Here is an 862039-nt window from a genome sequence, read left to right as displayed (position 1 = left end):
ACTGATACTGGATGGATGATTTAGCCACATGCGTGTCTACAGATTCGTGCAAGCGATTTATTTGATTGACAATTTGTGGAACGGGTGAAAATTGAATGTTGAAAAATTATGAAAAAAAAACTCTATCTAGAATAAGGGCAAAAGTCGCAAGAGTAGATTCTATTCATCGACTTCCCCTCTTTTAAATAAAAATAACAAACAGCGAATTTTTTTTGCGGTTTATCATCTCAGAATGGTAGAAAACAATGATAAATTGTATTCTGAAGTAATAAACCTTGAAGAAATCCTCTGCTTGTCACTTTTATTTAAAAAAAGGGGAAGTCGACGAAGAGAATCCTGTCTTGTGACATTCGCCCTTTTACCAGATAGGTCTTGAGATGTGCGTTGCATCCGTTTTGAGTACGGTGCCCTTGAAAACGCAAGTGAAATTTGTTGTGGATTCCGGAAGGCTTGTCATTAAATGATATTGCAATAACTCGTCTTATGACAAGTTTATAAAGACATTCTTTTATATAAAATTTAGCGTGACGTACTTTATGGATCTTCCCTAAGATTAATTGACGACAACTTTATTAATTTAGCATATTTTCAAAGTGGGAGCTTCACCTTCGTCTGACTTCTCTACTAGGGTCTACTCCGTTAGGCATAAGGGACGTTAGGCATAGCGGATGTTAGGCAAAAATGCCCCAAAGAACAACCCATGACATATCTTCTTCTTCTTCTTCTTCTTATTGGCATTACATCCCCACACTGGGACAGAGCCGCCTCACAGCTTAGTGTTCATTAAGCACTTCCACAGTTATTAACTACGAGGTTTCTAAGCCAGGTTACCATTTATGCATTCGTATATCATGAGGCTAGCACGATGATACTTTTATGCCCAGGGAAGTCGAGACAATTTCCAATCCGAAAATTGCCTAGACCGGCACCGGGAATCGAACCCAGCCACCCTCAGCATGGTCTTGCTTTGTAGCCGCGCGTCTTACCACACGGCTAAGGAGGGCCCCATATAGGAGACAGATTTATGCCGTCCATTATGCTAAACGTACTTATGCCTCGCGTCGCGAATCTCATCAATATGGTTTGTATGCATTTTTCCATGATTTTAATTGTTTGTAAGCTTTGGTCGATTTCGATTGTTTCTCCTTCTTCTATGGCTCTACATCCTAACTAGAACTTGGCCTGTTTTTCAATTTAGTATTTTTACTAGCATTTCCACAGTTATTAATAGAAAGCTTTTCTATGCCTGCCATTGCATGAGTATCTTGTGTGGCAAGTACAATGTATACACAGACTTCCCAGGGAGTCAAGCATGTTTCCCACACGAAAAATCTTGGAACGGACTGAGATACGAACTCGCCATCTCCGGATTGACAATCCTACGCCTTTGCATGAGCATGAGTATGAGCCTGATTAACCGACCACGATTGCTACTCCGTAATTACCAGGCCAGCTGTAACTACACAGAGAACAAACAGATGAAGTTTGGGACTAACATCATCTTCAATGTGCAAGAACTAATGACCCAAAAATAAGCAATACCAGCGCCGGTCGTATCCGAATGCAGGTGAATTGAGGAAATGGTAGGAAATTGTTGACGTGATTCTTGCTTTGATAGAAGCCGACGAGTCATCTGCACTTCCACGAGAAACCACTGAGATATGGGATATATGGGATAGGGAGTGTGGCAGGGTTCGTTTTGGTAAACTGTCTGCCATGTATAGCGTGTAGTTTGATTGATTTTAAACAAACACATTTAAACGAACACCAATTATTATATTTATCGACCGCACTACACAACTGAATGCGAACTAAATTTTCACTTTTTGATTAACTTACTCACCCGCACAAAGCAAAACTAAATTTCGACGACCGGCCGATCGCTCTGCTTACTGGAGAAAGACTGGACAAGAAACAAATTTCAAGTTTCTCTCTGGCAATCCTACGCCTTTGCATGCAAGGCTAACTGAAGACCATCGATTGTCTCTCCATTACTCGGAATTTAAGGCACACCCGCTGCTTGTACTTTTTTCCGAAACTTCACACTAGATCTAAGTGCCATTCTGTCGGAATCCCTTCGATTCTGTCGGAATCCTTCGATTCTGTCGGACTCCCCTTCGGGATTCTGTCGGAATCCCCTTCGGGATTCTGTCGGAATCCCCTTCGGGATTCTGTCGGAATCCTTCAGGATTCTGTCGGAATCCCTTCGGGATTCTGTCGGAATCCCCTTCGATTCTGTCGGAATCCTTCGGGATTCTGTCGGAATCCCTTCGAATTCTGTCGGAATCCCTTCGATTCTGTCGGAATCCCTTCAGGATTCTGTCGGAATCCCCTTCAGGATTCTGTCGGAATCCCTTCAGGATTCTGTCGGAATCCCTTCGATTCTGTCAGGAATCCCTTCGGGATTCTGTCGGAATCCCCTTCGATTCTGTCGGAATCCCCTTCGGGATTCTGTCGGAATCCCTTCGATTCTGTCGGAATCCTTCAGGATTCTGTCGAACTCCTTCAATTCTGTCGGAATCCCTTCGATTCTGTCGGAATCCCTTCAGGATTCTGTCAGGAATCCCTTCAGGATTCTGTCAGGAATCCTTCGGGATTCTGTCGGAATCCCTTCAGGATTCTGTCGGAATCCTTCGGGATTCTGTCGGAATCCCTTCGATTCTGTCAGGAATCCCTTCGATTCTGTCGGAATCCTTCGGGATTCTGTCGGAATCCTTCGATTCTGTCGGAATCCCCTTCGGGATTCTGTCGGAATCCTTCCATTCTGTCGGAATCCCCTTCGATTCTGTCAGGAATCCCTTCGATTCTGTCGGAATCCCTTCGATTCTGTCAGGAACTCCTTCGATTCTGTCGGAATCCCCTTCGATTCTGTCGGAATCCCCTTCGATTCTGTCGGAATCCCCTTCGGGATTCTGTCGGAATCCCCTTCGGGATTCTGTCGGAATCCCTTCGATTCTGTCGGAATCCCTTCGGGATTCTGTCGGAATCCTTCGATTCTGTCGGAATCCCTTCGATTCTGTCGGAATCCCTTCGGGATTCTGTCAGGAATCCCTTCGATTCTGTCGGAATCCCCTTCGATTCTGTCGGAATCCTTCGGGATTCTGTCGGAATCCCCTTCGAATTCTGTCGGAATCCCTTCGATTCTGTCGGAATCCTTCGGATTCTGTCGGAATCTCCTTCGATTCTGTCGGAATCTCCTCGGGATTCTGTCAGGAATCCCTTCGGGATTCTGTCGGAATCCCTTCGATTCTGTCGGAATCCCCTTCGATTCTGTCAGGAATCCTTCGATTCTGTCGGAATCCCCTTCGGGATTCTGTCAGGAATCCCTTCGATTCTGTCGGAATCCCTTCGATTCTGTCGGAATCCCTTCGGGATTCTGTCGGAATCCCTTCGATTCTGTCGGAATCCCCTTCGATTCTGTCGGAATCCTTCGATTCTGTCGGAATCCCTTCGGGATTCTGTCGGAATCCCTTCGATTCTGTCGGAATCCCTTCGGGATTCTGTCGGAATCCCCTTCGGGATTCTGTCGGAATCCCCTTCGGGATTCTGTCCGAATCCTTCGATTCTGTCGGAATCCTTCCTTCGGGATACTGTCGGAATCCCCTTCGGGATTCTGTCGGAATCCCCTTCGGGATTCTGTCGGAATCCCCTTCGGGATTCTGTCGGAATCCCCTTCGGGATTCTGTCGGAATCCCCTTCGGGATTCTGTCGGAATCCCCTTCGGGATTCTGTCGGAATCTCCTTCGGGATTCTGTCGGAATCCCTGTCGGGATTCTGTCCGATTTCCTGTCGGGATTCTGTCCGATTCCCTATCGGGATTCTGTCCGATTCCCTGTCGGGATTCTGTCCGATTCCCCGTCGGGATTCTGTACGAATCCCCGTCGGGATTCAATCCGAATCCCCGTCGGGATTCTGTCCGAATCCCCGTCGGGATTCAATCCGAATCCCCGTCGGGATTCAATCCGAATCCCCGTCGGGATTCAATCCGAATCCCTGTCGGGATGCTGTCGGAATCCCCCCTAACGGAATTCATTACGGGATCCTGACGGAATCCCCTATGGGATCCTGTAGGAATCTCCATCGGTATTCCGTCGGAATCCCCGTCGTAATTCTGTCGGAATTGTCGGGATTTTGTCCGAATCCCCGTCGGGAGCCTGTCCGAATCCCCGTCGAGATTCTGTTCGAATCCCCGTCGGGATTCTGTCGGAATCCCCGTCGGGATTCTGGCGGAATCCGCCCCCTGACGGAATTCATTACGGGATCCTGACGGAATCCCCTATAGGATCCTGTAGCAATCTCCTTCGGGATTCGGTCGGAATCCCTTTCGGGATTCTGTCGGAATCCCCTTCCTTTGATTGAAGAAGCTAGAAGATGTTGAATTTCAGATAGCAACAAATATCCTAGTCGGACTATAACCAGAAAAATTAACTCTTTTATTAGAGATAGTGTATGAAGGCTTTGTTTCAATTCCACGGAAAGCGAAGGATTTAGAAAATGAAATCCCACGAACATGACGATTTTAATAAAAGTCGAGCTTTCCTTTTATTTATAATCGTCAGCGTATATCGTAGAAAAGAAGAAGAAAATTAGTAGCATAAAAAATTCATAACATTAGTTTCGAGCCAAATCAGATGCTGCATAAAATTACTCACGCTTTTAATGTCGCTAAAAGTAGAAAGAAACGACTCTCCCCACACCATCAGGACTGTCTTCCATTACGGCCGCATAAGTGTTGAGCGCTTCTCGCTTCGCATCTTTGTCACCACCGTCTACACCTTAAGGAATTCAACCGGCAAAGAAGAAGGACCCTCCGCCAGTTGGCATGGTGAAAGCGTATCTCTTTTTGCTTCAGATAATATCGCGACGACGACGACGATGATAATCAAGTGCTGGAAGATTGACTCCGCACATTCTCCGAGAATGTGTGTTATGGCCTGTGTCCTCGTCACCACCGTTGCCATCGTCCTCGTCGTCGCCGTCGTCATTGCTGGAAGTGAAGCACTCCGGTTCCGGGTAAACGAGCGAGCGCTTTTCGTCAAAGAGCTTCCCAGAAGAGCATTTTTGACACTCCATTTTCATATTCATAGCTGGCTATCACTCGAATTTTTCCCGGCATCATCGGACCACCATCGGCCTGCAGCGAGCGAAATCAGAACTGGCTCACTCGAACGGAACGGTTGAAAGCGAAAGTGAGTAGGAAGGTGCTTCCGTGGAGCACCCTCTCGAGCCAAGTCAACGACAGCCACTGACTGACTCAATCAGTTGGGCGCCGCCGCCGGGGGACGGATGCGAAAGGGTCTCAATATTTATTAACTCACCGGAAAAAGCACCCGACAACAAAGGCCGGCTGACGATGTGGACGGAAATCCATGCCCATGTGAATTGGCCGAGTGAGGGATTGGACTTTATGTTGCGTGAAGTTTATCACATCCTCCTCTTTTTCTCGAACTCTTTATCTATGGGCCATCCCACCTATAGCAAACCGAGCTTCCCGATAAAGTGGGGTTCTTTATTGGCATACAAGAGGTCGTTGACAAGAGCACCACCAGAAGCAGGTACGGAACAACTTCCTACGTGACAAAGCAATCGATTATTGATCTTATCTCCTGACGACGACCGGCGCTGACGATGATGATGACACCTTTGAGGGGGACGTGACGTGACGATTATGACTTATTCACGTGCACCAAGGCCACAGCAGAACTTTCCACCGTACCTCGTGCCTGATGGTCACGATTCACTACACGGCTCTGATGTTTATGGTGGAAAGGAAGTGACGTGCTTGCTACAACGACCGCCTGGAGAGCTTTTAAGGGGAGCATGAAATTGGATGAATGGAGGAAATTTACGATGATGATGCTCCATGATGCCACTGCTGATAGCCGACATTTGCCTTGCGCTCCCATGTGAGATCATAAAATGGTTCGCTTGGATCGGTGATCCAACACAAGAAATGATGGCCTGATTGTTCAGGGGTTTGGAAAATATGAACACAGATATGGATAGTTATGCACCTATTACGGAATGATGCACAGTTGCATTATTGGATGCTAAAGAACTTTTTGATAGAAGTGCATGTGGAGATATTTAAAAAAAAAAAGTTTGATTACAGTTCGACTAAAAGAATGATTGATGTTTGAAAAAGCTGTTTAGGTGGGTGGGTAGATGATTCTTGGAGAAAAATGAGCATCGAGCATTCAAAACAATTCGAAATATAATAAGACACGACCTGAATCAAAGTTCCACCAAAATTATAATTAGATTGATAGTATTCGTTCTCAAAATCTGACAAGCAATATAATCCATTTGTCAATTCAATTGCAGTCCATTCCAAATCCAATACAAAAACTTTACAAATCCATTCCAAATCCGATTCCAATTCAATTCAAATCCAATCCAAATCCAAACCAAATTCAATCGAAATCTAATCCATATCAAAATAAACCCAAATCAAATCTGATTCCAATCCAAATCCAATCCAAATCCAATCCAAATCCAATCCAAATCCAATCCAAATCCAATCCAAATCCAATCCAAATCCAATCCAAATCCAATCCAAATCCAATCCAAATCCAATCCAAATCCAATCAAACCAATCCAAACCAATCCAAATCCAATCCAAACCAATCCAAACCAATCCAAACCAATCCAAACCAATCCAAACCAATCCAAACCAATCCAAATCCAATCCAAACCAATCCAAACACCTATCCAACCAATCCAAACCAATCCAAACCAATCCAAACCAATCCAAACCAATCAATCCAAACCAATCCAAACCAATCCAAACCAATCCAAATTAAACCGAATCCAATCCAAACCAATCCAAACCAATCCAAACCAATCCAAACCAATCCAAACCAATCCGAACCAATCCAAACCAATCCAAACCAATCCAAACCAATCCAAACCAATCCAAATCCAATCCAAACCAATCCAAATCCAATCGAATCCAATCCAAACCAATCCAAACCAATCCAAATCCAATCCAAACCAATCCAAACCAATCCAAACCAATCCAAACCAATCCAAATCAATCCAAATCAATCAAACCAATCCAAATCAATCCAAATCCAATCCAAATCCAATCCAAACCAATCAAACCAATCCAAATCAATCCAAATCAATCCAAATCAATCCAAATCCAATCCAACCAATCCAAATCAATCAAATCCAATCCAACCAATCCAAACCAATCCAAATCCATACCAAATCTAATCATAATCTATAATAGTTATTATGTTAATGAAAAGTAGGATGATCACATTTTGGCTTTTGCGGCCTGGTGAAATGTTAGACCAGAACTTTTGTTTTGTTACTCGATTAATGAAACGTTGATTTTTCAAACGGTGTAAGGCTGTCAATCTCTCGAGCATCTTTAGGATTTATTATAGCACAAAAAGTCTCGCGGTCAGATATGGCTATGAAACGAAAGCACCAAACAGCAATCTAACATGAACATTTTTACTGACTGAGTCGTATCTAGAATAGATAAATTTGAAAAATGATTGCAGCTGTGATTACAATTGATGAAACATTAGTTGCTTCAGCTTCACCACCATAGCCAGCTGTTATCTAAAACCCTAAACCGCTCACGTTATGCACCACCCGACATGAAGCGCTCTACATGATGCTTCTCGTTTGCCAGCCACACCATCAACGGAGTCGAACATGAGCACTTCTTGTTCAATCAGCAGCATTGTGGAATGCGCGGCTCAGGCCATTTGTGGGTGTCGGTCGACAACGATGATGATGATGATGATGGGGCAAGTGCGAGCTTTGTTGAAATGCGAATATTGACAGGACGGATTAAATGTGTATCAGCGCCACGTTCAGTTCAAACATGAAGCCCACCGCCGATATACACCTCTGCATATCCTGTTGTACACTTGAATGTTCATTTTGGTTGGAAAACATACGTTCCGAATTCGAGAACAGAATACATTTACACCGGGTTGTGAATGAAGTGGAATTTTTGGGACTTGTTAAATTTGCATTTGTTGATTAAACAGGATTTCCTCGAAATTCTGATCAGGATTTTTGGATATCCTGATTTAAATAAATCCTGGAAAGCATTTTAATTAATTTCTCGAACATATTTTTTTAATATCCTGACAAGGAGAGATTTTGTACAGGATTGCATAAAAATTGAAATGGCCTTTTGAAAAATCCTGAACAATATTTGCTTCCAAAAACTTCCAACGAATTCATGAGGAATTATAATTGATTTTAGAGTACACTTTCCGAATCACCGATATAGAGTTTCAGAACCCGTGTAACACCGTGTATTATCGGAATGTGAAGAGAGGAACGACACTCCGACAATGTGTATTTCTGATAGCCGAGGTAGTGCGAGGACTCTCATGGGGTGGGGATCGCGTGGTAATCCTCTTAGCGTCGCATTTTGATTTTGGTCTCGCTTTCGGTATCTCCGGCGCGTTAACTCAGTGTCATTTTTTTTTCTATGCTCGAAACCATTCCACGTGTATTTGTTATGCTCTGTTTGTTTGCAAGAATGTGTACCGCTGCTCGTGAGACCTTTGTCATAGGCTCCAAATCCTGGATCCGCTTATTCAGTCTAGGTTTATGTTTCCACACAGAGTGTGGCGCCACACAAATAAATCCGGCCGGGGAGGTTAATTAAATCCATCATTGTTGATGGCGCACGAGATTGAATGGCTGAAATTTAAAAGCCCAATTGAGAACTTTAACGACTGTGGTTGCGAAATTGGTAAAGTTTTGAATGTGCCGCGCCTAAATGGAGGGAAGGAAGAAAACCCAGCGATGAAATTTTTATTGCGTCGTCCACAGGTTATTCGTCGTCGGCACCTGTTTTCGTGCCATAACGGCGAAGGTGATGAAATAAGACGAATTTAATTATAGAACTTTCTCCTTTGTGACGTACAGAAAAAAATATTGATGTTTCCATTAAATTATGAATGAATTTGTCAACTTTGTGCTTGCTTCAAATGTAATTTATTTATTTGTAAATAAATGATGTTATCATTATCAAATCTCTAGAAACTCTAGGCCTGTCGGACCCTGTACCGACAGTCGAACTGCTACAAAAGTTAGTAAAAATTATATATGTAATACAAAACACGTATCGGGAACTAGCTCCACAAAACGTCAGCAAAAAAAGTGATGAAAACACACCTAATGAGGTTTCAGGGCTTATTTCGATCTAAGAGCGAGTTCGCCAAACCTGAAATCCTATGAATTTCACTGTCTGGAGTATGTTGGAGGCCGCATCTGCTCTAAACCAATATGCTTTTTGTGCAAGTCCTGAAGCGACATCTGGTGGCATCTGGTAAAATAATCCAAGAGCACAAACCCTGTTCAGGATTTCGATGAAATCCTGCTGAGGATTTTGATTAAATCCTGCGCTTGATTTTGATTGTATATCCGTTCAGTTTCTTGATAAAATCACTTTTATGATCTCGATGAATTTCTGTTCATCATTTCGATAAAATTCTGTTCCGTATATCGATGAAATCCAGTACAGTATTTGAATAAAATCCTGTTCCGCAAAATACTTCTAATATTTCGATACAATCCTGGTCGGCAGACCGATGAAATCCTGTTCCACATTTTGATGAAAATCTTTTCCACACTTTGATGCAATCCTGTTCAACATTTCAATGAAATTCTGTTTAGCTTCTTGACGATTTCCTGTTTAGCTTTTCGATGAATAATCTTCAGCATTCCGATGAAGTCCTGCTCAGCATTTCGATGTTATCCTGTTCCGCATTTTGATAAAATCCTGTTCCGCACTTTGAAGAAATCCTGTTCAGCATTTAAAAAAAACTGTTAAGCTTTTTGATGAATTCCAGTTCAGCTTTTCGATAAAATGCTCTTCAGCATTCCGATGAAGTCCTGTTCAGAGATTCGATGAGATTCTGTTCAGCATTTCGATAAAATCCTGTTCATTGCGATGAAATTTTGTTCAGCATTAACGATTGCACCATGACGTCATCGGACACCATATGAGGGCAATGTTTACATTTGTTTTACCCGTGTTTAAATGGGAGTGACTTCTCATGAGGGCAATGTTTACAATTTTTTCTATATGGGGATTTTGACTCGTGCAATGGTCAATTTCGACAAAATCTTCTTCTGCATTTCGATGGAATCTTGTTCCTATTTTCAATAAAACTCTGTTTCGCATTTGGATGAAATCCTGTTCCACACTGCGACGAAATCCTGTTCAGCATTTCGATGAAATCATGTTCCGCATTTCTTAAAAACTACTTTATCACATTTCGATACAATCCTGTTTGGCAGATCGATGAGATCCTGTTCCATATTTCGATGAAGTTCTGTTAAGCATGGCGATGAAATCCTGTTCAGCATTTCGACGAAATCTTCTTTCGCATTTCGATGGAATCCTGTTCCTCTTTTCAATAAAACTCTGTTTCCAAATTGGATGAAATCCTGTTCCGCATTTTGATAAAATCCTCTTCCACACTTCAACGAAATACAGTTCAGCATTTCGATGAAATCCTGTTCCGCGCTTTGACGAAATCCTTTCCAGAATTTTAATGAAATTCTGTTTAGCCTTTCGATGGATTAATATATATTAAAATACTCTTCAGCATTCCGGTGAAGTCCTGCCCAGCATTTCGACGAAATCCTGTTCAGCATTTCGACGAAATCCTGTTCAGCATTTCGATGAAATCCTGATCTGCATTTCGACGAAACCTTCTTCCGAATTTCGATGGAATAATGTTCCTGTTTTCAACAAAACTCTGTTTCACAATTGAATGAAATCCTGTTCCGTATTTTGATAAAATCCTGTTCCACACTTCGACGAAATGCAGTTCAGCATTTCGATGAAATCCTGTTACGCGTTTTGACGAAATCCTTTTCAGCATTTTAATGAAATTCTGTTTAGCTTTTCGATGAATTAATGTTCAGCTTTTCGATAAAATACTCTTCAGCATTCCGGTGAATCACTGACCAGCATTTCGATAAAATCCTGTTCAGCGTTTTGATGAAATCCTGATCTGCATTTCGACGAAACCTACTTCCGCATTTCGATGAAATCATGTTCCTCTTCTCAATGAAACTCTGTTTCGCAATTGGATGAAATCCTGTTCAGCATTTCAATAAAATCCTGTTCCACATTTCGATAAAGTCCTGTTTCACACATCGACGAAATGATGTTCAGCATTTCGATCAAATCCTGTTCCGCACTTTGACAAAATCCTGTTAAGCATTTAGATAAAATTCTGTTTAGCTTTTCGATGAATTCCTGTTCAGCTTTTCGATAAAATCCTGATCTGCGCATCGACGAAACCTTGTTTCTCATTTCGATGGAATCCTGTTCCTCGTTTAAATAAAACGCTGTTTCGCATTTCGTTGAAATCCTGTTCAGCATTTCTAAAAAAAATGCTTTTTTTTTCATTTCGATACAATCCTGGTTGGCAGATCGATGAAATCCTGTTCTACATTTCGATAAAATACTGTTCATCTTTTCGATGAAATCCTTTTCAGCAGTTCGATGAATTCCTGTTCAGGGTTTCGATAAAATCCTGTTCAGCAGTTCGATTATTTCCTGTTCACCATTTCGATGAAATCCTTTTCAGCATTTCTATGCAATCCTGTATAGCATTCGATAGAATCCTGTACAACATTTTGACGAAATCCTGCCGAGGATGTCAGTTAAATCATGCTCAGGGTTCTGATGCAGTCCTACTCAGAATTTTGATGAAGTCCTGCTGAAGATTTTGATAATAATCTGCTCAGGATTCTGATGAAGCCCTGCTTGATATTACGTTTATGACGTCGAGGAAATCGTGTTCAGCATTTCGATGAAATCCTTTTCAAGATTTCGATGAAATTCTGCTCAATATTCCAAAGACATCCGGCACAGGATTTTGATGAATTTTGATTAAATCCTGCTAAGGATTTTGAAGTCTCAACCCTCAATTTTGATTAAATCCTGCTAAGGATTTTGAAGACTCAACCCTTATTTTACGTCACTTAAAAATGACGAATTCGTTACGTAAAAATGACGAATTCTAGTTTAAAAGTTTTTCTCTTAATTTATTGACCTTAAGGCATTTTGAATACGATATATACTCAAAGGAATTCAAAGACCCAAATTGAATATGTTTTTATCATATGTTCTGGGTCTTCTAAGAATTTCCTGGAGTTTAGGCTTTCAGGTTTCCACACATAAACTAACATCTATCGGTTTTTGATATAGTATATGCTCCCAGCGTTTCATACATTCCTACTGATTCTTGAGTCAAATTGGACATATCTTAAACATGTGTTCAATTCCAGGCCATCCAAGGATTCCAATAACTGGAGCACGAGCCTTAAGGTCAATAAGCGTAACAAAAGATCTATTTGCTTCTTATTTATATTGTACATACTTCTAGTGATAATTAAAATCAAATACCCGGCTTTCTCAGTCTGAATAATAAGGATGATGGTTTTCTACTTGCCCGACGTTTTGACCGATAGGTTGTGGTCTTTTGGAATGGCCGTATAGGCTACAACCCATCGCATCGTCCAAAACGTCGAACAAGTAGAAAATCATCGTACTGATTCTTCAGACTGAGAAAGCCAACTGCCGAATATTACATCTTATTCACTTGAAAAACACCCTACCAAATAAAATCAAATATGATTTAGGGAGTGAGTACTAGTAATGGACCCCTTAACGATTAAAATTTACTTCATTCGCTTCGCTAGAGCGAGCCTCTTGACAAATTTTAGTTCTGCTGCACCTGATGACAAGCAACAGGTACTAGCATCGTGTTTTGTGCATAAAACTAGGCAAAACATTCATTTTTACCAATAAAAAAGGCATTTTAAAATTATGTAGCTAGCATGCCTATTATGGCCACCCCCGGGTCCATAATACGCAACGTCGAGTTTGTTTATATACGTATTATGGTCCCCCCATTTGATTTACATGTTCCATTCCCACATGTTCCTGTTGCCTATAATGGACCCCCCTTGTGTGCTAGTAATGGACCCTTTAGCATGTAAATATGCTAACCCCGTGCGTATAATGGACCCCCTGAACAAAATCCCAAATTAAACGCTGGAATCGACAATATTCTGGAAGCTTCCATCGGGTGAAGTTGCTTCATGTAACAGGACAGCAGTTCCATACATTTGTTATGGACAGGGAAACAGAAATTTAGTTATATTAACTAATTTGTAAATGTAAATATTTCCAGAATTGGTTAATATTCCAGCGTTTAATTTGGGATTTTGTTCAGGAGGTCCATTATACGCACGGGGTCCACTACCAGCACTCACTCCCTAATTTCTTGCTAAATGCTTATACAATTTATGGGTTCTTGGATCCATGGTTCTATGGATCACAAAAGCGTGGATCGTGTCAAAAGAGATAACAGCCCTTCGGGTACGCGTGAAGACCTCAAGGCCTTAACTCCAGGGAATTTTGAATGAACTGAAATGGAACAATTGTTGAACGTTTATCTAATTCAATTCTATGGATCACAATCAGCATGAACAATTGAAAAAGGCTGACAGCTCTGAAGCAGCTGAAATAGTATACTTCAGGGAATTTTTGGTTGAGCTGAGATGCAACAATTGTGGAAGGCATACCCATTTTTTTCTTTGGATCACCAGGGCCTTGGTAATGCGATTAAAGACCTTTGGTAATGCGTGTAGACATTAAATCATGTGTCTCTTGGGCTTATACCATGATATTTAAATAATTTGGATGTTTTTGAATGTTCACCTTAAAAAAATGTAATCAAATAACTTATAAAACGCGATTCTTTCTCTCCTTATTCAGAGACTGTACATTCCAACTGAAACATTCCCTTTTTTTAACTTCTAAGCATTCTATCAGCATTACCACAGTTAATCATTGAAACTGTGTCTATGCTTGCTATTGCATGAGTATGTACAGGCGAAAGAAAGAGACAGCATATCAGGCGATGCTGCTCTGTCTTATGCACGTTGTTTAGTAAAATTTGACTTCCACCCCTAGGTTTGCTAGCCTTTCAAAATCTTGGAGGGACTACATTCTCCGGAGTTTCTTCGGAGGTTCCTCAACGAGTTCGTTGGGAAGTTCATTAAAAAATTCCTCCTGCAGTTCCTCCAGAAGTTTCTCCAGGCGTTCCTCCAAAAGATCCTTCAAAAATTCCTCCGAAAGTTCTCCCAGAAATTCATCCGGAAGCTCCTCCCGAGATCCTCCGGAAGATCCTTTAGGATCCAGGAAGATTCTTCAGTGGTTCTTCTGGAAGCAACTCAAGAAGTTCCTCCATAAATTTCTCCAGCGGCTCCTCCGGAAGTTCCTCGAGGAGTTCCTTCAGAACATTCCCCAGGAGTTCATCCAGAAATTCTTCCGGATAATCCTGTAGGAGTCCCTCCGGAAGACGCTTTTAGAGTTCCTCCGGAAGATCTTTCAGAAGTTCCTTCGGAAGATATTTTAGGAGCTTCTCTGGAAGAACTTTGAGAAGTTCCTCTGGAATTTGCTCCAGAAATTCCTCCGAAAGTACCTCAAGCAGTTCTTCTAGAAGTTATTCCAGAAGTTCCTCCGGAAGTTTCTCCAGGAATTCCTCCGGAATTTTCTCCAGGAGTTCCTCCAGAATTTTCTCTAGGAGCTCTTCCGAAAGTTCCTACGGAAAATCCTTCAGAAGTTTCTCCGAAAGATCCTTCAGGAGTTCCGCTGGAAGATCTGTAAGAATTGCCTCTGGAAGTTCCTCCAGATGTTTCTCCTGAAGCTCCAGGAATTCTTCCGGAGGTTTCTCCAAAAATTCTTCCGGAAGGGAAGTTCCTCTGGGAATCTCTCCGGGAATTTCTCCGGAAGTTCTTACAGGAATTCATCCGAAAGTTTCTCCAGTAACTCCTCCGGAAGTTTCTCCAGGAATTCCTCCCGAAGTTCTTCCAGGAATTCCTCCAAGAATTCCCCCAGAAGTTCCTCCAAGAATTCCTACGGAAGCTTCTCAGTGAATTCCTCCGGAAGTTCCTTCAGGAATTCCTCCGGAGGTTCCTTCAGGAATTACTACGAAGGTTCCTTCAGGAATTACTACGGAGATTCCTTCAGGAATTCCTCCGAAAGTTCATTAGGGATTTCCTGAAAGGAACTCAGGAATTTCCTGAAAGGAACTCAGGAATTCCTCCGAAAATTTCTCCAGGAGTTCCTCCCGAAGTTCTTCCTGGAATTCCTCCGAAAGCTCCTGCATGAATTCCTCCAAAAGTTCCTTCAAAAATTCCTCCGGAAGCTAATCAGAGAATTCTTCCGGAAGTTCCTCCAGGAATTTCTCCGAAAGTTTCTTCAGGAATTCCTACGAGATTTCCATCAGAAATAAGTTGGGAAGTTCCTCCAGGAATTCTTATAAAAGTTCCAATAAATTTCTCCAGAAATTCCCAAGAAAGTTTCTTCAAGGAATTTCTAGATGAAACCCTTATAGAAATTTGAAGATGAATTCATGTGGGAATTTTCAATGAAATTTAGGATTTATTTTACATTTTCTTGAGGAAATTCAAAAAAAAAACTGAAGGAGCTGTTGAAGAAATTTCTGGAGAAATTCGTTAAAGAATTTCTTGTTTGAATCACTTTAGAGGTTTTTGGATGAACTCTTGAAATAATTTCGGGTGGATTTTCCTATGGGTTTTCAGAAGATATTCTTGAAGAAAATACTGACATAATTTCTGAAATTCTTAAAGTAATGCAAGACGTTAAAGTATTTGCAAATGAAATTAATGAGAAATAAAAAAAAATTAATGTTTCCTAATTATATTAATGGAAATTATTAATAAAATTAAAAACACTTTCTTCCCAAAATACCATAGACACCAAATAGACCTGTAAGACATCTGTCAAAAACAAATCAATATCTGCCAAAAGTAATCAGTTGTGTGAGCAGCGTTATTCGGAAATTATTCAACTATCACTTTTGAATTGAATTTAAGTGTAATTCGGTAAATGAGACACAGCCTTGAAGAAGATATGTAGGGGAACGGATCGGCACTCCATCCCATAGCTCCCATTTCCATCTCATCAAAAACAAAGCAATAAAAAGGAATTTGATTTGTTTTTTATTTTTGGGACTTTTTCAGTGCAGTGAGCATGTATGTTAGCTCAAAGGAGGAACGAGATTGGTCCTGTATTTCTTTGTTTTGCGATGAGATAGATATATCTCGCTTAACTTTTCAAAAGGACCTAAATAACATTTTTTTCATGAAAAGGAGGCTTCCGAGTCTCTTGAAAGGAGGCTTCCGAGCCTCTTGAAAGGAGGCTTCCGAGCCTCTTGAAAGGAGGCTTCCGAGCCTCTTGAAAGGAGGCTTCCGAGCCTCTTGAAAGGAGGCTTCCGAGCCTCTTGAAAGGAGGCTTCCTGAGCCTTCTTGAAAGGAGGCTTCCTGAGCCTCTTGAAAGGAGGCTCTGAGCCTCTCTTGAAAGGAGGCTTCTGAGCCTCTTGAAAGGAGGCTTCCAGCCTCTTGAAAGGAGGCTCTGAGGCCTCTTGAAAGGAGGCTTCTGAGCCTCTTGAAAGGAGGCTTGAGCCTCTTGAAAGGAGGCTTCTGAGCCTCTTGAAAGGAGGCTTCCGAGCCTCTTGAAAGGAGGCTCTGAGCCTCTTGAAAGGAGGCTTCCAGAGCCTCTTGAAAGGAGGCTTCTGAGCCTCTTGAAGGAGGCTTCCGAGCCTCTTGAGGGAAAGGAGGCTTGAGCCTCTTGAAAGGAGGCTTCTGAGCCTCTTGAAAGGAGGCTTCTGAGCCTCTTGAAAGGAGGCTTCTGAGCCTCTTGAAAGGAGGCTTCTGAGCGAGGCCCTGAGCTTGAAAGGAGGCTTCTGAGCCTCTTGAAAGGAGGCTTCTGAGCCTCTTGAAAGGAGGCTTCTGAGCCTCTTGAAAGGAGGCTTCCGAGCTCTTGAAAGGAGGCTTCCGAGCCTCTTGAAAGGAGGCCTGAGCCTCTTGAAAGGAGGCCTGGAGCCTCTTGAAAGGAGGCCTGAGCTTTAAAGAAGGCTTCCAGCCTCTTGAAAGGAGGCTTCCTGGAGCCTCTTGAAAGAATGCTTCCCAGCCTCTGGAAAGGAGGCTTCCAGGCCTCTTGAAGAAGGCTTCCTGAGCCTCTTGAAAGGAGGCTTCCGAGGCCTCTTTGAAAGGAGGCTTGAGCCTCTTGAAAGGAGGCTTCCGAGCCTCTTGAAAGGAGGCTTCCGAGCCTCTTGAAAGGAGGCTCTGAGCCTCTTGAAAGGAGGCTTCCTGAGCCTCTTGAAAGGAGGCTTCCGAGCCTCTTGAAAGGAGGCTTCCGGAGCTCTTGAAAGGAGGCTTCCAGAGCCTCTTGAAAGGAGGCTTCGAGCCTCTTGAAAGGAGGCTTCCGGGCCTCTTGAAAGGAGGCTTCTGAGCCTCTTGAAAGGAGGCTTGAGCCTCTTGAAAGGAGGCTTCTGAGCTCTTGAAAGGAGGCTCTGAGCCTCTTGAAAGGAGGCTTCCAGAGCCTCTTGAAAGGAGGCCTGAGCCTCTTGAAAGGAGGCTTCCAGGCCTCTTGAAAGGAGGCTTCTGAGCCTCTTGAAAGGAGGCTCTGAGCCTCTTGAAAGGAGGCTTCTGAGCCTCTTGAAAGGAGGCTGGGCCTCTTGAAAGGAGGCTGAGCCTCTTGAAAGGAGGCTTCCGGGCCTCTTGAAAGGAGGCTTGAGCCTCTTGAAGGAGGCTGGGCCTCTTGAAAGGAGGCTTCCGAGCCTCTTGAAAGGAGGCTCTGAGCCTCTTGAAAGGAGGCTTCCGAGCCTCTTGAAAGGAGGCCTGAGCCTCTTGAAAGGAGGCTCTGAGGCCTCTTGAAAGGAGGCTTCCGAGCCTCTTGAAAGGAGGCTTCCGAGCCTCTTGAAAGGAGGCTCTGAGCCTCTTGAAAGGAGGCTTCTGAGCCTCTTGAAAGGAGGCTTCTGAGCCTCTTGAAAGGAGGCTTCCAGGCCTCTTGAAAGGAGGCTTCTGAGCCTCTTGAAAGGAGGCTTGGAGCCTCTTGAGAGGCACCAGGCTTCTGAGGCTGGGCCTCTTGAAAGGAGGCCGGAGCCTCTTGAAAGGAGGCTTCCGTGAGCCTCTTGAAAGGAGGCTTCGGGCCTCTTGAAAGGAGGCCTGAGCCTCTTGAAAGGAGGCTCTGAGCCTCTTGAAAGGAGGCTTCTGAGCCTCTTGAAAGGGAGGCCTGAGCCTCTTGAAAGGAGGCTTCCTGAGCCTCTTGAAAGGAGGCTTCCAGCCTCTTGGAGGAGGCTTCCAGGCCTCTTGAAAGGAGGCCTGAGCCTCTTGAAGGAGGCTTCCTGGAGCCTCTTGGAAAGGGAGGCGTCCAGGCCTCTTGAGAGGAGGCTTCCAGGCCTCTTGAAAGGAGGCCTGAGCCTCTTGAAAGGAGGCTTCCAGGCCTCTTGAAAGGAGGCTTCTGAGCCTCTTGAAGGAGGCTTCTGAGCTCTTGAAAGGAGGCTTCCTGAGCCTCTTGAAAGGAGGCTTCCGAGCCTCTTGAAAGGAGGCTTCCAGCCTCTTGAAAGGAGGCTTCCTGAGGCCTCTTGAAAGGGAGGCTTCTGAGCCTTCTTGAAAGGAGGCTTCTGAGCCTCTTGAAAGGAGGCTTCTGAGCCTCTTGAAGGGCTTCCAGGCCTCTTGAAAGGAGGCTTCTGCACCTCTTGAAAGGAGGCTTCCGAGCCTCTTGAAAGGAGGCTTGAGCCTCTTGAAAGGAGGCTTCCGAGCCTCTTGAAAGGAGGCTTCCAGGCCTCTTGAAAGGAGGCTTCCAGGCCTCTGAAAGGAGGCTGAGCCTCTTGAAAGGAGGCTTCTGAGCCTCTTGAAAGGAGGCTTCTGAGCTCTTGAAAGGAGGCTTCTGAGCCTCTTGAAAGGAGGTTTGAGCCTCTTGAAAGGAGGCTCTGGAGCCTCTTGAAAGGAGGCTTCTGAGCCTCTTGAAAGGAGGCTTTGAGCCTTCTTGAAAGGAGGCTTCTGAGCCTCTTGAAAGGGAGGCTTGAGCTCTCTTTGAAAGGAGGCTTGAGGCCTCTTGAAAGGAGGCTTCTGAGCCTCTTGAAAGGAGGCTTCCAGGCCTCTTGAAAGGAGGCCTGAGCCTCTTGAAAGGAGGCTTCTGAGCTCTCTTGAAAGGAGGCTTGAGGCCTCTTGAAAGGAGGCTTCCAGGCCTCTTGAAAGGAGGCTCTGAGCTCTCTTGGAAAGGAGGCTTCCTGAGCTCTTTGAAAGGAGGCTCTGAGCCTCTTGAAAGGAGGCTTGAGCCTCTTGAAAGGAGGCCTGAGCCTCTTGAAAGGAGGCTCTGAGCTCTTGAAAGGGAGGCTTCCTGAGCCTCTTGAAAGGAGGCTTCTGAGCCTCTTGAAAGGAGGCTTGAGCTCTCTTGAAAGGGAGGCTTCTGAGCTCTTGAAAGGAGGCTTGAGCCTCTTGAAAGGAGGCTTCCTGAGCCTCTTGAAAGGAGGCTTCCTGAGCCTCTTGAAAGGAGGCTTCTGAGCCTCTTGAAAGGAGGCTTCCTGAGCCTTTTAAAGGAGGCTTCCTGAGCCTCTTGAAAGGAGGCTTCTGAGCCTCTTTAAAGGAGGCTTCCTGAGCCTCTTTTTTAAAGGAGGCTTCCTGAGCTCTTGAAAGGAGGCTCTGAGCCTCTTGAAAGGAGGCTTCCTGAGCCTCTTGAAAGGAGGCTTCCTGAGCCTCTTGAAAGGAGGCTCTGAGCTCTTGAAAGGAGGCTTGGAGCCTCTTGAAAGGAGGCTCTGAGCCTCTTGAAAGGAGGCTTCCGAGCCTCTTGAAAGGAGGCTTCTGAGCCTCTTGAAAGGAGGCTTCTGAGCCTCTTGAAAGGAGGCTTCCAGGGCCTCTTGAAAGGAGGCCTGAGCCTCGAGAGGAGGCCTGAGCCTCTGAAAGGAGGCTTGAGCTCTTGAAAGGAGGCCTGAGCCTCTTGAAAGGAGGCTTCTGAGCCTCTTGAAAGGAGGCCTTGAGCCTCTTGAAAGGAGGCTTCCTGAGCCTCTTGAAAGGAGGCTTCTGAGCCTCTTGAAAGGAGGCTTCCAGAGCCTCTTGAAAGGAGGCTTCCTGAGCCTTCTTGAAAGGAGGTTTGAGCCTCTTGAAAGGAGGCTTCTGAGCCTCTTGGAAAGGAGGCTTCTGAGCCTTGAAGGAGGCTGAGCCTCTTGAAAGGAGGCTTCTGAGCCTCTTGAAAGGAGGCTTGAGCCTCTTGGAAAGGAGGCTTCCTGAGCCTCTTGAAAGGAGGCTCTGAGCTCTTGAAAGGAGGCTTCCGAGCCTCTTGAAAGGAGGCTCTGAGCCTCTTGAAAGGAGGCCTGAGCCTCTTTGAAAGGAGGCTTCCTGAGCTTCTCTCTGAGCCTCTTGAAAGGAGGCTTCTGAGCTCTTGAAAGGAGGCTTCCTGAGCCTCTTGAAAGGAGGCTTCTGAGCCTCTTGAAAGGAGGCTTCTGAGCCTCTTGAGAAAGGAGGCTTCTGAGCCTCTAGAAAGGAGGCTTCCGAGCTCTCTTGAAAGGAGGCTCTGAGCCTCTTGAAAGGAGGCTTCCTGAGCCTCTGAAAGGAGGCTCTGAGCCTTCTTGAAAGGAGGCTTCCTGAGCCTCTTGAAAGGAGGCTTCCTGAGCCTCTTGAAAGGAGGCTCTGAGCCTCTTGAAAGGAGGCTCTGAGCCTCTTCTGAAAGGAGGCTTGAGCTCTTGAAAGGAGGCTTCTGAGCTCTTGAAAGGAGGCTTGAGCTCTCTTGAAAGGAGGCTTGAGCTCTTGAAAGGAGGTTTGAGCCTCTTGAAAGGAGGCTTCTGAGCCTCTTGAAAGGAGGGCTTGAGCCTCTTGAAAGGAGGCTTGAGCCTCTTGAAAGGAGGCTTCCTGAGCCTCTTGAAAGGAGGCTTCTGAGCCTCTTGAAAGGAGGCCTGAGCCTCTTGAAAGGAGGCTTCCTGAGCCTCTTGAAAGGAGGCTCTGAGCCTTCTGAAAGGAGGCTCTGAGCTCTTGAAAGGAGGCTTCCTGAGCCTCTTGAAAGGAGGCTTCTGAGCCTCTTGAAAGGAGGCTCTGAGCCTCTTGAAAGGAGGCTTCCTGAGCCTCTTGAAAGGAGGCTTCTGAGCCTCTTGAAAGGAGGCTTCTGAGCCTCTTGAAAGGAGGCTTCCTGAGCCTCTTGAAAGGAGGCTTCCAGCCTCTTGAAAGGAGGCTTCTGGAGCCTCTTGAAAGGAGGCTTGAGCTCTTGAAAGGAGGCTTCTTGAGTTTCTTGAAAGGAGGCTTCCGGAGCTCTCTGAAAGGAGGCTTCTGAGCTCTCTTGAAAGGAGGCCTTGAGCTCTTGAAAGGAGGCTTCCGAGCCTCTTGAAAGGAGGCTTCTGAGCCTCTTGAAAGGAGGCTTCTGAGCTCTTGAAAGGAGGCTTCTGAGCCTCTTGAAAGGGAGGCTTGAGCCTCTGAAAGGAGGCTTCCTGAGCCTCTTGAAAGGAGGCTTCTGAGCCTCTTGAAAGGAGGCTTCTGAGCTCTTGAAAGGAGGCCTGAGCCTCTTGAAAGGAGGCCTGAGCCTCTTGAAAGGAGGCTTCTGAGCCTCTGAAAGGAGGCTTCCGGAGCTCTTGAAAGGAGGCTCTGAGCCTCTTGAAAGGAGGCTTCCTGAGCTCCTTGAAAGGAGGCTTCCTGAGCCTCTTGAAAGGAGGCTCTGAGCCTCTTGAAAGGAGGCTCTGAGCCTCTTGAAAGGGAGGCCTGAGCTCTCTTGAAAGGAGGCTTCTGAGCCTCTTGAAAGGAGGCTCTGAGCCTCTTGAAAGGAGGCTTCTGGAGCTCTTGAAAGGAGGCTTCTGAGCTCTCTGAAAGGAGGCTTGAGCCTCTTGAAAGGAGGCTTCCGAGCCTCTTGAAAGGAGGCTTCTGAGCTCTTGAAAGGAGGCTTCTGAGCTCTCTTGAAAGGAGGCTTCTGAGCCTCTTGAAAGGAGGCTTCTGAGGCCTCTTGAAAGGAGGCTTGAGCTCTTGAAAGGAGGCTCTGAGCTCTTGAAAGGAGGCTTCTGAGCCTCTTGAAAGGAGGCTTCTGAGCCTCTTGGAAAGGAGGCTTCTGAGCTCTTGAAAGGAGGCTTGAGCCTCTTGGAAAGGAGGCTTCTGAGCTCTTGAAAGGAGGCTTCTGAGCCTCTTGAAAGGAGGCTCTGAGCTCTTGAAAGGAGGCTTCTGAGCCTCTTGAAAGGAGGCTTCTGAGCCTCTTGAAAGGAGGCTTCTGAGCCTCTTGAAAGGAGGCTTCTGAGCCTCTTGAAAGGAGGCTTGAGCTCTCTTGAAAGGGAGGCTTCCTGAGCCTTGAAAGGAGGCTCTGAGCTCTCTTGAAAGGAGGCTTCTGAGCCTCTTGAAAGGAGGCTTGAGCCTCTTGAAAGGAGGCCTGAGCCTCTTGAAAGGAGGCTTGAGCCTCTTGAAAGGAGGCTCTGAGCTCTCTTGAAAGGAGGCTTCTGAGCTCTTGAAAGGAGGCTCTGAGCCTTTGAAAGGAGGCTTCTGAGCCTCTTGAGAGGAGGCTCTGAGCTCTTGAAAGGAGGCTTCCTGAGCTCTTGAAAGGAGGCTTCTGAGCTCTTGAAAGGAGGCTTCCTGAGCCTCTTGAAAGGAGGCTCTGAGCTCTCTTGAAAGGAGGCTTCTGAGCCTCTTGAAAGGAGGCTCTGAGCCTTGAAAGGGAGGCTTCTGAGCCTCTTGAAAGGAGGCCTGAGCCTCTTGAAAGGAGGCTCTGAGCCTCTTGAAAGGAGGCTTGAGCCTTCTTGAAAGGAGGCTCTGAGCCTCTTGAAAGGAGGCTTCTGAGCTCTTGAAAGGAGGCTTCCCAGCCTCTTGAGAGGAGGCTTCCTGAGCCCTTGAAAGGAGGCTTTGAGCCTTCTTGAAAGGAGGCTTCTGAGCTCTTGAAAGGAGGCTTGAGCTCTTGAAAGGAGGCTCTGAGCCTCTTGAAAGGAGGCTTCCTGAGCCTCTTGAAAGGAGGCTCTGGAGCCTCTTGAAAGGGAGGCTCTGAGCTCTTGAAAGGAGGCTTCTGAGCTCTTTTGAAAGGAGGCTTCCTGAGCCTCTTGAAAGGAGGCTTCTGAGCCTCTTGAAAGGAGGCTTGAGCCTCTTGAAAGGAGGCCTGAGCTCTTGAAAGGAGGCTTCTGAGCCTCTTGAAAGGAGGCTTCCTGAGCTCTTGAAAGGAGGCTTCTGAGCTCTCTTGGAAAGGAGGCTTCTGAGCTCTCTTGAAAGGAGGCTTCCTGAGCCTCTTGAAAGGAGGCTTCCTGAGCCTCTTGAAAGGAGGCTTCCTGAGCCTCTTGGAAAGGAGGCTTCGAGCCTCTTGAAAGGAGGCTTCTGAGCCTTCTTGAAAGGAGGCTCTGAGCCTCTTGAAAGGAGGCTTCTGAGCCTCTCTTGAGAGGAGGCTTCCAGCCTCTTGAGAGGAAGCTTCCTGAGCCTCTTGAGAGGAAGCTTCTGATCCTTCTGAAAGGAGGCTCTGAGCCTCTTCAAAGGAGCCTTCCGAGCCTCTTGAAAGGAGGCTTCCTGAGCCTCTTGAAAGGAGGCTTCCGAGCCTCTTGAAAGGAGGCTTCCGAGCCTCTTGAAAGGAGGCTTCCGAGCCTCTTGAAAGGAGGCTTCCGAGCCTCTTGAAAGGAGGCTTCCGAGCCTCTTGAAAGGAGGCTTCCGAGCCTCTTGAAAGGAGGCTTCCAGGAATATTGAAAAGAGGCTTCCGAGCCCCTTGAAAGGAGGCCTCCGAGCCTTATAAAAGGAGTCTTCCGAGCCTCTTGAGAAGTGGCTCCCGATCGAGCAAAGTCTGACATCATAAAGAAGACAAATAGAAAACATATTTTGGTATCAACCCAACAAACATTGAAAGCTGATACAATGCTTATTCAACCAAAAACAGCCTTTTACAGGTTAAAAGCTAACTTGTTCAGCATGAATTGTTTGTTGATAGAAAAAAGTAGAAGGTTGTATCAAAGACACGACCGGCACATCAACGTAGAATTACGTATTAGAGTGCAGCGACTCAGAACAGTAATTATAGGTTTCTTGTCTTTAATCATTTTTTGAAATTGATTTGTAACATTTATCAATTCACGCCCCAGATGACTAATAGCCTAAATGTAGGTATTTACCTGTGTATAATAAGTTTTCAACAGTGCCTGACGAAATCCAATTTTTCAATAGTTTAGCGCCTTTATTCAATTGTTTTTAATAGTTGTGCAAAATCTTGAAAAGTTTGTCGATTGATATACTATATACTATGTGGGCAGGTTTTGGTCAGTTTCAGATAACCTCATCCCCCAGCGAGGACAACTACTCATATAAATTTTCCAAAATGTGTATTGATCGTGGACATTCATCATACCCCCTCCACCCTAAACTGTTCACTGGACAGCCCCTTATTTGTTTTAAATTGTTGGTCTCTGTGACTGATCACTTATCTTGATTTCAGTTTGCTCTTGATTTCTAAATTATTTAAACTGATTACTTATTGCATTATTGAGAACCAACAAAATTAGTTTTCAATTTGCTCTCATCGACAGCAGCAATAATTTACGATTTGATGCACAGTAAGATTTTTCTGCTGAAGATTTTGTTATTTCAACCGTGAAAAAGAACAAAACGATATCAAACTGAGGAATCAAAATCAGCGATTCTTTAAGGTGGTTATACAACAAAGCCACAAATCGGCCATCTTGGAAACCACGTGCTTTTTCTAGTGATTTTTCAAGAGCACGAATTGAGAGAACAACAACGCCCATGGGGATCACAACATCTGTAGATCGTTTGATTACTCATGCTAAGCAATCGACTTTAATTTCAGCATTGTACAAAAAATATTACGCTGGTTTTGAACTTTTGATAATAGGAGTAGAAAACCGTGTGGTGAATTTGAAATTCACCACATGGCTTGATTGTATAATCACCTTAACATCAAAACATCTACTTCATCTTCTTCTTCTTTTTATTGGCATTACATTCCCACACTGGGACAAAGCCGCCTCGCAGCTTAGTGTTCATTAAGCACTTCCACAGTTATTAACTGCGAGGTTTTTAAGCCAAGTTACCATTTTTGCATTCGTATATCATGAGGCTAACACGATGATTCTTTTATGCCCAGGGAAGTCGAGACAATTTACAACCCGAAAATTGCCCTAACCGACACCGGGAGAAATTTAAATTTTCGTTTTATTTTTCATCTGTCAAAAATTTTTCGGGAATTCCAAAATAAGAAAATTTTGAAAATCTCTTCGAGAATTTCTTTTTTTGCAAGAGATTTTTTGACCAAAATTCGGCTGCAGCTTTATCCTGTTTCCAGAAATAAAAGAACAATCAAATTAAAAAAACGAACAGTAGGTAATGTCTGTGACATAACCGCTAAGTGGACGTAGGACTTGACTTGACCATGCCCTTAAGATACATATTATGTCCAAATTTCTCACATCAACTATTTTGGATAAATAATCGGCGTTGCATACCATTCCTTGGCAAAATCTTCTCATCAAACCGACATAGAAGTCAAATCTACCTCGAACAAGAATCATCAAAAACAATTCAGGAAGTATCTGTCCGGTCACGGAATATTAGCCTCGACAATGGCAACCTTCCCACTGAAGGACTGCCTGAAATAAGCCACAAGTTGGCCCAGCAGGGGATGTAGGGCTCCTAATCCAAAAAGCGATAGCGACTGAAGGAGAACATTATTTTAACTCTTAGAGCCTTGAAAAGGCTGTTTGCTTCGGCTAAGTCCAAAAAGTAAGAAAACGATCTTTTCAAATAACCGCTAATTTCTAGTGGTGGTATAAAAAGACTGAATGCTCTGCGAGCGAATGCACTTTTCTTTTATACCTTATTTTGAATCTTCTCTGCTTCCCAATTGGTGGGCCAATCAGCCAGTGTCTTGTATCCCGCTTCTTTGTCAGCCAAAAGCGTCATCATCATCAACGCGTTCGAGAAGGGCTTCTTCTTTTTACGCTTGTTGCTCGCTGCTGGCGTCTATTTCCTAACGGGACTTTTCGCTTGATACAGGTTAATAAGCCGGGCAAGCGAGCTTAGAATTGCAGTTCAGGTGAGAAGTACGTGTTCTTTTCTGAGACAACATTGTTAGTAGTAGATGGAAGGAAACACCCGGACATGGGATTTCGGGTGATAAGATTTAGAATTGGTAACATAGGACGATCATTCAGTCACGTTCGCTTTGTGTGCGGTCAGTATCAAACAATGTTGATCAATGCCAAAAAAACCAACATTTGATGAAAAATCGATTGACAGTTTATTTAAATGTTTGAGCTGTTATCGGTGTTTTTTAAACTCAAATATCCAAATATTATGTGAGAGATTTGGACATCGTAAGTTTTTTTTAGGCATGGTCAAGCGAAGTCCTTCGTCCACTTCGCGGTTAAATCAGAAAAATTATCCACTGTTAGTTTTGACGCTATTTATGAAAATCACGCATAAAATTGTATCACTAGAATATTGGATTTGGCACCCAAGTACAATTTCTATCCCGAATGGTATTGAAAGCTTTGATATTGATCTCTATTATTGGCTCTCTGAAGAACCGTTTGTTTTTTGGACATACATGCTGCATCATGTGGCCTTTCTTCAGCCTGTCTCGGCTCAGCACCGATGCCGGCCGGTCTCGGCTCGACTCTGCTGCTGCTGCCGGTATCTGCTCAGCATTGCTGCTTTGTCGGGTCTGTAGGGTGGACTGCTGCTGTACTGGCTAGGTTCCGGCTGATGATGGTGGCTTCGATGGTGTCGAGCCGAAAAAGCGGTCGGTGCAGACTTCATTCCCTGCTAAAAGGTGTGATGATGCGATGATGCGGTTGCTTCGCTTGTTCCGGTCAGAATGAAAGGAAAAAATCGCGTTGCGCTTTTTTATGGCTTCTCGGCAGACCCAGCTACTGCTCATTCGCTGGTGTCTGCACCAATCATAACGTGGTAATGGAATGATGCAAGAATTATGCGGTACCCATATTTATAGGTTCCCTTGATCTCAATGTTTTTCATTGAAAACAGTTTCATGCCTATTGAAACAAGTTTCTCGGGTCTTATCAAGCATGGACATGAAATGCATACTTGAAATCTGTCGATTGAGGGGCTTACGGCAGAAATTCGTCCACTGAGACGAGCACTATTAACGTTTAAAATCTTTCAACTCAGCGTAACGCGGTCGATTTGAATATTTTGAAATGACACCCGGTATAGTAAAGAGAGACGTAAGTCCTACGTCAAAATATTTGGTAGGCGTACTAGCGAACACCATCCATCATAACCGGTACCATATAGTTTTTCATGAAAAGTTCCTAATTTTGAGAAAACCCGCGTTAGATGTCTTTCGCCATATCAATTTCTGGAGGTTAACTCATGTCGGCTATAGACGAATCCAAGTAAAAATAAGAAGAAGACACACGACGGTGTTAACTTTGACAGATCCTACAGCACAGCATAGGGAGATCATTTTAAAATGCTTATAATAAATTCTAGACAAAATGTAATTAAAATCTGATTGAAGTATGGAACGGAAAAAGTTCCGAACTGTATGATAGATACATTTTTGGAAAATATTCAAAAAATTGAGATAAGCTTCCAGATACGTAATTCAGAACTTTTTCCGTACCGTACATCAATCAGATTTTAATAACAATTTGTCTAGAATTTATTATAAGCATTTTAAAATGATCTCCCTATGCTGTGCTGTAGGATCTGTCAAAGTTAACACCGCCGTGTGTCTTCTTCTTATTTTTACTTGGATTCGTCTATTTGTGGATATATGATAGCGCCTGGCTGTGGAAGTGGCGGGTAGAAAATCAGCCACTGTCAATAATTCATCTTGTTCAGTGTTGTCATTGACAGTCTATCGTCACACCGCCGAGCCGCGCTTACTGTCCGGTAGGCTTCTCCTTTGTGCGGTGGCCTCGACAATGCCGGACCGAAAATGCCGATGATGCTGACGATTCTGCCTTGCTCTTGAGAAAGCTTAAGTTTGCGATTGCGTAGCTGAGACGATGGAGCAACACTTCAAAAGTTCTGGCGATGCTGTGGTTGCTTTGCCTGTTCTTGTCAGATCTCAGGGTCAGATTGAGAGGAAAAAATCGTGCTGCGCTTTTTTATGCCTTCCTGACCTAGCGAGAGCTCATTCGCTGACGTCTGCACCAATCAGAGCGTGGCAATGGAATGATGCAAGAATGATGCGGTACACATATTTATAGGTTCTCGTGAATTCAATATTTTGCTTTGAAAACAGTTTTGGGCCTATTGAAACAAGTTTTCGGATATTATCAAGCATGAATATGAAAGGCATACTTGAAAGCTGTTGATTGAGTGGTTAACTGCAGAAAACTGTTCAATAGGGCAAAAGCTGTTTACGTTTGAAATCTTTCAACACAGCGTAACGCGGTCGATTTAAAAAATTTGAAATGACACTCGGTATAGTAAAGAGAGACGTAAGTCCTACGTCAAAAAAAACTTACCGGTGTCCAAGTGACCAAAACACGAAATCTCTGTCTGCTCCTGATATTATGAACAATTTTTTTTTCACGCATATTTTCCTGATACAGTTATGAACACATCCACACGTATGTCAACAAAAGTGTATTTTCGTGTATAAACTGCACATACGAGTACCCGAGCTCCATCAAACCTAACACTTTAATAGAATCAACAAACGGTTTTTTTCTGGAAAGCTGAATGAACGAAGACTTGACAGCAAATTGAATCTTAATATTTTGCACGCATGGCTTGCTGCGATCTTAAATCAACTCAACAATTTACATAAACAAAAAACCACACATCAGCATTCGATGATTATGCTTCGGAATGAGAAAAACCCAGATTGATCCACCTAGTAGTGATTATGCCTTTCTCGTACATTATTCAATAATCCAACCCGGAGAATTAGTTGAAATGCTGAATTATTTGCGAGTGTATTTTCAAAAGTTCTAAGTAAAGTATTATTAGCGTGCGCGTTTTAATCGAGTTTTTTTATTATGCTTTAAAGCTTCCAAAGCGTTATGCATCTCACCTAAATTGAGTAGAAGAGCCTTGCATAGGTTGATTCTACGAGGCATTAATAGTATGTTATGACTAACACCTTTGATTTCCTCCAAAACAAGCAAAGCATAATTGTAAAAATTGATTTTGCTTAATTTCTGACGTCCTTTGCACCAGTTGTCGCACTAGTGGTCCCAATTTGGCCAATCCCATAAGAAAACAATGGGATTTGCCAAAATGGGAATTAAAATTAAGAATAGTTCCACAACTGGTGCAAGCGTTCCTATTATGGATTAATCAATTTTTAGGATTATAACAATTTTTTTTGTGGTTTTCACAGCTGTTCTAAGGAGCAGGAAGTTAAACCTTTCTCTTGATATATGAAGTCCACCCACATGCCTTTTACTTATTTATAAAAAAAAAGAATTGTTTTTATGTATGGCGACAATTAATACACCCACCCTATTTGAACATTTAAAATTTTTCAGAATGTGTAATCGTTATGAAATTCAATAGTGATCAACTACGCTTCATTCGATTGCAACTTGCTGCGGGAGAATCAATTAAGAATTACTATGTGGAAAATTGGGATTTTTTTTTATGGCACATGTGCACAGGCACACACACACAAACATAGACATTTGCTCAGTTCGTCAAGCTGAGTCGATTGTTATATAACTACATTGAGCCTTCTATAAAAAGTTCGATTTTGGAATGAAATGATAGCCTTTCAGTACAACTTTGTTGTACGAGAGAGGCAAAACAATGAATTGTCTTTAGGGAAGATCCAATAATTACATAAGGCAAAAATGGGCCATTTTCAACCCCCCTCCCCCCTATGTTACACTTTTTGTATGAAGAATCCGAAAAAAATTTATGGATTGTCACACTTCGGGCAACCCCACCTGCACCCTCTAAGCGTTTCGTAATTTATGGATGCTCTTTTATTACCTCCTTGGTGTGTACGATCTCGGCTGGTAGTCTCATGGAACCTCATCATAATGGAAGAGCAAACCCAAAATGCCAATAACTAACTATCTGCATTGGGAAACCTCCCACATAGGGCGCAATTGAATGAAACTTTCTACTCATAGATGTTCCATCAGGGCTATTGTGACAGGAAACATACAACCGAAGACCACAGTAAACGTAGTTAAACCTTGACTAAACTTTTGCACTCCACTCCAGGCAAACTGGGGACCAACTCCAGCACAAGTGCGCATATGTTTTCCGGGTCAGCAAAATTACAACCACTTTACGGATCTCTTCCTGGAATTGTTAATTAAGATAGCATATGGGTCGGACAGTGCAAACAACGGAATGGTCCATCGTGGTGGTGTGGCAAAACTTTGTCCTCAAGGATTTGTGAGAAGAATTACTTAGAAAGTTTTGCGAGACGGCAAAGAATCGTAGTGAAGTTTAAATAAATCTGACTCAATTGCGCTGATTCTTTGACTGAGCAAACTAAAATGCTTCCCTTGTTCGACGCAGAAAGGACCCTATGCCATATTCTGCGTTATTCTTCCGTTGTTGATTATGCAAGCTTTACGACAGCTCAACGCATGGTTTCGTGTAATGCAAAACTTCTACTCACCGTGACGCGAAAACCTCAGCTCACTTGTCAAATCGTTCATTATTCAAACTTAGTGCCTCTCCATCCCATCTCTTGTCCTATATGGAAGCAGCTCGAGTGCATCTGTTCCACCACTTAAAGTTGATGCCACGTAGCTTCTTCTATGACTGGCAATTCCAAGCGCGCGAGTTATGCCACAACCAATTCAAGGAAAGCATCCAAAAAGGGGGGTTGGTTCTACAATGGGCTGCCAGCGTAGGTAAGCTTCTCGACAGTCAGTGTAGTTGTTCACTGATTCGTTTCGCTGTGCTCCACCATCGTCACTTCCCTGTTCCGCCAAAGTGTAATAAAAATGCATCCAGCTTTCACACGTGGAGTGCACGTTTCGAAGAGTGCACACAATTTGCTTTCGACAGTTGGTTGTGTAGCGGGGATCGACAGGAGCTCTAAATCCACGCACAAAAGAGCTGTTGGTTCGCCTTTCCTGGTTGTTAGCTCGGGCTGCTGCTGCTGCCGGCATCGCTGATGATTTTTCCCACACATCCATTCACCGATTTTACGACAACATTCATGGCGGTAAAATGGAAATTATTTCATATTTCTAAGCGAGAGAACCATTACAGCCACATTGCACTTGCACCGGCCCGGCAATCATTCCATTCGGTTTGCAGCACATTCACTGCCGCGGTTGGTGCTTGAGCCTGCTGCCTCTAATGGAAAAGTATTCCACATTCGCCGGAGGGTGAGTTTAATGAAACTTTTTGAAAAGGTCGTTTTCCTCATTATAGGAAGATTGAATGCAAGAATCTGCCATGGTTACCCCACAGGGAGTTCGCATCCCGTTCGTTCCGGTCCCGAGAGAAAATCGAATCCTCCGAACGCGATGCTGTACTTCCAACTCAATTAGATTCGAATCCATCTTCATTGGATGGAAATGGCGAAAGAGCAGCATTCCGGACATGGCCACACAAGTCGAATCGAATCAATTTACCACCGACGTTTAATCCTGAAAATTGAGTCGTCCTTACCGAGTGCCTTCAAGTGCGGTGGGATATTGAAGCGATTCTTCCATCTTTTTTTTTCTCCTTTCGGCAAACCCACCACTAATCATCAATCATGGACTCGACTATTTTCCGAAGCGAAAGAAAGCATCGGTGTACGTGCCGGAATTCAGTCGACATTAATCATCAATCATGGCCCGATGAGCGGGCGAGCACAGGAGCAGAAATTAAAATTGAATTTCCCATTGGGCAATGGGATGAAGTGATTGGAAATAATCAGATTTCTTGTATTAGACATTTTTCCATTGAACAAGAAATGAAGTTCAAATTCACCTCACGTTCGTTATAATATCGTAGATAGGACTCTACTGAAATTTAAAAAAATATATCATTAGCATTAAGCAATTCGCACAAATTCGTAGGTGGTACAAGCCTGTTCTACTGTATGAAAGGGGGGAGGTCGATTGGCCGAAACCCATTCGGCCGGAAGCCATTTAGCCGAAAGAGTCATTTGGCCGAAAGGGTCATGTAGCCGAAAGGGACGTTTGGCCGAAAGGGACGTTTGTGAAACGTCTTACTTCTCACTCCATATTTCTCACTTCTTGCTGTCAAAAGCGAGTAGTGCAAAGTGGGCACGTGTAAATTTAAAATAACCTATAACCTTACGTTGCTTAACACGGAGGTCAATTTGTTACATCTACTTGAACGGAAATTTACAGGTTTCGTTCGAACTGTGTAGGTTCTACGGGTTGGCGGCCGACTGACGTATTCCCAGCTACCATTTAATAGCATGCATCAGGCAATCCTTCCTTCATCTCATCCATTCTCGGCCCTGTTAGTAGAATCCATCCATTTGAGACAACTCCATGCATCTCCACAGCTTCTGCTAACAACTCTTCGTTTGCGGTATTGGGTCATAGGGGCCAGAAACTTGGTCAAAAGAGCTACAAGAAACTGTATAACCTGCTGCAGAAATCGACCTTAAACGATACAGCAATATATGGCGGACTTGCCGCCTGCTAGAGTAACCGCAAGCAGACCATTTTCAACAGCAGGGATCGACTACTGGGGACCAATCCTGGTAAAGCAACAACCTCGACGAGCAGCACCAACAAAAGCTTACGTGGCCGTGTTTGTATGCTTCAGCACCTTCTTCTTCTTCTTCATTGGCATTACATCCCCCACTGGGACATTGCCGCCTCGCAGCTTAGTGTTCAATTAGCACTTCCACGGTTATTAACTGCGAGGTTTCTAAGCCAAGTTTACCATTTCTGCATTCGTATATCATGAGGCTAACACGATGATACTTTTATGCCCGAAAATTGTCTAGACCGGCACCGGGAATCGAACCCAGCCACCCTCAGCATGGTCTTGCTTTGTCCTCAGGAGGAGGGTCCTCAGCACCAGAGCCGTGCATTAAGAGCTCGTAGGAGATCTAAGCACTGTAAAATTTCTTCAAGCGTTGCGGCGGTTTGTGTCTCGCCGCGGCCTCTGTTCTGACATCTATAGTGACAACGGCAGGAACTTTCTTGTAGCATCGAACGAACTGCAACGACTAGCCAACAGCAAGGAACATCGTGACGCCGTTTACCAAGAGTGTCTCTCAAACGGCATCAAGTGGCATTTCAACCCACCGAAAGCATCACATTTCGGTGGGCTGTGGGAAGCGGCAATCGTGTCTGCCCAGAAACATTTTTTTCGAGTTCTGGGGCCACATACTCTCTATTACGATGACACCGAAACGCAAATTGAATGTTGCCTGAATTCTAAGCCAATCGTTTCTATCAGCGACGACCCAAACGATTATGAGGCGCTTACACCTGGGCACTTTCTAGTGGGATCCTCGTTAAAATCAGTACCGGACGTCGACCATTCAAGCACTCCAATCAACCGTCTACGTCAATGGCAGCAGGTGCAAAAACTGTTCCAACACCTGTGGCGCAGGTGGCATCTCGAATATCTATGTTGTCTCCAGCCGCGAACAAAATGGGTGAATCCTCCAACGAAAATCGAAGTGGGCCGATTGGTGATTATAAAAGATGAAGCCGCTGCTCCTATGACCTGGCAAACGGCACGTATTGATGAAACACACCCTGGGCCAGACGGAATTGTGCGGGTTGTGACTCTTCGAACACCGCATGGAAAATTCACCCGACCGGTGTCAAAATTGTGTTTGCTGCCTATAATAGCCTCATCGCAAAATGAAAACAAAGCAACCGAGCCATCCAACATGTAACAGCAATAACAAACACGGCATACAAAAAACAAGGCAGGCTCAGCACGCGTGTAAACATTCAGATTGAATGTAAACATGTGACGTAAGTACTATCTTCGCGCATGCTGAGCCGAGACGATGCTCTACGGTCTCAGCATGCTTACTTTTGTACTCCAACATGTGGCGATAAAATATGCGTCACTCTTGAAGTGTCATTTTCCTTACGAGCCTTTCTTGTTGTCTGTATACCGTGAATAACAACAATCGAACTCCATCTTCGTCAATCAGTATCTTCAACGTGCAAGACCTACAAAGATAAGAAAATTACAAGGCCCCCTTTCCAAGAGCACAAGGTGAGAACCTGTCCAATCAGTCTACGTTTGCAAAACCTGTTACCGGGTCTTTGTTTTCAATTTTTTCCATCAGCTCAACACTCGTTCCTCCGTACGCTGTCTTCGGGAAATCATCTCACGCGAGACCAAAACAAGATCGAGGGACAACCCAATAGTGAATCATCGCCGTCATCAATCAGAAGCTACACGGAAGAAAAAGGGCTTCTGAAGGGGCCAGGATGTTCGAAAAGAAGAAAGCAAATCATCTGTATCATCGTTCTGTGTGCTCTTCGTCAAATGTAATTTCCGTTCATTTCGGTGTTACCATTTCGCTTGCATCACGCTTCGGTGATCATCGTTCCGTTCTGGATTGTCTGGTACTGCCGAAGATAACGGTGTCACTGCCTAGTCCCCAAATCGACGTCACACGTTGGCATATTTCACGCCATCTCCCGATGGCCGATCCTCAGTTCAATATAAGCCTCATCATCGGTGCGAAACTGTTCTTCTCTTTGCTGGAACAAAAGCAAATTATGCTCGCTGCAGGATACCCGCTCCTACAAAAAAACCGATGTAGCCTAGCATCGTCTGTGGGAAGGTCGCGGATCCAACCAAGGATCCACCAGCAGGCCAGACTAGTCACGTTTGCACAGATGACCACCTCGACAAACAACTCGAACGTTTTTGGGAAATCGACAACTTCGACGTCGGGAAAGCCTACACTTCCGACGAGAAACACTGTGAAGATCACTTCCAACAAACCGTTGGACGAGACTCAGACGGGAGATACGTCGTTCGTCTTTCGCTGCGAGAGGAAATGCTGCCGATGCTAGGCGATTCCTACCAACTCGCACTCCGTCGTCTCCAGTCTATGGAGAAAAAGTTCGCTCTTGATGAATGTCTGCGTGTCGCATACCACGAGTTTTTGCAGGAGTACGAAAATCTGGGTCACATGGAGGAGGTGAATTCGCGCGCGTAGTGTAGTCCGCAGTTTTTCGTACCCCACCATGCCATCCACCGTCCTGAGAGTTCCACTACGAAGACACGAATCGTATTCGATGGATCCTGTCGTAGCTCCACCAGTTTGTCGTTGAACGAGATTCCTTTTGTCGGACCCACAGTACAGCCAGCTCTGTACTCTACCGTCATCAACATTCGCTTGCCTCGATACGCAGTTACTGCTGATGCTGAGAAGATGTTTCGACAGATCTGGGTGCATCCAGAAGACCGGAGGTATCAACAGATTCTGTTCCGAAAGGATTCATCAGAGTCGGTCCGCATTTATCAGCTTAAAACCGTTACATACGGATCAGCTAGCTCGCCGTTCCATGCAACACGCGTTGTGAACCAGTTGGCTGTTGACGAAGGAGAACGCTTTCCGTTAGCAGTCCCCGTGATAAGGAAATGAGCTTATGTGGACGATGTACTCACCGGCCATGACGACATGAATCTGCTTGCCGAGACGTGATGGTAGTTAATGGAAATACTGAAAACAGCAGGCCTCGTGCTCAGAAAATGGACAACAAACGACACATCCGTCCTCAGTTACGTACCTCGTCAATTGTGGGAAACCAAACCAGAACTCGAAATAGATCGCACACCAACAGTCAAGACCCTAGGACTACTTTGGTTGCCCCAATCAGACACATTTCAGTTCAAGATCCCAGATCTGCCGCAGCTGCAAGTCGCGACTAAACGCCTCGTCGTATCCGAAATGTCGCAATTATTTGACCCTCTTGGTATTCTCGGACCTGTAGTGGTTGAAGATAAAATGTTGGTCTTTGTCCTTTGGGCAGAGCACTGGTCGTGGGACGATTAGTTGTCCGAAGAACACGCTTCCTGGTGGACAACCTATCGCTCAGAGCTCAACCAGTTACAAGCACTCTTAGTACCGCGCAGAGCAGTCAAGAATCGACAATACAGTTTGCACTGCTTCTGCGGTGCATCGAAAGCAGCATATGGCAGCTGCATCTACGTCGTCTCAACTGACGAATTCGGGCAATGCCATAGTCATCTACTGACAGCCAAATCTCGTGTCGCTCCATTACGTGGGCAGTCAATTCCTCGACTTGAACTGTGCGCCGCTCTGCTCGGTAGCCAGTTGGCTGACAGTCTTCGGAGGGAAACCGATTTCGTCGAACCACCAACATTTTTGGGTGGACTCCAGTATTGTTTTGCACTGGCTGAAATCTCAGTCGAATGTATGGAAAGTCTTCGTACCGAACCGAATCGCAGAGATCCAGCGCCTAACCAATTCCTCCAAGTGGAGGCATGTCCCGTCGGAACCGAATCCAGCTGATCGTATTTCTCGATGAATGATGGCAAGTCAGATCTAGACGGACGATTTGTGGTGGCATAGGACCCCGTCGACAGTTGGCCCGAGTGTGTGGTTTCGACGCCGGATGCTCATCATTTGCACAGTACCATTGTCGACTCAACAATCTTTGATCGTTTTTCGGACCTAGCCAAGATGGCGCGGGTAGTAGCACGATCGATTCTTTAACAATGCCAAACTCCCTAGAAGTGATCGCATCGATGGTTCACTGAACCCTGAAGAAGGTGAACATGCACTCAAGATCCTCGTCCGACAAGCCCAACTGGATAATTTCCATATGGAAGTTCGTCATTATAGCCACATCCAAGGTGCACAAGCGGCTACAGTTTTGCCAATGTCGAAGTCACCACTTAAGGACCTGAAGTTGTTCATGGACAAGTTTGGATTGCACAGACTTTGCGGAAGACTTGCGAACATGAAGATCTGCTTCGACACTCGCTTTCCGATACTGCTCCCAGCTGATCACCGACTCAGTTGGCTCATCGCCCGATCGTGCCATATTCGAACACTTCACGGCGGTCCCACGCTCACACTCGCAACCATTCGTCATCGATTATGGTCAGTCCGGGGTCGACAACTAGCACGCAAAGTGGTACGTCAATGTGTTATGGAACTTCTGCTTGGAAAGCGAAATCCAATTTCGCTTCATCCCGGCTCGTTCGCCACACTTTGGCGGTATCTGGGAAGCCGGACTAAAATACTTCAAGCACCACTTTTAGCGCATCATGGGCAACCGCTCATTCTCCGTGGACCAGCTCCAAACCGTCGTTGCCCAGATCGAATCGGTGATCAATTCCCGTTCTCTTTCTCCGCTTACAGATTCTCCTGACGATTGTTCCGCTTTAACTCCTGGCCACTTCCCGGTTGGCGCACCCCTCGTTGCCATCCTGGAGCCCGACCTGATCGACATCAATCCGAATCGTTTGTCTCGTCTACAGGAGATGCAAAAATCGGTCAAATACCTCTGGCGTTGCTGGCAACCGGACTACGTCATTTAACTTCAGCAGCGAGCGAAGTGGAAACAGCCACAGTCTGATGTCCGCGCTGGTCAGCTAGTGCTTGTCAAGCAAGCGAACGTACCCCCGCTCCAATGACCATTGGGACGAATTGTAGACACTGTAGCAGGCAAGGATGGAGGAGTTCGGGTAGTCATTGTCAAGACTGCCTCCGCACAATACAAGCCAGCGGTCACTGAGATCGCTGTCCTGCCTACAGAATCAACCGAAGATGACAACAAGACCGACAGCGACAGCGTGGACAGCTAGATCATGACTGGCCGAGTTCCGACGATTGCAGAAAACGGTTGAAGTGGACGGCTTACGGTGTCAACGCACGCCATTGCTATTTATTCCGTCGGTCGGTCAATCCGAACAATCCCGTTCAAAGGTGAAAGAATATCCCCGTCGTCGTTGTCGCAGTTCAAGTGTTTTAATTCGCAAGTGATTTTGCACTTTTGCCCCTCGAAGAATTTCGCCGTGATCATATCACAGACAGTGAAATCGAAATCGTCGCGAGTGAATCACTACACGCACTGCAATCGTGAACACGACCCTTTCAGCCAAATGACCCTTTCGGCCAAACGACCATTTCGGCCAAACGAGTTGCGGCCAGATGAGTTTCGGCCTAATGGTTTGTTCGACCTAGTGGTTTGTTCAGCCTAGTGGCATTCGGCCAAATGGGTTTCGGCCAAACGACCCTTCCCCCAATAATGCGCTCTCCAATAGCCAAGATCCGTCCTGGCCACGTCTTTGCGCATATGCTGAGGAAGGGGAAGAATGGTTAGTTGGACACCTACTTAAGCAAGATGCAGAGAACTCTGCGACCTCTCATAGGTTCCACTGAAGGTTTTGGAATGGAAGGTTTTAACAGTAGGAATCGTTTTGGTAGAACGTGAAACACAGAAAGAACTAAGATAGAAATACAAAGTAGGAAAGGGACAAGCTTGAACAAGCATACATACGCTAGGCATAACGGACGTTATAGCCTATTCAGATTACACAATTTACGATAATAAATTTCATGATAAAGAATAACTTGATGCCCATCCTCATACATTCAATTGTCTTTCTCTGCTTTATGTATAATGATAAATTGCGTAATCTGAATCGGCTATAAGGCATACCTTTCCCTTGTTTGTGACATGGGTTTTTCTTGGGATCATATTTTGCCTAACTTCCATTATGCCAGATATACTTATGCTTAATATTCTTATGCCTAACCCATATTACAATATCTGCTTGGTGGGAAATGGGACTCTCAGCTGGAATTTGGATACACATGTCAGGAACTCCAGTATCATAGAACCCAGGTAGTGATCGTGTACTGACGCATAGTGAGAATGCTTTGAACTCGCATGGTGCTCGCTCTGCAACAATGGCATAATCAATGAGGACACAGATCGTCTTCACTGAAGGATAGGAAGCCGCTTTAGAAATTGCGACCGCCTCGCCGGCTGGTACACGCTCCATGACATCTCGGCCGTAAATAACGCGCTGCTGCTGCTACTGCGACGACCGCCATAGACGCCACCGAAACGAAAATTGTTCTTCCGTCAACGTCACCGAGCCGTTGATACCGGGACCACTTTTAGACGGTCCACGCTTCAGCGCAGCGGTCCGCTCGTCGTGAAATCTCGATCAAAAATGACGCGCGTGCGCAAGATATGGCTCTTTTTACATACAGGAAAAAATTAAGCGGCGGTCCAAAAGACGTACCTTACATCAATCTGATGTCCGTGTTCGGGATGCATGAACGGATTTAATTGGTTCCGGGCGTGAAAGAATTCTATTTTTAAATAGTTTTGCGTTGATGATCAAAAGTTTGAATACGACTAGCAAATTGTTGAAAAGTTTGTGAAGTGATTGATATATAAATATTTAAAAAAACATCGAAAGATAAAGACGCTATTAACGATCAAAATTATTTATCATTTTGCACCTTGTATTCGAGCCTTCCCTTTGACGTAGTTTTTGTAAAAAATCTATGTTTCAAACTATAAATGTAATTAATTTGATTTTCTAAATGTGCAAGAAGCTTGCAGAAACTAATGAATACGCAAGTCGTCCTCGCAGTCGTCCGCAAAATCGTCCTTTGAAAACCCATCTGCCTTATCCAATGTAAACCCTTCACCACTTCCATATCAGCCTGGCCATCACTGTCGTGGCTCATCCATCTGGCGTTAGCTGCGCAACCATCAATCATCCCACATAAGGCGAGTCCGTTTCTAATTACTCGAAGCGACAAGGCTCATCTTCGCAGAAGTAAAAATCAATCCTCGCATGAAGCGAGAAAAAATGAGTTCCCGGTGATGGATGTCAGCGTAATCATTTCCGTCGGAACAGTTGGCGTAGGGAGGAATTTCTTTTTTTGTCACGGTTCCTCTGATGAAGTGCCTTGTCGTGTGACTTATTTCCGCATCTGTATGCTGATTAATCGAGCGAAACTGATTCATCATATCCTGACCTATATTCGGGGTGAAATCCGGTATTGTTGATATAAAGGTTTCATTAAATGTTGATATTTTTTCATTGTTACGTGTTATGTTTTGCTGTCTGAGTTAAATATCAGTATCGAACTAAATGTTTGGTGCACCACAAACATCAAATTTTTTGCCTTTCTGTGAGTATGTTTGTTTGTATGTATGCAATTAATCATTACTACTTTTGATGAATTAATGAAAAACCTTCATCAGTTGGCTGTTTTTTCTTGGTTGTGACTTATTCTTTTAAACTCCTAAAGTGATTTTATAATTGGATTCAAACGTTATTCATTTTTGGCACAAATAAATATTAAATATTGTCAAAATAGGCTCTAAATTCATCGACAAATCATTCCATGTATGCATGAAAGGGTAAATGCTTAATCGCTTTTCTCGACACACCGCATATGTTCTTGCAGTCGTTCTCTCGCCATATGTTCTCGACAGAAACAGTTCTATGCTAAACGCTTACGGAATAAGGATTCGATACTAATCGGATCCGATAGTAGTGTGGTTTGTTATACATATCTTCTGTTCACACACGATTTCTTCGATTCATTCATTCAAGGGAATTGGTCCATGAGGAGAATCATCCTCTACCGAGAGTCGAAAAAAGAAGTGAAAACACATTCAAATGCGTGCCACACTATCTTTTGATATAAAATCCCCTCGTTGTAATATTCATGCTAAGGGATGGAACAGATATACCTGGGAATTGAAATTGCATGATCCTTGCAGTTGGACGAATGCAAGTTATCGTCGTGCTTATGACGAAGTAGTGTAGTGTAGAATTATCCTACACTTGTGTATATCTAGTAAATATTATGTAAAACCACCAAAAGATATTTTCTTGATTTAAAATGCTTCGCTTCCCACATAACCATCCACACTCACAAATAAAATGATCAAAGCCATTATTTATGACGACACCGGTGACGGGTTGCTCCAAACAGTGTTCCACAGCAGTAATTCATAATTCACCAAAGCATCCGAACGCCCACCAATTCCATCGAAACGACGTCATCGACTAACTGTTGAGGATCGTGATGACGATGGGAACACTAACCCCATAAGGCCCGAAGCTTCCGTTCTCCGTGAAAACATCAACTCATCAGCATGTAGGTATATCAGCAGCCGACGACAACCGGCGTTCCGTCCCGCCGGACCGATGCAATGTTTGGAAATGAGGAAATTTGAATAAAATAGATATTTCCTCCGAACGCTTGCCATAGGTCGTCATCGGAGCAGCAGCGCTGGCCGTCGTCGTCAACTAATGGCAGCCGCTAATACAACTTCGGAACGGGATAATACACGACGCCAGTTGGTGAGTACTCGTGTTGGTCGTTCACGGAACTGTTTCCGGAATTGGGTGAAACGTGTAGGTTACAAAATGAAGCCATTTTTATCCTTGAAGAAAAATGTCAAACTATTTAGTGATCAACTTATTCATAAAATGCCTCCAATCCTTTCTTATTAGTAAGAAAGATAAGCATTCGGCTTTCGGAAGCCTATCTTTCAATGCTTTGTAGAAAGTTGGACGGCTGGCCTGTTACTTGTGAATTAAGATGGCTCGTATGCATAAGCCTCCTTTGAAAAGTAATTTCTTGGTGTTTTTCGACAATTTTAATAAATCTAATAGAAATTGATGTGGAATTTGAAAGTTCATTCAAATTCAATAGAACTTTCTACGGGAATTGCATTCCTTTTAAAGTTGGACAACGTTTTACCCGAAGGTACTGGGTGTCAAGTCAGTATCTAAAATTAGGGACCGTCGCGAAATCATGTTAGATTTTGAACGTTAATATAGCATTTATGTATCTTTGGATGGATTTTTGAGATTTATATATCAATCGATTTTGAAACTCTCCAGCAATTTGTCAATTCCATTGACACTTTTGATTATTTACGTTATTTACTATTGAAAATAACAATTATGTCCAAACAATCCCGTTCATACATTCCCAACACGGACATCAGAATAATGTAAGTTACGGGCCTTGTGGCCCACCGTTTCTTTTTTTACAGGTATAAAAAGGCCCATGATTCTGTACGATGATTCACGGTGAGTGGTAACGGAGAGCGTACAGAACGATGGCGTTGGTAGTGGTCCTAGCATCGACGGCGGTTTCTGCATCTGACTATCTGCATCTGTGGCTATCGTCGACGTCAGCGGCACTTCAGTGATATTTTCTTGTATGGTTCTGGATTTGATTTTGTTGCAGGTCCAATAAATTGATTTTCTTCAGGTCACCATTTTATATAAGGGAAGGTTGTTGTGTGAAGAATTTTGTTGGCATCAGTGGCAGCCAAGTGAAGTTTTTTCTCAAGACTTTTATCTGGTTTTGTTACAGTTTGTGATTGGGAAAGCGGATTATTGAAAATCAATTAGTTTTCTTAAGGATCACAATTTTGTAGAATCACGAGCGCGTGTCAGAAGGAGAAGCTGCAAAAATGTATTCGCATGGATGGAAATAAGATTTGTGATTCGAGTGATGATGATCGACAATAATTCTTTTTACTAGAATACGTTCTTTTCAATCAATTCCATCCTCTCGACGAGGTTGTCCGGGGTTGTATCCATACCACTAACAAGCAGCATGGCATTGCGTTCTACCTCGAATCGCGGGCATGTGAACATCACATGCTCTGCCGACTCTACCTCACCTACACATTCAGGACACTCCGCAGAATCTGCGAAGCCAAACCTGTACAGGAATTTTTGAAAGCAACCATGTTCAGACAACACCTGTGTTAGGTGGACGTTGACTTGACCATGCTTCCTATCAACCCAGTTGGACACATCCGGAATTAGTCTGTGGGTCCAACGACCTTTGACTGCGGTGTTCCATGCTCTTTGACATTTGAACCGAGTCCCTTTCTTTGTAGCACTCCACATCTTCCTCTAGGAGTATATCAATCGGCATCATCCCAGCTATAACGCACACCGCCTCATATTATATGGTGCGATATGCGCTCGCGACACGTAGGCACATCAGCCGGTGTACTCTGATCAATTTCTTTACATTGTACTCGGCTTTTAGTGCTACGGCCCATGCCGGCACGCCATAACGGATGATAGACAATGCTACATTGCTACGCCAGCTATCAGCCTACGCACTTGATTTTATCGCCAATGAAGCCCGCTGACATGCATAATCGACGTGGCTCGTAAAATTGAGCTTATCGTCGATCATCACGCCCAGAGCCATTCCACCACTCTGCCAATCGCGTATGAAGCCTTCAGTTTGACTGCGTCGAGAGTGTCTCCTGTTACCTCTAGCATTACGTCATCCGCGAAGCCTTCAATCTACACACCGGCCGGGATACTTAAGCGTAATACTCCATCGTACATAATATTCCACAGAACCGGTCCGAGGATCGATCCCTGTGGAACACCCGCAGACACTAAGATCGACTTTTGACCACCATCCGTGTTGTATATCAGCACCCTGTTCTGAAACTAACTTTTCAGTATCCTGCACAGGTAATCCGGAACTCTCAATCGGTGCAGGGAGTCAGCAATTGCTGCCCAGCTAGCATTGTTAAACGCGTTTTTTATAACAAGTGTAATCAATGCGCAGTACCTAATACCTCTTCTGTTTAAACCTCTCGCTATCTTGGCCGTATCCGTTACCGATCGAATTGCTTCGATGGTAGAACGGCCCTTACGAAAACCATACTGGTTGCTGGATAAGCCACCAGCACACTCTGTATAAGCCGATAATCTATACAGGATGACGCTCTCTAGCAGCTTCCCAGCTGGGTCGAGTAGGCAAATTGGTCTGTATGCCGAAGGGTCCCCGGCTGTTTGCCAGGCTTCGGTAATAGCACCAATTTCTGCCGTTTCCATCGATCTGGGAAGTTTCCTTCGTCCATGCATCTCTGGAGGCAGCTCCTGAACATATCTGGATCAGCAAGAATGGCGTGTTTAAGGGCCAGGTTTGGAATACCATCCGGGCCTGGCGCCTTATTGAGCTTAAGTTTTCTTGCGGCTACGATAAGCTCCTCGTTAGTTACTAGCGGTACAACGTCAACTGACTCGTACGGTGTAGCGGGCCAGTCCGATGGATCATGTCTCGGAAACAATCCCTCTACTATTCCGGCTAACATCTCTGGGGATCTTTCAGGAGGTGTGCTGTTGGTCCTAGACATCACTATCCTGTATGCATCTCTTCATGGGGTGTAATTCGCCATCCTTCACAGCTGTTCAAAGCAGGCTCGCTTGCTACATTTAATCTCGTAGTTCAGAGCTCTGCTCGCTGTCTGGAATACCCCACGTCTATCGACTCGCTCAGCATTCGTTCTACCACGTCGCAACCTTCTTTTAGCTCTAAGACAGGTTCTACGAGGATATGCGATCGTGTTAGACCACTAGTACACTGGTTGTCGATTGCCTGGGGGCTGGGTTTTCCTTGGCATCGTTATATCACAGGCACGTGTTAGAACCTCTGTCAGTTCATTACCGCTCAGTCCTCAGTCCCAGCGCAGCGCCTCCTCCAACAGTTCTTGATTGAACTGTGAGATACGCCATCCGGGATCAGTTGCACCGCCCCTTCTTGTCGTACTTTTCCGGGTATACTCGACCATAAAACGTACCTCCTGATGGTCGCTAGAAGTATGACCCTCGTGGACCATCCATCCTGGTTCATCCGTCCATCCTGCGCTGCAGAAGGTGACTTCGATACATGAATCATCGCTCGGTCCTCTAAACGTTGGCACTTGACCTTCGTTCAGCAACTACGTTACCGCTAGTGACTCTAGCAGGATATGACCTCTAGCGTTAGTGAACCGGGAACCCCAGTCCACTGCCCACGCATTGAAGTCACCTGCTACAACTATTGGTTTAAGGCCAGTTAGTTTCGCCGCAAGAATATCAACTACCCTAGTGTACTGCTCTATACTCCATCTAGGAGGACAGTAGCAGCTACAAAAGTAAACTCCGTTTACCTTTGCTGTGACAAAACCTTCATCGTCGGGAGAAGATATTATCTTCTGGATGGGGTATCGCCCACAAGTCCAGACTCCCACCATACCGGACTTGTCCGCAATCCAACTGCCGTTCCCAGCAGGGATGTGGTATGGGTCGGACAGCAAGACAACATCAGCTTTACACTCGATATCCGACTGTTGTAGCAGCAGTTGAGCCGCCTCGCAGTGGTTCAAGTTTAGCTGTGTTACTTGCATGTCTGGACCCTTCAAGAGGCCAGACAGGCCTGAGCACCGGTGAAATGTCTGTTGGCTGCCCCGGAGGACAGATCAGACATCTTGGTGCAGCCTGGAAGGTGCGAGATTGGTGGTTTTCGACTCCGCACCTACGGCACAGCTTACTATGGTCAGGTCCCTTACAGACCGTGGCCAAGGCACCTGTACCAGGCCTGACTGGGTTGGCTTGTGCTCAACGAGCACACCGACTAGCCCACCTTCAGTTTTACCTTTTCCAGCACCTTCATGGCCTCGGCCATAGGTACTTGGAATGAGGCAACCTGCATTCCCGCAAAGCCTTTGTGTAACCAAATCGCGGATTCCTGAGTCTCGACATTGCCCTGCTCCTTCAGTGCGTCTACCAGGTCTCCGGCTTCGGTTATCTCATCCATGCCCTTGCACTGGATGTTCAAGACTAGGCACAGGGCTCTAACTTGAACCCCGTCACCCAGGACCTCCTCTGTCAACTTTTTATACTCGTAACTCTTCCGAGCAGCATCCCGCTTTAAGACGAGAATCATCTCGCCTTTGCGCGTTCTTCGGATGCAGTTGTCATCCCCTCCTAGACTACAGAGCTTCTCGTTGCCTCTCATAGTCTTTAAGACATCGGCATAGCTTTTTTTAAAAATTCTTTATTATCGTGTTTTTTATATTAATTTATAAGTTCATCACGTCATCGGCATAGCTTTTATCGTCAGCCTTAACAATAATCGCTTCGCCTCTGTCCTTTCGCTTGTCACTGCCATTGGAAGGCGCACCATTTTTCACACGGGCTCTACCCTTCTTAGCAGTGACCTGCTCTGCTCCTTTGGTCGCACTCCTTGCGACCTGTTGACGACTCCTTTTTGCCTTTCTTGGATTCACGACCTCCGTCCACGGCAGGTCTTCCTCCTTCGAGACCTTCACCGCTTGGCTAACCGCCAAATCCTTCTCTTCAGTAAGAAGGCGGATCTTGTGCTCCGCCTCCTAACTGGCTTCCAGGAAGGACTTCCATTCCGACTTCGCCTCCACGACTAGAGCGCAGAGGGTCAGTACGGCCTGTTTCAGGTCCTTACTGTAGTTTACTCGGTTGTCCAGGAAGGACATAATTACGTCCGAAACTTCCATGGTCTGGCCTCCATTATCCCCATGGTTGGTCATCACCGAGTTTATGACCTTGGTCAGAGTGGGGCGGTCCATCAACATCGACCGGCACCTGGCACCGGCACCACTGGCGAAAAGGTTCTCCTTCTCGCCATTTGCCTCACCTCCCTCCCTCGATTTTTTTTTTGCTTACTTGAAATCATCGCTGTTGGGTCCCCCTTGCAGCTGCTGTCGAATCCTGCTGGTGTAGTCGCCTTCGCGATCCCATGGTTATCTATACATACCTTGCGGCATGCAGGGAGGCCATGCGAGGGTTGACACTTTCGTGTTCAGAGCCGGATCAGCGCTAATCAGGAAAGAGCATCTGAGCCTACTCCCACTCAGCTACACGGGTAATCATGAATAAAAAATCATGAAATCATAAATCATGCCAGTTCATGAAATCATGATTATAATTCAAGATTTCAGGAACATTATTCATGGTACTGGGCAATCTTCAACAGTCGACAAAATGCATAACCGGTTATACTTCGAACACTCCCTTCCCAAGAAGTGAGAACGGCTGAAAGGTAGCACGCCGGACTCTCACTCGGTGTACTCGAGTTCAAAACCCCTGTTGAACTTTTTTTTAATTTTTCGATCTCAATAAGCAAATCGTAACGCATTGGTTGCGTTACGCGAAAATAAATCATGAAATCATGATTTATATTCATGGTGTATTTTCATAACATGAAAACACGTTGGATTCATGAAATCATGAATTATTTTCTCATTTCCGGGAACGGATTTTTACCCGTGCACTTTAGTTAACATTAAAATCATAACCCTAATGCACTATCATGCGTATTATGTTCAGGGCAGATAATAGTCATCGTCGCAGCAAATAAAGCTTACTGTGGCGACGAGTTGTATTGTCTTTATTGCTACCAAAGTGCAACCAAACTGTCATGACGACATCGAAGAACGAAGACTTTCATAGCATTATTCTTGAAGCCGCAGCTGCCATGCGAAGATTTTTTTTATTAATTCTTTGTAATGATGAATTTGAAGTACCGTTTTGGCTCAAATCCCGAACATGACTCATGTTCCGAACACTGGCGTTTTGGCATCCGTAAATTAAAAATTCCATGGGTTTTCAGTTCTGAGGATCAAGATTACAAATTATAAGACTCAATTCTTTAGCCCCGGAGCTACTCAGTGTCGGAGGGACACCGTACTAAACCCCAAGCCGCTGGTCTAGCCACGGCAGCTTTGCGGGGGTGGGCGCCGAAGGCCTCTTTTAGCTCCGGGTCTCAGGGCGGTCCGGCGAAAAGGAGCTTTCGGAGCGTTTGAATCCTATTAGATGGAAATTAATAATGATTACCTGTTTTATTACAACTTTAGGATGGTCGATGGGGTGGCCAGTGTGTTCATCTGCCGAATGCGGCCGCGAGGGTCGCGAGATGGAAGAAGCCGCCAATTGCGGCGGACGAATGCGGTTGATAGGTACCGTTCGGGGCGGGCGGCGATGGCGGCCGTCGAGAATAACGGTCGATGACTCTTGCCAACAGCGGCCAACAAATGCGGCTCGATGATGGACGACGAGGGTGGCTCAAGAGAGTGGTGAATGCTGGTGCCAGTGACTGGCGCAGGCGATCGGCGAGGCGGATGGATTGCCGCCAACGAGCGTTGAGCTTTCGATGATTGCGGCTAGATGGTGCGGCTCGGGAATGCCGCCGGTGAGGATAATCGGCAAAGGCCGATGGATTGCTGCTGCCGTGGGTTGCGACGATAGCCGTCAGCGTGTGCGGCTCGAGAATGCCGCTGGGAATGGTGATCGGCAAGGCCGATGGATTGCGGCCGCCGAGCGTTGCTTGGCCGGTGACTGATGGCTTGCTATTGGCCACCGAGTGTGGCTCACGGTAGTCGGGGATACAGGTGACCGGGACGGGCGCTGACGGTCGACAAGGCGAATGGATAGCCGCCAACGAGTGTTGCCTGGCCGATGATAGTGGCCAGATGATGCGGTTCAGGAATGCCGCCGGCGCGGCGATGGAATCGGCAAAGGCCGATAGACTGCTGCCGCCGTGGGTTGCTTTGGCCGTTGATAGCGGATAGTGATCGGCAAGGCCGATGGATTGCGGCCGCCGAGCGTTGCTTGGGGCTTATGAATCTGGCCTGCGGAGTTGGCTCGGAAATGCCGTGACGATGGCGGAACAATCTTGCTGCGGAGGCAGCCGTGAAGACCCGACGAAGCTGTCTCAACCGCGCCGTGATCCAGCGGAATCCCACGCGTTCAAGCACTACGGTTGTAAAAAAAACTCTGCACCACAAACGTTTCACTTGCCAGCCAATCCACAACTAACTCTCGTATCCACTCACAAGCTCTCTTCTCCTCGCTATTCTCCTCTTCGCTAAAAAACGCAGGTTCCTGGTTTCCGTCGCTCATCGTGGGTTTCAGCAATCGCACACATCGGTCGTGGGTGTCTTTGCAGAAATGCGTTTCGTGATGTCGACCACCCCATTCGAAACGACCGTTTAGCAAACTATCCCTAATATAATTATAGCTAGCCTAAATTTCTCACGCTCCATATTAACCAAATAATTATAAGTGTTACCTGTTGGTAACAAAATGAATTCTTAATCCTTTGGGGAGAATTACACGAATAAAACCAAAATGGCCATTTCAAAACGAGTGTTAGTGAGTGACTGTTGTCAGCCCTTGTGTTACAATACTATCCTTACGTTGTACAGGCCGGACTCGATTATCCGGAGGCTCGATTAATCGGAGGCTCGATTATCCGGGGCTCGATTATTCGGAGAAAATGGCTCGATTATCCGGAGTAATATTTTTACCCATCTTACAAAAATAGAAATATGTATTATCAGTGTGTATCCGTAACGTATCCAATATGTGCAAGACACCTATAGTAATGATAGTGCCTTTCTCGCTTCCTAAAGGACTGTTCACAGATTACGTAACGTTTTAGGAGGAGGGAGGAAGTCAGACCAAGTGTAACGGTCCGTACAAAAAAAAAATAAACAATTTATGAGTATCAATTCAAAGCACCGATATTTTTTCAAACATTCGTATGTACAATCTGAGTACAGCATTGACATTGTGACTCATGCTACCAAATGGTCCTCCGGAATATCCGGTTTAATTGGTTTGTATGAATCGTAAAGCACGGTCTGACCCCCTGCCTCTCATTCCAGCGTTTCGTAATTTGTGAACAGCCTCAATATTTATATGAAAAAGTGGTTATTTCGCCAACGGTGGTCCATGTATAGATTCAAACACTGGAACTGGTGTACGCATAATAACAACAAAAAATCCTTGTGTTTAGGAAACATCCATTAATTACGTGACGCTTAGAGGGAGAGGAGGGGTTCCCTGAAGTTGTTAAAATACGCGAAAATACCGGCGGATTAATTAAAAAACTTTTCGCGAGGTGATCGCGATCGTCGCGGAACATGCGATCACAACAAACAATTTGGATAACAGACTGAATGACGTCTTGTCAAATAAACGTCAGAATATTATCCCCACCCTGGACTTGCATGCAACATCACTAACAATATTGGATTGCACTACAAATGTTTATGAGTAATCAAAACAAACCAGAATTGTTAGAAGTGTTGCCAGAGTCACTGGAATATACTAGTTGAATAATGAATTATGTTTATATATCAATAATGTAGAATAACTTGTTAATGTAATATGACGATGGAAACTAATGAACAATATACTCTGAGAACCAACAGAAAATCGTGTTTGATATTCTAATAGGTTATGGGCCCAGTGGTTAACTGGTAGAAAGTCGAGTCAAGTGAACTTATTATTCTAAAGCGATTAGTTGAAGAAGATGCCTGGAAAGAAGGAAGATACTGCCCTCGGGGTTACCGATGGGGAACTAGCTGGTGGTCAACCAGTAGTAAACAACAAGACGGAACGCATTCCTCTTGAGCGAGGGCCGTCGTCCGTTGCGGCGCTCTATCGTGGAGACCGTTCGTGTGTATTCGACGGGAACGAAGCGAGTTTCCCTGCTTGGAAATGGCGGATTGAGCACCATCTCAATAAGATGCGTCTGGTGCATACGCTGTTGAGGACTCCCGTGGAAGAAGAATATGCCCACCCGGTGCCGGGAGTGAAACCCGAAGAAGAAGCAGCGAGGAAAGAAAAAATGAAGAAACGGATGGAAGAAGATATGGACGCTTTAGACGAAATAGTGCTGATGGTGAATAATCAGGTTTTAAATCAATTGATTGGCCTAAATTATGCGAAGCAAGTGATGGATGTGTTGGTCAGCACATACCAGAAAGTTGGAACTGGAGCAATGATCACGATGCGAGATCGTCTATTCAATCTCAAACATAAACGTTTTGATAGCCTTCAGCGTTTGTTTGATGAATACGATCTGATCATTCGAGAGCTGGAAAGAATGCGAGCTGGACTAACGCCAGCGGAGAAGATCCATGCTCTAATTATTGCGATGCCAAACCGATTTAAGCATGTGGAGGGTGCATTGACTGTGCTACCAAACGATGAGTTGTGTTGTAAACCGCTAGGTGAGATAAAACGCATGTATTTGGATGCAGAAATGATCGATGGTGAGACAATGGGTGGAAGGCGGCTCAGAGGGTTCGATGCCGTCGCACTGAAGTCGACCAACACGCCCGTGACCGTTTGCTTTGGCTGCGGATAAACTGGCCATTACAAAACAAATGCCCGTTGAAGAAGAAGAAAGGACAATGGAATGGTCAACAAGCATGTCAACATCCCCGATGGCAGGGAAAGAACCCGAGTCGCCATCATGCACTGATGACTCAAACCAGCGGCAACGGTGAAACATCACGGAAAGTGAGATTTGTGGTCGATTCAGGAGCCAGCGACCACATGGTGAATGACGAGCGAATGCTGGAAGATGTGGAAGAATTGGAGAAGCCAGTCGTCATTGCAACTGCTAAATCAGGAACAACTCTTCGGGGTACGAAGAGAGGTAAGGTACGAGTGAGCAGTGTTGTCGGAGAAAACAAAATAAAGAAACTCGAATTCTATAATGTGCTTTTTATTCCGGAGCTAGATGTGAATCTCCTTTCAGTTAGAAGGGTGAATTCTATGGGAAAGAAAGTTACTTTTATGTATGAGGATGTCGTAATCCATGATGGTGGGGAGGTTATCGCCCATGGGATAATGGAAAATGGTCTTTATTATTTGCAATTGGAGTTAGAGGGCAATGTAACCTCAGCATTAGTAGGAAAGGACCAGATATATGTCGAAACGTGGCATAAGCGATTGGGACATTTAGGCAAAAGTAATATGCTGAAATTAGTAAGAAATGGCATGGTTGAAGGTATCGACTGTGGTGAAGAAAGTGTTGGCAGTTTGCCAGATGTTTGCGAAAGTTGCCTTGCGGGGAAGCAAGTTAGCAACAAGTTTAATAGTTTGCAGTTGCCAAGGTCTACTAGACCATTGGAACTAGTTCATAGCGATGTTTGTGGATCTATGGAGGTAGCAACTCATGATGGTTATCGTTATTTGGTAACATTTATCGATGACTTTACGCACTTCGCCGTGGTTTATCTTCTGAAATCAAAGAATGAAGTCTTCGAAAAATTTAAGGAATATTACGAATTTAGTACAGCACATTTCGGTCAGAAACTGTCTAAATTTCGTACAGATAACGGTGGGGAATATCAGAATAGAGAGTTCCAGAATTACTGTAAAAGTAAAGGAATTCAGATGATATATACGGTACCGTATACTCCTCAGCAAAATGGAGTAAGCGAGCGTTTCAATAGAACATTGATGGAAAAAGTACGCGCAATGCTTCATGATAGTGGGTTACCTAAGAAAATGTGGGGAGAGGCTGTTCATGTAGCGACATACCTTACAAACAGGTCCCCTACGGTAGCATTACAAGAAAATAAGACGCCATATGAAAAATGGTTTGGAAAACTCCCAAACTTGAAAAATCTTAGAGTTTTTGGATGTACAGCATACAAACTCATTCCAAAAGAAAAGAGAACAAAATTAAATTCCAAATCTAAAAGATTGATATTCGTGGGCTACGCGAATAATGGCTATAGGCTATGGAATGGCGCTTTGAAGAAAATTGAAATTGCCAGGAATGTAGTATTTGATGAATCGAAAACACCATATATCGGTGAGTCTGCAGGTTCAAATGATTTGGTTTTCTCTCAAATAATTACAAGAGAAACTTGTGAAGAGAATACCGATGAGAAATATGGCAACGAGGAAACCAAAATTCCAGAAGAAATTGCATCAGAGGATCAGGAAGATTCTGAAGAAACGATTTCTGTGGAAAATGATGGCATATTCGAAGAATCGGAATCAGAAATCGTCGAAAACGATAATCATGAACAAGCAAATGATACATCGGAGTCAGATAATTACGAACAACCCACAGAGAAACAGCTAGAATTACGTCGAAGCACGAGAAACAGAAAACAGACTACGTTTCATAATTTCTCTGCAAAAATAGCGCCAGTTATTGATGGTTGCATTCCGCAATCAATCACTGAATTAAAACTACTGGAAGACTGGGAGCACTGGCGGAGGCAATCGACGATGAAATGAAATCACTAGACGATAATAAAACATGGGAAGTGGTCAACTACAAAAACAACATCAAGCCAATACAATCAAAATGGGTCTTCACAAGGAAAGAAGATGGGAGATACAAAGCAAGACTTGTAGCAAAGGGATGTTCACAACGCCCAGGGTTTGACTACAGTGAAACATTTGCACCAGTAGCAAAAATGGACAGCGTCCGATTATTATTGGCTCTTGCAAATGAATACAAAATGCTTGTTCACCAAATGGATGTAAAAACGGCATTTTGTACGGTGATCTAGATGAAGATATTTTTATGAAACTTCCAGCAGACGAAAATGGTAAAGCGAAGACTGTTCGTTTGCATAAAAGCTTGTATGGATTGAAACAAGCAAGCAGAAATTGGAATAAGAAGTTTGACGATGCAGTCAAAGAATTGGGATTTTCTCCCTTAAAAGTGATTGTTGTGTATATAGATCCAAAGCAAAAGGAATTATTTTGCTTTTGTATGTGGATGACATACTGATATTATCCAACGATCAGGAAAATTTGGATTGGATAAAAGAAGAACTTGGAAGGCTATTCCAAATAAAGGACCTTGATGAGGTCAAATATTTTCTCGGAATGGAAATTAAAAGAGATTTTGACAACCAAACGATAGAAATATCACAATCAAGATACGTTGAGAAGATTTTGAAACGTTTCGGTATGATTGATTGTAAACCTGTGGGGACACCGCTCGATTCAAATGTAAAATGGTCTAAAACAAATCAGCAAGAAACTGCTCATCCCTACAAGGAACTGCTTGGGTGTTTGCAATATTTAACACTAACGTCTCGACCTGACATTAGCGCGGCAGTCAATACGCTAAGTAAATATCAGAGTTGTGCGACTGATGCTCATTGGGTTGGTTTGAAACGTATACAATGATAAAATATGAGAAGAGACCTTACACACACATTGTCAAGGGATATGCGGATGCAGATTTCGCTAATGATCCTGATGATAGAAAATCGGTTTCAGGATATGCTTTCGAAATTTTTGGAAGCTTAGTTTCATGGTCAACGAAACGACAACAAACGGTCAGTTTGTCAACATCCGAAGCAGAACTTATTGCACTTTGCACAGCTGTAACTGAAGGAATATGGCTTGTGAAATTCCTCAAAGAATTGGATGTGGGTAGCATTCCATTCATTATTATGGAAGATAATGTTCCATGTATTAGTATCGCGGAGGAACCTCGATCACACCAACGAATGAAACATCTGGACATCAAATACATGTTTATACGGGATCACATCAAGGAAGGAAGATTACAACTAAAATTCATCCGTTCCGAGGATCAACCGGCTGATGCATTCACCAAGGGCCTCCCGAGAGACGCACATCGAAGATTATTGGGACGTCTCAACATCCAAATTGCGGGAAGTGTTAAAATACGCGAAAATACCGGCGGATTAATTAAAAACTTTTCGCGAGGTGATCGCGATCGTCGCGGAACATGCGATCACAACAAACAATTTGGATAACAGACTGAATGACGTCTTGTCAAATAAACGTCAGAATATTATCCCCACCCTGGACTTGCATGCAACATCACTAACAATATTGGATTGCACTACAAATGTTTATGAGTAATCAAAACAAACCAGAATTGGTAGAAGTGTTGCCAGAGTCACTGGAATATACTAGTTGAATAATGAATTATGTTTATATATCAATAATGTAGAATAACTTGTTAATGTAATATGACGATGGAAACTAATGAACAATATACTCTGAGAACCAACAGAAAATCGTGTTTGATATTCTAATAGAAGTGAGACAATCCTTGCAAATAGACCTCATACAAAAAGTGTGACATAGGAGGAGGGGGATTGAAAATGGCCATTTTTTGCGTTACGTAATTAATGGATCTTCCCTTAATTATGAAATGAATATTTTAATTTTCTAAAGAATCACCAAGGTGGCCAACGTAATCCATACACAATGTCATGCTCAGAATGTCGGTCAATAACCCGGCGAAAATGGTGCCTGATAAGGATTCGCAGGGGACAAGAAGGCGAGGTGCCCAGAGAGTAAAGTGGTTCGATTTGAGGTCCCTCCGTGGACTACAAAGTTGGCGACGTGCAAATACTAACCGAGCTGAATGTAGACGATTTTTTTTGTACTGCAGAGGCCTTAGTTTGAATAAATCAAATGAAATAAATTCCGTTGTTAGAATGTCAAATGGTACTATGCAAGGAAATTCATTATTTTTTGTTTTATTTCACGGATGTTCTGGAATTTTCGGAAGGCCACAGCATGTATAAGCCACAACATTAAGTGCATACTCATAATACAAACACAAATGCATAAGAAAAATGTTGGTGCTTTACGATAATTTTTTTTTGGATCCTCCAGATTTCCCGGAGGACCACACGGTGGTTAGAGATGTGCGCCGTCGCCGCCGACAGTTTATGGCAATCCCGTTGCAATTCCAGAGGATTTCTCGTGAAAAGGCTATTTTTTGAAAATTCCTTACATGTTTTCCTTTAAAAATCGAGCAAGCTTTTCGTAAAAACTTTTAAGATCTTTTAATGAAAATTCTGAAGAATATCCTTCGAAATCTCGAAAACACTACCGTTGAAATTCTAAGTAAATTTCCTTAAAAATTAGGAATATCTTATTGTAGAATTTAAAAGAAAGAAAAACAGGATCACCATCTTTGACCAGAGCTCGCACAGACTAAATACTTAACACTTAGCATTAGACAACGGATAGGACATTCACACAGCACCTAGTGAACAAGTGGTGCGTTTTCCGCTTCACGAAATGTTTTCTCCTTACTAGGGCGGGAATCAAACTTACACTCCATGGCTTGCAAATATGCTTAGACAACTGACGCCACTAACATTCCAAATTCCAGAAATTTCCCGGGTAAATTATAAAGAATTTCCTTTGGGAATCTCGAAGAATTACCTGCGTAAATTTCCAAGGATTTCCTGTTGAAAACCACAGAATTTCACGTTGAAATCAAATGTTTTGACGGGGAAGGGCCGTTTCTTGTTTGGCCGAATATAATCCGAAACTCGACTGGCATAAAATCAGTTGGCCGAAATAGTTGGTCAGTTGGGACCCTCCTTAGCCGTGCAGTAAGACGCGCGGCTACAAAGCAAGACCATGCTGAGGGTGGATGGGTTCGATTCCCGGTGCCGGTCTGGGTAATTTTCGAACAGGCCGAACAGGTCACTTTACTGAAAAGTTGTCTAATCGAATAGGTTATTAAGCCAAAAATGCCTAGATGGTCGTTTGGTAGAAAAGGGCCATTTGGCCGAAATGAACATATGTTGTTATTTGCCCGAGCTGCCGAAAAAAAAAATCGTTTGACCGAAAATGCTGCTTGGCCGGACGAGGTGGCATCAATAAGGTCGAAAACGGTTTGCGACGTATGGGTGAAAATCATACGGCCGAACTGATAATTTGGCCGAAAAAGACGTTTGCTCCGACAGCTCATTTGTTCGAAAATGGCGTTTTGTTCAGCCAAACGAGTCGACGTTTTTCGCCGTATAATCCGATCTGCCGCATAATATTTTCGGCCAAATTGCCCTTCCTGCTAAACTAAGGTTTCGGTCAAATGGAATTTTCGATGACAAGGTTTATTCGACCAAACGACCTGTTAGGGCGTACGGCTTTTTCGGCCAAATGACTAGTTTGGTCGTACCGCCAAACCTTTTTCCACATAATAACAGTATCGGACAAATGGAATTCGGCTAGATAGCTTTCGGCTTTACGTATTATTCGGCCATGTGGTATTCGGTCGAATGACTTTCAACCAAAAGACCCTTCGTCTTTTAAAAATTTTCCCGTAGAATTACTAAGAATTACTAACAGACAACATAAGGAATTTCACGTAGAGATCCAAAGAAATTCTGTAAAAATCCAATTGAAATTCCGTTAGAAACAGTTTTTGTGAAACTTTAAAAAAATCACAAGTAAATTCTGTTAAATTCGAAGCATGTGGCATAGGCAAACTCCTAAACAATTTCCCGTGAAAAATTCAAAGAAATTCCCGTGAAAACTTTAGAGCAATTCCTGTTGATAATTCGAAAAACTTGGAAGAATCTCCTGGGACAGCTCATTAGATTATTCCGGGGAAATTAAAAGCATTCTCCCGTTAATGTATTAAAATATCCTGAAAAAAAACATTTCGTTACGAACGTAATAAAAAAATCGCCAAGCCATCGCCGACCAAAATTATGACAAACGTTTCCGCCGACGATTTTCGGATCGGCGCTGACCTCTAACGGTAGTCAGAATCCATGAACGGACCAACGGGATATTTTATTAGATGTTATATAACCAAAATAAAGATTATTTGAGCAAAAGTTAAATTTTCAGCAACAACAAAAAATGGCTCGATTATCCGGAGGGTTCGATTATCCGGAGTGAATTTTTGCCTTTCTCGTACAACTAAGTTGTACCGAAAGGCTATCATTTCACTCCAAAATCGAACTTTTGATAGAAGTCCCGGAGACCCATAGTGTTATATACCATTCGACTCAGCTCGATGAGCTGAATAAATGTCTGTCTGTCCGTGTGTGCGTGTGTGTGTGTGTGTGTGTGCGTGTGTGTGTGCACAAAATGCCATAAAAAACATTAGCCAAATTTTCACATAGAAACTCTTAATCGATTTTCTTGCAACAAGTTGCATCCGACAGAGACTAAAACGCTGTTGATCACTATTGAATTTCATAATAATTGCAAATTGCAAAAAATAGATAATATTAAAATAGTGATGAGACATAGTCAATGCCTTGCATCTATGAATATTTTATCCGTGGCTTCCCATTAAGAGTTTCATCGTACTATAAAGATGCTCGTGTTGCACGCATTTAGGCGTAAGTATGCTCTTCGTTCAGTTTCATAGTACTAAATTGTCCGAAAGTCAAAATTCGAACATAGGAAATTCGAGAAACTTTTGACAGCGCCATCTGTCGTCTACTAGTGTAAATATTCTATCATAACATTAGACGGTGTAACTGTTTTGCCTTTCTTGTACATCATCGAGGTGTAAGCGTAAAGGCTACATTTATTACCTTTTTAAGCGAGAAAGGCGCCATCATCGCTAGGTGGATTAATCTGGGTTTTTTTTTCAACACTCCGGATAATCGAGTTCGGCCTGTACAACGTATACCTGGCGGTCATGTCTTGTACTTGGAGTAGGTACCAAAACAAAGCTTTGAATGTATTGGTACAAAATAAACTGTCATATACTGTAGTAGTATTGGTGTCGTATTTATAAAAAACAAAGAATATAAGTAGGGTGGTTCAAAAAAAGACCCAGTCCACCACGCTCACTCGATTCCGTCCCGTGCTCCGAGTGTCCCCCAAAAGCCGATTTGGTCAAAAACTGGTTGAGCACAAGCCGGTTCAAGATTGTATAAAACTCGTATGGGAAACTAAACCTCCCCTCCAAACGCTATCGGAAAAAGAACCCACAAAGCTGAAAGCAACACTCCAGAGGCTTCACTGTACGAAAACCGCACCGCAGGAAGATCCATTGATTAAATAAAACAAAAAAAGCATTTTATACCCCGCTCACCCCCATGTCACACTTTTTGTATGAAGTATCTGCCCCTGGTGCGATAGATCACAGACAAATTCTGTCTATTTTATTGAATTACACGTTTCACTGATACCTTCTGAGAAGCCTAATTATCATGCTAAAGATTCGCATCCTCGATTAAAATTGACTCCCAACTATTTTTTAAAACTAATTTTATTTGCTAATTATCTAACACATGCATTAATCTCTAAGACTAGGTGTTCCGTGTTTTCTTAACACTATCATCCTTATTTGCTATGTTACATTTTTAGTTATTTATTATTAATACATTTCAATTGCCTCTGGCAGTTAGGATTTTTCCTCTGGTTGAATTGAACCATGTAGGAATTACATTTTTTTCCACTTGAACTAAACTTAACCTAATTTATACTAAGAGTACAAGGAGCTATTGTCTCAATATTAGAAATTCTATGAAGTTCATTGGTACTATACCACGGAGGAAACTTCAGAACCATTTTTAAAATTTTATATTGAATCCTCTGGAGTGCCTTCTGTGCAATTCAACATCGCACATACGAATCACCCATCATGTTTACATTGCTTGCACTCGCGACTGACCTCGTGATGAAGGAAGAATTGACTGACCGCGAATGTGCCTCTTGCATGCGATGGCTGCTACGATCTGTCATGTGACTGAAGAACAGTATATTAGACTTGTTCATGTTTATAGGCCTGTCCAACGCCACACATCTCCCCTCTTCTCTAAAAAAAATAACGACTGGCATCTATGTTTAAAGAAAAAATAACTTTACCGACATATTAATAATGGTGGGAATACTCTCTCACAATGATAAAAAAAGGCATCTTAAACCAAACGATCACTTCAGGCGCATTATTGTACAGCGAGCGTCTAATTTCGTAATCGAAAAACACTATGGATAAACCATCATTATGGTTGCCCAACTAAATATGGAAAATCATTCTCAAGACATTCCCGTGCAGTGTTAACTCGCAATGGAAACACTATTTTTAATAACCCTTTTTTGCTTCTAGTAAAAATCATCAGTACTAATACTACCTTTACTTTCTTTGAGCACACGTCTATTTCAATATGTAACTATAAATGTCAAACAACCAGCAACAAAAACTACAAACCGATCCGGAAAAGTATCGATACACTGTTCTTAACTATAGGCGGATATCTTTTCTCAATGCAATCAATCTCCACGAGCACCTTACGAATCCACGATAAAATCTTAATTCTTGTGGATTCAATTTTCATAAATTCTAATTCTACCATTGTGGAGAAATTAAAATCTTGCCTGCGGACGTTTTACTACAAAGTTCTCACCATTTCGGTCTGTAGTAATACTATTCTTCTTGCGGGCGCCCCAACGCAGAGGAAGAATCTACTGAATGCGGGCGTCCCACCACGCTGAATTGTGATCATTCCGATCCACAATAACACCATTCTTCTTGCGGGCGCCCCACCAACGCAGAGGAAGAATCTACTGAATGCGGGCGTCCCACCACGCTGAATTGTGATCATTTCGATCCACAATAACACCATTCTTCTTGCGGGCGTCCCACCAACGCAGAGGAAGAATCTACTGAATGCGGGCGTCCCACCACGCTGAATTGTGATCATTTCGACCCACAATAACACCATTCTTCTTGCGGGCGTCCCATCAACGCAGAGGAAGAATCTACTGAATGCGGGCGTCCCACCACGCTGAATTGTGATCATTTCGACCCACAATAACACCATTCTTCTTGCGGGCGTCCCATCAACGCAGAGGAAAAATCTACTGAATGCGGGTGTCTTTTCACGCTTAACTAAAACAATAAAACTCTCTTTATTGAACTCCCCGCTGAACTAACATCCTTAAATTGTTCAACAGAAAGATCAACAAAATTCAAAAAATAATTTAACGAATTTTTGGCAACACAGGCCACCAACAAAATTCACCTAATCGAAATATTGCTTTCTAAGCACAATACATCTAATCCACGCGGCATTGCAGATATTTTATATCACAGTATCATTCGATTTCACTACACTCAGATACAAGGAGCATTGCGATTGCATATTTTCAAGAAGAAAATTCTGAAAACAACAACATTGAACATAACACATAGTTTTAAAAATGGAACTTGTAAATAGTCATTTATGGAACAACTCTTTCTCATAAGTAAATTTCAAATTTTCATTCGTCTTACTGAAAATCACTCCTATACTTTTTCAACGGTACTTTCAATTTTATCAATAATTTTATTGTGTGTGTATTGATAATCATACTTTAATTTAAAAAGCCTTACTAAAACCGGTTCATATCGCCTTGCTCCGAAGTTAATCATCTTTCACCCATCGCACACTTGGAATAATCCATCAACAAACAAATCCTACTCTACTCTTATACTACTCTATTTAACTAATCTGAAGAAAACCTTACGAAAGATACTCTGTTTTACATACCAATCAAAGAGTATGAACCATAAAATGCCAGCACATAAACGTCCCAAACATCCGATGTTTTCCAAATGTCCAAGAACAGCACCCAACGGCTGGGTCGGTGGATAAAATCAAAACATCAAAAATCATTGTCAGAAAATCTCCATAATAAGCTGTAAAAATGTATTCTTCGCATAGATGTGTGCATTCTGAACACAGTTGAGACAGTACACGAGAAAATAAACTCATACTATTGAGGTTTTTATCATTATCATTGTTTACAAAACATTTCTTTGTTTTCTGTTAGAAATGTCAGTCTTGCCTGTTTGCTGCTAGATTATTCATGTCATTACATTCTAGGCATAAAATGCTGAAGAAAATATTAACAAAAAGTAAAACGTTACAAACATCATTTTGTGTTCGGTTCTACCGGAATGTTCAAGCGGAATCATATCAAAACAAAACCTTAAATGTAAATAATCGGGCTGCCGCTATACGTCTCATAAAATATCTTATAGCTAACTACCAACAAAACTCAATAAGTGAACGGTATGAATTAATTTTACATTCGGCGCAATCACTTGTGCAATGCGGCAAATTCAAGAAATAGTTGTAACTAATTAAAAAACAACACAATGACAATTCCGTTAAAAAATCGCAATGTGTGCACTGAGAGGAGAGTTGCGGGTCTGTAGCAAAACATTTTGAAAATTAGAATCTCTCGAGTCCGCAGCTCCCAGCCCGAGAGCGGCATCCATACAAATATAACGGATCCATTACTCCTTACCTTTGCAAAAAAAAAAAAGCTTCGCCGCTCTAACCTCTTTTCGGCTTCCCGTGAAGTTCGTTCAAAACTGCTAAGTACACATCTTTACACAACATGATGGGTGATTCCACAAGCAACGCCAGCACACACTCCTGGCAGGATCGCCAAATGTGCAATTCAACATCGCACATACGAATCACCAATCATGTTTACATTGCTTGCACTCGCGACTGACCTCGTGATGAAGGAAGAATTGACTGACCGCGAATGTGCCTCTTGCATGCGATGGCTGCTACGATCTGTCATGTGACTGAAGAACAGTATATTAGACTTGTTCATGTTTATAGGCCTGTCCAACGCCACACACCTTCTTTCTGGTATTGCAGCAACTAGTCCATTTTGGCACAGCATACAACATGGTTGGTCTAAAAATTTGTTTGTAAATCAAAAGTTTGTTCTCAAGACAAAGTTTTGATTTTCTATTTATAAGTGGATAAAGACACTTAACATATTTGTTACATTTGGCTTGAATGTCATCAATGTGACTTTTAAAAGTTAATTTTTGATCTAGCAGAAGTCCTAAATATTTAGCTTCGCTAGACCAATTAATAGGAACCCCATTCATAGTGACAATATGTCCGCTAGAAGGTTTCAAATAAGAAGCTCTCGGCTTATGTGGGAAAATTATAAGCTGAGTTTTGGAAGCATTCGGGGAAATTTTTCATTTTCGCAAGTAAGTGGAGAAAATATCCAAACTTTTTTGCAATCTACTACGAAGGCTTTGCCCTTTGGCTGCAAGACCCGTGTCATCTGCAAACAAAGGTTTTTGACACCCTGGTGGTAAATCAGGTAAGTCAGAAGTAAAAATGTTATACAAAATGGGCCCCAGTATGCTGCCTTGGGGGACACCAGCCCTTACAGGTAATCTATCAGATTTAGAATTCTGACAGTTTACCTGCGGTGAGCGATCTGATAAATAATTTTGGATCGGTTAAATAATGTACAGAGGAAAATTAAAATTCATCAATTTTACAATCAAACCTTCATGCCAAACACTGTCAAATGCTTTCTCTATATCAAGAAGAGCAACTTCAGTAGAATATCCTTCAGATTTGCTGAGCCGAATTAAATTAGTAACTCTTAATAACTGATGGGTGGTTAAATGCCCATGGCGAAAACCAAATTGCTCATCAGCAAATATAGAATTGTCATTAATATAATCCATCATTCTATTTAAAATAATCTTTTCAAACAGTTTGCTTATTGTAGAAAGCAAATTGATTGGGCGATAACTAGAGACCTCAGCTGGATTTTGGTCCGGCTTCAAAATTGGAACATCTTTGGCGTTTTTCCATTTATCTGGGAAGTAAGCCAATTGAAAACATTTGTTAAATAAATTAACCAAAAAGGATAAAGAGCTCTCAGGAAGCTTTTTGATAAATATGTAGAAAATACCATTATCACCCGGAGCTTTCATATATTTAAATTTTCTAGTAATAGATCTCACTTCATCCAAATTAGTTCCCAAAGAAGGGTCAAAAACATTCTCTTGATTGAGAATGTCTCCGAAGCTCCGTGTAACCAACAGGATGCTAAAATCAGACGTGGTGAGTACCATCGTAGCTCAATTAGAGGCGTGCCTTAATTTGAAACCTTTGACACCACCAGTAACGATATGGAAGCCCTTATCCTACAACATTCCTTGATACAGAAGCCTCTATCCGTGACACCTGAACCCAGTCTTCTGGACTCTCTACACCTAACAAGCGATTGTTAGATTTTCTAACAATTCTGTATAAGAATCTACCAAAACCTGTATAAGAACTTGGCATATGCAAAATTGCTAGATTCTTATACAAATATTGTATAAGAATCTAACAATTCTGTAAGCTTTTCTTACATTTTTTGTATGACTTAGACGTGTAGCCGAGGCTTATGCAGGGCAAAACAGCAACGCCAATAAGTGAAGTGCGGAGGCAAGGACCTTCATCGTCCTCCGCAGCTTCGCGGGTACTGATGAAACAAAATTGCCAGCATCTGGCACGTAGCCAAACTCTCGTATTACATTTTCAGAACTAACTCTCTCATATGTATTTTTGAACAATGCCAACCAAGTAAGATGAGTATTTAGTATTGCCTGGCTCCTTCACACTTGCTTCATCAGCAACGGCGCTCGTCGGGTTGGGATCTGACGACCAACTAGCACAATCTCACACAACCCCACTTCATCGAGCGCCGTTGCTGATTAAGCAAGAGTGTAGGAGCCAGACAATACTAAATACTCATCCTACTTGATTGGCATTGTACAAAAATACATATGAGAGAGTTAGTTCTGAAAATGTATTGCGAGAGTTCGACTACGTGCTGATACCTTTTTTACCCTTCTTACGCCGACTACTCCTAGCCTTCGAGGAATCTTCTCCGATACCCAGAAGGGGAATCGGTTAAACCCTCATACTGCTGGTCGGCAATCAGCGAGGTGGGCTCAAAAGGCCTCGGTCCTCGAGTCCTCGAGTACCAGGGTCGTTTTTCGAGGATGTGTGGGGCGATAAAGGGGGGAGGGGGTTGTTCTGACCTTGTTAAGTATGGATTGAAGGTCATTCTTAAAACATATTAATTTACTCACTCGCAGTGTCTTACAGAAGCTCGCGTCGAACAAGAATGGTCGCAGTCGTCACTGCGGGGATGCGAGCTGCCGAGCGTTTAACGAGGGCGGCGGGTGGCTTCATGGACGTGTACGGAGCGGGCAAAACGGTGGCGGGACGGCGGGACGGTGCTCAGCGAACAGGTGATAAAGAAGATACAATTTACCGGGGATTTCCGGTATCGGGCGATCGAACAGCTTGGCGGCGGGGCTTTCAATGGTTTCCTCTTGATCGAGCAAACGTTCGGTGGCGTAGCAGCAGTCGAGAAATACAGGTTCCCGTCGACCATGCCGGAGCGGTGTGGTGGCTTGAAAGCAGGATGGCTTCGCTTTGCTGGTGACGGACTCACGACGGTCAAACCGCGAGAGGTTGTTGCTCAAAGTAGAGCGGCAGAGTGGAATCGACTACAAGTAGGCTTCGCTTCGATGGTGGTGGCTGAGCGGCGGCGACTTCGCGATAGAGAGAGCCACGAGAAGAGCACAATACCGACTAACATAGCTCACGACACCTCGGCGGGTCCAAGGGTCCCGGATCACGAAACCTCTCAAAAATACACATTTGGCCTTCTTTCGGGAATCACTCCCTACGGCTAGCCACTTAACCTAACTATTCCGATCAAGATTACTTTTAATACTTTCGATCCTTCTCGTTCGGCGGTTGAGATCCAAGTCCCCACACGTTTTCTCTGTTCCCATCCCCGAGGTTCGCTCCCTTTCATTCTGCCCCACGTCCACCCGGAAGGACCTTGGAAAGGCTTATCCGCTATTCTTTCCGCTGACGTTCTGTCACATCACACCACGGTTATCGCTACCATTAACTAATCTGGTTCTGTCATATCGCCCACCTTGGTAGCACCGTATCGAGTAATAGGGTTCTAAAACCTTCATCCACTCCAAAAACCACAACAAGGCGGTGAAAATCGCTAAATATTTGTATTGTTTTTCTCTCTACTAAATTATACAATTTTGTAACCATTTGTCGGTTACCGTGCCTGGTACTGGGAATTTGGTTGCATCAGTACCCGCTAAGCTGCGGAGGACGACGGAGGTCCTTCGTAGCTTAGTAGGAAAAGCACCTGTCTAGCGTACTGGTTTCGTGGGATCAAACCCCACCAAAGGGAGCGGTTACCCTCCAATACCTTTTCCGAACTAAATCTATCACATGTTATGCATTTGCATAATCGAGTTTCAGACATAGTAAGAAAAGATTACTCTTTTGTGCAGTTGCTCTAGATGGATGAGGTGAATAAGAGTGTTTTGTATTTATTGGACAATTTTATTCTACCATTGGACAATTAGATAAGATTTATTACTTTATTTCTGAGTGTTCTGCACCCTCTCACTAGGAATTTGACCTACATAGTAAAGAGGCGTCGAAGAGGGCACACACTATCGGTATCGAACATACATTGCAAGCCACGCAGCTGGAATTGAAATTTAGATTAGTTTCCAGCCGGCAGAGAGGGTAGCCCCAAGTTTTCGTAGAATGACTAATACAAGGTCTATCGCATCATTATCCCATATGGCGAACCGGCCATCATCCGGAAGGAAGCACCACCGACAGGTCAAATGGGAAATATATGTTAGTTATCGTGTGCCGCGCTGGCATGTCACAAGCGACGACGAATATGCTGCGTGACACGTGACAGGCAGTATCATGACGTGGAAATGAAAATGCAAATAATATGTTATCCGTCGATTGTTCTGAGAGGGGGTTTGAAGCTTTTGTAGCTTGTTTTATTCCCAATTTGAATATTTATCAGGGGTATCGATTAATCTATTATTGACGAAAACTTGGATACGGGCATTTCTAAAAATCATTCATAATAGTTCAATTACTATGCAATTAAGAAGATTTGTATGCAGCTGAATTTCCCGACATCTCCGCCGTATTGCAACCAAATATACAAACTTTTGGTGTCTGTAGGGTTGAAATACAAAAAAAAATCTAACCGTTTGATTAGAACGCCTTTGGGTAATGAAGAAAAGCGTCACTCATGAAGGCTCTGTTCACATTGAGATGTTGCACCTAATCATCGATGTATAGAAGGCCTATTAGTCAATCGTTTGATTGGCCCTACTGTAAATAAACTTCAAACTTGTACAAACCATCCTTACGTATAGCAGTCGATGAGCAAAAACCACCACTCCAAACACAAATTAAAAATCTAAACTTCAAGTTTCCTATGATGATTGAGTGCCATTCAATTTCCGTTGGTACAAACCAAACATGTGGTGAAGCCACCGAGCAAGGAAGTACTTGATTAGGACACTTGTGCAATTCAGAAGCATTTACCTTTATCGAAACTTTCATCGTTAAAAACGGATTCTGACTCTGCCCATATATCTAGGTAATTGTCGATTGTTATGGTTGTTAAGTGGCGACGTCTTGTCTGATGAGTTATATGATTTGGAAGGCATGTCAATGACAGAAACAATCGACACACAGTGAGAGCCAAACCTTGCTAAACTATCTACAAATGCTCAATCAATGAAGAAATGACTGTCTCTTTCCGAATAAGAAACAGAACAATCGTATCATGCCAAAAGAACATTGCCTAAAATGTCGACCAACACTGCTTCATGGCGCAGCTAGCATCGAACGCAAAAGCAAACTAACAAACTTTCAAGTGATTACCTTCTAATTGATGGAGTTGAATTCGCAAAACAATGTACCACGTTTTATTCGCTTTTAATAGACAAACAAATGAAGTGTTCTTGCAGACATGTTTCCATTTGTAAGTAGCGAATAATTCTATGCTTGTACTGAAACTCGTGTTTGCCCACAAGACAATCCTTTGACACAGTACGTTACCGAACATTAAACAAAAAGGTGTCCACGATGAAATTGATACACACTAAAAGCACAACAGCTATCGTTTCGCAAAGATTAAACTAGTGAACAATCAGTTAGGTATACATTGATTCTGTAAGTTTCATTGAATACGGTATATATTTTTGCAAAATGGGCTAAAAAAGACAACAAGCCTGTTTCATGCCAAGTTTCAAGCCAAGGAAAGGCGGTTTCCGAGACTTTTGAACGGAGGCTTCCGTGCCTCTTGGAAGGAGGCTTCCGAGCCTCTTGGAAGGAGGCTTCCGAGCCTCTTGGAAGGAGGCTTCCGAGCCTCTTGGAAGGAGGCTTCCGAGCCTCTTGGAAGGAGGCTTCCGAGCCTCTTGGAAGGAGGCTTCCGAGCCTCTTGAAAGAAGGCTTCTTAGCCTTTTAAAAGGAGGCTTCCTAGTCTTCTTGAAAGGAGGCTTCCTAGCCTCTTGAAAGGAGGCTTCCAGGCCTCTTGGAAGGAGGCTTGAGCTCTTGGAAGGAGGCTTGAGGCCTCTTGGAAGGAGGCTTCCGAGCCTCTTGGAAGGAGGCTTCCAGGCCTCTTGGAAGGAGGCTTCTGAGCCTCTTGGAGGAGGCTTCCGAGGCCTCTTGGAAGGAGGCTTCCAGGCCTCTTGGAGGAGGCTTCCGGGCCTCTTGGAAGGAGGCTTCCAGGCCTCTTGGAAGGAGGCTTCCAGGCCTCTTGGAAGGAGGCTTCTGAGCCTCTTGGAAGGAGGCTTCCGGGCCTCTTGGAAGGAGGCTTCCGAGCCTCTTGGAAGGAGGCTTCCGAGCCTCTTGGAAGGAGGCTTCCGAGCCTCTTGGAAGGAGGCTTCCGGGCCTCTTGGAAGGAGGCTTCCGGGCCTCTTGGAAGGAGGCTTCCGAGCCTCTTGGAAGGAGGCTTCCGAGCCTCTTGGAAGGAGGCCTCCGGGCCTCTTGGAAGGAGGCTTGAGGCCTCTTGGAGGAGGCCTCCGGGCCGCTTGGAAGGAGGCTTCCGGGCCTCTTGGAAGGAGGCTTCCGGGCCTCTTGGAAGGAGGCTTCCGAGCCTCTTGGAAGGAGGCTTGAGCCTCTTGGAAGGAGGCTTCCAGGCCTCTTGGAAGGAGGCTTCCAGGCCTCTTGGAAGGAGGCTTCCAGGCCTCTTGGAAGGAGGCTTCCGAGCCTCTTGGAAGGAGGCTTCCGAGCCTCTTGGAAGGGCTTCCAGGAGAGGCTTCGGGCCCCTCTTGGAGGAGGCTTCCGAGCCTCTTGGAAGGAGGCTTCCGGAGCTCTTGGAGGAGGCTTCCAGGCCTCTTGGAAGGAGGCTTCCCGAGCCTCTTGGAAGGAGGCTTCCCGAGCCTCTTGGAGGGAGGCTTACCGACGCTCTTGGAAGGAGGCTTCCAGGCCTCTTGGAAGGAGGCTTCCAGCCTCTTGAAGGAGGCCTGAGCCTCTTCGAAGCAGGCTTCCCGGGCCCCTTGGAAGGAGGCTTCCCGAGCCTCTTGGTAGGAGGCTTCCAGGCCTCTTGGAAGGAGGCTTCCGAGGCCTCTTGGAAGGAGGCTTCCGGGAGCCTCTTGGAAGGAGGCTTCCAGGCCTCTTGAAAGGAGGCTTCCGAGCCTCTTGAAAGGAGGCTTTCGGGCCTCTTGGAAGGAGGCTTCCAGGCCTCTTGGAAGGAGGCTTCCAGGCCTCTTGGAAGGAGGCTTCCAGGCCTCTTGGAAGGAGGCTTTCGAGCCTCTTGAAAGGAGGCTACCGAGGCCTCTTGGAAGGAGGCTTCCGAGGCCTCTTGGAGGAGGCTTCCGGGCCTCTTGGAAGGAGGCTTCCGGGCCTCTTGGAAGGAGGCTTTGAGCCTTCTTGGAAGGGAGGCTTCCAGGCCTCTTGGAAGGAGGCTTCCGAGCCTCTTGGAAGGAGGCTTCCAGGCCTCTTGGAAGGAGGCTTCCAGGCCTCTTGGAAGGAGGCTTCCAGGCCTCTTGGAAGGAGGCTTCCTGGCCTCTTGGAAGGGAGGCTTCCGGGCCTCTTGGAAGGAGGCTTCCGGGCCTCTTGGAAGGAGGCTTCCGAGCCTCTTGGAAGGGGCTTCCGGGCCTCCTCTTGGAAGGAGGCTTTGAGCCTCTTGGAAGGGGGGTTCCGAGACGCTTGGAAGGAGGCTTCCGGGACTCTTGGAAGGAGGCTTCCGGGCCTCTTGGAAGGAGGCTTCCGAGCCTCTTGGAAGGAGGCTTCCAGGCCTCTTGGAAGGAGGCTTCCAGGCCTCTTGGAAGGAGGCTTCCAGGCCTCTTGGAAGGAGGCTTCCGGGCCTCTTGGAAGGAGGCTTCCGAGCCTCTTGAAAGGAGGCTTCCGAGCCTCTTGAAAGGGGGCTTCCGCGCCTCTGGGAAGGGGGCTTCCGGGCCTCTTGGAGGGGGGCTTCCGAGCCTCTTGGAAGGAGGCTTCCGGGCCTCTTGGAAGGAGGCTTCCGAGCCTCTTGGAAGGGAGGCTTCCGGGCCTCTTGGAAGGAGGCTTCCAGGCCTCTTGGAGGAGGCTTCCGGGCCTCTTGGAAGGAGGCTTCCAGGCCTCTTGGAAGGAGGCTTCCGGGCCTCTTGGAAGGAGGCTTCCAGGCCTCTTGGAAGGAGGCTTCCAGGCCTCTTGGAGGAGGCTTCCGAGCCTCTTGGAAGGAGGCTTCCGAGCCTCTTGGAAGGAGGCTTCCAGGCCTCTTGGAAGGAGGCTTCCGGGCCTCTTGGAAGGAGGCTTCCAGGCCTCTTGGAAGGAGGCTTGAGCCTCTTGGAGGAGGCTTCCAGACCTCTTGGAAGGAGGCTTCCGAGCCTCTTGGAAGGAGGCTTACGGGCCTCTTGGAAGGAGGCTTCCGAGCCTCTTGGAAGGAGGCTTCCGAGCCTCTTGGAGGAGGCTTCTGAGGCCTCTTGGAAGGAGGCTTCCGAGCCTCTTGGAAGGAGGCTTCCAGGCCTCTTGGAAGGAGGGCTTGAGGCTGAGCCTCTTGGAAGGAGGCTTCCGAGGCCTCTTGGAAGGGGAGGCTTCCAGGCCTCTTGGAAGGAGGCTTGAGCCTCTTGGAAGGAGGCTTCCGAGCCTCTTGGAAGGAGGCTTCCGAGCCTCTTGGAAGGAGGCTTCCGAGCCTCTTGGAAGGAGGCTTCCGAGCCTCTTGGAAGGAGGCTTCGGAGCCTCTTGGAAGGGGGCGTCGGAGCCTGTGGGAGGGGGGCCTCCAAGCCTCTTGGAGGGAGGCTTCCGAGCCTCTTGGAAGGAGGCTTCCGAGCCTCTTGGAAGGAGGCTTCCAGGCCTCTTGGAAGGAGGCTTTGAGCCTCTTGGAAGGGAGGGCTTCCGGGCCTCTTGGAAGGAGGCTTCCGGGCCTCTTGGAGGAGGCTTCCGAGGCCTCTTGGAAGGAGGCTTCCGAGGCCCCCTCTTGGAAGGAGGCTTGAGCCTCTTGGAAGGAGGCTTCCGGGCCTCTTGGAAGGAGGCTTCCAGGCCTCTTGGAGGAGGCTTCCGGGCCTCTTGGAAGGAGGCTTCCGAGCCTCTTGGAAGGAGGCTTCCAGAGCCTCTTGGAAGGAGGCTTCCGAGGCCTCTTGGAAGGAGGCTTCCGGGCCTCTTGGAAGGAGGCTTCCAGGCCTCTTGGAAGGAGGCTTCCGAGCCTCTTGGAAGGAGGCTTCCAGGCCTCTTGGAAGGAGGCTTCCAGGCCTCTTGGAGGAGGCTTCTGAGCCTCTTGGAAGGAGGCTTCGAGGCCTCTTGGAAGGAGGCTTCCAGGCCTCTTGGAAGGAGGCTTCCGAGCCTCTTGGAAGGAGGCTACCAGGCCTCTTGGAAGGAGTCTTCCGGGCCTCTTGGAAGGAGGCTTCCAGGCCTCTTGGAAGGAGGCTTCCAGGCCTCTTGGAAGGAGGTTTCCGGGCCTCTTGGAAGGAGGCTTCCGGGCCTCTTGGAAGGATGCTTCCCGAGCCTCTTGGAAGGAGGCTTCCAGGCCTCTTGGAAGGAGGCTTCCCGAGCCTCTTGGAGGAGGCCTGAGCCTCTTGGAGGAGGCTTCCGAGCCTCTTGGAAGGAGGCTTCCGAGGCCTCTTGGAAGGAGGCTTCTGAGGCCTCTTGGAGGAGGCTTCCGAGCCTCTTGGAAGGAGGCTTCCAGGCCTCTTGGAAGGAGGCTTCCGAGCCTCTTGGAAGGAGGCTTCCGAGCCTCTTGGAAGGAGGCTTGAGCCTCTTGGAAGGAGGCTTCCGAGGCCTCTTGGAGGAGGCTTCCAGCCTCTTGGAGGAGGCTTCCAGCCTCTTGGAAGGAGGCTCTGAGCCTCTTGGAAGGAGGCTTCCGAGGCCTCTTGGAAGGAGGCTTCCGAGGCCTCTTGGAAGGAGGCTTCCGGGCCTCTTGGAAGGGAGGCTTCCGAGCCTCTTGGAAGGAGGCTTCCAGGCCTCTTGGAAGGAGGCTTCCGGGCCTCTTGGAAGGAGGCTTCCAGGCCTCTTGGAAGGAAGCTTCCGGGCCTCTTGGAAGGAGGCTTCCAGGCCGCTTGGAAGGAGGCTTCCAGGCCTCTTGGAAGGAGGCTTCCCGGCCTCTTGGAAGGAGGCGTCCAGGCCTCTTGGAAGGAGGCTTCCGAGGCCTCTTGGAGGAGGCTTCCAGGCCTCTTGGAAGGAGGCTTCCAGGCCTCTTGGAAGGAGGCTTCCAGGCCTCTTGGAAGGAGGCTTCCAGGCCTCTTGGAAGGAGGCTTCCAGGCCTCTTGGAAGAAGGCTTCCAGGCCTCTTGAAAGGAGGCTTCCGAGCCTCTTGAAAGGAGGCTTCCGAGCCTCTTGAAAGGAGGCTTCCAGGCCTCTTGAAAGGATGCTTCTGAGCCTCTTGGAAGGGCTTCCGAGCCTCTTGGAAGGAGGCTTCCAGAGCCTCTTGGAAGGAGGCTTCCGAGCCTCTTGGAGGAGGCTTCCTGAGCCTCTTGGAGGAGGCTTCCAGGCCTCTTGGAAGGAGGCTTCCGAGGCCTCTTGGAAGGAGGCTTCCAGGCCACCTCTTGGAAGGAGGCTTCCAGGCCTCTTGGAAGGAGGCTTCGAGCCTCTTGGAAGGAGGCTTCCGGGCCTCTTGGAAGGAGGCTTCCAGGCCGCTTGGAAGGAGGCTTCCCAGAGGCCTCTTGGAAGGAGGCTTCCAGGAGCCTCTTGGAAGGAGGCCTGAGCCTCTTGGAAGGAGGCTTCCGAGCCTCTTGGAAGGAGGCTTCCAGGCCTCTTGGAAGGAGGATTCCGGGCCTCTTGGAAGGAGGCTTCCGGGCCTCTTGGAAGGAGGCTTGAGGCCTCTTGGAAGGAGGCTTCCAGGCCTCTTGGAAGGAGGCTTCCGGGCCCTCTTGGAAGGGAGGCTTCCGAGCCTCTTGGAGGAGGCTTCCAGGCCCTCTTGGAAGGGGCTTCCAGGCCTCTTGGAAGGAGGCTTCCGAGCCTCTTGGAAGGAGGCTTCCGGGCCTCTTGGAGGAGGCTTCCGGGCCTCTTGGAAGGAGGCTTCCGAGGCCCTCTTGGAAGGAGGCTTCCAGGCCTCTTGGAAGGAGGCTTCCGAGCCTCTTGGAGGAGGCTTCCAGGCCTCTTGGAAGGAGGCTTCCGGGCCTCTTGGAAGGAGGCTTCCAGGCCTCTTGGAAGGAGGCTTCCAGGCCTCTTGGAAGGAGGGCTTCCAGGCCTCTTGGAGGAGGCTTCCGAGGCCTCTTGGAAGGAGGCCAGAGCCTCTTGGAGGAGGCTTCCGGGCCTCTTGGAGGAGGCTTCCAGAGCCTCTTGGAAGGAGGCTTCCGAGGCCTCTTGGAGGAGGCTGGGCCTCTTGGAAGGAGGCTTCCAGGCCTCTTGGAGGAGGCTTCCAGGCCTCTTGGAGGAGGCTTCCGGGCCTCTTGGAAGGAGGCTGGGAGCCCTCTTGGAGGAGGCTTCCGGGCCTCTTGGAGGCTTCCAGGCCTCTTGGAGGAGGCTTTGAGCCTCTTGGAAGGAGGCTTCCAGGCCTCTTGGAAGGAGGCTTCCGAGCCTCTTGGAGGAGGCTTCCGAGGCCTCTTGGAGGAGGCTTCCGAGGCCTCTTGGAAGGGAGGCTTCCGAGGCCTCTTGGAGGAGGCTTCGGGCCTCTTGGAAGGGCTTCCAGGCCTCTTGGAAGGAGGCTTCCGAGCCTCTTGGAAGGAGGCTTCCAGGCCTCTTGGAAGGAGGCTTCCGGGCCTCTTGGAAGGAGGCTTCCAGGCCTCTTGGAGGAGGCTTCCGAGGCCTCTTGGAAGGAGGCTTCCGGGCCTCTTGGAGGAGGCTTCCGAGGCCTCTTGGAAGGAGGCTTCCAGGCCTCTTGGAAGGAGGCTTCCGGGCCTCTTGGAAGGAGGCTTCCAGGCCTCTTGGAGGGCTTGGGCCTCTTGGAAGGAGGGCTTCCGAGGCCTCTTGGAGGAGGCTTCCGGGCCTCTTGGAGGAGGCTTCCGAGCCCTCTTGGAAGGAGGCTTCCGAGCCCTCTTGGAAGGAGGCTTCCGGGCCTCTTGGAAGGGAGGCTTCCAGGCCCTCTTGGAAGGAGGCTTCCAGGCCTCTTGGAAGGGGCTTCCGAGCCTCTTGGAAGGAGGCTTCCGAGGCCTCTTGGAAGGAGGCTTCCAGGCCTCTTGGAAGGAGGCTTCCAGGCCTCTTGGAAGGAGGCTTCCGGGCCTCTTGGAAGGAGGCTTCTGAGCCTCTTGGAAGGAGGCTTCCGGGCCTCTGGAGAGGAGGCTTCCGGGCCTCTTGGAAGGAGGGCTTCCAGGCCTCTTGGAGGAGGCTTCCGAGCCTCTTGGAAGGAGGCTTCCAGGCCTCTTGGAGGAGGCTTCCGAGGCCTCTTGGAGGAGGCTTCCGAGCCTCTTGGAAGGAGGCTTCCGGGCCTCTTGGAAGGAGGGCTTCCAGGCCTCTTGGAAGGAGGCTTCCGAGCCTCTTGGAAGGAGGCTTCCAGGCCTCTTGGAGGAGGCTTCCGGGCCTCTTGGAGGAGGCTTCCGAGCCTCTTGGAGGAGGCTTCCAGGCCTCTTGGAAGGAGGCTTCCGAGCCTCTTGGAAGGAGGCTTCCAGGCCTCTTGGAAGGAGGCTTCCGGGCCTCTTGGAAGGAGGCTTGGGCCTCTTGGAAGGAGGCTTCCGAGCCTCTTGGAAGGAGGCTTCCGAGGCCTCTTGGAAGGAGGCTTCCAGGCCTCTTGGAGGAGGCTTCCGGGCCTCTTGGAAGGAGGCTGAGCCTCTTGGAAGGAGGCTTCCGGGCCTCTTGGAAGGAGGCTTCCAGAGCCCTCTTGGAGGAGGCTTCCGGGCCTCTTGGAAGGAGGCTTCCGAGGCCTCTTGGAAGGAGGCTTCCAGGCCTCTTGGAAGGAGGCTTCCGAGCCTCTTGGAAGGAGGCTTGAGCCTCTTGGAAGGAGGCTTCCAGGCCTCTTGGAAGGAGGCTTCCGAGCCTCTTGGAAGGAGGCTTCCAGGCCTCTTGGAAGGAGGCTTCCGAGGCCTCTTGGAAGGGAGGCTTCCGGGCCTCTTGGAAGGAGGCTTCCAGGCCTCTTGGAAGGAGGCCTGAGGCCTCTTGGAAGGAGGCTTCCAGAGCCTCTTGGAGGAGGCTTCCGAGCCTCTTGGAAGGAGGCTTCCAGGCCTCTTGGAAGGAGGCTTCCGGGCCTCTTGGAAGGAGGCTTCCGAGCCTCTTGGAGGAGGCTTCCAGGCCTCTTGGAAGGAGGCTTCCGAGGCCTCTTGGAAGGAGGCTTCCAGGCCTCTTGGAGGAGGCTTCCAGGCCTCTTGGAGGAGGCTTCCGGGCCTCTTGGAAGGAGGCTGGGCCTCTTGGAGGAGGCTTCCTGGGCCTCTTGGAGGAGGCCTCTTGGAAGGAGGCTTCCGAGGCCTCTTGGAGGAGGCTTCCAGGCCTCTTGGAGGAGGCTTCCGAGCCTCTTGGAAGGAGGCTTCCAGGCCTCTTGGAGGAGGCTTCCAGGCCTCTTGGAAGGAGGCTTCCGAGCCTCTTGGAGGAGGCTTCCAGGCCTCTTGGAAGGAGGCTTCCAGGCCTCTTGGAAGGAGGCTTCCAGGCCTCTTGGAAGGAGGCTTCCAGGCCTCTTGGAGGAGGCTTCCGAGGCCTCTTGGAAGGAGGCTTCCAGGCCGCTGGGAAGGGGGCTCCCGGGCCTCTTGGAAGGAGGCTGCAGGCCTGTTGGAAGGAGGCTTCCGGGCCTCTTGGAAGGAGGCTTCCGAGCCTCTTGGAAGGAGGCTTCCAGGCCTCTTGGAAGGAGGCTTCCGGGCCTCTTGGAGGAGGCTTCCTGGGCCTCTTGGAGGAGGCTTCCAGGCCTCTTGGAGGAGGCTGAGGCCTCTTGGAGGAGGCTGCCTCTTGGAAGGAGGCTTCCTGGGCCTCTTGGAGGAGGCTTCCGAGCCTCTTGGAGGAGGCTTCCAGAGCCTCTTGGAAGGAGGCTTCCAGGCCTCTTGGAAGGAGGCTTCCAGAGCCTCTTGGAAGGAGGCTTGAGCCTCTTGGAAGGAGGCTTCTGAGCCTCTTGGAAGGAGGCTTCCAGGCCCTCTTGGAAGGAGGCTTCCGGGCCTCTTGGAAGGAGGCTTCCGAGGCCTCTTGGAAGGAGGCTTCCAGGCCTCTTGGAAGGAGGCTTCCGAGGCCTCTTGGAGGAGGCTTCCGAGCCTCTTGGAAGGAGGCTTCCAGGCCTCTTGGAGGAGGCTTGAGCCTCTTGGAAGGGAGGCTTCCAAGGCCTCTTGGAAGGAGGCTTCCAGGCCTCTTGGAAGGAGGCTTCCGAGCCTCTTGGAAGGAGGCTTCCGAGCCTCTTGGAAGGAGGCTTCCGGGCCTCTTGGAAGGAGGCTTCCGAGCCTCTTGGAAGGAGGCTTTCTAGCCTCTTGGAAGGAGGCTTCCGGGTCCCTTGAAAGGAGGGTTCCGAGGCCTCTTGGAGGAGGCCTGAGCCTCTTGGAAGGAGGCTTCCGGGCCTCTTGGAGGAGGCTTCCAGGCCTCTTGGAAGGAGGCTTCCAGGCCTCTTGGAGGAGGCTTCCGAGCCTCTTGGAAGGAGGCTTCCAGGCCTCTTGGAGGAGGCTTCCAGGCCTCTTGGAGGAGGCTTCCAGGCCTCTTGGAAGGAGGCTGAGGCCTCTTGGAAGGGGCTTCCAGGCCTCTTGGAAGGAGGCTTCCAGGCCTCTTGGAGGAGGCTTCCGAGCCTCTTGGAAGGAGGCTTCCAGGCCTCTTGGAGGAGGCTTCCGGGCCTCTTGGAAGGCTTCCAGGCCTCTTGGAAGGAGGCTTCCAGGCCTCTTGGAAGGAGGCTTCCGGGCCTCTTGGAAGGAGGCTTGAGGCCTCTTGGAAGGAGGGCTTCCAGGCCTCTTGGAAGGAGGCTTCCGAGCCTCTTGGAGGAGGCTTCCAGGCCTCTTGGAAGGAGGCTTCCCGGGCCTCTTGGAAGGAGGCTTCCAGGCCTCTTGGAAGGAGGCTTTGGGCCTCTTGGAAGGGAGGCTTCCAGGCCTCTTGGAGGAGGCTTCCAGGCCTCTTGAAAGGAGGCTTCCAGGCCTCTTGGAAGGAGGCTTCCGGGCCTCTTGGAAGGAGGCTTCCGGGCCTCTTGGAAGGAGGCTTCCAGGCCTCTTGGAAGGAGGCTTCCAGGCCTCTTGGAGGAGGCTTCCGAGCCTCTTGGAAGGAGGCTTCCAGGCCTCTTGGAAGGAGGCTTGGAAGGGCTGAGCCCTCTTGGAGGCTTCCGAGCCTCTTGGAAGGAGGCTTCCGAGCCTCTTGGAAGGAGGCTTCCGAGCCTCTTGGAAGGAGGCTTCCAGGCCTCTTGGAGGAGGCTTGAGCCTCTTGGAAGGAGGCTTCCGAGCCTCTTGGAAGGAGGCTTCCAGGCCTCTTGGAAGGAGGCTTCCGGGCCTCTTGGAAGGAGGCTTCCGAGGCCTCTTGGAAGGAGGCTTCCAGGCCTCTTGGAGGAGGCTTCCGGGCCTCTTGGAGGAGGCTTCCGGGCCTCTTGGAGGAGGCTTCCGAGCCTCTTGGAAGGAGGCTTCCGAGGCCTCTTGGAAGGAGGCTTCCGAGGCCTCTTGGAAGGAGGCTTCCGAGGCCTCTTGGAAGGAGGCTTCCGAGGCCTCTTGGAAGGAGGCTTCCGAGGCCTCTTGGAAGGAGGCTTCCGAGGCCTCTTGGAAGGAGGCTTCCGAGGCCTCTTGGAAGGAGGCTTCCGAGGCCTCTTGGAAGGAGGCTTCCGAGGCCTCTTGGAAGGAGACTTCCGAGGCCTCTTGGAAGGAGACTTCCGAGCCTCTTGGAAGGAGGCTCTGAGCCTCTTGAAGGAGGCTTCCAGGCCTCTTGGAAGGAGGCTTCCAGAGCCTCTTGGAAGGAGGCTTCCGAGCCTCTTGGAAGGAGGCTGGGCCTCTTGGAAGGAGGCTTCCAGGCCTCTTGGAAGGAGGCTTCCAGGCCTCTTGGAAGGAGGCTTCCAGGCCTCTTGGAAGGAGGGCTTCCGAGCCTCTTGGAAGGAGGCTTCCAGAGCCTCTTGGAAGGGAGGCTTCCGGGCCTCTTGGAGGAGGCTTCCAGGCCTCTTGGAAGGAGGCTTCCAGGCCTCTTGGAGGAGGCTTCCGAGGCCTCTTGGAGGAGGCCGGGCCTCTTGGAGGAGGCTTCCGGGCCTCTTGGAAGGGGCTTCAGGGCCTCTTGGAAGGAGGCTGAGCCTCTTGGAAGGAGGCTTCCGAGGCCTCTTGGAGGAGGCTTCCAGGCCTCTTGGAAGGAGGCTTCCAGGCCTCTTGGAGGAGGCTGGGCCTCTTGGAAGGAGGCTTCCAGGCCTCTTGGAAGGAGGCTTCCGAGCCTCTTGGAGGAGGCTTCCAGGCCTCTTGGAAGGAGGCTGAGCCTCTTGGAAGGAGGCTTCCAGGCCTCTTGGAGGAGGCTTCCAGCCTCTTGGAAGGAGGCTTCCAGGAGCCTCTTGGAAGGAGGCTTCTGAGCCTCTTGGAAGGAGGCCTGAGGCCTCTTGGAGGAGGCTTCCAGGCCTCTTGGAAGGAGGCTTCCGAGCCTCTTGGAAGGAGGCTTCCGAGCCTCTTGGAGGAGGCTTCCAGCCTCTTGGAAGGAGGCTTCGAGCCTCTTGGAAGGAGGCTTCCGAGGCCTCTTGGAGGGAGGCTTCCGAGCCTCTTGGAAGGAGGCTTCCAGAGCCTCTTGGAAGGAGGCTTCCAGGCCTCTTGGAGGAGGCTTCCAGGCCTCTTGGAGGAGGAGGCTCTTGGAAGGGCTTGAGGCCTCTTGGAGGAGGCTCTGAGCCTCTTGGAAGGAGGCTTCCAGGCCTCTTGGAAGGAGGCTTCCAGGAGCCTCTTGGAGGAGGCTTCCAGAGCCTCTTGGAGGAGGCCTGAGCCTCTTGGAGGAGGCTTCCGAGCCTGAGCCTCTTGGAGGAGGCTTCCGAGCCTCTTGGAAGGAGGCTGAGCCTCTTGGAAGGGAGGCTTCCGAGCCTCTTGGAAGGAGGCTTCCAGGCCTCTTGGAAGGAGGCTTCCAGAGCCTCTTGGAAGGAGGCTTCCGAGCCTCTTGGAAGGAGGCTTCCGAGCCTCTTGAAAGGAGGCTTCCGAGCCTCTTGGAAGGAGGCTTCCGAGCCTCTTGGAAGGAGGCTTCCGATCTTCTTGGAAGGAGGATCCTTAACCTCTTCCGAGACCAGCGAAGATATCCCCAGAGATACATGAACGCCACGTTGAGAACCGCTGATCTAGAGTAAAAATACTAGGTGTCTAAGAAAGGCAAGTGATGTTGGGTTCAGTATTCACTAAAGTCACTAAAACCATCTCATTTGCATATTGCTTTATATGAATTTCCTTATGTTTACAGGATACAGAACAAATACTGTAATACAAGATACCGCGAAACAATGATTCTCAAAAAAGAACAACTCTTAGACAGCAGAACAACAGCTTAGTGCTCATTCAGCACTTCCAAGCTATTAACTATGAGGTTTCTAAGTCAAGTTACCATTTTTGCATTTGTATATCATGAGGATAACATGATGATAATTTTATGCCCAGGGAAGTTGAGAAAATTCCCAACCGGAAAACTTCCTAGACCGGACCGGGAATCGAATCCAACCACAATTTCTTCATATTTCAAAAGTTCTGTCCTTGCATACTAAAGAAGTTGAACCAAAGAGGAGGCATTGTAGCTTCTGGAGTCATATCAGGGAGTTGCTTTTGTTGTTGGGTCAACATGAAAGGAATGAGCAAAGGCACTCCATAGAAAGATTATGCCAACAACATAAACTAATGACCGTCATTTTTTCATTTGTCCTTTGAATACAACCCGCCCCATCGATTCACATACTACATTTTGCTTAACCAAACATCGATGAATACGAACCTTGAAAGATAAGCAGAAGCCACAAAGTCTCTCCTGCGGACGAGAATATTTCTTAGCCCACGAAATCTTCCGCTTAGCTTAGTCATAAATATAGAACGAGCTTCCCCAGAATATACACTAAACTATTTGCACGGCTGACATTGTTCGTGGCCAAGATTTATCACCGCTGATTTGGATAGTCGTAAAAAAAACAACTGAGATTTGCTTGCCATGCGCTTTTACCCCAGTCGGTGTAGTCTGAAGAAAATATTATACATACTCTACATATTTACTGAGCCACAAAAAGTTCACGCAGAACGGTGCCCCGACACAGCTTTTCCCCCAAAACGGATAGAATCTTCTCGTACTTTTCGGGGCGTTATCTTTGGCATTTCTTCGCAGTGCACACCACCACCGCTAACTGGCACAAGCGAGCGACGACGCAAGGACGACGAGCTGACGTTCGCCGCATAAAATACGGCTGCAGGCTCAAGATTGATGGTCGTGCTATTTCGAAGCACTCATTCATATCTGGTTGGGATGTTTTTGTGGATTGTTTTGTACCGGTTGTGACGGAGTTTTGAGCTAGACATATTTGGATAATATTCCCAAACCAAAACCCCCCCGGCGGGGTGTGTTGTGCAAACAAATTCGAGAGCAGATTCTCGCTATCAAAACTATTACTTTTCATTACTTATATTGCTGGATTTAAATATTTTCGTTTTTCATTTCCATTCCATTAAACACAACCAATCTAAGTCAAGAAGTTTATTTGGTATTTTTTACGTGGTTTATGAGTTCCTCGCATCATGTCATAAGAATGATTTAATTTAAAACAAACTGAATTCTGAACAGCTTAAATTGACTTTATTCTGATCATTTTGATTCGAATACCAAACAAGCAATGTTTGGGAAAGAAACAGAATTGTAGGCGAATCTAAATTTTGGGATGGGTTGTGTTAACACAACGAAAACCTTTCTTGGATTGAATACATAAAACTGCTCAAAGTTGTGCGTCGAGAAAAGCCCATTAATTGAAGAGATTAAAGGAGCAATTTGTTAAGCAGAACATCATCGAAAACTTCATCAATTTATTAAATTAGAGAACATCGATTCCAAATAGGGGATCGCACCGACTAATAAATAACTTTGCTGACCCCATTTACAGGGGCCATAAATGCAGAACCCAAAGTCCGTTATCCACTTTGCATAAGCACCTTTTGGAATCGCTTCTTTAACACGAGTAAACTCGACGCTATTAGATTTCTCGCTTTCCCGCCCGGTATCAACGTATAAAACGATTGAGTTGCAACTGCATCCACTTGCCAGCCAGAGAGCACGTTGATGTCATCCAACTATAGTGCCATCATTGAGACAGAAACTTGCCGACAAAACTCTGCGTGGCAGCATTACTACAAACGGCACTCGGGGAAAGTTTCGACCATTTTGCAGCTAAGTACTTCGGAGCTGGTGCAAGTAGCGAAAAAATGTAGAGCAAGCTTGGCTTCGGATGAGGATGGGACGGTGCTCATACCAGGCGTTAATGGTCTTGTTTACTGGTGGATGATGATCATTTCCGGAGTAGCGAGCTCTGGTGCGCCATTTTTACAAAATGCACTTTGATAAAGTTGGAGCAGAAGTTTGGACTTATAAAGGAGAACACTCAATTCATTTTCTTTTATTCTGAGTGCGAGCAGTTGTCGAGAGAATGAATAAGTTGAATGTGTTTGGAAAGTAAAAGCATCATCCTTGATGATGATACACAGGAAGCACTTTTGACGAGGGACTAAGCTTTGATAAAGATACATAGAAAGCACTTTTTCTGGCTCAACGATGATCCGGAATCCGAATAGACAAAAATGGTTCGGCATCTTGACAGAAAAATAGATGTATTTGATGAGAAGGCGAACAGATCAGAGGACAGTATTAAAATTTTGCATTCAATTTTCATGAATAGGTAAGGTTTTATTTGTAACAACAAATAAGCGTTTCAAGAATCCAGCAAGGTAAAAATATTTGCGCGCAATCTTTTATTTTTTTATATCTGGTGTCTTTGGGGAAAAAAATCATATTTTTCGAAGATTTTTTTCCATGTAGTAAAATTAAATTTCAGAATAATTTGGTAAAGACTTATGCAATGTTTCACAAAGTTCTAGAATAATTAATTTTGAGCAACTTAATATCATATTTCTATCACTTATGATTCACAAGTTATGAGTTTTTTTTACATAAATATGTTAGGCCTGTCCCCAAAAATCCATTTTCAATCTATTGATTCTTTTCGAAAACTTGCACTTTTCTTCGTTGATAGTAAGAAAATTGAGGGAGCCTTTTTTGTTTGAAGCGTTTTATTTGATTTAAAAAAAATATACTTTCCATCGAAAAGCGGCTTTAACTTATTAAATAAACGAGATAGATCCATGGGTATCCAACAGAAAGGTGTGCCATAAAAAGTTCTAAAAGTGACCCAAACAAAGCATTCCTCAAAAATCAATTTTCTCAAGGAAAGAAACGTTAGATCGATCAAAGTTTAGCTGATGGAAAGCGCATGGTTTTTTGACATAACCAGGGTTGATCTGCAAATTGTAGAACGTCAAAATACTAAACGAGAACCGTTTAAAAAAAAAACTTGCGCGGGCGTCTTTTTGAGGTATTCGGTTCCAGAAGTTCATTCAAAGGCTCTTCCAGTCCTAAGCAATTTCATCGCCGCGACGGCGACAACTAATCCACGCGATCAAGACAACCAATCACCTTGTGACAAGCCTAAGAGCAAAATCAGCAATTATTCAAATTGGTCGAGGGTGTGATTTTGAATATGAATCTGAAACAGTCATTTTCGCAGCAGCTATTCTAGATTTACTTACTTACTTATGGATCCTGTACAGTGTACACCTTCGGTGGTGCTTGAAAGATCTCCATCCTGAGCGTTGTCCAGCTATCACTTTAACCTGCTGCCAGGATAGATTTCGGTCGGCTTCTTTTATTTTTTTTATTGAGGCTTCGCCGCCATGAGCTTCTGGGTCTGCCTCTGCTGCGATGTCGTGCTGGGTTCCAGTCTAATGCTTGTTTACTGATTTCGTTTCCGCCCCTACGTAGATTGTGGCCATCACAGCCCCACTTCCGATCCAGAATTTCTGTTGCTATCGGCCTCTAGTGACAACCACGATGGAGCTGGTTGTTTAAGATCCAGTTGTGAGGCCACCAGGCCCGAATTATATACCGCAGGCATCTGTTGATGAACACCTGCAACCGTTGAGTGTTCTCCACTAATACACACCATGTTTCGCTAGCGTATAACAGCACAGATTTCACGTTAAAGTTGGAAATTCGTATTTTGGTGCTCTCACTGATCTGTCTGTTTTTTCAGATATTTCTTAAAATGGATTTTTTTTAAATGTTAAGCTACAGTGAGGTAATAATTTCTATTGAAAAACCGACAATTTTAAACTACTAACATTTATTACGCTTTTTCTGACCGTCTAGTTTTAAAGTCTAGGAGTTCATTTAGAACCTTCACATTTATTTCTATACAAAAACTAACTCAACATTATTTTCTATTCATTATCCTAAGTTACATTTTGATAACGTTTCTCAAATCGTTAATTTGAATAATTCAGCCCCTAATCTCTGATATGTAGGGGAACTGTTCCGTTTTCCATCTCACTGAACATATATTCATCTCATCGCAAAACAAAGAAATATAGCACCAATGTCGTCGCTTCTTTTTGCTAACACGCGTGCTCACTGCTGAAAAAATCAAAAAAATAAGAAACCAACCAAATTCTTTTTCATTTCTTTGTTTTTGATGGGATGGAAATAGGAGCTATGGGATGAAGTGCCGAACCGTTCCCCTATATGAAACATATCACGTGTCATAAGTTTTCTCTTCATACTGGGTGCAGTAAATCAATGCTTTGTTTGCGCGCGCTTCTAACTAGAGATGTCGTAAATTAATCGATTACTTCGATTAATCGATTAATCGTTGTAATAATCGATTAATTTTGAATCGATCATTACCTAACGATTAATCGATTCAATAATCGAGAGAGATCGAGAGTAATCGATTTGTTAAAAATCTTTGCAACATGTTTCAAAAAATCCTAAATAATTCAAAGAAAAATCACATGGTAATTAATATGCGTTAAGCATTTAGGATGAGTGAAAAAATAAGAAAGTGTAAATCGTGTAAAAACAAAATCCAGTGTAATAAACGATCAGCACGTGCGCGGTACTGGACTGGAATGCTTATACAAGCTCGCTTGTGTTGTGTACCGCGAGCGTGGTATTTTCGTTTGTGCTGTACAAAATACAACAGCGCGCGTACTCGAGTGCGTACGCTCGAGGGAGTTTCTCTAGGCGCGTGTTTGACAATGATTTCATCAATTTAAAGTGAGCTGCTGAGCTGGGCTTCTTTAAAAAAGATCCATGGCTCATCAGCTCAATGTAAGGAAGCGAATCTTTGGAACAGCTCCTGAGCGGAGCGCCCATCTCTAATATCGATCTTGGTACCGCCGTCTGACCCCATTTGGCTACCAAGATATTGGAAGCTTTCAACATTCCAATTCATATTCCAGGCAAGTGCGTTTTAAATTCGCAACTTTCTCTACCTGACAAGATCATCACTTCTAGTCAACCTACTCCGTGTATTTTTTTCTGACGACAATGGATTATCACCGGGATGCGTGCCTGCTAGTCGTAAGGAAGCTCCATATCCCCTCAACACAGCCGAGCCCCTCCTGCCAGCGACCAACAGTCATACCGGTCCTGTGTTTGAGATCGGAGGAAGGGGCTTGCGCTCTCCTATTGCAGGCAAGTACTCATCTGTTTTGAATCATTCGCTTCCTCAACCTTCAACCGATACTGAAGCATGTCAATCGCCTCCAATATTGGAATCGTTACTGGGATGCGCGCCTGCTGGTCGTAAGGAGGCCCAAATTCCCCTCAACACAGTCGAGCCTTGCCAGCCAGCGTCCCGCAGTCACCCCGGTCCTGTGTTTAAGATCGGAGGATGGGGCTTCCGCTCTCCGAGCGCAGGCAAGTACTCATCCGTTTCGAATTATTCGCTTCCTCAACTTTCGACCAATCGCAGATTTTCAACGTCTACGCGGATGTTGCTCGTGCTTGGATGTATTACCAAAATGTCAGAGGATTGAGGACTAAATTAGACGACATTTTCCTTGCTTCGATCGACTGTAATTACGACGTTATTATTCTAACGGAGACTGGTTTAGACGACAGCATCAACTCGCTGCAGGTGTTTAGTACCTCTTTCAACGTCTATCGGTGTGATCGGAGCCCACTGAACAGTGATAAGCGTTCTTTTGGTGGTGTACTGATAGCTGCAGCAGAACTACACTGCAGTTCACGAATTGTTGCGTGTCATGGTAGTAGGCTTGAACAGGTGTGTATTGCTGCCAACATTGGAGGTACTCGTTTCCGGTTTTGCGCTATCTATGTTCCTCCGGACAAAAGCCGAAATGCTGACTTGATGGATGAGCACATTTCCACCGTTCGTGAGCTTTGCGAAAATGCGTCCGATGATGACATCGTGTTCGTGTGTGGTGATTACAATCAACCTCGACTTGCTTGGTGTATTGATGAGAACGGAATCCGTCCTGACAATTCATGACCCCAGCAGGAACCGCTTTGCTAGATCGAATGGATTTCTTGAACCTATTCCAAGCAAATGTTCAACTCAACAGTTTGGGCCGTACACTCGACTTGATTTTCGCTCCTATACACAGTCGTATTTTGGTACATGCTGCAGAAGATCCCTTGCTGCCAGTCGATCTCCACCATCCACCACTTAGCGTTCGCTGTGATGTTTCTGGCAACAGACAACTGGCTCTTCAAGAGGCAAATAGATTCGATCAAAAACTAAATTATCGCGAAATTGACTTTGACCTCCTCCTTGCTCACCTGTTTGGTCTGCAATGGAGTTTTATTTACGACAGTGAGGATGTGAATGATATGGCTGCTAAATTCAGCGATGCAATCTGTGATTGCTTAAGTGCAAATGTTCCTATGAAAATGAAACCGGCGGTCCCTCCCTGGAATACGCCTCAACTGAAAAAACTAAAGCGCAGTCGAAGACGTTGGCATCGTTACTTGAGAATTCATCATTCGACCTTTGCAAGATTGAATTTCAAACGCGCTAGTGACGATTATAGACGGTTGAATGCTGCACTGTATAAAAGTCATGTTCTAAGAGTGCAGAATAATTTACATCGTGAACCTAAATCTTTCTGGAGCTTCGTGAATAGTAAGAGGAAGAATACGTCTTTTTTTTTTTTTTTTTTTTTTTTTTTTTTAACGAAGGTAATGGAAATCTGCAAACAGACACCTGGGGAGGCGAACCCAGGTAGTGTGGGGATGGGATCACCACTCCCGACCCACTAAAACCAACTCCTTCCTCTCCAGTCATTCCCCCGGCCCGCAATTAAGCAATACTTCGGGGGATGACTATTGGGCATTGCGCCCCTCCATGACGTACACAAGTGCACGTATGCGCCTCAACTCTTCGACACTCCCCATGCAACACATTTGCACAAGACACACTGGCACCACATGTGCCCCAACACTCACCTACCTATGCCTTGAATGACTGCAAGGGTACAACAGGTACCTTGCAGGGGGTACCCCATGCCGCCATCTCACAGCATAGGCAGTCCTCACTCAGTGCGGTGTTCACCCCATCCTGCAACAGGGTGGCACCACTTGTCTACCAAGCCGGAGGCGACCCTAGGTTGGTGGCTCCTATGCCGCTCCTACCTCAGCTACGAGGCAGACCCTTTCATGTCTCCCTATTTCTGAGGTGCCGCAGAGGCATCAACCCCTGACACTCCTGCCAGTCATAGCGAGACTTTCGTGTCCCCTACTTCTGAGGTGCCGCAGAGGTATCTGCCCCCGACACTCCTGCCAGGCCTAGCGAGACTTCACTCATTCCGTCCCTGACAGCCGGATCACACTACTGCCTAAGCAGCCACTCTGACCATACGTACCATGCAGAGTCTAACTTGTGTGCTCGCTCATACATTCAGTCCCAATCGCTTGCACCACTTGTGCACCACTCTCTTTGACATTCAGTCACTCACTCAGTGGGGGTTGTAATACCCCCATCTCCCATTTTATCCACTCTGTGCACCTCCTGTGCATCGTTTGGGCGTGGAACACCCGGCACGTCAAGCGTGCCTAACACTCACCTACCCTGGCTTTGATACTGTCAATAGTACTCCAGAAGTTACTATGCCGGTAGCAGCCACCCTTTGACGTTTCTAAGCCCAGGTAGTCCTCAGCCAATGTGGTGTTCTCCCCATCCTTGGACGGGGTCACACCACTACCTTACATGTCTCCGATTTCTGAGGTGCCGCAGAAGCATCAACCCCCCGACACTCCTGCCAGACGCAGCGAGACTTTCGTGTCCCCTACTTCTGAGGTGCCGCAGAGGTATCTGCCCCCCGACACTCCTGCCAGGCCTCACCAGACTTCAGTCATTCTAACACTACCGACCATGCGTACCATGCGAGACTTACTTGTGTGCTCACCCATACACTCGGTCCCTCATTCTGTGGGGGTATTACGAGTAATACCCCCAACTCCCATTCGCTTGCACCACATGTGCACCACTTGGGGGTGTGTGGGTACCACCCACTGCCACCCGCTTGCCGCCGAAGCAGCCCTCACTCTGTGGAACCTCCACAGGCTCCGTTAACGACCTGGCTAATTGTTTCACCCCCCAGGCCATTCATCCCTTCGGCACGGGTCGCCTGACACCTTGGGATTCGGGGTTAGGGGCTTGTATGCTTTAAGCGGCACACGGTCGCTTGATAAGGTTTGCTTGCGGATATGTGGTTTTTGTGAGGGAATTAACAGCGCCCCCTGTTAACCCCACCACCTCCTAGGCAGAACCCCCTGACTCACAGACGGCTGGGGAGGGGTCGTCAAGCCCTTGGACATGGTCCCTGCTGCCCGCAGGAAGAATACGTCTGTCACTCCTAATGTGGTTTATGAGGATAGTGAGTCGACAAGTGAATCTGAAGCGTATCATCTATTCGCCAGACACTTCGCACCTGTTTTCCAGTCGGAATCATCTGACGGAGGCTGAGCTTGCTACAACAAACGTTCCATTGGACGCTGTGGATCTGAATACTTTTGAAATATCTCCTGCTATGGTCATCCAAGCCGCTAAAAAGCTGAAAAAATCCTTTTCTCCTGGGCCGGATGGTATTCCTGTTGCTATACTTCGTTGCTGCGCTACTGCTGTTGCAGAACCGCTTGCCTTTGTTTTTAACAAATCATTCGAAAGTGAGTTTTTTTTCCATGTGCTGGAAACATTCTTATGTATATGTTTCCGGTACACAAAAGTGGAGATCGTCGTGATGTCAAAAACTACCGTGGAATTACTAGTCTGTGTGCCGCTTCAAAGCTAATTGAAGTCATGGTTAGTGACTATGTTTTGCGCGCAACCAAGGCTTATATCTCTAACAAGCAACATGGATTCATGCCCGGCAGATCCGTTAGTACAAACTTGCTTGATTTCACGACTACTTGTATGACAGTAATGGAAGAAAAAGCGCAGGTGGACGTTATATATACGGATTTGAAAGCGGCTTTTGATAAAATTGACCTCAAGATACTCCTTCGGAAATTGTCGCGATTGGGCGCTTCGGATAGACTCGTTGCATGGTTTACATCATACCTGTCTGGCAGAATATTGCGAGTTAAGTACGGAGCTGGTATTTCTTCACCGTTCACCCGTTCTTCAGGTGTCCCTCAAGGAAGCAATCTGGGACCGTTACTGTTTGTCATATTTTTCAACGACGTAGCAATTTCTCTTGGATTTAGATGCAAGCAGATTTATGCCGATGATCAGAAAATATACATGGTAGTGCGCTGTATTGAAGATTGCTCTCATCTACAAACGCTGATTAATAGGTTTGCTCTCTGGTGTCAAGAAAATAAGCTTGTGATCAGCGTTCCAAAATGTGCTGTGATGACTTTCCATCGCTCTAAGGATCCGATAATATTTGATTACTACATCAATAACTGCTGCCTCAAGAGGGTGGACCACATAACAGATCTTGGCGTTGTATTGGATTCAAAGCTCAGTTTTCACGCCCATTATGCGTCGATCATTTCCAAAGCCAATCGTCAACTTGGCTTTGTGACTAAAATGGCAAAGGAATTCACTGATGCACATTGTCTAAAGGCACTGTATTGCTCCCTTGTAAGGCCAATTCACGAAAGCTTATCCATTGTATGGGCGCCAAACGACGTAACATAGAATCTGAGAATCGAGCGTATCCAAAAACGATTCATCAGGCTCGCATTGAGACATCTTCCGTGGCGGGACCCCGCGAATATTCCTGCCTATCCCGAACGATGCTAATTGCTTGGTCTTGATACCTTGGATCGGCGACGGAAAATTCAGCAGGCTACGTTTATTGTAAAGTTGCTGAACAAAATCAGTTGCTCCCACCTCCTTTCGTTGATTGGATTCCACGTACCTGGAAGACTGCTGAGACAGCGGACATTGCTGCACACTGGATTTCATCGCACTCTATTTGGTTATAACCAGCGCATATGTACCATGATTCGTTTGTTTTCATCGATTTAATCTGCATTCGATTTCGAAATTTCCACATCCCAGTTTGTGAATAGATTAAAAAGACAGAACCTAATTTAAGCTAATATTCATGTTATTCATTAAGACTGTTGAATGTCAGATGAATTATAAATAAACAAATAAACAAATAAACATTCTCCACTGGTTTCCCGGCTACTGTGAAACTGGAAGGAGTCACCGTGTTTACATCCAACGATTTGGTTTTGTTGACGTTGATGACTATACCTGCCGAAGAGGAGCGCTCGGCAAGGTCGTTGAGCTTACTCTGCATGTCAGAGCACCGTTGAGCGAGAAGTGCAACGTCATCAGCCAATTCGAAGTCGTGTAGGCGCTCCATGGTTATAGACGGTCGAAAGTTTTCTCGTAGTCAATGAATACCAAGTAAAGGGACTCTTGGAACTTGAAAAAGTTGTTCAAAGTGCTCGAACCAGCGTTTCAGCTGGTCAGTTGGGTCGGTCAATAACTGATCATTCTGCTTATCCCGTCGACGTGAGCGTTTTACTTCCTTCTGAAGAGCCGAGTATCGTTGATGGGCTAAGACTTTGGCTCCTCTGGTTTTTGATCGCTCTATCGCGGCTTTGGCTTCTCTTCGCTCCTCTATCTTCCTTCAGGTCTCATCGATGATCCATTGTTTTCTCTGGGTGCGCAGTTCGCCCAAATTGTTCTCGCTGGTGGCGATGAAGGAATTATTGATGGCGGTCCATTAGTCTTCCACGCTGCCACCTTCCGGAATATCTGCAGCACGCGTCTTCAGTTTTTCAACGAAGGACCGTTTCACCGTGGCATCTTCCAGTCGGCGTGTGTTGAACCGTCGTCCAATTCTCTCCTCCTGCCGACGAATCCGCTCAATGCGCAGGCGTATTTCACCGATGAGGCGGTGATGATCAGATGCGATATCGGCACTATGTTTATTCCGTACATCAAGAAGGCTCCGTTTCCATTTTCGGCTAATGCAGATGTGGTCGATTTGATTTTCTGTAAAGCCGTCACGGGAGACCCACGTGACCTTGTGAACCGGCCGATGAGGGAAGAGCGATCCCCCGATCACCATGCCATTATTACCACAAAACTTCGGAATTCTATCTACGATGGCATTGAGTTGACTGTAGAAGTTTTCTTTGTCTTGCAGATCAGCAGCATCGGTTGGCGCATAACATTGGATTATAGTAAGGTTTCGGACCCGTGTTCTAAATCTGGCTACGATTATCCTTTCACTTATAGGTTCCCACTTCATAAGCGCAGAGTGTGCCTGAGCGCTTAGTAGGAAGCCAACGCCGCGATGCCGGGGAGCGTGTTCACCTCGTAAACCAGAGTATAGCAGAACTTGTCCCGACGGCGTTCTGTGTTCTCCAAAGTTTGGCCAACGGACTTCACTCAGTCCCAGGATCTCAAGCTTCATGCGGCGTGCCTCATTGGCATGTTGTGCCAATTTACCCTGCTGGGCTAGGGTTAAAACGTTCCATGTTCCTATTCGTGTCCGTTGTTTCGCGCTAAGAGTCGTCGCCGTAAAATCAGTCCGTATTCTTTCATTATCGGATTCTCGAACAAATTGATGTTTCGGGAACAGTAGGTTGTTGGCCCAAGGTTCCCTATCCACCGGGATGGGGCTGCCATCTTAGGTATAGCTTCCGGGGAATAGCATTTCACACTCAGCCGCTGGATGCCAGAACAGACGCTGTTGGAGCCGCACCTCCTTGGTGGGCAGACGCTCGATCAGTCGGGTCAAATTTGTTTAAAGTCCTACCCAACACCAGGACTAAGCTAGTGCGCTTTGAGCGGCACACGGTCGCTTTGATAGGGCCTGCTTGGGGACACATGCAGCTTTTTGTAGAAGTTCAACAGAGCCCACTGTCAAACCCCACCACATCCTAGGCGGACCCCACAGGACGCACCTTCTCACTCTAGCTGATGTCAGAAGGACAACAGTGCCCAGGCTGCACTACCAGCTAAGTATGCAACCCTTAGCTGGCGGTCAATTGTCATCGAAAGACCCGTGGAAGCGTGAGTATTGGAACTTGTGAGGACCAGAGCTATGTTAGGCGCCCCTGGATAGAATGGAACTGATTATTATTATTATTTATTCAGACTAAGGCCGAAGTGGCCTGTGCGGTATATAAGAGTCTTCTCCATTCGGCTCGGTCCATGGCTATACGTCGCCAACCACGCAGTCTACGGAGGGTCCGCAAGTCATCTTCCACCTGATCGATCCACCTTGCCCGCTGCGCACCTCGCCTTCTTGTGCCCGTCGGATCGTTGTCGAGAACCATTTTCACCGGGTTACTGTCCGACATTCTGGCTACGTGCCCGGCCCATCGCAGTCGTCCGATTTTCGCGGTGTGAACGATGGATGGTTCTCCCAGCAGCTGATGCAACTCGTGGTTCATTCGCCTCCTCCACGTACCGTCCGCCATCTGCACCCCACCATAGATGGTACGCAGCACTTTCCTTTCGAAAACTCCAAGTGCGCGTTGGTCCTCCACGAGCATCGTCCAGGTCTCGTGTCCGTAGAGGACTACCGGTCTAATTAGCGTTTTGTAGATTGTCAGTTTGGTACGGCGGCGAACTCTATTCGATCGGAGCGTCTTGCGGAGTCCAAAGTACGTACGATTTCCAGCCATAACGCGTCTCCGAATTTCTCTGCTGGTGTCATTTTCGGCAGTCACCAGTGAGCCCAAGTACACAAATTCTTCTACCACCTCGATTTCATCACCACCGATGCAAACTCGCGGTGGGTGGCTCACATTGTCTTCTCTTGAACCTCTTCCTATCATGTACTTCGTCTTCGACGTGTTGATGACTAGTCCGATCCGCTTAGCTTCCCTCTTCAGTCTGATGTAGGCTTCCTCCATCTTCTCAAAGTTACGTGCCATAATATCTATGTCGTCGGCGAAACCAAATAGCTGGACGGACTTATTGAAAATTGTACCACTCGTGTTAATCCCTGCTCTTCGTATTACACCTTCCAAAGCGATGTTGAATAGCAAACCCGAAAGACCATCACCTTGCCGTAACCCTCTGCGGGTTTCGAAGGGACTCGAGAATGCCCCTGAAACTCGAACTACGCACATCACCCGATCCATCGTCGCTTTGATCAACCGTGTCAGTTTATCCGGAAAACCGTGTTCGTGCATTAGCTGCCATAGCTGGTCCCGATCGATTGTATCATATGCGGCTTTGAAGTCGATGAATAGATGATGTGTGGGCACGTTGAATTCGCGGCATTTCTGCAGTACTTGGCGAATGGCAAACACCTGGTCCGTGGTGGAGCGTTCGCCCATAAAACCCGCCTGGTACTGCCCCACGAACTCCCTTGCAGTTGGTGCTAGTCGACGGCATAAAATTTGGGAGAGTACCTTGTAGGCGGCGTTCAGCAATGTGATTGCGCGGTAGTTGCTACAATCCAGCTTATCGCCCTTTTTGTAGATGGGACACACGACACCTTCCATCCACTCCTGCGGCAAAACTTCCTCCTCCCAAATCTTGGTAATGACCCAGTGCAGCGCTCTAGCCAGTGCCTCACCACCGTGTTTAAATAGCTCTCCTGGTAGTTGGTCAACCCCAGGGGCTTTGTTGTTCTTGAGCCGGCCAATCTCCTCCTGGATTTCCTGGAGATCCGGAGCCGGTAGAATTATGTCCTGCGCGCGTTCTCCCAGGTCCATCACCATACCGCCATCTTCGTCTGCCACATCGCCATTCAGGTGTTCTTCGTAGTGCTGCCGCCACCTTTGGATCACCTCACGCTCGTTCGTAAGAAGGTTTCCGTTTATGTCCTTACACATATCGGGCTGTGGCACGTGGCCCTTACGTGAACGGTTTAACTTCTCATAGAACTTTCGTGTGTTATTAGCGCGGTACAGTTGCTCCGTTTCTTCACGGTCTCGATCTTCCTGCTGGCGCTTTTTCCTCCGGAAAATCGAGTTTTGTCTGTTCCGCGCCTGTTTATATCGTGCCTCGTTCGCCCTCGTGTGGTGTTGCAGCAATCTCGCCCATGCTGCATTCTTCTCTTCCACTAACTGCTCACATTCGCCGTCATACCAGTCGTTTCTCTGATCCGGGGGCACCGTGCCAAGTGCAGCGGTTGCGGTGCTACCAATGGCGGATCGAATATCTCTCCAGCCATCTTCAAGAGATGCTGCGCCTAGCTGCTCTTCCGTTGGAAGTGCCACTTCCAGCTGCTGCGCGTATTCTTGGGCTAGTCTACCGTCTTGTAGCCGCCCAATGTTAAGCCGCGGCGTCCGACTTCGACGCGTGTTGTACACCGTCGAGAGTTTTGAGCGCAGGCATACTGCAACGAGGTAGTGGTCGGATTCAATATTCGCACTGCGGTAAGTGCGGACGTTCGTGATGTCGGAGAAGAATTTACTGAATTTACTGAGAACTGAACTTACTATAAAATGAATTAAACTGGCAAACATTTTGTCGCAAATTCAACTTTATGAATCACCATTCCCATGATGGAATTAATTTACTCCTCGGGAAAATATTCTCTGGTCTATCAAATGAATTGATGCATGGGGAATGGTTCTAGAACTGAAAATAACTTCCTTGATGGATAAAATAATTCATAAACATAATAATTGTTCAATTAAGTGGATAGTAGGTAACTGTCTATTTTCTAAGAAAATAATACCCATACAATTTCAATCATTGCTGATAATACTCTTATGCCGATGACATACACACGAGTGTGCGTGTGTGAACCCGTCCAAGACAAAATAATTTTGAACAGAAAATTGAACGAAAAACATGGTACGTACTAAAGCTATGTCCCTTTAGAATCCGAATTTTTGGCCAGGAAGCTGTCCTAAATCCATTTTGACGTAGGTTCAACATTCGATGAGCAGGATTATCAACGGGGGTGTGCAGAATATTTATTCTCCTCTCGGCTTCCATCTGGAATAATTTTTGACTCGCTGCACGAAACACCATGAAATTTATACCACAGAAAGTGGGAGCCTAGGTAGACATACCGCTGTAAAATAATTCTTGCAGCGGTCACTTTCCGTGCCGCTGCAATACAATAAATGATTCGGGATTCTAACTGGACAGGCTTTATCGTGGTAAAATGTACGCACAATCGAGGGTACGTACTATCGAGGTATGCCTGTATTCATATTCGGCCCTGCACTGTCAATTTCCGAATAATTATTAGTCACCGAGTATTGAGGACGATAAAAATATTTAGGAACTATTTTGTCTCCCCCCTCGGATTTTTTTTGACAAAAAATAATATTTTGAGGGGGCAGCAAAATAAAATTCGAATAATTTTGAGGATTTTCAAAACATTCTTTAACAAATCCGAGATTTTTTTTTTGATTTTTTTCATTTTAATATTTAGTTTTTATTACCCCCCCTTGACCTTTCGGAGACCAGTAGGACAAAAAGTTAATTTAATATTTGTAACGGCCTCATTTAAATTTCACAAACTTCTGAATTTCCGTTGAACAAAACTTATTTTTGATAGTAATAATTCTTAGTGGTAATCAAATGTGTGAGTCTATGGAGAAGAAAACTGAGTAAGTTATTCTATATTTTGAATAATCATGCGAAGATTGCCAAAACTCGCGAGAAGTTGCTTCGTTCCGATGAATATATCATGCTTTGGTTCAGAATGCTGCTCTGTCTCTTGTCTTTCCATCCTTCTATGGATGGTCTCTATCCGTTTCAACCAAATGTTGAAAGCTGATATTATTGTTGAGTCCATCCATAACGAATCGGTTAATTGTCACTAAGCACCGGTGTTCTATCAAACAACTTCCTGTTTCCACAGAATAGATTATGAATCCAACCCGTAGTTTCGCCAATGGGGAAAACATGTGATGAATCCTATCTTTACTTTGTTGTTTGATCAACCATCCATATTATCCGGATACTAATAAGATGGTTATTGCTTGCCCAAAACCCACCGGCAAAAATAATATATGTATCAAATTCCACTTTGTCATTCAGGGAAAGGTATGGTTCCACGTATTGGAGCAGTCGACCTATCCATTCCTGCAGACACTGATTGAGTGGACATGGCTCGGTACGAAGAAATACCAAGATTGACAGCTCCGGGACATTGATTGCAGATATTGAATCTCCTCTTACCTGAGCCCCCCGCCTCTGAGCTGGCAGCCGGTCGGTCGGTTCCCGTAGAGAAAACGATTTATCATCCAGTCACAGGAAGAGCAATGCATGGTTCAGTCATCCATCGGTCGGCAGGACGCTGTTCCATTAACCACCTGCTGCTGTTGCTATGAAACCTGAATCTACTGCTGATGAAGCTGGATGCGGCCAAACGATCCTTTGTTCTTCCTCCGATGGGTTTTCCACCTACAACTGCGAAGGATTTTAGGGAAAACGAACTAAGCTCGGAGTGATTCCGCTGCATGTGGCTCGACATTTCAGCCCCGTCCATCACTTCACTATATTTCGACTTTCGGGGGCTGTCCCACCGTGCACCGTCTCGCGTCACGTTGTCGAGACACCATGCAACAGACAAGTACAAATATTATTTCTGTTCACCACAACCATCATCGTGTCGGAACGAGCGAGGAGTAGACTCCACGCAGCAGCCACTTGAGGCAGTTCATCATGGCTTGGTCGGTCGGTTGGATGGTTGGCGAAAAGCTTCACAAAGTATCTGGACGGATGAATGGAGGGGCATAACTACGGCGGCGGCATACGGAACGATGCTGCTGGCTGCTTGGCAGCATCGCCGCCGTCATCGGAGGCACAAAGTCATTAGTCACCAAGCGTACCGTCCAGGCGATGGAGCGGGAGGTCGGAAAAATGGTGAAACCAACCCATTGAAAATGGAAGAAAGTCCTATGTGGTGGGCTGCTTCACAACCTTCCACTACTAACCAACACATGGCTTTTAATGGGATGATGAAAGCGAATACGAGCCGGTTGGTACTCGACGCGACGCTTGACGGACGGCTTTGCGGCAGATGGATGGATGAACTGGTGGAGGCATCGACACTGATGGATGATGATTGTTCAACTGCTGTGGGAAGAAGCAAATGAGTGTACCCTTCTAGTTTTATGAAAAGCTTAACTACAATTTGTATTTGGAAAGGTGGCCAACTTTTTTGTGGGAAATTTGGGGGAAAATATTGTAAATTTATATGTAAATAATGACAAATAATGGATTTGAATTTTTTAATCTTTAAGTCATTGTCATTTTTGGCGTTTTGTGGGACAAATCCTGTGCAGAACAAATAAAATAAGATAAATTTATTATGTATCATTAAAATTGTTTCTGACTTTCTAACACTTCAGTGTAACGATGGTACAGTCTTCGGTATTAAGACATGTGATTTTGGTTGGTCGGTTGATGAATAGGGAGCATGAAAATCTTTGCAATTCCAATGTTATTGCTGATATGTTTCCACTTGATGCGTGGATGAAGGCCAGATAAGTAGTCCATAGACCAACATTTCCAAGTTGGCCGGAGAAGCTCTTGGTTTTCTTGATTCCGTGGAACGTCGGAGAGGTTGGATTACGAGAAGCAAGTTACGTCTTTTTCTTCTTCTTCAATGGCTCTACATTCCAACTGGAACTTGACTTGTTTTTCAAGTTAGTATTCTATTAGCATTTCCTCAGTTATTAATAGAAAGCTTTTCTATGCCTGCTATTGCATGAGTTTGTATCTTGTATGGCAATAACGATGGATGTAGGATGTAGAGAGAGTTTCCAACCCGAAAACCGGATTGGCAATCCTACGCCTTTGCTCGCAAGGCTACTGGAGACCCATTGGTTGAGACTGGCGTCGTAGGCTGCGAGATAGCAGGCTCGATGCGGGTCAACAGAGAGACGTATTAGACCTGATAGAAAACAGAGCTTCCGACGGTTCAACGAAAATGTTGTTCGAAGGATTTTACTGCTGCCTGCCATATCCACTCAAAGTTCGGACCGCAGGGCAATGTAAAACTTGAAGGTCCTTGGTCAGTACAGCTGTTGACTATTTCTCCCTGGTGTTGTTGCAAACGGAGCTGCTGTGCAAATTCATTCAGTTCTATTGCAGCTCCTGTAAAGTATTGAATGTTATCACACTCTATGATTTTTTTTCTCGTCGAGCGATGAACCGATGTAACGATGAACGCTGTAACTGTGAACGCCACTGTAAAGAGGTCGTAGATGAGTTCCACGTAAACTGCTTTTATAACAAGACACACAAAGATGGCTACGAAGCTCTTGGAGGCAGTGGCCCTTGTGTTTTTACGGTACTAAAGATCCGCAGAGGTCTACTCCGGTGTTGAGAAAGGGTAGCGTCGGAGTGACCATCTCTGGAGGTAGATGTCCCATTAGATGCTCGAGATTGTGAGAACAACAGCAAAAACAGCTGATGCAAGAGTGCACGTTGCTTCGTGCTAAGTCGCGAAGACAAAGTGATCAGAAATTCTCCTGCACTCCTGCACATAGACCGACGCAACCCGAACGAGATTCCAACACTATCCCGAAGTGGCCTCCAACGCAATCCTGAAGGGAATTCCGACGCATTCCCAAAGAGGATTCCGACGCATTCCCGAAGAAGATTCCGACGCTATACCGAAGCGGATTCTGACGCAATCCCAAAGGGGACTCCGACGCAATCTCGAAGGGGATTCCGACGTAATCCCGTAGGTGACTCTGACGATATTCCGACGGGGATTTTGACAGAATCCCAAAGAGTATTCCCACAGACAGAATACCGAAAGGGATTTCGACAGACAGAATACCGAACGGGAATCCGACATACAGAATCTCGACAAGGATTCCGACAGACAGAATCCCGAAGGGGATTCCGACAGACTGAACCCCGAAGGGGATTCCGACAGACTGAACCCCGAAGGGGATTCCGACAGACTGAACCCCGAAGGGGATTCCGACAGACTGAACCCCGAAGGGGATTCCGACAGACTGAACCCCGAAGGGGATTCCGACAGACTGAACCCCGAAGGGGATTCCGACAGACTGAACCCCGAAGGGGATTCCGACAGACTGAACCCCGAAGGGGATTCCGACAGACTGAACCCCGAAGGGATTCCGACAGACTGAACTGAAGGATTCCGACAGACTGAACCCCGAAGGGGATTCCGACAGACTGAACCCCGAAGGGGATTCCGACAGACTGAACCCCGAAGGGGATTCCGACAGACTGAACCCCGAAGGGGATTCCGACAGACTGAATCCCGAAGGGGATTCCGACAGACTGAACCCCGAAGGGGATTCCGACAGACTGAACCCCGAAGGGGATTCCGACAGACTGAACCCCGAAGGGGATTCCGACAGACTGAACCCCGAAGAGGATTCCGACAGACTGAACCCCGAAGGGGATTCCGACAGACTGGATCAGGAAGGGGATTCCGACAGACTGAACCCCGAAGGGGATTCCGACAGACTGAACCCCGAAGGGGATTCCGACAGACTGAACCCCGAAGGGGATTCCGACAGACTGAACCCCGAAGGGGATTCCGACAGACTGAACCCCGAAGGGGATTCCGACAGACTGAACCCCGAAGGGGATTCCGACAGAATCCCGAAGGGGATTCCGACAGAATCCCGAAGGAGATTCCGACAGAATCCCGAAGGGGATTCCGACAGAATCCCGAAGGGATTCCGACAGACTGAACCCGAAGGATTCCGACAGACTGAACCCCGAAGGATTCCGACAGACTGAACTCCCGAAGGGGATTCCGACAGACTGAACCTCGAAGGGATTCCGACAGACTGAACTCGAAGGGGATTCTGACAGAATCCTGAACCTCCGAAGGATTCCGACAGAATCCCGAAGGGGATTCCGACAGAACCCCGAAGGGATTCCGACAGAATCCCGAAGGATTCCGACAGAATCCTGAAGGATTCCGACAGAATCCCGAAGGATTCCGACAGAATCCCGAAGGGATTCCGACAGAATCGAAGGGATTCCGACAGAATCCCGAAGGATTCCGACAGAATCGAAGGGGATTCCGACAGAATCCCGAAGGGATTCCGACAGAATCCCGAAGGGATTCCGACAGAATCGAAGGGATTCCGACAGAATCCCGAAGGGACCTGACAGAATCGAAGGGATTCCGACAGAATCGAAGGGGATTCCGACAGAATCCCGAAGGGATTCCGACAGAATCCCGAAGGGATTCCGACAGAATCGAAGGATTCCGACAGAATCGAAGGGATTCCGACAGAATCCCGAAGGATTCCGACAGAATCGAAGGGGATCCGACAGAATCCCGAAGGATTCCGACAGAATCCGAAGGACGAAGGGATTCCGACAGAATCGAAGGGGATTCCGACAGAATCCCGAAGGGGATCTGACAGAATCCCGAAGGGATTCCGACAGAATCCCGAAGGGATTCCGACAGAATCCCGAAGGATTCCGACAGAATCCCGAAGGATTCCGACAGAATCCCGAAGGGATTCCTGACAGAATCCCGAAGGGATTCCGACAGAATCCCGAAGGGATTCCTGACAGAATCGAAGGATTCCGACAGAATCGAAGGATTCCTGACAGAATCGAAGGATTCCGACAGAATCCCGAAGGGGTTCCGACAGAATCCCGAAGGGGATTCCGACAGAATCCCGAAGGGGATTTCGACAGAATCCCGAAGGGGATTCCGACCGAATCCCGACCGAATCCCGAAGGGGATTCCGACAGAATCAAGAAGGGGATTCCGACAGAATCAAGAAGGGGATTCCGACAGAATCCCGAAGGGGATTCCGACAGAATCCCGAAGGGGATTTCGACAGAATCCCGAAGGGATTCCGACAGAATCGAAGGGATTCCGACCGACAGAATCGAAGGGACCTGACAGAATCCCGAAGGGATTCCGACAGAATCCCGAAGGATTCCGACAGAATCGAAAGGATCCTGACAGAATCCCGAAGGGGATTCCGACAGAATCGAAGGGGATTCCGACAGAATCCCGAAGGGATTCCGACAGAATCCTGAAGGATTCCGACAGAATCCCGAAGGGATTCCGACAGAATCGAAGGGATTCCGACAGAATCCCGAAGGGATTCCGACAGAATCCCGAAGGGATTCCTGACAGAATCCCGAAGGGATTCGACAGAATCCCGAAGGATTCCGACAGAATCGAAGGATTCCGACAGAATCCCGAAGGATTCTGACAGAATCCCGAAGGGGATTCCGACAGAATCCCGAAGGATTCGACAGAATCCCGAAGGGATTCCGACAGAATCCCGAAGGATTCCGACAGAATCCCGAAGGATTCCTGACAGAATCCCGAAGGATTCCTGACAGAATCCCGAAGGGGATTCCGACAGAATCCCGAAGGGATTCCGACAGAATCGAAGGATTCCGACAGAATCCCGAAGGATTCCGACAGAATCCCGAAGGGGATTCCGACAGAATCGAAGGGATTCCGACAGAATCCCGAAGGATTCCGACAGAATCCCGAAGGGATTCCTGACAGAATCCCGAAGGGATTCCGACAGAATCGAAGGATTCCGACAGAATCGAAGGGATTCCGACAGAATCGAGGGGATTCCGACCGAATCCCGAAGGGGATTCCGACCGAATCCCGAAGGGGATTCTGACCGAATCCCGAAGGGGATTCCGACCGAATCCCGAAGGGGATTCCGACAGAATCCCGAAGGGGATTCCGACAGAATCCCGAAGGGGATTCCGACAGAATCCCGAAGGGGATTCCGACAGAATCCCGAAGGGGATTCCGACAGAATCCCGAAGGGGATTCCGACAGAATCCCGAAGGGGATTCCGACAGAATCAAGAAGGGGATTCCGACAGAATCCCGAAGGGGATTCCGACAGAATCCCGAAGGATTCCTGACAGAATCGAAGGATTCGACAGAATCCCAACAGAATCCCGACAGAATCCCGACAGGGGATTCCGACAGAATCCCGAAGGGGATTCCGACAGAATCCCGAAGGGGATTCCGACAGAATCCCGAAGGGGATTCCGACAGAATCCCGAAGGGGATTCCGACAGAATCCCGAAGGGGATTCCGACAGAATCCCGAAGGGGATTCCGACAGAATCCCGAAGGGGATTCCGACAGAATCCCGAAGGGGATTCCGACAGAATCCCGAAGGGGATTCCGACAGAATCCCGAAGGGGATTCCGACAGAATCCCGAATGGGGATTCCGACAGAATCCCGAAGGGGATTCCGACAGAATCCCGAAGGGGATTCCGACAGAATCCCGAAGGGGATTCCGACAGAATCCCGAAGGGGATTCCGACAGAATCCCGACGGGTATTCCGACAGATTCCCGACGGGGATTCTGACAGAATCCCGAAGGGGATTCCGACAGAATCCCGGAGGGGATTCCGACAGAATCACGACGGGGATTCCGACAGAATCCCGACGGGGATTCCGCCGCACTTCCTGATGGAATAACGATACAGTTTAAGAAAACATTCCGAAAGAATCCCGGAGGAGAGTGACTCCGGCAACATCCAGGAGGGGATTCCGACAGAGGGCTATACCAGCCTTATTCCATCAGTTTCTTTGCCCTTCTCACAATACAACACGAAGTCAACCGCTTTCTTTTGATACTGTGGGGCAAGAGTCGACCATCAGAATGATGATCTACCGACCTTGACGGTCGGCGTTTTCCCGATTATCCATTTGCGTTGTGGAACTCGGCGCAAGCCAAACGTGCCCTTCAACCAGCAGATGCATTCGCGTGTGTTTTATGGATTGGAATATTTGAGTATACATAGTTATTTTTGTAATAAAATTGTAACATAATTTGAAAGCAAGTAGTGTAACTTTTTTATATAAATTTACATATTTTAACAACATCCTGCACCTGCAGATTTTGACAGGATCCCATAGGGGATTCCGACAGGATTCCATAGGGCAGCGGCTCTCAACCTGGGGTACATGTATCCCTGGGAGTACCTTCGCCAGGCCCAGGGGGTACCTCGGACAAAAATGCATAATGGCGGATATATTACAATTTAAATCAAAACTTGTTGATGAAACTCTGAAATATGCATAACTTTTTTTTAGAACTTTGTCTTGTACAAAACATGGTGATCAGTAAATCAGAGACTAATGAATTCTGCCCTTTACAACCAGCATAGTGGATGAAGCGCTGTGGGACAAAAGATCAAAAAGACAAAACAAAAGTACAAAAAATTAACTAATTTCAAAAATCTCCTATGTAATCTACTTGATTGTAACAAAATGTTCTTCTGAACTAAAATTTAGAATCTACACGTTCGAAAGCCTCCATTTGAGAGAAATGAAGATTTTTTTAAAAAAGCTAGGTTGCATTGTGGCAAGAGGATTGGAAGCATCTTTCTACACTTCTCAAAAGCATCCTTCTAAGCACCTCGGAGTACTCCTGTCAAGACTATTGGAAGTTTCCTTTCAAAAGGTTCGGAAACTTACATTCAAGAGGTTCAGAGGTCTCCTCACAAGTGGCCCGTAAGCTCCCTTCCAAGAAGCCCGAAGGCCCCTTTTAAGAAGCCCGGAAGAGGAGCAAGATGCTCGGAAGCCTCCTTATATAAGGTTCGGAAACCTTCTTTCAAGAGGCTGGTAAGCCTCCTTCCAAGATACTTAAAAGCCTCCTTTCAAGAGGCCCGGAAGTCTCCATTCAACAAGCCTTCTTTCAATAGGACCGGAAACATCCTTTCCAGAGACCCAGAAGCCTTCTTCAGAGAAGCTCGGATGTCTATTTTCAAGGGGCTTGGAGTTCATCTTTCTAGGAGCTTTGAAGCCTACGTTCAAGACGCTTGGAAGCCTCCTTTTAAGTGGCTTGAAAGGCGCCTTTCAAAAAGCTTGGAAGCCTCTCTTTAAGAGCTCTTAATAAAATTTCAGACAACTTTTCGGAGAGTCATATATTCCGTTAATTTTCAGTTCCATGTTTCATATATCTTATGAATAACACTTATTTTCATTGTTCATGTTATAGAAATTTAGTTTGTAACATAATAACATATACTGATATGATTTTAATATGACCTTCTTGTCGGGCTCGCATCATCTTTTCATTGACTATGGCAGATAGTGTGCAAATATAGATTAAAGGACAAATTGAAACAATTACTCAAAGCGATAATGGTTCCAATGGTGGGGTTGGGGTTTGATAATCGTAATGAGAAAAATGTAAAAATAACTTTCCCAAAAATGTTGTTACACAACAAACTGTAAACAACAACAAACAACATAAATGGGCGCAAGTGAACAAGAACAATGAACCCACACCTGCCACCACATGACTGTGATTAACATGATTCCTGCATTGAACGCGCGAGCCAGAAACCTATAGCAAACAGTTCGCCACAAGACCTCCACCCAAGCATTCGAACCAGCTCCAATCCTCCAATTCCTTCGAACGATGACGACAGCCGAAGGAACGCCAAATCAATTAAAGCTTGTTTATTGTACTTCCAAATTGGATTTTATTGTTATGCGGAGCCCGCGCGCGCGAGAGACGCGAGTCGTTGCTTTTTTCGTTTTGAAATGGTTCCCCCATTGACGGTTTGGATGGTTCGGAAATTTTGGTCGAAATGTGAAAAAAAACTAAACGAAACATGGTAGGGATTTTATTTGAGTTATCTTGCGTTTCGGTTCTATTCATGATTCGAGCTGAAGTGGGATTTAAACAGCAGCTTCACAGCTAACCGAGCAACCTTATGTGTTTTTACCAATGATTTTCAATAAATTATTATACATAGATTTTATGCAGGGCGATTTACGTCATTTTTATGTTCTAGGTGGAAGTTTTATAGAGTAATTATCACAAAAACACGACTATTTGGTGATATACAACATCAACATCCGTGCATCTATGAATCTCCAATAGTACCCGGAAGAATTTGACGAGCTTCATAAAGGTTAATGAGTGGAATCAAGTGTAATTACTGCTAATTCTGAAGGAAAGAAGTCATGAGGCTACAAAAGGTTGATTTTTATTGGAGCATTCCACATTAGGAACATTTCGTCGTTGAGTGGTTTGACTGAGTTGTTCGTTGGGCTATTTGAAAAGTAAAGAATAAGTGTTGAAAGAAAAAAAAACATTTGATTGAAACATAAATCAACTTATTTCGCATTCAAAGTGATTTTATTCATTATAGAATTAGCTGATCAGAATCATTGAAATTGTATGCAGTTAATATTCAAAATATGATAAATGGAATAAATTGAAAAAGATACCAAGGCCAAGTGGTGATAATTCCGTGTAAAAATAACACAACCAATCGTTCAGTTTAAGAATATTTGATTGATTGCCACATAGGGTTAAAGCAGGCATTTTCGTCTTTTCGTCATAGTCTCGAAAACCAAAAAATGAGACACTTTTTTGTCAAACTCATCCGTACCCTATCGTAAGCCCAGGAGAAACTCTTCAGCTATAGTGAAGTTCTAGCAAATGGAAGATGCATTCGTTGGTTTTAGCTACGACGATGGACGGAAATACCTGCCGTGTCCCTACCAGTTGTTGAACTCGTATTGTTCCACGATTTGAGGCAAAGAATCACTGTCAAATATTTAACGCTCGACTTTCAATATAAAGACTCAGCCCCGGAATACTGTACCTAATATTATATGTTTTTCTCTTCCCATACTTCTCGAACAAAGATATGGCTAAATTGAACCCCAAGGAACATTTTAATTGAAAACGTGACCCGCTGCAAGGAGACGGCTTCCTTCGAGACATAACAAGCTGACATAGACAAACATCCTCAGCTGGATAGCGCACGCCCTCTATATGGCGTGATTCGTTTCTTTCGCAGTGATTTCATGGTTCGCCGTTTACCAATGTCGAAACCTTGTCAGATAGAAATTGTGAATTTCCTCTTCGTCGTTTGCGGTTATTTTACTCCAATCAATGGTTCATCGGATTATTATAGGTCGAATTGACAATCGTTTCATTGGTGCTGACAGCGCGGGATTGGAACCTTTACTGCCTTTATACGCAGAACAGTCCTATATACATGAGAATGTCAACAAATATACAGTAGAGGACGGCAGTTCAGAGATCGACGTGTCTATCATTATACCACTGCGAAGATTTAACTTCGAACTACGTCCAGGTGTATGCTAATTTTGAGCATATATATATATATATGTTAGTTAGATCATACAAAGTAATTCTCAAGGATATCCTGATGGAACTTTCGAAGCCATTTCTGAAGAAACTTCCAAAGGAATTCCTGGATGATCTTTCGCCGGAATTCCTTGAAGAACTTTTGAAAAAATCCTGGAGAATCTTCCTTAGGAATACCGGGAGGAACTTCCGGGAAATTCCTGGAAGAAGTACAAAATGAATTACTGTAAAAACTTCCGAAGGAACTCCTAGGGGATCTATCTAAGGAGTTCCTGGGGGAATTTGCAGAGAAATTCATGGAGGAACTTCCGAAGGAAATCCTCCATTAACATCTAAAGTTCAGAAAATTATTTTGAGCTTTTTAGTGGAATGTCTTCACTTGTCATAAGACGAGTTTGTACAATCCCATTGAATTCCACCACTTAATTGTATCTTGACAGATACCTACATATACTTTATCACACTGTGAACAAATAATTTGATAAACCCCGGCCTTATTTAACATTTCTACTCTATCCTTTATGGAGCACAACAGTGTCTTCAGTTGATTACTTCTGCTGGAGAATACTAAACCGATGATGAATTTCCTCAGTCGATGGCGTAGCTGGTGGGTGATGTGTTGATCATAGGGGACCGGTACCCTCTTCAGCGGTTCATCGTATTGTTCTTTCCTTGTATCCGTTGATCTTCGCTGTTTCCATGATGTGTTGTAGTTCCTTCGGTTTTCCTTCTTCGCTCAGGGGGATCGTCTGCATCCTGTGGATCATGTGATGAAAAGCTGCCATTTTATGCTGATACGAATGATTTGATTAAGGGTAGTTCAGTGCGTGTTGGCTCTTGTTTCGGACGGCAGAACGATCGCGCGATTTGCCGAAATTTTGTGCTTTGTTTTGTTTTTCCCTTAGGACGGTTCGTAAGTAAATTGATGAATATATTTTATTACTTTTACAGCATATATTGTTATTGACAAACGCTCTATATTGTCGAATAGAGCTCCCTATTATTCACCTTTCCCACTAGCACAAATTTTCCTTCCCGAGACATCTACGAAGGTAGTATGGGTTCCCTGCATCTTCACTAGTAGATGTTGAACTAACATTCCTTCCCTTCCTTCCGTGATTGTAAGGACGTGGCCAGGTATACAACTGCTACTGTATAGGAAAAGGTACTAATCCCAAGTACCAATTTGCGACAATATACAGTAGATTGCTCAATTCAAGCTCTGTCTGTTGGGGGGGGGGCGGGTGTCGCGGGAGACTTCCCCTCATTTGAATGAAAGTGACAGGCAGGGAGTTTCTTTGCAGTTTATCACCTCAGAATGCAAGTTCGCATTGTTTTCTTTCGTTCTGAAGTCATAAACCACAGAGAGATCTGCTGCTTGTCACTTTTGTTTAAGGGAGGGGGGTCGACGGGGAGAGTCTTCTCTTGCGACATTCGCCCTTATTCCAGATGGAGCTTGAATTGAGCATTGTATAGCCACCCACGATTTGTACAATCACATATGCTATGCTATGCTATGCTATACGAATGATTTGAAGGGTATGCGATAACACACTTTTATCTAACGAAACGAAACGAAACGAAATATAAAATGTCCATGTTGATTCGAAACGGAACGAAACGAAATATAGATTTACTTTCGAGACTTCGAAACGATACGAAATCAAGGTCCATTTAATTCGAAATTTTACGGAACGAAACGAAATTTAATTTTTTTTTCCGCGGAATTTTTATTGAATTGGTTATATATTGATTTCATTTTTTCGAAGTTGAAAAAAGGTTTTGGGACCAATAGCGTTATAGTAACAGAAGAAGCAGGCTGTGATAAATCGCCGCGTTTCCGTTTATATATCACTAGCAGACCTATCGAACTTCGTCTTGCCCACAATGGATTAGTTAGCACAAACTTTTATTTTGTTTTCACAATATAAGTTTGAATGTTTGCTCTACGATACGTCAAAACTCCTAGAGCGGGAAGGAGTCTCGAACCATTATATAACCATTTCTTATCTTTAAAAAGCTCCTCATGCCGGATTTGGTTCCATTTGCTTGATTCGTTCTTGTTTAATTTCTATGTTTAATTTCTATGGGACCCTCCCTCCTTCTAAAGTGGGGAGGAGTCTCAACCTATCATAGAAACATTTCTTGTCATCAAAATCTCTCATATGCCACATTTGTTTCAATTTGTTTGATTAGTTCCTGACTTATGCAAATATTTGGGTTTCATTTGTATGGAAACCCCCTTTTCCAAATAGGGGAGGTCTTGAACCATCTTATGAGCCTTTCCTGGCCCGAGAAGCCTCTGTATACAAAATTTCAGGCCGATCGGCCGATCAATAGTTTCCGAATCTACCTATAAGAGTCAAACAGACAGAAATTATTTTGTATGTATATAGAAGAAGATACAACCACACCAGTATTTGTAACGCTTCAAAGAAATTCATCGTGGAGCGTGTGCTCCCGACTTTGATCTATTTTATATCAGTTCAGTTTTATATCAGTAAGGCTAGCCTGCATATACACTGCCATCAGTTGGAAAAATCATGGAAAATGATAGAATCGACTATTTTTATTACTTTTCTTGTCCATATTTGTGTACGAAGCACATCATGAATGTAGTTCAAAGATAAAAGCCTACTGTGCAGCGTTTTCGGAGAAGTTCAGTGAAAATCAATTCATAATTTGATTTCACATTCAAGCCATAGAACGGGGTCATACCAACCCCTCCGTTCAAAATATTAAGTAATGACTAAAAAATAATTGATAATAGCATACATTTACTCACTTGACAAATCCTCTGCAACTTTCTAAAATGCACAAAGATAACATTTTCTGATTGTATTTCAGAAATGTGATAGCAAAGTTTCCATGGCAGCATCAGCAGTTTGTCAGGTATAGAGAAATAATTTTGAGAAGTAATTAAAGAAATGTACCAAAAGGCAATTATTTTACTCCAAATTCATATACAATCTAAATTCTCCAAATTCTGATATACAATCAGTTCGCCGAACTGAGCTATTGTCTGTTTGCTCTTGTATATGTGTTTCTGCATATTCAACAATTATTGCAAAATTTTTCATCAACCGGTTTTCTGGCAACAAATTGCATTCGATAGGGACCAGATCTTTGTTGATCACTATTGAATTTGGATACGATCGGCCATCGCGTTCAAAAGTTATAGAGAAAATTGCGATTCGTATTGAAAATGTTGGTGTTATAGCTAAATATGAGAAAAGAATTTTTTTTTTTCTATATGGAAAAATTTAAATTTTATAGAGGAGTTGAGCAGCATATCGTACTAAGTAGCTCAATTTTTTTCAAACAACAATACTCAATCTACCTTCATATTGGGTGCTGTAAAAAGAGCCGCTTTTCTGCTCTCAAGCGAGTAGAGGGATACTTTGAAATCATTTCTCTTTCCATGCTGTATGAGGTCGCACAAATGTGCGAGACTCTACATGATTTTACGATGGTTTACATCTATTCCTGCTCCAATCAGCTGCTGAATCGCGTAAAAAATTCGAATGATTTTTAGTTGCATTCCTACTAATTTTCCACTTGAAATAGTGAAAATATTTGTTACAAATAATACACAACTCTAACCAAGTTAATTTTTTATTTTTTCCCCAAATAATAACAAAAAATCTCAATATAAGATCTAAAACGTTTGGCTCCGGTACAATAGAAAGCTTTGGCTTCAGTTTGACTACTAAATCGATTCTATTCGCACCACCCAGCCTTCATATATTGTACCGCATACGCGCGCGTGTAAAAAATCTATTCCTGCGCTTATTTTCAATCGCAACCAAAAATAAGAGCCAGTTAGTCGCCTAAGAAGTACATACCTTCAGAATAAAGCTACTTTGATATTTTTGAAAATCATAGGTAAAACACCCAGAAATCGCCTCACCCCAGTTTTCGCCCACCAATTTGGAAATATTCATTTCTCGACAACGAGTTAAAGTTCAACTTTTACTATAATTGATCGATAATTGTGTGGAAAAAATTAGAACTTTATTTGTTTCCAACAACTAGTTTTCGAGAAATGTAGATTTTTAAATTGGTGAGCGCAAACTGGGGTGAGGGCGATTTCTGGGTGTCTTTCCCTAATTTGGTAGGCACGTAGTTGATCTTGGCAGTGAATGCTTTGATAGCACGTGATATTTGTACTGCGGATAAATTTTGCTTATCTATCTATGAGACCCTTGGAAGATGATTACCATAATTGTAATTTTGTTGGTATACTACAGCGCTTTATGACATTTTTTCTATACTATAAGTTGACCCAGCAGGTGTTGCCCTGTATAGTATTCGAAAATGTGCGTTATGAACTACCCCTGTAAAAGATCCATACTAATCTTAAATTTAGTTGTTCATAATTTACTCAACCTCAATATTGATTTTTCCATGAAGAAATATTATATCATTTGACGCCTCAATGCCTCCTGAAGGATAAAATGTTATATTAGAAAATTAATAAATAGCGTTTAAAGCCAAACTGTAAAACTTAGAACCAAAGCTGAAGCGCCAGCTGACCAAACTCTTATTATGTAAAAAGATGATCAATAAATCTTAATGCATTCTACAACGCAACGAAGATAAAAAATTGTCTTTCGTGTTTCAAGCATCATGTATTTTGAGATGTGTGCCCTGAAAGCGTGGGGTAGATTTGAAGTTGAATTCTAGCGGGTTTCGCCTTAAAGTACGCTTTCAACTCAGTGCAAGAAACAGCTGCTATGGACAGTATGAGGTGAAGGCAAAACATACTTTTGTATATAAACAATAAAGAATGATCCATGAAAAAAGGAAAAAAGATTCATAAACAAAAATCTGATTGTTCCATAAAACACTGCCATAAATCCCTAGAATAGTGCGGAAACCTCCAATGTTTGAGTCCTGGTTTGAGTCCTAAACGGAGGTGGACAAATCGGCCTTTAAAAGGAAAGAAGCGCTAGAAAAAGACTTCGTATCTTATTACATTTACACTCTAAGCCTGACGTCTCAAATATTAAGCCCATATCCCAAAAATTGAGTTAAAGATACTTTTGGGATCTCCAGTAGCATTACGAGCAAAGGTGTAGGATTGTCAATCCGGGAATGGCGTGTTCAATTCTCGGTTCGGTCTAGGATGCTTTCGGGTTGGAAACATTTTCGACACATACTCATGCAATGGTGGGCATAGAAAAGCTTTCAATTGATAACTGAGGAAATGCTAATAGAATATTTTGTTGAAAATTAGGCCAGGTCCCATTTGGAATGTAGAGAAATCAAAGAAGAAGATACTTTTTGTTTTCTATCAAATATTTCAAACAAAACACTGAAGACATTTTATAGAAGAAAACTAAATATGTAATTGTCAACCCAGAATGGGATTATATAGTAGGCGTTAGTAGAAAAATTTGCATAACATAAAGTTTTGAAAACAGTTTTTTAGTTAATTCAGCGGCGCAGCCGAAAATTTTGATAATATAAAGTATGGTATAAGTTTAAATTTGTTTCGAAATTCCGCGAAATTCCGTAAAATTTCGTTAGAAGCTAGTTTTTTTCTAGCGAAATTTTTGGAATTTAACGAAACGAAACGAAATCAAGAAATCAGATTTCGCCATGCTTAAATACCGCGAAATTCCGCGGAATTTCGTTTCGAATCACCTAATACGAAATTTTTCGAAATACCGCATATGCTTAGATTTGATGTGTATGGGATGACTCTCATGGTGTTGGTGGGTTTCCTGTAGATTTCGAAGTCTAATGTTGCATTTGTTCCCTTGATAACCAGTAGATCCAAGAAAGGTAATTTACCTTCCTTTTCTTCCTCGTGGGTGAATTTGATGTCTTTATGCACGTTGTTTATCGCTTCCAAAATCCTGGGTAGATCTTTCCGGTTGATAATGCTGAAAATGTCGTGCACATATCTCCACCATTTCTCGGGTAGTACTCCTTGTTCCTCTAGGTTGTCCTCCAAATTCGCCATGAATAATTCGCACAAAAACAGTGATAGCGCATTTCCCATAGCTGCACCCTTCGTTTGTTTGTAGAAGCTTCTACGGAATGTAAATTAGTTCTCATTCATGCATAATCTTGCAAGCTTGAGATACATCTTTACTTTTCCTCGCCATGCTGTATCCGTCCGTTGTTCTAGTAGCCAATCCTCCAAAAGGTTCAGAGCATCCTTCACTGGAACGCTTGGGAACAATGCCGCTACGTCGAATGATACCATGATGTCCTCTTCTCCGATGTTTCCTGATTCCAATATCCTCTTGGTGAACTCCTGGGTGTTTACAACTGATCTGCTGGGGAACGGCTTCGGCATACTCTGGAACTCCTTGACTAACCACTTGGCCAAGTTTTGTGTAGGGGATCCCACTGATGAAACTATTTCTCGCATCTCTGTACCTGGCTTATGTATCTTTGGTAGTCCTTTGATCCATGGTAACACAGGGTTCGTCATTTTAACCCGGGCTTCTCCCATGATCGTCTTGCATTCCTTGAAATTACTGAAAGTACTGAATCCCTGGAGGAACATCCAAAAGAATTCCTGGATAAACTTCCGAAGGAAATCTTGAAGGAACTTGCGGAGGAACTCCTAAAGGATCTTCCGGATGAACATCCAGAGGAATTACTGGTAGAGTTTCCGAAGAAATTACTGCAAGATCTTTCAAAGGAATTCCGGGAAGATCTTCTGAGGGAACTTCCGATAGAATTCCTGGAGAAACTAGCGGAGGAATTCCTGGAGGAACTTCCGAAGGAATTTCTGCATTAACATTTAAATGAAGTCCAGGAAGAATTTGCGAAGGTAAACTTGGAGGAATTCCTGGAGGAACTTCCGAAGGAATTCTTGGAGGAACTTCCGGAGGGTTTCCTGGAGGAACTTCGGAAGGAAGTCCTGGAGGAACTTCCGAAGGACTTCCTGGAGTAACTTCCGAAGGAGTTCCTGGAGGAACCTTCTAAGGAATTCCTGGAGGAACCTTCTAAGAAATTCCTGGAGGAACTTTGAATGAATTCCTGGAGGAACTTTCGAAGGAATTCTTAGAGGAACTTCCGGAGGAATTCCTGGAGAAACTTCCGGAGGAATTCCTGGAGGAACTTCCGAAGGAATTCCTGGATAATCTTCCGAAGGAACTCCTGGAGGAACTTCCGAAGGAATTCCTGGAGGAACTTCCGAAGGAATTCTTGGAGGAACTTCCGAAGGAATTCCTGGAGGAACTTCCGAAGGAATTCCTGGAGGAACTTCCGAAGGAATTCCTGGAGGAACTTCCGAAGGAATTCCTGGAGGAACTTCCGAAGGAATTCCTGGAGAAACTTCCGAAGGAATTCCTGGAGGAACTTCCGAAGGAATTCTGGAGGAACTTCCGAAAGAATTCCTGGAGGAACTTCCGAAGGAATTCCTGGAGGAACTTCCGAAGGAATTCCTGGAGGAACTTCCGAAGGAATTCCTGGAGGAACTTCCGAAGGAATTCCTGGAGGAACTTCCGAAGGAATTCCTGGAGGAACTTCCGAAGGAATTCCTGGAGGAACTTCCGAAGGAATTCCTGGAGGAACTTCCGAAGGAATTCCTGGAGGAACTTCCGAAGGAATTCCTGGAGGAACTTCCGAAGGAATTCCTGGAGGAACTTCCGAAGGAATTCCTGGAGGAACTTCCGAAGGAATTCCTGGAGGAACTTCCGAAGGAATTCCTGGAGGAACTTCCGAAGGAATTCCTAGAGGAACTTCCGGAGGAATTCCTGGAGGAACTTCCGGAGGAATTCCTGGATGAACTTTCGGAGGAATTCCTGGAGGAACTTCCGGAGGAATTCCTGGAGGAACTTCCGGAGGAATTCCTGGAGGAATTTCCTGAGCGACTCCTGAAGGAATTTCCAGAGATTTTCTTTGAGGAACTACCGAGGGAATTCTTTTGCGGAACTTCGGGAGAAACCCTTCTGAGGAACTTCCGGAGGAATTCCTCGGAGGAACTTTCTCAGGAATTGTTCTGAGGAACTTTTAGAGGAATTTTTGTGAGGATCTCCCGAAGAAATTTTTGTGAGGATCCTGCGGAAAAAAAATTTTTGAGCAACACTCGAAGGGACTCCCGGAGGAATTTCTGGAAGAAATGCCGGAGGAATTCTTATAATGGTTTCCGGCCATTGGTATTAAAAGGGTTTCCAGTCGTGTTATCAAACCGGAAAATAGCCAACTTGAATTCGAAAATGGCGACAAATAGATTTCTGGCGTCCACTCGTCGATCCCATTCCGTCAATACCTATATTCTATAGGTTTCCAGTCGTTTTAACGAACTGGAATTCGGCCATCTTCAAATCCAAAATGGCGCCAAACATTGATTTTTGGCTTCTACTCATCGAGCTTATTCCGGCAATATCCATATTGCATGGGTTTCCGGTCGTTATAACAAACCGGGAGTCGGCCATCTTGTATTCTAAAATGGCGCCAAACATCGATTTCCGGCTTCTACTCATCGAATCCATTCCGGCAATACTCATATTGTATGCAGTTTTATACTCTGCAAAACAATCGTTCCCACATCCATAAAATTATTAAAAGTGTTTACCATTCTAAAAGGCTTAGAACATTTTCAGCTGGGTACCGCGTTAATTCGAAAATCCGTGTAAGAAAACCTCGCAAAAAAACGTGTAAAAAAAGACCTGGGTGTATAATATTTATTGAACCGTTTTTATTTTAATTGGCCGCGTCAAGCGACCGTTCCATACAATCACTGTGCCTCCGTTGAGATTTGATGGTACCGTCAACTGGGGGGAAGATGATCATTTGATTTGTCAGTCAAAAGTGCCAAATTTTTTTATGAAACGGTAGTCAACAATATTCTCCGTTAAAGTAATGTTACCGCTAGGTAGAAATCCGAGGTTTTCGATTATAATCATGAAAATGTATTTTGTGGAAGAAAGAGAGAGATAGTCATAAATGACGCTATTTTTGTTTCAAATATTGACTTCGAAAACTTCTTTACGTAGTAAATTCAACATTCAACTTCACCCCAAACCAGATTACTCAAAAAATGTGTGATTATTTAATTTATTTTAATAAATGCGAATGCATTTCAGAAAACTTAAGTTGTTGATTATTGCAACGTATAGCAGTACATGTTTTGAAAATATTTGTTTCGATTTAAAATGTAAACACACATTGTTATTGCATGTTTTGTCTTAAAAATGATCATCTTCCCCCCAGTTGACGGTACCAATCTACGATGGCGAATTGATACTTCCAGCAGCTTTGTGCCATAATATCCGAAAACCGATCCTAGCCGTCCTCAATCCGGCTCTAACTGAACTAAAACATTTTATTCCGAGCAAAATACTACTTAATTCTATTGTGGTACGAGCAACGTATATTTCCCGGCGGTCTGATTGTGTCGAAAAGGAATCAATACTCGCGCTTAGTTTCATAGGGGCGTAACTGTATTGATCGATTTCTCTTCATCGATTTTTTCTTCAGTTAATAACTCAACTGAATGCAAAGTCACAACCACGATTATTGCTTCTGGTGCAAGCTACAACTATCCTTTATCACCCGAGCCATAACACCTGAGGAAAACTGTTGAAATTCGCTACATTAATGAGAAGAAAATATCGATGAAGAGAAATCGATCAATGCAGTCACGCCCCTATGAAACTAAACGCGAGAATAGTATTGCTCATTGTGGAACATATGATCATCTTTCATATTCTTCCGATTGACCCTTGCGTGACCAACACTAATTGAAAGAAAAATTCAAAGTACATTAAACCGCATTATCCCAACATCCAATAAATAGGACGCAAACGTTTAGCGAAAGAACGTTTACACTCCTGGCGATAATGGGTTAACACATGCTTTCAAACAAAACACGCAAAACACACATTTTCCAAGATCGGTTTCCAATACCGAGCAATCCCACGCATTTGAAATCAATACAAATTGTAACGTAAACACGTCGAACCATACCATCCGACTTAAATCAGTTTGAATATCTGCTTGACCCATTAGTATTCAACAAGATTAACCCTAATTCGGGCCCCTCGGCAAACAATTCAATTAGCAACTTTTCCATCACATTCACCATCGACAAAACAAACCAGTACAGTGTGCGTTGAACCTTCCGGCGAGCTTGCCACCGTACCTCCTCCGTATGCATCAATTTTCCTGAACGAGTCGATTGAATATTAGAAAACACTCCATTCTAGGCAGTCTCTTCTCTATCCTTTTGAGAGTGCGAAGGATCGATGGGGCGATGGGTATTAGGGCACACTATGATTTGCATAATTTGAACTGGGAGAGCTTTCCGAACAGAACAGTCATCATCGGGAGTTCCGACCCTTTCATGGAGATGGATATGTGAGTCATGTGTGGCACGTTCGTATCCGAACCGAACTTCGTCAGCTGGTGTAGCCGATCAGCTGCTTCATCAAGGAAAGGGTCACCAGGATGGCGTTTGTACGCTGCATATCAATTCGAAGTCGGAAATAACGTAACGTAATTTTCCATTATGAAGATTTTTTTTATACAAATTCAAAAGATTTTCCATTGATGTTAAAAACATAGTTGGAAGAGTACCACGATGGCAGTCAATATGGCACCGGACATTCCACGGGTCAACCCCATACCTCCCGCACTCCTCTCCCACCAACATTCGAATGCATCGAACAGTACCGAACAAAAGTTTGATATTCAAATTACTAACTTGCTCACAGCATATTTATTTAGGGTAAAAGTTCCGATAGTCGTGGGTGTTCCTATAGTTGCGGTAGTGCTGTTTTCACACAATCTACGTATTTTACGCAGCAACCCGAGCAACACACATGTTGTAAATCAGTTTATGATACTCATGTATGACCAAATTTGGTCATATATGAGTTATTGCAACCAAATTGACGTGAATTGTGCTGCTAGGGAACCCATATAGTCTATCAATTTGTTGACCTGTCATTACACGAAATACAGGAAAAGAGGTTGAGAATTGCATCAAAATTGGTAAAGTATCACTAAAATACCATTTCCTTTTCTCTGTTGCGGTAGTGTTCCTATAGTTTCGAGTCCCATATGAAAACAATGGAATTCGCAACTATAGGAACACGAATTAAAAAATACCGCAACTATTGGAACACTGCACCAATAATTGGAGGTATCATTTTAGGTAACAATGATGGATGCTGCTGCAATCAGGACCCCTTTCGGATCAAATGTAATTAATAATCTTCCATGTGCACCCTTGAGGTAAGTGAAATGAAGTATAGGCTTGGTGCGAACCAACAAATAGTGGTGGAACGTGCTTAGTTCCTCCACTATTGGGTCTTTTACCCTACTTCCCGTGATAATGAACATGTTTCTTCAAAGAGTCCTATGCATTTCTTCTCGAATTATAGCATAAATCAGCATGTTCCGCATACTGCGAACGCGCCTTAATCAATAACGTGCCCCCATCGAGTAGGACTGCCACTGGGGGGAAATTATTTAGCTAGCGAAGATGAAAAATAATAAGGATGGAATGCAATGATGAGTATCGATTATTATTGTTTACAAATCAAGATGTTTCCGATTATTACATACTCTGTGTCGTTATCGGTAGAAATATTTTGGAAAAGTAACTTATAGAACTATTATATACACAGTAAAAAATAAAAAGTAATATCACATCAGATTTGATGCACACCATCGCCGTCGTAAATATAATGTGTTCTTCGTTGGCATTACATCCCCCACTGGGACATTGCCGCCTCGCAGCTTAGTGTTCATTAAGCACTTCCACAGTTATTAACTGCGAGGTTTCTAAGCCAAGTTACCATTTCTGCATTCGTATATCATGAGGCTAACACGATGATACTTTTATGCCCAGGGAAGTCGAGACAATTTCCAATCCGAAAATTGTCTAGACCGGCACCGGGAATCGAACCCAGCCACCCTCAGCATGGTCTTGCTTTGTAGCCGCGCATCTTACCGCACGGCTAAGGAGGGCCCCACCATATAATGTGTTATTACATCTGAATGACGTAACAAAAAGTTGACGTAATTGATGTTTCATTTTCAAATCAGAGCAATGTAATTCATTTTCGACGTAATATTTTTGATGTAACTGGGAGGAAAAACGACGTAAAAACCGGTCAGGGTGAATCCCGCTTTCAGCAGCGGGGTTAGGGGTATTCGGATTTTTTCTTTTATGCTCAAAAACACTTTTTCAGATGAAACAAATTCAAATTTTATATAATAATAACGCATTTTATTGTTACAAATACTTATACCTCAAATTTAAAATTTTGAATTTTGAGTTTCTAATTTTCAATTTTTATTTTTATTTTTTATTGAACATTTAAAATTTTAATGTTTAATTTTTATTTTCAATTTTCCAATTTTTTTATTTTTAATTTCTAATTTTTTAATTTTCTAATTTTTAATTTTTTTTTAGTTTTTAATTTTTAATTTTTAATTCTCAATCTTTAATTTTCAATCTTTAAATTTTTAATTTTTTAATTTTTTATTTTTAATAGGCTTTGGCAGGTTTTGTTCTATTATTGTTCTATTATGACTGATTATGCTCAAATTTGGCCTAAACATTCTTGCATAACAAAGAATATTGTGGCCAAATTTCATAAAATTTGGTCGACAAAAACCCCCTGACAATAATGGAACAAAACCTGCCAAAGCCGTCTTTCCTCCTATTTAATTTTTATTTTTTTTTTAAATTAAAAAATATGAAGGAATAATTTTTGGCTGTTACGCCCTTTTTAAATGTTGTTTTACCTAAGTATTTATGTATTCATTTATGAATTGGAATTCCTCCATCAATTCCTCCGGAAGATCCTCTAGCAATTCCTTCACAATTTAATCCAGCAATTCCCTCAGAAGTTCCTCCAGGAATTTTCAGGGAGCTTCTTCTGGAACTTTTCCGAAAGTCTCTCCAGGAATTCCTGCGGAAGCTGCTGCAAGAGTTCCTGCGCAAGTTCCTCCTGAAACTCCTGCGGAAGTTCCTTCAGAAATTCTTCAGGAAGTTCCACCAGGAATTCCTTCGGAAATTTTTCCAAGAATTCCTTCGAAAGTTCCTCCAGGAATTCCTTCGGAATTTCCTTCAGAAATTCTTTAGGAAGTTCAATTAGGAATTCCTTCGGAAGTTCCTCCAGGAATCAATCCCTTGGGAAGATCCTTTAGGAATTTCCCCAGAATTTTCTCCAAGAATTCCTCCGGAAATTCCTCCAAGAGTTCCTGTGGAAGTTACTCTGAGAATTCCGTCGGAAGTTCCTCCATAAATTCCTGCGGAAGTCCCTTCAGAAATTCCTGCAGAAGTTCCTCCAATAATTCCACCAGAAGTTCCTCCAAGAATTCCACCGGTAGTTCCTTAAGGAATTCCTCTGGTAGTTCCTCCAGAAATAAATCCAGTAGTTCCTCCGGTAGTTTCTCCAGGGATTTCTTCGGAAGTTCTTCCAGGAATTTCACTGAAGGCTCCTCCAGGGGTTCCTGCGAAAGTTCCTCCAGGAATTCCTCCGAAAGTTCCTCCCAAAGTTCCTCCAGGAATTCCTCCGGAAGTACCTCCAAGAGTTCCTGCGGAAGTTCCTCCAGCGATTCCTGCGAAAGTACCTCCAGGAGTTCCTCCAGGAGTTCCTCCAGGAGTTCCTCCAGGAGTTCCTCCGGTAGTTCCTCCAGGAATTTCTCCAGTAGCTCGTCCAGGAATTCCTACGGAAGTTCCTTCAGAAATTCCTGTGGAATCTCTCCGGAAAATGTAAGTTCCTTTAGGAATTCTTCCGGAAGTTCCTATAGGAATTCTTTCTCAAGATCCTCCAGAAATTCTTTCGGAAGTTCCTACAGTTCCTGGAGAAACTTCCGGAGGAATTCCAGGAGGAAATTCTGGAGGAATTCCTGGAGGAAATTCTGAAGGAACTACTGGAGGAATTCCTAGAGGAACTTCCGGAGGAATTCCTTGAGGATCTTCCGGAAGAATTGCTAGAGGAACTTCCGGAGGAATTCCTTGAGGAACTTCCGGAGGAATTCCTAGAGGAACTTCCGGAGGAATTCCTGGAGGAACTTCCGGAGGAATTCCTAGAGGAACTTCCGGGGGAATTCCTAGAGGAACTTCAAGAGGAATTCCTAGAGGAACTTCCGGAGGAATTCCTAGAGGAACTTCCGGAGGAATTCCTAGAGGAACTTCCGGAGGAATTCCTAGAGGAACTTCCGGAGGAATTCCTAGAGGAACTTCCGGAGGAATTCCTAGAGGAACTTCCGGAGGAATTCCTAGAGGAACTTCCGGAGGAATTCCTAGAGGAACTTCCGGAGGAATTCCTAGAGGAACTTCCGGAGGAATTCCTAGAGGAACTTCCGGAGGAATTCCTAGAGGAACTTCCGGAGGAATTCCTAGAGGAACTTCCGGAGGAATTCCTAGAGGAACTTCCGGAAGAATTCCTTGAGGAACTTCCGGAGGAATTCCTAAAGGAACTGCCGGAGGAATTCCTGGAGGAATTTCCGGAGGAATTCCTGGAGGAACTTCCGGAGGAATTCCTGGAGGAACTTCCGGAGAAATTCCTGGAGGAACTTCTGGAGGAATTCCTGGAGGAACTTCCGGAGGAATTCCTGGAGGAACTTCCGGAGGAATTCCTGGAGGAACTTCCGGAGGAATTCCTGGAGGAACTTCCGAAGGAATTCCTGGAGGAACTTCCGGAGGAATTCCTGGAGGAACTTCCGGAGGAATTCCTGGAGGAACTTCCGGAGGAATTCCTGGAGGAACTTCCGGAGGAATTCCTGGAGGAACTCTCGGAGGAATTCCTGGAGGAACTTCCGGAGGAATTCCTGGAGGAACTTCCGGAGGAATTCCTGGAGGAACTTCCGGAAGAATTTCTAAAGGAATTTTCTTAGAATTCCTGGAGGAACTTCCGGAGGAATTCCTGGAGGAACTTCCGGAGGAATTTCTGGAGGAACTTCCGGAGGAATTCCTGGAGGAACTTCCGGAGGAATTCCTGGAGGAACTTCCGGAGGAATTCCTGGAGGAACTTCCGGAGGAATTCCTGGAGGAACTTCCGGAGGAATTCCTGGAGGAACTTCCGGAGGAATTCCTGGAGGAACTTCCGGAGGAATTCCTGGAGGAACTTCCGGAGGAATTCCTGGAGGAACTTCCGGAGGAATTCCTGGAGGAACTTCCGGAGGAATTTCTGAAGGAACTTCCGGAGGAATTCCTGGAGGAACTTCCGGAGGAATTCCTGGAGGAACTTCCGGAGGAATTCCTGGAGGAACTTCCGGAGGAATTCCTGGAGGAACTTCCGGAGGAATTCCTGGAGGAACTTCCGGAGGAATTCCTGGAGGAACTTCCGGAGGAATTCCTGGAGGAACTTCCGGAGGAATTCCTGGAGGAACTTCCGGAGGAATTCCTGGAGGAACTTTCGGAGGAACTTCCGGAGGAACTTCCGGAGGAATTCCTGGAGGAACTTCCGGAGGAATTCCTGGAGGAACTTCCGGAGGAATTCCTGGAGGAACTTCCGGAGGAATTCCTGGAGGAACTTCCGGAGGAATTCCTGGAGGAACTTCCGGAGGAATTCCTGGAGGAACTTCCGGAGGAATTCCTGGAGGAACTTCCGGAGGAATTCCTGGAGGAACTTCCGGAGGAATTCCTGGAGGAACTTCCGGAGGAATTCCTGGAGGAACTTCCGGAGGAATTCCTAGAGGAACTCCCGGAGGAATTCCTAGAGGAACTTCCGGAGGAATTCCTGGAGGAACTTCCGGAGGAATTCCTAGAGGAACTTCCGGGGGAATTCCTAGAGGAACTTCAAGAGGAATTCCTAGAGGAACTTCCGGAGGAATTCCTAGAGGAACTTCCGGAGGAATTCCTAGAGGAACTTCCGGAGGAATTCCTAGAGGAACTTCCGGAGGAATTCCTAGAGGAACTTCCGGAGGAATTCCTAGAGGAACTTCCGGAGGAATTCCTTGAGGAACTTCCGGAGGAATTCCTAAAGGAACTGCCGGAGGAATTCCTGGAGGAACTTCCGGAGGAATTCCTAGAGGAACTTCCGGAGGAATTCCTAGAGGAACTTCCGGAGGAATTCCTAGAGGAACTTCCGGAGGAATTCCTAGAGGAACTTCCGGAGGAATTCCTAGAGGAACTTCCGGAGGAATTCCTAGAGGAACTTCCGGAGGAATTCCTAGAGGAACTTCCGGAGGAATTCCTAGAGGAACTTCCGGAGGAATTCCTAGAGGAACTTCCGGAGGAATTCCTAGAGGAACTTCCGGAGGAATTCCTAGAGGAACTTCCGGAGGAATTCCTAGAGGAACTTCCGGAGGAATTCCTAGAGGAACTTCCGGAGGAATTCCTAGAGGAACTTCCGGAGGAATTCCTTGAGGAACTTCCGGAGGAATTCCTAAAGGAACTGCCGGAGGAATTCCTGGAGGAACTTCCGGAGGAATTCCTAGAGGAACTTCCGGAGGAATTCCTAGAGGAACTTCCGGAGGAATTCCTAGAGGAACTTCCGGAGGAATTCCTAGAGGAACTTCCGGAGGAATTCCTAGAGGAACTTCCGGAGGAATTCCTAGAGGAACTTCCGGAGGAATTCCTAGAGGAACTTCCGGAGGAATTCCTAGAGGAACTTCCGGAGGAATTCCTAGAGGAACTTCCGGAGGAATTCCTAGAGGAACTTCCGGAGGAATTCCTAGAGGAACTTCCGGAGGAATTCCTAGAGGAACTTCCGGAGGAATTCCTAGAGGAACTTCCGGAGGAATTCCTAGAGGAACTTCCGGAGGAATTCCTAGAGGAACTTCCGGAGGAATTCCTAGAGGAACTTCCGGAGGAATTCCTAGAGGAACTTCCGGAGGAATTCCTAGAGGAACTTCCGGAGGAATTCCTAGAGGAACTTCCGGAAGAATTCCTTGAGGAACTTCCGGAGGAATTCCTAAAGGAACTGCCGGAGGAATTCCTGGAGGAACTTCCGGAGGAATTCCTGGAGGAACTTCCGGAGGAATTCCTGGAGGAACTTCCGGAGGAATTCCTGGAGGAACTTCCGGAGGAATTCCTGGAGGAACTTCCGGAGGAATTCCTGTAGGAACTTCCGTAGGAATTCCTGGAGGAACTTCCGGAGGAATTCCTGGAGGAACTTCCGGAGGAATTCCTGGAGGAACTTCCGGAGGAATTCCTGGAGGAACTTCCGGAGGAATTCCTGGAGGAACTTCCGGAGGAATTCCTGGAGGAACTTCCGGAGGAATTCCTGGAGGAACTTCCGGAGGAATTCCTGGAGGAACTTCCGGAGGAATTCCTGGAGGAACTTCCGGAGGAATTCCTGGAGGAACTTCCGGAGGAATTCCTGGAGGAACTTCCGGAGGAATTCCTGGAGGAACTTCCGGAGGAATTCCTGGAGGAACTTCCGGAGGAATTCCTGGAGGAACTTCCGGAGGAATTCCTGGAGGAACTTCCGGAGGAATTCCTGGAGGAACTGTCCGAGGAATTCCTGGAGGAACTTCCGGAGGAATTCCTGGAGGAACTTCCGGAGGAATTCCTGGAGGAACTTCCGGAGGAATTCCTGGAGGAACTTCCGGAGGAATTCCTGGAGGAACTTCCGGAGGAATTCCTGGAGGAACTTCCGGAGGAATTCCTGGAGGAACTTCCGGAGGAATTCCTGGAGGAACTTCCGGAGGAATTCCTGGAGGAACTTCCGGAGGAATTCCTGGAGGAACTTCCGGAGGAATTCCTGGAGGAACTTCCGGAGGAATTCCTGCAGGAACTTCCTGAGGAATTCCTGGAGGAACTTCCTGAGGAATTCCTGAAGGAACTTCCGGAGGAATTCCTGGAGGAACTTCCGGAGGAATTCCTGGAGGAACTTCCGGAGGAATTCCTGGAGGAACTTCCGGAGGAATTCCTGGAGGAACTTCCGGAGGAATTCCTGGAGGAACTTCCGGAGGAATTCCTGGAGGAACTTCCGGAGGAATTCCTGGAGGAACTTCCGGAGGAATTCCTGGAGGAACTTCCGGAGGAATTCCTGGAGGAACTTCCGGAGGAATTCCTGGAGGAACTTCCGGAGGAATTCCTGGAGGAACTTCCGGAGGAATTCCTGGAGGAACTTCCGGAGAAATTCCTGGAGGAACTTCCGGAGGAATTCCTGGAGCAACTTCCGGAGGAATTCGCTCTAAAATATGGGGCAACCGACGCTGGTCACATCAACTCCGCGGCAGAATCTGATTTCTTCTCAGCAACAGTATCTGCATCAGAGGTGCAGCGATCCAGTACCGTTGAACAGTGGCCATCTAGCGGCGAGACAGACGGTGAAGGATCTGCCCAAGTTTGGCGGCGACCCGGAAGATTGGCCACGATTCATTGCAGCGTACGAGCGGACTACCAACATGTGTGCTTTCCGGAACGACGAGTTACTCGATCGATTGGAGCGGTGTTTACACGATAAGGCGCTCAGCACCGTCAAGAGCCTTCTATTGCATCCCGATAACGTTCCGGTCATTATGCATCAACTAAAGACTCTCTTCGGCAATCCGGAGTCAATAGTAGAAACCATGATCCAAAGAATTCGCATGATGCCGCCACCGAAAGCAGAGAAAATGGAGACCATTATCGACTTTGGCGTTGCGGTACAGAAACTTTGTGCCACCATGCAAGTGTGCCAGCTGGATGAACGTCTGTACAACTTCGCCCTACTACAGGAGTTTGCGGACAGCCTACCGTCGGCACTGAAGTTGAAGTGGGCCTTTCATCGGAAGGAGATAAGGGCCGTTACGTTACTGGACTTCAACGACTGGCTTGGAGAGATGACGGATGCTTTGTGCCAAGTGATTCGACCTACTGTTTGGGCAAAAGCGCAACGATCCGAATTTAAATCAGAAAGGAAAGTCCGAAAAGATGAAGCTTTCATTCACGCACATTCAACGTACATGCCGGACAAGGCCGACCGCACATGTTGCCCTGCTTGTGGAAAGGAGTACATTTCTCTTGATAAATGCAGCAGATTCTACGATATGTCGCCGAATGCAAGATGGGCTTTGGTGAATGACAACAAGATTTGCCGAAAGTGTATGACCAAGCACTTCAGAACCTGTGAGCGGAAGGTTCCGTGCAATCAGAACGGGTGTAGTTTTCTGCATCACCGGCTGTTGCATAATGACAGCAAGCACAGCAACCCGTCGACAGGCCAATCGACACAGGTCGCCTCAATCAATGCCCATCGCTGCTTGCTTGGAAGAGTTTTGTTGAAGTACGTTAGGGTGACGGTGCACGCAGAGGCGTAGCGTCGACTCCCAGCGCCCTTGCCGAAACCGTCATTGGGCGCCCCTTACTTTCATGCATGTACAAAACAAATAGCATGATAAAAGCTAGGATATTTTCAAAATCAACCTTTTTTACGTGGTAGATTTAATAAATCTTCGTTTTATGAATTCCTTAAGCCTCTATAGTCTGCATATGTTTCAATAGGTGTAAGGATTATTAAAAAGGCCAGAACATTTCTAAAAATCCCTTTATATAATAATAAACCTACGTAAATAAAAAAAACATGATCTAGTAGTGAGTGGTAACTGACTAAAAAGCCAAACATCCTTGTTGTGAATTCACGCACTCACTAGAGGATCTATCTAGGCCAAATACTGGACTTGGTTGGGAATTTTTCGACTGGATAAGATGTAATACTCGGAAGTTGGCTTTCTAAGTCTGAAGAACCAGAATGATGATTATTTTTACTTGCCCGACATTTCGGCCGATGGGTTGTGGTCTTTTTCAAGGTCAAATATAGTCTATCGTCTAAAGTAAATAATTGTAAACCATATTCACTCAGTGGTGGAGAGGATGCTTTTTGTATTTTTTTTGGAAAAGTGATTTTATGATTGGTTTTGTTTGCTAACATCCAACAACTGCAACGTGGTGCAAGTTAAACAGACTTGTCCTGATTCTTGTCCAACTCCCGAGTAAAACTACTGGTCTTTGAATGAAATTCAACTTTGGAGAGAGTTGGTAGAAGGTAGGAATAGCGATTGGACCAAGTCGTATCAAAACAAACTCCGGACTCATTCGGATCAAGATTTACCAATTCGTAGAGTGGGTCTATCAGTAGTTGGTGGCATTGGTTGAAATGGTTAGGCCAATAAATTTCAACTTCGAAGAAGATCAGTTGCCATCATCGTTTGATGCAGATTCTCGTATTCGTGTTCCTTTCAATTATTCGCATCCTTTTTCATCAGGCGAATGATAAAAAAAATAGTGGAACCGACGTTCTGATACCTGTATCAGTTCTTGACGGGAAGGAGCCTTTCGGAAATTGATCAAACGGTTGATTACGGATGTAATTCCCGAGAATATCGTACGTTAAAAGCTAGAATCTTAAATACTTTGAGACTGTAAATTTGAGAATATAATATACCAAGGCTTTTTACACGGTTTGATTTTAGCTGATTGAGACCCTCAGCATCAATAAAACAATGAGTTAACCTCACCAAAAAATTCACAAAAATCGAAAAAAATTCAAGTGGTATCCAACCGCGTGAAGGTAACCTTGATAAGATTTGTCATCATTTCCCATAGTGCAATTCTGGATTTCGGCGCCCCACTAAGGCCTGACGCCCTTGGCTGGGGCCAACCTGGCCAACCACACGCTACGGCGCTGACCCTACTAATATTCTTTGTTTTTTATAAATACGACACCAATACTACTACAGTATGTGACAGTTTTTATTGTACCAATACTTTCAAAGCTTTGTTTTGGTACTCAACCCACCTTCACCTTAAAAAGAGAAAAAAAAATTGAAACACTGTGTTCTTCTCATGGGATGCACTACTGGAAGGTTAGTTTCTTATGGGAAAGCGAAAAAAAAACTTTCGAAAAATCGATAGAATTTTTCGTGGACATTCAGAATATTTTCTGTTCTTTCAGAAATTCGAAGGAATTTCTCATGAAAGATTCTTCTGGGAAAAATAAGAGAAAACTCTGATATAATAAAATAAAAATAAACAGAAGAGTTTTCGACGATATGGATGAAATTGCCATAGAAGATTTGTGCTACGCTGATTCAATCTTTCAAAAATGTTGCATTTTTGCAAACAACAACTACCGTCTCCGATTATTTTCGACCCCGCGTACACTTCTTCGTAGTAATCCATCTAGTTTTGTCAATTTTATCTTAAACTTAATCAAGAACTTGCGCCCATCTCGATGGCTGATATCAATCAGGACAGGGATTTAAAACGAAACATGAGTTCACATGCTTTTAATATCAGTTTGAATTTGAAATATTCTGATTACATGTGTACTATTAGATTACATGATAAATTACATTGAATTCATGGGAAGATAAATCCCTTTAGTTTTTTTTTTTCACTACTGTTGCTTTTTGTTACAACCATCTTCATAAATTAAAAATATCACATGACAAGCACAATGAAACGCCGTGTTCTGGAAGTCAATAAAAGATGCCACCATTGCCCAACGCTCTAGCGAAAATGCAGAACGAGCCCCATGAATTATAAATCAAGTCCTGCTTTTATGCGAAAAGCATTATCCATTCATCCAGTAGAAATTTATTCCATTACTCGGAGGTTGCTACTACTCCGAGCAAATGAATTTCGGCTCGCGCCGAAAGAAAAATGGGCCCCATGAGAAATTAATAAAACGGCATCCAGTGGCACTGGAGAAAAATGAGAAAGTCATAACTGAGATTTGTAATGGTTTTAGCACGTTTTGGGCATACCGAAATGAAAAAGAAGGAAGGGGACGACGTGCCATCAAAAGAGGATTCCGCGAAAGTGAAAGCTCAGTTGTTTGAAATATGTGATAGCAGCAGAGGAGCAATGAAACACGCTGCGATTTGACAATGTTAACTGGAATGAATTATACCTTGAGCAGCTGTTTTTAAGTGAAATGCGAGATTTTCTCAAATAATTTATAAATAATGTGTGGCGTAGTATGTACATCGCTTGGTAATAAACGTCTGTTCAAATCTTACATGTAAGTTCCTATCCTATTCCTAAAATCGTGAAGCTCTTCGAAGACAATCTTCAGAAACGCTATAGTCGTCTTTCTAAAAAATCGGAGTCATATTCAATGCTCAAAGATTTCTATTGCATATCCTACAAAGATCAAATAGTAATAATTTTGTCTGTGGAAACGATTCGTTTTTGTCAAAATCCCAAACAAATAATCATCTTTATCATTTCAATCATCACAAGTAGACCCCCGAATGCATAATTACGATGAATTCGAACCGTTTGGTCAGCTTGTTACAAAGACTAACGTTGCCGACTCGTTCGCCCCAGAACGGAAATAGGAAGTGTAATACTTTCGGGAAACCGTGCGCTCATACAAAGCTGCTGGTAGGCTGATGATTTCCCCACTGATCAATTTGTGCATTTTCCCGGCTTTTCGTTCGCAATTCACTCGATGACGTTCGTTGCGGTTGGCATTGTTCCGGTTGGTAATATTTCGGTTCTGCTGATGCCGCGGCCTGGTCTTCGGTCAGTCAGCGGCGACTGAAATATTGATTGGGCGTTGTAAAGGGGAAGTTCGGCTTTTTGACAGCGGTAAAACTTACATCCATAATTAAAATGTTCAACGGACTCATTACACAAGAGGGGTTTCCGGTGTGGCCCAACCAACGCCAGATGGAAAGGCTGTGAAGCAAACGATGGCGATTCTTTTGTGCATGAAGCTATGAGAACGAATGGATTGCAATCGATTTGGTATTGCTGTTCGGTTGAGGCTTTGGTCATCGAGAGATTTCGATGTTAATTATTTTGCAAACCGCTATGGAATGGAAAAAAGTAATATGTGGGATGCAACCAAGACACGACCGCAGATTTATTGTAAAATTTTGTACAAAAACCATAAGCAAGTACCTGTTCAATTTCCGGATACAGAACCTGAATTAAGTGAAGAAGCCTGTTGTGCAGCTGATGCTCCAGTTTGACCAATGAGTCTGCTAGAGGAATCCGGTTATTGGAAAGTTGGATGGCTTGGAAAATTTTGCATTCGGTGTGCATTTATCCGACGGACAGGCAAAGCAGTTCAAGCTATATTTGAAATAAGGGCGCATGTTGCAAGAGAGGATTCCGTTCACCGATTTCTCTTTTTTAAATAAGGGAAAGGGTCATTTGGTCCAAAGCCATTTGGCCGAATGCCACTAGGCCGAAAGTCATTCGGCTGAATAGGTCATTTGGCCGAAAGGGCAATTTGGACGAAAGAGTCGTTTGACCGAAATGGTCATACGGCCGAAAGGGTCTTCTGGCCGAAAGACTCATTTGGCCAAAAAAGACATTTGGCCGAATAGTCATATGAATAGTGAAAAATTAGGATTCAGAAGGAAGACGTCTCAATTCTCGTTCCTCATTTCTCACTTCTCACTGTAAAAAAGCTAGGAGCGCGAAGTGAGTAGTGAGACATCTTACTACTCACTAAGCGCTTCTCACTTTTTACAGTGAGAAGAGATAAATTAGGAATGAGAAGTGATACATCTCACCGGCCGAAAGGGTCGTTTTATCGAAATGGCCATGTGGCCGAAAGGGTCGTTTGACCGTAAGGGTCATTTGGCCGAAAGAGTCATTTGGCCGAAACGGTCATTTGGCCGAAAGGGTCATTAGGAGGGCCATTTGGCCGAATAAGACATTTGGCCGAATAGTCTTTTGAATAGTTAAAAATTAGAAGTCAGAAGGCAGACGTCTCAATTTTCGTTCCTCATTTCTTACTTCTCACTGTAAAAAAGCGAGAAGTGCGAAATGAAAAGTGAGACGTCTTTCTACTCACTAAGCGCTTCTCACTTTTTACAGCGAGAAGTGATAAATGAGGAGTGGGAAGTGAGACGTCTCATTTCTCACTCCTTATTTCTTACTTTTCAAATGAACTATTCGGCCAAATGTCCTATTCGGCCAAATGACCCTTTCGGCCTAATGACCCTTTCGACCAAACGACCCTTTCGGCCAAATGACCGTTTCGGCCAAATGACTCTTTCGGCTTAATGACCCTTTCGGCTAAAAAAAACCCTTCCGGCCAAATGACCCTTTCGGCCAAACAACCCTTTCGGCCAAATGACCCATTCGGCCAAACGACCCTTTCGGCCAAACGACCCTTTCGACCAATCGACTATTTAGACCAAATGACCATTTCGGAGAAATGACTTTCGGCCAGATGGATTTCGGCCTAACGGCTTGGTTGGCCTGGTGGCATTCGGCCGAATGAGTTTCGCCCAAAGGACTCTTCCCATTTAAATAAAAGCGACAAGCAGAGGATTTATTTACGGTTTATCACCTCGGAACGCTAGCTAGTTGGCAATGTCCCAGTGCAGTGGGTAATTTAATACCAATGAGAAGAAGATGAAGTACCGAACAGAAGTTTTTGCCTTTCTTGTTCGCTCCAAAACCAAACTTTTTATAGAAGCCTCCAACCCCCCTGAGATCCATAGTGTTGTGCGAAGAGAGATGTCTCTCTTCTTACTTCGATTTTCCCACTTTTCCCAAGGGATAAGTGAGTAGTGAGAAATGGTTAGTGAGCAGTAAGAAGCAAGTCGTCACTTTTGCAGTGAGAAGTGCAAAATGATGATTGATAAGTGAGACGTCAAATAACACATTCGGCCAATTGTATTGAATTTGTGAGGAAGCATTTGCATCTAACAAGTTACTATTCAGAAAAGCTATTTTAGTGCAAACAATTGTAAGGCCGTCTCTAGTGTCTCGTACTTGACTCGAGTCGTAAGTTTAGTAACTCTTGTGGAGGGCAAATGCTTCGGTTGGTGCTTTTCTCCGCCTTCTCCATTCCGCTTTTCTTTCAATTCCTAATTAGGCGATCTGAACGGAGCTTCAACAGGGTTTGCTTGTTGGTCTTGCCGCTCACGATCTCGATAACTCCCCGATCTGGTACATTTATATTTATAACAGTTTCATATCACCCAAGCAGCACAAGTCCGGCAAATCTGGTTGCTGCAGCTTGATTGTGACCAAATCTGTTTACATATGAGTTGCAGTAACCTATGTGGAATATTTGTGCTGCTAGGGCATAAGAACAGGACCGAATGAATGGGTCGATTGTTTCCGGATAACAATTGTGCTCACAGAAAAATTTCAAATGTTAAACATGTTTTGTTTTGTTTCTCCAAAGTGGGCTCATAGTCGTCCAGCAGCTTATTGTATAATACCCCACTGCGGTTCGATTTCTATATAACAAAAACATGTTTCAGGAAACAACGCTTGCTTGTCGCATTTCGACTGAAAACGCAGACTCCAATAATGGGATGGGAGCACATCCCAACAATGCGAAATAACAAACTTATACAGATAGATTGCCAATCAAAACCTAAATATTGGCCAAACTCCAAGGGACCGGAACTCAGACTATTCGCCGATACTCATCCGATGATCTTAATTTCCATCCGGAGCACCTCTTATTTTCTTGTTTTATCACGAAGAAAAGCACATCGCTATCGAGATTTTTTTTTCCCTCTTCATCTCGACCCCAAGTTATAAAACGATTGAGTAGCAACTGCTTCACGGCTCAGGCTCCCGTCCCCATCCTGTGAGCTGTACCCATCCAACTTCTGTATGTGGCAGAAGAACCTGTAAGCACTCTCAACGAAGTGCTACAACTGTGGAAGCAACGTGGCGCCTCGTCTGAACTGGGAAAAAGTTTGAGCCATTTTGCAGTGCATTTAATATTGGAACAAGGCGCTAGAAATGGGTCACAGACTACGCTACGACGACGACGAAGCGATGTTCTGGCTGCTCGATTTTCGCCAGTTGAGTAGAATACAGGACGATAATAGCTTGTTTACTGGTAGCAGATGAAGACGCTTTTCGCTGGCTGGGGAATGCAACTTTGCCCTCTTAACTGCACTCTGATGATGACGATACGAGGAAAAAGTTTGATTCTCACAAAAAACATCATCCCCGGCGATGGTATGGGGTTCCTTCTGTGTGGAAACTTTCCGAAGGCATTAATTTTCTCAGTAAATCGGAAGAACCATTACCGGAACGGAGCCAATGTTTTGGATGGAAAGAAAAAAAATGTATCCGCTCTGTGGCTCATTTACATGATTTGATCCTAATCGGAGCCGAGCCGAAGGGACGGATGAGGGTCACAGTTTGTCAACGCAGATGGTTCCGCCGGTTAAATTGATTGTATAATTTGACTGGCTTGTTTTCTCGCCGTGAAGGCCAAACCTTCATTCGTAGTCAAATCTCGAACTTAGGGTAGAGAAGAAAGGTCGTCAATGTTTGTCGATTTGGTATCAGATATCAATCCCATTGGACATTCCGGACCAAGGGTGTAATTCAATACAAAACTCAATGGTAATGTGAGCAGTGTAAAGTTAGGAGGTTGGGAATCAGTATGAAATGTTTGGTTCCCAACACCCGCACTAGGTATTAAAAAATACAATTCTTTATTTAAGGGGTTACATCAAAATCAAAATCAAATCAAAATCAAATCAAAATCAAATCAAAATCAAATCAAAATCAAATCAAAATCAAATCAAAATCAAATCAAAATCAAATCAAAATCAAATCAAAATCAAATCAAAATCAAAATCAAATCAAAATCAAATCAAAATCAAATCAAAATCAAATCAAAATCAAATCAAAATCAAATCAAAATCAAATCAAAATCAAATCAAAATCAAATCAAAATCAAATCAAAATCAAATCAAAATCAAATCAAAATCAAATCAAAATCAAATCAAAATCAAATCAAAATCAAAAAAAAAGCAAATCAAAATCAAATCAAAATCAAATCAAAATCAAATCAAAATCAAATCAAAATCAAATCAAAATCAAATCAAAATCAAATCAAAATCAAATCAAAATCAAATCAAAATCAAATCAAAATCAAATCAAAATCAAATCAAAATCAAATCAAAATCAAATCAAATCAAAATCAAATCAAAATCAAATCAAAATCAAATCAAAATCAAATCAAAATCAAATCAAAATCAAATCAAAATCAAATCAAAATCAAATCAAAATCAAATCAAAATCAAATCAAAATCAAATCAAAATCAAATCAAAATCAAATCAAAATCAAATCAAAATCAAATCAAAATCAAATCAAAATCAAATCAAAATCAAATCAAAATCAAATCAAAATCAAATCAAAATCAAATCAAAATCAAATCAAAATCAAATCAAAATCAAATCAAAATCAAATCAAAATCAAATCAAAATCAAATCAAAATCAAATCAAAATCAAATCAAAATCAAATCAAAATCAAATCAAAATCAAATCAAAATCAAATCAAAATCAAATCAAAATCAAATCAAAATCAAATCAAAATCAAATCAAAATCAAATCAAAATCAAATCAAAATCAAATCAAAATCAAATCAAAATCAAATCAAAATCAAATCAAAATCAAATCAAAATCAAATCAAAATCAAATCAAAATCAAATCAAAATCAAATCAAAATCAAATCAAAATCAAATCAAAATCAAATCAAAATCAAATCAAAATCAAATCAAAATCAAATCAAAATCAAATCAAAATCAAATCAAAATCAAATCAAAATCAAATCAAAATCAAATCAAAATCAAATCAAAATCAAATCAAAATCAAATCAAAATCAAATCAAAATCAAATCAAAATCAAATCAAAATCAAATCAAAATCAAATCAAAATCAAATCAAAATCAAATCAAAATCAAATCAAAATCAAATCAAAATCAAATCAAAATCAAATCAAAATCAAATCAAAATCAAATCAAAATCAAATCAAAATCAAATCAAAATCAAATCAAAATCAAATCAAAATCAAATCAAAATCAAATCAAAATCAAATCAAAATCAAATCAAAATCAAATCAAAATCAAATCAAAATCAAATCAAAATCAAATCAAAATCAAATCAAAATCAAATCAAAATCAAATCAAAATCAAATCAAAATCAAATCAAAATCAAATCAAAATCAAATCAAAATCAAATCAATAAAATCAAATCAAAATCAAATCAAAATCAAATCAAAATCAAATCAAAATCAAATCAAAATCAAATCAAAATCAAATCAAAATCAAATCAAAATCAAATCAAAAATCAAATCAAAATCAAATCAAAATCAAATCAAAATCAAATCAAAATCAAATCAAAATCAAATCAAAATCAAATCAAAATCAAATCAAAATCAAATCAAAATCAAATCAAAATCAAATCAAAATCAAATCAAAATCAAATCAAAATCAAATCAAAATCAAATCAAAATCAAATCAAAATCAAATCAAAATCAAATCAAAATCAAATCAAAATCAAATCAAAATCAAATCCAAATCCAATCCAAATCCAATCCAAATCCAATCCAAATCCAATCCAAATCCAATCCAAATCCAATCCAAATCCAATCCAAATCCAATCCAAATCCAATCCAAATCCAATCCAAATCCAATCCAAATCCAATCCAAAACCAATCCAAATCCAATCCAAACCAATCCAAACCAATCCAAACCAATCCAAACCAACCAAACCAATCCAAACCAATCCAAACCAATCCAAACCAATCCAAACCAATCCAAACCAACCAAACCAATCCAAACCAATCCAAATCCAACCAAACCAATCCAAACCAATCCAAACCAATCCAAATCCAATCAAACCAATCAAAACCAACCAAACCAATCCAAACCAATCCAACCAATCCAAACCAATCAAATCCAATCCAAACCAATCCAAACCAATCCAAACCAACCAAATCCAATCCAAACCAACCAAACCAACCAAACCAACCAAACCAATCCAAACCAATCCAAACCAATCCAAACCAATCCAAACCAATCCAAACCAAACCAAACCAATCCAAACCAATCCAAACCAATCCAAACCAATCCAAACCAATCCAACCAAACCAACCAAACCAATCCAAACCAATCCAACCAAACGCAATCCAAACCAATCCAAACCAATCCAAACCAATCCAAACCAATCCAAACCAATCCAAACCAAACCAACCAAACCAATTCAAACCAACCAAACCAATCAAACCAACCAAAAACCAAACCAATCCAAATCCAAACCAATCCAAACCAAACCAATACAACCAATTCAAATCCAATCCAAACCAATCAAACCAACCAAATTTAATCCAAACCAATCCAAACCAATCCAACCAAACCAATCCAAACCAACCAAACCAATCCAAACCAATCCAAACCAACCAAACCAATCCAAACCAATCCAAACCAATCCAAACCAATCCAAACCAATCCAAACCAACCAAACCAATCCAATCCAAACCAAATCAAACCAATCCAAACCAATCCAAACCAATCCAAACCAATCCAAACCAACCAAACCAATCCAAACCAATCCAAACCAATCCAAACCAATCCAAACCAATCCCAAACCAATCCAAACCAACCAACCAAACCAATCCAAACCAATCCAAACCAATCCAAACCAATCCAAACCAACCAAACCAATCCAAACCAATCCAAACCAATCCAAACCAATCCAAACCAATCCAAACCAATCCAAACCAACCAAACCAATCCAACCAACCAAACCAACCAAACCAATCCAAACCAATCCAAACCAATCCAAACCAATCCAAACCAAACCAAACCAATCCAACCAATCCAAACCAACCAAACCAACCAACCAAATCAAATCCAAACCAATCCAAACCAATCCAAACCAATCCAAACCAAACCAAACCAACCAATCCAAACCAATCCAAACCAACCAAACCAATCCAAACCAACCCAAACCAATCCAAACCAATCCCAAACCAATCCAAACCAATCCAAACCAATCCAAACCAATCCAAACCAATCCAAACCAACCAAACCAATCCAAACCAATCCAAACCAATCCAACCAATCCAAACCAACCAAACCAATCCAAACCAATCCAAACCAATCCAAACCAATCCAAACCAATCCAAACCAATCCAAACCAATCCAAACCAATCCAAACCAACCAAACCAATCCAAACCAATCCAAACCAATCCAAACCAACCAAACCAATCCAAACCAACCAAACCAATCCAAACCAACCAAACCAATCCAAACCAATCCAAACCAACCAAACCAATCCAAACCAATCCAAACCAATCCAAACCCAACCAAACCAATCCAAACCAATCCAAACCAACCAAACCAATCCAAACCAATCCAAACCAACCAAACCAATCCAAACCAATCCAAACCAACCAAACCAATCCAAACCAATCCAAACCAACCAAACCAATCCAAACCAATCCAAACCAATCCAAACCAATCCAAACCAATCCAAACCAATCCAAACCAAATTAACCAACCAAATCCAAATCCAATCCAAACCAATCCAAACCAACCAAACCAATCCAAACCAATCCAAACCAATCCAAACCAACCAAACCAATCCAAACCAATCCAAACCAATCCAAACCAATCCAAACCAACCAAACCAATCCAAACCAATCCAAACCAATCCAAACCAATCCCAAACCAACCAAACCAATCCAAACCAATCCAAACCAACCAAACCAATCCAAACCAATTAAAATTCACCCAAACCAATCCCAAATCCAACCAAACCAATCCAAACCAATCCAAACCAATCTGAACCAATCCCAACCAATCCAAACCAAACCAATCCAAACCAATCCAAACCAAATCCAAACCAATCCAAACCAATCCAAATCCAATCCAAACCAATCCAAACCAATCCAAACCAACCCAAACCAATCCAAACCAATCCAAACCAATCCAAACCAACCAAACCAATCCAAACCAATCCAAACCAATCCAAATCCAATCCAAACCAATCCAATCCAACCAACCAATCCAATCCAATCCAAATCCAATCCAAATCCAATCCAAACCAATCCAAATCCAATCCAATCCAAATCCAATCCAAATCCAATCCAAATCCAATCCAAATCCAATCCAAATCCAATCCAAATCCAATCCAAATCCAATCCAAATCCAATCCAAATCCAATCCAAATCCAATCCACATCCAGTTCAAATCAAATACGAATCTGTTCGTCATGAAATCTTTTTTATAATCCAATCTTCATCAAATTAAAACAAATTATTTCAAATCAAATGCAAATAAATTTGAGAATAAATTTAAACAAAATCTAATCCAAGAAAAATCCAAATCAAGCCCATTTGATAAAATAAAAATTTAATAAAATCCAGTTTCAGTTAAAATCAAGTTCAAGTCAGATTTGAAACAAATCTACATCGAATTCAAATCAAATTTGAATCACACCAGAATCAATTCCAAATTAAAACCAAATAATTTAAGAAATCAAATTCAGTCAATTGTCATCGACATTCAAAACAAATTAAAAAAATATCAAAAAAAAATCCATATCAATTCCGTACCAGTTTCAAAATCCATATCAATTCCGTTTCAAATTCAAATCAAATTCGAATTGAATCTCAATCGGATCAGATCCAAATCTGATTCAAAATAATTCAAAAACAAATCCAAGTCAAATTGTTTGAAAAATCAAATCTCAATCGAATTCCAATCAGATTCTTATCAAATGTAAGTTAGTTTTATTTCCATTCCAAATCGAATCGAAATCGAATCCATATGAAACATAAACTATGCTTTTATATCAAAGCCAAATAATAATCCAATAAAATCAAAACATATGCAAATCCTATCCAAATCAATTCCTCATCAGTTCATCAGATTCAAATCTAATTCGAATCAAATTCAAATCATTACCAAATCAGATTTCAGTCAATCTCAAAACCAATTTTAAACAAAGGCAATGAAATATTATATAAAATCCAAATTACACCTTCTTCCTATTCAAAACAAATACAAATCTATTTCTTTTCCAATCTAGTTCTTGCCAATTTCAAACGATTCCAATTGAAATCCAAATCATAATCTTATCAAATTGAAATTATAATAATATTCAATCAAATATAAATACAAATCGATCCCAAATCAACCTCAAATCAAAACCATATCAGATACAACCCAAATCCTATTCATATCCATAGATAAATCAGAAAAAACAATTCGGTATACAGTCCCATCCCGATTTTGGCAACACCCGTTTTTGTCTACCCCCGATTTTGGCAACACCCGTTTTTGGCAACATTTTCTTCCCGATTTTGGCAACAACCTCGAAAATTTTTTTTTCTTACTTTTTAGAGCTAAAACCTTTTTTTATTAATGTGTAATAGGATAAACAAAGCCATTACCGTTTAACCATTAAAGGTTTATATGCGTATTATGGGCTCTGTACGAATAGTGGGCACTTGCACTGCAATGATGAATCACCACTCGTATCACCGCTCATTGCTAACAATTTCTATTAAACTTTTCTGTTTTTTTAATTCTCGTTTTTCATGTTCCTATTCACCCTCCCCTTATATAACCAGCCCACCGTAGATTGTCGTATTTTTTGGCATTCTCACTGATTTTGTCGTCAACAAGCTGACTCACACCGTTGTACATAGTACACACCTATTAAGCGAAGCCCACTGTTTACATCCAATGCAACCGATACTGCATGAGTGATCCAGGAGCAAGCAAACCCCATTAGGTATAATTGCTAGTGATTAGTACATTCGATTTTCTAAATGCGCTTTAAAGCCATCAAGTCGTTTTGCTCATTATGCGCCTCTTTTCTGATATCAGCCGAGAAACTGTCATTTTATCATTTTATCCGTCTTTCTGCTGCATTCCCGTTCAGATAATAAGCAACAATTTATTTCAAAGAGTCTTATTGTTTAAAATTGATGCACATTTGTCTAGCGATTAATATCAGAACACTGTTGGCTTTTCCAGTTTCCTGATGTGTCAATTGCATAACGAGCTTTTTGATTCCAGCATGCTTGCCAACAGTTCAACAGTAATGGTAAGAGTTTGGTAACATGTAAGGCTCTCGAGCAGGCATTGAAAAAAATCAGATCATGAGAAAAAATCGGGTTAATCTAAGCCAACTTGATGTTCTGCCGCGGGGCAAGTTATGAGCTTCCTAAGAGCTTTGAAATTGGACGTTCGATGATTCACCGTTTAATGATCTTCAACGCTCACCAATGGAAGCCTATTGAGTGAAGCTTGGTAACACAACAATGAGCGTCGTTACGGTGCGTTATTAGAAGAAGCCATTCCAGCATTCTAAAAATGAAGACCTCTTAGAGTCTGGAACTCTAGCACACTGAATGGGAGGCGTTGATACTTCCTCTCGACTATCTTATCACCTTGAAAAAAGAGCGAATAAAGCAGAACGCATGATGTGGTTTGATCGTTTGGCTTTATTTGTACTAGAGCAAGCGGGGTACGAATGCAAAAATCGTAGCTTACATGGATACCTCACCACGGCTTGGCTTGTTAGACGGTGTTGCTCATTGTTTATCAAAGCAACGATCGCTCCTATTCGTGGTTTGGTATCCATCTGAGCGAGGCAGTTCACTCATTAGCTGTGGATGCTACGATTGCAATAGATCAATGCTCACAATGCTCACTAACACTTCTAATGCTTGCTCTCGAGTGTTCTGTTTGTGATGGCCAAGTATCAGAAGTGGAGTACCTCCTTTGAAGTTCCCATGAGATCGCTGGCGTAATTCTAGCTGCTTCGATAGGCGAGTGATGCGTCACATGTGGTTTTATTATGACTTATTCAGCCTAAGGCCGGAGTGGCCTTTGCGGTACAAAACAGTCGTCTCCGTCCATTGCTGTATGTTACCAGTCACTCAGTCTGCGGAGTGTCCGTAAATCTTCTTCAACCTGATCGATCCACGCTGCACACCTCGCCTTCTTGTGCCTGTTGGATCGTTGTATAGAACAATTTTTACTCCAAGTGCGGGTTGGTCCTCCACAAGCATTGTTCAGGACTCGTGTCCAAGGAGGACTACCGTCACCTATTCAATGAGGGAGTCTGTTTGGTATGGCGGCGAACTCTATTCGATCGGATTCTTTTTTGGAGTCCAAAGTACGTACGCTTTTCTGCCACGTTGCGTCTCCGAATTTGTCTGCTGATATCGTTATCGGAGGTCAAGTGAGCCCAAGTACACATAATAATGAAAATGAACTGTAGTCGAGTGTAGTTAACCCATACTCACACTATATTGGATACACTTGGCTTGACCAATTTGCAGAATGCAGATTTCCGTTACCATTTTCTAAAACAATGGAATGTCAGCGAAAGTTGTACAGAACTTTACTCTTAATCACACCATGCACAAGAAGTTTGCCTACAATAGAAACGTTTTTTTATCACCACAAATTTATGTAAGGACGTGGCCGACGCTATTTTTAATTTCAAATATTGTTTGTATATCAATTTGTTTGTAAATCAATTTGTATTATGAAATTGGCTAATTAGATACATTATCGTTTGATTACCATTCTTGAGTTTGTTTCAATTTTGTTCGAACTACAACCTCCGAATTATGAATAATATCGCAAAAATGTCAATTATAATGCACGTGCATCACTTAAACACACTCCACATACTTTGTAGTACATTTTCTACGTATTTAGCTTCAATCATGCAAACAAAAAAAATTGAAATTTTGTATGAATTTTTTTTCCCGTTTTTGGCAACATCCCCATTTTGGCAACTTTAAAATCCGGTCGTGTTGCCAAAATCGGGAAGGGACTGTATTTAAATGAATTTTGAAGGGATTTTTGAAAAATCTCTATGGATGTTTAAAATAATTGCACGTGTAATTTCTGTTAAAATTTTGTGGAAATAATCGCAAGAAATAAAAATCAATACGCGATTCATGCCACCGCCAACTAAAATTGCTTTCGGCATAAGGCCAAAAACGCTGCCGCCTTTGAGGATATTTAGGACTAGCATCGTAGTTCTATTCAGAACGTTCTTTATCATCGCTATTATTTGTTCAACCTGAATCAGTTGCGCGGCGGGAACAACAAAAGTTGTTGTTGTTGAAAATATCACCGCATCCGGTTCACAAGTCTGAATTACGACTCGACGGCAGAGTCGTGGAAGTAGTCCGCACGCTTTCACTTTAATTATGATTACGAACGATTTTTATTGCCGTCCTTGGTGCAGTCTGGCGTATACCAGCGGGAGGTGGAAGCGAGCAAACCCTGAAGTGGGATAGTTAAAATTTATGAACCATTATCACCAGTTTTGCTACTGTTGTGCAGCGAATGCGAACGAGCGCGTTGAAATGGCTTTATTTTGCGTAAAATAATTGGAATCAGTAGACTTATGAAAAACAGTCCTTCGACTGAACTAATTAACAAATTGGAAAATAAAATAATCTGAGGGTAAAAAAACTATAAATCACCAAATTCTGAAAACGTTGAGTACGAAAACATGTTAAACACGCATTCAGATGGATCAATAACCAATCGTCTTAATCCCATGTCCAGTTGGCCAGGTGTCAACAATTGACATCTAAAGTAGGGCTGTATGTCGGTCGCATCTTACGTCTGTCTATTTGCCCAAGTCCCTCCACTCAAATAGGGGGACAGATGTCCGATCCTTATACGTACGAACGGTACAATTATGCAAATGAAGTGTGACACAAACAATCAATCAATTAGTGAACCTATCAGTAGATTAAGTGGATCCTTGGATAGCTGTCTAATGAAAAGTGTTCAGCCTTTGTTGTTTGAATCATGCAAAGATGTTGAAATCTCTACATCTTTTCATGATGAGCTTGCAAATTGAATTGTTTTGGTAGTTTAACAGAAATAGAGAAAACCGTATTGGACATTGATTGACGATTGGAAGAAAGTATCCTAATATAAAAGGAAACAACCTTCAAGCAACGTCAATCGTGAGTGCCAAAAACATGTTAAGCATCGCGAAGCTAATCATCACAACGACAGGTAAAGCAAGAAAACAAACTAATGGAAACCCAGAAAACATATCGATGTTCAAACTAGTGAGTGACATTTAAGATTAGGAGAGTTCGGCTTGGTCCAGACACAAATGAATTATAAATGATTGTTTACTAGCAGATGAAATCAATGCCAAAACCAATCAATGACGCATAACTTCTAACAATAATTCTTGAGACCCTCGTGGAATTGGTTTGAGAAATTCATGATAATTGATTTGCGTCAAACCCAGCCTGTGAAAGATATTTTCTTCGGTATTAATGTTATTCCAAAGCTAGCATCTTAAAGAGATTCCAGAGCCATTAGACTTCGCCATTCTGAAGAATTCAATTTTGCGTCTGCATTTCCCTAGAACACTCACAAGACAAGTGAAATTTATTGTGACTTGAATCACTTTCCAGGAAGTATTTTATTCGCATTAGGAAACTCCTCTTTTTACCGTGCCATAAAATTTGACCAAATCCGAAAAACCCAAATATGCCATTCCAAATTTAACCGCAAACATTTTTCCCATTTTCATCTCAACAGGCGACCCGACTCAGCCTCGAATAAAACCCCAAAATGCATTTCATCCCTATGCCTATATGCGACAGAGGTCTCACGGGAAAGAATCGCCATTCGGGCCGGGGGGAAGAAGTTATGTGGAATTCCATTCCCAGTTTCAAGAAACCGGAAAATCCCAGCCGGAGACACTGCCGGGAAAAGAATGAGAGAAGTTCGACGAAATTTCGTACGAAGTCGGTAATCAGGAAATTTACAACCTAATCCAAAGAATCCATTCCGAATTCCGGAAATTTTCCCCCAAACGAATGCGCGCCTACCACTCACTCTCGAACAACATCCTGCCACACGTGTGCGCCCTTCAAAGTTCAGTCTGGAGCCAAACTGTGAAATTTACGATCATTGTGCATGAGTAATTTTTTGGCAAAATCTCAGCTTCGGCTCTGGCCCAGCTGCTGCTACTGACTGTTGACTGCCAACATGTGTTTTCGCTAGCGAGGAAAGGCCTTCATCCGTATCAGTTAAAGCGAATTAAGCATAAGGTTTTTCGCATTAGGTAATTGGATTTACGGTTTTGGTTGAATGTGGCGAGTTGAGCTTTTGTAAGAATTTGGATAAAATCGAGGTTCTTCACTCAAAAATGGTTGAAGGCAACGAACATTCAAGGTACACATATTTTTGGAGATGATGCGTTTGAGAAAATATTTCAGGAAGCGGTAAAAAATGCAACCAAATATAGTTTATTGGATTGAATATTCTACTGAGTCAAATTGTGCTACTGAGAGCGAGTGTTACAGGTGCTACCATTTAAATAGTCCATATAGTCAAGGTTCTGCCAAACCGCACCAAGCGACTTTTCGACCAACTTGTGATATTTAGTTCGTAAAAACGGAAATAATTTAATAATAAATTCTTTAGTGCATTTATTGTAAAATATCCTCAGCTATGGGGATGAGATATATCTGATACGAATTGTGATCAACGAAATCTCCAAACCGATCAAATGTGATCGAATAAATCTGTTAATAAAGCTTGGGCTGAAAAAATGATAACGTTGCTGATTGGTGCAATTTGGAATAGCCCCGGCCTTATAGAGCCACTCGTTTCGATCTACAGTCGCTATTCTAAATCGATTATGTTCTAACTATTTCACAGGCAAATCAATAATCGTCTTCAAAATACAAGAGTTACGATTTATTGCTTTTTTGAATGAAATATGCCCAAATGCTAGGCTAGCGTAACGAAGGGTAGTGAGTTCGATTTGCTCCCGATAATACTAGAGGCCGGAACATCCTTCACAAGGTTGATTTCGTTAACGTAACACAACACAGAGTGTATTGAGTATTGTAGATTAGTTTTTGCTGTAATTTTATTGTTTAATTAATTTTAGTTGCATAGAACAAGTTTCCTTTTGTTGTTACAAAAATCAGTTTGCATGTGTAGGTATGAGGACAATTTTATCGTACTCTGTGTCTTATGACCGTATTTTGCAGGATTAGTCTAAATTTTAGGCGAAGTTCTAACTATAGGGATCCTTTACTTACAATTTAAGCAAAGAAATTTACATATATTTATATATATAATATATATGTACCCGTTTCTTTTTTTACACGGGGGATGCGTTCCGTGTAAAAAAAGTTTCAGTTCAAAATTTGAAAATCCGTTTAAAAAAAGTTTTATGATTTCTCGACATATCATGCAAAATGGAGCAACTTTGCAAAAATTTTGTATGAGATTTTTTTTACACGTGTAAAAAAAATCCGTCTACAAACAGAATCGGGTGTATTACCATTTGAGTTTAATGTAGTTAGCATATTTTTCTCTTAGATAATAAAAAGTAGCTTGATATTTGAACGTTATGACCTGTCGTCATTTCAGCGAACCGTCATTCTGACAGGTCCGTCAAATCGCTGTTCCGACCATTAGGGTAGCGTGACCACAAGTGTTGCCAGTTTCAACATCATCCCCACCGTAATACTGGCCACCAGGCCCAGTCTCACTCTTTTTCTCTCATACCTCAATCTCTAGAACTATTAGCCACTGGCCTACGCGCAAGACGCCTCGCAGTTTGTACCATAGCTTGCCTAGTTCTCCCATCCGCTCATCGCTTTAACAATACAGCCTCGTATCCATTCATTTCGTTTGCCTTCACCAACTACGAGCACCAATTGCCCTTTAGTTAAAGATTTGCCTCACCACACCACTTTGGACTCTTTGTCAGCGTGGGGAGGCACTCCTTGATTCACCTTCTTCAAAACACATGCAGTTGATGTTGCACTGGATGCCATGATGACCGTTTACATTTCGTTGCATCTGTTGCCAAGCGTCACGAGAGTTTCGGCGGTGTTTCTTGAAGTGGTAGGTAGGGGCGGTAGAGTGGTTCTCAGGATTGATTCTTCTGACGATCTCATAGTTGCAGATTAAAGAAAAAAGCGTATGTTGGTGGTCGGACACCACAAAGCACAGTAACAAAACTCGGTTATTAACTGTTTCTTCAACACAGGTGCCTCATGCTTTAAACGTAATGATCGAAAACATATAAGTAGATGCTTTGGTTTTAGTCATCAGTGTCAAGCGAACAAATCACCATGCGCCTCCACTGGATCGATGAGCGAATGCTGACTCGCGACTGTCGATGTCGCCGGGGGAGTGCTGTCGCGTTAGTATAAAACCGTCAATGGAATCTTGCTTGCAGCGACATAGCGATGAAGTCGTGAGACAGCCGCATGGCGTAGCCTTGGGAGAACATTTTCGTTGAAAACATCAACAGAAGATTCGTCCATGCCGCAGATATTTAATTGCGTTTTGTGTTTTGTGTTTGCGTTTTGTGTTAACAATAATTTACTAAAGACCATCATTAACTTTCTGGGCAAAGCTAGTCAATTGTAGTACCGAGAACGGTTGTGATTATGAACATACGTTTATTCGTTCACTTTTTAAAAAGTCATGTTATTTGAAATGTTATGATTCCACTTGTGACCCAAGAAAGTAGTAGTAACAAGAAGTAGTTCGGTGTAAGCGCTTCGCTTTCTTCCGACGTTATTGGAAGACCATGAATGTAACCAAGGCATCGTCATCCAGCTTGCGATTGTTGTTGAACGATGTGTTCAAAGCTGTTTTAATAGAGCCAACAATCCGCTTCCACCCATGTGGAGAATTCCTGGTGGATTGAATATCCACCTGATAGAAGTCCCAGTGAACGTCACTTCCAACTGCTCCATTTGTTCATTCAGCAATCTTGCGGCGCCTAAGAAATTCGTACCATTGTCCGAATAAATCTCGGCCGATGCACCTCGACGGCCGATGAAGCTCTTGATACACGAATCCGTAGTGAGATTGTGCGCCATTTCGACGTGCAATGCCCATTTTATCAGTCACGTAAACACGGCTATCCAGCGTTTAGCGTTGCTTCTACACACTTTCACCGTTAACGGTCCAATAAAGTCCAGGCCAGTATACAGGGCCGGATTTAGTCAGAAGGGGGCCCCGGGGCTGACAGCTTGTGGGGGCCTCAAAATGTACAAAAAAGGTTGGTTTTGGTACATAAGATTTGTGGGGGCCCACTACTCACTTCTCCCACCCTAGTTCTTATTCGGCCTAAAGGCCATTCCGCCTAATAACCATTCGGTCTAATGACCCAGCATCAATAATTTTGTCCCATATTTAACATTTCTGGTATCGAACCATAAACTAGTTTTTGCCTTTCTCGTATACAAAGTAAAGGCTATATGTTCGCTCCAAAAACGAACTTTTTATAGGAGTCCGGGAGACCCATAGTGTTATATACCGATCGACTCAGCTCGACGAATTGAGGTGATGTCTGTGTGTGCGTGTGTGTTTTTTTGCTAATTATCTAATACATGTAATCATCTCTTAGACTAGGTGTTCCGTGTTTTCTTAACACAATCATCCTTATTTGCTATGTTATATTTTTAGTTATTATTAATACATTTCAATTGCCTCTGGCAATTGAACCATCTGGTTGAATTGAACCATGTAGGAATTACAATGTTTTCAACTTAAACTAAACTTAACCTATTTTATACTAAGGGAACAAGGAGTTAATCGTTGCAATAGAAGATTGCTACGATTTTTGTCTAAAATTAGAAATTATTCTGTTGGACATTTGTTGCAATGTCTCAGTGTTAGAAATTCTATGAAGTTCATTGGTACTATATCACGGAGGAAACTTCAGAATCATTTTCAAAATTTTATTTTGAATCCTTTGAAGTGCCTTCTTTCTGATATTGCAGCAACTAGTCCATGTTGGCGCAGTATACAACATGGCTGGTCTAAAAATTTGTTTGTAAATAACTGGTTATTGGAAAGTTGGACTGGTTTAAATTTTGTCTGTGCATTTATCCGAGGACAGGCAAAGCAGTTCAAGCTATATTTGAAATAAGGGCGTATGTTGCAAGAGAGGATTCCGTTCACGATTTCTTTTTAAATAAGGAAAAGTAATGGTCCAAGCCATTTGGCCGAATGCCACTAGCCGAAAGTCATTCGGCTGAATAGGTCATTTGGCCGAAAGGGCAATTTGGACGAAAGAGTCGTTTGACCGAATGGTCATACGGCCGAAAGGGTCTTCTGGCCGAAAGATCTTGGCCAAAAAGACATTTGCGAATAGTCATTGAAAGGAAAATTAGGATCAGAAGGAAGACGTCTCATTCTCGTTCCTCATTTTCACTTCTCACTGTAAAAGTAGAGCGCGAAGTGAGTAGTGAGACATCTTACTACAAGCGCTTTCACTTTTTACAGTGAGAAGAGATAAATAGGAATAGAAGTGAGACATCTCACCGCCGAAAGGGTCGTTTTATCGAAGGCATGTGGCCGAAAGGGTTGATTGTGGAGTCATTGCGAAAGAGTCATTTGCTGAAAGTCATTTGGCCGAAAGGATATTAGAGGAAGCATGAATGACATTTGGCCGAATAGTCATTTGAAGTTAAAAAGAGTCAGAAGGAGACCTCACTTCGTTCTCATTTCTTTACTTCTCACTGTAAAAGCGAGAGGCGCGAATTGAGAAGTGAGACGTCTTTCACTCACTAGCGCTTCTCACTTTTACAGAGAAGTGATAAATGAGGAGTGGAAGTGAGACGTCTCATTTCTCACTCCTTATGTCTTACTTTCAAATGAACTATTCGGCCAATGTCCTATTCGGCCAATGACCTTTCGGCCTAATGACCCTTTCACCAAACGACCCTTTCGGCAAATGACCTCGGCCAAATGACTTTCGGCTAATGACCTTCGGCTAAAAACCCTTCCGCCAAATGATCCTTTCGGCCAAAAACCCTTTCGGCCAAATTACCCATTCGGCCAAATGACCCTTTCGGCCAAACGACCTTTCGAAATCGACTATTTAGACCAAATGACCATTTCGAGAAATGACTTTCCAGATGGTTTCGGCCTAACGGCTTGGTTGGCCTGGTGAGCCCGGCCGAATGAGTTTCGCCAAAGACCTTCCCTTTAAAAAAAGAGCAGAGGATTTATTTAGGTTTATCACCCGGCTAAGCAGTTGGAAATGTCCCAGCATTGAATTTAATGGCAATGAAAAGAAGATGAAGTACGAACAGAAGTTTTTGCCTTCTTGTTCGCTCCAAAACCAAACTTTTATAGAAGCCCAACCCCTGAGATCATAGTGTTGTGCGAAGAGAGATGTCTCTTCTTACTTCGATTTTCCACTTTTCCAAGGGATAAGTGGAGTAGAGAATGTGTTAGGTGAGCAGTAAGAAGCAAGTCGTCACTTTTGCAGTGAGAAGTGCAAAATGATGATTGATAAGTGAGACGTCAAATAACACATTCGGCCAATTGTATTGAATTTGTGAGGAAGCATTTCATCAACAAGTTACTATTCAGAAAAGCTTATTTTAGTGCAAACAATTGTAAGGTGCCTCTTAGTGTCTCTACTTGACTGAGTCAAGTTTAGTAACTCTTGTGGAGGGCAAATGCTTCGGTTGGTGCTTTTCTCCGCCTTCTCCATTCGCTTTTCTTTCAATTCCTAATTAGGCGATCTGAACGGAGCTCAATAGGTTGCTTGTTGGTCCTTGCTCACGATCTCGATAACTCCCCGATCTGTACATTTATATTTATAACAGTTTCATATCACCCAAGCAGCAAGTCCGGCAAATCTGGTTGCTGCAGCTTGATTGTGACCAAATCTGTTTCATATGAGTTGCAGTAACCTATGGAATATTTGTGCTGCTAGGGCATAAGAACAGGACGTCGAATGGGTAATGTTTCTGAGAACAATTGCTACAGAAAATTTCAAATGTTAAACATGTTTTGTTTTGTTTCTCCAAAGTCTCATAGTCCCAGCAGCTTATTGTATAAACCCCACTGCGGTTCGATTTCTATATTAAAACATGTTTCAGGAAACAACGCTTGCTTGTTTCATTCGACTGAAAACGAAGACTCAATAATGGGATGGGAGCACATCCAACAATGCGAAATAACAAACTTATACAGATAGATTGCCAATCAAAACCTAAATACCAAACTCCAAGGACCGGAACTCAGACTATTCGCCGATACTCATCCGATGATCTTAATTTCCATCCGAGCACCTCTTATTTTCTTGTTTTATCACGAAGAAAAGCACATCGCTATCGAGATTTTTTTCCTCTCATTCTGACCCCAAGTTATAAAACGATTGAGTAGCAACTGTTTACGGCTCAGGCCCGTCCCCATCCTGTGAGCTGTACCATCCAACTTCTGTATGTGGCAGAAGAACCTGTAAGCACTCTCAACGAAGTGCTACAACTGTGGAAGCAAACGTGGCGCCTCGTCTGAACTGGGAAAAGTTTGAGCCATTTAGTGCATTTAATATTGGAACAAGGCGCTGTAGTGTGTACAGACTGCGCACGACGACGACGAAGCGATGTTCTGGCTGCGCGATTTTCGCCAGTTGAGTAGAAACAGGACGATAAGCTTGTTTACTGGTAGCAGATGAAGACGCTTTCGCTGGTGGGGAATGCAACTTTGCCCTTAACTGCACTCTGATGATGATGACAGAGGAAAAGTTTGATTCTCACAAAAACATCATCCCCGGCGATGGTTGGGGTTCCTTCTGTGGAAACTTTCCGAAGGCATTAATTTCTCAGTAAATCGGAAGAACCATTACCGGAACGGAGCCAATGTTTTGGATGGAAAGAAAAAATGTATCCGCTCGGCTCATTTATATGATTTGATCCTAATCGAGCCGAGCCGAAGGGACGGATGAGGGTCGAGTTTGTCAACGCAGATGGTTCCGGTTTAAATTGATTGTATAATTTGATTGGCTTGTTCGCCGTGAAGGCCAAACCTACATTCGTAGTCAAATCTCGAACTTAGGGTAGAGAAGAAAGGTCGTCATGTTTGTCGATTTGGTATCAGATATCAATCTACTTGATACCGGACCAAGGGTGTAATTCAATACAAAACTAAATGGTAACGTGAGCAGTGATGAAGTAAGGAGGTTGGGAATCAGTATGAAATGTTGGTTCCAACAACGCACTAGGATTAAAAAATACAATTCTTTATTTAAGGGTTACATCAAAACAAAATCAAACCAAATCAAATCAAAATCAAATCAAAATCAAATCAAAATCAAATCAAATCAAATCAAAATCAAATCAAAATCAAATCAAAATCAAATCAAATCCAAATCAAAATCAAATCAAATCAAATCCAAAATCAAATCAAAATCAAATCAAAATCAAATCAAAATCAAATCAATCAAATCAAATCAAAATCAAAACCAAAATCAAATCAAAATCAAATCAAAATCAAATCAAAATCAAATCAAAATCAAATCAAAATCAAACTCAAAAATCAAATCAAAATCAAAATCAAAATCAAAATCAAAATCAAAATCAAAATCAAATCAAAATCAAATCAAAATCAAATCAAAATCAAATCAAAATCAAATCAAAAATCAAATCAAAATCAAATCAAAATCAAATCAAAATCAAATCAAAATCAAATTCAAAATCAAATCAAATCAAATCAAAATCAAATCAAAATCAAATCAAAATCAAATCAAAATCAAATCAAAATCAAATCAAAATCAAATCAAATCAAATCAAACAAATCAAAATCAACAAATCAAATCAAAATCAAATCAAAATCAAATCAAAATCAAATCAAAATCAAATCAAAACCAAATCAAATCAAATCAAATCAAATCAAAATCAAACCAAAAATCAACCAAAATCAAATCAAAATCAAATCAAAATCAAATCAAAATCCAAATCAAAATCAAATCAAAATCAAATCAAAATCAAATCAAAATCAAATCAAAATCAAATCAAAATCAAATCAAAATCAAATCCAAAATCAAATCAAAATCAAATCAAAATCAAATCAAAATCAAATCAAAATCAAATCAAAATCCAATCCAAAATCAAATCAAAATCCAACTCAAAATCAACCAAAATCAAATCAAAATCAAATCAAAAATCAAAATCAAAATCAAATCAAAATCAAATCAAAATCAAATCAAAATCAAATCAAAATCAATCCAAAATCAAATCAAAATCAAATCAAATCAAATCAAAATCAAATCAAAATCAAATCAAAATCAAATCAAAATCAAATCAAAATCAAATCAAAATCAACCAAAATCAAATCAACAACAAAATCAAATCAAATCAAATCAAAATCAAATCAAAATCAAATCAAAATCAAATCAAAATCAAATCAAAATCAAATCAAAATCAAATCAAATCAAATCAAATCAAATCAAAATCAAATCAAATCAACCAAATCAAATCAAAACCAAATCAAAATCAAAACCAAAATCAAATCAAAATCAAATCAAATCAAATCAAAATCAAAATCCAAATCAAATCAAAATCAAAATCAAAATCAAATCAAAATCAAATCAAAATCAAAATCAAAATCAAATCAAACCAAACCAAAACAACCAAAATCAAATCAAAATCAAATCAAAATCAAATCAAAATCAAATCAAAATCAAATCAAAATCAAATCAAATCAAATCAAAACTCAAATCAAATCCAACCAAATCAAATCAAAATCAAATCAAAATCAAATCAAACAAAACAATAAAATCCAACCAAAATCAAATCAAAATCAAATCAAAATCAAATCAAAATCAAATCAAAATCAAATCAAACCAAATCAAATCAAATCCAAAATCAAATCAAACCAAATCAAAATCAAATCAAAATCAAATCAAAATCAAATCAAAATCAACCAAAATCAAACCAAATCCAACCAAAATCAAATCACAAATCAAATAACCAAAATCAAATCAAAATCAAACAAACCAAACCAAAACCAAACCAAAATCAACCGAAATCAACCAAAATCAACCAAAAATCAAACCAAATCAAACCAAACCAATCCAAACCAATCCAAACCAACCAAAAAATCCAACCAACCAAACCAATCCAAACCAATCCAAACCAACCAACCAACCAAACCAACCCAAACCAATCCAAACCAATCCAAACCAATCCAAACCAATCCAAACCAATCCAACCAACCACAACCAATCCAACCAACCAAACCAACCAAACCAATCCAACCAACCAAACCAACCAAACCAATCCAAACCAACCAACCAATCCAAACCAATCCAACCAACCAAATCCAACCAACCAACCAAACCAACCAAACCAACCAAACCAACCAAACCAACCAAACCAACCAAACCAATCCAAACCAATCCAAACCAATCCAAACCAACCAAACCAACCAAACCAATCCAAACCAACCAAACCAATCCAAACCAACCAAACCAACCAAACCAATCCAAACCAACCAAACCAACCAACCAATCCAACCAACCAAACCAACCAACCAACCAACCAACCAAACCAATCCAAACCAACCAAACCAACCAAACCAACCAACCAAACCAATCCAAACCAACCAAACCAACCAACCAACAACCAAACCAACCAAACCAACCAACCAATCCAACCAATCCAAACCAATCCAAACCAACCAAACCAACCAACAAATCCAACCAAACCAATCAAACCAATAAACCAATCCAAACCAACCAACCAACCAAACCAAACAAATCCAAACCACCAAACCAACCAAACCAATCCAAACCAACCAACCAACCAACCAAACCAATCCAAATCCAATCCAAATCCAAACCAAATCCAATCCAAACCAATCCCAACCAACCAAACCAAACCAAACCAACCAAACCAATCCAACCAAACCAAACCAATCCAAACCCAAACCAATCCAAACCAACCAAACCAACCAAACCAACCAAACCAACCAAACCCAACCCAAACCAATCCAAACCAACCAAACCAATCCAAACCAACCAAACCAACCAAACCAACCAAACCAACCAAACCCAATCCAAACCAATCCAAACCAACCAAACCAACCAAACCAACCAAACCAATCCAAACCAACCAAACCAATCCAAACCAACCAAACCAACCAAACCAATCCAACCAATCCAAACCAATCCAAACCAATCACCAAACCAATCCAACCAACCAAACCAACCAAACCAACCAACCAACCAATCAACCAACCAATCCAAATCAACCAAATCCAATCCAAACCAATCCAAATCCAATCCAAACCAATCCAAACCAAACCAATCCAAACCAATCCAAACCAACCAAACCAATCCAAACCAACCAAACCAATCCAAACCAATCCAAACCAACCAAACCAATCCAAACCAATCCCAAACCAATCCAAACCAATCCAAACCAATCCAAACCAATCCAAACCAACCCAAACCAACCAAACCAACCAAACCAACCAAACCAATCCAAACCAACCAAACCAATCCAAACCAACCAAACCAACCAAACCAACCAAACCAATCCAAACCAACCCAAACCAACCAAACCAACCAAACCAACCAAACCAACCAAACCAATCCAAACCAACCAAACCAACCAAACCAACCAACCAACCAAACCAATCCAAACCAACCAAACCAATCCAAACCAATCCAAACCAATCCAAACCAATCCAAACCAACCAACCAATCCAAACCAACCAAACCAATCCAACCAATCCAACCAATCCAAAACCAACCAAACCAACCAAACCAACCAAACCAACCAAACCAACCAAACCAATCCAAACCAATCCAAACCAATCCAAACCAATCCAAACCAACCCCAAACCAACAAACCAACCAACCAACCAAACCAATCCAAACCAAACTAAAACCAACCAAACCAACCAAACCAATCCAAACCAACCAAACCAACCAAACCAACCAAACCAACCAAACCAACCAAACCAACCAAACCAACCAAACCAATCCAACCAACCAAACCAACCAAACCAATCCAAACCAATCCAAACCAATCCAAACCAACCAAACCAACCAAACCAACAAACCAATCCAAACCAATCAAACCAACCAACCAAAAAATCACCCAAACCAATCCAACCACCAAACAACCAAACCAATCCAACCAATCTAACCAATCCCAACCAATCCAACCAATCCAACCAACCAACCAAACCAACCACAACCAACCAAACCAACCAAACCAACCAAACCAACCAAACCAATCCAAACCAATCCAAACCAACCAAATCCAACCAATCCAAACCAATCCAAACCAATCCAACCAACCAACCAAACCAACCAAACCAATCCAAACCAATCCAAACAACCAAATCCAATCCAAACCAATCCAACCAATCCAAACCAACCAATCCAAACCAATCCAAACCAAATCCAACCAACCAACCAACCAACCAACCAATCCAAATCCAATCCAAACCAATCCAACCAATCCAACCAATCCACATCCAGTTCAAATCAAACACGAATCTGTTCGTCGAAATCTTTTATAATCCAATCTTCATCAAATTAAACAAATTATTTCAAATCAAATGCAAATAAATTTGAGAATAAATTTAAACAAAATCTAATCCAAGAAAATCCAAATCAAGCCCATTTGATAAAAAAAATTTAATAAAATCCAGTTTCAGTTAAAATCAAGTTCAAGTCAGATCTGAATCAAATCTACATCGAATTCAAATCAAATTTGAATCACACCAAAATCAATTCCAAATTAAAGCCAAATCATTTAAGAAATCAAATTCAGTCAATTGTCATCGACATTCAAAACAAATTAAAAAATATCAAAAAAATCCATATCAATTCCGTACCAGTTTCAAAATCCAATCAATTCCGTTTCAAATTCAAATCAAATTCGAATTGAATCTCAATCGGATCAGATCCAAATCTGATTCAAAATAATTCAAAACAACCAAGTCAAATTGTTTGAAAAATCAAATCTCAATCGAATTCCAATCAGATTCTTATCAAATGTAAGTTAGTTTTATTTCCATTCCAAATCGAATCGAAATCGAATCATATGAAACATAAACCATGCTTTTATATCAAAGCCAAATAATAATCCAATAAAATCAAAACATATGCAAATCCTATCCAAATCAATTCTCATCAGTTCATCAGATTCAAATCTAATTCGAATCAAATTCAAATCATTACCAAATCAGATTTCAGTCAATCTCAAAACCAATTTAAACAAAGGCAATGAAAATTATATAAAATCCAAATTACACCTTCTTCCTATTCAAAACAAATACAAATCTATTTCTTTTCCAATCTAGTTCTTGCAATTTCAAACGATTCCAATTGAAATCCAAATCATAATCTTATCAAATTGAAATTATAATAATATTCAATCAAATATAAATACAAATCGATCCCAAATCAACTCAAATCAAAACCATATCAGATCAAACCAACCTATTCATATCCATAGATAAATCAGAAAAACAATTCGGTATACAGTCCCATCCTCGATTTTGGCAACACCCGTTTTCTACCCCGATTTTGGCAACACCCGTTTTGGCAACATTTTCTTCCCTGATTTTGGCAACAACCTCGAAAATTTTTTTCTTACTTTTTAGAGCTAAAACCTTTTTTATTAATGTGTAATAGGATAAAAAAGCCATTCTGTTTAACCATTAAAGGTTTATATGCGTATTATGGGCTCTAGAATAGTGGGCACTTGTACTGCAATGATGAATCACCACTGTATCACGCTCATTGCTAACAATTTCTATTAAACTTTTCTGTTTTTTAATTCTCGTTTTCATGTTCCTATTCACCTCCCCTTAAATAACCAGCCCACCGTAGATTGTCGTATTTTTGGCATTCTCACTGATTTTGTCGTCAACAAGTGACTTACACCGTTGTACATAGTACACACCTATTAAGCGAAGCCCACTGTTTACATCCAATGCAAACGATACTGCATGAGTGATCCAGGAGCAAGCAAACCCCATTAGGTATAATTGCTAGTGATTAGTACATTGATTTTCTAAATGCGCTTTAAGCCATCAAGTCGTTTTGCTCATTATGCCTCTTTTCTGATATCAGCCGAGAAACTGTCATTTTATCATTTTATCCGTCTTTTCGCTGCTTCTGTTCAGATAATAAGCAACAATTTATTTCAAAGAGTCTTATTGTTTAAAATTGATGCACATTTGTTCAGCGATTAATATCAGAACACTGTTGGCTTTTTCCAGTTTCCTGATGTGTCAATTGCATAACGAGCTTTTGATTCCAGCATACTTGCCAACAGTTCAACAGTAATGGTAGAGTTTGGTAACATGTAAGGCTTGAGCAGGATATGAAAAATCAGATCATGAGAAAAAAACGGGTTAATCTAAGTCAACATTGATGTTCTGCGCGCGTTATGAGCTCTCAAGAGCTTTGAAATTGGACGTTCGATGATTCACCGTTTAATGATCTTCAACGCTCACCAATGGAAGCCTATTGAGTGAAGCTTTGACACAACAATGAGCGTTACGGTGCGTTATTAGAAGAAGCCATTCCAGCATTCTAAAAATGAAGACCTCTTAGAGTCTGGAACTCTAGCACACTGAATGGGAGGCGTTGATACTTCCTCTCGACTATCTTATCACCTTGAAAAAGAGCGAATAAAGCAGAACGCATGATGTGGTTTGATCGTTTGGCTTTATTTGTACTAGAGCAAGCGGGGTACGAATGCAAAATCGTAGCTATGGATACCTCACCACGTGGTTGTTAGACGGTGTGTTTGTTGTTTATCAAAGCAACGATCGCTCCTATTCGTGGTTTGGTATCCATCTGAGCGAGTTCACTCATTAGCTGTGGATGCTACGATTGAAAGATCAATGCTCCAATGCTCACTAACACTTCTAATGCTTGCTTTGAGTGTTCTGTTTGTGATGGCAAGTATCAGAAGTGGAGTACCTTTGAAGTTCCATGAGATCGCTTGTAATTCTAGCTGCTTCGATAGGCGAGTGATGCGTCACATGTGGTTTATTATGACTTATCCAGCCTAAGCCGGAGTGGCTCTTTGCGTACAAAACAGTCTCTCCGTCCATTGCTGTATGTTACCAGTCACCTGTCTGCGGAGTGTCCGTAAATCTTCTTCAACCTGATCGATCCACGCTGCACACCTCGCCTCTTGTGCCTGTTGGATCGTTGTATAGAACAATTTTACTCCAAGTGCGGTTCCTCCACAAGCATTGTTCAGGACTCTCGATCCAGAGGACTACCGTCACCTATTCAATGAGGGAGTCTGTTTGGTATGGGCGAACTCTATTCGATCGGATTCTTTTGGAGTCCAAAGTACGTACGCTTTTCTGCCACGTTGCGTCTCCGAATTTGTTCTTGATATCGTTATCGGAGGTCAAGTGAGCCAAGTACATAATATAATAATGAAATGAAGTAGTCGAGTGTAGTTAACCCATACCACACTATATTGGATACACTTGGTTGGACCAATTTGGAGAATGCAGATTTCCGTTACCATTTTCTAAAACAATGGAATGTCAGCGAAAGTTGTACAGAATTTACTCTTAATCACACCATGCACAAGAAGTTTGCCTACAGAAACGTTTTTATCACCACAAATTTATGTAAGGACGTGGCCGAGCTATTTTTAATTTCAAATATTGTTTGTATATCAATTTGTTTGTAAATCAATTTGTATTAGAAATTGGCTAATTAGATACATTATCGTTTGATTACCATTCTGAGTTTGTTTCATTGTTCGAACTACAACCTCCGAATTATGAATAATATCGCAAAAATGTCAATTATAATGCACGTGCATCATAAACAACTCCACATACTTTGTAGTACATTTTCTACGTTTAGCTTCAATCATGCAAACAAAAAAATTGAAATTTTGTATGAATTTTTTTCCTGTTTTATAAATCCCCATTTTGGCAACTTTAAAATCCGGTCGTTGCCAAAATCGGAAGGGACTGTATTAAATGAATTTTGAAGGATTTTGAAAAATCTCTATGGATGTTTAAAATAATTGCACGTGTAATTTCAGTTACAATTTTGTGGAAAAAGTCGCAAGAAATAAAAATCAATACGCGATTCATGCCACCGCAACTAAAATTGCTTTGCATAAGGCCAAAAACGCTGCCGCCTTTGAGGATATTTAGGACTAGCATCGTAGTTCTATTCAGAACGTTCTTTATCATCGCTATTATTTGTTCAACCTGAATCAGTTGTTGGCGGAACAACAAAAGTGTTGTTGTTGAAAATATCACCGCATCCGGTTCACAAGTCTGAATTACGACTGACGGCAGAGTCGTGAAGTAGTCCACCGCTTATCTTTAATTATGATTACGAACGATTTTTATTGCCGTCCTTGGTGCAGTCTGGCGTATACCAGGGGAGGTGGAAGCGAGCAAACCCTGAAGTGGGATAGTTAAAATTTATGAACCATTATCACCAGTTTTGCCTATTGGCAGCGAATGCGAACGAACGCGTTGAAAGTCTTTATTTTGCGTAAAATAATTAATCAGTAGACTTATGAAGTCCTTCGACTGAACTAATTAACAAATTGGAAAATAAAAATCTGAGGGTAAAAATATAAATCACCAAATTCTGAAAACGTTGAGTACGAAAACAGTTAAACACGCATTCAGATGATCAATAACCAATCGTCTTAATCCCATGTCCAGGTCCAGGTGTCAACAATTGACATCTAAAGAGCGTATGTCGGTCGATCTTACGTCTGCAGCCAAGTCCTCCACTCAAATAGGGGACAGATGTCCGATCCTTATACGTACGAACGGTACAATTATGCAAATGAAGTGTGACACAAACAATCAATCAATTAGGAACCTATCAGTAGATTAAGTGGATCCTTGGATAGCTGTCTAATGAAAAGTGTTCAGCCTTGTTGTTTGAATCATGCAAATATGTTGAAATCTCTACATCTTTCATGATGAGCTTGCAAATTGAATTGTGGTAGTTTAACAGAAAGAGAAACGTGATATTGATATCGATTGGAAGAAAGTATCCATATATAAGGAAACAACCTTCAAGCAACGTCAATCGTGAGTGCCAAAAACATGTACATCATGGCTAATCATCACAACGACAGGTAAAGCAAGAAAACAAACCAATGGAAACCCAGAAAACATATCGATGTTCAAACTAGTAGTGACATTTAAGATTAGAGTTCGGCTTGGTCCAGACACAAATGAATTATAAATGATTGTTTACTAGCAGATGAAATCAATGCCAAAACCAATCAATGAGCATAACTCTAACAATAATTTGAGACCCTCGAATGGTTTGGAAATTCATGATAATTGATTTGCGTCAAACCCAGCCCGAAAGATATTTTCTGGTATTAATGTTATTCCAAAGCTAGCATCTTAAAGAGATTCCAGAGCCATTAGACTTCGCCTTCTGAAGAATTCAATTTTGGTCTGCATTTCCTAGAACACTCACAAGACAAGTGAAATTTATTGTGACTTGAATCACTTTCCAGGAAGTATTTTATTCGCATTAGAAACTCCTCTTTTACGTGCCATAAAATTGACCAAATCCGAAAAACCCAAATATGCCATTCCAAATTTAACGCAAACATTTTTCCCATTTTCATCTCAACAGGCGACCGTCTCAGCCTCGAATAAAACCCCAAAATGCATTTCATCCCTATGCCTATATGAGAGGTCTCACGGAAGCCATTCGGGCCGGGGGAAGAAGTTGGAATTCCATTCCCAGTTTCAAGAAACGGAAAATCCCAGCCGGAGAACCGAAAAGAGAGAAGTTCGACGAAATTTCGACGAAGTCGTAATCAGACAACCTAATCCAAAGAATCCATCTCGAATTCCGGTACTTCCAAACGAATGCGCGCCTACCACTCACTCTCGAACGACATCCTGCCACACGTGCGCCCTTCAAAGTTCAGTCTGGAGCCAAACTGTGAAATTTACGATCATTGTGCATGAGTAATTTTTGGCAAAATCTCAGCTTCGGCTCTGGCCCAGCTGCTGCTACTGACTGTTGACTGCCAACATGTGTTTTCGAGGAGGAAAGGCCTTCATCCGTATCAGTTAAAGCAATTAAGCAAGGTTTTCGCATTAGGTAATTGGATTTACGGTTTTTGAATGTGGCGAGTTGAGCTTTGTAAGAATTTGGATAAAATCGAGGTTCTTCACTCAAAATGAAGCACGCAATTAAATACATATATTTGGAGATGGATGTTTGAGAAAATCAGGAAGCGGTAAAAATGCACCAATATAGTTTATTGGATTGAATATTCTACCAGTCAAATTGTGCTACTGAGAGCGAGGTGTTGGTGCTACCATTTAAATAGTCCATATAGTCAAGGTTCAGCCAAACCGCACCAAGCGGCTTTTCGACCAACTTGTGATATTTAGTTCGTAAAACGGAAATAATAATAATAAATTCTTTAGTGCATTTATTGAAAATACTCAGCTATGGGGATGAGATATATCTGATAAGAATTGTGATCAACGAATTCCAAACCGATCAAATGTGATCGAATAAATCGTTAATAAAGCGGCTGAAAAATGAAAGTTGCTGATTGGCAAATTGAATAGCCCGCCTTATAGAGCCACTCGTTTCGATCTAAGTCGCTATTCTAAATCGATTATGTTCTAACTATTTCCAGGAAATCAATAATCGTCTTCAAAATACAAGAGTTATTATTGCTTTTTGAATGAAATACTCAAATGCTAGGCTACGTAACGAAGGGTAGTGAGTCTGATTTGTTCTGATAATACTATAGGGCGGAACATCCTTCACAAGGTTGATTTGTTAACGTAACACAACACAGAGTGATTGAGTATTGTAGATTAGTTTTGCTGTAATTTTATTGTTTAATTAATTTTAGTTGCATAGAACAAGTTTCCTTTTGTTGTTACAAAATCAGTTTGCATGTGTAGGTACAGACAATTTTATCGTACTCTGTGTCTTATGACCGTATTTTGCAGGATTAGTCAAATTTTAGAAGTTCTAACTATAGGATCCTTTACTACAATTTAAGCAAAGAAATTTAATATATTTATATATATATATATAATATAGAATTCGATTCTTTTTTTACACGGGGATGCGTTCCGAAAAAAGTTTCAGTTCAAAATTTGAAAATCCGTTAAAAAGTTTTATGATTTCTCGACATATCATGCAAAATGAACTTTGAAAATTTTATGAGATTTTTTACACGGCCGTAAAAAAATCCGTACAAACAGAATCGGTGTATTACCATTTGAGTTTAATGTAGTTAGTACAACAACTACCGTCTCCGATTATTTTCGACCCTGCGTACACCTCTTCGCATTCAATTGCGCGATTATTATGATGAAGTTGCCAGAAGTAGCAACCCATCTGCTTTTGTCAATTTTATCTCAAACTTAAATCAAGAACTTGCGCCCATCTCGATGGCTGATATTAATCTGGACAGAGATTTAAAAAGTGTACATGAGTTCACATGCTTTTAATATCAGTTTGAATTTGAAATATTCTGATTACATGTGTACTATTAGATTACATGATAAATTACATTGAATTCATGGGAAGATAAATCCCTTTTGATATTTTGATTTTCACTACTGTTGCTTTTTGTTACAACCATCTTCATAAATTAAAAATATCACATGACAAGCACAATGAAACGCCGTGTTCTGGAAGTCAATAAAAGATGCCACCATTGCCCAACGCTCTAGCGAAAATGCAGAACGAGCTCCATGAATTATAAATCAAGTCCTGCTTTTATGCGAAAAGCATTATCCATTCATCCAGTAGAAATTTATTCCATTACTCGGAGGTTGCTACTACTTCGAGCAAATGAATTTCGGCTCGCGCCGAAAGAAAAATGGGCCCCATGAGAAATTAATAAAACGGCATCCAGTGGCACTGGAGAAAAATGAGAAAGTCATAACTGAGATTTGTAATGGTTTTAGCACGTTTTGGGCATACCGAAATGAAAAAGAAGGAAGGGGACGACGTGCCATCAAAAGAGGATTCCGCGAAAGTGAAAGCTCAGTTGTTTGAAATATGTGATAGCAGCAGAGGAGCAATGAAACACGCTGCGATTTGACAATGTTAACTGGAATGAATTATACCTTGAGCAGCTGTTTTTAAGTGAAATGAGAGATTTTCTCAAATAATTTATAAATAATGTGTGACGCAGTATGTACATCGCTTGGTAATAAACGTCTGTTCAAATCTTACCTGTAAGTTCCTAACCTCTTCCTAAAATCGTGACGCTCTTCGAAGACAATCTTCAGAAACTCTATAGTCGTCTTTCTAAAAAATCGGAGTCATATTCAATGCTCAAAGATTTCTATTGCATATCCTACAAGGATCAAATAGTAATAATTTTGTCTGTGGAAACGATTCGTTTCTAAAAGTTTTCGTTTTTGTCAAAATCCCAAACAAATAATCATCTTTGTCATTTTAATCATCACAAGTAGACCCCCGAATGCATAATTACGATGAATTCGAACCGTTTGGTCAACTTGTTACAAAGACCAACGTTGCCGACTCGTTCGCCCAAGAACGGAAATAGGAAGTGTAATACTTTCGGGAAACTGCTGTGTTGAACTTAATCCTAGAATTAAAAAAACACATTAATAAAGTTTAAAAAAAAAAAAAAAAAAAAATTCGGGAAACCGTGCGCTCATACAAAGCTGCTGGTAGGCTGATGATTTCCCCACAGATCAATTTGTGCATTTTCCCGGCTTTCGGTTCGAAATTCACTCGATGACGTTCGTTGCGGTTGGCATTGTTCCGGTTGGTAATATTTCGGTTCTGCTGATGCCGCGGCCTGGTCTTCGGTCAGTCAGCGGCGACTGAAATATTGATTGGGCGTTGTAAAGGGGAAGTTCGGCTTTTTGACAGCGGTGAAAATTACATCCATAATTAAAATGTTCGACGGAGTCATTACACAAGAGGGGTTTCCGGTGTGGCCCAACCAACGCCAGATGGAAAGGCTGCAAACGATGGCGATTCTTTTGTGCATGAAGCTATGAGAACGAATGGATTGCAATCGATTTGGTATTGCTGTTCGGTTGAGGCTTTGGTCATCGAGAGATTTCGATGTTAATTATTTTACAAACCGCTATGGAATGGAAAAAAGTTATATGTGGGATGCAACCAAGACACGACCGCAGATTTATTGTAAAATTTTGTACAAAAACCATGAGCAAGTACCTGTTTAATTTCCGGGTACAGAACCTGAATTAAGTGAAGAAGCCTGTTGTGCAGCTGATGCTCCAGTTGGACCGAATGAGTCTGCTAGAGGAATCCGGTTGTGTGAGCATAAACTTCGCTGTGCTCCCTACCAACGTCGAACATTAGACTTGGCATGAAGTGTTGTACATGGTGGTATGCATGAAAACAGTGTTTCGAATCTGCAGCATTCCTGAGAGTCTGGAGCTAGTTCAGCACCTGGGTAGTCTTTTCTGAATTTCTTCGTTTCCTTTAGTAATAGGCAGAAGAAAAATCTGAAATTGGCAGAAAAGTTGGATGCCTTGGAAAATTTTGCATTCGGTGTACATTTATCCGACGGACAGGCAAAGCAGTTCAAGCTATATTTGAAATAAAGGCGCATGTTGCAAGAGAGTATTCCGTTCACCGATTTCTCTCTTTTAAATAAGGAAAAGGGTCATTTGGTCCAAAGCCACTAGGCCGAAAGTTGTTTGCCCGAAAGGGCCATTTGGCCGAAAGCGTCATTTGACTGAAAGAGTTATTTGGCCAAAAGGGTCGTTTGACCGATTGTACGACAATTCCCCGAAAACCAATTCCCCGAATGCAATTTCCCCGAATGTAATTTCCCCGAATGTAACAATTCCCCGAATGTAACAATTCCCCGAATGTAACATTTCCCCGAATGGAACAATTCCCCGAAAATAAAATACCTGCAAACACATCTTCGCAATCAACTGTATGCGTCCGAAAAAGCAGTATTTAAAGATACATTCAAGAGTGTCTTATTGGAGATTATCAGCTGAATAGTCTTTGGTAGTATTTTTAGCTCTTGACCCTCCAAGATGTGTTGTTGAATTATAAAGATATCAGAGTACAGTGTTCTCTAAGGTAGCTTTTTTTCCTAAAATAGTATCAAACTGCAATTCTGATTGAAAGCCTTTTGGTAAATATTTTTCCTATCTTCGGAATCATACTCCTGTTCTGCATATACCTTCTTCAAATATATAAGGCAATGGTGGATGTGAATCCTTGTAAACAAAAATAATGCGTTTGCCCGGAAAGAGGCAATGGTGAATGTGATTCCTTCTTTAAAAAGAATGCATCTGCTCGGAACAATGCAGTGGTAAATGTGTCCCTTCTTCAGTGGGTGTTTCACCAGATAATGAATGTTATTATTCGTTCTTTTATAACATGTAACTGTCCTGAATATGAGGGATAATGGGGGATGTGATGCATTCTTTAAAAGAAGGCAGTTTTACAAAGTAAGAAAATGGCAGATGTGTTACTTCAAAAATAGGTGTTAGCTCGAAATAATGCAAAGATGAATGAATTGAGAATGAGAATGTGGACTAATCTGATCTCTTATTTTGATGCAGGCGAATTTGGGCATAATAAGGAAAAAATATATATTGTTACATTTCACAATGTATTTAGTTTGACTAAATTTAAATCATTACTTGAGTACCCCTAGTTCATAGCACGAACAGTGTGGAGGTATTTTGAGCAAGGAAGTGCGACACCGAAATTGTGAGTAATTTTAATTTGTATTAAACTGTATATAATAATCAATATATGTAGCTTTTTAGCTAACGAAAGACAAATGAAATGCCTTTTCCTGCTGTAAGCATCGGGTTTTACGCGCTTGATAATGCCTCCCGCAACATATATGATCCCTTATTACGCAATATGTATTAAATGTATTATATTTCACCGAAAAACATTTTGCCGAATTCATTTTCTCAACATGGCATTAGGCGGTCTGTAACTTTCGCGTTGTGACTTTTGATGGATTGTACCTTTTTTAGAATAACCTTTGGAAGAATGCCGTTTTTCAGAATGTTATATTAAACAAATAAGCATTTTCTTAGATAAGTGTGGTGTAATATAACAGCAGTTTTGAAACATATAATTGCTTCATATCAATCATTCATTATACCTGGCAAACGTGGTACTTGCTTAGTAAACGAATTATCTTCCCTTTTTGCTATATTGCGGACAGAATTTCTGTCTCGAGAGACCTTAATTTAAAGAAGGCATTATCTTCTCCATTCTCATTACACCGGACAGACGCGATCATTTAAAGAAGGCGTTGTTTCATTCTTTCACTTTATTCCAGACAAACGAGTTCATTTAAAGAAGGGACTATCTATCCTCTTTGCCTTATACCGGGCAAAGAAGGAATTATCTCCTACCGTCATCTTATACCGGACAAACGCGTTCATTTCAAGAAGGCATTCCCACAGTTATGGAAAGCTTCCCGGTACCTGCCAGTTGCATGAATGTCTTGTGTAGCAAGTACAATGGATACACTGTGCACAAGGAGCCGAAAATGCTTCCCACCCTGAAGCATCTTAGGCCACACCTAGAATCGAACTCGCAACCTCCGGATCGGCAATCATACGACTTTGCTCGCATGACTTACTTAATACCCATCGCCTTGTGCCTCACTCAAAAAGAAGGGAGATGCATTCGGGGAAATGTTACATTCGAGGAATTGTTACGTTCGGGGAAATGTTACATTCGGGGAAATGTTACATTCGGGGAAATATTACATTCGGGGAATTGTTATTCGGGGAAATTGCAATCGGGGAAATTGCTTTCGGGGAATTGTTATTCGGGGAATTGTCGTACAATCCGTTTGACCAAAATGGTCATTTGGCCGAAAGGGTCATTTGGCCGAAAAAGACATTTGAATAGTGAAAAATTAGGAGTCAGAAGGAAGACGTCTCAATTCTCGTTCCTCATTTCTCACTTCTCACTGTAAAAAAGCGAGGAGCGCGAAATGAGTAGTGAGACGTCTTACTACTCGCTTAGCGCTTCTCACTTTTTACAGCGAGAAGTGATAAATGAGGAATAAGAAGTGAGACATCTCACCGGCCGAAAGGTTCATTTGGCCGAAAGGGACGTTTGGCCGAAAGGGTCGTTTGATCGAAATGGTCATGTGGCCGAAAGGGTCATTTGGCCGAAACGGTCATTTGGCCGAAAGGATCATTAGGCCGAAGGGTCATTTGGCCGAATAAGACATTTGGCCGAATAGTCATTTGAATAGTGAAAAACTAGGAGTCAGAAGGAAGACGTCTCAATTCTCGTTCCTCATTTATTACTTCTCACTGTAAAAAAGCGAGGAGCGCGAAGTGAGAAGTGAGACGTCTTTCTACTCACTTAGCGCTTCTCACTTTTTTCAACGAGAAGTGATAAATGAGGAGTGTGAAAAGTGAATAGTGCGACGTGGGTAGTGAGACATCTCCCAACTCATTTCGCGCTTCTCACTTTTTACAGAGAGAAGAGAAAAATGAAGAGTGAGAAGTGAGACGTCTCATTTCTCACTCCATATTTCTCACTTTTCAAATGAACTATTCGGCCAAATGTCCTATTCGGCCAAATGACCCTTTCGGCCTAATGACCCTTTCAACCAAACGACCGTTTCGGTCAAATGACTCTTTCGGCCAAATGACCCTTTCGGCTAAAAACCCTTTCGGCCAAATGACCCATTCAGCCAAACGACCCTTTCGGCCAAACGACCCTTTCAGCCAAATGACCCTTTCGGCCAAACGACCCTCTCGGCCAAATGACCCATTCGGCCAAATGACCCTTTCGGCCAAATGGCCCTTTCGACCAATCGACTATTTAGACCAAATGACCATTTCGGAGAAATGACTTTCGGCCAGATGGGTTTCGGTCTAACGGCTTGGTCGGCCTAGTGGCATTCGGCAAAATGGGTTTCGGCCGAAAGAGTTTCGGCCAAACGACCCTTCCCCTTTAAATAAAAGTGACAAGCAGAGGATTTATTTACGGTTTATCACCTCGGAACGCTAGCTAGTTGGCAATGTCCCAGTAGAGTGGCCCAAGCTTATATGGAAGAAGTGAAAAGTCTGGAATTTCAAACCTTGCACCCTTAAATGACAGTTTGGGGGTCCCAGAAGCTCCCCTGAAAATTTCAGCTTATTCGGTCCAGTGGTTGGCGTGCGCAAATGGCTTAAAGTTTGTATGAGAAAGGTGATCCAAATGTATGGGGAAACGCAACCGTTTCCGTTTTCTGCTTCTAGGTGGCGCTGTAGTCGACGGATTCCTGTTGTGGACAAAATGTAGAACCTTTTTTATATAAGGAAGCGACTGGTGAAGACCGGATGTAAATCCCTTTGTAATTGTCCAAGTTATAAGCATCCAAAGTCGAGGGTGTCGAGCGTGTCCCCCAGGGGTGTTTAAAATGAGAGCAACGTACCACCTTCCATTGCATCGGCGATGCTGGCGTATTCGGTGCCATGCGAAATTAAATGCATGATTATCACGCAATCTCGTGAATTTTTATCCGATTGGGAAATACTTTCCGTGCTCTGTACAGTAGTGTAGCTAGAGAGGGAGGGGGTGACTTACCACTGAAGCCAACGAATTGAAGTTTTTAAGGGGAGACAAAATTCATGAAATATTTGTAACGAGTTGTTTTCGGACATCGTGATGCCCGTTGCATCAATTTTAGAATGATATGATATAATCGTTACAGACAGAGGGACAGAAGAACAGAAAGACAGAGAGACCTGGGATATTATATAAGTTATATATTTTTCAAACGACAGTTTTAATGTTTATAGCATAATTTATTAACTGTATAAAACTACAAAGTTATCAACAAACAACACTTATACCTATATTAATTATTTATTTCAACTGCTAGGCCTTCCTTTATAACAGAGCGAGTGCAACCTGGAAAATTTTGCCTATGCTGTTGAACAACTTTGAGAAGATATTGAAGCTGTTCTTCATTTTTTGTCAGTTTTCCACAAAAATCTTGAACTAGTTTAACTCCTCTTTCAGCACAGTCATTCACTACCAAAAATGAATTAATTTTATTTCTACTTTCAACAAATTCTTCCAATTCATCCCATATACTAGGATCTTCTTTGAGAAAATTTGCAGATATTCCAGAAATTTCAAAAAAATCATCGTATTTTGAGAAACAAAATCCGAAAGCGTACAAGAAGTCAACTTATCGATCGTAGATACTTTCAATTTTATTTTTCTTACTTCATCACCCTTACAAGATTTTAAATTGTGTGCCATTTCTTTTCTCTCATCAGTAGATATTTCTGGGTCGAAAAAAGCCAGAGCGACTAGTTCTTCACTCAAGTACCATAGATGATTTGCAAATCTTGAAGCCGCAGCCATATACACATTTCTTGATTGATCAGAGAAAGCATCTCGTAAAGTTATAAATTTTTTTGCCAGGTTTAGATCATTTCGTGCTGCTGATGAGGGTAAAGGAGCTTTCAACCAAGACCAAATGTAAAATAAAAACACACATTACTGGAATTTTTCGCCTTGGTTTTTCAAAAATTCAATCAAATGTTGTGTTTCATCACCAAGGATCTCAATAATGTTTTCGTCTAACATATTTTCATCAAAGCATTGATCCATAGTAGGCCATGCCGATTTGAATTTTATAAAAATACTTGAAGAAGGGCCTTTTGAAGGAAATAGTTTTTCCCAAGCTGCTGTCATCAAAACTTCGGCAATATGATGCCTACACGCCAGCCATAAAAGATCTCTGCCAATCCGCTTCTAGATTAGGGTACGAGCGCCTTTTTTGATTCCTGTATTTGCTGCTGTTGTATCAAATCCCATTGCACAGATACGATGCTTAGTTCCCATGCATTCATCAATTTGCAAACTTCGTTCGCCTGTCTTTCACCAGTTCCAGAAGACAATTTTGGGACTCCAAGCAGCTGAACATTTGCTCCAGAAGATACCAAAACTGGCCATCTTTCTACTTTGTCAGTACCTGAAAAGAAAAAAAAATCAGATAGATTCTTTAAACAAATATTACCAAATGTAATCTAAAATTGTAGTTCAAATAACAAAAAAACCTATCGATTACTTCAAATGATGCTTAGTTAGAAGATATCCAAAAATCATAACACAGAAGAACACATTTCAATGCTATAAAAAATACTCAAATATATTACCTGTGAGATCTTGAAGCAGCTTTTCATCCCAATGTACATCAAGTGGTCCATTTAGATCAAAATTGCTTTGGATATTTTGAGCAATCTCTTCGCGATATTCTGCACGGGCCCTTGAGATTGTTTGTCTGCTAACGGTAAAATCGTCTGAAAAATAGATAAAGTTGATAAAGATTTTGTTTTAGTTACAATATACTATCAATATAATAAAATTAAACTCAAGGAGAAAGAACAATACAATAAAAGTACTGTTAAAGAGAACTTAACTAAAATTAGTTCAGCACTTGTTAAAACCGCAGAAATAACATACATTGCATTTCGGTCGCTTAGTCCAATACGCAGCTAGTATAGGAGTCATTATTTTTGATTTACTTCGCTCGGAAAACGCTCTACTAGTGGAGGGTTTCTCATCTGGAAGCAAGACATAAAAATATTGACATATAGTAGAAGTTACCATCTTATTTGATTATATTCTTACCTCCACCATCAATAGTAAAAACGCTGGTAGCTGATTGAGATTCCAAGGAAGGCTCTGGTTCCGTTGATGGTTCTTCTTCGATTTTTTTTAACTCTCGCAAAGGCAGATCCAGGCCTTCCAACTTCCCTTTGCAGAATAAGGAAATCAAATTTAATGCATTTCGTCGAGCAATGTTAAACAATCGATCCAAATTACCGTGCGGGACCGAAATTCGTACAGCACCGAAATCCGTCCACCTCATGAGATATCAATAAATTTAAGGGGGTTAATGGTAATCAATGTAGAAATAATTTTTCTTATGCTGCTCAGATACTTGGCAGTAAGCTTTTAGGGAATAGAAATGGTAAGAAGGATTTGAAATTAAAACAAGAAAAATTTAAAACAAATCTCCACCCACCAAACGTGAAGTTTTTGCCGCCATTTTGTTTTCGGGTAGAGCATATGTAGTCGGAGATCCGGAAAACAATCTATTTTCGGTTTAGAAACAGATTTTTATTAATCTTTACTTTTCTTGTGCTTCCTCACAACCACTGACAGCTAACTGACTTCTCTCATAGGGTGGGTCCATATTCAAATAATCATAGGGTGGTACAATTATAGCTTCTACGCTTACAGCTCGGCCATCCTGCACTAATTATCTGGAACAAACAGATAATTATATATCGTTAGTTTCATCCAAATATTCTACGTCCTCATATTGTATGTCCGAGCTGTTATCATCTAAATATTCAATATCTTCATATACAATGGGCGACTCATCACTACAAACTAATTCCTTATTTGGACAGTTCACTTTCTGGTAGAGTCGCATATTCAGAGGGTCAAAAACTCCTTCGAATCGTTTCCCAGATACTTGATACCCGTCAATATCTACCACGACATAACGATTTCGATCCAGCACTTTCTTGACAACGTACGGACCGCGGAACTTGGGCTTAAGCTTATTCCTTTCCCCAGAAACACCAACTCTACGCAACATCACTAAGTCTCCCTCGTCATACCGTGTATTTCTGGTGCAGTGGCGGTCGTAAGTACTCTTATTGTATTGCGACTGCTTCTTCATTTGTTGCACTGCGTTTTCCCTTATTGTTGCCAGGTTACGATCATCGGAACTGTTCAAATCCAATAAGTAATCTGTTAGATCGTGCATAAGGTACCTCCTTTGATCTACACCAAACAATAAGCAAGATGGAGTATATCCAGTAGCCCTATTGGTCGTGTTGTTTAATAAGAACTCAGCATCCGTGAGTACTGAATCCCAGGAATCCCCCGATTCTTCAACGAGCTTGCTAATCAACGGCATCATTGTTTTATTGTACCGTTCAACCTGTCCGTTGGCCTTAGGACATGCAGTGGCCACCTTTACATGTTTGAGTCCATGATCTTCGACAAACTTTTCGAATGCTGCCGAAGTGAATGCCGATCCCCTGTCGGATATTATCATTCTCGGTGTTGAATACGCATGAAAATAACTTTTCAACGACTTCATCACTTCCGTTGTCTTCGTGGTTTTTGTGGCATATAATTTGATAAACTTTGTAAATGCATCCACAACAGCCAAAATATACTCATTCTTCCCCTTACCTCTTTCGAGAGGTCCCAAATGATCCACATGTATCACTTCAAATGGCACTACCGGTTTCTCGACAGCAAAAAGATTACCATCATACTTTTTATTACGAGGATTATAAGCTATGCAGGTTATACAAACTTTAGTATGATCTTGTACATGTTCTCGCATTTTTGGAAACCAATAGCTTCGCTTAATCAGCCCGCATACTTTGTCAACTCCAAAATGTCCCATTTCATTATGAAATTTATTTATAACCGAAGGAATCATATCCGATGGAACATACAGCAACGATCTATTACCAACTACTTTGTACAATATCGCATCACGAACCTCGTAATCTTTCAATGTACCCAATTCAACTGCTTGCTTAATTTTAGTTATTTCAGGATCTTTCAACTGTGAAACATAAAGCGCATTCTCGAACAAGCTTGAAGAGCTCTGATCTTCCTCAACCATGCACACGTTTATCCTTGATAATGCATCTGCATTAGGGTGGCTCAAATTAGTATGGGAAAAACTTTTTTCAATTTTTTTGATGGGCCGCCCTCTTATTTGGTTCTATTTGATGCCCTGATGCTCTGGACAAAATTTCAGCCAAATCGGTCAATGTTTGGGCAGTGCTAAACTCGTTGGAAGTTTATATGGAAAAATGTATGCAGAAACATCCAAAAACAGTAAATTGCAGCTGGACTACACAACTTACGATGAAGAACTTTGATACTCATTCAGATCTTGGAGAATTTAATACAGAATGTTATGCAGAAAACCGCGAGAAGATTCGAGTTTGCCCGGCTAAGTTATTAGCATTTCTCTGCAGTGGGGTTTAAGCAAATTTCGTTTCTTTTACCTTTGAAAAGAAATAAATTTACCCCTACAACACTCCAGTGAAATGCTAATATCTTTGCGTAATAAACTCTAATCTTCTCGCGGTTTTCAGCATAACATTCTGTATTTTATTTTACAAGAACTGAATGAGTATCATGGTTCTAGATCTTAAATTGTGCCGTCCAACTGCAAATCACTGTTTTTGGATGTTTCTGCATACATTTTTCCATATAAACTTCCAACGAGTTTAGCACTGCCCAAACGTTGACCGATTTGGCTAAAATTTTGTCCAGAGCATCAGGGCATCAAATAGAACCGAATAAGAGGGCGGCCCATCAAAAAATTTTAAAAAATGTTTTTTGAGCCACCTTAATCTGCATGTTGCATCCGCAACCCCGGACGATGAACAATTTCGAAATCGAATTGCGTCAAGTATAACGCCCACCTAGCTATTTTGGCATTAACTTCTTTTCTCTGTAGTGTATGTTTCAGGGAGAAACAGTCCGTCACCACCTTGAATCGCAGTCCGAAGAGATATATTCGGAATCGTTGCAAACAGTATACAATAGCAAGGGTTTCTAGTTCGAAACTATGCAACTTGGCTTCTACTGGCGTAGTTTTTCGACTATGATACATCACTGGATGAAACATACCGTCATCAGTCTGGCGCTGAAGCAAAACCCCTCCGAACCCTGCTGATGAAGCATCGGTGTGTAATTCCGTCTCTGCGGTAGGAGAATAGATTCTCAGCACCGGTTTCGATATCAACGCTGTTTTCAATGCATCCACTGCGGTTACATGCTCCTTTGTCATAACAAACTCGTGACCTTCCTTTAGTAATTCATACAACGATGCAGTCAGCCGATTGAATCCGTTTATGAACTTTCTAAAGTAGTTTACAAGCCCGAGGAACCTCTGTAGACTTTTCCTGTTGGTCGGAATAGGAAAATCTCGCACAGACAGGATGTGGCGATCACTTGGCCGTATACTGTTAAGCTTGACATCATATCCCAAAAACTCTACACACGTTTTAAGGAACTGGCATTTTGCCAATTGTAATTCTAGACCATTATCAGCAAGCGTCTCCAGAACATCTTTCAATGTTTGAAAGTGTTCCTCAATAGTCTCCGATGCTATTAACATATCGTCGATGAAGACTATTATACGTTCGTCACGAATAAATGGTGCAAGAACTTTAGTTAAATACTTCACAAATATCGCCGGTGAATTCGAATACCCGAATGGCAATCGGTTGAATTCGTATTGTCCGCTATCTGTGACAAAAGATGTATACTTTTTACTTTCTTCAGCAAGTTCAACATGATAAAAACCGTTTTTCAAATCCAAAGACGTAAAAAAGCGTTTTCCCCGAAGTCGCATGATTTGGTCCTCGATTATCGGCATTGGGAAGTGAATCCGCTCGGCAATATTATTGAGAGGCTTGAAATTGATACACATTCGATAACTGTTGTCCTTTTTTCGAGTCAACACCACTCTGGAAGTGTACGGTGATTCACTTTCTCGGATGATTCCCTGCTGTAGTAGATCACTGATAATCTTATTTAACTCTATTTTCTCGTATACACTTAGACGCTGAGGCGTAGCTGTAAAAACTTTTTCCTCCTTGAGACGTATCTCGCCCTTATAAGAAATACCATGAGCACTCCCTTTTGTTCTATCAAAATAACTTTTCGTCAACAGTGATTTCAAAGCACCCTGGTGTCGGCGAGTTACCTCATCGTCCCCCACGTCCAAACCAACTGTAGGATCCAACAAACACGTATGGTCCATTTCCGCAAACATTGACCAATCCGAACACACGCTATTGTCAGTATCAGGAAAACGAACGAATCGTATACCGTTCTCGCTCAGAAAGTGTCTGCCCAAAATAACCTCCACCTGCATGGTATCATCTGATACGACTAGAAATCTTGCCCTATAGTTATCATTGCCTATGTATACCCAAGTGAATACTTCCCCCAATACTTCAACTTTCACACTATTAATACCTATTACGTCCTCCTGTACCTTTTTATAGACCATCTTGCCTCTCACATGTTTACATTTTATCAAATTTGCATAGCTACCTGTGTCAATCAAAGCAAAGGCACGGAAACGGTCTTGAGTTCTGTCGATGTCCACTTCTACCTGTGATGATGAATCAACAACGATGGCTTTGTCGTCGCTGCCGCTGAAGACAGCATTTGTAGTGCTCCATTTTGATGTGCTTGATCCGGGTTGAGTTGGAACCATAGCGAAACACCTTTCAGCTGTGTGTCCTACCTTCTGACATTTCGTACACCTTTCTCGACGAGGTGGCTTGGTGCAATTTATCGATTTATGCCCCTGCTCTCGACAGTTGAAGCACGTGATTTCACTTCCCGAAACAACTGACAATGGTCCGCCTGTAATCTTCGGTGGCCGTGGTGTAACGCTCGACGAGCAATTAGCAGCTGGCACCATGTCCAGATTTGAAGCCACCCATTTTATGTGCCGTATCAACTCCAGCGTGGATGTGTATTGTCTTGCTAGCAGATTCCCATAGACCTTGTCATCACGCAACCCTTTGATGATGTATTTCAAAGTGGCGGAAGTGCTGAAGTCTCCTTTCTGCGCAAGTGCATCAACTCTGTATACGAATGATTCGTACGATTCTCCTTTTCCTATCTTAGCAGCCTCTAGCTGACGATGAATATCGGCTTCATCGTACAATTCCGGAAATGCTTGGATCAACTGGTCCTTGAACTGCATCCACGAAAATATATTTTCCTCCTGTCGACGATACCAACTAGATGCTGCTCCCACCAAACGCGTAGTAGCATACAACAAGCACATTTGCTCAGTCCAGCCGTATAGGATGCGAAAGTGATCGATCCTCCGTAGCCATTTCAAAACACCGTCTCCTTCTGAAAACTCCGGAATGAGTTTTCCCAGATCATGTGGGTGGGGAGCAAAAGTAGGAGTCTGCTGCACGCAAATATGGCTTTGTTGATTTGATTCTTGAGCTTCTTTCTTCTTAAGCACCTTCTCTTCATTCTTCACGTCAAAAAACTCGTCTTCCCCGCTATCGTCGTTGGTTGTATCCTTCTTCTTCTTATCGGCCATACTTCTGGTAATCGGCATCGTCTTGGAAATCTGGAAAACCTTCTCCACAACGTCGGAAGTCTCGTCACCAGCCTTTCCAACACCACAAAAGCTGCCGTATGGATCCCACTTCTGATAAACTGTAGTCGGAGATCCGGAAAACAATCTATTTTCGGTTTAGAAACAGATTTTTATTAATCTTTACTTTTCTTGTGCTTCCTCACAACCACTGACAGCTAACTGACTTCTCTCATAGGGTGGGTCCATATTCAAATAATCATAGGGTGGTACAATTATAGCTTCTACGCTTACACATAATTGCACCAAAAGTAACTGTGTTTCAATTGCTAATTGTGAATCATTTCATAAGATAAGCGGAATACAAATCGAAGAGATTGCTTCTCAAGGTGCGTATCGAACTATTTACAGTGGTAGTATAGTCAATCAGACTGCTTCAGTTTAAATATTTAGTTAATACATAGCTGTACGGATTTTGATCCTTTGATTCGAAATCCGTACACGGTGGACGGATTTCGAGTCAGGAGTAGTTGATTTTATTCATTATTTAATCACGTTTCTCGTAGTTTTTAATGAGTAAATGTGAAACACTTCAAAAGTAGAAGCCTTCATGCTCCTGTGTCAATGATAAACGTTTTATTTACATTCGATTCCTATTTTCTAATGACTTTTGCACATACTAAGGTGCTTAAGTGTACGGATTTCGATGCCCCACGGCATTAATGAAACTAGACTCTTGCTCTTTCTGTTTATCTCCCGTGTGAGAAGAATTTTTGATAATTGTTCGGATTTTGTTAAATAATTTTAGGAGCTTAACAACAGCAATGTAGTGTTGCATTAGAGAAATTCTATATTTCTCCCAAAAAAATTGAAGATCAGTTACTACAGTTTTAGCAGCTGGTTTTATACTCAAGTGTTGATTTTTCATTATAAAACGCATCCGACCAAGCACATCACATCAAGCACATTTGAAGGCAACTTTACACCTTTAAAACTTTCAATTGGGAGAACAAGTTCCATACTTAATTCTTCCTTAGATTTTGAATCCATTTTATGTATTCCACTTGCACGATCAAATATCACTTCACAAAAACAAGAAGCACGATTTGAAGAGTGAAAAATTAGTTACGTTATATCGAGGTATACCTGTAGAAATAAAGAGCTTTTATTTGATTTGTTACAACAAATAGGCCTAATGATTTGGGAGTTACAATTTTATGAAAAATTTAAAACTCCTGAAATGATGATTTTTCTGAATACCCTATATTGAAATTGGTCACCATAAAGGGGAAATAATAAAATGGGTCCAATATTGTTCTATAAGGAACGATCCTACCAAATATAAGGTAATTTAGAGGGATCATATCAATAATGTTGAAACTGGATGGCTGTATATTTTTATTTGAGGCTAACAAAATAAATGGAAGAAGTACTTAATTTATTTCGTGTATTTACATTCACGCTTCGAAAATTGAACTCTAAACTATAGCATAAACCAAACTTGACCAAATTTTGAGTTCTGTCTTCTGTCAATTTTGTGTAAATTTTTTTAGCGTGTTAGCTCGAAGATAAAACGACGCCAGAAAACTGCGAGATTAAACATCGAACAATATCCCGGATGTGTTTTTCCACTAAAAAAAAGATATCACCCCCTTGCTCCCCCTTATTCACCTCCTCCCTCTCTAGCTACACTACTGTACAGAGTACGGAAAGTATTTACCAATCGGATAAAAATTCGCGACATTGTGTGATAATCATGCATTTAATTTCGCACGGCACCGAATACGCCTGCATCGCCGCCGCAATGGTCGGTGGTACGTTGCTCTCATTTTAAACACCCCTGGGGGACACGCTCGACACCCTCGACTTTGGATGCTTATAACTTGGCCAATTTCAAAGGGATTTACATCCGGTCTTCACCAGTCGCTTCCTTATATAAAAAAGGTTCTACATTTTGTCCACAACAGGAATCCGTCGACTACAGCGCCACCTAGAAGCAGAAAACGGAAACGGTTGCGTTTCCCCATACATTTGGATCACCTTTCTCATACAAACTTTAAGCCATTTGCGCACGCCAACCACTGGACCGAATGAGCTGAAATTTTCAGGGGAGCTTCTGGGACCCTCAAACTGCAAGGGTGCAAGGTTTGAAATTCAGGATTTCATGCATTTTGGGCCAGTCTAATGTCCCAGTGCAGTGGTTAATTTAATACCAATGAGAAGAAGATGAAGTACCGAACAGAAGTTTTTGCCTTTCTTGTTCGTTCCAAAACCAAACTTTTTATAGAAGCCCCCAACCCCCCTGAGATCCATAGTGTTGTGCGAAGAGAGATGTCTCTCTTCTTACTTCGATTTTCCCACTTTTCCCAAGGGATAAGTAAGTAGTGAGAAATGGTTAGTTAGCAGTCGTCTCACTTCTCGCTTTTCACTAATCATTTCTTATTTCTCACTGTGAAAAGTAAGTAAGAAGGAAATCGCTTCTCTTCTCATTCATCATTTCTAACTTTTTATTTCTCACTTTTGCAGTGAGAAGTGCAAAATGATGATTGATAAGTGAGACGTCAAATAACACATTCGGCCAATTGAATTGAATTTCCGAGGAAGCCTTTCCATCGAACAAGTTACTATTCAGAAAAATTATTTAAGCTCTTTTAGTGGAATCAATTGTAAGGCCGTCTCTAGTGTCTCGTACTTGACTCGACTCGTAAGTTTAGTAACTCTTGTGGAGGGCAAATGCTTCGGTTGGTGCTTTTCTCCGCCTTCTCCATTCCGCTTTTCTTTCAATCTCCTAATTAGGCGATCTGAACGGACTGCCGGAGCTTCAACAGGGTTTGCTTGTTGGTCTTGCCGCTCACGATCTCGATAACTCCCCGATCTTGTACATTTATATTTATAACAGTTTCATATCACCCAAGCAGCACAAGTCCGGCAAATCTGGTTGCAGCAGCTTGATTGTGACCAAATCTGTTTGCATATGAGTTGCAGTAACTTATGAGGAATATTTGTGCTGCTAGGGCATAAGAACAGGGCCGTGTGAATGGGTCGATTGTTTCCGGATAACAATTGTGCTCAAAGACAAATTTCAAACATGTTTTGTTTTGTTTCTCCAAAGTGGGCTCATAGTTGTCCAGCAGCTTATTGTATAAGACCCCACTGCGGTTCGATTTCATGTTTCAGGAAACAACGCTTGCTTTTCGCATTTCGACTGAAAATGCAGACTCCAAGAATGGGATGGGAGCACATCCCAATAATGCGAAATAACAAACTTATACAGATAGATTGCCAATCAAAACCTAAATATTGGCCAAACTCCAAGGGACCGGAACTCAGACTATTCGCCGATACTCATCCGATGATCTTAATTTCCATCCGGAGTCCATTATCTACTTTACATAAGCACCTCTTATTTTCTTGTTTTATCACGAAGAAAAGCACATCGCTATCGAGATTTTTTTTTCCCTCTTCATCTCGACCCCAAGTTATAAAACGATTGAGTAGCAACTGCTTCACGGCTCAGGCTCCCGTCCCCATCCTGTGAGCTGTACCCATCCAACTTCTGTATGTGGCAGAAGAACCTGTAAGCACTCTCAACGAAGTGCTACAACTGTGGAAGCAACGTGGCGCCTCGTCTGAACTGGGAAAAAGTTTGAGCCATTTTGCAGTGCATTTAATATTGGAACAAGGCGCTAGAAATGGGTCACAGACTGCGCTACGACGACGAAGCGATGTTCTGGCTGCTCGATTTTCGCCAGTTGAGTAGAATACAGGACGATAATAGCTTGTTTACTGGTAGCAGATGAAGACGCTTTCCGCTGGCTGGGGAATGCAACTTTGCCCTCTTAACTGCACTCTGATGATGACGATACGAGGAAAAAGTTTGATTCTCACAAAAAACATCATCCCCGGCGATGGTATGGGGTTCCTTCTGTGTGGAAACTTTCCGAAGGCATTAATTTTCTCAGTAAATCGGAAGAACCATTACCGGAACGGAGCCAATGTTTTGGATGGAAAGAAAAAAAATGTATCCGCTCTGTGGCTCATTTACATGATTTGATCCTAATCGGAGCCGAGCCGAAGGGACGGATGAGGGTCACAGTTTGTCAACGCAGATGGTTCCGCCGGTTAAATTGATTGTATAATTTGACTGGCTTGTTTTCTCGCCGTGAAGGCCAAATTCGTAGTCAAATCTCGAACTTAGGGTACAGAAGAAAGGTCGTCAATGTTTGTCGATTTGGTATCAGATATCAATCCCATTGGACATTCCGGACCAAGGGTATAATTCAATACAAAACTAAATGGTAACGTGAGCAGTGATGAAGTAAGGAGGTTGGGAATCAGTATGAAATGTTTGGTTCCCAACACCCGCACTAGGTATTAAAAAATACAATTCTTTATTTAAGGGGTTACATCAAAATCAAAATCAAATCAAAATCAAATCAAAATCCAATCCAAATCCAATCCAAATCCAATCCAAATCCAATCCAAATCCAATCCAAATCCAAATCCAATCCAAATCCAATCCAAATTCAATCCAAATCCAATCCAAACCCAATCCAATTCTAATCCAAATCCAATCCAAATCCAATCCAAATACAATCCAAATCCAATCCAAATCCAATCCAAATTCAATCCAAATCCAATCCAAATTCAATCCAAACCCAATCCAAAACCAATCCAAATCCAATCCAACTCAAATCCAACTCAAATCCAAATCCAATCCAAATCCAATCCAAATCCAATCCAAATCCAATCCAAATCCAATCCAAATCCAATCCAAATCCAATCCAAATCCAATCCAAATCCAATCCATTCCAAACCAATCCAAACCAAACCAATCCAAACCAATCCAAACCAATCCAAACCAATTTAAACCAATCCAAACCAATCCAAACCAATCCAAACCAATCCAAACCAATCCAAACCAATCCAAACCAATCCAAACCAATCCAAACCAATCCAAACCAATCCAAACCAATCCAAACCAATCCAAACCAATCCAAACCAATCCAAACCAATCCAAACCAATCCAAATCCAACCAAACCAATCCAAACCAATCCAAACCAACCAAACCAATCCAAACCAACAAAAACCAATCCAAACCAATCCAAACCAATCCAAACCAATCCAAACCAATCCAAACCAACCAAACCAATCCAAACCAATCCAAACCAATCCAAACCAATCCAAACCAATCCAAACCAATCCAAACCAATCCAAACCAATCCAAACCAATCCAAACCAATCCAAACCAAACCAATCCAAACCAATCCAAACCAAACCAATCCAAACCAATCCAAACCAACCAAACCAATCCAAACCAACTTAAACCAATCCAAACCAATCCAAACCAATCAAAACCAATCCAAACCAATCCAAACCAATCCAAACCAATCCAAACCAATTCAAACCAATCCAAACCAATCCAAACCAATCTAAACCAATCCAAACCAATCCAAACCAATCCAAACCAATCCAAACCAATCCAAACCAATCCAAACCAATCCAAACCAATCCAAACCAACCAAACCAATCCAAACCAATCCAAACCAATCCAAACCAACCAAACCAATCCAAACCAATCCAACCAATCCAAACCAATCCAAACACAACCAAACCAACCAAACCAATCCAAACCAAACCAATCCAAACCAATCCAAACCAATCCAAACCAATCCAAACCAATCCAAACCAATCCAAACCAATCCAAACCAATCCAAACCAATCCAAACCAATCCAAACCAATCCAAACCAATCCAAACCAATCCAAACCAATCCAAACCAATCCAAACCAATCCAAACCAATTTAAACCAAACCAAACCAATCCAAACCAATCCAAACCAATCCAAACCAATCCAAACCAATCCAAACCAATCCAAACCAACCAAACCAATCCAAACCAATCCAAACCAATCCAAACCAATCCAAACCAATCCAAACCAATCCAAACCAATCCAAACCAATCCAAACCAATCCAAACCAATCCAAATCTAATCCAAACCAATCCAAACCAAACCAATCCATATCCAATCCAAACCAATCCAAACCAATCCAAACCAATCCAAACCCAATCCAAATCTAATCCAAACCAATCCAAACCAATCCAAACCAATTTAAACCAACCAAACCAATCCAAACCAATCAAAACCAATCCAAACCAATCCAAACCAAACCAATCCAAACCAATCCAAACCAATCAAACCAATCAAAATCCAACCAAACCAATCCAAACCAATCCAAACCATTCCAAACCAATCCAAACCAATCCAAACCAACCAAACCAATCCAAACCAATCCAAACCAATCCAAACCAATCCAAACCAATCCAAACCAATCCAAACCAATCCAACCAATCCAAACCAATCCAAACCAATCCAAACCAATCCAAACCCAATCCAAACCAATCCAAACCAATCCAAACCCAATCCAAACCAATCCAAACCAATCCAAACCAATCCAAACCAATCCAAACCAATCCAAACCAATCCAAACCAATCCAAACCAACCAAACCAATCCAACCAATCCAAACCAATCCAAACCAATCCAAACCAATCCAACCAAACCAATCCAACCAATCTAAATCTAATCCAAACCAAACCAATCCAAACCAACCGAACCAATCCAAACCAATCCAAACCAATCCAAACCCAATCCAAATCGAATCCAAACCAATCCAAACCAATCCAAACCCAATCCAAACCCAATCCAAACCAATCCAAACCCAAACCAATCCAAATCCAATCCAAATCCAATCCAATCCAAATCCAATCCAAATCCAATCCAAATCCAATCCAAATCCAATCCAAATCCAATCCAAATCCAATCCAAATCCAATCCAAATCCAATCCAAATCTAATCGAAATCCAATCCAAATCCAATTAACATTCAATCAACTTTCATTCCACATCAAGTTCAAATCCACTCCAAATCCAATCCACATTCAATCCACATCCAGTTCAAATCAAATACGAATCTCTTCGTCATGAAATCTTTCCTTCCAATCTTCATCAATTTAAAACCAAACTATTTCAAATCAAATGAAATGCAAATTCAAAATAAATTTAAGAATAAATCTAATCCAAGAAAAATCCAAATCAAGCCCATTTGATAAAATAAAATTTTAATAAAATCCAGTTACAATTAATTAATTAAATCAAATTCAAGTCAGATTTGAATCAAATTTACATCGAATTTAAATCAAATTTGATTCACACCAGAATCAATTCCAAATTAAAGCCAAATAATTTAAGAAATCAAATTTAGCCAATTGTCATCGACAATCAAAACAAATTTAAAAAAATATCCAAATAAAATCCATATCAATTCCGTACCAGATTCAAAATCAATATCAATTCCATTTAAAATTCAAATCAAATTCGAATTGAATCTCAATCGGATCAAATCCAAATTTGATTCAAAATAATGCAAAAACAAATCCAAGTGAAATTGTTTGAAAAATCAAATCTCAATCAAATTCCAATCAGATTTTAATCGAATGCAAGTCAGTTTTATTTCCATTCCAAATCGAATCGAAATCGAATTCATGTAAAACATGAACTACTTTTATATCAAAGTCAAACAAAACTCAAAAAAAAAAATCAAAGCAAATGCAAATCAAATCCAAATCAATTCCTTATCAATCAGATCGAATCTAATTCAAATCAGATTTCAATAAATCTCAAAACCAATTTTAATCAAAGGCAATGAAATGTTATTTATATTGGGAACGACCAGGGTAGACAACAAAAAATCCCTCTGTTTTGGCTTTTCTGGTCATAGAATTTATAAAGCGGAGTGATTCTACTACATCCGATATCGGAGACGAGCCAGCCTAGGGCTGAAAGTCTCCTTAATAAAGACACAAAAAAAAAATACTACATCCGACGTTTCGACTCTTGGTTTGGGCCAAGCCATATATAAAATCCAAATTACACCTTCTTTCAATTCAAAACAAATCCAAATCTTTTTCTTTTCCAATCAAGTTCTTGCCAATTTCAAACGATTCCAATTGAAATGTAAATTATCCAATTGAAATCCAAATTATAAAATTATAACCATATCCAATCAAAATTAAATACAAATCGATCCCAAATCAATCTCAAATCAAAACCATATCAGATACAACCCAAATCCTAATCCTATCCATAGATAAATCATAAAGAATAAAAAAATCTATTCAGAAAAACAATTCGGTATATTTAAAAGAATTTTGAAGGGATTTTTGAAAAATCTCTATGGATGTTTAAAATAATTGCACGTGTAATTTATGTTAAAATTTTGTGGAAAAAATCGCAAGAAAGCAATACGCGATTCACGCCACCGCCAACTAAAATTGCTTTCGGCATAAGGCCAAAAACGCTACCGCCTATGAGGATATTTAGGACTAGCATCGTAGTTCTATTCAGAACGTTCTTTATCATCACTAAATATATAATCACTAAATAAATTTTCGGAAATTATAATAAAACTTAAGTGTTCAATTTGCGTACTTTCATTAAAATAAATAACGAATGGATGTATTGTAGCTTGTTGTACGTTCCAGTGATGGGACTGCACTTCATCTTGCAATACAAAGCTGTAATTTTCAGAAAATCACAAATGACTAAAAATTCACCATTTTGTAATGTATTTTTCGTATTTTTAAAAAGCTGGATTGTTCTGTTTTAATGAAATCGTGAGGATTAAACTTTCTAATTTCAAGCAAAATATGACACAAACTCATCTACAGGCTTTACAATAGTTTCTATGTCACACCTATACGTGGTCACCCATTGCTCAAATGATAACTGATCAATATATTTTCTTCAAACTCAGCGAATAAAGTATTTTCCAATGATGAAGAATCTGGACAATCCGAACAAGATCGTAGATAGCAATTTGATGTTGTATTTTCACACAAAAGACTACCAGTTAACATTTTAATATCCTTTGTTAAATTGATTCTTTTCAAACTATGTAAAATAAGATTAATATTCTCATGGGTTGTGCACACACACATTATGTGTTCCTGAATTGGAAAAAGCTTGTATTGCCTTGGCCGAAGGCTTGCAAATGAGGAAAAACCTATTTTAATATTATCGTGAATTTCCTTGAAGCGTGTGTACGCTTCTTTCAAAGTCGTCATCATTAATCGTTTTTGGATTGCTTGACGCTTTCCATCTTTTTTTTACTGATACATAATCTTTTTGACCAGGCATAGCTCGACTTACTTCATCATCTTCAAAATATTGAACTACTATTTCTTTTGTCTCATCTGTTAATGCAGTACTAGACCTAGTATTTTTGGTTGAAAGACAGTTATTCTTCAATTGTTTTGCCTCTTTTACTGTATTTCTATTGGTTTTGAACTCATCAATGGCATCCTGAATAGACCACGAACTTGGCAGCATCGACAAAATCAATAATTTTTCTTTCCTTGTCGTGGCTGCATTCGAGAACCTTTCCTTCATATTTATAATTACCTCATCGTAGTCTGTATTTTCCACATCATCAGGTCCTAATTTGAAGAGGTTTCTTCGTACAGCTTCGTTTATTTCACGGTATTTTTTCTCCGGGTAATAAACGTAGTCCATCTTACTCCATTTAATCGGAGTCACTTTTATCCCAGCTATGCCCTCGTTAAAGCGTTCGATGTTGACCTTTTGGATACACTCATCTTCCGATTGATTTGTTGAAACAGATTTCGCTGATGGTACGGTGGCAAGGCTATCAGCACTTAATACTTCTGGTAATTCCTCAGTTGTTGTCGATACATCTGGCAATTCCTCAGTTGCTGTCGTTTTCGAACTTCCTGCGCTCTGCTCAACCGATGATATACAGATTGCTCTTTTGTCAACGTTTAGACGGCAGGACGTGCAAATGCGTAAATTTGTATTCAATGTGGACATTGGAGCATAACCAGTCGCTTTCAGTTTATCTATGGTGCTTTCGGTGAGATTTCGTAACTCTTTTGAACACTTTTTTCCATCAAACGGCCTACAACAGTTGAGAAAGCGGCTACTCATGTTGTTCGTAATATTTCAATAAACAAAATCACTTTTAAGTTTTTACTGACTAGTTTGGTGTCATTTGCTTGACTGAAGAAAAAATTACTATAAGATCTTTAACAACCTTAGTAGTAGTAATTTTTTGCTTTTTCGTGAGCATTGTCATGGTATGTACCTATCATGCATTTGTTGTTGTTGAAGATACCCGTTTCCTCCCGATCATAAAGTCTATTCTCTAAGAGGTATATTTTTGCAGGTAAACTATAGACGTACACGTGTATATAAATCTTTGATTTTGCAGCTTTTGTCTTAAAAATAACATTTCTGATATGTTTCTATCAACGTTATTATCAACAGGTTTCAACACTATTAAAAGAATTTTTCGCCAGTCACGTGCAATGAAAATTATGACACTATCAATACTTTTGATCACAACACTGGATCGTGTCTAAGTTTCTTATAGATGCTATGAATAATTAAATCAAAATATCATGAAAACAACTTGTTTAAATCACGTCCCTTAACAATAAAATCTGCATCAAACTGCAATTCTCGAAATAACTTACACAGAAAAAAATTTGTTTTACTAAATGTGAAAATTGTGAAATGTTTGAAATGTCATAACTTTTTGTTTATTAGTTTACCATCACCAAATTTTTATGGTAGATAGCTAATATAATGGACCGTTTTCCCTAAAAAATTACGTTCGAAAAAGATAGGGTTTTGAGATATTTGAGTTTTGTGACAAAATGATATTTTTAAGGGCAAAAAAATTTTTTTTACTGTGCACATTTTCTTAAGAATCACCATTTAGTTGTCTAACTTTGCTGAAAAAATCATAACAATCGAACATTCCGTTTTTGCTGTGCAGCTTTTTAAATATTTTTGAACCATTTTCACATACACCCTTTTGAAAAGTTAGTCGTGACTCAATATGAAGATTTGATATCGAAAAATGACGATTTAGATGAAATTGAAAAACTGTGCAGAGTTTCAAATATTTTCGAAATGGTCGCTCAGGATCGACTGACATGCCCCCGTGGAATGCCTCTATTATTTGTTCAACCTGAATCAGTTGCGCGGCGGGAACAACAAAAGTTGTTGTTGTTGAAAATATCACCGCATCCGGTTCACAAGTCTGAATTACGATTCGAAGGCAGAGTCGTGGAAGTAGTCCGCACGCTTTCACTTTAATTATGATTACGAACGATTTTTATTGCCGTCCTTGGTGCAGCCTGGCGTATACCAGCGGGAGGTGGAAGCGAGCAAACCCTGAAGTGGGATAGTTAAAATTTATGAACCATTATCACCAGTTTTGCTACTGTTGTGCACCGAATGCGAACGAGCGCGTTGAAATGGCTTTATTTTGCGTAAAATAATTGGAATCAGTAGACTTATGAAAAACAGTCCCTGGGCTGAACTAATTAACAAATTGGAAAATAAAATAATCTGAGGGTAAAAAACTATAAATCACCAAATTTTTAAAACGTTGAGCACGAAAACATGTTAAGCACGCACTCAGATGGATCAATAACCAATCGTCTTAATCCCATGTCCAGTTGGCCAGGTGTCAACAATTGACATCTAAAGTAGGGCTGTATGTCGGTCGCATCTTACGTCTATCTATTTGCCCCAGTCCCTCCACTCAAATAGGGGGACAGATGTCCGATCCTTATACGTACGAACGGTACAATTATGCAAATGAAGTGTGACACAAACAATCAATCAATTAGTGAACCTATCAGTAGATTAAGTGGATCCTTGGATAGCTGTCTAATGAAAAGTGTTCAGCCTTTGTTGTTTGAATCATGCAAAGATGTTGAAATCTCTACATCTTTTCATGATGAGCTTGCAAATTGAATTGTTTTGGTAGTTTAACAGAAATAGAGAAAACCGTATTGGACATTGATTGACGATTGGGAGAAACTAATATAAAAGGAAACAACCTTCAAGCAACGTCAATCGTTAGTGCCAAAAACATGTTAAGTATCGCAAAGCTAATCATCACAACGACAGGTAAAGCAAGAAAACAAACTAAGGGAAAACCAGAAAACATATCGATGTTCAAACTAGTGAGTGACATTTAAGATTAGGAAGGAGAGTTCGGCTTGTTCCAGACTCAAATGAATTATAAATGATTGTTTACTAGCGGATGAAATCAATGACAAAACCAATCAATGACAAAAAACTTCGAACAAATATTCATGATAATTGATTTGCGTCGAACCCAGCCTGTGAAAGATATTTTCTTCGGTATTAATGTTATTCAAAAGCTAGCATCTTAAAGAGATTCCAGAGCCATTAGACTTCAGCCTTTCTGAAGAATTCAATTTTGCATCTGCATTTCCCTAGAACACTCACAAGACAAGTGAAATTTATTGTGACTTGAATCACTTTCCAGGAAGTATTTTATTCGCATTAGGAAACTCCTCTTTTTACCGTGCCATAAAATTCGACCAAATCCGAAAAACCCAAATATGCCATTCCAAATTTAACCGCAAACATTTTTCCCATTTTCATCTCAACAGGCGACCCGACTCAGCCTCGAATAAAACCTCAAAATGCATTTCATCCCTATGCCTATATGCGACAAAGGTCTCACGGGAAAGAATCGCCATTCGGGCCGGGGGAAGAAGTTATGTGGAATTCCATTCCCATTTTCAAGAAACCGGAAAATCCCAGCCGGAGACACTGCCGGGAAAAGAATGAAAGAAGTTCGACGAAATTTTGTACGTAATCAGGAAATTTACAACCTAATCCAAAGAATCCATTCCGAATTCCGGAAATTTTCCCCCAAACGAATGCGCGCCTACCACTCACTCTCGAGCAGCATCCTGCCACACGTGTGCGCCCTTCAAAGTTCAGTCTGGAGTCAAACTGTGAAATTTACGATCATTGTGCATGAGTAATTTTTTGGCAAAATCTCAGCTTCGGCTCTGGCCCAGCTGCTGCTACTGACTGTTGACTGCCAACATGTGTTTTCGCTAGCGAGGAAAGGCCTTCATCCGTATCAGTTAAAGCGAATTAAGCATAAGGTTTTTCGCATTAGGTAATTGGATTTACGGTTTTGGTTGAATGTGGCGAGTTGAGCTTTTGTAAGAATTTGGATAAACTCGAGGTTCTTTCACTTAAAAATGGTTGAAGGCAACGAACATTTAAGGTACATATTTTTGGAGATGACGCATTTAAGAAAATATTCCCGGAAGCGGTAAAAAATGCACACAAATATAGTTTATTGGATTTAATATTCTACCTGTCAAATTATTCTACTGAGAGCGAGTGTAACAGGTGCTATCATTTTAATAGTTCATATGGTCGGGGTTCTGCCAAACCGTACCAAGCGACAAAGTAGACTTGCAGCAAAACAACAACTGTGCACTTTGACGATGTGATCCACCGAATTCGTATCTTGGAGCCTTTAATGATAGACCAATCAGACCCAATCAGCAACGAAAACCGCCTAGTTGTCAAAAATATACCAGCAGGTTCGAATCCCATCGAAGGAATTTTTTTTTTAATTTTCCTTATTTTAAGGCTCAAGCGCCAATAGACATAACGGAGCCGATATTATTTGATTTTCTTTTATAAGCATAATTTGCGTCTTATTTTTTAATATTAGTTTTGGGGAGCCGAAAAACTCGCGGCTTAGTCGAGGTTAAGGAGTACAAAAGAAAAAAAAATGGGATGGGATGGGGCCTAGGTAGCGTTGCTGTGGTGTTCTGTAATAAAACAAACAAACGATTTTTCCGAGCGAAGCGGGTGGGGACAAGGTGGACATGGCCTTACAACAGAGAGGGGGGTCAAACAAAAACATTGATTCGTTTCAAGAACTTATACACAAGTGTGGTAAACAAAACTTAAAAGCCAGCCGAATCAAGAAAACTAAACAAGCTGCGACTCTTCGCGTCGAGATCCGTCACAAGAAGGACGATATACTCTTTCTCCCATTCTCTTCTTTGTTTTCGTCAGAGCTTTCGTTGAAACGAACAAGCAGTCACACTCGATCAAAGGGTTTGATCGACTGCACTCATAACAAAATGCAATCAGAAAACAAGAATATATCGCAAATGAAAGAATAATAATCATTTTGCGTCTTATTCAAAATAATTGTACTTTAATTATATTAATCTCAATTATGTCCACCACAACAAGGATCATGTAATCTACATTAAGCTTACCCAGCACATCTCTAAAGTCTTCCTTATCTGGTTTCCCTCGGGCCCGGAGGGATGCACATAAATCGGACCTGGTAGCATCGTAATTGGGGCAGCTCCAGACAACGTGGTTGATGTCTTGGTAACCTGCACCGCAGACGCATTGATTGCTGTCTGCATACCCCATTCTATTGGAATGCGTGTTAAAAGAGTAGCGATTGGACATTACCTTGACAAGATCTCGACTAATTGCCAATCCCTTGAACCAGGGTTTCTTCGATACCTGTGGGAGAATTGAATGTAACCATCTACCCAGATCTCCTTCATCCCATTTTCGTTGCCAACTGACCAAAGCTTGTTGACGAGCAATTGTGAAAAATTCGTTGAAGGCGATTTGGCGCTCATAAATATCGCCTTCCTTAGCGCCAACCTTGGCTAGTGAATCCGCTTTCTCGTTACCTAGAATTGGGCAATGCGAAGTGTGGTAATGCCATATACTTCCACACGAAAGCAATAAATTTAGCTTGGACAAGTTTAGAGTTGTAATGGAATCGCTTGCTGAAATATTGAATTCAAACTAGATTGTAAGTTAATTATATAAATATCGTTAGTTTAATAATTATCAACGGAAAACATATTCTAGCTTTGAAGCTGTGCAAAATGATCACTGCTTTCAACTGCAAATTATTTCGAGCCAGAGAAAACCGTCACAACAGGAGGCTTCCAAACCTCTTGAAAGGAGGCTTCCGAGCCTCTAGAAAGGAGGCTTCCGAGCCTCTTGAAAGGAGGCTTCCGAGCTTCTTGAAAGGAGGCTTCCGAGCCTCTTGAAATGAGGCTTCGAGCCGCTTGAAAGAAGGCTTCCAGGCCTCTTGAAGGAGGCTTCGAGCCTCTTGAAGGAGGCTTCAGGCCTCTTGAAAGGAGGCTTCTGAGCCTCTTGAAAGGAGGCTTCCGAGGCCTCTTGAAGGAGGCTTCTGAGCCTCTTGAAAGGAGGCTTCCAGGCCTCTTGAAAGGAGGCTTCCAGGCCTCTTGAAAGGAGGCTTCCGAGGCCTCTTGAAGGGCTTCCAGGCCTCTTGAAAGGAGGCTTCCAGGCCTCTTGAAAGGAAGGCCTGAGCCTCTTAAAGGAGGCTTCCGAGCCTCTTGAAAGGAGGCTTGAGCCTCTTGAAAGGAGGCTTGGGCCTCTTGAAAGGAGGCTTCCAGGCCTCTTGAAAGGAGGCTTCAGGCCTCTTGAAAGGAGGCTTCCAGGCCTCTTGAAAGGAGGCTTCCAGGCCTCTTGAAAGGAGGCTTGAGCCTCTTGAAAGGAGGCTGGGGCCTCTTGAAGGAGGCTTCAGGCCTCTTGAAAGGAGGCTTCCGGGCCTCTTGAAGGAGGCTTCCGGGCCTCTTGAAAGGAGGCTTCCAGGCCTCTTGAAAGGGAAGCTTGAGCCTCTTGAAAGAAGGCTTCTGAGCCTCTTGAAAGGAGGCTTCTGAGCCTCTTGAAAGGAGGCTTCCGAGCCTCTTGAAGGAGGCTTGAGCCTCTTGAAGGAGGCTTGAGCCTCTTGAAGGAGGCTTCCGAGCCTATTGAAAGGAGGCTTCCGAGCCTCTTGAAAGGAGGCTTTCGAGCCTCTTGACAAGAGGCTTCCGAGCTTTATGAGAGGAGTCTTTCGAGCCTCTTGAAAGGAGTCTTCCAGTCCTCTTGAAAGGAGGCTTCCGAGCCTCTTGAAAGGAGGCTTCCACGTATCTTGGAAGGAGTCTTCCGAGCCCCCTGAAAGGAGGCTTCCGAGCCTCTTGAAAGGAGGCTTCCAGGCCTCTTGAAAGGAGGCTTCCAGGCCTCTTGAAAGGAGGCTTCCGAGCCTCTTGAAAGGAGGCTTCCGAGCCTCTTGAAAGGAGGCTTCCAGAGCCTCTTGAAAGGAGGCTTGAGGCCTCTTGAAAGGAGGCTTCTGAGCCTCTTGAAAGGAGGCTCTGAGCCTCTTGAAAGGAGGCTTCTGAGCCTCTTGAAGGAGGCTTGAGCCTCTTGAAAGGAGGCTGAGCTCTTGAAAGGAGGCTTCCTGAGCCTCTTGAAAGGAGGCTTCCGGGCCTCTTGAAGGAGGCTGGGGCCTCTTGAAAGGAGGCTTCCAGGCCTCTTGAAAGGAGGCTTGAGTCTTGAAAGGAGGCTTGAGCCTCTTGAAAGGAGGCTTGAGCCTCTTGAAAGGAGGCTTCGAGCCTCTTGAAGGGCTTCCGAGCCTCTTGAAAGGAGGCTTCTGAGCCTCTTGAAGGAGGCTTGAGCCTCTTGAAAGGAGGCTCTGAGCCTCTTGAAGGAGGCTTCGAGCCTCTTGAAAGGAGGCTTCCGAGCCTCTTGAGGAGGCTTCTGAGCCTCTTGAAAGGAGGCTTCTGAGCCTCTTGAAAGGAGGCTTCCGAGCCTCTTGAAAGGAGGCTTCCGAGCCTCTTGAAAGGAGGCTTCCGAGCCTCTTGAAAGGAAGCTCACGAGCCTCTTGACAGGATGCTTCCAAGCCTTTTGAAAGGAGGCATCTGAGCCTCTCGAAAGAAAGTCTTCCGAGCCTCTTGAAACGAGGCTTCCGAGTGTCTTGGAATAAGGCTTCCGAGCCTCTTGAAATAAGGTTTCCGAGCCTCTTGAAAGGAGGCTTAAGAGGCCCCTGGCAAGGGGGCTTCGGGCCTCTTGAAAGGAGGCTTCCGAGCCTCTTGAAAGGAGGCTTCCGAGCCTCTTGAAAGGAGGCTTCCGAGCCTCTTGAAAGGAGGCTTCCGAACCTTGAAAGGAGACTCATATTTTTTTAAGCTATTAACTATTTCAAAAGTTGAAAACAAAATCAAAAAACTGCTGCACGTGTGAACCGGTTTGAAAAATTCATTCAATGTTCGTTCAAGGTGGGCAAATGTTAGGTCAATTTTGAAAAACAGCTCTGTTTTGATTTTTTGTTCTAAATTTTAAAAATACGTAGAGGTGTAAAAAATATGGGTTTTTTGGGAAGTTGAATAAAATAAATTGAAGATAAATCAAATAAAGAATCGATCGAGCTAATAAAAATTTTTGATGGAAAGGTCAATTTTTTAACAAAATTGTAATACATCCGCCATAACGCATTTTTGTTCGAGGTACCCCCGGGAGTCAGCGAAGGTACCCCCAGGGGTACATGTACCCCAGGTTGAGAACCGCTGATATAACAGGTTAGATCTTCGTCACATGCTGTAACAATTGAATTGACGGAGCTTTATCAAATTCTGGGATTTCCCCGCAAAAGGATCATCGAACTGGTAATCCAAAGATAGCGATATGGAAAAGCTACGATTTTCAAGAGTGAGCTCGGTATATAGGATGAGCTCGAGATCCAAGGAAAACATCAGGGAAAATGCACAAGAGAAAGAAATAATTTCACAAGCTTTGTGTATATTCTTTTGGGTTTTCGGTTACGACAAAGATAAAATATTCAATTTTTGAACTATTAAAAACACTTTAATTAAGAAACAAAATGATCAATTAGCAGGTTATGAATGATTTCAAAAAAGTGTACGCAAGATACAGCTCTTTGAAACTCGAGCATGGTTTTGAGGAAGCAATTGATGGCTTTGCTAGCAGCTGGAAAAAGCCGCAGCTTCCATTCACGTCAAAGTGCCATATCTTGAATTATCATGTTTCAGAGTTCTGTAGAGGTACCGGAATAGGTCTTGGCTTACATATCAAACATGCTTTTTCTAGTCCGTTGATTAGAACTTTGGCGAGATTTGGCAGCAAAGATCGGTTAATAAGTGCTGTGATCGAGTATAACAGCTTCTAACTACTATTATTCTACACGAACTCTGGTCTTACTTCTCTCCATAATGAACATAAACACTAAATTAAAATTAATTTTACCTTTCATTATATTAAACATGGAAAGCAACACTTATACTAAACTCGAGCAAGTTAGCCATACAAAAACATACTTAAGCCAGTTTGGTAAGATAAGTCAGTATAATATTTATGGTTCTAATAACGGCAATGCGTGCTTAGGGCCACCTTTGGCGTTGTGCAAGAGAATGGTGTGTTGCGGTAAAGGATGAAACAAGAGCTCGCCCAGCTCTACGGCGAACCCAGTACCCAGAAGGTAGCTAAAGCTGGAAAGGTACGATGGACAGGGCATATTTCAAGAATGCCGGACAGCAACCCTGCAAAGCTGGTGGTTACTTTCGACCCGGCAGGTACAAGAAGAATTGAAGGACATCTATCTAGGTGGATTAACCAGGGTTTTGGTGATATTTTTGGATTCTTTGGAAATTTCTTAACTAAAAACTACAAATCAAGATTTCTGGGGACGTGACGAGTGAAATTTTCAGGGAGTTCCAAGAATTCATCTTCTATATTCGGAAGGGATTCCTTAAGGAATTGGAAGAATTTATTTTATAAAATCATAAACGTTAAAAAAATTAAGAATTTTCCAATTTAATTGCGGCAGGAATTCCTTAAGCATTTTCCAAAGGAACTAATAAAGAAATTCATTCAAATATTTCTCCTAAACAAATTTCAAAAAAAAATTCCGAAACCAATTTTCGTAGGTATTCTTAAGGACAAGCCTCCCGGAATCCAATACTAAGTTCACTCATTTCATTTCACAACACACAACTGTCATTTTTATATAGTGAACTCTCCCTTACTTGATATAGAAGGGACCACCGAGTTAGACCCCCCTCCTCCTTTGAGCGTTACGTAATTTATGGATGCTCCCTTATTACTTCTCACTTCAAACTTCACATTTCTCCCTTCAAACTTCTCACTTCTCAATTCTCATTTCTCACCGCTAGCTTATCACTTTTCACTTCTAACTATAAGTATAGGGAGATATCGACTTACGGAGGGAGCGCAGTATGCTAGATTCAAGGGACTTTGAATTTCATCAAGTAAGGGAAAATGCGAGTTACAGAGCATCTTGTTAGAGAGAGTTCACTGTAATTTCAACTTTGCTGCGTCGCAACAAAATCAATAAAAATGACGGTTATGCGTTGTTTCCGTATCTAGTGGGATGCCCTTGAAAACGTGCGTGAAATTAGTTTTGGATTCCAGGAGGATTATTCTTAAAGGAATTCCTGAAGAATTTTCCAAAGGAATTTCAAAGAGAATTTCGGAAGAAATTGAGCATGAGCATGATTGACCGCCCACGGTTGCTACTCCGTTATTGCCAGATCAGCTGTAATTACACAGAGAACCAACAGATGAAGTTTGGAACTAACATCATCCTCAATGTGTAAAAACAGGTGACCCAAAATCAAGCAATACCAGCGCCGGCCGTGTCCGAATGCAGGTCAATTAGGGAATAGGTAGGAAAATGTTGACGTGATACTCGCTTTGATGGAAGCCGACGAGTCATCTGCACTTCCAGGAGAAATCACTGGGATGTTGGATATATGGGATAGGAAGTGTAGCAGGGTTCGTTTTGGTAAACGGTTTGCCGTGTGTAGCGTGTAGTTTGATGAAGTTTAAACTAAACCACAATGAAGCGCGCACTAATTTATCCAACTTATCGACCGCACTTAGCAGAACAAATTATTTCGATGATCGCGCGATCGCTCTGCGTACTAATAGAAATACGGTAGAACACGCACTAAATTTTGATTTGCTAATTAATTTGATTACCCGCACAAAGCAGAGCCAAATATCTCTATGATCGCGCGATCGTTCTGCATTCAGAGGAAACACAATCAAACGCGCACTAATTTTTCATTTGCTAATTAATTTATTTACCCACACAAAACAGAACAAAATATTTCGCGTGATCGTTTTATATTTATTAATTACAAGAAAAAAAAACATTATGGTGATCGTGGAATCGATTTGCGTGCAAAAAGTTCCTACTATTACAATGATTGTTGAAAAGAAAAGAAAAAAAACTAGCCTGCAATATTTTCAACATATAAACCACGGTATTAAAACGTATACACGTTTTTTATAGCGCGTGTAGGAATGAAAAATAGTAAATTTAAAAAAATATGTTTTAATGATGACGGTTGCTGAAATAAAAATGGAATTTGTTGTAATTTGATCAGGTAATTAACTATTTAAAACAACAGTAGCGTGCAACGAATTTGATGGCGGTGTGATGAACTTTGAGCGAAATGATGGATTTTGAGTGAGAGACGAAAGACTTCAATTGAGCGGAGAGCGAATAGTGTGGTCTGCTTCAGGCTTCAACAGCTTTGTTGGGATGTAAGATCAGTTATGTGACGAATAACGTTGACAGTGGATGTAAAAAAAAAACTTAATTTAAGTTAAAAAGAAAGTTCTTTGTGTAGTGTTTAATTATTAAAAGAAAACGCCGACAGCACAGAAAAGTAGTAAGACGCCAGTACACTCTATGTTCAGAATTATTAGCCTACCGTATATTTGACATTGCATGTTCTACTTCTCTCACTGAACAATTTGATATATAGGTTTAATAGTGAAAATTGTTTATAGAATCCTAATTAAGAAAGTCGAAGTTGCTTTAAATTGTTTCTATATAGGAATCAACTGATCTGATTCTTTGTCGTGTATCAGTTAATGTATGGATTTGTAAAATTCTAAGATCAGTAATTTTATGCGAACTGTGAAATAGTTGTTTAATAAACAATTTAAAAAATGCATTTGAGCACCCGTTAATTAGACAGTCCCTGATAACCTATAATCTATTTTATAACAGCAAAATCTATGTGTGTAAGATGAAGTGTGCATTATTTAATTTGTGCTACTGTATTGTAATACACCCGATTCTCCCTTTAAACGGATTATTTTCACACGGATTTTTTACATGGCTTTTTTTCACGGCTTTTTTTACACGGATTCTCGAAATAGCACGGATTTTTTTGAAACGGAACGCATCCCCCATATTAACGAAGACTTTTTTTACACGGATATTTTTTGCACGGCTTTTTACACGGTTTCTCGAAATAACACGGAATCGGGTGTATAGGAAATCAGGCTGACTGAGAAGGTATTAAATATTATTCTTAGAGTGTTCATCTTGCCCCAAACCCTACTAAAGTAACCCATTCGCGACTCATTCTTCCATTCTCAATATGATGGAATATGACCCAAATAATGTGAAAAAAAACTTACAGGTTATTCAAATCTGTTGGAAATGAGTGAACCCTCAAAATGTTGACCATTATATCTATTTCAAATCTTGAACAGAGACGGTCTACGCAGGACAAGAGCTTTGTAATAGACTTGTTATTTCTTAAATATAATATATGTGTTGATCTCAGAAGTGTCATTTAAGAGAAACGTCCGGTATTGGGACCAACCGGCTCTAGTACACCTCTGCAAAGTTTTTTTTATATGTTTTCACTAGCCCTCTTCACCGACGCACCGACTGTGCAATCAAATCTGTCGCAAAGGAACCGGCTCTTAATCCCGTGACGGGGAACGCATTTCGGACGATTTTTGTATCATTTCGTTAATCATATCATGGAACAAACTCACCGAATTGATTTCCGAAATCTGGACTGCTCGAACTTCAATACAGAACACCTTTTTCCATTAGCACGATAATACAAAACCTGTATAGTTCCAACTTCGCAATTTCAGTATACGTATTCAGTGTTACCACGCCTCATATTCACTTGAAGCATAGCACTTGTTAAAGGGTAATCATGTCTGATTAAACATTGAATTCTAGAAAAATGAAAATCGAAATTGGCGAATACCTCAAAGAGAATTTCGGAAGAAATTTCAAAAAAAAAGTATTTAGAATTCTCAAAGGGATCCTTAGAACGATTTCCCAAGGAACTAATAGAGGAATTTTTAAAGAACTTCCGGTATTTCTGAAAATAATTTAGACTTTCCAAGGAACTTCTCAAAAAATCCAAAGGATTTCTCCTAAACAAGGAATGTAATTGTCGCTGAAAAATGCAAAAAACAAGCGACAAAAGAGAATAGCGATAACTCTTTGTCCCCATCTGCAGAGGATAAAGACATTGTTGCGTTCCATTTTATTTGCAACAAACATCGAGAGGTAATTGTTGTGAACTTTTCAAACTGCGATAACTTGTATATTTCAGAAGTAAAACGCAAATCATGTCAACAGATGGGTAAGTTTATGTCTAATCTATGATAACTGATACTAATTTAACCAAAAACATCATCGGAAATCGACTACTTCTCGAAATGCGTGGCAGGCGATCATTGTCCTATTCTGTTGCAGTTTGGGGCAAACGCTTATTGCGAGTTGAGTTTGTCCCAACATTTACAAGAGAGGATAATGTTGTTGTCATTGGCAATGTTGTTATTTTACATTCCTTGCTCCTAAATCAATTCCCGAAAGTATCACTAAAATAATTTCCGTGGGTATTCCTGAAAGAATTTCCGAAGGATTATTTATAGGCATAGGCAAGCATGTTCCAAAATAATTTCTAAGAGAGTTTCCAAGGGCATTTCTAAAATAATTCGTGAAGGAATTTCTGAACAGAGTTTTCAAATTAAATCTTGAAAGAATATCCGACATTAATAAACTTCTGCAAGAATTTCTAAGGACATTCTTCCAAGAAAACCAATCGAAAATTATTTCGGAGATAAATCCAGAAATTCCGAAGAAAACTCCCTATAATATTTCTTCAAAAATTCAAAGAAGGAATTCATTTTTCATTTATTTAGTATACATCTAAACAGATAACACTGTATAGCGCGTAATTTGCGCTAGCAGTTCCGCTCACCGATTCGTTACCCAGCTCGAAAAACGGACGGCTTAAGCGCCACCTCAAAGAGGACCGTCCGTCGCTTTTAAGGTCACTCCTGACAGAATCCAAGATTAAAAGTGCTCGCCTTTTCGAGACACCACTCGATACGGAAGCAACGCACAACTGTCATTTTTATTATTTCACGCATGCTGCGACGCAGCAAAGCTAAATTAACAAAAATGACAGTTGTGCGGCGCCTCTGAATCGAGTGGTGTGCCCTCGAAAACGCGAGCACTTTTAATCTTGGATTCCGTCTGGAGTGACCTTAAGATGCCCGGCGAAACCCAACCTCAGGGCGGGTTTTATTATGTGTCTGAGCTATAAGGGGACCATCTGTCGTGAATAAGGGAAAGATTCTGCCTCAAGGAACCCGAAGAAAAAACTGATGCTAACCGTCGTTCTACCAAAAACCCACAAAAACACCAATCATGAGTTATCCTCACCGGACGGACTTCTTCTCTTCCCAAATCGTATGACCGTCTAGGACACGTGAGTGCTGAAGTTGATTTACCGGGCAGCCCAACCTGGAGTACAACACTGAACAAAAACTTCAATTAGAACGACGCGAAAAACATGAGAAATCCTTCGGACCACAATTATCGTTACATGGAAGCTTTACTTAACGGAAACGCATTTAATCAACGGAAACAAGACAGATATACATTTATCGCGGTTTCGATTACCCTAGGGTTTTATTCATATTCGTTCCTTCCTCACTCTCTACTCTTCACTTCATTCTTCCCTCTTTCACTTCCTAGCTTCCTACTTGTGTTTTCTATTTCTATTCCTTGTTCTAGCGATGGCTAGCCTAGGCTATCGTTTGTGATGATCGAGCTCGTGTGTGTGTGTGGAGATATGCATGCATGCTTGTTTTCTACTCACGGTACCGTAGTCTTTGCAGCTTCCCGGCCGGCAAGTGGTCCTATACCGACGAACGGTGGCCGGGCGATGATGATGAACTGCGCTTAAGGATATTTCCAGACGGATGGCTTCCGTGCTGGTGCTGCGAATCACGCCGACAACGGAGTATGGCGTTCGCATTCTACGCGGGGACGTCGATTTCGTGGACGGTTTCCACGGTTTGGGGTTGACAAAAAAAGCCTTTGCTCTGCCGGAGACTCGAACCTCCCTTCCGAGATCTCCCCCGATCCGGGACCCTTGACGATGAAGCGTGGGGTCGAGAGCGCGCTTGGCGAGAAAAGTTGCGGTGTGCCGAGCTGGCCTGGATATCGATAGAATCGATTTTTTTCTACACACAATTCGCACGCACAAAAAGTTGACCGCACGTCACCTTTGACCCTAATGTTGAACTTTGGGCAAATTAAACACACTAAGTCCATATAAGTACTAACTACTCGCACTCTCGCCTCTTCCACGGTTCAAGTCAAGGTGAACTAGTAGAAGTCCAAAACGTCCTCAGATTAAATGCGACTATCACGGTCTTCGTGGCCGGAAGTGCGTCAAATCCCCGAAGTGATTCAACGACCTTTTCGAACAATCAACTCTCATCAACCTTTCCTTCGTGTCACCTAAAGCTACATCTCTTTCACACTTATGCCGTCTGGATAATTTCCCTCATTAGCATCGCACATGCGTGCGAACCAGTTAAAAAAGAGAGAATGGTTCGGGATTGAACTTTGGACTTTTCGAGCTAGATCGGTTTTGGTGGTGGCTTGGGAACGATGGCTTGACTGTTATACTTTTCTAAGGCGACATTCTTGTATGCCAATTATGCGGATTTAAGTAGGGATGCATTTTATTCGGAATGGTGACATTTATTATCGCAATATATTTTAAGTGAACTATGGGAATTAAGTGTAATTAACATTGAACGAGTATTATAATAATGATAAACAAATTAAACACGAAGAATAAATTAACATTGAAGCATCCAAAATATGATAGTAATTTAATACATTTATAATAATAGCAAATAATATACATTTAAATCTAAAATAATATATACAAAAGTGACCATGTTACAACTGAATCAACAATTTGACGCCACAATACACGGTTCGAGGCCGCATCTCTCCATCCTCGAATGCGCCCCACGCTCACCAAGTCGTTTTGCACCTGGTCTGCCCACCTCGCTCGCTGCGCTCCACGCCGCCTCGTACCTGCCGGATCGGAAACGAACACCATCTTTGCAGGGCTGCTGTCCAGCATTCTTGCAACATGCCCTGCCCATCGTACCCTTCCGGCTTTAGACGAATTCCTCGACCACTTCGAAGGTATCCCCGTCTATCGTAACACTGCTTGCCAGGCGGGCCCTGTTGCGCTCGGTTCCGCCCACAAGCATGTACCTACTTTGTCTTCGATGTATTCACTACCAGTCCAACTTTTGTTGCTTCACGTTTCATGCGGGTGTACAGTTCTGCCACCTTTGCAAATGTTCGGCCGACAATGTCCATGTCATCCGCGAAACAAATAAATTGACTGGATCTGTTGAAAATCGTACCCCGGCTGTTACACCCGGCTCTCCGCATGACACCTTCTAGCGCAATGTTGAACAAAAGGCACGAAAGTCCGTCACCTTGTCTTAGTTCCCGGCGCGATTCGAACGAACTGTAGTGTTCGCCCGAAATCTTCACACAGTTTTGCACACCATCCACCGTTGCTTTGATCAGTCTGGTAAGCTTCCCAGGGAAGCTGTTCTCGTCCATAATTTTCCATAGCTCTACGCGGTCTATACTGTCGTATGCCGCCTTGAAATCAACGAACAGATGGTGCGTTGGGACCTGGTATTCACGGCATTTTTGAAGGATTTGGTGTACAGTAAAGATCTGGTCCGTTGTCGAGCGGCCGTCAACGGAGCCGGCTTGATAACTTCCTACGAACTCATTCACTAATAGTGACAGACGACGGAAGATGATCTGGAATATCACTTTGTAGGCGGCATTAAGGATGGTGATCGCTCGAAAGTTCTCACACTCCAACTTGTCGCCTTTGTTGTAGCTGGGGCATATTACCCCTTCCTTCCACTCCTCCGGTAGCTGTTCAGTTTCCCAGATTCTGACTATCAGTTTGTGCAGGCAAGTGGCCAGCTTTCCGGGCACATCTTGATGAGCTCAGCTCCGATGCCATCCTTAGCAGCTGCTTTATTGGTCTTTAGCTGTTGGATGGCATCCTTAACTACCCCTCAAGATGTGGGGCTGGTTGGCTTCCATCGTCCGCTGAACTGACGTAGTTATCTCCTCCGCTGCCTTGACTTTTACTGTATGTACTCTCAGCGCCATTCAAAAGTTCCTCGTAGTGCTGCTTCCACCTTTCGATCACCACACGATCGTCCGTCAAGATGCTCCCATCCTTATCTCTGCACATTTCGGCTCGCGGCACGAAGCCTTTGCGGAATGCGTTGAGCTTCTGATAGAACTTGCGTGTTTATTGAGAACGGCACAGCTGTTCCATCTCCTCGCACTCCGCTTCTTCCAGGCGGCGTTTCTTCTCCTGAAAAAGGCGGGTCTGCTGTTTCCGTTTCCGTCTGTAGCGTTCCACGTTCTGCCGGGTACCTTACTGCAGCGCGACCGCCCGCGCTGCATCCTTCTCCTCCAGAATCTGTCTGCATTCTTCGTCGAGCCAATCGTTCCGTCGACTTCGTCCCACATACCCGACGTTGTTCTCCGCTGCGTCGTTAATGGCTGCTTTAACTGTATTCCAGCAGTCCTCAAGAGGGGCCCCATCGAGCTCACCCTCTTCTGGCAACGCTGCCACGCGACATCAGGTTGCTTCAGTCGCTCTAGGTCGTACCGCGGCGGTCGTCGGTACCGAACATTGTTGATGACGGATAGTTTTGGGCGCAGTTTAACCATCACCAGATAGTGGTCAGAGTCGATGTTAGCGCCACGATATGTCCTGACGTCGATAATGTCGGAGAAGTGCCGTCCATCAATCAGAACGTGGTCGATTTGTGATTCTGTCTGCAGTGGCGATCTCCAGGTGTACCGATACGGGAGGCTGTGTTGGAAGTAGGTGCTGCGAATGGCCATATTCTTGGAGGCGGCGAAATCAATTAGTCGTAGGCCGTTTTCGTTCGTCAGCCGGTGAGCGCTGAACTTTCCAATAGTCGGTCTAAACTCCTCCTCTTGGCCAACCTGAGCGTTCAAATCTCCTATGATGATTTTGACGTCGTGGCTTGGGCAGCTGTCGTACTCACGTTCCAGCTGCGCGTAGAATGCGTCCTTATCATCATCAGTGCTTCCGGAGTGTGGGCTATGGACGTTGATTATGCTGAAGTTGAAGAACCGGCCTTTGATCCTCAACCTGCATTCTTTCATTGATCGGCCACCACCCGATCACGCGCATTTGCATATCGCCCATCACTATGAAAGCTGTTCCCAGCTCGTGTGTGTTGCCGCAGCTCTGGTAGATGGTATGGTTACCTCTAAACGTTCGCACTATTGATCCCTTCCAACAAACCTCCTGCAGCGCTACGATGCCGAATCCACGGTCCTTGAGCACATCGGCGAGTATGCGTGTGCTCCCGATGAAGTTGAGAGATTTGCAGTTCCACGAACCGAGTTTCCAATCGCTAGTCCCTTTTCGTCGCAGTGGTCTTCGCCGATGGTTCCGGTCCGTACTCTCTTGTTGATTGTTCGTTGCTTATGATTTTTTAAAGGCTGGCTTGCAGGGCCTGACACCAAACCCCCTAAATTTCCGGAGGACCATTCCTCCTTATTTCCGGTGGACCATGGTGCACAGTTTCATTTAGAGTCCCTCGCTGGCACTCGGACGATGATCAGCCGCCCCTAACATGGAGAACAGACGCTGTTGTGAGCCGATCCTGACATGGAGAACAGACGCTCAATAAGATTTGCACCTCCGGAGAGTAGCAAACCCCCCCTTCCCTGTCAGCATACGACCATAGTTCCCACCGGGGTTGGTTACCCGATCTTCCCTAAGGTTGCTCGTATCCCGGCCAGCACCGCGGGGAGGTAGGGATAGGAGTTGCTGGGTAAGAGGCTAAGGACCGCGAGATGGGGTCTATTTTATTCCTTCAGGTACGCGAAGTACCAATGGTACGCTTTACCCAGCATTTGCCGTGCTAGATTCAAGGGACTTTGAATTTCATCGAGTAAGGGAAAATGCGAGTTACAGAGGATCGAGTTAGAGAGAGCTCACTGTAATTTCAACTTTGCTGCGACGCAGCATGCGAAAAACAATAAAAATGACGGTTATGCGTTTTTTTTCGTATCTAGTGGGATGCCCTTGATAACGAGCGTGAAATTAGTTTTGGATTCCAGGAGGATTATTCTTAAAGGAATTCCTGAAGAATTTTCCAAAGGAATTTCAAAGAGAAGGCGACATTCTTGTATGCCAATTATGCGGATTTAAGAAGGGATGCATTTTATTCGGAATGGCAACATTTATTATCGCAATATATTTTAAGTGAACTATGGGAATTAACCTTCTGTCTGTGCTCAAAAAAACTTACGTTGTCTGTGCTCTGGGGTCGAATTGACCCCAAATTGAAATTGCTATAACTTTTTGATTGTTCGGCCGATTTTTGGGACTGTTTCGAAAGATAATTTAATCATCTTTCAGGTCGTTACCAAAAATTGACTATTGGTGGGCGGGTACATCGTGGGGAGGGGTTTTAGTGAACAAGAGTACAAACACAGTGATTTTTCATGATTATTTTACTTATATCTGAAAATCCTACCCATTTTGAGCGGCACCTTTTTTAAAAAGGTTTTGTAGGAAGGCGTGTGCTTTGGTATGAGGCATTGATTAGTTTAGAACTTGGCCGCCAGGTGGTGGTATATTTGAATTCATCATTTTAGACTACTCAAGATGTTCTGATATATAGAATTCTCCTCATTGTAAATATTCTTATCGCACAGCTTTAATTTTTTTTAAAATAGCGTCTTGAGCGAAGGTCGTCTGTAGTGGGAATGGACTGTCTTGTGGCAAAAATAAAAATTGAGAATTTTACAAATTGGCGGCAAATTGGCTGATCTTTGGTTACGCATGTAGACCCTTGGTTTTTCTTGAATGACCTAAAACATATTCTGTGAACGCATTCTATTATTTGCAGCATCGTTGGAGCAGGTTGAATACAAAGAAAACTTATGATGGACTCTACCACAACATTCATGTTTGCCAAAAATGCTACAAACCAAAATACAAAAGATATAACAGCTCACTAGCGCCGCATCTTGGAAGAAGTGCTTATTATATTGAACACCGCTTTGTAGTCCTGGACATCCTGAACACTTTCGCCGAATACAACTTGGGCGTAGGTACGAAGGATCTCAAGCTAAAGCAATGTTTCAAACATGCAAGAATATTGCAAGTACACTAGCGCCGCCTATTTGTCAATTTCTTAATTATTTGTTCCGTCACATGACAGTCCATTCCCACCAGACTATCTCTGTTTGAGACGTCATCTTTACAAATTTCACATTTGTGCGATAAGAATATTTACAATGAGGAAATTTCCATACATCGGAATTGCTTGAGTAGTCTAAAATAATGAATTTAAATATAGCACCACCTAGCGGCCAAGTTCTAAACTAATCAATGCCTCATGTCAAACCACACGCCTTCCTGCATATCCTTTTTGAAAAGGTGCAGTACAAAATGTGTAGGATTTTCAGATATAAGTAAAATAAGCATGAAAAATCATTCCTTTTCACGAAAACCCCTCCCCGCGATGTACCCGCCCACCTATAGACAAACTTTGGTAACGACCTGAAAGATGATTAAATTATCTTTCGAAACAGCCCCAAAAATCCAAAGTTGGCCTAACAATAAAAAAGTTATAGCAATTTCAATTTGGGGTCAATTTGACCCCAGAGCACAGACAACGTAAGTTTTTTGAAAAAAGTACACTGCAGCGCATATTTTCAAGACTTTTCAAGCAAATTTGCACTTAAGAGACAGATCTCGGCGAGTTTTACCAAACTTTCAAAAATTAGGAGAATCGGTTGAAAACTAAAAAAATGGCAGCCACTTGAAGTGGCCTGGGGTCATATTGACCCCAGAGCACAGACAAAAGGTTAAGTGTAATTAACATTGAACGAGTATTATAATAATGATAAACAAATTAAACACGAAGAATAAATTAACATTGAAGCATCCAAAATATGATAGTTATTTAATACATTTATAATAATAGCAAATAATATATATTTAAATCTAAAATAATATATACAAAAGTGACCATGTTACAACTGAATCTACAATTTGACGCCACAATACACGGTTCGAGGCCGCATCTCTCCATCCTGGAATGCGCCCCACGCTCGCCAAGTCGTTCTGCACCTGGTCTGCCCACCTCGCTAGCTGCGCTCCACGCCGTCTCGTACCTGCCGGATCGGAAGCGAACACCATCTTTGCAGGGTTGCTGCCCGGCATTCTTGCAACATGTCCTGCCCATCGTACCCTTCCGGCTTTAGTTACCTTCTGGATACTGGGTTCACCGTAGAGATGAACGAGCTCGTGGTTCATTCTTCGCCGCCACACACCGTCTTCTTGCACACCGCCAAAGATGGTCCTAAGCACCCGTCTCTCGAATACTCCGAGTGCTTGCAAGTCCCTATTTAGTTCTTTAAAAAATATCAGAAAAAAATCTCCCAACAAAATTTCCGGAAAAATATCTGCAGGAATTTCGGAAGGATTTCCTGGAAGAAGTTTCTTAGGCAAGGCATTTCCAGAGAATTTCCCTAAGGATTCCATGAACGAATGTCAAAATTAATTCCTGGCGAGATTGTCTAAATTATTCCTGAAGTGAATTCCGGAAGGAGTTCTAAAAAAAACTGAAGGATTTTCTGAAACATATTCCGAAGAAATTATAAAATCAATTTCCCATAACATTCCAAAAGGAATTTCCAAATATATCGCTTGAACAATTTCTGTAGGTATTCAGGAGAAATATCCGAAAGATTTTCCTTAGGTATTTTGGAAGAAATTTTCAAAGAAATTTCCCAAGGAATTTCTAAAAGAATTTCTAAAGAAATTCCTAAAAGAATTCGTAAGCAGTAAAGGATTATCGATTATCGATTCGAGAATTTTTTAAGCTTTTAGTAAGTCGAGTCAAGTACGAGACACTGAAGACGGCGTTACTGTTGAGGTCGACAAAAAGGGTGACATGCGGGGAGGCGGGGATTGAAAACGCCCAATTTTTGCGTTACGTAACAAATGGATCTTGGAAGGAAGAAGAAAGGAGGGAGAAGAGAGAGAAGGGAAGAAGAGAGAAGGAAGAAAGAAGAAGAAAGAAGGAATAAGGAAGAAAGATGGAGAAAGAAAAAAGAAAAAAGAGAGAAGAAGAGAGAGGGAAGAAGAAAGAAAGAAAAAAGAAAAGAAAGAGGGAATAGAGAGAAGCACGAAGTAAGAAGAAAGAAGAAATAAGGAAGAAAGAAAAAAGAAGAAAGAAGAAAAAAAGAAGAAAAAAGAAAGAAGGAAGAAAGAAAAAGAGAGAAGTAAGAAGGAAGTAGGAAGAAAGAAGAAGAAAGAAGGCATAAATAAAAAGAAGAGAGAGAAAGAGCAAAGAAGAAAAAACGATGAAGAAAGATAGGAGAAGAAAGAAGAAGCAATAAGAGAGAATAACGAAATGGTAAGGTGAAATAAGAACTCATGTTTTCACTTTTTGCTTCTTTCTGTTCATTCAGCCTAATGGTCATTCGGCCTAATGACCATTCGACCTAATGGTCTGACATTTTTTCAGCTATGTGCAATATCTTTTCGATGGCACTTGTTGGAGCTGTAATATGTTTTAGTTAGTATTATTAATTATTATACTAATAAAACCATTTTTTTTCTTAGTCCATTTTTTTGGTCTTGCCATTCCATCTGGTCCTTGAATATTCGTCGTTTTTGTTTTCGGCAACTTATTGTTTCATATGTCAAGCGAAATGATTTTAAACATTTGATTTTTAAAATGCCTCCAATTTGGTTCGTTTTATTTGGATTGACAGACAGTAATAAGAAAATTAATTGATGGAAGTAAGATTGCGGCGTTTATATTTTTCCGGAAAGCGAAGAAGTAAACTTATTTTACATATAAAACTAGAGTGATTCAAATGTTGACTTTTTCGCTCCCATATGCTTAAACGGTGGCATTTGCTATTAAAATAGTCTTCCCAAATTTTTAACTAATTTGGTTGTAATTTGACTGAGCGCATGCAGTTTTAAGTTTGTATGAAAATTGCTATGAAAACAGTAACTTTTGTGGAAAACCGTTTCGCAGCGTTGCCCACTAAACTTCAAAATACATGAATGCACTGCAAATATAGAAAATTTAGCCAAGAAACAGATCGTCTTTGTTGCGAAACTATTGTTATTACGGAAATATTGAATCGTGAAAAGTTATTACTGAAGTATTGAATCGTGAGAAATTCAATTAAACATGTAAAAGAATAACATCAATATCAATAATGAGTATGTACTTACAACAGTCAGATCGTTTCGCAATAATCACTGACTTTCAACTTAAAAAGCTAGAAAGCTAGAATGCTAGAAAAGTTCAAATATAAATTATATTCAAATAGTTTATGGGCCACCTCACGAAATGTTCTTTCACGTAAGTGGCGATTTCCATAGCAATTTCCGTACAACCTTCAGATGACGCGTGCACAGTCAAATTACATCAAAATTAGCTAAAACATTAAGAGGTCTATTAAAATGACATAACCATCATCATGACATAATAATCGTTTAAGCATAGGGAGCGGAAAAGTGGAATTTGAATCACTCTAATATAAAACTTTCTGAGGGTGGACAAAGCGATTTCATACAATAGCACTAATTTTATTTGTTTCGGTTGGACTGATATATGTGATACATGAACAATGTTCTGATCTAAAAAGCCATATCTTCTTGGACAACTCGTTGTCTACTAAAAACATCCAGCTGGTGAGAGTTAATATTTATAAACAGAATTTCAATTGCCAGTTAACATTGTGATGAATAAACGTCCATATTGTGGATCAGAATGGTCACACGTTTGCGTGGATGGGCGTCGGCATGTTCTGGCATTGAGTGCCCAAGTTTGCAGATGCAGATTCAGATTTATTAAGTGAGTATCGTTTTTGATTCCCTGTATCCATTGTTATTGTCACACAAGAACGAATTGAAACTATGGGAATGTTAATAAAAGTAGTGAAAAATGTAGAACAATAAATATTATTTATTTTATATATTGGGAATGAAGCAACGAAGAGATAATCCAAAAATAATCCACATTTGCTTCATGAGTAACTCCCACCAGCTAAATCGACAAAAGCCATTGTTTAATGTTTTCAAGGGAAATATATTTCCGGCTCTACGATTCACCGCACAGCAAATCATTCATTGCTCCCTTTGGTCGGTGTTTGATCCATTCCCAGCATCTGAATTCTGACGCATGTATCTATGTACAATGTACATACATACCATTGAACTCACCAGGGAGGGATAGAAAATGATACGACCAAATAGCTTCCGGAGGGACCCTCGGGATCAACCAACAGACAATCACACAGCCACACACGCACATACTCATTCATTACCCTTCTGTGTCGGTGCCTGCGCCATTTATAAAACCGATTGGATAGCGACAAAGTGATGTCGCTCATAATGTCATGCAGTTATCAAGTTTGCAGATCCCTCGGAGCTATTTGACCTTTCCCACCCTTTGGTGCACAGTGGCCACAGGTCTTGATAAAGTGCATTACAACCAATTATTTAAAACAAACATGTCCTTCGAGTAAAATCAGAAAATCAAACACGAAATGTCATAAAAATCGAGAAACTCGATTTTATAAAACATGTTTTCAAATTTTGGATATTGACATTTTTCACCAAAAAAAATCCAACTTCTATTCGGTGACGCACTACGGTGCATCGCTGTCGGATCGACCGACGGCGGTGCAGGTTTGTGGAAATTCCCGATTGAATAGTGAAGCACGCGCGAACAACCGACCACGCTTCTCCACCCAACACGACACACCCGGCAGGGCTGCTGCAGCCCGACTACAGCATCAACAGCGTGCCCTCGGAAGTAGCAGTCCCTCAATCAGAGCGCGGGCCAAGCCTTTCTGGAATCGATTCATCAATCAACTGTTGCGGTTATTTTGCGGATTGTTGGTAGAAAATTGTTCGCGTCATCCTGCCTGCCACATCACCCGCAGCAATTCCAACAGCGATTATCGAACAACACACGAAAGCGACTATTCATGCGGAAGAGAGTTCACAGCCAGCGGCAGTTGATTCTGCGGAACCGATCAGCCGTGATGTTTGCTTGCGCTTCTGATGCCTGATGGATGAAAAATTAATTATTTAATCAATTTCAAATCTCAGTTGCACATCATTGGTATCCAATGGCCTCCGGGGGCATTCAGCTTGGAGGAACGCATTCGATTGGTATGAAATTGACACGTTTTCGACGCCGGAGGGGATCGCATGTCGTATTTCGAAATCACACTTCGCAATCGAAAAGGATTTGTGTTGAAATTCGGGGTCGATCTTGGTGCGTCATCATAAATTGATGCCAATCGTGATTTTTCGCGGGTAGGTGAGCTTATGTAGAGCGAAAGAACATGGAAATTCAATTATCTTCAGCTTTCGATGATGGCCGAAATGAACGTTATCAAGATTAAGTGGAATAATTGACAAACGGTAGAAACACGACAGCCGATGACAACAAATTTATGATACTGTTATATTTCCTTAATACTGCCCGCTTTAGCTAATGGCTCTTAAAAACGCTATCTAGAGGTTTATGGCAGCTTTGAATATTAGAACTTTCTTATCAGCTTTTGGCATAAATTCTATTGTATACCGATTATTCAGTTATACGTTGCCACACTGGGGATTTTCAAAAGCAAAAGGCTCGAAATTCAATTGCTCCAGCTGACGCTGCAAAATTTCCAGAAAGTAGATGTTTCCTGAAGGGAAAACGTGTGATTAATCGATTGCGAGGGGTTTCGTGCTGGTCAGATCACTTTAAAGTGCCCATTTTGCCCAAATTCCCCTAAAAATCACAATATTTCTACTATGCCTTGAACTGACGCTGATATTTTTTCAATAATTATAAGTTTCCTGAAGGGAAAAAGTGTGCTGAATCACTTGCGAAGGGTTTCGTGCTAGTCAGATCATTTTGAAATGCCCATTTTGCCCCAATTCCCTTTGAAGCACAATATTTCTGCTACGCTTAAAACTGGCCCTGATGTTTCTTCAATATTTTTTTTCTGGAGGGAAAAAGTATGATAAATCGATTGTGAGGGGTTTCATGCTAGTTAAGCCACTTTCAAGTGCCCATTTCGCCCCAATTCCGATGAAATCACAATATTTCTCCTATGCCTCGAACTGACGCTGATATTTGTTCCATGATTATAAGTTTCCCTAAAAGAAGAAGTACTATAAATCGATCACGTGGGATCTCATGCTAGTCAGACCACTTTAAGGTGCCCATTTTGCCTCTATTGCCCTGAAATCAAAACATTTCTGCTGTGCTATGAGTCGAACTGACGCTGTTGTTTCTTCAATAAATATATGTTTCCTGAAGGAAAAAAAGCGCGAAGGGCTTCGTGCTGGTAAGATCACTTTGAAGTGCCCATTTTCCCCAATTACCCTGAAATCACAATATTTCTGCTACGCCTCGATCTGATGCTGATATTTGTTCTATAATTATAAGTTTCCCTAAAGAAAAAGTACTATAAATCGGTTGCGCGGGATTTCGTGCTGGTCAGTCCACTTTGTCATGCCCATTTTACCCCAATTCCCCTGAAATAACAATATTTCAGTTGTGCATCGAACTGACGCTGAATTATGGAACTCTGAGTCTTCTAAGACAAGACTGATAAATGCTTAAAATTAAGGAATGACAGAGAGGGGAAATGCATGTTTCATATCCTACCTTACCGTCAGTCGTAAAAATGCATCCTTCGGAAAAAGAGGTCATATTTCCTCTTTCCTTAAACCGAGAAAATGTGAATTTAAAATAAGAATCATATTCTTTCTTGCCCTCCGTCAGGTAAATGCATCCCTCAAAGAAGGGATCGTATATCCCCTTGCCTTAAACCGAGTGAATGACTGAATTCAAAGAAAAAACCCTGATTAATCCACCTAGCGGTGTTGGTGCCTTTCTCGTGCAAAAAAAAAAACTAAAAAATATGAGTGACTGTTTTTTAGCGTGTTTTGCGCATAGAAAATAGTATTTTGGCCATAACTTCTGATCCCATAGTCCAATTTGGCCAATTTTCAATAGCAAACAATGGGACAGGATTCTCAGTCGAATGGAACTTGTTGCGGCCAATGCTAAGTTCCAAAAAGTGTGTCTACAAAATTTTGTACACATACACACATACACACACATACATACATACACACAAACAGACATCACCTCAATTCGTCAAGCTGAGTCGATTGGTATATAACACTATGGGTCTCCGAGCCTTCTATCAAAAGTTTGGTTTTGGAGTGATCATATAGCCTTTACGTATACTTAGTATACGAGAAAGGCAAAACCCAGATTGATCCACCTGGCAGTGATTGCCTTTCTCGTGCATTATTAAACAACCCAATCAAACAATCAAATGCATTATCGGAAAATTCGTTGAACTGCTGAATTATTTGTGACATTAATTTTAAAATCACTAAGTAAAGTATTATTAGCGTGCGCGTTTTATGCGAGCTTTTTTATTATATCAGAAATCTGCAGAAACGTTCTGGTGTTCAATTGTTGTACATACCAAGCTGCCGTTATACGCATAACTGTCCCATGTATATAGGAAATCCAACCAAACATGTGAAAAATGTGCGTATGACGGCAGTAAAGTCGTGTACTAAATCGAGTAGAAGATTTAGGTTGAACCCATGCAAGGTTGATGGGTCTCTGTTCTCTGAGCTTTCTATAAAAAGTTCGATATTGGAGTGAAATGATAGCCTTTCGGTACAACTTTGTTGCACGAGAATGGCAAAAACCATATTCCCTCTTGCCTTCTGCTGGACAAATGCTTGACTTGCCTTAAACCAAGCGACTACACGAATCAAAAGAAGGAATCAAATATATCTTATATCTTTTTATTATTATCTTCCCTTGTCATAAACCATGAAAATACATCAATTGAAAGAAGGAATCAAATTGATTAACATTGATTCTAGTTTAAAAAAAATACTTTAGAAGCATTTGAAAAAAGGGATTCATATCTTCGTTTTCCATATGCCGGGAAAATGCATCCTTTGAAGAAAGAATCACAGAAGACATAGTGTGTTTGAACAATATGTTTCTACCTCCTGAAGAGTGTTCTTCATTGAATTTTATTATCTTTTCCGCAACATTTCGTAACATTTTTGTTGAGAAAATATCAGCGTCACTTCAAGGTAACGGGAAAAAATTGTGATTTTCAAGAGAATTGTGCAAAATGGACACTTCAAAGTGATCTGACCAGCACGAAACCTCTCGCAATCGATTAATCACACGTTTTCCCTTCAGGAAACATCTACTTTCTGGAAATTTTGCAGCGTCAGCTGGAGCAATTGAATTTCGAGCCTTTTGCTTTTGAAAATCCCCAGTGCGTTGGTTCGGTAAATATATTCTGAGTGTTTCGACTGGATATTAATCCGGTTTCGGAATTTTGAGCTCATTCAATAGCCGTTGAATAGTTGGTTAAAGCACCAAGTAGTTATCTCCAATACATTTTTCGAAACAAATCACATACTGTACATATTCAAACGGGCGTACCGTTTTTCCAACAGCCTTCTTCACTGCTATTGTGGCTGGAACCTCTTCGATCCCCCAAACTGTTTTTTTTTTACTTTGACAGCTCTGCGCAAACCGAAGGATGAACATGGCATGTTTTAAGGTTCATGGCATGCTTTGGTGGAAATCTGTGAACCTTGCTCACAAAAAGAAAAACAGGCAATGCAAAATACTCGCGAACATTTGTTTTGCCGTTTTGCCCAAGATGAATACAGTACTAGGTGCTCCAATCTGCCAAGTTTGTGGAAGAGGAGAAGGCTGGGCTGAAAAAATCATTTTCAATGCAAAATGAGAACAAACCCATACTTAAATCCAAGATGGCTGAATCGTGAATTTGGCAGATTGGAAGACCTAGTGATGTATTCAAAAACCTGAAAAAAACCTGGAAATTCAGCGAAAGTCAGGGAATTTTAATTGAGGCCAGGAATAAAATCACAAAACCCAATATTGAAAATCTTCAGTGATTTTTTTTGATTTGACCAATATACTAAACTAAGAGCTAGATTAACGGGCGCGAGTAATAGTCGTATTTGATAAACTGTCAAATGTCAAACGTCACCGGTACGGAATACAGCAACCAAATTGAGAGCCGATAATAGTGACCGATAAGGAAACGAGTGACGAAACTAAAATGACAGCGCTGCGTGGGTGATTAAAAAACCCGTGACCGATAATGATGCGCTAAGGACACTTAATGACGATGAAACTCTGAACCAATTTTAATCTATTGAAAAAGGACCAAAAAATTACGGAAACGTCGGAACAGAATTAATATAGCGTTTTAGTTGGTCAGCAGACTGCATAGCCGATAAACAATTCTCCGAGGCAGTTACAGTCGACAACCACCTGCGCTATCAAGCTATAAAGCTTATTTTTTGTGTGGCCGCTGCCAGTCTCTAGACTAAAAGTCTACTCCGGGCCCTTTCCATGTTCCCTAAAGTAAGAGTTTGTTTCTATTAATCTCTAAGCAATAACAAAGGTTCCATAGCCACGATACTCTAATGGTCACTGTTGAGACCTGATCCAAACAGTTTTTTTTTTAATAAAAATTCCCCTTTAATATTTTAGATTATTTAGATTGAGCGGTTTTATATCGGAGTCGTTTTGATTTTGCAGTTTCCTCATTAGTAGCGTTCAAGTCATGTTCCCATCTAACGAAAAAAGTTCTGAAAGTTTAAAGAAAACGCCGAATAGTATCCTTGGTGGGACCTATGACGCTCCTTACAGCATCGGCATCATCTCCAAACAAGATTCTTAAAACATTTCCATGAACTTCCATTTCATTATGGGCTTATAAAGTAATTGGTCGATCCTCACGTGCTCAGGTGGTCAAATTAATGGTCATGTAGAAAAAATGATAGTGGATAAAAGCATTATATCTCGGGTACTTATTCAAAAGGACGTAGAGTAGAATGGGGCAAGAGTGCGCATGGGGTAAGAGTACGTTTTCGATTTTTTGAAGTTATAAAAAAAGATAAACTAGCAGCACTGCATCAGTTTGACAGGTATTTTGGCCAACTTGATATTTTGGTAATTGTGAACGATTTGAATAAACAACAAGGGAGATATGGAGTTAGATAAAAAATTTTGTCATTTTGCTAAAAGTAATTGTGTTTCCGCAACTAGTACTTCATTACTATATTCACATTCAATCAGGTGAACATTATAACATTTCGATAACCTATTGTATAGAGTACTTTATGGTGTAGAACACCAATCCAGTTGGTTTTCCAAGAGATCAAAACCATTTCTTGAATAAATTTTGGGACTGTGGGGTAAAAGTACGCAGGAACGGGTGGGGCAAGAGTACGCATGTGAATCTTCAAGTTCTGATGTCAAACCCGTATCTCCGGCCAAAATAAGACTACTTCCATAGCGTAAAGATCCACAACTAAGAAAAGTTTCAAGTTTTAAGTTTTAGTTTTAGTTTTAAGGATAAGTTGAAGTAATTTGGTGCTCGAAGGACTTAGTGAACAAAGCACTGAAGCGAAATAATGAAATTGTGTTAGGACTTGTTGTACACCTAAACATAATTACATAAAGAAAACACAATTTCATCTAAATGATACATCCATAAATTACGCAACGCTTAGCTTGGAGGAGTTGGGAAATGTATGAGGATTTATATAATTTTCAGATGATTCATACAAAAAGTGTAAGAAATGGGGAGGGGTGATGAAATAGCCAAATTTTACGTTACGTGATTGGTGGACTTTCTTTAAGCAAAATTCTTTTGTTTACGCCACGCGAAACCTGATATATTTTACCTCTGTAGTGTTTTGTAAATGAAAAAAACAATGGTTTTTCGTATGAAAGTGCACATTTCTAGGACCCCCTCCCCCTTCAAGAGTTACGTGATCTTTTAACATTCCCTCATATATGTTCATTAAATATCAATTAAATATTATTAACTCTCATTTGTGTTAATATATTCTTAAAGCACATGATTGGATAACTGCGCTGCGTACTCTTACCCGGGTTAGGGACAAAAGGTCGAAAGACAAATGGTCGAAAGGACAAAAGGTCGAAAGACAAAACGTCGAAAGACAAAAGGTCGAAGGGACAAAAGGTCGAAAAGGACAAAATGTCGAAAGGGACAAAAGGTCGAAAGGACAAAACGTCGAATTGGACAAAAGGTCGAAAGGACAAAACGTCGAACGGGACAAAAGGTCGAAAGGAAAAAATATAAATGAGATCTAAAAGGCGAAAGGGACAAAAGGTCGAAATAGACAAGAAACTGAAACGGAGAGAATCAATCTCGAACCAGAGTTGACCTACATATTTGGCAAAAAATGTGGTCTTTTATTTTCACAATTTATAACAATTAATTAATTAATTAATCTATATACATAAAAATAAATTTCTGTCTGTCTGAACCTTATAAACTCGGAAACTATTGAACCGATCGGCGTGAAAATTTGTATTAGAAAGATTTTGGGGTCGGGGATGGTTCTTAAGATGGTTCGAGACCTCTCCCTGCTTTGGAAAGGGGGCTTCCATACAAATGAAACACCAATTCCTTCATTACTTGAGATCTAATCAGAGAATAAATCAATTTTATGTTCGACGGGTCTGCTAGTAAAAAATAAAAATAAAATTCATTCCGTGAGTACAACTAATAGATGGATATTTGAGTTCTAAATGTCACTTCGATTTGACGAAATGGCGAACACCGCACATCAAATACACCGGCGTGTATTACACGCAGGTTTATTTTAATGCACGCGTCTGCGTAGCTGAAGCGCGCACTATTGTCTATCCGGAACAAATTTATACCGCTTTTTATACCGAAGTTGGATTTTTCTCCAGATACAGGCATTTTTCCCAACTTCGGAAGTAGTGCGCTGAATTCGCCTAAAGATGCGCTAAACAACGCATCAATTAGTTTGACAGATAAAACTTCAGAAGAAAGTTCGGTTCGGAAGTCCCGACTTCCGAATTCTAAGTTGGTGCTACGCCGACAATATTTTGGCAGATCAAAGTAGCATTAAGAAAACCTAGAAAACCATCCATTATTTGCACACATTGAATGAATTTTATTTAATTGTGACAAATAGTGAAAAATAAGAGAGCAATTTATTATTGCCATCTGTATAGGACAACTCTGTCTCACGCAATACAGGTTTTATTCCTTTCCTAATTCAACAATCTTTTTTATCACTAACAGAACTATCTAGATATTCATAATTTTGTTTCATAGTCATAACTCCTTCTTTGAAAATTGCTCATTCTTCAACATTGATTAATGAGTTGAGTGTGTAATTTCTGCTAATACACAAAACTTGTTATCAACTTGTTCTTGGTCGACCTTTTGTCCTTTTCGACCTGTTTGTCCTTTTCGACCTTTTGTCCTTTTCGACCTTTTGTCCTTTTCGACCTTTTGTCCCTTTCGACCTTTTGTGCCTTTCGACCTTTTGTCCTTTCGACCTTTTGTCCTTTCGACCTTCTGTCCCTTTCGACGTTTTGTCCTTTCGACCTTTTGTCTTTTCGACCTTTTGTCTTTCGACCTTTTGTCCTTTCGACCTTTTGTCTTTCGACCTTTTGTCATAGATTCCTCTTACCCCACCGGTGGGGTAAAAATGAAAGCTCTTACCGGTGGGGTGAGATTGCGTTTCTCACTTGTCTTGCAATAAGGGTTCTACTAAAACGAATCTCAATAAGGCCGATACAAATATTATTTTATCATTATTTTATGTCAACAATCCCCCCCCCTTCAACTTTCCAAAAATATTAAGGGGGCGAAAAAAAATGTTTTTTGTTGGATTTTATTTATTTTTTGTTTTGAACATTGTACATAACTGTTTATATCTTGGTACGAAATATATCATTTATAGACCACAAATTCGTCACCAAGAGTATTTAAAATGAAAATACGAGCATTCTATATTTTATCAGGTCACGAATATTAAGGGGATTATTGCTTACAGATTTCATCTAAGCTCCCTTGCAATGTGTGGCCGATTCATTTCTATCCACGTTTTCAACATCAATTGTTATCGGTATTTGATGGATTTTATGTTGCTCGGCGAACGATATCCAGCTGCAAAGCCGTTCGGATTATAAATTTTAGACATCATCTGCGTTATCTTTGTCGTGTATTACATGTATCTCCATAAATTAGTACATTCGCATTTTGGTGTTTGGATCAATCCAGTTTGGTCTCCAAATATTTCGGAATCTCGCGAAGATATCCCCAGCCTTTCTAGCTGGTGCTTCCATGTCAACCCTCATTTCGCCATCAGATGATATTAGACTGTCAAGAAATTAAAATCCTGCGATCGTCCGGGTATAGCAAAGTTTTAGGTGCTGTTTCCGTTGACATTCAACCACCTGGTCCTGCAGATGTTGATAGTGATACCCGCCGCAAATCAGCATACGGTTAGCTCGTTAAACAAACTCCGCATAAAACAGCGTCGCAGTACTAATATAGCGTTTCGAGATCATTAGCCAAATCAGAGTCGTATATATGTTACACTACAATTAACTGCCAAAGCTCAAGGTATAGAACACGGTCAATCGCACCTACCATGATCTTATCGATTACGCTGAGAAGTAACAGCGTAGATAAAATGCATTGCATCACATCAGCGACTATCCGAATGGGGTCAAACAAAGCTTCGACTCTATCTGAAAATTCCTTGCTTCTCTGGGAGCCACCCAGATTTCCATGATTCTGACAACAGAAACCCCTTCCGTAGTCAATGAATAGCAAATAAAGGGACACTTACAACTTGTTAATCTCCAGAATGAAGCAGAACGGGACAAAATATTGCATAATAGTTGTTACAACATTCATACAGACAGCATAGGGTCAGTCCTGAACACCTCCACTGACAGCCGATCGACGATCGAATGAATCCGAGCAATGCGGTTTTGGATTTCGCCAATCAACGGACTCACGGTCAACGGACTCAAGAAGGCTCCGTCTCCATTTTTAGCTAATCCATTTCCAGACGAGCCAAATACTGTCCTGCCAACTAAAAGGCATAAGGGACGTTAGGCATAACGGACGTTAGGCATAGTTCTGCCTTCTTTATGTCGTGGGCTGTTCTTTGGGTCATTTTATGCCTAACGTTCTTTATGCCTTATGTCCGTTATGCCTAACGTGCATACCCCTAACGGGGTATATCAGCATACAGGAGAAGTGGGCGCGGGTAGATTCCCTGGCCAACGATGGGAGGAAGCCGCAACAACCGATGATAATCGCTTCCTCTACGATATTTCACGACGTCTGGAGCAAGGACAAATCCGTAGATGCCATAGAAATTGATCAGCTACTGATTGACCTCGGAAAAGCCTTCGATCGTCTGAATCACGAAAAACTGTGGGGCGTCGGTAGAAGCAAGGGAGATCTAGACCAAATCTAGAGTCTTGCATAATGGAATCGCTAGTATGAGGCAAGGATGATTGAATTATATCTTTGTTTCTGTTGCCCATCGTAATCGATGTAATAATGGACCGCTGAAGCAGCCCACCACCATAGAGCAATCGAACGGCTCCGACACAGACGATAATACTGCTTTACTAACGCAACAGCGCTTAAAATTAATTTAATTAAAAATTTAGTGTCTGCAGAGCTACCAATGTTCGCAGATATTCAGGCAATAGCAGTGACTGCTTTGGCAGGTTTGTCCTATTATTGTCAAAGGTTTTTTAAGACCTTCAATCCTTTTTTATTCAATTTCTGAACAGATTCATATTCCGAAGACTCGTTTGTATTTTGAGATATTTCTGAAATAGTTCATTTGAATATTTTATAATATTGGTGGGCTAACAGATCTTGATGAAAAAACAAATTTTAGGTCTTTAGTATGCGATCATTACAACTGTCTTACAACAAATACTCGCAAAACTTTTGCAATTTGATGCGTTTCAGGTGCTGTTCGGCATTTCAAGCAAAGTTTGACTGAAACAAATGTTATAGTCAGGATCATTAAAGTACGACAATCAAGCACTCGCCTGAAAGCTTTTTTATTTCTCATTTCAAATATTTCATTCATCTGCTTTAAATACATTCAAAGTCGAAAATGTGTTCAAGTGGACGTACATCAATAAAAATGGTTTATCCTTCAAAGGCTTTCAACAACTTTTTGATCATTTGAGGACAAAATAGCAAGCATCCCTGATGTCGAATGTATATTTTCGAAATCATATTTTTCGACAAAATTTAAACTACGATTTTGAATTAGTTTCGAGAGTTTTTTTTTTATTTCCCGGGATCCCGGGAATTCCCGGGAAATTATTATTTCATTTCCCGTTTCCCGGGAAAAATGGAAACCCTAATGTGAACAACTTCAACTCTACGATAGCCGGGCAAACAGTGGAGAAAGTTGAAAACCAAAGCCGGGCAACATCTGGTGGAGGACCAAGATCAACACATATCATGGAGATCCAATCGGTTCAGGCAATGCACCAAACCTCGAATACATCACTCTAACGTAAAATGTGGGAGACTTGGTGCGTATTAGCAGAGATTACATAGATTTGCAAGTATTCATCATCCGATGTCTACGTTTTACAGCTTGGGCCTTTTACAGCCTGGTGGCCTCACAACTAGATCCGGAATGCTGAGCCCCATCAGCTCAGTCAAATTACAACAAAATTAACTAAAAAGCACCTACTTCCAACACAGCCTTCCGTATCGGTACACCTGGAGATCACCACTGCAGACTGAATCACAAATCGACCACGTCCTGATTGATGGACGGCACTTCTCCGACATTATCGACGTCAGGACATATCGTGGCGCTAACATCGACTCTGACCACTATCTGGTGATGGTTAAACTGCGCCCAAAACTATCCGTCATCAACAATGTTCGGTACCGACGACCGCCGCGGTACGACCTAGAGCGACTGAAGCAACCTGATGTCGCCACTGCATACGCGCAGCATCTCGAGGCAGCGTTGCCGGAAGAGGGTGAGCTCGATGGGGCCCATCTTGAGGACTGCTGGAATACAGTCAAAGCAGCCATTAAAGACGCAGCGGAGAACAACGTCGGGTATATGGGTCGAAGTCGACGGAACGATTGGTTCGACGAAGAGTGCAGACAGATTCTGGAGGAGAAGGACGCAGCGCGGGCGGTCGCGCTGCAGCAAGGTACCCGGCAGAACGTGGCACGTTATAGACGGAAGCGGAGACAGCAGACCCGCCTTTTTCAGGAGAAGAAACGCCGCCTGGAAGAAGCGGAGTGCGAGGAGATGGAACAGCTGTGCCGTTCTCAAGGAACACGCAAGTTCTACCAGAAGCTCAACGCATCCCGCAAAGGCTTCGTGCCGCGAGCCGAAATGTGTAGAGATAAGGATGGGAGCATCTTGACGGACGAACGTGTGGTGATCGAAAGGTGGAAGCAGCACTACGAGGAACATTTGAATGGCGCTGAGAGTACAGGCAGTGAAAGTCAAGGCAGCGGAGGAGATGACTACGTCAGTTCAGCGAACGATGGAAGCCAACCAGCCCCCACGTTGAGGGAAGTTAAGGATGCCATCTAACAGCTAAAGACCAATAAAGCAGCTGGTAAGGATGGTATCGGAGCTGAGCTCATCAAGGTGGGCCCGGAAAAGCTGGCCACTTGCCTGCACAAACTGATAGTCAGAATCTGGGAAACCGAACAGCTACCGGGGGAGTGGAAGGAAGGGGTTATATGCCCCATCTACAAGAAAGGCGACAAGCTGGAGTGTGAGAACTTTCGAGCGATCACCATCCTTAATGCCGCCTACAAAGTGATATCCCAGATCATCTTCCGTCGTCTGTCACCATTAGTGAACGAGTTTGTGGGAAGTTATCAAGCCGGCTTCGTTGACGGCCGCTCAACAACGGACCAGAACTTTACTGTACGGCAAATCCATCAAAAATGCCGTGCATACCAAGTCCCAACGCATCATCTGTTCGTTGATTTCAAGGCGGCATACGACAGTATAGACCGCGTAGAGCTATGGAAAATTATGGACGAGAACAGCTTTCCTGGGAAGCTTACCTGACTGATCAAAGCAACGAGGAAAACGTGCAAAACTGTGTGAAGATTTCGGGCGAACACTCCAGGTCGTTCGAATCACGCCGGGGACTAAGACAAGGTGATGGACTTTCGTGGCTGATGTTCAACATTGCGCTAGAAGGTGTCATGCGGAGAGCTGGGTGTAACAGCCGAGGTACGATTTTCAACAGATCCAGTCAATTTATTTGTTTCGCGGATGACATGGACATTATCGGCCGAACATTTGCAAATGTGGCAGAACTGTACACCCGCCTGAAACGTGAAGCAACAAAAGTTGGACTGGTGGTGAATGCGTCAAAGACAAAGTACATGCTTGTGGGCGGAACAGAGCGCGACAGGGCCCGCCTGGGAAGCAGTGTTACGATAGACGGGGATACCTTCGAGGTGGTCGAGGAATTCGTCTACCTCGGATCTTTGCTAACGGCTGATAACAATGTCAGTCGTGAAATACGAAGGTGCATTATCTGTGGAAGTCGGGCCTACTACGGGCTCCAGAAGAAACTACGGTCAAAAAAGATTCGCCACCGCACCAAATGTGTCATGTACAAGACGCTTATAAGAACGGTTGTCCTCTACGGACATGAAACATGGACAATGCTCGAGGAGGACTTGCAAGCACTCGGAGTATTCAAGAGACGGGTGCTTAGGACCATCTTTGGCGGTGTGCAAGAAGACGGTGTGTGGCGGCGAACCCAGTATCCAGAAGGTAGCTAAAGCCGGAAGGGTACGATGGGCAGGGCATGTTGCAAGAATGCCGGACAGCAACCATGCAAAGATGGTGTTCGCTTCCGATCCGGCAGGTACGAGACGACGTGGAGCGCAGCGAGCGAGATGGGCAGACCAGGTGCTCGCCAAGTGTGGGGCGTATTCGAGGATGGAGAGATGCGGCCTCGAACCGTGTATTGTGGCGTCGAATTGTTGATTCAGTGTTATCCGTTTAGATGTAGACTAAATAAATGAAATGAATGAATGGTAAGAAGCACGAGAGCAAAATCAAAAGACGTCTGATGGGTACAGGCTGCGGCTTTCAACTGATTTGATTAATGTTTATATGAATAAAATCAGCACCAGCTGCAGTTTGCATAAAATGGAATGGGATTTGTTTTAGGTTTTTCAAGACAAGATTTCCGTAAAACGCTAGTAAAATTAAGTCATACTGAATTGAAATATCAACGATTTTATCGTTTACATCACAGAAATTTAAAATTATGATCTGGTACACATTCTGTTAGCACATTTTTGTGGCCTTCATAATATTTTACTGCGAGGTTTTCTGAATCGTTTTAGGACCACAATCTGGCTCGATGGGTTGCGTCCCCACTTTCCGCATCGCGTTTTATATTTACATGATGAATAGCGATAGAAATCTCACTTTTAAAATTTTTTGCCATTCTAATTTCCAAACAAACTATAAACGCGATGCGGGAAGCCAGGAAGCAACCAACTTTTCTTTTCTTCAGCATTTTCTGAAAAAAAAAATGTCTTATGTTTATTCTGTATTGTGATGTGTTTTTTCTGTGTACTTGTTATGATTAAAAGCGTTGTATCTTTTATGTATTATAATACCCATAAATATACAAATCTACGTAGTAAGCTACGAGATCTTCCTCATTTTAATCTCTTCCAGCTTGTTACCATTTACCAAATTGAAGCAGGCGAACAACTGGTTTCGTGGGATCAAACCACACCGAAGGGAGTGGTTACCCTCCAATACCTTTTCCGAGCTGAATCTATCACATGTTGTGCATATGCATAAATCGAGTTTCAGACATAGTAATTCACTTATATTGTTATATTACAAGAAACCGCAAGAAGCAAAAATCTTGGAAAGTACGTTTTCTATCACTAATAATCATATAAATATGTATAAAACACGATATGATGGAAATAATGGGATCTATCCCAATTAATTGCTGTTCAGACTTCTCTAACTTTTCGCGATATATTTTATGATGATGGAGAAAGGTATCATCACCGCTAGGTGGATTAATCTTGGTTTTTTACTTAAAAACTTCTTTAGTGTTTTGTAGTCGATTACAAAACACTGAAAAAGTTTACAAGTAGAAAACAAAATACGTATCTGAGTTGATATAAACAAAGTTGACTAGAGTTGATGTAAATGGAAGTTTTACGTAGTTCACGTCGGGCGGTCGTGTCTTGAACATAACAGTTAATAAATCTACCTTAGGTTCTACAAAAAAAAAATATTGGAACTTGCTCCTTCTTTATTGACGGTTCACTTAAGACTAGTTTACAATTCTGCTTATAGCTAAAAGGAAGGTTCCCTATGGGAACTTATGAGAGGGATCAATCGGATGTTTTGCTTATGCTGATAATGTTGAGTCTGCTTTTGGGTGGTCCGTTGCAGTTCTGAGTTTTGGCAATCTATATGGTTTCCGCGAAAGTGCTGATTATGACGTAAACAAAGAGATAGCTGTCGCATGGTGTGAACGAGGGATTTGGCTGATAAGGCGGTTGTGGCGTAAGCGGGTCGCGCCGTTGCTAACTCCTCCCTTCGTAAATGGCTTCGTCCTCGAAGTCTACATATGTATAGTGCGTAATGGTGTTGGGAAGTTGAAAAATAATTGAAGTTCTTTTTTCCTAGTTTCAGATAGTTCTTTTTCCTCTTCAACAGGTGGCTTGGTCTCTAGCGTTTCTGACGATATTGTAGGTTCAATATTTTCCATCATGGTGGCTTCTGCATGTTTGTCGAATATTACCTTCATGCTTGTCTGGCGTTTCATTTTAAAAAGATAATAGAGTAATGCTATTGTGCTTATGATTATAGTTACCGTTGAAAATCCAATTCCTCCAAATAGGTTGAGTTTCCAGGTGAGTGAATGATTTTGCAGTTTCAATGTTTCTAGTTGTTCTCGGTGTTCCAAGGTAAGTTGTTGTAGGTATTCTGCAGGGGATCATCTGTCGTGTGTATTTCTCCTACACGTAGACCTGTAGTTGGGTAATATGCTCTTCGTGGTATGGTAATGTCGTAATTGAAGTAAAGTTCGCCATTGATATGTAAATCACAACTAGCGAATTGAATTAAATATGATCCATTGAGTGGTTGACTAGAGTTGGTGCAGTTTGAAGTTATTTCTGCAAAAGCGTTGTTAATTAGGATTGTTCCATCATTTATCCTTTTATAAGTCCTGCGGAGTAAACTTTTTCGAAGGTACAATTTGAGTGTTGTCCTCGGATAAGTTTATGTATGCATTTGTTAGCATGATCAAGTTGCGAATTTTCACATAGGAAGTAATCGTTTGATTCTTCGCAAGGTCTTTCATCGCATAAACGTAGCTGAAATTTCTGAGTAGAAAATTTCTGTTGAGTGAGATGCGTTTTCCTGATCTGATCTATCTACATAGTTGTATTCATACATGGTAGTAGACAATTGTGGTACTTTCAACATGTATATGATATGTGTGTGGTTGAGCATAACCTGTGTCTTGGTTTGTGATAGTAATTCTTCAAATGATGATATATGCACGTCATGGCTTTCTAGGAAGGCGGCAATGGTTCTAAAATCCTGCATAGATAATAGTTTGCTACTAGGTATTCCGTGTTTCGCCATAAGTATCGCTTCTTCTAGAGTCTCTGTGATTGTAGTGAGTCAAAGTTCGAAAGCACTATCAGTTGGTTTATTCCTATGGAGTGGTTTTTAGCACGTTCGTACTCGATTCTTAAAACTTGGTTGGTGATGTCTGTAATCTCTTGTATACGTTTATCAATAGCTTCGTTGATGAATATCTGCTTATTGTTCTGGGTGACTAGCGCGTTGATTGATGAGTTGATTACTCGAAGGTCCTCGGCGTCGGGATTTCCTGCTATCCTTTTCCAAACAGTGCCGATTGCGTCCCATCTTTTCTGTCTTACAACAAATGGTTTCAGTTTAAGGAATGTTTCGTATAATTTTGTGTTTTTTATCTGGATTAACTCGTTCAGCGAACTATTTGAACGGTTGTTTTGAATATCAATGTTTATGTTTGAAATGGTGTTACCAATTTGAAGGTCTATTGGGTGGACAATTCTGATATATCCTGTTTTAATTTTTGCTTTTCCAATCGGAATTATTGCTAGCGGGTTATTTATTAGATCGTGTTTATGAATGGTAGCTTCAGTCCATGACAGAAAGATTGTCAATCTGAAATTGAAATGAGCAAAGGATTGTAACTTAATTTTTTTCTCAAATTAGCTTTGTGATTTTTTCTTCCGTGTTCTTCTATTACATGTGTTTTGTGATTTTCTCTTATTTTGATTTTCTTATAACGTGGGTCTCTTTTGTAAACACTATTATTTTTTTCAAATGCATAGCTTCCTGGTTCGGCAGCCCTTACTTTGCACCGTTCAATGTGCAAAAACGATCCATAAAAGAATGAAAAACGATCCGTAACTAACATCTGAATGTTCCATAAAATGATACCATAAATCCATAAAATAGTTCGGGAGATTCCATAAAAAATAATTTTATGATCCATAAATCTTTGAAAAATGATCCATAAAATCTATATTTTGATCCATAAAATTTCAAATTTGCGCAATTTTTATCCTGATGATGATCCATAATTTCAGTAATATGATCCATAATTTTGGTCATATGATCCATAATTTTGTTTATATGATCCATAATGCTTGGAAAGAAGGCCAATAAAACTATATTAATTGATCCACACATTTTATAAAATCTATGGATCATTTGCCAAAATTTATGGATCATATCACCAAAAATATGGATCATTTGAACAAAGCTATGGATCAAATGGCCAGAGTTATGGATCATATGACTAAAATTATGGATCATATTACTGAAATTATGGATCATTATCACGATGAAAAAAATGCGCAAATTTGAAGTTTTATGGTTCAAAATATAGTTTTGCCTTTCTCGTAAAGGCTATAGGATCACTTCAAAAAATAACTCTTGATAGAAGACCAGGAGACCCATAGTGTTATATACCGATAGACGCAGTCGACGTGTGTGTGTGTGTGTGTGTGTGTGTGTGTGTGTGTGTGTGTGTGTGTGTGTGTGTGTGTGTGTGTGTGTGTGTGTGTGTGTGTGTGTGTGTGTGTGTGTGTGTGTGTGTGTGTGTGTGTGTGTGTGTACAAAAATGTGAGACACACTTTTTGGTACTTAGCATTATTCGATTTGCTCGCAACAAGTTGCAGTCGACGCGGATTGCGATCAAGTTGTTTCCTATTGAAAATTGGCCCGATTGGTCATTGCGTTCCAAAGTTATTGAAAAAACATTGTTTTTCTGCCAAGGGTCCCCCCTTGGGAATTTTTTTTCAAAAACGAAGAAAAAATTTTTTTTCAAAAATTGCAGCAATGCATTTAAATGACTGCAAATGAATATGAATTCATGGAAAAAGTAAAATCTATCCCCCTTGGGATCTCCTGAACTATTTTATGGATTTATGGTAGCGTTTTATGGAACATTCAGAAGTTATTTATGGATCGATTTTCGTTTTTTTAAGGATCCGTCTTTATTGTTTATTTGCAAAAGTATGTTTTGCCTCCTGGTTCGTAATCGTAATACATGGGGTCTGTGATGTTAGTGTTTTTCTTTTCATACATTTTAAAAATTCTATCAAGATTTTCTTGTTTTTGTTGTGCGAAGTCTGCTAGTAATAAGTTATTTATATTAACGCCTGTGTAAATATTCTTGGGTGTATCTTTGGTTACATAGTGTATTGTGTTATTGTATTTGTGTACTGCTAGTAAAATTTTATCGTTCAATGACAAATTTGGGCTTGTATTTCGGGAATATCGTATAATTTCTCTAATTGTTGAATAGGCTCGTTCTATCTGTCCGTTAGTTTCAGAGTGATGGACAGGTGTTTTAAATATGTTAATTCCTAAGTTTTTGATCTGTTGCTCTACAACGTCGGATGTGAGGCTTTTTTCGTTGTCCATTACAATCATTGCTGGTATGTCCCAATCGTATAATAATTCTAACAGTGGTCCCTGAATATGTGCTATAGATCTTGATTTGATTGGTTTCAATTTTATGAATTTAGATAATTTATCGATTGATGATAGGAATAGTGTGGTCTGGTTAAAAAAAACGTTTATTATTTCTCCTGGGTATTGGGGTACAGGTGTTTTAACTGGTAGGATTTGTTGTGGATGTCTATCATATTTCTCAGTTTTACAGATTTCGCATGTTTTTATAAAATCTCTAGTTTGTCTATTCTTCTTCTTATTGGCATTACATCCCCACACTGGGACAGAGCCGCCTCGCAGCTTAGTGTTCATTAAGCACTTCCACAGTTATTAACTGCGAGGTTTCTAAGCCAAGTTACCATTTTTGCATTCGTATATCATGAGGCTAACACGATGATACTTTTATGCCCAGGGAAGTCGAGACAATTTCCAATCCGAAAATTACCTAGACCGTCACCGGGAATCGAACCCCCACCCCAGCATGGTCTTGCTTTGTAGCCGCGCGTCTTACCGCATGGCTAAGGAGGGCCCCAGAGTTTGTCTATTCATTCCTGGGAAATAACAATTTCGAACTAGTTGTGCAACGTTTTCAGTGGCGTTTCTATGTGCATAACTGTGAACTTCTTTGATTTTCTTAATAGACCTTTCCCGTCCGACCCAACACCTATGTTTTGTATTTTTCCTAAAACTTACTTGAGTTTAGATTACATTGCGCATGAAATAAGCTGTTTTTATGGAATGGTTATTTTCTTACAATTTTTCAAAAAGATCAACATCAGCTGTTTTATGAGGTGAAAATTCCTGCCAGACGATGGTGATCATTGGATTTAAGCATATTTTGGCAACACTATTCAGTGGTGAGAACACCGTTAAATTACTTTTTCTGGCAACACCGTATTTCTTGTTTATTTACAACTGAAATGTCAAAACTGCAAAGTAAAGAAATTATACGATAACGTAAACAGCGGTGATGAAAAATCATTGTCGGCTCCAATAATTATTATTATTGAAATTTTGTGTTTTTTGGGTTAAAAGTTTGCAAAAACCGAAAGCAATTGAAATTGGTTGGTGCGCGAAGACGTTTCACATTTATTGAAATAGATAAAAGTAATCAAAGCGCTCGGGAAGATTTATCTTGAAATTTGAAAAGTTTTGTCTCCTGTGATAAAAAAGAAGAGCTCGGAGGAAGAAAAAAAAATGCCAGCTAATGCTGGTTGTGTTGTGAAGCCACTGCCGCAGGGGAAGATTTTCCGGCAATCGTCGGCAATATCGAATTTCCTCCCCATAATCCGTGTCTGTGCCACAAAGAATTAGTGAAAAACGAAGGTTCTCCCATATTCCTTTTGACGAGCATACCTTTTCCTTTGGGTAAAGGCTCTTGATGCGATCGTAGTCCAAAGTAATCCGAGACAAGCGGAAATGTATTCATTTGTGGCGAGAAAATAATTCAATCTTGTTGCCAGCTAGCAGTTCCGGAGTAGCAGCAGCTTCCTGTACAAAATGTTCACCGCGATAAATATGCCTCGAGGATCCTCACACAAATAGTCATCACTATCAGACGCAACAAAAGCAGCAGACGCAACTAGTCTAACCACCACAAGCACAACTAGCGCAGACAGGAAATCCCGGAAATCCACCACCGTATCATCACAATGAAGCAGTGAATGTTAGTCGCGGCACAGGGGAGCTTCCGCTTCTCTACAGGTGTATCCGTTGCTGTCCTATGACTGGGAATATACTATTTTCTCCCGAGAATGTATGGAATATTGAAGTCATCCCACAGGCACATCATGGGAATGTTTTTGTTGGCAATCTTACCGGTAAAGTAAATGCTCTTGGTTTCATGACACACGGAATGCCCTCTTGTATGACAGCGGCAGGAACGTCATCAGCACCTTCCGAAGCCTGCATAGCCGGTGAGCTTCCTCTCGGACATGAGATGCAAATATATTGGAATATCGGGATCAATTATTTATCGAAAAGTGATGCGATGGTAACTATAGATTTCGGTATAAATTGCGTATTTATGATGACAAATTTAAAGCAGTTTACACGATTGACCAATTTCCAAATTTAAACTTATTTTTTAGGAAACGACGACGCACTCATGGGTATCCTATATGTACGACAATATAGGACAACAACCTCCAGATGGAATAATGCACCCAGGCATGTGGCAAAAGCCGACAACGATGGAATACAATCCGGATACTGTGGAATAATTTCTCTCTCAAAAAGATGACACGTATAATCATATTCGCAGCAAGGATCAACAACAATGCAGGCAGTTATTTATGTACTACATCCAAAATCGACCGTATTGGTGATACACATCGACCACCGTAGCCGAACTAGTTTTCTACAGCATGCATTGAAGTGATTGGGAGCTTGACCTAGACCTTTTTGATGGTCAGATCTTCGTGTATTGCATTGTTCCTGATGTCTAGCATCGTGTGTCGCTGTGTGGCTTATTGCCCAAGTTTATCACGAGGAAAAAAAGGCAAAATTTGGTCCTGATACGTGGTCGACTCCTCGCGGGAGCCAACAAAAATTAAGTAGTACCGGTGGGTGATATTGGATTTTAAACAAAATAAACATCGGATTAACAGTGATTTGAAGTAAATGAGGACTTACCATTTAAAAAATGTTCTATCGGGGGTCGTTTTTCCATAAGTTTTTATGAGGATCAGACTGGCGATTATTCAAGATTTGTATGAAATTTGAACTGACAAAAAAAAAAATGAAAATTGCTCCCCCAATAGAACATTCTCATTTACCCTTTACATGAAAGAGAGTATTCATATTTTCACATAGTGGATGTTTCAGATATATGAACTGATTCCTATAAAATTTTTTTTTTCTTTAGCTCCAATAATTACGCTTGGATCGAGGGGAACGATATTAGGCCATATATGAGATGAAAAAGATGATCTTCAGCAGATCGAAGAATATTCATTACGTCACCTGAAAAATTCCGGCACTTTCTTGCTTTGCAGCAGAGACATCGTCCTGATATAGACGTCGAGTTGAACATACCTCGCAAGGAGGCATCGTCAATCAACAACACGTCACGCCAGCACGAAAAACCGAATAGAAAGCTGCGTCCACAGCCAAAGCGCGCGCGATAGGAAACAACGGAAAATTTGTAACGTCGGCGTCGCTTCCTCACTGGATCTCAACACGTTCTCACCGTTTTGCAATTTAAATTTATCGCGTCTCGGGCCACTCGGTGGTTGTTTGGAACCGATCGGCCATCAAATCCTGGAAGTTTCTGGAAGCGGATGCCGAAGTGGTCGTTTGCCGATCCGTATGTTGCCAAAGAATTGGTGTTTGGAAATTGTGGTGTCATGTCACCATATTTGGTCGGCAAGAAAGGGCTACGTCGAAATTGCAGGTGTTGATCCGAATGCTACGCAGTGTTTACATTGCGAAACAAATTATTGCCAAAGGAGTGCGAATTCAGGGATCAAAAACCAATCGAAAGAAAGAAACGTTGATTAAATATTCCAGCTGTCGGTGAGTGTAGGATAGTTGTTATTCGAAGAGTGGCAGACGTGCTTCTGAGGACTGAGCCATCTCCCGCCACTCGTTCTACATGGGCAACGTAGGTAATGCCACCAAGACGAATCTGGTCCTTCAAATGATCTCCGGAGTGATGATGGCAGAGAGTCTGGCGTTGGCTAACCGAGCGGAAATTCAACAGAAGGACGTTCTCGAAGTTCTGGAGCTTGCTAGCAGATTTGGTTTTGTAGAAGGGGGACGCAATCATCAAGGGCGAAATCCCGATCCAGCTGCCATTGAAGCACATGCAGAATCGCTTGGCTGTGAGTATGCGGGTGCATGACTATTGGCGGTAAGACATTAAATTTGAAAAGTAAATATAAAAAATTCCGACAACATAAACAAAATCGAAATCATACGCTCTTTGCCCACACGTTGCGTCAGGTTTTTAATTCTGCATGCATGTGACATGACGCAGGTGTGCATAAGGAAAAAGTGGTAACGCAGCGTCACCTGTATTTTTTGAAAACCACGGGCTCGCAGCAAATAACGATGAACGCTCGGCAAAGATGTTACTTTTTTAAATGCACACCTGTGTTATAACGCTCCGTGGACGCAGAGAAAGGCGCTGATATTTTGATGTATGCAATGTTTTCTTTTGGATGTTCTACTAACTGCCTTGAAATAAATAAATTCAATCAAAAACGACACATTCTAACGACTGCAGATTCCCAGACAAAGATTGCTCAGAACACAACAATCCCAAGAATGCCCCCATCTCCAGAAATACATTCATTCTCCAGAAAACATGTGCTTGGCCATTACTTTTTACTATCCGGTTTACATCACTGCCGTAATCTCAAAAAGGGACGCATATGCCATTTTCCGAAAATGATGTTAACGAGTAGTACTTCCCGAGCTCTTCAAAGGCTGATTTACAGTTCGGAAGACATGTATTTTGAAAAGGGTGGGAGTTACGTTTTTCGTACTCAAATCCCGCCCTTTTTTAGAATGCATGGGGGAAAAACTCTCGTTACACTTTTCCAAACTGTAAACCAGTCTTTACAGCAAAATGGAAAACATGTGTGTTGTAATTTGGCGCATACGTCATTTTTTTAGATTACGGCAGATCAAGTACCGATCATGTTATGTACGGGGGTAACTTATTATCGAAAGGTTATTGCAATCATGCAGCAATGTAGAGACGCCGGGCTCATTAGGTATAGTAGTAGGGGTATTATATGTCATATATGTAGTAATCTATGTCGATTTTAATGATTTAAGGGTCAATTTCTTCATTTCCGCTCAACTCTTAAGCGGTGTTTACCCATACGCTTAAATATGGTTTAAGGCCTAAGCGGAGATGAAGAAATCGACCCTAAGCTATGTAAATTGATCATAATGGTTGAGCGATTCGAACTTTTTTAGGCAAGTTTCAACTAATAGGAATAACCATAATAAAAAAAAAACCGTAGTAATAATAATACTCACATTCCCTGTGTATTTGTCCTGTGCTTAAATGTAAACATAATTACAAAAAATCTCCATGTGTGTTACTGCATGGAACACAACTAATACTTCTGCTAAGCTATACAATCTTTCACCTGTGGCTCGGGTAAGGGCACTCTACTGGATCCAAGAAATTCCGGCTCCAATTTACCAAAGCAGTTGATGATCCAGGGGCAGTGGTGATCCATTCGGAGATCCAACGCTTCCAGATGCGACAGTAATGGGCCATCGTCGGTTCTTGTGTTTCACTTGCGCACGCTGTAGAAAAGACCAGGGGTCAAAAATTTAAAAAAATATTGAGAATTCAAGTAAAACACATAACATATTCGTACTCACGGTTTTAATTTCACACCGAGTGCCGATCGGAGAAGTAGATGCAAATTGGACGCAGTGAGCAGTTGGCCCATCGAGAGGAAGAGCAGGAGCCCGAATGTATTGACCCGGTGACTATTTTGCGTGGCTTGTGTACAATAATCCATCGAGTCGCCAGATAATTGGTACAAATTATAAATTCCTCACGTGTCATCCTTGTTTCCTTCATTTTCCTCTTAATTTGCAGGTACAGGACGCTTTGTAAATTAAATCTTAGAAGCTACAGAAGTTTTACGAGCTCAAGTCTGTTTTACGATTAAACTTGTTACACGTTTTTGAACGATCGATTCCGCGATAAAGGGTAGTATGCACTTCTAAAGTACTGTGCAAATAGATAGGACAAGTAGCGGTCAAGGAATGATTTTGCTGCTGACGTTCCTTGAACAGTACGGAGCTGGCAAGGAAAAGGAATAATTAGGCAATAGCAGGCGTATTGCAGTGAGGAAAACACATACGGTGCATTATTCCGCAAGTAAAGTGACGTTTTGTGAAGTTTTCTCTACATTGCTTTTATTTATTTTTTGTGAATAATTTTATATGCACTGTATTTTTTTCAGTTGTGGTGTACCGATACGAAAGGTCATGTTGGTAAGAAGATGCTGCCAAGGACCATGCTCGGAATCGGTGGATTTATTTGAGCCGTTATTGTTCGTCAATTGAAAGGCACCGAACTTTGAAACAAGTTGTTTTAAACCATTCCTCCTGGCCCATATGAGCGTTCCTATAAACCCCAAGAAGATTCTGATGGCGTAGTTCGAACAGCTGTGGTACTCGCGTTTGAGGTGCGTGTATAATGGGTAATCGTCATCAGTGCTTCCACAGTGCATCTGGACCTCAGTAAATCGCTGCTCATATGCGATGACACAGTACTGGTAATCGTTTGCAGCATTGATTCCTTTCCAGATACTTCCTGCCATGCTACAATGTCGATAGTTTTGCTAACAATCCCTCCCAGGCCTTCGAGCGATGTTCAGCCGCCCCTAACAAGACGTTTGATCGCACAGCACAGCACCTTCTTAGTGAACAGATGTCCGATCAGATTTTCAACTCCGGAAAGAAATTAATCCCCCTCCCCTGACAGCAAACGACGAAAGCTCATACCAGGGTTGGTTAGCCAATCGATCGGCATCTCAAGGATAGAGGAATAACAGTGCTTAGCATGAGGCTAAAGATCAATTAAAAATAAAGTGAGAATCGCAATGGAGTGCGGCAACGGAAGGATGCGGCAGCTGTCACTTTTGAATACACGGCAGCATACGGAACGTGCCGCAATGGTACCGGAACGGCAGATGCGAAATGTACTAAAATTGCATTATTAAAAAAATCAAAAAATGCGACAGCGTTATTGCGGAGAGAAACTGGGATTAATCTGGGATGCTGGAAATGAATTAAACTATTTATGGAAATTGAGATAAACTTTAAGAAACATTAAAGATTACATTAATTATAAAATCGTTGTTCTAATCGGCTTTGCCCAACAATTCAATCCAATTTCAAGAGAACATCCCTTATTCTTCCAAATTAAAAACCTAGTTAAAAATTGAAATTGAAATTCCTTGAGTTGCCACTGAGTTTCAAAAGCACATTTCCAAGAATTTGACAGGGAAATTCATCTGATTCCAAAAAACAAAAGACTCTAAGTTTCCAGATCCCTTGTACTTTCTAAGTAAAATACCACTGCATGGCCAAGAAAATTCCATGGAAAATTTTCTTCGAATTTACCATGAAAACTAACTTGACTTTTGCTGGATAATTATTCTGAATTTGCAAGAGAATTCCTCTGATCTTTAACGGAAAATTCCTTTGAATTTCAAAACGAAATACCAAGAGAATTCCTCTTAAATATCAAAGGAAAACTTCCTGAAACTCAAAAAACAACCTCTGAATGGATAAATGAAAATCCAAAATTCAAAAAATGAACTTCCAAAAAATAGGTAGTTCCACTAAGAATTCCTTCGGAAGTTCCTCCAGGAATTCCTTCACGAGTTTTTCTAAAGATCCTCCAGGAACTCCTTGGGGAATTTCTCCAGCAATTCCATCGGAACTTTCTCCAGGGATTCCTCTGAAAGTTCCTCCAGGAATTCTTTCGAAAAATCTCCTAGGAATTCCTATGGATTGATTGCTTCGGAAATTCCTCCAGAAATTTCTCAGGATGTTCCATTAGGGACCAGGAATTGGAACGGTTTATCCAGGAATTTCTTTGGAAGTTCCTCCAGACAGTTTTCCGGAAGTTCCCCCAGGAATTCCTTTGACAGATCCTCCAGAAATTCCTTCGAAAGATCCTCCAGAGATTCCTTCGGGAATTTCTCCGGAAGTTCTTCCTGGAATTCCTCGGGAAGTTATTCCAGGAATTCCTTCGGAAGTTCTTGCAGGAATTCTTCCAGAAGTTCTTCCAATAATTTCTTCGCAAGTTCAGGATTTTCTTCGGAAGTTCTTCCAAGGATTCCTTCGGAACTTCCTCCACAGATTCCTTCGGAAGATCCTCCAAGAAATCCTTCGAAAGTTCCTCCAGAAATTCCTTCGAAACATCCTCCGACAGCTCTTCGTTTGAAAGTTCCTACAGGACATCCTTTGAAAGTTCCTCCAGAAATTCCTACCGAAGTTCCTCCAGGAATTCTTTCGGAAGTTCCTCCATGAATTCCTTCACGAATTCCATCGGAAGTTCCTCCAGGAATTCCTTCCCGAAGTTCCTTCAGGAATTTCCCCGGAAGTTCCTCCAGCAATTCTTTCGGAAGTTCTTCCAGCAATTCCTTCGGAACTTCCACCAGGGATTCCTTCGAAAGTTCCTCCAGGAATTCCTTCGGAAGTTCTTCCAGCATTTCCTTCGGAACTTCCACCAGGGATTCCTTCGAAAGTTCCTCCAGGAATTCCTTCGAAAGATCCTCCAGGAATTCCTCCGGAAGCCTCTCCAGATTGCTTTGAAAGTTCCACTAGAAATTTCTCAGGAAGTTCCATCAGGAATTCGTCCAGAAGTTCATCCAGGAATTTCTTTGGAAGTTCCTCCAGACAGTTCTCCTGAAGCTCCTCCAGGAATTCCTCCGGAAGTTCCTCCAGGATTTTTTCCGGAAGTTCCTCCAAGTGTTCCTTCGGAAGTTCCTCCAGGAATTCTTTCGGAAGTTCCTCCAGGAATTCCTTCGGAAGTTCCTCCAGGAATTCCTTCGGAAGTTCCTCCAGGAATTCCTTCGGAAGTTCCTCCAGGAATTCTTTCGGAAGTTCCTCCAGGAATTCCTTCGGAAGTTCCTCCAGGAATTCCTTCGGAAGTTCCTCCAGGAATTCCTTCGGAAGTTCCTCCAGGAATTCCTTCGGAAGTTCCTCCAGGAATTCCTTCGGAAGTTCCTCCAGGTATTCCTTTGGAAGTTCCTCCAGGAATTCCTTCGGAAGATCCTCCAGGAATTCCTTCGGAAGTTCCTCCAGGAATTCCTTCGGAAGTTCCTCCAGGAATTCCTCCGGAAGTTCCTCCAGGAATTCCTCCGGAAGTTTCTCCGGGAATTCCTCAGGAAGTTCCTCCGGGAATTCCTCAGGAAGTTCCTCCGGGAATTCCTCAGGAAGTTCCTCCAAGAATTGCTCCGGATGAATTCCTTCGGAAGTTCCTCCAGGAATTCCTTCGGAAGTTCCTCCAGGAATTCCTTCGGAAGTTCCTCCAGCAACTCCTCCAGAAGTTCCTCCTGGAGCTCCTCCGGAAGTTCCTACAGGAATTCCTTCGGAAGTTCCTCCAGGAATTCCTTCGGAAGTTCCTCCAGGAATTCCTTCGGAAGTTCCTCCAGGAATTCCTTCGGAAGTTCCTCCAGGAATTCCTTCGGAAGTTCCTCCAGGAATTCCTTCGGAAGTTCCTCCAGGAATTCCTCCGGAAGTTCCTCCAGGAATTCCTCCGGAAGTTCCTCCAGGAATTCCTCCGGAAGTTCCTCCAGGAATTCCTCCGGAAGTTCCTCCAGGAATTCATCCGGAAGTTCCTCCAGGAATTCCTTCGGAAGTTCCTCCAGGAATTCCTTCGGAAGTTCCTCCAGGAATTCCTTCGGAAGTTCCTTCAGGAATTCCTTCGGAAGTTCCTCCAGGAATTCCTTCGGAAGTTCCTCCAGGAATTCCTTCGGAAGTTCCTCCAGGAATTCCTTCGGAAGTTCCTCCAGGAATTCCTTCGGAAGTTCCTCCAGGAATTCCTTCGGAAGTTCCTCCAGGAATTCCTTCGGAAGTTCCTCCAGGAATTCCTCCGGAAGTTCCTTCAGTTTCTAAAGTTTCTAAAGCAATTTCCCAAAGATTTTTTTAGGAATTCCTCCTGGAATTCTTCCAGGAATTCTTTCGTTAGTTCCTTAAAGAATTCCTCCATTAATTCCTCAAGGAATTCCTTCAAGATTTCTTCCATAAATTTCTCCGGAAGTTTCTCATGGAATTAATCCGGGGTTGGTCAAAAAATTTCTTATGGAATTTTTTGGGAATTCCTTCAGAAATCTCTCCAGAGATTCCTTCATGATGCTCTGAGAGAATTTTTCCGGTAATTTCTCCAGGAATTCCTTCACGAATACCTCAAGAAATAACGCCAGGAATTTCACAAAGATTTTTTTATGACATTTATCCGCGAATTCATCATGGAATTTTTCCAGGAATTCTAAAAGGAATTTCTTGAGAAATTTCCGGAGGAATTCCTTGAGGAACCAATGGAGGAATTCCTGGAGGGATTTTCGGAGGAATTCCTTGATGAATTCCTGGAGTAACTCACGGAGGAATTCCTGGAAGAATTCTTAGAGGAATTCTCGAAGGAATTCCTTGAGAAATTCCTGGAAGAATTCCTAGAGGAATTCTCGAGGGAATTCCTTGGGGAACTACCGGAGGAATTCCTTGGGGGACTTCCGGGGGAATTCCTTAAAGAACTTCCAGAGGAATTTCTTGGGGAACTTTCGGAGGAATTCCTTGGGGATCTTCCGGAGAAATTCCTTGGGGAACTTTTGGAGGAATTCCTTGGGGAACTTTCAGAGGAATTCCTTTGGGAACATCTGGAGGAATTCCTTCGGGAACTTCTGGAGGAATTCCTTTGGGGACTTTCGGAGGAATTCCTTGGGGAACTTCCGAAGTAATTCCTGGAGGAACTTCCGAAGGAATCCCTGGAGGAATTTCCGAAAGAATCCTTTGAGGAACTTCCGAAGGAATTCCTGGAGGAACTTGCGAAGGAATTACTGGAGAAAACTCCAAAGAAAATCCTTGGAGAACTTCTGGAGGAATTCCTTCGGGAACTCCTGGAGGAATTCCTTCGGGAACTCCTGGAGGAATTCCTTTGGGAACTTTCTGAGGAATTCCTCGGAGAACTTCCGAAGTAATTCCTGGAGGAACTTCCGAAGGAATTCCTGGAGGAACTACCGAAGAAACTCTTGGAGAAACTTCCCAAGGAATTCCTGGAGGAACTTCCGGAGGAATTCCTGGAGGAGCTTCCGAAGGAATTCCTGAAGGAGCTTCCGAAGGAATTCCTGGAGGAACTTCCGTATGAATCCCTGGATGAACTTCCGTATGAATCCCTGGATGAACTTCTGAGGGAAGTCTTGAGGGAACTTCGGTAGGAAATCCTGGAGGAACTTCGGAAGGAATTACTGAAAGAACTTCCGAAGGAATTCCTGGAGGAGCTTCCGAAGGAATTCGTGGAGGAACTTCCGAAGGAATTTTGATGGAACTTCCGGAGGAATTCCTGGATGAACTTCCACAGGAACTCCCGGAGGAATATGTGGAGGAACTTCCGGAGGAATTCCTGGAAGAACTACCGGAAAAATTCCTGGAGGAACTACCGGAGGAATTCCTGGAGGAATTTCTGGAGGAATTCCTGGAGGAACTTCTGGAGGAATTCCTGGAGGAACTTCCAAAGGAATTCCCGGAGGACCTTCCGAAGGAATTTCCGGAGGACCTTCCGAAGGAATTTCCGGAGGACCTTCCGAAGGAATTTCCGGAGGACCTTCCGAAGGAACTTCCGGAGGACCTTCCGAATGAATTTCAGGAAGAACTTCCGAAGAAATTTCTGAGGAACTTCCGAAGGAATTCCCGGAGGAACTTCCGAAGGAATTCCCGGAGGAACTTCCGAAGGAATTCCCGGAGGAGCTTCCGAAGGAATTCCCGGAGGAACTTCCGAAGGAATTCCCGGAGGAACTTCCGAAGGAATTCCCGGAGGAACTTCCGAAGGAATTCTCGGAGGAACTTCCGAAAGAATTCTCGGAGGAACTTCCGAAGGAATTCCCGGAGGAACTTCCGAAGGAATTTCCGGAGGAACTTCCGAAGGAATTCCCGGAGGAACTTCCGAAGGAATTCCCGGAGGAACTTCCGAAGGAATTCCCGGAGGAACTTCCGAAGGAATTCCCGGAGGAACTTCCGAAGGAATTCCCGGAGGAACTTCCGAAGGAATTCCCGGAGGAACTTCCGAAGGAATTCCTGAAGGAACTTCCGGAGGAATTCTTGCAGGAACTTCCGGAGGAATTCCCGGAGGAACTTCCGAAGGAATTCCCGGAGGAACTTCCGGAGGAATTCTTGGAGGAACTTCCGAAGGAATTCCCGGAGGAACTTCCGAAGGAATTCCCGGAGGAACTTCCGAAGGAATTCCGGGAGGAACTTCCGAAGGAATTCCCGGAGGAACTTCCGAAGGAATTCCCGGAGGAACTTCCGAAGGAATTCCCGGAGGAACTTCCGAAGGAATTCCCGGAGGAACTTCCGAAGGAATTCCCGGAGGAACTTCCGAAGGAATTCCCGGAGGAACTTCCGAAGGAATTCCCGGAGGAACTTCCGAAGGAATTCCTGGAGGAACTTCCGGAGGAATTCCTGGAGGAACTTCCGGAGGAATTCCCGGAGGAACTTCCGGAGGAATTCCCGGAGGAACTTCCGAAGGAATTCCCGGAGGAACTTCCGAAGGAATTCTCGGAGGAACTTCCGAAGGAATTCTCGGAGGAACTTCCGAAGGAATTCTCGGAGGAACTTCCGAAGGAATTCCCGGAGGAACTTCCGAAGGAATTCCCGGAGGAACTTCCGAAGGAATTCCCGGAGGAACTTCCGAAGGAATTCCCGGAGGAACTTCCGAAGGAATTCCCGGAGGAACTTCCGAAGGAATTCCCGGAGGAACTTCTAAAGGAATTCCGGGAATTCCCGGAGGAACTTCCGAAGGAATTTCCGGAGGAACTTCAGAAGGAATTCCCGGAGGAACTTCAGAAGAAATTCCCGGAGGAACTTCCCAAGGAATTCCCGGAGGAACTTCCCAAGGAATTCCCGCAGGAACTTCCGAAGGAATTCCCGGAGGAACTTCCGGAGGAATTCCCAGAAGAACTTTCGAAGGAATTCCCGGAGGAACTTCCGAAGGAATTCCTGAAGGAACTTCCGCAGTAATTTCTGGAGGAACTTCCGAAAGAATTCCTGGAGGAACTTCCGAAAGAATTCCTGGAGGAACTTCCGAACGAATCCCTGGAGGAACTTCCGAAGGAATTCCGGAGGAACTTCCGAAGGAATTCCCGGAGGAACTTCCGAAGGAATTCCCGGAGGAACTTCCGAAGGAATTCCGGAGGAACTTCCGAAGGAATTCGGAGGAACTTCCGAAGGAATTCCGGAGGAACTTCCGAAGGAATTCCGGAGGAACTTCCGAAGGAATTCCCGGAGGAACTTCCGAAGGAATTCGGAGGAACTTCCGAAGGAATTCGGAGGAACTTCCGAAGGAATTCCGGAGGAACTTCCGGAGGAATTCCTGGAGGAACTTCCGGAGGAATTCCTGGAGGAACTTCCGGAGGAATTCCTGGAGGAACTTCCGGAGGAATTCCTAGAGGAACTTCCGGAGGAACTCCTAGAGGAACTTCCGGAGGAATTCCTAGAGGAACTTCCGGAGGAATTCCTAGAGGAACTTCCGGAGGAATTCCTAGAGGAACTTCCGGAGGAATTCCTGGAGGAACTTCCGGAGGAATTCCTGGAGGAACTTCCGGAGGAATTCCTGGAGGAACTTCCGGAGGAATTCCTGGAGGAACTTCCGAGGAATTCCTGGAGGAACTTCCGGAGGAATTCCTGGAGGAACTTCCGGAGGAATTCCTGGAGGAACTTCCGGAGGAATTCCTGGAGGAACTTCCGGAGGAATTCCTGCAGGAACTTCCGGAGGAATTCCTGGAGGAACTTCCGGAGGAATTCCTGGAGGAACTTCCGGAGGAATTCCTGGAGGAACTTCCGGAGGAATTCCTGGAGGAACTTCCGGAGGAATTCCTGGAGGAACTTCCGGAGGAATTCCTGGAGGAACTTCCGGAGGAATTCCTGGAGGAACTTCCGGAGGAATTCCTGGAGGAACTCCCGGAGGAATTCCTGGAGGAACTTCCGAAGGAATTCCTGGAGGAACTTTCGGAGAAATTCTGGAGGAACTTTCGGAGAAATTCTGGAGGAACTTTCAGAGAAATTCCTGGAGGAACTTCCGGAGGAATTCCTGGAGGAACTTCCGGAGGAATTCCCGGAGGAACTTCCGGAGGAATTCCTGGAGGAACTTCCGAAGGAATTCCTGGAGGAACTTTCGGAGAAATTCTGGAGGAACTTTCGGAGAAATTCCTGGAGGAACTTCCGGAGGAGCCATTCCCTGACGAAAAGGAAAGGAAAACTAGTAGGAACTTTCTGAAGCATTCCCGGAGGAATTTCGTGAAAGAAATTTCGAGGGAATTCCTGATAGAGCTTCTGGTTGACTTCCTGGAGGAACATCTGGAGTGATTCCAAGAGGAATTTTCGAAGGGATTCGTAATAGAACTTTCCGAGAATACTTTTCGTACTACTGATAAAACTTCCAAAATAAGTCTTGGAGGAACTCTCAGAATAATTTCAGTGGGAATTTCCGCAGGAATTTCTGAAGAAACTTCGTTGGGAATTTTTGGTGGAAACCGGAGGACTTCTTGTAGGAATTTGCGGAAGGAATTCCTGGAAGAACTTTTTGGGATAGTCTTGATAGGACTTCTGAAGGAATTTCCAATAAAATTTCCAGAGATAAATTTCTTGAATACATTTTTAAAGGCGTTTTTTGAGAAATTTCGGATTTTTTAAATTATGAAATAGGTTTACGCCGTCGCGCCACTGGCGTCACGTCTCTGCCGCTAGCTTATAATTTTCTCTCAAGCGACCACCTGTAAAATTTCAATAGGCGTACTGGTGTATTCCTAGAGAGCCTACAGAGAATCTACCAGAGGAATCTCCAGCGATATTTCTGGTGAGATTTCTGGGAAAATTACTTGTAGAATCTCCGGAGGAACTGTTGGAGGAACTCCTTGGCAAATTTCAAGAGGATTTCCTGGAGGAACCTTTGAACGAATTCTTGATGGAATTGCCGTTTTTTGCCATGCTGGGAATTTCAAATAGTTTTGTGGTAGAATTTTTGATTGAATTTTTGAAACAATTCTCCGAGGAATTCTTGAAAGAGTTTAGAATTTGTCTAGGAAATTCAAAAAAAAAATGTGGGAGAATTTTCCCGGAGGAATTCCATATGACATCTTCGAAAGAATTTCGGGATAGAGCTTTGAGCAATTCTTAGAAGACACTTCGGAGAAACCTCATGGTAAATTTCCAAAGGAAATTGAATTCCTGGGATAAGATCTTACGGGAACTTTCAAAAGATTTCTTTCAGTTTCCTGGGATTATTCCGGAGGAATTAATGGATAAGATTCCGGGGCAATTTCTAGAAGATGGAAACATTTCTTGAGGATTTGCCAGAGGATTTTCCAGGTTTTTATCAAATTTATTCCTATCTATGATACCGCTCCGCCACCGCCGATATTGGATGGCGTGATGCCGCCGTCGACTGGAAATGATCTATCACACCATTGCTATATGATAATTAAGTCTACTCTAGATTCAATCTGTGTCTACAGCAAATCTTGTATAATTATACATTTGCTGGGTCTGCAGGAAGTTTGAATGAAGACAAATGAAAGTGATGATGAACCATTTAAGGTGAGTTACGGCGGCGTCCAAAAATGGCAGCCACAATGGCCGTGCTATCTCTCACCTCGCGTTTTGCTCGCACAAATGTGAATATTTAGGCGGTTAGCACATCTGGAAACCATTTTTTTGTGTATGCTGCAAGTGAGCAAAGGTGAAAAACAACTCTGTCGTTTACTTTTCAAGTTATGTGCCCTCAAAAGTGCTATGTAGATTTGAAATTGGGCTCCAACGCGATTCACCTTAATAATAAAGATTTAAAACTTTTGACTTGCATCCATTTCACTCGTCTACGGAAGTAGTGCCCGAAGTACTAATCCCCACAGCCTGGCCTGCAAGAAGGTCGATAATGAACGGACGTTGAATTGCGGTTTCTGAACTGTAGCTCTTGGCGCGAAATACCGAAATACCGTTGCGTCGTCCAGAATAGCGGATTCCGACCGGACATTCACTTGTCCAAACTGCTAGAAAACATCTGCATTAGAACCGGTGACTCAATCTAGAATTAAAGCAACTAGATTATTTTGAAAAAAAGTTCCAGCAATTTATAAGACCACTTACTAACCTTGATTGATGACATTTTGCCAAATTGATTGACGAATAGGCACCATATATTTCTCGCCTACTTTTACGATTGCTTTCAATCACCAAAATTACTTCGGTAATTTGATCAAATTTTCCTTGAGTATTTTCCTTGAGAACTGCATACTAAGCTTAAGCAAGATGTCAGTAAAGATAAAAGCAAACAAAAAAAGTTCCGCGATGCACGAAGTAAACAAAAAAAATGTTCAGGATGTTCAAAGGCAGTGCGGTATGCTACGTGTTGTCTCTTCCTCTCTTTTAATGAGTTTAGGCTACGCAAATGATTACGTCATTATGCTTGCCTGTGTGATAATAAGAGACAAAACATTCCTCGCTGTGCCTGAAAGGCTTTGAATGGCACAATAATCCAAAATTCACCACGAGCATTATGTCAAATTTAGGGGGAAATAAGGGTACAATGGGTTTCGTGGTAAAAAAAATAGCTGGGGCATGTGGAGTGAAATTTCAATAAAATAGTTTTTTGTTGTTTTTCAATAGTTCCACGTCGCAAAAAATATAGGTTTCTTGGGGAAAGTGCCACCAAAAAAATAGAAGAATGATTTAAGCTAATAATAATTTTTCACGGAAAGGTCTATTTGATCGTTCTCGTCATGTATGTCTTCAACTAATCTTTGGGAAAATCGTGCTCGTATCATTCGGGGATTAAAGGTTTATTTATAAATTTCTTGGATTAGTCCCATTTTTGGTTCACTGGTCATAATTCCGTTTATGGTATTTGGCAAAAGATATTCTACTAGTTTTTGTTTACGAAACTCTTTGTTAAAGCTAGGTTCTGAAAATATATGACTTTTGTATCTACCTTAATGTGGCACGGCAAATGCTGGGTAAAGCGTACCATTGGTACTTCGCGTACCTGAAGGAATAAAATAGACCCCATCTCGCGGTCCTTAGCCTCTTACCCAGCCGGGATACGAGCAACCTTAGGGAAGATCGGGTAACCAACCCCGGTGAGAACTATGGTCGTATGCTGACAGGGAAGGGGGTTTGCTCCTCTCCGGAGGTGCAAATCTTATTGAGCGTCTGTTCTCCATGTCAGGATCGGCTCACAACAGCGTCTGTTCTCCATGTTAGGGGCGGCTGATCATCGTCCGAGTGCCAGCGAGGGACTCTAAGTGAAACTGTGCACCATGGTCCACCGGAAATAAGGAGGAATGGCCCTCCGGAAATTTAGGGGGTTTGGTGTCAGGCCCTGCAAGCCAGCCTTTAAAAAATCATAAGCAACGAACAATCAACAAGAGAGTACGGACCGGAACCATCGGCGAAGACCACTCGATTGGAAACTCGGTTCGTGGAACTGCAAATCTCTCAACTTCATCGGGAGCACACGCATACTCGCCGATGTGCTCAAGGACCGTGGATTCGGCATCGTAGCGCTGCAGGAGGTTTGTTGGAAGGGATCAATGGTGCGAACGTTTAGAGGTAATCATACCATCTACCAGAGCTGCGGCAACACACACGAGCTGGGAACAGCTTTCATAGTGATGGGCGATATGCAAAGGCGCGTGATCGGGTGGTGGCCGATCAATGAAAGAATGTGCAGGTTGATGATCAAAGGCCGGTTCTTCAACTTCAGCATAATCAACGTCCATAGCCCACACTCCGGAAGCACTGATGATGATAAGGACGCATTCTACGCGCAGCTAGAACGTGAGTACGACAGCTGCCCAAGCCACGACGTCAAAATCATCATAGGAGATTTGAACGCTCAGGTTGGCCAAGAGGAGGAGTTTAGACCGACTATTGGAAAGTTCAGCGCTCACCGGCTGACGAACGAAAACGGCCTACGACTAATTGATTTCGCCGCCTCCAAGAATATGGCCATTCGAAGCACCTACTTCCAACAAAGCCTCCCGTATCGGTACACCTGGAGATCGCCACTGCAGACAGAATCACAAATCGACCACTTTCTGATTGATGGACGGCACTTCTCCGACATAATCGACGTCAGGACATATCGTGGCGCTAACATCGACTCTGACCACTATCTGGTGATGGTTAAACTGCGCCCAAAACTATCCGTCATCAACAATGTTCGGTACCGACGACCGCCGCGGTACGACCTAGAGCGACTGAAGCAACCTGAAGTCGCCACTACATACGCGCAGCATCTCGAGGCAGCGTTGCCGGAAGAGGGTGAGCTCGATGGGGCCCCTCTTGAGGACTGCTGGAATACAGTCAAAGCAGCCATTAACGACGCAGCGGAGAGCAACGTCGGGTATATGGGTCGAAGTCGACGGAACGATTGGTTCGACGAAGAGTGCAGACAGATTCTGGAGGAGAAGGACGCAGCGCAGGCGGTCGCGCTGCAGCAAGGTACCCGGCAGAACGTGGAACGTTATAGACGGAAGCGGAGACAGCAGACCCGCCTTTTTCAGGAGAAGAAACGCCGCCTGGAAGAAGCGGAGTGCGAGGAGATGGAACAGCTGTGCCGTTCTCAAGATACACGCAAGTTCTATCAGAAGCTCAACGCATCCCGCAAAGGCTTCGTGCCGCGAGCCGAAATGTGCCGGGATAAGGATGGGAGCATCTTGACGGACGAACGTGTGGTGATCGAAAGGTGGAAGCAGCACTACGAGGAACATCTGAATGGCGCTGAGAGTACAGGCAATGAAAGTCAAGGCAGCGGAGGAGATGACTACGTCAGTTCAGCGGACGATGGAAGCCAACCAGCCCCCACCTTGAGGGAAGTTAAGGATGCCATTCAACAGCTAAAGACCAATAAAGCAGCTGGTAAGGATGGTATCGGCTGAGCTCATCAAGATGGGCCCGGAAAAGCTGGCCACTTGCCTGCACAAACTGATAGTCAGAATCTGGGAAAACGAACAGCTACCGGAGGAGTGGAAGGAAGGGGTTATATGCCCCATCTACAAGAAAGGCGACAAACTGGAGTGTGAGAACTTTCGAGCGATCACCATCCTTAATGCCGCCTACAAAGTGATATCCCAGATCATCTTCCGTCGTCTGTCACCATTAGTGAACGAGTTCGTGGGAAGTTATCAAGCCGGCTTCGTTGACGGCCGCTCGACAACGGACCAGATCTTTACTGTACGGCAAATCCTTCAAAAATGCCGTGAATACCAGGTCCCAACGCACCATCTGTTCGTTGATTTCAAGGCGGCATACGACAGTATAGACCGCGTAGAGCTATGGAAAATTATGGACGAGAACATCTCACCAGACTGATCAAAGCAACGGTGGATGGTGTGCAAAACTGTGTGAAGATCTCGGCGAACACTCCAGTTCGTTCGAATCGCGCCGGGGACTAAGACAAGGTGATGGACTTTCGTTTGCGCTAGAAGGTGTCATGCGGAGATCCGGGTGTAACAGCCGGGGTACGATTTTCAACAGATCCAGTCAATTAATTTGCTTCGCGGATGACATGGACCTCGTCGGACGAACACTTGAACAGGTGCCAGAACTGTACCCCCGCCTCAACCGTGAAGCCACAAAAGTTGGACGGGTGGGGAATGCGGCAAATACAAAGTACATGCTTTTGGGTGTAACCGAGCGCGACAGGGTCCGCCTGGGAAGCAGTGTTACGATAGACGGGGATACCTTCGAAGTGGTCGAGGAATTCGTCTACCTCGGATCCTTGCTAACGGCTGACAACAACGTTAGTCGTGAAATACGAAGGCGCATCATCTGTGGAAGTCGGGCCTACTACGGGCTTCAGAAGAAACTGCGGTCGAAAAAGATTCGCCACCGCACCAAATGTGTCATGTACAAGACGTTAATAAGACCGGTAGTCCTCTACGGACATGAAACATGGACAATGCTCGAGGAGGACTTGCAAGCACTCGGAGTATTCGAGAGACGGGTGCTTAGGACCATCTTTGGCGGTGTGCAAGAAGACGGTGTGTGGCGGCGAAGAATGAACCATGAGCTCGCCCAACTCTACGGCGAACCCAGTATCCAGAAGGTAGCTAAAGCCGGAAGGGTACGATGGGCAGGACATGTTGCAAGAATGCCGGACAGCAACCCTGCAAAGATGGTGTTCGCTTCCGATCCGGCAGGTACGAGACGACGTGGAGCGCAGCGAGCGAGATGGGCAGACCAGGTGCTCGCCAAGTGTGGGGCGTATTCGAGGATGGAGAGATGCGGCCTCGAACCGTGTATTGTGGCGTCGAATTGTTGATTCAGTGTTATCCGTTTAGATGTAGACTAAATAAATGAATGAAATCTACCAAAATGTATTGAAAATTTATAATCTGACTGTGGTTCTGTTCGGAAAATTAATTGGTTCTTGATTCTTGAATGCGTTTACAGGTGTTTCGGTGGAAGGTATATAACAGTTGTCATTATTTTCGGCAGAATGAACGGTGGGGGTTAAGGAATTAATTTGCATTCGTGATAATGCATCGGCTACAACGTTTGATTTATCTTTTTCATAAAACATTTTATAGTGGTGTTCTTCGATATAGGCTTTCCAACGTTTACGTTTTTAGGTGAGATGGCAAAGGTTAAGGGCATGTGATCTGTGTAGATGGTAATTTTAGCTCCGTATATAAAATTTCTAAATGAATTCAAAGACCAAACTATTGCAAGTAACTCTTTTTCGTTAGTAGCATAGTTCTCTTCTGTCCTGGATAGTGATTTGGATATAAAGGGTATCGGTCTTTCTCCGTCTTGAGTTAGTTGAGATAAAACTGCTCCTAATGCTTTGTAAGAAGCATCGGTTGTCAAGATAAAAGGTTTTGTGAAGTCTGGGGATATTAGAGCATCATCCGAGGATAAAATGTTTCTAATTACGTTCAAAGCTTGGATTTGTTCGTCGTCAAAATTTATTTTGAAGTTTTTGGATTCGTGTTTGGATATACGGCGGTGGCCATCCTCCCCTCTTAGAAGGTTTGTCAAGGGTTTCGCTAGTTTTGCGTAATCTTTGACAAATCTTCTGTAATAACCTACGAGGAACATTCGTAGTTCCTTTAATGATTTAGGTTGTGGGTATCTTTGAATAGCTTCTATTTTCTTTGGGTTTTGGGTTTGTTTGGTTGGTATTTGCCATTGTTTATGGAAAATGCGGTTTTTTCTATGTCTTGCTCGGACATTGGAACTTGATGAAAACCTGATGCAAGATCCAAGGTTGAGAAGTATTTACTTTTGCCTAAGTTTGCTAGAACGGTTGATGTGTCTGGGATTGGATACTTATCACTGGTGGTTTTGCTATTTAGTTTCCGGTCGTCGATAACCATACGGTATTTCTTCTCGTTTGAAGCGTCCATTTTCTTCTGAACTATCCATATTGGGGAATTATATGGTGATTTGGACGGTCTGATGATTCCATCGTTGTGTAGTTTCGTGATTTGTCTTTCGACTTCATCCTTCAATGCCTGTGGGTAAGGGTAGGTTTTGGAATATATTGAGTTATTGTCGGTTGTCCTGATTTCGGCTTTTATCCTGTTTTGGTAAATGGCAGTTTTTCATCGGCTGGTTGGAATAGGTTCTAAAATTTCATTAAAACACTTTTCAATAGTTGTTTTTCATTGTTCTTCAAATGGTCGTCTCTAACTTGAATTTTATTTACCTGCTGCAATTGATACTGTAGTAGAGAAATAACATGTTGTTTATTAATTATAAGTTTTGCTTCAGAAGTGTCGATCATTGAATTGAGTTCTTTCAATGTATCGTGTCCAATAATTGCATCGAATGTCTTTAATTGATCCATATGGAAAAATTTAACATCAATGTCTGAATAGGGTTTGAAAAACTTTGCTTTGGAAAATTTGATTATTTTTATGTCTCCGCCGACGGATGAGACTGAAAAGGGATTTTTAACTGCGTGACAGATTTTTGTGTATTTAGGGTGGATGAAATTTTTGTTCGATCCGGTGTCAATTAGTACTTTTAAGGGTTTATTCTCATTACCATAGAATAGAAAATATGGTAATGTTGAGTCTAGCCTAAAAAATTCAGTTCTGCAAGATCTTCCTCGGTTGCGTATTCTTGCGGTTCGGTGTTCCGTAGATATCTCTCGAAAGATGACTCGTTGTCGTTCTCGTACGGGAGTTGTAAATATTCATCAAGTTGAATTTCTGGAGCATCGTCGAATTCTTGGGGCTGTTCCGGTTGTTGGGCTTCGGTTACAATGTTGAATTGTCTTGGTCTTTTCAAAGGAAGTCCGGTAGAGCGATTACCGTAATTGACCTGCCTTGATCTTATCGATGGGTCAACTTCCACGGGAACTGGTTTATCTAATGATTTGTGGAAGGGATTTCTAGGCGGGGGATTTCCGAATTGATTATTTGGGAATGGAGTATTCCGTGGGAATTGCATCGGTGGTATGTAATTTCGCTGTGGGAATTGCTGAACAAATGATGTAGGTTTCGGAAGGTAGTTAGGGATGAAATTTGGTCTAATTGGAATGCGCGAATTATGTATCGGTCTCGGAGGTAGTCTTTGTGGATGCGGTTGTGGTATTTGATTGCGTGGTCCTGGAGTAGAATCGAAAGTTTTAGAACAATTAGATTTTTTTTCGGAATTCCATATTTTGGAACGTTATACAATATAAGTAGGCGGTTGCAAATGAATCCGCATTTGCATTTTTCAAAAATTTTCCTACTTCACCATCTAGGCCTCACACGAATGCATCTATTGCCTTCCTATTGTAAAGAGAAAGAATGGATTTAGCGGCTTCTGGATGTGCGAATTGCTCATCCGTAGCAACACAATCCGAAATAAGTGAGAGAATTTTGTTGATTTCGTCATAGAACTCTTCTAGTGACCTTCCCTTTTGACTACTACTGGAAAGTTGATAGTCTAGTGCAGCGGTTCTCAACCTTTTTCTTAAGAGGTACCCCTTCGAGCTTTTACCTTCATTGAGGTACCCCCATTTTTTTTGCTGTAAATTAAACATAACTTATAAGATACATGAAAAACGAAACTGAAAACTAACTGAATATATAGCTCTCAAAAAGGATGTCTGAAATGTTCGAAGAGGGAGGAGGTTGGAGGTTTTGAAACCATTGAAAAGGGGGCTTCCGAGCCTTTTGAAATAAGGCTTCTGCGCATCTCGTCCGAGCTGGGTAGACTCGCTAAATTGGGTTTGCGAACCTCTTGAAAGGAGGCTTTCGCGCCTCCTAAAAGGAGACTTTCAAGCATCATGGAAGAAGACTACCGATCCTCTTGAATGAGGGTGCTCGAGCCTCTTGAAAAGAGGCTTCTGAACCGCTTGAAAGGAGGCTTCTGAGGTTTTGAAAGCAGCTTCCAAACCTCTCGAAAGGAGGTTTCAGATCCTCTTGAAATGAGGCTTCCTAGCCTAATAAAAAAGGCTTCCTAGCCTCTTGAGAGGAGAGTTCCTAGCCTTTCGAAAGGAGGCTTCTAAGCCTCTTGAAATGAGGCTTCCGAGCCTCTTGAAAGGAGGCTTCCGAGCCTCTTGAAAGGAGGCTTCCGAGCGTCTTGCAAGGAGGCTTCAGAGCCTCTTGAAAGGAGGCTTCCAAGCCTCTTGAAAGGAGGCTTCCGAGTCTCTTGAAAGGAGGCTTCCGAGCCTCTTGAAAGGAGGCTTCCGAGCCTCTTGAAAGGACGGTTCCGAGCCTCTTAAAAGGAGGCTTCCGAGATTTTAGATTCTAGAATTTAGATACTCTGCATTTTGTTCCATACTGTAGTGGTAAAATTGATTAGGTTTTGATTTACTGATCACGATGCATGTTATGTATAAAATAGGATGTTCAAGAAAAAAATTGCACAATTGTCAAAACTTAATCGATAAGTTTTAATTAGATCTGGAATACATCCGCCATTACGCATTTTTGTCCGAGGTACCCCCAGGGGCCAGCGAAGGTACCCCCAGGGGTACATGTACCCCAGGTTGAGAACCGCTGGTCTAGTGTATCTAGATCTCTCTTTTCTCCTTAACAGGTAACAAGAATCTTCTTTATAAGGTGCCAGTTTATGTTTACTTTAGATGCTACTAGTGCATCGTTTGCTTCACCACGAATTTTTCTCCTAATTGTTCTGCCGATCACATGAAACTTATTTCTTTTTTCGATCGAGCTATTCTGGTTTGGTGCATATAGTTTAACTAATCCTTCTGCGTCGCGAATCCAAATGTTTAACTCACTAGGATCTCCTGTAAAGATGGGTAGATCTTTCACTAAGTCTGGAATCTTTTCAAAAGAATCCGGATTAATGGAGGAACCATTCGCGTTTGTCAAATATAATGGGGGAACAGAGGTAGCAATTGTGGCTTGAGGCGCATTAGCAAGTTCTAGTGCTGAAATTCTGTCAAGTAGTGCTTGGAATTGGTTTGGCTTAATTTCTAAATTAAATCTTTCAAATTGGTTTATTAGATCTTCAATTTTTGTGTATTTTTTATTTAAAAACTTTCATTTTATCACTTCTTATATATCTACTTATATTCTGTAACTTTTTTATTTCTTTATTTTTTTTTTTTTTATTGATCACTTGTCACTTGTATTATTTTATTGGTACTTACAAATAAATCACGAACATCGCACGGGTATGCCGTTCGACTGCGGAATTTGGTATCTCAACACCTGGGCCTTTATCGGAAGGACGTTGAAGATTCGGGATCGCGTGTCCGTTGGTATGAAATCCTATTACCTCCTTTTACCCAACTCCGCCGGGTACGGTAGAGACTCGTTGGGTTGGGACCAGAAGCGTGTCGTTTTCCTTCTCGGTGCGGTAGCGTGATCCTTTCCAGCCAGGGCAAGCGGTTAGCCGTCCTGGTCTACTGGTGGCGCTGGTCCATACGGCTGCGTGATGCGATCCGGATAAGATTCAGAGTGAAGTCAGGCGTTGTGATATCCTCTATCAGATCACTTGGTTCCTGGTGATATGTTTTTTTTCGACTTAGTGTCCACGCAACTCTAACGTTGTGGATCAACTAAGTTGTCTCTAAATCACTAAAACTTCACTTTTTACTTGCATAACTCCTGGTCCCTATTCGGGCGCCAGTTAATAAATCTACCTTAGGTTCTACTAAAAAAAATATTTTATTGGAGCTTGTTCCTTCTTTATTGACGGTTCACTTAAGACTAGTTTACAATTCTGCTTATAACTAAAAGGAAGGTTCCTGATGGGAGCTTATGAGAGGGATCAATCGGATGTTTATGTTTATGCTGATAATGTTGAGTCTGCTTTTGGGTGGTCCGTTGCAGTTCTGAGTTTTGACAATCTATATGGTTTCCGAGAAAGTGCTGACTATGACGTAAACAAAGAGATAGCTGTCGCATGGTGTGAACGTGGGATTTGGCTGATAAGGCGGTTGTGGCGTAAGCGGGTCGCTCCGTTGCTAACTTAACCCTTCTGATTTGTATTCATTTTTATGTGTCATGTTTGGAACTTGAGTCGAAACGGCACTGAAAAATATTAATCATACAAAATACTCCATATGGGATGTCAATGGAAGTATCCTCTCCTTATTGAAATCATTGGTGATGATAATGATAAAAATTATTTCGAATTACGTATGTGAAGTAGTGATTGACGAATAAGAGTTTGCAAAACTTTTCGAATTGTCACGGGCGTTGATTTTCAATTGGAAAAACATCAAGGACCAAGGTTATGCAACAACAGCACCACGCGTGGCTATGTGTCATCAATTTCAAAACATCGTAAAATAAGCATAAATCGTGCGTAGACTCCATTTTCGACGAGATAAAGAAACAACCATTCATTCGCGACAGTAAAATTGCGTTTCTTTTATTATACACACCCACCTCCAACGGTTGTTCTTCTCCTGTGTAATGTAGCTTGAATTTCGTTTAGCGATGGTAGATATCAAGTCAAAACCGTGGTGTTTATAATAATGGCATTTCCATTTCCATTTTTTGTGTTTTTTTAGTTGCACGTGTAGTCTGTGTGTAACACTCCACCGTTTTCCTACACGCAAAAAAAAAGCGTTCCCGTATTCGTGAACCAGCAAAAATACACCGTGATTTAATTCATGGATTCGGGAACACCAGTCACGATTTCCAGAACGTCCCAGAAAACGTGATTGTATTCCCGAATCCGTGACTGTTGTTCACGAAAAAATACACCGTGAACTCGTTAGTTCACGAATTCATGAACGCTTTTTTTTTGCGTGTACCACACCGCTTATCATCGTTCAAGTAGTCATGAAAGATGACACGCAATTGAAAAACTAGATGCCTTATCTAGGTTCTAAATCAACGCAAAATGGGATTCGTTCATCATTTTCTCCGAACTTTGTATTTTTCGAAGACGTATTATTTTCTTTTTCTTTCCCCATCGTTGTTTTTATTTTCATTTTGATTGAGTTCCATCAAATAAGCACCAATGTAGACCTAAAATTGTTTTCGGTGTGATGACGTAAACGTCGCTCACGGTTTTTGGGCTAGTTAACACCTCTATATGGATTGCATCGTGAATTTTCACAATTTACGTTTTTGAAGTTTGTTATTTTTTCTAAATTTTTCATCTATCCAGAAAAACTTTTTTTTGTTTGACCCCGCAAGCATAAGATCAAGTTTTTGTGTGGTACTTTATAGTGCAAAGTGCATTAGAGTGGGGCGCAGTTTTATGGACAAACCCAAACTTCATCCATATCAAGGTTTTTCTGAAAAGCTGTGCAAAATATGCGCTCGATTGGTTGCGCCCTCACTATCCGCATCGCGTTTTAAATTTATATGGCGATAAAATTAGTATTGGCGAGGTCAATGTTGGTCTAACGTGTTTGATCGTGTGTATGCTACATAAGATGTGCCGGAGCGCCCAAACTTTAGTGATTTCTATTCCGACGATTATTAGATACTCACAGTTTTGACTAACATTGACCCCCCTTTCGTGAATTTTTTCTTGTTGATGTCATGTTGGATCGTGTGTAGAATATGTACTACTCGAATGATTCATACCAATCAATGATGGATATTTTTACTACTCTCGTCAAGTAAAAATCCCGTCATTATCGTACTCCAATCCAAGGAATTTTAACAGTTGAGTAACATTCGCAAAAAAAAATCCATCACAACGTTACATTTCCGGACCTAACTCAAACTGTTACACAACATCGCTTCTACTTGAACCGACCACAATCAACGGCCATTACCCAACCGGCTACGATCCGGCTTGTTGGTCCCTTGTCAGAGTCCATCTCAGCGGCCCCCGTCATCGGTTGAGTGCTGTTTTCAAGTCTCGTGACGGAGCACAAAAAAAACAAGACACAATACGTTTATGCCGTTGCATTGTGTGCCATGTAGTGAAGCTAATTGAAAAAGATTTTTCCTGTTCAGAGCCATGAATGGTGTGGACGAATGGAGCGAAAATGAGTTTCCTCGGGAAAGCCGGGTGTGCTTTGCCTTGAAATGATATTTAATGACGGATCGATTGGAATCAGTAGATACATATTCGACTTGGACTTCAAAAGCACGAGTACCCATTTGCATTTCATTTTCTGATTTACATTCTCACCTACCAAGATATATTTTGGTCATACACCCTAGCAGCACATATATTCCACATAGGTTACTGCAACTCATATGTGACCAGATTCGGTCGCAATCAAGTTGCTGCAACCAGATTTGCCTGACTTGTGCTGCTCGGGCATACATACATCCATACATACATATAATATACTTTTGGAATATGGTCAAAAGCTTGTGATGACGAGTTATACGGTTCTGTTGGAATGCAAATCATTTATATAAACTTTTCTCAAAGATGAAACTTTCCCTTTCCCGTTCAGCATGAGAAAACATTCGAGTCGTGAAATATCTCAAGTTTTCTGATAATAAAGTTCCTATCATTGTACTCGCCACGCCATAAACAAATTTACGCAGTGGTATAAGGCTTAAAAACTTCCTTTTAAGCAACATTGAGATGTGTAATTTAGCCAATGAGCTTATAAATTTCTAATAAGCTTAAAAAAAAGAAGACAACGGGCCGCGCTTCTGCTACCTGGCTAATAGCACCCAAAACACATAGAAAATTTTATCGTTCAGTATCCTTGCAAACGACCGTTACCCTTCTCGGAAAAAAAAATCCGAACCCGCCAAACCCAACTCGGAAACAACATTTACCATGATTCTCCTAACCTAAGCCCACAGCCACAATGCAAATAAACGAATGGGATCAGGTTCGCAGTTCCAAGCCGAATTGAAAGTTGATTCGGCCGTCGTCCTTTCGCCTGTCCAATCACAATAATCCGCTCTTCCCGGTAGAGGACTGGGCCAACAGAGAAGAAGCTCAATTTGTATGTTACCACTCTGTTAGTCTCTTCCGCAGTTCAGTGGTAAGATGAGGGAATGTAACGTAGACTATATTGAAAAGAGGTGGGTTCGTTGAATGCTGGACCGGTGCAAAATTTTCTCGGATTGCTCAGGGAACTATTTATCTTAATGGCATCTTCTTCTTTCTTTTTCTGGCATTACATCCCCCTTTGGGACAGTGGCGCCTCGCAGCATCGTGTTTATTCAGTACTCAGTACCTACTCGTGAGCTTTTGGCGCGACAAGAACTGTTTTCGTTTAATTTTATCTCGACATCATACGTTCGTTTCAATTTTAAATCGTCGGTTTTCTGTCCGTTAATTTCAAACTATTCGTCTAAATAGCTACTGTTTCGTGGTGTACTCGTGCAGTTTTATTTTAATCGGAGGACCAGTTTCTGGCCATCTGTTCCTGCCCATGCAGCCCGAAGACAAATTGGAGAAAGTGAACTGATTGATTCAGTGGCGTAGCCAGAAAATTGGTCGGGGGGGGGGGGGGTTCTGAACATTTTTTTTTTCGAAAAAAAAATTTCTTCGGAAAATTTTGTCTCTGGGGGGGGGGTTTATGCCCAAAACCACCCCCGTGGCTACGCCACTGGATTGATTATCACTAAAGTGAAGCCAAGCCAAGCTAGCGTCAGTGCTTGACCGCAACTTGACCAGGGTTGAACCCGGGTCCGGACTCCGGAGAGTCTGCTACTCCTCACCCTATAATCAGCTCCATCCGTGGAGCGGTTGCCTGGCAGAAAAAACAGTGCAAGAAGCGGGATGACAACTTGAGCGAAGTGAAATTTAAAGTGAAAACCGGGAACGGATGATCGAAAGGCAAAAGGAAGAATTCAAGAGCATCGGGTCCGGTTCCCCGTATCGTGACTCGGCTTCGCAGTGTTGTAAGACAGACACGGATAGTGAGCGGAATACTGGCACAAAGCAGAACGTAGGAGAAGAGTCGGATAGCCAGATCGGACCAAAAATTCAGCTGTTTCTCTCTTTGGAAGAACCACATGGTCTGAAACACCATCTGTCTCCATCAACCGTTGTCCTGAAGATATGTACTCCATTCAGCTTTTTCCTGTTAGATTATTTCAAGCAATCCACCGGTTTTTGAAGGCCGCAATATGTCGATGAGCTTCCGAATTAGCAACACAAGGAATTAAGGAGGAACCCCCCTGGGAACAGCAACGAAGATCAATCGCGCTGATGTGAGCCTATCAACCCTAACTCACGCACTATCGACGGCTCTTTTGCTGCACCCACTTTGCCCCGCTATATGGATCCGGAAAAAAGCCACGGAGAACTGCACTTACTACGGATGAGCGGTAAGAACGATGCACCGCTACCAAAAAGAAGGTTCGCCGAATTACCAGCAGAAGTGGAGAAGGGCGTGAAATCACGCCGGTTTCAATCCTATCATGTCGCGGAACATGTTTTCCGGAGTTCGTTGATTTTGCCTATATTCGCTGCAGGGCTAGGCCTTACTACCCGAGTCCAATGCAGTGCTTAAATTGCTGGACTTTTGGGCACACTAAGACCAGATGTCAACAAAAGTCCCCTACTTGCGGTAAATGTTCAGAAGATCACTCAATCCCAGAAGACCTTCCGTGCTCCCGCATCAATTACTGTAAAGTATGTGATACAAACGATCACAGCATCTCGAGCCGAGCTTGTCCTTCCTACAAACGTGATAACGACATTCAGCGGATTAAAGTAGACCAGGGCCTGTCGTATCCGGGGGCTAGGAGGGTCTACGATCTAATGGTCCAAGATCATACGCCAAAAACATTGAACGAATTGGCTCGTTGCCACGCTGCCATTGACGAATTCTATCGTAAACTCGATGAACTGGCACGAATCGCCAAAAGAAAGATAAAGAGATAGCGGAATTGAAAATTGCACTTGACACTCGCTCTAAACCAACACCAGATACAAAAAACCAACCATACAACGATACCCTCAAACTCATTGAGGAATAGTCGAAACAAATTGAATCGCTCACAACACAAGGGATTTTAACCAAGGGAATCAACGACATCGAACTCTCTAAGCAGAAGGAAAATACACGGTTAAAAGACTATTATTCTTCCATTTACTAACATCAATTAATTTTTATGTATCAAACAGATTCGTATTTCGTTTTCTACTTGAAAACTTCTACCGTGTTTTGTTATTTGTCGATAACAAAACAATGAAGAAGTTTTCAAGTAGAAAACGAAATACGTATCTGTTTGATACATAAAAATTAATTAATGGAAGTAAATGGAAGAATAATAGTCTTTTATCGTGTAACATTTCCCCTAAGACGCTCACAAAATTTATTTAATAATTTATTATTAGAAGGAAAATAGTTTAAAAGTTAAAAAAAAAATCAATTTTCTAACAGCTGTTTTCCACTGGCTTGTAAGTACTCATTATCCCAAAGCAATACCTACTGATCGAAAGCTTCCCGTCTCCGTGCCATTCCAAGGAACCAGCTGGTATCTGAAACCCGAAATGAAAACTGCCTAAAATTTCCAACCAATTGTTGGTATAAATAAAAATCCAACCATGCCTACCACTACAGATGCGTCAAATACCGCGCGACAAAATACAAATTGTTTGCTATACGTTAAGAAAACCTTTCAATCTGTTAAATATAAGCAATGCAATCAAACGATTGCCGACCCCTTAGGTTGGGCACGATAGAAAGAGTTCCTCTAACACTTTTCTCTTTAGTTTTAGATAGTTATGAACTTATTTATAAGATAAACATCACTTAAATAAAGATTCAAAAAAATAATCAGCACTTCCACATTTATAAACGGTGCGGTTTCTAAGCCATGTTAACATTTCTACAGGGTAGAGTGCCGTATGGATATATTTTTCTTCTTCTTCTTATTCTTCTCGTTATATACAGAGGCGTCGCGTCCGCATGTGCAACCTGTGCACTAGAGTGATTCAAATTTTGAATTTTTCGCCCCCAATGCTTGAACGATTGCATTTGCCTTTTTATTAATCCTCCTAAATTTTTAGCTAATTTGGATGTAAATTGAGTGAGGACGCGCAGTTTGAAGTTTGTATGAAAATCACTATGAAAATAGTAACTTTCATGGAAAACTGTTCCCCGACGCTTCCCTTCCAGCTCTAAAAACATATAAGTACATTGGCAACATAGGAAATATTACAAGGAAATAGGCCGTCTTTGTTGCGAAACGATTTGATACGCAAGAAAAGATATAAAGCAAATACTGAATCGTGGGAAATTCAATTTAACACGTAAAAGAATAACATCAATATCAATAATGAGCATTTTTGTTTTCTTCATAACTTTGCTTCCAAACGAAAAATCGCTTCGCAACAACAACTGCCTTTAAGAAAATTATTTTGAGCTTTTCAGTGGAATGTCTTCACTTGTCATAAGACGAGTTTGTACAATCCCATTGAATTCCACCACTTGATTGTATCTTGACAGATACGTATTTCGACCTCAACAGTAAGGCCGTCTTCAGTGTCTCGTACTTGACTCGACTTGAAGAAAATGATGACGAACCCTGTGTTACCAAGGATCAAAGGACTACCAAAGATACATAAGCCAGGTACAGAGATGCGAGAAATAGTTTCATCAGTGGGATCTCCTACACAAAACTTGGCCAAGTGGTTAGTCAAGGAGTTCCAGAGTATGCCGAAGCCGTTCCCCCGCAGATCAATTGTAAACACCCAGGAGTTCACGAAGAGGATATTGGAATCAGGAAATATCGGAGAAGAGGACATCATGGTATCATTCGACGTAGCGGCATTGTTCCCAAGCGTTCCAGTGAAGGATGCTCTGAACCTTTTGGAGGATTGGCCACTAGAACAACGGACGGATACAGCATGGCGAGGAAAAGTAAAGATGTATCTCAAGCTTGCAAGATTATGCATGAATGAGAACTAATTTACACTCCGTAGAAGCTTCTACAAACAAACGAAGGGTGCACCTATGGGAAATCCGCTATCACCGTTTTTGTGCGAATTATTCATGGCGAATTTGGAGGAGAACAGGAAGCCCACCAACACCATGAGAGTCATTCCATACACATCAAATCATTCGTATCAACATAAAATGGCAGCTTTTCATCACATGATCCACAGGATGCACACGATCCCCCTGAGCGAAGAAGGAAAAACGAAGGAGTTACAACACATCATGGAAACAGCGAAGATCAACGGATACAAGCAATCATCAACAAGAAGCAGAGGAACCTACGGAAAAACGAACTGACAACACTTACACCGATCGATGAACCGCTGAAGAGGGTATCGGTCCCCTATAATCAACACATCACCAGCTACGCCACCGACTGCGGAAATTCGGCATCGATTTAGTATTCTCCAGCAGAAGCAATCAACTGAAGACACTGTTGGGCTCCACGAAGAATAGAGTAGAAATGTTAAATAAGGCCGGGGTTTATCAAATTAATTGTTCACAGTTCGATAAAGTATATGTAGGTCAAACGAAAAGATCGTTAGATGTAAGGTTCAAAGAACATATTGCAGAAATAAGTAAGGCTAAGAGGGAAACTGATAAGGGATTAAATTATGAGTTTAGATCTAAGGTAGCTGAACATGTATATCAGGAAAATCATTCAATTACGACATCAAACATTAAAATTTTAAGAAATGTCTCTTCTCCGTGTAAACTTGATGTTGCTGAGAGCTTGGAAATCTACCGACAGGTACAAACGCGGTTGATGAATAAAGATCAAGGAAATGGTAGCTCCTGGCTCTTCAAGTTTATATCTAAGCATTAAGCGCAACAAGCGAGTAGAAGTAAACACCGTAGTAAATGTACCTAGATAAATTATTATACCTACGCATAGTATAAATAGCGATCATTTTTTTCAAGTCGAGTCAAGTACGAGATACTGAAGACGGCCTTACTGTTGAAGACAGAAATACGTATCTGTCAAGATACAATTAAGTGGTGGAATTCAATGGGATTGTACAAACTCGTCTTATAACAAGTAACAACTGCCTTTTAGCTTGAGAAGTATTCTGTGTAGGCAATGTGTTGATTATATTTAAATAGCCACCTAACGGAACGTCTTTCACATAAAGGTCAATTTCCATATAAACTTCAAATAACGTGTGCACTGTCAAATTACATCCAAAAATGCTAAAAATTTAGGGGGAATATCAAAATGGCTAATGCAATCGTTTAAGCATCGGGGGGCACACAAGTCAAAATTTTGAATCACTCTACTGTGCACTGCACTGGTAGCAATTTTGCCCCTAACATTAAAACTCTCGATAGATTTCTTGTCATTCGCATCTATATATATATATTTGGATTATGTACATTATCATAACTCACATCACCCAGTGCACCATGAATATGAAATTCACCACAGTAAAATATACATATTCACCCAGCAATGACACAAATTCACCACGCGTTTAAATGGGCCACTCGAATTCATGCGGTAACGCACGAACTGAGCAGCCTGTCAGAGCGACTTGTGTTGGGATGAATACTAAATTGAATGGTTGGTGCTGGAATGATTTTTTGGCAGTCTCTCAGTTGCACTCACGGCGGTGGCGATGAGATTGACCACAGAATATGCTGAATATGCTGATATGCTATCCATGTTTTTCACTGCATTGACTTTGACATATTTCAACCCTGATATGCACAAATTTGTTCGGCATGTGATATGACGCAGGCAACTGAAATGCTGCGATGGGGGCGCGTTATATTTTAGGGGAAGATGCCCCAAAACACCCCCCGAGGCAAAACGCCTTTTGGGTATTCCTTCAACCCGAAATTTTCCATATTTTGATGAAACATCTAACATTTCGGCGAAGCAAAACGCCCTAAGGCAACTAACCTACAATGTACCACGTGTCTCCACGCACTGTTCATACCATAATGCTGGTTCGCGGACGCGTGGTGCGTTGTTCCCTAATAACTGCCAGTTATGAGTTTTCCGGCGGCGATATATCACCACTTTTTTTAAATGTGAATATTATCAATATGATTAGGATTTTCTACAATTTTTAGATGGCATCAGATAGCTTTATTATTTAACTGTTGCATGAGGTAAAAATACCCATGAAAATCGTTACAGCTAAGGCATTGAAGTAGTCTTTGCTTAGCTAGAGCATATTGTCCCTCCTTCCCTTATTAAGGCTATCTCAAACATGGTAAATATAAGTGAATACCCCATTCCGTGCCGATAGTTCGAACGAGCCAGATGTGTGTGCTGTGTCTCATCGCGGATTGTGTTCGGTAGTGCGAGTTGTATTGTGTGGTGCGTATCCTACCTACGGATCCAAGGCGATCACTGTCGGCGAGGGGAAGTAGCTGCTTCTGACGACGCCAGTGAAGCAGGCTATTGTAACTGCTGCTACCTACAGCAGCAGCTGCAGATAAGTGGCAAAGATAGTTGTATTGTTCTCCCACAGAATGGGTCTGATTAGAATAGTTTGAATTAGTTTTTTTCTAATTAGTTAATAGTTATTAGTTCTTAGCTTGCAATAACTATACTTCCATCACCTTGCGAGGTGATAATGGAGGCGGAGACTGCGGAGGGCAGTGGGCCTCCCAAAGATTGTGGTCGCTCACGATTCTACCATGCATATCCTCCCGGGCCTTGGGTTGTTTACTTTCGGCAGAAAGTGAAAAGCCTAGATTTTCTCGGTATTAAGCGAGATTTGACGCGTCGTTTTCCGAAAACTGATTTCCATTAGGTAAATCGGAACAAACTATGCATAACCGCACCTACATACAATAAGGATGCAAACAAAATCGCTAAAGACAAGGCCTACAATGTTGAACATTTGGTTTGTGTCCCCTCGCGGGAGGTCGAAATCGAAGGTGTGATCAACGCAGCGAGCCTGACTTGCAAGGATGTACTTGCGGGAAAAGGCCGCTTATAGAATGCAATGGAGTCTACTGTGGATATTCTGGATTGCAAGGAGTTGCATTCAGCTGCCATGGTAGATAGTAAAAGAGTGTATTCTAAGTCAGGTTCGCTTCGGGTGACGTTCGCCGGTTAAATTTTCCTAAAATATGTAGATATTGAAAATATGTCATTTCCGGTGCGTCTTTTTGTGCCGAGGGTGTTCAATTGTAGCAACTGCAAACATTTGGGGCACACTGCCGAGCTTTGCGACAACAAGCCCCGTTGTGGCAAATGTTTTGAAAAGCATAGGGAGGAGTCCTGTCAACAACAAGCAACAAAGTGCGCTGGTGATATGGATGATTCTTCGGAGGTGCACGTGCCCGAAAAGAGGAAGCAACCGTCTTCCCCGGGATCGCGCCGTAAGAAATCAAAAGTCATCCATAAAAGCTTGCCAAAATGTGAAGGTAATGGGGGTTTATTTAAAATCCCGAAGCAATCTGTCTTCGCTGCTCCTTTAGATCTTAGTTGCAGCAAGACATTCCCGCCATTGCCAAAAACCGATGTTTCCAAGAAACATGCGGTTAGGAGAATCAATGAAATAAAAATTGCAATTCGCACCAATCATTGACCTCTTTATAACAACAGTAGAAAGTTATCTGAAGCAATTGACTGTTTCATGGCCCCTTCTTGCAGAAATTGTATCTTTCGATGGATAATGCGGCCATACAAGATACTATCACTGTGCTACAGTGGAACTGTCATAGTCTGAAAAATAAATTAGACGTGTTCAAGTTTTTGATTCGCAATTCCGCAAAATATTTGCACTCTGTGAAACATGGCTTTCTTCTGAAGATGAAATCAACTTCCACGATTTTAATATTATTCGCCAAGATCGGGATGATCATTATGGTGGCGTTCTTTTGGGGATCAAAAAGTGCTACTCCTTCTACAGAATTCCCATTCCGACTGTTAATGGCTTAGAGATCGTCGCTTGCCAAATAAATGTAAAGAATAAAGATCTTTGCATAGCTTCTGTTTATATTCCACCAAACGCTTCACTTAATCGTCGACAACTTTGGAGCGCAGTCTCCCTTCTATCATCTCCAGTATTAATATTGGGTGATATGAATGCACATGGAATTGAATGGGGCGAAAGATATGACGATTATAGAGCGCCAATTTTCTATGATTTATGTGACGATTTCAACTTGAATATTCTGAACACTGGTGAAGTAACTCGAATAGGACCGAATGGTCAACAAAGCCGTATTGATCTGTCTTTATGTTCAAATTCACTATCATTAGATTGCACGTGGAAGGTAATTCAAGATCCCCATGGTAGTGACCATATGCCGATAGTCACCACAATTAAGAGTGGCTATCAACAATCTGAGCCAGTTAATGTTCCTTTCGATCTCACGAAGAACATTGACTGGGAAAAATTTGCAACGCCGGTAAACATTGGTATTGAATCAACTGATACTCTTCCACCTTTGGATGAATATCGATTCCTTACTGAGTTGATTAAAAAAAGCGCACTAGAAGCTCAGAAACGACGCGTTCCAAGTACATCTGTCATCAGAAGACCAGCCACTCCTGGATGGGATGATGAATGTACTAAGTTGTATTCTGAGAAATCTGATGCCTTCAAGGCATTCCGTAAACACGGAAGGTCCGAGCTATCGAAGAGTATTTGAGGCTTGAAAGAAAGCTCAAAAATCTTCTCAAGGCTAAAAAACGTAGCTACTGGCGACGTTTTGTCGTGGGACTATCACGAGAAACCTCAATGACAACACTTTGGAAAACGGCCCGCAACATGCGGAACCGCATTTCCACCAATGAGAGTGAAGAATACTCCAATCGATGGATATTCAACTTCGCAAAAAAGGTCTGTCCAGATTCCGTACCAGCAGAACCGCTATTTCGAGAATCAGTCACTGATCCCGGTTCTTTGGGTGGACCATTCTCAATGCTGGAACTTTCTATGTCTCTTCTTTCATCGAATAACTCTGCTCAGGGATGCGACAACATCAAATTCAATCTTCTTAAAAACCTCCCAGATATCGCAAAAAGACGATTACTTGACCTGTACAACTGTTTCATGGAGTACAACATTGTGCCACCTGAATGGCGACAGGTCAAAGTAATAGCTATTCAAGAGCCTGGGATACCAGCGTCTAATCACAATTCATACCGACCGATTGACATGCTATCATGCATGAGAAAATTATTGGAAAAAATGATCCTTTCAAGAGTCGACCATTGGGTCGAACAAAATGCATTACTCTCAAATACTCAGTTTGGTTTTCGAAAAGGTAAAGGAACAAACGATTGTCTAGCGTTGCTTTCTTCAGATATTCAGCTGGCCTTTGCGCACAAGGAGCAATTAGCTTCAGTATTTTTGGATATTAAGGGTGCTAAAAAACACCTAAATAAAGAATTAAAAAAAAAATATATATATATTAAGGGTGCTTTTGATTCAGTTTCCATAGAAGTACTGTCAGACAATCTGCACAGTAGTGGATTGCCCGTTATTTTGAATAATTTCTTGTACAATTTGTTGTCAGAAAAACAAATGAACTTCACACTCGGCACTCTGACAACTTCCAGAACTAGTCCCCAAGGTTCATGTTTAAGTCCCTTGCTTTATAACTTCTATGTTAAAGATATTGACAATTGTTTGGAAGGACAATGCACGCTCAGACAACTTGGAGATGATGCCGTGGTCTCTCTGAAAGATCCATATGCAGCTGTCTTGCAAGGACCATTGCAAAGTACCTTAGATAATCTGACTGTTTGGGCAGACATTTAGGGATCGAGTTCTCTCCGCAAAAAACTCAATTGGTTGTGTTTACTAAGAAGCGGTACCCTGCTCATCTGAAACTAAAGCTGTTGAATGATGACATCAACCAATCTTTATCTTATAAATACGCTGAGGTCGTGTTTGATTCTAAATGTACTTGGAAACTCCATTTTGAGTATTTGATAGAAAAATGCCGGAAAAGGGTCCATTTTCTATGTTCTATCTCCGGAACATGGTGGGGTGCTCACCTGGAAGACCTCATCAAACTCTATAGAACGACTATTCTCTCTGTTTTACAGTATGGCTCTTTCTGCTTCCTCTCAGCACCTGATCAAATTGTAACGAATTCAATATCTTACAAACATAAGAGAGCAGATGTGTGTTTTGGTCGAAAGATCATTCAAGATTACCTTTGTTTGGGTCTCATCTCACTGCGCAATCTACGGCAATGAGAAGGCGGACTCGCTAGCAAAGGTGGGCGCCCAGGAAGGTGAGGTTTATGATAGACAACTCTCGAACAACGAGTTTTTCCCATTAGTCCGTCAGAGTACTCTTCAGAGTTGGCAAGGAATTGGACACACAACGAACTTGGACGGTGGCTGTTTTCTATAGTTCCTAAAGTTTCTGGCTAACCTAACCTAACCTAAAGAGCGTGGTTTGGAGGTGAAGATTTAAGTCGAGGCTTCATTCGCACGATGTCGAGACTTATGTTCAATCACTATTCACTAAACGCACATCTGTACAGAATAAACCTTGTCGATAGCAACTTATGTAGGTGCGGAGCCGATTATTATGACATCGATCACGTAGTTTGGTTCTGTCCGGAAAATGACGCCTCCAGATAGCGACTATTGGATTCCCTTGTGGCCCTAGGTAAACATTCCTTAGGGAAGTTCGAGGTGTTTTGGGAGATCGTGATGTCTATGCAGGCCATTTATGGTTTTCTTTGTTCTTCTGACATCAAAATCTAATACTTTGTTTTTTTTTCTTTCTTCAAAGTTTTTTTAAGTCTCTGCCTTTCTGTTCCGTAGAGCTCCGTAGCTCTGGCCATCCGGAAGATGCTCCCAGTCGAACCATTCCTCGAGCACGACGACACACCACATCGTCCCTGACGCCAAATGACCGGATGAGCAGCTGACATTCTTTGATTATGATGATTCCCTGATTTCCGAATCCTAATCCCCTTCCATCCCTGAACATTGTAAACCTAACCTCGAGTCACCACGAGTACGTTGGCTTCTTCTTCTCTCTTACTAACATCATAATAAAATTTTATTGATATTGATATTGATACATAACTCAAAGAACCTTGGCTCCGCCTGAGCCTACCAAATGAACGAAATTGAAAAAAAAAACAATCACAAATCCAAAAATCCAATTGAAAGCCAACTGAAACCCAATCCATATTCAATCCAAATCCAATCTAAATCTAATCCAAATAAAAAATAAAATCTAATCCAAATCCAATCCAATACAAATACTAATCCAAAAGTTCAATCCAAAACCAATCCAAAATTCAATTCAAATCCAATCAAAATCCATTCCAACTCCAGTTCAATTCCAATCCAAGTCCAATCCAAATTTAAATTCGGATCCGTATTATCACCCAGTGACGAGTACCGTAGACATGGTGCACAGAAGGTTGTTGTCTACACTTTTTACTGCTGCTTCCAGCTGGAAGCAAATTTCATCGAAGTAAACAGTCGGTACCTCATTATTCCGTGTCCCTTCAAATCCTAATTTCAAATATAATAGTTGTATCCAATATTCATATCAATTCCGAATCAAATTTAATCCAATGTTAGGTCTTTTATTCATTATGCCATTTTTCCACCTTTTTCCATATTTTGTCCATCCATCCACCGATCACGTATTTTATCCTTTATCTAATGTTGGTTTTTCCATTTGTAGGTATTTTAATTTTTTTGACAACTTTTGTTTTTCTCAATGTGCCATCTTTTTTTTTGCACCTTTCTCGTTACCCGGCCTACTCCTCTGCCCTTCCGTCAGGGAGCCTACCGGTGACGCTAGCATTCTTACGTCATTTTTCATCTTATCTTCCGTTTCTAACAATTCCTCAGCACATATCCTTCCTTACCTGACCTCGATGACACCGATATTCCGAAATTCCAGTTAAAACAGGGAGCTCAGCCGACTAAAAAAATCACTATTCCAACACTACCGGTTGCGTCATTGTCGTGACCGGACGAGATTTCTAAGCTCGACCGTTCGCCGCAACAATAATCAACAAACTGACTTCCGTCGTCGATTCGTTCTGACACGAACTCGCGAAAACCAAAAACATTTTGCGTTACCATGGAGCTCAAATTAACTCAATACACGTTGATTCGAGTTAGTCAATAAATGAGTGCATATCATTAGAACATATGTGAAATGCAGATTTCAAGGAATTGATGATAATGGCATTTTGCTATAATAATTTTATCATAACATCTAATGCCAATCTTATCCACTACGGATTTATCGTTTATCGGTGCGTAAACGTTGATTAGACTGTAATTGAAGAATTTGCCCCGTATCCTTAACACACAGATTCGTTCGCTAATGCGTTTCCACCACATCACTCGCTTCATCTGTTCGCCCATCACTAAGTAACCAACTCCATGCTCTGCTTTTCCGCCGCCACTGTGATAGATGTTATATTTGAATGCAGTTTTGGTCGTGGGGTCCACGGCTCGGAATTCACGTTCTCCGAATCTAGGCCATCGGACTTCTTGAATAGCAGCCACGTTCACTTCAACCTTCTGCAGTTCTCGAGCCAGAAGGCTCACTCGTCCTGGTTCATTTAGGGTCCCGACATTCCAGGTACCTCTGTGTTGAACTTACCGGGGTGGCGTTATCTACATTGCGCTGGTGGGGTTGCCACCTTAGGTATAGCTGACGCGATACAGCATTTCGTTGATCAGCCGCTGGGCACCAGGCAGACGCTGTTTGAGCCGCACCTCCTGGTGAACAGACGCTCGAGGCGTACCTTCTCACTCTAGCTGATGTCAGAAGGACAACAGTGCCCAGGCTGCACTACCAGCTAAGTGCACAACCCTTAGCTGGCGGTCTTTTGTCATCGGACGACCCGTGGAAGCGTGAAATAGGAACTTGTAGTGACCAGAGCTCTGTTGGGCGCTCCTTCCTTGATGTCAACCCACCATTTTGCAGCCCATTGCATTTTTGGAAATACACTCGCAAATAATTAACCATTTCAACTAATTTTCCGGGTTGGATTGTTGAAGAATGTACAAGAAAGGCTCAATCACTGCTAGGTGGATCAATCTAGGTTTTTTTTAATCAAGTTGTGTACTACAATTAACAGATCAGTATGAAAGTTATTGATTGCAGTATAAAAGTCTTTTTAAATTGTTGCTTAGGTCCTTTTGAAAAGATAGGCAAGAGTCAAGGTGCGTTTTGTTTAGTGAAGGCTGTTGAAGAAGAAGTGTTGCTTTTAACTTTACGGGTTCTATTTTCGTTGGCGCTTGCTGGGGATGTGCAGTTGTAAGTTTAATGGAAGGTTTATTGTTTTGTAAAAGCTTCCATACAAACGTAAAACGGCTTGTGCTTAGGTAGTCATTTTTGTGTGCAAATTTATTTATTTATTTATTTATTTGCTTGATCACCTTCATCTGACCTAAGTCTTAATGAAGTAAAAACTAAACCAAATTAAATTACAAAAATATTCGGTACAAACATAAATCATGGAATCAGTCAAAATACATCGTCATTAAAAACAAACAAACAGTTGAGCCAATAATGTTGTCAGAAGGATCATTATACTAATAACACAAAACATTCATGATCAGTATACGATAACCTAGCCTAGGTAACAAAGTCGAATTGCTGGAAGCTTTCGTTGAACCTGGATACCATAAACCTAATGGGGTCATGTTGTCCATATCGGGTGTTGCGAGCGTCCGTCAGCAGGAAGTTTCGCCGTCTCAAGGATCTCTCTGGGACATAAATATTCATCTCAGAGAGAATAGCTGGAGCATCGAGCTCACCTCTCAGCACTTTACCGATAAAAGCGGCTTGCATTACAGATCTCCTGCTTTCCAGCGATGCCAGGCCAATTAAGTTGCATCGATGTTCATATGGAGGAAGACGCACAGGATCACGCCAGGGAAGGTTCCGGAGTGCCAGTCGAACAAATTTTCTCTGAACAGCCTCAATACGGTCAATCCAATTCTTGTTGTATGGACACCACACCAGTACGGCAGATTCCGAAATGGCACGAACTAAAGCACAGTAGAGTGATTTGAGGCAGAGAGGATCACGAAAATCATTGGATATCTTGAAGATAAAACCAAGCTGCTTGTGCGCCCTCGAAATGACATCTTCATAGTGAGACCGAAATGTCAGCTCCTTATCCATTATTACACCGAGATCTTAAACTTCAGTTGTACGCTGAAGTACTTCGCCAGACAGAGAGTAGTCGAATATAATCGGGCGCCGCAATCTACAGAAAGTAATGGTGTTGCACTTTCCCACGCAGAGTTCCAAACCATTCCGTTTGCTCCAGCTCTCAAAAGAATCCAAGGTAGCCTGTAATTCCAGACAATCATCTCTGCTTGTAACGACCATATACATTTTTACATCATCCGCATAAAACACTCGCATACTGCGAGGCAATACAAACGCTGCATCATTGATGAATAACGAAAAAAGCAATGATCATAAATTATTCCCCTATGGCACTCCTGAAGCGATATGGAAGGAATCTGAATACTCCGAACCAATTCGCACTTTCATACACCGGTCTGATAGGTAATATTTAAACCAGCTCACAAGTCCAGTCGACATTCCGAGTTTTCCAAGTTTGTGAAGGAGAATGCAGTGATTCACGCGATCAAACGCTGACTTAAAGTCTGTATATACCACGTCAACTTGTTTGCCTGCATCCATTGAGCGGATGCACAAAGACGAGAACTCGACAAGGTTAGTAGTCACTGACCGTTTTGGAAAGAACCCATGTTGAGCAGTGGAGATGTAAGCCTTGCAGGTACCGAAAAGAGCTTTGTTCATGATTATTTCGAAAACTTTCGAGCAGGCGCTTAACGATGTTATGCCCCTTAAATTCGCAATATCACATCTGTTTCCCTTCTTGTAGATTGGAGATAGGAATGACGTTTTCCAAGCGATGGGAAAGGTCGGCCTCTGAATGGAACAGTTGAATAACTTCGCCAATGGTGCCAGTAAAGCAGCAGAGCACTTTTTAAGCAGAGACGATGGAATGCCATCCGGTCCGGGTGTTGTGGAGTACTTGAGCTTTCGGAGTGCCTGTAGTACTTGTTCTTCGGAAATTTCAAAAATTCCAAAATCGAAACAATCCAACGGAGTATCTCTGAGGGCTTCGTCTACTTGAGATGGGCCGAGTACTGCATTCTTAAAAGCCTTCTTGAAATGCTGGGCAAATAGTGTGCACTTTTCAGATGCCGTATCTGCAGATAAGTCACCATAATGCATGCTTGTAGGTAGCCCCTTTTCTTTGCGTTTCGTTTGGACAAAAGACCAAAACTTTTTAGGATGAAATCGCAGACTCCTCTGCGTACGATCAATATACCGTGCATATGATAAACGGTTAAAGCTAGTATATTTGTTGCTAGCCAACACAAAACAACGCTTGGAGTGCGGAGTACGATTATGTCTGTACTTCCGGAGGGCAGACTGCTTACATCTTTTCAGCTTACGGAGATATCTGTTTGTCCATGGAGGTTTCAGCGGCGGTCACTTGAGTGGTACATGGAGCTCAATCACACGCTGAATTTCGCGGTTGAATATGCCGATAATATCATCCAGATCCCGATCGGAATCTAGGAAGCGCCAATCAATTGATAATAGGACGGATGCTAGAAGATCATAATCGGCACGTAGAAAATCAAACTGAACCCTATCAAGAGACTGTTCAAATTGCAGCGGTAAATCCATTACTATACCGACCTCAATTGGTGGATGAGCGATATCGGCAACAACCAGAAGTTCCACTGCTTCAGAAACGCAGCAGACTGGTAACGTCCTGTCATTCACCAGGGCCAAATCGAGAGTCCTATTGTTAGTGTTCTGTATGGGGTTCACTTGTGTCAAACCATTGAAACAAAATCCATCGTAAAGTGCGTTCCCAGATCGTGTCATCCTTGATTTACTTACATCAATCTTAAATCCACCATTCTCAGAACGTGTCCAATGCATTTCAGAGTGGCTGTAGTCCCCCAGAAGAAGAGCAAAATCGTTTTGGTTTAGTCCAGATAGAATGGATTCTACGGAGTCAACATGCTCTTGGATCATATTGAAGTCATCTCTCCGGTCAGGTGGTAGATGGAGAACTCCAACACTAACGAAACAGTCTGTCAGCTTTATTTTCACCCACAGTTGTTCCAGGCATCCGCTAACTGAATTCGGATCCGCACAGCAACGCAGAGCAGACGAAACAGCAATTAGTACACCTCCTCATCTAGTTTTCCTGCTGTTAAGCGCATTCCGATCAGTTCTATAGACCGTGAAAGAGTCGCCGAAAAGTTGTGTAGATAGAATGCAATCATCGAGCCAAGTCTCGGTTAATACGATGACATCATATTTCGAATCTGAAGCTGTCAAAAAGAATGAGTCGATCTTAGTACGGAGACCCCTCACATTTTGGTAATAAACGCGCAGCTCGGATAGCGGGACAGTGGACATAATGCTGCGAATAGGTTGTTGGGAGCTGCTTGAACGCATAACAGCACCATCTCGAGTTGAACCTGAGGTCAACGCAGGTGCCAAAAAGGCCATGCTACTGGGTTGAGAAGCAGCTGGACAACTGAAAACAGGTAACTTATCAGGAGGTGACCTGTTCGCATTGAGATCGTACTTGCCTAAGCATGGCTGTTGGAAGGTCCCTTCACCTGCCTCAAACACAGGGCCGGGACGGCTGATGAACGCAGGCTGGATTGGCTCGACTGTGATGAGCGGATAGGGATCTTCCACAAGACTGGAGGCAAGTGTGCGTCCCGGGGTCCGATGAAGAGGGTTTTCAGCTGAGTTATGCGCTGCTGCTAGATGGTCGGAGTCAGGGAGTTTCCCACTGTCAGCATATTCTCCTAATTGCTAGGTAGAAAAATCTACTCGTTGTCTGGCCGACTTAAGGCGCTTGGCGAAAATGGGACAGTCGGTACTCCAAGATGCGTGGTTAACTTCGAGCAGTTGGTCGTAGGGTGAGCTCCGTTTTGTATTCATTACATGACAGTTATTGCATTTTAAATAATCAGCAACACACTCATTGACCTGATGATCACCAGCACATCTTGGGCAGCATGAAGGGTTTTTGCAGGAGGCAGCTTTATGACCATATTCCGAGCAATTAAAAGAACGAAACACATCAGTTGCCTCTACGACTCTGCACCTTTCCCATCCAATATTTACTCGCTGCCGTTTGATCAAATCGTCGAACCCACGAGCGTCCGTTTCTAAAATTACTGACATATGGTTGCTTTTTTGTGACTCCTTTTTTGCATTCGGGTTAATTTCAGATCGAGATTATCCGTTCCTGGGTTCTGCTTTTTCAACTTAGAGATCAATTCCTCTTCGCCAATATCCTTAGAAAATCCAATTATTATACTGGGAGAGTAACGGGAGAACGTTATGATTTTTTATTCTCGATTCTGCGGCGCTTGCCGGAGCGGAGTAGACCACCTTCTTCTTAAATAGTAGCAGTAGCTTTTGAACTTTCCATAATTTGTACACTGTTAGAATGGTCATGGTTCGACGCTTTACGTTTAGTTCGGTTTTTCCCACCACTAGAGGCCTGTAACACGCTAGCGAATGATGGAATACCAGGAGAAGGGGCAGCACAGGCATCCTGTTTATTAAAACGCATCAATTCATCAGCAACCGCTTTTCTAATCACATGCTCCACGTTTTTAAACCCTTCGACAACACTCGCAAGACTATCCAATTTGATCGCAATCTCATCCAATCGTTTTTCGCTGTGCATATCATCGAACTCGGCAAGGCTCAGACATGCATCACATACAAACACGGCATTCTTCACCTTTCGCAGCACTATTAAATCTTCATTCGTTGCTCCCGGTAGGCATTGGACGTGGATAGACAGTTTTCATCTTCCAAAACACTCAACACAATCGTCATTATCACCGATAGGCACTGGCACCCAAATCGGCTCAGATTTTCGGAGGCTCATTGGAGCATGGGACAATTCCAGTGGGGATGATGGAGTAGGTCAATTTTTGAACCACCCTACCAATAATCTTTCTATTAATAAATGCGACACCAATACTACTGCAGCATATGAAGATTTTTATTTCACCAATACTTTCAAAATTTTGTTTTGGGTACTCAACCAACCTTCACCTTAATGCGTGGAAAGCTGGATAACAAATCTTTGGCCTTCTTAGATTAGTTAATAGCAGACCATGAGTCGGCTTCTCTTTTCATGGGGCAATCAACGAGGACGGATGCCACACAACATGCGCAACCAGGCCACCAGCACACTGGCTCGCCGGAATCGGGCCCGACAACCAGTATTAGATATGAAACATCGAATTTGCTTCATCGAACGCAATTCATTTGGACTGTTCTCCGCTATACTATGCTTGGTATGAAAAAGCTACGCAATGGTAAGTCGACATCAGAGAACGAGCGCCTAGCATAGCTCTGGTCCTCACAAGTTCCAATACTCACGATTCCACGAGTTTTCCGATGACAATTGACCGCCACCTAAGGGATGCGTACTTAGCTGGTAGCCCGAGCAAAGCTTGAGAGCAAATCGATAACTGATTTTGTTGTTGTGAAATTGCCTAATTTTGATAACTCAGGTTGATATCCTTTTGGTCGTTTTAACGGTTAAAAGATCAAAATCTACAGCAGAAAAATCTTACTGTGACATCAAATCGAAAACTATTCCTGCTATCGATGAGAGCAAATCGAAAACTAATTTTGATATTGGTTCTGATAACAAAATTAGTACACAGTGTGCTGTCAGATCATACAATTTAGAAATCTACAGCAAAATGAGATCAAAATATGTAATCAATCATGATGATTCATATTTGAAAACAAATTATGATTTCGATTTGATGTCAAAATCAAAATATGTTTTCTATATGCTCTCATTATGTTTTCAGACTTTGCTCGGGAGTTTAACCTGCGCACTGTTGTCCATCTGACATAAGCTAGAGTGAGGGGTGCGTCCTGTGGGGTCTGCCTAGGATGTGGTGGGGTTTGACAGTGGGCTCTGTTGAATTTCTATAGAAAGCTGCAAAAAGCCGCAAGCAACCCCTATCAAAGCGACCGTGTGCCGTTCAAAGCGCACTAGTCTAGTCCTAGTGTTGGGTTGACCCGACCGTTCGAGCGTCTTTTCATCAAGGAAGTGCGGCTCCAATAGTGTCTGCTCTGGCATGCTATTCCCGGAAGCTTTATCTAAGATGACAGCCCCATCCCGGTAAGTAGGGACCTAAGGTCACAACCAACTGCTCCCGAATAACATGAGTAAGTGAGTGAGTGTAAATAGTTTAAGCAGCGATCATTTTTCAAGTCGAATCAAGTACGAAACACTGAAGACGACCTAACTGTTGAGGTTATGAAGCGTATCTGTAAGGATACAATCAAGTAGTGGAATTAAATGATACAGACAGTCCACCGAAAAGCACAAAATAATTTTCTATATCAAAATACAAACAATATTGTAAATATTTAATTTACATTGTTAGCCTCATCACGATTTATCTCACTGAATTTTCCGTAATAATCATAAAACATTACTCCAGGGACACAGGTGAAATATAAACGATATTTATTTAACTTTATTTGCTCATCAACAAGAAGAAGAAGCATTTCCCAAAGTCCGAAATCGTCCCAAACGAGACCCCGTTGAGATGCAGGTGCTATAAGCCTAACACGATGATCAATTTTAGGTCGATAGAACTTTTTCAATTTCCTCTCTCGCACACAAATGTGACAAAGTTGTGGCCGATTTTTGCGGGAGGAAATGCCGACGACTAATCCACACATATTCTCAATGACCACGCCAGGCGGGAGGCTCTGGATGCTACGGGCGATGAAACTATCATCTCTGGGGATAATCCCACAGCTAAGAGGGGTGATTGGGTAGAATTGCTGGGAGGGTTTAATCGAGCATTCGAACCAATCAGCTGCAATCGGTTGGAGGCGGGGGCCTTGATTGCCTCATGCGGAAGGGGGAAGTTAGCTTCTCTGTTTGCCATTTATTGTGACCGGAGGCGGTCGGTGGGGGACACGACGATGGTGACTGTGGTTTTTTAGCTTTGAAAGTTTGCCATTTTTCGAGCTGGTTTTCATGGAAAAATAAGTCACAACTTTGTCATTGTCTCTAAACACTGGTGTCTGTAACGAAAGTTTCTTCGTGTGTGCTGTTGGTCCCCCATATATGCAACAAAAAAGGCAGGAAAAAACTGGTAGCCTATAAAACGCTGGTCCTCCCGAAATTAGTTCTGTCTGGTTAGAACTCTTCTCGGTTGGTTTTTTGGCTGCTTGTGAAACAGCTGGTTTTTAGAGTGCGATGTCAGTCGAGTGGTTTTTCGCCCGCCTAAACTGCTTGTACGAAAAAGCACTCAACATCATTGAAGCCGACACATGCTGGTAATTCAAGAACTGAGACCATAGTCTGGGCGTAGATCCCACCATCATGCGACCTGGAGTTTTCATCCACCGAGCATATCGCCCTGTGCGATAAGTTCGGCAACCTGGTCGAGAATAATTCGCTAATTGCTCTGTGGCTGAAAAGTTTCTCCCTCGGATTCTGGACAAAGCCGCATTGGCTTAGTAGCTTCTAATGATGGCCGATAAAAAGTTTCATTGTAGATATACCGTCAAATGAGTTTTGAGAAGAGAACTTTGTTAATTAAATTTTATGGACCAGTGCTTACGGTTTCAGTTTATGTCACCACAATTTACATTTTTGAATGATTCCTTCAACTGGGTCGCATAGACTTTTTCTGAAAAGCTTATTAAACATAAAACATTACATGAGTTATGAATACCTTTTTCAAGTTGATTATAAACACTAAACAGTGATATAGATATATGACTTCATTACATACAAAAAACTTTTATAAGCTGTTTGCGAAATGAATAGGAGGGCTAAATCTTTTAGAACATTTTCTGGTCAGTGTGGTTTTGAACTTGGATGCGTCCCATATTGTTTGACCCTAAACACGTCAGGCAGAATGTATCTGTATCGTGTACTTCTTTATGTCTAAAAAACCAATTCATTCGCCCGCTTATACCACATAAAAACCAAGCCCCATTTCCCACGGGGAACAAAACAAATGCTTTAAATTGAAAATTTTCCTACGGTCACGTAGAGCCAATTGAAAATGCCATGAAAGTTGTATGAATGTCGGTATGTCGGAAGAAAGAAAACTACCCTCCCAAGGATGGAAGATTGACAAAGAATAACGACGATGGCGCCCGCCGCCCGGTACGGGAAGCAGGGTCGGATGATGGGGCACATTGCTATGACCACTTGTGCATGCAAAGTATTTTTTGTGTATTGTTCACATACTTTTACCCTCCATGAGTCCCGTCCCAGCGTGATCGGATGTCGACGATTCTCGCCCTGGACCCCAGAGGGAAAACCATTTCAGTTGGGAGGAAGAAAATTCATGTAAAATTCCTTTTGGCATTCAAATGTGCTGCTGCTGGCTGGGTGGGTGTTATCATTCACTGCGAGATGTGTTGTGTTCGGTCGTGTAGTTTGCTGGACTTTCTTGCTCTCCTTTGAGGACGGGATCCATGCAGCAATGTGAAACTGTTACACCTGCTACTCGGTGTGAATTGATAATGCAGATAAGCTGACGAGCACGTTCCTCGGTCGAAATGGGCGAGAGCTATTCTCGCCGTTAAGCGAAGGCGAGCAGATATGGCCGTGTAGCAAGCAATGAGCGGAATACATACCTCCCCGATCACCACGTCTTCTGCACTCGGAACAGAAGTGACTCCTAATCTGTTGATACATTTTGGACGGTGCAGTGGAACCGCTAGATGACACCACCGATGGAATTTCATTACATTTTAAGCACATTTGATCGGTGGTTATGGTTTGACTGGAACGTATTGTTCGCCAGTTCGTCCAGTCCGAATCTAATGGCAAAGCAGCCAATCAGGCTGGATGAGACACGAACTTACTCTACTCAAGAACAGCGGATCTCCACACATCAAAACCATTCCAGTATAGACCTACTTCTGATAGTGATGAGATGTTATTTTCGACGGAATGCATTTTAAGGTGGACTCTCCCTTACTCGATATTGAAGCTCTCAAGGAAAAAGGTCAAGGAAAATTTGATCAAATTACCAAAGTAATTTTGACGATTTAATGCAATCGAAAAAGTAGGCGAAAAAAATGTGTTTTTGCTCATTCGTCAGTCAATTTGTCAAAATGTCATCAATCAGGTAAGCAATTGGTCTAATAGCTAGAAGTTTGTTTTTTTTTTTCATTCTATATTCTGTTCTTGCCTTATTTCTAGATGGATTCACTGACATTATTGCTGGAAGTTTGGATCAATTGAATGTCCGAATAAGCTTAGGGTCCCACTCGTGTCATCACTTTATAAGTAAATGTCCCGCCGGAATTCACTATTCTGGCATTGACGCGTACGCACTCGAAAAGTCACCAAATGGCACGGTAGCCGCAGCTCAACATTCGTGCATTTTCAATCTCTTTGCAAGCTAGAGTGGATTAGTATTTTGGCCAATGGAATTTTCAGATTTACAACGAATCCGGAGGTAACGGATGCAAGCTAAAAGCTTCAAATATGAAAAAATAAATGTTTTTTATGACTTTCATTGGACTTTATTTAAACTTCCTGAAGACCCAGCAAATATATAATTATACAAGCTTTGCTATAGCCACAAATTGAATTTACAATAAATTAAAATATCGTCGATGGCGTAATAGATCCTTTTCAGTTGGCAGCGGCGTCACGCTGTACAATATCGGCGGTGGTGCTGCGGCATCGTCTATATTATGATCTATTACTCTTCAAAATGGGACTAATTAACAAATGTTTCTCCTCTAGATTCTTCCGGAAGATCTTGTAACCACATAGTTCTCTCGAATTCATTGGGAAAATTCCTCTTTAAAAACCCGTAGGAATTCCACAAGAAGTATTTCCAGGAATTCCTATAGAAGCTTCTCCAAGAGTTCCTCGGGGAGTTCCTCCAAGAATTCCTCCAAAGGTTTCTCCAGGAATTCCTCCAGAAGTTTCTCCAGAAGTTCCTCCAGAAGTTCTTCTATGAATTCCTCCGGAAGTTCCACTAATAATTCCTCCGGAAGATCCTGTAAGAATTTCTCCGGAAGTTCCTCCAAAAGTTCCTGAGGAAGAGGCATCAGGAATTCTTCCTTCATTTACTCCAAGAATTCCACTGGAAGAACTTAGATCAATTCCTCCGATAATTGATCGAGGATATCCTTCAAGAAATTCCCAAGAAATTCCTAGTGCAGATTTTTGAGAAGTTCCTGAAAGATCTTTCCAAGTAACTCATGGAGAACCTTCTCGAACACTTTCTGAAAGAATTGTTGCAGACTCTTCCGGAGGAGTACGTTGAGCAACTTCCGGAGGTTTCTCTGAAGGAGCTTCCCGACGAATTCTTGGAGGAACTCGAGGAAGAATTTACAGAAATGTTTGCAGGTATTTCAGGATGAATTTTGAGAGTACAAGATTTTCCGAAAAAATTTCCATATACCTTTCAGAGAAATTCCTCATGGAGCTTCGGAGGAACTTCTGAAAGAATCTCTGAAAGAATTCCTGAAGAAACTTCCCGAAAAACACTCGAAGGAACTTTCTGAGAAATTCCAGGTGTAACTTCTTGAGGAATTCCTCATGGAACTTCCGGCAGGATTCTTGAAAGAACTTTCGGAGGAATTCCTGAAAAAAATTTCTGAAGGAACGTGCGAAGGAATTTACGGAGAAATTTCTGGTTAAGTTTCTGAAAGAACTATTGCAGGAATTTCGGAAAAACTTTTGGAGGAATTTTTTGAGAGAACTTTCGAAAGAATTCCTGAGGAACTCCAGGAGAAAATGCAGGAGCAATCCCTGGTAGACCTTCTGGTGAAGTTCCTGAAACGGCTTCCGGAGTAATTCCTAATGGAACTTCTTGATAGATCTTCTGGAGGAATTGCGGAATGAACGTCCGGAGGAATTCATGAAGGAACATCCAGTACAATGTTTGAAAGAATTTCCCAAGGACTTTCTGAAAGATCTCCTGGAGGAATTTTAGAAGGAATTTGAAAGATCTCCTGAAGGAACTTCTGGAGAAATTCCTGCAGGATTTCTTGAAGAAACTTCCGGAGGAATTCTTGAGTGAACGAACTTTTGCGAATTCTTTATAGCACTTGCGAAGGAATTACAAAAGAAACTTCGGGAGTAATTCCTGGGAGAACTTTTGGATTTATTACTGGATGAATTTTTGGGGGTGTTTATTCGGTTTTTCTCTTAAAAATTTCTTCACGAATTCTTCCAAAAACTTCTTCAAAAACTCATTTGAAAATTTCTCCAAAAATTCTTCTGGAAATACATCTAGAAATAGTATAAGGAATTCTACTCGATACAAATCTGGCATAAACCAGTCATGTTCATACAAGTTCGTAGTAGACCGCCGATGATTTGCTTATGCCACTGTTTCTGGTAGAATTTCCCACGGAATTCCAGGAGGAATTCTTGTAACAACTGCAGGAGGAATTCTAGGAGCAACTTCCTGGAGTACTGCTAGGAACAACTTTCGGAAAAATTCCTGGATGAGTTTCTGGTTGAATTCCAGATGTAACTTCCGAAGGAATTCCAGAATAAACTTCAGGAGGAAATCCAGGAGGAACTTCCGAAGGAATTCTAAAAGCAACTTCCGAAAGAACTCCAGAAGGAACTTCCGGAGGAATGCAGGAGAAATATCCGGAAAATATTCAGAAGAAACTTCCAGAGGAATTCAGAAGGAACTTCCGAAGGAATTTCAGAAGGATTTTCAGGGTTAATTCCTGTAAGAACTTTCTGAAGAATTCCAGAAAAAAAAACCTTGGGAAATACGAAATAAACTTTCGCAGAAATTCAAGGAGAAATTTTAGGAGTGACTCCAGAAGAAACTTCCGGAGGAATACATGGATGAACTTCCGCAAGAATTCGTAGAGGAATTTCCGGAGGAATTCCTGGAGAAGTTTCCAGAGGACTTCCTGGAAATCCTGGGGGAACTTCCGGAGGAATCCCTGGAGGAACTTCCGAAGAAATTCCTGGAGGAACTTGTGGATGAATTCTTCAAGGAACTTCCGAAGGATTTTCTGAAGGAATTTCCTGAGAAATTTCTGAAGGAACTTTGGGAGAAATTCCTAAAGGAACTTCCGGAGAAATTCCTGGAGGAGCTTCCAGAGAAAATTCGGGAGGAATTCCTGGAGTAACTTCTGAAGGAATTCCAGAAGAATCTTCCAGAGGACTTCCTGGAGGAACTTCCGGAAGAATTCCTGAAGGAACTTCCGGAGGAATTCTTAGAGGAAGGTCCGAAGGAATCCCTGGTGCTGGCGGACTTTCCGGAGGTATTCTTGGAGAATCTTACGGAAGAATTCTTGGAGCAGCTTCCAGAGGAACATCGGGAGGAAGTCCTGGAGTAACTTCCGGAGAAATTCTTGGAGGAATTACTGAATGGATTTTCAGAGGATATCGAAGAGGATTTCCCGGAGAAATTCTTGGGGACTACCAAGAGGGTTTTTTGGAATTTCCCTAAATAATTCCTGGGGATTTTCCGGAGTTCATCTTGGGGAAATTTCTAGAGAAACTACTGGGAATTGACGGAGGCGTTGCTAGGAGAGTTTCCGGAGGAATTTTTGAGGATTCCAGGAGGAAGTCCTGGGGAAATTACTGGAGGAATTCCTGGGAGTAATCTTGGAGTAATTTGGGGAGAATTCCCGGAGGAATTCCTGGGAAAATTACCGTAGGAATTCCTGGAAAAATTCCCCCGGGAGTTCCTCCAGGATTTCGTTTAGACTCCCTCAGGAATTCCTTCTGAAAATCCTCACAAATTCCTCCAGGAACTCCTCCAGAAATTTCTCCGGCAATTCTTCCAGAAATTCTTTCATATTTTTCTCCAGGATTTTTTTTCGGAAATTCCCCAAGAATACTCCCAGGAATTGCTCCAGTAATTTCTCTGGGAATTTCACCAAGAATTCCTCCATAAATTGTCCCAGGAATTCCGCTGGGGATACTCCAGGAATTGCTTCTAGAATTTCCTTAGGAATTCCTCCGAAGTTTTTCCTTAGGAATTTCTTCGGGAATTCCTTAGAAAATTCCTCCGGATAGTCCCCCAGAAATGCCTCCGAGATTTCGTTCAGGAGTTCTTCTGGGATTGCCTTCAGAAATTCCTCAAGGAATTCTCTCAGGACTTCTTTTTGAAACTTCCCGAGGATTTCCTCCGCGAAAATACCTTAAAGAATTCTTGCGGGATTTCCTCCACAAATTTCTTTGGGACATCATGAATTCCATCGGGAATTCCTCCAGGAATACTTTCGGGAATTCCTCCAGGAATACTTTCGGAAATTCCTCCATAAATTTGTTCGGGAATTTCTCCAGGAATTATTCGGGAATTCCACCATGAATTCTTGTGGCAATTCCTCCAGAATTTTCTAATGAAGTTTCTCTGAAAATTCCGTTTCCAAAAACTCTTTTGAAAATTACTCCTAAAATTCCTTTGGGAATTTCTCCGGAAATTCCTCAGGAAATTCCTACGCAGTCCCTCCTGAAATACGGACACGAGACCAGGACAATGTTCGTGGAGGACCAACGCGCACTTGGAGTTTTCGAAAGAAGATGGTGGACGGTACCTGGGGGCGAATGAACCACGAATTGCATCAGCTGTTCAGAATATCAGCTTCGATGAAAATGGTACAAGGACTCGACGGCATAAGAAAGTGAGGTGCGTAGCGAGCGAGGTGGATCTATCAGGTGGAAGACGATTTGTGAACCTTCAGTAGACTGCGCGGGTGACGACGGGCAGCCATGGACCGAGGCCACTCCTGCCTAAGTCTCAGTAAATATATAATTTCTTCCTCCAAGAATTTCTCTGGGAATTATTCCAGGTGATCCTTCGCGAAAATCGGAAGACTACAGTGGGCCGGGCACGTAGCCAGAATGTCGGATAGTTATTCGGTGAGCTGGATGGAAAAGACTTTTATGTATTGCCCAGACCATTCCAAGAACCCTTCCGGGAATCGCTTCGAAAATTTCTCAGGGAATTCTCCGGGAAATTTCTCCTGAAATAAGTCTGGGAATTCCTTCAATTCTGCAAAATTATTTAAAGAATTCTTTCATTAATTCCTTCCGGGAAATCCTCCAGGAATTCGTCCGAAAATTAATCCGGGACATCCTCCACAATTTCCACCGAGAATTCCTCGAAGAATTTCTCCGGAATTTTTTCTGGAATTCTTTCGGGACATCTGCCAGGTCCTCGGGAATTCCTCCAAGAAAGTTCTCGGGAATTATCTATGAATTCTTTTTGTAATTCTGACGGGAATTCTTCCAGGAACTCCTCCCAGAATTCTTCCTGGAATTCATCCGGAAATTTGTTCAGGAATTCGGCATTAGCATTTTCATAATTCAAAGTTTCCATATGCATAACCACATCCATAAGATCTACTGGAAGCTTTATTATTATTTCTTTTTTAAATGGATTTTGAACTCGCCTCTCAACAGCGTCTGCTACCTTTGTCTGGAGGGCTGATCATCGTCCGAGTACCTGTGAGAGACATCAGGCAAGACAGTTAACTATCGTTCTTTAGAATTTCTGAGGGTTGGGATCAATGTGATAATATTGAGCTGATGTCTTGCCTTGTTAGCTTACAAAAAACCAAGCAACGAATAATCAACAAAAGAATAAGAACCGGAACCAACGGAGAAACCCACAGCGCCGATAAGATACTAGTAATTGGTAGCTAGGCACATGCTACTTCAAACCTCTCAGCTCAGCATCATCGAGTCGACAATAACTCGAATTATTTTCGATATAGTTTTAGGAATGCGTATTCAACATATGAGCACTGCCGGAAGTGTATTGGAACGTTCAAAGATAATTGTACCAACCAGACCAGAGTTGCGACAACAAACACGAGCTGGACACAGCTTTCATTAGAAGGACGATATGCAAAAAAGCATGCAAACTGCGGAATAGACTGGCCCAGGAAACAAAAAGTTGTCTAATTCTACGGGGCACCCCCCAGGATTGTGTCTTTGGGTGAGAAAATCAATCTCTGAAAATTTCAGCTCAATCGCTTGTTGCATGAGCTGGCGCATTTGATTTGAAATTTGTATGGGGATTTCAGCCAAAATGTATAGGAAAATACACCTCCGTCACTCATTTGATCTGGAAATTGGTTCTGATTGCTCGATTGACCTCAGAATTGCAAAAACGGCAGTTGGTATGCTACAGAACAATTTCACAGAACATTGTATGATGATTAAATGAACTTTTATATAGGTTTCGGCTGATGCGATTCGATCTAAAATCCCAAAAATACACAAATCAGCTCCTAATAAATCAGCCGAAAACTAAATAAAAGCTCATTTGATCATCTTGGATTGTTCTGTGAAATTGTTCTGTAGCATACCAACTGCCCTTTTTGCAATTCTGAGGTCAATCGAGCAATCATAACCAATTTCCAGATCGAATGAGTGACGGAGGTGTATTTTTCTATACATTTTGGCTGAAATCCCCATACAAACTTCAAATCAAATGCGCCAGCTTATGCAACAAGCGATTGAGCTGAAATTTTCAGAGATTGATTTTCTCACCCAAAGACACAATTCTGGGGGGTGCCCCGTGGAATTCAACAACATTTTTTTCTCCCCATAGTAATATGGGCCAGTCTACTGCGGAAGCATTAATGGTGATAGTTCGAGCGCTCAGGTTGGCCAGGAAGAGAAGTTTAGAACGACTTTTGGAAACTTCATCGCTCTTTGTTTGACGATTGAGAAGTCTAATCAAGAGTCTAATTGATTTTGCCGCTTCCCAGAACATGGTCAATCGCAACACCTACTTCCAATATGGCCTTACATCTCGGTACATCTGAAGATCATCACAGCCGGAAAAAGAGTGGACCTGCAATAAATCGCAAACAAACAAAAAACAGAGTGAAAAAACTTAACAAAACGTCACTTTACTTGCGGAATAATGCATCAGTACATTATATCGCGAGGGAAGACGTAAGTCAATGTTTTCATTCTTGCATTACGCCTACTATTGCTAAATTGTTTGATTTCCTTGTTAGCTCCGTACTATTCAAGGAATGTCAGCAGCAGAATCATTCCTTGACCGCTACTTGCCCTATCTATTTGCACAGTACTTTAGAAGTCCATATCACCCTTATCCAAGGAAAAAAGGATACGGAAGCTACAACTTGAAAAACAACAATCCACTCACTTGTCATAAGACGAGTTAATACCATCCCTTTGAATTCCACCACTTAATTGTATCTTGACAGATACGTATTTCGACCTCAACAGTAAGGCCGTCTTCAGTGTCTTGTACTTGACTCGACTTCGAGTCGAGTCGAGTCAAGTACAAGACACTGAAGACGGCCTTACTGTTGAGGTCGAAATACGTATCTGTCAAGATACAATTAAGTGGTGGAATTCAAAGGGATGGTATTAACTCGTCTTATGACAAGTGAAGACATTCCACTAAAAAGCTCAAAATAATTTTCTTAACAATCCACTTTTGACGAAGAGATCAAGAATTTCTGTCCAGATTTTTGTGGAAGCTAACAGAGATTTTTTTTTGTTTTGTTTTTATTTGTTATTTTTGCTATTTCTCCTGCTATTCCTGTTTGTGGTAGTCCAAAATCGTTTTATTTCTTTAAATTATTTCCCACATTCAGTTGATTATTCTCTTTTAATTTGTGTTCTTTGAATTATTATTGACTTTTGAATTTACCATAGAGAAATGTGGAAAGGCATGGGCCACTCACAGTAGTTGTTTTATGGCCAGCATTGATGAAGAGTAGACCATACAATAGATCTATAAAGGAATCTGTGATGCAACTGGTCTGTTACCGATAAGCTATGATAAAGTGCCTAGTTCTCGATTAAGCGAATAGAATCAAATAAGTTTTGCAGAGCCGTTTATGTTTTCAATTTTCGGCCAAATGCAATTTGAGAAAACTATAATTTTGATTATCACCGCTAGAAATGTTTTGTTAAGTTACTTTTATTGTGGAGCAAAATTGTATTAGGTGTGCTTTCATTTTAAATTTAAATTAATTAAAGATGATTTTGTCAAAACTTATTATTAAAAAAAAAATTATGTTTTTATTTCAATTTCGAATTAATTTTTTTTTTCATAATATTTTTCTGTAATGAACTTTATATTTTAATTTAACTCTTAATAACTCTTAACTTAATTAACTAACTCTTAACTTAATAATATGAAAATAATCAAACATGCGTACGTGAATCTTAAAGTATATAATATGTGATCAACAATCGTTATGAAAATAGAGAATGGGTTATATCAAACAATTTAAGTTCAAGTAATAGGTTCATTCTTGGACAATACAGATTCTTCTTTAGTTCCGTCCAATAGATCGCTGTTGTATAACCATATAGTGAAGCACGCAAAGCTTTCGAGTGGTTATTATATATATTTCCACATAAAACTAATTTCAAGAAACAATTCAAGATTTCCGGACAGTTATCCACGTAATATATTTGAGTTTCGTTAGTTTTCAATATGATTTTGATAAATCGCTGTTGGATCAAAAGTCAGATACAAACGATGGATTCTGGAGGATTGGATAGTTTCAAATATGGTGAGTCCGTTCCATGTTTGCTATATACAAAACATAATCAACTAAATACGGGCTAGGTGCAAAGATGTATATTTATGATGTATGTCATTGATATAAGTCTTGATCCCGGAAGTACAAATACATTGCAAATACCCATTTGGTATCTGAGTGTATTTATGCGGGGCTTGCTGTGCTGAAAATTACCTCAAGATGTAATCTTCTTCTTGTTATAACATTTTTGGATGCACAATAGAGCTGTCATCTTCTATCTCCAAGGATAAACATATTTTCATCTATGGATAGAAAAAATCAACAAATAGATAAAGACATGTTTCTTCCATAAAAGCACTGCCAGACAGTGGGAGATAGAATGGAAACACACACAAAGTGACAAGTGGGATGAATAGTGAAAAATAAGTAGTGAGATGTCTGTAGTAACAAGTGAGAAGTAAGAATTGTGAAGTGACTTGTGAGTGTAGAGAATGCGATGTAATAGTTGCGAAGTGATAAGGAACTGAATAGTGAAGAAAACAGGAACAAGAATTGAGAAGCGGGGGATGATTATCAGGAAGTGAGGAGCGAGGTATTGAGGAGTGAATGGTAAGAAACAATACAGAAAGAAGAGGAAGACAGAAAAAGTAAGACAAAAGAAAGAAAAAGGAAAATGGAAAATGCAAGAAGATCGAAGGGAAGAGAAAGGAAAAAGAGAAAGAATGAGCATGAAGGAAAAAGAGAGCAAGAAGACAGAAGAAAACAAGAAGAACGAAAAATCAAGACCGAAAAATGAAAAAGGTAGAAGAAAGATGAAATAAGCAAAAAGAAAGAATAAACAAGAGACAAGAAAGAAGGAAAGAGAGCAGGGAAGCGAAACAATATAGGTGAAGGAAGAATAAGAATAAGTGAAGAGAAGGAATAAAGATGAAGGAAAAAAGTAGAAAGATGGGAGTAAAAAATAGGAAGTAAAAAGAAGGAAGAAGATAGTAAAAAAGAATATGCAAATTGAAAGAAATAAAGATTATTAACTATTTTCAATTCTCACATGTCACTTCTCACTTGTCTGTCACATCTCACTTCCCGTTTCTCACTTCTCACTTTTCTCCTTTCACTTCTCATTTCTCGCTTCTCACTTCACTTATTACCCCTTTCTTCCAACTTCTGATTTTTCACGTTGCACTTCTACTACTCACATCTTTTTTTAATCTATTTTAGAGTGATTTTTTGATAGATGACTTGATATCACTAAAAAAACTGCTTACTTCATGTCACTTCTCACTTTTTACTTTTTACTTCTAACACCATTCATTTTCCACTTTTCTTTTTTCACGCCGCACTTTTCTCTTCTCACTTCGCACTTCTCACCCCTAATTTCTCACTTCTTACTTCTTCTCATTTTTTTTTACTTTTCCTTTCTCACTTTTCTCTTCTAGCTTCTCGCATTTCATTAATCTGTTCTCACTTCGCCCTTCTCGCTTCGAATTTCCCACTTCTAACTACTCACTATTTTTACTTCTTCTCGCTTTTCACTTTTCACTTTACACTTCTCACTTCGTACTCCTCACTTCGAATTATTAACTTCTCACTTTTCACCAACTTCTCACTTCTCATTTCATAATTCACCTCTTATTTCTCACGTCTTATTTGTTATGAGATTCGAGAGATATCTAATTCCTCACTTCTCGCTGTACACTTCATGTAATTCTTACTACTCACTTCTCATTACTCACTTTTCACCACTCTCAATCTAAGTTTTTGCCTTTCTCGTACAACAATATTATACCAGAAAGCTATAATGTCACTCCAAAAGCCAAATTTTGATAGAAGATCTGAATCGCAGAGTGCCGCGCGTGAAAGATGTCAAATTTTTTCGCTGCTCGTTTTTTTAACGTTTTGGCTTTCAGAAATGATTAAAAAAAACCATGATTAATCCACCTAACGGTGCTGGTGTCTTTCTCGTGCATTATAAAAACAGTATTTTGGTCATAACTTCCGAGCCCATAGTCCGATCTGACCAATTTTCAATAGGAAACAGTGGTAGAGTATCCTGCGTCGAATGCAACTTGTTGCGAGTAAATCGGTTAAGGATAAGTACCTGAAAAATGAGTTAAATTTTTTTTGGGTGGGTGCGCACAGATACACACACATACACACAGACATCACCTCAATTCGTCGAGCTGAGTCGATCGGTATATAACACTATGGGTCTCCGGGCCTTCTATAAAAAGTTTGTTTTAGGAGCGATCATAAAGCATTTACGTATACTTAGTATACGAGAAAGGCAAAACGAAAGCCGATTTGCATAATGATCTGTTATTACTACAATAGTTTGAATTATAATAACTAGATGTTCCGTTTCGTTAAATCATATACAAAAATAGACCTAAAGAATGTGCGTGGGTGATCGTGGTATGCTGTTTATAGAAACTTGTAACTATTGCCGAGGAACTTCCATCCACTTCGGCTGACGAGTGATGCATGTTAGCTATTATGCATCGCATTATAAATGAGATTGTTTCATTATGGTTTTGCTACTATTTTATTTTTAGGAATAATTTACATAATTATGATTTCAAAACTAAATACGCGCCGGATTAGAGAATCCGGAAGTTTGTTTATGGATCCATTATCCAATTGATAATGGTAGCATAAACATGCGGGGCTTATTGTAAGTGAAAGTGACCTCGGACTGTTCATGAAATACCAGGCAGTCTGAAACGGGTCACTGGAGCTGCAAATCTGACTGTTAAATTATGTAATACAGCAGCTTTCTTCCATAACATCACATCATAACATAACATAACATCAATGGGGGTTAGAATGGACACACACACACAAAAGCCAAATTTTGATAGAAGGCTCGAAAACCCATAGTGTTATATACCAATGAACTAGGCTTGAAAAACTTGTCAAATGTCGGTATGTGTGTATGTGTGCGAGTTCTTGTATGAATCTTTGAAAATATACAACGAATCAAAAGAACTGTTTCCGCTTGTCGAACATCATATTAGCGAGTTCCTGGGTGGACATTAGGCAGAGTTGAAGCTATTTCAACAATGCTTATTCTCTCATATGACGGTTTGTTCAAAATTTCAAATTTTTCCATACACTTTTTTCATCAAACAATACGTTGTTTAATAAATATATTGTGGACATAATCGATCGTTGGTTCAAATACAACAGTTTAAATTGTAGTTTTATGGAAAAATAATACAAAATTTTATTTTTTAGTTAGGACAATTTTAACGTTTAACAAAATTTAACTATAGGAGAAAATAATGCATATTGCAAAAACTGGCGCTAGAAAGTCATATTGTTAATATGCAATTGCAAGAGTTTTTTTACAAAAGTTTTGAATGATTAAATTTCTGTTCTATAACAAACAAACAATTGGAAGTATAGTCACATTGACTGATGTTTAAAAAAGGGATCAAATCCACCATTGACTTATTCCAGGCAAACGCCTATTTGAATTTCTGTTTGTCTTAGACTCGGAAACTACTGAACAGATCAGCGTGAAATATTGTATACAGGGGTTTTCGGGCCGGGAAAGGTGCTTAAGATGGGAGAAGGGATGGCTCCATACTAATGAAACAAACATTTCCACATAATTTCAGAACTAATAAACAAAGTGTAACGGAATGTTGCTTGTGTAGGGGTTTCATGACAAGAAATGTTTCTATGATGGTCCCTTTCCAATCTAGAATGGGGGAGTGGCTTACATATGAACATAAGAAAAATTTCTGCATAGCGAGAGAACTAATCAAGCAAATGGGGCCTAATTTGGCAGAAGTTTTAACGTTTGCTCTGCGATTACATTTGCTACTTCATCGTGTCAATTGATTTTAGGAGAGACGAAGTTCGACGGGTCAGCTAGTTTTAATAAAGGGATCAAACCCACCATTGCTTTATTTCGGAAATACGCCTATTCTCAAACAAAGGATCAATCCCACCATCGACTCACTCTGAGCAATTGCTATGGCAATGGCTTTATAGACGATTGCACGTGCCAAAAGCTCCATATATTTTTTTTTAACATTGCCCCCATGAAACTTCACTCGTCATTTGAATACGGGTAAAAAAATTCCATCATATGATGTCATATGACGTCATGATGGAATGGTTCATATCAATGGCCAGCTCCCTTCAATAAAATGTCATTTTCAACGAAGTGTCATAAACATTCGGGGAAATTCGTTGAAAAGTCATTTTTGGGGAAATGTTATTTTTGGGAGAATATTATTGTCGAAAATATTCTATTTTTGAGGAATGGTATAATCACAAAGAACCTCGGATGAACTAAAGAATAGGGAAATAAAACTATGCCTAACGTCCATCATACCTAACATAATCCTGATCCATTAGGCTAAGCTAAGCTAAAGCTAAGCTAAAGCTAAGCTAAAGCTAAGCTAAAGCTAAGCTAAAGCTAAGCTAAAGCTAAGCTAAAGCTAAGCTAAAGCTAAGCTAAAGCTAAGCTAAAGCTAAGCTAAAGCTAAGCTAAAGCTAAGCTAAAGCTAAGCTAAAGCTAAGCTAAAGCTAGCTAAAGCTAAGGCTTCTAAAGCTAAGCTAAAGTTGTTAAAGCTTTAAAGCTAAGCTAAAGCTAAGCTAAAGCTAAGCTAAAGCTACGCTAAAGCTAAGCTAAAGCTAAGCTAAAGCTAAGCTAAAGCTAAGCTTTAGCTTAGCTTAAGCTAAGCTAAAGCTAAGCTAAAGCTAAGCTAAAGCTAAGCTAAAGCTTAAAGCTAGCTAAGCTAAGCTAAAAGCTAAGCTAAAGCTTGCTAAAGCTAAGCTAAGTTGTTAAAGCTAAGCTAAAGCTAAGCTAAAGCTAAGCTAAAGCTAAGCTAAAGCTAAGCTAAAGCTAAGCTAAAGCTAAAGCTAAGCTAAAGCTAAGCTAAAGCTAAGCTAAAGCTAAGCTAAAGCTAAGCTAAAGCTAAGCTAAAGCTAAGCTAAAGCTAAGCTACAGCTAAGCTAAAACAACGAAAAAAAACACATTAATCCACCTAGCGGCGACGATGCCTTTCTCGAGTCAATCGTTTGGTTTCGCCTTAATGTGATGTACATAAAAAAATGACCTACATTACGGCTCTTGCAAACGCTGTATAGCGAATCAACCAACCAAGCTTATATGGTGCCACACACCATTTTTTCATAACTTTTGAAAGCAATGACTGATTGTAATTATATTCAATAGTAATCAACTAGGGTTTGTCCCCCGTCGAATGCAACTTGTTGCAACCAATTTTAGGAATTACTATATGAAAAGCGGCTAATATAACGGGCTTGGTGGTCATATTGCTACCGCTTCTGCCTCATACGCAGGAGGTCGTGGGTTCAATCCCAGGCCCGTTCCATTTCTCCTACTTTGTATCTTTTCATATATTTCTCATGCAATTTCATGTTCTAGCAATCGCTAGAACTGGGAATGGGCTTTCATACCGTTTCCATCTTCTATCCCTCTGTCCAGCTTTTTATTATAGCCACGGATCAACTATGGTAATTAAATATTGACACATGCTGTGTACAGATTATAGCGAAATCCTAGTTGCCTAGGTAGCCTGCTGAATGTTTTTCATGCCAAATATTTTTGTTTTGTTCCAAGACGAAATTCGCATAATTCACTTTAATTTTATTTGTGTCTATTCAATAACGTTTTATTATTTATTTCAGGTTGTTTTTAGAGCATTTATAAGCCTGCAGCTTCAACACGCCGAAGACGCAATATCTGTATCCTAATTTGGCCCAAAAAAAAATTTGGACAATTTATCATATTGGCTACTCTGGTATTTGTGTGGTTTGTAGTTTTACTTGGTAGAATATATTTTCTTATAACAAAGGACATCGTCGATTGTCTATGACTTCATTGGGTGAAATCGTATTTATAAGGCATGATGGAATAATTGAACCTTGAAATTGCTTCTAAAAAGTTACCAGGATAGCGAAGTGTGGATAGGTAGTGGAATTTTATTATAAGTTAGTTTTATTATATATTATTATATTATTATATATATTTTATTATAAGTGGAAAAGCATAATCTCTACTGCAACCAGTGAATGTCTCAAGGCAATCAAGCCTTCATTTAGAAAACCAATCGTCTGTAAGTTCACTGCCTGCCTATCCAACCAATGCACAGTGTGCAAATTCGAACCAAAAAACGGACGCAATTCAACCACGGTAGGTACATAGCTGGAGATTACCTTAAAAAAATCACAAAAATCCAAAGAATCTGATGGTGCCGACCCCTTTGCCGTAAGAATACTGGAAGTGTCCTATTTTGTCCAATTCCCCCTACAAATAGACGATTTTGCTAATGCATATGTTCACATCAATCGAAAAGACAGGGAAAACCTTGAATTGTGTTATGGAAATATCATAATAGGCCTCCCATATATTTTTGAACACGGATAAGTGTCTCATTTTGTCTAATACCCCCTATAAAATGCTTCAGATGATACTCATTTAAGATTCGAGGAGATCATCAAATGAGTTACTGTCAGTTATGGAATTCAGGACGATGAAATAGTGTTATCCTCGGACAATTCACTGGGAATATGTTTAGTGTCTGTTTTTGTCTGATGCCCCCTATAATCTAAAAATATTTTCAAAAGTATAACATCAAATCAATTTTCATTTTGGAAAATGTACTAAGATCCTTGAAGAGTATTGTAGGCATATCAAAAGGCTATTCCTTTTTTGCAGGATCCCTTCAGTGTCTAATTTTGTCCAATATCCCTTATACGTTGAACCGTTTTTATTCAATTTATCAGAACACACAAATTGAAAGCTCGAGAAAATTTTGTGAAAATCGGCGAATTATATGGACAATGAAATGTGACTTTTCCTAGGGGGTTGAATAGTGTCTAATTTTGCCAAATATCCCCTATAGTTAAATGAAATTTTAAAATCAGATAGAGCAAATCAATTAATAACTCTGAAAATTATATAAGCATCCTTGCTTACTTAGTGGACATTTCTGTGACAGAAATAGACACTGGACGATGCACTCTAAAAAAGAAAAAAAAACCTCTCTTTAATATGTCCACTAAGTAAGCAAGGATGCTTATATAATTTTCAGAGTTATTAATTGATTTGCTCTATCTGATTTTAAAATTTCATTTAACAGAAGACCAAAACTTTCAAAGAAACCATGCAAGATATGAGGCATCAATGAACATTTGTTCCATGGTGGTGCATTAGCCTACACACTGTCTAATGCCCCGAAACGCTACTAGGCCCAATGACCGCTTGACTCGGAATGAGTGCTCGTGGACCGCCAGCCCGGTTTTTTACCGCATGATATTCGTTTGTCCGATGATAGATTGCCCGTTATCCACCTGTTTGCCTATCTGCTCATAACTAAAATCTGGCAGGAAGCTCAAGAAGTTCATCAGCCAGAACTCAAAAACAGCTTGGGTGACATGCAGCATAGACGAATAGAATTTCGCACCTTATTAATCTCCTCCTTTTGCGAGAAGCTCATTGGCCCCATCAATCTTTATACTTGCCCGTTCCACACAATTTCTCTAATTGTCGTTCTGGTTCCCATAAATAAATTTGACGCTAACACATGACTAGCCGGATTAATCAAGTCTATAGTAACTTTTTGCATGAATTGTATCCAACTATTTTTTTTTCAATTCAACTTTTCAATTCATCAACCTGAAATAGAATAAAAGGTTAAAATACGCAAAAAAAATGTTACAGTTTAAAATGTCAAAGTAAACAAATTGAGATTTTTTGGCAGGATGTTAATTGTTTGGAACAAAACTTGGGTTACTAGATTTGCCCCATAAAAACTGTCCACAGCTAGTGTCAAAAAAGCTCTGCCACAGTCTATTTATGGCTAGCGTAAAAAGCTGGATACTTACAACTTGATTAGTTCTAGTAGGTTACTGTTAGAATTTGAAATGAGCGAAAAAGTTCGTTTCGGCATCCAATTAGAATACTACACCACCCTTTCATAACTATCACATTGGCAACCCGTTAACCAAGACGAACCTCTGCCATAAAACCTTAACCCCAAGATTCCAATAAAATTCCGCAGGAGCTCGTGGCGAGTGCAGAGGTGTTCTCGGCTTGCAGTGGGCGAGTGACTGCATCATCAATTCCTTCCCATCCCCGATGACCGTGAGGACGTGGCCAGCGCCGTTATCGACTATCCAAAATACTAGAGCTCTCAGACTGTGCACATTGAGGTTGGAGTGCAAATCCCATGCTTCCATCCATTGGTTCCCTGTGCAATTGCGATTGTTCTGGTCGATCACGGAGTAGCAACTACGAAATGCACGGTCATTATGCTCATGCTCATGCGTCGAATGCAACTTGTTGCAACCAATTTTAAGAATTACTATATGAAAAGCTGCTAATGTTTTTCGGTTTTCGTGTGCACACACACACATACGCACACACACAGACTGAAAGACATTTGTTCAGTTCGACGAGCTGAGTCGATTGGTATATAACATCATGGGTCTCCGAGACTTCCATAAAAAGTTCGATTTTGGAGTGAAATGATAGCCTTTCGGTACAACTTTGTTGTACGAGAAAGGCAAAACGTGAAAGTTAATTGACCTTTCCCGTCAAAAATTGTATCTCGTTTCATTGTCTCAATCGATTCTTTGGCTTATTTAAGATCAACTTTCCCAAAGAACCCATATTTTGTGAAGCCTCTAACTATTTTTAAAATCAAAAACAGAAACCGAAAAAGTGCTGCACGAGTAAACCGGCCTGAAAAATCAACCTGATGTTCGTTCAAAATCGGGCCAATCTTGAAAAAACAACACTTTATCAATTATTGTTTAAAATTTTAAAAATACTTAAAGGCGTCAAAAAATATTGTTTGTTAAATTTTTGACGGGAAAGGTCAATTGTCGATTTCGACACGTCTCACGTGAGGCGACCGTGTAATTCAAATGGGAGGTATCGACAATTGTCACTTTATTCGGAACGCCTCACCTCATACGAGACGCAGAATAAGCATAAAAGCAGTTGATTGCTGCAATTTTCATTTCGACTTGCCAAAATCTTACTTACAGACAGGGTTCGTAATGCTCACTCAATCTCAGGAGCCCAGGATGCTCCCTTACGAAAATTTTTGGGGATTAATCGCTTTTCGGGAAAGGAAAACAGCCTGGAGAGTGATAACCATTTTTCGCTCACTTCGGTTGCCACCAAACGTTGGTTTGCTATTTCTTTCATATTCGAGTCTTTTCGTGGCACCATAAAATGCAAATGGTAGTAGCTTATGTGGACCAAATAAGTTAACGCTTTCATATAGATAGCGTAGTGGTGTGGCTAGAGTAAGCGCATCCCCACAGCTATTATTATTACTATTCTGGGTTCGAATCCCGGCGTGGCCATACAATTTTGTAATTGTTCTGCCATAATTCTCGCGAGAAGTGAATGAGAGGTAAAAGTGATGAAACGAAAAAAGATTTTCATCTGATAGGCAAGTTTTAGTTTATCTTTCCAGGCTAATTCTGGAGAAAGAATGATGGGTGAAAGAAGATCCTCAACATAAACAACGAAAAAAGATTTTCTCTTGACCCAAAAAACGCTTGCTTTGGTCTTATTTAAAAGAAAAGTCGAAACCCTGCTTACAGTAAACCTCAGCAGCAAACTGGCCTGACTGCATGTTTGCCCTGTGAAATGAGTTTGTGGCTCCGATCATCCACTGTCCCATCAATAATTTGAATCAATTATGTAGATTTCGATTAAATAAGCGCCTTACATTTGAAGCTCTTTTATGTTGTTTTATTCCTAATCCAGTCTAAAATACATATTTCGTACAATACCGTCGTCGGGGGTGACAATGGGTCTGGGGGGTGAGAATGGGTCAGCGCCCTCACCGACAGTCTGGAGGTCGGATAACAAAATCGTTCAAAAAGGTCTCTTATAATTCAGTTTTCTTGTCCTCAGATACATTAAATCCATTCTACAAGCATTCTATGTAGTTGAAACAGTGACCCATTCTCACCCCCATTTGACCCATTGTCACCCCCGACGGCGATACTTGAACTCATAACATCGTTTTAGATCATATTTGTTCAGCACAACAACACGTTCTGAATAAATTTAGCGTCGGTTTGTGAAAAAATCTCTTGTGAATCTTCACTGGGTGATTTATACTCCACCGAACATGGTGAATAGCGATGTCCTAATTGACCAACACCTGGTTTCGCTGGATTGGATTGTCTGTCAAATGGACGCCAACGATGACACAGTTATGCTTGCTTCCTTCCAAGACTTCTACCAAAAATTAAAAATTGGAGTGATTCTATAGCCTTCATTTTCTTTATAGTACACGAGAAAGACAAAACTTTTTATTTTTCAAAAAAGCACAAAAGACAGCTTCTAAGAACTGCACAGATAGCACTCACACAACAAATATATGTATTTTGACTTCGACAGTAAAACCGACTTTAGTACCTCAGTCGTACCTAAAGCTTAACCCTTAAATGCGCAATGTTGTTTTAAAACAACAGACCGAAAATATTTTGAATGTGAATGATTCCATGCAATTTTGTAAAATGTTGCGTTTGCTACTTGGGTGGTTATTTTCGTTAAAAATATTTCCAAAGATTTCTAAAAAAACACCTTGTGCCTTTAAGGGTTAAGAAAGGCACTCATGAACTCGAGTTTTCAATAAAAATACATTTTCGGGAATTAACAAAAGTAAAAAATTTTACCCCGAGACTTTTACCTTGTTACAATTTGAAGAGGCAACTCTCCATCACAATAAATTAGGCTTAACATCACTTAAAAACAAAAACGACTTTTCAGTAATCCTTGACGGATGCGGTCAACCAACCAGGAAAAAAAGATTCCGGTACTGCTGGGTCCATGAAAAAAATGCCATTCCAGTTCGCTGCTAAAACGAATAACGCCGCAGCGTCAATGGAAAGTAATTTTCTCGTTTTGAAATAATTTCTGCTCGTTTCATATTTTTTTTCTTTCTCCTTCCCAACTGAACTTTTGCCGCAGCCGGTTTTCTCTTCCCGTTTTCCGCCCCATTGTTCATTGTTATCAACCTCGACTCGGCCCGGCTGATTGTGCCCGGAGCGACGAAGCGGACGGTCTATCGGTGTTTATTGGTCAGATTAGCAAAGTTTGCTTTTTGCTTGTGTCGCTTTTCACAACATTTTTTTCATTTATCGAGAAATTTTTCCTCCCCTTTTGTTTGTTTTACCGAAACTTTGGGAAATAAAGAAAAATCCAGCAGCAACACCGGAAGAATACAGCCGGAAGTGAACTTGGTCCATTTTTAAGACACTTCTTTTAATCGGCTTGTGAAGTTATTGGAGCAGATAAGGGAGTGGTAAACTTTCAGCAACATAATTTTATTAATCAAACTAAAATATTTTCAGTTCCTCCTTTTGATTCATTCCAGAATGTACAAATTTATATACATTGGCAAGCACGGGATCAAAACCTAAGAAGTCTCTTCAGTTGAATGAGGTCTCATGCATAGTTTTGATTGATATTGATTGGTATTTCTTAGAATGTTTTTAATTCCCGACTTCTGTACCTATAAACTTTCTTTTTCATTATTCCCATTTTCGATTAGAATTCCTATGTACATGTCACAGTTATGCGTATAAAGACAGCATATAACATAATAACGGAGAGAAAAAACATAATTCTCTCACTTCAAAATGTATCCTCAAAATGCAACGAAAAAAAAATCGTCATTGCGGTCCCATTACAGAACCGGAAAGGCAAATCCAGCGGAAATTTATTTCACTTTCAAACTGCTATTACAATCCCCCGTACAAGCACGTGTAAAATCTCAACCCGAAACTCAAACAGTGCGAGTGAAAACTTTCCCGATGCATTTCTTGTTCGCCGAACGGGAAGACACAAACCGGAAGCATATCGCCGAAACGACCGATACCTACCTCTACTTACAGCTGCACCGGGTAGTTACGACGAGTGCCTGCAAAATTCCAAATTGAAAAGAAAACTGCTGCGCCCGGCTCGGAACAGGTAAATTCGGGACTAGTCACTACAGTAGTGCAAGTGGATGCAAGGTGCTCAGGTGCGCAGATTTCGACATCGTGTCACGTTCATGAGAAAACCCGAAAACGGGGGGGATGCGGAGTCCAGGTGAGAGAAATCAACAAAATTTATAGCTTTCGAATGTGCTTTCTTGAGCAAGTTTTTTTTCCTCCGAAGGTTGAAATGTAATATCGCTAGGGTGTTCCAAAGCAGATCCCTGATGGAAGTTGTTTACGAAATCGGAGATCGATAGTGTTTTGTAATCAAAAGCAGGACTACTCATAGTTTTGAGTAGTCCTGTTTTTGACGGGAATTAGGTAAAATTTCCGCGAAAAAAGAGAGGACAATAGAGATGTGCAACAGCTTTACTTACTTACTTACTTATGAATCCTGTACACCTCCGGTGGTGCAAAGGGCCGACTCCATCCTGAGCGTTGCCCAGCTATCACTTTAACCTGTTGCCAAGTTAGATTTCGGTCGACTTCTTTTATTTCTTTATTGAGGCTTCGTCGCCATGAGCCTCTGGGTCTGCCTCTGCTGCGATATCCTGCTGGGTTCCAGTCTAATGCTTGTTTACAGATACGTAGAGTGTGGCCGACCCAGCCCCACTTTCGATCCCGAATCTGTTGCTATCGGCCTCTGGTGACAACAACGATAAAGCTTGTTGTTTGAGATCCAGTTGTGAGACTACCAGGCCCGAATCATATACCGCAGGCATCTGTTGATGAACACCTGCAGTAGTTGAGTGTTCTCCACTGATACACACCATGTTTCGCTAGCGTATAGCAGCACAGATTTCACGTTAGAGTTGAAAATTCGTATTTTGGTGCGTCCACTTATCTGCCTGTTTTCCAGTTAATTCTTAAACTCGCAAAGGCAGCCCTTGCTTTCTTAATCCGTGTGCCTATGTCGATCTTGGTACCGACGTCTGACGCCATTTGTCTACCAAGATATTGGAAGCTTTCAACATTCTGCCTGATGTACCCTTACATTGTAGCAGTACAACATCCAACGTCGTCAACTTTTATGTCCACCGGTTTCCTGTCAGTAATAGTACGGATTCAGTCGAAGGCCTACTTAAAATATACTATCAGAACGTTAGAGGCTTACGCACTAAGATTGATGACTTCTTCTTAACTGCTACGGATGCATTTTACGATGGCATAGTCCTTACAGAGACATGGCTTGATGACCGCATTTTGTCTACGCAACTGTTCGATACCTCGTATACAGTTTTTCGAAATGATCGCAACCAACGAAACAGCACTAAATCAAGAGGCGGCGGCGTCCTAATTTCCTAATTCGTCCTAATCGACGCGTTTAAGTTGTTGCATAGATCCTACACCGGTCTGTGACTCCCTCGAACAACTATGGATCAGGATTAAAATGCCCACTGGTACTGCTAGCATCGGAGTTCTTTACCTACCGCCAGACCGGCGAACAAATGTCACTGATATTAACAATCATGTCGAATCTATTCGGGCAATTCATTCAGATTTGGATGAATTGGACGTCGCAATTCAGCTTGGAGATTACAATCAATCCAATCTGGTTTGGTCTACTGCGCAGAATACGTTCCCGGTCTTGGATGTACAGCAATCGTACTTCCCGCCCTCTACCTCAATTTTGTTAGACGGATTCAGTTTAAACGGCCTTACGCAAATCAACCCGATTGCTAATCACAATTCTCGTATACTTGACTTGGTTCTAGTCAATAACAACATCAAAAGTGAATCTTCTGTTTTTAATGCTACGGAGCCTTTGATCGACCTCGTTCTGAACCATCCGGCCCTTGAGATCACCATTCAACTGAAACTCCCAACGGTATACGAAGATGTCGCGGATGTACATAGCCTGGATATTCATCGCGCCGATTACACTACTTTGTGTGAGACCATCTCTGCCATTGACTGGCGAGCTCTTGGTACGGCAACTTGCGTTGATGACGCAGTGGATTACTTCAACGAGCAGGTGAATCAAGCCATCTTTGACTGCGTTCCTCTCCGTCGACCTGTCCCTAAACCACCATGGTCGAATTCCCGATTGTGTCAGTTGAAACGAGCGAGGTCAAAAGCTTTACGTAGTTACTGTCGATCTCGTTGTCCATTCTTGAAGCGGGGTTTCACTCAGGCGAGTAACAGTTATCGTCTGTACAACCGTTTTCTCTATAAGCGATACGTGATCCGTACACAGTCCAACCTCCGTAGGAACCCGAAGCAGTTTTGGTCTTTCGTTAATTCCGAAAGGAAAGGAAATGGATTGCCGGTGGAAATGCACCTTAAGGATAAGTCCGCCAGTACGCTGCAAGGTAAATGCAACCTGTTCGTGGAACATTTCAAGACTGCATTCAACGGTTCTGTGGCATCGCAATCGCAAATAATCGCAGCACTTCATGACACTCCTAGGAATACGGTTGAGTTAAGTTGTTTCGAAATCATTACGCATCTTGTTAAAGCAGCAATCGATAAATTGAAACCGTCCAGCTCTATTGGTCCTGACGGAATTCCTGCCTGTGTATTAAAAATATGCGCTGATGCTTTTGTATATCCACTCACTGTTATGTTCAATAATTCCTTGGCGCAACGTAGGTTCCCTACTTGTTGGAAATCATCGGTAATGTTCCATGTCCATAAGAAAGGTGACAACCCAGACATTTAAAACAATCGTGGCATCACTTCGCTTTGTGTTAGCTCAAAGGTGTTCGAGATTATTGTAAATGATGCTCTGTTTGCTACTTGCCGGCGTTACATTTCCTCTGATCAACACGGATTCTTTCCAAAGAGATCTGTTTCAACGAACTTAGTTCAATTCCTTTCCACATGCCTACGTAGCATGGATTCTGGTGCTCAGGTTGATGCTGTCTATACGGACCTCAAAGCAGCCTTTGATCATGTTGACCATGGAATATTACTAGCTAGATTGGAGAAAATTGGCGTTTCCCCCGCATTTGTCTCATGGTTAAGATCGTACCTGTCTAATCGCACACTGTGTGTCAAAATAGGAACTACAGTCTGAAACGTTTTGTAACATTTCCGGAGTTCCTCAAGGAAGCAATCTGGGCCCATTTCTTTTTGTGCTATTCATAAATAAAATCGATATATTGTTGCCACCCGGATGCCGATCGTTTTTCGCAGACGATGTCATCAGATCTACATGATAATTAAGAGTCCACAAGATTGCATGGAGCTTCAGAAGATGGTAGATTCTTTTGTAATGTGGTGTTCCAGAAACTTCATGACAGTTAGCATTGCTAAATGCAGTATCATCTCGTTTCATCGAAAGATCAAACCATTTGTCTTTGACTATACCATCGCAGACCAGCCGTTGCAAAGAGTAACGCAAGTACGAGATTTGGGTTATGCTGGATAGTGGTCTCACATTTCGAGTCCACTACTCTGATGTAATTTCTAAAGCAAATAGACAGCTTGGATTTATATTCAAAACTAGTTGACCCGGCAGACGTTGTCCTGCATAGTAGGCGAGAATGTGCATTCCGAACTGCCCATACAAAGTTCGCATAGGAATAACAATCTTAGGTTCTCACGGTTTGCTCAACTTTACTCGTAATTTTCGCATTAGGAAATATCATATAAACCCATCGGAAACTATAGCGAATGTTTCTGCTAAAGAAATGAAAAACATCCATCCAGCCGTTTTCGAGTTATGCGGATACGAACACAGACCATTTCATTTTTATATATAAGATTTCTTCAGAATTCCATGATCCATTCTGCCTGCGATCACTCTATTGCTCGCTGGTACGATTAATTTTGGAGTCAAGTGTGGTTTCCTGGTGTCCATACCACGCCAACTGGATTGCTAGGATCGAATCAGTTCAGAAAAAAATCTTATGATATGCTCTGCGCTTCCTCCCGTGGAATGATGCCACAAACCTGCCTCGATATGAAGAACGTTGCCAACTTCTTGGACTACAAACACTAGAACGACGACGATAGTATTTTCAATGACGTTTTTGAACTATTTGATTTCAACTTAACCACGCGTACCTTTCAAGAACGACTCTCATTAAGATGATAACTATTTTCTAAGCATAATTTTTATTTCTTAAGGCGTTTATATATGTTGTATGCTTTAGTTAGTTAGTATATTAAGCCAATTGTTCATTAAGACCACCAAAGTGTCAGATGAATGTATACAAATAAACAAAGAATTCTCCACTTGTTGCCCGGTTACTGTGAAACTGGAAGGAGTCACCGTGTTTACATCCAACGATTTGGTTTTGTTGACGTTGATGACTACGCCTGCCGAAGAGGAGCGCTCGGCAAGGTCGTTCAGCTTACTCTACATATCAGAGCGCCGTTGCGCGAGGAGTACAACGTCATCAGCCAATTCGAAGTCGTTTAGGTGCTCCACGCTAACAGGCTGCCATAGCAGCCCGCGGTTTGGTTCACGGTCAATCGCACCTACCAGAATCACGTCGGTTATGATGAGGAACAGTAACGGTGATAGAATACATCCTTGCCTCACACCAGCTACGACTCGGATAGGGTCGGACAAGACCCCATTGTGCAGCACTCTACACGAGAAGGCCTCGTACTATGCCTCGATGAGGCCGATGATTTTCACAGGAACCCCCTTGCGTCTCAGGGCGCCGCACATATTCTCGTGATTGAGATGGCCGAAAGCCGAAAGGAGTTCGTGGACCTGCTCCAGAATGATACAGAGCATAACAATATGGTCCACACCGGATCTTCCGGCACGGAATCCGGCCTGCTGCCGCCGGAGAGTCGCATCGATCTTCTCCTGAATCCGGGCTAGGATTACTTTGCATATAACTTTGAAAACAGTACACAGCTACATAATGCCTCGCCAGTTATCACATACAGTCAGGTCACCCTTTTTGGGCACCTTCACTAAGATACCTTGCATCCAGTCGACCGGGAAAGTTGCGGTGTCCCAGATATTACGAAATGAACGATGCAGTAGTTGAGCGGATGTCATGGGGTCAGCTTTGAGCATCTCGGCTGATATGCGGTCGACCCCTGGGGCTTTATTCGATTTCATACTTTGGATGTTTGAATCTCTAGCAGTGATGGAGCTTCGGTATTGACGCGTGTTATACGTCGGATCCTAGGCAGATCATGCCGAGGTGGTGATGGCCTGGCTGGCACTTGAAAAAGTTGTTCGAAGTGCTCGAACCAGCGTTTCAGCTGGTCTGTTGGGTTGGTCAATAACTGGTCATTCGCGTCTTTCACAGGCATCGTTGCATTCATCTTCGCCCCGCTTAAGCGTCGTGAGATATCGTAGAGGAGGCGAATTTTCCCGGTTGCTGCGGTTCTCTCCTTCGTCGGCCAGAGAGTCTGCCCACGCTCGCTTTCCCGTCGACATGAGCGTTTTACTTCCTTCTCAAGAGAGCTCTTCGCTCCTCTATCTTCCTCCAGGTCTCATCGGTGATCCATTGTTTTCTCTGGGTGCGAAGTTCGCCCAGATCGTTCTCGCTGGTGACGATGAAGGCATTCTTGATGGCGGTTCATTGGTCTTCCACACTGCCACCTTCCGGAATATCTGCAGCACGCGTCTCCAGTTCTTCAACGAAGGACCATTTCACCGTTGAATCGTCGTCCAACTCTTTCCTCCTGCCGAGAAATCCGCGCAATGCGCAGGCGTATTTCGCCGATGAGGAGGTGATGATCAGACGCGATATCGGCACTACGTTTATTCCGTACATCAAGAAGGCCCCGTTTCCAGTTATGGCTGATGCAGATGTGGTCGATTTGATTTTCTGTAAAGCCGTCACGGGAGACCCACGTGACCTTGTGAACCGATGAGGGAAGAGCGATCCCCCGATCACCATGTCGTTATTACCACAAAACTCTGCGAACAGCTCTCCGTGATGCAAGACAAGACCATGGCGTCGCATAATGCGCTCATGATTCGAGTTGTCGGATCCGATCTTCGCATTGAAGTCGCCCAAACAGATCTTGATATCACCCTTCGGAATTCTATCTACGACGGCATTGAGTTGACTGTAGAAGTTCTCTTTTTCTTGCAGGTCGGTAGCATCGGTTGGCGCATAACATTGGATTATAGTAAGGTTTCGGACCCGTGTTCTAAATCTGGCAACGATTATCCTTTCACTTATAGGTTTCCACTTCATAAGCGTAGAGTGTGCCTGAGCGCTTAGTAGAAAGCCAACTCCGCGATGCCGGGGAGCGTGTTCACCTCGTAAACCAGAGTACAGTAGACGTTCGATAACTGCAATAGATGACAAATGTCAAAAAATTGAAAAGGAGTCCACCAACACTATATTTAAAATTGTTTCTATGATGATTTAAATTGATAAATATCTTTGTGGTGGAATATTGAGCATATTTTGATAATATCCTATGTACAATATAATATCCTTTTTTCTTGTTTTCTTTTGCTTTCGGTGATTACTAAAACGTAATATTTCTAATTTGTCGCAAGTCGCGTGGCATCACTGGTGCCTATGCTAGCGCGGCAGTGATGAATTTTATTTTTAATTTAAAAATCACTTTAATACGAATAGTACATTTACGAAATATTAATAATTTTTAACAATGAAGATCTCATTTGGCAACCCACTCGATTACAAATCAGCGACGCTTATCTTGTTAGCAAAAACATCAAGGACGTCAAGATAATCCATCCATTTTCGTGCGCTACCTTAAACCTAAGTAGCACCTGAATTGATTAGTCGAATCATGAACGATGCTTTGGTCCATTAGTCAAAGACGCTTTAAAATAAATAATAAACCTAGAGTTTTATCAAACACTACACTAGGATCCTTTTTGACACGGTTTGCCGAAGAAAAATCAGATGTTTATTAAAAAGCTATGAAAATTGAGGTGAATCGAGGAATCAATCAAATCGAACCGCATAAAATGCGACCTCAGTTTACTCTGAATACACCAGTGTGTAAAAGAAAAAGTACTAATCGCATCAATTATTCACTGAAAACAAAAATAAAAACAATTTCCATTTAAAAAATATGACCATTTAAATTGTTAGGCTTGAATTTATTTCTGTTGTGGGAAAAAGTAAACACTAATCGATTTTCAAAATGTATTGCGCAGATTGCGCCTTATTAGACTCCTACGCGAAAATTATTTGCGTGAATATTTTCCCCGTGTCACACAAACAAGTGAATTAACACTATTTGCTGTTTGTTTGAGTAAACAAAAACACGTGTGTCCGATCAATAACAACAACAAAAAAACAATTACAAAGATAGTTTGAATGTATTAGTGTGCACGCTGAAAATTCAAAGCAAAACGAAATTGCGCCAGAGTCTAAAAATTGATGCAACGGGCAAAAGCTTAAAAATGTTAAAATGTTTCTTTTCATGAATTGTTCAATCGGTGTAATTAATTTTCGTTAATTGAGGAGAAGGTCTTTTTCTGTGGATTTATTCGGAGTAAGTATTCGTAGAACATGTAACCATGCTTATTAATAAGCTTACGATTTTGAAAATAGATTTTTCAATGGATCAGTCGCAAAGCAAGGGGAAACGGAAGCTTCCCAGTCTCACTTTGGCCAGAAAGGTGCAAGGTACCCTCAAATCAGTCGCATGGATAGAGCCCATGGAATATCTACGTCATCAGTGAGCAGATACGTAAAGAACAAGGATCCAATACGAGAAAAGCTGGAGAAATGTAGAGAACATGGAATCGAGGACAGGAAAACATTGAAAGAACAGTCGTATCCACTTCTAGAGGAAGCAATTTACGTATGGTTGATTCAGCAAAGAGAGGACAACATAATCGTAAGATCAGATATTCTGAAGGACAAAACAGAGGTAATGTTTTCTTTGTTATAATCTCATGGTCTACATGTTGGTAAGAGTTTTGTGCCCAGTGATGGATGGGTGGGGGCCCTCCTTAGCCGTGCGGTAAGACGCGCGGCTACAAAGCAAGACCATGCTGAGAGTGGCTGGGTTCGATTCCCGGTGCCGGTCTAGTCAATTTTCGGATTGCAAATTGTCTCGACTTCCCTGGGCATAAAAGTATCATCGTGTTAGCCTCATGATATACGAATGCAAAAATGGTAACTTGGCTTAGAAACCTCGCAGTTAATAACTGTGGAAGTGCTGAATGAACACTAAGCTACGAGGGAGCTACGAGGGACCAGGCCACAAATTCATTTGAATCAAGCTTTTTGACCGATCTTCCATTATGATTACATTCCAGAAGTCTTCTGTCACGTCTAGAATGAAAAACCAACCAAAAAGACGGATTCTGAAGTCGCTGGGGTGCCCCCGGGGAACCCGTAGAGGGGACATTTCCGTTTTGGCACCAAAGCTAGCCATTCGACGGTTCGTTTTTCACGGTTTTCTATCAGGAAGCGAGGTATGAGTATAAAATGGACCATTGATGGCCATGACCGCTTCCGGGACCTACGGATTGTCCCCGGGGAACCCGTAGAAGGGGACATTCCAGTTTTAGCGCCAAAACTGGTCGTTCGACGGATCGTTTTTCATGGTTTTCTATCAGTAAGCGAGGTATGAGTATTAAATGGACAATTGACGGCTTTGACCGCTTCCGGGACCTACGGATTGCCCCCGGGGAACCCATAGAAGAGGACATTTCTGTTTTAGTGCCAAAACTGGTCATTCGACGGTTCGTTTTCATGGTTTTCTATCAGGAAGCGAGGTATGAGTATAAAATGGACAATTGACGGCTTTGACCGCTTCCGGGACCTACGGATTGCCCCCGGGGAACCCATAGAAGAGGACATTTCTGTTTTAGTGCCAAAACTGGTCATTCGACGGTTCGTTTTTCATGGTTTTCTATCAGTAAGCGAGGTATGAGTATTATATGGACAATTGACGGCTTTAACTACTTCCGGGACCTATGGATTGTCCGTGGGGAACCCATAGAAGGGGAAATTTCTGTTTTATTGCCAAAACTAGTTAATGGACGGTTCGTTTTTCATGGTTTTCTATCAGGAAGCGAGGTATGAGTATAAAATGGACAATTGACGGCTTTGACCGTTTCCGGGACCTACGGATTTGTTCCTGGGGAACCGTCGAATGACCAGTTTTGGCGCTAAAACTGGAATGTCCCCTTCTACAGGATCCCTCGGGTACAATCCGTAGGTCCCGGAAGCAAGGATGTTATAGATCAGTTAGTAATCTGGCTTCGATCATTTAGTAGTTTTTCAATAACTCCTTCCAGAGGCTCAATTTTAAAATGTGTTGTATGATGGACTTCTAGTGCAAAGGTTTATCGTTTAAATTTAACTAATAACGGAGCTATAGCGCTAGTAGCAGTAACTTAGACTAAATGATTGCATATTTTGTTATCATTTAGTATAAATAAAGCAACTAGCACCGTAGCTCCTTTAGCAGTGGAATTCGAACATCGACCTGTTAGGGAGAGTTGTAGAAAACCTTCGCACTAAAAGTCCACCATACAATACATTTTGAAATTTAGCCCCTAGAATGAGTTATTGACAAACTACTAAATGATCAAACGCAGATTACTAAATGATCAATAACATCCTTGCCCGGAAGCGGTCAAAGCCGTCAATGGTCCTTTTATACTCATACCTTGCTTCCTGATAGAAAACCATGAAAAACGAACCGTTGAATGGCTAGCTTTATTGCAAAACCTGAAAAGTCCCCTTCTACGGGTTCCCCGTAGGTCCCGGAAGCGGTCAAAGCTATCAATTGTCCATTTTATACTTATACCTCATTTCCTGATAGAAAACCATGAAAAACGAACCGTCAAATGACTAGCTTTGGTGCCAAACTGAAATGTTCCTCAACAGGTTCCTGGGACAATCCGTAGTTCCGGAAGCGGTCAAAGCCGTCAATGGTCCATTTTATAATCATACCTCGCTTCCTGACAGAAAAGCATGAAAACGAACCGGCGAACGACCAGTTTTGGCGCTAAAACAGAAGTGTCCCTTCTACGGGTTCTCCTAAGACAATCCGTTAGCTTCGGAAGCGGTCAAAGTCATCAATTGTCCATTTTATACTCATACCTCGCTTCCTGATAGAAAACCATGAAAAACGAACCGTCGATTAACCAGTTTTGGCGCTAAAACAGAAATGTCCCCTTCTACGGGTTCCCCACGGACAATCCGTAGGTCCCGGAAGCGGTCAAAGCCGTCAATTGTCCATTTAATACTCATACCTCGCTTCCTGATAGAAAACCATGAAAAACGAACCGTCGAATGACCAGTTTTGGCGCTAAAACAGAAATGTCCCCTTCTACGGGTTCCCCACGGACAATCCATAGGTCCCGGAAGCGGTCAAAGCCTTCAATTGTCCATTTAATACTCATGCATCGCTTCCTGATAGAAAACCATGAAAAACGATCCGTCGAACGACCAGTTTTGGCGCTAAAACTGGAATGTCCTTTTCTACGGGTTCCCCGGGATAATCCGTAGGTCCCGGAAGCGGTCAAAGCCATCAATTGTCCATTTTATACTCATACCTCGCTTGCTGATAGAAAACCATGGAAAACGAACGGTCGAATGACCAGTTTTGGCGCTAAAACAGAAATGTCCCCTTCTACGGGTTCCCCGGGAACAATCCGTAGATCCCGGAAGCGGTCATAGCCATCAATGGTCCATTTTATACTCATACCTCGCTTCCTGATAGAAAACCGTGAAAAACGAACCGTCGAATGGTTAGCTTTGGTACCAAAACTGAAATGTCCCCTCTACGGGTTCCCCGGGGGCACCCCAGCGACTTCAGAATCCGTCTTTTTGGTTGGTTTTTCATTCTTGACGTAACAGAAGTCTTCTGGGATGTAATCATACAGGAAGATCGGTCAAAAAGCTTGATTCAAATGAATTTGTGGCCTGGTCCTTTTTAAAACTTCCGTTCGGCACCGATTCTAAACAAATGGCCATATCTCACTTGATTCTGGTCCGATTTCGAATTTCAATATATGGTTCCAATCAGAAAGAGCCCTACTTTATTTATGGTTACTAATATTATTCTGTTTCTAATTACCACTTATCCTAATACCCACCACAAATTTACGGTTCTGAACCTACCTTCGAAAAACCCGGAATATCTCCGGTATCCGATGGCCATGGTCGGTTCCATGAATATATGGTGAAACTACATTAAATTTCTAGTTCGTGCATCCCTGAATTGTCCAAATCGGATAATATTTGACATAGTTACAACATATCTAATTATGCCCAAAATTTGCCTATCCCAGTTATTTTGGACATCCCCTGTAGAACCCACAGCATTATTAGTTCTGGATAATTGCACTGCGCATCATGAAGGGGGCAATGTTCTCGTTAGCGATAATGTTACCAGTGAGTGTCAGCCGATGGATCAAGCTGTCATCAACGCTATCAAAATTCGCTATGAACGCAGACTTATGCTATACTTGGTGATGGAAAATACGGATTTACAACTAGAAGAGCGTCTCAAATCTGTGTCACTGCAGAGGAGTATTGAATGGTTAGCCGATTCATGGAATGAAATCAGTTGTTTCACTATCGAGAACTCATGGAAAAAATTAATTGACGAGTTTCCTGGGTATAATTGGGATTGCTTCCAAGATGAAGTCGAAAAAGACGAAAGTTGGAATGATGTACTTGCACTTGTCTGCTCGCTACTAACTGGAACGCATATTTCAGAAGAAGAAGTACGCCACTGGATGCAAGATACCACACGAGACAGCTCCGGTAATGCAGAATGGGCAACGAGTGAAGTTTTCACCGATGAAGAGATCATTGGTTTGGTGCTAAAACTCAACGATAATTTTGATCCGCTTGAAGAGGAGTGGCTTGAAGAAGAGAATATGTTTCCTAGTGAAGCTAAATCATGTCCAGCGACTTCAGATATGCCAGATTTCTCTACCGCATTGAAATCACTTGACGTGGTCCTTAAATTTGTGGAAAACGATCCTGCTGACACCTGTAAACTAAAATCACTGCGATCCAAACTGGTGGAGAATGAATGGAATAAACGTAACAAGTGATTTTATTGCTTTCACTAAGGTACACCAGGGCAAGTTGAAATGCGGGGTAAGTTAAAACAGAATCTGTAATTGAGATCGGAAATGGCCGAATGTCCTGATTATTCTTTTCAACAAACTACTGCCCTAAATGCACCTTCTGACTACCATTCCTGGAAGATTGCAGCTACTAAAAGCAATCACTGCCATTGTTAATTTTTTGCCCTTTGCAAAATTTAAACCAACTTTTTGACGTGCCAATGAAACAAATCCCAAAATGATGTTTGGAGGGTTTTTCATCAAATTTTCACTTTAGGTAAGCATTCAATGTTGAATAAACATAATGATTATGAAAAATCGATGGAAGATACGTTTTAATTTTTGTATTTTGGTAGTTTGATATTGCTCCGCATTTTCAACCCATCGGGGCAAATAGAAATGCGTGGTGCGGGGCAAGTTGAAACAACGATTCAAAACATCACCCTCGCAATTAAAATTTCCAGAATTCAACATGGTCCGTAAATGCATTCGGAAAACAAAAATTAATAGAAATTTGGACCTTGGACTCTGAAAATTAATTTAATAAATTTCTGCCCATTCCGACGTGAATGCAACCCCCTGAAGAATAGAATGAAAAGGGGCGATGTTTAAGCTGCACGGTCTAGTTTTGAGATTCTTAATCTACTTTGCCGTGCTGTGAGCACTGGCTCTCAAAAAATAAGTCATAGAGCATGTAAACATTTCGTTAACTCCATCTTTGACTTTAGCCCCCTTTATCCAATCGAGAGTCTGTGAGAGATACGCTGGTTAATTAATGTGAATTTATGAAGAGGCCACAGCCGAATTAATCAAAGAAAAGAGTATAGAGTAACGAAATCTGGAATGTGACTTTTATGCGAGTAAATATCAAGATGAGACAAGTGGGATTTGACTTTTAAATTTCTAGAACAAAGCCTACTATTTTATCAGGGTTCTAGGAGACAATTTTAAGCTAATTTAAGCAAAATCGTCAAAAATATACATAGGACTCTTATGCGAATCTTGGCAGTATAGTCACTTTTACAACCTCGTGCATCTTGAGTCACACTGAGTACATATATTTTGTTTTTGATACGGTACAGTTAGCTTATGTCTATATACAGCGCAGTGTTTCAACTTACCCCGATATGCGGGGCAAGTTGAAACAGAGCATCTAAAAACATAATTTTAGTATGCAAAATATTTATTAAAAAGTTTGGTAAGTTGCTTATTTTTATGTATAATCTTTGGCCCGAACTTGCAAATACCGCAAACGGATTCAAAATGTATCGAATGGTGATTTTTTACAGCACTTCAAAGTTCAACTTTGAAAAACCGTTTCAACTTGCCCCGGGTTTCCCTAATGAATCGCCTGCTTTGAGCGTGCTTACAGCGGCACACTAGGAGTTAACTTTCTGAAATCAGTATGGCGAAAGGCATCTAAGGTTCGATTTCTCAAAATTAAGCACCTTAATCGAAAAAATATTTGGTAGGCGTAGTAGCGGACACCATCCTTCATAACCGGTACCAAATAGTTTTTCATGAAAAGTTTCTAATTTTGAGAAAACCCGCGTTAGATGTCTTTCGCCATACAAATTTCTGGCGGTTAACTCATGCTGGCTATTTTGTGCATATACTATAGCGCCTGGATGTGGCAGCGGCGGGTAGAAAATCAGCCACTGCCAATAATTCATTGTTAAAATGCATTTGTATTCATTTCATTTGAATTTGCTAATAAATGCAAAAATAAATGTGTATTAATTTTTATAAACTTTTATTTCATCGGCAAACCACCTTCATTTGTTGTATTTAATTCTAAAAAGCATTCCCCAAAATCTCGTTTACATATACTATTTTATTATTTTAAACAACATGTCTTAACATGTAATCCCCATCCGCTTTCCCCCCACGCTGATTGACGTTTTAACGTCAAACATGCCTTTGACAAAGGATTTGACGGATAGCGGTCCGATAACTGCAAAACTGTTGTAACTATCGAATTGCAGTTAAAAAGCATTGCAGTTAAATGACTTGCAGTTATCGAACGTCTACTGTATAGCAGAACTTGTCCCGACGGCGTTCTGTGTTCTCCAAAGTTTGGCCAACGGACTTCACTCAGTCCCAGGATCTCAAGGTTCATGCGGCGTGCCTCATTGGCAAGTTGTGCCAATTTACCCTGCTGGGCTAGGTTTAGAACGTTCCATGTTCCTATTCGTGACTTACTTACTTGATGGGCTACAGCTCTTCGATGAACCTATGCCGAATGGAGTCTTATCCTTCTCTACTGGACTCGTTGCTGGGCCAATCGCTTCCAGTTGCCCTGAACATTGAGCGCCCTCAGGTTCTCTTCAACTGCAAAAGGCCATCGTGTACGCGGCCTTCCACGAAGCCTGCGGCCCATTCCGGGTTCTCTACTACATATTTTCTTCGCCTGACGTTCTCCCGGCATACGAAAAACGTGTCCAGCCCATTGTAGTCTGCCGTGTTGTATAAGCTTAATAATATCCACTGGCGGAGAATGAGGTGGGGCACCACACGATGCAATCACACCATTGTTCTCAACGGCTATTATTCTTCACCAAGCGGTGCCCCACCAAATAACAATAGCTGGCTCCACCAGTGATAATATCCAGCCCTTTATACATCTGATACAACTCGTGATTCATGCGACGCCGCCAGATACCGTTCTCCTGTGTACCGCCGAGTATTGTCCGCAGCCCCTTACGCTCAAACACTCCGAAAGCTCTCCGATCAGTCTCATCCTCATATAAAGCCACCGGAAGAATCATAGTATACAGCGCGAATTTTGTCTTCGTTTACAGACTACGGGACTTAAGCTGGTTACGAATTCCGTAATAAACCTTATTTGCAGCTGCGATACGTCTTTTCACCTCGCGGGTAACATCATTATCGCACGTCACTAATGTTCCAAGATACACACATTCTTCCATCACTTCAAATTTTTCACCATCCAGCAACATTTTACTACCAACACCACTCGCTGTCTCACTCTTGAAAGGCGCGAAAACCTCTACCACGGCACGGCGAGAAATCCCGATAATATCGTTCCATCATTTTACGAATCAGCCGTATCAGTTTCACCGGAAAACCATGTTCTAGTATAATTTACCATAATTAATTCCGTTTCACTGAACCGTAAAGTGAGGAGTCAATCATTAGAGCAGAACTTCATAAAGCTGCTCACTGCCATGTTTAAGAAGTTCAGTTGGGTGTTGGTCCTACCACGCAGCTTTATTGTTTTTCAGCGGCGGCTCCATAGCTTGTCAATATTTATTCTGTTTACCGATACACTGTCACTTCCACTATTCAACAAAGTCTTGAAGTGTTGGTTCCACCTGACAAACCCCTTCGGTTTTATCTGTCAGTAAATTCCCTTCTTGGTCGTTAAACATGACGGGAGATGGCGCTGTCGTTCTCCGCACGCCATTGACAGTCTCATAAAACCTCCGCATATCATTCTGCTCCAATCTTTCCAGCGCCTCACTAATAACTTGTTCCTCGTACTTTTTTCTTCCTGCTGTTGGTTCGTTTTTCGGCTGCTTCTTTGAACCGATCTCTATTCGATCGGATACCTGACACCAACAACCGGCTTCTGTCAACGTTCTTCTCGTCTGTCACTCTCTGACACTCCACATCGAACCGTCCTGGGTCCCCTCTGTGCAGTGCCTACCATTTCTCGTGCTGTTGTGCTCACCGCTCCATGGATCGACTCCCATAGATCGTTGATGTAGTCGCTTGATCGCACTTATCCGTTCGGCGAGCTTCTGGCGGTACTCAGCCGATACTTCGGAGACTCCGCCAACAATCGCTGGATATTGTAACGCATCGTTCGATGTGATCTTTCGTTCGATATAGTTGACGACCGTGATCGAATTTTACTGACAACGATGTAGTGATCAGAGTCAATGTTCGGACCTCTGAATGTCCGCACATCGATAACATCCGAGAAATGGCGCCCATCTATCTGGTTGCAAGTTTCATCATTTGTGTGTCTCCAGGTGTGCTGTCGGATGTTCTTTCGTGCAAAGTAGGTGGTACTGATGGCCATCCCTCTGGCAGCAGCGAAATTTACTAGCCGTTGTCATTGGTAGCGGAGTGAAGGCTATCCCTACCGATTATGAGACGGAAAAAGTTCTCTCTACCGACCTGAGCGTTAGCGTCTCGAAGAACAATTTTCACGTTATGATTTGGGCACTCTCCATAGGCTGTATCAATTCCATTCCAGATACCGAGTTTCCAATCATAGTCTTCATGTCGTTGCCGGGTCGGTTGCCAAAAATATCGTTATCTTTATCTTCTATCTCCATTTTTTGTGGTATTTGAGAGGCTTCAGTAAGCTACCTTATCGGAGTCGCGTTACCTACATCGCGCTGGTGGGGCTGCCACCTTAGGTATAGCTGGCGCGATACAGCATTTCGTTAATCAGCTGCTGGGTACAAGGCCCATAGCTTGATAGCTATTGTTTGATTGTCAAAAAACGGTCATGTTTTCCATACCCAAGCAATTATCGGCAATAACTTAAAGTTTAACCTCTGCAATTGAGCATTTACTTTTAAATTTGATCACCCTAATTCAAACCGAAAGAAAGGCAAGCACTTACCTCACCAATTCTTCGAATGTCTCACCAGAGTCTCCTACTTGTGGTGTCACCATCACCACGGTGTAAATGTTATGTCATGACAGGTTCAGAGCCATCACGATGGGTCATTTGAATATTGCATTTGGTATGGATTTTCGGTTTTACGCTGGTGAGTGACTTTACTGCGTCGGTCGAAGGAAGCCATGAAGTTTTATGATTCCATAGTGGAAACGCAATGGTGGCTCGCTCGCTTGCTCATGCAGGTAAGTTACACCATTTTAATCCGAAGAAACGTCATACGGACATAAATTTCCTCCTAATTTCATGTTACATGAGAAACACTTAATTCGCATGGTTGAACTGACCATATATTTTCATTTTCTTATCTATATACATAAAAATGAATTTCGGTCTGTCTAAACCTTATAGACTGGAAAACTACTGAACCGATCGGCGTGTAAATTTGTAAGCAGAGATATCTGGTCTCTTAAGATGGTTCCAGACTCCTCCCACCTTTGGAAAGGGGAGCTCCCATACAAATGAAATACCAATTTCTTCACAACTCGAGAATTAATCAAGAGAATGGAGCCAAATCTGGCATGTGGAGGTTTTGGAAGGAAGATATGTTTCTGTGGTGGTCAAAACCCCTTCCTTTCTGGACAGGGGGCAAAGTTCGTCGGGTCTGCTAGTGGTTGAATAAAATTCAATTCATCCGTTGAGCTCAGTGTTGGTAGAATCATTCTCAAATCGCACTAATCGAGCCCTCTCGCACAAGCAAACCCGTTCACCGGAGATGATTTTGTACGCCGAGTAAAGCGGAGCTATTAACAAAGATGACAAGAAGCAATACAGTGTGGTCTGTAAGTGTCTGTACACTTCTTCTTCGTCTTCTTCTTCGTTGGCATTACATCCCCCACTGGGACATTGCCGCCTCGCAGCTTAGTGTTCATTAAGCACTTCCACAGTTATTAACCGCGAGGTTTCTAAGCCAAGTTACCATTTCTGCATACGTATATCATGAGGCTAGCACGATGATACTTTTATGCCCAGGGAAGTCGAGACAATTTCCAAGCCGAAAATTATCTAGACCGGCACCGGGAATCGAACCTAGCCACCCTCAGCATGGTCTTGCTTTGTAGCCGCGCATCTTACCGCACGGCTAAGGAGGGCCCCTGTCTGTACACAGTGTGGCATAAAATATTGTGAACACTTGTTTAGAAAATTCTTTTACAAGTATTTTGAGAATTAGGGGTAGGTAACAGGTGACAGTTAGGGGCCCTCCTTAGCCTTTCGGTAAGATGCGCGGCTACAAAGCAAGACCATGCTGAGCAAGATGAATACAGTAGTAGGTGCTCCAACCTGCCAAGTTTGTGGAAGAGAAGACGGCGGGGGTGAAAAATTCATTTTCAGTGCAAAACGAAAACAAACCGGCTGGCTCTCCCATACTAAAATCCAAGATGGCTGAATCATGAGTTTGGCAGATTGGAACACCTAGTGGTGTATTCATCTTGATGCTGAAGGTGGCTGGGTTCGATTTCCAGTGCCGGTCTAGGCAGTTTTCGGATTGGAAATTGTCTCGACTTCCCTGGGCATAAAAGTATCATCGTGCTAGCCTCATGATATACGAATGCAAAAATGGTAACCTGGCTTAGAAACCTCGCAGTTAATAACTGTGGAAGTGTTTAATGAACACTAAGCTGCGAGCCGGCTCTGTCCCAGTGTGCGGATGATGCCAATAAAAATAAAAAGAAGATGCCTCAGTAATCACTTACTCTTCAAACTTTTTTCTTTCTTTATGCGTTCGGCTTCTATTGCTTCCTTGAATCGCTCTCTAATCAACCGATTTGGAGAGAACTGAACGTAGCGCTTAAATTTCCATCTAAAGAACGTATCGATGCACAATAGCCTCCCGAAAAGACCTGCATTATTGCATTATTGAACCGAATCTGGGTCAACACAGGTGTAGGTTGGCAAAGAACGCATCAAAATTTTGCCTAATTGTGATAAAAAATGGTAAATCGATTCATTTTGATTCGATGAAAGTGGTAATTTAAATATTATGTTCATAACTCATCGTTTTCACGCAGCACAAAATCTATTCAGAGGAAATATTTTTCAAAATTTATTGCACCACAATGCATCCGAAAGCGGCTCATACTCCGATCCATAAATCATTAGTCTCCGAGAAACCCAAATGACACTTATGAGCCTCGAAATTGGTGCATCGCTGCCGCTGCCGATGCTGTTGGCACAAAACAGCTCCCAAACGGTGAAAGCTGGGACAACTTTGTTGCCAAGAAAGTGCAATGTCACACAAGCAGCAACGGTACCTAACCTATAAAGCCTCGAACTTTTCATCCTGCATTTTCCACATACATATGAGTATGGTATCGCCGTATCTGCCTGCGCTATATGACTCCGAACGAAGGACAAAAGCGTCTAGAAGAGCTTCATTCGAAAATTGCTTCGCTTGCAAGCAATAACCTGTAGAATACTCCATTACAATAATGTTGCTTGCTCGGCTATAGCTCTGTACCACTATTTCCCACTTTCCTCAAAATATTTAAAGCGAAATCAATGGACGCAGTATACCATTCGGAATCGAAGCTTCAGGTGTTGTTCCTGGCGTATAGGGTTCGACGTGACAGCCGTATGATTAATGAAGGTTCCTATCTGGGTTCCCTGCCATTGATCGAGTTGGACAAACACTTTAAAGATACAGTATGCAATTTATTTTGTCAGAAATATTAATATATTACCGGGAAGCAATTGGTTCTAAACGATTGCCGGAAGTTTATCAGATGTGCATTGTCGATTTGTTGGCCTCCGGACTTATTGGTTTCAGACTCCTATTTAGAAACGATGCATGGATAACATTTTATCATCTTGGAACAAAACAAGCATTCATATGTATTCGGAAAGTTTTTCAATCATCACTTTTGGTCGCATTATAATCGAAACACTAGCTGCCGTAGAACAATATTGCTTCGGCAAAAATTTGCGGAATGTGTTCAACTCATGCACCATCTGGGAGTTTTGTCATGTAGAAAATTTGCAATTCATTGTCGCCCGTCGTTGTCGTCGGTTACATTCTTTCATTTCAAACCAAACCACCATTCAGTGCAGAGTGGTGTTGACAATTTTCGAATAGAATGATTAATGAGTTCTGGTTGTTGAACATTTTTTTCTTCTTCCTCATTTCAAATCTGGATTCCACATAAAACATTGATTCTACGGTGGATTCCAATTAAACTACAATGATATAATTAATGATTTTTTCCACCAAAACGATTGAGCAGTGCTGCAACGTAAGCCTTCCTCAATCATCAAACACCGCTAATCCAACGCCATCTGATGTAATCACGATTAAGAACTCCGCCACATTATCCCCCACGTTTTCGCTGATTGTCACAAACCGAGGTCCGAGGTCATCAACTCTTGGCGATGCATAATAATTGCTGACAGAAGGTAGAGGAGCATTTCGTTTGACGATAGGATCCCGTTGCCGGTTTAATTGGACAAAAGCTTCACCTTTTTCGCCGGTGACATTATTATCAGCGGAAGGTTGCAAACTTGGGCTCGTAAAAGGATTACAAATGGATCAGCGAGAATCGTGCTTCAATTAACTTCGCTCTATTCTAGAGTTTTTTTTTATCAAGTTCATTGGACAGAACGGGAATTACATTCTGCTGCTAGGCAAACCAAAACATGTTCGGCAATTACATAGTTTACATCAAATTATGATAATAATTATAATCAAACGTTATTTGATTATTTACATGACAAGGCGGACGTGGCATGTGTAGTATGAAGAAGACCTCTGCACTTGCACTTATGTTCTATGGCAGAGGTTCGTCCTGGTTAACGGGTTGCCAGTACTGGAATAAAATGATCATTTATAAGAAACGACTTATTATACGAGAACATGTATAAGTACAAAGTAAGATAATGGAACGGGCCTGGGATTGCGTATGAGGCAGAAATGGTAGCCATATGACCACTAAGCCTGTTAGTTGAGCATTCTTATGGGCTCTAGGCACACGGTTATGCTAACTACCTGTTGGTTTGGTACCACAACTTATAACATCATAACATAAATTTATTTGAATGGGGAAACATGCACAAGAGCTTTTGGGACATGTTGATACTCACATGGACATGTTGGATTGCTATAGTTTTGGTTAGGAATCAAGTACAGAAGATATATGCTGCCAAAGACCCCATAGTAAAGGAGGACATCAATTCCACGTTGCTACCGTTGGCCTTGAATATCCAACAATCCAAAAATAATCATACTGTCTGCCCATCTGTGTTTTGTGGATCTATATAGATCATATAAAGTATTTTAGGGACCATCACGCTCGTAAAACTTTCATGTATTTAAAGAAACTACAGAATGATCCTCAATATGTATTGGAGGCCTTAAAATAGTTCTTGGTACAATACTAGCCCAAGTCCCGCATAATTGAATCATATTGAATAACTTTGATCATTAGGGATTATTTCAGGATCATAAAATCGTCAAATATGACCAGTTTCATATAATACTACCTAAAATTCCGAGCTACCTAGCTTTCTGAAGCACAATAGGGGTGGGTGTGGAAGGGAGGGTTTGCATATACACAAAGTATAACTATACCCCTCGTAAAATCTCTGAGATACACGATTTATATAACTAAAAGTTCGTCCTGGGTTAGGTTAACCTCTCAGTCCCTGACGTCTGTTTATAAGGGCTTTCAAAAATTAAAACTGCTGTAAAAAACACATTTCTATACAGATTCCTTCGCAACAAGTTGCATTCGATCCGGATGGATCCCAATGTATGATTTATACCTGATCTACTGAGTTAATCCTCAGTGCAGTTCCAGAATTATTCCAGAATCCGTTGGAATCAGTTGTCCCCGGATGAAAAGGCCATTAGCTAAAATAGGGCGTGCGACACCTCAAACTTCATAATTTCACAAAACAATGATCGGAATGATATTTTCAGGGTTAATAGGGTTAAATAGAGTAAAAATAGGTCGAGTGACTCATATTCCATAATTTCACAATAGAATGATAAGAATAATATTTCAAGGGCTTTTTGGACCACTCGGGTTCAAACCGGTCACATCGGCCACAATCTAGGTCTTTGAATTCGAACAGCAGTTGTATTTTTTGAAAGCCTTTAAAACGGATGGCAGTGGCGGAAAAGTTTAAATTGAATCAAAATATGTCAGGTGACACCTCAAACTTCATTATTTCCTAAGACAAAATTAATGTTGAAATTGTTGAAAATTGTTGAAATTAATGTTTTTGTGATCCCTGGTCCATCAGGATCCAATCCGGCCACATCGGCCACAATCCTAGGCCATTCCGGAGGTCATGAAATACCGATACCTCAACGACCTATCTTCGATAACTTCCTTTCAATAGGTTCGATAACCTTCTTTCAAGAGGATCGAAAGTCTCCTTTCGAGAAGCTCGGAAGCCTCCTTTCAAGAGTCTCGGAAGCCTCCTTTCAAGAGGCTCGGAAACCTCCTTTCGTGAGGGTTGGAAGCCTCCATTCGAGAGGCTCGGAAGCCTACTTTCGAATGGTTCGGAAGCCTCCATTCAAGAGGCTCGGAAGCCTTCTTTTAAGAGGCTCGGAAGCCTCCTTTCAAGAGGCTCGGAAGCCTCCATTCAAGAGGCTTTGAAGCCTTCTTTAAGAGACTCGGAAGCCTCCTTTCAAGAGGCTCAGAAGCCGCCATTCAAGAGGCTCGGAAGCGTCCTTTCAAGAGGCTCGGATGCGTCCTTTCAAGAGGCTCAGAAGCCTCCTTTCAAGAGGTTCGAAGCCTCCTTTCAAGAGGCTCGGAAGCCTCCTTTCAAGAGGCTCGGAAGCCTCCTTTCAAGAGGCTCGGAAGCCTCCTTTCAAGAGGCTCGGAAGCCTCTTTTCAAGAAGCTCGGAAGCCTCCTTTCAAAAGGCTCAGAATCCTCCTTTCAAAAGGCTCGGAAACCTCCTTTCAAGAGGCTTGGAAGCCTCCTTTCAAGAGGCTCGGAAGCCTTCTTTCAAGAGGCTCACAGCCTCCTTTGAGAGGCTCAAGCCTCCTTTCGAGAGTCTCAAGCCTCCTTTCAAGAGGCTCAGAGCCTAATTTCGAAAGACTCTGGAAACCTTCTTCAAGAGGCTCAGAAACCTCCTTTCAAGAGGCTCGGAAGCCTCCTTTTGAGAGGCTCGGAAGCCTACTTTCGAAAGGTTTGGAAGCCTCCTTGCGAGAGGCTCGGAAGCCTACTTTCGAAAGGTTCGGAAGCCTCCTTTCACGAGGATCAGAACCTCTTTCACGAGGCTCAGGCCTCCTTTCGAGAGGCCTGAAACCTCTTTCAAGAGGCTCGGAAGCCTCCTTTCAAGAGGGTCGGAAGCTTCCTTTCAAGAGGGTCGGAAGCCTCCTTTCAAGAGGGTCGGAAGCTTCCTTTCAAGAGGGTCGGAAGCCTCCATACAAGAGGGTCGGAAGCCTCCTTCCAGTATGCTCGGAAGCCACCTTTCGAGAGGCTCGAAAGCCTCCTTTAAAGAGGTTTGGAAGTTTCCTTTCAAGAGGGTCGGAAGCCTTTTTTCAAGAGGCTCGGAAACCTCCTTCCAAGAGGGTTAGAAGCCTTCTTTCGAGAGGCTCGGAAGCCTACTTTCGAAAGGTTTGGAAGCCTCCTTTCGAGAAGCTCGAAAGCCTCCTTTCAAGAGGCTCGGAAGCCTCCTTTCAAGAGGCCTCGAAGCCTCCTTTCAATAGGTTCAGAAGCCTCTTTCAAGAGGCCTGGAATCCCTCCTTTCAAGAGGCTCAGAAGCCTCCTTTCAATAGGTCTGGAAGCCTTCTTTCGAGAGGCTCTGGAAGCCTCCTTTCAAGAGGGTCGGAAGCCTCCATTCAAGAGGCTCGGAAGCCTCCTTTCAATAGGTTCGGAAGCCTTCTTTCAAGAGGCTCGGAAGCCTCCTTTCAAGAGGCTCGAAAGCCTCCTTTCGAGAGGCTCGGAAGCCCAAATTCGAGAGGCTCGGAAGCCTTGTTTCAAGAGGCTCGGAAGCCTTCTTTCAAGAGGGTTAGAAGCCTCCTTTCAAGAGGCTCGGAAACCTTTTTTCACGAGGCTCGGAAACCTCTTTTCTACGAGGCTCGGAAGCCTCCTTTCAAGAGGGTTGGAAGTCTTCTTTCAAAAGGCTTGGAAGCATCGTTCCAAGAGGCTCGGAAGCCTCCTTTCAAGAGGCTCGGAAGCCTACTTTCAAGATGCTCGGGAGCGTCATTTCAAGAGACTCGGAAGCCTCCTTTCAAAAGGCTTGGCAGCCTCCTTTCAAGAAGCTCGGAAGCCTCCTTTCAAGAGTCTCGGAAGCCTTCTTTCAAGAGGCTCGGAAACCTTCTTTCGAGAAGCTCGGATGCCTCCTTTCAAAAGGCTCGGAAGCCTACTTTCAAGAGGCTCGGAAGCGTCCTTTCAAGAGGGTCGGAAGCCTCCTTTCTCGAGGCTCGGAAGCCTAATTTCGAGAGGCTCGGAAGCCTCCTTTGAGAGGCTCAGAAGCCTCCTTTGAGAGGCCTCAAGCCTACTTTTGAAAGGTTAGGAAGCCTCCTTTCGAGAGGATCGGAAGCCTTCTTTCGAGAAGCTCGAAAGCCTTCTTTCAAGAGGCTCGGAAACCTCTTTTAACGAGGCTCGGAACCCTCATTTCAAGAGTCTCGGAAGCCTCCTATCAAGAGGCTCGGAAACCTCTTTTCATGAGGCTCGGGAGCCTCCTTTCAAGAGTCTCGGAAGCCTCCTTTCTAAGATCTAGGAAGCCTCCTTTCAAGAGGTTCGGACGCCTCCTTTCAAGAGGGTCGGAAGCCTCCATTCAAGAGGCTTGGAAGTCTTCTTTCAATAGGCTCGGAAGCATCGTTCCAAGAGGCTCGGAAGCCTCCTTTCAAGAGGCTCGGAAGCCTCCTTTTGAGAGGCTCGGAAGCCTCCTTTCGAGAGGCTCGGAACCCTAATTTCGAGAGGCTCGGAAGCCTTTTTTCAAGAGGCTCGGAAACCTCCTTTCAAGAGGGTTGGAAGCCTCCTTTCGAGAGGCTCGGAAGCCTACTTTCGAAAAGTTTGGAAGCCTCCTTTCGAGAGGATCGGAAGCCTTCTTTCGAGAAGCTCGAAAGCCTCCTTTCAAGAGGCTCGGAAACCTCTTTTCACGAGGCTCGGAAACCTCTTTTTTACGTGGCTCGGAAGCCTCCTTTCAAAAAGCCTGGCAGCCTCCTTTCAAGAAGCTCGGAAGCCTCCTATCAAGAGTCTCGAAAGCCTCCTTTAAGAGGCCTCAAGCCTCCTTTGAGAGGCTCAGAGCCTCCTTTCGAGAGGCTCAGGCCTCCTTTCGAGAGGCTCAGAAGCCTTCTTTCAAAAAGCTCGAAGCCTACTTTCAAAAGGCTCGAAGCCTCCTTTCAAGAGGCTCTGAAGCCTCCTTTGAGAGGCCTCAAGCCTCCTTTCGAGAGGCCTGGAAGCCTCCTTTCGAGAGGCCTCAGAGCCTCCTTTCGAGAGGCCTGGAAGCCTAATTTCAAGAGGCCTGGAAGCCTAATTTCAAGAGGATCGGAAACATCCTTTCAAGAGGGTTGAAGCCTCCTTTCGAGAGGCCTGAAGCCTCCTTTCAAGAGGGTTGGAAGCCTCCTTTCGAGAGGCTCGGAAACCTTCTTTCGAGAAGCTCAGAAGCCTCGTTTTAAGAGGCTCAGAAGCCATCTCTCAAAAAGGATGGAAGCCTCTTTTCAAGAGGCTCGGAAGCCTCCTTTCAAGAGGGTCGGAAACCTCCTTTCAAGAGGGTTGAAAGCCTCCTTTCGAGAGGCTCGGAAGCCTACTTTCGAAAGGTTTGGAAGCCTCCTTTCGAGAGGATCGGAAGCCTTCTTTCGTGAAGCTCGAAAGCCTCCTTCAAGAGGCTCGGAAACCTTCTTTCACGAGGCTCGGAAACCTATTTTTACGAGGCTCGGAATCCTCCTTTCAAGAGGGTTGGAAGTCTTCTTTCAAGAGGCTCGGAAGCATTGTTCCAAGAGGCTCGGAAGCCTCCTTTCAAGAGGCTCGGAAGCCTACTTTCAAGAGGCTCGGGAGCGTCCTTTCAAGAGGCTCGGAAGCCTCCTTTTGAGAGGCTCGGAAGCCTCCTTTCGAGAGGTTCGGAAGCCTCCTTTCGAGAGGTTCGGAAGCCTCCTTTCAAGAGGCTCGGAAGCCTACTTTTGAAAGGTTAGGAAGCCTCCTTTCGAGAGGATCGGAAGCCTTCTTTCGAGAAGCTCGAAAGCCTTCTTTCAAGAGGCTCGAAACCTCCTTTCAAGAGGCTCCGGAAACCTCTTTTAACGAGGCTCGAACCCTCATTTAAAGAGTCTCGGAAGCCTCCTTTCTAAGATCTCTGAAGCCTCCTTTCAAGAGGTTCAGACGCCTCCTTTCAAGAGGGTCGGAAGCCTCCATTCAAGAGGCTTGGAAGTCTTCTTTCAATAGGCTCGGAAGCATCGTTCAAAGAGGCTAGGAAGCCTCCTTTCAAAAGGCTCGAAGCCTCATTTGAGAGGCTCAGAGCCTCCTTTCGAGAGGCTCGGAACCCCTAATTTCGAGAGGCTCAGAAGCCTTTTCAAGAGGCCTCGAAACCTCATTTCAAGAGGGTTGGAAGCCTCCTTTCAAGAGGCTCAAGCCTACTTTCGAAAAGTTTGAAAGCCTTCTTTCGAGAGGATCGGAAGCCTTCTTTCGAGAGGCTCAGAAGCCTCCTTCAAGAGGCCTGGAAGCCTCCTTTCAAAAAGCCTGGCAGCCTCCTTTCGAGAGGCTCGGAAGCCTCCTTTCGAGAGGCTCGGAAGCCTCCTTTCAAGAGTCTCGGAAGCCTCCTTTCTAAGGGCTCGGAAGCCTCCTTTCAAGAGGCTCGGAAGCCTCCTTTCAAGAGGCTCGGAAGCCTCCTTTTGAAAGGCTCGGAAGCCTCCTTTCGAGAGGCTCGGAAGCCTCCTTTCGAGAGGCTCAGGAAGCCTCTTTTCGAGAGGCTCGGAAGCCTCCTTTCGAGAGGCTCGGAAGCCTAATTTCAAGAGGCTCGGAAACCTCCTTTCAAGAGGGTTGGAAGCCTCCTTTCGAGAGGCTCGGAAGCCTCCTTTCGAAAGGTTTGGAAGCCTCCTTTCGAGAGGCTCGGAAACCTTCTTTCGAGAAGCTCAGAAGCCTCGTTTTAAGAGGCTCAGAAGCCATCTCTCAAAAAGGATGGAAGCCTCTTTTCAAGAGGCTCGGAAGCCTCCTTTTAAAAGGCTCGGAAGTTTCCTTTCAAGAGGCTCGGAAGCCTTCTTTTGAGAGGGTTGGAAGTCTTCATTCAAGAAGCTCGGAAGCCTCCTTTCAAGAGGGTTGGAAGTCTACTTTCGAGGGACTTGGAAGCTTCCTTTCAAAAGGCTCAGAAGCCTCCTTTCAAGAGGCTCGGAAGCCTCCTTTCGAGAGGGTTGGAAGTATTTTTTTTTTTTTTTTCAAGGTGCTCGGGAGCCTACTTTCGAAAGGTTTGGAAGCCTCCTTTCGAGAGGCTCGGAAGCCTCCTTTCGAGAGGCTCGGAAGCCTCCTTTCAAGAGGCTCGGAGAGGCCTCCTTTCAAGAAGGTTGGAAGCCTTCTTTCAAGAGGCTCGAAAGCCTTCTTTCGAGAAGCTCGGAAGCCTTCTTTCAAGAGGCTCGGAAGCCTCCTTTCAAGAGGCTCGGAAGCCTTCTTTCAAGAATCTCGGCAGCCTCCTTTCAAGAGGCTCGGAAGCCTCCTTTCGAGAGGGTTTGAAGTCTTCATTCAAAAGGCTCAGAAGCTTCCTTTCAAAAGGTACGGAAGCCTACTTTCAAGAGGCTCGAAAGCCTCCTTCCAAGAGGGTTGGAAGTCTACTTTCAAGGGACTTGGAAGTCTACTTTCAAGGGACTTGGAAGTCTCCTTTCAAGAGGCTCGGAAGTCTCCTTTCAAGAGTCTCGGAAGCCTCCTTTCAAGAGGCTCGGAAGCCTCCTTTCGAGGGGCTCGGAAGCCTCCTTTCGAAGCTCGGAAGCCTCATTTCAAGAGGCTCGGAAGCCTCCTTTCAAGAGGCTCGGAAACCTTCTTTTCCAGCGGCTCGGAAGCCTGGCTCGGCAGCCTCCTTCCAAGAGTCTCGGCAGCCTCCTTTCAAGAGGCTCGGAAGCCTCCTTTCAAGAGGGTTGGAAATCTTCATTCAAAAGGTTCGGAAGCCTACTTTCAAGAGGCTCGGAAGCCTCTTTTCAAAAGGCTCTGATGTCTCATTTCAAGATGCTCGAAGCCTCCTTTCAAGAGGCTCGGAGAGGCCTCCTTTCAAAAGGCTCGACAGCTTCCTTTTAAGAGTCTCAGAAGCCTCCTTTCTAGAGGCCTGAAGCCTCCTTTCAAGAGGCCTGGAAGCCTCCTTTATAGAGGGTTGGAAGTCTCCTTTCGAGGGGCTCGGTAGCCTCCTTTCAGAAGGCTTGGAAGCCTCATTTCAAGGGGCTCGGAAGCCTAATTTCAAGAGACTCGGAACCCTCCTTTCAATAGGCTCGGAAACCTCCTTTCCGGTGGCTCAGAAGCGTCCTTTTAAAGGGCTCGGAAGCCTCCTTTCAAAAGGCTCGGAAGCCTCCTTCCAAGAGGGTTAGAAGTCTACTTTCGAGGACTCTATAGTCTCCTTTCAAGAGGCTCAGAAGCATCCTTTCAAGATGCCTCAGAGCCTCCTTTCGAGAGGGCTGAAAGTCTCCTTTCGAGGGGCCTGGAAGCCTCCTTTCAGCCTGGAAGCCTCATTTCAAGAGGCCTGGAAGCCTCCTTTCAAAAGGCTCGGAAACCTGCTTTCCAGCGGCTCGGAAGCCTGGCTCGGCAGCCTCCTTTCAAGAGGGTTGGAAATCTTCATTCAAAAGGCTCGGAAGCTACCTTTCAAAAGGTTCGGAAGCCTACTTTCAAGAGGCTCGGAAGCCTCTTTTCAAAAGGCTCTGGTGCCTCCTTCCCAGAGGCTCGGAAGTCTCCTTTCAAGAAGCTCGGAAGTCTGCTTTCAAGAGGCTCGACAGCTTCCTTTAAGAGTCTCGAAGCCTCCATTCTAGAGGCCTCAGAAGCCTCCTTTCAAAAGGCTCTGAAGCCTTCGTTCGAGAGGGTTGGAAGTCTCCTTTCGAGGGGCCTGGTAGGCTCCTTTCAGAAGGCTCGGAAGCCTCATTTCAAGAGGCTCTGGAAGCCTCCTTTCAAGAGGCCTCAAGCCTCCTTTATAGAGGGCTGGAAGTCTCCTTTCGAGGGGCTCAGTAGCCTCCTTTCAGAAGGCTCCGAAGCCTCATTTCAAGAGGCTCAGAGCCTTCTTTCAAGAGGCTCGGAAACCTCCTTTCCATAGGCTCGGAAACCTCCTTTCCGGTGGCTCAGAAGCGTCCTTTTAAAGGGCTCGGAAGCCTCCTTTCAAAAGGCTCGGAAGCCTCCTTCCAAGAGGGTTAGAAGTCTACTTTCGAGGGACTCTATAGTCTCCTTTCAAGAGGCTCGAAGCATCCTTTCAAGATGCTCGGAAGCCTCCTTTTAAGAGGGTTGAAAGTCTCCTTTCGAGGGGCTCGGAAGCCTCCTTTCAGCTCGGAAGCCTTTTTTCAAGAGGCTCGGAAACCTCATTTCAAGAGGCTCGGAAGCCTCCTTTCAAAAGGCTCGGAAACCTGCTTTCCAGCGGCTCGGAAGCCTGGCTCGGCAGCCTCCTTCCAAGAGTCTCGGCAGCCTCCTTTCAAGAGGGTTGGAAATCTTCATTCAAAAGGCTCGGAAGCTACCTTTCAAAAGGTTCGGAAGCCTACTTTCAAGAGGCTCGGAAGCCTCTTTTCAAAAGGCTCTGATGCCTCATTTCAAGATGCTCGGAAGCCTCCTTTCAAGAGGCTCGGAAGCCTCCTTTCAAAAGGCTCGACAGCTTCCTTTTAAGAGTCTCGGAAGCCTCCTTTCTAGAGGCTCGGAAACCTCCTTTCAAAAGGCTCGGAAGCCTCCTTTCGAGAGGCTCGGAAGACTCCTGTCGAGGGGCTCTGTAGGCTCCTTTTAGAAGGCCTGGAAGCCTCATTTCAAGGAGCAGGCTCGGAAGCCTCATTTCAAGAGGCTCGGAAGCCTAATTTAAAGGGGCTTGGAAGCCTCCTTTCAAGAGGCTCGGAAACCTCATTTCCAGCGGCTCGGAAGGCTCCTTCCAAAAGGCTCGGAAGCCTCTTTTCAAGAGGCTCGGAAGCCTTCTTTCAAGAGACTCGGAACCCTCCTTTCAATAGGCTCGGAAACCTCCTTTCCGGTGGCTCAGAAGCGTCCTTTTAAAGGGCTCGGAAGCCTCCTTTCAAAAGGCTCGGAGGCCTCCTTTCAAAAGGTTCGGAAGCCTAATTCAAGAGGGTCGGAAGCCTCCTTTCGAGAGGGTTGGAAGTCTCCTTTCGAGGGGCTCGGAAGCCTCCTTTCAAAAGGCTCGGAGGCATTCTTTCAAAAGGCTCGGAAGCCTCCTTTCAAGAGGCCTTTCAAGAAGCCTCCTTTCGAGAGGGTTGGAAGTTTTTTGTCAAGAGGCTCGGAAGCAGTTTGCCATGACTTTTAGAAAATTCAAATATCCCTTTTTTAGTTGCACTTACTTTTAAGATTATAAAATCATTTAGATGGAGTAAAATAAAAGAGGAGATTTTTTTGCACTGAGTGTAGGACAACACTGAATCCAGTATGAATCAAAAATTGGGACCCATCCGGATCGAACGCAACTTGTTGTGAAGGAATCGGTCAAGAAGTGAGGTTTTTACAGCAGTTTGAATCTTCGAAAGCCCTCATAAAACAGACGTCAGGGAAGGAAAGGTAAAACCCTGTGTTCCCCGGATTACCATTTTGGTCCCAACTTCCCGCATCGAATAAGCTTTGTTGCCATAAAATCGGTTGACAAAAAGTGTTTGAAAAGACTTTTTTCCGTGGTTTGTATGGAGTGGTACTGGCTTCACTGTGCGGCATGGGTAGTGTAGACGTCGTCGTCCCTCAAGCACTCAGACGTCGTGGCGTCGTTCAAAACAAATAAATATAGTCACTTACCTTACGATTTCCAATAGATTTCATTCCCAACTAACATACTATTCCTTTCCAGTGCGCTCATGGAGATGCAGGGAATTCTTCGGTCTCTTGTAGCAATGAGTGTCGAACAAATTTCCTCCCCTTATCATAATTGACTGTGAGGACGTGGCCGGCATCGTTACTGGTCTTGAATTAAAGAAACTCCGAAGCATAGGAATAGCTTCCTAGAACCGAGAAAACTATTCAATTGGTAAGCTGCGCATATTTGTTGTTTCTCTTTTGTTGCCCAATCACGACTAGTAACTACGATGTGTGCAGTCAATCAAGCTAAGCTAAGCAAATGGCCTTTTCGGACAAATGACCTCTTCGACCAAATGACCTATTCGGCCGGATGACCCGTTCGGCCAAATGGGTTTCGGCCTAATGATTTGTTCGGTCGAGTGGCATTCGGCCAAATGGGTTCGACCGGTCCTAAACGCGAAAATCTCCTAATTCTGCGAAAATCTTAAAATTCACGTTGACGTAACAACCCTAAGCAACACTTTACTTTTTTCACCATCGGCTTTAAAAGCGTAAGAACAGCTTTATCTTTCCCAAACATAACATTTCATCCGGTCAAATTCCATGCATCGAACAAACCAGGACAACCAACCTTTTCAACACGTTGTGCGAAAAACATCGACAGATTTATTGTAGTTTTATAGCACACTTGAAGAGTAATTCGCTATCTCCAGGAGCGCTATAAAACCATAATTATTACACAAATCAGACTAAAATGGTTGCAGCAACTTGATACCCAGTCGCACATCCGTTGCAGTAACCTATGAGGGACATGTTCATTTACGACCCGCATTTACGTTTGAGCGGGTCGTAAATGAACGCAAAATGAACTTTTGTTCGAGTGAATACCCCGCTCAAGTGTAAAAATCCATTAGGTGAGTGAATTTGATGAACTCCTGCACAGGTCTTTATTTGCATAAAGCTATTTTTATCACATCGTGTCTAGCAAAAAGTAGCGCAGAATCGAGTTAAATTAATCACTGTTATAACTATTGTGTGTTTTCTTTTAACTGCTTGTTCAAACTAGTTCATGGTGGTTGAAATCGTCCTTTTGCGCGTTTAATTGATAGTACCTTAAAGGCTCCCCCAGACCTAAGCGATTTCATCGCCGCGACTTCTATCGTTGGGTCGCTGCCAGCAAAAATCCATTTAAGCTTCCATACCAACGGCACAGAATCGCACTCGCCTAGTAGAATCGCGTCGCGATTGTCTCATCGCGTGTGTTTGGGGGAACCTTAAATCCTTAATTATGCAATTTAAGGGAATGGTGTTAATCCCTGTCCACGGCTGATGGGATCGACGGTGGTTCGTCAAGTATCTCGTATAATATGATTTAATGCAGTTAAACTAAATCCATTCTCAATAATTATTTGTTCTTTGTATTGTGTACACATTATTTAATATTTAGCAAATCAACTAAGTCTAAAACAAGTTTTTAATTACATGCATATTTTTATATTGTGAAACATACATAAAAATGTTGTCTAATTGTAATCTATAATTCTTAAATATCTGAACGGAATCGTTTAAAACTTGACGCTCCACGCCCCTAATATGCGCATTAAACACTGGCACATCCTCTATCGTCAGTAGACTATGCGTAAAGTTAGAGGTGCCGGCAGGGCCCAGTACGAGTCTATACCAACCTTATACAGAAATAAGAAAGACTGCGGAAGCTAACGATCATCAACTGTAGCGCTTAGGTGTAGTTACAGTTGGCCTAATAATTAGGTGTTATATTATTCGTAGTAAAAGCATTAGCAGTAGTAATATAACTAGTAAGTAGTAGCAAAGTGCTAAGTAGATACACTGCCTCTATTCGCGTATTTATATCAGGTTGATTTTCTTCTTGTAAAGTATATTAGCGTTGAGATTTTCGTATTCATTCTGTAAACACTTAATAGTTAACAAAATTGCAATCTCTAGAAAAACTCAAGACTGTTATCTTTATATTTATATCATCATAGAAGGTGATGATGTAGATATAACATAGGTAACCTTTCGTAGATTGGTATTAGACAAACAGAATGGAAGCAGTGAACTAACTGTAGACGCAACATAATTTGCTAATTAGGTAAATATTTGTAGAAAATGGATTCAAATCTATCGACATTCATAGGAAATTGACTGCTAGATTCATTGAGACGAATAATATTTTAACCATACTTACAGTAGCAAATGAAAATAATGAATATTACATATAGAAGAAATCATAGAAGTCACTTATAATGGAGCATATGCATTATGCTAGAGGAAGTGTGTTAGTGAGAAGAATGCCTTCAGATGGACACTGCTTGTTCTCGGCATTAGTATGCCAGTTCTACCACTCGGACCCAGGTGAAGCTGAACATCCAAACAAAGTTATGGAGCTTCGAAGGCAAGTAGTGGAATACATAAAAACAATATGGAAGACTTCCGGGAAACACTGAACGATACCGCAAGCACGTTGGACCACCTAAACGGCTATGATGTAGAAAGCAAAATAGAAGACTTTCTAACCAGGCTGTCAGAAAGCAATGAATGGGGCGGAGCAGAAACGATCTCTGCGGCAGCTAACATCATGAGAAGAAGAATCGACATATATAATGAAAACGGAGAAATAATTACCTTCAACAGGAGCGACACTTGCAGAGGAGTGGTCAGAATAGCATATCGTCTGGGTATCGATAAAAGGGAAGGAAAGGAAGGGCCCTAAACAGGGTACACTACGACAGTGTAATCCAAAGAGTAAGACCTGCAACCGAATCTGAAAATAGTAAAGGAATCAACAACAGCTCAGGAAACTTTGCACCACCGAATTCGCAAATTCATAACTTACAAAACATCGCTGGAAACAATATATACCAAATACCAAATGATCTGGGAATCCCTTCTGAGGAAATGCCAGCAGAACACAACGAGAAAGATGAATTCGTATTTATGAGCTGGAACGTTAGAGGATGCGCTGACCAAGCAAAAAGAAACGATATGGATAACATGTTTAAGAAACATGTTTAACATGTTTAAGAAACAGATAATCGCACTACAGGAAACTCGAATCGCCGAATGCACTCTCGAAACGAGCAACTATTACTGGTTCATTGTAAACACCAAAAACAGAATAGGAGGAGGTACAGCTATTTTGGTCAAAAAATCCATTATGATGGAAAACAGTTTCAAGAAAATCAGCGATAATGCGTGTGCGATAAGGGTAAACATATTCGGATTCAATCTAATATTCATATCATGCTACATAAGAAACGATAATAATTACGGAAATCAAGAATTCAGTTTGATTTCCCAATACCTATTATCACTACCCGATCAATACAAGAAAAATGTGATAATGGCTGGAGACATGAACGCCCACATTGGAACCCACGACTACTCTGAATCAGACAAATCAATAATCGGAAAGAATTTGTTTCACCAAGTATGTAACACAAATGGTTTTACATTTACAAACATTTACATTTACACACATTCCGGACCGGTCTAATGAGTTCGAAAGTTCGCTCGCATTTAGCGTAGTAAATACATTGTCTTTTTTGTGCGTTATTCATCGTTTTTATTCACACACGTGCTTTTGTTCAATGCACTGTATGTTCGTCTTCAATCCGTCGGTAAACCTGTGATTGTGATTGTGCCTGAAAGTGTAGTCTTGTTAATTAATTGAGTTGATGCTATCATAACAACTCTAACAAAACCCACGCAATTTTTTTCTCTGGAAGCGACATCTTCAGGGATTTATCGGCAATATAACTTGTGTACAACATTTTATTCGCTCTGCTTGGAGATAAAGTATAAACTTAGGCGAGCTCGATAGTACTTTCTTGCATTGGCGCTTTTACGAGTTGGTACAGTGTACAACAAAATACTTGTAACGATGGAAGCATGTGAAGTATGCTCAAATCTTCTGGATTCAAATCGAGCAATTAATTGCAGCGGATCTTGCGGTAGGACCTTTCACTTCGTTTGCGTTGGACTGTCTAAATCACATTTTTCTGCATGGTGTGCGAAAACCGGTTTGTTTTGGTTCTGCAACTCTTGCCGCTTAAACTTTGAACCGGCAGTATACGATCGGGAGAAAACCATCATACGGGCATTACGTGAATTGCTCATACGCACTGATTCGATGGATACCCGCCTAGGAAATTATGGCGAAAATCTTCGGAAGATCAATCGGACAATGTTTGGAACTCAAACGCAATCTAAGCCGACTAACAACTCGCATCACCAAGCCTCTTTTTCACGATGCATTGATGAACTAACCCTGGACGATACTGCCGAAGACCCTATTAACCGCTCTAGGTCCTGCGACGATACGTCGTTCTTTGAAGTCCTGGATGAAATAAATAATTCCATTGCACAACTTCCGGATAAATTTGTCGTTGGGTCGAACAAACGTGTGCAAATCGTCACAAATTCGGTTGATTCTGGAGTCAACAAAACTACCTCTCGCGTCAGCGTATCAACTCCGGCCGCACCTGAGAAGCATTCGAACATATCGAGCAATAAAGCATCATCAACTGCTCTTCAACAAACACTAAGTACAGGACTCAATAAACATCCCGAGCGGAATGATGACCAGTTTGCAAATCGCCGTGTTGCTCGAGGTGGACCCGGCAATACAAGCTCAATTCCTTTGAAAGTTGCGAACGTTTTGCAGCCTACTCTAGATTTGGAATCCTTCTACGTGACACCTTTCTCACCTGACCAGAACGAAGACGAAATCAAACAGTACGTAGCTGAAATTTCTAACATTGACACTTCCATGATAAAAGCAGTCAAATTAGTTCCCCGTGGCAAGAACGTAGAAGATTTGTCCTTTGTATCCTTCAAAGTGACAGTCAGCAGAACAGTCTCAAATGTTGTTGGTGATTCATTTTATTGGCCAGAGGGGATAACTGTACGAGAATTTGAACCAAATCCAAAAAACGGATCACTAGTACGGCTTCCAGTTTTCCAGTAACCGTAACCGCCAGTAACCGCCACTTAGCCGCACTTCCTGTTTCATCGGGTAAGTTTTACAGTGGTGTATGTCCCGCCGAAGCATCGGAAGATACTTCACAATTTTTGAAGAGTTATTCCCATCCGCAGTTTAAAACTGTTTCGCCTCTGTTACCCGACGACCGAAATCGGTTCACCGTACCTGCCTTCGGATCCGCTTATCATCAAGAACGCAAAACAACAAGCTATACACCGCGACGCATCGTAGAAAGCACATTGGAGACCCCATCTAGGATCGACACAGTCCCGCCTAATGCAGTCATCGGTCATCGGAGTCGTCGCGGTCCTGTTGTCGAATCTGTCGATGGGGTTCTCCAGCCTGCTTCACTAGGCAAGTACCAATACGTTCAAGAACCAACTCTTCCTGATCGGATTTCCGCTTCTAGTGCCCGTTTGCCAATCAACAATCAAGTTTTTCATCATCTGATCTTGATCACGACAATTTTCGTGGTTTCTCTCCAATGATCTCACAACTCAATCAACTCGCTGGCTTCTCACCGACCCAGGACGCACTGCGGCAAGCACTGTGGAAGATCCCAACCCACCCAGCACGGTCGCGCCTTTGCTGCCATCGTTCGTCAGCCGTCCTGGTCCCGTGTCTGGGCCTGTGGAAGGGTCTTCAAGCCGTATCTGATGGCAAGTACACTATAATTCCGAACAATTCAAACCCTGATGAGATTCACGCTTCTAGTTCTTCGACGATTGGACAGCGACAACTAAGCAACCGCCAATGTGAATCCAGTGAAATATCGATTTATTTCCAAAACGTACGTGGAGTGCGGACGAAAATTGATGAGCTGTTTCTTGCCACCTGTGACAGCAACTACGATGTCATCGTTTTGGTTGAGACTGGTCTTGATGACTGCATCACTTCTCTGCAGCTATTCGGTACTTCCTACAACGTATATCGATGCGATCGTTGTGCTTTGAACAGTCTTAAGTCGCGTTTTGGAGGTGTGCTCATCGCTATTGCTCAACAATACATTAGCTCGTCGATCGATTTGATGAATGGTCAATCATTAGAACAAGTAAGCGTATCGTCTGTCATCAAGGGCAAAATTATGGTTAATGGCCAGAGCGTAAAATATTCAACTTCATGAAGCTACTTCAGTCCGATTTTTGACAAACATCGCATGATTATTCAAAACATAGAATGACATAGTCTAATGACTATTCCATCGACTCATTCATTCGACTGTCACTGAAAATGCTTGCTATGTGCAGAAAAAACATAATTAGTATTGTTTCTGTTGACGTTTACCTCTGAAATTGCCTCACGAACGCAAATCGGACTCATTTCTGTGTGATACATAACTTTACACAATTGAAACGTGTTTAAATTTCAAATAATATATAAATTTGTGGAAAGTGCAAAAATATTCAATGACTAATATTCAACCGAATATTGACAGTCCAGAGCCGACTATGAATGTGTCTGGAAGTGAGCTGACAAGTGAAGAAAGGTGGGCTTCACCAAATAATTTCGATTATTTTACACTCTGGTAATGGCCGTCTACATTCCACCCGATCGAAGTCAAGATGTTTCAATAATTAACGCACACATCGCCTCTGCACAGGAGCTTCACGAAAAGGTTCATCCGACGACAAAGTTATTATTTGTGGGGACTATAATCAACCGCGTTTATCTTGGTCTAAACAACCCAGAGGTATATGTTACGATCGTTCTGTGTCACTTCCTCTTGCAGCTTCAACACTGGTTGATGGTTTTGATTTCCTCAATATGATGCAAGGTAACTCTGAGTACAACCACCTTGGTAGAGTGCTCGATCTGGTTTACTTCTCATGTGACAATGACGTTAATGTAACGAGAGCGGTTTCTACTCTATTACCAATTGACCTACATCATCCTCCGTTAGATGTTGCGGTTACTATTCCTTCTGTAAGAAACATTCCGCTTTGTCATGATAACATTCGACGTTTAAATTATCGTCGTATCAACTTCGAAGCACTAACAGAGTATTTATCGAACATTGACTGGGCTACAATATTCCAAGACTCTAACGATGTAGACGAAATCACTGTGCGTTTCTGCGATACCTTGTGCGCGTGGCTTAATGAGAACCTACCGACGATTAGACCACCTGGTAAACCAGCTTGGGGCACCCCGGAGCTACGTAAATTGAAACGTCAGCGAAATGCCAAACAAAGGTTACTGCGAAAAATCGGTCATATGTTAATCAACAAGCGTTTAAACTAGCTAGTGATGCATATCGTCAGATGAATGCTAACTTATATAAATCGCATGTGATGCGTATACAGTTCAGCTTGCGAAGAAATCCAAAAAGTTTTTGGAGCTTCATAAACTCGAAAAGAAAAAACTCTTCCATCCCGTCGCACGTCTTTCTGGACGATTCTGAATCGATGTCAGCACAAGAGTCTTGTGCAATGTTTGCCAAACATTTCGCATCAGTTTTTTCTCCTCACATCACGTCCAAAACGGAAGCTAATACGGCAGCGTCTAGTCTACCTGCTGACGCTGTTGATATTGACGTATTTTCAATTTCTGCGGATATGATCATCGCTGCCTCAAAGAAACTAAAAAACTCCTACTCGCCTGGACCAGACGGTGTACCAGCCGTTATTTTTCGTCGCTGTGCTGCTCCTTTAGCTACCCCGATGGCCTTTATCTTCAATAAATCGTTTGAGCAAAACATGTTTCCCACAGTTTGGAAGCAATCATTCATGTTTCCTGTGCACAAGAAAGGAGATAAGCGAAACGTAAGGAGCTATAGAGGAATTACCAGTCTCTCCGCAGGATCAAAACTCTTCGAAATAATAGTAACCAATGCCATGCTAAGTGCCACAAGGAGCTACATTTCATCCAATCAACACGGATTTATGCCCGGTCGTTCCGTTTCAACTAACTTGCTGGAATTTACTAGTACTTGTATATCGCAGATTGAAGCCAAGGCGCAAGTGGATGCCGTGTATACGGACCTGAAAGCTGCCTTTGACGTGATTGACCATCGAATACTCCTGTCTAAGCTCTCCCACCTCGGTGCCTCTGAACGTTTTACGCTGTGGCTGGAAAGCTATCTTTCGAATCGTGTTCTGCGCGTTAAAATCGACTCGTGTGTATCCCGTCCGTTTAGTAATAAATCAGGTGTACCACAAGGTAGCAATCTGGGTCCATTGCTATTTACGCTGTTCTTCAACGATGTTACATTGCTGCTAGGATCGAAATGTGTGCTAGTCTACGCTGATGATCTGAAGATTTACTTGGTTGTCAAGACAATAGAAGATTGTTATCGACTACAAGGGCTATTGAATACCTTTGCTGAATGGTGTAAACTGAACAAACTTGTTGTTAGCGTTGACAAATGCGTGGTGATTACGTTTCATAGACTGAGAACTCCTATCACGTTCGAATACAGCATTGACGGAAATGCCCTCGAGCGCGTCGATCTGGTCAGCGATTTGGGCGTTCTTCTGGACGCAGGACTTACATTCAATCAGCACATTTCTTCCATTATATCCAAAGCTTCACGTCAATTGGGATTCATCACGAAAGTGTCCCGTGATTTCACCGACCCTCATTGCCTCAAAGCACTTTATTGTGCATTAGTACGACCAATACTGGAAAACTCAGCTGTTGTGTGGACTCCTTACCATCTATTGTGGATTGCCAGAATTGAAAGCGTTCAACGAAGATTCATCCGCATTGCGCTAAGAGATCTACCATGGAGAGATTCGCTAAATCTTCCTCCGTACGTAGAGCGTTGTCGGCTTCTGGGACTCGATACGCTGCTTCGACGCCGAAAGATTCAGCAGGCTTCACTAGTTGCTAAAATATTAATAGGTGAGATTGATGCTTCTGAACTCCTGTCCCGCATTGAATTCCGTACCATTGGTAGACAACTGCGATCTTCGTCTTTGCTGATGACCAGATTCCATCGAACGACATATGGATTCCACGAACCGCTTACATCGTGTGTTCGAATTTTCTCTTCAGTAGACGATCTCTTCGATTTTGGGGAAAATAGTAGATTGTTCATTGGTAGGGTAGAAAGGTCCGGAAGACTAAATTAGTTATCTAAGACATTCATGTAGACCGCTGTCAGATAAATTAAATAAATAATAATAAATAATAATAAATTCCCCATGGAAACAGAATGAAAAATTACCTCTCATTTAGTCAATCACAGTCAGTCCGGATTACGTGGACCAACGGGAGGAGTTCATCTCAATTAGATCACATTTTGATGACGGAAATGAATTTTATGAAAATTCCACGTATCAGAGCGTTCTACGACAGTGCACTACGAAGCGATCACAAAATGGTTGAATGCGTAATTACACAAAACCACTCTGGAGAACAAACCACTCCGGCTAGTATCGAATGTAACCCTAATCCTTCTAAGCGCATTAGATTTGACCTAGAACTATTAAGAGACGAGGAAACAAGAAAGAAATACCAACAACAAATGGATAAACTGATCTCAAAAAACACGAATGCAACCACGGACCGGAAATGGACATCAATAAAAGGTGCTCTACTGGGCGCAGCTAACACTCTCATACAATCACCTGGATCTCCCCCAACACCAAGACGGGAGAAGGCTCACAAAAAATATTTCCTTGCACGACAAAAGCTAATGGCTAACAGGAACGACTATACGCTGAAAAAGGACGCTCGAGAAGCAGCCAAAGGGAAACGCTTAGCATATGAACAACATTTCTCAGAAAAGGTAGAAAATTTCCTAAACGAAATCGAAAACGAAAATTCTCTCTCTCGAATGACTCAAACATTTAAATTTATCAAAGCACATCGAAGACAACGTGAAAACAAGAGAAAAACGTACATCAATATTCAACAATGGGAACGAAAACTGAACTCATTCGATAATGAAAACGGACAACCTGAACCTCTCCCCGAAAATGATGGTAAAAGCGCAGGCCCAGAGCCAACAAGGGAAGAAATACAAATGATCATATGGTCAATCAGAAATAACAGTGCCCCAGGAACGGACAACATCAACAATGAACTAATAAAATATGCATCCGAAACAGTATTGGAGGCTATTACCGAAGTCTTGAAGGAAGTATAGAGAACAAACACTGTCCCGAAAGAATGGTCAAACACAATGCAAGTGCCAATTCCAAAAATTCCGAATCCCAAAAGTACTGATGACTTTAGATGCATAACTCTTTGTCCAACAGTCTATAAGATATATGCAAAAATCCTATTGAAGCGACTTATGGATGAACTCGGACCAATACCAAATTACCAAATGGCATTTCAAGCCAAGCGCAGTGCTGCAGACCAAATATTTGTATTACGACGCATTCTAGACGAAAGATGGAGAAAAGGCCTGAAAACAATCGTGGTGTCAATTGACATAAAACAAGCATTCGACAAAATAGATACGACGAAAGCAGCAATGATCTTAGATCAGCTCGGAATACCTCGAGCTTTGATTAAGGCTCAAGACTCCGTAACTCTGTTTTGAAAATTAATGACGTTATTGCTTGTTAGTATTGGTGAGGCAACTTGTACGAAAAAGTGACGAAAATTTGAGGTGGGTGGAAATGGGGTGGTAAAAGCTTGTCAGCTGCTACATAATGTTGCCAGATGCAACAAAATGTTTATTTTTGAGCATTTATGAAATATTTATTATATGGAAACTTATTTTAAATTTCTTCGTACACCACTGGGCTTTCAACATACAGTGTTGGGGAAAGTACAGTAAAACATTTTGATTTTTCGAATATTTACATTTTATCCGGTAAAATTTCGTGCACTGAGCAGTCGAGTACACTGAGACAGTTTCCCAAATAAATGTAAGACGAAATTAAGTCTTTTTTATTCTTCATCCGCAGACTGTTTGTTTGCTGCTGCGTGAGTCTCGTGCCATCCATCCACACTTTCTTGTGCGCAGTGCAAATAGAACAGAATCGAGTTGAATTAGGCTATGGCACACAGCCTTGAAAGAGTGCTAGCCACAGATACTGATTTATTAGTTCTAATCTGTAAAATGAATAAGGAATAACGAAATGTATATTTGCCACCAAAACCGGCTATACGTTGAAAAATGATTCTACGAAAACATTGATTGTGGGGGGAGAAAATAGTAAAAGTATGTGCTGTCGTCTGCTTGGTCGTGGCTGCTGCTGCGGCTGCCGTAGTTTTGTTTTTTGTTTGACACCATGCAGGATGAATGGTACGGTAAAATTAAATGTCAACCATTATCCACCCTGCCAACAGAAGCTTGCATAATCTTTTCTTTTTTTCTGGTTGATTTGATTAATTCGACAAACCGCAGTTATTATTTGATCAAATAAATCTGGCAACGATGAAATGATGATTATTTTCTTGTATATGCATAAAGTTGTTTGCGTGTCGACTAGCATATTCGATGTATTGTTTTGATATTTCTAAGTTGCTTTGCCGAGATTTTGAGCGCACTATTTCACCTAATGCGGTAGTGAATTTGGGTGTTCCGAATTTTGCAACATTCACAATACGGCCGTCAAATTTGTCTCTCACTTCAATTTTTTTAAAGCAGTTTTCGTTGGTTTTTCGACATGAAGTGAAGAAATTGGTGTTCAACATCAAAGATAAAAGTGAAAGTTAGGTAGTGAATTATGTTTAGTTGTGATAAAATCAAGAAAACGGCGAGAACAGAACAAGTGAAAAACTGAGTGCATGTGTATGTGTGTGTCTCGATCGTTCGGAGTTGGTGTGTGTATAATTAGCATACGAAAATTTGTCTAGGAAAAAAGCAGTTTTAAGCGCTTTTTAGTCAATTAATTGATAATTAATTAGCTAGATGAGTGAAAAATTCATATGAAAATACCATGAATATACGTTGACAGAGGTAAGTTGATGAATAGCAGTGAAATATTGAATTTTGGCTAAAATTGCATTAGTATTAGTGCGAATGAGAACAAAATCATCTTCATCATCAAATTGATTACGGTTTATAGAGCCTTAACAGAATCATCACAGCCTGCCTGCATGAAAATACGTCCATTCAATGGTTTGGACAACGCACAACAATACGAAACAAACAGAGATGCATTAAACAGGGATGTCCTTTGAGTCCAGCGCTTTTCATTATTATGCTGAACCATGTGTTAAAATTATTTCAAGAAGTATGGCCAGAAGTTAGACTTGAACAAACAAAATATTTACTTTTACCATGCATATTATGTTATGCAGACGACATTTTGTTTTTATGCGAAAATGAAGAAGATGTTGAGAAATTGCTGGACCAAATTATACCGTTATTAGCATCAATAGGATTGGAAATCAATACCAATAAAACAAAAGTCCTCTTTAGAGACCCGTATGATATCTACAATGTTGCCCCAGAAACAACCAAGAAATTTGGAAAGTACGAACTGAAGGTAGTTACTATGATGCGATATTTGGGAATCCACGTAACAAGTAGCGTATCAAGAGGATCAACTTCATCAGATAGGATTAGTAAAGCATACAAAGCATTTTTCCCACCTATGCTCTTTTCTCCGGAAACATAAGTTGAAATGGGATACGGTAAAACGATGATATCACTGTTTGTTCACACCGGTGGCCACATATGGAATGGAAGTCTCAACCAAGATTTTTTTATGTATACAGGTTATCCGACTTGTCAATATCCCCAACTCAGCCATCTTGGATTTTTGTATGGAATTTATGCTCGTTTGTTTACTTTTTGCACTGAAAATGTATGTTTCCCTCCCGCGCTGGTTATTCCATCTACTGACGAAGTCGGATAACCTGTAAGGTACACTGGGGAAGTGGAAAAAGGGGTAAGTGTAAAAGCGACTCGAAAAATTGGAATTCTACATACTTTACAGTTTTTACCACATCATAACATTATGCAAGAATATATTTTGATGCTTACACTAAAACTATGTTGAAATTTGTATAATACATAAAGTAACACGGTTAACGCTTGAACTGTAATTTTAGGTTCCGCGAAAAGTTGATTTTTGCCTTCATAAATTAATTCTTATTTGCACACATTTCCCCTTTTTCCAGTGGATTTGATTCACAGGTAACCATTACAATACAATTGAACTAATCCCATTCAATTGGTAGTGGTTTGTACCAAGGAATCAAATAATTCAAAGATTTTACACTTACCCCAGGTATCAAACACTGCGGGGGAAGTGGATAAAGCTCTAATCACGCAATTTTTTCTTCCCTCCAGGGTTTATTTTGATAGCTGCGAATCTTAATATGTTCCTTCTTTGTTATTATTGTGATTCCAGTGGTGATTAGACTAATATAAATGAGAAAATGCCTGATTAATCCACCTATCGGTATTGGTGCCTTTCACATGTTTTACATATGAAAAAAAAATGTATAAGAAAGTTAAAAATAGCACTGATAGGTAAATATATTGTATAATTCACGTTAATTTTTATTCATAACAAGTTTTGCCGTTGAATGCAATTTTTTGCGAACAAATTGGTTAAGGACAAGAGCTTACGAATAACTGATAATTGTGTACGTGCTTTGCGCACACACATACATACAAATACGGACATATAGACATCATCTCAATTCGTTAAAATAAGTTGATTAGTTTATAACCCTGTAAGTCCCATTCTTCCTTTAAAAAGTTCATCTTTGGGGCGAACATATAGATTTTAACTACACTTTGTGTTCGAAAAGGCAAAACCAGCCCTCCCCTAGCTATTACGAGAATTCCTTGAGGTTCTATTCCGTTAAGATGATGAAATTATTCCACAAAAGATACTCAGAGCAATTATCGTATTGATTTTAGTTATATGTAACTACTCATCACTATGGAAGGTCAAGGTAACATGGGTTTTCCACTTACCCCATCCCACTAGGGTAAGTGGAAAAACAACTCCTAATTTTAAAATCTATTTCCATGAATTTCAAGCGACCAAAATGGTATGAATTACCACACAGTTGGTGCAAAATTGACTGTTTTTGATAGCCCATTTTGACTGAACGCATTTAGATCATTTAAACTGGTTTTACACTAATTCAAACATGCACTATCGATTTTTCCTTTTCCACTTCCCCCAGTGTACCTTACATAAAAAAATATTGGTCTCAACTTTATTAAAGAGAAATAGGAATGCTCTAAGAAGAATGGAAAACGAAATGATTCTTATACTCAAAGAACTCAGAACAAAGGAAACAGACAATGAAAACCAAGAGATAACTACACGGGAAAGACATAGTGATTGAAGAAAATATGGACAACACAGATGGACGAACAGAAAATAACAATCAAACAAATAACGCAAACCTTGAAGACGCGAACAACAACGCAGAAGAAAGAGAAAATCCGCATATTGCGCCGAACTGGCTTAACAACCGATCCATAAATAACAAAATAAGAACTGCTAGACTGAATTATTTCGGACACATAATTAGAAGTAACCACGAAGGTATACTAAAAACAGCTTCAGAATACAAAATACCTTCAAAAAAGAAAAGAGGAAGACCCGCATATTCCTGGCGAAACTGCATTTGGAAAGACATAGAACGGAGCGAAATTAATATCGAACAATGGGAAGATGAAAAAACTCACCAAATCACTATATAATACTATGGTTGAATCCGAATACGAAACGAATGATGAGTCAGACGGAGATATTTTTTTTATTCGTGTATTTATTTGGTAGGCACTCTGTGTTCTTAACCGCTACTGTGCCGTGATCTATTGTGGTACTCTGCTGTACAGAGTCCACACAGAATCTATTTTAGATGTCCATAATTCGTTATTGTTGTCGTTGCCAGTCCATATCATCGTGAGCCCATTGCACAATGGTCCCAGAGTCGAATCTAGCAAGACAAAAATGTTTGCGCCAAAACTATTAGTTTTAGATATATAGTGTCTTTGGGAAAAAAATTTCATATTTTTGACGATTTTTTCCATGTAGTGAAATTAGGGTGGTACCTATATTTCAGAAGTTCATAATATCAACATTTTAATTTTTCGATAAAGACTTGTGCAATGTTCCACAAAGTTGTAGAGCAATTAATTTTGAGCAACTTTGCCGAGAAAAACATTTTTCTATCACTTATGGTTCACAAGTTATGAGCTTTTTAATAAATACGTTAGGGCAGTCCCTAAAAATCGGTATTCTTCACATAACTTTTTATACATTCATTTCTTGCATAAACTTTGTTCGGAGCACTTTTAGGACTTTTGAAGACGCACATTTGTGTTAAAGAGCCATGGATCTATCTCTAATAACAAAAAAGTTATTCGAGTTTTTGGATGAAAAACATGTTTTTTTCATATGCGTATATTCCAAAATGGAGCAAACTGATTTCCAATCTATTGGTTCTATTCGAAAACTCACACTTTTGTCCATGTGGTGAATCCAGTGATCGTTGCTTTTGGTTGCCATTAATCGAAGTACGTTGGAGGAATGCCTCCGAGAAGAACAGATTTGTCAGCCGTGTCGGTAAGGCGCGTTCCCCAAAACGCCACCGTACGGACTGCGCTTCTGGCGACTGGGGCTGGGAATCGAACCCATGACCATTCGCTTGAGGCGAACGTGTAGCCAACTACGCTACGGGACCAGGGCTGACAATAGTCATCGTCATAGCACGAAATGGCACAGTAGCGACGAGATGCAGTGTCTTCATTGCTACTCTATACATCGTCAATGACGCGCACGACGTTAGCTTTCGTCGTGTAACCAAATCGTCATGACGACATCGAAGAACGAAGACTTCATACCGTTATTCTTCAAGCGGCAGCTGCCATGCGAAGATTTTTACTAATCCTTTGTAATAATGAATTTGAAGCAACGTATGAAAGCGTTATGAATGTTATCGATACATTTATGTTACCAAAGTTCCTACTATTTGTTTTTTTGAGACGCTGTTATGTTTTTAACCAGTCCGTTCATAATGACGTGCAATCATTTGTGTGAAGAAGTGACGACGAAAATCGTCATAACTTTTGGCTGCGCGACTATCGTCGTGGTACGCATGCGGTGCGAAGAAAACGAATAGGTGTTGCGTCATGCAATGTTATGACGAAGACTAATTTTTTTCGCTTTCTTCATGCGACGAGAATGACTATTGTCAGCCCTGTACGGGACCCCCATAGACGGAGATACTTCGAACAGCTCATTACTCCCATCGGATTTTGCCGGGTATATAAAAGAATCAGAATCAGAATAAAAGATCCTTTCAAATATTTAACAATCTAACAAACATTCCATACATATTTTTCGTTTTGTTTTCTATTTAGATGATGAGCTGAATATATAAACGTAAGATCAAGCATGATCAAGGCACTGGCTAGAGCGCTGCACTGGATCATTACCAAGATTTGGGAGGAGGAAGTTTTGCCGCAGGAGTGGATGGAAGGTGTCGTGTGTTCCATCTACAAAAAGGGCGATAAGCTGGATTGTAGCAACTACCGCGCAATCACATTGCTGAACGCCGCCTACAAGGTACTCTCCCAAATTTTATGCCGTCGACTAGCACCAATTGCAAGAGAGTTCGTGGGGCAGTACCAGGCGGGTTTTATGGGCGAACGCTCCACCACGGACCAGATGTTCGCCATTCGCCAAGTACTGCAGAAATGCCGCGAATACAACGTGCCCACACATCATCTATTCATCGACTTCAAAGCCGCATATGATACAATCGATCGGGACCAGCTATGGCAGCTAATGCACGAACACGGTTTTCCGGATAAACTGACACGATTGATCAAAGCGACGATGGATCGGGTGATGTGCGTAGTTCGAGTTTCAGGGGCATTCTCGTGTCCCTTCGAAACCCGCAGAGGGTTACGGCAAGGTGATGGTCTTTCGTGTTTGCTATTCAACATCGCTTTGGAGGGAGTAATACGAAGAGCAGGGATTAACACGAGTGCACAGTGGCTAAAATCGTGTTTCGAGCGCGTTTAATTAATAGTATTTTTATTATGCAATTTAGCGTAATGGTGTCTTCGAGACATTTTACCAGTCAGTTAATGCACTTCTTTGGAAGTTTTAAGCTTACTGATCAATCCCCCTAAAAGGGAGATGAAAAATTTATTTTTTCCATTTAACAACATATAAGGTTTTACTCTTCATAAAACTTGTAGCGAAAGTTCTCCTGGAAAACTTTGTTGTAGATACCAAGTTCGTAATTTGGTTTCTTTTGGAGATTTTTTACGTTTTATACTGACAACCCCTTAAAAATGTTTTTTCATCATATCTTTTTCACTTCAACTTCTACATTTTATGAATGTTCTAGAAAGCTTTAGATAATATTAAAATACGCCGTTTGGTGGCTATTGTGACTAAAAACTTTAAAATTAAAAAAAAGTTAAAACGGATGGATTTTTTAGTCATATTTTATATAACTGCAACTTGGCAAAAGGCAAATTGAGGCAGCCAATTTTATACGCATAAAAAAGTACAAGTAATGAATTAATACCTGAACTGTAGAGTTGTAAGCGAATGTAAAGAATGTTTCATCAAACACCATTTCCTACTATGCAAGGTAGAAATCAATCACCCTTCAAGGAGTTGACGAACCAATGCACCATGTGTCTTCATGTGCTTGTATGCTTATACATCGAACATGCTCAAAACTTGTTGGCATAAAAATCAAGGAATCTCTAAAAGTAACGGAATTACGAACTTGGTGTCTTCGACAAAGTTTTTCAAAAGAACTTTTACTACAACTTTTATGAAGAATCAAACTTTATATGTTGTGAAGGGCCCTCCTTAGCCGTGCGGTAAGACGCGCGGCTACAAAGCAAGACCATGCTGAGGGTGGCTGGGTTCGATTCCCGGTGCCGGTCTAGGCAATTTTCGGATTGGAAATTATCTCGACTTCCCTGGGCATAAAAGTATCATCGTGTTATCCTCATGATATACGAATGCAAAATGATAACTTGGCTTAGAAACCTCGCAGTTAATAACTGTGGAAGTGCTCAATGAACACTAAGCTGCGAGGCGGCTCTGTCCCAGTGTGGGGATGTAATGCCAATAAGAAGAAGATGTTGTGAAGTGCAAAAATAAATTTTCCATCTCACTCTTAGGGGATTGTTCATAAGGATAAATACCTAAAAAGAAGCGCGTTAACTTACTGATAAAATATCTCGAAGACGCCATTACGCTAAATCAAATTATAAAGCTACTATTAATTAAACGCGCTTAAAACACGGTTTTAGCCACTGTGGAGTGGTACAATTTTCAATAAGTCCGTCCAGCTATTTGGCTTCGCCGACGACATAGATATTATGGCACGTAACTTTGAGAAGATGGAGGAAGCCTACATCAGACTGAAGAGGGAAGCTAAGCGGATCGGACTAGTCATCAACAAGTCGAAGACGAAGTACATGATAGGAAGAGGTTCAAGAGAAGACAATGTGAGCCACCCACCGCGAGTTTGCATCGGTGGTGACGAAATCGAGGTGGTAGAAGAATTTGTGTACTTGGGCTCACTGGTGACTGCCGAAAATGACACCAGCAGAGAAATTCGGAGACGCATAGTGGCTGGAAATCGTACGTACTTTGGACTCCGTAAGACGCTCCGATCGAATAGAGTTCGCCGCCGTACCAAACTAACAATCTACAAAACGCTAATTAGACCGGTAGTCCTCTACGGACACGAGACCTGGACGATGCTCGTGGAGGACCAACGCGCACTTGGAGTTTTCGAAAGGAAAGTGCTGCGTACCATCTATGGTGGGGTGCAGATGGCGGACGGTACGTGGAGGAGGCGAATGAATCACGAGTTGCATCAGCTGTTGGGAGAACCATCCATCGTTCACACCGCGAAAATCGGACGACTGCGATGGGCCGGGCACGTAGCCAGAATGTCGGACAGTAACCCGGTGAAAATGGTTCTCGACAACGATCCGACGGGCACAAGAAGGCGAGGTGCGCAGCGAGCAAGGTGGATCGATCAGGTGGAAGATGACTTGCGGACCCTCCGTAGACTGCGTGGTTGGCGACGTGTAGCCATGGACCGAGCCGAATGGAGAAGACTCTTATATACCGCACAGGCCACTTCGGCCTTAGTCTTAATAAATAATTAATAATAATAAGATCAAGCATGCAATAATCAAAATTTAATTACTTGCATATCAACCATCTAACATATAGTACTAATCGTATATATATATATATATATATATATATATATATATATATATATATATATATATATATATATATATATATATATGATTTCAGACATATTCTACATACAATGGAAAAAGGAAATGAAACTCGTGAGAAATAACATAGGTTAAAAACTTGCTCATACTTTAAAAGGAAAATAATTATACAAATGGACGACATGTTCTATTCACATTTCGAGAATTATTCCAAAGGAAATTAATCAAAATCATTAAAACCAGCTAAATCGGACAGCACGTTGAATTATTTTTTAAGACCTGCGAAGGCTATTCAGTGCGCACGAAGAAATAAACATCGATGAACTAGATAGACTGGAAAACTTAGACACAATTCGCAATAAAAATTTGGTAAATCCTTATATAATACAGTACAGGGGCAAAAGAGACAAACCATAAAACTGACAAAACAAGTTATAACAAAATCATAACGAACCTTATAGCTGAACCAACAACCTACGACAGACAGTATATTATTACATTACAACGACATGAATGACTACTAACATTATATAAATGATTATCAATCAATCCGCTTAAAAAAAAAAAACCTTTTGAAACAGTTACAACAGTGTCTTTATGGACGACATGATCCTTGTACGGCTGGCGAACTGCTTCAAAAGGAATTGCTGTGTCATGTTAACTAACATTAGAATCATTATTGTAAGTCCTTTTATTTCCTTTTAATCATCAACATTCTGAACCAACTAATACGTTGACGAACAGCACGACCGCATACATTGAAAAACTGAAAATTGCTCCAAAATATTCAATGCACATTAAATAATATACTTCGATGAATTAGAATTACAAAAGACTCAATCAACCTTAAAAATATAATAGCTTTTGAGACAGTTACAACAGTGTCTTTATGGACGACATGATCCTTGTACGGCTGGCAAACTGCTTCAAAAGGAGTCTCATGTGTCATGTTAAATAACAAAATAATAAATATTATGAGTACTTTCATTTGATCTGATAATCAACATTCTGAGTCAGTAAATACATTGATGGACAGGATAACAGCATACATTAAAAAAATGCATCAGAGGATTTCTAGAAAATAAAGACCTATTCAATGTATAGGTCATTCGTTCATGTATAGTATCCATGAACAAATGACTATGACGAAATGACCCGCACAAAATCTTAAACGTAATTCCTTTGAAGTAGTTTACAACAACGTCTTCTTGGACGACATGCTCCGTGTACGGCTGGTAAGCTATCCTGAAAGAATTTACGCAACGGTATCATCAAAGGCCTGGCGAAGAGGTTTCTACTCTATTCAGAGTCCTGCCAGTAAAACTCACAAAAAAATGCAATTTAAGGGAATGGTGTTAATCCCTCTAGGATTTGTTTTTCGCTTTACACCTAACAATGTTTGTCTTCATACCCAAGCAGCACAAGTTAAATGAAATTGGTTACAACAACTTAATTGTGACTGAATCTGGTCACATATGATTTACTGTAATATATGTGCAACATGTGTGCTGCTCAGGTAACCAATGTAATTTCATTTAATTGAATATTTAAACCGTTTAATTGTAAGCGACTTTAAGGCAAGTTTATTCAAAAACTCTTCCCTACTAAAGAAACCAGGAATCATTCCTACGTACATATTTCGTCATCACCGCTGTGTCAACTATCAAGCAAAACTGATTCCCTCGATGACCATGCGTCTCCATCACATTGTCAGACTGTCGTCTTTTTGGTGCTTATGAACTTGGTTCTCACTCATTGATTGGTAAATGGCTTTCTGCCGTTTATTGAAAGAAATTTCTTTAAGAAAAAATGTCGACTAAAATCGATTCCTTTGTCATATTATGACTAACTATAGCCAATAACCTACCCTACTTAGACGCAAGTTCCTGAACTATTCAAATTCCATTGGGAACGAACACAAACATCGATAAAAACATAATTTACACATTCTTCACAGATGCGTTATCGCAGTACCAACTAATGGATAAACTTTCCCTCGACGAATAGCTCCAATTTTGCTTTTCAATCTATTTTCTCTCCTCCACCTCCGCCCCACCACCGGAATGAACCTTTTGTGGCAAACTAACTGTGAAGAAAAATTTCTCATTTTCCCTTCGTGGCGAAAACTAGGAGCTCCTCCTAGGCGGCAAATCCGGCAGCACGTGCGGCGGCAGCGCAGAAAACCCAACAACACTCATTTATCTCGACTTTTTCTGTTGTGCCCTCGCTGCGCTGGCTGATGTATCTCCTCTAGCCGTCAACTTCCGGAGAACGAAGTTGCATCGGAGGAAAAAAGTTGCAATTTTCCACCGAAGACGAAATGAACAAGATTGATGCTTTTTCCCATATTGCTTTCGAAACTATGTGAAGCATTGCTTCTTGATAAGTTGATAGATTCGGAGAAAGGGCGATGTGTGGTTCATTTCGTTTTTGCAAAAAAAAAACAGATGTTCATACTTTTTCTATGATGGAATGGTAGTTTTGGGCAATGTTTATCCACACTGATGTTTCGTCCAAAAGTGCCGTTACGTTTAAAGGAAAACACTTGGAGTTTTTGTTACGAAATAATAACAACCATTTGATAAATATTTGACCCATATTCGAGCGACGTAATTTCCGGAACCTCCTACTTGCCGTACTCAACTGTGCCGTCAGTCAGCATGGTTTGGTCATCAGCAACTTGATTCGACGTGGTACGATGGCGCACCAACTGGTTTCCCCAAATTATTCATAGAAAATGTCATAAAACTATTTCCACAAAATTGATTACGATCTGATGATACGCAGCTTGGGGTTAGAGCTTTTCTCTGTTTTTGCCATCATGCGGGTACTGGATTCTGGACACATTGCGTGGGTGGACGGCATGGCATGTTGGAGGTTAGGACATGTGGAGAATATCATACGTCGTCGACAAACTCATTCGTAATAGATACGGATTGATGGGATTTGTTCGGTGCAATTTATTTCGATTTGAAAAACACGGTGAAATGATGTGTTCATTTGGAAAAGATAGAAAGAATGATAGATTAGATAAAAAGATGAATTCGTAGAGCAGAACTGACGTATCAGAGGTGGGGCATCACACAAGTCAGTCACACCACTGTTCCCAAAGACTGTTGTTCTTGTGCCAAGTGGTACCTCATCAAAAAACAGAAACTGGCGCCGGCAGTGAGTAGAAGTCCTGATGCTTTGCCTTGCCAAGTATTTTTAATTCAATGAAAGTGTTGGCTCTGCATCTATTTGTACTTTTTCACCGTTTACCTTTCTCATACCTACCGAAAGGCTCTCATTTTATTCTCCCAATGAACTTTTTAATCGCTTTTTAATTATATTGCTGTCTGCCGTTAGCACAAAAGTGATAAGGAACAAAGTGTTAAAAGGTTAACTATTAACGAAAATGTTCAAATGAAAGAGACGGAATCTAAAACTATATTTTCACTGCAAGTAAAGTCCAGAACGACACACTTCCTGTCTTCTCTGGAAATACATATCACTAAAATTCGATCGCTCCAGTACAAAGTGCAATTCGACATAACGTGATAAATAAGACTTGCTGTATTGTATGCGATGGTCAAAAATAATACTCCAACATGGCACTAGCAATAGCACTGTCAATGGACTGAAGCTTTCGCTACTTGAATATGCAATGAGCGCTTCCTGTCACAATGATATCCTAAAAGTACCATGCTGTGCACCACTATTAATGTAGCCCATTCTACCAAACCCAACGTTTACACTTATTTTTGGTTCTGTATCTGGATCCGCCAGAAATACACCATCCTTTGGCGAGTGGTCCATCTGGAAGTGGAAAAACTGGTAGAACATGAAATAATGCAGCTTCCGCCGTTTGCTTTCAGGGAAAAGGTTTTCGATGACTGTCAAATTCTAAAGTAAAAATGGCATATGTACATAACGTGTCTAAATACGAAAGGCATACAATTTTTCACGCCCTAAATTTATGTAACGAAGATGCTCAAAGCAGCACTGGGATATCATCGTCGAATAGGTGTGAACAGTGAATCGAAGCTTTTTTATTAAACATCCCTTCTTCGTTACCTCGCTCACAACGGGACGCACAGGTAACGAATATAAACTTTCGTAATCGTAACACCATCGGTGAATTAAGTTCTCATCTTTTTGATGGCTTGAGGAAAAACGCTACCTAGAATGTGCTGCGTAATCACAAGGGTACAGCTTTGGTCAGTTCATGCCCTGAAACGTAAAGCACCTTTTTCTATGTGACTGTCGATTGAATTATGTCCGAATTGCACGGACCATCCATTAGAACGTGTTCCGGGCTTTAAAAACTCACGTACTCCTCATTCGGATGAAAAAAGTGGGGAAAGTAGGCATTTTATTTTGAATGATGTGGCAGATTTTCAGCATTTTGTGGTGATTATGAAAGCAATACTAAAAGGTGATAGGTGGATTGTCATATTCTTCCATATGCAAAGGAATATCATCGGAAACTCACATCTTTAGTAATATCATTACTCGTCCCATTTATTGATGTTCTACGAACTTAATAAGTCGGGCTACCACCAGAATACTGTTTTTTCCGATTTCATATCAAAAATACCTACATATCCAGCTTTCCACGCTCGCCATAATGGAGGATGCTATAAAAATTTGACAAGAACTGTTTACAATGTTCTGAAAACTCAGATGCGAATATGTACATTACGTGGAAGATTTTGATATGAAAAATGTATGGGAGGTAACCACTTTCCCTTCGATGGGACTTGAACCCACGAACCGAACTGGTATCAGGTATCAGAACGTCGGCTCCAGGGCACGTTCACCTCATTTTGGAAGATTTGTGCCATCGCCTTCACAGCCTTTTTCATCACACACATGACGGAAAAGGAATTGAACAAAAAGGAAAGGAATGTGGATGGGAGAACAAAGGGAATGTTTGGAAAAGGGCCCTTGAAGAGGGCATTTAACGCATTAGCGTACAAGAGCTTATAGCTCCTTACCACAACAGGTTTCTGAAGTCAATTTCACTAAGTAAGTGTTTACCAAATATTTGGAAGCGCAATTGTGCATAGACTGGGCAGCTACATATTAGATGATACGAAGTTCCATAATCGGATTCACAACTATCACAAACAGATGATTCAACGCGTTGAATATTTGCCATGTGATAGTTCAGTCGGCAGTGACCTGTCAAGGCCTTGACTAAGACACTGCAATTCTGTTTAGACAGATTAGCTAAATAGCTTGCTACCGGAGATGGCTCCCGGATGTACAATTTTGTTTGATGACATGAATCCAGACTACTCCAATGCCATTTGTGCTGAGTGACAGCCCAAGAGTTGATCAAAAGCTTCACCCAACACTTGGATATTGGAATAGCTGGCTCAGGACCAATAAAGTCATGCGATGCTTTATTACGAGCTAACTCATCAGCCAATTCGTTTCCAGCTATGGAAGAATGGCCAGGTACCCATATAAAATGAAAAGTATTACCTATATTCAGTTCCTTAATTTGAGTTCGACATGCAATTACTAACTTCAAACTTGAGTTGCCCGAAGCGAGAGCTTTGGCTATCTGAACAGAAGAATATTACTTTACCCACAATGCGTTGCTGCAGTGCGGATTGCACTCCGCACATGATGGGAAATATTTCCGCTTGAAAGACAGTGCAGTTTCTACTCAGTGAGTGGGAATGTTCCAATCTCAGCTCACACGAATAGATGCCTGCACCCGCTCTACTTTCGAGGAGGTAACCGTCAGTGTAACAAACAATGCTGTCCGACATACTTCTCTCCAAATAGCCAGATGTCCACTCATTCCGCGAGGGGAATTGTGTTGAAAATGTCCTATAAGGAAAACTACTATCGTGTGTGAGATCACTTGGAGCAAGGAAAATTTTGTCTCAATTAACCATAAGCGGTAACAACGAAGTGTGTGTAGAGCTGCTATTTACAGGATTCTCTTCCATAAAACCGAGTACCGATAGTCGGGTTGTAGGACAAAAAGTCGAAGGTCAAAAGGTCGAAGGGTCAAAAGGTCGAAGGGACAGAAGGTCGAAACGAAAAAACTGCGTCAAAGGTCGAGAACAAAGGTCGAAATGAAGAAAGACCTTTTTTCTTCCTTCTTCATTATTTTGTCTCCCTTTTATCCTCTATTTTTTCTTCTTTCTTTTCCTTCGTCCTTCTTACGTCATATGCTTCTTTCCTTCCATTCTTGTTTCTTCTTTCCTACTTCTTTCTTCCTTCCAAGCTTCATCTTCGTTATTTCTAACTTCTTTCTTTCTTCTTTTTTTTCATTTTTTCTTTCTTATTTGCTTCTTTCCACCTTCTCCCTTTCTTATTTCTTTCCTTTTTTTCTGTATTTTTTCATTCCTTCCCATTTTTCTCCTTCTTTCCTTTTTTCTCCTTTCTATCTTCTTTCTTCTCTTTTTCTTCCTTCTTTCTCCCTTCTTCCTCCCTTCTTTCTTTTTTCAGTTTTTCAGGAAACAGTTTTTCTTCCTTCTTTCTTCTTTCTTTCTTCACTCTTTTTGCCTCCTTTCGTTCTTCCGTCTTTCTTCCTTCTTTCTTCGTTTTTATTTCTTTCTTCTTTCATCCTTCTCCCTTCCTTCTTTTTCCTTCTTTCTCCTTCTTTTCCTTCTTTCTGCTTCTTTTTCCTTCTTTCTTATTTCTTCCTGCTTTTTCCCTTCTTTTTTCGTTTACTTCCTTATTTCTCCCTTCTCTATTTTTATTTCCTTCATTTTTTTTCGTCCTGTTACTAGCTTTTTCTGTCTACCTTCTTTTTTTTTTGTTTCCTTGTGTCTTCCTTCCTTCTTCTACTTTCCTTCCAACTTCTTATTTCATTCTAACTTCTTTCTTCCTTCTTTTTTTCTTCTTCCTTTCTTCCGCCTATTTTTCTTATTGTTTCTTTTTTTTTTTTTTTCCTTCTTTCTTTCTTTTTTCTTTCTTCCGTCCTTCTTCATTCTTTCTTCCTCCGTTTTTCCTTCTTCCTTCGTTTTTCCTTATTTTTTCCTTTTTTCTTAATTCTTTCTTCTTTCTTTCTTCCCTCTTTCTTCATTCTTTATCTTTATCTCTATCTTCTCTATTCCTTTTTTTCTTTTACCCTTCTTTATCCCTTCTTTTTTCCTTCTTCTTTTCTTCTTTCTTTCTTCTTCCTTTCTTCCTTCTTCTTTCATTTTTTTCCTTGTTTTTTCCTTCTTTCTTACTTATTTCTTTCTTATTTGTTTCTTATTTCTCTTCTATTTTTCCATTCCCTGTTACTTGCTGCTTTCTTTGTTTTTTTGCATCCTTGTGTCTTCTCTCTTTCTTCCTTCGTCCTTCTTTTTTCCTTCTTTCATCCTTCTTCTTCTTTTTTTTCTTTTTTGTTCTTTTTTCTCCTTCTGTTCTTCTTCATTCTCCTTTTTTTTATTACCATATATTTTTTCTCCCTCCTTCTTTCTACCTTTTCACTTCTTATTTTTATCACAAAACGTTCCTCACTTGTCACTTTCTACATCTCATTTCTTCCTTTTTACTTTTCACTACGCACCTCTCACTTCTCACTCACTACTCACTATTCACTTCTCACTACTCACTATTCACTTTTTACCTCTCATTTCTCACTTATCTATTCTCACTTCTCACTTTTTACTTCTTATTTACCTATGCTCATTACTCTTTTCTTACGTTGTTACGTTTAAGTTTTTGGTTGAATGTACGAACGTAAAACACTGTTTAGCGTTTTCTCTTAGAACACATTGTTCATAAATAAAAAGCAAATTATGACTCTGACCCGTTAACTTGGGGTTAAAAACCCCTGTTGTACATCTCGAAACCACATCGGCCAGCCAGCCAGCCCAAAGAAAACGGTAAACCATCCATCAGAGTACGCAAATCCCCATGAGACAAATTGAAGACAAAAGGAAGAACACAAAAGTGAGAGGACGTACGACATTCTCACCCGGCATCGTCAGCATTAACCGGGAAGAAGAAGCAACATGGACACGAAAAGCGAATGAAGAGATCACGCTCTTCTCTCACACACCGCATCGCTCTCACGATCGGGAAGAGGTGCACGCTTAAAGTCAAGTACACATCGCATGAATAATTTTCACACATCACGGCGACGCCTTGTCCGACTCTCACAATGATTGAAAATTTTGTGTGAAACACGAGCAGTCGCTGTGTACTGTCTCACATACGCATGATATGTGTAAGTGAGTTTGCCTCGAACTGTCAAAGTTCCTTCGGGTCGCTATGATTGCGAACGTGTGCAGAATGTACCGCAAGGATTCGAACTTTTTCGGAGGTTTTTCCTTTTGCTTCGATGGCGAAACAACAAAATGTGCGAATACAATCATCGCACTTTGTTTTGTTGATCGAAACGATTGGAGAAGCCTCCGAACAAGTATGGAAAAGTTGGTTTCCTTTAACATTATTTTGAAATCATACAATTCAGGTTAGGTCCGGTTACCGACTGCTCTCTCGCTGTGTGAAATGAACTCACCGAAAATCGTCGGCCATCGGTTACACAAAAATGAGTAACATGGTAGTTACTCGTAATATGAGTTGTTCCAGGAGAGGCCCGTTTTGTGTGAACGGAACACAAAAATATGTAATTCATTTTAAGCGTGGGGAAAAACTGTACAAATCAACGGTCAGTCAGTTCGCTCTAGACCGCATGCAGATCGCTCGTGCGTCCAATAAATTCGTCCCGCGTGATAAGTTCACAGTAGGCTACTTAGACCGTGTAGTGATTTTAGAGGTCGGACATTTGTGCGCAAGTAACAGTTCCTGGCCAGCTTGGAATTAATTCAAGTGGCCGACATTACCTCGAAAGTGACGATCACGTGAACAAATACTGTTCTGGACGGCAGGTGAGCATTGCATTTCTCTTTGTGTTGCGGTGAATTGACGGCAGCCATTTTGTACATCTTTGACAGAGCTCGGACGGAGTGGACTGCACGTGGAATCTGGATAATAATCCCAATGCCAGTGACCAGTGGATTATTGGACTAACTGACTATTTTGTTGTTCGCCGTCGGGAGAAATTTTGCACAACGGGAATTGCGGATTGTGTTGCTCTCCGTAGGCGATTGAGTGGCGAAACAAAAGCCAAAGGCGCGGCAGACAGGTGAGCCGTTAGAGCACTAAAGGTGTTTGGATTGAAATCTATAATCGCGCTTTTTTACACAACAGTTCGTCACGAGACCGAAAGTGCGGAGAGTGTCGGTCGACAAGAACAAAACCGCAATATCATCCGGAGTCAAGAAGAAGACCGATCGGCGTTCCGTTCGGGAAAAGGAAGTCCCTACTGAGGGTAAGGATGGCGACATTGAGCCTGCGGACACAGCCGACTAACGCCCCTTCGTCTGCAGGGCTTCTTTTTTCATATTTACAGTTTTGTTCTCGGAGCACGCTGAAACGACGAGCGTGAAGCGCAAGGCGACGACAGAGAAACGGGAAGAAATCCACCATTAGAGCCACCTCGAAAGACTCCCGTGCAGGAAAGTGCGGACACCGTCAACGAGCGATCGGTCGCTCCGTCCATACCGGTGCGGAAGGCCGGAGAATCGGGTACCTGGCTGGCTAAGAGCGAGCACCGTCAACGAGTGAACAGTCGGTCCGTCAACACCGGTGCGGAGGACCGGAGAAGCGGGCGCCTGGCTGGCTGAACGACCCTCCTACACCCAGTACGCCAATCCGGAGGCGGTGACAGGGACGGCTCAACGATGGCAGAAGGAAAAACCTCTAGGCAGTTCGGCCAGAGGGTGGCGATCCTGGGTCGATCGAGTGCCGTAGGGCTGTAAACCGTGAGTCAGTGATTGTAGTTTTAAGATCATGATCAAATTAGCCTAGGAGAGACAGGAACCCAGAGTAGGTTGATGAGAAACGCTTTTCTAATATAATGTGTTAAAATGAATGTTTTGGTGTTTTGATTTTGGTTGGTGCTCTTAGCCCCAGTTTTGTGACGGATTCACTTTGGTAGACGCTTTACTTCGCTCCATCGATCCGGGTATTTGCAACAACGTCTCACTTTTCACTATTAATTCCTTGTCTTTTTGTACTTTCGACCTTTTGTCCTTCAACCTTTTGACCTTCGATGTTATGACACATATTCGACCTTTTGACCCTTTGACCTTTTGACCCTTCGACCTTTTGTCCTTTCGACCTTTTGTCCTTCGACCTTTTGACACAGATTCGATAATCGGTAAGTACAAGAAAATGCTTATTGTTTGAGATGTATGTGTAGTGGGGCCACGTCGAAGAGAACTTCGAAGGAAGTTGAAGAGAACGCACCAGTCATTGCCATTAGGCACATCCTTTGAAGATGGCCTAATTTAGACTGAATTCCTCACTTCACCCTTTTGCCACCACACAGGACATCCATAGCCCAAAATTGGTCGTACAATTGTTATGTAAATCTATTCGATATATTTGGGTTTAAAACCCCAAGTTTTACTAAAGGTTCGTCGGCATTGGCCGAATAATCGTCGGCATTGGCCGAAAGCCATACACGCCTTTTTATTCTGAACTCAATGTTAGGAGTCCAGGAAAGCTTCGAATCCAAAATTAGACCCACATACTTTACTTGACCAGATACATTGATTTCAGAACCAAAAAGTAATGGACGAATACCATTACGATTACGTTTTTCCGTGAAAAGAACAATAGATGTTTTATTCGGATTGACCGAAAGGCCATATTAGCGACACCAACTTTCAACTACCTGAAGAGTATTTTGCATCAGGTTAGATAGTCGTCGGCAAATCCATAGGTAGGAAAACCGCCATTATTGAGTAACCTCAATAGCGTAACTTGTCGTAAGACGAGTTTGTACAATCCCATTGAATTCTACCACTTAATTGTATCTTGACAGATACGTATTTCGACCTCAATAGTAAGGCCGTCTTCAGTGTCTCGTACTTGACTCGACTTTAGTCGGAGTCGAGTGACATCCCGCCAGGAAGTGGGAATATACCCAGAAGCAAAACTGCATACTAAAAGCTTTTTCAAAACATGTTTGATATGCTCAAAACCTCTCTGAAGTAGAACGGGATAAATCCCATCCTCCCCTGGAGATTTGTAGGGAGCAAAACTGTTTAGTGCCCATTAAATCGATTCAGTAGTTATGATCCTACGTGCTTGAGCCCAAGACCCATAGCTAAATGAAAAGACATCAGGATCATCCGAAGATGTTATATCGATACATCCAGGGAAGTGCGTATCAAATAAGTGCTCTAACGATTCTTCATCAGAAGAAGTATAGTCGCCATTTGGCTTGTGAATTTCACACACTTGGAAATCCTTGGATCTCGCAAGAATTTTATTCAATCGACTGGCTTCACTCAAATTGGAAACATTTGTACAAAGGTTTTTCCAGCCGGATCGTTCAGCAGAGCGTAGAGCCTTCTTGTAAGCTTTGCGAGCCAACTTGGAAGAATCGGCGTCTGTTCCAACTCCTTCTTCACTGCTTCCTGAGCTTAGCCAAATCGGAATTCCACCACGGGGTTCCTCTTGAGGTTTTTACGGAACGCAAAGCTTCCACGATGTGCAACGTTGTAGTATCAACTGCGTCATCCAAGTCGGTAGGAGTTTCTATAGAAGGTAGATATCCATGAAATTTGGTAGAGAGCAACTCTGTGTAAAGATCCCAGTTTGTTGAACGAGGATTTCTAAAACGCAAGGTCTGCGAAGTAACATTCAAATGATCAAAGTAGATGTAGCGAGGGTCTGATATCGCTTCCTCATCTGGCACATGCCAATTCGTCAACTCGTGACTGATTCTATTGTAGCAAAGGGTTATGTCTAACACTTCTGCTCTATTAGATTCCATAAAGGTTGGGCGATTGCCTATGTTAAGTAAACTAAGTTCGGTACTACTTAAGTATTCCATCCAGAGCTTTAAATATTCGCCCATTGGCCTTCTTTGTCACTTCACCCTAAACAACATATTCATATTCGGTTCTGCACTGTCAATTTTCAGAATGAATATGGGTCATTTATATTTAGTATTTATTTAAATATCACAAATTATTAAATAATCGTAAAACTGAACACATGTTTGATGATTTAAATAAATACACGCATAGATCTAATCCCGACGTTCAATTGAGGGGCAAGGGAAGATGTGGCTGTTAATAAATCTCATTCCTATGACGAAAATCTAAATACGTCTTCCCAGAGAGAATTGTCACATCTATTTTTCGTTTTAGAAGAACCAAAACACTTTCATTTTACCCTTTTTTCATGAAACTCAAAACAAGACAAAGCTCTCAATGTAGTAAGACATGTACTAGTGCACCATATGAACCTGGCAATTCGCGAAGTCAAAGCAAATTCTGCTTTTCCCTCCTGCTCAGTTCAAACAACTCAAAATTAAGTTCATTTCACTGAATTTGGACCATTGGTGGGGAAGCCAATTTTGAGTTGGATGGCCCAACTCGGATTTGAGTAGTTTCCGTTTGATCCCGTGTGAAAAAGTACCTAAATATTAAATTGTTTCCACCTAATGTTAATTTCAAATAGGTTTAAACAACCTAAATTTGAGTTCAACCCCTTTAACCTAGCGTTGGCTTCCCCCATCGAACTGCTATCGTTAGGTGGTTTTCTTTCTCTGTTTTTGACATCAAAGGATGGAATGAAAGAGATGCCAGATCGAAAACAACTCAAAATTTGGGTTGTTTGATCTACCCGTGTGGGAAACCCCATTGCTATCATTGCTTGTTTGTGTGAAGAATTTAGCTTCGACTTTGTGAATAAACACATGTCCTTCGCACTAATACACCGATTAGCCTGTTGTAGATGCATCAGGAACAAATTGTTGGAGGAGATTTTGAAGCAGTCAGTATCTAATAATCGATCACTTGTTGGGTTTTGTTGAAGAACCCTTACTAATTCTTTCGCATCAAGTTCGATTATGGTGATTCAACATAGACGATATTTGAAAGTGGACATAGAAAACATATAATACAAATGCGCTAAAAATAGCGTTTAAGGTGTGCGATTTTTCCGTCAAATTAGTAAAGGATTTGAAAACGCTGTGGGAAGCTCTCACGATAATCAAACATTGTCCTATTTCCGCATGACAACACTGCATAGTGATTATTTCGCATGACGGCTATGGAAAACATACAATAATTTATTGTATCTAGTTTTGGTAACGATTTTTCTGGACACTGGAGCTTCTGTCCTTTCTTGCGTGGTCACCGATATTCGACAGCAGGGTTTAAGGGTTTAAGGAACAATCAAATATTGGAGAAATGGATAACCAATCAATAGTGCACCTTCGGTGGACTCAGTGGTTGACTCAAAACTGTATTTTTAACTGTTTTCAGTAAAGCGTATCCAGTGTCAACCTTGGTGTCAACAATCTAAAATAATAAAAGATAATAGCAAAACGAAGTATTAGAGTTATTTGAATTCGATTTCAAACCAAAATAACAAATTGTTTGACATCAAAACATTCGTCAGGCTTCCAAGGCAACTAGGATTCCGCTATAAAATCTGTACACAGCAAGTGTCAAAATCAATCACCATAGTTGATCTGTGGCTATAATAAAAAGCTGGATATGTATTCTTGATATGCTACATGCTCCTAGAGGTCAAAACATAAATATTCCCAGCGATTCTTAATTAGATATCGAATCAAATTGAACATGCCTTCCACATGTGTTCCACTCCAGGCCATTCAAGAATTCCAAAGATCTCGAGTACAGGCCTGAAAGTCAATTCACGTAACGAAAGATCTATTTGCTCCTTTTAGGAATGAAACATGCTCAGCGATCATTTGAACCAATTTGAATATGAATTGAACACAGGTTCCATACCAGGCAATCAAAGAATTCCAATAATTGAAGTACAGGCCTTCAGGTGAATCAAATTCCAAAACTACATAGCGCTACAGGGGCATATAACTCCAAAAGCAAACGACAGGCAAAAGCGAAAAGTCGTTTTTCACCTTTGCTCACTTGCAGCATACACAAAAACTGGATATGAATTGAATACATTTTCCATTTCAGGCCTTTCAAAAATTCCAAGAATTGGACTACAGGCCTTAAGGTCAATACGCATAACAAATCATCTATTTGCTTCTTTTAGGAATTCAACGTACTTTTAGTGATCATTTAAATTAAATAAGATTTGATTTCTTGTTTAAGGCTTAATGTTTAATAGAACCAAATAAATCCAATATTTTGCGCTCAATAATGGCGGCCTCGTGAGAGCTCGTGAGTTTCTTTTTTCAAGAGGTAGAAAATATTTACATCTTTTGATCAATGTAAGCTTTGATTAATCGGAAACATCGAAGTTCATACAAACAATCAAACCTCAAATATTCCCTTAAATTCCCTAATAGATTTCCATATGTAGATTTTAGCAACTGAAACCAACACTCATGCTTTGCTTCGGTTTTTCAATTTTATTTAAAACTGTTTAAATTGGTACATTCAAAGTTAATTGCCTATATGCCGGGTATTAAGCCACCCGGAGTGGAAATTAATTACTATGTCTGAAACTTGATTATGCATATGTACAACATGTGATAGATTTAGTTCGGAAAAGGTATTGGAGGTAACCGCCCCCTCGGTGTGGTTCGACCTCACGACCCCAGTTCGCATGACAGGTTCATTCCTTGTTAATCAACGAAGGACCTGCTCCGTCCACCGCAGCTTAGTGTGTAGTGATGAAATCAAAATCCCAGCACTATGTACCAGCCGATCTCTCGCAATACATTTTCAGAACTAACTCTCCCAAATGTATTTTGTACAGATGTCAACCAAGTAGGATGAGTATTTAGTATTGTCCGGCTCCTACACACTTGCTTCATCAGCAACGGCGCTCAATGAAGTAGGGTTGTGTGAGGTTGTGCCAGTTTGGTCGTCAGATCCCAACACGACCATTTTCCGAACTAAATCTATCACATGTTGTACTTATGCATAATCAAGTTTCAGACATAGTAATTAATTTCCACTCCGGGTGGCTTAATACCCGGCATATAGGCAATTAACTTTGAATGTACTGAATCTCGAGTGGCGATCTCTCTTCGCTTGTGTGGTCTTGATGTGATGACTTATGTCGAATTCGTTTTCAACCTAAGTGCTGTCAAAGTGCTTTTTATTCGCTCAGGTTGGAACTAGGTTCGCACTAGTTCCAACCCCAAAGCTGTCGGGTTCGCACTGTGTTGTTTCACGGTTTCGCACCAGGTTCACCAATACAACTGCACTTCAACTGTCAAAACCATATGAGTGGAATAAACAAGCCGAAGGGAAATACAAACCAGAGTAAAAACGAAACTGTTTGTGCATTTAATAAAGAATGCGCATCGAAAGCCGTTTTACGGAAATTCCCTATGATATTTGTCTACATTTGCATTATATTTAAATTCCCTTAGGACTTTTTCATTAATCCGATGAGAATCGGTTTTAAAGGGAAATATTATGGACCTTCGATAATTCAATTTTAGAACAAAAATTATTAAAATAGTTCTTCAAAAAATCATACGGAAATTCTTCAAAGAATTCTTATAATTCTTTCAGGTATTCCTCCTTGAAGTCTTGTATGCATTCCATTGCGAATTCTTCCAAGAATGTATTAGAGCAATATTTCAGGCATATTTTTTTTCCAGAAGTTCATCTGGAAATTCCTCCAAGAGCTCCTACGACATTTCTTCCAAGAATTTCTCTGGAAGTTCCTCCAGGAATTCTTCTGGAAGATCCTTCAGGAATTCCTTCGGAAGTTCCTCCAGGAATTCCTTCGGAAGTTCCTCCAGGAATTCCTTCGGAAGTTCCTCCAGGAATTCCTCCCGAAGTTCCTCCAGGAAGTTCCTTCGGAAGCTAATCCAGGAATCCCACCAGCTATTCTTCCAGGTATTCCTCCGGAAGTTCCTCCAGAAATTCCTACAAAAGTTCCTCCGGAACATCCTTCAGAAGTACCTCCGGAAGTCCATCCAGAAATTTCTCCGGAAGTTCCTTCGGAAGTTCTTTCAGAAATTCCTCCGGAAATTTTTCCCGAATTTCCATCAGGAATTCGTTCGGATGGTCCTCCAATAATTTTCCCGGATGTTCTTTCAGAAGCTCTTCCAGGAATTGCTCCGAAAGCTCCTCCACGAATTTCTCCGGAGGTATTTCTGGAGGGACTTCCTGAGAAATTTCGGTAGGGACTTTCGAAGGAAGGAAGGAGGGACTTCTGGAGGTATTCCTGGAGGAACTGCTAGAGGAACTTCCGGAATGAATTTCTGGAGGAACCACCGGAAGAATTCTTGGAGGAACAGCTGGAGCAATTCCTGAAGGACCTTCCGGAGGAATTCCTGGGAGAACTTCCGGAGGAACTACCGGAGGTATTTCTGGAGGAACTTCCGGAGGAATTTCTGGAGGAACTTCCGGAGGAATTCCTGGAGGAACTTCCGGAGGAATTCTTGGAGGAACTTCCAGAGAAATTTTTGGAGGAAGTTCAAGAAAAATTTATGGTGGAACTTCCGGAGGAATTCCTGGAGGAACTTCCTGAGAAATTCCTGAAGGAAGTTCTAGAGGAATTCATGAAAGAATCTCTGGAGGAACTTTCGGAAGATACCCTGGAGGAACTTCCAGAGGAATTTCTGAAGGAACTTTCGGAGGAATTCTTGGAGGAACTTCCGGAGGAAATTCAGGAGGAACTTCCGGAGGAATTCCTAAATGAATATGAGTAGGATTTCGTGAATGAATTTCCAAATGATTTACCGAAGGAACTTCCGGAAGAAGTTTTGAAGTATTTTTGGGAGGAATTTCTGAAGAAATTTTCAAAGGAATTCCTGAAGGAATGTTCCGAAGATTTTCTGAAGGAACTTCCGAAGGAAATTTTTTCTTTCCTAACGCACTCCCGAGCTCCGAACGTAACTTCAGGAAGAAAAGGAACTTCTGAATAGATTCCTGAAGAAATTTCCGAAGGAATACCCGAAGAAACATCCGAAGGAATTCCGGAAAGAAACTCCGAGTAAATGCCTGCAAGAACTTGCGGAGGAATTCCTGAAGAAGCGAAAAGGAACAGGGAATCTGGGATAGATATATCAATCCAAAAGTAAATTTCGTAATTCGCGAAAATCAGAGCGCGTACTTGATCCTTTTTATCATGATCTGATTCGTTGTGGCCCACAAACTGCCAGTGCACTGGTATAAAGTCCGGTATGGTCTATATCATAGGTTTCAAATCCAAACAAGCACGATGCCACGCACACCACCATATCCAATGACAGATGGAACTGAAAACCTCTTTTTTTCAGGGTTCAGGTTGGCACTGACCCATGTTTAAAATCGAATTCGACATTAGATTATACTCCGCAAATTAAAAACTCTGAAAGTGCCTGTAAAGAGTGTTTGATATTTTTTGGTTGTAATTTTCCCTAAAAGTAATCCCCTTACATACTGTATCACCACTAACACTTCAAGTAGACTTCCACACGAGGAGCAAAATCTGAACGTTTCCCAGTTCACTACGGGTATTCGTCACATCAGCAGCGGTGGCAAAAACACAGATAACCAATATAATCAGTCACGTGTGAAGCAGTTGAAGAGACTGCTGATGTAGTCGTCACTTGATGATCGAATCAATTAAAATTCCCAATATTTCTCGACCAGTCAACTGTGATGTTTCTTTGGAAAATCGATTTCGTCCAGACGTGCATAGTCTGTCACACTTTCATGGTCTGGCGCATCCCGAGACAAAAGCTACGCCGACCTCTAGTTTACAAAACAATGAATTGTGACATTTTGTCAGAGTGTTTTTTTATTCTTGAGCAAGGGTAAACGGAAATCTGCAAACAGACACCTGAGGAGGTTAACTCAGGTAGTGTGGGGATGGGATCAACCGACCCACTAAAACCAAAACCCTTTCGCCAGTCCGTATCCCCGGCCGTTGGACATCATTTGCGATAAAGATTTTATTGCCAATGAAGCTTTTGACATACATAATCTACGTAGCTCGTAAAATTGAACTTATCGTCGATCATCACGCACAGATTCTTTAATGACCTCACGGAATTAACTGTGCAGGTCCCTACGTTTATCCTCGCTTGATGCAACCACAACAACCTCAGTCTTGCGATGTGCTAACGCCAACCTCCTTGAGTTGAGCCAATCTTCGACTCTGCCAATCGCGTATGAAGCTTTCAATTCAGCTTCGTCGAGAGTGTCGCCAGTGACATCATCCGCAAAGCCTTCTATTTTCACACCGGTCAGGAGATTTAAACGTAATACTCCGCCATGCATGATATTCTACAGAACCGGTCCGAGGATCGATCCCCGTGGAACACCTGCGGACACTTCAATCGACTGCTGACCAGCTTCGGTGTCGACTAACAATATCCTGTTCTGAAAATAGCTGAAGCGATGCAGGAATCAGCTATAGCTGCCCAGCTAGCGTTATTAAATGCATTCTTTACATCTAGTGTAGTCAATGCACAGTACCTAATACCTTTCCTATTTAAACCACGCCCTATTTTAGCAGTTTCCGTAACCGACCGAATTGCTTCGATGGTGGAACGGTCTTTACGGAACCCATACTGGTTGCTTGATAAGCCACCATCACACTATGGGGAAAAGGGTGGTCATTAATCGGAAAATTTACTATCTCCAATTTGTCTAATTTATATATCATATGAAAGTATATACCCTTGATAAGAGAATGGGAAAATATTGAAGCGCTGTGCTTATTCAGTCAAAATATATGGGCTGGTGAAGTGAAAAAAGCTGATAAAAATAAAAAATCATTACTTACTTTGATTTGTATGTTATGAAATCATTTTTTCTCCAAATGTAAGGTTTTATATACCATTTCAAAGCTTAAAACTTTAGCTTCCCGATAGATTGGTTTGTTTTGCACGCAAAGTTTAATATCAAAAAGTTGTGGAAGAAAAACTTCAAGTATCATAATTCTTTGCTATAAAATGGTCCCGCAAACCTATTGTCCCCAAATGTCCCGTGATCTGTAAATGGGGGATTGAAATATAACCCTAGTACTACCTTCTAGTGAGTGATTTGCTTGCGCATATTTGCGCGTTTACAAGAACGTTTCAATCAAAGTTTTCTTGAAAATTGTGGCTTTTATTTTCTTTATCTCGTTTTGATTAGAAAATGAACAAAATTATTATACTAGAAATATTGTTGTTTGCTATTTTATGCATGCTGTGTTGAAAAAATACAGAAAAAATTTAAAAAAATATTTTTCGCGGGTTACATTTTTTGAAGGGTTAACGATGGACCTTAATAGGTTAAAAAGGTTCTTAAACATTGCTGCACATAAAATATGTAGCATAGAAACAGTTTTCATTGAAAACATATTTTGGCCACCCATAATCCCCATAGTGAATCCCCATAGTGGATCACCCCCGTATAGTCCGTCAATCTATTCAGGATCACCCTCTCTAATAACTTACCAGTTGTGTCCATAAGGCAAATTGGTCTGTATAGCGAAGGCTTTCCCGTGGATTTCCCATGCTTAGGTAATAGCACCAACTTCTGCAGTTTTCAATGATCTGGGAAGTTTCCTTCGTCCAGGCAACGTTGGAGGCAGCTCCTGAACATATCTGCAGCGGCAAGAATCGCGTGCCTAAGGACCAGGTTAGGAATACAATCCGGTCCTGGTACCTTGTTTAGCTTAAGTTTTCTTGCAACGGCGATAAGCTCATCGTTAGTCACTAGCGGTACCATGTTCACTGACTCGTGGCGGGCCAGTCCGATGAGTCATGCTTTGGGAACAAAGTTCAACGATCCTGGCTAACATCTCCGGGGATTTCTCAGAAGGTGTGCTGTTGGTCCTAGCCATCACTATCATGTATGCACCCCCCCCCCCCCCTGGAGTATTATTGACCATCCTACACAGCTCTTCAAAGCTGGCTCTCTTACTACATTTGATTTCGTAGTTCAGAGCTCTGTTCGCTGTCCGATTTTCCCATCGTAGTGATTCTTTCAGCAGTTCTGGGTCGAACTGCGAGGTACGCCATCCTAGCTTTACTGAACCGCCTTGTGGTTCTGTTGGAGGTATAGCTGACCATAAAACGTATTTCCTGATAGTCACTAGCAGTATATCCTTCGTGAACCCTCCGCGCTGCAGAAGGCTTCATCGATGCATGACTCGCCATTCGGTCCTCTGAACGTTGACGCTTGGCCCTCGTTCAGCAGGACTACGTTCAGTCCCGAGACTCTAGCAGAGTATGACCTCTAGCGTTAGTGAACCGAGAGGCCCAATCCACTGCCCACGCGTTGAAGTCACCTGCTACCACTAATGGTTTAAGACCAGTTAGTCTCGCTACAAGATTATCTAACAACCTAGTATACTGCTCTATGCTCCATCTTGGAGGACAGTAGCAGCTGCAAAAGTAAAGTCCGTTTACCTTTGCTATAACAAAACCGTCATCATCAGGAGACGACACTATCTCCTGGATGGGATACCTCCCGCAAGTCCATATGGTCACTATTCCGGACTTATTCGCAACCCAACTGCTATGTTGCAGGGATGTGGTTCGGGTCGGACAGCAAGGCAACATCATATTCTCGTGTACGTCTCAAAGAGTGTACCGATTGCCAAGTACCAAAAATAAATCGATACAAAGTTTCGGCTTTTAGTCATCCAAAATTCGGTCATCCAAAATCTAGAAGTCCTCCGGAAGTTCCTCGAGGAATTCTTCCGGAAGATTCTCCAGAAAGTCCTCCAGAAATTCCTCCAGCATCTCTTCCGGAAGTTCCTCCACGAAGCCCTCCCGAGGTTCCTCCAGAAATTCTCCCGGAAGTTTCTCCAGAAAGTCCTCAGGAAGTTCCTCCGGAAATTCTTCCGAGCATTCCTCCGGAAGTTCCTACGCAAGTTTCTCCAGATTCACTTGTCATAAAACGAGTTTGTACAATCCCATTGAATTCCACCACTTAATTGTATCTTGACAGATACGTATTTCGACCTCAACAGTAAGGCCGTCTTCAGTGTCTCGTACTTGACTCGACTTCGAAATACGAATCTGTCAAGATACAATTAAGTGGTGGAATTCAATGGGATTGTACAAACTCGTCTTATGACAAGTGAAGACATTCCACTAAAAAGCTCAAAATAATTTTCCTAACTAAATGTTCTCCAGATTTTTTTCCTGAGGTTCCTCCAGAAATTCTTCTGAAGGTATTTCAGGAATTCCTCTAGAAATTCCGCCGGATGTTCCTCCAAGAATTCCTTCAGAAGTTCCTCCAAGAATTCCCTCGGAAGTTTCTCCAAGAATTCTTCCGGAAGCTCCTCCAATAATTTCTCCGAAATTTCCTCCAAAAGTTCCTCCAGGAACTCCTTCGCAAGTTCCTCCAGGAATTCCTCCGAAAGTCCTTCTAAAATTCCTCCAGGAATTCCTCCGGAAGTTATGTCACAGACATTGTTTCCTATCACAATTTTTCAAAATTTCAGGATTTATTCTCAAGCAACTCTAGTAATTAGATCAACAGTCCTGAAAAGCAAAAATTTTTCATTTAGTATAAGTTTTTACCTGTACAACTTTAAGCTGAAGACGCTGCCGCTGATGTTGGACTAGACGTCGCTTAGCAGAGTGAAATGCGTGGTGGTGTCAGGGACTAATACCGGGATCTGGCACTCGGAATTTTCTTGTGTTGCGCTTAAATCTCATTCGGTGTGTAGGAGTCCTAGGTATACAACTGAAAAGACACTAAGCAGATGCTGTCAGCTATCAGTTTTTCGCATGATTCTTTTCCGTGCACGCATAACTGACAGCATCGATGTTTTTTTGTTTGTTTTTCTCCCAATCTGTCATTACATTTGTTACCAAATAATTCCGAGTTTTTGAGTGAGAGTTTGCTGTCCGGAACTAAATTGCGCCAAGGAGTACACCAATCGGAGCCATCCAACCAGATTCGATGCAAACATCTTTCTTGCACCAAAACCTTCGCCACCGAATGCCATGCGACGGCACGAAGACCTGAAGGACGTTCTCGGCAAAACATGGATCTGCGACAAATACGGCGAGCAGCAACATCTGTTCCACCATACTGGGCAGTATCCGCACCGATATCAACACTGTGATAAGGGTTTTATGAACCTGAAATCATTACGATATTATCAGTCAAGCCAAGCTATTCACAAGTGTGATTCGTGTACGTCGGAGTTGGATGCATCGCTCACCAGAAGCTGCAGCAGCACATGACTTTGTATCAGTGCGATATTTGCAATCGAAAAGAACCCCAAATCCTACATCCAGGTGCATCAGAAGAGTCACGAAGGCGGCAAAGAGCAGGTATAGTATTCCAGTGCCATATGACGGATGTTCCAAATTTACGACTACGACCATAATCTGATGGCCCATGTCAAATCTAAGCACGAAGGAGTCCGGAAATACGTCTGCAACGTGGAGGGCTGTGGCCGGATGTTGTCAACCCAGCAGTCCAATTACCATCCATCATTACCATCATGTATCCATCGTCAGCGGATACACGAGTCGGCTGCGAAGACTGTTCCGCGGATGAAGCTGCCACCAGAGATGCTTGTGCACGTCCGATTCGAACTACAAGTGGAACGGGTTTTGATCGATCAGAGTACGGACCGGAGCGGCTTCCGAGTCGGGAGTGGAATTTAGTGCCGTGTTGGCGACGGTTCTGCAGGGCCTGTTAGCCCGGATACGGGATCAGGTTAGACGGCTGCAGGAACAGTCCGGTTAGTGATAAATCTGTTTTGGATCATTGTTTAAGTACTTATTTATTCTAGCCCTTTTATGAATTAAAGTTCTATATTTTATCGAATTTCCCTTGGAATATGAATCACTGTAAGAAAATATTTATTTCATTATTAGAGAAAAATGAAGAAGAAGAAGAAGGAAGAAAAAGGAAGAAAGATATAAAATGGGAGAAGGAAGAAAGGGTAAGGTGAAGAAAGCACTTCTCATTTTTCGCTTCTTGTTTCTTTTTGCTAATTTGGCCTAATGGCCTGACACGTCAATCAAGATACCAATTATCCAATCAAGCAACTAATCAACCAGCCATCAAGCAAACAACAAACGAATCAAGTAACTAACTAAACAAACATTCTAACCCACTTCCAATCAATCAAGCAACCAATCTTCCAATCAAGCAACTAACCAATCAGCCAACCAACCATTCAAGTAAGCTACCAATCAACTAATAAACCAATCAAGCAATTAACCATTCAACCAACTAACAAATCAACTAATCAATCAATCAACCAACCAACTAATCAACCAATCAATCAACCATTCAAGCAACCGAAAAAACAACTAATCAACTAACCAGCCGACCAACCAATCAAACAACCAATAAAGCAATCAATCAACCATTTAGGCAAACTATCAATCAACTAACCAACCAATAAACCAATTTGGCATTCAAGCGAGCTACCAATCCACCATTCATTATATTTTTATATTATATTTATTCAGACTATGGCCGAACAAATCATATTCTTCCTATACGCGATTGAAAGAGAAAGATGATTAGACGTCAGCAATCTTTATTTTTGAAGTTTGTTTTCAATGCTGGAAGCAGGAACTAATAATTCCTGCTGGAAGGTTGGAAATAAAAACATCATTTTATTTAAAATCAAAATTATTAAAAAGCTGTATAGCCACGCTTTTAAATCACTCGGGCTCTGCGACACCGGTGGATTCCTGGATCAGCTTCATGGTTAGGCTAAGATGGGAAGTAACTGCAGTTCTGGTTCCGAAGTATCCTGTGTAGAATCCTGCCCGCTGGGAAGATGTTAATTTACAGCTATCCGGCAAACGCTGCTACGAGATTCGTAACATTATTGCCACCCGAGATTGTACCACCAGATACTGATAAAACAGCCGTGGGTCAGGGAAGAGAGTTGATGTTTTGGACGTATTGCCTGAAACTCGCTCCAGCAGGTCCGTTTTTGCCCAAGGGTGGATCTCGCATTAAACCTGAAAGAAAAAAAATGTGAAGAATAAGTAACGTAGGCTGCAGAATCCTTTACAGTTTTTATCTACCAGCAACTATAAATTTTCCGTTGTTTCCGGCAATCCATACGGACATCTAGAACAGCAGCACCACCTGTGACGGACCCCATACAGGCCTCCCATGCTGGGTATCCGATTGTTGGCTAATCCGAGTTGTGCCTACTAAATCAATTCCATGAGATAGTGTGCACAGCAAGCGACCTTTATTAGCTTTTGTATTCCAGTCCCGATTCCGCTTTCTAGAAACATGAAAATTTAAATAGGCGTCAGAATATTTTCCAAGAATTTAAGAATGGCATAGAAATCAGGAAATTTAAATGAGATTTTCTATTTTTTGATTACTTTTGGTTTTACTCGTGAATCTTCGAGAATTTCTCAAAATATTTTAATGCAGATCAATTTAAGAACTACTTTGGAATTTCTAACAATATGTTTTTTTATTCGTAAATTCCACCGGGATTGGAAGTTTCTTCGTTTATTTCTATGGAATTATCTTTGACAGTTTCCTTATGAATTCCCTTATTCCCAGGAGGAATTCCACGAAGGAGCTCTCAGAGGGTTACCCTAATATACTTCCGGAGAAATTTCCGGAAGAATACACACACCCGTAGGAATTCTCGGAGAAATACCCGCAGCAATTTTTGAAGGACTTCATTCCTTTAGGAGCTCCTCTGAGAATAAATTCTCGTATTCCTTTGGGAATTGATTCTGGAATTCTTTAAAAAATTCCTTCGAGAAATGTTTCGGATATTCTTTAGAAAATTCCTCCGGGGATTTCCTCAGAAATTTCTTCTTCTTTCTTCTTCGGGTATTGTTTCAGGAATTTCTTCTGGATTTCCTCTGGGCGTAGACATTCTTCTGAATATTTCTTTTGGGAATTCCTCTGGAGATTTCTTCGAAAATTCATTCAAGATATCCTTCGAGGTTTCCCCCGGCAATTCCCTTGGGAATTCAAACGGGAATGTTTTCAAGAGTTTCTCCGGGAATTCCTTTTGAAGTTCTTCGGGAGTTCCTCCGGAGATTTCTTCATGAATTCTTCAGGAGCTTTATTCACGATGTTTTTCCCGGAATTCCTTCAAAATATACTTTAAAAATTCCTTATGGGATGCCCTTGGGAGTTCGTCCAGGAATTCCCTCGAGACTTCCTCTGGGAATACCTTCCAGAGTACTTCCGTGAGTTCCTTCGGGAATTCCTTCGAGAGTTCTTCCGAGAATTTCTTCGGGAGTTCCTCTGGTAATTCCTTCGGGAATTCTTCCGAGAATTTTTCCGGGAGCTCTTCCGGGAATTCCTTCGAGCATTCCTCCGGGAATTTCCTTCGGTAGCTGCTCTGGGGATTCTTTCGTAAATTCCTTTGGATATTTCGTTAGGAATTCCTTAGGAAATTATATCGGAGGTTCCTTCGGGAATTCATCCGAAGATTTCTTCGGGATTTCTTCCGAAGATTTCTTCAAGAATTCCTCCGGAGGTTTCTGCAGGAATTCCTATCGATATTCCTTCAAGAAATCCTTCGAGAATTCTCCGGGAATTCCATCGGGAGTTCCTTTCGGGAATTCCTTCTGGAGTTCATCCGGATATTCCTTCGCGATTTTTTTCTGGAGTTCCTTCTAAAGTTCCTTTGAGATTTCTTCGAGAATTCTTCCGGAGTTTCCTTCGAAAGTTATTTGGGAATTCATTCGGGGTTTACTTCGTAAATTTCTTCGGATATTTCGTCATGAAATCTATAGGAAACTCCATCGGAGGTTCCGTCGGGAATTCCTCTGGAGATTCCTTCAGCAAATTGATCCGGTGATTCCTTCGGGAATTCCTCCTGAGATTTCTTCGGGAATTTTTCCCGAAATTCCTTCGAGATATGCTTCGAGAATTTAATCGAGAATTCCCTTGGAAGTTCTTCCGGGAATGCCTTCGGGAGTTCTTCCGGGAATTACTTCGGGAGTTTCTCCGGAAATTCCTTCGGAAGTTCCTGCGTGAGTTCTTTCGGGAATATCATCAGGAATTCCTATGGAAATTTCTTCAAGAATTCCGACGGAAATTCCTTTGTGTATTCCTTCAGGATCTGCTTTGGGAGTTCCTCCGGTGATTCCTTTGGGAATTCCTCCGTGTTTTCTCTGGAGTTTTCTTCGCGAATTTTTCCCAGAGATCCTACAAGATATATTTCGAGAATTGCTCCGGGAATTCCCTTGGGAGTTCATTCGAGAAATCCTTTGGGAATTCATTCGGTAAATTCTTTGGGAGTTCCACCGGGAATTTCTTCGGGAGTTTTCCCAGGGAACTCCTTTGAAAATTTATACGGGAATTCGTCCAGAAATTCCCGAAGGATTTCCATAAGGAATTCTCGAAGCAATCCCATAAGGAATTCCCGGAGGAATGTCTGAAGGAAGGAACTTCTGAAATTTTTAAAGGAATTCCTGGAAGAATTTTCGGAAGAATTCCCGGAGGCATTCCCGAAAGATTCCCATGAGGAATTCCCGAAGGAATCCCATAAGGAATTCCCGAGAGAACCTCATAAGAAAATCCCGAAGGGATCGCATAAGGAATTCCCGAATAAATTGTCGAAGGAATTTCCGGAGGAATTCCCGAAGAATTCCCATAAGGAATGCCTGAAGGAATTGCTATAGGAATTCTCGTAGGAATTCCCGAAAAAATTCCCGAAGGAGTTCCCAAAGCAATTCCCATTCCCAAAGGAATTCCCAGAGGAATTCCCAAAGGAATTCCCAGAGGAATTCCCAAAGGAATTCTCAGAGGAATTCCCAAAGGAATTCCCAGAGGAATTCCCAGAGAAATTCCCAGAGAAATTCCCAGAGGAATTCCCAGAGGAATTCCCAGAGGAATTCCCAAAGGGATTCCCAAAGGAATTCTCAAAGGAATTCTCAGAGGAATTCCCAAAGGAATTCCCAAAGGAATTCCCAAAAGAATTCCTAGAGAAATTCCCAGAGGAATTTTAGAAGGAATTCCCGGAAGAATTCCCGGGGGAATTTCTGGAAGAATTGCCGAAGGAATTCCCGAAGAAATCCACGGAGAAATTCCCGAAGGAATTTCCAGAGGAATTCCCAAAGGAATTCCCAGAGGAATTTCCAAAGGAATCCCCAGAGGAATTCCCAAAGGAATCCCCAGAGGAATTTCCAAAAGAATCTTCAGAGGAATTTCCAAAGGAATCTTCAGAGGAATTCCCAAAGGAATCCCCAGAGGAATTCCCAGAGGAATCCCCAGTGGAATTCCCAAAGGAATCCCCAGAAGAATTCCCAAAGGAATCCCCAGAGGAATTCCCAAACGAATCTCCAGAGGAATTCCCAAACGAATCCCCAGAGATATTCCCAAAGGAATCCCCAGAGGAATTCCCGAAAGAATCCCCGAAGGAATTCCAGAAGGAATTCCCGAAAGAATCCCCGGAGAAATTCCCGAAGAAATTCATGAAGGAATTCCCGGAGAAATTCCCGAAGGAATTCTCGGAGGAATTCCCAAAGGACTTCCCGACGGAGTTCCTGGAGTAATTCTCAAAGGAATTCCCGAATGAACTCCCGGAAGAACTCCCGAAGGGATTCCTGGAGGAACTCCCGAAAGAATTCCTGGATGAACTCCTAAGGGAATTCCCAGAGGAATTCTCGAAAGATACCTCTGGAAGAATTTCCGAAGGAATCTCAGGAGGAATTCCCGACGGAGCCTCCGATGGAGTTTCCTAAGGAAATCCAGATGAAATATCCGAAGGAATTTACGACGGAAACCACGGAAGAATTCTCAAAAGAAACACTCCCAGGGAAATTCCGAAGGAATTCCCAACGGAACTCCTGAAGAAATTTCCAAAAGAATTCCTGAAGAAATTCCCGAAAGAACTCCCGGAGGAACTCTCGAAGGAATTCTCGGAGAAACACCCAAAGCAATTCCCAGAGGAACTCCCGAAGGAATATCCGGATGAACTCCAGAAGGAACTCCCGGAAGAACTCCCAATATAATTCTCGGAGGAATTCCGGGAAAAATTCCCGAAGAAATCTCCAGAAGAATTCACGACGGAAGCTCTGATGGGGTTTCCTAAGGAATTCATGAAGAAATATCAGAAAGAGATTACGAAGGAAACCCCGAATGAATTCTCAAATGAATCTCCGGAGGATTTCCTGATAGAAACTCTGCAGAAATTCCCGAAGTAATTTCCAGAGGAATTGTCGGATAAATCTTAAAGGAACTTTAGAAGGAACTTTCGAAAGAATTCCCGAAGGAATAAACGGATGATCTCCAGAAGGAATATCCGGAATTCCCGGAGAATTCTCGAAGGATATCTTGAAGGAATATTGGTAGGAATTCCCGAAGAAATCTCCGGAGGAATTCCTGAAGAAATCTTCGGAGCATTTCCTGAAGAAATCTTCGGAGGAATTCCTGAAGAAATTTCTAGTGGAATTCACGGAGGAATCGCTGGTGGAGTTTACGGAGGAATTCATTGTGAAACTCACAGTATAAATCCTGGAGGAACATTCTCATAACATTTACTAGTGGTATCCTCGGATGAATCCACGGTGAAACTCCCAGTTGAATTCTTGGTGGATTTCTTAGTTACATTTTTGAGGAAATCCTGGAGAAATTCCTGGTAGAATTCCTGGAAAAAATAGCTGGTTGAATTTTCAATGGAATTGTTGGTCTAATTCCTTGTGAATTTCAGGAAGAATTCCCAAAGGAATTCCTGTTATAATTCTCTGATGACTTTCTGATGTAATTATTGGTGGAATTTTTGGTGAAATTACTGGAAGAGTTGCTAGTGCCATTCACGGAAAAAATATTGGTTTGATTTTTCTGGAGAAATTACTGATGAAATTTTTAGTGAAATCGTGGAGAAATGTCTAGTGGAATTTCTGGGAGTTCCCTGAAAAGTCGCTGTAGGAATTCTTGCTGTATTACTTGTTGGAAATTCTGAAAGAATTATTACCGATTCTTAAATTAATCCTCAAAAGGATCCTCCAATTTCATAAAGAATTCCAGATTCGCACAAGAAATCCCTAGAATCCACAGATGATTATAAATAATCCTCCAAAGCAAAATTGGAGAAATTACCGACTAAGAGGAAAGTTTTTGAAAAGACTTCTAAATAGATTTTTGGAGCAAACGTCAGGGGATCCCGGACGAATTCATAAAGTAATTGAAAATGGAATATCTAATGCACTTTTCGAAGGGATTCTCAAAGCATTTCCCGTTGGAATTGCAAAAAAAAATGAATTATTATTGATATTTGTTAAACAATTCAAAACGGATTTGACGAAGGAGTTCCCAAAAGAATACCGAAAAAGTTATTGAATGAAATCTCGGATAAACTTACGAAGTAGTGATAAGAAAATTATTCTGAGATTTTAGTGGAATGTCTTTACTTGTCATAAGACGAGTTCGTACAATTCCATTCAATTCCAAGTTGAGTCAAGTACGAGACACTGAAGACGGCCTTACTGTTGAGGTCGAAATACGTATCTATAAAAAGCAAGTGGTGTAATTAAGTCACGAAGGAGATCATAAAAGAAAAATAGATGGCTTTTCAATTCGTGGAGTCAATTAAGAAATTTGGATTAAATTAATTCCGACTCTTGAATCAATCTGATTTTCCAAAAGTTAATCAAATAGAATCAAAAATTTAAAACTGATCCAAAAATTATTAAGTTTTTTAGTGGAATTTTTTCACATGTCATAAGACGAGTTTAGTACTATTCCGTTTATTGCCACCACGTTGTAATCATTACATATACGCATTTCGATCTCAAATGTAAGGCCGCTTTCAATGTCACGTAATTGACTCGATAGTCGGTTCAAGTATAAGACACTGAAGACGCACTAACAGTTGAGATCAAAATACGTAACTGTAAAGATTACAACGTGGTGGAATTAAATGAAATAGTACCAAATTCGTCTTATTACAGGGGAAAACTGATACAGGGTTGTTACAGAGATCCTGAAATATTTTCCGCGCCGACTAAAATTAAATCCGCGCCATTTCCGCGCGATATGAAATCTATTCCGCGCGACCCAGAACGAACTTTTCAAATACACAGGATTCTGTTTTAACACGATTATTTTTCTCTCGTAATTTTGATCGTTTGTGAATTTGCCACCAAAGTCTTTGCAACATCACTTGTCATAAAACGAGTTTGTACAATCCCATTTAATTCCACCACTTAATTGTACCTTGACAGATACGTATTTCGACCTCAACAGTAAGGTCGTCCTCAGTGTCTCGTATTTCACTCGACTTCGTTTCAAACAATTGTAAATAATTCAAAGAAAAATCACATGGTAATTGATATGCGTTAAACATTTTGGAAGAGTGCAAAATTAACAAAATGTAAATCTTTTAAAAACAGAATCCAGTGTATACGTGAAATATCAATTTAGGTTACTACAATTAGGGTAATTCGCTAAATGTTGAACGGCTAATTTCTTCGCCTTTTGTTGAACGCACATGCATTTCTTATGGGAGTTCAACAATAGGCGACAATATAAGCCATTCAACATTTGGCGGTTCCGCCTAAGTGAACATAATCTAATTTTTTATATTCGTATCGGAAATCAAATAGTAAAAAAAATCAGCAGAAATTTCTTTGGGAATTTTGTAGAATAATTAACGCAAACTCCAGCAAATATTAGTCCGGAATTTGTGCGGTAAGTCAATTCTTGTGACAAGTTTATCTAGGATTTCATGCAGGAAATTCCACCAATATACATTTTTAACACTCATTTTTTCGTAATTTTCCAACAACAATTCCTGCGTAGTTTTTTACTAGAATTTTAACTAAAATATACAAGAATATCTGCAGAAATTCATCATTCGTGCACACATTATTCCGTAAATTTCTACGATGACTACTCTGAGAATTTTCGCGGAAATTATCCTAGATTTTTTTCTGCTCTTCTGCAGAAGTCGTTCCAAAATTGTCCAGGAAATTTTTCTGAGTACATCGTGGAAATTCCTCCGGATATTCTTGCAAAAATTCCCCTGGGAAATTAGTCGGCGATTCATTCGGGAATATTGTCATAAATTCAAGAAAACTCGTAAAAAAAAACTTTTGAACATTTTCAAAGACAACAAAATTCCTTCATAAATTCATGCGGAAGTCGCTTTGGTCATTCATGCAGAAATTGATTGGTGACTTCCTGCGGAAAAACTCCCGGAAAATCTTTCGTTGAAATCTAGACGCAATATTTGAGGATTGTTTAAAGAAATTTCTGTAATCATCGCTACAGGAATTTCTGAGAAAATCGCAACGTGAATTTTTGCGGAAATTTCTCTCGGAATCTGTGAAAATTATTCAGAAAATACATTCGGAATTTCTTTCATGAATTCCTGTGGAAATCGCGTTAAAAATTTCTGCAGACATTCTTTGGTGAATTCCTGTGAATAATATTCGTAGAATTGCTTTGAAAATTCAAGGTGGCATTGCAGCGGATTTTTTACAATAATTCCTGTGGTCAGTGCTCCAATAATTTCCGCGGAAACTCCTCCATGAGTTTCTTTATAGTTTTTTAGTTTTAAAATGATGCAGAAATCCTCTTTAGACTGCGTAAATATATTTAAAAAATTTCTCATAGAATCCCTGTGAAAATTCTTCAGGAGCTTTCGTAATTTTTCGGTGAGAATTCGTACGAAAAAATCGCAGAAAAACGCTCCTAGAATTACCGCGTTTTTTTAGAAATACGTTTTGAAAATTACATTCCAATGTTTGAACGAATTTCTGTTGCAGTACTTATTTTAATGAGGCATCTACATCAAATTCAGGAACATTTTTGTATTTTCAATTGTTATATAAACCCTTATTTGTTTTAGATGAACGCAATATGAAATGTTGAACACTATATCAGAATTCCTGGCGGAAAAGCTTTCGAAAAATGATATGATGTATCATGCTATGTGGTTCCTTTTACGAAAATCAATCAGAAACTGACACATATCTCGGGTGTTCATGTCCTTCAACAGACATGTTTTTTACGACATGCTTTAGAATGGTTTAAAAATGACAACAAGTGGCACTCCTCCCCTCATAACATTTGTTTAATTTATGCTCAAGAATGTAATCATGGCATTTAATAAGGGCTTGTAAATATTCGAAAAATAATGTGAGTAATTGGCTTTATACGTAAATTTTGTCCTCAACGACATTTTCCAAAAGCCCATCTAGATATATAGACTATTATAGACATAGAACTAATTTTTGAATAAACATCCTTAGATGTAGCATTATACTTGTTAAATTTTTACCTAAAACTGAATCCACGCCAAATCCGCGCGAAGCCCTAAAATTGTTATGTAAATTCGCGCCAAATCCGCGAAAATCGCGAAATCCGCGTATTCGTAACAACCCTGCTGATAATTTAATACGAAATTGTTAGAAATTTACTTACCCTACTGGTTGTTTGCAGGATTGCCTCCGAGTATTGTTTCCAGGATGCATCCACACCAAATATTCCTCCGCATACTCAATTTCGTCTGCCAGTAAGCGCAGCGCATTAAGGTATTTGGCGATGGTGGCGACGAGGACAATGTCGATTTTTTCTTTTGGGTCGTGTTCACCGGCTCACCGATGTAGTCGCTCTCCAGAAGGCGCTGGAAAATATCTCTTGGGGTTCAGAAAGCGCCCGTTGTTTTCCACGAGAAATCGTTTGAATTACTGTATAAATAAAGATATCGTTATTAGCAGACAAATCTAAAAAATAATTGTAAATACAACTTTCAATCAACAAGGGGGCACATATGAGCTTCTCTCTGTGAACACGATGTTTCTACGACGATGCCAGACCAACTACAGGAGGTGCTGATCAGACACATCGTTCTAAATGACCCAATAAGTCCGGACATTGTTATTTCAAATTTCCCATTTTGATATGATACAGACGTTAATCTTCAGAATGCTTCCGATGTTACGTGTAAAATCCGATGAACTGGTCGAACTTGCGGCTGGACGGCATTGATCGTCACTGAGAGGCAGATGGTTTTTGGGTGCTGTTGGAGCAGATATTATTCATTACTCATGGATTATCTATATATTTAATCCAACACTTACCCTTCGATGAGATTTTTTTAGTTTAACTATAAACTATAGATAGGTATTTGGATATTAACTATTAAATTAGGGAAACGTGTTTAAATAAAAGCAAACTTTATAAGTTCCGAAAATTTTGCGAATATCAAATTTCAAAACACTGTTGCTTTGTTTCATTCACTCCTGCAGCAAAAAATTAAACGTCAATACATTTTCGAATAGAAGAAGAAGTTGAAATTTCGCCGTGGCTGGATCCATCTGTCAAAACTCACAGCAAACACTTTCAAATAAATTTACCATAATATGAGTAAAATACACTAGCGCCTCTGGCGGTGCTGGTCTCGTCAGCTCATATGGGTTGCATGAATTTTAAATCGGTTCTTCGGGACACTCACGTCCCGGTTATTAGTTCCTGGTGGTGTTGCTGTTGCTGCTTCGTTGCCTGCAAGTGCCACACAGAAGCGATAATGATGCTGGCGATGCTGCTTCTTCGTTGTCAGTCCAGAACAGAATGGAGAGAGAAAAAAATGGGGAAAAAATATCCAAAAATTGAAATGACGCCCAGAAAAGAGCATTTGTTGTATGACGACTTGTGAGCCCAACAGATCCCCTTTGATTTTTCTGGGAAACGGTTTGAAGCGCAATTTTTGTCGCAAAACGTTTTTCCGCAAAATCAAAGGGGATCTGTTGGGGACACAAACTGACAAGCAAGCGCCCTATAAGTAAAGAAAGACGTTAATCCTACGTCAAAAAAAAAAACATACGATTTGACAGTTCTATCCAGCATTTCGCGCACGGTAATGGCTGCCGTTTTTTGACACTTGGCTGCCTAGAAAAGTGTCAAAAAACGGCAGCCATTACCGCGAACGAAATTCTGGATACCCAACATGTTTTGGACAGCAGAACAAAGGGAACCGAAGCGATAATCTTTCCAAATGCTGCGTGTAGTCTTGAGCCAGTCTACCGCTTTGAAGCTGCAGTGTTCCGCTTCATATAAGATGTGGCGAACTTGGGTACTCATGCCTACTTCCCTCTGAAGCGAAATTTTTAAAAATGTTGTTTGAATAAATTTGATATTTCTCAATTTTAGCAAATAGCTATCAATAACACATAGAACTTGCATACGAGCATTCCCAGTCTCTGATATCAGTCGAAGAAAAGCATCGTTTCAAAGCGTTTCATCTCGAAAGCTTGACCGCACATGGAGCTTGTTCGTGTTACCAACTTGCACACAAACTTGTACGGTGAGCACGAACAAACGTTTACGGTTTCATGCAATTAATGCTTCGAACTGACGACTCATCATAAAAGCGCCAATCTACTAATCGAGATCATCGTGTTTGAGCACCTATCCGATTTAATCGCATAATTGTCGATAATCGCTCAATTGACGGGTCATTCCCGGCTCAGGAAACTGTGGAGTTTGATTTCCGTCGAACAGTTTGTCACGAAATGTCCCACATTCCAGTGGCAATTCTGCTTATTGCGAGCTGCTCTGCAGCTCACACGATGCATTCAGAAAAGCTCCTTCCGTGCCTAATAAATTTGATCAACGGAAATGCACCAAAGTTTGCCAACCAAATTAATCTGTTTGGCGCGAACTTGTCCACTTATCGGGACTTGGATTTGCGGGAAGCACTGCTACTAGGGAAGAATCCTTGGGTAACGGTTAATTTAGTTCCGTATGGTCAGTTGCAGAACTTTAACCACCGGCAGTTGGTAATCTGGATGGTGAACACGATGGATGAGTTTGAACGACAGTTCAAGGACGTTTCGCAGATGAATGTCGAGTTTAGAGGGCACTTTGTGGTGGTACTTAAAGGGGAATTCATCTGGAAGGCGGTTCTTGGGCACTTCTGGAATATCGGTGTAACGAATGTGATTCTTATGGTAGAGGAGGAAGATGAAGAGAGTATTTTTGTGGTAGGATACCAACCGTTCCAAGAGGATTGTTGTAGATGTGTGGCTCCAAAAGTGGTGGACAGATGTTTCAAGGGAAAGTTTGAAGAAGGGAAGTTTGAGTTTTTGTTCGATAACTTTGTTCGGAGAATGTACGGATGTCCGCTGAGAATAGCTACGTTTACGAGACTTCCGTTTATTGAAGTGGTTGACAGTAGGGAAGGGCGCATGGTACTTCAAGGAGCAGAAGGAGATATGTTGGAAACCATTTCACGGAGGATGAATTTCACAATTGATGTTACAGTACCAAAAGGTGATCACGTTTGGGGACAGGTCTATCCGAATGGTTCGGGAGTGGGAGCGATTGGATTGGTGGTGATGGGTGAAGTGGACTGCACTATCGGTGGGTTCGTTCCGTATGCTCTGCTGGTGAAATTCACCAGTTCATCGATCGGATACTACATGACGGACTTCGTATTCGTCGTTCCGGAAGAGTTAGCTGAGATTTCTTCGCTAAGGCAGCTGAGTAAACCATTGGGAAAATGGATCTGGATAGGAATTGCAGCAGTTCTATGTACTGCATACATAGTTGTGAAGGCATTTAATTACCCAGAAGTTGGACAATTCAGCGAATTTCCAACGTTGACGTTGTTTCGGGTTACTCTTGGGGATTCCCTGCCATCGCTTCCACGTGGAAACTTCTTTCGATTTCTTATGTTTATGTTGCTTTATCACTACCTGATTATAAGGGAAAGCTACAAGTGCTCCATGATCAGTCATCTAACGGAGAAAAAACATTTGAACGACATCAGCACATTCGAGACAATGATTTCCGAAGGATACAGCTTTGCGATAACCTTCCCGTTGTATGATTTATTGTTCAAGGAGACGCTCCAGCTCGACGGGTCGGTGATTCTGCTCAGCGAGGAAGAGTACAGCCGTGGGTTGGTGCAAATCATTAGCGAACGACGTCGAATCGCGATGATTTCCATACCGGAGGAGATCGTCGATTTCAACCACCGCCATCCCAATTGGTTGAATTTTCGAGTCTGCGAAGAAAATCTGATGCGGTTCCACTTCAGCGTATATTTTCGGCGGTCGTCTCCGATGGTGCGGGAGTTTGATCGGCTGGTGCAGCGCATGCTGGCTGGAGGGCTGATGGCGAAATGGCACGCCACGCTGATGAACCGCAGGTATCAGGCGACGACGCTGAACGACGAACCGGCAACCGTCCTCACCAACGGGCATCTTTTCAGCGGGTACATTTTTCTGGCCGTTGGATTGGGGGTAGCTGGTTTGGCGTTTTTGCTGGAGGTAGCATCCGTGCGAAGTGGAAAGATCAGATTTGTTTTGAATCGATTGTAATTTGGCGGGTAGTTAGGCTCAGTTTAATTCAGAACAGCAAACGGAGCAGATATAGAAAGTGGACGCAACAATGGAGACTGTGGAGCTGTTTAAAATCATGGGAAAGCGAGTGACGAAGCTGCCGGTGCCGCAGCAGGAAGAGATCATCGAGGCCGTGCTGGAAATGCTCGAACTAACGGAGCAGATGAACAAGAGTTCGGCATTGGCGTCCGTGCATCAGCTAAGTTGGCAGCAACCGCAGGCGCGAGTTTCGGGATGCACTCTGACGAAAAGTGTGTCCAGCTTTGTGTTGTCTGGTCATGAAAGTGAAATCCAGACGAGAGCAGCAACACTCACCTCGTCGCCGTCGGATATTGTTTAGGTGAAATTTGGGACTTTGCATCTAGATGCAAAGATGAATTATTATGAAGTGCAATAAGTAGGGTGAAAATTCAAAAGTAGATAAGTGATAATATTTAAGCATTCCGGACGAGATTCTGGATTAGGAGCTCTTTTAAAACTGTCTATCTCGATGGTTCAGTAAGTGAACACAAGTGGTACAAAGGCTACTTTGATTCATTTTGATAACGCGAGGAGAACCAAATGAATATTTCGGTAGTTTTAGGCAAAAAAACATAACCTCAGTCGATTATTTTGCATAATTTTACAAATAAGGTCTATTTCTGCGACTCACAATTCCACATTTCATTGTTCTCGTACATTCTCACTTCTTAAACTTTGTTTTCTCAAGAGCGCTCGATGGTTTTCGATTTGTCTTTTTCGCTCGTCAGTTTCACTTAAAAGAAAAGCTAAAGTACCTATACTGACGTAGGACTACGCCTTTTGTTGATTGTTTTCACTAAGGAATAGAGTTTGTATGCTTATGGGGAATAAACTAACGAAACGTAAAAAAAAGAAGATGGTCAGTTAGTCATGTTGAACTGAATTCGCAGTTGGTTGCTAGATTTTTGCGCAGTAAGGGCGCAATAAAGTTTAAAAATTCTTAGTTGGTTAAAATACGGAAATAAAAATACACAGTTGTCATAAATCTAGAATAAAACCAAGTGTTAGATTTAATATGTACACGCTAAAAAGAAAGTTGACTAAAAACGTTTCTAATCCTAAGTAGTTTTGTGTGCATTTAAAACATAAGAATGAGAAACAAAATAAACACGACAAAAAGTAGAATTTTACAAAAAATCAAATAAGTTAAAAGCGTTGTTTTATTTAATTATTTAAACCCTAGCCTAGACAAAGAATAATCGTTAGCAAATTTGTTTTGTGTAGCGCGATTAATTTCATCCGTTAGAAGAAACAGCAAATGTACAAAGATTTCCCAGCAGCTAGTTGGGCATCCTTTTGGGAAATAAAAATATTTACACTCACACGTTTACCGACTCACTCTGTCCATTCATAAGAACTTCATTTTCTTTCGACTAAGCTATAAGGCAGGCAGATGCTTTTCAATTTCGATTCAACGTTTTTCACACTCGCTTGAAGGCGTTTTTTACTGAAGTAGATAGAAGGGAGATGGCGCGTAACTGACGCTACGTACTACTTATTCTAGAATTTTGGCCATTTTTTGCTTGTTTTAGTGCTGTTCTATTTCTAATTTCCATGATTTGGCCGAGCATTACTAGGTGGCCAAATGTAACAAATGGGTAATAAAACGACGCTATTTGAGGTTATCGTCGTGAACAGAACACAAGAGTTGAATAAATAAAATATTCATTACCTCAATTGATTATTTAATAATTTAAATCTGTAGGAGGGGTAATCTATAACGAAACAAAACAAATGCTTTTCGGAAGATGAAGAATGACAAAACAGCGGAATTTTTTGATTCGAAAGGGGACTCGTAGCTGAACAACAATTGAGGGGTTAGAAGCAGAGAAGTGTAAGTGACATTTTGTCAAAATTGAGTTGGCTACTGCGAAAAATGCTTTGATTCTCGAGCTTTGCGGCAATATGTTGATATAATTCGTACGATGTTTATAAAAAATGTGAAAATTCATAGAAAATTATAAATTTTTTGAACTTCCATACAATTTGTATGGAGTGAAAAAATATTGGAAAATTTTGCTTCCATTTTTCTCAAAACTAGCTTTTTGTCACTTACATCCCTTTGCATTTGACCCCTCAATTATTAACAAATTTCCCGGAAACTTCCATTTCTGGAATCATGTCAAGCTCTGAGTACTGAATTTCTTGATTCGGTAAAAAGGTTTGTGCGAAAATAATTTCTAGATTCTGTGGCATTGAAACTTTTGAGAAGAAGCTTCTCAGCTTTGATAAGAGGCTTTTCAATTAATCATTTGGAATTCGTTTGAAAATTCTTCCATTCATTGTTTATGAAGTCCTTCCAAAAAAAATTCGAAAATTCTTCCATACGAGATTTTCTCGAAGAATTCCTTCGTGGGTTCTTTCAGGATTTCCTTCGGGAATTCTGCCATAAATTCTTTTTCACATTCGTTGGCGAATTTTTCATAATCTTTTCCAACAAATCCTTCAAAAATTCTTCCTTGAATTACCAAAGCAAATTCTTTAGGCACATTTTCAGGTTTATCTACAGAAGTTCCACCAGAAAATTCCTCTGGAATTCTTTCTAAAGGTCCTCCACGAATTCTTTCGGGAGTTCCTCAGGTGTTGAACTTAACTTTAAGATTAAAAAAAAACACCCTAATAAAGCTCTAAAAAAGGAAGTTCCTCAATAAATTCCTCAGGAACTTTTTCCGGAAGTTCCTCAAGGATTTACTCCGGAAGTTCCTTCAGAAATTCCTCCGGAAGTTCCTCCAGGATTTTTTCCAGAAATTCCGACAAGAAATCCTTCGAAAGTTCCGTTGGGAATTATTCCGGAAGTTCCGCCAATAATTCCTCCAGAAGTTCCCCAGGAATTCCTCCGGAAGTTCCACCAGGAATTCCTCCGGAAGTTCCACCAGGAATTCCTCCGGAAGTTCTGTCGAGAATTCCTCCTGAGGTTCCTCCAGGAATTCCTCCGCATGCTCCGCCAGAAATTCCTCCGGAAGTTTCGCCAGGAATTGCTCCGGAAGTTCCGCCAGGAATCGCTCCGGAAGTTCCGCCAGGATATCATCCGGAAGTTCCTCCAGAAATTCCTCTGGAAGTTCCGCCAGAAATTCCTTCAGAAGTTCCTTAAGGGTTTCCTCCGGAAGCTCGTCCAGGATTTTCTCAGGAAGTTCCACTAGAATTTCGCCCGGCAGTTCCCCAAGAAATTCTTTGGGAAGTTCCCCCAGAAATTCCTTGAGAAGTTCCCCCTGAAATTCCTCCGGAAGTTCCTTCAGAAATTTTTCCGAAAATTCCTCCAGGATTTCCACCTGAAGTTCTTCAGTAATTCCTCCGTAAGTTCCTCCAGGAATTCTTCTGGAAATTCTTCAAGGAATTATTCCGGAAGTTCCTCCAGGAATTCCCCGGAAGTTCCTCCAGGAATTCACCGGAAGTTCCTCAAGGAATTCCTGCGGAAGTTCCACCAGGAATTCCTCCGGAAGTTCCGTCAGAAATTCCTCCGGAAGTTCAGTTATAAATTCCTCCGGTAGTTCCGCCAGGAATTCCTTCGAAGTCCTGCCAGGAATTCCTCCGGAAGTTCCGCCAGGAATTACTCCATAAGTTCCACCAGGAATTTCTCCAGACGCTCCGCCAGAAATTCCCCAGGAATTCCTCCGGAAGTTCCGTCAGGAATTTCTCCGGAGGTTTCGCCAAAAAATCCTCCGGAAGTTTCGACAGGAATTGCTTCGAAAGTTCTTCCAGGAGTTTCTCCGGAAGTTCCTCCAGGAATTTCTCCGGAGGTTCCGCCAAGAATTCCTCCGGAAGTTCCTCCATAAATGCCTCCAGAAATTCGCCCAGAAGTTCCTCCAGGAATTCCTCCGAAAGTCCATCTAGAACTTCCTGCTGGAACTTCTGGAGGAATTCCTGACAAAACTTCCGGAAAGATTCCTTTAAAAATCCAGAGGATTTTATGAAAGTATTTCCGGAGGAATTTTTGATGGACCCTTCAGAAGAATATCTGAATGAAGGTAATTCGTGGAGGATCTACCGAATGAATTCCTGAAAGAACTTCCGAAGGAATTCTTGAAGTTATTTCCGGAGGAATAACTTAAGGAATTACAGGTTTAAATATGAATTCGACATAATAAAAACCTATCAGTCCATGTGGAAAATCTATGCAGAAGAGAGAAGGTTCTCAAATACTGTATAGAGATCCTTTACAGATTCCGAAGATATTTTCTAATTCTTAAGAAGCTTTTCGGCTTATGACAGCTTCTGAGGAAAAGATTTCCAGCTTATTTATTTAAAAAAAAATCCCTCTCACTTTTAGAAGCAACTTCACTGTTTGATTTTCAGACAGATACTTTTTCTGTTTTGGAAAGAAAGTCCTCCAACTCTGACTCGACCCATTTCCGGGAAAATCCTGTTCCGTTCCACAACCAAAGATCCGCAAGTTTCATCATAGCTTCCTTTTATTCATAAAAGTAGAAGAAGAAAAAATACGTTCCAATTCAAAACTACAGATCAAAAAACAGAAAATAAAGAAGAGGTTCATCCTACTGAGAACGGAGAAAACCCGCCCGTAAATATTATAAAGCAACAATCTTCCCGCAACTGCTTACTATTAATATGATACACGCGCATAGCAATTCCTATATGATTGCAGTTTTGCGAATTCTCGTATGCTCTTTCTATCTTTCTTCTGCTCCACTTCTCTACAACCGAGAAGTCTGACGGGAAGGCCAACGTCCATCGTCGGGACGACTACCTTCGCCTAAGTACACCCGGGACACCGAAGCGCGACGCGTCAAGCGTCCCCACTCGATGCCTCCTCCCCCTTTTTCCTCGTTCTCCCTAATAAATATCCATTCTACAACAGTTGTCCGGGGTCTATGACGCGCCACCGGACAGGCACTACCGGCGCACCAGGAGCCTCCCGGTGCAGGGGAGCGGCTCTCAGCAGATGATACCCTTGTCGCCGCACGGCTGCAGCGTCTTCCGGCTGGCAACGGTGGCCACGGCCACGGCCAATCCGGCGGTCGCTCCGGCTCCGGCCGTCTCCTCGCTGCACTTGAGACAGCACAGCGTGGCAGCGGCCGCAGCACAGAAACCGTTCTCCATCGTCGGCAGCATCACTGCCGCCGCTGCGCTCGTTGGCGAGTCGTTGTGCTGCTGCTGGAACTTTTGTACGTACGCCTTGACCGATGGGGACGTCGTGGTGTTTGATACAATATTATTGTTGTTGTTGTTGTTATTGCTGTGGGAATTGTGATGACTGTGGTGGTGGCTGTGGTTGTGATTGTGGTGGTGATGGTGGTTCTGGTGTTGCTCGGAAGGTGGCGCTTTGCGGCTCACCTTCGGTGTGGTTGGCGCATCCGGGAAGAGCGAAACGGTCACAATTTCCACGACGCTGGTATGCTGGGGCTGCTGCTGAGGGGTGGAACTTTGTACTAACACGTTCTCTTTGTTGGTTTCCGCCTCGTCGATTTCCTCCTCGACTGGATCGGCGGGGGCAGGGGATGATGCTTCCGATTTGTCTTCGGATGATTTGTACCCATTACTATGGCCATTGCTGAGCACGATTTCGATGGTTTGTTTGTGAACATGACCGTTCGATGTTGGGCGGGATTCCGATTCTGTGTGTGCGGTAACGGAGGCGGCCAACGCTTCGCTGGTTCGTGAGATGCTGTCTTCTCGGAGCCACCGGTGTTCAAGACAGTCTTCGACCGTGGGACGCTCCCTAGCAAAGACAAATAATAATTATTAGATAAATCGTTACCATCTGACCTTAAAGTCATACTCACTTTGGTTTGATTTGAAGCGTACTCTTGATAAAGTCGATCGCGTCCTCCGACACGTCCTCGAACAGATCCTCCGGGAAGGTGAGCAAACATTTGGTAATATTGAGGAACGTTTCCTGCTTGTTGTCTCCGCCGAACGGGGAGCACCCGGTCAACAGCACGTACGTAAGCACCCCGATCGACCAGACGTCCGTCCGCAGGGACAGCGGCTCGTAGTGAAGCACCTCCGGGGCCACGTAGTCCGGGGTGCCCAGGATCTCGTATATCTTGCCCGTATCCTCGACGATACGCGCGATACCGAAGTCGCACAGCTTCAGGCCATCTGTGAACGGAGCAAAATAATAATCAAATTTCGATTCAACATCGCTGAGTTCAATATACTCACCTTCAACGTCATCGCCACTCAGCAGGATGTTCTGTGGCTTCAGATCCAGATGTGCGATGGACTGTTTGTGCATGTGGTTCAGAGCGCGCAGAATCTCGCGCATACAGGTTCGAGTTTTCGCTTCCGAAAGCTGCCCTTTGCTGTCGATCATTGTCTGCAGTTCACCGCCGGTTGCCCTAAATTAGTAATCAAAATTATCAATCTGATAATAACCATCAGTTTATGGACAATGTTGATACGTACAGTTCCAGAATCAGTGCGGTTTCCTGGCGCGTTTCGTGCACCGCATGTAGTCGAACGATGTGTTGTGAGTTGGCGCACAGCATCAGCACCGCGATTTCGTGGTTGATCTCCTTGGCGCAGCACTGGCCGCGGCGCCGTCGGCGCAGGAACTTGGCCGCATAGTTGACGCCGGTTTTCTTGTCGACCGCTCGCCGAACGATGCCGTACTTTCCTCTGCGGGAGATAAGAGAAGAAACATTGCGTTAGAAGATGGGTTGTGGATCTTTCATGAGATAAGGCAGTACCCTCTGGGAATAGAAGAGCATCCATCAGATTTATACAAAGTAATAAAGCGTCAACTAGCAATTACCCAAAAAGAACAAAAAATTAGGTTTTTGTAGTAATATAAAAGAACATAAAATAAAAGAAAGGAAGTTGGTCGTTCGTAGCGACATTCTTTTTTAATTCCAAGTCAAAAAATGCTTTCCATCTCCGAGCTTCGTAGGCTTTAAATAACAAAAAAAAAAAAAAGAAAAATCGATGCATTTTTTTAGAAGAGAATTGAGAAAATCTATATAGGGGAACTGTTCCGATCTCCATCTCACTGTACATATATCCAATCCATCTCATCGCTAAACAAAGAAATACGGGACCAAATTCTTCGCTTCTTTTTGTCAACATGCGTGCTCACTGCTGAAAAAAATCACAAAAATAATAAATAAACCAAATTCCTTTCCATTACTTTGTTTTTTATGGGATGGAAATAGGAGCTATGAGATGAAGTGGCAAACCGTTCCCCTACATAAAAATGAATTTCTGTCTGTCTGACCCGTCTGACCCTCATAGGCTCGAAAACTACTGAGCCGATCGGCGTGAAAATTTGTACGCAGCGCCGTAGCGTGCGGTTGGCCGGGTTGGCCCCCGCCAAGGGCGCCAAACCTCAGGGGGGGCGCCGAAATGAAGAATTTCAGTATGAGAAACAGAACAGTTTTATTAGTTACAAGGTCAATTAATAACAAACCGACTACAAAATCCAAAGGTCTATGGTAAGGATATTTTGAATGGTCTGGAGCAAACAAAGAATATTTCTTTTAACCCAAATAGACATGTTGAACTATATCGGTATTAGTTTTGACCATTATTTCAGTACTTTGAGACTTCCGGAACCGGAATTTCATATTAAAAAAAATGTTTTTTTTTGGATCGGAGTACTACAGTATCGACCAGATTTTGTCACTCCCCGATTTTGTCACGTTTTCGACCCGATTTTGTCACCCCAAAAAATTTACGGCATTGAATTTACTATGAATAACTTTTCAGTATCTGCGAAGGATTTTGTAAGCATTTTTGACAAAAAATAACGAGTACGGTTCACGCATTTTGCCTTTCCAAGGCAAAAGCTGATTCATATTTGTAAAATAAATTAAAAAGTTGAAATTTTTTTCGATTTTGTCACATGCCCCATTTTATCACCCCAAAATTCACCTGGGGGTGCCAAAATCGGGATAATACTGTATTTCCATTATTAGACAACTATCACCATTCAGAGGACCAAATTCTGCATGGTCCTTTTGCTCTGATAACGTATACCGGATTAAATTAGATTTAAAATAAATTTGATCGTTTCATTCAGAAAAACTTTGCGCAAGAAAAAAAGTTCCTGTATCCGTGTACCAGAAAACACACACCACGGACACCATGACTTCCAGAACATTCCCGAAACCGTAACTCAAAATGCAACGGGATCTTGTAGGTTCACGAATTTATGAACGCTATTTTGCGAGCATGTAGTCCGAAAAACGATTAATATGGCCTGTGGCATTTCCGATTCCAGCAATCCAGAAACTTAGAGGTTCGAGTTCAATGGAGAAAAGGCGAAACTGTTGAATATACGATGGATAGTGAAAATGTAACCTGCTAGGGTAAATGTACGATTTTGTATCTTTAGGTTTAGAGGAAGCGCTCACCAATATCTGTTCATATTTATCAAATAACAAGTTTTATAAAACGGAGATCACACAATTTCATACATGGAAATCTTATTTATTAAACAGATATTTTAAAAAGGCTTTAGTTGATGATAAATGGTTGAAAATTTCATCTTTCTGAAAAGATAATATTCTTTATTTTGGACAGCGCAACATATTTTGGACTCCCAAATGTATACACTTTGGACACACCCGCCCCCACCATTTAGTTTATTCCCAGTCAGATTTTCAATTCACGCCGGTCAACTAGTTAAGCTAAAGTGTTGTGATGGTTCAACCATAGATGCATAGATGTTCACTGGTTCTCACAGCAGATCTGAATCTTTATTTATTGATCGGCTTGAACTGAAACAAAGTTTATACAGTCAATATATAGAACTAACTCTGAAGTAACGACTTACAATTATCAGTGATTCTATTCGCTTATTTGCCTGGTTTCTAACCTTCTTATTTCTGATACAATATAATACAATTTTACAATCAAACTATTTGACTACTTGCTCAAAGGCTTTCACTTCAATCCTTCTCCTTTCTTTCTTCTCTAACGTCATTTGCCTGTTTCTAGGGTAACTAGAACTTGCTGCGCGCCAACATAAAGCAAATTCTTATCTTTCCATTGACATTATTCAATTAGCAGATTCGCGTTTAAATTTACAATTTCGTCACGAACTTATTATGTAAGGCTTGCCTTCCAAACTGATTTTAGAGAAATTTCATCTAAATATGGTTAGTTTGCCACAGGAAACTAGTCGAACAAATGCAGAACAGTCTTGTTTACTTGAAATAAATTGGCTTAACAGTGGCATTGATTTAAGTTCAGAAAACGATAAAATGTCGCAAGGAGGGGTCCAAAATATGTAAGGATCCAAATCAAGTTCTTTAAATACCTTACGTTGGTTATCATTTCTCAGGGCTCTCGTAGATTAGCAAAATATATCCGCAATGCAAACAGCATGCAATGTTGTGGCCCTTCTACTTCCGTTGGCGATTTCGACCACTTCAAGTTGGATTTTATTGACCAACGAAGTTGGATTTTTCTTGGTCCGAAGTCCGATAACGATTTCGCTTATCGATCAGTCCACTTCAGAGAAGGATTTTTTGACACAATCATTTAAACTTTTGAATGATACGATTTTCAAATCCCCTTTCTCCGTGAAGTACTTTAAAGTACGTCAGTTCCTTCAGTTGAGTGCAAGAAACAGCCTTTATGGACCGTATGACATGAAAATAATCATAAGTTAAGAATTCTCAGCAATTTTAATGATCATCAAGCCCGTTCTGTACATTTTATTGATTCAATGCGAAGCTCCAAAAATGCCCAAGACTCTGTGAAATTCCTTAGATATTTTGCCATATTTAGTAAATATTGAAACAATTTCAATTTTCAAGAGCATACCGCAGAATACTGCTTAGTATTTGAAGCATCTTTTTCAAGCATTCACAGAACTTTTTAATCTTATTTATAGGTGAAATTCGAAGAGAGGGGCGCCCAAAAAAGACTTCGCCAAGGGCGTCGGGAATCCACGCTACGGCTCTGTTTGTACGCAGGGGTTTTTGGGGCTGGCGAAGGTTCTTAAAATGGTTCGAGACCCCCTCGAGGCCCTCCTCTAAAAGGGGAGGGGCTCCCATACAAATTAAACACAAATTTCTACATAACTCGAGATTTAATCAAGGAAATGAAACCAAACTTGGCATGTGGAAAAAAGAGGTTATGACGTTTGCTTTGTTGAACTAAATCAAATCGCAGAGCTAACATTAAAAAAACAAATTGTAAATACAAAATAAATGTTGGTGCTAATTAATTGTTGGTGTAATTAATTTTGGGCGAGACGCAGTTCTACGAGTCAGAAATCCGAGTAGATTCCATCAAGTGATTTTAGAAGAAATTTTTAGGATTACGAATAGTGTTCTGAGATATAGAAATTCGTATTAATAGAACCATAGATTGATCCTTATGGAGTCACTGAACATCGATAGACACGTTTAACAGAACTTTTTGGAAATGGAATCTGGATTTCTAAAATTAAATCAGCAGAGCAGCATGCCTAACGTTGCCATGCTAGATCAAGAAGTCAAGACCGCCATTCCACGTTTGACTGAGCTGATTTCTCATCAGCAGCAGCATATTTCCGCCCTTCAACGGACCAACGGAACGACTGACGGAGCTGAGAAAATCATCTAGTCTTTGGCCTGGAGTGGAATGCAGCAGTTTCACTTCGACACGGTGTAACAAGTACGCTTTATGAATGGTTTCTCTCATTGTAAATATTATTAGTTAGTTTTCGATATTTCACGTTCCTATATTTTCAATCGATTTTTTTATAAATCCTAAAATTTGTCCACCGCACAGGAATCACATGCTTCCTATAGTTGCAACTGGCATACGCCAGCGTAAATAAGTCCACAACTCAGTTACAAGCGCCGGGATCAAAATAATTCTCGATCCCGGTCAAGCACAAAACTGCGATTCCGATTCAGGATGCAATGATCTTTCCCGTTCGGCTTAGCCCGCTCCTTCTGGACTTGGGAAGAGAGCAGACTACCCCAGTCTTTTTGATACAGACGCCAAAAAGATAGGTCATCGTATTATTTAAGGATTCGAATACGCAAACTTTAAATTACCCAATTGAAGGTCACAAATTAGAGGTATCTGAGGACATTTCCTAGCCTTGATAATCCACTTCGTATCGAATTGTGGAAGAGGCAAAATTGGTCGACAACTTGTCCCGCGTCGTAGTGTGATTTGTGAGATAGTGATTCCGTGAAAATTCTGATCAGGTTTAGCTAAATAATATGTCTTTTCCCTTAGTAGCTAGTTCCACCATTGGAACCACGCCACCGAACAACAGCAACCGACATCTCTACTGTTCGAGAGGAAGACCAAACGCACGTGTCGTGTTTGCGCGTAAGTCCGCGAATCTTGTGGAGCGTGACTAACATCTCACCATCGAATCACCCCGGTGATTGTTTCTGGGCCGAAGTAGTGCGTAAACAGCTACGGCACCGGCGCGTGTCCACCCAAACCTTCTCGAATCCGGACGTAAATCCTTGGTGGTGACGAGTAGGTGACGAGTAAGTACCAAGAAAGCATGCTTTGTAATCGTTGTGTCGTCCATACGCATGTGAACGGTACAATAGATAGTCGTCTCGTAACTATTATCAATGAATGGAGTGTTACGTAATCCATTGTCGAGAGACGTTCGATAACAGCAAGCCATTTAACTGCAATCCTTTGTAACTGCAATTCGATATAGTTGCAACAGTTTAGCAGTTTATCAGACAGCTGAACTTCAAATCGATGATAGCTGCATTACGCTGCCCAATCAGATGCACTTCTATTGCATCTCACGTCGACAACCGTTTGAGGTCTAAAATCCGTTGCAGCTATCGAACGGCATTCGCTAACTGAAACGTAAACGTTTTGCAGTTATCTAACTACTAGTGTATTGTCCATAAGAAATTGTTGAGAAATTCCATTGACTGAAAGCAAAATACTAACAGGAACATGTCGTTTGACCGAAATGGTCGTTTGACAGAATGGCCGAAAATGTCATTTGGCCCAAATTTCAATTACTGAACGGATAATATGGTCAAAAATGTCCACTAGTTTGGCCAAATGACATTTACGGCGAAATGGGATTTTTGTCAAATTCAACAAAGTATCGTAACCTCTCTACTTCATATGTCGATACTGGCCTTTAAGCCAAAAGTCATCTAACAAAAGATATTTTAGTTACTAGATAAAGATAAAGATTTGTTCTGCTGTCCGGAACATGTTGGGTACCAAGCTGTCAAATCGTATGGATTTTCCTTCTTTGACATTTAGCTCCCCTATCCTTGCCAGCAAAAGATGTTCCGGACAGCGACGACAGCGACAATCTTTATCTAGTAACTAAAATGTCTTTTCATCTAACCAAAACACATTAAGCCGAATTGGACGTATATCCGGAACTGTTATCAGGTCAAAAATAGTTTGTCTGAAAATGCAGTTTGGCCGAAAGCTTTTTTTTTATCTTTATTAAAGTGATTTTTTAATTTGAAATTAAGTTCATCACTAGTTTCTCAATATCAAGAGAAGTAGGGCTTATAGAGAGCTGTGGCGTGTTGTGTAGGTGATTACAATTATGCAGGGTATATATCCCGCGGAATGCGGCCGGGAATGTGGGACAGTGTTAGATTTATTTATTTTCTTCACTAGTTAGATACCGCTTAAGATAATCGCGGAGACTGTCCATCGAATGTTGGTAATGAAGGTGATATAGATACGGTCGATAAAAGTTTTATTTGATTTTGAGTCCTTTGGTGTAGTTTCAGCTAATGATGATGCTTGGTTGGAGTAGGGTGGTTTTGGTGACTGCTATACTGCCGTTCTACGCATAACTGTCCCATGTACATAGGAAATCCCAGCAAACATGGGACAAATATGTGTATGACGGCAGTATAATAGTGAGGTGTTTATTTGGATTTCTTGTTTTCTTGATATCATTCCGTCGGATCTGCTACAGGTTTCAATCCGTCTTCCAGGGTCACTATCTTCGTTTGTGCTCAGTTCGCCGCCAGAATCGATGGAAGAGATCCCGCCTTATCGAGCATGATGGGACGTACGGTGGGATGATCTCGATTGTAGCTTGCTTAATGATGGATCGTTTCTTGTATATGCAATGTGGAAAGCAGGCAAAAAACAAATCTTGACGATTTTCTGAATGTGGAGCTGATTGGAGTTTGGTTGAAGGGGGTTAGCGGCTACTTTTTTGTTTGAGTTTTTTCAGCTGTTGTGCTTGTGCGGTATCTGCGGGGGAAATATTTGATAGGGAGCGTTTTGCGAGCGTAGCTGATGTTTGTGGTGGAGGATTATTCCTTTGGGCTTTTGGTACTAGTTTTGGTGCACTGTCCTTGGCAAATAAGGCACACCGGTGCTTCTGGTCGATATAGGGTGGCTGGTCGGCGTGGGGGTCAGATCCACATCGCTTGCAGAACCGGATTCATTCGAATCAGTACATATACCTTCTAGGGGACCGTTGTTTGGGATGTTCTCGATTGTGGTTTTCCGAATCGTTTTAGGGTTTTTAGTGACATACCTAGTTCGCGGGCATAACCGAGCGTAGAAAATTATTCAATTGAGCTCGTGGGCAAATTAATTTGCTCCGCTTGTTTTGCAACTATTGCTTTGAGTTCAGCAATCAAGCTGGCTTTGTCTGGCACGGTAGGTTGACTATTCGTAGAGAGCATCACACGCAGATTAGCAATCTCGGCGTCCTTTTGCTTCGCCACAAGGTTGAGATTTTCTAAGGTATTGCATCGTTCGTAATTTCTGGAAGGAACGACATTGGCGAAAGCGTAGTTGCTGTTACGGGCCTCCTCCTTACGGTTCTTTGGATCTCATTTTCCATTTGATAAACGGAGCACCTTCGTTCTGATATCGAGTGTTCGCCGGACCGGCAACGGGAGCAGAATTTTTCGACGATCCTCAGCAACTTGGTGCGAGCCGGAGCATTTACCACAGATGGCTTCTTTTGCTTTGCAGCGTTTAGCCGTATGGCCGAATTGAAGCACTGCATGGGCGACGGGTAGTACGGTCTAGTCCGACATCAAATGTAACCGAAGTCGATGAAATTCGGCATCGTTGTTCCTCTGCAGGTGATGATAATTGTTCGCGTATTTTCTCTTGATTCTCCGTTCTTCCGTGTTATTCGTCTAACCTCTTTTACTCCCTGCTCTTTTAGCTCATCCAGCAACTCTGCATCAATCATGGAGACAACGTCCCTGCAGCTTACGACGCATCGAGTGGTGTTTAAGCTCGGGTGCTCAATAATCTTCACAGGAGTCCCATCGATTAACGACGTCATCGAAAGTAACGCCTTAACTTGCAGTATGTTGCGAGCATGCTTCAGAGCATAAGACGTCCCTTGGGCTTCAGGAAACGCCCCTTCGATATTGCCGTGGACCTGCTGCTGCACTGATTTTCGGAGAGTGAAAGGAGTCTTGGGTAGCGAGCCACTTACCGCTACTAGCCGGAGGATGTGTAACGAGCCGTGCATATTGTCCCTATTCATATACGGAGGGAGTGTCGGACCTGTGTGGCTGCCGTCAATTAACCGCGATCCACCGGGTGGTGGATCATTCCACCAAGGGGAACCGTCCTCATTCATTGCTGACGGGGTGGCAGTTGTTGCGATACGCTCAGAGCACCGAAAGAACGGTTTCTCACACTGGCCGAAAGCTACATTCGACCTAACTGGTAATTTGGCCGAAGAAATCGTTAGACCGAATAGATCACTTGACCGAAAATGCCGTTTGGTCACACCAAAAAATATGAATATTACAGGTGACGTATGTGAATAAAATGACACAAAACCACATGACATAAACTGAATCGCATAATTTTCAATGCTAGATGATTGAAAATTACATGTCATGGAACCCAAACACAGCACCCGATGCGATGCACCTAACGCTCTAGCAGTCGATGACTTGATGCAGTGAAATACTTGTTCAGTGTAAATCGTGGAACATGCTTTACTTCGAACACCCCTCTTTCAAGAGACGAAGACAGCTGAGTGGTAACGTGTTAGGCTCTCACTCAGCGGGCTTATGTTCGAATCTCGTTCTAATCCTTCCATTTTTTTGTCAATAAAGTTGTGATGTAAAATTAAAGTATCATCTAATTTTACGTCAAAAGTGACGCTTCCTGAGACCGGAAAACCAAACCCATTCCCCTGAATGGTCTCAGGCCGGGCAAACCTGCAAACTGCTGTTCTTATAGGAGTGGAGCTTAAGCCATTCAACTACGAACGGGAAGCTCAACAGGCTGGCGAGATATACCGGATGGAGCAGGCAGTTTTTTTCTGGTGCGCCCGCTACGAACACGTTTTCAGGAACATTAATTGGGCCTTGACGACGCAGCAAAGGTTCGGCTGCTCATACACATATGTCAGCAGTGTACTTCCCAAGCTCGACAAAACGATTTCTAAGCTCACGTATCATTGCCTGCATTACTTCAAGAATGCAACAGACGATTTCACGTCGTATTCTGGGGTGGTAAATAAGCATTGTAAAGCATTTCAACTTTCAAAGCTTTCTAGCGATCGATTCGAGGCCATTCATCTGTGGACTTGAAGTATCCCGAGCCACAAATATCCGTGCCCGGTTTATTTTCAAACTTGAAGTAGACGAGGCAGCGACCGCGAAAGAAGAAAATGTCAGGAAGATGAATTTGGAAAATCTTGTGGAAGAATGTCGTGAATCTCAGGCAGGACGCTCAAATTATCGAGTGCAAGGATAGCCGTTGTGTTATCGCAATCAGAGCTTCCAATAATCGATTGTTTTTGGTGGAGCCCATCGTCTTCTTGGTCACCTTATTCCTAAACATATTCATATTCGGATCTGCACTGTTAATATTCAAATCAATATGAAGGGCCAGTGAATATTTATTTACATTTTAAAAACTAATACATTTCCGTGAAACTGATCACATTTATTATTTCAATCATGTTCAATTGAGAGGCACTTTTAGCGACGACCGTCGATATAATCAAAGCTAATTATATTTTTTCAGTTGTAATTAAATGAGTGAGTGTATGAAGAAGAAAACTGAGAACGTCATTCTATGATTTGAATATTCATGCGACGTTTGTTAAAACTCGGGCTGAAGTTGTTTCTTTGGTGAATATTTTGTGCTTTGATCGCAAGATTCCGAAAACGTCTTGTCGGAAGTACGGCGTGCCTCACTACACCCGTGACTGTCCGTTCATCAACCACAATTGCACTAAGTATTTTCGTTAGAAACATAACGGTACGAAACGCTACATAAAGCGATAAAGTCTTTGGCAATTTTGAAAATAAAACCCAATTAAATCCCTTTAGAGATACTTTTGGAATCGCTTCAGGGAATCGTTCAGAATCCCTTCGGTGATTCATTCGGAATCCCTTCGGGGATTCGTTCGGAATCCCTTCGGGCATTCGTTCGGAATCCCTTCGGGGATTCGTTGAGAATCCCTTCGGGGATTCGTTGAGAATCCCTTCGGGGATTCGTTGAGAATCCCTTCGGGGATTCGTTGAGAATCCCTTCGGGGATTCGTTGAGAATCCCTTCGGGGATTCGTTGAGAATCCCTTCGGGGATTCGTTGAGAATCCCTTCGGGGATTCGTTGAGAATCCTTCGAGTTCGTTCGGAATCTCGTCGGGGATTCGTTCGGAATCCCGTCGAGGATTCGTTCGGAATCCCGTCGAGGATTCGTTCGGAATCCCGTCGAGGATTCGTTCGGAATCCCGTCGGGAATTCGTTCGGAATCCCGTCGGGAATTCGTTCGGAATCCCGTCGGGAATGCGTTCGGAATCCTTCGGGGATCTCGTTCGGAATCCTTCGAGTTCGTTAGGAATCCTTCGAGTTCGTTCAGGAATCCCTTCGAGTTCGTTCGGAATCCTTCGAGGATTTGTTCGGAATCCCTCCGAGGATTCGTTCAGAATCCTTCGAGTTCGTTCGGAATCCTTCGAGGATTCGTTCGGAATCCTTCGAGGATTCGTTCGGAATCCTTCGGGGATTCGTTCGGAATCCTTCGAGGTTCGTTCGGAATCCCTTCGAGGATTCGTTCGGAATCCTTCGAGTTCGTTCGGAATCCTTCGGGGATTCGTTCGGAATCCTTCGGGGATTCGTTCGGAATCCCTTCGGGATTCGTTCGGAATCCTTCGGGGATTCGTTCGGAATCCTTCGGGGATTCGTTCGGAATCCTTCGAGATTCGTTCGGAATCCTTCGAGTTCGTTCAGGAATCCTTTCGAGGATTCGTTCGGAATCCTTCGAGTTCGTTCAGGAATCCTTCGGGGATTCGTTCGGAATCCTTCGGGATTCGTTCGGAATCCTTCGAGGATTCGTTCGGAATCCCTTCGAGTTCGTTCGGAATCCCTTCGAGTTCGTTCGGAATCCTTCGAGTTCGTTCGGAATCCTTCGGGATTCGTTCGGAATCCTTCGAGGATTCGTTCGGAATCCTTCGATTCGTTCGGAATCCTTCGGGGATTCGTTCGGAATCCTTCGGGGATTCGTTCGGAATCCCTTCGGGGATTCGTTCGGAATCCTTCGGGGTTCGTTCGAATCCTTCGGGGAGTTCGTTCGGAATCCTTCGAGATTCGTTCGGAATCCCTTCGAGTTCGTTCGGAATCCTTCGGGGATTCGTTCGGAATCCTTCGGGGATTCGTTCGGAATCCCTTCGGGGATTCGTTCGGAATCCTTCGAGATTCGTTCGAAATCCTTCGAGGATTCGTTCGAAATCCTTCGGGTTCGTTCGAAATCCTTCGAGATCTCGTTCGGAATCCCTTCGGGGATTCGTTCGCAATCCCCTCGGGCATTCGTTCGCAATCCCTTCGGAGATTTGTTCGGAATCCATTCGGAGATTCGCCCGGAATCCCTTCGAGATTCGTTCAGAATCCTTCGGGGATTCGTTCGGAATCCTTCGAGATTCGTTCGGAATCCTTCGAGTTCGTTCGGAATCCTTCGGGATTCGTTCGGAATCCTTCGGGGATTCGTTCGGAATCCTTCGAATTCGTTCGGAATCCTTCGGGGATTCGTTCGGAATCCTTCGGGATTCGTTCGGAATCCTTCGAGTTCGTTCGGAATCCTTCGGGGATTCGTTCGGAATCCTTCGGGATTCTGTTCGGAATCCTTCGGGGATTCGTTCGGAATCCTTCAGATTCGTTCGGAATCCTTCGGGATTCGTTCGGAACCTTCGGGGATTCGTTCGGAATCCTTCGGGGATTCGTTCGGAATCCTTCGGGGATTCGTTCGGGATCCCTTCGGGATTCGTTCGGAGTCCCTTCGATTCGTTCGGAATCCCTTCGGGATCTGTTCAGGAATCCTTCGGGGATTCATTCGGAATCCCTTCGGGGATTCATTCGGAATCCCTTTGGGGATTCGTTAGGAATCCTTCGGGGATTCGTTCGGAATCCTTCGGGGAATCGTTCGGAATCCCTTCGGGGATTCTGTTCGGAATCCTTCGGGAATTGTTCGGAGTCCCCTCGAGGATTCGTTCAGGATCCTTTGGGGATTCGTTCGGAATCCCTTCGGGGATCTGTTCGGAATCCTTCGGGGATTCGTTCGGAATCCCTTCGGGGATTCGTTCGGAATCCTTCGGGATTCTGTTCGGAATCTCTTCGAGTTCGTTCGGAATCCCTTCGTTTCGTTCAGGAATCCCTTCGGGGATTCGTTCGGAATCCTTCGGGGATTCGTTCGGAATCCCTTCGGGATTCGTTCTGAATCCCTTCGGGGATCTGTTCGGAATCCTTCGGGATTCGTTCGAATCCTTCGGGATTCGTTCGGAATCCCTTCGAGTTCGTTCGGAATCCTTCGAAGTTCGTTCGGAATCCTTCGGGGATTCGTTCGGAATCCTTCGGGATTCGTTCGGAATCCTTCGGGGATTCGTTCGGAATCCCTTCGGGGATTCGTTCGGAATCCTTCGGGGATTCGTTCGGAATCCTTCGAGGATTCGTTCGGAACCTTCGAGGATTCGTTCGGAATCCCTTCGATTCGTTCGTAATCCTTCGTGGATTCGTTCGGCATCCCTTCGGGGATTCGTTCGCAATCCCTTCAGGATTCGTTCGGAATCTCTTCAGGATTCGTTCGGAATCCGTTCGGGATTCTGTTCGGAATCCCTTCGGGGATTCGTTCGGAATCCCTTCGGGGATTCGTTCGGAATCCCTTCGGGGATTCGTTCGGAATCCCTTCGGGGATTCGTTCGGAATCCCTTCGGGGATTCGTTCGGAATCCCTTCGGGGATTCGTTCGGAATCCCTTCGGGGATTCATTCGGAATCCCTTCGGGGATTCTTTCAGAATCCCTTCAAGGATTCGTTCAGTGTCCATTCGGATGATTGTTCGGATTTCTTTCGGGAATTTCTCCACAATTCCTTCGGAGATTCTTCCACGATCCTTTCCGTCCCTACCTGTGAACAATACAATGCCTTTAAATAGTGTGTGTTGGCCTTCATTAGAACTCGGAGGTTCTGACCGATATTTTTGCTTTTTTATCATCTTTTCCAACGCATCAAAGGGCTCATCTCTACGTCTTCTTAGCAACTGTCGCCCACTCTTCGGTGAATGATAATCGCCCACCTTCAACGAGACGTCTACACATGTCTACTGGAAATGATTCCGTCATTGTAGGGTCAGAGACGAGCATTATCTTCCCTCTGCCGTATACATCTTAACGAGGACGACAGACTGTTTGGCTGCTTAGCCACCGTTAAATTCGGTGAGTGAAAAGAAGATCTAAAACTACTTCCCGAATTTCAGTGCTAACAAGGTCCAATGGCTTCCTACTATTTTTAATGACCCTGTGGCTCAAGGAGCCTATAAGAGACCTTTTACACTCATCCTGCTGGCTCCGTTGGCTGTACCAGTAAATTGGAGTTTCGGTCGCTCCTCTTCTGGGATTCAGATAATTATCATCAAAGGTTATAGATCCATGCAGCGATATCTTTATCAATTCTTACAGGACTAACGTACTTCATGGCTTGAAAAACAATCAAAAGCTGCTTCCAAATTATTGTACAAAAATTCGAATTTGAGGATTTTTCTAAAACAGAAGTAGTTTTTGTAACATGGGTTAGACAAAACGGTCAGGTGGCATAATTCTGCCTGTTTGAAAAAGTGTTTGCCATTTATAAATTCAAGCAAAAGAATAAATTACCAAAAGAAGGATAATGAATGAAACTCTCCAAAGAAAATCTCAAATTCAGTCTGCAAACTTGCTTTTAATTATTCACTAGGTATTAAGCAACCAAAACCCGCAAAAAAATCGCAACTCCCAAGCTTATCTTCAACCTACCAGCTTTAATCTGATTCAGTCATTCAATTCATTCATAAATCAACTTACGACTATCCCCAACCATATTTGGGATGGGCTACTCACGAAAAAAAAACCTCCAATCCATACGGTCACAAGCGACACTTAAAACTATTTCTCATTTTCTAAGAATCAACCAAGCACAAAATTTACAAACGGAAAACCAGCGGCGTGGAGGTGGATCGACTTATTTGATACGACACTTGACGAATTCGAGTGGCGTACAAATTAATCTCCCGCAACGAATGCTGACAAGTGTGACCGGCTCTAAAATGACTAATGGTTTGCCATTTTTTTTTCGGCTCCTTCCGATCAGTGATCAGTTTTTTTTTCGGTCCGAGATTTTGACACGTGTGACAGGCAACAAAGCAGACATTTGTAATGGCGAGTTAGAATATTTACAAAGAACTCAAAAGGTCACCGATGCCCGAAATTCGGTATAACGATGCGAGTCCAATCAGTTTGCTACCACATTTGGAAGGAATTGATCGTAGCCGGGTTTGCTTTTTCCAATGCCCTTGTCTATCAGACGAAATGCAAATTTTGACATATCCATAGATGAAGTTTGCTAAGTGAAACTTTGTCGTCAATTTTTTTTTTGTTATCGTAATCCTTCGTTCGGGTTACTCCTCGAAAATGCAAATGCACCGCGCCCTTGGACGGCTAACATTCGGTTTTACGACCTACCTTGGTGAATTGCAAATGTCGCTGTTCTTTTTACGACCCCAAATCGATGATACGCATTTGTGTGCGTATTTCATTAGTTTACGTGCGCTTGTGAAAGCTTTGACGATTGATTTTAAATAATGGCAGGGTTCCCTCAGTTTAAGTCGATCGTCTTCGGGGTATTATTGATATAGACATATAGAAATGATCCGCCTGAGCTGCGTTCAAAGTGGATTCGAGGACCGCTTGACCGTGTTGTGGTCTGTTTTGCATCACCGCATGGCTTGTAGCCACTTGAAAACTACCAAAAAAAAGCACAGACCAGTCACTCCCTGCCATCATCCGGGGAACTGAGCAGACCGGACAGAACTGGTTTCGGAGGATCATTGGTGATTCATCTTCTACTGGGCAAAGTTTATCGATTCTGTAATTGACTGCTCTGGAAGCAGAAACGTGGGTGATGTGGTGTGATCGCATCGTGAATTGAAATTTTACAAACGGAAACTTCGATATTTTTCCTCGAGAATTATTTAGAGATCATTAATAAGAAATGAACAAATTTAGAAGCTCGGTAAAAACTGTGGGTCTGTGGTAGACAATAAAGGTTCCTAGCTAGAAGGACGATAAATTTACAAAAACCGCCTTCATGATGCATGAGGTGTGTGAGGTCTCTAATAAGTATTGGGATAGTCGATTTGGCAAAACTTTGTATTAAGAACTACTGAAACTTTTCTACGTGATTTGAAGTGTTACAAATATGAGAAGAAAATCGTTAAAAAGCAGCACTTCAGGAAACGAATTAAAATGATTTCTCAATGCACCTTATGTGTCCGATAAACATTTCAAATCGAAATAAACACAATTTGTGAGTAAATAAGCTGTTGGACCATTAACTTAAACCAAATCGTTGAATCACACCTCCATTGAGCAATCGTAGTAAATATTGCTGGGGTTGACCGAGAAGCGAAATTCCATTCACAAAACCTTTCTCGATTCATTCATTCAGAAACAGGCGCAAAATGGAACGATAGACACGCGCGAGCGGGGCTGGCCGAAGAACATGCATCATCCGTCTGGTCTGGACCTAATGCCGTTTGTGTAAACCGTCAGAACACATATGCGTTGTTTAATTGGTGGCCTGACTTCGCACATTTCTCATCGTTTTTCGGTGATCATTAGTCTCTTCGGGGCGAAACAGCACCCGATAAAACGATCGATGCCGTTGCGTTTAAACTCGACCCGGGATCATAGAGCTTCTCATTAGTCGCGGGCGCCCTGTTTGTAAACAATCGTCGAAGAAATAGAGGAAATGATGAACATAAAAAGTTGGATCATAAACGGCTTTGATTTAAAAAACAAAGACAAGCGATTATCCTCTGGAATAAGAGAATTATATTTTTCATAATTTATTCCAGAAGCTGATAGTTCAATATGCTTCAATGATTTTAGTCAGCATTTTCCAGCAGCTGATTTTCACATTGTTCTGTGTTTAAATTTATTACTGACAGGTCATGAAGGTGGATAGAAAAACATGACACAAAGAAGAATAGTTTGGACCATAAACGAAACACAGAGTACACTGTTTATTGCGCAAAACGATCATTTTTCATTTTCCGTCAAATTGAGGCTATAAATAACGTCAAACAAAGCAATACACCCAGGTTTTTTTCACGCGATTTGAGTTTATTAGTTTCTCGCTAAACCTGAACTTTTTATAGAAGAAAAGACCACAAATTTCTAGGATTCGCATATCATATCGAGAAATTTCCAAACGGGCTTTAAAAATAAACCATAGATTGGTTCTTATCCTCACTTCACTAACAAATTGGTATCCTTGTCAAAAATGCTTAACAAACTTAGTTAATTGCGTTTCCAATAAATGATTCGCCTACGAAATAAAGTAACTGAAGGTGCTAATCTCTCCTACATGCCAAGTGCGGCTTCCGCAGCTCAAAAAAATGATTTTAATGACCACAAACCCCCTCGCTTGCCTCACCCCTTTCCAGAAACGATGGTTCCAAACGAATGAATACAGAAGCCAAACATCAAGACGCGGAAGTCCACCCATTAATCGATCAAATAAAAATCCGTAAATTGGCAGTCGATGGCCTTCAAAAGCTCTGGTAGAGGAAATTTTTCGGGTTGTAAAATCCGACTCGCGGACGTCGATGAACTGTTTTTGGTCGATAGCCGCGCGCGCGCTCTCCGCGCTAATGGCCTTTCAATTCAATTCGGACTCATTCAATCGCAAAACTAGATCCGAAGCGTGTGACATTTGGTATATCACCGTTCCGTTTTATGGACGATAAACACCCAATCCTGTGCGGTCGCACACTCTCGGCCATCACAATATAGGAAAGTCGTCACATACGCATTTAGCAAATGCGGAGAAATCCCCGAATCACCATCACGGAACGGAGCACGAAATATGACGAACCGATGGGTCGATCGAGGCTGAGCTGGCGATTAGGATCAGTGTCAATGTTGCTATAGGAAAGCGCTCCGATATGATCTTCCCACGTCGTTTTGGGTCGTTAGGTGTTTTATTCGTGTAAAAGGTCGTACACTGAATTCGTATTTTACGCGATTATGTTTTTGTGCAAGGATTGGTTTTTCAGCGAAATTCGAGGCAGTACGCAGACGCGGACGCATCAACCGCGTAAAACCAAAATTAAGTGTACTCTCTTGATCAGCAGCTGGAAAGTTTTCAATCTCTAAGCGCTTTTTTTTTGGCTAATGCTGTGACAACTTAATTCATCGAGTCTCATTTGAGATCTCGATTTTGATTTCATATGTGCCAGTATATGTACGTACTATTCGCATGCTCTCCCCGCGTAAGGCCAGTCTAATTGAATCGTAACCAGTTCTGGGGGTAACAATGGAAAAGGAATCACATCGGCTGAAGCCGGTTGAGTGACAACCTCCCACGCGTGTAATCCCACAACGGACGGTAGCGGGAAACTGCAAATCTATGATTTAGTTGGAGCAAACTGAACCGCACCTTGTTCGACGTTATGGAAATGGGTTGCCATTTCTCTTTAGCTTCGCGTTGGGGTGTGTCATGCCAGTTCTAGGGTCTTGGTGGTTCGTTCAGAGAATGGGAACACAAAATGAACGATCAAAGAACTCACAAGTTGTTGGCTGATTTTGATAATAGTGTCTCATAATCAGTTGAATATGAACACTAGTAAGAAGCTGAAACCAACGGAAATTGGTTCGGTAGCATGTTTACTTCAGATTTTGATTTTCCAGCTGAACAATCACATCACATGATTGATGTAATGCAGTTTAGGTTGATTTAAAGTTACACAAAATAAAATGTTATTGGACTTTTTTTAATGGACCCAAAATATTTTTTTTGGAATTCTAGAATCAATTCCAAAGGTAAAATTTTATTTGATGATTGTTGTGCGGGGTATTATACTATTCAATATCCCAATCATCCACTCGACATCTTTCAACAATTGATCTGGTTTTAACGGATTCAAGTCAGCTGTGTGGCCAATTGGCAACTCATGCTGACTTTGACTCTGATCACCTTCCTGTGACGTTTGAAATCTCACATGAAGCCATTTATAATCTAATTAGCTCTGTTTTTAATTATCATAGAGCTGAATGACGGTTATATAAAACATATACCTATCGATAAAAATTTTGATGTTGATTCCTATGGATACCAAAAGTGATATTGACAACGCTCTCGTATATTTGACAAATTTAATTCTCGAAGCCAGAGGCATTGCAATTTCTAAATGTAAAATTAAATTCAACTCCTTATGGTTTTCAATACTATGGAATTCTGGACCTTGTTTCGGGCCATATGTTTTCTTCTCACACAAAAAAAAACTCTCAAATCGCATCCTCTATTCAAATCAAGCGCGTGTCAAACACTACCCGACTCATGGCCCAAATAATCGTTCATGATTTGACTCGCAATTTGCACCATTGCATAATTTCCACGTGCTTTTCTTCATTAAATGGATCGCATTAACTCTTTCAGCCCTAAACAATTGATAATAAATCCATGCGTTAACATAAAATACGCTTTGATTGGGTTTTGAGCGAAATAATTTTTTAGGCGAAATCATTTTTTGACGAATGAGCGAAACGATGCGATTCTGCTTGTAAAAACTCAAGCGCGATGCTTTTCCAGCAGATTCGCAAGCGAGTTAGCTCGCGAATGAGGTTTCGATGATTGAGATATGAGCACGATTCTACCAACACTGCCCAAGACTGACGAATGCTTTTTAAAATAAAGAATGAAAGAGAGGGCAAATGCATACTTTATATCCTACCTTACCATCTGCCGGGCAAATGCATTCTTCAAAGAAAGGAGTCATATCTTCCCTTGCCTTAAACTGAGCAAATGCATAAATTGAAAGAAGGATTTATATCTCTCTCTTGCCAGGTAGCAATAAATGCAGGGCTGATAGCGATAAATGTTCAAAATAGTGCATTAGTGACCAACGATGACGAAAACAGTGACCAAATAATGACTTTCAGATGTAGAAAAAGTGACCAAATAGTGACTTTTGTATGAAGTATTTACTAGGTAGTGAGCTGAGTTGCATTTGCATTGTCACTGTATAACTCGTAGTAGGGTAAAGTACCCAATAGTGGACCCACAACCAAAAGTGTACCCTCCAGCCATTTGTGCATTATTACAGCACAATGTAGACATTTTGCTATGAAATTCCATCGGTCCTATGATTTGACTACATGCATTGGACATGCTATGGAAAGTAAAATTAGATGATTTAAAAAAATATATAAAAAATAAACACGAGAGTGTCCACTACAGGAATATTTTGGGGGGTTCATAAGAGGGAAGATGAACGTCCTGAAACGGAACATAAAAATCAGATGATGTGTCGACTATAGGAAAGCAATTTCCTATTATGGACCCCCAGGGGGTCTACTATGGGGCGAATTCAGTCAGACAAAGTTTTAATTTTAACGAATAACGTCGAGTATTTGAGTGTTTTATGTATGTATCGTAAAGAGGAGATTGTAGGAGCGCTAGCCCGGCTCCTGGGGGATTTCACTGGTTTCCAATCCCTGCACTACGTCGCATAAACTCAGTGCTCTTTCCAGAGCGGATGTTTTTTTTTAATATAAAAGTTTATTTGTCAAGTTTGTATTACTTACATTATTTCTAGTTACTAGCTATCTCCAAATGGAGTTTAAGCGAATTCAATGATATTACATTATCTTCTGAGCTTATGAATTTAACATAACAAACAAATAATTTCATTATTTTGTTTTAATTTGCCGTGGAAAATGTTGGAGAGTTGGTTCCATCAGGTCTTCAAATCTTAAGGTTCTGCTGGGAGCTACAATTTGGACAAACTGTTGAAATGACAGCCCATGCGGCTGTCGATCTTGTACACGATGAGTATTTATGCTGTAGATCTTCATCCGCTATCCCGCAATAAGTACATATTGGTGATTGAATCAAATTCATACGGTGCAGGAGCTTTGCGTGGGTTACCTTTTTGTTCACTAACATGTAGTAAAAGCTTCGTTCAGATGATTCTAGCTGTTTTGAGTTGATGTTATGCCAGATTTTTTTCCAGTTTGAGTTTGGTGACTCTTCCATTACCTTTGGGCAAGTTATTTGGCTCAGATATCGATGATGCAAGGCAGCTGAAGTTGGAGCTCTCAACACCTCTTGAGGGATATAAGCTATTTCTTGACAGATTTGCTTAAGACAAGGGCAATCAGTTGGGAGCTGAGCTAGATTTGGAGGATTATCGATCCCTTCTATGAAACTTCTATAAAAAGGAATAGAATCGATTTCACAAAGATGTCTGTTGACAAGTAGTGTTTTGCATTTAAATATCGGCAAGTGAAGATTTAATCCGCCTCTGTTTACAGGAAGTGCCAGTTGATGTATTGCCACTCTAGCTGTATGACCGTGCCACAAAAAGCTACCTATTAGTGAGGTTATTTTAGCTATGTGTATTTTATACAGTGGTAAAATTGATGAAATGTACCACATTTTTGAGGAAACAAAAGTGTTCATCAATATGACTTTTTGATGGAGTGAGAGAACCCTCATTTTGTGCAACCAGATAAGTTGCGCCATTCTTGATATCAGTGTATTCCAATTCAAAATAACCATTCGTCTAATCGAGTTTGAAAAAATAACCCCTAATATTTTAACTTGTTCTGTTGACTGGACCCACTGCACATCCACTTTGTTGCGAGCTGTTACGTATCCAACGTCTAAGGCCGAGGTTTTTTCCAGGTTTAGAAGAGCGCCTGCACATGTCTCAAAAGAGTGAAAGAGTTGTTTCACTCTCTCAATTTTTCCATCACACGTCGATATTATAGTCACATCATCCGCGTATGCAACCACCAAATCAAACTGACCACTACAAGTTTCTTCAATTCTCTGCAGGAGAGGATGGAGGTATATAACGAATAGGTGCATCGACAGCGGGTCGCCCTGGCGAACAGAGCGCTGTATCGGAAACGAAGAAGAGAGATGACCGTTGACTAAAAGCCGCGAAGTTGATAGATCCGAAATTGTTGCGAGTAGACGCGTCAAGTCAAAGTTGAATCCGAGAGTATCCATCGTGTTGAAGAGAAAGCGTCGGTTCACACGATCAAATGCGTGATCCAGGTCGAAGGATAGGAGTTTTCCCGCTCGGCGATGTTTCCTGAGTTGAGCTATCTTGTCCTTTATTGCTAGCGTCGCTCCGAAAATAGTCCGTCGTCCATTTGAACATTTCTGTACATTGCTGATGATATTGTGTTCAGTCATTACCGTATCCATCCTATACTTCAGTATTCGTGCCAGAAGTTTGTAGTCATAGTTTAATAATGATATTGGGCGATATGACTTGATTGTATTGCCTGCATTCTTTTTACGTACTAATACAATTACTCCGTTGACAAACTCTGGCGATATATTACCACTTAGACCTTCGTTCAGAAGCAAATTGAGCTCTCTGTGTATAATATCGAAAGCCCACAGATAGAACTCCCTAGGGATTCCATCGGAGCCAGGTGATTTCCGAGCTGCGCTTCCCTTTAGTGCAGAAAATATTTCGCTTGTGGTGATAGGATCCATCAACTTGTTATTCAAATGACTGTTCTGAGGAATTTTCGGTTCACAACGAAAGGGGTGTCGTTCTTCAGGAGTATTTGTTTCAGCATACAGATCCTTGAAATAGTTGACGATGTGCTCCTGAACAGTGATTGGATCTTCAATTATGTGACCGTTGTTATCTTCGATCTCCTGTATAACAGTGCGTTTCCGATTCCTTTCTCCTAATTGGAAAACTGACAACGGTTCTCCTGCAAGATGAGTTTCGTTTATTCTCTGGAACATATGGGTGTTTTTCCTTTGCAAGATCAACATTTTCGATTTGAACTTGTTGATGTCAACAAGCGCTCTTGGATTGTTCAGATAATTGTTGTAAGCGGAGCGAAGCTGTGTGTACAATCGTTGATGTTGGTTGTGAAATTCTGCTGAGAGCTCGTAGGATTTTCTTCGAAAGAAGGATCGAAGTTTAGGCTTCACGAAGAAAATCCACCACTCCATCCAAGAGTTGAAATTTCTTCGTTGTCGTGTCCAGTAGGTCCATTTCATTCCGAAATCCTCAAGAACGTCGTTTGTTAGTATGTTTGGACGAAGGCTCCAGAAACCTCTCCCTCGCTCTCTGCCCATAGAAGGAAGACAGAGCCTTGCTGTTACAGCTAGATGATCCGTGAATGAACATGCATGTGTGACCGCGGTACGAAGTTGAGGACGTAAGTTTGAGCTGATGTATATTCTATCAATTCGGGAAGCTGAGTTGTGGCATATGTATGTATGCTCGACCCGGTTACCATACAGTAGCTCCCATACATCGGCTAATCGGATTTGTTGAACTGTGTTTTTGAGTGCAATACTGAAATTACTGATACCAGTGTAGTCTTTCGGGTGAGTTACCGAATTAATATCCCCGCTCAAGATAGTGTATTCGGTTTGGTTTCGAAGGTAGAATGCAACCGTATTATTGAAGAAGGCTTCTCTGCTGGTACGGTGTTGACTTCCAGATAGTGCATATATATTGCAAACTGTTATGTTATCGTTTATACGAAGTGAAATTAATCTCGATTCCAAACTTCTCTCAACGTGTGTGTTTTTATATAGTCTTTGAGCAGGATCGCCGTACCTCTTTTAGTATGATCAACATTGAAGACGGAGTTATAGCCAGAGATTGCTAGTGTTTCATTTTCGATTTCCTGGAGGAATACAATATCCAGATCTTGCTGTCTAACGAAGTGTCGAAGTGCGTTGAGTTTGTTTTCATTAGTTATATTGTTAATATTGATAGTTCCAATATTGTAACTCTGGAAAGCCATCCCTATTATTATTTACGGTTTGAAAGTGCGTCGATCTTGGTTCGGTTTTTAAGTGTGGGGTACTCATACTTGTAATTTTTTGGTCGCAGTGAACGGTTTGTGCTGCTCGACGAAGCTGTTGAGCCGTCACTATGTACTCCGTCGTCTATATCAGTATTGGTTTTTGGGTTGGGAACTAGTGGCATTTTGAAACTATCATCGGCAGTAACGACCCGTGCGGCCGTCTGTTGTACGGTAGCTATAATCGCTGCTGGTCCCTGCGGCATCTCTGTATTTGTATACATCACCATGTCTTTCGAGTTGCATTCCATGTGTGTAGCGGGAGGCTCCATCGCTGTGTTCAGTTCGGAGTTTTCAGGTTGCAGTGACGGCAATGAAGTTACCGCCGCTGGCGGTGAAGAAGTCGAAGGAAGAACAAAGGTAGGTCCCGTGTCCCTTTTAACTGCATTAGCATACGAGCTGGTATTTGAAGATTGTTTGGTGGTGTTTATGCGATCGTTGACACTTACTTTTTGTACTAGAAGCTTCTTGTTCTGAGTACAAGGAATACCCAGTGAATGTATTCGTTACAGTGTCTACATGTGTGCTTCTGGCCGAAATATGTGACGTAGGTGGTCTCGCCTTCCACAGTGATGTATGACTTGATTTGACTTTTGAGAATCATCTTAACTGAGCGAATACCCGAAGGAATATTGTCAAAAGCATACTTCTCCGACCATGCCAGGTCCTCGATTGCTAATACTTGTCTATAGTTAGTGTTCGACAATACCCTCATTTGTTACGTCTTCTGAATGATCATGGAGACGTACGTCAACAGCACCATCCTTCATTAAAATTTGCAGTTTGATCTTTTCCCAGATATTTTAATCTCAAGCCCGTTGTCATATTGTTGAACAATAGATTTCGAGGACTGGAGATCGACGCATTTCACGAAAGTACACCATAAGTTGTGATTAATTTGCTTTCTCACAACTTGGGTTTCTGATAGACCAAGCGTTTCGGCGATGAAGGGGTGAATGCTCAAAACTTGATTTCTTCAGATAGATTCGCGAATTCTATTCTGAACGTGTTTACGCGACGGTGTGGTGCGTTCATGGTTGAACGAGTGCCACCTACGAGGTGGAATAACACAAGCGAAAATAACGAAAGCGGAATAACCGCCGGTAAATTGTAAGAAAATCTTATTTAGATACGATTGAAACTAGCCGGCTTTCCAACAAAACGCGTCTGTTCACATCAAGTGACGAAAGCTAACTATTGATAGCTATCGTGTGGGACTGTTAGATCCCACTCAAACTAGACACTTGGTGCAACCCAGTACAAAGGTGGAAATATTCTCGAAGTGGACTGTATTAGATCGGTCTCCGTTTGTGGACTTCTCTGTAGCACTTTGCAGTAATCAAAACTCGGTTTTGTTGGTTTGGAAAAAAAAATATTCAAATTAACTCTTGTTTATTCACTTTCAGTCTGACGACTGGCCAAAATCCTTAATCCTACACCTTATTTATTTACAGAAGTTTGGGGTTACGCATTTTATTTACATCACTTACTCTCTAGAAGGCGGTGCCAATTTCGGCTTTACTCTGTTGCGCTATTCGCTTATACATTTTTTCTACCCGCGCTTGGATGTTTGCTGTTATATACATACATGTACCTGGATCTATAATACATAGGGAAATTCCTAGCTGCGCAAACAAACCAACAGAGCTTGGGTTTTTACGAATTGCGGGAGAGACAGAAAGTGGAGACACTTACTTTGGCGGTGGCGCCAACAGAGATGCAGAGCTTGATATTAGATATCACGCAAAATTAAAATGTTGAAAATTTCCACTCCTTATCCCAGGAAGAGCAAAATTCGCTACTAGGGGGTCCACTATTGGGCATTTTACCTTGAATGTAAACTAGTGATATCATGTTTTTCTTTATAAATCCCAAGGGCCTCATACGCCTGTCACTGGCGAACAAAGCTCGTGTACTCTGCATCGAAGCTTAGAACCGGTGTTAGGGCGCAATCGTTAATGTACACATTTTTTTATTCGGTTAGTTACTGCAAATAAATTCTTTTTCGAGTCCCTATAATCAAGCAGGTATCTCAAGCATATCACATCGTTATATTGCTGCATGATTGAGTGTTTAATTTTGATAAAATATCGAAAACAAAAGTGTGCATAAAAATTGCCTCGCCATAACAAAAAGGTGGTAGAGAATTAACACTGTTGTTTACAGTTTAGAACCAAATCCAGATGTCGCACATGTTGGGGTAGGGATTCAGTGCTCCGCCTTCTCCCCCTGATAAATCCTTATCTAGAATGCTGTCAGAATGTGCCCATCTTCACCGTAACTAGGGAGAGGATGGAGCTTAGCAAGAGGCAACCGACTTGGCAACACCCTCATAAATATCACAAAGTTGGATATTTAGGAAGGTATCTATTGGGTTAGCTAGAGGCTAGCAATATGACCATGGTAAACCTTATTCCGTGACACACCACGTAATGGTATTTACCCAGCGTCACGGGAGCACACTAAACCATGTTTATAATTTCAACAACGATTTTGAAGATTTTTCCGTGAAACTGCAGCTTGTGTATAAAAATGGCAGAATGATATATAGCGAATTTTGCGCCGTCTTTTATTACCGTCTAAAAATATTGTCTCACTAAAATATATTCCCACCAGTTTTACCATTTATGGATGATTGGATGAGCTGAAAAAAAATGTGAAAACGTGCAGGAACGATGTTTTGGATTTTCTCTGGAGACGAGCCAGCCTAGGGCTGGAAGTCTCCTTAATAAAGACAATACAAAATGTTTTTGATTGTGCTTTCGCTAATTTCTATGAAGTTAGACGTGTGAACATTTGTGTTGGCACGTTGAAAAATTAGCACGGTTGTCGGTTCTACGATAAAAAAGCAATAAAGTGATCTAATTAATTACTAGACAGAGAATAATTTGGAATCACAAAGCTTATAAATTTTTTTCAGCACAAATCGTTTTCAAATTTCGGAATTCAAAATTATGATGACATTTTTGAAATACAATTTTTTATAACAATTAATAACGTTTATAATAATAACAAATTTAAATGTATACAGTGCCCATTTGTCATTTTTGAGCTCCTGGTCTCGGTTGCGCGTGAACCGATTTGATTAAAAATTTAACCAATAAATGAATTTTACCATACCTAAGTTTCGACCGGCGCCAAATCCGCGCCAACCAAAATCAAGTACGCGACATTTCCGCGCGACATGAAATCAATATCAATTTTTGTTACCACAATTTACAGAACGTGTTCTCTTTCAGTACGTTTCATGACTGATTTTCTACATGATTTCACCACATTGAAAAGGAACAAAGAAAATATCCATAAGTATCACATCTATTCTGGATGGTTCTGTTCACCTACGTTCTACTTACTAAGCAAACAAGAATGAAGCAGTCAAAATTATTTCTATAATCAACGTTTCATAGAGAAAATGATGGTTGTAGCTTTGTTGTAATTGCCTTACGTAAAAATTAGGTAATAAAATAATGTTAATTTCTTTCTCGAACAAAACTGCTGATACTAATTATTTGAATTCATATAAAAATATGAAAATTATTTGGATTTATATCCAGAGATAAATAATTCAGAATCTTACACAGTTGTTCAAGTTTCGTCAAATGTGATCCATGGTGTCCTTCCTGAAGATTTTTTTTTCAGAAATTTCAGCAGAAGTTGAATTTCTGTGGAAAACCTTGTGGAAATTTCTAGGATTTTTTAAAAGAAATTGTGCGGAAAATACTTCAATTCTTGTGAAATCTTTCTCCAGGAGTTCGGACGGAAATTCCAACAGAAATCCGATATCAGCACAAAAATTTCCGGAAATTCTTTCATACCATAAATTCAAAGCGGATTATATTGCAGATATTCCTGCTGTCTTTCGGGGAATCACATAGTTAATTCTTGTAAAAACTTCTCCAGCTATCCATAAAAAAAATCTTCCTCAAATACAAGCGCATTTTTCCATGAATTCCGGTGGAAATCGCTTTGAGAATTCCTGTAGATATTGTTTACTGAATAATTCCTAAGAAAAACCTTCCGAAAATTATTTCCTAAATTCAAGACGGAATTTTACACTAAGATTTGTGCAGTCATTGCTACAAAAATTACAGCGCAATTTCCTCCAAAAGAAAAAAAAATCTGTTTTTTTTATGGAGCAAATTTCAGCAGACTGAAAAAGAGTCTCATCTAATTGTTGAAAAATAAATTTCAACGGGAAAAAAATCAGAAAAATCCTATTTCGGTACAAGAAACAAGGAACATATTTGTGTTTTAAATTTGTGTATAGACCCTGTTTCTTTCTACATGAATGCCATGAAAACAATATAAAATCTTCAATATTTTAACTAATTCCTGACAAAAAAAAATCGAAAAATGAAGGGATGTTTCATGCTGTGTGGTTCGTCGTAGAGGGGTTAATCAAGCAGAAACTAAGAAATATCTCGGAATTATGTCAAAATTGAAGTGACAAAAATGGATATTCAGAAACGATAAAAAATAACCACAAGTGAAGTTTACCTTTATAATGCTTTATTTGCCATTGAAAACTACGCTCCTTATTTAATAAATATCCCTCCAAAGCTAAATCCGTGCGCAGCCTTAAAATCGTTATGTTAATCTGCATCACATCCGCGAAAATCGCAAAAACCGCAAAAATCGCGAAATCCGCGTAGTCGTAACAATCCTGCGCTTTATCTTCATATACGGAGTTGCCTAAACGTATATCCAATTGTCCAAGCTTCGCTGTGTGGTCTGCATACAGGCCTCTCGATCCCGACGATCCCACTCTGCCGCACATTGCTTTGTCTTTCATAAGACGGCCTTTTGATTTCGTGTGGCAAACTTTCATAAAGCGTTTGATTGAAATTCGTACGTCCAGTTTCCTCAGTGCAGAATTACTTCTGACATATCTTGCTTTTCAATTTTTGTTTTCGAGACTATTATTGGATCCTGAATTTCAGTCACCTTAGGATATTTGGGCAAAGTCGTTTCTTAATTAAAAAGCCTAGTTCCTTCCATAACTCCTCAATTTTGTTCTCAACACTTCATATTTTAACAACCATTTTTCATGGAGAAGAAGATCATAGTTTACATGAATTGCAAGCAACCTGGCGATTTCCGCAATTCACTTGGAGCTTTTTTTACGCATTTTCTCAATTTTGTTTATATATTTTGCTAACAGATTTACATTTGATGCAATTGGTGATAATGGGAGGTACAAATGGTTTACTTAAACCAGGCAAACGCCTGAAATAAAAGAAGGAAACATATCATCTCTTGCCTTCTGCTGGGAAACTGCATTTTTTGCATCTTCTCTTGTCTTAAACCTAGAATATACAAAAATTGATTTCGATAAAATTTAAAGAAAATGTCATACAGTTTTTTCTTTCTGCCGGGCAAATGCATTTCTTGAAAAAAGGAATCACATCTTTCGATGGCTTAAGCCGAAAAAAAAATGAATTAATTTGAAGAAGGGATCAAAGTGATAAACTTTAATTCTAGTTTGACCCATTGTCACTGACTGAAATAGTCAACTGGCCTAAAAAGCCATCCGGCTAAATTGGTTAACTTCATAGATTAACTATTTGAAATTAAAACGGGCAACTATTGCAACTATTTCGTAATTTGATGGAATTTAATTATTGATCGACAAAACGAATTTGAAGAATGATTGGACTGATCTAATGGCCCCCCTAACGCTGGGTAGACACCTTTGCGTGGTGTGTTACGGTGTAAGATCCAGCACGGTTACATTGTCAGCTACAGACAAATCCTGACCCAACGAAAACTTTCCCCAATATCCAACTCCGTGGTACTTATGAGGGTGTCGCTGAGTCGGGGGCCTCTCGTTAAGTAAGTACTACACTAACATTTCCTTCCCCTCCCATGTTACGGTGAGGATGGGCGTGGCCAAGAGCAGTAATCCTCATGCTTTTGTGATTTTTATCCTAGATTGAAATCAAGGACCACACCCACCTTGATTTCTGATAGCAATCTGAATAAGGATTTCAATAGAAAATCATGAGTATCACTAGTATCCAATCTACGAAGTACATCGTAACTATGCTATGCTATGCTAATGAGGGGACTGATCTAATGGCTGCATTTGTGAACTGCATACCTAACCAGGTCCTTATGATTCTCTCTGACCGAGTAGATTACCAAATTTAAAAATTCATCGGATCTTCATCATGAGTTTTCTGAGCAAGCTAACGAATGGAAAATTAGCGAGAGCTTTTTTTCAAATTCCGGCGCAGCAGGATAGCGTGATTTGTGGCTCCTTTAACATTATATGTGTGCGTCCAATCTAATTCCTACTGTTTGGCAGTGATGTTATGGATGAAAGCTGCCTGTATTACAAGATTTAATATACTAGCTTCGTTTTTTACACGGGGGATGCGTTCCGTGTAAAAAAGTTTTCAGTTCAAAATTTGAAAATCCGTGTAAAAAAAGTTTTATGATTTCTCGACGAATCATGCAAAATGGAGCAACTTTGCAACAGCCGTGTAAAAAAATCCGTGTAAAAACAGAACCGGGTGTAGTCAAATTTAATCCGGGAGTGATAGCTCTATTGCAGCTCCAGTGACCCGTTTCAGACTGCCTGGTATTTCATGACCAGTCCGAGGTCACTTTTACCTACAATAAGCCCCACCTGTTTGGATAATGGATCCATAAACAAACTTCCGGGTTCTCCAAACCAGCGCGTATTTAGGGAAGATCCATTAATTACATAACGCAACAATTGGGCTTTATCAACCCCCTCCCCCCTATGTCACACTTTTAGTATGATACATCTGAAAATTTTGTATTGATCGTCATACTTCGCTCAACCCCCTTCCCCCTCTAAGCGTTACGTAATTTGTGGACGCTCCCTTAGTTGATAAATTATATGATTATAATTCTTATTATTTGTTGAAATGAAAAAGTAGTAAAACTCGATCCTTGTTGCCCCTGCGAATCTGGAATTCAAACATAACGCATTTTGGCGTCACTTGCATTACTTATCAGCTGAATTAGATGAATGTTTCTTGGCAATAATTTCATTTTTCACTTAAACAGCATACACAACTATTGTAAATCAGGTGTAAACAAATTGGCTGTCGCTTTTAAATAATTTCTGAGAGTCACCATCAGTCAAAACGGCAAAACAAGTCCATATGCCCAGCTGCGAACAAAATTGACATCCGTCGGGCGCGGCACACTATGATCTTCCATTTGTAGCGCCTTCAACATTTTTTTTTAACTATGGTTTATTTGGATAGATGGGTTCCAAGATTGAACGGAAACTGGCCACTTCCCTAAGGGAACCAGGCCATGGAAGTACCCGGAGCGTGGCCAATTCGATCGAGAGTCGCCGAAATGTACTCCAGTGTACTTGTTTTGCAAAATTAAGTAATTTGACATGTCGCAAGATGGGTTCCAATATTGAACGGATATTGGCCACTTCCCCAAGGGAACAAGGCCCTGGAAGTACCCGGAAAGTGGCCAATTCGATCTGAAATCATCAAAATTTACTCCAGTGTACAGTGATCGTTCGCTAATTAGGGCACGACCTCACCCCAACTAGCGAATGCCGTTCGCTAATTGGGGCGGTTTGACAAGCGTCAATGTTGTTTACTTTTTGCATTGAACAAAAGAAAATTTTACGCGCCAGAAAATATCGATCCCGCCAAACACGGAAACAAAACGTCAACGCGCTTTTGGCATCACATTCTGACGTTTAGCTCCTTTTTAATTGGGTTTCGCCCAAATTAGCGAACGTCAACTAAAAAGCACCCCAACTAGAAAAAAAAAAACAATTAGCGAACGTTCACTGTACTTGTTTTGCAAAATCATGAAGTTTGACATGTCGCACGATGGATTTCGAAGCCGATCTGCCAGTGACCATTTTTTCCGGGAGGGAGGTAACCCCAGTACTCCCCGGAATATATCCGGAACCATGGTCATTGCACAAAAATTGACCTCGGTTCCTAAAACTATAGGAATTTTGTGATCGATTCCAGAAGATTGCTTGAAAATCCGTTAGAAATTGGCTGAGCTGCGTGGTTTTGAATTTTGAGTTATGTTGTAAAATGGGGATTGGGGACGTACGTGTTAAATAAGTATCAGTTATCAATGTTTAGACATAAACTTAACCATCTGCTGACATGATTTGTGTTTTACTTCTGAAATATACAAGTTATCGCAGTTTGAAAAGTTTTATCTTATTTTCACAACAATTATCTCTTCATATTTGTTGCAAATAAAATGGAACGTAACAATGTCTTCATCCTCTGCAGATGAGGACAAAGAGTTATCGCTATTCTTTTTTGTTGCTTGTTTTTTTGAATTTTTCAGCGACAATTACATTCCTTTATTGTTGATAAAAAAATTCTTTAAACTGATCCATATGTGTGTTGACAGAATAAGCGTAAATAGCATAAGCATAATAGACTTAGCGTAAAAGTCAGGGGGTTAAAAAGATTAACTATCGATCGAGCTGCCAATTACCATGCACCGGAGATAAATTATTTTAGCTGAATAGAAACCTTACTGTATTGCCGTGTTGCAAATGTGAAATATTTGTATTTTTGTCGATTATGACTTATGAGTTAATCTTAAGGTGACTCGGGGAGGCACTATACACCATGTTATTTGTCCTATCCTTTGTCTCTTTCTTGCATTGCCACCTCGCAACTTTGGAGCGGCGTATTTCGGTTTTCAGTTGTTTGATGTAACTGTAAATATATCAGTAAGTAGATTGCGAGTAAGCACGCGCCGGTGATACTTTTTCAAAATCATATTTGTTGTAGAAAAAAAATAAGCATTCAATGATGAAATGATGACGATTTATTTGATGATTGTTTGTGCTTCCCGTGTCACCTTAAGTCTCCAAATTGTCAGTTCTTTGAGATGACTAAATGAAATCTGAAAGTTTGTTCTAGAAAACGTGGATTTACATACTAATATGTACACATATCATAAACTTGAACGTCCCATTTGCCACATGCGTAAAAAAAAAGATTTTGACAGGAAAGTTCGATTGGTTTGCAGCTTTACTTTTTTCATTTGCGAAAATTGGTTTTCAAACAGAAAGATGCACTAGGAAATAAAGGCTTTCTATTTTTAATAAGCCCGTAGCCGACTCTTTGTCATAATGACAAATATTTTCAAGTTCCTTCAGACATCTATCAAACTGTTTAGATATCGACATGGGTGCGAGGGTGCGACTGTGCGGATAACTTTTGCGCTAGGTGATGATCGAATCAGTTATAAAGATAATTGCAATAAACATATTTTAGATAAACATTAGGTTAGATGGTACGTTTTTTCTTTCAACAATAGCCTAAAATATAAAAACACTGTTTATTTTTTTATTCAAATTAAATCTGCCCTCGAGCGATATTGCCGCATGCGTCACTGTGTTCCGTGCTTGAAGCCACAACTTGACAGCTAGCACCAAGTTTTCGGCTTCAATCGAATTGTATCCAGATGACAGCCGTTTCAGAGGGCTGGTCGACCCCCGACGACGTTATTCTAATTTAGACAAATAATGAATTCGTAGTTGAGCTCTTCTTTCCTGTTGATAGTTAGGCCGAAGTGACTGGAGTAAGCATTATAAAATAACATTAATCGAAGTTAGGAAGAAGGCTACTTAAATTAAACAAAATCACATTCAGAATGCAAATAATATCAGTTCAAATTAAAAATTATCTTCTTGAACTGAAACTAGTGTCCAAAACGGGGATCAATAAGTGAAGCACTCGCAGAAATTTAGAAAAGCCAAATCAATTAATCGAAAACCTATGATACAGGTTGTGTTGAGAGGCTAACAAAGAGTAACACCGCGATCCACACAATAGTTCATCATAATCATGTATTCGTGCTAAGGTCTACAGTTTATCCGTTATGTGAAATCGAGATTTTCAAAACTCTCTTCAAAAGAATGCCATATACGTTGTGCGATCACTTTCTATAATTACAGTTTTGAGCAAAATCGTATATTTATGGAGTTTGAGGCAGGTCTTGGCGCGTTATATAACCTTCACGGGCGATAATAGAAGTGACCTAACCGTTTAAAATTAATCCGACATCTAACAAATTCCCGGGCGAAATGTTGATGTGATGTCAACCCCGACCCAACGTTAACAATCCCTTCAGCTATTTTCTCCTCTGATCAACCCGCAACCATAGTACGGCCATACAAAGGATGAATTGTCAGCTGCCATTGAATTAATATCTAATTACCATCCAACGTTTAAAATTAAAATCATCACACCGTCTCAGCCTCAGCCTCCAGCTGACTGATGATGACGGGAAAACAATTACCATCTCTCCGAACGGAAAAGGTCGCGCCCGGTCACCCTAGTACCTGTTGCTCTCGCGTGATGGGCAGTCCGACAGTTGCACAACGCACGTACGAACCTTTCATCTCCGCCACGGGGCGGCGAGCGGAGGTGTCGTGGAAGGTGCGACCTTTTCTTCTGACGACAGTTTTGATCCCTTCGAATTTTCTTGATGAATTGTCCATTGACTGTCACACTGCCTTTGAATGCTTAATTGAATACAATCACGCTTTGTCTCCGTTGACGGTTGAATAAGAAAAAAAAATTAATCGCCACTGTTTTCTGTGGTTTGTTCATGTCAAAATGAAGCCAAAGCGGGCTGCTGTTCGGTGGTGGTCTGGGTCTCTCGGTTTGATGATGTACAATAAACGACTCCGTTGGTCATTTCAATTAATATTGAAATTAAATGGGAAACGAATGGCTTTGCGTTGCTGTCCTGAGGTTGGAATGAGGTACCTGCAGCGGAGAATAACTGAAATAAAGAAGCGGCACAACCCAGTGGGCGGGCGATGAATGTTTGGCACAATTTTCTCATTTAGTGTGGTGGCGTTTTTGCGCCTCTTTGAATAACGCTCCGATGCACATGCCAAAGGCTTGGGACCCAAACAGTCGGTTGAGATTTGCATAATAATGGGTGAGCAGTAGTAATAATAATTGTTATGATCATTTTTTTTATGTGGGACATGATCTTTGTGGTGCCTAAGTTATGGAATTGTTCAATGAGCTGAGGTCGCACTTTTCAGGGGTGTTAATTCAGAGGCACTATCAAATAAGATTCTCCAAATTATTATTAATACTCAAACGTAAAAAAAATATATTGCCGAAAATAAGATATGGTGACTGTAGTGAGGTGTGGATTAAATTAATTTTATTTAGTTATAGGGAATGGAAACAAAACAAACTAATCCAAATGAAAAAGTTGACAACAATTAACTAGCTGGCAAAATATGAAACTAAATAATCGGTTCGCTGCAGAATTATAGAGCGTGCAAAGTTAATCGATAATCCTGCTTGTTGCAATGATGAAATACCAAAAAAAATATTCTGACGTCAAACAACAACGGTACCGAAGCCTGTCATCCAACAGAGCACAACCATCGATCTACGCCGTTGTTGGTACCGTTCGTCGCACCCAAGAGATGAAATCCGATACTGACTGGTCTAAAACCGAATCAACGTCGACATATTTGTCGCAATCGGATTTTCTCATCAACAGATTGTCAATTTCTTGCACATTGGGCAGCGCAGACGAGTCCTAATAAGGATTCACCGAACTCTTTCGCCACACCGAATCGAGACTCCGACTGACAGACTCGCTGTCTGCCAGAAACGCAACACGCCACCACGTCAGGTGTCGGCCATCGGATTACGAACGGCCCCCGACGTCCACCAGGTATGTAATTTGGTGGAGGAGTTCTGCTCCGCCGATGGAACCCAATCCGAGCCAGGATTAATTTTTCACCTACTCGCGCACGCACCACCTTGACGAGATTAATCGCGAACGAAGCAATGAATGAGTTCGAACTTTTGAACAATGGAGATCGCAGCATTGCGACATTGTTGGCGAAATGACCCCCCACACTGCGTGTAATCTAGGTCGCGTAGGATGTGGATTTCGCGTCAAGAAATTGATGGCGAAATCCGTGCGCCGTTCGTCCTTGCGATGTGAGTCAGGTCAGACTTTGAATTCGATTGTCCGGCTCTGCGCTTCGGAATATGTAGCTTTAATTAGTGCAACGGATTAGTACACAAGCTTTTGACGTCTAATTTTTTTAGAAATAGAAAGTTTATTCGACTTTAACGAGTTATTTCTTAAAGTTTGTTTAACGTTGTCGTCAATCTAACAATTGCACAGGGAATGGTCGTTTGGTCGAAAATAATTCAGCTGAAAGAAATTTGACTGAATGCCACTTGGCCAAATTACAAATTAGGCGAATAATCATCTAGCCAATTTATATTTGATCGAATTGAGCGCTTGAACGAAACGGTTATTAGACCGAGAACTTGTTGAGCGAATATTTCGATCGGCCGAAAAGCAATTTTTTAGGTGAACAAGTCATTTTGGCAAAAGAGAGATTTGGCGGAAGAGATCAAACGGCCAAAAATGTCATTTGACCAAACAAGTCGTTTGGCCGAAATCGCACTTAACCGTACAGTTTATTTTGACGAAAATGTTATTTGGCCGAACGGGTCATTTGGCCTAAAATGTTGTTATGTCGAAAAGGTCATTTGGTCGAAAAAGCAGTTCGGCCGAAATGGTCGTTTGGCAGGACGGGCGAATTGACCGAAAATTCATTAGGTTGAACAATTTAATTTAACCGAATGGTCACACGGCCGTAAATTTCATTAGAAAACAAATGATGCAAAAATCTTAAAGAGAAGATGATTATCTTAGTTCAAAGTGTTATGTACTATGTACTGGTTGCATTGAGGTATGTCGTTGTTTGGAAGTCGCGGTTCTAGTGTGTTAATGCAAGAATCAAGTGATTGCAGTGGTCAAGGATTGCAGAATTCGCTTTCAATTGATTACGATGATCAAAGGGAGGCCTCTCTAAATCATAAAAACAAGTGTATCGTAATAGACTCTGAAATGCTGCCCCTACCGAGAATCTATGATAAAATGTCTTATTCTCGCCTGATTGCCAATCGGAGACATGATTTTTTGCGCACGGCTATGTAAAACATGTCACAATGCACTGGAGTTTTTCAAAATAATTGTTTGTCAAAATCAATTTACTGTCGTTACAGTTTAAAAAACGCCTAAATCAATATGCTACAAATCGTAGTGTGTACAGAAATAATAAATAAGAATTTTTTTATTTCTCTTCGGATTCAATACCTGTTGGAAATGATGATAAAAATCTGCCACATTTTACTTTACCCAAACCACTTCTTATTTCTCACTTTTCCTGTTCGCTTGTCACTCTCCAATCTTCTCTTTTCACTTATTACTTCTCATTTCTCATTCCCCAATTTTCACCGTGAGAAATGATAATTAATAAAACAGAAGTCCCACATCATTATTTCTCATTTCCCACTTCTTATTGTTGTTAAAGTGTGAAGCAAACATGAGCGGGTGAAGCAAAACATTAGATGGTGATGTGAAAAATGAGACACCTAATCACATCCAATTTCTCATTTTTCTCTGTTCGCTTCTCAGTTTGCAATCCTCACTTCTCAATATTCACTAATCACCTTTCGCTTCTTATTTCTCACTTTTATCCAGTAAGAAGAGGTAACAAAAAATTAAAACTAAAAAAAATAGAAGCAAGGAATTGGACTTCTCGCATCTCACTTTTTTCTGATTACATTGTTTTCTTTTTATAGTCTTGTTTCGACCGTCTTCCAGTGCGGTTGGTTTTTGCGCTCTACTTTTGTGCGGTGATTCGCCTAAAAGTAGAACAATAGAACCAGTGCAGTGACCGCGGTCGAAACAAATGTGTAGTGTATAAAAAAAGTGCTGCAGATTCTGAAGACTTGCGCATGTTTGTGCTTGCAAGGGCTGACCGATTGTTATCAAGGGCCCTTGCTAATATTGCGATCAAGCCTATGTAAATTCTCAAACATGTTCAGCGTCAGATTTATTGAGGAGAGGTAAGGTTTTGATAATCCATAAATTTAACACGCACGCACTCACACTAATGCACACACCTAGGGTGGCTCAAAATAGTATGGGAAAAACTTTGTTCAATTTTTTTGATGGGCCGCCCTCTTATTCGGTTCTTTTTGATGCCCTGATGCTCTGGACAAAATTTCAGCCAAATCGGTCAACGTTTGGGCGGTGCTAAACTCGTTGAAAGTTTATATGGAAAAATGTATGCAGAAACATCCAAAACCCCAGCCCATCAAAAAATTTGAAAAAGTGTTTTTTGAGCCACCCTAACACACACATTCACATTATACACACATACATATACACAAATACATACATATACTGATGGACATGAGTATTCGTCATGTTTTCATAGTAGCTCTATTAAAACATGACGAATACTTTTGTCTATCAGTGTAGACATAAAGCCTGTCCACGTTAAATTTCGGACACCCATCTTCAATTGCAATTTTTTTTAAATGTTCACGAACCACTGAGAAGATCAATTTACACACAGCCGAATCTCTCCGCTTTGTATGACACTTTCAGCATGTTTTCATCTCGTCCAAATTGATAAAATTGCTAAAAATCATTTGGACATTATCTCCATGTCCGAAATTTAACGTGGACAGGCTTTATAAACACACATACACACTCATATACACACATACAGATATACACATACACGCTCATATACATCATACAAAAAACACGTACACGAATTTTATCATATATTAGGTATGTATATTATTGGAAGCGTTTGGTACGGGAGGTCCACGCTTTCTTCCTTTCCCCTCGATTCCAAGCTATTGAGTGACTTTAGGTATTCCTGAAGTCGCTCAATATCTAGGAGTCATCTCTGCGGTACATACTGCGTAGTTGGCCTGGCCATATGAAAAGAAAAATGACGGAATTCAGAAACCGTAATTTTCCAGGATGCTTTCAAGTATTGGCTACGCATGTATGAGATTAGATTAGATTAGATTAGATTACATTGTTTTCTTTTTATTATTTCTGTGAATATTGGAATGACCTCAGTTCTCACTTGTTATGATACAATGAACTCTCCCTAACTCGATTTTCTGTAACTCAATATTTTTCCTTACTCGATGAAATTCAAAGTTCCTTGAATCTAGCATACTGCGTTCCCTCCGTCAGTCCATACCCCCTTTACTGGGTATTTTCTGAGTGGAAGTAATTTCCCAATGCATTTTCACCTCACCAACTAAATGTTGCCAAAAACATGTTCACTAGGGTGCTAATGAAAATGGCATTTTCGAATTTCAAAAAACGATATTGCTCACAAGTTTCATTACCCCAAAATATGACCCCATGCAAAATTTGAGCTCAATCGGACATGATTTAGGGGTGCCTAATATTCACCAAAGTTTTGAAATTTGTACCCATGAAAATTTTGCCAAAGAGGGGCCAAAGGAAAAGTCAAAAATCTAGTTTTTGATGCCAAATGACTTAACAATACATGAAACGTCAAGATCCGAAGTTTAAAAAAAAAAATTGAAAAAAGAATCGTTTTTTTTTTGTTTAGAACATTTTTGGGACTTGTAATTTTTTTCAGACGAAGAAATTTTTTTCATAGAATTTGAACACCGGACGATACGCAAACGTTTTCGTAGCCAAAAATATCTCCCTATGTAAAATTTGAGCTCAATCGGACATGATTTAGGGGTGCCTAAAATTCATCAAAGTTTTGACATTATTACCCATGAAAATGCAAGAAGTGTAAGCCGAAGAACAAGTTGGAATCTTTCGGCATCAAAAAACAAAAACAAAAATCCCCTTGTGAGAAAAAAAATGTTTGGAAAATTTTCAGCATCCCTAAATCATGTCCGATTTAGCTCAAATTTTGCATAGGGGAATAGTTTTGGCTACGAAAACGTTTGCGTATCGTTCGGTGTTATATAGGTCCCAAAAATGTTCTAAGAGAAAAAACGGTTTTATTTTTCAAAAAATTTTTTTTTTAGATAACTTCAGATCTCAACGTTTCATGCATTTTTAAGTCATTTGGCATCAAAAACAAAAATTCGATTTTCAACTTTTCTTTTGCCCCCCCTTGGGAAAATTTTTATGGGTAAACATTTCAAAACTTTGATGAATTTTAGGCACCCCTAAATCATGTCCGATTGAGCTCAAATTTTACATAGGGTCATATTTTGTGGTTATGAAACTTGTGATCAATGTCGTTTTTTAAAATTCGATGACAATTTGTTTTCCCATACATTCCATTGTCACCCTAATGTTCACATGTACGATATACACGGTTCATTTGGTCGAATTCTGTTTGGCCGAAAACCAGATTGTGAGTAGCGAAAAACGAGTAAAAAGAAATGAAAAGTAGGAGAGAGAAATTCGAAGTGAAAGTGGAATGTTAGTAATAAAAAGCGAAAAGTGGGAAGTGAAAAGAGAAGAGGAAAATTAAAAATGGAAAGTTAGAAGTGATAAGTGAAAAGTAAGAAATGGGAATTGAGATGTGAGTAGCGAGCAGTGAGAAATGAGAAGTTAACAGTATGGTATTGAAATGAGACATTTGAAGCGAAATATGAAAAGTGAGAAGTAGAAGGAGTGAGAAGTAAGAAGTGAAAAGTAAGAAGTGAGAAGAGCTAAGTGAGCTATCTTCTTCATTATTGCTTCTCCTTTTACTTTTTTACTTTACCTTTTGCTTTACTTTTCCCTTATTTCTTCTTCTTTCTTCTCTCTTCCTTCTACTTACTTCCGTTTTCTTCCTTCTTTTCTCGTTAGAAAGAAGTGAGATGGAAAAAATAAGAAGTGAGAAATGGGAACTGAGAATTTAGAAGTGAGAAATGAGTAGTGATAAGTACTAAGTGAGAATTTAATAGTGATCAGTTAGAAGAGAGAAGTGCGAAATAAGAAATCAGAAAATCGAAGCGAGGAGTAAGAAATAAAAAGTGGAAGCGGGAAATTAAAAGTGAGAAGAAGAAATTAAGATGTAAGAAATAAGAAGTGAGATGTGAGGAAAAAAAAGTTAAAATCAGAAGTAGGAAATGAAAACTACACTCTACACACTTGTTTTCTAATGCGTTTATTTGAGGCTCATTTGTTTTATATAAAACTCCACGGAGCCGATTTACTTATTAAATATCAAAGTTATTAATTTATAATGCAATTTTCTCGCTTTTATTGCGAGCTGCGTACTTCACTTGATCTCGCAAATCATCCTTCTTCTTCTTTCGTTGTTCCTCAGGATATTCCCGCAGCATTTTCTCTTTTTTCTCCGTGTAATTCAGAATTCCTTTACGCTTGTACCACAATTGATCCGTTTCATTTTTAAAGACAATTTTCTTTGAGTCCTGTTCTTTTTCCATCTCTTCATCTTTCTCCTTCTTCTTCTTCTCCTATTTCTTCCACAGATTGCTGCAGATCTCTTCGTCCAGAACTCCGATAGTTTCCTCCTCAATAATTTCCTCATCAATACCTTCTTCTCCGGTAAACGTAATTGTTGATTTCTTGGGCTTTTTCTCAATCCGTTTGTTTTGCAGAGGACATGCATGCGAAACATTTGTTCCTCAGGTCATCATAAAAAATCTTTCCTTTATGATTTGCAATTTCCAACGACGTCTATAAAGACACCTCGTACACCCGTGTACAAGTGATCGAGGCCCAAATCCACTGGAAATTTTTCTCGAACTGAATACTCCACTGTGCCGTATTGTCCGAGTACCGAAGATAGATCCTCATCTGGTAGTTCTGGTGGAAGATCAAACACCCGAACATACCGAATGTTACTTCCCGCAACAATCATTCGAACTTCCACAGTCTTTCCGCTCGAATAATGAAACTTTCGTGGCTCGCGATTCTTTCGTGACGCGTTCAGTATGGCATTCGACCAGATGAATTTAACACATAAAGATCTGTCTTCCGACGTGTTGTAAACAGTTTCCATAAGTTTTACATCAGTGTCCAACTGTTTGACAAAACCCGCTATCTCAATCCCGCTATCTTTTGGGTACCTATCGTACCTATTATCACGCGTAGACAACTTTGGGTGGCTAACTGTGGCTGTACGGATGTCCAGGAATCCAATAGTTGAGTCGCGCTGTTCTTCGGAGTTCAATCACTGCAGCCATATAGGAAAGCTTAGCGCATAATATCGATCCATAAAACCGAACGTAAAGGGAAGCTTTTCAGAGCGAAGGAAATCCGCAAAAACTATTCGGAGTGGAGGATTTCCGCAATAAACTGATCAGAACGTCACTTTACCGATGAAAAATCGCAGAAAGCTCACTCTGAGAGCGACAGTTTTCGTTTTCCTGCTACAAAGGACTTGGTCGGTTGGTATCAAGATGAGGAAACAATATAAGCAAAGTTGGGGAGGAGCCCTCCATCCCCTTCTCGCAGACCATATTGAGATTATGGTTGACGAGCAGAGGACTTACGACCCGACCCGACGGTAAAACAAGGGAGGCCTGCAACCTCCGTGGATGGGTCTTATACCCGGATGGGGTCCCCGAGAGGCCCAAGCTGGATCTAGATCTGGTGATACAGTCCTCCATCTTTGAGGAAGCAGATCAGAATAGATAGGCTGGCGGTATCGTCAGCCATGGTATCTCGAATATTTGTCGGAATGCTGTATCTGGGGCAAGAAATGTCAAACTTTGGACACCGGCAGATCACATGTTCCACTAGGTGTAGAACTTCGCAGATGTCACAAACGGTCTTGAAGAGCCTTCCGCCGAAATTATGTGAAAGTCGGGTGAGACCGATGCGGAGGCGGAAGATGACTTGCTGGTCCTTGAGACTGGGTATGTCGTTCTATGGTGCCGTGGAACCTTTGACATTACGCAGTTGCGTGGTCCTGGCAGCTGAACATTGGTTTCCCAATACTAGCTATACTAAGCAATGAGAAGTAATCATTAACAGGGAGACGTCTTTTAATGTAAACAAGAGCTTCTCACACCACTTGTGGCCTAATTTGTGCCCACCCATGCAATCGAGCGCAATTGAATGCAGGAAGAGGATTCGTTGTTTCCGTCAGTTGTGTTGGATTGCGTGGATGGGCTCAAATTAGCACACCGGCGACGTGAAAAGCTCTTACTTACAAAATCAGTTTCACCCTTTTGAAATGTTGGCGTTGAATTTCCTACTTTTCGCTGTTCGCTCCTCACTTTTCAATATTCGCTTCTCGTTTCTCATGTTATTAGTCACTATTTACTTCCCATTTCTTACTTCTCGCGGTAAGAAGTGATAATGAAAAATAGCCCACTTCTTATTTCTCACTACTTAACTCCCATTTCTAACTTCTTACTTCTCACAGTGAGAATTGCGAACGAAAAGTGACAAGTGAGAATGTCTCACTTCTCATTTATCATTTCTAATATTTCATTTCTCACTCTCTTCATTTTTTACTGTAAGAAGTGAGATATGAGAAGAAACATCTCACGTCTAACTTACTTCTCACTGTAGAAAAATTATGTGATTAGTGAGTAGTGAGAAATTAGTGAATAATCGACTCATCTCTCACTTCTCACTCCTTATTTACCACTGTTAATTTTTTATTTCTCACTTCTCACTTTTCACTGTGAGAAATTAGAAGTAAGACGTCTCACTTTTTAATTCTCACTTCTCCTGCTATTTTTACACTGTATAGTGTGGAGGATTGTACCCTGTTTGCCAAAAAGTCGTTTGAGGTATAATGGCCGTTTGTACATGTTCATGTTCAATTTTCATTTGGCATAAATGTTATTAGAGCTGTGCGATTTCAGCATTGAATTAATTTGACAATGAAGATTAATTTTATTTTCCATGTAAGGGTAAGCAGGAAAATGTGTCCATTTCTCCCTTCTATTAGCAAAAGGATTCATCAAGCGTTATGAAAAGGATTTTTTAAATGAATCATATTGTCGCACTCTTCCTAAATGTCCATACATACATACATCATTTTTATTTGTCGTGCTTCTTCTTTTAATGTATAACTATTTGAAACTGTGGGCCTTCCATTGGGCCAGATGTGCTCTTCTTAGACAAGACTGATGCATACTTTAAAGTGAAGAATGGAAGAGAGGGAAATTGCATGCATCATATCCTATCCTAACTTCTGCCGGGCAAATAATCCATTTTAAAGAAAGGATCCTATTTTCGCGTGTCTTAATCCGAGCAAATGCATGAATTGAAAGATGAAATCATATCCTCTCTTGTCTTACCTAATTTGAAAGAAGGAATCATATCTTCCTTTGTTATGTGCCGGGAAAATGTATCCTTCGAAGAAAAAGCGTATACTTTTTTGACTTATACACGGCAAAGTGTGCTTTAAAAAACATGCTAATATCTCTTGCAGAATTGACTTCATTGAATTTTGTTGTCGTTTTCGAGTAAAAAAAATAGTTTTTGATCTTTAACCCTTACAATATAATTCAAATTTACGTCTTTTGTGAGGATCTTGTTTCTGACCAAGAGGCAAAATAATGGTAAGTGGAAAGGGCAGATATAATAGAAATTTCATGGAGTCAGCGTCTCTTTTATGATGTAGAATCGACAATATTTATAAAGAATCGAAAATAATGTGCATTAGTTCCGCAATTAATTACTGCACAACTATTATGTTAAATTACCATTATGCCAAACGGCGTTATACCAAAGGACTTTATGCTAATTGACCTATCATCGTGAGGGGTGAAAAATGAAGAATAAGAAAAATGAGAGGAATAACGTCCCAATTCATCCTTTCCATTCTAATTTTTTAATTTGTTTTACTATATCGGCTCTTTCAGTCTCATTAAGGTCACTCCTGACGGAATCCAAGTTTAAAAGTGCTCGTGTTTTCGGGGGCACACCACTCGATACGGAAACAACGCACAACTGTCATTTTTATTATTTCACGCATGCTGCGACGCAGCAAAGCTAAATCAACAAAAATGACAGTTGTGCGCCGCCTCTGAATCGAGTGGTGTGCCCCAAAAACGCGAGCTCTTTGGAACTTGATTCCGTCAGAGTGACTTTCTTTCTAAAACGTTATTGCGTCTATTTTCCGACGTTTCGGTGTATATTTCACCTTCTTCAGGGATTTAGAGGCCTGAAGAAGGTGAAATATACACCGAAACGTCGGAAAATAGACGCAATAACGTTTTAGCTGCTTTATAAGACTGAAAGAGCCGATAATAGTCAAACAAAATTGAGCACAGCAGACGAAAGCATCCCCTTAAAGTTAATTTTTTATTTCTCACAGTGAGGATTAGTAACAGATAACACTCCCTTTGCTACAGAGAACAGCTACACCCAACCAGCGGATGACAGGTTTTAATACAGTTGTGCATTGGAACCTTACAGAAACTGTATAATAATTTGGCATATACAATTTTGGAAGATTTTTATACAATTGTCACAGTGGTTCCATTCCCCTAGGAGGACGGTCATAAATATACATTACGGAAATTATACAGTAAAATGGTGTTCTTTTAGTATTTTTCGAGTTAAACAGCCTATTTTTTAATTATTTCTTAGGCTCAGCCATTATTATACTTTACGGAGCCAATTTCAGTATTGTATGCAAAAATCCAACAAAAAACGTTCAATTCACGATCATGAGGAAGATGCGTGGGTGGGAAAATGAGTGTTACTGTGAAAGTAGTAAATGAAATTAAAACCTGATTAATCCACCTAGCGGTGCTTATGACTTCCCCGATCATATGAAAAAAAAAAGTATTTTGGCCATAACTTTTAGACCCATTGTACGATATAACCAATTTTTAACAGAAAACAATAGAATAGGATTCCACGTCAAATGTAACTTGTTCCGAGCAAATCGGTCTAGTATAAGTGCCTAAAAAATTAGTGAGTTTTTCTGCGGACATACATACACACGCACAGACATTTATCATCTCAGTTCGTCGAGCTAAGTCGACTGGTATATAATACTATGGCTCTCAGGATCTCCTAGAACAGTTCGTTTTTAGAATGAACGTATAGCCTTTACGTATACTTAGTATTTGAGAAAGGCAAAAAGGTTTATTATATCAGTTTAAAGTTAAATATAATGTATTTCCACATAAATTATCCATAATCCACGAAATACTATTTAATAATCTGCACACAGATAGCTTTTGAGTGACAGCTGAAAATTTAAATATCTTCTCAGAGATGTCTGAGAATGGAAATCGTGGAGAAACATGCTTTTCAGTCTCATAAAGTTGACCATGATCAAAAAACATAATACTCGTGTTCATCAATTTTGGTAATTTTTTACCATCGTTTATTTATTCACTAGCTTAGTCCCAGACGGTCGTAGCTGAAATGTCATTTGGGCAGCAGTCAGAAATATGAATACACTTAAAAGATATTCAAAAAGAAATCGAAACGGAACACGAATCAATTGAGCAGAAAATATTATATCTGTTCAACAAACATAATTTTGTTATTTATTTACCCTTAGCTTGGTCGCAGCTGGAATAGCCTTTAGATGACAGATAGAAATGTAAATATTTACTCAGAGGATGTTTTTGGCGGGGATTTGAAGGGGGAAAATACATTCTTGGAGGATGAAGATAACAAAATTTAGAAGAAAATTGTGTTTCCGTCGAAGAAACATAGTAAAGTTATTTGTTTACCATTTGCTTGGTCGCAGCTGGAATAGCCTTTAGAAGACAGATAAAAGTGTAAATATTTACTCAGAGGATGTTTCTGGACGGGATTTGAAGGGGAAACATACTTTCATAGAGCATGAAGATAACAAAATTTAGAAGAAAATTGTGTTTCTGTCGTAGAAACATAGTAAAGTTATTTGTCTACCATTTGCTTGGTTGCCGATGGTCGCAGATGAAATAGCCTTTAAATAACAGGTAGGAGTGTAAATATTTACTCAGAGGATGTTTCTGGACGGGATTTTAAGGGGAAACATACTTTAATTGAGGATGGAGATAACAAAATTTAGAAGAAAATTGTTTTTCCGTCGAAGAAACATAGTAAAGTTTTTTGTTTACCATTTGCTTGGTCGCAGATGAAATAGACTTTAGATGACAGATAAAAGTGTAAATATTTACTCAGAGGATGTTTATGGACGGGATTTGAAGGAAAAAAAATACTTTCTTGGTGGATGAAAATAATGAAATTCGAAAGAAAATTGTGTATCCGTTCATCAGACGCAGTAACGTTGTTCGTTGACCATTTGCTTGGTTGCGGACGGTTGCCGCCGAAATTGGCTTTAAATGGCAACTGGAAGTGTAAATATTTACTCAGAGAATATTGCAAGAGGGAATTTGAAGAGAAAACATAAGTTTCATGGGGTATACAAACCTTTATCATAGAGAACAGGCATGGAGGCTCGAACAAAATTTCTTGCAAAACATGTGTAAACAATCAAACAACACCACAACGCCATAGACATCGAAATTACAACTCACAATCTCATTTTGACAACACGATGGCGCTGGTATGCTCTTGCATACTAGCGCACAGTGGCATTTTTTGATGACGCTAGCACTGATTATGCACGGGATAAAGGAGACATTCCGAAGTTATTTCAAAATAAACAGTGAAAAGTTATCACAACATGGCGAGTGCAGCTTCAACGTCTGTTCTCTGTGCTTTTATCACGTAGTTTATTTGACTGCATTATCTAAAAATCGAAGCCTTATACAGAGCATATTAGCTCAAATTCTGTTAAAATGGCGATTGCATCTTATAAAGTGTACCATAAAGTAGCAGTTTAGAGATAACTTGTTGGATTTCGATAAAGTCATAGTTTTGGATTTATGACCTATGGGGGAACCACTGTGTGTTGTATAAAAATATCTGTATAAGAATTTTACAGAATTGTATATGCCAAGATTTTATACAATAATTGTTAGATTTGTTTTTTGGGTGTAGAAATGAGTTATGAGAAGTGAAGAGTCGACTTACTTTTACTTTTCATTTCTTATTCCTCATATCTCACTTTTGACTGTGACAAATCAGAAGATCGAAACTTTTCACCAATCACTTCTCGCATCTCATTCTCACTGTAGAAAATAAGAAATGAGATGTGAAACGTTTCACTTATTATTTTTCAATACTTACTTCTACACAACTTCTCGTTTCTCAGAGTCAAACGACATTTTGGTCTAATGTTTTCCGGCTGTATAATTTGTTCGGCAAAACGACTTTTTCTGTCAAAAAACCTTTTCGTTTAAATTATCAGTTCGGCCGAACTTAAAAATGTCAACAAAAATGTTAAAATGTCGTAAAGCCGCATATGCTACTTTCAGCCGAATGACATTTTCGGCCAAATGACATTTATGGCCATATGAACCGTTAGACTAAACCAAACATTGTTTGTCGTATAGGCTATTTGGCCTAACGACATTTTTGACTGTATGACTTACTGTGCCGCTAAATTACTTTCGGCCAGATGGGTTTTTGCCAAATAGTTTGCTCCGCCAAATGACATATACGAAAAAACTTCCGAATCCGATACTATTTTTCGAAAGCTAATGAAACATTTGGAAAGGAATCTTCGCTTGTTCCATTTTACTAGAATTGGTGTAGAGACACTCAGCCAAACACCATTTGAACTAATTCTAATAGTAATTGCGAAATTAAAATTAAGAAGTAAGGAACGAGAAGTGAGAGTTGAGAATAGAATTTGTGAAAAACAAAAAAAAAACTGAGAAGTGAGAAGTCTCGTTATTTATTTCTTGTTCCTCAATTTTAACTCGCAGTGAAAAGTGCGCAGTGTAAAAATTGTAGTCAGAAGTGCGACGTAAAAAGTTAGATTTGAGAGGAGAGAAGTATAAATTGAGTTGAGCTTTATTAGTTCAAACCATCTAAATTGAGACATAAAAAACTGTGCCAACCTACAAAACGATATTCAATAATACCACTGACGACCAGAGAAATTTTATAGCGGTCCCAAACATGACGGGAAGTTCTAATTAATCACTTAAGATTCCATGAATAGTAGAATTATGGCCATCAACCGAAAGATCAAAAACAAAATCGTAACTCGTCTGTGTTATTACGAGTACTGTGCCCTTCAATACCCAAATAGCACAGTTTTCAATGCCAGACTGAGACCTTCATTCCGAATCCATCAAAATTCCACTGCTTCAAAGTAATGGCATCCCTTCGAACCTACACGCCAGAAAACGCAACAATCGAGTTCAGAAGGTCCCGCCCGTCACCTTAACGAGTGGGAGGTACGCAGCCTCTAATGCCACCAGCAGAGCCAGCAACCACGTCATCGTATTATGCTTCCCTCGCCGCGCGGCGGTCCCCAAAAACAAGAACATCACCCCGGCCAGCCACACATAATTACGATTGTCCTTGTGCGACGGTGCTCTCTTGCACTGTCATGTTGCAGCGCAATTTGGATCGGCTCTGGTGTCGGTCGGTTGGCCCTGCGCGCAGCCTCCTCAGAAAGTGTCAGAAATCGAGCCCCGGCCGGAGCAGCGCCCACGCTCCCAAAGGGAGCGCGTAAACATGCGACGACGAACAATAACTTCCTCTCTCGCGCGGCGAGCCGGATTCGAAGGCGCGTCTCTTCTCTCGGTGAAGGTCACCGTCATTGTCACCGCCGACCGAGACCGGCCAGACAAGAGGGCAGCCTACAAAGGTTTTTTAATGAATGAATCCGGAGCATAGCCCTTCGATCGTTAATGCGTGCGCTGTGCATAGAACTTCGAAAACAGATCCGAAAGGAGTGTCACTCTCGAAAAAACAGTGTTGTGAAACAACGCAACGCAGCGACCTTTCCGATAGCTGCCGGTCGGTCGTCGGTCAGTTTGAAGATTTCTTAATCCATAGATCAAGAGCGACCAATCGAGCAAACTGAAGTGATCGTAAAAGAGCCATTAATTTGTAGCTGTTTTGGAGTACTGAACCTTCTCTTGTGCTATCCAGTCGGTGGGTATGTACGCGTTGCGACGCCGCTTGTCATCGAGTAGCCGACCAACGCAATCGCAACGACGATGTTGTTGCGTTTGAAGCTCAAACCTATTCTAGATCCGAACGGCCAACGATGACTGTGCACGCTGGCTGACATTGAATTTGTGCGTACTGGTTGTGGATTTACGGTAACACTGAAGTACCAATCGTAATTACATTTACCTCTTCAGCGCATTAATTTTTACCAAATGTATCATTGGATCAAAATTTAAGAATTTTAAACTTTCGGGCCGGAAATCTCGTAAATAAAGATAATTCAATTCAAGAATTTAAAACTAAACTAGGAGAACGGTTCGGCACTTCATCCCATAGCTCCTATTTCCATCCCATAAAAAAGCAATGAAAAGGAATTTGGTTTGTTTCTTATTTTTGTGATTTTTTCACCAGTGAGCACGCTTGTTAGCAAAAAGAAGCGACGATATATTTTGTGCTGTATTTCTTCGTTTTGCGATTTGATGAATACATGTTCAGTGAGATGGAAAATGGAACACTTCCCCTGGTTTAAATTAGTCCAATTGTGAAGTAGATGAATATCTTGCTACAATTCTTTTCTGTAAACTCGTGTTCTTATAAATTTTTCTTATTCTTCAATAGCTCTACATGCCAACTGGAACTTGGCCTGCTTTTTAACTATTTTAAGTATTCTATTAGCATTTCCTCAGTTATTAATTGAAAGCTTTTCTATGCCCGCCATTGCATGAGTATGTATCTTTTGTGGCAAGTACATTGGATACACACGGTCTCTTTGTCCGAAGAGGCTTATTAAAAAAAAAAATCAGTATCACTAAACCACCCACTGTTCCAGAAACTGCATCTGGAATTTCTCCAGGAATTCCTTAAAAATAGCTCAAGGTAGTTATTACTTCGGAAAAATCACCAGTAATTAATTCTGAAATTCTTCCAAAAAATATAGAAAATTACTCCAGGGATTATTTTGTATTGATTTCTTCAAAACGAAGAGATTTTCTTCAAAAAATCCTCCGCAAATAATTAAACATTCTTAGGAAATGCTTCAAAAAATTCCTTTGGAATTCCTTCAGAAATAAGTCCAAATAAGTTCAAAACTTCCACAACGAACACGAACAGTTCTTGCAATAATTCCTTCGGCAATTTCTTTTGGAATACTTTTAGAAACTCTCATAGAAAGTCCTTTCAAAGCTCTAGAACAATTCTAAAAAATATCTGAACGAATTTTTAAAGGAAATAGGATGGAATTTGAGGAATTACTTTAGAATTTATTTCAGGGTTTTCTTCGAAATTCAGAACTTGGAACCACCTGAAATTGCATCGGAAATTCTTTTCATTATTAGTTTAGAAATACATTTACGGATTACTTTAGAGATTTCTTCGGAAATAACTTCCAAAATTCCTTCAGAAATACCAACGGAAAATATTTTGGGAATTCTTTCGGAAATTTCTTCGAAAATTCTTTTAGGAGTTCGTTTTTACCAAATTCCTTCAGAAATACATTACGATTTTTTTTTTTGAAAACTGACTTTGGAATTTCTTTGACTTTTTCATTAAAAATACCATCGAAAATTCTTTCAAATATTCTGTTAAAAAGGTCGACATTCCTTCAGGAATTCCTCCGGAAATCACTTCAAGAATTCCTTCGAAAACTATTCCATTCTTCAGTAAAATTTCGGTAAACATATCGGATACAATTGTATGGCTTTCAAAATAAGAAATGCTCGAAAAAATTTCCGAAATTCTCCAGGAATTCCTTTGAAAGTTTCTTCCGGATTTATCAAAATTGGTGGGATATCAGTTTTTTTAGAAGAAATGTTGGCCTATATAATTAAATTTCAGTGAAAATATTCATTTTGGTGGGTCCTGTAACCTGTAGTTAAACTCCACCAGTGATCACATATACACAATTAATAAATTATCACGCAGTGTCGCGAAAAGCAACCCATGTGTTCACAAATTATTTTTCGGATCTTTTTTCCTAATAACGAACAAGTTTGTAGGAATTTTTCCCAAGAAAAGATGTTTCACACTGCTAGCTGAACCTTCTTCTACATCATCATCATCATCATGATTTTATAAAAAAAACAGTGAAATTAACTATAATTACTACAGACTTCCAAATCATGTTACTGGGCATGCGTTCTTTATCGTGAGAACTCTGAACTGAAATGCCAGTCTCGCGCTAGAACGCAAGTGCGTCGAAGAGCACATTATTTGCTATCAGCTGCGTCACATAATCATCTACCTAGTGCATTAAACGTTGAAACTGATCAGCACAAAAATGAACTGAAGCGAGAAGCTCAAGAAAGCTCTGAACGCCCTGAAAAAAATATATGTTATTGTGCCGTAAGAGATGAGGAAAGTTTCGCTAAAAATTACTTTTCAATTTAAATTAGGCCGTTACAAATATTTAATTGACTTTTTGTCCTACTAGTCTCCGAAAGGTCAAGGGGGGGGATAATAAAAAATAAATATCAAAATGAAAAAAATCAAAAAACTCCTCGGATTTGTTAAAGAATGTTTTGAAAATCCTCAAAATTATCCGAATTTTAATTTGTTGCCCCATCAAAATATCATTTTTTGGCAAAAAAAATCCGAGGGGGGGGAGACAAAATGGATTTTAAATATTTGTATCGGCCTTATCTAAATAATAAAAATGAGTTGAGATTTCTTTCCTGACGATTATACTCGCGAACGGGTTGACCGATTTGCAAGTTTTTTCCCCTGATCGATTCGTTTTGGGATCCGCAAGGTTTGTATATACTATTGCTATACTATACTATATAGTATTGCTAAAGAAAACAACATTCGTCTAAATCCGGATATAATTTTGACAGATTTTGTGTCAGCGGAAATAAATGCAACTAAACGAGTTTTACCTGGTACTACTGCAGTATGGATGTTTTTTTCCATCTGGTTTCCATTTATGGAAAAATATCTAGAAGCTTGGCCTTACTAACGCTTCCAACCGAAAAACTAAAATTCAGATGTGCTTTAGACAGGCTGAAACCTCAAGAAATTACATAATGCTTTGTAGCTGTTCGCGACTCTGCTCCGAGGGAAATGCAACCGTTTTTTTGAATACTACGAAAAGAACTACGTTGGAAAACTAATCACAAATGCGGATGGCACCGTTAGAAGGAAAAAAGGTTTATGCCAGAATTCTGGTCAGTGCATAACTTGACCTTAAATGATCGTTCGAGAGCATCCAATGCAGTCGAGGTATACCACAACAAAATTAACAGACTAATGGAAAGAACAGAGAATCAATTGTTTTATCTTGTCGTAAAAATATTCCAAGAGAAGGAACAGTCAACTTCTGCTGACTATCTTCGTCAACTACAAGGAGACAACATTGAACGACGAAAGTCTGACAAGTTTTTGTTGAAACAGGAAAAACATTAATTGTCTAAGACGAGTTTAGTACTTTCCATTCAATTCCAGCACGTTATTAACGTTATTAACGTTATTAACGTTATTAACGTTATTAACGTTATTAACGTTATTAACGGGCTTGGTGGTCATATCGCTACCGCTTCTGCCTCATACGCAGGAGGTCGTGGGTTCAATCCCAGGCCCGTTCCATTCCTCCTACTTTGTATCTTTTCATATATTTCTCATGTTCTAGCAATCGCCAGAACTGGAAATGGGCTTTCATACCGTTTCCATCTTTTATCCCTATACCTACAACTTGATTAGTTCTAGCAGGTTACTGTTAGAATTCGAAATGAGCGAAAAAGTTCATTTCGGCATCCAATTAGAATACTACAACCACCCTTTCATAACTATCACATTGGCAACCCGTTAACCAAGACGAACCTCTGCCATAAAATCTTAACCCCAAGATTCCAATAAAATTCCGCAGGAACTCGTGGCGAGTGCAGAGGTGTTCTCGGCTTGCAGTGGGCGAGTGACTGCATCATTAATTCCTTCCTATCCCCGATGACCGTGAGGACGTGGCCAGCGCCGTTATCGACTATCCAAAATACTAGAGCTCTCGGACTGTGCACATTGAGGTTGGAGAGCAAATCCCATGCTTCCATCCATTGGTTCCCTGTGCAATTGCGATTGTTCTGGTCGATCACGGAGTAGCAACTACGAAATGCACGGTGATCATGCTCATGCTTATGCTCAATTCCACCACGTTATGTTATCTTTCCAAAGTACTCAACTAGTCTTAGACAGTTGAAGACATTCCACTAGAAGAGCTTAAATAATTTTTCTTAGGAGCAACTTAATAACATTAAAGAAGGAAATCACTAAACGCTCCCCTGTTCGAGCACATCCAGTCGATCGCAATGATCCTCCACAAGAAATGAGATAGAAGAGTTAATGTTACATAATAAATAAGTAAAGCTAAAACTGATTTCTTTTTGTGGAGGTGGAGGTTCGGTTGTGGGCTCCCTTTTGTCTTTGGACTATAACTTTGGCCCTAGTTGACCTTATGCCGATATTTGTATAATAATGGAAAACTAGTCAAATAACCCTGCTATTAGCGAAGAATTTACAGTCGACTCTCCACATCTCGATGTTCTATATCTCGATATCTCTCCCTATGTCGATGATTTCCTCAGTCCCTTTGATCTACACATATTTGGGCTTTCTTTATCTCGATAAGCTCCCTATCTCGATATCTCTCTATCTCGATGGATTCTGATCATATTTTATTCTGGATTCACTCTCCTTATGTCGATATGTTAAAATTTTTAGGCTACTAGACCATTTTTGGACAATAACAAACACATTAACAACAGGAAACGACATTTGTTTTGTTGTCGTTTTACATAGCAACGAGCTTTTTTGGATCTAGTACCCATTCCAATTTTCCTTCCATTCATCGATTTCTCCCTATCTCGATGGTCCCTTCAATATCGAGACGTGGAGAGACGACTGTATATTTATTTCGACGATTTGGGAAATTTTATTGATGATTGCGCAAATTTGACATTTTTGGACATTAATTTTTTTGGTTCGGTTGTAGGCACCCTCTCGTCAGAAAATAAAGAAGAAAGAATCAAAACCACCTATATTTTAAGAAAAGGAATAATTTATTTATTCCAATAGCCAGGAGGCATTAAAAAAACTGAGATCAATCCACCGAGCAGTGATGATGCCTTTCTCGTGCATTAGGGAGGATATTGAAAACAATCACATAAGAAAAGATTAAAATTGCACTTTAGGTAAATGAATTTCATTTTTTCTATTAATTTACGTTTATAAAAACCTGATTAATCACCTTAGTGGTAATGGTGCCTTTCTCGTTCATTATCTATATAATAAAAATGAAATGGTCTGTGTTCGTATCCGCATAACACAAAAACGGCTGGATGGATTTTCTTCATTCCTAGTAAATCGTGAAAAACTAAAATAAAGATTCGTATGGAAATTTCGCATGGGCAGTTCACAATGCGCATTTTCGCCTACTATGCAGGACAACGTCTGCCGGGTCGACTAGTAAAAAATAAAAATTTAGCCATAAATGTTGATCCCATAGTCCGATTTGACCAATTTTCAACAGAAAGCAATAGGACATGATTCTCCGTCGAATGCAACTTGTTGCTAGTAAATTGGCCAACGCTTAGTTCCAAAAAGTATGAGTACCAATAAATATAAATATAAATTAAACTCATTATTTCTATAAATTCTTCTTCTTCTTCTTCTTCTTCTTCTTATTGGCATTACATCCCCACACTGGGACAGAGCCGCCTCGCAGCTTAGTGTTCATTAAGCACTTCCACAGTTATTAACTGCGAGGTTTCTAAGCCAGGTTACCATTTTTGCATTCGTATATCATGAGGCTAGCACGATGATGCTTTTATGCCCAGGGAAGTCGATTTCAATCCGAAAATTGCTTAGACCGGCACCGGGAATCGAATCCAGCCACCCTCAGCATGGTCTTGCTTTGTAGCCGCGCGTCTTACCGCACGGCTAAGGAGGGCCCCTATCAATTATGTCTAAATGATTATAAAAACTGGTAAAAAATGCTATTAAAAGTAAGTTAGCGGACAACTAAAGCAATATTGATTGATTTGTCAATAAAATGAGAGTGCCCACACCGAATTTCACAGCTTTTTTGGAATGTGAAGAAAAAAAATTCACTCTCAAATTTTGATGGCAATCGTTATCGATCCTCAAGATAGATCTGATTTATTGTATAAATACGCTTTGGAACTATTTTTGTTTTTTTTTCAATTATATCACTTTAATTTATGACACGTTGAAAAGCTTTGAGCTTGAGTTTGATTGACTGCCCGTAGTTGCTACTCCATTATGACCAGATCAGCTGTTCATGCACAGAGAACCAACAGATGTTTGCTTGGGACTAGCACTCATCTTCAATGTACAAGTACTGGTGATCTTATTTGTTAGGTCATACTGGCGCCTGCCACGCCAGAAGTCAAGTCAAGTCAATGTAGGGAAGGGGGAGGAAATGATGATGTAATCACTCGCCCACTGCAAGCCGAATATACCTCTGCACATGCCACGAGATCATACGGAATTTATTGGAATTTTTTGGGTTAGGTTCGAGAGTCTTGGTTAACGAGTTGCCAATGTTAAAGATAGAAGAAAGCAACTGATGGAATTTCTAATTGGATGCAGGAAACGAGCATTTCAGTTCATTTTTAATTCTAGCAGCTACTGCTAGAATAGTCAAGGGATAGAAATGAAAACGGTATGGAAGTTCATTTCCAGTTCTAGCGATTGCTAGAACATGAGAAATATAGAGAAAGATACAAAGTAGGATAATGGAACGGACCTGGGATTGAACCCACGACCTCCTGCGTATGAGGCAGAAGCAGTAGATGACACGTTGAAAAGGAAAAAAAAACATTCGAATTGATTTTCTTGTAAAAAAAAAATTGTCGAGTCAAGTACGAGACACTGAAGACGACCACACAGTTGTGGTCGAAATATGTATCTGCAAAGATATCGAAATAATTGGTGGAATTTAATGGAGGTACTTAGCCGTCTAACGGTTAAAAAATTGATTTGTTCTTAGTTCAAAGTAGAAATGTCTATCTAGTTTGATATTAGACAGATAACATCATGATACTATAGTAAACGAATGACGGTTGTCAGCATGACAGTATCTGTTATCAGTCAAAAGATACGTAGGGGTGCCCATAAGCAAACAGTGCCCCACAACCGAACCTCTTCCCCTAGTATTTGAAAACAGCTTTGATGGGACATTGCCGACATTTGTCTGTAGACTTTCATATACATAGAGATACACTCCACTCAACGTGGACATTTACACATTTACGAAAAACTATTTCCTGTGTAGAGCCAGGCGGCCCATATTTAGCTGTTACATAGAAAAACAACGGGAATGTTTATATTTTAATTTTTAAATGTTGGGGGTCGTGCGAAAACTACGAGGCGTTACATTTAATAATACAAATACCAGAAACTTTTATGTTCATTCTGGAATCCAAGATGGCGAACCAAAATGAAGGACAATTGCTATTTCGTGGGGATCTCAGAAATAAAATCATTATGGCACCATTTTGGAATCCATGATGGCCGACCAAAACTCAAGTTTGAAGCAGTTTTGTAGTGATTTGAACAATGAAACCATGCAATATAGGTGTCTGTCAATCAAGATTGATGAACAGAGTTCAAAAATCGATGTTCGACGGCATTTTAAAATTTCAAAATGGCGGACCAAAATTAAGGCTAATGGCCTAGTTTTGGTCCGATAAATTCGGAACAAACGTATCGAAATTCTCACCCGGAATTTGCCGGAATTGATGTTGCACAGTACGCTGGTTGCTACCAATTCTGTCCTCTTGATAGAGCAATAAAGAGGTTCTTCATCCCTTAGACCTTTTATTATTATTTTCTTAAACCATCATAATCGATTACATATTTTGATCTCATTTTGCTGTAGATTTCTAAATTGTATGAACTAACATCAAACTGTGTATTTATTTTGTTAAAGGCACCAATATCAAAATTAGTTTTCGATTTGCTCTTATCGATAGCAGGAATAGTTTTCGATTTGATGTCACAGTAAGAGTCTTCCGCTATACATTTTTGAAAAAAAAATATTTTAAGCTCTTTTAGTGGAATGTAATACATTATCATCAATACATTTTGTTATTTTAACCGTAAAAACGACCAAAAAGATATCAAAATAAGTAATCATATTCGGCGATTTCACAACATAAAAACAAATTATCGATTTGCTCTCAAGTTTTGCTCGGGATTTTATTCTCTGTACCACAAGAAGCATACACAATATTTGAAACGACTCTACGACACAACCCATAATTCCATTACCCATAATGCCACTACCCCGAAGGCCACTACCCCGAACGCCACAACCCCGAATGAGTCACTACCCCGAATGCCATTACCCCTAATGGGACACTACCCCGAATGAGCCACTACCCCGAATTAGCCATTATTTCAAGTTTATATTTCAATTCAATTAAAAAATGATACTCATTAAAAAATTTTTACAAAATTAATATGAATGAACAATAATTGGAACTGAAACTGTTTCATTGCAGTAAGGAACTAAGTATTCTTACTCCGTATGATCCCGTTCCACTTCGTATGGCACTCTTCAAGATTCCTGAATGGCAGGGAGATTATGCAGCACGTTTTCATGCACAATGCAGAAAGTTGGAGGCAATTGCGGTCCTAGTAGCATGGCTACTAGGGCAACAAGGTAGAAGTTGTTCCTGCCCAAGCAGCACAATCGAAGCAAATTTGGTTGCTGCGACTTAGTTGTGACTGAATCTGGTCATATAGAAGTTGCAGCAATCTATTTGAAACATTTGTGCTGCTCGGGTGGTCGCTGTAGTAAAAGCAACGAATTCTGGATGAAACGTGGTCTAAATCTCAAAATCGACGAGGGGGTGAATGGGTGAGTAAGAGTTAGTTAGTGAATAAGTGAGTGAGTAAGAGTGAGTGTGTGAGTGAGCGAGTAAGAGTGAGTGAGTAAGAGTGAGCGAGAAAGAGAGAGCGAATGGTTGAGAGTAAATGAGTGAGTAAAAGTGGATGAGTGAGTAAGAGTGGGTGAGACAGAGGAAGTGTGTGAGTAAGGGGGTTTGTGTATGAGAGTAAGAGGAAGGCAGATCTTGTTTGTCTTCGGGAAGTTGCGTTGACTTAAAGAAGGCATCATCTCGTTTCGCCTTCTATCGAGCAGACGTTAGTTTTAAAAAGGCAGTATTTCCTCTGTGTGCCTTATCGAGGTATAAGCAAGTCCATTAAAAGGTGGTATCATCTCCTCTGTCTGCCTTATTCCGGGCAAACCCGTCAATTTAAAGAAGGCATTATCTCCTCTGTCTGCCTTATACCGGGCAAACGCGTCCATTTAAAGAAGGCATCATCTCCTCTGTCTGCCTTATACCGGGCAAACACGTTCATTTAAACAAGGCATAATTTCCTCTGTGTGCCTTACACCGAGAAAAGCCGTCCATTCAAAGAAGGCATCATCTCCTCTGTCTGTCTTATACCGGGCAAAAGCGTCCATTTAAAGAAGGCATCATCTCCTCTGTCCGCCTTATACCAGGCAAACGCGTTTATTAAAAAAAGGTCATATCTACCCTGTATGCCTTATACCGATCAAACTCGTTCATTTAAACAAGGCAGCATCTCCTCTGTTCGCCTTATACAAGGAAAACGCATTCTGTTGGAAAAAAGGATCTCATACTCTATTTCGTAGAATAGTACACAGAAAGAAATAATGAAAAGTAATCGACGCGTAAATAATAAAGACGTGAAAAATTACACTATTCTGGACGTACATGGATCTTTTCCAACAAGTTCGCCCTAAATGTATGCAATTTACATAGCATTATGACACTTATTCCTATAAAAAGTGTCATAATGCAATACCGATTGCATCCATTCAGGTGATAATATCGTTTAAATTTACACTCTTTTTGGCATTCCCTTTATGTGCATTACTTTCGTGTAAATTTCAACAACTTTTTCTATCTGTGTACTTTTACAGGACATAATGACAGGAATGACAGTTAAAGCTAATTAGAAGAAAAAGCAAAACTGTTGGTTAAACTGGTTGGTTAAAAACTGTTGCGATGCATCGATATCTGTTGGCGTTAAACCCAACAATAGAATACTATAAATTCTAAATGTTTTCGGGGTAATTGCCTTTCGGGGTAATGGATTGCGGGGTAGTGTACCATTCGGGGTAATGACTTTCGGGGCACTGTCCCATTCGGGGTTGTGGCCTTCGGGGTAATGGCATTCGGGGTACTGGGATTCGGGGTACTGGGGTGGAGCCATTTGAAACAGATGGAAAGGCCTTTGATTACGCGTGTAGATCTAAAGGCCTTAATCCAGGAATTTGTTGGATGCCAGATTCCGTACAAATCGCGAAAAACCGATTTACGATTAAAAGTAGTTTTTTACGATGTTTTCGAAATTTACGCGGAGTTTTTTTACGCTGTCTTTCAAAAAGGTCGGAAAACACGGGTTTCAATGAAGCCGTTTTCACGCGGTTTTGATTTACGCGGAACGTATTCCCCGCGTAAAAATCGACTCCAGTGTACTAGTAATTAACGTAATCATCTAATATGAAATGAGAAAGGGCCAGGGATCGAACCCTTGATCTCCTGCTTATGAGGCAGCGGCAGTGACACAAGGCCACCAAGCACCTTTTTGTTTGCTACGTATATCATTTTTTCAAGAAGTTCTTGGATGACCTACACATAAAATAATGTGTAAATAATGATAAACCATCCAGCGCGTTTCTAAGAACCAGAATGGGGTTTCTCCACTAGAAAACATGGCTGAAAAATTCATTATTACGCAGGTTGAAATGTAGATATATACTCCAAGGAGTGTTTGGATAACACACAAACCTTGAACATTATTATATACCACCCAGCGTTCTTTTATGGACCAGAATGGGGTTATTTCGCTAGAAGTCACAAGTAAGAAGTCCATCGTTACGCTGGTTGATTCGTAGGTCTATTCCTCAGGGAGTTCTTGAATGACTACAAACATTGAAAATGATTATAAACCACCCAGCGTGCTTCTTTGGAATAGAATGGGGCTACTCCGCTAGAAGTCACTCATAAAAAATCCAACTTTATGCTGGTTGATCCGTAGGTCCATATTCCAAGGAGTCCTTGGATTACCTACAAATCGTGAAAATGATTATAAAGCACCTAGCGTGTTTCTATGGATCAGAATGGTGCTATTTTGCTAGAATTCAGTCCAGAGAGTGAGAAGTGAGAAGTCCATCGTTAGGTTGGTTGATCCTTTAATAATTTTTTGGATCACCTAAACTGCCTATAAGGCCGATCTGTCCATATTGACACAAATTCATGCAGATAAGAAAAACCTTTTTGTTGAAATGGCAGTACAGGCCGGACTCGATTACCCGGAGGCTCGATTATTCGGGGCTCGATTTTCTGGAGAAAATGGCTCGATTATCCGGAGTAATATTTTTACCCATCTTACAAAAATAGAAATATGTATTATCAGTGTGTATCCGTAACGTATCCAATATATGCAAGACACCTAGTAATGATAGTGCCTTTCTCGCTTGCCTAAGGGACTCTTCACAAATTACGTAACGCTTTAGGGGGAGGGAGGAAGTCAGACCAAGTGTTACGGTTCGTACAAAAAATTAAACCTTCCATAAAAAACGCAACCCAGAGGGAGAGTGGGATATCAAAATTATCAAATTCAGCATTACGAATTTTGTGAAAGAACCCTAAGGGAACGGAAATCAAGAGCATTCATAAAAATGGCCAATTTATGAATTTCAATTCAAAGCACCGATATTTTCTAAAGCATTCGAATGTACATTCTGAGTACAGCATTGACATTGTGACTCATTCTACCAAATGGTGCTCCGGAATATCCGGAATGGAATCGTTCACAAATTACGTAACGCTAAATTTAACGATTTTGAACCTCTATCCTCCCCCTCGTAACGTTTTTTGTATGGAAGGTTTTGTGAATCGTGACGCACGGTCTGACCGGCTGCCTCTTCTTCCAGCGTTTCGTAATTTGTGAACAGCCTCAATATTTAATCCATGTATAGATTCAAACACTGTAACTGGTGTACGCATAGTAACAACAAAAAATCTTTGTGTTTGGGGAACTCCATTAATTACGTAACGCTTAAAAGGGTTGGGGGGGTTCCCTGAAGTGTGACAATCCATACAAAATTTTTTAGATACCTCATACAAAAAGTGTGACAGGGGGTTGGATTGAAAATGGCCATTTTTTGCGTTACGTAATTATTGGATCTTTTCATTATCTAAAGAATCACTCGGTGGCCAAGGTGATCCATACACAATGTCATGCTCAGAATGTCGGACAATTACCCGGTGAAAATGGTTCCTGATAGGGATCCGTAGGGGACAAGAACGAGGTGCGCAGAGAGCAAGGTGGTTCGATTTGAGGTCTCTTCGTGGACTACAAAGTTGGCGACGTGCAAATACTGACCGAGCTGAATGTATATGAATTTGGTGTACTGCAGAGGCCTTAGTTTGAATAAATCAAATGAAATAAATTCCGTAGTTAGAATGTCAAATGGTGCTACGCGATGAAATTCATTATTTTTTGTTTTATTTCGCGTATGTTCCGGAATTTTCGAAATGCCACATTATGTATAAGCCACAACAATATAAAAACAAATGCACCAGAAAATTTCAGTGCTTAACGATAAAATTTAGAAGTTTTCATTTTTTTCCCGGAGGACCACACGGTGGTTAGAGGTATGCGCCGTCGCTGCCGATAGTTTATGGCAATCCCGTTGAAACTCCGGAGGATTTCTCGTTAAAGGCTATTTTTCTTGAAAATTCCATACATTTTTTTCGTTCAAAAATCGAAAAAGCTTTTCCTGAAAACTAAGAACTTTTAATGAAAATTCTGAAGAATATCCTTCGAAATCTCGAAAACACTACCGTTGAAATTCTGAGTAAATTTCCTTAAAAATTAGGAAGATTTTTTTGTAGAATTTCAAAGAAAGAACGATAGGATCACCATCTTTGACCAGAGCTCGCACAGACTGAATACTTAACACTAAGCATTAGACAATGGCCTAGTGAACAAGTGGAGCGTTTTCCGCTTCACGAAATGTTTTCTCCTTTACTAGGGCGGAAATCAAACTCACACTCTATGGCTTGCAAATACGCTCAGACGACTGACGCCACTAACAATGCAAATTCCAAAAATTTCCCGTGTGAATTATAAAGAATTTCCTTTGGGAATCTCGAAGAATTATTTACCTGCATAAATTTCCAAGAATTTCACGTTGAAATCAAATGTTTTGACGGGGAATGGCCGTTTGTTGTTTGGCCGAATAGGTCATTAATCCGAAATTCGACTGGCGTTTGCTCTGACAGCTCATTTAATCGAAAATGGCGTTTGGTTCACCGGGTCGACGTTTTTCGCCGATCAGCCAAATAACATTTTCGGCCAAATTGTCCTTCCTGCTAAACTACCGTTTTGGTCAAATGGAATTTTCTATGACAAGGCCTATTCGACCAAACGACCTGTTAAGGCATACGGCTTTTTCGGCCAAATGACTAGTTTGATAGTATGACCGCCAAAACATTTTTCACATAATAACCGTATCGGACAAATGGAATTCGGCTAGATAGCTTTCGGCTTAACGTATTGTTCGGCCATGTGGTATTCGGTCAAATGATCTTCAACTAAACGACCCTTCGTCTTTTAAAAATTTTCTCGTAGAGATTCCGAAGAATTACTAATAGACAACATAAGGAATTTCACGCAGAAATCCAAAGAAATTTCGTGAAAAATCCAGTTGAAATTCCATTGGAAACAGTTTTTGTGAAACATAAAAAACACAAGGAAATTCTATTAAATCCGAAGCTCGGTGGCATAGGCAAACTCCTAAACAATTTCCCGTGAAAATTTCAAAGAAATTCACGTGAAAACCTAAGCAATTCCTGTTGAAAATTCGAAAAACTTGGAAGAATCTCCTGAGACAGTTCTCGTTAATGTCTTAAAATATCCTGAAAAAAAACTTTACGTTACGAACGTCATTAAAAATCTCCAAGCTATCGCCGACCAAAATTATGACAAACGTTGCCGACGACGATATTTGGATCGGCGCTGACAACGGTAGTCAGAATTCATGATGGCATATTTTATTAGATGTCATATAACAAAAATAATGATTATTTGAGCAATAGTTAAATTTTCAGTAACAACAAAAAAAAATGGCTCGATTATCCGGAGGGTTCGATTATCCGGAGTGAATTTTTTTTAAACACTCCGGATAATCGAGTCCGATCGTATAACTATTGTAATGATAAACTATTCAACATTTTTCGTTGACCCGAATTATGCTACTATGGGAGTGATTACGCTTGAAACGATTCTAGTTGCGTTGTTGACTTGGAAAATGGGACAAATCGAGCAAATTGACAAGTTTGTTTTAACTGAGCAAATTGAGAAAACAAGATCTGTATTTGGAAACCCGAATATGGTTCCATAACAGACGTGAACTTCATGGGGTACTAAAAAGCAACACCGGTGGCCTCCAAGCTGCAATTATTCAATCAGCTGTTCAATTCCCTATCGCAGTTACCAATCGGCATCGTCATCTATAAGTGCGCCAATGCGGAATCCGGGAAACGACCCGAACGCATCGTGGGTGACAGTTACCGGCTCGTAAACATTACAACTTTACGACCCAGAACCGGGAGCAATAATCGTTTATCCACGTTTAGTGGCCGGGTTCGCTTTTCTCATAGTGCACAGGCAGCCCCGTTAACGAGGCGTTAGTTTATGTCTCACTCCGCAGAGCACGCTCGCCGCCGGTCGGCCATCTGAGAGGGAGTTTCCCGGCATCGGCTAACCTTCATCGCGCAGAATGCAATATCGTTGCTCGGTTGGTCATTTTATTTAGCACTTACTCGACTCTGTACCACCTCCACCATCAACGCTCCCTAGCCGAACAACAGATGATATGTTTGTTTGTGTCCCTGCCTTGTGCCTAGTCACAAGCTGACAGCCAACGCACAATGTTTGGGTCATCAATTATCGGATCAATTCAAATAAAGCACATCAAAAGACCCGGGGTTTCGTGCCAGTCCAAAGCAGACAGTGAACCGCACATTCTAACGACATCCTAAAAGCGGACATTTGTCATCGGATTCGAGAGGTTTGTGTTAAGCGCGAACAGGTGGTATTTGGTAGCTCAGTTTCAGCAGCATTCGGGACTGACAGCCTGACGACACCCCAGGGCAGATAATCCTCATTCAACGATGTTTTTTGGCTTCCGTAAACATTGACCCTACTAGTCATTCGTCGTCGTCGTCGTTGTCATCATATCGTAACTGACCGATTTAGGTGCGTGAAATAACTGCATGAAGGCAGCAAGGTTAAGTCAACAACGGTAAGTAGCGTTAGAAGGTTGATGATGGCTGGCTTGACGCAGCGCAGCTCGTTAATGCGGCCACTTAATTTCCCGGGTCGAAGCAATCAACATCCATGTTAATTAGTGTCACACATTCAGCCGCGATCCCGGCGACCAGTGGCGATGAAAAGTAAAGTGATGCTGGCGCCACGACAACGGTTCAGGAAGTACCGTATTGGAATTTTTGTTTATGAATAAACCTTTTGGATAAGAGTTTGCAAATGAATGTGTCATTGCGAAGATCACTTTTGTAATAACAATCTCAATCTGCGGTTTTCGATGTCGTTTATGAAAGAATCGTTCAAGTCTTCAAGGAGATTTACAACCCTCGACTGAATTATCTTTGTCTGGATCGGTTTTCTAAGCATTAAATTATGTTCAGTGGACTGACATGCCTGGCATACGCGATTCATTGGCAGTTTCTCTCATGTTGTTTTTGAATTTCTGATTGGCTGCAGTCTACATGCTTTTGGCTCCGTGCTGAATCCCAAATGATTATATTCAACACCCTTAGCAGAAATTTGTCATCCCTGACAACTTATTTTGGATTAGCGCTACAGCATTCCCGTCACTAACGATACGAATCCCATACCCTCACCAATTTCTGGAAACCATATCTTCTCCGGTTAATGTCACATTCCACAGATCAGACAGACAACCAACGCCGACGTCGCATCCGTAGAGTAAATACGAAACAGGCAATCCATCTGAACAAGCGCCGCCACCACACAAACACACACTCTGTGTTAATCGCGCGAACAGACGCGATTAATTACGAGTTGATAAATCAAAATATGCCGCCTCTGGGTCGATGATGGTTTTACACAAACGAAAAAAAAACGACACACTGAGATATTGTCCGTGGAAAAACTATGTACAATGTGTGGATGATCAGCGGTGTGATCAAACTTTTCACGACGTCGATGTAAGACGATGAATATTATCTCGTAATAGAACTTTTGATCAAGGCTTCTTCAAATTGATTGAGCTAGACAATTTTTAGTTCAATTTCGCCCACAATGCAGCGCCGGGGCGGCACAACAGATGTTCGAAAAAAGGAATGCAACTCATTAATAGGATTAGTGCGGTATCGCATGCTGCTCAACCGAAAATTGCCCTGTCTGCGCTACAAACTGCCCTGTCCGGAGAAGGCGATGCAAATTGACGCGACGACGTGATCCAGCGGCGGAAAGGCATTATTTTTGCAAAGCGTCAAATTTATGGGCCCTAAGCTTATGGTAAATTGGATTAAAACAACACAAATCGCGGTCGCCGCCGCCATCGACACCGTTCGTTGGTGCTTACAATGTCAACAATTGCGCCAAGAAGTAGGGTGGGGTGTGATTAGTTGAGAATGACCACCCACCACACCACTAATGCGGTCGCGACAAGTTGGAGAATCAATTGCAGATTTGTCTGTCGTCGGGGTGATTAGCTGGCAAAGAGGTGACATAGCGAGGGCTAAATGTAGGAAATAACCGCCTTTTGCGCATTTGAGCATTGACAGAAATCTAATATAAACAGACACGAGAGATTCTACTAATTATCAAGAAAAATGTCAAAAGTGCCATCATCCTACCCGTATCATCTGGACACAACAGGACACCCTGAGGATCGATAGATCCCGCCAGGCACAAACGTCAACCAGTTGAGAGATGGAACCTGCCTCTGAGGGGACTCTGGGAAGGGGATAAGTGGAGTATATCTCACGCCTCCATTTTATTATCAAATTATTACCTCGCTGCCTCCAACATCTCTGCCAGTTGTGGGCTCTGGACCCTCAACACCCCCAGTTGCTGTTCTACATCCTTAAAACCAACCTAAACACAGCCTAATGAACCACCAGAATACCACGGTGGCCCTCCGGTGTAACTTCAACGGGTTCCACAACAATTTCAGGGACCTGGGCTTGCTTAATCTGTCCTTCTCATGGTATATCAAAAAATTAGGGTAATCAAGGTTATTACAGTCAATTCTCTACATCTCGATGTTCTACATCTCGATATTTCTCCCTATGTCGATGATTTCTTCAGTCCCTTCAATCTACATACATTTTAGCTTCCTATATCTCGATAACCTCCCGACTAGTACATAGTAACAGATTTATATCAGAACTTGTTATTCTGTTACAGCAGTTTTTCAAAACAGCGGTTGTTATAAAACATGTACCATTAGTAGTTAAAATAACAAAAATTGTAACAAAATCTCTTCCAGTTTTAACAAAAATATTACTAAATATGTTATTAATCAAACAAAAATATAATTCGATGTGTTACATAAGAAGCGGTGAAAATAGCTTATACTATGCCAAATTATGTTATTTAAAAGATTATAATTATCTATAATGTAGGCAATTAACTTTATCCTGCTGGTTCAACTTTGAATGTAGGTTCAAGTTATACTGACGGTGGTAGCTTCTTTTTTTCAATTTTTTTCTACCAAAAATGTAGGCAATTTTTTTCAGAAGAAAAAACGTAACACATTATGTTATAATCATGTTATGACGATCATGAAACTTTCTTTCATCCAACTTTGATAGAAAACTTATTACAAAATTATTATAAGTTTTGTTATTTCTAAAACATCTTGATTTAATTGTGATATTTTTTTGTTATGACTGACTGGTCGGGCTCCCTATATCGATATCCCTTTATCTGGATGTGTTCTGATCATATTTTGTTCAGGATTCACACTCCTTATGTCGATATGTTCAAATTTTTAGGCTACTAGACCATCTTTGGACAGTCTATGGGAGTTTACCAACCTAGGATAGGATGTGCCAATAAGTCATAAAAAAGCAATGTTTATAACATAAACCGCGAGTAGACGGAGGACTTGTATGAACGTAACGTATTTACATTTAACTTTTAACTTTTGGATCTATGGAGTTTGATTATAGGTATTGATATTGGAAACGACGACTTCCATGCTGTGTAGAATTATAAATTTCTTTATTCAAAACTTCTGGAAATAAAACTAACAATTAAATACATAATTAGAATTGCTTTGTTTCTAACTATTTACTCAAGAAAATGTAGCGCATTTATAGATTTCTGATAGTATTTAAATTATAAAAATTCTATTAATAAAATTTTCTGACTTGGACAAAATGTGCTATTTTAGGGGAACTGTCCCGATTTCCGAACAAAGAAATACAGCACCAATTGAGTTGCTTCTTTTTGCAAACACGCGTGCTCACTGGTGAAAAAAATCACAAAAATAAGAAACAAGTTGAGGAGCAGTAACTCTACTAAAAGAAAGGAGGTACTGCTAATACGTCAACGGAAAATTATGTAATGCTTTGGCTCTAAACACCGAGTCTAAATCAAGTTTAATAATATAATTTCTCAGAAAATGAAAACCAAAGTATAAAATAATGTGTGGTTTAATGTACGAATCGTTTAGTACCAACCTCAACTTAACATATAGTCAGTCATATTCCATGACTCGTACCCATCCCGGTATCATGTGGATTATGAAACCAATCACTTTCCGTGGATGAGCAATCCAAATCTCTCTGGGTAAATCTTATTTTTCTTCATCTACCACCGCTGCCTCAGCCGTATTCGGCCTTTAGCCATGAACTCCGAACGATGTGATGGGCGATCGCATCCATCCCAACCGATACCACTGCATCCGACCATCATCAAGTAAAGAATGAGAAAAAAAATGCATATTCGTAGACCCACCGACAGCTCTCCCGATGGCGACTGCATGCTGTGTAGGTAACACAGCGAACGTACGAACGAAACGAAAAAATGCGCGAGCAAAAATCACATCAGTACGCGCTGCTGTCACGAATTGTAATGACTCGCACACGGCAGGCACTGCTTCTTTTATACACAAAGAAAATCTTGCGGTGGACCGGGATGCCCGTGGCATACTGGATTCTGATGTCCGTGTTAGAAATGCACGGAATGGGTTATATATGAAATTTTTATTGGCTTTGACAAGAATTGAAAATTTGAAAATTGACAAATTGCTGGAGAGTGTCCGAGTCGATTGATGTATAAATCTTCTAAATCCATCGAAAGATAAAGGCGCTAGTAACGTTTGAAATCTTCCCTCTCAGCGTAATGCTCTCGATTTCCAAAAATCTAAATGACACCCAGTATAGTAAAGAAAGACGTAAGTCCTACGTCAAAAAGTACCGATTTTCTGTCATAATCGTACCGGTTGCTGATTACCTTATGCAGTCGGCGGTGGCACATTTCAAAAGGGCAGCTAGTTGTTAACGTGGCCGTGTTGCTGGTTTAAAAATATAATTTTTAATAAGAAATGCAAAAGTTTTTTAAGTTTTTTTTGTGTAAAATTATCTTATGCTAGGCCGGTAAATGATGTATAGGTACATGAATCTCAAGCGTTATGCTATTTTGAAGCATTCAATTTGAAGCATTATTAACCGCCTTTCAACCAATGTCACACGAAACTCATCTAATTCCACGTAAAAACTTTGTTTGATAGTACCAGGGCTGGTAGCGATGAATGCCGTTTGAAATAGTGACTTTAGTGACCAACGATGAAGAAAATGTGACTAAATAGTGACTTTCAATTGCAGAAAAAGTGACCAAATAGTGACTTTTGTATGAAGTTTTAAACCGGGGATAGAGCTACAAGTTGCATTAGCATTGTTATGATATAATTCGTAGATTTCAAACTAGTGTTTTATTTTTGAAATCCTTATCTAGAATGCTATCAGAAATCAAGAAAAGGAAAAATCAATAAAAGCATGGATATTACTGTTACTGGCCACGCCCATCTTTACCGTAAGGAGGAAAAGGTTGGAAGCAAAAGGTTAGTGACTGCGACATTCTCATAAGTACCACGGAGTTGGATATTGATGATGGTGTTAGTCAGAATCAGCCAGAAGCTAGCAAGGTGACCATGACCAGTATCATACTAAGGCATCATATTAAGCTGGGTGCTGCGGATAGAGCTGCTTTTCTGCTCTCAAGCGAGTAGAGGGATATTTTGAAATCACTTCAATAAGCAAAATTATTTTGCAGTTACTTGGCTGTCAAACATTTCCCGCTCTTCGAATTTATTTTTCCATGCTGCAAGAAAGCGCACAAATGCGCGAGACTCTACATGTCTTTACGATTGTTTACATACATTCTTGCTCCAATCAGCTCGAAGAAAAAAAAGATATAAAATAATCTAACTGAACGGCGGTGAACTATTTGGACTCACAAAGTTTATAAATCTTTGATAGGATCATCTGTTTAAAAAATATAAAGTAATTAAAATAAAGCCGGAAAAAAATATTTTTTTTGTCCCACTGACCTATTGATAATGAAGGTAGGTGGGGAAAAAATAAAGGCAATCACCAGTTTTCTTGAAGATTTTTTTTATAAAAGTTCAAAATTTTATTATTTTTCCGGTAAAATTTTGAAATCTCCCCTCAAATAAATCAATTTGGAAAGGAGTGGTGGCAGATATTAAAATGTGTTCCCGCCTATTCCGAGCAGGAGCGACGACCTCGATAACAGAAATTGGTATGAACTAGCCTTGCATAAGAGGTAAAATACCAAAAAATAATACCAAAAATTTATATGCAGAATACTTGAGGCATAACATACTTAGGTATTTCAATACCAAACGAATAATAATTGGTTATGCATTTGGTATTGAAATTCAATTTAATAACTGAGTATGTTATGGCTTAAGTATTCTGCATATAAATTTTTGGTATTATTTTTTGGTATTTTACCTCTTATGCAGGGCTAGTTCATAACAGAGTATGGTATCAATAACAGAATTAGGTATAATTGAGCCAATTTCTCCTGCTCGGGTAATAAAGAAATTTTAAAAATACAATTTTCCCTGTTATTAAGCTATGGCTCAATGACAAATTCAAATGAAGCTTTTGAGATTTTGAACTGGACATGGCATTTTGAGGAATATTTTGAAAATCCAATAAAATCATGGTCTCTTATTAGAAATCCAGAAATTCTAGTTTTATTTTATTTTATATTTTATTTTAGACTTTAAAAATCCTACCAATTCATTCACCTCCACACTAGTTTTTGGGTATCTATTCTTAATTGTTAATAAAAAGAATCTTTTTTTATAAAAATGTGATATTTCTAAAATAATTTTAATCAAAAAGTTTTGAATTACAACATGATCTTTTTTTAAGGCGATTATATTCGCGAGCTTTTTTCATACGCACATGTTCTTTACAAATCTTACCGGAGTTAGAAGCACTAAATGAACACCCTCGTTAGCAAAAATGAGCAGCGTCATGTCATTTTGTTTTTCTTTTTATAGAAGCCATTTATCAAGCATTTTTTCTATCGCGACATGCTGCATATGATCCGCAACTCATTTTTAAAAAGCCTGTTTTCACAGGCGGTCAAAACACCATCTACCTGGCCTATTTTCAAGGCGGATTTAACAATCATAAACGGATTTAACAATCAAAATGTACCTACTTTCTGTCTGTTCTTGTTCCAATACTCCTCAATTCTGTACTCTATACTCGAGGTAGACCTTTCGCATTTTAATAGGTTCCATTCGTGAAGAAAAAGATCGTAGTCGACATGAATCGGAAATAACCTCACGATTTTCACACTTGTAACTTCTTTGGTGCATATTTCCCAAATTGTATTGATACCAGATTCACATTTGATTTGGTTGATTTCAAATGATTTTCATGTTGAACTTTTTTACAATAGGAAATGCAAAAATAGTGACTTTAGTGACCATTTTCCGAAAAATAGTGACTTTTGGATGCAAATAGTGACTTTTTAGTGACTAGACTCAAAATAGTGACCAAGTCACTAAAAAGTGACTCGCTACCAGGCCTGTAGTACGTAACATCTTTCATCATGAATGATGGAAGAAATGTACGAAAAAACAAGAGATCCTTCGTAGCTTAGTTGGTTAAAGCACCAGTTTAGCGTACTGAGGGTCGTAGGTTTGAGTCCCATCGAAGGGAAAGTGGTTACCTCCAACACATTTTTCAAATCAATATCTTCCACATAGTGTACATATTCACATGTGAGTTTTCAAAACGATGTGCATTTAATTTTTTTAAGTTAATAATCGGGTTTGGCTGTGAAACAAAATTGTTTTAGATACGAAGGATCAAAATAAACAGTTTCAATATGCAATGGAAAGAATTATGTGATTATAGTTGAAAGCCATTTAAAAGCGAATATTCGGAATATGAGTCATGTTCAGGATTTGAGACGAAACGGTACTTTGAGGTTCCGAGATTTCTTGCTCTTTGGAATTCCCAAGGAAAATTTGTTTGAAATTCAAATGAGAAATTATTCAGAGTTTTCATGGGAAATTGTTTAGAATTTCTAGAGAAAATATTCGGAATATCTATCTAGGGGGAATGACGGCTTTGGCTGGTTTTGTTCTATTATTATCAGGGTGGTTTTTTATGGCTGATTATGCTCAAATTTGGCCAAAACCATTTTTGCATATCAAATATCAAATTCCATAAAATACGGTCGAAAAAACCCCCCTGACAATAATAGAACAAAACCTGCCAAAGCCGTCTGTTCTCCTAAGTGTTGAGTATTCTTCGAAATTTACACAAATTTTTGTTTTCGGAATGTCCGCGGGAGACTCTGAGGAGTTTAAACTGAAAACTCTCTGAAATTTTCAGGAGACATTTTCCGTAAATTCAAAGAAAAATTCTTCAGAATTTTCGCGGGATTGTTCAAAACTTGGTTTTCAACAAAAGATTCTTTAGATTTCAACGGAAAATTGTTCGGAATATCGAAAATCATTTTCGGCCAAAAGGCCTTCCTGCGTAACGACCATTACAACGAATGGTATTTCCGGTCTTTTAAAAATGTCAACGGAAAATTGTACGGCCAAACAACTTTTACGACCAAATTAGAACGACATTTTCGGCTAAATGACATTTTTTGGCCAGATGGATTTTGGCCCAAATGGCTCTTCCCGTCTTTTGACCGAAAGTCATTCGATGAAAAGCCATTTGTTCGAACGCCACTTGGCCGAATATCATGTCAAGGTTGATATCGTGTTCAAAAGAGTTCAATTCTGTTTCTATATTTCTTCAAAAATATTATTTTCTATCTCAACTAAATTCCGTTCTCTGAAATGGAAAAGTAAAGAATAAAAACGAGCTTTCTCAATTTGTAAGGTGTCCACACAGGGAGCTGTGACTTTACTTTCGGGATAATATTTCGCTCGATTATTCCGTAAATAAATGTGACATTTCGCTAGGAAACATCTCTACTTGTTGAGTCAATACTGACCCTTAATGCGAAAGTCATCTAGCCAAATTCCATTTGGCCGGATTAATCGTATGTCTCGTATGACCCATTCAACCAGACGATAATTCGGGCCAAATATCTATTTCGGCCAAATGACCCTTTCTGTTGAACGACCATTTCTGTCGACCAAAGCTTTAGGCTAGATGGGCTTCAATCAAATGGATTGGTCAAACGACATATTCGACGGCGTCCCAAAAACTCAGCAATAATCCTCTATCTAGGATATCCGGTTTCCGCCGCTTAGGTCCGAGAAGTTAGAGGATAAACGACCCTTAAAGCGATCTCACTTTGAAAATCCGCCTTAAACCCGCTAAAGTCCGAAGTGTTCTTCAGGGAATGGATAACGAGCAAATATTCAGCATCGGAGATCTGCTTCACCGACGGGTTCATGGCGGGATGAAGAGTGGGCTCCGGAATCGTCTCCGATAACAACGAAGAACAATCGTATCGCTTGAGTGATCTTTGTACGATATTTTAAGCAGAGGCCGCGGCAATTGCCCCACCAAAAGCACACTTCCTTGGATGTCTCCGACACAGCCGCGGCAACGAAAACTCAGACATCATGGCGAACATCGCCCGAACTAGCCCCTTTCTCAGTCGAAAGGTGCCTGGCGCTGACGCCAAAGTGTGTAAAAACGGCCTATTCTTTGCTTCTTTTTAGTCGATGTTCGTCCCTGAATTAACACAAAGCATAAGTCCCTCCAAGGGACCCGGACACCTTAATCCGACAGGTAAAACCCACAAATCTATCCAATTTTCCGTCTTCTTTGGCCGTACCATGAAATTCCCCTCTCAGGACCCAAAGCACACCCAGCACAACGCCTCGGAAACCGAAAAACTTCTCCACTGGAGGTAAAGCTTTGCCTTCAGAAGAATATCAACGGCTAATGGAACAAACTGGAGCTACTTACCAGTAACAACTCCTCCTAAGGGGTCGTACACTTATTACGTAAGCAATTTTTCTGGGGTTTTCGACCATGTAAGATTTTTAGCATACAAATGATTTTTTATTTATATGGAGCGTAAGATATTGACCGACCCCCCTCCCCCCATAAGTGCTTACGTAATATGTGTACGGCCCCTAAGTAGTTGGTTTCCAAGAGGTAAACAGCGTCTCTATAATCTCATAACTAAGTAAGATAGGAAAGAACATCCGATGTTCCGTCGCAATTGAGATTCTTCTGGACATACCTTTCGACACCATCCAGTTCAGCGAGGATCTCTCCATGGTGAGAGATGACCTCCGTGACATTTCGATAATCACCGTGGTCAACGTCTACCTCCCATGCGGACCTATATCATCAATCGAACACAAGATGAGTCCCTCCTGTCGATCACTAAGAGGCCTTCGAAGCTGCCACCATGTCGGCTCACGACGGTTTATTGACTTTCCCTATCGACCGTCCGGCCGTTCGGACCTTTCGGTGAAAACAGCTTCGACCTTTACGGGATCAATAATTTTCCAATCTTGGTAACTGCCCATGCCTACCCACCCACAAGTGTGCTCACAAGCGTTATAAAGGCGCCAACTGGGTGGCGCACGATCGTCTGGTGAAAAACTCGCTGGAAACCCTAACCCCAGCCTGGTGACGTATGACTACGTCTGTATTTTCTATATTTGGGTACACTTTGCGGTTGTGAAAATCGGAGACTGTAACGAAAATATGATAGACTTTGAACGTTAATATCTTGGCCATTTGGACCATAGGTAGGTATTTACAAGAGAATTCTTGGAGAATTTCTAAGGAAGTTTTCGAAGAAAAATCCAGAGAGTTTTCCGAGTATTTTTAAATGTTTCGGAGGAGTTTTCAAGGGAATTTCCCGTAAAAATCCTGTAAAGTTTTCCGGGCGAGTTCTTGGAGAAATTTTGGAGAAGTTTCCGTAAGAATTTCCGTGGAGATTCTTGGAGGAATTTGTGAAGGAGTTCCTAAGAATTCCTGAACAAATATCCAGAGAAATAATTTTCAGAATAATTTATTTGTAATCGACTTTTTGGGAGAATCCTTGGCGGAATTTACTGCCAAGCATTTTTGTCCCATGCCGTTTTAAAACGATGCCATTCCCACTCTGCGGTTTCACATTTGCTCATACAAGTAATTTCTCTATCAGACATCAAAGCTAGGCTTTCCAGCAATCCTTTTTAGTTCTTAAATCTATTGATGGACTCTTTAGTCCATTGATCGCTGGCCACCAGGGCACCAAGAAGGCCATTACATAAAAACGACATGAGACAACTATGCTAGGGACGGCAGTATAGGGCTAGGATATTCTGGGAGAATTCCCAGAGAAATAATAAATATAATATTAATATAATGTTTTCTTGCTTTAGATTTCCCAATTTTTTATTTCCATAAGAAGTTCTTCAAGACTGGACAATTTTCTAGAAGAACTCCCGTGAGGAGGGTTTAGTGGAATTCCATGTGAATTTCGGAAGGAATTCAGAAGAATTATCTGTAGAGTTCTCGTGGTAATTTCTGTAAAGTTTGCGAAGTAATGTATTAAGTGTTCTTAGAGTAGCTTTTGAAGGAACTCCAGAAGGAATTTCAGGACAAATTCTGTGAGTAATTATTTAAGAAGTTACAGGACTTCTCGGGGATTTCCTGAGCAAACATCCTGCATTATTCATAAAGGAACTTCCGGAGGAATTCCTGAAGAAACTTCCCAAAGAATTCCTGGAGGAACTTCCCGAGAAATTCTTGGAGGTATTTCCGGAGGAATTCACGGAGGAACTTCTGGAGGAATTCCCAGAGGAATTCTCATGGAGGAACTTCCGGAGGAATCCTTGGAGGAACTTCCGGAGGAAATCCTGGAGGATCTTCCGGAGGAAATTCTGGATGATCTTCCGGAGGAATTCGTGGTGGAACTTCCGGAGGAGTTTCTGAAGGGGCGAAATACATGGAGGAACTTCCGGGGGAATTCCTGGAGGAACTTCCGGAGGAATTCCTGGTGATCTTCCGGAGGAATTCGTAAAGGAACTTTCGGAGGAGTTCCTTGAGGAACTTCCGGAGGAATTCCTGGAGTAACTTCTGGAGGAGTTCCTGGAGGAACCCCCGGAGGAGCACCTGGAGGAACTTCCGGAGGAGTTCCCGGAGGAGCTTCCGGAGGAGTTCCTGGAGGAACTTCCGGAGGAGTTCCTGGAGGAACTTCCGGAGGAGTTCCTGGAGGAACTTCCGGAGGAGTTCCTGGAGGAACTTCCGGAGGAATTCCTGGAGGAACTTCCGGAAGAATTCCACGAGGAACTTCCGGAGGAGTTCCTGAAGGAACTTCCGGAGGACTTACTGAAGGAACTTCCGGAGGACTTCCTGGAGGAACTTCCGGAAGAGTTTCTGGAGGAACTTCCGGAGGAGTTCCTGGAGGAACTTCCGGAGGAGTTCCTGGAGAAACTTCCGGAGAAATACCTGAAAGAACTTCCAGAGAAATTCCTGGAGGAACTTCCGGAGGAATTCCTGGAGGAACTGGAGGAACGAATTCCTGGAAGAACTGGAGGAACGAAATCCTGGAGGAACTTTGTGACGCCGCCACGCCGCCGATAAATTTTCAATCGTCGCACAGGTCTACCGGCGATCGTCGCTCAGACCGACAAACGTCAAGCAATTATGTTTTGTACTATGAAGAAAAAATCGTCTTGAGTCAAATTTATTTTGTTACTCTTTTCAATAAAACGTATTTTGAATCATTAACAGCTCATAACCGAATTCAACATCTTGCGAGAAAATTTCACAGGATGCTTTGAATTTCCTGTCTCTCCCATGCATCGGGATCGCTCTCTGTAGAATCCCGATCAAAAAGTGGCTCGCGCCGGAAAGCGGTTTTTTTTTGTATCTTCTAAAGCAATCCCATTCGCCCATCCTATTGAAGCTGCTTTCTATCGCGCGTGAGCTGTTTTGATCGGGATTCCGCAGAGTGCGGCCGAACAAGATTTCATGCAGAGCGGACTCAGCAGCACGTTGGCGCTAGTAGCAGTTTCAATGGAAACGGCACTTAGTTATTGGAAAGGCGCATTGGGGAATTGGGGATATAAAATTGGTCTTTCTCAGGACCAACATTTTCTGAAGAGAAAGGATTGACTGGAAAAATGAACTGTTTCTGTGGCATCGGCGTGGTAGCTTGGTTGCTGTGAGTTATTCCATCCGTTGAAACACATTTATTGCATCATCCCCTCCGTCGAGCGCTTGTGATTCTGCTACGGACTGGCCTTCTTTTGTATAAAGACTCAAAGTCCATCCATCTAGCAGCTACTATTCGGTTTCTTGATTCAGTCAATCTCCGAGCAGTTTACTCAATGTTAATAAAGAGACACAAATTATGATGGCAAATACCATCCATTTCGTATAGCTTCCTGACGTACAAAATGCCCAGCTCAACCAACCCTTTCCAGCAACGAAGTTGTCCTTTCCCGTATCTAGGAGCAGGAGTAAGTCCAGATGGGGCTGGTTACCCCATGCTCGAAATTCTCCGCTTTTTCGGCAAAGCCCTATTTTGAAGCTGGTCAACAGAAATTGGAGTGACTGGATTTTTCCGTATGAGTGGCGACAACAGAGCTACATGTTATACCGAGTCATAAATGCAACGTTTATACCGCGACCATCCCCCAAACCATTTACCCGAAAAGCCCTCCTATGGTGATAGGAGAAAACCCGGCGAGTAGTAAAGGAAAGCGAAAGGCTCTCTGACCACTCAGGAGACTACGTCTTGGGTACCCACGCAAGATAAGTTCAAGAATTTAAACAATGCCACCTACAGTACCAGTCCGTTATACAAGAGGCCGAGATAAAGCAATGGGTGGATTTCCTTGACTCTGTAAACCCGCCTAAATCTGCTGCCGAGCTCTGGGCTAATGTCAACTCCATCAGCGGAAACCGGAGCTCTGTCCCATCCCATTCAACTTTCTAAATCGGACCATCTTCGATCCTCAAGAAGTTGCCGACGTGCTTGGTGTCTTTTGTCGCGGTTAGTAAATTTCACCTGTTGGGTGCGTTTGTGGGCACATACATATGTCAATAAAGGCACCAACTAAAAGATTCCAGAATCATGCGAGGTGAGCAATGGACAATCACCAAGGTTCTTTGGGTATAAACCGACTGGTGTCTGACGTTCTGTCCACTTTTTCATTGTGTGAAGATCAACTGCGTAACAAGAGTCAACTTGGTTCAAACGCTCCCTTAGCCCCACAGAGTGAACAATGGAGCCCTGGTAATCCACATAGGGCAAGCGATAGTCGACAGTATACTGCTATAAATATAATAATAAGGAATAATTCGGAAGAACTTTGCCTGGGAATTCGGGACGATTTTCCCTGGAAATTCGGAAGAATTTCTTTATAAAAAATAAGATAATTTCCTGTGGAAAGTTAGGAAACTTACCCGTAGGAACTCGACGAAATTCTGTTTGATTTCTACAGAAAATACTTCTATCTATTATCGTATTGCGGCAGAATAATAATCGTAGGTGACGAAAAAAAGTATGCTGCTCAAATGATCCTTCTATAAAAACCTAAGATTTACGCTTTACGAATTTCGTTTCTTCACAGTACATACACTCTTTCATAGCAAATGAACCGAATTTAACATTTGACATGGAGAATATTTGATTTTGTTTTTCGCTGTGATAGACATTAGTTCGGTTCCAGATGTTTAATTCCTATTCTAGTGGGTCTATTCCCTATTTGAGTAATAATTTCATCGGTTTTCTAATTTAGCAGTCCGCAGCATATTCAACTCATGGACCGATCGCCCCCAAAAGAGGACACACCGTGATTACTTGTTCTAAGAAATCCAACATTTGCAGCATCTATTTAAAACCGATTGCATTTTTCCCCGAACTAAATTTAGTCCTCTTCTAGAACGCATCCGCAAGTAGTTTTTCCGCCATTACCAACTGTTTTCACCGAATAGTTGCCGCGGTGCGTCCGTCCGCCGTAGTTGCACACGCCATCATGCGGTGTTGTTTTTGTCGCTTCGCTCCTCTTACGCGATGGTATTTAGGACGAGAGTGGCCGTGGCGCACTGCCGTCGTCGTCGGTCGCATTTTCTGACAACCGACGCGACGCGACGCCGCCGCCGGGTGCATTCCATCCGACGACGGGGCCTACCTATACGTCGCCTTGCGGTGACTAAGTCCTCGCCGCCGCCTGATTTGTTCGATTCGAAGTGACGTTTCTGGGTTCCCGTTTTAGGCGCACGGACCGGCACATTTTGAAGGTCTTCGCCACCGAAAATGGTCCGAGACGGAAGCCAATCAAAACCGTTGACAGCTTACTAAATCAGTTCGATTTTATGATGATGTTAAATTTCGCGCGCGTTCAGGTTGCTTCATCGTGTGGTTTGGTAGCGATTCCGTTCTTCTTCAGTCTTCACGGGGTTTCTGGCGCCAGCGCAGCGTGCACTCAATAAATTACGAGGAATTCTGCGGAACGCAGTTTGCGAGGAATTTCATAATACACCACCGCGCGCAGCTTGACCGACCGGACCCCGGAACGGGCCGGTTTGAGTTTTGAGTGATGGCCTGACGGTGTATGTGGTTTATGATGCAGACAATTTTGGCATCCTTTGCCGCCACCGAGAGAGGCCGGTGTTGTTGGAGTCTTTCTCGACAGGAGATGAGATGGAAACCGAAATAGATTTGAAGCACATCAAACACAGTAACTAAGGTATGCGGTGGGTATATTGGGACGCATCATTTGCAACCGGGAAAGTCATGGTAATTAGGTGCATTTTTGCATTCCTGAAATGCCGACGAAATTTTTTGGCATATTTTGAGATGGTGGTGTGAATCATGAGGTGAGATTGGTTTTTATTTTTATAATACTATTATTGGCGAGTTATGACATAAAGTTAAAAAAAAACACTTCAGTATGAAGCTTTAAAATTCTTAATATATTCGAACTGCTCTTCTCATTGCAATGTTATCTAACATACTTTGGGTATTGTTGATAATTAAAAAACCCAAATAAAACTACTGCACTAGAATAAACACTTCGGTGCAACTCTCGCGTCTGGAAAAAAATCCAGTTTTATAGACGGCTAATTACCAATTCAAATTGATCATCTTTTTTTGCAGACCTTCGGTTGCATTGCCATTGCATGCGCAAACCTCAAACGGTGCAGAGGTACGTGTTGAAATCATCGCACAGACCATTCAATGCACTTGTGAGAGCTTGTGGAAATGGAGGAATTAATTAACAGACGACAGAATAATCCACCGGCACTCATCTGACCAAGAAGGGTCAAGTAAACAAAAGTGAACCAACCATTAATTAAGCTGCTACTGTACTTACGATTTCTAGCCTCTCAACACACACGCGTGGGCTGCTAACGAGATTATCCGAGCTCGCTTCTTGTGGCACCTCGGATAACACTTTCCACCAAAGGCACCAAGTGCAAATGGTAGCCATACTCGAAGGATAACATTTTTAATTGATGCAAGAACCGGAGAGCGTTTCTTCTATCATCTTTCGTGGATCTACTCTTCCACAGGATAGGAAAGACTAGAGTTCGCATAATTTTGTTGCGTTATTTGCCTCTGGATAGTGCGAAGAAGAATTTGACCTTCGCAATGGTCATTTACTCGGGAGTCAGCCGATAGCATAGCATGTGGATGCGATCTTCAACGCGAACCAGCAGGTATTCGTGAAACTTATAAAGCTTGTTTATGAATATTTTTGGTATATTTTTTTAAACTTACTTGAAACTATGTATGCTGCCATGAGAAAGAATTTTAATTCAAAGAAATCTAGCAGATAAAGCTTTCCAAGCTTTTTGTTGGAGTTATTCATGCTTCTCGGTGGAGCTTTCAAAGCATTTCGGTGAAGCTTTCAATGCTTATAATCAATAATTTTTTCAAGCTCTTGGTGAAGCTTTTCAAGCTTCTTGGTGAACCTTTTCAAGCTTCTTGGTGAAGCTTTTCAAGCTTCTTGGTGAAGCTTTTCAAGCTTCTTGGTGAAGCTTTTCAAGCTTCTTGGTGAAGCTTTTCAAGCTTCTTGGTGAAGCTTTTCAAGCTTCTTGGTGAAGCTTTTCAAGCTTCTTGGTGAAGCTTTCCAAGCTTCTTGGTGAAGCTTTCCAAGCTTCTTGGTGAAGCTTTCCAAGCTTCCTGGTGAAGCTTTCCAAGCTTCCTGGTGAAGCTTTCCAAGCTTCCTGGTGAAGCTTTCCAAGCTTCCTGGTGAAGCTTTCCAAGCTTCCTGGTGAAGCTTTCCAAGCTTCCTGGTGAAGCTTTCCAAGCTTCCTGGTGAAGCTTTCCAAGCTTCCTGGTGAAGCTTTCCAAGCTTCCTGGTGAAGCTTTCCAAGCTTCCTGGTGAAGCTTTCCAAGCTTCCTGGTGAAGCTTTCCAAGCTTCCTGGTGAAGCTTTCCAAGCTTCTTGGTGAAGCTTTCCAAGCTTCTTGGTGAAGCTTTCCAAGCTTCTTGGTGAAGCTTTCCAAGCTTCTTGGTGAAGCTTTCCAAGCTTCTTGGTGAAGCTTTCCAAGCTTCTTGGTGAAGCTTTCCAAGCTTCTTGGTGAAGCTTTCCAAGCTTCTTGGTGAAGCTTTCCAAGCTTCTTGGAGAAGCTTTCCAAGTTTCTCGGTGAAGCTTTCCAAGCTTCTTGGTGAAGCTTTCCAAGCTTCTTTGTAAAGGTTTCCAAGCTTCTTGGTGAAGCTTTCCAAGCTTCTTGGTGAAGCTTTCCAAGCTTCTAGGTGATGCTTTCCAAGCTTCTTGGTGAAGCTTTCCAAGCTACTTGGTGAAGCTTTCCAAGCTTCTTGGTGAAGCTTTCCAAGCTTCTTGATGAAGCTTTCCAAGCTGCTTGGCGAAGCTTTCCAAGCTGCTTGGTGAATCTTTCTAAGCTTCTTGGTGAAGCTTTACAAGCTTCTTGGTGAAGATTTCCAAGCTTCTTGGTGAAGCTTTCCAAGCTTCCTGGTGAAGCTTTCCAACCTTCCTGGTGAAGCTTTCCAAGCTTCCTGGTGAAGCTTTCCAAGCTTCTTGGTGAAGCTTTCCAAGCTTTCTGGTGAAGCTTTCCAAACATCCTGATGAAGCTTTCCAAGCTTTCTGGTGAAGCTTTCCAAGCTTCTTGGTAAAGCTTTCCATGCTTCCTGGTGAAGCTTTCCAAGTATCCTGGTGAAGCTTGCCAAGCTTCCTGGTGAAGCTTGCTAAGCTTCCTGGTGAATCTTGCCAAGTTGCCTGGTGAAGCTTTCCAAGCTTCCTGGTGAAGCTTTCCAAGCTTCTTGGTGAAGCTTTCCAAGCTTCTTGGTGAAGCTTTCCAAGCTTCTTGGTGAAGCTTTCCAAGCTTCTTGGTGAAGCTTTCCAAGCTTCTTGGTGAAACTTTCCAAGCTTCTTGATGAAGCTTTCCAAGCTTCTTGGTGAAGCTTTCCAAGCTTCTTGGTGAAGCTTTCTAAGCTTCTTGGTGAAGCTTTCCAAGCTTCTTGGAGAAGCTTTCCAAGCTTCTTGGTTGAGCTTTCCAAGCTACTTGGTGAAGCTTTCCAAGCTTCTTGGTGAAGTTTTCCAAGCTTCTTGGTGAAGCTTTCCAAGCTTCTTGGTGAAGGTTTCCAAGCTTCTTGGTGAAGGTTTCCAAGCTTCTTGGTGAAGGTTTCCAAGCTTCTTGGTGAAGGTTTCCAAGCTTCTTGGTGAAGCTTTCCAAGCTTCTTGGTAAAGCTTTCCAAGCTTCTTGGTGAAGCTTTCCAAGCTTCTTGGTGATGCTTTCCAAGCTTCTTGGTGATGCTTTCCAAGCTTCTTGGTGAAGCTTTCCAAGCTTCCTGGTGAAGCTTTCCAAGCTTCCTGGTGAAGCTTTCCAAGCTTCTTGGTGAAGCTTTCCAAGCTTTCTGGTGAAGCTTTCCAAACATCCTGATGAAGCTTTCCAAGCTTTCTGGTGAAGCTTTCCAAGCTTCCTGGTGAAGCTTTTCAAGCTTCCTGGTAAAGCTTTCCAAGCTTCCTGGTGAAGCTTTCCAAGCTTCCTGGTGAAGCTTGCCAAGCTTCCTGGTGAATCTTGCCAAGTTGCCTGGTGAAGCTTTCCAAGCTTCCTGGTCAAGCTTTCCATGGTTCTTGGTGAAGCTTTCCAAGCTTCCTGATGAAGCTTTCCAAGCTTCTTGGTGAAGCTTTCCAAGCTTCTTGGTGAAGCTTTCCAAGCTTCTTGGTGAAACTTTCCATGGTTCTTGATGAAGCTTTCCAAGCTTCTTGGTGAAGCTTTCTAAGCTTCTTGGTGAAGCTTTCTAAGCTTCTTGGTGAAGCTTTCTAAGCTTCTTGGTGAAGCTTTCTAAGCTTCTTGGTGAAGCTTTCTAAGCTTCTTGGTGAAGCTTTCTAAGCTTCTTGGTGAAGCTTTCTAAGCTTCTTGGTTGAGCTTTCCAAGCTACTTGGTGAAGCTTTCCAAGCTTCTTGGTGAAGCTTTCCAAGCTGCTTGGTGAAGTTTTCTAAGCTTCTTGGTGAAGTTTTCCAAGCTTCTTGGTGAAGCTTTCCAAGCTTCCTGGTGAAGCTTTCCAAGCTTCCTGGTGAAGCTTTCCAAGCTTCCTGGTGAAGCTTTCCAAGCTTCCTGGTGAAGCTTTCCAAGCTTCCTGGTGAAGCTTTCCAAGCTTCCTGGTGAAGCTTTCCAACCTTCCAGGCGAAGCTTTCCAAGCTTCCAGGAGAAGCTTTCCAAGCTTCCAAGGGAAGCTTTCCAAGCATCCAGGGGAAGCTTTCCAAGCATCCAGGGGAAGCTTTCCAAGCATCCAGGGGAAGCTTTCCAAGCATCCAGGGGAAGCTTTCCAAGCATCCAGGGGAAGCTTTCCAAGCATCCAGGGGAAGCTTTCCAAGCATCCGGGAAAAGCTTTCCAAGCATCCTGGAAAAGCTTTCCAAGCTTCCTGGTGAAGCTTTCCAAGCTTCCTGGTGAAGCTTTCCAAGTTTCCTGGTGAAGCTTTCCGAACTTCCTGGTGAAGCTTTCCAAGCTTCTTGGTGAAGCTTCTCCAAGCTTCTTGGTGAAGCTTTCTAAGCTTCTTGGTGAAGCTTTCCAAGCTTCCTGGTGAAGCTATCCAAGCTCCCTTGTGAAGCTTTCCAAGCTCCCTGGTGAAGCTTTCCAAGCTCCCTGGTGAAGCTTTCCAAGTTCCCTGGTGAAGCTTTCCAAGTTCCCTGGTGAAGCTTTCCAAGCTTCCTGGTGAAGCTTTCCAAGCTTCCTGGTGAAGCTTTCCGAGCTTCCTGGTGAAGCTTTCCGAGCTTCCTGTTGAAGCTTTCCAAGCTTCTTGGTGAAGCTTTCCAAGCTTCTTGGTGAAGATTTCCAAGCTTCTTGGTGAAGCTTTCCAAGCTTCTTGGTGAAGCATTCCAAGCTTCTTGGTGAAGCTTTCCTAGCTTCTTGGTGAAGGTTTCCAAGCTTCTTGGTGAAGCTTTCCAAGCTTCTTGGTGAAGCTTTCCAAGCTTCTTGGTGAAGCTTACCAAGCTTCTTGGTGAAGCTTTTAAGCTTCTTGGTGAAGCTTTCCAAGCTTGGTGAAGCTTTCAAGCTTCTTGGTGAAGCTTTCCAAGCTTTTTGGTGAAGCTTTCCAAGCTTCTTGGTGGAAGCTTTCAAGCTTTCCATGCTTCTCGGTGAAGCTTTCAAAGCTTCTTGGTGGAAGCTTTCAAGCTTCTTGGTGAAGCTTTCAAGCTTCTTGGTGATGCTTTCCAAGCTTCTTGGTGAAGCTTTCCAAGCTTCTTGGTGGAGCTTTCCAAGCTTCTTGGTGAAGCTTACCAAGCTTCTTGGTGAAGCTTTCCAAGCTTCTTGGTGAAGCTTTCCAAGCTTCTTGGTGAAGCTTTCCAAGCTTCTTGGTGAAGCTTTCCAAGCTTCTTGGTGAAGCTTTCCAAGTTCCTTGGTGAAGCTTTCCAAGCTTCTTGGTGAAGCTTTCCAAGCTTCTTGGTGAAGCTTTCCAAGCTTCTTGGTGAAGCTTTCCAAGCTTCTTGGTGAAGCTTTCCAAGCTTCTTGGTGAAGCTTTCCAAGATTCTTGGTGAAGCCTTCGAAGCTTCTTGGTGAAGCTTTCCAAGCTTCTTGATAAAGCTTTCCAAGTTTCTTGGTAAAGCTCACCAAGGTTCTTGGTGAAGCTTTTCAAGCTTCTTGGTGAGGCTTCCCAAGCTTCTTGGTGAGGCTTTCCAAGCTTTTTGATTAAGCTTTCCAAGCTTCTTGGCGATGCTTTCTATGGTTCTTGGTGAAGCTTTCCATGCTTCTTAACGAAGCTTCCCAAGCTTCTTGATGAAACTTTAAGAGCTTCTTGGTGTAGCTTTCCAAACTTCTTGATGAAGCTCTCTTGGTAAAGCTTTCCACGCTTGGTGAAGCTTTCTAAGCTTTTTGGTGAAGCTCCACAAGCATCTTGGTGAAGGTTTCCAAACTTCTTGGTGAAGCTCTACAAGCTTCTTGGAGAAACTTTCCAAGCTTCTTGGTGAAGCTTTCCAAGCTTCGTGGTGAAACTTTCCAAGCTTCTTGGTGAAGCTTTCCAAGTTTCTTGGTAAAGCTCACCAAGGTTCTTGGTGAAGCTTTTCAAGCTTCTTGGTGAGGCTTCCCAAGCTTCTTGGTGAGGCTTCCCAAGCTTCTTGGTGAAGCTTTCCAAGCTTTTTGATTAAGCTTTCCAAGCTTCTTGGCGATGCTTTCTATGGTTCTTGGTGAAGCTTTCCATGCTTCTTAACGAAGCTTCCCAAGCTTCTTGATGAAACTTTAAGAGCTTCTTGGTGAAGCTTTCCAAGCTTCTAGATAAAGCTTTCCTAACTTTTATGTCAAGCTTTCCCAGCCTTTTTGTTAAAACTTTATAAGCATCGTGTTGAAGCTTTTCAAAACAATTGAAGCTTTCCGTACTTTTTGAAAATGATTTTTATGAAATTTCAAAGGATTCTAAATTAATCTCCCAAGTATTTTTGGGGATGCTTGCAAAACTTCGTAATGAATCTTACGAAACTTTTTGGTCTTAACGAATCATTTAGAACTTATCGATGATGCTAATAAGGTTTCTAATGGATCTTAGATTCTATTTAGTAAAAATTTCAAATCTTATTTATAAAGCTTGGAAAGCATGTGTATAAGGCTTCAATGCACCATGGTGACGCTCCCAAAACTTATTGATGGAGTTTTAAGACAGTGTTTGTGCATATCAAGTCTCAAGAACAAAATTTTATATTCTCTTTGTCGATGTTTAATTACCATCTATCGGCCAGTTATGGTTCCGCAGCTTTTTAAACTTACTTTGTTCAACGAAGTCTCATTGATAAAACGGTACTCCTATGACACTTGCAATGCTAACCACCCTCGATAAGCTACTAATCATATGTTTTCACCTTCAACAGATGCAATATTTATAAACATTATTCCATCAATGCAACGCCTAACGTCTATTACTTACGATTGAATCCTCAATTTCGAGGCCCGCTCCATCCGTTCCGGTTCAGTGCGTACATTTCCCATTCCCACGGATGCAACAAGTGTCAACGCGTTAAACCGAGGTCACACATCTGCTTGTCACATCAGCATCATCATTATCATCATCATACTTGCATTCATCATTGTGATCAACATCATCCGAGAGTAATCAATTATCATCTTCATCGTACGCGTCTCTCTCGGAAGCTTAATCTACTGAACTCGAACCTACCAGTTCGGGTCTGGTGCGATGCACAATCACACTCCAATGAATAACACAAAAAAACAACCCGGTCTCACACTCTAGACGATTGCTCCGCATTGCTGAAGTGCTTCCTAGTCTATGCTCTGGCAAAGTCATTGTCACATACTTATTGAAATTAATGATCAACTCAACCAGCGACCCCAGGAGATTCCCAGATCCCACAGTTCTTTGTTCTACAACACCCATCACTCATAAGCTCGGACTAACGAGGAAGCATTCGGAACTTAAACTCGATCGGATGCCTTGCAGCGACAATTAACGTCTCCCTAAATAGGCTTAAGCCTGCTTGGCCCAATTCGGGCTGACAAGTCGGCTCAATCTGTCGTCGGTCGGTCGGTCAGTTCTGATGGGAGGCTTCAATGCCGAGGCTCGACTGTTTTGCGCAAAAATTCAGCATTCGCACTCACTTCCGCCGGTTTCGTGCTTTTTGAGAGCAGGGAAAGAGTCGTTCACACGCGACCGAAACTGCCTCGGCGATGTGTGCGATCCTTTTTTGGGGCCACACCGGATCTAATTGAAAATCGAGTCAATAGTCGTTTGACGGTTGCCATTTGAAGTAGGTATTTGCGAGAGGCGACACATAAAAAAACTGTAGTCTCGCTGCTTCAACGATGCAAAGGGTTCCCTCGAGGTCGCGGAAATTGTTTCCACCTGTGTTCGATTGGAATACTTCCTCTTCGATGGTGGATTGGTGGCGAACCGGCCTAGAACGCCCAAACTGATTGCCAATTGAGCCATTAAATATTCACACGAATGCAAGATCAAGAACGACGAGTCTGCCCACGGATCAACCCGCGACATCGAGAGTCGTTCGCTTATGTAAGTTCTAACCCCAGTCGATCGGTTGCAAACGACAATCGCAACTTTCTATGCGCTCGAGCGACAACTGCTCAGCCACTGAAGTGGCGCTACACGGCCTTAGCGACCTTAGCGCCACTGACTGACACTGTCGCCGATTGTTGCTGAACAGCAACCGATTTGGGCTTTAACAAGCAAACACCTAATTGGTTTGCTGTGCGATCTTTGTGCGGCCATAATTCCGCGCGCTATACTCTCCCAAAAACAGCCGCCGGCAATACAGGAAGTGCCTCTCGGAGTGTAGTCAAATGTCGTGACATATCCAAGTTTGGCCCCGCGGGAATGTGTTTATGTTTTGGACCGGAGAGCATGCGGAGAAACCTATCCGCCTGCCAGTATCAATTAGGCCTAATTAATCATTCAATTACAAGTACTTTGTTCGAGTTAGAGTCGTCGTCGCAGTCGCAGCCATCGATCGTCGAAAAAGGGCAAATGTTTTCGCCTTAAATGGGGGCGGCTTTTGCGTACGCAACTACTTAGCGAGCTGCTTAGGAAGAGAATCATCCGCTTGTCGCGATTGAATTAATGAGCTTAGTGATCGCGCTCGGTTTGCAGTTCTGCGATAAGATGAATTAATTTGCTCGAAGATCGTCATCATCGTCATCATCAGCATAGCCGGATTGATGGCAGATCGTTTAACGTTAGCGGGGAGATAAATGGAAGTTCAGCTCGGCGCAGTGACAATTACATCTGTGCCTATTGGTAGAGTTGACTAATTAGAAGTGATTACGATCTTGCGCGGGCCCGTCGAATGGCCTGTCGCCTAAGCAGTAAATCATCTTGAGAGTGAATTGGAATTTGATTTATTTAATGTACGTCAATTGGTACAGTTGGTTATCTAATGGGAAAATCTGAATACTTGATTGGCGTTTATTAAACCTGGGATTAGCGTTATTCTGGCAACTCTGTTGCAATAGTAATCTAACATGTACATGTTGCAAAAGTGCTGAACCAACAATGTCTTCAAAGTTGCATAACATCCAGAAGCACTCTCCTGTGGCAGTAATCCGCAAAATCCAAAGCTATCAATGGCGGTCATTCTTGTTGACCGGCATTAGTCGAAGATGCCAGTTGGTGCTCGATGGCAAGATCACGCAGCCGTAGTTCAACTGAATCATTTGTTTGAGAAACTGCAAAAGTCCATTTTACACAATTTCGAGAAAACAACAAAAAACTGTTTTTAAACAAATTGGCACCGAACCTTTCGATTTCTTCGATACAGATCAATAGTTTTTGGCAAAAATCAACACCCTGGTGCACTTCCAGTGCAAAAACTGTAAGCAGTACTCCATAATTGCTTTTCAAAGTGCGTGGATTTATGTAGTTTCTCAAACAAACGAAAAAAATTTCATACATTCCTGAACAATTTTTTTTTCGTATTTTTTGCCAGAATACGTATTTCCGGGGGCAGCAGGGACTATGTCCAAGGGCTTGACGATCCCTCCCCAGGCCATCTGCGAGTTGTGGCGCCTGCCTAGGATGTGGTGGGGTTTGACAGTGGGCCCTGTTAAACCTCTATAAAAAGCTGCATGTATCCGCAAGTAGGCTCCACCAAAGCGACAGTGTGCCGCTCAATGCGCACAAGCCCAAGTCCTGGTGTTAGGTGGGACGCTAAACAGCCCTGACACGACGGCTCTCCGACGAGCCAGGAGGTTTGCGAAGGCCCAATAAGCCGCCTTTGAAAACAACCATTACGAACGACATAGAAGATAATACGACGCGATACAATCAGCAACGACCTAGGCGACGAATAATGGATCACGATTGGAAGCTTGGAACATGTAACTGCAAGTCGCTAGGCTTCGCAGGTTGCGACACGATAATCTACGATGAATTACATCCCCGCAACTTCGACGTCGTAGCGCTGCAGGAAATCTGCTGGACAGGACAGAAAGTGTGGAAAAGCGGGCATCGAGCGTCTACCTTCTACCAAAGCTGTGGCACCACCAACGAGCTGGGAACCGGCTTCATAGTGCTGGGAAAGATGCGCCAACGCGTGATTGGGTGGCAGCCAATCAACGCAAGGATGTGCAAGCTGAGGATAAAAGGCCGTTTCTTCAACTATAGCATCATCAACGTGCACTGCCCACACGAAGAGAGATCCGACGACGAGAAAGAAGCGTTCTATGCGCAGCTGGAGCAGACATACGATGGATGCCCACTGCGGGACGTCAAAATCGTCATCGGTGACATAGACGCTCAGGTAAGAAGGGAGGAAATGTATAGACCGGTCATCGGACCGGATAGTCTGCATACCGTATCGAACGACAAAGGCCAACGATGCATTAACTTTGCAGCCTCCCGCGGAATGGTAGTCCGAAGCACTTTCTTCCCCCGCAAGAACGTACACTAGGCCACATGGAAATCACCTAATCAAGTAACGGAAAACCAAATCGACCACGTTCTAATCGATGGTAAATTCTTCTCCGACATCACGAACGTACGCACTTACCGCAGTGCGAATATTGAATCTGACCACTACCTCGTTGCAGTATGCCTGCGCTCAAAACTCTCGACGGTGTACAACACGCGTCGGAGTCGTCCGCCGCGGCTAAACATTGGGCGGCTACAAGACGGTAGACTAACCCAAGACTACGCGCAGCAGCTGGAAGTGGCACTCCCAACGGAAGAGCAACTAGGCGCAGCATCTCTTGACGATCCCTGGAGAGATATTCGATCCGCCATTGGAAGCACCGCAACCGCTATACTAGGCACGGTGGCTCCGGATCAGGGAAACGACTGGTATAACGGCGAATGTGAGCAGTTAGTTGAGGAGAAGAATGCAGCATGGGCGAGATTGCTGCAACACCGCACGAGGGCGAACGAGGCACGATACAAACGGGCGCGGAACAGACAAAACTCGATTTTCCGGAGGAAAAAGCGTCAGCAGAAAGATCGAGACCGTGAAGAGACGGAGGAACTGTACCGCGCTAATAACGCACGAAAGTTCTATGAGAAGTTGAACCGTTCACGTAAGGGCCACGTGCCACAGCCCGATATGTGTAAGGACATAAACGGGAACCTTCTTACAAACGAGCGTGAGGTGATCCAAAGGTGGCGGCAGCACTACGAAGAGCACCTGAACGGCATTATGGCAGACAACGGTGGCGGTATGGTAATGAATCTAGGAGCACGCGCACAGGACATGCGACTTCCAACTCCCAATCTCCAGGAAATCCAGGAGGATATTGGCCTGCTGAAGAACAACAAAGCCCCTGGGGTTGACCAACTACCAGGAGAGCTATTTAAACACGGTGGTGAGGCACTATCTAGAGCGCTGCACTGGGTGATTACCAAGGTTTGGGAGGATGAGGTTCTGCCGCAGGAGTGGATGGAAGGTGTCGTGTGTCCCATCTACAAAAAGGGCGATAAGCTGGATTGTAGCAACTACCGCGCAATCACATTGCTGAACGCCGCCTACAAGGTACTCTCCCAAATTTTATGCCGCCGACTAACACCAATTGCAAGAGAGTTCGTGGGGCAGTACCAGGTGGGATTTATGGGTGAACGCTCTACCACATACCAGGTGTTCGCCATACGTCAGGTATTGCAGAAATGCCGCGAATACAACGTGCCCACACATCATCTATTTATCGACTTCAAAGCCGCATATGATACAATCGATCGGGACCAGCTATGGCAGCTAATGCACGAAATCAGATTTCCGGATAAACTGATACGGTTGATCAAGGCGACGATGGATCAGGTGATGTGCGTAGTTCGAGTTTCAGGGCCATTCTCAAGTCCCTTCGAAACGCGTAGAGGGTTACGGCAAGGTGGTGGTCTTTCGTGTCTGCTATTCAACATCGCTTTGGAGGGAGTAATACGAAGGGCAGGGATTGACACGAGTGGTACGATTTTCACGAAGTCCGTCCAGTTATTTGGTTTCGCCGACGACATTGATATCATGGCACGTAATTTTGAGTTTGAGAGGATGGAGGAAGCCTACATCAGACTGAAAAGCGAAGCTAAACGGATTGGACTAGTCATCAATACGTCGAAGACGAAGTACATGATAGGAAGAGGCTCAAGAGAGGTCAATGTAAGCAACCCACCACGAGTTTCTATCTTACTTACTTACTTACTTATGGATCCTGTACACCTCCGGTGGTGCAAAGGGCCGACTTGAAAGATCTCTATCCTGAGCGATGCCCGGCTATCGCTTTAACCTGTTGCCAGGTTAGATTTCGGTCGACTTCTTTTATTTCTTTATTGAGGCTTCGCCGCCATGAGCCTCTGGGTCTGCCGAATTATATACCGCAGGCATCTGTTAATGAACACCTGCAGCCGTTGAGTGTTCTCCACTGATACACACCATGTTTCGCTAGCGTATAAAAGCACAGATTTCACGTTAGAGTTGAAAATTCGTATTTTGGTGCGTTCACTTATCTGCCTGTTTTTCCAGATATTTCTTAAACTCGCAAAGGCAGCCCTTGCTTTCTTGATCCGTGCGCCTATGTCGATCTTGGTACCGCCGTCTGACGCCATTTGGCTACCAAGATATTGGAAGCTTTCAACATTCTCCACTGGTTACCCGGCTACTGTGAAACTGGAAGGAGTCACCGTATTTACATCCAACGATTTGGTTTTGTTGATGTTGATGACTAAACCTGCCGAGGAGGAGCGATCGGCAAGGTCGTTGAGCTTACTCTGCATATCAGAGCGCCGTTGCGCGAGTAGTGCAACGTCATCCGCCAATTCGAAGTCGTTTAGGTGCTCCATGGTTATAGGCTGCCATAACAGCCCGCGGTTTGGTTCACGGTCAATCGCATCTACCAGAATCTCATCGATTACGATGAGGAACAGTAACGGTGATAGAATACATCCTTGCCTCACACCAGCTACGACCCGGATAGGGTCGGACAGGACCCCATTGTGCAGCACTCTACACAAAAAGGCCTCGTACTGTGCTTCGATGAGGCCGATGATTTTCTCAGGAACCCCCTTGCGTCTCAGGGCGCCCCACATATTCTCGTGATTGAGACGGTCGAAAGCTTTTTCGTAGTCAATGAATACCAAGTAAAGGGACTCTTGGAATTCGTTGACCTGCTCCAGAATGATGCGGAGCGTGACAATATGGTCCACACAGGATCTTCCGGCACGGAATCCGGCTTGCTGCAGCTGCCGCCGTAGAGTCGCATCGATCTTCTCCTGAATCCGGGCTAGGATAACTTTGCATAAAACTTTGAGAACGGTAACACAGCAACATAATGCTTCGCCAGTTATCGCATACAGTCAGGTCACCCTTTTAGGGCACCTTCACTAAGATACCTTGCATTCAATCGACGGGAAAGTTGCGGTGTCCCAGATATTACGAAATAAACGATGTAATAATTGAGCGGATGCCATGGGGTCAGCTTTGAGCATCTCGGCTGATATGCGGTCGACCCCTGGGGCTTTATTCGATTTCATGCTTTGGATGGCTTTTTGAATCTCTAGCAGTGATGGAGCTTCGGTATTGACACGTGTTATACGTCGGATCCTAGGCAGATCATGCCGAGGTGGTGATGGCCTGGTTGGCACTTGAAAAAGTTGTTCGAAGTGCTCGAACCAGCGTTTCAGCTGGTCAGTTGGGTCGGTCTATAACTGATCATTCGCGTCTTTCACAGGCATCGTTGCATTCATCTTCGCCCCGCTTAAGCGTCGTGAGATATCGTAGAGGAGGCGAATGTCCCCGGTTGCGGCGGCTCTCTCTCCTTCGTCGGCCAGAGAGTCTGCCCACGCTCGCTTGTCCCGTCGACATGAGCGTTTTACTTCCTTCTCAAGAGCCGTGTATCGTTGACGGGCTAAGACTTTGGCTCCTCTGGTTTTCGATCGCTCTATCGAGTTTCAAACGAGTTTTCTATCGGTGGTGACGAAATCGAGGTGGTTGAAGAATTCGTGTACTTGGGCTTGGGTGACCGCCGATAACGATTCCAGCAGAGAAATTCGGAGGCGCATAGTGGCTGGAAATCGTACGTACTTTGGACTCCGTAAGACGCTCCGATCGAATAGAGTATGCCGCCGTACCAAACTGACTATCTACAAAACGCTTATAAGACCGGTAGTTCTCTACCGGCACGAGAGCTGGACGATGCTCGTGGAGGACCAACGCGCACTGGGAGTTTTTGAAAGGAAAGTGTTGCGTACCATCTATGGTGGGGTGCAGATGGCGAACGGTACGTGGAGGAGGCGAATGAACCACGAGTTGCATCAGCTGTTGGGAGAACCATCCATCGTTCACACCGCGAAAATCGGAAGACTGCGGTGGGCCGGGCACGTAGCCAGAATGTCGGACAGTAATCCGGTGAAAATGGTTCTCGACAACGATCCGACGGGAACAAGAAGGCGAGGTGCACAGCGGGCAAGGTGGATCGATCAGGTGGAGGACGATTTGCGGACCCTCCGCAGACTGCGTGGTTGGCGAAGTGCAGCCATCGACCGAGCTGAATGGAGAAGACTTTTATGTGCAGCACAGGCCACTCCGGCCTTAGTCTGATAATAAATTAAATAATCATCGTGAAATTCATACCGATTCCTTGCGGCAAATTTCCATAAGGCTGTTGATTGAAAATCATACGTCCATTTTCCTCAGTGTAAAAGTCACCCGAAAACGAATTTTTCGAGAAATCTAAAACAAAAAAAATAGATCAAAAATATTGTTTTTTTTTTAAGTGCACCCTAATCCAGTTAGGTAAAACTGCTCTGAATCAGCCAACTTAAGAGCTACAGAACAAGTTTTTTTTAGCAAAATGTATTGTAATAAGCTGCGCTACAACTTTGTAGAACATAACATGTCAGTATTCCGAAGAATAAAAAAAATCTTTTTTTTTAATACCCCATTTTTTGGTAGCACCATAATGATGGCCTTACTATTTCGCTGAATTTAGTAGAACAACAGTTTTTTTTTCGAGAGGCAGCACAGACACTCACTTGAAACACGTGGTTGTTGGTTGCCAATTTGACTTCCTCCTTAATATAGACAGACTTTATTGGTGTTTAGGCAGACAATCTGGTAGGGACACGGCAGGTATTTCCGTACATCGTAGTAGTTGCTCCATTTGCTGGAACTTCACTATGGCAGAACGTTTTTCCTGAGCTTACGATTTGGTACGGATGATATTAGGAAAAAGTGTCTCTCATTTTTACGAAAAGACGAAAATGCCTGCCTTAACCCTATAAAATTATACTAAGAGAAAACTTATAACGAAAAAGGAAGAACAAAGTTTCTACTAGCAATAGTGACAGTTATGTGATGAGTAATTTTATATTTAAATCACTGTGGAATAATGTCACATTTTTTTAGTAAATCTTCAACTGAATCACAAGTAATGGGTGATAGTTTTCGGGAAACTGATTTTATTTTGTTCTAGATGTACGTATCTCTGGAGCACAGTTGTCCAGTATTTGGAATGTTTCTTGAGTAGCTTTAATATAAACAAGAACGTTATTTGGACAATTACTAATATTCCGGTATCAAATGGTAAATGTCCATTTAATATTTTTGTTACAGACGACCGGCATTTGAATAAATTGTTGAAAAGATGATTACTGCTAGCCAACATAGACGGAGTTATATATGTGAATGTTAAAAAGAGTCAGAGAAGCTGCTCCCTTAGCCGACGTTCTTATATCTATATTAGTTATTGATGGAAAAGGGCTATTCGGAAATTAGTCAAACAGTTGATTATGGATGTAGTTCCGATAGAACCGTTTGTTAAAAACATGAATCTAAAACACTTTGAACCGATGAACACCAAGGTTTTTGAGTGGTTTGATGTGGACCCGATTGAGACCATAAATAAAATTCATTTACCCGACCAAAACATTCACAAAAAAAATCAAAGAAAGTTAAAGTGGTATTCAACCGCGTCAAACACCGAGCTGAAAAACAGTAAAGCTGCTGGGAAGGACGAGATCCCGATCGAGCTTCTCAAAAACGGAAGTGAGCAGCTGCATCAATCAATCCACCACATTATCCAGAAAATATGGGAGGATGAAGAACTGCCTGCCGGCTGGTTGGATGGCCTCATATGCCCAATCTATAAGAAAGGGCACAGACTAGAGTGTGCCAATTACAGAGGGATCACCCTTCTGAACTCGGCGTACAAAATCATGTCGCGTATCCTGTTTAACAGACTGAGACCGCTTGAGGAGTCCTTCGTCGGCGAATACCAGGCAGGTTTTCGTGAGGGCCGATCAACGACGGATCAGATGTTTAGCCTGCGGATGATCCTTGATAAATTCCGGGAGTACAACTTGCATCTGTTCATTGTTTTCAAAGCAGCGTACGATTCAGTGAAAAGAACATGGTTTTCCGGCGAAACTGATTAGACTGATACGTGCAACGCTGGATGGCTTGAAATCAAGCAGGGTGATGCAACTTCGAATTTATTGTTCAACATTGCACTGGAGGGCGCTATTGATCTGGCGTACAGAGGAACGGCACTATCATCATACGGTCGCATATGCTCCTTATTAAAATCGATTGCAGAGCAGTTTTTTTTTTAATCTTTATTAATGTGTCGCAGAGCAGTAGTGGAGGCTTTTGGCCCTCTGAAGAGGGAGACCGCGATGATAGGCTTAACCATTAACTCTACCAAGACAAAGTACATGGTGGCAGGTAGAGATAGGGGAAGGCGTTGGTGCAGAGGTAGTGCTTGATGGGGATGTGTTTGAAGTTGTTGAAGAATTTGTTTACCTTGGAACGCTTGTGACATGTGACAATGACGTTTCCCGTTAAGTGAAAAGACGTATTGCTGCTGCGAATAGGGCCTTTTACGGACTACGTAACCAGCTTAGGTCCCGCAACATGCAGACGGAAACGAAATTTGCTCTATACAAAACTCTGATTCTACCAGTGGCCCTTTATGGACATGAAACATGGACGTTAAAAGAGGCGGACCGGAGAGCTTTCGGGGTTTTCGAGCGAAAAGTGCTGCGTACAATACTCGGAGGTACTGTATAAGCTGTATAAGCTCTATAAGTATACAAAGAAGAAATTATTGTGAATCATATAAAATACGGCAGACTTCAGTGGGCTGGTCACTTAGTTCGCACTTAGTATTGCTAGAGTTCATCACTGAGCGATAGTAGTTCTTCTCCGGAGATCACCCGAGGAAATCGATTTGCTGTAAAAATATGTCCGTTTTGAATTTGAAAAATAATTTGAATTAGTGGCTGACGGATCTATCAGTTGAAGCTTTAATTCGAATTAAATTTCAGTGATGATTCTTTGGCGTTTCGGGAATAAATTTAAGTCCTCAAACCTATTCAGGCTGCTGTGGAACTACTTTGCCGTGAATTCTGCACGATCTTTTTGCTTTTTTGAATAAGTAAAGTAATCAGAAACGATTTTCTTCAAGACATCCAGAGCTACTTTGATTAAACATGCGGACGAGATCTTGAAGCGTTGATCAGCAAGCGTATTCCTGATGCGATCATTGAAACTGAGACAACGACCATTACTGACGATCGGTACGAAGATGATGCATCTGGAGGGATTAAGGTTAAGTACTTGACAGTGACTTTCGAAGGCCTTGGAACTATACTTCAAATTTCGGTGGAACCAAAGAGGGGGTTCTCAGTAGTTGACAACATTGCCAAGAAAATCCAATGTAGATTAAGAGATGAGTCGCTCAGTATGTTCAGTCTACTTAAGTTTTGCTTTACCCAGCTCAACAAACAATAAAATCATTTTGAAGTTGGTTTGAAGTTGGTCAACAAATATTATTTTTCATCCAAAAGTTCAAATCAAAAGTTTTTCATTTAATATCTAAAATTTTCACAAAAACCGGTTTTTTACCGGTATTACCGGTATTGACTCCACCAAATACCGAATACCGGTATTTGTCAAAAATGGCCAATACCGACCACCCTAAATCGGACATGGGGACCCTGAACGTTCGGGGAAACTGTAGAAACTTCGCCCAAGACCGACGATTATGGAGCTCTACAATACGCCAGGCAAAGGTGTATTGACGCTGTAGCTAACCAGGTATCCAGGTATCCAGGTAGGTAATATGGACTAGAGTGCTTAGAACCTTATCAGGCATTTAAATTGTTCCGGGAAAATTTTAGACAGCCTACTGAATCATACTTCAAGATAATTGGTTACCATTTCAACTGATCCATTGCAAGGGTGAGTCAGTTACGTACCTGAAAATAAGAGAAACAGCAATTAGAACAATCAGTATGAAGATATGATAGAATTGAAATTTAGCAGATGAGAAATATTTTGAGCTTATGATAAGATCCATGTTAAAGCTATGAGACAAAATGTTGTAAACATACACCCTATCAATATAAATAAAAATGAGTTGAGATTTCCTCCGGCATCGGTTCTATCCTACGCCCTGGTCGTAAATAGAAAAGATAGAATTTTATTCAAGAATCACGAAAATGCACTAAGTTGGAATTCGAATTCGACGATTTAGAAGCAAAAGTTAAGTGATGTTACTAACAGTTACTAACAGGTAGTGAGTAACAGTCACGATGTTTATGTCGTAGTAGCTTATTATCATAAAATCTTCCAATTTTGTTAGTTTGACAATAAGACCAATAAGAGAACTTTCTGCATCTGGTTATAGCTCTGCTATTTTATTTGTGACCTTTTAACTAGTGTCGGTGGAATTAAATGTTTTAATCTTATTACCAATCCCGAATTTAGTGGGCAAGATACTTTCCCATCTGTTAATTGATCTTAACGAAACATGTAGGTTCACACATAGAAAGACCTTCAGCTCACGGCGTTTACTTACAAAACATACCTTCAAACTAAAGTACGGCATAAATTTTCAACATCTCGGATAATTGACCCTAATCAGCTTGCATAAATTTAGCAACAAATCTCATAATTTTCCAAACAAGCAATTCATTTAAAAAAAACTACAATTCACACACAAACGTGCATAAATTCGCTGCGGGTATCACCCCAGGCGCCACTCACTCTGTCGTATTGGGGACAACTCTCCGTAAACGTGCGCTTAATTTGTTCGCGTCTTACATAGTTCACGCATCCACATAAATCGCATAATCACATAATCGCCTAACCGATCAATTCTCCATGGAAGACATTTTCGCTCCCTGCCACACATGGCCGTTTCTCGCGAAAGAATCCCAACGCCTGTCGGTGATGGTGAACGTCGTTGTCGTCGTCGGAATGGGCGCTTCGCTTAACGGCGCATTTACCGTCCGTGGAACCGTGTCGCCACGGCTAATTAATCAGCGATATGGCGGGCGGCTCTCCCGAATCCCGCCCGCCCACGCCACACAGTATGTGCAAGGGAATCTCCAAGAACCAACCGGCGAACAAGTCGAAATCAAAGTGTTTGCAAAAATTAATAAATAAGCAATTAATCACGGGCCGACGATCGACGGTCGTATCGAGCACGATGGGCTGACGCCGCCGTAGCGTCAAATACTCGACTTCACAGAGGGGGAGCATATTTACCCCGAAGGGGCGTCCATTACTATCCACGCAACCGTATTTTATCTAATTAACGAAGGGCTGAAAAGTTCGTCAGATAAATCATAACCTAAAAATGTCACCCGGCTCGGGCGAAAAAATGGCTTCGGTTGCCCCGGGCAGCGATAGATTGGACCGCGCGAGGCTGGAGCAGAAAAAAAAAACACGCCCTGTGACCATATAAGCGTCCGAAATCACGCTTTCCCATTCATGTGAACGAAATCGAAGTGGAGTAGATATGGCAAACAGAGTCCCATTCGCTTCGCTGAATCGTTAGACACATTAGGCACTGACTGGCGGCAGGGTCGGGTTCTGAAAGCATAAAAAATGTTACGATCTCTCTTATTTTGATAAATTAGCTCCAAAAAAGAGCATTTAAGCGAAAAATAATATTTAAATCACAAAAAACGATGCTTCTAGTTCAAGGTATGTGCAATCGTTTGGAGAGTTAATTTTTTAACGAGTTATTGGGAGCTAAGAAGGAAGATAATTTCTAAAGAAATTTCATTTAGACCTTCAAATACAATAGCCAAAAGTACACCAAGTTTCAGAACAACAACCTCTTTCAAATGCAAATCCGGCCCTGGTCGTTGATCGTTAGGCATATGGCAGCGCACAGCAGCATCGCTTCGTTTCGTTATTAAATGTAATAAAGCAACCCTGACTTGATCTGGTCGCCCCCCTGGCGACCGCCTTCCACTGAGCAGACTTCTCGAGATGCCAAGCCTACCCCCGATTCAAGTGATAAAAATCATTTTCCAAAAGGTAAATACTTCAACCCTGGCAACTGCCGAAGTCGTGCGCGCAATACCTTAAGGACTCGCTGGATCGCGCAAGCAAAGCGCATTCATGTACCGTACCTTCTCTCCCTCTCGTACTCGGTATCGGTAAAGTGGAACGCGCTTTAGTTGGAAAGGTCGAATTTGTGCCAACTATCTATCGCTCTAACCATAACCAAGCTCGCAGGGCGTGACAGGCGAGAAGCAAAAAGACCAACCGCGGCAAGGGGCGCTCGCTCTTGAGAATGCAGTGGCATATCATCTAGGCTGATTTTTCCAGCGAGCTCAGAGCTCCAGCGCGCAGTGACCTTTTCCCAATCGCACTGCATGCTAGGCTCGTCGTCAAATGCGCGGGGGCGACTTTTGATCTTTTATGAGAATTGTGAATTTTTGACACGGTCGTTATGGTGAATCGGTGCAAACGGTGACGGGAAATAGTCACCGTTCAGAATCTGGTTCAAGTTCATTCGGGTGATAGCGAAATGTCATAGCCAAGAGATCGATGACAAACAGATGAACATTTTTCATTGCAAATGAAGATCGAATTTGATCAATTCAATCTACGCCGGGATCATCAAGTAAAATAAAACTCATCAGCTCATCAATAAAGAAGTAGTAGCTAGCAGACTATATTCAAAAATTCCACTGAAAACGTGAGAAAATTCATTAAAAAAATGCAGCTTAGTTACGTAGCAAGAAAGTTGTTCAGAAGAAGCTCAAAACCTTCTCATTATAAACTGTAAGGCTGTAAGGCGAAAAGCATTTTTCGTTTCAAAGCCTTAAGACTTTTTTAAAAAAGAGGCCCAGAAACTTTTCAAAAGTAGCTGGAAAGCTTCACAACTACGGGGTTTGACAATTGATCAAAATATACTGTACAGATTTTAATAATAATTAATAATAATTAATTAATAACTAATACACGTCTATAAACAATAAGAAGAACAAATTCAGCAGAAGATAAAAACAAGGAACAGCAGAAGATAAAAAACTGCTCAGAAGAAGCTGAAAAACTTCTCAGAAGAAGCTGAAATGCTTCTGAGTAGAAGCTGAACAGCTTCTCAGTAGAAGCTGAACAGCTTCTCAGAAGAAGCTAACCAGCTTCTCAGAAGAAGCTGAAAAGCTTCGCAGAAAAAGCTGAAAAGCTTCTCAGAAGAAGCCGAAAAGCTTCTCAGAAGAAGCTGAAAAGCTTCTCAGAAGAAGCCGAAAAGCTTCTCAGAAGAAGCTTAAAAGCTTCTCAGAAGAAGCTGAAAAGCTCCTCAAAAGAAGCTGAAAAGCATCTCAGAAGAAGCTGAAAAGCTTCTCAAAAGAAGCTGAAAGGCTACTCAGAAGAAGCTGAAAAGCTTCTCAAAAGAAACTGAAAAGCTTCTCAGAGGAGCTTGAGCTTGAGCTTGATTGACTGCTCGTAGTTGCTACTCCATTATGACCAGATCAGCTGTTCTTGCACAGGGAACCAACAGATGTTTGCTTGGGACTAGCTCACATCTTCAATGTACAAGTACTGGTGATCTCATTTGTTAGGTCATGAAGGAAATGATGATGCAATCACTCGCCCACTGCAAGCCGAATATACCTCTGCACTTGCCACGAGTTCATGCGGAATTTGTTGGAATTTATGGGTTAGGTTGGAGAGGCAGAGGTCCGTCTTGGTTAACGAGCTGCCAATGTGATAGATAGGAGAAGGTAACTGATGGAATTTCTAATTGGATGTAGGAAACGAGCTATATAAGTTCATTTCCGATTCTAGCAGATTACTGTTAGAATACTCAAGTTGAAGGTATAGGAATAGTAATGGAAACGGTATGGAAGTCCATTTCTAGTTCTAGCGATTGTTAGAACATGAGAAATAAAGAGAAATATACAAAGTAGGAGAATGGAACGGACCTGGGATTTAACCCACGACCTCCTGCGTATGAGGCAGAAGCAGCTTCTCAGAGGAAGCTCAAAATCTTCTCAGAGGCAGCTGAAAAGCTTCTTAGAAAAAAGCTTCTCAGAAGAAGCTGAAAAGCTTCTCAGAAAAAGCTGAAAAGCTTCTCAGAAGAAGCCGAAAAGCTTCTCAGAAGAAGCAGAAAAGCTTCTCAGAAGAAGCTGAAAAGCTTCTCAGAAGAAGCTGAAAAGCTTCTCAGAAGAAGCTGAAAAGCTTCTCAGAAGAAGCTGAAAAGCTTCTCAAAAAGCTGAAAAGCTTCTCAGAAGAAGCTGAAAAGCTTTTCAGTAGAAGCTGAAAAGCTTCTCAGAAGAAGCTGAAAAGCTCACACAAGAAGCTGAAAAGCTTCTCACAAGAAGCTGAAAAGCTTCTCAGAAGAAGCTGAAAAGCTTCTCAGAAGAAGCTGAAAAGCTTCTCAGAAGAAGCTGAAAAGTTTCTCAGAAGAAGCTGAAAAGCTTCCCAGAAGAAGCTGAAAAGCTTCTCAGAAGAAGCTGAAAAGCTTCTCAGAAGAAGCTGAAAAGCTTCTCAGAAGAAGCTGAAAAGCTTCTCAGAAGAAGCTGAAAAGCTTCTCAGAAGAAGCTGAAAAGCTTCTCAGAAGAAGCTGAAAAGCTTCTCAGAAGAAGCTGAAAAGCTTCTCAGAAGAAGCTGAAAAGCTTCTCAGAAGAAGCTGAAAAGCTTCTCAGAAGAAGCTGAAAACCGTCTCAAAAGAAGCTGAAAAGCTTCTCAGAAGAAGTTGAAAACCTTCTCAGAAAAAGCTGAAAAGCTTCTAGAAAGAAGGTGAAAAGCTTCTAACAAGAAGCTGAAAAGCTTCTAACAAAATGCTTAAAAGCTTCTAAAAAAAGCTGAAAAGATTCTTAGAAGAAGCAGAAAAGCTTCTCAAAAAAAGCTGACCTACTTAGAAGAAGCTGAAAAGCTTTCTAGAAGAAACTGAAAAGCTTTCTAGAAGAAACTGAAAAGCTTCTAACAAGAAGCTGAAAAGCTTCTCACAAGAAGCTGAAAAGCTTCTCAGAAGAAGCTGAAAAGCTTCTCAGAAGAAGCTGAAAAGCTTCTCAGAAGAAGCTGAAAAGCTTCTCAGAAGAAGCTGAAAAGCTTCTCAGAAGAAGCTGAAAACCTTAACAGAAGAAGGCCAAACGCCTCCCAGAAGAAGCTGAAAAGCTTCTCAGAAGAAGCTGAAAAGCTTCTCAGAAGAAGCTGAAAAGCTTCTCAGAAGAAGCTGAAAAGCTTCTCAGAAGAAGCTGAAAAGCTTCTCAGAAGAAGCTGAAAAGCTTCTCAGAAGAAGCTGAAAAGCTTCTCAGAAGAAGCTGAAAAGCTTCTCAGAAGAAGCTGAAAAGCTTCTCAGAAGAAGCTGAAAGCTTCTCAGAAGAAGCTGAAAAGCTTCTCAGAAGAAGCTGAAAAGCTTCTCAGAAGAAGCTGAAAAGCTTCTCAGAAGAAGCTGAAAAGCTTCTCAGAAGAAGCTGAAAAGCTTCTCAGAAGAAGCTGAAAAGCTTCTCAGAAGAAGCTGAAAAGTTGCTCAGATGAAGCTGGAAAGTTTCCCAGAAGAAGCTTGAAAGCTTCTCAGAAGAAGTTGAAAAGCTTCTCAGAAGAAGCTCACAAAAGCTTCTCAGAAGAAGCTCACAAAAGCTTCTCAGAAGAAGCTCACAAAAGCTTCTCAGAAAAAGCTGAAAAGCTTCTCAGAAGAAGCTGAAAAGCTTCTAAGAAGAAGTTGAAAAGCTTCTAGGAAAAAGTTTAAAAGTTTCCCAGAAGAATCTTAAAAGCGTCTCGAAAGAACCTTAGAAGATTTTCGGAAGAAGCTGGAAAGCTTCTCGGAAGAAGCTGGAAAGCTTCCCGGAAGAAGCTGGAGAGCTTCTCGGAACAAGCTGGAAAGCTTCTCGGAAGAAGCTGGAAAGCTTCTCGGAAGAAGCTGGAAAGCAGCTGAAAGCTTCTCGGAAGAAGCTTAAAAGCTTCTCGGAAGCAGCTTAAAAGCTTCTCGGAAGAAGCTTAAAAGCTTCTCGGAAGAAGCTTAAAATCCCCTCGGAAGAAGCTTAAAAGCTTCTCGGAAGAAGCTTAAAGGCTTCTCGGAAGAACTTAAAAGCTTCTCGGAAGAAGCTTAAAAGCTTCTCGGAAGAAGCTGGAAAGCTTCTCGGAAGAAGCTGGAAAGCTTCTCGGAAGAAGCTTAAAGGCTTCTCGGAAGAGCTTAAAAGCTTCTTGAAAGAAGCTGAAAAGCTTCTCGGAAGAAGCACAATAGCTTCTCGGAAGAAGCTTAAAAGCTTCTCGGAAGAGCTTAAAAGCTTCTCGAAAGAAGCTTGAAAGCTTCTTGAAGAAGCTTAAAGCTTCTCGAAAGAAGCAAAGCTTCTCGGAAGAAGCAAGGCTTCTCTGAAGAGCTTAAAAGCTCCTCGGAAGAGCTTAAAAGCTTCTCGAAAGAAGCTTAAAAGCTTCTCGGAAGAAGCACAAAAGCTTCTCGGAAGAAGCACAAAAGCTTCTCGGAAGAAGCTTAAAAGCTTCTCGGAAGAAGCTTAAAAGCTTCTCGAAAGAAGCTGAGAAGCTTCTCGGCAGAAGCTTAAAAGCTTCTCGGTAGAAGCTTCTCGGAAGAAGCTTAAAAGCTTCTCGGAAAAAGCTTAAAAGCTTCTCGGAAGAAGCTTAAAAGCTTCTCGGAAGAAGCTTAAAAGCTTCTCGGAGGAAGCTTAAAAGCTTCTCGGAATAAGCTTAAAAGCTTCTCGGAAGAAGCTTAAAAGCTTCTCGGAAGAAGCTGAATAGCTTCTCGAAAGAAGCTGAAAAGCTTATCGGAAGAAGCTTAAAAGCTTCTCGGAAGAAGCTGGAAAGCTTCTCGGAAGAAGCTGGAAAGCTTCTCGGAAGAAGCTGGAAAGCTTCTCGGAAGAAGCTTAAAAGCTTCTCGGAAGAAGCTGAAAAGCTTCTCGGAAGAAGCTCAAAAGCCTCTCGGAAGAAGCTCAAAAGCTTCTCGAAAGAAGCTCAAAAGCTTCTCGAAAGAAGCTCAACAGCTTCTCGAAAGAAGCTCAACAGCTTCTCGGAAGAAGCTCAAAAGCTTCTCGGAAGAAGCTTAAAAGCTTCTCGAAGAAGCAAAGCTTCTCGGAAGAAGCTAAAAGCTTCTCGGAAGAAGCTTAAAGCTTCTCGAAAGAAGCTTAAAGCTTCTGGAAGAAGCTAAAGCTTCTCGGAAGAAGCTAAAAAGCTTCTCGGAAGAAGCTTAAAAGCTTCTCGGAAGAAGCTTAAAAGCTTCTCGGAAGAAGCTTAAAAGCTTCTCGGAAGAAGCTTAAAAGCTTCTCGGAAGAAGCTTAAAAGCTTCTCGGAAGAAGCTTAAAAGCTTCTCGGTAAAAGCTTGAAGGCTTCTCGGTGAAAGCTTAAAAGCTTCTCGGAAGAAATTTAAAAGCTTCTCGGAAAAAGCTTAAAAGCTTCTCGGAAGAAGCTTAAAAGCTTCTCGGAAGAAGAAGCTTAAAAGCTTCTCGGAAGAAGAAGCTTAAAAGCTTCTCGGAAGAAGAAGCTTAAAAGCTTCTCGGAAGAAGAAGCTTAAAACTTCTCGGAAGAAGAAGCTTAAAAGCTTCTCGCAAGAAGCTTAAAAGCTTCTCGGAAGAAGCTTAAAAGCTTCTCGGAAGAAGCTTAAAAGCTTCTCGGAAGAAGCTTAAAAGCTTCTCGGAAGAAGCTTAAAAGCTTCTCTGAAGAAGCTTACAAGCTTCACGGAAGAAGCAAAGCTTCTCGGAAGAAGCTCAAAGCTTTTCGGAAGCTCAAAGCTTCTCGAAGAAGTTCAAAAGCTTCTCGGAAGAAGTTCAAAAGCTTCTCGGAAGAAGTTCAAAAGCTTCTCGGAAGAAGCTTAAAAGCTTCTCAGAAGAAGCTTAAAAGCTTCTCGGAAGAAGCTTGAAAGCGTCTCGGAAAAAGCTTAAAAGCTCCAGAAGAAGCAAAAGCTTCTCGGAAGAAGCAAAAGCTTCTCGGAAGAAGCTTAAAACCACCTCAGAAGCAGCTTAAAAACATCTCGGAAGAAGCTAAAAAGCTTCTCCGAAGAAGCAAAGCTTCTCGGAAAAAGCTTCTCGGAAGAAGCTTAAAAGCTTCTCGGAAGAAGCTTAAAAGCTTCTCGGAAGAAGCTTAAAAGCTTCTCGGAAGAAGCTTAAAAGCTTCTCGGAAGAAGCTTAAAAGCTTCTCGGAAGAAGCTTAAAAGCTTCTCGGAAGAAGCTTAAAAGCTTCTCGGAAGAAGCTTAAAAGCTTCTCGGAAGAAGCTTAAAAGCTTCTCGGAAGAAGCTTAAAAGCTTCTCGGAAGAAGCTTAAAAGCTTCTCGGAAGAAGCTTAAAAGCTTCTCGGAAGAAGCTTAAAAGCTTCTCGGAAGAAGCTTAAAAGCTTCTCGGAAGAAGCTTAAAAGCTTTTCGGAAAAAGCTTAAAAGCTTCTCGGAAGAAGATCAAACGCTTCTCGGAAGAAGCAAAAAGCTTCTCGGAAGAATCTTTCGGCAGAATGAAAATTTCTCAGCACAAGCTGAAACCTTTCTCAACAGAAGCTGGTAAGCTTATCAGCACAAGCGGGAAAGATTCTCAACAGAAGCTTAAAAGATTTTCAACAGAACCTGAAAAATTTCTCAACAGAAGCTGGGAAGCATCCCAGCAGAAGCTTATAAGAAGCTGTAATGCTTTTCAGAAAAAAAGAAGCTGGAAAACTTTTCAGAAGAAGCTGGAATTCTTCTCAGCAGAAGCTGCAAAGCTTCTTAGCAGCAACTGGAGAGCTTCACATAAGTAACTGGTTAGCTTCGCAGAATAGGCTTGAAAACTTCTCAGAGGCTGGAATGTTCTTCAAACTTACCAAGTGAACACGAAATACCGTGAACGATCTGCACTTGTTCATTCAAAAACAAGCCTATTGCCCACGACTACAAATTTCAAACATATGCTTTGTACCGTTTTCGACATCTTGCCGACAGCAGAACACCAAACAAAATACCTGACCAAATCACGCCCGATCAAAAGCATATGACGGCGCAGTATGTCACCGGAGCGCGGCACGTCAACCGCACCGGACACCGACCGGCTGACCGACCGACATTCATATCATAGTTCACATTCTTGACACAGTTAAACGTTGGCGAAACATGCTCGACTAGCGCCGCGACCAGCAGCTTGCGGCTTTCACGCTCGCCAATTCGTTTGAGATGAAAAAAAATGAACCGGTCACCAATCACTCTATTAGCGTGTGGTACCACTAAACGAACCCAAAGTATGCAGTTGGACCATTAAGCTATGGAGTGTTTCCGTCGCAGGAGGTGGTCAAAATTATGTCTTGTAATCAAGTGAGGATATACTCCTAGTAGTCCAAGGTAGATTAGGGCAAGAGATGAAGACGTAAATAAAATCTGTCTATTCCGAGATCTTAATAAAAAACAATCCTTGGTGCAATCTGATTTTTGACCACCTGAATCTCCATTGTGCGATCGGTGCACATGATTTCATCGATATGCGCACACTTTCCGTTGTTCCAGCCCGCCCTTTCGCCTTTCTGAAGCAGTTGATATATGAACTCTCCCGCCGAAAAAAAATGACCAACTCAAATCGCAACCGTAGATCCGCCATACATCGCGCGATGAGGGTGACACATTTCTTCACTTTGCTTTTGAGGTCACCCGTCGACCATGCGATGCAGGGGCCCATATTCTCCCCTGTATACAAAGTTTCGGTCCATGTCTCACGGAGTAATGGGATTTTGGGGTGATTAATAATTATTCAGCTTACAATTTTGCGGTGGTAGGTACCGACATTCATATCTACTTGGGTAAGCAATTTATTCAAGCCATTTGTGCACAGTCCTGACGGGAGATTGCGCACGATCGACCCGCGGAGATACGGAACCAGAGGGTACGCGCAAATGCCCACTGTCTCATCGCATTACTCTCTTTCGTGATGGTCGTCGTCGTCGTTGTTGTAACAGGCCCCGAGCACGCAAACCGCAACAATCCAATTGTCCGCGTGGAAGCTTTTCTCTCTAGCCATCGAACGAAAGCTACGGAGATTACCTCAGAGCGAGTAGTTGAACTGTTTTGCCTACTGGGCGTTCTTTATGACCACCGCGTGTCGACGACAACGAGGTCCAGGTCGGTTGCGTAACATCTCGGTCCCTCGGCCCCCGATGACAACAAACAACCGCTCCGCACCAGAGTGACATATTTATGTAACACAATTAGCCGACTTGTCAGTCCTTTTCTTCGATCCGAAGCGGAGATGGTGACGATCGGAGACGCGGTGCTGCAGCCTCACCAGATCAGTGCATTTACGTACGATTACACACCGTTTCACTTGCACTGCGGCCCTTCCTCGTCACCTGTCCCGGAACCATCGCCGAAGAAATCCGGAGCTATGAGCTGCAGCACAGCTGTGAGGGCAATCCAGAGGAGATGTGAACATTGTGAAATTAAGGGCGGTCCAGCAGTGATGCGGTTTGCGGTTAGACACACACACATAAGTCGCCGATGGGGATGACGGCAGGGCAGTAGGACGACGATACCTGCGCGACACAGTTCATTCATTATCCTCGCCCCCCAGCAGCACGGTAGCGGGCTGACAGCTTTCACGGGCAGTTGTCAAGAGTTGTTAATGCGAGAGGATCAAAGGCGAACTGTGTTTCGTAATGGGTTTTAACTTGACAGTGTGCTGAGCTTCTGACGAGAATCAATTATGACGAATTTGTTATCATGCTGTAAGATTTACTAACTTTGATACTAACTTAATACTTTTAAATATGGCTTTCAATGAAAACATGTTTGGGCGCTTATGAAACGCAAAACCACCTCCACTTTCCAAAGATTGTAAAGCAACTGCTAAATTATGTTTTAGCTTTTCCAAAAAGACATTCTCAGTTTCATTTTCACACTCATAAGAAACGCGAGCAAGACATAACACTTCTAGTTCTTACAATCGTCAACAATTTGAAAAATTACCTTTTTTGTCAAAAAAAAATAATGTGCACCGATCGAACTTCAACAAGTTTTCGAAATTCTTCCAAGAAGTTTTCGAACTTCTTCCAAGAAGCTTTCAAGCTTCTTCCGAGAAGTTTTCGAACTTCTTCCGAGAAACTTTCAAGCTTTAAGCTTTTCCTGATAAGCATTCAAGCTTCTTCCGAGAAGCTTTTCAGCTTTTTCCGAGCAGCTTTCCAGCTTCCTCCGAGAAGCTTTTAGGCTTCTTCTGAGAAGCAATCAAACTAAATCCTAGAAGCATTAAAGCTTCCTCCAAGAAGCTTATAAGCGTCTTCCGAAAAGCTTTTAACCTCTTTCCGAGAAGCTTCTAAGGTTCTTCCGAGAAGCTTCTAAGCTTCTTCCTAGAAGCTTTTAAGCTCCATTCGAGAAGCTCTCAAGCTTCTTCCGAGAAGCTCTCAAGCATCTTCCGAAAAGCTTTCCAGCTTCTTCTGAGAAACTTTTCAGCTTCTTCTGATAAGCTTTAAACCTTCTTCCGAAAAACTTTTAAGCTTCTTCCGAGAAGCTTTTCAGCTTCTTCAGAGAAGTTTTCCAGCTTCTTCTGAGAAGCTTTTCAGCTTATTCTGAGAAAAACTTTTGAGCTTTCTCTAAAAAAACTTTTAAGCTTCTTCCGAAAAACTTTTAAGCAACTTCCGAGAAGCTTTTCAGCTTCTTTTGAGAAGCTTTTCAGCTGCTTTTGAGAAGCTTTTCGGCTTCTTCTGAGAAGCTTTTCAGCTTCTTCTGAGAAGCTTTTCAGCTTCTTCTGAGAAGCTTTTCAGCTTATTCTGAGAAGATTTTATGCTTCTTCCGAAAAACTTTTAAGCTTCTTCCGAGAAGCTTTTCAGCTTCTTCTGAGGAGCTTTCCAGCTTCTTCTGAGAAGCTTTTCAGCTTCTTCTGAGAAGCTTTTCAGCTTATTGTGAGAAGCTTTTCAGCTTCTTGTGAGAAGCTTTTCAGCTTCTTCTGAGAAGCTTTTCAGCTTCTTTTGAGAAGCTTTTAAGCTTCTTCCGAGAAGCTTTTCAGCTTCTTCCTAGAAACATTTGGGCTTCTTCCGAGAAACTTTTAAGCTTCTTCCGAGAAACTACTTTTGAGAAGCTTTCCAGCTTCTTCTGAGAAGATTTTCAGCTTCTTCTGAGAAGCTTTCAAGCTTCTTTCGAGAAGCTTTCAAGCATCTTTCGAGAAGCTTTCAAGTTTTTCCGAAAAGCTTCCAAGCTTCTTCCGAGAAGCCTTCAAGCTTCTTTCGAGAAGCTTTCAAGCTTCTTCCGAGAAGCTTAAGCTCTCCGAGAAGCTCTCAAGCTTCTTCCGAGAAGCTCTCAAGCATCTTCCGAAAAGCTTTCCAGCTTCTTCAAAGAAATCTTCAAGCTGCTTCCAAGAAGCTCTCAAGCTTCTTCCGAGAAGCTTCTGCTTCCGAGAAGCTTCTGGAGAAGCTTCGCTTCTTCCGAGAAGCTGCTTCTTCCTGAGAAGCTTGCTTTCCGAGAAGCTTCTTCTTCGAGAAGCTGCTTCCTTCCGAGAAGCTTTGCTCTTCCGAGAAGCTTCTCGCTTTCGAGAAGCTTGCTTTTCCGAGAAGCTTGCCTCCGAGAAGCTTCTGCTTCTCCGAGAAGCTTCTGCTTCTTCCGAGAAGCGCTTCTTCCGAGAAGCTTCTGCTTCTTCCGAGAAGCTTGCTTCTTCCGAGAAGCTTCTGCTTCTTCCGAGAAGCTTGCTTCTTCCGAGAAGCTTTCTGCTTCTTCCGAGAAGCTTGCTTCTTCCGAGAAGCTTGCTTCTTCCGAGAAGCTTCCGAGAAGCTTCAAGCTTCTTCCGAGAAGCTTTAAGCTTCTTCCGAGAAGCTTTGCTTCTTCCGAGAAGCTGCTTCTTCCGAGAAGCTTTTAAGTTTCTTCCGAGAAGCTCTGCTTCTTCCGAGAAGCTTTTTGCTTCTTCCGAGAAGCTTTGCTTCTTCCGAGAAGCTTTTGCTTCTTCCGAGAAGCTTTTTAAGCTTCTTCCGAGAAGCTTTTGCTTCTTCCGAGAAGCTGCTTCTTCCGAGAAGCAGCTTCTTCCGAGAAGCTTTTGCTTCTTCCGAGAAGCTTTGCTTCTTCCGAGAAGCTAGCTTCTTCGAGAAGCTCTTCCGAGAAGCTTTAAGCTCAGAAGCTTTGCTTTGAAGCTGCTTCTTCCGAGAAGCTTTAAGCTTCTTCCGAGAAGCTTTGCTTCTTCCGAGAAGCTTAAGCTTCTTCCGAGAAGCTGTTAGAGCTTCCGAGAAGCTTTTAAGCTTCTTCCGAGAAGCTTTTAAGCTTCTTCTTCCGAGAAGCTTTTAAGCTTCTTCTTCCGGGAAGCTTTTGCTTCTTCCGAGAAGCTTTAAGCTTCTTCCGAGAAGCTTTTAAGCTCTTCGAGAAGCTTTAAGTTCCGAGAAGCTTTAAGCTTCTTCCGAGAAGCTTTGCTTCTTCCGAGAAGCTTTAAGCTTCTTCCGAGAAGCTTTTGCTTCTTCCGAGAAGCTTTGCTTCTTCCGAGAAGCTTTAAGCTTCTTCCGAGAAGCTTTTGCTTCCGAGAAGCTTTTAAGCTTCTTCCGAGAAGCTTTAAGCTTCTTCCGAGAAGCTTTTGCTTCTTCCGAGAAGCTTTTGCTTCTTCCGAGAAGCTTTAAGCTTCTTCCGAGAAGCTTTTGCTTCTTCCGAGAAGCTTTTGCTTCTTCCGAGAAGCTTTTTGCTTCTTCCGAGAAGCTTTGCTTCTTCCGAGAAGCTTTTAAGCTTCTTCCGAGAAGCTTTTGCTTCTTCCGAGAAGCTTTTGCTTCTTCCGAGAAGCTTTTTGCTCTTTCGAGAAGCTTTTAAGCTTCTTCCGAGAAGCTTCTAAGCTTCTTCCGAGAAGCTTTTAAGCTTCTTCCGAGAAGCTTTTAAGCTTCTTCCGAGAAGCTTTTAAGCTTCTTCCGAGAAGCTTTTAAGCTTCTTCCGAGAAGCTTTCCAGCTTCTTCCGAGAAGCTTTTAAGCTTCTTCCGAGAAGCTTCTTCCGAGAAGCTTTCAAGCTTCTTCCGAGAAGCTTTCAAGCTTCTTCCGAGAAGCTTTCAAGCTTCTTCCGAGAAGCTTTCAAGCTTCTTCCGAGAAGCTTTCAAGCTTCTTCCGAGAAGCTTTCAAGCTTCTTCCGAGAAGCTTTTAAGCCTTTTCCGAGAAGCTTTTGCTTCTTCCGAGAAGCTTTTGCTTCTTCCGAGAAGCTTTTAAGCTTCTTCCGAGAAGCTTTGCTTCTTCCGAGAAGCTTTTGCTTCTTCCGAGAAGCTTTTGCTTCTTCCGAGAAGCTTTGCTTCTTCCGAGAAGCTTTGCTTCTTCCGAGAAGCTTTTGCTTCTTCCGAGAAGCTTTTGCTTCTTCCGAGAAGCTTTTAAGCTTCTTCCGAGAAGCTTTGTTCTTCCGAGAAGCTTTTGCTTCTTCCGAGAAGCTTTTTCTTCCGAGAAGCTTTTAAGCTTCTTCCGAGAAGCTTTTGCTTCTTCCGAGAAGCTTTGCTTCTTCCGAGAAGCTTCTTCCGAGAAGCTTTTAAGCTTCTTCCGAGAAGCTTTTAAGCTTCTTCCGAGAAGCTTTCAAGCTTCTTCCGAGAAGCTTTCAAGCTTCTTCCGAGAAGCTTTCAAGCTTCTTCCGAGAAGCTTTTAAGCTTCTTCCGAGAAGCTTTTAAGCTTCTTCCGAGAAGCTTTTAAGCTTCTTCCGAGAAGCTTTTAAGCTTCTTCCGAGAAGCTTTTAAGCTTCTTCCGAGAAGCTTTTAAGCTTCTTCCGAGAAGCTTTTAAGCTTCTTCCGAGAAGCTTTTAAGCTTCTTCCGAGAAGCTTTTAAGCTTCTTCCAAGAAGCATTTGAGCTTCTTACGAGAAACATTTAAGCTTCTTCCGAGAAGCTTTTAAGCTTCTTCCGAGAAGCTTGCAAGCTTCTTCCGAGAAGCTTCAAAGCGTCTTCCGAGAAGCTTTTAAGCTTCTTACGGAAAGCATTTAAGCTTCTTACGAGAGGCTTTTGAGCTTCTTACGAGAAGCATTTGAGCTTCTTCCGAGAAGCATTTGAGCTTCTTCTGAGAAGCTTTTAAGCTTCTTCCGAGAAGCTTTTAAGCTTCTTCCGAGAAGCTTTTAAGCTTCTTCCGAGAAGCTTTTAAGCTTCTTCCGAGAAGCTTTTAAGCTTCTTCCGAGAAGCTTTTAAGCTTCTTCCGAGAAGCTTTTAAGCTTCTTCCGAGAAGCTTTTAAGCTTCTTTACGAGAGGCTTTTGAGCTTCTTACGAGAAGCATTTGAGCTTCTTCCGAGAAGCATTTGAGCTTCTTCTGAGAAGCTTTTAAGCTTCTTCCGAAAAGCCTTTAAGCTTCTTCCGAGAAGCCTTTGAGCTTCTTCCGAGAAGCCTTTGAGCTTCTTCCGAGAAGCTTTTAAGCTTCTTCCGAGAAGCTTTTCAGCTTCTTCCGAGAAGCTTTTAAGCTTCTTCCGAGAAGCTTTTAAGCTTCTTCCGAGAAGCTTTTAAGCTTCTTCCGAGAAGCTTTTAAGCTTCTTCCGAGAAGCTTTTAAGCTTCTTCCGAGAAGCTTTTAAGCTTCCTCCGAGAAGCTTTTAAGATTCTTACGAGAAGCTTTTAGCTTCTTCCGAGAAGCTTTTAAGCTTCTTCCGAGAAGCTTTTAAGCTTCTTCCGAGAAGCTTTTAAGCTTCTTCCGAGAAGCTTTTAAGCTTCTTCCGAGAAGCTTTTAAGCTTCTTCCGAGAAGCTTTTAAGCTTCTTCCGAGAAGCTTTTAAGCTTCTTCCGAGAAGCTTTTAAGCTTCTTCCAAGAAGCATTAAAGCTTCTTACATAACTATAGGTACGAGCTTAATTTTTTTTCGTTATTATACTTGTTTTGAGTGCTAGTGGTTTTTTGCCAGCTTGCTGTGAGTTCATAAATTATTGCAGATTTTATTTTTCAAATTTTGGCGAAAAAAAAAGGAAAATTCATCCGAAGGACATATCATTCAGCAGCAAATTTAGTCAAGATTAAGATACCTAACTCACAATAAGTAATTGTGATAACAGGAAATAATATTTTATTCATTTTTTGAAAATGGTGAAACTGATCAATGATACCCCGGTGCTCAATGTTCCCCCGGATTACAGTACTTGCAAGCTTCCCAGCTTTGCTTTTAAAGGTCTCACACTTTTTTTTAAGAAACTTTTCAGTTTTTTCTTTCACTTAAGAATTTTTTTTGTTTTTTTATGTTATGCTTATAAGTGCTCCTTAGCACTTTTCGATGTATATTTCTAATTTATGACCAGCTAATTATATTTTTGTAAAGAACTTTTCAGCTATTTTGAAACAAGTTCATACTTTGTCAATGACCTTTTTCACAAAGAACGTATCAACTTCAATAGAAAAACTTTATAACTTTATAACTCGTTCGACTGTTCGGCCACATCGAGAGTTGGCGTAAAGTCAATGTCAACTTCTCTCCACGAGCAGCCTAGATAGCCGTGTGGTGTCGGCAACTGGTTATCTGGCTAAGAATAACATTACGGATTGCCTGTTCCTGTGGTAAAAGTCCACTACCATCCAGGTGCCCCCTAATTCTCGGTGTGATGCGGCTTTATGCTTACCGTGCCTACGAATGTGGGGTCTAATAAGAACCTAACCGCAAACGGAGCCTGTGAAGCACTAGGGCCTTCTTCACAGTATTAAGCTCTCACTGCGCTAACCGGAGCTATGGCGTGAGGGCAATGACTTTTTGCTTTACGGAGATAATCGGCTAATCTTATTCAATCTCAACTTGAGGTTAAATAAGGGTGGGGTTATGAATATGTGTTTTACTTAGTTTTTCAACAAATTGTCACCTATATGGATTCGCATTATGCGTTTTTCACAGTGTACTCTATGTCTCGTCTTTGACGTTCGGCTTCGGCTACTCTTGTTTAATCTCAACTTGAGGTTATGAATATGTTTTTTTTTACTTAGTTTTTCTACAAATTGTCACCTATATGGATTCGCATTATGCGTTTTTTACAGTGTACTATGTGTTTCGTCTTTGACGTTCGGCTTCGGCTACTTTTTTCAATCTCAACGTGAGGTTAAATGAGAGTGGGGCTATGAATATGTGTTTTACTTAGTTTTTCAACAAATTGTCACCTACATGGATTCGCATTATGCGTTTTTCACAATGCACTCTGTGTTTCGTCTTTGACGTTCGTCCATTGTTACGTCCTCAGTGTTTTTGTGACACCTCTCTTTAGAGCCCGAGTTTAATGCGTGTGAGCCTACATAATTGGCTTTGCTATAAATGGTATATCATATGCATTCGCGTTGTGGGACTTATCCAATATATTTTAGGCTTTGCTTAATTGCGTTTTACAAAATGCATCGTGTGTATGTATTATTGAATGTATCCTTCCTCTCCAGAAACCTGTTATTCTCCTTTCCAACTTCACTTCCTCTTCCTTTTCCTTTTTCACTTCCTTTTCCGTCAGGTAAATGATGAGAAAGGCCAGTGAAGGCGATGGCACAAATCTCCCAAATTGAGGGGAACGTGCCTCCTGAGCCGACGTTCTGATACCTGATAAGCTTCCCAGCTTTGCTTTTAAAGGTCTCACAACTTCTTTTAAGAAACTTTTTATTTTTTCTTACACTCAAGGAATTTTTAGTTTTTTATGTTATTGAACTTTTCGATGTATCTTCTCAATTTCTGACCAGCTGATTATATTTTTGTAGAGAACTTTTTAGCTTTTCTCGAACAAGTTCACAAAGAACGTATCAACTTCAATAGAAAAAACTTTATAACTTATTCGCTACGTTCCTGATTGTTTTATAAGCTCCCCTTCTATTTTCTTCATCCTGCTGCTACGAATAATTTGAACAAAACATATTTTGAGCAGCTCCCTAAAAAAATCGCTTGTCAAAAGCACTCTAGCTTCTTTTAATCGTCAACTATTTTTCTGCAGGACAACTAGCATTAGATAAAATAAAGCAGATCAATTTATGCAACATCACATTCTTCTGTGGCTAGTAGTTTCTATATCCTTCAACTGCTTCTACATTCAGCCCAACCGCAATCACTTTGCTCAAAAACCGAAACCAAACTGAGACCAACCGATCCCGCAAAACACCTCTTTGCTCTATAAGATTGCGCATTTTCTCGGGGCACCGTCGTCCACGGGACACACTTTGCCACTTTGCTGCTAATTGAGATTGACATAATAAGAAATCAAACGTCATTGGACCGCATTTACATTTCCCTCCCCAATGCTGGGGCCGGGTTCGCGTGCCACGATTCAATCCCTGCTTGCGACTTCCGACAAGTTCAAGTGAGAACTTTGTTTGGCGGTACATGTAGGAACGTGCATCTACCACACGGGTAGAAATGATTCGATGGCGTGGCGCGCTGAGCCGGGGATCTATCATTAAATGTAGCTCCAACGATGACGCCTCCTCGATTATAGAGAGAGGGAGGTTCGCCATTCAACCTCGCGTCACTTTTTGCGGTCGTCGGTCGGCACGCAGCGGCAACCCGCGTTTGGTCGGGGGTGGGCAGTTGCAATTTGTCACTAGCAGTCGGATCAACTGGCGCAGTGCAGCAAACCAGGAAATGCAACGAAAATATCCAGTTCTAATCCGAAGTGGCTCCTGGGGGTGAAGGGCAATGAAGTTTCGATTCCACTAACCAGTGGACAGTGGTTTCGAAATAGACTTGCTTTGAATGGTTAATTGATGTTAGTTTGAGTTACAATTCGCGTTCAACTGAAAATAGAAGAAAGCATCATCATCTCAGTTGAAAGATGTGTGTTGAAATGCAACAAGCCTCCAAGCTTTGACTGACAGAGCCGGTGCACGTCGATTGCGTGTACGCGTAACCCAATCACGAATGGTTACTATTTCAACACCCTCCGGAGCAAAACTGCGGTGCAGTGATCATCGAACATTGGCTCGTCTTCGGTTGAATCGACTGCAGTTCTGCTGAATGGAGGTGCATCACGCTCGCACAATGCATGGCGCTTATTCAGTTTAGTCTGTCAGTTAGCCGGGCCTTTGCCGGGCTGCCAATAGACAACAAAACCTTTTCAGGCCGTTTTTTAATAGACACGTAACGTATTGCCTCAACTAACCGACAAGAAAGCAGCATACACACATATGGAATCACGTGCCAAACCCCCTTTGGTGATGCTTTTACCATAGCCAGTCAGTGCCAAGATGGAAGCAACGCCGGTTGTAAAAAATCCAACTTCCTGCGGAAGTTTATCGCGTACGGCTGCCTGCTCCAAGCGGATGGTTTTGTCTGCGGCGGCGGCGGCATCAGAGAAGATTCGCTACCGATTTACGACCTTTTGTTTGCGATAGGAATGATGATCGGTGGTGGTGGTGATGGTAGTGCGCTCGCTCTGTTGGCTTCTCGAAACGGTTGAGTTCCGTTTTGAGACGTACGATCCATTCATGATCTGATGCGCCGGGGATTGACGATTGGGATTTATTATGATGTACATATGGCGAAACGGCTCGCCGTTTAGATGGATTTGAACATCTTCTCGGTACAACGATTTCAGTGTTCTAAATGTGGAAGAAGATTACGTGTTCTTGGCCCAGAAATTTTAACTCTTGATCTCGTTTGGTGGCATAAAAATCGGCGAGAACTTCTTCATACAGGCTGGAAGCTTGATTTTCAACGATACAGTAGAAAATCTAGAAGATTTTTAAATTTTCTTAGGATTGAGGACAATTTTCCTCGAAAAAAAAACAAGAAACAGTGGAAATCAGGAAAGGAACAAGAAATAAATGACAATTCAATTAAAAAGAAATTCGCTCCAGACTCTCAACTTTTTACGTTTCTTGCTTCCCTTTATTAGAATCTCAGCAGACACCAGCCACTATACATCACGGAATAACGGCACGAGGGCGGACCACTTCGCTGGTTGGTAGCACTTGTGTTTCATAATAATAACCAGCTAACAGTCGGCCTAATGTCGTTCGATCGAATGTTGTTGCACTTACTGGCCATATTAGAATAATATATCGACATCGAGATCAGACCAGGTGATCAGCACCACAAGCTGAAGAACGCGGTCTACCGTGCCAAGTGCGTAGTCTGTCTCATTCCTAGTGCAATCGAGTCGAGCCGCGATCTGTTTCCGCGTAGTAATTGCAGTCCTGAAATGTATCTACGATGAAAAAATAGAAAATTGTTACAAATTAAAGTTAACGGACAAAGCAGTTAAATTTATTGCTTATAATATGCCATTAGAATTGATCTACTTTTAAAACAAAACCGAAGGCAATTGTAAAATGAAACTTCGAACATAAACAAAACTATAAAAGCGACAATACTACGACATTGATTACGATTCCACCGCTGATCTAGGTCATAATCCGCATAATTTCGCCATTTCAGGTGTTCCCGATCGCTGGAAATTGATCTCCCCTGACAGACGTACAGTTTTACGATCTGCTGACCCCTACACGAGTCTCGCGCGAAATATGACTCGCATTACCGCAATACCGGAGAGTGCCGATGCGCCCAAAATGGAGCGCAAATAAAATTAAATCAAATGACTTCTGAACCCCTTATAGGCAATGTGGACAACACATCACCTCTCTGCTCGCTCCGAGATCGCCGAGCACCATTATCAGATTGACACCCCATTTCTCACGGGGAGCTTGAAGGGATTGAAAATACCGATCCGAAAGACCGAAACAGCGATCACTGAACAGTTATGACTCATCCGCGCTTCATCGTCGATGTCCTTTGAGAAATGGGACCGACCATCGATCAAAGTGAACCCTCGGCGATGCAACCTGCAAGGTAATGGACGATACAGAGCAGGATCGTGACGCGGTGATTCATCTAATTGCTTTCCGACTATAGATCACATATTAACTCTGGGGCCACTAGGCCGAACCAGGTTGAACACCGCGTAACAATCAATTAACTTTTACTCTTTACGGAATGCGTGTGCGTGGAACGGGTGGGGTCCTGTTAAGTGGGTGAACAGTGGCTGACTGACTGACTGGCTGGCGCGACCAGGTTAATTGATTATACCGCTTGGGATGGCGCCTAATGGGACAAGGTTATTAATGGAATCGATTGGATTATGAATTGTTTGGGTTGGTAGAGAAAACAACCGACTGGCTTCTATGGAAGTAGTAATCCTTTCGATCTATAGCTTCACCCATTTTATTAGTTCAAAAATAACGAATGAGTACGAAAACTGGATAAGTAATTCAATTGGCCAAAATAGTCAACTGGTCAGATTAGTCTACCGTTCTAGTTGACCGCTTTCAAAATAAGTCTAATAAGTAAAATAATAAACAATAATGGATAATGGAACCTAAAAAGACCTTTCCAATATTGGATTCAGAACTGATTCCAGGTAATCCTATGCATCGGTTTTATTGGGAGCAAACATATTTGCTTATCATCCAGCTCCTAATAGAGAGTCAAATTTGATTAAGAAATGGAAAACTTTCCCAGAAAGTCCTTTGAAAATTACGAGTTGGGTACGAGTACGAATTGATAAAACAACGGAATTTTTATGGGGAGTTTTCTGCGTCGTTATTTAAAAGTGAAGAGTTCTGAAGTGTGGAACAATAATTATATTGGAACGAAGCTATAAGAAAAAAATTGAAGTGCCTTTTAGTAAGGCACTTGATGTCACTTCAAATTGATGCCCTGCCCCATTGAATTTTGAACGGAATTGGACTTTTTGCATAACAATATTTAACCATGGCAAAATGGGTAAACAAAGTTTAGCATTTGTGGAGACGAATTGAATAATGACTTCAAATGCTGATTCAGACTATATTGAACCGATCCTAGGCTATTGAGGAAACGGTTTTGGGTCATTTGTCGTTTGGCCGAAATGTCGTTTGGCCGAAAAGGTAGTTTGGCCGCACACCATTTGGCCGAATGCCGTTTGGCCGAATAGTTCAAAAACGTTCCCTTATTAAGAGTGTTAAGTGAGTAGTGAGATGTAAGAAGTGTTTGTAGTGGGAAGCAAGAAAAGAGAAGTGACCAATGAGTAATGAGAAGTTATTGGTAAAAAGTGGGATGTGATGAAAAAAGAAGAAGGAAGAAAGGAGAAGTAAGAAGAAGAAAGAAGGAAGAATGCAGAAGGAAGAAGGACAAAGAAAGAAGGATGAAGGAATAAGGAAAAAGAAGGAAGGAAAAAGAAAGAAGGAAAAAGGAATAAGGTAGAGGGAACAAGAAAGAAGAAAGAGGAAAGAAGGAAGTTAGAAGGAACAAGAAAGAAGAAAGAGGAAAGAAGGAAGGAAGAAGAAATAATAAAAAAGAAAGAAGGAAGAAGGACGATGAATAACAGAAGAAGGAAAAAGGAAAAAAGAAGGAATGAAGAAGGTAGAAAGAAGAAGGTAAAAGGAAAAAGGAAGAAAGAAGTAGGGAGAAGGAAAAAGATAAAAAGGAGGAAGGAAGAAAGAAGAATAAAAAGAATAAGAAAGAAAGAAGAGGAGAAAGAAGCAAGAAGTAAAATAGAAGAAAGAAGAAAGAGATAGAAAAAAGGAAGAAGGAAGAAGAAAGAATTAAGAAAGAAGAAAGACGAAAGACGGAAGAAGAAAGAAGAAAGAAAGAGAAAAAAAAGAAAAAAAAGGCAAAATGAAGAAAAGAGAAAGGAGACTGAACCAGGAAGAGAGAAGAAGTGAGAAAGAAGAAGAAATAATAAGGAAGTAGGAAGTAGGAAGAAGGAAGGAGGAAGAAGGTTGAAGGGAGAAAGAAGAAGCAAGTAGGAAGAAGAAAGAAATAAGAAGTAAGCAAGAATAAAACACTAAGAAGAAGGAAGGAAGAAGAAAGAAGAAGGAAAGAGGACGAAAGACGAAGGAAAAAGTATGAAGGAAGAAGTAAGAAGTGCTCCGTTCGCAATTCTCAGTTCACTGTTCTTCTTTCTATTTCACACTCTTCACTACTCGTAATCTCAGGTCATTTTTTTTAATTCTTCGGCCAAAAGCCATTCGACCAAATGGCGTTCGGTCAAACGGCATTTGGCCAAATAGCCTGACACCGAGGGAGCTTCCACATTTAAAAAAAAAGTCCCAAACCACGGAAATCGAGAAGGATTGCGATCAGAAATCCAAAAAGATTTCGTTCGGATGCCCAGAAAACGCAAATAATTCCATTCAGTAACTAAAAAAATTTCTTTTCGAAGCCTAAAATAATTTCGTACAGAATCTGAACTACTTTCGTTCGAAATATCAAGAGAATTCTGTTCGGAAGCCCAAAAGGATTCCGTTCGAAAGACCACAAGGAATATGCTCGGATGCTCAAAAATACAAAAGAATTGCTATTGCAAACCTAAAGTAATTCCGTTCGTGAACCCAAAAGTATTTCTTTTTAAAATAAATCGAAAAAAAAATCGGTCAGATTCCACCCGAAAGCCCAAAAAGATTCCGCTTAAAAATTCAAAAATATTCCGGGACTAAGCCCAAATAATTTCGTTTGCTTAAAAGGATTCCTTTCGAATGCCAGAAAGATTTTCGTACGCAAGCCAAAATAATAACGTTTTAAATAAAAAAATAATTACGTCAGAAAGCCTCCCTTCGATAGCTAAAAAGGAGTCCGTTCGTTTGGAAGTATTAAAATATTCTACTCAGAAGACCAAAACGATTCCGATCCAAATTTCAAAAGGATTCCGTTCGGCTTCTCAAATGGATTCCAAAAAATAATTCGGGTCAGAGGCCCATACCATTTTTCAGAAAGTGGGAAAAAGATTCTGTTCGAAAGCCTAAATGAATTCCATTCGGGAACCCATAGGAGATCCTTTCAGAAGCCCAGAGGAAGGAATCCGTTAGGAAGTCTGAAAGGCGCTGCTCGGAAGCTTTCGTAAAGATTTCGTTCACAAGTCGAAAGGCATTCCTTTCAGTTGCCCAAAAAGATTCCGGTTAGAAGCCCAAAATGATTCCGATCGAAAGTCTAACAGGAATCCGTTTGGAAGTCCAAAAAATGTTGTTTAGGAGCCCAAAAACTGTTCAAAAGTCCAAAAGAATTCCGATCGAGAACCCAAATAATTCGATTCGTCCAGCCCAAAAGGATTCCGTTCAGAAGACATCGCTTAGAAGACCAAAAGGATTCGAATGTCGGAAAGGATTACGTTCAGAAGAGCAAGTAGATTCCGTTCGAAAGCCCAAAAATTCGTTAGGAAGTCCTAAAAGATTCCGTCCAGAAGCACATAATTCAGTTGGAAAAATCAAGAAAATCCGTTCACAAGCCCAAAAGAATTCCGTTCAGAAGCCTAAAAGGTTTCCATCTGAAGTGTCCAGAAGCAATTCATCCAACATTCGGAAGTAAAAAAAAATCGAAAGCCCAATAGAGTTTCGTTCGTCTTTCGAATTATTTTCCTCTTGGGCTCTAAACAATTTTATTAGGCTTCTAGAAAATCTATTTGAGTTCTAAGCGGAATTATTTTGAACTATTGAACGCAATCCTGTTGGGCTTCGGTTTGAATGACTTATGGGCTTCTGAATTCTTTTGAGTTTCCAAACGAACGGCCACTTTTTCCGGCTCTCGAAAAACATTATTTTTGCTTCTGGACGATTTTTTTGAACTTTCGAACAAATGACATTTTAGGGACTTCCGAATGGAATCCATTTGGGCTTTTGAACGGAATGATTTTAGGCTTCCGAACGAAATTCTTTTGGTTTACGAAATTATTTCGATATTTCGAACGGATGTATTTCCGAACAAAACTCTATCGGGCTTTCGAATATTTTTGGACTTTCGTATGCACTTCTTCTGGACACTTCCAATGGAAGCCTTTTAGGCTTCTGAAGGGAATTCTTTTGGACTTCTGAACATAATCCTTTCCGACATTTGAACGAAATCCTTTTGGGCTTTAATGAATTCTTTGGAATATCCGAATGGAATAATTTAGATTTCCAAACGGATTTTTTTTTATATTTGAACGGCCCCAAAGGATTCCATTCGGAATTGCAAAAAAGATTCCGTTAGAATGCCCAATAGAATTCTGTTTGAAAACCCAAGGGAATTTCGTTCGGAAGCCCAAAAGGATTTCGTTTGAAAACTTGAAAGATTTTTGTGTGGAAGTCATGAAGAAATTCGATAGGCTCAAAGGAATCTGTTCGGAAGCCCAAAAAGATCCCGTTTCGAAGCTCAACAGGATTCCGTACGAAAGTCCAAAAGGATTCCGCTTGGAACCAAAAAGGATTCCATTCGGAAACCCAGAAAGATTTCGTTCGGAAGCCTGAAAAGATTCCGTTTAGAGGGCCAAAATGATTCAGTTCCAGAATCCAACAGGACTTCGTACGCCCAAAGAAATATCATTCAGAAACTCAAAATAATTCCATTCGGCAGCCAAAATAGCTTTATTCGGAAAATTAAAAAAAAATCCGTTGGGCCCAAAAGGCTTCAATCGGAAGTCCACAAGATTGCGTTCAAATTCGAAAAGGATTGAAAAGGAAAAGAAGTCCAAAAGAATTTCGTTTAGCAGCCCAGAATACTTTTGTTCGAAATCCCTACAAAGTTCTGCTCGAAAGCCCAAAAGGATTCCGTTCATTATTCCAAATCATTACGTTCAGTAACATAAAAGTATTCCTTTCGGAGCTTAAATAAATTCCGTACGAATGCCCGAAAGAATTCTGCCTGGAAGCTCAAATAGTTGCGAAACATCAAAAGAATTGCGTTCGAAAATCCAAAAAGGTTCCATTCAGAAGTCCAAAAAAATCCGTTCGGAAGCCCAAAAGAATTATGTCCGTAAGCCCCGAAAAGTATTCCGTTTGAAAATTAAAATATCGGTTGGAAGTCCAAAAGAAATTCGGTCAGAAGCCCAAAAGAATTCCGTTCAAAAGTCCAACAATATTCCGCTCAGAAGCCCAAATAATTTCGTTCGAAATATTAAAAGAATTACGTTCGGAAGTCCAAAAAGATTTCATTTGAAAGCCCAGAAGGATTATGTTTTATAGCCCGAAACATTCCGCTCAGAAGTCCAAAAGAATGTTGTTCGATAGTCAAAATGGATTCCGTTCGGAAGCCCAAAGACTCCACTCACTAAGAAGTCTGAAAGGATTCCGATCCGAAATCCAAAAGGATTCCGTCAGAAAGCTCCGATGGATTTCGTTATAAAATCCTAAAAAAAATCCATTCAAAAGTCCAACAAATCCCATTCGGTCCATATCCATAGACATTTTATTCGGAAGCCCAGAAAGATTTAGTTAGGAAGCTCAAAATAGTCCGTTCAGAAGCCCAAAAGAATTTCGTTCGAAAGTCAAAAAGTATTCCGTTCGAAATCCGAAAAGGCTCCACTCAGAAGTCCAAAAAGATTCTGATCGAAAGCCCAAATGGATTCCGTTAGAAAGTCCAAAATGATTCCATTCGGAAGCCCAAAAGGCTCCACCGAGAAGTCCAAAAATATTTCGTTCCGAAGTCTAAAAAAATATCGATCGAAAGCCAGAGGATTGCAACTCAAAAGAAATCGGTTCGAAAGATTATGAAATTTCGGTCGAAAGCCCAACAGGATTCCGTTCAGAAGTCTAACAAGATTCCCCTTTCGCTTAAACTCAAAAAGATTCAAAAAAATCCGTTCAGAAACTCAAAATATTTGTTTCAAAAAGCGGATAAAAGGATTCTGTTCTGACGCTCAAATGAATTCCGCTCGGAAACCAAAAAAAATCCGCCCAAAAGCCCATAAGAGATCCATTCAGAAGCCCAAAAGAATAAATCCGCTCCTAAGCCTATAAGGCGCTGCTCGGAAACCTTCATAAAAAAAATCGTTCGGATGCCCAAAAATATTCCGGTCAGAAGCCCAAAAGGATTCCGTTTAGAAAACAAATTCCGTTCGAAAGTCTAACAGGATTCCATACGGAAGAACCAACATTCTTGTTTGAGAGCCAAAAGAATTTCTCGATTGACAAAAGGATTCCGTCTGGAAATTCAAAAGAATTTCTTTCGAAAGCTCATCAGCTCAGTAGCTTTTTAAAAATTTCTGATCGGAAGTCGAAAAGGATTTGAATGCCCAAAAAATCCGATTAGAAGACCAACAAGATTTTGTTCGGAAATCTAACATGATTCCGTGGCCGATAGAAAGTCCAACAAGATTCCATTCGGAGGCACAACAAAATTTGATCGGAGTCTAAGAGTAGGCTGAAGGCTCAAAAAAATTCCATTCGGAAGCCCAAAGGAGTCTCGTTAAAATACCCAAAAGAATTCCTTTCGAAGCTCACGAAGATGCCTTTTAGCCTTCTGAACTGGAATTCTTTTGGATTCCCAAATGGAATCAAACCCAAAAGAATTCGATTCAGAAGTCTAAAAGGTATCTTTCGTAAGTCCAACAGGATTCTGTTCAAAAAACGGAACGGATTCCGTTCAAAAGCCCAAAAAAATCGCTCGGAAGTCCAAAACAATTCCGTCTAGAAGCCCAAATAATTTCGCTCGAAAGATCAAAAAATTCCGTTCAATTCCGCCTAAAGGATTCCGTTCTGAATCCCAGAAGAATTCTTTAAGAAAGCCCGAAATGATACCGTTAAGAAGCCTTAAAGGCTTCCTCGACAGTCCATAAGCATTGCATTCGGAGGTCCAAAACGAAGCAGTTCGAAAGCCCAGAGAAATTATGTTCGAGATCCTAACAGAGTTCCGTTCGGAAGCAAAAAAAAGATCCGTCCAAAATATTGCATTCGAAATATTAAAAGAATTTCATTCATAAGCCAACCAGAATTCCGTTCAAAATATCAAAAGGATTCCGTACAAAAGCCATTTGACCCGTTCGGAAGTCAAAAAAAAACTCTATTCGGAAGTCCAAAAGAATTATGTTCGTAAGCCCAAAAGTATTCCGTTTGAAATAAGAAGAATATTGTTTGGAAGTTCAAAATAAATTCGGTCGGAAGCCCAAAAAACTCCGTTCAATAGTCCAACAATATTCCGCTCAGAAGCCCAAATAATTTCGTTCGAAATATGAAAATTCCGGAAGCCACACAGGATTCCGTTCGGAAGTCCAAAAAGATTTCATTTGGAAGCCCAGAAAGATTCCGTTTGAAAGCCCGAAACATCCTGTTCAGAAGTCCAAATAATTCCGTTCGAAATATCAGAAGAGTTTAGTTCGCAAGCCTAAACGGATTTCGTTAGAAAACCAAAAAGAAATTTCGTTCACAAGCCCAAATAATTGCATTCGAAATAACAAAAGAATATCGTTAGGGAGCCCGAAAGGATTTCGTTCGAAAGTCAAAAAAATTCCCTTTGGAAGCCTAACAGGATTCCGCTCGAAAGTCCAAAAGTCATTCTGAAAGCACGAAGCAGAAACCCAAAAACAAAATCGTTCGATATCCAAAGTGGATTCCGTTCCGGAAGCGAAAAGGTTCCATTCAGAAGTCCAAAAGCAGTCCAATCCAAAATCCAAAAAAAAGATTCCGTTCGAAAGCCAAGAAGGGTTTCTGTTTGGAAGCCCAAAGAATCAGTTCAGGAGCAAAAGGATTCCGTCTGGAAACTCAAAAGATTTTCTTTCGAAAGCTCATCAGCCCAAAGCCCAAAAGAATTCCGTTCAGAAGTCAAAAAGAAATCCGCTTGGAACTCAAAAAGATTCCATTCGGAAGCCTAGAAGGAAACCATTCGGAAGCCCTGCTCGAAAGTTTTTATAAAAAAATCGTTCGGAAGTCGAAAAGGATTCCGTTCGGATACCCAAAAAGATTCCGTTCGGAAATCTAAAATGGTTCCGTTAGAAAGTCTAACATGATTCCATTCAAAGGCACACAAATGTTTGATCGGGAGCTGAAAAGTATTCCGTTTGGAGGCCCAAAAGAATTCCATTCGGAAGCCCAAAGGAGTCTCGTTCAAATACCCAAAAGAATTCCTTTCGGAAGCTCACAAATTCCATTCGGAAACCCAAAAGAATTCCATTTGGAAAGCTAAAGGCATCGTTTGTAAGCCCAAAAGGATTCAAAAGCTCAAAAAATCCGTTCGGAAGTCCAAAAACATTACGTCCAGAAGCCCAAATTTAAATCCTTTCAAAAGATCAAAAAACTTCGATTCGTTCCGCCTAAAGGATTTCGTTATGAATCCTAAAAGATTTTTTTTTAGAAAGGATTCCGTTTAGAAACAGACTACCCTCGAAAGTTCAGAAGGATTGCGTTCGAATGTCTGAAAAGATTTCGTTCGGAAGTACAAAAGAATTTTGTTCGAAAGCCTTACAGAGATCCGTTCGGAAGCCCAAAAAGATTCCGCCCGGAAACCCAAATAATTCCGTTCGAAATATTAAAAGAACTTAATTCAGAATCAAAAAATAATTTCAATCGGAAGCCTAAAAGCATTCCGTTCAAATGCCATTTGATCTATTTCATTTTGATGAAAATTTCGTTTTCGAAAGCCCAAAAAATCCGTTCAGAAACCTAATTTTTAAATTCGAAATAATATTCCGTTTGGAAATTCAAAATATTCTAGTCAGAAGCCTAATTAATAGGATTCCGTTTGAAGATCTAAAAAAATCCAACATGACAGGATTCCATTCGGAAGCCCGAAACATTTCGTACAGAAACCCAAAGAATTCCGTTCAGTAACTCAGAAGTATTCTTTTCGGAGCCTAAATAATTCCTTGCGAGAGCCTAAAAGGATTTCGTTCGGAATTATGAAAAGAATTCCATTCGAAATATGAAAGAATTATATTCGAAAGCCTGAAGTATACTGATTCAGAATCCATTCGAAATGCCAAAGAGATTTTCGATCGGAACCCTAAAATATTCTGTTTGAAGGCCAAAAAAGAATTCCGTTCAAATAGTACTGTTACAAATATTTAAAAAAAATCGTTTGGAAGCCTAAAGATAATGATTAACAGAGTTCTGTTCGGAAGCTAAAAAAAATTCCGCCCGGGAACCCAAAAAAAATCTGAAATATTAAAAAAATCATTCAGAAGCCAAAAAGAATTTCGATCGGAAGCCTAAAAGGATTCCGTTCAAAAGCTCATTTGATGAATTTGGAAGTCTATAAACATTTCATTTTGGAAGCTGAAAAATCCATTTTTTAAAGCCGGAGAAAGATTCCGTTCCTAAAAAAATGCCGTTCAGAAGGCCAAAAGAATTCCGCTTGGAATTCAAAAGATTCCGGTCAGAAACCCAAAAGAACTACGTTCGAAAGCCCAAAAGTATTCAGTTCGAAAACTTCAAAGAATTTCAGTCAAAAGTTCAAAAGAAATTCGATCGGTGGATCAAAAGAATTTCCTTCGAAAGCCGAAAAGGATTCCGTTCGAAAGTCCAAGAATATTCCGATCAGAAGCACAAATAATTCCGTTCGAAATTCCAAGAGATTTTGGTTTGGAAGCCTAAAAGGATTCCGTTCGAAGGCCAAAGAGAATTCCGTTAAAATAGTATTGTCTCAAATATTTTTTTAAAAAATCGGCCAGACGCATAAAGGATTTCGTTCGAAATCCAAGAAGAATTCCGTTCGGAAACCCAGCAAGGATTCTGTTTGGAAGCCCAAAAGAATTTCGTTCGATAGCCAAAATGGATTCCGTTCGGAAGCCCAAAGGCTCCGCTCCGAAGTCCGAAAGGATTTCGTTCCGAAATTTAAAAGCATTCAAATCGAAAGCCCAAATAGATTCCGTTAGAAAATCCAAGCCCAACATGATTCCATTCGGTCCAAATTCATAAAAATTCCGTTCGGAAGCCCAAAAGACTTTAATTAGATGTCAAAAGGATTTCGTTAAGAAATCCAACAGGATTCTGATCGAAAGCCCAAAATGGATTCCGTTAGAAAGTCCAAAATAATTTCATTCGGAAGCCGAAAAGGCGTGGAAGAGAGATCAAAAGTTTCGATCAAGAAAGTCTTAAAGGATACTCAAATGAAATCCGTTCGGAAGCCCACAAAAATTCCGTTCGAAAAGCCAACAGCAGTCGGTTTAGAAGTCCAACAGTATTCCGCTCGAACTCAAAAAGATTTTATACGGAAGCTAAAAAAAAAATCCGTTCAGAAGCCCAGAATATTTGTTTAGAAAGCTAGAAGATTCGAAAGTCTAACAGGGTTCCGTTCAGAAGCTCAAAAGAATTGCATTCTGGAGACCAAAGATTCCATTCAGTTTGTTCAAAATAATTCCACTCAGAAACCCGAAAGAACCAGTAGCCCAAAAAGTATTCAATTCCAGAACTTAAAAGAATTTCACTCAAAAGTTCAAAAGAAATACGATCGAGGCCCAGAAGTTTCTTTCAAAAACCGGAGAAGAATCCGTTCGAGAGGCCAAAAATGTTCCTTTCAGAAGCCCAAATAATTCCATAAGAATTTTTATTCGCAAACCCAAAAGTATTCCGTTTGAAGGCCAAAAAAAAAATCCGTTCAAATAGTTTTGTTACAAATATTAAAAGAATTTTGTTCAGCAGCCATTCAGAAAGAATTCTGTTCGAAATCCAAGAAGAATTTCGTTCGGAAGCCCAAAACTCTGTTCAGAAGCTTAAAATGTTTTTGTTTTCCGAAGACCGGAAAGATATTCCGTTCAGAAGTCAGATGAATTCCTTTCCGAAACTCAAAAAGAATTCTTATTATTATTATTATTATAATCTTTATTAAAGAGGTTTTTAGCCCAAGGCTAGTTCACCTCCGACAAAAGAATTCTGTTCGAAACCTGTAAGAGATTTCTCCAAAAGAATTCCATCCAGAATCTCAACTCGGAAACCCAGAAGCAATACCTTCAAAAGCTTAAAAGGCGCTGCTCGGAAGCTTTAATAAAAAATTCGTTTGGAATTCGAAAAAGGATTCCGCTTGAACCCAAAAAGATTCATTTCGGAAGCTTTAAGAAGAAATCACGTTCGGAACACTGGTAAAGGCACTGTCTGAAGCCTTTAAAAAACTTATTACGGAAGTCGAAAAAGAAATTGCGTTCGAAATAATTCCGTTCGAAAGCCCAAAAGGAAGAAAAACAGATTCAAGACTTCCAGAGCCCAAAATATTTTTGTTGATAGGCAAAAAGGATTCCGTTCAGAAGTCTAAAAGAATTCCATTCAACAGTCCAACATGATTCTGATTCATTCAGCTCCAAGAATATTATATAATAAATAAATAAATAAATAAATAAATAACAATAAATAAATAAATAAATAAATAAATAATAAATAAATAAATAAATAAATTTTGAGGCACAGAGGTAGTTCGATCGAAAGCCCAAAAATATTCTGTTTGAACATTTAAAATAATTTTTGTCGAAATCTCAAAATAAATTCGGTCGGAGACCCAAAATACTCTATTTGGATGATTCCCGTTTGCAAAGCCCAACAAAGATTCCGTTCGGAAGTCCAGAAAGAATCCGTTGCCCAACAGAGAGTCCGATCAGAAACCCAAAAGAAGTCTTTTCGGGAATCCAAAAGAATTCCTTTCTAAAGCCCTAAAATATTTTATTAAGTCCAGATTCAATTCGGAGAGCAAAAGAAATCAGTTTGGAATACTTCTTAGGAAAATAAGACTTCTTACGGATTTCCGAACGAAATCCCTTTCAAACATTTAGCAGGAGTTCTTCTCTGGCCTCCTGAACCAATCGAATCTCAGGTCTGTCAACAAAAAAAAATTGGGTTAGAATTTGATTGGATTTTGTTAAACTACTCACAAATAAGAAATCCGTTCAGAAGCTAAATCGCTGCTCTGAAGCATTTATAGAAAACTTCGATGCGGAAGTCGAAAAAATTCCGTTCGAAAGCCCACAAGCGAATCCGTTCGGAAGCCTTCATTAAGATTTTGTTCAAAAAACGAAAACAAATACGGTTCAAGCCCAAAATAGTTCTGTTAAAGAAGCCAAAAGGATTCCGTTCGAGGATCTAAAATGATTCCGTTAAACAAAGGTCCAACATGATCTCCATTCAAAGCTTCATAGAATATTAATATTTTGTTTGAGGCCCAGAAGTACCTCCATTCGAAAGGGCCAAAAGTTCCGAACACTTGACAGATTTTTTCACAAAATCCCAAAACAAATTCAGTCGGAGTCCCAAAGACTCTATTTGAAAGCCAAAATTGATTCCGTTTACAAATCAACAAAGATCTCCGTTCGGAAGTTCAGAAAGATTCCGTTCGAATACTTAACAGGAGTCCGATCAGAAACCCACCAGAAGAATATATACTATACGAGATGCTAGAGAATTTTTGGCTATCTCAGTCTTTAAAACCATTAAATGATTACCGTTTTACTCTGCCCGACGTTTCGGACCCATTAGAGGACAAAAACATGATTGACCAATTTTTTTCCCTTGAAAAAGGCTGCTTACATCGAATGGCCCGAAACGTCGGGCAAAGTAAAACTGCTTGGATCGTTTAATGGTTTTAAAGACTGAGGTAGTCAAAATTTCTACATAAAACTATTTCCAGTCGTTTCCAATACTCATACAAAAGTCTATACGAGAATTTAAAAGAATTCCTTTCTAAAGACCTACAAAATTTTATTCGAAAATCCAAATATGGGCCTCATTGCTCATCTACTTTCGACGGCACTTTCGTATGACAGTTTGCATGGTTTGCTCGTTTCCGAGTCGAGAGTGCGCAATGCCACCCAAGGTTCCATTCGGAAACCCGAAAGAATTCCGTTCAGTAACTCAAAAAGAAATCCGTTTGGAATCCTTTTGGGGGAAAAATTATACTTCTTAAAGGATTTCCGAACGGAATTCTTGACTTCTTTTTAACGGAGTTCTTTCTTGGCCCTCCCTGAACCAATCGTATCTTAGGTCTGTCAATCAAAACAAAAAATCGCCGTAAATGCGTTGATCGGAGTTTGTTCAACTACCACAAATAAGAAATCCGTTCGGAAGGCGTAAAAGGCGATCCTCTCGAAGCCTTTATAAAAACTTTCAGTGCGGAAGCCGAAAAGAAAAAACCCAAAATAGACAATTTCGCGTTTAAAAGACCAAAAAACAGAAAAGATTCGGAATCCCAAAATAATTCTGTTGAGAAGTCGAAAGAATTCCGTTCGAAAGCCCAAAATAATTTCCCAGTTCGAAAATCCGTTCAGGAAGCCATCATAAAGATTTTGTTCCAAAAACGAAAACAGATTCCGATTCTGGAAGTTCCCAAAATAATTCTGTTGAGGAAATCCAAAAAGTAGATTCCGTTCGGAAATCCAAAAGTGATTCCGTCCAACAAGTCTAACATGATTCTGTTCAAAGCTCCAAGAATATTTAGTTTTGAGACCCAGAGGTACTGCGTTCGAAAGCCCAAAAGTAATGTGTTTGAACACTTAAAGCACTTTGTTGTCAAAATCTCAAAAAATAAATTTGGTAATCTTAAAAAAATTCCGTTCGGTAACTCAAAAAGAGAAATTCGTTTGAGAAATCCTTCTTAGGAAAATAGACTTCTTAAGGATTTCCAAATGGAATCCTTGACTTTTAACAGAGTCCTTCTTAGTCTCCTCTGAACCAATCGTATCTTATGTCTGTCAATCCGAAAAAAATCACGTGAAATTTGATGGGAGTTTGCTTAACAACCACAAATAAGAGAAATCCGTTCAGAAATCCTAAAAAGCGCTGCTCTGGAGCTTTCGCATGAAAATTTCTGTACGGAAGTCGAAAATAATTCCGTTCGGAAGCCCAAAATAATTTCGTTCGAAGGGAGTCCGTTTCAGGGGAGCTTCATTAAGATTTTGTTCTAAAAAACAAAAAAGATTCCAAAAAAATATGTCTGTCAGATTTTTTGCAATCAAAATCCCACAATAAATTCGGTCAGGCCCAAAAGACTTCTATTTGCGAGCCCAAAATGATTCTGTTCGGAAGTCCAGAAAGAATCCGTCCAGATGTCCAAAAGAGTTCAAATCAGGGGAAACCTAAAAGAAGTCAATTCAGGAATCCAAAATAATTTCTTTCTAAAGCCCTAAAATATTCTATTCAGAAAAAAGACTCCATTTGGAAACCCAAAAAAATACGTTCAGTAGCTCAAAAGAAATCCGTGGGAATGGAATTCTTGTGAGGGAAAAAGCCTCACAAGCCTTCTTAGAAGAATTTTGCGAAGCGGAGTCTTTTGACTTTTTAACAGAGAGTTCTTCTTGGCCACTGAATCGTAATTCCCTCGTGTCTTAGTGCTACGTCAATCCAAAAAAAATACGAATTAAAATATTATTTCGATATTTTTGAAATAAATTTGAAGCTAATTGTTGAACACATACTAAAATTACAGAAATATTTAATTCAATGAAAGTCAATCAAATTTCCTATATTCCGGTATTGAACCACCCAACTTGGAACATTAATTTAAATGTTCTCAAAGCTCAGATGTGAATATGTACATTTACGTGGGAGATATAGGATTTGAAGAAAAAGAGTATTGGGGATAACTCTCTTTCCCTCCTATGGGGCCTCGAACCCACGACCCTCAGTACTGCAAAAGCATTCTAAATAAGCTGTTCATTTGTTTTTTTTTTTTGAGATTTTATGCGCTTATGGTGTTATATTATGAAACGAGGCTCCTGAATTCTAGGTCGAATTTATAAAAAATAAAGCCTTATCAAGTTTACTTGAACATTGAACAAACCCATATACAACAACGCGTAATGGGTCACGAGGAGGATAGGAGTCACGTATTTCGTATCGCCTCCTAAAACAATCCTCAACTTAACAACTCACTTTAATTGAAAAAATGTCTTCAACTTCTTCAAGGTAAATTCGAATTAAGCGCTCAGCTGATCGAAATGCACCCAACGTATGTAACACAATTGTATGTTCGTCAGAGTTTGTGATCTATGCGAATTCCTAAACAAAAGAAGGATTGATACAAAAATACAAACCTATCTAAAACACAAACGCAGATCGTTATGTGCTGCTGACTTTGAGATTCCAGATCGAAACTTGCTGAGATGTTCAGCAAATCACCTTCCATGGAGTTAAACCAGTTGTATGAACTCCTCATTTTTAAGGACACTGAAGTCTCTGCCACAAAAATCAATGTTTTATCAAAATTCTGATCAATATCAACTACGAAAATCTTGAACATTTCATTACTAACTCTTATCAGATCTGGTATTCATTAACGATTGTTGATTCACAACCGGCTGTGTACGTGGAGTGTGTGTTATGCAGGCATGTAGTGCATACGTGCACCGACGCACTCTTGATCTCAGTTACTCAGCGCCGGCGTGATCGTGTTTGTCCACGCTTACTAAACCGGTGCAGTGATCAATGCGTCGTCGATGAGAACAACGCCGAGCGGCAGAATCTGATTGAGAAGGTGATGCCCAAATACCACACAGCAGCGCACCAAAGCAGGCCCATATAACAATGGGGGAAAGACGCACCGCGGACGACGACGACGACGACTACGACAGCCAGCGCGACCCCATATCAATTATATAATTAAATCGATAAATACGAAATTATTATTATTGCCCGTTGGAGGTGCGATCGCGTTATCGCGAAGACGACCGTGCCATGGGAAGGGGAATAATTTCCGAACCTTCAATTGGTGCCAATACTGACTGATCGCCCGGTGGTCAGCTTGGCCGGCGAGTAAAGTGCGACAGATGAATTATAATCGTGAAGGGAAAAAACGAAACTGAGAACTCAAAAACCAGAACAGTGCGCAGTACCAGGTGACGTGGGATCCGATGATTTACATGCGCGGGCTTTCCCTTTCAAATCCAAAACTGTGAGGTAACGTTGAAGGTCATTTGACCGAATGTCATTTAAGAAAAGGTGGTTGGCCGCACACCATTTGGCCGAATGTCGTTGTGAATAGTTCAAAAACTTCCTCTATAAGAGTGTAAAGATGAGTGTGAGATGTAACAAGTGTTTGTAGTGGGAAGCAAGAAAAGAAGTGACAAATGAGTAATGAGAGTTATGGTAAGAAGTGAGATGTGATGAAGGAGAAAGAAGAAGAGAAGAATGAGAAGGAAGAGAAAAGAAGGAGAAGAATAGGAAAAAAGAAGGAAGAAAGGAATAGGAAGAGGAAGAAGAAGAGAAGAATTAAGAAGAAGAACGGAAGAAGAAGAAGAAAGAAGGAAAAAGGAGCAAAATGAAGAAAAGAGAAAGGAGACTGAACCAGGAAGAGAGAAGTAGTGAGAAGAAGAAGAAATAATAAGGAAGTAGGAAGTAGGAAGAGGAATGAGGAAGAAAGTTGAAGGAGAAAGAAGAAGCAAGTATGAAGAAGAATGGAAGAAAGAAGTAAGCAAGAAGAATAAACACTAAGAAGAAGGAAGGAAGAAGAAAGAATAAGGAAGGAGGACGAAGGACGAAGGAAGAAGGAAGAAGTGCTCCGTTCGCAGTTCTCAGTTCTTCTTCTAATTTCACATCTTCACTACTCTAATCTGAGGTCAATTTTTAAATTTTCGCCAAAAGCCATTCAACCAAATGGTGTTCAGTCAAACGGCATTTGGCCAAATGGCTACACTAAGGGAACTACATTAAAAAAAGTCCCAAACCACGGAAATCGAGAAGGATTGCGATCAGAAATCCAAAAGATTTCGTTCGGATGCCCAGAAAACCCAATTCTTCAGATACTCAAAAGTTTTCTTTCGAAGCCTAAAATAAATCTGATATAATTTCGTTCAAAATATCAGGAAATTCCGTTCAAGCCCAAAAGGATCCCGTTTGAAAATTCAAATGATTCCGTTCGAAAGCCCACAAGAATATGTTCGGATGGTCAAAATACAAAAGAATTGTTTCGCAATTCGTTCGTAAAAAAGTATTTCTTTTGAAAATTTAATAATTTAGTATGAAAGTCAAAAATCGGTCGGATTCCTTCCGAAAGCCCAAAAGGATTCCGCTTGAAAATTCAAAAATATTCCGGGCTTAAGCCCAAATAATTCCGTTTGAAATATCAGAAGAATTTGTATTCCGTTCAGATGCCAGAAAGATTTTCGTACGCAAGCCAAATAGTAACGTTCTAAATAACAAAGTAATTACGTCAGCTTCCGTTCGATGCCAAAAGGAGTCCGTTTGGAAGTATTAAAATATTCCACTCAGAAGCCCAAAAGAATTCCGATCCAAATTCCAAAAGGATTTCGTTCGGCACCTTAAATGGATTTCATTCGGAAGTCCAAAAAAATCCGTTCAGAACCCCTAACTATTTTTCATAAAGTGGGAAAAGGATTCTGTTCGAAAGCCTAAATGAATTCCATTCGAAACCAAAGGCGATCCTTTCAGAAGCCTGAAAAGGAATTCGTTTGAAGCCTGAAAGGCGCTGCTCGGAAGCTTTCGTAGAGATTTCGTTCAGAAGTCGAAAGGCATTCCTTTCAGTTGCCCAAAAGATTCGTTAAAGGCCCAAAATGATTCCGATCGAAAGTCTAACAGGAATCCGTTCGGAAGTCCAAAAATGTTATTTAGGAGCCCAAAACCGTTCAAAAGTCCAAAAGAATTCCGATCAGGAACCCAAATTATTCGATTCGTCCAGCCCAAGAGATTCCGTTCAGAAAGCATCGCTTAGAATACTAAAAGGATTCCGTTCAAATGTCGGAAAGCATTACGTTCAGAAGACCAAAACATAAATATTCGTTTCGAAAGGCCAAAAATCGTTCGAAGTCTTAAAGATTCCTCCACAAGCCCATAATTCGTTGGAAAATCTAGAAATTCCGTCCAGAAACCGAAAAGAATACTGTTAGTTAGCCCCAAAGAATTCCGTTCAGAAGCCTAAAAGGTTTCCATCGGAAGTGTCCAGAACCAATCATTCCAACATTCGGAAGTCCAAAAAGATTCGAAAGCCCAATAGAGTGTCGTTCGGAAACCCAAATAATTCCGTTGGAAATATCAAACGAATTTTGTTCGTCTTTCGAATTATTTTCCTCTTGGCCTTTAAACAATTTTATTAGGCTTCTAGAAAATCTATTTGAGTTCATGAATTATTTTGAACTATTAGACGCAATCCTGTTGGCTTCGGTTTGAATGACTTATGGGCTTCTGAATTCTTTTGAGTTTCAAACGAACGAACACTTTTCCGGCTCTCGAAAAACATTATTTTTGCTTCTGGACAATTTTTTTGAACTTTCGAACAAATGACATTTAGGGACTTCGAATGGAATCCATTTGGGCTTTTGAACGGAATGATTTTAGGCTTCCGAACGAAATTCTTTTGGTTTACGAAATTATTTCGATATTTCAGACGATTATTTCCGAACGAAACTCTATCGGGCTTTCAGATATTTTTGGACTTTATGTGCACTTCTTCTGGACACTTCCAATGGAAGTCGGCTTCTGAAGGGAATTCTTTGGACTTCTGAACATAATCCTTTCCGACATTTGAACGAAATCCTTTGGGCTTTAATGAATTTTTGAATATCCGAATGGAATAATTTAGATTTCCAAACGGATTTTTTTTATATTTGAGCTCAAAGGATTCCATTCGGAATTCCAAAAAGATTCCGTTAGAATGCCCAAAAGAATTCTGTTTGAAAACCAAGGAATTTCGTTCAGAGCAAAAGGATTTCGTTTGAAACGAAAGATTTTTGTGTTGAAGTCCTGAAAATCGGAGGCCCAAACGAATCTGATTGGAAGCCCGAAAGGTCCCATTTCGAAGCTCAACAGAATTCCGTACGAAGTCCAAAGGATTCCGCTTGGAACAAAATGATTCCATTCGAAATCCAGAAAGATTTTATTTGGAAGCCTAGAATTCGTTTAGAGGGCCAAAATGATTCAGTTCCAGAATCCAACAGGACTTCGTACGCCCAAAGAATATCATTCAGAAACTCAAAATAATTCCATTCGCAGCCAAAATAGCTTTTTCGAAATTAAAAAAATCCGTTGGGCCCAAAAGGCTTCAATCGGAAGTCCACAAGATTGCGTTCAAATTCGAAAAGGATTAGAAAGGAAAAGAAGTCCAAAAGAATTTCGTTTAGCAGCCCAGAATACTTTGTTAAATCCCTACAAAGTTCTGCTCGAAAGCCCAAAAGGATTCCGTTCTATTCCAAATCATTACGTTCAGTAACATAAAAGTATTCCTTCGAAGCTTAAATAAATTACGTAGGAATGCCCGAAAGAATTCCGCCCGAAGCCCAAATAGTTGCGTTCGGAACATCAAAAGAATTGCGTTCGAAAGTCCAAAATGATTCCATTCAGAAGTCCAAAATATACCCGTTCGAAAGCCCAAAAGAATTATGTCCGTCGCCCCAAAGTATTCCGTTTGAAGATTAAAGAATATCGGTTGGAAGTCCAAAGAAATTTGGTTAGAGCCCAAAAATTCGTTCAAAAGTTCAAATAAATCCGTTCAGTATTAAAAGAATTACGTTCGAGTCCAAAAGATTTCATTTGAAAGCCCAGAAGGATTATGTTTATAGCCCGAAACATTCCGCTCAGAAGTCCAAAAGAATGTTGTTCGATAGTCAAATGGATTCTTCGGAAGCCCAAAGACTCCTCACTAAGAAGTCTGAAAGGATTCGATCCGAAATCCAAAGGATTCTCAGAAAGCTCCGATGGATTTCGTTATAAAATCCTAAAAATCCATTCAAAGTCCAACAAATCCCATTAGGTCCATATCCATAGAAATATTATTCGGAAGCCCAGAAGGATTCAGTTAGGAAGCTCAAACAGTTCGCAAGAAGCCCAAAGAATTCCGTTCAAGTCAAAAAGTATTCCGTTCGAAATCCGAAAAGGCTCCACTCAGAAGTCCAAAAGATTCTGATCGAAAGCCCAAATGGATTCCGTTAGAAAGTCCAAAATGATTACATTCGGAAGCCCTAAAGGCTCCACCGAGAAGTCCAAAAATATTTCGTTCCGAAGTCTAAAAAATGTCGATCGAAAGCCAGAAAGGATTGCACTCAAAAGAAATCGGTTCGAAAGATTATGAAATTCGGTCAAAACCTCAACAGGATTCCGTTGAGAGGCCTAACAAAAGATTCCCTTTCTGAACTCAAAAAGATTCCAAAAATCCATTCAGAAGCTCAAAATATTTGTTTCCGAAAGCGGATAAAGATTCTGTTCGAACGCTCAGATGAATTCCGCTCGAAACCAAAAAAATCCGTCCAAAAGCCCATAAGAGATCCATTAGAAGCCAGAAGAAGGAAGCTGCTCTTAAGCCTATAAGGCGCTGCTCGGAAGCCTTCATAAGAAATTCGTTCGATGACCAAAATATTCAGGTCAAGCCCAAACGGATTCCGTTTGAAATCAAAATGATTCCGTTCGAAAGTCTAACACGATTTCATAGGAAGACCTAAATTCTTGTTTGAGCCAAAAGAATTTCTCGATTGACAAAAGATTCCTCTGGAAATTCAAAAGAATTTCTTTTGAAAGCTCATCAGCTCAGTAGCTTTTTAAAAATTTCGATCGGAAGTCGAAAAGGATTTGAATGCAAAAATCCGATTAGAAGCCCAAAAGATTTTGTTAGGAATCTAAAATGATTCGTGGCCGATAGAGTCAAACAAGATTCCATTCGAGGCCAACAAATTTGATCAGGAGTCTAAGAGAGTGGCTGAAGGCTCAAAAGAATTCCATTCGGAAGCCCAAAGGAGTCTCGTTCAAATCAAAAGAATTCCTTTCAGGTCACAGAAGATGCTTTTAGCTTCTGAACGAATTCTTTGGATTCCCAATGGAATCAACAAAAGAATTCGATTCAGAAGTCTAAGCATCTTTCGTAAGTCCAACAGGATTCTGTTCAAAAACGGAACGGATTCCGTTCAAAAGCCCAAAGAATCCGTTCGGAAGTCAAAATAATTCCGTCTAGAAGCCCAAATAATTTCGTTCGAAAGATCAACAAATTCCTTCAGTTCCGCCTAAAGTTCCGTTCTGAATCCCAGAAGAATTCTTTAAGAAAGCCCGAATGATACCGTTAAGAAGCTCAAAGGCTTCCCCGACGATCCATAAGCATTGCATTCGGAGGTCCAAAACGAAGCAGTTCGAAAGCCCAGAGAAATTTTGTTCGAGATCCTAACAGAGTTCCGTTCGGAAGAAAAAAGATCCGTCCAAAATATTGCGATCGAAATATTAAAGAATTTAATTCATAAGCCAACAAGAATTCCGTTCAAAATATCAAAAGGATTCCGTTCAAAACCATTTGATCCGTTCGAAGTAAAAAACTCTATTCAGGCTCAAAAGAATTATGTTCGTAGGCCCAAAAGCATTCCATTTGAAATAAAAGAGAAGAATATTGTTTGAAGTCCAACATAAATTCGATCAAGTCCAAAAAACTGCGTTCAATAGTCCGAAAACTCCGTTCAGAAACCCAAATAATTCCGTTCGAAATATGAATTCAAGCCACACAGGATTCCGTTTGGAGTCCAAAAGATTTCACTCGGAAGCCCAGAAGGATTCTGTTTGAAACCCCGAAACATTCCGTTCAGAAGAATTAATTCCGTTCAAAATGTTAACAGAGTTTGGTTCGCAAGCCTAAACGGATTCCGTTGGAAAGCCAAAAAGAATTTCGTTCACAAGCCCAAATAAACATTCGAAATACCAGAATTTCGTTAGGAGCCAAAAGGATTCGAAAGCCAAATAATTCCCTGAAGCCTAAAGGATTCGCTCGAAAGTCCAAAAAGTCATTCGAAAGCGAAGCAGAAACCAAAAAACAAAATCGTTCGATATCCAAAGTGGATTCCGTTCGGAAGGAAAGGTTCCTTCAGAAGTCCAAAACAGTCCAATCCAAAATCCAAAAAAAGATTCTTCGAAAGCCCAGAAGGGTTTCTGTTTGAAGCCAAAGAATTTGTTCAGGAGCTCAAAATATTTTGTTTTAGTTTCGGAAGGATTTCGTCTGAAACTCAAAAGATTTTCTTTCGAGACTCATCACAAACCTAAAAGAATTCCGTTCAAAGACCAAAAGGAAACCGCTTGAAACTCAAAAGATTTCATTCGAAACCTAGAAGAACCGTTCGGAAGGCTCGGAAGTTTTATAAAAAAATCGTTCGGAAGTCGAAAAGATTCCGTTCAGATACAAAGGATTTCTTCGAAATATGAAATGGTTCCGTTAGAAAGTCTAACATGATTCCATTCGAAGACACACAATTTTGATCGGAGCCGAAAAGTATTCCGTTTGAGAGACCAAAGAATTCCATTCGGAAGCCAAAGGAGTCTCGTTCAAATCAAAAAATTCCTTTCAGAGCTCACAAATTCCTTTCAAGGCCAAAGAATTTCATTTGGAACTAAAGGCATCGTTTGTAAGCCCAAAAAGTTCAGCTCAAAAAATCCGTTCGGAAGTCCAAAACATTACGTCCAGAAGCCCAAATTTAAATCCTTTCAAAAGATCAAAAACTTCGATTCGTTCCGCCTAAAGGATTTCGTTATGAATCCTAAAAGATTTTTTTAGAAAGGATTCCGTTTAGAAACGACTACCCTCGAAAGTTAGAAGGATTGCGTTCGAATGTCTGAAAAGATTTCGTTCGGAAGCACAGAAGAATTTTTTCGAAAGCCTAACATTTCCGTTCGTAAGCCCATAAAGATTTTGCCGAAACCCAAATAATCCCGTTCGAAATATTAAAAGAACTTAATTCAGAATCAAAAATAATTTCAATCAAGGCTAAAAGCATTCCGTTCAAATGCCATTTATCTTTCATTTTGATGAAAATTTCGTTTTCGAAAGCCCAAAAAATCCGTTCAGAAACCTAATTTTTAAATCCGAAATAATATTCCGTTTGGAAATTCAAAATTCTAGTCAGAAGCCTAATTAATAGGATTCCGTTTGAAGTCTAAAAAATCCAACATGACAGGATTCCATTCAGGCCGAAACATTTGTCAGAAACTCAAATAATTCCGTTCAGTAACTCAAATTATTCTCTTCGGAGCCTAAATAATTCTTGAGACCTAAAAGTTTCGTTCGGAATTATGAAAGAATCTCATTCAAGAAATGAAAGAATTATATTCGAAGCCAAATCTGTTCGAATCCATTCGAAATGCCAAGAGATTTTCGATCGGAACCCTAAAATATTCTGTTTGAAGGCCAAAAAGAATTCCGTTCAAATAGTACTTTACAAATATTTAAAAAAATCGTTTGGAAGCCTAAAGATAATGATTAACAGGTTCTGTTCAAGCCAATAAGATTTCGCCCGGAACAAAAAATCCGTTCAAAATATTAAAAAAATCATTCAGAAGCAAAAGAATTTCGATCGGAAGCCTAAAAGGATTCGTTCAAAAGCTCATTGGATGGAAGAATCTAACATTTCATTTTGAAGCCAAAAATCCATTTTTAAACCGGAGAAAGATTCCGTTCCTAAAAAATGCCGTTCAGAAGGCCAGAAGAATTCCTAGTATTCAAAAGATTCCGGTCAGAAACCCAAAGAACTGTTCGAAAGCCCAAGATTCAGTTCAACTTCAAAGAATTTCAGTTAAAAGTTCAAAAGAAATTCGATCGGAGGATCAAAATGATTCCTTTCGAAAGCCGAAAAGGATTTCATTCGAAATTCAAGAATATTCCAATCAGAGGCCCAAATAATTCCTTCAAATTCCAAGAGATTTTGTTTTGGAAGGCCTAAGAGAATTCCGTTCAAATAGTTTTTTCAAATATTTTAAAAAAATCGGCCGGACATAAAGGATTCCGTTCGAAATCCAAGAAGAATTCCATTCGAAACCAGCAAGGATTCTGTTTGGAAGCCCAAAAGAATGTCGTTCGAAAGCCAAAGTGGATTCCGTTCGAAAGCCCAAAGGCTCCACTCAGAAGTCCGAAATTTCGTTGAAATTCAAAAGCTTTCAAATCGAAAGCCCAAATGGATTCCGTTACAAAATCCAACAGGACTCCATTCGGTCCAAATTCATAAAGATTCCGTTCGGAAGCCCAAAAGACTTTAATTAGATGTCAAAGGATTTCGTTAAGAAATCCAACAGATTCTGATCGAAAGCCCAAATGGATTCCGTTAGAAGTCAAATATATTCATTCGGAAGCCGAAAAGGCGTGGAGAAGTCAAAAGTTTCGATTGAAAGTCTTAAAGGATACTCAAATGAAATCCGTTCAAGCCCGCAAAATTCTGTTCGGAAAGCCAACAGCAGTCGGTTTAGAAGTCCAACAGTATTCCGCTCGAACTCAAAAAGATTTTATACGAGAGCTAAAAAAACTCCGTTCAGAAGACCAAAATATTTGTTTAGAAAACAGAAGAAATGATTCCATTCGAAAGTCTAACAGGATTCCATTCGGAAGCCCAAAAGAATTACATTCGGAGACCCAAAGGATTCCATGTTGTTCAAAATAATTCCACTCAAACCCAAAGAACCGTAGCCCAAAAGTATTCAATTCAACAAGAATTTCACTCAAAAGTTCAAGAAATGCGATCGAGGCCCAGAGATTTCTTTCGAAAACGAAAAGAATCCGTTCGAGAGGCCAAAATGTTCCTTTCAGAAGCCCAAATAATTCCATAAGAAATTCGCCAACCCAAAAGTATTCCGTTTGAAGGCCAAAAATAATTCCGTTCAAATAGTTTTGTTCAAATAAAAAGAATTTCGTTCACAGCCATTCAGAAAGAATTCCGTTCGAAATCCAAGAAGAATTTCGTTCGGAAGGCCAAAACTCTTTCAGAAGCTTAAAATGTTTTGTTTTCCGAAGACCGGAAAGATATTCCGTTCAGAAGTCAGATGAATTCTTTCGAAACTCAAAAAATTCTTATTATTATTATTATTATAATCTTTATTAAAGAGGTTTTAGCCCAAGGCTAGTTCACCTCCGACAAAGAATTCTGTTCGAAACCTGTAGAGATTTCTCAAAAGAATTCCATCCAGAAGCTCAACTCAGACAGAGAATCCTTCAAAAGCTTAAAAGGCGCTGCTCGGAAGCTAATAAAATTTCGTTTGAATTCAAAAAGGATTCCGCTTGAACAAGAATTCATTTCGGAAGCTTAGAAGAAATCCGTTCGGAACACTAAGGCACTGTCAAGAGCCTTAAAAAACTTATTACGGAAGTCGAAAAAATTGCTTCGAAATAATTCCGTTCGAAAGCCCAAAAGGAAGAAAAACAGATTCGACTCAAGCCCAAAATATTTTTGTTGATAGGAAAAAGGATTCCGTTCAAGTAAAGAATTCCATTCAACAGTCCAACATGATGTTCTTCAAGCTCCAAGAATATTATATATATAAATAAATAAATAAATAAATAAATAAATAAATAAATAAATAAATAAATAAATAAATAAATAAATAAATAAATTTTGAGGCACAGAGGTAGTTCGATCGAAAGCCCAAAAATATTCTGTTTGAACATTTAAAATAATTTTTGTCGAAATCTCAAAATAAATTCGGTCGGAGACCCAAAATACTCTATTTGGATGATTCCGTTTGCAAGCCCAACAAGATTCCGTTCGGAAGTCCAGAAAGAATCCGTTGCCCAACAGAGTCCGATCAGAACCCACAAGAAGTCTTTTCGGGAATCCAAAAGTTCCTTTCTAAAGCCCTAACATATTTTATTAAGTCAGATTCAATTCAACCAAAAGAAATCAGTTTGGAATACTTCTAGGAAAATAAGACTTCTTACGGATTTCGAACGAAATTTGACATTTTAGCGGAGTTCTTCTGGCCTCTGAACCAATCGAATCTCAGGTCTGTCAACAAAAAAATTGGTTAAATTTGATTGGATTTTGTTAAACTACCATAAGAAATCCGTTCAGAAGCCTAAAATCGCTGCTCTAGCATTTATGAAAACTTCGTGGAAGTCGAAAAAATTCCGTTCGAAAGCCCACAAGGAATCCGTTCGGAAGCCTTCATAAAGATTCAAAAACGAAAACAAATACGGTTCGAAGCCCAAATAGTTCTGTTAAGAAGCCAAAAGGATTGTTCGAGGTCTAAATGATTCCGTTAAACAAGTCCAACATGATTCCATTCAAAGCTTCATAGAATATTTTGTTTGAGGCCCAGAAGTACTCCTTCGAAAGGCCAAAAGTTCCGCTTGGACAGATTTTTTCACAAAATCCCAAAACAAATTCAGTCGAGTCCCAAAGACTCTTTGAAAGCCAAAATTGATTCCGTTTACAATAACAGATTCCTTCGGAAGTTCAGAAAGATTCCGTTCAATACTAACAGGAGTCCGATCAGAAACCCAGAAGAATATATTATACGAGATGTAGAAATTTTGGCTATCTCAGTCTTTAAAACCATTAAGCGATTACCGTTTACTCTGCCCGACGTTTCGGCCATTGAGGACAAAACGATTGACCAATTTTCCCTTGAAAAGGCCATCGAATGGCCGAAACGTCGGGCGAAGTAACGCGATCGTTTAATGGTTTAAAAACTGAGGTACAAAATTTCTACATAACTATTTCCAGTCGTTTCCAATACATACAAAGTCTATACGAGAATTTAAAAGAATTCCTTTCTAAAGACCTACAAAATTTTATTCGAAAATCCAAATATGGGCCTCATTGCTCATCTACTTTCGACGGCACTTTCGTATGCAGTTTGCATGGTTTGCTCGTTTCGAGTCGAGTGCGCAATGCCACCCAAGGTTCCATTCGAAACCAAAAGAATTCCGTTCAGTAACTCAAAAGAAATCCGTTTGGAATCCTTTTGGGAAAATTATACTTCTTAAAGGATTTCGAACGGAATTCTTGACTTTTAACGAGTTCTTCTTGGCCTCTGAACCAATCGTATCTTAGGTCTGTCAATCAAACAAAATCGCCGAAATTTGATCGAGTTTGTTCAACTACCACAAATAAGAAATCCGTTCGAAGCGTAAAAGGCGATCCTCTGAACTTATAAAACTTCGTGCAGAGCCGAAAGAAAAACCAAAATAATTTCGTTTAAAAGACCAAAAACAGAAAAGATTCGGAATCCCAAAATAATTCTGTTGAGAAGTCGAAAAGAATTCCGTTCGAAAGCCCAAAATAATTCCGTTCGAAACCCCAAAAGAATTCGTTCGGAAGCCTTCATAAAGATTTTGTTCAAAAAACGAAAACAGATTCCGTTCGGAAGCCCAAAATAATTCTGTTGAGAAATCCAAAGAGATTCCGTTCGGAAATCCAAAATGATTCCGTTCAACAAGTCTAACATGATTCTGTTCAAAGCTCCAAGAATATTTTGTTTGAGAAGATTCGCTACCGATTTACGACCTTTTGTTTGCGATAGAAATGATGATCGGTGGTGGTGGTGATGGTAGCTCGCTCGCTCTGTTGGCTTCTCGAAACGGTTGAGTTCCGTTTTGAGACGTATGATCCATTCATGATCTGATGCGCCGGGGATTGATGATTGGGATTTATTATGATGTACATATGGCGAAACGGCTCGCCGTTTAGATGGATTTGAACATCTTCTCGGTACAACGATTTCAGTGTTCTAAATGTGGAAGAAGATTACGTGTTCTTGGCCCAGAAATTTTAACTCTTGATCTCGTTTGGTGGCATAAAAATCGGCGAGAAATTCTTCATACAGGCTGGAAGCTTGATTTTCAACGATACAGTAGAAAATCTAGAAGATTTTTAAATTTTCTTAGGATTGAGGACAATTTTCCTCGAAAAAAAAACAAGAAACAGTGGAAATCAGGAAAGGAACAAGAAATAAATGACAATTCAATTAAAAAGAAATTCGCTCCAGACTCTCAACTTTTTACGTTTCTTGCTTCCCTTTATTAGAATCTCAGCAGACACCAGCCACTATACATCACGGAATAACGGCACGAGGGCGGACCACTTCGCTGGTTGGTAGCACTTGTGTTTCATAATAATAACCAGCTAACAGTCGGCCTAATGTCGTTCGATCGAATGTTGTTGCACTTACTGGCCATATTAGAATAATATATCGACATCGAGATCAGACCAGGTGATCAGCACCACAAGCTGAAGAACGCGGTCTACCGTGCCAAGTGCGTAGTCTGTCTCATTCCTAGTGCAATCGAGTCGAGCCGCGATCTGTTTCCGCGTAGTAATTGCAGTCCTGAAATGTATCTACGATGAAAAAATAGAAAATTGTTACAAATTAAAGTTAACGGACAAAGCAGTTAAATTTATTGCTTATAATATGCCATTAGAATTGATCTACTTTTAAAACAAAACGAAGGCAATTGTAAAATGAAACTTCGAACATAAACAAAACTATAAAAGCGACAATACTACGACATTGATTACGATTCCACCGCTGATCTAGGTCATAATCCGCATAATTTCGCCATTTCAGGTGTTCCCGATCGCTGGAAATTGATCTCCCCTGACAGACGTACAGTTTTACGATCTGCTGACCCCTACACGAGTCTCGCGCGAAATATGACTCGCATTACCGCAATACCGGAGAGTGCCGATGCGCCCAAAATGGAGCGCAAATAAAATTAAATCAAATGACTTCTGAACCCCTTATAGGCAATGTGGACAACACATCACCTCTCTGCTCGCTCCGAGATCGCGGAGCACCATTATCAGATTGACACCCCATTTCTCATGAGGGGGCTCGGAGAGATTGAAAATACCGATCCGAAAGACCGAAACAGGGACCGCTGCTGCGAATGACTCATCCGCGCTTCATCGTCGATGTCCTTTGAGAAATGGGACCGACCATCGATCAAAGTGCACCCTCGGCGATGCAACCTGCAAGGTAATGGACGATACAGAGCAGGATCGTGACGCGGTGATTCATCTAATTGCTTTCCGACTGTAGATCACATATTAACTCTGGGGCCACTAGGTTGAACACCGCGTAACAATCAATTAACTTTTACTCTTTACGGAGTGCGTGTGCGTGGAACGGGTGGGGTCCTGTTAAGTGGGTGAACAGTGGCTGACTGATTGACTGGCGCGACCAGGTTAATTGATTATACCGCTTGGGATGGCGCCTAATGGGACAAGGTTATTAATGGAATCGATTGGATTATGAATTGTTTGGGTTGGTAGAGACGTACAACGTACTGGCTTATATGGAAGTATTAATCCTTTCGATCTATAGCTCCACCCATTTTCATAATCAAAAATAAAGAATGAGTACGAAAACTGGATAAGTAATTCAATTGGCCAAAATAGTCAACTGGTCAGAATAGTCTACCGTTCTAGTTGACCGCTTTCAAAATAAACCTAATGGTAAAATAAGCCACAATAATGGATAAAGGAAGCTTAAAAGATTTTTCCAATATTGGATTCAGAACTGATTCCAGGTAAACCAATGCATCAGTTTTATTGTGAGCAAACATATTTGCTTATCATCCAGCTCCTAATAGAGAGTCAAATTTGATTAAGAAATGCAAAACTTCCCCAAAAGTCCTCTGAAAATTACGAGTTGGGTACGAGTACGAATTGATAAAACAACGGAATTTGTATTGGGAGTTTTCTGCGTCGTAATTTTAAAGTGAAGAGTTCTGAACAATTATTTCATTGGAACGAAGCTAACAAAATGTATTGAAGTGTCTTTAGTAAGGCACTTGATGCCACTTCCAGATTGATGCCCCTGATATTCATTGAATTTTGAACGAAATTGGACTTTTGCATAACAATATTTAACCATGGCAAAATGGGTAAACAAAGTTTAGCATTTGTGGAGACGAATTGAATAATGACTTCAAATGCTGATTCAGACTATATTGAACCGATCCTAGGCTATTGAGGAAACGGTTTTGGGTTATTTGGCCGAATGTCGTTTAGCCAAAAAGGTAGTTTGGCCGCACACCATTTGGCCGAATGCCGTTTGGCCAAAAACGTTCCCTTATAGTGTGTAAAGTGAATAGTGAGATGTATTAAGTGTTTGTGGTGGAAAGCAAGAAATGAGAAGTGACAAATGAGTAATGAGAAGTTATTGGTAAGAAGTGAGATGTGATGAGAAGGAAGAAAGAAGAAGGAAGAAGGAAGAAGGACAAAGAAAGAAGGATGAAGGAATAAGGAAAAAGAAGGAAGGAAAAAGAAAGAAGTAAGAAGGAAAAAGGAAGAAGGAACGAGAAAAAAAGAGGAAAGAAGGAAGGAAGCAGGAACAAGAAAGAAGAAAGAGGAAAGAAGGAAGAAGAAATCATAAAGAAGAAAGAAGGAAGAAGGACGATGAATAACAGAAGTAGGAAGAAGGAAAAAAGAAGGAATGAAGAAGGTAGAAGGAAAAAGGAAGAAAGAAGTAGGAAGAAGGAAAAGGAAAAAAAGGAGGAAGGAAGAAAGAATAAAAAGAATAAGGAAGAAATAAGAGGAGAAAGAAGCAAGAAGTAAAATAGAAGAAAGAAGGAAGAAAGAAGAAAGAGATAGAAAAAAGGAAGAAGGAAGAAGAAGGAATTAAGAAAGAAGAAAGAAGAAAGACGAAAGAAGGAAGAAGAGAAAAAAAGAAAAAAGATATAATGAAGAAAGGAGAAAGAAGACTGAAACAGGAAGAAGGGAGAAAGTAGAAGAAATAAGAAGGAAGTAGGAAGTAGGAAGAAGGAAGGAGGAAGAAGGTTGAAGAAAGAAAGAAGAAGCAAGTAGGAAGAAGAAAGAAATAAGAAGTAAGCAAGAATAAAACACTAAGAAGAAGGAAGGAAGAAGAAAGAATAAGGAAGGAGGACGAAGGACGAAGGAAGAAGTAAGAAGTGCTCCGTTCGCAGTTCTCAGTTCTTCTTCCAATTTCACACTCTTCACTACTCGTAATCTGAGGTCAATTTTTTAAATTCTTCGGCCTAAAGCTATTCAACCAAACGGCGTTCGGTCAAACGGCATTTGGCCAAATGGCCTGACACCGAGGGAGCTTCCATCCTCAAAAAATCCCAAACCACAGAGATCGAAAAGGATTGCGTTCAGAAATCCAAAGCGATTTCGTTCGGAAGCCCAAAAAACCCAAATAATTCCATGCAGTAACTCAAAAGTTTTCTTTTCGAAGCCTAAAATAATTTCGTACGGAATCTGAAATAATTTCGTTCGAAATATCAAGAGAATTCCGTTCGGAAGCCCAAAAGGATCCCGTTCGAAAATTCAAAAAGATTCCGTTCGAAAGACTACAAGGAATATGCTCGGATGCTCAATTCCGTTCGTAAGCCCAAAAGTATTTCTTTTGAAAATAAAATAATTTAGTATGAAAGTCCAAAAAAATCAGTCGGATTCCTTCCGAAAGCCCAAATGGATTCCGCTTGAAATATCAAAAGAATTTGGATCTGAAGCTTAAAAGGATTCCATTCGAATGCCAGAAAGATTTTCGTACGCAAGCCAAAATAGTAACGTTCTAAATAACAAAGTAATTACGTCAGTCTCCGTTCGATAGCCAAAAAGGAGTCCGTTTGGAAGTATTAAAATATTCCACTCAGAAGCCCAAAAGAATTCCGATCCAAATTCCAAAAGGATTCCGTTCGGCACCTCAAATGGATTCCATTCGGAAGTCCAAAAAAATCCGTTCAGAAGCCCATACTATTTTTTAGAAAGTGGGAAGCCTAAATGAATTCCATTCGGGAACCCATAGGAGATCCTTTCAGAAGCCCAGAGGAAGGAATCCGTTTGGAAGCCTGAAAGGCGCTGCTCGGAAGCTTTCGTAAAGATTTCGTTCACAAGTCGAAAGGCATTCCTTTCAGCTGCCCAAAAAGATTCCGGTTAGAAGCCCAAAATGATTCTGATCGGAAATCTAAAATGATTCCGTTCGAAAGTCTAACATGAATCCGTTCGGAAACCCAAACAAATGTTGTTTAGGAGCCCAAAACTGTTCAAAAGTCCAAAAGAATTCCTATCGGGAACCCAAATTATTCGATTCGTCCAGCCCAAGAGGATTCCGTTCAGAAGGCATCGCTTAGAATACTAAAAGGATTCCGTTCAAATGTCGGAAAGCATTACGTTCAGAAGACCAAACATAAATATTCGTTTTGAAAGGCCAAAAAATCGTTCGGAAGTCTTAAAAGATTCCGTCCACAAGCCCATAATTCAGTTGGAAAAATCTAGAAATTCCGTCCAGAAACCGAAAAGAATACTGTTAGTTAGCCCCAAAGAATTCCGTTCAGAAGCCTAAACGGTTTCCATCGGAAGTGTCCAGAAGCAATCCTTCCAACATTCGGAAGTTCAAAAAGATTCGAAAGCCCAATAGAGTATCGTTCCGAATACCAAATTATTCCGTTCGAAATATCAAACGAATTTTGTTCGTCTTTCGAATTATTTTCCTCTATTTGAGTTCTAAGCGGAATTATTTTGAACTATTGAACGCAATCCTGTTGGGCTTCGGTTTGAATGTCTTATGGGCTTCTGAATTCTTTTCAGTTTCCAAACGAATTGCCACTTTTTCCGGCTCTCAGAAAACATTAGTTTTGCTTCTGGACGATTTTTTTTTAACTTTCGAACAAATTACATTTTAGGGACTCCCGAATGGAATCCATTGGGGCTTTTGAACGGAATGATTTTAGGCTTCCGAACGAAATTCTTTTGGTTTACGAAATTATTTCGATATTTCGAACGGATGTATTTCCGAACGAAACTCTATTGGGCTTTCGAATATTTTTGGACTTTCGTATGCACTTCTTCTGGACACTTCCAATGGAAGCCTTTTAGGCTTCTGAAGGGAATTCTTTTGGACTTCTGAACATAATCCTTTCCGACATTTGAACGAAATCCTTTTGGGCTTTAATGAATTCTTTGGAATATCCGAATGGAATAATTTAGATTTCCAAACGGATTTTTTTTATATTTGAACGGCCCCAAAGGATTCCATTCGGAATTCCAAAAAAGATTCCGTTAGAATGCCCAAAAGAATTCTGTTTGAAAACCCAAGGGAATTTCGTTCGGAAGCCCAAAAGGATTTCGTTTGAAAACTTGAAAGATTTTTGTGTGGAAGTCCTGAAGAAATCGGAGGCCCAAACGAATCTGATTGGAAGCCCGAAAGGTCCCATTTCGAAGCTCAACAGAATTCCGTACGAAAGTCCAAAGGGATTCCGCTTGGGACAAAAAGGATTCCATTCGGAAACCCAGAAAGATTTCATTTGGAAGCCTAGAAAGATTTCGTTTAGAGGGCCAAAATGATTCAGTTCCAGAATCCAACAGGACTTCGTACGCCCAAAGAAATATCATTCAGAAGCTCAAAAGAATTCCATTCGGCAGCCAAAATAGCTTTATTCGGAAATTCAAAAAAAAAATCCGTGAGGCCCAAAAGGCTTCAATCAGAAGTCCACAAGATTGCGTTCAAATTCGAAAAAGATTGAAAAGGAAAAGAAGTCCTAAAGAATTCCGCTTGGAAGCCAAGAAGACTTTTGTTCGAAATCCCTACAAAGTTCCGCTCGGAAGCTCAAAAGGATTCCGTTCATTAATCCAAATCAATCCATTCAGTAACATAAAAGTATTCCTTTCGGAGCTTAAATAAATTACGTAGGAATGCCCGAAAGAATTCCGCCCGAAGCCCAAATAGTTGCGTTCGGAACATCAAAAGAATTGCGTTCGAAAGTCCAAAATGATTCCATTCAGAAGTCCAAAATATACCCGTTCGGAAGCCCAAAAGAATTATGTCCGTCGGCCCCCAAAAGTATTCCGTTTGAAGATTAAAAGAATATCGGTTGGAAGTCCAAAAGAAATTTGGTTAGAGGCCCAAAAGAATTCCGTTCAAAAGTCCAAATAAATCCGTTCGAAATATTAAAAGAATTACGTTCGGAAGTCCAAAAAGATTTCATTTGAAAGCCCAGAAGGATTCTGTTTGAAAGCCCGAAACATTCCGTTCAGAAGTCCAAAAGAATGTTGTTCGATAGTCAAAATGGATTCCGTTCGGAAGCCCAAAGACTCCACTCACTCAGAAGTCTAAAAGGATTCCGATCCGAAATCAAAAAGGATTCCGTTAGAAATCTCCGATGGATTCCGTTACAAAATCCTAAAAAAATCCATTCAAAAGTCCAACAAATCCCATTAGGTCCATATCCATAGAAATATTATTCGGAAGCCCAGAAAGATTTAGTTAGGAAGCTCAAAATATCCCGTTCAGAAGCCCAAAAGAATTTTGTTCGAGAGTCAAAAAGTATTCCGTTCAAAAGCTGAAAAGGCTCCACTCAGAAGTCCAAAACAGATTCTGATTGAAAGCCCAAATGGATTCCGTTAGAAAGTCCCAATCCATTGGGAAGCCCAAAACGCTCCACCGAGAAGTCCAAAAATATGTCGTACCGAAGTCTAAAAAAAATTTCGATCGAAAGCCAGAAAGGATTGCAAACTAAAAGAATTCCGTTCGAAAGCTAATGAAATTCCGCTCGAAAGGCCAAAATGATTCTTTTCAGAAGCCTAACAGGATTCCGCTTGAACTCAAAAAGATTCCAAAAAATCCATTCAGAAGCTCAAAATATTTGTTTCAGAAAGCGGATAAAGGATTCTGTTGGAACGCTCAGTTGAATTCCGCTCGGAAAACAAAAAAAAATCCGTCCAAAAGCCCATAAGAGATCCATTCAGAAGCCCAGAAGAATAATCCGCCCCTAAGCCTATAAGGCGCTGCTCGAAAGCCTTCATAAGAAATTCGTTCGGATGACCAAACATATTCCGGTCAGAAGTCCAAAAGGATTCCGTTTGGAAATCAAAAATGATTCCGTTCTAAAGTCTAACACGATTCCATACGGAAGAACCAACATTCTTATTTGAGAGCCAAAAGAATTTCTCGATTGACAAAAGGATTCCGTCTGGAAATTCAAAAGAATTTCTTTTGAAAGCTCATCAGCTCGAAAGCTTTTTTCAAAAATTTCGTTCGGAAGTCGAAAAGGATTCCGTTTGGATGTCCAACAAGATTCCGATTAGAAGCCCAAAAGAATTTTGTTTGGAAATCTAAAATGATTTCGTTGCCGTTAGAAAGTCTAAAATGATTTCATTCGGAGGCACACAAATTTTTAACCGGGAGCCCAAAAGTATTCCGTTTGAAGGCTCAAAAAAATTCCATTCGGAGTCTCGTTCAAATACCCAAAAGAATTCCTTTCGGAAGCTCACACGAAAGATGCCTTTTAGCCTTCTGAACCGAATTCTTTTGGATTTCCGAATAGAATCGGGAACCCAAATGAATCCGATTCAGAAGTCTAAAAGGCATCTTTCGTAAGTTCAAAAGGATTCTGTTCAATAGTCGGAAAGCATTCCGTTCAAAAGCCTAAACAATCCGTTCGGAAGTCCAAATTAATTCCGTCCAGAAGTCCAAATAATTTCGTTCGAAAGATCAAAACATTCCGTTCAGTTCCGCCTAAAGGATTCCGTTCTGAGTCCCAAAAGAATTATTTTAGAGAGCCCGAATGAATTACGTTTGGAAGCTTTAAAGGCTTCCCACGGCAGTCCAGAAGGATTGAGTTCGGGGGTCCAAAAAGATTCCGTTAGAAAGCCCAGAAGAATGTTGTTCGAAATCCTAACAGAGTTCCGTTCGTAAGCCCAAAAAAAGATTCCGTCCAGAAACCCAAATGATTCCGTTCGAATTATTAAAAGAATTTCATTCATAAGCCAACAAGAATTCCGTTCAAAATATCAAAAGAAATCCGTCCAAAAGCCATTTGATCTGTTTGGAAGTCAAAAAAAAACTCTATTCGGAAGCACAAAAGAATTATGTTCGTAGGCCCAAAAGCATTCCATTTGAAATAAAAAGAGAAGAATATTGTTTGAAAGTCCAACATAAATTCGATCGGAAGTCCAAAAAAAACTGCGTTCAATAGTCCAAAAATATTCCGTTCAGAAACCCAAATAATTCCGTTTGAAATATTAGAAGAATTACGTTCGGAAGCCAGACAGGATTCCGTTTGGAAGTCCAAAAAGACTTCATTCGGAAGCCCAGAAGGATTCTATTTGAAAGCCCGAAACATTCCGTTGAGAAGTCCAAATAATTCCGTGCGAAATGTCAAGAGTTTAGTTCGCAAGCCTAAATTGATTCCGTTCGAAAGTCAAAAAGAATTTCGTTCAAAAGCCCAAATAATTCATTCGAAATACCAAAAGAATTTCGTTAGGAGCCAAAAATAATTCCTTCGGAAGCCCAACAGGGTTCCAGTCGGAAGTCCAAAACGTCATTCGAAAGCACGAAGCATTCCGTTAAGAAGCCCAAAAAATCGTTCGATAGTTAAAGTGGATTCCGTTCGGAAGCGTAAAGGTTCCACTCAGAATTTCAAAAGGATTCCTATCCAAAATAAAAAAAAAAAGATTCCGTTCGAAAGCCAAGAAGGGTTTCTGTTTGGAAGCCCAAAGAATTTGTTCAGGAGCTCAAAATATTGAGGCGGAAGGATTCCGTCTGAAAATTCAAAAGATTTTCTTTCGAAAGCTCATCAGCCCAAAGCCCAAAAGAATTCCGTTCAAAAGACCAAAAGGAAACCGCTTGAAACTCAAAAAGATTTCATTCGGAAACCTAGAAGAGAACCGTTCGGAAGGCTCGGAAGCTTTTATAAAAAAAATCGTTCGGAAGTCGAAAAGGATTCCGTTCAGATAGCCAAAAAGATTCCGTTCGAAAATATAAAATGATTCCGTTAGAAAGTCTAACATGATTCCATTCGGAGACACACAAATTTTTGATCGGGAACCCAAAAGTATTCCGTTTGCTGGACCAAAAGAATTCCATTCGGAAGCCCAAATACCCTAAAGAATTTCTTTCGGAAGCTCACAAATTCCAGTCGGAAACCCAAAAGAATTCGGTTCAGAAGGCAAAAAGGCATCGTTCGTAAGTCCAAAAAGATTATGTTCAAAAGTCGGAAAGGATTCCGTTCGAAAGCCCAAAAAAATCCGTTTGGAAGTCCAAAATAATTCCGTCCAGAAGCCCAAATAAATCCTTTCAAAAGATCAAAAAACTTCGATTCGTTCCGCCTAAAGGATTTCGTTATGAATCCTAAAAGAATTATTTTAGAAAGGATTCCGTTAAGAAACCTTGCAGGCTACCCTCGAAAGTTCAGAAGGATTGCGTTCGAATGTCTGAAAAGATTCCGTTAGGAAGCACAGAAGAATTTTGTTCGAAAGCCTAACAGTGTTCCGTTCGTAAGCCCATAAAGATTCCGCCAGGAAACCCAAATAATTCCGTTTGAAATATGAAAAGATTAAGTTCAGAATCAAAACATAATTTCAATCGGAAGCCTAATGTGTCTAATCCGTTCAAATGCCATGTGATCCATTTGGAAGTCCATGAAAATTTCGTTTTTCGGAAGCCCAAAACATCCGTTCAGAAACCTATTTTCCTTAAATCCGAAATAATATTCCGTTTGGAAATTCAAAATATTCTAGTCAGAAGCCTAATTAATAGGATTCTGTTTGAAAGTCTAAAATGATTTCGTAAAAAATCCAACAGGACAGGATTCCATTCGGAATCCGTTCAGTAACTCAAAGGTATTCTCTTCGGAGCCTAAATAATTCCTTACGAGAGCCTAAAAGGATTCCGTTCGGGATTATGAAAAGAATTAAATATGAAAAGAATTATATTCGAAAGCCCGAAGTATACCGTTCGGAATCCATTCGAAATGCCAAGAGATTTTCTATCGGAACCCTAAAAATATTCTGTTTGAAGGCCAAAACGAATTCCGTTCAAATAGTACTGTTACAAATATTTTAAAAAAATCGTTCGGAAGCCTAAAAGATAATGATTAACAGAGTTCTGTTCGGAAGCCCAATAAGATTTCGCCCGGAAACCCAAAAAAAAAATCCGTTCCAAATATTTAAAATAATCATTCAGAAGCCAAAAAGAATTTCGATCGGAAGCCTAAAAGGATTCCGTTCAAAAGCCATTTGATGAATTTGGAAGTCCATCAAAATTTCATTTTGGAAGCCCAAAAAATCCATTTTTTTAAAGCCGGAAAAAGATTCCGTTCGGATACTAAAAAAATGCCGTTCAGAAGGCCAGAAGAATTCCGCTTAGTATTCAAAAGATTCCGGTCAGAAACCTAAAAGAACTACGTTCGAAAGCCCAAATAAATTCAGTTCGAAAACTTCAGTCAGTCAGTCATTTCAGTCAAAAGTTCAAAAGAAATTCGATTGGTGGATTCCTTTGAAAGCCGAAAAGGATTCCGTTCGAAAGTCCAAAAATATTCCGATCAGAAGCCCAAATAATTCCGTTCAAAATTCCAAGAGATTTTAATTTGGATTCCGTTCAAATAGTTTTGTTACAAATATAAAAAAAAAAATCGGCCAGACGCATAAAGGATTCCGTTCGAAATCCGAGAAGAATTCCGTTTGGAAACCCAGCAAGGTCTCTGTTTGGAAGCTCAAAAGAATTTCGTTCGGTAGCCAAAATGGACTCCGTTCGGAAGCCCAAACTCAGAAGTCCGAAAGGATTTCGTTCCGAAATTTAAAAGCACTCAAATAGAAAGCCCAAATGGATTCCGTTAGAAAATCCAAGCCCAACATGAATCCATTCGGTCCAAATTCATAAAGATTCCGTTCGGAAGCCCAAAAGACTTTAATTAGATGTCAAAAGGATTTCGTTAAGAAATCCAACAGGATTCTGATCGAAAGCCCAAATGGATTCCGTTAGAAAGTCCAAAATAATTTCATTCGGAAGCCCAAAAGGCTCCACCGAGAAGTCCAAAAATATTTCGTTCCGAAGTCCAAAAAAGTTTCGATCGAAAGTCTAAAAGGATACTCAAATGAAATCCGCCCACAGCCCGCAAAAATTCCGTTCGGAAACCCAACAGGAGTCGGTCTAGAAGTCCAACAGTATTCCGGTCGAACTAAAAAAAAATTTATACGGAAGCTAAAAAAAAATCCGTTCAGAAGCCCAAAATATTTGTTTAGAAAACAGAAGAAATGATTCCGTTCGAAAGTCTAAGAGGATTCCATTCGGAAGCTCAAAAGAATTGCATTCGGAGACCCAAAAGGATTCCGTTCGGCTGTTCAAAAAGATTCCACTCGGAAACTCAAAATAATCGGTAGCCCAAAAGTATTCGATTCGGAAACTTGAAAGAATTTCACTCAAAAGTTCAAAAGAAATACGATCGGAGGCCCAGAGGATTTCTTTCGAAAACCGGAAAAGAATCCGTTCGAGAGGCCAAAAATGTTCCTTTCAGAAGCCCAAATAATTCCATAAGAATTTTTATTCGCCAACCCAAAAAGGCCAAAAATAATTCCGTTCAAACAGTTTTGTTACAAATATTAAAAGAATTTCGTTCAGCAGCCATTCAGAAAGAGTTCCGTTCGAAATCCAAGAAGAATTTCATTCGGAAGCCCAAAAACTCCGTTCAGAAGCTTAAAATATTTTGTTTTCCGAAGACCGGAAAGATATTCCGTTCAGAAGTCAGATGAATTCCTTTCGGAAACTCAAAAGAATTCTTATTATTATTATTATTATAATCTTTATTAAAGAGGTTTTTAGCCCAAGGCTAGTTCACCTCCGACAAAAGAATTCCGTTCGAAACCCGTGAGAGATTTCTCCAAAAAAAAATCCATTCAGAAACTCAACTCGGAAACCCAGAAGGAAAACCTTCAAAAACTTAAAAGGCGCTGCTCGGAAGCCTTAAAAAAATTTCGTTTGGAATTCGAAAAGGCTTCCATTCGGAAGCCCAAAAGGATTCCGCTTGAACCCAAAAAGATTCATTTCGGAAGCTTAGAAGAAATCCGTTCGGAACACTTAAAGGCACTGTCTGAAGCCTTAAAAAAAACTTCTTACGGAAGTCGAAAAGAATTGCGTTCGAAATAATTTCGTTCGAAAGCCCAGAAGGAACAAAAACAGAAGCCCAAAATAGTTTTGTTGATAGGCCAAAAAGGATTCTGTTCGGAAGTCTAAAAGAATTCCATTCAACAAGTCCAACATGATTCTGTTCAAAGCTCCAAGAATATTATATATAATAAATAAATAAATAAATAAATAAATAAATAAATAAATAAATAAATAAATAAATAAATGAATAAATAAATAAATTTTGAGGCCCAGAGGTATTCCGTTCGAAAGTCCAAAAATATTCTGTTTGAACATTTAAAAGAATTTTTGTCAAAATCTCAAAATAAATTCGGTCGGAGGCCCAAAAGACTCTATTTGGATGATTCCGTTTGCAAGCCCAACAAGATTCCGTTCGGAAGTCCAGAAAGAATCCGTTCGGATGCCCAACAGGAGTCCGATCAGAAACCCAAAAGAAGTCTATTCGGGAATCCAAAATAATTCCTTTCTAAAGTCCTAAAATATTTTATTAAGTCAGATTCAATTCGGAAACCCAAAAGAAATCAGTTTGGAATACTTCTTAGGAAAATAAGACTTCTTACGGATTTCCGAACGAAATCCTTGACATTTTAGCGGAGTTCTTCTCGGCCTCTGAACCAATCGAATCTCAGGTCTGTCAACAAAAAAAAAATTGGGTTAAATTTGATTGGATTTTGTTAAACTACCACAAATAAGAAATCCGTTCAGAAGCCTAAAAATCGCTGCTCTGAAGCATTTATGAAAACTTCGTGCGGAAGTCGAAAAAAAATCCGTTCGAAATCCCACAAGGAATCCGTTCGAAAGCCTTCATAAAGACTTTGTTCAAAAAAACGAAAACAGATTCGGTTCGGAAGCCCAAAATAATTCTGTTGAGAAGCACAAAGTATTGCGTTCGGAAGTTTAAAATGATTCCGTTCAACAAGTCCAACATGATTCTGTTCAAAGCTCCAGGAATATTTTGTTTTGAGGCCCAGAGGTACTCCGTTCGAAGGCCCAAAAGTTCCGAACACTTGACAGATTTTTCACAAAATCCCAAAACAAATTCAGTCGGAGTCCCAAAAGACTCTATTTGGAAGCCAAAATTGATTCCGTTTACAAGCCTAACAAGATTCCGTTCGGAAGTTCAGAAAGATTCCGTTCGAATGCCCAACAGGAGTCCGATCAGAAACCCAGAAGAATATACTATACGAGATGTAGAAATTTTGGCTTTCTCAGTCTTTAAAACCATTAAACGATTACCGTTTTACTCTGCCCGACGTTTCGGCCATTAGAGGACAAAAACGATTGACCAATTTTTCCCTTGAAAAGGCCACATCGAATGGCCGAAACGTCGGGCAGAGTAAAACGCTGATCGTTTAATGGTTTTAAAGACTGAGGTAGCCAAAATTTCTACATAAAACTATTTCCAGTCGTTTCCAATACCATACAAAGTCTATACGAGAATTTAAAAGAATTCCTTTCTAAAGACCTACAAAATCTTATTCGAACCTCCAAATATGGGCCTCATTGCTCATCTACTTTCGACGGCACTTTCCTATGACAGTTTGCATGGTATCCTCGTTTCGCGTCGAGGCGCGCACTGCCACCCAAGCTTCCATTCGGCAACCCAAAAGAATTCCGTTCGGTAACTCAAAAGAAATCCGTTTGGAATCCTTTTAAGGAAAATTATACTTCTTAAAGGATTTCCGAACGGAATCCTTGACTTTTTAACGGAGTTCTTCTTGGCCTCTGAACCAATCGTATCTTAGGTCTGTCAATCAAAAAAAAATCGCCGTAAATTTGATGGGAGTTTGTTCAACTACCACAAATAAGAAATCCGTTCGGAAGCGTAAAAGGCGATCGTCTGAAGCCTTTATAAACACTTCGTGCGGAAGCCGAAAAGAAAAAGCCCAAAATAATTTCGTTTAAAAGACCAAAAAACAGAAAAGATTCGGAAGCCCAAAATAATTCTCTTGAGAAGTCGAAAAGAATTCCGTTCGAAAGCCCAAAATAATTCCGTTCGGAAGCCATCATAAAGATTTTGTTCAAAAAACGAAAATAGATTCCGTTCGGAAGCCCAAAATAATTTTGTTGAGAAATCCAAAAAGATTCCGTTCGGAAATCCAAAATGATTCCGTTCAACAAGTCCAACATGATTCTGTTCAAAGCTCCAAGAATATTTTGTTTTGAGACCCATAGATACTGCGTTCGAAAGCCCAAAAGTATTGCGTTTGAACACTTAAAAGATTTTTTGTCAAAATCTCAAAATAAATTTGGTCGGAGGCCCCCGTAATCCCAAAAGAATTCCGTTCGGTAACTCAAAAGAAATCCGTTTGGAATCCTTCTTAGGAAAAATAGACTTCTTAAGAATTTCCGAACGGAATCCTTGACTTTTTAGCGGAGTCCTTCTTGGTCTCTGAACCAATCGTATCTTATGTCTGTCAATCCGAAAAAAAATCACGTGAAATTTGATGGGAGTTTGTTTAACAACCACAAATAAGAAATCCGTTCGAAATCCTAAAAGGCGCTGCTCTGAAGCCTTTATAAAAACTTCGTACGGAAGTCGAAAAGAATTCCGTTCGGAAGCCCAAAATAATTTCGTTCGAAAGCCCACAAGGAATCCGTTCGGAAAACTTCATAAAGATTTTGTTCGAAAAAACAAAAAAGATTCCAAAAAAATCTGTCTGTCAGATTTTTTGTCAAAATCCCACAATAAATTCGTTCGGAGGCCTAAAAGACTCTATTTGGAAGCCCAACAAGATTCCGTTCGGAGGTCTAGAAAGAATCCGTCCAGATGCCCAAAAGAGTTCCGATCAGAAACCCAAAAGAAGTCAATTCGGGAATCCAAAATAATTCCTTTCTAAAGCCCTAAAATATTTTATTCAAAAGTCCAAAAAGATTCCATTTGGAAACCAAAAAGAAAATCCGTTAGATAACTCAAAAGAAATCCGTATGGAATCCTTGAGAGGGAAAAAGTCTCACAAGCCTTCTTAGAGAATTTCAGAACGGATTCTTTGACTTTTTAACGAAGTTCTTCTTGGCCACTGAATCAATCGTATCTTAGCTATGTCAATCCAAAAAAATACGAAATAAAAATATTATTTCGTTATTTTTGGATAAATTTAGGCTAATTGTTGAACATATACTAAAATTACAGAAATATTTAGTTCAATCAAAGTTAATTGCCTATGTTCCGGGTATTGAACCACCCGACTTGAACATTAATTTAAATGTTCTGAAAGCTCAGATGTGAATATGTACATTACGTGGGAGATATAGATTTGAAAAATGTATTGGAGGTAACCTCTTTCCCTCCGATGGGACTCGAACCCACGACCCTCAGTACTGCGCATTCTAAGTAAGCTGTTGATTTGTTTTTTTAGAGATTTTGCGCTTATAGTGTTATATTATGAAACGAGGTCAAATTCTAGGTCGAACTCATGGAAAAATAAAGCCTTATCAAGTTTACTTGAACATTGAACAACCCATATACAAAACGCGTAATGGGTCACGAGAGGATAGGGGTCACGTATTTCGTATCGCCTCTAAACAACTCAACTTAACAACTCACTTTAATTGAAAAAAAAATGTCTTCAACTTCTTCAAGGTAAATTGAATTAAGCTCAGCTGATCGAAAATGCATCCAATGTATGTAACACAATGTATGTTCGTCAGAGTTTGTGACTTGCGAATTCCAAACAAAAGTAGACACAAAAAAACACAAACCTATCTAAAACACAAACGCAGATCGTTATGTGCTGTGACTTTGAGATTCCAGTTCGAAACTTGCTGAGATGTCGGCAAATCACCTTCTATGGAGTTAAGCCAGGCGAATTCTCATTTTTTAAAGACACTGAAGTCTCAGCCACAAAAATCAATGTTTTATCAAAATTTGATCAATATCAACTAGGAAAATCTTGAACATTTCATTATTAACTCTTATCAGTTCTGGTATTCATTAACGATTTATTAACAACCGGCTGTGTACGTGAGTGTGTGTTATGCATACGTAGTGTACGTACCGACCACTCTTGATTCAGTTACTCAGCGCCGGCGTGATCGTGTTTTCCAGCTTACTAAACCGGTGCAGTGATCAATGCGTCGTCGATGAGAACAACGCCGAGCGGCAATTGATTGAAAGGTGATGCCCAAATACCACACAGCAGCGCACCAAGCAGGCCCATATAACAATGAAACGCACCGCGGACGACGACGACGACGACTACACGACAGCCAGCGCGACCCATATCAATTATATAATTAAATCGATAAATACAAAATTATTATTATTGCCCGTTGGAGGTGCGATCGCGATCGCGAAGACGACCGTTATGGGAAGGGGGAATAATTTCCGAACCTTCAATTACGCCAATACTGACTGATCGCGGTGGTCGCTTGGCCGGCGGTAAAGTGAGACAGATAGATTATAATCGTGAAGGGAAAAAAACGAAACTGAGAACTCAAAACCAGAACAGTGCGGTACCAGGTGACGGGATCCGATGATTTACATGCGCGGGCTTTCCTTTCATGGTTACCCTCGCGAACGCGATCTCTCGCTGCTGAAGTCGAACTTCGACGGTAGGTACTGTAACGGTCCTTTTACGCCGCAACGATCGCTATGACCTCGGGGATGACTAATAGGCTAATAGGCTTTGTCATCCTATGCACTACGGTTAATACCGGGAATCAACAACGGCGCAAACCACAAAATTTGCATGATTTGTTGACCCAGTGCTGTGTGTTGCGACAACTCAGCACCAGGGCGCCCGAACTTCAAGATCGCAATCGCAAACGAACGAGGACCGCAAATTTACTTCTTAAGGGGCGTACCATTTGTTGCAACAATGTTGCTGCCGTTCTCTAAGCATAGGCTTTGACAGCGGAGTTGGTCTCGTTTTGTAAGTAAGCCTTGTCTTCCCGCTCTGCCAGCGACTGGCATCGCATGATACGGTGGTGGTGGTCTGTGGGATCCGGCGACCTCGGGCGGGATTATGCATGCCACTTTACAACATTGTTGTTCGCCAGCCGCAAGACGCAAGCTCGGTGCCGGCAATTTGAGATGTTACTATACTCGAGCTCGAGAGGAAATAATCCGCTGTAGTGCCGCGGCAGAGGCAGAATAAGGATCGGGACCATGAGTCCACAGTCTTTCTTTGGACATGTGCTTCCATAAATTATATTCTACATGGTACACATTGGCGTTGCTAGTTCCAATGCCTAGGGTGCTTTTTACCTCCAAACTGTTTTCTCAGATGCTTGTAGAAAAATGTTTTGCAATACATTCCAATAAAAACTAATCAATGAACTTCATGAAAAAGTCGTGAAAAAATATAAAGAGGGGCTTCTATGACAGTACATATTTCGAATTTCACCAAAAAAATCTTTTGAATTTCCGTTTCCAAATCATTTCGAATTTGTCAGAATGTCAATCAATTTATTTCATATTTCATTCTCCACTGGTCCAATGGGTGTTATGTGCCCTGCCCGTTGCCTCATGCCAGGTGTTAAGTCCCGCTTAACCTTTGAAAAGGTCCTAAGTAACATTTTTTTCATGAATTAATTTGAATAGCGCAATCAACATGAAAGCTTTTGATTGCAGTACTCAAATTAATTCATGAAAAAAATGTTACTTAGGTCCTTTTGAAAATTTAAGCGAGAAGTGTTCAGTCTGTACGACCTTTGGTCTTAACGAAAATCAGAGAATTCTGATTTCAGAGAATTTCTTAACGAAATTCAAAGAATTTCTTAACGAAATTCGAAGAATTTCTTAACGAAATTCGAAGAATTTCTTAACGAAATTCAAAGAATTTCTTAACGAAATTCAAAGAATTTCTTAACGAAATTCAAAGAATTTCTTAACGAAATTCAAAGAATTTCTCAACGAAATTCAAAGAATTTCTCAACGAAATTTAAAAAATTTCTTAACGAAATTCAAAGATTTTTTTAACGAAATTCATAAAAAAATTTAACGAAATTCAGAGAATTTCTTAACGAAATTCAGAGAATTTCTTAACGAAATTCAAAGAATTTCTTAACGAAATTCGAAGAATTTCTCAACGAAATTCAAAGAATTTCTTAAGCATGAGCATGAGCATTATGACCGCAAAATTCGTAGTTGCTACTCCGTGATTGACTGATCTTGCGAAATTGTACAGAGAACACAATGAATGGGGCTTGGGATTAGCTACCCATTCTCAATGTACACGTTTCGGGAGCTCAAATATTTAAAGTCAATAACGGCGCCGGCCACGTCCTTACGGTCATATAGGAACGGAAGGATTGTTAGTCCGGCTCTCGTTTCTACTAGAGACCGAGTATACCTCTGCATCTCCACGATTGTCTTGGGATAGGATATCGTTTTAGTTACAAAAGATAATTTATCTGGATTCACTTTGGTAAGCGATGCGGTCTATGGGATGGGAAATAACACTAATACGAGTTAAAAGTTAAAAAAAAACATGCACGACCGCACGGAAGCGCAGCACTCTGTACTCACTTGGTCGATGGCAACAGCAAACTATTGAAGAACGCGCTTTTTTCGACCTTGCACGATATGCGCATGAGCCACCGAACACAAGATAGTTATTTTATTTCTGAATTTCGTTAAGAAATTCTCTGAATTTCGTAAAAAAATTCTCTGAATTTCATAAAAAAAATCTCTGAATTTCGTAAAGAAATTCTCTGAATTTCGTTAAAAAATTCCTTGAATTTCGTTAAGAAATTCCTTGAATTTCGTTAAGAAATTCCTTGAATTTCGTTAAGAAATTCCTTGAATTTCGTTAAGAAATTCTCTGAATTTCGTTAAGAAATTCTCTGAATTTCGTTAAGAAATTCTTCGAATTTCGTTAAGAAATTCTCTGAATTTCGTTGAGAAATTCTCTTAATATCGTTAAGAAATGCTCTGAATTTCGATGAGAAATTCTCTGAATTTCGTTAAGAAATTCTCTGAATTTCGTTAAGAAATTATCTGAATTTCGTTAAGAAATTCTCTGAATTTCGTTGAGAAATTCTCTGAATTTCGTTAGGAATTCTCTGAATTTCATTACGAAATTCTCTGAATTTCATTACGAAATTCTCTGAATTTCATTACGAAATTCTCTGAATTTCGTTAAGAAATTCTCTGAATTTCGTTAAGAAATTCTCTGAATTTCGTTAAGAAATTCTCTGAATTTCGTTAAGAAATTCTCTGAATTTCGTTAAGAAATTCTCTGAATTTCGTTAAGAAATTCTCTGAATTTCGTTAAGAAATTCTCTGAATTTCGTTAAGAAATTCTCTGAATTTCGTTAAGAAATTCTCTGAATTTCGTTAAGAAATTCTCTGAATTTCGTTAAGAAATTCTCTGAATTTCGTTAAGAAATTCTCTGAATTTCGTTAAGAAATTCTCTGAATTTCGTTAAGAAATTCTCTGAATTTCGTTAAGAAATTCTCTGAATTTCGTTAAGAAATTCTCTGAATTTCGTTAAGAAATTCTCTGAATTTCGTTAAGAAATTCTCTGAATTTCGTTAAGAAATTCTCTGAATTTCGTTAAGAAATTCTCTGAATTTCGTTAAGAAATTCTCTGAATTTCGTTAAGAAATTCTCTGAATTTCGTTAAGAAATTCTCTGAATTTCGTTAAGAAATTCTCTGAATTTCGTTAAGAAATTCTCTGAATTTCGTTAAGAAATTCTCTGAATTTCGTTAAGAAATTCTCTAAATTTCGTTAAGAAATTCTCTGAATTTCGATAGGAAATTCTCAGAATTTCGTTAATAAAAATTCTGAATTTCGTTAAGAAATTCTCTGAATTTCGTTAAGAAATTGTCTGAATTTCGTTGAGAATTTCGTTTAGAATTTTCTTTTAGAAATTTCTCTAAATTTCGTTTAAGAATTCTCTGAATTTCGTTGCGAAATTCTCTGAATTTCGTTGAGAAATTCTCTGAATTTCGTTGAGAAATCCTCCGAATTTCGTTGAGAAATTCTCTGAATTTTGTTAAGAAATTCTCTAAATTTCATTGAGAAATTCTCTAAATTTCATTAAGAAATTCTCTGAATTTCGTTGAGAAATTCTTTGAATTACGTTAAGAAATTCTCTGAATTTCGTTAAGAAATTCTCTGATTTTGGTTGAGAAATTCTCTGAATTTCGTTAAGAAATTCTCTGAATTTCGTTAAGAAATTCTCTGAATTTCGTTAAGAAATTCTCTAAATTTTGTTAAGAAATTCTCTGAATTTCGTTAAGAAATTCTCTGAATTTCGTTAAAAAATTCTCTGAATTTCGTTAAGAAACTCTCTAAATATCGTTAAGAAATTCTCTGAATTTCGTGAAGAAATTCTCTGAATTTCGTGAAGAAATTCTCTGAATTTCGTTAAGAAATTCTCCGAATTTCGTTAAGAAATTCTCCGAATTTCGTTAAGAAATTCTCAGAATTTCGTTAAGAAATTCTCAGAATTTCGTTAAGAAATTCTCAGAATTTCGTTAAGAAATTCTCAGAATTTCGTTAAGAAATTCTCAGAATTTCGTTAAGAAATTCTCAGAATTTCGTTAAGAAATTCTACGAATTTCGTTAAGAAATTCTCCGAATTTCGATAAGAGATTCTCCGAATTTCGTTAAGAAATTCTTTGAATTGCGTTAAGATTTTCTCTGAATTTCGTTGAGAAATTCTCTGAATTTCGTTAAGAAATTCTCTGAATTTCGTTAAGAAATTCTCTGAATTTCGTTAAGAAATTCTCTGAATTTCGTTAAGAAATTCTCAGAATTTCGTCAAGAAATTCTGTGAATTTCGTAAAGAAATTCTCTGAATTTCGTTAAGAAATTCTATGAATTTCATCAAGAAATTCTGTGAAATTCGTTAAGATTTTCTCTGAATTTCGTTAGGAAATTCTTTTATTTCGTTAAGAAATTCTCTGGATTTCGTTAAGAAATTCTCTGAATTTCGTTATGAAATTCTCTGAATTTCGTTATGAAATTCTCTGAATTTCGTTAGGAAATTCTCTGAATTTCGTTAGGAAATTCTCTGAATTTCGTTACGAAATTCTCTGACTTTCGTTAAGAAATTCTCTGAATTTCGTTAAGAAATTCTCTGAATTTCGTTAAGAAATTCTCTGAATTTCGTTAAGAAAATCTCTCAATTTCGTTAAGAAATTCTCTGAATTTCGTTAAGAAATTCTCTTAATTTCGTTAAGAAATTCTCTGAATTTCGTTGAGAAATTTTCTGAATTTTGTTAAATAATTCTCTGAATTTCGTTGAAAAATTCTCTGAATTTCGATAAGAAATTCTACGAATTTCTTTAAGAAATTCATCGAATTTCGTTAAGACATTCTCAGAATTTCGTTAAGAAATTCTCTGAATTTCGTTAAGAAATTCTCCGAATTTCGTTAAGAAATTCTTTGAATTTCGTTAAGAAATTCTTTGAATTTTGTTAAGAAATTCTCTGAATTTTGTTAAGAAATTCTCTGAATTTCGTTAAGAAATTCTCTGAATTTCGTTAAGAAATTCTCTGAATTTCGTTAAGAAATTCTCTGAATTTCGTTAAGAAATTCTCTGAATTTCGTTAAGAAATTCTCTGAATTTCGTTAAGAAATTCTCTGAATTTCGTTAAGAAATTCTCTGAATTTCGTTAAGAAATTCTCTGAATTTCGTTAAGAAATTCTCTGAATTTCGTTAAGAAATTCTCTGAATTTCGTTAAGAAATTCTCTGAATTTCGTTAAGAAATTCTCTGAATTTCGTTAAGAAATTCTCTGAATTTCGTTAAGAAATTCTCTGAATTTCGTTAAGAAATTCTCTGAATTTCGTTAAGAAATGCTCTGAATTTCGTTAAGAAATTCTCTGAATTTCGTTAAGAAATTCTCTGAATTTCGTTAAGAAATTCTCTGAATTTCGTTAAGAAATTCTCGGAATTTCGTTAAGAAATTCTCTGAATTTCGTTAAGAAATTCTCTGAATTTCGTTAAGAAATTCTCTGAATTTCGTTAAGAAATTCTCTGAATTTCGTTAAGAAATTCTCTGAATTTCGTTAAGAAATTCTCTGAATTTCGTTAAGAAATTCTCTGAATTTCGTTAAGAAATTATCTGAATTTCGTTAAGAAAATATCTGAATTTCGTTATAAATTCTCTAAATTTCGTTAAGAAATTCTCTGAATTACGTTTAAAATTCTCAGAATTTCGTTAAGAAATTTTCAGAATTTCGATAAGAAAATCTCTGAATTTCGTCAAGAAATTCTTTAAATTTCGTCGAGAAATTCTTTGAATTTCGTTGAGAAATTCTCTGAATTTCGTTGAGAAATTCTCTGAATTTCGTTGAGAAATTCTCTGAATTTCGTTGAGAAATTCTCTGAATTTCGTTGAGAAATTCTCTGAATTTCGTTGAGAAATTCTCTGAATTTCGTTGAGAAATTCTCTGAATTTCGTTGAGAAATTCTCTGAATTTCGTTGAGAAATTCTCTGAATTTCGTTAAGAAATTCTCTAAATTTCATTAAGAAATTCTCTGAATTTCGTTAAGAAATTCTCTAAATTTGTTTAAAAAAATCTCTAAATTACGTTAAGAAATTCTCTGAATTTCGTTAAGAAATTCACTGATTTTGGTTGAGAAATTCTCTGAATTTCGTTAAGAAATTCTCTGAATTTCGTTAAGAAATTCTCTGAATTTCGTTAGGAAATTCTCTGAATTTTGTTAAAAAACTCTCTGAATTTCGTTAAGAAATTCTCTGAATTTCGTTAAGAAATTCTCTGAATTTCGTTAAGAAATTCTCTGAATTTCGTTAAGAAATTCTCTGAATTTCGTTAAGAAATTCTCTGAATTTCGTTAAGAAATTCTCTGAATTTCGTTAAGAAATTCTCTGAATTTCGTTAAGAAATTCTCTGAATTTCGTTAAGAAATTCTCTGAATTTCGTTAAGAATATCTCAGAATTTCGTTAAGAAATTCCCCGAATTTCGTTAAGAAACTCTCCGATATTCGTTAAGAAATACTCAGAACTTCGGTGAGAGATTCTAAGAATTTCGCTAAGAAATTTTACGAATTTCGTTCAGAAGTTCTCAGAATTTTGTTAAGAAATTTCCCGAATTTCGTTGAGAAGTTCTCAGAATTTCGTTAGGAAATTCTCAGAATTTCGTTAAGAAATTCTCAGAATTTCGTTAAGAAATTCTCAGAATTTCGTTAAGAAATTCTCAGAATTTCGTTAAGAAATTTTCTGAATTTCGTTAAGAAATTCTCCGAATTTCGTTAAGAAATTCTCCGAATTTCGTTAAGAAATTCTCCGAATTTCGTTAAGAAATTCTCCGAATTTCGTTAAGAAATTCTCCGAATTTCGTTAAGAAATTCTCCGAATTTCGTTAAGAAATTCTCTGAATTTTTTAAACAAATTCTCAGAATTTCGTTAAGAAATTCTTAGAATTTCCTTAAAGAATTCTTCGAAAATTTCGTTGAAAAATTCTTTGAATTTCGTTAAGAAATTCTGTGAATTTCGTCAAGAAATTCTGTGAATTTCGTCAAGAAATTCTGTGAATTTCGTCAAGAAATTCTGTGAATTTCGTCAAGAAATTCTCTGAATTTCGTTAGGAATTCTCTGAATTTCGTTAAGAAATTCTCTGAATTTCGTTAATTAATTCTCTGAATTTCGTTAAGAAATTCTCTGAATTTCGTTAGGAATTCTCTGAATTTCGTTAGGAATTCTCTGAATTTCGTTAGGAATTCTCTGAATTTCGTTATGAAATTCTCCAAGAAATTCTCTGAATTTCGTTAAGAAATTCCTTGATTTTCGTTAAGAAATTCCTTGAATTTCGATAAGAAATTCTCTGAATTTCGTTGAGAAATTCTCTGAATTTCGTTGAGGAATTCTCTGAATTTCGAAATTCTCTGAATTTCGTTAAGAAATTCCTTGATATTCGTTAAGAAATTCCTTGAATTTCGATAAGAAATTCTCTGAATTTCGTTGAGAAATTCTCTGAATTTCGTTAAAAAAATTCCCTGAATTTCATAAAAAAATCTCTGAATTTCGTTAAAAAATACCTTGAATTTCGTTAAGAAATTCTTTGAATTTCGTTAAGAAATTCTTTGAATTTCGTTAAGGAATTCTCTGAATTTCGTTAGAAATTTTCTGAATTTCGTTAAGAAATTCTCTGAATTTCGTTGAGAAATTCTCTGAATTTCGTTGAGAAATTCTCTGAATTTCGTTGAGAAATTCTCTGAATTTCGTTAAGAAATTCTCTGAATTTCGTTGAGAAATTCTCTGAATTTCGTTAAGAAATACTCTGAATTTCGTTGAGAAACTCTCTGAATTTCATTGAGAAATTCTCTGAATTTCGTTGAGAAATTCTCTGAATTTCGTTAAGAAATTCTCTGCATTTCGTTAAAAAATCTCTGAATTTTGTTAAGAAATTCTCTGAATTTCGTTAAGAAATTATCTAAATTTCGTTAAGAAATTCTCTGAATTTCGTTAAGAAATTCTCTGAATTTCGTTAAGAAATTCTGTGGTTTTCGTTAAGAAATTCCTTGATATTCGTTAAGAAATTCCTTGAATTTCGTTAAGAAATTCTCTGAATTTCGTTGAGAAATTCTCTGAATTTCGTTGAGGAATTCTCTGAATTTCGTTAAGAAATTCTCTGAATTTCGTTAAAAAAAATTCCCTGAATTTCATAAAAAAAATCTCTGAATTTCGTTAAAAAAATACCTTGAATTTCGTTAAGAAATTCTTTGAATTTCGTTAAGAAATTCTTTGAATTTCGTTAAGAAATTCTCTGAATTTCGTTAGAAATTCTCTGAATTTCGTTAAGAAATTCTCTGAATTTCGTTGAGAAATTCTCTGAATTTCGTTGAGAAATTCTCTGAATTTCGTTGAGAAATTCTCTGAATTTCGTTGAGAAATTCTCTGAATTTCGTTGAGAAATTCTCTGAATTTCGTTGAGAAATTCTCTGAATTTCATTGAGAAATTCTCTGAATTTCGTTGAGAAATTCTCTGAATTCCGTTAAGAAATTCTCTGAATTTCGTTAAGAAATTCTCTGAATTTCGTTAAGAAATTCTCTGCATTTCGTTAAAAAAAATCTCTGAATTTTGTTAAGAAATTCTCTGAATTTCGTTTAGAAATTCTTCAAATTTCGTTAAGAAATTCTCTGAATTACGTTAAGAAATTCTTTGAATTTTGTTAAGAAATTCTTTGAATTTCGTTAAGAAATTCCTGAATTTCTGAATTCTCTGAATTTCGTTAAGAAATTCTCTGAATTTCGTTAAGAAATTCTCTGAATTTCGTTAAGAAATTCTCTGAATTTCGTTAAGAAATTCTCTGAATTTCGTTAAGAAATTCTCTGAATTTCGTTAAGAAATTCTTTGAATTTCGTTAAGAAATTCTCTGAATTTCGTTAAGAAATTCTCTGAATTTCGTTAAGAAATTCTCTGAATTTCGTTAAGAAATTCTCTGAATTTCGTTAAGAAATTCTATGAATTTCGTTAAGAAATTCTCTGAATTTCGTTGAGAAATTCAATGAATTTCGTTAAGAAGTTCTATGAATTTCGTTAAGAAATTCTATTAATTTCGTTAAGAAATTCTCTGAATTTCGTTAAGAAATTCTCTGAATTTCATTAAGAAATTCTCTGAATTTCGTTAAGAAATTCTCTGAATTTCGTTAAGAAATTCTCTGAATTTCGTTAAGAAATTCTCTGAATTTCGTTAAGAAATTCTCTGAATTTCGTTAAGAAATTCTCTGAATTTCGTTAAGAAATTCTCTGAATTTCGTTAAGAAATTCTCTGAATTTCGTTAAGAAATTCTCTGAATTTCGTTAAGAAATTCTCTGAATTTCGTTAAGAAATTCTCTGAATTTCGTTAAGAAATTCTCTGAATTTCGTTAAGAAATTCTCTGAATTTCGTTAAGAAATTCTCTGAATTTCGTTAAGAAATTCTCTGAATTTCGTTAAGAAATTCTCTGAATTTCGTTAAGAAATTCTCTGAATTTCGTTAAGAAATTCTCTGAATTTCGTTAAGAAATTCTTTGAATTTCGTTAAGAAATTCTCTGAATTTCGTTAAGAAATTCTCTGAATTTCGTTAAGAAATTCTCTGAATTTCGTTAAGAAATTCTCTGAATTTCGTTAAGAAATTCTCTGAATTTCGTTAAGAAATTCTCTGAATTTCGTTAAGAAATTCTCTGAATTTCGTTAAGAAATTCTCTGAATTTCGTTAAGAAATTCCTTGATTTTCGTTAAGAAATTCCTTGAACTTCGTTAAGAAATTCTCTGAATTTCGTTGAGAAATTCTCTGAATTTCGTTGAGGAATTCTCTGAATTTCGTTAAGAAATTCTCTGAATTTCGTAAAAAAAATTCTCTGAATTTCGTTAAGAAATTCTCTGAATTTCGTTAAGCAATTCTTCGTATTCGTAAGAAGTTCTCTGAATTTTGTTAAGAAATTCTTTGAATTTTGTTAAGAAATTCTCTGATTTTCGTTAAGGAATTCTCTGAATTTCGTTAAGAAATTCTTTGAATTTCGTTATGAACTTCTCTGAATTTCGTAAAGAAATTCTCTGACTTTCTAAATAAATAAAAAATTTAACGAAATTCTGAACAAAACTAGAAAAAGTCGCAGTGGCACACCCGAACAGGAAAAAAAATAATTTCGAAGGATTTTTTTTTTCAATTTTCGTTGGAAATGGAAATTAAGAGCAGTTTTCCGTGAGAATAAACATGAGCATAAACACGAAAGACCACTCACGGTTGCTGATCAATTAGTGTAACAAAAGTTACCCGCAGAACTAACGGATTATACTCGGATAATGTTAACATCACTTCTTATGTAGAAAAATTTCTCGAGAAAAAATCAAAAGATTCTCTCATTTAAATTAGGAAAAACGCTCTCAACCCTTTGAATTTCTAAAGCTAGAAAAATTCGTAAGAATTTCAAGTTGAAATTTGAAAACTATTCCTGGAGCGGGAATTAAATAGTCTAGCTTGGTAATGCTGTGCCTTTGCCGATAAGGCTGTTTAAGGTTTTCCTCTTGTCCGCATCGTATACGACCTGTACTGAGGGGAAAGTTATCATCAACTTATGAACCCTGCCTAATCGTATCAATAAACATTATTATTAGTGTAGCAATGTAAAAACATCCAAATGCATTGGAGATTTTAATGAACTCTAAATAATTAATTTGCAAGAAAAAAGTAAAGGAGAAGCTTTGAAAACAGTAACAATTTTTGAAAAATTATTTTTGATTGTGTTAACAAATTCCCTCCTCTTTATAAACCTGACTCCACCTGGTGTGTGCCGTCACCTCCAGCGCTCTTCCATATCAGAAACTACATACTTAAAAGTGTCAGCGGACTGGGGTCCAGGAATATCAATCGGATAAGACAAACGAGTTCGCGCTTACGCTCCCGGGCGTGCGCCATGGGCGGCCTCCACTTTAGATACCTTCTTTACTGGCGTTGCTGGAGTTCGATTGAAACAAGCAAAATTTCGATCTGTGTTCTTGTATGCCAATCCTTAAGTGGCGGACAAGAGGATTATCAGCGTTGCCGACGATATGGTGATGATGCTAGACTTTGTTCTTGGTGGGCCGATTCGTTTGCCATCATGGGACCTGTTCCAACACTTACCTGAAAAAGAATAGAAACAAAAAGTAGAACACGGTTAGTTCCCAGTCACAAAAGTTGAGAAATGTAACACGTAATAGTTAGGTTTTCTTTGAACTCGAGACCCGCTTGGCGGAGTTCCCAACGCTTTTGGATCAAAAACACAAAAAAATGAGGTCTTAACTCTAGAATCGTTCAAGGTACGATGTGACGCGCGCGCGCGCTCACACACTGCCCAGACCCGTAGTCTAAATATGGGAAAATTTCATAACCAATTCATCGTAAAACCAAAGAAAACAAACCGAACAACAAACAAACATATCTCCCTCGAAGAAAATCCACCGCGACTGGAACACTTTACTCTAAGCATGTGATAATTGGATTACGAGCCGTCGACGTCGCCGGCACCGCCATCGCTGATGTTGGACAAAACAATAACCAATTTGTTGGCGGCGGTTCGGTTGGAGAGCTCGCGCCTTTCGCTCGCAATAATTCACTGCGCGACGCGCCGTAAGACCCGACCCTTCTGCTGCTGCTGCTGCTACTAACCAGAGGGTCTCCCTAGGTTGGACATGTGAATCAATCTCCGTCAGAGAACGGCACCTTTTGTTTCTCCGAACTCCTATCGTAACCTAAAAAGCGAAGAAATTGTTTCAGCTGACGCCCTGACAATGTTGGCTTATTTTTGGAACGCCAACGACCACAGTGGCCGAAAGCTAATGATACAATCAATTTCTGGATGAGAACTGGGATGGTCCGTCTCATCTGCTTGATTTATTTAAATATTCTGATTCAAATGGTTATAGTCAAAGATCAGAACAGTCCTTCCCACGAAATTATTATGCTCATCAATCCAGCTCTACCTCAAAACATTTCAACCAACTTTTTGTTCACTACTGTGCAACGGCGCGAATTGAGATCATGTTACAATTTTCCACCGTATTTTATGCTCGAGGGCATATAAAATGCAACGGCATGAGACGGCGACGATGACAGCAAGTCTAGTAGGTTGCATCCATCGCGTCGGGTGCTGTTTGGAGAAAAGATAATAAAACAAAAACAAAAGTAGAATGGGTTCCCATCATCACCATCATCGTCAGATGTGCGGTGCGGTGGGATTCCAAGGTTCACAGGGAGAAGGAGAACACGCTCAGCACAAAGACATGTTGTAGTGGGAAATTGTGACGAGTGTGGTGTGATGGTGGATGGAACTTTGACAATTCTCCCCAATTGAAGGTGGTGCATAGGTTGTTGATTCTATGGTACGACAATATGCAATTGGCCTTAAAATATCCGTGTAGCGTAAAATGAGCTCAAATTTATTGGACACACTTGTCCACAGATAATCATGGACCAGTAAACAACAATCTGAACATTAGATTGCGAGCTGAATGGCCTAAACAGGTGCAAAGTTTGATGAGGGAATTGTTTTAAATTAAGTCAAGTGGAAGTCCGTAACAATTGTATTGTTTACAGCAGGTCACGTTGCAAACTAGCGACATTGCAAACATTCATAAGCTTAAGATTAGATAATAGTTTGAAGAGACGTAAGACAAAGATAAGTTAATCACGATTATAACGTCAAGCCTCGTATAAAAGGCGTTTTCTTTTTTTCTTCAAAGTTGAAAATTATTCATAAGTCTCTTTCCAGATAGCTCAAACCACAGATCTGTCTACGATTGTGATACTTCTTTCTCATCACAGGAACTTTGGTCGGGTATCAAATTTGCCAGAGAATCACATAGTATCGTGAAAGGATTATTATGAAAATGCTTGGAATATATTCAACAACGCACTAAAAGTATGAAAATACTAGTTAAAAATAGGCTTTTACTGCTAAACAAGTAGCTTATTCAGCATGAATTGTTTGTTCGGAAATCACTAGATCCTTCGTTGTACAATGTATGCTCGGTTATTCAAAAAATATTGTTCAAACATCAAACAAAATTATTCAGAAAATAAGGAAATTGTTCTTCAGGAATTCATGGAATTGCTCCTAGAACTTCTTCGGCAGTATGCACTAGAATATTTCGGACTGAAAATATTTCAGAATTTCATTAAAAATGGTTTGGAAACTCGCCAATCTTTTTACGTCTACTTCTTGACATTCTACAGAAACTCTTTTGGGAATTCCTTCGAAAATTTCTCCTATAAGTCCATTGGGAGATCCACACGAAAGTCATTCAAGAATTTATATACAAATTTCTTCTGAGTCTCAAACCAGGAATTCCTTTGCGAATGTCTTCAAGAAATAGTTGCAATGATCAATCAATGCATTGATCATCAAAATCTTTTATGAACTCCCTCGGATATTCCCACAAAAATTCCGTCGTGAATTCTTCATGGAAAAGAAATGTCCCGGAACAGAGTTCTTGAAGGAATTTTTGCGGATATTTTTGTACGTATTTTTGAGAGAATTTTTGGAGAATTTCTAAAGAAGTCTTTTTTGAGAAAAAGTGTAAGAATTTCCGGAGTATTTTCCTTATGATAGTTTGGAGGAGTTTTCAAGATTTTCCGGGAAAAATCCTGTAAGGTTTTCTGGATGAATTCTTGGAGAAATTCTGGAAAAGTTTCCGTGGGAACATCCGGGGAGAATCTTGGAGAAATTTTTGAAGGAGTTTTCCGGAGGACTAATTTCCAGAATAATTTATTTGTGAACAACTTTCCGGGAGAATCCTTGGAGGAATTTTGGGATAGGAATTTCCGGAAGAACTCCCAGAGGAATTAATTTGTCTAATATTTTCTGGATCTTCCTTTTTTATTGGTATAACATCCACCACTGGAACATTGCAGCCTCGTAGTTACCATTTTAACGACTGAAAATCACTTCTGTCGCTCCGCTAGAGCGAGCCTCTTGACAAATTGTAGTTCTGCTGCACCAGATGACAAGCTCTCTAGGTATCAGCATCGTGTTTCATAATATAAATTTCATAAAAAAAGCAAAAACATTCATTTTTGATACTGAAGCATTCCATTCCCACATGTTCCTTGTGCCTATTATTGACCCCCCTTTGTGTGCTAGTAATGGACACTTTAATATATTTACATTTACAATTCAGTTAATATAACTAAACTCTTATTTTGCTGTTTATAACAAATGTATGAAACTTCTGTCCCGTTAAATGAAGCAGCTTCACCTGACGGAAGTTTGCAGAAAATAGTCGATTCCAGCGTTTAATTTGAGGTTTTGTTCAGGGGGTCCATTACTAGCACTCACTCCCCTGTGACTCCCTACTAGCATGAGGCATTTTATGCGCAGGGAAGTCGAGAAAATTTCCAACCCGAAAATTTCCTGGACCGGGCCGGGAATCGAACCCAGGAAGGCCCCATTTTCTAGATCTAGATTTCGCAATTTAATTTCCATAAGAAGTTCTTCAAGACTTCCTGCAGAATTTTCCGGAATAATTCCTGGGAGATGGGTTTTGTGCTATTACATGTGAACTTCGGAAGGAATTCAAAAGAGCCCTCGTGGTAATTTCTTTAAAGTTTGCGCAGTTATTAATGAAGTGTTCTTATAGAAGTTTCTGAAGGACTCCCAGAGAGAATTTCAGGAAAAATTCTATAAGAAATTATTTAAAAAGTTACAAGTCTTCTCGGAGATTTACTGAGAAAACAGCCTGAAGCATTTATATAGGGACTTCCAGAGGAATTCCTGAAGAATTTGTGAAAGAATCACCGGAAGAATTCCAGAAGGCACTCCTGTAGGAATTCTTGAAGGAATTTCCGGACGAATTCCTAGAGGTACTTCCGAACAAATTCCTAGAGGTACTTCCGAACAAATTCCTGGCGGAACTTCCGAAGGAATTCCTGGCGGAACTTCCGAAGGAATTCCTGGCGGAACTTCCGAAGGAATTCCTGGCGGAACTTCCGAAGGAATTCCTGGCGGAACTTCCGGAGGAATTCCTGGAGGAACTTCCGGAGGAATTCCTGGAGGAACTTCCGGAGGAATTCCTGGAGGAACTTCCGGAGGAATTCCTGGAGGAACTTCCGGAGGAATTACTGGAGGAACTTCCGGAGGAACTCCTGGAGGAACTTCCGGAGGAATTCCTGGAGGAACTTCCGGAGGAATTCCTGGAGGAACTTCCGGAGGAATTCCTGGAGGAACTTCCGGTGGAATTCCTGGAGGAACTTCCGGTGGAATTCCTGGAGGAACTTCCGGAGGAATTCCTGGAGGAACTTCCGGAGGAATTCCTGGAGGAACTTCCGGAGGAATTCCTGGAGGAACTTCCGGAGGAATTCCTGGAGAAACTTCCGGAGGAATTCCTGGAGGAACTTCTGGAGGAATTCCTGGAGGAACTTCCGGAGGAATTCCTGGAGGAACTTCCGGAGGAATTCCTGGAGGAACTTCCGGAGGAATTCCTGGAGGAACTTCCGGAGGAATTCCTGGAGGAACTTCCGGAGGAATTCCTGGAGGAACTTCCGGAGGAATTCCTGGAGGAACTTCCGGAGGAATTCCTGGAGGAACTTCCGGAGGAATTCCTGGAGGAACTTCCGGAGGAATTCCTGGAGGAACTTCCGGAGGAATTCCTGGAGGAACTTCCGGAGGAATTCCTGGAGGAACTTCCGGAGGAATTCCTGGAGGAACTTCCGGAGGAATTCCTGGAGGAACTTCCGGAGGAATTCCTGGAGGAACATCCAGAGGAATTCCTGGAGGAACTTCCGGAGGAATTCCTGGAGGAACTTCCGGAGGAATTCCTGGAGGAACTTCCGGAGGAATTCCTGGAGGAACTTCCGGAGGAATTCCTGGAGGAACTTCCGGAGGAATTCCTGGAGGAACTTCCGGAGGAACTTCTGGAGGAATTCCTAGAGGAGCTTCCGGAGGAATTCCCGGAGGAACTTCCGGAGGAATTAATGAAGGAACTTCCGGAGGAATTAATGAAGGATCTTCCGTAGGAATTCCTGGAGGAACTTCCGGAGCAATTCCTGGAAGAACTTCCGGGGGAATTCCTGGAGGAACTTCCAGATGGATTCCTGGAGGAACTTCCGGAGGAATTCCTGGAGGAACTTCTGGCAAATTTTTGAAAAATTTCTAAAGAAGTCTGTGAAGAAAAAGTGGTTGAATTTCCGGAGTATTTTCCTAATGATATTTCGGAGGAGTTTTCAAGGCAATTTCCCAGGTTTTCTGAACAAATTCTGGAGAAGTTTCCATGGGAATTGCATTGAAGGTTGTGAAAGAGTTCTTGGACAAATTTTAGGAAGAATTCCTAAACAAATTTCCGGAGAATTAATTTCCAGAATAATTTATTTGTGAACGATTTCCTGACAGAACTTCCGGGGGAACTTTCGGAGGAATTTCTGGAGGAACTTCCGGAGGACCTTCCGGAGGAATTCCTAGAGGAACTTCTGAAGGAATTTCTGGTGAAACTTCCTGAGAAGTTCCTAGAGAAACTTCCGGAGGAGTTCCTGGAGGAACTTCTAGAGGAAAGCCTGGAGAAATTTCCGGAAGAATTCCTCGAGGAGTTTTCGGAAGAATTCCTGGAGGAACATCCAGAGGAATTCCTGGAGGAACATCCAGAGGAATTCCTGGAGGAATATCCGGAGGAATTCCTGGAGGAATGTCCGGAGGAATTCCTGGAAGAATATCCGGAGGAATTCCTGGAGGAACTTCCGGAGGAATTCCTGGAGGAACTTCCGGAGGAATTCCTGGAGGAACTTCCGGAGGAATTCCTGGAGGAACTTCCAGATGAATTCCTGGAGGAACATCCAGAGGAATTCCTGGAGGAACATCCGGAGGAATTCCTGGAGAAACATCCGGAAGAATTCCTGGAGGAACTTCCGGAGGAATTCATGGAGGAACATCTGAAGGAATTCCTGGAGAAACATCCGGAAGAATTCCTGGAGGAACTTCCGGAGGAATTCATGGAGGAACATCCTGGAGGATTTTAGAGGATTCTGCAGGAACTTCTGGAGGAACTCTCGGAGGACTTCCCAGAGGAACTTGAGGAGGAATTCCTGGAGGAATTTCCGGGGAAAATCCTGAAAGAACTTCCGGAGGAATTCCTGAAGGAGCTTCCGGATGAATCAATGAAGGTACTTCCGGAGGAATTAATGAAGGATTTTCTGGAGGAATTAATGAAGGAACTTCCGGAGGAATTCCTGGAGGAACTTCCGGGGGAATTCCTGGAGGAACTTCCGGAGGAACTTCTGGTAAAAGGACCTTCTGGTGAATTTTTGAAAATTTCTAAATAATTCTCTGAAAAAAAGTGGTTGAATTTCCGGAGTATTTTCCTAATGATATTTCGGAGGAGTTTTCAAGGCAATTTCCCAGGTTTTCTGAACAAATTCTTGGAGAAATTCTGGAGAAGTTTCCGTGGGAATTGCTTTGGAGAAAATTGTGAAGGAGTTCTTGGAGAATTTTTTGGAAGAATTCCTAAACAAATTTCCGGAGAATTGATTTCCAGAATAATTTATTTGTGAACGATTTCCTGACGGAACTTCCGGAGGAATTCCTCGGAGAACTTTCGAAGGAATTCCTGGGGGAACTTCCGGAGGAATTCCTAGAGGAACTTTCAGAGGCATTCCTAGAAGAATTCCTGGAGGGACTTTCTGAATTCCTGGATGAACTTTCGGTGGAATTCATCGAGCACCTTTCAGAGCACTTCCTGGTAGATTTGATGAAGTAGATTGTTGAAAAATTTCAGAAAACTTTTATTGCTGGAAATGAGCTCACGTCAACCCACGCCGCCGCCGATTCCCGGGCAGAAGCCATGATCAGAATAACAAATCATGATATAGACTTGTTTGATATAAGAGATAAAAGAACAGGCAAAAATATCAAAAATTTGCACCGAAATATCATTTAAATATCAAGATATGCTATGGATAAGAACAAGCTAATGGCACTTGATATCGATCACTTATTACAAATAACATACCTTGACATCCTCATGATATTTCAGTGCAAAATATTGATATTGTCGTCTGATCTTTTATCTCTTATATCAATCATGTCCATATCTCATTTTGCTATCTTATCAACAATTGATATTATTTAGCTATTTTCGTCTACTCGGGTTACCATCGCCAACCACGCCGCCACGCCGCAGATAAATTTACAATCGGCGCAGAGGTCTAGTCAAAAACCCCTCGGAGGTTCGGTCAAATTCTGCTCCAGGATTTAGTCAATAATGCCAGCGGCATTCGTTCTAAATGCCCACCAGAATCCGGTCAGAATCCCCTCCGAGATGCGATTAGAATCCAAACCGGAACTTGGTCACAATTTCCAGGGAGATTCAAAAAGAATTCCCACCGAAATTCGGTCAGAATTTCCTCCGGGATTCTATAAAAATCCCATCCAGGATTAGATCAAAATCGCCTCCGGGATTCGAACATCAGAGTCCCCTCGGGATTAAGTCAAAAGTACCTTCGGGATTCGGTCAGAATCCCTTTATAGATGTGGGCTTTGTGGCCGTGGTTAGCTACGTCAATTGTCTAGCCACATGTCCTATGGAGTGTGGGTTCGATTCCCGCCCCGGTAAGAAGGAAACTTTTCGTGATCGAAAAATTCTCCACTGGTCCATTGGGTCTTAAGTGTCCTGTCCGTTGTCTCATGCTACTTTTTAAGTGTTCAGTCTGTACGACCTTTGGTCGAAGGCGGTGTTACTGTCTTTTTTTTTTCATTCGGAATTCAGTCAGAATCTGCTCCGTGATTCGGCCAAAAATCTCTTAAAGATTCGATATCTATTTTATATCTATTTGGGATTCCGTCAGAATCCTCTCTGGGATTCGGTCAGAATCCTCTTCGGGATTCGATCAGAATATTGATCGGGATTCGATCAGGATCCCCAAAGGGGTTTCGATCAGCATTCCCTCCGAAATTCGGTCAGGATCCCCTCCAGGATTGGGTCAGAGTCCCCACATTCCATTCTGGATTCGGTCAGAATCCCCTCCGGGATTCGGTCAGAATTTCCTCCAGGATTCAGTCAGAATCCTCTCCGGTGTTTGGTCAGTAGCCCCTCCGGGATTCGGTCAGAATCCTCTCCGGGATTCAGTCAGACTCCCCTCCGAGATTCGGTCAGAATCCCTCCGGGATTCGGTCAGAATCCCCTCCGAGATTCGGTCAGAATCTCCTTCGGAATTCAGTGAAAATCTCCTCCAAGATTTGGTCAGAGTCCGGGTTTCTGTCAGAATCCTCTCTTCAGTATCGCCGCCAGGATTCAGTCCCTAGCAGCACACATGCTTCACATAGGTTGCTGCAACTCATATGTGACCAGATTTAGTCACAATCAAGTTGCTGCAACCATTTTTGTCTGACTTGTGCTGCTCGGGTCAGAATCCTCTAGAAGGATTCGGTCAAAATTCAATCACTTCCGGGATTCGGTCAGAATCCCCTCCGTTATCGGTAGGGTCGGTGTACCAGTTGTCGCCATACATAAGAACAACTATTTTTTAAAAAATAAGTAAAAGGCATGTGGGTGGACTTTATATATCAAGCGAAAGGTTTTACTTCCTGCTCCTTAGAACAGCTGTGAAAACCACAATAAAATATGTTAGTATCCTCAAAATTGATTAATCCATAATAGGAACGCATGCACCAGTTGTGGCACTATTCTTAATTTTGGTTCCTTATTTGGCAAATCCCATTGTTTTCTTATGGGACTGGCCAAATAGGGACCACTAGTGCGACAACTGGTGCAAAGGACGTTAAAAATTAAACAAAATCAATTTTTACAATTATGCTTTGCTTGTTTTGGAGGAAATCAAAGGTGTTATCGTGTCATATTAATATGCTTTATCGATATGAACTTGGTTTGCGGTGATTTGATTGGTCATTTAGCATATAAAGCACTAGTGCGACAACTGGTGCTATGGCCACAACTGGTACACCTAGCCTATGTGGTAAGAATACTCTCCGGCATTTCCGGAAAATCCCACCCAATATTCGTCAAGAATCCCAACCAAGTTTATTTATAATCTCACCCGGGATGCGTTCAGAATTCTACTCTGGATTCGTTCAGAATCCCCTTCGGGTTTTGTTGACAATCCAACCCAAAATTCGTTCAGAATCAAACCCGGGTTTCTTTCACAATCCCATCCAGGATTCGTCCAAAATTTCCCTTGAATTGCATTCAATGCCCCTTTGGATTAACAAAAAATCTCACTCAAAATAGATTCACAATTTCCCTGTACAAATTTTCTCTTGGGATACGTTAAGATTCCTATTTTAAATTCATTCAGGAACATCACGGCATTCGTTCAGAATCAAACATTTCTCTATTTCGAGTTTTTATTAAAAATCTTTACCTAGATGTGTTCAGAATATCTGCGGAATTTGTTCATAATCCATCCGGAATTCGAACAGAATTCCCCCAGGAATCGTTAAAAATCCTCAAGAATTCATCTGTCATAAGAGGAGTTTAGTACTACTCCATTTAATTCCACCACGTTGAAATCGTTACAGAAACGTATTTTGACGTTACTTGTACTTGATTCGACTTTCGAGTCTTATGACAGGTGAAGGCAATCACTATAGGTATACCTTTCCAGAAACCTTCTTGTATTCGTGCACGTTTAATTGAAAAAAGTTCAAATTTTATAATTTAACGTTCAACAGTTCAAACATTTGAGTATTGAATTGGGTTAAAGTTGATGGTGTGGAAATCGAACAATCTGATAGCTATTATTAACTTCAAACGATCGTTCGAGAAATAACTTGAAACTGTTTCTTTTCAATCATAAGCGATTTTTATAACTGTTTCAATTGTACATGCGAGGAAATAAATAGAATGCAAATTCTCCCACCGCTAAGGACCTTTGCGAAAAGCATAAAATTTTACTAGCTAAGCTCCATTCTCACACGGTCACCACCATTGTCGCAGAACATCGCGATAATCGATTAGCTTACTCTTCCGCAATGTCTCGACAACGGCGCTGCACAGGGATCAAGATAACGGAAAAAATCGCGGTCAAAGATCGCTATTCAGGTAATAGGAGAAGATTTATTCCCTCGAAAACAACTCCGTTAATCTGCACTGCTCCGCAGTCGTCGTTGTCCACCGGGTCAAAAGGTCCAACCGTTTACACACGGGCTTGGGTTTCCTTCCCACAATAAAACCGAATCGCACGGATTGAGCGGGGGAGTGTCGGCCGGCGCCGCTTTCAGTGCAGATGATCAGCGTGATTTGTGGGTCTGTGTCAGTTGGACAGACGACGACGACGACGACGCTTCGGGGCACGCATCCCCACGGTTGTTGTCGCCGTAACAAGACATGAAATAATTACCCATCGCTCTGCGCGATATGACCCGAGCTACTCTCGGAAAGGCTCACTTACGTAACGATGGGACTTTTCTTCAGAATGTAACCAAATAGACGGAGCCGGAGTCGGTGATTGCGATGCGAAGCGTTAAAACGGGGAGGATATTGTGTCACCCTGCAGCTTTTGCGACTGCTGCTGCTGAGAAATGCAAATCGCCACCCGTACCACCCCGTTCCCGGCTTCCCAAGATCCGTCAGCCAGAGCCCAGTGACTATTATTTAACACAAACCTTGCGCTTCTAGTGAATGCGACTACGGGCGGCGGTGTTTGAAGGTTTCTGCTGAGTTGCACCTCTCGTCTTTGAGTGGTGAGAATTTGCATGGCTGTTGTTGTTTGTTGATGTGATTTACTTTTGTCATACTCCAAGCGGCACTGAAGAAAAATGTAATCTCTCCTGTGAAAACTTTTCGATAAGCATGTCTGCATATATGTTCCGCTTGTGGATTAGACTGCGAGAGAATTCACACCCACCTTTCGGTGGATTCATCAATGTTTGTTTTCGTAGGTCTACGAAACGAGTTTTGAATACATGCAGTCCACCGACGACGGCAACGACTGCAGATCTGCAACTACTGTAACTGTGGTTGGGTTAGATACTCGCTTGGAGGGTGCTGGCTGCTGGCTGGGTGGATGGAGATCCTAAACAAAGTGAAACATAAATCGAGGTAATCAGACTGTTCTTACATGACAGCCAGCAGCATTAGCCGGGTGGTAAGACCCATAACGGTGCTTGGGGAGTACGCTCGGCTGATCTCATACGTCACCGGCTGGTAGAAACAGTCAGCGGTGGGATCCGCCAATATTATAGAGATCGAGGGGTTTTTCAAATGAAATAATGGAATCTGAATTTCACAGAAGCTAGAATAAACTATTTGAGTAGCTTGACTTTGGGATAGTTTTACTTCAATAAGAAATAAATATCTCAGCCATTGTTATTATGAAATGCTTGCTATGGACAAAATTTCAACTGTAATCGCATGCAAGTCCCATACGTCAAATCATCGAAGCAGCTTCTTCGTTATGTGGATTCTTCAGAGAAGTTGTTTGTCATTTATTCTTTTATTTTGATCGAAAAGGCTCAACACAGTTTTAATCGATTATTATACCTTTTCAACGCTTTTATTTTTCAATCCACAATCATGGACAAATAAATAGATGGAAATCTAGTTCGAAAAAATAAATTTTGGTAATTTTTGGAATAAAAATGAATTTTATATTTTTTTTTCCTTCAAGTCTTTTAAACGAAAGGGAACATCCAGGCAAAAGTTGTCAGCGGTAATAATAAACAATAATGCATAAACTTCCAGGAGCTAATTCGATACAATAATTTATTCTATTTCAATCTCAATGAGAATCCTAATAGTGTCGTGATCGGGCCTTTAAGTGACGAACCGAAGATTCGACAGATCTGTGGTCAACATTTCAACAGAATCTTGGTCGACCAAATCCACATAGAAATTACAATTCCGACAGACACCTACTCAGGATTTCAACAGAATCCTGCTAGGAATATGTAGAGAATCTTGATCATTTGTTTAAAGAATCCTGGTCAAAATTACGACAGAACCTTAGTCAGAACTCCGAGAAAATTCCCGTCAGGATTCCGAACAAATCCAATTCAACATAATCCTGTTCAGGATCCCACAGAATCCTGTTCAGGATCCCGACAAAGTTCTGATCACGATTCCAACAGAATTCTGTTGAGGATTCCAACGAAATTCTGTTCAGGTCGAAATCGCTACGCGCGTTTTTTCTGGGACTTAACGACGCACTGCTCGACCGTGTGACTGCAAGATCGGCTCCAACCGAATTGAATTTCATGCGTACGCCAACGAAATCACCAAACCATCTCGACGCGTCGTGGGAGCTCCTCAATAAGAGCCACGTTTAGAACAAAATTAAGGTAGGATAGAAAGTAAGATCGCCCATCCGTCAATTGTAAACCCCTAATATGAGATGCACAATTAATATACCTGGTTTTGAGTTTGTTACTTCTAGATGCTTTGTTTAAATGGTGTAAGTCAGCGGACAAAAATGCCTAATGGCGGACGTATAACAATTCCAATCGAAACTCATTGATAAAGTCTTGTACATAATATGCAATGCGATCATTAAATCAAAGCCAATTGATTGCTGCCTTGAACAACCAGCATAATGTATAAAGGGCTGCGGAACAAAACGTCGAATGAACTTTTTTTTCTTTAATGCAATCTATATACCTGTTCGAAACAAAAGTATAAATAATATGTTAAGAATATGCATCTCAACTATAATCGAGAATCTAATGATTCGGAATCCATCGTTTCAGAGACATGAAATTTTTTTTCACTGAAGCTCGGTTGCTTCGTTGCAAGAGGATTAGAAGCATCCTTCTACGCTTCTTGGAAGCCTCCTTTCAAGAGGCTCGGAAGCCTCCTTTCAAGAGGCTCGGAAGCCTCCTTCCAAGAGGCTCGGAAGCCTCCTTTCAAGAGGCTCGGAAGCCTCCTTTCAAAAAGCCTCCTTCCAAGAGGCTCGGAAGCCTCCTTCCAAGAGGCTCGGAAGCCTCCTTCCAAGAGGCTCGGAAGCCTCCTTCCAAGAGGCTCGGAAGCCTCCTTCCAAGCGGCTCGGAAGCCTCCTTCCAAGAGGCTCGGAAGCCTCCTTCCAAGAGGCTCGGAAGCCTCCTTCCAAGAGGCTCGGAAGCCTCCTTCCAAGAGGCTCGGAAGCCTCCTTCCAAGAGGCTCGGAAGCCTCCTTCCAAGAGGCTCGGAAGCCTCCTTTCAAGAGACTCAAAAACCTTTTTTCAAGAGGCTCAGAAGCCTCCTTCCAAGAGGTTTGGAAGCCTTCTTTCAAGAGGCTCTGAAGCCTCCTTCCAAGAGGCTCAGGAAGCCTCCTGTCAAGAGGTTTGTAAGCCTCTTTCATGTGGTTAGGTTGCCTCCTTTCTAGTGGTTAGGTTGCCTCCTTGGAAGCCTCCTTTCAAGAGGCTCGGAAGCCTCCTTTCAAGAGGCTGGGAAGCCTCCTTTCAAGAGGCTCGGAAGGGTCCTGTCAAGAGGCTTGTAAGCCTTTTTACATGTGGTTAGGTTGCCTCCTTTCATGTGGTTAGGTTGCCTCCTTTCAAGAGGCTCGTAAGCCTCCTTTTAAGAGGCTCGGAAGCCTACTTTCACGAGGCTCAGACGCCTCCTTTCGAGAGGCTCAGATGCCTCCTTTCAAGAGGCTCAGATGCCTTCTTTCAAGAGGCTCAAAAGCCTCCTTTCCAAAGGCTCTGAAGCCTCTGTCCAAGAAGCTCGGAAGCTTTTCAAGAGGCTCTGATCCCTTTTTTAAGAGGTTTGGGAGCCTACTTTAAAGTGGTTGGGAGGCCTCCTTTCAAGATTTTTAGAAGCCTTCTTTCAAGAAGCTCAGAATTCTTCTTTCAAGAGGCTTGAAAGCCTCCTTTCAAGTGGTTCAGAAGCGTCCATTCAAGAAGCATAGGGGGGCTCCTTTTAAGTGACTCGAAAACCACTTCCAAGGGGTTCGGAAGCCTCTCTACGAGAGGCTCAGACGCCGCTTATCAAGAGGCGCGGAAGCCTGCTTTGAAGGGATTCAAAAGCTTTCAAGAGGCTCGGAAGCCTCCCTTCAAAGGGCTCGGAATATTTTTTTCAAGATGATTGACCGTATTGACCCGTACCCGATGTACCCGATGCAAAAGTTCGAAGGGGTACCTCTCAAGAAAAAGGTTGAGAACCACTGGTGTAAGTTTTTTTTAAGTATTTGATCGGTTTGATGAATGATATTTTCCATTTGGTCCAAAGGGTTCCCAATTTACTTGCTTCGGGTTTGGGTAGTTAAAGTGAGTGTTTGAACCACTTAACTCGCTTAACTGGGAGTGGCGCTTAAGCTGCTGAAGGACACACTTCTTTTTAAAATTCTTTCAGAATTCCGAAAGAATAAAGATCCGAATTCCGACAGGATTCCAACAGATTTCAGGTCAGAAATCCGACAGAATCCAGGTCAGGATTTCGACCGGATTCCAACAGATATCTGATCAGGATCCCGGCAGAATCCTGGACAGGTATCCGACAGAATTCTAGTCAAGAATCCGACAGACTCCTGGTCAAAATTCCGGAAGAATCTAGTTAAGAATTTGAAAAGAAGCTAGTTTATAATTTCGACACAATCAGATGTTCAGATTTTTTTTCCAGAATTCCGACAGAATTCTGTACTGATTTCCGACAGATTCTTGTTCAAGTTTCCTACAGAATCTATCTCAGGATTCCGACATAATCCTGTTCAGATTTCTGACAAAATTCTGGATAGGATTCAGGTCAGTATATAACCAAAAGGATTGATTTCAGAATTTCGACAGAATCCTGTCCAGATTTCCAACAGAATCCTGTTCAGGTTTCCGACAAAATCCCAGATAGGAATCCTATACAATTCTGTTTAGGATTCCGACAGCCCCCTGGACGGGATTCCGATGAAATCTTGCCCAGGACTCCGACATAATCCTGGCCAGGATTTCTATAGAGTCCCGGTCAAATTTTCCTACAGAATCCTTTTCAGGATTCCGACAGATTTCTGATCAGGAATCCGACAGAATAAAGGTCAAAATTCCGAACGGATCTAGTTGAGAATTTCGAAAGAGTCTAGTTTAGAAGTCCGACACAATCATGTTCAGAATTCTGAAAGATTTCAGGATTTCGACAAATCAAATTCCGGTTAGGATTCCGACAGAATCCTGGTGAGGATTCCGACACCAACCGTTCAAGATTCCAACAAGACCCTGTCCACGATCTCGACATAATCTTATTAAAGAATCCTTGAGAATCTATGTGAAGATTACGACAAAATCATGATTAGGATTCCAAGTCATCGGTCATCTGGTCAGGATTCCGACAGAATCCTGGTCAGAACTCAAAATTTGTGGTCTGGATTTCGATAGAATCGATCAATTTCTGAATCCCGGCAGAATCCTGTCCAGATTTTCGACAGAATCCTGTTAAGGTTTCCGACAAAATCCTGGTCACGACTCTGATTCGGATTCTGACAGAATACTAGTACAGATTTTGACAGAACTCTGGTTAGGATACCGACAGAATCATTCCAACAATATCTGATCAGGTCGGCTTAGGAGGTGGGAGATTTGAGCCATCGCCTTCACTGGCCTTTCTCATCATTTACCTGCCGGAAAATGTAGTGAAAAAGGGAATGGAAGAGGAAGTGAAGTTGGAAAGGAGAATGGAACAGGTTTCTGGAGAAGGAGGATACATTCAATAATACATATATACGATGCATACGAACCATAAAATATACTGGATAAGTCACACAATGCTAATGTATATGATATACCATTTATAGGAAAGCCAAATGTGTAGGCTCACACGCATTAAACTAGGGACTAAAGAGAGGTGTCACAAAAACACTGAGGACGTAACAATGGACGAACGTCAAAGACGAAACACAGAGTGCATTGTGAAAAACGCATAATGCGAATCCATGTAAGTGCCAATTTGTTGAAAAAGTAAGTAAAAAACATTTTCAAAACTCCACCCTTATTTAACCTCAAGTTAAGATTGAATAAGAGTAGCCGATTATCTCGGGGAAGCAAAAAGTCAACTACGCCATAGCTTCGGCTAGCACAGCGAGGGCTAAATACTGTGAAGGGGCCCTGGTGCTTCACAGGCTCCGTTTGCGGTTAGGTTCTTATTAGACCCCCCACACCATTCATTGGTAGGCATGGTAAGCATAAAGCCGCATCACACCGAGAATTAGGAGTCACCTGTATAGTGGACTTTTACCACTGGAACAGGCAATCCGTAATGTTATTCTTAGCCAGATAACCAGCAGCCGACACAACACGGCTATCTAGGCTGTTCGTGGAGAGAAGTTGACATTGACTTTACGTCAATGTGGCCGAAATGCCCCACAAATCAGGATTCTGACAGAATCCTAGTAGAGATTTTGACAGAACTCTGGTTAGGATTTCGACAGAATCCTGGTAGGGATTCGGGCAGAATCATTCCAACAATATCTTAATCAGAATTCCGACAAAATCCTGGCCAGGACTCCGACATAATCCTGGTCAAGATTTCTACAGAGTCCTACAGAATCCTTTTCAGGATTTTGACAGAATTAAGGTCAGAATTTCGACAGGATTCCAACAGATTTCTGGTCAGGAATACAACAGAATCAAGATCAGCATTCCTACCGGATTCAAACTGATATCTGGTCAGGATACCGACAAAATCCTGGTCAGGAATCTGACAGAATTCTGATCAAAATTCCAAAAGAATCTAGTTAAGAATTTCGAAAGAATCTAGTTTAAAAGTTCGACACAACCATGTTCAGAATTCCTACAGAACCTATCTCAGGATTTCGACAAAATCCTGTCCAGGTATTCGACAAAATTCCGGTTAGGATCCCAACCGAATCCTGGTCAGGACTCTTACATAATTCCGATAGAATCCAGTCCATGGTCCCAAAAGGATAAAAATCAGGATTCCGATAGAATCCTGATAAGGATCCCGACACCTACCGTTCAAGTTTCCGACAGAATCTTGTTCAGGATCCCAACAAGATCCTGAAAATCATAATCTTATTCAGGAACCCGACAAAACCCTGATTAGGATTCCGACAGAATCCTGGTCAAGATTCTTGCAAAATTCTGGTCAGGATTTCGATAGAATCCAGACCACGGTCCTAAAAGAATCAATTTCAGAATTCCACCAGAATCTTGTCCAGATATCCGACAGAATCCTGTTTAGTTTTCAGACGAAATCCTGGTCACGACTCTGATCGAATTCTAGTCAGGATTTAGACAGAAACCTGACAGAATCATGGTCAGGATTCCTACAAAATCCTGATCAGGATCCGACAAGATCCTGGTCAGGACACCGACATAATCCTGGTCACGATTTCTACAGAGCACCGGTCAGGATTTCGACATAATCATGCTAAGGATATTCCGTCAAAACTTTAGTCAGAATCCTAACAGAATCAAGGTCAGAATTACGATAGAACCCTGGTCAAGATTCCCACCAAATCTTTCTTAATATTCCGACAGAATCTTGTTCAGGATTTCGATGAAGTTCTGTTCAGGTTTTCGAAAAATTCTTTGTCAGGTTTCCAACAGAACCCTGCTCAAAATTTCGACAGAATCCCTGTCCGAATTCCGGCAGAAATCTGGTCAGGTTTCCGACAGATTGCTGGTCGAAAATCCGACACAACTCTGGTCACAAATCCGACCGTATTCCGCTCAGGATTACGACAGAATCCTGGTCAGAATTCCGACATAATCCTAGGCAGGATTCTCATTTCGGCCTTTCGGCCGAATCCTGTTCATGATTCCGGCAGAATCTTGTCCCGAATCCGACAGAATCCTGGTCATGATTCCGACAGAATCCTGGTCAGAATATTGCCAGAATTCACAATCCGGAGGACAGAATGGGCATATTCTAAAATAAGTCAAAGCACATCGTGTAAGACATTTTCAGGGTCTCCTGGGCTACTTGGGTTCAATCCGGCACAAAAGCGGCACACTCTGGAGGACTTACGGAATAGCCATTTCCGAAAATGAATCAAAACAGATCATGTTACACCTCAAATATCATGATTCTACAAAACAATGATGAAAATATTATTCACAGCAGTTTTAATTTTTGAAAGCCCATAAGAAAGGCGTCAGGTACGAAAAGGGTAATAGTTTCCTGCTCAGGAAGCCGATACAATTATGTACAGGTTTCCAAAAGAATCCTGCTCAAGATTTCTACAGAATCCCTGTCAGAATTCTGACAGAATCTTGGTCAGGATTCCGACAGAATCCTGGTCAGGACTCCGGCAGAATTCTGCTCGAGGTTCTCACAGAATTCTGGTCGAAAACCCGACACAATCCTGGTTACAACTCCGACCGAATTCCGCTCAGGATTCCGACAGAATTATTTTCAGGATTCTCACATGATTATTATTAGGATCAGCATTCCGGCCGAGGACTTTTCAAGAGTCCGACAGAATCCTGGTCATGATTCCGACAGAACATTGGTCAGGATTCAGAATGAAACCTGTTTACAAATCCGAGAGAATTTCATTCAGGATTCCGACAGAATCCTATTCAGGATGATATCGAGAGAGTCCTGATCACAAATCCGACGATATTCCGGTCATGATTTCAACAGAATCCTGGCAAAATATTCTGAAAATTGCTCTTTGCATTTAGTACTTCGGCACGGCCACTAGACATGACAAGTCTGATAACCCAAAACATCCGCAAACATCTTATTCTTAAAAATAAAAACAAAATTACAAAATTGAGATGCCTGCCCGCACTCATTACGAGGTCAGTGCCAACTGTCACCGTTATTGTTGATCCATATCAATCCGAAAAGAACACATTTTCCGTCATCCACATCGGCGGCGGGCGGCCGCCGGGCGTAACGGTTTCCTGCATCCACGCGATTTGACCGAGCGCCAACAAGAATATCAAATAAATTCGTCGTCAGCCAGCCGTCCCCGCGAAGTTGACAACCGTCCGTCCGTAGGTACTTGGCGAGGCGACGACCACCGTATAGAGGCAACCGCCTTTCTTTCGTGCCGTCGTCATAGTTTACTCACAAAAGTCACAAACGAGCGCGGCAAAACAAAAAATTCTTGAATATATTTACACTCGTTCATATTATAAACACAGCCTCAGCAGCGCGGCGACGCGACGCGGCGGCCAATCTCAATCACGTTTGCATTATAATTGAGGCTCCTCGAATCGTTTGTTGTTGACCGTACTGTAACTGTAGGTACGTGTGGATGTGCACATTTATTTAAAATTGTAATTGTTATTCTTATCGTCTGTCTTATGCAAGCTTGACAAAAGAACGGAATTTGGCTTTGCACAAACTGATGCAACGCTCGGTTTTTGTGCCTAAATAAATTTAATTTGTAAACTATATTAAAATAAGACACAGAACCAGCTTGTCGGACCAATTGTCGCATTACCCTATCGACTCGATTTTATGGAATGCAAACATCCATTTCGAGCCCTAATTGTTTGCGTGCAAGTGTTCAATGTTTACAAATACTTTCCCGTTACGATGCAGTCGATTCCGACACGAAGTCCCCCTTTTTAAAACCGATGAAACGAAACCGATTCTTTATGATTTTGTTGAATGCACATCACATGTGCTGAGCTGTGCATCAACAACGGCTAAGGAGACAATGATTTTCGGAGGAATCGAATCCGAAATTATGCGGTACAGGTCGCCACATTCATCCCCTTTTTTCAATTTAGGGGGGAATCGTGACGTGATGGGGGGAAATTGATCGAGTCAACAAAGCCGATGACTCCCTCCGACATCATCGCGATCCGATCACGTGGTGGATGATGATGGCGGTGAAGTCGCTTTTCGGTGCGATGGTGCAGTGTCACGTTTGGATTGGAGAAGGCTCGATGATTACAACATCACTCCCCGCGGCACGAAAGGGAATTAAATGGGTTTTGCATTCAAACGACTTATTTTGTTTGACTTACGAAAAGCAACGGCATGAATTCGACAGGTACATTTCGAAACCAAAGGTTGATGAACTGGTTTGAATGGGTGCAGTCATATTTGGGGTATAATTGGAAACTGAGATCGAGATTCTGAATACGCTGAATGCGCCTCTAAGGGGATTATTTCAAAGGATAAATTTTCAAGAATTTTAAAGTGAAAGGTTCATAGCGTTGACTAGAAACATTAAAAATCAGAACAAAATTGTGTGACGTGATAAATCTAAAATTGATCGCTGTTTGTGTTGTATGAAAAAAATATGACAAGCTTATCAGTATTGATTTATTGGATTACCAGTTATCCCAAAAAATCGATGATGATTCTATGGGAGAAACATCATCTCATTGATCTCTTCCGGATGCCATTGTAACCTGTAGATGGCAATATTTGCGTTCCCTATCGTTTATCGCTTCTAAAAAAGCACGTGCAACAACTTTGAAATTTTTCATGGGAATGACGTTTTTTTGCCCATAGTTTAGAACGAATCTATGACAAAAGATCGAAAGACAAAAGGTCGAAAGAACAAAACGTTGAAAGACAAACGGTTGAAATGACAAAAGTTATAAAGACAAAAGGTGGAAAAGACAAAACGTCGAAAGGGACAGAAGGTCAAAATGACAAAAGGTCAAAAGGGACAAAAGGTCGATCAAGAACAAGTTGGTAACAAGTTGATTGATTTTCTCCGTTTCAGTTTCTTGTCTATTCTGATACTTTGTCCCTTTCGACCTTTTTCTCTATCTTCTATCTCTTTTGGTCTTTTGTCCCGCTCGGCTTTTTGTCCTCTCGACCTTTTGTCCCGTTCGACGTTTTGTTCTTTCAACCTTTTGTCCCTTCGACCTTTGGCTACATTTTGCATGATTGTATTTTAATTTATTTTTGGGATATTGTCGAGCATATTGCATGCAACGATCGTAGTGACGAATGAAACCTTTTGGGTGGCTTAGAGGAATATGTAGAAAGAAATAACAAATATGATGAATCCAGAAGTAATTCCAAAAGATGCAACTTCAAATGTAGTCAATAATTAGTTCCCAGAAGTATCCAGTAGGGTGGCTCAAATTAGTATGGGAAAAACTTGGTTCAATTTTTTGATGGGCCGCCCTCTTATTCGGCTCTATTTGATGCCCTGATGCTCTGGACCAAATTTCAGCAAAATCGGTCAACGTTTGGGCGGTGCTAAACTCGTTGGAAGTTTATATGGAAAATGTATGCAGAAACATCCAAAATCGTAAATTGCAGCTGGACTACACAGCTTACGATGAAGAACTATGATACTCATTCGGATCTTGGAGAATTTAATACAGAATGTTATGCAGAAAACCGCGAGAAGATTCGAGTTTGTCCGGCAAAGTTATTAGCATTTCTCTGCAGTGGGGTTTGAGCAAATTTCGTTTCTTTTACCTTTGAAAAGAAATAAATTCACCCCTACAACACTCCAGTAAAATGCTAATATCTTTGCGTAATAAACTCTAATCTTCTCGCGGTTTTCAGCGTAACATTCTGTATTTTATTTTACAAGAACTGAATGAGTATCATGGTTCTTGATCGTAAGTTGTGCCGTCCAACTGCAAATCACTGTTTTGGATGTTTCTGCATACATTTTCCATATAAACTTCCAACGAGTTTAGCACTGCCCAAACGTTGACCGATTTGGCTGAAATGTCCAGAGCATCAGGGCATAAATAGAACCGAATGAAAGGGAGGCCCATAAAAAATTAAAAGTGTTTTTGAGCCACCCTAGTATCCAGTGACGAATTATCCTTCATTGGTTTATCATAAAATGCCAATTCGTAGAAAGTTACCAGGATGCAGTAGAAATCATTCGGTTCTTTAAACTGGATTGTAGTCCTGAATAGGATCGGGTCGAAATTCGGAACGGATCCTTTACAGAATTTGATTAAAATCTTGAAAAAAATCCTGTCGGAATCGTGAACAGAACTCTGTCGGAACCCAGGAGAGAATTCTCGCTTAACTTTTCAAAAGGTCCTAAGTAACATTTTTTTCATGAATTAATTTGAGTACAGCAATCAAAAGCTTTCATGTTGTTCTGTTGATTGCGCTATTCAAATTAATTCATGAAAAAAATGTTACTTAGGACCTTTTGAAAAGTTAAGCGAGAGTTCAGTAGGTGTCCTGAACAGTATTGTTTCGGAATCTTGACCAGGATTCCACAGACAAACAGACGTAACACTAGAGAAATTACCATCGACCATTACTTCAACGATCAATTTGAATTTGATTGATTGCACGTTCCACAACTAGAGGCGCTAGCATCGTAACCCTTTGAGTTTGACATTTCACTCCAGCGCCATCTGATAACAATGTCGTACGAAATATTGTTTCGTGCAACATGCTCGCAAGATGTTGGTAGGAAGTTGAGCGATGGATTTTTCAGAAAAAAAATTAAAGCTGTTACGTCTGTGTGTCTGTGAAGATTAAGTCGTAATCTTGAACAGCATTCAGTTGAAGTCCTGAATAAGCTTTCATCAAGGGCAGGATTTTCTCGGAATTTAAACCAGAATTCTGTCGGAATCTTGACCATGATTCTGTTCTGTCAAAATCCAGAGTAGGATTTTGTCGGAATATTGAGCAGAATCCAGAACAAATTCGGAATCCTGATCAGAATTTTGTCGAAGTCCTGATAAGGATTCTGTAGAAAACCTAACCAAGAATCGATTAAAATCAAAAGTAGGATCCAATCCTGTCGAGATCCTAAACAGAATTTTGTCACAATCCTAAACAAGAGTCTGTCAAAATCTTGACCAGGATGCTGTTGGAAACCTGATCAAGATTCTGGAGGAATGCTAACCAGAATTCTGTTAGAATCCTGACCAGGATTTAAACCAGAATTCAATCAATGTCCCGAACATGATTCTGTTGAAATCTTGAAAAAGATTCTGTTCTGTCGGATTTCAGAAAAAAAAATCTGTCATCCTAAATCCGATTCGGTCGGAATCTTGAGCTGCATTTGGTCGATTCTTTAGAAATCCTGACTAGGATTCTGTTCGGACCCTGACCAGGATTCCTCCCGAATTCTGGCCATATTTCTGTCAGGATTATTGCCAATTCCGTAGGGGTTCTTACCAGGATTTTGCCGTTTTCCAGACAAAGTTTTTTTTTCAGATTCCTGAACAGGACTCTGTTGGAATCCTGAAAAGGAAACAGTCCGAATCCTGAAATCTGTCAGAATCTTGAAAAGAATTCTATCGGACTGCTGACCAGGATTCTTTTGGAATCCAAAGAAAGAAATTCGAATCCTGAACAGCATTCTGTCGGAATCCTGAATCTGTAAGTTTTTTTGTGGATTCTGAACAGGATTCTGTTGGAATCCTGACTTAGATTCAAGATACTGAACAGATTTATGACAAAATTCTGAACAGGATTCTGTCGGAATGTTAACTAAGATTCTGTCAGAATGTCGATTAGGATTCTGTCGGAATTCTGACCAGAGCTCTGTTAACCTGAAAAGGATAACTAAACGGATAAGGTCGGATAACTAAACAGGATTTCGTCGGAGTCCTTACACGAATGCTGGGAAAATGCTGAATAGGATTCTGTTACAAACCTACGACTCTGTGGGAATCCTGAACAGAATTTTTCCGGACTGCGCACCACGATTCTGTCGGAATCCTGAAAATGGGTTCCGTCGGAAACCTAGGGGTCTGTCGGAATCCTGGCCGGGATTCAGTCGATGCCTTGCACATGATTCTGTTGAAATCTTGAAAAGGATTCTGTCGGAGCTCAGAAAAAAAATCAGTCAGAATATTGAAACCGATTCAGTCGGAATCTTGAGCTGCATTTGGTCGATTCTGTACAAATCCTGACTAGGATTCTGTCCGAACCCTTATTGCCAGGATTATCCGACCGATTCCTTTTTAGTCAACAGAACTCTGGTCAGAATTCCAACAGAATCCCAATCGACATTCTGACAGAATCTTAGTCAACATTCCGACAGAATCCTGTTCAGAATTTTGACATAAATCTGATCAGTATCTTGAATCTTAGTCAGGATTCCGACAGAATCCTGGTCAGAATCCACAAAAAAAACTTACAGATTCAGGATTCCGATAGAATGCTGTTCAGGATTCTGTCAGAATGTCGATTAGGATTCTGTCGGAATTCTGACCAGAGTTCTGTTGACCTGAAAAGGAATCAGTCGGATAACTGAACAGAATTTCGTCGGATTCCTGAACAGGATTCTATCGGAATCCTGACACGAATTTCTGTCACTGTCACAATCCTAAACACGACTCTGTTGGAATTCTGAACAGAACTCTTCCGGACTACTCATCACAACTCTGTCGGAATCCTAAAAATGAAACTGTGGGAATCCTCAACAAAATTCTATCGAAATCCTAAATAATATTGTCGGATTTCTGACAAGAATTCTGTCGGAATCATTACCAGGATTCTGTCGCAATCCTGAAATGGGTTCCGTCGGAATCCTGAACAGAAGTCTGTCGGAATCCTGAACAGAGTTCTGAACACGATTCTGTCGAAATGTTGACTAGGGGCCTGTCGGAATCCTGACCGGGATTCAGTCGATGCCCTGCACATGATTCTGTTGAAATCTTGAAAAGGATTCTGTCGGAGTTCAGAAAAAAATCTGTCAGAATCTTGAAACCGATTCGGTCGGAATCTTGACCTGCAGTTGGTCGATTCTGTACAAATCATGACTAGAATTCTGTCCGAATCCTAATTACCAGGATTCCGTTGTGGTCCTAACCAGGATACTTCCCGTTTTCTGGCAAGGATTCTTTCAGATTCCTGAACAGGACTTTGTCAGAATCATGACCAGGATTCTATCAGAGTCCTGAGAAGTAAACTTTCCGAATCCTGAAAGCTTTCTGAATCTTAATAATTCTTTTGAAATCCTTAGAAAGAAATTCGGAATCATGAATAGAATTGTATCGAAATCCTGTTTAGAATTCCATCGAAAAAATCCTGGAATCCTGAATTTTTAAAATTTATTTTTCGATTTCTGACCGGGATTCTGTCGGGATCTTTATTCAGATTCAAGATACTGATCAGAATTATGTCAGAATGCTGAACAGGATTCTGTCCGTATATTGACCATTGATTCTGTCGGAATTCTGATCAAAGGTATGTTGACCTGAAATGAAAACTGTTGGATTTCTGAACAGTATTTTGTCGGATTCCTGAACGGAATTCTTGGCTGGAATTCTGTCAGAATCCTGACCAGAATTCTGGCAAAATACTGAATAGGATTCTGTCACAATCCTGAACATGACTCTGTGGGAATCCTGAACATAATTCTGTTGGATTGCTGACCATTATTCTGTCGGAATCCTGAACATGAAACTGTTGGAATCCTGAACAAAATTCTATCAAGATTCTGAACAGAATTCTATCGGCATCATCGAACCAGGGGTCTGTCGGAATAAATGACCAGAGTTCGGTTGGAATCCTAAACAGAATTCTTTCGTAATCCTGACCGGAATTCTGTCTGAACCCTGAACAAAATTTTGGCAAAATACTGAAAAGGATTCGGTCACAAGCCTGAACATAACTCTGTGGGAATCTTGAACAGAATTCTGTCAGAATGCTGACCACGATTCTGTCGGAATATTGAAAATAGATCTGCCGGAATCCTGAACAGAATTCTGAACATGATTCTGTCGGAATGTAGACCAGGGGTCTGTCGGAATCATGACAAAGATTCTATCGAAATCCTGTCCAGAATTCTGTCGGAATCCTAAACAGAATTTTGGAATCCTGATCAAAATTCTGTCACAATCCTGGACAGGATTCTGTCGGAATGCTGGACAAGATTCTGTCGGAATCTTGAACAGGAATCAGCCAGAATCCTAAACAGAATTCTGTCGGACTCCTTAACAGGATTTTGCCAGAAGCCTGAACAGGATTTTGTCGAAATCATGGAAAGGGTTCTGTCAGAAATCTTGAACAGGATTGTGTTGGAATTCTGGCATGTACTCTGTTGGAATCCCGAGTAAGAATCTGTCGTCAGTTCAGTCGCTGTCGTCGTCAGGTACAGACGGAATAGTCGTGCTCTGTGCAGCCTTGTTGATTCCGTTGCCATCAGTAGCCATCAATCACGCGCTTTTGTTTCTCGTTGTTTATCGGTCGTTCGCATTATTTTAGATCTCCGGTGAGGCTTTTCTGTCGTAGAAAAAGCAGTAGATCAACGAAATGGATGATAAAGTTTTCGTCAATACCGTGCAGTTCCGTTTTCCAGTAGGCAGTCCTCGACCATCTTGGGCTGAAATTGCCACTTTTTTGAAGCAGCTGGATACCGATTTATTGATGATGGACACAGTGTACAAAACGGCACATGACCGTTCACTGTACATTAAATTTGTCTCCCGCGATGCAATGGAAGAATCGATTAAGAGGAACACAGTGCCGAGGAAGTTTGTTTACACATGTGGGACGTCGGTTGAAGTGCGAATGGAAGTCACAGGTTCTAATGTGCGTTATGTATGCCGGAGGTGAGCGAGGAAAGTTTATCGTGTGTGCTCGGACAGTTTGGAAAAGTTGATCAAGTTATACGAAAAAAAAATTCCCGCGGAATTGGGATTAGCACATCTCTACACAGGAGTTCGAGGTGTACATATGGAAGTAGGAAAAAGTATTCCTCCATCGATAGATGTAGCCGGAATCAAGGGGAGAATTTTTTACGACGGACTTAAGGATACTTGCTTTCTGTGTCAAGCAGTTGGTCATCAGAGAGACTCCTGCCCCCAAGCGCGGAAGAAGTCCGGAAAGCAAGCGCAGTGTACTACGTATGCTGGTGTTGTATCTCGAAATGAAGGGGAGCGGAAATATCATCGGAAACGTCGGATGAGGACTTCATCGAAGTTCCTGAAGAAAATGCGAAATCAGGAAACCAGAAGCAGTCGGTAGTTCACGATAACGCACATTCGGAGAAAAAGGTTCGTCGGAAAAAGATAACGTGACACTGGAGGAGGTAGTTATTGCGATAAAGGAAGCAATGTCTCATCCACCGGCGACTCAGCGACGGGCTCAACTTTCCGGTTCGGGCTCTGGATCAAGTTCCGCTTCTGTAATACACCCGAAAAAGAAGTGTGTCCGAAGATCGTATTATTAATTGTATTTTATATTTTATATAATATTATAATTATTTGCTCTTGGCTCCGTAGAGTTTGCAATGAACAACTGAGCCTAATAAATAAACAAACGATATTCTCTAAGTCGAAGTAATTTACCAATGCATTTTCACCTCACTAACTCGTTGTTGTGAGAAACAGTACATACACGATATCGTTAGAAGTTAGAAGTGAAAAAAAGTGAGAAAAGAGAAGTGAAAAATGGAAAGTGATAAATGATAAGTGAGATGTGAGAAGTGAGAAGAGAACAGTTAGAAGTGAGAAATTCTAAGTGAAAAGTGGAAAGTGAGAAGTGGGAAAAAAGAAGTGAGGAGTACGAAGTGAGAAGTGAGAAGTAAGAAATTCGAAGTGCGAAGTGACTAATGCGAAGTGAAAAGTATAAAGGGAGAAGTGAGAAGTGAAAAGTTAGAAGTGAATTGTGATGAGTGAGAAATAAGAAGTCAGAAGTGAGATATAAAAAGTTATAAGAGAGAAGTAAAAAGTGAAAAATAAGAAGCGAGAAGTGAGAAATGAAAAGTTAAAAGTGAGAAGTAAGAAATTCGAAAAGAGAAATGAAAAGTGGGAAATGGGAGGTGCGAAGTGAAAAGTGGGAAGTGAGATATGAGATGTGAGAAGGTTGAAGCGAATTGTGAGAAGTGAAGAGCAAGAAGGGAAAAGTGAGAAGAGAAAAGAGATGAATGAGAAATAAGAAGTCTGAAGTGAGAAATAAGACGATATAAGTGAGAAGTGAAAAATGAGATGTGAGAAGTGATAAATTAGACGTGCAAAATGAAAAGTAAGAAATTAAGTTAGAGGTGAGAAGTGAGTAGTGGGAAAAGGGAAGTGAGAAGCGAGATATGCGAAGAGAAAAGTAAGAAGTAGTGATAAGTGAAAAGTTAGAAGTTACTCTGTACTCATATCGAAAATCTCATTTCTCACTTCTCAGCTGTTCACCATTCACTTCGATATCTCATAATATAATAATAAGGACACGAATTTTAAATGTTTGGCTAAACGGCATTCGGCCAAATATAAATTTGTTCCCTATCTCGATACCTCCTCCCTAGCTCGATACGTCCCTAAATCGATGATCCCTCCAATATCGAGTAAGGGAGAGTTCACTGTAATATAAATGCTCCGAACGTGTTGCTAGAATCGAATAGGGTCTGTTCTGTAGGATTCTGTCTGAGCCGGGTTCTGTTGGAATCCTGGATAAAATTCTGTCTTAATTGATTCGACTAAGATGGCGACGTTTGAGGTTTTGGCTTTCAGTCTTTTGGGATCAAAAACGGGGTTTTATGTTTTCATGTTTTTATGTCGGATGAAAACATAAAACCCCGTTTTTGATCCCAAAAGACTGAAAGCCAAAACCTAAAATTCTGTCGGAATTCTGAGCATTGTACTTCCGGAATCCTGAGCAGAATTCTGTTGGAATCTTGAATAAGATTCTGTCGGAATCCCTCGCAGGATACTGCCGGAATTCTAAGCACATTCTGTAGACATCCTGTGAAGGATTTTGCCGGAATCCTGAGCAGAATTCAGTCTAATTCTGACCAGGCGTTCGTTATAATCCTTCGCATGATTCTGTCTGAATCATGTATAAGATTCTGTTGGAATTCTGACCAGGATTCTCTTGGCCAGTCTGAATGCTAATCAGGATTCTGTAGGAATGTTGACTAGGATTCTCTCAGAATCCTGACCAGAATTCTTCTTCTTCTTCTTCTTATTGGCATTACATCCCCACACTGGGACAGAGCCGCCTCGCAGCTTAGTGTTCATTAAGCACTTCCACAGTTATTAACTGCGAGGTTTCTAGGCCAGGTTACCATTTTGCATTCGTATATCATGAGGCTAGCACGATGATACTTTTATGCCCAGGGAAGTCGAGACAATTTCCAATCCGAAAATTGCCTAGGCCGGCACCGGGAATCGAACCCAGCCACCCTCAGCATGGTCTTGCTTTGTAGCCGCGCATCTTACCGCACGGCTAAGGAGGGCCCCAGACCAGAATTATGTTAACCTAAAAAGGAAGCAGTCGGAATCTTGAACAGTATGTATTGTTGGAATGCTGACCAGGATTTTATCGAACTTCTGAACAAGATTCTATCGAGGTTATGAACATGATTCTGGTGATTCGTAGGAATACTGACCAGAATTCCGTTGGACACCTGACCAGTATTTTGTCGGACTCCTGATCAGCATTATGTCGGAATACTGACCAGGATTCTGTTGAATTTCTGACCAGGATTATGTCGGAATTCTGGCTAGAATTCTGTCGTACTCCTGAGCAGGATTTTGTCGGAATTCTGTGTGAGATTCTGCCCTGACCAGCATTCTGTCGGAATCCCCAGTAAGATTCTGTCGGAAGCCTGGGAAAGATTATGTCGGAATTCTTTCAGAATCTTGAACAGGACTGTGTTGGAATTTCGAGCATTATTCTTTCGGAATCCTGAGCAGAATTCTGTCCTAATTTCCAAATAAACAGTTCAAGCCGAATAAGCTAGTTTTTAGCTGAATGCTTATTTTAGCTATATAAGCGCGTTTTCCCCTCCAATGTCTGTTGAGTCTGACCAAGATTCTGCCGTTTCCCGAGCAAAATACTACCTGTATCATAAATAAAATTCTGTCGGAATCTTCAATAAGATTCAGGCGGAACCTTGAACATATTTTTGTCGAAATTCTTTATATGATTCTGTCAGAAACCTGAGTCGGATTCAGTCGGAATTCTGAGCATTATTCTGTCGGAAGCCTGCGCAAAATTCTGTCATAGTCCTGAGCGTGATTCTGTCGGAATTCTTATCAGGATTCTGTCCGAATCATGAATAAGATTCTGTCAGAAACCTGAGTCGGATTCAGTCGAAACTTTGAGCATTATTTTGTCGGAATCCTGAGCGTGGTTCTGTCGGAATTATCCACAGGATCCTGTTGGAATCCTTGACATAATTATGTCGAAATGCTGAATATGATTCTGTTCTAACCCTGAGCATGATTTTGTATGATTTTTGACCAGGATTTTGTCGTAACCCTGAGCAAGATTCAGCCGGAGTTCTGAGCAGGGGTTTGTCTTAATCATTTGTAAGATTTTTACAAAAGCGTGAATAAGATGCAGTCGGAATCCTGAGCAGAAATCTTTCGAAACCCTGAATAAGATCTGACGGAACCCTGAGCAGGTTTCTGTCAGAATCCTGAATAGAATTATGTCGGGATCCTCCTATCGAACAATGTCCTTCATTAGGCCTTTCGTTACTTTTGATAGGAGAGCCTGAGAAAACTGAAACATAAGTTCATATAGCGCATCATGACTCAATAGCACTTTTGTACGTCCTTTAAGACAAAGAGATCGATTTGATCAAGATGGATTATTATTACTATTACTACTACTGGATTACTACAGTAATATCCCGATTTTATCACCCCCTGATGAATTTTGGGGTGATAAAAAATGTGACAAAATCGTTCAATTTTTTCAATTTTGTAATTTGTTCCACAAATATGAATCAGTTTATGCAGTGGAAAGGCAAAATACGTGTACGGAACCCGTAATTTCTAGTCGAAAAGGCTTAAACATTTTTTGAAGAAGTGAAGTGATTCATAATAAACGTCAGAAAAGATTCATAATAAACCACAGGCAGTAAAAATCATTGTTGTTTGCGTTACTATTTACAAAAATAAAAAAACGACTAAAAATTACAAATTTCTTTGGGGTGACAAAACCGGGTCGAAAACGTGATATTATTGACTTTATTATTGGTAGGGTTAAGGCAGGTATTTTCGTCTTTTCGTCATAGTCTCGAAAACCAATAAAGGAGGCACTTTTTTGACAAACTCATTCGTATGAAATCTTAAGCTCAGGAGATACGTTCTGCTATAGTGGAGCTTTAGCGAATCGATGTTGCTTTCGATGGTTTTAGACCCTATGACGATGGACAGAAATACCTGCCGTGTCCCTATTATCTTCATTAGAGAGATTTTCAAGTCTAGTCTATCGTTAAATGATCGATAAATGCATCTACATCAACTGACATCCACGTACTGGGCGTTGACTGTACTCTGATTCTTTTTCAGTTTTAATTAGCTGCTTGTGTCGTCGATTGAACATAGTGTTTGCTATTTATTTATTTTTTTAAATTGCGAAAAAAAAGAAGCAAACGGCACATCTTTGAAAAAGTCCTTAATCTCAGCCCAGCTTTGTTTCAATGTAACGTGCCGTGCTTGTCAACAAGTCCTTATCGTCCAATAAGATCTCCAAACCCCACGGCCGAGCAAAAGCTTTGCATTCATCATTCCACCTTAATTCAGCGCACAACATCGGTCAACAAGTCGTCAATTGATTCTGTGCGTGGTCCATTTCGCCTGAAGCCATCATCGTACATATGTGTGGTGTTTGGATCCCCGCAACAGTCTCAAGCAACTACGCTGCGATCGACACCCAGAACGCCATTGTCTAATGAATAATTCATGGCTTTTCGCTTTCCAGCAACGCAACAATCAACAGCCAGCCCGAGTAAAGGGAAAACAGACGCACTCGTCGTCGTCGTCGTTGTAATGAGCTGTCCAATAATAAACGCCTCCACGTGGACCCTCCTCGTCGTCGTGCGTCCGTTTTGTCGTGAACCAGAACTTCAATCACGACGACAACCGTGGAGCATTGCATGACGTGCGTCTGTGTCTGAAATCTGAATGCATTCCATTGTTCCTGGTGTAGGAATGCCCACACGAACACGGTGGCGGCGGAAACCGGGCAGTGGGAATACCATTTGCATAATGCAACATTACTGCTATTATTTTTATCATTTCCGTCGATGACGAACACCGGCTGCGGAGGGTTTCCAGGCTGGTGGTGGACCACCTTGGAGCGCTTTTGGACGGGCGAAGTTCAAGATCAGCATCGTCGAAAACAGCCGCACTGACCAGCGCTACCTCAGCAGCTGGTGTCTGCACGAATTCACATAGATGCCGACGTCGTTGAACCGTTCGTCGGTTGTAATAATAATAATAAAAAAAGGAAAACACATTACGAGCGTAGAGCAACAACAACGGCCAGCCACATGCGTTGGACTTGTTCACACCCTTCTTTTGGGTTTGGTGGCCACCATGCGCCTAAACACGAACGTGCGGAATCAAAACGTATGTACCTCCGGTAGTTCAAGAACCGAATCAACAAACGACCCCATTTAGAATAGAGCTTTATTGTTAAAGGGAACTCAAACCCAGCCAGCAAGGAATAGCGTATGTGAATATGTGCAACGGCGGATAATTTCATTGTATTCCGCAAGGTGTTTGGGAAAAAAGTTAAATTGTTTTGCTGAAATTTTAGATCTGAAATGGATCACACCTTTGTTGGACGTGACCCCGAAAGCGTATGTTGTGTAAGAAGTACACCTGTTTATTATTTCTCTCAGTTTTAATGGAGGCTTGACATTTTACAGTTAGGTATCTTTTTATACGAAACTAGTCGACCCAGGAGATGAAAGGCTATGTCGCATGCGCACTCAAGCGGTTCCGACTGCATAACCAATCGTTTCATCCAGACATTCAGAAGATTTGTTGGAAGGAGAGGCTATTGTTCAGATGTGTACTTGGATGTGTACTTGCACATACTTCATAGAGGCACGACTCCAGTAGCAATACTTGTTCGACCTACTTACAGTTAGGTTAGGAACATCAAGACATGGTCAGTAATAAAAAATGGCACTTCTTCCGGCTGGTCCTCATTTTGGAGGCCCAGCAAAAATTCACACCCTAAAAGCTATCGGCCATAACCGGTCGTCTATTGAGGACTTCAACTCTAGTCTGGTGCAAGTGGTCAGACGATCCAAGTGATGTGCTACCCAGAAGATTTCGCTTCTGAGAGCACACAAATGAATCTGAAATCATCGTTCGATAATTTCGAACGATCAGTCAAGTTTAGTCATCCTGTAAGTCAAGCCAGTGATCAATTTTCAGGAATACGAGATGATCAAGGTTCTCCAAAACGTTCCTGAATTCAGCTTATGATATCTACCAGTTCAAGGTACTCCGAACCGTTTTTGAGGTCAGCTCAAGGTATCTACCAGATCAATCAGTCATCATCATCGGAATACAACAACTCCGGTTCAATGAGCATAGGATTCAAATTTCCTCGAATATGAGATGTTCAAGGTTCTCCAAAAGGATCTCGAATTAAGATCAAGGTACCTACCAGATACACAATTTTTAAAGTGATGTTTGTGTCGTGCAATGTGCATTCGAATGTAGCCAAGGACTTTTGTTTTTGCTGGAGCATATAACCTCTGCGTTCACTGATTTGGATGATCGGGTTGTTACAACATTGCGAATTCAAGGACGTTATGGAAAACTAAAATGTCTGAAGTAACTTATATGAGAAATGATTGAAGTCATCATACATAAGTTGGTTCATTAGGTAGACAAGGACAAGAACCAAATAACATCTGTAATACGCTCCATGAGTCGCTAATGAAAAGGCCATTGGCTCAAGCATATATCGAGATGCGAAACAGAAGTTCTTTGGAAAATATGTATGTTCGATAACTAATTCTGAACCACTGGACCGATTTCAACCAAATTTGGTACACACATTCTTAATCCTGAGAAGAAGATAATTGAGAAAATGGGGAGAGATTCTGATTAAAAAACGAGCAATTCAATTTAACTTTCAATTCTCCGAATCGATTTCCATCTAATTTGGAACACATATTATAGGGAATATGAGTCTATAATATTGAAGATCGAGCGCCCACTGCGAAAACGGGAAAACCCTGGTAGAGGGATAATATTGAAAAATGAATAATTTTGGGAACTATTTTGACTCCTCAATCGATTTCATCCAAATTTGGTAGAAATGTTTTCAATCCATAGGAAATAGAAGTGTTATTGAGAAAAAAGGAAGGAGTATTTTATTTTACAGAATTAATAAATGATTTAAGTGAACACACTGAGCTATGTTTTAAGGAAGGAAAATGTAAAAAAAAGAAAAGTGTAGAAAGAAGTCTACAGTTAGAAGATAGATAAAAGAAAAATAATAAAAATGAGATGAATAAAGGAAAAATAAAATATGAAGAAAGAAAGACAAAAGAAGAAAAAAGCATGAAGAAAAATGAAGGGAGAAGGATCAAGACAAAAAGGAAAGAATATAATAAGTTAGAAAGAAAGGAAATCATAAATAAGAAAGAAGGAAAAAAGGAACAACTAAAAGGGAATAAGTGGAAAAAGAAACAAAAAGAAGAAGAAAATTTAAAAAGGGAGGAAAATGAAGGAAAAAGGAATATAAGAGAAAAAAGAAATAAGAAGGAAGGAAGAAAAATGAAAAGGTTGGTCGAATGAAAAGGAAGTTAACAAGTTGGAGAAAACCACCAGAAGATAGAAAAAAAAAAACGAAATGAAAAATTAGCATATGTTTCACCCTAGATATGTATTTTTAACATATTTGAAATTTAATCGGTGGTCGCGTGATAGATCATTTTCAGCAAGCGATGGCGGCGTCAAGCCGTTGGCGATCGGCGGCGACGGCGCATCAGCGTGGATCGGCGTTTGCTAATTTTATGCATAAAAAAATCTCAGAATTTCTTCGCAAGCTTTCAGGAGCTTCCCCGGAAGTTCCTCCACTTGTCACCCGGAGACTCCTTAAGAAAATTCTCCGAACGTTCCTCCGGAGTTTCCTCCAGATATTCCACCGGAAGTTCCTCCACGAGTCCCCCGGAAATTCCTTCAGAAATTCCTCCGAAAGTTCCTCCAGAAATTCCTCAAGGAATTCCCCCGAAGTTTCCTCCAAGAATCCCTCCGGAAGTTCCTCCAGAAATTCCTCAGGAAATTCCTTCACGAGTTTCCCCGGAATTTTTTTAGAAATTCCTCCGAAAGTTCCTCAAGAAGTTCCTCCGCAAGTTTTTCCAGGAATTACTTAGGAAGTCCCTCCAAGAATGCCTTCTGAAATTCTTCCAGGAATTACTTTGGAAGCTCCTCCAGGAATTCATTTGGATATGCTTCCAGGGATTCCTCCGGAAGTTCCTCCAGGAATTCCTTAGGAAGTTCTTCTAGGAATTCCTCCGCAAGTTTTTCCAGGAATCCCTTCGGAATTTCCTTCAGTAATTCTTCAAAAATTTCTTTCAGCAATTACTCTGGATTTTCCAGTATTTCCAAGATTTCTTTACGAACTTCCGAAAGTTCGTCCAGAATTTGGACAAAGATTTCCTCAAGAAGTTCTTTCAAGAATTTCTCCGGTAGTTTGAACAGAAATTTATCCAAAAGTTCGTCAAGAAGTTCTTCCAAGAATTCTTCCGGAAGTTTGTACAGAAATTGCTCCGGAGTCTCCTCCTAAAAAAGTTTCAGAAATTTCTCCAGAAATTCCACTAGGAGCATTCCTAAAAATTTCATTTTGAATTTCTTTAAATTTTTTCAGAGATACAAGAACTTTCCATAAATTACTTAGAGAAATCTCCTGATTTTTTCTGATTTCTCTCAAACTCACCTTAATGCCAGCTCCTAAGATTTCTACTTGAAATTCTTTCAGAAATTAATTCGGGAATTCCTCCAGATCGTTCCTTCTAAATTCCTCTAATAATTCTACTCGAAAGTAAATTAAGAAATATTTAGAAGTCCCTTCAAGATTTCGCCTGGACATTTCTAAAAGAGTTCTATCAGAAAATATTCCGGTTATTCCTTCAGAAATTGCTACAAAAATTCTTCCGAAAGTTTCTAAAAAAAACATTTTCACACATTTTTCTTAGAATCCTCCCGGAAATTGCTTTGAAAAATATTTAAGAAAATACTCCCACGGAAACTTCTCCAGAAACGATTGAATTTATTTGGCGATAGCAGTCTTAATAAGTAACAAATGTGTTTTTGCTCTCACATCCGACTAACTAAAATGTTGGCGCAAAAAATGTATTTTTTTACTTATTAAAACTGCTATCGCCGAAAAAATTCAATTTAAATAGTACAACTTCAGTTGTCAACCCCCATATAACTTCTCCAGAAGTTACTGCCGGAAGTCCTCTAAAAATTATCCAGGTACTGTCTCCAGCTTTTCGTCGAGAAACCCCCTAGCAAACTCATCTGGATTTTTGTCCAGGAAATTCCTTCAGGAATTCTCCCAGAATATCCTTAAGAATTTACTCTGGAAACTCGCCTAATCTTTCTTCCACGAGATTCTCCACGAGTTCGCCCAAAAATTCACCCAGAAATTAATTCCATAAATCACTCCGAAATTTATTTTTAAATTCCCCCAAAAATCTTCAAGTTTTTTTTTCGTCTTTATTTAGGAGACTTTCAGTCCGAGGCTGGCTCATCTCCGGTCTGAAACAATTCTTGGGGAATTTATTGAAGAAATTCTCGAATTAATTTCTTGTTTGAATCCCTGGAGGATTGTTTTGATTAATTCATTAATGAATTTTCGATGTAATGTCCCAGCCAACACAAAGTCGCATATGCTAGCGAATAAGTATACATGGTGGAGGCGATATAGGCGCATTCCTCTATTTGACTGCATGCAATATGTGCGTTTATGGCCTCAACTCTGTACATTTATTCGCTATGATATACGATCTTGTGTTTGCTGGGGTTTGGCTTTCCCAACGGACTTTCTGGATGAATTCTCAAAAAAAAATCCTGAAAAAGTTATTGGAGTTATTCTAGAATTAAAGACAATAAGGACATTAAGGACACATAACACCCAGTGGACCGCTGGGGAATTTTGGATCACGAAAAGTTTCCTCCTTACCGGGCAGGTATCGAACCCACGCTCCACAACCCATGCGTCTAGACGATAGACGTCGCTAATCGCACGGCCACGAAGCCCACAATCTGTAGTATTTAAAAAAAAAATCAGGTGGATTATAAGGGAAAAAATGTTTATGTATGTCCTTTATAGCAAAAAATCTAGTGGTTTCCTTGGCGTTACGAAGATATTTTCCCACAAATTTTTCGCACTAATTCAGATTGACATTAGCTCCATGCTAGATTTCGTTGTGGATAAGTTTCCATTCAATGATTTCGATTTAAAGAATTTATTGGAAATTAAATAAAATTCTCTATGCTTTAGGGGCCGTCCAGAAACCACGTGGTCATATATGGGGAGGGGGTTTGGAAAATGACCACGATAAGCCACATGGGGGAGGGGGGGTGTTGCTCTCGAACCACGTGGTTTTTTTTACACGAAAAATTTTTGGTGAATAACAATAGCGGTGTAAAAAATACAAATCATTAAAATTTAATGATTAAATCATTAAACGTAGCGTCGGTCGCAACGCCGATGCATATCTGCATTATTTAACCATCTTAGTCTAAGATCCTATATCCATACATAAATAAACGAAAAAACAGGTTGCGATTCAGTCTCAATTTCCACAAAAAAAATTGGATAGGAAAAATGGAAAAATATTTTTAAAAAAATCCGCCGCAGATGGTTTTGGCATCACGCCGCCGACACTTTTTCATCAGTGGACTGCAGCTACAATTTTGAAAAATGTTCATGTTTTTACAATAATCCAAGAAAAAATCTTAAGAAGAAAAATTCAAAAGAATTTTTTGTGGATATTCAGGAAAAATCAAGTAAAGAAATTTCCTGTAAAATCTTTGACATTACTTCATACAATCCTGATAAAGTGCTGGCATTCAGAATTTTTTTTGAACAATTCTCTCTGAAAAATTTTGCTTGCAAATTTTGCTACAAATTGATAATGAAAAAAAAAAACAAAACATCTCCAGTGTTAATTCCGAAAAATTTTCCTTAAAACTCCGAAAAAAATTCCATGTGAAGTCTGTCTGAAAATTAAAAACAGTTCTGTGAGAAATACATATAATCTTCAGGTGAAAACATTCTAATGAATTTCTTCGACAAGTTCTTCAGAATCTTCACCAGAAATTCTTCTTCATTTACAAAAAAGCAGACCAACTTCCAGTTGGAATATGGAGCCAATGCCACATGAAATACTTTGATATTTCCGTTGATTTTTTTTCAATTTTGGAATTTTGAAATGAAAATTTTTCGGAATACTTTTTTACGCTCTTTGTGAGGTTTAAGGAATTTTCACTTCAGAAAATCTTCAAAATTTTGATTTAATTTTTTAAGGAATTCCTACTGGAAATGCTTCAAAAGTACAACCTTTACAAGTACTACAAAAGTACAATTTTTTTTCGTTATTTCCACTTGTAAAAACATCGGAATTTCCTCGGGAAATTCATTATTGGTGATTTAGATGAACTTTCTTCGATTTTCTACTGGAAAATCTTAGGAATTTACATTGGAAATATTTTGGCATATTCCGAATAATTTCTTTTGGAAATTAAAAAAAAAACTGCTTAAAATTTCTAAGAACTTCTTTTGGAAAACGAAAAAAAATCCATTGGAAATTTCCTTTGAAAATTCATTAAAGTTGCACAGGATTTTAAAAAAAATTTTAGAGATTCTGTAAAAAAGTTAGCTGGATTTTTTTCTATTTTATACTGGAAATTCTTCGGAATTTGATGTTTATTGGAATTTTCATCGTAAATATGCATTTAGGATCCTTCTACGGATTCTTCTAGTTCTTCAAATTTCTACCGAACATTTTTCGGAACTCTTCCACAGAATTTCGGAAAAAAAATGTCGTTGAAATTCTAAAGATTTTCCGGGGAGACTCCGAAGAATTTCTTATCAATATTCCGGAGGGTTTCCCTTGCAACTCCAGAATAATTATTCTTGAAAATTAAAAAGATCTTGGAATTTAAAATTAATCCAAGCAATAAATGTAGGAAATAATTTAGGCTTAAGAAGCCTAGTTTTTATGATATTGAATAATTACCATAATTGATCGAACAAATTAATAATGCATCTAAATGTTCAGATTGTACAAAATTCTAGTAGTGCGCATGAAAAAGGTTATGACATAGAGAAGCTTGCGTTTAAAAAATCAACATGAAATTCTAAATAAAATGCTTTTTAAATTCATAAAAGGGTCTTAGAACTAAGGAGATTCCTGCGATATGACAAAAAAAGTGGCAGTGTTCCAGAAAAAAACTCTCCAATTCCTAAAACAATCTAGGTTAAGAAATAGTGTTATAATAACGATTGAAATTGAATCCCAAAACAAATCTCAACCCTTTCAGGAATGATGGGTCATATATGCCCAGCGTTTTAGATTGTCTATAAAATCACAAAAGAGAGCTAGGCCACCATTTTCTTCAGTAAAATTGTTCATCTAGATATTGGCTTTACAGAAAAAATATGGGAGCTCAAATTTGACTGACTATGAAAACTCTGATATCCGAAACCTTGGGAAGATTTCGATTCTATGAGCGTGTAAATAAAGTTTAAATGTTTAAATCATTCTTAACAGATGGGTGGTCAGACAAGATGGGTCATCCTGAACGTTAAGCCAGTGATTAATATTCAGGAATAAGAGATGCTCAATGTACTTCAAAATGCTCTTAAGTTCAGCCCACGAATCTACCAGATCAATCAAGACATTTGCAAATTCTTCATCATCGGTATATACCCAATCCGATGAAATAAGCATATGATCCTAATTTCCATTAACATGAGATCCAATAGACAAGGTACTCAAAATTATTTTGAGTCAACAGCAAGTTGCACAATGACTATGAGGTTTGCTCGCCAACTGTTTTTGTAGGGCCTTAGAAGCACTGGATTCACGGACTTGAGTAGTTCAAACATCACGACTTCCAGGACGTTTTCTATAACCTAAAAAGTCTGTAGTAGCTTGTATAAATAATAATAGAAGTCATATCAACCCAATGTACCTACTGGGATATTATATCATACATCATTCATAAGTTTGTTAATTGGGTAAATCGAATGATCCGAACTCCAAAATAATAATTGGTCTATAATACATTCATTCCTCTATGAGTCGCTTATAAAAGGACCATTGACTGAAGCATATTCGAGATGTGGAATAGAAGTTCCTTGGAAAATTATTCCAAAGAACCATCAGAGTTACCGTGAAAATATTTTTATTTAGTCGACATCAAAATAAAATTTCAATGAAGAATTAGAAATTTTGAGATATGAGCCAGCTCTGGATTGAAAATCTCTTTAGTAGAGAAAAAAATAGAAATTTTTCATAATAAAATAGGAAATTGCCAAGAAAGAACAATAATACACACAACAATAATAAATTAGCACACGTAGAAGCAAAAATTGCAATTATGAAATAAGAATTTTACATAAACAAATCAAAATGTTTTTTTTTTTTTTTTTAAATATTAGCAATGAACAATTTAAAAACAATAATTTTATAATTATTTATTTCTAATATTGATGATTCAGAAAACAATACTGAAATTTATACAGGAATGCTACTCAAAAGAAACAACAGTAGGAGGTTTTATTTGCATCTCTAAGGTTACATATTAACTTTGTGATTCTCTGATAAACTTTTCGTTGTAGGAGTTCAGTTCAGATGCTTCGCTGAGGTTAATATCTTAAGAATTTCCAGTAGCTCCAGAGCTATGGAAGGTCCCAAATACTCTAAGGAATCTATAGGGATATTCAGTGATGAACTTTATAGTTATTTAAAAAAAAACACTAATAAAACAATTTTAAAAAAATTAAAAATATACGGATATTTTGGAAAATTTCTAAACCATTATAAATTTTTCTCGAAATTTTTGTAAGATATTCGCGAGTCCACATTTTTTTGTATCCTCCTGATGCATTGAAGGTGTGCGAGTTGTAGATATCCTAATACCTGATACACATTACAACATGATGACACAATCAAAATTTTCGACTTTATGAAAATTTATAATTTCCATGCTGGGTTTAGTTTAATTTTTAATCAATTGAAATTGACCATCTTGAGAATTTATCAGATTAACCATATGTTTTAGTTACTTAAGTTTTTTTTTAATTTTTGTACTTGAAAAAAAAACCACGTGGTCGAAGGGGGGGGGGAGGGGGTCTGCCAAATGACCACGATAAGCCACATGGGGGGGGGGGGGTTGAAAATCTTCAAAAATATGACCACGTGGTTTCTGGATGGCCCTTAATAGTCCTTTAATAATCATCGGCGTGCTAAAAACATACTCGGCAGCGCGGTAAATTTTCATACGGCTGCGCGCCTATTCATGTTTAACGGCGGCGGTGTTCTGAGGATGCTTCGTAATGTGGCCGGTTAAAGGGATCTGACACGTTAGAACGCCGGAGAAAAATTCCCCCAAGGAACCAGTATTCCAGAGCTTTTCGGAATGTGATGAGATGGTCCAAATACCCTCAGAACAAATTTCTATTGACTAGTGAAGTTTGATACGTCGCAAGCCAGGTTTCAGTAATGATCAAAAAGTGGCCACTTCCCCCAGGGAATAAGCACTCCAGGGCATCCCGGAATGTGACCAGATGGACCAAATACCCTCAGAACACATTCTGCCGAGCTTGTTTTGCAAAATCATGAAGTTTTACATGTCGCAAGCCAAGCTTCGGAAATAATCGGAAAGTGGCAACTTCGCTCTGGGAACCAGCATTCCAGGGTGTTCCGGAATATGACCAGATGAGTCATATACCCTCAGAACACATTTCTATGAACTTGTTTTGCAAAATCATGAAGTTTGAACCGTCAAAAGACGTGTTTCCGGCATGATCAGGCAGTGGCCATTTTTCCGGACCGGGAGTCTACCCCAGTATTCCCATCAATATTTCCGGAACCATGTCCATTTTCAAAACGATGACCGATGTTTCTGGAACTATAGGAATTTTGTGATCGATTGCTCAAAACAGAACCAAATTCCGATGCAAGACTGCTAAGAACCATCATTTTGAAAATTAGGTTTTACGTGAAATTGGGGGTCAGGTACGAGGTACGAAAGAGTTAAATAATTAAAAATTAAATTAAAAATTAAAAATTAAAAACTAAAAATTAAAACAATTAAAATTAATCATTGAAAATTAAAAAAAAAATTCGAAAAATTAAAATTGAAAATAAAAATTAAAAATTAGAGATTTGAAATTAAGAATTAATAGGGGAACGGTTCGGCACTTCATCTTATAGCTCCCATTTCCATCCCATCAAAAACAAAACAATGAAAAGGTATTTGATTTGTTATTTATTTTTGTGATTTTTTCAGCAGTGCACGCATGTTAGCAAAAAAAGCGACAAGAATGGTGCTGTATTTCTCTGTTTTGCGATGCAATAAATATACGTACAGTGAGATGGAAAACGGAACGGTCCCCTATTAATTATTTAAAAACTAAAACTTAAAATTAAAAATCAAAAATTCTAAATAAAAAATAAAACGTTGAAAACTAAAATTTAAAGATTAAATATTAAAAATTAGGAATGAAAAACTAAAAATTTGAAATAGAGAATTAAAAATTAAAAATCAAAAATTAAAATTAAATACAGTATTGACCCGATTTTGTCTACTCCCGATTTTATCACGGTTTCGGCCCGATTCACGTCCATATTGTATCACGTTTTTGAACCGATTTGGTTAATCATTAAAAATTTAAAATTGAGAGTAGAAAATAAAAAAATAAAAATTAAAAATTAAAAATTAAAAATTAAAAATTAAAAATTAAAAATTAAAAATTTAAAATTAAAAATTTAAAATTAAAAATTAAAAATTAAAAATTTAAAATTTAAAATTTAAAACTTAAAATAAAAAAATAAAAATTAAAATTTAAAATTAAAAATTAAAAATTTAAAGGTAAAAATTAAAAATCGAAAATAAAAAATTAAAAATTTAAAATTTAAAATTAAGAATTAATTGTTACATAATTATTTAAAAACTAAAAATTAATAATTCAAAATCAAAAATTCAAAATAAAAAATAAAAAGTTGAAAACTGAAAATTAAAGATTTTAAATTTAAAATTAAGAATTAGGAATTTAAATCTAAAAATTAAAAATTAAAATCTAAAAATTCATACCGTTGACCCCGGTAATTTGACTGTTTTTAATTTGAACCCCGTTGGTTTGAATGATCGAAAAAAGGAACATCGTGAAACGGAACGCAGAATCAAAACAAAACAGCAAAGAGAGCAGCCAGAAACCGCTTTATATGATGGTCGTAGAGTAACCAGAAGTTCAAATTAAAAAGTGAACCGCGTTAATATGAATGAGGTACCGTCCAAATGATCGAGGGTCCACGGTATTCAAATTTTGAATTTAAAACAAAAACAAAAAACTTGAATTCAATATTGAAGATAAGGATTATTAGCAGATTCTAATTAGAAAAATAAAAATCAAAAATGAAAATAAAAAATCAGAGATGAAAAATAAAAAATAACTTTTGATTTGTTAAAAGTTAAAAATAACAAAATTGAAAAATAAAAACTCAAGTTTAAAATTTAAATTTAAAAATTTTAAACTAATAATTGTTAATTAAAAATTGAAATCTAGAAAATAAAAAAAAATAAATTGAAAATTAAAAATTGAAATAAAAAAAACAAGTTGAAGGCCGATACAAATATTTAAAAACTATTTTGGGGGAGACCCTCGTTTTTTTTTGCCAAAAAATAATATTTTGAAGGGGCAACAAAATAAAATTTGGATAATTTTGAGGATTTTCAAAACATTGTTTAACAAATCCGAGAAGTTTTTTGATTTTTTTTTTTTTTTGTTTTAATATTTATTTTTTATTATTTCCTCCCCTTGACCTTTCGGAGACCAGTAGGACAAAATATTAATTAAATATTTGTAACGGCCTTAAAACATCTGAAATTGATGAAATTATAAAAATTAAAAACTCAAAATTAAAAATTGAACATTAAAAATTAAAAATTAAAACTAAAAAATGACAAAATTAAAAATATTTAAAATGAAATTGAAGATTAAAAATTTAAAATTTAAAATCAATAAATTTAGATCAAATTGAGAATTCAAAGTTCAAAATTCAAAATCCAAAATTGAAATTAAAAACTAAAAATTTAATCTCAAAATTGAAAATTAAAAATTTAGTACTAAAAATTAAAAAATTAAAAGCTTAATAAACAATCGAAAATCAAAAATTTAAAATTTCATGATAGATACAAAATTTGATGAAAATTCAAAGAGTTTAAAACAAAAAATAAAAACAAAAATCCAATTTGAAAAAAAAGATTAAAACTTTATAAATTGAAATTAAAAATTATAAATAAAAGACTTAAATTTTAAAAATTATTATTTAAAAATTAAAGATTGCTTATTAAAACTTTGAAATAAAAACAAACTTCAAAATTAAAAAAAAAACATAGAATAAATAACAAAAGATATTTTTTTTTTTGAATTAATTGAATTAAAATTGAAAACTTAAGTTAAAAGTTAAGATTCAAAAATCTATATACATAAAAATGAATTTCTGCCTGTCTGATCCTTATAGATTCTGAAACTACTGAACCAATCGGCGTGAAAATTTGTATGCGGAGGTTTTTGGGGCCGGAGAAGGTTCTCAGGATGGCTTGAGACCCCTCCCCTCTTTGGAAAAGGGGGCTCCCATAGAAATTAAACACCAATTTCATCATAACTCGAGAATTGATCAAGCAAATGGAACCAAATCTGGCATGTGGAGGTACCAACATGCTTTTGCTCACCCATGCAATACAGCGCCATTTAATGAAGAGAAGAGGATTCGCTGCTCCCATCAGTGATGTTGGATTGCGTGGGTGATTTCAAATTAACCAACCAGCGGCGTGAGAAGCTCTTGTTTACAGTTTACGCCCTTTTGAAATGATGGTGCCGAATTTGAAATCAAATAAAATAAAAAATTACATTTCAAAATAAGAAAATAGGGAGTGAGTGCTAGTAATGGACCCCGTGCGTATAATCGGAGAGGTATCACAAGTTTAGGTGTCTTGTTGTCGAAAATCAAAATAAATGCTGAAAGATACTTCCGAGATGTAGAATGCGGTTTTGTTGATAAGACGTAAAGCGGTTCCTGGCGAAGCTTTTGAAATCTGTGCGAGAGGTACCACAAGTTTTGCATTTCTGTAGACCCCAAGGTATCACTACCGGTGTTTGCTAAGTGGTGATTAAATTGATCTTATTTAATATAACGTGTCTAGCTCACACCTTTATAGGGGTATGTGGCGAGACCATCATCATCATCATCATCATCACAATGGACCCCCTGAACAAAATCCCTTATGAAACGCTGAAATCGACTATTTTCTGCAAACTTCCGTCGGGTGAAGATGCTTCATGCGTAGCGTATGCTTCATGGACATCGAATGTCTAATTTCCAATTCCCTATGTCCACTTTCTTAGCCGTACTGAAGGTAGCTGGGTTCGATTCCCGGTCCGGTCTAGACCATTTCCGTTTTAGAAATTTTCTCGACTTCCCTGGGTATAAAAGAATCATCGTATTAGTCGCAGTCTATAAGTGTATGGAAGTGCTTAATAATTAACACTAAACTGCGAAGCGGCATTGTCCCAGTAGGGGATGTAGTGCTAATAAGGAAAAGAAAAAGAAGAAGATATCCAATTTCCTTTTTCCTGTTTTTAAATAATAAAAATAAGAAGGAAACAGGAAGAAGAGGATGAGAGAAAGAGAAAGAATTAAAAACAAAGAAAAGGGGGAAAAGAAAATAATTAAACGAAAAACAACAAAGCGAAATGAATAATACAGAAGGAAGGACAGAGAAAGATCAATGTAAGATGATTGGTAAAAAATAAACGAAGAAAAAGTATGTAAAACAATATCAAGCCTGAGAGTTGTACTAAATTGTTGTACTATTCGGTCAATCGGCCTGTTCGATAAAATGGCTTTCGGCAAAAAGACAAATAAGTCAGCGTTTCTGGAAACTCGTAAGGATTGCTACATGCCTTTGAGGAATTCAATATCCCGTAAGGTACTCGAGAAGTTCAACAAAATTCGTGGGACTTAATGAGAATTCTTGAAACAGAAGCACACAGAAAGAAACATTGAAAAGTAAACAGCGCGTAAGAGTTAAGATGCAAAAATTTACGCTATTCTACGCTGAAATGGTCCTTTTGCTAACAAGTTTGCTTAAAACCTGTATGCAATACTGACGATTCACGTCAAATTTTGCGTTTATTTAGGCTATATCTTGTGTGCAGTTAAGCTAATAATGGCGTTCCATTTATGTGCATGATTTGTAGCGTAAATGTCATTGGATTCTTCTATCTGTGTATTCCATTGTAGATGCTACTTCATCTATTAAAACTATGTTGATGTCTAGGACATGAGTTCTACGAAATTCAACAAATTCTTGCCTGGCTATTTGTCTCTTACATCAAACTTAGCAAATAAACATTCCAAAGCGCTCGAAAACAACCGTTGTTCAAACCGTTTCAAATCATACATCCATCATTCCTTAGTACATTGTAGTTATAACAGCACTGCGGCACTCTCCGATGACAAATGTTCCTCTTACAATCCATTTAATTGAATATCCCACTGTGCAGGTTCGCATTCAACACCGACAGCGCGACGTTCGGGGTTCAATTTACGACCTACGGTCAAGTTTGACAACTCAATACCTACACTAGGGTGGCTCAAATTAGTATGGGAAAAACTTTGTTCAATTTTTTTGATGGGCCGCCCTCTTATTCGGTTCTATTTGATGCCCAGATGCTCTGGACAAAATTTCAGCCAAATCGGTCAACGTTTGGGCGGTGCTAAACTCGTTGGAAGTTTATATGGAAAAATGTATGCAGAAACATCCACGGCCCATCAAAAAATTTGAAAAAGTGTTTTTCGAGCCACCCTAACCTACACGGACGGACGAACGATGATTATTGACCTGCTGCAGCCAGAACCAGAACTTGCGGACTTGTGACAGCAACCAATCCATCAACTGGTGTGTGCATGCTCAAGTCAACAAAATCCACGTTTATGTACAGTCAGTGTGTTATTGTCCCGCTGCGATCATCGCCATCTCGGGTGTGAGAATAAGCAACCAGCTGCAAAATCAGCCGACGACGGCGGGAGGTTCTTCTAAGCCAATTGTTGCCGGAGAGGGAGCACTCTTCGCCACCTTCGGATTTCACCCCACTTCTGGTGTGTTTGGAATTCCGTTCGATTCGGCTTAGAAGTTGCTGATCGTGACATTCAAATGAGGCGCATCGTCGTCGCTTATGGAAGAACTTGTCGGTCGCTTGTAGGACGAACATTAGATGTGCTTCTTGAGAACTATTGTTCGAGAGCTGAAATTGAATAAAAATGACAGCGCACAGTTTGAGCGAGTTCGGACCGTGGGTGTCGCGCGAGAAGCAAAAGATTGATGGATGCTTCAACGATTGAACAGAAAACGATCTATACGGTCGCAGCAGCAACCAGCTAACATTTCGATCCGTCGCGCCGGCTTCTAATGGAGCAAAATCCGTCAATGTCGTCGGTACTTTTCCCCCTTTCGTGATAATTTTCATTCCAATAGCGTCTAGACGGTCCAGCCAGACGGTGCCGTCGCAACCCTATTATAACTGTCACTCTTGTCATCATCAAAACCGCCACATATCAGCCTTGGTCGGCGTGTGTAAAATTAAGCAAAATTGCATCGCGCATCTTCGATGTCTCAACAGGCTCCTGTGCAATTGCCAGGCGAAAGGAAAAACAGGAGGTCAACATTCTTCTGGTGGTGGTGCGTCTGTGTTGCTAATCGCGAATGCATCGGCGGCATTTCGAGAAAGTTGTTCCTATTCGCGCGGTTCGGTATGGCGGCGATGGTCATCATCACATCATCGTATGGGGCTTCCTCTTTCGGTCATCAAATCACACCACCGAGCAAGTGTTGATGGCGCGGCGGCTTGCCGATAAAATGCGAAGAATTCGGCAGAAGAGAACGTACGGATTGCCATAACCAATTGTACGCGGATTAGGACCGACTGATGAGATTCCCGCGACGGTGACGAATTTACGAGGCCTAAAATAATTTTCTGCCACACAACAACCATGGTAGGGTTGGTGTGTGGTGATCGCCGAGAACGACTTCTCGGAGTCTCCGACAACATACTGACATAGCTGAAGGGTCATTACAAGAGGATTTACTACAGTGGTTGCATAATCCCAGAAACGGAATGTATCGGTTGAGGAATGTGAGATTAATGAGATCTAACAGGAAATGGACACCCAGCGAAAAACAAAGCGTTTAGCATCGGCGATTGACAAACATACCCGTTTGGTTTTTGCAATAATCCGAATGACTTACCTGAAATGGAAGAAAAAGTATGAATTAGCAATAGTGATGAAAAGTTTAAAAATAGTGAATCAAACACGTTACAATTTATTGCTTAAATTGCTTGAGTAAAAATTTCAACTCAATTGTTTTACTGGTAACTGAACAATTACAATGCAATTGCATTTCAATTGAGTTACTTCATATTGTTGTTGTATTTGACATTGCAATTTTATTATCATTTTAATGCATAGTTTACAAAAGTTATATCATTTCAATGAAGCTACGTTAAAAACTTTTCCAGTTTCTGCATGTATCTAAGGCAAAGTTTTCTAAGGTCTCTTATTAAACAGTTCCATAAACTAGAACTTCTGACCTACTTCAGCACACAACAATGGATCCAGAATATAGCAACCTTACCGCTAACTCTGACATTAAAAATGGGCGTTCACCATTGAAAAATAATTTGCTTGGCAATTATCTCTGGGTTTCTTTTCCATACCCAAGTTCATCTGGCCCATTTTTCGCAGAGCCATTTGTGCTTTCATAATTTCTGAAATTATGACAGCAGTTATGAAAATAACATGCTCGAAAAAAAAGAATCAAGGCAAGCACCAGCATTCCTTGACGATTCAAAACAATTCATAATCTGTCTGGCATGAGCTCATCACAAGCAGTTCAACGACATTCTCGCTTCTCCAACCCCAAAAAATTCCCGAGAGCAATCCATTTCCACAGAAGCGATTCAGTTTTGCCAGCTGATTCCGGCGACTGTGACTTGAGAACGAACTGGCACCGAACCGATACTGACGTGTGCCACATCCGAAACCATGACGACGATGATGATCTTGCCAACACACAAGAATGCCATCCAGCAGACAGCCAAGTTATGTATTCCCAACTGCGCTAAAAATAGGCTCCACCAAGCAAAGCCCCCTCTTCACTATACTCTTGCGAACAATACCAACCCAACCAACCGAACCTTCTCATATTCAGCGATCTTACTCTTTCCCTCATTTCTGCTCATAACTCTTTGGAAGCTGCTTCGAAATGAAAACAAAATTGCGATGAAGACGATGAATGCGCTTCGCATTCGTTGGGGTGGCCAGCGGCTTCAAATAATCGATATTATTACTTCATGAATAATTTGTTTGTTAATGGATATGAGTATTAACGATTCAGTTAAAAAAAAAGGAATTTAATAGAATTTGTTAATCGATCAACAAAAAATAGTCAATCAACCCTATTGGCGCCGGTCGCCGGTCTATGTTTTTGTTTTACTTTGGCGTAGCCCCCCTTTCTCGAAGTTAGCGCTCCATTCGAAACGTATCACAGAGCTTCTTCTCCTGGAGCGTACAGCCAGAAGCAAACTCCAAGCAAGCACCAGCACCATCTTGAAGACGTAAATTATAATTATGATTGTTATTTTTACCTCGTTCTCCGTTTAAGGGGTTTTGCGCGTTGCTTTGGAATAGGAATGTTTGCAAACGGGGCGAAAATTGGGCGATCGTGCAACCGTCGTATGAATGGGATACCTGGCCCGGATCAAACGTTGATCGACTGGCGATGAGCCGTGGAATAACATGCATTTTTTGTGTTTCACCTCGTAGATACACCCAACCAGGGGATGGCAGATTTTAATACGGTTCTGCATAAAAACCAGACAGAAGCAGTGTAAAATGTTGGCAAATATACACTGCCGCTAACCGCAAGTCGAGCACATCTGTATATGGAGCCCCATATACAGATGTGCTCGACTTGCGGTTAGCGGCAGTACAATAGGGAAGATTTTAATACAGTATCTGTATAAAAACTTACATTTCTTGTGTTAAAACCTCGCAAAATTGTATATTTACAGATTTTATACACTAATTGTAAGATTTGTTTTTGGGTCCAACTTGATTGCTTACTCACGAAACATTCCAACAGAATCGCCCAATTTTTGATACGACAAAACCGTGGAAATTCTACGTGATTTGTACGGTACGTACGGCAAGAGTGGAGAGATGCATCTCTAAATTTACTACAATGTTTTTTTTGCAGTCAGATTCTGTTTCTGGATGGGTTAGATTCCGTTATAAATGAAGAAGATGTGATTTCCGTTCTGTAATGGATTGAACACAATGTGTGCAAGGACATATGCAAGGTGGCAAGCTGTGAGTTGAAATGCAATTGAAAAATTGATGGTATTCCGCAAGAACGTGACAATTATTATTATTATGCATCATTTATCCAGAGTAAGGCCGAAGTGGCCTCTGAAGTACACAAAAGTGTACTTTGTCAGATGCTCGTGGCGTGCACACTAATCCACGGAGAGCGGCTACCGGCCATTTAGGGTCACCCATTTTGGCGATCCTGCCAGTCTATTTTTTTGGGGGTTTCTGTTGCTGATTTTAAAAGGTGAGTTGAATTCAGCAATATTATATCTATGATTCAAGACAATCAATATGAAACGTTTTTTTTTGTGGTTCCAATTGCGCACGCTATGAACGATACTCGGTACTCAGAAATGAATGAATCGTCGCTTCAGGACGTAATCTATTGTTGATATTTTGATATTTTTCACGGTTTTAAGTTATTGACCATCCCTGACCACCACGGCAACATTCTTACTAAGTACAAGACAAGCCTTGGGCTGAAAGTCTGGATAATGAAGACATAAACATATTTTTATGTTTACATTGTAATTTAAGTAATATCATGACGGCCTTTAGGTGGCGCTAGTGTGTGTTTTAAAATTTGGTAACCTAACTACTATGTACACTAATATTTACAATAAAAATTTGATAACCTAGATTGGAACTAGCGCCCTAATTGGAGCCTGATCCGAATGCAAGCAACGGACCCTAAACTTTTCTTTACACTCACCAAAGCGTTCATGTAAGGTTTTTATTCCGGCCAGACGGTGGACCTCGGATGTTCTTGTCCTGGGAGGGGTGTTGAGGATCATCCTCAGGAACCCGTTGAAGTTTGAGGTGGTTGATTTTAGCGCAGCTCTTCCAGACCGGCATGCCATATTCGATCGCAGGGAGGATGATTTGCTTGTAGACAGCAAGCTTATTTTTCAGGGACAATGACGACCGGCGGTTGATCAAAGGGTACAGTAATTTCAACAACACGCTACACTTTGTCACCGTTTTGTCAACCTGTTGCCTAAAAATAAGCTTGCTGTCGAGGGTCAAGCCAAGGTAGTCGGCCTCATTGGCCCATTCCACAGTCGTGCCATTGAGGATGATTTTATAGTCCCCAGGCGGAACAAGTTTAGGGGATTTAGAGTGGGGGAAAATGATGACCTGGGTCTTCGCCGCGTTGATACAGATCTTCCAGCTGGTGAGGTACTCTGTCAGGGCATCCAGGCCTTGTTGGAGTTTTGCCACTAGGGCTCTGATCACTCTACCGTTGTAGACGATGGAGGTGTCATCTGCGAACAGAGACAGAATGCCGCCTTCTGGAGGTTCTGGCATGTCGGAGGTGAACAGATTGAAAAGCAGGGGCCCGAGGATACTGCCCTAGGGGACGCCTGCGACGATGTTGTGCGCATTGGAACTCGCTCCGCTGATTGAGACCCGGAATGTCCTTGCCGACATGTAATTGTTGATGTTTTTCACCAGGTAGCAGGGAAGATTGTAGCGCTGTAGTTTGTACAGCAGGCCATCATGCCATACATTGTCAAATGCCTTCTCGACATCGAGTAAGGCCATGGCGGATGTTTTTGAGACAAACTTATTTCGTCTGAGGACGTTGGTAACTCGAGTCAGTTGGTGTACAGTTGACTGACCGCGTCGGAAACCAAACTGTTCCTCGAGCAAGATGTTGAGATTTTCGGCAGACTCAAGTAACCGACGATGAATAGCTTTTTGGAATAGCTTGGATATCCCTGAGAGAAGGCTGATAGGTCGATAACTTTTGGGGAGGAAGGATCCTTCCCAGGCTTCCGGATGGAAGGGATGACTTTCATGACCTCCAAAAAAAAAATAAAAATAAAAATAAAAATTCGCCAGCTGAGATCTCCAACTCCTCCGAGAACTTGTTGGGAATCAAATGGATGTTTTTAGCATGCTCGTTGACGGCTGCTTCGTGTGGACTGACGATGTTCTGCCCAAGATTGTGTGAGCTGACGAAGTGACGACCTATTTCAGCGACCTTCTCTGCAGGAGTTATCAAGCGATCCTTAGAGCCATTATTGTCTAGTGGGATCAAAGGTGGAATGGGCCGAGGCTTGGATTTTAGAATTTTGGTCATTTTCCAGAACGGCTTAGCATAATCTGGGAGAGTGCGGATCTTATTCGAGAAGTCGTTATTTTTGAGGTTCACCATTCTGGCCTTGATTATTTTTGTTATTCGATTGCAGCGTGCCTTAAGCTCAGGCAGTCCAGTACGCTGAAACTGCCTGCGAGTAACATTCCGCAATCGAATCAAATCTTTGGTGAGTATATCGATGTTTAAGGAGTTGCTTACCTGCCGAGCCGTCGGTATATGTTGCTCACGGGCCAGATCGCCTCCTCGATAGCGCACAGCTGGCATCGATACTTTCCGGCGTCTCCGGACGCACCTTGTAATCGACGATGTTGTCGATGCACTGCTGGAACCGCTTCCAGTTCACTCGATGATAGTTTCGCCTTGTTGGCTCGTGCCGATTTACTGAAGTTCCAACTTCCGCCACCACCGGATAGTGGTCCGAGCTAACCTCTTGGAAGACGACCGGCTGGGAGACGTGATTGTGCATGTTGGTAATGTAGATGTCCAGCGTAGCATGGGCCCCGGACCGTGTCAACCGGGTAGGGCTGTCAGAGCTCAGAATGGTGTAGTGGCCCTCTAGTTCGTTGTTGGACCAGATGACTGCGTTCCGGTTTGAGACGGGTTTTCCCCACGATTGGTGCTTTGCGTTCAGGTCTCCGACGATGATGAACTGCCCTGCCGCCGAGTGAGCTTGAATATATCACTTCGTAGCTCGGTCGACTTTGGCTTGTGTGGGATAGTAAGCCACGATGAAAGTGATGACTCCGACGGAGGTGGTGACTTCCACTCCTACGGCTTCGATGAATTTGAGCTTGAAGTCCGGCAGCAGGCGGGCAGGCGATGGTGCTTCGCAAGGCGATTGCCACTCCTCCCCCTCTGGAGCTTGTCCAATAGAACCTCACCAGCCTAAACCCCGGAATTGTTGCACTTACCTCTGGCTTCAGGTGGGTTTCGGTGAAGAAAGCCGCGTCAATCTCCTTCTACTGAAGGAAATCGCTGAGCTCGATGATTTTCCTCTTAAGTGAACAAGCGTTCCAATTGACCAGACCCACCCTAGAAACCATTTTCAATGACGAACATGCCCAGGGTGAAGATCTGGTCGCATCGAGTTTTGTAACCGCGTAGTCGCGTTGCCAGTTGGGTGAAAATCGGAACTAGCTGCTCCGATGTGTAGAGCGGTGGGTCGCCCACGGTCGGAAAGGGCTCATTATCCTGACGACGGAATCCAGGGGGAGGAAGCGGTTGCCATTCGCTGGTGGATGGTGTTGGAGCTTGAACTGATGCTGCAGCAACCGCCAGCCGTTTGTGTGGCTGCACAGGTGGAAGAATTGGTATCGCTCCCCGGGGAGCCGAGATGGCTGGAAAGTTCACCTCGTTGAGAACAGGGACCAGGTGGAGGCCTTCTTCCTGATTTCCAAAAACGCCGCCCGCTTCGGGCAGTCCTTGGTTGTAGCCCGATGTTTGTCGCCGCAGTTGGCGCATTTGGGTTCAGCAACCCCCATCTTGTCGCACTCTTCGGTCGGATAGAGTTCGCCACATTTGTTGCAGCGCGGTTTCACGCGGCAGTTCCTGGTGCCGTGTCCGAAGTTGAAGAAGTTGGTGCACTGCATGACGTCGCGGTGCACTGGCCGATATCGTTCCCGGTCAACGACGATGTAATTCATAACGCCGATCAACTTCAGGTCCTTCCACGTGGTGGAGCCGAGCTCCAGGTGGACCAGATAAAGCTGGATGCAATATCTCCTCGTCTTGTCGTGACGAGTGGTTTTGTGCATGGCCACCGGTTTCAATCCGCAACTTTCGAGCTCAGCTTTTAGCTCCTCTTCCTTCATGTCGGGGAGTCTTCGCAGCAAAGCCTTAAGCGGCTTCGTGCCGGGGTGGTTATGAGTGTAGTACTCATACTTGTGGACCTCGAGGAACTCGACGACAGATTGATGATGGTCCTTGTTTGCCGTCATCACTTTCACGCCCTCGCTGCAGAGCCGAAAAGTATATTTCAGCCCTTTAGCGATCAACTGGCGAATTTTTGGGCGCAAATCCGGTGGATCGCCCTTGAAAAACACGGGCGGGCACTTCTCCTTCCGCTCCGGTTGCACCTGCGGCAGCTGCGACTGCTGCTTCTTGCGGAACTCGTTGCTCTGAAAATGCTGCTTGGAGGGGTTACACGCGCCTCCAAGAGCAGTGCGCTTAGGCACTTTTCCAGCGACCGAATAGGCCACCGAGTCTCCCATGACGCCAACGCGACGAAGCGAAAACGTAAACAGCGAACGAACGAGAAAAAACACTTGGAAAAAATGCGCGAGCAAAAAACACGTCCGTACGTGCTGCTGTCTCGAACTGGAATGACGTTGGATGACTGACTGGATGAGATGGTGACCCCGTTTGAAGGGGTAAGTGGGTCCCACAGGTAAATTTATTTATGTCACTACCAATATTTTTGTAACTGAATAAATGGCTTACAACACGTCTACACTTCAACAACGGAAGCATACAATGATGTATCCGTGGTTAATGTCCTGAAAAATCCTGTTTTCTAAGTATGCGTTAGTGATTTTGCTGAACTAGCGTTTTTTTGACCCAAACATCTTAATAATTATATTTATGATTCAAGCGCTTAATTTTTAAAGAATGTGGCAGGAGAAGACCGCCAGCTGTCACCGAGAAATAAAGTAGATTCATTGAAATTTATTACGATATGGTATAGGAAATGAAGTATATTTGTGTCATAAATCAAAGAGGTAAAGGAGTTTGAATTTTAAAAGCACGCAAAATAAGTATGTTATCTCGATTTTTACATTTAATTTTGAAAAAGTCGCTTATTCGAAATATTATGAGAAGACCAAGTTATGCTATTTGTAATAAGTGATCAATATCATGTGCCATTAGTTTGTTCTTATCCATAGCATATCTTGATATTTAAATAATATTTCGGTGCAAATTTTTGATATTGTTGCCTCTCTTTTATCTCTTATATATCAATCAAGTCAATATCATTTTTTTTATTCTGTTCATGGCTTCTGCCCGGGAAGTGGTGTGTGGTTTGAAAAATCACAAAGCGCGCCTTGAAGGCCGTCGAAAAATGGTTTGTAGTTTGCTAAGGCGCGTCTGAAAGACCGCTGGAAAATGATTTGTGGTTTAGAAAAACCATAAATCATGTCTAAAAGACGACCGAAAATGTTATTATCACATTCCCACAGCGTAAAACGAAAATTATGATTGTCTTTGATTATTTCTTCTCTAATCTGATACAAAGTTCAGCTGGCTAGCGCGTCAGTCAAGAAGTGCTAACCTTCGTGGAGGTCTAGGTTCAACCCCCGACTATGGCCATTTCTTTTTTTAAAACAAGTTAAAATTAGCAAATATACAACTAGGGTGGGTGTACCAATTGTCGCCATACAGAGGAACAACTATTTTTTTAAAAATAAGTAAAAGGCATGTGGGTGAACTTTATATACCAAGCGAAAGGTTTTACTTCCTGCTCCTTAGAATAGCTGTAAAAGCCACAATAAAATTTGTTATAATCATCGAAATTGATTAATCCATAATAGGAACGCATGCACCAGTTGTGGCACTATTCTTAATTTTGGTTCCTTATTTGGCAAATCCCATTGTTTTCTTATGGGACTGGCCAAATAGGGACCACTAGTGCGACAACTGGTGTAAAGGACTTCAAAAATTAAGCAAATTCAATTCTTACAAGTATGCTTTGCTTGTTTTGGGGGAGATCAAAGGTGTTATTGTATCATATGAATATGCTTTATCGATATGAACTTGGTTAACGGTGATTTGATTGACCATTTGGCATATAAAGCACTAGTGCGACAACTGGTGCTATAGCCACAACTGGTACACCTAGCCTAATCATTTCTCGATGGGAGTATAAAAAAAGATTTATTATAAACACAAACACATTACCTTGCACGTTACCAATTTACATTTTCTCATTATCTGGGATTTAATGCAGGAGGTTGCGATGTTGATTTAATGAAATCTGTGCATATGCCCAACAATATGGCAAGCTGTGCATGGAATTATTGCCAGATTATATTAAACTACAAAACGCTCATTAGACTTGTAGACACGGACACGAGGAGACCTGGACGATGCTCGTGGAGGACCAACATCATTTGTGTATTTCAATCTGTTTTGCTTTTTTATGAGAGAAGAGGGGGAATGTGGGGTTTGAGTGAGATATTTTTAGTGGTGTTTAATAAAGTCACACCCCAGCGTGTCAATCGGTAACAAACAATTGAAATTCCTTCTGTATCCTGTATCCTGTGGCATGGAACTAGAAGAGTACCTCGATAATCCGCGCCAACCTCACCGGAGACCGTTTGATGGGTGGCAAACCCCTACGCTCTCTTACTGCTGCTATAATGAGCTTGCTAAGGACCAGTATCACTGCCCGCAGCACCTCACAGTGTTCCATCGTTACCTCTTCGATGCGGACTCGTTGCATTCTTCGCCTACCCCTAAGGCAGGGTACATTTCGGGCACATACTGCGAAGGGTCTTTGAGCCGAAAGTCAGTCGGTCGCAAGCCAAATCTCATTTGGCCGAATTAGTTTCCATTTTGCCAAACGTGTGTTATGACCGCAAATGTCACATTGTCGAAAATGCCATTAGGCCGAAAGGGACATACGGCCATATTCTTTCGGATGAGCTTGTCATTTGCCAAAGCAGCCATTTGGCTAAAAGGGTTTCATTTTGCCTAACGGGTCATAAGGCCGAAGATGTCGTTTGGCCGAATATACCGTTTGACCGCACTGGTCGTACGACCGTAAATATCGTTTTCCGAAAGGATCAAATGGCCATATTGTCGTTTGGCCGAATTAATAATATGATCGAAAAACACCCGATAGGTCATTTGACATAAACATTTCGAATTAAGTCGAACATGTTGAATGGTCGAAAAAATCATTTGACCGATTAATTACAGACCAAATAACAACAAACACGTTACAAAAGAAATGAAGCAAAAAAAAAAGTACAGGGAGTAGATCTTAGTTCTAGATGTTGTACACTTTGTAGTGGTTGCTTTCAAATTCATCTTTACATCTCTGAGGCCCCATTTTAGTGTGCTGGAAATGATGATTAAAATTCTCCATATTTTACTTTTGACAAGGGTTTGACAGGGTTTCATTTTTATTTTTCATCTGGGTGAACGACTTTGGGACGTTTTGTCTAATGACATTTATTCGAATGACGTTTACTCCGCATGACGCTCCGATCGAATAGAGTTCGCCGTAGTACCAAACTGACAATTTACAAAACGCTCATTAGACCGGTAGTCCTCTACGGACACGAGACCTGGACGATGCTCGTGGAGGACCAACGCGCACTTGGAGTTTTCGAAAGGAAAGTGCTGCGTACCATCTATGGTGGGGTGCAGATGGCGGACGGTACGTGGAGGAGGCGAATGAACCACGAATTACATCAGCTGTTGGGAGAACCATCCATCGCTCACACCGCGAAAATCGGACGACTGCGATGGGCCGGGCACGTAGCCAGAATGTCGGACAGTAACCCGGTGAAAATGGTTCTCGACAACGATCCGACGGGCACAAGAAGGCGAGGTGCGCAGCGGGCAAGGTGGATCGATCAGGTGGAAGATGACTTGCGGACCCTTCGTAGACTGCGTGGTTGGCGACGTGTAGCCATGGACCGAGCCGAATGGAGAAGACTCTTATATACCGCACAGGCCACTTCGGCCTTAGTCTGAATAAATAATAATAATTAGTCGAATGACATTTCGTCGAAGGGACGTTTAGTCAAAGGGCCATTGGATTGAAAGTTGAAAGTAAGGTGTGGCATGGGTTTTCTTATACTTTTCAAGAAATTGACAAAGAAATTACCCGAGTAAATCCCGAATCATTTGTCGGGGAAACCACGAGAAATATGCCGAGGCAATCACGACGAACTTTCCCAAGGATATCCGAAGAATTTCCCGAAGAAGTTTTGAAGAATTCGCCAAGGAAATTCCAAAAAGATTTCCAATGAGTTTGCAAAGGAAATTCCGAAGAGTTTGCTGAGGAAATCCCAAAAATGATTCCGAAGCAGGGGGAATTTCGAAAAATTCTCTGAGAATCTTCTAGAAAAATAACCAAAGATATTTTGAAGAAGCAATTCGTCGACGAAATTCCGACGAATTCGCCGTCTATTTTCGAAAAATTGTCCGCAAAAATCCCACAGAACTTTCCGAGGGTATATTGACAAGTTTCTCAAGAAAATCCCGATGATTTTGCCGAGTAAATTGCGAAGACATTTGCCGAGGAAATTCCAAAGAGTTTGTCGCGTAAAACCCGAAGATTTTTTTTGAAAGACCAAACTTCTGAAGAATTTCGAAGAATGTCCCGCAGGATTTCGGATGAGTTTGAGAGAATTTCCAGAAAAAAATCTGGAATACTTTAAAAATCAACACATTCCAGAAAATAAAATCCAGGAAAAGCCTAAATAAAAAATCTCGGCTAACTACATGCCAAAGGGTCCAAAACACGAACATGTAAAGAAGTCCGCTCAACTTCTGCATCGTACTGCGAACTAACAACGGAAATAAGGCCATCTGCCTCCGTAACCTCGCCCAATGGTTTTTACTGGAGAGCTACTTCGGTGCTCAGCGATCTTACCCCGAACTAGCTGGGCCAGCTTCCTAGAAGCTGTTCCGTCCGCTTTCGCTCCACGTTTTAGCACCAATACAAATTCCCTGGCTATGGTACGTCTGACGCTTCGCATGTTCTCAACCAGCCTTGAAAGTCTTTCAGCACTTCACAGGACTTTAGGATTCCGGCGAACCATTCTTTGTCGGTTTTAATCAATAAGGCTTCGCCTCTGTTTCTCATTTGCCGTATGATGCGACGCGTCCTTATTCCGCTGCGTCCCTATTTCCGGTGACAAGTTGCCAGGGATTTTTGGTCTACTGGTCATCGATTCCCTTCACCCTCTACATTGACAGAGCAGGTGCCTTCTCATGTCGTCGTTTCTCGCGCTCAATACCAAATGCCGCTTTGCCTTGAGAGCCGGTGCCCGAAATAGATGTTTTGTCAAAGAAGCCATTTAGCCGAACAACGTCGTTTAGCCGAACGGGTCATATGGCAGCAAATGTCATTTGGCGGAAAGGTACACACGGCCGAACTGAACATTTGGCCGAAAATTATATTTGGCAGAATGGACCATTTTGTAGCTTAGTAGGAAAAGCACGTGTTACTTACTGGGGTCGTGGGATCAAACCCCTCCGAGGGAAGTAGTTACCTCCAGTACATTTTTCGAACTAAATCTTTCATATGTTGTGCATATGCACATCGAGTTTCAGACATTGGAAATGAATTGATTTTTTTTATTTCCAGTGTTCTGTCAAGTAGTCTGGGTAGCTTAGTATTGTAGTAGTGTAGGTAGACTATAGAAGACTAGACTAGCTGATGCAATGTTTGCTTATCATGCATATTAGAGTCATATAACAGTTCATGTGTCATGTAAATTAAGTGAAGACATGCAACCTCCAGTACACTGTGACGCAATCTCTGCTACGAGCATCAAAAGTTGCGCAACAGGTTCAAACCCATTCTAACAATGACATTCATCTACATTATATGAGGCCCATACACAAGCTTTTCATCCGAATAACGAACAAATCTACCGCACTATTCATCATGGTCTCCCGATTCACGAAGACCTGTACGAAGAACACACAAGAAGAGTTGAACCCTAAAGCAAACAGTCAATTAAAAGCATTCATATTCCACGATTTTTCCATAAACTCCCAACCGGCATTCTCCGCAGCCCCCCATCCGGCAAAGGTGAGCTGAGATTCGCTCTGTTGTGGGTCTCGGTTTCTAGCTCGTGTGAATTGATGAACACAAACACTTCCACACACGCGCCGCGAGATGGAGCACTTGGGTGCGGTGTAGAAGCTTCCACCATCACCGGACTCCACGGAAATTCCTGGCACTTGACGCCGCCGCCACCGCCCGTTACTGTGGGGTTCGAGTAGCGAATCATGAGGCGATGATTATTCGTTCGTTATGGGTCTCTGGCGCGGTTGTTCCGCACCGCCCTCCGAATCGTTACCCGAGGGTCTCTTACGGTATCTATGTGAGACTTATCCATGACTTCCATGCCACAGCGCGCGCATCGCCTTCGCATGACAAATCCGATTTCGCCGTCGTCATCGTCATCAGTGGAAATGCCTGCCCTGAAGGGTTTCATATTGCACGCGAACAAGGAATGTCCGCACTTTACCGGGAATTATTTAACGAATCTTGCATCACATTTGGAGAGTTTAGAGTGAAAAATTGGTAATAAAGTTGGCTGAAATTGGAGATTCTATTATGGCTCCAAAATATTTTGATAATAGAAATTATAATCTGGGAACAACCAAAATTAATTCATATTTTAAAAAAATATAACAAATGTTGTTATCGCCCAGTAGACCACTGTGCTTTGATCCGTACAAGTAAGGGGATTTAAAAATAATTGCGTCTAATAACAACAGTCTCTCGTGGCACGCCGTGCGGGTGAATCATAACGAAAATGCCATTTCCTACCGGTCGAACCGAACTCTGCAACATGTGGCACCGTAGTCGTTGTCCTCATTGTACCATACCGTGGCTGACGATTTTTTGCACACTCAGACACACCCGCTGCACCGTACGTCTCAGCGTTGAAAGCTAGGTTGGGCGCCACCTAACGTTGTTGCGGTGGAAAATTGCGTGAGCTCGCTGGGTTGATGCAAGGGGTGGCGAGGTTGCATCGGGGGTCTAGTGCGACGGAAAATGTTTGCAGTTTTCTGAACCTCTCAGATGAAGTGCTTTTATTCGGTGGCTGCGACTGGTGCTTCGGCTAATCGTTCACGAGAGCACACTCATATGCCACCACCGAGATGCGGCATCCAACGCGTCGTCACTTCGCCGTTCCGATGCCATTGACATTGACATTTTTTTATGTGGCTCATTTCTGCGCCGCATGATGACTTTGTGTGCGCGAATTGTTGGCGCTATATTGAACTTGATGTTTGTGATTTTTGCACCCGCGCGCGATCGCGGGTGGAATGAACTCACTATTGTCCATCATTTCCACAGCCCCGCGTAGCGAATGAATGGAACTGCTGTCGAGATGGTTACAGCTAGGTGATGATGGAAAAACGCTAGTGTGAAATTCCAATGATCTGGTTCATACGGCGACAGAGTGCTGACATCGGGCAGCTTCATAAAAGCCAAGTCGTAAACCGGCGAGAGCAGACATCTCACTTCCTCAGTCGTATTAACGATGTATGCATCTCGTATAACTGTTCCAAGGGACTGAAATAGCAATCAGATATGTCGTTTGGTTCATTTTATTACGTTTACTGAATAGTTTCCACATCCGTTGCTCAGAATCACGCAGAGCAGAAAGCCATATTTGCTGATTAGGTAATTTCGAAAAGTCGAACTCGATTTGCTTAGAACAAGGGACACCACCGTCGGAAGAAGGAGGTATGAAATCGCGCTCGAGTTCTCCGCTTTTGTTCTCTCGCTGCACAATTGCACACTTCCAGGAAGCGACACTTTTTCCTCATGACTGGTTGTGATTGCTTTTGTGAGTGCATTCTTTGGCAGGAGGATGGAGCGACAAGGCTCTGGTGGTCGTGCGCGGGTAGTACGAGTAGCAATCTGCATATCAATTTTCTTCGCTGCTAGTCCATATGTCATGCAGTTGTTGTAAACATTCCATTCTAGTGGTGCGGGGAACTTTTACAATCCGGTTCCGGATGTAAGTGCAATTAAAGGGGCACGTAGGGGAAGGTTCATCGATTCAGGTCGAAAACAACCGCGATTTTTTTCGTTTTTTTTTCTGGGCACATGATCATCATGTTATACTGATGCAAAATGGCATTTTGACTTAATAAACCTGATTGTATAACATTTCGCCGAAAACTATTTCGCGGAATTCATTTTCGCGGTTGAACATTTCGCGGTACGACATTTGGCGGTTTGTACCTTTTTGCCGAATGACTTTTGGCGGAATGTACCATTTCGCGGAATATTATTGATAGTGGCTTAGTTACCATTTTTTTCATTAGTATAACAAAGCCGAAAAAATTCGATAAATTTCCTAGGCCGGACCAGAAGTTGAACCCAGCCTCCTTCAGCATAGTCTTGCTTGGCAGCCACGCATCTTCCCGCACGAAATAGTTTTCAAACTTTCAATTGGCAGGCGGGTCAGATGTAATAAAGGGATTATCTCCTCTCTTTACTTTGTTACGGATAGACGTTTTTATGAATACTCCTTGATTTCTTCCTTTCGCCTTATATCGAGAAAACGTATTCATTTAAATATGGCAATATATCCTCCCTTCCTTCACCTAATACCGGGTACAATCGTTCTTTTAAAGAAGGGTTTTATCAACTCATTTCGCCTTATACCGGGCAGACGCATCCATTCAAATGAGGCATTACAAACTCCTTTCGCCTTATACCGGGCATATGCGTTCTTTTGAAGAAGGCATTATCAACTCGTTTTGATGCATTCATTTAATGAAGGCGTTACTCCTCCCTTCGCCTTATACCGGGCAGACGCGTTCTTTAAAAAAAGGAATTATCAACTCCTTTCGCCTTATACCGGGCAGATGCATCAATTTAAAAGAGGCATTACCCCTCCCTTAGCCTTGTACCAAGAAAACGCGTTCTTTTAAAGAACATTATCAACTTATTTCGCCTCATACCGGGCAGAAGAGATGGTCGGGTTTCAGGTTTGGAAACCGAATCAATATTGAATATTATTTTATTCAGTTTTGTTAATTATGAGGCAAGTTTGTTGTTTGGGCTTACACTTTTTTTTCGATGTAGGAAAAATTACAAACTATCTAGTTAAAATATTCCAGGCAAAACTTTAGTGCGGGCTTAAATAATTCAATTATGACGGGTTCGGGTCGAGTACGGGTTTACGAATGCAAAAATTCTCGGATATGGAGCGGGTTCGGGTTTGATCGGGTATTTCGGCGAATGAAACCTCTCGAAAGGAGGCTTCCGAGCCTCTTGAAAGGAGGCTTCCAAGCCTCTTGAAAGGAGGTTTCCATGCCTCTTGAAAGGAGGCTTCCAAGCCTCTTGAAAGGAGGCTTCCAAGCCTCTTGAAAGGAGGCTTCCGAGCCTCTTGAAAGGAGGCTTCCGAGCCTCTTGAAAGGAGGCTTCCAAGCCTCTTGAAAGGAGGCTTCCAAGCCTCTTGAAAGGAGGCTTCCAAGCCTCTTGCCATTTGCCCGAACCATTGAGCCGAAAGGGTCATAATTCCGAATAGGTCATTTGGCCGAATAGGACATTTGGCCGAGTAGATAATTTGGCTGAATGAGGCATTTGGCCGAATGAAACCTCTCGAAAGGAAGCTTCCGAGCCTCTTGAAAGGAGGCATCCGAGCCTCCTTGAAAGGAGGCATCCGGGCCTCCTGAAAGGAGGCATCCGAGCCTCTTGAAAGGAGGCATCCGAGCCTCTTGAAAGGAGGCTTCCGAGCCTCTTGAAAGGAGGCATCCGAGCCTCTTGAAAGAAAGCTTCCGACCCTCTTAAAAGGAGGCTTCCAAGCCTTTTGAAAGGAGGCTTCAAGCCTCTTGAAAGGAGGCTTCCAAGCCTCTTGAAAGGAGGCTTCCAAGCCTCTTGAAAGGAGGCTTCCAAGCCTCTTGAAAGGAGGCTTCCAAGCCTCTTGAAAGGAGGCTTCCAAGCCTCTTGAAAGGAGGCTTCCTAGCCTCTTGAAAGGAGGCTTCCTAGCCTCTTGAAAGGAGGCTTCCAAGCCTCTTGAAAGGAGGCTTCCAAGACTCTTGAAAGGAGGCTTCCAAGACTCTTGAAAGGAGGCTTCCAAGCCTCTTGAAAGGAGGCTTCCAAGCCTCTTGAAAGGAGGCTTCCAAGCCTCTTGAAAGGAGGCTTCCAAGCCTCTTGAAAGGAGGCTTCCGAGCCTCTTGAAAGGAGGCTTCTGAGCCTCTTGAAAGGAGGCTTCTGAGCCTCTTGAAAGGAGGCTTCTGAGCCTCTTGAAAGGAGGCTTCTGAGCCTCTTGAAAGGAGGCTTCTGAGCCTCTTGAAAGGAGGCTTCTGAGCCTCTTGAAAGGAGGCTTGAGCCTCTTGAAAGGAGGCTTCCGAGCCTCTTGAAAGGAGGCTTCCGAGCCTCTTGAAAGGAGGCTTCCGAGCCTCTTGAAAGGAGGCTTCCGAGCCTCTTGAAAGGAGGCTTCCGAGCCTCTTGAAAGGAGGCTTCCAAGCCTCTTGAAAGGATGCTTCCAAGCCTCTTGAAAGGAGGCTTCCAAGCCTCTTGAAAGGAGGCTTCCAAGCCTCTGAAAAGGAGGCTTCGCAGCATCTTGAGAGGAGGCTTTCGAGCATCTTGAAAGAAGGCTTCTGAGGCTCTTGCCAGGAGGATTCTAAGCCTCTTGAAAGGAGGCTTCAGAGCATCTTGAAAGGAGGCTTCTGAGCCTCTTGAAAGGAGGCTTCTGAGCATCTTGAAAGGAGGCTTCTGAGCCTCTTGAAAGGAGGCTTCTGAGCCTCTTGAAAGGAGGCTTCTGAGCCTCTTGAAAGGAGGCTTCTGAGCCTCTTGAAAGGAGGCTTCTGAGCCTCTTGAAAGGAGGCTTCTGAGCCTCTTAAAAGGAGTCTGAGCCTCTTGAAAGGATCTTGAAAGGAGGCTTCCGAGCCTCTTGAAAGGAGGCCTCCGAGCCTCTTGAAAGGAGGCTGGAGCCTCTTGAAAGGAGGCTTCTGAGCCTCTTGAAAGGAGGCTTCTGAGCCTCTTGAAAGGAGGCTTCTGAGCCTCTTGAAAGGAGGCTTCCGAGCCTCTTGAAAGGAGGCTTCCGAGCCTCTTGAAAGGAGGCTTCCGAGCCTCTTGAAAGGAGGCTTCCGAGCCTCTTGAAAGGAGGCTTCCGAGCCTCTTGAAAGGAGGCTTGCGAGCCTCTTGAAAGGAGGCTTGCGAGCCTCTTGAAAGGAGGCTTCCGAGCCTCTTGAAAGGAGGCTTCCGAGCCTCTTGAAAGGAGGCTTCCGAGCCTCTTGAAAGGAGGCTTCCGAGCCTCTTGAAAGGAGCCTCTTGAAAGGAGGCTTCCGAGCCTCTTGAAGGGAGGCTCCGAGCCTCTTGAAAGGAGGCTTCTGAGCCTCTTGAAAGGAGGCTTCTGAGCCTCTTGAAAGGAGGCCTGAGCCTCTTGAAAGGAGGCCTGAGCCTCTTGAAAGGAGGCCTGAGCCTCTTGAAAGGAGGCTCTGAGCCTCTTGAAAGGAGGCTTCTGAGCCTATTGAAAGGAGGCTTCCCAGCCTCTTGAAAGGAGGCTCTGAGCCTCTTGAAAGGAGGCTTTCCAGTCTCTTGAAAGGACGCTTCCGAGCCTCTTGGAAGGAGGCTTCCGAGCCTCTTGAAAGGAGGCTTCCGAGCCTCTTAAAAGGAGGCCTCCCAGCATCTTGAAAGGAGGCTTCTGAGCCTTTTGAAAGGAGACTTCTGAGCCTTTGAAAGGAGGCGCTGAGCCTCTTGAAAGGAGGCCTGAGCCTCTTGAAAGGAGGCTTCCCAGCATCTTGAAAGGATGCTTCCGAGTCTCTTGAAAGGAAGCTTTCTCAGCATGTTAAAAGAAGGCTTCCGAACCTCTTGAAAGAAGGCTAGAGGATTGGAAGGCACCTCTAGTTTCTAGATTTTAGTCATTCAAATTTTTGTCCTTTTGATCTTTTGTTCCACAGCCCTTTATGCTGGTTGTAATGGGCCGGATTCAGTAGGTTTTGATTTACTGATCTCCATGCATATTATGTACAATACAATGTTTTGGAATCTAAAATTACACATTTATAAAAACTGTTTCAATAAGTTCGCTATTGCGCATTTTGAGTCGAGGTACCTTTCAGGGCCAGCAAAGTACATGTACTCCAGGTTGAAAACCACTGGTTTAGCCAAATAGGTTATTTGGATAAAAATGCCGTTCACCGAAAGATTGTTGAGCTAAAAAGGACATTTTCGGGCCAATTCACTCTTTCCGTCAAAATACCCTTTCTACTAAACGACATTTTCGGCCAAACAACCATTTAGAACAGACGCCATTTTTCAGCTAAATGACCTGTAGGAACAAATAACTTTTTCGGCCAAAGAACCACTTTGCGCAAATGTTTCTTTCGGATGTATGTCGCTTTCGGTCAAATGATATTTTAGGCCAAATCATTTTCGACCTAATAACCATTTAGGACAAACGTTTGACTGCTGAATAACTTTCGGCCAAACGACGAGAAGAGGAATGTGTTCGATCGAACTGGTGATTTTATCGAAAAATTTGTTTGGTTGAATAAGTCAAGTCGAGTCCAGTACGAGACACTGAAGACGACCTTACAGTTGAGGTCGAAATACGTATATGTAAAAGTAATACGAGGTGGTGGTATTAAATGGAATTGTACTAAACTCGTCTTATGACAGTAAATAGGTTATTTGACCGAGAATACCGTTTACCAAAATGGTCCTTTGGCCGAAATGGTCGTTCGGTAGAAATGACATTTTCAGCCAATTGGTCATTTCTGTCAAACGACCATTTCAGCCGAACGGATTTTTGGCCAGATAACTTTTTCGGTCAAACTACCAATTCGGCCAAATGACTTGTTGGGGCAAGGGCAAACGCCTTGGCACATGAAATTTTCAGTCAATTTTATAACCGTTTCACTCGATCATTCATTCTGGCCAAATTAATTTCGGCCAGATGACTTTTGGCCTAATGGCTTTCCATCGGAAGATTTTCAGTCAATCAACCCTTCCTCCTATTTAATAATTTTAGGTGGAATTGCCAAAAAAACGTTAGGGACAAGCTCCAAAAAGCCCTTCTTTCAATTTTTTTTTTTTTTAGATAACACCAGAGCTCGACGTTTCATGCATTTCTAAAACATTTGGCGTCAAAAAAAATCGGTTTCGGATTTTTCCTGTAATTTTCGTGTTTCTAAATAGTGAAATTTTGACCGCTTTGGTCAAACACTTAACGAAGTCCGATTGAGCTGAAATTTTTTATAGGGACTTTTTTCGAGAAGATGAAACTTTTGAGCACTACCCGTTTTTGAAATTCGATGGTCAAATTTTCCCATACATTCCATTGGCACCCTATTATTGTCCATATAAGTCACTAGAGTCCTTCCGAATGCTTCACTTTTCAAATAAGTCTAACATAGATGTTCTAGGTTCTCCAAATTTTCTGGATGTTGAGTTCAATTGACCTACTAGGTCACGCACGCCTGGCACCTAAACCGATAGCAAACCAACGCGCCCATGATAGTCCCTAGAGCCCTTGCGATGATGCCAGGCGTAGTTGACCTGGTACACCAATTGATCTGAGCTCCTGAACAATTTGGACAGTCTGCGTTAGACTTATTCGAAGGATGGGGCATTCAACGGGGCTCTTGAGACTTATATGGACATGCTGGATTGCTATCTGTTTGATACCATTCGTAGTTGACCTGGTCAATAAATTGAACTCAATTCCCGGATAATTTGAGGAAAACCTAGAACATTTGCGTTGAACTTATTTGAATGGTGGAGCATTTGCACTAGAGGTCCATGTTTCACATGAAATTTCCATTTATTTAGAGCAACTTCACCACAATCTTCCAAATGCATTGGAGGTCTTGAAATAGTTCTTGTATGATAATTTGCACACATCACATACAGTTGAGTCATATTGAATAGATCTGTTCATACGGGCTGATAAACGGACCATAAAATCAACTCATATGATCAGTTATATTATCACAGCCTAGGGGCCCTCCTTAGTCGTGCGGCAATTCCATTGAGGAATCGACTCGACATAAAAATTCGAATATCTGATTCATCAATTGATAGAATAATTCGAATGACCACTTCCACCAATGGTTTCTAAAATGGCCAAATATAAACATTAAAACCACTGTCAAAAGATTTGGTAAAAGTATTTTAAACGATTACTGGGACTACAATATCATTAAATAATTGTATCTCTTTCTAAGATGTCAGATTTCGATAATTGAGCACCGACAAACCTAAACAAATAACATGGTTTCTCCATTGCAATCTCGAATCGATTCGATAACCGATCAGAACCATCCCCAACCAGCAACCAGAGGAAAGATGAGAAATGGCTTCATTACCGCAATCCAGTTGGGTCGCATCTTTGATCGATAATTGCCTTATTGCCGCAACAAAGTACAAACGATTCCGACCCTGCCGGGGAATACCCAGCAGGCCATCTAAAATTGGTTTTTGCAAGCTTCGGTTCGCAAGACTCGCTTCAGCTAGTCCTTTAATGGACCTTTATCCACGATTCCCACCGCTATCAATCCGCACGATACGGGGCTGATTAGGTTTCGCCGGGTAAGCGGGTGGTGTGCGGAACGTGAAGGGGGTTAATTAACGCTCGCTCGGCTGACTCGATCGTTTAGGGCTGCGGCCGATCCGCAGAATATGATAATCAAGAAGGGAACCTGATTATCAAGAGTAGCCCGGATCGGAGTCATTCAACTCACTGATCGGACCTAAATTGTGGGGTAAGATAACGACGCGGACCAGCCGTAGTAGTCTCGTTCATACACTTGCGTCGCGTTCGAGATGGTCTCGGAAGTTAATCCGTCTGATTCAGTCGTCGTCGTCGTCGTCGTAGCCACACTGCATCAACAGGTAGCTTCATCTGGTGGTGCCAATGACCGATTACAATAAGCCATTCGTAACACTTGACTAACTGCTAGGTACTCCTGGTTGGTAGCCGTACTGCAGCGTGGCGTGGCGATGACAGCGAGTAGCGATGATGACGAAGACAAGAATTCCCGCAAGTTCCACTCGAGTGACCACTTGCCTTGCCCAGATACGTGTACCTACATGTGGATGCTTGTGGCGGTCTGGCAGCAGCAGCGTAGAATAATTGGAGAATGCTTCATCACTATGTCACTGCGACTTCCTCCTGCTGCTATCCCTCGGCTGAGACTCGGTCGCGAGGGATTATGCAACGCTAACCTGCACTCTCATCGCACACATAACTGCGTATGGGAATGTGGCATAAAATAGATGCAACGATCGACAAGATTGACCAATGGTAAACAATCTTTTCTCAAGGAAGTTGGAATTTAGGCAAATCTGAGAAAACTTGAGCTTGCTAAGAATCTTCCAATGTTATGGAAATGCTAATATCATCTTCCAAACTCAGACGTACATGTTCTTGATATAATTGATATAATTCCGTTAGGATACGGAAGGCATGAAGAATTCGGTTCTCTTTCAGGCTGTCGTGACAAAATGAACGCCCAGGTTTCGGAAAACCCTTCAATACCATTCTCCCCTTCGGCGAAGCAGGAATAGTGCTGATACCCGAACGCGTTGCTGCAATTGAAGAAGGAGGTGTGTCGTGCGCGGAATCGGGAGAGCAGGTCGATGCCTGTAGCAGTTGTTGGTAAAACGGACCGAAGACAGTTATTATGCAGCACGTTTTATCCCGCAGTTCCTCCTCGCTGCCGCCGCCGCTGCTGTCACCATCGTGGGGCCACTCTCTATTATTAGCGAGCGTGCAATCCCTTCTTACCACCTTCGCTCCGCGGGCATCATGCATTCTCGTGTCGATAAATTCCCTACTACGGTTGGGTCGTCCTTCTTTGACGGTGACGACGCCTTCCAACTCCGACACATGGTTAGGGGATCAAAGTCAGAAATAGATTCTGTACGCGCGGCACTCTCGCTCTATAGTCGATTGTTTACATTGTTAGTTTTTTTCGCGCCGCGCGCCACAGTCGCAAGTCGTCCCATTTTCGGATTTCAAAGGCTTCTGCTGGTGTGGTGAATTCGTGGGAGATGGAGCATTGTGTCTATGCTTTTCATTGGCGCAGATGAACGACACTTGAAACGCGGATGGAACGGCTTGAAAATCCGAGTAGAGACTGTTGAGAAAACTCTTTTCATCGCAAAGCGACAATTCTTGGGTGCGATTTGAGGCGTAAAATATGTGCGTTGGACATCAGGAAACTCGAACTTGTTGCGAAAATATCTTAACACGGACTAAAGCTAATTCTTGGTTGCCTTTACAGATGTGCACTGGTCCGAAAATCATTGGCGGCGATGTTTCCATAAGGCATACAAGCAGTCGGATGAAAATATTTTCTCCCATTTCTGATGAGATATTTTTGAAGTTGTTATTGTGTGTAACTGAAATAGCACTTGCCGTATACAAAGCTAGATAATGAAGCAAATATTCATTAGGAAGAAGAGTCGTATGGCCGAAAGTCATCTAACCAAACTTCAACGTATGGCAAAAACGGTTATTGGGCCAAAACCGATTCAGCCGAAAATGCTATTTGACCAAAATGGTCCTTTGGCCGGACAGATCAGCCGAGAAGCAACCCGAAAACATTCTTGACCAAACCGAGAATCCAACTCGCTATCTCCGGATTGGCAATCTTACGCCTTTGCTCGCAAGGCTTACAACAATTCACAGCGCCAGCCACGTCCTCATGACCATCAGAGATAGGAAGGAAATGATGATGCAGCCACTCACCCATTGCAAGCCGAGTATACCTCTGCACTTGGACTAAAATAAATACTCCCTAAACAATTAGAAAATTCCCATAAGAAAATAGAAAATTGCCAATAAAGAAATCAGGGTATAAGCAATAAATAAATATAAAATTTCCACAAATAAAACAAAATTTCCATAAACAATTAAGAATGTTCCACAAAACAAAAATAAATAAGCACTTTTAAAAAGCAAAAATTGCAATTACAAAAAAAGAATTTTCCATAAAAATTAAATGTTCCACGGAAAAAAATACAAAATTTCCATAAATAAATCAATATTAGCAATAAAAATAACAAAATTTTCCACAAAATAAATATATTTTTCCATAACAAAATAAAAATTTTCCACGAAATGATCAATAAAAGCAATAAAAAATAAAAAATTTACATAAAGAAATATAAAAAAGCAATCAAACTGTGGTTTTTTTCCATAGATGACCCCTTCTTTAAAAGCGTTTAAGGTTCATGCAAAATTTCATCAGCTTTATTGCTTTCTTGTATTCTTTTATGGAAATTTTCTTTTTTTTATTGCTCTTTATTGATTATTTTGTGGAAAATTTTAAATTTTTTATGGAAAAAAAATATTTATTTTGTGGAAAATTTTGTAATTGTTTATTGCTAATATTGATTTATTTATGAAAATTTTATATTTTCCCGTGGAACATTTTGATTTGTTCATGGAAATTTCATCTTTTGTAATTGCAATTTTTGCTCTTAAAAGTGTATTTTTGTTTTGATGAAAATTCTTAATTGTTTATGGAAATGTTGCATTATTTGTGGAAATTTTATAATTATTTATTGCTCATACCCTGATTTTTTATTGGCAATTTCCTAATTGTTTATGGAAAATTTCTAATTTTAAATGGAAATTTTATTTAGCTGCCCTGCACTTGCCACGAATTCATGCGGAATTTTATTGGAATTCGGGGGTTAGGTTGGTTCACATAGGTTCTGTCTTGGTTAACAGGTTGCCAATGAAATAGGAATGCATTGATTACTTATAGAAAACGAACTTTCCGTTTATTCCCAATTCTAACAGAATTGTAGAATAGTTAGTTGAGCGTTAGTGTAGGTAGTATAGGTAAAGAGACAAAATAGGAACATGGAAGGGACTGGGATTGAATCCACGACCTCCTGCATATGAAGCAGAAGCGGTTGCCATATGCCATAGCCTGTAAAGCCAGGTCATTTGGCTGAAAAAGTCGATTGGCCGAAAATGCGGGATGAATCAACTACGAGTTAAAAATGTCTTTCAAAAGCAAAGGAAAAAAAAGTAATACGTGCAAATTTCGAATAACTTATTTTGGAAACTCTAAAGAATTTTCTATCGAAATTCCGATAGATTAAAAACTGAATTTAAATTTTAACGAAAACCATCCTTCCGAAACAAACCATTACGTCGAACCCGATCTGTGCGAAAGCCATTTGGTCAAAAATACCATTTGTCCGAATTTGATCATTGGTTGATAATGTCATTCCGCTGAACAGGTCATTTGGCCGAAAAAGTCGTCTGGTCGAATAGGTGGCCTAAAATACCGTATAATGGAAATTGTCATTTAACGGAAAGTGCAGTTAGTTGAAAATGTCGTTTGGCCGAAAATGTCGTTCTGCCAAAGGGTCGTTTGGAAGAAATGGTTAGTCGGACGGATCGATATTTTTGGCCATATGAACCTGTTCAGCAAAGGCATTTGCGATCAAAGACCTATTGGTCCAAACGACTGTTTCGGCACAATGGCATTTTTAACCAAAGATCTATTCGACCAAACGACTTTTTCGGCCAAATGATCTGTTCGTTTGGCTGAAAAACTCTTTGACCAAATAGGTTATTTGGTCGAAAATGCCATATGGCTGAAATGGTCGTTTGACAGAAAAAAGCATTTGGCTGAAAATGTCATTTAGCCGAAATGAATGTATTGCCGGAAGTGCGTTCGGCTGTATAGCCGAATATGTCATCTAGCATAAATGCCCTAACAGGTCGTTTGGCCGACATGGTCTTCTGTCAGACATTTTTCGAAAATGTCATTTGACCGAACGAGTCGACATTTTTAGCGATATTACTTGTTAAACAAATAACATTTTTGGCCGTATGAGCTGTTAGGCTAAATGGCATTTCCGTTCAAGCGGCCAAACGGCATTGTCGATCACATGACCTATTCGACCAAACGACTATTTAGGCCGAACTACCTGTTAAGGCAGACGGTTTTCGCGGTCGAATTACAAGTTCAGCCGTATGTCGCTTTCAGCATAATTACATTCTGTTTCAAACCAGTTTCGACTTAATCACCGTTTCAGCCAAATACCTTTCCGCTACAGTTTCCCTTGGGTATTCTAGATAATTTGACGCCGAAATTTTAAAGTATTCCTCGTGGAAAATCCGTAAACAAATTTCTAATTGAATATTTTGGGAAAACTTCACTTCATTGGATTTGTCTTTCGAAATACAAAAGATTCTTTCGTTAATTCCTTGAAAATGTCACGAAAAAATAAAAAATAAAAATCTTTAAAAGGGCCCGCGACGTTACGCATAATGGACGTTTGGCCTAACTCTGTCTTCTTTGTGTCATGGTCTGTTCTTTGGGTCATTTTATGCCTAATGTCCATTATGCCTAATGCTCGTTATGGCTAACGTCCATTGTGCCTAATGTACTTATGCCTAGCGTCCTTATGCCTAACATACTTATTCCTAACCGGTACACCCATTAGAAAATGCCACGCCAGTTCACGCTGACGCTGCTTCCGGCTAAAATTACGACCGCCGGTGTTTTCGGGACCGGGCACACTTCTAATTTGCAGAAAGAGCTAAAAATCAGCACAAAATATCATTTGGCCGAAATCGTTGTCTGGCCGACTAGGTCATATGGCCGAAAATGTGACTTAGCCTAACAATAGTGAATGGGAAAATTAGTGAATGATGAGAATGATTATTGAAAGGTGAGACATAGGCAACGAGAAGGGATAATTGAAAAATAAAAAAATAAGTCATCTTACTCCTCATTTCCAGAGTTGGTCATTTCTCACTCTTTGCCTTGAAATGTGTGGAGCTCTTACCTATAAAGAGAAGAGTATCGATTCCCACTTGCGAGCGCTTACACTTGCGTGTGTATCAAGCCGGGAGAAACATGATCGATAAAGAGTGAGAACTTTTTCAGTCGCGTGTGTTTTGCTGTTGTATATAAAAAAGGTCTATGTTCAGGCGCTTAAAACGTTAATTTCCATTGAAGATTTAGGACTCAGCCTAAATGTATGCCTTATTGACTGTTTACAATTGACATTTTTCTGTATTCTTTACACTTGTGCGTTTGTGTGATAAAGAGTGGATATGACACACGCTCTTCCATATAAAGAGAAAGTGTATTCCTGCACAATTCACTTGGAAAACGAATTGAGAAAGAGAAGTTTTTACACTTACACTTTGATTTCTCCTCAGAGCGAACCAACCCTGCTCATATCTAATTTCTCACTGACTCCCCTTTTCTCACTTCTTATTGCACAGTGAGAAGTAAAAAATAAGGAGTTAGAAATACGACATCTGTATTGTATCTGACATTGTATCTTAGACATGTTCTTCGTCATAAGACCTGTTCGGCCAAAAGACTTTTTTTGGCTGAAAAGCAGAGGCGTCGCGTGGTCAATTCTTCAACCTGTGCACCGAGCGGTGTATTTCGGTTTTCAGTTGATTGATGTAGCTGTCAATGAATCAGCATTAAAATTACGAGTATGCACGCGCCCTGTGATATTTTTTTTGATTTTATATTAAAGGAAAAAAGTTAAGCATTTAATAATGTAAATTATGACGAGTTGATAATTGTTCGTGCTTCACGTTTCAAAATTGAATATTTTGAGAAAAAAACCTGACCTGAAAGAGGGACCTGAAATGACACATCCAATATGAACGATCTATCTTCAACCGTGTTTCCCATATGTTTCGTCTATCTGCTTCTAAGCTATATCTAATTTAGCGAATTAAGCTCAAACTAAACTTAAAGTGAAAGTGGGTTTAATTGAAAAACAAACTAATCTGGGGAATCATAATGCTTTTCAATATGACATATAAGACAGCTATTCAATGAAACGGTATCTTTTAATTTCAATTCAAGTTATTATATTAAGAATGATTACACAGGTAATACACATTTGTGATTAGCATGTCATACATATCAGAAAAATGGGGTCTCTATAATGAAGCTTATACAGATATGTTCCGTTTTTATCAACACGGTCCGTGAGTTTCAGTTGATAAAATCGGAACAGTGACAAAATCGGAGTCTTTCGCCATACTGATTTGAGAAAGTTAACTCCTAGTGTGCCACTGTAAACACGCTCAAAGCAGGCGATTTATTTATGTCTTATGATCACATAAATATTTTTGGGTATATATCTCAGTTTACGACATTTTTTTTTGTAGACATATTTCTTGATGCATTCGAGGATATGTACTCCAGAATAGTTTGGACGGCCTAGAACATCCGAAAAAATATTTTGAACGATTTTTCAGTTATATCAGAACGCTCAGAACATAACAATGTAATCCTTCGTCCTAAAGTAATAAAGGGCAAACAAACCCGCATCTTATCACTTTTATTTCGATGAGGGGAAGTCGGTGAAAAGAATCCTTCCTTGTTAGTTACGGTTTTATTACCGTTACTACTTGAAATATTATAAATACAACATTTAACCAAAAACTAACCCAAGTTAGTTTATTTTAAAGGCTAAATCTCTAAAAAAAATGATTGAATTTTCTTGTTGATAAAAACGGAATAATTTTGTTGACGAAATCGGAGCGTGATAAAAACGGAACGTGATAAAATCGGAACATATCTGTAATCTAAACGTTACTCAATTATTAATTATTTAATTATCATTATTACTTAGATGAATCTTTTTTTCGAAGGGCTGTTTTCATACCACGTGGACAGATGTCGAACATTTTTATATGTGTCTGATCATGCAATTTTTCATTAATTTGTGTTAACCATGTACATTTTTCCTACCCCTCTACCCGTTAAGTTGTCCACGTGGTATACGAATAACTTTTGGATATTGGATTTGACGAAAAAATTCATCATAAGCCACGCTTGTGATCCAATGTGCTTTTTCAAAACCGGACTTTCGCCATGGAACGCTTCGAGAGAGCAGAAAATTCATTTAATCACCGCCTCTTTTCTTTTTCTATTTTATTCCGTTTGCGCGCTCTTCAACCAAATGCGCATGCGCTGTTTGAAGCGGTATGGGTTACCTACTCGGTAGGCGCCAAACCGATGTGCTTTTCTGCACCGGCACCAAACCGTGCACTGCAAACGATGAACGCTTTGGCTACCTATACATCGCCGATTGCGGTTAAAGCGGATGACCTACACATACAAAATAATGCGTGTATGATGCGTGGCAAACCGTTCTCTGCTGAAAGTGCACGTGATGGACAACATATGGCGGTGCGTCGTCGTTTCGGTATCGTGGAGTAAAATATAACGCGCCCCCATCGTATAGCATTTCGGTTGCCTCATATCACATGTCGCCTGTAAAAATTCCGTGCATATTTTACGATTATGTATTTATACTCAATCGTTAAGTATGTACTAAACATATGACAAATGCACATGATCCAAGTATTTGTATTAGAATGACAAGAAATCTATTGAGAGTTTTAATGTTAGGGACAAAATTGCTACCTGTGCAGTGCACAGGTTGCACATGCGGACGCGACGCCTCTGCTGAAAAGTTTTTTTCCGAAAAACAACCATGTCGATCAAATGACGTATTCGGCCAAACGAGTTTTTCGACAAAAGGACCTGTTCGGCCAAACGACATTACATTTTCAACAGGTGGTTCCGTAGCGTAGTTGGCTACACGTTCGCCTTATATAAAATGGTCATGGGTTCGATTCCCAGCCCTTCCACCAAACCCTTGTCAGACCATGTACGGTGGCGTTTTGGAGAATGCGCCTCACCAACACGGCTGCCTGATGACAAAACTGTTCTTCTCGGAAGCATTCCTTCAGCGTACTCGATTAATGGCAACCGAGCAAAACATCGATCATTAAATTCACCACATGGACAAATGGACACAATGGACTCAATAACGAATTATGGATGTCTAAAAACATATTCTGTGTGTTTTCTGTACAGCAGAATACCTCAGTAGATCACCGCACAGTAGCAGTTAAGAACACAGAATGCCTACAAAATAAATATATTAATAAAAAAAAATCGACCGTATGATCCGTTCGACCGAATAGCCCTTTCTGTCATAAGAGTTTCCATTCCAAAATTCGGGATTTCCCGATACCTGAGATATTATTTTTGAAATCCCGAAAATCCCGGGATACCCGGACAAAATCATTAGGCCAACATAATGAACCCATTACATCTTTTTTATACCTTACACCATTATACCATACACCGTAATAAAAATATTGGAGATAGGCGTGCATTCTCACAAAGAAATACTAGAGTTTCCTTTACTGCATATTGGTCTGTTGACCAATATGAATTCCAGCAGCTGCAGCTCTCTTCTGTTTAAACAACTAGTATCTAGAGCACATCGCCAACAACATTCTTTGATATGCAAAAGAGCGGCCACATGTAACTGACCTGCTTCATGGTCTTCTCCCGTCTATAGCGAGGTGTCGCACACTACCTGATACATATTCCAACACTCCTCATTGGTACGCAAGCCTCGCTAATCTCCTCGCTCCTCCTAACACTGAGCCAGTCGTTTCAAGCTCCTCGTCTCCTGATCCAATTCGTTGCCTGTACAAATGGCCTTCCATTCGACGTTTGTAAATCAACCGTCCCTGCAGACGCGCCTGTACACTAAGCCTGTACTTCTGCCAACCAGCTCTTGAGTGTTTTGGTTCAAAGCTCTTTTTGGACTCATGCTAACCAGCTAGCAACCTACCAAACGTTCCAACGGAATCTATGGCGAATTCACTTCCAAGACGATTTTGTGATAGAAGATCCGGAGTAGGGTGGCTCAAAAAACACTTTTTCAAATTTTTTGATGGGCCACCCTCTTATTCGGTTCTATTTGATGCCCTGATGCTCTGGACAAAATTTCAGCCGAATCGGTCAACGTTTGGGCGGTGCTAAACTCGTTGGAAGTCTATATGGAAAAATGTATGCAAAAACATCCAAAAACAGTGATTTGCAGTTGGACGGCACAATTTACGATGATACTCATTCAGTTCTTGTAGAATTAAATACAGAATGTTATTCTGAAAACCGCGAGAAGATTAGAGTTTATAACGCAAAGATATTAGCATTTTACTGAAGTGTTGTAGGGGTGAATTTATTTCTTTTCAAAGGTAAAAGAAACGAAATTTGCTCAAACCCCACTTCAGAGAAATGCTAATAACTTAGCCGGGCAAACTCTAATCTTCTCGCGGTTTTCTGCATAACATTCTGTATTAAATTCTCCAAAATCTGAATGAGTATCATAGTTCTTCATCGTAAGTTGTGTAGTCCAGCTGCAATTTACTGTTTTTGGATGTTTCTGCATACATTTTTGCATATAAACTTAGAACGAGTTTAGCACCGCCAAAACGTTGACCGATTTGGCTAAAATTTTGTCCAGAGCATCAGGGCATCAAACAGAACCGAATAAGAGGGCGACCCATCAAAAAAATTGAAAAAAGTTTTTCCCATACTAATTTGAGCCACCCTAGTCCGGAGCCTAGTGTTATATACCAATCGACTCAGCTCGACGAATTGAGAAGATGTCTGTCTGTGTGTGTATGTATGCGCCCAAAATAAAACTCACTCATCTTTTAGGCACTTATCTTGATCCGATTTGCATTAAGTTGCATTCGACAAGGAATCCTGTTCCATTGTTTCCTATTGAAAATTTGCCAGATCGGACTATGGGATCAAAAGTTATGGTCAAAATACGATTTATGTACAAAAACACGCTATGAAATATACCCTCAAAAATTGATCTATTCCAAGTCATCCTAGAATTTCCTGTAGAATACGCCCTAATGGCTGTTAGATCTTTCCAAAGACGGTTCATGCCCTGTGATCTAAAGAACCAAATTGGATAAGCCTCAAACAACAAATCTATATGGCCAATTCTTGGAATTCTCTGATGGTCTGGAACGGAACATGCATTCAATTCATTTCCAATTTGGTTCGAATGATCACTAAAAGAATGTTCATTTTCAAAAGAAGCCAATTTTTCACGAGTATTGATTTAAAGGCCTATACTTCAGGGAATTCTTAGATATGGCCTGGAATGGAACACATGTTGAATGATTAATTTGGATTGAGAAATCGCTAGGAATATTTATTGCAGTCGGAACTACCATTCCGAGGGTTATTTTAAGAATATGCACCGACGATTTTCAGCAGATTTTACCATGCGCGCAGTAAAAATCAACTGTGGCCCATGCGTTATGTTGTCATATGAGCTGAAACAGTGGTGAATTTCTCTGAAACCATGGTAAAATTTACTGAAAATTCATGATAGTTTTAAAAACAGAGCGTAGTCTACAAAATAGTAGTTTTTAACACTAAGCTAACACTAACACTGAGCTAAGCAAAAATTCTTGTAACGTCTTTGTAATAAGTGACGTGAAAAAGAGGTTTCAATGTACATATGTACATATTTTGGACACTGGATCCGCGTTCGATGTACCAGGTGGTGGCTTTTCGAAAGATTGACTCATTCTAACAAGATTAGTTCTTTCAACCTTATAACTTATAACTAACCTTATAACTTATAACCTATATAACTTAGATATAGAGGTCATTGCGGTTCACGCGCGGTGGTTGTTGTCGGGGTGCTCGTCTCCAACGTGAGATTATGATACGGACCGTTAGGTTACTATCATAGCTTGCGATCGACGGGTGGTGAGGTAGCCACCCTTGAAGTCGATGTTGTGTGTATTGACGTCAAGTGCGTTAGCATAGGCGTGAGCGTTCTCAATAGTCCCCCTGATGTATTGCTTAATTGCGGGCCGGGGGTACGGACTGGCGAAAGGGTTTTGGTTTTAGTGGGTCGGGTAAGAGTTACATGACATACCCATCCCACACTCTGAGTTACCCTCTCAGGTGTCTGGTTGCAGATTTCCGTTTACCCTTGCTCAAGAAAAAAAACCTTATAACTTTGATTACATCCCAGCATTCATCACACATCCACAAAATTGCGAAACAGGCATACGTCATCTTCTTCAATTGATAAACCGACAAATCTTGCATGAAACCGTCACACACTTTCATTTTGCAGACAATCTATTTGACATTTGTCACATTATCGGGCCATGACCAAGAGATATGAGGTGCAGAACCGTGACGTTTATGACCAACGAGTTTTGAGTTGCAACAAAACCAGCAGTGAACAATAATGCCGAGGATGTTTAACGCTTGTCCGACGTCCGTGTTTGAAATGTGAAATCTCATAACAGCAATCGTGCTCTTTTGAATCACACAAACCGTTCGTGGTTCAACATTAAGTAGAATTGAAAACAAATGTTCAAGATCCTAGATCCTTGCCCTCACGTAATAATTATCGCTTCTGGCTGTACTGTTATGTGCAGATTCTGCAAGTTAAAACTCCAGCAAAATTTGAAGAATGTCGGCGACGGCGTGATGCCAAAGAAAACTGTCGGCGTGGCGAAATCTCTACCTACAATTGTCTATTGTTTATTAAATCCGGACGATATCTCACCTGAAAAAGAAAAGAAAAAAGGACGAAAAATTAGTAAAGTGGGGTAGCAAGTGCAATCAACTTGTATTCAGAATCTAAAAAGATTTGTATCATCAAGTTCCAATGTTGTGAAATATCATTGGCTTTTATTTCCGATGACATTTTCGAGATTTCTGGAAACATTTTCAAAAGCTGGATAACAATTCATTATGTATAACTTATAACTGTAAGAATTCTTGGAAAGTTTTTCTACAGTACTCTCATTCATATGAAAAGTTTAAGAGAAGTCAGAAAAAAATAGAGCAGAAAGGAATAAAAATGGCAAAGATATTACAGATTTTATAGGATCATTAGCATCCTATAAAATCTGTAATGTCAAATGGCATTGTCATTTTTTTTATGCTCAATTTTTTTTCTGACCTCTTTTTCTGACTGACGCCTCTTGAACTTTTCATATGTATGAGTGTACTGAGAGAACTTTTCTACGAATGGTCCCTGCAAAAAAGGGATGAAGCATTATAAGATATTGTAGGTTTAATTTTACAGTAAAAAAACCAATTAATAAAATTTAAATTTAAATAAATAATATTTTATTTCGTCAATAAATATATAACAATAAAAAACTATCCTTATCCTATCTTCTTGTTGTGGCTAATCTCATGCAGCGCCAAGGCATCCGGTCTGGTAAGCTTCAGTCCACAGACCTTGCAAGCATAAAAATTTCCTTGTCCGTGACGTTTCACTTCGTGGCGCTTCAAGTCGTGATTGTAGATGAACTGTTTTGAACACAGGCCACATTTGAACGGTTTATCTTTCATGACATGGAGTCTCTCGTGCAGCTTCATCTTCGCCTCAGTGGGAAACCGCTTTCCGCACTTACCGCATCGATGGTCCATTGGTCCCGAGTGGTGTGCCTTGCAGTGCTGAGTATAGCTGCCTTTAGTTCCGAAGTTTCTGCCACATGGCTGGCAATTGAACTCACTGTTCTTGTAGAGCTTGAACCGTCGTTTGTCGAATGTGGAAGGCATTTTCGTCATTTGGTTCTCCTGCGCAACACTTTCTTTCGCTGGTTCCTGATCTGACGTTGACGACGAAGAATCTGCTGGTGAAAGGCAGGGCGTTGCCGGCCGTTGGACAGTTTCGTTCTCGGTGATTTCTTTCTTATCCGATGACCAAGGGAAATTATCGATGTACTTCAAAACATTTATGCAATTTTGTTCAGCGGAGAACTCCGAAGAAATGATCTTTTGTAGATTTAGATGGGAGAGCATCCACCCGTGAAGTGAAATAAACTCCTCGGATGTTGGAGAAACGGTTGGTTGAAGTTCCATTTGATGATTTTGAATGTCCAAATCCATTTACAGTATGGAGTTCCAACACTTAGTTGTCTGAGCACTTGACTTGAATGATGAAATGCATCCCAGCATGGATTATTTAAACCACCTCCAGGTATGAACATACATTTTTTTAATTCTCGCGGAAGTTTGTTCAGATTATTGATAGGTAGCAATGATCGTTGTTGCCATAATTGGTTGGTAATGAATCATCATATCAATCTTCAATGGTTAGGTAGATTTTCTCGCAGGTATCAAAAATTCTAGTCAGTCTTTTCCGACTTCGACCGGGTAGCAGGTCAAGGAGATGGGCCAAAATTTAAAATTATCGCTGAAGAAATGTTGGATAAAAATATTACAATTGGAAATAAATTATTCATATTCAATCTCTTTTATCGCACCATAGTGTGGTCAATTTCAAAGCAATTTGCTTTGGGTTTCAGTCATATTTACGAAGCCAATTTTACGCGAAGTCAATGAGATCAGGGACCATTTTCAATGTAAGAAAAAGGACCTTAAAATGACGCATTTCTCTTGCAAAAAATACTAAAATATATAACTGAGTGTTTTTAGGCGTGCTATAAGCATAAAAAATAGTAATTTGGTCATAACTTCTGATCCCATAGTCTAATCTAGCCAGTTTTCAATAGCAAATAGGACATGATAGACAGGAATTTGATTGTGCACACGTCATTTGAAGTACGTATGGAAATTACTGTGAAAATCGATCCTTAAGTGAAAACCCAAATTTATCACGCTGCTTAAGAATTACTCAACTATGAGAGTAATGAATTGCGTCACGGCTAAATTGATTATTGATTTAAAATGTGCATGTAAACAGCGTATTTGTTAAAAGAAAAATAGAAATATTATTCAAACCGCATGAGTTATTAGCAATCAAAAACCATAGTGGCCAAATAGAAAAGTTTCTTCGCCTCCTATCAAAATTAGGCTTTTGGAGTGAAATTATAGCCTTCTGGTACAACTTTGTTGTACGAGAAAGGGAAAACCGTTCCGTGGGGTGGCCCATAAACTATTTATATATAATCAACACATTGACTACATAGAATACTTCTTAAGCTGAAATGCAGCTGTTGTTGCGAAGCGATTTATCGTTTGGAAGCAAAGTTATGAAGAAAACAAAAATGCTCATTATATTATAGATATTGATGTTATTCTTTTACTTGTTAAATAAAATTTCCCACGATTCAGTACTTTACTTTAATACTTTTCTTGCAAACATCAAATAGTTTCGCAATAAAGACGAGCTAGAGCTTGAGGGGAAGCGTTTTGCATAATTGTTACTTTTTTTAAAGTAATTTTCATACAAACTTCAAACTGCACGTGCTTACTTAAATTAGATCCAAATTTAGGAGGATCATTAAAATGGCATATGCAATCGTTTAAGCATCGGGCGCTATATTCAAAATTTGAATCACTCTAGTGATAAGATAAGGGCAAAAAGTCATAAGAAAAATTTTACCGACATGAGCGTTATGTTTGTTTTATGCCTCTAATAATCGCCTATATCGCGAATATTTTCAAATAATCACAATTTTTCAGCTTCGATATAAGCAAAGTTTTTTTTGGGTTCATTATAGCATTGAAAAAATAGGGATTAAATTTAAATAAATATAACTTTATTTCGTCAATAAATATGTAACAATAAACTAAACTTATTATCAAGTCTTCCTCGTATGGCTATTCTCGTGTAGCGCCAAAGCATCCGACCTGATGCACCTATGTCCACAAACCTTACAAACATAAGAACCCCCTTTGCTGTGATTTTTCAAATCGTGGCGCCTCAAATCCTGAATGTAGATGAACTGTTTTGCACATTTGCTACATTTGAAGGGTTTATCTTTCATGGTGTGCAGTCTCTCATGCAGCTTCGCCTTAGCCTCCGTATGGAATCGCCTTCCGCATTTACTGCATCGATGGTCAAATGATCCCGAGTGATGTGCCTTGCAGTGCTGGGTGTATCCGGCTCTGGATGCGAAATTTCTGTCACATGGTTGACAAAAGAACTCACTGTTCTCGAAGAGCTTAAACCGTCGCTTGGTGGATTTGGTAGACTTTTTAACGATTTTGTTTGACATAACGTTTTCTTTCGGTAATTCTTGTTCTGAATTCGATGATGATTCCGCTGATGTATGACAGGGCTTCGCCGTCAATTGGACATATTCGTTCTCGATGTTTTCTTTCTTATCCGATGGCCAAGGGAAATTATCGATACACTGCAGAACGTTTTTGCAATTTTGTTCGGCGGAGAACTCCGATGAAATAACCTTCTTCAGATTAAGTTGAGAGAGCATCCACCCGTGAAGTGAAATGAACTCTTGGGGTGTTGGCGCTACAGTGTTCTGAACGTTCATCTGATGATCTTGAATTTCCATATCCATGTTATCAGTTTATGAAGTTTCTATGCTTACTTATCGGAGAACGTGACTGGAATGATGAAATGCATCCATCATGGATTATTTAAACCGCGACCAGGTATAAAAAATTATAATCTAATATTCTCGCGGAATCTTATTTGCCTTATTAACAGGTAGCAATGATTATTGTTGTCATATTGATCGGTATAAATTTGGTAACGAATCATCACAGGAATCGTGAATGTCTTAGGTAGCTTTGTTGTAGGTAGTGTTTAAAATTGTATTAAAAAAAACTTTTAAGGGGTTTGACGAGTTTGGAAGGGTAAAAAATGATCACTGTTAATGCAGGATACAAATTTGCAAATATGAAATTACACAGCGTGACAGCGTGACGATGATGAAAAAAAATATTGGTTCATTACAAGAAGTGTGACAAAGAGGAGAGGGGTGTTAAAAATGGTAATAGTTCTGCATGACGTACTATATGTCTCTTCCCTAGATGTCCTTCACCATACAATTTTTTGACGGTAAATTCATGCTAGACCATCGTACATCTTCTTGTTGATCGATTTGGATATAAAGAATTGAACTATAATGTGTCTATAATAGTGTAACGAAGTCCCGTGGAACTATTTCAACTCATAGAAATAGTGGGGATGGGGGTCCCGTAGCGTAGTTGGTTACACGTTCGCCTTACAAGCGAATGATCATGGGTTCGTTTCCCAGCCTCTCCACCAAACCCTCGTCCGTCGACGGATCCGCAGCCCATACGATGGAGTTTGGGGTAGGCGCCTTACCGTCACGGCTGCCTGATGACGACTGACGACTTGTTCTTCTCGGAGGCATTCCTCCAACGTTAACCGGATTAATGGCAACCGAACGTACACAATGGACTCACGATGAGATGGACTGGCAACGACAACAATAATGGTAATGGAAATCTATAAATAGATTCTGTGTGGATTCTGTACAGCAGAATACCACAGTAGATCTCGGCACAGTAACGGTTAAGAAACACAGAGTGCCTACCAAATAAAGAAAGGAATAAAAAAAATAGCGGGGACCTCAAAGATCTTCATGTTGATCGATTTGAATATTAGGATCTGAGCTCAAAGACAGTTTGAAGTGTCGTAGATGTCGAATGAATTCTGTGGTGTGCCTCTAATGGTGCAATGAGGAACCCATAAACTAGTGGGGGCATCGAAGATCTTCATATTGATCGATTTGAATATTAACATCTGAACTCAAGGAGAGTTTAGAGCGCCGTTGATGTCGAACGAATTCTCCAGTGTGTCTGTAATGGTGTAGTGAGGAACCCTGGAGCTATTCCAACTTATAAAACGAGTGGGGTCATAAGGTCTTCATGTTGATTGATTTGAATATTAACATCTGAGCTCAACGAGAGTTTGGAGTATCGTAGATGTCGTATGAATTCTGTGGTGTGTCTGTAATGGTGTTACAAAGTATCGTGGAGCTATTCCACCCCATAAAATTAGTGGGGACATCGAAGATCTTCATGTTGATCGATTTGAATATTAAGATCTGTACTCAATGATAATTTGTAGTGTCGTAGATGTCGATCGAATTATGTGGTGTGTCTGTAATGGTGTAATGGCGTACCGTGGAGCTGTTCCAACTCATACAAATAGTAGGGACATCGTAGATCTTTTTGTTGACCGATTTGAATATTAAGATCTGAATTCAAGAACTGTTTGGAGTATCGTAGACATTGGAAAAGATCTGTTATATCGCTAGACAGGCGCCGGATATTATCATGAAGCATTTCCATTTCAATTATTTAATCAGAATATGTTAAAAAATGGTGTTGATTCCTTAGAACATCAAAATTAAAACTCAAGGATAGTTTGGATGCTCTAGATCATCCTTAAGCCCGTAACCTGACCTGGGCAATATTTTTCCTGGATGGAACAATTAATTTTGAACATTTTTGCTGAAGAAAGCAAGGCTCTATCTCTTAAAACTGATTTTTGACAGCTGATTTTCGTCTTGGGTCATATATGACCCATCCGTATTGAATCGGTTAAAATAGGTCATTCCGTGTGTAATCCATAGGACCAAATTGAATGTGCCCTCAAAAATTGATCAAGTCATCGAAGAATTCTCGCCTGTTTAACTGTTTGATCCTATAAAATCTGTAATGTCAAATGGCATTGTCATTTTTTTTCTGCTCAATTTTTTTCTGACTTCCCTTAAACTGCACATATGAATGAGAGTACTGTAGAGAACTTTTCTAAGAATTCTTCTACTGATGGTCCCTGCGAAAAAGAACACAAGATCAAGATGAAGCATTAGAAGATATTGTTGGTTTAATTTTACAGTAAAAAATAACCAATTCATAAAATTTAAATAAATAATATTTTATTTCGTCAATAAATATATACAATAATAAAACTATCCTTATCCTATCTTCTTGTTATGGCTAATCTCATGCAGCGCCAAGGCATCCGGCCTGGTAAGCTTCAGTCCACAGACCTTGCAAGCAAAACAATTTCCTTGGCCGTGACGTTTCACTTCGTGGCGCTTCAAGTCGTGACTGTAGATGAACTGTTTTGAACACTGACCACATTTGAACGGTTTATCCTTCATGGTATGGAGTCTCTCGTGCAACTTCATCTTCGCCTCAGTGGGAAACCGCTTTCCGCAGTTACCGCACCGATGGTCCATTGGTCCCGAGTGGTGTGCCTTACAGTGCTGGGTATAGCTGCCTTTGGTTCCGAAGTTTCTGCCACATGGCTGGCAACTGAACTCACTGTTCTTGTAGAGCTTGAACCGTCGTTTGTCGAATGTGGCAGGCATTTTCGTCATTTGGTTATCCGGCTTACTTCTTTCTTTCGCTGGTTGTTGATCTGACGATGACGACGAAGAATCTGTTGGTGAAAGGCAGGGCGTTGCCGGCAGTTGGACATTTGCGTTCTCGGTGATTTCTTTCTTATCCGATGACCAAGGGAAGTTATCGATGTACTTTAGAACATTCTTGCAATTTTGTTCAGCGGAGAACTCCGAAGAAATGATCCTTTGCAGATTTAGATGGGAGAGCATCCACCCGTGAAGTGAAATAAACTCCTCGGATGTTGGAGAAACGGTTGGTTGAAGTTCCATTTGATGATTTTGAATGCCCATGTTAATGGTTTACAGTATGGAGTTCAGACACTTAGTTGTCTGAGCACTTGACTTGAATGATGAAATGCATCCCAGCATGGATTATTTAAACCACGACCAGGTATGAACATACATTTTAATTCTCGCGGAATTTTGTTCAGCTTATTGATAGGTAGCAATGATCGTTGTTGTCATAATTGATTTAATGGTTAGGTAGATTTGTTTGCAGGTATCAAAAATTCTAGTCAGCCTTTTACTTTTCCGACTTCGACAGGGTAGCAGGTCAAGGAGATAAGCCGAAATTTAATACAATTGATTTAGTTGATGTTAATAGTAGGTACAAATGATTTTTATTTTGAACTTTTTTTTACAAACGGTGGTGCGAAAATAGTGACTTTAGTGACCATTTTCCAAAAAATAGTGACTTTAGTGACTTTTGGATGCAAATAGTGACTTTTTAGTGACTAGGCTCAAAATAGTGACCAAGTCACTAAAAAGTGACTTGCTGCCAGCCCTGCATTATAGATATTGACGTTATTATTTTACTTGTTAAATTCAATTTCCCACGATTCAGTACTCCCTTAACTACTTTCAACAAAAATAAAATTTAATAATTTTGTTTATATAATAAAAACCTTCAATTTGAATCTAAAAATTAAATTGAGTTACAAAATAGATAGACACACACAATTGTATAAAATATTTGAAGCGTGCGGGATGCAGCGTCCTCCAGGAACTCCTTCGGAAGTTCCTCCTGGAGCTCCTCCACAAGTTCCTCCAGGAATTTCTCTGGAAGAATTACCAATTACCTCAAAACATTTCTATTGAAATTCCTCTGGATATTATTTAAGAAATTCTCAAAAATTCTGGGGGTACTTTTCCTAACATGTCTACAGTAACATCCAGAAAGCGCTTCAGGATTTACCTAGTAAATTCTTCTCGAAGCTGATTCGCATTTTCTTCCAAAAATTCCTCCATGAATCCTCCTAAAAATTCCGACAATAATTCCTCCAGAAATCTCTTTTCAAGTTTCCTGAAATTTCTTCAATTTCCCAAGGAATTCTTTTCGAATTCCCACAGACTTGCTGAGTCAAGTACGAGACACTGAAGACGACCTAACTGTTGAGGTCGAAATACGTATCTGTCAAGGAATTTTGTACAGAAAAGCTTTAGAAATATCTGTGGGAATTCCGAAAAGAATTCTTGGGAAATTGAAGAAATTTCCAGGAAACTTATAAAGAGATTTCTGGAGGAATTATTGTCGGAATTTTTGGGAGGATTCATGGAGGAATTTCTGGAAGAAAATGCGAGTCAGCTTCGAGAAGAATTTCCGAGGTAAATCTTGAAGCGCTTTCTGGATGATACTGTAGACATGTTAGGAAAAATACCCCCAGATTTTTGAGAAATCCGGCAGGACCTTCCGAAAGAATTTCTTAAATAATATCCAGAGGAATTTCAATAGGAATGTTTTGAGGTAATTCTTCCAGAGGAATTCCTGGAGGAACTTGTGGAGGAGCTCCTGGAGGACGCTACATCCCGCACGCTTCAAATATTTTATACAATTGTGTGTCTATCTATTTTGTAACTCAATTTCGTTTTTAGATTCAAATTGAAGGTTTTTATTATATAAACAAAATTATTAAATTGTATTTTTGTTGAAAAAAGTATAAACACGCTCTTTCTTTAAAATCTTGCTTAACTTCAAGTAAGTGCAAAGTTCAAGTCAGTGTGCCATTTCTTAGAAAGCGCAAATGGAAAAAGTTTTTAGCGCGATGGTGAGCTTCAACAACTCTTCGTTATCATTACAAATTCTAACCGACCGTATATAAATTGCTCTAGATTTCATCACATTATGGTGAGAAACAGAAGTTTTGAATAATAATCCTCACATTAGTGGTGTGACAAGGAAAACAAATAAATAATTTCATATTTGAAAATTTCTATCCAACATTACAGCGATCGTTTTTTTACCCGTCCAAAGTCGTCATACGTTCAAAGGACTGAAAACTATTTTCAACACTACCTACAAAAAAATCTACCTAACAAATTCACGATTACTGTAATGATTCTTTACCAATCAATTATAACAACAATGATCATTGCTACCTATTAATTAGTTAAACAATATTTTAAATAACAGTTTAAATAATCTATGATGGATGCATTTCATCATTCCAGTCACGTTCTCCGATAAGTAAGCATAGAAACTTCATACACTGATAACATGGATATGGAAATTCAAGATCATCAGGTTCAGACCACTGTAGCGCCAACACCCCAAGAGTTCATTTCACTACACGGGTGGATGCTCTCTCAGCTTAATCTGAAGAAGGTTATTTCATCGGAGTTCTCCGCCGAACAAAATTGCAAAAACGTTCTGCAGTGCATCGATAATTTCCCTTGGCCATCGGATAAGAAAGAAAACATCGAGAACGAATATGTCCAATTGCCGGCGAAGCCCTGTCTTACATCAGCGGAATCATCGTCGTCAACGTCAGCGAAAGAAAACGTTAGGTCGGATAACAAAATTGTGAAAAAGTCTAAAAAATCCACCAAGCGACGGTTTAAGCTCTTCGAGAACAGTGAGTTCTTTTGCCAACCATGTGCCAGAAATTTCGCATCCAGAGCCGGATACACCCAGCACTGCAAGGCACATCACTCGGGATCATTTGACCATCGATGCGGTACATGCGGAAGGCGATTCCATACGGAGGCTAAGGCGAAGCTGCACACCATGAAAGATAAACCCTTCAAATGTGGCAAATGTGCAAAACAGTTCATCTACATTCAGGATTTGAGGCGCCACGGATTGAAACATCACGGCGAAGGGGGTCATTATGTTTGTAAGGTTTGTGGGCTTAAGTGCATCAGGTCGGATATTTTGGCGCTGCACGAGTTTAGCCATACGAAGAAGACGGGATAATAATGTTAGGTTATTTTTACATATTTATTGACGAAATAAAATTATATTTAATTTAATATGATCCCTATTTTTTATTCAAAACTTCCATGTTAATTCTTTTTAGTCATTTTTGATATTAGAGGTGAACACAACTACATAACCAACAACATCCCTGAACTAGTTAATATGACTAAGCTCTTCATAACGAGAAGAATGTTATCGAAAGATAAATTCACTACTCGCCTTTACAATCCGAAGATCTGAAAGAATAATTTGAAGCCGCACTTGTGAAAACTTTGAAAGAGTACTGCCATATCTGCAGATCACACAAAGTTTCAAAATAGTAGTTATTCATGCAAATTTAATTTCATTTACATGGAGACCAAAAATAATTTTACAAACGATGGATAAATAAAAGCATAAACACATAAGCTCTGGACATCTCTGAAAAGAAAAGTTTAGCCAGACAAGAAAGTTGAAATAGGCAATATTATTAACTGAACTGGAATGCTCTTATTGAGTGTGCGATCGGAAAGGAAACCTTCCGGAAAAGCTTTCTGGATATGCTCTAAAACATTTGGAAGAAAATGGGGCTGAAGACCAAAAATGATAAAGTGGATCTACACTTCCATTATTCGTCCAAAACTGACATAGGCAGCGCCTCTTGTATGGTGGCCAAAAACAGAAAAGGCTACTGCAAAGAAGAAGGTGACAAAACTGCAAAGGCTAGTGTCCATTGCTATAACGAGAGCCATCACGTATGGATTGGGAAGTTGTTCGATAAAATTCTATACTGATGTGCTATTAAAATGAAATTTTAATGGAAATTGAAATCCTGAGAAGTACAAAGGTTGATGATCAACTGGTTGGTCGCCAAAAAGTGTGCTCAACACAGATAGAAAAATCCACTGAAATTTACGCTAAAAGTCATACACATAAATGGAACGCTATTATTAGCGTAATTTCACACAGGATATAGCCTAAATGTATACAATATTTGACGTGAATCAAGTTGTAAGTTGTAAGCAATCTTGTTAGGAAGAGGACCATTTCAAATAGCGTAAATTTCTGCATTTCAAGTTTTATGCGCTCTTTATTTTTCATAATTTCTTTCTGTGAATCAAAGAGATTTACAATTTCCAATGTTTCAGAAACCAACAAGCTGTTGGAGCTCAATAAAAGAGCTCTTTGCACCTTTACTGGCCTAATAACCGGATATTGTCCGAGTAGATATCATTTGAAAAATATTGGCCATGTTCAGAATGATATTTATCGTTTCTGTAACATGGAACGTGAATCCTCGGAACTACTGCTTTGTAGTTGTGATGCATTGAACAAGTGTAGATTTAAATTTCTAAATAGTGGCTTTATGCAACCCGGAGAAATTTGGACTGCAAATGGACGCTGTAGTTCTACGGCTATGGAATTGATTACACATTATGGTGCGATTAAGAAGGATTGGGTATGAATAATTTATTTCCTAATGTAAAATTTTTATCAAACATTTCTTCAGCGATATTTATATTTCGGCCCATATCCTCGATCTGCTACCTGTTCGAAGCCGGAAAAGACTGAATAGAGTTTTTAATACCTGCAAAAAAACTACCTAACCATTAAAGATTGATGTGATGATTCGTTACCATTGTACCAATCAATTATGACAACAACGATCATTGCTACCTATCAATAAGGTGAACAATATTCTGCGATAATTGAAAGATTGTATGTTCATACCTGGTCATGGTTTAAATAATCCATGCTGGGATGCATTTCATCATTCAAGTCAGGTGCTCAGACAACTCCATACTGTAAACCAATAACATGGATATGGACATTCAAAATCATCAAATGGAACTTCAACCAACCGTTTCTCCAACATCCGAGGAGTTTATTTCACTTCACGGGTGGATGCTCTCCCATCTAAATCTACAAAGGATCATTTCTTCGGAGTTCTCCGCTGAACAAAATTGCAAAAATGTTCTGAATTACATCAATAATTTCCCTTGGTCATCGGATAAGAAAGAAATCACCGAGAACGAAACTGTCCAATTACCGGCAATGCCCTGCCTTTCACCAACGGATTCTTCGTCGTCAACGTCAGATCAAGAACCAGCGAAAGAAAGTGTTATGCCGGATAACCAAATGACGAAAATGCCTGCCACATTCGACAAACGACGGTTCAAGCTCTACAAGAACAGTGAGTTCAGTTGCCAACCATGTGGCAGAAACTTCGGAACTAAAGGCAGCTATACCCAGCACTGTAAGGCACACCACTCGGGACCAATGGACCATCGGTGCGGTAGCTGCGGAAAACGGTTTCCCACTGAGGCGAAGATGAAGCTGCACGAGAGACTCCATACCATGAAGGATAAACCTTTCAAATGCGACAAATGTTCAAAGCAGTTCATCTACAGTCACGATTTGAAGCGCCACGAAGTGAAACGTCACGGCCAAGGAAATTGTTATGCTTGCAAGGTCTGCGGACTGAAGCTTGCCAGACCGGATGCCTTGGCGCTGCATGAGATTAGCCACAAAAAGAAGGCAGGATAAGGATAAGTTTTTTTATTGTTACCTATTATTGACGAAATAAAACATTATTTATTTTAATTTAATTCTTTATTTTTATTCATACCTACACCCAAAACAATTCTGTATTCTTTGTATTAAACATTTTTATCAAATCTCGCATTCAAATCAATCAGAGAATGTCATAGGGGAACAGGTGGTAAGATGAACACGTTGTCACAATTGCACAACTTTTATCATAAATTTGTGAAAGTTTGATACAAGTGTTCATTTTACCCCCATACGTGCCTTGTGATAAATAACTCTTCCTCTAACTATGCAAACCAATAATTTTACTATTTACCCCTGCAACATCTTTGTGAAGGCAGTCATATTTGCCGCTGTGGTTAGAACAGGTTTGAATCAATGTTATTATGAATTAATTATGAATTAAAGCTTGCGGAAAAATGGTTAAAAATTACATCAGACCCTATTTTTACGGCCTTGTTTGATATTTTGGATTGTAATGGCTATTCTTTCGGTCTCAAAACCAAAATATTAGCTCAGGTACCTTATTTTATTTCGAGGATAACGTGTGTATGATTAACATACGCCTAAATAGTGTTTTAATATAAATATAGCCAACTGTTCATATTACCACCACTTCCCTACTTGTTAAGACAGCTCATTGCATTAAGTAGCTTTATTTGGTTTCCATCAACACATCCAAACGAATCTCGTTGGCTCCTCCAAGAACAAGTATATGAATCGTGTACAGCAATATAACTTTAAACCACACAATCTTCCCGATTCCATTTAGCTTGATAACGGAAAAGGACACAAATATGCATGGTGCTTATTCCACTCGTATCTCTCATTGCTATCCCACTTGTCACATCCGAATAGCATGAAACGTGGATTATGATTGCCTTTGGTCGCGTCGTTCCTCATCTGAGAAATAGTCCAAATGGTTAGCTCGTCAGTTTTGATGTGCTAAGTGTGGAGGGTCCGGGTTCAATTCCCGTCTTTGACCGATTTTTTTTGTATGGTTGCTGAGGTTGTCGAAGTATACAGCATTTCACTCCTCGATGGGGGAGTGTAAAATTAGATTTAATGTAGACACTAATACATAACAAGTTCTTATTTTCTCGTGACCGGAGACCTAATGCAAGGGCCTGCCATTTACTTAATACAATATGTCGCAAATGATGGCAAACTATACGTGAAGATTATACGACAATTTCCCGAAAACCAATTCCACGAATGTAATTTCCCCAAATGTAATAATTCCCCGAATGGAACAATTCCCCGAATGGAACAATTCCCCGAATATAAAGTACCTCTTTCAAACACACATTCGCAGGGAGTAAATCGTTGCGCAACGGATAAGCCACGTGATCACATGCTACTCACCTGTAAGTAATATTCTCGGTGTAAGTGCACTTACCACCGCATCCATCGTTGGACTTCGTATGCCGCCACACCGAAAAACAGTGTTGCAAGTAAGATCTGACCAAAATTGTACCTACTAACCCGTAATACTGTAAGAAGATTGAAATTTGTGAACCACATAATTTGATTTCCTGCCTCTAAGGGCAACATAGTTCACGTGAACGAATAAAAACGGTAAAGAGCTCGAATAAACCAAAATAGTACCTTGCAATAATCTTCTTTGTAATACCGTTGCAATTGTAGACAGTTGGGTGTTAGAGGAAATTCAACTCTTTTTAAGAAATCGGGTTTAGTTCGTCAGTAGTATGGGCTCTGGGTAGGGAATCCCAAAGGGTAACCTGCCCACCCTGTGTGTTGTGACTTTTGATAAAGCTATTTCCTTGGGCTGACTGAGTGCGTTAAGGTTTCGTTCGTGGGTTTAGGATCGGAGAAAGAACTCGTCCTGAGAGGATTGCTGGCCGGGTACAGGACTTTCTAAGAGATTTGACACGCTCCTTCGCGGCAGTAGTGTACTCACTGCCTGGCGCTTAAGTGAAGGCTGTTCAGTTGGTTCGAACCTTCTCTCCTTCATTCCCATGTCCCGTTACAAATGTAAAACACACCTTATCTTATATATTTTAGATCTGTCACTGTGTTGTTGTCGGTTGTCTGTTAAGTTTCAACTTTAATATCTTATATAATTTCGTCTTATTAGTGTTTTAGTCATTGTTAGATACAGTGTGTATAAAACTACAAAAGAATTATTAAGTATTGTCTTACAAATTCTGTGTGTCCTTCCTCTATCTATCAATATCTGCTTCCTCCTTTTATCAAATTCTATTTTCTCTTTTATAGCTCAATCTCTACTTTTTTTTTCTTTTTTCTTTCTTCTATCTCGGAATAAACAGAGTAAACAATTTCTCAAACACAACAAAAAAAGATCGTATCTAAATACCTATATTTTAGATTCAGTTTAGATTTAGTTCAACATTATTATTTCATTATTTTTTTCATTTCTAATTTTTTAAATTCCTACGGTTTTTCTTAATTGATTTCTGGTTTACTAGGTATTATGTTAAAACTTATCATCAGAACCAATGCAAAGTTTATGCAAGAAAAATTCATTGTTATGGAGAAACATAAATTCAATTTCCTATCATTAAGCTATTTTCTATTCATTTAATTGCATCGAAATTACCATTTTGAATTCTCCAACCTGATGCAAATCCTGGTAAATCTAAATAGTTCTACACTCCCAATTGAAAACATTCTTAAATTTGAATGTCTCTAGACTATAAGAATAATCTATTGTGATTCATTGGGTCGTATGAATAAAAAGTAGTAAGTTCAACTTTACTACATTTTCAGTAGTAAACGTCACTTGTGGAACATGTTCGTATGAATAAAAGAGACTTTACTACACTACACATTTCGAACATACTACAAACAACTGATTCGGTATGAATAAAACAAGAGTTTACTACTGATTTCTTGTAGTCTGCTCAAGACGTTGCTACTCATGTTCCAAATGCATTTTATTCATCAGAATCGAAGCGAATCGGCTTTGTTCTTGAAAATAAAAGTCCAATTTAGGGAAAACAAACAAAACAGACATGTCGTTTGTTGATTAGCCGCAAAAAATGATGAAATCATCATCGTCATCATGGGGTCTATTTTGTTTTGACGTTTCTCCGTGTAGTAAATGGTAGTAAACTGTAGTAAAGGCTAAGTTCGAATGTAGCATTTGCCATAAGCTCGAAAATGTTTTTATTCATATCAAACATGTAGTTTTCTCTGTGGACTTTATTTTGAGTAGATACTACAAGCGCTGAGTTTTGCTACTTTTTATTCATACGACCCATTACTTCCCAATTTCAATCTATATTACAATTTTGGGGCCCTCATTAGCCGTGCGGTAAGATGCGCGGCTACAAAGCAAGGCCATGCTGAGGGTGGCTGGGTTCGATTCCTGGTGCCGGTCTAGACAATTTTCGAATTGGAAATTGTCTCGACTTCACTGGACATAAAAGTATCATCATGTTAGTTTCATGATATACGAATGCAGAAATGGTAACTTGGCTTAGAAACCTCGCAGTTAATTAATAACTGTGGAAGAGCTTAATGAACACTAAGCTGCGAGGCGGCAATGTCCCAGTGGGGGATGTAATGCCAATGAAGAAGAAGAAGAAGAAGAAGAAGAAGGTTACAATTTATCATATCCTACCTGTGACCACGCGTTGGCTTCGCTATTTCCAGTTGACGTCAACGTCAAACCCCGTGGCCTTGGCTAGGGAACTTTCACCGCCTGTGGATTATTTATACCTAATAATTCATGAGAAAATGTCAAGCATTTTGGAAGCCTTTTCGAAAAGAAATTACGGGTTCCGTTCACGTATTTTGCCTTCCCAAGTCATGCAGTATTAATATTCAGATTTTGTCACATTTCCTCATTATTTTTATCACCTTAAAATTCATCAGGAATGATGAAATCGGGATATTATTGTATATCTATACTAATTTTGGCAGGGTCCAATGCAAAAAAAGTCAAATTCGTACGTTAAATCTTCGTAACAAAAAGTCGTCCTGAAAGAGTTAATTTGGTTAATGCCTTATGACTGATTCACTTTTTTGGTTATGACTGCTTCCACTTTGGTAAATTTAACCATTGGCAATTGTCACTGACGGATCGAAGTAAGCCTTGCGCGCGGTCGGTTGTGTTTGATTTTCTGACAGCGAATTTTTGTCTTCGATATCGTAAAGTTTTTATTTCGGCTGGTGCTACCGCTAGGATTTTTCCGGTTTTAGGTTTCGTAAACTACCGGATAGGTATATCGCAACTTGCGCGAGTGTTCTGTTAAAAAATGCGGTTTTGTGATTTATTCTAAGAAATATACGTAAAAGAATGTGGAAGCTTCATGGGAGCTAAAAGTCTCTCCCGTTTTTTGGAAATGGATTAGTTTTGTCGCATTATGTTCTTGCTATGTTTCCTACGATTGTGTTTCCTATATCAAAATGCTTCCTTTGGCGGAATACCGATCTTATAATCAATCTTGTCTAACAAGACATAGCTCTAAAACTGTACTCAAACTATTCAAATGAATGAGAGTGGCTTTTATTTGAATTCTTCTACGAATGGACACAAGATTTAATGTTATAGAATGAAAAGAACGAAACATTGAAAGGTTTTGTAGGTTTGAATAAAAAATAAAGACTTAAATTAAAATAAATAATGTTTTATTTCGTCCATAAATATGTAACAACTAAAAAACTTATCCTTATCCTGTCTTCTTGTTGTGGCTAATCTCATGCAACGCCAATGCATCCGGCCTGGTGAGCTTCAGCCCACAGACTTTGCAAACATAACAATTTCCTTGACCGTGACGTTTCACTTCGTGGCGCTTCAAGTCGTGACTGTAGATGAACTGTTTTGAACACTGGCCACATTTGAACGGTTTATCCTTCATGGTGTGGAGTCTTTCGTGCAGCTTCATCTTCGCCTCAGTGGGAAACCGCTTTCCGCAGTTACCGCACCGATGGTCCATTGGTCCCGAGTGGTGTGCCTTACAGTGCTGGGTATAGCTGCCTTTGGTTCCGAAGTTTCTGCCACATGGTTGGCAACTGAACTCACTGTTCTTGTAGAGCTTGAACCGTCGTTTGTCGAATGTGGCAGGCATTTTCGTCATTTGGTTATCCGGCGCAACACTTTCTTTCGCTGGTTCTTGATCTGACGTTGACGACGGCAGTTGGATATTTGCGTTCTCGGTGATTTCTTTCTTATCCGATGACCAAGGGAAATTATTGATGTACTTCAAAACATTTTTGCAATTTTGTTCAGCGGAGAACTCCGAAGAAATAATCTTTTGTAGATTTAGATGGGAGAGCATCCACCCGTGAAGTGAAATGAACTCCTCGGATGTTGGCGAAACGGTTGGTTGAAGTTCCATTTGATGATTTTGAATGTCCATATCCATGTTATTGGTTTACAGTATGGAGTTCCAACACTTAGTTGTCTGAGCACTTGACTTGAATGATGAAATGCATCCCAGCATGGATTATTTAAACCACCTCCAGGTATGAACATACATTTTTTTAATTCTCGCGGAAGTTTGTTCAGATTATTGATAGGTAGCAATGATCGTTGTTGCCATAATTGGTTGGTAATGAATCATCATATCAATCTTCAATGGTTAGGTAGATTTTCTCGCAGGTATCAAAAATTCTAGTCAGTCTTTTCCGACTTCGAACGGGTAGCAGGTCAAGGAGATGGGCCAAAATTTAAAATTATCGCTGAAGAAATGTTGGATAAAAATATTACAATTGGAAATAAATTATTCATATTCAATCTCTTTTATCGCACCATAGTGTGATCAATTTCAAAGCAATTTGCTTTGGGTTTCAGTCATATTTACGAAGCCAATTTTACGCGAAGTCAATGAGATCAGGGACCATTTTCAATATAAGAAAAAGGACCTTAAAATGATGCATTTCTCTTGCAAAAAATACTAAAATATATAACTGAGTGTTTTTAAGCGTGCTATAAGCATAAAAAATAGTAATTTGGTCATAACTTCTGATCCCATAGTCTAATCTAGCCAGTTTTCAATAGCAAATAGGACAGGATAGACAGGAATTTGATTGTGCACACGTCATTTGAAGTACGTATGGAAATTACTGTGAAAATCGATCCTTAAGTGCAAACCCAAATTTATCACGCTGCTTAAGAATTACTCAACTATGAGAGTAATGAATTGCGTCACGGCTAAATTGATTATTGATTTAAAATGTGCATGTAAACAGCGTATTTGTTAAAAGAAAAATAGAAATATTATTCAAACCGCATGAGTTATTAGCAAACAAAAACCATAGTGGCCAAATAGGAAAGTTTCTTCGCCTCCTATCAAAATTAGGCTTTTGGAGTGAAATTATAGCCTTCTGGTACAACTTTGTTGTACGAGAAAGGGAAAACCGTTCCGTGGGGTGGCCTATTTATATATAATCAACACATTGACTACATAGAATAAGCGAAGCGATTTATCGTTTGGAAGCAAAGTTATGAAGAAAACAGAAATGCTCATTATATTATAGATATTGATGTTATTCTTTTACTTGTTAAATAAAATTTCCCACGATTCAGTACTTTACTTAAATACTTTTCTTGCAAACATCAAATAGTTTCGCAATAAAGACGAGCTAGAGCTTGAGGGGAAGCGTTTTGCATAATTGTTACTTTTTTCAAAGTAATTTTCATATAAACTTCAAACTGCACGTGCTTACTTAAATTAGATCCAAATTTAGGAGGATCATTAAAATGGCATATGCAATCGTTTAAGCATCGGGCGCAATATTCAAAATTTGAGTGATAAGATAAAGGCAAAAAGTCATAATAAATATTTTACCGACATGAGCGATATGTCTGTTTTATGCCTCTAATAAAGTTTTTTTTGGGTTCATTATAGCATTGAAAAAAATAGGGATTAAATTTAAATAAATATAATTTTATTTCGTCAATAAATATGTAACAATAAACTAAACTTATTATTTAGTCTTTCTCGTATGGCTATTCTCGTGTAGCGCCAAAGCATCCGACCTGATGCACTTAAGCCCACAAACCTTACACACATAATGACCCCCTTTGCCATGACGTTTCAAATCGTGGCGCCTCAAATCCTGAATGTAGATGAACTGTTTTGCACATTTGCTACATTTGAAGGGTTTATCTTTCATGGTGTGCAGTCTCTCATGCAGCTCCGCCTTAGCCTCCGTATGGAATCGCCTTCCGCATTTACCGCATCGATGGTCAAATGATCCCGAGTGATGTGCCTTGCAGTGCTGGGTGTATCCTGCTCTGGATGCGAAATTTCTGTCACATGGTAGGCAAAAGAACTCACTGTTCTTGTAGAGCTTAAACCGTCGCTTGTTGGATTTGGTAGACTTTTTCACGATTTTGTTATCCGACCTAACGTTTTCTTGCGCTGACGATGATTCCGCTGATGTAAGACAGGGCTTCGCCGGCAATGGGACATATTCGTTCTCGATGTATTCTTTCTTATCCGATGACCAAGGAAAATTATCGATGCACTGCAGGACGTTTTTGCAATTTTGTTCAGCGGAGAACTCCGATGAAATAACCTTCTTCAGATTAAGTTGAGAGAACATCCACCCGTGAAGTGAAATGAACTCTTGGGGTGTTGGTGCTACGGTGGTCTGAAGGTTCATTTGATGATCTTGAATTTCCATATCCATGTTATCAGTTTATGAAGTTTCTATGCTTACTTGTCGGAGAACGTGACTGGAATGATGAAATGCATCAATCATGGATTATTTAAACCGCGACCAGGTATAAAAAAATATAATCTTATATTCTCGCGGAATCTTATTTGCCTTATTAATAGGTAGCAATGATTATTGTTGTCAATTGTCATATTGATCGGTATAAATTTGGTAACGAATCATCATAGTAATCGTGAATGTCTTAGGTAGATTTGTTGTAGGCTGGGACGGGACTTGCAAAGAGGAAAAATGTAACTTCATCTGCAACCAGCAAGCGCTGTCACGAATTGTCAGATGCAACCAGCACCTTTTTGTGTAAAAGTATTGGTATCCCTCAAAAGTATTCCGAATGATTTTGTTTTACGAGTACTTTTCACTTTGAAAAGTATTCTAAAATAGCCGGACAGCTTAATATTGAACTATTATGAATACATGTTTTATTTCCGATAGGAAAATCTTTATAAAAATAAGTTTACAAATCCGTAAACCACAAACACTTTTATTGTGCTCAGAAGATTCTACCCGGGATTTAGGTGAAACACTCAAGGAAACAGTTGAGAATCGATGATCACTTCCACACTTATTAACTGCGAGGTTCCTAAGCCACGTTACCATTTTTGCATTCGTATATCATAAGGCTAACACGATGATACTTTTTATTGCCCAGGGAAGTCGAGACAATTTAATCCAAAAATTGCCTAGACCGGCACCGGGAATCGAACCCAGTCAGCCAGCCTCAGCATGGTCTTGCTTTGTAGCCGCGCGTATTACCGCACGTCTAAGGCCCCCATTGCACCATTATTGACATTCAAAAGTAAACCCATAAGAAGGCACATTAAGAAACCCAAGGAACTAAGTAGCTGATTTGCATCTTCAACATTTGTCTTCAACAATTGTTCCATTCCAGGTCATGCAAGAATTTCCTGGATGCCATAGAATCAAACTGGATACGCCATCAACAATTTGTTCATTCCAATTCAACAATTCCCTGACGTACATACCTTAAGATCAATATGTGTAACCAAAGGACTGTTATCTCTTTTCTATCCACAGAACCAAATTGCATACGGCTTTAACACTTGTTTCATTTCAGGTCATCCAAGAATTCACTGCCTGGAGTATAATAGGCCTCAATGTCTACACGCATAATCAAAAAGTTTTTTTTTTTTTCAAAATTGTTCATTCCGTGTGTAATCCATAGGACCAAATTGGATGTGCCCTAACAAATTGGATAAGCCTTAAACAAGTAATCAAATCCTATTTTTTATCATGTACTAACATGCATTCAATTAATATCCAAATCGGTCCGAATGGTTACTAAGAGCATGTTAGAAGCTAATAGAGCTTTGTTACGCGTATTAACATTAAGGCCTAAACCCCAGAGAATTCTCATATTGGCCATATTGATTGAAAGCATGTCGATTTGGATTCATAAATCGCTAGGAATATTTATTATGGCCGATAGATATCAACATGCAATGACATATCCAATTTAGGTCTTTGGATTGCTATAATTATGTCTTCTTCTTCTTTTTCCTGGCATTACATCCCCACACTGGGACAGAGCCGCCTCGCAGCTTTGTGTTCATTAAGCACTTCCACAGTTATTAACTGCGACGTTTCTAAGCCAAGTTACCATTTTGTATCCGTATATCATGAGGCCAACACGATGATACTTTTATGCCCAGGGAAGTCGAGACAGTTTCCAATCTGGAAACTGCCTAGACCGGCACCGGGAATCGAACCCAGCCAGCCAGCCTCAGCATGGTCTTACTTTGTAGCCGCGCGTCTTACCGCACGGCTAAGGAGGGCCCCTGCTATAATTATGTGGCATATTTAAATCAAGAGCAAAGATCAAAGAGCTATGTGAAAAACAAGTGAGCTAAGCAAAAAATCTTGTTACGTCAACTGATAAAGAGAGAACACGCACTGAACTGATTAATTTTATTACCGGCCGCTCAATGCAGAACACAATAATTCGGCCGACCGCGCGATCGTTCTGCTGTCCGGAACAAGAGAGATCACGCACTGAACTCTCGAGCGCACGTCCATCTATTCGATGGAAAAACACCAAAAGAGCCACCGTACGGCTTATATTGGTGAAAAATGGAAATGTCCCTTCTACGGGTTCCCTGGGGCCCCTCATAGGTTCCAGCCATTGCCAATGTGGTCACTTATCGATTTCAAGCGCATAATCATCTATTTTGTGGAAAACCATGACGAAAGAGACGCTGCACGGCATATTTTGGTGCTTCCCAGGGGCACCTTGTATGTACCAGGAGTGGCCAATGTGGTCACTTATCGATTTCAAGCGCATTATCATTATTTTGTGGAAAATCATGACGACAGAGCTGCCGCACGGTTTATTTTGGTGCTAAAACGGGAATGTCCCCTCCTGCGGGTTCCCCGGGGGCACCTTGCATGTACCAGGAGTGGCCAATGTGGTCACTTATCGATTTCAAGCGCAATATCATCTATTTGGTGGAGAATCATGACAAAAGAGCCGCCGCACGGCATATTTTGGTGCTAAAACGGAAATGTCCCCTCCTGCGGGTTCCCCGGGGCGCCTTGCATGCACCAGGAGTGGCCAATGTGGTCATTTATCGATTTCAAGCGCATAACCATCTGTTTGGTGGAAAATCATGACAAAAGAGCCGCCGCACGGCATATTTTGGTGCTAAAACGGAAATGTCCCCTCCTGCGGGTTCCCCGGGGCACCTTGCATGTACCAGGAGTGGCCAATGTGGTCTTTTATCGATTTCAAGCGCATTATCATCTATTTGGTGGAGAATCATGACAAAAGAGCCGCCGCACGGCATATTTTGGTGCTAAAACGGAAATGTCCCCTCCTGCGGGTTCCCCGGGGACACCTTGCATGTACCAGGAGTGGCCACTTTCGTCGGAAGCCCTCTCATGGACCATACATTACCGTTTTAAGAGAATATATGAAGAATTAGCGATCGAATGGCATATATGGAGCGATTTTATGCTTCCCTTATATGACCGACAAGGTCCCCGTGGAAGTCGTTTCCCGGTGGCCATTGTCTCCAGAACCAGCATATCACCACATAGCCACAAAATTGATGAGTTTATCTCTAGAACGGTATATAAACTATGTAATTCGGTTATAATTTGACTGTTTTATAAGCATTTACATTTCTGGGTCAATGTGACTCTAACATTTTATTCGTAACTTTTTTGTGGGGTCGTTCCTGTTGCACCTTAAAATACCTTTTTCATGTCAGATGCTTCATTTCCACAAAATATTCAAAGTCAAGAAATTTCAGAACGATCGGATTATCAGGTAAAAGTTATTCTACTTTGAAGTTTCGTTTTGGGTCATATTGACCCCAACATCTTACTAAGGTTAAGAAATTCTCAAAAATTCTGGGGGTACTTTTCCTAACATGTCTACAGTAACATCCAGAAAGCGCTTCAGGATTTACCTAGGAAATTCTTCTCGAAGCTGACTCGCATTTTCTTCCAAATATTCCTCCATGAATCCTCCTAAAAATTTCGACAATAATTCCTCCAGAAATCTCTTTTCAAGTTTCCCGGAAATTTCTTCAATTTCCCAAGGAATTCTTTTCGGAATTCCCACAGACTTGTCGAGTCAAGTACGAGACACTGAAGACGACCTAACTGTTGAGGTCGAAATACGTATCTGTCAAGGAATTTTGTACAGAAAAGCTTTAGAAATATCTGTGGGAATTCCGAAAAGAATTCTTGGGAAATTGAAGAAATTTCCATTGTCGGAATTTTTGGGAGGATTCATGGAGGAATTTCTGGAAGAAAATGCGGGTCAGCTTCGAGAAGAATTTCCGAGGTAAATCTTGAAGCGCTTTCTGGATGATACTGTAGACATGTTAGGAAAAATACCCCCAGATTTTTGAGAAATCCGGCAGGACCTTCCGAAGAATTCCTTAAATAATAGGTGGAAGAATTACCTCAAAACATTCCTATTGAAATTCCTCTGGATATTATTGTGGAGGAGCTCCTGGAGGACGCTGCATCCTGCACGCTTCAAATATTTTATACAATTGTGTGTCTATCTATTTTGTAACTCAATTTCGTTTTTAGATTCAAATTGAAGGTTTTATTATATAAACAAAATTATTAAATTGTATTTTTGTTGAAAAAGTATAAACACGCTCTTTCTTTAAAATCTTGCTTAACTTCAAGTAAGTGTGCCATTTCTTAGAAAACGCAATTGGAAAAGGTTTATAGCGCGATGGTGAGCTTCAACAACTCATCATTATCATTACAAAACCGTTTTCTTTTGCCGTTGGATAGGCATTACACTGAAAAAAACAATAACAGAAGCAGCATCATCGGCGACAATATGCTCAGCAAAAGCGACATTAGCTGTGTCAGTGACATCAGTAAACGAACATTTTGCAGCTAACTTTCAAACAGAGTTCTTATTTTCGTTATTTCTAACCGACCGTATGTAAATTGCTCTAGATTTCATCACATTATGGTGAGAAACAGAAGTTTTGAATAATAATCCTCACATTAGAGGTGTGACAAGGAAAACAAATAAATAATTTCACATTTGAAAATTTGGATGCTCTCTCAACTTAATCTGAAGAAGGTTATTTCATCGGAGTACTCCGCTGAACAGAATTGCAAAAACGTTCTGCAGTGCATCGATAATTTCCATTGGGCATCGGATACGAAAGAAAACATCGAGAACGAATGTGTCCAATTGCCAGCGAAGACCTGCCTTACATCAGCGGAATCATTGTTGTCAACGTTAGCGAAAGAAAACGTTATGTCGGATAACAAAGTTGTGCAAAAGTCTACCAAATCCACCAAGCGACGGTTTAAGCTCCACAAGGACAGTGAGTTCTCTTGCCAACCATGTGGCAGAAATTTCGCATCCAGAGCAGGCTACACCCAGCACTGCAAGGCACATCACTCGGGATCATTGGACCATCGATGCGGTAAATGCGGAAGGCGATTCCATACGGAGGCTAAGGTAAAGCTGCACGAGAGACTGCACACCTTGAAGGATAAACCCTTCAAATGTGGCAAATGTGCAAAACAGTTCATCTACATTCAGGATTTGAGGCGCCACGGATTGAAACATCACGGCGAAGGGGGTCATTATGTTTGTAAGGTTTGTGGGCTTAAGTGCATCAGGTCGGATATTTTGGCGCTGCACGAGTTTAGCCATACGAAGAAGACGGGATAATAATTTTAGGTTATTTTTACATATTTATTGACGAAATAAAATTATATTTAATTTAATATGATCCCTATTTTTTATTCAAAACTCCCATTAAAATTCTTTTTAGTCATTTTTGATATTAACTGTAATAAGAGGTGAACACAACTACATAACCGACGACATCCCTGAACTAGTTAAGCTCTTCATAACGAGAAGGATGTTATCGAAAGATAAATTCACTACTCGCCTTTACAATCCGAAGATCTGAAAGAATAATTTGAAGCCGCACTTGTGAAAACTTTGAAAGAGTACTGCCATATCTGCAACTAAAGATCACACAAAAGTTTCAAAATAGTAGTTATTCATGCAAATTTAATTTCATTCACATGGAAATTAAAAACAATTTTACCAACGAAGGACAAATAAAAGCATAAACAAATAAGCTCTGGACATCTCTGAAAAGAAAAGTTCAGCCAGACAAGAAAGTTGAAATAGGCAATGTGCGATCGGAAAGGAAACCTGCCGGAAAAGCTTTCTGGATATGCTCTAAAACATTTGGAAGAAAATGGGGCTGAAGACCAAAAATGATAAAGTGGATCTACACTTCCATTATTCGTCCAAAACTGACATAGGCAGCGCTCTTGTATGGTGGCCAAAAACAGAAAAGGCTACTGCAAAGAAGAATATGACAAAACTGCAAAGGCTAGTGTCCATTGCTATAACGAGAGCCATCACGTATGGATTGGGAAGTTGTTCGATAAAATTCTATACTGATGTGCTATTAAAATGAAATTTTAATTGAAATTGAAATCCTGGGAAGTACAAAGGTTGATGATCAACTGGTTGGTCGCCACAAAGTGTGCTCAACACAGATAGAAAAATCCACTGAAATTTACGCTAAAAGTCATACACATAAATGGAACGCTATTATTAGCGTAATTTCACACAGGATATAGCCTAAATGTATACAATATTTGACGTGAATCAAGTTGTAAGTTGTAAGCAATCTTGTTAGGAAGAGGACCATTTCAAATAGCGTAAATTTCTGCATTTCAAGTTTTATGCGCTCTTTATTTTTCATAATTTCTTTCTGTGAATCAAAGAGATTTTCAATTTCCAATGTTTCAGAAACCAGCAAGCAGTTGGAGCTCAATAAAAGAGCTCTTTGCACATTTACTGGCCTAATAACCGGACATTGTCCAAGTAGATATCATTTGAACAATTTTGGCCAGGTTCAGAATGATATTTATCGTTTCTGTAACATGGAACGTGAATCCTCGGAACTACAGCTTTGTAGTTGTGATGCATTGTACAAGTGTAGATCTAATTTCTAAATAGTGGCTTTATGCAACCTGGAGAAATTTGGACTGCAAATGGACGCAGTAATTCTACGGCTATGAAATTGATCACATTATGGTGCGATTAAGAAGGATTGAGTATGAATAATATGTAAATTTTTTATCGAACATTTCTTCAGCGATAATTATAAATTTCATCCCATCACCTTGACCTGCTACCTGTTCGATACCGGAAGATTGATGTGATGATTCGTTACCATTGTACCAATCAATTATGACAACAACGATCATTGCTACCTATCAATAAGGTGAACAATATTCTGCGATAATTGAAAGATTGTATGTTCATACCTGGTCATGGTTTAAATAATCCATGCTGGGATGCATTTTATCATTCAAGTCAGGTGCTCAGACAACTCCATACTGTAAACCAATAACACGGATATGGACATTCAAAATCATCAAATGGAACTTCAACCAACCGTTTTTTCAACATCCGAGGAGTTTATTTCACTTCACGGGTGGATGCTCTCCCATCTAAATCTACAAAGGGTCATTTCTTCGGAGTTCTCCGCTGAACAAAATTGCAAAAATGTTCTAAATTACATCAAAAATTTCCCTTGGTCATCGTATAAGAAAGAAACCACCGAGAACGAAACTGTCCAATTACCGGCAATGCCCTGCCTCTCACCAACGGATTCTTCGTCGTCATCGTCAGATCAACAACCAGCGAAAGAAAGTGCTATGCCGGATAACCAAATGGCGAAAATGCCTGCCACATTCGACAAACGACGGTTCAAGCTCTACAAGAACAGTGAGTTCAGTTGCCAACCATGTGGCAGAAACTTCGGAACCAAAGGCAGCTATACCCAGCACTGTAAGGCACACCACTCGGGACCAATGGACCATCGGTGCGGTAACTGTGGAAAACGGTTTCCCACTGAGGCGAAGATGAAGCTGCACGAGAGACTCCATACCATGAAGGATAAACCTTTCAAATGTGACAAATGTTCAAAGCAGTTCATCTACAGTCACGATTTGAAGCGCCACGAAGTGAAACGTCACGGCCAAGGAAATTGTTATGCTTGCAAGGTCTGCGGACTGAAGCTTACCAGACCGGATGCCTTGGCGCTGCATGAGATTAGCCACAAAAAGAAGGCAGGATAAGGATAAGTTTTTTTATTGTTACCTATTATTGACGAAATAAAACATTATTTATTTTAATTTAATTCTTTATTTTTTATTCATACCTGCACCCAAAACAATTCTTTGTATCAAACATTTTTATCAAATCTCGCATTCAAACCAATCAGAGAAAGTTCGGTTCGGAAGAAATATCTCGTCAAAATTGACGTGACAAAAAAATTGATATTCAGAAACGATGAAAAATGACAACAAGTGAAGTTCTCATCCTTATAATGCTTGTTAAACGAGTGCTCAAGAGTATAATGCATTCAATAACGGCTTGAAATATCCAAAAAATGGGTAAGCATAGACTTCAAATGTGGAATCCCTTCTCAACGACAACCCGACAAAACCCTACGCTCCTTATTTATTAAATTTCCACCCAAAACTAAATCCGCGCGAAGCCTCAACCGTTACGTGAATCCGCATCAAATCCGCGAGAATAGCAAAAATCGCGAAATCCTCGTAGTCGTAACAATCCTGCGCTTTGTATACGGCGTTGCCTAAACGTATGCCCAAGCTTCGCTGTGTGGTCTGTCTGTGTGTCTCTCGATCCCGAAGTCCATGGTTCGAACCCACTCTGCCTTTCATAAGACGGCCTTGGAGCAATTTTTCAAACTTTATATATTTTGCTAACAGATTTACATTTGATTTGGTTGATGATAATGGTAGGTACAAATGATTTTTATTTTGAGCTTTTTTTACAAACGGTGGTGCGAAAATAGTGACTTTAGTGACCATTTTCCAAAAAATAGTGACTTTAGTGACTTTTGGATGCAAATAGTGACTCAAAATCAAAACAGGCTCAAAATAGTGACCAAGTCACTAAAAAGTGACTTGCTGCCAGCCCTGCATTATAGATATTGACGTTATTATTTTACTTGTTAAATTCAATTTCCCACGATTCAGTACTCCCTTAATTACTTTCAACAAAAATGCAATTTAATGATTTTGTTTACATAAAAAACCTTCAATTTAAATCTAAAAACGAAATAGATAGACACACACAATGGTATAAAATATTTGAAGTGTGCGGGATGCAGCGTCCTCCAGGAACTCCTTCGGAAGTTCCTCCTGGAGCTCCTCCACAAGTTCCTCCAGGAATTCCTCTGGAAGAATTACCTCAAAATATTTCTATTGAAATTCCTCTGGATATTATTGTGGAGGAGCTCCTGGAGGACGCTGCATCCACACGCTTCAAATATTTTATACAATTGTGTGTCTATCTATTTTGTAACTCAATTTCGTTTTTAGATTCAAATTGAAGGTTTTTATTATATAAACAAAATTATTAAATTGTATTTTTGTTGAAAAAAGTATAAACACGCTCTTTCTTTAAAATCTTGCTTAACTTCAAGTAAGTGCAAACTTCAAGTCAGTGTGCCATTTCTTAGAAAGCGCAAATGGAAAAAGTTTTTAGCGCGATGGTGAGCTTCAACAACTCTTCGTTATCATTACAAATTCTATTAATAAAAATAAATTGCTCTAGATTTCATCACATTATGGTGAGAAACAGAAGTTTTGAATAATAATCCTCTCATTAGTGTTGTGACAAGGAAAACAAATAAATAATTTCATATTTGAAAATTTCTATCCAACATTACAGCGATCGTTTTTTACCCGTCCAAAGTCGTCATACGTTCAAAGGACTGAAAACAATTTTCAACACTACCTACAAAAAATCTACCTAACACATTCACGATTACTGTAATGATTCTTTACCAATCAATTATAACAACAATGATCATTGCTACCTATTAATTAGTTAAACAATATTTCGCGGGAATTCAAAGATTGTATTTTTATACCTGGTCGCGGTTTAAATAATCCATGATGGATGCATTTCATCATTCCAGTCACGTTCTCCGATAAGTAAGCATAGAAACTTCATACACTGATAACATGGATATGGAAATTCAAGATCATCAGGTTCAGACCACTGTAGCGCCAACACCCCAAGAGTTCATTTCACTACACGGGTGGATGCTCTCTCAGCTTAATCTGAAGAAGGTTATTTCATCGGAGTTGTCCGCCGAACAAAATTGCAAAAACGTTCTGCAGTGCATCGATAATTTCCCTTGGCCATCGGATAAGAAAGAAAACATCGAGAACGAATATGTCCAATTGCCGGCGAAGCACTGTCTTACATCAGCGAAACCATCAACGTCAGCGAAAGAAAACGTTAGGTCGGATAACAAAATTGTGAAAAAGTCTAAAAAATCCACCAAGCGACGGTTTAAGCTCTTCGAGAACAGTGAGTTCTTTTGCCAACCATGTGCCAGAAATTTCGCATCCAGGGCCGGATACACCCAGCACTGTAAGGCACATCACTCGGGATCATTTGACCATCGATGCGGTAAATGCGGAAGGCGATTCCATACGGAGGCTAAGGCGAAGCTGCATGAGAGACTGCACACCATGAAAGATAAACCCTTCAAATGTGGCAAATGTGCAAAACAGTTCATCTACATTCAGGATTTGAGGCGCCACGGATTGAAACATCACGGCGAAGGGGGTCATTATGTTTGTAAGGTTTGTGGGCTTAAGTGCATCAGGTCGGATATTTTGGCGCTGCACGAGTTTAGCCATACGAAGAAGACGGGATAATAATGTTAGGTTATTTTTACATATTTATTGACGAAATAAAATTATATTTATTTTAATATTATCGCTATTTTTTATTCAAAACTTCCATGTAAATTCATTTTTGATATTAACTGTAAGGAGATGCAGAGATGAACACAACTACATAACAAACAACATCCCCGAACTAGTTATATGACTAGGCTCTTCACAACGAGAAGAATGCTATCGATAGATAAATTCATTACTCGCCTCTACCATCCGAAGATCTGAAGGAATAATCTGAAGCCGCACTTGTGAAAACTTGGAAAGAGTACTGCCATAGCTGCAGCTAAAGATCACACAAAAGTTTCAAAACAGTAGTTATTTATGCAAATTTAATTTCATTCCCAAGTAACAATTCTGTGACCGTTGGGTTTTATATGAATTTTAAAAAGGTTTTATGCAATGCTATCGAACAAATGTTTAATATCACTCTTGAGATAACCATAAAACTCTTATAAATCATGTTTTAAAACTTTTTGCTAGCTTTGAAGTTTCAATAATAGCTTTATTACTGCTTTCAAATGCGTCATAAAACCAGTTTGGGTCACTGCTTTAAAACAACTCAACGTAACTCGATCTATTCGCCATGTTGAATTTGGAAAGCAGTGTTGCTGTATAACTTATACGTAAATCATGCAATAAGACGCATAATGAGGTTAGCATATTTTTACCGACATAGTGTGAGTGACATGTGTTTCTGATAAACTTAAGATGCTTCTCATTTCCCAAATAAAAAATAACTAAAAAGGGACAGGTAAAAAATCCCCTGGTCTTAAGAATCTCCGGTGTTATCCAATAATACCAATAAAGGTTTGTCAAAAACAATTCGATTTCTGTCAATATTAATTATGTTCTATGAGCAGGGTTATTTGAAAATTATTCAACTGTAACTCTTATGTTTTGATATTGATTTGAGAAATGAGACACATAAATATGAAATGCTGTTAAATATATGCACTTAATTGGATTGCGGCTTTTCATGAAAAGCCGATACGATGAAGAATCATTTTAATTCACGATGATTTCGAGTTTCCGGTTTCTAAAAATATGAAGGAGGAAATAATTTTTGCATTTTTCCTCAAGCACATGTCCTCCTGGTTAAAGAATTTGCCATTGTAACATATGTACACATATTTGATTCCTACAAATAACACCAAAAATACGAATGGGTAATATTCCATATATTCGTAGATTCACTAATTTCAGGAAATTACTAGCATTCGTGGATTTCTTATACAGATCCGCAAATCCGCCGAAATCTTTTATTTCCACAGATTTGGCATCGTTGCCTGTAGGATGAAAAAGTGCTTCCCACCTTAGCCACTAGGCTGCATGTTATCGAACCGAAGGCCATCTGTTGTAGGGAAGTGTAATCATGACAAAGTTTTATAGCAAGTTTTAAACGGTCATGCACTATGGGGATCCCCATACAAGCGAGCGGTCAAAATAAAATTGGACTTTTAAAGTGATTTTCCACTTAGTTTTAGCTGTGTATGGTCGAAATAGCATGAATATACAATTTCCAACCCCCTTTGGGGATCGTCTATGAATTACGTAATTATTTTTTCATAGGTTCGATTAACGTGACAAAGCAAACCTATTTGGGAAGTTGAAATTTCGTGCGTTTTCTTAAGGAGAAGGAAGGGGCTGTACAAAAACTAAGTTCAGCAATTTATGGACATTATGGCGGCGATCATGTTAAATGACATTAATTTCATGACATTCCGTGATATTTTTTGTTCTCACTCTCATGCCTCACAATTTGTATTTAGAACAATTTGTTTGACAAAGTACTAGGATCTGAAGGATCATAAAGCATTAAATGTTAATCAAATAATCAGAATTGAAAATAACTTTTGAAAAGGGTATTAGCAAATTAGAAATCGCAATCCCATGACATTTTTACGTGTACAAGTTATTCAAAAATGAGATTAATATATTCTCAAAAAATGTGGACATTCATTGTGGAATGTAAGAATGCTCCATTCTTCCGAAAAGCAAAATTCTTTTAATTTAAATAACAACACTATTTGAATTACTTTTGATTTGTTTTCATGATTTCTACAAGTTATATACAGCATCATTCTTTTTCTGTGTCAAGGTTTAAGTCTTCAATGATATTTTCTTCAATTCCATCAACGATGGAAGATGAGATAAATTCATCTAAAGTATTAGAAGATAAAGAACTTTTGAAAATCTTCAAATATTACAAAATTACGCATGGCATAAGAATAACTAAGTGAAAATTTTTTCCAACGTCTCCTCGTTATCCAAATCGAGCTTAAAATGGATCTGATTCATGTAAGGCACGAAGGAAAATGTCAACATTTGCCTCTCTTGATCATTTTCTTGCATTATGAGTTCTAAATTTCTTCAACTGTTTATATTGACTTTCCGCTGGTTGTTCAGCCAGTGAACCTCAAAGTGTAGATGAGTGAATAAATATTTCCCTACCATTAGCCAGACATTCATGAACACTAGCAGGAATTTCATACGCTCCGTTCTAACTAAGATATTGTTCGTCTTTACTTTTGCAATAAACATGTCGGGAATTATTGATTCCAGGAGATTTATAAATATTTACATATTATGAAATCTCATATTTAGTTCTCCATCAGTAGCTAATGAATAGCTCAGAAAATTAGGTTTAGAGAATGACTCAAACCACTCAAGCCCCAAACGCATTTCAGCGGAATGGCGACGGAAACGGTAAAATTTGACAGGAAATATATGAGCGAACTGTTAAATCCTTCCGTTACCGTTGTGCTGCATTGAATTGGAGGTTCTATTAATTTACTCATTTGAATAGTTAATTAAATGAGCTCAAATGGTTATAAATAAAGTCGAAGTTATTACCAATAAATGTATTTTGACCATACCCTTTGAGCGCATAGTTCAGTCTGACCCATTTTCAATAGGAAACGATGGGACTAGATTTCCGTCGAATGAAACTTGTTGCGAGAAAATCGGACACAAATAAGTGTCTAAATGGCGATTGCGTTCTTTTGCGCACATACATACAGACGCGCATGCACACACATACAGACATCACCTCAATTCTTCGCGCTGAGTTAGTTGATATATACCACTAGGGGTCTCTGGGCCTTCTATCAAACATTCGTTTTGGAATGAGCATTAACCTTGGAGTACGAGAGAGGCAAAACACGGTAAAAAACAAATGAAAAAAAATCAGAGTGACTTAACTCTGTTAATTGCAAATACTGGCAAGAAATTCTTTCGGGACATTTTAGTCGAAGCTTTGTCCTTGATGTGTATCATAAAAGAACCTGGGGATTCCTGAGGAAAAAAAGTTCTTCACTATCAAAGTTGAAAATAGCGTCGTTTTGGAAAAAATATTGCTTCCGCATTTTTTCAATTTTTTTCACAGTGTAACCATTAGTTTTGCACACCATTTAAAAGCTTATACAATAACCTTTGTAATGATGTATTAACATTGAAGAAAAACATTTAAAAATATTTCAATAAATAGTTGAAAATAAAATATTTTTCAGAAAATTTGCTAACTTTTTACCCATTTCTGACTTTGCCACCTTATATCTTTGGAACTAGTGCACCTAGAGACTTCAAATTCAGAATTTCTCTTAATTAGAGTATTGACAATGGAGAAAATATTTTAAAATAATTCGGAAGACATGACATTTTCGATTAATGACCGCCTGAAATCCTATAGTGTCATGAAGTAACTAAGGAGAATTATTGAGGTTATCACAAAAGCCATTGAGCTATTTATCGCCAGATTTTTGTTTTCATAAAAAGGAATGTCGCCATGTTGAAATAATGATCAACGTCATAGCCGTGATTGAAAAAATACATCAATTACGATCAAATAAACTATTCAATAGTGGAATTCAATTATTTCTGAGGTTTTTTGATAGAAGCAGGATTACTTTATCACAAACTATTTGAAATTGAAATATTTTGAGCAGTTTGGAAAATTATTTAATTTCCTGTTTTCATGTGATTATTCGATAATTTCGTGGCGCGCTTCTACAAACTCAATATTTACGATAAATTTGGTTGCGCATGTCATTCTGTTGTGTGAACTACATAAATAAAACTCCATTTTCAACATCAAATCAGAAACATTATTTTCCACACATCAGCTTTACATAGGGGACATTGTTATCTAGTGAAAATAAAAACAAAGGCAATGGAATGACAATAAATATAATCCATAATATGAAATTGAAACAGTTTTATTGTTACTCTTATGATGGTCACGATACTCTATATAGAGTATCAACACATTCAATCCAATGTTTTATTCCAGGTTTATTACTACTCTTAATACGGTTTTAATAACTTCTTCAAGATTGGTCCATTAGGCCGGAAGGCTACCTTAATGATGTTATGAAGAGGTTTTGATGGAGTTATAAGTTTTATTAGCAACTGGTCATGAAAACCTTTTATAGAGCATGATAAATCTTAAAATGTTACTTGGGATTCACATGGAAATTAAAAACAATTTTACCAACGAAGGACAAATAAAAGCATAAACAAATAAGCTCTGGAAAAGAAAAGTGGACGGTTCAGCCAGACAAGAAAGTTGAAATAGGCAATGTGCGATCGGAAAGGAAACCTTCCGGAAAAGCTTTCTGGATATGCTCTAAAACATTTGGAAGAAAATGGGGCTGAAGACCAAAAATGATAAAGTGGATCTACACTTCCATTATTCGTCCAAAACTGACATAGGCAGCGCTCTTGTATGGTGGCCAAAAACAGAAAAGGCTACTGCAAAGAAGAATATGACAAAACTGCAAAGGCTAGTGTCCATTGCTATAACGAGAGCGATGCGTAGCATCATCTAATACATTCCTTATAACATACGTGAGCCATCACGTATGGATTGGGAAGTTGTTCGATAAAATTCTATACTGATGTGCTATTAAAATGAAATTTTAATTGAAATTGAAATCCTGGGAAGTACAAAGGTTGATGATCAACTGGTTGGTCGCCACAAAGTGTGCTCAACACAGATAGAAAAATCCACTGAAATTTACGCTAAAAGTCATACACATAAATGGAACGCTATTATTAGCGTAATTTCACACAGGATATAGCCTAAATGTATACAATATTTGACGTGAATCAAGTTGTAAGCAATCTTGTTAGGAAGAGGACCATTTCAAATAGCGTAAATTTCTGCATTTCAAGTTTTATGCGCTCTTTATTTTTCATAATTTCTTTCTGTGAATCAAAGAGATTTACAATTTCCAATGTTTCAGAAACCAACAAGCTGTTGAAGCTCAATAAGAGAGCTCTTTGCACCTTTACTGGCCTAATAACCGGGCATTGCCCGAATAGATATCATTTGAAAAATATTGGCCATGTTCAGAATGATATTTGTCGTTTATGTAACATGGAACGTGAATCCTCGGAACTACTGCTTTGTAGTTGTGATGCATTGAATAAGTGTAGATTTAAATTTCTAAATAGTGGCTTTATGCAACCCGGAGAAATTTGGACTGCAAATGGACGCTGTAGTTCTACGGCTATGGAATTGATTACACATTATGGTGCGATTAAGAAGGATTGGGTATGAATAATTTATTTCCTAATGTAAAATTTTTATCGAACATTTCTTCAGCGATAATTATATTTCGGCCCATATCCTCGACCTGCTACCTGTTCGAAACCGGAAAAGACTGAATAGAGTTTTTAATACCTGCAAAAAAAACTACCTAACCATTAAAGATTGATGTGATGATTCGTTACCATTGTACCAATCAATTATGACAACAACGATCATTGCTACCTATCAATAAGATTGTATGTTCATACCTGGTCATGGTTTAAATAATCCATGCTGGGATGCATTTCATCATTCAAGTCAGGTGCTCAGACAACTCCATACTGTAAACCAATAACATCGATATGGACATTCAAAATCATCAAATGGAACTTCAACCAACCGTTTCACCAACATCCGAGGAGTTTATTTCACTTCACGGGTGGATGCTCTCCCATTTAAATCTACAAAGGATCATTTCATCGGAGTTGTCCGCTGAACAAAATTGCAAAATGTTCTGAATTACATCAATAATTTCCCTTGGTCATCGGATAAGAAAGAAATCACCGAGAACGAAACTGTCAATTACGAAACAATTACCGGCAATGCCCTGCCTTTCACCAACGGATTCTTCGTCGCAATCGTCAGATCAAGAACCAGCGAAAGAAAGTGCTATGCCGGATAACCAAATGACGAAAATGTCTGCCACATTCGACAAACGACGGTTCAAGCTCTACAAGAACAGTGAGTTCAGTTGCCAGCCATGTGGCAGAAACTTCGGAACCAAAGGCAGCTATACCCAGCACTGTAAGGCACACCACTCGGGACCAATGGACCATCGGTGCGGTAGCTGCGGAAAACGGTTTCACTGAGGCGAAGATGAAGCTGCACGAGAGACTCCATACCATGAAGGATAAACCTTTCAAATGCGACAAATGTTCAAAGCAGTTCATCTACAGTCACGATTTGAAGCGCCACGAAGTGAAACGTCACGGCCAAGGAAATTGTTATGCTTGCAAGGTCTGCGGTCTGAAGCTTGCCAGACCGGATGCCTTGGCGCTGCATGAGATTAGCCACAAAAAGAAGACAGGATAAGGATTAGTTTTTTTATTGTTACCTATCATTGACGAAATAAAACATTATTTATTTTAATTTAATTCTTTATTTTTATTCATACCTACACCCAAAACAATTCTGTATTCTTTGTATTAAACATTTTTATCAAATCTCGCATTCAAACCAATCAGAGAATGTCATACTTGTTAAGACAGCTCATTGCATTAAGTAGCTTTATTTGGTTTCCATCAACACATCCAAACGAATCTCGTTGGCCTTTCCTAGAACAAGTATATGAATCGTGTACAGCAATATAACTTTAAACCACACAATCTGCCCGATTCCACTAAGCTTAATAACGGAAAAGGACACAAATATGCATTATTCCACTCGTATCTCTCATTGCTATCGTATCTCTCAAACTGTCAATTACGAAACAATTACCGGCAATGCCCTGCCTTTCACCAACGGATTGCTCGTCGTCAACGTCAGATCAAGAACCAGCGAAAGAAAGTGTTATGCCGGATAACCAAATGACGAAAATGCCTGCCACATTCGACAAACGACGGTTCAAGCTCTACAAGAACAGTGAGTTCAGTTGCCAGCCATGTGGCAGAAACTTCGGAACCAAAGGCAGCTATACCCAGCACTGTAAGGCACACCACTCGGGACCAATGGACCATCGGTGCGGTAGCTGCGGAAAACGGTTTCCCACTGAGGCGAAGATGAAGCTGCACGAGAGACTCCATACCATGAAGGATAAACCTTTCAAATGCGACAAATGTTCAAAGCAGTTCATCTACAGTCACGACTTGAAGCGCCACGAAGTGAAACGTCACGGCCAAGGAAATTGTTATGCTTGCAAGGTCTGCGGACTGAAGCTTACCAGACCGGATGCCTTGGCGCTGCATGAGATTAGCCACAAAAAGAAGACAGGATAAGGATAAGTTTTTTTATTGTTACCTATTATTGACGAAATAAAACATTATTTATTTTAATTTAATTCTTTATTTTTTATTCATACCTACACCCAAAACAATTCTGTATTCTTTGTATTAAACAGATTTTATCAAATCTCGCATTCAAACCAATCAGAGAATGTCATACTTGTTAAGACAGCTCATTGCATTAAGTAGCTTTATTTGGTTTCCATCAACACATCCAAACGAATCTCGTTGGCTCCTCCAAGAACAAGTATATGAATCGTGTACAGCAATATAACTTTAAACCACACAATCTGCCCGATTCCACTAAGCTTAATAACGGAAAAGGACACAAATATGCTTATTCCACTCGTATCTCTCATTGCTATCCCTGTTACCCTTCCACTTGTCACATCCGAATAGCATGAAACGTGGATTATGATTGCCTTTGGTCGCGTCGTTCCTCATCTGAGAAATAGTCCAAATGGTTAGCTCGTCAGTTTTGATGTGCTAAGTGTGGAGGTTGCCAAAGTATACAGCATTTCACTCCTCGATGGGGGAGTGTAAAATTAGATTTAATGTAGACACTAATAGATAACCAGTTCTTATTTTCTCGTGACCGGAAACCTAATGCAGAGCCTGCCGTTTACTTAATATAATATGTGCATATGTCGCAAATTATGTCAAACTGAACGCGAAGATTTCCCGAAAACCAATTCCCCGAATGCAATTTCCTCGAATGTAACAATTCCCCGAATGTACCATTTCCCCAAATGGAACAATCCCCCGAATATAAAGTACCTCTTTCAAACACACCTTCGCAATCGACTGTATGCGTCCCAAAAGAGCAGTCTTCAAAGATACGTTCAAGAGTTTCTTATTGGAGATTATCAGCTCGATATCCTTTGGTAGTATTAGATGTTCTTGATTCTCCCAGATGTGTTGTTATGGGAAGTTTACCAGACTGATCAAAACAACGGTGGATGGTGTGCAAAACTGTGTGAAGATTTCGGGCGAACACTCCAGTTCGTTCGAATCGCGCCGGGGACTAAGACAAGGTGATGGACATTCGTGCCTGTCGTTCAACATAGCGCTAGAACAGCGGTTCTCAACCTTTCTCTAAAGAGTTACCTCTTCGAAGTTCTGCAAAATTTAGGTACCCCTCTTCAAAGTAGGCTTCCAAGCCTTTTGATAAAAATAATTCCGAGCCCTTTGGAAGGAAGGAGCTTCTGAATCTCTTGAAAGTAGGCTTCCGTACCTCTTGATAAGAGGCTTCTGAGCCTCTTGTAGAGAGGATTTCAAGCATCTTGAATGGCAGCTTTCGAGTCACTTAAAAGAAGGCTTCCTTTGCATCTTGAAAGGACGCTTCTGAGCCTTTTAAAAGTATGCTTCCAAGCCTCTTGAAAGATGAGTTCTGAGCTTCTTGGAGGAGGCTTCGAAATACTAGAAAGTAGGTTTTCGAGTCTCTTGAAAGTAGGCTTCGAGCATCTTGAAAGGAGGCTTTCGAGCCTCTTGAAATAAGCCCTCTGAGATTTTTGAAAGAAGGCTTCTGGGCCCCTTGAAAGGAGGCTTCCAAGCCTCTTGATAAAAGGCTTCCAAGTCTCTTGAAAAGAGGCTTCCAAGCCTCTTGAAAGGAGACTTCCGAGCCTCTTGAAAGGAGGATTCCGATCCTCTTGAAAAGAGGCTTCCGAGCCTCTTGAAAGAAGGCTTCCGAGCCTCTTGAAAAGAGGCTTTCGAGCCTCTTGAAAGAAGACTTCCAAGCCTCTCAAAAGGAGGATTCCGAACCTCTTGAAAGCAGGATTCCAAGCCTCTTAAAAGGCGGCTTCCGAGCCTCTTAAAAGGAGGATTCCGAGCCTCTTCTAAGGAGGCTTCCGAGCCTCTTGAAAGGAGGCTTCCGAGCCTCTTGGAAAAGGCTTCCGAGCCTCTTGAAAGAAGGCTTCCGAGCCTCTTGAATAGAGGCTTCCAAGCCTCTTGAAAGGAGGCTTCCAAGCCTCTTGAAAGAAGGCTTCCAAGTCTCTTGAAAGGAGACTTCCGTGCCTCTTGAAAGGAGGCTTCCGAGCCTCTTGAAAGGAGGCTTCCGAGCCTCTTGAAAGGAGGCTTCCAAGCCTCTTGAAAGGAGGCTTCCAAGCCGCTTGAAAGGAGGCTTCCAAGCCGCTTGAAAGGAGGCTTCCAAGCCTCTTGAAAGGAGGCTTCCAAGCCTCTTGAAAGGAGGCTTCCAAGCCTCTTGAAAGGAGGCTGCCAAGCCTCTTCAAAGGAGGCTTCCAAGCCTTTTCAAGGGAGCCATGCAAGCATCTTGAAAAGTGGCTTCCAACCCTTTTGATTGGAGGCTTCCAAGCCTATTGCAAGGAGGCTTCCAAGCCTCTTGAAAGGAGGCTTCCAAGCCTCTTGAAAGGAGGCTTCCAAGCCTCTTGAAAGGAGGCTTCCAAGCCTCTTGAAAGGAGGCTTCCAAGCCTCTTGAAAGGAGGCTTCCAAGCCTCTTGAAAGGAGGCTTCCAAGCCTATTGAAAGGAGGCTTCCAAGCCTATTGAAAGGAGGCTTCCAAGCCTCTTGAAAGGAGGCTTCCAAGCCTCTTGAAAGGAGGCTTCCAAGCCTCTTAAAAGGAGGCTTCCAAGCCTCTTAAAAGGAGGCTTCCAAGCCTCTTAAAAGGAGGCTTCCAAGCCTCTTAAAAGGAGGCTTCCAAGCCTCTTGAAAGATGGTTTCCGAGCCTCTTGAAAGGAGGCCTCAAAGCCTTTTGAAAGGAGGCTTCAGAGCCTCTTGAAAGGAGGATTCCAAGCCTTTTGTTAGGAAGATTCCAAGCCTCTTGTTAGGAGGATTCCAAGCCTCTTGAAACTAGGCTCCTGAACATCTTGAAAGAGGCTTCTGAACGTCTTGAAAGAAGGCTTCTGAACATCTTGAAAGAACCAACCAGGGTCTCCAATTAGCCTTGCGTGCAAAGGCGTACGATTGCCATTCCGGAGATGGCAAGTTTTCGGATGGGAAATATACCTTTTAAACGAAGGCTTCCGAACCTTTAGATTCTGGATTTAAGTTGAAAACATATACTCAAAATATTTTTCAACATTTCATTTAGATATTCAGGAAGATTGCACTGGAGATTTACGCGTTAGACGTTTTGTCCGTTTTATTTTTTGTTCCGCAGCCCTTCATACAGTGTGCTGGTTGAAAATTTGGCTTTGATTTACTAATCACCATGCATATTATGCACAAGACAAAATTATAATATATCATAATTATCCAAACTTTATCAATAAGTTTCGAATTGGAATTGTAATACGTCCGCCATTACGCATTTTTGTCCGAGGTACCCCCAGGGCCAGCGAAGGTACCCCCAGGGGTACATGTACCCCAGGTTGAGAACCGCTGCGCTAGAAGGTGTCATGCGGAGAGCCGGGTGTAACAGCCGGGGTACGATTTTCAACAGATCCAGTCAATTTATTTGCTTCGCGGATGACATGGACATTGTCGGCCGAACATTTGCAAAGGTGGCAGAACTGTACACCCGCCTGAAACGTGAAGCAACAAAAGTTGGACTGGTGGTGAATGCGTCAAAGACAAAGTACATGCTTGTGGGCGGAACCGAGCGCGACAGGGCCCGCCTGGGAAGCAGTGTTACGATAGACGGGGATACCTTCGAGGTGGTCGAGGAATTCGTCTACCTCGGATTCTTGCTAACGGCTGACAACAACGTTAGTCTTAGTTAGTATTCGAGAGACGGGTGCTTAGGACTATCTTTCGCAGTGGGCAAGAAGACGGTGTGTGGCGGCGAAGAATGAACCATGAGCTCGCCCAACTCTACGGCGAACCCAGTATCCAGAAGGTAGCTAAAGCCGGAAGGGTACGATGGGCAGGACATGTTGCAAGAATGCCGGACAGCAACCCTGCAAAGATGGTGTTCGCATCCGATCCGGCAGGTACGAGACGGCGTGGAGCGCAGCGAGCGAGATGGGCAGACCAGGTGCAAAACGACTTGGCGAGCGTGGGGCGTATCCGAGGATGGAGAGATGCGGCCTCGAACCGTGCATTGTGGCGTCAAATTGTTGATTCAGTGTTATCTGTTTAGATGTTAACTAAATAAATGAAATGAAGGTAATGGTGGATTTAAATCCTTGTAAACTAAAATAATGCGTTTGCCAGGAATGAGGCAACGGTGAATGTGATTCCTTCTTTAAAAAGAATGCATCTGCCCGGATAATTAATGTTATTATTCTTTCTTTAATAGCATGTAACTGCCCGGAAGAATATAATGGGGGATGAAGTGAGGAAATGGTAGATGCGATCCTTTCTTCAGAAATAGGCTTAGCTCAAAATAAGGCAGAAATGAATGAATTGAGAATGAAAATAAGGTTTATTTGATGTGATCTCTTTGTTTGATATAGGCGAATTTCGCCAGAATAAGGAAAAAATATATAAGATCCCTTCTTAAGCAATATTCATTGAATGTATAATATTTTACGAAAAACATTTTGTCGAATCCATTTTTTCAGAGTAGCATTACGCGGTATGACATTTTATGGATTATACCTTTTTAAGAATGACCTTTTCGGAATACCGTGTTTTAGAATGTTATATTAATCAAATTGACATTTTCTTAGATAAGGAAAGTGTAGTATAGCAGCAGTTTTGAAACATATAATTGCTCCTTATCTATCCTTTATTATACCTGGCAAGCGTGCTCCTTTAGTGAATTATATCACCTCTCTCGAGACCCCTTATACCGGATAGACGAGTTTATTTAAAAAAAGACAATATCTCCTCCATTCGCATGACACCGGCAGACGCGATCATTTTAAAAAGGCGATGTCTCATTTTTTCACTTTATTCCAGACAAAAGAGTTCATTTCAAGATGGGACTATCTACCCTCTTTGTCTTATACCGGGCAAATGTGTTCATTTGAGGACCGGGCGGTGCTATCACCTAAAGAAGGCAGTATCGCCTACCGTCGTCTTATACCGTTCATTTTCCATACCGTCAAACGAGTTCATTTTAAGAAGACATTATCTTTTCCCTTTGCTTAAAACCGAGCAAATGCGTTCATGATACCGAGCAAACTTATTCATTTAAAGAAAGGATTATCTCCTCACTTAGCCTTATACCGACCATATGCGTTTATTCTAAGAAAGCATTTCCTTCTTCCAGCGCATTGTCTTCATCTTTAATGGATCAACACTCTATCTGAAACCTGGGCTGTTCTTCAAATTTCTACGCCTTTACTCGCCACCATCACTGGTACCCATCGCTTTGTGCTGCACTTAAAAAGAAAAGAGAAGCATTCGGGGAAATGTTACATTCGGGGAATTGTTATTCGGAGAAATTACATTCGGGGAATTGGTTTTCGGGGAATTGTCGTACAATCGTACGCAAGACTAATGCGAGATTGCAATAAAATGTTGCAATCTCTGGTTGGGTGTACAATACCTTTCAATGTTCCGTTGTTTTCATTCTATAACTTTGAATCTTGTGTCCAAGGCGTAGGATTGCCAATCCGGAGATGACGAGTTCGATTCTCGGTCCGGTCTAGGCTGTTTTCGGATTGGAAACTCTCTCGACACCCTGGGCATAGTGTATCCATTGTACTTGCCACACAAGATACATACTCATGCAATGACGGGCATAGAAAAGCTTTCAATTAATAATTGAGGAAACGCTAATAGAATACTAAGTTGCAAAGCAGGCCAAGTTCCAATTGGAAAGTAGAGCCATTGAAGAAGAAGAAGAAAGTGCAGATTCTACAAGTTTTACAACGCTCCAGCAAAATTTGAAGAATGTCGACGACGGCGTGATGCCAAAGAAAATTGTCGGCGCTGCAGAAATCTTTACCTACAATTGTCTATTGTTTATTAATACCGGACGATATCTCACCTGTAAAAGAAAAGAAAAAAAAGAAAAATTTGGAATAGCAAGTGCAATGAACTTGTATTCGGAATCTAAAAATATTTGAATCATCTAGTGTTTATGAAAAATTATGGGCTTTTATTTCCGATGAGACTTTCGAGTTAATTGAAAACTGGATGATATTTCATTATATATTATGGACACAAGGTTCAAGGTTATAGAATGAAAAAAAAAAACGAAACATTGAAAGGTATTGTAGGTTTGAATAAAAAATAAAGAATTAAATTAAAATAAATAATGTTTTATTTCGTCAATAAATAGGTAACAATAAAAAACTTATCTATATCCTGTCTTCTTTTTGTGGCTAATCTCATGCAGCGCCAAGGCATCCGGTCTGGTAAGCTTCAGTCCACAGACCTTGCAAACATAACAATTTCCTTGACCGTGGCGTTTCACTTCGTGGCGCTTCAAGTCGTGACTGTAGATGAACTGTTTTGAACACTTGTCGCATTTGAACGGTTTATCCTTCATGGTATGGAGTCTCTCGTGCAGCTTCATCTTCGCCTCAGTGGGAAATCGCTTTCCGCAGTTACCGCACCGATGGTCCAATGGTCCCGAATGGTGTGCCTTACAGTGCTGGGTATAGCTGCCTTTAGTTCCGAAGTTTCTGCCACATGGCTGGCAACTGAACTCACTGTTCTTGTAGAGCTTGAACCGTCGTTTGTCGAATGTGGCAGGCATTTTCGTCATTTGGTTATTCGGCGTAACACTTTCTTTCGCTGGTTCTTGATCTGACGTTGACGACGAAGAATCCGGTGGTGAAAGACAGGGCGTTGCCGGCAGTAGGACATTTGCGTTCTCGGTGATTTCTTTCTTATCCGATGACCAAGGGAAATTATCGATGTAATCCAGAACATTTTTGCAATTTTGTTCAGCGGAGAACTCCGAAGAAATTATCTTTTGTAGATTTAGATGGGAGAGCATCCACCCGTGAAGTGAAATAAACTCCTCGGATGTTGGCGAAACGGTTGGTTGAAGTTCCATTTGATGATTTTGAATGTCCATATCCATGTTATTGGTTTACAGTATGAAGTTCCAACACTTAGTTGTCTGAGCACCTGACTTGAATGATGAAATGCATCCCAGCATGGATTATTTAAACCACGATCAGGTATGAACATACATTTTTTTAATTCTCGCGGAATAATGTTCACCTTATTGATAGGTAGCAATGATCGTTGTTGTCATAATTGATTGGTACAATGGTAACGAATCATCACATCAATCTTTAATGTTTAGGTAGTTTTTTTGCAGGTATTTAAAGTTCAATTCAGTCTTTTCCGGTTTCGAACAGGTAGCAGGTCAAGGAGATGAGCCGAAATTTAAAATTATCGCTGAAGAAATCTCGCTTAACTTTTCAAAAGGACCTAAGTAACATTTTTTCATGAATTAATTTGAGTACTGCAATCAGAAGCTTTCATGTTGTTCTGTTGATTGCGCTATTCAAATTAATTCATGAAAAAAATGTTACTTAGGTCCTTCTGAAAAGTTGAGCGAGAAATGTTCGATAAAAATTTTACATTAGGAAATAAATTATTCATTTAATCCTTCCTTATCGCACCATAATGTGATCAATTTTATAGCCGTAGAACCACTGCGTCCATTGAGTTGAACTTGTGTTGTATACCCCTGATAAATATCAACTATTCGCATCTTGAAGGTTAATCATTCGCACATTGAAGATTGAATAGAGAATCTCCTTCAAAAAGAAAGGTCGTACATATACAATAACACAATCTAGCCCTTGTTCCCCAGATTGACCCAATAGATGGGGAGAAGAGCCCGCCCTTTATCCACGGGATGTTAACAATAGAAAGTTGGCGATTCCACTCTTCCTATCCAAATCGCTGCAATCGGGTGCCCTGATGTTTTTTTATATATAATGATATAGTTTCATATAGTTTCAATGTTAATTAATAATATATATAATGGAATTCTCTCACCAAATTTCATTTTGAAATTCCTGGACGAGCAAGATCCTTTTCACGCCGGTATGTATAGAAATGAATTTCTGTCTGCATTGATGAAAAACTAGTCGTCCGTCGAAGAATGTTTAGGTGCAAACCATGGACTATGTTTCGTTTTGATTGAAAATTAAAATCTTGAATCATGTACCTCTCCTTATCCAAAAATGTGCTATGGAAAGCCAACAATGTTAGTGAGGTACGTTCCCAAAAATTACCGCTATTTTTCTTGTCGTTTACGCTTTCGCAGGCTCCATCACTACGCAATATCCGGCTGCCATAGGGGTTCTTGTTATAAAATGTTCGACAACAGTTCAACATTTTGGAGACTTCCTTACATGCGTTTCTCTGTTTTGGCCTTCTCAGTGCATGTCGTATACGTACATTTATGATATTTCAATTTCATCAATACGTTTTTTTTTTGCTTCATGTGCTCAATCAAATGACTCTTCCCATAAATCTTCACGGAAATTGTATTCTTCTTTTTTGGAAATTGTATTGAAATATCATACATATTTTCACTTATTTCACTAATTCCAGTAATAAAAAAAATCGTTTGCATCTATTTCGTTAATTTCACTTTAAAAACATAAATATTAAAATCCGGACGAGAAAAAAAATTTGACAGCATAACCAACAAAAAAGCCGTCCGAAGCCTCTGACTACTACGATTTACGAACTATTATAATGCTGTAATCCTCGGGCAATATCCGGTTATTAGGCCAGTAAACGTGCAAAGAGTTCTTCTATTGAGCTCCAAGAGCTTGATGGGTACTGAAACATTGGAAATTGTAAATCTCTTTGATTGAGCACACTTTTTGGCGACCAACCAGTTGGTCATCAACCTTCGTTCTTCCCAGGATTTCAATTCCATTTTAATGGCACATCAGTATAAAATTTTATCGAACAGTGGGACCTCCGACTTCCCAATCCATACGTGATGGCTCACGTATGTTCTAAGGAATGTCATAGTTCTCCACAGGTTTCATCCAGTCTCCATTCATATTTATCATTGCATATTCTTTTCCGCTTTTGTCTGCACGAATTCATACAATGGTAGCCGATTTATAATTGCATCTAACGATTTTGAAGGGGTGCTACGCATCACTCCCGTTATAGCAATGGACACTAGCCTTTGCAGTTTTGTCATCTTCTTATGTGCAGTAGCCTCTTTTGTTTTTGGCCACCATACAAGAGCCCTGCATTTGTCAGTTTTGGACGAATAATGGAAGTCTAGATCCACTTTATCATTATTTGTCTTAAGCCCCATTTTCTTCCAAATGTTTTAGAGCATATCCAGAAGGCACTGGTTGCCTTTCCGATCGCACACTCAATATGAGCATTCCAGTTCAGTTAATGATTTTGCCTTTTTCAACCTTCTTGTCCAGCTGAATCGCCCACTTTTCTTTTCAGAGTTGGCCAGAGCTCATTTGTTTACGCTTTAATTTGTCCATCGTTTGTAAAATTATTTTTCGTCGTCATGTTAATGAAACTAAATTTCCATAAATAAGGCCGATACAAATATTGAAAAACCATTTTGACCCACCCCTTTGGATTTTTTTTGACAAAAAATAATATTTTGAGGGGTAACAAAATAAAATTCGGATAATTTAGAGAATTTTCAAAACATTCGTTAACAAATCCGAGGAGTTTTTTGATTTTTTTCATTTGACCTCCCTTGACCTTTCGGAGACCAGTAGGACAAAATGTTAATTAAATATTTGTAACGGCCTAACTACGTTTTGAATCTTTTATGCGATCTTTAACTGCAGCTATGGCAGTACTCTTTCAAAGTTTTCTCAAGGGCGGCTTCAGATTATTCTTTCAGATCTTCGGATTGTAACGGTGAGTAGTGAATTTATCTATCGATAAGATTCTTCGTTGTGAAGAGCTCTGCATCTCATTACAGTTAATATCAAAAATGACTAGAAAGAATTTACATGGAAGTTTTGAATAAAAAATAGCGATAATTTTAAAATAAATATAATTTTATTACGTCAATAAATATGTAACAGTAACCTAACATTATTATCCCGTCTTCTTCATATGGCTGAACTCGTGCAGCGCCAAAGCATCCGACCTGATGCACTTAAGCCCACAAACCTTACAAACATAATGACCCCCTTCGCCGTGATGTTTCAATCCATGGCGCCTCAAATCCTGAATGTAGATGAACTGTTTTGCACATTTGCCACATTTGAAGGGTTTATCTTTCATGGTGTGCAGTCTCTCATGCAGCTTCGCCTTAGCCTCCGTATGGAATCGCCTTCCGCATGTACCGCATCGATGGTCAAATGATCCTGAGTGATGTGCCTTGCAGTGCTGGGTGTACCCGGCCCTGGATGCGAAATTTCTGGCACATGGTTGGCAAAAGAACTCACTGTTCTCGAAGAGCTTAAACCGTCGCTTGGTGGATTTTTTAGACTTTTTCACAATTTTGTTATCCGACCTAACGTTTTCTTTCGCTGACGTTGATGGTTTCGCTGATGTAAGACAGTGCTTCGCCGGCAATTGGACATATTCGTTCTCGATGTTTCTTTCTTATCCGATGGCCAAGGAAATTATCAATGCACTGCAGAACGTTTTTGCAATTTTGTTCGGCGGACAACTCCGATGAAATAACCTTCTTCAGATTAAGCTGAGAGAGCATCCACCCGTGTAGTGAAATGAACTCTTGAGGTGTTGGCATTACGTTGGTCTGAATGTTCATCTGATGATCTTGAATTTCCATATCCATGTTATCAGTTTATAAAGTTTCTATGCTTACTTATCGGAGAACGTGACTGGAATGGTGAAATGCATCCATCATGGATTATTTAAACCGTGACCAGGTATAAAAATACAATCTTTGAATTCCCGCGAAATATTGTTCACTTTATTAATAGGTAGCAATGATCATTGTTGTCATAATTGATTGGTAACGAATCATCACAGTAATCGTAAGTCTGTTAGGTAGATTTTTTGTAGGTAGTGTTGAAAATTGTTTTCAGTCCTTTGAACATATGGCGACTTTGGACGGGTAAAAAACGATCGCTGTAATGATGGATAGAAACACATTTTCTTCCAGAATTTCCTCCATGAATCCTCCAAAAAATCTGAATTTTTGACCGGCTTCAAAAATGGAACAACTTTGGCGTTTTTCCGTTTATCTGGAAAGTATGTCAACTGAAAACATTTGTTGAAGAAATTAACAAAAAAAATTAAAGAGCACTCAGGTAGTTTTTTGATAAATATGTAGAAAATACCATCATCACACGGGGCTTTCATATTTTTTAATTTTCTAGTAATAGATCTCACGGTGTTTGGCATTGAAGTCACCAATTATGAAAGATGGATTTGTTGCGAGTTTGAATTCGAAGATCAACTCTCAACAAATACCTCTGCTGCCCATTGGACTGGAAAGGCAAGTAGGCAGCAATAAAAGAGATTTGACTAAAATTTGTTTCAACAGAAACTCCCGAGATTTCTAAAACTTTGGTTTCAAAAGAAGAATATTATTTATGTTTGATACGTCTATTAAGGACAATGGCAATTCTACAACAGGCACTGTCAAGACAATCATTTCGGTAAATGAAATAATTTGTATCCCTTGTGATAGCCCCAACAATTGGCACAAATTTATTGGAATCTTCTTTCATAGTACAGGGGTCCTTGGCATGAGAGGTTCCATGACCCCACTTTCGGCACTAAGCGGGGTTTTGGAAATTTCCCCAAGGCCTGCTGAAATGTTCCCATGAACATGGTACATAATGCAGGCCTTTTCCAAACTTTTCGTATTATTAAGTTCACATTTGTTTAAGTAAACACATTTGTTTAAGTAAACACATTTGTTTAAGTAAACTAAAAAATTTGATAAACTCAAGTAATTGAAAAAATAAATGTGATTTATCATTACTGAGGAGATCTTTCAAGTCGACTTTGAACAATCGCTCAGTTTTGTCGTCGTATGTCGTATTTATGCCGCTGCTCATTTAAATACTGAAGAAGATGTTTGCGATTGTAAAGGATCCCGGCAAGACACGGCAGTCACCCTTCCTGGCAATCTGAAGTGAAACTTTGATCCCCTGAAGGTTGCTCAAGATTTCATTCCGAAATCCAGAAAACTCGGCAACAGATACCACAATTGGCGGAATCCGTTGTTTCTTCGCATGAATCGAATCACCTGGGCTAGAGGTATATTCGATTTGCTCAATTTCATCATGAATTAAATCGAACTGATTGCTCAGTTCGATAACAGAAGAATTATTTTGAATGTTAGAGTTAGAAGGAATATCTGAAGTCTCTAGCTTCCTTCTATTTTTCCGCGCTTGGGCAAGACGATCTTGAAGACTTGGTTCTTTAAAGGAAGTGGAGAAATCCTTCTTTCCTCTTGTTTTTGTCGATGCTCATTGCTGAGCGTCTCCACGACGTGACATTCTAATAGTTTTTTCTTTGCTGTATTAGCTTGTCGAAATTTTACTACCGCAATTATTGAATTACAAGTTGCTCTGTAGGAACATTGTTTGTATTACGACAACAACCCTGCAAAGATGGTGTTCGCCTTCGATCCGGCAGGTACAAGCCGGCGTGAAGTATACCAAGCGAGGTAGGCAGACCAGGTACATAACGACTTGGTGGGGCGCATTCGAGGATGGAGGGACAATATTCCGCGAAAATTGAAAGATTGTATTTTTATACCTGCTCGCGGTTTAAATAATCCATGATGAGATGCTTTTCATCACTCCAGTCACGTTCTCCGACAAGTAAGCAAGTCAGCAAGAAACTTCATAGACGCAATGAGAAAACAGAACTGTGCAATAAAAATCCTATTCGACTAAATGCTGATGTAATATTAGAAATTTGGAGACAGTACTCGTCGATAGCAAATCCTTCCGCACGCGATGGCATATGAGCAAGTCAACCACCTTCCAAATATCCAGTGGAGATATATCAGCTTCCACACTGATATTCTTCCTCCCCTTCATACAGGAGCTTGGAAGGTCGTGCGATATATGCCATCACAAATATTGCCCTCCGCTCGCTTTCAAATCGACTTCTATAAAAACATTCTTCATGCCTGCCGTATCCTAACGGAACTATCAATTCTATACTTTCGCCTCTAATGCTATCATGAACATGTACGTCCAAGTTTGGAAGATGATATTAGCATTTCCATATCATTCATAAACTGATAACATGGATATGGAAATTCAGGATAATCAGATTCAGACCACCGTAGCGCCAACACCCCAAGAGTTCATTTCACTTCACGGGTGGATGATCTCTGAACTTAATCTGAAGAAGGTTATTTCATCGGAATTCTCCGCTGAACAAAATTGCAAAAACGTTCTGCAGTGCATCGATAATTTCCCTTGGTCATCTAATAAGAAAGGAAACATCGAAAACGAATATGTGCAAATGCCGACGGAACCCAGCCTTACATCAGCGGAATCAACGTCGGAACAAGAATTAGCGAAAGAAAGCGTTATGTCGGATAACAAAATTGTGAAAAAGTCTACCAAATCCACTAAGCGACGGTTTAAGCTCTTCGAGAACAGTGAGTTCTTTTGCCAACCATGTGACAGAAATTTCGCATCCAGAGCAGGATACACCCAGCACTGCAAGGCACATCACTCGGGATCATTGGACCATCGATGCGGTAAATGCGGAAGGCGATTCCATACGGAAGCAAAGGCGAAGTTGCACGAGAGACTGCATACCTTAAAGGATAAACCCTTCAAATGTAGCCAATGTGCAAAACAGTTCATCTACATTCAGGACTTGAGGCGCCATCAAATAAAACGACACGGAAAAGGTTTGTGGTCTTAAGAAGACGGGATGATACGTTTAGTTTCATGTTACATATTTATAGACGAATTAAATTTTTTATTTTAATTTAATCCCTATTTTTATTTAAAATTTATTTTTGTCGCCCTTGCATTAACTGTAATGAGATGCAGAGATCAGATGTCGGTTGGGTCCCCATTTTTAGTTTAGATTGTATCACGAAATCAAATCAGGACTGCTTTGCGATTTGGGCGTAACTTATTTTGTAAACAAACATTGGAAAGCGAACTCCTGCTAAAACAAGCATTTCATGAGGAAACCACGGTATGGATCTGACAGATTAAGCTTTCCTCTAACGGATAAGGGAATTAGTTCAGGATGAAAACGCTTGCACCCCCCGGAATCCATGAAGCATTGTTTGTTTACAAAATAAGTTACGCCCAAATCGCAAATCAGTCCCGAAATAAGATTTTAAAGTTAAATGCGCTGCCGATGCAGGACAACACCACAGTTCTTTCCGCTCACCGTGTCCACTCGCACAGATTTCTGGAGAGTTTCGAGTTGATTGATATAGAAAAGAACTGTGGTGTCGTCGGTAGCAATCCCAGCAACGTTGATGGTGGTTCCTGCATCTGCAGCGTTTCAGCAGCCTATCGTGTGGCTGTCGTTCGGTACTTCTGTAAAAATTTCTCCCACGGCTAGCAGGCAAATAGTTGCCTTTAGCAGCAGAACCTCAAGCGCGTGTTGGAGCGAGACGCTTCTAAAATTAATTCGCTCGTATGGCGTCTGTGGCAGTCAACCAATTGAAAATCATAATCGTGGGAGGAAATTTTATGTGACGGCTACTGGTCCCATCTAAGCGAATAAATGTTTGCAACGTCTCCCTCTGACGCTCTGGATTCTGATACGAACGGCAATTTGCGCCTTCCGAATCAGAGTATGTAATTGCACGAAAATTGTGCATAGAAAGTTGCTTCCACTGATACTCGATGGTACTTCCGAATCACCATCGTAGCGAAACAGTCAATCGATAGTCCGAATGTTGCGAGAAAAATTTACTTGAGTGCTGCTGAAGCTGACGACGCCCGATAGAAGGAGACGCAGCAAAAATCAATTCGCATGGATGGCATCAGTAGTGAACAAGTTAAATTTTCCCTCAAGGTTCTGATTAGGTTTTGTTGCTGTTTGTGGTTGAGAAAGCGCATTATTGAAAATAAATCGCTTCTATTCAAAACCTGTACGAAAGGAAGCTGACCCGAGAAGAAATTTCTACAAAGTACAAAACAAATCGCTTTTTGCGATAAAGAAGGATTGAATATGAATAATTTAATTCATATTGTAATAGGTATTTCTATCCAACATTTCTACAGAGTTAATTCCAAATTTCGACCCATCTCCTTGACCTGCTACCTGAAGCCGGAAAAGACTAATTAAATTTTTTGATACCTGCAAAAAAAATCTACCTAACCATCAAAGATTGATGTTATGATTCATTACCAATTTTGTACCAATGAATTATGACAACAACGATCATTGCTACCTATCAATAAGATGGACAATATTCCACGAGAATTAAAAAATTGTATGTTCATACCTGGTCGTGGTTTAAATAATCCATGCTGGGATGCATTTCACCATTCAAGTCAAGTGCTCAGACAACTAAGTGTTGGAACTCCATACTGTAAACCAATAACATGGATATGGACATTCAAAATCATCAAATGGACTTTCAACCAACCGTTTCGCCAACATCCGAGGAGTTCATTTCACTTCACGGGTGGATGCTCTCCCATCTAAATCTACAAAAGATCATTTCTTCGGAGTTCTCCGCTGAACAAAATTGCAAAAATGTATTGGAGTACATCAATAATGTCCCTTGGTCATTCGATGAGAAAGAAATCACCGAGAACGCAAATGTCCAACTGCCGGCAATGCCCTGCCTTTCACCAACGGAATCTTCGTCGTCAACGTCAGATCAAGAACCAGCGAAAAAAGTGTTGCGCCCGATAATCAAATAGCGAAAATGCCTGCCACATTCGACAAACGGCGGTTCAAGCTCTTCAAGAACAGTGAGTTCAGTTGCCAGCCATGTGGCAGAAACTTCGGAACCAAGGGCAGCTATACCCAGCACTGTAAGGCACACCACTCGGGACCAATGAACCATCGGTGTAGTAACTGCGGAAAGCGCTTTCCCACTGAGGCGAAGATGAAGCTGCACGAAAGACTCCACACCATGAAGGATAAACCGTTCAAATGTGGCCAGTGTTCAAAACAGTTCATCTACAGTCACGACTTGAAGCGCCACGAAGTGAAACGTCACGGCCAAGGAAATTGTTTTGCTTGCAAGGTCTGTGGACTGAAGCTTACCAGGCCGGATGCCTTGGCGCTGCATGAGATTAGCCACAACAAGAAGACAGGATAATATGTTTTTTAATTGTTACATATTTATTGACGAAATAAAATATTATTTATTATAACTAAATCATTATTTCTTTGTTTAATTTAACTTCTATAGAAAACCATTTCCTTATTCGCCTTTTACATTTCGAAAACTCCTAGTAGTCAATTTGAGGACTTGCAAACTCTTCCGAGCCTCTTGGAAGGAGGTTTCTGAGCCTCTTGAAAGGAAGCTTCCGAGCCTCTTGAAAGGAGGGTTCTAAGCCTCTTGGAATGAGGCTTCTAAGCCTATTGGAAGGTGGCTTCCATGCCTCTTGGAAGGAGGCTTCCAAGCCTTTTGGAAAAAGGCTTTCAAGCCTCTTGAAAGGAGACTTCCAAGCCTCTTGAAAGGAGACTTCCAAGCCTCTTGGAAGGAGGCCTGAGCCTCTTGGAAGGAGGCTTCTGAGCCTCTTGGAAGGAGGCTTCTGAGCCTCTTGGAAGGAGGCCTGAGCCTCTTGGAAGGAGGCTTCTGAGCCTCTTGGAAGGAGGCTTCTGAGCCTCTTGGAAGGAGGCTTCCGAGCCTCTTGGAAGGAGGCTTCTGAGCCTCTTGGAAGGAGGCTTCTGAGCCTCTTGGAAGGAGGCTTCTGAGCCTCTTGGAAGGAGGCTTCTGAGCCTCTTGGAAGGAGGCTTCTGAGCCTCTTGGAAGGAGGCTTCTGAGCCTCTTGGAAGGAGGCTTCTGAGCCTCTTGGAAGGAGGCTTCTGAGCCTCTTGGAAGGAGGCTTCTGAGCCTCTTGGAAGGAGGCTTCTGAGCCTCTTGGAAGGAGGCTTCTGAGCCTCTTGGAAGGAGGCTTCCGAGTCTCTTGAAAGAAGGCTTGAGGATTTCGAACCTCTTGGAAGGAGGCTTCCAAGCCTCTTGGAAGGAGGCTCTGAGCCTCTTGGAAGGAGGCTTCTGAGCCTCTTGGAAGGAGGCCTGAGCCTCTTGGAAGGAGGCTTCTGAGCCTCTTGGAAGGAGGCTTCTGAGCCTCTTGGAAGGAGGCTTCCGAGCCTCTTGGAAGGAGGCTCTGAGCCTCTTGGAAGGAGGCTTCTGAGCCTCTTGGAAGGAGGCCTGAGCCTCTTGGAAGGAGGCTTCTGAGCCTCTTGGAAGGAGGCCTGAGCCTCTTGGAAGGAGGCTTCTGAGCCTCTTGGAAGGAGGCTCGAGCCTCTTGGAAGGAGGCTTCTGAGCCTCTTGGAAGGAGGCCTGAGCCTCTTGGAAGGAGGCTTCTGAGCCTCTTGGAAGGAGGCTTCTGAGCCTCTTGGAAGGAGGCTTCTGAGGCCTCTTGGAAGGAGGCTTCTGAGCCTCTTGGAAGGAGGCTTTGAGCCTCTTGGAAGGAGGCTTCTGAGCCTCTTGGAAGGAGGCCTGAGCCTCTTGGAAGGAGGCTTCCTGAGCCTCTTGGAAGGAGGCTCTGAGCCTCTTGGAAGGAGGCCTGAGCCTCTTGGAAGGAGGCTTCTGAGCCTCTTGGAAGGAGGCTTCTGAGCCTCTTGGAAGGAGGCCTTGAGCCTCTTGGAAGGAGGCTTCTGAGCCTCTTGGAAGGAGGCCTGAGCCTCTTGGAAGGAGGCTTCTGAGCCTCTTGGAAGGAGGCCTGAGCCTCTTGGAAGGAGGCTTCTGAGCCTCTTGGAAGGAGGCTTGAGCCTCTTGGAAGGAGGCTTGAGCCTCTTGGAAGGAGGCTTCTGAGCCTCTTGGAAGGAGGCTTCTGAGCCTCTTGGAAGGAGGCCTGAGCCTCTTGGAAGGAGGCTTCCAGGCCTCTTGGAAGGAGGCTTGAGCCTCTTGGAAGGAGGCTTCCAGGCCTCTTGGAAGGAGGCTTCTGAGCCTCTTGGAAGGAGGCTTCCGAGGCCTCTTGGAAGGAGGCTTCCAGGCCTCTTGGAAGGAGGCTTCTGAGCCTCTTGGAAGGAGGCCTCGAGCCCTCTTGGAAGGAGGCTTCTGAGCCTCTTGGAAGGAGGCTTCTGAGCCTCTTGGAAGGAGGCTTCTGAGCCTCTTGGAAGGAGGCTCTGAGCCTCTTGGAAGGAGGCTTCTGAGCCTCTTGGAAGGAGGCTTCTGAGCCTCTTGGAAGGAGGCTTCTGAGCCTCTTGGAAGGAGGCTTCCGATCCTCTTGGAAGGAGGCTCTGATCCTCTTGGAAGGAGGCTTCTGAGCCTCTTGGAAGGAGGCTTCTGAGGCCTCTTGAAGGAGGCTTCTGAGGCCTCTTGAAAGGAGGCTTCTGAGCCTCTTGAAAGGAGGCTTGAGCCTCTTGAAAGGAGGCTTCCTGAGCCTCTTGAAAGGAGGCTTCCAAGCCTCTTGAAAGGAGGCTTCCGAGCCTCTTGAAAGAAGACTTTCGAGCCTCTTGAAAGGATGCTTCCGAGCCTCTTGGAAGGAGGCTTTTGAGACTCTTGAAAGGAGGCTTCTGAGCCTCTTGAAAGGAGGTTTCTGAGCCTCTTGAAAAGAGGCTTCCGAACCTCTTGAAAGGAGGCTTCTGAGCCTCTTGAAGGAGGCTTCTGAGCCTCTTGGAAGGAGGCTTCTGAGCCTCTTGGAAGGAGGCTTCCTGAGCCTCTTGGAAGGAGGCTTCTGAGCCTCTTGGAAGGAGGCCTGAGCCTCTTGGAAGGAGGCTTCTGAGCCTTTGGAAGGAGGCTTGAGCCTCTTGGAAGGAGGCTTCTGAGCCTCTTGGAAGGAGGCTTGAGCCTCTTGGAAGGAGGCTCTGAGCCTCTTGGAAGGAGGCTTCCGAGCCTCTTGGAAGGAGGCTTCCAGGCCTCTTGGAAGGAGGCTCTGAGCCTCTTGGAAGGAGGCTTCCTGAGCCTCTTGGAAGGAGGCTCTGAGCCTCTAGAAAGGAGGCTTCCGAGCCTCTTGAAAGGAAACTTCTGAGTCACTTGGAAGGAAACTTCTGAGCCACTTGGAAGGAAACTTCCGAGCCACTTGGAAAGAGGCTTCCGAGCCTCTTGAGAAGGAGGCGTCCCAGCCCTTTGGAAGGGGGCTTCCCGGCCCCTTGGAAGGAGGATTCTGAGCCTCTTGGAAGAAGGCTTCCTAGCCTCTTGGAAGGAGGCTTCCTGGCCTCTTGGAAGGAGGCTTCCTGGCCTCTTGGAAGGAGGCTTCCTGGCCTCTTGGAAGGAGGCTTCCTGGCCTCTTGGAAGGAGGCTTCCTGGCCTCTTGGAAGGAGGCTTCCTGGCCTCTTGGAAGGAGGCTTCCTAGCCTCTTGGAAGGAGGCTTCCTAGCCTCTTGGAAGAAGGCTTTCTAGCCTCTTGGAAGGAGGCTTCCTGGCCTCTTGGAAGGAGGCTTCCTGGCTTGGAAGGAGGCTTCCGAGCCTCTTGGAAGGAGGCTTCCGAGCCTCTTGGAAGGAGGCTTCCGAGCCTCTTGAAAGGAGGCTTCCGAGCCTCTTGAAAGGAGGCCTTCGAGCCTCTTGAAAGGAGGCCTTCGAGCCTCTTGAAAGGAGGCCTTCGAGCCTCTTGAAAGGAGGCCTTCGAGCCTCTTGAAAGGAGGCCTTCGAGCCTCTTGAAAGGAGGCTTCCGAGTCTCTTGAAATGAGGCTTCCGAGTCTCTTGAAATGAGGCTTCCGAGCCTCTTGAAAGGAGGCTTCCGAGCCTCTTGAAAGGAGGCTTCCGAGCCTCTTGAAAGGAGGCTTCCGAGCCTCTTGAAAGGATGCTTCAGAGCCTCTTGAAGAAAGGAGTTGCTCGAAGAAATTCTTGAAGGAATTTTCAAAGCATCTCCTGAAGAAACTTCCGACAGTCTTAGATTTCTCCAAGAATTCCTATGGACATTCCATAGGCTTCGTCCAGAAATTCTTCTCTGGATTTCTTCAGAAAATTGCTTAGGAAATAAATCTAGAAATAAAATATATTTTGAAATTCCTCCAAAAATTCAAAGGAGGGATTCCAAGAACCAGGATTTCTTTAAGAAATGTATTAAAAATTTAGTAGCGTTGCCTTTAAAAAAATGCTATCTATGCCGCTTCCGAAAAGTTTCCCAATGAAAACAAATCCTATCCTCTCTGTGCGCGTGCAACAATGTGCAAAGGGTGCAGATGGAAGACGGTGCATGGAGGAGGCGAATGAACCACGAGTTACATCAGATGTTGGGAGAACCATCCATCGTTTACACCGAGAAAATCGGAAGACTAGGGTGATCCGGGCACGTAACCAGAAGGTCGGCGGACTATACCCGGTGAAAATGGTTCACGACAACAATCCGACAAGCATGAGGAGGTAAGGTACGCGAGCAAGATGGATCAATCAAGACGATTTGCGGACTCTCCGCAGACTGCGTGGCTGGCGACCTGCAGGCATGGACCGAGTTGAATGGAGAAGGCTTCAGTTTACTGCACAGGCTACTCTGGCCTTAGTCTGAGTAATAATAATATAATGTTGCTGTATAAAAGATCAAAACACAGGGAGAGCATTTTGCAAAGACTCTTGACGCCAAAATCGCGAGAATTTAAAAAATAATCCTTAAAAATAAAACAAATAATATTGAACTTTTCACCGACCGCATAGTTGTGAACACGATTTTATTCTACGAACCAATTCTTCAGGCTTTCCTTACTGACCTAATACCCCAAAAATAACAACGCAGACGCGCCGAGACCACTTTCTAATCTCGTTAGCCATAATTTATCGCTTCACATTCCACCTCCATTAGGTAAGAACAACGCTGGCGTTGATCGGAGGAATCACCTGTCAATAATCCCCACCGAAAGCCATTTTTCACACCTACCTAAAACGCACGATGCATGGCAGCTCGTTATCTCCGCTGGAGTTTCTATTCTCCATTCTCCCGTTGTTGCGCTGGTCCGCCGTTTTGTAAACTAGTCTGTCAGTAGAACAAAGAACCGTATTCTATCTTAAACGATGCATACGAAATTAATAATCTATTCTTTCACTTTCCCCCTAGTCAGTCGTCGTCGGTTTTGGTATGCGAGTGAGGTATCCAGAAATCCCCATACCATGGGAACGACGACGATGACGACGCAGTTGGAGTTAAAGAAAAAAAAAACAATCAACATTCGATGATGATTCACATCTCGTCTATTCCACTCGGGAGATCGTATTTTTCCACTTATCGCTCGGTTAAAAACAACGCGCGATCATTACCAATTAACTCGGAACGATGTAATTAACGTTCCAACGAGGGGGGACGGAATTCCAATCCAATCGATTCGGGACACAGCACAACACGTTCATTCGTCTCCGCGTAGAATCGGTACACAGAATCCGGAGAATCAAGGCCATCGCCGTCAATTGATTCGACCTTCCGAATTTCAGGCGCGACAATGCCCCGTAGACAAAAAAATGAATCGGAGCTGATCGATCGATCCAGTGCGAGATCCGTTGCGAGATCAATAACACTGATTGATCAGCATCTTTTGTTCGCGATGTGTCATGTGAGTGTGGCTGTTCGGTAGGACCAAGAAACGTGACTCAAAACAGTGATTCAGGGTGGTCTATTGGTCGCTGATTGGTCGTGCATTGCGCTGCGCCGCGCCGTGGAATCGCCGAGAGACGTACTGTCGTCTTGCCGGATTCCGACGACTTCGCAACACGGCGGCTGTGTCTTTACTCTCGCACACACTCGGGTCGGATCACCTCGATCGGTCCGGGCGGTGGTAGCGGACGATGATGATCGATATGATATCTTTGAACGACCGCAGGCAGCGTAGCTCACAGAGCGACCGAGCCTAGCCTAGGTCCCGCTTGTTCCATTCGGTTGTTTTATAGAGTGTAAATGAAGTTGCGGCGCAAGTCAATCGGCGATCACGACGCCGATCTCGGAGCGGTGCGATATGATGCAGTAGTCGGCTTCTAATGTAGCAACTGTGCGAACACAATCACGGTGGTACGGCCCCGCAATGCAATAAGCGTCAAAGGTGCAGCAGCGGTTCCGCGATTGGACTATTAATATCAATAAAGCTAGATTGCAATCGGGCGGCGGCGGCGGTTTGCTGGAGTGTCGGAAATTTCATATTGTTCATTACAATAGTATTGCCTCAAAACACTTTTGATTGAAGCACATTAAATGAAATGGTTTTGAAAGGCCAGGCTAGGAGGAAACTGAAATATTTGCTTTAGGAACTGTGAGATCCAATCTGGAAGACTGCAATGACATAAACTTATACTTCAAAAGTACTTACAAAGGTTCTTTCGAGTTTCTGTCTACTGAAACATTTTTAGAATTCCTGTCTACAAGAGTCGGGGGACATAGTAAATCCTCCGAACTTGGACCGTCTAATAGAATAGGGTACAGGAAGCATTCAACTGGCTGGGTGCTTTGACTAAGCTTTCATGCACTTGGCATGCCGCCACCTGATTGCAACTTTGACAAATACGTATTTCGACCTTTCATGGTTTTAAAACTTATTCCGACTATAAGACTCATGTCAAGAATGACAATCTTCACCCATTTCCTTGCCCACTATAGTTGCAAAAATTTGTCTGTCACATTAAACGTTCAGTGTGCTTCACTCTCGTCAATCGGTTCCACATTTTGCTCATTGAAGTCTTTTGTAAAACCATGTTCCGTTTACGGAACCTCGCCGGTAATCAGGTGGGAGCAAGGTTTGTTCAAGTGCGCAAGCGCTCCAAATTTGCCAGACCTTCGGCTCCCCAGCAGCATTATTAGCAGGGAGGAACGGGTGAGATAATGACGTCCACACCGCGCGTTGAGATCGAACGTTTTCCTATGGCGACGACGACGACGACCACGACGTGTAGGAAAATCGAACCAAATGTGTGCGCGATTGTAGACTAGGAAATTCCTGGTGGACTCGCACACTCCCACACATGGCTGTGGCGAACAAGTGAGATGGAAATTCTTCACTCGCTGCCTCGATACTAACTTCTATCTAACGCCTAGCGCTGCAACAGGTCGTAGCAAGTCTAGTGCTCTGCAATTAATTAATATCAAGATTCAAATAACAATATAAAACAAATAAATTTCAATACCGCTACGGCACTAACGAATATGAGACACAACAGCTGGTCTAGCTCTGCAGTGACTGTCGCGTGTACACGCGGAATTGCGATCAATCTCTAGTGCTCCCCGGTACTGGTAGGTACCTAAATACCAACATCTACCGGGGTGCAGTTTTCTGATGCAACGCTTCAACGCAAATCAACAGCTGCAGCACCATGCTGACGAAGTGATTATTTGGAGAGAGTGAACTTACGGTGAACAGATACCGTGGTAGAATGGAAAATGTCTGACCTTGCTGACATACGGGAAAATACCAATTGTTGACAATCTAAACCTATCGCCAAGTTGAAAAAAGAAATGTTTATTGCAAAACACGAACAAACCTCTACTGGTACATATTTGTATGCACTTTCTTGATTATTGGTGTTTATAAAATATAAGAGCTATTAGCAATTATTGTCCACAAAACTTTCCTCAGTGGTAAATATGATATGAAATTGCTTCCATCTTCAAAAATAATTGCGTTTTATGAAAACATGTTTTACTAATCAAAGCGCGCCAGTGTAGGCAGGACGATATGTTCTTACCTATTGGACACAAGCCGAGTACTTAGCAGCAGTAGCTTCCAAATTATATGGAAAGTATCGAAATGTAATTCAAACCTGCTTAAAAGGATTTATACCGTTTTTTTAATGACAAGCACATAAGGGCTTGTAGTCTTTTCATGGGGTAGATAAAATACTAATGAAGGGGTATAAAACGACTTTAGCAAAGGTGGGGTGCATTGCCCAGGCACTTATTGAAATCCATTTTTTCACGACTTTCCTAAAAAGCTTCATTACGTTTACTCTGTAATATTTTCATATGACTACAAACAGGCAATGCATTTACGACTTTTTGGACTACCAAATAACACAAGTTTGCACAAATTGCGTTGAAAATAAATTATTTAAGTACTGCCTTAGGGGGGTCATATTATACCGTCTTAATCTACCACAAACTTAGTAACATGGCCGCTTTTTTATTGGCAATGAAATTACTTTATTTGCCAACCGGACACCGAACTAGAAAACAGATGATGTATTGTTGCCATTTACTGTTTATTTATAGTTTTGAGTAGAAAAAGTTACTCAGAATAATAATGAGCCGCACGCTCATCTGACTAAAATCAAAATACTGTCAGTTTTCTGAATAATAAAAACTGGCCTGAGACAAAAAACATGATTTGCGGTCATGACATCAACGTCGAGTAATAATCGGCGACACCAATTAACACGTTGGAAAATTTCGGAGACGAGCCAGCCTCGGGCTGAAAGTCTCTTTAATAAAGAAACAAAAAAAAAGAAAAAAAACGTTGGAAAATAATCAAAATACAGAACCCATTGATTGTATGACGTTTGCCAGAAAACCATTTGCCAGAATGATGTTTGCCAGGAACCCGTTTGCCAGAAAGGATCATATGCCGGATAGCCATTCCCTAAAATCGACCATTGGCCAGAATGTACCATTCCCCAGAAATAGTAAAACTGGAAATTCCGGTTATTACTGATAGCTAAAGAATAGAAAAAGAATTATATAAAGAAAGTAATTTGTCATAACAGGGATTTGGCATTAAATGGAAACTATTGATAAAAAAACATTCATATTTGTCTAATACCGAACAAACTGTTTGCGAATGGATATCACATTCCTTCGCCTTATTTCAAAAATTGAATCATATCTACAATGAATCACTCACCTTGAGCATGCTTATAGCGGTACAGAGCACTTTTTCGTTTTTCGTGAAAAGTTTATACCTTTCGTATGCCTTTCGCCATACAAATTTCTGGCGGTTAACTCATGCTGGCTATGCGCATATATGATAGCGCCTGGATGCTGACAGCGGCGCACAGTGATGCCACTCCATACAAAACACGGAAAAAAGTCTTTTCAATCACTTTTTGTCAACCGATTATCTCGCAACAGGTTGCATTCGATGCGGAACATTGTCCCATTGCTTTGCTATTGAAATTTGTCCGGATAGGACTATGGGCTCATAAGCAATGGCCAAAATACATTTTTTCCATACAAAAAAATGCATCACTCATTTTTTTGGACTTATCCTCAACCGACTCGCTCGCAACAATCTGTTTCAAAACAAAATCCTGTTCCATTGTTTCTTATTGAAAATTGGTCAGATCGGACAATGGGAGCAGAAGTTATGGCCAAAATACTAATTTCATTGTTACAACAAAAAATCTTTTTTTGGCACTTATGTCCATCCGATTTGCTTGCAACAAGTTGCGTTTGGCGAGGAATTGTATAATGCATATAAACAAATTCTTAAAATAAGACCTATCCACATATTTGTGTTATTTTAAACTTTTCCTTACATATTTCAAAACCCTTTTGAACGAACGAGAAAGACACCATCATTTGGATTAATTACGTAGCTTTTTTAAGACAGTGATATATAAAACTTGTCATATACATATGACGATTTTATGACCCTGAAATAAGCCTTAATGATCAGAGTTATTCAATATGATTCAATTTGATTCAATTATATAGTATTTGTATTGTATGTACTAAGAACTGAGGTAAGTTTCCTCAGGGTAGAGCGCTTTTTTCGAACTAAAATGTGTTTGACTCGGAATTGGGCAGGGATTTTGCTTATCCCAGCTGACAATCTCTTTCAAATTTATCAAAAAATGTTTCTAGAAAATTTCGTGAACTTTTCCCCAAATTTGAATGAATGTCTCAATACTGAACTATTGTACAACTAAAATTTTCGCTTCTCAACACCTCTCTCCAATGATTGATTTGAAATATAAAAGAACCGAATTTTGCAAAACCCAACTGACAAAAGTTTCTAAATTTTTCAATGATCATTTTGATGTGATAATAAGTATATGTAACCGCATGAAATTTTGCAGGAATGTCTTTCTACTTCAATCAAGTTTTCCAAATTCCATACAAAAATTACCATTTTGGGACTTTGGGAGAGCGGCTCCAGAAATTTCTCCGGATATTTCTCCAGGAATTGCTTTGATTTTCGTTCCATGGAAGTTCCTCCAGGAATTCTTCCGGAAGTTCCTTCAGGAGTTCCTCCGGAAGCTTCTCCAGCAATTCCTCCGGCAGCTCCGCCAGGAAATCCTCCGGAAGTTCCTCTAGGAAATCCTTCGGAAGCTCCTCCAGGAAATCCTCCGGAAGTTCCTCCAGAAATTCGTCCGGAAGTTCCTCCAGGAATTCCTCCGGAAGTTGCTCCAGGAATTCCTCCGGAAGTTCCTCCAGGAATTCCTCCGGAAGTTCCTCCAGGAATTCCTCCGGAAGTTCCTCCAGGAATTCCTCCGGAAGTTCCTCCAGGAATTCCTCTGGAAGTTCCTCCAGGAATTCCTCTGGAAGTTCCTCCAGGAATTCCTCTGGAAGTTCCTCCAGGAATTCCCCCCGAAGATCCTTCATGTATTTCTCCTTATATTTCTACAGGAATTCCTCCGGAAGTTGCTCCAGGAATTCCTCCGGAAGTTCCTCCAGGAATTCCTCCGGAAGTTCCTCCAGGAATTCCTCCGGAAGTTCCTCCAGGAATTCCTCCGGAAGTTCCTCCAGGAATTCCTCCGTAAGTTCCTCCGGAAGTTCCTCCAGGAATTCCTCCGGAAGTTCCTCCAGGAATTCCTCCGGAAGTTCCTCCAGGAATTCCTCCGGAAGTTCCTCCAGAAGTTCCTCCAGGAATTCCTCCGTAAGTTCCTACAGGAATTCCTGGAGGAATATCCAGAGGAATTCATGGAGAAAGATCCAAAGGAAATCCTGAAGAAATATCCGGAGAAATTCCTGAATAATATCAGGCGGAATTCCTGGAGGAATATCCGGCAAGATTCCTGGAGGAATATCCGGCGGAATTCCTCGAGGAATATACGGCGAATTCCTAAAAGAATATCCAGAGGAATTCCTGAAAAAATATCCGGCGGAATTCCTGAAGGAATATCCGGCGGAATTCCTGAAGAAATATCCGGCGGAATTCTTGAAAGAATATCCGGAGGAATGGAATAATTCCTGGAAAAACATTGGAAGGAATTATTTGAGGAATAGAGCAATTCCTGGGGAAACATTGAAAGGAATTTCTTGAGGATTATCCGTAGAAATTCCTGAAAAAATTTCCGGAGAAATTCCTGGAACAATAATCAACGCAATTCCTGGAGCAATATCCGGAGAAGTTTCTGGAAAGGTATTCGAGGAATTCCCGGAGGATTATACGGAGGAGTTTCTGAGGGGTTCCTGTAGAAATTTTAAGAAGAATGCATGGAGGAATTCCTGGAAGAATATCCAGAGAATTTCCTATAGGAGTTCCGGAAGAATCCCCGGAGAAAGATTTGGAGGAATATCCGGAAAAATTTCTAGAGGAATATCCGGAAGTATTCTTGAAGGAATATTCGAAGGAATTTCTCCAGGAATTCCTCAGAAAACTCTTCCAGGAGTTGAGTTTCTCCAGGAATTCTCCAAGTTCCTTCTGGAATTCTTCCGGAGATTCCTTCTGGATTTCTTCCGGAAGTTCCGTCTCGAATTCCTCCTGAAGTTCCTCCTGGAATTCCGCCGGAAGTTCTTTCCAGAATTCCTCCGGAAGTTTATTTCAAAATTCTGGAATATCTTTGGAAGTTCCTTCTGGAATTCATCCGGAAGTTCCTTTTGGAACTCCTCCAAAAGTTCTTTCTTGAACTCCTCCGGAAGTTTTTTTTCGGAATTCTTGCGGAAGTTGCTTCGGAAAATCCGAAGTTCTTCCAAGAATCCCTCTGGAAGTTCCTCTAGGAATTCCTGGTAGACCAATTGATACGAACTCCAACACAGTTTGGACATTTTTGAACTTATGGTTTAGATGAGGTGTAAATCATATACGCGAGCTCTACGGACGTGTATGGACATGACTGGTCAATGTCAGATTTTTATCAAGCGTAGTTAAAACCAATTGTTCCAAACTTCACAATAGTTATGGATATGACTTATTGCTGTTAGATTTGTACCGAGCGCTCCTGGTAGACCAATTGATCCAAACTCCATAACTGTTTGGAAAACCTGAAACATCTTGTTTGGGTATAACTGTGCTGCAAATCATATGCGTAAGCTCCGTAACTATACGTATACGCCATTTTCCAAAAATGGTGTTAACGAGTAGCGCTCATAGAGCTCTTTAACAGAAAAATGGAAATATTGTAGGTTGTAATTTGGCGCATACGTTACTTTGTCAGATTACGGCAGTATAGAGGTCATTTTGGAGTCGCTAGGGATGTCTAGAAAAAACATTTTGTTGACACATAGTATAGTCAATGCTAGTATACTGTTTTAAAAAAAATTAAGCTGTAAGTGTTGTTACGACTGAAGTATGTCATGTAAATCGAAATTTACTATATTTAAAAAAAAACATCCATACTCACGCCCCTCTAGAGAAAAAGTTAGCATCCCTAGAAACATATCACACAAGTATGGTGAAACTAGATGAGATAGGTAAGAAATCCGTAAAAAAATTGTGAAAATCGGTCAAAAGACGCTTGAGATACAGCTGTTTGAAAATTTATTCACATGGTTTTCTGATAACTGTATTCGGCGTTTCCTTTGCTTACTTCAAGAATGTTATGAAGAAAAATGCTATTTGCGCAGATTTGCGCAAAACAATCATCGTATCCCCGAAAAATGCTTAATAAATAAGCTTTGAAATAAGCCCAGTTCGGCATGCGTGCGATTGCGTGCTCATAGTTAAAAATCAGGTTGAACAACATCAAGTCTTCGCCATACATGTTACATGCAAATTAAAAAAACATCTTTGATTTTCCGTGCAATTTTCATCCAATCTTCGTGAAATTTTGAGGAAAGACATTTCAAACATTATGAAAAATTATAAAAATACTTTCTAAACTGTACGCTGAACTTAATTTTTTCACTTTTTTCCGCCTTTGGCATCACTGTGCGGCGTGTGGAAAACTATCCACTGCCAATAATTAATTGGATAATATCACCACAGACAAACAGACGTAACAGCTTGAACATTTTCCTGAAAAAATCATCGCCTAACTCCTCTACCACCATCTTGCGAGCATGTTACACGAAACAATGTTTCGTAAGACATTGTCGCCAGAAGGCGCTGGAGTGAAATGTCAAACTCGAAGGATTACGACGCTAGCGCCTCTAGTTGTGAAGTGCACAATCAATCAAATTCAAATTGATCGTTGAAGTCATGGACGATAGTAATTTATCTAGTGTTACGTCTGTTTGTCTGTGATATCACTTTAAGTCATGCGAGACAACTATTTCTATTAATTGAAGGAGTTATATCTACAAGTCTAGGCAAAATGTCTACTTTTAAAGAAGGGATAACATCTTTTCTCGCCTTAATCGGAGCAAGCGCCTTCTTAAAAAATAATGGATCATATCCACCATTGCATTGCTTCATTTCTTGCAATGCCTATTTCCAAAGAAGGGATAACATCCACTATTGCCTTAATTCTGACAAGCACCTACTCATAAAGAAGGAATTACGTCCACCATTGCTTTAATCCGGGCAAAAAAATATTTGAAAGAAAAAATCACATCCGCCATTATTGCCTTAATCCGCGCTATATGCGGCTTATGTATGCTTTCTTCAAAAGAATAACATCTTTCAATTATATTATTGTTATATTGTTATATGTATTATTGTGCGGTATTATATTCCTCAAATTCCTTATGAAAAATGTCCCTTATGCTATATGACCCTTCCTTTTCACGCTGTTCACAGTTAAGCCAAAAGTTCATGGCGTTATGAATTGTTGTGCATGCTGGGCAAACGCGTGCATGACAAATGGTAGATGACCAATTCTGGTGAATGGTCCATTCTGGCAAATGACTTTCTGACGAATGTCATACAACCGAACCCATTCGATGGGTTGTATGACATTCTCCAGAAGGCTTCTTGCCGGAATGGACCATTCCCTAGAATTGGTCATCTCCTATTTGCCATGCACGAGTTTGCCCAGTATGCGCAATAATTCATAACGCCATGTACTTTTGGCATAACTGTGGACAGCTTCAAAAGGGAGGGTCATTTAGCATAAGGGACATTTTTCATAATTTTGCTTTATTGTTGTTTTTTAGTTGTTTTCTAGTGAGGAATATAACACCGCACCGAAAACAGCATACATAAACCGAGTATAGCCGCTTGCCCGGATTAAGGTAATGATGGATGTGACTCCTTCTTTAAAAATACTCACTTGTCCGGATTAAGGCAATGGTGAATGTGATCCCCTGCCCGGATTAAGGCAATGTTGGGTGCGATCCTTTCTTATAAAATAGGCGCTTGCCCGAACTAAGGAATGTGACTCTTTTTTTTAAAGCAGGCGCTTGTCCGGATTAAGGCAATGATGGATGTAATTCGTTCTATACAAAATAGGCGCTTGTCTGGATTAAGCCAATGGTGAATGAAATCTCTTTTTGCCTTTCTCGTATACTAAGTATACGTAAAGGCTATATGATCACTTCAAAACCAAACTTTTGATAGAAGGCTCGGAGACCCATAGTGTTGTATACCAATAAAATACCGTAAAACACGCTAAAAAACACTCACTCATATTTTTTAGTATTATTTTTGCACGAGTAAGGCACCAATACCGCTAGGTTTATTAATCAGGGTTTTTTAAATAGGCGTTTGCCAGAAATGAAGCCCTAATGGTGGATATGATCCATTTTTTTAAAGAATGCGCTTGCTCCGATTATGGCAAGGGTAGATATACCGACCACAAATAAATAACTAATTGATAACAAATTCTGTTATCCGGTTATCGGACATATTGATAACTGAACTTGTTATCATTTTGGCTGACTTAACAGCCAACATAACAAAAATGATACCAGAATTTTATTCGTGAAATAACTACATGAAAACAAATTAAGTTATCACTGATACCAAATTGATAACACATTTTGTTATACATGTTATTTACTGAAATAACTAATTTAGTTATTATTTAGTTATCAGCCATCACTGTTTTATCGACCAAAATAGTTGAATCTTCTTTGCCGACTTCGTTACGCATTGAAAAAAAATGTTGCCATTCACTGGGATTCGAACTCGAATCGAGTGATTGCACGGCGTCGTCTCTAGGCACTCACCCAATTACGCTTTCTTGAGTAGCAGAAGAGAAGAGCAATACGCTTTCTACAATCTTGCATTTACTGAAAACTATTTATAATCAAATCATGATGCCATATGACCATTTTATGTAAATAACAGTCAGCTGTATACAGTTGAGGGCAGAATAACTTATTAATAACAAACTTTATTATCCAGTTATATTGATAACTAGAATTGTTATCATTTTGGTTGAATAACCAGTCAACGTAACAAAACTGATAACCGAATTTAATTCAAAGTATACTTTGTTTCGCTATAGCGAACCAGCAATCAATTAGAATAAATACGGTTTATCGTACTTTTATTGATTTTTTCCAGTATAATAGGTTTATACATAATAGGCCAAATAATAGGCTTAGGTTAGTTTTTCTCTTTAATTGCCATTCATTAGGTTACTAGCAGCGCCATGCTGTAGATCGATTTCGGTTCTAGTTTTATTCTAACTAAACTACAACCTTGTAATTCGCAGTGAAACGTTTCATGTTTTTATATGCATATATAAACAGCAACACTGCTGATCCCAGCAAGAATTAATCCGTGAAAAATTTTGCCATTTGGCGAATCCAGGGTCGGGGTCGACAGTTTTCGGGAGCTCCTAAATGTACGAAAAAGGTTGATTTTGGTACATACGGTTATGTGAGGGCCCGGGGCCATGACTCAAAGCCCCCCCCCCCCCCTCTTCCTTAATCCGGCCATGAGTGAATCCTCTCGCTAGTCAAATCAACCTCAAGTAGTTTTTATTTATATAAAGTCAAATCTATCAGCTCAGTCAATGTTCTATGACTTAATTCCTTCTGCAGATATGTTTTTATCGTTTCCGGCGGGTTTATATGATATTTGCTCATGCGAAAATCATGAGTAAGGTTGAGTAAATTGTGGAAAACTAAAATTAGGATTCGTATGGGTGCCGAGTCCACAACGTGCATTTTAACCTACAATGTCTACCAGGTTTGCCGGGTCGACTAGTTAAAACATATTTTTTGGATTACTGTGACAAAACGCCTTCCAAAGGATTTTCTATTTCACATCTCAATATTCCCATGCGTGGACGGTCCTTTCAACATCGACTATTGAAGGTTTGGCTGCATATGATCTAGCTCTGGTTTGTCTTTTGCGTCCAAACCTAGGTTTAAACTGTCAATAGTTGAGCCCATTGCTAGATCGACTAAAGTGCGAGCATGATTGTTTCCTCCACAACAGACCAGATCGTTGCAATTTCTTGATTATCCGACATTTCCAGTTAAAATTTCCGCTTCTCCATATAAGCACTGTGGATCCCAAGATGAATTATGTTGCGGTTAGCTTGGCGGTTAGTCAAGATTATTCACCGTTCCTGAATGAGCACATGCCCTTGGATCATATGTTCCGGGAGCTGCAAGGCCATTTTAAGTACTTAATAAACTTCAACGCTTAATTGGTTCTCAGACACATCTTTCATTATTCAACGACACCTGAAATGATAGTAAAGTTAATAAGCATAGCATAAAACAAATAAGAAAATTTCAACTCTTGTGTAAATCCCTTTGTTGACAGAGAAATAAACAAATCAATAGATATCGAGGGTAACGGGGAAAATCACTCTCTGCTTAGACGAAAATTTCAGTTTAGTGTTTGGAAACAGTTCTTGTCACAATATTCATAGCATAGGCCGGCTACATTTAACAGAAGTAGTATGTTGGCAAGGGTAGAATGCTTAGCCCCATTTCTGAATGACGCGAAATTTAGAAGCAAATTTGTATTGATAATAAAATTTGTTATTATTCAGTTATCAGTTAATCACATGATGGATAACTAAATATCAAAATGATAATAAGGATAACTAATCATGTTATCAGTTTGATATCATTTCAGTTATCTGCCTTTGCTCGGGATGTTATCCCTTCTTTAAAAGTAAGTGTTTACCCGTACCCGTGTTTGAATATGGCAATTGTGGATATGATTCCTTCTTTACATGTAGAATTTTGCCTAGACTTGTAGATAAAACTTCTTTAATTATAGCAACTAGCTGTCTAGTATGACTTAAAGTGATATTATCCAATCCAATTGTAGATATTATTCAATTTTTGAAATGAAATCTGCGTCTGGAATGAGGCGAAGAAATATGATATCCATTCGTAAACAGTTTGTTTGGTATTAGACAAATATGAATGTATTTTTTTATAAATAGTATCCACATCGTCCTAAGAATGGTCTAATATGTTATATAATACCTTTTATGAAAATTAATTATACCGAAAACCCCTTCATTAGTAAATAATGCCAAATCTCCGTTATGTAAAATTATCGTTTTGGAATTTTCAGTTTTATTATTTCTGGGGATTGGTACATTCTAGCAAAAATCATTTTGGCAAATGTCATACAATCCACTCGATGTTGGCAACACGATCGGGACATTTATGTTGCCAAAAACGAATGGTTTTGTTTGCTCATGGTATTTCAATTTTTTTCACTTATTGGGACACTAGACACACTGTGACACTTTTTACGCGGATTTTGAAATCTAAACGTTTATTGAATTTTTTCTACTTTCACTTTCGATTAAATGTATGGTCTGTATATAAGTTAATATGTTCTAATGACGATATTTCCACAAATGTTTCAAAATTTAAAACACCGGCTATCTTGTTCGTAGTTTGCGCAATTAGATCGCAAAACATTTCGGTATCTATTCTACCCAGATAAAAATATGTTGTGATTTTAAATGTTTTTTCAAGCACATATTTGGAGCATAATATTCAATAATATAATATTCAATCGATCTTACTGTTCTGTTAAATAGAAATAAACTTAAACGGTATTTGCTAGTAAAATTCAGTCAAAATTATTTGAATAGTGAATGTTAATTCGTTTGATGGGTTCAGCTGCAATTTTACACGTTGTTGGAAATTCAAAACTATTTGCTGTGAGTGTGTGCTTGATAAGATCACAAATAAATACATTCTCACGCTCTATTCTGAAGTATGTTGCTGCCAATGAAATTGATAGATATTTTTATTTTAAGATTTCGTTTTCATATATTTGAAGTAATACAGTTTTGTTACTTATGATGATAACTACTTAGTGGTCATGTGCTTTACGTTGGAAATTAGTCTTTATTTAAGCAAATAATAAAGGAACAAATAACTAGATTTTTTAGGCAGAATTCTCCTCCCACTCCCTTTTAATATCTTGTTCTTCGTATTTTACATGATTTACTCACTTAACAATATTTCATTAAAGTGCTAATAGTAGGTAAGTGCGGCGCGTATCACACTGATTTTGTTTTGCGGCATCTATGCAGATTGTGCGGGACAGACGCTACATAACTTTAATTTTTATTCGAGACGTAAACTGCTTACGAACCTAACCTACAATCTTTTTATTTAAAGAATTCACATAATGAGATAAACATGTAGATTTGTAAGAAAATTCCTAAGCTTTGATTGAGTTTAAAATCTTAAATATAAACCTATGAAAGGAAATCGACTGCAGGGCAGTGGTGGAAATACTCGCTTCACGAGTAAGAAAAGAGTGTAATTGGGCCTACCAAAAATGACACACTCGCGCGAACCTTCTGCCTGCATTTCGCTGGCGCTTGCTTTGTTCGTGAGTATGGGCAGAGCAGTGACAAAAAGCAGTGCAGTGGTTTGTTCAGGAGTAAAATCACGGTCGTGAGTATTTGTGATTACTTCGAATACAATGGATAAATTTGACTTGACATAAATACAATAACAATAAACAATTGTGTTCTTGCTCGAACATCAATGAGAAACATGTTCCGATGTTGTTTTATGACTTAAATAGCAAATGGCAAATTAACGCGAATGACTCGCGAAGCTTCACGAACATTTTTCGGGGTTCTTTTTTGTTTTCTCTGCGAGTAGTAGGTAGCCAAGAAAATGCAAAACAAATGTTTGCGAGTCTTTTGCAGTGCCTATTTCTCGTTTTGTGAGTAAGGTTCGTAGATTTCCACCACTGCTGCAGGGGTTATGATGACATGGATGTTTACGTTGTTTGCGAATCGAGAGTGGTCCAAAACAGTTGCGGATTACGTATTCAATGGGATAGAATAATTGTACGTTCGTATTTTTATGATGCTTATCATCCTCCAAAATAGAGATATTGCGCCGAATCCGGGTTTGATCGATCAGCTTAATATTACGTTTGTTGCACAATCATAATTGAAAATACGTACCTGAAAAGAAAAAAAAATAAACGTTAGAAATGTGGTTCAGGATGCCTTTCAAAAGGTAATCTAGGAATTTATTATTAAAAATTTTCGTTAGCTAAGAACCTGTTCAACAGCGTTAGGCGGCATTGGCTGCAGCCTAACCATAAAACTCCCTTCCTCCAGACTGGGGATCAACCGGAATCAACCGGAAATGCCTACTCCTAGAGGAAATCATGAAGCACAACCTAAGCTTGCCACCTCCTCGACGGTCGTGAACTTTCTCAGCCAGTATTGGCACTAATGACAGTCTAAGGATACTCAACTTGTAGTTCGTTCATAGCTTCTGTTCAAGATGTTTTAATCACCGGTGACTTTAGCACCACTTGCTTCATTTGGAAGTTCACCGTTTGAATTCTATTCGACTAATTCTCGATTTTCTCCTAAGGAGACACTCGAATGGTCGCTGGCTAAAATTTGATTCGACCAGTTCGATTCGTTTCCAGTGGACATTCTTGAAGGCTTCCAAAATCCTTTGTTTTAATAATTTTAAATAATGAAGGGAAAGACCTTCCAGTGTTCGCTGAATGAATCAACTGGAACGTAATTACTTGATCTTGGTACATGCAATTCTCGGATTTAATTGATTCGTTGGTATTCATAAGATCACGATTGCGACGAAGATAAGAATCCTCGAGGCGCAGAATGGCGCACTGCTCAATGATCCCAGTATGGCCGAAGAAAAGGTGCAACGTGGGTGGTGGCTGGACGGATGGCCTCCGTTTTGGTCAGGAGAGCTGGGTTGTTGAATGTCGCGCTTTCCGGGGTTATTATCCCCTCCAGTCAAGGGCCAACGTACCTTAGGATGGCTTCCTTTATTGACAACTTACAATCCAGTCCTTATACATAAACTCACTCCAACCACTCAAACTATCTCAAAACAATTTTCTACACTAAAAAATCAAACTCACTACTTAAAATAATCATTTTGTTCGCAAAACAAGCCGATATAGAAGCGAAATAAACGAGATCAAGATTGTTCATCCTCAATGAACATTCCTGAACAATTAACTCGGTCTTTACACTACAAAGTATAGTTTCCATATCGTGTATGGCTACCGTTAAAGTACTTCATGGTTATAGTGTTTAGCCGAGACACAAACCATGTCGACAGCTTTTCAATTACTTTTACGCTGCTCTGGGCGAGGAGGCTTGGCCATCGTTTTGCGTCGCATTTCAACTGTCAAGCTTCTAGGCTGAGCAACATATAAACTATATAAGTTAGTCCGATCACTGATGCGGCGGAATACTTTCCCTTAGGCCGATGCCATGCTGACGCGTGAGCGTGCGCGAACGCGTCTAAGCACTCGTGAAGCAGAATATCATCAATAATATTGTCTTGGGCGCGTTCGGGTACGCACACGCGTCAGTATCTCGTCGGCCTTTCAAGCGAACTATAGGAATGGTTCGCCAGTTGTGGAATGGCTTCATCAAGCTGACTCGGCGACCCGGACGGTACATAATCGCAGGCGTACAGGAGGTGCAATCGAAACGGAACGATCCGCCAAGAAGACCTAGACGCAGGGAATGTAAAACAACAACATTGTCCTCTTTTGTAATTGTTGCGACAAAGTCAACTCGCAACAACCGTTTGTCCTAAACAAGTAAACAAGGTACATAATAGGACAATGATCGCCTGCAGACAATGAAATGAAATCATTGCTTTTTTCATATTTTTAAAACGAGAACTGCTACATGTAGAACGTATAAAGCTGTTGTTTTTGATTATTTGATAATTTTAAACTGGTTTCAAAAATGTTTTTGGCCAAGTTTTTTTATTTTTCAATTTGGGGTCACTTTCATCAATCATTTATCCATAGAGAAAGCGTATACAAATGCCTTAAGGTAAGCAATTACAGTTGGCTTCAGCGTAAGAAGCGATGTGCATCGATTATTTCGAGAAAGACATCATCACCAATAGTGGAATTTTCTGGTTTTTCAACAATATATAAAAAAATTTAAGCAAAAACTATGGGCTAACCAAGAAAATAAGATTGCTTATCACATAACTATTGGTACGAGCTTATTTTTTTTTGTTATTATACTTGTTTCGAGTGCTTTTTTGGCGTTCAAAAATTAATGTTAATAAGCTTTTCTGTGGAAGATGGTTATGTAAGGTGATGATGATGATAAACCATGAGTGAAATTCGGTTACGAGATGCTTCCACGGGACCAGTTCAACATGATCGGTGTTGGTAAAGTATTGACGATGTTGATAAGCAAGTTTATTCAGGAATTTTCTAAAAAAAACAATGGTTTTGTAAACAATTTGTAAGTGTGATATTCTCTCAAATCTATTTGCAGCGGTCGATACAATAACAGGTTATGTGTACGTTCAGAAATTCTTGTAGCTGCGGTTACTATCCATTATCCGAAAGCATCATTACCCAGTACTATTTTGGCCGGTTTTGATTACAGTGTATTACGCGATGGACACGGTATTCTGGTACAAAGCAAAAAGAGTCGAATCCGTACTCAAGGAGATGGATTCTCTATTCCAAGGCAATTCCTATTATAACTTTTTGTACTTTGACAAAGGCACATTTGTGAGAGCATATGTAGGAAGCGGACTCCATCGTAATTCTTAAAAAAGATTGAAAATCTGGGTGAGATGCCGCGTCGGTAAAGATGCCGCACTTCCGAGATCTGGTAGAAGAGACTTGATTTATTTGCTCAAATTATGTGAGAGGGTGTCTTTTATAGCGAAAACAAAAACGTAAGTAGTAACAGCTCATTCTTATCAGCCAAAAAAGTGATATGACGGTTACACACTTTGATTTATAGCGCGGAAGCCGTATAATTTCTAACGCTATTTATAAAAAAACAATTTTGTACAGGTTTTGGAAAATTCATACAAATCCACATTTTTATTTCATTATTTGAATCCTCTAAAAACCTTTTAGGTTATGTTTGGAAGCAATTTATGTTGTAAGTAAAGTTTATGTTTATAATGATGTGGTATCTATCCCTTGCAATCGGTATAGATGCCGCAAAAAATCATGGTGATACGCCGCACCTACTTACTATCTTCATTTCAATGGAATATTATTATTATGTAGTAAAATGCGAAGCCCAAGATACTGCGAGGGATTGGGAAGAGAATACTGCCCAAAAAATCCAGATTTTCTGGTCTATTTTTTTATTAATAACATCTTCCTAAACTACCGTCGTGCGGGGCTTCTTTTGACAAATCGGGGGCTACTTTGGACATTTTGAAACAAGAATTGTAACGTAAATAGCTATCAAATCGCCATTATTACCATTCGGGTGTCTTGTTGATAGTTAGATGCTAACTTTCTGTTTCAAATTTGGTATTTTTTCTCTTAATTTTTTCAGAATATCCTTAATCTAAACTAGCCCCTGAAGTCAAAAGAAGCGACGGTAATGATATTTGCGGAACGATTACGATCCAATCAGTGTTGTTTTTATTGTTATCGCTTACTACTAACAACATCACAATAAAGAGATATAAATTAATTTGCGCCCCGTTTCTTCTTTTTCTATTGTTATAAATGTGGGAATATGTTATGAATTGCAAGGTCAGATACCCCACGAGGGAAAAGCACCCGAAAGAGCATTGCAATGAAGAATATTAGGCAGGTTTTGCAGAAATCGCTCTCAATAGATAACGAACAACGATAAAAAAAGACAAAAAACGATTCCGAATCATAACAAGCCATGATAACAAATTTATCAAACTTGTATACAAGTGCGAAAAAACAGAATCGGATAGGCACCCCACAGAAAAAATGGTGATTCTCGCTTTGTTTTCGCTCCTTTCGTGTTGGTTACTGCACAACTGTGTAGAACAAGTTGAAGTGCTCCCGCATTTAGAGCTTTCTAAAAGACATTTATTATGGTGTATATCCTCCCGAATCAGGTCTCGCTCATGACAGCTGGCGACAAACTCTCTCGCGGTATGCTACATATCGTATATGTAAACAGTGAGAGACTTGCTCTTTATTTTTAGGATTCAACCCCTGATATTAAGCCATCTTAGAATGACAGACAATTATCCTTATCCATTTATCCTAAACAATTTAATGGAATGTTGACATTTTTATCATTATAGATCATTTTGCATATTTCTGTTCTGCCAGGCCTCCAAAAGGATCTGTAGAAGGGTTCAAACACCCAAACCAACCTCTTAATTTTGTAAGGTTTTCAATAAAAAAAATAGTCGCTACTTCCCTAGCAGCACACATGTTTCAAAAAGATCACTGCAACATCTATATTACCAGATTCAGTCAAAATTGAGCCGCATCAACCAAATTTGCTTCGCACAATGCTTGGGTTCATGATCATTTATGTAGAGCAGCGGTTCTCAGCCTAGGGTACATGTACCCCTGGGGGTACCTCGGACAATAATGCGTAATGGCGGATGTATTACAATTCCAATAACCACTTATCGATAATTGTGAAATTTTTTATTCCAAAACTTTATATTGTACATAATATGCATGGTGATCAGTGAATCAGAACCTATTAAATCCTGCCATTACAAACAGCACAGTGTATTAAAAGCTGTGGGACAAAACGTAAAGTGATTGAAATTTAGAACCTAGAAGGCTCGGAAGCCTTTATTTGAGAGGCATGACGGCTTTTTCCGGAAAGCTAAATAGCTCCGTTGCAAGAGGCTCGGAAGCCTCCTTTCAAGAGGCTCGGAAGCCTCCTTTCAAGAGGCTCGGAAGCCTCCTTTCAAGAGGCTCGGAAGCCTCCTTTCAAGAGGCTCGGAAGCCTCCTTTCAAGAAGCTCAGAAGCCTCCTTTCAAGAGGCTCGGAAGCCTTCTTTCAAGAGGCTCGGAAGCCTTCTTTCAAGAGGCCCGGAAGCCTCCTTTCAAGAGGCTCGGAAGCCTCCTTTCAAGAGGCTCGGAAGCCTCCTTTCAAGAGGCTCGGAAGCCTCCTTTCAAGAGGCTCGGAAGCCTTCTTTCAAGAGGCTCGAAAGTCTCCTTTCGAAAGGCTCGAAAGCCTCCTTTCAAGCGGCTCGGAAGCCTCCTTTCAAGCGGCTCGGAAGCCTCCTTTCAAGAGGCTCGGCAGCCTCCTTTCAAGAGGCTCGGCAGCCTCCTTTCAAGAGGCTCGGAAGCCTCCTTTCAAGAGGCTCGGAAGCCTCCTTTCAAGAGGCCCGGAAGCCTCCTTTCAAGAGGCCCGGAAGCCTCCTTTCAAGAGGCCCGGAAGCCTCCTTTCAAGAGGCCCGGAAGCCTGCTTTCAACAGACTTGGCAAAATCCTCCAAGAGACTGCAAAATGCTCTGATGTTGCCTCTTTTCAAAAGGCCTCGGAAGCAAAGTTTCAATACACACGGAGGACTTTGTTTAAAAGGCTCGGAAGCTTCAAAAAGTCCTCAGAGTATGTATTTATAAACTTTATTTGAATTGCAAAATTGAACGGAACAGCAAAAATTTCAGACAACTTATTGGAATGCCATATTTCTCGTTAGTTTTGCTGTCGTTTTTCATATTTATGCGTTATGCTTATTTTGCTTTACAGCAAAAAAAAGGGGGTACCTCAATGAATGTAAAAGCTCGAAGGGGTACCTCTCAACAAAAAGGTTGAGAACCGCTGATGTAGAGGATCTATACCAAAAAAATACGCTACAAGAAATCTACTTTGGTTCTCGCGCTGATGTTTTTTCCTTCTACTAACGAAGTGATTTAACTTGAACGTATAAAAATCTTTGGATCGACCCTGTGTCGCCATCTCGATCGCGAGGAGCGAGCTAGTTTCAATCTTAAACTGCAGCGCGATCAGATTAAATTTCCCCGCATGCGATATGTGGGATATGCGTACCTCCGAAGTCCAAGGCTGGAATGCAAAACCTTGAAAACCGCTTTGGTGAGGCAAAAAATTAGTTAAATGTGCATATCATCATCCAGGCACGTTTCATATTCACTACAACATCCGTAGGACTCCGTTTTGGAAGGCCAATGATGATGTCATTCAGAGATGGTGCAATATTACCAAAAACTCAACTGCAAAAGTCAAACGTTGAAGTTTCGAGTCAAATTGATTGAATCATCTTTTTATATTCGAATTATACCTAGCAATGATGATTCACAGAAATTTGTTGTTAATCTGTACTCTCGATATCATTCGCCGATTCAATACTGTACAAACATGGAAGATTTAAAAAAATATGTTGGGTTGAAAAACAATTTAGTACCTACTTATTAAGGGTGTAATCCGTATTAGGATACAGTGGTATATTAGAATCGAATCAATTCTCCATTTATTTCCACACTTCCGTAAACACTCAAAACCAGTGAAGATTATCAAAATTAAAATTATTCTGCAATAATTTTAATTGTAATTTAAGACAAATATTATAATTGATATAATGTTAAACATCCCTGTATTGACGCATTGAATATTGTTTGAGGAACAATAACTGACTCCTTGGAATGCGTTAGCCAAACTGAATTATTTGGAAGTTTGTTCAGATGGCATTACGTTAACCTCGATTCGAACGCTTCGAAGAACTCGATTGTTCCACCAATTGGGGATTCCTGCAGAATACCGTTCCCTCAGTGAATACCGTTCGTTGTTTATCGCGTCTGATATAGTCATTAGAATTCAACTGGATGGAAAGGTTGTAAAAAATAGAACCATCTAAATAATTGCCTAACAAATTTTTATGGATCGTAAAATGTGTTTATATCGATAAATGGGCTCTGGAACAAGGAAGCCTAGGCTCAGTTGACCCAATTTTTCGATTAATATTCTATTATCAACCAACCAAAAGACAAAAGAATTCCACTGCACATGTGTCGTAAAATTAAAAATTCAATTCTCCGACTCCGATCGATCAAATCCATAAAAATTCTATTCAGCTCGGCATCTCGACTGTTGGTGGGCATCCATCATTGATTTCCATTTGGTCACGGCGCGTGGTACTCACTGTGCGGTTGTTGCTCATCGCATCTCGATCCCAATCAATAAACCTTCGCGTCGAACGATATAATAGACCACTACTAATGGTAATTATCGTCGGTTCCTCTTCCCAGTTTGCTTCCAGTCAGTGCTCCTCAACCTTTCACTCGGGCTGGAATCCCGTACCCGGTGGTGTAACTACTTCAGTTCCAACTCCGACAAGAATTATACGCTCATAATAATCAAGAAACTCCAAGCCGCGATGCGGCAGCCAGCAACGCCGCCGGTTGCATCCAACCGCCGCAAGATTCCCACGGATCTAATTAAATTACCGACCGAGACCGCGACCAAGCGATGGGTCTTCTCTGCGGTCATCGCGCGGACAGTCCGTGCACGGAGCACACTAATTAAATAAAATAAATCAAAGACCGCTCGGTGGGTCTTTCGCATCGCACTTAACAGCTTTGGGAGAGACCTTTCTCCGCTCGGCACATAGACCTGGTAGAGATTTGCGAAAAAAAAAGTATGATAGATTGACAAGATGGGGCTGGTGAAACCCCATCTGGCTTTGGACCTCGTGTTCGTAGGAATTCGTTATCGTCGACATTGACAGTTTGTTGTCGTGATCGTGGTTCGGGAGGAAATTGCACAAAACTAATGCAATGCCGCAGCACAAAGTTTGATTGATTCGATTTCCGTTTGACGATTGGACGTGTTTGACCTGATTCCACCATATCACAACAGTCGGTCGCGGACTGGACTGGTTACTTGATGAGTGTTCGTCAATCTGATTGTTCGAATTCGGTCACCTGACCTGCTGCAGTCAGTCAATCGTTGCGGGCCGAGATTTTCCATTTGTATTCGGCGCCGCTTAGTGGCTCTATGCTTTCGAATTGGGCGGCTCGTTTCAAGTCAAGTGCGAAGTGTCGCTCGTGATGGCGGTAGTGCGATAAAATCATCAAGTGGCAACTATGAACTCGTAGTTAACTTCACAAATGACGCCTAATTAAAATTATACCGTAAGATCTGGGGAACCTTAGCTTCAAATTGGATTTTGATTCAAGGAAATTATTTGAATGTGACAAACAATATTTTGTCTTTCTTAAAAGGCGAATAGAGCTTGTTTCAAAGCTGAATGGCTGTTAAGTCGATTAGGGGAAGTGGGTACACAGGAGTGATGTAAAATTCATAAAAGAATTATGTGGTTCACTCGGAAGCGGCATTTGATATTACATACTGGTCTAATCGAAAATTTCTAAGGTAATTTTTTAATTCCTCATGAAAAATTAGTTGTGCTGCCAAATTTAGGCAACGATGCCCATCTTATACCCACAATCTAAGCATCTGAAACCTTTCTATCAGGTGAAAATGGTCACGGTCATCATCAGAGATTGAACCTGCGCTGTTCGCTCTCACATCAACTTTCATCACTCGAAGCAATCCGATCACAGTTCGCCATCATCTTCTCAGCATCATCATCAGCATGACACATCATCGCGAGGGTATCTATCTCAAATCGTTTCACACACTGACTGACCACCCCCCGCTGGGTGAGATTGGACGAAAGCGAGAGTTTTATCTGAGCCCGCTTGTATTCCTCTTCATATGAACAACATTAATAGTCGGCGGCCCCGTGTCTTCCTCTCGCGCCAACGACGACGCTACTGCGTAGAAAGATTGCGCGATACGCATCAGACTCCGACAGCAGCCCGTTGATGATGAGTGTTGACAAATGGAGACATTTGTCGGCTCGGTGCATGACAAGATCCATCACTTTCGCCCGAGCGCGAGATACATCGCGCTGATAAGGAAAGTTCAAGTACACGGGAAATTGATATGATCTGAGCGAGGTCCACAGCGAAACGAAGATTGATGCAGCTTAAGCTGCGAACCATTCCACTGATTCGTGTAACTTTTAGTTAAAATTTTACAGTTCGATGGTAAATTTTTAACCAAGGTGGGAAAATAACCACCGAACTGTCAAATTTCAACTAAAAGGTGAACGAAACGGTGAAATGGTTCGCAGCCTTAGAGGTGCTTAGCCGATTTTTGGCATCACGTCGCCGCCGACCAGGGCAGGGATTGACACAAGTGGTATGATTTTCACGAAGTCCGTTCAGCAATTTGGTTTCGCCGACATTGATATCAGGGTACGTAACTTTATGAAGATGGAAGAAGCCTCCATCATACTAAAGAGAGAAGCTAGCTGGATTAGACTAATCATCAACAGGTCGAAGACGAAGTACATGATGGGCAGAGGCACAAGAGGTGATGAAACCTAGGTGGTTGAAGAATTCGTGGAGACGAATCGTGGCAGGAAATCGTACATACTTTGTACTCCGCAAGACGCTCCAATCTGACGAGACGCAAGACGTCATACCTGACTGACTACAAAACGCTCATTGGACCGATGGTCCTCTACAGAGAGACCTGGACAATGCTCGTGGAGGACCAACGCGCACTTGGATTTTTCGAAAGAAAAGTATTGTGCAACATCTATGGCGAGGTGCGGATTGAAGATTATGCATGGAGGAGGCGAATGAACCACGAGTTCGACTGACAACCGTTTGACGTCTAAAATGCGTTGCAGTTATCAACGATTGTGTAATGTGTATTGTCCATAAAAACATCTTGGAAAATTCCATTGGCTGAAAACAAAATACGGCCTAACTGGTAATTTGACCGAAAAAGTTGTTTTCTCTAACAGGTCGTTTGGTCGAAACAATCATTTGATCGAATAGGTCATCAGCCCAAAAATTCCGTTTGGCCGAAATGGTCGTTTGACTGAATGGGCATTTGACCGAAAAAGTCATTTGGCCCAACGGTACGGCCAAATGTCAATTACTGAACGAATAATATGATCAAAAATGTCCACCCGTTTGGCCAAATGACATTTACAGCAAAATGGGCTTTTTTGTCATACGACCATTGAACAAAATTCCATAACCTCTTTACTTTTTAAGTCGATACTGGCCTTTAAGCCAAAAGTCATCTAACGAAATCCCAATAACCTGAATTGAACGTATATCCGAAACTGTTAACAGGTCGAAAATGGTCCGTAAATGTAGGTCGAAAGAGACATAACTGGTAATTTGGCCGAAAAAAATCAATAGACCGAATCATTTGATCGAAAATGCCATTTGAATGGTCAATTGGCACAAAGAGCAATTTGGCCTGTGTGTGACCCTAAATGGCCGGATCGAAGTTATGACGGCAAATCTGCGCGGATGCGTGTGCACGCCACGGGTATCTGACTGGAAGAGGCAGAATCATGGCTTGCTGCTCGCTGGTTGACACGCTGGGGTGTAAATCTATAAACACACTCAGACGGCATTTTACTCAAACCCCACATCCTGAAAATGACCTTTCTACAAAACAAACCCTTCGGCCAAACGGAATTTGCTGCCAAATGACCTATTCGGCTAAACGACTTTTCGCAGAAATTTCCATTCGGTCGAAATGATTGTTTTGCAGAAAGGACATTTTTGGGCCAAATGGTTCTTTTTGCCAAATGGTCATTTTTACCTAATTGCATGTTTGATCAAATGATCTATTCGGTCAAAAGACTTTTTCGCCCGAGCGGAATTTTCGGTCAAATAACCTGTAAGGACAAACAACTTTTTCGGTGAAATTACCAGTTCGGCCGAATGTTCCTTTTGTATGTCGGCCAAACTATCAGTCAAACCCTTTTTGACCTTTCGAGTTAAGGCCCAGTACCGACTTGAAAACAAGAGAGGTTACGAAATTCTGAAAAAAACAAAAAAAGTCATTTCGACAAACGAGTGGCCATTTTTGATCATATCGACCAAATGGCCAAACGGCATTTTCGCCTAATAACTTTTTTGGCCAACAGATTTAACAGATGACCTGTTTAGGGCAAACGGCGTTTCGGCAAAATTATCAGTTCGGCCGTCTGTCACTTTCGACCAAAAATTTCCCATGGACAATACAGCATAATGCATAATATGTCGGAAGAGATTTTTCCTGACAAAGTAATGAAGATTTGACCATTTTTTCAATCAAGAAGATGTGCATTTGGATAGAACACAACATGAACATGGCTGGCTAATATACCTCTGATTTCTACATGATATACCTCTGATTACCTCTGCATGATTATAGCAGCTTTCGCACAAGGCGCACAATCGTAGCCAGTCAATTCCAGACTTCACTCGGGGTCGGTCACGGGTTAAACCTATGCAAACCAGTCGGGTGAATTGCAAGATGCAATATTGCAATAAATAATGGTTTCATTGCTGTTCTTGAAAATATATCCTTCTAAACTGCTTATGATCAAGATCAAACTCAAAATGGCATTTATTCGGCCTGGAGAAGAACTCGAATGGGTCGTTTTTTTTATTTGTCTGAAAATTGATGAGCAAGTAGAACCTCCAGACATTTCTGTTTATTCTGCAGCAATAAATAAATTTTGGCTGTTACGCCCTTTTCAAATGTTGGTCTAGATTTAGTAAGTAAAGCTGAACAATCACAGCAAGCAATGCGTGCCTATAGGGCACTGCACGGGATGCTTTGTCTCTTTCTTGCTGCAAAGAAATAAAGAAAACAACAAGGGCAGTAAACGTCAAAATTCATGAAGAACGAAAGAGAAAGAGATATTTCCGTGCAGTGCCCTATGGTTCAAAGGTACATAGCTCTGAATAGGGCACTGCACGGAAAGATCTCTTTCTCTTTCGTTCTTTATAAATTTTGACGTTTACTGGCCTTGTTGTTTTCTAATTTGTTTGCAGCGAGAAAGAGATAAAGCAGTCCGTGCAGTGCCCTATAGGGCACTGCACGGAAACATCTCTTTCTCTTTCGTTCTTCATAAATTTTGACGTTTACTGGCCTTGTTGTTTTCTAATTTCTTTGCAGCGAGAAAGAGACAAAGTAGTCCGTGCAGTGCCCTATATCAAAACTTTCAGAACGGACATCTTATGTATCTAGTTTGAAAAAAGGGCGATTAGAAATTTAACATTTATTTAAGTAATGTTCGAAGCAAGAACCGAACGGGTAAAATTCCGAGGGTTCTGATTTTCTATATTTGAAGATTTGAGAGGCATTTTTGTTTATTTTGGAGTGAGTCATATTCCTGGGCAACTGTTTTGACGTAGGACGTACGTTACTCTTTACTATACCGAGTGTCATTTCAAAATCTCTGAATCGACCGCCTCACGATGTGTTGAAAGATTTTGAACTTATATAACGCATATTTCAGTGAAAGGATTTCTTTGGTAAACCCTTGATTTTATTCTAAAAACTTATTTCAATATGCCTAAAACTGTATTCATAGCAAAACTTTGTAGTCAAAGAAGTCTATAAATATGGGTACCACATCTTATATGCATCATTCCATTACCACGTAGAGATGTCGTAAAATGCAGATTAATCGATTAGTAACTAATCGATCACACTTGATTCTTCTCGATTATTGTATCGATTAATCATTGGGTAGTAATCGATTATCAAAACGATGAATCGATTAATTTAACACACCTTTAACCACGTTATGATTGGCGCAGACGCCACCAAGTGAGCTTCCACTGGGTCTATCAAGAAGTTGTGAACAGACGAAGCAACAGCAGCATCGACTGGACACCAGACTATTAACAGCACCTTCTATCAATGAAGCGTCGTCCGCATCATCAGCCTTTTCGGCCCGGCAGCGCACTATGGGGCGGCTCCATACAAGTAGGTGGCCGAAAATATTTTCATCTCATTTCTGCAATATTTCACACTTATATCGTAGATTATTGTCTAAAAGATGTGAAATACTTGTTTTGCAGGTCGTTATTACTTCTAAGGTCTCCAAACTCCCTGGAATACAGACCTTTGATCTCTATGGAATATATCCCTTTTATCTACGAATGTCTCATGTACACAGCAGTCTATAGATGTGTATTTTATTGCAGCGCAGACCTGTAGAGTTCAAACTAGAAAATTGTTTACTGTTTTTATGTGAATTGAGTTTTACAGATGTTCTACGTTGCACAAGGACTCCGTCAAATACAGGCCATTGCATCTACATACGCAACAGGTTGTCTTTGTAGGATTTTTCAGATTGGTTCAGGCTCTTAACCCGTAAAACAAGTAAAGGGAATACAATATAAAGCTCTATTAAAGCTAAACGAACTCCATGCAATAAAAGCTTCATGATATATAAGTATAGGGGTAGCGGGGGTAAAGTGGGTAACGACTTGTTTGTCCCCTGTTTATGGATTTCTCATATTATTTTCAAGGCTACATCATTAATTTAGCATTTCATGCTCGTGGAGCTATGTTTGATTGTACAGTATCTGTTTAAGAGGTAGAGTTTAGCAAAATTCTGCGTGCTTTCGCAAAATGCTAGTTTGATCTAATTTTGGCACTGTTGCATTTAAGCCATGAAAACTCTGAGTTAGTAGTTCTAAACCAAAATATCGTTAACATCGTTCATTTTGCTTGTTATGAATCGGAAATGGTTGATGGAAGATAGTTTTTCAATTTTTTTTTCTTAGTTTAGGTGTTGTTTTAAAAACGTTCAGCTATGGGGGTAAATTGGTCATGTCGCCTGGGGGTAAAGTGAGCAATGTTCTGACAGAGAAATGAAGATACACTAGCTCAAATTTCAACCTAAATCGGTTCGGTTGTCAGTGGGATCATCAATCAGGGAGTGAAGAAAAGGAGGATCTGGTCATTTACGCTCCATACACACATTTTCGTACAATTTCTACATTCCTGAGCGAATACATCTCCATACAACGCACCTCGTTCATGGAAACATCCATATCTCAGATGTTTGTCATCCAATCTGTGATATCCATATATCAATCAACTCAGTAAAAGCTCTGGTTTCTGTATAAGAGTATAACGAGTGCCAACATTTCATCCATTTTAATGATACAGGCGCACAAAATCTAGAATTTTTGTCATTCCCTCAAATAATCCGGAATTTCTCCTGCGGCCAGAGCATGATTTTTAACCCGTTTTTTCAAAACTAGATGAATTTCCTGCCGAACCATGCCAAAATCAAAGAACCCGGGTATTAATATTTCACTGAGCAATGGGCAATTGAATATTGAAAACAAAAAAAAAATCCCGCCCTATCGATTTTCACCAAGTCCGGTACGTCTGCTTGTCTGTGATAGAACAAAGGGTTTATACCTGTCAGGCAACATTTTGAATATTATTAAGAATATGTATTTGGTTTAAAATATTTTGATCGACTTATTTGCTTTATTTACAATATTGTTCACTTTACCCCACCGCCTGACCATTTTACCCCGCCCAAAACAAAATTGAACTATTTTGGACTAATTTTAAATGTTCAAAATAACATATTTAAATATTTTTTCAAATTTTTTTCACAACAGGCTTTGTTAACCAATAAGATAAGCTTCGACACACCTGCATTGAACAATGCAATTTCTTGATAGCCACTTCATAAACAGCAGCAGTTCTTAGGGTGTCCAATTTACCCCCACCACCCCTACCGCAACAACATTTATTTATTCATTATGTACATGAACATCCTCATTTATTTCTTCAAGATCGATTAAAATATCTGCTATGGTATATTTTTCTGTACTCGAATCTGTTGTATTGCAAGAAGTTCTGTTTATTTATTTCACCTAGGTACATACCAATAATTATCGAAAGATGTCCTTAGGTACAGACATTTTGCTTCTTGTATTCACATATTGGATTTTAATTAATATCAAAATTTTACTTTTTATGAAATAATTTCAAATGAAGCCTAGAGTATTTTCGTAACCCTCAAGAGTATATTGTTTTTTTTTTTCATATTTATTTGCTTGATACTTGATAGATAATGAGTTGCCTCCTCTTGGTGAGCCTACGCCAAATGGAGTATCATATAGCTGCATAAGCTATCGTGTACACGGCCTACCACGAAGCCTACGACACTTTTCGTGTTATCTACCATCTCTATTTTAACTGTTCTTGATGCTCTTTTGTCATACGCATGGGATTTGTATCCAGCCCATCACAGTCTGCCGTATATTATGAGAATAATTACATTTAATGTTTCAAAATTAATGACTTTTTTTCAAAAAGTGATCGGAATCGCAGATTTGCAGCCATAAGCAGGTGGAATTTGTTTTAATGCCTTCTGGGAAGTCCAAAGAAAGGCGTAGTGGTAGTCCCGAGGCAAAACTTTGAGAAACTTTTTTGTATGGAACTTTCCGTATGAAATTTTTTTTCTTCGGGTCATTTTCGGATGTTTCACTACCTATTTTCCCATAACTAACCTGTTCTTCGCAAGTCCATGAAACAAGCTTTCAGAAACTTTTTAAAGAGTTGGAAAAGAGCTACTGTAGCCGAAGATATTGACAGTTGAATAATGCATTGATTTTTCAAGAACTAAAAAGTGTCTGGCTCTAATGCCTATATCTTGATAACCATATGGCTTAGAGAGCTGATATGCTGGGGTTTAATGCTCCAAAGCATTAGCATTTAGTAGGTCAACTTGAATTACGAATCAAAGAAAGTTTTTTATTTTCGGCCACCTGATTCCCCATAGTGCAGCGTCGAGGCCAGCATCAACCGAAGCATAACCACCTCCACTATGAGATCATTCAATAACGTTACAGGCAGTGTGACAATAATGTGTCGACCAAAGCAACCATCAAGGGAAAGCTGGAATTATTTAATCGGGCGATGGCAGCAGCGGATAAACATTTGTGTGTTTTGCTAACATCGATTCATCATGAAAAATCCCAAACTGTAATTCATCAATTCAGCAGGAAATTTGACATGCCCTTTTAAGGACCACTGTTGTGCTCACTAAAGAGTTTTTTGCAGGAGAATAAATTTCTAATTCAGATACAAATACTATTATATATATCGGAGACGAGCCAGCCTCGGGCAGAAAGGCTCTTTAATAAAAACACACAAAAAAATAAAAATATTATATATATATATATATATATATATATATATATATATATATATATATATAATAGCCCTGTTTGTCTGTCCGGTGACTAGCCAACCAGACGCAGCACGCGGGGAAATTCTCACAAAAAATAAAATATTTGACACTTCAATTATTTTTCACTATCAGATGCAGAAAACAAAACCAGTGACAACCTTAGACAACCAGACACAGCCTTTGATGAAAAAATCACAGACAACAGACGTTGAAAATTTTGTTTTTTTAATGCATGAATTAATAAACCGTTTATATTGAAAAAAAAAGAACACTTGCCACGGGCGCTACTGCGTCCACGAATAAACTAGTAATTAATATTCGTAGATAATGGATGCGGATTTTTTTTTTATTTAACTTATTTGCGTTCATGGTGAAAATTTATGGCATAATTCATTTTCTCCTCCCAAAATTTATAAATGGCTAAAATAAAAACTCCCTCTAAAAATAAAAAATTAAGATAAAAAATAAAAAAATAGGAAAATGCCAATGAAGAAATCAGGGTATAAGCAATAAATAAATATAAAATTCCCCTAAATAATGCGAAGTTTCCATAAATAATTAAGAGTTTTCCACAAAACAAAAATAAATTAGCACTTTTGAAAGCAGAAATTGGAATTATTAATTCCTTGAAGAAATTAAAATGTTCCATTGAAAAAAATACAAAATATCTATAAATAAATCAATATAAGCAATAAACAATTAAGGCAGTCGATAACAAACACTGAAGAAGTTTCCAAGTAGGAAACGAAATGCGTATCTGCTTGTTGATACATAAAAAAGTTAATAAAATAAAAAGTTAATAGTGGAAGTAAATGGAAGAATAATAGTCTTTTAACCTTGTAGCATTTCCCTAAGACGCTCTAAAATAATTAATCAAACAAACAATTACAAAATTTTCCACAAAAAAATAACAACTTTCCACAAAATAATCGATAGAGAGCAATGATATGGAAATGCTAATATCATCTTCCTAACTTAGACGTACATGTTCATGATAGAATAAGAGGCGAACGTATAGAATTGATAATTCCGTTCGGATATGGCAGGCAAGAAGAATGTTTTTTTTATAGAAGTCGATTTGAAAGCGAGCGGAGAGCAATATTTGTGATTGTAGTGGTTGGATTACGACTGGGAATTTTTGTAGTTCGATTTTCGGGATGGCTATCAGTCATGAATAATAGCGTTGACAATTTTATTTCATCGCCGACGTTTCGATCCAGGGATGGGATCTTCTTCAGGGCTCGATGGCAGTCAATTTGTTAGTTATCGTTATATTCAAACGGGTGTTTGTCATGGATTTGGTGGAAATGGTTTCTGGCCTCATTGACAAAATATAGTGCAATTCTATAACTTTTCTGACACTAATTTTGTCACACACTATAAGGGAGTGTTTTGCAGCCGGAGAATGGGCGATTCCATCCCTGGATCGAAACGTCGGCGATGAAATAAAATTGTCAACGCTTTTATTCATGACTGATAGCCAACCTGAAAATTAAATTTGTGATTGTATATATCGCACGACCTTTCTTCTGCCAAACTCACGTATGAAGGGGGGATATCAGTGTGGAAGCTGATATCTCCACTGGCCAGTGGATAAAATAAAATCTAAAATACATTGAAAGTTTTGGTAGATATTTTGGGAAAATGTTTTCAAAACTAAGAGTTAGCATGGTTCATGTTGATTTATTCATTGGTATAAATAAATAGCATATGGATTCTGCGTTACTCTCTAAAAGATTTATAAAAAGTTGATGACTATTCTTATCACGCCTATCTAGAGAGTAGGAGGTTGAAGGTTCGAGTCCCTCCAAGACTGGTGGATACTTTTCGCTATTTTTTTTTATTATTACTAGCTAAGTCTGGTTTTTGTTTTACACATTTACAGCCAAGCTATGAGGATTCTTTTTGTTTATTTCGAAACATGTGCACAGCCAAGATATTTAACAAAAAAATGCTTTTCGTACGGCCGAGTTGCCGAATAATATGCAATTAATTGTAATCAAGTGTCGGTCTTCCACCGTCATTAGTCGTCTGAGTACACGCGACCGCATGCGTAGAAAACAATCACACTCATCAAATGCTTTAGCCAATCAAGACTTTGGCACAGCAGAGTGTGATTGATTCACACTTTATACAAATCCACACAGCCCGTTGTTGGGGGCATAGAGTGTGATGTGGTGTGATGTTCTCGATAATAAACAATGTGGACTCGCTTGACTGTGGATATACAGCAGTAAAGTACATGTGAAGATTGAACAAATCAAGCATATTCAATTTGCAAGAAAGAGCTAACCGCGGTGGAGGTTGGTACTCGGATTCTGACGGCTTTTCCGCAAACGTGACCTTTAAGTGGTCTTGTTGTGTAGGGTTATCACGCCTGTCTAGAGAGTAAGAGGTTGAGGGTTCGAGTCTCTCCAAGATACGTGGATTCTTTTTCGCAAATTTCAATTTCTCCATTGCGAAACATGCCCTGTGCATATGCACAGCCAAAATATTTAACAAAAACCCTGATTAATCCACCTAGCGGTGATGGTGCCTTTCTCGTGCATTATGAAAATAGTATTTTGGCCATTACTCTTGAACCCGTAGTCCGATCTGGCCAAATTTCAATAGAAAACAATGGGACAGGATGCTGCGTCGAATGCAAGCGAATCGGTTAAGGATAAGTGCCTCGAAAATGAGTGACATTTTTTACACAACATTTTTACAAAAAAGTGGTATTTTGGCCATAACTTCCGAGCCCATAGTCCGATCTGGCCAATTTTAATAGGAAACGATGGTAGAGTATTCTGCGTCGAGCGAGTAAATCAGTTAAGGATAAGTATCTGAAAAATGAGTGACACTTTTTTGGGTGGGTGCGCACAGGCATACATACATACACACACAGACATCACAATTGGTCGAGCTGAGTCGATTGATATATAACACTATGGGTCTCCGGGACTCCTATCAAAAGTTCGTTTTTGAGCGAACATATAGCCTCTTTACGAATACTTTGTATACGAGAAAGGCAAAAGGCGAAGTTTTAAATTCACAGCATTGTTAAACGTGACAAATTATGTTCGTCTAATTGGTCAATGTGAAGCTGGAACCAAGAAGTGGTTTACAATTAGAGAAGTGCAAAATGGATCACTTAGATGAACGGTTCAGATCTGGGTCATTCAGTCTAATGATCCGGATCTTTCATACGGATCGGATCTTTTGAACAATACGTAAGTAGAATTCAAAATAGTGAAACGGTTGACATGATTTCGACCCATACATACCACAATATGAAATTTCCGCAAATAAAACAAAATTTCCATAAACAATTAAGAATTTTCCACAAAACAAAAATAAAAAGCACTTTTAAAAGCAGAAATAGCAATTATAATACGAGAAAGGCAAAAGAATTTTTCATAAAGAAATCAAAATGTTCCACGAAAAAATACAAAATTTCTATAAATAAATCAATATTAGCAATAAACATTTACAAAATTTTCCAAAAAATAAATATATTTTTCCCATAAAAAACTTAAAACTTTCCACAAAATAATGAATAAAGAGCAATAAGAAAATAAAAAAAACCAAAAGAAATATAAAAAGCAATCAAACTATGCTTTTTCATAGATGACTCCTTCTTTAAAAGCGTTTCAAGCTTATGTAAAATTTCATCAGCTTTATTGATTTCTTGTATTTTTTATGGTAATTTTCTTATTTTTTTATTGTTCTTTATTGATAATTTTGGGTTTTTCTTCTCAATTTTTATGGGAAAAAAATATTTATTTTGTAAAAAATTTTGCAATTATTTATTGGTAATATTGATTTATTTATGGAAATTTAGTATTTTTTGGTGGTACATTTTCATTTCTTTATGAAAAATCTTCTTTATAATTGCTATTTTTGCTTTTAAGGTGGTTATACAACAAAGCCACAAATCGGCCATCTTGGAAACCACGTGCTTTTCTAGTGATTTTCAAGAGCACGAATTGAGAGAACAACAACGCTCATGGGATCACAACATCTGTAGATCGTTTGATTACTCATGCTAAGCAATCGACTTTAATTTCAGCATTGTACAAAAATATTTCGCTGGTTTTGAACTTTTGATAATAGGAGTAGAAAACCGTGTGGTGAATTTGAAATTCACCACATGGCTTGATTGTATAATCACCTTAAGTGCTTATTTGTTTTTGTTTTGTGGAAAATTCCTAATTGTTTATAGAAATTTTGTTCTATTTGTGGAAATTTCATATTTATTTATTGCTCATACCCTGATTTCTTTATTGGGAATTTCCTAATTTTTTATGGAAAATTTCTAATTTTTCATGGAAATTTTATTTTGCTGCCCACACCAATTAGGTAAAGAATTGAGGTACTTAAGTCGTTAATTTGTTTCCTCAGTAGTATTGAGTCACAACTGCGTGCGATTATCTGTAGTGTATGCACTGTGTGGTTTGGATAGATTTTATACAAGTCCTACAAACTTATCGGCTGTATTATTCAGTAGTAACAGTGATACACTGATCCCTGAAACATGGATCACTCACGTTTACGGAACAACTCTGTTGTAATAACTTACCAATTAATTGATTTGCGATATACACAGTGATATGGTCGGTTTCACGGACGTATACAATTATGGCCGTTTTTTTAAGATTGTTGCGAGTGTAGTATTATAGATCAATCTTCGTCGTTTTTCAAGGAGAGTGATATCGAGTTAACGGATGCATCTGATCGGAAAAGAATGCAGTAACTGCGTTCTAGAGATTTTGATTGTATTTCAGTGTACTTCATGTATCTTTCTCTAGTGTGATGTAGAATGACGGAGGATGCCTAATAATGCTGTATTCGCCCAATTTGTTGGATACGCTTGATATTGTTACCTTTGTGACACTACTATTATTGTGTTTTGTTCATGAGATTTTGAGAGACATCTAACTCTCAGCTCTCAACGCTATCAGATGTATTAGTGTGTTTCCTATTAGCGTTGGGTCTAGAGACAAGTCTGATTCCAAATGACCTTTCTTTTCCGTTTGAACGCCTCCGACTGCTGAACGTTTTTGTTAACCGCATCGTTGTGAACATGGCTGAGCAACAAGGTAACACAATTGTTGATTCAGAACTGCAAACTGGGAGTTCTTCGAAGACCATCGAAGCATCCCGGGATGTTGGAACTGAATTAAACAGCGTAACGTCGTCTATCTCATCTACTGAGAACACTAGTTCTGCCAATAAAGGCAGAAAATACCTAAAAATAAGCGAAAGAAGTTGAACCGCAAATCAATTTTGTCTGGTACAAACCTTCCTTCTGAAAATGAAAAAGGTGGATCTCGTTATTCATTGCGTTTTCAAATCAGACTTCAAAAAGGCTTTTTACGAATGCACTGAAGGACGAGTTGTTGAGAGATCTGAATACTTTCCTGTATCGTCATCGTCAGACTCATTAATCCCAACTTTTTTAACTCAGGTCTTAGATTTGGCAGAGTTTGGTTTTCCCCAGAAAACCAAGAGAGCCATGACTGGCTGAAACAAAAATTGTTGTTGATTAATGAGAAAGCGATCGATGATTTTAGGTTCGTAATTGGGACTCTTAATCATCACCAGAATAGCATTTGTCTGGCTATCCCTTGGAATGCAAACGAAAGCTTGAGGCAAAACGACGTTTTGAACAGAATTGTTTTTCTGAATCCTGCAATTCTGGCGAACTATTGGAAGGTTAACAATGTTAAACCAATAGAAAAAGTCGCCGCTTGTTATTTTGTAGCTTAAGTGACCAGGGTTTGAATCCAAAGGAGAATGAAAAAATCTCTCACTTATCATGTCTGTATACACTCTCGATAGGTAGCATACCGTGAGAGACGTTTTTCGGTAGCTGTTACGATAATGAACTGATTCGGGGGCTACAACCCATGATAAATTTCTTTCAATAAGCCCCAATTGCGGGGGCACGGGTTCTGATGATGCATTTCAACTTGTTTTACACAGCTGTGCGAAAAATATATGGTCCCCAACATGAAATGAGCGAGAACAAAGCGTTTTATCAAAACCCCATCGGTGGGGGCCGCCTATCCCAATCAGTTTTTTTCAACTTGTATACAAGTTTTGTTTTCATGGCTTGTTATGATTCGAAGAGGTTATTGCCTCTCTTTTATCGTTGTCCTTTAACTTTTGAGCGTGATTTCTGCAAACCATGTAAGTGACGATTCTCTTGATCGTCTGAAAAGGAAAAATTTCTTGGTAAACTACGGTTTCCAAAAAATCGTTGCGCGTGGTGATATGAAGAAATAAGCTCCTGTTGAGTTTTTCACCCTTGACGTCCTTTTCAACGTATTTCTACTATGTTTGTAAAAGATGCGTGGATGAAGCGGATGTCGAGATATACTTTCCAAGTCTATATGTTCAGTATCCTACCGGGTGCAGAAAATTAAATCCACGCTAGTATCCCATCAGGGGTGCATGTAAGGAATACGCCTTCGTTTACCTTGATTTCCTTTTAATACTTTCCTTTCCTTTTCCCCTCGTTTTCGTCGGGTAAGTGGCTGTGACGGCGAGGCACAAATCTCCGTATAGTAGAGGAACGTGCCACCTGAGCCAATATTCTGATACCTGAACACTGGGCATTACATCTCCGCCTCGCAGCTTACACTGCAAATAATTTTGAAAATTTAGTGTAAAATTGCAGCTCATCTAATTGAACAAACAAACATTCGATATTCAATTAAATTTGACTGAATTCTACAAGCATGCATAGTAGGGTGGCTCAAATTAGTATGGAAAAACTTTTTCCAATTTTTTTTGATGGGCTGCCTTCTTATTCGGTTCAATTTGATGCCCTGATGCTCTGGACAACATTTCAGCCAAATCGGTCAACGTTTGGGTGATGCTAAGCTAGTCGGAAGTTTATATTCAAAAATGTATGCAGAAGCATCCATAAACAGGTATTTGCAGTTAGACGGCACAATTTCCGATTAAGAACTATGATACTTATTCAGATCGTGAAGAATTTTATACAGAATGTTTTGCTGAAAACCGCGAAAGGATTAGTGTTTACCCGGCGAAGTTATTGGCATTTCTCTGAAGTGGGGTTTGAGCAAATTTCGTTTCTTTTACCTTTGAAAAGAAATAAATTCACCCATACAACACTCCAGTAAAATGCTTATATCTTTGCCTAAAAAACGCGGTTCTCGCGGTTTTCAGCATAACATTCTGTATTTTATTCTACAAGAACTGAATGAGTATCATGGTTCTTGATCGTAAATTGTGCCGTCCAACTGCTAATCACTGCACTGTTTTTGAATGTTTCAGCATACATTTTTCCATATAAACATCCAACGAGTTTAGCACCGCCCAAACGTTGACCGATTTGGCTGAAATTTTGTCCAGAGCATCAGGGCATCAAATTGAACGAATAAGAGGGCGGCCCATCAAACAATTTGTAAAAGTGTTTTTGAGCCACCCTAATGCATAGTTTAAATTTAATTCGATTTAACAGACCAGTAAGATCGATTGAATTTTACGTTTATTTGCATGCTCCAAATATGTGCATGAAAATACATTTAAAACCACAACATATTTTTATCTGTGTAGTGTTCAATTAGAACTTCCACAGTTATTAACTGCGATGGTAGGGTTAAGTCAGGTATTTTTGTCTGTACGTCATAGTCTCGAAAACCAATAAAGGAGACACTTTTGACAAACTCATTCGTATCAAATCTTAAGCTCAGGATATACGTTCTGCTATAGTGGAGCTCTAGCGAATGGATGTTGCTTTCGATGGTTTTAGCCCTATGACGATGGACGGAAATACCTGCCGTGTCCCTACCATTTTCGCATTCGTATATCATGAGGCTAACACGATGATACTTTTATGCCCATGCAAATCGAGACAATTCAATTTCATCCTTTAGTATGGTCTTGCGCGTCTTACCGTTAGGCTAAGAAGGCCTTTGTTTATTACGTAATTTAGTTTAAAAAATCTGAGCCCTTTTTGTATTCTCGTACAACAGAGTTGTATCAGAAAGCTATAATTTCACTCCAAAAATGAATGGCTCAAAGACCCATAGTGTTATAAATCGACTCAGCTCGAAAAACTGAGCATATATCTGTCTGTGCGTGTATGTGTATGTGTAACCCTGGGAATTTTTATTGTTAAACACGTTTCATATAGAAGGACTTGACCGATTCGAGTGCAACTAGTTTCATTCGACGGAGAAACTTTCCTAGTTGGACACTATTGTTTTTGTTTGCTAATATCTCATGCGGTTTGAATAATATTTCTAATTTTCTTTTATCAAATACGCTGTGTACAATCAATTTTAAATCATTAATCAATTTAGCCGTGACGCAATCCATTACTCTCTTAGTTGAGTTATTTTTAAACAGCGTGATATAATCGCATCAAAGCTATTAACCGCCTAAATGTAGGCAATTTACGTTGCATTTACCATTAGAATTCAACACATTGAATCGAGAAAGGCATAATCACCACTGGGGATAAATTTGGGTTTTATTGTGATTCAAACTTTCGGATCAAGTATAGGATTTTGATGCACTTTTGTTATTGTCGAATCGAGGTGTCCTTCGAGAAATTTTGTTTATTCCAAGGAAAACAGAACTCCAAGGCACATTTATTTATTTCACAGAAAATAGTTTTGAAAATTCAGCGACGTGTAAAACTGCAGCTAGTCCCAACTAACGAATTAACAAATTAATTAACGAATATTCAAGCCTACCTACACCTATGCTGCCGCTAACCGCAAGTCAGACTTATCTTTATATGGACGCCATACGCAGATAAGTCTGACTTGCGGTTAGCGGCAGTATGATGGTCGTACACTTCGTGTTGTCCGGAGCAAAACCGAATGTAAATTTATATGGAATTAGTGATCCTTACCGCCCATTAGTCACAGCTGCTTAGTCCTACATCACATTTACGTACAACCCGATTGGACTTCATCTTTAAGTTCTTTTTTTTTTTTTATTCTGGATGGAGTTGTACTCTGAAGCATTTTTTTAAATCGATTGTAGCATACGAAGCTTTTAGTAGGATTCTGACGTAATTATCAGAAGAATTAATCCGAGAGATTTTCGTTCACTCCGGTGTGTGTATATCTCGACGATTTCTCGCAGAAAATATTAATAGTTTTAATGCAGCGCGAGATCGTTGCCTTTTGAAATGGAATCTCAAAAATATTTTCACACATGCACATGTAGGTATCAACCTTATACATTCATTTTGAATACATTGTTAATCGAATTGCCATCTAAACGATGGCTCATCTTCTCAGTATAAGAAAGACTTACCATAAGCTGAAAAGCTACTGGTGATGCCTTCGATGTCAATGACATACCAACCGTTTCGATGGCGATGATGATGGTGAAGATACCTCACCTGGGTGTGAAAATCGATTCGATTATTGTGGTGGTTGCTGTGAACGATCAGCGAACGCAAATTGCCGCTAATGTGTGCCTCATCATCATCACCATCATCATCATAACGTTGATCCGATCAACCCGCACCGTGAAGGCTCTTCTGCCCAACAGTTGACTGACGGAGTGCGGACTGCGGAGGCGAGTGAAGGCCCTTGAATGCGACGTTATCTAGGTTCTGTCAACAAACAAAAAACCAAACAAACGCTTCACTGTTGTACGCAACTTATCTGCGCGGACATGGTGGACAAGTACACGAGCTGCTGATGGCATTGCAAACGATGATGGAAAAGTTGCGTTGAAACAGCTGCGATAAATGTGGCGTGGTTGCCGAATAAAAAACGAAAAATGCTAATCAAGCTTCGTAATAGCAAATTCTTAAAATTCGAATTGAAATAGTTTTTAGTGAATAATAGCGATGATGATCAAGGTTACCCATTTACAACTTCATCTGGTTAACAATCAATCAATCAACCAATTCTACTCGGGTATTCAAAGTTCTGATAAAACCGAATTGATAGGTACACGTACCTACAGCATTTGATTTGTTTGCTGCTACACAAAACAATTCCCGCCGATGCGATGCAATGCAATGCTGGTTGTTTGCTTTGAAAGTGCGATAAGGAAACCGTGAAATGACACGCCGTGCGAGTTAAGTTGCCTGATTCACTCGTTTTCGGTCGACCTTGTCGAATTGATAAAAAGTAAAACATATTGCACCTTATCAGCTAGCTAGTTGTCTAGGTCTTTCGGGGGGTTTTTCAGGGCCGCCGATGTCAATGTTAGTTGGCTATTTATGGACGATGAAAGTAGATGTTTCGATACCTATACGAATGATTTATTAGATGCGGTGGTGTCGATTTGGTTACATGGTTGAGCAAGAGAAACGGATTGATAGAAGGTTCTGAACATAGCATTCTACGTATTGGCATTATATCCCCCCGGATTTAAGAGACCAAAATGCATTTGGGCTGAGCGTGGCGCTTTCCAAATTATTAAGAATTTGGCGAAGGATGGAAATATCCCGCCCTAAAGCAACCTAATATATAAAGAGAGGGTGATGTCAAGTGCAGAAAATATTTCATGATACCCGAATTATTCCGGCGACCTGAAGAAATTTGCACTGCACCAAAGAATGCAGATTGAGCTTCAAAACAATCAACTCGCGCTAAAATGTGGGTTGAATTCCGTCGTTGCATTAGTCCGATGCGCAAAAACGGCCCCGAACCAATACCCGTGAGCTCGTGAAAATCATTAAGATTGCCGGAATACCTCTTAAACGATGGCGCCGACGCTGCTCAATCGCTCGCTGGAAAATGCGGAATTCATACTTTTCGATCGATTAATAAATAATATTCGCTTAATACCCACCACACGGAGCACGTAATGGATCGACCACGGACCGATTCCAGCCAACCAGCCGCGGCTGCTGGAGGCTGTTTGTTGGAGGAAACGATGTTGTCGTAACGGGTTTGTTTTGCGTCAGCTCCGCCAACGACGGTCGTCGTCAAGATGATGGAAGTTTTCAAATAAAGTCATTTCAGATAAGACAAACCAGAGAGAGATCAACGAAATTCCCGTTGTTTTTCTGTCACACCGGTTCCATTATGTGATTATAATAGCGATCAAGTGGCGCTACCATGTGGAGGCGATTCTGGGTCTTTCGATTTTATTACTTAATCCGTGGAGAGGAGTGCCAGTCGCAAATTTGACACGTGCAATCAATTGCGCCGCGGCGGGCCGCAAAACTAATTCCAGGAAATCTAGCGCGGCGTCCGTCGTTGGTTCGCGACATCGCAAAGGACATTTCCACTGAATCCGAGTTACACGAGTGCCTGCACATGACATTCGTCCAGTTCGTCTCGAAGTGGCTAACCTTGGACAGTAATTAATCAATTAAGCGAGCAACGCTCACGGAGGTTATGTTTGCGCGAGCGCGGATTGACAGCAGGTTGCACTTTGGTTGATTGTGTTTGCAAGAGAAGGCTTTCACAGCGGGAGGGAAGCTTCGACTGCAACAACCAACGGCTCTGTTTGTAGTTTGCTACTAGGCTCTATCAAGAGCGGCTCACTTCAAAAGGTTAGCCAAGTCGTCATATGTGAAGGCGCGGTAAACAAATGGCGGGGCTCCATTTCGAGATTATACAGGTTCATAGGAAAACACGACGCTGGAACGTGATAAGGGCCAAGACGATTGATTTAAAGTAATTCTAACATAGAACGGTAGCTGCCTGAGAAACCCGATGTTAAGCATGTTGGATACACTACAAGATAACTGCTTTGCGCTAATTTAAATTCAAATCGGCAACTAAACAACAGTTACCTTCGCAACAAAGTTCCCAATTCACTCGAATCGGCCGTCGGGTTGAGTGTTTATGCTCACAAACAAAGGCTCAGCCGCCCAAAAACAGAAAACGCAATTCCGAATCAATCAAGGCGCTCTCCAACTGCACAAACAAAGCGCCTTTTATTCAAAATAAATAACCTATCGTGAGAATCTGTTGCCCTCTTCTAGTTGAAGAACCATCTCTAGCGGTTTTCAATTTTCGATCCAATCGCTCAAACTTCGATCAAGGTTCTCCGATCGAGGCGACCGAGCACCTGCCCTACCCACCACGTACCGTCGATCTGATCAGTATTCACCAAAGTTCTACTACCCGCAATAGAACAACCTGCGAATCGATCGCCGCCCGGCGAGACTTTGTTAATTGAGTGGCGACATGATGTGCTTCTCGCGGTCGATCCGGCGGCGACAAGTACCGTTTCTTCGCCACCACCCATCTTCGCATCCGCAAGACCTTGCCCTCGTGCGCACCACACCGGCCGGCTAATTTCTTTTCTCTTGTAGCTTCTGATGGGCTGCTTTCTGGGCGACACGATCGCGATAATTACCCCCTTCTTATTGAGCGATCATCATCGAATCGATTGGGGATATTTTCGCATGTTTTTTTGTTGTTGTTGTTGTCTTCCGCGCGCAGCTCGATTCGGCTGCTCCACAATGCAATGGTAGCGGATGGGGTGGTTGGACGACTGACTGACTGACTGACGACAACAACGGTGGCAAGGTGAGCTACAGGTCCATGTTTGGGCGCGCCAGCAGCGCTGTTCGGACGCGGTCGTTGTCGCGAGAGAGCCATCGTCATCGTTGTGTGACTGGCTGGCGACTGTTTGCTTTTTTTTTGTGTTTCGGTGGAGAAAGGTTGATGATCGACAAGTTCACGACCAATGGCGAGGTGTGGCGATGTGCGTGTGCTACGAAAATGGCGTGAAGTCGTTTTAATTAGGCTTCGAACTATCGTTTATTCAATATGCATGTGGCACATTATGTACACTTAAATACTATAGCGCTTTTGTCATAATAATTGAATTACTTTGATGAGCTATTTGTATCTTGATTAAGGGTAGATGTACCAGTCGTGTTTATAATACTAATTGTCGCACTAGTGCTTTATACGCCAAATGGCCCATCAACTCACCACAGAACATGCTCATATAAGTGAATCATATTCATATCGTACGATATAAAAAGTTACTACATACCTTTTCCATTAGAAATTTTACGTACTTTCATAAAATTAAATTGATAAAAACGTAATAAATATAATATTCACGATTTTTGGATTTCAGTCACATGAAAATGTTGATAATTTCAAATCATTGCCAACGTTTCGGTGCCCCTTTGATTTGACAAAGAATTATTCCTTTACTTCGGCATATTGACATCACCTTAATATTTTTAAGAATATTTATTTCAAAGTATGGCGTCGATTGGTACATCCACCAAGACGGACTTACAGTCCAAATCTGGCTCGTCCTAAGCAAATTTCTGTCGGGATTCGACACGAATCCTGTCAGGATTCGACACGAATCCTGTCGGAATTCGACACGAATCCTGTCGGGATTCGACACGAATCATGTCGGGATTCACACGAATCCTGCCGGGATTCGACACGAATCCTGCCGGGATTCGACACGAATCCTGCCGGGATTCGACACGAATCCTGCCGGGATTCGACACGAATCCTGCCGGGATTCGACACGAATCCTGCCGGGATTCGACACGAATCCTGCCGGGATTCGACACGAATCCTGCCGGGATTCGACACGAATCCTGCCGGGATTCGACACGAATCCTGCCGGGATTCGACACGAATTCTGCCGGGATTCGACACGAATCTTGTAGGGGATTCGACACGAATCTTGTAGGGGATTCGACACGAATACTGTCGGGGATTCGACACGAATACTGTCGGGGATTCGACACGAATACTGTCGGGATTCGACACGAATTCTGCCGAGATTCGACACGAATCCTGTCGGGATTCGACACGAATCCTGTCGGGATTCGACACGAATCCTGTCGGGATTCGACACGAATCCTGTCGGGATTCGACACGAATCCTGTCGGGATTCGACACGAATCCTGTCGGGATTCGACACGAATCCTGTCGGGATTCGACACGAATCCTGTCGGAATTCGACACGAATCCTGTCGGGATTCGACACGAATCCTGTCGGGATTCGACACGAATCCTGTCGGGATTCGACACGAATCCTGTCGGGATTCGACACGAATCCTGTCGGGATTCGACACGAATCCTGTCGGGATTCGTAACATGATTCGTGTCGAATCCCGACAGAATTCGTTTCGAATCCCGAAAAGATTCGTTTCAAATCCCGACACGGCTGGTTGGCTGGAATCGGTCCGTGGTCGATCCATTACGTGCTCCGTGTGGTGGGTATTAAGCGAATATTATTTATTAATCGATCGAAAAGTATGAATTCCGCATTTTCGACACGAATCCTGTCGGGATTCGACACGAATCCTGTCGGGATTCGACACGAATCCTGTCGGGATTCGACACGAATCCTGTCGGGATTCGACACGAATCCTGTCGGGATTCGACACGAATCCTGTCGGGATTCGACACGAATCCTGTCGGGATTCGACACGAATCCTGTCGGGATTCGACACGAATCCTGTCGGGATTCGAAACGAATCCTGTCGGGATTCGAAACGAATCCTGTCGGGATTCGAAACGAATCCTGTCGGGATTCGAAACGAATCCTGTCGGGATTCGAAACGAATCCTGTCGGGATTCGAAACGAATCCTGTCGGGATTCGAAACGAATCCTGTCGGGATTCGAAACGAATCCTGTCGGGATTCGACACGAATCCTGTCGAGATTCGACACGAATCCTGTCGAGATTCAACACGAATCCTGTCGGGATTCAACACGAATCCTGTCGGGATTCGACACGAATCCTGTCGGGATTCGACACGAATCCTATCGGGATTCGACACGAATCCTATCGGGATTCGACACGAATCCTATCGGGATTCGACACGATTCCTATCGGAATTCGACACGATTCCTATCGGAATTCGACACGAATCCTATCGGGATTCGACACGAATCCTGTTTGGCTTCGCTTCCGAATTCTGCCGGATTAGGCTTCCAAATCTTACTGGGATACACCTCCAAATCCTGCCGGAGTTCTCTTTAAAAATGCTTAAGATTTCATTCCTGACGTTATCCGCTTCTGAATCTTATCGAAATCCGTTTCCGGATTCCGCACCCGGACCCTGTCTAGATTTGTCTCCTGTCACGACTCGCTTCCCAATTCAGTCGGAATTCACTTCCGAATCCTTTTAGGATTTGCCTTTAAATCTTGTCGTTGGGATTCGCTGCCGAATGCTGCCAGGTTTCGCTACCGAATCCATTCGTAATTTTCTCTGGAATCTGATTGGAATTGGATTCCGAATCCTGTCGAGATTCGCCTCCGAATCCGGTCAGGATTTGCTACCGAATATTGACGAGATTTGCTTCCGGATACTGTCGGGATTTATTTCCTAATCCTGTAGAAGAATCGCCTCCGAATCCTGTCGAGACTCGGATCCGAATGCTGTCGAGTTCAGCTGCCGAATCCTTTCTGAATCTACTTCCGAATCTTGTCAGGATTCGCTTCCAAATGCCGTGGTACAAAATTGCATTTAAATCCTGACGAAATCCTGTCGAAATTCGTTTGCGAATCCTGTCGGAATTCGCTTTCAAATGCCGTGGTTGGAAATCACATTTGAATCCTGTCGGAATTCGCTTCTGAAACCAGTCCCAATAAAATTATGTCGGAATTCGCTTCCGGATCCTGTCGGGATTCCCTTCCAAATCCTGTCGTAATTCACTTTCAAATCCTGTCTGGATTCGCTTGCGAACCTGTCGAAATTTTCATCCGAATTCCGTCAAGATTGGCTTCTAAATCCTGTCGGAATTCGCTTCCAAAACCAATCGCTTTCAAATTCTCTCGGAATTCGCATCCGGATCCTGCCGGGATTTCCTTTCAAATCATGTGGTAGTTCACTTTTAAATCCTGTATGAATTCGCTTTCGAATCCTCTCGGGATTATCTTCCGAATTCTGTCGGGATTCACTTCTGGATCCTAACGAGTTTCGTACCCGAATTTGCTTCCGGATTCTGTCGAGAATCTCTTCTGAATCCTGTCGCGATGTCGAAATTCAATTCCAAATCTTGTCGGAATTCAGTTACAAATCTTGTCAGAACTCACATCCGAATCTGGTCGAAATTCGCTTCTCAATCTTTATGGGATTCCGGAAGTTCCTCTAAGAGTTCCTCCAAAAGTTCCTTTGGAAGATCTCCTATCAATTCCTCCGCAAGTTTCTCTAGGAATTCCACTGGAAGGTTTTCTCCAGAAATTTCTCAGGAAGTTCCCACAGAAATTCCTCCTTAAGGATCTTTAGGAATTTTTCAAGTCGTCTCTCCAGGACTTCTTTCGAAAGTTCTTCCAGAAATTCTTCCGGAAATTTTTTCGGAAGTTCCTCCGTGAATTCCTCCAGAAATGTTGCTCGTAAAATATTCCCAGAATTTTTAAAACATCCGTCCAGAAAGCTCCCCTTTTTTATTTCCGTTGAGAATCGATACAAAATTCCACTCCTAGTTGAACCAGAAACTACCACGAATTATCCTTCAAAAATTCTCCCAAATTATCCACACGAAATTTCTTCGAATATTTCTGCAGCGGAGACTGTTGTTGAGCGAATCAGTGAAATTCATTATCAAATAAATAGTTGAATGAGATTGGAAAAACATTCATAATTTGCACGTTTAAATGAAGGTGCCGATCATGTTCTTGCAGACAGCAAAGAATACTCGAAAGAATTATTACCCGAGATAAATATTCTAGACTAGCTTTATGTACCCGGCCTTGCTCGGAATTGCCAGTTTGGTTTTCAGTTTTTTTCACAATCAGAAAAGGATAAAACCAATTGGTCAACAGAGTAATTGTGTTAACTTATTGATACTTCAAGATTTGATGAAAGATTGATGAAAATAAGGCTTTTGGAAACATGGACTGATCTTGAAGAAGGGATCGTTGTTTTGAATAGCCTTATTCCGGGCAAACGTCAATTGTTAAAGAAGGAAAAACATCCACCGATGCTTTATTCATTTATTATTTTTATTTTTAAAGAAGGGATCACACCCACCATTGCATTATTCCGGGCAAATGCAGAAGAAATCACATCCACCATCCAGAAGGAAAACATTAATCATTGCTTTTCAATGGGCAAACCATGATTGCGATGAATGGTAACAATTATCATTGCTTTATACCCAGCAAATGCATGCTTTCTATGGAAGATTTTTCTGATGCTGTTCATAATTCATGTCGAATGACCTTAGGCCTTAAATAGTGTTATGTTAATGGACTGCTTCATTCAGGGATATGTCATTTTCAGGGAAATGTCATATTCTGGGATATGTGTATCGGTAAGAATCACTTTTGGAAAACATCATTTTCGTCATTTTTGGGGAATTGTTATTACTGGGAAAATGTTATTGTCAAGGATTTGCTATTTTTGAGGAATTGCTATTTTTGAGGGAAATTTGTTTTCGGAGCATTGTACAATGTCAAAAAACCTCGAATGAACTAAATAAGAAGTATTTTAATCTAAGTCGTTTTCTAAACAAAGTCCAAAGTCCTCCCAGCTTCTCTACAATAGTTTCCTTTGGGTAGAGAATACGTGTTTACAAATTTGGTTTGAATTGACCCATGCGATAAAAGGTATACTAACGCTGTGAACCATTCCACAGATTCGTATAACTTTCAGTTAAGATTAGACAGTTCGATAATTATTTCGCCGTGGTTAAAATAATAACCCTGCTCCAGAGCATGGTTAGATTTGACGATTCTATTGTTAAACTTTGTTCGCGAGAAAATTGGCGCCAAATTAATTTCGTTCCGAATAACTATCAATCTGTCAAAACTTAAATGGGTCGGCTTCGGAGTAAAATTTTAACCACGATGGGAAAATAACCATCGAAGTGTCAAATTTTAACTAAAAGTTAAACGAATCGGTGGAATGGTTCACAGCCTAAACTGTTCGTTTAATAAATATCCTCTCTCTCATTCAGCTATGACACTCCTACCCAGTCTGATATAGTCTTCCTTAACCAGAGAATACGGTTCCAAATTTGGTGGACATCGGTAAATGGGTTCAAAAGTTATGCTGAATTGATCGATAACTAAACAATAACCCTCTCTCAAACCCACCCCCTTTTCAAATGACCTACCCACATTCACTAAAATTGTTTCCTTAGGACAGACAATATTTGATAGGGTTCAAATCAATCATTGGGTTCTAATTCTTACATTGAGTTGATCGATTGCTGAATAATACTGCTCCCCCATACCCTCCCTTTTTCAAAGAGCATCCCTAACCTAACTATCGTCGTCTCCTTAATATCAAGAATGTGTATTCCAAACTTGGTTGAAAACGGCCAAGGGGTTCAAAAGCTTCACTGAATTGATCAATAACTATGCAATACCCCTACCCCACCACCCAGAATGTGTGTTCCAAATTTGGTTGGAATCGGCCAAGGGGTTCAAAAGGTACTCTGAGTTGATCAATAACTAAGCAATACCCCTCCCCCCCATAACCTCTCCCTTTCCAAAAGAGCATCCCTAAGCCTCCTATCGTCATCTCCTAAAGATTAAGAATGTGCGTTCCAAATTTGGTTGAAATCGGCCAAGGGGTTTAGAAGGTACACTGAGTTGATCGATAACTAATCAATACCTCTCCCCCCACACCCTGCCTCTTTTTCCAAAAATATCTCTAACCCCCCTATCATCGTCTCCTTAAGATGAAGAATGTGTGTTCCAAATTAGGTTGAAATCGGCCAAGGGGTTCCAAAGGTACACTGAGTTGATCGATAACTAAGCAATGTCGCTCCCCCCATACCCTCCCCCTTTTCCAAAGAGCATCCTCAACCCCCCTATCGTCGCCTCCTTAAGATAAAGAACGTGTGTTCCAAATTTGGTTGAAATCGGCCAAGGGTTCAAAAGGTACACTGTGTTGAACAATAACTAAGCAATACCCTCCCCTATACCCTCCCTTTCCATAAGAGCATCCTAAGCCTCCTATCGTTATCTCCTAAAGATTAAGAATGTGCGTTCCAAATTTGGTTGAAATCGGCCAAGGGGTTTAGAAGGTACACTGAGTTGATCGATAACTAAGCAATACCCCTCCCCCCACACCCTTCCCCTTTTTCCAAAAAGCATCCCTAACCCCCTATCATCGTCTCCTTAAGATGAAGAATGTGTATTCCAAATTAGGTTGAAATCGGCCAAGGGGTTCCAAAGGTACACTGAGTTGATCGATAACTAAGCAATACCCCTCCCACCATACCCTCCCCCTTTTCCAAAGAGCACCCTCAACCCCCCTATCGTCGTCTCCTTAAGATAAAGAATGTGTGTTCCAAATTTGGTTGAAATCGGTCAATGGGTTCAGAAGTTATGCTGGAACATACATACAAACATTGAGTTTTATATATATGGATGGATGGATGGATGGATGGATGGATAAGATGCAGGATTACGGAAACATCCCAACAGAGCCCCCAAAAATTCTGGGTGATATTTTAGAAATAAAAATTCTTAAGGAGTTTCCTCAGGAATATCAAAACTAGAGTGGAATTCGTAAATATCTTATTATACATTTACATGAAATATTTTCTTCGACATTAAAGAGGAAGTTCGAAAAAAAATTCCGAATAAATTCTGGTCAATTTTTGATAGAATTTATGGAATAATTATCAAAAAAAAAACACTTAATTTCCTTAGAAAAGATAGGAAGTACTTACATAGGAATCTTAGAAAAAAAGCCAAAAAATACAGAAGGAAATTTCTACAAAATAACAAAGGTATTTATGTTAACCTGTCCGTGAAATTCCCCGAAAAAAAGAGTATTCTTTCCAAGGGAATTCTTCCAGGCATTTCTTGTGGAAAAAAGGAAAAATCCGGAACCAAAAATTTTTTTATGCCAAATGTTATGCATGAAAAGTCAAGATCTGGTGTTGTCTCGAAGAAAAAATGGATAAAAAATGAGTTTTTGGGACTTTTTTATACCAAATGCCTTACAAATGCATGAAACGGCGAGTCAACACTAGATCTCGGCATTTCATGCATTTCTAAAACATTTAGCATAAAAAAAATCGATTTCGAAAAATTTTGAAGTCCCAAAAGTCAATTTGTTCCCAAAAAAAATTTTTTTTTCGGTATGGCACCAGATCTCGATCTCGAATATTTCCTGTTACCAACCCCTAGAATGGAAAATTTTCGTGTTCAACCGCTTTGGTCGAACACTTAACGAAGTCCGATTTAGCTGAAATTTTGCATAGGGACTTTTTTCGAGCAGATAGAACTTTTAAGCACTACCCGTTTTTGAAATTCGAAAAGTCGATTTTCATTGGCACCCTAATACATGTACAAGTTCTCTACAATATAACGGAAAGAAGAGCTATAGCGAATTCTATACCAAGGCAAGATATGCCAATGGTTTGTTGTATAACATAATGATTGTCTAGTCTTTCCGAAGGCACGTCTTACAAATGGCAACAAAATCCGCTTGTCGCCGCAAGTCGAGTCAAGTGCGAGACACTGAAGACAGCTTTACTGTTCAGGTCGAAATACGTAACTGTAATGATTATCAAGTGGTGTAATTAAAAGGAAGAAGAGTTTTAGAAAATTTCTATTCAATACAAACCGATTATTTTGTTTGTTCGTAATGTACGTTCAATTTTAGATCATTGTGGTCGACTTCAAACCCGAAACCATTGGAGTTCAGATACATACCTGGAAATAGAAGAAACAGAAAAGTACAATTAGTCAGTGTTTGATATCGAGAAGTTCTATATGTTATGCAATAAAGTAAACACTTGCTTCAGCCCCCAGAGTGACATCGACCAATCGGGTGTATAACAAGACGTTCCGTTATTAAAAACCCATCTTGCAATTGAAATTAGTTGCTAAAAAAGTTCATAAAATTGACATCGGAAAGCCATTAATAATTTGATCACTGATTTTGATAAATTGAGCGCTATTTCTTGAATATCATCACTACGAATCAGATCACTCTGAACAATTTTTTTTCTGCAAAATCATTGCGCTAATGCCCGGCTTCGAGTCATCAATTTGCTGGTCAGTTCATTCGAACAAGCGAAACCAATTCGAATTTCGAACCGATTGCGGAACAGTTCCATTCTGACAGAGCAGCAATTACCGATCACGTTCTACATCTCGATTTACATAACTCCGACAATCCACCTTCTCGGTAAGTCAGTCCATGAACGGCAACACGCTCACGCCAATTCGCCATTGAACTTGGACGAACCGGGTGAGACATGACTAACCGCCTCGGAAGCAATTCTGGGCAAGTTCAACGTCACTCCAAACGGCGGCGCGGCGTTGCGCCTAGAACAGCATCACCACCATCTCGGAGGAGCGTTTGCCTGGCGTGCAAACCAATTTCGCCAGCGAAAACGTTCGCGTGTCATACGCCCCCGAAAGTTGTCGACCCGATCGATGCGACAACAAGAACCTCACCCCGGCATCACTGCACTCACGCCAACACCGCCGCACATCATCCGCAGCCATGCTCGTCGGCCGTCTTGTTTGTTTTGCTGTTCAAAATAGTAAAGCATGACAACAATAGCCCAAGCTCCATCTCCATCCCGGTCTTAATTGGCGATTCGTCGTCGGTCGGCTTCCGCCACTCAGCCTCACTTTGCGCGCGCGAGACATCGTGGGGAGTTGCTGCACCGAAAACGACCCCATCGTGGTTGATGCACAGAGGGGTTAACGATACGATTCATGGCTTTCCGCGGTCCGGACCCGTACGTGACTTATGAGAAGCTAGCGGGGCGAGGGAATCATTTCATTTCGTGTGTGATTCGCTCGCCACCTCTCCCCTTATTTTTATTGTTGGTGGAAACCTCTTGGGTGGAGCAGGGTTGTTCAACTTTTGTGTTGCAAGCAACTCGTCAGGAAGGAAAACATCTCGTATTCAATTAGTCTTACATTCAACAAAAGTTGACAAACCGCCGAGGTGCAACCAATGGCATCCGAAAGAGCTACTACTTCTACGGTAGAGCACTTCCATTCTAGGAGTCTCGCTGCAACAGCACCCGGGTGGTGACACTATGGAAGAATTTGCTGCAATTATTTCGCCCCCTGCACCACGCGGTGGCATACAATTAAAAATCTGTCCACTGTCATGTCAAACTGCCTTGAACAAAAATGCTAAGAAGTTGGCTCGACTGACCGCCCGGCCCTCGCCCTCACTCGTGGCAGAACTTCTCAATTGCTACTGCTGGTGCGGTCCACAAGCGCGCGCGCGTAGGTCGTCCAATCCCTTCTCGACCAAAGAACAGCCGAAACGCACGCAACATCAGCATCATCAAAACGAGACATTTAATTATTGGGGAAACGAAGCCCGATTCAGCCCTCGTTTCATACCGAATCGAGGTAATCATTGCACTATGGAGAATTTGGCCAAACGCATGGAAAAATAGAACGATTGAGTAGAAAACAATTCTTTGTTCAGCGAACATTTTCTTAAAACTTGTTAATTGGACTATCACAATATAAATTATAATCTACTATTTCTGGTAGCTAGAAATCATTCAACAACTCAGAGCTCAACCAATACGAAAGGAGTTTCTTTATTTGACCATATAAGACTCCCATTCTGTTTTAGTGTGCGGCTGCTCGCTACAGTGTGGTACATTATCACAGAATTTTTACGACGTCCAAGTGGCATTTGATCGCGCTTCTGACGTTGTGCGGCAGCAACAAGATCAAGGGCCCAATTCAGAACACGCATCTCCGGGGCAGCGTGTGGGGAGCATCGATCGAATAATGACAGTTTTATGACTCGCACTCGGCGGCGGTGTAGGGAGCTGATGATTGGCGCCCTTTTGCACTAATGAAAATGTTCTGCTGGAATGCGATCGCTCCCGCGTCGCTCGGAGTCGTTGATCAATATCTGGCATCGCCGTGGTCGCCGCCGTTAAGTTAATCGATGATTCTAGATATTGTGGGAATGTGGGATTATCACGCAACCGGCGATGCTGTAAGTAAACATTGTAATTGTAATTTCGTGCCCAGCAGGATGTGCACACAGCGATTGCGAAAAAAAAGCAGCGAAACGAAGACAGTGATGCGGGCATTGCGTGTCAGGCTGCTGATCACGATGGCTACTAACTGAAAGGAATCCAATAACATATAGAATAACGAATTCGTGATTAGGGCGTAGTTCACGTACGTGAACATCGGGGGTTTGAACACGCGAAATGTGGAATATCGACGAGTCTACTCTAGAACGTCAGTCATTTACGAGTTTCTGTGTCTTGTTTATGAACAAATCAAGTCAAATAAATGGTGCTGCAAGGGAGCGGTTGATTTTGCATCAAGCCATTTGGCACCGGAAATGGTGAATACAACACTGATCGATAATATTAAAAAGACATCCTTTCATAGCAAGAATGCAAGAGCCGAGTATAAAACAGTGATAATCGTTATCCTTCCATTGGAATAATGTGTTTTCTTCTTTGAAAATAACACATCTGTCGGGTTGCGTTTTCCCGGGTCAAGGCAATAGTGGATGTGATCCCTTTTTTTAAGTAAGCGCTTGCTCGGATTAAGGCAATGGTGAATATGATCCTTTCTTAAAAAGTAAACGCTTGCCAGAATTAATGCAATGGTGGATATGAACCCTGTTTTTAAAGTAGGCGCTGCACAGATTAAAAAAATGACGAATGTGATTCCTTCTTTAATAGATGTGATCTCTTCTTAAAAAGTAGGCACATGCCCGTTGAAGGCATTCGTAGATGTGATCCTTTCTTTAAAAATAGGCGCATGCACAGATTAGGCAATGGTCGATGTGATCCGTTCCTTCAAAGTAAGCGCCGAATGCTTTCAGGTTTCGCTACCGAATCCATTCGTAATTTTCTCTGGAATCTGATCGGAATTGAATTCTGAATCCTGACAAGATTTGCCTCCAAATCCTGTGGAAATTCGCCTCCGAATCCAGTAGGGATTTGCTCCCGAATCTTGACGAGCTTTGCTTCTGGATACTGTCGGGATTTACTTCCGAATCTTGTAGGGGAATCGTCTCCGAATCCTGTTGAGACTCAGATCCGAATGCTCTAAAGTTCAGAATCTACTTCCGAATCCTTTCTGAATCTACTTCCGAATTCTGTCAGGGTTCGCTTCCAAATTCCGTGGTTCGGAATCGCATTTGAATCCTGACGGAATTTGCTTCCGAATCCGGTCGAAATTCGCTTCCGAAAGCAGTCGCTATCAAATTCTGTCGGAATTCACTTCAAGATCCTGTCGGGATTCCCAACCAAATCCTGTCGTAATTCACTGTTTGGGTTCGCTTACGAACCTGTCGAAATTTTCATCCAAATTCTGTCAAGATTAAAAATGAGCGTTTTCTAGAAATAAGGTAAAGGTGGATCTAATTTATTGTTTTTTTTGGAAGCAGGAGCTTGCCTGGCATAAGAAGATGACGGATGTGATGCCCTTATAGGAAGTAGTTCTGCTCTAAATTTATCAAAGGCGAATCTTGACAAAATTCGGAAACGAATCCCGACAGGATTCGGAAATTTCGTCCAACTTCCGCCAAGATTAAAATTTGTCGACAGGATTCGGACACGAATCCCGACAGGATTCGGACACGAATCCCGACAGGATTCGGACACGAATCCCGACAGGATTCGGACACGAATCCCGACAGGATTCGGACACGAATCCCGACAGGACTCTGAAACGAATCTCGAAAGGATTCGAAAACAAATCCAGACAGGATTCGGAAACGAATTCCGACCGGATTCGGAAATGAATTCCGACCGGATTCGGAAACGAATCCCGACAGGATTCGGAAACGAATCCCGACAGGATTCGGAAACGAATCCCGACAGGATTCGGAAACGAATCCCGACAGGATTCGGAAACGAATCCCGACAGGATTCGGAAACGAATCCCGACAGGATTCGGAAACGAATCCCGACAGGGTTCGAAAACGAATTCCGGCAGGGTTCGAAAACGAATCCCGACAGAATTCTGAAACGAATCCCGACAAGATTCAGGAGCAGATCCCGACACGATTCGGAAACAGATCCCGACAGGATTCGAAACGATCCGACAGGATTCGGAAACGATCCCGACAGGATTCGGAAACGAATCCCGACAGGATTCGGAAACGAATCCCGACAGGATTCGGAAACGAATCCCGACAGGATTCGGAGCAGATCCCGACAGGATTCGGAACAGAATCCGACAGGATTCGGAAACGAACTCGACAGGATTCGTAAAGAATCCCGACAGGATTCGTAAAGTCCCGACAGGATTCGTAAAAGAATCCCGACAGGATTTGGAAACGAATCACGACCGGATTCGAAAACGAATCCTGACTGGATTCGGAAACGAATCCCGACTGGATTCGGAAACGATTCCCGAAGGGATTCGGAAACGATTCCCGACAGGATTCGGAAACAAATCCCGGCAGGATTCGGAAAACGAATCCCGACAGGATTCGGAAACGAATCCCGATAGGATTTGGAAAACGAATCCCGACAGGATTTGGAAACGAATACCGACAGGATTCGGAGACGAATCGAAAGGATTCGGAGACGAATCCGAAAGGATTCGGAGACGAATCCGAAAGGATTCGGAGACGAACCCGAAAGGATTCGGAGACGAATCCGAAAGGATTCGAGACGAATCCGAAAGGATTCGGAGACGAATCCCGAAAGGATTCGGAGACGAATCCCGAAAGGATTCGGAGACGAATCCGAAAGGATTCGGAGACGAATCCGAAAGGATTCGGAGACAGATCCTGAAAGGATTCGGAGACGAATCCTGAAAGGATTCGGAGACGAATCCCGAAAGGATTCGGAGACGAATCGAAAGGATTCGGAGACGAATCCCGAAAGGATTCGGAGACGAATCCCGAAAGGATTCGGAGACGAATCCCGAAAGGATTCGGAAACGAATCCCGAAAGGATTCGGAGACGAATCCGAAAGGATTCGGAGACGAACCCGAAAGGATTCGGAGACGAATCCCGAAAGGATTCGGAGACAGATCGAAGGATTCGAGGACGAATCGAAAGGATTCGGAGACGAATCGAAAGGATTCGGAGACAGATCCCGAAAGGATTCGGAGACGAATCCCGAAAGGATTCGGAGACGAATCCGAAAGGATTCGGAGACAGATCCCGAAAGGATTCGGAGACGAATCGAAAGGATTCGGAGACGAATCGAAAGGATTCGGAGACGAATCCGAAAGGATTCGGAGACGAATCCCGAAAGGATTCGGAGACAGATCCCGAAAGGATTCGGAGACAGATCGAAAGGATTCGGAGACAGATCCAGAAAGGATTCGGAGACGAATCCCGAAAGGATTCGGAGACGAATCCAGAAAGGATTCGGAGACGAATCCCGAAAGGATTCGAGACGAATCCAGAAAGGATTCGGAGACAGATCCGAAAGGATTCGGAGACGAACCCGAAAGGATTCGGAGACGAATCCGAAAGGATTCGGAGACGAATCCCGAAAGGATTCGGAGACAGATCGAAAGGATTCGGAGACAGAACTCGAAAGGATTCGGAGACGAATCCCGAGAGGATTCGGAGACGAATCGAAAGGATTCGGAGACGAATCGAAAGGATTCGGAGACGAATCCCGAAAGGATTCGGAGACAGATCCGAAAGGATTCGGAGACGAATCCCGGAAGGATTTGGAGACGAATCCCGAAAAGATTTGGAGACAGATCCCGAAAGGATTTGGAGACGAATCGAAAGGATTCGAGACGAATCGAAAGGATTCGGAGACGAATCCCGGAAGGATTTGGAGACGAATCCCGAAAAGATTCGGAGACGAGTCCCGAAAGGATTCGGAGACGAGTCCCGAAAGGATTCGGAGACGAATCGAAAGGATTCGGAGACGAACCCGAAAGGATTCGGAGACGAATCCCGAAAGGATTCGGAGACAGATCGAAAGGATTCGGAGACGAATCGAAAGGATTCGGGAGACGAATCCCGAAAGGATTCGGAGACGAATCCCGAAAGGATTCGGAGACGAATCCCGAAAGGATTCGGAGACGAATCCCGAAAGGATTCGGAGACGAATCCCGAAAGGATTCGGAGACGAATCCCGAAAGGATTCGGAGACGAATCCCGAAAGGATTCGGAGACGAATCCCGAAAGGATTCGGAGACGAATCCCGAAAGGATTCGGAGACGAATCCCGGAAGGATTCGGGGACGAATCCCGGAAGGATTCGGGGACGAATCCCGGAAGGATTCGGGGACGAATCCCGGAAGGATTCGGGGACGAATCCCGAAAGGATTCGGAGACGAATCCCGACAGGATTCGGAGACGAATCCCGACAGGATTCGGAGACGAATTCCAAAAGGATTCGGAGACGAATCCCGAAAGGATTCGGAGACGAATCCTGAAAGGATTCGGAGACGAATCCCGAAAGAATTCGGAGACGAATCCCGAAAGGATTCGTAGACGAATCCCGAAAGGATTCGGAGACAGATCCCGAAAGGATTCGAGAAGAATCCCGACATGATTCGAGACAGATCCGGAAGGATCTGGGGCGAATCCCGAAAGGTACGGATACGGAGACGAATCCCGAAAGGATTCGGAGACGAATCGAAAGGATTCGGAGACGAATCGAAAGGATTCGGAGACGAATCCCGAAAGGATTCGGAGACGAATCGAAAGGATTCGGAGACGAATCCCGAAAGGATTCGGAGACGAATCCGAAAGGATCGGGACACGAATCCCGACAGGATCGGGACACGAATCCCGACAGGATCGGGACACGAATCCCGACAGGATCGGGACACGAATCCCGACAGGATCGGGACACGAATCCCGACAGGATCGGGACACGAATCCCGACAGGATCGGGACACGAATCCCGACAGGATCGGGACACGAATCCCGACAGGATCGGGACACGAATCCCGACAGGATCGGGACACGAATCCCGACAGGATCGGGACACGAATCCCGACAGGATCGGGACACGAATCCCGACAGGATCGGGACACGAATCCCGACAGGATCGGGACACGAATCCCGACAGGATTCGGACACGAATTCGGAAACGAATCGCGACAGAATTCGGACACGAATCCGGAAACGAATCCCGACAGGATTCGGAAACGAGTCCCAAAAGGATTCGGTAACAAATTCCAAGGGAATTCCGAAATGAATTCCGACAGAATCCGGAGATGAATCCCGACAGTATTAGGAGACGAATCCCGACAAGATTTGGAAACGAACCCCGACAGGATTCGGAAGCTAATTCAGGCAGCATTCGGAAACGAATCCGGACAGGATTCGGAAACGAATCCCGACAGGATTCGGAAACGAATCCCGACAGGATTCGGAAACAAATCCCGACAGGATGCGAAATTGAAACCCGACAGGACTCTAAATCCAATCCGGACAGGACTCAGAGACGAATCCCGACAGGACTCAGGAACGAATCCCGACAGAATTCGGAATCAATCCCGACAGGACTCAGGGACGAACCCTGAAAGGACTTCGAAACGAATCCCGACATAATTCAGAGACGAACCCCGACAGGATTCGGAAACGAATCCCGACAGGATTCGGAAACGAATTCCGTCATGATTCGAAAACCAATTCAGACAGGATTCGGAAACGAATTCCGTCAGGATCCGGAAACGAATCCCTACAGAATTCGGAAACGGATCCCGACAGGATCGGGACACGAATCCCGACAGGATTCGGGACACGAATCCTGACAGGATTCAGGGACACGAATCCCGGCAGGATTCAGAAACGAATCCGAACATGATTCGAACACGAATCTCGAAAGGATTCGAAAATGAATCCCGTCAGGATTCGGAAACGAATCACGAAAGGATTAGGAAACGAATCCCGACAGAATTCGGAAACGAATCGCGACAGGATTCAAAACGAATCCCGACAGGATTCAAAAACGAATCCCGAGAGAAAACTAATTCCGGCAGCATTTGGAAACGAATCCTGACAGGATGCGAAATTGAAACCCGACAGGACTCTAAATCCAATCCGGACAGGACTCAGAGACGAATCCGACAGGACTCAGGAACGAATCCCGACAGAATTCGGAATCAATCCCGACAGGACTCAGGGACGAACCCTGAAAGGACTTCGAAACGAATCCCGACATAATTCAGAGACGAACCCCGACAGGATTCGCAAACGAATCCCGACCGGATTCGGAAACGAATCCCGACCGGATTCGGAAACGAATCCCGACAGGATTCGGAAACGAATCCCGACAGGATTCGGAAACAAATCCCGACAGGATTCGGAAACGAATCCCAACAGGATTCGGACACGAATCCCGACAGGATCGGGACACGAATCCCGACAGGATTCGGGACACGAATCCCGACAGGATTCGGGACACGAATCCCGGCAGGATTCGGAAACGAATCCGAACATGATTCGAACACGAATCTCGACCGGATTCGGAAACGAAACCCGACAGGATTCGGAAAAAAATCCCGACAGAATTCGGAAACGAATCCCGACAGAATTCGGAAACGAATCCCGACAGGATTCAAAAACGAATCCCAACATGATTCGAAAACGAATCCCGACAGAAAACTAATTCCGGCAGCATTCGGAAATGAATCCCGTCAACGATTCGGAAACCGTAAGAAATCCCGTAAGGATTCGGAATAAAATCCCATCAGGATTCGAAAACGAATCCCGACAGGATTTGGAAACGAATCCTGACAGGATTCGGAAACATATTCCGGCATGATTCGAAAACGAGTCCCAAAAGGATTCGGAAACGAATACCAAGAGGATTCGGAAACGAATTCCGACAGGATTTGGAAATGAATTCCGACAGGATTTGGAAAAGAATCCCGACAGGATTCCGAAATTAATTCCGGCAGCATTCGGAAACGAATCCCGACAGGATTCGGAAACGAATTCCGACAGAATAAGGAGATGAATCCCGACAGTATTAGGAGACGCATCCCGACAGGATTCGGAAACTAATTCCGGCAAGATTCGGGAACAAATCCCGACAGGATTCGGAAACTAATCCCGATAGGATTCGGAGACAAATCTTGACAGAATTCGAAGACAAATCCCGCCAGGAATCGGAGACGAATTTCGACAGAATTCGGAGACGACTCTCAACAGGATTCGGAGACGAATCCCGACAGTAATCGAAGATGAATTCCGCCAGAATTCGGAGATGAATCACAACAGGGTTCGGAGACGAATCCCGAGTGGATTCGAAGACTAATCCCGACAGGATTCGGATACGAATCACGACAGGGTTCGGAAACGAATCTCGACAGGATTTGGAGACAAATTCCAACAGGATACGAATCCTGATATGATTTGGGAACGAATCCCGTTGTGATTTGGAGACGAATTCCGACAGGACACGGAGACAGGATTAGAAAACGAATCTCGACAGAATTCGGAGATGCATCCCGACATTATTCGGAGACGAATCCCAAAAGGATTCGAAGATAAATCCCTACTGGATTTGGAGACGATTTCCGGCAGCTACTGGAGACAGGATTCGAAAACGAATCTCGACACAATTAGAAGACGCATCTCGTCAGGATTTTGAAGCGAATTTCGACGGGATTCGGAAGTGAATCCCGACAGAATCCAGAAATAAATCCCGACAGGATCCGGAAGCCAGCCCAACAGGAATCGAAAGCTAACCCCGGAAAGATTCGGAAGCAAATCCCGACAGGATATTGTCGAACCCAACAGGATTTGGTCTCAAATTTTGACAGGATTCGACAGGATGAATTTTCAAAAAAAAATGTCACAATTGTATTGAATTAATGGATTCCGGTAGATAAAAATGGACTTACTTATAGAACACTGAGATTCGAAAAAAAGCACTGGTTTCAATTCCTATGCAGCCGAGTCCAAGAATAAGACTTCAAATAATTGTGATGTGTTTTATATGCATTATTAATTCGTAGTGTCCTACTTGCCATCGCGAAGTTTCCCAAAATTCGAACTCTCACCGGTCATCGATCATCCAACCTGTTAATACTGCTCGCAATAGTAAACAAGCCACTAATCCCTCCACGAATATGGAGAGTGTCAATTAGCGTGTCTCGTGTCGTCGCCATCAATAAACACCCGTCCTGGTGCCATATTCGGTCATTTCTGAAGCGCGTCAGTATTAGGGGGATTACGCCGAATTTTCGATCATATGGCGCCTCCGCCGCCCCTTCATCCTGATCAGTCACGGTAAATCGTTGGTTGGCGAACGACACGTTATGCTAATACGGCCGGCCGAATTCGCTTCCAGCGGCGACGGAACTTGACATTTATCATTTCGCGCTCGAGCTTGTTTAAAATTGGCTTTTGTGCGAAAAGGTGTGTTGCTTTCGGGGAGATTACCGATTTGGCGATTGGCGAGTTCGCGCTCACGAACAAACTTTCAAGGTTCAAGTGACACGAGTTCAATGAACAGTCTTTCGACTGCGAACCGTTCTCGTCGCGGATAGGTCACTCATTTCGATGGGTGGATTGGATGTCCCACAGCAAACACTTCACACAAATCACTTCTTATCGGTAAAGTCAGCGCTTGGTCATTTCTATGAGTAATTCTGATGTCCAAACGTGCTGGGATAAATCCACATTCCATTTTGGCGATAAAGTATTGGGGATCAAATTTTAAAAAAAATAAGAATCGGATATCTAATCTACATTCTGCTGACTGCGTTCACACCGCGGTAAATGTGTGCAACCAAGTTATCGGACGTTATCGATTGAAGCAAATTTCACCAATCGCAGAAGCGGTAAGCGCTATCGCCAAGAAACGACCTTGGGAATATCCAGGCTTGGTCTGCAGTTTCGAATTCAGTGGAACCGTTTTTCTTTCGATTGTTTCGCCGTTTTCGGGCTGCTTTTTTACTCGTTGGGTATGCGTTTAAGTGGTTTGTTTTTCCGCACTATGCAGGTTTTGTTTTCAAATGAAAGCATGAAATTACGACTTCAAAAGTTCGCCGAGACGAGCTCTAAGCTGAGCAATGTTGAGGATGACTGCCATTTAGGGGAGAAAGTGGTTAAGTCAGTGTTATAACATTTTATGGCTCGATTTTAAAAATTTACTTCGTATATTTAATATCATACACTGATGTTTTTATCTTCTTCTTTTTGTAGGGATGTTTATGATTTGGTTTTTATGTCTTCTATCTGTTCATTTAAAAATTATTATATGTACTATTCTACTACGTTTTTTGGATAACGAAGAAGACAAACTAAATATTTCTACTACTTTAATGTTCGATTTTTTAAGATTCACCAATCAAAACAAAAACAATTTTGTTTATCTACGCTGACCCCGGTTTGGCCTATAGTTCCACATAAAACCGTTCATCCGCTGCTTCTCACCCTTCCCAATACCAAATGCATCTTCAAATTCGTGAGTGGAGGGTCCAAAACCAACGGGAGAACCAGCAGCGAAAGGAAAACAAACGCAACGCTCCAGCCAGCAGCGGATGGAAGACAAAATGCGAATTTCCCACGAATCTCAGCGGGGTGGTAAGCCAACCATCATCGTCGCCCGCCCCAAAACCGATGCAGTTGATACGGTAGCTGCTCATATTTCTTTCGAAATCGCCTCTTCCCATTAAAATGATAATGACCAACGCGTTGTAGCAACTGCGGCGAAGACTGAGAAATCGAAAAGAAAAATGTGACATCGGTTGTCCGGTTTTCGAGCCGGTCGCTCGTCGGTGGCAATTATGCGACACAAGAGACAATTTTGCGAACGATGCGAAAGTCTTCTTCCACCCCGATACTGCCACCACCGCAGAATTCATCTCCTATTACATAAAAAACAACAAAGTATGGTTAGTTGTTTGTCGACGCAACGCAGGGCAGGCAACAATGCACAAATTTTGAACAGTCGGTTGTTGCATTCAAAACGGCGGACCCCCTTGTTTAATAATAATTAAGTTGTTCGAGGTATCTCTCCACGATCTCATGGTATGAACTTTGGCTTACTGTCCTCTTCCCAACAGTACACTTGAGGTTGAGGAACGCTGGGTCAAAACGGTCAAAACGTTCATTCGATGAAATGTCATATGAATATTATTCGATTGGTTCAAAATGGAAATTATATCGAAAGTAGTTTTGAAATTCAGACATTCCAAACTAAATTATTCTTGAGACGCATCCGTCGGCAAATGTAATCGTCTCGACTGATCTAAAAAGTTCAAATCCCTCTCCCCCCCACCGCTGTTGGGTCCTTCTTAGTTTAGCGCCTATTAGCGGCGAGGTGAACGATGAGATTCAAAGGGGAGTCATTAGCGCTTTTGAGGTAACTATCTATTATCCGCCATTGCCGCCGCGCCGACACTTAAACTGCTTGTTAGTTTATTGCAAAACGATTGGATCGAATAATTGAAAGAAGCTAAAAAGTCTACGTACAATACCACCCGACCGACGCCGTCGCGCAGTACCGTGACTTTCGGTGTGACCGGTGCCACAGTTTATTAATTATGGGTACAATAATCGAGTCGTGGATTTTTTTTTCGCTCGTTCACCCAACAACCGAACCGCATCTAGTTTAGTTCGAGAGGAATGGAACGGCTCTTTCTTCTCGATGCATTCTACCGTGACCCCCTTGAAGAAGATGTAAATTAAGTGTTTCAACATTTTTTTTACTGAACTCTTGACTCCGTGGCACGGCACCGCCGTAACGGTGTGAATGTCTGCTGCTTTAGACGGATGAGCGATTGATCTGGAAGTTCTCGCTTGCTATTGTTGTACCCGAGGTTGTTGGATAATATCGAGTTTCGAGACTGTTAGTTAACTCGGTTAGCTAGTCTCACCTAACTGTTTTTCCTTTCATTTTTGTTTTTGCTTGATTTATTAATTCTATGCCAGGAAATTCTGGTCATATGCCAGTCGTACTAAATTCAATGATGTTGCGAGAAAATGAAGCATTATTAGGTACATTTTGAGCAAGCTATCGCAAGCTATATCAACAATTTGATCGCTGCACAAGGCCATTTTCTATCTTAAACGATGTAGTCAATCCTGTCGGGATTCTATGCGAATTCTATCTGGCTTTAACCCGAGTTCTGTTGAAATTCAATAATAATCCTGTCAAATCGTATCGTGATTCGATTCGAACCCGAATCCTGCCTAGATTCGACAAAAATCCTTTCAAAAACCTATCATATTAATATATTAATCGAGGGCAAAAAATCTGTCAAATCCCTAAAGAAATCGGATCGATTCTCAACAGAAAGCGCGTCGAATCCCGACAGGATTTCAACAGGTTCCAGGTCAAACTCCAAGATGTTTTTGACAGGATTTGAGTTTAGGGTGACAGGATCCTGACACGATTGGTGGCAAATCCAAACAGTCTTGAGATCAAATCCCAACATGACTCCACCAGTCCCGAACCGGGACGAATCCCGAAAGTAATTGGATCGAATCCCTACATGAATTGGTTCTAATACTGACAGGTATCAGGTTTAATCCCGACAGAATTCGAGTCGAAACCCGACAGGATGTTGATAGGTTTCGGGTCAAACCCCGTCTTGATTTTAACAGAATTTGGGACGAACCCTGACAGGATGCGAGTAAAATCTTGACAGGAATCGGGTCTAATTCCGACAGGATTATGGTAGAATCGAGGCCACTTATATACAAACTTGATAAATTTGTTATGATTCGGAACAATTTTTGCCTTTTTTTCGTTGTTCTATTGAAAGTGTTTTCTGTAAATCCTTATTGCAACAAATTTCGATTCGGAAATCCGGAAGGACTCGGATTAAATCGTGACAGGATTCGGAAACGTTTCCCGACAAGATTCGGAAATGAATCCCGTCCGGATTCGGAAACGAATCCCGAACGGATTCGGAAACGAATCGCGACCGGATTCGGAAACGAATCCCGACAGGATTCGGAAACGAATCGCGACAGGATTCGGAAACGAATCCCGACAGGATAAGGATCGAAACCCGACTGGATTCGGATCGAATCCCGATCGAATTCAGAAACGAACCCCGAAAGGATTCGAAAACGGAAACGGAAGGATTCGAATCGAATCCCGACTGGATTCGGATTGAATCCCGACAGGATTCGGATTCGGATCGAATCCTGACAGGATCGAATCCCGACAGGATTCAGATTGAATCCCGACCGGATTCGGATCGAATCCCGATCGTATTCGGATCGACTCCCGACCCGATTCGGATCGAATCCCGACCGAACTCGGAAACGAACCCCGAAAGGATTCGGAAACGGAAGGATTCGAATCGAATCCCGACTGGATTCGGATTGAATCCCGACAGGATTCGGATTGAATCCCGACAGGATTCGGATTCGGATCGAATCCTGAAAGGATTCGGATTCGGATCGAATCCTGACATGATTCGGATTCGGATCCAATCCTGACAGGATTCGGATTCGGATCGAATCCTGACAGGATTCAGATCGGATCCTGACAGGATTCGGATTCGGATCGAATCCTGACATGATTCGGATTCGGATCCAATCCTGACAGGATTCGGATTCGGATCCAATCCTGACAGGATTCGGATTCGGATCGAATCCCGACAGGATTCGTGTCGAATCCCGACAGGATTTGTGTCGAATCCCGACAGGATTCGTGTCGAATCCCGACAGGATTCGGATCGAATCCCGACAGGATTCGGATCGAATCCCGACAGGATTCGGATCGAATCCCGACAGGATTCGGATCGAATCCCGACAGGATTCGGATCGAATCCCGACAGGATTCGGATCGAATCCCGACAGGATTCGTGTCGAATCCCGACAGGATTCGTGTCGAATCCCGACAGGATTCGTGTCGAATCCCGACAGGATTCGTGTCGAATCCCGACAGGATTCGTGTCGAATCCCGACAGGATTCGTGTCGAATCCCGACAGGATTCGTGTCGAATCCCGACAGGATTCTTGTCGAATCCCGACAGGATTCGTGTCGAATCCCGACAGGATTCGTGTCGAATCCCGACAGGATTCGTGTCGAATCCCGACAGGATTCGTGTCGAATCCCGACAGGATTCGTGTCGAATCCCGACAGGATTCGTGTCGAATCCCGACAGGATTCGTGTCGAATCCCGACAGGATTCGTGTCGAATCCCGACAGGATTCGTGTCGAATCCCGACAGGATTCGTGTCGAATCCCGACAGGATTCGTGTCGAATCCCGACAGGATTCGTGTCGAATCCCGACAGGATTCGTGTCGAATCCCGACAGGATTCGTGTCGAATCCCGACAGGATTCGTGTCGAATCCCGACAGGATTCGTGTCGAATCCCGACAGGATTCGTGTCGAATCCCGACAGGATTCGTGTCGAATCCCGACAGGATTCGTGTCGAATCCCGACAGGATTCGTGTCGAATCCCGACAGGATTCGTGTCGAATCCCGACAGGATTCGTGTCGAATCCCGACAGGATTCGTGTCGAATCCCGACAGGATTCGTGTCGAATCCCCGACAGGATTCGTGTCGAATCCCCGACAGGATTCGTGTCGAATCCCCGACAGGATTCGTGTCGAATCCCCGACAGGATTCGTGTCGAATCCCCGACAGGATTCGTGTCGAATCCCCGACAGGATTCGTGTCGAATCCCCGACAGGATTCGTGTCGAATCCCCGACAGGATTCGTGTCGAACAGTATTCGTGTCCCGACAGGATTCGTGTCGAATCCCGACAGGATTCGTGTCGAATCCCGACAGGATTCGTGTCGAATCCCGACAGGATTCGTGTCGAATCCCGACAGGATTCGTGTCGAATCCCGACAGGATTCGTGTCGAATCCCGACAGGATTCGTGTCGAATCCCGACAGGATTCGTGTCGAATCCCGACAGGATTCGTGTCGAATCCCGACAGGATTCGTGTCGAATCCCGACAGGATTCGTGTCGAATCCCGACAGGATTCGTGTCGAATCCCGACAGGATTCGTGTCGAATCCCGACAGGATTCGTGCCGAATCCCGACAGGATTCGTGCCGAATCCCGACAGGATTCGTGCCGAATCCCGACAGGATTCGTGTCGAATCCCGACAGGATTCGTGTCGAATCCCGACAGGATTCGTGTCGAATCCCGACAGGATTCGTGTCGAATCCCGACAGGATTCGTGTCGAATCCCGACAGCATTCGTGTCGAATCCCGACAGCATTCGTGTCGAATCCCGACAGGATTCGTGTCGAATCCCGACAGGATTCGTGTCGAATCCCGACAGGATTCGTGTCGAATCCCGACAGGATTCGTGTCGAATCCCGACAGGATTCGTGTCGAATCCCGACAGGATTCGTGTAGAATCCCGACAGGATTCGTGTAGAATCCCGACAGGATTCGTGTAGAATCCTCGACAGGATTCGTGTCGAATCTCGGCAGAATTCGTGTCGAATCCCGACAGGATTCGTGTCGAATCCCGACAGGATTCGTGTCGAATCCCGACAGGATTCGTGTCGAATCCCGACAGGATTCGTGTCGAATCCCGACAGGATTCGTGTCGAATCCCGACAGGATTCGTGTCGAATCCCGACAGGATTCGTGTCGAATCCCTGACAGGATTCGTGTCGAATCCCCGACAGGATTCGTGTCGAATCCTCGACAGGATTCGTGTCGAATCCTCGACAGGATTCGTGTCGAATCCTCGACAGGATTCGTGTCGAATCCTCGACAGGATTCGTGTCGAATCCTCGACAGGATTCGTGTCGAATCCTCGACAGGATTCGTGTCGAATCCCCGACAAGATTCGGATCGAATCCGTTAGTATTCCTGATTCGGATCGAATCACGAATTATCCTGATTCGGATCGAATCACGTTAGTATTCGGATCGAATCCCGTTAGTATTCGGATCGAATCGCGATAGGATTCGGATCGAATTCCGTTAGGATTCGGAGCGAATCCCGATAGGATTCGGATCGAATCCCGATAGGAATCGAATCGAATCCCGATAGGATTCGGATCGAATCCCGAAAGGATTCGGATCGAATCCCGTTAGGATTCGGATCGAATCCCGTTAGGATTCTGATCGAATCCCGTTAGGATTCTGATCGAATCCTGTTAGGATTCGGATCGAATCCTGTTAGGATTCGGATCGAATCCTTTTAGGATTCGGATCGAATTCCGTTAGGATTCGGATCGAATCCCGATAGGATTCGGATCGAATCCCGATAGGATTCGGATCGAATCCCGATAGGATTCGGATCGAATCCCGTTAGGATTCGGATCGAATCCCGTTAGGATTCGGATCGAATCCCGTTAGGATTCGGATCGAATCCCGTTAGGATTCGGATCGAATCCCGTTAGGATTCGGATCGAATCCCGTTAGGATTCGGATCGAATCCCGTTAGGATTCGGATCGAATCCCGTTAGGATTCGGATCGAATCCCGTTATGATTCGGATCAGATCCCGTTAGGATTCGGATCTAATCCCGTTAGGATTCGGATCGAATCCCGTTAGGATTCGGATCGAATCCCGTTAGGATTCGGATCGAATCCCGTTAGGATTCGGATCGAATCCCGTTGAGATTCGGATCGAATCCCGTTAGGATTCGGATCGAATCCCGTTGAGATTCGGATCGAATCCCGTTAGGATTCGGATCGAATCCCGTTAGGATTCGGATCGAATCCCGATACGATGTCGATAGGATTTCTGGGAGCCTAATATTCCATTCTGCGAACCTTTTTTTTAATTTTTCTGGCGAAGTCAGCAAGCGATCTGACTATCGGGTCGAATCCCGATAGGATTCGGGTCGAAACCTGATAGAATTCGGATCGAATCCCGATAGGATTCGGATCGAATCCCGATAGGATTCGGATCGAATCCCGATAGGATTCGGATCGAATCCCGATAGGATTCGGATCGAATCCCGATAGGATTCGGATCGAATCCCGATAGGATTCGGATCGAATCCCGATAGGATTCGGATCGAATTCCGACATGAATCTGATCGAATTTCGACAAGAATAGGATCCAATCCCCATAGGATTATCACAAGACTTTGATTAAAATTCTGTCGGGATCTGCGCATAATTTGTATGGATTCAACCTAAATCCTTTCTAGATTCGACGGGAATTCTGTCAGGATCGGAATTATTTTCAAGGAAATGTTTTCGATGAAATGTTGTTTTCCAGGAGATGTTATTTTCGAAGAAATTATATGTTCGAGGAATGTTATTTTCGGAGAAATGTCTGTTTCGGGCAAATCTTATATTAAAAAAATTGTTATTTTTGGGTAATTGATTGAAAATATTGTTTTCAAGGAAATGTTACCGTTTTGACTTAAATCCCGAATATTCCGAACACTTGTCTTATAGACATTTATCAGAAACATTTTGTTTTTATTGCATAAATAAACTAATGCCTGCAGATCAAGAACATTATAATTGTCCAACAATGAGAAAACGTTGACATTTTGCAATTTAGTGCATATAAGATGGTGTTCAGAATTTGAAACAAAGTGTTCGGAATTTGAGACAATTTTTACTATGCGTGTTCGGCATTTCAAACAAAGTTTGGCAGCATAAAATCACTAAGAATTTATAGTTCCAATCAATAAAATATGATTATCACGCGCTTATATGAAAGTTCTATTCTTTCGCTACCAGATGAAAACAATTGATCTATTAAAATATTTTAATTCATACGCCATCAAAACCTCCGAATTGAAAAAAGTGCTTAAGTTTTCGGAATATGAATTAAAACGGTATTACCGAGAAAAAATGTTTTCGAGGGAAAGTTATTTTTGAGAAACTGTTCAATTCGGAGAATTCTAAAGAATCTGGTGTCTGGTGAATTTAAATTATGCCTAACGTCCATTGTACCTATGGAACATTATGCTTAACGTTTTTCTGAAACACTGTGTCAAACGTTCAATAAAATTATTTCCAATTTTAGACAAAAATCGCTGCAATTTTCTATTGCTACAATTAGTTTCTTGTGTCCTTAGTATCAATAAGGTTAGGTTCAGTTTGAGTTAGAAACACTGTAATTCCTACTTGATTCGAGTTGTAAATGCCAGAGGATATTGAAATGTCATTACTCAAATATAAAAAAATGTATCATAAGCAAATAAGGATAATAGTGTTAATCAAATACAAAAACCTAGTCTAAAAGATAAATGCATGTATTGAATGTGTAATTGGCAAATACAATGTACCTAATAGGAATAAATCACCGAAATACGGAATGATTCTTAAATTTCTGGGAGCCTAATATTTCATTCTTCGAACCTTTTTTTCAGTTTCTTTTCTTCTTTCCGGCGAAGCCATCTAATATTCATTTTTTTAACTATCTGCAGCAGCACATACAACATCCATAAGTGATGACCGAGTTCCGTGTCAGAGAGACTTTCTTCAAGCCTCAATTTTTGGCACAATTCAAGCGATTCCCCTGCGCCTGTGAGGTAAATCGATTGGCACAGCCATAGCGGAGCCACCGGTCCCGAACCCGAATAAAATATCGACTGTACCAAAATCGAATGCTAGTTGGCCACTTGCCAAAATTGCAAACCCATGGAGCGATGAGCGACAACCCGATATTAAAGGCACACACCCAGCCAGTAGTAGTTGCTTCCGCTGCGCCACTTCGGCTCCGGTCCCCACACCGACCGGTGAGGAACGCACTACAGTACATATATTTAGTCGGATGGATACCACCATGGAGGAAGAGTGCGGATTGCGGACACTATGAATGATGCATATATGAAGTAGCAATGGCTGTATTAAAACATAACGGTCCGATGGGTCGAGCCTTCAGTGCGAAAAATGACCGGATACCGATGACCATTCAACCGGGATTGGGCGTCAATGTTTTCGATTTTTGTTATGAATTGTGTGACCTCCTTCGGCAAAGTTGTAGGAAGTGGTGAACATGAGTTTGCTGTTTGTTGAATTTGCAGATGAATGAATTGTCGAACTAGATTGGCGAAAAGATACAAACAAATCGAACTAAATGTAAAAAAAAGTTCGTGTGTCTTCAAATTTGCTTTGATTATCAAAAGCAAACGGCTTCATATGGGATGCATTTCGTAGCTTTTGGGAACCACTCAACAAAAATCAATTAATTTCATCGTCAGAAACGTTAACGATTCCACAATCATAAAGATAAACCCTAAAACCTGACCAATTTGCCAACTCTCAGCATCAAGATCATCGCAGCTGCCAAATCAGATAAAGATAAAGTCCGGGTCGACTGACAAAGACCTACCCAATGCGGAAAAGGTCCCCAATCCCCTCTTACTTACAGAGCGGATCGTAAAAACTTGAGCACTGACTGACAACACCGACAACGTGATTGCGACTTTATTGGGACTAGCGCTACTAGCTCCATATCATCCGTCAACGTCGCCGCTGAACACATTATTGTGCTGTTCTATAAACAGCGGTCGTGAGAATTGGTTGCCATTTTTGGGTCACCCAACCTCCTCATAATGAGCGCGCGCCATACCGCGTGGTAGGTAGAGGATTTAGGGTCGTAAAAAGTTTATACGGCCCCCTTCATGTCGAGCGCTACCGGTCGCCGTCTTGATCGCCATCGTCGATGATGATCTACAGACAGACCGTCACAAAACATAACGGGCACCGGCGGCGGCCGTTACTGCTGCTGCTGCTGCACACAAAACTGGGGCTACCGGCCGTGATAAAAATCCAACCGTGGTGACAATGGCCGTTGTTGAATCTATGCGGGGACTGCACTTTCTGTCAAAGCGGGATCGTAAATTTGCCGCCAGGTCGTCGTGCCCTGTCTTGTCTGTCTGTTGCGCTACGGATGAAACATGCACATGGTTGGGTCATTAGGAGCCCGCTGGCTGCTCCCCGCAAAGGTCAAGTCGTGTTCGACAGCACGAACGTGGTTTAGGGTTTTGATCCGTGTACCGTAGGTTGTCCTCGAATCGGGAGGCAGCAGTACGGCGATGCGTTGAATTTTAAGCGGCTTGTTGAGCGATGGGAATTGGGTGCAATAATGGTCAAGGTTGTTGATATCTGAGCAGGTATGCGAGCATAGATAACTGTAAATATTTGTAACCTAGAAGCACAGTTGATAAATAGTGTTATCAGTAAATTAGCAAACAAGGCAATTTGTTGTTGGGCAATAGACCAACAGAAATCTGTAGATCTTAAAGACCATGAGGTTTGGCTTCATCATTTGGAGGCTTGAAGCATTTAAAATTTAGAATTGGGAGTTCATTTATTCTCATCACCATCGAATTAGTTTAAGAATTTGATTCAAAAATTTCCCCTGCATTCCTTCTGGTATTAAGTTGAGTTATATTTGAATTGTCTGCAACTGTATTCTTTATTAGCCATTAGAAGTTCTCCTAATTGCCCGTCTAAAACATCAGAGATTTAGTTCAATCAAAGATAATTGCCTATTTCCGGGGATTAAACCACCCGACTTGGACGTTAATTTACAATGTTATGAAAACTCATATGTGAATATGTACGTTATGTGGACGATATTGATTTGGAAAATGTATTGGTAACCACTTTCCCTTCGATGGGACTCGAACCCATGACCCTACAGTACGCTAGACTGGTGCTTTAACCAACTAAGCTACGAAGGACCTCCGTCGGCCTTCGCAACCTAGCGGCTACTGAACGAGCTCGAGATTCGAGTATGCGTCCAATTTGGGAATCTCGAGCTCGTTCAGTAGCCGCTAGGTTGCGAAGGCCGACGGAGGTCCTTCGTAGCTTAGTTGGTTAAAGCACCAGTCTAGCGTACTGTAGGGTCATGGGTTCGAGTCCCATCGAAGGGAAAGTGGTTACCTCCAATACATTTTCCAAATCAATATCTTCCACATAACGTACATATTCACATATGAGTTTTCATAACATCAGAGATTTATTAAACCTTCAAATTTTCCTGAATACCGAATGGGATTCCATCCGAATCCCGAATGGGATTCCATCCGATTCCCGAATGGGATTCCATCCGAATTCCGAATGGGATTCCATCCGAATTCCGAATGGGATTCCATCCGAATTCCGAATGGGATTCCATCCGAATTCCGAATGGGATTCCATCCGAATTCCGAATGGGATTCCATCCGAATTCCGAATGGGATTCCATCCGAATCCCGAATGGGATTCCATCCGAATCCCGAATGGGATTCCATCCAAATCCCAAATGGGATTCCATCCGAATGGAATGGGATTCCATCCGAATCCCGAATGGGATTCCATCCGAATCGAATAGGATTCCATCCGAATCCTGAATGGGATTCCATCCGAATCCAGAATGGGATTCCATCCGAATCCAGAATGGGATTCCATCCGAATCCAGAATGGGTTCCATCCGAATCCAGAATGGGATTCCATCCGAATCCAGAATGGGTTCCATCCGAATCCAGAATGGGATTCCATCCGAATCTGAATGGGATTCCATCCGAATCCCGAATGGGATTCCATCCGAATCCTGAATGGGTTCCATCCGAATCCAGATGGGATTCCATCCGAATCCCGAATGGGATTCCATCCGAATCAGAATGGGATTCCATCCGAATCCCGAATGGGATTCCATCCGAATCGAAAGGATTCCATCCGAATCCAGAATGGGATTCCATCCGAATCCTGAATGGGATTCCATCCGAATCCAGAATGGGATTCCATCCGAATCCAGATGGGATTCCATCCGAATCCAGAATGGGATTCCATCCGAATTCGAATGGGATTCCATCCGAATTCAGAATGGGTTCCATTCGAATTCGAATGGGATTCCATCCGAATTCGAATGGGATTCCATCCGAATCCCGAATGGGATTCCATCCGAATCCCGATGGGATTCCATCCGAATCGAATGGGATTCCATCCGAATCCAGAATGGGATTCCATCCGAATCCGAATGGGATTCCATCCGAATCCCGAATGGGATTCCATCCGAATCCAGATGGGATTCCATCCGAATCCAGAATGGGATTCCATCCGAATCCCGAATGGGATTCCATCCGAAGATCGAATGGGATTCCATCCGAATCCAGATGGGATTCCATCCGAATCCAGATGGGATTCCATCCGAATCCAGAATGGGATTCCATCCGAATCCAGAATGGGATTCCATCCGAATCAGATGGGATTCCATCCGAATCCAGATGGGATTCCATCCGAATCCAGATGGGATTCCATCCGAATCCAGATGGGATTCCATCCGAATCCAGAATGGGATTCCATCCGAATCCAGATGGGATTCCATCCGAATCCAGATGGGATTCCATCCGAATGGAAGGGATTCCATCCGAATCCAGATGGGATTCCATCCGAATCCAGAATGGGATTCCATCCGAATCCAGATTGGATTCCATCCAGATCCCGAATGGGATTCCATCCGAATCCCGAATGGGATTCCATCCGAATCCCGAATGGGATTCCATCCAAATCCCGAATGGGATTCCATCCAAATCCCGAATGGGATTCCATCCGAATCCCGAATGGGATTCCATCCGAATCCCGAATGGGATTCCATCCGAGTCCCGAATGGGATTCCATCCGAGTCCCGAATGGGATTCCATCCGAGTCCCGAATGGGATTCCATCCGAGTCCCGAATGGGATTCCATCCGAGTCCCGAATGGGATTCCATCCGAGTCCCGAATGGGATTCCATCCGAATCCCGAATGGGATTCCATCCGAATCCCGAATGGGATTCCATCCGAATCCCGAATAGGATTCCATCCGAATCCCGAATGGGATTCCATCCGAATCCCAAATGGGATTCCATCCGAATCCCGAATGGGATTCCATCCTAATCCCGAATGGGATTCCATACGAATCCCGAATGGGATTCCATCCGAGTCCAGAATGGGATTCCATCCGAATCCCGAATGTGATTCCATCCGAATTCCGAATAGGATTCCATCCGAATCCCGAATGGGATTCCATCCAAATCCCGAATGGGATTCCATCCGAGTCCCGAATGGGATTCCATCCGAATCCCGAATGGGATTCCATCCGAATCCCGAATGGGATTCCATCCGAGTCCCGAATGGGTTTCCATCCGAATTCCAAATGGGTTTCCATCCGAATCCCGAATGGGATTCCATCCGAGTACCGAATGCGATTCCATCCGAATCCCGAATGGGATTCCATCCGAATCCCGAATGGGATTCCATCCGAATCCCGAATGGGATTCCATCCGAATCCCGAATGGGATTCCATCCGAATCCCGAATGGGATTCCATCCGAATCCCGAATAGGATTCCATCCGAATCCCGAATGGGATTCCATCCGAATCCCGAATGGGATTCCATCCAAATCCCGAATGGGATTCCATCCGAATCCCGAATGGGATTCCTTCCGAATCCCGAATGGGATTCCTTCCGAGTCCCAAATGGGATTCCATCCGAATCCCCAATGGGATTCCATCCGAACTCCGAATCGGATTCCATCCGAATCCCGAATGGGATTCCATCCAAATCCCGAATGGGATTCCATCCGAATCCCGAATGGGATTCCATCCGAATCCCGAATGGGATTCCATCCGAGTCCCGAATGGGATTCCATCCGAATCCCGAATGGGATTCCATCCGAATCCCGAATGGGATTCCATCCGAATCCCGAATGGAATTCCATCCGAATCCCGAATAGGATTCCATCCGAATCCCGAATGGGATTCCATCCGAATCCCGAATGGGATTCCATTCGACTCCCGAATGGGATTCCATCCGAATCCCGAATGGGGTTCCATCCGAATCGAATGGGATTCCATCCGAATCCCGAATGGGATTCCATCCGAATCCCGAATGGGATTCCATCCGAATCCCGAATGGGATTCCATCCGAATCCCGAATGGGATTCCATCCGAATCCCGAATGGGATTCCACCCGAATCCCGAATGGGATTCCACCCGAATCCCGAATGGGTTCCTATCCGAATCCAGAATGGGATTCCATCCGAATCCAGATGGGATTCCATCCGAATCGAATGGGATTCCATCCGAATCCCGAATGGGATTCCATCCGAATCCCGAATGGAATTCCATCCGAATCCCGAATGGGATAACATCCGAATCCCGAATGGGATTTCATCCGAATCCCGAATGGGATTTCATCCGAATCACGCGACAGATTTCTCCGAATCCCCTGAGGGATTTCTTCGAATCACTTGGCAGAGAATCCCGTGATTCCTCCGAATCCTCCCAGAGATTTTTCCGAATCCGATATTTCCGAAATATGCCCAATACAGGTTTTCTTTGATAGGTTTTTATACAGAATTGTTAGAAAATTTAACAATCACCGGTAGAGTGTGGGTTTCTTCCGAGCTCCTTGTGGAACTTATCCGAATCTATTGTGAGATTGAATCCCACAAGAACTTCTTATTTGGATTCCTCCTCATATTTTCCCGAACCCTTTTAAATTTTGTCTAGACTTTTTCAGAATCGCTGGTGAGATTCTCCCAATCCAAATTTTTCCAGCGAATCCTTCAAATCTCCTCAGGGATTCCTTCACAATTCTCTTGAGATTCCTTTCCATTGTCGAATTCTTCCGAGTCTTTCTTACCATTTATTCTAATCTTCAAATTCACGTGGTAATGATTCGCCCCATTTTTTTAGAAAATTAGTTTCTTTCGTTGACCAGATAGTTCATGAAATAAAATGTATGTTTTAAACGGAACGAATTCCAAGACCTAATGCAGCCGATCCCATCAGAACTTCGCCGATGAGCACCAATTCTACCGTTCAGGATCGACCACAAACGTGCTTCGCATCGGCAGTTATGGGTTCTTTTCCACCAATAGATCGATATTTTCAGGGCCCTCTTCCAAGAAGACAACATGCTCATAACATTTTACGACCCAGTGTGCGGGATAGTCGCATCGGTCGGCGGCACTCGTCACAGACCGAATGAGCACAGCCACGCATGATCATCATTCTGACGAGTTTCGAATCAGTTGGAATTCGGAATAAATTTAGACCGCGGGCGCGCATTAAAATCGACCACGATCGCGAAGCGATCAATTTGCCTAAGCGAATCGTCATCTTCTATTCGGCGCAGTCGGCCATAGTCAAACATAAAGCCATTCGTCGACGAGGAGCATCGAGTATGCTCCGTGTCTGCTGCCCGAATCGCCGATGTCGCGCTCGTGCACATAAAGTTGATTGATGAGTACTTTTTACGATCGCTCGCGGCGCTACCAATGGGCTTTGTCATTCTCCCTTCGTCGAACAATGAATGTCCCTTCCTATCACACTGTGCGTGTAGGTAAAACTTTGCAGGCTGAATATTGTATGCGCGACGACAATGAGGCACACATGCGTAATTGCATAATTTAGTTGGCGAAAATTATGTCACGGTCAAATTTGCGATTTGATATTCATCGGTGCAAAGATAAGAACTAGGGGGAAGTCAAAATTTGAACTCAATGTTTTTGTTAGGGTAAACTGAAGCAATGCTCCACCGTGTCAGCAGATCAATGAACGATCGCGTCGACGGTATCGAAAATTGTGGTTCTGGGGAAATCGCGATGACCTCAATTCAGCCATCAAATCGTGATTAGGAGCTTTACGGCTGTGACAGTCAGTGGCCAATTCGAGGGCTAACGATGCGGAGGCGAAGACGAAGCAAATCCTCCGTGGAGAGAGACACTAATGAGGTATTTGTCACCATTAACCACAATCTGGGCCTGAAGCGGTCATCCACCCGCGTGAATTTGAACGCATCCGTTGGGCGAAAACGTGAACGGAGGTGGGTCGATTTCAAGAACGCATGTCTTTGCCGGATGTAAGCAACTGAGAAATGGAAGGGTTTTACCACCCTTGGAATGACGACGTGACCGAGCGATCTCCTTCCTCCCGCTGCTGTTGTTCGCGCGAAGGCCATTACCCTCGACAGCCTTGACTATTTCAGTCTTACGACACTGCTCATGAATGCGCTTCAATCAACTTCAATCGAAGCAAATGAATTGATTGATCGATGCCACACACAAACACGTGCTCCTCACTCATCGAGGTGGAGGTTCACCGGAAGGCTTCAGGCGACCACTCCTCCCGGCAATTGAGCGAAAGATCACAATCGATCGTGATTAGCGTCGACGGTGATGATTACAGCGATTGGCTGTTTGCGGTTTGCTACCGATTTGAAGTTTTGAGCAATTGGGATTCTGTTAGAAACTGTGCTCGGAGGTGATGCGCAACTATCAAGGTCACCGAGCGTTAAAATTTCTTTAAAAAATTACCCGTAAAAGATTTCTGAATTTCTTGTAAATCAATACCAAATTTTCAAAACGACTTATCTGCTTTTGTAAACAAAGATTAATTCGTCGATTTGACGATTCTGATAGCACTCACACGCAAACCAACACCATTAACACATAGGTGAAGGCCTCTGCTATTTGTTGATGGTGTTGGTATCATCTTTGTTTACAAAATCAGATAAGTCGTTTTGAAAATTTGGTATTAAAATTCCATAAACATTCTTCTGATTCTCCTAAATTTTCCACTGGAAAATCTTTTGCAGGAAGCTTTAATCAATTTTCATTTTCAATCATGGCTAAAAAATGGATGTAAGCAATTTAGATTTGAATCCCGATGATCTTTACCGAAAGACCCTCATCCTTGATAATTTTTAGTCACTAAAAAACTTTAAGAAAAAAAATCATAACTTCTTTGATTCTTGACGATTCACCCACCAAACGAACCGTCTCGGTATCTAGTTTTTGAAACCGGGAAGAGAATCGGAATTGGACACCTGGCTCTTGAATTATTTTTGGAGTTGAGTCGGAAAGTTTTTTTTTTTTAAGCCGAATGACTTTGCTGAAACTCATCTGTTGGTGTGTCATACTTCATGATATCACGATACACGTTCAATGGAACCTTATTCCAGGGTGTAGGTTTCCTTGAATGGGTTTGAACGAGTTCAGCGGCATTTCTGGAAGCTGGACTCCCCGAGGAAGTGGCCACTTTTTAATTTCATCTGAACCCATCTTACGACATGGAAAACTTCATTATTTCGCGAGACGTGTTCAATAGAGCCTATTTCACGAATGCTGCGTGATTTTAGACAGGTTCCTCGGCATTCCGGGATCTGGTTTTTCCGCATTCTGAAACCAATCTAGCATCGTATAATGGTATCACAAAAGATGATCATGTTCCAGAACACTTGGAATTTTCTGGAAACGCTTTACAAAACGATCACGTTAGTTACTAACCACTTTTCCGCAGAACTAGAGATTTGCAGCATGCTGTGGAACGTGGCGTTGTGATATGAAACCAGGAATGTGTTCTTGATCATAAAACTCAATGTTTGTATAGTTGTATGTATGTTCCAGAATAACTTCTGAACGCATTGACAAAGACTTTCCTGATCTTAAGGAGACGACATTAGGGGGATGATCTTTGGAAAAGAGGGATGGTGTGGGAGCAGGGGTATTGTTTGGTTGTCGATTATCTCAGTGTAACTTCTGAACCCCTTGAACGATTTCAACCAATTTTGGATCAAATATTCTTTGTCCCAAGGAGACAGTTATAGTGATGGTGGGAGGGTCGCTGGAAAAGAGGGACGATGTGAGGGGAGGTGTATTGTTTAGTTATCGACCAACTCAGTGTAACTTCTGAACCTCTTGACTGATTTCTACCAAATTTGGATCAAATGCTCTCTGTCTAGTTTAAACGTTCTTAGTGGAAGTGGGTAGGTTATTGAAAAGGGGTGTGAGGGAGGTCTATTGTTTAGTTATCGACCAATTCAGTATAACTTCCGAACCTCTTGACCGATTTTCACCAAATTTGAAACACATATTCTCTGTCCAAGGAAAACGATATCATACTGGGTGGGAGTATCATAAATTAATGAGAGGCAGGGCATGTTTATGAAACGAACCGGATTGCAGGATTGAATGAATTCAGGGCCGGATTCAAGTGGCGCAAAATCAATTAGAATGAAATATGCATGTGCAAATGGGGATGTGGCTGTGGGAGAGTAGGGGTCATAACGCCAATTACAATTAAATTGGGCATGTGACTGCTCAAACTTCATGAAAACACATCAGTAATTCAAAGAATTCTGTTTGCAATTGAAATTGGCCTTCTGAAATTTCGGCCAAGGTCGGATTTTTCGCTCCCTTCAACCATTTTCAATGTCTTAATAGATTTTTTACGCTGAATTCAGATACATATTCAGATTTTCTGTAACACGTCCAGTTTTTGAGATAAACGGATTGCAATTCACAAAACTGCGTATTTCTATAGAAATTTGGTTTCTGTGCTCTGCAAAGCTGAATTTCGGCTTCTCAGTTTGAAAATGAAATTTGAATTTTATAGAATGGGCCTGGTAGAAGGCATGTGGGTTGTTGCATTTTATTTGACACGTTCATTTGTTGTGAAAAACGGAATTTATTTCACAAAAGTACGTATTTTCATAGAAATTTGGTTTATGCTCTGCGAAACTGAATTTCGGCTTCTCACTTATAGAATTAAGTTTGAATTTCGTATAATAAACCTTGCACAACCCAACAACCCACATGCATTTTACAAGGCACATTCTACAAAATTCAAACTATATTCTCAAAGTGAAAAGCCGAAATTCAGCTTTACAGAGGAGAGAAACCAAATTTTTATGAAAATACGTACTTTTTAGAATTAAATTTCATTTTTCACAACAAACAAACGTGTCAAATAACATCCAACAACCCATACGCATTCTACAAGGGTTATTTTTCAAAATTCAAACTTAATTCTCAAAGTGAGGAGCCGAAATTCAGCTTTGCAGAGGAGAGAAACAAAATTTCTATGAAAATACGTTTGTTGGGGAATAAATTCCGTTTTTTACAACTAATGAACGTGTCAAATAATATTTAACAACTTATTTAGACCATGTTCGATTTCTTCTATATAATTCAAACCTCATTCTCAAAGTTAGAAGCTGAAAATCAGCTTTACAGAACAGAGAAACCAAGTTTCCATGAGAATACGTAGTTTTGTGAATTAAAACCCGTTTTTCTCAAAAACTGGACGTGTTACAAAAAATCTGAATACATGACTGAATTCAGCGAAAAAAAAATCTTTTAAGTACACTGAAAATGGTTTTAAGGAGTGAAACACTGTTGACTAGTGTAACCATTTCAATTCGAAATAGAATGAATCATTCGGAATGATGTCCAGTGCATCATTCAGGGGTCATAATTGCTGGGCCAGGGGTAAAAAAATAACACTGAATAAGAAAAGTCATGCTAGCTGTCGAAAACGGATTTCCGGATAAACTGATACAATTGATTAAGACGACGATCGATCGGTTGATGTGCATAGTTCGAGTTTCAGGAGCATTCTCGAGTCCCTTCGAAACGCGTGGAGGGTTACGGCAAGGTAATGGTCTTTCGTGTCTGCTATTCAACATCTCTTTGGAGGGAGTAATACGAAGGGCAGGGATTGACACGAGTGGTACGATTTTCACGAAGTCCGTCCAGTTATTTGGTTTCGCCGACGACATTGATATCATGGCACGTAACTTTGAGAGGATGGAGGAAGCCTACATCAGACTGAAAGGCGAAGCTAAACGGATTGGACTAATCATCAACACGTCGAAGACGAAGTACATGATAGGAAGAGACTCAAGAGAGGTCAATGTAAGCCACCCACCACGAGTTTCTATCGGTGGTGACGAAATCGAGGTGGTTGAAGAATTCTTGTACTTGGGCTCACTGGTGACCGCAGAGAAATTCGGAGGCGCATAGTGGCTGGAAATCGTACGTACTTTGGACTCCGCAAGACGCTCCGATCGAATAGAGTTCGCCGCCGTGCCAAACTGACTATCTACAAAACGCTCATTAGACCGGTAATTCTCTACGGACACGAGATGGACGATGCTCGTGGAGGACCAACGCGCACTGGGAGTTTTCGAAAGGAAAGTGTTGCGTACCATCTATGGTGGGGTGCAGATGGCGGACGGTACGTGGAGGAGGCGAATGAACAACGGATTGCATGAGCTGCTGGGAGAACCATCCATCGTTCACACCGCAAAAATCCGGACGACTGCGATGGGCCGAGCACGTAGCCGGAATGTCGGACAGTAACACGATGAAAATGGTTCTCGACAACGATCCGACGGGTACATGAAGGCGAAGTGTGCAGCGGGCAAGGTGGATCGAGCAGGTGGAAGATGACTTGCGGACCCTCCGTAGACTGCGTGGTTGGCGACGTGTAGCCATGGACCGAGCCGAATGGAGAAGACTCCGCACCGCACAGACTACCGCACATGCCACTTCGGCCTTAGTCTGAATAAATAAATATGGTGTTATGGCCCCTATGTTCTCCCCATTCTGATCCCCAGAGTGCTGGTCAAAATATCAGAAGGTCAAATTCAAGTTCAAACAGCATTCTCTGAGCTTCTGATTTGTTTTCATGAAGTTTATTTATAATTGGTGTTATGGGCCCAGCTATTTCAAATCTGATCTTTTCATCCTTGGTCAAAATTCTTTGAGCTTCTGATTGTAATTGGTGTTAGGACCCCTGATCTACCCAATTTGAGGCCAACCCTGGATCATGTTTTGTTTTTGATTTTTTAAATAGTTAATGGGTCAATAAAATTTGATTTATTTAAAAAAGTTGATCTTTAATAACCCTAATAAAAGTCCAATAGAATTACAATAGAAATTATTGTAATTACACTAAACTCCACTGTTGCTCACAATAGAATAACTAGTAAGAATATTGTTTTCCACCATAAATCCTATTGTAAATGGCAGTTGTTATCGTAACACATAAAAAATCGATTTTTCTCGAACAAATTTTTAGTTTTTGGAAAAGATGTTTAATTTTGATACACATAGTTAAGTTTGCCATTTCAGGGTGTTTTTATGAGATATTGCGAAAAAAAAATCGGCTGCCGGTGGGACTTGAACCCACACTATTCCATTAAGTACACGGACGTATTACCACCTGCCCTTGCAAGAAGTTGTTCCATAACCAGCTAATAACGATGGAATATCAGTCGTATCTATCGAATCTGCTTTGGCAACATTTCACACCCTGTTCTATCTACCCAACTATGTGTATCAGAATTGAACAACAGTCGGTTGCGTTTGAATCACAAACATGTGCTTCTATTTGTCGTATTGAGGCGGGTTTGCTTCTGCAACGACAATAGAGGCTCGCTTGCCACCGAGCGTCCGACCAGCTGCGGTGTGTGATACTGCAGGATATCATCGTTTCTCTTTTTTTAATTGATGACTTATGAGGAGATCAGATTTTTTCTCTTTTTGGAAAAGATGTTTAATTTTGATACACATAGTTAAGTTTGCCATTTTAAGGTGTTTTTATGAGATATTGCGAAAAAAGATACGGCTGCCGGTGGGACTTGAACCCACACTATTCCATTCCCTAGCAGCACACATGTTCCACGTAGATTACTGCAACTCATATGTGACCAGATTAAGTCACAATCAAGTTGCTGCAATCAATTTTGTCTGCTTTGTGCTGCTCGGGTTTAGTATTACCAATTATACAACGTATTACCAATTATACAACAGCTGCCCTTGCGAGAAGTTGTTCCATAAACAGCTAATAACGATGGGATATCAGTCAATTCCTCGTATCTATCGAATCTGCTTTGGCAACATTTAACACCCTGTTCTCTATACCCGGTCGAATTGGAACCGCTTTTGACAGTTCGATTGGAAACAAGATGGCTTCTTCATCGTTCTCTTATTCTAGTATTTCTAATCTCTACCATCGTTTTACAAGGGCTTGGACGCATCAATGTTTCGTCAGGCTATTTATTGATCAGTCATTGCATTGTGTACTTCTATCAATCCGCCAGTTGGGAAATAATAAGACCAATTTCTCCAAAAGTAAGCGATTCTCTACAGAGCTCTGCAGAGGCCCGAACAAAGCTTGAAGAATCTGATTGAATAGCGCTCAGGTGAATTGATACCAGAGGCGGACATGAACGATTCTAAGGCCTGCGAATGAAAAAAAATCATAAGGGTTGTGTACAAGACACGACCGCCCGACGTAAACTACGTAAAACAGTTTGGTGAAATGAAAAATCTAGTCTAGTCTAGAAAACCAGTGCAAGAATACATGTTTGCAGCAGCTCTCTACAATACGCGCTCGTTATTCTGCTACGAACGGCAACGTAATTCTGCTATGACGTCGTACTTTGAACAAATTCTTCTCGCCTCAATCTTCCTATGTTTAAAATGGTGTCCATGAGAAAAATCGATTAATTCCCAATAATGCATATTTCGAATAACTAACGACCCACGCCATAGGCTGGAATAACAAAACCAAATAAGAATCTTGAAAGAATTAAACTTGGCTGCCACTGAAGCCATCCATGCGAATACATATTTGTAGCATCTCCCTCCGACGCGCGCTCGTGATTCTGCTACGGACGCCAGGCAACTTTATGGCGTCTCCAAGCGGTTGATTTGCACTTTGAAAAAAGTTCGCCTCGCCTCAATCTTCCTTGGTATAGAATGGAAGCCCTGAGAAGAACTGATTTTTCCAATATCCCATATGTATTTGGCATAAAATTTGCTCAGCAACTCCGCCGATGCTTAGAGATGTCGTAAAATCTCGATTAATCGATTAGTAACTAATCGATTACTTTTGATTCTTGACGATTATTGAACCGATTCAACGTTGAGTAGTAATCGAATCAAAATTAATCGATTATCATAACAATGAGTCGATTAATTGAAGTAATCGAAATCTAATAGTTGTCGTAAAATCGATTAATCGATTACTCTCGATTCTTGACGATTATTGAATCGATTCATCGTTGAGTAGTAATCGAATCAAAATTAATCGATTATCATAACGATGAATCGATTAATTGAAGTAATCGAAATCTAATAGTTGTCGTAAAATCCCGATTAATCGATTACTCTCGATTCTTGTCGATTATTGAATCGATTAATCGTTGAAAGTAATCGATTTAAAAATTTATCGATTATCACAACAAATAATCGATTAATCGAAGTAATAGATTAATTTGCGACATCTCTACCGATGCTGGGACCGCTCTCCGCGATATTTCAAATGAAATGCCACGCGCGCGGGGGAAAGCAGTTTTCTTATAATCAATAAAGATGGCCCATTAGTCCCGCCTCTTTGTGTCCGGTATGACTGCAAATATTGTGTAACCGTCACACACCCCCCAAAGAGGCGTGGCTTCAGGTTCAACTTTATTGATTACAAGAAAGCAGTTCTTCCGCGCGCGAGCCATTTCGTTCGAGATGTCGCGGAGAGCAGACCGTGGTACCACCTTCGGCATCGGCGGAGCTCCTACCGGAAATTTTATTCCCGGCGATGGTGTGGGTCGCGCGGTCGTCGTCATTAACATTAGCAGCGCTCAGTTTAAATTTTCTTGTATGATGTAGGAGGAATGACGGCTTTGGCAGGTTTTGTTCTATTATTGTCAGGGGGGTTTTTGTTGACCAAATTTTATGAAATTTGGCCACAATATTCTTTGATATGCTATGATATTTGATATGAAGTACTAACGATCGGCTACCATCAATGAAAGTGGCTCTTGGGAGCGTCCACAAATTACGTAACGCTTAGAGGGTGTTGTGCGAAGTGTGACGACCCATACATAATTTTTAGATCCTTCATACAAAAGTATGACATAGGGGAGGGAGGGTTGAAAATGCCTAATTATTGCGTTCCGTAATTAAAGGATCTTCCCTTAAGGTGACTCGGGAGGCACTACACACCGTGTTATTTTTCCTATCTTTTGTTTTTTCTAAAATTGTCACCTCGTAATTTTGGAGTGGCGTATTTCGGTTTTCAGTTGTTTGATGTAACTGTAAATGTATCAGCATGTAGATTTCCAGTAAGCACGCGCCGGTGATACTACAAAATCATATTTGTTGAAAGAAAAAAATAAGCATTAATAATAATCTATAGTATCAATAGAATTGGCAAATTGCAGTCGAATTTGTAAATTTCCGTTTTAAACACTGTATCTGAGTCTTCCCTTAGACGAAGTTTACGTAAAAATCTGTAGCAAACATCAATACTGACGCCATACAATTTTCTTCAGTCATAATGCGAATCAATTGTTTGCACGGTCTCCTTCCGATACTTACTTGGGTTTCAACCACCGACGTTAGCGTTGCGCTTTGAATAAAGTTCATCTCGGAACCGATTTCTTTTCATTCATCAATAGAAAAAAAAATTAGAGTCGCGCGGGAAAATTTCATGTTGTGCCGACAACATCCAAATCGTCGCAAACGCCACATTAGTGAATAAATTGCTGTAGCCATCTTCCGATGACAGCCTATGCTCGGACCGGCACTAATGCCATGATTCCGCTACCGAAGCCAAACAATTATGCTTTGTTCTATGAAGATAGAACTAATATCAGTCTAATATCAACATTCTCAATCACTAAAATCATATAACTCCGAATTACGCTAGAAAATTTCACCGAAGAATTGCACTTGCACTTTAGGAAAATTATTTCAACTTAACCTTCCTCCCAAATATAATGATGGTCCTGAAAGAACCGATTAATTGCCACTTATGTGCCTTATCAGCAGCCACTGGGCTGCGCGACCACCATCCGATGATTCGGCTCAACGAACGACGTCGGTTGCCAGATCCGCCGAAGATGGGACATGGATGAAAATGATGTGCTGCTGCTTCCACGACCGCCACCAGCACCGACCGAAAAAATTATACGCTGAGACAGCCGTTGTCACTGGGACTGCTTCTGGACGCCCTGGTCCGCTCTCCGTGACATCCAGAATGAAAATGACGCGCGCACGCGAAACACGGGGCTTTTATACACAGGAAAAACGAAGCAGTGGATCAAAAGACCCGTACCTTACTGCAATCTGATGTCCGTGTTAGGGATTTATGAACGGAATTGAATTTTTCACCCGGTTTAGAAAGAAACAACATTTTCAATAGTTTAACGTTGATAATCAATAGTATCAATTTAATGTGCAAATTGCTGGAGAGTTTCTGAATCGATTGATAAGCAAATGTCGAAAATCCATCGAAAGATAAAGACGCTATTAGCGTTTGAAATCTATCCAAATTTCGTGACGGTCTCGAATTTGGAAATTTTGGTTTTACACCCTGTATCTGAGTCTTCCCTTAGACGTAGTTTACGTCAAAAAACTTAGATAATGTTCACGATTTGAAAACATAAGCTTCAAGCGAAGATAGCATGTACTAAAGATCCCAGAAGAGGCCGCAGGCTTCATGGTAGGCCGCGTATACGATGGCGTTTTGCAATTGAAGTGGACCTGAGGGTACTAAACTTCAGTGCGGCTTCAAGCGCCTTCTGATGGCTTTTCCGCAAACGTGACCTTTAAGTGGTCTTGTTGTGTAGGGGTTATCACGCCTATCTAGAGAGTAGGAGGTTGAGGGTTCGAGTCCCTCCAAGACACGTGGATTCTTTTCGAAAATTTCATATCAATTTGTCCATTTCGAAACATATGCTGTGCATATGCACAGCCAAGATATTTAACAAAAAATGGTTTTCGTACGGCCGAGTTGCCGAATAATATGTAATTAATTGAATTGTGTATTTTTTATTTCAAAAAATTATATTGTACGATCAATAAATCTCAATTGCATCCTGCCTTCCACAATCAGCACGATGTACGGGATGCGAAACACTTTTCACTTTTCACTAGAGCTCGTTTGCTTCGTTGCCAGAGGAATAGAAGCATCCTTCTACACTTCTCGGAAGCTTTCTTCCAAGCAGCTCGATAGCCTCCTTGCAAGAGGTCCTGAAATCTCCTTTCAAGAGGCTCGGAAGCCTCCTGAGCACTTCAGAAGCCTCCTTTCAAGAGGCTCGTAAGCCTCCTTTTAAGAGGTTCGTGAGCCTCCTTTCAAGAGGCTCGTAAGCCTCCTTTTAAGAAGTTCGGAAGTCTACTTTCGAGAGGCTCAGAAGCCTCTTTTCAAAAGGCTCGGAAGCCTCCCTTCAAGAGACTCGGAAGCCTCCTTCAAAGATCCTTTCAAGAGGCTCGGAAGCCTCTTTTCAAGAGGCTCAGAAGCCTTCCTTCAAGAGGCTGAAAAGCCTCTTTCCAAGAGGCTCGGAAGGCTCCTTTTAAGAGGCTTGGAAGCCTCTTTTGAAAAGGCTCAAAAGTCTCTTTCAAGAGGCCCAAATGCCTCCTTCCAAAAGCCTTCCTTCAAGAGGCTCGGAAGCCTCCTTTCAAGAAGCTCAAATGCTTCCTTTTCTAGAGGCTCAGAAGCCTCCTTTCAAGAGGCTCGGAAGCCTTTTTTCAAGAGGCTCAGAAGCCTCCTTTCAGGAGGCTCTGAAGCCTTTTTTTTGAAAAGGCTCAGAAGCCTTTTTCCAAGGTGCTCGAAAGGGTCTTTCGAGAGGCTCCGAAGCCTTTTTTTCAAGAGGTAAGTAAGTGGTTAGGTTGCCTTCTTTTCATGAATCTCGTAAGCCTCCTTTTAAGAGGCTCGGAAGCCTGCTTTCAAGAAGCTCAGAATTCATCTTTCCGTTGCAACTAAGTAATGAAAAACGAACTCTCAATGGATAGAATAACAGCGAGGCATTTAAAAATTAGCGCAGTAATGGAACAAAAACGGATGGAACTGAAAAAAAACTAGGCTACCAAAAAGTTATTGAAATACATAATAAAACAAAGGACGAATACTGAATGGTTTGAATGAGATGTCTGCAATAGAGGGTGTCATTAAGCACGGTACAAAACTGGTCGGTCAATTTATAAAAAAAAAACCTCTCTATCGTTCTATTCGGGTTCCTGAATATCACCCCAACCATTGAAAGGCGATCTGATCCTTTCTCAACAAAAATAAAGGTCGAACAATCCATAATGATTTTCTGTTTGGCAGCTAACGTTGGCGAGGATTGTCAAAACTTTACCTTCCCAACCTAGACCTCAATCCTCCAGCGGCAAGTTAACATACCACCGGAGAACAGCACGCAAAGAAAAGATTACTGTGAGACATTCGAAGATGCAGGACTATTGTATTAATGTTTTTTTTTGTTTTTTTTATGCCAAATTTATCCTTACAATCATTTTAATGTGGTAATTTCATTTCACAATAACTGGCGAAGTCCTTGGTTGGCTCGCAAGGCTTCTTGTCGTCTTAATTTAAATTGCTATATGTACCTTGTTATTGGCGGGACTAGAAAATTTTGGACCGCGAAATGAATTCTTCTGATTCCATTCCTAATTGGTGTTGAACCTAATATTAGGTGTTAAGTGTTCAGTCTGTACGACCTCTGGTCGAAGATTTTGTTCCTATCTTTTCTCATTGGTCTTGAACCTAATATTATACCTAAATAGAAAAAAATATATAAAGACAGCTTCGATCAGCTATCAGTTACGTCCCAGCAGTTGCTTGTCGATTTGTTGGAAGTCGTCGATTTCCCCTCTTGGGAAAAAATGTTACAAAAGGCAGTTTATTTGAAAACTAAAGCGAAAGACAACAAAATGAAGCATCCACCGGGTATAGTTATGCCTTCACTATTGGATGATGTAGTTTTAAAACAAAAATACTTCCCCCATCCAGGTGGAGACTGCTTTTTCTCCTCGGTGGGTGGTTTTATTACTGGGGGGTGGTACGAGCACGTGGCTGTCTTTCTCGTCAATGACTGGATGACGGCAATTTGAACCTTAAAAGAATCGCAATTGTCGTGACTGGAAGGGAACGACAGCGAAATTTGCGAAAAACGCGAAAATCGCAAAATCCTCGACTATTGTAACAGCCCTGTAAATACGATTCGACTGAAGCCTCGCAGAAAAAAGGGCCGCCAACTTGGAGAAATCAGTTTTCAAGATTACCAAGGTTGTGCCACTCGTGCCTTGAATTATGCTCCGTTGGTCATGTTTTGTGATAAAATAAAGTTTGATTTGTCACATGATGGAGTTCAGAATACGTTAAAAAATGGCCACTACACCGGGGAACAGGGTTGCTGAAATACGTGTAATACATATGAAATACTATGAAGTGCTTCGAAATATGCTCAATTGATTATGTTTTGCGAAATCATAAAGATTGACACGGTTCCAAACGGTTTTTCAAATCACACAACAATGTAATCCCTAAACCAGTCTCCCAGAAAGCCGCGAAACCTATCCACCATTTCTCAGGAAACAAAAGCATTTCACACTAAATCATACAGTTAGACAGGTTTCCGATCACATCAAAAAGTGGCAATTTCCCCAGAGGAACCAGGTTCCCGGAATGCCACGGAACAACTTTCAGCAAAATCATTTGGTTAAAAAAACACCTACCTCATTCGATCCAGGAATTATTTTGGAACTAGGGGTCTAATTACCAGTTTAAAAAAGTAGAGGCCTAACAGATTCATTTGTTGTTTGAGTCGTCAAAATCGGTTGAGAATCGAAGGAAAATCAAGTTTGAATTACAGAAGATTCAAATAGTGGTCATGAATAAAACCCATATCATCCCGCGACATAGAAATATCAAATTTCCTCATTTTTGAAAGTCATCTTAAACATTCTGAACGGCAGGCGAATATGTGGCCATCGTATTAAAATTCATTCGATATTTTTGTCGGTTTTGGAATGAGTGACATGGTTTTACATTCTCCACTCATATCTACAAAATTGCCAATCGATGTATTCTAGTCAATTGGCAATATTTCCTCGCCAAATCATCCCACATTTCACCAAAAAACACTACTAACAAATTAGCTCAAACATCCAAAATTTGAAAAACATGTGGGTCATGATCGCTTGCCTGCCGTCCGTCACCGATACTGTTGTGATTGTTTGGAAAATTTAGAAGACGCCAACCGGCAGCGGCACCCGCGCTAGCTGTCGAGTTCAGTGTCATGGTTTCTCTGAACCCTCGTTAAACCTCGCTCATAAATGCCAGCCACTCCAAAAACGAGCCATCGCGGATCGAGTCGTCGCATCGCATCGTGTCGGTGAGTGAGTGAGCGGATATTCGAACTAACTAACTAAACCAAGCGGTCGTAAATCACTCCGTTTACCAAAAATTGAACCCGCATTTGAATTCGCTTCCGCGATGCGAAGATCCAATCGTCATCGTCGTCGGAGCGGAAACCGAACCTCCGTCTCCGGCAACAACACGTCCATAAATTAATATCTATAATGCCGGCCGTACGCCCAATTTTCGCTGGAAAACAACGTCCCTCTGTAGGTCTGTGCTTTCCGTTGACATTTGCTGCGTGCTATTTCACGAACAACATAATTTCAGTTTTTGGCTGACTGTGTGGCGACGATCGACTGGACCGCGAAAGTGGGCCTCCGGGTTCCCGACCGGCCGACCGACCGAAAATAAAATAAAATTCAATCTTTAGTACACTTTGATTGAACCGGGGTGCGTTCAATTAGCGGGAGAGAGAAAGCCCTTGAATATCTGAAGGCTTGACCGTTGATTGCCACTCTGGCAGTTACTGATAATGAAATATTTCCTTCTCATGCCCTCGGGCGATGCAGGCAATTTGGTCGCCGGCCGGGCCGAACATTGACATACTTCTCCGGTTGGCGATCAGCGTTCGCATGTGTGTGTGCATGAATTGACTAATTATGACACACTACACTGGAAGAGGAAGGTTATTTTCTGACGGTGAAGGGGCGGATCCCTCAACTGCGAAATATTGGCATTTTGCTGGATGGTTAATTTCGTCGTCATGTAGGGCTCTTTTCGGGCCCGGGATGAAGAGGACGATCGAGGTGTGATCGAGTTCGGCGGTGGGTCGGTCTCGCGGGAAGGGCTCCCGACATTGGCACATTGCCAACGGTCAAGCGGAGGGTTATTTATGCGAAAGGGCCGTAATTACACGGACACGATTTCGTGGAATGATCGCTAAGACTGAACTGGCGAGGGCTTGTCGTGGCATGAGAAAGTGTGTGAATTTTTCGCGCATGAAGGTTTGAGGGATGGATTGCTGTGACCTCTAGAATACTTTTTATATGAATGTGTGAGAAAAAGTTTTTTATCGTAGGTACTGTGGAGCTTACGAAATGACGAAAGGTTGATTTATTGTGGAATATTATTTGGGGGCCTTCCTTCACGAGGCTAACGATCTTCATCTTCTGAATACCTTAAGGTCTGGTTCGATTCCAAATGATGGGTGCATTGCATTTGCTTATTTTATTGACAAATGCCAGAAAAGGATCAATGTTCTACGAGTTGCCGAATAATATGCAATTAAATTAGTCGTTTGAGTACACGCGACCGCATGCGTAGAACGATACGATCAGATCACGCTCATCAAATGCTTTAGCCAAGCAAGCCTTTGGCACAGCAGAGTGTGATTGATTCACACTCTATACAAATCCGCCCAGCCCGTTCGTTGTTGGGGGCATATAGGGTGACGTTCTCGGATAATAATCAGAGTGGGCTCGCTTGACTGTGGATATACATACAACAGTAAAGCACATGTGAAGATTGGACAAATCAAGCATCCGAAATATAATTAAATTTGCAGCTAAGCGCGGTGGAGGTTGGTACTTGGATTCTGATGGCTTTTCCGCAAACATGACCTTTAAGTGGTTTTGTTGTGTAGGGGTTATCACGCCTAGAGTAGGAGTTCGAGGGTTCGAGTCTCTCCAAGACAGGAGAATTCTTTTTCGCAAATTTCATATCAATTTGTCCATTTTCGAAACATGTGCTGTGCATATACACAGCCAAGATATTTAACGTTAAAAAAATAGCAAATGAGACCTATTGAAAAATAATCAGATGTTGTTATATAAATCGCATCATATGATCTACAAACAGTAAAACAAAGGGCATCGCAACTCTATCACAAGACTTATCAAAAAGTGCGTAGTACGTAAGTTTTGTTTGCAGTACAAACAAATCGAAAGCAGCCATAGTCCAACCAACGCGTAGGAAGAAACCTTTCTGGAGCACAACTTTTTGTGATCTCGCTTTTTGTTTCTCATATCGAAACGGGGCCCTGAAGATCCGACCGTGTGTCCCAATGCTTATTCAATGTGCACGCGCCTCGCTGTAAAATACTGTTCTCCTCTGTAACCGGCTGGCTGGCTTGACTGTATGTAGATAAGCAAACGAAGCGGACGACAAACACGAGTACGTACTTTTAAGATGACGACAGTCGACGACGACGGCGGTATTACGCAACCAGAGCGGGCGAGAGAGCACCCACCAAGAGCGCGCCCTGATGGGTACCCTCCAATGGGGACACCTTCATTCGTTTGTCCATTGTACATTGTTCTACGGCTGGAACGAGGTCGTTCTGTAGGAGAACAAGTGGGGCAGTGTTGCGACGTTTCTGAAAAGTTCTACTTTCGATCTCGTTCGAAACGTGGAATGCAAAAGGGAAGACGGTGAAACCTTCCAAGTGGCTCTTATCGAGCTACTTCAAGACCAATATTTGAAAAGACTTCAAATCGAAAACGTAAACAATGACATAAATGTAAATATTAGGATAAACGATTGAACAGCCCTCAAGGTTAAAATCTAAACAATAAGCGAGGATCGTCATTGCAGAACACATTTCAAGCACTAATATAAATAACTAATAACTTGTTGAAAATTCACCTTGATGACTCTAGTCATCTTGATTTGTCTTGTTATCTTAATCCTGCTTTTTACTCGTTTATAGTATTCATACAAATTTCTGACGTCAACGAGGTAATAAAAGAACAATGAGAGTGGTATTCCGTGCAAGCCCGTTGCGAATTATCACCCAACCCCCGAAAAAAAAATGTACCACGACGGCAATAAACCATGGGAAAAATGTGTTGAACTCAATCCGCACCAAACTAGTCGCCAGTCATTGTTGTGTGCAGTTTATTATTTTTGGGAGTTAACAGTTAAGGTCAATCGCGTTTCGCATTTTCGCGTGGACCCAAGGAGACCCCCATCAGCAGTTTGCGTGCTTGCTGACACGCTGACACAATTTTGCGCTCCAACCGAGAAGAGGAGAGGTCGGTCGCTAATCGGTGAAGGCGCGTGCAAATTGTTGCAATCGGCGACTGCAAATGGCTGCAATAATGCCACAATCGATGGCTTTCTGCTGGGTTACTATTTATTGGTGAGACAAGAGTGGTAAAATGCTGTTTGGCGGATTATGGATTTCATGGGGCGACACTTCAGAATCAATACGTACCGTACGTATTTATGGGGCTCCTCGCACTCAAGAGAAGGAGATTGTCGCCACTGATAACGGGTTCGATCGATAAATATTGCTTTCACTACGCAGTCTAAATGGAAAATACGTACCTGAAATGAAAAAAAAAGAATAATTAGGAATTAGTCATTATTGTGAGAAACGATTTAACATTGATTGCATTGGAAATACGGGTTCTTTTCGATAACCACGATTTTGAAAAATAGTTGGTTACTTGCAAAAAGGCTGTCAGTGAACGTATGGTAAGGGATGTGTTTTGGGATACCCGTTCCAGGGTTCATATTTTGAACCACCGAGATGCATTTTTTCATTTTTATCTTACACCAATAATTAAATCAAGGTATTTTTTGCTTCTGCCCATTAAAGAGATAGTTGCTTTTAGGATAAAATCATTGTGGGGTTTGAGTAAAATGCCTTCAGCGTGTGTTAATAGATGCTTTTCGTCCTATCGTCCTCATCATTCTAACTTTTTCTTTTTCTTCTTATTGGCATTATACCCGAATAAAAAATACAGTAGAATAACAATACAATTTATTGTAACACTACTAGCAATAACATTAAATTGGCAATAGATTATATTGTAAATGAAACAATGAAACCATAGAAATACTTTAGAATGCATTGTTATGAACCATTTACTCGAATGTAAATGAAGCTTTCGCAATAGAATGTACGGGTTGTTAAGTATCGTAACTGCAGGGTGGCCACTCAATTTCCATTTTGGAATTTTCGGTTTTTTCCCGGTTTTTCCCGGTTCAAATTTTTTAACTTTCCCGGCAAGTGTATCGAGAAAAGATATGATCGAGGAATGAGGTGTTGTATTCCTTTCACAAACCATCCTTGTTTTACGCGACATTTTTTCGATCGTTTTATGTGACTTAAATTCACCATCAAAATCTGTGGAATTGTATTACAATACATCCTAAATAAATCAAAGAAAATATTATGGTAATGTGTGAATAAACCGCCCATTAAGAAAATTCCGCTGTGACGCTTTTTTCAGTAACAGGCTTGGCAGTTATAAGGCAACCGCTCGTTCCTGCTCTATACGCCATGGGTTTAATTCCAGATCGTTTCCATCTCCATCCTATAGGTACCTTCATCTTGACCATTCTAGCAGTCACTGTTAGAAGTGAATCAAAGCTATTTCTGCATTCGTTTTTTCTTTTCTATACCATTGGCAACACGTTAATTAAAACGAATCTCTGGTAAGTGATAGAAGCATTGCTATCAATTATTTTTCATTGTAAATTCTTATTTGAAAAATAAACGAGCTCATTATATAATTTTGATCCAAATTGTGATTAATATATCAAAGATTTTTCAAGCAAAATATTTTTCTTGAAAAAACATTAAAGCGTTCTTCAGAAAAATAATAACAACTACCGAAAAAAGGAAGTTAAAGATGAGAGATGTTTTCATATCATATAGCACTTCTATTCAATATGAACTCAAGGTATTCGTATTCCGTTGTTATGAACTTGCTCGCCTTATCAAGTTAAAAAAAATAACATACTTCAGGAACTTGAGATAAGATTGATTCAAAAAATTTAAAATGATTTCAAAATATTCATACTTAAAATCGGAACCATTATTTAAAAACAAGACAGCTCAAGAAATATTTTTATCAGATTTCTAGGAGAATTCCAAATCCGATTTTTAAATGCTTGATGTTTATAGGGAAAGCATTTTATAAGAAATGGAGTATCGCTAATGGTTTTACAGACCACCATGTGTTCGAAAAAAAATCTTAAATTCAGATATACCTCTAAGATTCCAGTTTAATATTTAGCTTTAGAATGATTTTTGATATTTTGGAAATTCTGTAATGCTGATATAATTTTCTAAAATTATCAATCAGATTTATAGACGGTAAGTGTGATTTCTTGAATAGAAACAATTTTTTACTAAGTTTTTACAAGTTTCAACTAAGAAACATATAACACTAAGCAGATTTAAGAGCTAATGTATTTGTATTTCGAGTAGAAAGCTGGGATACGTGAAAGGATCTTAGAAGCAAAATGACTATCGATTATGATTAATTCAATATTTGAACTGGAAAATTTATTCCTGAAATCTCGGGCACTTTTATTTATTTACAGTTCTCTGAAAATCTCCTATGTAAATATGTACATTATGTGGAAGATTTTGATTTGAAAAGTGTATTGGAGGTAACCACTTTCCTTCGATGGGACAAAAACTCATACTGAGGGCAAAATCTTCCAGAAAATCCGAAAAAAAAATCTTTTTAAAAGATCGACAATACAAATGATACATTTCTGTAAACATAATTCATGAGTTAAGACGTGATTTCTAAACCTATGATTGTCAAGGAATTTCTGTGTTGTTATGCTGGAAACGAAGAAATTATTCAACTGTTAAGAAATCACGGAAACATTGGGATTTCTGAACTCATAAAAATTCCTTATAAAAATGTATATCCTAATAAAAAACTACAACAATTTGATAACAAAACTCATTCAAACAGCATTTCATGAATCCTAGAATTTAAATAAAATGTAAACAATTAGGGGGACAAGGGGCAATATGGACACCCTAAGGTTTAAACTAATTTTAGCCAGTGGAGATATATCAGCTTCCACACTGATATTCTTCCTCCCCCTTCATACGGGAGCTTGGCAGAAGGAAGGTCGTGTGATATGTGCCATCACAAATATTGCCCTCCGCTCGCTTTCAAATCCACTTCTATAAAAACATTCTTCATGCCTGCTGTATCCTAACGGAACTATCAATTCTATACTTTCGCCTCTAATTCTATCATGAACATGTAGGTCCAAGTTTGGAAGATGATATTAGCATTTCCATATCATTATAATTTTAGGTGATTTAAATTGAATATAATTCGGATTTCTAGCAATTACATGATACTATTACTCGTTAACTACCAGTTCTGTTTGGAATCCTATTGAAAATAAGGCAATTTCAATCAAATAGGACGATTTTGTAATAAATTTTGTAATAAATTTTTCACTACTCTCGGGAAGGTAGCGGGGTAGATTGAACACCCCCATGGGGCAGTATGGACACCCTTATAAAATATGAAGAAAATTATCTTACTTGTGATTATATACCATTGTAACCTATTTTATGGATCATCCAACACAAATATTACCCAATTGTTCATCATCCTGTCATGATTTTGTATGAGACACCTAAAATTGTGTTTGGATCATCAACATCCGAAAATCTATTGCCCTCTTTTTAAGCGAGGTCATATATGGTCGTTTTCTATATTAATTCCATGGTGAATAGAAGAAGATTGATTACGTAACGCAAAAATATGCCACTTTCAGCCGGCCTCATACATGTATGTCGAACTTTTTGTATGAAGCATATGATTGTTTTTATATGGATCCTCACACTTATTGCAAGACCCCTTCCCAATCGTCTCTACTCTAAGCATTGCATAATCTTATTCACCCTACTGGCATCGCTAATCCTTTCAATGGGTTGAACCGATCAACTTGCCAACGAGATTGCCAAATCTATACAAAATACTTCCTTTTTTTTGTTGCACTTTCATCGACTTTTATGGTTCTATGGTGTATATGTCATGTACTGGAACTTTTATAGCGATTTATAATTCCGCACCATGATAACACGAAAATAACACGATATGAAAGCCAAGTTCGATGAGTTTGAGGTTATGTTTATAATTTTTAAGGTGTCAGTTCTACCCCCATATAGAGTGTTCAGTTTGCCCCAACAGGTGAACAAATTTAAAAACTGTTGGAAATTTTGTAAAAATCAAGGAAACTTGTCACAAATACATACCAGAGCACTGTAAATAACAGAATTTTGCTATGAGATGACGAATAATTGAGAAATCATCTTCTGTGCTAAAGTTAAGCTTATTTTATGGGAGGTGAAACTTATAATTTTTAACCATTTGGAAGACATTCTAACTTTTTTGTCAAATTTATGCGCTAAGAAAATAAAACAATAGCTTCTACGCTATAAATTAGTTGTTTATGAAAGGATTATAGAGTTCGCTGCATTGAAAGTAGAAAAATGATTGAATTAACAAGAATATTGGGGGTGTCCAATCTGCCCCGGGTGTTCATAATGACCCCTGGTCCCCTATTAGAAAAAATGTTTCTAAAAACAGACAAGAAGTTAATTAGTTGATTATAATAGCTTTTATTTAGTCTGTCGAAACAAAACTAAAAATCAAATTCCCGGTTATTTCCCGGTTTTTCCCGGTTCTATCTGATTCCCGGTTAATTCCCGGTTTTCCCGATTCAGTGGCCACTCTGGTAACTATAATAAAAAATGTGAGATTTTTCCATACATTTTTTTTCGTCACACAATAGAGTGTATGGTTAATATATTGTTGAAATATCCGAACAAAACTGTTCAAAATACAATGGATTGTATGGTATTTGTATAGTAAAACAATACGATTTTTGATTTCTCAGTTGTGACAGCTTTACTGTTCAACAATGCAATTTAAAGGGAAAAAATGCATATTTGGCGCTTTGAGGCAAATATTGTTATATTGTTTATATGCAATGTAAAGAAACTTTTCAAAAGCTATCAATGTATGAATCGTATGTACGAAAACGTTTAAAAAACAATTGCAAGTATTGTTACATTAGAGAAATATGTTGATGTATTGTATCCACAGTGTTGATACAATCTGTGCAACCATCAAGAAACAATGTATCATATTGTATACGGTACACTGTATGGTAATTTAATTGTTCATACTATTGAACCAATAGTATGTTTTTATCCGGGTCGTGATCTAGGAAGGAATCGACGCCAAGACGCCATTGGAACCTCGGACAATAGTGATCTACACTCTATTATACGGAACCAACCGCCATCGAGATCGTGACGATCTTTGGACGTAGCCATCGCGGTTTCACCAACGGATAATTACTCGGACTCGGCATTACTCGGACCTTGCGCTTCGGAATTGGACATTTGGACAGCGGATACGATCGGTATTTCGGCGTGTGGAATTGGCTAACAAGAGCTGGTGTAATTTAATTATACAAGGCCTTGACAAAAGGCTCAATTGGTGAGTCTCTGTCCAGACATCCTTTTATTGGTTGGCTCCTGTTGGAATTTCAGAACAATACGTTCACTTATGTGCTTTCTTGTGACGCCATCGCTAACTGCTTCAAATACCGTACCGCTAAAACCTACGGAGGACGAATCCGTGTTTCTTCGTGTTCTTAGAATTTCACCCATTCTAAAAAAGCCGTTGCTGTAAGAGAATTACATTTATACAAGGCCTAATTGACAGGGTCACCAGGTGAGTTTCTGCCATAAACTGTAATTTTCGTCACAAAAATCGTCATCTTCGAGTACCGGGTCGATATTATCGTTGTGTTTGGCGCTAAATCCATTTGCATACAAGGTCTAGTTGACAGGCTCACCAGGTAAGTTCCTGTCCAACAAACGATAAATCTGGTTAGAAGGTGCTTCGCTTCTTCATGTTTTACAGTGCTACGTACCATTCATTATCTGGTCTGATTGCCGTTGCCGTCGTTGAATCATTATTATACAAGGCCTGATTGACAGGCTCACCAGGTGAGTTTCTGTCCAGAAAACGATTATTTCCGTTAGAAGGTGCTTCGCTGGTTACTTTCCTTACAGTTCAAGGCTTCAAGGAAATCATCATCATGTCGAAGAAGCAGAAGTTGCTTATGCGCACCAGGGACAACGTGGTCGAATTTGTTATGCGCATCGAGCAGTACCTGAACAGCACCGTTCAGTTCGATCATCAGCAGGTCATCATACGCATGGAAAAGCTCGAGCAGAAGTGGAAGGAATTCGTGGAGGTAATGGGCGACATCAAAGGCTTAGAGGACAACGAAGACAACCTAAAAGAACTACAGCAATTGCGAGTGGAATTCGAGGAAAAATATTACACGGTAAGGGGAGGGTTGGCGAATAAGTTAGCGAGACAGCATGCAACACAAAACACACACCCCAATCACAATACCTCGAACGTACAAGCGGCGGTTCGACTTCCTCAACTCAATCTTCCGGATTTTGAAAATTGGTTGCCGTTCTATGACACGTTTGTGGCTTTGATTGACTCTTCTGCCGATTTGAGTAATATTCAAAAATTTCACTACTTGCGTGCTTCTCTCAAAGGCGATGCGTTGAAGTTGGTAGATTCTTATTCTATGAGCGATGCTAACTATAGGGTTGCTTGGGATGGTTTGGTGGCTCATTTCTCAAACAACTACCTTCTCAAGAAACTACATATGAACGCGCTTTTTGAATATCCGAGGATAAGAAAGGAATCTGCTGTTGCGTTGCATGATCTCATCGATTGCTTTGAGCGAAACACAAAAATTTTGGATCAACTTGGAGAGAAGACCAACGGTTGGGGTGCGATGTTAGTGCAAGTTTGATGGTTTCGAAACTCGACGAAATTACGCAAAAGCGGTGGGAGGAAAACGTCGCACCGGAAAAGGAGCCTATATTTACGTCGCTGGTGCAGTTTCTCAAAAAGCAGACTCGAGTTTTGGATGCAGTTTCTGTTGATCAGCATATATTCGTTCCGACTACACGTCTTCGCCACATAATAGTTTCAAGCCTCGAATGGCTAAGGTTTCGGTCAACTCGGCGACTGAAAATTTCTCCTCGAACTGTTTTGCCTGCCAAGATAAACATTGGATCTCCAGCCTTTGCGAAACTTCCTGTAGATAAAAGGCTGCAACTCCATGCGGTTATGTAGTAATTGTCTGGGACGAAATCATTTGGCTCGAGATTGCCCGTCAAAGTACCGATGCAAAACTTGCTCGAAGAAGCATCATTCGTTGCTGCACCCTGGTTTCCCTGGTTCTGGTCCCTCTTCCAATATCTCTCCAGCAGCGAATGTTGACGTACAGTTACCTGGTCCATCTTCATCTGGTGGTGGTTCAAACCCTTCTACTACTGTGGGTCCTTCGACGGCAACAATATCATCGAATTTGGCGGTAGCAAATACTAGGTCGCACGTGTTTCTGCAGACGGTGTTGTTGAAGGTGAAAGATGCAGTGGGAAGGACGCACATTGCACGAGCTCTCCTAGATTCTGGCTCGCAGGCTAATCTGATGTCAAGGAGACTATTTCAACTTTTCCGGCTTTCTCGACTGGACAGGAAGGTGGCAATAACGGGAATTGGAGGATCGCGCAGTCAATCGGCATTTGAAGTGTCCACCACAATATCTTCACGCATCCAGAAGTATTCGATCGCAATGGAATTTCTGGTTTTGGATAAAGTTACTGACGATCAACCCTTACGGTCTATTCCGTTGATGCACTGGAATCCTCCTTCCGATATAGCTTTAGCGGATCCGGAATTTTTTGTCTCGGCTCCGATCGATTTAGTGCTGGGTGCTCAATACTTCTACGACTTTCTAGTACGCGATGGTGACCGGTTGCAGGTTCGAAAGTTTGGTAATGCTCTTCTTCCTGTGTTGGTGCAAACAATATTCGAATGGGTTGCGACAGGTGAATCCAAATGCGTGGATGAAATAAGCAATGTCAGTTGTCACGTAGCTAGAGTAGAACCGTTCGAGAAAACTATCGAAAAGTTTTGGGCTTTGAAGGAACTTTCGAACAAAACACCATATTCGCAAGAGGAAGAAAACTATGAGGCGCACTTTACTAGTACGCACACACGTGACGGTACGGGAAGATATACAGTTCGTTACCAGGGTTTGCAGAAATCGCTCTCAATAGATAACTAACAACGATAAAAGAGAGGCAAAAACTGTTCCGAATCATAACAAGCCATGATAACAAATTTATCAAACTTGTATACAAGTGCGAAAAAACAGAATCGGATAGGCAGCCTCCACAGAAAAATTGTGATTCTCGCTTTGTTTTTGCTCCTTTCGTGTTGGTTACTGCACAGCTGTGTAGAGCAAGTTGAAATACATCATCAGAGCCAGTGCTGCCCACATTTGGAGCTTTCTAAAAGAAATTTATCATGGAGTATAACATCCCGAATTAGTTCTCTATCATGACAGTTTGTGAAAAAAGTTTCTCGCGCTATGCTACATATCGTATATGTATACAGAGATGATAAGTGAGAGACTTGCTCTTTCTCTTTAGGATTCAATCCCTGTTCGTTACCCTAAACGCATGAATTTCTACGACATGATTGGAGAGTCTAAACAAGGTGCGATACGGCGGTTTTTCCAAATCGAGAAACGCTTGGAACAATATTCTGGTTTGCGTAAGCAGTATTCAGACTTCAGACTGCAAGAATATTTGAGTTTTGGCCACATGAAGTGTATAGGCGAGGCTAGCGATCCGCAATTGGATGAAGGAAAAACGGTCTGCTTTCTCCCGCACCACCCGGTGTTTAAGGAGTCAAGTTCGACTACCAAGGTGCGCGTAGTCTTTGATGGGTCTGCTAAAACGTTTACTAATTACTCGCTGAATGATGCTCTGCTAGCTGGTCCAAATATACAAGACGATCTCCTCGACTTGATGCTCCGTTTCAGAAAACATGCTGTCGCATTAGTCGCTGATGTCACTAAAATGTACCGACAGATCAGGGTTCATGAAGACGACACATCTCTTCAGAGAATTGTATGGAGATTTAGCACTGTAGAACCTCTTCAAGTGTACGAGCTCCAAACAATTACCTATGGTTTAACTCCATCTTCATTCCTTGCCACTCGAGTTTTGAAGCAACTGGCTTTGGACTCGAAAAACAAATGGGATCTTGCTACTTCAGCGGTGCAGGAAGATTTCTACATGGACGACTTTTTATCCGGAGCTGATTCTGTACCCGAAGCTATCGAACTTCAAGAAGAAGTGCAAACACTGGTGTCGCAAGGAGGTCTCGAGTTGCGGAAATGGTGCTCCAACAAGGTGGAAGTTCTGCGTAAGATTCCCAAGGAACTGTTGGGAGAAGAGGCAACATTGCGCTTCGATGATCTACAAAAAATAAAAACGTTAGGAGTAGGTTGGGAGACCGGACCAGACCAGTTTAGCATCGAGGTTCAACCACCCACACACGAGGGCTGTTTAACGAAACGCAAAATTTTCTCGACGATTGCGAAGCTGTACGACCCGCTTGGTTTGGTGTCACCAGTCGTGGCATGGGCAAAAATTTGTATGCAACAGCTTTGGATTGCGAATTCTGGATGGGACGATCAAGTACTGAATGACGTTATGGTGAAATGGGAGGAATTTTCTTCGCAATTACAATGCCTAGAAGAATACAAGGTTCCGAGATACCTTTTCTTACTGGGATCATCATTGATTGAATTCCACGTGTTCACGGATGCATCAGAAGCAGGATATGGTGCATGTATCTATGCACGCTCGGAAGACCAGGAAAGAAACACAAAGATTCAACTAATTGCGGCCAAATCCAGAGTTGCACCACTAAAACGCATTAGCTTGCCGCGTCTTGAACTTTGTGCTGCTTTACTTGGGGCTAGGTTGTACGCTCGAGTATCGGATGGTTTGGTACTCGGATGCTTTGCGGATGGAAGGTACTCGATGCTGGTTTTGGACAGACTCGACTGTAACTCTACACTGGATTCACTGGAACCATCCTGGCTATCACGAGGAAAAGACGACTGGCCTAAGAAGTCAAGCGTAGTTCCATCCGAAGATCTTCTGGAGCGACGAAAATCGGTTTTTGTGACACAAACAGGAGCGGACCATAATTTTCTGTTCTACCGATACTCTTCTTTTCAAAGACTGGTTCGAATAACAGTTCTACTTCTTCGCTTCAAAAACCAATGTCAAAGAAAATTCGCTCCGAGTTTTAATACATTCGTATCCGTCCATGAATTGGAACAGGCCAAGGAAGTCCTTTCAAGGGTTGCACAACAGGAGGATTTTACGGAAGAGCTAAAGGATTTGGCTAAAAATCGACCGGTTTCTAAACGATCACCACTGCGCCTGCTTCATCCATTCCTAGACGAGAAAGGCCTGATTCACCTGCGTGGGCGTCTGGATCACTCTACTAAACAGAGCACCCTATCATCCTTCCAAAGCATCACCCTCTCACATACCTAATCACCGAATACTACCACAAACTCTGCATGCACTCTGGGCCTCGCATGACACTCGCCTCTATCTTCTTCTTATTGGCATTACATCCCCACAGTGGGACAGAGCCGCCTCGCAGCTTAGTGTTCATTCAGCACTTCCACAGTTATTAACTGCGAGGTTTCTAAGCCAGGTTACCATTTTTGCATTCGTATATCATGAGGCTAACACGATGATACTTTTATGCCCAGGGAAGTCGAGACAATTTCCAATCCGAAAATTGCCTAGACCGGCACCGGGAATCGAACCCAGCCACCCTCAGCATGGTCTTGCTTTGTAGCCGCGCGTCTTACCGCACGGCTAAGGAGGGCCCCTAACTCGCCTCTATGCACCAAGAATTTTGGTCTGTAAACGGCAAACTAGTCGCCAACTCTGTGTTCCGTAAATGCTTGCAATGCTTTCGTCAAAACCCTACCCCTATCGTTCAACCCGTTGGCCAATTACCGAAGCAACGCACCGCACCAAATAGAGCTTTCGCTGTGACCGGAGTGGATTTTTGTGGCCCTGTCTACTTGAAGCCTGTACACCGACGAGCTGCGGCACGAAAAGCCTTCATTGCGGTTTTTGTATGCTTTGCATCAAAGGCCGTACATCTGGAGCTAGTATGCGATCTGTCAACAGAAGCCTTTATCGCCGCACTACGCCGCTTCATCGCCCGGCGCGGCATGTCAACGGAAATACACTCCGACAATGGTACAAACTTTAGAGGAGCAAATAACACCCTGGTTGAACTGCATCGTCTTTTGGAGAACAAGCGCACGAGAGAAGCAATCAACAACGAATGCAGCCTGAAGCGAATTCAATGGTATTTCATACCACCGCGAGCACCTTCATTCGGCGGACTGTAGGCGGCCGTCAAAACAGCTAAAACGTCCTTGGTGAAAACACTCGGAAACACTCAACTGTCCTATGAAGATTTCGCGACCATCCTGACCCAAATCGAAGCCAACATGAATAGTCGCCCGCTGACATCATTATTGTCGGGTGATCCTGGGGAACTAGACGTTCTCACACCTGGCCATTTCCTAGTCGGTATGTCGCTACAAAGTCTGCCGGAGCCAGACTACACCAGTATCCCTAGCAACCGATTGCAACATTACCACGAACTGCTGGTCCAACAACACTGGGATCGATGGCGTAAGGAGTACCTCTACGAGCAGAACCATCATATTCATTTGGTAGTGCAGTTTGCAATGCCCAAAATTGCTCGAATGAAAAGCTTTTCCGAGACACACGATTGGTGTCCGAATATCAGCCGAAACGGTTTGAATAGAGCCCGAAGAGAAATATGTAGCGCGCGCAATTTTTGAATTAATTTCGTTATTCGTAATTGGGTCCTTTCCGAGCGCGGTCAGCTACTAAATTGTTAACCTGTATCCGTAGTTTTTAAATAAAGTTAGAATAAGTAATAAAGTGGTTATTGAATAAAACGGAGTGTTTCGAACAAACGGAAGTGTCTTGTGCGTCTTATTTTGGGATCTGATCACTACACCGGAAGGGTCACAACATATATAATGATACCATTTTTTGAAAGCTCACTGGTCAAGTTCATGTTTTTTGTCCTTGAGTTTAACCACTCATCGCCAAAAGATTCCATATTTTAAACGCCTCTAACCATCGGGGCAACTCTTCAGAGCTTTTTAGTGGAATATCTTCACTTATCATAAGACGAGTTGAGAGCCTCGCACGATGGATACGTTTGCTCACGTTGTAACAGTTTTCTCATCGGTACGTGTCAAAAATGTCAAAATTCTGTAAATTTGCTGCCAATATTTTGTTGATATTAAAGATTTAACGTGTGGTAACATCTGTTTCTTGAGCTAGGCAATGAATATGGATGAATAACGGAGCTTCAGGAGATTTCCTATCACAACCACCACTTGCAGCACCCGGAAGCAATTTTGCCACAGACTGGTTCCTCCTGTCACTTGCATCCATCGCTCATTGCTCGTGTCGTATAGCCACCACCTACAGCGCGCAACCATAAATATTCAAAATGTAAACAATTACAACAGAAATCGAACTGCAATCGATACCTGAATACCCTGCTTCCCTTTATGTATATTAATTAATTTCTCGTTGCTTCTGAATGCGGCCGCCAACATTCTCAGTTCGGAAAACCCGCTCTTGCGCTGATTGCGCGGTCGAACTGAGTATGCTACCGCCAAGAATCCTTTTAAGGCTCCTGGGTCCACCACCATCATCGTCAGGCACACCCTGACCTTATCTCGAGGATACGGGCGGCTGCCGGTCATCGTCCGTCGACAACTTCTGCAGTCTGCCGCGACATCGTTGCGGGCGTAAACAGTCAATTAATTTCTGGAAGCCCATAAAGTTCTTGTGCTCAGCGGCAGCGTTGTCAGTCGCTGGCGTAGCTGCGGGAGCAGCGCGGAATCCGGAAATCTGCTTTTGCGCATTTATTGCTCTACTCTAGGCGCATAGTTATGAGTCCGGTGCGGGGTGTTGTCGTCCGGACTCCGGAATGAGCGCGCGCGGGTGCGGGTGAAGTGCGATTTTTACGATCGCAAAATGTCACGCATGACATATGACGACGCCACGCGGATTTATGTGCCTTTGTGCTATCGAAGCGCATTAAAAGGGTTGTGTTGGTTTAATGAAGTAAAGCATTGAAGATCACTTGAATTAATCGTTTGACCTCATCAATGCTTGCTATGTGGGTTTTCAGAGCAGCAAATCAACTTCGTAAACAACATCCGAATGAAGTCCGTTCATCTAACCTCATTATAGACCAGCACCGGATCGCCGTGTTACGACACAACAGGGCTTCCTAAGCCTTCCTGCAAAACCTTCTCCGATTTCAAACAGACCTCACAGACTTCCTAGTTCGTTTCGAAAGCGATACCACATTGCCGTCTTTCTGCCTCGCATCGCAACCTCATTAAATTTCGTGAAGCTTCCATTGTCACCACGACGAATGAAGTGGAGGACTCGGCCCTCTGCCGCACCGCAGCAACAGCAGCCAGCAATGGATTTATGCTCGTTGTCGTCAGCGCGGAAGCGCGGCACAAAAGAAACCGATAGTTCAGTTCCTCAACCTGAGGGGTTTCTTTTCGCGGCAGAGCCACACCACACCGCACCAAATCTGCAATAGCAACAACATCAACTCAAGAAAAGATGAAACAAGATGCAAAACAAATTAGCACCACAACCACGGCTGCGGCAACGTGAGTGCGGTGTGTCTGTCAACCCATTAACCTGTATCTGACGAGCAGCAACAGCGGTATGGAGTGCGAAGAAACAAGCTGGAGCGAGCGACAGTTCTTTCGCGAAGTGCTTCAGCAGATCAGATCTCACACCGTAGATTTCATGCAATGATAGTGGGACTTTCCTTTCCATAAGCTGTGATCCGACTTACCTAGTTCCCATGCCGCGGTGCTAGTTTACAACCGCAGACTCTTCTTGGTGTGTATTAATTAGGTGGACTAACTCAATAGTCAATGGGGAAGCTTACCCGAGCAGACGAAAATAGCTCAATATTGGCAAATCGAGATTTGGATAACAAAATCAGATATGGATATGATTGATTTGGGAGGATAAAAGATCAATTCTTCGGATCACGTAGCTCGATTCGCTCAGATGAAATGCAAATGTACTTTGTATGTGTAGACCAGCGGTTCTCAACCTTTTTCTTGAGAGGTACCCCTTGGAACTTTTGCATTTATTGAGGTACTCCCTATTTTGTTCGCTGCAATTCAAAATAAGCGTTTGATAAGTTAATGTATCAAGCTTCTTACAAGACTTTAAGGACTTTAAACTCCGAGCGTCTTGAAAAAAGGCTTCCAAGCATCTTGAAGAGAGGTTTCTGAGCAGTCCTGAGGAGTCCCGTCACTTAAACGGAGGCCTCTGAGTATGTTGAAAGAGGACTTCCATGTCCTTAAAAGAAGAATTTCGTACCTCTTGAAAGAAAAGTTTTGCGTCTCTTTCCGAGGTTTCCGAGCTCCTGAAAGGAGGCTTCCGGGCCTCTTGAAAGGAGGCTTCCGGGCCTCTTGAAAGGAGGCTTCCGGGCCTCTTGAAAGGAGGCTTCCGGGCCTCTTGAAAGGAGGCTTCCGGGCCTCTTGGAAGGAGGCTTCCGGGCCTCTTGGAAGGAGGCTTCCAGGCCTCTTGAAAGGAGGCTTCCGGGCCTCTTGAAAGGAGGCTTCCGGGCCTCTTGAAAGGAGGCTTCCGGGCCTCTTGAAAGGAGGCTTCCGGGCCTCTTGAAAGGAGGCTTCCGGGCCTCTTGAAAGGAGGCTTCCGGGCCTCTTGAAAGGAGGCTTCCGGGCCTCTTGAAAGGAGGCTTCCGGGCCTCTTGAAAAAAGGCTTTCGGGCCTCTTGAAAGGAGGCTTCCGGGCCTCTTGAAAGGAGGCTTCCGGGCCTCTTGAAAGGAGGCTTCCGGGCCTCTTGAAAGGAGGCATCCGGGCCTCTTGAAAGGAGGCCTGGGCCTCTTGAAAGGAGGCTCTCGGGCCTCTTGAAAGGAGGCTTCCGGGCCTCTTGAAAGGAGGCTTCCGGGCCTTTTGAAGGGAGGCCTCGGGGCCTCTTGAAAGGAGGCTTCCGGGCCTCTTGAAAGGAGGCTTCCGGGCCTCTTGAAAGGAGGCTTCCGGGCCTCTTGAAAGGAGGCTTCCGGGCCTCTTGAAAGGAGGCTTGGGCCTCTTGAAAGGAGACTTCCGGGCCTCTTGAAAGGAGGCTTCCGGGTCTCTTGAAAGGAGGCTTCAGGGCCTCTTGAAAGGAGGCTTCCGGGCCTCTTGAAAGGAGGCTTCCGGGCCTCTTGAAAGGAGGCTTCCGGGCCTCTTGAAAGGAGGCTTCCGGGCCTCTTGAAAGGAGGCTTCCGGGCCTCTTGAAAGGAGGCTTCGGGCCTCTTGAAAGGAGGCTTCCGGGCCTCTTGAAAGGAGGCTTCCGGGCCTCTTGAAAGGAGGCTTGGGCCTCTTGAAAGGAGGCTTCCGGGCCTCTTGAAAGGAGGCTCTGGGCCTCTTGAAAGGAGGCTCTCGGGCCTCTTGAAAGGAGGCTTCCGGGCCTCTTGAAAGGAGGCTCGTGGGCCTCTTGAAAGGAGGCTCTCGGGCCTCTTGAAAGGAGGCTTCCGGGCCTCTTGAAAGGAGGCTTCCGGGCCTCTTGAAAGGAGGCTTCCGGGCCTCTTGAAAGAAGGCTTCCGGGCCTCTTGAAAGAAGGCTTCCGGGCCTCTTGAAAGGAGGCTTCCGGGCCTCTTGAAAGGAGGCTTCCGGGCCTCTTGAAAGGAGGCTTCCGGGCCTCTTGAAAGGAGGCTTCCGGGCCTCTTGAAAGGAGGCTTCCGGGCCTCTTGAAAGGAGGCTTCTGGGCCTCTTGAAAGGAGGCTTCTGGGCCTCTTGAAAGGAGGCTTCCGGGCCTCTTGAAAGGAAGCTTTCGGGCCTCTTGAAAGGAGACTTCCGGGCCTCTTGAAAGGAGGCTTCCGGGCCTCTTGAAAGGAGGCTTCCGGGCCTCTTGAAAGGAGGCTTCCGGGCCTCTTGAAAGGAGGCTTCCGGGCCTCTTGAAAGGAGGCTTCGGGCCTCTTGAAAGGAGGCTTCCGGGCCTCTTGAAAGGAGGCTTGGGCCTCTTGAAAGGAGGCTTCCGGGCCTCTTGAAAGGAGGCTTCCGGGCCTCTTGAAAGGAGGCTTCCGGGCCTCTTGAAAGGAGGCTTCCGGGCCTCTTGAAAGGAGGCTTCCGGGCCTCTTGAAAGGAGGCTTCCGGGCCTTTTGAAAGGAAGCTTACGGGCCTCTTGAAAGGAGGCTTCCGAGCCTCTTGAAAGGAGGCTTACGAGCCTCTTGAAAGGAGGCTTCCGACCCTCTCGAACGGAGGCTTCCGGGCCTCTTGAAAGGAGGCTTCCGGGCCTCTTGAAAGGAGGCTTCCGGGCCTCTTGAAAGGAGGCTTCCGGGCCTCTTGAAAGGAGGCTTCCGAACCTCTTGAAAGGAGGCTTCCGGGCCTCTTGAAAGGAGGCTTCCGGGCCTCTTGAAAGGAGGCTTCCGGGCCTCTTGAAAGGAGGCTTCCGGGCCTCTTGAAAGGAGGCTTCCGGGCCTCTGGAAAGGAGGCTTCCGGGCCTCTTGAAAGGAGGCTTCCGGGCCTCTTGAAAGGAGGCTTCCGGGCCTCTTGAAAGGAGGCTTCCAGGCCTCTTGAAAGGAGGCTTCCGGGCCTCTTGAAAGGAGGCTTCCGGGCCTCTTGAAAGGAGGCTTCCGGGTCTCTTGAAAGGAGGCTTCCGGGCCTCTTGAAAGGAGGCTTCCGGGCCTCTTGAAAGGAGGCTTCCGGGCCTCTTGAAAGGAGGCTTCCGGGCCTCTTGAAAGGAGGCTTCCGGGCCTCTTGAAAGGAGGCTTCCGAGTCTCTTGAAAGAAGATTTCGAAAGAGGTTTACGAGCCTCTTGGAAGAACGCTTTCGATACATTCAGAAGGAAGCTTCCGTGCCTATTAGAAGGAGGCTTCGGAGTCTTTCGAAAAGAGACTTCCGAGCCACTTTGAAGAAGGTCTCTTTCAACGAAGATATTGAGACAAAGCCTCCATGTCTCTCAAATGGAGACTTCAAAACCAAAAGATTATAAATTTTAGTTCAGAAGCACATTCTTGACATCTTATTCAACATTTTGTCTCGATCAGGTAGATCACATTAAATATTGTTTTTAAATTTGATCTTTCGACATTTTGTGTTGTTGATCTTTTGTTCCAAAGCTCTTCATACGCTGTGCTGACAGGATTCAAATGTCTTTGATCTACTGATCCCCATGCATATTATGTACAATAACAAGTTTTAGAAACAAAAATTATCAAAAATTTACCAATAAGATTTTATTGAATTAGTTCTACATCCGCCATTACGCTTTTTTGTGCGAGGTACCCCCTGGGGCCAGCGGAGGTACCCCCAGGGGTACATGTACCCCAGGTTGAGAACCGCTGGTGTAGACTGTAAGCTGGATCAAAAATTCACTTATCACGGATAAGTTCTTACGAAAATTGATATGATGGAAATAATACGGAAATAATACTTTTAGTTTCCTATGTTTCGCAATTTTGCTAACTGAGACGATCAATTTTTGTGTAAAATTCAGGTCATCCCCACGCTCATCATCAAAAAGGACGACACATAGAGTTCAAATCATTATTTACGCAAATAATTACGCCTTTTTCATGGCATGTCGTTTCATGGGCGTTTAACTATCGTGAGATTTTTCATTTTCAATGTTCCCAGGTCCTCAAAATGTCCCAATGTGATCGAACGAAGTCATCAATTGTATCTTCTTGTTGTCTTTCTTCTCCACCTAAAATCGCCCTCCTTATCGCCGGCTCATCTAAATTATTGTTTTACTCGTACATACAAACAGTCAGGTAGAAACGCCTATCTAAAAAAGATGGTTGATATTAGGAAAGGAATATATTTCATTTTGAACTATGTCACATTCCATTATTTCCTTCGTTTTAAGAATTCACTCGAATGACAAGTCCGCATAGACTTTTATTCGAGCCACCACAAAACAATCGTAAACTGCCCACTCAAGATGATTATCATTCATCTTCGAAAATTCCAGCAATCGAAATCAATGCCACAGCACTAAGCCGTTATCGATCGTTCGCAAAAATTCAAATATGCGATCTCCTTCTCCTTTTCACACCCAAAGCAACACCTACAGCCAGGGTAGAAATATTTCACAGTCAATGCAGTGAAAAACATGGATCTCAGTATAATCTGCAGTCGCCTTCTTCGCCGCCGTGGTGAGTGCGACTGGGTGCAGCCGAAAAATCATTTCCAACACCGACCTTTCAATTTCGCATTCAGCCACTCATAAGTCACTCTGACATGCTGCTCAGTTCGCTCCTTACCATATGACTGTGAGTGGCCCATTTAAACGCGTGGTGAATTTTTTCAATTTGCTGGGTGAATGTGTACATTTTGCTGTGGTAGATTTCATCTTCGCGGCGCAGTGGGTGATGTGAGTTCTGTTGTTTACTTTTCTGCCTCTCCGGGAATGTGAGGTTGATTTCAAAGCAGGAAGAAAATAAAAACATGATATAAAAAACATCACCTTCATCCAGTGCTGCCGAAAATTTACAACCCTGCCTACAGCTCTCCGTCGCAGCAACAGTAGAAGCGAACCATTCTGATTCGCCTATTACATCATCATAAAACCGTTGTCGTCGCGATCAGCAACGGCCAATAATGAGATGATGATGGACCATCATAAAGTCCAAACGTCGTGTCGTCGTCGTGGTCGTCGTCCATCGGTCCCATAACGAACATCAACTGCCGCGCATCGAAGCATCGTTTCCGAAGTCGTTTGGCGTATTATCACCATCATGCGCGCGCGATCGTTGTCATTTTCATCACACCGTCCATTTCGTTAGTTTGTGGTAGTTATCGACCGTTGCGAGCGAGCGGAGATCGCTGTTAATGCTGGAGAGGGGCACACGGGAGAAAAAGTTGTTAAATTCGAAAAAAATGACAGTTTGCGATCCATCAATGTGAACTTTTGCAAAGCGAAAGAATGTCGGTTCCAAAGAAACGAACTGGAAGTGAAACCAAAATCGAAAACTGATCGACGGTGATTTAATGTGCGATTTAGGGTGACCATGAAGATGGCAGTTTTGAATCAAGCAACTGGTCTGGTAGATCTTCATCTGAATGGCGAAATCGTAGTCCTAATCGAGTTCAATCTTACATGACTCATTGTATGCAAAGTTTTTGAATTTTTAATGGTTTTCAAAATCGACTATCTGAAAGGGCTTTGATGTCAAATAACTTAATTAGGCATAAATCACTTGAATTTGTGGGGCTTGGTCAATGAACAGAGGTTTGAAACTCGTGGAATGCAGAGGCCGTTACTCTAATGCATCTGATTCCAAAAAACAGCTTTGTTTGTATGTGCGCAAACGCGATCCCGCTCTTCGATCAGCATCATCCTCATCATCATTACCATCTTCATCGTTCGTTCGGTTTCGGTCGTCGTCATGCCGTTTTTCATGGTTGTCGTCGTCCGTCTGGGGTTTTCGGTTTCTCGCTTTCCGGTTGGAGTGCGTGTGTTTTGGCTTTCTTGTTTCCAGTTACATATTTATGTGCATGTTTCGAACGTTGGGTACATGTTGCACGGTCAATTGCCCTCGTGCGCGGTTCTGGATTATGTCCAAGAACATGGACCGGCCGCCGCCACAGAAGGTCGTTGAGCGTGGCCTTGGCAGAATTTGGTGGTCGAAGAGCAGAAGAAAAAGAACCAGATTTCGGTTCGGCGTCTGCTTTTTGGTGCATTTCGCTTCTAACGAGAGGTTTCAGTTAATTTGCTTTATAAGCAGATGCTCTGTATTCAAGTGCGGTTGCAATCAAGTTTTTTTTTCAAAAATAATTTACAACCGTAACACGACAGTTTCAATCCAGTACAATAAACATAGGCAAATGAGAGTTTAGAAATGAGAATTTAAACATTTTAAAATTTAATGAATATTTTTTCCAATTTCTTTGCAGGGTTGCTGTGTGGCATTCTTGCAACATGCCCTGCCCGGAAGTTAAGAATATCACGGCGTGTTCAGTAGAACAATATTATCACAAAAAAATGAGCATCACTAAAACCTTCACCACATGAAAATATAGCTTTCTATCTTTCATTTCCTGGCTGTTTCTAAAAAAATTCTACCGAGGAACCGAACAACTTTTTTTTTCTTTTTTTTGTCCTCCATACTTCATAATAACATATATTACTACTTTGATTTCGGCAAACCGTATGGTAATTTATTTGAAATTAAATGCAAAATGAAACAAAAACGCCTTTACTAGCTTTAATTAGTATTCAGAAATCAGAAGTGGAATTCAATTTATATACTCAAATTCATATTTATTTTATTTTTCTTTCTATTTTCTATATAGCTTCCGTTTGAATTCAACAACTGATACCTTATCATTATTACTAGTTACCTCATCATTATTACTAGTTAAGGCATTCAAATATGTGAGCTATTATATAATACTACAGAGTGCAGTAATGCATTTGAATAATTATTTGATGATTCCGGCACTTTAACTCTATCCCACGTTGCAGAAAAATCGAAATGAACTGTTTCGGTTGCTTGTTCACTGAACTTCCCTAATGCAAGTTTCATAGTTCGGCAAAACTGTGGAACATGAAACCGCAAAATGTGAAACTTGGAGCTCCAGGTTTGCGCAAAACGTTCAATATGATGCTCGTATTGTGGGTGTAGTATATTCTTGAAGCAAGAATCATAGACCTGGTGAAACTGTTCAACGGCCTGCAAATCGCACACAAATATTTATATATTTTTATATATATATATCAAATGCACTTCAACTTAAGGTTTTACCCTTCGAAGCAATCCTAGCGGCCCAGTCTCACTGAGAATCGAACGATCTCCAATCAATTTATGACAATTCCTGCCAGTGAAACCATATTGACTGTGCCTCGTACTGTTACTTGCTGTTGCCCATCGCTCCGCTGTCGAGGCATCAATGCTTTCAACCTTCTTATAAATGGCATTTATTATGCCAAGCGTTATATGTAACACGGGAGGAGGACATAAGATCACAATTTCGTCACTGAAAGAGCCACAGACGAGAGGTTCTTTGGCACAGTTAAAATACTTCTTCGCTAGTTTTTCGTTAGCTCCACTATGTTGCCATTGTGAAAAGTTTTTCTTGATGTTCTCCAGTGTTCTTGATGGTCCGCATTCATTGCACAGCTTGGTTTTTGGTGCCAAACAATATGGACACGGATACGATGAACTGTGGCCCATAATTCCGAGAATAAGATTAATCATTTTCAAATCTCCTGCAACTAGGGCTTCCAATGTATTTAATTCCATCAAAACAGTCCAAATTTGGGAAATGTTAGCATACTTTTCCGGAATTCCCGGTACCACAGCTAATAAAAGCAGTTTTCTAATCCCGGTACTCTTGAAATTTTTTTCTCCTGCTTCAGAACTCTCATTGGCATCCTTCTGCACCACCGATAATGTGATTTTCAGAATACCAATACCAATTTTGAGGAATAAATCATTTTTGGTGATGTTCCGCGCTACAGAAATAAATTCGACTAGTTTCGGAACACTGTTGCAATAAACAACAGGCTTAAGAGCGATACATTGTTGTTTCTTGTTTTCTCCGTTTACATCAAATGGCAAAAAAGTTACCTCAAAATAGTTTTCCAGCCGCTTATTGAGTGTGGTAAGTTCCTTGGGCAAATTAGAAGCAATTGGAATATCGAGAGCCCTTAGAGTACTGCTAAGTGTTATGGTGTTTCGAGTACTCAAATTGCAATTTTTCTTAATCAGAAATAGATCATCGACCGAAAGCACGTGTCTCTTGGAAACCTCTGGATTCTGAGTCCACGAAGAGGAAAACCCTCGAAGATTAGATAGTGATATGAATCCGTCGTCATTTGTTGCTTTTGTTTTAACATATGAACTTACAATACTATCTCCGCCATTATCTGCTTTTTCTTGTAAGATATGCAATACATTATCGTGCAATTGGATTGGAAGCGTGGCCTTTTAGTGCCATTTAGAAGGAGTGGTCGTCCCTTTTTCTTCTTATTGGATTTATTTGTGATATTTTCACGAGCAGCTATGCATATCTCACATTGACAAGCCTAACGAAATTGAATAAATTTCTAATACGATGCTTCGAAAATCTTTAAAAAATCTCACATACCTGTCCGCTTCTTGTATCAATTTTGATATTGAATTTATAAGGGAACAGTTTCAGGACACGTTCACTGCTTCTTTCCAAATCAATAGAATAAGCAGCAAATGAGCAGTATGAACATATTCGTGTTGGATAATACCAGTTTTTAGTTTCAATGTCTGGTATGTACCGATCTTTAATTATCTGCAGCGCTTTTTCGGAAATTGGTCTTAAATTCACCTTTTGAAGACACAATACACACACTTTACTTCTATTTTCTTCATGCGTTTTAGGCTTCATTTTAAAAATTATTTTCAAAGATGCGCACGTCGAGCTGATTACACCTCACGTTCCACGTGTACTCAGGTATGCAACTGATTTTACCACTGAAAGGCTACTACGATGTAAAACCTCTGCGTACGTAATCACACATCGTAGCAACCTATATATTAAATTTGATATTTTATTCAATTCAAATGTAACGGATGCTTCAAAGATATGAATGTGAAAATTACTTCTATGTATATTATAATTGAATAGAATTCGATTATTACGGCTCTGTTTTACTCTATGGATTTTGAGCCCATACAAAATATTGATAGCATAGCAAAATATTGATAGCACACTTAAAAAGCATTGTTCGTACCAGTATTTCCTAATAATAGATATGTTTTGTTGATTTGTATCGGTTTGTATAGCTTCCGTTGGTTATGATAGAGAGCTCATTATCAAAAAGTTTCAAATTGGAAGGAAAAAAAAGTTGTTCGAGGCCCCTCGGTAGATTTTTTTGAAACAGCCAGGAAATGAAAGGTAGAAAGCTATATTTTCATGTGGTGAAGGTTTTAGCCATGCTCATTTTTTTGTCATAAAGGTTCCCCATACACACGCCGTGATATGCTTCTGAACTAAAATCTAGAATCTAAAGGTGCGGAAGCCCCCAACTAAGCGGCTTAAAAGACTTTAAAAAAAGCTGGGTGGCTCTGTTGCAAGAGGCTTGGAAGCCCCCTTCAAGAAGCCCCCTACTTTTTTAAAGGCCTTTCGTGAGGCTCGAAAGTCTCCTTTCAAGAGACTCCGGAGCCTGCATTCTGGAGACTCGGAAGCCTCTTTTCAAAAGGCTCGGAGCCTTCATTATCCAATTTTAACAATTTAAAAATTTAAATTCGTGTTTAGATTTTGTTTACCCTTTGACCCAGTTTTCAATTTTTAAGCACCAAATTTTAAAATATTTAAATTCTTGATATTTTTTAATTTAAAAATTTAAAAGTTAAGTTCCATACTGCGCGAAAAAAAGAAAAACGTTTAGAAAAACGTAACGTTTGAAATTTAGAAGCGAGTGTTCGGAATATGAGTCATGTTCGGAATTTGAGTCAAAACGGTATAAATATATTACAAAATTTAAAAGTGTTAAAAAAATTTAATTTCTCTCTCTCTCTCTCTCTCTCTCTCTAATTTTCAAACTTTTAAATTTTCAAATTTATTAAAAATAAATTTCATCATTTTTAGATTTTTCTAATATAAGCCAAAATTTTCTTTTTTTTAATTTAAGCATTTGAAAGAATTTATAATTCAAAATTGGAATTGCCTAATTTTGTAATGAGAAAGAATGGAGTGTTTCTCCAAAATGACTAATTAATGATTTGAGTGTATTACTTCTACGTGAAGTTAAACGACATTGAGTTAAAAATTACAATGATATGGAAATGCTAATATCATTATCATCTTCCAAACTCTATAGAATAGAATTTCCATATCAGAGAAAATGAGTATAGCGAAGTGAGAAATGCAAAGTTAGAAGTAATTAGAAAAATGTGAGAAATTAGAATTGGGAAGTGAGAAGCGAGAAGTGATTGGTGAGAGTGATTGGTGATTCTGTCACACTTCTCAGCACTGATTTCTCACTTGTTTTCAATAACTTCTCAAGTCTTGCTTCTTTCTTCCCAAATTCTCAATAAGTTCTCAAGTCTTGCTTCTTTCTTCCCAAATTATAAGCATCTCTTACTTATCACTTTTCGCTTCCAATTTCTTACTCTCACTACTGTTGTCGAAATCTTCACCTAAAATATCTAATTTCTCAGTTCAAACAAATATTTTTTTTTATATGTTAATATTTTAATATTTTAATATTTTAATATTTTAATATTTTAATATTTTAATATTTTATTATTTTAATATTTTAATATTTTATCATTTTAATATTTTAATATTTTAATATTTTAATATTTTAATATTTTAATATTTTAATATTTTAATATTTTAATATTTTAATATTTTAATATTTTAATATTTTAATATTTTAATATTTTAATATTTTAATATTTTAATATTTTAATATTTTAATATTTTAATATTTTAATATTTTCATATTTTAATATTTTAATATTTTAATATTTTAATATTTTAATATTTTAATATTTCAATATTTTAATATTTTAATATTTTAATATTTTAATATTTTAATATTTTAATATTTTAATATTTTAATATTTTAATATTTTAATATTTTAATATTTTAATATTTTAATATTTTAATATTTTAATATTTTAATGTTTTCATATTTTCATATTTTAATATTTTAATATTTTAATATTTAAACATTTAAATATTTAAATATTTCAATATTTTAATATTTCAATATTTTAATATTTTAACATTTTAATATGTTATTATTTTAATATTTAAATATTTAACATTTAAACATTTAAATATTTAAATATTTTAATATTTTATTATTTTAATATTTTAGTATTTTAATATTTTATTATTTTAATATTTTAATATTTTAATATTTTAATAGGGGGAATGACGGCTTTGGCATGTTTTGTTCTATTATTGGCAGGGGGTTTCTTATGACTGACTTTGCATATCAAAGAATATTGTAGCCAAATTTCATAAAATTTGGTCGACAAAAACCCCCCTGCCAGTAATAGAACAAAACCTCCCAAAGCCGTCTTTCCCCCTATTTTAATATTTAAATATTTTAATATTTTATATTTTAATATTTTAATATTTTAATATTTCATTATTTTAATATTTTAATATTTTAATATTTTAATATTTTAATATTTTAATATTTTAATATTTTAATATTTTAATATTTTAATATTTTAATATTTTAATTTAAAATTTTAATATTTTAATATTTTATTATTTCATTATTTTATTATTTTAATATTTCAACATTTTAATATTTCAACATTTTAATATTTTGATATTTTAATACTTTAATACGTTTTTATATTTCTATGTTTCTATATTTCTATATTTTTATATTTTTATATTTTTTATTTTTTTATTTTTTTATTTCTTTATTTTTTATTTTTTTAATTTTTTTAATTTTTTTATTTTTTTATTTTTATATTTTTATATTTCTTATTTTTTTTATTTTTATACTTGCGGTGTTGAACTTAATCTGTAGATTGAAAAAACACTTTAATAAAGATTGAAAAATTTTTTTTTTAATTTTTATATTTTTATGTAGTTTTATGTTGATTATTTTAAAATTTTAACATTTTAACATTTCAATATTTAAATATTTAAATATTTCAATATTTTGATATTTCAATATTTCAATATTTCAATATTTCAATATTTCAATATTTCAATATTTCAATATTTCAATATTTCAATATTTCAATATTTCAATATTTCAATATTTCAATATTTCAATATTTCAATATTTCAATATTTCAATATTTCAATATTTCAATATTTCAATATTTCAATATTTCAATATTTCAATATTTCAATATTTCAATATTTTGATATTTCAATATTTCAATATTTCAATATTTCAATATTTCAATATTTCAATATTTCAATATTTCAATATTTCAATATTTCAATATTTCAATATTTCAATATTTCAATATTTCAATATTTCAATATTTCAATATTTCAATATTTCAATATTTCAATATTTCAATATTTCAATATTTCAATATTTCAATATTTCAATATTTCAATATTTCAATATTTCAATATTTCAATATTTCAATATTTCAATATTTCAATATTTCAACATTTCAATATTTCAATATTTCAATATTTCAACATTTCAATATTTCAATATTTCAACATTTCAATATTTCAATATTTCAATATTTCAATATTTCAACAATTTCAACATTTCAACATTTCAACATTTCAATATTTCAATATTTCAATATTTCAACATTTCAATGTTCAATGTTCAATATTTCAATATTTCAACATTTCAATATTTCAATATTTCAATATTTCAACATTCTCAACATTTCAATATTTCAATATTTCAATATTTCAATATTTCAATATTTCAATATTTCAATATTTCAATATTTCAATATTTCAATATTTCAATATTTCAATATTTCAATATTTCAATATTTCAATATTTCAATATTTCAATATTTCAATATTTCAATATTTCAATATTTCAATATTTCAATATTTCAATATTTCAATATTTCAATATTTCAATATTTCAATATTTCAATATTTCAATATTTCAATATTTCAATATTACAATATTTCAATATTTCAATATTTCAATATTTCAATATTTCAATATTTCAATATTTCAATATTTCAATATTTCAATATTTCAATATTTCAATATTTCAATATTTCAATATTTCAATATTTCAATATTTCAATATTTCAATATTTCAATATTTCAATATTTCAATATTTCAATATTTCAATATTTCAATATTTCAATATTTTAATATTTTAATATTTTAATATTTTAATATTTTAATATTTTAATATTTTAATATTTTAATATTTTAATATTTTGATATTTTAATATTTTAATATTTTAATATTTTAATATTTTAATATTTTAATATTTTAAAATTTTAATATTTCATTATTTTATTATTTTCGTATTTTAATATTTTAATACTTTAATACGTTTTTATATTTTTGTGTTTTTATATTTTTGTGTTTTTATTACTTTTATATTTTTATATTTTTATATTTTTATATTTTTATATTTTTATATTTTTATATTTTTATATTTTTATATTTTTATATTTTTATATCTTTATACATACTTTTATATCTTTATACTTTTATAATTTTATATTTTGATAAATTTAAAATTATATTTTGATTATATTTTTATATTTGCGGTGTTGAACTTAATCTGTAGATTAAAAAACACTTTAATAAAGATTTTAAAAAATATTTTTATGTTTTTATATTTTTATATTTTCATATAACAAAACAGAAACCGAGGGGAGAGGACATATTTTTTTCATATTTGTATCGCCCTTATTATTTTTTTAAAATAACTTTCACTAATTTTCAAATTTACAGAATTAAAAAAAAAAATTTTTCAACTTTCCGTTTTTAAAACCTCGGTAACATTTCAATTTTTCAAGTTTTTAAACTTTGAAATTAATAAATCGTTAAAAACGTATAAATTTTTGAATGTCTATGCTTTGAAATCTTTAAATTGCTGAATATGCAAATTTTTAATTTCTAGATCTCCGTTTTTTAAATTAAGGCCGATACAAATATTTAAAAACCCCCCTCGGATTTTTTGCCCAAAAAAAATATTTTGAGGGGGCAACAAAAAAAAATTGAGCAATTTTGAGGATTTTTAAAACCTTCTTTAACAAATCTTGACCTTTTGAAGACCAGTAGGACATAATTTGAATTAAATATTTGTAACGGCCTAATTTAAACTATTAAAATGCCCATATTTCTACACCATTGGATTTTTCATTTTACCAAATTAACGTTGGGAAAGTTTTTAATTTCTTTTTTTATATATTCTATTTTGCGGTTTCGAAATTTTGAAAACTTCGAATTTTTCTGGATTTCAAAAATCTGAAATTGCACAAAATCTAAATTTTTTAATTCCAATTATTTAATTTGAATGTTTCAAAATTCGGAAATCCCAAAATTTAAGTCTTTTTTGGGGTTTCAGTTGGAGCTACCTGGTTTGAGTTGTAAATTTTTAAGATAATTAAGTTCCATTTTTTTCCTTTGCAATATTCCAGTTTTAAATGTTTATAGAGTAGAGTGGGGCAAGAGTACGCACTTAGTTTTCAATCGATCATGTGGCGCTTATGAAATAAGTTTCTGCATATCAAATCAGTGTCGATGATTCATATACTCTTCCCTTATGTTACCCAGTGGAAAAAATATTGAAATTATTGAGATTCGTTTTAGTAGAACCCCTATTGCAAGACAAGTGAAAAACGCACTCTTACCCCACCGGTGGGGTAAAAGTGCGCATCGGGTGGGGTAAGAGTACGCATTTATCCAATCATGTGCTTTGAGTATATATTAACACAAATAAGAGTTAATATCATTTAATTGATGTTTAATGAGCATATATTAAGGAATGTTAAAAGATTACGTAACTCTTAAATGGGGAGGGGGTCCTAAAAATGTGCACTTTCATACGAAAACCATTGTTTTTTTAAATATACAAAAAACTACAGAGGTAAAAATATATATCAGGTTTCGCGTGGCGTATACAAAGGCATTTTCCTCAAAGAAAGTCCACCAATCACGTAACGTAAAATTTGGCAATTTCATCACCCCTCCCCCCTATCTTACACTATTTGCAGGGCCGGATTTATGGGGGGGCCGGGGGGCCATGGCCCCGGGCCCCCACAAATCTTATGTACCAAAACCAACCTTTTTTGTACATTTTGGGGCCCCCACATACCGTCGGCCCCGGGGCCCCCTTCCGGCTAAATCCGGTCCTGACTATTTGTATGAATATTCTAGAAATTATATGGATCATCACACATCTCGCAACCCCTCCCAGCTAAACGTTGCGTAATTTATGAATGTTTCTTTTGATTAAATGAAATCATAATTTAGATGAAATTGTGTTTTCGTACTATGTTTAGGTGTACAACAAGTCCTGATACAATTTCATTATTTCGCTTCAGTGCTTTGTTCGCTAAGTCCTTTCTAACACCGAATTACTTCAACTTATCCTAAAAACTTGTGATAATTTCGAATTCTGTCCCTTTAGTTGTGGATCTTCACGCTTTGGAAGAAGTCTTATTTCGGCCGGAGATACGGGTTTGACATCATAACTTGAAGATTCATATGCGTACTCTTGCCCCACCGGTTCCTGCGTACTTTTACCCCACAGTCCCAAAAATTATTCAAGTAATGGTTTTGACTTCTTGGAAAACCAACCGGATTGGTGTTCTGTACCATAAAGTACTCTATACAATAGGTTATCGAAATGGTATAATGTTCACCTGATTGAACGTATATATGGTAATGAAATACTAGTTGCGGAAACCCAATTATTTTTAGCAAAATGACCAAAAAGTTATCTAACTCCATATCTCCCTTGATGTTTATTCAAATCGTTTACAATTACACATGATTAAAGTTGGCCAGAATACCTGTCAAACTGATGCAGTGTTGCTAGTTTATCTTTTTTTATTACTTCAAAAAATCGAAAACGTACTCTTACCCCACGCGCACTCTTGCCCCACTCTACTCTAGTTGTTTTTTTAATTGTTTACTCCTTCCAATATTTTTTTTTGCATAACCGTTACAAATTTTTAATAAAAAATTGGGTTGTATACAAGACACGACCGCTCGACGTAAACTACGTAAAACCATAGGAGATGCATGATGCATGAAAGAACGAAAATTTTCAATAGTTTAGCGTTTATACTCAAAATACTACTGCAAATTGGCGGAGAGTTTGCGAATGGATTGATATATAAATCTTCAAAATCCATTGAAAGATAAAGGACCTATTAAAGTTACAAATCTCGCTTAACTTTTCAAAAGTACCTAAGTAACATTTTTTTCATGAATTAATTTGAATATTGCGAATAACAGACCAATATGAAAGCTTTTGATTGCAGTACTCAAATTAATTCATGAAAAAATGTTACTTAGGACCTTTTGAAAAGTTGAGCGAGAAATCTTACATGATTTCGGGACGGTCCCCAATTTTGAAATTTTCATTTTACACCCTGTATCCGAGTCTTCCCCTTAGACGTAATTTACATCAAAATTATGTCCTATTGGTCTCCGACAGGTCAAGCAGGGGATAATGAAACATAAATAATAAAATGAAAGAATTTGTTAAAGAACGAAAATCCTCAAAATTTTCCATTTTTTATTGCCCGCTCTTATTATTATTTTTAGGCAATTAAATCTGAAGGGTGGGAGCCATAGTTTTTTTTTTTAATATTTGTATCAGCCAATTAGTTCACCTTGCATTTTTTTTTCCTTTTCAATATTGAGTCTTTAAATTTTGCGATTTTTCATTTTTCGATTTTTCATTTCTTTGTTTTTTTTTATTTGGATTTTTTTTATTTTAATTTTTTCGCCATCTGATTTTTTTTAATAATTTTTTTAAATGTTTAAATAAATTTTCAAATACTAAATATTTTCAAATTTTGAATTTAAACTAGTTCAGGTTTTAATTTTTCAGACCAACCTTTTAAAGTTTTTAATTTTATAGTTTCTAAGTTTTTGAATTTTTAAATTTGATAATTCTTTCAACAAATATTTTTTCCAAATTTCTATTTTGTACCTACATTGTTTTAAAATTCTAAATTTAAGATTTTTTGAATTCTATTTTTTTATTTATTGGTAAATCCTGTAAATTCTATAATATTTGAAATGTTTAAAAAACTTTATTAAATCCAGGTTTTAAATTTTTTGGATCATGTTTTTTCAATTTTTAAATTTTCAATTCAGAAAATTTATAAATTTTATATTTTTAACTTTTTACATTTCATTTTTTTTTTTTTTTTTAATTTTCTAATTTTAGAATTTAATTTAAGTTTCTGAGAAAAATAATACAGTAATATCCCGGTTTTATCACACCCCGGGGGTGAATTTTGGAATGATAAAATAGAAAATGTAACAAAAATATTTGATTTTTTTATTTTGTTTCATAAATATGAATCAGTGTATGCCTTTTTTGTGTATTTTTAGTTTTAAGTTTTAAAATATCAAAATTTAGAATCCTCTTGCCTTACCATTGTAGAAATTATCAATTCTTAAAAAATATATTTTTTTAAATTTGCATTTTTCTATTTTATTAATTTAATTGATTTTAATTTTATTTAAAATTTTTATTTAAGAGATTTTCACCCCTTGAGAAAATTATTTTTTTTTTTAATTTTGAAGTTTCACTTTTTACTACAAAAATTTTAAGTTCTTGAATATTGAAATTTCTAAATTTTAAATTATTTCAACTGTTTAGCTTTTAATTCTTAAATTACCAAATTTAAAAATGTAGATTCTTTATTCTAATTTTTTTTTAACGAATTTAAAATCATTGTATTTTTAATACTAAAATTCATTATTATTCAAATCTTTCATCAAACTTATAAGTATTTAAATCTCTTAATTTTTATCTTAATTTTCTAAATTTATTCAATTTTAAAATTTTAATTTAAAATTAATAAAATATTTTTTTTTTCAATTTTTATATTAGTAAATTTTTAAACCTCCAAATTTTGTAATTTTCTTGATTTTGTTTTTCTTACGATTTCCAGTTTTTTTATTCTTTAAATTTGTAAACCTCCATATATATATTTTTTTAATATTTCGTTTATCTGGGGCTTGCCTAGGATGTGGTGGGGTTTGACAGTGGGCCCTGTTAAACCTCTATAAAAAGCTGCATGTATCCGCAAGTAGGCCCCACCAAAGCGACCGTGTGCCGCTCAAAGCGCACAAGCCCAAGTCCTGGTGTTAGGTGGGACGCTAAACAGCCCTGACACGACGGCCCTCCGACAAGACAGGAGGTTTGCGCAGGCCCAATAAGCCGCCTAGAAAACCAATCATTACGAACAATATAAGAGATAATGCGACTCGATATAATCGGCAAAGACCTAGGCGACGAATACAGGATCACGATTGGAAGCTTGGAACATGGAATTGCAAGTCGCTAGGTTTCGCAGGTTGCGACAGGATGATCTACGATGAATTACATCCCCGCAACTTCGACGTCGTGGCGCTGCAGGAGATTTGCTGGACAGGACAGAAAGTGTGGAAAAGCGGGCATCGAGCGGCTACCTTCTACCAAAGCTGTGGCACCACCAACGAGCTGGGAACCGGCTTCATAGTGCTGGGTAAGATGCGCCAACGCGTGATTGGGTGGCAGCCAATCAACGCAAGGATGTGCAAGCTGAGGATTAAAGGCCGTTTCTTCAACTATAGCATCATCAACGTGCACTGCCCACACGAAGGGAGACCCGACGACGAGAAAGAAGCGTTCTACGCACAGCTGGAGCAGACATACGATGGATGCCCACTGCGGGACGTTAAAATCGTCATCGGTGACATGAACGCACAGGTAGGAAGGGAGGAAATGTATAGACCGGTCATCGGACCGGATAGTCTGCACACCGTATCGAATGACAACGGCCAACGATGCATAAACTTCGCAGCCTCCCGCGGAATGGTAGTCCGAAGCACCTTCTTTCCCCGCAAAAATATCCACAAGGCCACATGGAGATCACCTAACCAAGAAACGGAAAACCAAATCGATCACGTTCTAATCGACGGTAAATTCTTCTCCGACATCACGAATGTCCGCACTTACCGCAGTGCGAATATTGAATCCGACCACTACCTCGTTGCAGTATGCCTGCGCTCAAAACTCTCGACGGTGTACAACACGCGTCGAAGTCGGACGCCGCGGCTTAACATTGGGCGACTACAAGACGGTAGACTAGCCCAAGAATACGCGCAGCAGCTGGAAGTGGCACTTCCAACGGAAGAGCAGCTAGGCGCAGCGTCTCTTGAAGATGGCTGGAGAGATATTCGATCCGCCATTGGAAGCACCGCAACCGCTGCACTAGGGACGGTGCCCCGGATCAGAGAAACGACTGGTATGACGGCGAATGTGAGCACTTAGTGGAAGAGAAGAATGCAGCATGGGCGAGATTGCTGCAACACCGCACGAGGGCGAACGAGGCACGATATAAACAGGCGCGGAACAGACAAAACTCGACTTTCCGGAGGAAAAAGCGCCAGCAGGAAGATCGAGACCGTGAAGAAACGGAGCAACTGTACCGCGCTAATAACACACGAAAGTTCTATGAGAAGTTAAACCGTTCACGTAAGGGCCACGTGCCACAGCCTGATATGTGTAAGGACATAAACGGGAACCTTCTTACGAACGAGCGTGAGGTGATCCAAAGGTGGCGGCAGCACTACGAAGAGCACCTGAATGGCGATGTGGCAGACGAAGATGGCGGTATGGTGATAGACCTGGGAGAACGCGCGCAGGACATAATTCTACCGGCTCCGGATCTCCAGGAAATCCAGGAGGAGATTGGCCGGCTAAAGAACAACAAAGCCCCTGGGGTTGACCAACTACCAGCAGAGCTATTTAAACACGGTGGTGAGGCACTGGCTAGAGCGCTGCACTGGGTCATTACCAAGATTTGGGAGGAGGAAGTTTTGCCGCAGGAGTGGATGGAAGGTGTCGTGTGTCCCATCTACAAAAAGGGCGATAAGCTGGATTGTAGCAACTACCGCGCAATCACATTGCTGAACGCCGCCTACAAGGTACTCTCCCAAATTTTATGCCGTCGACTAGCACCAACTGCAAGGGAGTTCGTGGGGCAGTACCAGGCGGGTTTTATGGGCGAACGCTCCACCACGGACCAGGTGTTCGCCATTCGCCAAGTACTGCATAAATGCCGCGAATACAACGTGCCCACACATCATCTATTCATCGACTTCAAAGCCGCATATGATACAATCGATCAGGACCAGCTATGGCAGCTAATGCACGAACACGGTTTTCCGGATAAACTGACACGATTGATCAAAGCGACGATGGATCGGGTGATGTGCGTAGTTCGAGTTTCAGGGGCATTCTCGAGTCCCTTCGAAACCCGCAGAGGGTTACGGCAAGGTGATGGTCTTTCGTGTTTGCTACTTAACATCGCTTTGGAGGGTGTAATACGAAGAGCAGGGATTAACACGAGTGGTACAATTTTCAATAAGTCCGTCCAGCTATTTGGTTTCGCCGACGACATAGATATTATGGCACGTAACTTTGAGAAGATGGAGGAAGCCTACATCAGACTGAAGAGGGAAGCTAAGCGGATCGGACTTGTCATCAACACGTCGAAGACGAAGTACATGATAGGCAGAGGTTCAAGAGAAGACAATGTGAGCCACCCACCGCGAGTTTGCATTGGTGGTGACGAAATCGAGGTGGTAGAAGAATTTGTGTACTTGGGCTCACTGGTGACTGCCGAAAATGACACCAGCAGAGAAATTCGGAGACGCATAGTGGCTGGAAATCGTACGTACTTTGGACTCCGCAAGACGCTCCGATCGAATAGAGTTCGCCGCCGTACCAAACTGACAATCTACAAAACGCTAATTAGACCGGTAGTCCTCTACGGACACGAGACCTGGACGATGCTCGTGGAGGACCAACGCGCACTTGGAGTTTTCGAAAGGAAAGTGCTGCGTACCATCTATGGTGGGGTGCAGATGGCGGACGGTACGTGGAGGAGGCGAATGAACCACGAATTGCAACAGCTGTTGGGAGAACCATCCATCGTTCACACCGCGAAAATCGGACGACTGCGATGAGCCGGGCACGTAGCCAGAATGTCGGACAGTAACCCGGTGAAAATGGTTCTCGACAACGATCCGACGGGCACAAGAAGGCGAGGTGCGCAGCGGGCAAGGTGGATCGATCAGGTGGAAGATGACTTGCGGACCCTCCGTAGACTGCGTGGTTGGCGACGTGTAGCCATGGACCGAGCCGAATGGAGAAGACTCTTATATACCGCACAGGCCACTTCGGCCTTAGTCTGAATAAATAATAATAATTATTATCTGGAGGCTCATTTGCCGTGAGGCGTTACGGAGCCGAAATCAAGTTTAATAATACATTTTTTGATGTTTATACATAGTGTTAGTTTTGGGGAGCCGAAGGACTCGCGGTCGAGTTTAGGGGATACAATAATACAGTAGGAAAGTAAGGGAGTTTTAGAATATATTTTAAAATGTTTTATTGTTTTGAATTAAAATTTCTGGATTTTTTTAACTACTCACAACATTGTGAGCACGAACGCCTGTATCGCTTCAGCACAAATTCTGTAGCTGCACTCGTGTCGCCCCGGGCTGGACGGTTCTGCAGAGGCCGGCTACACGAATGGATGTGAAAGACTGTCGTTCGAGGATCTCACGGGGGCTGTTTTGGCAGGAATTAGAAGAGCTGCGCGAGTGGAAATTCTCCGCTTGTTAGAGAAGCACATCGACTTTGTTAACGAGAGTGATGCTAGAATCAATGTAGACGCTTTGTAGTTCCAATTAGATTTAAAATAATTTGAAAACATTGAACTACAATTGTAAATAACTGTATATAGAAAGACAAAGGTTAAATGCACATCTTTTCAGAGTGGGGCTCTCGGAAGGAAATCTCTGTGTTTGCGGCGAGGATTATCAGGACATCGATCATGTCGTGTGGGCGTGCGAGGAGCATCGTGGCCCCAGATCTGCGCTAACTGAACATCTCCGGGTCCGTGGAAAACAACCAAAGCCTATTAGGGAAGTGTTGTCGGGCCTTGATCTAGAGTACATGTCCCTGGTCCACCAATTTTTGAAAGTTGCTGATGTAAAACTGTAATCATTGTCTGCCCATTCCCTTGTCTGTCGTACCCCATATCGATTGTCTTCCTCTTGTTGTACATTTCCATGTCTGTCGTTAATCCCTTCCGTATGTCCTCCTCTTGTCGTTGTCTCCCAAAAATAGTTTGTTTGTCCCGTTACAGATGTAAAAATGCGAGGAATGTCAACTTTGTGAACATCAGCATCGTAATTACTTAAGCACCCTTAAATCCTTTCCTTTCCTACTGTATTATTGTATTCCCTAACCTCGACTAAACCGCGAGTCTTTCGGTTCCCCAAAACTAACACTATGTATAAGAATCAAGAAATGTATTGTTAAACTTGATTTCGGCTCCGTAACGCCTCACGGCAAATGAGCCTTCCAAATAAACGAAAGATTAAAAAAAAAAAATAGAAAGACAAAATAGAACTGAATTTTTAACCACAATAAAAAAACTAACGAAAGCAGGCAAAATAGGAATATTAGAATGAAGAAACTCAGAAAATTGGAAATTGTAAGAGTCACATTACTGAGGAATAGATCTTTTTTTTTCGGAAATTTGAATGAATCACGTAATTCATGGATGTATTTAAGATAGATGGATTCATAAACTTATGAATTCGGAAGTTTATAAATTGAGTAATGCATTAACTAAAATAGTAAATTATTCAGGAAGTTCTACAAAGTTTTCCTTTGAAAGTGACGAAACCCCAAAGATGGATGACTAACCCAATCAGTTGAATTCATCAGCAAGCTAAACCGATTGCAAGTCGCTCGTAAACTTTCCCTTTTCGTTAAAGTTTCTGGACAACGTCGTCCCTGAGCAGAATCACTCATCCAACCGGACCAGGAAAGGCAAAGTAACTACTTTTACTCTCCCACGTAATCGTCGTTCGTCATGCGCTGTTACAGCGCCAAAATCAATTACCCTTATGTCGCACTTTTGCTTCCACTGAAAAAAAAGACACGATGCAAAAACCGAACGAAAGGTCCATCTGACATCGAAAAGCCCTACCTCCCAATAGCCGTATGCCAGATCGGGATCCATCCGGATTGAGCAAAGAGTTCGATTTCACTTTTCACAATTCCAACGCCGTGGCGAGACACCCCGATCTGGAGTTCAGATCTTCACTTAGAAGGCAATCCACGATCTACGATGGACTCTGCTATCAGTAAGTGAGCTCACGAATATTTGCCGTTTGCGACCAACTGGGCCAAGGTCTTCGGAGCCCTTCCTGCGCGGACCAGAGACAGGGGGTCAACGGAGATTAGTGACTGGTGAGATGCCCAAAGTGTCAGATGGATCGTGACATGACGACGACGTGCACACACCGGGGTGAGACTCCCACGTCGTCGAGGCGATTATCACCCGCTCCGCATGCATGGATGCACCCATCATGATGGACCCGCACCGGCACACGATCGCCACATGATCCGAACGACCGACGACATACCGAAGATTGTGACACACATTTCGCAGCGCTGTCCGTCCATCACTTTTGCTTTCGATATGGTCGCCTCTCTTTCTAAGCCCTGGCAATATGGTTTCGACTCGTCCGAAAAGCCGCGGGTGATAAACAGGTCTCCCACGCACACCACTTAGTCAATCAGAGTTTCTAATGTAAGCTTCTTCTCTGCGGGTGCGTTTCATCCGTGCGCGCAGCATAGATACGTCTAATGCCGTGGGCAATGGTTCCCAACTTATCGAAGGTCGACTCCATTATCACCGATCATTTGCAAATGATATAAACTCATTCACTAGTTTAGAATAAATTTTTCATGTTTTTAATATCGGATTGAAATTTTAATTCCCATTCATGACCTAGGCTGTGGCTTGCATTTTAGTTTGAACAACGCTGTGCGAGAGGTGATATCTCTCGGTTGCTGCTGCTTAGCACATCGCAATCTGCTTACGGCAGTTCCTCCTCGGACGAGACAGGAGAAATGCAAAAAGCCAAACCAAGCGAAACGAATACCGACCGCAGATGAAGCGTTCGCAGAGAAAGAAAGAGATCGAACCGCAGCAGCATCCGAAACCGGATGATAGCTGACGAGTCTCGTCGTTGTTGCAGCATCCATCTCTTGGGCCAGACGATCTGCCACAGACGGACAACCCCGCCGCGCTGCTAGTGCGATCGTGCGCCGCACGGAGAAAGAGGTGAAAGCATACTTTATGACGATCGTCGATCGACTCTCATCGTTGGCACCGCCGCCGGCCACGACACCAGATGGCCCATGAAAACAATCTTCTTATGTTCACTTGGTGCAGTGTGTGTTGTATATCACCACAGACAAACCGATGGAACATTTTCGCACTAGCGCCAATTGGTTTGCGGGGTTAAGTGCTTTCGTCTCCCAAGTGCAACGTCTGCTTGTGAACGAAAACCACCACCACCAGCAGCAGCCATAATAAAATTGGATAAGAAATGAACGACAACCAACCGGTCGGTGGTGCGGCGCCTCGAGGCCACCCTTTGACATTTTGGGGAGAAAAGTGCATCCGTACCTACGCGCGTGTGGTGGGTTGCCTTGCCAAACCAGTAGTCAACCACGAACGACAACAGTCGATGAACTCTCTTTCTCTTCGCATAAAGTTATGATTTGTGATTGGGTGCCTTCGCAGGGGTTTGTGCACGACTTTCAAATTTTGTGCTGCTGGGGACATTTGGATTTAGCAATTTTGGATGGTGGCATTTTTCAATGAGAACTATCTTGCAAATAACGATTTACATTCGATATGCTGTACTAACAAAATACGCTACAACAAAAAGCTAGATATAAGGAAAACATAAGGAAACATAAGTCTCAAGGAATGGATTATGAATTTTTAATTCAAATTGGTTGGGTTGAATTTAATTCGAGGGAGGATTTGTTTTATATGAAATTTAATGTTAAATTGAATTAAGAATTATAGACTTGGCTTTTGGTATAGATTCATAATTAGAAACAGTAATTGTAAAGCTCACGAAGTTTGCTGCTGATCTCAGATTATAAGAAAACATTTTCTTAGATTTTTGTACAGATGGCTATGCCAGTTCGAATTCACTGGAATGTAATATCGTGTCAATCCGGTTGGAATTTCGGATGAAATCCGGTTGGGTTCCCTGTGGAATCCGATTAGGATTCCGAGTGAAATCCGGTTAGGATTCCGAGTGGAACCCGGTTAGGATTCCGAGTGGAATCCGGTCAGGATTTCGAATGGAATCCGGTTGGGATTCCGAGTGGAATCCGGTTGGGATTCCGAGTGGAATCCGGTTGGGATTCCGAGTGGAATCCGGTTGGGATTCCGAGTGGAATCCGGTTGGGATTCCGAGTGGAATCCGATTGGGATTCCGAGTGGATTCCGATTGGGATTCCGAGTGGAATCCGATTCGGATTCCGAGGGGATTCTGATTGGGATTCCGGGTGGAATCCGGGTGAGATTCCGAGTGGAATTCGGGTTGAATTCCGAGTGGAATCCGATTAGGATTCCGAATGGAATCAGGTTGGGATTCCGAGTGGAATCTGGTTGGGATTCCGAGTGGAATCCGGACTGGAATCCGGTTGGTATTCCGAGTGCAATCGAGTTGAGAATCTGAGTGGAATCCGATTGGAATTCCGAATGGAATCCGGCTGGGATTCCGAGTGCAATCCGGTTTTGATTCCGAGTGCAATCCGGTTGGGATTCTGAGTGGAATCCGGTTGAGATTCCAAGAGCAATCTGGTTGGGATTCCGAGTGGAATCCGGTTGGGATTCCGAGTGGAATCCGATTGGGATTCCGAGTGGAATCCGGTTGAGATTCTGAGTGGAATCTGGTTGGGATTCCGAATGGAATCCGGTTGGGATTCCGAGTGGAATCCGGTTGGGATTCCGAGTGGAATCCGGTTGGGATTCCGAGTGGAATCCGGTTGGGATTCCGAGTGGAATCCGGTTGGGATTCCGAGTGGAATCCGGTTGGGATTCCGAGTGGAATCCGGTTGGGATTCCGAGTGGAGGTCGGTTGAGATTCCGAGTGCAATCCGGTTGGGATTCCGAGAGGGATCCGGTTGGGATTCCGAATGGAATCCGGTTGGGATTCCGAATGGAATCCGGTTGGGATTCCGAGTGGAATCCGGTTGGGATTCCGAGTGGAATCCGGTTGGGATTCCGAGTGGAATCCGGCTGGGATTCCGAGTGGAATCCGGTTGGGATTCCGAGTGGAATCCGGTTGAGATTTCGAGTGGAATCCGGCTGGGATTTCGAGTGGAATCCGGCTGGAATTCCGAGTGGAATCCAGCTGGGATTCCAAGTGGAATCCGGCTGGGATTCCGAGTGGAATCCGGCTGGGATTCCGAGCGGAATCCGGCTGGGATTCCGAATGGAATTCGGTTGGAGTTCCGGCTGGAATCGAGTTGAGTGGTGGGTTGCCTTGCTAAACCAGTAGTCAACCACAAACGACAACAGTCGATGAACTCTCTTTCTCTTCGCATAAAGTTATGATTTGTGATTGGATGCCTTCGCAGGGGGTTGTGCACGACTTTCAAATTTTGTGCTGCTGGGGACATTTGGATTTAGCAATTTTGGATGGTGGAATTTTTCAATGTAGACCTATCTTGCAAATAACGATTTACATTCGATATGCTGTACTAACAAAATACGCTACAACAAAAAGCTAGATATAAGGAAAACATAAGGAAACATAAGTCTCAAGGAATGGATTATGAATTTTTAATTCAAATTGGTTGGGTTGAATTTAATTCGAGGGAGGATTTGTTTTATATGAAATTTAATGTTAAATTGAATTAAGAATTATAGACTTGGCTTTTGGTATAGATTCATAATTAGAAACAGTAATTGTAAAGCTCACGAAGTTTGCTGCTGATCTCAGATTATAAGAAAACATTTTCTTAGATATTTGTACAGATGGCTATGCCAGTTCGAATTCACTGGAATGTAATATCGTGTCAATCCGGTTGGAATTTCGGCTGAAATCCGGTTGGGTTCCCTGTGGAATCCGATTAGGATTCCGAGTGGAATCCGATTAGGATTCCGAGTGGAACCAGGTTAGGATTCCGAGTGGAATCCGGTTAGGATTTCGAATGGAATCCGGTTGGGATTCCGAGTGGAATCCGGTTGGGATTCCAAGTGGAATCCGGTTGGGATTCCGAGTGAAATCCGTTTTGGATTCCGAGTGGAATCCAATTGGGATTCCGAGTGGAATCCGATTGGGATTCCGAGTGGATTCCGATTGGGATTCCGAGTGGAATCCGATTCGGATTCCGAGGGGATTCTGATTGGGATTCCGAGTGGAATCCGGGTGAGATTCCGAGTGGAATTCGGGTTGAATTCCGAGTGGAATCCGATTAGGATTCCGAATGGAATCAGGTTGGGATTCCGAGTGGAATCTGGTTGGGATTCCGAGTGGAATCCGAACTGGAATCCGGTTGGTATTCCGAGTGCAATCGAGTTGAGAATCTGAGTGGAATCCGATTGGAATTCCGAAAGGAATCCGCCTGGGATTCCGAGTGCAATCCGGTTTTGATTCCGAGTGCAATCCGGTTGGGATTCTGAGTGGAATCCGGTTGAGATTCCAAGAGCAATCTGGTTGGGATTCCGAGTGGAATCCGGTTGGGATTCCGAGTGGAATCCGATTGGGATTCCGAGTGGAATCCGGTTGAGATTCTGAGTGGAATCTGGTTGGGATTCCGAATGGAATCCGGTTGGGATTCCGAGTGGAATCCGGTTGGGATCCCGAGTGGAATCCGGTTGGGATTCCGAGTGGAATCCTGTTGGGATTCGAGTGGAATCCGGTTGGGATTCCGAGTGGAATCTGGTTGGGATTCCGAGTGGAATCCGGTTGGGATTCCGAGTGGAATCCGGTTGGGATTCCGAGTGGAATCCGTTTGAGATTCCGAGTGGAATCCGGTTGGGATTCCGAGTGAAATCCGGTTGGGATTCCGAGTGGAATCCGGTTGGGATTCCGAGTGGAATCCGGTTGGGATTCCGAGTGGAATCCGGCTGGGATTCCGAGTGGAATCCGGTTGGGATTCCGAGTGGAATCCGGCTGGGATTCCGAGTGGAATCCGGTTGGGATTCCGAGTGGAATCCGGTTGAGATTTCGAGTGGAATCCGGCTAGGATTTCGAGTGGAATCCGGCTGGGATTTCGAGTGGAATCCGGCTGGGATTCCGAGTGGAATCCAGCTGGGATTCCAAGTGGAATCCGGCTGGGATTCCGAGTGGAATCCGGCTGGGATTCCGAATGGAATTCGGTTGGAGTTCCGGCTGGAATCGAGTTGAGAATCTGAGTAGAATCCGGTTAGGATTCCGAGTGGATTCCTGTTGGGATTCCGAGTGGAATAGAGTTGAGAATCTGAGGGGAATCCTAGTTGGATTCCGAGTGGAATTCGGTTGGGATTCGAAGTGAAATCCGGTTGGGATTCCAAGTGGAATTCGGTTGGGATTCGAAGTGGAATCCGGTTGGGATTTCGAGTGGACTCCGATTGGGATTCGAAGTGAAATCCGGTTGGGATTCCGAGTGGAATCCGGTTGGGATTCCGAGTGGAATCCGGTTGGGATTCCGAGTGAAATCCGGTTTGGATTCCGAGTGGAATCCGTTTGGGATTCCGAGTGGAATCCGGTTGGGATTCCGAGTGGAATCCGGTTGGGATTTTGAGTAGAATCCGGTTGGGATTTCGAGTGGACTCCGGTTGGGATTCGAAGTGAAATCCGGTTGGGATTCCGAATGGAATCCGGTTGGGATTCCGAATGGAATCCGGTTGGGATTCCGAGTATAATTCGGTTGGGATTCCGAGTGGAATCCGGTTGGGATTCCGAGTGGAATCTGGTTGGGATTCCGAGTGGAATCCGGTTGAGAATCTGAGTGGAATCCGGTTAGGATTCCGAGTGGATTCCGGTTGAGAATCTGAGTGGAATCCGGTTAGGATTCCGAGTGGATTCCGGTTGGGATTCCGAGTGGATTCCTGTTGGAATTCCGAGTGGAATCTGGTTGGGATTCCGAGTGGAATAGAGTTGAGAATCTGAGGGGAAACCTAGTTGGATTCCGAGTGGAATTCGGTTGGGATTCGAAGTGAAATCCGGTTGGGATTCCGAGTGGAACCCGGTTGGGATTCCGAGTGGAATCCGTTTGGGATTCCGAGTGGAATCCGGTTGGGATTCCAAGTGGAATCCGGTTGGGATTTTGAGTAGAATCCGGTTGGGATTTCGAGTGGACTCCGGTTGGGATTCGAAGTGAAATCCGGTTGGGATTCCGAGTGGAACCCGGTTGGGATTCCGAGTGGAATCCGGTTGGGATTCCGAGTGAAATCCGGTTTGGATTCCGAGTGAAATCCGGTTTGGATTCCGAGTGGAATCTGATTGGGATTCCGAGTGGAATCCGGTTGGGATTCCGAGAGGAATCCGGTTGTGATTCCGAGTGGAATCCGGTTGGGATTCCGAGTGGAATCCGGTTGGGATTCCGAGTGGAATCTGGTTTTGATTCCGAGTGGAATCCGGTTGGGATTATGAGTGGAATCTGTTTGGGATTCCGAGTGGAATCCGGTTGGGATTCCGAGTGGAATCTGGTTTTGATTCCGAGTGGAATCCGGTCGGGTTTCCGAGTGGAATCTGGTTGGGATTCCGAGTGGAATCCGGTTGGGATTCCGAGTGGAGGTCGGTTGGGATTCCGAGTGGAATCCGGTTGGGATTCCGAGTGGAATCCGGTTGGGATTCCGAGTGAAATCCGGTTTGGATTCCGAGTGGAATCTGATTGGGATTCCGATTGGGATTCCGAGAGGAATCCGGTTGGGATTCCGAGTGGAATCCGGTTGGGATTCCGAGTGGAATCTGGTTTTGATTCCGAGCGGAATCCGGTTGGGATTCCGAGTGGAATCTGGTTGGGATTCCGAGTGGAATCCGGTTGGGATTCCGAGTGGAATGCGGTTGGGATTCCGAGTGGAATCCGTTTGGGATTCCAAGTGCAATCCGGTTGGGATTCCGAGTGGAAATCGGTTGGGATTTCGAGTGGAATCCGTTTGGGATTCCGACTGGAATCGTTTGGGATTCCGACTGGAATCGTTTGGGATTCCGAGCAGAATCCGGTTGGGATTCCGAGTGGAATCCGGTTGGGATATTCCGAACAGAATCCGATTGGGATTCCGAATGGAATCCAGTTGGAATTCCGAGTGGTATCCGGTTGGGATTCCGAGTGGTATCCGGTTGGGATTCCGAGTGAAATCCGGTTGGGATTCCGAGTGGAATGCGGTTGGGATTCCGAGTGGAATCCGTTTGGGATTCCAAGTGCAATCCGGTTGGGATTCCGAGTGGAATCCGTTTGGGATTCCGAGTGGAATCCGGTTGGGATTCCGAGTGGAATCCGGTTGGGATTCCGAGTGGAATACGGTTGGGATTCCGAGTGGAATCTGTTTGGGATTCCGAGTGGAATCCGGTTGGGATTCCGAGTGGAATCTGGTTTTGATTCCGAGTGGAATCCGGTTTGGATTCCGAGTGGAATCTGATTGGGATTCCGAGTGGAATCTGATTGGGATTCCGAGAGGAAGCCGGTTGGGATTCCGAGTGGAATCCTGATGGGATTTGAAGTGGAATCCGGATGGGATTCCGAGTGGAATCCGGCTGGGATTCCGAATGGAATCCGGTTATTATTCCGAGTGGAATCCGTTTGGGATTCAAAGTGGAATCCGGTTGGGATTCCGAGTGAAATCCGGTTGGGATTCCGAGTGGAATGCGGTTGGGATTCCGAGTGGAATCCGTTTGGGATTCCAAGTGCAATCCGGTTGGGATTCCGAGTGGAATCCGTTTGGGATTCCGAGTGGAAATCGGTTGGGATTTCCAGTGGAATCCGGTTGGGATTCCGAGTGGAAATCGGTTGGGATTTCCAGTGGAATCCGGTTGGGATTCCGGCTGGAATCGTTTGGGATTCCGACTGGAATCGTTTGGGATTCCGAGCAGAATCCGGTTGGGATTCCGAGTGGAATCCGGTTGGGATATTCCGAACAGAATCCGATTGGGATTCCGAATGGAATCCAGTTGGAATTCCGAGTGGTATCCGGTTGGGATTCCGAGTGGTATCCGGTTGGGATTCCGAGTGAAATCCGGTTGGGATTCCGAGTGGAATGCGATTGGGATTCCGAGTGGAATCCGTTTGGGATTCCAAGTGCAATCCGGTTGGGATTCCGAGTGAAATCCGTTTGGGATTCCGAGTGGAAATCGGTTGGGATTTCGAGTGGAATCCGGTTGGGATTCCGAGTGGAATCCGGTTGGGATTCCGAGTGGAATCCGGATGGTATTCCGACTGGAATCGTTTGGGATTTCGACTGGGATCGTTTGGCGCTATATCTTATATCGTAATGGTTCTGACCATATGCGATGCAGTTTTTTTCATTTTGCGGACCATCAACACATCGGCCAGAACCTACCACTTTATTGCGAGAACAGAGAAAACTTCTAATTTTGCGGAGCAAAGAAGAAAAAGAAGACTGAGTGTCGGAAACTTCAAATGACATGCACTGTGCGAAAAGTGTTGATATTCCTTGATATCAAGAACATTCGAGAAGCCTAAAATGTTTTAAAAACGCATAAGAACGTTCCGAAATTCCTTGAAAGTATCATAAAGCTTATTTAAAATATATAGCGGCACGTAACACTCGTTTAAAATTACATATTTTCTTTGATTTCAATAATCATCATTCACACCGAAAAATTCTACCAACATTATTTTCCGTGCATCAAGTGATTTGACGTTTGCGGAACAGCTTTCCGACGGTCGACTGTCGGACCCTCGTTCGAATTTTTCTATCTTCTCGCAATACTTCAAATCCGAGGAAAGATGTGATCAGATACACGCTAGCTTTCACATACTCAGTGACTGAGTAAAATTGTATTACCATCTCTTTCTATCCCACGGAAAAGTTACTCAATTTCCGTCAAAAGCAGGACAACTCAAAACTATGAGTAATCCTACTTTTGGCGGAAATTGAGTAAAATTTCCGTGGGAAGAAAAGAGATGGCAATACAATTTTACTCAGCCACTGAGTAGGTGAAAGTTAGAGTGTATTGTTTTTTTTATAAAATACGAACGACTATGACTGAAATATCGTTTAAAAAATTGTAGGGTTGTTACTAAGGGAGTTCCATTTCAAACGACATACATTTCAGCGTCCAGTGCATCATCATAGCAAATTTGTTTATCGTCTTCTTCGACATACAGGTCATCTCTAGGAAGTAAGAAAATTTCTGCCTGCCTTTACTGTCTGCAAATCTGTAGAAAAATAAAAGTTGATTTTAACTAATCAAAATAAAAAAAATATCAAAAAATAAATTCAGCGAGCTTTTTTGAATCCACAATCGAAGCACAAACACTGCGAAAAACCACGGCCTTGAGTCGTTACCCCAGTCGGTTGATCGCCGTATTGGCCATGCTCGACTGAGCTCAACCGGCGCGGAAATTCTTCTTTCCTCCATTCCAAACGAAACATAAAAATCCGTCCTCTTGTTGGCCAGCACCCAATCGATCGAAATATGATGGGGAGAAAAGGAAATTGACCACGCTCGCCGGTAGGTTACAAAAATGGGGAGGCATGAAGCAGTATGAAATGGCAGAACTAATCCCTCGTGGCTGTTTCGGTTTCGCTGGTTCTTCTTTCACCCGATCTTCTAGCGTGGTTCTCCCCGGGGAAGAGAATGTGCTGTGCACTGCTGGAGCAGTAGAAGCCGCACCGAGGCGGTTGATCGACCTTGGTCTTGGTGGTGCTCGAGTGCCAGCCGGTGGAACGACCATCGTCCGCGGCGGACCCGGCCGGTGATCTGGAGAAAGAAGACAGAGAAAGAGAGCATGCGGAGAAAAGTCCAAAAGGCGAACGACCTTGGCGATCGTGATTGAAGATTATCAAGTTGCAAACAGGTTAGGCCGGTGTGTCGGTTAGAGTACTTGGAGCGTCGGCGGCGACGATCATTATGGTGCTGATGGCGGAAGAAGGTGGATAACTGTTCTTTTGCTCGTTCCAGAAACTGCACCGAAAACGGCCCATACCGAGCCATTAGAGCTTAGCGAGCGAGCAGGCGAACGAGCAGACAGCTTCATACAGGTGCTTATTAGCAGTATGGATGGTTCGACGGAGTCGACCTTACCTTGACGCACATTCAAATTGGTTCACATCTCTGCAGGGTATATGCGAGCTAACCAACAACGACGACTAAAATCGACTAGTTGTTACGTGTTTGATCACATCTTTTGAGCACCTGAGCCCGATGTGCAGACTTACTCATCATCATCACTGCCTACAACATCCACACCAAAAAAGTGACGAATCCGTGTATGTAGAGAAGGCAAAAACGGTTCACAAAGGAACGTGTTTAGAATGCGAACTACGGCCGCCGTCACCGCCAACACCACTGCAGACGTCTGTATGCAAATTTAGCGGGTTTTTTCTTCGATCCAATCGAACAGCATATGACAAATCCGCAACCTGCTGGCTGACGTTGTTCGTGGTGCGACGGAGTACGTGCGCTGCAAGCTTTTGGAATCGCGTGTTGGTGTTATTGTTGCTGTTGCAACAAGTGCTGTTCCCCTGCTACTGATAAGAAGGCAAACCAAACGGGTTTCCGTATCGTTTTGATTCGTACTGGTGTGCTGCTTGCTGGTTTTATTGTGTGTGGTAGCAGGCCTTATCACCAACCGTCGTTCAACGGTATCTCGCGAGCTGGTTGGACATCGTCAAAGTGCTCTAATGGCGTATCACACGGTGACAGGAACAAAGACGACGATGGTGACGATGCGCGATATTGATCTTGATTTGGCACTGCGTTGCATGTCTATGAGCGTGTCCGATTCATTTGGGAAATTGAGGGTGCAAGCTCTATAAATATATTGGACATGGAAGTAGAAAAACCATCTTGCAATTAATACTATATTAGATCTAATGTTTTTTTTTTTTCGATTTTAATGTGTTTCCTTTTTAAGTCACCATTAAATCATATCACCAAAGGTAAAATCATTTTAGAATATTCAAAAATGTTGGATATTTTAAGATATACGTATTCTATACGTAGGGTTAGGCGGGGCAAGATGGGTCACAGGGTAAGATGGATCAGGGCCGTTTTTGAGCATCGTATACATTTTAATGTGGATATTATGACGACATCGATACGAGGTTTAAAGTAAGTTGTTTAGATGGCGTTGGGTCACACATAAATCACAAATTGGTAAATGACAATCTTGAAGAGCAATAACTTAAAATGTATTAACTATTTAGAAACCCAGAGAACCAGAATCCATAAGAACTCAATTTTTCTAAACTGATTCTCTAGACAGGTCCTAAAATCCTACCCAACAAAGCTTGTAGAACTTTCTGCTATTTATCAGAGGTAGGCAGAAATGACCATAAGGTCTGCAATTCGATAGTAATTAACGTCATAACTATTGCTTAACTGGTATTAATTATCGACTGGAAAAATTGTTGCATCAAGGGTCTGGCTATCTCAGTCTCTGGGTTGATCAAAACGGCTATATTTTGTATTGCCCGACGTTTCGGTCGGATGTATTCTGCCTTTTTCAAGAGAAAATTACTAAAAAAAAACACATTACACATTAACTTAACACATAACAATTATTGAACGTAAACCTACTCAGTCAACCGTTTTTCGTTAAAAGATATATCTGTTTCATGTTTTTGGGCTTCTTGGCTTTTTGGGTGGTGCACACAAGAAGCCCAAAAACATTAAACAGACATATCTTTTAAAACGAAAAACGGTTGACTGGAGTACTGGGAATCACTATGGAGCATAACTGGATGCAGCAGATGATCAGATGGCAGATGGATGGTCAGATAGATGAAGAGCCTCTCAATCGCTTAACCGATTGGACAGAGTTGATTACGTGCGACAACCAGCATGCTTTAGCTTAGTTCCGGCGTACTCATGTGCAAATTTCAAGGCGTTTGATCCGGGCAATGTCACCAAAATAGACAAAGTGTCGTTTTCAAATTGTTATAATAACGCGCGATTTTCGCAACAACATACAACATGTCAAGAATATTGAAAACAAAGACTAACTTTTAAACACAATTCAGCGTCCCGGAAATCCAGAAATACAATATGATCAATTTGTCTGGTCAACAGATGTTTTACCAAATATCGTGTGAATATCAACAAACAATCACATGATTACTAAAATATTATTAGGATATAATGTGTGCGTTTGGATCCCAAAGAAAAGATCGCAGCAACCCATGCACGCGGATGGTTGCTTTTGAATTTGCTGTCACGTTTTTGTCCGTTCTCGCAAGAAATATATTCGGCTGATGTTTATATTTTTCATATGTACTGGAAGAAAAAAGTTAAAGTGATCTGGAGTTTGAAATGTACGCGTTTGGTTATCTTCAATAAAGTGTATTTCTTAATTTAGTATGCGAAATCGTTTGTGTTGTTTGATACGGGGATGTCTTTTGTGAAATATGTGTGGCTGTGTGATAATATCAGAAATACATGGATCAATAACGAATTGCTCAGAATAGCTCTGGAAGAGTGAAGTGAATTATTCGTGAACACTAGAAGTGATTTTCGCTTCCTCAGTTCGTTTATCCGGAATTGGATCGAATTGGTGAGATTGTTTCAATTTGATTGTTTCAAATCGACTTCTATAAAAACATTCTTCATGCCTGCCGTATCCTAACGGAACTATCAATTCTATACTTTCGCCTCTAATGCTATCATGATCATGTACGTCCAAGTTTGGAAGATGATAATTAGCATTTCCATATCATTGTAAATCGTTTAACTTCACGTAGAAGTAACACACACGAAATCATTAATTTAGTGTACTACCCTTGGTGGGGGCATCCATCAATTCAGCTGTTATTGGTCGACGGTACAGCAGCAGTGCCTTTCTCTGCTTTGTTCTCTCCGAGGCAGCCAAGTTGGTTGCGACGAGACGGACGCAATGAGAAAACAGAACTGTGCAATAAAAATCCTATTCGACTAAATGCTGATGTCATATTAGAAATTTGGAGACAGTACTCGTCGATAGCAAATCCTTCCGCACGCGATGGCATATGAGCAAGTCAAACCACCTTCCTTTTGCCAGTGGAGATATATCAGCTTCCACACTGATATTCTTCCTCCCCTTCATACGGGAGCTTGGCAGAAGGAAGGTCGTGCGATATGTGCCATCACAAATATTGCCCTCCGCTCGCTTTCAAATCGACTTCTATAAAAAACATTCTTCATGCCTGCCGTATCCTAACGGAACTATCAATTCTATACTTTCGCCTCTAATGCTATCATGATCATGTACGTCCAAGTTTGGAAGATTTTTTTTTTATCTTTCGTTTATTTGGAAGGCTCATTTGCCGTGAAGCGTTACGGAGCCGAAATCAAGTTTAACAATACATTTCTTGATTCTTATACATAGTGTTAGTTTTGGGGAACCGAAAGACTCGCGGTTTAGTCGAGGTTAGGGAATACAATAATACAGTAGGAAAGGAAAGGATTTTAGGGTGCTTAAGTAATTACTATGCTGATGTTCACAAAGTTGACATTCCTGAGTTTGGAAGATGATAATTAGCATTTCCATATCATTGTAAATCGTTTAACTTCACGTAGAAGTAACACACACGAAATCATTAATTTATTGTTTCAATATGTTTTTAGTATGATTTCAAAACTAAATACGCGCTGGATTAAAAAATCCGAAAGTTTGTTTATGGATTCATTATCCAATTGATAATGGTAGCATAACCAGGCCGGGCTTATTGCAAGTGAAAAAGACCTCGGACTGGACGTGAGTTACCAGGCAGTCTGAAATGGGTCACTGGAGCTGCAGTAGAACTAACTAACACCTTCTAACTTCCGGGCTAAAGCTGACTTTATTACAGACAGCTTTCTTCCATAATACCACTGCCGGACAGTGGGGGTTAAATTGAAGATACACACACACATAATATGTTTGGATCCCAAAGTATTGCTTACTCCTCATACACTCACATGAAGAAACATTAGCATTTTAAATTTATCCAATCAATTTCAGACAATTCTGAAATTGCAATTTTCGAGAGAGTGTTAATATAAATTCGCGATTTTCGCGACAATTTTTCAAGGAACCGCGATTTTCACGACTGGAGACGAGCTCGGTGGTCTAGTGGCTACCGTTCCTGCCTTATAAGCAGGAGGTCGTGGGTTCAATTCCAGGCTCGTCCCTTTCCTACTTTGTATTTCTATCTTAGTTCTTTCTGTGTTTCACGTTATACCAAAACGATTCCTACTGTTATAACCTTCCACACAATCCCGAAAACCTCCCGTGGCACCTATGAGAGGTCGTGGAGTTCTCTGCATCTTTCTTAAGTAGGTGTCCAACTAACGATCCTTCCCCTTCCTCAGCATTCGCAAGGACGTGTCCAGGACAGATCTCGACTATTGGAGAGTACATTGCTTCCAACTAAGAGTAAGTGATTAGTCCCAAATCAATATCTGTGGTAACGGATGAAAGTAATGCTACTCTACGAATTTGTGCGAACTGCTAAATGCTAATGCTAATGCTAATGCTAACCGCCATTTTCAATACTGTAAGTGCAAATTCGCGAAATTCGCGAAAAACGCGAAAATATCTGCTTTATGTTTGTGTTTTCACCCCTTCAACTTGGTGAATTAAAGAAATATGATTAATTTATCGACTAGACACTACTCTATGCATATATTTATTACCTTTCCGCAACTCGCTTTAACTTTCATAAGACAAGAACACGCGTGTTGTAAAAAGTACAACCAACAATCAATGTGAAACTGGCGATTTTTTGTGGTACCAGTTTCGTAAGCCATATACGATGTTTGGTACCTAGAAATGAAAACGTCTCTTCATTACGTAATCTATTGATGGCCCTTTAGAACAAATATTAGTACTGCTGCCATATCAACATTTTTGAAAGTTGTATTTTCTTCAAACAACAACACTACGGAAATAGAAACTGGCAAAAGTTCGATCAAGCGTAAATTATGATTTAGGGCTACGGAAAAGTAACGTAAATGTTGTTTTTGGATTCCTGGTGGTCGCTAGAATCCAACCGGAAATACTTTGTTGAATTTAAATGACCGTTGCACCAGATTTAAATGACCGTTGCACCAGAGTGGATCATAGTAAAGAGGCTGGATTAATAACAAAGGGTTCTTAAAGGTAGGAATATTGCGTCACTTGTACAATGCAGGCATTGTAGATCATAGGACATCTGTTTTTTAGCCATGTGCAACGTTTTTTACACTACGTTTTTTGCTCCAAGGAGTGACAGTAAGGAGTTAAACTAAATCCTTGCTATTGACATTATCAAACTTGTATACAAGCTTGAGCTTGAGCTTGATTGACTGCTCGTAGTTGCTACTCCATTATGACCAGATCAGCTGTTCTTGCACAGGGAACCAACAGATGTTTGCTTGGGACTAGCTCACATCTTCAATGTACAAGTACTGGTGATCTCATTTGTTAGGTCATACTGGCGCCTGCCACGTCAGAATGCAAGTCAATGTAGGGAAGGGGGAGGAAATGATGATGCAATCACTCGCCCACTGCAAGCCGAATATACCTCTGCACTTGCCACGAGTTCATGCGGAATTTGTTGGAATTTTTTGGGTTAGGTTCGAGAGGCAGAGGTCCGTCTTGGTTAACGAGCTGCCAATGTGAAAGATAGGGAAAGCAACTGATGGAATTTCTAATTGGATGTTTGGAAACGCGCTTTATAGTTCATTTCCAATTCTAGCAGATTATTGTTAGAATATTCAAGTTGAAGGTATTGGAATTGAGATGGAAACGGTATAGAAGTCCATTTCCAGTTCTAGCGATTGCTAGAACATGAGAAATATAGAGAAAGATACAAAGAAGGAGAATGGACCGGACCTGGGATTGAACCCACGACCTCCTGCGTATGAGGCAGAAGCAGTAGCCATATGACTACCAAGCCCGCTTGACATTATCAAACTTGTATACAAGTGCGAAAAACAGAATCGGATAGGCATTCCGCACAGAGATGTGATGATTCTCGCTTTGTTCTCGCTTATTTAGTGTTGAGGATCGCACAGCTGTGTAGAAAAAATTGAAATACATCACGAGAACCAGTGCTCCCCGCGTTTGGAGCTTTTTAAAAGAAATTTATTCTGGGGTGGGGTATAGCTTCCCGAATCACTTCTTTACCATGCCAGTTTGCGAAAAAAAAGTCTCTAACGGTATGCTACATATCGTATATGTATACAGAGATGATAAGTCAGAGGCTTTTTCATTCTATTTGAATTCAATTAAACAGACCTTCTCAAGCGATAACAGCTACAAATTTCTGTTAGATTTAGCTAAGGATATTTATGATGTCTCGCTCTTTGTAGAGATCCATGATGAAAATGTAATTTAACATCGACACGTCGGTAAATGGAAAATATGTAATTGTTTAATTGCGTCGAGAATACGTTGAATATATTTGGTGGTGAATATTGTTGGTGTAAATATCTATCAAAACATTACCAAAAAATTCGACAGTGAGACGAGACATCTAATTTTTATGCTTATTTCATTGAAGGGCGAACTATGGGGCTCTTAGACCCGTTCAGTATTAATCAATCCCATTTCAATCCGAAGGAATTATAATCCAAAAGAAATTATTTCAATACAGTCGATAACTGAAAGTCATTTAACTGCAATTCGATAGTTCCATCAGTTTTGCAGGTATCGAACGCATAAACGTCAAAACGTAGTCAACGGTTGTTGATGGTTGTATTGCGCTGCACATTATGAGGCACTTTTATTGCATCTGCAGTTACTGATCGGCGTTTGTTAACTGAAACGTAAACATGTTGCACTTATCGAACGGCTAGTGTAGTTGAGGGCCATATTCGAGAAATTTCTATATAACTTTTATTAGAATAGAAAAAGTAAAAGCACAATTTCTTCTTGAAGTGGTTTAGGCTTCATTTTGCCTCTCAATTCTTCAAGACAGATTTAATTTCAAACAACCTTCTAGAAATAACTCTAGAGTCTCTTGGAATTCCTTCAGAAATTTATTTACGATGTTCTTTAACCCACTAAGACCCAAATTTATGTTTTCATTTGCTCAAAAAAACTTTTCATATCGATCTCAGTACGTTTTGGGTAATAATTTTTAATTTGCGCCTTAATTTAAAACTTTGAATGTTTTGCATTTTGTTTTTAAAACTTTTTTATTCATTTGAATAATTTATGGAATGTATTAATCACAACCGATTTTCCAACATAATGAAAATTAGAAAATCTCTATACAATATTGCAATACAGTAATATCTCGATTGTATTATTAACTTTGAGAGGGTGTGTGACAAAATCGGAAAAACCAATATTTTCAATTTTTTAATTCAATCCACAAATATGAATCATTTTATGCCTTGGAAAGGCAAAATGCGTAAACGGTACCAGTTATTTCTTGTCAAATTGCTTACAGAATCCTTCCCAGGTACCCAAAGTCATTCATAATAAACTACAGGCGGTGAAAGTTATTTCATAAAAATCAATGTTGTTTGCGGTATTATTTACGGAAATAAAATGAATGACTAGTTTTTTAAATTTTTTGGGGTGACAAAATCGTGATCAAATCGCGACGTGATAAAATCGGGGGTAGACAAAATCGGGGAGTGACAAAATCGGGTTAGCACTGTATTAAAATTTGCATAGTTTCGTAACTTGTTTTTATATTTTCTATGTAAAAAGTTATAGAAAAAAATTTATTTTTTTAAATTTCTCTCCTAACCATGTATGTATCAGAAATTTTTTCAGAGCTCCAATTTATTTTGATCAAAATTTATTAGAAATATTTTGAAAGCTGTTCAAGTTCCACCACAGTGAGGAAACTAATTCTTCTATTTTTTGCCTTACTTGTATACAAAGTATACGTGAAGGCTATAGGATCAATCCAAAACCGAACTTTTGATAGAAGGCTCGGAGACCCATAGTGTTATATACCAATCGACTCAGCTCGGCGAATTGAGTTTATGTCTGTATGTGTGTGTACAAAAATGTGAGACACACTTTTTGATACTAAGCATTATCCGAGTTGCTCGATCTATATTTTAAATTTTAATCTAAGAGCTTCCCTTATTTTGATGCAGTTGAGAACGGATGTTTGTCAATATGTCGTTCAGTTAATAGTATCCTATAAGTTACAATCATGCCATTAGTCCAAACAATGTTCACGAAATTTATGTTCAGTTGTCTGCAATTTCTTTCAATTTCAACGTCATTCTTCTTACAAAAAAATAGTAATAACTTTGTTGATGAATAATTGTGACTTGACCGATAGTTAAATTTCCCGATTCGTTGCATAATTTCCGGCATTTTCCCCTTTTTTTCTCGGTCGGGTCCAATTCCCAGTTTTTTCCGCTTTTCCCGACTGGATGGGCATCCTGCGGCTAAAACGTGTGACAATTTTTCAGGTTGTTTTCTATTTTTTAAATAGTTGGTTACTTTAAAAAAATATGGGTTCTTTGGGTGAGTCAAAGAATTTACTGAGACAAAAAAAACGGTAAGGGGAAACTTTGTCGTAGTCGCGAAGGCTTTTGTCGAGCTTGGTGATTATTTTTCTATATCACAGTTAATACATACTAGAAAATTTGTTGCTAAGCGCCAAATTACCAATCTCCGCAAAAACCTTGACAAACCGATTCGGATAACACTATCATCGAACAACCAGTCGCGTAAGGTCACCCCCATCGCTGGAGTCACGTTCCGCCTATTTATCGAGGAAAGTCAGCTGTTCTTCGTATTAGACGGGACACGTCTGTGCGTCGCAGCACGGTTCCAATCTACCCTTACGTGGCGTGACTTACAGTAGATTGACCTATCTTCGTTCGTCCTAAAAAGTTGACTTCCGGGGGAGTATTGTAACCCGAATTATCAATTAAGGCTTTGAACTCTAAATAGTTTCTGAGAATCCGTATAGCGTATAGAAAATTCAAACCTGTGTACTTCAAAATGCCAATGAGTGGCTTTCATACTAAAGCTTCACGGTGATCCCATTTGATCATCAAATCCCACGTTAGTTCCAAAAATTTATAAATCTTAAAATATGTTTTGAACGGTTCGTTCATTGTATGTTGCCGGAGCTTCCACACATCATCGCCCAGACCCCATGCGCTGTTCGCGGAGTGCAACATTTTGCAACATCCTCTCCGATTAAGTTTCTTCTAACAACATCTGCTTCTAATAAGAATCGATGCTCGACACGAACAAAAAAACAGCCGTCTGGCGATCGCTCGGAACCTGAAACGCAGAACCAACCCTCCATCAGTTTTACCAGTCGTATTCACCCGATTCAAGTGATCCACTTCAAGAAAGGCGAAAGAATAAGAAAATATCGTATGAAGAGAGTCCACAAAATGCATTTAACAAGAACGATGGCAGGTGACCACCGCCATTTCTATGGCAACAATATTGTTTTTTTTTTGCATAGTTGATAACTCGATTGATCCTGATTGAAAACATTCGGAAAACGTAGATCCTGAACGGGTTTTAACTCGAATTTGACCTGTTTTAGCTGCTTCGATGACACACACCGTAATATTTCGCTTAGACTTTTTAAAAAGGATTTTGGGGAGAAATCGGAGTCCTGAAAGTTTGTCAAACGATGCTGCATTACTAACCCATTAGCCAATTGAAGATTAAATTCAGTTTTCAATCGAAATAAAAACAAGCGCATTGCTAATCGGTAGAGCTATGACTAATGATGATGTTGCTTTCTGACTCGAGCAGCAAAGAAATTTTACATAAATATCCATCTATAGATAACAACAGAAGAAACCGATCGAATCGAACACATCCGAGATGGGTTCGATCTGTGTTGGGAGTTATTGATTAAAAATTACACGCTCTACTCGGCTGGGGTTTTTCATTAATGAATAATAATCGTGGTGTGGTAGTAGCTCCTCTATCCTTCTTCTTCCGATCGAAAAGACATGACCAGACGCAAGCCAAAACGAGTTTTTCGTCTAATTCTAGCCCTTGGGCTGCACGGAGCAGAGCACACTCCTGTTGTTTGATTAGACTCGCACTCGGGCGATGCGATGGTCGTAAATCGCAACTGCTCGCACCTAGTCCGTCATGCGAATGCAGTGTTGCTGTGAGAGTAGGCAACTAACGGCTGCCAGACCGCGTCTTCGATCCGGATGACGGTGGGTAAAAGTTGTGTTAAGGGTTTTGCCTTAATTTATGGCTATGACGGTAGGCTATTATCAGTAAAAGGGGATGGTTTGGTTCGGATTTGCATTTTGCATCCTTTCCATAAGGGGCATTGCACTGGCGGCTGCGATTCAGATGATTTGGACGAGTGAGTTCTTTGCTAAAAAAATGTTGCTCGCAAGTTTGATTAAGTTCATAAAATTTATATAAACTTTTGAATGATGCAAAATGTGTGATTTACTAAATGCAAAAGCAAAAAAAACATTCCATACAGAATTGACCTTTCCCGTCAAAAACTGTATCTCTTTTTATTGTCTCAGTCGATTGTTTGGCTTATTTAAGGTCTTTTTAATTTAAGGACTTTCCTGAAGAACTCATATTCTTTTAAGCCTGTAACTATTTAAAAAATCGAAAACAAAACCAGAAAAAGTCGGGCAAATGTTAGGCCAATTTTGAAAAACAGCACTTTTTCGATTTTTTGTTTCAAATTTAAAAAATACTTAGTTCAGTATGCATATATTTGTCCCGAAACATATATCAACTACCGCAGAAATCAGAACAAAATATTTCCGACGATCAAGCAATTGTTCTGCGTGCCAATCAAACACACGATCAAACGAGCGCCCCGGATCGCACGAGCTATCTGCTTGCTGCACATAACACGATCAAATGCGCACTAATTGATGACCCTTCCCGTAAAAAAATCGTACCTTGTTTTATTGTCTGGTCGATTCTTTGGCTTATTTAAGATCAACTTTCCCGAAGAACACATATTTTTTGAAGCCCCGAACTGTTTTAAAAATCGAAAATAAAAACCGAAAAAGTGCATCAAGTGAAAAGTACAAGAATGAAAAATTCACCCGATGTTCGTTCAAAATCGGGCAAATGTTAGGCCAATCTTGGCAGTACAGTACTTTTTCGATTTTTTGTTTTAAATTTTAAAAATACTTAGAGGCCTAAAAAAATATGGGTTCTTCGAGAAAGTTGACCCTAATTAGAATAAAGAATCGATTCAGCGAATAATCAATTTATTTTTCGATTGCATAAAGCAAAACAAACCCATCCAAATCGGGCGAATTTACTGACTGCTGTACAAAACACGATGGAAAGCTCTGTGGTCCAAAACGTTCTTCTTAAACTAAAAATATTCAAATCTGCTGAAACTAAAAACAAGAAAATTAAAAAAAAATGTTTCAAAAATTTGAATAACTCCATTGAAAAGGTTATTTAAAAAATCGATAATTTTAATTTTTTTTTCTAAATTTTCTGACAAAATTTAAAATATTAGCATATTATTCTCTGGCTGAATTTCAATTTGGGTGATGTCTGTATGTGTGTGTATTGTGATATTTCATCCGCAACCCTTACACTTGATTTCGATCCGTCCAACGTTATACGAATCAGCCGTATCAGTTTCGCCGGAAAACCATGTTCAAGCATAATAACTCGTATGGGCTTATTTTGTCAGATTGCCATGAAATTTTCAGGGAAGAAGCGTCATCATGTCTAGTTGTTGGTACATGACTTGATTTGACCATGGCGCCAATCCGGCCGGATTTATAAATGGGAGGTGCAGTCAAAAACGAGTCATTTTTTTTAAAACCATTGATAAATGATCGAAAGTGCCCAGAATGTTGATGCAAACGTGGTCAATCATCATTGACCAGCATCAGAAGTTAGTTTTGATACAATTAGATCCCCAGGACATGGTTCCGGATGTTCCGGGAACCTGGTTCCCAGGGGTAGTGGACACTTTTCAAGTGGTGTAAAAACCAGTCTTGCGACATATCAAACTTCATGATTTTAAAAGACAAGCTCAATACATGATTTTTTTTGAGATTTTGGATACATTGGCCACGTCCATAAGTGTTCCCGGGAATCTGGTTCCCTCAGTGGACCGGACAAATTTCGATTAGCTCCGAAACTCATCTTCAAACTTCAAACTTCATGTAATTGGAAGACAAGCTCAATAGATAAATTTTTGAGAGATGTTGGAGTCAGAGAAGCAAACAAGCTTCGATTAGCCATCTTGTCACATGTCAAACTTCATGATTTTGGAAGACAATCTCGATAAAAGAGTTGACCAAATTGGCCACGTCCTGAAGTGTTTCCGGGAGTCTGGTTTCCTCAGGAGTGGGAAAAATTTCGATTAGCACCGAAACTCATCTTTCGACATGTCAAACTCATGATTTTAGAAGACAAGCTCAATAGATGTGTTTTTGAGAGGTTTTGAGTGTTCCCGGAAACCTGGTTCCCTCAGGGAGCTCAAATTCAGAATTCAGCTCCGGAAGTGTTCACGAGAAACTTGATCCCTCAGAGAAGCGGATAAATTTTGGTTACCGGCGTCGGGGGTGACAATGGGTCACTGTTTCAACTAGGGTTACTGCTCCTGGACTTCATCTCATAGCTCCGATATTGGTCCTACGAAAAACAAAGCAACGAAAAGGTATTTGATTTGTTTATTATTTTTGTGATTTTTTTCAGCAGTGAGCATGCATGTTAGCAAAAAGAAGGAACGAAATTGGTGCCGTATTTCTTTGTTTCGCGATGAGATGAATATATGTACAGTGAGATTGAAAACGGAACAGTTCCCCTACTTAGAATACTTGTAGAATGGAAGGAATGTATCTAAGGGCAAGAAGACTAAAATATAAGAGACCTTTTTGACGGAATGTGCTCTACGGTCTCCATGCTGCCGGTGAGAGCGATGACCCATTCTCACCCCCCAGACCCATTGTCACCCCCGATGGCGGTAGCACCGAAACCCATCTTGCGGCATATCAAACTCCATGATTTTGAAAGACAAGCTCGATAGATGAATTTTTGAGAAGTAGTTTCGGACATGTTGCCCACATCCGAAAGTGTTCCAGAGAACCTGGTTTTCTCATGGAACGATCAAATTTCGATTAGATTCGAAACCTATCTTGCGACATATGCTTGAACTTAAAATGTTCAATAATGTGACGAAATTGACAAAAAGTCTTAATCAAGAAATCCCAGAAAAGTTTGTTTCTTCTATATTTTTTTTTAATTTTAAATTTTTAAAATCTCTTCAATTTAAAAACTATTGTCAAAAAATGTTATGAAAGGTCGATAATTTCAACAATTTCATAAAGTGAAGATAGTTTTAAGCAGTGTTAATTATCACACTCGTCTAAAATTTCATTAAAAACTTCAGTAACTTTATAAATTTTGATAAAAAAATTGGAAATTGGAAAATATTTGGAGAATTTATCAAAAATTAACATTTGATCGAAAATTTTCAAAAATTTCGTTAAAAGTTCTGGAAAACTTTTAAAAATTCAACCAAAATAATTAAAATAAAATATCGGGAAAAATGCCTGTTGAATTCCATATAAAATATTCATTTCAAATTCAGTTCAAAAAATTTGTCAAAATAAAAAAAATTGCTTTAAATAAAAAAACGTTTGTCAATACTTTTAAAACATTAATGAAAAAATTGAAACTTCTAAGATTGAAAACTTTGTTAGCAAATAACAAAAATAATTTCGTTTAAACCTTCAATAAATTTCTATAATTCGTCAAAACTTTTATTTTTATTTTTTTAAATTCAATTTGTAAGAAAAAGGTATACAAATTCGTCTAATTATTATCAAAGCTCTTAACCTTTTTTATTTTTATATATTCATTTTAAATCATATTTTGTCCAAACTGTATTAATAATTCGAAAATAAATTGAAAATATCGTTAAAAACTTTAAATTGTTGTTCGGAAAGTTCCAGAACTTCTACACATTTTTTTTGTCTTTATTTGCGAGACTTTCAGCCCTGAAATAATTAAAAATAATAATTTAAAAAAAATAGTCGGAAAACGTTGAGAATTCCATCGAAAATTTAATTAAAAAAAATGGAGGGTTTCAAAATCCAAACATATTGCTTGAAATTTCAAAATGTTTGCCTCCTAAATATAGTGAAAAACTTCGACAACACTTTTTTAGTATTCCATCGCCATTACAAAATTTTCGTACAAATATTTCAAGATTGTATGAAAGAGTTTCTAAAACCATGTCAAATTTTTATCATCGAATATTATAAATTCATCAAAAATACTTTGTGTAATTTGCAAATTTTTGAATATAAAAACGTTTATCCAGTAGCATCCATGAAATAGTGGACTGGCTCTCCATTGGAGAGTTTTACAATTTGGAAATTATGTTCGAAAGAATCCTAATACTCACTTTGCAAACCAGCTCTCCTCGATGTCGTAGATCTCGGCCAAGTCCTGCTGGACCCGCAATTGCTGCAGCCGGGACTCGTCTATGTCCAGCCGGCCATCGCCAACGTGTCGGAAACCTTCCGGTAGTAACATACTGCCCTCGCACCTGCCTTTTACTATTCACAGGCTAAGTATTTCTTAGCAAATGTAATAAACTTTCTGAGTGTCCAACACCCAAATTTAACACTTTTACACTGATACAAATCAACTGGCAGGTTTTGGACTGCTTTTGCCTACAAAATGTAATCCCTTTCTTCCTGTACGGTACGAATTGGCACTTGGTTGCACACTCCCTAGGCACTCTCACTCGTCAACGGTGACCCCCAGTAATACTTTACGGGGTTGGTTGGTTGGTTATTTCGATAATAATTCTACACACAACTCAGACAGACTCCTATGGTAATTTCCAAGGCAAGCTTCAATGTAAACACACTCGCTGTCGTCGCAGTAGGCTGCCACCTCTGACTTGAACTTGCACCGTTCGCGCGAACGTTTTTGGTCAAACACGGGAATACTTCACCTACGACACTGAGCAAAAATCGTGCCTCGGATTACAAAGTGTTCGCGAATTTCGATGGCGCAACTTTTTTTTTATCGTCCTGTTGAAATCGAAAACAATCCTTGCCTTGTGATTCTGTTATTTGCCACTACTGTTGATGCTGTTGCTATCTTTCCCCAACGCAACACTCACACAAATTTGCTTTTCGTGTTTCTTTCGCCTCAGCTGCGCTTATGTCGCGTGTAGTTTGCCTTTTCTAAGCCCCTTCTATGGGTATTTGTGTAAACACGAACACACGGGTAAATGCCTACTCCAGGGAATACACGGCCAGCAGACTGTTGCTGCTGATTTTGTTACTGCAAATTTTAGCACCTTGTCTTCCAACACCACACCGATCTAAAATGCCTTATCTTGTTTGTTTCGGCACTGATTGAAATCAGTGTAGATATCAATTCCCGAAAAAGTCGCAATCGACACTGATAGCGATTGGTACGAGCGCAACAAACCGGATGTTGTAGACTTGATCGTGTCTCGCTCTTCCTTTCTTCCACTGCCTTTCTGTATTACCTTTTCCTCGTCTTCTACACTTTTAGTTTTCTTTAGTGTGCGGCACTGTTTGCTGAATTTCTGTTTATTGCTGCAGCACCGCTCGAGGGCCTTTCACATTCACAAGACCCTTTCACAGACAAACGGGCGCACACTCACACCGACAAACACCAGAAACCAGAAGCAAAACCCTTTCCAGGTTCCGAATATTGTCTGTGGGTTTCCTGTCACCGTGTCTCCACCACAAACTCACGGGACATGCAGCCAGGATTCCTGACCAGGGAGAGGCAGATCCTTTTTCACCCAGGACCAAACTCTATAGACGGGAACAACTCTCACTCTCCCACTTCGAACGACAGGAACGATTATTTCGATTACAGAATAAAACTTTTCTTCGACCTTTGGATTAAAAACAGTTTCAACACAACGCCCGCCCGCGGAGAATATTATTCCTTTTTTTGCCAATGGATTTTTTCCTATTAGAATTCGATATTTCTAACTATCATACGCTAATAACACTTCTAGTATTCTAACTAAGAACTTGTAAAACAATATTAGTGTGTAACGGTGTAATAATATTCTTATTGGTGCTGCGTGCGCGTCCAACTGCGAACAACGTTCGATTCTGACTGACTCAACTGAACTCACGGTTGGTCTTTCAACCTCGTTCGTTCGTTCGTTCGTTCAATCAGATTTTTCTATCTCAACATGTATGATGTCAGCTGCTGGAAGAGAATGGCAAAGAGAATAAATTCGTTTAATCGAAAAAATTAAGGGAGAATAATGTTGCAGACGAGAGAGGGAGAGAAACAGCAAACGCGTGTGGCCCGTCGGAAAGAGAGCGCACGACAGCAACGTGACAGCTTTGTCATGTCTAGTTACTAAAAGGGCCATGGAGTACAGTGAATTTCTGAATCCACTAAATTTATTTTATTGTTATTCATATTATTAAATTATTTAAATTATTATAAATTATTAAAATAATTACAAGATACCTACCCTGTATAACAAAGAGAATTACAATAAAATAAAATCTATTTTAATATAATAGAGGGTATATGGCTCAAACCTTAGCCTACTTTGTTGTGATTGAGTACATTATTATCGTTGTAAATCTTCATATATTGAAGCTCTAACCAAAATTATTCCACCAAACAGCTTGCTTTATTTTGGTTATTACGCCAAATAGTCAAAATCTTGTAATCTTGTAATATCAACGCACCCTCTGACCATAGCCTATCTGCGTTGTATACCGCTGAGCGATACGTCTACCGGGCAACACGTCCGGTGTTCACTGCACTAAGATCTCCTTATGCAACCGGAACGAGATCTTACTTAAGGCTCTGAAGGGTCCCGTTTCGTTGTGATATGTTGCCATAAAATAGTAATGTATGCACTTGCTTTTCTAATCTACGGGAATATTTAAATTTACTAATAACACGATGTATCTAAATGTGTGGCAAGTCAATTAATTCACCGATCAGATTAGAATGAGCTCAGTGCAATTAAAATATAAATGCAATACTTATCTGCAATTCACAGAGGATGTTGGGATTGTCCTTGAAGTAATCTTGTTGTGAACACAGACTTCCTGTATTGACGGTGGTTGTAGGTAGTATTAGTTATGAATACCACTGCTGATACCGGAACTATGAGATTTTCTTGAAGTAAATTCTTCATCATTGGTCGTCTGGAAAGAGGTAGATAAAAGAATTCGGCCGCTTTCACTCGCCGGCCCGCAAAACATTAGTAAGTAATTAATCAAAATAATTAAGACAAAAATACAGTTCTTATAATTCTGCCTTATTAATGGTTATCATACATGCATATCTGCTATTTAATTCAACTAAAAACATATCCTCAATACTTAATAAAACGATAACTGTATATAGTTTCTATTATTGTCTATATATACCTACTATTCAATCTAGGATTCCAAATCGGATAAATTAATTCAGTTCCTAACTAAAAGCTAATCCTCAACGCTTTGGCTGTCAATAGTCTCAACAATATGAACCCTGAAGGTTATAACTTGTTCAATCCTACATCTGTTTACATTAAAACTCAATCCTAACTGCCCCGAAACCGCTTTCAACACACAACTGCCCCGAGCACAGCCACTACATGTGACCCACAGGACCCCAATCGAGGACGGCTTACACTATAACAACGCAGAGCTTACACCCTCTCCTGGGCTGTGTGACGCTGAAAACATGCTTCTAACATTTGATGCCTAAAAAATAAAAATAATCAAACTAGTTACACTAAATCAAAGAATAAAAATATTTTTATTCTTTGCTAGTAGGCTCAGAAATTACGGAAGGTTCCTTGAAACGTCAGCAGGAGACCAATAGAAGTCGGAAGAAATGTTTTTTCCGCTAATTATGATAGCTGATGGGCCTCTAATTACCTTTTGTTCACCATTTTTACCACCACTAAAGAGCACGAAACTAAGTGTTTCATTCATCGTCTGAAAAGTAAAAAACAGGTGGTTTATTATCGCATCTCATGGTGTTAGATTTAAAATGATATTACCAGATGCAGAAATAGTGATAATTTTAGTATCCAGCGGCTAAGGAAGAAAACATCTGTAGAAAAACAAAACTACTTGACGGAGACAAACAAACACATATCTACGAATTGACAGTTCACCAACACATTTAAAGTGAGCTTTCACTTTGATGCGTTAGGGAGCGCTACCAGGCTCGTCGCTTGACAATTGTATGGGATGGTGGCAGAGCTGCCATTCTTTCTATTTTTATTCTTTGCTGTGACGTAACTCATCCACTTTTATTGTATTATTTATCAAGTGCTTATAAAAACTCAAATAAAATGAAAAATGTATCGGAAAACATAAAATACAAGTTAAGTTCCCTCAAATCATTTCCATTTCAAATATTATAATGAGAACAAAAGGCCTCGCAACCTTATGAATGATTGCAATATTCCACCAAATCAAACGAATGGCCATTATCTAAAAAGCGGATGACAATCGTTAAAGGGCGGCTGCAAAACACTTTCCAGTCGTTGTTGGGCGGATGTTTTAATTCAGGGCAGGCAGATCTCCCTAATCGCCCAAGCTCTGGTGGAGAATGCTTTTTCAGCCCATGAAAGATTGGTGCATTATTCACTATAAATCATTTGTAAAAGCCGTAAGGTAACAAGTGCTCCTAATATTGTCCCAAAAAGTTTTGGTTAATCTTGTCGCTATACTAATGGAAATTGTGAATTTAACATGATTGCTCAAATAGTGTGATTGTTATCCGTTCATCTAATGTGCGAAAATAGGAAAACTACTTCATTGGGCAAAAGGAAAAAAAACTCTTGCATAGCCTGTCTGCTTAACTGGCTGCTAAAAAACCGAGTCAAAAGTGATTTTTCACGAAAGTTTATTGCGTTAATCAAATGAAGAAGTGCAGGAATCTGGTGTTTTTTTAACGAAAGTAATGGAAATCTGCAACAAGACACCTGGGGAGGCGTACCCAGGTAGTGTGAGGATGGAATCACCACTCCCGACCCACTAAAACTAACTTCTTTCTCTCCAGTCATTCCCCCGGCCCGCAATTAAACAATACTTCTGGGGATGACATTGGGCATTGTACCCCCTCCCTACATGATGTACACAACAAGTGCACGTATGCGCCTCAACTCTACTGGTACTCCCCATGCCACTCACGTGTGCACAAGACATACTGGCACCACAAGATTTTTTCTATGTACAGGTTATTCAACTTCGTCAGTAGATGGGAATAACCGGTGCGGGGGTGGTGAACAAATTTTCTGTGCAAAACGTAAACAAACGAGCATAAATTCCATACAAAAATCCAAAATGAGTTGGGAATATTTACAAGCCAGGACACCCCCCCAATAAATGCATCCTGGTGGCACCATATGTGCCCCAAAACAGGGCAGGTGACTATACCGCTCAAATGATTGCAAGAATCTTACCCCATGCTACCATCTCACAACATAGACAGTCCTCATTCAGTAAGGTGTTCAACCCGTCCTGCAACAGGGTGGAACAACTTGCCTACCAAGTCGGAGGCGACCCTAGGTTGGTGGATCCTATGCCGCTCCTACCTCAGCTACGATGCAAACCCACTCATCCTCTCCGTCATGTAGTGGCGGGCAGGGTGACTAGTGGAAGGGGCGGGCCACGCAGAATTTCTGCAGCCCTATCCACGACTGTCCGCCACGACAACTTGAAGTTCTACTGCATAGGCAGCCCAATCATTAATGCCCTACTCTCACTCGCTTTCCTGCCAATCAGGGACTCTCTTCGCACACCGCGTCCGCACCACTCCGGGTGTACCATGCGAGCCTTACTTGTGTACACACTTAAATCAAATCGCCGAATTCGGTAAAATTTTACCGAAATCTCAACAGCAGAACTGTTCGGTAAATAATTTAACTGATTTTCGGTGATTTTAACAGTTGAGCAATGGAGAAAATTACAAAAAATCTGTAAAATAAATTACCGAACAGTTCAGCTGTTGAGATTTCGGTAAAATTTACCGAATACGGTGAAATGAGGTAAGTGTGTCGCTCATACATTCCGTCCCTTTCGCTTGCGCCACTTGTGCACCACTCCTCTGACATTCAATCACTCGCTCCGTGGGGGTTGCAATACCCCAATCTCCCATTTGTGTCCACTCTGTGCACCTCCTGTGCATCGTTTGGGCGTGGAACACCCGGCACGTCACGCGTGCCCAACACTCGCCTACCCGGGCTTCGATACTGTCAACAGGGCGAAAATCAGGTACCTTGCAGGAGGCACCCTCCAGTTGCCATTTCGAAGCTAATAAAGTCCTCAATCTGTGGGGTATTACGAGTAATACCACCAGCTCCCATTCGCTTGCACCGCATGTGCACCACTTGGGGGCGTGGGTACCACCTACTGCCACCCGCTTGCCGCCGAAGCTGCCCTCACTCTGTGGAACCTCCACAGGCTCCTTTTACGACCTGGCTAATTGTTTCATTCCTCAGACACTCATTCATCCCTTCGACACAGGTCGCCTGACACCTTGAGATTCGGGGTTAGGGACGCCATATTGTCAGCTTCAGTGTTGTACCGAGCCGATATGGGCGAATTTACACCATTACGCACTACTTCCGAGTTTTCATATCCCAACGTAACGGAAAGGAATCTGGTGTAATGTAACTAAAATATGCTTGAAACACTTTTTTGAAGAAGCAGAGATAAATATTTCTTTACAAAACGATGCACTATCGCTGTTTTATTTGCGTGATGAACAAACGTTTCGAATATTTTTATTTCCACTTTATGCAAAAAAAAACTAACAGACTGTTAAAGACATATGGTTTGAGTCACGCCTAAAGGAATATACACCATGATCGGTTATGTAACGGAACCCAGAGGGCGATAATAATCAGCTACAAGTTTGTGACCACTTGAACTCAGTAAATGATTTGAATCCAACTATGCTAAAGGTAAGACCTTGGTGATTAAAGTAATTTTCATTGGCATAATATCCCCCACTAAGACATTGCCGCCTCGCAGCTTAGTGTTCATTAAGTACTTTCACAGTTATTAACTGCGAGGTTTCTAAGCCATTTCTGCATTCGTATATCATGAGGCTAACACGATGATACTTTTATGCCAAGGGAAGTCGAGGCAACTTCCAATCCGAAAATTGTATAGACCGGCAACGGGAATCGAACCCAGCCACCCTCAACATGGTCTTGCTTTGTAACCGTGCATCTTACCTCACGGCTAAGGAGAGGTCATTTACTTATTTATGATTAATTTATCATGAAACAGTCTTTATTAATATACAGCAAAAAAAATTAGGGTCTGTCGTTTCATTCAATTTATAACTCGGAATGCCAACACTCCAAATTGGAAACCAAATTCTACCAATGAAACTGGCACAAATTAGCCAAATTACTTCCATATGAATTGCTATTAGAGTCCACTGTTTCATCTCATTCCAGCTCTATTCCTTATTGGACTATCAAAAAATTAATTGGCCATAAAACATAGGCGTTGCAAGAGGCTGAGCGGAAAACACCGACAACGTGCTTCATTAGCCTAGACACGTTGTTTGTATGCCTCAAGAGTGACTAGCGAAGATAAGTTGGCTTAACAGGGGGTGTGGATTGTGTCTCTGCCCTTCGATGGAAGAGCCTCCGAACAAGGATAGCGACCAAATTGGAAAACTATTTAACTCTCTCTTTTGCACATACGCCCTATTCTCAAAGCCCTAGATTTATAAAATCGTGCAAACCACGGTATGCATCCGATATACAGTCGACTCTCTACATCTCGATATTCTATATCTCAATATCTCTCCCTATGTCGATGGTTTACTCAGTCCCTTCAAACTACATACATTTGAGCTTTCTACATCTCGATAACCTCCCTATCTCGATATCCCTCTATTTCGATGTGTTATGATCGTATTTTGATCAGGATTCATTCTCTTTATGTCGATATGTTCAAATTTTTAGGCTACTAGACCATCTTTGGACAATAACAAACACATCCACAACAGGAAACGGCATTTGTTTTGTTGTCATTTTTCATAGCAACGAGCTTTTTAGGATCTACCGTGCGGGACCGAAATCCGTACAGCACCGAAATCCGTCCACCTCATGAGATATCAATAAATCAAAATGGGTTAAAGATAATTAATGTAGAAATAATTTATCTTATCCTGTTCAGATACTTGGCAGTAAGCTTTTAAGAAATTGAAATGGAAAAAAGGCATTGAAATTAAAACAACAAAAATCAAAAACAAATCTCCACCCACCAAACGCGTTGTTTTGGCCGTCATATTGTTTTCGGGTAGAGCATAATTGCACCAAAAGTAACTGTGTTTTAATTGCTAATTGCGAATCATTACATAAGATAAGCGGCATACAAATCGAAGGGATCGCTTCTAATGGTGCGTATCGAACTGTTTACGGTGGTAGTTTAGTCAATCAGACTGCTTCAATTTAAATATTTAGTTAATAAATAGATGTACAGATTTTGATCCTTTGATTCTAAATCCGTCCATGGTGGACGGATTTCGAGTCATGAGTACACAGCAAAAAAAATTGACTTTTACTGTTAATGTAATCAATAAAACTAATGTAAATGCAGATCATGTAATCGTTTTCTCAATGTAATTACGCGTTGAAAATCATGCACATAAACAGAGCATGAATTAAACCGTACAAATACATCACCTTACAATTATTACTACACTTTATTGAAAACAATACTTTATTAATACTATTCACCCTGAAAATTCATTTATAAACAATTAAGTTTACACGATATTATGTGAACCGAAACTAGATGGCCACGCTTGCGACGATCTCGGTAGAATGTAAACAAAACAAACAATTCCATCAAGGCAGCTGCAAATGCAGCGGGAAACCTTCGATTTCGACCACCGTCATACTAAAGTGAAGATTTTTCATTACGACTTGTAGTCGTGATGCTGAATTTCATCGGTGTACTTCATCAGGCGTTTACTTAAATCGATGGAAAAACTTCAAATTCTTGCACTTCATCCAGTCAGATATTCCCCCTTGACGATGCGCATGCGCCTACTCAGAGCATGTAAATTTACAT

The 862039-nt window shown here is 41.2% G+C and overlaps 5 protein-coding genes, 2 long non-coding RNA genes and 1 pseudogene across 9 annotated transcripts; 3 read left to right on the top strand and 5 right to left on the bottom strand.

The window, feature by feature from the left end:
- Positions 1-168045: 168045 nt before the first annotated feature.
- Positions 168046-173258, bottom strand: LOC134215152 (uncharacterized). The gene is made up of 2 exons (XM_062694402.1): positions 172050-173258; positions 168046-168202 (listed from the first exon to the last, which is right to left on the bottom strand). The coding sequence occupies exons 1-2, from the start codon at positions 173083-173085 to the stop codon at positions 168195-168197; spliced, it is 1044 nt and encodes a 347-aa protein (XP_062550386.1). The 5' UTR covers positions 173086-173258; the 3' UTR covers positions 168046-168194.
- A 54924-nt stretch (positions 173259-228182) lies between these two features.
- On the top strand, positions 228183-230239 carry LOC134207394 (cytokine-like nuclear factor N-PAC; annotated as a pseudogene).
- A 123783-nt stretch (positions 230240-354022) lies between these two features.
- Positions 354023-354933, top strand: LOC134215145 (uncharacterized). Its single transcript, XR_009980047.1, has 3 exons — positions 354023-354144; positions 354210-354330; positions 354389-354933. It is a non-coding gene; the product is annotated as an uncharacterized LOC134215145 (long non-coding RNA).
- A 13162-nt stretch (positions 354934-368095) lies between these two features.
- LOC134215138 (uncharacterized) lies at positions 368096-378164 on the bottom strand. The gene is made up of 5 exons (XR_009980045.1): positions 377974-378164; positions 377641-377912; positions 377315-377580; positions 368983-369191; positions 368096-368916 (listed from the first exon to the last, which is right to left on the bottom strand). It is a non-coding gene; the product is annotated as an uncharacterized LOC134215138 (long non-coding RNA).
- A 1240-nt stretch (positions 378165-379404) lies between these two features.
- On the top strand, positions 379405-381224 carry LOC134207393 (uncharacterized). Its single transcript, XM_062683118.1, has one exon. The coding sequence runs from the start codon at positions 379405-379407 to the stop codon at positions 381214-381216; it is 1812 nt and encodes a 603-aa protein (XP_062539102.1). The 3' UTR covers positions 381217-381224.
- A 4425-nt stretch (positions 381225-385649) lies between these two features.
- LOC134207664 (death-associated protein kinase related) lies at positions 385650-855088 on the bottom strand. 3 transcript variants are annotated; one of them, XM_062683445.1, is made up of 6 exons: positions 854476-855088; positions 853372-853803; positions 387625-387837; positions 387382-387557; positions 387000-387318; positions 385650-386935 (listed from the first exon to the last, which is right to left on the bottom strand). In XM_062683445.1, exons 2-6 carry the CDS (start codon positions 853500-853502, stop codon positions 386152-386154), a joined length of 1623 nt encoding a protein of 540 aa, XP_062539429.1. In that variant the 5' UTR covers positions 853503-853803; positions 854476-855088; the 3' UTR covers positions 385650-386151. The 3 variants fall into 3 exon arrangements, with proteins under 3 accessions (XP_062539429.1, XP_062539430.1, XP_062539431.1); XM_062683446.1 differs by having other exon boundaries at positions 853372-853642; XM_062683447.1 differs by having other exon boundaries at positions 853372-853666; positions 854708-855088.
- Positions 659398-660165, bottom strand: LOC134215128 (zinc finger protein 595-like). Its single transcript, XM_062694384.1, has one exon. The coding sequence runs from the start codon at positions 660130-660132 to the stop codon at positions 659425-659427; it is 708 nt and encodes a 235-aa protein (XP_062550368.1). The 5' UTR covers positions 660133-660165; the 3' UTR covers positions 659398-659424.
- Positions 684101-684950, bottom strand: LOC134215121 (zinc finger protein 22-like). The gene has a single exon (XM_062694375.1). It carries the CDS (start codon positions 684853-684855, stop codon positions 684121-684123), a length of 735 nt encoding a protein of 244 aa, XP_062550359.1. The 5' UTR covers positions 684856-684950; the 3' UTR covers positions 684101-684120.
- Positions 855089-862039: the final 6951 nt, after the last annotated feature.

This window comes from Armigeres subalbatus, chromosome 1 (genome assembly GCF_024139115.2).
Source record: "Armigeres subalbatus isolate Guangzhou_Male chromosome 1, GZ_Asu_2, whole genome shotgun sequence".
NCBI classification, from domain to species: Eukaryota; Metazoa; Arthropoda; class Insecta; order Diptera; family Culicidae; genus Armigeres; species Armigeres subalbatus.
The sequence above is the reverse complement of the archived record's forward strand: the minus strand, read 5'-3'. Positions and strand labels throughout refer to the sequence as shown.

What these genes read in the sequence shown, in the direction of transcription:
- LOC134215152 (XM_062694402.1), bottom strand. Translation starts at nt 173,085, where the DNA reads ATGCCGATTACCAGAAGTATGGCCGATAAGAAGAAGAAGGATACAACC.
- LOC134207393 (XM_062683118.1), top strand. Translation starts at nt 379,405, where the DNA reads ATGTCCCACATTCCAGTGGCAATTCTGCTTATTGCGAGCTGCTCTGCA.
- LOC134215128 (XM_062694384.1), bottom strand. Translation starts at nt 660,132, where the DNA reads ATGGATATGGAAATTCAAGATCATCAAATGAACCTTCAGACCACCGTA.
- LOC134215121 (XM_062694375.1), bottom strand. Translation starts at nt 684,855, where the DNA reads ATGGATATGGACATTCAAAATCATCAAATGGAACTTCAACCAACCGTT.
- LOC134207664 (XM_062683445.1), bottom strand. Translation starts at nt 853,502, where the DNA reads ATGTTACTACCGGAAGGTTTCCGACACGTTGGCGATGGCCGGCTGGAC. An exon ending in ACCGCACTGATTCTGGAACT is followed by an intron (nt 387,558 to 387,624) that starts GTACGTATCAAC and finishes TTACTAATTTAG; the next exon opens with GGCAACCGGCGGTGAACTGC. An exon ending in ACGCTTCAAATCAAACCAAA is followed by an intron (nt 386,936 to 386,999) that starts GTGAGTATGACT and finishes TGTCTTTGCTAG; the next exon opens with GGAGCGTCCCACGGTCGAAG.